Here is a 1,153,433-nt window from a genome sequence, read left to right as displayed (position 1 = left end):
ATAGCTCTAGCACTTGTTCGCTGTATGATTCAACTTCCTCGGATCTCAGTTTCCTTACCTGTCCTATGTGCATGATAGCAACATCCTCATCGTTTATAGAGGAAGATTAAAGGAGATAACATACGTAAGGCACTTAGAACAGTGGCTAGCACTTTCTCAATGCTATCTGCCTAGTTGCCATGGTTTGTATTATCTGGTTTCCTACTATTTTCTCTTCAGCTCAGTTCCTGAGTTGGAATTGCCTCTCCTCCACTAGGTACAGCCTGGGGGCTGGGTAATTAGAGGCTCCACCCTTTCCAGACAATGAAAGAGCACAGGAAGCAAAACTAAGCCATCAGATACCCTCCCTAGATTTTGTATCTTTTTTTTTATAATAATTTTTTATTATATTATGTTAGTCACCATACAGTACATCCCTAGTTTTTGATGTAAAGTTCCATGATTCATTACTTGCGTATAACACCCAATGCACCATGCAATACGTGCCCTCCTTAATACCCATCACCAGATTTTGTATCTTGAGCATCAGAACAAAGAGACTGAAAACAACTGGCTGCAGTTGCATTTTGACCAGGAGCTGGCTGCTGCGGGGCCACTGAGCACTGTCTTGGTTCTTGCTCATGCTCAAACCCCTCCTCCAGCCTCCCTTCCATGCTGGGGGCTCCCCTTAGGTGACTTAACTAGTTTGTTTCCTTTGTTTGCAAGCAAAGAATCTTGACCCCTGACAAGAATGCAGGATCTGGATGCCTCTTCCCAACAAGAGCTTCCATTCTGCCATCTCCCATAGCCATTACCTTCACCTCTGACCCCATTTGCCACCTGACTCCTTCTCTTTTGTTCTGCGGTGAAAAGAGAGGTTCAAGAAGAGGAGAGAGTCCCCAGGGGTCTGGAGAGAAATGCCAGGAACATCAGTCTTTCTTTTCTGGAGGCTCAGTTTCTCCTTCAGCAGCCTCCCTCCTCTCCATCAAGTACTTCTTTGTGCTGGCCACAGTGAGGGCTGAGACAAAAACAGAAAGCGGGAGAGGCAGCTCTGGCATCAGCCGCAAACTGCAGGGCTCAGCTTCCAGCATATCAGGGCCCTGAGCACACTGCTTCCTACTCCTGAGCCGAGCACTCACTAAACTTGCATTCGGATCAGCCCCATTCACCCAGAGAATTTCTCTAGGAGGTAGGCTCCCTTGCCGAAAGTACTTTCCCCAAGACCCAATTGATGGGAAGCCAAATCGCCATTTGGCAAAACAAAAGTGACGAATTGACTTTCCATGAATTAATTTTTAATGAATTCTCTCAGGTAAGTAACTTGCCCATGGTTCCTGACTCCAGAGCCCCAGACCATTCCTTTATGCCATGCAAGCTCCTTGTTAATTCACTTCTTTCCCAGCTCCAGGCCAGGGCCAAGGGAAAGTAGTCCAGCTGGAGAGAAACAACTCCAGTGGGCCCCACAGGCATGCAGAAGCCCCCTTACAACTATAATGCTGCATAATCCAGAGTCAGCCCAGACCACCACTTCTTTCGTCAACCAAAAAGTAAAGGAAAAAATGTGATGTTCTGTGAGAGTCATTCATGGGCTAGGCATTGTCACATATGCTCATTTACATAATCCCCCAGCGATGGGGCCACTAGAGACCAGGAGACCAGAACTCCCAACAGTTCCTAATGCACCCAGGGTCCCATGACTCCCAGATAGTGGGGATGGGTTGCTCACCAGCAATGTCACCTGCTTTCTTCACAGCAGCATGTTTGCCCACGCCTTAAGACTCATTTAGTCCTACACCTCCTTGTTATAAGTAAATAAAGAAGGCCCTGGATGGGGGGAGCACGTAGGTGGTTGACCTCGCGCTCCAACAAGGCATGCCTTTGTTTTCCCTGAGAGGGCATGTGACCATCTAGCCCAAAATACTTTAAGCCTTTTCAGTCTCTGTGGCCTAACATGTGGTCTTCTTTCCCAAAATTCCAAGGACTAAGAACCTGCCTGTTGCCAAATTACCCTCAAGGACCGTGGTTCCTCTAAGGTCACTCCATAATCCATCTGAAGCTCTCAATTAAAATCAGCTTGTGGTGGAGAGGGGGCTGGGTGGCTCAGCTGGTTAAGCGTCCAACTCTTGATTCCAAACTATGGTACACTATCATCTCAGGGTCCTGGGATCCAGCCCTGCATCAGGCTTGTGCTCAGTGGGGAGTCTGCTGGAAGATTCTTTCTCCCTCTCCCTCTGCCCCCCCCCCACTTGCGTGAGCTCTCGCTCTCTCTCAAATAAATAAATTTTTTTTAAGATTTTTTAATTTATTTACTTGACAGAGGCAGCCAGCGAGAGAGGGAACACAAGCAGGGGGAGTGGGAGAGGAAGAAGCAGGCTCCTAGCGGAGGAGCCTGATATGGCGCTCGATCCCAGAACGCTGGGATCACGCCCTCAGCCAAAGGCAGACGCTTAACAACTGCGCCACCCAGGCGCCCCTCGAATAAATAAATCTTAAAAAAAAAAAAATCAGCCTGTGAAAGCACATCCAAGGCAACTGATTGACAGGCTGCTGTCAGAGGAAGCAGAAGAGCCCAAGCTCAGGGATCTGAGAGGCAGCTGCATCACACTTCCCTGAAAGGCAAACCTCACCCTCAGGGCGCCTGGCTGACTCAGTCCATGGAGAGTGTGACTCTTCATCTCAGGGTTGTAGGTTCAAGCCCCATGTTGGATATACAGATTACTTAAAAATAAAATCTTTAAAGAAAAAAGTCCTCACCCTCAAGCCACACCAGCCTCCAGATTTCAGCAGCATCAGTCCCCATCATGGGCTGCTGGATTTCCCTTCAACATCTGAAGGCTGTCAGCAAGGAGGGCACCACCAATTAGTCCTTCAGTGAATGAGCATCAGATTTAAGGTTGAAATTGCCCTGGGGCCCATGTAAAAGTGTCGACATTCTATAGGAATTCTGTAGGAAGGTGACAGGCCCAAGAGTTTGAAGCAAATAGAGATTCTGGCTCTAAGAGAATGGTAGTCACTAGTGGAGAATAATACATACACAATTCTTTTAGCTCCTGTGTGTTCTACTGTCAGAGAAACTAAGTCTCGTGAACTTCTTCTCCTACATACTTCTCAAATTCCTTGTTTCCTTCCATTTCCCAAGACCACTCTCTAGACTCCGATCCTTTCTCACTGGGAGTGTATCAATAGCTTCCGAAATGCTCTAGAGAGTATTTGATTTCCACATGCCAACTGAGTGATCCACCTAAAATGCCAATTCATCTTCCACATGCCAACTGGGCGAGCCATCTAAAATGAAGGTTGGTTTAAAATTCCATTTGCTTGGATGAAAGACCTCGATGTGAGACAGGAATCCATCAAAATTCTAGAGGAGAACACAGGCAGCAACCTCTACGACATCAGCCAAAGCAACCTTTTTCATGACACATCCCCAAAGGCAAGAGAAACAAAAGATAAAATGAATTTATGGGACTTCATCAAGATTAAAAGTTTCTGCACATCCAAGGAAACAGTCAGAAAAACTAAGAGGCAGCCCACGGAATGGGAGAATATATTTGCAAATGACACTACAGATAAAGGACTGGTATCCAAGATCTACAAAGAACTTCTCAAACTCAATACACGAGAAACAAATAAACAAATCAAAAAATGGGCAGAAGATATGAACAGACACTTTTCCAATGAAGACATACAAATGGCTAACAGACACATGAAAAAATGTTCAAAATCATTAGCCATCAAGGAAATTCAAATCAAAACCACACTGAGATACCACCTTACACCAGTTAGAATGGCAAAAATAGACAAGGCAAGAAACAACAATTGTTGGAGAGGATGTGGAGAAAGGGGATCCCTCCTACATTGTTGGTGGGAATGCAAGTTGGTACAGCCACTCTGGAAAACCGTGTGGAGGTCCCTTAAAAAGTTAAAAATTGAGCTACCCTATGATCCAGCCATTGCACTACTGGGTGTTTACCCCAAAGATACAGACGTAGTGAAGAGAAGGGCCATATGCGCCCCAATGTTCATAGCAGCAATGTCCACAATAGCTAAATCGTGGAAGGAGCCGAGATGCCCTGCAACAGATGACTGGATTAAGAAGTTGTGGTCCATATATACAATGGAATATTACTCAGCAATCAGAAAGAATGAGTTCTCAACATTTGCTACAACATGGACGGCACTGGAGGAGATAATGCTTAGTGAAATAAGTCAAGCAGAGAAAGACAACTATCATATGATTTCTCTCATCTATGGAACATAAGAACTAGAATGATCAGTAGGGGAAGAAAGGGATAAAGAAAGGGGGGGTAATCAGAAGGGGGAATGAAACATGAGAGACTATGGACTATGAGAAACAAACTGAGGGCTACAGAGGGGAGGGGGGTGGGGGAATGGGATAGACCGGTGATGGGTAGTAAGGAGGGCACATATTGCATGGTGCGCTGGGTGTTATACACAACTAATGAATCATCAAGCCTTACATCGAAAACCGGGGATGTACTGTATGGTGACTAACATAATATAATAAAAAATCATTATTAATAAAAAAACAAAACAAAACAAAACAAAAAAATAAAATTCCATTTGCTTAGAGCAGAGGCATGTATACACCCTAGGGAATACACAAGACACATTGGGGTGCAGAAAGAAAAAAAGTAAAGCCTTTATTTCCATTTATTTTTCTAAAAACAAACTTAGAAGCAATTAAGCTTTACTAATATGTACTATGCATCTTGACACTGGTACCTCCGCCCAGTCCATGACAGTCTTGGGGGGCCTCACAACAAAGGGGTTGACAGTGCTGTCCTCACGGAATCCTTTGTTTCCAACCCTTTTTTATATAATCAACCTAAGCTGTACTAATTCAGATTGATCATAATCTTCAATCCATATAACATTTCACCAGCAGTCATTCATTCAAGTATTTATACATATTTTAACAATGCAATAAGCACCCTCAAATCCACTGCCTAACAAGAAAGCTAAGACCTTCACAGTAACTTTCACCTAACTAGGCAGCCACTCCGCATCCCATCCTCCTGCTATCCCCACCTAAGATAGCCAACATTCTGAATCACAAATCTGTTGTTTCTTACTTCCCTTTAATATAGTGTTAACTTTAAGCAAAGATTTTTATTTTAGTTGCTTTTATCATTGTAAAAAAAGGGGGGCATTATGCTGTATGTAATCTTCTGAACTTTTTCAACCCCAACTTAATATTAATTACTTTACTAAGGCTCATTCATATTGCTTCGTGTTACAGAAATTCATTCATTTTGACTACTTGTGTAATATTCCTTTGTGTGATTATATTACAGTTTATTCATCCACTCTCCTGTTCATGGGCATTTGGGTTTTCTTCACTAAGAAATAAAATTTAAATCTATTTTAAATTTTAAATGGAAATGCAAAGATCCAAAGAAAAGCCAAGACAATCTTGAATACATATATTCTCCCAAATATACATATCTTGAATATATAAATCCTCCAAAAGGTCTCATATACAGAATATATAAAGAGTATCAGAATTCAGAAAGAATGTAACAAATTACACAATAGAAAAGTGGGCAAAAGACTCAAACACTTCATAAGAAGTCCCAGGGACCAATAAATATGTGAAAAGATGCTCGACCTCAGTAATCTTTAAAGGAACACAAAATAAAACCATAGTGAGATATGACCTCACACCCAACACGACAACGCACGCTTGAATGACTGCAAATACTAAGTCCTGGCGAGGATGCGGAGAAGCCAAAATCTGAAACATGCTGGTGAGAGCACAAAGGAACAGTCCGCTCCGAATACTGCAGCATCTACCAAGGTTGAACATACATCTACTCTCTGGCTCAGCAATTTCACTATAGACATACAGCCACAGGAAATCTATGCAGATGCACATCAAAAGAATGTAAGAATGTTTATCGAAGCGCTATTTATCATAGTTCGGTACTACTTATGTAAATCCTGCACAGTGGCTTACATACTTTACGCATCCTTCACCATACCTATAGCGGGACATGAGAGACTGGAACATGCTTCTCCCTAAAAGGATGTAGAATTGAGGGTATTTCGGGGCACAGTCCACTACAAAGGCACCCCCAACAGCCTTAGAAAAAACTGACTTTCTAGAGTATCAACTTGGGGATCTAGTGCTAACCACCCACTCAACATCACACTTTTTTTTTTTAAGATTTTATTTATTTATTTGAGAGAGAGTGAGCGAAAGAGAGCATAAGCAGGTGGAGGAGCAGAAGGAGAGGGAGAAGCAGGCTCCCCGTTGAGCAGAGAGCCCGATGCAGGGCTCGATCCCAGAACCCCAGGATCATGACCTGAGCCAAAGGCAGGCGCTTAACCGACTGAGCTACCCAGGCGCCCCCACGCTTTTCTTTAAATGAAAAAATTATTGCATTTCTAGTTCTAGGTACTCAACTTGGACTAGTCATCATCCTTGCTATGACCCTCTACCAGCATTGTTTCATGCATGGCTTGCGTGCTCACTCATTCATTCATTCACGCATTCATTCATGTTGGCTCCCCATCCAATTCCAAATCCAGAACAATATGAACAACACACCTGTGTGCTCCTCACCTAGCCTGGTCCCCTCCCTCACTATTCCCCACCTGCGCCACCAGTAACTATATCAAAGCTTATGCTTATCATTCTTTTGCTTTATTTTCCAGTGGTATCACCTATATGTGTATGCTTTGTATTAACTTTTTAATTTTAATTTTGAAGTTTAGAAAAGAATACCATACCGGGTATAGGCTTCTAGGACTTTTTTTCCCACTCACTATGTTACTAAGATCTACCCACGTGGTTATGTGTGGTTCATTCATTTCCACTGCTGCAAAATATTCCATTTTGTAAAGATACCATAATGTATTTACCCATTCTTCATCCTGTGGGCTTTTGGGCTGTTTCCAAACAGTGCTGCTATGAGCACTCTTATTCGCGTCCAACCCCCGTCACTTCTCACGGCTATTGTTAAGACTGTGTTGTTTCTAGACATGTATTTCTGGGAATGTGATAATGATTATAATAATAATAACAACAATGTGATGGTGACAGCTGACATTTGTCTGACGTGCTTCCTGTGACAAAGCACTTTCATCAACATGATCTAATTCGACAACTCTAGGCTCAGGCCTATCACAAGGTTGGGAAGTGGCCAAATCCATGGTTTCTGGATCTCATTGAGTGCATTACTCTGATCCACTTTAGGGCCTCAGGACTTAATTACCATTTCTGTCACCATAAAAGCTAGTTTCATCGCAATACATCATTCAAAATAGGTAGGACATTTTATCTCCATGGGCGTTGGAGGAAACAGGAATACACAAGCGCCATCAGAGAGGAGCCAGGCCTAGTGTCACCCAAAGTTCCTTTTCCCCTTCTCTAGCCAAAAGTTAGAGGCTCCAGGGCCTGGAAGGCCCCAGGGCTGCCAAGGAGGTAGGACTCCTCTGAGGACCATCTGCCAAGCACCCTTTCTCCCAGGATGTGAGCAAATCGCCCTTGACCCTTTCTTGGCTGTCTGTCTCTCCCAGTTCCCATGTCATCTCCTCTCCTGGGAGGCCAGGGTTGGCGGCAGAGTGCCAGCCCTTCTCCTCCTCATCCCCATCACTGAATAATGAATACCAGCTAAGTGATGGGCTGGTGCCAGCGACCTCCTAGCAAATCTTCCCCCTGGAGTTTGGATCAATAACACTTAACTGCTCCTTTTCAACTTGGAAAGCAGGTAGCTGGAAACCCAGCCTGGACCCTTCCCCTCAGGGAGACGCTGCTCTGATAGTCCCCAAGCCCACCCTCACAGGTTCTTGCTGGTTCCCAACCCCACATGGGGTGTGGGTGCAGGAATGAAACAGCGTGTCCACAAAGGACTGATCACCTCTCTGTCCACACCCCAAGTCCCCCATCTCCCATTAGAATGTGACTGTTAAGCTCCGTCTCCAAGAAAGGGCTCTTGTCCTGGGAGCTCTGACTTAGGCAGCCCACAGTGGCTAAAGGGAGACTATTCTGGATCCGTTGGGAGCCATTAGCTGTCCCATAAGCTTGAGCTGTTTGGTTTGGAATTAGGGAGGAGGAGAGGGAAAGGGGAGCTGTTTACACATCAACAGCCAATTCAACAGCCTTGGATGTGCTCTGTGTCTACTCTAGGCACCATCAGATCCAGTCTGGTGCTGAGAATCACATCCTTTTGTCCTTGAAAGGTCACGTCACAGAGTTGAAGGAACAATAACAGCCAACACACAAAGTGCTTCCTTTGTACTTGGCTCTGCTCCAAGCCCTTGGCTTACAACTGTGAGACCGCACAGTAACCCAGGTACATACTAGGGTTTCTACTTCAGAGATGGGGAAACTGGAGCACAGGGAGGTTACGTGACTTGCCCGGGGTCACAAGGCTAGTGAGCAGAGGAGCCAGGGGTTGACAGCAGGCAGTTTAGTTCTAGGGTGTGTGGTCTACACCACTACAACAGGCCACCTTCCACAACACTCCACACTGTAGACAAAAACAGAACCTCTGGAGGCAGGTGTTCCTCACTCTGAATCCAGCTGCTACTTACCAGTGATGTGATGGGCAAGTTTCTCATTCTATCTATTTCAGTCTCCTTTTCCTTGTGTGAAAAATAGAGATGATACTATCTCAAAGAGTGGTTATAAAAATAAAAACAAAATAAAGTACAGAGTAGATGTTCGATAGGTATTAGTTTCCTTATTGAGGGACTGGAATTCCTTCATCCTCGCTGCAAAGGGAGGCCTTCTGATCTGGGGCAGGAAAGCCCAGGGCACATTTCGGGGCCTGGTGTCACCTCCCTGGCCTGGCATCACAGCCTCTCCCTCTTCTATGGTCTCTTGTGTCCAGGTTCCTCTTGCTGACACCTTTCCAATATCTTGGCTCTCTTCAAGAGCAGTGGCTGAGGGGTACCTGGGAAGCTCAGTTGGTTAAGCGTCCAACTCTTGATTTCGGCTCAGGTCATGATCTCAGGGTTGTGAGATGGAGCCCAGAACTGGGCTCCATGCTGAGCGTGGAGCCTGCTTGAGATTCTCTCTCTCTCCCTCTCCCTCTGCCCCTCCCCATCCCCCAATCACATGCTCTCTTTCGAAAAAAAAAAATTAATTAAAAAGAGTGTGCTTAACCACTCTGCTCCCCTGGCCATGCTGGCCCTGCTATCCCCCCAAACCCCTTGGCCACAGCCTACACCAGCCTGTGTAGACATCTGAGAGCACTCTCCAATGTGGGCAGGGCCTGTGCCCCTCCCAAGGAAGGCTTCGCCACGTGACCTGGGACACACTGCTCTGCTGATGCACAACTTAGATCTGTGGCCAAATGAGCTCCTCAAAAAGGCATTCCTCCTTCACCTTGAGTTAAATGTCTCAGTCACAGTGGACCTGGTATATGCTTCTATAATGCCACATAACAAATTGTCCCCAAAGTAAAGACTTAATACAACAGTAATCATGTATTATCTCATGGTTTTGGTGAGTGAGGAGTTTAGATAGATACATGGAGGATGTCTTGACTCTGCCTCATGACGCCTGGAGCCTCACTTGGGAGAACTTGAAAGCTGGGAGGCTGGGATCATCTGAAGGCTTTACTGGGGCAAGACTATCCATTCTCAAGGTGGTTCACAGACATGACTGCCAAGGAGGTTCCTCTTCATGTGGGTGGCTTCACAGGGCTGCCTGAGTTATATTAGTTTGCTCGAGCTTCCACAGCAAAGTACCATAGACTGGGGCCTTAACCAATAGAAACTAATTCTCCCACAACTGTGGAAGCTAGAAATCCAACATCAAGGTATCGGCCAGATTAGTTCCTTCCAAGGCCTCTGTCCTTGGCTATAGACAGTATCTTGTCTCTGTGGCTGCACATGATCTTCCCTCTGCGTATCTGTGTCCTAATCTCCTCCTCTTAGAAGGACAGAAGCCGTATCAGATTAGGGCGCGTTCTAAAGACCTCCTTCCACCTTAATTATCTCTTTGAAGGCCCTGTGTCCAAATACAGCCACAGTCTGAGGGGTTGCAAGTTAGAACTTCAACATATGAATGGGAAGTGAGACACAGCTCAGCCCATAACAGGTGCCTGTATGAATGGTGGCTGGCTTCCCACAGAATGGGTGATCCCAAAGACCAACCGCAGCTGCAATGACTTCTGTGGCCTAGGCTCAGAAGCCACACTGCACCATTTCTGGACTCTCCTATTGGTGACACAGGTCAGCTCCATTCGGTGTGAGGGATGTTATGTAAAGACATAAATTCCAGGGGTCAAGGATGCGTGGGGGCCCACTTGGAGGCTAGCCACCACAGCTGCACAAATAAATGTGTGCCTTTGTCCCACATTATGACACGCACAAGAACAACCTCCTCAGGAAGAAAGAACCCAGGAGCACACAGTCTCTCTGCCCTGGACCCTCTCACCCTCAGCCATCAGGAAAGTGGGTCCAGAGAGGAAACAGGGAGAGAGAGCTGGAAGTGCCTCTCATACTATTACCTCTTGGGGAATAACACTTTCTTTCCCTCAATGGAAACCTGGGGCTAACATCCCAGCTGTGAAGACAGGCTCCATTCTGGCCCTTGGCTCACCCTGTCTGCTATGCTGTGTGTCTGCCATGAGCAGCCTCAGCCAAGTCTCAGGTGGAGTGGACACTGCCAACTGGACACAGACGAATGAGACACACAATGTCTGCAAGGAGCTATCATATAGCCATAGCACAGAACAAGTGACAAAGTCATAATAACTCACAAAGTTACATTGGGATTGTTCATTCCCAGAGCACACTAAACCTTATCGTGGCCAAGGAGGAGGGGGTTCTACTCCTTCCTCCTGAGTAGATGTGACTTAAAAGCAGAATCACGTTATTCTTTCTCTCTTATCTGGCTAATCTGCAGAAAAAACAGAGTCACTGTCACCTAGCATCTGCTCCATTGACCATGGGGTCAAAGATCTGTGTCTGGGACCCGGCATGATCTGCAGTTCATTTACTGAGTCCTCCCTGGTTGTGTGTCTGTGGAGATATGGAATAAGCATGAGATCAGTCCCAGCACAACCTTGACTTAGAAAGAGCCACTCAGCTCTGGTGGAGGCTGGTCTTCTCTGAGTGGATGTGGGCTTGCTACTGACTTGGCACCGGTGTCATAAAACCCAGTTCTCTGTCCTGCTTTGGAGTCAGTCCTCCATGGGGCTGACAGCCTCTCCCATCTCTCTCGTCATGTATTCCCGGGGTTTCACATCAAAGGGGCCAATTCTCCCCACCCATCACCTCCCTTCTAAGCTAAAACCACCTGGCCCAAGTTTTAAGGGATAAGAGGGGAGAAGAGCTCATTTTGCAGTGGTCCCTTCCCTTCATCAGAATCCTTGAGCTTGGGGCACCTGGGTGGCTCAGTCGGTTAAGTGTCCAACTCTTGGTTTCAGCTCAGGTCATGATCTCAAGGTTGTGGGATTAAGCCCTGGGTCAGGCTCCATGCTCAGCAGGGAATCTACTTGATATTCTCTCCCTCTCCCTCCTGCTCTGCCTCTCACCCCGCTTGTGTGCTCTTGCTCACTCTCTCTCTTTCTCTCTCTCAAATAAATAAATAAAATCTTTTTAAAAAATCTTTGAGCTTGATTTAAAGTTCCCATACCCCCCATCCCTACGAGAGGAGGGGAGGATTCCTCAGCCCCAGCTGGCCACTTCTCTCATTCACCTCATCCATCATCAGGACAGGTGAGCCCTCGAGAGAAGCCACAAGCAGGACAGGGGTAATTAGGATCCATTAAGGAGATGAGGCTGAGCTGCAGGAGGGACCATTCATTCCCCAGCCTCCTCTTCTAAATGGTGCCATCAGCCATGCTGAGCTTGCTTCCTAACCTCCCCCCCTCTCCCCACCGCCGCCGCCACCAGTTTCTGGGGAGGCTGAGGCAGCAGCAGGGTAAACAGGATCTTGAGGACAGAGATCCAGATTTGAGGTGAGGAATCACAGGCCACATTCCAGCAGAGAGGGGAAAAGTTAAGGAGCAGAGAAGGGGAAACAGGACCCCCAACAGGATCCAACCTAGGGACTTGTTCCTAAGCCAAGGCCATGACATGAGAATCCACACTCTGCCACTGAAGCTGCTTTTGGCACCGCCCACGTGGTCCTGTCCAGGGCTGGCCTGTGCCGCAGCGAAGGCAGCTCCCAGGTGCCTGGAGCTCTCGTGGTGCTATCTGCAGAAGGCCCCGGCCAGAAAGCAAATGTGCTCCTTGAGAGGGATTACAAATTAACCTCTCAGCAGTCTCATCAAGCACCTTCTTCCTGATTAATTTGTCCGACTCGCTGCCTCCCTGACAGAATGGCAATGCTCAATAGCGAGACTCGATTTTTTTTTATCAGATTAGAAAAATTGGGGGTGGGGGCAGTGGTGGATGGTAATGAGGTGGAATGTAGACAAAGGGCTGAAGTGTGAGAAGCACCAACTAGAGGGGGACCAAGATCCATGTTCCCCTTTTTCCTAAAGCCAGGCCTGACTCAGTTGGAGGAAGAGCAGAAGCACTCATCCCGGATACTGGGACACCCCTGGAGAGGACCTGTGGCCTGCAGGCGCCCTCATGCCCTCTGAGCACAAGGTCATGACTGATCTTCAACACTTCTGATCTCCAGACAGTGCCAATCACCAGAAGCCCTCAGAACCCTCAGCAATAGACTCTGGTTGTCTTGTCCTGGCAACCCCTCCTTCTGGGGCAGTGGAGGTGGACGTGTGAGTAGCCACAGCCCAGCGGAGGGTGTGTGCGGAGAGAACAAAGATTCCTAACCTGGGGTGTGGTGCTCTGCTATCCGTGACTGGCTTCCCCCTTGTGGTGGTGGTGACCCCCCCACCCCAGGAGATGGGGTCAGAGATGCTGAGTGACATGCCCAAAGTCACATAGCCAGTAAGTAGCAGAGTCTGGACCAAACCAGCCCCTATTTTTGGCAGAAAGCTCAGTTCTTTCATCATAAGACCTGTTCTATGATCTAAACCCCAGCAAATCATCTGAACATTCACAATCCAGTCCCTCCCTCTGAGTCTGAGCGTTTCACTCACTCATTCATTCCTTGAGAAAATACTTCAGAGCTGATAAAAGATGGACCCCACCTTCTTGACACCTACATGCTATGCCCTCAGGGTGGCATTCCCCCAGTGGTGGGACAGCAAGCCAGCTAGGCCCTGACAAGCCAGACCACGGGGACACATGCGCGTGGGGTTGCTGAGGTGCAGTCTGTGGATGAGGGCCCCAGACTAACACATGCTGTGGCTTGAACTCTCCAAGAAGAGGCCAGAAACAAACCTCTTCCCCCTTGGTCATTAAGTTGAACCCTGTATCGCTTATGCTAAAAAGCAGGGAGATGTATTTTGAATATAAGGCAGCGCTTGTAATGTAGGCATACAGGCGGTCTGAGATGTGTTTGTTGGGTCTTTAGCAGGATTTTTCTTTTTAAGGGCCGACGTCCCCCAATTCCATAATGTCTGGCTGGGTCACATCTGACAGGAGCAGGCAGACATCATGGTTCAGAACCACAGACAGTAGCATGAGCCACTCCCACTCACTACCCTGAATCCTGCTGCCCAGGACCCTCTGGAAGGCACTTCTCAGCTTCCTCTGTCCCAAAGCCCTTACAGAGCAGAACTGACTCAGACTTGAATCGTGGGTGCCTCTGTCTGGCTGAGCCTCACACAGGATCAAAGCTACCTTTGCTTTTCTTTGCTGGTTTTAGTCAAGATAGCAGGTAAGCCCACGTGAGACCAGGAGATGGAAGAGGCCAATTACTAATGTGCTGAGGGGAAAAAAAAAAAAAAAAAGAAAAGAAAAACATAAATAATTGTACAGAGGCATGATATTAAGTATAGAAGGACTAATAATTCAGACAGGCAGAAACTTCTGAATATACCATGAGGCTCCCCAAGGCTGAATGGCAGTGAATGGACGCACATTTGCATAATAGCTTTCTTGTTGTTTCTTTTGTTCTTTTGTTGCTCTAACTAATTGCTTTTAAGCACCCTGTTATTTCCCTCATTCCTCTGAAAAGAAGGAGCCCCAGCAATCTGTAAAATAGTGACTTTCACCAGCACGATGCCATTATACATTTATAAATTTAGGAATATGAAAGGAGACAAAGTTCTTGATCGAGACAGTGCCAGGAACCTCTCCTTCTGCCCCTTTAGGAATGGGTTGTGGGGGCTTTCCTCCAGGCCTGGCTTCACAGCCCTGCCATGTGCACAGCTGTCCCATGCTTAGAAGGACCTGGGGATTAGAAAGGCCCGACACTTGGTTTAAAGCTCGCAGTCACTCTCCAGAACTTCTCACTAGTCTTTTAACAAGGGGCCCCTATGTTCATTTTAGCCGTTGGCCCTGCAAATTATACATGTTTCCCTGACTCAGGTCTGGCCAAGATTGGACCTGACTCCAGCAGCAAAGGAGACACCATGTGGCAAAGCTTCCCAATAGTCCATCCATCACACCATCTCTGCCTCCTCAGGTATTCACACAGCTCCCCTCGCCCTCCATGGCCGTGAGTCATAGAGGAGGGACAAATCCTATTAACCAGGACACAACTTATGCCAAATTTCCTGACCTCAGCGGACAACCTAGCCTGGCTGACGAAGAGATGGAACAAAGAGAAGCACAAAGAAATACAGATGAAGTCATTTCCTTTGTGCAGAAGTCCTGAGTGAGATGAGAGTGATTTCCCTGGTCCTAGGGATTCTAAGGTACCCATAAAAGGAGCATGGAACTGCCCTAGTATGCTGCTCATTCCTGCCCCCTCCCTACTCCTCCCCTGTTCAAGATACTCATCATTAATCCAATTCTACAACAAGCATTACTAGATTACTCCTGGCTCTCCTACACACTGGGGATACACTGGGGAGAGATCGATCTATACCTTCATGGATCTTATGGTCTCATCACAAGTGAGACCCAAATGCCACGTACATCCACATGCACACTCAAGAGGAGAGGACAAATCCCCACGTTCCTGCCTTGGAACCCGTTGTTATCCCACTTCAAATGTCTGCACCTCTTTCCTGCCAGCCCATGCCTAGTGAACCTGTTCTCCAGAAACCAGCTCAAAATATATTTCTACCAGGAGTCCTTCCCTGTCTAAGTCCATGTGTATCACTGTTCGGTGTGCTCCACTGAGCAGCCTCTATGCAGTCCTCCACCTGAGGACTCAAGTGTTTCTGTGGCTATCAGTGTTCTTCAGTTCTTCCCAGGACTGTACGTTTCCGGGCTTGATGGGAAGTTCAAATAGAGACCTGGCTCTGTTTCCCCTTGTGCCCTCATGACTTCCCTTGTGACCGCACAAACCCATCACCCTCCTCTTCCTGGCCAGCAGATCCTAATTTGGTTTCCATATTCACACTTTTTTCTGGGTCCATCTCCTTAGGAAGGGTCACCTTATGTCTATCCTCCTTCCCCAGGAGGGAAAGGCATGGATCTTGGTCTATGCTGATCCCATTCTCCTGCCACCATTGGGTTAAGAAGGGTCATGTGACCTAGTCTTGGGCAATGAGATGTGAGAGGAATGATGGGGTAGCTTCCACCCAAAAAAAGAAACAAAAACAAACAAACAAAAAAAAGATTTTTCAATTGATACAGGCTCCTGTGAAGAAATGATCCCTGATCACATGGTTGAACAGATATCAACCAACCTGTTTCGAAACCGCCCCCACCTACTTCCAGGATTTTTGCTACGTAACTTAACAAATGTATCACTTAATACATCATTTACTTAAGTTTTCTGTTCTTTGTAGCTGAAAACATCCTAAATGATTAATCTGCCTATCAGGTCTGCCTTGTGAGTTTTCTCTGAATACATGTCAGGCACAGGGCAGGCAGGCAGCAGGTGCTGGTGGAACTGAGCTCCCTGGGTTGTCTGTAAGGAATGCGAGTGGTCCAAAAGAGAAAGAATATAGGGGTCCAGGTGTTTCTGAGGTCCGGTTCTCATATGTCCTGACTGACTGACAGAATGGAATACGGGAGACAAAGGCATTAAGGAGGAAGATCGTGATCTCCATTCTATCACAAACTAAAGAAACTCAATCTAGACCACCTAATTGGAACCAATCCCAAATAAAATTGGGACATAAGAAAAGCTTGTCTTTGGTGAACCACGATTATTCTGTATATAAATCTGCTCAACTCTTTGATGACAAGTTAATCCCAGGTAATTGTGCTCTGCCCCATTTTCTTTTTTTTTTTTTTTTTTTTTTTTTTTTAAGAATTAATAAATTATTTATTCATGGGGATGGAATTTATTTTTTTTTTTTTATTAATAATGATTTTTTATTATATTATGTTAGTCACCATACAGTACATCCCCGGTTTTCGATGTAAGGCTCGATGATTCATTAGTTGTGTATAACACCCAGTGCACCATGCAATATGTGCCCTCCTTACTACCCATCACCGGTCTATCCCATTCCCCCACCCCCCTCCCCTCTGTAGCCCTCAGTTTGTTTCTCATAGTCCATAGTCTCTCATGTTTCATTCCCCCTTCTGATTACCCCCCCTTTCTTTATCCCTTTCTTCCCCTACTGATCATTCTAGTTCTTATGTTCCATAGATGAGAGAAATCATATGATAGTTGTCTTTCTCTGCTTGACTTATTTCACTAAGCATTATCTCCTCCAGTGCCGTCCATGTTGTAGCAAATGTTGAGAACTCATTCTTTCTGATTGCTGAGTAATATTCCATTGTATATATGGACCACAACTTCTTAATCCAGTCATCTGTTGAAGGGCATCTCGGCTCCTTCCACGATTTAGCTATTGTGGACATTGCTGCTATGAACATTGGGGTGCATATGGCCCTTCTCTTCACTACGTCTGTATCTTTGGGGTAAACACCCAGTAGTGCAATGTCTGCCCCATTTTCTATAACCTATTTTATGCTCAAGAAAGGGGCCTACCCACAAATAGGGATATTCGCATTTTAATTCTTTCTAAAGACAATTTATAGACCCAAAAGAATAAATCTCTAATAGTGGAACTTCAGACCTTATCAATTCTAGATGGTGTACTTTTAGACAGAGTGATGTTCCTAAAATCCCACTGTATCCAACCAATTTCTCCTGCTTGAAAGCAGGCCTCACTCTTGCCTTACGCTGCTGTGACAGCTAAGTTTATGTTAGCTGTCATGACTCTTTGCCCATACTCTGCCCTAAGGCAGATTTTGGCTGACCCCACTGGCCAGCGAATATTTTTGTTTGCCCCAATTAAAAAGGTCTTAGCAGGTGAAGGGGAAAGAAAGTGGGGGGTGAAGAAGGCCTGCAGGCATGGATCTGGCAGTGACCCACCCCCTCATCCCTTCCAGGAAGCAGGAAGAAACAACAACAAAACACTTCAGCTAATGCAAGAATGGCCAAAACATTCCAAGTGGGGGCGCCTGGGTAGCACAGCGGTTAAGCATCTGCCTTGCCTTCGGCTCAGGGCGTGATCCCGGCGTTATGGGATCGAGCCCCGCATCAGGCTCCTCCGCTATGAGCCTGCTTCTTCCTCTCCCACTCCCCCTGCTTGTGTTTCCTCTCTCGCTGGCTGTCTCTATCTCTGTCAAATAAATAAATAAAATCTTAAAAAAAAAAAAAAAAAAACATTCCAAGCGGCCCTCAGCAGGGTAAGGAAGCTCACAGCTGCAACAGCCTTCCTCAGCATTCCCCTGGCTTCAGGGAAAGAAGGAGGCCCGCTGGCTTCTGGTGCTATGTGTCCTGCATTTCTACATCTTACTTATGGCCCTGCCGAGAAAGTCCAGCCTCAAAAAGACCCAGGAGAGGGGTGCACCGAAGAGGCATAACTGTTGCCAGGGTGACAAGAGAACAGGCTCCTCTGCCCACTATTAAGCCTTCACAGTAGAAGGAAGGGAGGGCGGGAGGGTGGGGAGGGGGGAAAAAGCTCAGGCGAGAGAGACAGGTCATCACCTTCTAAGCACGAATCCCTGCGTGGAGGCTTCTCCTGTAAGTGTCTACCCAGTTCATCTCAGTGGCCTTTCCCCCAAGTGCTGCTCTGCTCTTCATCCTGCATCTAGAGTCAGTTCGGCTTATGAAGTGTCTCTAAAGAAAGGGAAACCAAGACTTCAGGCAGTGCTTCTCCTGGAGCAAGTCGGAGCTTCAGAGACGAGCTGGGCTTCCCGTCGGGCCCGCAGACCGCCCTGATGCCTATGCCGCTTGCCCAGCCCATCAGTGGCTTTTAGAGAGCACGGAGCAGACAGGAGGGGATTTGGCGAGCAGGTCCCCAATGCTTACAGATCAGACAACAGCAGCAGCCATCTCGTCCACACACAGATGAGAGGAAGACAGCGTAAAGACAGAGCCTGCTCCCGGTGCCCTGCAGGCCACAAGTCTACTGACCTGCGGAAGAGGTGCACGAAGCTGAAGGCAGGGTGGATTCTTTTTTCTGCAGTGAGCTAGAGGGCCACACCATGACCAAATGCACCTGCGTGCTCCCCAAGTACAGCGGGACCTCTCGCCCTAGAGTTGAAGCTGCCAGGATGCAGCCCTTTGCAGGGCTACCTCAGGGAGTCACCTTCCCTATTTTGGCTGCCTGCATGGTCCCTATAGTATCCATGAGGCTCTGAGAGCTGTGGGCCATCTGTCCTCCCCTAACTTAAGGTGCCTGGCCATTCCTAGTCTCTAAAAAGCATCGCTTTGAAGTGGACAGATCCTAGCTCACACACGTCCAGTCCTATAGCTTTCATGAAATACCTGGACACGCTGGAATAAAACTGTGCTGTCCAATAAAACTTTTTGTGATGATGGCAACGTTCCATACCCATGCTGTTCAGTATGTAGCCACCAGCCACACAGGGAGCTGGAGTGACTACAGAACTGAATGTTTAGCTTTATTTAATTTTAATGAGTCAAATTTAAATTTTAAAGGGTCACAGGTGGCCAGTGACTACCATACTGGACAGGGCAGGAAAAGTTAAGGCCTCCCACAGCCAGTACCGGTAGACACCAAGTAAGAGGGGAATAATGTGCCACCCCCACCCCAAGAGGAAAACACCAAGGGAAGACAGCTTCTCGAGGAATCAACAGTCCCTCCCTGCTAAGTGCCCTTTTCCTGCTAAAACTTCCACACCTCAGTGAGCTACATGAAGTCAGAAGCACACAGAGGCTTCTGCAGGTCCCTGTCAGCTCAAGAAGCAGGGAGAGCGGGCACAGGGCCGGGCAAACACACCGGCAGGTTTGCAGAACAGAAAGCCTGGAACCCTCTCATTTTCCACTTCTGTCCCGCAGGGCTCTGATGCTGTGAGAAAGAGGAGGATAACAATTAAACCCCAGCGTGCATAGGCTTTGGGGAGTGGGATAAATTGAAATTTTGCCAGCCCTCTGTTTTGGGGGCCCCTGCTGTGGGGCCATCTCACAGGTCAAAACTTCCCTGTAATAAGATCCTTCTGGTTTTTCAAAGTGGATCCAAGTTAGGCTTTTCTTCTACCACAGCAAGTCAAGGTAAAAAAAGGTCCTAGCACATTCATGTTTGGGCAGTTCCACGGTCGTGCTAGAGCAAACAGTTATCAGCTTCTCATCTGCACTTAGCTCAGGTCACCAATGTGATTTCTGGAGGTTGTTTCTGGAAGAAAGGCTGGGTGTTTGGCAGACGATGGGGGTGAGGCATGCATTCCAGACAAACAGAGCTGAGAGAAGGTACCATGGTCACTGGAGGAGCCAGACAGTGTGATAGACTCATCGCGTACCCACCCCAAGTCTGTTCTTTGTCTTGTTATTCCCATCTCAAGAAGATAAGTGACCATGTACTCACACTCCACAGAGAGAAATCTGGCAGGGATCATCTCAGACGCCTCCTGGATGCCTCCTTTTCCCTCACCCCCCATTACCTCACCAAGCCCTGTTAGTTCTACTGCAGAAATGTCCTTGAACCCTCATGGGGCCCTGACCACTTCCCACCCAGGACTCTACTTATGTGATCACTGTCTCCCAAATCAGTCCATCCTCCCTCACTCGCCAGAGGAACCAGACTAAAAATCAAAGCATGTGGTATCTATCACTCACCTGCTAAGTAGGGGTTCCATTTAACCTAAAGGCCAATGCCAACACTCTCCATGTGGCAAGCAAGGCCTCTAAGGAGTTGCCCACAGCGTTTTTCTCTAACGTCACTTCAGAAAGGTCTGCACAGACCCACACTCCAGCCCATCGCCCTTCTAGCACCCCTTCCATGTGCCCGTGTGTTTGCACAAGCTGTCCCCTTTGCGTAGATGTTCTCTTCCCAACAAACTCCTATGCATCTTTCAATAACCAGCTCTGTCATTCCCTCCTCTGTGAAGGATTTTTGGATGCAGGTAAAATTAGATGCTTCTCTCCTCTGTGCTCCCACAGACCTCTAGGGCCGGTTATGCTTATTTTGTTCCCAAAGTCTGTCTCCCCTTTAGAAGGGGAACTCTGAATTCCTCAATGCCTGGAACTAAGGTTTCTTAGTCATTTTTCTTGCCCTCCTGCCCTGCATGTGCCTGGGTCATTATACTATGTGATGAATGAATGAACGCATGCATGCATGCATGAAAAGTCAGTTCATCGACTAAAACCACAGGACGGGACCCAAGCTTCTCAAGCCCTAACATGCACATGAATCATCTGGGAATTGTATTAAAATGTACACTCTGGCTCAGTGTGCATTCTGCATTTCTATCAAGCTCCCAGGTGATGCTGATGGGTTAACCATGCACCATGTTGACCACACTTTCAGTAGTGAAGACACAGAGATCCCATGGGTGAGGAAAAAATTACAAACAAAAGAACCTCGTCCACTGTTCAGTCATGTAACAATATATTTCAGCTATTTAAGATGATGTTCTATTTAATGATATGGAAGGATGCTAAGTGAACAGGTGTAGAAAAGATGTAGAATAGAATCCCATACTATTTAAATATAACTAGATAGATAGAATGACAGAATCTGTCAGATCAGTGTAGGAGAGAAGGGAGGAAGGGAGGAAAGAAGGGAGGAAGGAAGGAGAGGGAGGAAGGAGAGAAGGGAGGGGGCAGGTGGGAGGTAAGGAAGGAGAGAGGGAGGGGGCAGGTGGGAGGTAAGGAAGGAGAGGGAGGAAGGAGAGAAGGGAGGGGGCAGGTGGGAGGTAAGGAAGGAGAGGACAAAGAAAAAGGCATGTATCAAAGTGTTGATAGTGGTTATCTCTGAGGGATGGAATTGCAAGCATTTAAGCTTTTTTCTTTTTAAGTATTTGAATTTTCCCATTTTCTACAGTAATCATGAATTATTTTATAGTTTTGAAATCATTTTACTCTTTAAATGCACTCTCCCATTTGCCGAGAATACACTTACTCATTTACTGCATTCCCTAAAAACAAGATGGCAAGTATAGCTGGGGGTCCTGGGTCCCTAATCAGGGGTTGGTCCTTAGCCCTTTGAAAAGAGATATTATGAGGTCAGGCAACAACCGTGAAAAGTCCCAGCCCAAGCACTGCCACCTCCCAAAAAGATGTTCTGAGCATCCTGGACCATGTGAGTCATCCATCCCTGCCACTGACTGTACAACTTATGGGGTACCAGTGATAGGGCAAAAGGTGACCCTGGGCCCTGGGATGGGGTCAAACACTGTAGCAAAAATAAATGTGTGGGTTTACAGAGGGAACAGTGCCTTTTTGCATCCCTGACTGACAGGCCCTTTATATTAGCATTCCTGTCATGTCCTCTGGCTTCTCCCCAGGGCTCTTTCTTTCTGCGCCACATTGTTTCACTCTCTCCCCCTTTAAATAGTTTATTTTTAAGTCCCTAAGATGCTGTCCTTAATAAGTCCTTCCTCCTTATACCACAGGGACCCAGATCACCCTGATTATTTTAGTTTTTCAAATGGGAAAACAGGCAGAGCAGTGTAAGGACCCAGGGAGAGAGCCACCAGGATCATGTTGTTGCCGTAAATCTGGGAGATCTGTTTTCTGGGAGAAACCCCGCTGATCTTATTCCTCTGTCTTTCTCTTATTCCTTTGGGAATCAGACTCCAGAGCCTGCTATAAAGGTCTCATAAGCAGAGGTCTAAGGGAGGGGCATGTATATCTAAGAGCAGTGGCTTTCCTCCCTAATCTAGCACCATGGGTTCCATGAGCACACAACTTCTCCTCGGAAGCTGGGGCCAGGGTGCTGATAAATAATAAGGCCCACGGTCACAGGGTAAGTGTTAGTTAGGGTAACAGACCCAAAGCATTCAGTGGCTTGAAGAATAAGCTGTCTATTTCTCCCTCAGGTAATATCCAGGGTGGGTTTTCAGGTTGAGCACAGAGCTCTGCACTACATCATCATTCAGGACCCTGGCCAGCAGCTGTCCTACAGTTTTTGAGTGCCTGGCTTTCAAGAATTCCTTGGGCCATCGTCATTCCAGTCAGCCAGAAGGGAAAAAGGGCACAGAGGAGCATAGTGGGAGGTTCGGACGGGCCAGATCTGGAAGGGACACTCATGATTTCCGTTCACGTTCAGTTACAAGATTTCAGTCCCGGGTCCAAATCTAACAGAATTTATTTTAGCTGCATGCCCAGGAAGAGAAGGCTGCATTTTGACAGATAGCAATCTCCACCACATTTTATGACCTCAAGTCAGATCCCAGACTCAGGTTCACAACCAATTATTGAGCACCTACCATGTGCCAGGCACCATACTAGGAACTAGAGATCCACAGACAACTAAGACACAGTTCCTGCCCTTGAGGGATCCCTCCTCAGGGGAGGTCCTCACTGTAGCAAGTAACTGAGACCCACATTGTCGGGTTTGGGAATGAGGAAACATGGCCAACTTAGCCCCTGTGCACTCAGCAGCTGTAACACAGATAATAAGAAAAGGGATGTGTGCTCTGCGGGTGTGCACACAGGGCCTGGGGGAAAACCTGCAGGTGATATACATGGGCACCTACCTGTGTGGGTACCTACCTGTGAGCAGAGTACCCACGGCAGGGATGTGTGTTTGAATGTGTGCGCATGCACGCACACATGCAGATATGCACATGCTTGAGCGTATGGCCATGCAAGAGAGGGTAATATACAATATTCAGGACGACTCAGCATCCTCAACTAACATGAGCAGTTCATCTCTCTCCTGAAGTCTAAAGGGCTGGACTATCTTGATCTAGAGGTCTAAGCGGTTGCAAAAGAACTTTCTCTCCTCCTTTAATATTTTCCTTTACTGTTAGATTTCTACCCAGAATGACTCAGCTACCTGTTACAGTCCGTAAAACTCACTCCCATAATCCTTCAGCCCAATGTCTTCACCCCACATCATTTCTCGCTTCTCCACCCCACAGTGAGAAAATGGCAGCCGTGACTGGGTGGAGCACAGAGCCCAGTGGTCCAGGCCCCAGGGGTAGCCAAAAGGAAAGCCTTCCGGTCCAGTGCTTTCTCAAAGACCCAGACACAGGGGCCTCCCTGGCAGAGGCCTCACAGCCCACAGCATAACTGGTATGGACTGAACCATTTCCTACAGAGGTGCCCACAACATAACTGGCATGGAATGAACCATCTCCTACAGATGGGCCAGCAGATGACACGGGTGTAGGAAAAATAGGAAAGAAAGTCCCAAGCAGATGGAAGATAGTGCCCAGTTTCATAAACTCAGGGCAAGTGGGATGTCCTCATAGGAGGCTGGAAAGAGCAGGTTTGCACTGGAAGAAAGGCCTGCAGAGGGGCGACCAAGGGGTAGTTATAAGCTGAGGGCTCCATGAGTTTTCAGTATTTTTAGGCAAAGAACAGGATCTGAGGAATTTGGTTCCAAGGCAAGAGCGGAACTTACTGCAAGACAAGATGAGCTCTTATCAACTGCAGGCACTTCAGAGAGATGCTAAAGTCACCTCTAGGTGACCCCACCCTGTCCCCAGATGAAGAGGAGCATTGTGTAGGCTCCTGGCTTGCAAAGTCTAAAGTGTTAACCCTTTCCCTTCTGCAGGGGAAGACACCCCAGCCAGGCTCTCACCAGCACGCAGGCCTCCTCCTGCTTCCAGGCTAAAGGTTAGAGAAGGAATGAGACAGGGGCACAGCCGGATGGAGCCAGTCTCACCTTGAGTCTGGTTGCTGCTGGGGAAGCTGGGAACCCATAGTCATATTAACTATAATAAGAATAATCACAGTGATTCTCTCTGCCCCCTCCACCCCCACACAGAGTTTTTCAGCTAGCAAGACTCTTTCGTTTCTACTGTTATCCCCATGTTCCTGGGTAGCAGGCCAGGCAACAGAGGAAGGTCCCCTGCCTCATCCCTCATCGCCCAGACTCAGGCAAATGAGGAGGCATCCCAACTGGCAGAGGAAGACAGGCTACGCAGGGTCTGGCACCTGTCTCTACACCTGCTCTGTGGCCCTTGGTTGGCTGTGCCCTTCCCCTGTGCTGGTGTGCAGCGTGTTCCCGTGATGGCTCCTGCCCTGGCAAGAGGCACCGCCAAAGCTCTCTGAGGCTAGAGGGATCCTCGGAGGACATTCAACAACTGCTCCTGCCTCTGGGAAGGACAGGCAGCTCCTGAGTCACTGCAGGCAGATGGGAAACTGTCCTATTTTTTCAAAATATCCACGAGAAATGCCACCATCTGCTTAGGTAGTCAAATGTGTCTGATGATCTGACAAGGCCAAATAGGAAACTGCGGCAGCACCATTTACTGCTGGGAGCAGCAACTTCTAGCAGAACAGCACTTTACAGTTTGCAAGGCACTTTCTGGGGAGCCTTACAGTTTTCAAGGAACTTAGCTGTGGAGCTTTTAAAAGAAGCATTACTTTTAAATGTGGATCCCAGGGTGCATGGGTGGCTCAGTCGATGAGGCATCTAACCCTTGATTTTGGCTCAGGTCATGATCTAAGGGTCATGAAATTGAGCCCCACATCGGGCTCCACGCTGGGCATGGAGCTTGCTTGCGATTCCCTCTCTCCTTCTGTTCCTCCCCAAGCCTGCTCTAGTGCACACGCTCACACTCTCTCTCTCAAAAATTGAAAAAATTAAAATAAAAATAAATGTGGATCCCATCCTCAAGACTCTGAATGAGTAGCTATAGGGTAAGCTGTGGGCTTTTCATAGATTTGAAAATGTCCACAGATGATTCTAAAGAATTGTGACAGAATTGAGAGCATCAACTCATTACTTCCTTGAAGAAAGACTTCCCTGAATGACAGAGGACATGTACTGTTATTCCCAATTTGTAGAAGAGAAAACTGAGGCTCAGAACAGCTACACGGCTTGTCCAGGGCAACACATGTAGCCCACCCTACATCTAAGAGCAAATCTCTAGGTCTACCGTCGACTGGTTTGTGCTCCTCTATGCCAACACGCCGCCCACACTGCCCATCAGAGGAGGTACGAGGAGGACACTAGGAAGCTCAAAATGCACTTCCCAGGAGGGTGGAAACTCTGAGTCACTCACACCTCACTTAATTTAACATGTTCTTCTAGTGTTCAGTCATGTCGAGCTTCCACACCGTGGGGAAAGAAGGCAAATCCATGAAATGAAGGTTATCTTTCCCAACCATAAGCAGGGTCCGTGGAGGACCAGCCCCACCCAACAGCACTGCGTGCTCGTTGAAGCTGTATCAGGACGTTTCCAAACTTCTAATGATAAACAGATAAACATCATCTGAAACACTTACTCAAACTACAAATTCTTTTTAAAATTTTTGAAGAAAAAGAAAAAACCAGAGTCAGAATCCCCAGGAGAGGGGATGGAGAAACCCCAGCTCCCACCAGTGCCTTCCTGATGCTCCTCAACACAGATGTTTGGGGGAAACGACTCCAGGACAGGGGTTCTCCAAGGGCGGGTGGTTACCGTGGTTATTCAGGCATGACAGGACTCTACCTCAGCACCTTTTCCTGTAAAGCTATCCTTGAGCCTCTCCAGGTGGCAAGAAGTTCCATCCTCAAGCATGGTTTCTCAACCTTGGCATTACTGACATTTGAGGGCAGATCATTCTCTGGTGTGCGGGGCCGTTTTCTACATTGTACGATGTTTCGCAGCACCCCTGGCTTCTACCCACTAGATGCCAGGAGCACCCCCAACCCAGCTGTAGCAACCAAAAATGTCTCCAGACATTGACAAATGCCCTGGAGGACAAAGTCTCCCCCAGTGGCAAACCATCGGGCCAGTGGAAAGGGTAGAAGCCAGGATGTGGAGGTCCCGCGGGTCTCGGGCCAGCTCTGCCACTGACACACCACACACACTGAGGCCATACTTATAGCTGCCTGAAGCCTTAGTGCCTCCATCCATGAAACAGGGAGGATGTCTGTCTTGCAGCAACGTGGTGAAGACGGAGTATGATCCAGAATATGAGGGTTCTGATTTACTTAGCAAAAGCCATTGAAAGGTGGAGGGAATGAGCCATGGGTCCCCAAAGCATCTAGGATTAATCTAACAATAAACATCAGAAAGGCCTTGTTACAGACTGAATCGTGTCCCCCCTCAAAATTCATAAGTTGAAGCCCTAACCCCCAGTACCACAGAAGGTGACTTTTTGTGGAGACAGGGCCTTTAAAGAGGTAACTGAGTTAAAACGAGGAAGCTAGGGTTGGCCATCCAATCTGACAGTGCCCTTATAAGAAGAGAACACGTGGACAAAGACGCTGGGGACGCGTGTGCACAGGGGAAACACCGTGTGAGGTCCCAGAGAAAAGGCAGCCATCTGCAAGTCAACGAGAGGCTTCAGGAGACACCCACCCTGCTGACTCCTCCATCTGGGCCTCCAGCCTCCGGCACTGGGCGACAACACACTTCTGCTTGCCGCCCAGTCTGGGGCAGGTCGTTACGGTAGCCGCAGCAAACCAACACAGGCCTCTTCCTTCCCTCCGCCACCGCAAGGGCAATGATTCCACATCCCGCTCTTGGCACTGACCGTCTCCACCACTCCGCGGGTCCCCTCCACTCTTCCCTAGGGAGGGGGCTGGGTAGCAGGAGGGCCGATGCGCAGGTCGTGGGGGTTTAGGTAATCCTCCGTGACCAGTGCATTCGCTCTCTTTCTCCTCTCCAAAGCCTTTTGAGAGCAGCTTAACAACAGCACACAGGGCTAAACCTCCAGCACAACTCTTCGCTAAACATAGGTTTTCAGCTAAGGTAATAATACCCTACCTGCCTGTGCCACAGTGATAAAAAGCCATCTAGATGAAGGGGTGCTTCCCCAGGGCTTAATAATCAGCATTTCAGTAGAACCTGGTCCGAAATTTAATTTTCTGGAGAGGGTACCTGGGGACCAGGTTTTTCTTGATAGGTTAAGAGCCATATGCCACACAGTGACCCTCAATTGACACAAGACATATAAAGATAGACAGCACGTCCTAATAACAGTGTTAACCTACAGTGGTCCTGCTGGGGACCAGGCACAGCCATACACGCTCCACCCACTCCCTCCTCACAACAACCTATGCGATCGGTACTATTGCTATCTCTGGTGCAGGTGAGGAAACTGAGGCACAGAGCAGTCATGTGACTTGTCCGAGGGCCACAGCTAGTGAGTGTCCAGACCAGGAGTCAGAGCCAAGGAGTGTGCGGTCTTGAGGAGAGGAAATGAGTACGGCTCATTCAAGTCGCTGCTGCCCTCCTCCTCCCTCCTACAAGGCCAAGCCCACGGATGGGCCTGCTCACACTACGCAAGGGTCCCCAAGATGAGAAGAGCTATGGGGTCATGGAAAGAGTGTAAGCTCCAACCTCTAGATGGACTTAGCTGGCAATCCTGGCTCCCTCCACTGACTAGCTGTGTGATTCTGGGGAAGTCACGTACTCCTATGAAAATGTGAACACACCTCACACAACTATTTTAAGGGAAAAAATGAGAATGCCATTTGATAGAAAATGCCTAGCATGGCCCCAGGCACCAGTAGTTCCTCGATAAATGCTGGTTCCCTTCCCTCTTCCTCACTTCCTGCCAAAGGTCCTCATCACTGACTCCTCAACAGGGAAGAATCTCCCGGTCCTGTCGGAAATCGTCCCCCAAGCCAGCAGCTTAGTAAGAGACAACTGGTGTCTCCAGTTACCCAGGCTCAGGTGACTGGCACACATCACGAGAGGTTTATTACTCTCTGTGCCGAATCTGGCGAATCTGGCTCGGCCACTTCCCTCCAGCCCACCCTTGAGCCTCTACCACGTGCCCGGCTGTCCCAAGCTGCTGGATTCATCAGTGAACAGGACAAAGGTGGGCTGCCACCCTGCAAAGTGTGCATTCTCAACTTACAACAAACGGTGTCTGACTGGTTGCCTAACTACTGATTACATTCTCCAGGGTCATATTCACACGGCTTCTATCCCCGGATCTGATCTGGACCTTGGAACACTCCAGGGGGCTAAATAACCACTGTCCACATCTTCCATGCTGGAGTTGCCCTTCTGCTCTAGGGACGGCACGCCACTGCAGGGCCTCAGGTGAAGCCCTTGCGTGTCATGAACACCTGCGAGTGAAAGAACGTATCCCAGGAACACAGCACCACGCCCTACTCCCTGACCCCCGCAAGTCCTACAGTGTGGCTCCCGAGCCAGAGAGCCGGTTTCGCCATTTCTGCCACATAGGGGGAAGAAACCAGAGCCATCTGGGTCTCCACTCTGAAATGGGTCTACGACCATCACTCTGGTGCCTCCAATCTCCCTCCTTCCCCCCAGACTGTGTGAGAGCCTGGGGGCAGAAGCCCTTTTATTGCCAGGAAGCAGACATTTAAGTTCTAGAAACCAGTCTTCTTCGGAAAATGCACTGCCTCGCCCTGCTGTCTCCGGATGTCATGGATACAGAGAGGAGTCGTTCCTAGCCTTGGGGAGAGAGAGGAATTGAATCTAGAGACATCACATGGATCATCTTAGCAGCATCTCCTATATTAAAAAAAGATAAAGAAAAAAAAAACACCTCACCAAAGAGGCAGCAGCCAAATTAATTGTTTTCCTGATTAACAAAAAACAATTAAGCCCCAAATGCTCCTGCTCAGGGGAAGGTTAGTCACAGGTTTTTCCGGGGGCCATTCTGGCCACAGAGCAATGACAGCTTCATTCTGATCCCTGCAAGACGGTCCAAGGGAGAAATTACACCACAGACTCATTACAGCCACACTGTCTAATCCTCTCCAGGGAAGCCAGACCAAGCCTGGGCCAGCGACACAAGACGGCTGCCACTGGGCTGCACTCTGGCAGTGGGTGAGGGGAGAGGAGGTGCTGGGGGGGCAGCTGGTAGACAGTTTGGGCTCTTGGAGGACAGGGACCCTAAAAGTCAAAAGGCCCAGGACTGCTTTGTCCAGACTAGCCTCTCGATGAATACTGATTCAATTGGGAAGGAAAAGAGGAAGGAAGGGAGGGAGAGAGGAAGGGAGGGAGGGAGAGAGGAAGGGAGGGAGGGAGAGAGGAAGGGAGGGAGGGAGGACGAGATTGATGAGCCTTCGTGAAACTGCACAGTGGTGACGCTGAAGCACATTCCCAGCTTTGAAGGTAGTGATGATGACGACTACGATGACAACATCCTTCATTTACTGAGCACCTACTATGCGGCAGGCCCTCTGCTAAAAGCATCTACTGCCTCATTTTACCTTCTTTCTCAACGATCCTGCCCGTTTTAAATGTAAGCAAACCTAAGCTCATAGAAGTCGAATAACTTGTCCAGGGTCCCACCTAGTAAAGTAGATTTGCCCCCAAGTATCTTGGACTCAACTTCCCATGTCATTGGCCAAAGACTCAGTGGCCATTTCTTAGAGACCACCAGCCTAGGGTAGCACCAACACTCACAGGGACAGGGCTGAGCCACCCCATTCTGGTTCATCAGCCCCTTTCTGTTGGCCTTGGGTTCCCATGAAGCAAAATCACAGCAGCTGTGGAACCTCTTGGGGGAATGTCCTGAAGACACTCATCCCCCTCGTGTTGGTCTGAGTGCTGAAGGTTCCTTTTTACCCATCCCTATGGAGATAGTGGGAAGAGGCAAGATGAAGAGGGAAAGACAGTCAAGGGCAGAGGAAGCCAGAGAAGAAAGGTAAGCCAGGCAAGCAGACAGAGATCAGGTTTTTTAATCAGTGGGACCAAGAACATGCCACTGGCCCCCACCATACTACATCCCCACCACCCTGGGCTCCAATCCCTTTAGTAAGAGGACCCAGTGGACATTACTGTCCCTGTAAGCTCCCCACTGACCCAGGGCTCACTATCCAAAGTCTTCAGTCCTTCAGAGAAACTCTAAGAGCCAGATCTGAAGCGGGCAAAGCCTCCCAGGGAAGAAACTATGAAGGTTTAAATAGGCGATGACACAGAGCTAAGAACTCCAGATTCTCAGCTGGAGCTGCATTTCAACAGTGAAAAAGCATCTTAAACCACTTGACTTCATCTTAGCTCTTCAGATATTTTATGCATTAAATAACAGCTAGATCTTAATGAAAGCTACTTACATAAATTTGGGGAAAACAGCAACAAAAGCACTTCTTATAACACAAGACATCAGCTCCTTTATTGTTTCATTGCTCTTGGATGAAAGCGAGTTACTGAGAGCAAGTATTTCAGAGGGATACATAATTTTAGTATTTTTCACCTTACCATCAGGGGTATAGACTCCAAAGATCATTTACCATCAGCAAAGAACAATCCATTTCTAATACGGTTTTTTTTCCCCAATCTCCTTTTTACTGATTTGACACTCAGCAACTAATAGGGCGCATTGCCCACCTTTTTCCACAGTTCTGGAAAACACATGTGCCACAAAAATTGCTTGGGCATCTAGACTCTAGACTCATGATGGGACCACTCAGAAGTCAAACAAGGCTTTGTACAAATTCCATCATAATGAAGTCCAATGAGATACTGTGGGGAGCAATACACTGCTGTGACTGAAACCCACGAGCTGGGGCTCAAACCGTGCTTCCACCACTTATTGTTTGGGTTTGAAGAGTCTAGAAGCATCTTAAGCCAACTGACTTCATCCCTGCTCTTCAGATATTTTATGCATCAGAGAGCAGCCAGATCTTAATAAAAGCTGTGAACCTGGGGCAAGCATCTAACCCAAACCTCAGTTTCCTTATCCGTAAAATGGGGCAATAATGGTATCTACTGTAAAGAAGTGTAGGGATGTTAAATGAACCAACCATTGTAAAGCACCGGGTGCAGAAGCCACTCAATGAAAGTAAGTTATGGTTATTAGATTTTCACCACGATTAAAAAAAAACCTGAAAGTACTTGGGCTAATCAGTTAGGATTGTGCATGTTCACTGTTACGATGAAATCCATGACCATGGTCAATGGATAGGAATGGAAATGAGGGGCGCCTGGGTGGCACAGTCGTTAAGCGTCTGCCTTCGGCTCAGGGCGTGATCCCAGTGTTCTGGGATCGAGTCCCACATCAGGCTCCTCCGCTAGGAGCCTGCTTCTTCCTCTCCCACTCCCCCTGCTTGTGTTCCCTCTCTCGCTGGCTGTCTCTGTCAAATAAATAAATAAAATCTTTAAAAAAAAAAAAAGGAATGGAAATGAATGTTATAAAACTGGCTTCTGCACATAAGCCTCCTGTGACATCACGTGGCAAGAGCTGCCTCAATCACTATGTTTCTCAGGGCCCAGCCATGAGGTGGTTGGACTACATGCTCTCATAGGTCCCTTCCAGCTCTGACACTGTGTCCACGTGTGGAGAAAATCTACATCATCTGCACTTCACTGGGAGAGGAGGAAACTCTGCTTGGAAATGATTATCTTACTCCTGGCCAGCCAATTTTCCTCTAGTTCACATTCCCTCCTGCATGAGGCCACCTCAACTTTCTTTGGTGGGATGTGAGGCACTGGAATGATGGGATGAGTGCCCCCATTGTCCCCTCACATGCACGCATGCACGCACGCACACACACGCATACACGCGTGCACTCACACCTCTCGTGTCTGATGCCTCTGTTCACAGGGCAGGATGATTGAAGCCTCCTCTGGGGGCAATGTCTGCACCAGCTGGTGCATCAGGGAGAGATGCTGTTAACCCTCCCACAAATTGTCTGGAAATGGAAAGCAGCTGGATTTCTGGCAGGAAGAAGAAGAGAGAGAAAGTAGATCGACTCCACCCCATCCCACTTGGGCCAGTTCTCTTGCTCAGCTTTCTCTACCCCAGACATTTAGGCCAAATTCAGGCTGACACCCAAGGCCAGCTGGAATAGAGGCAGGGAGTGTGAGGCACAAGGGCCCCTGACCAGGGAAGCCCTTCTTGGGCCCTGTCTCCCCGGTGCAGAAGAAAGTCCAAGGATAAGCTGCTCACTGGGGAAGGTGGAAACAAGGGACTGTGTTTGAAGTGAGCTTGAACTCTGGCTCACTGTCATTTCAACCAGGTCCCTGGCCCTCAGTTTCCCTAGCTGGGCTTTACATTGGCTGTTTAGAACATCCCAAGCGGTAGTCAGGATTGAGAGGAACACACACACGGTGTAAAGATGGTTTAGAGAACGAGTCCTAAATCTCAAGATGAGATTAGAACCTGCAAACCTGTTTCAAAGCAGAAGCACCCAGGACTAATCCACAACACTGGTTACAGGATTTGAAGACAGATGCCTCTCCGGGGCACTCTACCTGCCCATCACTCCTCTGGGGCTCCTTCAGATGGAACTTCAGATCTACCCCACAAAGCATGCCAACCAGCTCATTAGCATCTCCTTCCATTCCAGGCCTCCCAGGCCTGCATTTGCTGAATCTCCTGTTCTCTCACACCCTGTCTCCCCAGGCATCCCATGGAGACTGAGGCAAGGGGGTTCTCCTACATAAGGTGGTCAATCACCCAGCTCTGTTCCCTTGCTTAATAAACAAGCACTGTTGGTTCCCTGTGTCCACCACAGCTTCTGGGAGCCCAGGGCCCTCTGAGTCTCCCCTCCAGCAAGCAGTGAGGGTCGGGAACCTGGGTTCCCGAATCTGGAGCCACCCAGATCTGGGGTAAATCAATTCCGTCTCTGCTTCAGTCTCCACATCTGTGAAATATGGACAATAATCTCTGCCCCCCCCCCTAATTCCAAGGGATGGTTTGAGAAGCAAAATGAAGACATGTCTGGTGAAAGGGGTTATTTAAATACAAGCTATTTACAAAGATTTTATAACTCCTTTCTTTTGTATTTCTTGGGTGCAATCATTTTGGAGTGAGGAAAAGACCTCTTTAGGGGTCCTACTATCCTACCAGAAGTTAATGAACTAGAGAAAAGTAGTAGTAATAGTAAGACTGGGGGAAGAACAAAACAAAAGAAACAAAAACCCCCTCTGGAATCTAGGGACCTAGAGTCTTCCTATATCCTCTGGACAGTTCCTCTCTCAAGTGTTACCTTCATCACAGAAGTAAAGGTATGCCAGGTCAACATATTGCCCAGACAGTCCCCATAGGATTTGCCCCCCACCCTCCTGTCATGGAACTCTGCCCACAGGTCTAGAATTTGAATAAAAAAGCCAAGAAAATAAGGATGTATAAAGCCAAATCTGTCTCCCCAGGCCACAAGCACTCACTAAGAAAGCATGGTCCAGGTGTCCAGGTGGTCATTAAAATCCCACACTCTTCTGAGCTGTGAACCATATGTCTCTCAAGCTCGAAGGAACTTCCAGAGAGGACAAGATGATGGTCATGATGATAAGTGACTCTGATGACCATTACTTACTGAACAGCTCACATGCGCCATAAACTTGACCCATTCTAATGACAAGCTTTACAACATCCTTATAAGGCTGATGGTATTATTAGTTAGAGCTGCACTTCTCAAAGTTAAGCACGTGCCAGAAGCACCTGGAGGGCTTTTGAAACCCAGATAGCAGGGCCTCGCCCCCTGAGTTTACAATTCAGTCTGTGGTAGGGCGTAAGAAATATTTCTAACAAATTACCAGCTGGCACTAATGTTGGCTGCTTGAAAAAATGCACTCAGGGAGCCACTAAGTTAGGTGTTCAAGAGATTCCATTCAAATGAAGTCATCTACCCAGGATCATCTACCCACAGCCACACAAGTTTAAAAGACTGGTGCTACGATTCAAACCTAAGTCTGTTGACGCCAAATCTTGCACCAGTTCCTTGCTGTCTCCTGGTGCCCTGGGGACTGAACCCGGTGTGGGTGAAGTGTGCAGTGCTGGCCCTCAAGCTACCTGATGTCTAAAGCTTTCTGAAGAAGGTCTGAGGATAGGTCAAGGAAGGGAAGCAGGGCCAGCAGCATCAAACTTGGAAGAAGCCTGGTAGCCATGGGGCCAAATTCTGTAGGCAGGGAAAGTTTACAGAAGTCATTCTGGATGCTTTATTATTGTGCCCAAGTCCACCACTAGCCAGACATGGTCCTCATGGAGACTGTGTCTAAGATCCCAAGTCAAGTAAGTGGTCAACCCATAAACTTGCCATGAGGTCAACCTCTAAAACTCACACCAATACCGTGAGACAGAATCCAAACTTGAATGAAGTCAGTCCAACTGGTTGCTGTGACTCAGTTTCCTTGTTTATTAAAAAGGAGAATGATTCCTGTCACCCCAAGGTCCCAGTACAACCATGTCAACAAGTAGCACTTAAAAATAAATACCCAGCATCAAGAACAGCTCTTTCTCAATGGGTGTTCTATAACTACTAGCCAACATCACCATATTAGGGATATGGAGCACTCTGTGAACTGGAAGGTTTGCAAAGCACTTTCCAAATGTGTTCCTCATTGTTGATGTTGGCAGGAGCTTTAGAAGTCCCTGGATGGAAGCATTTCCTGTAGATTTTAACTTGCTCCTCTCCCTTAAAAATTTGATTAAAAGAAAATAAAATAACAATTTTGCTTAATGGTTCTCCCATTTCAATAGCTCCGTCTCCTGGCCCCAACATCCCTGTGCTTGCCACCACTAAACGCCATGTCAAGCGTTCACTAAAAGCGAACTGGGTTTTTAAAAATAGTGAGACATCTGCATAAATGTTGTTTTATCACTACAATTAGGCAAATTGGCTTCTAAAGCAAATGCAAAATCATTTCAGGAGTATTTACATTCAGCCTAAGAGAAACAGGGCAAAGCAGGCCTTTGGACAGGTCAGCTGCAACCTTGTACATCATCCAGCAGAGCTGTGGGAAAGGGAGGAGCAAGAGGGAGAAAAGGGTGGCAGCAACTTCCGCCCTGTCCTCCGTGTATTCACAGTCCCTGTGATTCTGGGTGCAGGGATTCCTGGCTCTTAGACTCTCACAGAAGGGAGGATCCTTCTATCTGTGTCCTTGTTGGATTCCTGGCTCTTAGAATCCTGCAGAAGGTAGGAACCTTTCATGTGTCCTTCTAGGGATCTCTTCCAATCTTACCCATTGGGTAAGATATCTATTTACTTATGAAAAGCACCAGCCTACTGCTGTTAAGTCCTGAGAGCAGGTGTCTCTTCATTCTGCCCCAGATAAGCCTTCAAAACCCAAAGGCAGTTTTCAGAGCCAATCACACAGAGAAAAGGGAAGGGCCATCATGACCCTCAGCGATCCTTGTCTATAAGCTCCTAATAATTTTTTCTTACATATATTATTCCCTTAAACAGTTAATATTCCCTTAGAAATAGGCCTGCTGTCTTAAATTAGACAATGAGATTTGTGTCATCCATTCTATTGCTCTTTTTTGCTGTGGCTGCCAGACATCTCCAGCTAAATTTGATATTCAATTACAGTTACTTAGATAGCCTTAATTTTTAGTATAATTATCTCTGCTCCTTCTATATGGTTTTGAGCTTTTATTTTATGTCTTATTGAACACACGCCAGGCTCAGAGCTAACATTAACTCTCCATTTCAGCAGGGATGGAAAGTATCTTACCCTGTTTTAGGGTCCTGGAAGTGGACCAAATTCATTAATGAGCTGAAGCACAGACCAGTATTCCTAGTGGGGTTCCTATGTGTTAGAAGGATCCCAAAAGGGAACTGAAAAGAGAATCCTGATACCATTTATCGAGTGCCTTCTCCATCCCAGTCACCCGAAATATCTTATTTCATTTAATCCTCACCACTACCTTATGAAATAGCTCAATCAGTCCCTATAACACTCAGTTGCCTCATCTGTAATCTGGGAACAGATTTCTTATTTAAATTCTCATGGTTACTGGGGCACCTGGGTGGCTCAGTCGTTAAATTCTCATGGTTACTATGGACCCTGGGAAACAAACTGAGGGCTTCAGAGGAGAGGTGGGATAGGCCGGTGATGGGTATTAAGGAGGGCATGTATTACATGAAGCACTGGGTGTTATACGCTAACAGTGAATCATGGAACATTGCATCAAAAACTCAGGATGTACTGTATGGTGAATAACATAACATAATAAAAAATTATTATAAATAAATAAACAAATAAATAAATAAATTCTCATGGTCAGTTAGTGGAACTGAAATTAGATGCAAAATATATCTGACTTCAGAGCATGTATCAAGCCACTGTTCGCGTATACAGTGCTTTTGCATAAAACAGAGCAAGACGCCCCTTTGGGAAGACGCAGTCTTATAGTGAAGGGGCACTGTCTTCATGTGAGCAGTGCACAAGCTATAGAAAGGGCCAGCCTAGAAGCCCTTCTACTTCGTTCTTAGAAACAGACCTGAGACAGTAGAGACTGCTGATCTCACCATGATCCTTGTTCTGCTTCTCCTTCTAGGCCACAGAAAGCACAGCACTGAGCCATATTTCCCAGGCCCCACACATAGAGGTGGGGCACGTGACTGCCCCTGTCAAATGAAATGAGGGCAAGCATTGTATGTGTCACTTCCTGGTGGGGCCTGTAAATTCCTGAGTGATTCTCAACTTCCCCCCAACCACTACCACCCACTGGCTGCACAGACAGGACACTCTGAGGACAACGGAAGGACGGAATCAGGGACTGGAAGGGGTCTTGAGTCCCTGAAAGACTGTGGAGATGAGTTTATTTCACCTTCTTCAAACTGCATTGGACTGTGATATGAATAAAAAATACAATTTTATCCTGTTTAGGCCCCTGACATTTGGGGGTCATTTGTTATGGTACATGACTTACTCTAATGCAAGCCCAAACTATCTTGTTTCCTTTTAACAGACCTGGCTGAAAAGATTCAAACGACCTATGGTTAAAAGCAGTTCAGTTCTGATTCAAGAGGCTGGAGGTTGGCGGGGGTGGGGGAGATAATTCCATTTCCTTGTTCCCCTAAGTAAAATTCTCCACAAATCGTCCCTACTTGAAGCCCAACCTTCAAGAACATTTCAAGTTAATCTCACTTTCGTTCAGACCCTCAGTCATACTTATGAGTCATAGAACTGCAGGGTGTTCAAGCTGAAAGGCACCTCTGAGATCATTATTACAACTGCTGAAGGTAAGAAATCTAAGGCCAAGATGTATGGCTTGCCTGGGGTCTCAGAGCCAAGGCCAGCACCCAAGGCTGGTCCAGGGCTCTCTGCATTCCCTGAATGGATGGAAGCCATGCCCAAAGAGCTCAACCGATGAAGGCAGCCCAGCTCTGCCTGTAAAGCCTCACTGGGAAAGCAAGGAGAGCATTCACACTGAGGCTGCTCTTTGGGTGGAGGCCGCTGGCGCCCTCCATTGGACAAACTTGCCACGTCCTCTGCCGCCAGCCCTGTGCAAACTGCAGGACTCCCAATAAAGAGCAACGGAACTATGGCAACGCTCTCTAGGTGTCCGTGGCCACAATCAGCACCTGTGTTAAAACCCCTTTGAGATTGTGAGCTATTTCCTGGTACGTCCTCACGTTTTCCAGTCAATGGCTCCTGCCGCCTGTACAAATGTAATGTCACTTCAGGCAGGAACACTTGAGTCTACTTCTCTTTCACACCAATAGCAGGGAGCATAGCTCCCCGAATCACAGCATCCCCTCCTCTTTCTTCTGGTGCACTGATGCCGAAACACACACACACACACACACACACACACACACACACACAAAAACACACACAAAAAAACACAAAAAATAAAAGTCCTCCCTCTAAGGACCTTTCCCCATTTTTTAAAAATTTAGTCTCCAGGTCTCGATGAAATGAGTATTTTTTTCTGTGTTGCAGCAGCATCAGACTGTGGAAGAAAGGAATCTAAGGGAAAAAGAGATAATAAAAGCTTCTGTCTAAATGACACTGGAGTGGAAAAGGAGGAGCGGTACTGAGGGGCCAGTGGGCTTGTTCCAGCCTCTCCATATGCTGCTGTGAACAAAAGCTTGCTGGGGACGGAGTGTGGTCCGGCAGCGGCCAGCGCGCTGAGTGGAAAACCAGAGAGCAATTGTAGTTCCATTCTCTATTCAAAAGGCAATTTTCTCGGAGGTGGTAAGAAGCCTCTGTCTGACACTGAACCTCAATTTCCCCAGCTCTGTAAAGCAAGTGACTAAATAATCATGGAAAGTCAGAGATGGCATTTCACCTCCCCAGTTCACTTTGCAGAGGAGCAAACCCAGGCCCAGAGAGAGAGAGGACTTGCGTAAAATCACCCAGCTAGTAAGGGGCAAAGGGGCAAAGCTCAGGTCTCCAGGCTCAGCCCTTGCACAAGAAATCTAGCTCCTCAGGGCACCTGGGTGGCTCAGTCTGTTAAGCATCTGCCTTCGGCTCAGGGCGTGATCCTGGAGTTCTGGGATCGAGCCCCGCATCAGGCTCCTCTGCTGGGAACCTGCTTCTTCCTCTCCCACTCCCCCTACTTGTGTTCCCTCTCTCGCTGGCTGTCTCTCTCTGTCAAATAAATAAAGAAAATCTTTAAAATAAAAAAAAAAGGAAGAAAGAAATGTAGCTCCTCGCCTACCTGCGTGCAGTCTTAGCCATCAACAGAGGGACAGAACAAGCAACATTTGGGGGGTGCTTGAGCCACAAGATTTTAGGAATCAGGGGTTTTGGTGTGCATTGAACATGGAGTAAGGGGTTGATTCTGGATGCCTTACACGAGCCTGGAGCTGTGGGTCAGGGGACCCCCACTTCTAGGCAACTCTATCATTAATGCCCTTTGTGGATAACAATTCTGGCCTACTTGCTTCATAAGATGATCATGAAGATTTGATGAAATAATATAACCCGAAATTTTATTTTATTTTATTTCTTGAAAGGAGACTCTCAGAGTAAATTTCACCCAACTCCTTTATTTTATTTTAGGGCCAATTTACTAAACCTGAACTCAGAGAAGGTAACTGCTATAAACTTCAGAACTCTGCTCCCTAAGCCAGGGGGGCCCTGTGTTGCTTGCCCCAGGTATGGGGGCCCGCCCAGGAAGCTCAAGACCTACAGATTCCACAGAACTTTCTCATCTCGTGCAAATGAGTCTCAGTGCTAAGCCAATGGAGAGTTGGGGTCCAAGGCGCTGCCAAGAGCCACAGCTCTCCAGCCTAGAGTTCAGCCATGCACTCGACCCAAAGCCTCCTCCCATGCTGATTCCTACTCTAAATGGCAGGTGTTTGGCTAAAGCCTTAGTAGTTTCTCTAAGATCTACCACCAAGAATTGTTCACAGACATCCTGCTCCAGAACCACCTGGGGAGCGTTTTGCAAATTCCAAGGCTTTACACCAGATTCACTAAGTGAAAAATCTTCAGGAGGGAAGCCCAAGAAATTATGTACATTTATTTGTCCAAAACCAACAGCTTCCCATGCACTTGAAGTAAATAAAATAAAATAAAATCCAAATGACTCAGCACTATGTGGAAGGCCCTAGGGGAACTCCCCACCCTCACCTCTTATCACCGCTTCTGACCCCCACTATAGACACGAAGGTCTGCCTTGTGTTCCTCATGAGAAAATCATTCCTGCCTCAGGGCCTTTGCACTTATTCTTCCCTCTCTCCTGGAGCAATTCTTTCCCTGGTCTCTTCATGCCTGGTTCTTCTTCATTATTTATAAAATAATTATTTTTTAAGTAACATCCTCCTCATTATCTGGGTCCCAGGCAGCTCCCTTATGGATGTCTGCCTGGACCATCCTAATACTGCACCCTGCCCACCAGGTCCTTTTCTGTCTTCGGAATGTCCTTGAAAACAGAAACTTTGTTTCCTCTGTATCCCCAGCAACAGAATAACATCTAACATGTCAAAGGTACTCAATAAGTATTTGTGGAAGGAATGATATTACCCTGTTTTGTTCTAAGATTCTCTTATCTGTTTACCTGTTTACTACCTATTTCTCCCACTAGAGTGAGCATTCCCTGAGAGCAGACATTTGTCTGCCTTGTTCCCATCATGTCCTTTACCTAGAATAGTATCTGACCCATCATGGGTGCTTAGTAATGAGGTGCTGAATGAATGGATGCATGAACGCACTTTGAGAATTCTGGAGCTGGGATCTCTGTTTGGGCTGGGGACAAGTAACTGTTTCAATCAATAAACATTTCCGGAAGTGTGCAAAAATCTGGGAAAACTTTTAAAAGGCATAAAGCATATACCTTCCCCCCAAATTGCCCACAGATTCATGAAGGAGATAGAGGCATGAACAAATGACAATGAGAACATGGAATGAGGTGCAGGCAAGATGTTCTGGAGGGTACAAAGCAAGAAGCCACCTCTAATCCAGGCAACCAGGAAGGCTTTGGAGAGGGTGCCAAGACTGGAGCCGACTCAAGACAGAAGTAAAAACTGGAGGGTGGAAAAGTGGAGAAAGACGATGAAAAAAGGACCGGTCTGGAGGCAGACGGCATTTTCGGGAAAGAGCTCAACAAGCAGGACAGTGGAGCGATGAGGCTGGAGCAGCTGCTGGATGCCAGGTCGTGCTTAGAAGCTTCGTTTTGCTCTATCGGCCAACGGTTCCCAAATGATTCAAGTGGCAACAATCTCTCTCCATTTTAAAGACTCTTTATAAACAAGCCACGTGAAGATCAAATACTCACACAGAATAAATAAAACACGGAAGTCCAAAAAAATATGAAGTCCGCATTTTTACCTCAGATGCATGAAACAAAGCTCAGCAACCACAATTTGAAAAGCAAATAATTTCTCTGTGTCTGGCCATAGTTTGATATACTTTTTAAGCTGGTTGATGAGAAAACATCAGAAAACATACACAATGCTTTTTAGACGAATTTGTTTTGTATTGTATTGACGATAAGAGCATTTACGTGTACTAAAAAATGGCACACGGTTTACTGGACGTACGGACAGGGCTGGGAACACCTGTGGGTTACAGAGACCCAGTTCTCCAGCGTCCTCTGCAGACTGGGAAGCACTGCTGAAGATAACACAAAGGCAGAGAAGAACGGTGGGCAGGAGCTGAATTTGATGGGATCTGGGTGTTCGCGAGTTAACCGTCAGTAACTCGTGGAGTGCACAAGGTTGGATGGAAATGGATCGAGAAGGCCAAGTCAGGTATGGATGGGTGTTCATGGTGCAGGGACAAAGGTCGTCGGCTGTGGGACACAGACACACGGTCAGATGAACAGAGGCCCTGATCTCAGCCCCTGCACTCCCCACATCCTAGCCCAGCTCTGAAAAACAAAAGACCAGTGATGCCCCAAGGGTAAAGGTGAGTCAAACAACACTTTTGTGCTGATTTTCAAACACCGAGTTTTGACCATCTGAGAGGAAGAAATTCCAAAGCGAGTTGCATGCAGTTGTGCAGGCTGGGTCCCACACACTGCCAAGCACCTAACACTTGGGTGAATTTCCGGCTAGACTTTTCCCTGGGGGTATTAGGACCACACTGCCATGTATCCTTTTCTCCCCCCCACTTCTCTACATTATTCATACTGCTGTGTCACAAAACATTTTTCTACAAACACGATTTTTAGTTGTCACATAATATTCCACTCTAAGAATGTCCCGTAATTTACCATTCTCCTTTTGTTGGACACCTAGAGAGTTCCCAATATTTCACTATTATAAATAGCCCTGTGATGCCCATCCCTGCACATTAATCTCGGTGCACATCTCTGGTTATTTCCTTGGGGCAGATTCCTAGAAGTGTGATTGCTGGAATGTTTGCCATTTTGATGGATTTCGTGTTGCACTGTTCCCCCTGCCTGGTGTCCTGGTGGCAAAAGATAAATACCCCTGAAAGGATGCGTGTGGGAAGAAAAGGAGTTCTATGTGAACACTGGCTCACGAATCCCAGCAGAGAGGAGACACGTCCCGAGAGCTACTATGGGTGACAGGCAAGATCATTTATTTATTCGAGGCGTCTTCCCGAACCCTTCTTCTAAAAAGGACTGACCTAGAACAAGAAGAACTAATATATCATAGGAAAATGTCAGAGAGGGTGGAGAAGAGGAGGCTGCCAATAGTGGAATGACTTGGCTGCTCAAGACCCAAGGAGAATAAAAACCAGAAGAGCAAGGAGGGCTTTTTGTGCTCCGTTCCTCTGCTGCTAGGACTGCCAGATAAAATACAAGAAGCCCAATTAAATCTGAATTTCTGATACATAACAAATAATTATTTTAGCATAAAAAACTGTGTCCCATGAAATATTTGGGACACATTTATACTAAAAAAAAAAATTGTCGCTCCAAAATTCTAATTGAACAGGCATCCTGGATTCTTATTTGCTCAGTGTGGCAACCCGGCCTGCCACACCTGAATTACAGAGGAGCTATTAAGAGGAGGGCAGCAACCACACAGTTCGGGGGGCAAGCATGAGTAGAGGGGCATAACTCAGTGCCCAGGACAGAGCACTAGTTAAGGAGACAGGGCTGCAGCTTCTTATCAGTGAGCAGATTGTTTTGCAGGACATCGGCTCAATGATTCCCACCCTTGAGAAAGCCACAGAGAGACGCGGAGATAGGGAGGTGGCTCTGATTGCAGCCACTCTGGGGCACAGGACTCTTGGTGTGTGCTAGGATCATCAGCGGAGAGATGGACAGAGCCACAGGACTCTGGCAAGGGACGGTGTTCCCCGTGCCATTTTTCCAGGTGGAACGTGAGGGAAGCAGCTGAGAACAGGCTGATCCTACAGACCCTGAAAAATCATTTTCTCCCTGACCTCGGCCAGCAAACTCTTTTATTTAAAGGAGGGGCAGAAAAAGAAGGCGCTCTCTTTACACACACACACACACACACACACACACACAGAGCACCTTCCTGTGGTCGTGCCTCAGCAGTCCCTCACACAATATGCTCTAAATTAATAGCTTCAGGGAGATAATGGTTTATAAAGCAGGAGTTTGTATGCGACCGAGGAAAATGTTCTGCTCTTTATTATACAGCTATGTATTTTTTTTGCAGTCAGATTATGAGCAAACGAGGTTAAATGCACGCACAAACACACACACATACGGGGAAATAGGCCTCAATTTTCTACTCCATGACCCGCCGCCTCAAACTTCCTCCTTTGCCTTTGCTTTGACTGTTTCTCTTGCTTCCATTTTTCACCTCATCCTTTCTTTCTCCTGCTCGTTCTGTTTCCCCTGTTTATTTCCTTTGCCCTTTTTTTCTCTTTCTGTGCTTTCTTGGTTTTCTTATTATTTCTTCTTTTGTCTTTCTCTTCAAGGCAGGAAAACAGCTCAATCAAAAATAAGTTTAAAAACATACAATGTCTGAACTGGGAGGTGCCTCAGGAACCATTTTGCAAACAAAGAAACTGAGGCACACGAAGGTGAAGGGATTTTGTCAGGATAACATGGTTTCCAGCACTTAGGATTGGGTTCCGATCTCCTCTCTCTCCAAATTTGGTTCCCCTTCCACTGTGGCAAACTCCTTCCCAGAGGTCTGGCATCATTTTGTAAGGGTTGAAGTGAACTGTGTCCCCCACAATAATTTGTCCACCTCTTAACCAACCTCCATCCCGTTACCTGTGATTGTGGCCTTATTTGGAAATAGGGTTTTAGCAGATGTGATCTAGTTAAGCTGGGGTCAACCTGGAGTAGGGTGGGCCCTAAATCCAATGACTGGTGTCCTTTGAAGAAGGCTATGTGAAGACACAGGAACTCTGAGATAGACAATAAGAAGGCCGTGTGACAATGCAAGCCAAGGGACCAAGGGTCACCAGCAACCAGAAGTGGGGAGAGAGGGAGAGAACAAATTCTCTTTCAGAGCCTCCAGGAGGAGCCAATCCTGCCAACACCTTGACTTCTAGCCTCCAGAAGGATGAGAGACTAAATCTCTGTGGTCTTAAGTCACCCGTGTTGTGGTATTTTGTTTCAGCAGCTGTGGGATGCTAATACACCTTGTCCTGCTCACATACTGCAAGCTGCCGGTCTGCAGCCGGCCAGCCCGGGCTCCCCCCTGCACCACACCACCTTGGTCATCAGGAAAACTACCAAAGGAATATCTCGTATGGGCAAGAGGCTGAACCTGGGGTTTCTGAGATATAAAGCAACACGAGACATGGTCCTGCCTTCAAGACACCTCTGTAGGACTAAAATAAGTAAGGCCATGCTAAGACATGGCTGCAGAGGCTTCAAAGAGGGGCCAGGCTGCCACTGTCCCAAATAAAAGGACCTCCCAAACTATAGCTCCATCCAGAGGAAGACAGGGCAGCCTTGTGTCTCCAGAGCAGGGATACCCCTCAGACTCTGCCTCTGAGGAGAAACCAACTCTCTGGAGGGTGGTACACACATTCCCCGTATCCTACCAGATGGACGTTCCTTTGAGCCAGCAGCCCGAGGCCTGGAAATGCAGGCTTAGGGTTTTGTATCCCCAAGGCTGGAGGCCTGCCCTACCGCCCACCCCTTGGTGCCCCTGAGGAACCTGAACACTCCCTAGAGCTGGCCTTTGCCTGACCCTGGAAGGGAGAGGTGGGGGAGGCTTTGGGAGTGTAAGGAGGGAGTCTCCAGGCTGGATATGACCCCTAACTTGAACATCAACATATCCCAGGCCACCATTTTGGCCCAGCCTCTGAGCCCTTTGGAGGTTGGTATTGGCTCCCAGAATTACCGCATGGGGGTCTGCTGGGCCTGACAATGGCCAAGTGGGGAGTGCTCCCCAGGCCCAGAGGGGAGTGCTTCTTCCTGTGGAAGTGGGGGAGGGGTGAAGGGTTGGGGGAGGGGAGGAGAGGCTCTTCCAAGGCCCACCATCAAGCTTGTTCCCAGAGCTGCAGAAAACAGGTGGAGGGGCCTGGAGCTGTTGGCCCTGTTCAATCCTGACTCTGGGTGATTTGCTTGTTCTTGGCTCCTAGCAAATTAAAATGTCCTTTATATTTATAACAGGAGCAATAATCCGCCTTAGGTTTTGAAACCAAGGTGGAATAGTCCATTCTACTCTCTTGTCAGATGCTAATCTGACTCACTGATAATGAAAAAAGGAGAAGAAAATCAGAGGGAAAGCCAGCTTGGTCTGTAGAATCAGAGGATTTGCAAGGGCAAGAAGGGGAGGAGGGGGCTTTGAATTAAAATTAAATATTAGGAGGTGGAGAAATCACACTGGGAAAGACCGGCCTGGAAGTGATACAGAAGTTGATGTAAAGGGGGTGGGGTGACAGCTGGGCCCGCTTAGGCAGGCCAGGATCAGAAGAGGCAGAATAATAATGCCATGTACCCCATCGGAAATCAGTTCATGGCTTCCCCTCCTGAACTCACTAGGGGAGTGCCTATGGGGAGGGAAAGGCTGGTGACAGTGGGGGTTTTCCATGGGTGTTTTTTTTATTTTTTATTTTATTTTAGTTTCTCGTAGTTTAGCTCCAGAGTTTGGGCTCTTCTGGGTGTGGAAGCATGAAGAGTCCAAGGGGAAAAGTAGAGGAAAAAAGGGGGAAAAGGAACCTTTCACGTATGGCTTGAGAGAAAGTTCAGAGTCAGACTAGGTTGTTGTGCCCCATTTCTTGAACTGAAAGATTAGACCAAACAGTATTGTTTTGGTTTATCTTTTTATCCAGAAAACGGGGAGTGCACAAGAATGGTCTCTTCCCAAAGTTTCAGTTTGCGTGTGTCAGTCCCACGGATGTCCTTTGTTCCTCCATTTGGGGGCAGTACAAGCTCTCTGAGATGTCCTGGAGACCCCTCAAAGTGAGATCTGAGTACATCCCACAGCATCTATTTGAAGGCAGACCATCTCGAACACGCCCTCCAAATTCAGTGAGAACTCACCTAGCTGTTTTCACATGACGTGGTAGGGGGCCGGGGGAGAAGTCATTTTATGTATGTACGTATGTATGTTGTCAAATGACTCCTGAGTGTAAGAAAATGATTCCTTCTACACATTGATCTTCAGCCAGCGCTCCTGTAACTTCCACCCCCTGGACGTCCACTCCACCTTCCAGACAACAACTGCTCCCACACACACGGGAAGGTGGTGGCTGTCTTGCCCCATACATTTCTCCATATAGATAAAACTGGTACCTTGACTGCCTGCCACTGTCTTCGCTCGGGCTGCTACAACAAAGCGCCATAGACTGAGTGGCTTATAAACAACAGAAATCTATTTCTAATAGTTCTGGAAGCTGTAAGTCCCAGATCAGGGCACCAGCACAGTTGGGTTCTGGTGAGCGCCTTCTTCCAAGTTGCAAACTGACCTCTTCTTGCTGTGTCCTGACACGGTGGAAACGGGAGAGAGAGCTCTCTGGGGTCACTAGTAAGGTCACTAATCCCATTCGTGAGGGCAGAGCCCCTCCCAAATGCCCCATATCCTAATTCCATCACATTGGGGGTTATGATTTCAACATATGGATTTTGGGAGGACACAAACATTTAGTCCATTGGACACATATAACATGTTTTCCTGATTCCTGGCCATCCTGGTCAGCTATAGTTTGTCTGTATCCCCTTTAAAGTACGGTTCCTATAACTTAACAAGAAATTGGTCTTCCTTCCTCCCTCTCAGATCCACCCTCCACCCTGCCACCACAGCAAACATTACAAAATACATATAGCCCCTCGAGTTTTGCTGGTCAAAACCCTACACTGGCTTCCCACTGCCTATGAAAAAAGATTCCTCAGTGTCCCCCATAATCCCCACCATCTCTGGTTACTCCAGTAGCTTCCTTACTAGGATCTCTGGTCCCATTCTTGGCCTGCTCACTCCATGACTCATTCTCTAGAGCTAGGACAAAAACTGTACCCTCCATGTACCAAGTACCATATATCACACGGTGTCCCCTGTTTACAACTCGTTAATGAAACCCCACTGTACTTGGAATAAAATCCAAATCCCTCCCCAGACCCTGCAAGTCCTGCATCAGCTGGCCCCTGTTGCCTCACAATCTTGGGCAGCCCTCCTCCCTGTCAACACCTGAAGTGCGGTCTTCCCTTCAGGCCTTCACACAGGTCAACCTCTTTCCTGCTGCAAACTCTTCTCGCATACCGTTCCCTGCCCAGAATGCTCTTCCCTCATTCCTCACAGGGCAGCTCCTTCTCACTGTTCAAGACTGAGCTTGTATGCTACTCCTCCAATGGGCCTCCCCTGATCCCTAGCGCATGCTCATGCTTGCACCCACACTCCCTGTCCTCTTTGAACCCACTGTCATCTTGCATTGTAACTATATCAAATCTATAATACGGGGGTTGGCTTATTTGTCTATTTATTGGCTGTCTGACTCTCCCACTAGAATATAACCTCCACAAGAACAGAAAGCATGACGGTTTGTTGATCACTGTATACCCAGTATCTAGTTAATGTCTTGTACATAGGAGATGCCCAATAAATACTTATTGGATCAGTGAAGCTCTCAGATACTTTATCTCCTACCCTCCTCCTGCTCCTACTCATTCTCTAAGATCCAGGTCAAGAATCCAGTACAAAATCGTCCCTGACTTCAATGAACAGAGGCTATCATCGCCCCAAGTGTGCAGGAAACAATGACTGGAGACCCACTCTGTGCCCAGTACGACGATGTGTGCTGAAAACACAGGATTCATCTACATCTATCCCTTGGCCTCCAGGAGTCCACAGCCTAGTGGAAGATATATGCACACAACAAAATCATTAAAACAAAACGCCGAATACTCGTGGATGACACAGGGACATATGGGATATCAGAGCAGGAGAAGGTGGGCACCCAGCAGGGTCTGGATTAATGACAGCACAGGATCAGGTAATAGGTACTTCCCGCCTGCTCCGCACCTAAGCAACTATCCCATGGCTTTACCATTTATTCACCTGCCTCCTGGTGTTCCCTGCCAGAGCCCAGAGCTCGGGACAGGGATGCTGTCAGTCTTGGGGCCCCAGAATCCCCCAAACCATCCCAGTGCATCCACTGCAAACGCAGGTGTGCCGTGGGAACAAATCCCCAGGACTTGTGCTCTGCCGTAGGCTGCTCTAGGCCCTGCTGCTCTGGCTGTCTGCATCCACACAAAAGAAGCCCCTCTCTCAAAACCAAGTCCTCCCTGGAGAAAGCCCAGCTATTTATTGAGTGCCACCTGCCACATGGGTTAATCCAGCCCTGGATTTCTCCTTTACAGCCAACGCCATTTCAACCACAGCTGATCTCCCATCTGACCCTCAGAACTGTTGAGAGACGAGGGGCAATAAATCGCTGTCCAGGCGCCCAGCGCTGGCTTGCTGCCACCGCCACTGCCTCTGCCCCCACACCTCGGAAGAAAGACTTACGGGAGCCGCAGATGATGCTGAACTTCAATTAGGCCCTGCTGGCAAATTAGTCACGCAGGGTGACATTTTCCAATCATGGAACATTAGCATCCTCCCTAATTACACAATTGTGGGGCTAACACACTTAGGAACAAACAAGACCAAGACGCTCAGCACCTCGAGTGTGCGTGCGCACATCGCACACGTGCACGCTCGTGGGTACGCACACAGATGCGACGCCACAGGCAACTGGGGTCTACCTCTCCTTTAATGTGGCTTAAAACCTGACCGTGCACTTTGCTAAGAAGCGAGAGGAAAACCACATGAAGGAAATCCCGATATCTCAGGAGCATTTCTAAGAATTTCACAGATGAAGAGACTTTCATTTCACAGAAAACAAGGGCTGTAAATGCTAAGGGTACTACACCAGCCTGAGAGAAAACTATCTGTCCTTTCCTTTCAGGCCTGGTAGCCACAGGGACTCACCGGGGTGAGAGGCAGCAGGCTCACTGTGCCACACACCTGCTCTGCGACCTCCTAGAACCTGCTGAACCTGAACTCCCCTCCCTCACCCGTGGAAACACCCACCTCTCCTCATTCATTCATTCAATGAAGATTTATTGAGTGTCTACTCCATGCCAGACACTGCTTGAAGCCTTGAAGACAGTGGTGAACAAGGAAGGAACGATGCAGTTGGACACATCTGAGCCACAGCCGATGCTGTCACAACTTTAACACTCACAGCTTTAATAGGAGAGGTGCCAGGCATCGCAGCAGGAACCTGAGTTACCCAGTGACCAGCCGGGAGCAGAGGGGGTGGTGGGGTGCCTCACGAGGATGGCTTAGGGCTTTCCCTAACTGAACAGGCAGCTCTTGCAGGGCAAGGGTCTGTTCTTAGCAGCTCTTCCTGGTAGATGAGTATTAGATACATTTCATGTCACTAGAAAGGAAGGAAGGCTTAGAGAGGATTATAAAAAATTAAGTATATAAATGAGTAGATATAGGCATTTCCAAATCTAAAAAAGAGAGAAATAAATGACTTGCAATTACATACATATACATGTGTATATACATGTAAATGTGTATACGTGTATTTATATGATAGTACGTATGCATGTATATGTCTGTTTGTGTTATATGTGCGTATGTGTGCATATATCCCATATCCACTCCCATATTTTATCTCAGAGTAAATTCAAGGGATAAATAGGTATGTAAATTCCCTAGCAGAGGATCTAGCACCCAGTGGGCATTCAGTAAATATTCTCTGTCATTACTCTTAGAGCCGCCTTCGTTATGACAACCTGAGTTGATGACAAGCCTGGCTCCTCCGTGCTGCATCACCGTTACCGCATTTCTGAAGGACACATCTTCCCCTGCCGTTACACTAAAATAAAGGCCCCCCGTCGCTTCTCCACAACATCACCTCCTGATGCAGCCTGGAGATGCCCCCTGCCTCTTTCATGGCAAGAGCCATCCTTATGCTAGGGATGCCACGACCAAGTCTCCACTGAACAGAGACAGCCACCATCTTGCCACCAAACTCAGCACTGCCACCCATCAAGCATGTAAAACACACTCACTGGAATTTACTCTTTGTCATTCCTCCTCCTTCCTTTATGACATCACCTCTCTATGCACGCTCCATCAGGGTGTTCGAACAACTACAGGAGCTCTGCATGCTACGGAGCTGGCTCCGGCTTTGGAGCTACATGGCGTTAATCTCCTGTCTGCCCATTCTCCATGGCTCCAAGCACGCTGGCTCCCATTATCAGCCAGAGGCAGGACTTCTAGGCCAGTGTTTGTTTGACTCACCACCCTCTCCCCTTCTGATCTGCATCAGAACAAAATATCCTAGACAGAGCCCGGCCGCCTCCCCGTGGCGTGCTGCCAGTCATGAAGACGTCATTGGAATGTCTCTTCTTTTTTTTTTTTTTTTTAATGCCGCTCCTTGTCGCCACAGATTGATCTGCCAGTTAAATATTTAGACATGCTCATCTGCCTTTGTCATAAAACACCACTTGACTTTGAGCAATGAGCAAGGAGGTACTGAGGCTGTAGCTATTCCCTCCCTGGGCCATGGGGAGAGAGGGAAGACAAGACAAGACAACCCCCCACCCCAGGGGTCTGCACATCTCCATCAAAACCCACCCAATCCAACTTCAGTGAGTCCAGCACACCCAGCCTCCAGAGCATGAGAAAGGCCGAGAAGGGGGAAGCCAGGTCCTCTCTTTGGATCACCAAGTGCATGAGTTTGCTCAGTCAGCCCCATGGTCTCTCTCAATCAGCCTAGTCCTGCCCTAGCCTTCCCAATCACCAAATGGCCTTCAGGTCAGCCTTCACAGCATCCCCACGACAGCAAAAAGTGCCAGCAACATGGCACACCACACATTATCTCATTTAATCATCACAACAACTCCCCAGGAGATAGGAATTATTGTCCCAATTTACAAACAAGGAAGCAGAGACTTACAGAGTTTAAATGAACAGTCGGCCCAACGACACTCAGGAGGGAAAACGGGGTCTGTGACTAGAGCCCAACGCCTAAGGATGTATTCCCTTCACCACATGTCCACAGAAGGTCACCACCAACATGGACCCTCTAAACTCATGTTTGATCACCTCAGCCAAAAAGCCCCTTTATTCCTCTGCAACTTCTCAGAGGCTCAAGATCTTCCCTGGGAAATCTGTCTTGCTTCCTGATCACAGGAAGAGGTCAAAGGCCAGAGACTGAACCACTCAGCTCCCGGCTTGAACATTTAAACTATAAGGTATTTTCAGAGCAGTGGCCATCAAAGCCCAGGACTCTACTCCATGTGGACCATAATAAAGTGAATTTCAGTAGATAGAGGGTCATTATAACTCTTCAAGGGCAGCCTGGAAGGGCCCTGGGCAAATTGAGGGCAACATGGTCCCACAGTGGGCACAGAGGACAGCATGGCACGGAAGCTAGTGAACGCTCTCCAACCCACGGCACCTCAAGCCCAGTGTTTGCTCTGATAGCAAAAACAGTTTGCAGAGAAACCCTTCCTTTCATTCCCCTGTTTCAGAAACAAGCAGGTGTTCTTTCATCTAAGCAGTTGGCAGAGGAGGGGAAGGAAGAGGAAATGAGGTTGGAAGCATCTGAGAAGAAGGCTAAGGCCATATCACACAGGACCAAAGACTCCAAGAAGAGAAGTGACCACTGCTGAGGATGTTCACAGGCTCTGCAGTGAAGAGCCAGAGGGGAGCAAACAGTTACTGAATCCCACTTTTACACTCCCCAGATGGGAAAAATGAAGCTTCGAGAAAATTTTAAGTGCCTTACAGAGAGTCATACACGGTCAGTAGCAAGAACTCGGATTTTCTAACTCCCAGTCCAGCTTCCTTTTTCTCTCTCTCTCTTTCTCTCTCCACCCCCCAAACCCTTCCATCTATCAACTCTGTTTCTATGTGTTGTCTTCAACTTCCTTCCCACTGTATATGGTCTTCTCCCATGAAGTGGTTGGGGGCTCCAAATTACACAACTTCCATTATGATATGCAAGAAGGAGGAAGACTTCCCCCTCCCAGGCTGTAATTAGCCTTGCTTGAGCCACATCCACACCCCTTACCCAATCAATGCATCTATGGTGGGAGAGGGACGCAGACTCTACCAGAATGACAAGAAATGGAAGAGATGCAGTTTCCCCAAAGAAATGGCAGCACCATTGCCAGAAAAAAATAGAGACAGATTCAACAGATGTCCACATACAAAGACAGCCTAGCCACTCTTGCCTCATGAATTGGTTAAAAAAAAAAAAAAGACACTCAATTTTCTAAACAACGTTTTATATTCTAGATTCAAGGAAGAAGGGTGTAGGAAGACAAACTTGGGCCTCCTGTCCTAACTCACATTTCCAAAACCAGATTTTTCCAAAGAAGGCTACCTGCCTTTGGAGTCATCAGTAGCTTGCCAAGCCACTAATAAGTGATATGCTTTCCCATTTGACTACTGTTCCTTGCAAATATCGTTCCCCCATCAGGAACCTTGAAGGAGAGGCATGGTGAAAAATAAGACTCCATTCAAACAGTCCATCCAAATCCCTGACCTTCCCTCAACTCTCCACGCCCCGCCACCTGAATATGACCAGTCAGCTCACTCTCTCCCGAGCCTGAACTTGTAAAAGCCAAATGGAAGAGACAAAGGAAGAAGGCAGGGGAGAAGAGAATAAAGTGGGATGTGCAGTCAACAGAGGCCGGCACCTGCTCTTATTCAAAATAGCTCACCAGCACATTTGAGCTCTTCCCTGCCACACCCACCTCCACTTTAGTTTCTTGGAAAGCTCTGGGCTGGGAGAGTCTTGCAGACCACAGCTGATGATGGGACAAGAAGGGAAAACAGTGTTAGACAACTCAGGAATGAATGTTCATACCATCACTTACCAGCTGAGTGACCTTGAGCAGTCATTAACATCTGTGATCCTCAGTTCCCTCACCTGTAAAATGGAAATAGTGATTGTTACGCATCTCAGAGAGTTGTCATGAGGAGTAAGCAAGATAACGTCTTGGAATGGCGCCTGGGACACGGTAACGTCCAAAAAGTATTAGGTGTGTTATTGTCATCAGCAGCCATGTACGTGTTGTGCCCATAAGCTGTAGAAAAAGTATATCTGAATCACATATATGTGCCATTTTTCAAGTGTGCTGTTTTAATGAATTAACTGTAAATTCACTGAAAACTATTACCAAACACACTGTACTTCATATTATTTATATATTTTCTCAATGAGTGTTCAGAATTTAGCTATTCCCATGTTGAGTTTCCCTTTTTTCCAATTAAAAGAGTCTACATCCTCAAAAAAGGTTGAAAGGCACCCACACGCATCACAGAGTTGTCTTCACTGTAACTTAGATTCTGTAGAAGTTGTAACTCAAGTGCGACATTTAGTACTTGACCTCTAACATTTTCAAAGAGTGATGCTCTTTCACTATTGCCCTTTGCTACTGTTGCTTACAGAGAAATTAGGTAGAACTCATGGCATCAGCAAGCATTAAATATCCCCATCTGTCCTGCTTACCCTAGAAGTTTTGCTCACCTGGATTTTTCTCTCCTACCCATGATGGATGGCCAGGAGCCACACTGTCAGATTGACTTCCAATCCATAAATAGCTCTGCCATTTAGATGCCATGGGGATAACATTAATACCAAACACAAAGACTAAATAAAAAGCCTTTAGCAACTGAATGGCCCTTAGATTTCAGAGGTATCGATCCAGTGGAGCCTGCTAAGTTATTATGGCTAGAGTTCTGCTCAGAGAAATCTGTGATCCTGAGGAAAGTCAGAAGTCATGATCACCTTTAACTACAAAGTACAGCAAAAGGGCTGCGGAGCTCATTGCCCCATCTGTACTGCTGCTTGCCCGGGGCTGCATTCATTCCCCCTATTCAGAGCTAGCCTCGGGAACAGCTCTGGGGTTCAGTTTCTCCAGACCAACAAGAGCTTGAATTTCACAATACTCCTAATTTCTGATTTTTGTCCCACACCAACTCTCCAAGAGGGGGTAGATATTATCTCACTTCTATATAATAATGAGGACATTAAAGTCAAGTGGTCTGCCCCAGATCAAGCACTAAGTGACTGGCTAGAGCTAGGGCAAGAATGGCAGGCTCCCCCAGCCATGGAAGCCCCCAAACTGGCTCCTGAGCCCTGGACCCATCCGTATGCAATATCTCCTAAAGCCCTCCTGAGACTAAGGGCTCTGACTCTGCCTGGCACTGAGAGTAGCTATCACCCAGAGTTATCGATGACCCTTTCCTTTAATAATCCCCCACACTCCAGCTTGGACTAAGTTTATCACACTACCTCAAGACTTGGGTTTAAGCAAAAGGCTTGGGGTGAGCACCAGTTGGTGTCGCTTGGTGCTGGCCAAAGCTCATGGGCAGAAGGGGCCGGATTTGCGTGGGTCCTCCATGCTCTAAGCATCCTGCACGGAGGCATGCAAGGGCTGGGTTGTGAATTAACACAGGGTAGGACTGTGTAACAGCAGAGGGATCCCCACAGCCTGGGATTCTCCTTTTATGGGGCAAGCATGACAGTGGCCTTGAAAGTAAGGCAAAACCTGCCTGAGTTTGGGTACCAAATGCTCTCAGCTTGGGTACCAGCTGTTCACAGGAGTCACTGGGGATACTGGCTGCCTGGCACCTGGGGTCTATGGAGACCAAGGAAACTGAGTGCACACAGCTCCTCCTGCTGCTGGGGGAAGGGAGACCCTGGCTCCTTGTTGCCAAACTATCTGAAGAGACTCTGGGGACATTCAGTGGCCAATACTGGCTGCTCTCCACACTTGGGTTTTTGGGCTGTCAGGCTGTATAACGAGTCGTATAAGGGAGAAAGAGGACGTAAAAGAGTGTCTAAGGCTCCAATGAGCTTCTCTGACTCTTCTTCTCCAACAGATTGTGTGTCTGGGACATGCAATTCCTCAGTAAGGAAGTGTAAAGAAACCACACTGGGGCAAAACACCATCACGATTCTCCCTTCCATGGAAGCAGTCCTAAAACATGGAGATTTGACTCTGCTGCACATGGCCATGGCTGCTGGGTCCATCTGTGGACCTCTGAGTGAATCTGGACAATCACATTTTCTTCCACCTGGGGATTTATCTTATGAGGTAGTCAGATGCCAAGCTGGGAAATTCAAGCACTGAGTCACATAATGGCAGTGACCAGGGGAGGAGGTTCAGGTCCTACTAATGTGGGATCTCCAGACACCTCAGTTTTTCACTTTTATGTGTCTTGTTTGTTTAACATGTTTCTTTGAGCCCTGAGACTCCCCATTATCCCTCTGAAAAATTCCTCTTTTGCTTAAACCAGCCAGAATTGGTTTCTGCTATTTGAAAACAAACAAATCTCTTAATTAGTGTTCATGGAATAACTGTTTTCAAGCTCTTCTGTATTGTTCTCATATGTAAACCATTCTGCAGATAAATAAATGGTCCCTTTCATAAGTCTCTGGGACCAAACATCTTTAAAAAAAAAAAAAAGACTCTTTTACCATTAACAGAAACCCATGATTTTCCAAAATTTCCACTAATGTAAAGAATATATTGGTAAAGGCAGAAAAGTTGTCTGGGGGAGGTTTTTCATAGGCTCAAAAACAGCCTTTAAGGGATTTTTCTGTCTTTGCAGTAAGAGTGGGAGGGACCAAGGGAAGGCAAGGGAAGAAACAAGGGATACAGCACATGATTGTAGTGGGGTAGAGATGGATTTGAATCCAGCATCTCCCACCTCACTTGACTTTTGGGAGGTAGCTGGGGGCATGGGCTCAACTGCCATTTCTCAGCTCTAAAGTCCTGGGCATCCTCCTGGACTGCCTATAACACATTTTGTATTTCTGTCTGCAGGCGTGCACAGTGCCTAACAGCACCACCTGGCAGGAAGGACAGGTTCTGAGTGACACTGCCCACATTTAAATCCTGGCTCTCTAGGGGCATTTGGCTGGTTCCTAGGCTGATTCAGTCCACAGAGCATTCAACTCCTGATGTCCGGGTCATGAGTTCAAGCCCCACAATGGGCACAGAACTTACTCAAAAAAAAAAAAAAAAAAAGGAAAAGGAAAAATGTCTAAGGCCCTTGAATAATATACTTAAAGATACTCAATATCCCTATCTTTAAAAAGGAGATAATAGCAACCTACCTCACAGGGTTTTTGTGATAATTAAATAACATTTAACATGTAAAGCACTTAGAAAGGTCCCTACCAATAAGAGTAAGTGCCCACAAAAACACTGGCTGCTGCTGTTGTTACATTATATTCTAGCATGACTCTACGATTAGATAGTTAGCTAGAGAGAAAGAAAGATAGGAAAGGCCTTCTAGGAGCAAAACTTGGAGGAATTTTTTGAAAATGGTTTATTTCTCTGAAGGAGTTGTCATTACCCTCTAGAACTAATTACAGAAGTGGTGAAACACTTAACACTTTGCCTCCTCCAGTAAACCCCAAGTAGGGTTATTAGAAGGATCCACAGAAGAGTTAGACGTGATTTTCTTAAAAAAAAAAAAAAAAAAAAAAAAAAAAAACCATACACCAGGCCAAGGGCATTTTTGACACTTGAACCACCGAAAGGAAGTTAAGTATTCTCCTTGAGGTTGCGTAAGGAGACCAAGAAGAGGGGAAAGTGGTAATTAATGGCCTAAGAGGATGCGATGAAATGGTACTTAATTTGAAGACAGACATTTTAATTTCTCTTAATATTGTTCTATATTGTCTCCCCTTGTTTTAGCTCATAATTAAGCACTGGTAATTATATTGACAAAGAGTTACATTTTTGGAGGAAAATGCAGAAGAGGCTTGATCAAATGGTGTATTTCTCTTCCACTCCAGTAATTCATGCACTGAGTCATGCCAACTCTTTTTAGGCAAGCTGCACCATTCACCTGGGGAAGGTTGACGCCTGACATATTTTATCATTTATTTCACTTCATGCCTTATTTCATTCACTTCATTAGTTCATTTAATACAAACAACTCAATAGGACAGGCATGGCTATCCTCATTTTACAAGAAGTAGAAATGTAACAACTTCAATTTATACAAGTGCGGCAGTAATAACAAAAGCTAACATTTGGGGCGCCTGGGTGGCTCAGTCAGTTAAGCCTCTGCCTTCAGCTTAGGTCATGATCCAGGGTCCTGGGATCGAGCCCTGCATCGAGCTCCCTGCTCAGCGGGGAGCCTGCTTCTCCCTCTCCCTCTGCCCCTCCCCCTGCTTGTGCTCTCTGGCTCTATCTCTCTGTCAAATAAATAAATAAAATAAGAAATAAATGAAAGCTAACATTTTATGGAGAGTTTTCCATGCGCTAAGCACTGTAGAAAGCATTTTTGCAGACATCATCTCTTCTCCTCTTTAGGGGTGGAGCCTGATGTGAACCTGACTCTTGCGTGACTTGATGCCAGAGCTGTAGCAGAGCACCATCCGAGCCCAGCTCTTTAGCAGGGACCCTTCCCCCTACTCCTCTGGGACTCGTAGGTCCCAGCCGGAACAATCCGCCTGGATACTCCTTGAAACCAAAACGCTGTTCTCCAAATGATGGCAAACAAAGCTGTTTCCAAAACAATAGCAGTCTCAGAGCGTTTTGTGAGGAGCTCATTCTTTTGCTTAGAGGAACTATCAGGGGCTCCAAGTAGAGCACGGGCAGTGACTGAACAGTCAAGGGCACTTTGGAAGAAGCCCACTACTTCTACCGCCATCACTTCCATGTATGGGCCGCTGGGGGTTTGCCCACTCTTTGCATCCCACTTCCCTCACCTGTCTGGCGGCCGCAGATGCAGCCAATCAGAGAACTCGTGTAGATCTGGGCCCCAAAGAAAAGAGCTGAAACCTGTCTTTTCAGCTAACAAAAATCTTCAGAGGATGAACATTACACTTTGAAGCTGAGACCATAACAATAATGATGCTAATAAGCCAATCTAAAAGCTCAGGCTCAGGCAGATAGTGTCTCCCACACCTGAGACCCAGCCTTCATTTGTATTTTCTCTTGACCATTGCCTCCATGCCTAAACTAGTTTTATGTGGCCTCCAACAAAGGAAATAGCTGTATTATCTTAATGGTATACAAATTTAAATAGAAAATTAGGCAATCAGGAGAAAGCAAGCATGTTCTACTGTGATGGCGGGCATAGGTGCTGTCACTGGGCACTGGTGTGGGCTCTGAGCCTCTGAAAGCCACAGCAGAAGCTAACCTGTCACTCCGGCTGCCTTGTGCCTCATGCCTGACAGCTGGCTGTGTGGGTGGGAAGGGAAAGGACCCAGAGCCCTGCACTGGTTCCAACAAGAGGTTCCCCGGTTAGAGACCTCATTCCTTCAAGGTCCTGAATGCTGGGCCCATGGCAATAAATTGTATAACATGGGTGGGATGGAGACACAGTTTTAAAAACTTCTCACTTGCCTGGCATAAAAGTCCTGTGGCCTAAAGGCCAAGGGCTAACCACTGATTGCAATTGAGGCTGCCAGCCATGACCCTTACAGAGCACTCAGAACAAAGGAAACCCACCACCAAAGCTAAGCAAAACTTTTCAACTCTTCCTCTATCCCTTACACAAAAGGAACAGGCCAATTAGTGTACCTGAAAATGTAACTGAGCAATGACAGCATGACTTTCTGGACAGGGTGCTGTGAGGGTTCACCGGACACTGGGGTTCAGAGTCAGGATTTCTCGAGAATCCCGAAAAGCAACCACTTGCAAACAGCCCACCCAGAAGCAGAAGCAAGGCATCATAGATTAGAGGGGGTGCTGACAGGTTAATGGCAGAGCTCTCCCCAGCACTCCGACATACATACACCCACTCACTCTCGTCCCCTCCCTCCAGGGCCTCTTGCTAATGAGAACAGATTTATAAGGCTGCTTCTGGGAGAGAGCTGCTCAGCTGTCAACCTGGCTTCCCCCCAGGTTCTCAATGGGGCCTCCAGTTTACAGGGCCAAGAGGCAGGGTTTGACTCACTTAACATGCAAGCAGTGCTGACATGGCCAGATGCTGCGCAGACTTCCTGGGACACAAAGAAGGGCAGGTCCAGCCCCTGAGGAGCTCACAGGCCTGGGGGAGCCAGGCACGTGCATGAACGACCTTCAGACCGGCCACTGTGGACTTGCCTGCCCCAAGCCAGTAGGACCTTCACAGGAGGTTAAGGAGCTCCATGAAGGGGCTCCTCAAGATGGACCACCTAAGCAAGCTCCACTCCACCTGTCACTTAGCTCCACTCACACGCGAGCTGTCTGTCCGGGAAGACATCGGGAGAGTCATGTTTCACAACTGTCCCCAAAGTACGGTTTCTCAAGTTGACGCTAAAACAAAATTATGTATCAAAAAGAGACCTGGTGTAAATCGTTTCAATCAATTTCAACTAATTCAGATGGATGAGCCTCCACCACTCTGAAAAACAGTGGGCCTGCACAAAATGATGAGCTCAAAGCTGACTCGCTTCCGCCTGATCCTCCTCATACCTCGGAAAACGAAAGGAAGAGCCATACTGAACCATCCCAGCTTACTCCTCCTCCCACCTCACAAACTACATTCCCAAAAGGACCCTCCCCTCACTGGCTTCCACCCCAGCCCCAAACTCTAAACCCAGCGCTGAGTACAGAAACCGCTCTGAACATCGAGGCTATGGCTTTGCCGAGGACGGAAAGAAACGGATGATTGATGTGCCGTGGGTGTATTTCCCTGGGAGGGTTAGGGGACGTCCCCTGGAGCCCTCCCGAGGGCAGCAGTGGCAGGTAGAGCACAGTGTTCAGGAAAGGCAGATGCGCAAGAGAACTGACAGGCCACCCGCCCGTCGAAGGCGGATCCTCCTCCCCCAAGCTCCAAGCCCGACCTCAACCCAGACCTTGCTCCACCTGCCTTGAAACCTCATAGATTCAATGTAGATGTGTCATGCCACCTGGATCACTCACCTGCCACAGCCTCCTTCCAAACGAGGTCAATTACTTTTCTATCCCATTACCAACTTCGCAGTAACTTTGCTTTACCTGAGTCTAACAGGGAAGGACCATTTTCCTGGGGAGAGAGGTTATCTCATTTTATTGTTGCAGCAAACCTGGAGGATGTTGGGCCTTTGGTATGTTGTTATTCTCATCTGGCCAAAGAGGAAATTGAGGTACAACGATGTGGAAAAAAATAAAATAAAATAAAATAAATAAAATAACAAACTTTACAGATGCAGGTCTAGAACCTAGGTCTCCAGACTCCTAGTCCTTTGTTTCCCATGGCCAGCCATGCACAGCCTACTCACTGAGATTATCTTTCATTTCTTTGCCTCTGCCCTCCCCTTCCAGAACTTCAAAGACGGCTGAAGATGTGACACATACACCCCTGTGCCAGTACCCAGCTATTTATGAGGACCTCATGGCTTTGTTCAAGCTCGTCACATGGACTTGCTGGTGTGCCGTGGGTGTTCTGCATGTGAAGGGACGAGAACAAAAACTAGCAATAAAAATAGGACTCTGAGGAAGCCCAGCACCCAGAGAGCATCTCCCTGCTAAGACCCTAAAAATGTGGGGAGAGAGATTCAGCACCATCTGTAGGCTCCCAAAGATGCCCAGGCTTTGTGGCCAGCAGGCCAATGCAGAGCGGTCTGGAGCACAGCAGCTGAGGTGGGGCAGGAGGCAGTCAGTGGTCTAGGGCAGGCCCTGCCTCTTGGGCGTGCTTGTCTGCGAGCTGGGAAGCCCTTTGCCCAGAAGGGTCTCTGCTAGACTGATTTCTAGAAATATTTGGTTTAAATCCTCCTCTTTGATTTTAGCACCCGAGTCTCCCAAAGTCCTTAGATGGCTGACCTCATCAAGTAGGTAGCTCCAGGAGAAAAGAGATGGATATCATCCGTGCTGGGGGCAGAGACAGTCACTACCAGGGACAAAGGACAGGAGTGGGAAGTAGGAGACAGACCTCATGGTAGCAGTTGGCTGAGAGACTAACCCGCTCTGGAACTGAGCTGGACCACAGCGGACAGTTTTACCTAACACTCAGGGTGAGGGGCTGGGGACAAGACTGCAGTTCCCAGAAAGGAGAAATGTGAGTCCAGAGTGGACCCCCAGCCTAGAAGACCAGGCAAAAGCTCAGCCCCAGAGGAACAAGCCTGGTCACGGTGAACACGAAAGGGGCCCCTTCTGCCAGCGGGACAGAAGGTCACTTCAGGCCAATGTGCTTAAATCCCCAAACTCCTGGCCCACCCAGACTCTTTGGTGCTGGTGAGCAGCCTCTTCCAATGCCTTCCCTGACCATGTCCATCTGACCTTCCCACGGGGGCCCTGGAGCCAGTTCCTACACAGCCAAGGCCTCCTGAACCTCCCTGCTCCAGGGCATCCTGAGTCTGCAGGAGCTTGTGAGGCTCCTCCCGAGACAGGTGGAAGTGCCAGGAGTTCATACTTTGAGTGATAAACACCTCCACTTCTTTGCCCTTCGGGATACAATTCCAAAGCCCATTCCCACAGCCCCTCGGAGGGTTCCAAAGGGACTGAGCCCCAGTTGCCCCAGTGATAACCCACTCATTCGCTCACTCTTTATTGACCCTTCTCCCTCATCATGCATCCTGGGGTCACCTCCCAAACAAAGTACTTGCACCGAAATACTTGCCTCAGGTTTGGTTTGCAGGGGAATCCAAGCTAAGACACCTGTTATGGGGCCCCTGGGTGGCTCCGTAGGTTAAGCATCTGACTCCTGATCCTCTCAGGGTCATGAGTTCAAGCCCTGTGTGGGGCTCCACACTGGGTGTGGAGACTACATTAAAAAAAAAAAAAAGATACCCATTATGGATTGAATTTTATCCCCCCAAAAGATATGTTGAAGTTCCAATCCCCAGGACCTTGGAATGTGACACTGTTTGAACACAGAACCATTACAGATGTGATTAGTTAAAATTAGGTCAAATGGGAGTGAAGTGGTCCTTAGCCCAACAGAACTCGTGTCCTTATAAGAGAAGGAGAGGGATACAGCGGGAGAAAACAGTCATGGACGACAGAAGAGAGATTTCAATGATGAATTTGCAAGCCAACACCACAGAATACCCACAGGCACCAGGAGCTAGAAGAGGCAAGGAAAGACTTCCCTTACAGGTTTGTCTCAGAGGGAACGTGGCCTTGCACACACTGTACTTTCGAATGGCTCAGTCTCCAGAACATGAGACCATACATTTCTGTTGTCTGAGGCACTCTTTGTTACAGCAGCCCTAGGCAAATAACCCAGGATCTGGAGGCAGAGTTCTCATGATGGGAGGCTCAGCCTGAGTCTGGGGCTCAGTGGCTCTCTCCATAAAGCTCAGAGGGGCACATGGTGCCCCTGAGACGGTCACCGGCATCTCAGCAGTCCCCTCATTAAACGGGGACAGGAGCTACTGGGTCTGCACTGGGCTCTGAGAAGCAAAGACAGATGTGGACCAGGCGGGGGCCTCTGCGGACTGTCTGCACCCTCCCTGCTCCCACCTCCAACCCCCTTAAACCTAATACCACAATCCCTTACTGATATTAAAAACTGACAAGGAATTTTGCCACCGGCACTAGCATTTTAATATTGAAAGGCTGTGAAATCTAATAAGAGCTACAAGGAGGTTGATGGGGGTGGCGTGATTTTTTTTTCCCCTTTCGAGCTTCAATAGAACTGAGATTCAATAAGCAAATGTGACAGAATGTGTGATTTCCCCTTGATCTGCCAAGGCCAGGCATTTCCTGTTTAATAACCTTAAACCGGAGCCCCCCACCCTTCCTGAGCATCCCTTCCCCCAGCATCTCTTCTCCCTATCTTATCAGAATAATCCTTCATTTGAACGCAGCTCAGACTGGCACTTTGGTGGCACCTTATCACCGCTTGAAGACACAAAGAGAACACACTGAAATATTATTTTTCCCCTTTGTGGAAAGGTGTTAATAAGATCTTCCTGCCATCGCCCTGCCTGAGATGGCGGGAGATCCCTGATCCCAGTCCTTTCTGGTCAAATCCCAGCTTTAAAACCTGTCCATAAAAGAGGGTGTTCCTGGCCCACAGCCTGCCCAGATGAGGGGAGACCGGGACAGAGAATTTCCAACTAGAAAGTGACAAGCAGTGGGAGGAGCCCACACCTGACCTGAGAGGCTGGGCTCTGAGTGTCCATGTCAGATACACATGTGACAGTGTCAGCAAGCACTCCCATGGCAGCAGAGAACTCTGGGGAGAGCTCTGGGCAGGCCAACAACCACAGAGTGACACCCCAGAGACGTGCCCTGCAGCCTTCTAAGGCCACCTGCTCCTAGCCTCTGAGTGGGACCCCAGCTCAGGACAGCTGAGAGATTTCTGCTTTCTGATGAGCTGAGCCCTTGCAGGAACAGAATAAAATCTTTGGTTCTTGTTTTAGTTTTGGGGAATAAACCAAAGAGAACTTTGATAGTCAAAAAAAAAAGGATTTTAAGTTTGTAGAGTAAAAGTCATTAACCATCTGTTACAAGCTGAACTGTGCCCCCCCCCAATTCACATGTTGAAACCAAAACTCCCAATGTGACTATATTAGGAGATAGGGCCTTGAAGAAGGTAACTAAGATCAAATGAGGTACAACAAGGTCCAATAATCCCTGGTGTCTTTGACTGGTGTCCTTGTAAGAGGAGGCAGAGACACTGGGAATATGCACATAGAGGAAAGGCCATATGAGGACACAGTGAAAAGGCAGCCATCTGCAAGCCAAGAAGAGAGGCCTCGGGGGAAAAAACAAACCTTGACCTTGGACTTCTGGCCTCTAGAACTGTGAGAAAATAAAATTCCATTGTTTAAGCCACCTAGTGCGTCCTATTTTGTTACGGCAACTCTAGCAAACTAATACACAATCCTTCATTCTGACTCCAGTCCCCTTACTAAGGCCCAGAAAGGGTAAGGTACTTGTCCATGGTCACACAGCTTACTCACTGTAGAACCAGAATTAAAATCCAGAGCCCTGCTCTCATTTCCATGCTAGTTATGCTACACCAGCTTCTCCACAAAAGAACAAAGGACTTGTGCCCGAAAGTCAGCAGTGCCCATTAAACTTCAATGTACACACTCAAAAACACCTTAATTTTTAATAAAGGAATAAAAATTCCCCAATCTCCACTGCTCTGAGTACTCTAAGGCAGGAATGACAGAGCTCTTTCACTCCCTGCTGCACAAACCACCATCGTAAGGACTTGGTATTTACTTGGATAAACGGTAATCTCCCCCAGAATGGCAGGCAGCCTCTGAGGGTCACCTGACTGATAACATTTGCAGTTGCTATGTTACTTCAGTTCCTAATTTGCTGTCATTTGTTACTTGGAGTTCCTGGAATTCCCTGCAAAGCTAAAGGAGGCAGACAAGGAAACATGCTGCCTTGGGAGTGAGCACCACCAGACTCCCAGCCAATTACACCCTGGCCCCATGAGTGTCCGAGCCAGGGTCCCCAGCTCAGAGAGACAGCACACTGGCCCCACACTTTCCCTACTGGGTCACTTCTCCTTGGGCTATGAAGGAAAGGATGCTAAAAGGGATGGGAGAGCCACGGATACTGCCCCAGGTAGACGGAATAAGGAAAGGGGCAGACCAGAAGGTACTCATTAAAGACCATTTAATGTTTAATATCAGTAGCCAGAATGCAGAGACCTTGTGGTGTCATGGAAAAGAGCACTAGATTTAGAGCCCAAAGATCAGGATCTGAACACAGGCTCTACTAAGAACAGCTGTTTGCCTTAGGGAACTGTTTCAACCTTTTAGAGCTTTGCTTTTGTCCCCTTTTCTGAAGATATGGAATGATCTAATGCACAAGAGAGCTTTTAGCAGTGCCTGGTGCATGATGGGCTCAGCATAACTATTTGGGCCTTCTTTTGTCCCACCTATAGGTATGCCTTAGAAGAGGGGTTGGCCTTGAGATCTCAGAGGGCTGGGAAAGAAAAGCTAGGAAGCAAGGCAAGAGAGAGAACCACAGAAGGACAGAAGTCAAATAGAGACCACACCAGGCCACATCCTGGGAGTCCCATGATATGCCAGGCAGGGCCAGGGCACTCTGCCTTCTCCCTTCCATTATGTCATGGAAGAAGGCTCTTTTGAGGAAGAGAGTTTTCAATTAAGAGAATAATTGCTGGCAGATACAATGATCCAGCCGAGTGTGGGAAGCTGATGGAGAAGTGGCCAGGGATAGGGCTGAGAGGGGCAGGACATACTGGGTTCTCCCCCTGGCCTCTTTAACTCCACACCAGGAGCAATCTCAGTACAGGCCTCCTCCAGTCACACAAATGGCCCTGAGAAGCAGGGAGGGGGGAATCTGTGTAGCCAACCCCAGCAGACTCTAAGCCAATAATGGGTAATGGTCCAGTGAGGCCTAAGGAAAGACCCGGAGACAGGAATCGAGACACAAGTTTATTAGCGGAACTTACATACAGGCAGTCCAGGAGTGGCCGACCAGACAAAGCATCCACTGCTGGGATCTACGTGCAGTGAGCTTTCGTAGCACAGCAACTGAGCCTTCCCGTCCTCACACGGCCTGTGTTCCAAGGAGATCAAGGCCTGCCATCGGACATTCCTCCTTACAAAGGAGACACTCTGGGTCTGGAGCCCCTGACCTTGAACGCTGAACAACACGTTCTTCTACATATTCTGCCTGATGGGAATATAGCAGGAGGACGGGACCCTACATTCTCAAGAAAGTGATTCATAGGGGCATTCAGGGTGTGGTTGCACAAACTGGCTATCCAGCACATACCACATAGGATCTGAGGACAAGGTTTGTGGTTGGCATGGAGAATCTTCCTGATCCTCTCTGCCAGCTCTGGTAGAACGAAGCTTATTCCAGTCATGTGAACTGGCCCGTGTACAGCAAAAAGGCTCAGTACAATTCTGGTAAAGTGGATGACACGGCACCTTCCTTATAGGAATCTCATCTATCCATATTCTTCTGCAGAGCCTGTGGGGCTTCTGTCTGCACATTCGTCTGTCACAGTATTTGGGGAAAAGTTCAAGGAAAAGACCCTCCTCCAAGTAGAGTGTTCTATTGTTTATGAGATAATTTAACATATTTCAGTATAAACAAGATGGGATGTGTGTAAAACTATCTCTTAGCTCCCTTTAGAGGTAGTTAGCATTCAAGGTACCCTGAAACTATCCCTCTCGGGTGGTCAACCAGAGAGACCCAAATCAGGAACCACGCCCTTCAGAGCTGATTATTAGCATTTAGAATATCAGTGTCAAAAATCTACAAAGTCGGTTTGCCACACGAAGTTTGGACGAGCCTAATTATCAGCCTAAGTGCCCATGCCTTGAACAATGGCTTGGAGACTGGGATACAGCCAGGTCTGATCAAGGTGACCAGAACAATCCAAAGGATGGGCACACAGCTAATGAAGGCTGCAACGTAATCAAGGACTTGACATTATGCCTGCCACCGTTACAAAGCCACGCTCCCTCTTTCAGATTCTCCACACACGATCACAGTTCTGTGAACATATTCCCCTTCAAGGCTTCTGCCAGCACTGACCAGGAAAGAGAGGCTCTGACCACACTCAGGCGTTCTGGTCCACCTGCTGAAGGGCTGGGGAAGCTGGAAATGCTGTCAAGGGTGGTCGGCAGGGTCAAGCACTGAAATCCGACTGGCTACTCTATATCCCGCCCCCACTGATCATCGGCTGTGGGCTCTGGGCATGTTGCCTAACCTCTCCGTGCCTCAGTTAATATAGGCAAAGGGCTTAGACTCATGCTCACCAAATAGCGAATGCATTGTTAGTCAGCATTATTATTATTACCCTATAGAGGAGAGTGGAGCATCAGGCCATCCAAGCTCCAAGACACCAGGTTTTATTATGACAATAATAATTACCATTTAATGAGAACCTTAATCACTATAAGCACACTCTACTAGCTCCCTGATCCCTCACAACAACTCTGTGGACGTAGCTATGATTATCCCCCGTTGGAGATGATCAAGATGAAGCTTGAAAAGGTGCAGAAACGTGCTCTCTGCCACAGAGCCTAAAGCAGAGGAACCAGGACATAAAGCAAGTCCTATGTGACCCCCGAGTCTGGATTCTTAGCCACCACAAAGCCCACCTCTCCCTAGAATACCACTCTACTTTCTGGGAATAGTTTGCCTCTCTGTGTTGACTTTTCTCCCAGGAAGAGAACTCATGGACAAGAGAATGGCTCAACCCCTTGGCAATTCTATGTCCCACTCTGCATTAATAAATGCACATCCAGGATTATGTGTCAGTCTCTTATGACCGAGGTTGGGGTCATAGCTCATGGCTTTGGCTTCTTAGATTTGCCTTTAAATATCCCAGGGCTACAGCCACACTCTAGACCAATTAAATCCAAATCTCAGGGACTGCGATCCAAGCATCTCTATTTCTTACAACTCCCCAAGCGATGACGATGATCCCCAAGGTCATGAACCACTGGATTGAGGTGAACCAGCAAGGCTGAATCTAACAGACTCTGTAAAATTAAACACCTGATCCTACAACATCCGGGGCTCAGAGTCCAGTCCCCAGGGCTAGATGCACTCCCGTTGACAGCCTCACCCTCCCTCCCGATTCTCAGAGGGGAAAACTGGGGATGAATCCCGGGCTCAAAACCAAAACTTTGCCTGCCTTCTCACAGAAAAGGGGAAGCCCTTAAGGGGCCTGGCTCCTCCTTCACACCCTCACCCCCTCCCCCAGCACCAGCCCCAACTGCTGCCCCTCCTGGCAGCTCACACCAGGCCCCTTCATCCATCTCTCCAACTCAATCTCAGACAACACGTTTGAATCTGGACATGTGGTTATTACTCTCAAAATGAAGGATCGGGCTTTGCCTGGGACATAATGGGTTGAATAAAATTTTATGGGCTCTCTGGGAAGACTGGGTGGGGGGCTGGAGGCAAAGGGGGAGGGGGAGGGGAGGGCAGATGGGTAACAGCTCCTGGGTCTCTCTCCAGAGGCAGATAGACAGGCTAAAGCAGAATCCTCGGAAGATGCAGGCAATCAGCAGCATTAGCATACAAACTGCCTCCTCCAGACATCAGCTCCCGGCAGCCAAGGACCCATCAGGGGCAGCGGGCTCTCATCCCAGCAATAAATACTTATGAAAGCTTGCTGATGCCAAACCTCTTGGGAGGCCTACTGGTGGGGAGAGAGCTGCCCACAGCTGGGGGTTCAGGATTCGGCAGGGGTCACAGAGAGAGCCAGGGGCTGAGGACGGAGGGTGCACGGATGGTGACGGAGAAGCCAGGGCAGATACGAGAAGCACGTGAGCACCCACGGAGGGCCTGGGCGAGTCGTGAAGACACTGGCTCCTCCGCTGGCCAGCTGGGGGATGCGGAACCTGGCACTGTCTCTCAGCACAGCACCTGCTTCTGTGAAGTGGGGGAGAAAAGCCACTGCCCAAAAGATGCTATAGTGGTGCTCCAAACAGGCCTCAACTCCAACAGCACAGACCAGACGGCCTTGACGTTTCCTTAGCTAGATTCAACTTTAGTTGGGGTTCTTCCTGAATGCAGCCCTACCTCCCTTCCCATCTACTCTAGGAAACTTGCCATGGTAAATTCTTTCCCTGCCATTTTGAGGGGTAAGTCTTCTCCCAGCCGCTGGCCACTTTTACAACCCGGGAATGTCTTTCTCAAGGGCCGGGAGGCATCCTTTGAAATGTAGTCATCCAAGGAGAGAGCACCCCCAATCCTCTGTCTCTGTGCAAGCAAAGGTACCTACCTTCCTTCAGGGACCACTAGCAAACAGATGTCCAATCGCATTAACCAACCCCCCCACGTTCTCCAGCACTTCGCACTAGTTCACCCCAGCCCTCAAAACTCCCCTGCCTTTGATTCCACAGAATTGAGTCCAATCTCCTTCTCCTGCTGCAATAGCCATGAATAAAGTCTTCCTTGCCTGTTTAACTCGGTCTGGCGCAATTTTTCTTTGACACAAAGAACTCCAAAAAAAAGACAGATCTGAGGCCTCTGAGCACTAGCCTGGCTGGTTAATCTCTACAGACCTCCTTTGAGAAAATGTGATCGGCCATGGATGTTCCTTCGGCAAAGGGATGAATCCTGGAACATGAGCCCTGGGAGGTACCCCAGAAAACATCAAATTCAAACCCTACCTTCTGACAAAGGAGAAAGCTGGGATTCAGAGACACAGACCAGCTACATAATTTGCAGGCCCCAGTGCAAAATGAAAAAACAGGGCACCTCGTTCAAAGAGCAGGACTAACACCACTGTCCTTCCTTCTGCAGGCTCTGCCGCAATCTGCCTTGGTGTTTGTATGTGCTATGTACTGTTGCATTTCTTCGGGCATGAGACACTGACTGGATGAACACAGACCCCCCTGGTGCGTGGAGTGTATGTACCAATGCCAGCCCTCACTGCCCCTATTCCCCGGAGGGCAGAGCAGTAGAGGTCTCTGGGCTGGAGCGGGAGGTGGGGTGGGCAGCTGAGAACCCACTGCAGGAAGAAATGAGGAGGTGGCAAGAGACAGGACATGTGTAAGCCAAGATTCCCAGCCCCCAGTGTACACTCCGTTGTCCCATGGATTTCTTTTTTTTTAAGATTTTATTTATTTATTTGAGAGACAAAGAGAGTGAAATAGAGAGCATGAGCAGGGGGAGGGGCAGAGGGAGAAGCAGACTCCCTGCTGAGCAAGAAGCCCAACGTGGGGCTTGATCCCAGGCCCCCGAGATCATGACCTGAGCTGAAGGCAGACACTTAACCGATTGAGTTACCCAGGCACCCCTATCCCATGGATATCACTCACAAAACACAAATTCAAAGAGAAAATTCTTGAGAATCTCAAGAGTAGCCACAGGGCATTAAACTGTGAATACAGGGCCCCTTCTGAGCCCAGGGCCCTGTGCTACTGCATTAGTCATACACACAGGGAGCCAGCCCTGCAGAGACCTTCAGTACTTTGCTCCTGATCACAGAGCCACTTGTCAGCAAAGACTAGAACCGGGTCTCTGACTTCCAGTTCATCGCTGCCAGATTGTTCCCACCATAGCCTAGCACTTTCCCCAGGCCCCAGGCCTGAGGAGCCCCATGTTGGAGTGACTTCCTCAAAATTTTCTAAGTACCTGCCTGATGCTAGGATGAGTCGGGCCAGCAGTGCAGCAGTGCAGTCTGGGCAGCACACGCCAAGCTAGAACCAAGACCCATGTGGACTCCCCTCCCCACTGGAGCTCTGGGACCCACGCCACAGGCTGTCATGTGACCAGACCCCAGTTCCAGGAGGCTCCCAGGAGGAAGGCCTGTCAAGTGGCCCACTCCTCTGACAGGTGTGGCAATTCTTTCACAGGATTGTGTGAGATTAGGAAGCCAGAATGGTGCAGATTTGGGGAAGACTCTCCCTCAGATCAGCACAGGATGAGTTCAGGACTCTGGGATACCCACAGTCTGCCACCAAGCCTTGGGTGGGGGCCTGTGCATCTCCAATCTCCCCAGTGGCATTACTCTGTGTGCCCCCTAACACTGGGTGACATTGATGGGGGATCCCAAGATGGTCTCTCCCCCTCTGCAGGCACCCCATCATGTGTCAGGCAGTCCTCAGGCAATGGCTGGGCTATTCCCTCCCAGGGATTTCGAGAACCCTGCCTCACCACACCAACAGGCCCTTCCTAATGGATGTGCTGATATCATGCTCTACTGGGTCCATCGTAAGCCATGCCAAAGCAAGGATGGACACTGCAGGAATGGGACTGTGGCTAGAGGCGAAATTGGGATGGTCATCAGCCACAGGGGCTGCCACCACACTCAATCCTCAGCTTCACATTCACAAATCTTACCACACGGACATAATCCTCTGCTCTTTTTAACTCTGATTTAATGAGATTGATTTTCAGGTGCAGCTTACAGATTTGGTCATATGACTTCGTTACCACATACTTCTCAGTTAGTTATCATGGACCATCTCCGTCCTTACTGAGACTGGAGTTGTATATATGCACAAGTCCAGCTGGATAAAAAACAAATACCTAGTTTGTTAAGATATTTAATGAGAGGGTGGGAGACTGATGATTAAAATAGTGAATTTAAAGCACTTTCTATGCTTCAGCCACTATGCTAAACACCATACATGAACTATATCATTTAATGTTTTCAACAACCCTATGAGGAAGGTACTAATAAAATCTATTATAGCAAAGAGAACTAAGAGAAGCTGAGGGATTTGCCCAAGATCACACAATCAAGTGCTTAAGCCTATATATGAACCCAGACAGCCTGATCTCATAGTCATTATCTTCTACCATCTCCTCATTACAATGCTTTATTGTTCCTGTCCCCTAGATTGAATTCAGCTCACCCGCCAGAGTCAAAACCTATCTTCCCAGGCTGCTTCTGCTGAGAGAATCAGCAACATCAAAAAGATCCATTGTTTGGCTGGTGATGGGTAGTAAGGAGGGCACGTATTGCATGGTGCACTGGGTGTTATACGCAACTAATGAATCATCGAACGTTACATCAAAAATAAATAAAAATAAAAAATAAAGAAAATAAAAAGATCCATTGTTTAATGGACTCATCAAACAGCAGACTATTGGTCTATAGCTAACATTTTATTGATGTGTTGTTACCACTCTATCCCAAATATCTTATATCAACTGTTTTATAATACTATAATGCCCATATGGCCTGGATTTTCCAGAGTTAATCTTGATTTCAATATTGTGACCTATTTTTTACAGAAGCCACAAAACGTCAGAGAAATTGTAATACATTCACATCCAAAATAGATTCCCCACTCTGTTTCTTGCATCCAAAAGGTTCCCAAATTCCTTGATTAGATTTCCTTTGTCAAAATTCCTTGGGCTCTGAAAACACGGTCATGATATCATGTTGATGGAGGAGTTTTAGCTCACTTCTTCCTCATGGCTGAGGCTAATTTACAGTTTAGCAAATCCACTGTACCACGTGGTGTAATCACCACAGCTGAGTCAAAGCAGTTCCCAGTCACAGGCTCTGGTGTTTAATTAGCCTCCATATACCTATTGACTGCAACCATCATCACTGAGCCAATTCTTATTCATATGGACTTCTGGTGGTAGTACTACTATTTTCCAGCAGCCTGATTTTCTCCCCTAGAGAACAGACAGCAGATTGTCATAAAGCACTGAAGCAAGACCTCACCACTCCTCATGTCATGCTACTGTGCCATGGCATCGAGCCCTCTATCAACCTGGCCAGGTCACCCAGACTGGAGGCCTAAATCGTGCCAGGAACACATGTGGCGAGGCATTCTGCTGGTCCTGGAGTTTACAGACTGTACAAGCCCTCACCCACCCACCCCGCCACCCAACCCTTTCACATGTGTTTACACAAACATCCTCTCTGTCATCTCCAAGAAACATGTAAAACATCCTCGGTCAAAAGCCATGGTGACCAGTGGTTCCAAATGATTGGTTCTCAGTGGAAGGCAGGTGGAAGGCAGAGATTAGTATCTTTTATCAGTATCTGTCCTCCAGTAACCCCTTGACAATTCGGCCTTTAATTGATGTCTCCAGCTTCCTGAAAGCTGTGTCACTCTGTTGGACCGAGCATGGGGCTCATGACCAAGAATCATGGGATGTGTGGCCTGGGGCACCAGGCTCCTTCCCTGCCCTGAAATAACTCATATATACTTTGGTATATATGAAATGACTTAGCTCTTTGCTTTCTGAAGTAAAAGGAAGTTTATATTAAAATATATCAGCACATGTCAAGATATTAAATAAAAATCAAAGACTCTCTGTGTTGGAGTTAGAAAAAAAGACCAGGTTCGTGTCCTCCAGAGCAAGAGCTCCAAGTCTGCATAAGAGGCGGGGGGGCAGACAAATGATCTGGGGAGACAACAGATTGAGGCAAGCATGACTTTATTTGGCCACCACTGATCCATCACACAAGTTCAAACAGGCCCATCTTCCACATGCTAGTTGACCTGTATGGCCATTAGTGGAGCAAGACCACTACAAGCTGTCAGCAGTGAGCTGGGGGTAATGAAGGCAAGACCAGAAGGTGAGCAGTGTGGTCAGAAACTCAGAGAGCAAAAGCAAGATGTCAAAGCCAAGTCTCTGGCAGAGTGGAGTGCAGGGCATGACCATGGTTAGACACCAGAAGAACAAAACAAAAGATGTTGAATCCAGTAAGGATAAAAGAGTCAAAGACGGCACATCTAAGATCAGACTGGCCGGAGCCAGTGGGAGTGCAAGGTACTGAGACTGAATAGAAAGGCAGTGCAGGAGAGTTCCCACAGAGTCACTGTTTGGGGGTTAGTCTCTCTCACTCTCCTCAGCAACCATTTTAATATGTTAACATGCCTCTTTAAGTTTTTACCTTGTGGGGCACCTGGGTGGCTCAGTCGGTTAAGCGTCTTGCCTTCAGCTCAGGTCATGATCCCAGGATCCTGGGTCGAGCCCTGCAACTGGCCCCTGCTCAGCAGAGTCTGATTCTCCCTCTCCCTCTGCTGCTCACCCTGCTTGTTCTCTCTCTCTCTCTCTCTCTAATAAATAAATAAAATCTGAGAAAGAAATTTTTTAAGTTTTTACTTCGTATATGTTCCTGGAAAATGCATACTGTGATTCTGTATGCACGTATTTTTCATTTATATAAATGTCACTGTGCTATAGATCTCATTCCCTTTTTCTTAACTCTTCAGCCAACACTGTTCTTAAAATCCTCCCGCACTGGTATGTGCACACCCAGCCTCTGTTTCTAACCACTGCACAATAGTCCATAGGGAGCTTCCATTCACTGTGCCACACACTTCCCTGGTGATGGTGACCCAGACTGCCTCCAACTCCCCACCACCACCAAATGATGGGGCTATGGGTATCCTCACACAGGCCACTAGGGACCGGTGAAAGAATGTCTTTGGGACATGTGCCCAGGAATAAAATTGCTGGGTCATATAGAAGATGGGTTCTTATTTTAACTGAACAGCACGAGACGGCTCTCCAGAACGGCTGCACAATCTGTGTGCCCACCGGCAGGGCAGAGCAGTTCCTATACCTCAGGGCTTTCTTTTGAAGGTCAGGGGTCTGCCCCTTTCAACTCATCTCTTTCTGTGCCAGGCACCTAATACAGTCAAACAGAAGCCCCAAACAAGAGTCGTTACCAACTTCTTCCCCAGGTGACCACATAAGTATTCCAAGAGAACACGTTTGCCCACAGCTGTAGCTGTGAAATTCTTCTAACTCCTACCTAAATGTTCCCGTCTTATTGTCAGGATTTCAAAGCACAAAATAGCCAAGGCATATTTTTAGGCAACGTGTTTCTAACCTGCCCCAAGCCCCTTGACCTACCGGCTCCAACTGCTGGCATCAGTAGACAGCACTAACAAAGTAACCATCCAAAGCTCTACACTGCACTAACTATAGCTTCACTAGTCCAGTAAGAGTCTGTGTTAACACACTGTACTTTATGTTGGTGTGCTATTTAGTATATTTTGTTGTCTGTCTTAGAATTAGTTATCTTCTGATGTCTCAATTTACCATTGATATCTTCCTTTTGTTACTCTCTTCTAATTAAATATATGTATATGTGCATATGAATCACTGTAATACATATGGATTTGACTCAGCTTCTACTGCCAATACCTCAAGGCATAAAACTGTGTCTTCAATCTCTAGCCCAGGGGCACATGGCTCTTTTCTAGACCTCTTTTTTCTGTACCTCTCTCTAATTGCATTCCCTCCTGCCTGAAGGAGGAGAACCAGTTGGTGTTCTTCATGTCTTTATTACAAATGGGCTTGTTGAAGAAGTTTCTATTTGTTCCCCAACAGCTATTCTTCATGTTTTCATTTTAATAGGATTTTTAGCTAGTACATGATAGCCTAGGTGAAATCTATATTTCCTTCCTTTCTTGCAGGTGGATGTGGCCCTGTGAAAAAATTCTGACCAATGGGATGTGTATAATTTCTAAGGCACGTGCTCAAAAGGAACCCTCCCTTCACACTCCTGCCTCCTTTTGGCTGGGAAGGGGATGTGATGATGAGTGCCGGCTGCCATCTTGGATCACGAGATAAACACGGCATAAAGAGGATGACACAAAACCCACAGGGAAGGATTTTGGGTCTTCAGTAATTGTTGAGCTACCCCCAGAAGCCCTGGAAGGCTTACCTAGCCTGGGAAAAATAAACTTCTGTTTCATGTAAGCCACTAATGTGATAGATCAGCCTAACCAATACACATATGTACCAGGGGACAGCAAACTGTTGGCGTAGAGAGCTAGGTGGAAAATATTTTAGACTTTGCAGGCCATTCTATCTCTGTTGCAAACTACTCACTTCTGCCTTTGCAACACAAAAGCAGCCAAAGATAACAAATGGGTGTGGCCGCTGTTCCGATAAAACTTTGGCCCGGGGGACAACAGGGCGCCACCCCTGATACATAGTAACAGTTCATGTTTTTAGACTTTATGTAAATGGTCTTACACTGTATGTATCCTTCTGCTACTTGCTTTCTTCCCTCAACGTTACCTGCGAGATTTATCCATGTTATACATGTAGACATGTTTAATCATTTCCATCACCAGAAACGATAGCTCTTCAATCCTCTGGGATGTTCATCCACATTGTTTCCAATGTCATTCTCACAACAGTGTTACAGTGTTCCTACCCACACTCATAGAAATGCCCACTAATGCATATGAGTGTCTCCGGAATTCACAACTGGGAATGAAGTTACTGCATTCACAGCTTTACTGGATGTATCCCAACTTTCTCTCCATGACTGTAGCAGTGAGACCCTCCACCAGAGTCTGGTGGTTCCCCTTGCTCCACTCGTACTGATCAAAACTCAGTATTATCAGACTTCCTAAATATTGTCAATCTGATGGATCAGAAATGTATCTCAAATGCAAATGTAATTTGCATTTGCCTGTTTACTAGTGAGGTTGAGCATATTCTCATGTACTCACTGGTCATTTAGACATCCCTTTTGTGAAACTCCCTCTTCATATCCTTTGTCTCATTTTCTGTTACACTATTTGTAATTTTCATATTGATTTGTAAGAGGTTTTCTCATATTCTGGTTACTAATTATGTATCTTTTATAAGCTTTACAAACATCTTTTCCAAGTCTGTAACTTGACTTTAAGCATGTATTTTGATACATGAATATTTTAAATTTTAATATAGTCAAATCTATCATTTTGGTTACTGCTCTTGGCATCTTGTTTAAGAAACCCTTCCTACTGGGGCTCCTAGGTGGCTCAGTTGGTTAAGCATACGACTCTTGATTCTGGCTCAGGTCGTAATCTCAGGGTTGTGAGACTGAACCCCATGTCAGGCTCCGAGCTGGGCGATGCTGGGTGTGGAGCCTCCCTAAGATTCTCTCTCTCCGTCTCCCTCTGCTCCTTCCTCGCATAGGCGCGTGCCCTCTCTCTCTCTCTAAGAAAGAAAGAAAGAAAGAAAGAAAGAAAGAAAGAAAGAAAGAAAGAAAGAAAGAAGGAAGGAAGGAAGGAAGGAAGGAAGGAAGGAAGGAAGGAAGGAAGGAAGGAAGGAAGGAAAGAAAGAAAGAAAGAAAGAAAGAAAGAAAGAAAGAAAGAAAGAAAGAAAGAAAGAAAGAAAGAGAAAGAAAGAAAGAAAGAAAGAAAGAAAGAAAGAAAGAAAGAAAGAAAGAAAGAAAGAAAGAAAGAGGAAGGGAGGGAGGGAGAAGGGTGGGTGGGAGGGACGGAGGGAGGAAGGAAGAAACCCTTCCTACTTCCTAGGTCATGAAGATATTTCCTTATAGTTTCCCCCAATATTTTGAAGTTTTCCTTTACACATTTAGGTCTTTAAACATCCCGAAATCTATTTAGTATCAGTTTGAAATACAGAATTTTTTTCCATTACAAATGACCAGATATTCCACTGCCATTTTTTAAAAAGCCCACACATTCCTAACAGACTTACATACACCGTGTTACATATCAAATTCCCGTACAGTCACAATTTTATTTCTGGGATCTCTTTTCTGTTCCTTTGCAAATACCAAACCACCCTAATCATTATAGCTTTATAAATAGTCTTGATATTTGATAGCTCAATTCCCATCATTCTTTTTCTTTTTCTTCAAAATTCTCTTGGATATTCCTGGCCTTCCTTTACTCTCCCAAATAAATTTTAGAGTCAGCTTAGCAGGTTGTATTAAAAAAAAAAAGTTGTTGGGATTTTGCCTTGAATTTCATCCAATTTATGGATTGATCTGGAGATAATTGACATTTTTACAACACTGAGTCTGTCTAACCACTCTATCTCTTGCACTCCCCCAGCATCAGATGATAATAATTTGAGGCAGATTTATGGCCAATTGAACTGCTTTAACCAAAGATTGCTGATTAATAGTTCTGTGTCAATGCAGAGAAAAGTTCTCACTGCATTGCTACAAGATTCTGTCCTTGGCCCCATCCTTTTGAAAATATGTCAATCAATTATTCAGATAACATCAACCTGGTGGGGAGAGCACATGCCATAGATGACATAATCAAAATTCAGAATGATCTCAAGTCTAGAATGCTTGGCTGAAACCAGGAAGATAAAATTTAACAAGTATAAATGCATGGCCCAGCAGCAATCTCTGAAATTCACTTGCACAAATGCAGAATGGTTGCAGAGGGAGTAGTGATTTGGCAGCAATTTATGTGAAAAGGATTCTGTGGCACAAGAGAAGCAGTTAGGTGGTCATTGATCACAAACCTAATATGAGGCAATAATATGATGTGGCCATTTAAAGAGCTAATGCAAACTTATTAAAGTACAATACCCAGTTCATGTGAAGTGCAAGGCCCTGTGCTCCGATGTAATCTGATCACATCCTCATCACTTGCTTCATCTTTGGATGCCACCGCTTATATCAAAGCATCTAAAGAAGGATAAACAAAACTGTGAGAGATGTGGAAAACTTCTCATCCAGAGTCTGGACAAAGAGACATCCAGGCTATTATTGCTCTTTCAAATGAAGTGACAAAGTAAAAAGCCACGGCTATCCAGCCTATGTAGGACAAAGCTCTCTACCTCACCCTGAAGATGTCCCCAGCAACAGAAGAGTTGGGGCTCAGGACGTAGTGAATTGCTGCTGCTAGAGTCATACCAGCAGTGGCTTAGTGACTGTCTCCCAGGACACCTGCACTGGGTGACTTCACTTCCCCTTCATGGTCAGTGGCCATGGCTTTAGGATCATGCTTTCTTTTTTTTTTTAATATTTTATTTATTTGACAGAGAGAGAGACACAGCGAGAGGGAACACAAGCAGGGGGAGTGGGAGAGGGAGAAGCAGGCTTCCCGCCAAGCAGGGAGCCTGATGCGGGGCTCGATCCCAGGACACTGGGATCACGACCTGAGCCGAAAGCAGACACTTAACGACTGAGCCACCCAGGAGCCCAAGATCATACTTTCTCTCTCATGTCTTCCTAGTCCAACACAAGCTTCTTCAATCACAGACTTGGGAAAGAAACAATACACATGTAAGCAAGTGCCAGAACATAGAGTAATTACATAATCCATTTTTTGCCCAGATTAGGAAAAATTTCATTATCTTCTTTATTTAAAATAATGCATTTATGAAATATTTCAAACATACAAAAAGCACAGAAAATAATAAAACAAATACCCATGTATTTGCCACAGAGGATTAACAATTACTGAACTTTGCGATATAGATTGCTTAAGATTTGTTAAGAGAAATAAAGCATGACAGGTATGGTTAAAGTCCTCACCCCTGCCCTGTCCCATTTCCTAGGAGACAATTCTCCTAAAGTCAGTGGAAATCCTTCTCATGTACGTATTTGAAGTCAGTGGAGATCCTTCTCATGTATGTATTTGAGTTTTACTACATCTGTTTCCATAAAAGTATATAGTATCGTTTTATGCTTTTAAAATTTACAAAAATGGTTTCATGCTATTTATAATACTCTGCAACCTGCTTACTTAGGAGACTGTCAAGAACAGGGCTGCAACAAGCATCTCCATGATGAGACATGGCTGTCTCTAGAGCATATACATCTAGGGGTAGAATGGCTATATCGTCGAGTCAGCATATCTTAAATGTTACTAGATACTGAGGAACTGGCTATACCCATGAGTGTTATAAGACAGTTTCCATTATCCTGCATTCCTGCTGCCACTTAGTATTCTCAAACTTTAAATTTTTGCTAAACTGGTAGCTAGGAAATAATATCTCATCACTGTGGCATCTGGTGTATTTCCCAAAATCCCAGTAAGAGGGAACATTTTTCATATATTTCTTAGCTATCTGGTATTCCTCATCTGTGAATTGCTTCGTCTTTATCCTTTGACTATTTTTAGTGGCTTGCTTATCTTTTTTGTTATTGATTTATGGAATTCTTCAGAAGTTCTGAATATTTATCTTTGATGGGTTCTATACACTCAAATATCTTCTCCCTCTTACGACTTCATTTTCTCTCTAGCTCTGCTCTGATACTATTTTCACTCTACACTGAGCCACTCTTTCCAAGTCACCTGTAATATTTACTGTCACAAGGCATGGTTTTACCAAGCAAGGCTTCTGGGGATTGCTTGTTTTTAACCTTTGGCAAGAAGCTTGCAATTCTAGTAACTTCCATAAGGGGTGTTTTGTTTTGGTTTTGGTTGTTTGGGTTTTTTATTGTTGGGAGTTCAAGGATTAAGCCATTCAGGGGTTTCTTTTCTCCCCCAAACCAACCAGTTCTGATTCTTCGACACCAAGTGGGTAACCCACAATTCAATTCACTTCTGGCACCTGTATCTGTTCACTGATCTGTAAGGGATCAGTCCCAGAAGAAGGCCCCCACTTTCAACACCAGTTGTAAGTATCAGACCCCCAGGACACCCACATTTCTGTCTGACTTGGCTACAAATTCAAGAGTTCCACAAGCCCCCCTCAGGTTCCATAATTCACTAGAATGACTCACAGAATTCAGAAAAGCACTTTACTTACTATTACTGGTTTATTCTAAAGGATACAACTCGGGAAAAACCAAATAGAAGCCATGCACAGGGCACAGTATGGCACAAGGAGTAGAGCAGGGAGCTTCCATATCCTCCCCGGGGAACAATACCATCCCAGCAACTCAGTGTGTTCACCAACCCAGAAGCTCTCCAAACCTGGTTATTTAGGGGCTTTATGGCAGTTCCATTATGTAGGCATGACTGATTAAATCACTGGCTAATGGTGATTAAAAATCACTAGCTCCTCTATCCTCCCAGGAGGTTAGGGGCCCGAACCCCCAAGACCATGGTTGGTTCTCAGGTGACCAGCCCTCACCCTAAAGCTATGCAGAGGCCCACCAAGAGTCACCTCATTAGCATAAAGTCAGGTTTGATTATAGGAGGCTCGCTATGAATAACAAAAGATGCCCCTGTCACTCAGGAAATTCCAAGGATTTTAGGAGGTCTGTGCCAGGAACCCAGGGCCAAGACCAAATAGTATTTCTTATTATCCCACAGCCATTAATAAGAAAGATGAAGTCAGGTTTATAGTCAGGTCAACTTTCATCTATTTAATTTTTTATTAAAAAATTACATTCCTTGTTTTATAATTAACGAGTAGTCATCTAATAAATTAAGAACAAAGTTTAAAGAAAGATGACACTAAGGTTCAAGTCATAGATATTGTTGACAACCTCAAGAGAAACAATCATCGCTTATTCAGTACCTCGAGGTCTCTTCTCTACATGCATTACCCTCGATTTACACCAGCCTTCTGTCTTCAGCACCATGGCCAGAGCTCCTACCTAGGGCTGCTGTCAGCACTAGCTAGCTACACTTAGACTTCATTCAGGTCATCAAGGCTTGGGGGAGGAAGGGAGGGAAAGAGACAAAGCCAAGAATTACTAGCTTGCTTCAGTTATCTTAGTTAAGGACTTTTCTCCATTCCTGCTTGGGACAAAACTTTATCACTTCTATAGAAAATGTTCCTGTACCAAAACTCAAACAAAGTTGGGCTCCTAGGAGTGTGCTGGCTCATAGGCATACCTGGGTTCCTTTCTTTGTCCATCAGACAGGTTACTATTAGCAACCCAGTTGCAAGTTCATCACTCAACCTAGTTCTATCCATAGCCTTCACTGCAAGGGTTGGTTTTCTAACTTCTACAACCCAACTCAGACTTCAGACAGACCACTCTGGTCACACATTTTTTTCTTAAAGGAAATGTTTCTTAAATATTCACTCTCTGAATGTTTAAATTTACAATTTGAATGCAATAAAACATTAGTTTAATGTCCAAGAAGTATGGTATCCCTTCTGCAACCTGTCCCTATCCACTGACTAGAAAGAGATGTCCACTAAGCACAAAGCAATGGCCATATGATCTCAGTTCCCACTGGGCTAGTTCTCCTTCCAATTTTTCCTTCTACCTCCCATCCTATCACTTAGCTCATTTTATTATTTCACTGCTCCCGGAGACCCAGAGCAGGGAAGGGTCAAAGCAATGCTCCTTTTAGATCTACTAATGAATAACAATTTATTAAATATACTGCATGATAAATACCAAATAGATACAGTTAACTGAGACCTTGCAATGGCCCACCTGATTATGACTAAAACATAAAAAACCCAAAAAAATTAGATCTACCCCAGCCATGGATGGATTGTAAACACCTGCCTCAAGGTGTTAAGGAAGAATGAGCAAGACCACAGGAGCAAATTCCCATCACTAGCAGCATGACTCAGAGAATGAGACCTACAGTTGCTGGAGGGAAAAATGGTAGGCAATGAGGAACTTTGTGTTACTCTCTTCAGATTTCTGTACTGGCCCAGAATGAAGGAGGCCTTCTTCCTCTCCCCAAAGGAGGAGGGGCACTAGTTGGCTGGGTCAGACTCTGGGATTACATAGTGCATTGTTCCCTGCAAGCCAGGTCCCTGAACGGATGGTGATTTATGAATGCACTCTCTGGATGCATTCATAAATCACCCCAGACTGGATGATGTTGGGTGGACCAACCTCACTCAAGCAGCTGGTTGGCTAAACCCACAAGGCTCTGAGTTAAATGTTTTACAAGCAGTACCTTCATCTACAAAATGGAAATCAGCCATTGTTCTTAAATGCTAGACAGCGAAGGAAACTTTTTACCACCACCCTCTGCTCCTCAATCTCTCCTCAGCCAGGGCAACTGCTGCTTCCTTCTCTCTGTCCCCAACTCCTGCTGTGCCTCCTGCCTGGAGACCCAGGAGCAAATTTAAATTGTTCACCACTCTTTGGTACCATTTGTTTAGAAACTGCTGTCTTGAACCACAGGGTTCTGATGAACATAACTACTGAGCCTGACCCAGATGCTGCTGTTCAGGAATGCTGGGTCCTAAGATGCAGAGCCAGGCCCAGGGAGGGCAGGCGCCTCCCGGAAACCATGAAACCATGCAGGACCATCCCCTCTACTATCCTACTGTGCATGGGGACCTTGTGTGACAAGCTCTTTGTAACTTTTTATGGCTCTGCATATGTGCTATTTTTTATGTTATCCAGACATTTTAAAAAGGTCCATGTCCTTTGACTATTATTCAGCCTTAAAGAAGAGGGAATTCTGACACCTGCTACAGTGTGGTTGAAACTTGAGGACACAACACTAGTAACATTAAGTCAGACACCAAAAAGACAAATACTGTATGATTCTACTTATATGAGATATCTAGTGTAGTTGGATTCATAGCAGAAAGTGACACGATGGTTGCCACGGGCTGCAGAGGGGAAGTGGGGAGGATTTTTTTGTTTGTTTAACAGGTACAGTGTTTAGTTTCACAAGATAAAAAAGTTCTGGAGATTGGTTGTACAACAGTGTGAATGTACTTAACACTACTGAATTAAACACTTAAAAATGGTTAAGACAATAAAATATATGTTATGTGTATTATAGAACAATTTAACAATAAGAGATCTATGTCTTTCTTTTCTTTTGTAGATTCCCCAGTAATGCCTAGCACCATGCACAGATGATACCCCATCTTCAGCAAAACATTTTTATCAGTCATTGTAGACATTTCTACAACCATCATTTTATTTAATAATGTAATCCTCACAGTAACCTTGCAAGATAAGTATTTATTTATTTTAAAAATCTGATTTATTTATTTGAGAGAGAGAGAGCAACAGAGAGCATGAGCAGGGGGCAGGGAGAGGGAGAAGCAGACTCCTCACTGAGCAGGGAACCCAACACTCGATCCCAGGACACTGGGACTATGACCCGAGCTGAAGGCAGACGCTTAACCAACTAAGCCACCCAGGTGCCCTGCAAGATAAGTATTTAGCCAAATTAACAGATAAGGAAAGGGGGCGCATCAACATGATGTGACTTGCCCACAGCTACTTGGAAACAAAACCAGGGGGACCCAGGTCCCAGATTCCAAGTGAGTATTATTTTCACAGCTGTACCTCAGCTTCTTCATAACCGAAGATCCAGAAAGAATTCTTCAGGCTCAGGACGTGTTCTGGAAACTCCTCCAGCATCAACAGCTGAGGATACATATTCATGTCAACCGAAAGCTCGGGAAGTGACTGCTCACGTGTGTGTGTGCACGTGCGTGTGTGCATGTGCTCACACGCACGTGTGCACATCTGTGTGTGTGACTATTGCCAGAAAAGAAAAATACCACCTCTTGTGCAGGGAGGAAAACCCACAAAATCTCAAAACCCCAAAGAAAGTGCAATAGTTCTAAACACAGGCGTGACCAAGCCAGAGGAGAACCAGCCTCGGAATTGGTTGCCATGGGCAACATAACACAATTCAGTCTCCCTGTCCTTGGCATGCATGTGGCTTGCTGTCTCCAGGCTCACAGCCTGAAGTACTTGAGCAAGGACCACAGACACAGTGAGGGAGGACATCCCTCCTCGAGGAGCAAATCCATTTAGCTCCAGGATGAAGATAAATCTGAAGATACAGCTCTGGGACAGAGCCCCTCTCTAAGAAAGTAGAAGGGAGCTTGAAAAGTAAAAGGGAAATGGTGAACACAGGCCAACAGATCCTGCTAGAATGGGCAGGAGTTTATACATGGCTCTGAAAAGTAGAGGAAGGGATTAATCTAAGGTAGACAATTCTGGTGGAAACCCTGACCTACTATTGCTGACACAAGAAAGTCACACAGTCCTGCTTTGGGGGTTGTCCCTGGGTCACCATTCCTCCATCCTCCCTCGTCTTTTAAAGGTAGGAAATCTCTATTCATTAACAGTCTCTATTTTAGCATCTTCGTTTTCTCTAAATGAGCAATAGGACTCACTGCCCTCCCCTTCTACTAGGTTCTTTATTCTCTACTCCCTCCATTCTTACCACTCTGCCATCTGCTTCTCTGATCTCCTGTACCCTGGGGGGGGGGGGAACGTAAGGTGAACTGGAGACAGGAAAGGAGGTGGCCCCACAGAATGATGGAAGGATAAAGTTCAATCTGTTCCAGAATCTCCTAGACCTTCTTATATGGGAATAAATAAAGCAAGACCTCAAGCTTTTCAATTTCCAGTAAAACCCACTCTCTTCATATCCCAATGCATGTTATCTTCTCTGTCACTCAACAGCTAAAATAGGAAATTAGGAAAACATTTTAAAAAACAGCAAAGGTGGAAATTTCAATCAACAGGAAAATGTCTTTCAAGTCCCTAGGTCCATCCCTAAGGTACTTACACCAAACTTGGGTAGGCAGGGTTGATGTGCAAGAAATACATATGGTAACCATATTATTAATGAGTTGTATCAGTCAGGACTCAACCAGTGACCTTAGGTAAACCGCTCAACCTCTATGATCCTCAATATCCCCATACATATAATTAGAAAGGCATGTGAAAGAGGAAGAGAATACCTCTCCTACCTCCTAGTGTTATGTGAGATCACAGACCTCTGCGCAAGCTGTCAGAAAGGGTAAGTGGGGACCGTCACTTGTTTCTGAGCCCTGTTTCATCTCTCTCTCACCCTCCCCCTCTCCAGGATCCCAGAGCAGCAATGGATGGAGAGCAGAGGGAAGGGGGTGGGGCAGAAGGAGCCAAATAAAACGATGACAGCAACAAGAAAGCAAACACAAATGAGCTCTGCAAATGCTCGGATGCATTCTGTATTTATAATAAGTGCAGGGGAGGTGAAATGCATGTGCTGGTATGTGAAATACTGGCTCCCAATCAATGCCTCTTGCTGCCCATGTTACCTGCCTGGTCCCGTGGGCCTCCTGTCCTGCACAAGATGTCGTGGATGCTCAGTGGACAATAACAGCATCGCCTTTGACACTATTAGAATGTGCCTGAGACAGGAGCTTTGAAGCCAGGGTGACTGGACAGGCTGGCTGTGAAAGGGGCAAGGAGAAACTTGGCTGGGGGGGTCCTTTGAGTTCCAGATAGGGCCACTATAGGAAGCCCCATTACATTACAAACACACCTGGAGGCTTCAACTTCTCCCTTCTGTTTCATTGCACTTTATTAAGGAGACCTCGACTAAACCCTCAAAAATGCCTTTTATTTAATGGCTATTACTCCATCCAGAGGGCTTGGAGCAGATCAGAGAAGGAGGCAGCCCTGTGCCAGGTCATCAAGGGCCACCCCAAACAATACCAAGCTGTCTGCAGCCCTACAGAGATGTCTGATGCTAGTCTACAAGGGATCAATGTAATTCAGGTCAACCAGTTGGTCGTTTCTGTTCATCTGTCGAAGAAAATTCCTAGATGAGCCCATGTTATCAGGTTAGGCACTTTTTTCTAGATGACAGGAGCATCAGAGTCCCTCACTCCTCAGCACTGAAATTATCTAATTGCCCCTTCTGCTTGCACTGAGCTCCTTAATGATCAGAATGGCTTGGGCACTGTTGGTCTCAGGCTATCTACCTAGCAGTCTGTTTACCAATGATCTAGAAGAAAAGCAGGAAATACTGCTCCCAAAAAAGATAGCAGTTTTTTACTTTACCTGGTAATAATATCAATAATAGCAGCTAACACCTACATAGCCTTTACTCTGCACCAGGCTTTCTTCCAACTGCTTTTTTTTTTTTCATATACTAACTACTAAACCCTCACCCTGTAGTCTTAATGAGCATTGCCCATTTCAGAGGTGAGGAAACAGCTCAGATCTATCTATATTTTAGCTTTTCAGAGAGGCTTCTATAATCGGGAAGCCCATGAGATCTAAAGGAATAAGAGCTAAGAGTGAAGGAGCTCCAAGCTCCTTGTTAGGTGGTAAGAGTGATGATTTAATTGAGGGGAGATGGATGGGGATGCTGGGCATATGGATATTCCCGGGCCCCTGGTGTACACTCTGTCAGCTGAAGCTGGCTCTGTCCACCCTGGAGGAATAGGACTGAAATGCTTCCTGGAGCTTGGGTTCAAGGACATTTGTGTGCCCTGTGGTGCAACCAGCCTAAGTCGCCCCAGATTAAGGATTGTCAATGGAGAACCCACTTCTAGGTCTGCACCCAACCTACGTGAACATAATGCTTCCTCAAGCTGAACTGAAACCAGCTCTTTGGGTTTCCATTGTTCTGTGCTCATTAAGCTTTTAAAAAGCTGGCTACCACCTATGGCACAAGAGCGGGCTGTACACCCAAGTAGGGTCATGCCAGCTCCTAACCTACTCGACTGTGAGCTGGCCGAAGGTGGCTGGGTCAGTGGGGTATTTCAGTAGACCAGGCAGTTACTACAAATCCAAAATGGGAAGCAGAGTTCTACTTCTAGCCTCAGGGCCCAAGGTGTGTGGACAGGACAGTGTCAAGGACCAGGGGATTAAAAGAGCCCTGCTCTCTGCAGGCTATGGACACAGCAAGATGTGATTCTTAGCTGGAGGTGTGCTGACAGCAGCCCGAGGGTGTCTGCTGCTGGTGCCTATTTTTATGCCACAGCACCTCAGACCTGCTATCCAGACCCTGCCTGACTGGCTGGCTGGCCAGCCCTGTGGATTAAAAGGGACTTGTTGGGAAAAAACCAGGGGACAGCATGACAGGTCCCTTGGGAATAAAGGTTTTCCAACTTACCAGGACATTTAAAAAGATTGTCTTTGGTGTTTGCTTAAATGTGCACTGCCTGATCCATCCTCAGAGATTAGGATTCAGTAGGTCTGCAAAGGAGCCCGGGCATTTGCATCCCGGGTGATTGTTACACAGGGAGCCTGGGGCCTCCAGAGGCAGTGTGGCAAGTACAACAGAGCATCCTTACTCCTCCAACACCATTAGGGCCCAAGCAGCAACTTTATGGCCAGTGAAAGCTCAAGCCCCACCCCAGATGTCCTCACTCTCTACCTACATTTTAGCAAAATCCACATGTAAGTCATAGGCACACTGCAGTTTGCAAAGCACAGCTCTAGGGTTCTCAAAGACCGCTAACAATAATCACCCAGACAGCCTGTTAGAATACGGATTGTTTGGCCCTACTTCCAGAGTTGCTAATTTGGAAGGTCTGGGATGGGGCAAGAGAGTTTGCATTTCTCACAAGTTCCCAAAGGACACTGATGCTGCTGGTTCAGGGACCACACTTTGAGGACCACTGCTCTAGTCTAGACAAGTTTTTCTCAGCCTTGCCGCACACTGTCATCACCCAAGGAACTTTAAAATCTGCTGCCTGGGTCCCACTTTCAGGGGCTCTGGTTTGATTGAGCTAGGGCCCAGCGTGGGCATCTGGACATGTAGAAGCTCCCCAGGTGATGTTAAAGTGCAGACAAGGTTGAGAATCAATGTTCTGGAGTCAGACAACCTGGATGCAAATTCCAGAATTTGCCAGCTGGTGACCTGGGAAAAGTTACATAGCTTCTTTTGTTGCCCACGTGCCCCACTCATTGGTCTGCCTGGACAAGAGCCGCATTACTCTGTCCGTGAACCTAGTGGATGGGGATGGCATGGAGATTTAATTTATATGCTTCAGTGGATATCAAACAAGATGGCAGCAGATTAGTCTCCATGTCTGTGGTTCGCAAGTATCTGCTGTCCTGCCTTCTACTTGTTGCCATATATTATCTCTGCATATCAAGATAAGAAAAGTGACCCTTGAATGGGTGCTCACCATGTGGCAAGTACATCAGCTCATTTAATTTAATCTTTACAACAACAGTATAGCTCTGATATTATTCTGCCCATTTTCCCGATGATGAAATTGAGCCTCAGTGAGGTCAAATGACTTGCCCAAGCTAACACGTGTACAAAGTGAAGAGTCAGAATTTGAATTTCAAACAGTCGGACTCTAGAATTATCTCTGCTGACCATTTACCACGCTGCCTCCTGTCCCTGCTTGGTCTCCCCCTCCTCTGCCTAGAAACTTCTGCAAGGTGGTGAGCTGGAGAGGCAGAGGGCACATCCTCTCCTCCTAGGTAAACCTAATACTTTGAGCACCTCCAGCCTGTTTGAGGCTTGAGTTGAGTTATCATCATTACCAGCCCAGGGACACAGCCCTAGACGCAAATAAGGTTACATTTCCCAACAGATACAAATGGATTTTTTTCTTTTTAAGACATCAGAACAAAGCCGCTCTGCTAAGCCCTCCATGAAGGTGCAAATTGCTAATCTGATCTGAATGTGTCACTAGTTTGGGCTTCATCAAAGGTTTTGATACAAGAATTGAGGTATAATAAATAAAAGTTTCTGATATGAGTTCTATACTCACATTAGAGCTTGAAATGAATTCTTAGTTGTCTGTTGTGGGAGCCAATTTCTGTATTTTAAAACGGGGTTGGCAAGCAAGACAAGGACGAGACAGAAATGAACCAATGAAATCAAGAGCAGGGATTAATTAAGGGAGTTTGCCACAGAACAGGGACAAAGGAAAGACGGTAATAGTGTTTCTTCGAAGAAACACAAGTTGGATTTTTATATATATATATAAGTTTCTGGGAAAATAATTTAATTTTGACACCATCTCCGCAAATCGACTGGGCTTATCTTTCTCCCCTGGAGAGTGAAGATTGCCCTTTTTCTGGCCAGAGGGGAATCTCATTTCCCCTGTCCTTATCAGTTATTAGAAATCAAAATATTGTTTCAAATGGATGTGTTTAATATTTCAGACTATATAATGTGTCCAGCACAAAAGGGCAACATCAGTAGACAGGCAACAAAGTGTAGAAAAGAAATGAAAAAGCATCCTGAATCGCATGACCAAAGATGTCTCTCCAATCTATCCTCCCTTGTTCTATGAGGCTTGGCCTGTTGGCCATCTCCTCATTCTTAAACCTCCTCAATCCTGAAAATGGAGCAAAAACAAGAGGATCTCCCCCCCCTTCCTACTCCACAGTACAGCTGTGGTCCCACAACACTGATTTTTGACATCGGCTGTATAAGGCAATTTCCTAATGATTCCAAGTGATTTGAGTCTTAGAGAAACTAAGATATTTCCCACTGGAAACACCACCCCATAAAACAGGTTGAAAATTCTGACAACAAAAACTTGCCCCAGGTCATTTCTGTTAGCAATATGGTCCAATTAGTGGCTCATTTTTTCCTCTGTAACTTCCTCTATATTTCAGTCCCCTTTACCATTGGCTGCTACCTTCCGTCACCTCGTCCCCTATCTAAGGTCTGGTGGCACATCACCTCCTATACTTCAGCTCCCCGGTTTGTTCTTTCTGGGTATTTGAAATATCCAAGGAGCTAACCTGCAGCATGGTACTTCACAGTTAGCTATCTCCATGGATCCCCTGATACACCCCAGCCCCCAAGTAGCTTACCTTCTAGACTCTGAGATAAATAACATGCAATTCCTCCACATTAGCACTGTGCCAGTTTAAGACTCAGTGTGTCAAATCTACCTATAATGAGGGACACCTCTACTGGCCCGGATGATGGACTCAGCATGAGGAATAGTGACAATGCAGCTAACTCAATTTCCAAGTGTTCTGAGCATGTGAGGTGCTATGTGAATGCTAAGTATTAATGTTATGGTTTCATCTGAAAGATGTGTATGTCACCCAGGAGGTTCCGGAAGTCAGTAACATAATTTGCAATAAGCCATCATTAATTAACGCTAAATTACCAGGCCCTTCCTGGGGAAGCTGCATATTAAACTGACATCAGGATGTGAAGAGTTCATTATGGTTAATGTTATGAGAACACAAACTGAAGAACTTAATAGTGGATTAGAAGGTGTTTATGTCCAAACACCTCAATGTGGGCTCCACAGCCACCACACACCAGCAAAGATATTGGTTTTGTCGCTAAGGAGGATGATGAAAGATTTGGAAATGTAACAGGCTCCCCCAGCACAGGATAACAGGGTATTTGCAAGCACTGGGTGGGGGGGGGAGAACAGGAGGGGCACCTGGCTGGCTCAATTCATACAGCATGCAACTCTTGATCTTGGGGTTGTGAGTTCAAGCCCCACCTTGGGCAGGGAGCTTACTTCAACGGAAAAAAAAATAGGAAAGGGCAAGCACTCACCCACTCCTTTCCCTCATTCTTTCCTCTAACACACCACTCCCACCAGAGCCTGGGGGAATGAGACAGAAGCAAGGAGCAAAGAGATGGAAGCGGCACCTGTCACCTCAGGGGGAGGGAAGGATCAGGTTCACCTGGCGTCAGGTGACGGTGGGAGGTGGGATATTTGGAAAGCTGTTCAGGCGATTCAGTATTGTCACTCTACCTTCCTACCCTCCTCCCCTGCTCTCACTGTCATTCGGTGATTCTGCCATGTTTGATTATTGTTGCAAATTTAAAAGCAAAGCGATCCTAACTCATGTAAATCTGTGAGGCACACAATCATAAATCCACACTGCCATATCTAACATAATCGCTGATCTATATATACATATCATAAAATAAAATGAAAGCGTGTACACAGCACACCCGCACACTGGCAGCCGCAAGACTGACGGTAAAATCATGCCAAGATCTCCTGAACCCACAGCACAACAATGTACACTATGGTGCAGCCCTGGCTCTTCAATCCCCCAAAGGGAAAGGCCCTAGTGCCACTTTATTCCCAAGTCTCTTTATTTGGTCACAGTAAGTGCTTACTGAAAAGGAGGATCATTTCTTCTGCATCTAACAAAACGGTGTGAAAACAAAAAAATGCAAAGCCTTTGTTTGATGAGATCTATTGTTTTTCTTGCATTCATTCGCTCACCAGACATTTACTGAGCACTATGCCAGCTTTCAAGATAAAAAAAAAAAAAAGGAGAGAGACGAGAAGCCTTGCCCTCCAGGCACCCCCATGCTAGTAGGACACAGTCAAGGACACAAGTAAGCAGATAGTGATAAGACAGTGAGGGAGAAGAGGCACTGACAGGTTGTGCAGAGCAGGTCGAGTCAAGGAAGATGGCTGGAGTTGACCTTGCAGGGAAAGATAGGTGTGGGTTGAGGACCCTCTGGGGAGTCAAAGTGAAGGTCATCCCAAGTAAAAGAAATGAGCAAAGCAGAAATACAAAGGCACAAAACCTTCTACACCCAGAGGAGGAAGCCCTCCCTATGGCCAGTTCCCCACCTCCGCCAGAAATGATCAGACCCAGTGATGGACACCAGTCCAAGGAACAAGATGAGCCAATGGGTTTCTTCATATATGATAATCAGGTTAAATGAATTGCCTGCCCTGAACCAGAAACTCAAGTGTCACGGTTGCCTTTTGGGGCCATGGAACTGAGAGGCCAACAGAGGAAGAGGTCTGGAGAGTAGAAGGATATTAGTACACAGAGAGGGACAGCTCCAGGAAACTGTGTGATTCCCAAGCAAGAAGGAAAGGAAGAACGATAGCTTTCCAGGACCTAGTTCTAGATCTTCAAAAGGCTCAGCTATCCTTATGGGTCTTGAATTCTGTGAAATACTCTCAATTCCTTTGAATAAAATCTCCTTAGTTTAAGACTGCTGGAGTGGGATTCTGGTCAGGACACTGGTGAACAAGAGACACTGAAGGGTCCTGGGGAGAAGTGGGCTATCTGGCACCGTGGTACATAGTGCAGCTGCCAGGGTGAACTCGGCCCCATTCGTGTCAATCATCATAACCAGAAGGAAGTCGGAGGACTGTGGGCAAAGTGATTGGATTAGGGACAGAGTGGCCGAGTTCACCAGAAGGTCTTCACACCTACTCATCAACTTTTTATAAAGATAAAATCTCTGAAGCACTAGCAGCTCCTCTGGAGAAAGACGTGAGATAAATACAAGGCACTGTTAACAAAAGGGTCTTTCTTCTTTATTATAAAGTTATTGGAAAGGAATTGCTTTACCAGGCCATGAGGGAGCTGCAGTCCTATCTCAACAGGTAACCTTGAAAATCAGACACAATCGCTGTCCTTTTTCTCAGTTCTCATTCTCCCTTTACCCACCATCCCTCCGAAAGCATGCTTCTCCATTAATAGCTTTTTTCATGTAATGAGACTAATAACACCTCCTCCACACACAGAGCAATCATGGCTGCTGGCTGGGCTGGACCCTGCCCTACTGTAGCTCAGCGGCCATCCCTCTTTGTCCCGTCACGCCACTGAATCCTGGGTGGGAACATGTGGGGCAGAGAGAAAGGGAGATTGCTAGCCTATTGTTCCACAAGGACCAGGCACCCAAGCTAAAGGTTACAGATAGAGTAAGGAATTCTGCTTTTGAAACAATGAAAGAAAGGTTCCTCCTGTGTTGTATAATTTCTTCACAAGCCTTTCTTTAGGGACAGGATGCTTGTGTCAATAAAACTGTACTTAAATATTTCAAATGTATGTTGTCATTGGGGTACAACCTGTGGACCTACAAAAGGACATGGATGAAAAAGTAGGGAAACACTACGGCGCCTGGCGGGCTCAGTCAGTTAAGCATCTGCCTTCGGCTCAGCTCATGATCCCAGGGCCCTGGGATCCAGCCCTGCATCAAGCCCCACAGTGGGCTCCCTGCTCAGCGGGGAGCCTGCTTCTCCCCCTCCCACTGCTGTTCCCCCTGCTTATAGTCTTCCTCTGTCAAATAAATAAATTAAATCTTTAAAAAAAAATTAGGGAAACATCTGGTATGAGGCAGATGAGGGTCCCTACTAGGAATGAGTTAGATACGTGGGTGATGGGTTTTGTGGAGCTGAGGCCAAGGGGGGCAGGGGTGAACACTGAAGAGCCCAGCACGCGTTTTCTTGGTATTCAATGATATTTGAGGAAAACTCTGCCCTGAGGGCAGAAGCAGCAAAAAACTGTTCTCTCTGAACATATTCTCTGTGAGCTTACTTCCCCCAACAAAAGAACATCCTAATAGACCTATGGAATCTACTGGAGGATACAGGATTTTGAGGAGACTTTTCATGGAACCTTCCTGAAATGCCCTCCGGGTGAAACAGCTGAGTGGCTTGACTACTGGCATGCTCTTCAGACCTCTGAGACTAATCATGCCTGCAGTGAGACTCTGAGATGTAATAGTCTCCTGTATCTGACCCTCCATCCCAGGGATGTCCAGAAGGCTGAGGCTGCTCATATGGTCCACACCAGCCAGATGGGGAACTGGTCACAGGGCTTGGCATCCATGGACACATACTCAGATTCACTGTCATTTGGAGTTGAAAAGGACACTAGAATTCGTCAAGTGCAACCCTCTACACATCTCAGATACTACAGCACAGGCTGAAACATTTGGCTATCACCTAGCCTCCTCTAAAATGGAGTCCTACCTATCTGCATTTTATACATTCACACTGTCGCTGCTAGAACCTAACCTCTGTCCAGCTGGCCACGTAAGAGATATGGTACTGCTGCACCTGAACTTGCTCACCATGCTGGAGACTGACACTTGGGTGTAAACAAGTTCTCCAGGACAGTTCCTTGGGTCATATCACCTCTTACAATTTGTTTTGAGGTGAGCCTGGGTCCCATGCTTCAAACACAGTATTATTTAGGGGCCACATCTATTGCTATAACAAATTACCCCACAACTTAGCTGCTTAAAGCAGTATCTCACAGTTTCTGCAGACCAGGAACCCAGGCATGGCTCAGCTGGGTGTTTCTGGCTGAAGGTGCCTCAGTCTACAATCAAGGTGTTACCAGGGCTGCAGTGACCACAGGCTCAGAAGAAAAGTACCCCCAGCTCCCCAGGATGACCCACTTGTCACTGGCAGTAATCACGTCCTCAAGGCTGTGGGCCAGAGGCCCATTCCTTGCCACACGGGCCTCACCACTGGGCAGCTCACAAGGTGGCACCTTTTCCATCACGGGCAGCAAGGAAGAGGGTGAGAGAGGACACAGAGGATGGAAACTAGTCTTTGATAACCTAACTCAGAAGAGATGTCTTAGTGAGCCCTAAATCCAGCCCACATCCAATGGAAGGGGATTGCACAAGGGCAAACATTCCAGGAGACGGGGATCATTACGGGGCTACTGTGGAGGCTGCCTACCACAGACTACATATTACCCTCTTCATTTACATGTCCCTATCGTTGGGACCGACAAACAACAACAACCAAACAACCTCTGACTAGATTCCAGGAGTAGTCAACCACCCCCATCAAGCCTGTGTGAAGGAGTAGGTAGGCCCAGGTAGCCGTCTTTGTATATTTGACCTTCCTTTACATGACGCTGTTAAGGAATCTGACCAAAGCTGGGCCAGTCAGACTCCCCTCCGGTGAATGAGTCATTGAGATACATAAAGTTAAACCGAATGGTCATGTAGAAGCAAGGCCAGAGCCAACACTACATACTGAGCAAAGCCATGCCCAAGCTGAAGTCATGAAGAGTGGAAACCAGGCACAGGCAGAAGAAGCCAGCCTGCAAAGAAGGGCCTGGAAGAGGTAAATAGAGAGAGGTACTAGGACAAGAGATCGTAAGGCCTGAAACAAAGCAACAGAAACAGAGAGAAACTTTCTCAAGCCTTGCCTCTTTTTATCTTTTCTGTTTATTCACTCTTACAGTGTACCCTCCCACCCTACTTTTGAGCTATCTAAGTAGGTTTTACTTCTTTGCAATCAGTCTCTAATTCAGCCAAGGCCTCCTCTATTTCTTCTTGGTTAATATGAGTTCAATTTCACCCCGGAAAGTGACCTTTGTGATATGAAATAATGTGCAGATTCCAAGCAAAGCACATTTTTGTTCGAAGCATAGATGCGATTCAACTCATTTCCATAAGCCTATATTAAGACGGTTATTGTTGTCTCCGTGAGTCAAGGGGAAAATGTACGTAAAGAAATGGGAATTTGACTTACCCTAAATCAAACTGCATGATGGTCATGAAACAGAACGAGAAGACCAATTCACTTAGTCTTCTAAACCCACAATAACTTAAAATGTAAAAATACATTATTACACACACGCAAATGTGCATTCACACACTCACATACATACATGGCCACGAACACTTCACGCACTAGGAAAGGGAGGTCCCAAGCAAAGAGCAACCTCTCTCCATGTCTCCTGATGCATCACAAGGCAATATGTATCCCTTGAGTCAACTCCCAAATGGATTTGCTTTCCTTGGCACACTTTCTAAGCACTCAACAGTCTGCCGATAGAGAAACCAACTCATAGAGTAGTTTACAGGACTCCCCCAGGCAGTTCACGTAAATATTGCAAACAACAAGTTTATACTGCCAACTCACTGCAGAAACCCAGAAGAATAAGATTTTACAAGGTCTCTTCCCAAAAGAAATCAGACTGAAAATACAAAGTGATAGCAGCTGAAATGGTGCTGGCCCCCTCAACAGATGTAGCCTGAAGAAATGTCTTTTCTTCATACAAATAATGATTTTGTTTTTTGTTTTTTTTTAAAGATTTTATTTCATTTATTCAACAGAGATAGAGACAGCCAGCGAGAGAGGGAACATAAGCAGGGGGAGTGGGAGAGGAAGAAGCAGGCTCACAGCGGAGGAGCCTGATGTGGGACTCGATCCCACAACGCCGGGATCACACCCTGAGCCGAAGGCAGACGCTTAACCGCTGTGCCACCCAGGCGCCCCGTGATTTTGTTTTTTTATGGCAAAGGTAATACGTGCTCACTGCGGGGAATTTTTAAATTCCAAAAAGTACAGAAGAGAAAATAAACCTCCTTATAAGTGCTACCACCAAGAAACACCTAAGGTTTGACATATTCCCTTCCAGTCTTTTTTCTATATGTATGTAGAAATACATATTATCCCATGTATGGATAGATGGAATCCATAATTCCATATGGATTAATGCCTTTTGTTTTGCTTTTTTTAACCTAATATTATATTGCATGGGAGGCATGGGGAGAGATTGCTAATAGGTACAAGATTTCTTTAATTGAGATATAAATATTCTAAAATTAGATCATGTCGATGTTGCACAAATCTCTAAACACGCTAAAAACACTGAACTGCACATTTTAAGAAGGTGAACTTTATTCAACATAGATTATATGTCAGTAAAGCTTTTTTTTAAACAAACCATAATGAGATACCACTACATACCTATTAAAATGGCTAAAATTAAAAACAAAATAATAAACTGATTTTTAAAAAACGGACAGTTCCAAATATGAATGAGGGTGCAGAGCAACTGGAATTCTGGTGGGAATATAAAATGGGGCAGCCACTTTGGAAAAGAGTTTGGCATTTTCTTAGAAAGTACCCATACATCCACCCTACAACCTGACCGTCCTGCTCCTAGGTATTGACCAGGAGAAATGAAGGCATATGTCCACATGAACACCTGCACACGAATGTTCATAGCAGCTTCATTTGTGTCAACCCAAACTAGTAACAACACAGACGTTCATGGACAGAAGAATGGATAAATGAATGAGGGATATTTATCCCGTGAAATACTACACAGCTATAAAAAAGAGCTGCCAACGGCAGCAACAACATAAATGAACCTCAAGACCATTCCGCCAAGCAAAAGAAGTGATACAGAGAAAAGGCAACGTGCATATTGTCCCATCTATATGAAATCCCAGAAAGGAAAATCTATCACTCCAGAAAATGGATTATTGGTTGCCTAAGAGCAGGGAAAGACAGCGGACCATAAATAGCATGAGGGCATTTGAGGGGAGTAACACAAATATTCCGTGTCGTGATGTGGTGGGGGTTACATGATTGTGCCCATTTTCCTAAACTCATCAAATCATACACTTCAAACTGTTCTATCTTATTGTATATAAATTATACCTCAAATGAAGTTTATTTTAAAAAGTAAAGAGAAAACTCATCAAACTATACACTTAAAGTAGGTGCATTTTTGGTATGTAAATTGTACCTCAATAAAGTTGAGTTTTTAAAATGGAAAAAATATGCATTATATTGTGCTCATTTTCACGGGCCATTAAATACTTTTCAAAAGTACCTTAATTTGAATATTATGCAGCTATACTATTCAATGTTATAGATGTGCCACAACTGAATTAGCTGGTCCATTACAGTTGAATACTTAGGTTATTTCCTTTTTACCACTGAAAATAACATTGCAATGAACATCTGTGTGCATAAAACTTTGTCTACGTTTTTGATTCCTAGAGCAGGAACAACTGGATCAAAGAGCAGGAATATTTTCAAGGTGCTCAGTACAGTTGCAACAATGTCATCTTAAAGTTGATTCCTTTTCACTGTGGTGGTGGGAAGTCACAGTGATAAAAAGAGAGTGGTTGCTTTTTCTGCAACACCTTTGTTAGTGAACAGAACACAATGTGGATTCCCGGTGAGAGGATCATGGACTTTGTCCTGGTCCTGTCACTTACTGCGTAACCTTGAGTCACTTTCTGTCTTTGGATACTGTCTTTTTATCTCCAAAATGTGAATAGTAAATTATGGTAGGTAAGTATTTCCTATACAGGGTAGAAAAGGCACGAACCATAAAATAAACAATTGATCACTGAAAATAAAAATTTGTGGGGGCACCTGGGTGGCTCAAATGGTTAAGCGTCTGCCTTTGGCTCAGGTCATGATCCCAGGGTCCTGGGACCAAGACCCATGTTGGGCTCCCTGCTCAGCGGAGAGTCTGCTTCTCCCTCTGCCTCTGCCTCTCCCTCCGCCTCCTCTCCCTCCCCCCAGCTCATGCTTTTTCTCTCTGTCAAGTAAATAAATAAAATCTTAAAAAAAAAAAAAAGGAAAAGAAAAGAAAATTAAAACTTGTGTTTGTAGTGAAAAAGAATGAGAAGAATGAGATCTTGGCATTTTCAACAACATGGGTGGACCTAAAGGGTATCACGCTAAGTGAAATAGGTCAGAAAGAGAAAGACAAATACTATACGATTTCACTTACATGTGGAATCTAAAAACAAAACAAACAAACAAACAAATAAAAACAGACTCAAATACAGAGAATAAACTGGTGGTTGCTGGAGGAGGTTGGTGGGGGTAGGGGGGAGATACCTAAAATAGATAAAGGGAATTAAAAGGCAAAAACTTCCATTTATAAAATAAATAAGTCACGGAAATGAAAAAGTACAGCATAGGGACCATAGTCAATAATATTGTAATAATGTTGTATGGTGACAGATGGTGACTACACTTATTGTGGTGAGCGCTGAGGAATGTATAGAATTGTTGAATCAGTATGTTGTCCACATGAAAATACAACACTGTATGTTAATTAAACTTTTGTAAAAAATTCAATTTAAAAAATTTGTGTTTATCAAAAGACATTATTAAGAGAAAAAGACAAACCAGACTGAAAGAAGTTATTCACAAAACATATATTCAACTAAGGACTTGTGTCCAGAATTCCTAAACATAATAAGAAAAAGCAAAAACCAAAAAAGTGGGCAGAAGACTTGAACATGCACTTCACACACACAGAGACACAGAAATATTCAAATAGCCAACATGCAGTTAAAAACGTGCTCAATATCGTTAGTTACATGGGAAATCCAAATTAACACCACATGGGATACCACTATACAACCAACAAAACGGCTAAAATTTAAGATTGGCAACACCAATGTTTAGTGAGGTGGTGGAGCCATTTTACATTACTGGGGGAGCATGTGAAATGGTACAATCACTTGGGCAAACTGGGAGAATCTACTACAATTAAACATATATATCCTTGAACTCAGCAATGCCACTCAAAAGTATGTATATATTCTAGAGAAATTAATAAATATATCAGTAAAAGTCATGTGCAAGAAATTCCATAGCAGTTTTATTCTTAATAGCCAAAATTTTTGAACATCCTAATGTCCATCAGCAAAACAGATAAATTGCAGCATATCTATTTAAAAGAATACTACACAGCAAGAAAAAACAAGCTTATGCTAAATGCAATAACATGAATAAATCTCTCCAACATAATGTCAGAAAAAGAAGACAGACTCAAAAAAACATATTGAATAATAAGATTTGTATAAAGTCCAAGAACAGACAAACTCATCTGTGGTGGTTAAAGTCAGAACAGTAATTACTTCTGCTACGTATGGTGGAGGTACTGACCAAGAAGGGGCACAGGGAACCTTCTGGGATCATGGAAATGTTCTGCTTCCTTGTCTTGGTGGTTGTTACAAGGCATATACACATGTAAAAACTTCAATGAGCTGTCTACTTAAGACACATATACTTTCCCGTGTGGATGCTATACCTGAATAAAAGTAAGTAAATGAAAATTAAATAAAAGGAAAAGGTCTTTCCAACCTTGTAAAGTCTCTTCACACCCTATTTGCTTTCCCTCTCTCCCAAGCTCCCGACTATAAAAGCTTCAGTGACCAATCCCCCTGGAGCTCGCACACTGGCATTACACTAGCCTGAACCCCCGAAGGTCACTCCATCTGGATGTGCACTGCCGGCACCACGCCCACACCACTACTTGTCCAGAACAAAACTCTCCCTCTTCCTCCTCTTCACCAGAGTGGGCACCTATCAGTGTAGCTCCCCAGCTCACAACCATTTCCCCTTCCTTAGGAACACCCCAGAAAGCATATCTGTATACCAGAAATCTGCTCCAGACTTCAAGCAAGTAGAGTCCATTTCTGTTGCTACATGCTAAGGAATTTAACTATCTACCACCCGACCCCAGGCCAGCCCTTGTCCTGTCCAGTGCTCTGTTCCCAGGACATATTCATGCCTTTTCCCTCTTTCTTTTTACCTCTTCAACTTGATTTCCCCTCTGTTTCCACTGAGTCCTGTCTGACCCACACCAGAAGACCGATGCCTATGTCCAGACCCTATGGCATGGCTAATCTGAGCCACTATGAAACAGCTCCTCTTGGCTCTCCCTCCGTCTCTTTTCTTTCTCATTCATCCTTCACCGTTCTGTTCCAGGGAGCCTCCTGCAGCCCAGCCCTGACCATGGCATTTCCTGTTCATCAACCTTGTCGGCTCCCTGTGAGCTACCACAGAAGGAGTGCAGGCTCCTTGGTTGTCATCAAGACCCACCACAATGGCCCCAACTTGCCTGTCTAGTCTCCTGTCTGGCCCTATTAGTCCTCCCAAGCTACACCTGCTGCCTTCCATCTGAACAGGACAACTCGCACACTCCCAACATGCAAGTTCACACCTGGGGGCCATTGCTAACATGGTTCCCTTAATTTAAACATCCTACTCCACCCTTCCCACCCTCATGTCCTGTGATTGTTGAAACCTCACCCATCCTTCAAGGCCCAGATAAAATGCCAACCTGTATATGAAGCTTGCTCTTGTTACAGTGCATCACCAAAAGTGCTTTATTCATACTTCTATTATGAATAATTCCTGACCATGAACGACAGGTATTTGCATCTCTGTATGTCCATCTCCTCCAGGAGACTAGCTTCTTGTAAGCAGAGACCACATCCTGTTTCCAGCTGTATCCTTCCTACCCACCACAGTCCCTGGTATGCAGTCAGTGCTCAAAAACTGGACATAGAATTGCATTTTCTTAAGCTGCCATGGGAAAAAGAAAATGAAAATGGGAGAAGGGGGCTATGGACAGAGGCAGAGAGTGCACAGCAACCTGAAAGTATGAAAGAACAAAGAGCAGAGGGAGAAAATCCTGAGGAAATGGAGCTTTCCTCCAGGACAGTTTTATGATCAAAAGAGACAAATGCTGCCCAACCTACCTAGATCAACCCTGGCACTGGTACTACCAGGAGGTGACACAAGGTACAGATGCCAAGGCTGAAAACAAGAGCGTAGAAGAAAGGCAAGGGGCACCTGTTCCCCTACACCTGGCTCAGAAACCCAGGGCCCTGTGCTAGAAGCATCACTTCAGCAGCAACCTGTCCTGAGGGACTGGTTCGCTCTCCTCCAACCAGGGGCACATCAACCAGCTCTTTCTAAAATCAGTAGAATAATGCAGAAAGAAAAATCATTCCGTGATGTTGCCACCGCTGGCAGAGAAATGACAGAAATAAAAGAAAAAATAACAGGGCTGGTAAAGCCAATCTGAATCTCGATAAGATGCCCACAAGGACTAAGACTTCCAGGTGATGGAGAGTCAGCAAGCGCAGTACCAATCTCCCTGGGAAAGGGGGTTACAAAGTGACAGTAGGGAGGGGAGGGAATCAAATGGCTTTTTATAGCCTCTAATATCTCTTCTGACAGCAGCCTGCATGGCTTCCATGTGCCAGGATGCTGGGAAGATGAATGGATTTGTCTTTCCGTTAAATACCATTACCCGGAGCACTGGGGAGAATGAAGAATGGGTTATAGACTTGCATCCCAGCTTCCATCTCTTTTCTCCTAATTATGAAAAAAGTTACAAAAACAACTCCTATATGCCCTCCCCAACCCATTCCCACCACCTACAACATATATAACCTCAGGGGAAACAGGCAGCCCACTAAGCTACAAAGTTCGCCTGCCAACACCAATGCCCTGCACACAGCCTATCCTGAGGAGCTGAAGTTCAAATACAGACAATCAGAATGGTCAGGTCCACACTAGGTCAATGACATACTGTAAGATCCATCCATTAAGCCCCTTGTAGGAGCCTGTCATCTTAAAGCCCAATAGCACTTTCCATTAAGAGCAATGACGAGGGTTTGCTCTTTGCCAGAGGTGCAAATGATTCTGCTTATTGATGGGACTCTCAGTTGCCTAAGTGATCCTAGCCCTCCATGTGCCACGCAACAAAGCAAGAAGAACAAATACAATTAGGGGTCCCTCCTCTAGCAGGATTCAAGAAGAACAAATACAATTAGGGGTCCCTCCTCTAGCAGGATTCATGATCAGTCTTCAGGCCAGAGGATCTCGACCTCACCTATACTGTGGAACCGAATGAGTTTTAACCAGTGCCTGAGCAAAAAATAACCAGGAAATGATTTTAAAAGATCATATAGGGGCACCTGGGTGGCTCAGTTGGTTAAGCATCTGCCTTCGGCTCAGATCATGATCTCTGGGTCCTGGGATCGAGTCCCATGTCCAACTCCCTACTCAGTAGGGAGTCTGCTTGTCCCTCTCCTTCTGCCCCTCCCCTCTGCTCATGCGCATGTGCTCCCTCTCTCTCTCTCTCTCTCAAATAAATAAATAAATAAAATCTTCAAAAAAATAAAATAAAATAATAAAAATGAAAGATCATTTACAGAAGCATTCCTAAACAAAAAATTCTTAAGGAAAAATTTTTAATATGTGCAAGATCTGTACATTGAAAACCATAGACACTGCTGTGAGAAATGTAGATATCCCATGACAAGTAATAGAACTAATATTTCATTCTATTAGAATTTAGCAAGGTCATAAAATACAAGGTTAGTATACAAAAATCAACTGTAGTCTTTTATATTAACGGCAATCAATTAGAGAAAGGGGAATGAAACATGAGAGACGATGGACTATGAGAAACAAACTGAGGGCCTCAGAGGGGAGGGGGGCAGGGAATGGGATAGACCGGTGATGGGTAGTAAGGATGGCACGTATTGCATGGTGCACTGGGTGTTATACGCAACTAATGAATCATCGAACTTTACATTGGAAACCAGGGATGTACTGTATGGTGACTGACATAATATAATAAAAATCATTTAAAAAATGAAATTTTAAAATAATTCTGTATACAGTAGCATCAAAAATATAAAATACTAGGAATAAATCTAGTAAAAGTTGGCTAAGCCCCCACATACACTGAAAATTACAAAACACTGCTGAAATAAAGAAGACCCAAATAAATGGAGATGACCCATGTTCAGTTTGGAACACTCAATATTAAAATATCAATTCTCCCCAAACTAATCTATTACATCAATGCAATCTCAATCAAAATCCCAGCAGGCTTATTTTGTGGAAATTGACACGTTGATTATAAAATTTGTATGTGAATGCAAAGGATCTAAAATAACCAAAACAATTTTGAAAAAAAATAAACTTAGAGGTTTTATGTTGACTGATTTTAAGATTTCCTATAAGGTTACAATAATCAAGGAAATGTTTATTAGTGTAAAAGATAGGTATACAGATCAATGGACCAGAATAGCCAGTCCAGAAACAGACCCACAAATATATGACCAATTGATTTTTTTAATAAAGGTAACAACATAATTCAATAGAGAAAGGATAGTTTGGGACAACTGAATATCCCTGTGGAAAGAAAAAAAAAAGCCTTGACCTGTCCCTCACACCATGCACACATGCATGTGTGTCTTGAAATTGATCACAGGTCTAAACATAAAAATTAAACTATAAAACATCTAGAAGAAAATACAGAATAAAACCTTTGTGATTTGGGATAAGCAAAGATTTCTCAGGACACAAAAACATGAATCTCAAAAAATTGATAAACATCAAAATTTTAAACCTCTCTTTGAAAGACATTGTTAAGAAAATGGAAAGGCAAGCCATTGGAGAAAATACTTGATGTGTGTATATAAATATAAATATATACCAAAGACTTATCAAGAATATGAAAAGAACTCTTAGAACACAATAATAACAAATCCCTTCAGTTAAAAGAAAGACATGCCACACACACAAAAATCTATGAATAGGCAATAAGCACATTACCATTAGTCATCAGAAAAGTGCACACTAAAACCGAAAGGAGATAAGCACTACACATCCACTAAAATGGCTAAAATTTAAAAGCCTGAAATTTTAAACTGTTGGCAAGAATGTAGATGAGCTGGTACTCCTGGTATTCTCTGACATCGCTGGTGAGAATGTAAAACAGATTAACCACTTTGGAAAATAATTAGGCAGTTTCTTATAAAGTTAAACATATACTTTATTACATGACCTACTGATACCATTCCAAATTATTTACTCAAGAGAACTGAAAATCTAGGTTCCCACAAGATCTACACAAATATGTATAGGACTATATTCATAATAGCCAAAAACTAAAAAACAATGTCCAATGACAGGCAACTAAGAAACATATTTTGTGATATCAGTGAACACTACTTAGCAATGAAAAGGAATGAACACACAAGAATCTGCAAAAGAAGGCAAAGTAAGATTTCATTTTTTGGAATTCTAGCAAAGGCAAAGCCAATCTGAGTGACAGAAAGCAGAGTAGTGGCTTCCCAGAACAGAGAAAAGGGGATTAACTGCAGAGGGGCATGAGGGAATTTTATGGAAATGTTCTATTTTGATCATAGTGATAATTATCCAAGTATATATATTCATCAAAACTTATCAAATCATACACTTAAAAGGGTACATTATATGTAAATTATACCCCCAATGAATTAGATAAAAATTTTAAAATACTAATTTTTTAAAATATTGATATCCCATATATATTGTTTAATTGGTCTGAGATGTGTCCTGAGCGTCAAGATTTTTTAAACTTTTCCCGAAGATTCTAACATACAGGGAAGGCTGAGAAACACTACTCTAAAGGCTAAGGAAGAAAATAAATGACTCAGTATTCCAGGATGCCAGTAGAAGGCTACTGGCTCTTGGTGTGAACGTGGAAGTCACAGAATACCAACCCCATTGTCACAGGCCACTAGCAGAGTACCTGTGGCTCCCTTTGGTTTACTGCTAATTAACACAACACTCTCCGCAAAGCCAAGTCATGCTGCTACATGAATCCAGAGCAGATATTGCCTTCAAAGACCCCCTGTTCGTCCAGCAAGGCACCCAGGCAAGAGTCACTCCAGTTCCTGGCTGAGGGTGTGCATGCAAACATTAGCACTGGGCCCCAGGTATGGTACCAAATACACAGGCTAGCCACGGGACATTGGGAGCGCCTTCCAAGTAATGCACACTAGGGCTCCCTCCTCCTTGACCCGGCAGCAGACAAAAGGAAAATGACTGCCAGTAGAGACCAGTGTGTAGTGGGAGGCCTCGCTTATCTGGACCTCCTGTGAGATCTTCAGAGCATCGCTCCTGGTTAGCCAGAGACCCCTAGTGCTTGGGCAACATCCTCCAGCAGGACAGATATCCCAAGGAAGGCCTGGTCCTGGACCAGGGAAGCCCAGGAAGCAGCAGGTGGACATCAGGCAGGCAGAGCAGGGCCCTGGTTGCATAAGGGCACTCAGGAACAGAGCTGCTCTGAGAACCACATACGTTCCAGATGGGCCCCATGGGGGAATTCTGTCCGTGAAGGGCCAGTCCCCAGCCTCAGAGGTGGGGAATGACCAAGAGCCAGGGAGGGCCCCAGTTTGGAGGGCCCAGGGTTCCTGAGCCACTTGAGAACACTTGGGCCCAAAGAGCAAACCAGAATCTGGATACAAAGTGGGGACTGGGTTCCAGAGTAAGACAGAAGCCCAACCATTGCAACTGCTCAGTCTTGACGACTCCTAACTGCAGACAGACCACACCAGAGCTAGAGGTAAGGCTGGCCCAAGTGGCCCAGGTGTAGGGAGAAGGGGACTACGGGGGGAGTACCTGACCAGACATGCCATGTGAGTTAGGCAACGCTACTGTAACCTGTGTTCTCCCATAACACTACCTGCAACCCTGGGACCACGCAGACCCCAGAATCTCAGACCCCACCCCAGACCTACCGAATGAACCACAGTCTGCCTGTGAACCAGATCCCTTAGTGATTCCACTGAGGTCTGAGCAGCACCGGGCACTGCCCTCTCGGTTACTAACTATGACCCTCCTTTGAGGTGTTAGGACCTGGAACACAGTAAGTGCTCAATTAAAAATCACTGAATAAATGGTGCGGGGGGGAAAAAAGGTAAAACTGTTTTCCTTTCAGAGAAGTCATTACCCAGTGTCATCAATGAACCAGAAACTCAGGCAGCATTCCAGCCTCTGAGTTCTAGATGTTGTTCACTCTCCGGGTGATGGTGGGCACCCTCAGTCCTCTCTTTTACATCAGATAGAAATATGTGTGTAAGGGATGGTGGACTGACTTGAAGTTGTTTTTTAAACCTTTCGTTCCCAAAGATCGCTACAATCTAGGAGGCAGGAAATGTCCAGAAGACTCAGTGAAAGGATGAATTGATAGGAAGAAACTGAACACAGCGGCCACACATGAAGACCCTAGAGCTCCTGCATTCCCTCAGCAAACACAGGCTGTGGATGCCTGCAGCTCCCTCCCCAACTCCCCCTAGATGACAGGACCTGAAGCGAGGCTGCTCTCCTGCCAGCCCACCACCAACACCAGCCTTGCTGGTGACCCTAGGCAAACTCCCTTCCCTCCCCCCATCTTCCAAAGGATTAGCAGATGCAGAGGCTTTGATAAGCATTTGTTATTTCAGTCACTTGAATTAATTACTTGATAAATAAAAAGACAAAGATAAGCCTGAGATCCAGCTAGTGAAGAAAAGTGTTCTTTGACCCATGTAAAGACAAAAGGACCAAGAAGAAAAGTCACCTGACCACAGGCCCCCAGAGGGAGGCAGGAGGGAGAGGGCAGGGCATGCAGGGCTTCCAGCCCCTAGGACCCTAAAGCCACACAAGGGCAGCCCAGGTGAAGGTTGTAGCAGGCAGCTCAGACAGTGGGCAGGTTCTCACACTGGTCACAGCAAAACCGAACAAGCCACTTGCTCTTTCCCAGTTTCTGTTCAAAGTCAGAATGGACTTGTGGTTAAGGGACAGCACCAGCAATCACACAGCCCAGGCATAAACTCCGCCTTTGCCATCCTCAAGCTGTGTGATCCTAGGAAAGTCACTTAACCTCTCTGGTACCCAGCCACCTCATCTGTGAAATGGAGGTAAAATAATACTAACTCAGAGGATCACCAGGAGAAAGAAACAAGTCAATATACGCAAAGCACTTCCGTCAGTGCCTGGCATAAAGGAAGTGCTCAGTAAACCCTTAGCTCCTCTTATCTGTGACATGCTAATGAAATATCTCCCCACATACGGAGCAGAGTTGTTTCAAAAGTATTTTATAAATAATAACAATGATGCCATCATGCCATTTTAACAGAAAATATTGTCCTATTAATATCTCATTTGAACTTCCCAGTAAACATATGAGCTAGACATAGCAGGTAACCCCAGGGAACACAGTGAAACATTCGATGTAAAAGTGCTTTGGAATTAGAGCAGACTTGCCAAGCCACTTCTAAGGGAAACCTGGCTCAGACCTGCCTGTGGCAGCTGCTGAGTGAGTTTCATACTATCCGACCCTACCCCCCACCTCCCATCCATGATTTGAACAGGGATGGGCACTTGACCAAGTAACAGCCGATCCAGTGGTCTTCTTTTTTTCTAAATCTTATTTATTTAAATAATCTCTACACCTAGTGTGGGACTCTAACTCACGACCCTAAAATCAAGAGTCACATGCTCTTTTGACTGAGCCAGTGAGGCACCCCTCCAGTGGTCTTCATAGCAACCCAAAGAAAACGAATTTGCTCAATGGAGTCATACTAGGTTTAACAAAATCTCAAGTATTAGAAAGTTGAATTTAAAAATGAAGACTCTAGGGGCATCTGGGTGGCGCAGTTGTTAAGTGTCTGCCTTCGGCTCAGGGCGTGATCCCAGCGTTCTGGGATCGAGCCCCATGTCAGGCTCCTCCGCTGGGAGCCTGCTTCTTCCTCTCCCACTCCCCCTGCTTGCATTCCCCCTCTCACTGGCTGTCTCTCTCTGTCAAATAAACAAATAAAATCTTTAAAAAAATAAAAAATAAAAATAAAAATGAAGACTCTAAGAACACAAATTAGCACAACCACTTCAAAGAGCAATTTGACAATAACCATTCAAATTTTTAAATGTACATAATCTATGACCTTACAATATTCTCCTTGATATCTACTCTAAAGAAACATATATGACAAAAAGACATATCCATGGATGTTTATTACAACATTGCTTAAGATGAAAAATTTAGAATTTGGAAACAAATTAAACATCCATCAGTAAATAACCAAATAAAATATATCATTCAACAGAATGCTAGAAGCGTTAAAGGAACAAATTAGAACCACAGGCATCAAGGTGGCTATATTTTAAAGCTTACTATGAATGAAAAGACAAGTCTCAGAACAGTCCATACAGAATTTTAACATTTATGTTTAGAGAATAGTATATGTCACTTCCATTTCTGACAGTATTGTGGTTTAGGTATCCTGGCCAACTGTCCCACCGAAAACAACTAAAAATGCTGGACAAAATATTGTAAATATTTTTTAAGTGTACCACTGAGTTTACTGAGCTAGAGAGGAACATCCAAGTTGTAGGTCAAAGTAGAAACCAGAGAGGTAGGTGGAGTTCGGAAACTGGCTTCTGCCTGAGTACATTTGCTAACCAAATGAACCTGAGCTTCAATTCTCAGGGCTTCACAAAGCAGGAAAGAATGCAAAGTCAGGGACCGTACCTTATTGAAAAAACTTGGTCATGTATGTGATTAATTCTCTCTGGACTCTATCTCATTGATACGTATATCCAGATCTTCACCAATAACGTTGTTTAATAAATCCCAAACTCAAGCACTGTATAGAACTCCTTCAACTTTATTCTTTTTTCCAGTTTTTTTTTTTGTCTCTAATAAGTTCTTTGCATTTCCACATAAATTTTAGAATCAGAAACATGAAAAAGTCAGATTATCAATGATCTAGGAAGATGTGATCTGGGAATAAAAAGCTAAGTGGCAAATTGGAAGGAAGCGAATGCTGGGGCTACCATCTTCGTCAATCCTCCTGTTTGGGCCACAATGTCCTGGCTCCCTGGCTCAGCCTACAGGACAAAGAATGAAGTGGAGAGTTGGCCTACAAAAGGAACTGTAAGCCTATCTCTTGTATGCGAGGATGATGCATCCCCATGTGCAAAGGGCCATTTTCCCAGGAAGTTCCCACGGCCCTCCACCTGGCTCTCCCTGAGGCCAGTGACTGATGTTCCAATTTCCAGAACTTCAAGGGGCACAAGGGCCTGAGACATCACCCAGCCCAATTCCTTCATCTTGTAGGTGAGACTCCTAGGTGCAGGGCTGATTGAAAGCAAAGCCTGTATTTGAAAACAAGGCTCTAAATTCTGATCCATTACTGTTCCACCAGAATACAAGGCTTTTTTTTTTCTTTCTTAATATTTTTTAAATTGTGGTAAAATACACATAACATAAAATTTACTGCCTTAGTCATTTTTAAGTGTATAGTTCAATGGTATTAAATACCTTCAGATCATTGTCAACCAGCACCGCTATTCAGCCCCATAACTCTCTTCATCTTGTAAAACTGAAACTCTGTACCCGCTAAACAATAACTTCCCATTCTCCCCATCCCTGGTCTCTGGTAACCATCATTCTACTTTCTGTTCATATTCTACATCTATTTTCAGTGGACTATTCTAGATACTTCCTATAAATGGAATCATACAATATTTATCTTTTGTGACTAGCTTATTTCACTTACCATAATGTCCTCAAAGTTGATCCATGTTGTAGCAGGTGCCAAATTTCCTTCCTTTTTATGGCTGAAAAATATCCCATTTATGGATATATCATATTCTGTTTATCCATCTACCCACTGATGGACACTTACGTTGCTCCAGCCTTTTGGCTATTATGAATAATGCTGCTATGAATATGGATGCAAAAAATTAAAAATAGGATTGCCATATGATCCAGTAACTCCACTTCTGGACACTTTTGAGCAACTTCTGTACTGTTTTTTACAGTGGTTGCAGAGTTTTACATTCCCACCAATAATGCCCAAATCTTCCAATTTCTCAACATTCTCACCAAAACGTATCATTTTCTGTTGTGTTTCTTTTTTTATTATATAATAACTATCCAAATTTGTAGGAGATGGTATCTCACTGTAGTTTTGAATTGCATTCTCCTAATGATTAGTGATGTTGAGCATCTTTGTGTGTGCTTAATGGCCATTTGTATAAATTCTTTGGAGAAATGTCTATTTGAGTATTTTGCCCATTCCTTAATCAAGTTGTTTTCATTGCTGTTACTGTTTTTGTTGCTGTTGTTATTGTTGAGCTGTAGGGGTTCTTTACATATTCTGGACATTAACTCCCTAAGAGATACACAATTCACAAATATTTTTTCCCATTTCACAGGTTGCCTTCACTCTGTTGACTCTGTCCTTTGATGCACAGACTAGAACACATGGGTTCTTTTGCAAAAAAACTTCATAGGCTTTGGGTATGTGGGCAGGGGGTCAGGGGTTAGATAATATAGGATTTTTACTATGCAGAGCTAAATGGTACATGTGCACATCAAATACAATTCTGCTCCTGATACTGAGGCCAAAGTAAGGGTGAAAGCATCAGGAACAAACTCCCCGGACAGCACCCAGAGGCTTTTTGTCATGATAGTTTGTGTTAAACCCTTTGATTACTGACATTTGTTTTTGTTTTGGGGTTTTTTTTATAATAATATTTTTTTATTATATTATGTTAGTCACCATACAGTACATCCCTGGTTTTTGATGTAAAGTTCCATGGTTCATTAGTTGTGTATAACACCCAGTGCACCATGCAACACATGCCCTCCTTACTACCCATCACCAGACTATCCCATTCCCCCACCTTCCTCCTCTCTGAAGCCCTCAGTTTGTTTCTCAGAGTCCAGCAACCTTTTTCATGACACGTCTCCAAAGGCAAGAGAAACAAAAGAAAAAATGAACTTGTGGGACTTCATCAAGATAAAAAGCTTCTGCACAGCCAAGGAAACAGTCAAAAAAACTAAGAGGCAGCCCACGGAATGGGAGAATATATTTGCAAATGACATTACAGATAAAAGACTGGTATCCAAGATCTACAAAGAACTTCTCAAACTCAATACACGAGAAACAAATAAACAAATCATAAAATGGGCAGAAGATATGAATAGACACTTTTCCAATGAACATTTGTTTAATGCTCACTTGGTACTGAAATCTGAGTTATGCAAGCAGCATAACACAGAGTCTTGGTCCTCAGTGATCCCATGCTCAAGTTAGAGAGATAGGAAACAAAGGACACAACATTGAAGGAACTATATCCTTAGAGACACTGTAGAACCACTGGGGCATCTGGGTGGCGCAGTCATGTAAGTGGCCAACTCTTGGTTTCGGCTCAGGTCTTGATCTCAAGGTTGTAGGACTGAACCCCGTGTCAGGCTCTGTGCTCAGCTTGGAGTCTACTTGAGATTCTCTCTCCCTCTCCCGCTCATGCTCTCTCCCTCTCTCTCCATCTCTCTGAAATTAATTAATTAATTTTTTTAAAAAAGATACTATGGAACTGTTGAAGTCCATGATCCGATGATCAGGTTGGTCATAAAAAGATTCTTTATTTTTTTTTAAAGATTTATTTATTCGACAGAGATAGAGACAGCCAGCGAGAGAGGGAATACAAGCAGGGGGAGTGGGAGAGGAAGAAGCAGGCTCATAGCGGAGGAGCCTGATGTGGGGCTCGATCCCATACTGCCGGGATCATGCCCTGAGCCGGAGGCAGACACTTAACTGCTGTGCCACCCAGGCGCCCCTAAAAAGATTCTTTAAAAGTGCACTGAAGAGAGGAGGTAGCAGTGAGACCTGAAAAATGTGGTGGATATAATGCTATTACAGCATCCAAGAAAGAAGTTTCAAGAGCAGTGGAGAGGGTAGAAAAGAGGACTTGAAAGAAATCAACAAAACTTCAAAACTAGATGGAATAGAGTAATATAAGATGATCCTATGTTTCTGGCTTAGTTTGTTTACTAGCTGCCACAAACCAAGGCAATGAACGAAGAAGTGGAGCTGATGTAAAAGGAAAGACGATGAGTCTGATTTTAGACATTCAGAGTCTAAGGCGCCTTTAGGACAGAGATATACAATAGGCAGAAGTATGGATCTGGAGCTAAGGAAAGAAAAATAAATTAGAAAATCACACATGGTAGTAGACGATATTGGAGCAGACAAACTCACTCAAACAGCCTAGTTTGAAGAAGGAAGGAAAGCTGGGATGAGAACCTACATCTAAAAGGGGGAAGGGAATGGAATGCCTGGCTGGCTCAGTGGGTGGAGCATGGGACTCTTGATCTCAGAGTTTTGAATTTGAGCCCAACATTGGGCATAGAGTTTACTTAATAAAAAACAATATATTTAAAAGGGGAAGGAGAGGAGGAAGAGGCTTCAGTAAAGGAGACTTTGAATTTTGAAGGGTCAGAGGGTTACCCAAAGTATGCCAACATTTAGTTGAGCTGATCAGACGGTGGACTGGGCAACAGGACACTTGAGGTCCAAGCCTTTCAGGGTAACAGTGAACTAGAATTTCCTTTATGCTTTCTGTAAAGGTAGAAGAAACTCCCAATTCTTCAGCTCCCAGGGATTTTGTGAACATGGATCAAGTCTCACAAGGCTTTTTAGTTTTTTAGGAAAGAGTTGATATGTAGTAGAAATGGGTGACCCCACGAGACACAAGCCCAGAGGACCCCAACTGTCTACATTTGAGTACAAGACCCAGGAGACTTCTTAAACACAGAAATGTTTCCCCTTCAATTGAGAATCAATACTTACTTTTCTCCCATGGGCCAAATTTCTGTGTATTTTTATTAAAAAAGAAAAAAAATTCAGCCCCGAAGAGTTGTGATTCACCTCAGTGTGAGCTCTGACGGTTCAGAACCATGTCTAGGAAATTACTACCTCACACATCTTTAGGCTTGATTACTGGGGCCTCACAGAGTCACTTTTACTGAGATAACTGACGACATCTGATGGCCTCTAAAGTGTTATATGAATCAAAGCACATTTCACAATCTGTTATTTTATCTCCTGAATCAGGGAGCAACCTGGTAAAAGTTTTAAGGATGGGACAAGCAAGCCATTTTTCAAATGAATGACAGGGCTTCTCTTCTGAACAACTTGACTAAGGTCAGGTAAAAGGAATGAGAAGGATAATAAGCATGAAATCCTCATCGGTTGGGATTCAGGTGCTTGAAGATACTGAGAAATCCCCACTACCACCACTATGCACACATCATCAATGACTCATCTGTCAGAAACACCAGAAGCTGAAATGAGGCAGAACAATGGGCTTCCAAAAAAGAAAAATAATAATAATCTCACACTTTATGGATTTGGAGTTATGCTTTCAAGGAATGGATATGGATATGATTAATTCACTGAAAAAAATGCACATGGTAAATAGCTAGCCAGACCAGCATTGACATGGATGTGATACAGGCTTACATATTTATTTGCAAAACACAATGTAATAGAAATGGACATCATACTTTGCATTTATATAGCAACTATTTCTCCAAGGACCTCAAAGGATTCTGCAGCCATTACTGGATTCATCCTTGTTACATGCTTGTAAAATGAAGAAGAGGCAAGGATTACACATCCCATTTTATTAAAGAGGAAGCAGACACCCCAAGAGGATACATGGATTGGCCAAGGGCATATTGTGAGTCATTTATTTGCTCAAAACCATGTAGGGACTGAAATTAGTCCCAAATTGTCCTTATACTTGCTGATTTTTACCTACAGATTTCTGTAAAGGAAATGATTCTGTTTCTCAGCCTTGTGTGTGTGATTCAGACCATCAGACAGGCAGTGTCCAGGGCAGGGTATGAACTGCAAAAGGGAAGAGGCTGGCAAGTGTTTGGCATTTCACTTTTCCTTCAGTGGGCTGCTGCTGCCCGTGTTCTTATGAACAGATACAGGGTATCTGTATGATATGACAACAAGGAGGAGAAAATCTTCCTGGCATTATTGCACCAGAACCAAAAGACAGGGCTCCATGTTAATCACTGACATTTAATGACTCCACAAAGTGCATTTTCAATGTGCACTTCAATACACTTTGTCGTTTACCTTACAACTACTATGTGAGGTATTATTTCCTTTTAAAGGTAAGAAACAGGCTCAGAGAGATTGGATGACTTGTCCACACTCATCTGAGTTTTAGGCTCAGGATTTGAATGCATTTTTGCTGATTTGAATAGCTGTGCATTCCTACCATGTTTTCCTGACATGACTCCACTCCCCCACATAATGGGGCTCCTAAAGTCATAGCCTAGAGACCTTTAAGAAAACTAGACCCAACCTGGGGCTCACAAACACACAAACACACACACACACACACACACACACACACACACACACACACACACTCCAAATGACAGCCTACGGTGAGTGCTAATTCACCCCCTTCTCCCTGGACACATCCACAGGACATGGCCCTGCCTCAGGCCACTCTGAGGCCCAGGATAGTTTGAGCCTTCTCCTGCTCCCAGATTCACACCCTGTGTCTGAGCTAGGCCTAAGCTGGTGGCAGAGCCACCTGAGTTCCATGAGCAGGAAAGGAAAGGACGACGATAACCCGGAAGTTGCCCCTGTGCAGTCTTCTCCCACCTATGCTGAACACCACTAGTTGGCATCGGAGTTCCAACCATCACCAGCATGGGCAGGGTCTGTCTTCCAGGGGCCTCACGTCCTTCACAGAGAGAGAAACTGAGGTGCAGACTTGTCCCAAGCTACCAAGGAAATCAGAAAGTCAAAGACCAGCGGGGACTATTTTCCCTCATGTTTTCTCTAGTATAGATTTAGAATGTGATATATCAAGTGGTAGGGAAAGCCATGCTCTGGAAATCAGGGCTGGAAGGGAAAGGACTGATGTCTTCAGTGGAACCTCACTGTTTTAAGTGCTTTATATGCAACATCTCATTGATGCCCACACCTCAGAGGTGTAGCTATTATTATTCCCATTCTCCAGACAAAGAAAGTGAAGCTCAGAGTTTAAATAGCAGAGCTGATAGGTAATAAAGGCAGGATTCGAACGTGGATCTGTGGGGCTCATATCTCCTCACTAACCTCCTCTAAAGAGTCTGATGGTGTGCCCTTCTCCTGATGATGTCGTCCCAGGGGAAGCTTCCGGCTTATCATCAGAGCAGGGATGTGAGTCACAGATACAGGCAAGGCAATGGATGGGTGAAAGGCCCTCTTCACAAGGCACTGCAGTCACTGGGACTGGGCGGGGGATGCAGCCTCAACAGCACTGGAGCTCTCAGGTTTTGCTTTCCAGCTGGCAACTGATGGTACAGAACAGTGCTATCCACAAACGCAAGTCACATATAAAATTGCTGGTGTCGGATGTGGCGAAAAGAGAAGGCTTATGCACTGTTGGTGGGAATGTAAATTGGTACAGCCACTACCAATGGAGGGTCCTCAAAAAATTTAAAAAAGAACTATCATATGATCTAGCAATTCCACTTCTGGAAATATGTCAAAAAGAAATGGAAACACTAACTCAAAAAAATATCTGCACCCCCACGTCCGTTGCAGCATGATTCACAATCGCCAAGACACAGAAACAATCAAAATGTCCATCAATGGATAAACGGATAAAGAAGTTGTGGTATACACACAGTGGAATTTTATTCAGTCTTTTAAAAAGAGGAAATCCTACTGTTTGCAACAGCACGGGTGGACCCTGAAGGTATTATGCTAAGTGAGAAAATACAAATACTGAATGATCTCTCTTACATGTGGAATCTAAAAATTTGTTCTAAAAAAACACCAAACTGATAGAAAAAGTGATATTTGTGGTTAACAGAAGTAGGGGATGGGAAAACTGAAGGAAGCTGGTCAAAAGGTACAAACTTCCAGTGACCAGATGAGTAAGCAGGACATCACTAGGGACGTGATGTACAGCAGGATGACGACGGCTAACGCTGTTGTGTGGCATGTAAGAAGGCTGTTAAGAGAGTAGATCCTGAGAATTCTCAGCACAAGAAGAATCTTTTTTCTTTTCTTTTTATTTATCTATATGAAATGATGGATGTTAACTAAACCTAATGTGGTAATCATTTAGTAATATATGCAAATCAACCCTTCATGCTGTACCCCTTAAATTTATACAGTGATGTGTGTCAATTATTTCTCAATAAAACTGAGAAAAAATAACTGTAATGTGAGCCACGGATGCAAGTCACATAGGTAACACTAAAATGTCCAGTAGGTACAGAAAATAAGTAAAAAGAAACATATGAAATTAATTATAATAACACATTTAAACCAATACATCCAGTAGATTATTGTTTCAACATACAGTCCATATAAAAAATATTAATGAGATATCTTACATCCTTTTTTTGTACTGGGTCCTTGAAAGTCAGAGAGTATTTTACATTTACAACACATCTCCATGTAGACAAACCACATTTCAAAGGCACAATAGCCACATGTGGCTTGCAGCTACCATATTGGATAGTGCAGGTCTAGAAGAAGAATATGTGAATGGAGGCTTGGAAAGCTTGCATTGTGGGTCCTAAATCTGACCAACTACCAAAGTGACTTCGCATAACAGTTGAGAGGTGGAACCCTGGAGCCCTTGAATTCCAGTTCTACCACATACCAACTGTATGTCCTTGGGCAGTTACTCAGCCTCTGTTGCCTCATCTTTAACATGAAGACGACAATATCTACCTCATAGAGTTCTGGGGGGATAAAATGAAGTGCTTAGAATAGTAATGGGCACATAGTGAGCAACGTAAAGGCATTTACTGCTATTATTATTATTATCATCATCATCATCATTATTATTATTCCTACTGGGACTCAGTTATCTCATCTGTAAAATAAAGATGTTAAAAACAGAGGATTATTGAGGTTCCTCCTTCCTCTGTTGTTCAAGGGAGAATTCGGGTGGGAATTCAATGCTATGTTTTATTTCTGAGTGTAAGTTCTGGAGTATCCATTGGGCAGGACCTCAGATCCAGCCTGTTTCTACAGGGGAGATTTGCAAGATGCTCCTATGGCTGGGGAAGGGTAGGGTGGGGAGAAGGACCTGTCGCCTCATTTGTTATCACTGTTAGAAATGTGTTCCCTCCATCCTGGGCACATGTTGACTTCCTCCTTGGACAGCTTCTATATTCCCACAGGAATCTTCCACAGACCCTTACCAAGTCACCAGTTATAATCCCTCTGCTTTTTGAACCTTTGAGCTAGGAGAGATATAGGTTGGGTTTGCAGTTTGGACCAAAACCCATCCTTTTCCAAGTGCCTCCAGCACCAACTAATAGAAAAGAATCCCCACAGGGGATGATGGCCCTGCAGCTTTGCCCACTAGCTGTCCTTGGGCTGAGAGATGAAAGAGAAGCTGGGTGGTCAGAAGGCAGAATGCTTGAAAAGCTGTGAATGGAGATGCTAAAATTGTAGCAATAGCTATCCCAAGGGACACAGCTCAAGGACTTCCACATGTCTGGCTTCTTTCCCCTAGAGACCAAACTGATGAGTTGTAGAAATGCAACGTAGAAACAGCCCAGTGGGTCAGGCACCTCATCTCTAGGGAGACTGGTGGGGAGAGTGCATCCCCAAACTCATCTCCAGGAATTGCTCCAATCCCTCCTGGAATGACTCAAAAGCTGGAGCCTCTGCTACTTCCCTTGCAGGGCGGGAATCTGCAGTCTAATATGCCTCAGCACCAGGAAGTCTTCCTCCCCAGGATACGAAGCAGAAGGATGACAGACTGCTCATCTCAAAAAAAGCAGCTCAACAACCAAACCACAGCCCATGCCTCCCCCACCCCCACCCCTGCCAAGCAGCGGTTTCTTCCCAGCTGTTCACACAGATTTGCTGAGAGCTACATTCGCCCACATCAGCAAGCCCTTACCGAGAGCCCACCCTGGAAAGGGGGACGCCAAAGAACTGGGAATCTCAGACCCACCCATGAGAAGCCCAATCACCAGGCAGTGTAACAAGAACAAAGCACCACCCTCAACCCGAGAGGAGGCGGGAACAAAACTGAGACCCTCACACTCCGGACCATTGGGAGCACCAGGTCCTGGATTCCCTTCTTTCTCTCAGCTGAACTGGAGGGATGTTTTCTGCACATTCCAGACACACTGACCAAATCTGAAATATTTCAGTACTCTGGCCTGATTGAGTGCCCTCATCACCCATTGCAAAGGGGTCGCGTTCTCCCTTTGTGACTTGCTAAGAGCTTCCGAGGAACTGAGCTGCACCCAGAAAGAATTCCAGAATCCCATCATCTAAATTCCAAGAGCTGGTCCGAGAGAAGAGAGCTGCCACGGCGCCTGTATCGTTGGCACCACCACTTCTCACCCACCAACCTCACCCACCCACCCACTCCCCCTTGTAGCGCCTACCAGATGAGCCAGGGGGCAGGTCTTCCTAACTGCGGCAGCCAAACACCAGGCATCCAGGCAAGACCCAAAGCGACTTTCCTGTCTGCGCCTGAAGGAAAATGAAGGTCCTAAGGACCTGGACCAAGGAGAACTGGAATGTGAAGAAAGAGGGGCGGAATTTTTCCACACTGCAAGATGAGCGAGAGTTTTCTGCTCTAAGGCCACCTGTGGTCCTCAGTCTCAGTGCCTCTCCAGGCCTGTTCCTTTTGCTCATTAGGTAAATGTGCCAACACAAAGAAAGAAATCAAGATCTGTTTAGCTTTCCCCACTGGCCCTGTCAATTGTTCTGAGGAAGACAGCTCCTGCCACAGCGCTCAGGAAATGGGCCCTAGAGGGCCAAAGAACGGCTCGGTCCCGTCAATGTATTTACACAGCACGGGGCTTGTTCTTCACGTTTAGCCAGCAGCCCACCTCTCCTGAGGGCCCCCGGGAAGTTTCATCACCTGGGAGGGCCCTCAGCTGCTGCTCTCACCAAGTCCCTCCTTGATCATCAGAAGAGACAGACTGGCTGGCTGTGCGGAGATGCGGCCTCCCCCAGTGAGCCAGCTCAGTGGCTGACAGAAGGTTCTCCAGCCGGCTGAGGCAGGCGGCCCTTGCAGAACCTCCTCTGAACACCGTCTGCGCTCCCTGGCCGGAGCTACCTACTCAGACTGTCGGATGAGATGCTCTCCTCAGCAGACAAAAGCTCAGATTACAGCATCTCTGACAAAGGTACCACTTGGAAACATGGGGAATGAGGACAGGTAGCAGTGGCATCAAGGTCAAGCCAGACACAAGACTGATATATTCCAGAGAGTTCCAAAGATGAAAAAGGGGTTCAAAGACCATCTAGTTCTGCAACCCATTGTACAGATGAGAAAACTGAGGTCCAAAGAAAATAAGTAAGAGTACTGCATAGGAGTTAAGAACAAGGGCTTTGGACTAGGTTGTAACTCCCACTTTACAATGTGCTTGCTCTGTAATCTTTAACCTAATTTCTATGAATCTCTCTTCTCATCTTTAAAATGCATATAATAAAAACGACCTCGTATGATGTTTTGTGATGCTCACATGGGATAATGAAGGAAATAAAGCACTTAGCACAGTAACTGCATAATTAATGGTAACAATTACCACAATTATTAAGTAACTTGGCCACAATCATTCACAGAATTCATCTCAGACATAAGACTCAGATTCGGTTCTTTGTTATTTCTACATTAGCTTTCATGTTCAGGTGGCCAGAGACTCCAAGTCACTTTCTGTGTCAGTTAGGACTTCCATTCCCCTCCTGAAAACAGTGACTTAAAAAATTGGAGGTACATTTTTTCATATAAGTAAGACCAAGTGTTAGAAACACAGTGATGGCAAAGGGGCCCCATGAACACAGACTCCTACATTTCTGCCATCCTGCACCCTTCCTTGGCTTACATCCTCAAGGTCACAAGACGGCTGCTGGGGCTCCAGTCACTGGCAGGAAATGGAATGAGAAGGGGCAATGAGGCACTCCACCCAGTAGAGTCAGCCCTCTTTCCAAAGATTTCCTGGAACCCCATTCTGTGACTTTTGCTTGTAACTGCACACTCTGGCTGCAAGGAAAGTTGGACAACACCTGAGAAAGCCAGGGTTCTGTTTACAAAGAAAGGGATAGATACTGCAAGGGTAATGAGCAGTCTCGGTTCTGTAGCCACACTCTTTATGATAAATTAAGTCACCCCTCACATCTGCTTCCCATCCAGGAGCTCTATGAGAGCATCTACCTGGATGCTCCCCATCTATGCCTGTGGCTGCCCCAGGGCCCCAGCCTGGTCCAGAATGGGAAGCTTAACACCCCACAGCACCTGACCATGTCTTGCTGCCCAGAGCTGACAAGGACTCTGTAAAAGCAAAGAGTGTGCAAAGGAGGCGCTGCTCTAGGTGGGTCCCACATTGTCTATGGCTTCCCTAGGGGCCCAAAGGTTTAGCAGTAGAATCCTGTTCCTAGCCCTGAATAGAGCGTATTTGAGCAACACTGAGATAACGCCTTTGAAATCTAAGTCAGACTGTGTCTCTTCTGCTTCAAACCCTCCAAAGGCACCCCATTTCTTCCATAGTAAAAGCCAGAATCCATCATCCATCCCATCGGCCGGCCAGGCCCCCCATAATCCCTCCAGGCACCTCTTTTGTGTCACTCGCTCTACTCCTACCACAGTAGCTTCCTTGCTGTTCCTCAAACATGCACATACATTTCAACCTCAGGGCCTTTGTACTTGCTGTTCTCTTACCTGGAATGCTCCTTCCCCAGATATCCAAATGGTTCACCCTCACCTCCTGCAAAGCTTTGTTTAAATATCACCTCCTCACTGAGGCCTACATTGACTATTCTATTTAAAATTGTAACTGGGGCACCTGTCAGTCAGTTAAGTATCTGCCTTCAGCTCAGTTCATGATCCTGCGGTCCTGGGATGGAGCCCCACGTTGGGCTCCCTGCTCATCGGGGAGTCTGCTTCTCCTCTCCTCTGCCCCTCCCCTGCTTGTGCATGCATGCACACGCGCTCTCTCTCTCTCTCTCTCAAATAAATAAATAAAATCTTTTAAAAAATAAAATAAAATAAAATAGAATAGAATTGTAACCACCATGGTACCCCCAACACTGTCATCCTCCTCTACCTTCCTACAGCACTCACCACCTTCTAACTTACCATACCCTTTATTTCTTTATTACATTTATTCATTATGCTTATCATATTGCCATGCAAGTTACTCATTTCTTTATTTATTTATGTGTTTTGAGGGCAGGGACTTGGGTCTGTTGTGTTCACAGCTACACCCTCAGCACCTAAAACAGAGCCTGACACACACAGCAAACACTTAATAAATATTTGTTGAATAAATGTATACATAAATGTAGTTCTGTCTTGGGGCAAATTAGAATTGCCAATAAGGAAAGGCAGCCGACAGGAAAGGAATAGATAAGAATCTGGCATAACCAGCTCTAAAGACAAAAGCATCCACATAAAGTCAGATCAAGGAAATGGGCCTTCTGAGAGAAGATGCAGAAAATTAACGACCTAGATTCATGCTATACCTTTTCTAGCTAGATGAGTAAATACTTTCTCTGCCTATTCTGCAGACAAGTGTTACATACCCATTCAGTGGATGGGGAAACTAATTACTGGAAACAGTGAGTCTAGTATCTAGTATCTCATATGGTCCTACTAAATGATTCAAACTCAGTGCTGGCTCAGGGTCTATAGCCTAAAAGAAAGCAGGCTCATTCTCTAAACCAGCTGGCACTGGGGTAATTGTTCATTTTCTTCTACCTACAACTTTCTGTCCCTCCTCCGGAGCTGCCCTCTTACTGTGTGGCTCTCATAAGCACCTTTCACCTCTGGGAGGGCACTTTTCAAAATAAGACCACCATGCCACTGAAAGCCAGAGAAAGGCCAAACAGGTCCGGGCAATGTTCCCTTCCGTTTATATGCCCCGACACATTGAAGGGATGCCTAGGTGGCAACAGAATCAATTCTCTGTCCCTAAATCAGCTGGAAATGGTTTTTTCCCCTCCTGCTGAATAATTTGGAAGTGATTTTGAAAATGCAATGCAAAGAGAGCAGTCTTTTTTCCCTCCTAGCCATGAAAATACGCACTGCTTTCCAGAGCCTGATTAATGTTAAATATGACCTTTTGCAAAGTTTCTTGGCAGGTTAATTTATGATACTTCCAGATTCTAATGTACCAGGCAGTGGCTGTTTATGTGTTTGATGAAGTATTCTTTGTCCGGAGTTGATATGTTTTACCAGATCTTCTGTAGCTCACTCCCCCTTTCTCCCTCTTGCTCTTTCAATCTCTCTTTTACTCTAACTTTGTGCTTGGGTATTTAATCAATCTTACTAGGGAGAAAACATGAATATATTTATGAATTCTCGGTCCCTAAGTTGTCATGTATGCTGTATTAGCTTATTACTGTATCTCCAAGATAATTCTTCCCTCTCATCTCCTTACACCTGTGCTTTTGAGTTCAGGGAGATCTCAACTCAACCAAAATTACTTTTAATGTATGGTTTGCTACAAGAGCTGCTTTGAGGGTCTCTGTCTTGAACAGGTGTACCTTCTCCTTATTGCCTTTGCCTTTGTTCTTCCCTGTCTCCGAAAGAGAAATCTTGAGCTAGACTTGAGCCCCAAGAGGTTGTTTCAGCCCACGAATATAACCAAGCTTAATGAGCATGTAGATACATTCATGGAGGAAAGGTCAACAAATGTGCATGAGGGATAGAGGGTGTTCAGGAGGCACTTTGCCCTCGGAAGGTATGTCGTCGAAGTCAACCACTGCTTACACAGCAGTTCCAGGATAATTTTCGCTTTCCTTCTATAGAGCCTAGACCAGTGCTTGGCATACAGTAGGGGTTTGGTTTTTGTTGAAAGAAAGAAAGAAGTGAGAGAGCAAAGAAGAAAAGGAGGCAAGAAAACCATACTCTCTAATACAGTGACCCTCGAATTCTTTATTAGAGGCGTAGGGACAAGACTTTGAGCCCAAAGGGGGATTTTTCCATTTTGATAATAGAGGCTGAGGTTGTGACCAGGACCTCCTGGACTGTCACTACCTGCGAAGCTGTTATAGGTACTGGGACCAAATTTCCCCAGACCTACAGCCCCCTTTTTGCTGTCAAACCAGGCATGTACACTTGGGCTGGCATTTTTTAATGCATCATGGATGGCTTTACTACAACAGTAAGGATGGGAAGAAGCTGACACCAGAGCAGAGCAAAAGGATTGTTGAGCTGCATCACAGGCCTACCTGAAGCAAGAGGACACAGACCACGTGGAGGCCAGACAGGAATATTTCTCCAGAAATATTCTGTCGCCTGGAGAAAGAGCGAGAGAAATGGCATGATTGGGCTTGTCCAAGGTCAGGAGTCAGCCAGGCAAGTGCAGTGCAGGCTCAAGAGGACAAGGAGTGGGTGGAGCCAGAATGACACAGGGTCTAGGCTGCAGGGACAGTGGAGAGAAAGCAGGGGCTTGTGATCTCTGTTATCACTTGGTCCAAGAGTTTTATATTTGGGAATGTATAAATCATTGATGGGATAATTTATTTTCTAGCTATTTTGGCCTCAATTATATACATCTATACATCCCAACTTTCTTTGTCCACCCAAGGAGAAAATGGAATTGAGCTGGGCAGTTTCGATTCGCACGACACACTTTGGGGGCTGCTTATGCAGCCTGACAGCTCCATTCCAGGACTCCAGAGTGGATGAGCCTCACTTGTGAAAAAAGACCCAGATGTCACCTCTCTAGTGTGATTTGAAGGGCAAAGGGAAAGCTGCATACCCTCCCTACCCATGTCTTTTGTCAGCCTGCCATAGTGCCTGAAACTTCCCTATTATTCCCTGCTCAGGTTTACCGAACAGAAATACTAGTAAAGCACAAATTTTATCTGAAGGGAGTCATGTAACTGAGGTGGCAGAAAAACTTGAATATCAGACCAAGCTGGATTCAGATCCTGGCTCTCTATATAGCAGTGTGATACCTGGCAAATTACTTAGGATCCCAAAGACTCTGTGTCCTTATTTATAAAAATATGAATTCTATCAACCTCAAAGTGTTGTTATAAGGATGGACTAACTGACACACAGAGAACAACTAACACAGAGACTGACACATGAGGGGGTCTCAAGAAATGTTCATTCTTTTTACCTTTATTGCTATAAAGGTACAGTAGGAAAAGTACTGGACAAGACTAAGGGTGATGAGTTCTAGTCCCTGCCTTTCCATTAACGAGCTATATGACCGTTTTTTGTTTTTTTTTTTAAGAAAGAGCGCGCGCTCACATGAGCTGGCGGGGGGCAGGGGGCAGAGAGAGAGAGAATCTCAAGCAGGCTCCTCAGCCAGCATGAAGTCCGACACAGGGCTTGATCCCACGATCCTGAGATCATAATCCAAGCAGAAATCAAGAGTCAGATGCTTAACCGACTGAGCCATCCAGGCACCCCAACCTAGGTCACTTTACTTCTCTGGGTTTCAGTTTCCAGAGAGACTTGAGCTAGAATCATCCATCCAACAAGTTTTATTGATCTTCTGATATGTACCAGATGCTATTCATCTGCGTGCATGATCAATAAATTAATAAATATGTACGTGAAATAGTGGTAAGTAAGAAGCAGATAATTAAAATATAGTCTTATGATGGAGAGGTACTGGAAGGCCACTTTAGATTGAGTACTCAGGGAAGACCCATGTGAGGAGGTGATTTCTATACTGAGACCTCCAATGACAAGAAGCCAGCCACAGACAGGTGAGATGCTGTACAGGCAGAGAAACAGAAAATACAAAGGCTTCTCCCAAAGAAGCAAAGCTCAGATGGCTTCTAAAGTTCTTTCTAGATCCAACAGTCATTATCTTATGTTCTTTATGACTTTTGTGTATGTCACTGGGATACATCAAGTGACAGTCTTTTGACGGGCTGATTACCGTCATTAAGAAGCAGGGAGTGATCTAGTTAGACTAGTTCTGCTGGGGCCCAACTGAGCAATGGGAAAACTAGAACGAAGACCAGAAAGAAAAAAAGTATGGTCAAAAAACCAAAGAAATAATTGGGTGGTGGGCTAAAAATGGGATGGTAGAGACTGGGGCCAGCTTCCTCCCAAAGCAGCCATTATCCTTATCATAAGACCTGGAGAAACAATGATAGAAGCTGGTGGTTTGTACAGCTGGAGGTTCTCAGGAAGTCCCTTTGCTAAAGCTAGAGAAAGGTAGAACCAAGTCAAAAAGAAGCTTTTTGGATAAACAAAGAAGTAAAGGTCTAGGCTGGGAAAATCCTGGTCTCAGATGACGGAAGAGATAGTCATTCATTCACCTCCTCATTTACTCATTTAACAAATATTTATTGAAGGCTCACTCTTCTAGGCCTGTTCTACTTGCTGGAGTTACATCCTCAAACAACATTCCAGTGGAGGAGACAGATGTGTACTGAGAAGCCAAGGTCTTTAACCTATACAAATTCAGACCCTTTATTTGCTCTACATATTGAGTGACCAATCTGCACCTGGTGGTGGGTTAGCTGCTGGGCTCTATGCTTACCATTTCTGGGCATGCAAACACGTAATAACATACATTTATAGAGAGTTTTACGGCTCTCAAGTTTTAAGGCTCTCACTAAGTTCCTTTTGTCCTCACACCACCCGACAGGTTCACAAAGTTAAAGGGGGCTGCTCAGGCTCACTTCTCTGGAAGTCTGTGCTCTGACCCAAATCATCTACTAGTCCAGTGGACTTCCAGTTATATCCCTTTCCTACTTAGTACACAAGATGCTGTCATTTTCTTAAACTACTCTACATGAACTCTTCCTGACTGTATATTGGAAGCAAGGACAGTAAAGAGGCAGGAGCTGAGAGAATCCATTATGTTCATGTGTGGCAGCAGCTATTTCTAGTTAACCAAGGCAGCATCCAGTGTCGGTGGTGACTGCAGGGCAATCTACAGTGTCACTGCCCCAAGGCAGCAACAGTGGTGTCTTTGTTGCCTTAGTTTTGTTGCATGGAATACTCTCCCAGGTGTGTAACATACAATCCAGGTATCCCAGGCCTCCTGAAGTAAACTGAACTACCCAATGTTTCTCTTAATAAATTATCTTTCTGCTTAAATTAACAGGATTTGACCTCTGTTGTCTAAAACTTAGAACTAGAACTGCTACACTTACAAAGTCCATTGTCCCCATTTACCTACAAGATAGGCCAGTCTTTCTACAATTAAAAAAAAAATCCTTAGTGGCTCAAAACAACAACGCTTTCTTTCTATCTAGATCGCACTTCTTATGCATTAGGTTGGCTGGATTTTTCCAAGAAAAAATTTAAAAATATTTTGAACTGAATGAAAATACACTAACTTATTATCAGAATTAGTGGGATGTAGCAAAAGCAGGGTTTAGAAGGAAATTTGTAACACTGAGTGTATATACTAGAAAAGAAGAAAGACCTGGGGCACCTGGCTGGCTCAATCAGTGAAACATGGGACTTTTGATCTCGGGGTCATGAGTTCGAGCCCCACATTCAGTGCAGAGATTAATTAAAAAAATAAAATCTTAAAAAAAAAAAGACCTAACATCAATTACCAAGCTTCCACCCTAGGAAATTAAAGAAAACAGATAACATAAACTTTAAGAAGCAGAATAAGAGAAATAATAGAATTAAGGCAGAAATCAATGAAACCGAAAACAGGAAACCAATACAGAAAAACCAACAAAACCAAAAGCTGGTTCCTTCAAAAGATTAATAATATTGATAAACCACTAGTCAGGCTAACCAAGAAAAAGAGAAAGAAGACACAAATTACTAACATCAGAAATGAAATAGGGGTCTCTAATGATCCCATGGACATCAAACCATAATAAAGGAATATTATGAACAACTCTATTTCACACAAATTTGATAACTTAAATAAAATGGGCCAATTCCTTCAAAGATATAAACTACAAAAGCTCATACAAGGAGAACTAGGTAATATAGATAGTCCTATTATATCAAAGAAACTGAATGAATAATAACCTTCCCCACCCACCCCCCCAACAAAAGCACCAAATCCAGATGGTTTCACTGGTGAATTTTACCAAATATTTCGTAGAGAAATATCAATTCTCTATAATCTCTTCCAGAAAAGAAAAGCAGAGGAAACATTTCCTAACTCATTCTGTAAGATCAGCATTGTCCTAACACTAAGGCCAAACAGAAACATTCCAAGAGGGGCACCTGGCTAGCTCAGTCAGTAGAGCAGGCGACTCTTGATCTCTCAGGCTTGTGATTTCAAGCCCCACATTGGGTGTAGAGATTACTTAAAAATGAAAACGTTTTTTAAAAATTCCAAGAAAGAAAAACTACAGACAAATATTCCTCATTAAAATAGAGGTAAAAACACTCAACAAAATATTAAAAAATCAAATCCAACAATGTATAAAAAGAATTATACACCATGGTCAAATAGGATTTATTCTAGATATGCAAGGCTAGTTCACCATTCAAAAACCAATTAATATTATCAACTGAAGTAAGCATCAACAAGCTAAAGAAAAATTATATGATCATATCAACAGATGCAAAAAAAAAAAGCATTTTCAAAATCCAACACCCATTCAGAATAGAAGCCTTGGGCAAGCTAAGAATAGAGGAAAACTTTCTTAACTTAAAAAGAACATCTACAAGCCCCTTCAAGCTAATACTACAGTGAGAAACTAGATGCTTTCCCCCTATGATCAGGAACAGGAAAAGATGTTTTCTCTCACCAATATCATACTGAAAGTCCTAGCTAATGAAGGACATCAAATTTATATAGATAAGAGAGGAAGAAATACAACTGTCTTTGTTTGCAGATGACTGGATGGTCTATGATGTCTAAAATCCCAAAGAAATGACCCCCCAACCCAATCCTCCCCAAAAAACCCATTCTGGAACCAATAAGCAGCTATAGCAAGGTTTCAGGACACCAGTTAATATACAGAAGTTGATTGTTTTTCTATATACCAGCAATGTACAATTGAACTTTATGAGGATTAAAAACACAGTATCACCCACATAAGCACCAATAAAATATGAAATATTTAGGTATAAATCTAACAAAATAAGTACAGAACCCATATGAAGAAAACTATATAATTCTGGTGAAGTAAATCAAAAATATAAATAAATGGTAAAATATTCCAATTTCCTGGACAGAAAGATTCAATATTGTTAAAAAGTCAATTTTTTCCAACTTGATCATAGATTTGACACAATCCTAATCAAAATCCCAGCAAGTTACAGATAAAAGACTGGTATCCAAGATCTACAAAGAACTTCTCAAACTCAATACGCAAGAAACAAATAAACAAATCATAAAATGGGCAGAAGATATCAACAGACACTTTTCCAATGAGGACATACAAATGGCTAACAGACACATGAAAAAATGTTCAAAGTCATTAGCCATCAGGGAAATTCAAATCAAAACCACACTAAGATACCACCTTACGCCAGTTAGAACAGCAAAAACCAACAAGACAGTAAACAGCAATTGCTGGAGAGGATGTGGAGAAAGGGGATCCCTCCTACATTGTTGGTGGGAATGCAGGTTGGTGCAGCCACTCTGGAAAACAGTGTGGAGGTCCCTTAAAAAGTTAAAAATTGAGCTACCCTATGACCCAGCCATTGCACTACTAGGTATTTACCCCAAAGATACAGACATAGTGAAGAGAAGGGCCATATGCACCCCAATGTTCATAGCAGCATTATCCACAATAGCTAAATCATGGAAGGAACCGAGATGCCTTTCAACAGATGACTGGATTAAGAAGCTGTGGTCCATATATACAATGGAATATTACTCAGCTATCAGAAAGAACGAGTTCTCAACATTTGCTACAACATGGACGGCACTGGAGGAGATAATGCTAAGTGAAATAAGTCAAGCAGAGAAAGACAATTACCATATGATTTCTCTCATCTATGGAACATAAGAACTAGGAAGATCGGTAGGGGAAGAAAGGGATAAAGAAAGGGGGGTAATCAGAAGGGGGAGTGAAGCATGGGAGACTATGGACTCTGAGAAACAAACTGAGGGCTTCAGAGGGGAGGGGGTGGGGGAATGGGATAGACTGGTGATGGGTAGTGAGGAGGGCACATATTGCATGGTGCACTGGGTGTTATACGCGACTAATGAATCATCGAACCTTGCATCAGAAACCGGGGATGTACTGTATGGTGACTAACATAATGTAATAAAAAAACATTAAAAAAAAATCCCAGCAAGTTGTTTTGTGGCTATCAACAAAGTGATGATCAACAAAATGATTCTAAAGTTTATACCAAAAGGCCAAAAACACAGAATAGCCAACACAATACTAAAGAAAAACAATGTCAAAAGACTGACATTACCTGAGTTCAAAGTTATCCTAAAGGTACAGTAATTAAGACAGCTTGGTACTGCAGAAAAAAACAGATCAATGGAATATAACAGAGTCCAGAAATAGATGCACAAAAATATAGGTCCCTGGTCTTTGACAAAGGAACAAAGAAATTCAATGAAGAAACAATAGTCTTTTCAACAAATGGTACTGGAACAACTAGACATTGCAAAAATTATATCTAGATATAGACTTTCTACCTTTCACAACAATTACTTCAAAATGGAAAATGAAACATAAACATAAAAGGCAAAACTATAAAACTTTTAGAAGGTAACAAAGAAGAAAATCTAGATGACCTTGGATTTAGAGATGAGTTTTCATATACAACACCAAAAGGGCAGTACATGAAAGGAAAAAATTGATAAGCTGGACTCTACCAAAATTAAGAACTTCTAATCTGCAAAAACACTGTTAAGAGATGAAAGGACAAGCCACAGACAGGGAGAATATATTTGCAGAACACCATCTGATAGAGGTCTTGTATTCCAAATAGAAAAAAAGCTCCTAAAACTCAACAATAAGAAAATAAACCCAATTTAAAAATGGGTGAAAGATACAACATTTTTCACAGAACTAGAACAAACAATCCTAAAATTTGTATGTAACCACAAAAGACCCCAAATAGCCAAAATTATCTTAAAAAAGAAAAACAAACCTGGAGGTATCACAATTCCAGATTTCAAGTTATATTACAAAGTTGTAGTGTCAAAACAGTATGGTACTGGCAGAAAAATAGACACATACATCCATGGAACAGGACAGAAAGCCCAGAAACAAACCCATGATTATATGGTCAATTAGTCTTTGACAACAGAGGCAAGAATATACAATGGGAAAAAGACAGTCTCTTCAACAAATGATGGTGGGAAAACTGGACAGGAAAATGCAAAAGCGTGAAACTGGACCAACTTTTTACACCATTCACAAAAATAAACTCAAAATGAATGAAAGACCTGAGTAATGTACAGAATTGTTGAATCACTATACTGTACCCCAAAAACTAATATAACACTGTATATTAATGATATCAGAATTAAAATAACTTAATTTTAAAAATGAAAGAAAGACGGAAAGATCTAAACAGACATCTTACCAAAGAAGATACACAGACGACAAACAAGTATATGAATAGATGATGAACATCATATATCACTAAGGAATACAAGTTAAAACAACAAAGAGACACCACTACATACCTATTAGAATCGCTACTATGTAAAGGAAACCTGACAACACCACATGCTGGAGAGGATGCAGAGTAACAAGAACTTGCATTCAAGTTGCATTCCCAATGTTGGTGGGAATACAAAATGGTACAGCCACTTTGAGTGACAATTTGGCAGTTTCTTACAAAGCTAAACATAGTTTTACCATACTACCTAGCAAGTGCACGCCTATGTGTTTACCCAGTTGAAATGAAAACTTACATCCACACAAAACCTGCATGAGAATGATTATGGCAGCCTTATTTACAATTTCCAAAAACTGAAAGCAATCAAGATGTCCTTTAATAGGTGAATAGAAGTGTGTCTGGCTTGCTCAATCAGAAGAGCATGTGACTCTTGATCTTGGGGTTGTAAATTCAAACCCCATGTTGGGTGTAGAGAATACTTAAATAAATAAAAAATTTTTTTAAAAAGTGAATGGATAAGCAACCTGCATTCCATATAATGGAATATTATCCAGTGATAAAAATAAGTGAGCTCTAATGCCATGAAGAGACATAGAGGAAACTAAAATGCATACTGCTAATTGAAAAGAAGCTACTCCAAAAAGGCTAATTACTGTTAGAATCCCAATGATACGACATGTTGGACAAGGAAAAACCACAGAGATGTTAAAAATACCAATGACCAAAAAATATACATATCAATGATCACCAAGAGCTCAGGGCAAAGGGGAGAAATAAATAGTTGAAGCACAGGATTTTTAGGGCAGTGGAACTACTCCATATGACAGGGTAGTGATAGACACATGACATGCATTTGTCAAAGCCCATTAATGTGTACAACACAAAGAGTGAATCTAATATAAACTGTGGACTTCAGTTAATAATAATATACCAATATTGATTCATTAATCAAATACACCACACTACAGCATGATGTTAATAACAGAGGGAACTCGGAGAGGGGAGATACATGGAACTCTCTGAACTATCTTCTCAATTCTGTAAATCTAAAATTGTGCTAAAAAAATAAAGCCACTTGATTTTCTCTAAAATACCTGGTGGCTTAAAAAAACAATGGTTTCTTTCATGTTCACACTTCATGTCCATAGCACATTGGCCCTCTTTTCCTCACTGGGAACAGCCTGTTTGATGGAGCCTCCCCGTCTTTAATATCACCAGGCACCATGGCAGAAATAAAATAGAAAATCATGCAATGGCTCTTAAAGCTTTCTCCCCAGGAATGCATCACTTCTGCTCATATTTTACTGTGAGCAAGTCATATAGCCACAGCTACCTTCAAGCGGGTAGATAATGAACTCTTACCATGTGCTCAAAAGAAGGAAAATCAGAATACCAGACATTAGTCCTAAAGACTACTATTCCTTCCTTTAGTTCCTTCCGCCTGGCCCAACATCATCACAAGGACACAGGGCAAGACACTTGTGCACAAGGAACTTCAGGGCCAATGTAAGGGAACAGTGGCTGCTCGGAGACAGAAGCTCTGCAAGCCCACTAATCTTACTTGCTCTACCTCAAGTTCTACCTGCTTAATTGCTTCTTCACTCTGAAATCCCTCCTGAAAAACCTAGCTCTTTTCTGAACATCTCCCTTGGCTTCATACTCTCAGGATCAATTTACACAAGGGAGTCTAAAGAGAAACAGAAGCAAGACTGAGAAAACTGTGTGTTTCCAAAAGCCTTTGTAGGTAAGAAGATCAAGGACCTCAGGACCAGATTTCACTCCACCGAGTATGGCTCTGCAAGCTGCTTGACCTGTCTCTTCACCTGCTGTCACAAAAGTGGATGGCAGGCTACAAAAGGACACATTAGTGGTAAAAATTGTAAACTTTTGTTCTGCTCATGATGGCCAAGAATGCCTTAAGTATTCTAAAGCTGAGATAAGTGGACAAAAAAGTATTATTATGGACTACTTGATGAACATGTGACAAAAATTTGAGTCTAACTAGGAGCACTTGCCTGGCTGCTCCAGTCGGTACACCATGCAACTCTTGATCTTGGGTTCGTAAGTTCAAGCCCCATACTGGGCATAGAGAAAAAATGGACTCTAACCAGCTTAAACAAAAAACGAATGAGCTGGTCTGTATACCCAGGACGTCCAAAGGGCAGGGCTTATCTCAGAAATGTCTAGATTCAGGGATTGATTTAAACAATGTCATCAGATCCTCTCTCCCCCTTCCCTACCCATGCCCAACCTCCAAACTCCACCCTGGTTAACTAACTGCTTTTCTGTGTTGATTTCATTCTCGGGTAATTTTCCCCCATATACTACAAAACTGGCCACTTGCACCTCTAAACTTAGTGAGTTGTATCTATGCCAGACTGTTAGTTCTTGCAGGAAAAGAGACAGAGAGATAGAATATTTCTGTCACATTATCATATGGTTTCACTCATATATGGAACGTAAGGAATAGTGTGGAGGACCACAGGGGAAGGGAGGGAAAACTACATGGGAAGAAATTAGAGAGGAAGACAAACCATGAGAGACTCCAAACTCTGGGAAACAATCTGAAGGTCACAGAAAGGAGGGGGTGGGAGGATGGGGAGACTGGGTGATGGGTACTAAGGAGGGCATGTGCTGGGATGAGCACTGGGTGTTATACACAACTAATGAATCGTTGAACACTACAACAAAAACTTATGATGTACTATATGCTAGCTAACTGAACATTAAAAAAAAAAAAGAATACTTCTGTCACTGGGTCCAGCAAAAGTACCAGAAAGATGCTGATTGACCCAGCCTGTCTCACATGACCATCTTTGGACCAATCTCCATGGACACTATTCTGATTTCACTGGATCCACATGGAATAGGCTTCTTGTTAGAAAAGGGGTTTCTGTTTCCATAGGAGAGAAGAAGGGAAGAGACTAACACTATCACTATCAGAGCCTATGGAAATGGGGAGGGAGGCTCACGCAAACACACACACAAATTCAGACAGCCCTTCCAGCCCCAAACTACCCATCTTGAATATGTGTTATGACTCCAGGATCTTCTAAGGCTGAAAATGATAGAATCATTCCTCCAGAGCTACAGCCCTGCTCCCATCCTCCATGAAGATGGGACTTGCTGTGGACACTCACCTTCTCCTTGGTTGAACACATTTGTGATATACATAGGAACCCCATCCCTCACCAAGAGCCCACGAGCATCTTGAAGAAAACACTAGTCTGCGTTTTTCTTTGCATTCCATCACATAGCCCAAGAACAGTCATTTAACCAGTGTTGAATGGACTCCTGGGTTTATGGATCCATGGATACACAGAATAAGGAGTTTCTGAAAAAGTAGAAGACAATGTCTCTGACTCTAGGATCTTTGTACTTTGTCAAGGACACTTAGAATGCCTTTAACATAACTGAACAGATTTATAAATAAAAGCAACAACAAGTATAAAAAAAACTCCGTATGATTTGAATCTGATAGTGATCAGATGATGCCAAGTAACCACATAAAGAAAGTCAGGTTTCCACAGTTATGGAGTTCACTTAGAGACAGCTTTTGCTTCTTGTTATTTGTACTCAAATCTTAATCACGATCAGTAATGTGATCCTCAAGTGAGAGGGACACATGGTGGATGCAGAGAGCAGCTTGGATTGGAAGGGCCTATGGCGCTTTGATCAGCACAGAGGAACACGCCTTAGGGCTCTAATTCCTGCCCAGGTCTAGAAAAGTCTATGGCTACCTCCCTTCCCAGGCCACCAGTGCCTCAACCATCTTCCATCTGGGAATAAGGAATTTTTCCATTATCAGAGAGTAAAAGTCCCTCCAATCCTTCCTCCTCTGACATATGCAGACTGCACATTAGCATGGTAATGTCTCGTGCCATTAGTGAGTAACGTGCTGAATAATTAGGCTATGAAAATCTAACGGCAGGGATTTTTGTTTTATTAGCAATTTTCCATCCTATTGTGTTAATTTCATCTCATGTCAGTTGGTTTTCTAAGTAAACAATGATCACAGGCAGACATCATTTCCCAGCACATTGTGCTGCCGTGGGTGACTTAACAGACCAGAAAATGGCTTAAGTTGCCTTTTGTCTTGCAGTCTTCGCCTTCTGTTGATGTCACAATATCTGTAGTCCCTGGTTTCTTATGGCCCTGGAATATTCATTTCCTTTTTGTCTGTGTGTGTCTGTCTCTGCTTGTCTGTTCTCAGTCTATCTCCATGTCCAGCTTTGTTGTTGTTCTTCCTCCTCCTCTTTCTGCCATCTCCTCTCCACACCTCTCGGTGCCTACCTACAATGATAGTGCACTTGTCCAGAACCTTACTCTACTCAAAGAATTTTCACATCCATCTTGCATTCTCTCCCCTTCTCTTCCATTTTCTCCATACATCTTTCATTTCTTTCACTTCCCTCCCAAATTCATCTGCTTTTCTTCCCACTTGGCTATCTTCTCATCATTCCTTCTTCCTCCCCCTCCTTCCACTCCTCATCTTACCTAGTGCCTGAAATGCTATCTCTCAGCCTCTCCCCTCCCCAATGCATTCTCTCCTTCCTGCTCACTGTGATTCCTGGCTGACAGATGATTAATATTTGGCCCAGCCATGTTGGAAAGTTTAATGCTTTTTCTGAGATATCCCCACAGTCATCAAACATCTGCAAGTTTCTTTCAGAGCTAAGAAAAAGTTCTATTACTTAGGATGTCGTTGTTGTCCAGGTTACAAAAGCAGCTGCCAAGTCCCTAAGAAAGATGGTGGGGAAAGATACTGGCAGCATTTACCTGGGTGACCATGTGGGACAGATCTGGTAGGGAAGGGCTGATGCAAATCAGTGGTGCTTCTTCAATTCTTCTCCTTTCTCTCTGACTCCAGGAAAATATAAATCTAGATTCCTCCAAGTCAGGATAGTGCTAACCGGTACTACTCATATATCCAGGCCAAAGAACTAGAACAATAAAGTAATATCTACTTAAAAATATATATGGCCAAATGCTAGTAACTCAAGTGCTTGATCTATGCATCCATACAAGACCAATCACCTGGCAGGCTGCCATCTGGGGCAGCAGTTTGAAACAAGCCAAAGTCATCCATAGTTTTCATAATTAACCCACAAAATGCAACACAGTTACTCTCCCTGTTAAGAAGCACCAATACTATCTCTTTCATTTTACCCACCCATGACTCCTCATCATTCAGTCACATTTCTCTACCCTTTCTCTATAATGCCCAATACATATATGGCTATTCATCTTCTTTAAAAATCAACTGGCTTAACAAATGAGATTTTAGCCCTACAAAGGCTGGCATGACTCTTGTGCGAAAGAGATTCAGGAAAGGTACAAGGAGCTTTTGAAAAGCACCATGACCCAAAAAGATCTGGCATATTTTGTGAATCTATCACATCCCCAGAACCATACAGTGGAAAGCACAAAAGAAATGAAAAATAACTTCTGGGATTTCAATAAAATGTTGATTAGACAATACAATAAGAATCAATGACTGTTAGATCATGTAAAATAAGCCACATATATAATTGTACTTCAAAAGAGAAATAGGGAATGTGGTTTCAGGAAGTCAATAATGATTTAAGTCACATTTTAAACATTCCAGAATGGAGAAACAAAACAATCAAAGCACCAAGGTAGAATATACCTATGTATACTGCAACAGAGATGACACCACAGATCAGAATTCTACAAATGGGTTTAGGAAAATGGACAGGAAAAAAAAAGCACAAAGGTAAAAATGTAGAAATGTACATGGACTGGAATCACAGAAAAGGCAGCCTTGCTGATGTGAACAGCAATCACTACTGGGCAGTAGGAGGCTGATAGGTGCTCCCAACAGCAATCCTGGCACAGCCACCTAGCATCATCCCAGGATGGGACCACTAACACCATTATGTTTAGTTCACTGTGGACCAATCTTAGAATCAGAAATGGGCTCTCCAACCCTCACTCCTGCCACACCTTCTTTCTTTCAGCTCTCACCACCTGTCCACATCAATATCCTGCATCAAGCACACAAACAGCCTGTGCGCTGAGTGCTGCACTAGCTAAAATCACCAGCCACAGACGACTTCTCCCGCATTCAGTGCATCAGCATTCAGCACCACGGCCAGCGCCTGAGGCAGCAGAAGGGGCGGCCAGGAAAATGTAATCATTCTCTCGGTACTTAGCCATGGGGCCACTGATTCTTTCTCTTGTCTCTGATACTTTTTCCCTAGGGTCCACTCAGGACCACTGTGTCTGGGTGACCATAAAGATTGACTGTGTAATGCTAACATATTCACAGATTAGCCAGTAGAGGAAGAGAAGGGAAAGCACCCCATCTCTCCACTACATATATACACAGCTCTCCTCAAAAGGAGAAAAGCCTGATCTCAGGATGAGGTCACATGAAAACTCCTGCACCATGACTGTCCTAGTGAAGAAGGGGCTCACCGGGGACAGAAAATCCAAATGTGGGCTGCTAAAGCCAACCTAAGCAGTTGGTTTTTCCAAACATTGAGTCTGGGAATGTGATAAGTTACATCAGAACAGGACAAGTTAGGAAATAGATGAGTGACAGGAAGCCCTGGATCTGCTATGCGAGAGCCTTTAAAACCAGGCTCGATCCAGTAAAACTGAGTTCTATGAGAAGCAGAAGACAGAGTCACAACCCAGGTCCCTATTCCCATGCCAGGCACAAAGGAGCACCTTCCACTAATGAAGAAGTCAGAGCAGAACCATCATGGTCCAAAAGTCACGGGCTCCACATCACGCAAAGGAATGGCATGCAGTGATTGGTATAGCACCAACTGGAGAGTTTGTTCTATCAGAATCTGGGGATGGGCCCAGGAATGTGCATTTTAACATTCTGCCCAGATGATTCTCATACACAGTGAGTTTTGAAAGCATTGCCATAAATTGTTCTGTTGATGCAGAACAACTCAAATAACTCCAGCAAAGCTTTTGTGAAGGACTCTGGACTCTGTGCTAGCAGCTGACCTTCTTGACATATGCATTTTTGGGGGGTGAGGATGGCTTGTGTAGTCTCCTATCCATACAATGGTAGGGAACAGGCCCAAGGGAATGCTGGATGCATCCGCTGAATAACTTCATGGATTAGGGCAAAAGAAGAGAGAAACCATTGCCTAGTTTAGCAGAGCTGCTTCCAGAAACTGGTAAGGTATCAGGCCTTGGGTTTTGCACCACAATGGAGCTCATCCTCAGTACTTAGCCAGTGCAAGGTGGGGGCAGCAGGTGGGTAAAAGGGAAAAGCCAGGTCACCCTGGGAAATTGGTGCTGAGCCACTCCCACATCACCACATTCATCACTTTCGTATTTATCTCTTTCTTCCTTTCTACTCAACTGTTTACAGAATCACAGACACTCATGTATAGAAAGAATTTTAGGCCCCACCCAATACAGTCTTGTCCTTCATTTCTCTGTTATCTTCTTCTCCCCTACTAAACGTGAGGTCTATCCAGATTCATCCAAAAGAGACATGCGCCCATCTGCACTACTTAGCACCTGAAAGGTTGTTGATCCATATCAATGGTGACAACCTGGTATATCCAAAGTCCAGAAACTTAAGCAGCTAGCAGAGCTGCCTCCACTTCCCCAGGAAGCACTAAAAAGACATGTGCAAGTCCAGCTTCCCCCAGAGAATAATGGAACCATGTTTATTCCCTCACACTATTTTGATGTCCTTCAATCATGCTTTCAAACTTTGCTACCCAAAAATCACTAATACTAGAAATGGAGTTTCTTATCATTTCAGCTCATCATCTCTAACCACCCTCAGGAACCATGGGTGTCAGAGAAAGTCACTGCTCTTATGTTTGCTGGAGGGAGGGGCATGGAAAGGGAGTGGTCAAAGATCAAAGCCTACCGTTCTCTTCAACCCTGGCCTTCATCACAACAGACATGCCTGACACCCAAGTCATGTGCTCTTCCTTTCATCAGAGCACCCATTCATCAAGAGCAGGGCCATGTCTGTTTAGGTGCATCAACCATGTCTGTTCATACTCAATGAAGGGTGCATGGGTGGCTCAGTCAGTTAAACATCTGCCTTTGCTCAGGTCATGATCCCAGAGTCCTGGGATCAAGTCCCACATCCGGCTCTTTGCTAGGCAGGGAGTCTGCTTCTCCCTCTGTCCCTCCCCCCGCTCGTGCTTTCTCTCTCTCACACTCTCTCTCTCTCTCTGAGATAAATTTTAAAGGTCTTTTAAAAAAACAACAACAGCAACAAATACTCAATGAAGACAATATGCAAGAACTAAGCTGCAGAACTTGGCAGTCAGGCTTGACAAAGAGTGTAGAAACCATAGCTTAGACCAATTTCCCACCTGCACCATGGAAGAAAGACTGGGCCACCACAGTGGCTTCAACTACTCTCACAGACATCAACCAGCACAGTCAGGATTTAGCAACCACCATGAATAAGAACCATTTATCAAGCATGCTAAGCAGTCTGGTGACACAGGGTCTCTCGAAAGAGGCTTAAATTCAAGATCCGATTGAGTTAAGGAATTTCAATGAAAGAGCAATAGTTTGGGACTAGAAACCTAATTTGGCCATTAACATGCTGTGATCTCCTTGGCCTCTCTATCTGAATCTGAAAAATGAGAGGACTTGGCAGTGAGGATAAATGAAATCATGTCTTCATTACTATTAGAACTCACTAGAGAGAGTATGGTACGTATGCAAGGTTGTATTACCAAGGACACACTCAGGTGCTTTCTAAAGTTTAATATTAACTAGTATTAATGGGTAATAGTTAACTATTTCGTATCTTCAAAACTATGTCAAGCAGAATGTCCTGGCATTAAAGGAATGGCCTATTCTCATCTTTAGCTGGATTTTCAGCATTTGCATTGGCTTCCTGATGACAGGAGACATTACTAAGTCAGTTGGTCCCAAGGATATAGACTGACTTCCCTGTCTGGTAATGCTCACTTGCTTCTCTCTCTCTCTCTCTCTCTCTCTCTCTTTCTCTCCCCCATCTCTCCTCTCCCCTGCCGTTCCTTCTCTGTCAAGTTGATACCGGCAACACTTAAGCAGTTGTAGCCCCAACAGCCACAGCAGCCTCAACAGCAGAAAAGGCAGCGGTAAGCAGAGCATCAGAAGCTTTCCTTTCTCTTCATTTCAAGGAGTGAGAGACGCAATGCCAACTGATGGGGAAGGGGCTGGCTGCTGTAGAATCTCAGCCCTCCTCCAGGAGCCTGGCACTGGGAATAGGAGTTGCCATGAATACACACACCAACAGGGCAACTTCCAGCTGGCACAGAGAGTAGTACCCTCAGCACTGTTGGGAGGCGCTGGGAAGGAAGAGGCCAGAGCCAGCTTCTGGCTAGAGCTGAGATGTAACCATGACAAGAGTGGGGGATCTCAAAGCCATAAGGTAGCACCATGGAGTTGGACCCAGTCTCTAACAAGGAAATCCATCTGTCCCCGAGACTCAGGGAGGGAATCCTTTCCTGAAGGTCACATGGTGATGGAAAGGAAAAGCCAAACTTTTCCAAAGGACTTGGGCTCTGCTTCAGAGAACTGAAAACAGAGACAGCCAGCAAATAAACACAAGACACCAAAAGTAAACAGATTCTCTCAGCCCGCTAGGTCTTGCCAACCTGAGCAGTGCTTCTGGACAAAGCACTCAACCAATATTATATATCCTCAGAGTACATAACATTTGGATAATGCATTAGATTTGAAAAAGCCTTCTAGAAAAGGCTTTTAGTATTGGTAGCTTTGCCCAAGATTGCAGACCCCACTTCCCACCAAACCATCGCCTACCGGTGCAAACCACAACATCTCTTTGGACCTGGCTATTGCTCCATTCCTTTTCCCAACATCACATCCCTGAAACCCCGGGCTCCAGAAGAGGGATCCCAGCCACACCCCTAACTCAAACCTGACCAAGATGCCCTCTGCCCTATCCCAGAAAGCACTCTGCTAAAACATTTGAGAAGCATGGGACGCCTGGGTGGCTCAGTCGTTAAGCATCTGCCTTCGGCTCAGGTCACGATCCCAGGGTCCTGGGATCGAGCCCCACATCGGGCTCCCTACTCAGCGGGAAGCCTACTTCTCCCTCTCCCACTGCCCCTGCTTGTGTTCCCTCTCTTGCTGTGTCTTACTCTATAAAATAAATAAAATATTTAAAATATATATATATGTATATATACATATATTTTTTTTTCTGAACAGCAGAATATATAGAAAAAAAAAACATCTGAGAAGCAAGCACCGAGAACAAGGTGCAGGAAGGAGGACTGTGAGACTGTCTCTCACAAACAAGCAGGGGGACCGAGGCAGGCAGGGGTTAATAGTGACCCCAGGAACCACACAGCCTGGGTTCAAGAACTAGCTCCATTCTTCCCAGCTATGTACTTGTGCATGCATTATCTAACCTCTGTGCCTTAACTTCCCCTTCCAGAAAGCAAAGATGCTAACAGCAGCACTGATGCCCCGGCAAGGTTGAGCCACTCAGGTTAGAGTGCAGGGCAGTGCCTAGCAGGTGTCTGGCCCCTAGCGACTGTGGAGCAACAAACAGTTCTATAATGGGGGAAGAGGTCATTTCCACAGGACAGGAGGAGGCCCACGGTCAAGGAGGAGAAGGTTCTGCACTGCAGAAGGTATAGAGAACAACCATTCTTCCTATATACTTAGAAAATTTCCTAAAAAGAAACATGCTTGTGGGCACACACAACCCCCACTGATTTAGGGTTCCCATTCTTTTACTGAAATTCCCCTTCTCCCTCTGGTCACCTAGGGGACCCTGATGTTCTCATAACCCCGGGGCTCCTTGGTGAAATCAGGCTCTAAGCAAAGCAGGCGGGAGAGGCAGGGGGAATCTCCTTTCCCTCACTCCTCCTTCCCAGCCCTCCAACTCCGGGCAGAGCAGGCATCTTCCTCCCTCAGGTCCCCGACACCTGTTGGGGTGAGTGCCAAGTCTTCTCCCGCGCCAGCCCCTCCCTCCATCCTGGGATCCCCCTCCTGAGCAGTCCCTGCACCTGTATTTGTTAATCAAGCCGCAGAGGACGCAGTAATTGCCCAGCAGAAAACACGGGTGCAGATGTTAGGGAGCGCTGGGGCAAAAGCACTAAATGAGATTCTTGTTTTCCAAACAGAGCCCGAGATTTAATTACAGCCTTTCCAAGTGCTTATTAAAAACCCTTATTTTTTTTCCTTATTGTTTTCCTGCATGGCGCATATTGAATCAGCCGTCGCTGTTGTCTTGTTTTTGGAGCGTTCATAAAAAGAACCGATGTGGAAAATTGCAAACACAGATTGTACCCAAACAATATCTTCTCCCTTTGCTTTTCTTTCTGGTCTTTCTTCCCGCTGAATAACAACATCGGGGGTTGTATTCAGCGCACATCCGGGCTCTTTCCCAACAGCCAAAGGGGGTCTTTTTGACAAGCAGGACCGCCCCTCCACCTGCCTGAGAACAGAGCGTGGGGGCGACTGAGCTTCGCTCTGAGGCCAGTGGGAGCAGGAACACACAGCCTGCAGGAAAGGCAAGGGGACAGGTGAGTGGGAGACCAGGAATCACAGACCATCAGAGCCAAGAGGGCTCTCAGCAGGTGTGGCCATTATGTCCCCTGACAACTGTGGTCCCTGCAGGTAAAGTGATGGGGCCAAGACAAGGCCAGATCTCCTGCCCAACTGGCCTCGAGAACTTCCCACTGACATACACAGCCGTTCTTGCCGCCAGAGGGGCCCACACCCAGAAGGACCCATGGACTCTTCTTTTTGGCCCATAAATTTCCACATCAGAAAAGGGGGATGGTCTCTGGATGCCTTCTCAAGAGGAATATTCCATCTTGATGACCAGCTGCGCTCCCCGTAAGTCACATCACTGCTCCAAGGGGACCAGGGCAGATATGGGGCCACCCAAGTGCTCAAAATTTTATTTGCCCACCTACCTTAAAAAACTGCTGCCTTAAAAAACTGTTTCCCGGGCCTTTCGCAGAGAACCATTTCCACGAGACAAAGTCCGAAAGATCCACCAGGAGAAAGAGACTATAGCTCTCTGGGTATCCCCAGGTCTCCACCAGATCTACCCTGCTACTCTCTCCTACGTTCCCCACTCACTGTCACCACTGCCTCTTGGATCTGGAGCCCAGCTTCTGAAAGAGAGGTATCTTCTCACTCCATGGCACCTTCCCTCCCTGCTGCTCTACTGACAGGAATTGGGGTGGGGGTGCACTTAGTACCAATTCAGAGGACCAATGCATGCATGGGGGACATTTCTCAGTGAACAATGTGTAAGATTCTGTCCCTTCCTTCTGTCCCCTGTTCCTGGTACTCCACCACCAGCAGCCAGCCTCTCCTCCTCCATTCTGGTCATGATCCCAAGTTGCCATATCAGGAAAACAGGGAAGAGGAAGAAAATGGAGCCTGTTCCCTCCATCCCTGCTCCATGTCAGAACCCTACTGAACTCAGACTCTGCCCAGGTCCCTCCCAGCAGAGGAGGGGACCATCTCTGCTTAGATAATGGGGCTCAGGCCTCAGCCATGTGACTCCAGAGGAGAACTCTTGATTTCCTCCTAAAGTTCCTCCTGAACTCCTCCATCCTCCAGATCCTATTTTTCAGCCTAACCTGAGGACAGGAGCTGAGGCAGAAGGGACCCAGGGAAGAGAAGGCAATTGGCAAATTCCTTCACCACAGAGTGGAGGCCATAAGTAGAACTCAAGGGTCATCCGTACCCACTGCACGGCAGGCAGGGCACCTCAGCCTTTGGGGCTGTGGGACACACAGGAACCCGGGTGAAGTGTAGCAAGACCAACTACTTTGGAAATCTGGTGTTTCCGCTGAAACTCCCTAGGGCTAATATCCCCAGCCGAATCACGGAACTCTGGAACAAAAAGACTGTGCCAGATGCTCCAATTGAGTCTCAATTTCCTTTTCTCCCTGCTATCTCCAGGGCTTGCAATGCTGAAAACTCCACCTCCCAGACAGTCTTGGAGCTTAGCTCAGGTGCTGCCACTTTGATGCACTTCTGCCAGATTTGGAGAGTGGTGCCCACAGGGACCATGTCTCTGCAAAGCTCAGACAAGCAGGGCCAGGCAGATGCAACTGTTGGTGATGGCTGGACTCCAGGGTCCACAGTCACATCACCAGCTTCAAGGGTGTGGGGCAGCTGTGACAGTGACAGTAGAGGCAATCACGATGGCAGAAGCTTCTTGACCCTGGCCTTGACTTCATTCTTCTAGCTCTTCCAGTGATTTTGTAAAGTCCTAATTCTATGTATAAAATTCCTTTCTGCTTGAGGGGTGCCTGGGTGGCTCAGTTAAGTGTCTGCCTTTGGCTCAGGTCAGTATCCCAGGTGCTGGGATCGAGCCCAGCATCGGGCTCTCTGCTCAGTGGGAAATCAGCTTCTCCCTCTGCCCCTTTCCCTGCTCATTCTCTCTCTCCCTTTCTCTGTCTCTCTCTGTATTAAATAAATAAAATCTTTTTTAAAAATTCCTGTCTGCTTGAAATACCTACAATGGTTTCTGTTTCCCACCTCAAATGCTGACTGACACAGAGTCTCTAGAGGTTTTTGTATCCATTTTGCAGATGAAGCTCAGAGAAGTGAACTGACTTCTCCAAGGTCCCACAGCACCTTAGAGACAGAGCAGGGACTGGATTCAACCTTCTACTCTAATCCAGAGTTCACATCAGTGGCAGGTGAAGAGAAAAATGGCTGTCTCCTTCAAACTCCCTTTCCTTGTTCCCTCAAGCCATGCCCCTGAGCACCATGTGCAGGTGTGTGTAAATACCCAAGCACGGCTGCAAGTGTGCAGGCACACATGAACGCAGTACATGCCAGTACTGAGGTGCTTTGTCCCTGCAGCCTCCAAAGGCCCGAGTGGCTCAGCTGCAACCTTTGTGCTGCAGCTCTATTAAAGTTCTTTCGGGGAACAAGCTTTCATTTCATGGACAATTCAGAATCTCCGTTCAGAGGAAATTGATGTTTTGCCAGGCATTTTCCCACTTGAGAGATGGTCAGAACTTACGGTAAAGAGCAGATAAAGACAATGTAACTCAGCAGCTTAGAACAACAAATAAAAAAGCTGAACCAATGAAAAAAGTCTGTGAAGGTGATGTAGCTAAAAAATGTGTCTTCCTCAGGAAGCTGTTAACAGCCTGTCACTTGGGGCCCAGGGCAGAGATCCACCAGCCAAAGTCAAACTCAGACGAGGTTCACACAGACTGATCCCAGGAGCTCTAGACATAGGCTTCCAGCTGGACTCCACTTGGACTTTAGAAAGCTGTGGCCAAGACTTTGGCTGGAGCAGAGCTTCCTTCCAAGAATGGAAACTCAACCACCCTAGGGAGATGACGATGCCCACTGGAACAGCAAACAGCGAAGGGTGTGTGGAGAAGGAGGGGGAGTGGGCTCTCCCCCCTCCAGTTCTCCTTTTCTAAGATGTGGTATATTAGAAGAATCAACCTGGCCTGCTTCGAGAAGATTCCCCAGCTTTACCAGCCCCAGAGGCTAGGGCAGGCCATCTCTCAGCCCAAAGGGTGCCCTCCTACTCCAGCCCTCCCCTATCCTTCTCCAGACTCCACAGCTCCTTGAGCCCCAGAGTCCTTTGTCTTCAAGGCCAATGTACAGACCAGACCTACCCAGGGGAACACTTTGGTCAGACTTTATCAAAATGAAACAATTATAATAAGGATAATGCAGGATGCACAAATGCATTCATGTGTTCGTTGTGTGTGTGTCCTTTCAGAATGACCTTTTATTCTGAGATTATTCCCCGCCTGAGAATAGTCCCCTTTTCACATTAAAATATCCTTTCTTGAGGCACCTGGGTGGCTCAGTCAGTTAAGCATCTGACTCTTGATTTCAGCTCAGGTCATGATCTCAGGGTCATGGGATCAAGCCCTGCGCGGGCTCCACACTGAGTGTGAAGCCTGCTTGGGATTCTCTCTCTCCTTCTCTCTCTGTCCCTCCCCACCCTACTCTCACACGCTCTCTCTCTCTAAAAATACATAAACAAATAAATAATAAAAAAAATAAAATATCCTTTCTTTTTTTTAGAGAGAGATTTATTTACTTATTTTAGAAAGAGAGAGCACACACACAAACGGGGAAGGGGGGAGGGGGAGAGAGAAGAGAGAGAGCAAGGGGAGGGGCAGAGGGAGAGAGAGAGAATCTCCAGCAGATCCCCCACTGAGCATGGAGGACCCCCCGCAGGGTTCCATCTCACAATCCTGAGATTATGACCTGAGCCAAAATCAAGAGTTGAACACTTGATCGACTGAGCCACCCAGGTATCCCTAAAATTTCCTTTCTTCTGTGAATAGGTAATAGGAATGGTGGTTTTATTATGGTGGTTGTTTTAAGGCCGTGTTTCTTTTCCTTTTTTTTTTTTTCTTCCAAATTTGTATTTAAATTCTGTTAACATGTAGTGTAATATTGGTTTCAGGAGTAGAATTTAGTGATTCATCTTATATACGACATCCAGCGCTCAACACAAGTGCCCTCCTTAATACCCATCCTTTTCTTTTTTTAAATTCTCACTTGACAGGGGCACCTGGCTGGCTCAGTGGGTAGAGCATGTGAGTTCAAGTCCCATGTTGGGTGTAGAGTTTGCTTTAAAAAGGAAAAAAAAAAACTCACTTGACAAAAGAATTCAGTTTCCTCATATTAGTCCCAATTGGTAGGTTGACTGGTTATTTTTATTTTTTACTGGTCTATGCAGTATAGAGGCCACAATTCACCCCCCCTCCACCTTTGTAAGACTGATGCAGAGGCCCAGGGAAGGTTCTGGCCTTCCCTCCCTTCAGGGGCCTGCCTCCAGCACCTTTCTCCTAATTCGGCAGGGCGCCAGAACCGGGAGGCTACTGACCCTAGCCACCCTCCTAAGAAAAGGATGGGCACCTAAAAGCCCATCACATTCAGAGGGGCCCACCTTCATGTCCGCCTATGCCATCTCCTTCCAGACATAAACCAACAGCCTTGGCACAGTTCACGTTACTCATTGCCCCCAAGGAAGCTTTAAATTCTTACAAAGGGCTATCAGCGAGTGTGTGAGGTAGGAGGGCCATCTCAAAACCAAGCCTGTCCTCTCTTAAGAAGGCTCTAGGCTGAGTCAGGCACCAGCCAGGCAGGTAGAACACGTGTATGATTAGCCTCCTCTTTGCCTCTGCCCAAGCTCACCACTGCCCGCAGGGTTCCCTCTGCTGTTCCCATCTGCCTCCGGCTTTATCCCTGTTTGTAATTCAAATGCACAATCAGCCAAAGAGAGGACCACTCTGAGAGCTGCTTCCCTCCTGGAACCACCAATGCCCCAGAAAGCCCCAGAATCCTCACCACTGACCCCATCATGTGTGAGCTGCAGCCGGATCCCTGAAGGACTCCTCCCACACTGGGCTCCTCCACCATCCCAGAGCCCCAGACCCAGGCAACTCAAGGCTACAGGGATGGGCTCTCCATATAGAGGGATCCCTGCTGAGTTTTTCCTACCCTCTCCCTGCAGCCAACCACACTAGCAAGCTGCACATTCTTTTATGCTTCCCCAGGGAGTGAATTAGACTACTAGGTATTCCAGGCCCAATTTTTTTATGTGAAATACATAATAACTCATTTAATGTGTACTATTCTTATTCCCATTTGATAGCTAGGAAATAGGCACAAAGACGTTAGGTAACTTGTTCAAGTTCACACAGCTCATAGGTGGAGAAACTGGGATTTGAACCCAGCAGTCTGGCTCAAGAGTCCACACTCCCACCTCTGTCCTTGACACACGATGAGCCCTCTGGGACCCAGAAGCTTGGACAAAGATAAGACTCAGGAAAAACAGAAATCAAAGGCCCATTTCACGCCAAGCCCCATGCAGGTCCTGCCGAGGGACCTCTCAGATTCTCAGGTACATGGAAGTGACTAAGTAGCTCTGTGAACTCTGTTACCCTGCTCCAGGAAGGATGTGAGAGACCTCTCTTCACTCAGCACCCTCTTGTCAATAAGACTTCCAGGGGGATCCCAGGAAAACCTCCACAGGCATTCTACAACTTTAGAGCAGATCTGAGCAGGATCCCCACCCTTCTCTCTGTCAAGGCCACCTTCCCAGACCCACCACAGCCTGCACTCACCTCCAGTACACCCTCAGGTGTCTCTGAGGCCCACAGAGTTTAGGGGACCACACAACAGCCAGTGGCCCACAGCAAGCCTCTGTGCAAATAAGAAAACAGTGCCCCCCCCAAGAGTGAATAAAGTCCCACGGAACACCACTTGGTGAGCAAAATGCAGGCTGTGTTTCAACACCCTCTTGCTCCCAAGCAGGTTCCCCTGTGCACAACCATATACTTATTTGGGGGAAGGACATTCCAGGCAAAGAGAACAGCAAGAACAAAGTCAGGCTATTGTGTGACAAACAGATGTGGGGGGAAATCGGAAAGCCAGAGGACAGTGCAACTGTCAAGAAATGAACAAGACCTGGACCGGGGTGGGTGGAGGAAAGAGTGGGAAGGGGTCAGAATCTGGATATACTTTGAAAGTAGACCTGGTGACTGGATGTGGAGAATGAAAAAAGGAGTCAAGAAAGATTCAATGATTTTTGGCCTGAGCCATGGAAAGATGGACTTGCTATTTATTGCGATGAGAAAACTGGAGGAGCGGCAGGTTTGGAATGGAAGATGCAGAGTCAGAATTTGTCATGGTAACTCTGGAATACCCAGTAGATATCTAGCACAGGTGTCGAACAGTCAGCTGGATAAAAATACACACCTGATGCAGTAAAGCTGGCACTTTCATGACACTAAACGAGGTCACCAAAGGAGCCAGTACAGAGAGAGGAGACCAAGAACTGAGCCATTGATGGCTGGAGGGCTGAAAGATAAGGAGAAACCAACCAGTCGGAAAAGGAGCAGCCAACAAGATAGGTGGTGTACAGAAGCCACACTAAGGGTTCAAAGAGGAGAGAGCTGTCAGCAGGGGCCAGTGCTGCTGATTGCTCAAGATGAGGAAGAAGGCCTGGCCACCAGACTTCGCTAATGCTTTTGCCTTGGAGGAGATCACTTAACTTTCCAGGTACTATTTTCTTCATTTGTCCAACAGGGATAGCATAGTACCTGTCTCATCAGGTGGCTGTGATGAGCTGTTATGTTGAAAATAGAAAGTAACTCCAAGTGCCTGTCACTGCGCCTGGCAATGGCAAGTGGTAGTTACAAGTAAGTATCATTAGATATTCAGCTAGTTCCTCTCCTCCTCTACTCTTCAAATGTCAAAAGAAGGAAAATGAGGGAGGCGGCAGGTTCCCTGTAGGCAGGAAGCAGGGAAGAGAACCCCCTTTTTAGGATTCTAGCTACTACTTGCTTCTTTTTTCCCAGGCTTTAAAACATTGTTTGGAAGCCTTCTCCCCAGGATGTCATCAGGCCCTACGAGGGGCATGAGGACCAACAGGGGGACAAGGGAAGTATAACCTCGGGGAGAACTCCAGCAATGCACTGGAACTCATAAGCACTGGCACTGCTAGAGCAGAGCAATGGTGGATCAGAGCACAGGGAGGGGTGTGGGATGTGGAGAGAGGGGGCAGGGAGGAGAGGCTTTCCTGGAGGATAGGAGACCTCAGAGCCGAGGGCCCAATGTGTCACCACGACACTACCAGTGGGCAGTACCAGGGTACTCCCATAACCTCCCCAGCCCCTCCCAGCAAACTCTCTCCTGGTCTCCAGTGACAATGCCTCATTGGCTCATGATGTGCCTGCTGCCCCACCCCCAGCACCTTCAGCACCCTCCTTGCCCTTCAGATCTTAGCGCACAAGCCACTTTGTACATCCCACAGGTGGGGCGGGGCCCAGGCCCATTCTTTACTGCCTGTGGACTTCCAGTTCCCATGGCTACCACAACCACCCCTAGCAGGTCAGAACTGAGACCTGCCTTCTCCCAGGGCTGCCCGGCCGCACTCCCGAGCCTGACAGAGACCTGTTATTAGGCATACAGAACTCCCCTTTTCTCTGCTCTGGGTTAAGGTGGCTCAGAGTCACAGGGGTCTCTTATCTGAGCCAAACGCCTTAGCTCATCACAGCATTTTTGCCCGATTACCTCCAATCTGCCAAACCAAACCCAAACTTGCTTTGGGTTGCCACGGCAACTCATTTCGCCATCACGTGCGCCTTGACCCTAGGGCTAAGAGACTAGGGTTTGTGCTTTCAGCTCTTTGGGACGACCACCACTGAGGCCGCTAGACAGCCAGGACACTGAGGTGAAACCACCTATGGAGCTGGCGCTGACCCTGCTGGAAACATCTTCAATAAAATATTCCTGCAATAAAAAAATCCACGTAGGCAGGTAAGAAACAAGACATTTTCCAAATCTGCCTACTTTTCTCTGGTCCTGTCAGGCACTAGCCCAGTCCAGGCCACCTGGACTTCTCTCCCCTGGACTAGGCTAATGGCAGACAGGACCAGAAGAATGTGGGAGTAGCCTCCGTATGGGTCCCCCTGACTCCAGGAGCGGCCCTACAATCCCTTCTCCGCCCACAGCCACAGATCGTTTTGTAACGGAAATGGGTTCTATCAGCCCCCACTGCGCACCTTTTACCTGCTGTTGCATGTGCTCTTGCTGTCTGAGCCCTGGAGCGGGGGAGAGGGATAAGAGATGTCCAACCACACCACAGCACATGCGGCCCCCCTCCTCCTCCTTGGGAGGAATGAGCTCCAGCACCCCCTCAGGCAGGCACTTCCAGTCTCTACAGCTGATTCCCTGGGAGCCACCCTCACTTCACTCAGATTCAAGGACACATTTTTCATGGAGAGGGGACAGAAAATCCACAGCACTCACCTACCAGGACTTTAACTCCATATTTCTGAAAATTATCTGGACTTCTCCCTTGTCTGTTGCTTAAATAAACTGGGGGTAGGGATGAAGGTGGGATAGTAGTTGGCAATAGAGACTTCTGGAAACTTCTGTAAGAATGGTGGGAGTACCTATTATTTTCAGGGTTGAGGCCCTACCTGCAATTCTGCAAGCCGAGGCAACTGGAGAAGGATCATTGGGCAAGTTCTTACATTGCCTCTCTGGAACTGAAGTGATGTAGTGACAGTCACCCATGCAGAGGTGCCCTCCCATTTCCATGTCCTGTCGTTCTGTCAGTCAGTCAGTCAGTCACACATGGAATTTCTCAGCTCTGTGTCCTGCAAGAGGCTCAGTGTTAGAGACACAGAAGTGAATAAAGACAATCATCCCTGTCTTCAGGGAGCTGACAGTCAGACGGGGACGCAGACCGGCTAATCTACGTGACAGGCCCTGAAGGAGGGGAAGGATCAAGCGCGGGACAGCGTGGGGGCACCCAGCTTAGCTAGGGAGGGGAGTGGTATCAGGGAAGTCTCTCCAGAGCAAGTGGTAACTAAGAGGGGCCCTGAAGGCTGAAGAGGAATTAGCTAGGCAAAGGGGTAAGATATCTAGGCCAAGGACACAGCACTTGCAAAGGCCCAGAGGACAGAGAAAAGTATGTTTGGGCAATTACAGGAACTTCAGAGTGGCTGGATCACACCAAGCAGGGCAGGGGTGAGGGGTGAGGGATAAAGGGATAATTAAGACTGGAGCGTTGGCCAGAGCCTGATCATGAAGGTCCTCATCCCAGGACAGGACTTTATCCTGAGGACAATAGGCAGCTTCTGGAGAGTGTCTAGCAGAGGCCGATAAAACCCCTTCTCCAGCTACAAATTAGTGCATGGCTATGGGTGGAGAAGGGATTGTAGGGCCTCTCCTGGAGTCAGGGAGACCCATCAGGAGGCTGCTCCCACATTTTTCTGGTCCTGTCTGCCATTAGCCTAGTCCAGGGGAGAGAAGCTGGTGGCCTGGACTAGGGCTGGTGCCAGACAGGACCAGAGAAAAGTGGGCAGATTTGAGAAACGTCTTGTTCCTTATTGGCTTATACTATTCCTGGAAAAGCAGCCAGGCTCAGCACCACTGCAGCAGTGTGCTCTGGGAGAAGGCAGCAGGAACGCTGACTTGGAGGGGTGGTGGGATGAGTGTATGCTAAGCTCCCTTTTATTCCCTAAAGGGGCTGGAAAGCCAAGCTCTGTGTCAGATGGCATCAGGGGATGGGACAGGAGACTCGTCCTGGTTTCTCTGTATCCCTCTCAATTCAGATTGTTCCATAAACCAGATCCATCAGGAAAGAACATAATTTGTGCCTCATGCATGTCTGGAGAAATGAGGGCACTGGGGAACCATGGAAAAGTTCCTCCCAAGGTTGGGAGATGAGCTTCTAGGCTCCTCCTCTTCCTCTCTGCCCCATCGCTCCCCTCCCCATGTTATTTTCATTATAAATTATTAAACATCTGGATCAAAGTTCAGCACTAAGGTCAGTCATGCTAATGCTAAATCTACACCGATGCCACTTCTAAATAACCAGAGAAGAAGACAGAACGGGTGCAACATCTGGCTGGGGTGTTTTCTTCCATTATTCATTAGAATGTGTGCTTTGGCCTCCTGAAGGCACAGCACACACTCAAATGCAAAACAAGGCTGACTTAGCCAGCACACATGGCACCCCCAGCACTCCTCGGCTTTGGACAAGAACACAGCTCACAGCTCTGAATCTTGAAATTGTATTTCTGCCCGGGCTGCCTCCACATCAAGCCCCAATCCAAGAGTAAAATCTCATTCCCTTTTGGTTCCTAAAATGGTCTGTTTTCCTCTCTCCCCTCCTCCCTTGTTCCTCTTTCAGCTCCTTGGGTCTAAATATTTATGACGTCATGACTCATTAACATTCCTCCCAGGACATCTCTAATAAATACGCTAAGGGGGGAAAGCCTCTGCTTGAATATTAAATATTAAATTTATAAGACATATAATCCTCCTAATTAAGTTGAATTTAGTCTTGTGCATTAGATTAAGAGAATGGGAAAGGGAGCAGTAGCCACCAAAAAGCCCAGGAACCCGGCTGAAGGCTCAGCCATTTTAAATTCTAGCAGTTCTAGCCTCTGCTCCTTGGGACATACAGTCCAACAGCATCTCTGGGGCCAAAGCCAGTCTGCCAGGTAGGCTCAGAAAGGATTCCTCTTCCACTCGATCCCCATTCCTGCAAACAGGCTGGACCCCAACACTTGATGTCCAGCTAGAGAGATGGAACCTCCAGCATCTCAAGGAATCGGGGGAGCCTGGCCTTGTAACCTCACCCCAAAGGTGAGGTCTCCAGCCCCTGGGACAAGCCACCCTACCCTAGAGCCACCTCCCAGGACACTCATTCTCCAGGCTTCCCTCCCCACAGAGATACCAAGGTGCCCCTGAATTTATATAGTTCTGGGTTACAGCATTTCATGATGGTATCTGCCCAAAGCATTTTCACTGTTATTAAGGCCTGCTCCTCCCTGGCTTGTTTAATATTCCTAAAGGGTCCCTCCCACGATACCCCTTCCCATCCCTCACACACACCTCCTGGGCCAGTCTGTGCCACCTACTCTTTTCCTGGAAAGAGTCATGCCTGTGGCATCACTCTCTTATTTATTCAACCCGGATTTTCTGAAGCCCCACTATGTACCCAGTCATCTTTCAAGTTCTACAAGGGACACCAGAATAAAATAGGTCCTGCCCTCTGAGAGCCAGCTGTCTATCGCCTGAGTTGAGAGAAAGGGTGACCCATTAGACCAGGACTATGGATTCCCTGTGGGAGGGGCATGGTGGAAGGAGAGCCAGAGAGAAACCTTCCAAAGCACAGGCCCAGTGCAACACCCTAACCAGGTGCCAAGGTCTGGTGCCAACAGTGGTGCTAAGGGACCAAGTGCACTGAAGGGATTGGAGCAAATAGTCAGGAAGAGTTAGGAGGAGGCTTCTCAGTGGCAGGGGAAGTTGAGTGGATGCGCATGAGTGGGCAAGGCTTCGAGAAACAAAAGGGACAGAGGCATTTCAAAGGGTGTCAACCAATGCAAAGAGAGAAACCTGAAACAGATATGACACAATCAGTTCACTCAGATAAGGTTATGTTCCATGCTGGGAAGCCTGGTGGGGCTAGTCGTGGGGCACAGAGGGCAGGAGCAGTCTTCCTTCTGGCCCCTCCAAGGGCTTCAGTCACTGCTGGAGAAGAGACTCTGACTTTGTAAAGAAAAGCCTCTGCCTACCTGTGCCCTCACGTGACATTGCTCATCTGGCGGCTGCTTTCCCGGTAATCGATGGGAAGTGGCTTCTTGCGTATGCTAGCTTTCACTGGTAATGGGAGAGTAAACAGCCTCTGGCCCTTTCTGCAAAGGAGAAAAGCAGAAAGTGCTCTGAATTCCAAATAGAAAAACAGATCAACAAAAGGGTGGGGCATCCACGAGACACAATGGGGTGGTCAGCGGCCTCTGCTCCCAGGGACAGGGGATCCAGGAGGTCCCCGCTCCTCAAAGCCAAGCAGGGGCAGGGGGTCATGGTGCAATGTTGCTATACCGGGGGAGGGGGGGAAGGGAACAGAAGAACTACTGCCCTCTCCGGGAACAAGTGAGTGCAGGGAGAGCTCAGCTTGGGCGAGAGCTTGGAGCTGATGAAACCCAAAGAAAATACAGTGCCAAAGAGCAAGAAGGATCTGGTCTGGGATGGGACTGGCTTTGGGTAACTGGAACAATGCTCCAGGAGCTGAGGCTTCTCTGCATAAGACCTGTAGAATGACACCTCTTTCTCATGCACCTGTAATACCCACCCAGCAGCAGACTGGGTGAAAAGTGAACTCAGTGGTATGATCCCAGCAATGCTTTATAAATATACATGGGAACAACACTGGAAGGAAACACACCTAAACGTTTGCAGTGCTTATCTCTAGGTCATAGAATTGTGGGTGATTTTTATGTATCTTCCCCATCAGCCCTCGCCCTTAATTACTTTATTACTCTTAAGAGTCTGTATGCTATAGATCCTTAAGCCTGCAGGCCCTTGTTGCATTTTCAATGACCAGTCTGAAAGCATGCTGTCGATAACTTCTTAGGAAAGAGTGAAGAGCAGACAGACACAGGCTGCGACCACAGGAAGCAGCTCTAGACACACAGGAGACAGGCGGCTGCAGGCTGGACACAGGGTCAGCTGGTCAGTACCCTCAGAGCCGGGCCCAGAGCTATACCTGAAGACTGCAGGTGGAGAGCACACCAAAAGAGGAAGCCTTTGCTAAGAACAGGGAGGGGCCAAGAAGGCTAAGAAAGGAAAGCACTGATCTCAAGAAATACGGCTTGAAAGGACCTGATGCTGGTCTAGGAAGGGAATCTGATATATAGAGCACGGGCATCGTGGGGTATAGGATTAAAGGCACACATGCAAGAGTGGGAGATGTGCCTGCATCTGGTGGGAGACACAGCAATTAGCCCCCAGGAAGGAAGCAGAATATGAGGGTGGGAAGGGCAGGGACAGAGTTGAGCCTTTCCCAAGTTCATCCGTCAGAACCGTGCTTATCTGAGCTAGGCTCCACTGGGAGCTGGCAGAGACACCCAAGGCCTTCTGGCATTTCCTCCCATGTCTGCATCTATTATGTTTGCTGATGTTCTCGAGGAATTGGATTTTAGACTCCTGGGTGGGAAGGGACAGGGATAACAGGATTACAGCACTTCCTGTGCTTTCAACATACACACACAGAGACTCATAGCAGGAAGGTGAGATCCTGCAGGAGCCAGCTCTGAGCAGCCTCAGGGTCCCCTTCCCCCAGAGATACCCCACGGCATACATGTGAGCAGCGGCTTCCCAAAGCTGTGGCCTCTGTGGTCATCCTGCAGGGCTCCTGGGTCCTCTCAGAAGCCCCTCCCTCATCTTCTGGCCCCCAAGAAGAAGCTTCAAGGTATAATGGGGAGGTTGGGTGGGGGGATATGCCAGAGTTGTCCCTCGCCACCCACACCTGTGACCTCAGGACTGACTTGGCTTGGATCAGTGGCACCCAGGCAGACAAACTTGCCAACAGCCCACTTCAGCATCAGAGATGGCACAGGTGGTAGACAGCTCTGCATTCATTCATTCATCCCACAGATTTTTATTGAGTGTGGGCCACTGATGGAAAAGGTCACTGTCCTCACTGAGCTCAAATTCTAGTGGGAGACACAAAACACAAAATAAGCCTAGACGTGAACAAAATCTTATCTCTCCAACCTCTTAAGGTTGGGCTGTCCCAGGGCTCTGTCCTTGGGCCTCTCCTCTCCTCCTGCCTTCTCTGTCTCTACCCACTGATGAGTGCCCTGGTGTCTCCCCTAAACCCAGACTTATATCCAAATGTCTATTCAACATTGCCACTTGGATATAACTAAAATTATTTCAACTTAACACATTTAAAACTAAATTCCAAATCCTCCCCTCCTCAACCCTAAATTTGTTCCCCCCATAAGTCCCCCATCTCAATTCATGACAATGCAATCCTTCTAGGTGCTGAGGCCTAAGATCTTGAAGTCACCCTTGACTACCTGCTTTTTCTCACACCCCAGATCCAGCTTGTCAAGAAATCCCACTGGCTCTACCTACAGAATGTAATCAGAATCCAGTCACTCCTCCTCACTCCACCACCTTCTCTCACCTGGGTCACTGCAATGGACTCTGAAATGTTCTCCCTGCTTCCATGCCTGCCCCTACAGTAGCTCGCAACCCAGCAGCCAGAGGGATCCTACATGGTGGCTGTCACACCTCAGGAATTGCCCAGAAGTAAACAGTTACTTGCAGATGGCCAGGCAAACAGGGAGGGTCCAGGATCTAACACTAACCCCCATGTAATGGGGGCAGAAGAGGTCCTGGAGAATGTGCTGTTGCTTTAGGGACCAGCAGACAGAGTTCTGTCCAGAGGGCAAGCTCCATATCTCAGGGACATGACAATCTCCGGCAGACGTCCAAATAACAGCAAGTAGAAGAAAATCCGAGGCACAGGTATGGGATGTTCTAGGGAAAAGGGCACAACACGGGGACACTTGCTCAGGTGAGTTCCAGCAAGCAGGAAAGCAGCACAGAGAGGAAAAGGGTCTTAGACAAAATCACTAGCCCACTTGAGATTAGAGCTCCTAAGGAAACCCTCCACGTCACTTTAATGTTGACTTACTCCAACCCCAAAGGGAACTAAGTCTCCCTTTATGCCCCTGTCTCAAAGAGCCACAATCAAAACTGAAACCAAAGATGGGGAAGGATGTGGTGCCAGAAAAGGTAAAAGACTGACGCCTGAAATCCTAACACTCATTGCTTGAGGACGCACAGGTCAGGACCGCCTGACTTTTCCTTTAAGATGGTTATCAGCAGGGGTGCCTGGGTACCTCAGTGGGTTGGGCAACGGGTTCTCGGTTTCAGCTCAGGTCATGATCTCAGCGTCGCTGGATCAAGCCCCACGCCGGGCTCTGTGCTCGGCGTGGAGTCTGCTTGTCCCTTTCCCTCTGCTCCTCCTCGTGCTCGCTCTCTCTCAAATAAATAAATAAAATCTTAAAAAAAAAAAAAAAGATTGTCAGCAGCATCTTCTCATCTCCCAGGCCTCCAAGAGGGGTGGTGAAATGAAATGGCCCAAGGCTGCCTCCAAGCCCTTTTCCCATGCCCCACTCCCTAAGAAAAGTAAACAGGAACCAGGCTGGGGCCAAGAGAAAGGAGGCACATGCAGGAAAGCTCAGGCTTGGACATGAGGTAACTGACTTGATTTCCTGGGACCTGGAGTTCTAAGAGGTTTTAGGGCCAAATCTCTATCATAATAGCCAATAATGCATATTTGTGGGTTACATAATCGACATGTATCTCCCTACAGAACCTGGCAGAGAAGCCATAGTTTGATGTCTGGCTGGTTCCTCTCTGGAGTTACATCCGATGCTTGCAGGATAAGGCCTGGTGCATGTTAGGCCTGTCTGCCTATCCAGTTAGAAAACCAGATAATGGAGAATGAGTCTGCGGTCTCTTATTCTCTGATAGTCAATGCCACATCCATTTGCCTTAGTTTAAACTCCCCTCTGAAGCACCAAATGCAAATATACAGACACTACAAACCACAGCTCCCAGGAGTCTGTCTGTCTCTGAGCTAGAAGTAGCCTCTCCATGCTGGCTCCTGACACCACCCACAGAGCAAACCCTATGTCACTCTGGTCCTACTCTCAGCTCTAAGGCTCACCCCTACCTTCCCTACCACCTCCCCGCCCTCCACTTTCTGCTTCTTGGGTTGCCCAGAGCAACAGTGTGTGTGGTCAACACCATCTCATTCAGAGGCTGTCTTCAAATATTCATCTCCTGAGCATCTTGGAGAGGACATGTGGGTAGGCGATGGTGTCTGGTGGCCACTTGCTCTGTTTTCTCTCCAGCCTCCACCCTAGCTGCCCTGGAAATCTCTGAACTCCCACATTGGTTAATCAGTGAGGCCTGGCAGAGCCAGCTCAAGGACAAAGCCACACCTGCTTGGTCGGAGGTGGGAACCCCATAGGATGGGGCTTCAGAAAGGCAGGAAGTTACTGGAGTGGCCATTTCCCAAGGCCTACTGTACCCAGCCACGCCTTCCTTCTGGCCGTGCAAACTCCCAAAGGTGGCCACAATTATTCACCCAGAGGACAGTGCCCTTCTGATATACCTCGTGTGTGTGTGTGTGTGTGTGTGTGTGTGTGTGTGTTCCTGCGTGTGGGCACACCAGTAGGGGAGGGAGAATTGAGCACTGTTATCAATATTGTTCAATGTAATCGTGCTGCATTGGGAGGCATCCAGTCTACAAACAATTGTAGAATAAAAATGTCCACATGTAAACTTGGCCCAGGACATAACTCATCAAAATGGAGGAAAAAACCTTGCTAGCCACATGACTTTTATCCTCCATGCCAACATTAATTTGAATGTAGGGAAAGCCTTAACACTCACAAAGTCAGGAGAAACTTTTCCTGGACAAAGATACTCTAATCAGCTGTCTGCTTGAGAACAATTTTTAGATTAGCTGGGACATTTTATTTATCATTGTTTAGAAGTGAGTGCAGTCTTGAAAGAATAGCAAATGATATGCTCTAGATAAACTTCCTATTTCTTCATTTTTTTGACAATTATTGGTACATTATATCAAGGCATGAGAAATATAAAAATAAATATGGCAAGGTCCTTGCCTTCACTGTTTTCTAGCTTCAAAAAGACTGGTCAGAACTTTTCAAAAAAAGTATTCAAATCAGATATCGGACACCATGTACTCCCTAAAAATGAATTAATATCAATTTCCAGCAATACAGTAGATGATATAGCCGAAAAATTTCCTGTTAACCAAATGCTTAGAAATGCTGGATAAAATAAAGCAAACATCCTTTAAATGCTTGAGTGATCTCATAAGAAAGCAGTAAAATCTCAAGAGGCAAAAAAAAAAAAAAAAAAAAAAAGGAAAAGAAAGAAAGTTAAAAAAGAGAAGGAGGAAGCTGAAACCCAGAATGATAAAGTAGTACTGGGGCCGGGGCTGCCCCTGGAGCGTTTACTGGTTTTGATTAAAAGGCAAAGAAGTTTGGGTTTGAATAACCACCTAAGGACAACAGATGAAGCTGGGGGCCTGGATGAAATGGGGAATATATCCGAGGGCCATGGTCTCTGTCCACTGTCAAAGGGAGGTGGCACAGAAGGCCATCTAGCAGGGCCTGGGACCTGGGTAGCCAAAAAATGTCTTCCTAAGAACACATAACCACAGATCTGCCCTCTACTCTCTGTAGTCCTAGAACCTCCCGACTGAGAAAGCCACACAGAAGTGGCCCCTTTGCAATACCTCAACCACATGATAAAAATGAATGCAAACCATCTCCAGAAGGATATGCTCTTCCATACATTGCACAGAATACCACTGTTAAGCTCCATTAAACAAAAGCTGATCAGCCCAAATTAAAAAACATGTTGAGAAAACACGACAAAGTGAACAGGAGTCACCGGAAACAATAAACAGCAGAACGTGACCCATGAGAGTTTTAGTTCATAGAATCATTTTATACAGACTATAAAATCAAAACCTCAAATCATTTATAATACAAAATAAGAGTCAAAAACAAGAAAGGACAAGATGATAAAAAAGGATGGTGTAGAATTTCTATAAAAAATTTATATAATCATTAAATTTTAAAACTCAATGAAGTCTACTATTTAAGCCTCAGAGAAATACCACAAACAAGGACCCATAAAAAACTTGCAGCTTATTGTCAGAAATAACCAAGCACACAAGGGAGCAAAGCTCCATGAATAAAAATAAGCAGAAACAACAAGCTGCAGAAACAGACCTGCGAAGGCATCATATATTGAAATTATAGGGTTGGATAATAAAAGAAATACATAGCTTTAAATAAACAAAAGGCAAGCTTGGAAAAAGTCTGCAGGCTAACAGAAAACTATTTTCCAAATGACCAAGCAGATAGGAAAAAGCACCAAAATGGAATTCTGGAATTAAAGATAAATTAGAATTTAAAAACTCAATGGATAGATTTAGCAGCAGTTTAGACAATCTGAAGAGAGAATTAGGAAAACAGATGTTTTATTTTTTAAAAAGATTTTGACAGAGAGAGAGAGAGAGAGCACAAGCAAGGGGAGTGGCAGAGGGTAAGGGAGAAGCAGGCTCCCCACTGAGCAGGGAGCCTGATGTGGGGCTTGATCCCAGGACCCTGGGATCATGACCTGAGCCAAGGCAGATGCTTAACTGACTGAGCCACCCAGGATGTTTCTAGTCTTAAATGCATATATTAGGTAAGAGGACAGGATGGAAACTCTACAACCCCAAAACTGAAAGTCAAATAAAATGGACAGTTTTCTAGCAAAACTTACAAAAACTGACTCTAGAAAAACAGAATATGCACCAAACATTAAAGTAATTAAATCAGCGGTTAAAACTCATCTGGGGAGTGGGTCTTTATAAGCCTATTCTACCAAACCCTCAAGAAATAAATAATTTCAATCTTACTCATATTGTTTTGAAGAGGAGAACAAGGAATAACACTCATCATCTTTTGAGGCTTCCAAAATGTTGATTCCAAAATCAAGTAGGAAGGAAATATTTCAGGCCAAATTCATGAAAACAGATGTAAAAATGTTGAATAAAATGTTAACAAACTGAATCAAATAATGCTTAAAATCATAATACATTATAACCATGTAATATGTAATTCTCAAAAGCAAGGAAAGTTCAATACTGGAATATCTACCAACATAATAAATGGCATTAAAACAAGGTAGATAAACTATATAACCAACTCAATAGAGACAGAAAACCTTTTGATTAAAAAAGCATTGGGCCTCGGGGGGGGGGGATGGGATAGACCAGTGATGGGTAGTAAGGAGGGCACGTATTCCATGGTGCACTGGGTGTTATACACAACTAGTGAATCATCGAGCCTTACATTGGAAACCGGGGATGTACTGTATGGTGACTAACATAATATAATAAAAAATCATTAAAAAAATAATAATAAAAAATAAAAAAGCATTGGGGACTTTAAAAATTTTAATCAAACTGGAAATAGAAGAGATCTTCTTAATAGCCACCAAAAACTTTATCAAATATTGGACTTAAGATGAAATAGAAGTATTTCTTTTTAAAATCAGGAACAAGGTAAAAGCACCACTTTCATTGCCTCTATTGAGCATTTCACTAAAGTATAAAACTGTAATTATTCACAAATAATATGATTTCTATATAGAAGACCACAAACTATTTTAAAATAATTAAGATTAATGAGGGAATTCAGCAAAGTTGTGAGATATAAAATTTTTATACAAAAATGAATTATCCTAGGGATGCCTGGCTGGTTCTGTCTGTAGAGCGTGCATCTCTCAATCTTGGGGTTATGAGTTCAAGCCCCATACTGGCTGTAGAGATTACTTAAAAATAAAATCTTTAAAAGAAAATGTATTATCAGGGTACCTGGGTGGCTTAGTCAATTAAGCATCTGACTCTTGGTTTCAGCTCATGTCATGATCCCAAGGTCCTGAGACTGAGCCCCGCATCGGGCTCCCTGCAGAGGAGGGAGTCTGCTTCTCTCCCTCTCCGTCTGCCTCTGCCCCTCCCCTGGCCTGTGCGCACATGCACGCACTCTCTCTCTCTCTAATAAATACATAAATCTTTTTAAAAAATGAATTATCCTATACACTGACATCAAATAGTTAGAATATTTAATTTCAGGGGCGCCTGGGTGGCACAGTGGTTGAGTGTCTGCCTTCGGCTCAGGGCGTGATCCCGGCGTTCTGGGATCGAGCCCCACATCAGGCTCTTCGGCTATGAGCCTGCTTCTTCCTCTCCCACTCCCCCTGCTTGTGTTCCCTCTCTCGCTGGCTGTCTCTATTTCTGTTGAATAAATAAATAAAATCTTTAAAAAAAAAAAGAATATTTAATTTCAAAAATACAACTTACAATGGCAAATTAAACTATAAAGAATCTAAGAATAAATGTAACAATAGGTGCACAAGATTTTTATAAATTATAAAACACTACTTAATGTTACCACAGATAACCTAAAAATTTTGAAAAATATTCTATATTAAATCTGTAGTCAATTTTTAGTTAATTTTTGTGTAGGTGTAAGGTTTAAGTCAAGGCTCTTTTTGTTTTTGTTTTGGGGGAGCATTTTTGCCTATGGATATCCAACTGCCCAGCACCATTTGCTGAAAAAACTATCCTTCCTCCATTGAATTATTTTTGCACCACTGTCAAAAATTAGTTGGCCATACTTGTGTGGGGCTATTTCTTGGTTCTCTATTCTATTCCATTGATCTATGTGCCTGTCCCTCTACCAAAACCACACTGCCTTGGTTACTAGAGCTATTACAGTAAGTCTCAAAATACACAAAACTGTTCAATATTTAAAAATCAATCCGTGTAATCCCTACATCAAAAAGCTAACGAAGAAAAATCACATGATCATATAGATTGATTCACAAAAGGCATTTGACAAATTCAATACCCATTTATGATTAAAACTCTCAGAAAACTAGAAAGAGAAGGAAATTCCCTCGACTTGATAAAGGACATCCACAAATAAGATACAACTAACATCATACTTACTAGTGAAGGATTCAGTGCTTTCCCTCTCAGAGAAAGAACAAAGCAAGCCTATCCACTCTCACCACTGCTCTTCAACATACTACTGGAAGTTTTAGCAAGCATACTGCGGCAAGAAAACAAAAGGCATACAGATCAGAAATAAAATTAAACTGTCCCTATTTGTGCATGACAGGAACATCTGGGCAGAAAATTCTAGAATCTACAAAAACAAAAATAAAATTCTTAAAACTAATAACTAAGTCCAGCAAGGTCAAAGGATACAAGATCTACATATGAAAATCAATTGTAAAAATACAATGCCACTCAAAAATAAATGAAATGCTTAGGTATAAATCTATGAAAATATGTACAGGACTTACATGCTGAAACAAAATACTAGTGAACGAAAAAAGACCTAATTAAGTGGAGAGACACACTGTATTCATAGATTGGAACACTCAGCATAATAAAGATGTCAATTCTCTCCAAATTGATGTACAGGTATAATAAATTCCTAGCAAAATCCCAGCAAAAATTTTTGTCAATGTTTTACAATTTTAAAAAATTTCTGAGGCACCTGGCTGGCTCAGTCAGTAGAGCATGCAATCTTGATCTCAGGGTTGTAAGTTTGAGCCCCACATTGGGTGTAGAGATGACTTAATTTTTTTTTTCCTTAGGTCAACCAGTTTTTATAGATTTCAACTAAAAGAATGAATATCTGTGTGCATGTGCACGTGTGTGTGTGTGTGTGTGTGTGTGTGTGTGTGTAGGATTAGGCCTGAATTCAATTCTGTGAAGTACAACCCATTGTTATGCTTGGCTATTCATTCCTCCTCAGTTAAGTTCACTTTATATGAAATACAAAATACAAAACAGAATCACACATGAATCATGGAAGCATATGGACCACTACACGTTACATCCTGTGTCCAGGAACACTTTTTTTTTTTAAGATTTTATTTATTTATTTGACAGAGATAGAGACAGCCAGCGAGAGAGGGAACACAAGCAGGGGGAGTGGGAGAGGAAGAAGCAGGCTCATAGCAGAGGAGCCTGATGTGGGGCTTGATCCCATAATGCCGGGATCACGCCCTGAGCCGAAGGCAGACGCTTAACCGCTGTGCCACCCAGGCGCCCCAGGAACACTTTTTTTTTAATAATAATTTTTTATTATGTTATGTTAGTCACCAACCAGGAACACTTCTACTTTGCCTTTTCTTCCTTCACCCTCATCTGAGGCCAACACAGGAGATACTTCTCTGCCTCGCAGCTGCTTCTCAGCATAACACTGAGCACAGACAGGGTCCTCAGTAAACTCCAGAACTGACTCTTAATCTGGTCACTTTCCCACATCACTTTCCTGTTGGCCTCTGCCAACCTAAGAGAAATCCAATATCCACTCGGGTTGTTTTAGATCCACACAGCATTCTCCCCATCCAGGAATCTTGCCCATCCAAGAATGCCATTTATTCTTTTATCTTCCTCCACGTTGTTTTCTGCCTCCATGCTCCCACTGGCACACAGGTGTCCTGGTCTCATTATGGAACACTCATTAATATTCACCATGGGTACCCTGTGGTGTCCTCTCTACCCACAGATGTGTCTAGACTTCCATGAATATTAGCACTGAGAAAAGCACATTAAAAATTAGTGGTGAATCAAGAGGGAGGACATAGAGCTCTGAGGTGGGACCCAGAGTAATAGGGCTAGCTTTGACTGTGATGTCACTCACAAATCAGTCTGACAGAAGATCCTATGAGAAAGATAAATTCTGTTAAACAACTGCTCTTAGTGGTGCTTGGGAATTTCGTTGGTTGATAACCCAAATATAACTCAGAAAACTTCATTGGTCATACTTCAGTCCAGAGGTCTTGATGTTGGACCCCCACCGAGTTCTGTAACTCTGCTCCATTCAAGGCAACCTGAAACACTCCACAATTATCCATGTTCACATGGTACTGCCAGTGGTGGATGGGATGAACTATAATTAATGAATTACAGTGTATTTAGCACCTGAGCAGCCTCTGTGTTCCATGTGCCAAATAAAGCACACTGGTAGGTAAAGTGTCAAACCAGTTATGGCCTCTGCTCTCTAAGATCTTATCATCTATCTAATGGCAGGAGAGAAAATCATCACACAAGAAACAACTGAGGACTCTTCAGTAATGTACTGAGGTCTCTATTTGCAGGTAAGTTAAAAGGGGAGCGATCACAACACAGGGAAATGTCCATGTCAACTTCATGGACCAGGGCAAGATTTTTTCTGTGTCTTGCAGGACAGCTGGTGATTGATGGGTAGAAAGGAAAAAGAAGTTGTCTGAAGCAGAAGGAACTTGCCAGCCCCACAGAGAGAGGCAGCAGTCCAACTAGCTGCTATGCCCACATCCAGAACTACTTTGGGTTACTCTGTCACCATGAGTGGGAAGCACACGGAAATGAAGCCACCACAGCTGACCCAGATGAATGCCCACCTCACCAGTTCTCCCTGGAACTTGAGGGAACTCACCACTGACACTTCAGGAAAGCACACCTTAGTGAGAGAAATGTAGACTTGGCAGTAAGACCAACTCAAGTTCACTGCTTAGGTGACCTCAGACAAGCCACTTTTACTCTCTCAGCCTCCCTCCCTGTGCTCCAAATGGGACTAATAAGGTACCAAACCCATAGGACTATTATGAAGAATAAATAAATAATACGTGTACACTGCCTGGAACACAATGCACACTTCATAAAAAGTTAACTCTTGCTATTGTTTTATACAGTCAATATTCATGACAATTTATCCACATAGTCACTCTTCATTCCTTCCTGCATCCTTGTGCTCCCATCTAGAATCCTTTTCCTTCTGTCCAAAGAATCACTTTAGTATTTCTTTTAGGGTAGGTCTGCTAGTGAAGAATTCTCTCTGTGTTTGTATGCTCTAAGATGTTTCATTTCACCTTAACCTTTTTTTTTCAAAGATTCATTCATTCATTTTGAGACAGAGAGAGCACGAGCGTACACGCACATGTGTGCATGCACAGGAGAGTGGGGGATGGGTGGATGGATAGGAAAGAGAGAATCCCAAGAAGACTCCCTGCTGAGTGCAGAGCCCAGTGTGGAGTCCAATCTCACAATCCTTGAGATCATGACCTGAGCCAAAATTAAGAGTCACACACCCAACCAACTGAGCCCCCAGGTGCTCCTCACCTTAACTTTTGAAGGATATCTTCAATAGGCATAGAATTCTAGATCAGCAAATATTATCTTTTATCACTTTGAAGATATCATCACATTGTCTTCTGGCTGTCATAATTTCTGGTGAGAACCCAGCTGTTAATCTTACTGCTGTTTGTTTGAAAGTAATGTACATTTTCTCCTCTTTGGCTGCCTCACAATTCTTTTCTCTTTGTCTTTTGTTTCTGGCCATTTTACTATGATGAGCTTAAATATATGGTTTGCTTTGCATTTATCTTGCTTAAGGCTCATGGTTCTTCTTGAACCCATAGTCTGATGTGTTTCATCATTTTCATAAAATTCTTGAATATTATTTCTTCAAATATTTTTTCTGCCCCATTGTCTCTCTCCTCTCTTTCTGGAATTCCCCATGCATATATGTCAGACCTCTTCATCTTGCTCTTTCTATCTCTTATACTCTTTTCTGAACTTTACATTTTCGTCTTTAGTCTGGATATTTCCTAACTTTAGATCACTATTCTCTTCACATGTGTCAAATCTATTATTAAACCCATATTGTGTTGCATTTTTCAGTTCTAGAATTTTCCTTTTTTTTTTTTTGTTTGTAGATTCCAGTTCTCTGTTGAAATTCTCTTTCTTATGAAACTTCCTGAATATGTTAATTATTTGTTTTAAAATCCATTTATGCTCGTTCTAAGATCTGTGTTTTGGGGGCACCTGGGTGGCTCAGTTGGTTAAGCATCCAACTCTTGATTTCAGCTCAGGTCATGATCTCAGGGTCGGGAGATTGAGCCCTGTGTTGGGCTTTGCGCTGAGCGTGAAGACTGCTTAAGATTCTCTCTCTCTCTCTCTCTCTCTCTCTCTCTCTCGGGGCACCTGGGTGGCGCAGTCGTTAAGCGTCTGCCTTAGGCTCAGGGCGTGATCCCGGCATTCTGGGATCGAGCCCCACATCGGGCTCCTCCACTAGGAGCCTGCTTCTTCCTCTCCCACTCCCCCTGCTTGTGTTCCCTCTCTCGCTGGCTGTCTCTCTCTCTGTCAAATAAATAAATAAAATCTTAAAAAAAAAAAAGATTCTCTCTCTCTCATAGATGGCTTTTATGAAATTGAGAAATGTACCCACTATCCCTACACTCTGAAGGGTTTTAATCAAGAAAGGATGCTGTATTTTGTCAAATGCTTCTTCTGCATCAATTGAGAGGATCCATATGGTTCTTGACTCTTTTCTTGTTGATGTGATCTATCACACTGATCGATTTGTGAATGTTGAACCACCCCTGCATCCCAGGGATGAATCCCACTTGGTCATGATGGATAATCCTTTTAATGTACTGTTGGATCCTATTATCTAGGATCTTGTTGAGAATTTTGGTGCCCATATTCATCAGGGATATCAGTCTGTAATTCTCCTTTTTGATGGGGTCTTTGCCTGGTTTGGGGATCAAGGTAATACTGGCCTCATAAAATGAGTTTGGTAACCATCTATGGAAAGCCTACAGTGAATACCATTCTCAATGGGGAAAAGCTGAAAGCCTTTCCATTAAGATCAGGAACACGACAAGGATGCCCACTCTCGCCACTATTATTCAACATAGTACTAGAAGTCCTTGCAACAGCAATCAGACAACAAAAAGGGATAAAAGGTATTCAAATCAGCAAAGAATAAGTCAAACTGTCTCTCTTCACAGATGACATGATACTCTATATGGAAAACCCAAAAGACTCCACCCCCAAATTACTAGAACTTATAGAGCAATTCAGTAATGTGGCAGGATATAAAATCAATGCTCAGAAATCAGTTGCGTTTCTATACAAGAACAATGAGACTGAAGAAAGAAAAATTAGGGAATCAATTCCATTTACAATAGCACCAAAAATCATATGATATCTCGGAATTAACTTAACTGGAGAGGTAAAGGATCTATATTCTAGAAACTACAGATCATTCTTGAAAGACATTGAAGAAGACACAAAAATATGGGAAAACATTCCTTGCTCATGGATCGGAAGAATAAACATAGTTAAAATGTTTATGCTAACCAAAGCAATCTACACTTTCAATCCCATCCTGATCAAAATACCAATGACATTTTTCAAAGAGCTGGAACAAACAGCCCTTAAATTTGTGTGGAACCCAAATTGCCAAGGAATTGTTGAAAAGGAAAAACAAAGCTGGGGGCATCACGTTGCCTGATTTCAAGCTATACTACAAAGCTATGATCACAAAGACAGCATGGTATTGGCACAAAAACAGACACATAGACCAATGGAACAGAATAGAAAGCCCAGAAATGAGCCCTCGGCTCTATGGGCAACTAATCTTTGACAAAGCAGGAAAAAACATCCAGTGGAAAAAAGACAGTCTCTTCAATAAATGGTGCTGGGAAAATTGGACAGCTACATGCAAAAGAATGAAACTTGACCACTCTCTCACACCATACACAAAGATAAACTCCAAATGGATGAAAGACCTCGATGTGAGACAGGAATCCATCAAAATCATAGAGGAGAACATAGGCTGTAACCTCTTTGACATCGGCCACAGCAACTTCTTTTATGACACATCTCCAAAGGCAAGAGAAACAAAAGAAAAAATGAACTTGTGGGACTTCATCAAGATAAAAAGCTTCTGCACAGCCAAAGAAACAGTCAAAAAAACTAAAAGGCAGCCCACGGAATGGGAGAAGATATTTGCAAATGACACTACAGATAAAAGATTAGTATCCAAGATCTACAAAGAACTTCTCAAACTCAATACACAGGAAACAAATAATCAAACCAAAAAATGGGCAGAAGATGTGAACAGACACTTTTCCAATGAAGACATACAAATGGTTAATAGACACATGAAAAAATGTTCAACATCATTAGCCATCAGGGAAATTCAAATCAAAACCACATTGAGATACTACCTTTGCCAGTTAGAATGGCAAAAATTGACAAGACAAGAAACAACAAATGTGGGAGAGGATGTGGAGAAAGGGGATCCCTCCTACATTGTTGGTGGGAATGCAAGTTGGTACAGCCACTTTGGAAAACAGTGTGGAGGTCCCTTAAAAAGTTAAAAATAAAGCTACCCTATGACCCAGCAATTGCACTACTGGGTATTTACCCCAAAGATACAGACATAGTGAAGAGAAGGGCCATATGCACCCCAATGTTCATAGCAGCATTGTCCACAATAGCTAAATTGTAGAAGGAGCCGAGATGCCCTTCAACAGATGACTGGATTAAGAAGATGTGGTCCATATATACAATGGAATATTACTCAGCCATCAGAAAAAACGATTACCCAACATTTGCAGCAACATGGACGGGACTGGAGGAGATTATGCTAAGTGAAATAAGTCAAGCAGAGAAAGACAATTATCATATGGTTTCACTCATTGATGGAACATAAGACACAGCAGGAAGATCAGTAAGAGAAGGAAGGGAAGAATGAAGGGGGGGTAAACAGAAGGGGAAATGAACCATGAGAGACTATGGACTCTTGGAAACAAACTGAGGGCTTAAGAGGGGAGGGGGTGGGGGATTGGGACAGGCCGGTGATGGGTATTAAGGAGGGCACATATTGCATGGTGCACTGGGTGTTATACGCAAATAATGAATCATGGAACACTACATCAAAAACTAAGGATGTACTGTATGGTGACTAACATAACATAATAAAAAATTATTACTGAAAAAAAAAAAGATTCTCTCTCTCTCTCCCTCTCCTTTTGCCCCTCCCTCCACCACACACTCTCTTGAAAAAAAAAATTTTCTAAAAAAGATCTGTGTCTTTTACAGGCTTATTCTATTATCTGTTTTTTTCTCCATGTTCTTAGTCATGTGGTCCTGTTTCTTGAGATGACTCACATACCTGAAGCTTAATAATAGTGTAATCATTTCCTAACTAGGCTCTTAATTCCGCTCACTTCTCTGAATTTAGTTTTCTTCTTTTTTTAAGATTTTCTTTTTAAGGGGCACCTGGGTGGTTCAGTTGTTAAGCGTCTGTCTTCAGCTCAGGTCATGATCCCAGGGTCCTGGGATCGAGCCCCGCGTCAGGCTCTCTGCTCAGTAAGCCTGCTTCTCTCTCTCCCTCTGCCTGCTCCCCCTGCTTGTGCTCTCTCTCTGTCAAATAAATAAAAATAAAATCTTTAAAAAAATAGATTTTTTTAAGTAATCTTTTAAGTAATATCTACACCCAATGTGGGGCTTGAACTTACAACCCCGAGATCAAGAGTCACATGCTCCACCAACTGAGCCAGCCAGGCACCCCTGAATTTAGTTTTCTTAACCTCTCCCTCCTTACCAAGTAATACTTTGAGAGAATTCTAACAAGTTTGTGTCCTGATCCTTTAAACATAGAATAACACTGCTCTACTTCTTTCCTCATAGCTTCCAAATGGTATCTGAGAACCTCATGAACCGATGTCAACTTTCCCACCCTTTCCCTTGCATAGCCTACAATCCAGCAAAGTAGAACCAGTTACCATCACTTGTTGTACTAATTTTTAATTGTTTGTTGCTCTGTTTTTCCCACTCCAGATCGTATTTCAGCATGCAGGATACCCCTACTCTCATATTCACCTGCCCAAACCCTATTATCTAAGTCCCAGATTAAATGGCATCTTCCATAATTAAACCCTGAATCCTCAGAATTTGTATTAGTTTCATCCTTCTCTGAACTCCAACAGTCTTTCATTGGAATGTTATTTATGCCCAGGTCCTATTTCCACCACCAGCTAACTGAGAATGGTCAATGTTTCTGTCTTCCAAGGATCCATTCTCCCTTCCAGTGGCATAGTTACATGCTCAACTGATGTCCACCTCAGGAGCCACCTCTCTTCACTCTCTGGCTAGGTGGTTCTGGCAGAACCAACTCCCACCCCTGGCTCACAGAACCTGCACGTCTCAGCCAAGAAACTTGTATGGAATTTGGGGAATGGCTAAACCGGAAGGAGGTCACACTATGTCATTTCTCTACCCAAAACTCTAAAAAGGCTCCCATTTCACTTAGAGGAGAAGCCTAGAAGGCTCCAGATAGATCTTGCCTTCTCCTCCTCTTTGACCTTTTCTTCTGTTATTCTTTTCCTCATGTCTACTTCAGCCACACCGGCTGCTTTGCTTCCTCAGACATGCCAGGCATAATCTCATCTTAATGCCTTTACTCTATCTGGTCCCTCTGCCACACCGACCTTCCCTCAGACATCCATTTGACTGACTCCAAAGGAGACCTGAAGGAGTCTGTGCAGATCTCACTTCTCAGCAAGGCTTATCCTGTGCCCCCCTTTACTGCTGGCACACACCACCACCTCAGCATTCCTGATGCCCCTCACTCTCTCCTTTTTCCAGATCACTTCTCTCTTTCTAATAGACTCTATAATTTGCTTATTCTTACCTTTACTTACATTTACATCTAGTACACACACACACACAGAGGAATCTAAGCTCCTGGGGGCAGGAATCTTTTCCTGCTGGGCTCACTGATATCTCCAAAGCCCTAGAACAGTGCCTGGCTCAGAGCAGGCCCTGCATAAATACCCACCGACTGTTGCATCAACTTGGAATTAGCCCTCATTTCTGTGAGCGGCATCCCTTCATCGCACCTCCATTTGGGTACTTGAAAGATGCTGATGCCCAGATAGGGTGAGTGTTCTGTGAAAATCCCAACTCCAGGGGCTGCTACAGCTATGTCTGTTCTCATGGGCAGGGACAACCCTTTGCTCGGCAGCCACCATGCCTACCTCTTCACTTGAAGAAAAATTCTATTAATCAGGAAGAGAAATCAAGTCAGGGAGAAACAAACTTCAATTAAGCGCTGGGAAACTGAAATTGAGCTAGATACTCTAAGTAAAATGAATGTGTCAATACGTAAGGAAAGAAATCTGGGGGCCAGAGTAAATCAGAAGCTCTATGTGGTTCAGGGGCGCTTGGGTGGCACAGCGGTTAAGCGTCTGCCTTCGGCTTAGGGCGTGATCCTGGCGTTCTGGGATTGAGCCCCACATCAGGCTCCTCCGCTGGGAGCCTGCTTCTTCCTCTCCCACTCCCCCTGCTTGTGTTCCCTCGCTCGCTGGCTGTCTCTATCTCTGTCGAATAAATAAATAAAATCTTTAAAAAAAAAAAAAAGAAGCAGCTCTATGTGGTTCAAATGGCCTCCTGATGTCAAAATGTAAGTGTTAACCAAAGATGTCATGCTTTTGCACTTCACAGACCTTTTTGTGTCTATTATTTCGCATTATCTTCATAACGACTCTAAGAAAACAGTCATCCCCGTTTTAGAAGGTGAGGAACTGATGCTCCAGGAAATGAAAAGATACCCCCAAAGCCATACAGCTATGTGGTGATACTAGAAGACAGATCTCATACCTCAGCACAGAAATTTTCCCACTGGGGTGTCTGAAGCTCAGGGGTGTGTGGGGGTATGCCTGGGGGACCCAAAGCCAAAGCACAGATATGCATACCTTCCCAGAGCACTGATTCTGTCCTGGGGTTCACAGAAATAAAAGGTGTTGGGCACCTGAGTGGCTCAGTCAGTTAAGCATCTGCCTTTGGCTTGGGTCATACTCTCGGGGTCCTGGGACCAAGCCACAAGTCGGGCTCCCTGTTCAGCATGGAGTCTGCTTCTCCTTCTATCTCTGCCCCTCCCCCCTGCTCCTGTGCGCGTGACGTGCTCTCTCTCTCTCTCTCCCTCTCTCTCGCTCCTCCCTCTCTCAAATAAGTAAAATCTTTTTTTAAAAAGAAATAAAAGGTGTTATTCTTATATTAAAACAAACATGGGTTTTGTATAAAGGACAATGCAAAATATTTGCATGAATTTTTAAAATTAAACAACATAAGTTTCCATATTTATAGAAGGCAGCTTAGAGCTCTGTAGTACCCTCCCCCACCCATGCCGACTCTTATATTAACCAGCTGTGCGGCTTTGGACAAGCTACTTACCTTCTCTAAGCCTGATTTGGGGATATGAAACGAAATAATAATGCCTTCCTCACAGACTTGTTGTTAAGAACATTAAATTAAGACACATAAGAGAAGTCCTAAAAACAGACCCTGACATAGGAAAGAAGAATGAAAACATTTTTTATTTATCATTATTATATTGTAATATTGAAAAAAAACATATGGGAAGCAAGAAGCAATCATCCCATTAAAGTCCCCAAACATGCCCAATGTAAGGTTTCACTTGAGAAGCAAGAACAGGAAAAGATTTAGAGAATACAAATTGCAAACATGATTAGGGGGTAAAAAGCAACCTGCTTCAGAAAGGTTAAAGGAACTGATTTTCTTTGAACTTGAGGAAGAAAAAACTGAGAGACTTGGAACCTTCACGAAGTAAAAAGAAGGCTCAGCTATTGTCCACCTTCGGGGAACGGAGGGCTGATTAAGCATCGGGGGTATCTGCGTGGCTCTGGGAATCTTAGAACCGATGAGAGAGAAGCGGAACCCCTTTTTCTGGAGGTTTCCTTGGAGATCCTAGAATATGGAATATTGACGCATGGATGAGGAGGAGCTGATCGTGTAAGCAGAAAGCCTGAGCATCAATAGCAGAAAGTTTGATGCACCAGGAGCCCAAATCTCCACGTTATCCCTGCCTGGCTACCCTGTGGTCCAGTTTCACTTACTATGTTGTGTTAAGCCATTTATGACTCCAGAGGATAAACGCTACCCCCAAGGCGTTATCTGTTCAGTCATTAACTCTTTAACACTAGAACTCACTAAATGAGCTCCCGCCAACCAGTGGAATACCCAGGAAAGGAACACAGAACAGGTATGTTGTGAAACTTCAACAGGAGAAAGGCAGGGGACCAAGGGGAGGGGCCGGGCAGCCCTCGAAGGAGCTCAGCTTAGAGCAGAGAGGGGCCAGAAGATACACCTCATTTCCATACAAACCCTCCACTCACCCTGCTTTCAGGAGGCTCTGTCCCCTCAGGGGAGCTCCAGGAAGGCAGGAACTTTGTCATGATGACTTTATTCCTGGGTCTAAGAGAGCATGCACCCACCACCATGTGGGCACACTCTCACACACGCTCTGCGGCTGCAGCTGGGACCTCTAGGTCCCTGGGACCTCCATCTACATTGGGCTTTGTCACTTACTGCTCCAAGGCCTCCAGTTCCAAATCTGAACCGCAGACGCTCTCTGAGACCATCCTGTCCTCTCACCATCCCCTGCCCCTCCAGCCCCCATCTGTCCAGCATTTCTCCCTGCCTCATCCCACGAAGGCCCCAGCTGCCCTCCTCCCTGCTCCTGTCACTTACCCTCTCAGGTCTCCCCATCCCTCCCGCCCCCCAGATCTGGCCTGCCCATCCATCTTGTCTCCTTCCACAGTCTGTCCTCCCTCCTACCCTGATCTGTCCATCTTCTCCCCCAGTATCTGTCACAACGCTTCTCCCACCCAGTTCTGCCTGGCTGTGTGTGCCCCTGCTCTGTCCTCTGGCTCCATCCTCCTCACCCTTCTAGCCCACATCTAGAACCACACTGGGTTCTCACTGCGGGGAGAGGGGCAAGACTACTCATGGGGCCTGAAATGCAACATCAATCCCCCTCTCTGACATAAGAAAAAAAAAAAGTACCTGAAACATCATGGCTGTTCAATAAATACCAATAAACCAATGAGTGAATGAATGAATACTAACTGAATGAGTAATGTGATAACAGAGATGCTGGCAAGCATAAGAGTGGAGAGGACACCTGACATTCTCATCCCAGAATATTCTGCAGCACAGAGTATTTCTCAGGTGTAAGCAAACACTGTGGGTGATTCCTGCTTTCTGGGGAGAGGGATCCTGCAAGAGAGATCATGCCATTACCCAGGGGATGCCAGAGTGACTGCCAAGGCTCAGGACTTGGCTGGCTGTTGTTCTGGCTGGGGGAGAGAATAACGACCATGAGGGAGCAATGACACTCCACCTGCCCTGTGCCCTCAAAACTCCTCTGGGCAAAACACAGCAGAAACACAAGATTCACGTTATTCTGCCTTTCCTCAGGGGGCTTAAGTCCCTAGAAACCCCAGGCCAAGTCCCTTGTGATCAGTAAGTTCATCCTGCCACCCCATCCTGCAATGCACCCAGATGCTGGGCGAGGTGGGAGTACCCGCTGTGAACAGAACCTGGCACCTGCCCTCGGTCTCAATTCGGCGGCACCCAGGAATCCAGGAAAGTGGAGGATGGCTGAGTGCAGGCAGTAGCTGGGGCTTCCAGGGGCTGGGCAAGGAGGGGGCCAAGATTCCTACCAGGAGTAGGGGCTGAGGGCAAGGGTCTATGCAAGCATCTGGCGTCCGGGCTCAGCAGATGCCCTAGAGGGCCTGGCCAGGTGAGATCCATCCCCACCCTCAGTGCTCATCTGAGCCATATCCGGAGACCCTCCCTCTGAGCAGGAAGCTTGGTGGGTGCAAGCACCCCCGGAGGGGGGCCTCAGCATTAGTCAGCATCATCCAGGACATTGCCCCCCTCCACCTGGGCTCCCTGAAGGGAAATCAGCACTTGTTGCCAGGCCTGGCTCTCAAGGTGGCCCTGGCACATCAGGCCCTCAGTTATCTCATCACACACAGCACAGGTCATTAAGACATCCACCCACACCAGCTCACAGAGGTAGCCTTCTGGCAGAGGCCAGGAAGCACAGGGAGGAGTCAAGGCATGAGGTGCTACTGCCCTCTGCTGGCAGCTTCCAGATATTCCATGCTGATGCCAAAGAGAAGGCTGAACAGGAGCAAGAAGGGCATCCTCCCTTCTCCCACTCATCCTTACCCTGGGGGACACGCAGGATTGGCGCCCCCCCCCCGGGGCCACGGAACTACCCGGACCCAGGAGAGTCATCCACCTTGCAGAGAGACAAGAGACAGCACAGAAGGTGAGAGAAGAAGAGGAGAGCAGAAAGAAGGGAGCTCACCAACCTCCCCGGAAGAGTAACAGTCCCTTCCATGCAGAGAGCACTCAAATACACTGGACACCACATCAAACAGGACAACCCCAAATGGCATGGCAGGGCAGGTATGGGTTCCTTCCATTTTGCAGATGAGAAAGGTGCAGGCCCAGAGGGTCAGTGTCCCTCATCCACGGTCATACAGCCAGGTGTGGAATGAGACCCACAACACAGGGTCTGCCTTCCTTGTCCAGGGCTCTGACAGATAATATTAAACAAGTGTTTCTTGTCCCCTGTTACACATCCCAGAACATCTGCAATCACGAGATCTTGTATTGAAAAAAGCATGTGCCCCCCACCACTAGTCCTGACTTGTCATCTGGCAACCGCCAGGCATGGTCAGGGAGAGGCTGGGTCTGGTCACCATCTGCATTCTCTGTAATAGGCTGAAAAGCACACTAAACAGAGATGAGCAAAGGGCAGACAAAACAGCATCCTAGAGCATGGAAACACACTCACCCCCAGCAAAACAGACAGCCCCTAGGATGCTTACATGCTGGGCTGGCCCTACAAAGGCTACAGCTCAGATGATTGGCTTGTTCAACACCATGCCCCTGTTGCTTCCAACAAATGACCAGCGTGGCCATCACCAAAGAGAAGCCAAGGCCTTAAATAAAGGCAGCCAGGGGCTCTGTGCTCACACACGCCCATGTGCTCTTTGGTTTGGAGACCTTCTTCTTCCCCTGGAGACAGATTACACTCTAATCAGTGTCCCCAGCCTATCTACCTTCTCCCCCATCTTCCCTCTTTCTGTTTGGCCTCCCACGGCCCCTGCCCTAGCCACTGCCCAGGACTGCCTTCCTCCTTTCCTCCTGCCCTTCCCCCAGACTATGGCCAGGGTCAAGGGCAGGGCTAGCCCTCCCAAGCAGGATTAAACTGATTGCAAAGAAGCAAGCACATCCCTCATCCTTGCTTCTCTGAGTCAGCCACAAGCAATAGCAAAATGCGTTCCCTGCTCTGGACCCAGGAGCAGGTGACAAATGGGCAACTTGTTCTTCCTCTGAATTTTTTTTAACACTCAGAGAGGAGAGGAGGAATATTTATTAGTAAGGAAATGGGACTTGTCGGAGCCTATGAACGCCCCCACACATGTCTGCTCTCAAGGAAGAAGAAAGACAAGTTAAGAAATCTAAGACCCCTGGTGAGCTATGGAGCAATCTCTCTGGAAATAAAATGTGCACCCAAGCAGGGGCTCCAATCAGACGTTTTCACCAGCTAGAAAGGGGAGCTACCGGAGGAGAAAATGAAGCCTGGTGCCCACCGCTGTCCTCAATCCTGGCTGCCCTAGGGCTCATTTCCAGCCCTAGTCTTTGCCTACCTGGCAAAGTCGCACCATCCCTGACCCCCTTGCGTGGGGCTCCGGCAGCTTGCAGATGGGCCAAACCTGCTGCAAGAAAGCTTCCTAGAAAGAACTACTCCATGGGGACTCTGGGATCACTGTCACCCACCCTTAGAGTATGCACAGGCTCGTGGCAGGTCAGGCCTGGGCAGCTCCTCCTCGCCCTGTCCTGCAGGAGCCGGTGCTGACCCAATCATGCTGACTCATTCATCCGCTCTCAGGGACCACCCTCCATGTGCCGAAGCAGTGCTCAGCCCCATGGGGTCCGGGAGATGAGGAAGACCCGTCTTCGTCCTCACAAAACCTTCATGCTTGAAAGGGATGACCAATGACAAAAAGTCACATTTCTATCTCACGTAACTGCTCAGAAGAGTGTTTATGCAATATTCTCATTTTAGTTACCTAACGGCCCTGGATAAGAGCTGGTTTTCAAATCTCTGCTTCACAGAAGAGGAAGAGTCTCACAGAGATGAGCCTGACCCTCAGACTTCTGCTCAAGGTTCTTGTACCCTACCACCCACAGCCGGATGGCAAGGCAGGGTCTTTCCACTGATTCCAGGAATGGGAAGGGTTTGATGAGCCCCCACACGGGGTCAGGACCAGTGGTTGGGGTCCTCAGATCTGAGGGTACGCAGCTGCAGAGCATGGGACTTTCCGCCTACATGAGTGCCTCTCCCAAAACAGGTGTCCTCTCCAAAGAGTGTCCCAGACCAGGGAGGGGGACAGATAAGGCCTGTTTCTGCACGATGGGCTAGAAGCAGAATGGACAGGTCCTCACTGGTGCTGCCTGGGGTCACCTTTTCAATGGCCCCCCACAGCACAACTTCGGCATCACTCTGTATAGTTCGGGGGCTGGGAAATGTCTAGCTAGAGAATGTGTCTTAGGGAGAAGAAGAAAACTCGAGCCTAGATTTTCCTCCCTGATCCACACTGAATCTTCCTGACCACCCAGCCCCCAGCCAAGGCCAGCGACCTTCCTGGAAGCTCTGCAGCCACTGCCACACGAGCCTCATGTGTGGGTCTCTCCTTCCCTCTGGTGGACAGAGCGTAGCAGTGCAACCACATCCCCGCACAACCCAAATGCTGAAATCACCTTTCTTCCCACCACCTCTCTGACCCCTGCCTTTTCCCACAGGATGCTGTGTCGGGGATGGGGGTCAGTGACCTTGCCCTCTGCTCCCAACTCTCACTCCCCTTACTTCTCCCTAGAGATGAGGACTAGCTCCTTTCTGACCTCAGCACTGCCTGGCTTGGTGTCCAGGTCCTTCCACGTGGTTGGTACCCTGCCCCTGGTGCTGTTAGGCCTCCCCTGCACCGTGACCCTTTCTCCCCAGATCTCCTTGCCCACATCTCATCCCTGCCGCCTGCCTGTCAGTCTGGTCTCCTCGTCCACAGAAGGCTCTAACCTTGGGTGAGGTCTGACCTGGCCCCAGATGCCCAGCTGTGACCACCAGCTTCAAAGGCCCTGGGATGCTGGTTTCTGAGCCTCTGCTTCTCTAGGTTGACTTGACTTGCTCTGTGGCCCCAGTTCAACCCACTTTAACCAGCACTGACTTCAACTTTAGCAGGCATTGTGGTAGGAGCAGTGGGAACCAGAGATCAGTCTACCAGGGAAAATGGACATGAGTAAAATGAACCAAGACCTTACGGGGACAGCAACCCGGGAGCCCCTAGAGGGAGGCTTTGTGGGGGAAGTGATCAGTCTACACTGATGTGTGAGCAGCTTCACCCAAGGGAAACAGTGCGAGGAGGCTGGCTGCAATGGCTGCCACCTACTGAGCACCGTCTTTACCTACATTATCTTCTACCCCGGTCCTAGCCCTGAAGTTAAATTATTATCAGATGATGGAGCCTCAGAGCATTAGAGCAGTTTGTCCCAGTTCCCACAGCTAGAGGGCTATTTGAACCTGGTCTCATGTTGCTTGCACCATATTCTGTTGCTTTTCTAGCAGCAGGCAGAGCAGGAGCAAACATGTACGAGCATGGAAGTGTTGGCACACTCAGGAATGGAGTGTCTCCAGATAGGCTGAAACAAAGCTTTGTGAGCATGATTTTGTAGTAGAGGAGGTGTTATGACTTAGATTTTCAAAGATATGCAGATGGCAGATTAAGAGGGTAAGACTAGGAGTGGCTGACCAGACGCTCCTCAATAACTCTCCTCTCCTCTATGGTAACAGAACCCACAGTTTTTATCTTAGTTCTTGGTCACTCTAAATAAAAACTACATTTCCCAGCCTTCCTTGCTGATAGATATGCCCCCTGGCTAGGGGATGTGAGCAGAGCCTATGTCAACAACTTCTAGGGGATGTTTTTATCTTTTAAGATTTTGTTTATTTATTTGACAGAGAGAGACAGCAAGAGAGGGAACACAAGCAGGGGGGAGCTGGAGAGGGAGAAGTAGGCTCCCTGCCAAGCAGGGAGCCCAACACAGGGCTCGATCCCAGGACACTGGGATCATGCATGACCTGAGCCAAAGGCAGATGCTTAACCACTGAGCCACCCAGGAACCGTAGAGGATGCTTTTAAAGGAAAGAGCATGCCTTCCCTTCCTCCTGTGCCTCTTCCCACTGGCTGGACCGCAGATGAACCAGTGAGATACATGGGATCATGCAAACACAGGAATCACAGACTGGCAACAAAGAAGACACCTGCATCCCACACACCACAGAGCCACCATGCTGTCCCAGGACCGCTCATAGTCAGACTGTTACTTGCGAAAGAGAAATAAACTCTTATGTTTAAGCTGTTGTTATTTGTGATCTCTCAAGGCCATGGCAAGGAGGAAGAGCGGGGGAGGGAGGGGTTTCCAGAGACACTGGAGGAAACACCAACAAGACTTGGTATCTGATCAAATGTGAGGCCTGAGGACAGAGGACATCTGCTGGCATTAAGCTGACAGCAGAATGGAGGTGTTCGAGACACAGTGTCCTTTCATTTTATTATTTCACTTCCAGATCTAACTTCCTACTCACCCATCTTCTCTTCAGGACCTCTCCTTTCCCAAATGTCAAATTGCTTTGCCAAGACCTCTCCTGCCTCTGTCCTTCACATATACTTCTCTCTCTGCTGGGACACCACTTGCAGCCCTGCACCACCTTTGCCTGGCTGACTCAGAGCATCTTTCATGGACTCAATGCAAACAGCACCTCCCCCTGGGAAGCTGCCCTGACTCCCCAGAGTTGGATGAGATCCCATTGCCTGTACTTTCACTGCGTCCCCTGGACTGCGCTCCCTCTGTCTCAGCATGGACTTCTCTGTGCTGTAAGCATTTGCTTTCTAGTCATTTCTCTCACTTAACCAGGAGCTCCATGGGGACAGAGACCATATTCACCTTTGGATCCCCACTGCCTGACATAGAGCCTGGCACTTGATGGGCATCCAAGAGATGTCACTGTGCGGGATTTTCCTTTATCCTCACTCCTCAAAACCACCCTCTGGCTGCCCATTTACCATTCACCCTCAGCAGGTTCCACCGACTGAGTTACGCACAGCACTTACATGAAACAGAAGCAAAACAAGCCAGCAACGCCGGGCCGCCGCCCGCAGCTGCACTCACCATGCTGTGACTCAGAACTGCCATTATCAAAAGGTAACAGGTTTCTGCAGTCTTACTCCCCATTTGGGCAGAAAAACATGAAGCAAGCTTTCTCAAGGATGTTTAACTTGAAATGTTCCGTACCTTAAAATTTAGGTCTCCATTTCAGAAATGATTCAGCCTTAGATGAAAGAAGACAAATGTCGCTATTTTATCGAAAGTTATGAAACACCACGCATGTCAAATCTCCATATACCTTTCCCTCCTAATGCAGCAAAATGATACCTTTATCACCATTCAATCAAAGGCTCACCAAGTCGGTGCAGGGAGACGGGCTGTAGCAGTAATCACCGGATGCTTCTGCAACCCCTCACGCCAACCTACTGCACAGCATCGCCGTTATAAACACATGAAAGGCTTCCTCGATTTCACTCCCCATCATCATCAGCCACAACAGATATTTTTTTACCGTCTGTTATATGCAGGATACTTTGCTAGGTGCGGGAAAGGAAACTTGAAGAGAAATTTCCCAAGGACTTTGAAAAGGGGAGCATGTGTCCCTTAGAAGTAAGTTATCTGTCTCTGAAATGAGTCACCAAGTCATTTGTAAAAGGAGACAAATGCAATAGCTTTTATAAAGAAAAATAGTCTAGACCAATGTGCACTGTCAGATTGCTCTGTGTGCAATTTTGGCCGAATGCAGGAAAATGATGCCATCATAATTACTCAACTGCGTGGTGACCGAGTCGATGCAGGAAGGCCAAACCTTCGGCAGTGTGCATCGACATCCCTCTTGTGGCCCTGTCTCCAGATTCTCCCCCCAGCCCCCGGCACTGCCAAACACAGTGGGTAAAATGTTGCCACAGTCCTGCGCTCTACTCGGCCACGAAATGTGAAGACTGGATCTACGAATGTTTTGAAGTCAAGAAGATGTGCACTTTTGAAAAGGGCTCTGGATCTCCAAAATTCGTCACACAGAGAGTTAAAACAACTGCAATGGTTTCGGAGAGAAAAAAGAACTCTATGAACACCAATTTCCGCACGCCTTTGTTAATGAGTTCAGGAAAACAAAAGAAACGTCACTGTCCTACAAATGCTCACTGAGTCACTCAGCGATGCAAAGCCTTTATCAGTTGTTTCTGAGCGTTCCTTAAAATCTCTTTACACATTCAAGTCACTGAGCATCGTTATTAGCAAAATATTGAAATGTACGGGATTTTACTCATTTGTGCAAGAAAACTTGAAGGAAAATTTCTCAATATTTTGAATCTTGGAGTTTTATATATTTGACACGTACCATTTCTGCATCAAGTGTCTATGTGGCTGTTTTTGTTTAATGCGGAGAAAAAAGGCTTCTATCCCTATTTAGAATGCAGAGCCTGAGAGATATCAAAAACCAATTTCTTCACTCTAAAAGAGGAAAAGATGGAGGCCCAGGAAGGGGCACAGCCTTCACAGTCACAAAATGTGATGCAAGGGCCAGCATTGTCTAAAAGTGACCCCAAGACCTCACTCTGGGTTTCCTGGGCACTGAGCCAGCTGGGAAGAGGCCCCCAATTCTCCCAGTGCAAAGTGCAGCACCCAAGCCCAGCTTCTCGCAGGACCGGTGGGTTTCCTCCCCTCCCTGCACCCACACCTCTGCAGAGGAGCTGCAACTTCCAATGGGCCCCAGGTCTGCAGGTGCTGAACAGCTGGAGTTTCCAGAAAATTCAGTAACAGCGGGTACTAAAACCCAGACGGCCCTGTGCCAGGCACTGAGGTTTCCCTTGCCTACTAGCAGGTTGCTCTCATACTTGCCCCCACAAAAAGGGAGACCCCAAGAAGTAGGTCCTTCCACTGGAATGCAAAGCCACACTGCACATCCAGCATAGCACCGGGTCCTGGTATGCCCCTTTGGAGGGACAAGGGGAGGGGGAGGTCTGTACCTTCTCCTTCTGCTGACTCTGCCTTATAAGTTCTTTTTATCCACCCCCACCCCCGAGAGAAGTCTAATTCTTAACCTGTACCATGTGACATTGTAGAATGGGTACTGAGTCCTGCTGCACAACAGGTGAACAGCCAGATGGAAACTCCCTGTGTCACTCTGGTGACCCTTAAAGGACCACCTTGTGCCATGCAGAGCCAGTTGACAGGAACAGTTGGGAAGAAAACCAAGGTGCCCAACTTTCAATCTGCTACATTATTATAACACTTCACAATACTTCAGCATAGATGGTAATACATATATAAATGTATTAGTCAGGGTTCGCCAGAGAAACAGAACCAATAGGAGATAAATACACACATAGAGATAGATATAGATGTAGATCAAGAGATTTTTTGCAAGGAATTAGCCCACATGATTATGGAGTACAACAAGTCCCAAGATATGCAGTTGGGAAACTGGTAACTCAGGAGAGCCAACGGTGCAAGTTTCAGTCCAAAAGCCAGTAGGCTCAAGACCCAGTAAGAGCCAATTTTTCAGTTCCATTCTGAGGCAGGAAAAGACCGATGGCCCGGCTCAGCAGTCAGGCAGAAGTTCCCTCTTCTCCAGCCTCTTTTGTTCTATTCAGATCTTCAACAGATTGGATGAGATCAACTCACCTTAGGGAGGGCAATCTGCTCTACCCACTCTACCAATTCAAATGCTAATCTTGGGGCCACTGGCTGGCTCAGTCAACGGAGCATGCAGCTCTTGATCTCAGGGTTATGAGTTCAAGCCCCATGTTAGGCGTAGAGTCTACTTAATTAAAAAAATTTTTTTAATATTAATCTACCAGAAACCAATATTGCACTGTATGTGCACTAAAATTTAACTTATAAATACATACATACATAACGTACATACATAAAAGTTCATCTTATCCAGAAATACCCTCACAGACACATCCAGAAAAAATGTTTAACCAAATACCTGGACACCCCATGGCCCAGTCAAGTTGACACATAAAATTAACCACCACAATAACATATATCACAGTTATCCATGGAAGGCCTAGGGGAGGTTATTTAACATTTGAAGTTCTTTTGAATTCTTTAATGGGGAATACACACTTCAGGGTACAGTTAGCATTTGGAATAGTCTCATGAAAACCCCACACTCAAAAGGCAGTTTCTGATATGCATTCCAACCACCTTAATTTCTGATCAACATTACCACTTTTGTAAATTGTTCTAATGGATGTTAGAAAATATTTTCATCACTGAAATAAATGCTGGTCAAGATGCGCAGACTGGCTAAACACACTTCACAGGCATTGTCAGCCATGTGTGAATGAGGGCTCTGAATCCACCGAGCCCAGCAGCCCATGCCCTGCAGAGGAGCACCCTGGACCTCAGGACTCACCCAGGGCTCATAGAGGACGGTCACCTGACCCTAACTAGCAAGTTTACTGAATCCTCTGCTTAAGCATTGCCTCCTCTACCCCAGTACATGAAGTGCTTAGAAAAATGCCCAAGGGACAGGGAGCTGGGACATCATGGAGCTTTCAAGAGTGGCCTTTATGACCCTTTTGTGCCTGTTGGCTAATAAGAATTTGCGTGTTTAACAGAATTCAGTTTGAGACTTACTTTCACTGGTACGTACTGTACAAGGTTTAATAGGAAGAAAACAACACTATCCTTTATCTATCTCTAAATAACAGAAGTGACTGATACCAACGAAAAGAACCTAAAATACTGATGACCTAATGGCTTGGGTAAGTTCACGAAACCATTCATCCATGGCTCTTTCTCCTAAGACCTCATATTCACTATACACTACCGTGTGTCATGCCCTCCTCCTAATGAGCAGATTCGGGATTCAAAATCCCTTTGATGAGCAACAACAGGGACCGTGTCCATCAAGATGAAGTTTCGCAGAGATAAATGTAAAGTCCCATATTCAAGTTTACAAACTGGCCATTGCAAAATTACAGAATGGGATAGGAGATGGGGTTTGCAGCAGAGCTGCATCATAATCTGTGGATGGTGGCTTAAAGTTTACCGAGTCAACAGTGAGGATGCTCAGGAAAAACTATTAAGTGTTCAGATGACATCTAAAGATCAAGGGAAAGAGCAATTTCACAGCATTCTGCCCTGGTCAAACCACATCTGGAATATGATGATAAAATCTGGGCACCATATTTTAAAAGTCATTTTGACAAATGAGAATATATCCAGGAGAGTGACCAGAAGGATAATGAGTCTTAAAATTATAAACCTCATTTAAACAAAGAGTTCAGGAGATTTATCCCGGAGAAGAGACGACAAAGGGAAGAGGTATTCAAACGTCAAACAGCTGAGGGCTTGTTATGAAGAGAGTGTTTTATAGATGGGGAGATAGAAGACAAATTTTGCCTAAACAGAAGAGAGAGCTAGGAATGTCCGGGATTGGAGGTACTGGCTAAAATATCATTGCTCCCTTACATAGTAGATATTGTCACTGCCATCATCGTCAGCATCATCACCATCTTCTCCATTCCCGTTTTACAGATGAAACTACCAGCACTGACACAAGCTAACTCTCCCCATGGCATATTGCTCTTTTTTTTTTTTTTATTTGACAAAGAAAATGAGAGAGAGAGAGAGAGAGAGAGCACAAGCAGGGGGAGCAGCAGGCAGAGGGAGAGGGAGCAGCAGGCTCCCTGCAGAGCAGAGAGACCGATGTGGGGCTCCATCCCAGGACCCTGGGATCGTGACCTGAGCTGAAGGCGGACGTTTAACCGACTGAGCCACCCAGGCGCCCCACATGTTGCTCATTTTAAAAAGCTATTTCCAGCAGTACCAATCTATTATTTTTAATTATCCAGGAAGCAATCTCTTCTCCTCTCTCCCTGACTGAAGTGGAGGGAAATGGATTCATGGATCTATCCTGAGACTTCTCTTTGCTGCTTGTCCCGTTTAGCAATTGTTAAGATCATGGGCTTTGATATTAGACAGACCCTTTGGGGCCCAAGCCCCAGTTCTACTACTTACCACTCTTGCAATCTACAGCAAATTCTTTAGCCCCTCAATTTATAGCATCTCACCTGGTAGATAAGAGTTAAAGTGAATAAACTTTAGTTTTTCTTCATGGAATTTATTCATGGGTTGACTGAGCTAAGCTCATGCAACACCACCAAGTGCCAGCGCATGGCAAACACACGGGAAATGCTGGCTGACTGTGGCCCACCTTGAACTTGCTGAGTGCTGCCCCCATCACGACAAGGTCACAGCGTGAGATGTGTCCCTACCCACAGAGCTGCAAAGCCTTCCTCCTCCAGGAAGCCTGCCTCAATCAAATGACTGAGGGTCCAGAAAACTTTCAAGGGGGTGCTCAGGACTGCCGGTCTCAAGGGGAATCAGTTTCCACTCCAGATACTCAATTTCCAAATGTACTCTCCTACCTAATATTGATCTACCTGAAAACACCTACAGCAGAGGATTTTCCAACATGATTTCCCTTCTCCTACTTTATAATAGCAAGGCACTCCTCTCACCCACCCAGAATCCCACTGCCTTACTCTTCTGTGTGCAAACCTCTGGGGCACCTGACAAAACAATTCTGAAACACTGGCTTACATGGTGAGAAAATTAGTGAATCCATTTACTTTTTGTAAGGTGTGTGATTTTTCAATTTTTTGCTGTCTGCAAAACTGGAGGAAAACCTGACCAAGTTAACTGATAGATTGCTAAAAATAATTTTTGATGATAGATCACAATGTGATTTTGGCTTAAAAATTAGATGAAATTAAAGAACTGAATAATGGGTAAAACAAAATTTCCTTTTCTCATCCTCTTGTTTATGTGAACAAAGTTGCTCAGGGTTTATATCTATAAAAATAAAAAATAAAAGCAAAATGCATACTGAATCCCGTCTCATTCGAGCAATAGTGATACATGCCCTTGGATACCTGACTTGATGTGTCAGTTTGATCTCATGGACTATTTCCATTTTTAAGCATTTATTTATCAAATTTTGCAATGCATTCATGTCATTTTGATCAACAGCATATTAATAATAATTGCAGGAGTGCCTGGGTGGCTCAGTCACTTAAGGCCTCTACCTTCGGCTCAGGTCATGATCCCAGGGTCCTGGGATCGAGCCCCACACCAGGCTCTCTGCTCAGCAGCAAGTCTGCTTCTACCTCTCCCTCTGTGATCTCTCTCTCTCACTTTCACTCTCTCTCAAATAAATAAATAAAATCTTTAATAATAATAGTAACAATAATTGCAAAAATAACTCAACCCAGAAGAAATGTGCTCAACACGTAGGGACTTATGACCACAGGAAATAAAATTTAATTTCATAAACATCTTTGCGTTGCTGAGAAGTATGAGAGGATGATCAATAAACACTTTTAAAGGCAAAACATTACATTAGTATAAATTTATTTAGAAGGAAATGGTGCAGAAAAATGAGTTCGAAGAGGCAACTGATGTAAAGTTTCAAACATTTAAAAAAGAAGCTTATGTGTATGTTTTAATGAATGATGGTAGGTATCAAATCATTTTAAAAGCAATATAACAGTTTTATTTTTAAATGAAAACATTCTAAATATGCCGGAAGTTATATCCTTTGCACTTATTTCAACATATTTTGAAAATGTTCATAAGTGAACTTAAAAATGAGCTACAAAACACATCATTTTTCAAAATTCTTGTAAAAGAGGTAAAGACAACTGAGGTAGACAATATCCCCCTGTTTCAAAGAGGCTGTCTACAAGTTAACACAACCAATTCTGGCCCTCTCTTCCCTTCTCACTTAGGCAAGAAGCATAATTCCCATCCAGCAGGAAGGAGGGCCTGGGAGATTCAGATTCCAGCAAGGTGGGGACCAAAACAACCTAAAAATTCCTAGAAATTCTGGAGGAAATATAACAGAAAAATATTCTTGGCTTAGCTGAACTCATAAGAAAAAGGCGGAATCCCCCAGGGACAGAAACCAAGAGGGAGCTGAACTCTTGTTGCAGTGTGGGCATAAACTAATCTGAGGCTGTTAATCTGCCCCAGTTAATTCTGAACTGTTCGTCTCATCTCAGGAGCTTCCCGCATCCAAGAATAGGAAACGAGACTTCACATAGGACAAGGTGGGGAGTGGGAACTAAGATCCCCGCATAAAGCCAGAACTCTCAAAGAGGTGGAACCTCAGTAAAGGGATGGATCAGAAAAATTCATGCCCTCGTACGTGGGGCATGAAGGAGACTGCAAGGACACGTATCTGTTCCTTCCTAGTCCATTACAGAAGTCTCCCCTGAGAATTCTAGGCACCGGGACTGTAACTCACAAGGGTCTGGGATTTGAAATTATGCTGTGGACCTGGGAATCCCCAGGTAGAGACATTAACATGAAATTGCTTCCATGACCAGGAAGCCAGGAGGAAGCAACTGCAAAACTACTCTGAAGGAACATGCACTGAACCCACAAATGAAGCTCCCTGAAAGCAAGAGCTCACGATCCAAAATTACAATTCCAAATTGTTAGGAAATGCCCATCGTGAGCAACAGCCAGCAAACAAAACAAACAAGAGTACTAGAAACCAAAAATTTCAAATAAAGGGAAAACTGATAAAGACAATAAAATCAGAATACTTAAAATAATGAGACATAAAAGAAGTAATTAAAAGTATAAAAGCAGCACACGCCCTGAAAGAATGAGCTACTTTGGAAAAGATTCCAAAGAAAACTCAGGCCTGAGTGATGGGAAGTACACTTACATGGCCTTCTGCCTAACAACTGGTAGGGACCCCAGTCAGATAGCACCCCCCGAGGGCCTAGACAATGTCAAAAATGTGGAAAGCCAAATTGCTGCAAGTAGATACTAGGTGCATCAAAAGCTCCCTCCAGGAGAGCATCCGTCAAACCCACACCTTGGAGCAGAGCCCAGTTCCATCACACCCCCGGGGAGCAGCCCCTTCCCAGACTACCTCCGTTGTTTGCAGAGTTAATAAGAAAAGCAGCTGGTTGTTGTTTTGCCTTGTTATTAAGATCAATTGTGGGGCACAGATCTGTTTTCAACAGAGAGCCACAGTGCTGAGCCAGCAAACACCAAGACTCAGAAAACCGTTCTGCAGTACAGACTCTGCAGAGAAAAATTAGAGTCACCGCATAATCCGAACAGGCAGGAGGACTGAGGATTACCTCCTTCAACCTTTGTTTTCCATGAAAAGAAACAGAGTCCCCCAAAGAAGCAGCTCTCTGCAGGCTCTGCACCAAGTTTGTGAAAGAGGTGAGGCTCAGACAAGTTTCCCAGTTCCAAGGCCACTGCAGAGCCGGCTGGAAGCAGGCTTGTGAGAAGGGCCCAGAGGGCCCTTTCTGCTGCCTCCGTCCGGTGGAGCCCCTCCTTGACCTCTCAGCTCAGAGCCCTGATGCTCCTTCCCTCCATCACGGCAGCCTTCTAAGGGCACAGGGCACAGGGTCTGGGGGAGTGAGACAGGCAAGAGGCAAGAGGAGTGTCCCTTATTAGCTGACATAATTACCCTACATTATAGAATTATATGAGAATTTTGTTTGTATAAGTTTCGCAAATATACTGTCTCCAGGGGAAAATCTGATACATTTTGCTGATAAGACTACCTCAAGTTGCATTCTAGTTAAAGAATTAATCTCTAATGGTAAAACTTCCTAAGGACAGGAAAAGACAGGGGAGAGATTTGAGCACCCCCTCCATCCCTTAGCCCACATTTAGGTGACCCTATCTAGCCTCTCAGCAAGCTAACTCTAGGAACCTAAGAGGGAGGACTGGAAAGGGGGGAAGGGACAAAACAATGCCTACAAGGACATGAGCCAGCCAGGCAGCCTGCAGCAAGCCCACAGAGGATCTGGAAAAGAACAGGCTAATTTAGGCTCAAAATGTGACTCGGAGCCACCAGGAGGAGCTGTTATCTTGCTCTGCTCTCCCCTCCTGTCTTGACTATCACTCACTCCCCCAAGGCCCCCAAAAACACTTCCAACTGCATAACAGAACCCGCTGGTTCCCAAGTGAGGGAGCAGCTCCTCCTTCTTTGGTGACACTTATGTGGGCTTGCTAAATCATATGTTTAAACATGCCATGCAGTACTGGGGGAAATGAGGGTAAGGCTTGTTCCCAGGGTCTCTGGTGCCAATGAGGGTGAGCCTTGCCATCTGAGAAAGCAGGTAAAATGTGAACTCGACAAGAGGCAGGTCCTGCCCTCTGCAAATGATCTAGGGATTCCAGAGGGGACTTCAAGGGTAATGACATGGGACTGAAGGACCTTCGTTCTGCTAATAAGCACAGATGCAGTGCCGAGGTTAGGAGCAGGGCTCTGCAGTCAGACAGACTTTTTGCTCACGTGATCTCAGCTAAATGACTCACCTCTCCAAGCCCCAGGTTCCTCATTGATCAAACAGGAATAATAATAGCAGCAGCCCCAAAGGGGTTCTGTGAAGATTAAATGGGATAAGGCACGTGGTTCAATGTCTACTTGTAGTACTTGATACTTGATAAATGGACTTCTCTTCGCCTCCCTTCTCCCTAAAGGGCCAGGTACCAATGAAGATGTAAAGAATAAAAATGATGACTGCTAAGAAAAGTTATATGCAGAGGGGAAAGGCCCAAGCCCCAGTGAGGGCTGGACTAGAGAGGTCAAAGAAGGAACAGCAGCTAGACTGAGCCCAATCTTAGCCCGTTTGCCTAAGCAGCGCAGAGACTCTTCTCCTCAAACCCTTTCCCTCTCAGATGTCTATCTTTCCACAAGCAAGGATCTGGGTGCCCAGATCCACATCAGCCATGCAAGAAGCTACCAACCCTGAAGGTGGCTGACGGAGCATGTGCTCCCTGCCTGCTACCAAAATCCTTGCCAGAATTCTGAGTCCTAGCTGCCCAGGCCCACAGTCTTGGCACCTGATCCTTCTTTTGTTCTCCGGGCTCCAAGCATGGATTCCAGGCAGCTGCCTCAGCTGATGTGGGCTGGCCCTCTATTACTAGACACAGGACATTCTCATTTCTCCCAGTCGTGGCTGACCTCTCCATGTGCCTTCAGACATGCCTTTCAGTCTTCTTCCTATCCACCTAGATTCTTCAGCTTCTTCCTCAATAGATTTGTCTAACTCCTGCCTGAGTCCTGGATAACAAGGAGCTACTTGACGACCAGCTAGAAGCCAACAATGACCACTGCAGAGTGTGTAAGGGAACACCCAAGACAAACCCCTGCATTCTCTCTCTGGAAGGAAAGTCCGTAAGGAATAGTACTGACTGAAACAATCACTCCACAAGGCAATGTGGCAATGTCCAAGGCTCTGTGCACCCCATCACCCAGAAGACCCATTTGTGGCAGTCAGGATAGACTAAAACAATTTACTGCAACTAAAAACAACTCACAAGTGTCAATAGCTCAAGACCACAAAGGTTTATTTCTATCTCACGCTACTTGTCTCTCACAGCTCAGCTGGGATGTTTGCTCCATGCTGTCCTCACTCAGGAGCACAGACGACGGAGACTCCTTACCCAGAACTTCAACAGTCAGCGTAGCAAAGAGAAGGAAAGGTCAAGTGGCACACAAGCTCATGGAGGCTCAAACGCTCAGTCATTGGCCAAAGCAGGTCATGTGGACCCTTCTTTAAGGGGTCCTTCAACCTTTAAGAGGACAGGAAAGTACAATCCTAGGCTCTCACATGGGTTGGTAGTGGGAAGATGACCCCATCTTCCAAATGGAAAGATAGCACCTGAGTTCTGTTTCCTCTACTGGAACCTTCCTCCCTCAGCAGAGAAGACAGAACTTCTCACAGGCTCCAGGTCCTTAGAGAAACCTAGTGAAGCCAACATCCCATATCCAGACTGCCCAACGTCAGGAACCCTACATCTTCTCCTCTAAGAAAGCTGCATTCTCAGACCGCCCCCTACAAAAAGGGAGACTCCCCTACTAGAAGGTGTGAAGGGGAACTTCCTGGAATGAAACCCATCCCATGACCAGCAGGTGGCCTGGCCTGGCATGCCTCCCCCAGAGGTGATGGGGAAAGAGAGGCCACACACATCTCTATCTTGCTGAGCCTGGTCTTGTGAGGGTTCCATTTTTTTCAATAAAGTCTATTTCTTTACGCATGTCTTGTGAACTGTGGGATTCATTCCTGACCAATGTCAGACTGGAGGGGCCCACCTAGCATAAGAGCTCAGAAAGGGAGAATCAGAAATATTGGTGAATAGCACTAACAACTTTCACAGTCTACCCCATCTAAATACCCAATATTTGATTACTCTATGGATGCAAAATGTATTTACCCCTTTCCCAAGAGAGACAACCCAAAAGCCATATTCCAGCACAGCACCAAGCTGGAAGTCTAAGATATCCAATTTTTCACAGTAATTTCTACATCAAGGTGAGGGGCAGTTGTCTCTACATCTAGATGTGATGCCTCTTCATCAGAAGACTAGTAAGACTAGTTATCTTCTCCAACATACCAATATTTAATGATAGAACATGGGACAGGAAAATAGAAATAAACACTCCCATTCAGAAAAGAGAATAGTGGGACACAGCAGACACTGGTCCACAGCAATTCCAAAATCTCAGAGCATTCTTCCCCATGAATGAAGAATATTCTTTGATTAGATCCCGATTCCACCTCCTGAAATGTTCTCTGTAGGCTCTGACCTGACCCTCCAAGAGATTTCCCTTTCTCCTTATGTTCCTTGGCCAAAGCTGAGGTGGACACCAGAGAATATGTTCTCCCTGTGGACTGAGCATATTTTCCAGAATAATTCCTGGGGCACCCAGGTGTTATTTTAAGATTTGAAGTCAAGATCAGTGTTCTTTCCACAGCACAATTCTCTCAAAACCTTCAGTCTCTTATTACATGATTCCAGGCAGCACTAAGCACCAACTGACACACTCCAATTTCCTTTATAAATAAATGTCCTATTTGCTGTATTTCTTTGTTTCCTTACCACCAAGTCACTCTGGATTTAATTGGAGGTATTTTGGTATACACCCTTAGTCTCCCTGCCCCCCCCCCCCAGCCGCTCCAATACATTTTGTCCAATGGAAAGAACCTGGACATTTACTAGAGACACCTTAATACATCCAGAGATTTAAAAATGGATGTGACATCTATAGCGTTGATGTAACCCTTGCTTACAAAACTGCATTTCAATCATTCTTTGTCTCTCTAAGCCTCTCTTATCTTTTACTGTTTCGAAATGAGAAACGTTTGCTTTTTCCAGCCCTAAAAGTGTTGCACACCAGCCAACTCTTCCCTGACCTCATCTTTTTCTTGTACTATCTCACCAAACACTGTCAAGAGTGACTAACTTATCCAATTAATATTCTGCTTTCCAACCTCTTTTCTTAAATCTCCAAGTTCATTAGGTCAATTAGCTGCCTCCCAAATTCCTACAAGTGCAGTTTAAGAACATCTCTCTCCCCTGCATAATGTAAATGGCCATTTCTCCAGCTGTTAGCAAGTTTCCTCATTGCACATCACCCAGCTACTAAGCCAGTACCATAGTTAGGTGTTTTGTTATGGGGTACCCCTCCCAGGAGTACCCTCTAGTATTGATTTATATTTCAGACAGGATAGAAAGGCTGTGCTGGCTTGAAAAACTAACCTAAATCTCAGGGGTTCAAATTAAGGTTAATTTCTTCCTTATGTTACAAAACCATCATGGGATGCCTAGGGGTTGGGCTCCATATTATTCTCACTCTAAGAAGCTCGCTGACAGACTCCACCATCCAGAACAATGCTGGTTATTGTGGTAATAGGAGAGAAACAGCAAGTTTTCTTTGAACACTAGCTGTTCAAAGCCTTCACCTGTAAGTGAAATGCATCACCTCCACTAATTTCTCATTAGCCAAAGAAGTCATATAGTTAGATCTAACTTCAAGGGGATGGGGCGTGCAGTTCTGTCTTGTCCCCTGCAGGAGGAAAATGGAAATACTGGTGAGTGGTACATAGCACCAATGATTACCTTTCCATTCTAGTGTATATCCTTGAGAGACTCATGTCGACATGAACAGGAAGACTCAACTACAAGCATGTTTCTTGATACATAGTTTGAAATAACCAAAAAAAAAAAAGATGGGGGAACAAATTAAGTGCCCATTAGTAGGAGAATAGATTTAAAAATTTGTGGTTCGGGGCGCCTGGGTGACTCAGTCAGTTAAGCGCCTGCCTTTGGCTCAGGTCATTATCTCAGGGTCCTGGGATTGAGCCCTGCTCGGCGGGGAGCCTGCTTCTCCCTCTCCCTCTGCCTGCCACTTCCCCTGCTTGTGCTCTATCAAATAAATAAATAAAATCTTTTTTAAAATTAAAAAATTAAAAATTTTGTGGTATATTCATTTTTCAGTAATTTATTTTTTATCTTTTTTTTCCGATTTTAATTTTAAGTAATCTCTACACCCAACATGGGGCTCAAACTTACAACCCTGAGATCAAGAGTCGCGTGTTCCACCTACTGAGCCAGCCAGGCACCCCTTCAACAATTCAAATGAAAAACTCCAACTACCAGCATCAGCCTGTATACATCTCAAAAACATAACACTGAGTGAAATGGGCAATTTAAAGAATGTAACATGATGGTATTTGTGTAAATTTTTAAACATATATAGCATTATTACATACCATTAATGGAAGTATTATGTGACCGTTAAGCTGAACAAGCAAGACTCCCGGGGATAATCAGAAAGCAACTTTACTGCTATCTATTAATGCTCCTTTAAATTGATTTGGTTAGACATATTCTTCCCCCACCCCAGAATGAAATTTAGGCAGTTCTGGTCAAAAAATAATGTCTACCTTAGTGTAATCATTACAATTTTCAACTTTATTTGGTTACTCCTTTTATCAGTTATTGCCATTGCTCTCATTATTATGCCATCACCCCAAAGCCCAGCGACACACAGAAATAAGCACCAATTTCTCACTTGCAAGTCGGCGGTGGCTCTGCTGATCTGAGCTGGGCTTGGCTCTAGGCTGTGAGCTCTGTTCAAGGCTGTTCCACGTCTTTCACTCTTTAGGAACCGCACTACCTGGGGCATGTTTTCTGATGATGGCACAAGTACAAGAAAGTCCTCGATGCAAGCATATTGCAAGCTTTATTTGTGTGACATCTGCTAACATCCCACTGGCAAGTCACATGGCCAAACCCAATACCAACAGGGTAGGGAAATACACTGGGGGGAGGAGGGCAAGTTTACAGAATCAAAAGATCAAAAGCCACTCTCCCACGGTGCAGCTCAGGCCAGCTGCAGTCCAGCCATCCGGTGGGAAATGAGGCTGGCTTCTTCCTGCCTGCCCTCCCTGGTGCTTTTGCCCCTCCTCTCCCACCTTGCCAACCCTGGTTTCTGATCTCGCTAGGTCCAAGAAGAGGGAAAGAGAAGAAGAAAGGGGCAGGAAAGCTCTTACTGGTCTAGTACTGGCATCACTGTCTCTGACCCAGGAGATACATAAGGTGACTCACCAACACTCCCTTTGGTTTTTCCTGAGTCTTCGGGGATCTTCAGAGTTCTGGTTGATGCCTTTCGGTTTTAGGGTGGGAGAATGGTGCCCACATCTCAGAGCTCACTGACAACTGCTGATGCCATTAATCCTCCTTGAATCTTAAATCCCCGACTCATTTATACTTTCATGGTAGATAAGGGTTAATGGCTCTGCAGCTGGTTTGCCTTTGTAAATTCTTTAACATGGCCTCACACTTCATCCTTTATCTGAACGCCTCAACTGAAACTTTCAGTTTTTATCATACTGATACACAAACCTATGTAGTAATAGTATAAAAACATGCGCGAGAAGAAACACACCAACTTCAGGATGGTTGCTATAGCCCTGGGGAGTGGTTAAAGAAAGAGAAGGCATCGGAGAGAGACAGAGGGAGATTATGATGGTAAATTTCATGTGTCAACTTGGCTAGGGCACAGTACCTAGATATTTCGTCAATTATTCTAGCTGTTTCTATGAAGGTGCTTTTAGATGAAATTAATATTTAAATCAATAACAGACTTTGAGGAAAGCAGATTATCCTCCATAATGTGGGTGGGCCTTACCCCATCACTTAAAGACCCTGACAGAAAAACACCAACCTCCCCCAAAGAAGAGGGAATTCTGCCAGAAGACTGCCTTTGGACTTGAACTGCAACACTGGCCCTTCCATGGGTCTCCAGCCCACTGGCCTACCCTGAAGATATTGGACTTGCCAAACCTCCACAGTTGCATGAGGCAATTCCTTAAAATAAATAGATACACACACACACACACACACACACACACACACACACACACACACACACACAGAGGCATCCTGTTTTTTCTGTTCCTCTGGAGAACCTTAATACAAGAACTTCTCTGCAGGAGGGCCAGGTGGAGCAAGATGAGCTTCATAGCTGGGGAAAGTTTTCATTTTCTTTTCTTTTTATTTCAAAATCTGCCTGGGCAGTTCCTGTCTTTTGCCACAGTGCATTTTATTCTTAGGTCAGGTTATGTTGCTTTTGGCCAAAGACTACTTCGAGATAAATGCATTCCTGGAAACGACATTGTAAATCCAATTGTCATAAAGCAAGTTGCACTTTCCCATGGAAACAATGTTATATTGAATAATAACAGCAGAAATAATACCAGGCACTTGCATAGATGTTTGCAGTTCAAAAAGGACTTTCATATACGCTGTTGCCATTAGTCCTGGAAGGTAGGCAATACATTCTCTTCATTGCACAGATGGAAGAAATTGAGGCTTAGAGAAGTGCTTTGCTCAGGGTCACATGGCTAATAGGAACCTGCCTACTAGATCAATGGCCTTTCCAATGCCCCCTTGTCTCAACTTCAAGTGAATCATACATATAATGAAAAGCTCATCAAACGCGAAGCTTCTAGAACTCAAGCCTCCACAATAGTTTAAAATTGTAAAATTTTACTCTTAAGTTACATAAAATAGGCAAATGAGCATACTGATTACTCAAGAGACCCCTGAACTAAAAAGCAGGCATGTAACACATAAATAATCATCATTACCTACCACAAAGCTACTTATCCAAAACTATTACACCATCCACATAAATACTTCATGGACAATCATTCATTCCACTGAGGGAGATGCGAAATTACACAGGGACTGCCTAAACCTATGTTTTTTTCCAATCCCTTTTCAATGCCCTTTTTGTTACTTTGATCTTCCTGAACACAAAACTTAACTTTATAAACACTGTGGCTTCTGTCTGTCCAGGTTAGGGGTGGAGGTGAACAGGGGCGAATTTTATAAAATAAGGCTAAGCTATAGGCATCAAGAAACAGAGGCAGAGAAAATGTGGGTGGGTGGAGCTGGGGACCTGGGAAGATCAGGCAGACCCCTCTCAGCTGGGGCTGCAGGGGTTCCCAGAAGGAGCAAGAGTCCCTCCTCTCCTTGCTCTGGCTCCTGGCATCTTCCACCTCTAATATTGCTTCAGCACTGCCCCCTTCCCCACCCCCTCACCCCTGCCCATCCTGAGGCCTTGTCTTCTCTGCCCTTTGTCTCAGGGCTTTGTGGCTGCAGGGCCTGCCTGGCTTCCTCCTCTGTCACCCCTCCCTTGGTCCCTTGCCATCTCTGCAGATTCAGCCAGGCCCCAAGCTCTGGGCTGTTCCTGGTGGGCTGGAAATAATGGACACCCTCCGGGGATTCAGCTCCCATCACCCTTACCAGCTGTTTTGCTCCACTCGTTCCACTATTCACTTCACTCTGCAAGCTTCACTCCCAATTCTGGTTCCTGCTCTACCTCCATGTAGCAGAAAAGGCTATGGAAAGCAGCTGGACCCTTGGCTTCCCCTAGACTTGGGATTTGGGGCTCTTACTGCCTACTTGAGCCTACTTGAGCCTACAGTGGTCCTTAGCATGCTGCTTCCTACAGACCATCCGCCAACTGAACCAGGACTCCCAACTCGTTCTTGTTCCTGCTCTCAAGAGCTGCCCAGGCTCTCTGTAGCCCCAGTTCTGGATGGCCCTCCTGAAGCTAAATGAGCATGGGCAATAACCCATCAGCACCTGCTCAGGCCACTGGGCTCACATCAGTGGGCTTCCCTTCATGCCCACTTCCCTGAGACAGCAAGGAACTGCCGGCATAGTCCCAGGGGGCAGGCATGGAGGCTTCTGTCCCACACATCATATGCTGAGGGCATCTTGGACCAAAAATGCCTGGGCAGTGGTTCAGGAAAGCAGGAAGAAGGGACCTTAGTAGCCAAAGCTACAGAAGATCTAAAAAACATACACATAAAAGTTAGATTTAAACCACCAGCCCCGAGGGGTACCTGGCTGGCTCAGTTGGAGGAGCATTTGGCTCTTGATCTTGGGGTCATGAGTTCAAGCCCCACGTTGGGTATAGAGATTACTAAAAATAAAAATAAAAAAATTTAAACCACCAGCCCCCAAACCAAGGCCAGTGATAAAGGGAACAAAATGGCCGGGTCTCTCAAACAGCCTCAGATTTTTATTCTTAAGGTCCACATGAATTTCACACGTATTGAAACATAGAAGGAGGAACTCAGTACCTAGTGAACAGGGTCACTTGTGTGATTTCCTTCCTCACCCCGGGCTATAAGGGTTAATTCCAGCAGGTCTGGGATTCACCTGGGACTGACCCTGGTTGAGGCATGAGCGCACTGATTAATAGTCTTGCTTTATAACAACGCCCCTGAGGAGTTTGGGGTGGTCTGCACGACATGTCAGAACTGCGCTTTGGTAGCACTGAGACTGATGATGTTCACCTGCTCTGGAGGAGCACCGCCACCCACCCAGAGGCTCTGCCATTTGGAGGTGGTTATACAGTGAGGATATGCTTGCATGACAAGTTTTAAGAACTCCAGGCCAAGACTCTGGGGCTCTGAAGTGTTCCATGTACCCACTGGTAGTTCCTGATTTGAAAAAGCATGCCCTGCCATGGACCTTAACAGAGGGAGGCACTAGGAGCTGGGACTTGGCTTCTCCAGGCCCCTGGCCGCGAGCAGCCTCTGGCTGTGATGGTATCTCTGCTTTGAAGGATGTTGCTACGCTGTGAGAAATTATAGGTTTGCAAGCACTATCATTTTGGACCTCTGAGCCTTCTTCAGTAATTGACTCTGTTTAGCTGCTATTGTTAGCGCACCTCCACCGTTGTGGGTTGAATTGTGTCCCCCCAGTTTCCTGTGTGGAAGTCCTCACTTCTAGCACCTCAGAATGTGACCTAATTTGGAAGTAAGGTCATCACAGATATACTTAGTTCATGTGAATCATTACTGGAGTAGGCTGGGCCCCCAATCCAATATGATTGATCGCCTTATAAAAAGGAGAAATTTGAACACAGGGAGAACACAGGGAGAACTCCATGTGAAGACTGGCATTATGCTTCCACAAACAATTACCACAAACAATTACCACAAACAATTACCACAAGCAATTACCAAAAGCTAGGAGAAAGACCTGGAGCAGCTCCTTCCCTAGTGCCTTCTGAGGGAGCGTGGTCCCAAACCTTGATTTCCAAATAAATTCCTGTTGTTTAAGCCACCTAGTTTGTGGTACTTTGTTATGGCAGCCTTAGCAAGCTAGTACACCTGCTGGAAGGCTTTGTTGTCTCCTTCTCCATCTGCAACAAATGCTATAGTCAACTCAGGCACCCCGAGGTCTCCCCCCTCCACACGGGACCCTATGACTTGAACTCTCTTCTCCCCATGCAAATGTGTTCTTTTTTTTAAGGGAGCTCTGCGCCCCATGTGGGGCTTGAACTCACGACCCTGAGATAAAGAGTCACATGTTCTACAGCCAGGCACCCCTGTTTTATTTTTAGCGAAAAGTGCTGTTACCTACTCACAGGATTCAAAGAGTTTGCCCATGGCATCTTCATGCTTGCCCAGAGCCCTACATACTCTGCTCTCCAAACAAGATGGGCTGGCTAGGTTCACAGACGAAGCAGGGCCTTAGAAATCAGGTCATCCAAACCTTGCAATTCACAGCTAAGGAAGATGAGGGCGAGGAAAGGGGGATCATTTTCCCAGGGTTGCACACATAGCTCATTAATGTAAGGGTCGTGATAATGGCCCAGGAATTCTGGTGCTCAACCCAATGCTGTTCATTAGTTCAATCCTAGATCTTTTTCCCCAGGGATGACTTGTCACCAGCTGCCCTAAAGTGTGTCTGTCTTGCTCATTAGAAGTTAATTGCCTTTACAAGAGGGACCTTGATTGAGTCATCTTTAGAACCCCTATAGTCCTTCAGTGTGTAAGTGTTGAATAAATGCTTTGATCAGAACAACCCCTTCTGTTCAAAGCTAACAAATCCACAAGAGTATAAGATGCTAGACCAGTGTTTCTCAAAGTGTGCCCCAGGGAACCCTTGCATGGGTATCACCGCTGACTTAGTTTTAAGAGAAACATCCCCAGTTTCCACTGCAGATCATGTACTGAGAATCCCTGATGGTGAAGCCTGGAAAACAGACCCCAGGTGATACTTAATTCACAGTAAAGCCATGATTCTCAGCTTTGGCTGCTCATAGGAATCACCCACCTAAAAGTTTTTTAAAATGCAGATGTCTGGGGGCACCTGGGTGGTTTAGTCAGTAGGCATCTGATGTCAGGTTCTTGGATCAAGCCCCATATCGGGAGCCTGTTTCTCCCTCCTTCTGCTTGTGCTCTCTCTCAAGTGCTCTCGCTCTCTATCTCTCTAATAAATAAAAAAAATTTTTTTTAAAAAGAAAAATGCAGATACCTGGGGGGTGCCTGGGTGGCTCAGTCGGTTAAGCATCTGCCTCCAGCTCAGGTCATGATCCCAGCGTCCTAGGATCCAGTCTGCATTGGGCTCCCTGCTCAGCAGGAGTCTGCTTCTCCCTCTCCCTCTGCCCCTCCCCACTGCTCAGGTGCGCTGGCTCTCTTTTTCTCTCTCTCAAGTAAGTAAATCAAATCTTTAAAATAAAATGCAGATACCTGGGTCCCGCCCTGAGAGTCTAAATTAATTGGTCCGACCGCAGTCTAGGTCCTGGAATTTTTAGGAACTCTCCCAGGTGATGCTCTATGTAGGCAGGATTGTACTCCTTGCACTAAAGCTTGAGAGATTTAAGCATTCTGTATTAAGTGTCAGGTAACCAACTTATCAGTTTGCCAGGACCTCCCTGGTTTTAAAACTCAAAGTTCCATGTCCCGAGAACCCCTTTAGTCCGGGAACAAGACTGCTGGGCCACCCTATTAAAGACCTGCCTCTCCATGCAATTAAAGATCAAGGGGGCACAGATACACTGTGTTGTAATGCAGCAAAGAACTAAGCCTAATGCTGTCCCAGTTAATTCCCGTTCCCCACCCTAGCCCAAGTCTGGCTTCTTCCATTTCCTTCCACAGAGAGGGCTCACAGGGAATTGCAGTTTTGCCACAGGGTGGTGTTTGCCCCCACAGCTCTTAATCCTGATTTCCTGATAATTCAGAAAGCATTTCCATGTTGGCCCAAAGTTTCCTGTTCCCTCCCACACTATTTTTAGGTGCAGCGGACATTTCCTGCCTTAGCCTGCCCCACCCACCTCGGTGTCTATCCCAGCCTCTGACACCCAGCAGGCTGGGCCTGCAAGATGAAGTAGCTATTCCCTGGGGTCTGGGACCCTGCTGCCCAGGGGAGCAACGGATCGCCCAGCAGGTGGTGCTGCAGCTACCCAATCGCCAGCTCTGACTTCCCCCCACCCCCACCCCTAGGTGAAATTGCTTCTTTGTTTATCTTACAAGCTTTAAAATAGTATTTTCCCATTTCTGTTTCCTTAGACCTGGCTGTACCAAGCTTCATGTATCTTTATGCTTCTGTCCACAGCCTAAAGGCAGAAAAGCCCAAAATGATGAGCCAACTCTGCGGCAATCCCACAATGAAAAGCAAAGTTTCAGGCCTAAAGGTACGTGTTTAGCCTCTGGTTTTCAAACACCTCCTGTACAGCTCACAGAGATCGGATGAGGTGGTGAAAGTCTCTATCTCCCAGGTGAAGAATCTGAAGCTCAGAGAGGTAAATAACTTACCTCAAGGTCACACAGTGGCAGAGCTGTCACCCAAGCCCAGTCTGACTGGCTGTCAACATTCCTCAGCATTGCTCTTCTAAGGAGCCTCTTTAGACCTTCCCCCCCAGCTGCTCCCTGCCCCATGAAATTTAATACTCACAGATACATCTCTATATCTTTTTATGTACTATAAGGATATCTGTGCATTATACATAAAAAGCATAAGCTTTTTCACTCTTAAACAACCAATTTCATCCCCTCAGGTGTGATATCACTCCTGTTAAGAGTGCCAGCCTAGGGGCACCTGGGTGGCTCAGTGGGTTAAGCGTCTGCCTTCGGCTCAGGTCATGATCCTGGGATCCTGAGATCGAGCACCACATCGGGCTCCCTGCTCAGTGGGGAGTCTGCTCCTCCCTCTCCCTCCCGCTCCGCTGCTTGTGCTCTCTCCCTAAGTAAAATAAATAAAATCTTAAAAAAAAAAAAAAAAAAAAAAAACAGTGCCAGCCTGGTTTGAGGTCTCACCGATTTGTTCTCTTTGCGTTGGATGTAGGTGGAAAGGAAGAACGGGAAACTGTAAAGAAGTTTCTTCCAGGGACACCTGGGTGGCTCAGTCGGTTAAGAGTCTGCCTTGGGCTCATGTCATGATCCCAGAGTCCTGGGATCGCCCCGTGCTGGGCTCCCCGTTCAGCGGGGAGCCTGTTTCTCCCTCTGCCTGCTGCTCCCGCTTGTACTCTCTCTCTCTTTCTCCCCCCACAACAAATTTAAAAAATCTTAAAAAAAAAAAGTTTCTTCCAAACTAATGCTCCCCAGAACCCTCATGTGAAGAGAAGAGATGGTTCACAAAAAGAGCTCTTCATGACCAAATACATTTGAGAAATGCTGAATGCAACACCACCCCACCTAGAAAGTCATCTTATCTAAATCTCTGAGTAGCTACTTAAAAAAAAAACACTTTATTTTTATACCACTGTATCTTAATTTGAGTTGATCATGAGTCAATATCTCTTCTCTCTTTCTCTCTCTCTACATTTGAAATTAATATGTATGCATTAATATTTATAAATTACTTTGAATTCATGTTTCCAGAACATACTTTTAGAAATGTTGTCATAGATACAGAGCTGCTTTCTTTCCTGAAGGGAATCTTTCTGGTGATGTTTGGCCAAGAAGGTGAATAAACAGCTTTTCCATGATTCAGTCAAGCCAGGCCAGCCAGTCCACAGAGCTCTGGCAGGCAGGAGAACACACGGCACAGATCCAGCTCTGTGTCCTACTCCAGCAAGGTGCAGGTAGCAGGCTGTTTTGAGAGCACCCTCTCCCATGAGGTCACTAGCCAGTCACCTTGAAATCCGCTCCCTTGTCTCACTGTCTTATCCCAGTCATGGCCTAGAGAATGGGTTATAAACCTGGCTTCCCAGTATCTTTACAGAAGTCTGACTCCTGACTCCAACCCCAGACCTACTAAGATTTCTGAGCATCAAGATATGAGTTTTCACACAGATGAGTCTGATGAGACCCATGCTTGTATACCACTAAACCACCAAATCTTGCATTCCACCCCACACACACACCAGACTCCTTAGGGGACCACAGCTTCAGTGCAGGTGGAGACCCCTGCTAACAGGCTCATGGGAGCATTTATCCTAAAGAAGCTTCCTAGCCCGTAGTCAAGAGCCTCGAGAGGTATGTGGGTTTTGTTTGGTTTTTTTTTAGGATATTATTTATTTATTTGAGAGAGAGAGCGTGCTCACACAAGCTGGAGGAGAGAGGGCAAAGACAGAGGGAGAAGCAGACTCCCTGCCGAGCAGGGAGCCCAATGCGGGGCTGGATCCCAGAACCCTGGGATGATGACCCGAGCCGAAGGCAGACGCCTAACCGACTGAGCCACCCAGGCGCCCCTGAGAGGTGTGTGTTTTATTCATCTTTTTGACTTCTGTGTCTAGCACAGTGCGAGGTGTGTGCTGAGCAGTTAGTAAATACCTGTTGCGTCAGAAACAGATGAGTGACTGAATCATCACAGGAGCAGAGCAGACACCAACCCATTTAGCTGGCTGTGTCTTCGAGGTCCAGGGCCAGCTCTTAAGGGAGCCGGGATCAGTAGTTAAAAGCAGAACAACACCGGTACAGCACACCTGCCATTAGTCACAGTGTTTAATTATTTCCAAAACCTGCACAATGCAATTTTGTTAGCCTGCAGTAATTTCTTTATTTTAAAAATCCTTCCTAGGAAAAACAAACAGTTGGGTATTGTGTGGAGTAGAAATGCCTGAACCCAGTGACATCCTCCACCACCACCACCACCACCCCCCAGCACCCAGTCCCTGCCTGAAATCCTGGCAGGGGTGGAAATTCCTCTGGGGTCCTAAAGGAACTGTTCCACCAACGGCCAACTGATTAGGAACAGTTGCACCCTGTTGTCACAAGGGACCTGTCATTCACAAGGGGCCTGAGAGCTACAAAATCCTTTCATGATACCCCCCCCCCCATCATCCACTTTACCCTCACAGCTGTGCTGGGAGGCAGGCAGCTTTGGACTTATCACCCACATTTATGTTTGAGAAGTTTGGGGGAAACCAGGGAGAAATCCACCATCCTTGGGAAAAGAGGTGGAAGAATCAGAGTGTGCAGAAAAGAGGCCAGGGAAAGCAGAAACAAGAAGAAAATAGGAGAGGAGGACAGCAACAGACAAGAGGATGTGTCCAAACCACAGCCTCGGTGAGACTCTGGTCACCCTGCCACTCTCGGCCACCAGGTGGCAGGCCCAGGCTGGCTGACCTGACCACGGCGGGTAGAGAGTCCTGAAGGGCAGCCTGAGGCAGAGGAAGCTACAACAGGGTGGGAAACTAACAGGGACACACACGCGCACACACACATATACCACACACATACCCCACACATAAACCACACACACACCACACACATACCACACATATACGCTACATAGAACAGTCACACCCACACACATACACCACACATATCATGCACACACACACACACAACTCATACCATCCCTCACACCATTTTGGTAGATGCTAACATCTCCTTTTTCCAGCTTATCTACCTCTTCCTCCCCCTTTTCCCCTCAGTATCTACAATTCCAAACTTCTCCTCATCATCTTTTCCCTAATACTCCTATCCCATGCCTTTCTCTCCCACCATCCTCTCCCCAAATATCAACATTTTTCTTTCCTCCACCATCCATTCCTCAGAGGTAAAAATAAAGCCTCCCACCAGCAGAACATTTTCTGCTTTGTCAAGTGCTTTCTCACCTGCTTCTCATTTGATTGTCTCAACAAGCCAAAGAGGCAAATATTATTACTGCAACTTAATAAATGAGGCAACAGTCTTGAAAGGCTGAGTTCCTTGCCTGCTCACGGTGACAGGACTAGAGGCCAACTCCTCAGGCTCCCAGGATGTCCTTTTGCCTCTGCAGCCCCCAAATACCTCAGCACCTGTCCGTCCACATAGCTGACCCCCACATTCTCACTCACTATCCCCCTCTCCTGACACACAGATGCCTGCACTCTGTCCCAGTGTGATGCGTGGGAGGGGTGAGAAGATTGAGGGTCTCTGCCCCCAGGACCCACTCATTCGTGGAAGAGGCAGCTTGACTGAGAGAGGCAAAGAGAGGTCAGGCCTTCTTCTCCAGAAGCACCCTCGGGAAGACGTGCTCATGACCAGAGCTAAATTCTCTGGGGCTGTCCTGGATATAAGTGGAAGAGACTGAGAAAGTCACCTGAAACTTAAGAAATGGGCATTTCTGTTGAAATGTGTCCCGTGTGTTTATGACTCAGCAGAGGCCCCAGGGGACAGAAGTTTCCTAGTGGCCTGGCCACATAGGGAGCAGCTGGGGAGATGGCTCTGTGGGCCTGAGACCTCCACCCGCAATTCCTAACTTCAAGATGTGTTAAATGCAACACAGTGGCCCACACCTCCTTCTGGAGGCATGAGGCATCTGCATCAGCCCTGCATGGCCGTGGGCTTCTTCATCTACATCCGCAGCACTTTCAGGTGGCTCCTCTCAGGGACACAGAGAAGCAGTCTTCAGGACTAAACACCTGAGAAAAGGGACAGGTCCTGGCATTCTCTACTCTCAGGCCAAGCCCTGCTTACCAGGAGCCCAGTTCCCAGAGGACTCCCCGACTCCCAACCCAGTGCCCCTTGCAGGGTGAGCCCATCTCGGGGTGGCTGTCAGACCCTAGGGCTGTGGACAACTGCTCCTGGCCATGGGGAGGCCTCTATCAGGCTCAGCTCCAGCCAGGGCCTGCACTAGGGTATGGCAAGCAAGGTGCCTAGGCCACAAAACATAAAGGCACTCGCTCTCGGGCAGGCACTCACCTACTCCTGGCTGAGCCCCACAGCCACCCTTCACTTTCTCAGCCTCCTCTTCCCTTCATCCTCCAGGTCCTATAGATCTTAATCCTTCTGTTTCCTCCTCTGAAAAATGAGGACCATGCAAATCTCACATGGTGGTACGATGACCAAATGAGATAAAGCTGAAGCTTCCCAACTTTTTCAGCTACAAAATCCATTGTTTGTTCTTTTTTATGGCTTTCATTTTTTTAAATGTTTATCAAAGCACTACAGGTTTATAGCCGAATCCTTTGAGGGCTGCTCTGGTAAGACAACAGGGGTCTTAAGAGTAAGGAGGGCGGGGGGGGGGATACAAAGACCCTACTTGCGCCCACCTGCAGCCCACATTCCTGACAATGTGAGAAGGGCTCAGTAATGGGTATCCAAGACACCACATAGCTGGCAGCACTGTTGGTACTCAGTAATGGCCAGCTGGGGGCGCCTGGGTGGCTCAGTGGGTAAAGCATCTGCCTTGGGCTCAAGTGGTGATCCCAGAGTCCGGGGATCAAACCCTGCATCGGGCTCCCTGCTCAATGGGGAGTCTGCTTCTCCCTCTCCCTCCACCCTTCCACCCCACTCGTGGTCTCTCGTGTGCACAAATCAATCAATAAAATATTTTTTAAAAATAAAAATAATGGCCAGTTGGATCAGAATCAAAATCCAAGCTGAACATTACATTGACAGATGAATGGATGAGTAAATGTGGCATATCTATACAATGGAGTATTATTCAGCCTTTAAAAAAGGCCATCCAGTCATGCCCAACTACATGGGTTAACCTTGAAGACATTCTGCTAAGAGAAATAAGCCAGTCACGAAAAGACAAATACTACACGATTTCACTTAAAAGAGGTCCCTAGACTAGTCCAATTTATAGGACAGAAGTAGAATGGTGGTTGCCAGGGCCTGGAAGAGGTGGAAATGGGGACAGAGTTGCAGTTCTACAAGATGAAAACGTTCTGGAGATTTGTTGCACCATGATATGGATACACTTAATGCTACTGTAAATTTAAAAATGGTTAAAACAGGGGCACCTGGGTGGCTCAGTTGGTTGAGCACCGGACTCTTGATTCTGGCTCAGACCACGATCTCAGGGTCGTGAGACTGAGCCTCACATCAGGTTCTATGCTGCGCGCGGCGCCTGCTTGGGATTCTCTCTCTCCCTCTTCCTCTGCCTCTGCCCCTCCTCCACCTCTAAAAAAAAATGGTTAAAATAGTAAAGTTTAGGGATACCTGGCTGGCTCAGTCAAAAGAGCATGCAACCCTTGATCTTGGGGTCGTGACTTTGAGACCCACGTTGAGTGTAGAGATTACGTAAAATGAATGAATAAATTTTAAGAAGTAGAAAAGTTTTGGGCGCCTGGGTGGCTCAGTCGGTTAAGCATTTGCCTTCAGCTCAGGTCGTAATCCCAGGGTCCTGGGATCGAGCCCCACATCAGGCGTCCTGCTCAGACAGGAGTCTGCTTCTCCCTCTTCCTCTGCTACTCCCCCTGCTTCTGCTCTCCCGCTCACTCTTTCTCAAATAAATAAAACTTTTTAAAAAACAGTAAAGTTTAGGTTATTATTTACAATTAAAAATAAATAAAAATAAAAACAAAAGAACCTCTTGGGAGCCTGAGAGAGTGCTGGGTGTGAACTCTCAGCATCCCTCTGCCCACCGCAGTACCACCTAGCTGACTCCGGGTCTCTACAACCAGCTTCAAAGGGGAAAGGAAGTCACAAAAGGCACCATGGAGGAGTGTCACCTAGCTGACTCCAGGTTTCTACCACCAGCTTCAAAGGGGAAAGGAAGTCAGTCACAAAGAGCACCATGGAGGAGGTGGAATGAGTTTGCTTACGAGCTGCTTGGGAGGATTTATGAGATAACGGTCTGTTACACGGGTTGAAGGCAATTTTAAGCATCAACTGAGCAAGTCCCTCCTTCCCTGGCACCCCCAACCTGCCACCCACAGTCCAGCCCCCAAACTGCAGCTACTGGCTCAGTGCTGGATGATTGCCTGGATGCCCAGTTCCCCACCTAGCACAGGCCTGGGGCACACAGCCAGGGCTCCCCAAAACACCTGCAGTCCCAGAGCTCCCTTAGCTGCAGCTTCTACCAAGGGAGCATCAGACCATGGTAGCCAGATGGCACCAGTGTGTGGACGCTGACTGCACACTTTCCGCCTATGCCCACCCGAAGCTACTATCCTTGAACGCAAACATCACCACTTGGCCTTTGGGATAGCAAGTGTGCCGGCAAGGTGGGAGCAGCGTGGACCCATTGGTAAGACAAGTGGTGAGGGCATCTCTGACCCCTTGGGCAAAGAGCCTGTATGTGAACTTGAAGAGGCAAGCCTGTTGTGGTAGCCAGGGGCTAGAGATGGAGGCCAAGCACCATCACCAACAGCCCTGGTCCTACCACTTAAGAAGAAAATGCCTCCAGAACTTATGATATATGGCAGACACTTTATACAGCTTATCTTATTTAGTCCTCTTAACACCCCTAAAAGGTGGGTATGAACACTCCATCTCACAGAAATGGAGACAAAGGTTCCAACACATTGACAAACAGTCATACAGTCAAGGTGGGTAGAAGAGGAACTGAAAGCCCAGTCTGCCCCTGAGGTCCCTCACTCCCAGCCCTGCACTTGGACAATCAGCTGTGACAGCCCAGGGCTTGACACGGTAACCTCACCAGTACGGCTTCCCCAACCAATTCGGGCTCAGAGCATAAAGAGCATCCTCTGTACCATCAGGCAGTACAAGTGCCAAACTGTCAGGGTCACACCAAGCTCCTTCACACCCGCTCCCTAACCACTACCCAAAGACCTGCAGGTTTCCAGACCTTTCCTTTCTGCCTTTCTGGCCTCAGATCCCCCCAGCCTTAGGGAAAAACTGACCCCACCCATCGTGTCTGGCCGATATTTCTTCTGCTTCAGCTCCGAGTTTGCCAATCCTCCCTCTTTCCTTTTCTTTCCTAGCCTCTCCTTACCAAACCACAGGACTGTTCTGTAGTCCTGCTTAGAGTTCTCCTACTAGGAACATATTTATCTCTCATTTTCACAGAAGAGAAATACAAAACAAAACAGCACAACCATCACGCATGGAAACAGATGATTCCAGGGTGCTGGGAATAACCCCTCCCAGGGATGGGCACAGAGTGGGAGCAGGGAGTCTAGGGTTATCTTGAGCTGATTGCACTTAAAAGTGGTTGCTTCACTTCAAAGGGGCTTTTAGGGCTAGTTGTGGGTTCTGGCAATCAGAGCCTATCCCCGGGCCGGCAGTAAACCTGCAAGAAGGAACAGAGCCAGAGCCCTGCCCCCCATGCCGCTCTGAATCCCATGCACAGAACTGAGGCTTTCAGGACAGGTTTCAGAACTATTATTTAGTCATTACTGTGAATCTTGCCTCTTCCCAGGGTGGCCTCTTTTGTGACAAAGGGGGAAACTGAGCCAGGGGACAGGTGATACCCAGTGCTCATGGAGCAATGAGAACTCTAGGACACGCTGGGCCTATCTCTCTGCAGCCCACCCCCTGAATTTCTTGCCTCATTTAGAGGCTCTCAACCTCCCAGGCTACAGGGGATAGTACTGATCAAATGAGTTTCCAGGGAGACCCAACACCCAACAGACAGACCTAGTGCCACACACAGTCCTTCATACATGCCTCCTGAGAACCTGGGCTTTGGGCTGATTCTCTAAGATAAATTAGAAAAAAATCGGGGCATCTGGGTGGCTCAGTCAGTTGAACATCTGACTCTTGATTTCAGCTCGTGATCTCAGGGTCACGGGATCCAGCCCCACATCAGGCTCCACACTGAGCATGGAGCCTCCTTAAGATTCTCCCTCTCCCTCTGCCTCTCCCCGCCTAAAAAAAGGGGGGGGGAGGAAAAAATAGTAATTGATGGTTTTTACTGAGCACTTGTACAAAGATTTTTCATATATCTTACGTATATGAAGTGAGTCCTTTAAGCCTTCAAACCACCTTGTGAGATTGGTGTCACATGCACTTTAAAAACGAGGAAAAGCATTCAATCTCACTTATCATCAGGGAATGCCAATCAAACCCACAAGGAGATACCACCTCGCACCCATTAGGATGGCTACTATCAGGAGAAGGGAAGGGGAAGGGAGGAGAGGGGAGGGGTTGGGTTGAATTGTCAAGGATTTGGAGGCACTTAGGCACCTTAGGCACTGTTGGTAGGAATGTGACATGGAGCAGCCACTATAGAAAACAGTGTGGTGGCTCCTCACAGAACTAAAAATAGAATTACCATATGACCCAGCAATCTCACATCTGGGAATACATACGAAAGAACTGAAAGTAGGGTCTTGAAAAGGTATTCGTACACTCCTGCTCATAGCAGCATCAGTCACACTAGCCAAAACACAGAAATAACCCAAGTGCCCACCAGCAGATGAATGCATCAACAAAATGTAGTATGTGCATATAGCGAAATACTATTCAGCCCTAAAAATGAAGGAAATTCTGACACCTGCTACAACAGGGACTGACTTTGAGGACATTATGCTAAGCGAACTAAGCCAGTCACAAAAAGATAACTATCGTATGATTCTGTTTATATGAAGTCCTCGGAGTTGTCAGACTCACAGGAACAGAAAGAATGGTAGTTGCCAGGGGCTGAGAGGGGGCAAGGAATGGGGAGTTGTTGTCTAACAGGCACAGAGTTTCACTTTTACAAGATGAAAAGCGTTCAGGAGATTGGTTGCACAACAATGTGAATATACTTAACGATACTGAACTGTATGCTTAAAAATGGTTAAAATGGTAAATTTCATGTCATATATACTTTACCATAATTAAAAATAAAAAGCAAATAAGGAAAGTGAAGTATCCATGATAAAGAAACTCTCCCAAGGGGCAGAACTGAGATCTGAACTCCCATCTACCTGAGGCCAAAATTTGTGCTTTCAAGCACCCAAGCTCCCTGGAGCCAAAAGTTTTTATGGAGTCAGCCACACACAATCATTTATGCCCTCGGCAACCACCAGCAGTCTTGTCCTAGATGACAAGCTCTCGGCTCTGGGCTTGGTTCCAGGCATGCACACCGGCTGACCTACACGTCTTTGCTAACACCTTTCTAGGCTCTGCACTGGGCACTAGGGCATAATGATGAATAAATAAGACAGTCCCTTTCTTCACGGCATTTACATTCTAGTGAGGTAAGCCAGACAATAGGGACATAAATAAATATCTAAGAAAAGTATGGGCAGTGATAAGAACCAGTAAGCAAATAACTGTGAATGGAAAAGAAAATAAGTAAGCATCGGAGGAAAGAGCAGCTGGCTTTCGTGGGACATGTTAGGGAAGAGCTCTCTGAGGAAGGGACATCTTAGCTAGGTCCCACAGATTGACCTGGGGAAGGGTACTCCAAACTAGAGGACACAGTTCACACAAAAACTCTGAGCCAGAAATAAGCTCCAAAGTTGAGAAGGGGATGGCCCGAGTGGCTAGCACAGAGGGCAAGAGGACAAAAGAGGTAAGAGATGGGGGCGAAGGGCAGGGCTGGGGCAGCAGGGTCCTCACAGAATTTGCTACACAGCTTGGATTTTATAAGGGCAATAGGAAGCAACTGCAAGCAGGGGGTGACATGAGTTGATTTTCACTTTAGAAATAACTCATGGATGGGGCGCCTGGATGGTGCAGTTGGTTAAATGCATCCGACTCTTGGTTTCGACTCAGGTCATGATCTTACGGTCATGAGATTTTCTCTCCCTGCCACTTGTATTCTCTCTCTCTCTCATATAAATAAATAAATCTTTAAAAAAGGAAGGAAGGAAGGAAGGAAGGAAGGAAGGAAGGAAGGAAGGAAAGAAAGAAAGAAAGAAAGAAAGAAAGAAAGAAAGAAAGAAAGAAAGAAAGAAAGAAAGAAAGAAAGAAAGAAGAGGGGAGGGGAGGGGAGGGGAGGGGAGGGGAGGGGAGAGGAGAGGAGAGGAGAGGAGAGGAGAGGAGAGGAGAGGAGAGGAGAGGAGAGGAGAGAGGGCGGGCGAACTCATGGGTGTTGAGGGTCTGGTTCCTATGTAAAGTTAACTTTCCTGTGCAATGTCATTTAGTCCTGGGATCGAGCCCCACATTGGGCTCCCTGCTCAGCAGGGAGTCTGCTTCTCCCTCCGCCCTTCACCCCACGCACTCTCTCTCTCAAATAAAAAAAGGATATCTTTAAAGAAAAAAAAAGGGGGCGCCTGGGTGGCACAGTGGTTAAACGTCAGCCTTCGGCTCAGGGCGTGATCCCGGTGTCATGGGATCGAGCCCCACATCAGGCTCCTCCACTATGAGCCTGCTTCTTCCTCTCCCACTCCCCCTGCTTGTGTTCCCTCTCTCACTGGCTGTCTCTCTGTCAAATAAATAAATAAAAATCTTTAAAAAAAAAAAAAAAAAGAAAGAAAGAAAGAAAAAAAAAAAAGGAACTCAACTCTAATCAATGGAGCTCAGGGTTCAGATCAGGACCTCGCAAAGCAACCTGTGAGGCACACACACCGCCTGGAGTCTTCTGCACATCAGCCGAGTGGAGGAAACCTGACATTTCCACGGGGCCACCCTTGGAAAGCAGAGGGGCTTGGAGATAGCACCACCACCGCGGAGTAGCAGGGAAACACTCTGAGCCAGCACTGTGGAGCTGAGGTCCTATTTTTCCTAGCCTTGGCTCCCTCCGTCTGTAATATGGAGTCAATATGGCTGAGTTCTCCAGAATGCTCCCTAATAAATTATAAGTTAAGGAGGGACATGGGCTTTGATTTCCCTAAGATATAAGCTGCTCTTTCACTGAAATGTGGAGTGTTTTTAGAACCATCAACTTCAGCCTCCTAAAAAGCTCAAGGGAATCAGGAGCTGTCGACACACAAGACAGCTGAAGTATAGAGGTAAAGGTTCTCAAGCCCCTAAACACTGACAGAACCCAGGTATTCCACTCCCACAGTGTGTCCGCCCGGGGTCCTCCATGCCCACCTCATTAGCAAGCAAGAGCCTGCACTCCCAGGATCAGACAGTCTTCTGATTATGACACCTGCTGTCATCTGAGGCCCATCTAGGACCTTCTGAACTCCTTATCAACTCCAGGCCCTGATTTTACACCTCTCTCCATCTGCCCACAATGTCAGAACTCCATGGGGAGAAGCAATGCTTTCCTTGACCACCATGATGGTTTTACAAGGAAAGGACCCAGTTTCAGTGGGGGGTGCTGAGCAAGCTCCCTGTGCACTCAGACTCTGGGCTCATCATTTGCTCTTCTCCGAGACTCAGTGCCCCAATCTCAAGGCTCTCCTCACTGTGACCCCTGGCTCTCCTGTCATCTTCATTCTCCAGTTTCTACAATGGCTGTCCCTTAAAAGTTGGGGGATTCAAGTCTTTATCTTTGGCCCTCTGGTCCTCACTCTACACTCTCCTGGGTTGTACCTCTCACCCCTGTGCTGGTGAGCCCAGAACCACAGTCCCAACCCGAATCTAGTTTCTGATCAAGGAATGTCCTACAAGTACTTTAAACCTAGTCTGACTGATATGAAAGTAATTACTGTCTTCCCCAAATGGGCTCCTCTCCTGGGTTCCCTATCTCCCTTAAAAGCCACATCAGCTGGCAGCCAGGCATGAGTCATCTCTAGCTTCACCCATGCTCCCTTCCCATGAGAGGTCACGAGATGCAATCAGTCCTACTTTCAACACACCTCACACCTCTCTCCTATCCTCACCGTCCCCACCACCATGACCTCACTCAGGTTTTGTCATCTGTTGTCCGGATTACTACACTGTATCTCAAACGGCCCCTAAACCTCCAAGCCCGCTGCTACACCTACTACCAGAGGTACTTTTCCAGAACGGATCTGCTGACGTTATTCCCTTACTCCAAATTCTTTCATGGTATTTTCCCCTTCCTAATGCGACCTCACCCACCTTTCAGTGTTGGCTCTCACCACTCTCCGAAAGCACCTAGCCTTCAGCAAGCCCACGCTAGTCGTCCCTTAAAGCCATGCACGTTTTCGGCATTCTTCTCGTGCTGCTCCTCTGCCTAGCATGCTCGTCCACCCTTTTCCCACTAGGCAAAGTCGAGACTCGATCCAAATGCCATCTCCCCTGAGGTGCTTTCTCTGACCCTCCCAGCCCCATTCCCAGACGGCCATTCTTCTCTCTGGACCCTCACTGCTTTGATCCCACATCTGAGCCCCCTGCCCCTCTCAGCGTGGAGCTCTTTGGATGTTCAAACACTGTCAGAATTAGATTCATTCATTCGTACATTAACTTATTCAGTCAGTAAATATTTATTTAGACCTTGCTCTATGCAAAGCATAGTTTTAGACACTGGTGGGAGGGGGTGTGCAAGGATGCCTGACGCAGAATCTACCAGCGAGCTAAGATGTGTGCCCTCACAACTGTGCTACTTGACAGCCTGTGAGAAGGGCACAGGGGCTCCCTGACGGGAAACCTCCCAGCACAGGGGCTGCCTTCACCTGAACAATCCAAGTGGCCCACTGGGACACGGGCCGGGAAGGGGTTGGCAACTATTGCTGAATTCCAAGCATCATCAAGCATCCCAGTTCAGTCCTGTCCAATTCTTTGGGCACCATGCTAGGAGCCGCACAGAGCCATCTCAGTTCCCACCACCTTTCAAGGTCCCAGCTCCCAAGACCTTTGTGAAGTCCTCCCTGCCTGTCCCAGGCCACTTGAACTTTCACAGCCCCAAACTCCTGTAGCACTCATGCCTCTAGGTGTGTACAGTTCTGCCTCACTGGTCGTTTTTATCTGTTGGTCCTGCCATTTGCATCAGTCAGTATCCCAGCAGGAAACAAACAGCACTCTCACATGAGGATGACTGTAGGAGTGTTTTTAAATAAAGGGTCTAGTTACAAAGGGGTGGGCAGGTTAGAGAGGAACCAGAAGACATTGGGCTATGCCCAGGGCTGGTAACAGGGCACCTGTCACAACCTTAGGACTGAAAAGCTGAAGGAAAGGACTATCACTGGACCCTGGAAGGTGGGGGTCAAACAGGATTCCACACAGGCAGAACTGACATTCCTAGCCAGCACCCACACTCTAGTCCCACCATCTTCCCCTCATCTTCCACCCTCACAGCATCCAATATCCTGCACCTGTAGGACCAGAGAGGTGACCTGGAGCTGGAGCTGCTTCTTCCAAATGCCAGTGCTGATACAGTCCCTGACGCTGATCTAGAGGGACTCATCTGCCTAATGCCAAGACCCAGTGCTGGCTATGCAGATGTATTTGAATTTATAGTCTTCTTCCCCTAACTTACACAGACACTCTGAGCTCTACCTGCCAAGACGGCCCAACCTCTCTGGCTGTGAAACACTGGGGCCATGTTGCCCCCTTTCTAGGGGTGCCAATGTTTCTCCTTCCAAGACAAAGCGCATCACCTGGCTAGTAAATGTCTAAGGCAGGCTGGGGGAAAGGGGCCGCTGGAATTCCAGGGCTCTTTACCAACACTATTTGACATCACTCCCCAAGTTGTACCAGGAACCAGGGGAGCCCATAAGTCTGCTTGAAGTTTCTCTAAACAGCAGAGTGCTGGATATTAGGCAGCTCCAGCCACAGCCCCCACATGAGAGCTCGCAAGGGGTGTGGGGCTTTGCCCTTCCTGTCAGCCCAGCCAAGAGCCCAGCCTCATCAGCACCATAAACAGGGCCCTAAGAAGGGGGCCGGGGGTGGAGGATGGACTGCTTTTTCTGCAACACAGTCAATTAATAAGAAGTTTAAAAGGCCATTGTGTTATTCCACTTATGAAAAGAATGTGACCTGGGGCCGCGGTTCCAGGTACCTGCTCTCAGCGGCTCTGGTGTTGCTCTGGGTGATAAGGGCGGCTCTGAGGGAGTGAGGATCTGTCTGGTCTCCTCTAAGTGCTTATGCTGAGCAGCCCGCAGGGCCCACGGCAAGGAAATCAGTCAGCAGGTTCATCTGAGGCTCTCCCCAAACCCTCTGCTGTTCTCCACAAGCCTCAGGCTGCCCTTCAGGGGTCAGTCCCTCAGCAGGATTCCCAGGCCTCTGTGGCATGTCTGTTCTGTGTCCTGTTCTCTGTTTCCTAAGATGTGACCAAGTCAATCTGATCCCCAGCCTGCACAGATGTGGCCATGTCAAGTGTGAAGCTTGAATGGACAGGCTATATACCACAGCACCAGGGCCTGTGTCACTGTCAGTGCAGAAGCCCAGGACTGGCCAGATACTTGAAGCCACCAGAGAAAGAACACATACTGGCCAATGCCTGAAATTCCACCTTTAGATAGTCATTCCTTTAACTTAAAACACTAAATCATTAGGAATTCTCTGTTCTAGGAGAGAGGAGTGACCTGCCACCCCTTCCCTCCAAGTGGCCATATGTTCATTGTTCATTGCAATGGCAGCTTTCCGGAGACAATGATCTTGTCCTTGCCTGGGGTACCTGAGTCCTGGCACAGATGGGACTGTGGCCTGCTAGTAAGGAGATGCTGCTGTGGGCTAGCTCCTTTGAGATCAAATGGTTCCATGGAAAAAGCAGTAGCCCAAGGATCAGCAACCTTGGTCCTAGGCTTAAGAAGGTCACTCCTCGGGGTGCATGGGTGGCTCAGTTGGTCAAACGTCTGCCTTTAGCTCAGGTTGTGATCCCAGAGTCCTGGGATCGAGTCCTATGTCAGGCTCCCTGCTTAGCAGCAGGGAGTCTGCTTCTCCCTCTCCTTTTGCCCCTCTCCCCTGTTCATGCTCTCTCTCCCTCTCTCTCTTTCTAATAAATAAATAAAATCTTTTTTAAAAAGAATGGAGCACCTGGGTGGCTCAGTCAGTTGGGCATCTGCCTTTGGCTTTGTTATGGTCCTGGGATCCTGGGATAGAGTCTCATGTCAGGCTTCCTGCCCAGTAAGGAGTCTGCTTCTCCCTCTTCCTCTGCCCCTCTCCCCAACTCGTGCTCTCTTTCTCTCACTTGCTCTCTCTCTCTGTCTCTCTCCCAGGTAAATAAATAAAAATCTTAAAAAAAAAAAAAAAAAAAGAAGAAGAAGGTCACTTCTCTCTCTGGGTCTCAGTTTCCCCAACTCTAAACTGAGGAGGTGATAAGTGTCCTCCAGGTTTCCTCCCAGCTCCAAAATGCTCTGCCATGCAAGGTCCTGATCCTCCAGGACCAGAGAGGCATGCCCCCAGCAGGCGCTGTGGCAGGCTGAAGGCAGCTCCCACTCGAAGCTCAAGTTCAATGTATCCAACCGTTGCTTCCAGATTTCTCCCACACCTCTTTCCTCAGGTTCTCAGGCCCCTCCCACCATTCTTCCTTCTGACTCCCACTGATTCGGCCCTCACCCTGCATCAAAGGGTCTTCCAGTCTCTGAGTTCATATAGGAGCAAGGTCTTTTGTCACCAGGGTCTGCCCTGTTGGACACGACCTTTCCAGGAGCCGCCTCTCAGGCCTCGAAGAGACAGATGTGCCTGTGTGTCACCACGGAGCTGGGCTTCCCCTCAGCTCTGCTCCCCCTGCTGCTCTCCAGGAGCCCCCCCCCCCCCCCCGAGCCTGCTCCTAAGGCCTCCCCGCAGCCTCAAGCACTGCTGTGCTTTTATCTCCATCACGTCCAAACCCCAAGCCCTGGGCTGGTAAGACCACTGCCAACTCTGGGCTGGGGAGGCCCACTTCCCACATGCTCCTTGCTGATCCTTATCCCCCACTTCCGGTAGTTCAAGGTCACATCAGTCAGGACAGAGGCCAAGACCAAACTATACGAAGTTTATTTCCTCATTTTGGTGAGCACCTATGACAGCCCTAGACCCCTCTCCCACCTATAGCAGCTCCTGACTGACAGGAGAGAAGGACGCCAACCCAAAGCCACCCTAAACTTTCTCTGTGAAAAGGCTCAACCAGAGGCCTCTGGCAGGAGAACACAGAGGTCCTCAAAGCACCCGCTTCCAGCAGCAGCTGCCATCAATCTTAAGCCCCAGGACAGCCCAAGAAACCAGTTAGAAGCTGACCTTTACCATTTCTCAAGAACATCCGGCCCTGTCCCTGGGCACGTTTTCATCTATAATCACTTTGGCAAAGGGGACGTCAGAGAGTTCTTTTCTCTTAAAGATTTCCTTGGTCTTGCCAGGTCCTGGGTTGGTGTCCTGTCCCTTTACTAAATGTTGGGTGGTGGGAGGAGGAAGTGATGGTCGTTCAGGGAAGGAGGCAGGAGCAAGGCTGATGTCTGTGAGCCATGTTTGCAGGTGTGCCCCCCACAGAAACCACTGTGTGTGCAGGTGTGCCACCAATAGAAAACGGTTCTGATTTTGTGTGTCTGCCAGGGACTCATAACTCAACATAATTCAGCTCTTCTGAAAGACTTAATACCTAAAAATATTATTTCCCCAGCTCCATTACAGAACCCTCTCTCAAGGATGAAGGGAAGTGGCTTGACATCAAATGTAAAATTTAATTTAAAGCACAGAGGCAGGGATGCCTGGTAGCTCAGTTGGTTAAGCCTCTACCTTTGGCTCAGGTCATGATCCCAGGGTCCTGCGCTAGAGTCCCACATTGGGCTCCATGCTCGACAGGGAGCTTGCTTCTCCCTCTGTCTGTAGCTGCCCTTGCTTATGCGCTCTCTCTCTCTCTCTTTCTCTCTCTGACAAATAAATAAATCTTTTTTAAAAAATAAAGCACAGATGCAATGCGGCTTAATAAAATTGTGTATATATACATACATATATGTATATATATATACGCACACATTTTTTTTAATTTAGTCTGTCTAAACAAGGATAGTTATGATCAATGAAATGGCTAGCCAGTTCTCCAAATTCCAGGGCACCAGCAGAAAGCTTAGTAAGAGGTAAGAACAGGAAAGAAAACACCATTTGAATAATCGATACTCTGAAGAGACAGTTCTAGGGAGGCATATAAATTGGTAGCAGAAATTTAGGATTTATCCATAGTGGAATATTAAGAGCAAAATGGAATTTGGAGGATAATTCCCTGATCCTAGGGGTGGCATCAGGGAGAATGATCACCCACAAATTCAGGGTGCTCCCCTCGGCTTAGCAGACCACAGACCTAAGCCAGGGTGGCATTTCCTATATCCTCATGGACACCCTCCAGCCTGATGAAGCCAGAAATTCCCTCTTACAAACAGCTGAATATCTGCCAAATGCCTCTGCCCGGGCCCGAAGGTCAAAGCGCAGAAGGTGGTGTTTTTTAATTTGCTGCTTTTCTGTCTCTTTGTTCTTCCCCATGCCTCATTATCTTGAGATGTCTTTAATAACTGAGCAGGCCTGAAACATTCCTCCTCCTCTTCTCCCACATGGGCTTTTGCCATCCCCCTCCGTGGAGGAGGACGGTGAGACTGCCAAGCTAGCTGGCCTGAGTATCTCCCCCTGGGGCAGCTGGCTCCCAGCCCCTGGGCAGGACCTGGGAACAGAGGGTCCTGGAGCCTCCCTGGAATCCATCAGCCACAGGAAATGAGATTTTAGCAGAAAAGAAGGAGGCCCATCCACCAACACTTCTGCCCAGCCCTGTGTGTATACGACCGCATGCACGCGCACCCCCATACACCCGTGAGTTCTCCAGCAGCAGTGCCTGAGTCATTGTGTCTCATGAGTCAGTAAGTTAGAGAGATTTTGAGGGAGGTGTTCTCGGTTGGAACATGCCAAATCAGGTGTTTTCCAACAACTCAGGATGACGTTAGGAACACACCCCCATGGACAGGATATTACTTATATGAACAGTGAGTTCTCAGCTGGTCAATGTTCAAGTGGCAACTATAAACATCCCAGAGCTCCCAAATACATCTCAAACCATCAGACTTCCCATCAGTCCAGGTGCAAGGAAGGAAGGTTGGTATAGTCAAGTCCACAGATGGAGCACTGTGCTGAGAAGGGGGCACTGAGGAGGAAGTAGGTCCCTGACCCCAAGGAGCCCCCAGGCTTTCAGAGGAGCCACCACCACACATGGAAGGCAGGGCTCTAACAAACTAAATTCTGTGAGAGCACCAGCCAGGGGTCAAGGCAAGTGTCCCAAAGGACATGGCACTGGAGCCGTGAGCCTTCACCTCTGAGTGGGATCCGAACTATCTTCTAGTGTGGGCACGTGAGTGCGAGCCCAGGCTATGTCAGGCCTGTCTGGGAGCAGGCCAGAGCAGCTAGAGCACGAGCTACTTGAGAGCTGATGAGTCTAGAAAAAAAGCAGAGCCAGGTCACAGAGGACTTGAGTGTTGTGACGAGAGTCTGGATTCCATCTGCTCCAGGAAATGGGTTTCTAGCAAAGGTTTTCTAGTACAGCACAGATCCCAGAGGCTGACTGCCTAGGTTCAAGTCCCAGCTCTGCCACTAATTATGTGGCCCTGGGAAAGATGCTCAACCTCTGTGCACCTCAGCTTTCTTATCTGTTAAATGGGATAATGAGTTTCATCAATCACAAGATGTAATTGTGTAAAATCATCTGAGTATCACTGGCTAGGTGGCAAGAATGACAAAGTGACATCAGCTGTGCATGCATAGCAAATGCTGCAGAATCAATGCCAGCTGTTTGGGAGAAAAATCCACGCTTGTAAGAAATACTGCATCACTGTTAATGGCACAGAGAATATTATGGGGAGAAAACATAGATACTGAGGACTCAGAGTTTTAAAATAATTCAGAAGGGTGGACCTCTGAAGATGAGAAAATTTCAAAAATACCTACACTCATTTACTTCATTTATGAACTTAAGTATGCATAAGGTAAATATATGATTTTGAAAACTTATGTCTAAACAAGTCTAAAAGAGCTCCTTCATTAACTATATAATAAAAATTTGAAATGATAAGAAAGGATTGTGCCAGGGCGCCTAGGTGGCTCAGTCAGTTAGGCATCTGCCTTCAGCTCAGGTCACAATCCCTGGGTCCTGGGTTTGAGCCCTTCCCCCCAGCCCGGGGTCAGGCTCCCTGCTCCGTAGGGAGTCTGCTTCTCCCTCTGCCCTCCCCCTACCTCATGCGCTCTCTCTCCTGTCTCTCTCCCAAATAAATAAAATATTTTTTTTAAACAAAGGACTGTGTCATAATTTTTCTTGGTGCTACAAAAATAAGATGCATCTTACAATCTTCAAGTCAATGAGATATGGTCAAAATCACATATACCTCACATGATTAATAGGAGGACTAAATGAGTTAATATTTATATTAACCACTCAGAATGGTGCCTGGCACATAATGATTCCAATATCATGCTATCAAATGAGTTATCTGATTTGTGTCTAAGGAACATTCCCAGAAGCGCTATGCATTAAAGTAGGGAAGTGGGGTCATGGCAGGAGAGCCCTTCGGGGGTCTGGGACAGAGGAGAGCCCGTGGCAATCACGGTCATATGGACAGATAAGTGCCAGGCGGGCTGGAAAGAGTTTTGGAGGTGGGTCCTCACACATCTGATACCACATGTGTGTATGAGGAAGAGGCAGGAGGTGAAAACACCACCAGAGGTTTGTAGCTGGGATGACAGAGCAATGCTCTCACCTGAGATAGGAAATGCAGAGAAGTGGGAATAGGAAAGAAAAGAGTGACATGTGTGGGTCACGTTGAGTGGGGATGGCTGTGGGACATCCGAGTGAAGTATCTGGCAAGAAGCGGGAAATTAAGGCTTAGTGCTTAACAGATACATTCAGGACTGCAGAAAGAAGGAGGGGAGGGAAGGAGGTAGGGAAAGAGGAAGGGGAACTAAACGGATTCCTGCCACCACACACTGCCTATGTCACCTTTGGAGTACTCACATATTCTCTTTAATACTTGAGGTATTTGTATATTTGTCAGACTCCCCCACTAAAGAGTGAGCTGAAGGCAGGGATCATGTCTCCCCTATATTTGTAACTCAGTACTTAGCCCAGAACCCAGCACATGCTAGCCATTCCATGAAGATTTGAGGGTACCACACCTTTCGAGGGTAGAAGCCTTGATGCCTTGTCCTGTGGTTCATCTGCTCATCACTCTGCTCCCTCAATCTCTGTTTGGCGACTGCAAAACAAAACCAGTTCAGATCAGGAAAGATGCAGGCGCCCTGCCAGCATCACCGTGGCTCACTAGGGGATGGGGGAGAAGAGAGGGACAAGAGAGGGGCCAGGAGTGGTGACAAACAAGACAAGATAGGTCAACACAGAAGCTAAGAGAGAGATAAGGACATTCCAGGTTGTCCATGAGTCTCTGCTTGCTGTCTCCTGCTGTAGCCTCAGTGTCCCCCATCAGGAAACCCCACTCTCAGCTTTCCAGTTCAAGAAGTGTCTGAAAGTGGGTGGAAAGAGCCCTGACCCCAGGATCTTAGCTGCAGGGCCATCCATCTCTCTATAGCTGGGTGATCACAAGCCAAACCCCTCACTTCCCTCAATGGGTCTCGGTTTCCTCATCTGTGCCCTGAGGAGGTGAACGCATGTGGATGGCTGCTACTTCTCTACTCAGAGCCTCTCCTCTGCCTCCTATCAGCATGCAGGAAGAGCTGGCTACACCACGCAAATTTACCTTTACGGTACTTTGCAAGCACTTTTCACTGGCCCCTATTGTTCCGGGCTTGCCATCCTCCCCCTCTCTCCCTCTGTCTCTGGTACTTTTGTATCCAGCACCCTCCTCCAGACTCTGCCACACAGGGTGGGTCTATCAGGGTCCATCAAGAGGGTCAACCCTCTGAGAGTCATTCCTAACGGTCCCAGGGCACCACACACCCCGAAGACCTGGCTGTCAGTCCCACGCATGCTCCTGTGATCACGTCATTATTCTGGGTGAGTCACTGTCCAACTCAAGGAGTCTCAAAGGGAAGTTAGGGACCACCCCCTAGTACACACCCTCAGCCACAATGGGCTTCCTGATGAGTCCCTACTCTTAGGGAATGGTCCAATCCTACCCCGCTGGCCCCCAGGACCCAGGTTGAGAAAATAGACAGGAAAAGGGGCAGCCCATAGCCTTCCCGGTGTGAGCAGGCCCTGATAAAGGGCAGATGGGATAGCCCTGCCCTAGAGAGACAAAGGAAAACAGACACTGGATGAGATCAGGGAAATGATGGTCCACCCTGCTCCACACTACCACACTTTCCGTGGATGACCCAGAATGAATCCAGGCTCTAATTTTAGTCACTGCCCACCCCCTTCCCTGTCCAGGCCCATCACAGAAATCCTGGGTCTGCCTGGCCTGGGGGTTATCGCAGGGGCATTCCACCCAGCCCTGCAACTGGGAGACTCTAAAACCCCATGGCGTGTTCCACTGCCACCCTTGCTCTTTCCTTGCCCCAGCTGGCTGAGAGAGCACAAGGTCACTTTACTTCATCAGAGCTCAAAAGGGGGAGCTGAGGTGCTGAACAGGGTAGGGGATCCCAGGAGGCCACTGGGAGCCCAAAGAAGGCTGGAGCCTAAAAGCACAAGGTGGCATCAGCAAAACAGTGGCCATGACAGTCCCATGAGACCAGGGGGCTTTACAAGGAGACCCTGGAACAGAACAAGAGTAGGGATGGGCAGGAAGAGGAATACTGACAGGAGGAAGGAATAGGCCAGAAGTGAACAGAGAAGTCCAGGAAGCCAAATGTTGTATCATGAAGTTCTGTAGGGAGATGGAGGGAGCAGTATGAATGGGGGATCCGAGGAATGAAAACCCCAAAAGGCCCTGAGGTATATGCAAGAAGAGGTCCTTGGAGGGCAAGGGTTGGCAAGCCAGCCCAAGCACCAGTTTTGCAGAGGTGAACAGACCCAGAAGAAATGAATGAAAAACACTACAGGCTTTGGAAATGGGTTTTCCTGGGTGAGTAGGGGCAGAGGAGGCAGGCAACGTGTGGTTTTAGCTCAGGGAGCTAAATACCGGGGAAGCTGATTTTTGATGTACTCTGTGCCTTGGTGCTTGGCTTATGCGGTTGTCAGGAACAGCACTTCACCCAGGCGCACTGGACAGTCGGCTGGGTGGTTTGACAAGGTGCACGCTCTTTGAGGACAGAGAACATCTTTTGTTCATCCCGCTCTGATGGGGTTTTAGAGATTTTAAGTTACATATGTAAAAACCCATCAGAACAGCTGTCAGCCAGCACACCATACCCACGACTACCCACAGTGCTCAGTCCCAGGAAATATTTGTTGCTTTGAAATGGTCTGAGTGAGCACGAAAGAAAATATCAGTCAGTTAGTTAAGCAGTGGGTTCGACGTGGGCACTGAGGTGACCTTCTTCTCGTGGATTATGGTCCTAATGAGGGCTCTAGGCTGGCACACAAAGCTTGGAGCAGTATCACGTGGAGGGCACTGCCCTGGCTGCCTGCTGTTTCCCTTACACTGGTGAGCTCGTCCCAAACCAGGATTGGCCCAAAGGGAGCAGCTGGGCCCTGCTGTGTTTTCAGAACTCAGGATTACCTCTGGCATCAGCAAATAGCACCAGAAAGTTCCATCAGAAACCAGGGACAAAATAAATAAATAAAAGAAACCAGTGACAGCTGCCTGCCATCACCCTAATTAAAATAAATATGCCGTCCACCATGGTCAGTCAGCCTCCTGCTGCTCCCTGGAACCCCCTCCACACACAGGCAACAGCCCACCTGTGGAGGGAAAGAGGTCGCAGCCCTCAGGACAGAGGGGCTCCCCAGCCCCAAGTGTACCCACAGCTCCTATGCACCCTCTCTCCCTTCACCTCATCTTCTCCGGTCTTCATGGTCTTGCTAGAACCTGCCAAGCTGAGTCTCTACCTCAGGGCCTCCAAATTTGCTGTTCTCAATGACTGGAAAACACTCCTGCCACATGTTCTCATTCCTTCATTTCATTCAAATATTGCTCAAAGATCACCTCCTTAGAAAGGCCTTCCCTACCTGCCCTAATTAAAATAGCACGCACGCAGCCCACCACCATCTAACCTTTTATTCTATTTCCATTTTCTTCAAAGCACCCAACTCTACGTGAAATTATATTTTTATGTTTTGCTAATCTATTATCTGTTCCCACCTCCCCAACCACCCCCACCCCAAGCCCCAGGCCCCAGCGCCAGCCCTGCACATTCATTCACTCTGAGGACAGGGACTGTCTTCCTCACTGTTGTTTCCCAAGATGCTTGAACAGTGCCTAGTATATAGTAAGCTTTCAATCAATAGGTATTTACTGAATGAATGAATGAATGAATGAATGAAATGTTTTTCCTTCCATGCCAAGATGACCCATCTGATTTACTATCACAATAGCTGCCGTTTCCAGTAAAGGATGAGGTGGTGAGAGTTCCTATTCACTGATGTCACAAGGCCACCTACCACATGGCAGCACAGAAATAACCATCATGCTAGTCTCCTTGTGCCAGACCCTCTGATAGGTTCCCTACATGTGTTAGATCTTTTACTCCTTGTGGCCACCTTACGCATATGGCATTTTCATCCCCGTTTAACAGATGAGAAACCCAGGGCCCAGAGAAGAAACTTTAAGTTTCCCAAGCTCACTGAGCTAATCCATGATAGAGCCTGGACTTAAAAAGCTTCTTGAAGCTTTTTCCTGGGACAAAACTAGAGCCACTGGACCATCCCTACCAACCCACACCTCCCCTCCCCTGGCCCAGGTACTTTTCTGCCTTCCCTAACCACAGCACTGACAGCACTGAAAGAGTTAATGAGGATTGTCCGGACTCCAACCAAGCTTCCCAGAAACTCATCAAAGCCTTGAGAGGTAGGGGTGAGAATGAGGGGAGAAGAGGAGGGGGGAAGGAGGAAGGGAGAAAGTGGCAGAGGGCAGGCTGTGAGATTAAATGAGCTCCTCTCTATGTAGGGCCTGCCAGATATCTCAGGGCAGCAAAGGGCTCACTCAGGCCCTCCACCCTTTCCCTGAACCTGATAGACATCTCCCAAAGTTATCTCAGCCACGAAAGGAAACTGTCAGCCCAGCAGCAGCTGGGCTCCCCAGGCCCAGGCTGCCTGGGACAATGGGGCAGGGTTTCCGGCAGGGGACTGCAGCAAGATGGGAGGCAGGGCCCCAGGCTAGCCTGTGGAAGGCAGAAACTCAGTGCCCTAGCGGCAGCCCAGCCAGCAGGGAGGTGCGGGCTCCAGGACCCCCAAGCTGTTGACTCACTGCATGTCTCAGGGACAAGTCACTTCCCCTGGGGACAGCTTGTCTCAAAGAGACAGAGTCATCCCACACCCATCCACACAGGCTGTGAGGAGATGGAAAAGGGAAAGGAAGAAGGAAGGCTGGCTCAGAAGGAGCACCCTTTAGGAAAAATGGTTTCTGAGCCTTAGTAAGCTTCCCATATGCTGTGCTCTCTGAGCACTTTGTAAATAGCATCTCGGTTGATCCTCCGCCACACCCTGTGTGGTAGGTCCCTTTCTTGTTCCCACTTTACAGATGAGGAAATAAAGCTCAGAGAGGTCAAATCATTCACCCCAGCCACTTCCAAGCTGCATTTCTAATTTTAAAGGAAAATGAGTTCAGCCCTGCCGTCTTACACCCTTTCTCTACCATCAATACAACCGGGAGCCCGGAGCTCTGTGAAACCTTCCCATGGGATGAGGATATTTGTATTGTCTGCAGGGACCACCTGTGGCCCGGCTAGGCCACATACAGCATGGGCACAATGACAAATGTATGGGGATGTGGGACTTCTGTTGTCCTTTTCCAACCCTGATTATACACTTCCTGCTTTATGCCACGTCAGTTTCTGGAGTCTCTGGGCATGGCTGCCTCACCACATAGGGGACAGGGTGGGGATCCAAAGATTTGAATTTCAGGCTCAATTCTGCTGCTCAACAGCAGCATGACCTCCATGTGTCAGATGCTGGGAAACTGGCTCAAGTAGGAGAGTCTGAAAGGCCCATGATGAGCTGGAGACCGCTGCCCTGCCTCGGTGTATAAAGCCCTTAGAGCTGAGTTTGTGAAACAGCAGGAAAAAGGAGTACGTCTTCCAGAGTGTGAAGAAGGACAGCGGTGATGTCAACAATGGCTTAGCATAGCCCTGCTGGGGATGTCCAGGCAGAACCAGTTCTCGCTGGAGGCCCCATTCTGCAGTATGAGCTTACATAGGACACACATACTGGAGACAAAATCCAAGCTGGACATAACAAATCATCAATCTATCCAAACGTGAGTTATGCCATCCAGTTCCTTCCCCTTCAGGGACAACTTCCTTGACCATACACATAGTATATCTGAACCTCATAAACCCCAGAATCCAGGTTATTGGCCAAAGGGGCCCCAGAAACACAGAGACCTCTAGGACTGTTAACAGCAGAAGAAACAAAATCACCATCACCTTTAGAGCACTGTCTCTGAAGAACCTGTATGGACAGATTCCAGGGGTAATTGCTGACGCTAAAAGTTCAAGTCTGATCTGGCCATTTGACAGTATCTAGACCAAAGAGCCAGTTGATTTTTCTAGGTGTAACCCTGGTACTTCAGCAGACCCTCTGAGGTTCCTGTCAACTCTATTTTTGTCCCTGTGTCTGGGAAAACTGACTAAATTTCCTTTAATTTGGAACCAAGCCCAACTCTGAAGTTGGGTGGATATAGCCACACTTCCGCACCCAAATCTCCCTACGTTTGAAAACAACACTGGGTGTTGCAGAGCACAGCTGTGCTAACAAGCACGGTTCTTATCTGTCGGAGCCTAGTCCTGCCGGGGTGTCCTGGAGAGCTGGGGCAGTGACTGAAGAGTGGCCAGCCACACCCAGCGTGGGCCAGAGTTACAAAGAAGCTGCTTCATCAGATAAGGAGCCTGAGAGAAAACCCTTAGAAAGGACAAGAGTCAGTGCACCATTGTGACGGCACGTTCCCCCCACAAAAACTGCCTCTAGAACTTCTTCCAGGAAGAACTGCCTCCTTCCTCAGCATTTTCAACAGCCGTGTCTGAACTGGCACGGGCTGCACACAACGGGCATCACACTGAGTGTTTCCGCCTCTCTGCGCACAGGTTCTAGCTTGCTCACCAACCTTGTGATCAACTACAGGCCCTCAGAGGGCAGGCAGGCACCTCTGTGTGCAGCCGTCTGCATGTCCTCCTCCGTAGCACCTAGTGCAGGAAAGCAAATCCACGCTGGCCCCTCTGTCCACACTGGGGAACTTTCTGCATCTGCCTCAGTAGTCCTCAACCCTCGCTCCACATCAGAGACATCTGGAGAACCTAAAAATTTCCCCTGTTGAGGGCTCACCCCAGAGGTTCTGATTTGAGTGGGATGGGATGGGACTGACCTTGGCATTTTCTAAACATGCAGCCAAGGCTGAGGATCTCTGCTCTAGAGTGTGGACACCAGCTTGGAGCCAAAAACTGCTTATTCTAGGCTGAGAGGTGAAAGCAGGTAAGCCAGGGAAGAGGTGGTAGAATCCCCTCCTGCAGCCATCTTTAGAGGAAGCAAAGAGACCAACATCGACCATCATTAGACTGGGGTTGCTGGCCTGGGAAAGGAAAGTGACTCCGGAATACAGTCTTCCTCCTATCCAAAGAAGAGATACGACTTCTGGGCAGGGGAAATACTAAAATATTTATTAATGGGTGTGGCACAGGTACTGGTCCATGAAAACAAGGCACTGGCCAACAGGATGGATGCCTGCTGAATGCCAGCCCAGCTTCTGGGGCTTCTGTATTCATCCTTTAAAACTTACTTCAATAGTCATTACTCAACAAAATACTCAATAAACCTTTCATTTTTTACATTTCTAATTCCTCTTTTGAGAGTGTGAAAGTAGTGTTTGCTCATGGTAGAAAATGCAGAAAACCAAAATTATCCACAATCCACCCTCCAGAGACAACTACCTGAACACATACACAAAGGGTGCCTCTCTCCACTCCTGCTCAGAAAGCCCACCTATGGGGGCGCCTGGGTGGCACAGCGGTTAAGTGTCTGCCTTCGGCTCAGGGCGTGATCCCGGCGTTGTGGGATCGAGCCCCACATCAGTCTCCTCTGCTATGAGCCTGCTTCTTCCTCTCCCACTCCCCCTGCTTGTGTTCCCTCTTTCACTGGCTCTCTCTATCTCTGTCAAATAAATAAATAAAATCTTTAAAAAAATAAAATAAAGAAAGCCCACCTATGTCTTCCTCTGCTCCTTTCTGGCAGGTGCCTTCCTTGATGGGCAAGGTGTTCCACCTGCAGTCAGAAGAAGAAAGTCCCAATGACCCCAAAGCCTCCCCAGGTCACTGTTATCACTTTCCATTACCCGGAGGGAATAAGAAAGGAAATCCTAGCTCCATCTGAAGAGAAAGGGAAAGTGAGTAACCAGGATGGGACGGCACCTCCCAAGACTGAGTCAGTCAGCAAACATTCCTGGAGTGCAAGGAATTTGGGGGATACAAAGATGTGTCACCTCAGTCTCCGCCCTTGAGGACTTCACTATATAATTAAAGAAATTAGACAGAGCACCCCCACCCCAACTACTGTAATTTAATGAACTAATAACTACGAAGTGCTCAAAATAGTACCTAGAACATAGTAAGTGCTCTCTGAGTGTTTGCTGATAATCTTATTTTTATTACCAAAGACATTTGGCATTATGTTCCAAGAGAGTGATAAAGATCAAAAGGGTTCTTTGTTTGGAGGAAGGAAAGACTGTTAGGGTTTGGGGGAGGCGGGGATGAGTTCCTGGATCCTGAGAGGAGACAAAGACCCCAGCCCTGAGCTTTGGAAATACCCCAGGGCACGCAGGAACTTGGACAGCCACCCACCCAGCTGGGCCCTGCACCCTGCAATGGGGACTGCACACCCCACAATTAAACTTCACTGCTTTAGGAGTGGTTGGAGGAGGGGGGCACCTGACTGGCTCAGTCAGTAGAGCATATGACTCTTGACCTCGGGGTCATGAGTTCGAGCCTCACACTGGGAGCAGAGATTACTAATATAATAAAAATAAGAAAAAAGAAAGAAAAAAAGGAAAACTTTTTTTTTTTTTTTTTTTTTTTTTTTTTTTAATAAAAAGGAGTTGGGGGGCAGGAATGAAGCAGGCAAGATGCAGCCTGGGCAGATTTAAGAAGGCAGTCACAGCAAAGCTATTCGTATGGCAGCCGCTGGCTGAGATGCTCTGAGTCTGTGCTGGGTGAAAGCTGCAGTCTGCAGGCTGCAGGGAAACCCCGAGGAGGCCTGAGGGAAGGACCTGGGAAAGGCCCCATTGCATTGGACAACAGAGGGGTTTTTAGAGCCTGAATAAGGAACAGAACGGGAAGAGGGTGCTGGCAGCCAGCACTGAGGAACGAGGATACGGAGTGGGCCAGGCTGTCTACTAGGCAGGGAAGTGTCGCTGGGGGATGGATGTGTGAAATGCCCTCTTCCTGACCTCCACAAAACCTCCAGGAAAATCCACTCTTCCTCCAGGACTTAGGTTAGATTAAAGGCTATAACAAAGTGTCTGCTGACCCCAAGACTGGCATGGGTGGGCAAAGAGCCCCCCAGGGGTCTTACTGAGGCTCACAGAAGCTGCTGTCGATGTTCATTTCAAGCCAACCTGGGCTCCAAGGGATAAACCAGAAAGGACACAGGACAGGCCTAATAGGAGGATCTGGGTCAGGGTGTGTGTGTGTGTGTGTGTGTGTGTGTGTGTGAGACCTAACACCAGAACAGTGGGGGGCTGTGCAGCAGATGTGCATGGACCGCTTCACACACAAGATGTTTGTGCAAACGACTTCAAAAGGAAACACGAATTCCCCTCCTTGTATATATATTATCTCTCTTGTCACTCCAGCCACTGGGTGGTGGATCCTGACATAGGGGTGTAGGAGGGTTTGGCCCCTTTGATCCATCCTTATCTACCCTAGAGCAGTGTGAGGCCCAGGGCTCCCCAGCTCAGCTGGGCCAGGCCTATAATTCATATACTCTGGCCTCCTGGCTTCAGAGGGGCTTTGGTGGTGAAACTGCAGTCCTAGCTGGTACCAGCCACGCCCTCCCCCAGACCTGGGGATTAAGGAGTGGGGGGCGGGCAACTGCATTCCTGCAGACCACCTCACCTCCAATCCTCTGCTGGCGAGGCCTCTCAGGCTTCTGTGGGCCAGGCCCAGGGGCTCTAATGGCCCCTGAGGAAAGTCGTGTAGCATTTCAACTGGAGAAATGAGGAAGTGAGATTGTTTCTCCTCAGGAACTTCAGGCCTTCCTCTGAGACAAGCTCTTTCCAATAGCATCCGTGTGAGTCAACCCCCAATGCCTGGAGCCAGGAAGCACCCTCCTTAGTGCCTGGCAGACCTGCCTCAGCAGTTCCAGGAGAGAAAGAGCCAGCTAGCAGCAGTGGGACAGGGTCACCCACCCACTGCTTCCGCCCCCGACAAGCCTCAGCCTTCACTGCTCCCTAACAAGCCTAGGTCTTTGCCCTGGATAAGGGCATCCATCTACCGCATGTTCAACCATAAGCTCTTTGAGGGCAAAGCTGTGCCTTTAGTCCCTATATCCCAGGATTGGGCATAGGTCTCTGCAGAGAAAGGCACAGGCATTTCCAGGAGGCTTCTTTCTGCTCATGACCTATCTCTTTCATTTGTCCTTGGTGGCACGAGGACCTGTCCAGGACCAGAGCTGATCTGGGAATCAGAACTCTTGGATCTAACCTGTTCTGCTCTCTGCATCAGCTGCCCCATGTTGAGCCCCACAGTGGCAGTAGTGGAGGGAGATGGGTTGGGCCCCTTGACTGGCCAGCACACCCCACACTTGCTGGAGGCTGCCTCCACCACGCTTTCAGAAGCCTGTGGAGACATGGCCAGCTCCACAAAGAGCTGTGTCCCTTGAAGTGCTTCCAGTTAACATTTCCTCTCTGGAGGAGATAAACAGCAGGGCTGGTGACATCAGTGTGGCTACCTAGGGCTTAAAGCAGGAGGACTGTTCAGGGGCTCCTCTGAATTCGGGTTTGTGCGTTGGTGCTATTCTACCAGTAACATCATCTCTCACCTTCACAACAACCTCCAGAGGTAGGGAGAGCAAATATTACTGTCTCTAATTGATCCATGAGAAAATGAAGACTAACTGAGAAAACTTATATGGCTTGCCCGAGACTTCACAGCCACCGTGTGAGAGCCAGAATTCAACTTCAAGCTCCTGGCTCTTTTCTGTGAGCTGCATACACTAGGGAAGAAAGCTCTCCCAACATGGGTCTCTTCTCTGGGTCCTTGGGATTCTGAAGGCAGGAGGGAGGGGACAGTTGCTCAATGTGAATGTCAAGGATGGGGATGCACCCCCATTCCTACAACAATCAGCCATTTGTTCACTCATCAAGTATTCATTAAGTACCTACTTGTACCAAGCACAACAGGCATCTCCTCCATCCACGGGGGAGTGTTCCAAGACCCCCATTCATGCCTACACTGCACAAAGTACCTATAAATACATACCTATGGCAAAGCTTAACTTATAAATTCGGTGCAGTGAGAAATTAACAATTATAATACAAAGAACATGTATAACAATATACTGTAACAAAAGTTTTGTGACTGTTCTCTCAAAATATCTCATTGGAGTCTACTCACCCCTCTGCTTCTCAGGATGATGGGAGATGATAAGCGAGAGGAGAGGAAGCGAGGTGATGACGTAGCACTGTGACGTAGAGTGAGGCTATCATTGACCTTCGGCAGATTCGGCAGAAGGAGGACCTTCTGCAGCCTGAGCGTGGCTGACCATGGGTAACTGGAACCCCAGAAAGAGAAACCGAGGATGGGGGACAGGTACTACTGCACTGTGCCAGGAGCTGGCCACGGAGATGCAGTTACCTCCGGTGGGAAGTGAGAAAATTTTCAGTTTAAAATGGAATCGGAGGATAGGAAACGGAGAACCTCACGCATGCGCCCTAAGAAGGGTGAGGGACGGCGCTTGATTTCCCGCTCTCCGCTGATTTACGTGAGACCGAGATTTAGCGCCTACCAATAAACATCTGCTAAGCAGCTCTCCCCATTCTCAAGCCAATGAACTTACTGCTTGGACTCTGGCTGGACTCCCCGCTTTGCACTCCTTGCAGGTAAATACAGCCCACCCAAAACCCCAGAGAGAATCGCCTCTGGCTTGCTGCAGCGGGCATTTCCCCAGTTACTCAAATTCTGGTAATTTGAGATTGCCTCATTTTACTCTTTTATTTAGACTGACAGAAGAGACAGACGTTAATGAGCTAATGACAATAAAGCCTGAACTATAGGAGGCTAGTTTAGAAACCAGGATAGCGGGGCGCCTGGGTGGCACAGCGGTTGGGCGTCTGCCTTCGGCTCAGGGCGTGATCCCGGCGTTGTGGGATCGAGCCCCACATCGGGCTCTTCTGCTGTGAGCCTGCTTCTTCCTCTCCCACTCCCCCTGCTTGTGTTCCCTCTCTCGCTGGCTGTCTCTATCTCTGTCGAATAAATAAATAAAATCTTTAAAAAAAAAAAAAAAAGAAAAGAAACCAGGATAGCATTCTGGGAAGAAGTCCATTTCGGGTGAGACCGGAGCGAGCATGAATGAGTTACCCAAGCCACAGGAAAAGACGCCTCATCATGCAGGTGGAGATTTTTAGCTGGCTGTTGGATATGTGAGGGGTCTAGACTGCATGTAAGAGACTTAAAATGATTAACCTGGGAATAGATGACATTAACTTTCCATCCCCAGTATCCAATAATCTCCCCCAAGATGCAGACCCTAAGTAAGAGTAGCATGCAGACAATTTCTAAATAAGTTCTTTATTTCCAGTTCCAATCAGTTGGCCCTACTAAGCCTTTTCATATGGAAACTGGCTGACTTTTTGCCTGGAGTCTGCCAACTCTCCCTTCTGCCATTTACCCCACCTGGGCTGGGTTTGCCTCTTCTTCCTCTACTCTGCCCATCTCCCTCACAACAGTACAAGACCCTCCTATCTTAAGCAGCCTTTCTCATCCCTGTGGCTCCTTCCAGCCAACGTTCTGGTTCTTTCCTTCCTTTTCTGGGCCAGGCATGTGCCTATTGCTCTCAGCTGCCTGCTCTCCTCTGCTCCGTATGCAGGAAGACTGACTCCAACAAGCTGTGTTCCCCAAGATCTGCTGAGAACTAGCTTCCAGACAGGGTTGTCCAGTGTAATTGGATAACAAGAGAAAGAGAAACCAGGACACTTGTCCCCACTTCTCTCTGCTCCTGACAGATTTTCCAGCAGGGACTCACCTCCTTCATATTTTGAGCTCCCATCAAGGAGCCCCTGACATGATTCTGGTTCCCACTTGGTATCCCTGACTCTAGTCCTTTCTAATACCAAGTCCTAAAAGGAAGCTCCTGCTCCTGGCCACTGGTACACCACCCCCTCCCTTGTCCTCCAGTCACAAAGAGTAGCAGGTTCCAGTGAAGCCTCCCTCTGGCTTCCTTGCCTCTCTGTTTGGCCTTTCAGCAATTCCAACAATCCTGTAACTTGCTAGCTGCATTACGTTCCCTCTATTGCTTCTCGAATTTTTTGGATTTAGGATTCCTTTAGTGTTAAATATGGTTGCTGATATGCTGATTTATAATAAGATAAATTTCGTTTTCATTCCCATTCATGCCACACAGCTCCTAAAACCCTTGGAATTTCCTAAGTGTTGGGAGCATTAAAAGTGTCTTTTGTTATGTTAATGAGATAACTTATCTCCAAGGATGGGGGGCTGGTTGCCAGGACAACCAATGTTGTGATGAGAGGGCTGGAAGTTTCAGTCCCACCCCTCTCACCTCCAGAGAGAGGATAGGAGCTGTGTATTGAGTTCAGTCAGCAATGGTCAATGACTTAATCAATCATGCCTATGTAATGAAGCCTTTATAAAAAACCCAAAAAACAGGGAGGGTAGAGCTTCCGTGCTGGTGAAGAGTTGGAGGCTAAGGAGCGTGCGGAGCTCAGAGCGAGCATGGAAGCTCCGCGCCCTTTTCCCACACCCTGCCCTAGGCATCGCTTCCCTCTCTCTGCTCCAGAGTTATATACCCTTTTATAATAAACGGATAATCTAGTAAGTAAAATGTTTCTCTGAGTTCTGTGAGCCACTCTAGCAAATTAATCGAATCCAGAGAGGAGATCATTGCAACCTCTGATCTATAGCCCATCAATGAAAAGCACAGGTGATAACATGGCCTTGGGATTGGGATCTGAAGGGGTGAAGGGAGGTAGGGGGACAGTGTTGTAAGGCTGAGCCTTAAACCCGGGGGTCTGATGCCATCTCCAGGTAGACAGTGTCAGAATTGAGTCATGCTGTAGGACACCCAGTTGGTGTCAGAGAAATGCTTGGTGGCTGGGGAAAACACGCATTGGGATTGGGTGCAGAGTGTTGTGTTAGAGACACGAACTAGCTGGTTTCTGTGTGCTGCTACTGGCCACATTAGGAATTAAAACAAAAACTAAATATGGATTCCTTAAAATTAACAATAACCCCATTCCATGTTAACATAAATAACATTTTTATTTTTAAAAAACTATATTATAAAACAAAAATATACTTGTGAGCAGAGCGGCATTGTTTTACATGCCTGCAAATCTCTTTATTGTCTGGATGAGTAAAGGGCAGCTGGATTCTTGTGTCTGCTTCTGTGTTCAATCTATTGTGAAATGTTGTTTTGGTTGAAGTATGAGGAAATTCTGGCCTCAGATTTGCCATTGAGAACAGGTATAATATTTTCATAGCCTTTTCTCTTTTCTTTTTTTTTTTTTTTTAGAGGTGGGGGAGGGGCAGAGGGAGAGAGAGAATCTTAAGCAGCCTCAGGCCCAGCACGGAGCCAATAGGGGACTCATGTCCCAGAGATCCTGACGTGAACCAAAACCGAAAGTCAGCTGCTTAACTGCACCACCCAGGCTCACCTTTCATAGCCTTTTCTGATAATTGTGGATAATCTTCTCCGATACTCAACAAGTGGTATGCATTTTTTTAAATATTTTTTTTTAAGATTTTATTTATTTATTTGAGAGAGAGAGTGAGCAAGAGAGCAAGAGCAGGGAGGAGAGGGAGAAGCAGGTTCCCTTCCAGCAGGGAGCCCAACACGGGGCTCGATCCCAGGACCCTGAAATCATGACCCAAGCAGAAGGCAGACGCTTAACTGACTGAGCCACCCAGGCGCCCCAAGTGATACAGTTTCTTAAAGGTAGCTTGCAATGTGTAATTTGAAACCATATCACTGAACTTTTATTCTCTGTTACAAGGAAATACATCAGTCTCTTGAATTTTGAATGGATCTTTGTATCTATTCATGATTTTGCAATCTCCTGGATTGGTCATTTTAAAAATTGGGGGGGGGGGCACCTGGGTGGTTCAGTCGGTTAAGCTTCTGCCTTCGGCTCAGGTCATGATCTCAGGGTCCTGGGATTGAGCCCCATGTCAGGCTCCCGGCTCAGTGGGAAGTCTGTTTCTCCCTCTCCCTCTGCCCCTCCCTCTGTTCCTGCTCTCTCTCTCTCTCTCTCTCAAATAAATAAGTAAAATCTTCAAAAAAAAAAAATATTGATGGGGTATCTGTCTGGTAGAGCACATGACTCTTAATCTCAGGGTCGTGAGTTCAAGCCCCACACTGGACATGGAGCCTACCTGAAAAATATTTTTACTGGCTCATTAAATCATAGACTCTTCCAAGCGAGGGCCCATTTCATATAATATCAAAAACTACATTAATTAATCTCAACACCAATCCCATCAGAAAAGTCGTTAAGTATTAGGCAGCTGTCGAGCTCACAGAGGTGGATACAAGGTTTCCAGATTCTGATTTCTACTTTAAAGCTGATGTTTTATAATTGACAACAAACAATTACTCTCAGTTGTTTTCACTGAAGTGACCGTCTCACTTTGATCACTTTTAAAAATATCTGCAAAATATCTAAGTCTAATAAACAATTTGTCATTCTTTGAAGTAAAAAAAAAAAAAAAAAAAAAGTGTTCCGTGGAGAAAACCCCTAGTTCAGTTCACAACTCAAATAACTCACACACGTGTTTTCCTTAAAACAACCATCATACTTCACTATGCGCTAGAAGTTCTTCGTGCATATTTCCTATATCACCATACAGAGCAATAAAAAAAATCATGGGTTAAGATTCAACAAAATTAATCTTTTACAGCTTCATCAGAAACAATCTTGGGATGCCTCGGGTCATGATCCCAGGGTCCTGGGATTGAGTGCTGCATGTGGCCACTGCTCAGCAGGGAGTCTGCTTCTCTCTCTCTACCCCTCCCCCCTGCTTGTGATCTCTCCCTCATTCTCTCTCTCTCTCTCTCAAATAAATAAATAAAACCTTTTTTAAAAAAATTAAGTGAAACAGACGTTTTTTTTCCCTTCGAGTGCCCACTAATGAAGAATAGGATGACGCCTTCTGTTTGGTGCTACTGCCTTGCGTGAAGCTAAGGCCCCAAACTCATAGAGCATTCTGACATTTTGGAAACTTCTTTACAAAACTTTCTTCTTCACTGAGGGGCTAGTATTTTCCATTTGCCCCTCCAGATTCACTCTGCACACTGAACCCCAGGAGGCTGACATGTAGGGACGGTGTGACTGGGCTTCCCTTTGGCTTCTGGGCAGATGCAGCCTGTGGGGAACACTAACCAGAGGAGACGAGGACGTTTGTTCCTCAGGCTCCCCCTCCCTCAGGTCCCTGTGGGTTGCCTGCGTTCCTGTCAGGGAGCCCTTCCATACAGCTGTCTCCCCAGGTTCTCTCCTTTTTCCCCTCGATCCAGAGTGGTAATGGCTCCCAGTTCTTGCTCTGCCAGGGGTACTGGGCCATCTCTTGTTGGTGTCTCTTAACCCTGCCCACCTGTTGTAAATAGTCATTTATTAAACCCTCTCTGGTAATATTTGTGTGCGGCCTCACTTTCCTGCAGAGATCCTGACTTACCATCAACTCCCCAACCTCATGGTCCCGGCTGTCATCGTGCTTCTCTAACCAATCCTTTCCCTTCTGCCAACGGCTCTGCCTTTTCTCACCTACCCGCAGGGCCACAGCTTTATAAATTTTCCACTCCTTTCTTCACTCACCCCCTTCCTCAGTATTCCTCCTTTGCCTTTCATCTGGGCCATAGAGGTGAGTGGAGGGACCGACGGGTAGCTAGAGAGATCGAGAGACACGGCCACAAACGGTAGCATATGAAGCATCATCCTTCTTTTAAAGTTTTCCTTATGTATCATTTCTATAAAAATAACGAGGGGCGCCCAGCTGGCTCAGTCTGTGGAGCATGCGGCTCTTGATCTCGGGGTTGTGAGTTCAAGCCCCACGTTGGGTGTAGAGATTACTTAAAGTAAAATCTTAAAAAATAATAACTTAATGAATACCCACACGAGTGACCCGGGTTAACAACATTTTAGATCCGTCCGAAGCTCTTTTGTGCCATCTTACAGCCCTCTCCATCCTCCACCTCAAGGCAACGAGTCTCCTGAAGTTTTTTTAATTTTAGTCTTACTTTTCAGAATATCTTCAGTGCATAGGTATCCATCCCTAAACAATGATTTTTAAGTTTAGTATGGTTTTGAAGTTACTTTTTTTCCCCTTTTTGCTAGGTTTCCTGTCAAGATACGTTGGCTCTGCCAAACCATAAATACTAGTCACAGCCCATGAGTGTCAGGGGTTCCACTTGGCCCTCCTGGGCTGCTTCTCCCTTGTGAAGCTGTCCTCTTAAATGTGTGATAGAAGGAGCAGGGACAATATCACATCCCTTTTTCAACTTTACTTGAGGATACAGACTTGGACCTCTAAACAGCTGACACTCTTCAAATAGAGCACAGAGATAAGGGCAAGTCCAAGAGGCAGAAAAATAGGGCAGAAACCGTCCTGGGCTGACAGCTGAGTCTGAAGTGTTATAATTTAGGAGGCCGAGATATCTCACAGTAGCCACAAACACAGGGCTTGAATTCAGAATCTTATTAGCTGAGAGGATGAAAATCTGAAAACGGAGGACTTACTTTGTACATTTGTTGTAAGGATTAAATGAAATAGTATAAATAAGAGTACTTACCACACTTATCAAATTGTAAAAGATTAACAAGTGGTCATTGTTTTAGCGTTTAATTCTGTTATACTGATGTTATCGTCCTGTCGTTTTGTACAGTGATGTGTTTCAGGTGCCTTGGAAAGAGCTGGCTCTTAGTAGGGACTTAACACATGCATTCAGTGAATGAATAAGCGAACGAATTCTCGGCTCTGTCGAGGATAGTCAGTGTGGTCTCGATCAAATGTCTTCACCCGTCTGAGCCTCAGTTTGTTCTTCTGTAGGAGCCTGGGCACAGGATCATCACTGTCCCCTCCCAGGGCCAGTTGCCATGTCAGCAAAGGAGCCCTGGTCACACAGCAGGCAGAGCTGGAGGACAGAAGGAGAAATAAACTCAGTGCTTTGGACTAAAGGAGTGTGGGCATTAGCAGAGCAGGACTCTTGAGAAGATGCAAAGAGCACAGCGAGAGTCTGCAGATTTCCCCTTTCTTCAGAAGGTAAGGCACACAATTAGGGGGGCTCACTCTCTCTCTGCCCAAAACATCCTCCAGCCTCCTATGACTCCCCTGGGTTAAAAAAAAAAAAAAAAGTGAGTTTAGAACTGCAGGGGGCCTTCCCTAGCCCTAAATTCCCAGCTCTCTGTTCCAGGAAACTTTTCTTTCTTTCTTTTTTTTCCTTTATTTTTTCTTTTTCTTTTTTTTTTTTTAAGTAATCTCTGCACCCAAGATGGGACTCAAACTCACAACCCCAAGATCAAGAGTTGCATGCTCTTCCACCTGAGCCAGCCAGGCGCCCCATGTCCCAGGAAACGTCTAAACACAGCACCTCGGCACTGCCCTGCACTACATTGCTGTAGTCTGGGGCCTGAGACCAAATACTTGGCCTCGTTCATTCAGTCATTAATTATGGTGTACCAGGCACTGTTCTGAGTGCTGGGGCACAGTTAGGTGAATAAGCCAGTCTCTGCTCTCTATCCATTCAAATTGGGAAGGCAGCACAAAACAGGCGATTGATTGCAGGTTGTAATAAGTACTACAAAGAGAAACAAAGCAGTAATGGGGTTGCTAGGGTGATTGAAAGAGACTCGTTTGTCCAGGTCATCCTCTCCTGGGCCAAGATGCAAGGGCTGCCAGCTGGGGAGGAGAGAGGTATAGACAGGCAAAGTGAGAACAAAAGAGAAGGAAGAGAGACCATAATTCATGGAGTGGGGTGGGGCCTGCCCTGGTTACCTAAGCTCCTGCTGGTGGCCCAGGCCCCTGGCCTTCCTGGTGCTCACCTTGAGTTCATACCCTCTGCCCCCAGGCTTTCTCCAGGGGGCCTCCTGCCCCAAGGCTGGAAGCTTGTGACAGTCTGGATGTGGCCCCAGGGGAGACCTCTGAAGGAGACAGGTGGACACCCCACGCGTGACCACAAAACATGAGCCCATGGGTGCCCCAAGATGACCTGGTTGGAATCATTTGTTTCTGATGTCAGAGTGAAAGCAAAACAGCATTTTCCCTGAAAATCAAGTGGCCCCTGAGGCAGCTGTCATTTTGAGAGGGCTGTGCATGCAAGACTCTCCTGGGCCAGCCTGTCAATGAGCTCAGGAAAAAAACCGAGCCCCAGGGAGCAGTGAGTCACCACTGCATGACAGCCATAGCCACCCAGGACTGAGAGCAGACACCAGGAGGACTGACTCAAGACTGCTCTGGAGACAGGGGCAGCAGGGGCGGCAGCCAGGAGAAACTCAGGCCTCCGCTCTCCCAGGTGCTACATAGCTCCTTTCCAGATTGCCACCGCCCTGCAGTCTGTACCCTGCAATCCCCAAGTCAGCCGTGTAGGCCCCTTGTCCATGAAGTTGTCCCTAATTCTCTCCTAGATGGGAAATCCCAAGCCTTCCACGTGGCAGCAGATACCCAAGAAAGGAAAGAAAACAATCCTTTCTTTGAGGAGACCACAATCTCCTGGAGCAGATTAGGAGCTGAGTGTGAGGCATGCTGGGTACATATGCACATGTACATGTAAGTGTGTGTGTGCGTGCACATCTCACATATGACATTACGAGTACACGAGAGGCCACCTCACCCAGCATGGGCTGTTTGGAGGGATGAGTGGGACCTGCCAGGCTAAGTGCAAGAGTGCTTACAAAGGACCAAAGAAGCAGGAGATCACTGTGTCCACAGAGTGAAAATGGAGGAAATATGACCACCTCCTCAATGTAATTACACTAAAGCCACAACTTGCTTCCCAGTTTTCTTTTAACCCAGGGGCTTCAACACATCCACTCCGTCCACAGGCAGTACACCATTAACCATGCTCTCAAGTCGTTAAAGAGTCCCATCCCTTTTTGTTACCAAATTTTTGATGGGGGAGTCATGGGAAATAAGTATAAAGTGGAGTAAAAGCTATCCAAGATGAAAGCAGGGTGACCAACTGACCCTATTTTAGCACCAAATGGTCTGCATCCCAGGAAATCCTTGGTCCCACGTCATCCAGGACAATGGGTTATCCTAGAAAAGACAGCGCAAGGTGTGCCTGGGTGGCTCAGTCGGTTAAGAGTCTGTCTTCCACTTGGGTTATGATCCTGGGGTCCTGGGATGGAGCCCCGCTTCAGGCTCCCTGCTTAGCGGGGAGCCTGCTTCTCCCTCTGCCTCACCTGCCACTACCCCTTCTTGTGCTCTCTGGCTCTCTCTGTCTAATAAATAAATAATATCCTTTTAAAAAAGAAAGAAAGAAAGAAGGGAGGGAGGGAGGGAGGGAGGGAGGGAAGAAAGAAAGAAAGAAAGAAAGAAAGAAAGAAAGAAAGAAAGAAAGAAAGAAAGGAAGGAAGAAAAAGGAAGAAAGAAAGAAAAGACAGTGCAAGATGAGGGAGGAAGCCAGGGATCTGGCTAGCTGATCAATTAACCACCTTGGGGAGGTAAGGGTTGGCTGCAGGTGACAGAGGGACTCTCCTTTGGTAGCATTAACCCCACCACACCCCTATCCTCATCATCACCCTGTCCTGAATACCCCTGGCAGTTGTCATCTGTTCTTGACTAGTAGACTCGGCACAGCCCCCCAGCAGTGCTTCCTCACCTCTCAATGACCCCTTGGTAGGGGGGGCACACTGGGCTTCCATCCCCCTTCAACGGATAGAGCATGCCTGGCATCTTCCCTAGCCCCCAGAGTTGTGCTTGGCAGCGTCTCGGAGCAGCTGCCTTTAACCCGTTCCTTCCCAGCGTCCCAGAGTACTCCCTGCACACATGGACCCCCTTGCTCACATTCTGTGCCCCTGCTACGGCCTTGCACACTGACTCATGGCACATGGGAGGAGGAGGATGTCAGAACAGCGTAAGCTATGGACAGTATGACTCTTCGAGTCTTCCTCTCCGGAAGGAGATATCTAAGTGCCCGCACCCCCGGCCAAGGCAGGATCAGCAGAAGCAGCAATGTTGTTCCACTGATGCCACGCGTCCACCAGACCCCACGTCTGCCCGCAAGCCACCAGTCACGCTCAATGGCGCCTCTGTTGCGAGGTTGCTCGTGAAAAGCCCCTGTGTTGTGGCTCCTGGCTCCAGTGAGGTCTTCGATACAAGGTCTCCATTCATGCCAGGCTGGCCCTCCTCGGCTGCCCAGGCATCCCCTGCTCCCTGAGGAAAGCTGCCTGGGGTACAGGGTGAATCTTCCCCTCGGCTTCCACAAAGGCCAAGCACACGCTGCCTGTATTCCCGCCCTCCACCCAGCACTGCCTTTTTCTGCCTTCTGGGAAACCCAGATGCAGGCTCAGAAAAGCAGGGCCCAGGAATGCACCCCACAGTGGGTCTTGGAAAGCCTGCACCTCTCTGTTAACAACCATCCAAGCTCCTGGCTGACACAAAATGTCAGTGAGAGGACACACACAATGAAGCAGAGAGAGGAAGAAAACCAACTGTCTGAATGGTACCTACCTCCAGGGACTGAATGAAGAGAGTCAGCTCTGGGGAGGAGGGCAACTTCATTGGTTGGAGAGCTGGTTGACTGGCTCTTTGAGGCTCATGGAACGTGAGTGCTGTGCTATTCTGCAGCACATTCAGGCTCCAAGCAATGAAATAGAGCAGTGGTTCTCAAAGTTGAGCACCAGAATCATCTGGAGGGCTTGATACAACACAGATTGCCGGACCATCCACCAGAGTCAGTGGTTCATCAGGACTGGGGTGGGGCCCGGGCACTCGCATTCCTACCAAGTTCCCAAGAGATACTACTGCTGTGGTCAGAGGACCTCACTTTAAGACCATCAGAATAGGCTCTCCCTTGTTTTAAAAAAAAAAAAAAAAAAAAAAGACAACAGGCCCAACATGGAGTCACTTGCGCTAAGGCCCACATCACCTAACCAAACTGCGGTTTCTGCCTTTCCCAGGAATGTAATTTTTACCGGTCAGTCTGGAGTGTCCTGGTCAACACTACTAAGGAAATCTATCTGCCTGATAGACTCCTGGTGTCCTCCAAAGGAAGGTGACCTTGCCTGAAACGATCCACTCCTTGCGAGAATCACTGCCTTGCCCTGACTCCTTCTACCTGTAAGTCTTCCATTTTGTACAACTTCTCAGAGCTCCTTTGTACTTGCTAGATAGGATGCTGCCGATTCATGAGTCACTGAATAAAGCCAGTAAGATCTCCACATTTATTCAGTTGAACTTTGTTTTGTAACACCCCTGACCTCAAGAAGATTATAAATCGTTTGAGCTCCCAAAGACAGTCCCAAAGCAAAATGTACCCATGAAGGCAAGGCACACTGAATACATCAGAATTGAGGGGATTTGGGGGGGAAGAGGGAGATAGGGGTAGCACTTACTACAGTATTCTTATCACCTCACGTGATCATCATGAAGGCCTATAAGGTGGGTAATCATTTCCCTACTTCACAGATGAGGAAAAAAAGGCTCAAAGGTCCATCACTTCCCCAAGGGTAAAAGAGTAAGAGCATCAGGCTATTCAGCACTGTGAGGCCAGGCCTGCCTGACACCAAGAGGGGAGGTGGGGTTTGTCAGAGGACCTTCCTGAAGGAAAAGTAACTCAAGCTAAATGGTGAATGTGACGAGCAGTGAAGAGGGGTGAGGAGTTTGTGAAATGCCATACTGAAATGGGGGGAGGAGGAGAGGACGGGAGGTGTCCTACATGTTAGATGGGATGAAAGTCAAGAAGGTAAGAACAGACTGTCCGTGGGGAGGGATGGGATAAATGGCAGGCGGGAGTGGCCCTGTTGAACAGCAGTGAGAGGTGAGCTGTAGAGACTGGGAAGAGGGGACCCCGGGCTGCTGTCAGACCTTGAACGTCACACCAGTACCCCTGGGCCAGATAGAGCAGTCAGCAGGTGCTCCTGGGGGTTCTAACATTGGCAAGGGCATGACGAGGCTAGGGCTTGAGGAAAGCTAATCTGGAAGCCAGTGGGGAGCAAGGAGAGGCTGAAGCAAGCCTACCAAGTTGTAGGTCAGGGCAGCCAGTAAACAAGGTCATTCCCTAATATTGGCATGTGATAAGTGGAACAATCCTGCAGAGGTTGTGCAAACCAGTGTGGGGTTTGTTTTTGTTTTTCTGCTTTTTAAAGATTTTATTTTTCAGTCATGTCTACCCCCAACATGGGGGTCAATCTTACAACCCCGACATCAAGAGTCCCAAGCTCCACTGACTGAGCCAGCCAGGTGCCCCCTGTACAATCTAGTGTTACCACTCCCAACCTCCCCCCCACAAGATTATCTATGGGTTGTTATCTTCTGGGGTTTTTTTTCTCACCTTCTAAGGGGTCACAGTGACCCCCAAAGAACCCAGCATCCTGCAGGGAAGGGAAGGAAAATTAGTGTTAAATAAATGGACACAGTGCAGGCCAGCAGACATTTTCCCAGATTGCCAAGAGCCTCAGGACGGCGGTCCCTGTCTCTGACTCAAAGTTGTCTTAAAATGAGAATTCTATGGGCTCTTTCCCAGTCTCTTTCTTCGCTCCTCCTGACGTCCTGGAAGCTTATTCCCTTTTGTTCAGCCTTGAAGGGAAAGGAGAACAAAAGAACCCTTAGCCAAATGAGGCTCCTTTTAAAGGCCCTCCCTCAGAAAGTGAGAACATTCTCATTGCCCTGGAGTGGGTGGGGCGCATCCGTCTCCTCAACCTGCCATCACAGTGGCTGCCCACCCAGGGGCAGGAGGGGGGCGGTGAGCAAGGGCGCCTGCGGACTGCCCCCACCATACCCCTTCCCCAGGCCCACCCACTGTCCGGGTTCACAGAAGTATCTTCTTACAGGAGCACAAGAACATGAGGCTGCAAAGGGAGATTCCTAATTTCGTTTGTCCTCAGATCCAATCTTTTATCGAGTGGGCAGCAAGCCAGGCCAGGCCCACAGAAGAAAGCCGCCATTCCCATCGTGGTGCCGGTGGAGCCGAGCCAGAGGGTGGGGGAGATGCTGTTTGCAAGAGGCGCTTTGGAAATTCCTCACATTTTTTGGCCTTTGTCTCTGGGCATTGAGATGGAGATCCACGTTTGACTCTGCTGAGAGCTCCCAGTCTCTCCTTTGCATTCAAAAGGAAGCTCCTAGCTGGGAGCAGAAAGAATTCGTGGCTGTTTTCTCATCTCAATGACCAATTGAGTCACTTGTGTGTGTGTGTGGGGGGGGTTACGGCAGGGGAGATTGGTTTTCGTTTGCTGCTCTTCACCGCATTTCCCTCACTCACCTCTTGCCCCAGCAGCAGGCCCAAGTCCTAAGTGATGTAAATGTGACACCCTTCCTGAGAAGAGCTGCCCTCCAGCGCTCTCAGGGTTCTGGGAACATCAAAGGCTCCCGCATGCCGGCAGGCTGACCGGGAGCCAGGACCCTGGATCCTGAGGACTCTGTAAGACCCCAAGCAAGCCGCTGAGGACTTGGATGCCTGGCTCCCGCCCCCTCCCGATGTGGACAGGAGTTTGGTCTCATTCTCCCACTTCCCATCCCAGGAGTGGTCAGGGCATCAAAGGTGACGGTCAGGGCGTGTTCAGTGGGAGACCAACGTGAACGAGGGACACGGATGCCATCATGAGTCTCCATGAAGAGATTAACCAGAAGCCCCCGTTGGCCCGTAATTTCAGCCTTCCACCTGCCTCTCGGTCCAGCAAGGCTTCTGCGGTTGTTGTGAAGGAAGATCCCTCCGTTACCAGTTTGAGATCCTGCCCTTTCCTTCTCCCGCCGAACTGGCGCCGCTCTCCCACCAGATGCCACTTTGCAAATCAACGGATTCGCAAGCAGCAGGGGGGAGGGGAGAAGAGGAAGGGGGGCACCTCCGTGGTGGGACGAAGGTCACAGCCTGTTCCTGGATGCCACCAGTTAGCTTCTCCGTTCACTGCCTTCCTGATCCGGTCCAAATCACCTACACTCTGAGGACTCGAGTCACTGTATCCCTTTTGTGACCAAGATGAAGTCTGCATCAAGGATAGCTGGCCTGAAAAGGTAGAGATCCTACCGATAAAATGTACCAGAAACTTCTGTGACAGGTCTCCAGGGCTTCCTCAGAGACGCTGGTACCCACTGTCAGGTTTTCTCCCCACTCACCCAGCCATGCGGACTTGATCTCCCTCCAAGAAGTAAAAAGAACACTGACCTCCGGGGAAGCAGGGTTGTTGAACAAGTATGCCAGGCCACCATAACTCACTGCACGCGCTCAGGCGGACCGCTTAACCTCGGAGCTCTAGTGCTCTCTGGAAGATGAACAGGTTGGCAAGATCTCCGCTCTCCTGGCAGATGTAACAGCCTAAAGCTCAAGTGTGAGCTCCACGTCTTACCCTGAGAGCAACTCATCCATTTCCGCGTGCCGTTGTCAGGTGCCGGCCCAGCCCCACGGGACAGGCTATGGCTGGAATCCAGCGTCCAATTCCTTCATGGTCTCGCCCCCTTTCCCCCGAGTGGGTGCCTGTGCACTGAGAACCACAGGCAGCCAACAGCCACCCTTCTGGGCACCACAGGCTCTCCAGCCCAGACCGGCCGTTTCTCCAGACGCTCAGGGGTCGACAGTTGCTTCCTAAGGGGGGGGTCCCTTCTGAGTGCCAGGGCCACAGATGAAACCTACTCAGAATTCACCTGGCAACTTCTCCAAAAGTATGTCTACTCCTGCCTTTTTTTTTTCCCTTTTCAACCTCAAGGAACACATTTTCTTGTGAAAACGGAATTGCTAGCCCATAGCATTCACCCGCTCCTCTCCTGAAATGAGCTCAGCAACTGCTTTACCGTGACACCCTGGACAGCCACAAAGATGGCTCCTTTTTCCCTTTTGCACTGGATGCCTCACCGTTCTGTGTGGAGGGATGAGGCACTGGGCCTGCTTCGGCCACAGGCTCTCTTCAGACCTCTGCTTGTCAGTGGGTGTGGGTGTGCTCTCTGTGTATCTGTCTGGGTGTGTGTCTCCCTGGCATCTCGGCATTCGTCCTTCATTGCTCTGCGTCAATGTGTATATGATCCTGATGTAGGAAAATGTGAAGTCCGGAGTCGACGACCAAGAAAGAATTCTTGAGATATCACTTTTGGCGCAAAAAGGTAGTTTTATTAAAGCACAGGGACAGGACCCTTGGGCAGAAAGAGTTGTACCGGGGTCCTGAGGAAAGGCTGACTGTCAACTTTCAAGTTGGGAGGGGTGTAAGCTCTAAGGAATTTTGGAAGCAAGGTTTCCAGGGCCTAGAGGGGGCTGGTTATTGTTGGGAAAAGGTCATTTATTACTGTCTAGTAAAGACTCGGTCATGAGACCCTTCAGATGTATATCGGTGGGTCATATGCTTGGGGGATGATTGCCAACATGTATCTTGGGGGGTAGAGATAAAGGAAGTTTCCAGAGGCATTTTTACATGTTACAGACTTACAGGAACCTGGCAGTTGGGCTAAGATTGCCTTTTGCCCTCAGCAAAGTACTGACATCGAGAGGCAGCTGAGTCCCTAGAGGAATGTCACTCTTCCTGTTCCAAGGACTTGTCAGTGGGCTATAGGTAGTAAGGAAATTTAATTTTTCTTTCTGCCTTTATTTCCCACACCAATCCTGCTATTCCAGTGGAGTCATCCTATTTTCTCCTTCCATACACTGCCAAACTTCTCAGGCGTTTTCTATAGGTAACCAGTGGTGGCTGGGCCCCCAAGACCAGCCTCTGTTCTAAACCTGTGTCCTCCCAGGAACTAGAATCAGCACAGCCAACCTCCCTCCAAAAACACAAGTCTAAGGCCAAAAGTATTTTCTTAATGATTGATTTATTTATTTTAGAGAGAAAGAGAGCACAAGTGGGGAGGGGCAGAGGGAGAGAGAGAATATCGAACAGACTCCCTGCTGAGGTCAGAACCCATCCTGGGACTAGATCTCATAACCCTGAGGTCATGAGCTGAGTTGAAGTCAAGAGTCAGATGCTTAACTGACTGAACCCCCCGGGTGCCCCTAAGGCCAGAAATACTGATGAACGTAGCCCATTTTACCAGAGTCTCCATGGGTGACAGAGGGGAGATGATACCATATGCCACTGAATCAAGCTTCCTCATTAGACTTGTTTCTGTCTCCAGAATTCCTCTGAAAGCATCCCTTGATCACGTGCTTTCTACTGGATGGGACGAGCAGTCCGCAGGAGAGCTGCCATAGCTGCAAGCTCCGTTTTAAAAACACGGCCCTTCACCCTGTGAGCCGGGGCCTGTGCACCAAGCGTGAGCTCCTGACCAGGGGGCTGCCACTCAGGTCCTGTGAGATCACCGGGCCCAGAAGCTAGTGAATCCTGAACCGTGATTTAGGGAGTTGGGGTCCACCATAGAAGGGGAGCCCAGGGGTTGTCAGTGGGAGAAGCAGAACGACACAAAGAAAAGCAAAGACAGAGAGACCGAGATCTGTCTGTGGCTGAGTAGGGTCAGTGCATGGCCGGCAAGAAGTTGCAGATCCAGGCTGATGCAAGGCCCTGGCGGGTCTGTCACCACACACCGTGCAGCCCGGGTGCCTAGCCTGCCGCCCGGCAGGCCTCAGGGGGGCCCTGATAGAGCTTGTATCTGATGGGGCCCAGATGCATTCCTGAAACACCTCCCCGGAGCTACACCCCATGCGTTATCAGGCAGGTTAGGTGACTGCTCCCCGGGATCTCTGGTGCCCGTCCTAGAGATATCATCTGTTCAGCTGAAGCCCTGGGGGAAGTGAGGCTTGAGTCACTATTTCCAGCTTTCAAGGTTGGTAGGGACCACTACTGAGAAGCTTTCCTCCCTCATCGTGTCCTCAGACCCTCAAGTGAGGACACTTACGCCCATTGTCCCGTCAAGAGAAATTCCAGATCTCTGTGTTTGGGTGGTAAGGACCACTCACGAGCACCCACTACTTTGTTGGCTCCCTGTGAGTCCCCTCCACCCAATGTGCTCACTCTGCCTGGGCCATACAGTCCAAGGGGAGCGAGTGAAACTGGAGAAGAATGTGGGGAAGTTTGTGGCTTTCATCTCTTAAACAAATAGCAAATTCCTCCAGGCCAACGCGGCAGGCCTTAAACAATAAAGTGTTCGGGAAGGCGCTAAGGCGTTACCTTAGCAACGCCCAGGCTGTTTTCAGGCAAGATCTCATTAAAGAGGAAAAAGAACAAAAATAATAAAGGGACGAGTCTGGATGGGGTCCAGGAACAGGAGTCTTTGGGCTGAATGTGTGTGTTTTGTGTTCTGATGTGTTTGCAGCCCTCCTTCCAGCTGAGCTTCCTCTCAGCTCCCCAGTGGGGTCCACACCGTGCAGGTCGCCCACTGGCATACTAATGGCAAGCTAAGAAAAGACAGCATGCCACATGGAGGACGGGTTAGAAAGGGAAGGACGTCACAGCAGGGACCACCTAAGCGGAAACGACCTGCGTAAAGCCTGCCAGGCGGGCTCCTGAAATCAGAAGGTCACCAGAGGAAGAGGGCAGGTCTCCTCGCCTGTGATCCATGTGCGCCTTCGGCGGGGCTGAGGCCCGCGTGGCGGCAATCCATCAGACCCTTGCTGCTCACACTGTGGTCCGTGCACCAACAGCAGAGGCATCACCCTGGGGCTCGACAGAATTGCAGAACAACGTCAGGCTGCCGCAGGCCGACTGACCAAGTCTGCGTTCTGACAAGACCCCCCGGGTGATTCAGGTGATTTGCGTGTGAGCTATGGTTTGAGAAGTGCTGGGCGGGACCTACCTTTGTTGTGTCCAAGTATATACTAAAATAAGGTGAGGCTCCCTCCCGAAAGCCGCCATATGCATTGGCTGATAATGCATTTTGGTGTGTTTGTTTGCTCTAAAGACTTTATTTTTAAGTCATCTCTGTACCTAATGTGGGGCTCGAACTGAAAACCCCAAGATCAATGAGTTGCACACCCTACCGAGTGAGCCAGCCAGGCGCCCTGGCCCTGGTGTGTTTGTTTTTTAACATTGGTTCTTTGCGGTGGTGATGACAAGGATGGTGCTGTTGCTGCAGGTGACATTAGGTACTATAATGGGTTGGATTGTGTCCTTGCAAAGAGGTATGTTCAAGTCCTAACCCTGGTACTCGTGAATGTGACCTTATTTGGAAATAGGGTCTTTGCGGATGTAATCGAGTTCAGACGCAGTCATGAGGGTGGGCCCTAATCCAATGACTGGTGTCCTTCTGAGAGAGACCTTGGACACAGACACCCAGGGGCATTGCCACGTGATGACAGGGAGAGATTGGGGTTCTGCTGTCACAAACCGAGGCACGCCAGGGATGGCTGACAGCCACCTGGAGTTAGGACAGAGGCCTGGAACGCATTCTCCCTCAGAGCCCCTAAGGAGGGACCAACATTGCTGACACCTGGATTTTTAGCTTGTAGCCTCCAGAACTGTGAGACAATGATTTCTGTTGTTCTAAGCCACCCAGCGTGTGGTGCTTTGTTACAGCAAAGAACACTAGGACACTCGTCTAGAAACTTCCCTCTCTAAGGCAATTCACTCACATGATCTTGTGAAAGCGGAGGCAGGGGAGGCAGTGTATTCAGTTTTACCAATAAGAAAGTCTCCTCATTACTTTGAGAGGTCACAGGAGTGAGGAAGCCGTCTCACTGGGCCTGGCCCAGGGCTCTGTCGCACCTGTGCACCTGTCCCTTGCCTGTACCTGCTGCCACTCCCCCTGAGGACACCAGGTAAGAGGGGAGACCAGTGCGTCAGGCTCCATCCCCTCTCCATCTCTACCTCCCACAGCATATGGGCTCAAAGGTGTTGCCAGCAGTGTGTCCTGGCCCCAAACTATGCATCCTTCTTGTTATCCAGAGGTTTGTATTTGAGTTGTCAGGTGTCACCTCGGAATGACTCTTTCTCCAAACCCTCTAGTTTTATTTTCTTTATAATACTTAACGCCATCCATGGTACTCCAGCTTGTTTATATAATTACTTTTATATTAGGGCGCCTGGGTGGCTCCGTCGGTTAAGCGTCTGCCTTCGGCTCAGGTCATGATCCCAGGGTCCTGGGATCCAGCCCCGCGTCAGGCTTCCTGCTCAACAGGGAGTCTGCTTCCCCCTCTTTCTCTCCCTCTGCCCCTGCTTTGTGTGCTCGCTCGCTCTCTCACTCACTCTCTCTCTCAAATAAATAAATAAAATCTTTTTAAAAAAATTACTCTGATATTTCCTGTTTTCCTTACTTGACTGTAAATTCTGGTCCCCAGAACAGAGCTTTACCCATGACTGTTTCTCAATACAGAACGGGAAGAGAAGCTGTTAAAAGCACCATGGCTCGTGCATTTACTGAAACATTAAGCAGCCCCTGAAAAGAGAGCGTTGGATCCGTGTTCAGTCCGTGGAGAGATGGTCGTGACATTGTTGAGGTCGGGGAGCAATTTGAACAGTGACACACATTGTTTGAACCTGTTTCTTTTTTTTTCTTTTTTTTTTTTTTAAATATTTTATTTATTTATTTGACAGAGAGAGAGACAGCCAGAGAGAGAGGGAACACAAGCAGGGGGAGTGGGAGAGGAAGAAGCAGGCTACCAGCCGAGGAGCCTGATGCGGGGCTCGATCCCAGAACGCCGGGATCACGCCCCGAGCCAAAGGCAGACGCTTAACGACTGCGCCACCCAGGCGCCCCTGTTTGAACCTGTTTCTTAATATATATCCTAATATAAACAGCTAAGTGCTGGCAGGGGCTACCTCTTGCAGGTGGCATTAGAGGGGAGTATGCTGTGAGCCGGGAGCCCAGGACCAGGGCCAGGCTAAAGGAGGGAGGGACAGCTCAGTCACTTACAGAGACAGATTTTGAAGTCAGGGGAGAAACATGCAGGAGGGACTACCTCTGTGACCAAGGGCTGACCAGGCCACAGTTCCGGGGCATCTCTTGTCCCTTTGTCCATCCCTGCTGCCACTGAACTGTGCAAGCCTGGGAAGGGTGGCAGCTGGTGGGAGTCTGCAGGGAGAGCATCCCTGCTGCTCCTCTGTGATGTGACGGAGGGGCCCCCAAGGACTGTGAGGCTCGCTGCTGAAAACCAGTCACAGAGGTGTGGAGCAGCCCCTCAGCAGCAAGGTGGGGGGAGGCCTGGTGGGTGGGCGAAGATAGGTGAGAGAATGTAACCAGGGGGTATGCTGAGAAGTGCTCACCGCCTGACTTCTCTTCCGCCCTCCATGACCACGGCAAAGGGCACACACACCTAGATGCACACATGGGCAGAGAAAGGTGCTTCTCTCTGCTTCTCTCCTGCCCTCAAGGAGACCTCAGTGTGATTGGGGCATTTTTTTTTAAAAGACTTTATTTATTTGAGACAGAGAGAGAGCCCCTGACTGGGGCATTTAAAAATCCAACACAAGCTCCCCCACCCATCGCCACCTAAGGTATAGAAGAAGTAATCTCCCTGCTCTGACCTCGCCACCCCTACCCCCACCCCCGAAGCAGCAGCTCTTCTAAGAGCACCTCTCACAAATTTCCTACGCTAGGCTAAAGTACTCTTCCTCATCCAAGCCCCAGCTCTCCTGCCTCTGGGCCTTTACGCCTCTAGCTGTTTCCTCTGAGTAAAGGCTTCTCGTTCCCTATGCCCGCTGGTCTCCCCAGCTTAGGTGGCTGAAACCGGGGACTTCTCCTTCAGCCAGCACTGAGGGAGCTCTAGGTCCCTGTTTGGCACCAGCCCTGGGGCAGTGAGCCCTAAACCTCTTAGCCTCTATGTCCAATCCAAAAAGCAGTTAAAACAGGGCTGTCACTAGGATTAAAGCAGTGGCACAGCTAGAGAACCCCCCTGGAACCAGCCAGGAACATGAAAGGTGCTCAGTAAAAGACGAGGTTGTTATATCAGAGTGTGCTCTGTTCCCAGCACTTCACTGGGCCTCCTGAGGAAATAAAGATCAATAAGCTGATGGGCCCACACCCGCCTCCCAGAAGCCAATGATCTGCTTGGAGAAATGAGACAGGCCTGCAGGGAGAGAAACTTCTGGGGACTAGGAGGGATGGTAGGGATAACTCCAGGCAGCTCCTGGGCCTCAGGTATTCTGTGCCCATCCTTGCCTCAGCCTTGGCTGCAGCACCCAGCTTTGCTGGGGCGGGGTGGGGGGGGCATCTGACAGATGCTGTGAGATTCCCCTGCGACCATTCTGCTCCAAGACTCCTCTGTGACCCGGACGGGTACTCTGGACACTCACACATGGGACAGGATAATTCTTGGCCAATGCAGGGTGGGAGTTGCTGGATAAATGCTGTCCTATTCTTCAAGGGACAATTCTGGGACCTTTTTTTTTTTTTTTTTAAGATTTTATTTATTTATTTGACAGAGAAAGAAGGAGCACAAGCAGGGGGAGCAGCAGGCAGAGGGAGAGGGAAAAGCAGGCTTCCCGAGGAAGAGGGAGCCTGATGCGGGACTCCACACGGGGCTTCATGGAGGGCTCAATCTTAGGACCGTGAGATCATAACCTGAGCTGAAGGCAGACATTTAACCCCCTGAGCCGCCCAGACGCCCCTCTGGGACCCACTCTGTGTACTCCTCAGAGGTTCCCGGCCACAGCAGTGACCAGCCTGCGAAGGCATCCTTGCACTGGCTTATCCTCCTTCCCAGTTTGCTCTCTCCAATGCCCCCATTCCTATTCTTTGGGATCTTTTTTTTTTTTTTTTTTTTTTTAATTTTGAAGGGGGAGATCATTTTATAAAATGAGCCACCCAGATCCAGGTCCTCATCTTAGGTTTTCTTCCCCAGGGGAAAGAAGTGAAGACAGCAGTGCAGCAGCTCAAGGCACATTCTGAAGCTCAGACCACCTTTGCCCCTAGCTGGGGCTGTGAGCTGGGGCAAGGCCCTTCCCCATCCCCAGGAGTGGCACCTGTTCAGTTACTCTTTTTTTTTTTTTAAGATTTTATTTATTTATTCGACAGAGATAGAGACAGCCAGCGAGAGAGGGAACACAAGCATGGGGAGTGGGAGAGGAAGAAGCAGGCTCACAGCAGAAGAGCCCGACATGGGGCTCGATCCCATAACGCCAGGATCACGCCCTGAGCCGAAGGCAGACGCTTAACCGCTGTGCCACCCAGGCGCCCCTGTTCAGTTACTCTTTTTTTTTTTTTTAAGATTTTATTTATTTATTCGACAGAGATAGAGACAGCCAGCGAGAGAGGGAACACAAGCATGGGGAGTGGGAGAGGAAGAAGCAGGCTCACAGCAGAAGAGCCCGACATGGGGCTCGATCCCATAACGCCAGGATCACGCCCTGAGCCGAAGGCAGACGCTCAACCGCTGTGCCACCCAGGCGCCCCTGTTCAGTTACTCTTGAGTGTACTAATCAGGGCTCTCCAGAGAAACAGAACCAATGGGATACATAGAGATATATACAAAAGGAGATTTACTGTAGCAATTGGCTCCTGCCATGATGGAGACCAGGAAGTCCCAGATCTGCTGTCTGCAAGCTGGAAAACCAGGAAAGCGGGTGGGGTCATTCAGTCTGAGGCTGAAGGCAGATGCCTTCAGGAACATACCCGGAAACAATTTGCTGGCTCTCTGGGCATCCCTCAGCCAGTCAAGCTGACATATAACGTTAATCATCACACTGAGGGTTGCTGTAAAGGTCACCAGAGAGAGATGGTTTACCACTGACATTGAAGACACAGTCTCTGGAGCCAGACTCCTAGATTCTTTGACTTGTCACCTTTGTGACCCTGGAGAAGTCCCTTAACCTCTCTGTGCCTCCGTTTTCTCAAATGTGACATGGGGATGATAGTAACAGTACACCCCTCCCAGGGTTGTGTGCATTAAATGAGTTGATACATGTCAAGCATCTGAATCAGTCTCCGACTATTAAGATAGTGTCTGCAAAGTGTTGCAGAGTACCTGTCACTTTGGAAAATACTAGATAAAGTATCAGCCTAGTACAAGAACTGTATTAACCTTGTAAGGCTAATACAAGAAAACCTGGGAGAATATTTTTGTGACTTAGAAACCGGAAAGGACATCTTAAAACTTCAAAAGCACACACCAAATTTTAAAAGTTTGATTTTAATTACATCAAGATGAAGGACTCATTGCCAATGAAGGATACTATGAACAAGATTAGGAGATGGATGACAGAACAGGAGAAGCTATTGCCAGGTCTAAACCCAACATAGAATTTATCCCGACTCTAGGTAAAATCTCGAATATACAAAAGACTCCTATAAATCAATAGGGAGAGGGCATCAAGCCGAACAGAAGAGAGCCAAAAGATGTGAACAGACCATAAGGCGGGGTGGGGAGCTAAGGGCCACATAAAGTGCTCAGTGGTTGGTAAGGAGACATGCAGGTGGCCGTGGAGCAGCGTGCTGTTCTGGAGAGCACTGTGGAAGTGTGTGGGCAAGACCCAGTCCCCAGCTGCCCAAAGAGATGCTCACCCGGGTACATGGGGGACGTGCTCTGCATGTTCCCTGCAGCCTTATCTCCATGGGTGAAGGAGGTGGAGGGGCCTCAACCTGTCCCCCTGAGTCTAACCAATGCTTCCTCAATGTTTGCTGTAGTTGTCATCAAAACCTAAAGTGGGGGAGGACAGTGAGAAGAGACAGGACATCTTCTTCCTTATCATGAGTCCAGCCACTGACCAGAAGAAGAGATGCGGTCAGTGACTGGACTCTCTGTCTCTCTCTCTCACACACACATACACACACACTCAGGGCAGTGGGAGGAAGCCCAGTTTCTAAGCCTGGTTGCAGGTAGGATAGCAATGCCAGCAGGAACGTCAGGGACTGAGGTGCAGAACGCAGTGTGAGGTCCTGTCAAGACAGCCACGGAAAAAAGTGCCCACAGTGAGGCCCGTGTGGGGATGGAGCCAAGCCTGGTCAGGAAGCCCAGGGAGGAGTCCTGGGGGGGGGGGGGGGCGGAGCCTGAGCCTGGGCCCCTATCCTCGTCCCTGTGACGTTTCAGTGCAGTGGGGGCAGCACATGGCCAGGCCCCTGCCCGCCACCACAAGCCTGGGAAGGGTGCACGGGCTTCTGCAGGAAGCTCTGAGTCGTGAGCTGGTGGAAGGCAGTGGGCAGCGGGCCTGAGTCAGGAAAGCGCCCACGGAGGTGTCATGGTCCAGTGTCTGGGAGCTGAGCCTTCAAGGACAAAGATGCTTTCTGAGGTGGAGAGGATGGGCAGGGCCTTCCACAGAGAGGAAATGGCGTAAACAGGGACCCAGAGACAGGAAAGCACATAGACAAGGAGGTCCCTGGGAGGGCAAGGTAGGCAAGGTGACTGCAAGAGGCTTGGAACTGAGTCCTGAAGGCCTTCTGTGATGGTTTCCGGCCTCAGACCATGTTCTAAAGTAACCCACAGCCCCTGTACCACAGGACAGGGACCACTCAGCTCTGTTTCCAAGGGGGTGAGGGTGGGAGCGGAGCCGGGACCCTGTCCTCCCAGTTACTCCCTTCCGGTCACTCTACGAACACACATCCCCACCCCCAGGTACTGCACACACGTGCTACTCAACGTGCACCCACACCCCACATGGCACACATGTACTATGCACACGTATTACACACGCACACTCACACATACTACCCACAAACCCCACACCCACTGCGTGCACACGCACACACATTACACCCACCCATCACACGCACTCAATGACTACAACCACCAACCGCGTCCCCCCCACAGTGCCCACACACATACCTACCACACCACACACACACACACACACACACACACACACACACACACACACACTGCACGACACTGGGGTTGTGCCTCCAGTCAATGCAGGCAGGCGGCTGACTCGTGAACAACTTGGAAGAGTGAAACATAGTCTGCAATCCTGGGGCTGTTTTGGGCACTCGGACCCCTACGAAGATTCAAGGCTCCTGGATTTGAAGGAACTCCCAGTGTCCATTTCCCATCAGAATTACAGGGACTTGTGCCTGCCCCCCAGGGAGTGGCAGGGCCAGGGTGATGAGATGCCCCTCCCCAGGAGGAGCCGCAGCCCCCACCGGTGACGCACTCTGGCACCTTCCTGTCTCGGAGGACCCTGTCCCAGAGGGCCCTCTCTCGCCTTTCCTCGGGGAAGCACAGGTTATCTGTCCATCTGCTGGCCCTGGCCTGTTTATCTTCTTAGGGCTCTCTTCCTGAAATAGCTCAGGGTTATCTAAGCTGCTGGAGCGGACAGTCTGGCCTGCCTGACCGTCCCCCTCCCGGACAGAGTGGCCGTCCTGGCAGCTTTCAACTCCTTTAATCCAGGCCTGAATTCCACACATTACTGAGCCACGCTGCAGAGCTTCCTGGAAAGGGCCACCGCCTCCATGAGGTCCCCCCTACTGCAGCCCGAGCCACAGGAGCACCAGGTGGCCTCTCCTCTCCCCTCCCTTGGCTAGGTGGCGGGGGTCAGTAAGCTGGCGGCACCTTCCCAGCGCTCTCATCACAGCCCTGGGCAGCTGGACACCTCCACTCGCAAGTCTGGCCGTCTCAAAGTTGGCAAACCCAGAGCCAAGCTCACCTGTCTCATCCCAAACCTCTTACCTCTCCCACATTTCCACCTGTTCAGGGATGTCAAAACTTTCCTAGACTCCTGAGTTAAAATCTCAGTCATACTCCTGGACCCTTCCCAACCGTCAGTGCCCTCACCAGCTCAGAAGCCCACACCCCCACCCCCTGCCCTTCCAGGTCAGAGTCCTCTGGATGCTCCCCAGGCTCTGGATTCCAAGCATCCTACACATTGCTGCCCGAGTGATAGCCTTCATCTAGCATTTCACCCTGGCACTGCCCTGCTCAAGAACCTACCATGGCTTACCATTAATGGCTGCATAAAGTCTAAACACATTTGTCTGGCTCTCAAGGTGTATCTCCACTTCTTTAATATCGTAGCCTACTACTCCAATTAGTACTGTCCCTGCTTTGGTGAGACCAGCCCCCGCAGCTCCCCTACAAGCATGCTCTCCTGGGCCTCACACCTCTGCTTGAGCTGACCCCCTGACCAGCGCCACCCCCTCGCCAAGACTTCCTCTCCTTCCCAGGTCCAATTTTGTTAAGTCCTCTTCATCAAAGCTTTCCAGTCATTCATCTACTCAGCCGATGTTAATTGAGCACTTCCCTGTGGAACAGGCTCTGACCAGCGTCCCCTCTGAGCTCCAACGGCACAAGTCACTTCGGTCCCACAGTTTGGCACCGAATCTCCTGAGATCTTGGAATGTGTCACCATGACAGTTTCCCTCTCCCATGCGCCCCCCATGACTGGCTCCTTAGACTTTGGAACCTTGAAAGCTGCAGGTGGTAGTAGATTTTTTGGTTTTGTTTTTATTCGGAGGGCTAGTGCACAACTGTGAACTCTTTGTTTCATCAAATAAAAACACTTTTTTGTAAATTTTTAAACTTTGTTTGTTTGTTTGTTTACTTAAGTAATCTCTACCCCCAACGTGGGGCTCCAATTCACGACCCAGAGGTCAAGGGCCCCATGCTCCTCTGACTGAGCCAGCCAGGCGCCCCAAATAAAAACACTTTTAAATTACTGTAATGTCATAAACAAAAGCACATTTTAAAAAAGATATTATTTAGGGGCACCTGGGTGACTCAGTTGGTTAAGCGACTGCCTTCGGCTCAGGTCATGATCCAGGAGTCACAGGATCGAGTCCTGCATTAGGCTCCCTGCTCAGCGGGGAGTCTGCTTCTCCCTCTGACCCTCTCTTTCCTATGCTCTCTCTCATTCTCTCTCTCTCTGTCTAATCAATAAATAAAATCTTTAAAAAAAGATTTCATTTATTTATTTGGGAGATAGAACAGCAGGGGGGCAGGCAGGGGAAAGAGCAGAGGGAGAGGGACAAGCAGACTCCTCACTGAGCCCAGAGCCCAGTGTGGGGGCTCGATCCCAGGACCCTGAGATCATGACCTGAGCCGAAATCAAGACGCTTAACTCACTGAGCCCCCCAGGTGCCCCAAAAGTACACTTTAACACGAAGAAAGTAACACTAGGAAAGAAAGAAGAACATAATGGCAGCATGAAGAATGATCCTTAAAATTGAACAAGTTTAGCAGTACAGGAAAAGCCACATTTTTCTTTTTCTTCATTTCAGAACATAATCTCAGAATGAGAGAGTGCTTTCAATGGAATAAATTTAGCAAGCTGGAAAATATATCACGTTTCTTTTTTCTTTCTTTCTTTCTTTCTTTCTTTTTTTTTTTTTTTTTTTGGAAAATACATCACGTTTCTTTGTGTTCAGTTCACAGAGGACAGGTGACTACTTTACCAGTGTTCGTCCAGCGTCTGGGAGCCCCTGTCTCAGCCCCTCGCCAGCTGAGCACAGCTCATGAGAGCAGAATGGGTAGTTAATGTCTTTGGTTGTCACCTGGAGAAGTGACCTGAGTCTCCTCGCACAAGATGCAGCTGGGAGCCAGGGACATGGCTTCCAATCCTGTCGCCTTCGCTTCAGACACATGGCCTGATTTTTGCTCCAGGAAGCTCGCCTCTTTAGACACACAGGTATTCCTGACACTGATTGCAGCCTACTCAGAGGCAGAGAAGTCCTGGGGCCCCAGGGGAGGCAGGTGGGATGGAGACTTAGGAATCTTGCTCAGGAGCAGAAAGTGAACGGGTCACAGAAGCAGACACCCCCACCCCATGGCCTCAGAGCTCTGAGCCAGTCAGGAGTGGAGCTGGGGTGGGACCCCAGAGCTCCTTTCTGTCTCCTGCCCCTGGGATTCTGCCTTCTCCCTGCTCTGCCTGAACCCGACTTCTTCAGAAAAGAAATACAACCAAAACTTTCCATGGCTCAGCCTTGGATCCCCCAGCCACTTCCATAAAAAGCCATCGCTGCCTGGACAGGAGAAAGAGAGAGAATTTTTCCAAAGGATGTATGTGTGTATTGTTGGGAGCAGCAAGCCTTTTGGTGAACTCTGGGTCACAGCACAGCCTGACAAATGGCAGGAAGTTCAGGACTTGGGCCTGACATTTGTTGCACAAAGACCCTACAGCCCAGCCAGGTGAGTTGGGCCTGGGGACCGACACAGGGCCACCGCCCGGCACTTCCTGCCCTTTGTTGGCCCATGTGACAGCCTTCCCAGTGCTCTAAATGGCCTTTCTTTCGTGCCTGACTCCTGTTCTTTATTTATGGAGACGAGCTCCTCAATATAGAAACGGGTGGGCCCAGAGTCAGCAGCAGGATGTGGGAATGCAGACTGGCAGGATGCCCACCACCGGGGGCAGGATTGCTGAATTAGAATAATGTGGCCGTATACACCCAATAATAAGCCCGTCTGGTATTTATATACCTGATGAGATGTTCCGCACGCTCCCCTGGCACATCGCAGGGGATCACGAGCCTACCCCGCCATCAGCGCTCCTGTGGACACCACCCTCTGGCTCTTGTTGTCCCGATAGGCCTTGGCCTGGCGCTCAAAGTCAGCATGGGCTCCTAGAAGGAGGGGACTCTTTCTTTCCTCCAGAGCAAAACCTTTGCTGCCCACTTCCTCAGGGTGAGTCTGTGCTTCCAGATAGCTGGTGCCTGTGTTCGTGGGCAACAGAGCACACAGGACCTCTTGAAGGTCCCAGTCTTTTCTGCGTCATCATCATTTACGGTGGAATTCTTTCTAAAAGTAGTCACACACATTCCCGGTGTCTCAGACAGAAGACCTCGAACAGACTTTGAGGTGTTCTTGGGAACCTGGGGTCTCGGTTAGGTTGTATGAGCAGTGGAAGGAACCCTGTGTGAGCAGTGGAAGGAACCCTGGGCCCGGTGGGACCAGGAGATCTGGGGGCCACTCCGTCCACCTGGTTAGCTGTGCAAGCTTGAGCAAGTTCCTTTACCTCTCTGGCTCTCAGGGGTTGGCCTGTGTACCATGTGGTCATACAGCGATATCAATACAAAAGTTATTGGGATAGATAAGGTCACTTGCCCCACAGGCTAAATCACAGATGACTCTTTCACAACCATTTTTGGTAGATTTCCTTCTGTCCTACCTTGTTTTTAGGCTAATTTTAGACCACTGTTTATAGACCCATCCAGAGTAGCAACTTTCTTTCAAGTTTGTAACATCTAAATCTGTTAGAACTGGGGCGCCTGGCTGACTCAGTCAGTGGAGCACGTGGCTCCTGATGTCAGGGTTGTGGGTTTGAACCCCATGTTGGGTGTAGGCATTACTTAAAAGATAAAATCTAAAAAAAAAAAAAAAAAAAAAAAAGGCATATGCCACAATCTACTATTTTATTTTATTTTATTTTATTTTATTTTATTTTATTTTATTTTTTATTTTATTTTGAGAGAGAGAGTGTGTGAGCAGGAGGAGGGGCAGAGGATGAAGGAGAGAGAGAATCTTAAGCAGGCTCCACACTCAGCACAGAGCCCAGTGCAGGGCTCATTCTCATGACCCTGAAATCATGACCTGAGCAGAAATTGAGTCAGGGGTGCCTGGGTGGCTCAGTCGTTAAACGTCTGCCTTTGGCTCAGGTCATGATCCCAGGACCCTGGGATCGAGCCCTGCATTAGGCTCCTTGCTCAGCAGGAAGCCTGCTTCCCCCTCTCCTATTCCCCCTGCTGTGTTCCCTCTCTTGCTGTCTCACTCTCTGTCAAATAAATAAATAAAATCTTAAGAAAGAAAGAGAAGAAAGAGAGAGAAAGAAAGAAAGCGAGTCAGATGCTTAACCAACTGAGCCACCCAGATACCCCCACAATCTATTATTTTTAAAAATAAATAAAATAAATCTGCTAGAACTACATGCAAATTAAAAGTTAATAGAACCAGAGCAAATATACAAATGTGTATACTTATGTGTATACTTTGTGGTATATTTCTGATGAATCAATCACTTTTTCTCCTTCCTAGTTCATGAGTCTATTTCAGAGGGAGGAGTTGTCAAGAGAGGTGAGATGTGGAACAGTGAGGTTTTGCTATACCTTCTTCATATATCCCTGTGGTGCCTTCAGAGACCGTAGTAGAAATTTAATAAGTTATTGTTGAACCAGATAACTTCCCCTTCTACTCCAGATTCACCTGGAATTTTATTTCTGAGCTAAGGTGCAGGGTGCAAACTGGCCAGGCCTGCACGTTTGTCTGACAAACTCCTGCTCCTCTTCCTGCTCCTTACAAAACATGTGTCCCCTCTCTTCCTCAGCGTTTCTTTCTTCCTTGCACAGAGCCCTATCCCATCATTCCCCCCGCAGGAAAGGAATGAGCATGAATTAGATTCTCCCCCCTTCTCAGAGTGAGATTTGGAAGCCGGACATTTCTAGGAGACACACAGAGACATGCCAGAGAAGCTGAGCTCAAAAGATGATAATGAACATTCGAGTGGACTTGGGAGATGCACAGAGCACTTCCACGTGCTATACTTCCCTTAACCTGCAGTCCTGAGATGGTGTTGCCGGCGTGCGCTAGATCAACCGGGACCAGGTACAGCTGCATTGTTTTCCAGAATAATGTGGGAGCCCAGGACTTTGCGCAGTGTATCCAACCATCTTAGCTGGGGGGCTACAGGCAAGCAGGGATGGTGAGAGGTGGCGGTGGGGACTCACCTTCTTCCAGAATGTAAAGACAGGGAAAGAAGAAGGCGGGAGGGAGCGAGCACGGGGCTTGAGGTGAGACCTGGGTTCCCTTACTAGAATAAGGCCGGTTCTCATGGGGTTGGCTCACGTGCTTGCCATCAGCGTGGGCTGGGAAGAACCTGGGGCTCAGAGTCAGAAGATCAGAAGGCTTGGTCTGCACCCAGAGCTCTGCTGGTCCCGGGGACTATGACACTCCCTGTGGATTCTCTGTCGCTGGCAAAAGGAGAAGGATGCTGATGATAACAACGGGCACAGTAATACACCAAAGCACTCCTCCTCACGGGACTGTCAAGTGCACAGACCACTGGAGATGCTCTCACCACGTGGGCCATAAGCTTCTGCAGTTTGCTGTTTTCATTCGTCTCACAGATATTTGTTGAACACCTAATATGCCCTGGGCACTGAGGCAGGCCCTAACGATTCAACGATGAAAAACGAGACACCCACGATGCGCGTCCTCATGGGTCCATCTGCGATGTGCCTCCATACATCCGCCAGCTTTGGTCCCACCAGGCTACGGACGGTGTGGGCCACTAGTCAGGCGCCGGTGTCTGTCTCCCTATAACTGTTGTTGCAGGAATGAAGTGACTTTCTTTATATGAAGCGTTTACCTCCAACACAGCACCCGTCACAGAAGGAACAACCCCCTAGTAATTGTTAGGTCTCTCCACCAGCACCCTTTTAACACCTCTCTGGACAAGAAGGTTACGATTTTGTAGCCCTGAGCTTAGTCACTGGCTAAAGTACTTCCCTGCTGCAGATGAATGCAGACATCCGCTGCAGGGGTGTGTGTGTGTGTGTGTGTGTGTGTGTGTGTGTGTGTGTGCGCGCAAGTCCTACCTCTCCAAATAGACCAGAGGCCCCTGGAAGGTAGGGACTCACTCTCCTCCCTTGAGGGCACCAGAAGGAACAGACAGGTTGGTGAGAAATCCCTTGCAGCTCTGGTTGGATCGATTTTCTTTCCGGCACACCACTGACATGTGAAGTGTCTGACCACACAGCGGGAAGTGTCAGGAAGAGCCGAGGACACTCGAGACAAAGGAAGGACAATTCAGGAGTCTGAGGAACATTCGCGACTCTGTTCCGCAGACATAACCAGTTCAGGGGTATAAAAGGGCCCCCGAGGCTGTAAACTGGCCAGTATTTTCCTGGCCCCCTGCTCCCCAGGCCCTACCCTCCTGGGAGCCCCAGCCTATGACCTGGAAGTAGGCACATAATGTTACAGCTGTCCTGTCTGGCCACCAACACCTTGCCCTCCTGTCGTGGTTCCAGGCCCAGATGGCCCCTCTGTGCTAGTCAGGCAAGCGCCCCCATGTTCTGGGCAGGTCACGCCCACACCAGGGCCTAAGCTTCCCACTGGCTCAGCAGCAGGCCGGGTTCCTGTCCTGATGGTGCCACTCTGCTGTGGATGCTGCCACCCGCAGGGACGTTCTGCCCTTGGTGAGGTTCTGGCCACCAGAGGCCCTGTGCCCCCCGGTGCCCAGCAAAAATGTTACCCGAGAGTCTCTTTTTGGTGTTATTTTCTTTGTGATTCAGCCCCCTCTGTATGGGAGCTGGGCCACAGCACAGCTTTGGGAACAGCCACTTGCTGGCCCCAGAAGTGAATCTCCTCTCTGCCCCGGGCCCATTGTTCTAGAATCTAAGTGACATGTGTGATTCTCTTGTTCCTTAGGCTGAGTTCCCTGTCAGGAGGCTCCTGGACTCTCATGCAGGCAGTGGCCTCCCTCTGATAGACCCAAGTCCCAGTGGACACAGAGTCCGCCTTCAGGTCAGGCCCGCTCTTCAAAGAGCCATGCATGCTCAGGGTCCAGGGGTTTTAGTCCAATGATTCCATGCCCTAAAGCCCACCTGTAGTGACTCTGTTGAACCACTTTAGTGATAGGCCCTCCTGGGGCCATCGTATTTTTTAAATTGCTTTCACTGCTAGAAAGTTCTGCCTAGGTTCACTCGACAAATCTTTATAGAAGATATCCCTAAATCCCAGACCTGGCCCTCAGTTCTGGAAACGAGCTAGATCATGTCCCTGTTCACATGGAGCTAAGGTTAAGGTGCCAATAACACAGAGTATGCGCATGGTAATGGTTTCAGCTATGAAGAATGGTATGGCTTGAGCTGTTAAGAAGTGCCATGGAATGCCTGGGTGGCTCAGTCAGTTAGGTGTCTGCCTTTGGTTCAGGTCATGATCCCGAGGTCCTGGGATCAAGTCCCAAATCAGGTTCCTTGCTCAGCGGGGAGCCTGCTTCTCCTTCTGCCTCTGCCCCTCCCCCTGCTTGTGCGCGCTCTCTCTCTCTCTGACAAATGAATAAATGGAATCTTTAAAAAAAGAAAAAAGAAAAAAAAATGCCACAAAGAGAACAGAGTATGGTGATTGATAATGAGGAAGGCTTCCTAAAGGCAGAGAGTGAGTGCCTCTGAGGCCAGACTTAAGGACCCGAGAGGTCAGCCATAGGGACGGTGAGGACAGGGGCTCCAGGGGCAGAAGAATGAGCCTAGGAAGGCCAGCAGGGCTGAAGAGGCCCTTGGAAGGGATCTCTGCCTGAACTCCCTCAAGGAGGCAACAGGGGGGAAGGAAAGAAATGGGGACTGAGCCCTCCCTTTATTAGGAGTTCTTTTTAAGAGCGGAAAGTACCACCGGCACCTGCACCAGCAACAAGCACCTGCTGCCATCTCCCCAGCTCCCTCCTGTGCAGTCACTTCTCCCTCTACTTGCTGACCCTTCTGCCCAGCGTGACCTACTGCCACCCCTCTGGCTCTGGCAAATGCCTGCTTAACCACTGAGATCCGGCCCCAAAGTTCCCTCCTCTGGGAAGCCTTCCCAGATTTTTGGGCAGAGGAGGATGCTCCACCCTGTGCCCCCCAGAGTCTTTGCCCCCTCTGCTCCCCTTTCCTACCCCTCAAGATGGCACTTAAGAGCGCGGGCTCAAGAGGCAGACCCAGCCTGGGTCCGTCTCACTAGCTGCGTAACCGGGGGTGCTCGTTTCCTGGGGTTGCTCTGACAAAACACCACAAACTGGGCAGCCTAAGAACACTGGAAATGTATTGCCTCAGAGTTCTGGAAGCCAGAAGTCTGAAATCAGGGTGTTGGTCATACTGATTTTTACTTGGGGCCCAGGGGAAGCTGTTTCCTGGCTCTCGACTAGCTTCTGGTGATGGCTGGCCATCCTTGGCGATCCTTGGCAATCTTTGACTTGTAGACACATTGCTCCAATCTCTGCCTCTCTCTTCATACGGCCGTCTTCCCGCATGGTCTCTGTCCTCAGAAAGTGTTCTGCTCTGTGTCTCTCTCGTCTTATAAATACATCAGGCTTATGGGATTAAGGGCCAATTCCACTCCAGTATGAACTCCTTTTAACTTACCTAATTACGTCTGCAATGACCCTATTTCCAAATAAGGTTGCACAGATGCTGGGGGTTAGGACTTCAACATTTTTTTTTTTTTTGAGATGCAGTCCAATCCATAACACCTGGGTAAATTTAATCTGTGTCCTCCTCTGTGAATCGCGTACAAAGGAGTACCTTCCTTCTAGTATGAAGATGGAATGAGTTAACAGCTACCCTAGCATGGTACCTAATAAACATTCCAAAAGGCAGCTGCTGCGGTTACTATGTCCAGCCCACTATGAGTTCTCCCAGGTAGAGACCACGTCTTACTCTTTTTTCTTTTTAATCCCTCAGTGTTGAACGCAAAGTTTGTGCTCACAATTTTTGCCTGCTGAATGAGCTGCTGCCACTTGGAGGGCAACATTAAGATCAAAGGGGTGATTTTGAACATCTCTGTTTCCATCAAAGAAAATTTACTGGGGGAACGATTAGGCAGTGGTTCAAACTTTCTTGGATAAGTTTTTAATGAGCTCTGGATGCCTAAAAGGTATCTCAAAATTTATTGAATTATTAAATCAAAAATGTCTCTTAATTATTATCTCAAAATATCTTCAGATTATTCTCAAAAGCCTTTCTAACGTCTGTGAAGGGCAGGGAGAATTATTGTTAATTAATTTTTTTAATTAATGCTTATCATAAGCAATGTATCAGTCCTAGGGAAGATTTATGAGGCAGAAATGCTATACATTTTATGCTTCATTGGGGCCCTTTGTGTAATCAATACGATTGGTACATTTATGTACATTTGTAAAATACTTTGGAGCGTAATTTTATTATTTTAAGTGATTATCAAGGTTTATAGTTTTTTGCTCTTATGACATCCCCAGTCATCACTGTGTTTTTGGATGCCAAGACCTTACTTAGGATGTAACCTCCAACTGCCTCATTATTTTTATGAAGAAAATATGATCTGCTTTACAAGGACTCACTTTATGGTGAGTTTCCAGGGACACAAAGTAGAGAAAAGTGGTTAATTTTCCTTAAAAACTGAATTCCACCCCACCTCCCCTACTGACCTCCCTAGGCCCCAGTCCCTGCCCAGCCCACTCCCGGATGCAGGCTGAATTAACTGAAATAGGGCAGGTCTCAACGGATCCTAAGAGGGAGCTGTTTACAGACCGGGTTTAAGTTTTCTGTTATATTCATCTTGGAGTCCAGTTTCTAACAAAGCCTGTGCACATAGTGAGCTTAAATGTTGGATTCTAATTGATGGCCTATTACATTACTGGCATCCCAGACAAAATCAATTAGTAAAAAGGCCTATATATTACATATGTGATATATTTTTGCTATACTATATATAGCTAATATATTTGTATAGCTAATATATGTGTAACATATACACATATATATGCAATAAAATATAACTAAAACACATGATTTTTTTCTGGCACATGCATAAAATATCTCCGGAAAAACACAAAAGGAAGGAATAGAGTTGATTGCATGGAAGGGGATGAGTAGCTGGAGTAGGAGGAAAAGGAGAGTAGTCATTATAATCAATTTAGACTTTTGAATCATGTGACTTGCTACCTATTTCAAAAAATGTTGGCGTGCCTGGGTGGTTGAGTCAGTTAAGCATCCAACTCTTGGTTTTGAATCAGGTCATGATCCCAGGGTCATGGGATCAAGTCCATGGGCTCTGAGCTTGGGGTGGGGGAGGTGGGGCGGTGTTCTGCTTGAGATTCTCTCTCTCTGCCTCTGCCTCTGCCCGCCCCCCAAAGTAGTAAAGTAGATAAATAAATCTTTTTTTAAATGTTTTGAGTTTATGTCCGTAATGAAGATCGAGATAAGCATTTTCTGCCCTTGCTGCTGTGTCTTCATAAAGCCTTAGGCTATGTATTTCAAGGGTTTACGTGTAGCTTCCCAGTTAGATCATAAATTATTTTTTTTGTTTTTATTTATTTAAGTAATCTCTGCACCCAATGCGGGGCTCGAACTTACCACCTGAGATCAAGAGTCATGCACTTCAGACTGAGCCAGTCAGGCGCCCCTAGATCATAAATCCCTAGAAGTCTGAGATCATCTCTTTCACTCAGTCTCAATCCTCCAGGACCCGAACTAAGCCCGCCGCTCACCCTGGCCCTCAGAATCGCTTGTGAGAGAATCCACCACCTTAGTGTTGACCGTTTTTTTCTTTCAGGAAACATGGGTGAAACTTCTTTAGGAGCTGGGAGCCAGCAGTGGATATAAGGTAATACCCTCCCTCTAAAGCAAGGGCAGGGGTGGGGGGACAGCTTCAGGTGCCACCATTTTCTTACGGTTAATTTATTATTTCTTTAGTGATCTCTACACCCAATGCAGGGCCAGAACTCACCACCCCGACATCACAAGTCGCCTGCTGTCCTGACTTAGCCAGCCAGGTGCCCCTCAGGTGCCCCCATTTATCATGGTATGGCAAGAGTTCCAATGGTGTGTGAATCGAGTGCCACAGGGGAGAAAACCTCAATATATAGGCTTGCAGATGGGCTGTCTCTGAGCCAGCCTTGAAGAAGAGTGGAAAAGGTTTTCACTTGAAGGGTGCACTTCTAGACAGCTCCAGCCGAATGGTCTGCCTGGGGTTCTGGAACTTGGCTCTGCCCCTAAATAGGTGGATGCCTCTGGGCAAGTTATTCAGGTTGTTTGCTTATCTACAAAATATGAAGACAATAGATCCTTCCTCACAGGTTTATGGAGAAAAGAAAATAAGATAATGCTTAAGACCTGGCACAAAGTAAGTGCTCAGCAAACCTTAGCTATGACTTGAGACGTATTTGATGCACGAAGAAGAAAATGTCTCTGAGGACTGAGTCTCAGATAGAAATCTGGAAAGTTCCAGGCTCGCTGACTTTCCGTGGCCCGAGGAGTCCCACGTTGTTTGTGCACCTCAGTTCCCAAATAACACCTTGCCGCCTTGGTGGATTTTGGTTTCAAAAGCAGAGACAAAAACACTGACAGCCCCTGGAGGAAAATGAGGAGGCTGAGCTTGGGGTTTGGGGGTGTGGGGGCACCGGGCAGAAAAGCGGGCCACGGAGGAGCCTAGGTCTGTGTACATGGCAACAGGGGAACGCAGATGCAACAGCTTACAGAGACAATCCGGTCTTTTTTTTTTTTTTTTTTTTTTTTTTTTTTTTAAGTTATCTCTGCACCCCATGTGGGGCTTGAACTCATGGCCTCGAGGTCAAGAGTGGCAGGTTGCACTGACTTAGCTGGTCAGGAGCCCCACAGTCTGGTCTTCTGACCGTGTAGGTGGAGTTTGCTGTTAAAAAGGCCCCGTGAGGGGCGCCTAGGTGGCTCAGTCAGTTGAGTGTGGCCTCAGGGTCCTGGGATGGAGCCTGGTGTTGGGCTGCCTGCTCAGTGGTAATTCTGCTTGTCCCTCTGCCTCTGCCCTTCTCCCTGCTTGCACGCTCTCTCCTCTCTCTCTCAAATAAATAAATAAAATATTAAAAAACAAAAAAACACAAAACAGAACAAAAAAAAAAGTCCCCTTGAGCATCAGAAAGGGAAGGGGGGTGTTCTTTGCAAGGGACGGTTCCCAGGGACACTTCCTCACTACTTTTCGGCCCAAGCCCTCTTCTACAGAGTCTGAACAGTTTTACCCATGAAGCTCAGGTTCTGGGTAGACTCGGAGGCAAGAACTCAGTGGACACAGGGACTGCTGGACCCTCCCTGAGGGCTGAAGGAATCTGTGAGAGTCCCTCTCGGGTGTCTCCGTAGGAGGGAGGGAAGGAAGGAAGCTGCCTCATTCAGAATGGACTAGGTGCCTCCCCGCCTTAGGTCTTGACCCTCATGTCCTCCTACATCCTTCACTATCTCTGGGGTGAGGGGGCGGTTACAGGGCTTCTCAAAAAGCAGTATGGGGAAGGTGTCCATAAATTATCTCTCAAGATTTGGAGGTTTAAAAAAGCAATGACCTTGAGGTGCTTCATGAGATAACAGAGAGTGTTCATTCCTGGGGTTCAAAGGATTTGCCACGGCCAGTATGAAATACCAACCTGTCCAAAGGCTAGGAGAGACTGAGAAAATAACTCAGAAGAAGGGCAGGAGAAATAACTACAGAGAGGATTATATTTTTCTTTTTTCTTTTTTTAAGATTTTATTTTTAAGTAATCTCCACACCCAACATGGGGCTTGAACCCACAGCCCTGAGACCAAAAGGCGCATGCTTTACTGACTGAGCCAGCCAGGCACCCCAGAGTGTTATATTTTTTAAAGCTCATCAAAAATTTTTGCCTCCAGAGCTGGTCTTTTTCTTCTTTTTTTCTTTTTCTTCCTTATTATTATTATTTTTTTAAGTAAGCTCTGTACCCCACATGGGGCTTGAACTTACAACCCTGAGATCAAGAGTCACATGCTCCACCAACTGAGCCAGACAGATGCCCTTTGCTTCCAGGGTTTGGAATTATGTCTGAAAAGGAGTTAGGGTAGATTTTTTTTTTTTTTAAAGATTTTTTATTTATTTATGTGACAGAGAGACAGCCAGCGAGAGAGGGAACACAGCAGGGGGAGTGGGAGAGGAAGAAGCAGGCTCATAGCAGAGGAGCCCGATGTGGGACTCGATCCCGGTACGCCGGGATCACGCCCTGAGCCGAAGGCAGACGCTTTAACGACTGCGCTACCCAGGCGCCCCTGATTTTTTTTTTTTTTAAGATTTTATTTATTTATTTGACAGAGAGAGACAGCCAGCGAGAGAGGGAACACAAGCAGGGGGAGTGGGAGAGGAAGAAGCGGGCTCCCAGCAGATCAGGGAGCCTGATGCGGGGCTCGATCCCAGCACCCTGGGATCATGACCTGAGCTGAAGGCAGACGCTTAACAACTGAGCCACCCAGGCACCCCTAGGGTAGATATTTTTTACCCCATTTAGCAGATTAGGAAACTAACACTTGGAGAGTTTCCTGACATCATAAGCTAGTTGATGGTAGAACAAAGAATAGAAATACAATTTTTTAAATTATCTGTGGAGATGGATTCATGTATCCAACCAGTATTTACCAAGCACCTGCTATGACCAGGCACGGTGCTAGGCCCTGGGGATGTAAAAGTGAGCACAGAGGAAAGGCCGGTGGCCTCATGGAGCTCTGAATGCAGCGGGAAGGCCAGAACATACACAGAGGAAAAAAAATCTAGAAATGCACCAACCATCCCTGCGATGAAGGAACAGAAGGAGTCAGGGGAGAACCCCTTCCTTACACTCTAAGGCTCTCTGGACCTGGGATTTTATTCAAGCCTCTTGGTCCATGCTTTTCAGGATTCCTTCCAATCTGAGCATTCAGGAATTCCCAAGTGGCCTCTGCGATGAGAGTCTGTGATTGTGGGAGGCGGGGAGGTTCCGTTCTGTCTTCGGTGCCCATAGCCAGCCCTGTGTAGACTTGCCCTCTCTGGGCTCTGGGCTCTGCACTGTCTCCCTGCTTCCCAGAGGCAGATCACACAACCCCAGCTGTTCACCGAGTGTGTAAATGTTATCAACAAGCCCTGGTGACAGGGGAAGGACAATGCCCCAGAGGTGAATGAAGTCATGGGAACCTCCGGCACTGCTTCCAGCCCTGTCCCGTGTCTGTCGTTCACCCATATCTGGGCCAGCTTGTTTACCTTCACGGGTCTGCAACCCTGTGCCTGTGGGTCCCCGCGGGGTCACGGTGTGTATTACTCATTCCGTGGCAAGGAAGAAGGACGCTTGGACTAGCTACTTTTCTTGGAGACCTAAGGCCAAGAAGCAGAAGTAATATCCACTGGGTATAAACCTGGGTTTTGTGAATCAAGTGACCAGAGAGAGTGACTAAAAACCATTAGAAATCCCAGCCAAGATCCTTGGAGCGTGAAAGGGAGGAACTGGGCACAGCAGTTTAAAACACTGTGGGGGGCAGGGGTGTGTGTGCAGTAATTCTGATTTTTTGCAGATGGAGTGAGTAGCCTTGAGATGTGATTCAGTGAAAAGTTCTTGCTGTATTTCACTTAAATGCAAGCACGGTCTACAGCTCTGGGAATAATGAAGTCTCAGTGACTGAAACCTGTAGTCAGGCCATGTCAATTTTTGAGTGGGGTGGCCTTCTTTGGGGATGCGGGGAAGTACGGGTTTTGACAAGTGTAGGAGGGGTTGTGTGGGTGAACAGTCATCTCCCGAATTGAGAGACACTGGTACTCTGCTGCAACTGCATTGTATATTCTAGATTGGCCCAGGGGTAGACATTTCATCTTAGCCATGTTTATGAAACACAGCAGGCAAAATTATAGTATAATGAATATCACTATTCATTCATGCATTTATTCAGTCTCTGAATAGTAAAGGTTCAGTGTGGTTTTAGGAGTCAGGCTGCCAGATTGGAATCCTGACTCCACTACTTAATAACTGGGTGATCTTAGGCCAGTTACTTAATTTCCATAAACACCTCGGTTTCCTAATCAGTTAAAAACAAATGAGGCTCATGGACTTAAAACACGTCGCTCAGCCCTAGCACGTGGGGTAAGGTCAGCGGACTCCAGGCGCTCTTCACATCGTTTTTATTATCAAGCACCACTATTCAACCATGCTAACTATGGAAGGGACATACAAATAAATAGACGTTCTTGCCCTCAAAGGACTTGTGGTTCGCATGTGTCTATAACTCACAAAAACCATTCAAAGTCAGCGAATGAAGGCATCAACTCAAGGCAATGGGAACCCAGAGGAGGCGTGATCATGACCTCAGAGGTGGAGGTCAGACCAGAATAGGGCTGCAGGACATGGGAGCCTTCCCACCTGGGACACGTAGAAATTCCAGGCACAAGGAGAAACAAAGGCAAAGACTCAAAGGTGAAAATGAGTGTCACAGTTGAATCTGAAGAGCCTTGTCCCCCTCAGTGGGAGAAGAAGGTGGCAAGTTTCATTAGGACCGGAGTGTGGACACCTTGAATGCTGTGTCCTGGATTTTGTTCACCAGGAAGCAGACAGGAGTGTGGGCAGATGAGGGACAGGATCCCACCTGATTCTGAGGATAACACCCTGGTGGCAGATGGAGGGAAGACAGGAGAGGAAGGAGGGGAAGGTGCAAGATGCAGAGCTGGGAGCTGCCGAGGGTGCCCGGGGTCCAAAGGACACAGCTCTTTCTTCAAGGAGCTCAGGGCTCACCAGGAAAACTAGACACGTGCAGGTCAATCCCCAGAGAGGAAGGCCACGTAGCAGAGCTCCATCTGCCTTCGGGTGGATGCCAGGGGAATAAAGATTTTGATTTCTCATCTGCAAAATGGGGTGATGGTAATATATGTCCCTCTCCGGTTGTATGAGGATTACATCATTTTATTATTTATTTATTTATTTATTTATTTTTAAAGATTTTATTGATTTATTTGAGAGAGAGAGAGTGTATGAGCAAGAGAGAGCACATGTGGGGTAGGGGGAGAGGCAGAGGCAGAGGGAGAAGCAGACTCCCCGCTGAGCAGGCAGATTAAGTCATTTTAGGAGAGTAAAGTGTTTAGCACTTGCCCAGAATACAGGCATGGCTCCACGATACTATTCAAGCCCTGCTCTGGCCCTGGTCAGCCTCCAGGGTGGAGGAAGCTGGCTGCATTCTGTTTTTATCCCGCGGGGGCAGAGGCAGGACGGGATGGTCAGGAGCTCCATGGGGGATGAGACTGGAAAGCAGATTGGGGCGAACGCGAACGTGTCACGAAGACAGCTGAAGCTCATGATGGCTTGGGCTTCTTTTAGTCCAGCTTAATTGGGAATTGACTCCAGTCTCCCTCCCCCGGTTCCATCTCCCCAGCTCATCCTCTTTTGTTCCTGCCATAGGACCTGAGGCTTTTTGAGTTGAGAGAGCAACAGCCCAGGACACAGATGCATGAATGCGGATAATCTTGACAGGGTTGCAAGAGGCCGGGTTACAGTAGTGGCCTGAGTGCTACTCTGATCCTGGAGCCAGCTCTGCTTACTAGCTGTGCGAGTGGGGACAGGTCAGCCCAACTCTCCTGGCCTTTTCTTCCCGTGTGATGCGGCTGCTGGTGGGCTCGAACACCCACTGGGCCCCAGGCTCTCTCTGAATCTGAGGTGTTTGGGAATTCAGGGGATCACAGTTAGGTGCATGGCTACAACTCCTGCCTGCACCTCAGTGGCTCTTGAATCTCGATTTCTAGTCCTTTCTCGGGTCTGAGCTTCAGCGTCAGATGTAACTTCTAGACGTGGCCCTTGAGTGCCCCATGGGTATTCACAGTCCACATGGGTCGCCAACGCCTATCTGTTCTGCCTCCCAAGTCCCTCTATAGCGTCGGATCCCTCCTTGTCCCTCCCACCACCGCTGAGCTCAGGCCCTTTGGGGCAGGGACAGATACACCAGCCTCTCCCAGTACTGTGACCTCCTGCAGTCTCGCGTCTACACTCTGCTTAAGGCAAAATACCTGCAGTTCTCAGCTCCTTTCTCCACCAGCCTGAAATACCTGCCCTTTTGCTCTTCCCCTGGTGAAATCTCACTCCTCCTGTGAGACCTTCTGTCGTCCTTAGGAGCCTTCCCTGACCTCCCCAGCCCACGCGGAGCCTGTCCTGCTCTGTGCTTCTTCCGTGGCTGCTCATGAACTTACTATAGCCTCTATGGCACGTTAGCTGTGTTTGTGTTGAGAGGGCAGGGGCTGAACAGTCATGTTCGCCTGCTCAGCACTGTGCACAGAGCCCCACATGCTATGCACGTTTGAGCAGATGTTGATGAATAATCATATTTAGGTGCATGACTTTGGCGAGAGGTGCCCAACCTGAACCCCAGCTGATAGTCACAGAATCATACAATTTGGTAGATACAATCCAATCACTTCTTTATCTATTTAGCCTCCTTCGTGGAGTCAGGTGCCCCTGTACGCGGCACTGAGATTCCAAGATGAATGAAATACAACTCTGGGCCCCCGAGGAACTTGGAGGTCAGGGGTTAGAAAACCAAAGTAAGGGCATCCTTGGCACCTGTGAACAGGTGCTGTGGCCTCAGGATGGTAAATGTATGCATTTGTCTCTTACTGGGGGTGTGGTGGCTGAGGTTCCGTCCCATCCGTCAACTGAGATGCTGTGACTGGGGATTAAAGTTATTTCATATGAGGACAAGGAGGGCTTTACCAAACCTGCACTTAAGAATGTGGTCAGCAACGTCACTGAATTGCAGGCGGAGCCCATAATCATGCCCCCTGACTTTAACAGGAACTATGGGAAAAAGCATTTTAAACCTTGTGCCATACGCCCCTGTGTAATATCTCCCAGGTGGCATTCATGTTTGCATTCAATATCTCTATCTATATCTGGATCTATATCTGTGATGTGCTAGGCTGTTCTGGGTGGTTTGAAAAAAGTGTCAGTTGAATAAGAAAGACCCCACATTAAGAAGTTTAAAATCTTCTAGGGGAGCTAACTCACGCATAAATATAACCAACATGTAATAAATCCCAGAGGGATTGTGGAATAGCATTTATAAAATGCTTTGAGTTTCCACTCTAAGCTCAGGTGATCTGGGCCAGTGAGCTTGCTAGTGGGAACAAGCTGCTAAATAGGACTAAGGACACAGGCCAGTTACCTGGGGACAGATCTGCTCACTGACCATAGGTGACCCCTGTAAGCCCAGCCAGCTTCGGGCCTTATTCCTGAAAGTCCCATTGTGCATAAGTGTGTGTGTGTTGGGGGGGGGGCAGGGTGTTGGATACTTGGGAGGGTCCAGAGCATTCTTATTTTGCTAAGTGTTCAGTTACAAAGAACAGGTCCTGTTTCCTAAACCCGGATGTCTGCTCTCATTTTAAATTTTGCATGATCTGGTAATTGGACTGATCCCAAATCCTGGGAATTTAAAATGCCCCAAGTTTTGAAATATACATTCTCCCTTTACAAAACTAACATGTTCCTTTACAGGTTTCCAGAGAAATTGATTCATCAGAGTGCAAAGCACTGTTTAAATCAGAGAGCATATAATGCAAAGTTTTTAATTCCCAGTTTTTACATTGTACTGCTTGGTTTCAGACAGAGAAACAAGCTTTTGTTGACATGGATATTAGGCGAACAGTACTAAAATACATCAATGATAGTCACACACATCCCACGGTATTTACAGGGAACACCCTCTGTCTTTCCCATATGCGGCATGGAAAACAGGGTCAGAACGATCCTGCAGAAACTTCCCGATGAAAACAGCGTGGTCAGCCGTTCCCAAGGTTGAGCCCAGCTCCGGCAGGAACCCCCAGCCAGGGCTCCAGAGCTTCCTTCGCTGCTCCAGAGACGCTGAGCCAATCGGACAGCGCCTGCGTGCAGCCGACAGGAGGGGCTCAAGGAGTCCAAGGTCCCTATAACCGGGCTAGGTCCCGGGCACCGTCCTTCTCTCCCCGACGCATCTGAAAGACACTCCAGATTATCACCCCAGGAGTCTCGTGAGCCAGATCCATGCTGCTCCTCCCCTCCCCCGCCCCCCCAGCCTCCAGGGTGAATCACCCCTCCCCTTCTAGGGCCACTTCACCCCACTTCCCCCCGCCCAGGCGCCGCCGCTGCGTCTCCTCTGCAGGGGCTCCGGGAACTTCGTTTTCCTCCCCACATCCCCACCGACAGCTTTTGCAAAAACAAAACAACATAAAAAAAAAAACAACAACAAAAAAGGGGATTCTTCTTTGTTCTTTCACGGGGTTAACTCGGTTTATGGAATTCAACTCCCACCCCCATCCTAAGTAGGCAGATTTCTCTCACTGTCACATCAAATGCCAGCCGCTTCATCCTGTGTTCTGGTCCTGGGTTAAGTGCTCGTCGCGTACTGTCTTAGTTAAATCTCATAGCAAGCCCCTGAGATTGGTGATGTGGTCCTTATATTACAGATGCGAAAAACTGAGGTACCGAGAGTAACTTGCCAGAGTCTTAACTACTAATTAGGTGGGCACAAACGAATTTGGAACCCAAATCGGGTTTGCCCCCAGAGCCCTAAATCTTTATTCTTTATACAGCAAGAATAAGGATAGTAGCTGATACTTGTTGAGCAATTAGTATTTGCCAGGCACTGGGTGCAAACTATTTCTCCAAACTACTCTCAGAGACAGGTATGCCACTTACCAGTTCCTGGGTCTTGAGCGAATTTCTTAACCTCTTTTTGACTTAATTCCCTGTCTGCAAAATGAGGCTAAAAATAGAGCTGTTGTGAAGAGTAAATGAAATAATATCGGTAAAGCCCTGAGAACACAGACGGGCACGTATTCTTCCCTCAAAAAGTCCTATTCTTTTTTAAAACCATCACCTCCATTTCACAGGTGAGGAACCTAGGCTTGGAAAGATGAAGCAACGAATTAGTCCAGACTGCCCAGCGCACACTCTGCAGCGCAGACCTGCTCGCAAGTGGTGCGGAAGGCGGGCCCGCCCGCAGGTGAGTTGCACCTGGCAGTCGGGAGACGTGCTTCTCTGGAGTTGCAGCACAACGCGCCGCAGCCCGGAGGCCTCGAAAGATCCTTGGCGAACACACAAGGCTGGGGGTCGCCTTGCTCCGGATTTGGGCGTGCGAGGGCCCTGGCGGGGTCGGGGGTGCCTCCGGATCCCCACCGAAGCACTGCGGGAGACACCTGTGCGCTGGGGCGGGCTCACCAGCGGGCGGGGGAGCGGTCCGGCGTCGGGAGCCCCCCGGCCGCCCCGAGCGCACACACACACTCACCACCCCGCCCGCCCGGGGGCCGCTCGCCCGGATCCCGCGGCCAGCCCGCGTTCCCCCGCCCGCCGCGCTCCAGGGCGGAGTTTCCTCCTCTGCTCATTGTTCCCGGCCCAGTGCCCGCCCCGCCCCGCCCCGCCCGGCCCCTCTGCAGCCTCCCGCGCGCTCCTGGGGGAGGAGGAGGGGGCGGGGGCCGGCGCGGACGGGACGGGAGTCGCCGCAGCCGCCGGCCGGGCCCAGCCGCGCAGACACAGCCCGCGCCGCAGCCACCCGCCGCTCCTCCGCCGACTGGCGCCGCGCCTCAGCCCAGCTCTGCCGCAGCGGCCGCGAGGAGGGGCCGCCGGAGCGCGACTCGGGAACCCCGGGTCACCGCCCGGCCGCCGGAGCCACAGCCAGGCCTCCCTGAGCGGCGCCCACGCTCTCGCCGTTCAGACGCTCGGACCCGCAGCCACCTGCTCCAGGCCCGAGGCCAGGACACGATGCGCTCCGCGCTCACGCGCTCCGCGCTGGGGCTCTCCGCGCTGCTGCTGCTCCTGCTGCCGCTGCGGTCGCTCTCCGAGGGAGGTGAGTGGTGGCCCGTGCTCCGCCGCGACCCCACCGTGCCGTTGCGCCCCCGGCCGGGCCGCACCTCGTGGCGGGACCCCGAGCAGCTCCTGAGCGCGCCTTGGGTTGGGGCCACACGCGGAGCCCTGACCTTGAACCATACACTCCGCTTCCAAACCGGAGAACACTGCAGGTGCCGGGCCCGCGCGCGAGTTGTCCCCGGTCTCCATGCCAATGGAGTGGGAGGTGGATTGTGGTGGGGCAAACAGTGGCGCGCCGGCCATGAATGGGTTTGCGGCCAAAGCGAGCGGGGACCTGGGGCACCGCGAGGCTCCACGCTTTTCCGGGACCCCCCAAGTCTGATCACTCTTTTTCTCGGTGTCGGAGGGAATGAGCAACGGTATTGTGTAGTCGTTGATTCCAGAAGCACGGCAGGCTGGAAGCTCCGAGGAAGTCTCTGAAGCAGGTGACAAGCCTCTGGTTACGGCTCACGCGGGCGATGTGCTCCGCATTTGCAGAGAGGTTTTTCCAAGCAGTGTGTGCGGTTCGGCTCACCTGAGCCTGTGCTGGGGCAGGTAAAAGGGTAGTAAGTGGATCTTCCGCAGTCTCCGAGACACCTGGCTGTGTTGGAAACCTGTCTCCTATGCTACCAAAGAAAACAGTTCCCTTCTCGCACATGGCCAGGAAGGTGAGACCCAGCCGCTCTTGTATAAACAGGAACTTGTCTCATGAAACAAGCTTGGGTGCACCTTGGAAAAAAACCCCATATTTTTTCTGAAGGTTAAATGTTACCCTTTTAGGGGGACAAAGGGGTGACCACAAACGCAGCCAAGCAGGTGTCCCATGACCGTAAGAACAGCGGGTCAGCCCCGGGAAAGAGATGCATTTCTTTGTGGCCCACCTGAGCACATGTCTGCGAGGAGAAAGAGTGGAGGTGGTGCTCCTACCCTGGGGCCAGGAGGCCTTTGGTGACAGCTCAGAGAGGGAAGGGACCCTGCTGCTGGCAGGCCCTGGCATCTGGGGCTGAACTCTTAGGGGCAGGGTAGGATAAAATGGCAGCACAGCCTCTTCTCTGCACCGCATGGAACCTTCGGTGGGAAGGGGCTGGTTTTCCGGGGGCAAGCAGGTGTGAGCATCCCACTGTGGGAGGCCCTGACACTCCAGCAGCTCGACTTAAAAGGAAAGGGCACTTTCACTGGGCAAAGGTGTGGTCCCAGATGGTATGTTGTGGTGTGAAGACTGGTCTGAATGGCTCTGAGGATGACAGTCACCTCGCATTTGCACAACCTGCAGGACTGAGAAGATGCTGGAGTCTAACCGTGCTCTCAGAGCAGCCAGACTTCAGCGTGGGTCTTGACATGCACCTTTTTGGAGAGGGCCTCTTAGCACCACCCAGAAGGGAGGTGGGCTGTGTCAGGAATGATAGGCTAGTTCCCCAGGAAAGCTAGGAGACTAGCTGCCCATGTGCCAGAGCCTAAAGAGACTGAGCTTTGAGGAGAGGCCAGGGGCTGTTCTGCACTAAGAGGTACTCCAGAGCCACCCATGGAAAAAGCTCCAAGCCCAACTCACTGCTGGCTTCAAGGCTGGGACTGCCTTCCCTAGCATCTGGGCATTGCCCAGAAACCACGCCACTTCCAGGAAGCCCTCCTCAAGCCTAGCACGGGGCATGGCATGTGGAAGGAGCTTGAGACATGGGAAACAAGTAAACAACAATGACCAGCACCGCCTTCCCATCCGCACCAGCAAGTCTCTTGGCCTGTGCAAGCCCCTAGTGCCCAATCCCTAAAATGCTGTTGTGATATATAATAAGGGATAAAGGTAAGTGTTTGGAAGCATGTAAAGCACAAGGGAGTCTCATTATTATTATTATTTGTATACCTTGAGGCAGAAAAGGCTGGGGGGTGCAGGCGTGATGTTCAGTGGCTGAGCTGATTTAAGACCTTTCTATAGGGGTCAGTAAGGATGGTGTAATCCCCCCAAACTGGTGGAATCCTGTGATTCAATTCTAAACAATAAGGGGTTATAGTGGAGTCTCCTTACAAAGGAATTACCCCACCCAGGTCTCCTATGGAGCTTACCTTTCAATATAGGCGGATCACGCAGCCTGAAGCGTAAGCAGCATTAAACCTAGGGGCCCGACCATTAGACAGACCTCTTTTCAGTACTTTTGGTTTGATGTTCGTTTGGTTGAACCATGTGGCCAATTGTACCTCTGAGCTCAGTTTCCTTATCTGTAAGACAGAATAAAAGAGAAGAGAGCACCTCTAGTTTCTCATTATGTAACATGTCTGGGGTTTTCTGCCCTGTGAGCTGCTGAAAGGACAGGCTGACTTGGACTATCGGGCCGATCAAGTCATTCCATGGGTGAATCCCAGGAAGGGAAAGGTGGCTCGGTGTGGTGGAAAACACTCAGACCTAGGGCCAGACACACCCGCGAGACTGTAGACAAAAGAGCGAACCTCTTGAGCCTCGGTTTCTTCGTCCATAAAATAATGACAAAGCTACCTTGGAGGTTGCTCTGAAGCTGTGAGAGAACATAGGGAATGAGTGCGCTGGACTCACGGTCAGAGCTCCATCAGTCCTCGCTGTGATGATGAATAAAGCATGCGTATTGAGAACTCGATGGGTCTAAGGCCGCTGAGCAGCAGGACTTTGCTAATGGTTGTGGGTAGCAGTTGATACGTAGTAGCAAAGGCTGAAGCTTTTGAGCCACAGGGTGGGGGCGAAGGAGGCTTGTGCAAAAACAGTGGTGAGATGTGGGTAGTGGTGAACTAGGCAAAGCTCCCTGAAGGAGGTGGGGGTTTTTACAGGGATTTTAAGGTAAAAAGGGTCAGTGTGGGGGCACCTGGGCGGCTCAGTCGGTTGAGCGTCCAACTCTTGGTTTGGGCTCAGATCATGATCTTGGGGTTGTGGGATCAAGCCCCGTGTTTGGCTCTGTGCTCCATGGGGACCGTGCTTGGGATTCTCCCTCTCCCTCTGAACCTCCCTGCTGTGTGCTCTCGCTCTCTCTCTCAAGTAAATAAATAAATAAATAAATAAAAACAAATAAATAAATAAAGCTTAAAAAAGGGTAAGTGTGGGGTAGTGAGACCATTTCATAGGCTGCCTGGGGCTGAATGAATTGCAGGGTGGAGGGGAGACACAGGCTGGGGGTCATGATGCGGGTTCTTGAGATGGATTGAGCTGTGGGAAGGCTTTGGGGAGGAGGTGAGCTTTCAGAGCCCGGAGAGAAAGTTCCATGGGATGAGGTCAGGGGATGGTGGGTATTCCTAGCATGGTGCTGCTTGGGCATGGCTCTGAGGCAAGAGTGAGCAAGCTGTGAGGGGTTAGGAGCAGAGTGGTCTTAGCTGCTGGGAGAAGAGGAGGGGTAGGGGGTCACAGAGCTCCCAGGTGGCATCTCAGCCAGAACTTTGGGGGGTGGCCCCCCAAGGAGGGGGAGAAGAGGGGGGCTTGGCACTTGTCGGAAGGGGTGTCCTCCGGCAGTCACCAGGGCACAGAAGTGGGGACAGAGGCACCACATCTACCTTTTCCTGAGGCATCCATGTTTGAAGGGAAAGGAGGGGCTCCTGCTGGGTGGGGTTTGAGACCTCTGCCCTCTGGAAGCTGAGAGAGGAAGGGGCCCCCCACACCTGGTTGGAATCCGTCTGCAGGGAAGATTAGAGATTTAATCCTGTCTGTGCTCAGGTATCATCTCTGCTGAGAAGCCTTGCCTGGTTTCTAGATGGAAGCAGATTACGTTTGGGTGTCTCTTCCGGCTGGGAGTCCCTCTAGGGCAGGGGCAGCAGCTGTCTCTACCTCCAGGGCCCCTTGCAGCAATGGGCACTGAGCAGTGGCTGGACATTTTATCTGCACTACTCACCTGAGGGGAATCAGCCCAGGCCCTGGTTTCGGGCTTGGGATCCCAGACCGGACCAGTGGCTGTTGTGACGACAGCTCGGCACTTAGCTCAAGGCCCTCCACTCCCCAGGAAAGTGGGAGGTACCCTCTGGACAGCTTACTGCACTTCTTGGGAAGGGGGTTGGGACTTAGGTGGTTCTCTCCTCATAAGAGCTTGCTTCTTCACATCAACCGTGTAGAGGCCCCAGGAGCCCTCTGCAAGCTTGCTGAATGGAAGCTGCATATTGGAGACAGAGGATGGCCCTCTTCTGCCCATCCCCTGCCCATCAGCCCCAGCATGAGCCCGAGCCCTAGCCCCAGCCCGCCTGGAAACTTCCCCACACCTAGAGTCCAGGGAGCTCTATCCTCAGCTCTGGGCTTGCTTCCTATTTGCGCCTGAGGGTATGACGCAGGGCTGGGAGCTCAGTTGGCAGTGTTTCCTGTCACATCCCATTCCCAGGAACACAGGTGAAGTTGCTCAGGGTCTCTCCTTGTCATGGGGATGTTAGAAGATCAAGGAGGTTGTGACTCTGGGCCACACAAGCCTCATGACGGTAGGTATTCCCTTACGGAAAGCCTTCGAAAGAATCTCCACAGAGGATACAAATACTGTTCCTATTTGCAGCAGCATTTACCGTTAGACCCCTTCAAGTAGGCTGTTCAGAATAGAAATCCGTTGGCCAAGGGTGATTTCCACACTGCTTCTAAATAACCCAGAAGATCATAGAACACAGAATTCTAGAGCTGGGAAGCCTTCTGAAACTCTTCTACACCCACTCATTTTGCAGATGAGGGAATGCAGACCGGGGAGTGGGGTTGCTTGCCCAAGTCCTAGTGACTCCCAGTGACGGTGCCCCAGGACAGGTGTGTGCGCGGGTCTGCGGCCATAGAACTAGACCACGCCTTTCTGTGCTAATTCTCTCCTGGGCACTGGGGAAATTCATTAAGACCCTTTTAAGAAAGGGTTTCATGATGGTGACAATGCTATACTGTGCCCAGACTCTCCCCATCCCTCCATCGTCAGGGTTGAGGCTTGGAGCTACTTTATCACTCGGAGTGAGGCTCTCCAAAGGCTGTCCCTACCATGTCCAAGTGCTGGCCACCATGTTGGTTACTCTGTACTGTATCTCCCATTGCCTGGGAGCCCCAGCCGTGACTACAGCCTCCAGCCAGAATCTGGAACACACGGTTGGTAGCAATGCTTGTTGGATGCCTGGTGCACACATTCGGCCCATCCCACATGCCCCCGCCCCAAGCCCTTGTACTGGCCCTGGGCTGTGGTCCCACCCTGTACCACTCTAGTGATGGCCAGCGCAGACCCCCAGCTTTGCTCAGCCTCCTGGCCACCCATCCTCCCTCTGTCCCCACCCCTTTCCCTGACAAACCACCACCACCCTCTCTTCCTTTGTAGCCTTATCCCCCTCGGGTCAGCCACCTCGAACTTCCCTATGGCCAGGGCGCTGGGTGGCACCCCGTCCGCCAATTGTCATGGCCGGAAGGCTGTGTGCCTCGGCCCAGGGGGAAGAGAATTCTGAGGAATGACTGACTGAGGCTTGCCAGGCAGCCCCAGGTTGGGATGCTGGGGGCCCTCCCAGAGCCAGGCCCCCGGAGACACATGGACTGACCAGGAGCCCACAACCATCTCACCTGTACCTTTCAGCATAGAAAGGACAGTGGGGAAGCTAGGCCTGGTGAGGAGGGCACTTTGGACACCTCGGCCCCTTTCGTACCTGAAATTCACAGAGCTCTGTCCATGGGGCCCCTTGGTCCCCATCCAGGCCAATTCCCATGCTAACTTGCTTTGAACATGCTCGCTGAACCATAGTCTCCAGCCAAGATAGCACGAGGTTGTCTTGGGACAGCTTTTATCTCACAGACCATTCCAGAGAGGGGAAACTGAGGCACAGCACCAAACACTTGTAGTAGGTGACACAACTGGCTTTTCTCCCAAATACCCCCATGTCTCCCTCCCTCGTTTCTGTCCCCTGTTTGCTGGAAGGCCACCGTCTCAGAGAGGGCATCTGGGCTGCCTTGTATAACACACCCTCACTGCCTTATTCTGCATATTTTCCCCAAAGCACTCATCCCCCGGTATGTACTCATTTCTTTCTTCGTGTGTCTCTCCCCTGAGTAGACAAGTTCCATGAGGGCGAGGTCCTCTGTCCAGTGCTGTTGCTGCAACACCTGGAACAGGACCTAGGATATAGTAGATACTTTGTAACTGCTGAATGAACGAAGGAAGGAAGAAATGAAGGAACGAGTGAATGAATGAATGAATGAGTCAGTGGCGGGGCTGGTTTAGAACCCAGAGTCTTACATGCCAGTTCCGTGCTGTCCACTTCCAGAAGAAGAGAGGCAGGTGGCTGGCAGGGCTGGCCCTGGGCCCAGGAGGGATGGATGCCCGGGCATGAAGGGGAGCAGGACTCCTGGAGGCAGGAGTGCCACAGGATGGCGGCTTCTAGGCTTCCCCTACCCAGAGGACCGTCCGTTGAAGGTTAGGGCTGCTGGTGGTTAGAACTTGATTTGACTGCTCTTAGCCATTACAAAATAGTGGACTGACCAAGACAGAAGTGTTCTCTCTCACATGACAGTCAGAGGGCTGGTACAGTGCATCTGTCATCTTGAGCATGATGCCTCATGGTCCAAGATGGCTACTGGGGCTTCAGCTGTCAGGAGAAAGAACAAGAAGGCTGTGGCTCTTTTGAGGGTACCTGCCAGAAACCACCCACCACACTTCCAGTGACATTTGTTGAACAGAACTTGGTCCTGTGGCCACACCTAGCTGCAAGGGAAGCAGGGAAGCATACTTCCCTCAGGGAAGAGTAATTTTTATTTCAGACACCCATATGGCTAGCCCAAAATCAGTGGTTCAGTTATGGAGAAGCCATGGGGGGCGTCTGGGTGGCTCAGTGGGTTGGGCATCCAACTCCTGGTTTCGGCTCAGGTCATGATCTCTCGGGGTCGCGGGATCGAGCCCCACATGGGGCCCCATGCTCAGCATGGAGTCTGTTTGTTGCTCTCCTTCCCCTTTTTTCCTCCTCCCTGCTGCTCCTCCTCTCTCCTGCTCATGTTCTCTCTCTTTCTAATAAATAAATAAAATCTTAAAAAAAAAAAAGTCACAAAGAATGGATGTTGGAGTAGGTCACTGGCAAATACTACCATAGACTCGGTCCCTGCAAACTGGGGATTTCTCTGCAGCTGCGCCCAGTCCTCAGCTTGCCAATCAGATCAACTGCTTCTGCACAAGGGGAACACAAGCACTTGTCCTTCATGGCCTATGGCTGTGCCCCCCCTTAGCTAAGCCAGTTTCAGCTTATCCCTTGTTTGCGGTGGCTCCAGTCTTTTGCTCTGCTGATGGAAGAGTTCCTTGTCAATGCACAAGGAAACCTGGCCACCTCCCACTAGGGCCCCTGAGCCTGGAGTTGCACCCATGAGCCGAGGTGCCCTGGGGACCACCCATGAGCCGAGCCTCCTCCGGGGTTGGCCCTGGGGGACCTGCTTCCCCTCACTGTCCTTGGAATGGGAAAGGAGTATTTATTTCTACACTGGATCCTCCCCTTTCCAGCTCAGCGGGGGCAAGTACAGGGTGGAGGGAGGCACCATCTTAAGAGTTTGGTCCACGGAATCTCATGAGAGCCGCAGCTGGAGGCCAGTGGCTTTCACAAACCCGGGGGAGGTCCTCTGTGGGGCTGCCTTGGGGGGCCACCGAGAGGTTGGGGTACACCGAGAGGGGAAAGCTAAGAGGAGGCCAATTTAGGGGGGGACTCTTCATTCCCCCCCACTTTGGGCAGCTCTGCTTTTATCTGTTCTGAATGGTAGGTCTCCGCAGAAGAATTCCTTTGAGAAAAATTCTGCTGTCAAAGAGAAGAAAAATTGAAATCCTTGGCAGGAGGCCCCAGGCTTTGAAGTTAGAAGCCTGGATTTTAGTCTGAGCTTCGGGCCTCGCCAGCCTTGTGGTTTCACACTCGTTCCCGGGCCTCTGTTTCCCTAGCTGTAAACTAGGTTTAATGCCTTCCTCCACGAGTGAGGGGTAAAGACAATCGCATCGGTGTGCCGGACACAGAGGAAGCATCAGGACGTTTCGGTTTTCTTTTCTTTTATTGTCTTTAGCTCTCGCCCCGCATGAGGCTGATGAAAGGGAGCCAGCCGCCACCCCCTCCCCAGCTGGAGCATCCGGGCCAAGACTTTGCCCGTTTATTCGCTGGCCCACGGCCGGGTCACTCAGGGTGAGCGTGTCATAGACCACGCTCGCCCAGGAGAGTGGGCTCAGCTAAGAGGGGCTGTGGTGGCCGGCACCACCTGCCACACGCACTCCTGGCTCCCACCTGGTGCCTTCTCTCCACGTCTCAGACGCACGGCCCTTCCCTCGAGGCTGCAAGGCAAGGCTTTTCTGAAGCCACCGAGACCCTGATCCTGCCAGCCCCCGGGGTCCTGCCCGTCACACTGGGAAGGTGGAGAGTAACATCCTACTGCTCTTCTTCTACTGAGGTCAGTACTCCTCCGGCCGCTGCGGCTCCTGCCGCCACGCAGGCCATAGATCTGAGTGTCACCCTGTAACTAGCTTCCTTCCTCCTCCCCCAGCCCTACCTGACTCCAGGGCCAGACTCACGGTGGCACCATCCAAGCCAGACAACAAAGCATGAGGGCATCTCTACACTTTCCCTGCTTCGGGAGGTTGCAATCCAGCAGCAAGTATAAACCAGGGAACCGAGTATCTCCTCCCAAAGACGAGAAGTGGGAAGAAGATAGGAACCACTCACAGAGCTGCATTTGGCTTTCTGCACAGTCATCCCCCTGGGGGGGGCATTGCCTCAGTTTACCCATATGGTAAATGAGGGCTAGCACCCTATTGTTTTTTTGTTTTTTTTTGTTTTTTTACCTTTTTTTGGAGGGTGGGGAGGGCTCCACGTTGGAGCCCAACACAGAGCTTGAAGTCATGACCTTGAGATCAAGACCTGAGCTGAGATCAAGAGTTGGACACTTAACTGACTGAGCCCCCCAGGCGCCTTTGTTGTTTTACTTTTATAACTCGTTAAAATGAGGTGTGTTTTCAAACTGTGCCTGAAGAGAACACCAGTAGTCCTTAAGGTATTAACAGGTACGCTCTAAGTAAATGTTTGATAAACGAATAGGAAGTTTTTCATGAATAAAACAGAAGCATGATCGAAAAAGTTTGGAAAAGGCTGCCTGCTCTTCCCTCACTTCTTGGAAAGTCAGTACCTATTATGATCTTAAGTGCTTCCAGATCTTAAAGGCCCCTTACTGCTTTTGCTTACCTCAGCATTCCCCAAACCACTCGAATCATGGAAACTTTACCTTTTCTCCTCCATGAACATCTGTTGGGAAATACGGATGTAAAAGTAGAGGGACCACCTGTCCCGGTTTGTCCAGGACAGAGAGGTACCCAGGGGTGTGGGACTCTGTGCTGGAAGCCCCCCAGGAGCTGGACCAGGCACGCAGGGCCGGGCGCAGGAGCTCCCTGAAGTGGAAATGCGGCCTTACAGCGCCCTCCTTCCTGCAGGGGTCGCAGGAAGCCACACGGAAGCTTGTGGCCAACAGAAAGGCCACCTGTGCCAGAGTCTGTAGGGACAGGTTTCACTCCAGGACCGCGGCCCCGTGTGGGTACTTAACAACGCTGTTGCTTCTCAGACGAAAGTTGAAGGCATTCTTAAGAAACCGGTGGGTGTGCGTCGTTTTGGCATTTGATCTTTCCACTCCGATGGGGGCACACGTGGCTTGCCGGGTGATTCTGGCGGCTCTTTCCCTGTGGTGCTCCGTCCTGCCCCTGCTGCTCTGAGTCCCTGTTCCTGACAGCACTGCGACTTCTGTTGTAAATTCAGTCTGAGGCTGTCATCCTGTCTCCCCCCCCCCCCCCGGGGCTTGGAGAAGGGGGCCCCAGAGGATGTTCCCTCAGCTCACCTGAGATGGTGGTGCTTGGGGCTTTGCCCTCAGCCCTGGTTACACGCAGATCTCATCCACCTTCAGGCTGTCGTTCTTCTGGGCGTCAGGGAGCTGAAGGGTGGAAAGGGGGTGCCTCTTGTTTGGTGGAGTCACAAGCTTGCCTGTGCTTTCCAACTGGCACAGAGGGCATCCCCGCAGGGGCGGGGCGGGGAGCACCAGGTCCCCTTGCTCAGGCGGATGTAGCCCCGCACCCCAGCCCTAGGGGGCGCTGCTGAGCAGCCTGCACTTGCATGCAGCAGCCCTGTGCGGTCGGCGCAGTCCCCAGCACATGCCTTCTCCTGGCCAGGAAGGAGGGGTCCCCACACAGAGCTGCTTCTCACCCTGAGGTCCTCCTGGCTCCCGCTGCTCAGCGGCCACAGGGGGCCGAGGCACTAGAGAGCGGGTGCCGTCGACAGCTGGCTCCCGGGGAGAGGCACGGTGGGAGCCTGTCCGCCGGCTCTCAGTCTCCCCTCGGCATCCCGGGGAAGTTGCACTTGGCTGGAAAAACACTGGCTTTACTCCCAGGCCCCGGGGAGAATCTGGAAGTCTGGTCCTGACCGCACACTATCACATCTCTGAGTTGCCTGGGTACTCTGGGGCAGTCACGTCAGCACACCAGCTCCGGCGGCCCTTGGGACCTCCTGTGAGGCCCTGGTGTGCACAAGCACTTACGTGTGCGTCTGTGTGTGGGGCTGATGGCAGGCATGGTGCACGTACCAGGAGGGTCCTGTGTGGTGGGTGGTGAATAAAGAGCAGGCAAAATAAGAAAATGGGTTTGCAAGAGGAAGAGGCTCCATCCACCCGGGGCCGGAGTCCTTGTGGGCCTCGGTGTTCCCATCTGTGGATGAGGGGCTGGCCCAGGAGGTCTTGAGGACCCTCCTGTTTAGTATTTCCCAGTGATCTGAAAGGCCTGACTTGCCTGATGATTTTGGTCCCAGAACTGGGAAAATAGCACTGGGTGCAAGCGTGTGGATGTATTCAGGAGGGCCGGAGGAGGGAGAGCTGCGGGGAGCTCCCTGGGGATGGCTGGAGGTTGGGTGAGCAAGGGTGTGTGCACAGGTTCATGGTGTCCTGGCATGGGAGCTCTCAGGGTCTTGCTGGCCTAGGCCCTCCTTCCTCTTCATCTCAGCTGCCTCTGTCCCTATCCAGGGGCAGGAGGGGAAGCAGGGGCTGGAACCAGGAGCATATGTGCCCCGCCGGATAGAGAGCCTGTTTTAGGAGCTGGACCACAACCTTCTAGAAACCGAAGAAGGTGGAACCCGGTGCCCAGAAGTCTGCCTCTTTCTCCCTCGCTGGGGTGGGGTAAAGTGATGTCACGGTCCCTCAGTTCTGATGTCATGAGTCAGGGGTGTGGAGGACAGTGAGGTCCGCATGGCTTCGAGAGCAGGGGATGTGCTCAGCCACCAGCCATGCAGGGCTGTGGACGCAGCCATATGGTGGCCCCCACTGCTCAGCAGCTCACTGCCTCTCGGGCCCCTGCTTCCCCGGCTGCTTCCCCAGCTGCGGGGTGCACATCAGCTCCTTTCCCGGCAGCATGTTCAGCATGATATCGTCACTGCAAAAGCGAAGTCCAGGCTGTCAGGGAAGATGAGAAAGCAACAGTCTCTGGGGCCAGTGTCTCTGAAGTCCTGGGGCCTTGCGTTAGGCCACACTCCAGAGGACTGCACCCACTTTCCAGGTGGGACATTTGAGGCGAGAGGACGGTGGTAAATTACCCAGTCTTGAGGTAAATCTGGGAGTCCTGAGGTTCCAACTAGCCTCTTTGGTTTGTTGTTGTTATTTTTATTTATTTATTTACTCTTTTGAGGCACAGAGTGAGCGAGTGGAGGAGGCGGAGGGGCAGAGAGAGAGGGAGAGAGAGAATCTTAAGCAGGCTCCATGCCCAGCGCAGAGCCCGAAGCGGGGCTCGATCTCACGACCCTGAGCCGACATCAAGAGTTGGATGCTTAACTGACTGAGCCACCCAGGCGCCCCAGCCCCTTCCATTTTAGGTACGCCTTAGTGCTCTGGGCCCAGGAGTGGCCAGACAAACTTGGCCTTGCCGTCTGTACCCACCTTGCATGGTAGCCCGACTGGTAACACAATAGAGGGGAGAAAGAACGGGGGCATGGGAGCGTGTGAGGCCATGGGATAGGAGGTGCTGCCTCCCCTGCTTCCACGCCTTTTGAAGCCCCAGGTCTGACTTTGGTATCAATCCTGTGTGACCTAAACAAACCTGACCCCCTTTCCTGACCTCAAAAAGCTTCAAAGGGAAACATGCCATTTTTCTGGAAGTTTCTTCTGAACAGAAGAGCCCTGAAATCCGTGTGTGTGCGTGTGTGTGTGTGTGTGTATGTGTATGTGTGTTTGCGCACCCCCACCTTCTGTTCTCCCTCTGATGTCATTAAGCCTCTTCGACTACTTTTCGGGGATGAGTTTTCAGCTGTTTGGACACCTGGCTCCAACCAGGCTGGCTTGGGATTCTTGATTCACTTCCCTAGGCGGAGCCCATAGGAAACCAAGCTTCCTTGACTAGCTCTAACATCTCAAACACAGGGGGACAACTTGGCTTTGTTTAAAAGGAACGTGGCTTTTAACCCCCCCCCCCTTGCAGGCCTTGGTGGGGGGCGGGGCAAGAGAGCTAGCCCTCAATTGTTTAGCTACATTCATTTATGTGGTTTGTTTGTTTCTTTTTAAGCAGTACCCCCACCAGACCCCCTACTCCCCACAGGCAAGCAGACCTTCTCTGTCCTTCAACACCAAAGAAGTCTAGATTTTGTGCTTGACAGGGGAGTCATCATGCTTCTTCCCCTACTTCTTAGGGCCGCGCAGTGAGTCTTAGGTGATGGAGCTTTGGCTTTATTTTTAACTTGCTTTGCAGAGTAAGTGGGGTTTCCAATAGGGAGCTAGCTCACTGAGTCTTGGCTTAGCTCCCCCGGCGCCAGCACACACGCATTTAGTATGGGGAACATGTACTAACGTGGATTATTCTGCAGCGAGAAGGATGCAGGTGTTATTCCTGGAAGGGGAGAATTCTCTCCAGGGCAGAAAAAAAAAAAGTTTGGAAATTTGGAAGGCTCTGCTTGCTGCCTTAACCTTCAGCTTCCAGCAGGCGGAAACCGGTCATTCCCAGGGAAATTCACAAGCCCCGTCGCACAGAACTTTCTCATTCCACTCCCAGAGGCAACTGTCCCACCTTCTATGCTGGACTTCCCTCTGGCTTCTGGCCCTTGTTTGTTTTCAGCCCGGAGCGGCTACTGGTCCCTGGCGGAGGTCTCCAAGGGCAGTGGAGAAAACCGTACACATCTGGTTATTTTCACGGCTTCGGGACAGGGAAGGTGGCGTGGGAATGACAACGCGCTCCCTCGGAAAAATATTTACCAAGGTTGTTTTCGAACTGACCACTAAGGGAAGAGCTGGATGCCAAGTGTGTGCGTGCTTTGGCGGGAAGCCTGTGTGTGCCCGGGGGTTTAGAGAACAGTAGGTGTCCCGGGGGAAGCGATGGGGTGCGGGCGTGTGTGAGCCCTGTGCAGTGGTTCGTTGTCATGGGAGCCCCGACTGATTCTGCTCCTGCCCGCGCCCCCCCCCCCAGCCCGTCCCACCTGCTCTGCATGGAGCACGATGATGGGGCTGCCCCAGAGGGTGTGGGAGACACCAGCGGGATCACTCAGAAAGCTCTCAGTTCAGTGTCTGGCCCGTACGATAAGGCCTCGGTAAGTGCTAGATAAAAGCTCGAGTGATGTGATAAGCGGGTTCTGATGGGTGGGTTTGCAGAAAATGCCACCGCGTACGGAGAGAGGAAGCCCATACTTGTGCCCCATGGTCTCAGGCCTGATGAAGCCCAGCGGGCCCCACAGCGCTCTGCCCTGCTTTCCAGGCCTCTCCAGCGCACAGTAGGGTGTCAGCAAGGTTGCCAGCCTGGCTTCCCATCCCACCAGACCTGCCCCTCTGCAGACTTGGAGTATTTCAACATTTCCCCCCAAAGCTTACACATTTTTTGAAGTGTTCATTTTGTTCCAAGATAACTACTTCTGTCTCCCTGGAGTGACAAGGAGACCAAGGCCCCAGAGGCCTCAGACTCAACACAGGACCTGGGTCTCATACCGCAGAGCTCACTCCTCCCATTGTGGGGGCTTCATGTACGTCGCACAGGGGGTCCCATGAAAGACAGGCCAAAGGGCACTCTGTCTCGTCCCCAGGGTGCTGTCCTGTTGTCCCGACCTTTGCACGGGAGCCCTTCCTGGCACTGGCGGGGGGGTGAGCTCCACCGGCTGGGCATCTCCCCTGCCCGCTTGCACTCGGTTAGCAGCTCCCGGGCACGCTGCCTGGTCACACAGATCGGGATTCACATGGTCTGCAGCGGCTGAAGGGATTAGGAGGCCCTGGGAAGGGTATTGTTTTAAGGAGGTTAGACTGTCTTTCCAGCTCAGGAAGAGCCCAGCCCCATCCCCTCTCCTGGCCTGGCTGGCTGCCCGCACGTGAAGCGTGAAACACCTGCCCCAGACCTGCAGGGGTCAGCATGTGCGTGCTTCTCTCATGAGGAACAGCCATGGCAGGTGGCTCAGAGGCCAGCAGCAGGCCCAGGACTGGGACCTCTGAGTGGGCGGGGGCAGCTGGGCCTTGGGCAGAGGCGGGGCTGCAGTCTCTGGTGGCACAGTTGACTGAATTCCAAGCTCTCCTCTTACCTCTCTGCCTTCAGCCACAGAATTAGAATAATGAGTAATCCAAAGAATGTATTTAGAAGCTTTCTGCTGAGGAGCTCGGTCCTGTACAGGGTGGGGGTGGGGTTCCACCTTCTGACCCCCACTTGGAGAGCTTCTGATGAGGGTGGGATGCGGGTGTGCCCTCATCAGGAGAGACTGCAGAGGTCATTGGAGCCACCCCTCTGAGAATCGCATGCAGACTAAGGCCTCCTGAGGCCGGTCTTCTAGGGAAGGAGAGAGCAGAGCTGCTCTAGAGCCCCTGAAAGCCAGATAGGAGTGACAGCTAGCCAGCGCGGGCATGAGACTGGGATGCCCAGGCTGAGTGGAGTGGCCCACACGGGGAGGGCCGGAGAGTCCGTTGGGCGGGGCATGTGGGCACGGGATGGGGAGGCTCAGGACCTGGGGCCCGGGGCCAGCCCTGCTGGTGCCTCTCCTTCCCCACACATGGCGGGACTTGCAGCAACAGCCCTGTCCATGCAGCCCCATCTCCGCACGCCGCTGCGTGAGTGCAGACAGATTTTGCCGAAGGCATGAACTGCAGTGAGCTCGTGCCAAGTGGCCCTGTGCTGCGAGCCACCCTAACGCCCACCAGCAGTTGAGTGGGTGAGCACATCGTGGGATGTCCCCGCGCGGGAGCAGTCCACAGCTGCAGGCCACGAGAAGGAGGAATCGTGCAAATAAATTGCCCAGGGCAAGAAGCCGGGCGCAGACGTCCATCGATAGTGACACAAAACTGGCCCATGATATTTAAGTCAGAAGAGGGCTTACCCTTGCGGATGGACAGTGGCTGGAAGGGAACAAGCCGGCTTCCAGGATTGGGCGTCCCGTTCTGCGATCTGGGGCCGGGGAGGGGGTGCTCCATCGACACCTGTGATGTGTGCAGTTCTCAGAATGTATATAATTCTTCACTGAAACACTGTTAAGATAAAGGAGAGGAGCTGTTCTCTGAGGGGCTCCTGACCCAACTCAGCAGCCCAAACCCCAGGCCCCAGACAGTGCGGGGGGTGGGGGCGGCCCAGGGAGAGAGGCTCTGCGGACCAGGAGCAACCAGCCCCGAGGAGAAGAGGAAGGGAACCAAGTTAGGTGCCCTGACCTGTGTGCCTGCTGGCTGCCTTCTGCCCTGGCCATTCCTGTGGGGGTCAGAGGGAGCCCAGCGCTAGGTGGCCACAAGCTCAGGAACACAGCAAGCACCTGCTGGGGGTGGGTGCTCTGCGGGCTCCGGGTGCGAGGGAACCCTGCCAGGGCAGGGCTTGCTCTTAGATCTTTTTCATTTATTCTTTCTCTTTTGTTTTTTGAGTAGGTAACAATTTAGGGGTTTTTTTTGGTAGCATGAGTTGCAAATGCTTTTTGCCAGTCTGCCATCATGTGGTTTGGGTTCTAATAGTCGGCTGGTACAAGTGGCTCTCATCGGCTTCTTTCGGGAAATCACAGCCTTGTGTCCACAGCTGGATAAAAACCTCGGCGCCCAGCACCAGACCCAGGAGGCTCCCGTACATCAGGGGTCTGCAAAGTGCAGCTCAGCGCCTGTGCGTGTGACTGCAGTTGTCCTGGGACACAGCCACACCCGTGTGCTCACAGGCGGCCTGTGCTTGCTTTTCCGGCCACAGCGAGGTTGAGTAGCTGTGGAGAGAAAGCCTGCTAATAACCCGTTACACATTACTGTGTCACAGTGTCATTACTCTGCAAGTGGAGAGCGAGACCCAAGAGATTTAAGTGTGGCCCCTGGTCTTCCTCGGCGCCACAGCGGGCCCTGGAAAGAAAGCTGGTCCTCGGTCTGACTGTGCACCAAGCCCCCCAACCCCTCACTTTCTGTGGCATCGAACAGGTTACCTCTTCTCACCTCTGTTTATTCACAGAAACCGCTGGAGTTTTTCAGCATTAGGTGTCAATGCCGCCTAAAAGGCCCCGGCCCACAGTGGGTGGTCAGTACATTTTAATACGCGAGTTCCCCGCCTTCTTCCAGGGGCAGACACTCCACCAGACTCTTTCCGTCTGTGCCCACACCCCTCAGGGTGGGATGGGGAAGGAGGCAGAAGGGATGTAGCTTTGGTTCACTGAGGAGGAGACCCAGGCCTGGGAGAGATGGGCACACCCTGCATCTCCCTGCTGGTTCCCTGCCCACTGGTGCCAGAGCCCAGCTGGCCCAAAGGGAGTCTTGGGCTGCCTGGCCTGTCTGTCTGTCTGGGGTTGCTGTCAGAGCAGAACTGGAGGCTGCCAGCAGAAAAGCCTCTTCCTCCCTCGCCCCTGCTCGCGCTCTCCCCCAGGCTTGTCTGAGGAGGTGAGGAAACACCTCCCAGAGCTGGGCCCCTGCCAGGCCTCAGGCTCTTCTTCCTTCCACAGGAAGATTCCAGGTCACCCTGACGCTGTCACCTAAGGGCCCACGCAGCACTGGGAAGCCTAGGAAGAGACCCGGTGGGTCTGAGGACGCCTTGTGTCCACCCTCCCCTGTGTCGAGGCCTTAGAGGGGTGAGCACCCCCAGAGGGTAACAGCGTGGCTCTGTAACAGGGAGTTGTGGCGCGGGCATGACTCCAGGCTCCCTTGCTAAAGGGCACTTTCTATGTGTACTCGCTGCTCTAAGTACTTAAAGGGATTTAGTTACTATTATTATGCTCCTCTTCACTTTGGACAGATGGAAGAACCGAGGAGCCTGGCGCACAACCCGTGTGTGGGGGGAACGGGGGCTTGGATCCAGGTGGTGGGGCTCCTAGGTACGTGCTCTCAAGCACCCTGTACTGCTTTCGTGGGGGGAAGGGAGAGGGGCCACAGTGGGACCGAGCCGGGCTGTGTGTAGGCAGGAGCTGGATACCCTCGAGCTCTGGACCGCACTCCTGGTGCAGGGGACGGGAAAGAAGGGAGAACTGCTAGCTTGGGGAAGAAGAGGTGGGATGAAGTCCTGTGGCCGTGGTGCCTTCCCCTGCAGGGAGGAGTATACCCAAGTGAAGCCTGCCTTTCTTCATTGCGGAGAGACACCCACGCTGGACAGTGGCAGCCCTCTCCTGCCCAGCGAAACAGCCAGACAGGGCCCCACCCTGAGAGCGAGTGTCGGGCAGCCCAGCTGAAACAAGCTGATAAGGGCAGAACAATTCTAGATTTGAAGAATGCCCGGAATTATCTCCCCTGAGGGGGCAGCCCTGGGCCCCTCTGGGAGAGCCAGTGCCGAGGAGCCAGGCCTGATAACCCTTTGGGGTACTGTCCTGTTGTCTAGAGGCACCAAGAAGACAGGCTCATAGTGGGGCCGACAGAGCCATGGGGACCCCGGGGGAGGGGCAGGGAGGGTAGACCAGGACCTGTGGCCACACATGTCTGCCTGACCACTCAGCCGCAGTGAGCTGGTGAGGGCAGCCGGGACCCTGCCCTTCCCCAGACAGTTGGAGCAGCCCTTCCTGCCATTTCTAGTCTCATTACTAACTTCCACCCCCAGCCCCTTGTCTTAGTATGGGCCTCTACAAGTGAGCCCAGGAGGCCTCAGCAACAGACATTTATTCCTCTCAGTTCTGGAGGCTGGGAAGTCCAAGATCAGGGTGGCAGCAGGGCTGGGTTGTGCTAAGGGCCCTTTTCCTGGCTTCTAGATGGCCACCTTTTATGTCCTTCCATGGCAAAGAGAGGCGAAGCTCTGGTCTTCCTCTTGTAAGGACACTCTTCTCACCCTCATAACCTCATCTAACTCTAATTGCCTCCCAGAGGCCTCCCAGTACCATCCCATTAGGGGGTAGGGCTTCAACCGATGACTTTGGTTGGGGGACACAGCCAGTCAGGCCATAGCACCCCTTATGCCAGGGAAGCTGACCAGATGCATTTTGGGGGCCCTCAGCCCAAGCAGCAGGCTGTTTGGAGGGGTATAGAGAACAGCCCCAGAGGTCATTATCCCGGTTTTTCAGATGGGGACCTGTGGCAGGCCGAAAAATACCACCCTACCTGCTCCTACCCCTCCAACCCCTGCAAAGAAAAAAAAAAAGGCACTTGGGATCCTCAAACCTGTGATTATCACCTTATTTGGACAAAGGGTCTCTGCAGCTGTAATTAAGCTAAGGATCTCGAGGTGAGATGACCCGGCGGGCCCTAAATCCAATGGCAGTTTTCCTTGTAAGAGACACAGAGGAGAGGCGACAGGAGTGTGACCAGGAGGCAGAGATCGGCCCTAGAGGCTCAAGAGGCAGGGAAGGGTCTCCCTTGGAGCCTCCAGAGGGAGGGCAGGCCTGCCATACCTTGGCCTCTAGAACTGTGAAAGAATACATTTCACTTGTTTTAAGCCACCCAATTTGTGGGGATTTGCTATGGCAGCCAGAGGAAACTAACACAGGATCCAAGGCACAGAGAGGGTCTGGGCTTCCCCAGCGCCCAGTGCAGACCTGGGGAGAAGGCTGAAGCTGGTTGGTACCGGGCGAGAGGAGTCAGCCTCCCTCTTCCCCTCCCCGGGCTCCCAGCTCAGAGCTCTGACCTTTCCCAGCTGCTGTCCTCCGCCCACAAGCCCCTTGCTGATGCTGTTCACACAGGTCAGGCTTCCACACCTCCCCCACCCTCACCAACTCTTGTTTGGGACCTTCAGGTGGAGGGGGTGGGGTGGGGACCGGCTTTCTTAAAGCCATAGGGACAAGCATTTATAAGGGATGGGTATAGGACAGGTGAGCAGAACATCAGAGCAAACAGCATCCAATGATAGGACCCACACTGCGGCAGAGGGCAGAATCCAGAAAGACCTCTTGGGGAAAGTCAGTGAGTGCCAAGCTAAGTAGGAGGCAGGGAGGTGGCAGGGAAGGATGACCAGACAAGGCTGAGGAAGGGGACTTGTGAAGACCTGCGTGGAATGAGGGGTACACGGAAGCACAGAGGTGGGGACATAACATGGGGGCACACCAAGGAGAGCAAGGGAGTGAATGTGGTGCAGAGACAGGGCATCTGAGTTTGGGGCCTGCATCCTCCCAAAGCTCCCCATTTGGCCCACGTGGCTGTAATTCGCAGCCACCACCCAGGAGCCTGGCAGTAAGCAGACCAATCCCACATGGGCCGCAGGATTTGGGTCTGAGAGAGGTGGGCTCTAGCAGGCCAGGAGGGGCTCAGACTTCAACCAGGCTGCACGTGGGGTAGCATCAGGCTCCTGGGAGGGGAGAGGGTCAGGAAACAAGTGGCACAAACTGGAAAGTGAGTTTTGAGGCCAGTCTGTTCTTGGAAAGGGATGCCCAGAGCAAGGCCTCTGAAAGGGCTGTCGTCACAGCAAAAGCAGGCTTACCTATGTCATGCTTAGGAAAGTGCTTCTACCTTAGAAATCTTGTCCTTTTAACACATGGGCTTCTGGGGGGCCGAGGCCTTGGGGGATCAGAGGCAGAGCCAGGACCAGAAAGCTCAGATCTCTGGATTCCCAGTCTGCGTGCTTTCCTTTATCACACCAATCCGGGAAGACCCCAGCTGATCCCACCTGGTTTCTGCCATTTTATCCCCACCCCCACCCCCCAGCTTTTTCGGTGTTATTTCCCTGGAGATAAGTGTAGTTGGGGGTGATGAGCTGGTGGTAACAAAGGAAGGAGGGGTGGACACTGGTATCCAGGCTTGGCCCTCCCTCCCAGCTCACTGCCTTCCTGCCCTCCCTCCACACGCCCTCTTCCTGGGGCATTCTTTCCAGTTTCCTTTCCCGCTATTAATAGCCGCCAGTCACCCCAGGTCTGTCAGTAGCCAGGAATGGGAGGAAGCAGGCCCTCACCAAAGGCTGAGAGCAGTGTTCTCCTCTCCCCAGGGGAGAAGACAGGCCAAGCTTCTCCTCCCACTCCCCCTATGCAGACAGGCGTGCAAAGGAATGGCGCCTTGCTGGTGCATCCCCCAGCACCCGTTCGGGTCTTTCAGGACCGGATTCACGGTCTCTCCCGGTTGCTGTTACCTCTGACCTCTTCGACAGCTCCCCCGTCCCCCACTCCCCCGCCCGCCCACTTCGACAGCTCCCCCCGCCCCCCACTCCTCCCTCTCCTTCTCAATTCTGGGTGACCTCAGTACCCACTTGTATAAACAATGAGATACCCTGGCCTCCCATTTTTAGACCTTTTCCCATCTCCACTTCATTTGGTCACCCGTTTCACACCCTGAACGTGACCACTGCGCCAAACTGCACCACCTCTGAAATCTAAGCATTGCATTCTTTGATCACTGTTTCTCTACCTTCCAAATCCTTTGTTCAAGGACACCTGGACCTAATGCTTGAACCTAATCCAGCTGGTCTGGTGACCCATCCTTTCCTCGTGGCTGTCGGCCCCCATCTGTCCTTATCCCTCCTGTCCTCACTCTCCACCACAGTAACCCCGACCTCCCAAATACCAAGTCCCTTGCACCCTGTCCCGCGGGCGTACTCACCTAGCAAACCCCATTCCACATGAACTCTGCCTCCACTTTTTCCGTGTGCACGCCCAAGCAGGACACTGCTGGGGTAAAACCACATGCCGGCTGATTGGATTAATTTTCAATTTGTGATTCCAGGCCTCCGTTTGGCACCAAATACCACCTGGCATTCATCCTTTCCTTCTCTAGTACCGTGGTTCCCAAATGCAGTCCTCTGACCAGCAGCAGCAGAATCATCTGGGAACTGGTTAGACACATAAATTCTTTTTTTAAAGATTTTATTCATTTATTTGAGAGAGAGAGACAGCACGGCACAAGCTGGAGGTGGGGGAGGAGCAGAGGGAGAAGCAGAGTCCCCCCTGAGCAGGGAGGCCGACATGGAGCTCTATCCCAGACTGACCCAGGCGCCCCTAGACATGTAAATTCTCTTGCTCTGTCCTAGACCTGCTGAATCAGAAACCCTGGCTCTGGGGTCTGCACTTGGGGTTTTAACAAGCGCTCCAGGTGATTCTGATACTCACTGAAGTTCAAGAACCATTTTCTAGTAGGCTCACTTTCCCCCTTTCAAAATGAGCATTTCCTACTTTTCCCTTGCACATGATTTCATCTATAACAGCACGGCTTGATGGAGAACACTGAATCTTCCTGCTACCAAAATGACAAATGTACTTAACGCCTGTACCCATCCTTTCAAAGGCGGGAAGTGTCTGCCCGTCTAATGAAGGTCAGGTCCTCCACGGGGCGGGGGTGGTGGAGAATGAGGATTTACACACCTGTATCCTCTTCTGTATCTTAAGGATCCAAGAGACATTACAGAGGGAACAAAACAGCATTCTCAGCCTTTCCTGCCTTCAAAAGAATAGCAAAACTTTCTTTACTATTCCAGCCCCTTCTAGTGATTTCTCTGCTCCTTTTCCTACCTAATGTTTGATATTATCTACACACAAACGCACTTCCCTTCAATCAGCCCTAGTTAGGTTTCCACCTACCCTGTTCCCCGTTGAAAGGGCAAGTTGGGACTGCCAGGTGAGGCTCTTCATTCAGCACCACGGGGAGAGAGCAGAAGCCCCCGTGGCATCTCCCCCTTTCCCTCTAGAAGTAGCCGTTGTCCTAAATTAGTACTAAATTATCTGTAGAATCTTAATATTTTCTATATTTCTATCTCTAAAAATATATTGTTTCACTTTGCCAATTTTTGAGCCCTATTACAATATCATATGGGGCACGTCGGTGGCTCAGATGGTTAAACATCTGCCTTCGGCTCAGGTCATGAGATCAGGGTCCTGGGATCGAGCCCCACATTGGGCTCCCTGCTCAGCAGGGAGCCTGCTTCTTCCTCTGCCTCTGCCTGCCATTCCCGCTGCTTGTGCTCTCTCTCTGTCAAATAAATAAATAATCATATAAATCATATTAAGTATTCTTGTTCTTTTAGTTAGTATTTTTTTAAGTTTTTTTTTGTGTGTGTGTGTGTGTGTGTGGTCTCTACACCCAATATGAGGCTTGAACTTAGAGCCCCGAGATCAAGAGTTGCATGTTCTTCCAGGCACCTCTATTTAGTATTTTTAGATTAATTCTTGTAAATACAGGTATTATACTATGTAACGTATATAACATAATACACAATTCACTGATTTTCAGTGCTGTGTCATATTCCAGCATATGAATATACCTGAATATACCATCTGGGCAAACCGTGGGCAAACATTGATACCTGTATGGGGCCAATGTAGCAATCCTGTCAGGGGCATTCTTTTTTTTTTTTTTTTTTTTTTTAGATTTTATTTATTTATTTGACAGAGACAGCCAGCGAGAGAGGGAACACAAGCAGGGGGAGTGGGAGAGGAAGAAGCAGGCTCCTAGCGGAGGAGCCTGATGTGGGGCTCGATCCCACAACGCTGGGATCACGCCCTGAGCCGAAGGCAGACGCTTAACGACTGCGCCACCCAGGCGCCCTGTCAGGGGCATTCTTATGAACACATCCTGATCATACATGGCTCCCTAGGATAAATGCCGAGTGGTACAACTGGAAGTTGTAGATCGAGAGACATGTGCACCTTTCACTTCGGAACACCGTACTATTTTCCAGCGTGTTTGTACCAGTTTATATTCTGTATTCTTGTTGCCACTTGTTATTGTCTGACTTTACAAAATTTTGCCAATCTAGTGATGAAATAATTCTTACTTCATTTTGCCTTTCCCCAATTACGTATTTTTAGACGTTCGTGGGCTTTTTATGCTGCTTTTTAAATAAGATTTTTACTTATTTATTTGAGAGAGAGAGATCGAGAGAGAGAGCACGAGTGGGGTAGAGGGGCAGAGGGAGAAGCAGACTCCCCACGGAGCAGGGAGCCCCATGTGGGGCTTGATCCCAGGACCCTGCGACCCAAGCTGAAGTCAGAAGCTTAACCGACTGAGCCACCTGGGCGCCCCTTGTGCTACTTTTTATGTAAAATACCAATTTAGTTGATTGTCTTTTTTTCTGTTGGGTTATTGTTTTCTTAAATACAGAAGTTTTTAAGAAATATATTTTAGGGGCGCCTCAGTGGTGCAGGAGGTTAAGCATCAGACTCTTGGTTTTGGCTCAGGTCATGATCTCAGGGTCCTGGGGACGGATCCATGGGCCTCTGGCTCCCTGCTCAGCGGGGAGTCTGTTTAAGATTCTCTTCTCCCTCTGCCCCTCCCCCATTTTCTCTCTAAAAAATAAAGTCTTAAAAAAGAGATATTTTAGATACTAATCTTTTATGATTATATATGTTGTAACTGTTTTCTGATTCTTTTTCATTTTCCTTTTGGTTTCTTTTTTAAAAGCTTTTCAAGTAATTTTAGTGCCAGAAAGTTCCAAGGATGATGCAGAGAGTTTCATATACCTTTCCTTCAGCTTTGCCTAATATTACCATCTTACATAACCACGGTACATTTATCACAACTGACAAATTAACACTGGTACAATACTGTTAACTAAACTACAGATCTTATTCCCCTTTTACTGTTATTTCCCCCGATGGTCTTTTTTGTTCCAGAATACATTGCATTCCGTCAGCATGTCTCACTAGTCTCTTCCAATCGGTGGCAGTTTTTCTGTCTTTCCTTATTGTTCATAATCTTGCTGGTTGTTAAGAGTACTAGCCAGATGTTTTGTAGAATGGCCCTTCAATTTAGGTGTGTCTGCTGGGTTGTTTTGTTTTGTTTTGTTTTTTTCATGATTAGACTGGGGTTTTGTGTTATTTATTTTTTATGGAAGTAGAGTTGACATACAACCGTGTATTCGTTTTAGGTGAACAACACAGCAATTCAACAATGATATACATTAGGAAATGTATATTAGGTTGCTCCCTAGGTCTCGTGGACTTGACCCACTTCTTTTTTAAGTACTTCTTTACTTTCTGGCATTACGAGATGTCCCAGGCTCATCTTGCATTTTCCCTACATCAGCACTAGAATCAAGCCATTTCTCCAAAGAGCCCTAGTTCGTGTTTTTGGAGAATGGTTGGGGATCCTTCATAACTGCTGGCATGTTGAGGCTTCTAGACCCTCTCAGTGGAGAATTAAGAAATATATGTTTGTGTCCTCACCTGTGTGTGCACACATCTGTCTGTATATTTCTTTATCTGTATGCATGTGTTAACACATGAGTTCATACTGACATCTGTCACTAATCAAACTTCCCAGGTTCATGTAGCTTCCTCCCCACCTGCCTTGCCTATTTGCAACTTCTTTCTCTGACAGTGAGAAACCTGGTTTATGTTAGTCATCATTTATTTTCGTATTTACCAACCTCGGTATACACAGAGTAGATTTATTTTATTTTATTTGTCAGAGAGAGAGAGAGAGCACAAGCAGGGGGAGCAGCAGGCAGAGGCAGAGGGAGAAGCAGGCTCCCCGCTGAGCAGGGAGCCCGACGCGGGGCTCGATCCCAGGACCCTGGGTTCATGACCTGAGCCGAAGGCAGACGCTTATCCGACTGAGCCACCCAGGCGTCCCTGTAGATTTTTAATTGACAACCCACACTCTTCTGAGGAAGAAATTGATCCCGTTGAGTACACTGTTTGTTTTGTCTCTAGCTTTACAGTACCCAGTCGATAAACTATTTTTCAGTGACTTTGGTCCACTGTGTTCCCCATCCCTCCAGTAAGGTTATTTTATACATTTGCAACATAAATTTATTTTCATAGACTCCATTGCATCCTAGGGTTTCCTGAACATCTCAGGGTTTTTTTTTCCCCTAAATTTGTGCTAAGTTAATTCTTTGGGGTATTCAATTCTATGGGTTTCGGCAAATACAGTCTTGTATCCATGACCACAGTGATATATATACATACACACACACACACACACATATATAACAGTTCCAGGGATGCCTGGCTGGCTAAGTCAGTGGAGCACACCACTCTTGATCTCAGGGTTGTAAGTTCAAGCCTCACGTTGGGTATAGAGATTACTTAAAAAAAAAAAAAAAAAAAAGTCTAAAACAACACCAACAGTTTCATTGTCATAAGTCAGTTCTTCTCCTTTCCCTCAACCACTGACCTCTTTTCTATTCCTACAGTTTGGCCTTTTCCATAATATCCTATAAGTGACCTCAAACACTTCTAGCCTTCTGGCTTCTTTCACTTAAAATATCTTTCAGATTCATCCCTGTAATATGAATCAATAGGTCCTTTTTATTGCTAAGTCGTCATTGTATGGATGTATGACAGCTTGTTTTCTCCATTCCTTTGCTGAAGGATATCTTGGTAGTTTCCAGTCTGATGATGAATAAAGCTGTGATAAACATTTGCATATAGGCTTTTGAGTGACCCCAAGTTTCCAGCCCGTTGGGGGTAAATACTAAGAATGCACTTGCTGGGTCGTATGGTGATTGTATGCCTAACTAAGAGAAAGTGCTGCACTGTTTGCCAAGGTGGCGGTCCTGTTTTGCACTCTTGCTAGCAATGTATAAGAGTTCCTGTTTAGGGGCGCCTGGGTGGCACAGCGGTTAAGCGTCTGCCTTCGGCTCAGGGCGTGATCCCGGCGTTGTGGGATCGAGCCCCACATCAGGCTCCTCTGCTATGAGCCTGCTTCTTCCTCTTCCACTCCCCCTGCTTGTGTTCCCTCTCGCTGGCTGTCTCTCTCTCTGTCAAATAAATAAATAAAATCTTAACAACAACAAAAAAGAAGAGTTCCTGTTTAACATTTGGCCTTGTCACCTTGTTTTTAGCCCTGTAATAGGTGCGTAATGGTATTGCATGGTAGCTCTAATTTGCATTCGCCTAATGACATTGAACATCTTTTCATATGTTTATTTGCCATCTGTATATCTTCTTTGGTAATTTTTCCTTCTAGATCTTTTGCACATAAAAAAAATGAGTTATATTTTTATTGTTGAGTTTAAGTTATATAAGAGGTGTTCCCCCCTTATTGAACTGGCTAGGACTTCTAGTACAATGTTAAATAGGAGTGGTGAGGGAGGACATCCTTGCCTTGTTCCCCAATTTAAGGGCGAAGCATTCAGTCTCTCCATGTGAAGTATATTAGCTATTGGCTTAATTTGAAGATACCATTTATTAGATTAGGAGAATTCCCTTCTATTCCTAGTTTGCTCAGATTTTTTAAAAAACATAAATGAATGATGAATTTTGTCAAGTGATTTTTCTGCATATATTGAGATGATCAGATGGTTTTTCATTTTGTTGATAATATGGTGAATTGCATTGATTGCTTTTCAAGTACTGAATTAGCCATGAGATGAACCTTGCTTGATCATGATGTATTATCCTTTTTTATATATTGCTGTGTTTGATTAGTCATTAGGGAAATACAAATTAAAACCACAACGAGATATCACTTCATGCCCAGTAAAATGGCTGTAATGAAAAAGACAGATGATAACAGTTGTTGGTGAGGAGGTGGAGAAATTGGCCCTCATACACTGCTCGTGGGCACGTAATATGGTGCAGTCACTTTTGAAAACAGTTTGGCAGTTCCTCAATGCTAAATACAGAGTTACCATATGATCTAGAAATTCCACTCCTAAGCATATATCCAAGAGAAACGAAAACATATGTCTACACAGAAATTTGTACACAAATGTCCGTAGTAGCATTCTTCAAAGAGCCAAAAGTTGAAACAACCCACCCGTTCATCAACTGATAAACGGATAAACAAAATGTGGTATGTCCATACAGTGGAGTATCACTCAGCGGCCAAAAGAAACACAGAACTGACACCTGCTTTAACACGGGTGAAACTAAACTGGAAAAAGCCAGTCATGAGAGACTCTTGATTGTATGATTCTGCTTCCGTGAAACGTCCAGACCTGGCACATGGCTTTTCTTCTGCTGCATCTTCAGTGTGAGGATTTGTGTTAATCTAGTCAGGAGTTGGGCTGCGTTTAAAACTTGTTGCGCCACAGGCTGCAAATCCCCCAAGTGATACCTCTTTGTCCCCCCATTTGGCTGTAAGTCTTCCCTCTCTGCTGCTCTGCAGAGAGTCTGTCTTTCACAATTCCTTCCAGCTGTATTCAACTTATTTTTTTTTAAATTTTATTTATTTGAGAGAGAGAGAGAGAGAGAGAGAGCAAAAGAGAACATGAGCTGGAGAAGAGGCAAAGGGAGAGGGAGAAGCAGACTCCCTGCTGAGTGGGGAGCCCAACGCGGGGCTGGATCCCAGGACCCTGGGATCATGACCTGAGCCAAAGGCAGATGCTTGGGGCGCCTGGGTGGCTCAGTCCTTAAGCATCTGCCTTCGGCTCAGGGTGTGATCCCGGAGTCCTGGGATGGAGCCCCACATCAGGCTCCTCCACTGGGAGCCTGCCTCTTCCCCCCCCCCCCCCCCCGCCTATGTTCCCTCTCTCGCTGGCTGTCTCTGTCAAATAAATAAAATCTTTAAAAAAAAAAAAAAGGCAGATGCTTAACCGACTAGGCCACCCAGGCGCCTCTATTCAACTTATTTTTACTTCACACTTGATATTGCTAGCACTTTGGGTTAGTGGTAGGGAGGACATTCTCTGATGTTTTGCTTGAACGTGATTCTTACAAAAGGCGCTGGAACCTGGGGCTTGAGGGTGTGGTCGTCATTGGTGCCTGTGCCTCTTTCTAGAAGTTATGCTGGACTTAGCACGTATCCCTGCCCTCCCCAGGGGTAAAGAGCTTTTTTATTTTTCCTGTTCCCTTTTCCAGCTGCAATGGGGTTCCATCAGTGCCCTCAGGCTGTAATTTTTTGCCTTTCTCCTGCAGTTTAATGCTTCTGTTTCCTAGAAGAAATAGGAGAGATGAATCTGGGCAGGGTCTCATTGGTGGCTATCATTTTCCTTCCCCAACTTTGGTGGGTTTCCACCAGTGTTCCTCAGGCTACAGATTTTGTTGACCTTCACCGGAAAGTAAGGTTTTTTTCCCCTGGGGGCTTGGGCCTATATGGAGTTTCAGCAGTGACTACTGTTTTCTTCCCCTAGCCAGCCCCACGGGGGAGCTTTCTCAGGGTTCTCCCCAGGCTTCCTCATGAGGCCCTGGTGGGATTCCTGGGGGGAGAAAGCCTACACAGGGTGGGGACCTTCTTGTGTCTGCTGCTCCCCGGGCTTCACACTAGCCCATACTAAGCCGTTAGCAACCATTAATTTTCTTACTGAACTCTGTCCCATGCACACAAATGCTTGGGTCCCATTTCTCCCTGCAGTTGCCTTTCTCCACTTTTCAGAAGAGTTGTTTGCCCACAACCTCTGTTCTCCGGTGGTTCAAGAAAAGTAATTAATTTTCTGTTTCTCTAGCTTTTTCTTGCTGTAAGGGTGGGAGAAGTGTTCTTTCTGGCTCTCTGTTCTCATTGACTGAAACTGGAAGTCCTGTTTTTTTTTTTTTTTTTTTAAGACTTTATTCATTTGACACAGAGAGAGAGAGAGAGAGAGGAAGAGAGGGAGCTCATGAGCCAGGGGTAGAGGGAGAAGCAGACTCCTCCTAACTGAGCAGGGAGCCTGACACGGGGCTCGATCCAGGAACCCTGGGATCATGACCTGAGCTGAAGGCAGAGGCTTCACCAACCAAGCCACCCAGGCGCCCCTGGGATTCTTTTGATGCACACAGATTCTTCATTTTGATGAAGCCAAATTTATCAGTCTTTTTCTTTGGTGTGTACTTTGTGTTTTGTTGACTGACCACTGTGTATGACCTAGTTCTTTTAACAGACACACCTGTTAAGGCAGAACAGACCATGCTATAGAGAAGTTCATGTAAGAGCCTAGAATTATTTGGTCCTTGAATCCAGGCTTAGATTTCCTATATGCGAAAAGTGTTAACTACCAGTTTGATTTCTTTATGCATATAGGACAAATTATTATGTTTATTTCTTCTTGAGTCACTCTGGTAAGTTGTATTTTCTTAGGAATGTGTCCATCTAATTTGCTTCAAATTTATCAGCATTTGCTTATAATAGCCTATGCTGTAGATATCTTTTATTATTTTTATACCTTGTATTTTGTATTTATGCATTCTGGGTTGTTTTTCCCTTTGATCAACCTCACCAAAGTCATTACTATGTTACTAGTTTTTAAAGAAAGTCTGTTTTGGGTGCATCTGGCTGGCTTAGTTAGAGCATCCAACTCTTGATCTTGGAGTCATGAGTTTAAGCCCCATGTTTGGTGTAGAGATTACTTAAGAAAAATGAGTAATAAAAAAAATAATAAATTTCCTATATTTAAAAAGACAGAATACTTTTTGACTTTGTTGATATTTGCTATTGTCTTTTGTTTTACATTTCACTAATTTCTGCCTTTATTGTTTCATTCCTCCTATTTTTTTGGGGGGGGGTTATTTTGCATCTTTCCATTATGAAGTTGAAGAGTATGTACAGGACCAGATCTGAGCAGGTCCTAAGGAAGGATACATTGTAAATTGCAATGTGGCTCATGCCCTCAGCATGCCTATTCCTGCCATACTGCTACTTTTCCCTCAACTCATCCCCAAAGGTCCCAAAGAGGTTAGTTCCCTGTGATCAGTTGTCTGAGGAGTGAATAAAGCCAAGTTCTGTTTATGTATATAATATGCTGGAGCCAGGCAAGAGTGGACTGATGTGGGGTAACAGCCTTGTTTAGGGGAGACACTGAAGTATAGTAAGGAAGGAAAGAAAGTTATTTCAATGGGCAGAACTTTGAGTAGTATATTTCATGGTCAGTTTTGTTTGTTTGTTTGTTTGTTTGTTTTTAGGTGAGGATCTGACCAGATTCACAGGCAGTAGCTAATGATTTTTAGATAGAAGGTTAGGAACGTAGAAGGAACAAGAATAGAGAATCATTGCAAGGAAGTTTATGGAGGAGGCATATGGATGGACCTCTTGGGATAGATCTGGAATGCAAGGATTTTTATCTCAGTCTTTAAACTTCTTTTTTTTTTTTTAAGATTTTAGTTGAGAGAGAGAGAGCACGAGTGGGAGAGGGGGTAGTGGCAAAGGGACAAAGAGAAGCTGAGCAGGGAGCCCGATGTGGGGCTCGATCCCAGGACCCAAAGATCATGACCTGAGCCAAAGGCAGCGCTTACCAACTGAGCCACCCAGGCGCCCATTTTTATCTCACTTTTGATAATCAGATGGACAAGATACTCATTTTGCCTGTCAGTTATGTTTTTCCTCCATTCACCTACATGATTGCTCTGTGGGCTCATGAATAAGTGGCCACGATGTAGGGAGGCTAAAATGGACACGTTCTGGATCTGAATGTGTTTTCCCACCTGCCATGTTCTGTCGGCAATACCATTCACGGTCATGATATTCCACAGAGCATAGGGTTTCACCAAGAAACTCACTCACAGGCGAAGTAAGTGGAGCATTAATCTTGTAAGACTTACTCATCTTACTGGGAATCCTACGTGCTGCTACATAGCGAAGCAGGGAGGAATACGGTTGGAAGCCAGAGGATACCTGTGGTGCCTCCTAGTGCTCTTCCTGACAGCATCCCTAAAGCCTTAGATCTCAGAAATGAAATCCAGTATCCAGTACTAATGGTGTCAGTGGTGCACACTGAATAACCCATGCTCCATGGTGGTAGAAATGATGTCCTCACCACACAAGTGCAGGAGACGGGCCCTGGGTATGGTTTCTGACGTAAGCCTGAATATATTTTTTTAAGATTTTATTTATTTGAGAGAGAGAGAGAGAGAGAGACAGAGATAGCAAGAGAGCACAAGTGGGGAGGAGAGGGAGAAGCAGGCTCCCTGCTGAGCAGGGTGCCCAACTCGGGGCTCCATCCCAGGACCCCAGGATTATGACTTGAGCTGAAGGCAGACGCTTCACCGACTGAGCCACCCAGGTGCCCCTAAGCCTGATTCTTTAGCCGTCTTAAGTGATTCTGTTAGCAAAATGGTTATGTTTGTTTTTGTTTTTAACTGGCTGCTTGGAGTTTATTTTCCACTTGGTGGAAGGCACATAGTTACAGGGTGTCAGGAAGGCTTGCATGTGGCTTGGATAGTAAAGAGTAAAGACTGGGGTTCTCTCAATTTCCTTTTTGGTGTTTTGCTGTTTTGATATAAAAGAACCCAACTGCAAACAAACAAACAAACAAACAAACAAACAAACAAAAGAACCCAACCAGCCTGCCTAGTCTGGAGGGGAGGGGCTCCAATGAGCCTAGTGCCTCCCGAAGCCAGGTGGCTGGTGGCGACTCAGGATTGGGGCCCAGTGTTGGCTTTGCCAGGCTGGCCACCGGGCTGCTTCCTCATGGCTTCCGGAGCCAAGTCACAGGTGGTCATGCTGCTGGAGGCCTGGGGAGATTCCAAGCATTCTGGGGACTCTAGCACTGTGGCCATGAATGGGAGAGTGACTTCCCGAAAAATCAGCTTGCCTACCAGTGACCGGGTAGGCCTTGGGGAAACGGGGGTGGTGAGAGATGGCTTCCCCAGGATCCTCTGCACTTCCGCAGGAGCTGTTACTGGAAGGGAACCCAGGCGGCGCCAGTAATAGCTGCGGGCGGCCACGAGCGAGCCGCTGGAGGACGTGGCTGCCTTGCTGTTGTTCGTGGGCTGGCAGAAATCTCGGCGTTGACCCCTCCCAGGCCTCGCATGTGGTCACGGGTGGTGGGGACAGGGACGCTAGGCACAGAGCCCATTTGCAAAGGAGACCATAGAAAGCCTTGACCAAGGTGCACACAGGGTTCCAGTTTCTGCTGAATGCGGACGGAGTTGATTTCTAAGGTTTGAAACTAAGAACCCTGGTTTTTATAGTGAAATAAGTGGGGGTGGGGGAGCAGATTAGGAGGCTGAATAGTGTCCTCCCCGAAAGATATGTTCAAGTCCTAATCCCCAGTATTCAGTACGAGTGAATGGGACTTTATTTGGAAATAGGGACTTTGCAGGTATCATCAAGTTAAGATCATACTGGCTTAAGTCATATTGGATCAGGGTGAACCCTAAATCCAAAGATTAGTGTCCTTATAAAAGGGGAGACACACAGGGAAGAAGGCCACGTGATGATGAGCCAGAAATTGAAGGGATATAACTGCAAGGCAAGGAATACCAAAGATTGCCATAAAGAAGCAAAGAAAGATTCTTCCCGAGTGCCTTCAGAGGAAGCATGGCCCTGCTGATTTTGGATTTCTAGACTCTAGAACCATGAGAGCATACATTTATGTTGTTTTAAGCCACCCAGGTCTTGGTCATTTGATACAGCAGCCTTGGAAACAAATACATACTTCATTCAGGGCACCCTGAGTCTGTGGAAAGATTCAGTTCTGGGAATCGGATGAGTGGCTGGCTGTGTTCTCTACTGTGGTGACTTGACACAGGTCACAGTTTGCTGCGCCTCGAGAGGGGATGTTCGTGGCCTGCCCCCAAAGAACACATGATTATTAGCCCCTGTCCAAAATTCCTTTTGTTAGATTATTCTGATTACCATGCTGGTCCTGCCATCCATTATGGTATTATACCCACCTTTTCCCCTAGAAATGGAATTCTACCCTTGTCTCTACTGCTACCCAAAGAAGCTGGTGCGCACCCCACTGAAATCAGCATTATCTCCTACGAGCGCACCTGGCCCAATGAAGAACAGCCACAACGATCTCGTAGAATGTGCTACTAGTCTCCTCAACAATATCCCGAATTTAATCAAATCCAAGATACTATCAATGATAAGATGAACTATTACTTTATGAACCACTTAGAAAAAGATCACTGTCCAAGTGTGACCTACAGTAACTTATAAAACATCCTCATTTCACAGACACGAAAAGATGTGCATATTAGAACTCATGAAATAACAGTATTTCTCAATACTGCCTTGGTGAAGCAGGTGTCATTTGAGCTCTTCTAAGGAAAAAAGTGAGTGAGCAGATTATACGTGATAAAGCATTCTTTTTTTTTTAAGATTTATTTATTTATTTGAAAAAGAGTGAGAGTGCACACCTGCGAGCAGGCAAGGGAGGGGCAGAGAGAGGGAGAGAGAATCTGAAGCAGACTCCACACCCAGCGCAGAGCAGACTCCATGCCCAGTGCAGAGCACAGTGTGGGGCTCAATCCCACAACCACAAGGACATGACGTGAGCCGAAACCAAGAGTCAGACACTTAACCAACCGAGCCACCCAGGCGCCCCCGTGATAGGCTGTTCTAACACTTCTGTCTCGCTAAGATTTTGGATTTCTTCTTACTCATTATCCCAGGGAATTTTTGGCAAACTTTAATGTAGGCTACCATTGAGTCCATGTTTCAGTTCACCAACTAAGGAAACGATTAGAACTACTACTTCTAGCTGCTTAACTCAGCATATTGAATCCAAAATCTCTGGTATGCATACCCATATTGATAAAGTTAGCCTGATGTGATTACACGTCCTTGGTCTAGCACACTCGTATTGTGTAACCATCCATATTTGCTAGAGTTGTTCCAGATATTTCTTTTTTTTTTTTTTTTAAGATTTTATTTATTTATTTGACAGAGAGACAGCAGGTGAGAGGGAACACAAGCAGGGGGAGTGGGAAAGGAAGAAGCAGGCTCCCAGCAGAGGAGCCTGATGTGGGGCTCGATCCCAGGACTCCGGGATCATGCCCTGAGCCAAAGGCAGACGCTTAATGACTGAGCCACCCAGGCGCCCCCGTTCCAGATATTTCTGTGTGTAAGCCTTCTCCTGGGGCAGACTCTGCCTTTCTGGGGCATACTGGAGTCTATTGTTATAGGTTTGGAAAAAGTGAAGAGTCGAAGAGATGATGAGGAGATGTGGCTTTCTGTGTCAGTGAGCTCAGGTGAGCCTGTTAAGAGTTTTCAAGCAAGGTAGGAACAGGAGAACAGCAGTTGAGGACACTGGCAAGTGAGCTCCATTGCACATTGGGACTTCTGGATACTCGGATTCCTCTGCGTCCTCTCATAGGTCACCATTCCAATTTCCAAAGTCCTTTTTCACATAAGAGACCCAGTGAAGTTATGAATTAAACTAACACTGTAATTTGGCAACTCATGGGATCAAACTTTTACATTGTCTTTTGGTCTTCTCTGTTCTTCAACTGCAAACAGTACGAGATTCCTTCACTGTAGTCTCAGAAAGTCTCTGGTTTTCAGTCTGTGCTTTGATAGGAGGATTTAGGAGTTAGAATTTGTTCTCTTTCTTTCTTTTTTTTTTAAGTAAGGTCTACATCCACCCTAAGGCTTGAACTCACAACCCCAAGACCAGGAGTTGCATGCTGTACTACTGACTGAGCTATCCAGGCACCCCTGTTATTCTCGTTCTTTAAGCCAGTTTTCACTGGTAGTGATTTTTGTCTCTTCCAGGGGATATTTGGCAATATATAAAGACATTTTTGGTTGTCACAACTGGGGAGAGATATGTATATATGTTACTTGCATCTAGTGGACAGAGACCAGGGATATTGTTAAATATCCTATAATGCATAGGACAACCTCCTATAACAAATAAATACCCTAGCCAAAAAAAAGTCAGTAATTCTAGGGTTTAAGATACCTGTTTTGGGGCACCTGGGTGGCTCAGTCAGTTAAGCATCTGCCTTCAACTCAGGTCATGAACCTAGGGTCCTGGGATCAAGCCCCTCATCAGGCTCCATGCTCAGTGGGGAGCCTGCTTCTCCCTCTGCCTGCCCCTCCCCCTGCTTGTGCTCTCTCTCACTATCTTCCTATCAAAATAAATAAAGTCTTTAAAAAAAAAAAAAAGAAACCCTGTTTTATGGTATTCACCACAGTAAGCTATTCACCACCCTATTCCCCATCCCCTAATTCCTCAAATATGCTGGTGTCGCCCCCTCAGCAATCTCATCTCTTTTGTCAAAAAAACATTATGACATGATCAATTATAAGAAGCACCACTATTTTATGACTACCAAGAAGGAAAAACCACTGACAAACCATAATGGTACATTGATTTTTAACACATGTCCTTTTATGTGTCCTTCATACACTTCTGTGGCAGCAAACACCAAAGCCATTTCATGGGCACTTCATTCTAGGTGACAGGTGACAATGTGCTTCTCCACAAGATGCCATAGGATACTAGACTTGTGTCCCTTAATACTTGCAGAATTCTGCCTTTAACCCCCAAAGCCCAAAAACTAATCCTTGAAGTCCTATGGCTGATAACCACTCCTGATACAAATTTCTGCTTTTTAGCAGCAACATGTGTGTGTGTGTGTGTGTGTGCACATGCATGTGTAAAATATACTAGGTTACCGTGTAGCTTATGGGAGAACTGGGATTGCTGGAGACCACATTTAGGGCTACTTTTAATAGCCCCTAAGTTAGGCGATAGACGTGGTCCGAAGGGGCCGGGACCGCCGAGCAGTGCCGAGCAGTAGGTGTGTAGCTTTGGCTGTGGCTGCTCCACTCTAGCGTCCTTCCCCGCTGCCCGCACTGGAGCCCGACGGCTCGGTTGCTGCCGTCAGACTTCCTCGTCCTGCCTCTTCACTCCTGGCTGGGATGGAAGGGTCTAGCTCCTGACCGCTTAGCACGTGCTTGTGCTCTGGTCACAAGGGAGGCTAGAAAAGGAAATACCTGTCATTCTCGTATCTGTAATAGGCAAGTAGGAGACAAATCCTGCGCCATCAACGTTTTATTATGTGGGGAGTTGCCCAAATAGAGAAAAATGGCATAGAATTCTGATAGGCTACAAAGAATGGCAAAGGTCCACTACATCCTTGCCACCACTCTCTCCCTTCTGCTCCAAACAGAAAACCAGGAACAAGCCTGATTCCCCTCTTCTCCTCACTTAGTTGTGCATCAGTTGTTGATTCTGTCTCCAAAATTTAGTCTTAAAAAAGTAAGCTCTACCCCAATATGGGGCTTGAACTTACGCCCCTGAGATCAAGAGTCACACGCTCTACCAACTGAGCCAGCGAGGTGCCCCCAAATATAATCTCGACCCATTCTCTTTTTGTCTCTGTTGTCAATAACTTTGTACAGCTGACTGCCATCCATTCCATCTGGATTACTGTCCTAGGCTCGCTCTTCCCATTTCCACATGCTCTCCCCTCCAATCCACAGCCCCCAAAGCAGCAAGTGTGTTTCTTTGCAAATCATCCTATAAAACTTCTTTGCTTAAAACCTTCAGTGGCTTCTTTTTGCACTTAGAATGAAGTCCAAAATCTTTATTTTGGTTTCTAAGGAGGGGGGTCTTATGTCTCATTTTACCTAGGATATGATTTTTAAGAGAGTCTCCTTTTACTTTCAAAAATGTAGGGTCTAGACAGTGAGTTACTGGCCCTTTACCTGTAAGGCCCTGATTTTCTGAGCCCTGCTCCCTGCCCGCCCTCACTCACTAAACTCCATTCACCTGTCTTCTCTTAGCTCTATTCCCTGGTCTGGGGCCTTTGCAGGTTCTGTTCTTCTGCCTGGCACTCATTTCCTCCTGCTCGCCACACAGTTCTTGTTATTCTTCAAGTCTTAGCTGAAAGGGCATCTCTGAGAGGCCTCTCCTCACCTCCCTGTCTAAATAGCCCCCATCCCCCGTTCTGTGTATCGTTTTCTTATTCATTCCTCCCATACAGTCTCCAGAATTTGATGTTTAATTGTTCTGTCCCACTTGTTTAATTCCTCTCTTGCCCACCAGAACATAAGCTCCTGGAGGGTACAGATCACGTATGTCTTACTCGCCATTGTATCCTAGGGCGCACACTTAACTGTTCCCTTAATAAGTCACTTGTTAAACAAATGAATACAATTAATAAGGCCTTCCTTCCCTGATCTGCTAAGGTTAAGCTCCCATGCTGAACAGAGTCAAAGCACTCTGTACTTCTTTTCCTTGGCATGTCTCACAATTGTTCTTGAATAGCAGTTTGTGTCATGTCACTATTGTCAGTTTCTCCTTCTAGATGTCTCTCTTGCCATGCCTACAACAGGGCAATTCAGTGGGCATGAGTCTGCTGAGTCTTCTGCAGGGTCACGTGCCTGGGAGCTGGGGAGAAGGAGGCAGAGGGGATCTTGATGGCCTGGTTCTGTGGTGGCATATGGAAAACGTGAAGGGCGTGTGCCTGGAGCTGGATGGGGGAGGGGGCAGGGCATTCGCTGCAGGCTTCCACTCGCAGTGGGATTAGCTGGCCTGGTCTTTCTCTTCTGCAGAATTTCCCTTGACGTCCTCTGCTTCGCTTGTTGTCCCGAGAGGTTTCTTGAACTTGAGAAAATCTGGGCACATCGAAGACAGGCCTTCAGCCCAGGCAAATGGCAGTGATGGGAGCAAGGCCTCTAGATCCTGGGGAACAATTGTAGAACGTGTGGAGAAACACTTCCAGCTAATACCTTAACTCGCTTCTGTGTTGTCTTTGTAAACAGAGGTCCCGCGCAATGTTAGCTCAGCCGACGGCACCATAAAACCTGCAAATGCAAACCAGTCCCCCACAGTGCCACCAGCCAGTGGTAAAGGGCAGATGACTACAGTCAAGACTACACCAACCGCAGTCCCAACAACCACTGACAAAAGGGTGACGTCAGCCACCGCTGGTGGAAGAGCCCCAGTGGCATCCGGAAGTTCAGGGCCGACCCAGGCCAGCACAGCTGTAGTGCCCGCTGACAAAGATGAGAAGGACTCAGGCAACAGCAGGACACCTACTGGTGACCCAAAGGTTACTCAAGGTTTAAGCAGCACGACACTTCCACCAACCACTAAATCCATAAAGCCTGGAACCACAGCCCCCCAGTCAACTGGAGCCGGGGGCAGCCCTGGTGGTACCACCAGCCACACGACCACGAAGGGTGGGGAGCAGACGTCCTCTCTGCTTCCAGATCTGGTTAGAACCTCCAGCCTTACTAATGCTTCTCCTGCTGTCAGCACCCCAACAAGCCCTCACCAACCAACGGCGAGCCCTGCTACTTCGAAGCCTCCAGGGAGCCCTTCCGAGGGAACAGACAAAATCTCTACAGTGGCTTCAAGTAGTTTAGGCACGAAGACGGGTCCCACCTCCCCATTACACGGGGCACCTACCACACCAAGTAAGTAATGCTTTTGTTTGTTTGTTGAATTAAGTGGGCTCCACACCCAACATGGGGCTTGAACCCCTCACCCCGAGATGAAGAGTCATGTGCTCCTCTGAGCCAGCCAGGCACCCCAAGGCATGGTTTTTTTTCCCCCCAAGCAAGAAGAAACTTCTGAATGCTTATATTCTATGCAGTTGCCAGCTGGAAGATGGAATTCATGCTGAGGGTTGAGTTCTGTGAATACACCACCTTCATTCAGGCCCAGGCTCGCCCTTCAGTGCTGAGCAGAGGCCAACAGTGCTGTGTTATTCTGCTGAGGGGCCGGGGCTCTGGCTTGCCCAGTTGAACACATAAACAAGCCAACAGTGTATTCATGGGTAAGACTTGCATGGTTGCAGTGGCGGCACATTAGTGCTCCGGAACAGTGCTTCTCAAACTGGCAGTCGCCAGGAGGAGATACATTTTATTTAGTTTGACACCGTGACCCAGGAATACAAACATAGAACACACGCATAACACCACGTGTTAACTGGTAACAAAAGTTTCACTAACCAGGGCTGATTCTTCCTGTATGTGATAGGCCCTAGTATCTTCTCCTCCATCCCATTTCCTTGGTTTCTTTTTGAAAGTGCTGATCTCAACCCAGTAAATAAATTTGAAAACCCACGGATGGATCGTGGGCCTCACGATCATGACCCATGGCAGATTATTGAATGAGAGTTTCTCGGGGCGGACCTGAGAGTCTGCGTGGCCGAGAACTCCCCAAGTGGTCAGAATGCGTGCTGACATTAAGGGTACCTGCTTGCGCAGGCCGTCTCAACCTGCAGGAAAGGCAAGGGCTCCGAGCTGGATACACCTGGATTCAAGTCCCTGAAGTGCCGCTTCTTCACATGTGACCTTGGGCAGATCATCAGGCCCCTCTGAGCCCAGTTTCCTCATTTACAAACTAGGGTTATTTATGGCACCTTGCTCATCGGGGTGTGGTGAGGACTAAGAAAGTAACCCTGGAGGCACTGAGGACAGTCCCCCAGATGGAGTGAGTGTCCGTTGAGTATTAGCTGTTGCTGCTGACGTCACTGTCACTTCTTTTATTGGGTCTCCACTGGCTTGTTCAGTCTGACCCACCCTGGAATATGGTGCAGGAAATGACTTCATCTGTTTGCCTCTTCTTCCTCATAGCCTGCTTACTGTAGCTTGTGGTCTAGGTGGGGGATAAGGCCAAAGAACCCCCAGGAACTAAGAACAAGAGAGACTGCCCTCCACTCTTAAAGGTACCACTCATTTTTTCTCAGAGCCTTTGCTTTCCCAATTACAGCACCACCGGTCACCTTACATGGAAATCCGCAGAAATCCAGCATGATGCCGGCTGTCACTGGGACCTCTTCCTCCATCACTGTGACCACTTCCTCCACCTCTGGGACCTCTTCCTCCACCACTGGGATTCCCTCTGTTCCTGCGACCTCTTTGCCAGAGGCTCCACAGCCTGCAGTCCCTTCGTTGGGACCTGTGGCCACGTCTCCTGTCCAGGGACCCAGAAGCCCCAGCACTCAGTTGACTTCGACTACCCCTCGAGTCTCCAACGTCCCCCCTCCTTCTTCGGCTCACAGAGATGACAGGGTACTTCCAGCAGGGGTGGGACAGATAAGAGAGCCCAGGCTCAGATGGAAGGGGCTCTAAGAAGGGTTTCTACTTGTCCCTCCAGCCCAGAGGCCCTGGCAAGGGCTGTTAGGAACCATCACCCATTCACCCCCTCTCCCTGGCTTTGCCAGATTCTGGCTTAGACAGCTGGACAGCCAGTAACACACCTGGCTCTGAAACCCTGTCCAGTCACACCCCCAGCTTGCCAGAAGCTCCTTCCTTTGTGTCGCCCACCCAGGGGGGAGGAAGGGAGGGGTCAGTGATGGGACCCGCCAGGCTCAGCCTGCACCTGAATCCCAGTGGCTTCTTCTAGATAAAGTGCGAATCTCCCGAAAGGCTAACTGACACGATGCTTGTCCTGAACTTGACGAAAACCAGCCTTTGTGTGAGTACCATGCCGATCTAGGCTCCGCCCTGATCTACACCCCCAAACTGTGGTTTAGCAGCAGGGTTAGGGGAGGTAGATGGGAATGGAGTGTTCCTTCTGAGAACGGACTGAGAAATGTGTTCATTTTCCTGCCCTTGCTTTACCTGTGGAAGTGGCCCCTTCCAGCTGATAGACAAAGTGAAGTTCAAACCCCTAAGTCAAGTCCCACCAGCTCCTGCAGAGCCAGAAGTTCCCGGGTCTCCTGGGCTTGCACTCTAATTATTCACATGTTCTCAGAGTCCAGAGACCTCAATCCTAGTTCAGGCTGTGATTCAGTTAAGTTGATCTCTTTGGGCTTCAGAGGCCCCGGTTGAAAACAAGAGGCTCAGTCAGCCTAACTAACTTGCCCTGTTCTAATAGTCTGTGGTTTTCTGTTTGCTGGTCCATGTATTCATCTGATGGTCTCAGTGGAAGAACAGCATGGAGATAATCTCCCTCTAGGCTGAACAGTCAGAGCTCCTGAGCATCGGGAGCCATTGCCAAGACTCAGGGGGGTGGTGTGTGGGCGTGCTGGGGTGGGTGTATCTGCTTGTGTATGAGGACATTTACATGAGAGGGAGTGCTGTGTTGGGGGGGGTTGCTGCTGCTACTTCTTCGGGACTGCCAGTCTTTGAGGATTAAGGACTTCCAGTCTTTGAGGATTAAGGGTTTCGAGAGTGCAGGTGATGGGTGGCTCACGGCTGCCCTCTCCTGGTCGGTGACTACTTTTGCAAACCGTGGGCCCCCCCCTCCCCCGCCCCCGGCCCAGGAAGTAGAACCGAACGACAGGGTTTCTAGAGGATGGAGAACTTGGGTTAACAGCATTTTAATGCCGCCTGTATTCTTTTACAGTTCTTTTCTTCTGAGTGCCCATTTGCTGGAATTTCCCAAAAGCATACATTTAGACTGGAGTTTTAAAGGGAGAAGTGTTGCCCCGGGGCTGGGCTTATTGGACAAGGCAGGAGTCACACCGATGCATGCCCAGCCATTCTCAGGCTCTTTTTTTGGCTAAAACTTGCCAGGTTGTGTGACTGGTTGGGAGGAGCATTTTTTCCGTGTGCCATAAAAGGAAGGTTGGAAGCCCTGGACCCTGCCTGGTGTGAGGCAGAGGAATTGGTAAGCTTAGGAAATCCCAGATAGAAACCCCAGGATGGCTTGGGGTCCTGCGGTGAGCCATGCCAAGAGTCCTTTTCTTCACCTCAGTACCTTATTCCAAAATCAGGTCAGAGAAACACAGCTTGGGGTGCCTCTAGATGACATGGCAGGACCAGGTAAAAGCTGTCCACACTTTGCTTCCTCACCCTCAGCCCTAAAGCCACGCCAGTCATGCTCTGTCTGCTAAGAGGTATAAAAGATTCCCCTCCAAGATGTCCCCACGTGCATCTTCAAGATACTCCCATGTTCCCTTGTTCAGTGATGGCCTTCCCTCGCTTTATGGCCAGGGTCTTAGTGTAGGGAAGGGCATGCATGCTTCACTTTGAGAAAGATCACGTTGGGCCGAGAGCTGGGACTTCCCCTCCTGAGGTCTTCGAACTGGGCATCAACACCTGGCAAGTGGCAGGCTGCTGGGCAGTGCCTCCTCAGGCCCTTCCAGGGAGATGATAAGGGCATCAGGTCATGACCCCTGAAGAGCTCCAAGAGAGAAGGGGGCACTCAGGTGAAAAGGTACTGTTCAACAATAGATGAGATAAACAGGGTGAAGGGACCGGGGAAAGAGATTTGCAGGAGTCAGAGAAGGCAGGGACTGGCCCAGCACAGCACAGAACTCGTGACTCCTGCCAGGCCTGGGAATGGCCCCAGCTGAGGGAAGAGGGAAATAGGTTCACACCAGGCAACAGCGTTCTCCTGACCTTGGCTCTGAAGGGCAGCCCCAAAAGCCTAGGCTGCTGTCCTGATCCCTGAGGAATCACTTGTGGTCTCCCCACAATAGGCGGGGAACAGCAGTTCGGATGACAAACTGGTCACACTTCTGTGCCGAGCAGCAAAAGCCACCTTCAACCCAGTTCAAGATAAGTGCCATATACAGCTGGTACCTATTCAAGACTCCCAGGCAGTGGCAATCAAAGAAATCGCTGTCCAGAGTGAGTTGAGGGTAGGGGCTGCTGAGGTCTAAGTGGGGTGGGAATGGGGCAGGGGTTGACCACTCAGGAGCCATCAAGTCGGGTCAGGGATTCCTAAGAAGGGTCAAGCCACACCCCCTTCCAGGGCCACCCAAGAGAGACTGAGGTACAGCATGTCCTCCTCTTGGGGCCCAGTCTCCATCCCCTACACATCACTCTGAGCTAGACCACTAGCAACGTCTCTCCTCCCCACAGCAAACCTCCTCCCCAGGAACGTGTATGAGTCGCTGAAAGACAAATGGGACGAGCTGAAAGAGGTAAGTGGACTCCTCGCATGTGCTGGGGCAGAAGCCCCTTCCTCGGAGGTCTGCAGCTCTTCCACTCCGCGGCATCTCTCGTGGTGGAAGACCTTCTCACTTGCCAGCAGCCGGAAGACAGGGGTTAGAGAGGGGACAGCAGGGTGACACGATAGCCCCCCCGCCCAAACGCCAAGCATAAGAGCTCATAACTGGGTGGGAGTGACCCACGTTCTGTTTTCTGCCACATCATGTCCTCCTTCCTGGCAGGTGGGAGTCAGTAACATGAAGCTTGGGGACGAAGGGCCACCCGAAGAGACCGAGGACCGGTTCAGCATGCCCCTCATCATCACCATTGTCTGCATGGCATCCTTCCTGCTCCTCGTTGCTGCCCTCTACGGCTGCTGCCACCAGCGCCTCTCCCAGAGGAAGGACCAGGTGAGGACTTCATTCCCCTCACCGGATGACTTCACTCCATTACTTCCCTGTTAGAGGAAAGTGAGTGGGCCATGGATCCTCTCTGACAGGTGGAGACCATCCCTTATAAGAAGGAACTGCGAAGTTACATGGCAAATTGAAGAGGCATGTGGGGGAACGGAAGGTCGTGGGCTTTGGAGACAGAAAGACCGGGGACAAGCCCTAGCTCTGCCTCCGATTATCTGTGTGACCTGGAGCATGGCCTGTAATCTCTGAGCTTCTCATCTGCAAGTGGGGATAATACCCACCTTGCAGAGCTGCTTGAGGATTCCCTGAAAGAAATGGGTGTAGGCCTACCTGGCTAACCAGAAGTTCTTTCACACGCCTTATTCAAATTCCCGTCACGCCAGTTCCACCCAGACGTGTAGTTCTCAGCCCCTGCTGTACGCTGTGGGGACAGTTAGAACAATTCCCATGCCTGCCTCCTCACACACCAGCTGAAACAGAATTTCTGGATCTGAATATTTGCTAAAAGCTTCCCGGGTGACTCAACTGTGTGGCCCAGGCTGTAGCTGAGGAGGAGACCAGAGAAAGCACCATCTCCAGGTGGCTCCTCTCTGCGGTAGAGGTGGCACAGGTCCTGCTGTACCCACCTTGCTTAGGCTTAGGGAGGTCTTCGGTCACCTGGCCTGATGAAAGTCATTTTCTTACAGTCCTTCCTGATTCAGTACAGTGGGGTGAGGCAGGTGCCTGGACAGTAAGTTTGGGTGGGGGGGAGGAATGGAGGAAAGAGACTGGAGGCTTCTGGAAAACAAAAGTCCATTTCCGCTGACTTAATGGATTTGCCAACAGGGTAAAGGTCAAATGAGCTGGGAATTCTAGGGTGCCTGGCAAGTCCTCGTCCCAAAGTAGCCCTGAGGCAGGCCAGTAGCCACACTGCCCTCCAAGAGCGTTTATTGCGTACCCTACCCAAACTGGGGTTCCTGCACTGTAGGGGTACCTGTGTAATATTAAGGCCATGAGCCCTCAAAAATTACCCTTTCTTGGGTCGTCTTCCCTATCCTAGCAACGGCTAACGGAGGAGCTGCAGACAGTGGAGAACGGTTACCATGACAATCCCACACTGGAAGTGATGGAGACCTCATCAGAGATGCAAGAGAAAAAGGTGGTCAACCTTAATGGGGAGCTGGGGGACAGCTGGATCGTCCCTCTGGACAACCTGGCCAAGGATGACCTGGACGAGGAGGAAGACACACACCTCTAATCAGGTCCGCGGGCAGCCTCTGACAGGACCACAGCGCTCCAGACTGAACCACCTCAAGTGCCATTTGGACAGGGGAGGAAAATCCTTCCCAGCTGAGGGAAAGGTGGGGGAGGGGAGCAGACTTGGAGGTTCCCTCCTCCCAATCCCCACGGGGCCTTAATTTTCCCTTTTCAAACTGAACAAATCACATTCTGTCTAGATTCCTCTTGTAAAATAACCCACTAGTGCCTGAGCTCAGTGCTGCTGGAAGACGAGAGAGAAAGCACTCACGCGGTCATCTGGTAGAACCCCTTCCTCCTCTCACATCCGAGGTGACAGAGGCCTAACGGGGGAAGGTCCAGCTCACACAGCCCCTCGGCGACAGAGGCAGGACGGAAACAGAGATCCCCTCATTCAGTGCGGTGCGCATTCCCACCACGCCCCACTGCTACGATGGCTCGCGCCTCCCCTCAGAGCTGCCCCTGGTGGGGCGAAGCTCACAGTCCACGGATGGGGCAATGGATGGGACGGAAGGGACAGCAGGGCCAGATCCTGTCTCCGTGGGATCTGATTCCTTCCAAGTACAGGTCCCCAGCCTCGCCTGCCAGTGTTCCCGACCCCTTTGTGCTTGCCCCGCCCTCCACTCAGTTTGAAGCCCCACTGTGTCCCAGGGCCCCTGGGACTCACACTGTTCATTCATGGCCTCAAACCCCTTGTTCTGGATTCTGGCTTCCTCGCCTTTGCTTAGGGATCTTGAGACTTAACCCACACAAGACTCCAGTGTGAACGAGATCTGCTTCAGGGATCCATCTGCAGGTGAAGAGAAAAGGGGAGGCCCTTCACCCCCAGGTTGGGTCCTGGCCCATCACCCAGGGCCCTCCTTAAAGAGGCTCCGCAGGAACTCCTCTGGCCTCCCACTCCCACCGGGGACTGAAATCTGCAGCAGCTATGAAGGCGAAGTGTTCCTGTTTTGTTGTTCACTGCTCAGTTGGTGGGGTGAGGACCCAAGTTCGGGGATCCCCCTGAGATCCAGCAAGAAAGAGCAATAGCTGTAGGGCAGACTTTCCTGGGGCCCAGTCCACAGAGAGGTGTCTTACCAGACAATCGATCTATACAGTTAGGAAGAATAGGCTTTACTCTCTGTTCCATAGGAAACTCAGGGACTTTTCAAGTTGCTGAGAGTTTTGTTATATTTGTTTGTTTTTTAGTCCAGTCCTCTACTGCCACAAGCCAAAGCTCCAACTGTTGGGAGACTTTTCAGTCAACTAATCTCACCGATCCTGGTTCTCCTGTGCCATAGGGCAAGAAAGGCCTAGAAAGTGCGATGCATTTTAAGGTGCTCAGGAGCAGCCTGGGGGGACCCTGGGGAGTTCCCAATGACCTCTCGCTGTTCTGGCACACAGCTGGGCCTTCCTTGCCGTGTCCCCTTCTCTGTATTCCTAGCAGGGCTGCCTACTTCTGCATTTTCTGGTGGCATCTCAGGGAAACAGTACCGGGAAGGGGTTTTGAGGGAGCTTAGCAGTTAGTTCCCAAGCACAAGGCACCTGAGGACCGAACAGAGTGAGGTTGAATCTGATTTTCTGGGAAGACCAAATCCCAGATTTTGTGGAACTTTGCCCACGGTCTCTCTTGCTCCTGGGTGTAAATTTCCTGACACCAACTAGGAGGATGGGCAGAACTGCTTAGCAAAGGGAAAACTGTAATTTCAGGGCAAGAGGTCAGAACCTCAGAACCTGAGGCCCAGGCTGTGTGTCCCGATGCAATAGGCAGCCTGCTTTAGGACAGCTTATTTTTTAAAGGAGCTTAGTTGGGGGAAGAGCTATGTCCTTCTCTGGCTGCCTTGATTCCTCTTCATGGCCTCTGGCCTTTGATATCCTCGGGTTTAAGTAGGGCCTCTAGTGAGTTTCCCAAGAGCTAGAGAGATGCTAGACCAACAAGGATCCAAAAGTATTTGCCCTGATTCTCTAGTACTGGGAGGTCGGTAGGGTAGAGAACAATGCCAGTTTGGGAGGAAAAAATAGAGGAAATCTTGTTATACCGGGGAGAAATCTGTTTGCTTCCTTCCTGCCCAACATTTCATTCTTTCCACCCTGTGGTTTTCTGCTGTGGTTTCTGTGGAAGAGGCCAGACTAGATTACTACTCCTTTGCTAATTCTGGGTTGTATTTTACCAGCCAGGCCTTTAGACAGAGAGAGCACGTACGCCTCCACCAACTGACAAAGGCTATAGCCCCATGGCCTCTGGGGCAGAGAGATGATGACTGGCAAGGATTAGATGAAAATTATACTTGGTCAAGAGGAATGACTGTGGGGGCTCTGTCCAAGGAGAACCTTGGGAAGCTTTGGGCTGGTTCAGGTGCTCCTTTTGGTGCATACAGACTGGGTAACTCTAGCCTTTGAGGGCAACTTCAGAATCCAATACCTTGCCTTGGCTTGCTCTTGCCACTAGACAGCTGTGTCAAGGGCCATACAGTCCTGCATCTGCAAAGGTCCTCTTCATCCCACGTCTGCATTGGGTTCTAAATGCTGTCTGGTAAGCCAGATTCTGGGGCTGAGAAGAAAGAAGAGGAACACCAGGAATTCAGCATGACTTCATACAAGTTGTGCCAAAGAGATGATACACTTTCGATCGGTGGCAAACTGGTTTCTCTAAGCTGCATAGAAGGCCAGAAATCACGAATCCGATGACCGGATGGAAACCCAGTGGGGATGCATGCTGTTCCGTGAATGGGGAGGGAAGCAGCAGTGCCTGTGACGGAGGTACAGAATACGCTTTGCATCTGAGGACAAAATACGGGTGTGATCTAGTCTAGACGCCAGGTTCTCTTTTCCCCTCTTGATAAGGAAAGCTAGCAGAAAGTTTATTTAAACCACTTCTTGAGCTTTAACCTTTTTTGACAATATACTGGAGAAACTTTGAAAAACAAGGCCAAGCTGATACATATATACGTACTTTTTAATAATGTAAATACAACAGCCACATGTTAATCCAGCCCGCACTGCTTTCCGTGAATATACACTGTAAAAACATTTGTTAGTTGAGGTGGCTTTTCTTCTTCTCTGAACAGGAATGTAAATGTCTATTTCACTAGAAATGACACTTTTTAAAAAAATTTTTCTCCAGTGAAAAGTGAAATATAAGACAAGCTGACAACAAAGTATTTGTCTTACAGATCAGGCATTTTTATTTTTAAATGTGGTCCTCGACCCCCTCCCCAGCTAAAGTCTTAGCCTTCTACTATAGGAAGGCTTGGGGTCAGTGTACACGGGTTGGAAAGGGACATTCTAGTCCTAGGGAGAGGCTTTTAGAGACCTAGTCCAATCTTTGTTCTGTTTTGTTCTTACAGAAAAAGAAACTGAAGCCCAGAAAGGTAAAAGTGGCTTGGCCAAAATCACATGGTTAGTGACAGAAACAGGATTAAAACACTGGGGCTCTGGGCCTCAGAATGAACCGAGGACTGCTAATTAAGGACAGGCACCAGGAGGACGCAAAGGACAGAACCCCCTTCTCAAATCTCGTCCTGCAGCAAGGCTAGGGAGGGCCTGAGGACCACAATAGGAACCATACTGGTCTACACTTTCTCTGAGTTATTCAGGTCTAAGACTTAAACGAATGATACTTTTCTGTCAAGAAACAATTTTGAATGAGCTTTTATATATGTCTCTTCTGGCAGGACTAATGATCAAAGGGAACAAACTCCAGGAAGGCAGAGGGGGCAAGAGTAAAGTAATGACTTATCTTTCATCACTGTCACAAGCTGATGGGCTCAGGTTTGGTGAAAACCCCAACACTGAGTGGAAAGGGAGGGGGTGACTATTTGATATCGTGTCTCTTGTTATTAGCGAATGTTAAAGAGTTTGCCCAGGAGACTGGGGCAGCATGTGTTCTTCGTGGACAGGGGTCTGAAGTACACTGGAATTTACTGAGAAACTTGTTTGTAAAGACTATACTTAATTATTGCCATTTTCTTACAAAACTATATTTTGGAAAATTGTATACTGTCAATTAAAGTGCTTTTGTGTAAGCTGGTTCAAGCCCTGCTGAACTTGATTGACTGGCTTACGTTCTTCACTTGTGCGCGAGGCTCACGGCTGAAGCACCCGAGGACGTGAGGCGCGCCCTCTGCTCTCACGCTATGCTGCCCAACTGGGGGGTGCAGAGGGCCAAAAAGAGGGAGCTGAAAGGAAGAAATGGTGGGCATTAAGGAGGGCACGTGTTGTAACGAGCATTGGGTGTTCTACGCAAATAATCGATCATGGAATACTACATCAAAAACTAATGATGTAACATTAAAAAAAGGGAAGAAAGGGTTCTTGGCAGTTGTAGTGATCATAGCTGAATTTTCCCTCACACTTTTTTTTTTTTAAGATTTTATTTATTTGATAGAGAGAGACAGCCAGCGAGAGAGGGAACACAGGCAGGGGGAGTGGGAGAGGAAGAAGCAGGCTCCCAGTGGAGGAGCCCGATGTGGTGCTCGATCCCAGGACTCGGATCACACCGAGCCGAAGGCAGACGCTTAACGACTGAGCCACCCAGGCGCCCCCTTCCCTCACAGTTTTATCAGTGTTCTACCTTCTTCCTTTCCTGCACTTCTGCCTCAGATATAATTATGAGTCACCCACCACTCAAGATCGTGGAGCTCTGGTCAGGTGTGACAACACTGGCGTCGAGACAAAACAAAAATACAAGAAAAGAGGTTCTGTTCTGGCCATTACTGCTCACAAAAGGCTCTGTTTGTCATGAGAAGCCTCTCCTTGTCCCATGTCTGGAGATGTGGGTGAAGATGGAGGAAGTTCAGGGAAGGAAGCACTCAATGATTCCGCTTCTCTTCCTCTCCTAGGGTGGTCAGCTCCTGTCTGGTCCTCACTGGGAGGGAAAAACTGTCACTCCCAGCTCACCGAACTGCAGAAGGGAGACCATCTGATGAATCCAGTCCGCGTTCAGACCGCTGTACAGCATCTCTTCTATGGGCCTGGTACCTTACGGTTCACAAAACATTTTTACATATCTTGTGTAGGAATGGGCACTTCTCTACCAACAGGGAATTAGGTAGAGATGAAGGATTCTCTGTGAGGACACAGCTATTTCAGTGGCGGTGTGAGGCCTGGAAGCTGTATCGTTTCTCTTCGGTCTTTCCTCAATACATTAATGCAGGAGTTCCAACAACAAAGTACATTTCTAGAACGTGACCACTGTTATAATAGAATTTTCTCCCCCCTCCTTGGCCCAATAAAATTTTCCTTTTATATGGGAGTTCTGAAAGGCAGGGAACACCCCTAACGGTGGGCCAGAGTAGGGCCAGGGGTGTTCTGAGGTTAACTTCAAGAGTGTGCCAAGACTACAGAAAAAAGCACAAGCACCGACCTCAGGCACCCCTTGGCCATGCTTGAGGTGCACTGTTCTAAGAAGAGAATGGCTCACAGTTTATCACTGGCCACCAATTAGACCCGAGGCTCCGTTCTTTTCCTGAATAGGTCATTCACCCTGTTCCCTGCCCTGCCAACCCAGAAGCATTCAGTAGTCCTTTTCAATTTGTTAGGCCTCTGTCACTCACACTTACCCCATCCTGCAAGCTCAGTCCTAAATCATGCATTTCTTCTGTACCCTAAGGGAAAAAAGTAAAAAATAGGCTTGGCTATTATAATTAACACAAGTGATAGATACTGAGATAGTATTTTTCAAAGACCTTGGCATTTTACAGATTACAAAAATCAACACGATCCTAAGCAAACAGGATCTGCCGCCAACATGTATTTGTCAGATGAAGAAAGCGAGGCAGAAGAACTGAGGCTGCCCAGGGCTACACAGAAGTCCCTGGTGGATCTGGAAATAACCCTAGGGTTCCTGCCTCTGCCCTGGGCCACCCCTCCTCTGGCTCAAGCTCAGATGGCGGCTGTAACGATGTGTGCTGTACGTGTCACCCAGTGTCCTCATCTCTCCGCTTGGGATGTGCCAACTATTAAAACTTCCTAGCACAGCAGTGGACAGGCTGCCTCAACCTATGGCTTTCCTCTCTTCCCTGTAGTAAGAACATTTCGGGAAGGGACATAACTGCCTTTGCTTTTCCTAGGTGAGGGCCCAGAGTGGGGGACAGTCCCCTGTGAACATGAGAAAAGTTTCAGAGTAAGAGTGATAGGATGTTTCAGGCATCATGTCCTACCGTCCCACCTTCCCTATACATCAGAAAACTACATTTCTCCTCTTCCTTTTCTTCTGCCAAGACACTAAAAGGCAAAAGAAGATGTGGCATCTGTGGTGCTAAGGGAAAGAAGAAACGTAGCCAACTAGTATTTACATCCAAGCTGGGACTAACACAGGCTTCAGGATAACCATCGGTTTGCCTTTCTACTCCTAGTGGTTTAAAAAAACAAAACAAAACTGCCTTCATTAACGGGGAAAATATTTTTTCAATTTCCATGGACTCTGTGGTTGACTTCTCTAAGCATGTCAGTATGGACACACGCTGCCGTTTCCCTGTCGGAGCTGGATGACCTCCTTGGGTAAGCAGAGGCTCCTGGAGCAGCACTTCCAAGCCCAGGACCTACTCACCTACGTCCACACTCACTTGGCGGGCAAGCAGCTGTCGTCTCAACTGTTCAACACAAAGCCCTCTGCTTATTTGCTGTCTTTCTGCCAGAAGACAAAATATATCAAGGGAGAGGAGGTGGTGCCCCACATTTTGATCCTCTTGAATTAATTCTCTGGAGGATTAACCAAGGCAAGGCCAATTTCTTACCTTATCACTGCACATCATGTTTTCCTGTTTGAAAACAAAAATGTTACTTACGAGCCATGCTCAAAGCACAGTCTAGAAATGAAAGCTACGCAGTAAGAGGGATTGTTTGATTTATAAATTGAGAAAACATAATTCCCATTTTGAATAAAATCAGTTGACAACTAACTCACTGCAGAATGCAGGATCACAAAGCTAATAAGCATGTAAACGAGACCAGGAGATGAAAAGGGTCAAGAGGAGGTCGTGTCGAGTCAATCTGGGGAAAGCCCACACAAGTCCCCCCTAACAACTCATGATCTTTGTTCGGCCTCTCTGAGTTTCTTTTTTCAAAGGTTCAGTCCTTAAAGTTTCTTTCCCCTTTATTAGGTACAGGGATCCAGAGTTTTTCAAAACTTTGCAACAGTTCCAACTCTCTTTACTGTCTTTTCTACAATTAATTTTCTTCTAGTTCCTAACTTATACAGGTATGTCCCCCTTAAAGAAAACCTGGGAAACACCAGTCCAAGTTTACAAAACAGATCAAATACAGCTGGACATCAACGGTAGATAAAAGATACCATCTTATGAAATAATTTACCAGTGTTCTTTAAAAACGGAAACTTCTCCAGAAAACTTTGTGAGATCCACCAGAACTTCTTTATTTCTGCCCCATCTCAAAGGAAAACACCAAAGGGCTTCTACAGCACGTATCATTTTCCACCTTCGGAACCTGAATAAAAAACTCACCTTTTTGAGGGGAAAATACAACAAATGCAAAGTATAAAGTATGAAAACATTTTAAAAGTTGACTTCAAAAGTAGTTTCAGCAAACATGAGACATCTTGTAGTGTCCATATATAACTTTTTATTAAGAAAATGAACAAAATACATTCTTTCTCCATATGTACATTACATACAACATAATTCTACAATTGCAATCGTTCAGCAGATCACTCGTTTATTTATTCACAAAGCAGTGTTAACACATTCACCAAACCTGGGATCAGAAAATTACTTGTACTAAAAAAAAAAGAGAGAGAGAAAGATAGGAAGGAAGAAAGAAAGAAGGAAAAGGAAAAACCTAAAAAGTCCACACAGACTGGGCAAAAGTAAGATAAACCAGAGAGGATGAGGGGAATGGGGAAGATTGCAGCACACACCCGACACAGTCCAACAATGACCTGGAACACCACTGATGTGAGAAGAGAGCTGATGCCCCCAACGCATTTCCGTTTAAAAGCTCAAACTAGCTCACGCCTGCTACTCCAGAGTTCCCTCATGATTTCCATTTCTGATTTAGGTCCTTTAGGATACAGCCCTAAGCCATGTTGCCACAGAAGAGGAGGGTAAAGGAAAGAGTAGAACCTCGAAAGGTGGCAGTTTTCTGCTTTACACACGAAGAAAAGGAGTCTCATATGAAATACAAAACTGAACCGTAGCTGCTGAGCAGAGAAATACATTTTTTTGGAGAGACATTTATTCAAGCATGGTAAGGGAACTCTTGTTTCCAGGATTCCTTACTTACACTTATGTTCATCTGTATGGTTTTTGCTTTGTTTTTCTCTGCTTTTCCTTTGGCCTTTGAAAAGCACCTCATTCTTTTTGGGTTTGGGTTTACTTATGGTCATATTAAAAAGTCCACCTAAACAGAAAGCTCTCCACAGGTATGAATATGCTCCAAACATCATAAAAAGCTGCATAAATGGTGCGTAAAGGGCTTAAACATTCAGATGAGTTTTAGAGATGACATTTCCAGGAAGCTGAACAAGGCAGCTCTCTATAGCTTCTGGGCAATACTTTATATCCAGAGTTCAGGCTTAAAAGATACATATCAAGAAAATTATTTTCAGACTTTCAATCTGGGAAGGAGCAGTGCTTAAAGGGATCTAAGTAAGGGCAGGGATGCACGCTCGCACCCTGGTCTTCCTCACGTGTCGTAAAACACAATGAGAATGGCTGCGGCCATTTTTGTGTGTGTGTGTGTGTGTGTTTTTTTTTAACTTTTTCTGGGCTTTACCATGTGGGGTACCAGAAGACAGTCAGGAAAAACAAAATGAGTAAGTCTCATCAGTTAATGAATAGTGGTTTTCCTTCTTTACACTTAGTAATTTCCTAAATTTCTATGATAAACATTTTTGATATCACAAACATCAATAAGTGTTATTATCTAAAAGTCTCGTCAAAGAAACTCTCCAACTTTCAGGTGAGCCGGCTGCTATCGCTGTTTCCAGTCTAGGTGATCTAACAAAGAGAAGAAACTGACCACAGTGTTAATAAGCAAACCTGGGAAGATAGGCTCTTGGGTATGGATGGAGCTGCATCTCTCTTCCCACTCTAATCTCCAATCCAACTTCAGTTTTGAGGCTCTATCTCTAATTTGAAGGGATCTTAATTTCTGGCCACTGAATACTTTATAAAAGAAGTAAAAGAGTTGACTTAAAAAAAATGGTAACATCTTTCCCAAGCTGCTTATGTATAAATATGCCATTGTGGAAAGACAGAATAATGTTTGTCACCAAGACCAAGACAAGAAAAGAAGGTCCTCATCTTAGCTATTCTATACTCTTTTTTCTGAAGCTGCAGACTCAACTGTACAGAGTGTTTGAAGTGGTGACAGGGAAGGAATCTCTTTAAAAACATTATATATATATATACAAAAGATTATTTTGTGTCTGTGTGTATGTATATATGTATATGTGTGTGTGTGTGTGTGTGTGTGTGTGTGTGTGTGTGTGTATATCCATAAGGAAATTTGCTCATAGGAAAATGTCACATTATTTTGCAATTTTGAAATTGAGCTGCAGGCTATACATAAAGGAAAATTAATACTATATCACATAATTTATTTATTCAAAAGACATTTTGCACAAGTCAGAAAAGCAAGGTGGCTTAAAAAATAACACAATTACAGTAACTCTTGGCCAGGCTAAATGTAATGCATAAGAAAGGAAGTCCACTTTAATTTCTCTAAATGGGTGGTTTACAATTGAGGGAGAAAACAGTTTACAACTGGTCAGTCACCAAAATCATTTTTTCTGGGAGAGGAAAAAAAAATGTCAAAAAGGAGACCAACTGTATAACTTTTTAAAACATGTCTCTCCCCCAGAAAATGCTACTCATATTTAAATTCTGGAGTTTGATATCCTACTGTCAGATTTGCGATCGGGTAGACAGTCTTTTGGTTTATATTCGGTGCTCTCGGAAGTGTAGCCAGCGTGGACATGTAAAATTGAGCTACGCCTTCACAAAGGTGGAGTATCCCAGGACTTCCAAAGTAGGCAACTGAGAAAAGGGAAAGCCATGCATCTCTGCCCTCAGCTTCCTCCCCTTTCATCTCAAGAAGGTAAATACAGCAACTACAAGCAAGATGCTAAAACGGTCACTAGCAGACAGCTGACAGCAGGGCCCTGATGGTGTAAAAGAAATTTGCTGCAAAAGAAATTTATAAAGCTCTGCCAACTGCAATGGAATTGGACTTATTCTAGAGACCTTCTCTAATTAATCACTTCCCAGATGTGGAGAAGACCTAAAGAATAAACCACATTTATTAAATACTTAAAAAAAAAAAAAGATTTTACTTATCTGTCAGAGAGAGACAGCACAAGCAGGGGGAGTGGCAGGCAGAGGGAGAAGCAGGCTCCCCGCTGAGCGAGGAGCCCAATTCAGGACTCAATCCCAGGACTCTGGCATCATGACCTGAGCCAAAGGCAGAAGTTTTAACTTACTGAGCCACCCAGGTATCCCATATATATATATATATATATATATATATATATATATATATATATATATATATATATATATATATTTTTTTTTAAAGTAGGCTCCAGGCCCAGTATGGAGCCCAACGTGGGGCTTGAACTCACAACCCCAAGATCAAGACCTGAGCTGAGATCAAGAGCTGGACACACAACTGACTGAGCCACCCAGGCGCTCCCAAAATTATTAAATACTTCTAATGCCAGAATGCATGGATTTCTGGGCAAAGCAGATAAACAGTGACCCATGGGATTGTGCATAATTAATTTTAAAGTACAGAAAACAACTGATGTCAGTGCAATTCTGTTTGGGTTGTAAGTTAAACATGAAATGACAATTTTCTTCCTATTAAAAGGCTAGAAAATAAATACCAACCAAATGACACTGGCTAAACTATAACAGGCTTTCTTTCTTGAGATTTGTTAACAAAAGAGAAATAAAGCTCAAAACCCGCTACTTGAGCAACTCCTTAATCATGCACACAGGCCTGTTCAGTGTATCACACAGTGCTTTTCCTTCCTGCCAATGAATCTGGCAGTCATTAAGCACTGAGGGAAACAGGAGAATGATGATCTCTTCAGGCTGGTATTGGTGTGGCAGACAGCTCAGATATCCACACTAACTGCTGTGAACGCCAGCAGCACAGATGGTACAGAGCTGTGTTGCAGCAAGAGCTTAAACTCCATGAAAAAGCAAGTCCCATGGGAGCCCCCGAACTGCATGTTAGAATGTTTTATTGCTGGTTTCCCCACTGGATCCTTATCAAGAAACTGGCTGAACATAAGAAACTGCTCAGCTAGTTTAAAATCTCAAGCCCATCACACTGGGTTTTCCATTCCAAGACCTCTAACAGCTCTTTGGGAAGGGATGAGAAAAGAAACTAACCAGGAATGCTGCTTTCCAAAGACTACACAGAATAATGAGCTATGATTCCTTTTGACAGTCGTCTTCCCAGCACTGCATTAGCAAAATGAATTTAGGGTTAGAAATGGAGAGCTTTCTTTTTCATTTAGATTTGTGGACCTTCGCATCCGTGAGCAAAAAGCTCCTATTTTCCTTTCTCTAACATACTGGCATTCTGCTCTCTAGCCCTGTTCCTGGGGTTCAATACCTCCGAGTGAAAATGCCATATAGACAGGCAAAATAGGCCGCTGCACATAAATGTTTAATAGTTCACTGAGACTGAGTAGTAGATAAGAAGGAAGGTGACTTATTTCATAATTATCAGTGATAATTTAAAAATGAGCAAATACCAATCATTTCATAGCAATTAAAGCTATTCCTAAGGTACACTTATATCAGAAATTCAAAGTCAACCTTAACACAAATTCCAACTTTAGCAGAACATCAATGCTACTCAGAGGTAGTAGGGCTAGAGGAAAAAAGGCTAAAAAATATAAAGAAAAGACAATAGGCAAATGGAAATTTGGTGATGTGCTGAATTCCACGAGCTCTGCTATTAAACGCACCCGATCATCAGTTTTAGGACTATGCTTCCTAGTGCCAAGAAAAGCAGCCAACACCGGCTCCTCCATTAAAGCTGCCATAGCCATGTTACTATCCTCCAAATGAAAATGACTCAAGGATTCTGAAAGCAATGTCTGAACATTATTCATTCTTTAATAACGGACACTTTTGAATTTCACTATTCTGTTGTCATAAGCAAGGATAAAAGAGCATGTTTGCCTCAAAATGATTTTGACCTTTTTTCTTAAGTGGTACAACACTTATAAGCAGTGCCACAGAAAACCTAGGAAATTAGGGCTGAAAAAGCCAAGAGTAAAGTCAGGTTAGGTAAGGAAATAATGGATGTACAATTCACATTATTTGGTTGGCAGGAGGAGATCAAGGTTAAGAAATTATGTAAAATTAAATCTCTAAGATAGCGTTTTCCCCCCAGAAAAAGAGCATCTGGTAAAGAAATCAATAAACTGTAATGAGTCCTCCTGCCAAAACAATGGCAACATCATTCGGCTGATCTAGTTGGCTCCTAATGAACTGGTTCAACAAACTTGGAAATGTCCATCTGCAACTGAAATACCTCTACACCAGAAATTCTGGACAAATCACTTCAGCATTGATACAAATCACAGGGAGATATAAGCTACAGCCGAAAATCACAGAAGAATAATGTTATTTGACTAATAAGAAATACAAAAACCTTGAGTGAAAGAGCCCAAAGATCTAATCTATAAGTATTGTCATATGCAGACCCCATGGGACACTCAAATAACTATAAACATTTTCTGAGGAAGCATGCAGTCCCAGATCAAGGACAATTTTTTAAGAATTTGAAACTTAGTAAAAACTTAGGCCAGAATTTATGCAAAAGGATGAAACTGCAGATGATCATGCATTTTTAAGAAAAGAAGGGTTATGAAGGCTGTGTTTTATGTAGCTAGATGACTTTAGAGTACACATTGTAAGGATCCGCTCCCATACAAATCACTTCAAGCCATAATTCTCAACTGCCAGGCAACATTCAACCAGCTAAAAGAGTTAATACAACATTCACTCAGGAAATAAGTAAATGACCCATAATTACCGAATGAATTCCATATGGTGTTAAGAATAATTATGACTTCTTCTTGTTATAACCATGAAACTGAGTATAACTCAGAATAAAATCAGGAACATGTTCCTAAGTGCTTTTTGATCCACTGAACGTCATTCATTCTCCATGTAGTTTTTGTTTGTAGGTTAGAGTTTCAAACTTTTTTATTACATGAAATTCTGTTAATGTATCTCTAAATAGCACTTTAAAGGCAGATGTGAAGAAATCCGCTAGAAGGACCAAGAATGTAGTTTTATAATCTTAAATCACTGTGCTCTAAACGCAACACGCCCTTCTGTGATAAATCAGTAATTAACTTTCTAATGTTTTCTATCAGTTTCTACTTATTAGACATGGACAGATCAGTTTTAGCATCAATGAAAACCAGATCTAAAAAGATAATCTTGTGAAAAGCTAAGACTGTCAGCTTGAGCACTGAGTCAGGCACCCAAATCTGGATTCCTCTGCTTGAATGAGATTGAGATATTTGAATTAAGCAAAATGGCCACATGAGGTCTCTGTTATTCCACAGAACACAAATGCATTATAGAAGTATCTTGCAAATCAGATAATTTCTCATCAAGTACAAGCACTGAAAATAATGTTAGAGACCTAGTTTACTTTCTGGAATAATACATTCCCCTGGGAAAGAGAGAAATGGGCATGAAATTGAAGCTAGAGATAATGAAACTGAGTAAACTGTACCCTACTAATGAATGCATCTAAAGCATCAGCCAGGGGTTTCAACTGGGACTCACCGAGCTAGAATGAAAGCATTTCAAGGAATAAAGCACAGATACCTTGGCCTACTTAAACACTGTATCTAAATACAAAATTAGATTAAATTACACTATACTGCTGGAAAATCTTAGAAATATATGTAGCTCCTCCCTAAATATATAAGTAAGCTTCCAATCAGGTTCTGGTGTGAAACATGAGCAATGTGTCATCTTGGTCACGGATATTGGGAAGCTCTATGTTCTCCTGCCATCATCGCCAGCAATGCTCCTTTAGAGCCCCACGGTACAAGCTCTACCTAGTCAACCACCTAAAGGGTTCACTACGATTCAGCCCCATTGAAACATGTTAGTGAAAAAAAAATTCAGAAATGAAGAAAAGGGTAAAAGTTCCATTTAAATAAAGTGAGGAAAAATAAAATTGAAACAAGCTTATGTTAAAAAGCAACCAGGAGAGACTCAGGGAAAAACAAAAACAAAATCACTGAGGTCAAGAACTGAGTTTCTTCCAAATGCAGAATCTACGGAACTCGTGAAAACAGCGACCAAGCAAGCACTGTAGAAACAAAAGGTGGAGGCAGCAGAATTTCATTTGGTTAGTACGTGTTTAAAGTGCCAGAATTCATGGCAAGCAAAATTAGAGCTTTTAAATTTAGAAACTCTATCAAGTTCTTCCCTATCAACTCTTTGATTTGTACCTGTTTCCGCAAAACAAGATTCAATAGGCTACACTATTAGTGATAATATTTTATTTCTTGACTGTCGGGACTGTCATTTTACGAAGCTGTACAAGAATGTAAGTAGATTCTATTTGCTCACCTATAGTCACTTGGTTATTCTGTAGCTGCACAATTTGGTACTTAGTGAATTACATACTATAGCTTGCACAAGGTAAGATACAAATCTATTTGTTTAATAAATCACTACGGATAGCTTTGGGATGCTTGGAAAGCTAAGGAGCCCCAGATTTAAGTCTAGAACTAGGAAAAATAGATTTCTGTCCATTCCCAAAAGCAATGAAACCAAGCAATAAAGACAGAGTGAAGAGGGATCTCAGTCTTATTGCTATACATGAGACTTTTCAAAAGTGCAAGTCAAAGTCTTCTCTTTCTTTGGTGAGGCCTATTCTTGCTACTCAGGGACATACTCAACTCCACAAAGTCCTTCACTTTTCAGAGCTACTGGACTGATGGACACTTATTTATTGTGCTTAGTCTGCTTTAGGCATGGGGGGCATCAGTTGCACACAGCACACTTTCTGAGCAAATGCAAGCACTGGCCAGGTGTGGGCTTCCTATACTGCACTCCCCAGAACCTCATGGAATGAGATATACCTCCATCCCCCCACAAAAAAATGGAACAGTGGGAAAGCCCATCTGCCTTTAATGAAAAAATACCTGCAACACTATTTTCTTTTTCTCCACTTAAAAGCCTGTGTGTGCTTCGTGAAATGCCTGTCAGCTGTATTCCATCGGACAACTACAAACCATTATTCTTTAAGATATCAGGATACAGAAGCAGATGCAGGGAGCTAATATATATGGAAATAAACAAAAGCATAGCTCTGGAAACTCACCCTCCCAAGTGAAAGTGCTACAAAGAGCACCAAGGAGAAATGGAATCACAGCTCTACCAGAGGAAAGAGTCATTTTCTTCCAAAATTTGCTACAAAGATATCGATGAACATATTAATCACTACTAGAATCTTCTTGCTGGTAATTTTTATATTGGCTCTTAAAGGTTCTGAACTATATTCTCCTCAGTTTAAGGTTTCTGTGACTCAAAGCTATTGTAATATCCACTATAAAATATATCATTATAGAAATACTATATACCAATCTCAGATAAGTACCTGGATCAATTCTGGGTTTCATTTTTTAGTTCTATGACAAGGAACATAAATTTGAGCCCTCTGTTCCTTCTACTGTTTAACGTAATACAAGACTCTAGTCAACAGAGACACAGATATCACTTTAACATACATCATTTGCCCTACAGAACTATATACTTTTAAGAATGAAGTGAAGAGGTAAACAAGTGACACCACTTACAAGCAGTTGTGTGATGCGAGGCAAAGTGAAATGGGAAAGGAGGAGAAAGAAGAGGCCAAACCAGCCAACAACAAAAACCCATTCTTCTAGCACTGAGTCTGTTAATAGTGCTTACTTGCCCCAATTTTATAAAAATGAAATAAAAATCAGAAAAGGGTAAACTAATTATTTTATATTCACTCGTTCTTAGAAGTTAAAGAAAAAAAATATATATTTAAATGGAAAGAATACCAATTTCACTTTATTAACCTAATTCAGGAACGGGATGAGGAGAAAGGGGCTCAGGATTGGTATGAAGGAAGAGGGTTAAAACTTGTGACAGTAAAGATCCCTTCAAAATTCTGGTGCAGTCCTTGATCACTGCAGCCTAATTGTCGGTCAACAGAGTTGAACTCCAAAATACTGAAAGCAGACTCCTGTTCTCCATTGCTGTCCAGTGACTCTTCAGTTACAGGGTGATGAGGTCTACCAGGTTGCCTTTAGGAGGAGTCATGCTGTCAGGAAAGAAATTTACTAAGGTGTCAAAGAGCTGAGTTCTTTGAGCATACGTGTGATCCACATCGGAAAAGCCTGGTAAAGGAGAGATACAAAGAAACTCATCCATTGTGTCTAAAACATGTAACAGAGAAGCTAGTTGAGAAAAGCAGCAACATATAATGGGAAAACCAAATCCAAATCTGATTTTAAAACTAGACAGACATGGGTCTTAAACCCAGTTTTACTGACTGGCAGTGGTGTGATCTTAGGTAAGGTAATCAGCCTTCCTGCAACTGTTTCCATAGCTGTAAATTTGTGTTAATCTTGTTTACTTCATGGCGTTACTGTGCATATTAAATGCAATTATGTGAGAAGCACCTGTTCCAATGACTGGCACTTTAGTAACTAATGGTGATTTCTCTTCTTTTCCTTACAAGCATTTTCCTCTTCTAGTCCACTGAGGCAGTTTCACTCCTCTCTCTCTGACTTTATAATGCTTCTGGCACAAAATTTTTTTGATAATAAAAATACAATAAAATCAGGGGCGCCTGGGTGGCTCAGTCGGTCAAACATCCAACTCTCGGTTTTGGCTCAGGTCATGGTCTCAGGGTCCTGGGATCAGGCCCTGCATTGAGCTCACTGCTCGGCACACAGTCTGCTTGTTCCTCTCCCTCTGCCCCTCCCCCCACCCCCCATAAATAAATAAAATCTTTAAAAAATACAATAAAATCAAAATGAAAAACATACTAAAATCACTTTCTTTAGAAGGTGGTCTAAAATCATTAAGGTCCTGAGAGCCAGAAGTAGTCTCAGAGAACTGAGTGAAAGAAATACACGTACAGTAACGTAGAACAGTCCCTGGCACGTAGTGAATGCCATACTATGGTACTCTGCACCAGGCTCTCTGCCAGGCACACGTCATGTGAGAAACAGAGCGATGAACTACTTTTATCCAGATAAACATAAGAAAGTGGATGACATTCTTAAAAGGTGGGGACAGTGGAACTAAAGGATTTTTTCCCCTTTAACCTCTAGTAAACGTTTAAGTTTCAAGTTCATTCCACTCAAAGGAATATTCAGTGAGATGCCTCCTTCCTTTAGTCAGCTGGTAAATTGCTTTAAGCTGTTTCAAATTTCTTATGTACATACGAAGTAGGGAAAGGGTAGTCTTTTGATTTCCCCATTCGAAATGGCTGAGACATGAGAGCCCTATTGAGTACCGTAAGACACAGAAATAGTGCCAGAAAGTTATATATGCAATGATAGTGAAAATTATTTCAAATTGGACCAATTTTCATTCAACTTATAATACAGTTTTAGGTACACTCTGTTTTTTACTCTTATAAAGAACATGAACAGAACAGAACATTGCCAAGGATACCAGTTTCCTGGAAGGAAAATAAACAATGCCTCAAGAAAGGTACATTCTTTTTTATTTAAAAAAAATTTTTACTCTTATTTTAAGTTTGAGGGCAAATGTTTACTTCTTTGGAGCTTAAGATTTAACAAAGAAATATCATGGAAATGAATGGAAGGAAATACTCCAAAATGTAAACAAAGGTTATCTCTGGAGCTTAAGATTTAACAAAGAAATATCATGGAAATGAATGGAAGGAAATACTCCAAAATGTAAACAAAGGTTATCTCTGAGTTATGAGATTATTATTTTATGCTTCTTGGAGTTTTCTATAATTTTGAAAAATTTCAAACTCCTAGAAAAGTTTCAAGAACAGTTCAACGAACACTCACCTACCCTTACCTAGATTACTCAGTTAACATTTTGTCACACGTGTTCTCATTCTCTCTGTATGTGTCTGTACCCCACACATACTTTTTTTGTAGGATTATTTGGGAGTAAATTTACATTTTCACCCCTAAATAAGTATTGAGTTCATTTACCTAAGAACATCACTTAAATAACCACTATATGTTAAATGTAGGAAACTTAACATTTTTGTTCCAATAGTCTTTTGTATACCCATTTTCCCTACTCATCTAAAACTCAATCCAGTATCAAACACTGTATTTAGTTTTCTTTGGCCTGGAATAGTTCCTCAGCCTCTGTTTTTTATGATAGTGATATCCTTGACAAGTACAGAGCAGTTACGTAGTTGCAGAATGTGTTGAATTTGGGTTGTCTGACTGCTTCCTTGTAATCATATTGAATTTACGCAGTTCTGGCAAGAATACTACATAAGTGATACTGTGTCCTCACTGCATCATGTCGGGAGGCGCATGCTATCAGCCTGTCCCAGTGTTAACTGTGATCACCTGATTAAGCTGGTATGGCCAGATTTCTCCGATTTGAAGGTATTGTTTTCTACCACTGCAATTAGTGAAATATTTTATTAAAAAAAAATTTTTTTTTAAGTAGACTCCTCACCCAACACGTGGCTCTCACTCACAACTCTGAGATCAAGGATCAAGAGTCAGACACTCCACATACTGAATCACCCAGGTGCCCCCAGCAATTAGTAAAATATTGACAAGAAGACAATTTGAGACTGTGTGAATATCCTGTTCCCCGACAGACCTACACCCAATGATATCAGCCTTCACTGATGATTCTTGCTAAAACAATTCTATCTTGCTAAAAACCAAAACAAAACAAAATAAAAAAACACCGATGGTGTTTTCCTAACTGTACAATTCCTTCTGTATCTGTTAACTGACACTGATTATAAAGAGCTTTTCTTTTTCCTCCATTTTATTTGTTTGCATGAGTATATACTCATGGATCCTTTTCTTGTTCAGTATATCATACTTATTACTGTCATTATTCATTTTATTACTCATACTGTCCCAGGTTCGGCCAACGAGAGCTCTTTCGAGCTCATTTCTGTGTCTTTTTTAATGTTTCCATTAATTTTTGAGCACTTCCTTATTTCCTGGCAGAGCAAGATATCCAAGCTCATCTTTACACAGCTCTGGAATGAGCCATTTTTTTCAAGGAGCCCTAATTCCTTTTAGTGGTGAGTGACATTTAGGACTAAGATCAGTTGTGTTAATTGCCAAGGGTGGTGGTGTTTCTAAGCCTGTACATGTATGTAGACACATATTATATACACAGATTTTTAAAAAGCAAAATTATGAGTTTGTGATTTTATTGATGATTCCCATTTTTTTAAGACACTTAGGATTCTTCCTCTCCTTAATAGCACTCCCTATTTATAGTATCTCCCATCTCCCACTAGGAAAACTGACTCTCTACAACATCATCTGTTGTTCAATGTAAAATACACACAAAACATGCTCCAGAACTACTGTATCCATACTACTACCAACAAAAAGTCAAGATTTCTCTTCTTATTGTCTTTAGTATATATCTCACTAAGCGTATAGTCTAAGCATTGTAGCACTGTACTGAAAAGGTTCCTTTCTTTCTTCCCCCTATTTTGTGGTAATATTACCAACTGTAGTCAATTTTAGAGTTTTCCCCTTGTTTTATTTACTTTCTATATTTGTAAAAATGTCATAATAGGTTTTATTTTTAAGAGAAGATATTGATCCTGTGGTAATATTCTAATGAAGTAATACCTATGTATTACTAATATATTACTAATGAAGTACCTATGTATCCTAATGAAGTAATATCTAACAAAGTAAATACATTTTCATGAGAGTAAATGATTTAAGAAGGAGGGAAACCCTGAGTTCCTACTCTGTGCTAGATACTTTATATATGACCACATTTCATTCTTCTTCTTTTATAAAAGATTATTTATTTATTTATTTGACAGAGAGAGAGAGAGAGAGAGCACAAGTAGGCAGAGCGGCAGGGAGAGGGAGAGGGAGAAGCAGGCTCTCAGTTGAGCAGGGAGCCCGATGCGGGGATCGATCCCAGGACCCTGAGATCACGACCCAAGCCAAAAGCAGACGCTTAACTGACTGAGCCACCTAGGCGCCCCCCCCCCCCTTTTAAGATTTTATTCATTTACCACAGAGAGAGAGAGTGCGCGCCTGTGAGGGACAGTGCACAAGCAGGGGGAGCAGCAGGCAGAGGAAGCAGCAGGCTCCCCAGTGAGCAAGGAGCCTGATGTGGGGCTCAATCCCAGGACCCTGGGATCATGACCTGAGCCGAAGGCAGATACTTAACTGACTGAGCCACCCAGTCATCCCTGACCACATTTCATTCTTATAATAAAAAACTAATGAAGCAGTTATCAAAAACTCCCCTTTTAGAGGAAACAACTTAGGGATATTCAGTAACTTATAGATCTCACAGCTGGTGAAGGAAGAGAATAGAATGTGAACCTGTGTCTGACTCCAAAACCCATTTATTTATTTTTATTAACTAATATTCATTAAGGGCTTAAATTGTAGGCAGTGTGCCAAGTTCATTTAACCCTTAAAAGACCATGTTTAATTAATTTATTTTTTGACTTAATTTTTTTCTCTTATTGGAGTATATATAATTGACATACACTGTTATATTACTTTCAGGTGTACAACATAGTTATTTTGATTTGACAATTCTATACATTACTCAATGCTCCCCATGGTAAGTGTGGTTACCATGGAACATGTTTTACTTTTATTCACCATTTACCAATGAGAAAATTAAAAATTCACACTATCATTAGATGAATGTTTAAATTACGGTGGATCCTATTACGGAATACCATGTATTACTTAATAAGAACACAACAGATCTAGTGTAGTGCCTTGCAAACATCTCCAAGCCACATCATTAAATTTTAAAATGCCATGTTGCAGAATACATATTTTACATTGTGTCATAAGTAAAACCAGAACACACAAAACTATACGTGTGTGTGTGGGGGGGGGTACAGTCCATCTTTTATTATGCAGATTCCTGATTTGTGCATTTGCCTACCCACTAAAATACACCTGTAACCCCAAAACCAATGCTTGTGGCGCTCTGTGGTCACTCACTGACACGTGGAGCGCAGCACACATCTGACCCACCGCAGACACACGCTGTCAGCCGAGGCTCAGCTGGCTGATGCTCTGCCTTCTCTTACCACCTCTCATACTATAAACCAGTGTCCTTTTCAATCTACTGGTATCATATTTTTCACGTTTCTGTCCTTTTTGTTGTGACTTCACTGCTTAAAATGATCCCCAAGTGTACTGCTGAAGTGCTTTCTAGTATTCCTAAGTGCAAAAAGGCCATGATGTGCTTTATGGAGAAAATACATGTGTGTTTGACAAGCTTCGTGCAATGTTAATCAATTATATAAGGAAGCTAACTCTGTATGTCCCACAGGAGAAATGGTTTAGTATTCACTAATTCAGTATTCCTTGAGACTTTACAGAGCATAACTATTGTAAATGAAGAGAATCACTGTATTTGTAGGTCTGTGTATATAGTTGTGCATGTTTGTAAAGATCTGCCAGATAATGAATGATTACACTGGAGAAGAGACAGAGATTGAAGAAAGTTGTTCAAGGAGAGCCTTAAAGTTTTTTTTTTTTTTAATACATTAAAAAGGGGTAGGCACTAGGAAACTCATGAACAGTAACATGACTAATTAAATGACAGAGCTAGGACAAAAAAAGGTAATATAGGGACGCCTGGGTGGCTCGGTCGTTAAGCATCTGCCTTTGGCTCAGCGCGTGATCCCAAGGTCCTGGGATCAAGCCCTGCATTGGGCTCCTCCACTGGGAGCCTGCTTCTTCCTCTCCCACTCCCCCTCCTTGTGTTTCCTCTCTCGCTGGCTGTCTCTGTCTCTGTCGAATAAATAAATAAAATCTTAAAAAAAAAAAAGGTAATATAGATTCTAAACCTCATACTCTGAATCAGTGTTTCTCTCACTTCATTTTCATCATAAAATGGAATGAGGAACTAATTACTCAGAACAGCAGACGCTGGTGAAGCTCAATGAGAAGTAGTATAGTTGGTGGTTTAGAGAGTGAGCTCTGAAGCCATACTATTAAACTTTGTACCCTAGTTTCGCCATTCATTAGTATTATTCCTGGGCAAGTTACCTAAGCTTCTCTGTGTCCCAGTTTCTTCCTATATAAAAGGGGATCATAATAGTAACTACTTCATAGGATTATTATGGAAATTAAATGAGTTAAGGCCCCAAAGTAAGTGCTCAATAAATACCAGCTATAGCTTTACCACTACTACCATCACTGAAGACAATGACTGCTCTAAAAAGAAAAGTGACCTATTAGGAATGTATTTTTTTTTCTTTTCTTCTCGTTTTTTTTTTTTTTTTTTTTAAGATTTATTTATATGAGAGAGAGAGAGAGAGAATGAGCAGAAGGGGCAGAGGAAGAGGGAGAGAGAATCTGAAGTAGACCCCACGTTGAGCAAGGAGCCTGACGCAGGGCTCAATCTCACCTTGAGACCACCACCTGAGGTGAAACCAAGAGTCGGATGCTTAACCGACTACACCACCCAGGCGCCCCTAGGAATATACTTTTAACTTAACAACCTATACAGACGAGGTAATGTTTCCTACTTACGGTAAAGAAGAAATAGCAAAAATTCTCCTTTTTCTCCTGGATACAAGTTCGCTGATCCTTTCTATTGCTAATAATAAACTTACTGTTATAGAAAAAGTACCTGTAAACATGTGGGCTACAGACAAGAGGCTGAAGAAAGTATCTTGCTGAAATCTAAATTTGGTGGATATAGCAAAATTTTAAAGGCTAAAAGGGCACAGCAAATGTGCGAAATTCTTAAGGCTCCTCATTCACAAATGTCAACACAATGACAAAAAGCACTACTTTAGGCATAAAATGTTTTAAACATCTGTCTGAATTCATATTTTGCACATCATATTTGGACTTAAAAGTTCTAAGAAGAGGTGTGAAGATCAAAAAAGGCAACATGCATTACAGACCAGATTTTTCCTACTTGTCACATACCTTGCTGAAAATATGCTTAAATTGCGCTAGTACATACTTTCTGGAAACAAGACACAGCTCTAAAAATTAACAAAATGTCTGAGTTCAAGTTTAAAAGTGCCCACAGCCACCAGAAGCTCTAAATTAGACATCCCCAGAGGTTGTTTTTCTCTGAAGTCAGTGATTTTTCAAAACCAAGACAATGCCAGCTATTCATAAATCACTTTCCATCTTTTTAACTTTTTTTAAGATATTATTATTTATTTGACAGAGAGAGAGAGAGCACGAGAACATAAGCAGGGGGAGTAGCAGGCAGAGGGAAAGGGAGAAGCAGGCTCCCCGCCGAGCAGGGAGCCCCATGTGGGGCTTGATTCCAGGACCTCAGGATTATGACCTGACCCAAAGGCAGATGCTTAACAGAATGAGCCACCCAGGTGCCCCTAATTCTTTAAATTACATACGATATTAATAAATACTTTCATTTCTCAGTAAGAGGTTAAGATAAACAATTCTGAAAGAAGTCAGTCAGAAAGTTTGGTGGAAGCAAGTATTCTTGGAGAATTTAGAAAATGAAATATTTAGTTTATCTGTACACGAAAAATGTATACATCTAGGGTCACCTGACTGGCTCAATCAGTAGAGCATGTGACTCTTGATCTTGGGGTTGTGAGTTCAAGCCCCACACTGGGTGCAGAAATTACTTAAAAATAAAAATCTTTAAAAAAATATATATATACATATATACATGAAATAACCCATTTGATTTTAATTCTTTTTTAAAAAAATATTTTTTTTTGAGAGAGAGAGAAAGAGCGAGCATGCGTGCATGCACGTGCGTGAGCGGGGAGGGGGGGTGAGGGGCAGATGTAGAGGGAGAGAAGCTGACTCCCTGCTGAGTGCAGAGCACCATGTGGGGCTTGATCTCATGAACCTGAGGTCATGACCTGAGCCAAAATGAAGAGTTGGATGCTTAGCCGACTAAGCCACCCAGGCGCCCCAAGATTACATTTTTAAGGGAGGTAGTAATAATTAATAGTACCCTGAATGGGACCACTTACTGTTTTATTGGGCTAAGTGTTTTCCATAATTATTTCATTTCTCTCAACAACTTGAGGTAAGTACTCTTATTACTTCCATCTTACAGATGGAAAAATCAATTATTAGAAAAGTAACTTGCTCAAGGTCACTTCTGAAATTAGCAAGTGGCAGAGCTGATATCTGAACCTAAATTCTGACTCTTAACTGCTCTCCTACACTCTCATCTCTTAACTACTAAAGATACTGCCTCCCTTCAGACAAGGTAGGAAATAAAACCCCATAGGAATTTTCTTTTTAAATTTTTTTTCTATTGTTTGTATTGTTCTCAGTGTATCTGAGGTTTGCTTGGAATCCAAGTAAAACAAACTGTTCCTGATAAAATATATTAGCTGGCGGTGAACAGGGCAGAGACTGAAGAAAGGAGTTAAGTTAAAGGTAAAATATTTGCTGACACCAGCCTAACACATTTAAATAACTGCCAAGAAATTCTTGTTCTAAAGGCTAAATATAAGTCAGCCAGAGAAATTTTAGTGCTCCCCACCAATAAAATCAAAATAATGGCTCTGGGCTCTGGTATCCATACATAACAAGGCACATGCTTATTCAAACAGAATATCTATGTGCCAGGCTCCTAATTCATGTATCACTAAGTCTGTTTCAAATGATGAAATTCACAAGGGTATGGACTTTCTAAAATAATGCTTATACCTCGGTTCTCCATCACAGAGATACTTAAGATCTCCATTAGCCTCAAAACATTAAGTGTATGGAATCGTGGTAAATGATTATCTAAGTTTTCAGAGAACATATGTTTTACAGCAGTCTGCTCAGTCCTGCCCTGTGGAATCCTTTGTATTCTGGAATTAGAACTCAGGACTAGGATTGCCTACATCAGTGGAGAAGCCTCAATTACTGGTTATGGAACAAGAAAGGACAAGACCCCAATGAAAATTCCTATTCTTTCCCATCCCGTTGAGAAACAGCAGAATTATATATGCTCTGTTTTTTTCCTTTGAGGTATGGTTCACCTTTAGGAGACAAAAGGACAAGCAATGAAGAAATTAAACTGATATTCTAAAATGTTATTTTAATCCAGAGATTAAGAGTAGTATCTGTATTACATATACTGGAAATTTTCAATATTACCGCTCAATTCTAAGGCAAACAATAATAGCACTGGCATCAATGGAATTAATAAGCATTCACTGTGTGACTATATTTTATAATGACAAGAGGAAAGCTGGAAATTCCCAAACTTCAAAAGCCTACAATCTTGTTGAAAAAGTAAAGCTATCATAATGACTTATCCTAATGAAAAGAGTCTTAAAAATGGACCTAAATAAAACTCTGGGTTGTGGAACTTCTACAGATTCTCACTTCACTACAGTCCAGCTTACTTTAATAATTCACTAATACCAAATGAAAGTATTCCGAAATGAAGACTGATGCTCCTATCTGGGGTGTCTGAGAAACACCGGAGTTTCAAGTACAGTGTATCTTAAACAATTACGATAACAGCACACAAAAATTCCCATTTTCAGGAAAGAGATAATGCATTTTCTCGGATCTCAAAACATTTTTTCACTGCCTACCCCATCACCAATCTGTTGATCCCCCACAATTCCACAAAGAACAAACTGAGAGGAAAAATCATTCAACCAAGAAGTGTTATCTCATAGTAAGTATATCAGTAATTTATAGCTTACATTTCAAAACAACGCTATCCAAGTGAATTTATTTTAATTATGCTTCTCCTGCCATGTGTTTGTAGAATAACCCAGCAACTGGTGTAACAGGAACTGCATGAACTGGTGACTGATGCATGGAAAATAACTTTGTAGCAGGTTATTAGAAATTCTGTATGCTACCCTGAAACTTGCTCCATTTGTTTAGATGAACAACTCACCTGATGTTTCATTTAAAAGAGACCAAAACCCAATTCCCCAAATGCTAGGGCATCTAAGCTGGATAAACTACACAGGAATACTTACCTAGAGCTGTAAAATCTGAACCAGATTTGAATAGAGCTGAAGCTAGGAGCTGAAACTGTAAAAGAAAAATAGAAGCAAATTAGCTAGCTAAGCACATTAGAGAAAAATAATGTATCCTTTTGACCATTTATTAGCCACTGTATGTCTCTGCACATGTGCTGCCTGAGTCTACTCACCAAATAGTAGTAAGAACAACACTACATTTAGATTAAAGAATATGCTGATTTTCCTACTGGACTGCTTTCCAAAATACTGGACCAAGTCTTAAAATTATTTTATTTTTTAAATTTATTAAAGTATGCATTGTGAACAAACAACAGGTCAACTGAAATTGAGAATATTTAGAACTACAGTATTTACTTTAATTTGGGGCAACTATCTTTACCTTGAATGAGGATGCTGGAAAATAGGTGAATTAAAGGAAGAGAGTAGACCAATGAGTAGACGCTCAATGGAATTACTCTGCACTTTGTAAGACCTAAGTGGCTGATACCACGGATTCCTCAGGATGTATTTTATACCTGTGCTTCCAGCCTTTAAAATTTCAGGTATCAATCACATTAATATTCATAAGCCCTGATGAATGGTCTTTTGAAGGTCAGAAACTGGACAAATATCCTAGAAGGAATTATCTAAGCAAGAGTTAGGAAAAAAGGGAACAAAAGGAAGAATTTTAAATCTATGGAAGTTGTTCTTTTTTTTTTTTTTTTTTAATATTCTGGGTATTAGTCCTCTGTCCTATATATCTACTGCAAGTATTATTTAGTCTGTGGCTTGTCTATTTTTCTAGTGTCTTTTATGAAATTTTACTGCTGTTGAAATCCCAACTTATCAAGATTTTTTCTTTCTTTCTTTCTTTCTTTTTTTTTTTTAAAGATTTATTTATTGTTTGAGAGAGACTGCATGTGGCAGGTCGGGGGGAGGAGGGAAAGGGAACAGGGGCAGGGAGAAAGAATCCCAAGCAGGCTCCAAGCCCAGTGCAGAGCCCGATGCAGGGCTCAATCTCACAACTCCCAGATCATGACCTGAGCTCAAATCAAGAGTCAGACACCTAACCGACTTCCTACCCAGGAGCCCCCATATTTTTTCTCTTATGCTTACTGCCTTTGTGTCATGTCCAAGAAATCTCTGTCTATCCCAAGGTTGTAAAGATGTTTTCTTCTTGAAGCTTTAATTGTTTTAGATTTTATATTTAGGTCCATCTTAAATTAGTTTTTGTGTAAAGAGTGAGACAGGGGTTGAGATATCAGCACCATTTGTTAAAAAGACTTATCAACAAACTGGGGGCCTCAGAGGGGAGGGGAGTGGGGGAATGGGATAGACTGGTGACGGGTAGTAAGGAGGGCACGTATTGCATGGTGCACTGGGTGTTATACGCAACTAATGAATCACCGAACTTTACATCGGAAACCGGGGATGTACTGTATGGTGGCTAACATAATAAAAAAACATTAAAAAAAAAAAAAGACTTACCAAGTCCCCATTGGACTTGGCATCCCGGCCAAAAAAATCAACTGACCACATACATGTGGGTCTACTTCTGAACTCTGTTCTTTTCTATTGATCTATCTGTCTATCCTTAAGCCAGGTACCACAACTCCTTGATTATTGTGGCTTATACAAAATCCCGAAATCAGGTAGTATGAAACCTCTTTGTTTTTCTATTTTCAAGAGTGTTTTGACCAATCCAGGGCCTCTGCTTTTCCGTATGAATTTTAGAATCAGTTTGCCTATTTTTTTTTTTTTTAAGATTTTATTTATTTATTCGACAGAGATAGAGACAGCCAGTGAGAGAGGGAACACAAGCAAGGGGAGTGGGAGAGGAAGAAGCAGGCTCATAGCGGAGGAGCCTGATGTGGGGCTCGATCCCAGATCGCCGGGATCACGCCCTGAGCCGAAGGCAGACGCTTAACCGCTGTGCCACCCAGGCGCCCCATGCCTATTTTTTTTTCAACAACAACAAAGAAACCCAAACTTGCCATAATATTGATAGGGACTGCATTAAATTAAAAACCGATTTGGGGAGAATGGAAATCTTAACAAATATTAGTCTTTCAATCCATAAATGTGATCTCTCTCTCCATTTATTTAGGTCTTCTTTAATTTCTTACAATAGACTTATTACTACATATTTATTTTGGCATTAATATAAACAGGTTTAAAATTTTCATTTTATAATTGTTCATTGCTAATATAAAAATAATTTTTTTTTCTACTGACCTTGTATTCTGTAATCTTGCTAAATTCACTTTTCTTGGTATTAGTATTATTGTTTTGTAGATTGCATGGAGTTTTCTATGTACACAATAATGTAATCTACACACAATTTTCCTTTCTCCTTTCCAATCCATATGCTGTTTTTCTTATTGCACTAGCTACGACTTCCGGCACAATGCTGAATAGAGGCTGTCTACTGACAGCAGACATCCTTTCCTTGTCATAGTCTTTAGGGAAAGAGTTTTATAATTAAGTACAGTACTAGTTATGTTTTTCATAGATGCCCTTTATGAGATTTAGGAAGTTTCTTTTCATTCCTAGTTTGCTAAGGTTTGTTTTGTTTTGTTTTGAATCATGAATGGCTTTTGGATCATGTCAAATGCTTATTCTTCATTTACTGAGATGATCTGTGGTTTTCCTCCTTCGTTCTATCAGGGTGGTGAATGACTGATTTTCAATTTTTTTTTTAAAGATTTTATTTATTTATTTGACAGAGATAGAGACAGCCAGCGAGAGAGGGAACACAAGCAGGGGGAGTGGGAGAGGAAGAAGCAGGCTCATAGCGGAGGAGCCTGATGTGGGGCTCGATCCCACAACGCCGGGATCACGCCCTGAGCCGAAGGCAGACACTTAACCGCTGTGCCACCCAGGCGCCCCAATGATTTTCAAATGTTAAACCAACCTTATATTCCTAGAATAAACCCTCACTTGGTCATTGTGCATTATTAACCTTTTTATATACTGCTGGATTCAATTAACTAAAATTTTATTAAGAATTTTGCATCTACATTCATAAGAGGTCTATAATTTTCTCTGCTTGTAATATTTTTGTTGAGTTTTTAATATCAGAATCAACCTGCTTCATAACAGAATGTAGAAAGTGTTCTGTCTTCCTCTGGTTTCTTAGAATCTATGAAGAATTGCTATTTTTACTTCCTTAAATGGCTGACTGAATTTACTGAGAAAGCCATTTTTTAAATAATTTTTTAAAAGGATTTTGTTTATTTGAGAGAGAGAGAGAGAACATGAGCAGGGGGAGAGGGAGCAGAAGCAGACTCCCGACTGAGCAAGGAGCCCGATGCAGCGCTCCATCCCAGGACCCGGGATCATGACCCGAGCTGAAGGCAGATGCTTAACCAACTGAGCCACCCAGGTGCCCTGAGAAAGCCATTTAGAACTAGTTTTCTGTTAGAAAGTTTTCAATTACAAATTCAATCTATGTCTGTGATATGGAGCTCCTTAAGATTTTCTAATTCTTCCTGTGTCTGTTTTGCTGTGTCTTCCAAGGAATTTGTCCATTTCATCAAGTTGCTGAATTTGTTGCCAGCTATTCATAGTATCTCCTTATTCCCTTTATATATATTTAGGGTCCATAATGATGCTGATAATTTATATTTTCACTATTTTTTTCTTTGTAAGTCTTGCTATTTTATTCACCTTTTCAAACAACCAACTTTTCACTTTTTGAATTTTTTTCTATTGTTTCTTATTTCACTAATTTCCTATCTTCTACTTATTTGAGGGTTAATTTGTTCCTCTTTTCTGATTTCTAAGGTGAAAGATAAACCCACTGGTTCTACATACAAAAGGATAGGGCGAAAACTATTATTTTATTAATCTGATTAAGTGGAACTGATATGTACTGGCCTAGGATTTTAAAGGTACCAAGTGATATTACACAATCTGAACAAAGCCAGACATGAATATCCAACTGCCACCTCAACGTATAAGGTTGGCTGTTCAACGGGCATCTCAAACTGGAGATACCCAACATTATACTCTCAATCCCATTCAGGAGCCCCCACCTATGACCACAAACTGGGTCTACCCAGAGGCTTCTCATTTCAGTTGACAGTAACTCCGTCTACTAAGGCTAGTAACTCTGGAGTCACTTCTTTCAAACTCTACATCCAATTGATCCGTTTGTTTTAATTTTTTTTTTTTTAATTTTTAAATTCCAGTTAGTTAGCATACGGTGTACTATTAGTTTCAAGTGTACAATATAGAGATTCAACACTCCCATACGCCACCCAGTCCTCATCACAACAAGTGCATTCCTTCATTCCCATCACCTATTTAACACCCCCCCCCCCCAAACTCCTGGTAACCATTACTTTGTTCTCAATAGTTGAGAGACTGTTGGGGCACCTGCCTGGCTCAGTCGGTAGAGCGTGCGACTCTTGAATTGGGGTTGCAGGTTTGAGCCCCACGCTGGGTGTAGAGAGTACTTTAAAAAGTCTGTTTCTTGGTTTGCCTCTTTTTCCCCCCTTTGCTCATTTGTTTTGTTTCTTAAATTCCACATATGAGTGAGATCATATGGTATTTGTCTTTCTCTGACTTATTTCGTTTAGCATAATACTCTTTGGCTCCATCCACACTGTTGCAAATGACAAGACTTCACTCTTTTTTATGGCTGAGTAATATTCAATTGTGTGTGTATGTCTATGTGTGTGTGTCAACTGATGGATACTTGGGCTATTTCCATAATTTGGCTATTGTAGACAATGCTGCTATAAACATCAAAGTACATGTATCCCTTTGAATTAGTGTTTTTGTATTCTTCAGGCAAATACCTACTAGTGCTATTGCTGGATCGTGTGGCAGTTCTATTTTTAACTTTCTGAGGAACCTCCCTACTGTTTTCCATAGTGGCTGCATCAGACTGCATTCCCACTGTTGGTTCTACCTTTAATATACATTGAGAATCTGATCTACTTTACTTCTATTTCTACTGCTGCTACTTTGGTGTGCACTACAATAATCCCTTGCTTAGATTTCTACAGTCTCCCTTATAGATCTCTCCACCTCCATTCTTACCCTCCTTTAGTCTATTCTCAACACAGCAGTCAGAGTGATCTTCGATCTTAGTGATCTTAAGTAAGACATAAAGCAGATCGCATCACTCTTCTGCACAATACCCTGACCTGGCTCCTTATTCATTCAGAGTGAAAACATTCACAATCTGATCTCCCAGTCTCTGCTCTTACCTCTTCTACCTCATCTGTGGCTACTCCCATCATTCTTGCCTCTACTCCAACCACAGCGGTCTCCTTGCTGTTCTCCTGAACAAAGCCAGGATGCTCCCACCCTCAGGTCTTTGTTCTAACCCTCCCTTTGCCAGGATTATCTTCCCCGGATTATCTGCTTACATAACTTCCTCACGCCCTTCAAGTCTTTGTGTACATCTCATTTCTAAATGAGGCCTATTAAGAGCATCTATTTAATACTCCAACTGTCCAATTCTCACCGGTTCTAACTCTGATCTCTCTTTACCCTTTTTATCTCTCTTTAATTTTCCCATAATACTTATCACTACCAATGTACTATATAATTTGCTTAGTTAATATGTTTATCGTCTCTCACCACTAGTAGTAAGTACCACCCAGGCAGCTATTTTGCTTGCTTCACCAACACATTTCCTGTGCCTAGAAGAATGCCTGGCATATTGTAGGGACTCAATACACATCTGTTAGATGAATGACACCAGTACTTTGGAAGCTCAGCAGAAATGTAATTAATACAAAATGTGCAATACTGGCTCAAAACTTGTTTTTCTCATTCCTTCTCTATTATAGAATCTTCCCTGAAAACGGCAGAATTTAGGCAACCTTCTCTTGGGCCTTTTCTAGAAAAAAAAAATCATTTTCATAAGGTTTATCAGCAGCTCATCGCCAATTCAGAATCCATGTTCTGGAGACTGGAGGGAGGCGAAGAATCATTATTTTGTATACAGCTGGTAGTCCACCATCATTTTTCCAATCATAGGCACAATGATGATCATCATCACGACAACCGGTCTCCCAAAAAAGAGAAAAATCTAAAGACCACTTCTAGTTGCTGATACAATCATTTAATATAATAAAAAAAATTCGTAAAATATATAAAGAGAACAAAAACAAGCTTCTACAGAAAACAACAGTAAGGTCTTTTTTGATAAGTGGAATGGTATAAGGAAAGTGAAGATCTATATGTCTTATTTTTTTTTTTAAGATTTTATTTATTTATTTGACAGAGAGAGATAGCCAGCGAGAGAGGGAACACGGGGGGGGGGGGGGGAGGAAGAAGCAGGCTCCCAGCGGAGGAGCCCGATGTGGGGCTCGATCCCAGGACTCTGGGATCACACCCTGAGCCGAAGGCAGACACTTAACAACTGAGCCACCCAGGCGCCCCTTATATGCCTTATTAACAAATATTCTAAACAAATATTCTAAGTATATACTCTAGAACTGTCACCAAAGGATTTCTTTTCTCAAAACAAAAATCCCTTTACACATTTTTAAACAAAATAATAATCTTACAGACCAGTAATCCTCCACGTCAGAGTGTTTTGTTATCTAAGAGCAGACAAGAGAATCTTAGGGTGAGGATGTTGTTTTGAAAAAGTGTCTGAAGCAATTCCGATGCGAACACACACGTGCACGGCACCATTTTAACTAACTTCTATTAGGGCTAACCAACTCGTGACAGATAAAGCTTTTAAAAAATGTAAGTCTGTGGCATACAAAATCATAATTTCAAACTACCGAGGAAAGGAGAAAAAGAGAAACCTGCTATCAAAATTTTTAAAATGGCTCTGCTTGAACTTAAGATAGCTCTCTGTCCTGGTTCTTCCCATTAGCTTAGCTTTAAGAACAAACTGTTTTTTTTGGCCTACTTGCAGTTCACACAGCTGAATTTATTTACTTTGCAATATTCTGTTTTGTTTTGGTTTTAAAAAATAAGAGAAAAATGAATGTTCCCGGGTTACAGCCATTTTAGAGAGACTATGGAGAAAACACAAGGAAATCTATTTATAACTTTCAAATGCATGGTCTAATAAAAATGAACATTAATAGACTCTTTACAACTATGTTCAGTTATAAGCCATTAACAGATGAAACCGAACATATTCTGCTACTTGGCAAACCTATGATAACTTCCCCATTTCAAATAGTATCATGAACTGTCTGAAGACTCAAGGAGAGACAATTAACTGTCCCCCTTTAGGGGGGTTCTAAAGCGTGTTCTACTGATTCTCCACCTAGGGAAGGGTTATAACCATTACTGACTAAGAGGAATCAGGCTTATTTTCACAGTAGGCAACTATGAAAGAGAATCTCTTTGTTTTGGTGCCAAGGACATGCAGGCTCTGCTGTTTGAAAGTACAATGAATCTGGTACCTGAAAGTGATTTGACATTAAATCTGAGACCTGTGTCACTGCTGAACAAGAAAAAAGCACTGCTTGATGTTGCTATTGCAAAGCCAAAGCAAAGCAACAGAGAACAGGAAAATAGACAGCAGGGGCAGGATCACCAGCACCAATTCTGTGAGTGGAGGGTAAAATGGATTGCAGTTCAGATGGGGCTAGATGAACTATGCACAAGGATGCTTGGCAAAAGTTAACAGTGACAAAAGGAATCTCAGCGGTTAGTAGGGAGACAGGCTGTAAGACTATGAAGCTCACTGCAGGTGTATTCACACACTGTAGATAACCAAATATGCCCTAAAAATATTACAACTTCTCTTTTCCCTCCAGTATTAGGTAACCAAAAAACCCCTGAAAAGTAATGATCTGCTACTAATTTCTCAAGGTTAGGGACTCCTGATGAAAGAAGTCGGTAGACTAGTTGAACTACCCTGCTATGACATTCACATAACTAAGTATCAAGGAAGCAGGGATTCTATTCCTACCAGCCTCTCTTCACTTTCTTCTTACAAAAGAGGCGAGTTTTCTTTCTTCTCTTACGGGATTTTGGAGTATCAAGAGAAAAGTTTATACTGAGCCATTATGTAATCCTTAAGTGAAAGAAGCATGGGACTATGGATGTAAAAATTTCTATTTCCTTCCCAACACACAAAACTAAGGTCTAAGTTAAAACTTTAAACCTGAGAACCCTTTTCTGAATGGATCAAGGGCTTTCTGTGTGACCTGAACCTTTTATCACCACATGAAAGTAAGTCTGTTCAGTTTTTATTTCAACTGCTCTGTGCTACTTTAAAAATTATTAGTGTTACCATATTTTCCTCATTTTCCTTTAAACATCTAAAAGAAAAATCAGCAAGTATGAGTTAGAAAGACTTTTTTTTTTTTAAATGCTCACTTTCTGGTTTATAACCTTTACCTCTTTTGTCTCTTCTGGGTCCGAATGATCCACAGTTATATAAAGATCGTTTTGTAAATATTTCAGAGCACTAAGGGGATCCATCTGGGCCTTTTCTTCAAACCTAGAAAATGTAAACAGGAATAATAACTGTCTGGAGTTATGAGAAAACATCAGAAATGTCAATCAGACCTGAAGTGGAATGTGTCTGAGGAGTCACTGTGGCTACCGAACAAAAACCTGTGTTTGGGAATCTAGAAGTAAAACACAGCCATGGAGACGGCGTGGCTGTGAAGTCCTGGAGCTGTAACGGTAATGCCAGGTGGTCACAGGCAGTCACAGCGCTAGAGGCTGGGGAGGAGCACTCACTTCCTACCCTCCTCTTAAAACTACAAGCTAAGATTAAATCAACTACTAATCATAGTGAACATGTCAAATATTTTACATAACAAAACTGTAAAAGAGCCAAATATGTTTCATAAAAACAAGCAGAGCTAGAATAAAAATACCTGGTTAGAGCTGTGTAATATGCATTCCACCAGAGGTGCCTAACAGGTACTTCAGAAACAGAAACAAGTATAGTTTCTTTCCAGGAGTATCATTAACACTGACTGAAAATATATATTTTTTAAACTGATTAAATATTTTTAATAAGATTATTTCCTGTCTCAGTCAATAATAACAAAAACAACTGTAGCAACCACTTATCAAGTGTGTTATGTGCTAGACACTGTATTTAGTATTTTACATATATTACTTCATTTACCCCACTCTGATGACAATAAGCTTTATCATCATTTTTTACAGATGAGAAACTGAGGCTCAGACAATGAACTTGGCCAAGATAAGAGCTAAAAGTGGCAGAAATAGAATCAAACGCAGAATCACCTGATTCCAAAGCTGAAAAGGAAAAAATGAGTTAGTTCCTAACAGGAAAAAAAAGTCTGCTTGGGACAGTTTATCTATTTAAATCTTTTGTTATGGCATAATTATATATGGATTTATTTGTAATAAGTTGGTATGCTTTTCAAAATATTCTAGAGAGAAAGAAAAGAAGACATTTAATTGCACTTGGGAAAGGAAAATAATGAGCCTTTCACAATGGTGTTCAGGCTGATGGCATCAATAATTTCCCGTCTTTAGAGCAAATCTCAGAGATAGAGTACCTATATTTCAAGCAGGGCAAAGACGAGCAAAATTTTACAGCTCTGTTATATCAGATAGTACCAGGACTGTCAGCTAGCCTTCTAGCCCTCAGATGAGAGAGCTCCTTAGGCAGAGGTCATGTTACTCTACCATCTCGTCCAAAATGGGTTAGACCAGTTTTGGCACCTGAGACAAAAGCAATCGCCTCAAGCTTGATCAGCAGTTTATAAAGTAGCCTGGCAGAATTACTCCCAATAGGGATGTTCTCCCCAGGGAGCCCTCTTGAAGAAGATACTCTCTTAGAGAATCTGAATGTGAGATACACCAGGACATAAAACGCACACAAAACACAGAAGTCAGTAAACAGAAGACACAAGATGGTAGGTAGATTCCTTCCCTTCCTATCCCTCTTTTCTTTCCTTTCTTCCTATCTACCTACCTACTTATTTACCAAAGCCACATGTACCTATCTATCTGTCTGTCTGTCTGTCTTTGGAAGCTATGAGGTTGAGGGAAAGCAGAATTTGGAGTAATAAGTAGAACAGGAGAAGCAGGTAAAAAGAAGCAGAAAGACAGAGGTTCAGTTAGAAGAAAAGCTACTATAGTGAGTCCTTGCTAGTAGAATTGTTCTAAGACCCTAAAAATTCTCCATCAGGCCTCACTGTTCAAAGGTTGAGGCAATGCCTGAACTGTCTGGATGTTCTCATAATAACTTCTCTTTTAGTGAGCTATCCTAAGAAAGTCTTTATCCTTTATGCTCTGAAATAACTTAACCAACACACCTACCATCCTATTAAATCCAGTCAAGAGATCCATTTTCCTAGAGGGTGTGTTTTCTCTCTTCTTTTTTCTAAGCTTTCTTTGGCCTGCAAAAACTCATCATTGGACTTATGTCTGCAGTCTAGAATTCTATTTCAGCCAACAACTGTGTCCTGTACCTAAAGGACAGGAATTAACCCTATTAAAAAGTTTTTCTTTTGCTCCTTTCTACCCCAAATTGTTGGTAAGTCTGTAAATTTGAATGTTACAGGGAAAAATAATCGGTGGCACTTTATTTATTGTACTGTGTGGTACCATTAAGAACAAAGACACATTTCTTGGCATAAAGTATACTTCTCTCCCTCCAAATTTATATTTTAACTAAATAACTGTTTTCCATAAGAACAATAAGAAAAATAAACAAGCCAGCCCAGCAGTATAGAAAGGGTAAGGTCCCACAGAATGAAACACTAGGTATCTAATTTAATATGAAACTTAAGTTAAAAAGGTATTTTCATGCTCTATTTCAATTCACATAAAGCAACTTCTATCTACTCTGCCTGCAATGTAGCGGTGTTCCTCAAACTCTTGAATTCATCTAAGGGTTGGTAAAAAAAAAAAAAAAAAAAGGTCTATGTCTTCTCAAATATCTAAAATGGGCCAGGGGCGCCTGGCTGGCTCAGTCAGTGGAGCATGTGACTCTTTGATCTCGGGGAATGAGTTCAAGCCCCACACTGGCGTTAGAGATTACTTAAAAAGAAAATCTTTAAAAATAAATAAAAATTAAAATTAAAAAAGTAAATAAATAAATAAAACGGGCCTCTGACTATCAGTTCAAATTAGTAGTAGACAAGATTCTCACGATGCCCTGACTGCTCTCCTCTCATACCCGTACCCAATACATCAAGAAATTCTGTTGGTGCAATCTTCAAAGTTTATCCAGAATCCTCCTGGGCTTTCTTGATCTCTTTTATGGAGTGTCTCCTCCTCTGCCTTCCCTCAAATGGTGGTGATCATCAGATAATGCCATCTCTCTACTCTTCTCACTCTCGAAGCAAGCTCCTTTTCTTTGTTGATGACTCACAAATGTAATAATCGACCCATGCCGTTCCTCCAAATGCCAACATGTGATCTCGAAAACCTAAAGTGCATCAAACTGAACTCATTCTTCCCAACACACAAACCTGTTGTTTCTGAAGAATTCCCCATCTGAGTGAAAACAGCCACAACCTTTTACTCAGTTCTCTTGGAAGAAAACCTAGAATGGTTTTTATTAAAAGAGAAATCTGAGTGTGTTATTTCTCTACATAAAATCTGTCAATGTTCTCCTTTCACTCAGAGTAAAAGCCATAGACTCTTCACCAGCTGTCCCCTTCTTATCTCTCTGACCTCATTTCCTACCACAATCACCTCACTCATTCTACTTCCACCACACTGTTCCCAATTTATTCCTCAAATAATCCATGTGTATTTTTAACCTCAGAGCCTTGTCTATTACCTATCTGGAACACTTTTCCTCTCAAATACCTACATGATTCATTCCCTCATATTCTTTATTATTTTTTTTTAAAGATTTATTTAGGGGCGCCTGGGTGGCTCAGTAGTTAAGCATCTGCCTTTGGTTCAGGTCATGATTCCAGCGTTCTGGAATTGAGCCCCGCATCGGACTTCCTGCTCAGCGGGAAGCCTGCTTCTCCCTCTCCCACTCCCATTGCTTGTGTTCCGTCTCTCGCTGCCTCTCTCTCTGTCAAATAAATAAATAAAATCTTGTAAAAAAAATAAAAGATTTATTTATATATTTATTTCAGAGACAGAGAGAGAGCCCACGCACAAGTTGGTGGAGGGGCAGAGGGAGAGGAAGAATCTCAAGCCAACTCTGCTCTGAGCATGGAGCCTGATGTGGGGCTTGATCTCACAACCCTGAGGTCATGACCTGAGTCCCACAATCAAGAGTTGGTTGCTTAACCAACTGAGCCACCCAGGTGCCCCTCCACCCTCATGTTCTTCAGGTCACTACTCAAATGTCACCTTTGCAGTGAGGTCTATCCTAATATTCTTATTTAAAAATCACATAGCCAGCTCCCTCACTGGTACAAAAATAGTTCTTAACCTGTTTTAGTTCTTTTTCATAATACTTATTAACATATAAATTCCTTCTTACGTTTATTGCTAGTCTTCCTTCACAAGATAGAAGCTTGGGGATAGGAATTTTTGTTTATTTTCTTCATTGACATATCCACAGAGCCTAGGATAATATCTAGCACATAGCAGGAGCTCAATAAATACTTCTTAAATAAATGAAGTTTCACTGATGTTTATAAAGACCCGTAGGTGGCTCTTCTGCCATTTTATCCATGAGCAAAGTGATCTCCAGAAAGATTAAGTTACAAGACTTGAAGATCAATCCAAGGTTCAGATCTAGTGTTTTTTCCAATGTAAGACATTAGCTCCCAGAACTAAAATCAAAAAGTAATCACAATCAGAAAAGAAGAATACTGTGTTCCATATTTTTATGCTACTATTACTACTCTAATTGAAAATACTCTATATAAATGGATAGGGTCTTTAAACATTCTTAAATTCGCCCTTCAGGGCTTTTCTGGTTTCAGTTCTGAGATGGGCTAGCATACTTCTTTTCCCACGGCAGAAAATTTCGAAGGCTGCTTCTTTGCCCCATCACACAAACTTGTTGCCTCTCAGCTTCAGTCGCTATTTTATGAACCATTCTCATCCTCACAAAATTTGCTAGAGTCTTTCATCATATATTTAAAGGTTTAAATGATTTACTGCTGATTATTATCTTTTATTCTTTATCCACTGACATTCCTTACTTTATGCCTTTTACCAACACAAGTCACAAACGATGATGTTTGTACTTAAAACACACCATAATATATAATATTTCAGATTCCCACAAATGGTCATTTCACCTGCTCACTGATATATTTTCAAAAGAGAAAAACAACTGTCAAAGATAAAAACAAAACGAAAAAAAAAAATAAAAACTTCTCAGAATGGTGTGGCTGCAGGAAAATGAATAATCCTACTTCTGGAAGAAATGAAAATTACCTTTCTGGAGGGCAACTGATAATTCACCAATTCTACCAATATCCTACAGAATTTTTGGATAGGGGTATATATGGAAGTATATAATAATATTACAGTATTATTTATAATAGCAAATAAGCTGGAAATAATCTAAATATTTTACAAAAGTAAACTAGTTAAGTAAATTACACATAAAATAGACTGGTATGCAGTCATCAGAGTTATAACTTGTATTTGTATTTATTAACATGGTAATAAGATGTTTATAATGTATCACTCACTGAAAGAAATCAGATTCAAAGCAGTATGATCCCTATTTTTCAGTTAAACAAAAATATATGTGTGCACATATGAAAGATATACACCAAAACAGTAAGTTGTTATTTCTCAGCGACAGGATGATACATGATTTGATTATTTTGCAGGATGAGAGGACTTACTTTTTTATTAACCATACCCTACTTTATTTATTTTTTTTAATGATTTTTTATTTATTTATTTGACAGAGATAGAGACAGCCAGCGAGAGAGGGAACATAAGCAGGGGGAGTAGGAGAGGAAGAAGCAGGCTCCCAGCAGAGGAGCCTGATGTGGGGCTCGATCCCATAACGCCGGGATCACGCCCTGAGCCGAAGGCAGACGCTTAACCGCTATGCCACGCAGGCGCCCCCATACCCTACTTTTTTAAATTAAAAGTCAGAGGAGAGTGTTTATAAGTGAATTCAAATTCTTTGCATATAGTACTAAAAAATCTCCTCTAATCTCCAATGGGCTTTTGGTCAGGAAATTTTTAAAAAGAGCTCAATTTAATATTCCAACTACCAGTTGCTGTATCTGAAGTAGAAAAAGAACGCTATAATTTCCCCAAATTTCTCTCATCCTTTGAAAAACTAACTCTAACATTAAGTAAAATACTAAGGAATATAATTTTAGCAGTGTAAACCTTAGTTAAAGGTGCCTCAAGCTTAAATCTTATTAATAAAACAGAATTTATCTCTTGTCATCCAGTCAACAAGAGGATTCCAAGACCCTTTCTCCTGTAAATTCTCTAGGAAATACACTAATTATTCACAGTAATGCCAAAGTAACAGAAGTAACTAGCTTCTGTTATTAATTTCTCTCTCAAGCACAACTTGTGAAAGCAGAGAAAGGAACAATAAGTAAACATGATATAAGGAAAACAATCTAATAATTTATACCAAAGATTTTTATGTACTTATATTCTATATAAAATATAATGCATAAATATATATAATAGACATATAAACATGTATGCGTATATACACAAACGTGTGTGCATGTGTAGTGGTGACAGTGGTGATGAAGTGATGAACGCTGGAGTCAAAACACTCAGGACCATATCCTGGCTGTGTCATTTACGGCTGAGTGACCCTAGATAATTATGTAACCCATTTAAAAATCCCTCATTTCTTCTTTTATGAAATAGTGATAAGAACAGTACTTACTCAATTGCCTTATTTATTGTAGGAATAATATGCAAGATCTAGCACGCAAAAACTGCTCAATAAACGGTAACTATTATCAAAATTAAAGGCTAACCTTCTCCTTCTAAGCTATAAATTTTTCTTACCATTGAACATTACCAGTAACTAAAAGGACAGATACGCTTTTCTACATTTTTCAATAGCTTATCACCTGCTAGGGCTCAAAAGCAAACATGACCCAGGAAATATATATGAAAATGTTTGATTACATGATTTTACAATTAAATGGCAAAGGTAATGATGTAAAACCAAAGTCATATTTGAAGTTGTATTCTGAAACATCAGATTAGAAAGATATTTAGTCAACTATATCATCACAGTTGAGAAAGTTATCAGTAGGCAAGGCATATGGCAATGATACAGAACCGATATACTTCTACTGAGTAAGCCTTGAGTTACTGGAAGACAGGTTCATCACCCTCATAGAAAATTTCTTCCATTTAACAGTTGCAAAATTTCCTTGTTCTATATCTAGAAAATTTTAGCATCAATATGTATCTTCACTTTGTATCTTCCTTTTAAGAGGAAAGCAAAAACAAGGAAAATAACGGCATTTACAAAAGTCATGATCTTCAAGGTATTTACACTGTTGTATTAATAAACTTCCAAAGACAAAATCCTATCTCCAGAGGCGGGGTAACACCAACAATAGCTGATAATGTTAAATAAAAGTTTTCAGCGAATTATTTTTATACCTGTGTTTTCTTATCAGGTACTTGCAGTGCCTCAGTAAGTAATCTTTTGAAGGCCTACATAACTTCAGTGACCAGAAGTCATCTAATCTCATCTTTGGGGAGCAAGATTTTCCCGGATTCCCACCAAATAAATAATGAACCTAAAACAAACAAAACAAGCTACATTTTAAGATGCATGCATACTTAGGAAACTACAGAAGTCATAATAAAATTTCTTCATTTTGGTAGCAATGTGTAACTGTAATAATTAAAACATTATTGCATTTCTACCAAAGGCTTCTTTTGATGTTTCTCACTTCCATTTTATTTTAAAGTACTGTGGCTACTTCCTTAAGCTGCATTTTAGATTAAAATGAGTTGTATTACCACAATTATACTGACAATGGAAGACATGAAACAAAAGCAATGATAGTAAGAAGTTAATCCACGATACAGAGTTCACTTAGAGCAAAAAATAATGGGGATTATTATGTTCACCAAGTGTTGATCATCATAAAAAACAAGATCTTTAATAAAACTCTGACATACATGTTGAATCACTGAAGGTCAATGGTAACTAGAAACTTTTACATTTTAGCGTCTTAATTTTGCTTTAGGCTTACAGTCAAATATTAAGTGGTACATATAATTTGTGACCTAACTTTAAAAATATTACATTATTCAATATAAAAAAAAGAAATGAAAAAGGAATGCAATAATGATTTCATTGGTATAATTTTAGTGATATTCTGTACTTAAACAAAGTATTAAAACAGTTCCTGAAGTTCTGAAAACATGTATGTTCAATAGTACTATACGATAGCAATACTATTTCTATCCTACAGATCAAAATTCATTTACCCTTTAATCTGGGAGACTCTAAGAGAAAGGGCTTTTATTCACTCCTACGGTATCGTTTACCGGAAGGTCTGAAGTGATATGGAATTTAAATAACCACCTATGGCCTACACAGAAAGAATACAAGCTTTGTCAATAAGTTATCATATACTCTGAGCCCAATCTAACTACTATAAAGCTTAAGGGAGACATAGTTTAAAGAAACCACCCTGAACATTTAGCGACACTAAAAGTTGAGAATGCAGGACTGTTTTTGTGAGGCCAATGGAAAAGACACATCACTCATAGATAGGAAAAATAAAGATAAAAGACTTCTTACACAATAGGAAAATCTAAAATCAGAAGTTATATTTACTTTTTCATATCATGGGATAAGGTATCCTAATGCTAAAAACTGTACATTCTTAAATTGGATATTGATATTGTAGAAACAATAGGTCATGCTGTGTATCTGATCTATGCAGCTACGAAGCAAAGTGCAGAAGTGCCAGGAACTTTGGACTATGGAAAATGGTTATTCTCTTAAGGAATTTTAGGGAGAAATGATATTGAATACCTGCCACATATTCTATAAATGCCTGCTATGTATTTTAACTTTTTATTCAAATGCACTTAAAAATAAACAGTAAACATGTAGAATTTTGGGATTCTATCAGATTATAGGCCTTGGAAAGTTTACAAGTTGATGTAGTTACGGTACCTTGTGTAATTCATCATATACAAGCTGATGGGCAAATCTTGGACATGGTTCTTCTTCCTGAAGACTTTTACTTGGATTATCCTTTGCAGCTTGATCATTCTTATAGACGCAAGACCTGCAAGACATTGCTTTTTAAGGCATTCTATGATAAAAGATTAGCAGCATACCTAATGTTAATACAACTTCAACAAGCAAATTAACTGGATGTCTAATTCCAACAAAAAATTTATAAATTTGTTCACATCAAATCTTAAAAGTTTTGGTCATGCTCCCACAATAATACCAATTTGTTAGAATGAAGTTCTTACATTCTTTTATTTTTATTACTATTATTTTTTAAAGATTATTTATTTATTTATTTATTTGACAGAGAGAGAGAGAGAGCCAGCAAGAGAGGGAACACAGGCAGGGGGAGTGGGAGAGGAAGAAGCAGGCTCCCAGCAGAGGAGCCTGATGTGGGGCTTGATCCCAGGACTCCGGGATCATGCCCTGAGCCGAAGGCAGATGCTTAACGACTGAGCCACACAGGTGCCCCATTCTTACATTCTTTTAATGTCCATCCAAAACCTCACTTAAGAACAACCTACTTCGTGTTATGAAACACAGACAGCATATGTGAAAGCTCAAACCAAAGTCTAAAAGACAAGATAATCCCATTTATTTATTCACAAAAAAGAAAAAAAACCTTATAGATTTCTTTCAGTTTTACTGCTTAAAATAAATGTCCTACTTAGGAAATAATAAATTCCTTAGCTGCTGCGTGGAGGAAGTTCTCTGAAGCGTCTGTTTTGTAAAATAGCCACTTATGCAGTAATCACAGAATGTTAGAGCTGGATTCTCTAGGCCATTGTTTCCCAAAGCAAAATGTGCAGCACTAGTTCTGTGAGATGCTCTGTGACAAAAAAGTCCTGGTTTGAAAACACTAAATAATGCCCCGCACCCTGCTCTATTGAAATCAGTTCATTTATCAAAACTAAGACCACCTAGAAGGGAAGGGAAGGAAAAATAAAATAAGATAAAAACAGAGAGGGAAGCATCAGAGACTTTTTTTTTTTTTAAAGGTTTCTTTATTTGACAGAGAGAGAGACAGTGAGAAAGGGAACACAAGCAAGGGCAAGAGGGAGAGGGAGAAGCAGGCTTCCTGCTAAGCAGGGAGCCCAATGTGGAGCTCGATCCCAGACCCCTGGGATCGTGACCTGAGACGAAGGCAGACGCTTAACCACTGAGCCACTCACATGCCCCAGCATAAGAGACTCTTAAATATAGAGAACAAACTGAGGCTTACTGTGCGGAGGTGGGTTGGGGGGGATGAGCTAAATGGGTGACGGGCATTAAGGAGGGCACTTGCTGGGATGAGCACTGGGTATTATATGTAAGTGATGAATCACTAAATTCTACTCCTGAAACCAATACTACACTATATGTTAACTAACTTGAATTTAAATTAAACAAAACAAAACAAAACCAAGACTACCTGGGAACATTAAAAAAAAAAAACATTGTTCTCAATTTCACACATCTACTTGGTAGCAAAATCTAGACTAAAGTACAATTCTCTTGACTTCAAGACCAACTGAAAAATTCCGAGGTAAAATCCACTCACAGAACATCATTGTATACATAGGCACCAATATTGACTTCTTTTCCCAATACAGTCATACCTCTGAGATGTTGTGGGTTCAGTTCCAGACTACCACAATAAAGCAAATCCTGTAATTAAGTGAGTCAAAGAATTCTTTTGTTTCCCAGTGCATACAGAAGTTATGTTTATACTATTCTGTAGTCTATTAAGTATGCAAAGCATAACGTCTAAAAAACAATGTATATACCTTAGTTAAAAAATACTTTATTGCTACAAAATGCTAACCAACCTCTGAGTTTTCAGCAAGTCATAACCTTTTTGCATGGAGGGGCTTGTAAATGTTGGTGGCTATTAACCGATCAGAGTGTTGTTTGCTGAAGGCTGGGGGAGCTGTGGCAGTTTCTTAAAATAAGATAAAACAGCTGATCCTTGAACAACATGGGTTTGAACTAAATAGATCCACTATAACGCAGATTTTTTTACAGTCCAGTATGGTAAATGTATTTTCTCTTTCCTTATGACTTTAACATTCTTTCTTCTATCTTACCTTATTGTAAGGGTACAGTATATAACATACAAAATATGTATTAGTCAATTGTTTATGTTATTGATAAGGCTTTTGATGAACAGTAGGCTATTTATTAGTAGTTGGGTTTTTAGGGAGTCAAGTTATACATGGATTTCCGGGGGTTGGCACACTGGAGGCCTGTATTGTTCAAGGATCAAGTGTAATGAAATTGGCTGCATCAACTGACTCACTCTCATGAACTATTTCTCTCTAGCATACAACGCTGTTTGACAACATTTTACCCATTAGAACTTCTTTCAAAATTGGAGTAAATCCTCTCAAACCCTGCCACTGCTTTATTAACTAAGCTTATGTAATATTCTAAATCCTTTGATGTCATTTCTACAATCTTCACAGAGTTTCCATCAGGAGTAGATTCCATCTCAAGAAACCACTTTATCATGAGAGATTGCAGCAATGCAGTCACATCTTTAAGCTCCGCTTCTAATTCTGGTTCTCTTGCTCTTTCCATCACATCTGCAGTTATTTCCCCCACTGAACTGAAGTCTTGAACCTCTCAAAGTCATCCACGAAGGTTGGAATCAACTTCTTCCAAATTCCCGTTCATGCTGGTATTTTGACCTTGTCACACAAATCTGAATGCTCTTCATGGAATTTAGAATGGTGAATCCTTTCCAAAAGGTTTTCACTTTTCTTTGCCCAGATCCATCAGAGGAATTCATAATCTATGGCACCCATAATCTTATGAAATGTATTTCTTAAATAAGAAGACTTCGAAGTTGAAATGACTCATTGATCCATAGGCTACAGAATGAATGCTGTGTTAGCAGGCATGAAAACAACATTAATCTCATACTACATCACCATTAGAGCACTTGAATGACCAGGTGCATCCTCATTGAGCAGTAATATTTTCAAATGAAATCTTTTTTTCTGAGCACTAGGTCTCAGAAGTGGGCTCAAAATATTCAGTAAACCATACTGTAAACAGATGTGCTATCTTCTAGGCTTTGTTGTTGCATTTACAGAGCACAGGCACAGTAGAGTTAGCATTTTTAAGGGTCCTAGGATTTTCACAGTGATAAATGAGCACTTTTCAACTTAAAGTTACCAACTGCATTAGCCCCAACAAGATTGTCAGCCTGCCCCCTGAAGCTTTGAAGCCAGGCATTGACTTCTCCTCTCCAGCTATGAAAGTCCTCAATGGCATCTTATTCCAGTAGAAGGCTGTTTCATCTACAATGAAAATCTGCTATTTTAGTCACCTTCATCAATGACCATAGTGAGATCTAAGATAACTTGTAGCTTCTACATCAGCACTTAGATGTTATTGAGACAGCTTCTTTCCTTAAACCTTAGGAACCAAACTCTGCTAGCTTCAAACTTTCCTTTTACAGCTTCCTCCTCTCTCAGCCTTCACAGAATTGAAGAGTTAGGGTCTTGCTCTGGAGCAGACTTTGGCTTAAGGGAATGTTGTGGCTGGTTTGATCTATCCAAACCACTAAAACTTTCTTCGTTATCAGCATTAAGGCTGTTTGGCTTTATCATTCATGTGTTCACTGGAGCAGCACTTTTAATTTCTCTCAAGAACTTTTCCTTTGCATTCACAACTTGGCTGTTTGGCACGAGAGGACTAGCTTTCTCCCCTTCACTTGAACACTTAGAGGACTTTGTAGGGTTATTAATTGGCCTAATTTCAATATGGTTATGTCTCAGGGAATAGAGAGGCCTGAGGAGAGGGAAAGCTGGCTGGCAGAATGGTCAGAACACATACAATATTTATAAATTATGTTCATCTCATATGGGTGCAGTTCATGGTGCCCCCAAAACAATTACAACAGTAACATCAAAGATCACTGATCACCATAATAAATATAATAATAATGAAAAGTTTTGAAGTACTGTGAGAATTATCAAAATGTGACACAGACATGAAGTGAGCAAATTCTGCTGGAAAAATGGTGCTGATAGACAAGCTTAACACAAAGTTGCCACAAACCTTCAACTTGTAAAAACTGAAACATGTGCAAAGTGCAATAAAGCAAAGTGCAATAAAATGAGGTGCACCTGTACTGACATTTAAATGTATGACATCACAAATTAACATAGGTCTTCCATTTCTGTCTTCTTTTGAAGAAACTGACATCCTCAAATAAATGTTACACTGGGATTGAGACACGGACAAGAGCTCCTTACCAACTATTTCTCACAATGTCATAAATCCAGAATGAATTTCTGACATTCTCCTCCCTCTTTTCCTTGTCTTTGCTGAGTCCAGATAAGACATGTATTTCATTCAGTTCTGGATCAATGGTCGCTCTCTGTGTGAATCCTGTCATTGGAACTATAGAGAGAGAAAATAAGATGACAACATTCATGTTAAATAACAGACTAGAACCATTGTATAAAAGATACACCCCTGCCCTCTCTCTGTGTCCCCGGCACTTACCTTCTAACATACTACAGAACTTTTATATTACACAACAAATAATTGTTTATTGTGGTCTCCCCACTCTAGAATGTAAGCTGTACAAGGGCAGAGGTAGTTTGGTTCACTATTTAGTTCCCAATGCCTGGCAAGTAGTTACCCAACTATTTGTTGAAAGAATAAATGAATGCTAACTACCAGAAAGGAGCTATAATGAGGGAAGAAACAGAAAGAGGTATGCAATGTTATCATTTTTATTGAGGGAAGAAAGGTCAATGCTTTAATTAACTGATCTCTTTATCTCAGTCAGCTCTAATTTAATAGTAGAGGTAAAATATTCAAATGTTGACCTGGAAAAACACAAATTTGACAGAAAGTGAAACACAGGTTTGTTTAATAAGGGTCATTTAAAATATCTGTTCATGACATACAATGAAATGACATAATTTCCAAGTAAAAATAAAACATTTTGTGGTATAATATGCCATTTTGTTTTCCTGAATGGTTCAAACTGCCCAGAGTTAATAATATTTTATTTTTCCAAGAAATCCACTAAATGAGTCATTCTGTATCATCCAGTAATTTGCAAAACACTGACACAGCAAGTGCAAATTTTTCTCATCGTTATTATATGGAAATATTAGTTGAAATGTAATTTTATAGATCATGACATAATTGCCATGAATCTGATAAAATGTCATTGTTTTGACACTACCTTTTTTATACACGAACAATCATATGCTCAAGATGCTAAGCAATTATCAGACTGAAGTAAAATATTTCAATCAATCCAGAATATTATGGCAGGAGATGCTAGCCACATTGATCTTCAGTTGTCTTTATCGACTTTAGCAGGGCCAAATAAATTTATTTTTTCCTAGTTTACCTACATTAATGTGCCCTTTCACAGGCCTACTATTCAATAAACTTGTTTGTGGACTATTTTATTTTTTATTATATTTTTAATTTCTTTTTTAAGATTTTATTTATTATTTGAGAGAGAGAGAGAGGTTGAGAGATTGAGAGAATGAGTGGGAGGAAGGGCGGAGGGAGAAGCAGACTCACTATGGACCAGGGAGCCTGACACCAGCCCGATTCCAGGACCCTGGGATCGCGACCCAGGCTGAAGGAAGACACTCAGCCAAGCCACCCAGATGCCTCTCTTTGTGGAGTATTTTAGAGACTATCTAATGTATTCCATAGCAAATATACTAAAAATAACACACACACACCTAACACAAATATGTTTTTATACACATATGCACATCGACCTAATCTTACTAATAATCTCAATCCTCATGCCATGGTCTTTAGCGGTTATGTAAAGTCTGGTATTTTCCTAATGACGCTTTAAGTGCCAAGGTTCTGTCCTCTGTTCCTCAGATAACCTTGGAAGAAAGATAAAACAGTAAAGAAATGAAATCACTTTTGTTAGTGGTAGAAGTAGAGGACATGACTGTATTTGTATTTAAAACTTACTGTATTTAAATTTCTTCATTCCATTTCATTTTAATACTGAGCCTTTAAATTAAGACTTCTCTAAGATGGGTTGGCAAACTGTGGCTTCATCTGGCTTGCCTAGGGTCAAAGCAGGCCTCATCCTATTCATTTACATTTTGTCTGTGGCTGTTTTCACCTTATGGTAGTGAGGTTAACACTTTCAACACCGTATGCATGGCTTACAAAACTGAAAATATTTACACCTGACTCTTCATATAAAAAGTGTGCTGACCCCTGTTCTATAATCTTTTTAAAACATAAATATTAGAAATGTATGACTTATTTTAAACTAATGCAACAAACCACTTATCTTAAGGAAGGACCCACTGAGGAAATGGAAATTTTGGGGTGGAAAGGAAATCAATGGAGAGGGAAAGAAATTTTGAATTCTATAAAATGGAAATGGAGTCAATGGAGAGGGAAGCAAAGGAGTACTGGGCTAGGGAGAAGTATGTGAGAATGTGGAAGAATGCCAAAACCAAATTTTACATGCTTCTCCTTCTAGACTGTCACATTTTGCCCAGAAGAGAAAAATGAAAAGGATTGTTTCTTAAAAATAGAAGCAGTGGCAGGTTTACAGTACTCAGGGACATCATGCTTATAAAATCTATACCATAAGGTATTATAAAACATTACTTTGATTACAAAGCATACTAGAAACTATGTATTTCCCATTTCTTTGATCTTACATATCCAATATGCTTTTTACTCTACATAATGTTGATTTTACCTTCCAGTTATATGTTCAAATCTATTATTGACTTTTAAACAGCTTTACATAGAGATAATTCCTATCCCATACAATTCACCCATTTAAAGTGTACAGCTTGGTGTTTTTTAGTATATTCACTATAAAATCATCATCACAATGTAATTCTTGACCATTTGTAACAGAAATCAGATCTGTGCGTCCCAAAGGTTTTTGAAGGCCAACCTAGGAACTTAAATACCAATAAGTAATAGAAACAAAACAGAGGGGCGCCTGAGTGGCACAGTCGTTAAGCGTCTGCCTTCGGCTCAGGGCGTGATCCCAGCATTCTGGGATTGAGTCCCACATCAGGCTCCTCCGCTAGGAGCCTGCTTCTTCCTCTCCCACTCCCCCTGCTTGTGTTCCCTCTCTCGCTGGCTGTCTCTCTCTGTCAAATGAATAAATAAAAATCTTAAAAAAAAAAAAAAAAGAAAAAAAGAAAACGGAAGTAGAAAATCTTGTTTTAGTCTAGACTTTCTCAATTAATTATGTGATTTCACACAAGAAACTTTTTACTTTTTTAAAAAATTTTTTATTTATTTATTTGAGAGAGAGAGCGAGAGTGAGCACACCAGAGAGCACAGAGGGAAAGGGAGAAGATGACTCCCTGCTGAGCAGGGAGCCCGATGCGGGGCTCGATCCCAGGACCCTGAGATCATGACCTGAACCAAAGGCAGATGCTTAACTGACTGAGCCACCCAGGTGCCCCTCTTCTTTTTTTCAAGTTTTCGTTTGTTTGTTTGTTTTTTAGTAATCTCTACACCCAATACGGGGCTTGAACTCATGACCCCGAGATCAAGAGTCACATGCTTTTCCAACTAAGCCAGCCAGGTACCCCTTTGCAAGAAACTTTTTTAGAGTTTAGTTTTCTTATCCAAAAATTGAAAGTAGAGCTATATAATGTACCGGGTCTCTTCAAAGCTGAAATTTCTGCTAAGACCCTGGAGGGTCAGAGCAGTGATAGTACCAATGTGCAGCATGGACAGGCAAAGAGAGAGAATCCTGACATAGAGACAGCAGTTAGGAGGCTGTTAGAATGGTAATGCAGGGAACTGGAAGAAAAGAGTAAGGAAATACCAATAAAGAAGCGTTATTTCCATGAGATGGATGTCATCAGCACAAGGAGTGTAGCTATTCTGTCCTAATAACAAAAATTCACTAGACTGACACAATAGAGACCAAGCTTAAAGTAGAAACGTGTGAAGAAAAGAGTAAAAATATTTCACTGAATTTTTTTGGAGGCATCCAATATTTTACTCTAAGAATACTCAAAGGCAACATTTCTCAGGGCAAGATTTCTAGTAATCTTTAAGTTTACATACTCTTACAAATATAATCTTTATTATGTACTAAAGACAAGAAAAAATGTTTACATATAAAATATTTGTATGTAATTAGAAAAATATGGAAGAACATATATCAAACCCTAAGTAACAGTCATGTGGAGGGCAGTTAGGACACTTTTATTTTCGTTCTATAATATGTATTTTTCTAATATATATTGCTTTTATAATTATAAGGAAAAAGAAAAATCCAAACTAAAATGTAAAAAATATACATCTGGGCAAAAGTACTGGGGACTTTCAGTAATAAGTGAAAAGTTCTCACACATCCTCCCATATTTGTCATGAAGAAAATTTTACATCAATATTTGGAATGTTATTATTTAGATGAAAAGGGAATTCAGGTTTCAAAAGACAGTTTTATTGGCACTGAGAGAAGTATTTTTAAGCCATATTGTTGGCATGAAGTTACAAAATTAAAACTAGGCATCACTTTATGTGAATTAAAGTTTTTTATTTCCTCTAAAAAATAAAAATGAAAACTTGTATCTGAGGAGTTCCTAATGATCAGGGAGTTAATTCGAGCTTACACTGAATAATATATCTAAGTTAATGTCCTTTTGCCTAATTTTTACAAAGTGCGCTTAAGCTTAATTCCTACTTCCACTCCATTCCACATCAGTAACAATTCAAAACATTAATAAAAAAATTAAGTTTTCCATATCCACCTCCAAAGGCACTCTAGGTTTCTCTAAGAAACTATTAAAAATGTCAATTTCTGTAATACTCTAAATCTCATTTGTTACCTCTTTTGTAAACAGAAGAAAAAAACTTTTCATTTTAAATGAAGAGTTTACGTGCTCTTATTAAATAAAAAGTAAAAAACTATATACGTGTGTGTGTGTGTGTGTATACACACACACACACACACACATGAGAATTACAACCTAGCACTAGTACGCATTTTAGATTTTCAGATTTTTACTAGCAGAAGCTGCCTATGAAATCTAAACTTTGGGCCATTTGGTTTCAGATAGCAAACTAAACACTAACTACATTATCCCTCTTTCCCATCACCCCACAACACTGGCAGAAAGATATTCTGGCAAAAAGAAAGAAAAACAGCATTAGGAAGAAGAAAGTATGTCATCAAGAGATAAGAAATTTTGAGGCTCTCACAGCCAAGAAAAAGAGAGCCTACTCACCAGAGGTAAAAACTGGCAAACTTCCAAATAAGTCATCAAATACAAAAAGCATGAGTACCTTGTGAGGAGGACTCCTGTAAAGAGCTTCTACTAAGGACACAGGGGCCTGAATGAGAATGAGAACAGAGTTTAAAGTAACTGCAAACCTTCGCACAGATATTAGGGAAGAGAGCCTGGTGGACAAGATGCACCATAACAACATCCCTGGTCAGTGTCTTATGCAAGGGAGAAGCCAGCTGGGAAAGATCCCTACCCTATGCACAGGAAGTTACTGTCGATTACCTTTCTTTAACAGATGTAGTCCTTTATTTATAGATTTTAATGTTTAGATAGGAACCACAAGACATGAGAAAAATTTCAACAGTGTAAAGATAGGGGCCTAGATAAACATATAAAATGGGAAAAGATAAATCACAGAAAGAAACAGAACTTAAAAAAAAAAAAAAACCCAAAACTCATTATCTTTGTAAAGAATAAAAAGAATATTACATGTGTAAAACAAGAACGAGCTTCCATAAAAAGGAATAGAAAATAAGATATTAAAAAGTTAAACTATGACCAAAAAAATCAGATGACAAATTGAAAAAAAACATGAGCATAGTTAAAAAGAAAGTCCGTGGCTGTAGAATAAAAATGATAAATTACCAGTACAGCAAAAGATACAGAAATTATGATAGAAAAATTACAAGACATAGAGGATAAAACCACTGAAGAAACCTGTATGAGAAGAACACTCAGGAGATATGGAATAACACAGGAGGAAAAAATAACTAAAGAAAATCTCCCTGAATGGAACAACCAAGTGTGTGTCCTTGAAACAGCCCTAGGTGCTAAGCATGTTTTACAAAAAAAAAAAAAAAAAACAAACCAACTTTATATATAGGTATTTCCTGCTTTTTGAAATTTTTCATTACACTACTTTGCTTCTATGAAAGATCTACGTTAGTACTTGTTTTAACTAACTGAAAGAAATTTGAGGAGGATTTTCACTTTTATGAAAAAAAAGTGAAGAGCAAACACAGCTCAGCGTTTGTTTTGCAGTAAGCCCTTACAGAGGCAAAGCGCACCCTCCCCAGGAACTACACCCAGCCTCTCTGCATCAAGCCACCACAGCTGTGAACTGTGTGTATGAGTGTCTGTGCTTTATCTCAACTTATTTTGTGCATGAGTTAGCGAGACGTGTCCTAAGGTATCAGAAAAGTCTGAGAGAGAGGTTGTTTTTTGGGTCTGGGAAGACTCAAAATTTTTCCTTGTAAATCAGTGATAACTGCTTCTTTGCTTTATGCCATTTGGCTTACCAAAATTTTCACAGAAATGCTACTTTTGGATAGTGGGAGAAACAGAGAGAGAGAGAGAGAGAGATCTCCTAATGAAACTTTAAAACTCCAAGAATAAAAAGGGAAATTTTAAAAGCTTCTAGAGAGGGGGAAAAGCAGGTTATTACACACAGAAGAATAAGCATCAAACTTATTAGACCTTTTATCTGTTAACAACGAATGCTAGAATACAATGGAATAATAACCCTAAAATTCTAAGGAATATAAAAAGATAGGGAATTAAAATTCTATTTCCAACAATGAGGGCAAAATAAAGGAATTTTTGGATCAGAAATATGAAAATTTATATCAATGACTGCATAAGAAACAATTCTTTGAGGAGCTATTCCAACAAAACAGAAAAAGGAATCCAAGAAAAGGGGTGACATGGGATGTAAGAAACAGTGGCAGTGATAGATGACACAGCAAAGCAAAAGGAAGCTTGAAAGAAAATAAACACCCGTTAGATCTTGAGCCTTTATAAGACACTTGGAATGATTTTTTTTTTTTAAGATTTTATTTATTTGACAGAGAGAGAGCACAAGTAGGGGGAGCAGCAGGCAGAGGGAGAGGGAGAAGCCAGCTCCCTGCCAAATGGAGAGCCCGATGCAGGGCTTGATCCCAGCACCCTGGGATCTTGACCTGAGACGAAGGCAGCTGCTTAATGACTGAGCCACCCAGGCGCCCCCTGGAATGAAAAAGTTTTAATACAGAATATTTTCTCACCTATAAGTCCAATCACAATACCTGAATTATATATGGTGCCCCATTGCCCCTCCCCCATTATACTTTCATTGTTTAGAATTTTGGTCCTAGTGTTTTTCTTCTGGCAACAATCAATTTTCCTAAGATAATTGGATCATCACTTAGCACATACTTCTAACATATCCTAAATTCATTTCTGAGTCTTGCTTCCAAAGGGGTTTCCAATATGGGTCTTCATATAGCAAACTTTCCTATGCAAATATACCTAAGAATATTTTATTTCACACTAACATATGAAAGTTAGAATATAAGTTTCTTGGTTTAAAGTCATTTTCCTTGATCACTTTTTAACTTTACTATTTTCTTCCATTCACTATTGCTGCTGAGGTGTCTGATGTCCATCCACCCACCCACCCATCCACCCATCCACCCATCTTGTTCCCTTTGCAGGTCATCTTTCTCTGAAATCTTTCAGAATTTTCCCTATGTCTTTGATATTCTTAACCAAATTTTAATGTGTCTAGATAAGTGTCACTTTATTCTTCCTGTCAGGTACACTATAAGCCCTTCCACCAATCTGAGGCCTTTTGCTTTTCTGAATTCTAGCAAAAGTACCTCCATTATTTCTTCAATTATTTTGCCCTCTTAAAATTTTATTTTTTTCTCCTTCTGTTACTGCTGTTAAGATGCTGGCCCTTGTACAATTCCTTTCCATATTCTTTAGTTTTTCTATTTTCCTTCTTTTTTTTAAAAAAAGATTTTATTTATTTATTTGAGAGCAACAGAGAACGAGTATGAGTGAGGGGAGGGGCAAAGGGAGAGGCAGAGAGAGAAGCAGAATCCCTGATGAGCAGGGAGCCAGACACGGGGCTCAATCCCAGGACCCTGAGATCATGACCTGGGCTGAAGGCAGACGCTTAACAGACGGAGACACCCAGGTGCCCCTCTTTTACATTTTCTATATCTTTTTTCTTTCCTATTTTTTCCTGAAAGAGTATTCATTCTAATCTTTCGACTAATTCATTCATTCATAGCCATTTTATTTATAGTATTTGTTGCAGTCTTCATTTCAAATATATTTTTCATATCTAATATTTCCATTTGGTTCTGTTTTTATGATTTTTAGATCTTATTTCAAATTACTAATATGTCCTTTTACATCTTTAATTATATTAATCATGCTTGTTTTGAACTCCTGGTTCAACTATTGTAATAATTCTGCTTTAGATCATATATGTTGTCAGTTTATTGATTTCTTTTGAGACAGCTGTGGTCCTCAACGGTCTAGTTATATCTCTGTGAGGTAATATTTTTCAAGGTATCAGCTATTCTTTCTGTTAAGATATATTATATTAGAGGGGACCAAAGATCAGGCCTTAAGTAGCATCAGCACCAGTGAATTTAAGGAAGATGGAGGGGGATGAGCCATTAGGTAGTGAAGCTTAGACATAAAGAACCAGTTATCACTTCTACTTACTATCATCCCCCTGTGTAAGGGTTTCACACCTTTAGACCTTTTGGGGGGAAGCAGAAGGCAGTATTCCTGGACTTGAAGGGTGAGAGGAAAGAGAAATGGATTACTGAGAGTAGATGGTCAGGCCACATCTATTTTCACCAATTCTTAACACCAGTAGGATTTATGCACTGCCATAATGTTGTTCTTTGGATTCTGGCACTAGTTGCATACGCTAGTTTCTATAGTGAAGGAACAAGAATTAACTCAAGGTAATTTAGGGGATAGACAGCATTCTATCTCATTTAAAGAGTTTCTGGAGGCCAGTTGCCTCTCAACTTATTTTTCTAGGGTTTATTTCTGGGGAAGGGAATCAGCCACCTATGTTAGTTTGTAACTCTCGCAGAAATAATTTTCATTTTATATTTTTTGAATTCTGCTTTATGCACACTGCATTACTTCTATAATAATTTTATTGAAATAAAACTGGTTGAATAAAAATGGCATTATCAAAAACTAAAAAGACCTAAAGGTCAAAACCAAGGAAGAAGTCTTCATTCTAGCATGTTCTAAGTATAAACACAGTCTTCTGTATTCATTTTCTTCCCAAGAAGAAAAAAGGCTATCTTTACAATTGAATGGTTTCTAATGGGTAATTGTGAGGGGAGGGGAAAAGAATAGGAGAGTTGCAACATATTATATTTTAAAAGCTTTTAGATTCAACTAGCAAAAAGCTCAAATGAATGGCAGAAATCTTAACCAGTCTATAAACTGACTCACAAAGAAAAATTAAACAGATCAGTAAACAAGATCATATGTTAATCATGAATACATTTTGAAAGAATACTTGTCTGAGAAAATAGAAAATAAGAATACATCAACAACTATTACAGCCAACTTGTTTTTAGTTTTCCCAGGAAATTACACTGATAATCCTTCAACTCTCCTATTTTTTCTTTAACATTTTTAAAACTTGAAATAGGACAGCTAAAAAATGATTTTATCTGACAGTCTAAATCACATTTTTTTCTCTTCCTTTTCTTTGGCTGACCCAATAAGGAGAGATTACCAGAATCTGTAACATAAAGGCTAAAAAAGACAACAGAGATATTTTTGAAGTCATTTCAATTCCTGAGGAAGATACATTATTGCATTAATTCATGAACTAATCTCAACTCTATTTTTGCTTCATGATCCAATGCACATATTATTAGTTACTTTAGTTAAGACACAGGAAAAATACAATTTCAGAACTGTCACAAAAATAAAAGTTTAATAAAAACAGCTTTCTAAAATTTCTCTGTTAGGCTACTTTCAACTTCAAGTAACAGAAAACCTGAATAACAGTTGATTAATGAGCACATATATCAAAATTTTGCAAGTGGGCAGCTCCAGGATTGTTTCAGCAATTTAACCAAATCATGGCGCTAGGTAAACAACCCTAAAATTCTCTTGGCCTTCCTTTCTTTTTGAAAGTTGCCAGTACCAGCTCTAAGCATTACATCCTTTTATACTACCTGTTCTGTTCCATTCCATTAATCTGTACAAAACTGTATCTTTATAAATATCTGGTAGTGTTAATACTACTTCATTACCTTTCATTTTCAAAACTGTCTTAGTGTTCTTGCATGTTTGTTTTTGCTGGTGAACTTTAATTCATATTTACTATCAAATGACCTAAATTTTATATTAAAAATATGAAATACATAAGCTTGTAACTAAGCAAAAATACCCCTGGAAGAGTAGAAGGGGTAAATTATGTAAAGTTAGTATTAACAATAATGGTGAGAGGGAAAAAAGTACAGAATCCAATTTTATCAGAATAATGGCACAACAAATACAAAAGATGCTAACTGGAAAGCAATGAAGCCCAGTTACACTGAAAATAAACACTATCATTTCCGACCTCAGTAACTACATTAATGACATCAAATCATTAGCTTCAGAATCTTCTCTATACTGCTGAATTGGCCTGATTTAGTTAATTGGTAAAGTCTAAAAGGGTCGTATCTCCAAGGATTTATTCTATATAATTACATACATACAAACACACATACTTATTTATTAAAAAACAATGTCAATAATGTCAATGTTTGACCAATTCCATTAGTTGAACTAAAAATCAGTAAGATTTTGCTTTTAAGGTTTTCATGAAAGTATGTTTACAGATAAATTAGATCTTACAGACATTACTAACATAGCACTCATGTTAGTTTCACAGCCTGATGGCAGAAGGAAATGAAATTTAACTGTCAAAATTTTGGAACTAGATGAGGCCTTAAGATCAACTGGTCCAATCTCATTTTCAGATGAATAATCAGGCCCAAAGAAGTTATGTATATAATTTTGCCAAAGATGCAGAGGGATGAGTGGCAGATCCATATGAAGAAAGACCAAGTCCTCTGATTCTCAATTCACTATCCTTTCAATTATACCAATCTGCCACTACGGTTAGAACAGAATGCAATAAACAGTGACAGATGTGGGAAAACAGAGTCAACAGCTGTTAAGGAACAAAACACGTAAACATATAACTACTATAGAACAGGGACCAGGTTTTAAGAGCTCTGTATCACCAATGCTTGACTTAGCATCTGGCAAATGGTGAAGACTCATATATGTTTGCTATACCTTGAATAATACAGATATGGGAAAGTAATCCTATTACAATAAACTGAGTTTCTATATCAAACTATAAGCTCTGGTGGTGTGACAGACTATCTTCCAAACATAATTTTCAATTAGTGTTAAATACAGAGCTTACATATGGGGAGTCTGCTAAACCCCTTGTGCTTGCCAAAAGTTATTCAGAAATAAACCCAAATTTTAGATGTGCTGAATTTTGATGTAATTATGTATGTGTTAGACACAATACTAATAAATCCTTTCTTTCTAAGCAGCTGCCAATCCACTCATTTAAATTGTAATCTCTTTCTGAGGGGAGCATAACATTGTTATACTCTAGTTAAAAAGTCAGAGTTGAAGTTTCCTCAGATCTTGAGATGTTAAATCTAAGATAATTCATTTAAATAATTATAAAGAGCAACCATTTAAGATTTTATAGTATCTGACACAATAAAAAAATTATAAAAAGCAGCAGCAATTTTACAATTAGATATGCCACTTCTTTTCTTTTTTTTTTTAAGATTTTATTTATTTGACAGACAGAGAGAGAAAATGAGCAGGGGGGAGGGGCAGAAGGAAAGAAAGAAGCAGACTCCCTGCTGAGCGGGAAGCCCAATTCAGGGGGCTTGATTCCAGGACCCAGAGATCATGAGCTGAGCAGAAGGCAGACACTCAATAGACTGAGCCACCCAGGCACCCCAGATATGCCATTTCTAATTGGTGATCTTAATAGCTCAAATTTCTTCTATGATTTCAAACAATACATTTGAAACTCACATCATAAATGCAGTTTTAATCAAATAACCCACATTACTGAATCACAGATAAACATAGTAATTATATGTTAAGTCCATCTCAAATTACAGTAATTAACTGTAGTAGAAAAGCTTTAGAAGAACAGTTAATAAATAGAATGTTTAAATAAGCTACAGAGTATCCATGTAATGGAATAAAATTGGTATTTACTTTTTTTTTTTTTAAAGACTTTATTTCAAAGAGAGAGAGAAAGAGAGCACGTGCACATGAGTGGGAAGAACAGAAGGAAAGGGACACTGAGCACAGAACCTGAAACGGGGCTTGATCCCACTGCCCTGAGATCATGACGCGATCTGAGATCAGGAGTCACAGCCCAACCAAATGAGCCACCCAGGTGTCCCCAAAATTGGTCTTTTCTAAGAATATTTAATAATGCAGAAATTTAGTATCCTGCCTTGTCCTTAGAAGCTAATCTAGTAAGATAAAATAAAATTAAGTGGACTTTTAAATATAAAAAGTAATCCTATGGAAGGACAATTCAATATATCATAGTTCTGACATGAGGTTTTCTGTTTGGTCTAACTTAATCCAGGGAAAGATTTTTTAGGAGATCTAGAGTACTGAAAAGACCGAATGCTCTTTAAGAAATCCTGACTAAAGGGGCGCCTGGGTGGCTCAGTCGTTAAGCGTCTGCCTTCGGCTCAGGGCGTGATCCTGACGTTCTGGGATTGAGCCCCACATCAGGCTCCTCTGCTGGAAGCCTGCTTCTCCCTCTCCCACTCCCCCTGCTTGTGCTCCCTCTCTCGCTGGCTGTCTCTCTCTCTCAAATAAATAAATAAAATCTTAAAAAAAAAAAAAATCCTGACTAAAGTCTATGTATTTCAGCTAAGCTTTTCACAGGTTTTGAAAAGCAGAGTCAAGATTATGCTAGATGAATATCCAGAATTGTGTTAACAATGAAGATTAGAATCATATGCTTTAATTCCTAACTGGGCTTGAGGAGTGAGAGAATTTCAGGAGACACTGAGGGGTAAGCTAAGATCTGAAAGAAGTGTACAAGTTAGTTAGAGTTTGGAGGTCAGACGAAAGAGTGACTCAGGTAGGGAGAACAGCATGGACGAAAACCCAAAGGCAAGAAAAAGTACTATATTTATAAAGAATTAATATTCACTGGTCATGAAACAAAGAATTGGTGGCAAGGTGAGGATGGATACTAAAAATGGGGCTGGAAAACTAACTAAGGTGGAGCATATCATAAAGACTCAGGCTGAGTTTAGACTTAATCTTCAGGGCAAAGGAACACAATGAAAAAATTTTAATCAAGGAGGAAGGCCTATCAAGTTTACATTTTTTATTTTATTTATTTTATTATTTTTAAAAAAGATTTATTTATTTGAGAGAGAGAGAGAGAGAGAGAGGGAAAGCTGTGGGTGGGGGAGCAGAGAGAGGGAGGGAGAGGAACTTAAGCAGACTCTGCACTGAGCACAGAGCCAGATGCGGGGCTTGATCCCAGGACCATGAGATCATAACCTGAGCAGAAACCAAGAGTCAGAGGCCTAACTGACTGTGCCACCCAGGTGCCCAGAGTTTATATTTTTTAAAGATATTTTCTTATCTTACTAGCACTAATCCAAAAGTAAGGCTGTTAATCTACTTCTTTGTTCTCCCCATGCACAACTGTAAGCTCTAGGAAGAGCCCTTATTCAAATTATATCTCTAGCACTTAGCTTATTATCTGGCACACAGTAGGTGACCAAAAAATATCTGTTGAATAAATGCTAAAGCACACAATTCTGCACTTCACTGGTAACACAAAACCGCTGTATTCTGCTTGCAGTATGGAGAATGAATTGGGGGGAGAGGTGGAGTACACAAGAAGAGGAAGACCAATCATTATAGCCAAGTATAATCCAGTAAATATTTATCAACTGTATTCTCAACACAAGATGACTACTGTAAATACCAGAACTTGAAAAACCTTTGGGAAGTTTTAATAAAATAGTCAATGTAATAGTCATTATTCAGAGTAAACAACATATGTTTTTGGGGCACCCGACTGGCTCAGTCAGTGAAGCTTGTGGCTCTTGATCTCAGGGTTATGAGTTTGAGTCCCATGCTGGGTGTACAGACTACTTAAAAAAGCAAATCTTTTAAAAACAAACAGGGGTGCCTGGGTGGCTCAGTCAGTTAAGTGTCCGACTCTTGATTTCAGCTCAGGTCATGATCTCAGAATCATGAGATCAAGCCCAGCATCAGGCTCTGCACTGAGGGTGGAGCCTGCTTGAGATTCTCTCTCTTTTTCTCTTCCCTTCCCCCTGCCGCTCGTGCTTACTTGCTTTCTCAACAAACAAACAAGCAAGAGGAAGAAGAGGAGGAGGAAGACTAGGGACAAAGACCAAACAGGCGATGACAGCTCAAACTAGTGAAGTTGCAATGGGAATAGAGAGAAGATGGAGGTAAAACTGTCATTACATAAAATACTGAATAGATCGGTGAACCTGCAGAGAGCACTGGCATACTCTTGTGAAAACTGAGATACCAAAGAGTAACACTAGCCAAAACTAGAGGGCCAATCCATCTCTACTCTTAGAATAGCCATGAGCAGGGACACGATATAATTTTGGTCACTTACAGACACACAAGCTAAGACTGAGAAATTAGGTAACTTGTTCAAGGTTACTTGACTAAGGACTGAGACAGGCTCTGGAGAGCTAGAAGAGTGGTTCTCAATTCTGGCCACGGGGGTATCAGAAACCCCTGGGGCCCAGGGGAGACAGACAAAGAGAGAGAAAGTGGCACATGGGTGGGGGGTAGAAAAGAAGGGATGAATAGGAAGAGAGAAAGAGAAGGAAAGGAGAGGGAGGGAAGGGAAGAAGGAGGAAGAGGGAGAGAAGAAAGGAGGGAGGGAGATGGAGGAAAAAAAAGAAAAAGCAAAACGAAAGTGATTTTAGTTTCACTCTACTATGCCAACAGAGACACTGAGGTTCCACAGTTCCAAGTAAAACCACAACAATTTTAGGCGGGAAAACTTTCCAAGTATGCAGTCTAACCAGACGTTCAACTCTGCCATAAAAATCCTCAATTAAAGCACCATACAGCCTCTGGACACTGCAACTTGTAGACATACTGTCAAAATTAAGCACTTGGAAAATGTGTATCTAGGCAAAACAGTGATATTTCCAAAATTTCAATCAATCAGATCAAGCCCCTGGCATTAAACCTTTTAATACCTTCAATTTTATTTAGGAAAAAAAAAAAATTCCGAACTTCTTGCATTTGTACAAGGCACCAAACAGAGTTTTAACTATTTTTCTACCCTCACTTCATACCAACTTCCCCACCTTCAACTCTTTCTGGAACACACTAAGTTCTTTCCTGCTTTGAGACTTTTGTACTTGCTCTTCTCTCACTTTTTAGCATGGTTTTCCTCGTTCTCTACTCCTCATCTTAAATCTTGAAGATAACCCCTGCAGAGATGGTTTTCCAACCTGCTCTATCTACATGGGACCTCCCATGTGACTTATTCTCACGGCAGCCAATGCTTTTTCTTCACAATACTTAATGGCAACTGCAAGTCTCCCCACCAGCATGTGAGTCCTCTGAGAGGAAGGATCTTATCCCAGGCCCATAGCTATCTCTCAAGCACTTCAAACATACGTGGCATGTAGATGGTACTGAAATATGTTGGGAGGGAGGAAGAGAGAGGGTCAAGCTTAGATGCTAGCAGATGTCTGACAAATATTATTAAATTAATGAATGAACTTGTTTGCATGGAATAATTCACCATAAATCAATTAAAAATTAAAGAACACATAGCAAAACTGGTGATTCTGATTTTATGAATTGACTATAGCAGTAATTAGTGAATGAATCCACATGTGTCACTTCTCCTAATACTTCTAGTCCCTGGTTATAAAACCATAATGATGAAAAAAATGACCACAATTTAATGTAAATTTAGAAATGGAAGAATATAAAATTGTGTTAAATTTTATACAATAAATAAAAAAATTTTTTCTGAGAGAGAGAATGTATGGGGGAGGGGCAGAGGGAGAGAGAGAATCCCAGGGAGGCTCCATGCCCAGGGTGGAGCCTGATGTGGGGCTTGATCCCATGACCCTGAGATCATGACCAGAGCCATAATCAAGAGTCAGATGCTCAACCCACTGAGCCACCCAGGCGTGCCTACAATAAATAAATTTTTGAAAACTAGAGGGAAATACATCAAAATGATAATAGATTACATCTGGATGGTTTGATACAGTTCCTTTTTAACATCTTTCTGTATTTTCCAAATGCTTTACAATGAGCATATTACTTTGATAATCAAATTATCACATTTTGCTAGCTCTAAAGCTAGCCATAACCATGAACAAAGCATTAAACTGATGAATTTTGCAAATTACTATATAAGAATAACTCATTTTTAAAAATATTCAAATGGTAGTCAATAAAGCTTACCCAGAGTGAATTTTTATACTAAGTCTTTGTTACTATCACTCTTTGCCACTTTTTTCTTTTAATCCTGGGAAGTACTTTAAGCATGGTAGAAAAAACACCTCTGCAATCATTTCCCCCAGAAAATAAAGCCCTAGCCTCCACCTAGTAGGAAATAGGTGGGAAGAGTCCTGAGGGTCCCTTCATGTGTACATTTTAACTATGGTACTATATTCTGTTAGAATGTTTTTAAAACTGAGGGCCTCAGAGTGGAGGGGGGTGGGGGATTGGGATAGACCAGTGATGGGTAGTAAGGAGGGCGCGTATTGCATGGTGCACTGGGTGTTATACGCAACTAATGAAGCATCGAACTTTACATCGGAATCCGGGGATGTACTGTATGGTGACTAACACAATATAATAAAAAATCATTAAAAAAAAAAAAAAGAATGTTTTTAAAAGTTTTTTCTCGTAAATATGAACTATTTTAATAAAAAGATCTATTTTTATAATAGCTAAAAGAAAAAGCAAACTGATCTAATTTCTCAAATTAGGCATTTTAAAACACTGCATCTTAAACAAATAACATTCATCTTTGTATACTTATCACAGGCAAAGTGACTACTATGCAGGGTAACTATGTCAATTATTATCCAAAATAAGATACTTGAGAGTGAACCAGGGGTACTACTAATAACTATGCCAGGGCAATATGCATAACACTGAAACTATCTCACACAAACCAGTCACCCTATTATGAGAATAACTTGGATGCTGAGCTTGCAAACTTAAAAGTTGTTACCAGTTACATAAAGTCCTCCCTTAGAACAAATACATACTCTACCATGCTAGTGCCTAATATATAAGTCACTACAGTGAAAGCAGAAGGCGGAAAGGAATTAGCAAACATAGAATAAGACAGTTTTAAAGATATTAATTCTAGCAAAGCCCCCCCAACCGAGCAAGCACACACATAATGTCTTTAGAAACTTACATATTTTTTGCTCAAATAATATAATAACTTATATATTTTAAACAGATAAAACTGTATAATTTAGCTGGTAGATTTTTCTTCCTCTTACTCAGAATTACTTCAACTAAAGATATGGGGAAAGGGTGAAGAATGGTTAGAAAGAAAAGAAAATGGGGTTTATATAGTCTTCTACCTAAAGTAGTTAAGACATGAGAGAAGAATCTCTAAATGCCTTTACCCATTCCAGAGTCTTTCTTGGTGCCATCTGATATTATGTCTACATGATCAGAGTCCACATCATAACTAAAGAAATCATTCAAATAGGTCTTCGATCGCTGGCCACCAAATACATATAAGCAACGATTTTTCTGAAAAATAAGGAAAAGGGGCAAAGAAGGGAGAAAGTAGTCACTTCCATGAAGAATTCAGAATGATCCTTTAAAAATTTAAACCTCTATAAAAGCAATTTTATGACAGATCCCATGCAATGGAGTACTATGCTAGTATAAAGAGGAATGATGAAGCTCTCTATATACTTACTAAGAGGTGATCTCTAAATACCTTATTAAAGTAAAAAAGCAAGGTACAGAATAATGAATGCAGGGTGCTGCCTTTGCGTAAGAAAGGAAAAAAAGGAATGTGTGTGTGTTTGTTTCTTTCTTCAAAAAGAAACAAAGGAAAGAAGCTAATTAAAGAGCTTTATGGGAAGGGATAGAGCAAGGAAGACGGACAGAAACCAGATCTCTCCAAAAGTACACTGACTTAACGGTTTTGCCTCTGGAGCCATGTATATTGCTTTTATTTAATTAACTCAAAAGAAAAAAAAAGCAATCTCTGAAATTTGAAAAACAATGAAATAAACCTATCTGTAAAGATATGACCACACAAAGACATGATCACACAGAGAAGTAGTATTTCTAGTGATTTAATTCACGTTTTTTGACTATCCATCCCTACCTATATCCTGAACAGAAAAATAATCAGAAAGCAACCTGAAAATTTCAGTAATTTTTGTTAGTTCTGTGATTCTGTAACTATTATAGAAAGACATAAGAAGTAATAAAATACTGTCATTAGGAAGTAGGATTTTAACCTTAAAAGATACATAAATACAAAATTGAAAGGATATTAAAAACTCAACAATTCTTATTTTGAATCGGTCATGTCAGTATGAACTAATGATTTAATTTTTCTCTTACTAAAAAAGATATATATGTATTTATGTAATATACATATGTGTGTATATAGCTATATGTATGGGTATAACTGAGAAGGGGGCATTCCTACTGGACAAAGAAAAATTTGGGCATCAAAAAGAATAATGACAGCACTGGATTAAAAACACCAAATATATAAAAGTCCACAAGTTCATAATAATGCTTAAGAAATATACTGGTTAATTTTGGAGCTTCAACTCATTAATATGAAAAGGTGACAGAGAAAAAAAAATCAAACATTTATGTTACCTATCCTGTGTACATCAGGGTAGCCAAATAGTTAATGAGGGTAAGTTTTTAATTTCAGAATCAGTTAATAAATACAGAATAAATAACATAATTAGAAAAATCACCGTTTTACAAACCCTACACGATGATTATCAATGACTGCAAAGCCATTTGGTAAAATGTTGACAAGAACCTTTATTACTGATCAATCAGGCTGATAACATCTAAATCCATCGAATAATTTTAATATCAAAAGTATGATAACTAAACATTAACTGCCTCTTGATATTTTGGAATCAGACCATCTTTGATGAAGTATTCTTAACTTCTCCTTTTGAATTCCCTACCCCCCCAAAAAAGAGAAAAAAATCTAAAATCAAGCCTCTAGATCTAACTACCAGCTTACAGGAAATATGGAGACTAGATGATCACAATATTACAAGGATAAAATTAGCCAAATCAAGAATATGGGAAATTCGAGAGAACTACGATTCAATTTCTTCAACAAATAAATAAATGGTATACGAGGGGGAAAAATAGGAGCAGGGAGTACTGTTATGCTTTAAAGAAATTTAAGAGACATAACAACCAAATATAATTCATAGACCTGTTTTAGAGTCTGACTTGAATAAACCAACTATAGAAAGGTATTTTTCAGTATTTCAGAAAACAAAATGAATGCAGACTATGTATAAAATGATAATATGAAACTGCCGGTGCTTTGGTTGAGTATTACAATGGTATCATAACTATGTTTATTAGAAAATCCTTATCTGTTAGTGATACACCATAGTATTTATAAGTGTAATGACACATTGTCTGGGATTTGCCCAGCAAAAAAGAATTTCAGAATAAACTTAAAAATCGGAGAAACATCAAAGAAAGAAATGAAATTTAAGTGGGATAGATATATGAAAAATGAACAGTGGAATATCTGATAACTGCTGAAACAGATAAATAAGTACACAGGAATTTATTACACTCTTCTCTCTACTTCGATATATGTTTAAAATATTCCACAATATGTTTTTAAAATTATGCTAACAGAAAGAAGCCCAAGTTTTCATATAATATCTGAAAAGTTTGCAGAAATGTCTCCATATTGGTTTTGCTGATAAATTTAAGTTCTAAATCTATAAAGTCAATTCTTAATTCTTTGTATTTAATGGAGAGTGGCAGAGGGGAAAATAAAATAAAATAATTGATCTTCTAGTTACTAAGAGGAATCAGTAAGTAGAAAGGTGTAAGAAAGAGAAATAGCTACAGTATCTGTATAAGCAGTGGTTAGTCATAAAAGTGTCTAGATTAGTATTCAAGTAATACTAGGAATTACTATGTTAATAGGAAGAGTCTCATAATTAGCAACCGCTCACTGTTGAGGACGTTTTATTTTTGTCTATCATTGCTAACACTAATTATTTAGTTTTAATGAAAAGTTTTTATTTCTTTCTGAAGAGTTAGATTTCACTACTTCTTTTCCTATTGAGAATATACATGACAAAATAACAATACAATGTATAGAACATTCTTACTGAGTGGAATAGCATGCAGTGTCCTATCCGAGACTGGATGTCCTCAGGCCCAGCATTACAGGAGTCCTCTCGAAGAAGTTTCCAAGTTTGACATTGACAGTTGAAAGCAAACAACCCACTGAACTGTGGTTCACTGGCTCTGCTGTCGTCTACGCTGCCATTACATGTCAAAATTCTACCACCAAAGGTGTAGATCATATGTTTTTCTGAGTCCATACACATCTATCAGAACAAGGCAACAGATTGAACAGTTACAGATTATTCCTGTCACATGTGCTAAAATGAAACCAATGAGTGCAGTTTTAGATTCTTGAGAAACTAAACTTTGTCTTAACACTAAATACCACCCTGATTATCAAATGCACTTAACTGAAGTAATGCTCACCACCTGGCAAAGATTCAGGATGCATTTCTAAATACTTTTTTGGGTTTCCGTTTTTCCCAGTGAGAGCAAAATATATTGGGTTAAAGACCTTTATGCTTTCTTGAAATTGTATAATTTTCACCAAATCAAACAATAATACATGAGGTGCTGATTAATACCAAAGACTGAATGTTAACCATACCCTATGGGTAAATAGTGATCACACCCTTCTTTTCATCTTCTTATAAAAACTCCCTTCTTTCTATTCTAGGCAAGCATCCATCCTATTAATCTTGCTACCCTTTAATCAGAGGACAGCTATGTCAATAAGAGTGATACAACTAAATTTATCTTTCTGCATTTAGTTTGCAAAGCTCTTCAAATTAGGTGGTTACAATATAGTAAAACAAAGAGATGTTTACCGCAGTCTCCAGACTGACTTCTCTAGTAATGAATCCGCCTCCTTTAACACAATACTATAAATTTAATTTTCTTTGAGGTATGTTACACAATTTATGTTCAAAAGCCAAACTTGATTCTTTCATTTTTTCTACTGAAGGAGATCATGGCTTTTCATAAAAATATCTCTGAGAAAAAAGCCATTTGTCACAAGGTAATATGAATCAAATTCTATTTCAAAGAATATATTAAGTCCTAATTGGGAATTAGATGTTGAACACAAGTGGCATTGATATTTAAAGAATAAATTGCATATGCAAAACATCTATTTTTTGGCTAAAGTACAAATACTAGCCATTATATATTTAATTTTCTCCTCCTAGCAAATTATGCTATTTATCTATTTTTGTATTGTTTTCAGGAAAAAGCTATTTTCATAATGGTAAATTCTGGTTTTTTAATTAATATTAAAAAGAAAAGACTAGCATCTCCTAATTTTTCCCTAACCACTAAAAGATCCAGGCACTTGCCATTTCCCAGGTTTCTGACAACCTTCCATAAATTAAGATGAAAATCTATTCCTCAATGGTGAAATCTTGGTAAATATGGTTCAAAGTATTCCTACTCTTTAATCTTAAATGATCATATCATTAAAAGCAATCCATAAGTTGCTGAAGACGACTCAGCATGGCCCCATACACCCACTACATCACCATCTGAGGTTTCACTGAACCTGAGTCACATTATCCTGTCCTAGGGACTGAAGGCTCACATCTCTCCAAACACCTCGGGATCATGTTGAAAATCTTGAGGGACCCACATTATGGGGGCCTATTTATATTTTTACGAATTTACAGATTCATACTAATTTTGGCCAATCTCTATTACCCAGCTCCTATGGTTCTACTTCAAAGGAGTTTCTATTTTCTTCTGGGGATATTTAACTTTAATTTTGATGTGGCTATTCTCATTTGTTATTCGTGGTGAGGCATAAACATCTTTGTCTTGGTAGCTCTTTCCACCACACCAGACCCAACCAGCTCAAAAAAAGAGTTAGAAACTACAGTAGCTTCACTGATTCTTTCCCATATCTTAGAACAAACAGGACACAAAACAGATATAACTAATTTTATTCCTTCAGCTTGGTTCTTCCCTGGATAAAATAAGCAGTTTCAATAAGGGTCAGTTATCAAACAAGAGGTGTTAATCACTCCAAGAAACTTCATGTTGTTCAGCAGTTTATGGTTTCCTTTTCTTTTAATCTCTGAAAAAATTTTCTGAAAAGCTAATAACCTTTTAGTCCGTATGATAATATTAACATCTTTTCTCTTGAAGACTTCAAGAGATCATTTAAGTCAAATCTTGGAAGAGCATTCACTCATCTACCCTATCCGGTTAGATATTTAATTCCTAAAATCAAACAAATAGTGGATAGCCACTTATTTACCACCCCAATGTTTTAAAATCCCAAAGTCTTTATTTTACTCTGTCACTTGAAAACAAGATTGGCTAGGATTAGGCTGGGTTCAAAACAATTTTTCTTCTCACAAACTCTGAAGCTTTCTAACGTTGCTCAACACACCAACCTCCAAAAATGCTTCACGTTAATCTAGCCCTTGCTTACTTACAAAGGTAACCAGTTTCCTCTCTGTGGCTTTTAGGATTTTCTCTTAATCCATGGTTCTAAAATTTCATTAAGAAAGTATCTAGAAATAGTGCAGAAGATCAGAAGTCAAGGGAGGAAAAACTGAAGGGGAAGTCATCAGAGAGGGAGAAAAATCATGAGACTCTTAACTATAGGAAACAAACTGAGGGTTGCGGAGGGGAGGTGGGTCAGGGGATGGGGTAATTGGGTGATGGACATTAAGAAGGGTACGTGATGTGATGAGCATTGGGTATTACATGCAACTGATAAATTTCTGAACATTACATCTGAAACTAACGATGTACTACATGTTGGCTAACTGAATTTAAATAAAAAAATTTTTAAAAAAGTATAGGGATAGTCTTTTTCATTCATCCTAATCCGCCCCTGGTGTTCCTTTAATTCTAAAAACTATCTTTCTTCAGTTCTGGGACCTTTTTTCCTTTTCAACCTTAAGGCATGTTGCTTTCAGTTTGCTTTCATTCTCTTTTTTTCTAGAACTCCTATTAGGTGGATATTAGAACTTCAGGATCTTTTCTCTTGTTCCTTAACACTTCTTTCATAATTTCAGCTCATTAATTTAGTAACTTTTAGAGATGAGAGCTTTTAATCGATTTACTGAGACTTTTATGTGGCTATCAAATCTTTAATTTACAATTTTTCTAGATATTTCTTTTTTCATGGATGAAACAGCCTCCTGAATTGCTCTAAAATAATGCTTAAACTTATCTTAAAGGCTTCTTCAGTCTATACTACTAGCTGTTTTTCTTTGTTAATTCTTCATCTGTTGAGTTCACTACCCCTATCTGTCTCATGGTATTCATTACTTTCAAATACTTGACTTTTTTGGCTGTTGTTCTAATCCTCTTTGTATCTGCAAATTCCTGTTCACCTGCCTCTTCATATACAGCAGCCTGCCTCAAGGGACTGGATGAGAAGCTCTCCAGTGCCTCTTGGGAGCATTGCTCTATCCATCCAGCTCCTGTGTCCACACTCAACACCTGATCTGTGGACAATTACCTAAGATAAGTGCTGCTCAGTCAAACTGAAGAATGCCCTGCTATCCAGTCCCCAACTGATCATCTAATGTTTGCCCCAGCTACATAAACTTTGAGACTTTTTTTTTTTTTTTAAATAAACTTTGAGACTCTAGTCGCTGCATTCTTACGGGCTCTGGTTTCTTCTGGTTGGATCTGAACCCATTTACTTTCTACCTTACAGGAATTCTCCCCAACTTTTTTAAGTTCCCCAAGGACATTCTTCTTGTTTTCAACATTACTATTAATGTATTCTTTTGCATTTCATAGACTGTGGGGCAAGAAGACAGTAAAAGTATACGATCAGCCTTCCAATCATCTAGTGACCCAGGGAGAACATCAATGAACTAAGATCTCCAATCCTTTGAAGTTTCTCCACTCACTTCTTGGCTAGCTTGTATTCTATTTTCTAGTAATTTCCTTAAAAAGTGTTTATACTTGAAGGACAATTTTGCTAGATATAAAACCCTTGGCTCACGCTGTCCTGTCTTGAATACCTTCTAGATGTTGCTCTATTGTCTCTCTTGGCATCGAAAGTAGCTGTAGAGAAATCTGAGACCAGACTCATTTTATTTCTGTTATAGGTGACTTGATAATTTTGCCCAGTTGCCCAAAAAATGCATCTTTATCTTTGAAATTCAATATGAATTACTATTATATGTCCCAGAGTTGAATGCCTAGGTCAATTTTTCCTGAATATAGCATGCCTTTTGAAATGTAAGTAGTCTTGAATTTTATTTATAAATATTTGTTCTGCTTCACTGTTAGGGTTTTCTTCTTTAATGTCTCCCATTATGTGTATGTTGGCTCTCTTCTGACTGTGTTCTCTATCTATAATTTTCTGGCTAATCCTTTTTACATCTTTATTTGTGTTCTCTTTATCTGCTCTTCTTATTTCTATGCTATATGACCCTTACCTACTCTTTATACTCCTTGTAGATTACCCTTCATTTCTGTAAGTGGTAATATGTTTTTCTTTAATTTCACTCCTGAGTTTTATCAGGTCCAGTTTCACCTATTCCTAGTACTTGATCATCTCATCTGCATTCTTGAATTTATGCTTTATAGTCTTCTTCAGAGTTTCAAGCTTCATTAAGCCATTTAATTCATGTTAGAATACTGGAATATAATTTTTCATCTGCTGTTGCGTGAAGGAAAGTTTTGCTTTTCTTTTTATTGTTTTTCTTTAGAGTACCTCTCTAAAGATTTGGTGTATATTGCTTTTTAGTTTTTCATATTTAAATGAGTTTAATTTCCCTGGACCAGATAACAGAAGGTTCCTATACAAGGGTGATATTCTTGCTCAAGGATCTCTCCTGTTGCTACTGAATTAAATGGCTTCTTCAAAATATGGTGCTTCTGTGAAGTCATGTCTTCTCTAACTATGAACTTCATATGGTTTAGGGGGCTTCTATTTCATGCCTTGAGTTCTTCCCTACTACACTGTCTGGGCTTCAAAACTAGTTCTGGGTATTTCAGTTGTTTCTGGCTAAACTTACAAGGAATTGGGAGTTGTGGGTTTCTCTGGTTTCTGGTTTCACTGAATATGTGACTTATGGGAGTGTTTTTCCTTAATCTTTTTGTTTGGTTCTTATTGTCACTGAATATCATACAAAGCAACAACATGGAAAACTTCGGAACTAAGCCGCCACTACAGTCTTAAGAAATCTTAAAGTCTTTAATTTTTTTAGTATGTTAAAATTTTAAATGGCAAAGTAACTTCTAACCATGTTTTCCTGTCTCTAGCTTTCTCATGTTCTTCTCAAATTTGAATGCTAAGTGTCAAGTCTTAAAGTGTCATGAATGACCCTAAGTAATTTTTGGAGTGGTTTTATTTACATGAACTAGAATAGAAAATCAGGCTTATAAAGGATAGCTGATATCCTGGTTTCTTCACCCCCACTGTTCTTCTATTACATCTAATCAGATGAAAATGAAGCACCATGTAACAGAACTTAGCTTCCAAGGAACATTCTATTTTATCAAAGTCAAGACAAACAAAGGTCACAGACAAGGACAATAAATGTGCTATATACAGGATACCCCTAAATTATTCTTTTTTCAATCTGTAAAAATAAAGACATAAGCATCTTTTGTAAAAGAAATTTGCAACCAGTTGGAAGAAAATAAATGGTTTCCCTAACAGTGTTATCTGCTGATGTTCTGTTTTTAAAAGATGGGAACCAGTCTAACAGTTTTTGAAGTTATTATTTTCCATATGAACAACAATGAGGATGTCAGCAGGGAAGTGCAAAGCTTTGCAGAGCTCAGTTACGGAGAGCCAGCAGAAGTTCTAATTCAATCTGGGGAATACTTCGAAGACTAACGTTTTTGATTTTCCACCCACCACACACTTGATAGGCATAAAACCAACTCTTCTTTTCCTTAACATTCTCCTGTAACAACTATTTGTTAATATAAATATGTCAGTAGGATAGTTTAAAAGCAAAGAATTAATGAAAATCTCTAAAGAAAAAAACAAACAAAAACAAAGAACACCAAAAAAAACCAGGGTCTTAAATCCTAGATTAAGATATTAGGCCTAAGCTAGATTCTGTCATTATCTTAGCACCTCTTAACATTTCTCAAGTACTAGATAATGCTATGTTCATCAATACAGTATTATAGATTTTTTTAAAAGTCTTTTTCTCCCCAGTACTACAAAAAAACATCTGGATATGGGTTGAGCCAAGTAAAACTGCCTACAGAATTCAGTGGTTACTGTTTTGTGTACTGACCTATGCTCAACTGATGTGGGCTAAATATTCAAAGACCAGTAACAATAATGACATCGAAGGGAATGATGATGAGAACTACGTGCGTTCTAATATTAAAATGGCGTATAAATTGCTATGTGTAGTCTTCTTGTCTATAGCACCATTATGTGATTTCTCTTGGTGCTCAGTTCAAACTTAACCTCATCTAGTGGATATCATATTCTTATGTGCTTTATAATGAGTTTATGATTATAGACAAAAGTAAATATATCTCAAATTGGAGAAAAGCTCTAGATTTCAAATTCTCAAACTCATTATAATTTTAAATTTCTTCCAGGAATGTAGAATAAAAAGTTTTAAGAGTGTAAGTTGTTATTGTTGAGTTGACTATTTATCATAAAATTAGTTTTTCCTAATATGTATTGCTCCATCTATTCTCTAAAGTTTTTATAAATTAACGCTTGTTGTTCTGAGATCCTAGTATTTTATCCTGCACCAAAAAAGAGAAAAAAATATTAAAGGATAACTTTACACCTACTGAAATAAGAGTTATTTTTATTGTCTATTCTACGTATTTGTAGGAAATCACCACTAGACAATGTAGCATAACATGTAAAATAAACTCTAAGAACAAGAGCTACTGATCACTAATTAATTCCACCATATATTTATCTGTGCACCAAACCTGATGATCAAACACCAATTTCGGCCCTCCATCAGCAGCAGTATCCTCACTGAGTAACATCCATGTGTTAGTGTCAATATCATAACGATAGAAGTCACTTTTCAGAGATTTGCTGTTCCTCACGGAGGAATCCAAGTAACGCCCCAATGTGTAGATTTGCCTTCGTTGAATGTCAATGCACATTTTATGACATGATCTGGCACTAGGACCATTCTGTGGAGAGTGAAGAAAGAAAAAAGAAAAAAAATCAGAGTAACAGAAAAATAAAATTAAACCATTTTTTGTTGACTTTCATTAAAAGGTTTGCAATAGAAGTCCAACATAGGGTTTCTATCTTACCACAGAGATGCTTAAAATCTACCAGAAAAGAAGAGATGAACTAAAGTGTACCCTATGGCACTCTGCTTAGAACACTTATATGGTTTCTACTAAATACCTACTGCATTTTAGTCATTTGTGCAAAGCTTAATTCTCTAGTATGTGTCAATCTAAAGACACAACTGCTCTTTAAAAATATTTCTCATTAGAATTTCTCAGCAGAATCTAGCACAAAACAGATACTCCAAGAACATGTGGAATTGCTGCACTTCGTAACTGGAAGGAACCTTAATAAAATCTCTAGTTTAATTATCTCCTTTTAAAGATGAGGAAACATAACCCGAAGAGGAAAGATGTCCACCCTGAAAGCTAGTAAACTACTAACCAGAATAAAAATGCAGAATTTGACTTCGTCTACCCTTTACAGTACGTAAAACTGACACTCCTGAGTGAATAAATAACACAATGAAGGAACCCTATGAGTTATCAACAAAAATTAATTATTTGAGATCACTTATATCACTAGACTGAATAAAAGGTAAAAAAAATATTGCAGTGTAGTATAAACTAGAGTTCATGGGGAAAAAAAGAACTTCAATTGGGCAGGATTTGATTAGTTGAAATGGGGAAAAGAAAGAATATTTGTTAAATATCTCTTAAATTCTATCCATATTATTACAATGTATGCATATGTGTATTTCATTCAATCCACATAACAACTCCATAAGGAAATATGACCATTTCACAGAGTCTAAGTAATCTGTCCACAGTAACAAAACTAGGAAGTAAGATAGAAAATCTAAGCCCCAGTGTAACTAGAACCAAAACCTATGTTCTTTCCACTATTCCAGACTGGTTTTTCCACAAGATAAGAGAAACAAAAGCAAAAACAGCACTGTTGTTTAGATCAAATGAATAAAGTTCTTGGGCAGGAAGAATAATTTGACTAAATTAGTGTTATCAATCCAGATGTTAAATTTATTTGTAACTGTACTTTAGTATTCATACTAATTACAATTTTATGACTTATTTTTAAAGATTTTTGTCAGGGAAAATCTCCAGCAGATAAGATAGAAATATTATTTTTTGAAAGAACGTCCTCCACAATTAATCTCCAAAATAAAGATAGGATAATATATAATAAATCTATGCCATATATCCTAGAATGTGAAATTTGAAATTTTAACAGAGGAGGTAACAGAGCTTCTTGCTTCAGCTGAATTAGCATAAGCCCTATTAAAATGATGAGCAACTTACATCCTAAGTAAGAAGAAAAAAGGAAATAAAGATAAGAGTAGGAACCAGACAAAAAATAGAGAAACAGAAAACAGACAAAAAATAGAGGTAATTAACAAAGCTGGTTTCCTGAAAGATTAATAGAATTATAAACCACTAGCAAGACTGATTTTTTAAGAAGGAAGAAAAAACACAAATTGCTAAATATGAGAAATGAAAGCAGGAACATCACCTATAGGCTCACTAGAAGTTAAAAAGAAAAAAAAAGGACTATTGTGAAAAAGACAGGTAAAATGTGACAATGTAGATTCCTTGAAAAATTATAAACTTACTAAAATTGACATGAGATGAGAGAGAAAATCTGAAGTCACTCTACTGAAAAACTGAATTCATAATTTAAAATTTTCTTCGCACAAAGAAAATGCCAATCCTAGATATCTACACTGGTAAATTTTATCAAACACTTAAGAAAGAAATACTATTCCTAACTTATTTTATGAGGACAACAGAACACTGAAGCCAATGAACAATAACACTATAAAGGAGGAGGAGGAAAAATAATTTATAGGCAACCAGTAACCAGTATACCTCATGAACAGACACAAAACTAATCTTTAACAAAGTATTATTAAATAAAATGCAGCTATATAAAAAGGGTATTTCTTAACTAACAGGCGTTTATCTCAGGAATACAAAATTAATTTTACATTTGAAAACTGATCAAGGTAATTTACTACATTAAAACAAAGGAAAAGAATACAAGCATTTGATAAAATTCAACACACATTCATGAGCAAACTCACAGCAAACTAAGAATAGAAAGGAGCATCTTCAATCTAGTTAAGAATCTATGTCTAATTTTTTACTTAATCGTGAAATAACCGATGCTTTCTTGCTGGGATCTGAAACAAGAAGTCTATTCCCACTACTTCTTCTTTTTAAAAAAAATTTATTTATTTATTTGAGAGACAGTGTATGCATGCATAAGCACAAGTGGGGGAAGGGGCAGAGGGAGAGAGAGAATCTCAAGCAGATTCCCCTCTGAGCGCAGAGCCTAACTTGGGGCTCAATCTCACAATCCTGAGATCATGACCTGAGCCGAAATCAACAGTCGGAAGCTTAACTGACTGAGCCACCAAGGCACCCCCATCACTTCTAATTAACACTGTACTAGAAGTCCAAGTCAGTGTAATAAAGCATTAAAAAAATAAAAGCTTATAACAGAAAAAAAGAGCAGAAAGGAGAAGTAAAATTTTCTCTATTCACAGATAACATGACTATTTATTGAAAACATCCTCAGAAATCAACAAAGAAACATTCAGAAATAGTATGTGAATTTAGAAAAGTGACCTGATATAAAGGCAATATTAAAAACCCAATGTAATTCTCTACATTAGCAATAAGCAAACAAGATAATTTTTTTAGGGTGGGGCAGAGGAAGAGAGAGAATCTTATGCAGGCACGACAACTAGCATGGAGCCTGATGCAGGGCTTGATCTCACAACCCTGAGATTAGGACCTGAGCCGAAATCAAGAGTCTTACACTTAACCGAATGAGCCATCCAGGCACCCCCATTTCTTTAAGTCCCACTTACAATAGCATGAAAAAACAAAATACATTAGGATCAATTTAGTAAAAATATCCAAGACCTTCCATCTAAAAACTCCAAGAGTGCTGACAAAGAATGAAGACTGAAATAAATGGAGATTTAACTACGTTCGTGGATTAGAAGACTTAATATTATTAAGACACCAAGTCTCTTCAAATTGATTTACAGATTTATCACATTCCCAATCATAATCCCAAGTTTAAGAAATTGACAGTATGATTCTAAAATTTATAATTTTTAAAAAGGAATAATAATAATTAAATAAGGAAGGAAGGATGGATTTTTTTTTTAAAGATTTTATTTATTTATTTGACAGAGATAGAGACAGCCAGCGAGAGAGGGAACACAAGCAGGGGGAGCGGGAAAGGAAGAAGCAGGCTCACAGCGGAGGAGCCTGATGTGGGGCTCGATCCCAGAACGCCGGGATCACGCCCTGAGCCGAAGGCAGACGCTTAACCGCTGTGCCACCCAGGCGCCCCAGGAAGGAAGGATTTTTAAAAAGAAGAATAAAGGGGCGCCTGGGTGGCACAGCGGTTAAGCGTCTGCCTTGGCAGAGGGCGTGATCCTGGCGTTATGGGATTGAGCCCCACATCAGGCTCCTCTGCTATGAGCCTACCTCTTCCTCTCCCACTCGCCCTGCTTGTGTTCCCTCTCTTGCTGGCTGTCTCTGTCTCTGTCGAATAAATAAATTTAAAAAACATCTTAAAAAAAAAAAAAAAGAAGAATAAAAAGGTCTTACATTACCTGTCCGCCATACTGGTATATGAACAGACCAAAAGATAATGGAGCAGGACAGAGTATCCCAAAAGAGACATATACTTCATATGATCAGTTGGTTTTTAACAAAAGGGCCAAGGCAATTCAACAGGGAAAGAAGACAGCAACAAACTCTCATACATTTCTAGCAGGAATATAAAATGGTACAATCACTCTCGAAAAAGCTATAATAGTTTCATTAATGGATGCTAAAGGGGGAAAATTTGATGAGTAATAGGGTATTTTCATAATCTCAAAATGTCTTCGCACAAGTTACATATCAATTATAGATGGGAAAAATCTGGAGGGCACTCTCCTTAACCAAGTGATCAAATGCAGCACCAGACAAACTGATACAATGTGCCTCCTGAGAGGATATTCTGAGGACGACCCAATGTCATTCACATGGTATTCGTGCTAAAAATGCTCAACGTAAATCCAATCCTAAGGAAATAAGAAACAAACCCAACTGAGTGATGGTCTACAAAATAACTACTCTGTGTTCCTCAAAAATGTCAAGGTCAAGAAGGATAAGGAAAGGGTGAGAACTACTCCAGACTAAAGGAGACTAAAGACACATGACACTGAAATGCAATGCATGATCATGAACTGAGCAGTCCTGGTCAGGGATGGGGGTTGGGAGTGACAGTGAGACACCTATGAAGGACATTACTGAGTTATTACATGGATAAGCATCTATATCTGAAAAGGCTCTGTGGATTAATTATTAAAGCAGCAGTTCTCAGGGCCGTCTGGGGTCTCCAAGACACTTCAGGGAGTCCACAGAGTCAGTTTTTTTTTAATAACACCACTAAGATAAGAATTTGTCTTTTCATTTTTATTCTCTTATGAGTATAACATGAAATTTTCCAGAGGCTCTATGACTTCTGATATAATAACAGATTGGATGCAGAAGCAGATATGAATCCAGCTGCCTTCTATTAAGATGAATATTAAAGAGATTTAGAAAACTTTATATAACACAGTGCTACTTGATGTATGGTGGTTATTTCAAGGAAATGTACCTATGTGACCAACTGAGTTACAAGCTGACCTAGCCGCTTTTTCCATGGAACACTATATTTATGTGAAAGAAAACTAACAATCCAAGTGCAGTTATTCAGACATAACGGTTGTGACAGACATTTTCTGAAAAATGGATGAAGTTAGTATGTCATTTTGAAGGAAAACAACTGACAAAATTTGTTGCCAATGATAAAAGGAAATTTTAAAATTTTAAATTTATTTTTAAGCAAAAATTAGAATTTTTAAAACTTCTACCTGCTACTGTGATCTTGACACCTTCCCAATACTTAGAAGAGTTTTCTAATGAAATTGACAGTAATATTAACAAATATGGGTTGTTTTACACTGCATAATAAAATGTCAACATTTGGAAGATATGCAGAACTCAAGAAACCAGCAGTTTTCAAGTGACCAACACATGGGTAAAAAACCACGCATGGGCAAAAGATCCACTCAAAAAGCAAGGTAGAACAATGGATCTGAATGTAACAATACAAAACATTAGCTGATACGGTTTCAGAGTCTACAATGCAATCACCTTTAAGAAAGAACCACTTGTCAGTTTGGGATATGAGATCAAAATAGACCATGTGCAAATATCTCAAAAGGCTATTAAAATACTACTCTCCTTTCCAAAAACATAACCACGTGAAGTCCAATTTTCTTCATATATTTCACAGAAAACAACATGTTGCAAGAGATTAAACACGGAAGCAGACAGGAGAAACTAGCTGTCTTCCACAAAGCCTGACTGACATTAAAGAAACTTATAAAAATGCAAACTAAAGAAAAATACATTTGTTTCAAACCTTTATAAAAACTTACTTGCGTATCTATACGAACATTTAAAGTAATTATTCTCTTTAAGAGCTGAGCCATTCTATTATCTATCAACCTCCTAAATGTGTTATTAGATACATATTTAAGTAAATTAAAGTGAATTAAATTAATACTGCTTCTTAATTGCATACCATACTTTTTGAAACACATGCCCCAGCGTATCATCAAACAATAACTTGTACTCACTGGTATAGAAAATAAAATGAGATATATGAAATACTAACTGTTCAATATTGGAAGGAAGGAATATTTATGTTACAGCCATACACTATTACCATTTATTTCATAGAAAGACCAACAAAATTTTTAGGCATCTATAGGAAGAAAGCAATAATAAACCATAATGAATCTGAGCTACAGTACTGAGTCACCACTGACTTCAAAATAATAGAACCAAATCTTCTCATCAAAATAATTTCTATATTTTTCCAATATTGGTTTAAAATAATTATTAACTGCATTCCAAATATTGCTTATATGTAACATATGATATAAAAATAATACCCACGCCCAGCTTCATAAGCAGAACATTAATACGACCTTTGAGATCCCCTGTAAACTACCCTCCTCTCTTGCCAAAATAGCTACTCTCCCAATTTTGTATTTATCTTCCCATGCTTTTCTCAAGCATTAACTTTTCATTTAATCTATCTCACCTATTTGCTCACTAAAGAATAAACATATGATTCACGCTCATACTCTAAGCAGGGAAACAGAAATGTAAGCTAATCATTTTAGTTACCCACTGAAGGAATATAAGTGGTTAAATGGGCACACCAAAGGAAGCTTCTAATTCTTTGTGGAAAAATCAGGAAAGGTTTCCCCAAGAAAGTCTGAACTGAGTTTTAAGAATAAGTAGGTGTTTACTAAGTAAGAGCTAGGTGCATGGGAGGAGGAGCCCTCTATTAATTTCAAACAGAAAAAAACATCATTGCCACGGGACCATCAGGTGAGAAAGTTGAATTCCAGCAACTAAAGCTGTGGCTGGCACAGAAAGTCAGGAGATGAGGCAAGAAAGGTAAACGGGGACCAAATCATGATGAGAAATTTGAAATTTATAATCTAAGCTAAAGGAACTAAGGTTGATAAATTGCCTTATCATTATGATTATTGTTGTTGTTGTTGTTGTTGTTCACACTTTCCTGTACCTATGCCCGTTGATAGTGCCCCTCACCATATAGTGACTCTAGCCTTGGCCATATGACTTCCTGTAGCCTATGGGACAATAACAAATTTAGTGGAGTACTCACGTCTACCTTTCGTCCTTGAAGCCCTGCCCCTCACATGAGAACAAGCCCAGCTCGCCAACAGGAAGGTGAGCGACTATGTAGAACAGAGTCAAGTAGTCCCCGCTTGAAGATATCCTAGATTAGCTGACAGCCAGTTGACTTTGGGACACATGAATAAGTCCAGCCAAAACCAAAAGAATCATGCAGCCAATCTGTAGACTCGTCAACAAAATAAACAACTACTGCTATACGCCACTGAGGTTTGGTGGATGTTTGGAATAGACGGAATGTAAGAGATAAGTGAAACAGGGACTGAAGCTAACCATAGGGTTTAAGCAAGTGTCATATGGCCAAATATGCTTTTTAATGAATGGAAAATAGACAGCAGATTAACAGTGGAGGCAAAAGTTTAAGAAAGAAACCATCGTGTTGGAATTAGTGCCAAAAAGAGTAGAACAGAAAAGACATCTGAAATGCAGTATTGGGTGCTAGAACTGTTGGAACTTATGCACTAATTAGACATATTCAATGAAGAAGGAGGCTTTCAGGATGAATCCTAGACTTACTGCAAGAATAATTACAGATGCAATCAACTTAGATTTAAAATAGTTTAAAAGAAATGTTAGGAATTTTTTTAGATCTCTCTTTATTTTTGTTGAAGATACAATCACTTCAGAAAATGGTACTTTAATACTGAAAGACAAAGGCCATCTTTACATATTTTCACAGGGATAACAAATAGAAATCAGAATTTAAGATATCTTTGAAAAGATAAAAACTACCCAAATGGAACACACTGAATAAGCAGAATCCAATTTCCTAGAATTAAAGACAGAGCACTGATCTTTCTGAAATGGCCATTCTAGATTAAAAGCAGTGGGTTTTGAATTAGGTCTTTTCCCTCACTTTTCATTTTCAGCTCCCATCGTTTTGTTAAAGTTTATTTTTCACCTTGTAATCTGAAACAGCTTAGATGGAGGGTACAATAAAAAATTCTATAAAGATTTGGAAAAAATAACAATGAATTAACATTTGCTTTATACTAGTGTGTAATTATGCACTTACATAATTCAAAGCCATAAATCCAAGCCATCTAATTCACTAAGGAAATGCTTTATGTATATATGTATCAACAGACACACACATGAATACAATTTTAGTCTAAAATATATATCATTTGTGAAAACTGATACATAGTCAAATAGTGAGGGACCAAAATAGTGAAAAGGTAAGGACATCAAAAGCATATTTTTCCAGAGGAAATCAAAATAAGATGAATGCTCAGAGTAAGAGTAGAGGTGACAGGAACATGAGAAAAAAGGTCATTACACAGTTACATTTCCAGACTAAAGTAGTTAAAAACTACCATTATATTTGATACCCATTTCTATTTATCTTTATGAAATAGATTTGTTCATGTACCAGTAGTTGAAGAACCAGGTATAGAAGCTCGAATGCAAGAATACTTAAACCAAACTTGTTTACCACAAATTCTTCTGCTACTACTGTGGATATAGAAAAGAATATAAATCATCCAGAAAAAGAAGGGTACACCCACACCCCTATCGTAATACAGATGGATGAAAAGTCTGACAACTTGCCTCTTTCTCAGTGTCTCTAGAGATACATGTCCACTGGTTCTCCTTCACACTGTACGCCCAGAAGTCAGCAAGATCTTGTGTTCCATCCCAGCCACCAAACAAATAAACGGTCTCTATGAAAATTAGAAAAATATGTATAAAAAAACCCTTAAGGATAAAATTAAAATACAGGCACCCAGACATAGCCATTGTTTTTAAGATCACATAAGAAAGCACATCTAAATAAACTTAAAAATGAAATTTGTCAATGGGTAACATTTCAAAATATATACTAGGTTAGCATCTCCTAAACATGGGTATATGGAAAGGCTGCTGCAGGACCACTATTTTGAGAGATTTATAAAAATACAAATAACTAAGAGACATTCCCCAAGATTCTTTCACAGGTCTTCAGTGGATAAGAAGAGTGTGTATTTTTGCAAGTACCCAGAGTGAATCTGATGTGCTGCCAGTTTAGGAGTTTCTGTGCTGGGCCAAAAAAGTTTACACTTAGCAGCTTCTTAGCAATACAGCAGCTTCAGATTGTTTAAAAAAGAAAGAAAGAAAGAAAGAAAGAAATCCAAAAGGAATATATGGTCTAAAATAGAACATAAAGACATCTAGCTATTTCTGAAAAAAAAACTTCACATTAAAACTGTTTTCCCTCTATTGCAATATCAAAAACAATGGTTAAAACTAGCTCCTACTTAAAGCTAGACACCATAAGAATAAGGTGATGTACAGCCTTGGCATTCCCATGGAAACTGGAGAAATCTTTTCCAAATATACTAGAGTAGGCTTAACTCCTCAGAAGTCAACCTTTAAGTCATTCTAGGTATCTTGAAAATTTGGTTTCTTCTAAATCTGAAATGTCTATTATATCCATGGACTGCTTCACTGCAACAAAGCTCATTTCTTGCCCCATGAATAGTGACAATCTTTATACGTAACACTGTTATGATCCACCTCCTTCTTTATAATAGTGCCTTTCCTTTCTTCATATATTTCCCCCCATTTAAATGTCTTATGTCTATTGGTTACACAAGCCCAGCAATTATTTTTTAAAAGTCACGACATTTTTTCTTTCCTTTCCTTTTTTTTTTTTTAAGACTTTATTTATTTGAGAGAGAGAGAGAGAAAGAGCACAAGTGGGGGGGGGGAAGGAGCAGAAGGAGAGGGAGAAGCAGACTCCCCGCTGAGCAGGGGGCCCGATGTGGGGCTTGATCCCAGGACCCTAAGATCATGACCTGAGCTTAGGTCAGATGCTTAACCAACTGAGCCAAGCAGGTACCCCTCTTTCTTTCTTTCTTTTTTTTTTTTAAGTAAACTCTATGCCCAACATGGGGCTTGAAGTCATGACTGCAAGACCAAGAATCACATGCTCTACCGACTGAGTCAGCCAGGTACCCCTTTTTTTAAAAAAGTTAAATAAAACATACAGAAACATTGTAAAGCTATCTACTCCCTAATCGGCATGACCTAGGCCTATTTATGTGGAGACGTCATTTAAGTTAGGCCCCACCATGAACAGTTACAATTCAAAGTGCACTTAGAAATACTGTAATATCATTAAGGAAAACTCTTGCCATTCACAGAGTTGGACTGTCTTCTAAGAGATTTTTGTCATATTTTCATATAATTTCAAATTCTAAGTGAATTTTCTAAGTGAAATGTCCTATTCTATGCCCCAGAAGCTACAGAAATCCAAACACTGCTTCTGGGTAAGAACATACCATTGGAACAGGATTGAATTCTAGTGCTAACTGGGTAATCAAATCAAATACGGGCCACATAACCTCCCTGGGTCTTAGTTTTCACTTACAAAACTCTCAGTGTTGTGGTGTAGTTTTTTAGATATAAGTTACATGAAAACATTCTGAGGCTATCAAGCACAAACAGCAGTCCCACCTTTAAAACATGCACAAAAATAAAATATACTCTATAGTTACTAAGTGCCACAGATGCAATAAAAACAACATTACTGTATCCAATTCCATGACTAACTCAGTACCCAGAACTTTCCGGCTTTGTACAAATGTGAAATAATGGCAATTATTTGAAGCTGTTAAAAAACCATCATATCTCAGAACTATAAAACAATCCACTATCATTAGTCAAGTAACATTCTGTTTCCCAAATGGCATGCAGTAATACCAGATACTTCAAGTTTTACAGGAAAAAAAAATTAAAGAATTTTCATCTGGCTTAAAAATTATTTGCCAAGGCCTCACTGTAAAGGCAATTAACCCCGTTAAATTCTAAAGCCAGGAGAGGGAGTGGGTATATAACTAAAATAGCAATAGCAATTGACCTTTTGTTTTATAGTGTTTCTGGGTACCCTCTGGATAAGGTTACCCTGGTTCATTAACTTTAATAACCCTTCCTCTTGGGCTCTGGGTTCTCAATGTTCTTTCTGAAAAGCAGGTCTCTTTGTACGCATAAATTCTCACAGCAAAGAAAACCCACATTTCCACAACAGCCTCATTGATAGCTGAGCAAAATAAAATCTGGCAGAGAGCAAGCATCCCAATGGAATTAATCCAAGATGTCATTCTTGTCTGTGAATGCTTTGTAGTCCCAGTTGAAGTTTAATAGTAAAATTGAATGAATCGGATGGAAACAGGACCTTTTGACATACCTGAATAAAATGCATGACAAAATTTTAGTTAAATCATCTAATCATTTAAGTTAAATCAGAGATGAAATATTATTTAGAAATAAACACGAGCAAAAGTATTATTTAATGTATAAAGGATATCAAAGACTTTCAAAGATTACAGAAATAACTAGAGAGAACTGTAGTAAGAAGTAAGGAAACAGAAAAAAGAAAACATTATTTGCAACAGGGTCCATTCTCATGCTTATCGGTTATGTAACAATTCACGTACATCCCTGGGCAGTACAGTCCTCTTCAAGAAGCAGTCCTTTCTCTATATTTTTTTCTTAAAGGCACATAGACTATTGTGGCTATCCATTTCTCCTGGCACTCAGAGGAATGTTCAGTCAATGTTTTCCCAGGGCTAGTCTGAATTGACAAGGTATTTTACAGAAAAGAAAGAAGACAGTCCCTATCCTCAAGATACTTACAATCTAATCAAGAATATAATGCAAGTACATAAATCACCATAATTCAGGGCAGACTAAATGCCCTAAGAAAGGTAAAAAGCACCATCTGAGTTCAAAAGAGGGAAGAGTACACCTGAGGGGACACAAGAAAGGTATCTGACCTATACATCAGAAGGTGGCTCTGGAGTAACCTGGATGGTTCAGTCGGTCAAGCGTCAGACTCTTCATTTTGGCTCCTGTCATGACCTCAGGGTCATCAGATGGAGTCTCGTGTAGGGCTCTGTGCTCACCAGGGAGTCTGCCTGAGATTCTCTCCCTTTCCCTCTGCCCCTCCCCCACTCACACGTATGCTCTTTCTCTCTCTCTAAATAAATCAATCTTAAAAAAAAAAAAAAAGAAGGTGGCTCTGCTGGCAGAACAGGAGACAGAGAGGAGAACATTTCAAGCACAGTAAAAAGTATAACAAAGGCACAGAGACAGAAAAACACATGAGAAGTGTTTTATTTAAAAAAGAAATTTTTAAAAAATTTTATTTACTTGAGAGTGAACGTGAGTTAGAAAGAGAGCGCAGGAGTAGAGGGGCAGAGAGAGAGGGAGAACACAGGCTTCTCGCTGAGCAGGGAGCCTGACGTGGGGCTTGATCCCAGGACCCTGGAATCACGACCTGAGCGGAAGGCAGACGCTTAACCAACGGAGCCACCCAAGCGTCCCACTTGAGAAATGTTTTAAAACACATGGACTCTAAAGTCAGGCAAATCTTGATAGAACTGCAGTTCTACCACCACAGCTGTGTAACCACCACTGGGTTCCTTAACCACTGGTTTCCTCACGTCCAAAATGGCACATCACAGCACCTCATAAAGCTACTGTGAGAAATTATATAATGCATGCAAAGTGGCTAAAACTGTGTGATGAATAAATGCACTGTTCAATTTAAAAGAACGTAAAAAGACAGGTAGTAGTCAGATCATGGAACGGGTTAAATGGCAATATAAAGGCTCTGAACTCAACTCCACTAGACCATGGAGTAGCTTCAAACGATACAAACAGAGATGTAACAAGGCCAGCTCTGAGCTTGCAGCATTATAGGAGAAGCAAATATAGAGGGATTGGAAATAAAGTGACCAGTAACAGCTTATGTTCAAAATGTCAAAACAATTTCATTCTGAGACAAAAGGAATCAATCATCAATTAGTCAGTTAATCTGCCAATTCTGAGGCCACAAAAACTAAAACTCAACCATATTATTTAGCATAAGTCTTTTTGGTACCAGCACTAAATAAACCCTACAGCTACTTACAACCAGCAATACTAATATACACAACTTAAATATACTAAGAATAAGGTAGAAATAGTAACACATCAGTGTCTTTATACCATTCAGCACAAAGAAGCAGGCTTTTTATTTTCTGAGCCCAACTGCAAAATCTCTCCTACTCTGATCCTTAGGGGTAAATCAGACTGTGCTGACTGAATAATTCTCCACAAGATGGCACACTATTTTCATAATTAAATCCGTGTTTCCACTTTGAAACCGTACAGAATACCAATACTATACACTCACACAGCATGGGCCCAACATTAAACAAAACTTACGTATCAAAAAGAAGAGGTAGGAGAAGAGTTAACAGGATAGTGAAGAGGGTTAACTTAATTCTTAGTTTAATACAGACACCTTGAGAAAAACAAATGAAATGGAAAAAAAGTTTTAAGAAACACAAATTCATATTCAAGATAAAAATGAAACCCTGTCAGGACATTTAATCCAAGAGTTTAACCCTTCTGAAAATGCAGTTAGTAAGACCTTAAACAGACATGAAAATTTTGAAGAGAGGAATGAATTCGAAGGAGAAATCTATTCTACATGTTCTTTAACCTTACCTTCTTTAGCCATTCCCCTGAACTCTGAACTTAGCCCATTATCAACTGGATTCGCCTGCCTCCCTTTTCAAGCACAACTACATTCTTACATAAAGCTGTGATTACAAATCTAGAGACCGATCCTTTGGTTGAATTCAATATATATTTTCTGTACATATATTTCAATATACTTTATATTCTTAATTAAGGTTATATTTCCAGAATTCCTTCCTGATAACTACATGAAAGAAAAAAGATTCATGTCATAGGTAGCTTAAAGAAATACATCCAAAAGAACATGTTTGTAATTAACAACTAAAACCCATATTCACCTATTTCCTTCAAAAGTTTTTTAAAGGAATTTAAGGAAAACCTATATAGGGCACTGTGGGAAAAAAAAGAAAGGAAGGAAGGAAGAAAGAAGCAAGCAAGCAAGCACTTTCATATAATTCGTACAGAACAGTGAAAGGTTCAGATTTCCATAGAAGGGCTCTACCAAGTGACAAGCAACACCCCTTTAATTTCTTTTGTAGATACCAATACTGGGATTTTGCCTGAGTCTTACTACCTATTCTGAGAGAGGAAAAAAGGCTGGCACTATAGGTTCTCAAAATTCAATGAGGGTTACCCACCAAAGAACTTCTTGGTACAATGAACATTTAAATTTTCATCTGAACAGACTTCCACACTGAAACAGAATAAACATACCTTTTCTCTCTTTGTATTTGCCTTATTTTACCCAAAGTTGAAGAACTGAAGTGGAGAGGTGCCAAGTATAAGGATCATAGTCAATAAAATTGACATACATATTCAGTAGGACAAAATACTACAATTCTTCTCTACCATGGTATAAATGATAGAATTCACTTAGGATGGCAGAAAGCTCTGAAATTAAATAGTAAAATGTATGCCATCAGGTACTTTTCTAAATTGTTACTCTACCCTTAGAGCTGTAGCAAAATGAAAAGAACTATAGAGTGAAAAAAAAAAATAAGGCACCATTATATTTTTAAGAAAACAAAATTCATGAAACACTGGGAAGCAATAATTGTTTTGAAATACAAGCCACTTTAAAGATGAAATGAACTTTATGAAGTTTTATACTAGTAAAGATTTTATTAACTTTTTGAGTTAAGAGTCCCTTTGATGATCTGAATTCATGGATTCTCTTCCTAGAAAAATGTACATACAAACAAAATTTTGTATATAACTTCACCAGATTAAGAGCCCTTGCTCCGGAAATCCTTAAAATGAATACTTAAAATAATGACCGGGTCTCTCTACTATGCTTCACTACTCTGGCATCAACTTTATAAAGATAAAACTTCTGGGTTCTTGAAACTCTACTTGGGGAAAGTCATTCTTTACTACTAACTCTACCTAATCCTTATCAGCAAAATTCTTAATTTTTTTTTCTAAAAATCTTATATTTATGGTTTCCCTTCCTCTCTAAAATATCAGTCAGGACAACACAGATAAAAGATAAAGCAAATATACTGAAATAACACTGGTTAATTAAAATGTGGGATTATGGGTGAGTTATTTTTTTCCATCAAGACTGCTTTTCAAGTTGTTTTAAATTATTTTTCAAAAGTTTTAAAATTGTTTTAAAATATTTCCACTGTGAGATTCTGTCAAAAACAAAAACCAAAGATTAAAAAGGTCTTTAGACTTACATAAAATTCTCTCATCAAAACCAATCAGTATATACAGTATAGTAATGTTGCACATAAAAATACATATTATATAAATAATATATACATTATATATAAAATATATTATACTCTTCCAATAACATACTATTCCCATTTTTATCATCATTATAACTCATTCATGATCAAATAAAAAGTCAGTGGTAAAGTCAGGATTCAAACCCAGGTATGTCTAATACCCCCTTCTCACAAACTGAACCCTCAACCATTATATTTAGTTGCTATGTCAGTAAGACTGGACTAGAAAAAGTTCTTGGAAAGATTTACAATAATTATAATCTCTTTGAAGATGATTAAGATCAACCTCGTGGTAGCAGTTATAAGAGGGCTCTGGTACACAAATGATACAGTATATGAAAATACCTTGATAACTGATGCTATTAATAGTTTTATAATAGAAATAGAAGGATTTCTAAAGAACAAATCCAAAGATATCCCAAACTCTGCTCTGTACCCAAATTAAATTCAGAAAGCATTAAATGTTGCCTGAAAGAATGTAAAGCTCTACATAACATTTAATTTTTCTACCTTGATCCCAAGGTAATGATTAACTACAGCCTTAAAGAAGTATAGTCTATATACTAGAAAAGAATAAGCAGAATCATCAAAAAATTTAAATATATTAGAATATAACCAACAACATGGGGTGCCTGGGTGGCTTAGTCAGTTTAAGCGTCTGCCTTCAGCTTAGGTCATGATCTCAGGGTCCTGAGATCAAGCCCCATGTTGGGCTCCCTACTCAGAGGTAAGTCTGCTTCTCCGTCTCCCTCTGCCCCTCCCCCTGCTTGTGCTGTCTCTCTCTCCTCTCAAATAAATAAATAAATAAATAAATAAATAAATAACGCATATGTATATTTATTGGACTCTCAGAAGAAAGGATTCCTAAGACTCTATAGTTGAATCAAACCTGTATCTGTGGGAGGGAAAGGATTTGGGGAGACAGACCAACATTAGGGGAGCAAGTTCAAATGCCCTGAAATGAACCTCTTCCATACAGAAACTAGTAATACTCCTAAATCAGCTCACAGGTTACTATACAAATTTAGCAGTTAATTTTAAAAGAGATATCATAACTTCTTGTTACATTAATGTCTAGGAGATTATTATCTACATTGTGATCATTTTTATCCTTACTTTATGATATGAGTCAACAAAATTATTCCTGAGGCCCTATGAATCAGCATAACACAGTAACAGAACGGAAAAAGTAAAATATTACTTGAATGGATATTGGCACTCCCTGAAGTAAAGTATTCTAAAACCAAATAATAAAGTAAAATTATACTGAATTCTTGGTATTTGCTTTTCCAGATGGTAACTTAAAACCTACTATAATTTTAGAATTAACCTCTGAATACAATGGTATCTAAGCTATCCCAGGCTGTAGAAACCTAAGGGAAATTTTTGGTAGCAACTTATACAATAAAGTCTAAAAGGCAGAAAAGAATAGCTAAAACAAATTATTTATAGGTTTGTGAACAGTGTTAAGCAATTAGTGGATCTATTAACACTTAAGCTACTTAATTTGATATTCTCTCTCTCAAAAAAAATATCTTCATTCTCTTGCAATAATTCCCATATTATGGCATTAAAATATAAGTGCACTGAAAATCCAGAAATACTCCACAGTTTACTACAACAATCAAACACATATAAAACCACACACACTCACAGACAGAAATGGCTGCACATTTCTTTTAGGTTACCTAATTTCAACTGTGCAGCAGCCTCCCTTCTCTCATGTGTTACTTCCTCATTTATTTAACATAATAGCTAATGTCTATTTTATTTGTCTAATTGGTTATTACGGCTGATAACATTTCACCTCTGCAATGAATGGAAGAAGTATCTTTGTGCTTATTTTAGAATGTATAATTTTTAAAAGAATTTGCTTTCCACTGCAAATACTCCTCACCTGTTTGAACATCAATAACCATCTGATGGCCCCCTCTCATTCCTGGTCGGTTATCTTCTCCATCACCTGAAGGAGAAACAAATATGTTCTTTAAAAAGAATAACACAGGGGCGCCTGGGTGGCACAGCGGTTGGGCGTCTGCCTTCGGTTCAGGGCATGATCCCGGCGTTCTGGGATCGAGCCCCACATCAGGCTCCTCCGCTATGAGCCTGCTTCTTCCTCTCCCACTCCCCCTGCTTGTGTTCCCTCTCTCGCTGGCTGTCTCTATCTCTGTCAAATAAATAAATAAAATCTTAAAAAAAAAAAAAAAGAATAACACAGAATAACTGGAAATCCAAAGTAACTGCATTCGTAAGTCTGCAATGAACAGTAAAATTAACACACATTTATTCTTTCAAGTTAAGAACAAGTAAAAGACTCAAAAGAAATAATATAACTATGTTTATAATAAATACCCTGCTCTTTTTTCCAATGCTTTCAGACTATTAATGCAACAGGGAACTATTTTCAATGTATTTATGACCAGTGCCATAAATCAGCAAGGACGCAGGATATTCCACAAAAACATAAGACAAAAAACTCTGAACTACTGGCATGAAAAAGTGAAGGTGGAAAGCAGCTACAGAATTAGATCTCAGGTCTCTATTCCAAGCATACCTAATTAGTATAAGGAGCAGTTTTAAAGTTCATACAACTAAGCCACTGAAAACCAACATGTCACCAAGTTTTGTATTAATTTATATTACCACCTAACGTACCAACTATTTTGAGTACTGACTGAAAAGTAAAAGATTTACTTCCTTTTGATTCCTATTTCCATCGTGGAGCTTAACAGGCAGTTTGAAATACAATCAGGGAAACTTTTAAACTTCTGTAGAACTATTGTTCAACTTGTATTGAATCTTACTTTATACTAAATCTTAATATAAACAAAGATATAACTTCATTTCAATGGTTCAGTAGGTTACAGGATTCTAATGTCTGTCTTGATATGAACCAGAAAACCTAAGGTTTCTTTATTACTCCTCTATTAACTGAAATATATTACTTTAGCTAATAATTTTCCATGTTTCAGCTTTCTCCTATATAAAACAGGGACCATCCAAACTTTTACTAATTTCACCAGGGTACTATGAAAAAATACTGAAATGTTAGTTCTTATATAGAGAAAATAATCATGCCAAACTGAAGCATTCATCCCATTACTACTGTATTCAAGGACTTCTCATTCAGAAGTTCTCCGCAAATTCTTTCTCCTTTCCAATACAGTTATGTTAAGATTTTGTGGCTCGTTATCACTGATGTTTTATCTTTTTCTTCCTTCTTCCTCTCAGTCAGTATTGCCACTTTGAAGAACAGAATAAGACACTAAAATAGATTTATTGCCAATATGTTTGCATTTTATATATTTAACCCATCAGTTTTCAAATACTCAATTACAATCTGTCTGCTACAACATGGGTCTCTCTGACAAAAATTACCTCAAAAATGACTGATAAAGCAAGAGAAATGATGTCTGAATAACAGAAATTATGGACGTTCGTAAGCAATTTTCTCCAGTATATTAATGTTTAACACTATCAGGGGAGAGCTTTCTCCCAATTGAAGAGAATTGCTTAGCAATTTATGAAGACTGTCAGAAAAAAGCTGAACATCCACAGAACTGCCTTCTTTTAATGCAAGTAATTGCACTAAACAGTTGCTATACTTTCCACTATATTAATCATCTGGCAAAGCAGTGAGTCAAGATCAAGTGAAGAAATGGATTAATGGAGAAGACCATGCTCTAGATCAGATTTTAAGTTTTGATAAATACCCTCTAAGGTCGACAAGTCAAAGAAGGAAGCATGAGTCCCAGCACTGAAGGCTCCAAACTCACTGTGAGGCTCAATATAAATGCCTATAAACAGTTAACTGTACCAGTATTTATTTTTATTCGGGTTACGACACTAGTTCTCATTTGTATCTGCTTAAAAAGTTCCATAGATTTAGAATGATATGCCCCATTTCTACTTTTCTTATAAGCCCTGTTCGCTTTAGTGAGCAATTCTGCAAAACTGAGGGTTTATCAGGAACACATTTGGCATTACAACACTAAGCCTGTAATTTTACAGCATCTCTATAAAAGCAGTTTATGAGGGTATTCTGTGTAAAAACTGCCCAATCTTCTGTTTTAGTGGTAAAACAAAAAGGTTTAAAAGGAAAGTTCAATGTAGTAAGCTAACTCCACCATCTAGTTAAGGAACCTATGTCTTATGTTAAACACTTGCATTTCTCACACAAAGTACTCTAAAACTTGAGCTACCCTGGAAAAAATGAAACTGAGACATTAAAGCAAAACCACTCACAACCTAGAAAATAAGGCTTACCTTTGGTGCTTTTGGGAATGATTTGACTCCATCTTGGCTTATATTCCTGTTGACTGATGTACTGATTGAACAAACCATCTGCAAATACCAAAGAATGAGAGAGAATTATTTATACCTTAACTGACTTACACTTTTTATTATAGCAAAAAAGAAAAAAAGCCTACATTAAGGGGAATTATTAACATGTCACTAATACCCTAATAATAGTACATTTTCAGAAACTGTGTCACTTCAGTTTTCACTCTATCTCAAATATAAATAGTAAAATATTAGTTGATACAACCATGTAAACAACTTGTTTTAGTGGCAGCTCATACTAAATTTACTATGTTTTCCCCATTTTTGTCACGACGAATACAAGAAAACTAGAGTAGAAGATGAGTGCCTCAACAACTTTGGTCTAGGCCCTTACAACCTCAGGAAAAACAAAACTAACTGTTTAAAGTGCAAATTCCATTTTTACATGGTTTTCTTTGAGTATAAAACCACAGAGATAAAAGTACCGGTGCAAGTATAGTTACATATTCACCAAATACTTATGAAATGTTAAAATTCATTCTGTCTTAGTTAAGACAGACTAAAGATGACTTAATTAAAAAAATAACTTTATGAACTAGGCATTATCATCTCCATTTTACAGATGGGGAGATGTGTGTTTAGAGATACTAAGGAACTTAACCAAAATCATGCAGCTCTTAAGTGGTAGGCAGGGACTCGTGTTTCACTCTGCTTTACTTCTGAACTTATTTCATCAATAAATTCGTAACTTTTTTTTTTTTTTTAAGATTTTATTTATTTATTCGACAGAGATAGAGACAGCCAGCGAGAGAGGGAACACAAGCAGGGGGAGTGGGAGAGGAAGAAGCAGGCTCATAGCGGAGGAGCCTGATGTGGGGCTCGATCCCACAACGCCGGAATCACGCCCTGAGCCGAAGGCAGACGCTTAACTGCTGTGCCACCCAGGCACCCCTCGTAACTTACTTCTTATGAGGAGTTGTTACACTGGCTGCCATAGTGGTTACAGAGATTGAGCTCCCCATATATATTTATTTCATCCCAAATAATTATCAAGCCCTAATCCCATGCTCCTCAACAAACATTCACTTAAGAATGGTGTAGACCCCAATTCTGGCTAATGCATCCAATGTTTCCTTTGCTTCTAAATAAACACACCAAGAAGACAAATCTACTTTTATTCTTCTGGAAATTTTCCTGTCTGTATGCAATGTACAGCCAATCTGCACAGGTATGAGAATGAAGTTGATTCAATAATGACAAAGCAGAGACAGGAAAAGAAACTGCATCACTGAACTGACCAACCATGAAATCTACCTCTGGACTTGTTATGTCATATAACAACATATACTTACTTTTTAAACAAGGGTTTTCTATTACATGAATCAATACAGATTATAACTTACAAAGACAACTTTAGTATAAATTCTATCATTTGACTCCGATCTCAATCTGAAAAAAGGTTTTCCCTTTTGCTTCATTTAGTCCCTAACGTAAATACTTTTCTGAAGAATTTATAAATAAAACTGTCCGTTCTCCATGACTTACACATTTGCCACAGACTGTGTAATATACAGAGATCTCCCTAATTTCTTTCTTTTCTGGGTAATTATGCAGCTCAACTGAACCACACCCTTTAGCTTACAAGTCTTTTCAGATGATTTTAACTGAAAACTTCCATCCCATATACTCCTCTAGTTGCTCTTTTTCTTTGCTTTTAGGACTTCATAATTTTTGCAAAAAGAAAGTTCTAATATTCGTCTTTCCTTTGAAAGTTAGCACTCAGACATTAGCATTTATATTTTAATTGTTACAGTAAGGGGAAAAAGTAGATTCAAGACTTATTTTAGTGAGAGTGTTTCTGTCAAAATCTACTCCCCCGTGGGCTTTTCTGATAATTCTTACCCATCCAGCCTACTCTGACCAATACTCTCCCGCTACACGAACTGGAAAACTTTTTTTCAGATAAAATTAACAGGGGCTCCTGTTAATGATGCTAGTAAAATATGACTCATAAATTTTGAATTCTATAGACACAAATCATAGTAAGTGAATTTTACTCAGTTTTGAGAAAGACACATAAAAGTTAATCCTTTTAAAAAAGCTTAAACAGAAGACATAATTATTTGATAAAGACAATGATTTTAAAATATATGCATTAATTCTACATAACGGCTAACTGAAGAGAAAGAAAAAAGTAAAAGACAGGAATATGCAGAGATGAGTAGAAAACTAAGAAAGACAAGGAAACTACAGACATGAAAAATACAAAGCAAAAATAGAGAAAATTAGAAAAGTCATAAATTCCATATTTTTTTAACAGTAACCAATCGCCATATTGCCTACATCTCTTATACTAATTGTAATTAGTTATACAACTTTGATAAGTAAGTTCCTTATCTATAAAACTCGTGTTTAAGAGCAGGATAGGGCCAGAGGTTCCTTCCAAATTCTGGCACACTAAGATTCCACCACTGTTATAACGAATATATTTACTGGAACTATGTGTGTCTGGCCGATTTTACCTTATGCTCATCTTAGGAAAGTCTTCATCTCCTCTTTCTCCTTAAGCCTTATAGCACTATTTGGAACAAGAACTCATAATCCACTGGGGAAAATTCTTTTAAGAGTGATCACATCAACAGTTCTACTCAAATGAAGGACCCCATCCCTGATTTTTCAAGTCCTTCTGAACACTGCAAGTAAAATTAAATTCTCTAATTGTTTCTTCAACCAATCCTTCTACCCCCACTCTTAACCAACCTAAAAAGCTTACAAATACTCCACCCATCAAGACCTTCATGTTGTTTTTCTTTTGTCAAACACAACTGTCCTACAAAAATAGTCAGTAATTTTCAAAGTAAAAAGAACAAACTCCCCAACATTATATAATTTCCATAAAATAATCTGTAAATACACACACAGACACACGGGTGGAAAAAAGTAAAACACTGTCATGCATCAAAAAGCTAAGTGATTTTCTTTGGTTTCCAGGATTAGGATGATTTTTTTATTGGGGGTTTTTTCTTTGTACTTCACGGTTTTCCCAATTTTTCTACATTGAGTACTTCAATTACCAGAAGCCACAAAACAACTAATATATGGAATTATTTTCTAAACCTCAAAAGAACTTTGTAACATAGTTATTGTAACATATTGTGACATAAGCCATTTTCATAGCCTTTATTACCCCTGGGAAATGTCTATTCTTCACAGATCACTAGACACATCTACATTTCTACAATCAGTGCTTTATACAGTAACATTAGTTGTTTTTAACAAGGACAAAGAGAGACAAAAATGTCCAAAGTTTATTTAGTCAGGCTTGCAGAGGATATTACTCACAAAATTTAAAATATTAACTACTCCAAATTTAAAATACTAGAAATTATGATGGTCTTATTCTAGGTAGATAAAATTAATCTTCTCCTGAATAATGGACAGTTAATAGCACAATATCAGATATGTTCAGTATATAATAAAAGCTTAGAAAAGAAAAAAAAAAGGCAGGAAATAGGGGGACTTTCCTAATCACACGGTAGACATTTCCTCTGTGTCATCTTAATGTTAGTAAGTATCTAACATTAAAACAAACTGCGCATAAAACTTCTACTTCCAGGGGCGCCTGGGTGGCTCAGTCCTTAAGCGTCTGCCTTTGGCTCAGGGTGTGATTCCGGAGTTCTGGGATCGAGCCCCATGTCGGGCTCTTCCACTGGGAGCCTGCTTCTTCCTCTCCCACTCCCCCTGCTTGTGTTCCCTCTCTCACTGGCTCTCTCTCTGTCAAATAAATAAATAAAATCTTTATAAAAAAAAAAAACCACACAAAACAAACAAACAAAAAAAAACAAGAAAAAACTTCTACTTCCAAGAAAGCATATTCCTAGTATACAATGACACCCTAACAAGGCACACTATTTTGCACAGAGTAGTCAAGCAAACATTTGAAAAAAAATTATTTGAGGAACTTTTAAATTTGTCTCCCTCTCTCCCTAATGAATTCTTTTTGTCTTCACTATTCTAAAAGACAACAATTCACTCTGATGTCTCCTACTCTTCTATTGTGGAGACTCTTATGAAACACGAAGAAATTATTTAGATACAGCATTATCAAATCTGGAAATAACTTTCCAAAAAAGATCTTACAAAAAAAGAAAAACAAAACAAAACTGACTTTTACTGAGTATCAACTGTGAGCAAGACACCACAAAGGTTAAACTAATTTAGTCCTCAAACCTATACTATAATGATTATTAATTAATGCAAAGGTTAAAAAATTAAGGGTCAAAGAAGTTAAATAACACGCCTAAGGACTCCCAACAAAAAGGTATAAAAAGCTCAAAGTCCAAAATATTTTCAACCCTCCAGACTAACAATAAAGATAGATACATATATATAATGGACTAACACACATATAATAGATTAGTTTTTTTATTACAATCTAACATAAAACACTGTAACAGACATGGCAAAATTTACCCATTCAACAATACATGAAAATAATCAAGACTTTGGAAAAGAAAACTTGCCATTCCAGATCATTCTACTACATATTAAACAAATCCGGTATTAAAAGAATAAAAAGAAAAAAAGTTGAAAAAAATTATTTATGATTTAAAGGAAACAGTGTAATCTCTCTCTTAAATGAAGACCTACTCCTACTGTGGCTAAAGTTTATGTTTCATTTCTTCTCTGGAATGCTGGTTTGCCACTACCCTAGATTACTTACTTACTGAAGCATTCCTGTTGGCTGGAAGTGGTTCCTTATAAGCACTGGCTTGTTTGGGAAGCTAGCTGTTCTATCAAAAAACAAAATAAAAACCAAACCAAACCAAACACCTCTTCTTTGAAAGATATCATGGCTTAACATAAGACAAAAGCTAGAAATCTATAAATTCCAGCCCTCTCACATCCCTCTCACTCCCAACTATCCAAGCTCTATTATTAGCTTCTTGACATTGATTCATGTTATAATATTAAATCATCTAACCACTCCAAACAAAAAATATTATAACGACTTAAAAATATGTATTTGCATTTTACAGAGAAACATGATAAATTAAAGACAACTCTCATTTAATCTATTCTAATATGCACTACTGCCTCTTGCCAGGGAAACTGGGTTATCAATAAATAGTCCAGATGGATCTGGAGTAGGTTACATGGAATAGCTATATAATAACTTTCAATGAAACAGTAACTTTCAATGAAATGACATGCTTTAAGAATCTTCTTTTATGTCTTCAAAAAGAAAATAATGCAAATGCTCATTAAGGCTTTGATGAACAGTAATACTACAGTAATACTACATGCCACAGAAACTTTACTTTTTAAAAAGATTGTATTTATTTTATTTTAGAGAAAGAGAGAGAGAGTGTGTGTGAGTGGCAGAGGGAGAAGGAGAGATTCTCAAGCAGACTCTGTGCTGAGTGTGGAGCCCGACACAGGGCTTGATCCCATGACCCTGAGATCATGACCTGAGCTGAAATCAAGAGTCAGCCACTGAACCAACTGAGCCACCCAGGTGCCCTGAAACTTTATTTTTTAACAGAAAAAGTTTAATTTCTAGAACTCAAATAGTCATAAGCTTGAAATCCCTTGAAATAATCAATTAAAATGCTGCAAAGATTAAAGCAGGGTAAAGATTTTTTTCAAAATGCATTGCTTTCAGTACCTTGTTTTAATTTAAAAGAATTCCCTTTTAAGATCTAAAAATAAATGAAAAGCTGACACCTCTGCATCCCAAACACTTTCACCACGCTCCCTATATTTCTAATTCTTGAAAGATCTTGCTAATAATAAGCCTTTTGTTTTGGTATTCCTAGATATTTTATATGATTCAGCAAAAAAAATGTAGTCTCTCTATTGAAATAATGACATTCTTATCTACAAAAATATGACAACACCCATTCTACTCTTTAGAAAGTCTCAAAAACAAATTAAAAAGTGAGGCATTTAAACATTCCTATGAACTACCTAAGTTTAAAAATTACTTCTATGTTTTAAGAGGAAGTCAGGCAGTTGCTAGTATTTCTATTTCTGACAAACATCTAAAGCAGGAAATCAGAAGGGTCTGATAAAAGTAAAACTATGCAAAAGAAATGAAAATGTCATTTAGGAGAAAGCATGCTAAGACAGAGTTGCTAACAATTTTCAAACTATTTAAAGTCTCCAGGTCCAACACCGTCTCATTTTTTCCCTCTATGATTAAGACTGTAATAAACACATTTCATACAGTTCTAACTAGGCACAAGCTGTTCTTGTCTCCAATAGTTAATACCCTCTTAAAAAGTACATGACAAAAAATGAAACCTAGGAAGTTTTTACCAAGCGGAAAAAAGAAAATGTTCAAACCTCATCTAAGATTTAAAGGGGGAAAAAAAGAGAGCATATATAATAGTACTGAAACCTATACCCCAAGTTCTTTCAAACTCATTTCTCATCAAAACAGAGATGACAGGGGTACCTGGGTGGCTCAGGTGGTTAAGTGTCCAACTCCTGATTTTGGCTCCAGTTGTGATCTCAGGGTAGTGAGACAGAGCACCCCCCCAGGCTGGGTGTGGAGCCTGCTTAAGATTCTCTCTCTCCCTCTGCCCCCCTGCTCGCATGCATGAGCACTCTCTCTCTCTCTTTAAGGAAGAAGGAGTACGTGGTAGAAGGGGAGGAGGAAGGGAGGAGGAGGGCAGCAGGAGGAGAAGAAGAAATCCTAAAGGATATATGCTTAAGGCAGAAGAAAAATGATCCTAGATACAAGATCGGGGCACCTGGGTGGCTCAGTCAGTTAAGTATCTGCCTTCAGCTCAGGTCACGATCTCACGGTCCTGAGATCAAGACTCATGTCAGGCTCCCTGCTCAGCAGGGAGTCTGCTTGTCCCTCTGTCCCTCCCCCACTCACACTCTCTCTCAAATAAATAAAGTCTTTAAAAAAAAAAAGATCAAAGATGCAAATATTACTGAAGAACAAAAAAATTAGTAAATACTTGGGTAGAATTACTGAACACTGAATAGTGTAAGAACAGTAATATTTTATAGTCTTTGAATGTGGTATCAAAATAAAGGACAACAATAACTTATGAGTTGGAAGGTGACTAGATGGGAGTTGAAAGTCCACTAAGTCCTAATATGGGAAAAGGGAAAAGGCACTGATTAATTTTGTTAAATATGTATACTTGCTGTAATTTCTAGACTAATCATAAAGTCTAGATAAACAAAGTATGTTGCTTCCAAACAAGAAGAAAAAAATGAAAAGATTAAAAAGTTTTAAGAGTTAACAACCAAAAGAATAAATAAAGGACATGACAAAGTATATACAATAAAATGGTAATATTAAACCTGTATATTTACCACTAATTCAATCATGCAAATGAAATAAATGCTCAAATCAAAAGAAGGCAGATTTTTTTTGACCTAAATTTATAGGAGATACTTCTTTAAGAAAAAAAAGAGAAACAGAAAGGTTGAAAATAAAAAGGTAAGAAAAGATACATTATGCAAATACTTACCAATGAAAGCTTAATGTAAGACAATTTATGCCTTTAAGCAAAAACACTACTAGACTTGGCCACAGCAACTTTTTGCTTGACACATCTCCAAAGGCAAGGGAAACAAAGGCAAAAATGAACTACTGGGACTTCATCAAAATAAAAGACTTTTGCGCAGGGAAGGAAACAGTCGACAAAACCAGAAGACGACTGATAAAATGGAAGAAGATATTTGCAAATGTCTTATCAGATAAAGGGCTAGTGTCCAAAATCTATAAAGAACTTATCAAACTCAACACCCAAAAAAACCAATAATTCAATCAAGAAATGGGCAGAAGACATGAACAGACATTTCTCCAAAGAAGATACACAAACGGCCAACAGACATATGAAAAAATGCTCAACATCACTCGGCATCAGGGAAATACAAATCAAAACCACAATGAGATACCACCTCACACCACTCAGAATGGCTAAAATTAACAAGTCAGTAAACAAAAAATGTTGGCGAGGATGTAGAGAAAGGGGAAACCTCTTACACTGTTGGAAGGAATGCAAGCTGGTACAGCCACTCTGAAAAACAGTATGGAGGTTCCTCAAAAGTTGAAAATGGAGCTACCCCATGACCCAGCAATTGCACTACTGTGTATTTACCCCAAAGATACAAATGTGATCCGAAAGGGCACCTTCACCCCAATGTTAATAGCAGCAACGTCCACAATAGCACAACAGTCAAACTGTAGAAAGAGCCCAGATGTTCATCGACAGATGAATGGATAAAGAAGATGTGGGGTGTGTGTAGGAATACTACTCAGCCATCAAAAATTTGAAACCCTGCCATCTGGAAGGACATGGATGGAACTAGAGGGTATTATGCTAAGTGAAAAAAGTCAATCAGAGAAAGATAATTATCATATGATCTCACTCATAAGTAGAATTTAAGAAACAAAACAAAGGATCAAAGGTAAGAGAGGAAAAAATAAAAAAAGATGAAATCAGAGAGGGAGACAAACAATAAGAGACTCTTAACTATAGGAAACAAACTGAGGGTTGCTAGAGGGGAGGGGGTAACTGAGTGATGGACATTAAGGAGGGCACGTGATGTAATGAGCACTGGCTATCATATAAGAGTAATGAATCACTGACCTCTACTTCTGAAACTAATATATTATATGTTAATTAATTGAAGTGAAACAAAAAATAAAAATTTTAAAAAATGCTACTAGAGATAAAAACACATTTCCTAATGGTATAAGATTTAATTTAAAATTAAAGAATTTAGGGGTGCCTGGGCGGCTCAGTTGTTAAGCATCTGCCTTCGGCTCAGGGCGTGATCCCGGCGTTCTGGGATCGAGCCCCACATCAGGCTCCTCGGCTGGGAGCCTGCTTCTTCCTCTCCCACTCCCCCTGCTTGTGTTCCCTCTCTCGCTGGCTGTCTCTCTCTGTCAAATAAATAAACAAAATCTTAAAAAAAAAAAATTAAAGAATTTAAATTATATATACCTAGAAACATGGCTTCAAAATATATAAAGCAAAATTGGACAAATCCATAAGAGATGGGCAATTCCAAAATCACAGTAGAAAGAGTTAACATTTTTCTTCGTAGCTGAGAGAATCTGACAGAAAATCACTGTTGGTAAAGAAAATTTGTGGAACATCGTTAGCAAACTGAACCAACTGGATATATACAGAAAACTGCCCCAATAAATAAAGAACTCATATTCTGTCCAAGTATGTATAACATGTTTATAAAAATTAAACAAACTAGACCATATAGTAAGTCTCATCGAATTTCAAAGAACTAGAATTCTATAGAATATGTACTCTGACTACCATGCATTCATGCTAGAAATAAGTTAACAATTAAAAAAAAAAAAAGAAATCTGAAATTTGGGTATTTAATCTAGAAATGAAAAACAAAACTACATTTCTATATAACTATGGCTTACAAAAGAGCCATATTATTTCATAATGAAATTGTTGAACTGGACAAAAATGAAAATATTTCATAGCACAACTAAAAAATAAGTAGAGGGGAATTTATATACTTAAATGTATATATGGGAAAATAACAAGTCTGGAAATTAATATGCCAAGCATCCACCTTAGTAAGTTACAAAAAGACAGCAACTTAGTTCCAAAGAGAGAAAGAAGACAACTACAGCAACAGTCGAAGACTTTACAAATAACAGGAAGAATCAACAAACCAGAAACTGGTTTCCTCAAAAGACCAATAAACTTAAGAAATTTCTGGTGACAGTGAGAGTGATGGGGGGAAAAAAGAATTCATAAATGAGAAATAGAAGGCATGAAAGATATTTCAAGAAATCCTGAAAACATTAAACAAGGGGATATTAGGTATATTTTCATGCCCATAAGTTTGAAATTTTAAGCGAAACTGATAAATTCCTAGAAAAAGGTAACTTGTTAAAAGCTGAACCAACCAAACAACCTTGAATAGTCTTACAACATTTAAATAAGTTGAACTGTGACAAAAATACTTTCCCCAAGCAATTTCTTTTTTTTTTTTTTTAATTTTATTTATTTATTTGACAGAGACAGCCAGCGAGAGAGGGAACACTAACAGGGGGAGTGGGAGAGGAAGAAGCAGGCTCCCAGGGGAGGAGCCTGATGTGGGGCTCGATCCCAGAAAGCTGGGATCACGCCCTGAGCCGAAGGCAGATGCTTAACGACTGCGCCACCCAGGCGCCCCCTCCCCAAGCAGTTTCTAAGCACAAATAGCATAATGACAAATTCTACCAAGCATATGAGAAAGAATTCAAATCTTACACATACACAGATTATAAGAAGAAAAGGTTAACTCCTCAACACATTATGTGAGATCAGTGTAATAATAATATTAAACCTCAAGAGAAAGGTAAGATAAAGAAAAATTACAAGGCCAATCTTACTAATGAAAATATAGTTGGAAGAATTCTAACAAAACATTAATCCATCTAAATCCAAAACAGACCAAAAAATATATGAGAAAGATAGATTTATCTGAGAAATGCAAAGTTAAGTATATCTGAGGTTTAACATTAGAAAACCAATCACTGATTTCAATTAATAGAGTTTAGGAAGAAAAATTTTATCACATAAGACAGAGGAAAAAGTGGTAAAATTCAATACCCATTTATAACATAAACTCTTAGCAATCTAGGACTCTAATACAGGATCTCCAAAACCCCAGATCAAATAACATACTTCACAAGGAAATGTTGAAAGCATTTGTTTTGAGATCATGAACTATATAGGGATATCCACTATCATTACGTCATCTCACCCTTGTACTAAATATCCTGGCCAAGAGATTAAGCACAAGAGAAGTAAGGCATAGGGCTGGTCCTTATGCATACGTATTTTAAACTGAACAGAAATGAAAACACAACACAGCACAATTTGTGATATACAGCTAGCAGTGTTTTTATGTCACCAACTAGATCCCAAGACCTAACACTTTTACTGCCCACCTGCTTGTACTCACTAACCTTTGTCTTACATTTTTCGGTAAGCTATTCTTTTCTGTTTAGCTCTTAACTCAGGTAAATGAAACCTGAAAGCACCCCTGAGGTGATGGAGACTGCCCTGACAAGACCTCCTGCAAGCCCAGACCACCCGCAGGCCCAGACCACCCAGACCTTTTGAGCTAAATCCCAACCTGCACCTGCACAGAAGGACCATGGAGTGACCTTGGAAGGAACAACTGCCTTTACCTCATTATAATACTAAAATCTCCACCCAAGGAGGAGCCTCCGCTTCATTCACATAACGTACAATATATGTGTAGGCATGTTTCTTTAAGGCACATGCGTCATCTTATGCTCACCTCTACATATGAAGACAAGGCTTCCCAATCTAAATACTCATCCCAACCCTAAACAAAAGGAACCCAATTCACCCTTTCTCAGGGAGTCAAAGCTTTGGAAGCCATTCCCTGTGATCTCCTTCTTTGCTGTAAATAAAAGTTTTCTTTGTGCAACAACTCGATCTGGTGCAGTTTCTGACTCACCAAGGAGTGAATTCATGTTGGCTCGGTTACATTTCGAAGATAACTTTAACACCAAATGCTTAGTAAAGAAAGGTCTCAAGTTAATGGCCTTAGCTTTCGTTTTTAAGAAACTAGAAAAAGAAGAGCAAATTAAAACTGAACTATGTAGAAAAAAGGAAATAATAAAGGTAGAAATCAATGAAATAGAAGAAAAAGAAACAAAGACAAAGAAACCAGCAATCACCAATTTCAGAATAAGATATGACATAAAGATGTCATAAAGATATAACAACTTTATGCCAATAAATTCACCAATTTAGATGAAATGCGAATAGTCCTTAGAAGATGCAAACTACCAATGCTCACTCAAGAAGATATACAGAATATGAACAGCCCTATTGCTATTAACAATATTAAATCTGTAGTTAAAAACCTTGCCACAAAGGTAACTCCAGCAAGACTTGAGATCTCACTCCAAAAAAAAAAAAAAAAAAAAAAAATGCTGAGAGGGAAACAGGCCTGCCACATAATTATCAACCACCACATAAACCATGGAGTGAGAAGAAATAATAGAAGAGGGGAAAGAGAGAAAAGGGAGAGGAGAAAGAAAAGTGGGAAGGAGATGAAGACCTACAGTTGAAACTTTAGGACCATGGTATTAAACTTTATCCCTTCCTTATCTCACAAAAGCAAACTTGAATGGAAATAAGATAAACACTGCAAAGGGAGGTTAGGTTTTCTTTGAATATTTCCTGTTCCTAGATGATTACTTTTGCCCATCATCACTGGATTCTACTCCCCTCCCACCCCCGGCACTGTCAGGGAAAAAATAGCAATAACTGGCCAGGGGTACTGGACCTGTAATGAAATTAAATATAAATGTAGGGGTGTTTCTAACAAATAGGAAGCCTATTACAGAGACTTTCTCTCGAATATCTCAAATACTCATATTTGAAGAACACACTAAGATACGCCAAACATAATTTTTGTTTCCTCCATTGTAAAATGCTTTTGACTCCCTAGGCTTTCCTATTTAGCAAACAGGAACTTCTTGCCCTTCTCTGCTATGTTTTTAGTGGAGCAGAAGCCAAAAAGCTCTGCAGTGTTTACTTCCTTATTTGTCCAACAAATCATCATCAGTGAAGTCAGCAGCAAACTGAACAACCCTGGAAGGAATGTTTATTAACTAAACACTGTTCCAAGCCAGTTGAGGAGTACAAAAAATATGAGTCGGTTCTAAGTCTCAAGAATACAGAAACGACCAATTTTCCCTAAAACTTGGGCCCTTCCTACAGCCAGAAAGGTAACTTAAGTCCCTATACTAGCAAAGCTGTGCATGATCTTAACAGTTTCTCTTAAATGAGTATATTGATCAAGACATAGTTTTTATTTTATTTTATTTATTTTTAAAAAGATTTTATTCATAGGGGCGCCTGGGTGGCACAGCGGTTAAGTGTCTGCCTTCGGCTCAGGGCGTGATCCCAGCGTTATGGGATTGAGCCCCACATCAGGCTCCTCCACCATGAGCCTGCTTCTTCCTCTCCCACTCCCCCTGCCTGTGTTCCCTCTCTCGCTGGCTGTCTCTCTCTGTGTTAAATAAATAAATCTTTAAAAAAAAAAAAAGATTTTATTCATTTATTTGACAGAGAGAGAGCACAAGCAGGGCGAGGGGGCAGGCAGAGGGAGAAGCAGGCTCCCCGCTGAGCAAGGAGCCCAATCTGGGGCTCCATCCCTGGATCCTGGGATCATGATCTGAGCCAAAGGCAGACACTTAACCAACTGAGCCACTCAGGCGCCCCACAGACACAGTTTTTAAATATAACTGTTTCTAGCCTAGTAGTAGCATAAAGTTGCCAGTGGTTTTTGTTGTTCTCATTGTTATTCACCTTAACAATATATTACATGCCTTAAGATAAAGATTTGAAGCAAAATTAACAAATCATGAAAATACTTGTGACTTCCTCATCTTCAGGTTAAAAAAATATAGAATTCATTCTTGGAAATGGCATACATACATTTATACTTTCATTGATGGCATTTTAACAGTTTGGGAAGAGATTAATAATAATATATATTCTATTTATTTATACTCCAAAGTTTACTCTATTTCAAACATAGTAATCATTTATTTGCAAATATCATTACCAATTAAATAAGCAGTACCAATGTATAAGGCTGAGAGGCAGGTTTGTTTTTACAAAGCAATGGAGCCAGAAGCAATTCATTTTAAGTTAATTTAAAATTTATAAACTCAAAGAAGGCAGTACTGGTTCCATTTTCTTCAGTTGTAAAATAGTCAACCTATCTGATAAATGAGCACATAATAATGGATGATAACAGAGATAAGATTAAAATACATGAAAACAGAGGGGCGCCTGGGTGGCACAGCGGTTAAGCGTCTGCCTTCGGCTCAGGGCGTGATCCCGGCGTTCTAGGATCGAGCCCCACATCAGGCTCCTCCGCTATGAGCCTGCTTCTTCCTCTCCCACTCCCACTGCTTGTGTTCCCTCTCTCGCTGGCTGTCTCTATCTCTGTCAAATAAATAAATAAAATCTTAAAAAAAAAATACATGAAAGCAGAGAATGGAGAAAGTCTAGTTCTTTCTACTAAAAAAATCACCAAATTTCATTCCATAAGTTTTATACTGAGCACTAAGCTGTTTTTATTCACAATGTTTCTAATACCAAATGTGTGGGGTTTTTCTCACACCAGCTGTTTCTCCAATTTTCTGACACCAACTGGTATCCAACAATTCAATTCTGAGACTATCTACCTGAAGTTACCTAGTCAGATCCTTATAAGTTAAAGGGCTCAGTCCCACAAGACTATCCCCACTTCAGATTCCAACCCCAAGTCCCAGGCCACCTGTACTACTTATTTACTGCCTATAAACCTGAGAATCCCACAACCCCCCTCAGGTTCAATAATTCACCAGAGTGAGTGAGAGAATGGAGAGAGAGAGAGAGAGAGAGAGACAGAGAGAGAGCGAGAGAGAAAGTGTGTGTGCATGTGCCTGTGTTTTCTATGCCCTCTTCAGCACCTCAATGTTTAGGGCTTTTTTTTTTTTTTTTTTTGAGCCTCTACTACTTACACATGATTGATGAAAACACTGGCCACTGGTGATTGAACTCAACCTCTGACCCCTCTCCCCTCCCAGGAGGTCAGGGTGGGGGGTGGGGCTCAAAGTTTCAGCCCTCTACACACAGGGTTTGGTCTTTCTAGAAATCTGAAGCTTAGGGACCCCGGCCACCTGTTATCTCAGCATACAAAAAAACACTCTTATCCCTCCACCAAATTCTAAGAGTTTTAGGAAACAAAGACCAAATATTTATTTAAAAAAAAATTTTTTTTAAAGATTTTAATTTATTTATTTGAGAGCGTGCAAGCATGCGCAAGCAGGAGCAGGGGGGATGAGCAGAGGGAGAGAGAGAGGGAGAAGCCGACTCCCCACTGAGCAGGGAGTCCAAAGCCGGACTCAATCCCAGAATCCTTGGATCACGACCTGAGCCGAAAGCAAGAGCTGGATGTTTAACTGACGGAGCCACCTAGGCGCTCCAATATATTTTTTCCTATTATACCATAGAACCTATTCTGTTCTTTGTTACTGTGGGAGATTATTTTTTAAAAGAATACCATTCTATAAAATAAGAGATCCTTTTTAAAAATAACAAACCATACCAGAGCTTTAATATTCAAATAGATGTCATCCTCCAAAACAATTATCTTTGGAGATTATATCATGTTCTAATATTCACATTTCTTTCAAAACCAGATCATAAACCATCCAATAAAATCAGCAATTATGTAGCATCCACATCACACAGATGTTTCCAGTACAAATCTCCTCATTCATTGTAACTATTTACTAATATTTTTTAACGTATCCAACTATCCATTATGCCAAATTATGCCATTAAAAATGGTAATTTTCTATCAACAAAAATACATAAAGGAATAGGCCTGCAAAACAGAAGGTAACATTTAAAGCCTTTTTGTAACATTGTTTACTGCTACTCAGTGTTAGCATTCATAAACGAAAATGTGTGCTTCCATGGTTTCCCAAGACGGCAATTTAGATTTAGATATGCGAGTTCAAATATGCCTTTTTTTTGCTTTTCCAAGTATCATTATGGATCTATCTTATATAAAAGCAGCACATAATTCAACAAGCTAACAATCTTTACAGAGTAAAAAGAGGGGAAAAAAAGTAAACTAATAATTGGCGTAAGATTATATTCTTTTCAAAAAACTGTTTCTTGTATATATTTGAAATCACCTTAATAAACTAAGTTTGTTTAAACATACCATTTACAGCTTTCTCAATCAATTCTTCACAAGCATCAAAATCACCCTTCAACACCAGTTTATCATGTAGATCTGTTAACATGGGATGTTCCAGGGCAATCTTGGTTTTTTTTTGTAGCGATTCAAAGGCCTCTGTATAGTTGTGTTGTCTGAAGTGTTTTAGGCAAAGGCGAATAGCTTCCTGTTCACGGTACTACTGGAACACAAGAGAAAGTACGGAAGGAAGAGATCTGCTTAGTTATTACTGTAGGCAATAAGTGACAACTAACCTAACGTCAGTGTTTACTATGTGCTAAGCATTGTACTATTCATGAGTATCATTATTATTTCCACTTTGAAGGCAAAACTGAAGCTTAGTCAATTATAGTAACTTGCCAAAAGTCACAAAGGTATATAGCAGAAGGATACAAAAGAGATGAAGATATACAGATATACATATATATCCATAGGTATATATTTCATGAAGATGAAAGATATAAAAAGATGAAACTAAACCTAATTTTAGAGCCTGAACTTTTAAAAAAGCAGAGAAACTGTTAATCTAAGGCCACTTAAGATTGCAAAGACTGTAACTTCCACCGTGTTTACTCATCACATTACAATGTTGGTACTGAAAGCATAGAAACCATTAAATAATATATGTAAGTTATATTATGCTTTCTGTTCTTGGTTCTTAGTTCAAGTTATTATATGAAAAGCAAACATTATCAAGTGTTCTATGTATTTCAAAAATCACAAACAGGGCTTATGACTCAAAATGACGAGAAAAAGGTTACTTAAATTTTATATTTTTCTCTAAGCCTGGGCTACCTCATCTATTACACAGCTATAAAGTAAAAATCTCTATTAACTAGAATCCACAAAGAAGAATGTTCAATGTACTAACTCTCCCCTATTAGGATGAATGCCAAAAATACAAGCTCAGATAAAAACTTAAAAAAAAAAAAAAACAGTAACTTCAAGGATATTTTATGAAATTTGTGAACTTTCCACAAATTTCCTAAATAAAAATTAACAAAATTAACTAATGACAAAGCAGCAATGCATGCTAACCAAACAAAAATATGATTTACTCGTAAGCATTATTCTTTTAAAAGGCAAAAATGCTACCTTTTAGGAAGATTTATAAGAGTTGAAACACAAATCAATTTATAATTGGCTGATTTTTTTACTAATAAAATGTCAAAACATTTTTCCTTAAGCATTACACTTAACCAAGATTTTCCTTATTCAAATAACAAAAGATTGATTCTTTATCCAAATGAACTTTGTTATTTCTTACCCTTCGCTTCTAAATAAAGACTTATCACAACTATCTGGAACCATATTAAACAGTAATACCTTTGTATCATGCTGACTTCAGGACTGTGAATCATATCCATATTATAAGTTTTCTATCAGGTTGCACACGGATACATAGCAGGAGAAAATTTATGAAATAATAGAACCTCAACGCTTTAAAACAAGAAACTCAAAGAGGTGCAGACTTTATCTAATTTCTAGAGGTTCATAATAAATGCAGCAAACTTGAAAAGTGAGTAAGACTGAACAATTTTATGTTCTCAAATATAATCTTTCCACACTGTTGGGGTAACAAGTGAAATTTGCAACTTTCTACAGTATCAGGAGATTTGTGTGAGTATACTAAAATACACACATACATCACAGGCTAAAGGGAAAATTGTATTCAAGTATCACAGAAATGTAATTATTATTTTTTTTAAAAGAACCAATAGAATTTAGAAGATGCTAAGTATATACAACTATGTGCATAACACTGTAAAGGTGATTTTTAATGTTTAAAAATACTGTCTCTACCTTGAAAGATCTTACAGTATTACAGGAAATCCAAGAATATATGAAAAATACAGAAAAATATCAAAAGTCAGCATCTATTTTAAGTTGAAAATAATCAAATGCCAAAAATAAATTAGTCAAAGAGTTCCTCAATTAAACCAACCAGAAAAGAGCTGAAATTCTATATGAAAAACCTTAGAAAGAATTTACAGTGCCTCCCAATATCCTATGAGTAGATCGGTTCACCCTTACTTGCAAATAAAAGTAACAGGAGGTAGTGAATAGACTAAAGCTTTATCATCTCCTTGACAAGAAAGAGAGAGCCCCCCTATCAAAAAAAAAAAAAAAAAAAAAAAAAAAGCTATGAGAGTCGAATAAATATACATCAGAAACAAAAAACAAAGCATAAAAGGTATGCAAAAAAGCCAAAAGACCTATTTCTCAATAACTTAAACTCACATTTTTTCAGGCTGCATCTACTGTATAAAATGATCTCTGAACAAAATTGTTAAATATAATTTTTATACTTCCTATAAGCACAAAATCATTATATTTACAGAAGCTATTTCAAATTCTTTGAAGGAAAAGTAAATATTCCTATTTTACTCAACAAACACAACGGAGTAACGTATTATAAAAGCAGTACAGAATCAATGCGACCCCACTGAAAACTGTGTTTAAATTATTTCTATCAATATAGGTTGAAAACAAAATTCAGGATCAGATAGGTTTAATAATATACATAATGGCAGACTCTAGAGCTAGACGGCCTGAGTTTATATGCTGGCTTGGGCACTTTACAACTGTGAACTGTGTAGACTTGAGCAAGATACTCAAACTCTCAGTTGCTCCATTCCATCATCTATAAAACAGGGATAACAACTGTACCTATCTCATAGAGTGGTAATGATTAAATAAGTTATAAAGATTGCTTGGCAGCTGACAGAATGCAAATAATAAATGTCAGCTGATTAATCATTACAGTTGTTACTATTCTCAGTATTTTAAATTATTCCCAATGAAGACAAAAGCTTGACACATTTCTCCCTTTATAGGCATCAGAAACATAAAACCAGGATTTTAAAATACAGTCCTACCTTGCTATACCAGTTGAGACAGGGTTGTACTACATCTGGATCATCAATGCCACTAAGTTCAACATACCAGATGCTAAAGTTAAAGCTGGGTCCCCAGGATAAGAGTGGAACTTTGTGGAGAAAAGGAAGAAAGAAAAAAAAAAAATTAACATAGTTCAAATAAAACTTCTGCACAGTAAAATCACTATTCATGTCCATTTAAATTCATTCAACAAATTTTCAGAACATTTTCTATAAGCCTAACACTGTATTATTAGGTTCTGGGGCTACAGTAAAAAAAAAAAAAAAGAAAATACGATCCATGCCATCAAGGGGTTTAATTTATGAAAACACTATAAAATAAATTCAAAGTGCTCATTTATCTACCCCTCTAAAAACAGGACCAGGGCTAGATGATTTAGCAGTCAAATTTTATCAAACCCGCAAGAAACAAATAATCGTTATACAAATTAAACTGCATCAGAGGACAAAAGAGATCAAAAGTTCAATTACTTAACAAGTGGCATAACCCTGAAAACAAAATCAGAAGAAAAAGAATTTAAGGCTCGGGGCGCCTGGGTGGCACAGCGGTTAAGCGTCTGCCTTCGGCTCAGGGCGTGATCCCGGCGTTATGGGATCGAGCCCCACATCAGGCTCCTCTGCTGTGAGCCTGCTTCTTCCTCTCCCACTCCCCCTGCTTGTGTTCCCTCTCTCGCTGGCTGTCTCTGTCTCTGTTGAATAAAATAAATAAAAATCTTTAAAAAAAAAAAAAAGAATTTAAGGCTGATCTTAGCTATAAGTACAAATTCAAAAATTTTTTTAAAGTTGCGGGGCGCCTGGGTGGCTCAGTCGTTAAGCGTCTGCCTTCGGCTCAGGGCGTGACCCCAGCGTTCTGGGATCGAGCCCCACATCAGGCTCCTCCACTAGGAGCCTGCTTCTTCCTCTCCCACTCCCCCTGCTTGTGTTCCCTCTCTCGCTGGCTGTCTCTCTCTGTCAAATTAATAAATAAAATCTTTAAAAAAATAAATAAAGTTGCAAAAAAATTCTACCAGGTTTTCACTGTAACCAAATAGAGTTCATTCCGGGAATGGAAGGATGGTTCAATAATAGAAGCTATATTAGTGTAAATCATCACGTTAACAAAGTAAAAAATGTGTCTGATAACCTCACGTGGTGCTAAGAGTAAATTAATAAAATTTATTTTCTATGCATTAGAAAAAAAAACACCTCTTAATATGTAAGAAATAGAAGACAAAAGAAAACTACCTCACCTAAATTTTTTGTTAAATATCAAAAATTAAACCTAATGGAGAAACATTAAGTATTGCCACTCAAGTCAGGAACAAGACAAAGAAGCCCAATCATCTCTATTATTCAACACTATATGGGAGATCTTAGCCAAGCAGTAAAAGAAAAAAAAATTAAGAAAAAACAGAATAACTTGAAGATGATATAGCTATCTTCATAAAAAATTCAAGAGATGCAAATGAAAAACAAGATCGTATGCAAGGTAAACATGAAAATCAGTTTTCCCTCTACCTGTAATAACCAACTAGAAAATTTAATGAAAAGTCCCCTTTAAAATGGTCACAAGAGCTTACAATATCTCAGAATAAACTTTAATATAGGCAGGATCTATTGAAGAAAATATAAAATGTTACTTAAGAATTGAATAAATGAGAGGACATACTATGTTCTTAAATGGGAAAACTCAATATTGTAAACATGCCAGTTCCCCTCAAATTAATTATAAATTTAATGTAATCTCAATCAAAATCTCAGTGGTATATATTGAATTTTTTCTTAGTTTTAAAGATTTTACTTTTTAAGTAATCTCTACATCCAACATGGGGCTCAAATTCCCAACCCCAAGATCAAGAGTCTCATTGAGCTCCACCAACTGAGCCAGCCGGGTGCCCAATATCCATTTTTCTCTTCACATGTAATTGAACAAGCTGACTTTAAAAAAGGTCAGTAACACAAGAATATCCAAAAGAAAAGAAACATACTAAAAGTATACAGTAATTATAAGTTTGCTATTAGTGAGGGAAAAGGAAAGTAAATTACTGAAGCAAAGAGTGAATGCAAAAATCTAAGGGTTCAGAGGAGTTTACGGTAGGATGAAGGTTAACACTTCACTCCCGTAATGAAAGAACAGAGTAGAAGTTTTTAACATATGATCCACTGCCTCCTGGGGATCCCTGCAACCTTTTCAGGAGGTCCCAAGTGGTCAAAACCATTTTTCTCTAGTAAGACTAGGACTTTATCAGCCCCTTCCTCTTTTTAAACTGTACTGATATTTGCAATAATGGTGCAAAAGCAATGGTGAGTAAAACTTCCAGCACCTCAGGAGGACCATGAAAAGTAGTACCATGAAAATGCATCAGTATTTCTTTTTTTTTTTAAGATTTTATTTATTTATTTGACAGACAGAGAGACAGCCAGCGAGAGAGGGAACACAAACAGGGGGAGTGGGAGAGGAAGAAGCAGGCTCCCAGCGGAGGAGCCTGATGTGGGGCTCGATCCCAGAACGCTGGGATCACGCCCTGAGCCAAAGTCAGAGGCTTAACAACTGAGCCACCCAGGCGCCCCTGCATCAGTATCTCTTAATACAGTAAAGACTAAGCTGAATTCCTCACCATCATATACTTGCAGTTAAAAGAAAAAAAGGACAATTCATTTAAGAATGTCCTTGATGATGCAATAAAAATTTTAATAAGTCCCTATCATTAAGTACACATCTTTGTAATATTGTGTGTGACACAATGAGGAGTACACATAAAGCACTTTTGCTGCATACCAAAGCATAACGGTTACCTGAAGGAAAAGAATCTATACAATTGTTTATGAGCTAAAATACCCACTTGTCCTCTCCCTAGGCCCCCACAACAGGATACAACTTCCTTTTAAAAGAAAAACCGACAGATCATTTATGATTATTTAATTTCAGGTAAAGGCCAGATATTTACCTGTCATTCCAAAGAAAACAACAGACAGTATTTGCTGCCAAGAATAAAATTCAAGCTTTCAAGGAAAAATCACAATTTTGGAAAACCGGGGCACCTGGGTGGCTCAGTCAGTTGAGCATATGACTCTTGATTTCAGCTCAGGTCGTGATCTCATGGTCTTGGGATCGAGCCCCCTGTTGGGCTCTGGGCTCTACAGGGAGTCTGCTTGAAATTCTCTCTCCCCTTCCCTCAGCCCCTCCCCCACCCTCTCACTAATAAAAAAATAAATAAATCTTAAAAAAGAAAATAATTTCAGAAAATTGGTATCTAAGGTTGCGAATTTAACTATTTCCAGGCAATTAAGACTCTTCTGATGAGACTGGTGGTGATCTATTAATGAGTATGTTTTTTTTATATTACATAATGAAATGTTTCAACATTTAGAAGAGCTGCATAACTCAATGAACCGTATTTTCTAAATGAACAATGAATGATGTCAAAACCACACATGGATAAAAGTGTAAGACAAGCCAACAGATTTTTTTTTTAAGATTTATTTATTTTAGAGAGAGTGCAAGCAAGAGCGGCAGGGGCAGAGGGAGAGGGAGAGAGAATCTCAAGCAGACTCTGCACTGAGAGCAGAGCCCGACGTGGGCTTGATTCCACCAGCCTGAGACCATGACCTGATCCAAAACCAATAGTCGGACACTCAACCAACTGAACCACCCTGGCACCCTGCCAATGGATTTTAATGTAACACAAACAGGGTTCAGAATGAATAATATAACTACCTTTTAGAAACTAACACTTGTCAAGTTTTAAGTATCAAAACAGGATAGCTACCATACCTGATATCAGACCTACTGATTTCCAAGTCCACTGTTCTCTTTTAGTATATCATACTCAATGAAGAGCTAAGATGTTACTAGGTCAGATGATTTTCTATCTGTGTGAGTGAAGATACACACAGGCAGTAGCAACCAGTCATTAGGATATATGACAGACTCCTGGGATGTATAATATGGCTTTCAGTTTACATGTACAAACAACAAAACTTTCAGGAAGTTTTATACCAATGAATACTAAATTATCTTTTTTTAAAATTAATTAACTAATTTATTTGAGAGAGAGAGAGTGAGAGAAAGAGCACAAGCTGGGGGGGATGGGGAGAGGCAGAGGGAGAAGCAGACTTCCTGCTAAGCAGGGAGCCCCATGCGGGGCTCAATCCCAGGAACCTGGGGTCATGACCTGAGCCAAAGGAAGATGCTTAACTGACTGAGCCACCCAAGCACCCCTAAAGTAGGATTTTTTTTTTTTAAGATTTTATTTATTTATTTGACAGAGATAGAGACAGCCAGCGAGAGAGGGAACACAAGCAGAGGGAGTGGGAGAGGAAGAAGCAGGCTCATAGTGGAGGAGCCCGATGTGGGGCTCTATCCCGTAACGCCGGGATCACGCCCTGAGCTGAAGGCAGACGCTCAACCGCTGTGCCACCCAGGCGCCACTAAAGTAGGATTTTCAACCCAAGTCCAAAAGAACATAGTCTCTAAGTGTAACCAGACATTAGTTAGGAATTTCAAGTTCCAGGTCCATGTTCAGTAAGATTCGGAGGAAAATATCCTCCTATTATATCTTACTCAAGTCCCAGTAAAATGTTCATTTATTAAAAAACCCTTTTCAGCAATTGTGTTTTTAGCAAGATTTTGCCTGTATACTGGATGGCCCAACAGAAACATTTCTAAAATAATATTAATTGTAATTCTTAAAACCTTTCAAAGAACAATGTTGAGAAGGTTAATTAGGAAGTCATCTCACAAGAACATCATATATTAAAGATGAATGAAGAGTACTGCTAATTTTTAACAGATTGAAGGGATATATACAGAATAAGCAGAGTGATGTACACCCACTTCAAATTTTACAAATGATTTTTGTGGCATTAATAACTTCAATAATGCAAATAGACATACTATGCATTATATGTCAAAACTAAATGTGAACTGCAGCTCCAAGCACATGTTCTTTGCTTCCCAATGAAAGATGCCTTTGCTCCCACCTCAAATAAAGATTAGAAACTCCTAATACAAATCCTAAAGTTAAGAGTTTGTATCCTAGGGGCGCCTGGGTGGCACAGCGGTTAAGCGTCTGCCTCCACCTCAGGGCGTGATCCCGGCGTTCCGGGATCGAGCCCCACATCAGGCTCCTCCACTGTGAGCCTGCTTCTTCCTCTCCCACTCCCCCTGCTTGTGTTCCCTCTCTCGCTGGCTGTCTCTATCTCTGTCAAATAAATAAATAAAATCTTTAAAAAAAAAAAAAAAAAGAGTTTGTATCCTAGGATTCAACCACCAGTTTTCCTCATTGGACAATCAGACACAGCTATGATCAGGATCAGTGCCTCTCACTCTTTTTCATAATGACATGCATAGAAAGTGGTAATATTTTTATGGCAAATATGGGTATGAGGCTGCAGGCTCCTGATACTCTAGGATCAAGGCGGGGTCAACATCTCAACACACAAAATGCATCTGTGGCATATTCAGTGTGCTTTGGCAGTATCACTTACGAAGCTTTTATCTAGATGGCTAAAATAGCTATTAGAAGATACTAGTAATTTCAAAGTTCTGAAAGATCCTAAAAATTCAAGACTAACCACTCTGAAAGGATGCATCCATTCTACTATAGAATTAGTGAGTACACAAAACACTTAGCACAGTAACTGGAACATAGTAAGTGCTCAATAAATACTAGCTATTATTATAAGCTATTACTACTGTATTAATTTTCCTCTTAATAGTACACTTTTTAAAATGTCACCTTTCCACCTGCTTTCATAAAAGGCCACCATCAGGTCACCCCTTCCAGACTTAGTACTCATTCTAGACTTCTAAATACTTCTGAGGATCCAGAATGCAGGCCAAATCCAGCCAGAGCTGAAGCTTCTCCCTAAAGCCCCCACAACCATCCAGTCTGCAAAAATAAAAAAAAATCCACAGAAATCCAAGTCATTCTAACAATTTAGCCCATGCAGGTAAACAAATTTCTCCTAAATCACCACCAAGAGAGAGCTACACATCACTCAAGTGCTTTTTCAGAATTTTTTTTTTAAAAACATGGTGATAAACTAAAAATATTAACCCAACATAAAGGCTTTGAGTTTCACGTTTTCACATTATATTATTTTCAAAGAAAATGTATCAAGAGAATGTTGAAAAGACTAGAAAGCAAGCACAGAGCAGACCACTATTAACATCTTTCAACAGAAGAAATATGAGGTTAGCTAAATATTAATATCCTAAATATCAAATGAGTTAATTAGTACCTACAATTATTTGAAAAGCTCCAATTAACATTTTGTCTGAATACCATAAACTAACCCAGGGTTAAGCAGAAGACATCATAATGCCCTGTAATTAAAGGCTGACAGGAAGGGCTGGAAAGAGGTCCAATTTCTTATCTTTGGGCAGCTGAACGTCTAACTCATCCAGAAGAGACCGGTGTTTTATAAATTTTTAAGGGAAGAAACTATGCAACTTCCCTAAGCAGACATTTATTCATACTTCTTCTAATGAATAATACTAGAGGACTGAGAACTATAGAAGCAGTAGCAGTAGGTCGTTTCCTTCAAAGCAAACCAATGACTGTAAATACTGTGCAAAAAAGCACAAATAAAAGATTCTGAACATAAAAAGAGAAATTTCATTTTGCATGATGAAGCAAAACAGAACTTGATTAAGCACTTTAAATTTTAATATAACCTAAATTTATTATAGGAAAATATAAGATATTTTACTGCTTGTATAATTGAAATATGTGAACAGAGAAATAGTAAATCTATGCTAGGGTCAGTAGGAACTGGGTGGTCTGCATACTGAGGAAAGAAGTACTCAGTACAAAAAAAAAAAAAAAAAACAAAACCAACCAAGAGTTAAACTTAGTCAAAAAATTTGCTGGTTCATAGATTCTCATAGGAAAACAGGAAACAGGTTTTTACTTACAATTATTTACTTTAACAACAGAAACTAAAGTCAGAAAAGAAAGTAACACACCGGATAGCCCAACTATTGTTAAAAGCAGTTTTTCCTCTATAGTAGTCTTTATTAAGACCATAGATATTCTTTTTGCCCAAGAGAATTATTTGATCCAATGAAATGAACAGGCTACCTCTTGATAGGTTGGCAAAAAATGACTATGAAGTACACTGCTTGTTCCAAAAGAGAAATTTTTCTCCCAAATCAAAACTTTGGATTCTGGCTTTTATTAATATTCTCCGAAGGATCTGATTAATTTTAATTTTAACATAACATTTCCAGTTATACAACATAGATGCAGATTACAAATTGAAAGATTCAAGTCTTCAACTTTTCTACCTTAAAAAAAAAAAATCCTAAAGAAAAGCAAAATAACCCTAAAAATACTAAAGTTGAGGAGACATTACAAATACTGTCTTAAGCTAAATAAATACGTGCCTTAGGTAGTATTTTTCCAAACATTACATTGCACCATATTAGTGGGCCACAAAATTAGTTTAATGGGTTTGACCAACATTTCACTAAAAAAAAAAAGACATAAAAAAGCAGAATGGGGGGAGGGGTAAAAAAAAAGAAAAACAAACAGAAAACAACCGTAATACTGCCTTAAGAAATTCATCAGTATTTAGTTTTAGAATATTGTAACTTTACAATAACTTGAGAAACCTTCCATAAAACAATCAAAGCTGAACTAAGTCACTTATCTCATTAAACCTTCTAAGAAAACTTTCAAATGAAAAAATATTTGGAAAAGGTTCCACTTGAAATAATCGTCACTTAGTTACAGATTTATAAAGCAGGGAACAGAAAGCTTTTGCTGCAAAGGGCCAAGCAGTAAACACTTTGTCTCTTGCAACTAACTTTGTAGAGCAAATGCAAGACAGACATTACAACCAGTTAATAACCAGTGTGGCAGTGTTCCCATAAAATCTTATTTTAAACAACAGGAGTTCTGAAGGCTTCAGCCCACAGGCTGTAGTTTGCTGACTGATGGTATAAAAAATTTATTTCTATTTCAGAATGCTAAAAACCTTACCTATTTTAATGAATCGACAAGGGAACATCTGTTCATCAATTTTATGCTTCAAGGTGAATGTTTCTTTGTTATAATCATTCTTTAAGCCACTGTAAAAAACAATAGGTTATCAAATCTGACTTTATAATTTAGTAAACACACAAAAACATAAATCATACTCAGATCTTAAGGTTAAACAGAATTCATAACCAGGAAAATGTAAAGAAGTAGTCAAAGGGACGCCTAGGTGGCAGTTGGTTAAGCGTCTGCCTTCGGCTCAGGTCATGATCCCAGGGTCCTGGGATCGAGTTCTGCATGGGGCTCCTTGCTCAGTGGGGAGCCTGCTTCTCCCTCTGCCTGCCACTCCCTCTGCTTGTGCGTGCTCTCTCTCTCTCTCTCTGATAAATAAATAAATAAATAATCTTTTAAAAAAAGAAAAAAAGGAGTCAAACATGAGAATATAGGTCAAAACTTACACCTTCGCATCAACTGCATTATAACTGTGTTCACTTACTTACATGAGGGCTAATGAAAAATGTTCAGTGTCAATTAAAGGATGTGGCTACAGTGCATAGAAATTTTGTGTGAGAGGACTTAGTGCCCTTAGTGTATAACTGAATATAACATAAAATATATAAACAGTAAGAAAAAAATTAAAAATAATTCACGTCCATATCTGACAACTTAGAGCCAAATATTTGAGTCTGTGAATTAAGTTTTTAAAAATTCTGATGAAGATGTTAATAATGCTCCTTTTATAGCTCAATAAATTTTCAAAGACACTCTCACTCCATTGGTTTACTAGCACCACCTTCATCCTAAATAAAAATAAACCCTTATCACCTCTCTACATTAACAGCTAGGATTTAAACACAAGTATTTATGGGAAAATCAGTTACCTTCAGGTTGCCTTATGTCCTAAATACTTTCATAACTTAAATTAAATGCAGTATAGATGTAATATTTACTTATATCAAACACTGTGCTAATGGGACATATTATATCACAAATATATTCTAAAACACCATGGCTTTATTTGTCCATTCTACTGGCTCTCTGATTTTTTCATCATCTAGGGGGCAAATAAACACTTTCATTCCTCATGGTCTATGTCTTTAAAACTCAAATTTACTAAGCTCCTTCCAAGTGGCAGCACTGTGGTAGATATAGTCACATACTTTTTCTCTTTTTAGTCTCCAATTTATACTAAATTCCCAAAATACTGTTTCTGGTTAGGGCAATCAATCTTAATGTTTTGGATAGAGTCTGCATCTATATTTTTTAAGATTTTATTTATTTAATTGTCAGAAAAAGAGAGAGACGGAGCATAAGCAGGGAGAGCGCCAGGCAGAGGGAGAAGCAGGCTCCTCAATGGGCAAGGAGCCCGACGCAGAACTCGATCCCAGGACCCTGGGATCATGACCTGAGCAGAAGGCAGACGCTTAACTGACTGAGTCACCCAGGCCTCCCTAGAGTATATATTTTTATAGCAAAGATTTTTAATAAAGCTGAAAATATTTCTGAGGTCATTTACAGTTCAAAACTAAGATCGAAAAGTAAGTAGGGGGGAAAAAAAACCCAAGTTTTATTTTCTTCTTTAGTAACAATATTAAGTAGTGGCTGGTGGTTAAAAAAAACAGGGCTACCTCAAGCCACAATTTTAAAATAAGGCACTAGAAATACAATAGTAGAAATATTCTTTTCTCCCTTAAAAGAAAGATCAAACCATGCAGATTTAGCCACAAAGAGATAAAACTAAGACTGTAGCTTGTTCAGAAGACAACTCTTTCTTCCCCATAATCATAACTCACCTGGATAACAGCTCTGTCATATTTTCTTCATTCATTCCACCAAAGACTTTAAATTTCTTCAAATTGCAGACATGAGTTTTCTCATATTTTCCAAATGTGATGTTCTGGACTATAGCAGGCCTTTCAAGTTTCAGAATCAAGTACTAAAAAAAAGAAACAACCAAATTATATCCTCCTTTGTTTAGAATAAATAGTTAAACAACTTTAAAAGTTACAACTTTGGACAATTAGCTGAAGAATGCATAAGATCCATCCTATCCATCCTACACTGGTAGACCTGTGTTTTTAATGCTAAAGAACAGTATGACACAGCCCTGTATAGGCTGCCATACCACCACCACTTCTTCCCAACAAACTACATCATCCTGAACTGTAGATGAAGGGGGAGAAAAGGACGAGTAAGATAACTTCTAATGGCAGTATGCCATTCAATAAAAGATATAAACAGACTATGAATTACCAAATAAAACAAGATTAGATTGCAAAAGTAGCAATCACATATTCTCATCAATCACACCCTGATAGCAAATTCAATGTTCAAAATCAGTGATAAAATTTTAAACTTAAAAACAAACTTAGGAGATTTACTAACCAGCCCTACCAATTTTATAAATTAAAAAATCCTGACCTACTATAGATACATCTAATGCAGCTCAAGATTTCCTGTTACACACTGGATAAAATGGGGTCGGTTAATTACAGAACACATTTTACATTATGTAGACTGTTTCAATTATAAAAATCAAGACGGAAATTACTACTGGTTGAGCATACGGAAAAAAAGCTATTCAGAAAAATGATTCAGGGGCACCTGGGTGGCACAGCGGTTAAGCGTCTGCCTTTGCCTCAGGGCGTGATCCCGGAGTTATGGGATCGAGCCCCACATCAGGCTCCTATGCTATGGGCCTGCTTCTTCCTCTCCCACTCCCCCTGCTTGTGTTCCCTCTCTCGCTGGCTGTCTCTATCTCTGTTAAATAAATAAATAAAATCTTTAAAAAAAAAAAAAGAAAAATTATTCAGATGTTTTGTTACAGTGGCTTCATGCTAATAATGGGTAATACAGGTGACAAAGGCAGGATAAAAATAAAATTGGTGGTTGGTCCTACTTCATAACATGCAGAGAAAACTATCCCAAGATGGATCAAAACTGATCCAAAATCTATCCTTTAGGATCAAAGACCCACATGTAAGAGCTAAAACTCTGAGATGAAAATAGAGGTAAATATGAGACTCTATATTTGGCAATGATTTCCTAGAAATGACACCAAAACCTAAAATAAATTATACTTCACCACAATTAAAACTTTTGTACATCAAAGGATACTATCAAGAAAGTGAAAATATAACCTATTGAATGGGAGAAAATATTTGCAAATAATAAACCTAATAAGGGTTTAGTATCCAGAAAATATAAAAAATTCTTACAACTAAACAACAAAAAAGACAAGCTAATTTAAAAACAGCAAAGGACCTCAACACTCCTCTCCCCAAGATAAACAAATGGTCAACAGGCACAGGAAAAGATATATCACTAATCATCAGGGAAATGCAAATCAAAATCACAATGAAATATAACTTCACACCCGCACTAGGATGGCTATAATGAAAAACAAACAAACAAAATAAGTGTTGACAAGGATGTAGAGAAACTGGAACTCTCTAAGACATTGCTGGTAGGAATGAAAATGGTACAGATGATGTAGAACATAGTTTGGCAGTTCCTCAAAAAGTTAGACATAGAATTACTACATGACCCAAAAGTTCTACTCCTACATATATACTCACGAAGTGAAAAAAGGAATTCAAACAAACACCTGTAAACAAATGTTCAGAGCAGTGCTACTCACAATGGCCAAACGGTAGAAACAACCCAAATGTCCATCAACTAATAAATGGAAGAACAAAATGATGTAATTCTATAAAATGGAATACTATTCAGCCATAAGAAGGAATGGAGTACTGACAAATGGTATGACATGGACAAACCTCAAAAACATGCTAAGTGAAAGAGTCGGACGTAACAGGTCATGCATTGTATGATTACATTTATATGAAATAACCAGAACAGGTAAATCCAAAGAGGTAGAAAGCAGATTAGTAATTGCCAGAAGCTGTGTTAAGGGGAAAAGGAGAGGCTACTTAATGGGTACCATGGGTCCTTACAGAGTGATTAAAAATATTTTGGAACTAGATAGATAGTTGCACAACACTGTGAATGTATCAAATGCCACTGACTTGCACATTTTAAAATGGTCAATTTTATGTTATGTGACTTTTTCCTCAATAAAAGAATGAAGCTGATGTTGACATGAAAGATGATGACGATGATGATGATGATAAAATCAAAGTGAATATTTTGTGAGCACTAACTCCCTTGTCTGGCTCACTGCCTGGATTTTTATATGTATTCTCTCACTTTAGTAGGAGTAAGAAATAGGAGTAGTATTTTAATAATAATTATCCTCTTTATCCTTGTCACACAGATGAAAAAATTTTGGCTTAGAAAGGCTAATTAACTTGGCCATTGTTACAACGCTAATCAATGGCAGATGTGACATTAAAAATCAGTCAGTCTGACTGACTGATACTGTTGGTTGGCTGACCCAACCACCATTTTCAACCCAATTCTTCCTAGCCACCTTCCAGCCAAAGGACAAAATGCTGAGATGTAAGCAGAGGTAAGTTCTGCTCTCTGAAACAATATGCTACCTCTATTTGAACAGTAGCAACTGCCACAACCACTGTGTAACCATGAAGGAAAAAATCAAGAGAATCTCAGAGATAGCCAACTATAAGCCACTCAGCTTTCACGAGAAACTGCCTAACTGTAGTTTTCTTGGGGAGGAGGCAGGGGGCAGGAGGGACCAAATTTGTTTAATCCACCGTCTTAGGAACTTCTGTTATTTGAAGTTAAAACCATCCCTGCTGATTACTGACCCCAGAGCCAAGGCTTTAACCACTGCACCATAACAACTGTTTAGGTTTATATACTGTTTACATCTTAAGTAGCAATTAAAATTTCTTTATTATCAAAAGTGCCATAAAAATTAAGATTCCTATTCTTTAGTCATTGATTCTTTTTATCTATATGAAAGTATGGTATGGTAATATGATTTTTGGGAATTCGAAGTTTCTTAGGAATACAACCGTATGTTAGAGAACAGACTGCACACGTAAGCAAGGGAGTATTCACATCTCTTTCTCATTAATCCACACTCCCCCTCCTTCCTTTCTCCTCCTTTCTCTAGTTATCCTTTAAAGTCTCAGTTTAGAAGTCAGCCTCCCCATGGGGCGCCTGGGTGGCTCAGTCGTTAAGCGTCTGCCTTCGGCTCAGGACATGATCCTGGAGTCCTGGGATCGAGCCCTGAATCAGGCTCCCTGCTCTGCTGGGAGCCTGCTTCTTCCTCTCCCACTCCCCCTGCTTGTGTTCCCTCTCTCGACGGCTGTCTTTCTCTGTGTCAAATAAATAAAATCTTAAAAAAAAAAAAAAAAAAAGTCAGCCTCCCCTAACAACTGGTTAGGTACAGTGTTATAACGAATAAAAATGGGTTTTTATACAATCTGACGTGCACCACCATCATCCTATATACAATACCCCTAAGTCCAATAGGAAGTAATTATGCATATATATAATTTTATTAATAACCAAGTAGAATTTTTGTTATTAAAAAGTTACATAAGGGGGCACCTGAGTGGCTCAGTCAGTTGAGCATTCAACTCTTGATTTTGGCTCAGGTCATGATCTCGGGGGTCGTGAGATCGACCCTGCAGAGGGATCCCCACTGAGCGTGGAGCCTGCTTAAGATTCTCTCCCTCTCCCTTTCCTTCTGCCTCCCCCCAACCCCACTCGTGTGCATTCTCTCTGTTATTTAAAAAAAAAAAAAGTTACACAAGTAAAATGTAAACTCTCTAATCTGAAGCAAAACACCATGATCTGACAGAAACACACCTCAGGGAAAAATTTTAATGTTTGGGGTACGTGGCTGGCTCAATTGGTAAACATGTGACTCTTAATCTCAGGGTCTTGAGTTACAAGCCCCAAATTGGGGGTGGAGCCTAGTTTAAAAGAAAAAATTAAGAAACCTAAATGTTCTGGGAAACCAGTTAATTAAGTTTGATACACTCATGCAATAAAATATTTAAAAAATTTTAATGTTTAATCACATTTTGACTTTATTCATAAATTTCTGATTTCCATTTTTCTGACTCTTGAGCATAAATGCTGAGTAGTGCTACTGTTAAACAGTGTTTCCCTTAATTAAATAGGTTTTCATTATTTTTAATTTGGAGAAATAACTGCTGTAGATATAGTAATAAAAACTAAAAAAAAAAAGTTCATTAAGAACCAACATTTTAGAAATACTATTTTAGAATCTATCATAGCAGGTCAAGGGCACGCTGCCCCAAGATGGGCCACTTTGGCATAAAGATTATTTTGAGTTAAAAGTAAACAAAACCCAGCAGATGCAGGAAAAGCTCTCTGCCTCTCCCTAAACTGCTAAGCTGGGGAAAAGAGCCTGTACCAGGAAAAGAGCTATTAAGAGAGGCTCCCCTTTACCTAAAGAACTTAACTGCAGAATTCCAAACCTTGTTTTTCCAAACATCTCCCTTCATCTTCTCACTAATGAACTTTCTCCCCTTTGTATCCTTAGAACCTACCCCTCGCCTTAGCTCATGTAAGCTTTGTGTTGCCTCACTGTCTTTGGAATTTCATGTCTGCATGGACTCCCCATATGTACACCTGTTAAATCTGATTTTCTCCTGTTAATCCGTCTCATGGTAATTTGATTATAGAAGGAACACCGTGGAGAGGAAGGTCTTCCTCCCTGACACTATATATCAACCTTTGAATTTTAACTATGTAAGTATGAATATATTAATTTTAAAATACAACATAATGCATCACAATCTCCTTTCCAAAGGGGGGAGGTACCACAGAAAATCAAAGAACTATCACAATGGTTTGTTAATTCAGCCACAGAATTAAGCAAGCAATGAAAAAAAAATTTTCCTGTTCAAAACTTGCTCACAATTTCAGTCTTCAGATATTTTCTTCAATGTGAGAAAGGTGATTTTAAAAATCCTTTTTAATCATATAAATAATTACAATTTATAAGAAATAGGGTGATAAAAAAGGAAGAAAATGGGTCAGGGAGCTAGTGGTAGTAGGACTTACTCTAGAGCTTTAGATGGGTTTAGCAATGAAAGTGCTTCAAGGGTGCTTAAAGGATGAAGCAGTATATTATTAGTTTCCTCAAACTGCCATAACAAATTATCACAAACTTGGTGGTTTCAAACAACAGAAACGTATTCTCTCACAGTTTGGGAGCCCAGAAGCCCGAAATCAAGGTGTTGGTAGGACCATTTCCCTTGGAAAGCTCTAGGAGAGGATCCTTCTTTTCCTCTTCCAGTATCTAGTGGCATCTGGTATTCTCGGCTTGTGGCAGTGTAACTCCAATCTGCCTCCATGTTCACATGGCCTTCTTCCTGGTATCTTTCTGTGTTGAACAAAGATACTCCTCATTGGGTTTAGGGCCTAAGCTTAAGCCAGGATGATCTCCCCTTGAGATCTTTAAATTAATTACATCTGCTAAGACCTTAAGGTCACATTTTAGGATTCCACATATCTTTGCAGGGGGCTCACTACTCAATCTACTACACAAAACCAGCAAGGTCAAATGGCATGTGTTGAGACCGAAGAGGTAAGCAGTCACCAGGGCATTCTATGCCATTATAAGGAGTCTGAATTATAAACACAATGGGATCTATTAAACACAATGGAAAGCCAAGATCTGATCAACATTTAACGCGCACACACACACACACACACAGTATGCTTTGTGGAGAATAAATCAAAGGAACTGACAGACCAGTTAGATGTTGTTACAGTAATTCAAGCAAGAGATGAGACGAAGACTTAGACTAGACTGGTATGGAGATGAAGAGCGTTAGACAGCTCTGACATATTTTGGAGACAGAATAAATGGAATTTAGTGATAACTGGATGTAGGAAGGGGAGGGAGGTATCAAGGATGATGATTTAGCTTCTAACTCGAGTAACGGGGTAATTGGGAATATCATTTAATTGAAAGGGCTGGCAAAGAAACAGGTAGCATGGAAATAAGACTACAAAAGTCCAGATCCATGTAAGCTATGTAATAACCTCAGTGTCTGAAAACAACATTTATGTGATTTATGAGGTCTTAAGATTCTGTGAGTTCAATGGACAGTTCTTCCAATGGTAGCTCCTAAACTCAATCATGTTGCTGTATCATCTGGTAGACTGGCTGGAGAAGCGGGCTTAGTAGGAATGGAAATGAGGAAGCTGAACTTTGCTAAGGCAATTGAGCCTCTCCATGTAGGGCTGTATCCTCAAGGAGGTCTGGTGGGCTTTCTTCAGAGCATTGTGCTCTCAGAGTTCCAAGAGATCGCAGAGCTATAAAGCCTCCTGAGGCCTTGCTCAGAAGCTGCAATAACATTTTTATAGAATTTCCTGGTAGTGAAAGCAAGTCACAAGGCCAGTCAGTCAGGATTTGTAAGGTAGAGGAATAGACTGCCCATCTTGCTGTAAAAGAGCTGTAACATCCGACCAGATTATGAAATTTGGACTTTATTTCAGGTACAGTAGAGAAACACAATAGATTTTAAGGTGTGGAGTAACAACAACAAAATCAATACCCATTCAGGATTAGAAACCCTCAGAAAACTATACAAAAAAGGCAACTTTCTCAACTGAGAGAAGACATCTATAAAATATCTACAGCCAGCATCATACTTAATAAAGATTCCCCCCAATATTAGGAGAAAGAAAGTTGGAGCCAGGGGGGAGTAATACAGAAGATGAGAAGATATTTGCAAATCAAATATCTGATAAATTACCTATATACGAGACATTAAAAAAACTCAAGATTCAACAGTAAGAAAACACCAAATTTTTAAATGGACAAAGCTTTGAATAGCCACTTCATCAAAGAACATTTAAGGAAGGCACAACAGGCATATGAGAAGATGGTCAACATCACTAATCATTTTTAAGATGCAAATTAGAACCACAAACACTCGTACATTACTTTTCATTGTATCTTTATTTGTAATAGCCAAAAACTAGAAACAAACTAATGTCCATCAACAGGTAACTGGATAAACAAACTGATACGTAAGATACAAGAGAATTCAGCTAGGCAACAAAAATGGATAAATTATTGACACAAACAATACAGATGAATTTCAAGATATCTTTGAGTGAAATCAGACAAAAGAAATATATACTATATTTTTCCATTTACATAAAATCCTAGAAAATGTGAATGAATCAATAGTGAAAGAACACAGATCTGTAGTTACCTAGAGATGGGGATGGAGGTAAAGTGAGACAAATTAAAAGGAGATATGAGAAACTTCTGGGATAGTAGATATGTCTAATATTTTAAGTGTGGTGGTATTTTTAAAGGTATATGGATGAAAAATTTTCAAACTGTACACTAAAAATGTCAAGCTTATTGTATATCAATTATACCTTAATAGCTATTTAAAAATTATAAAAGTTAGTATTAAGAAAATGAATAAGGGGTGCTTAGGTGGCTTAGTCGGTTAAGCGTCCAACTCTTGGTTTTGGCTCAGGTCATGATCTCGTGTCCTCAGTGCTCAGGAGGAGTCTACTTGGATATTCCCTATCCCTCTGCCCCTCCCCTCACCTGCGCTCCCATGCACATGCTCTCTCTCTCCCTAAAATAAATAAATAAATCTTTAAAAAATATGAATAAGCAAGCCACAGACTTAGAGAAAATATTTGCAATACATAATTAAGAATTTATATTGAGAAAAAATATAAGCAATTCCTACAACTCAGTAATAAAAAAAGCAAACAACTCCATTTTTTTAAAAGGAGTAAAGAATTCACAGAAAAGATAAATGAATAGCCAATAAGCAAATGGAAAAAAGTTCTTAAATCATTAGTCATCAAAGAATTATAAATTAAAACCACTCCACACCAACAATAATCACTAAAATTAAAATGTGTTTCAATGCCAAATGTTGGTGAGGCTGTGAAGCAACTGGCAGTCTGATAATTTCATAGAAAGTAATATATCTCTACCTTAAAATGCAGTAATTCTACCTCTAGATATATACCCAAAAGAATAAAAAATACATATTAGTAGTAAAATCTTCTAAAAGAATTCATATATAAGCTTTATTTATAATCACCAAAAACTGAAACAATGCAAATGTTCAAAAATAGAAGAATGGGTAAACAAATTATGGTATAGGATGCCTGGGTGGCTCAGTCAGTTGAGCATCCAACTCTTGGTTTCAGCTTAAGTCATGATCTCATGGCTCCTGAGCTCAAGACCCATGTTGGGCTCCATGTTCAGCAGGAGTCTCCTTGGATATTCTCTCTCTCCCTCTGCCCCTTCCCCCACTCTTGCTCTCTCTAAAAAAATAAATAAATCTTAAAAAAAAAAAAAAAGACAGATTATGCTATATCCATAGAACAGAATAGTATTCTGTAAGAAAAGAACGTGACGCATGCAACAATATGAATAAACATGAAAAACATTCTAAGCATACAAAACCATATATAAGAGTATATATATGCTCTATGACTCAGTTTATGTTAAGTTTTAGAACTGGCAAAAACTAATCTATGCCAAAAGAATCTGAACAGTGATTGCCTCTGAAAGGAGGGTAGGAGAGATAGGGATTCACTGGTAAGAAACAGAAAGGATCTTTTTGAGGGGGTAGAAACATTATATATCTTGATAGAGGTGTGAATTATATTTATGTGTGCATTTTTCAAAATGAATACTGTACACTTAAGGTCCAAGTAAATTATATTAATTAAAAATGTATTATATAATGTAAATAATGCTCCTTTTATAAACTTGGATAAAATACCATTAAGACACTTTATAAATTTACTGGTATCCTAGTTGCATGCTAGAAATTATACTGAAATGCATATATTTTCTTACATTTCCTTCCTCACTTTGCACTTATTCTGATAATATTCTTGTTATGATTCATCAAAGAATAACCTGAACATACTACATAAACAAAAGCATACAACTACCCACCTACCACACACACACCAACTGTATTAAATAATCACTTAAGTTTCTCTGACCTACTTAGATTATACAAAAAGAATACTTGTTGTTAGTCAAACAATTTTAACTGCCTTCTCTGGCCCCAGAAAGCAAAGGATATTACCTAAAATCATACTTTCACTTAAACTACCTCGGAAGGAGCTTATAATTTTAGTAAAAGTTATGATCTAATCTTTCTTAAAGCAATTATCAAGACATGTGTTAATTACTAAACGTACATTTTAACCAACACTAGGATATTTGCCAGTCACCTTGAAAAACAGGTTTTCCAGGCAGTATCAGTAACTCTGATAAAACATTCTGATGAGGGAAAAGGGTGCAATTACTATCTTAAAGTATTTATGGGGTTTTCATTCATGGTATATTTACTTCTACCAGCACAGATGATTCCAAATTAAAAGCAATGTTCCCTCATTAGGTCTCAAAATGAAAATGGCTTTACTTTAAACTTAAGAACAGATTTTAAAACTATAAGAATGAAATTTAAAAGAAATTAAAAATCCACCATCCTGTTATAACCACCACCACCATTTTGGTAATAATTCAGTTTAACACTCTACGCACACACTCACACAGACACATTCTTTACATAAGCGGAATATCATATATGCTGTTTTTAGCAGGCCAAACTTTTTAAGTAATTGTTTTGTTTTCTCTTTTTCCTCCCTCATCTCTTCTTCTCACCAATGCTAACAGTTAGACGTGTGTCCTTTCATATCTTTATCTAGACTCATTGCATCAAATACAAATGTACATACATAACCACATACATACATACATACATACATACTGGTGAGAGAGAGTTGTCATTCGGGTAACATCAGTAGGATCTTATGGTAGATGATTCTCTGTACCATGCTTTTCTTCCTTTATGGTGGAAATCCCTCCAAGTTAACTGATACAAAGCCAGTTCACTTTATTTAAATGGCTAACAATATCCCATGAAAAATGTATTCTAGCATTCCTCTATAAATAGGTATTCTTTATCTCCCCAGAATTACATTACTTAAGAATTACTGTATTAAATACTTGTGTACATCTAACATACTTATCCTTTTATTTCTAAGAGGCAGAGTCCTGGCAAGGACTGAACTGAGTAGGACAAATGTACTCTCCATATCAATGGCCCTTGTCAGATATTATTCAAAAAGATTGTAATAATTCAGATTTTCAATATCAGATTTCAGAATATATAGATACCCTTCTTCCCAAATCCCTGCAGCAATGACTGTTATTATTCTTTGAAGTGTCTCTATAAGTTAGACGTTTTAAACAATCTATTGCCTGAAAAAGAAAAAAACTATAAAAACTTGATATGATATGAAAAGGAAATATCTGAAGGTATGGAATACCTTAGTGCACAAAGGCAAACTCTGGGGGGAAGTGCATGCTCACAGGAAGAAGGGGAGACAAAAAGCTGTGAAGTAGGTCCTCGCTCCCAAGCTTTTGGTATGGGGCTAAGTACATTCATAGAGCAGACACAGCAGCAGCAGCAGCAACAGGAAAGTAAAGTTGGGGAACCATGAAAGTTGAAGACAGTTGGGTATATTAGGGTTCTCCAGAGAAACAGAACACAAATAGGATATACAGAAAAATACATAAGAGATATATTATGGAAATTGGCTCACGTAACTATGGAGGCAGAGAAATCCCACGATATGCAATCTACAAACTGGAGAACGAGAAAAGTGAATCCTCCAACTCCAGGCAAGCCTTGAGATAACTGCAGTCTGGCTGACACCTTGACTGCAACCTCAAAGAGACCCTGAGCTAGAACCACCCAGCTAAGCCACTCTCAGATCCCTGACAGTGTGAAATAATAAATGCTTGTTTTTAGCTGCTAAGTTTGGGGTAATTTATTACATAGCAATAGATAATATAGCATCCAAGGCCAAAATAAATATTAACAGTTCCATTTATTAAGTAGTTAGGTCCAAACAACTTAGTAAGTATTTATGTACTGACAACTCAGTAGCCATCTGAAAAAAACAGATATAAATTAAAAGAAAAATATTTGTATTTCATTCCTAGATAAATTACTTACTAATATGATACGTGTGCCTGCCTGATGGACACTGTACAACTCAAACATTTGAATTATACTGGAATCTAATTCCTAATCACATTGATTTTCTACATAATACTTGTTTGTTTGTTTTTTTTAATCACAGCAAACACAAAATTCCCAGCTTTGCCATGACACCACTGAAAGGGAAATACAGAAATCAGTAAAACAAAATGCTACTTTTTCAAGGATCTTAAAATCTAATGAGGAAAACACACACTAACAACTAACCACAACACGAAGAATGAAAGGAGTCCTATGATTCTATGATGGATACAAAACAAGTATTTCTGCTATCAAAAAAAAAAAAAAAAGATTTGATGTTAACTAGTAATAGAATAATACTTCCATTTACCCACCACGTTCAGAAAAAGACTTCCAGATCATACAAAATATACAATTTAGAAATCTAGAAATAAAACACTTAAGAGTACATGATAACCCTAAAACCTTATTTTTATGTATGAAAAAACACAATTCTATTCTAGAAAGGTGAACTCTCTGATCCTAGTTTCCATAGAGTCAATGGCAGATTATTTACAACAATATGTGATAGAGACAGAAGGCATATAAAACATAAGAGAGAATAAAAAAGCAAGAATCTCCCCTACCTTTTCTTGTCAAAAATAATACCCACTCAGAAGAGAAAAGAGAAGCAATATTCATCTTTTGTATTTGTGTATGTGTTAACAAAAGGCTTAAAAATGTATACATATGATCTTACATTTTTCAAAGTGCTTTCACAGTCAGTTTTTCTCACCTGGGCAACTACCACCCTGTCAAAAGCTTCCAAAATCTCTTGCCAGGATTATTGTAATAGCCCTTTTCACCTCTTAATACATTATTTATTTTGGGTATTGTCTCTCTCCTCAAAAAATAACCTCTGTGAGGGCAGAAACATGACTGTGTCCTGCTTATGCCTCACTGATTTTCCTTAGTCAAACCACCACAAGAGAGTCTGACATACAGCAGCCACTAAATTTGTACATACCAAATTGAATGAATGAAAGCTACAGACGAAAGGTTAGAAGATACTGCAGGCATAATTTCTGGTCTCTGGTGTATCAAACCTTCTCCTAGACAGTCAGTCAAACACTAATCCAGGAGCTGCTATGAAGGAATTATGATAGATACAGTTAAGGTTCCAAATCAGTTCATTTTAAATAAAACAGATTATCTGGGTGGGCCTGACCTAATCATGAGTCTTTAACTGTGAGTCTAGAGATTAGGGACAAGAAGTCAGAAATTCAAAGCACAAGAAGAAATCGATGCACCACTGCTCACTTGAAAATGAAGGGGGCCATGTGACAAGGAATGTGGGCAGGGTCTAGGAACTAAGAATAGCTCTTAGCTGACAGCCAGCAAGAAAACGAAGACTTCAGTCCTACAACCACAAGAAACTGAATTCTGACAACAGCAAAGCTCATTTTTCTCCAGAGCCAGAAGATGAGAACTTAGCCAATACCTGGATTTCACCCTAAGAAAAGAACCTCACACCGCCATGCTGGACTTAACCCTGTGCAACTGTAAGCTAGTAGGCAGGTTGCTGCTAAATTTGTGATCTGTTATACAGGAGTAGCAAAATAATAGAGGGACCTGTCATAATGAGGATGGTGTTAAAATCACATACCACACAAGGCTTTAAGATTTACAATCAAATGCATCAGAATTAGAATTAAAGTTCCAATCAGAATCAGATCCAACAGAATTGCATAATGATTAGCTTAGTGACAAAATTTTAGAATAAAAGGTAAAAAGTTTAATTGGGGTCCTTTTTGGCAAAACTTCAATGGGTACAGAAATGAAGACAAGAATGAAAACCATTACTACTTTATTTATTCCAGTAAGTGAAACTGAGGAAGGTATGCAGTATCTACTGAAATATACACACTAAATATAGAGTATAATCCATTTTTCTAATAAATACCCCCTAAATGTTACACTTTTGTTTTTCTATTTGTTACTTAGATTTTTCTATCTTTTCCCTTGTGACCCTTTATGTCAGGTGTTAGCTGGCCATCAATGTGTCTTTTACAGTTCTGTCCCCCATCCCCCAACACACACAATTACTTCCAGGTGCTGAAACCTGAGGAAATAACTAACCAAACAGAGTAACATTATAACCAAAGCAGATTCTAGGAAGACCCCCAGGACCTAAAATTTTACCACAATGATGTCAGTTTTTCAGCGTCCTCTTTTTTTTTTTTCTTTCTGATTCTCAGATCTGTTCAAGACATGATAAATGAATTATTAGTTACTGTATAGTCACTTCTCATTATTTGTGGATTCCTTATTTGTGAATTCACCTACTCACTAAAATTTATTTCCAGCACCAAAACCAATACTCGCAGCACCTCATAATCATTCCCAGACATGTTCCAAGTGGCAAAAGATCTGAGTTACCCAATGCACACTCTCCCAGCTAAGGTCAAACAAGGGACACTCTGCCTTCTTGGTTTAACTCTATTATATTAGAAACAAATGTCCTTTTCACCGTCTATGTAGTGCCACACCTTTTATACTTTTGTGGTTTCTGCTGGTGATCTTGCTGTCTAAAATGATCCCCAAGCAGAGTGTTGAAATGATGTCTAATGTTTCTAAGGGCAAGAAGGCTGTGATGTGCCTTACAGAGGAAATATGCATCGGGCTGGGGCAGTGATGCCCCCTTTTCAAAGGAATTTCGAAGAAGTTCCCTGAGCCCCAGGGGAATTTCAGTCCCTCCTTCAGTGCTCACCTGGCTTGAAAGGTTCTAATGAAGAGGCCAGGCCGCTACACTCCTACAGCAAAGGGAGTACCTAGAGCTGGTGAAACATGAGTCCAGGAGTACCTCCTCTACGGGAAGCATTTCTGAGTTCGCAGGACCTACACAAAGACTTATGTGGGAAAGTCTCTTAGAACATGTTCATTTTTCTCTGGCTAAATCTGAGTCAAAACCTTAGTTTCCTCAAGAGTCTGCCATATGCCATCAGGCAGATCCTGAGAAAGACTGTGAAAACTCTCTGGCTTCCCTGTGGCAAGACTCACTCAAAATAGTGATCCTTTCTGTCTAGACTCTTTATTTCAAGCTTCATTCAGCCATGAGTTATAGTGCTACAGCTGTAAGTTCAATGCTAATGAATAAACTATATATATATACACACACACACATATATATAAACTAAATTTATATATAAAAACTAAATATATATATATATAAACTAAATATATATATATAATACAGTGCCTGTAAACAGAAACACATATAAAGTAAGGTTATGTACTGATTGGCAGACAAAAATGTTATGACCAAAGACACGGAGGAATCTAACTCTGTACTTCCCCTAGGAGCAAAGGCTCAGTATTCACTAGTGCAGTGTTCATGCCAACTTTATAAAACATAACTATTGTGAATAACAGAATCAACTATCTATAAAACCAAAACACATTAGAAATAGAAATACTTCTCACAGTTTTCGGGCAGTAAAGTAGCTAGTTCCTGCACCAAATCCTTAAAATTACCATATGGCCATGGGGTGGGGGGGCGGAACTTAGAATCACTAAAAACAAATGTGGAGAAATACAGACAATTCCCATACTAATTATATGGTAACATTTCATGAAATAAGGTTTCTCCTTATCCAAAATTAAAATAATAGAACTAAGCTATATATCCTGAGAATCCTCTTAAGTGTTCTGAAATAGGTTGGTCAGGTAGTACTTTATTATTAAAATAAATTACAAAGGTAAGTAATTTTTTGTTTCTGTCATATTAATATTATCGGCAACAGGGGCGCCTGGGTGGCTCAGTTGTTAAGCGTCTGCCTTTGGCTCAGGGCGTGATCCCGGAGTTCTGGGATCAAGCCCCACATCAGGCTCCTCCACTAGGAGCCTGCTTCTTCCTCTCCCACTCCCCCTGCTTGTGTTCCCTCTCTCGCTGCCTGTCTCTCTCTCTGTCAAATAAATAAATAAAATCTTTTAAAAAAAATATTGGCAATAATTATTTTCTCAGTGATCTATGACAATAATATTGCCACTTTACATAAAGCACATTACATGTTAGAAAGTGTTTTTGGATAATTCTTTTTTATTCTCATAACTGCAATTTGCAGTTTTGGTTACTATATTTTTCATTTCTATTTTGGTCTTTTTTTTTTTTGTAATAGTTTCCGATTCCCTGCCAAAATTTCCAATATTGATTTTCATCTCCTTTTTTCCTTTAACACACTAGGGACACTTATTTTAAAACCTATATCTAAAATGCTATTATCTGTAAACTCTGTTATTTTTGGTAGATATCAAATACAGAAAACTAAAAAAAACTAGATGCCTAGCATATTATCTTCCTCTAGAAGAGGTGTACCTGCTGCAGGCCCATGACTAGTGATACTACCACTTCTTGATATATATTTTTTAAGATTTTATTTATTTACTTGAAAGAGAGTGAGAGAAAGCACAGAGGGAGAGGGAGAAGCCGACTCCTCACTGAGCAAGACCCCAACACAGGACTCGATCCCGGGACTCCAGGATCACGACCTAAGCTGAAGGCAGACGCTCAATCCACTGAGCCACCCAGGTCCCCCACTTCTTGATTATTTTAATCAAATTTCAAGGACTGAGATAATATGAAATTGGGCTTTAGTCCCTATAAGGGTCAGAGTATCTCTGGTTCACCTTTATTCCTCAAACATAGCTTCAGGGTCCTAACCCAGAGTAGGGAATCTGCTACTCTACCACATTCCAGGCTCTGATTTCTGACCTTTATCTTCTGGCCTCAAGAGTCTGTCAGAAGTGCTGTTCAGCTTTTCAGTATCTTAACCACTTCTTCAGGAATTAAAAGAAACCCAGTGGAAAAGGGGCCCTAAAAGTGGTTCCCCTCTTTGGGTTCCTATATTTTCCTCAATCTTGGCCCCATCACTCTTTACTTCTTTGTTACCAATATACTGCACCTTCAAAAAAAATTTTTTTTTCCTATTTCAACCTCCTTAGTAGGACAGTTGGTCAAAATTAATTTTTATTATTATATTTTTCATTTAAGGAAGTTTTATTTGGCTCTTTTTTCCAAATCTGCTAGATCACTTTTTAAAGATTCCTATTCCTTACAAATACCTTTTATTTCTTTAAATACGATATGTTAATTACTTTAATTTCAGTATCTTTCAGTACTTTTAATTCCTATACCTAACATTTTTGCAGGTTTCTGCTATCCTTCCTTCCTAGTTCTTACTAAAGGTACCTTGTTTCCTGGTACATTTGGTTATCTTTGTGTGTGTGAATAACGATTTAAGGAGACTACCTGAAGCCTCAGGAAAAGGTAACTATCTCCAGAGAGGATCTGCACTTGCTTCTATTGAGAACCTTAAGAGCACTATACATCCAGAACCACTTAAAACTAAAATCACACCATAAGGTTTCCTCAGTAGCCAAGTATTAAGAATCTGATTACCAAATATAAACAAATAACAATACATGGCTGAAACCTCTCAGGGATGGGTTTTCTTCCTTTTCTCCTCCTCTACTCAGTGCCAATGCAACTCTTCCCACAGTACCCCGAGACAGGGATTCCTTTTGTTTTATACTTATGCTGAGTATGAATCAATTTCAGGGCCCAGCTTTCATAAACTTTTTGTGGGCATCTTTTAAAAATTCAGCCCTTTTAGTAATTTTCAGAATATGGTTTGGAAAAAAAGAAGGGTTAGAATTAGTATTACAGACCTAGCTCACATCCACTAGGAGTATAAGACTACTTGCTACGTATCTACATATTAAAACTATATCCATTCCATCTCATATGGCAGTTTCTGACAAAACTAAGTGAAAACTGAAATTACTTTCAATTATATTTTTCTGGCAAGACCACTGTTCTTTGAGATTGGCTACATGGAACCCCAGTTATATCTGACTTGTAATTACAATGAAGATAAACAGATTTATGCTACCCATTTTCATGATAACTTAGTCTCTTTTAAATCATAAAAACTTTAAGTAACTTCTACTCTAGGACTTACCACATTAAATATTAATTGATTCAAGATATTTCTTGGCTCATTAAGAGGAAAGACAATAGCTCACTGCTATAAAATTTGGCACCTCATGGGTGCTTACTAAGTAATTTTTCAATGAATAAGCAAATAAATAAGTAAAAACACATTAAGTACTACTGCCTTAAAAATACTGTTCCACAACAAAAAAAGAAAATTTCACAGTAAAGAGGTTACCACAGTTTCAGTAATAATAAAAAAATTATATATAATTCATTGGTAAAACATAAAAACCAACTAAGTAAAAACAAACACACACCAAGTTCGAGGGCTCAATTTAAGTAAAATGAAAAAGTGAATAAGAAAAACATGATTAAAAACACAATGTATTCAACCTCAGGGAACAGTAGGTGGGGGGCATGCACCAACAACATACACAATGTAAGCCCACCAACATATGCAACACGGCTTGAAAATAAACAGGTAAATGCAAATTAAAAGCATAGTGAGTTATAATGAAAGATCTAAAAGACTGGCGAAACCTAAAAATCAGCCATAGAAGTGAAGGGGAGAATGCAATGCACAGTAACTTTCATATGCTGTCAGTGAGAGTAAATTATACAGCCATTTTGTAAAACAGTTTTGCATGACCTGAACATACACATAACCCTATGATCCACCAGCCCTGCTCCAAAATATATACCCTAAAGAAAATCTGTACATGTGTACCAGGAGACAACATACAAAATTGTTCATAGCAGCCTATTCATAATAGCAAAAAACTGTAAAAAACTGAAAAGCCTATCAATTACAAAATGGATAAATACATTTTGGCATACTTACACACTGGAAATTAAGAAACTACAATTATACTCAGCAACATTAAGAAATACCATAATGTAAAGCAAAAGAAAAGCAGATCAAGATTTATAATGAGTGACTCAATTTAGATTTATATAAAGTCAAAGCCAGATAAAACTTAAATCAGGGGCGCCTGGGTAGCGCAGTCGTTAAAGCGTCTGCCTTCGGCTCAGGGCGTGATCCCGGCATACCGGGATCGAGTCCCACATCGGGCTCCTCTGCTATGAGCCTGCTTCTTCCTCTCCCACTCCCCCTGCTGTGTTCCCTCTCTCGCTGGCTGTCTCTCTGTCACATAAATAAATAAAATCTTTAAAAAAAAAAAAAAAAAAAAAAAAAACTTAAATCATAGCACATAATACCGTAAGAAAATGCTTAACAAAGCATGAAATCGTAGTTACTGCGGTGGAATTAGAGGACAAATATAAGACAGGCCTCACAAGAGGCTTCAAAAGGTTGTGGACACTTTATACTTCTAATGACAGTTGATGAATAAATAGGTATTTTATTACTCCTTATACATATATAAAAAGTATGAATATATATTCTTTGGATGTATATTTTGCAATGGAACTTTTTTTTTTTTTAAGATTTTATTTATTTGAGAGAGAGCACGAGCATATGCACACACACACATGAGCTGCGGGAGGGGAAGAGGGAGAGAGGGCGGGAGAGGCAGACTCCCTGCTGAGCACAGAGCCTGACTCCAGACTTAATCTAAACACCATGACATCATGACCTGAGCCAAAACCAAGAGTCAGACACTTAACCAACTAAGCCATCCAGGTGCCCATGCAATAGAATATTTAGACACCAGGTGATCCAAAAAGGTATGCAAACAGTTTTAAATATATATATATATAATATTAATATTAATATATATTAATATATATTATATATATTAATATATATGTGTGTATGGAAAAATAAGTATAGAGATTAGGCTTCCAAAAATTACACTAGAATAAAAAATAAGTTTCACCTACCCATCCGCTTTACCTATCACAGCATTCATTTCCTCAAGGACATGGACATAGTAACTTCTAATGCCTAAAGTATATAACTGAAAGAATGACTATTTTTAAATTCAAATGACCTCAGACACCACTTGTCAAGGGAAGAATTTAGTTCATGGTCTTGACATCAGCTAAATATACCACTTTAGCAAAATAACAAACTGTATTAAGTTTATTTTCCCTAAAAGGCAGTCATTGAGTCACTGAATCAAAGTTCAACTTACTAACATCTCCTTAAACATTTACAGAATAACTGGAGTTTAAGTACAATAGAAGTCACAACCTCTGCTCAGATCAGCACTAAGATCAGTTACCACTCTAAACAGTAATGGCACCACAACCAGTTCTTTCCATTAACATTTTCCTCAAAAGGTATTAAGAAACTTAATTTTGCATCATTAGTAATGTGGAAAAAATACATATTAGATTTTAAATGCTCCCGTAGACAGGAGCACCTGGGTGGTTCTGTCAGTTAAGGACTTGATTCTTGAATCATCTCAGGTCATGATCTCGGGGTTGTGAGACTGAGCCCTGCAAGGATCTGCTTAAGATTCTCTCTCTCCCTCTCCCTCTGCTCATGTGCAGCATGAGCTCTCGAGCTCTCTCTCAAACAAAATCCTTAAAGATAAATAAATAAATGCTCCAGTAGACAAAAGTAAAAAGTCTGTTTCATCAAACTCCACATTGCATTTCCCTATGAAATAAACATTCTTCCAACACTTAAACAAACAAAAAAAGGAAACAAAAATCCATCTCACAATTTCAAAGACTGAGTAAGTCACTAATGGATTCCAGATAACTGGTATCAATTAAATGCCTATTTAAATTTTGACTTCTAAATGGTATCAGGAGCTACAATCTTACCTGGGGAGGATAGTTGCTCTCTGAAGACCACCTCGAAGACTGGTCATTTGGTTTATCCACTAAAATGTTCCTGAAATAAAAGATAATTAAAGTTATAAGTGAATATGAACATGCAAAAAAGGAATAACCTACCAGATGCTAAAATAATCACAGTTACATAGTATTTGGAACTTGAACAAAAAGAGACAATAAAACAGAATAAGAAACAGAAAGTCCTAGTATATATAAGATTTTTAAAATATGATAAAGGTAGCATTTCAAACAATGGAGAAAAGCAAGAAAAAATATACTTCTACTTCATACCAAGTGACAAAGTGAACAGTAGGTGTATTTAGAAATTAAAGGTAAAAAAAGAAAATAAAATACCTAAGAATAAATAAAATACCATTTATACATATTAGATAAATTATTATACTGTACAATTATGTTATTATATATTACATATATGTATGTAATACATGTATTATATGCAACATCATGTGTGTATATGTATATGCATATAATCTATCTTTAGATTAAGAAGACTTTTTTTTTTAAGATTTATTTATTTGAGAGAAAGAGTGCAAGCAGAGAGACAAATAATCTTTTTTAAAGATTTATTTAAAAGAGAGAAAGAGGGAGAGGAAGAGACACATTTTAGCAGACTCCACACTAAGCATTGAGCCTGACACAGGGCTCAATCTCATGACACTGAGAGATCATGATCTGAGCCTAAAGCAAGAGTCAGATGCTTTATAGACTATGCCACCCAAGGGCCCCTAGATTAAGAAGTCTTTAAAGCACAAGGTCAAAAGCAGAATGAGTGAAAAAAGGATGATATAAGCAACTTTGGAAGATGGTGCTTTCACTGGAAACCATAAGGCTAAAGAAAAATAGAACCATACATAAAGACTGCACTATATTTGGTAAAGTTGTTTTTCACAGAGATATAGGTTAATTCTGAATCAGTTTACATGTATACTGGGGATGAACAAATAACCGAATGGATGGTAGATGGTGGAATCAAGCTTTTCACTTTGGAGTGGAAAGTTAGAGAAAAGCAAAGGGAAGAAGATTAGAATGAACCCTGTGGTACTGGATTAGAGCCAGAGACATCACTTGAACTCACATTTAATTTAATATGGACACAGATAAATAGATATGAAAATAATTATAGATATGTATGTGCATGCATGCACAATCAACACACAAATAGTATTTGCTAGCTCTGTTCACTAAAAGGGACTAAAAGTGGTGACAGCCCAGTAGCACTGAGCACACCCAGCACCCAACGCTTGGTTTCTACCTAGCATTCCCCAATAAAAGAAAACAGCAATTGTAGGGGAAATGGCTGGTCCTACGATTGAAGCAGATAATTCAGAAGATAAGCCTGGAGCACAGATTAAGAAATGAGAGAGAAAAATTAATTTGCCTAAATATATAGACACCTAAGAAGTACTAAACTATTATTATCTTCAATGTACAGATTAAGAAATGAGAGTCATAAATTAATTTGCCTAAATATACATATACCTAAGAAGTTAGGATTTTAACCTGAGGCAGTCTGACTTCAAAGCCAATGCTCTTAATTACTATACTATCCAGCCTGAGAATTATTTCCACTTCTTGGAACTTATCCTAAAAAATAATCCAGGGGATGTAAATCATCCACAGTCATCACAGCACAGTTTATAATAGCAAATTGTAACCAACCTAAATGTGTCACAATCAGGAATTAATTACACAAATTATTACATACTTGTGTTACAAAATACCATGTACTCATGTTCTACAAACTAACTTTAATGTCATTGGAAAATGTTCACTACACAGTAACTGAAGAGAAAAAGTAGTTTATAGTATATACATGATGAATCAAGTGTTGTAAGTAATAATATTCATGCATGGAGAGACAGGCAAAGAGCATATACTAAATTGTCAATGCCACTTTCAATGATGAGATTACATGGACTTTTTTCCTTTGTTGTACTTTTTTAGCTTTCTAAAATTAACACATATTACTTTAATAATCAGTAAAAAAGGTGGATTTCTTTTTTAAAGATTCTATTTATTTATGAGAGGGAGAGAAAATCTCAAGTAGACTCCGTGCTGAGCAACAGAACCCTACACAGGGCTCGATCTCACAATCCTGAGATCATGACATGATCCGAAAACTAAAGTTGTTTGCTCAACCAACTGAGCTCCCAGGTGCCCCCCAAAAGTGTTTTAAGAGTGAGTTATAAAACACAAAATGAAGACAATCCTACATGAAAAAATACTATAGTTAAAAGCTAAAGCTAAAAAACTAGGATTTTTAAAAAATCACTTTGACATGAATGTTACAAAGCATGAAAGAAAATCTCACATATTATAACTATGATAAAGTCAGTCCACAAAAATCATTCATGTTAATGAATGACATGAGGGGGCTAACCAGTCACAATATGAAAACTGAGCAGATGGACCACTAAATGCAAAGTCAAGGGGGCAAACAGTTGCAATATGTTGTGGTCCCGTGAATTTTGAAATGCCTATTAAACAGCCGTTTGGAGAGTCAGCAGTTGGATATCTGAAGATAAAATTCAGGGGAAATGCCAGGACTGAAAAATACATGTATCTTTAGGGACATGAGTACATCATAGCTAAAATATTTAAAGCCATGACACTGAATGGGATGACCTAAGGAATGAAATGGAGCTAGAGAAGCCAAAGGTCTCATTAAGCTCTGGGGGTCCATCATTTTGGGGGTCTAGATGAGAAAGGTTGAGTAAAGGAGACTAAAAAGGGACAAAGATGAAGAAAACAGAAACCCAGGAAGTGTGTATGCCAGTGAAAATATTTTAAGGAAAGCGTGAAAGACTGTAAAATGTTTCTGAGAAAATAGGGACTGGGTGGTATTCATCCTCATTATGCCTAACTCCAAGGCTAAATGCTGCTATACACAAAATGCTTAATAAATATTTGATAATGCTATGAACAAATAAATAGGTAGCACTATGAAGAAAAAATTAAAGTAGCTCCATCAAAGTATAAGATACATTACTCGTACTTATTACCTATAACTTAAAGCTTATACTAAATTGAAATAAAAATAAATGAGAAATGGGGTGCCTGGCTGGCTCAGTCAGTGCAGCATGCAACTTGACCTTGGGGTTGTGAGTTTGAGCCCAACGTCAGCTATAGAGATTACTTTTAAAAAATCTTTTTTAGGGGCACCTGGGTGGCTCAGCCGTTAAGCGTCTGCCTTCAGCTCAGGTCATGATCCCAGGGTCCTGGGATCAAGCCCCTCATCGGGCTCCCTGCACAGCAGGAAGCCTCCTTCTCCCTCTCACGCTCCCCTTGCTTGTGTTCCCTCTCTCGCTGTCTTTCTCTGTCAAATAAACAAATATAATCTTTAAAAAAAATCTTTTTTAAATAAATGAGAACTAAAATACAAACCAGAAATAAAGTGAGGATAGCCTAAGGGGATGTGGACAGATGGATGCTTGAAGATATTCTGATAATCTCCAGTCCCAACACTGATCAGCTACTAGGTACGTCTCCTGAGCTCAGCAGGTGACAGACACCAGAATCAGAACTTTTAGAACCACGACAAAAGCTTGGTCATAGGAAAACCAAGAGATCCATGGGCAGTTCTCTCCCCAAAAGAAACTCATCAACTGCATGAGCATTTCTGGGACAATCTGCTAGTCTCCTTAGCCCACAAAGAGCTTTAGAAAGAGCTAACCTGGTAGCCTTGGTTCCCTTTACCACTGAAGTTGAGATTGTACTTGTCCTCTTAGCTGAGGATATCCACATACTGAGAGGTGTCTCCTGGTAACCCACAGAGAACCAACAACATAGAAAAAGACTGCCGGTCTACCCACTATCTGAGGCATGGAGAGCTTTACCCAAAGAGTACACAACACACTTTATATAGAAAAATAAATGCACAAAAAGAGTCACTATTCTTATAAAAAAGAATAGTAAGAGAAGGTCATGTTATCAGCTTTTAGAAACCCTTCAGGTCCCTATAATTAAAAACAGTAGGGAATGGTGCAGGTACAGAACTAGCTCAGAGAAACAAATACCCAGAAATTGGGCCCAGTGTAGACTAGAATTTAATATTTGATTAAGGGAATATTTTATTTTAGTGGGAAATGATAGTTATTAGTTAAATGATGCTTATACAACTGAATTATCTGTTGGGAGAAAATAAGTTAACTTTTATCTAATACAAAATTAAGCCCAATTAACAATTTAAACATACATTCATATATAAAAATCTTAGGAAAAGTATTTAGGGGCCAATATAGACAACCAAAAGTGTTGGAAAGATCTTTTTGCCAAGAAACACAGAAGCTATAAAAGAAAAGATAGCTATCTGATTATAAAAAACTTATAAATTTTGTATTATGAAAAACACCTTAAAGAAAAACCAGAAACACACAACAGAAAAAAATGTTTGCAACTCATATGACTAATAAGGTATTCATATCTAAAATAGGCAAAATATTGTTGCACATTGAGAAGAAGACAAACACAATGAAAAATAAGCAGAACGCATGTTACTGAAATCATTAAGATAGCCAGTAAAGAGCAACAAAAATTTCTCTAAATCCCTGTATATTGCTTGCAGGGGAAAAAAATTAACAAGATAAGATTTTTCACCCATCAAACTGATTAAATTAGATCCCTACTATCAGGAAATCGGGTAGAAAAGGTAGACATGGAAAGTCAATGTGCAGCATCTATTAAAACTTTCAAAGTACAGGGGCGCCTGGGTGGCTCAGTCGTTTGGGTGTCACACTCTTAGTTTTGGCTTGGGTCGTGGTCTTGGGATCATGAGATTGAACCCTATGTGAGCTCCATGCTCCGTGCAGAGTTGGCTTGGGATCTCATTCTTCCTCTTCCTTTGCCCCTCCCCTTGTTCTCTCTCTCTAAAAATAAAAAAATACATCTTTAAAAAAACCCACAAACTTTCAATGTACATGTTCTTTTGCTTAGCACTCTGATTTCAGAATCTATCCCATAAAAATAAAATCATTAAGTACATAAGGACATACATAGAGAGACTAGTACATATGAGTCTGTTTAATGCAGCATTTTTTATAGTACTAGAGAAAAGATTAAATTACAGAACATATAAACCATGGAAAAGTATATTGCTATTAAAGACTATTTCAGGTCTATGTCAGCTAACCTGGAGACATTTCTGCAATGTAAGATACAAAGAAGCGGGGTGCCTGGGTGGCACAGCGGTTAGGCGTCTGCCTTCAGCTCAGGGCGTGATCCCGGCATTACGGGATCGAGCCCCACATCAGGCTCCTCCGCTATGAGCCTGCTTCTTCCTCTCCCACTCCCCCTGCTTGTGTTCCCTCTCTCGCTGGCTGTCTCTATCTATATCAAATAAATAAATAAAATCTTTAAAAAAAAAAAAAGATACAAAGAAGCATGTATGAGTCTATTGTTACACACAAAAAAAACTCTATTATTTACATATTTATATACAATAAACGAACATGTATGGTATGATCCAATTTATATCAAATAATATAAAGCAAGCACAAATACGATAGCCTAAAATGAAGCGTAAGTACTATTAAGTGATTTTACTAATTTTCTATTTGTCATATTGTTCAGATTTTTGTAATAAACATTATTGATATAAACAGTAAAAATAATTATCGTAAAAATACTACAGTTGAGATGGTGACAAACTTTCCTTATTTCTGGCAAACTGACTACACTAAGATCAGATGATCAAAAGAGGCTCAACTTCTCTTTCTTTTCTTAAAGACACAGGAGATGCAGAAGCAAATAATAAGAGCTTATTGGCTCTTAAAATTTTTAAGTAATAGATAATTTCCCAAAGCTTTAAGTCGACTGTAGATTGTTTTTAATTCTCCCTCCCAGATGGTCCTTTCCTCGATCCATTTCCACTCTCCTGCAAGGCAAATGAGAAACTAGCTCAGGGCAGTGAATACTAACACAGGCTTTCACCAACAGTTAACAGAGCCACTATGGAAGCATCCTATAAAACATGTCTTCTTCACTATTCTTCCTGGTGTACTTCCCAAAGACCTTATAAAATCCACTACTGGCATAATAATAGCTTTCCTTCTTCTAAGTCTCAGGACTAAGCAAGAGACATTAACCTCTCACACTACACATGTCAAACACAAAACCAGTTCACTACCTCTGGTTTCTAACAGGGGAAATATCCCATCTACAGCCTCTGCTGAAGGAGCAATCTGAGACAGTGGTGTTTTATACCTGTGACTTTCCCTAACAACTATCTAAAAGACAGCTAATCTAGACTGTCTAGTGACCAATGATAGGAAATGTGATGAGCCAGTAAGAAACTATAAGACAAAAAAAATGTATAAGTAAACAGAACCACTGAAACAGCAAAAAGATATACAGAGTAAGAATAAGGGAGAGAAGAGAAAGAATAAGCCAGTCAGTAGTAAGATAAGAACGTAGAAGACATAAAAAAGAAATGACTCCACATAGCAACAGAGAATAGAAACTGATGGCTTAAATTCCAGCTGCCAGGAGGCTCTGTTTCTGCCAGTTGAAGGAATGTGACCCAATACCCTTCTAGATACTTAATGACTAATTTTAACATTTTAATAGTCTGAAAAAAATAAATGACAAGCAAAGAAAAAAGTTACAGAAGACACAATTCAGTATAGAAACTATATAGATTAATCTACTAAAGGTAGGTATCTGGCATTCTAAAATGCAAATAATAACTGAGAACTGGTCACGAGGAACTGATAAGGAAGATGGGCTGAGGACTAAAATGATTTCCTTTTCACCAGGTTTTCCAAAACATACATTTTCATTTTAAAACGTACATTTTCATTCCTACCAATGCAGAATGAAAACTGAAGGCAATAAAAATGAACCACATTAAGTCTCTCAGACACAGAATACAAAGACAAAGCCGTAACTGAATTCTTCAATTAGGACTATAGAAATTTATAGTGAAACACATGGACAAATGAAATATGTAATACAGTGTTAACTTTTTCCAAGTTATGTCTATTTTGCATATTTTTAAATGTACTAAATATATACTACCAAATAACATCGGAAGCAATCTATTAAAATTCATCATGAGACGATAATTTACCGGACATTTTGAGTTCAAGTCAGCAAATTAAAAATATTTTTTTCATTAAATATGCTCAAACCCTAAGCCTACTTGGCAATACCTTTTAAATCACTGCTCTTAAGAACACTTAAAATAAATATAAAAAGCAGCACTTGGGCAAAAAAAATGGAGCATTTAACGTTTTTTTTTCTGCTAATGGATGCTCAGGATACTTATCAGTAAATCCAGTCGATTTTAAATTGAGAGTTTTAGATACTCAAAAGCTACCTCTAATTTTGATGTGAAAAGGTCAGTCGAGCAGAGTATTTAAGGATTCAAGTCTGGAATATTTTCCTTTGTATAGTTTAAAAACACTGTACTAAAACCTGTGCCCTTTTTGTTGAATGACGTGATAAAATGGATCTAGAAGATTTAAACTTTGACTAGGAATAAGATTATGGAGGTTGGCCACTAATTGGTTGAGTTAAGCACATCACATAATCTCTCAGGGTTTTAATTCCTTTATCTGCAGTGCAAAGGGAAAGGTTAAATTCTTTGGTCTCAAGTTTCTTCCGGCTCTAATCAGAGCTGCACTGCACAATTTTAGTAATACCTTTCATGAGACCATGCTAACATTCTACAGTTCTGTAAAAAGGCTTTTACATCCTTTATTCAAGGTATCATGTATAATCCTCCTCCTACATAGCAGTCAATAACAACACACAACCCACTGATTATAACAGAGCTTCCATTATGTGTGAATACTCCCAGAGTACCACGATAACAGCACAAGAATGGGTACCTGGGGCCAAAAAGATTATGATCTCTTTTTTAGTAAACAATAAATGGAGATAGCGTAAAACTTAGGAGACAAAAAAATCATTCAATAAAAAATGAATTCAAAATGCAAAAATAGAAATCAACTCAAATCAATTTTGAATATCCACAGCTATAGAGTTAAAGAGCGTACTATAAAAATTACAGCTTCTCCAAAAATCACTTGTACATACTGTAGAGGTTTAGACTCCTTTCCAAATACTTAGAATCATGGTGGGGAAGGGGCCTCCTGTAAACTGAAGTTACTTAATTCAACAAATATTTACTGAATCCTATATGCCAGACATTGTGCTGGGCTCTATGAATAGAGTGATATATAAGACAGACAGGATCCCCACTTGTGATGCTAATGTTCAAATAAGCAGCAGCAAAAAATAAACAAGTAGAGTTGTAAACAAGATAATTATAAACTGTAAAAAGTGTTAGCAAAAGAAACAAACAAGGAACTGACATAGAGCAGGGGAGTTCTTTTACTCGGGGTGACTAAAAAAAAAAAAACCCTCTGAAAAAATGCTAACTATTCTAATTTGAAAGAACTACCCAAAATGAAAAAAAATAAAAATCAATTCTTTACAAAGGAACCAGTAAATTTAGGGTGCGTGGGTGGCTCAGTCAGTTAAGCGACTGCCTTGGGCTCAGGTCATAATTCCAGGGTCCTGGGATTGAGCCCCGTGTGCTCAGTGGGGAGTCTGCCTCTCCCTCTGCCCCACCTTGTGCACTCTCTCTCACAAAAATAAATAAATAAAATCTTAAAAAAAAAAAAAAAAAAGGAACCAACAAGTTTACAATTCTAGCAACAGAAAATAATCTGACCAAGGAAATCCGAGAACTGAATAAAGTCAGATAATGTTCTCACAGGCTCCAAGATGAGGTAAATGCAAAGAAAGCAGGAAATCTCTACGGGGCTAAGAACATTAAAAAAAAAATGGTGATTCTAGACTCTAAGAGGATTTCAGAACTATCCCACAAACACTCTCTTACTTTTAGAAGAACAGAGGCCCACTCTGAAATGAAATTGCAAAGAGAGAATAAATTAAGCAAAAGCATAAAAAACGTCAAGCCCAGGAGAGAGAAGATTCATATTCTTGGTGGGCAGAGATCTAAGTCACCTAGACCTCAAAAAGTACAACAGCCAAATACATTTAAAGGTGACTCTTCAGAAAGCATAGTTTCCAGACTCCTGGAAAACATAGTTATAAAGGCAAAAAGTTTTACTATAGCTCAAAAGTCCAAATTTTTAAATACTTCAAAAAGTTCAAAAATCACATCCCTTCTGCCTACAGAAGTTCTTCCTTCTAAAACTACCAGAAAACCAAACTAGTTTAAACACTAGAAACTAAAATGAAAGCCTACAATAATATATTTTAGGAAAAATATCAAATGTGAAACAAATAATGCTCTAACAGATAATAAAAACATGTAAGAAATATGCAGCCACAAAAAAAATAAATGTGATTATTATTCCAACATGACCTAACAGAAATTTTAAAAATAGCTGAAGTTTAATAAGGAATAATAAAATTACAACTGCTCAGAAATATTACAACTAGACAATAGGAAGTACTATTATGGCTCTCCAATGAAAACCCAAAACCAGAGGAAAGAAAGAAATGATAAAGATTAGAGCAGGAATAAACAAAACAGAAACAAAACAAAACAGAAAACAAAAAATCAACAATACAAGAATGAAACCAGGAGCTGGATCTTTGAAAAAGTCAATAAAATTCATAAACTTTTAGCCAGACTCATCAAGACAAAAAGAGAGAGGACACAAATAAATAAAATCAGAAATGAAAGAGGAAAAATAACAACTGACACGACAGAAATACAAAGGATTGCAACAGAATGTTATGAAAAATTATATGCCAACAAACTGGAAAACCCAGAAGAAACGGATAAATTCCTACAAACATATAACCTCCCAAAACTGAATCAGAAAGAAACAGAAAATTTGAGCAAATTATCAGCAACAAAATTGAATCAGTAATCAAAAAAACTCCCAATAGGGCACTTGGGTGGCTCAGTCAGTTGAGCAGAGAACTCCTGATTTTGGCTCAGGTCATAATCTAAGGGTTGTTGAGATTGAGCCCTGCGTGGGATTCCGAGCTCAGCATGGAGTGTGCTTGTCTCTCTCCCTCCCCTTCTGCCCCTTCCGCAGCTCCCACAGCTCACGGGGGCACTTTTTCTCCCTCCCTCTCAAATAAATAAATAAATAAAGTCTAAAAAAAAAAAAAACCCTACACAATAAAAGAATAGACTCCCTTCTCCCCCCTTGCTAAAAAAAAGCCTAATAAAGAAAAAACAGATTAGAAAGTGATTAAACATAAAGAACAGATACAAAAGAAAGCAACAGTTAAGTAGGTGATTCAATAAATATATAATTGGAACTACAAAGGTATTTCAAATTGCGTTGTAAGCAAATCTTCCTAAAATAAGACCTGAATCTACACACTGAAAGAAAGCACAGTCTATTAGGGAAATTCAACCCAGTATTTTCCTAATACAAATTATTAGACTTAAAAAAATTTTTTTCTGAAGTTATTTACACATCCAGGTAAAAAGACCAAGTTACTTTTAAGAAAAAGATTATAGGGTTGGGGTGCCCAGATGGCTCAGCTGGTTAAGCATCTGACTTCAGCTTGCATCCTGATCTTAGGGTTTGGGGATGAGCCCAACACCCAGGCTCCGCACTCAACAGGGTGCTGAGTGTGTGTGTGTGCGCTCTCTCTCACATAAATAAATTAAATCTTAAAAAAAAAAAAAAAGAAAATTATAGTGTCAAGAAACTTTTACAATGTCTGTTTTATACTCAAATAAAATGAAACAAAAATTTTAAGATACCCAAGCACATGTATATCATGTGAAACTAGAACTGTCCTTCAAATTTAAAGGCACAGATTAGTTAACATGTAAAAGTTCCTTGAATCCTTCCTAAGAAACCTACTAAAGAACAAACTATATGTATCCAAGAAATAACTTGAAAAGCTTCAGGATAGTCTGGTCATGTGAACTAAAGACACTAAACTATAGAATTAAAACTAACCGAGAAGAGAAGAATGACATAACAGTATGTAAAAATGTTCTCTAACAAAGTAGAAAGGATAGCTCTATCAAAAAATGGGAGAAAAACAGAAAAGATCATCACTTAAAATCAGATGCTGGGAGACAGAGAGAAGAGGAGGTCCCTAGCTAATTTCCTCAGGGAGTCTTAAGAGTGTTACATTAGGGGCACCTGGGTGGCTCAGTTGGTTAAGCAGTTAAGTGTGTGACTTCAGCTCAGGTCCTGATCTCAGGGTCCTGGGATCAAGCCCCATGTCAGGTTCCCCGCTCAGTGGGGAGTCTGCTTCTCCCCCTCCATTTCCCTCCGCCGCTTCCCCTTCTCACCCTCTTTCTCTCAAATAAATAAAATCTTTAAAAAAAAAAAAAGAAAAAGAATCATACATTAAAGAGACTGAATTGAAGGGAATAAAAACAAGAACAAAAACAAAACAACAATAAAAAAGCACAAACCGTCCTAAACGCCAAAACAAACTTAAGAAAAAGACCAAGAAAAAAGCTGACCTAATGATTTTCTGTGTACACATGTATATGTGTAAAATATGCCACAAAACCTTAGAGTAGAATTGAGATCAAACATATCAATGAATATAATGGGACCAACATTTTAAAAGTTTTTAGATGTTAACAAGGCAAAAATCCAAATCTCTGATGTATACAAGAGGCATAAATAAAGTGATTTCAGCAGTCATATATTTAAAAAGAATTTGCAAAGACGGATCAGGCAAATACAAATAATAATAAAGCAGGTAGAAATTTTGGTTTCAGATAAGATAAAATTCAGATTAAACAAAAATAAGAGTACTCTATAATAAAATACTACAGTCTACAATACACAGTAATGCCAGATAGTATTTACAAAATTTTTTTAAAACACCAAAATTCAAAAGGAAATACCAAAATCAAAAAACTGCCCCTCAATGTGAAAAGTAAAAAAAAAAAAAAAAAAAAAAAAGTATTAAAAGTTTTTGGGTCAAAGGAGAAACATAAAACAAACTGCAAAGTTTCTACAAAATAATGCTACTAGCAATGTAACAGACAGTACAGTTGCACTTTTCAATAGAACTTTCTTCAATGATAGAAATATTCTATATCTGCACTGTCCAATACAATAGCCACTAGAAACATGTAGTTACTGAGTGAGTGCTTAAAATGTGGCTAACGAGACTGAGGAAGTGAAATTTTAATTAAATTTTAATTAAATTTTAAATCCATTTCAAATTGCTACATGTTTTATAATAACCATAAGATATATGTTTTCATATAACCACCTGATGTTATCATACATAAATCACAGTGTAGCTCTATACGGTACAGCAAAAATTCATAAAATTTAGTAAGTATGTCAATATAAATGAGTAATATATGAAAAAATTAAAGTGGAAAAGGAACAGGTAGCAAAATGCAAATATAAAAAAAAAAAAAAGCTCCTGGGGTACCTGGCTGGCTCAGTCAGTGAGCATGTGATTCTTGATCTCCGGGTTGTGGGTTGAAGTCCTGCACTGGGTGTAGAGATTACTTAAAAATAAAATCTTAAAAAAAAAAAAAAAGCTGCTGAGCAGAGTCACATAGCTACTTTGCACAAGTCTATGGAGATAAATTTGAAAACTTAGATGAACTGTATAACTCTCGGGGGAGGAGGGGAATGTACCAACTGACCCCAGTAGACATAGAAAGTCAAGAGAGAAATTTCCACACAAGAAAGAGTTATCAGAATTCAACCATCAAAAAACAGCAAATACAGATGGTTTGCAGTAAGGAAATCTATCAAAACATTTAAAAAGAATAGACGCAATACAACCTAAACTATTCAAGAATATAGTAAAAAGATAAAAGCATGTTTTAATGAAGCTAGCATAGACTGATAACAAATCTAGTAAAGACTACTAACAGAAACACAGCAAATTATAAATCAACTTCAGTTATACTGATATAAAAAAAAATCTCTTATGCAAATCCTACAAAAAGTGCTAGAAAATAAAAAACTACAGCATTAAAAATCAAAACCTAGTTTGTGTTATTCCAAAAATGCAAGAGTGCTTCATTATTAGGCCCCCATTAATATAATGTCTTAATAATAGATCTAAAGAAAAAGATTATCTGATCATTTCAATAGACTATGACAAAAGCACTCAATCTTTAAAAAATTATGTATATATCTTTAACTTGATTTTTTATACATATAAAACATATAACCAAAGGCCAGCACTTTATGTAACATTTAAACACTAGAAACATTTCTGCCAAAATCAAGAACAAACATGCCCATTAGCACCACTATTAGCTTTATAATGAAGGTATTAGCCAATATAATTTTACTAGGGAAAGCAAAGGGACTTCCAGATTCAGCTCCAAAATACAAAAACTTGTAGAAGTTGTCTATCACTCCCATCTAGACAAGACAAAAGCTAAACTAAAAATCGAGGACTTTTCTTAGGTCCTTCAAAGAGCTGAGGTTTCTGAGGAAACCACAACCATGTAATCTAGATAGACAGGTAAAGACAATCACAGGTGAGATCAGTTTACCCAGAGCAGAAGCCACTGGAGACAGTAATTGGCAGGAATAATTAAAATGTCATTTTGACAAATCTTGGGAGACTGAATGAGGACTACCTTGAGAGTCAGAAACTCCTAGAGGCATGGTCTTAGGGAACCCCCACACTTTTGCAGGTTTTACTTCCAGTAAAAGAAGAGGAAAAAACCCTACCTGGAACAAGGTAGGGAAAAAGCAACTATTTTCTAAATACGCCCAGAGTTTTCTTCCTAATGAAAGCCAGCCTTCTAAAGGCAACTATTTTATCAGAGCCTTACCCTACCTAGAGAAGAGTAATTAGATAACCCTAGCCCCTTCCAGTCTTCCTTTCTCACGTAAGGGGGAGGGGGGGAAGGCTAAGAAACATTTTGGAAGTAAGAGTCCAGGGACTTAGTCCCAGTTTTTAAAACTGGGACTTAATAATAAGATTAGAAAATTGTTCCCCCGGGGCGCCCGGGTGGCTCAGTCATTAAGTGTCTGCCTTTGGCTCAGGGCGTGATCCCGGGGTCTTGGGATCGAGCCCTGCATCGGGCTCCATGCTGCTCTGGGAGCCTGCTTCTTCCTTTCCCACTCCCCCTGCTTGTGTTCCCTCTCTTGCTGGCTGTTTGTCAAATGAATAAGTAAAATCTTAAAAAAAAAGAAAAAAAAAAAAAGAAAGAAAACTGTTCCCCAACCTCACTTAACCATCACAACAGGAGCAATGTATAATAGCATACATTACAAGTGAGAAAGATACAGGACACTACTCTATTTAAGTATTTCTTTGGGAATTCAAGCAAAAACAAAACAAAAAACTAAAACAAAGAAAAAAGGCAGGGAGGGAAATAAGAACACTAAAAGAAAATGATGCTTCTGGCACTTAGGGTTACAATAAACATTAGCCCAAATTCTAATCTGAAAAACACAAAATCCCAAACTAGAAAGTCTAATTACCTCAGTTCCCATTACCCAAAACATCCTAGCTGGCTTCCAACAAAAAAACTGAAAAGCATGCTGAAAGGCAAGAAAAAAGCCTTTCTTTTTATTTTTTAAAAATATTTTATTTATTTATTTTAGAGAGATGGGGGGGGCAGGGGGAGAGGGAGAGAATCTCAAGCAGGCTCTGCTGAGTGTGCAGCCTGACTTGAGACTTGATCTCATGACCCTAGATCATGTTCTGAAGCCAAAATCAAGAGTTAGACACTTAACCAACTAAGCCACCCAGACACCCCAACTTGGTTCCTCTGTCTTTTTTCTTTAAAGATTTTATTTATCAATTTGTCAGAGAGAGAGAGAGCACGCACAAGCAGGGGGAGTGCCAGGCAGAGTGAAGAAGCAGGCTCCCCGCTGAGCAAGGAGCCCAACGTGGGACTTGATCCCAGGACCCTGGGATCATGACCCAAGCCGAAGACAGACACTTAACCAACTGAGCCACCCAGGTGTCCCTGCTTTGTCTCTTAAGGCTGTTTTTTCTTGGGGCACCTGGGTGGCTCAGTTGGTTAATCTTCTGACTCCTGATTTCAGCTCATGAGATCGAGCCCCTAGTCAGGCTCCTCACTGGGGGCAGAGCCTGCTTAAAATGCTCTCACTCTTTCTCTCCCTCTGCCTCCTCCCCTCCCTAAAATAAATTAATTAGTTAATTAAAATTTTTAAAAAGAGACACAAAGGAAACATCAGAATCAGATTCAAACATGACACCGATTTTGGAATTTTTGAACAGAGAACTTTAAAATAACTACAATTAATAACTTAGGGAAAAAGTAGACACCATGCAAGATAGATGGGTAATGTACCAAGGAAAGAATAAGTGAGCTTGAGGCTATGTCAGCAGAAAGTTCCCAAACTGAAAAAGAAAAAAAAAATTTTAGGGGCGCCTGGGTGGCACAGCGGTTAAGCGTCTGCCTTTGGCTCAGGGCGTGATCCCGGCGTTACAGGATCGAGCCCCACGTCAGGCTCCTCCACTATGATCCTGCTTCTTCCTCTCCCACTCCCCCTGCTTGTGTTCCCTCTCTTGCTGGCTGTCTCTATCTCTGTCAAATAAATAAATAAAATCTTTAAAAAAAAAAAAAAAAATTTTAAAGGAAAAGAATATCAAAGAACTGTGAGCAAATTACAAAAGCTATAACATATGCATAAGTGCAATAACAGGAAAAGAGAATAAAGAATGGAAGAAATATTTGAAGTAAGTAAAAATGACTGGAGATTTTCCAAAACTAATGACAGACACCAAACCACATATCCAGGAAGCTCAGAGAAAACCAAATAGGATACATAAAACAACAAACCAAAAAAACACAAAAAACAAAAACTAAAAACCTATATGGATGCATTATTGTATTCAAAGTGCCATAAACCAAAGAAAAAGAGAAAATCATCTTGAATGAAACCAGTGGGGAAAACTCATCTATGCAAGAACAAGGATAATTCCTTTGAAGTTCTCAAACCATACATTCAAGAAAAGAGTAAAATTAAATGTTTCTAAGCACTGAAAGAATAAAACCACCACCCCCAAATTCAACATCCAGAAAAACCATCCTTTGAAAGTGAAGGAAAAATAAATACTTCCTAAAACAAAACCTGAGGAAATCTGTCACCAGTAGGTCTGCCTTGCATAAAAGTGAAAAGAAGTTCTTTGAAGTAAAATGATAGGGGTCAGAAACTTGGATCTATCTGTATAAAGAGGGTCAGAGAACAATTAAATGAAGATAAAGTAAAAAACTGAGTTTTCTTATTCTTAACTGAATAAACTGTTCAAAGTAGTAATGACAACAATGTATTGGGTGATAATAGCTTATGAAAAAGAGAAATTAATGAGAACAATGTAATAAGGGATAGCAGGAACTAGAAATACTCTGGTATAAAGTACCTAAACTACCTGTGAAACAGTATACTGTCATTTAAAGCTAGATCTGATTCGTTGCAAATGTGTACTGCAAACTCTGGGACAAGCACTAAAAATATATTTAAAAGAAGTATAAATGATATGCTAAGAGAAAAGAATATGAAATTACATTTACTATTCATTTCAAATCAGAGAAGGCAGGAAAAACAGGAGGAATTAAAAGAAAAGAACCAAACAAAACGAAAAGAACCAAAGAAAATGTGCAGTAAGTATAAAATAGTTACAAATACGGTAGATATAAATCTAACTATACCAATAACTGATTTAAATATAAATGGTCTAAATAAACCAACTGTAAGACATAGATGGTCAGAGTTTAAAAAAAGCCAAGAAGACCCAAATATATTGTCTATAAGAAACCCACCATAAATCTAAGGACACAATAGATGAAAAGTAAAGACACAGAGAAAGATATACCATGCTTTGGAAAAGAAAGCTAAAGTTGCTGTATTAATGTCAGAAAAAAGACTTAATAAGAAAACTTCTCACACATAAGGGAGGGTATTACATAATGAAAAAAGTGTCAGTGCTCCAAGAACACAGAACAATCTTTAATGTGTCTGAACCCCAAAAAAGAGTGTCAAAACACCTGAGGGAAAAACTGACAGAACAGCAAAAAGAAATAGACAAATCCACTATTATAACTGAAGACATCAACATCCCCCTATCAGTAACTGACAGATCCAGCAGGCAGAAACTCAGTAAGGATACAGTTAGACTGAACAGTGCCATCAGTCAACTGGATCTAATGAACATTTATTGAATATTTTATCCAATGCAGCAGAACACACATTCTCCATTCACCAAGATAAACCATAAAACACATGTTAATAAATGTAAAAGAACAGAAAATCATACAAAGAATGCTCTCAGACCACAATGGATAAATTAGAAATCGGTAACAGAAAGATAGGTGGAAAATCCCAAAATATTTGTAGTAAACAACACACTTCTAAAATAATATGTGGGTCGTCTCAATATAAATTTTTAAATATACTGAAGTAAATAAAAATAAAAACAAAGCATCGAAGTTTGTGTGATGAAGCCAAAGCAAAACTTAGGATACTTATAGCGCTGAACGCACATATTAGAGCAAGATCTAAAATTAAGCACCCAAGCTTCTACCCTTGGCAGCTACAGAAAGAAGAGCAATTTAAGCACAAAGCAAGCAGAGAAGGTAAATAATAACAAGCAAAAAATCAGTGAAACACAAAACTATAAAACTCTTAGAAGATAACACAGGAGAAAATCTAGGTGACTTGGGTTTAACAGTGACTTTTTAATTATAACACCTAAAGCAAAATCCATGAAAGAAAAAATTGGAAAGTCAGATTTTATTAAAATTAAAAATTCCTGCTCTGCAAAAGACAGAGAAATAAACAACAAACCACAGATGGGGAGAAAAGCCCATGCAGAATAATTCTGAATAGATTATGCAGATATGCCACACTAAAGGAAAAGAGTATAATTCCTTACTTTGTGTGTGGACTATGCATAGTACAGTATGGAAAGAGGGAAAAGGAGTTAACTTGACAGTGCAAGAAACCTGACAAACACTACCTCGGCCAGGTGATAAAGGACAAAACCAATGGTGAAAAATCATACTAACAGTATGTACCCTTGTGAAAAAATGTGACAAAAATGACACTTTATCTCTCTGATCTTCCTCCCCAAACCCCAAAATCCCTATCTTACAATCATGAGGGGTGAAAAAATCATACAAATAACAGAGAAGCACCCTACAATATACAGTACTCCTCAAAATGTCAAAGTCATCAAAAACAAAATCTGAGAAATTGTCACCACTAAGAGGCACCTAGGAGTCATGACAATTAAATGCAATGTGGAACACCTGGGTGGCACAGTTGGTTAAGCGCCTCACTCTTGGTTTCGGCTCAGGTCATGACTCAGGGTCATGAGATCAAGCCCCACATTAAGCACTGAGGCTTTACACTCAGCGCAGAGTCTGCTTGAGATTCTCTCTTCTCCCACTGCCCCTCACACTTGTGCTCTCTCACTCTCTCTCTCTCAAATCAATCAATCTTTTAAAATAAATAAATAAATGTAATGTGGTATCCTAGATGAGGTCCTCAAACAGAACCATCCTGCTCAGGAATGATTCGATAAACCAGGAAATCAAAAATCAAATTAAACAATTTATGGAGACCAACGAGAATGAAAACACAACGGTCCAAAACCTATGGGATATTGCAAAGGCAGTCCTAAGGGGGAAATACATAGCCATCCAAGCCTCACTCAAAAGAATAGAAAAATCTAAAATGCAGTTTTTATATTCTCACCTCAAGAAGCTGGAACAGCAACAGAGGGACAGGCCTAATCCACTCACCAGGAAGCAGTTGACCAAGATTAGAGCAGAAATCAATGAATTAGAAACCAGAAGTACAGTAGAGCAGATCAACAGGACTAGAAGCCAGTTCTTTGAGAGAATCAATAAAATTGACAGACCACTGGCAAGACTTATCCAAAAGAAAAGAGAAAGGACCCAAATCAATAAAATTATGAATGAAAAAGGAGAGGTCACAACCAACACCAAGGAAATTGGAAGGATTATTAGAAACTTTTATCAACAGCTATATGCCAATAAATTAAGCAATCTGGAAGAGATGGAGGCCTTCCTGGAAACCTATAAACTACCAAGACTGAAACAGGAAGAAATTGATTTCTTAAACAGGCCAATTAATTATGAAGAGATTGAGTCAGTGATAAACAACCTTCCAAATAAAACTCCAGGCGAGGACGGTTTTCCTGGGGAATTCTACCAAACATTCAAAGAAGAAATAATACCCATTCTCCTAAAGCTATTTCAAAAAATAGAAACAGAAGGAAAGCTACCAAACTCATTCTATGAGGCCAATATTACCTTGATCCCCAAACCAGGCAAAGACCCCATCAAAAAGGAGAATTACAGACCAATTTCCCTAATGAATATGGACGCCAAAATCCTCAACAAGATCCTGGCTAATAGAATCCAACAGTACATTAAAAGGATTATCCATCATGACCAAGTGGGATTCATCCCTGGGATGCAAGCGTGGTTCAACATTCGCAAATCGATCAGCGTGATACATCATATCAACAAGAAAAGTCTCAGGAACCATATGATCCTCTCAACTGATGCTGAAAAAGCATTTGACAAAATACAGCATCCTTTCCTGATTAAAACCCTTCAGAGTGCAGGAATAGAGGGTACATTTCTCAATCTCATAAAAGCCATCTATGAAAAGCCTACAGCAAATATTATTCTCAATGGGGAAAAACTAGAAACCTTTCCCTTAAGATCAGGAACATGACAAGGATGCCCACTCTCGCCACTATTATTCAACATAGTACTAGAAGTCCTTGCAACAGCAATCAGACAACAAAAAGGGATAAAAGGTATCCAAATCGGCAAGGAAGAAGTCAAAACGTCTCTCTTCACAGATGACATGATACTCTATATGGAAAACCCAAAAGAATCCACTCCCAAACTATTAGAAGTTATAGAGCAATTCAGTAACGTGGCGGGATACAAAATCAATGCTCAGAAATCAGTTGCATTTCTATACACGAATAATGAGACTGAAGAAAGAGAAATTAGGGAATCCATCCCATTTACAATAGCACCAAAAACCATACATTACCTTGGAATTAACTTAACCAAAGACGTAAAGAACCTATATTCTAGAAACTATAAATCACTCTTGAAAGACATTGAGGAAGACATAAAAAGATGGAAAAATATTCCATGCTCATGGATCGGAAGAATTAACATAGTTAAAATGTCCATGCTACCCAGAGCAATCTACACTTTCAATGCTATCCCGATCAAAATACCAAGGACATTTTACAAAGAACTGGAACAAATAGTCCTTAAATTTGTATGGAACCAGAAAAGGCCCCGAATTGCCAAGGAACTGTTGAAAAGGAAAAACAAAGCTGGGGGCATCACAATGCCGGATTTCGAGCTGTACTACAAAGCTGTGATCACAAAGACAGCAGTGGCACAAAAACAGACACACAGACCAATGGAACAGAAGAGAGAACCCAGAAATGGACCCTCAGCTCTTTGGGCAACTAATCTTTGATAAAGCAGGAAAAAACATACAGTGGAAAAAAGACAGTCTCTTCAATAAATGGTGCTGGGAAAATTGGACAGCTACATGCAAAAGAATGAAACTTGACCAATCTCTCACACCATACACAAAAATAAACTCCAAATGGATGAAAGACCTCGATGTGAAACAGGAATCCATCAAAATTCTAGAGGAGAACATAGGCAGCAACCTCTACGACATCGGCCAAAGCAACCTTTTTCATGACACATCTCCAAAGGCAAGAGAAACAAAAGATAAAATGAACTTATGGGACTTCATCAAGATAAAAAGCTTCTGCACAGCCAAGGAAACAGTCAAAAAAACTAAGAGGCAGCCCACGGAATGGGAGAAGATATTTGCAAATGACACTACAGATAAAAGACTGGTATCCAAGATCTATAAAGAACTTCTCAAACTCAATACACGAGAAACAAATAAACAAATCAAAAAATGGGCAAAAGATATGAACAGACACTTTTCCAATGAAGACATACAAATGGCTAACAGACACATGAAAAAATGTTCAAAATCATTAGCCATCAGGGAAATTCAAATCAAAACCACACTGAAATACCACCTTACGCCAGTTAGAATGGCAAAAATAGACAAGGCAAGCAACAACAATTGTTGGAGAGGATGTGGAGAAAGGGGATCCCTCCTACATTGCTGGTGGGAATGCAAGTTGGTACAGCCACTCTGGAAAACAGTGTGGAGGTCCCTTAAAAAGTTAAAAATTGAGCTACCCTATGACCCAGCCATGGCACTACTGGGTGTTTACCCCAAAGATACAGATGTAGTGAAGAGAAGGGCCATATGCACCCCAATGTTCATAGCAGCATTGTCCACAATAGCTAAATTGTGGAAGGAACCGAGATGCCCTTCAACAGATGACTGGATTAAGAAGCTGTGGTCCATATATACAATGGAATATTACTCAGCTATCAGAAAGAACGAATTCTCAACATTTGCTGCAACATGGATGGCACTGGAGGAGATAATGGTAAGTGAAATAAGTCAAGCAGAGAAAGACAATTATCATATGGTTTCTCTCATCTATGGAACATAAGAACTAGGATGATCGGTAGGGAAAGAAAGGGATAAAGAAAGGGGGGTAATCAGAAGGAGGAATGAAGCATGAGAGACTATGGACTCTGAGAAACAAACTGAGGGCTCAAGAGGGGAGGGTATGGGGGAATGGGATAGGCTGGTGATGGGTAGTAAGGAGGGCACGTATTGCATGGTGCACTGGGTGTTATACGCAACTAATGAATCATCGAACTTTATATCAGAAACCGGGGATGTACTGTAAGGTGACTAACATAATATAATAAAAAATCATTTAAAAAAAAAAAAGAAAAAGAAAAAGGACATTAGATAAAAACTAAGGGAATCTGAATAAACTATAGATTATAGCTAATAATAATGTATCAATGTTCACTAAGTGTAACAAATGTATTATACTAATATATTAGTAATAGGAGAAAATATTAGAAACATAACTTATATGTTAAAAACAGGAGAAATTCCACTGGGGAATAAATAGGAACACTCTGTACTATCTGCACAACATTTCTATAAATCTAAAACTGCTCTAAAAATAAGGTCTAATTTTATTTATTTTTTTTAAAGATTTTATTTATTTATTCGACAGAGATAGAGACAACCAGCGAGACAGGGAACACAAGCAGGGGGAGTGGGAGAGGAAGAAGCAGGCTCATAGCGGAGGAGCCTGATGTGGGGCTCGATCCCGTAACGCCGGGATCACGCCCTGAGCCGAAGGCAGATGCTTAACCGCTGTGCCACCCAGGCGCCCCTAAAGTCTAATTAAAAAAAAAAAAAGAAAGCAATTAGAGCACACATACTAGAAAAGAAAATGAAAAACTATGTTTGCAGGTGATAATATTACATATGTAGGAAACACCAAAGAACCAATGAAAACAAATACTACAAATAGAAATTGAAAGAATTTTGAAAAAAAAAAATACCAAGTTAAAATACAGAAAAAGCCTTCACACATTAAAGCAAAAAGCAATTAGAAGACATAATGGAAGAAGATCCCAATTACAACAGGAACAGAACAAAATAAAATAATAGGAACAAATTTTAAAAGAATGTGCAAACCCTAAAAGAAAAAATTTAAAACAACTCTGGAAAGGCACATAAGTAAGCCGGAAAAACATGCAAAGGCATAACATGTCCCTATATACACTCATCATCAAGACGTCAATTCTCTCTACATTAATTTATAAAGTGAATTACACTCAAAAATAAGTACAAGTATTTTCTGAAACTAGACCCTAAAGGTGATATAATTCACACAGATAAAGTTTCCATTAAAAAATTAAACCAGCTCAAAAACTGAAAAAAAAAAAAAAAAAAGCGAAAGAGCAATAAGGGAGAACTAGACCTACCAGATGTTAAAGCATACTATGAAGTCTCTCTGATTAAAACAGTGGGGGATTTACAAATGAATAGTCATTTGGAAACAAAATAGAAAGTACTGAAATAGAAATTTATAAAATTTAATAAATGATCAAGGTAGCATCACAAATCAGTATGGGAAAACATGAAATTCATAATAAATGATGTTGCAACGACTGCATAGCTATTTAGAAACAACATTAATTACACTTGTACCTCACACTGTTTACCACGTTAAATCCCAAGTGGATCAGAAAACTAAATATAAAAACATACAAGTACTAGAAGAAAACATATAAAATGCTTTACAACTAGACAATGAGAATACACTCCCTAAATATAATTCAAAATCCAGAGGAAAAAAGGAAAACCTGACACCTTCAACTAAATAAAAATATAACTTTCGGAAACGAAAATGAAACTTTCCGTTTGCAGACAGCATGATTTGTCTACATGGAAACCACCCCTCCCACCCCACGAAAAAACTCCTAGAACTAGTGATGAGTTCGGCAGTGTTGCAGGATACCGTATCAACACACAACAGTCAACCACATTACTATATACAATGAACAAGTGGATGCCAAAATTAAAAACACAAAACCATTTATAACTGGTTCAAAAGAAATGAAATAAATATAACAAAACACGTACAGGAGGATTTCTATCTAAAAATTACAAAATGCTGGTGAAAAAAGAAAATCAAAGACAACTTAAATAAATGGAAAGACATATCATGTTCATAGATTGAAAGACTTAAAATAGTAGAGATGGCCTATGGAAAAAAACAATAGAATTGTAAAATCATAAAAGTTACAATCCCATAAATAAACTTTGAACTGGAAATAGCAGTATGAACTAGAGATACTTTTTCTTAAAAAAAAAAAAAAAAAAGTTTCCCAGCTATGTCCCCTAAAAGGGTCTAAAAGAAATGACAATCCAGTAGGAACAGGCATTCCTAGTTTCTAATTGTGAACAATAAACATCATTCCTTCATCAAGGCATGACAGATAAAGGACATTTTGCTGTGCCAAAAAAAGCAAGAAAATAAAGACTACTGAGGTCACATCAAAGGAACACAAGAGCAAGCCTGAAGGGGTTCTCACTTGCCAAACATGGAACAATCTGGCATCAAAGAAGACTACCGACATTTTAAAAAACACAATGACTATATAAAAAGCTTAAAGCTTTAAAATGCTTTTCTTTGCTTTTCTTTTTAAAAATGAAAAAAATAGATACCTAGAGGTATATATCAACTTGTTACTCTGAAAGTTGGCCATTAAAAGAAGTAAGCATTTATCTTGAAAACTGTATTTCAGAGTAACCAAAAAGCTATAATGGATGACAGAGAATTCTATACAAAATATTCCAGCTAAGAAATGTGAAAGGAATGACAGGATTTTAAAAATTCCAATTTTGATACCTTTAATGAAATATCTTATTCTAACAATGGTTACCTTTGGATACTGAAACCATTAATGAAATGTGGATGGGAAATTAAGGAATCAAGCCGGCATTCCCAGACTTTGTATCTCCTGAAGTGATACAATACAAAGTACAGGGCACCACCTAGGGAGGAGTCTTTAAAAAAAACTGATTCCAAATCTAAGTAAGTCTTTCCATCTAATTCCCTATCTATACAAAGTATGACAGGAATCAGTCAAATGGCACTACAGAAAAGTAAATGGACATAGTCAGAATGTGGTAGCCTCTTCAGGGCAATGACCTAGTTTACTCAAGAAATCAGTGGATGAAAGAAAAATGGCAGGAGGATAGAAGAAAAGAAAATGAAAAACTATCTCTTTTTGCAGATGATAAGATTAGATATGTAGGAAACACCAAAGAACTTGTGGGAAAAAACAGTACGAAGAGAATTTTTTTTTTTTTTAAGATTTTATTTACTCGACAGAGACAGAGACAGCCAGCGAGAGAGGGAACACAAGCAGGGGGAGTGGGAGAGGAAGAAGCAGGCTCGTAGCGGAGGAGCCTGATGTGGGGCTCGATCCCATAACGCTGGGATCACACCTTGAGCCGAAGGCAGACGCTTAACCGCTGTGCCACCCAGGCACCCCACTATGAAGAGAATTTGAAAGATTTTTTTAAAAGATTTTATTTATTGTTTGTTTGTTTGAGAGAGAGAGAGAGCGCACGAGCCCATAAGCAAAGGATGCTGCAGAGGGAAGGGGAGAACCTCCAGCCCTCCCTAGAGGTAGGGGTGTGGTAGCACTGGAAGCTCCAACCTTATAATCCCATAGTTGGTCCTCCTGACAACTAGCCACACCCTTTGAGTAGGGTCCCAGAGTCACCTTCATTAACATAACAAAAGACACTTTTTGCTCTTGTCACTGGACATTCTGGAGGTTGAATCAGCCAGTGGCCAATGACTTAATCCATCCTGACTATGCAATGAAGCCTCCATAAAAACCCAAAAAGACTGAGTTCAAAGAGCTTCCAGGCTGGCAAACACCTGGAGACTGGGGAGAATGGCTCATCTGAATAGGATGTGGGAGTTCCCTACCCTTTCCCCATACTTGGCCTGATGTATCTCTTCATCTTTTGATTCACATCCTTTATCGTACCCTTTAATAAACTGGTAAACGTAAGTGCTTTGCTGAATTACATTAGCCACTCTAAAGCAAATTAATTGAACCTAAGGAGGAAGTCACTGGGATCTCTATCTGCAGCTGGCTGGTAACAAAGCACAGTGTGGAGCTTCTGACTGGCCTCTGAAGTGGGGGGCAGAGGGCAGTCTTGTAGGACTGAACCGTTAACCTGTGGAATCTGATACTATATTCAGACAGACTGTGACAACTGAGTTAAATTTCTGGACACCCTGCTCGTCTCTGAGAATTATTTGGTGTTGGGAGGTGGGGGCTGGGAGAGAAACGGACTCCCTCCTCCAAACACTGAAATTGGGAACACCACCTCAAAAAGACTGGTTTTGATGAAGCAAAACACCATGTTGAAAAGACCCACGTAGCCATGAACTGAGGCCAGCCATGGCCAAAAGCTTTCACAAAACTAAATCCTACCAGCAAACACATGAGCTTGGAACCAGATTCTTCTCCAAGAAATATTACACATGAAACCCCAGCCCTGGCCAACACCTTGAATTGGAAGAGACCTGAAGCAGAGAATACATCTAAGCTATGTCTAAAATCTTGACCCTCATAAATTGTGAAATAATAAATGTGTATTGTTTGAAGCTGCTAATTTGTGGTGATTTGATATGGAGCAATCAATAACACAATGTCCTCTTCTTGATGCAAACTGAAATATTTAAGAATGAAATGATGTAACTTATATTTATCTTAAAATACACCAGAAGAAAAAAAGAGGTGGGTGCAAATAGATTTAAGGGAAAAAAAAAAGTTGGGCAAAATGTTGATAGTTGTTGAAGGTGGGAACATTTGTACTCATTTTACTCTATTGCTGGGTATGCTGGGAAAATGTTCACCAAAAGGTTTTTTTCAAAGAATGAATGAGTGTGACAGGAAATACACGAAACTCTTGGGAGTTTAGCTGTGCCGAGAAGCAGATTAATGTGAGATGTAAAAGGCAAAGATTTTTATTTCTTTTTTATTTTTTAGAGAGTGTGAGTGCGGAGGGTGGGGGTGCAGAAGGAGAGAGAATCCTAAGCAGGCTCCACGCCCAGCGTGGGAGCCCAAAGCAGGGCTCAAGAGTCAGATGCTCAACGGACTGACCCATGCCGGTGCCCCTAAAAGGCAAAGATTTTTAAAGACTAGTGCAAGTGGGTCTTATGCGCTCTGAATGGAATAGGAACCAAGTGGTTGATAATGTAGGAAAGAAAAGGTAACTGAACGAACAAAATCAGAATAGGATCCAAAGTATAAGTGAAAGAATAAATCTAAAATGATCTCTCCCATTTTAAGAGACAAAAAGGAAAATGAAATACAGATAAATTTCATAATGCCTAAGTATAACATGTACATATATCACCTACATTAACAAAAAATTTATATTAAGTCAATGAAATCTAAAATTGTTTCACATTGTTAATATACTCTAGTCATGCAGAAAATATGACTGGATGTATTAAGATGTGGATTCTATGCCTACTTCATAAAAGACCTTAAGCTATTATACTCTTATTTGCCTCGTTTTTGCACTTGTAAACTAATACCTACGCTTTGAAGAGTTATTGTTAAGAATTACAGGATGTCAATGGCTCAGCAAATAGTAGGCCATGTGCTTACCATCACCCAGAGCAAAACTCAAGTTAGCTTATTATTACCAAGCACTTCAAAATGTTTGAGCCTGTAGCAATTATTTCTGAGGACTTTGGGAACACATACCTACTCACACACTCCACACAAATGAAGCATAGCAACCACTTGGGAAACAGAATGACAACAAAATAAACAAACATTCTCACACAGAAGAATGGCAGAATAGGAAACTCGCTAGCCAAAAATCAAACTGGAAAGCTAGTGGTTTGATGTCTCCAAAAACACAGGAAAATCTACTGAAACATTCACATAAAAATAGTCCTCGTCTGCTGAATATCTCAGAATGCTTGAATCAGGGGCGCCTGGGTGGCTCAGTTGGTTGAGTGTCTGCCTTCAGCTTGGGTCATGATCCCAGGGTCCTCGGACCGAGTCCCTCGTTGGGCTTCCTGCTTGGCGGGGAGCCTGCTTCTCCCACTCCTCTCCGCTCATGCTCTCTCTAGCTATCTCTTGCTGTTTCTGTCTCTTAAATAAATAAAATCTTAAAAAAAAAAAAAAAAAAAGAATGCTTCATTCATCAATCTTTTCCAAAATTAAACTGGCCCTTCAGAATATATTTCAAAATTAAGAACTGCCCCATCTACCTAAAGCAAAGACCATTAAAGTTAGACATGATCTAGAAAAAGTATGCTGCTGCTTAATTATGCACATTCTTCAAACCTCAGACAAAGTAACAATATATCCACAGAGGGAAAAGATTTAAGATATCAAACTGTTTTCAAGCACCCTCAAAGGCTTCATTTACATGAAAATAATTTTACAGAAACAATCACTATCATCTTCTGATTAAATCAAGTTCTCAAAATATCTTGCTGGGCAACAATTTAGCTCACTTTGAGTTACTGTAAGCGTGATGGGGGGAACTTACTTAAAAAACTATTTTGTAATATCAACCCTTTCTTATCCTGGGCCAAAAAGACCTTAAGCATCTAATAGTCTCACTTTGTACAAAAATAAATAAAAGGCTAGAGAAAAGACCAATACAAAATTCCTAATTAATTGGTGGCAGAACTGGAATGAGAGCCAAGTCTTCTGTGCTTCTTCAGTGTCCCCTCTATACCACACTGTTTTGATTTTTTCGTGTTTTCCTTTGTACCAGATCTAACTTTTTCCTAGCTTAATGCAGTAACTCCAATTGTACTAATGGTCAGTGGTCAAACCAATGTTAATTAATCCAAATCTGTTCATTTTATGAGAATTCTCCCCTTATCACCATAACAGGTATCTCTGACCAAGACATAGTATTTTTCAAATTCTATCCCTCAGACATACTCCTGAGGATCTACAAACATTAAAAATATGTATTTAACTACTATTAAAACTAAAAAATTCAAAAGCATTATAGACCAAATATTACCATAATTAATACTACCCTCCATAAAATCTTACCTTGTTTTTATGCCACTTCTGGAGTAAAATGTCTCCCAACATCTCTATACCTGTATGAACTTCCGAAAGTGTGTCACTGACTATAACTATATGCTTTTTTAAAAATTCAGTTCTACCAAAAAAAAAAAAAATTTAGTTCTACCTATGTCTGTTCATGTAAAATTCAAAAATAAATTCAAAACTAATAACATAATTAATAGCTGGATAAGGCTCAGGACCATCTGGTTTTAACACTCTCCTCAAAGATTAAGATACGTCATATGGCAAGTCACGTTATAGATCATTGTAGTACAGAATTTAAATTTGAAGTGCTTTTCTGACTTTTTAAATTATTACATTCCATAGAATGTAAGCAGTTTAATGATACAACTTTGAAAACAAGTTTATCACAGATAATCAACTTTCCTCATTCAACTTTTCAGACAACTCCCACTTACATACGCTATACACTTGGGAGTTCTCAGCCTTTCCTTTATCAAATTCAGAATGTTCATCAGCTGATAAATCAACAGTTCAAGCTACTGTGCCAGCCAACATGCCACATTCTAACATGCCCCATATGCCAGCCAACATTCGTTTCCCAAGCTCTGCCATCTTTATAGTTCAGTGCCCATTTTTATAATTTTCAAGACATTTTATTGTGTTTCTCCTATTTATAAGAATGAATTGAAAATGAAAATATAAAAGTCTACTAGCAATATTAATTCCACTGAATAATAATGAGATCAGCAGGTGATCCAAAAGAATAAAACTTCAAATACTAAGTGGACTTAACTAGCTTAAACATAAATGAAATATTGATAAAACAGTTAGAAGATCACATCAAGTGCTAAAGTATTGGTGTGCCAATTATGGATTTATTCACTCTTACCTTTAAATTCACCCTTTTTGCCTACTCTTTGAAAATAAATTTGGGCCCTTTAAGTATTTTTTCCTTTGCCAGCAGGCACAATGCTAAGCTTTGTCAGTACAGGCAGGAGAGTCATCGCAGGAAGTAAGTGGTGTTTTTGTTTCCTCTTCAGGAAGTAAGGGGTGTTTTTGTTTCCTCATTCAAGTATGATTGCCCAGAACTCTCCCAAAGCATATAGAACGTCTCCAGCTCTTAGATCCTGCAGTACAGATGCTTCTCCGGCATCCTGCTCCTACAGTGTACATGGCTTCTCCAAAACCCAGCTCAGGAGTGAGTTGAGCAACTTCTCTCTAGCACCAAGCTCCTACATCAGATTGTATACTGCTTGTGGGTGTTTTTTTTTTTTTTTTAAGATTCTATTTTATTTATTTGACAGAGAGAGAGGCAGAGAGAGAGGGAATACAAGCAGGGGGAGGGGGAGAGGGAGAAGCAGGCTTCCCGCTGAGCAGGGAGCCCGATGTAGGGCTCGATCCCAGAATGCTGGGATCATAACCTGAGCCGAAGGCAGACGCTTAACGACTAAGCCACCCAAGCGTCCCATGCTTATGGGTATTTTTTGTCTTGACATTTACCAGACCTTTTCAAACTAATGACTTGAATCTTACTTTAGCTCAAATAAAAAGCTTCTGCACAGCAAAGAAAACAATCAACAAAACAAAACACAACCTACTGAATGTGAGAAGATACCTGCAAATGATATATCTCACAAAGAGTTAGCATCCAAAATATATAAAGAACTTACATAACTCAACACCCAATAAGTAATCCAATTAAAATGGGCAGAAGACATGAACACACATTTCTCTAAAGATATCCAGATGGTCAAAAGACACATGAAAGATGCTCAACATCGCTCATTATCAGGGAAATGCAAATCAAAACCACAATGAGATACTACTTCACACTTGTTAGAATGGCTAAAATCAAAAACGCAAGAAACAACAAGTGTTGGTGAAGATATGGAGAAAAAGGAACCCTTGTGCACTGTTGGTAGAAATGCAAACTAATGTAGCCATTGTGGAAAACAGTAAGGAGGTTCCTCAAAAAATTAAAACTAGAAATACACTACAATCCAGTAATCACAGTACTGGGTATTCACCCAAAGAATATGAAAACACTAATTCAAAAGGATACTTGCACCCCTATGTTTATTGCAGCATTATTTACAACAGCCAAATTATGGAAGCAGCCCAAGTGTCTATCAATAGATGAATGGATAAAGAAGATGTGGTATATGTATGCAATGGAATATTATTTGGCCATAAAAAAGAATGAAATCTTAAGATTTGCAACAACATGGATAGATCTACAGAGTATAATGCTGAGTGAAGTCAGTCAAAGACAAATACCATATCATTTCACCCATACATGGAATTTAAGAAACAAAACTAATGAACAAAGGAGGGGAAAAAGAAGACAAACCAAAAAACACACTTAACTGTACAGAACAAACTGATGGTTACCAGAGGGGAGGTTGGGGGGGGTGGTGAAACAGATTAACAGTACACTTATCTTGAGCTCTGAGTAATATATGGAATTGTTTAATCGTTATACTGTACACCTGAAACAAATATAACACTGTATATTAATTACACTGGAACCAATATTTTAAAAATAAAACAAAAAAATAAGGGAAGATAAAGGACTAGCTATACTGTCACAGAAAGTTCTCAGAGCAATAAACTTAAAGTCAAGCTATTTGCTGTCTAATTCCAGATGGCCATTTTCCTTACAAGGATTCAACTCATATGCATTAATGAGTTTCTTAATACTACTTCAATAACAGGAAATAAGAACCAACCAACAGCTGGTAGTTTCTCAAACAGTTAAGCATAGCTACCATATAACCCAGAAATTCCATTCTTAGGTATTTACCCAAGAGAAATAAAAACATACCACACAAAAACTTATAAACAAAGGTTTATGGCATTATTCATAATAACTAAAAAGTGAACACAATCCAAATGTCCATCTACTACTGAATGGGTAAACAAAATGTGGTGTATAAATAGAATACTATCCACCATAAAAAGGATGTAGTACTGATACATGCTACAAAAACGGGTGAGCCTTGAAAACAGTATGCTAAGTGAAAGAAGCCAATCACAAAAGACTATATATGATTTCATTTATATGAAATGCCTGGAAAAGGCAAATCTATAGAGACAGAAATTAGATTAGTGCCTAGAAATGGAAAAGTAAGCAAATAATGGCTAAAGGGTACAGTTTTCTTTTTGAGACTATAGACATGTTCTAAAGTTGAATGCAGTAGTGGTCATAACTATCTGTGAACATAGTAAAAACCATTAAATTACACTTTTCTTTTTTTTAAGATTTTATTTATTTGTCAGAGGGAGGGCAAGAGAGAGAGAGAACAAGCAGGGGAAGCAGCAGGCAGAGGGAGAAGCAGGCTCCCCACTGACCAAGGAGCCTAATGCAGGACTAGATCCCAGGACCCTGGGATCATGACCTGAGCTGAAGGCAGACGCTTAACCAACTGAACCACCCAGGCGTTCCTAAATTATACGCTTTAAATAGTCAAACTGTATGGTCTGGGAACTACCAAACCAAAAACACTGTTATATAAAAAAGTCAACTAACAAATACTTATATTCAAGGAATCCTAAGACTAATCAAAATATTGGTAATATACTCTAAAGCTATTAAAAACTATTAGGTTGGGGCACCTGGGTGGTTCCTTCAGTTAAGCATCTGCCTTCAGCTCAGGTCATGATCCTAAAGTCCTGGGATCGAGTCCCACATCGGTCTCCCTGCTCAGCGGGGAGTCTGCTTCTCCCTCTGCCCCTCACCCCGCTCGTGCTCTTTCTCTCTCTCCCTCTCTCTCAAATAAATAAAGTTTTCTAAAAAAATTATAAATAACTTCATAATAAAATCTTTATAAAACTCCAAGATAGATAAAAAGTTTTCTATTGTTGAAGTTGTTCCAAATATAACACCTCCCAGCCAAGATATTTCACTTAACATATTCTCAGAAGTTGTTAAAAACTATGCAAATTTATAGCATAGGTTTAAATATTACCATTTGGTAGTTTGAACATGGCCAGGATATGACGCCTTCTAGCCCCAGATCAAAATTGCATCAAAGAGAGAAAACAGCCAAAATGCCGAGTTAATCCAGCCATTTGTTCATTTAATAAACACTATCCCAGGAACACCTGGCGGCTCAGTCAGCTGAACATCTGACTCTGATTTTGCCTCAGGTCATGATCTCAGGGTCCAGAGACTGAGCTTCATGGCAGGCTACATGCTTAGTGGGGAGTCTGCTTCTCACCCTCTCCCCCTGCTTGTGCTCTCTCTCTCTCTCCCTCAAATGAATAAATAAATACTAAAAAAAATAAGCATGTCAGATACAATGATGAGGGAAGAAAAATTCCACAGTTCCTATGAAGCTTGCAGTCTACTTGGGGGGATAGCTATTAATCAAGAAATCATACAAATAGGGACGCCTGGGTGGCTCATCAGTTAAGCCTCTGCCTTCCGCTCAGGTCATGATCCCAGGGTCCTGAGATGGAGTCTCGCATGGGGCTTCTTGCTCAGCAGGGAGCCTGTTTCTCTCTCTGCCTGCCACTGCCCCTGCTTGTGTTCTCACCCTCTCACTTGCTTGTTCTCTGACAAGTAAATAAATTTTAAAAATCTTGAAAAAAAAAAAGAAATCATACAAATAAATGCATAGTTATAAACTGTATAAAGTGATATTTGATACAGTTATAAACTGTATAAAGTACACATTTGTATAAAAGCATTTAATTACTAGGGCAGAAGAAGGAGTACCAGACTATTGGGGGGAACGGAGGTAAGACAGGTGACACTTTAGCTGACAGCTGCAGAGTAAGTAGGAGTTAGGTTTTAGGGCTCTTCTGATCACACTACTTAAAACAAAAGGGAAAAGGGAAGAAAGGGGATAATGAGTGGAAGGGGAAAGGGGACATTATCCAAGGATGCCTGAAATAAGTTAGCATTTCTATTCATACAAAACAACATGCCTTAACAACAAATATTTAGGTGATGACGATAAATAACAGTCATACTAAAGTAACACAAGGATATTTTAAAAGTACTAAATCACAATATTTACAAACCAAAAAATTTGCATTAGACCATAGTATCGTCTCTCTAAACAATGTCTTCACATAAATATAACATTCCCATGAACTTTTTTTAAAAGATTTTATTTATTTATTTGACAGAGAGAGAGCACAAGCAGGGGGAGCAGGAGAGGGAGACGGAGAAGCAGACTCCCTGCTGAGCAGAGAGCCCAAAGCAGGGCTTGATCCCAGGACGCCAGGATCATTACCTGAGCTAGAGGCAGACCCTTAACTGACTGAGCCACCCAGGTGCCAGTTTTAATAAAAAGGTAGATAATATAAAAAGCACATTACAGAAAGGGAAACAACTATATACTTATGACAAAGATTAAACTCTCAATTTCTGGACTTCATAAACTATTAAGTCTCAAAAGAGATTTTCTAATCACCAACAAAACCAAAAATAAAATCTCATTTTAACTCTTAGTCAATAAGTATTTAAACAATTGCTAACAAATAATATGATTTATATTTCATAATTTTTCCCATCAGGGATTAGGAATAAGCAGTTAAGATGTCAAAAGGCAAAATGAGGGAAAACAGTAAAAAAATCTTGAGCTCAAAGGTTAGGTTAATACATTAATATAATCATGAGGAATTCATAAGCCTACCAGATACAACAATCTAATCCATAAGAACTACACACAATGATTTCTGCTTCTAGATGTGACGTGATAGCCTGTAGCAGATTAACATTCCCTCTTAAAACTAAAAAAGCTGTATAAAATAAAAAAGATGAAAAAGTTCTTAATGTATCAGAGACTTTCTGAGGCAGCTAGAACCTGAGATCCCAAAGAACTCATTAAAGGGAGCCCCACATTCTACACAGGACATTCCACCTATTTCTTTAATGGCGTAGGGAAAGGGGCTGGGAAAGGACAGTCACTAAAAGGCAGAAAAGTCAGCAGAACTTTTGGCAATTTTCATGTGGCCAGGAAGACAAAACTTGGTTGGTGGGTCTTGCCATGATACCCAGGACTTAAGGGGCCAAGATCCCATAGTGAAAGGAGGCACACAAGAACAAACCTGATTTTCCCTTTAAGACATCTGCCAAGTCTTAAACTACACAGAGCAGAGGCTAAGAAGTCTGCAGAAAGCAAAAGAAAAGCAAAGAGGAGCTTTTAGGACTCTCATGCTGAAGAGACAAAAGCAGGAGACCCTAGAAACAAGGACTCTCAGCCGGCTTCCCTGAAGGACAAGCAAAGGTGGGCAAACTACAGGTTTATAAAACCGAAAACTGAGCTTCAAGTCAGTTCAGTTCTTGACTGAAGTATTCCATCTGCCTGCCAGAAGACAGGTGAATCTTCTCTAAAGAAATAGATCACTAGGTACTTAACTGTAATTTGTACTTGTATCTAAAATTCTGCATATAATGTCTGGCATTTAACCAAAAATTACCCCCCAAAATGGTGGTGGTCGTAATAGTAGTAGTAATAATACCAATTATCATTATATAACATATAACTATATATAATTATATGTAATTATTATTATATTACCAGACACACCAAGATACTTAACCAAAAAGAAAAAAGACAACAGAAATAGATCTACAGGTGATCCAGATATTAGTTTTCAGACACACACTTTTTTTTTTTAAGATTTTATTTATTTATTTGACAGAGAGAGAGACAGCCAGCGAGAGAAGGAACACAAGCAGGGGGAGTGGGAGAGGAAGAAGCAGGCTCCCAGCGGAGGAGCCTGATGTGGGACTCGATCCCAGGACTCCGGGATCACGCCCCTGGGCCAAAGGCAGACGCTTAACGACTGAGCCACCCAGGCGCCCTCAGACACACACTTTAAAATTACTTGATTGACAGGTTCAAGAAAATGAATGAGAGGGGCACCTGGGTGGCTCAGTAAGTTAAGCGATTGACTCCGATTTTAGCTCAGGTCGTGGTCTCAGGGTTGTGAAATGGAGCCCCTACTTGGGATGGGGTCTGGTTGGGAGTCTCTTCTCCCTCTGCCCGCACCCACCTCTGCTTGTGTGCATGCTCAATCTAAAAATAAATAAATAAAGCTTTAAAAAAAAAAGTGACAATATGGATATTTTCACCAAAAAAATTAGAATCTATTTTAAAAGAATCATATAAAAATTCTAGCACTAAAAAATGCTATAGCTGAAGTCAAGAAAAAAAAAAATAGATGGGGTTAAAAGCAAATTGGATATGGCTGAATAGAGAATTGGTAAACTGGAACACAAATAAGTAAAACCTATCCAGAATGGAATAAGGAGAGAAAAAAACGATAGAAAAGACAGGGAAAAGCATAAGGGACATGGGGGTATGACAAAAGGTATAATATAGATTTAATTGGACTCACAGAGGGAAGGAAAAAAAGAATGGGGCAGAAGCAATATTTGAAGAATATCAAAATTTTTTTCAGAACTGATGAGAAAGTCATGCTACAGATTCATGAGAGTTCAAAAACCACAGAGTAAATACAAAGAAAGCCATTCTTAAGTGTTAACATCTACATCTCTAAAACGAAAATCTGGAAATCCCTCATATTTCCAAAGATGATTTTTGAAAAACTGAAATACAGCAGTAAGGTCACCACAAACAGCTGATATGTATCTTATCTACATGTAAAAGCATCACAAAGTCCCTGCAGCAGGCTCCAAATCATTTATTCAAAACCTACTATATTTACCTAGAAATTAATGCAAATGATAGAGCCATCTGCCTATCTGGAAAAAAACATTAACAGAATATAAAACCTCCTAGAATTTGATCAAAGATAAAAACTATTTCTACATAAAAGGAAACCGATGATGCTCAGAGAAGAATCATAACTTGCTAAAAGTCACACAAAGATACAATTCTAGGAGTCAGCTCTGCAGACTGAATCTCTAGTCCTCCACCTACCTCATATTCCTTTCCTCTATCCTGAGTATCTTTATTTTTCTAAAGTTCTAAGATTATCAGACTGAAAATATCAAACTTTCAGTGGCCAGTGACATTCCTAAGCCATGCCAGTGTCTAATTTCAGTTTAAGGAAAGAGGAGGAAAGGAGAGTAAGGAAAAACATCACAGTCTCCAGTCTCCAGGGGGTGGAATATCTCCAAACCAGTGATTCAAATTCATGGGTTTGCAGAAGTCTATGGGATTGTAACAAATTCTCAAATTCATATGCACAATGATTTTGTCTATGGACCAAATAAATAATAAACCCCACAAATGTGTTCTATTTTTCAAATGTATGTGATTAATGAAATAAAAATTCATTTAAAAACCAAAATAAAGGGAGAGGGAGGAAGAAAAAGGAATTATTAGGAGCAATGTCACTTTTGAATTATATAAGCATTGTTCAGATGTCTCTAAGGACCTATCTCACCAAAACTCCATTCTTAATCCCAAATTGCTAAGGATAATGCCAAAATAAACTCACAGTACATAGAAAGTTCCCTACACAGATGGTAGGAAAACAGATGGATACTTTAAATACAACAATTCAACACCTAGGAACTCATCATAAATAAGTTCAAAATTTGTTTCTCTAAGGCAAACAGTCTCACTCAAAATGGCCAAAGAACAACAAAAACAAACAACAAAACAAAGGCAGAAAGCCTAGAAGTCCAATAATGGGAGACCAATTAAATAAAATGCCATAAAATCATCACCTAGATTATAATGCATCATTAACAAATGATGTAGAGGAATATTTAGTAATGAGGAAATATTTATTATATAATGAGAAAAAAAATACATAACAGCAAAAAGAGGACAAAATCAAAATGAAAAATATAGTTACAACAAAATATCTGGAATAATATATATCAAAGGGTGATTAGTTATCTTTGGATGGTGGTATTAAGGATAATTTATATTTTGTTCTGGTCTATATTTTGCAAATATTCCACAATAAACTTTGGGTGCTTTTTTGCAAGCAGAAAAAATATTCATTTTTAAATGTGAAATTTTAAGATAGTTGAAACAGGTTCATTTCCTATCCTGGTTGTGAAATCATATCACTTTTACTGTGAACTATGAATCACATGTTAACACAAGGTTCAACTTTAAGGGTCTGATTTTATGTAATAAGGAAGACTAATAGAAAAAAGGTAAACACACTTAAAAATGTATCAAATTTTACAATCTACTTAAGTCTTTCAATGACATGGAAACTAGAATCATTCCGTATCAGTGAAATTATCTAATGTGTAAAAAACTTTCAAAGGTCTTTGCAGTTTTCATATTAATACATTAAAACCTTAAATGTCAAGACAAAATATATCTAAATATTGCTCTCTTTCTTTAAACTTACAGCACTTCTCATCTGTACTCACAATTAGGCACATACTATAGACATGTAAAATACTGAAGCAGCTTTGGTAACATAAGTCAGAAGGCCAAGATCAGGATACTATCTCCTAACCTTTCAACTCTTGGACCTGGGCAAACTAATTTCTCTCTCTGAACTTCAGTTTCCCTAGCTGTAAAATAGAATAACATTTATTGCAAAGTGTTTGTGAAGTCTAAATCAAAAAATACATGCTAAGTGCTAAGCATAGTGCCCCAAGAACAGAAGGTACTTAATAAATGGTAGTTGTTACTAGAGGTAAATGTAACAGCTTGTAAGTCACAGAACTTGCCAGACCGTCTGAAAACTATATGACAAGTTACTTAGCCTGTACAGACCTCAGTTTCCTCATCTGCAAAAACAAAAAACAAACAACTCATCTTGCTGGTTTGTTCTAAGGATTAAGCAAAATTATATAGATAAATCACCTTGCTTAAAACAGGTGCTCAATAAAGCATAGTTGGTACCACTATTAGTTAGCTACATCAAGAAACATTTAAATATAGAGATTAGCAGGTTATAAAATATTTTTACATATAAACTCCCATGTAATTTTAACAATTAATCATCATTTAAATGTCTTTCTCTGGGACACCTGGGTGACGACTCAGGTCATGATTCTCAGGGCCCTGGGATTGAGTCTCCCATCAGGCTCCTTGCTCAGCAGGGAGTCTGCTTCTCCCTCTGTTTGCTGCTCCCCCTGCTTGTTCTCTCTTTCTCTCTCTGACAAATAGAATCTTTAAAAAAATGTGTATCTCTTAATTCCCAAAATAAGTATAAATTTCAGAAAAATGTAAAATATGGTAAACTTGTTAAGCACACTGAAAACAAAAGGCCACTTTGTTAGTTTCAAAATAAATACGTGCTATCTATAACTAGATCTGCTTTAATACTTTTAAGGTCCAAATAAATCTAAAAGGACTACAAGGAAAAAAATGGTTTTTTTCTGCCTTTGGGAGAAGGAAAATTCTAGTCCTTAAGAAGAAAAGAGATATCTGAATTTTTCCATTTTATTCATGACTTCACATGTTTTTACACAACTAAAATTTAAGTGCTTTAATATGAGAACTCTTATCCAATCTCTGAATTCCTGTCTCTACTTTTGTGCAAAAGCAGAACAGCACCTTTAAGACTATGGAAGGTGAAGCCAGACGGCCTAGGTTGAAATCCTGACTAGCTATGCGACCTGAGGCAAGTTTTAATCTCTCCATGCCCAGTTCCTCATCTGGAAAATAGAAATTCTTCACACAATTGTGAGGATTAAATGAGTTAATACACATTAAATGTTCACAGAAGAGCCTACCATATGGAAGGCACATTATAAGTGTTTCCCATTGTTACTGCTTTATTATTCCCCCCTCAAAATGCCTAAATCTGTGATTCTTGAAATCAATAAATATCTGCTACCCAGCAGATGATTCCAACAAATGGCTTTATTTAAAATTAGACCAGCTTAGGAAGTACCTAGCATGACTGTCACAGCAGTAAAGATACAGCAACTGCTATTAAAGAGGATTTTAGGGCAAAAGCAAGAAAAGTCATTCCCTTTTTTACATTTCCTATTATACAAAGCTGTAACATCCTTACTTGCTAATAGAAGTTCAGTACCAAGAGAGTTTTACAATTTAGGCATGGCACACATTAATACAGCAGACACAAAATTCTCAAACTCAACCTCCACAGTACTCAACTATATTCCTTCAAAGAAAAAGTTCCAATTACTCTTCTGTTTTAATAGTTTAGTACTTTAAAATAAAAACTATTCTGCATAAGACAGCAGAATATCATAAGGCTTAAATACGACACTGTAAATAAAAGTGTTTGAAAGTTAAATATGCATTAAATACTAATTTATGAACATATCTGAGAGAATTATAACAATAGATTTCTCCAATTTCAAACAACTGCCTTCTAACCAAAACTAGTATTCCGTTCCGTCCACTTCAAATCTTGGGTCAGGATAATGAGATGTAAGTCAGAGTAAAGCTGCCATTCCACTAAATCATTTCCTGCTTGAAATGTACTCTTCCCTTTTTATTCATAACTGAGATGGGACTTCTAATATCCAAGTCCTGCCCCTACACCGGAAGTTTAAGGAGTAAAATCCTGGGAGTAGCCCAACTTAAGACCAGAAAAACTTCTGTTATTAGAAAACTTCTTTGAAGTTATTAGATCAAAGGATGCCACCCCAATTCCCTACTGTCTGTGATCCTAACCTGGGTATAGAAAAATGCTAATTGTCTCCAGATTCAAGAATTTGTTAGCCTCAAAAATCAGAAGTACCTGGGCCACATTTAAACTCCAGTTGAGGGTTAGAATGTTTACCTGGCTCACTCTCAAATGAAAAGTTGTAATCCAACATCAATCAGGCCATGCAGTAGCCATCAATAGGCCACACAGGCCAGATCTGACCACAAGTCACTTGGCACCCTTCACTGAAGCAAACCCTACTGAAGGCCTGACTGCCAACCCTTGACCTGGTGAATAGGACAATGGGCTAGCAGTCAAGAGAGTTATAGATTCTTCTAGTCACAGATCAATTTTGAGATTCTTGACTGAAGAAATCAAATTTGAGAAAATGTAAAGAATTTCTGAAATACAGATGAAAAATTCTGAGTATGCTTCACAGATCTAGTTACTTTATTTGTTCAGTAACATAAAAGATGTATTATTTGCAACTTGTTTTGTTCATAAAATCATTCCTGGCCTTGTGAAATGATGGTCCGGGGGACAACTAGCACTTTTCTTCAGGGTCTGCCCAGATCTTTAAGCTTCACTAAGCCAGCTTCTCTATGTGTAAAACTGGAGTTTCATGTTCTTCCCTCAAAGATAAGCTAAAGATAAATAAATACTGTATGAAAGTACTTTCAGCATTTCAGAAGGAATTTATTACCAAAACAAAAACAAAAACAAAACAAAAACAAAACCATATGGTAGTAATGCAATGGAACTCGTTTTAACCCCAAATCGGGGATTCAGACCAAACCAGTGTTGGAAGTCAAATTCATTAAAGTCAGACTTTTCTGTCTATAATTGAGATTCTGGGCTGGGAAACTGGTCCGTATTTATATAAATCCATGTTCTGAGCCATAATACAATGGAACACTTCTGCAATGTCCCAGCCCACCCCCTATCTTTTTCAGAACTACCAGCCGGAAAAGACAACCCTCTGCAAATCCTACAAATCCTCCCCACTTGCGAGGATTCGGATGGATCCTACAACTTTTCAGCCTTTCGTGACTTCTACCACTCCTCTGGAGCTAATCACTTCTAATGACCCCACTCAGGAACAATCACTCCTCTGCTCCGCTTTACACTTTGTCTCGGCTGAGCCGTCCCCCATCTCCGACAGCTCCGACGACCTTAGACGTCTTCACCAGTTTGCCAGACATCGGGATCTCAAAAGCTCCGGTTCCGCGCCCCACGTTCCTGAGCCAGCCGCCCCCCAAGCTCTCTCCAACCCCCAAATCCCGGGCACATCATCACCGGGCTCCCGGTTGTCCTACGCGCTCCACATCCGCGGCACACCTCACCCCATCCCCCCGAACCCCGCTCTCTGGACCCTAACCCCTCCTTGAGACGAGGGGCGGGGGGAGAGGGCAAAGCTCTCCGCGGCTGAACTGAGACTCCGGAGGCCAGGCGTCCCCCTACCAGGCCCCGCCTGGGCCTCTCTCCTCGACTGCCCTCCACTGCCCCCCTGGCCCAGCCGTGCTTATACCGAAGAGTAGGGCAGCACGAGCCCAGGGCCCAGCACTTACTCGGGAAGGTAAGTGGAGGAGAAGGAGCTCCACTTGTGTAGCGCGTAGGGAAGAAGCCGGCACTCGGGCCCCGCAGCGACAGCCCCGCCAGCCGCCATCTTGTCAGCACCGAAGCGGCCGCCACCGACCGCCGGCCGCGCCGGGAGGAGGGGAGGGGCGTGGCCTGCTCTTAAAGGGGCCGCGGCCTGACGGGCAGTGCGCTCTCCCTGTCTGGGGTCTCGCCGGCTGCGTGGACCGCTGAGGCGCGCGCGGATCCTCAGTTCTCTCCCAGAGTTTCCGTCGCCTAATGCTCCTTAGTAGATTGACCGAAATTGGGACTGGACTGTAGCCCCTGAGGGCTGGCCTGGGAGGCTTGGAGGGGAGTGGCGCAAAGGACTTTTCCTACAAGCTGAGGTAAGGAAAAAGCCAAGAATGTTATGAAAAGAAAGAAATTGTAGTCAGGAGGCTGGAAGGGAAATTGAGAAGATGGACTTGGGAGAAGGGACGTCTTTGCGACTTTGGAAACCGCTGCCGTCTCCCGTGTGTCAGTCCTTTCAGGCAACAGCACTGAAAGGGAGCTGGCGTGGAAGAGCTCCTAGCATCCTTTCCCTCTGCCGTGGTCGTGGTTTTAAATGTCTTGCCCCGCGTGCCCAAGTCACATGGAGACAGGAAAAGGAAATGCTCCTGTGTCCTCTCACCCTGTCCTGTTTGCAGTTTGCGATGCCCTTCCTTGTAAACGTTTGTGGCGAGCGCTCTCACACCAATCGGAGGACTAGGCTTGCTCAGTCATGCTATTGTCCCACAGACCAGAAAAAAACCTTAAGGAGTTGGGAAAGCCGTGTGTCATCGGTTTTTACCAGTTGTGAAATCTGACCACTTCTAGCTCGGCAATTTCGCCCCAAAGTTCAGACAGAACAGAGTTGTAAGAAAACGACCCGAGAGGGAATACCAGCCTCGTGCTCTGAATGCCATATGGGCATCACACCAGCTTCTTATCAGAAAAGGAACATTTGCTCCGAATATCTGGCAGCTTTAGATAATGCTCCCATCAGGTACCCGTTTGTCAGGTTATGCACCCTTAGTTCTTGGCTTAGCCCCTGCAGTTACCAGAGTACTCCTTACTCACTAGAAAAGGTGCTACCCTGAAAAGCCGTGACAGTGTCTTCATCTCCACCTGACCCACGGAAAAACTCATGCAAAGAGTTTCTCAGTGAATGACCAAGTGAGTTGAAACACCTCAATAGTCTCTTCCCTTTCTAATCATTAAGCTGCCCAAACTGCCTCAAATCTTTTCCCGACCTCCTGTCACCTTAGGGGAAAACTTAGTAGTGGCCTTTGCTGGCATATCAGATCAAGAATGCCAAAAAGGGGGCGCCTGGCTGGCTCAATCAAGAGAGCATCCATTTTTGATCTCCGGGTTGTGAGTTCGAGCCCCACGTGGGGTGTAGAGATTACTTCAAAATAAATAAATAAATATCTTTGGGGGAAAAAAACCCACAATATGATTACTTCTAAAATCACATGCGCTTTGGGTGTTGCAGCATGTTGGAAAAGTATTTGTTCCTTGAGGGAATGCTGTGACCCCAGTGACTTAAGTTGGGAGTCTAGAGACAAAGGGAGAGGCCAGGGAAGTTTAGTCCCAACAATGCTTAGTGGTTAATTTTCAGGGAAAGAGATACTTTAAGGGGAAAAGATTAAGTGGTGACTCAGTTGCATTAGTTAGGGGCCCCGAATTTGCTAACTACACCTCTTACCCTAATGTAAGTAGAGCCTTTGTTCTTTTCCAGACATAGAGTTATGGTTTCTGAATGATCCTTTTATTTTTTTTTAAGATTTTATATATTTATTTGAGAGGGGGTGAGGTGCAGAAGGAGAGGGAGAGAGAGAATCTCAAGCAGACTCTGTGCTGAATGCATAGCCCATCATGGGGCTAGATGTCACAACCCCAAGATCATGATCTGAGCCAAAATCAAGAGTCGAATTTTCAACCAACTGAGCCACCCAGGTGCCCCCTGAGTGATCCTTTTTAAAAAACAATTTAGGGGTGCCTGGGTAGCGCAGTCGTTAGGCATCTGCCTTTGGCTCAGGGCGTGATCCCAGTGTTGCAGGATCGAGTCCCACATCGGGCTCCTCCTCTGGGAGCCTGCTTCTTCCTCTCCCACTCCCCCTGCTTGTGTTCCCTCTCTCGCTGGCTGTCTATCTCTGTCAAATAAATAAATAAATAATCTTTAAAAAAAAAAACAAAAAACAGTTTAAGCCAGTTCTTCCTGAGATGACTTTCAGTGACTTTATATTCCATTTAAGTAATATGGAGATCCCTTAGCAGAGGCCTTTAATATCCTGCCTTGATTGTCTATCCAGCCTTTTCTCTTCTCTCTCCCTTATAAGCTTTACTCCTCCCAAACTAAACTAACACACCGAATGGGCTCCTATGAAGTTCTGTGCTCTCTCTGGCCTCCAGGGCTTAGTCTAAGCCAAGCCAGGAGTACTCTCCACTATTCTTCACTTGACTAAATCCTGCTCATTTTTCAGATCATTTCATTCTGGAAAATCATTCCTCATCACCTATTTTGAGGTTAGGTGCCATTCTCTATATTTCCCCCTGGCACCCTAAGTTTCCCTCCTTATCTTAGCAAATATTGCAATATATTTTAATGTCATCTTTTTTTCCTATTCTCTCTCCGTAAACTATAACTCCCATGCAGGTAAGAGTTATGCATATCTTGTTCACAGTTGTATCCTCAGTCCTATGAGAATGTCTAGTACATAGCAGGTACTCAATAAATATTTATTGAAGAACAAATACATTACACTAAAAGGGAACTTGGGTTGCAAAGGAAAGAGAATGCCAGAACTTCTCAGACAGCAAACATGCATCCCTGAGGTGTGATTGCCATGGAGAATGTAAAGACCCAGGATAGCATGGCTTTCCTGCAGCAAAGACTTTACAAATAGTACAATAATTTAAAGTATTCATATGTTAACATAAATATAGATATGGTACTATACTGAACCCAAAATGTATGTAAATGTTAAGATAAAATAGAAGACTAAAAAAATTTCAAAATCTACAAGGATCTACAAGTAGCTCACATGTCTTAGAGATGTAGCTGTATGTCCTCCTCTGCCTTTGGGGCATTGCCTTAGGTGATAGCGTTCATTGTAAGGATACACAGGGAAGGCCTGGAAACTGTCAGCAGCCATTTAGTCCTTCTAGGTCCCCCACACTTCAAAGACTGGGACATACTGATGGCCTCATGGAGAACTGAATAATGGATCATTATTTTCAGAGATCAACAGCTCCAGTGACCTAGTCATCTTGTCATCCCTTAAAAGCAATCATCTTTTACTCTCTGATGCCTTCTCAGTATGCTTCTCATAGTAAATACTTACCAGAGAAAGTAACTGATTGTATTTGGTTTGTCGCCATTCCCTATCTTTTCCTATTTAAACAAAAAAAAATTTATTAAGAGGTTGTGATGTACCAGCCCTTGCCTAGGTGCTAGGATAAACAAACAAGCCAGACAAGGGCCCTGCTTTCATGGAGCTTACATTCTGATAGGGTCACATATAATAAATAAGTCAACTAGATCATTTTAGTCTGTGCATTTTGAGTACTAAGAAAAGACTACACTGGAGTAATATTTAGATTGGATGGTAAAGGAAAACTTCTCTAAGAAGTTATATAGTTAAGCTAATAACCTATATAGTAAGATAGTACCAGGCATACAAAGGCTGGATAAAAAACATTCTAGGCAGAGAGAATAAACAACTGCAATGGGCCTGAGACAGGAAAGGGGTTGGTGTGTTCAAAGAATAGAAAGTATGGCTGGAGCATTGTGATGGGGGAGAGTGAAGTTGGAAAAGTAGGTATGGTAAGGAACCATGACATGGAACTATGAAGAAGAGACCTATGCAGGGACCAAGCCAAGGAGAAAGAGAAACGTGATCCATTTTACATTTTATAAAGTTCACTCTGCAAAACAGAAAATGGGTTGGAGAGAGGGAAGAGTTGACGTGAGGAGACTTGAGAGGAGGTTATTATAGTAGCCAGGCAAGAAATGGTGGTGGCTTGGACTAGCAGAGGAAACAGAGAATAGAGATTGAATTGGGACATATTTTAGAAGTAAAGCCAACTAGACTTGCTGGTGAGGGAGGGAAGGCAGGCAGAAAAGGAATGAAGGAAAATTCCTGGGTTTGGGGTTTGCATCACTGGGTAGATAGTGATGCTTTTATTGAAAGGGGAAGATTTAGAACAGTTTCAAGGTAGAAGGAATTGAGAATTCTGAATTCAGACATTCAAATATCCAAGAGACATATGAAAAGATGCTCAACACCACTAATCAGGGAAATGCAAATCAAAACCACAATGAGATATCTCTGCACACCAGTCAGTATGGCTAGTATCAAAAAGACAAGAAATAACATGTATCAGCAAGGATGTGGAGAAAAGGGAACCCTTGTGCATGGTTGGTAGGAATGTAAATTGGTACAACCACTATAGGAAACAGTATGGATGTACCTCAGAAAATTAAAAATAGAAATATCATATGATTCAGTAATTCCACTACTGGGTATATGTTCAAGGAAAATGAAAACACTAATTTGAAAAGATACATGGGGTGCCTGGCTGGCTCAGTCAGTAGAGCGTGTGACTCTTGATCTCAGGGTCGTGAGTTCAAGCCGCACACTGGGTGTAGAACTTACTTTAAAAAAAATGAAAAGATACATGCACCCCTATGTTTATTGCAGCATTATTTATATAGCTAAGAAATAGAAGCAGCCCAAGTGTCCACTGATACATGAAGGAATAAAGAAGCTGTGGTTTATACATGTATAGAAGAATGAAATCTTGCCTTTTGCAACAACATGAATGGACCTACAGGGTATTATGCTAAGTGAAATAAGTCAGAGAAAGACAAATATTGTATGATTTCACCTATATGTAGCATCTAAAAAAACAAATGAACAAACAAGGCAACAAAAAAACACAAACCCTCTTGAATACAGAGAACAAACTGGTGGCCAGAAGGGAGGTTGATGAGGGGATGGGTGAAATGGGTGAGGAGGATTAAGAGGTACAAAAGAGAAAAAAAAAAAAATTCTGACATCAATATACTATTTGGGGATGCCTAATAGATATCCAAGTGGAATTGCCAAGGATGTAATATGGAGAATCTGTATTGGTCAGAGTCTTACATCTAGTCACCTTATAGGCATATTTGGCACTGATTCCTGAGTCAATAAATTTTTCTCTGAGTAGCAGAGGCACTGTCGCTCCAGGTATAGCAGCTCTAGATAGAAGAAACCATCGGTAGCAGCCTTCTGCGGAAGAGTATGTAGGGGCACGAGAATAGTCTATGGAAAGAAACCTAGAGTATGTGTTGAAAATCTGAGTTTTTGTTCCTAGGTCTGGTACTTTTCTAGCCATGAGACCTTGGGAAAGTCACATAACTTCTCTGAGTCTCATTTTCCACCCCTATAAAGTGAATTTAATCAAACCTATCCTGTCTACTTCACAAGGGGGTTTTGAAGATCAAGTGAAGGAAGAGAACAATTATTAAGTGCTTAGCTTATCTACTGTGAGGTGACGTGAGTTCTCATTTAATTCTCAGAGAAACTCTGAGATATAAATATTATTATTCCCCTTTCACAAATGAGAAAAGTAAGACTTAGAAAGGTTAAATACTTGTTGTCTTTGGTTTGCTTCTTCACATGTGCGGGACAAAAGAGAGTGGGGTGGGTGGATTCCTTCCCCTGACACCTGCCTGTAAGGTCACTCTGAGCCAACTGGCCTTTTTGACCAAAGGTCACAAGTCCTCTTCCCAAATGGTCTCTCCACACAGCTCTCTCTGGTTCTGGGTTCCAGTAACCACTCCCACCCCTTGCTTCCTGTGGTTTCCTGATGTGTTCTCACACTTTTCTAAATAGTTCCTTTATTAAACTTCTTACATTGCCCAACTTGAGAATGCCATCTGTTTCCAGCTGGGACCTTCACTGATACAATAACTTATCTAAGGAGCTGTAGCCAGTCAGTGCCAGAGCCAGAATCTCTTTGGTTCAAAAGCTGGTCCTGTTCTTCTCAAGGGGTAAGAAACATAGTAAACTGTGAAGTATTATTCAGATATAAGATATAAGATGTTGTCAAATAAAAAAGAGTTAAGCACCACGAGTTAGAAAGCAAAACAAATTTGGCTGATTTATTTCTTTCCAGGCAAAGGAACACACCAGGCTAAGAGGGAAGAGAAGGTGTTTTTAATTGTAGGGAAGGGGTTTCGTGATTCTTATGTTCACTAAAGATTAAAATATACCCTCTAAATGAGCTGGAATAAATCAACAGCTTTGTACATGCTTAGTTAAAGCAAGCCTCATACTTCAGTGGTCAGGAGGAAATAAATCTTCAGATAGGTCCTGTAAGGGTCTTACTTTAGCTGACCCAGGGTTGTGCAAAGTTCATGATTTCTTTAACAGTTTTAGGTGTTGAGGAAAGTAGAAGCACAATACAATATTCGGTGTGCTATCTCCTAGGCAAACTCTGCTGTAAATGGAAGAATCTCCTTTTACAATATTAGGCAACAGATGAAGAAACTAATACCCAAATATGTTAGATGTCATGTCTAAGGTCGTTTACACAACTGGCCTTTTGCAGATCTGAATCCATAACCCAAGTACCTGATTCTCAGTGACTTTTTTCTTCATGTAATTAATGGGAACTTTTTGGGACTGCACCTACATTATTCTTCTTTCTATCCTCCGTAACTAGCCCATAGTAGATACTCAAATATTTCCTAAACTGTATGTCTTAGCTCCTCCTGAATTTCTTCTCACTAATTGTCTTAGGCAATTAAGTCTGCTATAACAAAAATACCACTAACTTTGTGGCTTAAATGACAAACACTTATTTTTCACAGTTCTGGAGGCTGGGAAGTCCAAAATCAAGGTGCAAGTAGATTCAGCATCTGATGAGAGCCCATCTCCTGATTTGCAGACATCCACCTTCTTGCTTCTGCCCCTGCCCCCCCAAATGCATGTCCTTTTCTCATGCAAAATACATTCATTTCATCCGAACAGCCCCAAAAGTCTTAGCTCATTCCAGCATAAAGTCTGAAGTCCAAAGTTTTATCCAAATATCATCTCAATCAGATATGGTTGAGAGTCATCCTGAGGCATAACTCCTCTCCAGCTATGAACCAATGAAACCAAGTAAATTAAGTGCTTCCACAATACAGTGGTAGGACAGGCACAAGATAGACGTTCCCATTCCAAATGGAAGACATGAGAAAGAGGGAAGGAGGGATGAGTCCCATGGAAGCAAGGCAAACTCTGTGAGATCTTAAAGGCTGAGAATAATCCCCTTTGGCCCCTTGCTCTGCCTTTAGTACTGCTTTTTTGACCTCCTGGGATGGTGGCCCTGCCACTGCTGCTCTGCCAGGCCAGAGAAACCCCTCCCCCCCAGGGTTCTACCTGGTGGTGGTCACACCCCCAGGGCTCTGGGTAGTCCCGCCCCAGAGCTGTGGGTGAAACCCATCTGGCCTGTTGTAACAGAGGTGATAGCCTCCGCTTTTGAAACCCTGATGGCACCCCTGATCTCTGAATTGTTTTTAGGGTCATTCTTTCCCTGTCTTAAAGAATAGCTTATGTTCCAACCAAATAGCTCTGTGGTCCTGGTCCTGTAAAATCCAAGACATCCAACAGCCTTTCTTCATTCCATCCTTGTCCATCCCCTTCAGTTCACACTGAAGGATCCTTGCTGAGGTGGCTGATTAGGTCTGTGGTTCATGTCCACACTAGCCTCCTCATCAAATGGTCAGCCAGCCATACCTTTAGTGTTCTCTTCAAACATGCTTTCTCATTTTGTTGTAGTGTGGGCAGGATTAGAATTTTCCAAATCTTTAAATTCTGGTTCCTTTTTGCATAACAGTTCCGTCATCAGCTCATATCTTTCTTCTCTCATTTTACTATACGTAGTCAGGAGGAACCAAGCTACTTCTTCAACACTTTGTTTAGAAATCTCAGCTAGATACCAATTTCATCACTTGCAAATTCTACCTTCACAGAACACAAGAACAAGAACACAAATCAGCCAAATTCTTCGCCACTATATGACAAAGATCACCTTTCCTCCAGTCTCCAATAACATGTTCCTCATTTCTGTCTGAAGCCAGAATGGCCTTTATGTCCATATCTCTAGCAACATTCTATTCATGTATTCTCTTAAAAAATAGAAGGCATTCTCTCCAGCTGTCTTCCTTCTGAGCTCTCGCCAGAATCACCTTTGGTAGTCCCTTCACAGCATTACTGAGTTTTTCCAGCGTGTACCCCCAAACTCCAGCCCTTACCCATTTCCCACTTCCAAAGCTGCTTCCACACTCTTGGGTATTTATTACAGCGGCATGCCCACTTCTTCTTCTTTTTTTTTTTTTTAAGATTTTATTTATTTATTTGACAGAGAGAGAGAGAGACAGCCGGCAAGAGAGGGAACATAAGCAGGGGGAGTGCGAGAGGAAGAAGCAGGCTCTCAGCGGAGGAGCCCGATACGGCGGGGCTCCATCCCAGGACTCGGGGTTCACACCCTGAGCCGAAGGCAGACGCTTAACAACTGAGACACCCAGGCGCCCCAGCATGCCCACTTCTGTGTACCAGTTTTTGTCTTAGTTAGCTTGGGCTACTGTAACAACAATACAATAGACTACGTGGCTTAAATAGCTATTAACCTTAAAAATAAAAGTTATTTTGCCAGCAAAAATCAATTTATTCAGAAATAGCAGAGAGTTGCAGTTCAGGACATGCAAGCTACGGTAAAACCATAGACAAGTCCAACAGGCAAAGGAGAGGGATATGTATTTGAAAAAGAAAGAAGTTGGAAAGGATTGTTTTGAATGAAAGTCCATTGGAGAAAAGAAAGAGTTCAGGGTGATGACTTCTCATTAGCTGAGTTGCAGAGGAAGTCAATGTCTTATAGGAGATACAATGTACATCTTTTCCCTGTTGGGACCTGTAATTGATGATTCTTTCCTGGTGATGATTCTTCTGTTGGAGTCTGTAGTTGACACTTCTGTTGGGAGAGTGTAACTGACAATTCTTCCTGTAACTGACACTGAGTGGTATGTCTGTCCTCTGTCTCCTTCAGTGAGGTTTTCCTCTATTAATTTTCAACCACAAACATTTATTTCTAACACTTAGAGGCTGGGAAGTCCAAACTCAAGGCACCGGTAGATTTGGTGTCTACAGCCTTATTCCTAGTTTGCAGATGGCGGCCTCCTTGCTGTATGGCAGAGAGAAGAGTTCTGGTCTCATCCCCTTACAAGGGCCCTAATCCTATCAAGAGGCTCCACCTTCATGACCTCATCAAAATATAATCACCTCCTAAAGGCCCCACCTTCTAAAACCATCACATCAGGGAGTAGGGGCTTCAACATAAGAATCTGAAGAAAACACAAACATAGCACTAATTTATGATTATATTTTTTAAAAATTAAAGGAGTTTCCTTAGGAATCATCTATAGATCAGAAGACTGGAAAGAATTAAAGGTATGGGGGCTATCCATCCATTTTTGGTTAGTAAATGAAGAAAATCATCATGGGGATTAGAATTTGCCCCAAAATAATTCCCACTGAGCATTTCTTGCATACCAGGAATATTCATGCAATATCTCAGTGAATCCTCACAGCAGCCCTGCAAGTAAACTCAGATTCTTGGAGGTCAAGATTCACCAAACTCACATGTGCCCTATTATACAATTCTCAAATGTATACATTCAGGATTCAGAAGGCCAAGAGAAATACGTGATATATTCCTAAAACTAATAGTTCTGCCGCCACCTTGATTCTGTTCTCTCATGCTTGCTGTATTAACTCATTTCAACTTTGCTATTGTTGTTTGGAATTATTTGAGCACAACACTGCCGAAAGGAGCAGATGAAAAGCAAATACCAGCACTTTGTAAGTAAGGGGATATCCCCTTTATTTCTTAGGACAAAGGAACTTCAGCTAGCCCCAATGGGGCCTCTGCGCAGGTCTCAGGTGAACACTGAGACTAGCTTCAGGTGGGAAGCTCAGGTCTGTCTGCTCCCAGGAGATGGCAGCAGCAGCCGCCACAGCCTCAGCCTGCTGGAGATAACAGAATTCGTCCTTTTGCCTGTTGGCATCCAAGCCTAGAAATTCCTGGTATTAGACACCGCTTTATCCCTCCCTTGGTTCGCTGAGCTTCGTTGGAGCTGAGACACAGGGAGTGCAGGAACTGGCTGATTCGTCATCTCATAAGTGCCTAGTTGTTTTTTTTTTTAAACACTTTGGTCTGAACTGTGACCTTGAAGCATGTGTGAAGGAGGACCAGGAAGTCTCTGGCCAAGAGCTTCAAAAAGAAACAAATACAGTTGACCCTTGAAGCCGGGTTAGGGGCAACAACCTCCGTCCCCACCCTCTTGCAGTCAAAAATCCACATATAACTTTTGACTCTCTAAAAACTTAACTGCATATATCCTACTGTTGACTGGAAGCCTTTCTGATAACATAAACAGTCAATTAATCCATATTTTGTATGTGTATTTTACGCTGTATTCTTACACTAAAGTAAGCTGGAGAAAGAAAACATTATTAAAATCACAAGGAAGAGAAAATACATTTACAGTACTGTACTGTATTTCTTTAAAAAAAAAAAAATCTGCATATACGCGGACCCATGCAGTTCAAACCCGTGTTATTCCAGGGTCAACGGTAGTAACTTAAACAGTTATATCCACACAGGCATAAATGCAGAAGACCCCAGCTCTCGGTTTGGTACCACACCAAGAATATAGATTCTCCACCCAGCCTCCCAGCTACCAGCCAGCTGACCTTGTTAGGGAATCTGTCAGAGCTGCAATTTCCTCTTCGACCTAGTGTGGACTCAGTGATGTAAAGTGCCTGCTTATTCTTAAATTACGAGTTACTGTACTTTTATTTTCTGGATTAAGTAAGGTTGGGCCTTCACCCTTCCAGAATTCTAAAAATCCCAGACACAACATGTGCTACGGGATCCAAGTTAATCCCAGGTGAGCACATATCCTGGTTCGGCGAACACTGCCAGCTGCCTGGGAGGTGGGCAGGAATCCCAGGAAATGTCTGAACACCACACAGCTATGGATGAACTGTCAACTGCTGGGGATTGCTTTGCAAATTACCACATCTAAATGAGGCTGACAAAATAATATTCCAAAAAGCAATTAACACCGACTCCTAGTGTATTTGAAAACCAGAAGTCCTTTTGGGAAAAGTGAAATCGGCTCAGAAAAAATGATCCCACCCCTCTGGGTAGAAATGTTCGAGGTTTAGGGGATTCTTCAGTCAGGACCTGTCTATGCGTCTGCCCCACCGTCACCATCAGGGCCTCACTCTGGTTTTTGTGAAGGAGAAAATGGAACAGGCTCCTCTCATTTCCTCCCTGCTTCATCATGCTTGCTCTCACCTTCATTGCCTGGATGGCTGCAACTTTCATCCATTCACTCAGTAAGTACTTATTGGACATCTACTATGTGCCAGATACTGGGAATATACCTGGCTATTAAGGAGTTCACAGTCAACTAGTCAAATAGTAAATGGGTTAAATATACAAAGTAGCCAGAAAGGATTAGCACATAAATATAAATCAGAAAGTAATGATAGTGGCCATAGTGGTGGTTACCAGAAGCATTGGCTGCATAAGGCCACAGGCCAAATATCTTTTCTAATTAAAGCTATACCCACAATATAATAGAATCATCTAGAGTAGGCCTACAGGTATTGGCCCCTGCAGGTTTCTCAAGGCAACCCTTCTTTCCTGTTTCACATGAAAATCGTCATGGGAGAATCCCTTCCTGGTCTAGGAAACTTACAGTCCAGAAAGCCACTTTAAATAGAAATATGCATCTGTTACCTGACATGAAAGGATCGCTGACTGGGGACAGCTTCTCCCTTTATGTTTTCTGCATTAGAATATCAGCACAGGGGATGGGCAGGTTAAATAAGTTTCAGTGTCAACTGAAACAGGGAACTGTGGAATGACAGAAGTAGGAGAGCACAGGGACCGTGAATTCTAGGTGGCTCTGCACTAGAAAAAAGAACCAGATCCAGCATGTAGAGCAGGTCAGAGAGTAAGGCAACAGGGATGTTGTGGGACAAGGGACTCAGCTGAGCTATTTAGTACAACAAACAAACAGAGAAGAAGCAAACCAGTTCTCCTGGTTCCCCAACAGCTCAGATCAATCTCAGGAGGTCAACTGAAGTTTGTCTTCATAGAGATACCAGATGTTCTCATAATGTTGGAATTGGGCCAAAACATGTCTCAAATGCAGATTTTTATAGAAACCTTTCTTATATTGATAATTTTATTTTCTTCCTCTATATTTCCATACAAGCTCAAAATTATCCCCCCCCCCCAAACTCTACAACCAATTTCCAGCAATGTCAGTTACTAAACACATAGCACAAAGGTTGAGAACCTCTGGCCTTTGGTCTAATTTTATGCAATTTAATGTTTAGGTCACTGCTTTCAGAGCCCCAAAAATAGCCAGCATTATACTGGGATTCTCTGGTGAGCACATTCAGAGAGATTCCTCTAAGCAGTGGCTCTCATTCTTGGCTGCATATTGGAATCCCATGGGAAACTTGTAAAAATCCCCACATCACATCCCAAAACAGTGACATATTAGGGGTGGGACCTAAGCATTGGTATATTAATTTTAAGTTTCTCAAAAGGTTTCTTTTTTTTTTCTTTCCCTTAAAATCATGGATGTGGATTTATTTACCAAAGGTGCTGGCCCAGGGCTGGTTCCGCCAGCCAGGCCTTTAGTTCCTCAAAAGATTTCTATGTGCCACCAGGGTTGGGAACTTTTCCTCCATATGTCTTAGCAGGAAGTTGTTGGTACCTGATAGCTAAGCTCTCCTTCTCCATTTGGAATTTTTCCCGAGAAGTAAGCATCAAGGAACCAGATGCTGCAATGGCAGCTAGCTTGGACATCCACTTGGTTGTAAGATTTCCATTTCGACTTTCCCACTTTGTCAACCAGGTCTACAATTAAAATGACTTGGGTACTTAAAGTTGTGAACAACGGTTAATTGGTATTTTAAAGAGAAATGGTAACAGGTGATGCTGGTGTACATGCCACACTCTAGAGACCCCACATTCATCCTAAAAGCAAACAAATATACTTCTTTAAATCTCCCACACTGTGGGGCACCTGGGTGGCTCGGTTGAGTATCCAACTCTTGGTTTTGCCTCAGGTCATGATCTCAGGGATCATGGGATCAAGCCCCACATTGGGCTCCGTGCTCAGTGGTGGAGGGGTCTGATTGGGATTCTCTGTCTCTCTCCTTCTGCACCTCCCCCATGCTCTCTCTCTCAAATAAATAAATAATTTTTTTAAAAAAAGAGCAATCCCCCACACTAAGTGTTTTTCCTCTCCTCCTTCTTTACCCATTTTTCTCTTCCCCTCTCTTCCTACCTGTCTCCTTCAGCTGCTCTCCCACACTATCAGTCTTTCTGTCCTGCTCCTCTTACCCCTTGTTGCTCTCACTCCCCTCTGCATCTCCCTATTCCTTCTGCATCTGACTTGACTTCTTTCATCCTATCATCTCCCTCTAACCTACAACACTTACCTCTCCTCTCTTTCATCTTTTCCACTTGCTTCTCCTTAATGGACTATTCCATAGAACAAAAACATTGTTAGGTATTTATAATTACTAAATAAGGTATTTGTTGTTAACTTTATTTTTTTTTTAAAGATTTATTTATTTATTCAACAGAGATAGAGACAGCCAGCGAGAGAGGGAACACAAGCAGGGGGAGTGGGAGAGGAAAAACCAGGCTCATAGCGGAGGAGCCTGATGTGGGGCTCGATCCCAGAACACCGGGATCACACCCTGAGCCGAAGGCAGACGCTTAACCGCTATGCCACCCAGGCGCCCCTGTTGTTAACTTTAAAAGCAGATAAGTTCTGGGGTGCCTGGCTGGCTCAGCCGGTAGAGTGTGAAACACTTGACCTCGAGGTCATGACTTCAAGTCCCATGTTAGGCTGTTGGGTGTAGCGATGACTTTAAATAAATAAAAATAAAAGCAATTAAGTTCTGAAAATGCTATATTTGTCTCTCTGAGGAGGAAAAAAAACTTGCTCATAGTTAGCATTCTTTAAATACTATCTATAATAATTATTTTTCTTGTAACTTCCTTTATTGGCTTTAGGTTACTTTTTTCATGTAGTTCAGTGACCCTCAATACAAAAATGGTTCTTTGTTCTTCAGTAACCCCGACAACAGTAGCTGACATCGCTATAAAAAGAGAAACAAGCTAAAAACAGTAGAGTGTATGCACCCTGAATTGCATATTCAGTTGCAAAATCATCATTATCATTATTATTGTAATTGCAGAGAGGAGGCATTTAAATAATTGTTCAAAGTATCTTCTGGAGGAAATAAGGAAATCAGGGCCGGCTGTCACAAACCAACCTACAATGATAATCCCGGTATATGCATCTTCAGTATTCATAGCAACGCTGCAGTAACAAATTTATGCATTCATCTAATGTCCTTAAACAACCTAAAAAATAACAAACAAACCTTGATCAAATCCATTGTGTCACTTGGTAGTTGACCTGTGTTTTTAAGCAGTGTCCCTGAACAATCTTAGAATCATAAGCCATCAAACACAAATTGCACCATCAATTCAATGACAAACTGGGATGGGTGGGCCAACATCCACCCGCTATGTCAGGGCCACAAATCTAGATACACAAATAGAGTGGAAACGGTGTAGATAGATCAGCAGACAACTAAAACATATGGGAGAAATATCCACAAAAACAGACATGTTCTATTGACTTGAAATTTGTAAACAAACGGGAACTCTGAGAAAAGGGGGAAGGTCTTGTTTTTAGTTTAGTGAAATCAGCCAAAAGTTTTTGAGGTTTTCTCTTCCCAAGATACAGCTGTGAAATGACTAATAGGAACGAAGTGAGGCTGCACCAAGAACTGAATGTGCCACTTCACTGGGAACAGAAAATGTTCCCCTGATAGAGGCTGTCCTCTCAGATGAGTACCTTGGGTGTTTTAAAGAGGAGCTGCCAGACGCAGATACGGTGCATTTACAAAGAACAAGAATTATTCATGCATCTTTGCAACTTTTCCCCATGTTTGTGGTACTTTTGGATAAGGTTTGTGTCTTCCATTCCATGTCCCTGAAGAAACTCAGGAGAGAGGGAAGAAGGAAGAAGGAGAGAGGGAAGAAGGAAGAAGGAGAAAAAAAATTTCTTGTTACATTGTTTTATCCTTGCTGGGCTACTGTTGTGTTCCAGTTGGAGTCTTGCTGAAGACTTGGCCTGAGTAATTTGAGAAGGGTGAGTGACCAATACTTAAGAAAGTTAGTAATTGCTCTGATCCAGCCTTCCCAAGTTCTAAAAATCATACAACTAGTTGTAATGAATCAGTATTATTTGAATACTTGCATCCCCAGCTAAAATCGAGTTTCCCACATACAGCCTCATCCTGTTTCAGTAATTAAAATATTTTTTCTACAGAAGTATCAGAAGGGATACTGATTGACATTTTGAAAGATGTTTCAGGGCACAATCTGTGTATTTTATTTCATTGTAGAAGTAAGACACCATACCAACATAAAAATAAATTCAAACTTCCAAAAAAGTTAACTATTATTATTATTATTATTATTATTATTATTATTATTATTATTTCTGTTAACTATTTGTGTAGTCTTTCCACATAAGCACATATATACACCATTTTTACACAAAGCAGACCATATAATATACAGTGCCCTACTGTGAGATAACAGAAAAAATATATATATTGGGGGTGCCTGGGTGACTCAGTCGGTTAAGCGTCCAACTCTTGATTTCGGTTCGAGTCATGGTCTCAGGGTTTTGAGATTGAGCCCCGAGTCAGGCTCTGCGCTGGGCATAGAGCCTGCTTAAGACTCTCTCTCTCTCCATCTCCCCTGCTGCTCCCCTCTCTATAAAAAAAGAAAAAATATATATTGGTTTCTAACCCCCAGTTCCTGGCACAGAGCTCCTAAAGCGCTTGTTAAATTTCTAAGTGATAAGAGCACTAGGAGCATCTTTTGTCCTAATATTTGGTCTTTGATCCACTTCCTGACACCAGTTCCTAAATCCCTTTGAATTTCCTGGCAGTGTCCTTTGTTCTAAGGAGGTGGGCTCCTAGATAGCTCCTGAATAGGGGGTGGTCCCCAGAAAGACCAAGCCATGATTATAAGCTTGGAATTTTCAGCTGCACCCCTCATTCTCCAGAGAGGGGAGAAGGGCTGGAAATGGAGTTAATAATTGATAATGCCTATGTGATGAAGCCTCCATGAAAATCCCAATAATATGGGGTTCAGAGAGCTTCCAGATTGGTGAACACATCCAGCTATTGGGAGTGATGCAACCCAACTCATTAGGGACAGGAGATCCTGCACTTGGGACCCTCCCAGACCTTGCCCTATGTATCTCTTCATCTGGCCGTTCATCTATATCTTTTACATTATCCTTTATTACACAATAATCTGGTAAACATAATTGTTTCCCTGAGTTCTGTGAGCTCTTTTAGCAAATAATCGAATCCAAAGGGTAGGAGGTCATGGGAACCTCCGATTTGTAGCCAAGTCAGACAGAAGTTGTGGATAACTTAGGGACCTACTACTTGAGATTGGCTACAGTTGCCACTTTATTGCACCAGGGTTTGATTTGAATTCCACTATGTCATATAGTATAGGTTAAAAAATTAGGTTTTACTATGAAAAGAGGAAACTTACAAAATCCAAGTCATTAAGAGAAGGGAGGATTCTTATTCTCCCTGGCTGACCTGCTGGCCCCACAGAATGGTTTGTGTTCCAGGGAAGGGAACTCTGCCTCTCTTTTAATCTCTTTTTTTATATAGAGCAAGTAAGTGTGAGAGTAAGCCTTATCAGTGAAAGGAATAATCAGACTGTCTTGGCATCAGGCAGCCTGGACTTTAGTGCCAGCTCTTTACCAGAGTTGTCTGGGAAACACACGAGCTGCCCAGCATCTAGACTTTTGGGCCCCTGGGATGTTACACAAGCGAAGCCGGTGGTCCCATGGAAAGCAGAGCTTGGGGACAGTTCCTCAGGCTGGGAAAAGCCCCTTTCCTCAGCCTCCAACCCCCCATACCTGGTTCGAGCTAGTTCATTGTCCAAGCAATGCAGAATGAGCACCCAGATTCATTTAGAAGAAGCCTACTCTTTGTATCACATTAAATTAGTTAAGAAGTCAGGAAATGGAGATGAGGTTAACTACTTTTTTACTCCCAACTCTTTATTTTGAAAATTTTCAAACCCACAAAGGTCAAAAGAATGATACAATGAATGAATGCCCTTATATTCTTCACCTAGATTCATCAATTGTCATCTGTGCTGTATCTCTTTCTATAAATACACATTTTTATGCACTGAAGCATTTGAAAGTAAGTTGAATACTTTATGATGGTTCACTAAAATAGTTCCGCATACATCTCCTAAGAATAAAGGCATTCTCCTGCATAACTGCAATGCCATTTTCAGACCCAGGAAAATTAATGATTTGATATCTTTAATTCCACATTTAAATTTCTCTAATTGTCCTAAATGTTTTTTATGGCCATCTTTTTTTTTATTGGATCTAAGATCTTAACAAGGTTCATACATTGCATTTGATTCTGTCTCTAGTCCAGGGCCCCAAAGTGAACATTCAGCTTTTCATTGTCATGACTAGGGGTGCTATTGGCATCTAGCAGATAGAGACCATGGATGCCTGCTAAGTATCCTACAATACACAGACAACGCCCCATAACAAAGAATTAGCTGACCTGAAATGTCAATTAGTGTTGAGATTGAAAAACCTTGTTCTAGTCTATCTAGAACAGTCTCCTCTCATTTTTTGTTGTTGTTTTTCATGACATGGACTTGTAATACCCAAGCTGATTGTAATACAGAATTTCCCATACTCCAGGACTTTCTGATTTTTTTCATGATTAGCTTCCATTTGAACATATTTGGCAAGAATAGTACATAGATCATTGTAATGATTAGCTATTACTGCATACCAACCCATCCCCACACTCAGGGGCATTCAACCATTGACTAGGTAGTTCTGCTGATCTGGCTGGGCTCAGCTGATTTTGGCTGGACTCATTCATGGATCTGTAGTCATTTGGCACATTGACTGGGGGCTGGCTGGTCTAGGATCCCTGGTCAACTGGGGTGACTGGGCTCAGCTCCATTCATTTCACACTTAGCAGGCTGGCCCTGGCCTATTCTCATGGAAGAGGTAGGGTCTGAAAAAAAGTGGAAGTGTGTAACATCTATCAAGGCCTAGGCTTAGAACTGGTACTCTATCACTTAACTGCATTATATTGGCCAACCAAGATAACAAAGCCAGCCTGTATTCAAGTGACAGAGAAATAAACTCTACCTCTTGATGGGAGCTGCTGCAAAGTCACATTGCAAGGGGTGCGGATAAGGAGGGAAAGAATCTGGGCCTATTGCAATCAGTCTATCAAAGTGATATCCTGTACCTCGTACAGCATCGTATCAGGAGGAAAATAATATCAGGTTGTTCCACTATTAGAGATGTTAAGTTGTGATACTTGATGAAGTATCCACTCTTTAGATATGTGCAGCGATGCTTGGGTGCACTGCTACCCTGCCTACCATTGTTTTAGTTCCCTAGGGCTGTTGTAACAAAGTAACCACAAATTGGGTGGCTAACACAACAGAAATGTATCATCTCATAGTTCTGAAGGCTGGAAGTGTCGGCAGAGCTCCCTCCGAAACTTTTAGGAGAGAATTCTTCCTCGCCTCCTCTAGCTTCTGGTAGCCCCAGACATTCCTTGGCTTGTGCACTTCAATTCAGCCTCCATATTCACATGGCATCCTCCCTGTGTCTCTGTATCTTCACATGACCATCCTCTTGCAAGGACACCAGTCATACTGGATTAGAGTCTCATCCTATTCCAGGATGACCTCATCTTGACAGATTACATCTGCAATGACCCTATTTCCAAATAAGACCACGTTCTAGGGGCGCCTGGGTGGCACAGCGGTTAGGCGTCTGCCTTCAGCTCAGGGCATGATCCCGGCGATCTGGGATCGAGCCCCACATCAGGCTCTTCCACTGTGAGCCTGCTTCTTCCTCTCCCACTCCCCCTGCTTGTGTTCCCTCTCTCGCTGGCTGTCTCTATCTCTGTCAAATAAATAAATAAAATCTTTAAAAAAAAAAAAAAAAGACCACGTTCTAGGGTCCCGGGGGTAGGACTTCAACATACCTTTCTCGGGAAACACAACTGAACCTATAACACCCATCAACCCTTCACCCAAAGGTTTTATCCATCCACGTATAGTCTTTGAATGAGTTCATTACATTGGGAATTGCATAACAGTGTTTTTCTTAAACCTCATAATTTAGCTGGCATTCTTCTGTAAAGAAGAAGGTTTTTTGTTTTCCTATTTCCTTCCCCATCTCTTCTTTCCTCCCCCCTTTTTAGTCACTTTGAATGTGTGGCTTTTTCTTTGTATATAACCATCATTTTTATACAACCATACAAACAAAATTTTGGTGATCAGATTGTCTCAAATTTGACTAATGAGAGTCCCTAAAGTCAACTCTTAATGAAAAAAAGTACAGTAAGTATTTAAGTTTTATTGAATTTAAAATTCTTCTTATTAATATGTAATGTGACTAGTCCCACTAATCTATCCCATAGGACCTACTTCTGCTGTCCCCATAGGTCAGGGCTTATATTTTCTCCCTGGGGAGGCTATGTGATTGTTTCCCATGGGAAAAGTCTCATCATCGTTTCTAAAGTACAGCCATAAAAAAAAAAAAACTAAAAACACCCTGTCATTTACTGAGTATACTATTTTACATATGCTATTTAAAATGTCATAATAACTCTGTGCCTAAGTAATGTTACTATATATTACAAATGAGAAATCAGAAGTTTAAAGTGAGATACTGGAAAGAGTATGGATTTTGTAAACTGGTGGTTTGAATCCTGTCTTTATCACCTATCAGGTATATGATCTAGGGTCTCTGTAGGCATAGGTTTGTTTATCTGTACTATAATGATGAGGATACCTGCCTCCCACGTCTGAGCCTGGCTGCTTACCTGACCTAGAGTGGGTGTCTATTAGTTCTCTCTTTCCATATCCTGATAACTTCTAGGTCATGTTGGATAAATGACAGTGCCACAGAGTCTACTAGCAAGTAATTAATTTCATTAATTCAGAATATGCTCCCTAGGTATTAGAGATAGCTCAACCTAAGTGTTAACTAAGATTTACCTTTAAATATCTTTGGGGGAAAAAAAGTTCCCTAATCCATTTCTTTTTTTTTTTTTAAAGATTTTATTTATTTATTCGACAGAGATAGAGGCAGCCAGAGAGAGAGGGAACACAAGCAGGGGGAGTGGGAGAGGAAGAAGCAGGCTCATAGTAGAGGAGCCTGATGTGGGGCTCGATCCCACAACGCTGGGATCACGCCCTGAGCCGAAGGCAGACGCTTAACCGCTGTGCCACCCAGGCGCCCCCCCCAATCCATTTCTTAAACAATATTGTGGGAAGGAAATCATATCTATTCAACTTAAGAGAACAACTTTTAGGGAGATCTTCTGCATTTTGCATGGATATTAGGAAGCTCATTTACAAATCAATCTTTAAAAAAGACTCAATTTGTTCATCTGAAAACATTGTATTCATTCATCCCACAAATAGTATTTAGCACCTACTATGTCCCATGCAATGTTCTAGGCTCTTGGGATACATCAAAGAATAAAACAAATATTCTTGGGGCTCGTGGGTGGCTCAGTCACTTAAGCATCCAACTCTTGATTTTACCTCAGGTCATGATCTCAGAGTCATGAGATCGAGCCCAGGTTTCAGCTCAGGTCGTGATCTCAGGGTTATAAGATTGAGCCCCTTGGGCTCTGTGCTGGGCATGCTAGCCTGCTTAAGATTTCCTCTCTCTCTGCACCCTCCCACTGCTCGCACATGCCCTGTCTCTCTAAAAAAAAAACAACGAACAAACAAACCCTCAATATTCCTGCTTTATTTACCTTTTAGTTGGGGGAGATAGGTGAAAAACAAATAAATTTGCAAATTTTATACCGTATTAGAAGTAGGTATGTGCTAATGAGAAAAAGAAACAAAGTAGGGGTGTACAGGAGGGGACAGCAATTTGGAATAGGCTCGTCATCATTTATAAGGTGATATTTTTGAGCAAAGACTTAAAGGAGGTGAAGAAAGTGGTCAGGTGGCCATCCGGGAGAACAGCAAATACAAAGGCCCTTGGGCAGGAGTGCGCTTGGCCTACTGGAGGCACAGCAAGGAGGCCGGGGTAGCTGGAGTGCGTGAAGGAGGGGAAGTGTCTTATTTATCTAACAAACACTCAGCTAGTCCTTGCTAGTAGCAGTATTTTAAGCACTTAAAAATATTAACTAATCCTCCCAACAACTATGTGAAGTGGATACTGTTGTTCTCTTTTACCAGATGACAAAACTGAAGCAAGAAGGTTAACAAACCACCCCCAAATGATGGAACTGTCAAGTGACAGCTGGGGCACTCAGTAGTCTGTCTCCAGAGGCTTTGGGGGCTTTGAGGCACCGAAGGATGCTATACTGCCTCCTAGAAATAAGAGATGAGATCCAGTTATGGGGGACCAGTTCCCACAGGTCATCAGAGGCCATTGGTAAGGATTTGGGTTTTGTTCTGAGTGATAGAGGTTTTGAACAGAAGCGTGATATGTGTTTGTTTCTGTTGTTGTTCCAGAAATTTCCAAATCATTTACATACTTTAAGTATTTAAAGTATCTGGCATTTCATATGCTTATGCAAATTCAAAAGAATTTCAACTTCTGGGAAAAAAAGAAAACTTGATATGTGTAATCCGGAGATGATATCCCATCAAATACCATTTGTGTAAAGAGGAATGTCTTCTGTTCTAACATCTTACAAGAACTTTTTTATTGTAAAGACCTAGCAACACTTAAGTAGCTGGCTGTGCTTTCTTGGGGGCACCAAGGCAAAGTTTTGACCAAAAAACGTTCTTTTCTTACTTCAAAGGGAGAAAAAAAATGTATAGAGGCAAATGGACTATTTAAGATATGTCCTGTCTCCTACCAAAAATAATGGGTTACTGGTGCTGCTTTCTTGGGGCTTAATATGTCAGCACCCTGTAGGGGGCCACCCTCCTTCTCTGGGGCTTCATGACTTCAAGTGTTGGAGTGATCCAGAGGCAGCTGCCGTGGAGAGGAATTAAAGGACTGTGGCATGAGCCACCCACCCTGCTCCAGGAGTACTTAGGACCAGTACTGACAGAGTCAGTCTGGAGAAGAGAGAGAGTCAGTCTGGAGAAGAGAAACCTGGGAAGGCTACAGTCATCCAGGAATGATATTAATGATCATAATTGCCAGTTTACTTAGCATTTACTGTATACGTAGCATTGTGCCAAATGCTTCAGAAGCATGAACTATATAGTATCATCATCCCCATGTGATGGATAAAGAAACTAAGGCTTTAAGAAATGAAGTTAAATTGCCCAATATCAGGGTGCCTGGGTGGCTCAGTCGGTTAAGCATCTGCTTTTAGCTTAGGTCATGATCCCAAGGGCCTGGGATCAAGCCCCCTGTCAGGCTCCCGGCTCAGTGCGGAGTCTGCTTCTTCCTCCCTCTTCCTCTGCCCCTCGCCCCCACTCTTGCTCTTTCTCTCTCTCAAATAAATAAAAATTTTTAAAAATTGCCCAAGATTGTACACAGCTGCCATTTAAGCACAGCTCTGCCTATCTCCAAAGCCCATGCTCCTCCTCCTTTGTTCTATGCTGTCTGGAAATATAATTTTCTGTGGTTATTCCTTCTGTAACTCTCAAAACACGGTCTTTCTGGAGGTAGTTCCAGTTCCGAATTTCCAGCGGCCTTTTAGACATACCTGTAAGTTTCAGCCATATCCTTCCTTGTAATGTTGAGTATATCAGACACATCTTATGCGCCTCATCAGATTCTCTTGTCATCATTTCCTTGCTTACTCTGTCTCTGCCACTGTGCAGCTGACCTGCTTTCCTTGGGCCCAGGTAGGCCCACAACCTACGGCTGGACTTATCTGCCACTTTCCCAGCCTGGTCCCCACCTTGACTGCCACCAAGTGACCAGACTCACCAGCTTCACACCATGAATTTCTGGCTTCTCTCTGTATTCCCCAACCAGGATTAAAGGCCATACTAGAGAGCACGTGGCTTGCTGAGAGACTAACAATGGGACCATATTACATAACCTAAAAGTGTGGGGAAAAGTAACTCCTGGTGTGGTGAATCTTGATCAGTGGGAAATGGGAGGGAGCCACAGTGATGGATTTCCTTTTTCTTTCTGCCTCCCAAGAACTAACCTGAGCGAGGTTTCACTGTTTAGCACCTGGAGGTATTCTGTGTGGACACACAGGCGTACCTATTGTCTCTGCAGATTGTTCGGGCACCATCTTGCATTGCTTCCCATCTTTCTGTGTCTCCCTTCCCTTTTTCTCTCACTCTTACTGCCCTAGGATTACATCTCCTAAATAAAACATTAGTATTAATTCTAGGTTTGAGTTCTATTTTCTGTGAAACATAGGCGAAGATTTTCAGGCTCCATTTCTCTAAATGGAACCACCACTTCCTAAATTCTCTTGGCTTAAAGCCAAGAGTCCAAGAGTGTATTCTAGAAGATAATCATAGCTGATAATAAATTTCAGTATTTTCACTATAACTGATAGAATTTGTGTATTACCTCCAAAAAGGTGCAGTTTATCTGGAAGAAAATAAAGATATTTAAAAGGATCCTTGGCCATAAAAAGACTTGGAACGAATAGCTCAAAAGTAGCCTTAATCCTCAACTGGACAACAGGAATTCCTGTGGATTTTGATAACTGCCTGAAACCATCAGAATACCTGTCACATCTATAACGCCCTTGAGGTTTCTAATAGACAGGAAACCAAATTATTCATCAACTTATTCTGCCATTCCAAACAAAACCATTTGTTCCAGGAGTAGGTCCCTAACCGAGGGCAATAAGCCTATGCCAATGTGGTGGCTTGCCAAGAAGGCTCTGCCCGACAGTCTGTACTTGGTGGTGAGCCGTCTACCCACGCAGGTCCTTTGTGGGGAGTTGAATATGAAATACGGAGAGGGAGTCAGCAGTTAGCATTGGGCAGAAGCTAGATGATACACAGAGGAAAGGAAAAAAACTGAAGTCATGTGGCCTCAGAAACCATGATGCAATAGAAGCCGTGAGATTGAGAACAGAATAGAAAGTACTTAGTAGCAAGGGCGGCAGAAGCAGAGAGTCCCAGTCATAAATAATTACAGTGCAGAGCAACAGGTTATTTACTGCGGAAGAGGCGGCAAGCTAGCCCCGCTGCTATGGCCGTATTGTGTGCTGAATCACCTTCCAGTTCCCACTGGTCATTGCTTAAACTTAGACTGAAGCAACCTGAGTCTGTCTGTTCTGGAAATTAAATCGTTGCCTCTCCATATCTATATCCAACAAGATCATGGCAGGAAACTCAAGGTACGCTCAGCTGGGGTTTTGAAAATAATCTGATGAAGACACGACTTGCAAGGTTGTAGGTAGGGTTTGGGGCACGTAAGAGGAATATTAAGGCACCTAAGGACTGCAAGAATGGAAACTCAGGACTGAAGAGACGAGGGAGACAAATAATGTTTACAGGAGTTCAGAAGGAGGTTATAGCTGTGAAGGGGCACAGCTGCTGCTGGACCACGGTGCTAAAGCAAGGAGGAAAGGAGAAGAAATACCTCAACCCCTTTTCCCCCCTGCCCTCTGATACTTGCTGATGCCTCCCGTTGGCCAAACCCAACATTAAGCCAGTGCACCATGGAATCCAGATCATATCATCATGGTATCAGCCTCATGGGGCACAGAGCAGGGCAGAGAAGGATAGGGGGCTGTCATGGACTGACTAGGGGCCCCTTCAAAAAATACATTCACATGCTGATCCCCAGACCCTGAAAATATTATATTATATGGTACAAGATGTTATTAAATTTAGGATCCTGAGAGGAGGAGCTTATCCTGAATTACTTGGGTGGGCCCTAAATGCAATCATGGATAACCTGATACAAGAGAAGTAGTGGGAGTTTTGAGAAAGAAGAGGCGGTAGCAATGTGACCACAGGATCAGAAATTGGAGTGACGTGGCCACAAGCCAAAGAAAGCCTGGAGCCGGCAGAAGCTGAAGAGTTGAAGGACAGACTCTGCCCTGGAGCCTAGGGAGGGAGCAGAGCCTTGCCAAAAGCTTGATTTTTGTCTTCTAGCCTCCAGAAATGCGGGAAACGAAAACTCTGTTGTTTTAAGCCACCCAGTCTGTGGTAATTTGCTATGGCAGTCAGAGGAACTAATAGAGGGGCTAAATGGAGAATAACCAGCACAAAAATGTATTCATTTCAAATACTATGTTGATGGCAATGATATCCCTGATCACCTTGGCTGGAAATTATTTTGCCTCCCTTTCTCTATTCCTTTTGACACTTCCTTTTGGACCACTCATATGATTTAAATTAAATGTTCCCAAGTTATTGTTACTCTTGCATACAAATAGATTTTCATCCTAACCAGATTATGACATTCTTTAGAACAAAAACCTTGTCGTGTACATGTTTGTATCCCGTGAAAATCCTAGCACAGTACTTTGGGACAGAGTGGCATTCTGTAATTGGTAAATGAGAAAGAAAGCCTCCATTCGTCCATCTGTAAATGGAAAATAAAAATTTCCACTGACTTGCCTTTCAGAGATAATAATGGCAGTGTTTCCCAGAAACAATTTCTGCACCTGTAACTGAATGATATATCTGAAACACTCCTTCCTGCTGGAGCAATTCCTCAGAAAAAAAATTGCATCTAGTTTTAGCATGCCCTCCTTACGCAGTTTCACCCTAAGGAGGAAAAGACAGGATAATTAAGAAAATACAAGAGCTCCGTATTGGTGTTTTTTTCAGAAACTTTGGTTCATCCAGTAGATATTTATCAAAGGACTATTATGTTAAAGTAGGGTCCATAAATGCTGGGAAAACACACACACGCACAAAGAATAAGGCATGATCCCAAGTGAGTAATTGTCACACAATCTGATGAATGTTTTTTATAAGAAGAAAATGCTATAGAACCAGAAAGAAGGGAATGATTAACTCTATCGATGGGAGTTTCACCAAAAAAAGTCACATTCAAGCTGGTCTTTTAGGACTTCATCAGGCAGAGGCAATGTCAAGAGCATTCAGGGACCAAGAGAAAAATAACTTTGCCTGAGCTGTTGCCAAGCAAACCACACCCTCAGCTCAGCCCTATTGTATTCACAAAGACCTATTTTTATTCATTATCCCCATAGCTACTTTTTAAGAAAGGAAGAGAATGCTGAGTACTTCCCTATTTTGCATTTAGGTACTTTGTATGACAAAGAAAGGAGATTATCTGGAGGGAAAGCAGAGGTTGACTTCTGACAAGTCCAATAATGACTCGTCCAAATTGCCATCCCTTGAACTTAATGAACTCTCTTACCTCTCCTCAGCTTCCACTTCATCTCTGAAAACCGAGCCAGGCTATCCTGTGAGTGTGTGGTAACAGCACATGAACAGCTCAGAAGAAAGCAGGCAAGGAATGAGAGCACCCCCTGGTCTCATTGCCCAACACGAGGAGGCATTTCTTTGAATGGTAAATATGGCTGAAGCCCTTTTCCTTCCCCTCGGGTGGTGACCTTCACGTCACTTTTTCACTTTTTAAGGAACAGCTGAGTCTGGGGCACCGCCCAACTTCCCTCGCAGGCCAGCCTTGCTAGGCCTCTGAGACCAGAGCTGGCTGCTTCAACTCAGGGAAAGCAGCTAAGAGACAGGGAAAGACCAGCCTAAACCCACCAAGGGACAGAAGATTTCCCATCCTCACCCTGTAGCCCCCACTGGAAAGTAGGGAAGCTGGGAAACCAGGTTCCAGCCTGAAAGGATACATCACTTGTCTTTGTTTTCTCAAGAAGCCTCTACCTTCCAGACCTTGCCAGGACGCTGGTGGCATTTTCATGAAGCAATAATAACAAGGACGGAGCGTTCTAGCCTGCTGGAGCCTACAGACCGGTCACTCTTTCCACTGCCTTTTGTTTTCATGCATCATTCCCTCACTTGCTTCTCAGATTCCTCAGGGCTTTGAAGAAGCCACAAATGGTCCTCACAGTGACACCACCCAGCAGGCTGGCAGACATTGCTGACATGCACCCTGCCCTAAGCAATGGCTTGTATGCAAGCCCCGACAACGGACACCCAGCCTTACACCTAGTAAGAGCAGGACAACGTCTACAAAGCAACCCCCACCCCCACCATAAGCCAGACCGCCAAAGGTGGGACTGTAGATTAAGTACTACCCTGTGAACTGGTAAATCACATACCCCGGTTTGATTGAAAATGTAAAGTATGTTGGAGAGTGGTACGTCTCTACCGTTTCCTCAAGAATCTAAATGCAGCAACACAGGTGTTACCAACAAAGCCCTAAAGTGCTCTCACTGTGTCCATTCACATATCAGCATGTTAGACTGTGCATACATACAGACATGGAGCAGAGGGTCTCGGTAGTATTTATGTTTCAGTGTCACTTGTGGCCTGTTTCAGGCTACACTGCAGAGCTACCCTGCCAGAATCTGAAAATAAGGCCCAGATATGTGTATTTTTAAAAAGCTTGACAAGGTTGCTTAGAATAGGGGAAAGAGCAATTCTCACATATCCCTGATGAGAGTAAATATTAGTTCAGCCACTGTAGAGAGTATTCTTGAGAGCAATCTAGTGAAGTTAAGAATGTACATATTTTATTCTCTAGTAATTTCCATTCTAGATATATTCCCTAGAAGAATTCTCACACATCAACCCAAGGAGGCATATGCAAAGATATTAATTCCATCACGATTTGAAATAGCAAAACACTAGACAAAACAAATACCCATTCACAGTAGATCCACAGTAGATACAACAGGACTATATTGCAGTACTGTATAGTATAGTATTGCTATTTTATATAGAATGGACTGGCTCCACAAGTATCACATGGATAAATCTCAAAAACATGATGTCGGGAAAAAAGTTTCAGAAAAATATGTACACTATTTATATACATGTTTAAACACCCGAAACATATATGTTGTGTAGTGAAAATATAAAAACATTGGGGAAGGATTCTCACAACCTTCCAGAGATTGGTTACATCTGGAGAGAGATGGGATGCAAGGGTCTTCTTTTGTAACTAAATTTTTCTTTATTTTTTTAAAAAAATCTTAAACAAGGGGCACCTGGATGCCTCCGTTGGTTAAGCGTCTGACTTTGGCTCAGGTCATGATCTCAGGGGCCTGGGATTGAGCCCAAGTCAGGCTCCCCGCTCATCAGGAGTCTGCTTCTCCCTCTCCCTCTGCCAGGTGTGTGAGCGCACATGCTCGCATGCACTGTGTCTCTTTCTCTCTCTCAAGTAGATAAATAAAATCTTAAAAAAAAATCTTAAACAAATATGGCAAGCTGTTATAATTTATTAAATCTGGGTAATGACTGTAAATCCCACTGGTGACTCTAAGCGTTGTCCATAGCCGAAGGATCTTTTGAGATTTTTAGGATTCTTAAATACTGAAAATAAAAGTTTGTTTATGGGAATAAGCCATCCCCATAAATACAGATGAAACTACTGAGTCCTCTTAGTAATGTATGTACCTTGAGATGTTTCTCATTAATGGAGGAGTTGTTACATAGATTCCTACACACTCTCTTACTGGCACTGACCTCCTGGATTTGAGAGCATCCTCGACCGTCAGAAGTGCAACAGCATGAAACTGGGCATTGTATACATGTAGATATCATTATTATAATCTTACCTAGAGATTCTCAAACTTGGCTGAAAATCGCAATCACCAGATAAAAAAATTTTTTAAAGATTTTATTTATTTATTTATTTATTTATTTATTTATTTATTTTAGAGAGAGAGCAAGTGAGCGAGCATAGGGAAGAGCAGAGGGAAAAAGACAAGCAGACTCCACACTGAGCATGGTGCCCAATGTGGGGCTCAGTCCCATGACACTGAGATCATGACCTGAGCCTAAATCAGGAGTTGGATACTTAACCAACTGAGCCACCTAGGTGCCCCAACCTGATAAATTTTTTAATGCAGTTTTCCATACCCCAGCCTCTGATAATATGATGCAGTAGTTCTAATGTGAGACCATGGAATCTATGTTTTCAGTACGGTTGTCAAGAGACTCTTATGATCACCCAGGTTTGAGAAATGATGATAACAATCATAGTCACCGTCTACTATTAATGTTTTTAAAGAAGTTGGGTAGAGAGACAGATGGGATTTAAAAAAAAAACAAGAAAATTAAAGGAGGAAGGGGAGAAAGGAGGGAGGAAGAGAGGGACTGAGTAAGCTTTCAAATCTTTCCTATTCTATTTTTTCCAGATCTCTCCAGCTTTGAATTGTTTCTCCATCCCTTCAACTTTGCTAGAGCTCTAATTATCTGTAATGTTCATTTGGCAGTTCTGTACTTCCCTTTACATTGCTATAATAGGCTATTATTGACTCAATAGGGTTATGTCTTACTTCTTGAATTAGGCTATAAATTCTTCAGGATAGAGACCATATATTGTTTATCTTTGTGTTTTCTATGGTCACAATGCCTTGGACAGAATAAGCAATAAAGCATCATGATTAAGAATATAATATAAAATGAGTTTTGAAATGTGGCAAGATACAAGATCAATATACAAAAATCAATTGTGTTTCTATGCACTCGCAATAAACAACCTGACAATGAAATACAATGCAATCCCCATCCAAATCCCAGCTTTTTTTTTTTGGCAGAACTTGACAAGCTGATCCTACAATTCATATGGAAATGCAAACCAAAATAGCCAAAACACTCTTGAAGAGGAAGAGGAAGAGGAAGAACAAAGTTGAAAAATGCTCATTTCCTTTTTTTAAAAAAGGATTTTATTTATTTATTTATTTATTTATTTATTTATTTATTTATTTATTTATTTTGAGAGAGTGAGAGATAACGAGAGAGAGCATGAACAGGGGGAAGGGCGGTGGGGGAGAGAGAAGCAGACGCCTTGCTGAGCATCGAGCCCTACGTGGGTTTGGGGTTCGATCCCAGGACCCCAGGATCATGACCTTAGCCGAAGTCAGATGCTTAACCGACTGAGCCACCCAGGTGCTGTGAAAGATGTTCATTTCCTAATTTCAAAACCTATAACAAAACTTTAATAATCAAGCCATAAGGCACTAAAGATACACATAGAGATCAATGAAATAGAACTGAGTGTCCAGAAATAAACCCTCATGTTTATGGTCAACTGATTTTTTGATAAGAGTGCCAAAACAATTCAATATGGAAAGAAACATTTTTTTCTATAAATGGTGCTGGGACAACTCGATATCCACATGCAAAAGAATGAAATCGGATTATACTTCACATCATACAAATAAATTAACTCAAAATGGATCACAGACCTAAATTTTAGAGTTAAAACTATAAAACTCACAGAGGAAAACATAGAAGTTAATCTTTATGACCTTAGATTTGGCAATGGTTTCTGAGCCGTGTCACCAAAAGCAGAAGTAACAAAAGAAAACAATAGATAAATTTGACTTTAAAATTAAAAACTTCAGTGCTTTACAGAGCACCATCAAGAAAGTAAAAAGACAACCCACAGAATGGAAGGAAACCTCCAAAAATCGATTTAACAAGTAACTTGTATCCAGATTGTATAAAAACCTACTACAACTCAGTGATAAAATGACAAACACCCAGTTAAAACATGGACAAGGAATTTGAATAAATATTCCTCTAAAAAATATCTACAAATTGCCAATATGTGTAAGAAATGATATTCAACATCATTAATCATCAGGGGAATACAAGTGAAAACCACAATGACACCTTCGCACCAAGGATGGCTTTCATAAAAACAGACAATAACAAGTGTTGGTGAGGACATAGAGAAATTGGTTACATATTGCTTACATATTGCTAGTAGACGTGTTAAATGATGCAGCCACTTTGGAAAAACAGTTTGGCAGTTTCTCAAAACGCAAAACATGGAGTCACCAGGTTACTCAGCAGTTTCACTCCGAGGCATATACTCAAGAGAAATTAAAACACAGCTCCATACAAAAAGTTATACATGAATGTTCATGGCAGCCTTATTTGTAAATGGCTAAAAAGTATAGACAACCTGTGTCCACAAACCAGTGAATGGATACACAAATATGGCATATCCATTCAATGGACTATTTTCAGCCATAAAGAACAAGACACTGATACACGCTATGACATGGATGAACCTTGAAAACATGCTAAGTGAAAGCAGCTGTTCACAAAACGCATATTGTAGAAAGGTCTTTAAAGAGATCAGTAAATTAAAATAAGATCTTTAAGGTGGGCCCTCAACCATTATGACCCGTGGCCTTATAAGAAGAGGAAATTCGGATGCACAGAGACACACCAGGCTGGGCATGTACAGAGAAAAGACCATGGGAGGACATAACAAGAGCCACCCATGTACAAGCCAAGGAGAGAGGACTCAGGAGAAGCCAGACCTGCTGACGACACCTTGGTCTTGGACTTCTAGCCTCCAACACTATGAGAAAATAAATCTCTGTTGTTTAAGCCACTTAGTCTGTGGTATTCTGTTATGGCAGCCACGGCAAACTAGTGGTCCTTTGAGTATGTAACAATGATGTGGTATATAAGAAAGGCCTATGCTTTGAATTATTACATTTTGCAGTGTGACATCTTCTGATTACTCATGTCATCAACTATTAGAAATACAAGAATGTTCCCATTTGCAACGACATGGATAGAGCTAGAGAGTATTATGCTAAGTGAAATAAGTCAGTTACAGAAAGACAAATAGCATTTGATTTCACTCATATGTAGAATTTAAGAAACCAAACAAAGGCACAAAGGGGAAAAAAAAAAAAGAGAGAGAGAGAGGCAAACCAAGAAACAGATTCCTAACTGTAGAGAACAAACTGATGGTTACCAGAAGGGAGGTAGGTGGTGGGGGTGGGTGGGTTAAATAGGTGATGGGGATTAAGGAATGCATTTGTGATGAGCACCAGGTGTTGTATGGAAACTAATATTACACTGTATGTTAACTAACTGGAATTTAAATAAAAACTTAAAAATGTGAGAACTTTCCAGAAGATCAAGTACTGTGCAGTAGTTATCATGCACAGGCCCTGTAGAGCCCTGGCCTTTGAGGATGCTCTGTTCATCAACCCAAAGAAAGGTAAATACTTAGAGAAGAAGATCTCTCTAGACCCTTGGGATTTTCATAAATTGGTAGAGATTGATCCAGATGTGCTTAAAACCAGGGAAAATGTCATTTAAAATGATGTTTAATTACTGAGAACTTTTAATAACATGGGAAATGATTATAATATTCAGTAAAAAATTCAGCATGCAAATTTAACATGTAGAGATAGAATCATATCTGTATAATGATATGCATAAGAGAATGACTGAATAGAAATACAGTTCAAGTTAACATTAGTTAACATTAGTTTTTCACTGTGGAGAGATTATGGGTTATTTTTGTTTTTGTTTTTGTTTTTCTTCTTTATACCTCCGTATTTCTGAATTTTCCATAGTGAGCAAGCATTAGTTTTATAATCACAAACTATGCTTATATTTTAAAGATTAAAAACTAGGGCAGAGTGTACCTAACTCAATGCTAGGATCAAGAGTCATCTCTAGGAGACATAGTTCCTTAACTCGGAGGTCAGATCTGAGGGCTATTGTAACCTTGATGCCCTCCTGTTCTCTTGGGATTTGGCCATAGGATGTTGCCCCATGTCTAGAAATTCTGATTAGGATTCTGTAGTGCTCTCCTGTCTAGAACAGGTCTCTGAACACTGATCCTCCCTTCAGACCTCTAACCCCTGACTCTGAACTTAGGCTTCTCTTTCTGGATTCAGGTGCCCACACTCCTTCTCTACCAATGACTCAACCCAACTTCTCCTTCCCTTTCTCACACCTTTCTCCCAACCTTTTGTATTCTGAGGCTGCCCACAGTGACATGCTGACAGCTGTGTCCTTCATGAGCAAAGTGGCTGAAAAGTAACAGGCACAAAATGAGAAGAGGGGGGCCAGAGGAAGAAAATATTATGGGGCAGGAGGCAGGGGATGGTTCAGAGGTTTCCTTCTCTGTGGAGGTTTGACACTCCTGGCTTCTGTCTACTCCTTAGGGGGTGGAGCTTAATCTGGTAAAGTACACAGAGCATGCTCAGTTTGGCTGCTCTTTTCTTCCTCTTAGGTATCTGCCTGCGCACAGTGACAATGTCACCTTGCTCTGCTCCTCTGGCGGCAGGGTCCCTTCCCCTTCCTACCATCATCTTCACCCTCAGCATGAGAAGGCCTGTCCTGATCAAATGTTCCTTATGTCTGGGTGAATAAGCCTACCTAATTCTGAAACTCACTTAGTATTTAGAATCCCATTATTTCTTACAAGAAATAGCATTTATCCGCAATCAAGGTGATATTTTGGTCTCCATCTGCTCACTCTTTTGTCTCATTTCTCATCTCGACCAAAACCCAAGATGGGGGTTGGGGAAAAGAATGCTATTAATGAGAACTTATCAGAAACCTGAAAAAGGAAATAACACTTGTTAAGAGCCAACTGTGTGCTCAGCATAAAGAGAGGAGTTTTATCTATGTTAGTTTATTTAGTTCCTGCAACAACCCACAGTAGTTTACATTATTTTCTCTTTTCACATAAAAAGGAAACTGAGGCTCAGAAAGGTGAAGAAACCTGCCCAAGATCTCACAGCTAATGAGTGGTAGTTGTCTTTCTGACTTCAAAGCCCAAGTACTTTCCACTGCATAAGACATTGTCTTTGGGTGCTACCAAGACACTCCTCAGGGATTGAAGCTGCAATCTCATCTTCATTAATACTTCATCCTAACCAACCGAACTAGCAATAAAGCAACATGCAGGGGAGGCAAAGATAATACAACCAAAGGACAAGGAACAAGGTGGTCGCAAAACTCTAGATGGAAAAACATCAAGAAATTTGTTTTTCTCAAAATTTCTTGGAGATTTTTGGGCTTGTGTCCCAACTTGTGCTCTGGCTTCCCCAGTTGTAAAATAATTCAATAATACCTGGTCTTCCTTGAGTCAGACCACATGTCATGCTTCTCTGAGACTGACCTCAGCATAGTTGTCCCTTTGCCTGTATTTGCTGTTAAAAAACAAACGTACGTCACATTGCCTTGGATAGAGTAAAAATAATCATGATGAATAATGAATCTGTGAATAGTATATGAAAACAGAGGTAGTGAACTGATGAACAGAAAATGACATTTAAATGCCAGCCATAGGGGCTGACCCTTTCAACAGACAAGCTAAAGATGTTTTGATCTGACCCTGAAGGATAGTCAGCTGGCAGGCTGAACCTCAGTCACTAAGAGGGCCAACAACTCCCCAGATGCCAAGGAACCAAGCAGCATTTCCAGGAGCTAAAACTCCACTACTAGTTTCTTCTCATCTTCCCAACAAAAGCTCAGAAAGTACAAGGGCACCCCACAGGCCACTAAGCACATTCTCAGTCATCCTCCAGGGAAATCTGATGCTGAAAAATGGACCTTTTCCAAAATAGTGGTTCAAGCCAGATGAGGAATTATAGAGAAGACAGCCTTCCATGGAAAATACCCTGCCTCCAAATCCCCAATGTCTTCATTAGGGAACTGAAAACACAGGCGCACCAGCTGGTCTCAACTGCTTTGAAGCACCGTGGTACAGTGGAAAGAGCCATGCTATGGAGCTGGCTGACAACAAGAGACTAGCCTTCTAGTCCCCCACTCTGCCAAGTTTCAGCTAGGTGACCTTGGTGAAGGTACTTAACTTCTCTGGGATTCACTTTCCTCATTTGCTAAATGAGGTTTGACTAAATGATGATGTCTTCTGGTTTCATCTTTGGATTAGCATCTTACATGTAAAGAAAATTAAAGTAGGTTGTTGGGTGTTGTGTTTCTCAAAGATCCTGTTATTCCAGTGATCATGCCTCTCACCTTTTCAGTATTCTTTATTGGCTTCCCTCCTTCTATAAGAATATACCTAAATTCTTCAGCATGGCATTCAAGGCCCTTTGTGATCAGCCCATGACTATCCATCCACCCTCCCTTCACTCCCACCAATCATGTATTTTATACTGTGGCAGTACTGGACTGTTTATATTCTCCCATAATACTCTTACTGCAATATAAAATATTTATCGAGCATGTACTCTGCTAGACACTCACCTTGGTAAGCCTTCGTACATACTGTTCGTTTTGCTTGGACTGCCTCGTACTAGTTAAGGTAGAGCTTGCTGCTGTAACAAACAAGCTATATAATATGAGTAGACTAACACAGTAGAAGATTATTTCTTAGTCATGTAACAGTTCAGTGTGGCAAGCAGCCTTCCCCCCAGGGTCCTTCTACTTTGTATCTCTGCCATCTTCTAAGCTTGAGAGTCCTTTACCTCCAGAGTTAACAGCTGGGAGAGAGAAGGAAGAAAAGGCACACTTATTTCTTACCCTAATCCAGAAATGATGCAGATCACTTCTGCTCACATCCCATTAATGAGAACTGGCTACCTGGCCCCACTTAGATATATAGGGGATTGGCAATTGGGCCACTTGCCAGAAAAATTTCATACTGTGAAGAAGAACACAAGGCTTTGATAGTCAACCAGCCATCTCATCCCCTTCTTTGACTTGTCCACTTAGCAAAGGCTTATTCACCCTTGAAACCTCAGTCCAAGTGCTACCTCCTTTGTGACGGCTTCCTTGACTTAGGGAGGCAGATGTAGGTCCTCCTTTTCCATGCCTCACTGCACTTTTCATATTTCTCCATTGTAACAGTTATCATAGTTAACTGTGTGGTTTGCATGCCAGTCTACTCAACTGGAGTGTGACCCCTAAGGGCAGGAATCTTGTCTTTTCATTTTTGTATTTGGAAATCTTAGCATAGTGCCTGGTAAATAGTAGTTTTACAATGATATTTAATGAAATAATGAATATTATCAGTGAATGGATGAATGAATGATTACCCTAAAGAAAAGCAGTTGTTGTTTTTTTTAAAATTATTTTAAGTAGGCTCCATGCCCAACATGGGACTCAAACTCATGACCCTGAGATTAAGAATCTCATGCTCGGCAGCTCTTTCTGCTCGCAGGTCCTGTCCCTGTGCTTCAATAACACCACCTTTTGCACCGGAAAAAAAAAAAAAAAAAAAAAAAGAATCTCATACTCTACCCACTGAATCAGCCAGGCACCCCAAGCAGCTTGTTTTTACAGAGGAACAAAGACTTCAGTTAAAAATGAAACAAAACAAAACAAAACAAAGTAACTATTGGTGACTCAGGTTTATCCAAACACTAAAAAGAAAATAAACTTCCCATACAAATATTACAATCAAATTAATATTTTGCATTATTTATTTAGAGTCTGTTTCTCACAGAGCCTCCAATAAACAAACAAACAAACAAACAAACAAACAAACATTTTAAGGGGCATCTAGCTGGCTCAGTCAATGGAGTGTGCAACTCCTGATCTCAGGGTCATGAGTTCAAGCCCCACGGTGGCTATAGAGCTTACTTAAAATAAATACTTACATACATACATGCATACATACACTCTGTTTCTCACATAAGTTCCATGAGGGTAAGGACCTTATATGTTTCTTCTTTGCTCTGATTCTAGTACCTAGCACACTCTCTGGAACATTTCAGAATGAATGAATAGATAAAGAAATGAATAAATATGTGAATGATGACTGAACACTTAATCCCATTTAATAAATGCCTGGCTTGGATTGTAAGAGCAAAGTGTGGATGGGCAGTGAAGACTTACCACCACAATTAGAAAAACAGAGCAGGGTGCACATCAGGACCTTACCTTCATTAGCTTGTCTAGTCCATGTCATCATTCTCTTTGTATGAGAAGATGAACAAACATCATGGGAGGAAGCTAAAATCTCAATGGGAAGAGTAGCTTGTGAGTAAATGAGGACAAATGGATGTTTCCAAAATGGTTGCACTACGAAACAGCCTTTGTAAATGGTTAATGAGAGAACTAGGAAGCAAGCTGCAGACAGTTGCAGAGTTCTGACAGTGGAAAAAATTATTGATCAAGAAAAGGCAAAAACATGTTTTTCATAGTTTTTGAGGATGTGTGAGATAGTTTCTTTAAATGTTTATGGCACATTTATTTTCTTCTCATAGGTGCCATGTGACAAAGTTTGATGTAGTTATTATATATGGTTTCTGGTGCATTACTTGCCAGACTTTGTCATGGGAACCATCTGACAGGAAGAACAAAGTACAAGTGTATGGGCAACTCCCAAATCAGAGCCTCTGCAGTGGATTGGTCCAGGTATCTTGAAACTTTGCAAAGTCCTAAATACAAACAAGTAAGTTCACAGTGTGGACTGATTTGTGGTAGTAATGAGGTTGGTGCTGATGTTGATGGATGCAATTTTTCCAGGCACTGACCAAGATGCTAATGGTAGGTCTAGGCATTAAGTGACCTGAAAATAGGGCAGTGCATTTATTTTGCATAGCTTTGAAGAGACACAAGAACAGAACAATCAGCCTGCATCGAGGAGCTGTCTGTTTCCCTTTGTGACAGAAACTGCTATGAGCTGGGCACACAGCTAGACTTCAGCTTCTTCCCCCACCCACCAGCTGAATGGAAAGAATTCTGAGAACCTAAGGAAGATAGAGCCATAAGCAGGAAGCAGCCTATATCTCTGAATTACTGCATGGGAGACTGACCGCCACATTCCACACGCTTCTACTCCTACCGTTTCATATTGGACTGTGATAAGAACAATATATTTTAATTGGGTCAAGCCATTGAGATTTTTGAAGTCATTTATAATAGGCTATTTTGACTAATATAACCCTATTTCCCAACTTTTCTCCTGGTTGCAAGTAGCAGGAGAGACTAGGGTAAATTTCTGGAGTGTCAGAGGATTAAGATAAAAGAACGTATCAGAGACCACGCTCAACATTATAGAATACTGCATTTAAGGGGGATTCTGGAGTTAATTTTAAAGCCTTAGAGATTCCCACAGAGCTGAGGCCATGCATGGTAGCCTCTGCTTATCTAACCAGTCTCCTCTGAACACTTTCATACTCTTGGGAGAATAGTGAATAACCATCTCCAAACTAGCCCGTATGAACCCCAAACACAGGCTATTCAATTTGAAGTGCTTAGGGTCTAGTCAGATAATACCACATTTAGACCTGTCCTGCTTCTGCTTTTGTGTTTTGCTGAACATAGTGATTAAGGAGAAGAAAAATAAGTTGGTAAGTAACTTTGTGTTTGGAGGTATATTTTTAAAATGATTATACAAGGTTTGGTTGAACACAGTACTAATGGACAATTATTGGGGAGCCAAACACTGCGGCAAAAATGAGGTCTCTGGGTGCTTGCCTGAAGATGTTATTGGGAAACTTTTGTTTACTTAGCAGACTCTGAAGGCTAAATCCTTTTTCAAGTAGCCTCTGGGTGTTAAGGACAATAAATAAAGATGTGCTGATTGAAAACATTTAGAAAACAACTTGTTACAGCCTTTAAAATAACAAGGTATTAATTCAGCTTAAAACAGAATATTCCACATTCATTTGGCCTGCTCAACAGAAACCCCAAGCTTAAAAGCTGGATCCTACAGGTCATCTCTGTAAAGATGCTCCACCAAGTGAAATTTAGCAGAGGCCTGGGACAAGAGCTCTAGAAAATGCTAGATAGCTTCTGGCTGGTAGTTGAGGACCTGATCTTATTAATGGAAAGGGGGCAACTGATCTCCCTATCTTGGGGGCGCCTAGAGAAAGGGATGAACTGGGAAATAGCCAGGGCCCACTGGGAGGAAGAGGTAAGAGATTTAGGAGAAAGTCTCATTGTTTAGCAGAGTCCCTGTCGGGCTGAGACAGAAGCAGGCTTGGGACAATACTTTTCAGGAAATAAATTCTATTGCCCCATTTTCAAGGGGTGCAAACAAATCTTCGATGATCCTCAGACTTTCCTCATCTCTTCCACAGACTTCATCTTTTGTTCCCTTTCCCAAGGCCCTCCATTCCTTTTTCCTCCCATCCAAAAATCCAAAGTCTCCATTAACAACTAGATAGCCAGGAGCAGACCTGGTACTTCTTGAAGCTCATCACCAGGGAGATGTCAAAAATCACATAGGAATCCAGAGAGTAGCAGGTGGGCTTGAGGAAGTTGCTAAGGTAGAGTTAGGGAACTGAGCATCTCCCCTCCAAGGACCCATTCATCAACACAGAGGATGTGCCACCTCCTTGTACGTCCCCTAGTCAGAGCGCTTAAGACTTGACATGAGTGGGGTGCCTGGGTGGCTCAGTCAGTTAAGCATCCAACTCTTGATTTTGGCTCAGGTCATGATCTTAGGGTTGTGGGATCAAGCCCTACATCAGGCTCTGTGCTGTGTGTGGAGTCTGCTTAAGATTCTCTCTCCTTGTCTCTCTGCCCTCTCCCTACTCCCTCTCTTAAAAAAAAAAAAAAAAAAAGACTTGGCATGAGTTCTTAAGGGGTGATTTGTATGACCATGTAGAGCTATGTTATATCTCTTTTCTCAATGATCTCAATCTTTTTTCTCAATGATCAGATTCATTTTTTCCCTTAAAGGCTATATGCTTTGAAAGATTTTTATCAACCAAATAAATCACATTTATAAAGAAAACATATTAAGTATTTACTAGGTACCACATAGTGTATTAATGAGTGCTTTACACTCATTATCTAAAATCCTCTAGGAGTCTAAAAAAATATAAATTATTACTTCCATTTTACAGATAAGTAAACCGAGGTTCAGAGCTCTTAAGGACATAGCCCAAGTCTTATTGCTAGAAATTAAATCCTGGCCTCACCTCTACACCCAGATTCTTTCCAGTATACTCTGTCTACCCTGTAGACAACACATGCAACCAACCAGAACTTCTTAGTATAAAGATACATTCTTCACAGTAAGTTAGTGTGGCATAATTTCCCCATCTTCCAGCTCCCCCTTCCCCCCAAAAGGAAGGAAGCTTTTCATTATTTAGTCAACCTGTTCAGGCTTTACTGTGAATAAACATACAATGTCTTTTGGGCTTTTTTGAAGTACTGGACATGGTTCAAGTAATTCCATTACTATCCTTACAGAACTGTGAGATCCTACAGAACCCAGGCCAGAAACTGGAACTGGCAGTTCAAACAAATGGAAGTTGGACAGAGGGAGTTCAGAACACAGATCCAGGTGCAGACCTCCTTCTCCGGGATTCCCTTTCTCTGGGGTTCTCCCAAGTAGTCAGTGACGTACCACAGGCTGGTGTCAGGTCGGAAATCCTTCGGATCCCACAAAATTTGGTGGGAATGGGGGAGTCATTGAAGACTACTATCCTAAGGTAATGAGTGATAGAAGAAGGGAAAGAAAAAGAATGAGCGAGGAGGGAGAGGGACAAGGAGAGAGGCAGAAGAAGAAGGAAGGAAAAGAAGAAAAGAGGTAGGTATATATAAGGAGGGGAAAAATAGAGAAAAGGAAAAGGGTGGATGATCCTTTACCCCGTTTGGTCTTGTAAACTGCTGGTGTGATCTTTGTTGCCAAGTGTAGTAACCCCCAATGGAGGCTATCGGCACGTGTTGCTAGGTTTGCTGGGAGAGCTACTGTTGAAGAACTATTTCCGCGAAGGGACCTTCGCCACCTCCCTTACACAACTGGTAACCTTGAAGCCAGAATCTTAAAAAGTTACAGAACATATGGAGAAAAAGGATATTGTTAATTTCAGTTATAAAAGGAAAATTGTTAGTCCAGTACCCTAAGGTTAAGTTCTGTCCCTCGATGCAGAAAATTCACAACAGTTTAATCTTTGTGCTGGCCGAAAAACAAAATAACAGCAAACACAAAGGACAAACGAGCAATAATAACCGAATAACCCCCTCTGGGAATCCAGAAATGCACAGCAATCCTGAGCAGAGTTTAACTGACCTGAGTATGTAATTGCTGTAAAATAAAAGTGTTGATTTTAAGATTGAAAATAACTCATTTTCCTTAGAAAACCTACGTTCTTAGTTTTAATCACGAAATCTTTTAATATAGTTGCTTGTATTTCCAGTGGATCAGTTAGTTTATAGGAGCTAAAAGACAGAGGCAAACATCAAACAAAGAGTACAGATACATGCTTTTTCCTTACTCTGAATAGTACTCAAGAAACATCTAAAGATCTGTCTATTCTGCATCCAAAGAAAATGCTATTCTTTAATTTTTTATTCTAGAGTCGAAAGTGGTTTTTGGGGGGTGGGGAGAAGTGGTAGGTGGAGGAGGAGTTATTTAAAGTGACATAAAAGATTCTTCTGGGGGAAAAAAAGACTTCAGTATCGGAATTACCAATGTTTAGATTCTCTTTAGTAAGTGTTAGCAAAAAGATCTATTTGTCGATGGTTAAATTTTGGCTAATGAACAATTTCAGAGTAACTTCTTCTGGGCCCAGAGAATAAGTAGTCTCTGTTAGACTTCATATTCCAGAAATTTCTGCTCTGATTGGCCACCCTCAGAGATAAACTTGGACTCCTGTGTCTACTCCATAAAGAGGATAAAGCCTCAGTCTTAATCCTCTTATCCTTTATACAGGATAAAGGCTGTCTCCTAGGTGCTGGGCAACAACTCAGAGCCCCTTCATCTGAACCTTCAAAGTGGGGATAATCATTTTAAAACAGTGTAAGTGGTCAAGTCCCCATTTTTATTTTATTTTATTATTATTTTTTAAAAGATTTTATTTATTTATTTGACAGAGATAGAGATAGCCAACGAGAGAGGGAACACAAGCAGGGGGAGTGGGAGAGGAAGAAGCAGGCTCACAGCGGAGGAGCCTGACGTGGGGCTCGATCCCATAACGCCAGGATCACGCCCTGAGCCTAAGGCAGACGCTTAACGACTGTGCCACCCAGGCGCCCCTCAAGTCCCCATTTTTAAAAACCCATTTTTTAGTAAGGTGTCATCACTTGAACCTAGTGATCAATATCAGATTTAACAATAGTGGGACAGCCAGACATATGCACGACCTAATAGTGATGTAGGAGGAAGTACACAGCATTACCTATGACGAATTCTTACCAAAATGTTTAACCTGATTCTTAACAAGCCTTTAGATTCAACTTTGAGCTTACAAAAAAGAAAAAAGAAAACCAACAGAGAATAGAAGAACAAGTTTAACAACACCATGAGAAAACAATCAGACAAATTCAGAAGGTGGGACATTCTGTAGAATAATTAAGCCAGAGTTGTTAAGAAGTCAATGTCTTGAAAATAAAATGTATGTGGGTGTGGTGCAAGGAGCCAGCGCTGGAATTCAGAGCTATAAGAAACATAATAACCAAATGAAATCTGTGGATCCTGTTTGAATTAATCATCTTTAGAAGACATTTGGGGGAGTGAGAAATGGAGAGTTGTTCTGAAAGGGTATAGAGTTTGTTTATGATAATGGAAAAGTTCTGGAAATAGTGGTGGAGGTTGCACAACATTTTGAATGTACTTAATGCCACTGGATTGTGCACTTAAAAATGGTAAATTTTACATTATGTACATTTTCCTACACAATTTTTTAAAAAGACATTTTGGGGACAAGTAGGGAATATTTGGATGTGGATGAGTATTCACTGCTATTGAAAAATTATCTGAATCTTAGTAAGTGTGGTTATAGAATTGAATTTACCTAACAAAGTTGTGTTTATTATTTAAAGATGAATGTTGAAGTATTTAGGGGTGAAATATACATGTTTCTATAGCTTGCTTTAAATTTCTTCAGAAAAAAAAAAGCCAAAAGGAAAATGAAGAATATATGACACAATTTTAGCAACTGTTTGATCTAGGTGATAGATAATGGATGTTCAATATACTATTCTGATTCCTTTTCTGTATGTATAGAATTTTGCAAAGGAGAAGGGAATCATGAGCAAATCACTTCTCTGTACAACAAAACAAACTGATTGCAGTTCCTTTTTTTCTCTTTTTTCAAAGATTTTATTTTTGTAATCTCTACACCCAGCATGGGGCTCAAACTCACAACCCTGAGCTCAAGAGTTGCACTCTCCAACAAATGAGCCAGCCAGGTGCCCCAACAAACTCTGATAGCAGTTCTGACGTAGAAATGCGAGTTACCCAGACGTGATGCTCTCTGGAAGCCCACACTTTCCAGAGGTAAGAAGATGGATGGGTCAGGATGAGTGTTGGTGGTCATAATCATGTAAGTTTAACAGAGATGCCACGTATAAGAAAGCGGCCAAAAAGAAAGTTTGAAAGGACAAAGGGAAAGTTTCAACCCCAAACCAGAGTGCAAGAAGTCTGCATAGAGAATCACTGCTCTCAGCCATAACTGCTCCCCAGCTACCGTCTATATCCTCCCTTGGGGGTGTGGGCTGCTTAATCGCACTGAAAAGCAGACTGGTGCATTTCTGGGAGCTACACAGAAAGGGAAAGGACTGTTTTCATCAAAGGCACCCTGTAGATCATTTCCCTTTTACAAATCGATGCACCAGAAAACATGTCAGTAGGTTGTGTCTCTTCTAGATCATTATGAAGTTCCTTGTCATCCTTATTCTTTGCGAAAAGAACTTTAGTTACCTTAACTAGAAGTGCACTGAGAAGGTAAGGGAAGAAGACTTGGGGGAAAAAAAATAAACACGCAAAGCACTAATAAAGTAAAGCTCTAGGAATGTAAATGGATGGCTTCCTCCGCACAGAATATCTGATAACATCTGCAAAACACTTCATATATAGCAACAATTGTAACCTTGCTATAAAACACAAATTGCTTTAATAATTCTGCAATTTCCTTCCGGGTTAAAATTTTACTCGGAAATCTTGACATGAGCAGCTTCCTCGAATGGGTCTTTGGTTTGCAAGGAACGGTAAGGCGTTGTTATTCACTAGGGCATTCGGCTCAGGTTTGCTTTGACCCTGTCTTCTCCACTACCTGCATCTCTCTGTATCTCTGTCAGAAATCTTCTTCCCATGAAAGATCATCTCAAAGAGGAACATCCATTCACCTTTTCTCATCCTCTCCTTCCTATTCTGCAAAAAGAGGCAGTATTCTCTGATTGCAGGTGTAGAGCCCCATTTACACCAAGTAGAGTCACTAGACCTCTCCTTCCCTATCCCCTCCCCTCTCCACCTCTCCCCTCCTCTCCCCTCCTTTTTCCCTCCTCTCCCTTTTCTTCTATTTCCTACTTTTAGGGGGCCTCAGAGTTAGGGCATTTCCCTTTCATGCACTGAAGTTCAGCCATCTGGTTCTTTTAGATTCTCCCAGATGCTTTGATTGCTCTCTTATCATCACACCCAGTGCAGGGAGATAAAATTGCAAGACTCAAGTTTGGGCTTAGGGCAAGGAAAAATGCACCTTAAATCTTCTATCTTGGCTCTGAGATCTAGGCCAGTTTACTAGAGAGCTCTCCATTAGCATTTTAGGCACAACCTGATTAATGTAAAGTTCTATTACAATTGATTCTATACCCTGAGGGATAAGGGTGGTACCTGGGCTAAACCTGGGTTTAGATGTCCATAGATCCCTTGGCTTAATAGTACTCTCTCTCTCTCTCTCTGTATATATATACACACATACACACATATATATAAAACAGCTTTATTGAGCTTTACATCACATACCATGCAATTCACCTATATAGCTCAATATTTTTTTAGTATATTCAGAGTTGTGCAAACATAACCACAGCCAATTTTAGAATATTTTTATCACCCCAAAAAAGAATCCTTGTACCCATTAACCATCAGTCCCCATTTCCTCCTAACTTCTTCCATCAAACCTCAGCAATTTGACAATCACTACTCTATTTTCTGTCTCTATAGATTTGCTTTTCCGGACATTTCATATAAATGGAATCAGTCTTTGTGACTGGCTTCTTTTAAGTAGCGTAATGTTTTGCAAGGTTTATCCCTGTTGTAGTTCTTTACTCCTTTTTATTGCCAAATAATATCCATTGTATGAACATACCATATTTTATTCAACCATTCATTAGCTGATAGACATTTGGGTTGTTTCTAATTATTTTTTAAAGTTTGTTTGCTTGTTTATTTATTCATTCATTTTCTCTATCTTCTACATGGGTCTCCAACTCATGATCCCAAGATTAAGAGTTGCAAGCTCTTCAGCCTGAGCCAGTCAGGCGCCCCGGGGTTGTTTCTATTTTTGACTACTGTGAATAATGCCATCATGTACCATTTTGTAGAGACCTATGTTTTCATTCTTTTTTACTGTGTATCTAGGAGTAGAATTGCCGGTTTATATGGTAACTCTATGTTTAATCTTCTGAGGAACCTGAAGACAGATTTCCAAAGTGGTATAGCATTTTACATTCCCACTAGCAATGCAGGAAGATTCTAACTTCTCCACATCTCGCCAACCTTTGTTATTATCTGTCTTTTTGATTATAGCCCTTCTAAGGGGTTTCACGTAGTACCTCATTTTGGTTTTGATGTGCATTTCCCTTATGACTAATGATGCTGAGCGTCTTCTCATAGGTTTATTGGACTTTCGTACATCTCCCTCAAAGGAATGTCTATAAAAATTCTTTGTCTAGTGGGAACGTGTTTCCCATAAAAACTAAGAATTAGAAAATGGAGACTGAACTAAAGGAATTATAGGTACTTAATATACACAATATTTTTTTCTACCAACATGATTTTAAAAATGGAACACATTATTTTAAGATGATATACAGACAGTACAAAAGAATGGACTAGCTAACCTACATAATTGCACTTGCTTCGGCAGCACATATACTAGATAATCTAGATAATTATGATAAATGATAAAATTATCATTTTAGTATGATACATACTACATATTTGGGGGGAGGGAAATGGGCTAGGTACTCTTCCCAAACACTGTAATTATGGGCAAGAGAAGCACATCATTGGGCACATTTGGATCATTTGATATATTTGCCATGTAGTACAATATTAAAATAAAAATGAGAATGAAATTAATATGCTAATAAAAATCCAAGTAGAATTGGTTAGATGCTGAGGTTCTAGGTAGATTACAAACCTGAAGAATGTACTTCTGGAATATAGAAATGTAATGGTGTTAGAAACACAAAGTGGCATCAGTAATACATACATTGAATCTACAGAAAAAATTCTCCCCACCTTGTTTCTATGAATACATTTTCTATGTTAATGCAGGAAATAAAAAAAATAAAGCAATTTTTGTGCATCCCCAAAAAATTCTTTGTCCATTTTTAAACTGGGTTAAAATTTTAAATTAACTTGTAAGTATTATTTATATATTCTAAAGACAAGTCTCTTATCAGATACAGGGTTTGCAAATATTCTCTCCCACTCTGTAAGCTGTCTTTTCATTTTCTTAGAGATATCCTTTAAAACATGCAAGTTTAAATTTTGATAAATTTTAATAGCTTTACCTCATATTAGGTCAGTGGTCCATCTTGAATTAATTTTTGTTAACTCATTGTTTTACATGTGGATATCCAGTTGACCCAAGAATCATTTGTTGAAAAGACAATTCTTGCCCCACTGAATTGCCTTGGCACCCTTGTCAAAAATCAATTGACCGTAAATGTGAGGGTTTATTTCTGAACTCTTTATTCCCTTCCACTGATCTATATGTATATCCTTATGCAGTACTACACTATGTTAATTACTGTCCTCCAATTTTCTTCTTTTTTTCAAGCTTTTTAAAACTATTTTGGGTTGCATTTCCATATGAATTTTAGGATCAGCTTATCAATTTCTGGGAAAAAATACAGCTAGGATTTTGATAGGAGTTGGGTTGAATCTGTAAATCAATTTTCGTGGTATTGCCGTGTTAACAATATGAGGTCTTCTGATCCACGAATCTGGGTTGTCTTACCATTTCCTTAGGTCTTTAATTTCTTTCAACAACACTTTGTAGTTTTCATTGTAAAAGTTTTACACTCTTTTTATTAAATTTATTCGTAAATATTTTATTCTCTTTGATGCTATTGTAAATGAAATTATTTTCTTGATTTTGGGGGGAGATTGCTCATAGGGAATAAAAATAAAATCGATTTTTATACATTGATCTTGTACCCTACAACCTTGCTGAGCTTTTTTATTAGTCATAATAGTTTTTCAGTGGATTCTTTGGGAATTTTTGTATACAAGATCATGTCATCCACAAGCAGAGATTTTTTCTTCTTCCTTTCCAATCTGGATGCCTTTTATTTCAATTTCTTGCTTGAATAACCTGGGTAGAACCTCTAGTACAATGTTGAAAAAAAAAGTGGCAAGAGCACTTTTCTCTTGTTCTTGATCTTAAGGGGAAAGCATTTAGTCTTTCACTGTTAAGTATGTTAGCTATGGGTTTCTTATGGATACCCTTTATCAGGCTAAGAAAGTTCCCTTCTATTCCAATTTTGTTGATTTTTTTATCCTTAATGGATGCTGATTTTGTCAGATGCTTTTTTCCTGCATTTATTGAAATGATCATGTGGCTTTTGTTTTTTATTCTGTTGACATAGGATATTACATTAATTGACTTCAGTATATAAAATCAACTTTGCATTTCTGGGATAATTCCCATCTGATCATTGTGTAAAATCTTTTTTCTTCAATTTTTAAAAAATTGCAGTAAAATACACATAACATAAAATTTACTATCTTAAGCATTTTTTGGTATACAGTTCAGTGGTATTAAATATATTCATAATGTTGTGCAACCACCACCACCATCCAGCTCCATAACTTTGCTCATCTTGCAGAACTGAAACTCTCTATCCATTAAACAATACCTCTTCATTTTTTCTTTTCCCCTTCCCCGGGCAACCACCATTCTATCTTCTGGCTCTATGATTTTGACTACTTTAGGAACCTCATATAAGTGAAATCAGCATTTGCCTTTTTGTGACTGGTTTATTTCACTTAGCATAATATCCTCAAGGTTTATCCATGTTGTAGCATATTGCAGAATTTCCCTCCCTTTTAAGGCCAAATATTCAATTGCATGTGTATACCACATTTTGCTTATCCATTCATCCATTGATGAACACTAGAGTTGCTTTCATGTTTTAGCTACTGTGAATAATGCCCCTGTGAACATGGGTATGCAAATATCTCTTTGAGACTCTGCTTTCAATTCTTTTGGAATTCTTCTATATCCAGAATTCTTCATATGGTAGTTCTATTCTTAATTTTTTAAGGAACTGCCATACTGTTTTCCATAGCATCTGCACCATTTTACATTCCCACCAATAGTGCAGAAAGGTTCCAGTTTCTCTACATCCTCACCAACACTTTTTTCTTTTTCTTTTTTTTTTTTTTTTCTGAGAATATCCATCCTAATGGGTAGGGCATGGTATCCCATTATAGTTTTGATTTGCACTTCCCTAATGACTAGAGATGTTGAGCATCTTTTCATGTGCTTATTGGTCATCCATATATCTTCTTTGGAGAAATGTCTATTCAAGTCTTTTGCCCATTTTTGAATTGGTTTTGGTTTTTGTTGTTGTTGTTGTTGTTATTGGGTTTCAGGAATTCTCTATGTATTCTGGATATTAATCCCTTATCAAATACATTTGCAAATATTTTCTCTCATTCTGTATGTTGTCTTGTTTTTCTGTCGAATCAGCCATCTCACTGTCTTCTGCCTTCCATTGTGTCAGGTAAGAAGTCAGCAGTTATTCTTATTTGGGTTCTGTATGTGATGAGTTGTTTTTTCTTTGCTGATTTCAAGATTTTCTCTTTCTTTCTCTTTCAACATTTTAAATATGCTGTATCTGGATGTGGATCTCTGTGTTTATTCTACTTAGAGTTAATTGAGTTTCTTGGGTATGTAGATTACTGTTTTCCATTACTGTTTTTCTGATTTCAGAATTTTCAGCCATTATTTCTTCAAATATTTTTCCTGCTCTGCTTTTGCTCTCTTCCACTTCTGATAGTCCCATTATGCATATGTTGATATGCTTAATGATAACCCACAATTCTCTGAAGTTCTGTTTATATTTCTTTATTTTTCTTTCTCTTTATTCTCGTATGCATGTATGTATCTATCTTCAAATTTGCTGATTCTTTCTTCTGCCAGTTCAAACGTACTATTGAGCCCCTCTATTGAATTTTTCTTTTCTATTCTTGCACTTTTCAAGTTTAGAAAAGCCATTAGGTACTTTTTAAAAAAATAATTTATATTTCTTTACTGATTATCTTATGAGACATTGTCATGATACCTTCTCTTGCTTTCTTAAGCATGGTTTCCTATAGTTCTTTGAACATACTTATAATAGCTGCTATGAAGTCTTTGCTAAGTTGGATAGCTGGGCCCTCTCACAGGGAGTTTCTATTGACTGTTTTTTTCCTCCTGTGTATGGGTCACATCACACTTTCCTGTTTCATTGCGTGTCTCATAATTTTGTTGTTGTGGTTGAAACCTGGACATTTTGTTTTATTCTATTTATTTTAAGTAAGCACTAGGCCCAAAATGGAACTCATGACCATGAGATCAAGAGTTTTGTGCTCTACCAACTAAACCAGCCAAGTGCCCTGAAAAACGGACATTTTATTTTATTTTATTTTTAAAGATTTACCTATTTATATTAGAGAGAGGGAGAGCATAAGTGTGCATGAGTGGGGGGAGGGTAGAAGAAGAGGGAGAGAGAAAGAATCCTCTAGCAGACTCCCTGCTGAGCACTGTGCCCATTGTAGGGCTTGATCCCAGGACCCTGAGACCACGAACTGAGCTGAAACCAAGAGCTGGCTGCTCAACTGACTAAGCCACCCAGGCACCCCTCAAAATGGACATTTTAGAAAATATATTGTAGCAACTCTGGATACTGACCCCTTCAACTTTGTTTATTTTTGAGCTTATGAGCTTATCATTGTAGTTTGCTTTTTTATTTCTTTAGTGACTTAGCTAGATTATTTTAGTGAAGTCTATTTCCCTGCAACGCAGAAACTCTCCTGTTGCTCCTCAGAAAGTACATGCTTGGACATACATATGCATTGTCATCCTGGGGTGACAGTGGTTTTAACACAGCTCTCTTTGACTGTTTTAATCCCTGATCTCTCTGTTGTCTTCTCTGTTGGTATGATCCCTAGCTGGTAGGTTCCATTAGTTGCTAGCTAATCACTCTATTGTTTTCAATATGCCCTGAGGCATAAATTGCTCCACAGTCTGATCCAATTAAATTTAAGCCCCTCTGCAGAGGTAGTTTTTGAGGCCAGTTTTTGAGACTTGTTCTGACCCCAGGAGAGCTCTTAGCTATCTTTTTCCCTGTTTCTCTCTGGTAAGCTAGCTGGCCTATGGACTACCTCTTGTTGCTTTCAGAGCTACTGGCTCCCTCTTCGTTGCTTCTCACCAAATCTCCATTGTTTTCCAGAACTCCTTTCAGCTTGAGGTACCCGACACTCTGCTCCAAGCAAAGTCAGTACACTTGTGGAGAGGTTCAGAGCCCTCTGTTCTTATTACCTACATCTTCCCCCAGAGAAAAATCTCAGAGACTCTGTTCTTGAAATAGGGGCAGGGACAGTGACCTGCTTCTCTTGGAGTGATACCCCTGTTTATAAGCAGGGTAGGGGCAGTAGCCTCTGGTCTTCTTGCCTCTCATCTCCCTTTGTAGAACAACAACTTTAACATTATTTTAAAGATTTTATTTTAAGTAATCTCTACACCCAGTGTGGGGCCTGAATTCATGACCCTGAGATCAAGAGTCACATGACCTACTGACTAAACCAGCCAGGCACCCTTAGGACAACAACTTTAAATGGTTGTTTTAACAAAGATTATTTTTTGCCTGTTATGGTTGTTTTGTTCAGGAGTGGGTCTATGGATCTCCTCATACATCATTCTAGAAATTGTCCCCTAAGAGGATCTTAATAACAGTAAACCTTTTCTTGACTGCTAACATCTTTCTGAACTTCTGTTCAGGATTTGAGTTCTGATGAAAAGGAAGTAGAATATTAGAAGACTAAACTGGAGGTGAATTTGGAGATAAAGTCACTGATGGATCACCCTCTGAGACAATGGAAACTTTATAGAGAGGCTCTATAAAGAGAACCATCACCCTCATGCATTCTAAGCATAGGATACCAGCAGATACTGATCAAAATGAACCATTAAACCAGGTATCAGGAAACAAAGATTCTAATTCTTAGCTCTCTTCTGGCTTTTCTGGGTGATCGTGAGTAAGCTAGTCAACTTCCTCTGAGCTGCAGTTTCCTCGAATAGTATATTATGTTAAGGGATTTGTCTCACTGATGGTCCCCCAAACAGGACATGTGGTTTAGATCTGTTAATGGTGAAGTGACTTTCACTAAATCTTTCCTACTCCTTTTCCCTCCTGCTGTCTCTTATGATTGACATCAAACATCTGGGAAGTATCTGTCTGGGCTTTGAGAATTATCACTGCCTTGGATCTATGAACTCTCCACTGAGCTTTGGCCTATAAGCACCATGTTCTAAACACCTGAACTTGTTGTATGAGGAAGAAAAGTCACAAAGGCTTATCCCTGCCCTCATTGAATGTTTTGATTTATAAGGGAAAGGGAAGTAGGACACTTAGAATTTCCAGCTCTGATTGCCTAGTTATAGTCTCCCGTTCCAAGCCAGAATTATATCTCATCCTCCACAGGCACTAGTGTTTCTGGTTATTTAAATTGAAGTTGATTCCTAGACAATTTGTCTCACAATTATGCCCAACAATCTTTGGGACAAAATTTGCCTCCAGCAGAATCTTTACAAAGGTCTATGGCCCTGACTTAATTTTTACTGGCTTCTTAATAAGCATTGCCACAAACTATTTGAATACCTTGGAGATCAAGATTAATAAGTCCCCTTGGTCATTAAGATGGTTAAAATCAGTCTCCCTCCAGAGATTACATTTAACAAGGTTACCCACAGGATGGGGTCTCTGGCCAAAAAACCCCAGGTCTGAATTGAGAGCAACTGACCAAACCAAGATCAACCTAGTTGTCTTACTTGTGACAGTGCAACCATCATCCTGCCTGGTAGGCAGAGTTTTTGCAGTACATAAAGTGGTCTTAAAAATTTAGGGGCTGAAGTGCCTGGGTGGCTCAGTCTGTTAAGCGTTAGGCTCAGGTCTCCTGGGTCATGAGATTGAGCCCTTTGTCAGGCTCCTTGCTCAGCGGGGAGTCTGCTTGAAGAGTCTCTCCTTTTGCCCCTCCCCCAACTCATGCACTTGAGCTCTCTCCCTCTTTCTCTCTCTAATAAATAAATAAATAAATAAATAAATAAATCTTTAAAGAAAATGGGGGTCCAATAGAGAGTTATTGTTTAACAGTTTTGAAAAGAGATAGTCATAATGGTTATACAAAATTACGAATATATTTAATGCCATGGAACTGTACCTTTAGAAATGGTCAAAACAATACACTTCATGTTATGTGTATTTTACCACCAAAAAACCCCCCAAAAAACAAAAAACCAACCTGGAGCCCCAGTGTTGCCACCTCTCTGTCCAGAATGTTCCTCGAATTGTTTAATAATAACATTGAATCTGAGGCTTTTCCAGCACCTGCATTTCCTGAAGAGGTTCAAAGGTTGCTTAAGTATTACTGCCATCAGCATGGCAAACAGAAAAAAAATTTTAGCTTCCCATATCTTGTGCCTATGTCTCCAGAAACTTGGAAATAATATGGAGCTTCTTAGAATCCAGGGATGCAGAAGGGCTTAGGATGGGTGTGTATACATTTGCCGTTAGCCTGAGTTGGCATCCACTTCCCTGTGCCCTCATTAAGTGGTACCTGAAATAACTAGCAGGATCATTAAGTGGCTTACACTAATCCTTCTAAATTGTTAGACTTAATCTAGAATTATGACGCTACAACTCCAATGAACGGTCAATAGTTTTTGAACATCCTTTTCTATTGACTATGTCTTTTTCCTGTTTGTCTGTTAGCCTGCCACAGCCTTGTGACCCAAGGCTTGGAATGGATCAGCCCTCCTACTCACTCCCTCCTGCGCATACCACGTCTCCATGGTAACAGCTTGTCAGGCCCTGCTTGGTGCAGGTTCTGAAGACCTCTCATCTGCAGCCTCAGTCCTGCACAGATTCAGTCTTAATAAGCCAGGCTTCTAGGTAGGAGCTTGTGTTAGGAGCCCCATCTCTCTAGCTGGCAGGGTTTGAAATTGTCCTTAAGCCTCATTTGGGGTACACCTGAGGAGGCCCCAGTGCCACTGAGTTCCCCTGAACTTCCTCCATTGCTATTCAGACCAGTGGTAGGGTTTCTGTCTGGAATTCCTGCTTCAATCTGAACTCATCATCCCCTTCCAGCAAGTTCTCCTCCTATCATCTTCCTCCATCTATAAAGCTGAGAGCCATTCTGAATATTTCAGGCCCTACCTGTGGCTGATCACCAAGGTCAGTTGGCACAACTGCTTTGTATCTCTTAAACTCATTTTTCTCAGCATCACTATTGCTTTTGCTACGGTTCAGGCCCATATCGTTGCCTTCTTCAATTCCTGCAAGATCCTCCAGCCTGGTCCTCCTACTCCCGTGTTTGCTTTCCTTGCATCCAATCTCTACATTACAACCAGGGAGAAAACTTCCTAAAAAAGTAGACCTGACATGTCCTTCCCCCACAGAGAGTCAGCATTTCCCATGATCCTCAGGGTGGATTTCAGACCCACTTGCATGAAACACAAGATTACACCTTTGTCATCTGACCCCTGCTCCCCTCTCCAGGATCATCTCTTTTCCCCGCCCCTGCATCTTCTTACTTCAGCCACACCGAACCACTTTACTTCTCCAAAGAGCCACCTGTCCTCTCTTGCCTTTGCGATACACTGCTGCCTCCTCCACCTGGAGGGTCCTTCCTCCTTCCTTCTGTATAAGGCTTTCACACATTCTTGGGGAAGTTTTCCCAACTCTTGAATCTCAAGTGTCTCTTTTAAGTTCTCCTTGAGCTCCTATATTTACTCCTTTTCTGCCTTTCTGCTGAACTCTCAACTCCCCCGGGGTAAAGTGTGCCAACCTCTATCTCAGCACGGAGCATATTCACTCAAATGTCTGTTGAGTAAGTGAAAAAATGAAGAATAAGCCTCGGGAATAAAAATATCACCACATGCTGATTGTAAGTCCATTCTTTTCCAGAGTCTTCCGTTATTAGGCACCATTCATCCACCAGATAGGATCAGCTAGAAACTGGATACATGACCACACATTGCAGTTTGGACTGCTGACCACTGTCCTTGGGGGACGCTTCTGCAAATGGGTCAGTTGCCCAGGCTCGGCTCTGGCTGGTCCTGGTTGCCTCTTTTTTGTTGGTCACAGGGAGGTCCCTGCTGGCCTCGTGGCTGAACCCGTGTGGCTCCCATCAGCAGCTGGAGAGCCATTCCTAAGAGCTGAGATAGTGAGTCAGTCCTCCTTTCATTGCCCAGGGAAGATTCCTTTCTCACTGGTTATGCAATGTCAACCAGGCTGTGTTTTCCTTAGTGAAATCCAAGATATGGAATCATGGTAAGAGTAGAAAATAGCAGATATTCTCAGTATGTTTCTCAGGAGAATTTGGGGAGGGGCCAGGGCAGGATGAGGAAATTGGTAAGGTACCTGTGTTCATAGATAAAGAAATAAAGCAAAGGAGGAGTCAAATGTATATGGACACTTCTCCCCCAGGGAGTTCAATGGATTATCTGGGAAAGAAGCCAGAAGAAGAGAGACTTCTCACCCTAGCCCAGCTATGTGGATACATGATGTTAAAGAGCATTCAGCCCTCAGCCCCGTTCCATTCACTTCTTCCTAAATCAACACATCTCATCCTCCAGAAATCAGAAACCAACCAATTTTTTGCTGTGGACCTGGAAAAGATGAAAAACAGAATGGATTTTGCCTCAAACTGAGTTCCCTTGCTACCAGTAAAGGCTTACACAGACAGGAAGGATTAAGGACTCTAAGAAGAGGAGGTAGCAAAGCAAAGGCATAATCTCATTTTCTCCCCTGCAGTAAGAATGCAAAAGATCCATTAGATGAAAAGTGTATGTGAAAGCACTTAGCACAGTGCTTGGCAAATAGATGGGATTCAATAATATTGACTTTTTGGGGTTTGTTTTATCTTTGCTCAGTGTAGGGACCCATAAGACAGTTTAGTGTGTAGGAAGACTAACAGGGGAGCCAGTGGGAGTAAGGAAGTGTTCTCTACCTAGATGATAGTGAAATTTTTGCCATTAGAGTTTCTTTCCTTTGACTCTATTTAAAGGAAAATACCAATTAGAGATAAAACACATTATCTGGCAGGCTATATGAAGGTAGATAAATAAACACACACACATATGTACACACACACATATTATATATATTTTTTATAGTCAGTGGTAGAAAGAACATAAGCATCATAGATGGGGGATAAGTACAAATTTTCTATTTCTCAAAGCTGAACCTGTTGGTCTGAATTGGAATACTATTACTCTTATAACTTCTACCATTTAGAGAAATGATTTTAACATGTATAAGGTTCTTGTAGAGATGAGACAGCAATGTAGAAACCAAGGAACAACCAGGTTATCTGCCTCAGTACTGAGGCACTTTCTTAATCAGACACGTTAGGAGTGGTAGGAGATCTTGTCTGTTGACAGCTTAGAAAGTGATAGCAGAGGCCAAAGGAAAACAGATCAGTAGCACTTTTATGCATTTAAAGTGCTTAGTGGGCAGCTTCGAGTCCTATTTTTTGTATGTTAATACTACCAAAACTTAGAACAGCACTCAAAGTACTTGTAAGTGCTCAGTAAATATTTGTTTAACCAAAACCAAACTAAAAACCAAAATAAACCAAAACCAAACTGGTACTCAGTTAACACCAGTCAGCTCTGTCCTACACTACGTTGAGAAAAACTAGCAGGTTAATATCAGCTTCGAAAACAAAGTACCCACATTCCAGACTTGTGCAGCACTATCCCACATGTACACTCACCAGTTCCCTGAGATATGTAGTCTTTATTGCCTCCATTCACAGGCAGAGGAACTGTGTCACAACACGTAAAGGGGCTTACTCAGATTAGCAAGAAAATTAATATTAGCCTGAAGTCTAAGATTCCTAACTCCAAAATTAATAGACAAAAGTAAAAGACTAAACAACAACAACAACAACTTTGTGGGGGGAGGGTAAAAGAGATTCCCCTTAATATTTTAATAAAGAACTATCACAACCAATAATTAAAAGACAAAGACCCCAACGGAAAAATTGGCAAAGGATTCAAACAAACAAATCATAAAAGGAGATCTCTGTAGCAATCCAAGAAAGGCTCTGCCTAAAATGCGAGTTTGGAGCTCTCTGCTATGTGGCCTAGACCAGACCTCTTAGCCAAGGTAGAAGATAAATGGGCTTTTTTCCTTGCCCCAATCCCAAACCTGAATTTTAACATCCTCCACTGGGAGTGAAGACATTAGGCAGCCAAGAGCACTGGCAAGAATGGGTCAGCATTGTCTGGGCTTCATGGATGAAATACAGCCCAAGAGGAAGAAGGCATAGGGCAGCCTCATGGAGCCTGTGGACTACCCCTGATATTCCTTAAGAGGGAATCAAGCTTTGTCCGGCTCAGTGCAGAGCCCTTAGAGTCTAGTTTCTCAAGTGTGGTTCGAGAGCATCTCCAGGAAGCTCACAGAATTGCAGAACCTCCAGTGTCCACTCCAGGCTTCTTGGACCAGAATCTGCATTGTAGCAAGCTTCCCAGGTGACATTGATGTGCACGCACAGCAGAGCTCGAACAACACAACCCTGGGGACCTGGGGCAGGGTTTCCTCATTGTAGGTGCTCCATAGATGTCTGTGGACTGAATGAAAGACTGAACAGGGATTCACTGGGGTCCCTTTCTAAAGTAAATCATCTGACTTACCGAAAGCTAGTGACGATCCATGTGGAGTAAAGCACTGACCATCTTACAAAAGGCTTTAATAAGATGAATGAATTAATAACAGCATTCTGGTATTGGTATTTTCTACTTAGAGTTTCTTATTAATATCATTTCACTAGGCTTCTTTATATGCCCAGGAGGCACCAACAAGGCACAAATCCTTCTCTATTGCCCTTTCTGGAAAGCACTGAGAATGTAAAATCAGATGAGTAAACATGAGAATATCAAATCTGAAAACACTGGGGGAAGGGGACCCCACCCATGTAGGACGCAGCTCTTTTACCTAACTTTCACAGAGAAGACAGTCCTTACGTGTTCGCCTTGTACCATATGGGCCTGTGTATGTGGAGGGGGCGATGGTGAAGAGGGAAGGAAGAGAAAGAAGAGACCAAGGATTAAGGACTTCTGTGCTGTCCTATGAGCCCACACAGGCAGTGGCCAGATCTAGCCATTCTCGTACTTCTGAAGTCAGCAACTGCACCATCATTATCGTCATCACCCTCACCATCGCTTTTAATCTATCTCGTTGCTGTCTGCCAACCTCTTTACTGAGCCGACCACCTTAGTAGTGACCCAAACCTTAACCTCAGGGTTGGCCACAGACCTCAGGCTGCCAGGAAACCAGTTAAAAGGAGGGAGACAAAAGGGATCCAGAGAATAGAGAAGCATTCTGGGTTCTGCTAATGAGTGAGGTGACTCACGGCTGACTCAGACTAGCGAAGACGAGCCTGGGAGATGGGAGGCGGCGCAGGGCAGACCTCAAAGGAGCTCTGCCGAAACATTCAAATGGGAGCTGGGAGGCCAGGGACATGGTGTTATTTAGAGAACTGCCTGCAGCTCTGGTGTTGGAGGGAGGAGCGGATCCTGAAAACAGAGAGAGAAAATTGCACTGGAGGCCAGAAACTGAGTTGTGAATCCGTAGCCTTCTGTGCTTTGACAAATGTGTAAATTCTCTAGTGACATTGACCTGCTCTTCGGCAAATCTCAGAACACAACTCAGTAGGAATTCATTGACATCAGGTCGCTGGGGAATAGAGGTTAAACCATGTACCACCCTTGATTTTTCTAATGCCTTCAATTAGAAAAATAAGCCTTTTTTTTTTTTTTTTTACTTTCTTTAGTATTTACATTTGGAGAACATTGTGATCCAACCTGCACTTGTAGATAGATTTTTTTAAAAGTTTGAACATATGAGTAAAGCATCTTCTCTTTTATTAATGGCTAATTGAGGTTCTGAGTTTGAAGATGTTAAGGTCGCATGGTGATAGGAAGGTTGGTAGCTGCACTGTCCTATATGGACTGAACGGAAATCACGTGGACTGAGATGACACAGTGTATCTAGGTCCCCTGAAGAGCATGAACTTGTGGGATGGCTGGCTATAGGTATGAACTACTTGGCTGCCATAGCTTGTCTCCCTGTGCTAAGTGACCCACACAGATATTAACCCTATAACCTCAGCCTCATTAAGACAATACAAACCAACTAAGCTGTCTAAAAATGATTTTGGTTGATTACACATTTATATGTGATTTGATGATTATGGTCACAAATGTACTTCACCAGAATGGCACTGTGGCAGTGGAAAAGATAGGGGTTCTTTGTGAACTTTCACTGCGATGAAAAATAAGTTGCTCTAAAAGCAAAAGTGTTTCTCTGTACTTTTTTTTTCAATCATGCTTTTTTATTTGACATTGGGTTATAGAATTTTCCTTTAGCTTTTTTTTTTTTTTTAAAGATTTTATTTATTTATTTGACAGAGAGAGAGAGAGACAGCTAGAGAGGGAACACAAGCAGAGGGAGTGGGAGGGGGAGAAGCAAGCTTCCTGCTGAGCCGGGAGCCGGAGGCGGGGCTAGATCATGACCTGCACGGAAGGCAGACGCTTAGCGCTTAAGGACTGAGCCACCCAGGCGCCCCTTCCTTTAGCTTTTAGCTAATTCTTTAACATGGTTTCCTATGGCAGCTTGATAGTCCATTTCCTTACTGTGTCATTGGATCCACCCTTTGTTGAACTCATAAGAATGGTGATATTTATATCATTTGGTGTAGGTTGTTATGTTTTTCTGAATATTTCATTAGGATATATTAGCAGAATGAAGTTACTAGGTCATAACGTTAGGAACATCTTTGGAGTTTTAATATATTTCCAAATTTTCCTTCAGAAAGGTTTTGCCATCTGATAACTCTTCCAGAAATTTATCAATGTTCCTATTTCCATATACCTTTGTCAGCCCCAGATACTATTTTTCTTTTATCTCCACTCTGAGGATATTCTAAAATGTTTGTTATTGAGATCTCTTTCTATGATTTTTAATGCATGTTTTGTAAATATTTGCCTTTTAATTATTGATTTGTAATAGCTCTTTATATATTAAGTAAGCATCCCTCTTCTCCCAATTTTTTATTAAGACTTTTAACTTTATTTATAGTAGCCACCTTTGTTTTTTACCTCTAAAGATAATACCAGTCACAATTAATTTACATGGTTGATGGACAAAACAAGTAAAAATGCTGCAAAACATCAAGGATTTTTATCACATACTTCCAGTGTTGATGCTACCCAGAAATCAAGATCATTGGCCTACAAGTCTAACACGAATTTGTAGGCAATTAAACTTCTTTTCGTGGTTCTGGCAGTACCTTACAAAACAGGAAATTAATTTAAATCTTTTGTATCATAGTTACTAGGAATGCTGTAAAAATAAACAATGATGTCAGATTTAAAGTGCTCTGAGAGTTTTAGATGATTCCACATAAAACAAGTTTATTGTTGCATTATTATTCTTTTTACTTTCATTTGAAAAATCTAATTAATCCAGTACAGGTGCATTATAACAGGAAAGGCACTATATTCATCACTATTGTTACTTCAGGCTCATAAGTTATGCCCTGCTCACCTGCCCAGATAGTCCTTTCCTCAAGCTTTTCTTTACTTAAAAACAAAAGGAGATTCATCCGTGAAAAACTCTTCTCCAATAGAAAGAAATGGCTTCTAAAATTACATAGTTTTTTGGGGTGCCTGGATGGCTCAGTCGTTAAGCCTCTGCCTTCGGCTCAGGGCGTGGTCCCAGAGTCCTGGGATCGAGCCCCACATCAGGCTCCTCCGCTGGGAGTCTGCTTCTTCCTCTCCCACTCCCCCTGCCTGTGTTCCCTCTCTCGCTGGCTGTCTCTCTCTCTCTCTCTCTCTGTCAAATAAATAAATAAATAAATAATCTTTAAAATAAAGTAAAATAAAATAAAATTATGTAGTTTTATAATCAATTAATTAAGTAGTTAAACAATATTTAAAGGCGTATGTGGGCAAGTCTTGCTCCCAGGGATCTGTCCTTCCTCCCTCTGCCTCCATGCTACTCCCTATGGCTTCTTTGTATTCTTCCAGTGTTTCTTCCTATATATGCAAGCAGATACAAATAAACATTATTATTAAGATTCCTCTTTTCATTCACAAGAGTAGCATACTATCTGCATTATTTTCTGCTTTGTTTTTTTAAACTAAACAATATATCTTCAAAGGGGGCCTTTGATAGGAAGACATGTAATGTAAACAAGAGACATGATGACATTGGCATTAAACAAGAAAGTTTTAAAATTCCTGTGTCAGTTCTGTCACCAGAATTATAGAAACTTTGAGTTAGGTAATGTGGTAAAAGCTTTGTTGGTCAGTCATCAAACCTGTTCCTCTTTTTCCTGGGCACCAGACTGCGTTTTAAGCCTCCCTTGCAGTTGGGCGTGGTCATGGGACTGAATTCCATTGGATAGAAAGAATGTGAGCAGGGCTTCTGTGCACCACTTCTGGGTCTAGCCTATAAAAATCTCCCCACACTATCCTCCATATTCTTTCCCTGTCCGTCAACAGGATGTTAATGCCTATAGCAATCTCATAAGCCACATGTTGAAGATGGCAGAATAACAAGATGGAAGGGCCTGGTTCCTTGAATGACCACTTGGAAGAGAGCCATCCACCCATTTTGGATGTTTTATGAGTGAGAAATAAATTTCTTATCACGTCTCAGGTTTGATATACAGATTTAATACTATAGCTAGTTATTGCCTTAATTAACATAGACCACAACCTCAAAGTCCCTCTAGTCCAATGACTGGCATATGGCAGGTGCTCAATAAATGTGCTTGGATAGATGAGTGAATACTCAAACACCTCTGGAGATAAAGAATTAATCCAGTGCCCTATCAGTTTAATACACTTCAATCAGCTGGAATTATTGGTAATTTACTTATATGGAGCTAAAACCCATTATCTTTAACTTGTACTCATTTGTGACTGCCCTTCCCAGTCACTCAAAATAAGTCTTAACCTTCTTCAAGGCAACCCTTCAATTATTTAATAATACTTGCTCTCATTCCTTCCATGACAAACCTCTGGTCTCCAAGCTAAATAGTCTAATGTTTTTCATTGTTCTTATTATGTTATAGTTACTAAAACTCTTATCACTACCTTTACCCTCCTCTGGGCATTTTGGTTGGGTTTGTCATTGTTCCCCATTCAATGGGTACTCAGAACAGAACATCATACTCTTGGCAACACTGACCTGCCTGGGAGGGTACCAATTGCTCCTCCCAATCAGGACTCCATACTTCAATTAATGCAGCTTAATATCTTAACAGTCTTAGAGGTGGTCATATCACCTGTTGACTCATTTTGAGCTTGTGGTCAAGCTTCCTACCTCTCCTCTCTCCTCTCCTCTGCCTCCCATATATACCATGATTTATTATATGACCTTAGACAAATCACTTCACCTCTCATGTGAAAAATGAGGTGGTTGGACCAGACAATTTCTGAGTTGTTTCCACTCCCCCATTCTAATATTCTTTGAATCAAAATAGGAAGTTCTAAGAGAGCCCACATTATACTTTTATATAGAATCCTTCACCCATAGCAGTACGAGAGTATAAATTGCCTGGAAACATTAAGCTCATTGAACAACATGAAACTGGACAGGTAATTTTTCTCAGCTTACATTCACAGATATGTGTATAGTGTGCGGTAAATTGTATATATACACGAAGGCCAATTGACTATGCTAAAATATAGTGATCAAGGAGGGAAAAAATAAGGCACAGGCCAAAAATAAAAATAATAAAATTAAAAATACAGTGAGGTCATGGGGGGAATCAGGATGTGGTTTTCTTTGAAGGAACACTCCATCACTTTTTTAACCCAAGGGAGAATAGCCATGAAAACGAGGATATACATCTCACTCAGCAGAAAGTCTGGTTTGATGTGTTGTCGATTTCCTCATCTCATTTCACACGCCATCCAAACGTGCCAAAAAAACAAGACAAAACAAAACAAAAACAGACCGAAAAAAACAAAACAAAACACCAAACCCACACTCAACCAATGGGCAAATAAATGCCTTTGCTATGAGGGGAAATCAAACCAGTCTCCATAACCCTTGCCCTTGGTGGTCAATTTCTTATAAAGCAGACATCTTCTATGATTTTAGCTGATTAATTTCTCCTGGTATTTCTGCACGACTGTCCTCCATCCATGCCTAAGAGGCTGGATCCTCTTTCCAACCTAGACTGAGATTCTACGCATTATTATTTGACCTCTTTTGAAAAACTCATTGCCAGCTTTATAACCCGATCTGGGCACATCCCCCATTGGGGCCTGCATTTCCTGTGGATGATGCGTTGGTTTCCTAGGTGACAGTGGGAAGGAATAGACCTGTTAGCTTGTGGCTTCTGACTCACTCTCTGCAATGGACGTCACAGAATCGTGGCTGAACAAGTGGATGCTGATAAAAACATGTGCTTCGGGGAGCAGCGGGGCACTCATGGTTAAGACCATCCCATTGTACCAGCTCTCCCTCCCACTAGGCAAACCAACAGACAGACAGAAATACAAGATCTGAAAAAAACAAGCAACAGATTTGAAACCCTCTCCGAATTCCCAGTCATATGGAAGTGCACAGTGGAGTCCTATTTATCACCCCATTATATGAATCCTTTCCCTGTTTAGAATTTCCTTTTTTTTTCCTGGAATGTGGAAGTACCAGGATTCTCTAATGAACTGTCAGATGGAGGCTGAAGAGCAGAAGGTGGAGACGAGCCAAAACTCACCAAAAAGCCTGTTTACTGAGGTGACAGCTCTTTTTGATCTTTCACATTTGCTCCCTGAGAGGGGACAGCTAACTCACAGTGGACTAACCAGTGATCAGAGCCCAGGATGAAAAATACATTCTGTTGTGAAATTCATCTTCAGAAACTAGGTTTCGGGGTGCCGGAGTGGCTCAGTCAATTAAGCGTCTGCCTTGGCTTGGGTCATGGTCCCAGAGTCCTGGGAGGGAGCTCTGCCTCAGACTCCCTGCTCCATGGAGAGTCTGCTTCTCTCTCTCCCCCTGCTCGTGCACTCTCTCTGTCTCTCACTTGCTCACTCTCTTTCTCAAATATAATAAATAAAATCTTTAAAAAAAGAAAGAAAGAAAAGAAAAGCTGGGTTTCGTGAAGTCTAGAGACAAGGATACACACACACACACATACACACACAGATACGTGGAGGTGGGTTGACAGGGGGAGGTGGAGAAAGAGAGAGATAGTAACTTTCTAGCTACCTCTTTTTCTATCAGCTGAACCCAGCAACATACAAGTCAGGGAAGACTGCCTGGAATAAAAAAACACGGAAGAGTTCCTTTGTCCCTTACACCTGAACTACTAAAGACTGAATGGATTCTTTAGATTCTTGAATTCCTTAAATGACCAACAAACCTAAAGGTTCTCTACTAAAGATAATGCATCTTGTTTTCCACAGAGCCTTAAGGGATGCTTTAAATAGCATCAGCAAGCATCCGAACGAATTAGACAGCAAATGTAGGTTAGCTTTATTTAGACAGATAAAGACAGGCGGAGAAAGTTGTCTGGTTCAAGGGCAGTGCAGCCTGACACGACAGCATTTCTCAGAGGAAGGGAAAGAGCTTTGGGAGAAAGAGGTATTTTGGATAAAGAGCAAAGTTGCCTGGATCACCAAGGGAAGAAGGAATGCTGAGTTCTTCAATACAGAGGAGCAGGAATTAAGAGTGGAAAGATCTATAGATTTAAAATGTAAAACAGAGCTTAGCGTCCCTAAGTTCACACGTGCATCCTCTTTTCTCTCTCCCATTCCTTGGGAACACCATCAGAAAGGACATGTTTCCCAGAACAGGAGCTGAAGTAGGGGGTTTATCAGACTCCTCTGGACTGGGTCTCAGCATCCCCAGCAAGTGCTGCGTCAGGAAATATGTCCAGATGGAGGGCCCCTGGAGATGGGGGAGCCCAGAGAGCAGGGAAACTGGCAAAAATGGGGGCATCCACTCATTAGACAAAAATGTAGGTGCCTGGAAAAAAGTTACAATCCATGGATTTGGTTTACTTTTTCTCCTTCACCCCGCAATCCTCAAAATACCTTCAGAAAACAAATTCTTTATAAAAAGCAGTGGGCCTAGAAAAAAACAATACAACTTTCTGGTTTCGTTTGCTTTTACTATGATGTTTATGGTATCTTTCTAACTTTTTGCTGTTTTCTCCTGTTGGCCAAAGCCAAATGCCATTCAATGTCAGCTTGTAGCCCCATCAGCAATTTGTTTTAAAAATAAAAAACAATTTCAATCCATTATAAGGTTCCTAAAGTAACACTGAATTTAGACTTGTAAAAATATCTTCAGAAAAATCTAAAAATTTAGATTTGCATAGATTTCCATTTCCTCCAAATCTGATTTTTATGTTTCCTTTTTTAAGGGTCTCACAACTTCTGAAAATTATACATCTTTATAAGTCGCCAAAGCAGGTATAGCTATAGGGGAATATTGTTACAATGCTGTCATGAAGCAAAATTTAAACTTCATTTTGAATTAGGTATTTATGCCACTTTCTTTATACTTACCATTCATTAATTCCTTCTTCCTTCTTTCCTTCCTTCCATTCTTCCTTCCTTCCTTCCACAATTATTTACTGAAAACCCAGCATATGCAAACAGCGAGCATCAGACTTATTTGCTCTCTTTCTTCATTACTGGGGGCTTCTCTTTCCCTAATCATTTCCTCTCTGCTCCGTCTACCCCAAGCCCATTCACTACTTACCTGGTAAACTAGCATATGGACTAGTAATTTATTCAATTGCGAACTACTGTTTTGCACTTTAACTAAAGCACGCAAAACTTCCCTAATTCACTTCTCCAAACTCAATATGCTTTCAGCTATTTGTAAAATTGGCAAATCAGTTATTTTAATTCTAAGAAGGCGATGGAAAGCCAATTCCTGTGACTATATTTGTAAAGTAATTGTCAAAAGACTCATACGTGTCCTGATACCATGCTTATTCCAGTGCTATATTAACTTTTTATAAAAACCCCTCACCTAAATACAATCCCATAAAGTTTTCATTTTTGTAGTTACAAGAATGTAATCAAAAGGAAGATTACTCTTTTATTCCTTTTTGGTAAAGACACTAACATTTCTATATGAACAGAAATGAAAAAACTAAATATCCCTGGGTGGGGGGCGGGGGTGTCTGGATGGCTGATTTGGAAGAACATGTGACTCTTCATCTCTGGGTTGTGAGTTTGAGCCCCACGTTGGGGGTAGAGATTATTTAAAAATCAATCAATCAATCAATCAATCTTAAAAAAAAAAGAAACTTAATAGCCCTGGGATCTATATTTCTTGCTCTGACATCTTCAATCACTTCACTATCATTAGAGTATCCTTATTAAAATTTCCCAATTTGTACTAGTAATGAGACCTTTTAAATGTTCTTCAAGTAAGTCAATCTCAGAACTTGTTTTTAATATTTTTTAAGTACTGGAGAAAAGAAACTTGTATATGGAGGTAGAAGAGAAAGTTATAATCCATCACTAACCCAAATAAATGAAGTACGATGTATGTAATGTAAAAAAAAAACTACAACAATTTTTTGTTTGTGTTTTTCTGTGTCCTCCCTGTTTGCCGCACTAAGTAATATTTCAGTAATTTTAATAATGCTCTGAAGAAGAAAATATGTTAATGGTATTTGACTAGATAAAATAAGAGTCACACGTTTTATTTTTGTTTTGTGACATTTGTGGCTCTTCAGCATGACATTGGCATTCTTCCTCTTCTGATGCAACTTCCTTCTCTGTTTCATTCTGTTTTGGTTGAGGTTATTTCAACCTCCCCCCTTCTCTGAGCCATCTTTCAGCTTGTCCATGAGATCTTGAGCTGTCACTTTATTTTCTGAATATCCACTTCTGTTTTCTGTGGCAACACCTGCAGATAAACATGTAGCCCGCTACCCAGATGGACACCCCCCTCCCCGCCCCCCGGCCTCAGATGCATGCACACGCGGACCCAGGTATGGACGCACATGCGTGCTCAGCTCCTCCACCCTCCCCTAGGGAGCTCAAACAGCTCCAGCTGTTTTCTGGTCTTGGCAGCAGAAGCAGCAGGAGAGCGTCTCATGTCAGTTCTCTGACTGGAACCAACACTAATAATGCTGCTGCTGCCAAGTAAGGATTTAAGTCGCCTGGGCTGAAGAGAAGACCGCTGAACAGTGGAGAGATGGTAGAACCAGATGCATCAGGCTGCATGAATCGATCAGAGGGGAAGGAGCCGGAGTTGGGGTTCCTCCACCTGAAGCGTTTTGCCCCCGTTGTTGACAGCCACATACTGATATTTCAAGACTCAGCTCAAGTAGCACCTCTTTCTGAAGCTTTTCCTGACAGGCTGACCATCCCATCTGTACCTATACAATCCTGGTTTCATTTAGTTGCTTATCTGCCCGCTACCCCAAACTCATTAGATTCAGACTTTTAAAGGCACAGACCTTGGCTGATTCATCTTTTATCTTAGTATCTTGGCACATGGCAGGAATTCAACAAATGTTGGGTGGATGAATGGAATTCACTGCTCCCCTCCCATGGGTGAAAGTAGCAACTGACTTATGGTGGAGGGGAGAAAGAACAGTGTCCTAATCAGTGTCTCTTCTCCTCTTTAAAGTTAACCTTGGAAATGAAGACACCAGTGTGATGGTGTGAGGATGACCCTCCGTATGTGAAAATAACTCAACAAAAAACAGAGCGCTCATCATCTTCCCCATCGCTGGGATCTCTTTAGGTGACCAATAGGTAAGTCCGACCCTATTTACAAGATAAGCCTTTGAAAAACTCACGAGTGTGAGAAGAAACTATTGTATCAAGGAAGGTTGTATTACTAGCAGGAAAATGTGGCACATATCTATTAAACTGATTAATATAATTCATGTTCCAGAGTAAAATGTTTCAACATTTAAAATGTTTTAACATTGGGGTGCCTGGGTGGCTCAGACGGTTGAACATCCCAATCTTGATCTCAGCTCAGGTCTTGATCTCAGAATTGTGGGATCAATGTCCGCATTAGGCTCCACTCCCAGCATGGAGACTACTTAAAAAATTTAAAAATAAAAAAAAAATTTTAACATCAAGGGATGATAAGGATAAGATAGAACTGTGTTAGGTTCATTACTTGCATGATCTCATTTTAATTCTCACAAAAACTGATAAAAGAGATCTGATTATCTTCATTTTACAAACAAAGACAATGAGGCTTGGAAAGGAAGCCATGCTGGTACTAATAGTCAACAGAGCTTAGATTTGAACTCGGATCTGTCTGGCCCCGAAGTCCTTTCTTCACTCCTCCTGGATCCTCTCAAGAGCTGTTTGAAAAATATTGGCATCAAGTTTTCAGAGAGGTTGAAAAATAAAGGTTGAATATTTTTGAGCACTGACGATGGGCCACGTATGAGGCAGGGAAGTATGGCCAGGTGAATAAACCGTCCTCCGTTCAAGGAGCTAGGGAGCTAGTGCAGGAAGCTGACCCATGACACAGGCTGACCAACAAACAGCGAAATAAGCGCTGCTGTGACGGGGACAGTCACGGGCTCCTGGAGAACTGAGGGAAGGAGTGGTTGGTCTGGTTGTGCAGGGAAAGCAGGGAAAGTTCACAGAACACAGGAAGGTGGCATTTTGGTTAGACTCTGAGGAGGCTGGGGGAGGGGTCAGCAGGCACTGGGACACTGCAGAGTAAGGGAACATGTTACAGGAGCCTGGTGGAAAGTTCGGTGAGGTCAGTGCATGGCTGGAATAGTGGAAGGTAAAGGCGGGTTGGAACCAGCCCATGGAAGGCTCTGAATAGGAGCCGGAAATTGAAATGGGGGAAATTATTGAAGGTTTTTGAGTAGGAGAAGGCAAAGATCCAACCAAATCCTTGACTAAAACATCCAAAATTATTGCTGAATTCGTCCTGACACCAGATCACAAGTACGTGAAGTACACAAAATAGAAAAATATAGAAAATCAATATTCTTAATCAAGACTCAAAACAATGTCCTGCTTTCTTCTGAGGAAACACAGCAAACGAAGGGACATATGCCTGAATCGCCAGCTCAAACCCGAGCCACCCTCTTCCATCCACGCTGGCCGAAAACGATCCCATTCTCATGATTCGTAAGACAGCCCCATCAACCCAAAAACCTGGGGCAACAAATACAATCCCCTCCTCCCCCCAAAGAAAAAATTCCAGCCAGGAAATGACAATTCCTTCCACTTCCTTCCTTTCTTCAGAGGCCGGCCCATGAAGATTGCTTAACTGTTCTCTCACTGATACACCAGACGAACGTCCTAGAGTAGGAATTGGATCCTGATGGCTTAATTGAGTTAAAAAGAAAAGTGTAGATTATCTAAAAGCCTCTCGATGGTTTCAGAGTGGCTCTCACGTCTTTGAAAGCCTAGTGGCGGCTCTCAGTTCCTTGGTTAGGGAGGAGCTGAATGAATTTCCTAGCACAGAATTCAAAAGCACTAGAAGTCAGCAGTTCTGAAAGACTGCAGAAAGGGCTTGTTTACATTTTTCTCTTGGGCTGAAACCCATCTATTTAAACTTTAACCAGAGACAATTATAAAACCATGGTTAGCCAGGGATGGCAGGCTGCACAAGACGGGAGACAGATGCCAACAGTCTGGCATTGGAGGAGGAAAGATTGAGAACATTTTGAGGAATGGGGTCAAAGAGAACTACAAAGGAGGTTTTGGAAGCAAAAGAGGTCACCTAGGCTGGTCTTCATGAGAACAGGGAGGGAGGGGTGATGAAGGGGGTGGGAGAGGACAGGCAGGGTGAGCATGGGAAAAAGATTGAAGCTTCTGATGGTGTAGGTGGGGCTGGGGCTGTCCTGGCAGTTCAAAAGTCCCACCCAGACAGCTCCACTGTTTACACCTTTTTTCCCCTCTTGGGTCAAAAGTACATTAGCCCAGGGAGTTAGCACCTCTGAGAAATCTGCCTGGGGCAGACACACCCAGCCCACTAGGACACAGGCTCCCTTCCCCGAAGGCCCAGCCTCCTCTTCAATTCAGGTTTTCCTGGCAAAGACCCATTTTGGAGCTGACGAGCAGTCCAGTGATGTCAGAGGAAATACCCCACTTGACAAAGGACTGTGCTCCAAATTGCCAGTAAACTGAACTCCTTAGCATGCCTTGTTCTGGGTCCTAGGATTTGGTGAGTCCTAAGAACACACTCAAAAAAACCAAACCAAACCAAAACAAAACAAAAAAAACCCCACACACTCAAAGAGAGACAGGTGTTGTTGCAAAGTGAATGTTTTTGTTTTGGATTTGAGGATGTCTGTGGATCTGACAATGACATTATGGCCAGTTTTAGGTACGTATACAAATGTGGGGAGATCTGCAGGACACCAGCCCCCCCAGATCTCTGTGTGAAGGAGCCTGACATTTCACCCCGAGATACTCAATCTTTTTTTTTTTTTTAATTTTCTGGTTTTGAATATTCCTATTAAGATGCAAATGAAACATACAGGGGAGAGCCCATGCCTCAGATGTTGTCAGCTAATTTCTTAACAGGAATTCACTTTCTACCAGGGCCAGCAGATTAGAACTAGGGCTCAACAGGAGGGAGACCCAGGACACGCATTTTGGCCTTGGATTTATGAGCAGGAAGCTGGCAGAGGTCATGAAGAGTCCAGAGACAAATCTCTCTCTGTACAACGATGAGACCCAGTCCTTCAACATAGGTCAGAGTTCGTGAGGACAGCAGAAAGCCAAACTCATCCTAACTTCCTGTGAAGCTTGCTTCTTTGCTAACCCAGCTTTTACCAGGGAAAGCCATTTGGGGTGTAGCCAGACGGAGATAGGGAAGGTCAGAGGATCTGCAGATATTCAGGGCCACGGCAAAATCTTCCAGGGCAAAGAGGCCAAAGTCATGGGCTCCTCTCCAGACCAGTTTGCTACTCTCACCGGAAGATCTGTCCGATAGCTCTGAACTGCGCGCCCAAGTCCAGCCAACCATCTAAAAAATTCATGATGCTGTTCACAAGGGTCTGGGTGGAGAAGGTGGGGACAGCTCCCTACAAACACGCCCTGACTGGGGACAGATCCCAGGGCAATATCATTACTTATGGAGGTTGAGAGAGAGCACTTCATACAAGGCATGGCATAATGTGACATTTTATTTTTATTAAACATATGCTAAAATTTTATTTCTTAAAGTTTGTATGAGTAGAAATTGCTTTCTGCTGCCCTGTCTCCAGAGAGAGAGACAAGGTCTGGTTCGTATGTCTTCTGCAGGATGGAGCCTGTGAACACATGTCTGCTGGCAGGTATCCCAAGAGTCACACAGAAATTTCAGAGGGATACACACATTGCCCAGCTCCTACCGGAGGGTGTGCTACCTGGGAGAAGATATTTGATAAAATCAGGCCTGAGAGCTCCAAAGGAGATCCTGGGAGACCGTCCATAAACCAGAGAGGGGGCATCATGCCGGTGTCCCCCACTATATGACAGTGGAGCATTCCTGCGAACCCTTTCATAAGCGGAAATGGCATGAAGCAAAGAAGCTATTACCATCAATTTATAAAAAAATAACCTCTCTTAGGCTGATACCTCAGAACACATCTTGCTAACGGATGCACAAAATAAATCGAGATAAAGCACAGATGTTCACAGACACAGTTCGAAGCTATGGTGGCTTGGTGCCGAGATGCTGGGTGTAGTTCTCGGGAAAGGAGCTTGGCCGGGGCTGCTCTCGTGGCTCAGGGTGCACGCTGCCTCTGTACGTGTGGGCTCTGTGCAAAACAAATGCCGAATATGTTGGTTTTGCTTTTTGCCTGTGTGTGTGTGTGTGTGAAAGCAAAAATCCTCTTTGGATTTCTTTCGGTTAGCAAAAACAAATACTAATGTAGGACTTTTGTAAAAGTGAAGTGGTGTAATGTATACTTTCAAAAAGTGACGGTATGATACCTATATGGTGGTTAAAAGCATGAATTCAGGAGCCAGGCTGTCTGGATTCAGATCCCGGTGCTACCACTTACCAGCTTTGGGACCTCCAGCAATCCCTTAACCTCTTGGGTCTCAGTTTCCTCCTCCATAAAATTTAGGCAATAGTTGTTCCCAGTTCACAGGGTTGTTGTAAGGCTTAAGTGAGTTAACATTCAAAGGGTTACATGAGTTACTACTGAAAAGAACTTCGAATAGTGTCTGTCACAGCCTTATTTTCACTACAAAGTGAATGTTTTGTTTTGGATTTGAGGATGTCTGTGGACCCGACATTGACATTATGGCCAGTTTTACGTGCATCACATCTCCAGGCCTGGAAACCTCACTTGGTTCTATGATTGACCCTGTTTCCAAGAAGGCCTGGGTTGGCTCTGGTCTGCACTTAGCTTCCCAGGATACCAGCTTGAGAAGAAAGAAGAAAGAGACCCTGATACCTTTCTCCTCCAGGCTTCTTCTGCAACATAAAGCAAGGCACTTCTGTTCTACTCTGAAGTCTAGCAACATGCATGCCCAGGGCCAAGGTGCAGTCAGAACCAACGACAGGGAGCACTGTCTGGTGCCTGGGCCAGACATGGGGAATTCCTCGGTGCTAATTCCTCAGGCCCTTGGCGGGCTCCATGTTTGTGCTGTAACTGGATACCACACTTACCTGTCCTTCATGGAGACCAGGCACAAAGCCAGGTGTGTAGAACGCAAGGAAAAGCCCTAATTGAGAAAGGTAGCAAAAGCAGAGAAATGAGCAGGTGGCAGGAAGAAGGATCATGGCAAATGGGAAAACAAAGACATGAGAAAAAAGTAGAAAAGCTGAAATAAGTACAAGGAAACTTTTTTTTTTTTTTTTTGGTCTTTCTATTTTTGACCAAGTGGAAAAAAAAAAAAAAAACCCACCAAACAAAAGAATAAACCAAGCAACTGGAATCAGACTGAGCCAGTGAAGGGAGGGAACAGGCCGCAGTACAGCAAATATATGCTAATGACCTCATCCTTCCTCCTGTGCCCTGCAAGCATGGCTCCAGAGCCCATTTGTATGCTGGCCTCCTAATGATTTCACTTCACAGACTTCCTTCCACTTTTTTTTTCTTAACAAAGTCCATCACAACTCTGTTTTGGGAAGTAGAAATAGAATCTATCTTTAGGAAATTTAAATGCCAAAAAAAGCTCAGATAAGCATAATTGAGAAGTAAAGAATAGTTGGTGTGACCAGGACAAATATCAAATCACAAATATTTGAAATTCTTCCCCTTCTGGGCCCTAAGGAGAGAAGTGCCTTTGTTTGCTGAATTGGCTCACAGAGGACCTGGCCTTTGCCGTGTTGCGTAGGATGTTAGATGGGGAGGAGAAGCCAGAGGAGGGTCAAATATTTGTCAAGGGCCTACTATGTATCAGACATTCTGTTAGATGCTAGGAATTTAAGAGTGAACGAACAGGCCCCTCCCCTCATGAAGCTAACACTTTTTTTTTTTTACTCTTAAAAAAATTGTAGTAAATTGCACATAACATAAAATTTACCAGCTTAACCATTTTTAAGAGCATAGTTCAGTAGTGTTAAGTATGTTTACACTGTTGTGCATCCAATGTCTAGAACTTTTCCATCTGACCAATCTGAAACCCTCTGCCCTTTAAAGAACTCTCTCCCCACTCCCCCCACCCTCCCAAGACCTGGACAACCACCATTTTTCTTTCTGTTTTTATGAACTTGATTATTCTAGGTACCTCGTGTAAGTGGAATCAAATAGTATCTGTGGGGTTTTTAAAAAAGATTTTATTTATTTACTTAAGGGAGCGAGAGAGGGAGGGGGAGCACAAGCAGGGAGAGCCGCAGAGGGAGAGGGAGAAGCAGACTCCCCACCCAGCAGGGATCCTGATGCGGGACTCGATCTCAGAATCCTGGAATCATGACCTGAGCTGAAGGTAGATGCTTAACCGACTGAGCCACCCAGGAACCCCCAGTATTTGTGTTTTTGTAAACACAAATGGCGTATTTCACTCACTGTGTCCTCAAAGTTCATCCATATTACACCCTATGTCAGAATTTTATTGCTTTTCCAGGCCTAATAATATCCGATTGTATGCATATGCCACATTTTGTTTATCCAATCATCCGTTGATGGACACTTGTGGATTACTTCTGCCTCTTGGCTACTGTGAACACGGGTTCACAAACATCTCTTTGAATGGACGCTCTTTGTGGAGCTTATCCCGTCATATTTGGATTATTTATTTGCCCATCACTTGGCCTAACTAGATGGTTTGCTGCATAAGGACCTGCGTTATTTATCTTTGTATTCCAACTTCCTATACAGTGCTGGCACATAGTAGGAACTCAATAAATATTTGTTGGCAAAATAATTTATTTTTATACTTCTTAATCACTACTGCTGCAGCTGGCTGTTTTACATATTTTAATAAATAAGTTTTGCAATTTTAATGAATGCTATTTTGATTATATTTACATACTAAGCTAGTTTATATGGGGCGATTAGTATAAAAAATCTAAATCTCAATCAAAATCCACTTTCTAGATGAAATGCCATTGACAATTCCTTCTCATTCACTTTGCTTAAAATCAACTCTTGCTGCTCTTATTCTTCTCCTTCCGTTCCTTCCTTTTCGAGTCATAGCATTGCCTAGATATTAAGGACCTTATTAAGGGTCTCTTCAATTCATGAGATATCTGGTTGAATAAAGCTAGCGTGGGCCTAGGGTTTGGTTTGCTCAGCTCAAAAACTTTCATCTGAGGGTCATTTTAGATGAGGTACGGGATGGACAAGGCACAGCCCTACTTTGGAGGGACTCACAGTCTTGCGATTCTGTCTGGTTATTCTTGCCTGCAATTAAACAAGAAGCCTCAGTTTTCTCAGGTGTTGAAAGTAATATTTATCTCTGTTTCCCACACTCGGTTGACAAACACAGACATTATAGCATTCACAAAGCGTGAGGAGCTGAAGGACATTGTGAAAATTCCAAGTAGTATTATATTTGATGATAATTACTACATGTGGTTATCAGCAGGGACAGTTCTGTAATTCTTTACAAAATAGACATTTGGAATTGTGATTTCTGGTCAAGGAAACATTGTTGCACATGAAATTTGAGGGACTTGCTCAGCTCTAAACACAAAGCAACGGTCTTTAAAATATAAAAGAGATGGGGTGCCTGGGTGGCTCAGTCATTAAGCATCTGCCTTCAGCTCAGGTCGTGATCCCAGGGTCCTGGGATTGAGCCCCGCATCGGGCTCCCTGCTCCGCTGGGAGCCTGCTTCTCCCTCTCCCACTCCTCTTGCTTGTGTTCTCGCTCTCGCTGGCTGTTTCTCTGTCAAATAAATAAATAAAATCTTTTTAAAAAAAATAAAAAAATATAAAAGAGAAAGATGGAAAGAAACAGTTGGACCAAAATGTTAAGTCTTCTAGGAACCAGGAATGCAAAGCAGCAGAATGAGACTGAAGACATGGGCCTGTTGGGGTCCAGGTCTGAGGCAGAGAATGCTGCAATGGGCCCTCTGCAGGGTTAGGGAGACTAAAAGTGAGGGAAGTGGGTGGGAACCAGAACCAGGTTCACTGTTTGGAAACTAGTAGTTTCAAAACAGGGGCTAGACTGAGAACCCCCACCCTCCCCCACACAAAGTGACTTGTTACAGAGGCTAAAAAAAAGCTCACCACTGCCTAAAGATGGGCCTTACATGAGGGAATGATCAGGCAGGAAGGCAGGGAAGGACACATGACAGGAAACTGGGTCACAGGCCTCCATGACTGACTCCATGGCATCTCTATTATCACAGTAAGGGAAAAGAAAAGAAAAGCTCTCTTTAATTGGGTAATATGATTGTCTATAAAGAAAATCAAACAGACTATACTGAAAAAATACTAGAACTAAAAAGACAACTCAGCAAGGCTGCGGGGTATAAGATCAACAAACAAAACTCAATTGCAATCCTATATTTCAGTATTTATCACATATAATATTTAATAGAAAATAAAAGACACCATTTTTAACAGCAATAAGCAATGAAGTACCTAGGAATAAATATAACACAGATGTGGACTTTTATCTATAAATAAAATGTTGATTTTATATATAAAATATTTTTATGGAAGAAATTAAGATTGAATAAGTGGAGACATATACCATATTCATGAATTGGAATATTCGTTAAAATGAATGAAGATGTCATTTCTTCTAAAGTTAATGTTTAATTTCAATGCAAACCCAGTTTTTAAAATCCCAACCTGGTTATGTAACATGGAACAATGATCATTTAATTGGTGTAGAATAGTAAAGGGTCAAAACTAATTATAGTAGATGGGAATGTCTTTGGCTGCAGGTGAAAGAATATGCAACTTAAAGTGGCTTAAACAATAGTAGGTTTATTATTTCACATCACAGGATGTCCATGATGTCTTCAGGATTGGTTAATTCAGCAGCACAATGACATCACTGTGACCTGGGACCTTTTCATCTGTCTGCCTCACCATTCTCAGTGTGCTAGGCTCCAGCTTGTCCTTTCAAGGTGGTAAGATGGTTGCCACTGTCTCACCATCATGTTTTCCTCCAATTCTGTACAAACATAGGAAGGGCAAGTCTTCTTCTTTTGTACCTTTTTTTTTTTTAAAGATTTTATTTATTTATTTATTTGACAGAGATCGAGACAGCCAGCGAGAGAGGGAACACAAGCAGGGGGAGTGGGAGAGGAAGAAGCAGGCTCATAGCAGAGGAGCCTGATGTGGGGCTCGATCCCATAACGCCAGGATCACGCCCTGAGCCGAAGGCAGACGCTTAACCACTGTGCCACCCAGGCACCCCTCTTTTGTACCTTTTTAAATGAGAAGAAAACTTACCTATCCTATCCCATCTCCACCCTAACACAATTCCACATAGGTTTCATTGGTAACAGATGCAACACGTAGCTATGGTCAAACCAATCCCAATGGAACTCCGTTAAATGGGCTTAAACTAAGCACTGTGGGGTAGGGTTCATGGACACCTGAAAACAATTTAGGTTCAGTTAGAAAGCAGAAAGAGACAATATCCTTTGGACAGATAATCAACCACAATACCCAGGGCAATTTTAAAAAAGAGTAAGTCAAGGGGTTTGCCCTACCAAAAAAAAAAAAAAATCAAAATTTAAAACCAGAGGTAGCATAACAAACCTGGAGAGAAAAAAATGAGTGTTAATAAATGTGTGTTGAAATACTTATATATGTATTTCCTATTTCACACCACAAGATTTTAAGTTGATTTCAAGACCTAAGTGTGAATAGTCAAATTTTATACCTCTAGGAAAAATATAAGAGATTGTCTTTACACCCTTGGGATAGGAAGAATTTATTAAATGCAACACAAGAGAATAAAATATCAAGGAAAAGATGAATAATTTTACTAGTTTAAAATAAAAATACATCATCAACAAAGTGAAAAGACAAGCTTAGGCTGAGAAAAGATATTTTTCCAGACATACAACAACCAAGGTATTCATATTCAAAAATTATGAAGAACTCCTGCAAAGCAATAAGAAAAAAACAACTAGAAGAAAAATTTGACAAAGGCTATGAACAGGCAGTTCACAGAATAGAAACCCTAATGGCCAACAGATATACAAGAAGATGTTCAATCTCACTAGAAATGAAGGGAAAACAAAAGAAAATAATAAAAAGTTACCATTTCATAACTATAAATAGGCAAACATTTTAAAATTTGAAAATACCAAAGATGTGGAGAAATAGGACTCTTAGAAAGCAAAATGGTGATGTATATATAAATCTTAAGACCCGGCAGTTGCTCTCATGTCTAGATTAGTGGTTTTCAACCAGAGGTGATTTTGCCCCCCAGAAAACATTCGGCAATGTTTGAAGACATTTCTGGTTGTCACACCTGTGTATTGGGGTTCCTACTGATACCTTCGGGGTAGAGGTGAGGGGTGCTGCTGAATATCCTACCCCACAACAAAGAATTACATAGTCCAAAATGGCAGTAATACCAAGGTTGAGAACCTCTGGCCTAGAAAAACTCTCACATGCTGTGCACCAGGAGACAGGTATTTAAATGTTAATTGCAGTATTGTTTAAATAGCAAACAATTGCAAACTCAAAGCAATCCACATGTCCATAATGCAGGAAAATGGATAAGTAACTTGGGTATTGCAAACCCAAGTTCCCAATATATATATTGGGAATAATATATAACAGGTGTAATGAATGAATTAGTTCTTCAGGTTGCAACATGAATAAACCTAAAAAGTAATGATGACTAAAAAAAGTATTGCAGAATGTTATGTACAGCGTGATATAGTATTCCTTTACAGTTTACAAACACAAAGCAATACTATATTGTTTATGAATATTTACATGTATACATAAAAGTATAAAAACGTGCATGGTAATGATTTATAGGAACTTCAAGATAGTGATTACTTTTGGGAAAAGAGGAAAGGAGGAAAAATAGAGAAATGAATGAGATCAGGAGTAGACAACAGGTTTCAACTCTACTTGTAAGACTTTTCACAACAAACAAACAAAAAACCCTAAAGCAAATAAATCAGACATTAGGATTTGTTGAGTATTTTATACATAGATGTTTGTTAAACTATTTTCTATATTTTTCTATCTGAAATATTTATGATGAAAATATTTTAAAATATTTTAAGAGCTGCATCTGCAAGAATGAGTATTCTGTTTGTGTTTCAGGAGCATGGAGTTGGTGGAGGGAGTCAGTGTTTCCGGAAGAAACCGTGCCACTTTTTTTTTTTTTAAAGATTTTTATTTATTTATTTGACAGAGATCGAGACAGCCAGCGAGAGAGGGAACACAAGCAGGGGGAGTGGGAGAGGAAGCAGCAGGCTCATAGCAGAGGAGCCTGATGTGGGGCTCGATCCCATAACGCCAGGATCACGCCCTGAGCCGAAGGCAGACGCTTAACCGCTGTGCCACCCAGGCGCCCCGAAACCGTGCCACTTCACAGGGAAATTAGAAAAGGAGAAAGTGAAAGAGAATAAAGGAGAGTTTATTCATTTAAAGACCCCTCTCTCAGGGATTCTTGGCAGGAGGAGTTTGCTTTCCCACTGCGCCAGTGATTGGTAGGCTATACCTCTGTCCATGGTCCTATTCCTCTGCTTCAAACAACCTTAGAAGAATTCAGAGGGAGGTTCAAATTTGCAATGTAGAAAGACATTGAAGTGTTCTAGATAGAGCTGAGAAGCTGAGAGAAGAGGAAATATTGTGGGTATAGCAGATCTTTTGAATATTTGAAAAGAAGTTCTGACTGTCTGCAGCAGATCCCACCAGCAGAAGGGGATCCTGCGGGACAGCCATTCTTTGTGATATTGATGAATAGCATCTGTCAGTGGAGTGAGCTCCACTTGAGCTGAGGCCTGCTTGGTAGGAATGACACTATCATCTCCCTAACACTTCATATTTTTAACGAAAGTCCTTCTCATTCCTAACGCTTTTCATCATTTTCCCCCAACACTCCTGTAAGACCAGTTGATACTCACCTTTGCTTTCACAGTGATGAAGAGAGACTAACAAAGCTTTCCAAAGACTTAGGTTCTTTCTATTAACCAATATTTTTACCTAAGCCACTGGGGATATATAAACAGTGAGAGTAACTCAACTGAGAAAGATATTTTATGGGCATCCCATAGTAATCGCCTATCTTTTAAAAAGAAACAACTTTTTTTTTTTTTTTTTTTGAGATCCCAGGAGGTGTCTGGCACTGCACGATGTGGTATGAGCATGAGAGTGCAGAACATAATGTTTGGGAACATAATGTTCCTCCAGGGACTTAAAAATTAATGCAGATCCAAAACTGTTAGAAAAATGTTGGTTGTAATAAATTATGGGAAAACAAAGTGAAAGGTGTAGGGGCAAAAATCCCGACAATAGTGATGAACCAGGGGACATGAACACAGCATATGATGAGCCAATTAACCTCAGGAGAACACGGACTTCACAGTACGGACAGAATACAAGATACTTACCCAAGAAGTCAGTTTTGCAGACTCAGTTACTTGTCTACACACACAAAATCAGTAGCTGTTTCTGTGGGCCACTGGCAAAAGAATTTTACTGTTCTTTCTATAGAGGGAGTCCAAACCATCCAGCATACAATGAAGTGTTTGAGGAAAAAAATATGTGGGTTGGCAAACTTTTAATCTACAAAAGTGGTGATCTAGTTTTGGGTGATAGCTCTAATGGAAAGAGGTGCAATTGGGTTTGTAGATGCTGATTTTTATCAGCAACCAGAAACTGTGCTAAAAGCTCAATTTGGCCTACTTTAGGTTCCCTGGGTAAGTTAGTGGGGGAATTTTCATTAGGTTATTTGTTATATGTCAGAAGAGGAAATAAAGCAATACACGAACACTGTGATATATAGGCGAGAAGCTATCTTAATAGAATAGTTCTCTAGTCTAGGATGTTTCCCTACCAAGGTGATTGAAAATACTTGGAAATGCAGGGGCCTAACTGGTCTTCAGACTAAGCTTCCTTCAGTGCCCCAGCCTTCCTGTTTTAACAACTTCAACCTTGCTAACCTACCAATACTAAGGGAGTTGGTTTCATTTATATACTGATGGTCAGCTTCTGATTTGGGCCATTGCAGCTTCATTCACTTTTATACTTTTTTTTTTTTAACATTTTCTTGTATCATAATAATACGAAAAGATAAAAGTGTCTAGAAATGTCTTTTCCATTGTGGAAATGAATCATTCAGACTGTCACTTCCACATGGATATCTAATAGGCATCTCAAACTGAACACGGCCAAAAGAGAACTTTCCTTTAACCTTCTTGTATCAAATAACACCAAGAGGCTTATACAGAGTTTTACTTTTCTCATAGACAAGATGTCTGGCAATAGATTATTTCTGGTGTTTGTTCAGCTGCTCAACTATACCATCAAGGAGCCATTGATGGCTTTCCTCTTTTTTTCTATATCACCATCCTTAGCATGTTGGCTTTTAATCATCATGTCTTTTGTTTTGTAGTCACAAGATGGCTGCTGTGACTCCAGGCACTGTGATGGTGCTCAAGATAGCCATATCTATCCCCAGAAGGCTTTCACTTAGGTGCATTAGCCAGAAATGAATCACCCCTGGCTGCAAAGGAGATGGGGAAATTGAGTAGCTAGCAAAAGGGAATGGGATTATTATGATTAAGTTATATCAATCATGATTCATCACTTGGAGCTGGACATACTGTCACCCTCAACCAAGTCAGGGCTCTGTTAGCAAGGGGGAAGAGAAGAACAGCTGTTGGAACTGACACAGTCTACCATACTTTTTATTCCCAGCCTACCTGTTTCACTAAATAGCATCAGCATCTGCCCAGTGCCTAAGCCAATAATAGAGGAGAGAACTTTGATCTCTTTCTTTCTTTCTCTTATGTCTGCCATAATATACCACCAGAAAGTTCTGTTGACTCTACTTCCCACATATACCCTTAATCCACTCTATTCTCCCTGTCTTCGCCATTGCTATCCTCGTTCAAGTCTCCATTGTTTACCTGAATTACTGCAGTTGCCTCCGAAAGAAACAGAAAAAAATCACTTCCTTGCTTAAAACCTCCCATTGGCTTCCCGTCTCACCTAAAATCCAAATTCCTTACTATGACGTTCTGTGCCTAAAAGATCTAGGTTCTGTCCACCTGTCCAACTTGATCCTGTTTCACTTTTCTGTTTGCCCCAGACTTCCAGCCATGCAGGCTTCTTTCTCTTCCTCAGACTCTAACTTGTTACCAGCTTGGGGACCTTCAAAACACCTGTTTTCTCCACCTAAAGTGCTATGCATTCTGATCTTTTCGTCCACCTTGTCATTTAGATCACTGTTCAAATGTCATCTCTTCAGAGAGGTCTTCGCTGGCCACCCACTCTAAAATGACAAACTGGTTGGTCATCCAACACTTCATTTTATTTTATTTCTCTGTATTGCACCTATCACTGTCTAACATTATCTTGTTTACCTCTTTATGTATCATGTTATGAAATGTAACTATTTATTTTCCAACTCTTCCACACTAGACTATAAGCTCCTTGACAGCAGAGACCTTGGGCTTGTGTTCCCTGCACCTATATCAAGGCACATGGCAGGTTCTCATCAAATATTTCTGAGGTAATGAGTACATGAGAGGAAAGATTTTCTTGCGCGGAAGCTTTAGCAATAAAAGAACATCTGTAACCTATTATCAGCATCCTTAGAGTTGTCCTTCATAGAGCAAAATAACTTTGTTAGTTAAAGGATATAAAATGTGTTATGCTTTAAAGACATCACAATTAATAAGCAATACTAATTTCTTCCACACAGCCTCTTTCCTCCTGTGTCCTACTTTCCAAAGCTAAACACGCCACACGCACTCTTAGTCTTCGTGCTCTATCGGTGCTATTATCGATTGCCTTCTCCACTGACTTCTCTCCTTTGGCCCTCATGATATGATTACATTTTCTCACCATTTTCTGAAGTTCTGGGACAATTTAAAAGAAACATTTGGGCAATGTCTTCCTTTCCTCCATTTTTTTGGGGGGGGGGCAGGATTTCAAGAAGGGGAAAACCAAAATGTCCTAGGAAGAAGAGAGAAATACTTAGCATCTGAAATTTTCTGCCTTTTTGTGAGGTTTTCACATTTCTGTGTATGTTCTTCCTAAAGGCAAAAACCTTTGAACGCCCTTCACCAGAAAACCAGACTTTCATCAGGCTGTCCTTCAGGTAAAATGTTAAAATTGGAGAATATTCTGCCTTCATTCATCTCCCTCCATGAGCCTTTAAGTCCTTCCCACACCTTCTCCATCCCGAGACGACCCTCTGTAGGCCCAGGCTTCTGGAGCAGCAGCTGGCCAGGCCCACGGGCTCAGCCTGCATCCCAGACGGTCCGTGCATCTGGCAGGCATTGGCACATTGAAATTGTGCAACAGAAGCTTTGAGAAGTTCATCTCCACACTGGGGACACAGCATTCTGGTGATGGTGACCCAGCATACTCCAAAATGCCCTTATGTTTAGAAACATCCCCAAATACTACTCATAAATTATATGCAAAGAATCCCTGGACTTGCCAGTAGAAAATAGCAAAAGGATTCCCACCCTCAAAGGTCTTCTGTGAATATATTATAAACTAGAATAAACTGTTCCTCTGGACTTAACACAATCTCAGCCTCTAGCCGGTCTTCACCTGCCACCACTTCCCCCCACCCCCACCCCCCACCCCATGGCTAGCTTTCCACCTACACATTATCTCTTGGACAGTCACAGGCCATTCATAGGACATTCACGTTCACGGGAAACATAACTTGTCCCAAAATAGCCTTGGCAACATTACTAATCATACACCTGTAAAAAAATAAATGTGGGGATGGGCAGCCCCAAAATACATATATTAAAAAATAAACCATACACAAATATTTCTTTAAAAACAAAAAAAACAGGAATAAAATAAGTAATTAAATTATTTCATTCAGTACCGTTGGGAGTCTATTTCCAGTTCATATCTCAGGTTAACTGGGTAGTTCTATTTCCTTATGGTTATCAGGATTCTAAAGATAGCTTCCCAAGAATCCTATCTCCTGAACTTCAGTCAAATACTAATCTAGGTACTGCTTCAGTCACTAATCTAGCTACTGTGCCGAAGGGATTTTGCAGATGCAATTAAAGTCCCAAATCAGTTTACTTTAAGATACAGGGATTATCCAGATGGGCTTGGGTCAATCAGGTGAGCCCTTTAAAAGAATAGATTCCTCAGTTGGTAGCGGAAGAGGAAGTCAAAGAGATTCTGGATGTGAGAAAGATTTGAGGGTGATTGCTGGCTTTGAAGATAGAGCAGACCACGTGAGAAGGAATGTGTGTGGCCTCTAGGAACAGAGAATAGTTCTCGGCTGACAGCCAGAAAGAAAAGAGGCACTTCAGAGCTCCAGTCACAAGGAACTGGGTTCTGCCAGCAATCTGAATGAGATTGGAAGCAGATTCTTCCCCAGAGCCTCTAGATAAGAGTCTAGCCTGACTAATACCTTGATTTCTGCCTTGTGGCATCCCACACAGAGAACCCAGCCAAACCCACCCAGACCTCTGAACTACAGAAGCCTGAGCTAATAAATGAGATATAGTTCTAACCCCCTAAGTTAGTGGTAATTTGCTGCACAGCAGGAGAAAACTAATACATCCCTTTGGTTTTCACATCTCTAAATAAAGATAATAATGTCTGGTGATGTCCTAGAACCACTCAGAAAACAAATATTAGTAAGATTTAATTAATATGATTTAAGTTCAATCAGAAAAGAAATATGTTAAATTATTTTCAAGATGCTGTGATTTTGAAATTAATTATAACATGCTTTGAGGTTCAACCCAGGGTAATTAGACTTACTCCTAGTTCGGTCTGTTTTCTCATATTCATTGCAATGGCAGGACAGGGCTAACTTTAGAAGCCATCTCCGATAAGTTTAGAATGTGGAATTGTTGCTTCAGGGGACCATGATTTAATCTGCAGTTTCTTCATTTCACAAAACAATGTCGGCATTTTATAGATATTTTACTGGATACCACATCTACAGGTCAAATAGAGGGATTTTTTTTTTTCTTAGCCATATTTCCCTCTCTGAAAAACTTGACCTTTACTTTGGCAAATTTGTTGAAATTCATCAAGCTGTATTCTGACATTGAGAAAATTATGGGAGAAGAAGCATAAGATGATCGTACCTGTTTTAATAAAATGGATCACTGAGATAAGAGAAAACCAAAAAGTGGGGCAAGAACATTCTGACCACATAATCATTCCCTGGGTAAACAGAGACGTGAAGGGTGCTGAGCCTGCTAACCCAGATTTCTCCTCTTCAGAACGATGGGTAGCCATGGAGTTCTCTGTTGAGCACAACCCCAAGACCAGATGTAGTTTAAAGAGAGTGATCCGGGAAAGATAGGAGGAAGGAAGTAAAGTAAGTGAGAGGTTGTATACAAGGTGACAGCATTCCAATTTAGGGAGTAGACTATATACAGAATGAGACGTACAGCTTGGTAGTTAAAAGCTATATGACTGGAGGCAAGTTACTTAAATTCCCTGAGCCTTGGTTTCCCCATGTCTAAGTAAGGATAGTTTTCAATGTTCTCATCACAGGGCCTAGGACATGGAGTCCTCAATAAACGATGGCCACATCAGGATCATGCAATGTCATCCTTCCGTCCTTGTCCAAGAATCCTGGGTAATCATCACTATTCTAATGGATGCTAATAGCCCCGCTGGCTGGTCCAGAGTATCTTGTTCAAAGCAAAAGGCCTGATGTCCAGGCCAGAAGTCTAGTGCAAACACTCCCTTAGGGGAGGGAGAGACAGAGAGAGTGGGTCTGGCTATGGAAACCTTGTTCCTCAGGCAAGGGCCGGGTACTTAATAGATCCACAGAAGGAAGGACCTGTAGGCAAATATTCACAAATAAAAATCTCTTTCTAAAACAATCCAATTTTCTGGCCCAATCAGTAGACAATAACTTGGCCATTGAAAATCATATATTTCCAACATGGTCCATTTTCTTGGCTTTCCTAAGTCATTAATTATGACCATGTTTTCCCAAATGTGGAAATTCCCCTTGCGCAGATGCGTCTGCTGGCCAACACTCCTTTCCTGAGAAGTCTCCACAGCACAAAAATATTTTTGTTTTCCCCAATTGCCCACAGGGAAAATTTCCTCACTCTTTATTTCCCTCCTCCCTTAAAGCCCTCTGGCAATTTCCAGGAATCTGAGTAAACCAGAATCACTTAGCTCACTGGAGAGCCTTTTGGATGTTCTACTTCTAACATGGCAAAAGAGAATCCTGAACTTTAAATTTAACGTTATTAAGCCAAACTTCAGAGTTCCTTTTAATAACCAAAGGCAATGCCACTGAACTCAAAATGCCTCCCACTCTTGTCTGAGAATATGGCTCTGGGATTTGGGAGCTTAAATTATAAACAGAGGTGGCCAAAGCGATCAAATGCCATTATGTGAAATACGCTTCAGACACATTAAAGCCCTATACAAATGTAGGCCTTTGGCCAAGTGGATATACAATCCGAATAGGGAGTGATAATTCAAATCGTAAAAATCTGTTAGAATTTACTCTGGTTACCTGACTCATCTTCCGGGTTTACAAAATGCTCTGCGCAGGGCTGACAATAATATAGGTACTTTCTCCAGAGATATTTTGTTCTTTCCAGAGCGTTCAGGGAGAAGCATTCCTGTGCCAGAAACTATACCGAGCTGGTGGGGAGGGGGTGATACAGTGATGAATCAGATCGGGTCTCTGCCTTCAAAGTCTTGATACTCTAGTAAAGAAGGTGTGTTGTGCATAGTCTCAGTGGTTCTCAGCCAGGGGCAATTTTGCTTCCATCACCCCAACTCAGGGACACGTGGCAATATCTGGAGACATTTCCAATGATCAGAACTAGAAGTGGGGGGGGGGCGCATGGGTGGCACAGCTGTTAAGCGCCTGCCTTCGTCTCAGGGCGTGATCCCGGCATTGTGGGATCGAGCCCCACATCAGGCTCCTCTGCTGGGAGCCTGCTTCTTCCTCTCCCACTCCCCCTGCTTGTGTTCCCTCTCTCGCTGGCTGTCTCTATCTCTGTCAAATAAATAAATAAAATCTTAAAAAAAAAAAAAAGAACTAGAAGTGGGGGTGCTACTGGCATCTAATGGAAAGAAGCAAAGGATGCCTTCTCAACATTCTACAATGCACAGGGCAGCCCCCCACAACAGAGAATTACCTGGTCTGAAATGTTATCAGTGCCAAGGTTGAGAAACCCTTAACTAGTGACAGTACCTAGAACAAAGGGCTTGTTGGTTGATTGATTGATTCGCTGGTGTTGGTGCTCATGGTAAATGACCTTCATCCCAGTCATTTTGAATTTGCACCTGTGCCTAACCCATTATAACTGTCAGAAATCTTTTGAATAAATGAGTACATTTAGACAGGTATTAAACAAAGCATGAGATAAAGTGTCACTAGGCAAAATAAGTGATAATTTAGAATGAATTGTTAACTCAAGAGGACAAAAATTTTCTAGCTTGATGCCAAGCATATAGTTACTGCTCAGTGAGTGTGAATTGAGCATATTTAGATAACCTTGCCACACTCATTTGCTTAAAGCTTATGGTACACGATACTGAAGGATCTTATCTTTAAAGCAGCCTTGGCAGTAGCCTTGCTTCTTAGAAATACTTTACTATAGACTGCTTGAGTGGCGTATTGTACCCTAAAGGGATAAAACTATGAATTTTTAATAATATTATAGCATTCAAAATTGTCACTAATTCAAATTTGTCCTGTCTCTAATGTGCCTAATTAGTGAATGTTAAGGAAGTGTGACGTTTCAAACATCAAATAACTAAGGTGCCCACTTAATGAATTTAGGGAAGGAGGAAGAAGTATTTTGTAAAAGACAAAAGATTTATACGATCTGAAGAGAAACCAGGGTATGGAAGAAGTATTTTGAAGCATGGCCTTAACTTCTTTACACAGAAATGTGGGTTCTGCTGCTCATATATAACAAAAGTAAAAACAAGTAGCAGAGGCATGGGCTTTGCAAAACTGTTGCTTGATATGCATAAGATGCCAACAATAAGGGAATGGTTAAGTGCCACTCCCAATTAAGGATCAAGTAAAATGAAACTATATCTTTAAATTAGAATATGTCCATAGAAAAATAAGATTTAATTTTCTAACTTATTTACACTTTTTTTTCCCGGAAAAATGATCAGGTGATCTAATGTTCTAGTGTTTATAAGATAAACAGAGCTATTATTGCACAGAAAATCTGTACTTTTGATTAAGCAATTACCTTCAATTGTGATTATGTGGGTTACCAAGGAAATATTGGCTTTCTTCTTCCACCTATTCGACCTGCATCTTCTCAATGTAAATTGGTGAGTAAGTCAGGAAATGGCATCTAATTTTGTATTAACATTAGTCAAATGTAAGTAGGAGGAGAGAGCTACCATTAAAATTTTAAATAGAAATAACAGGGATAATCTGTCATTTGGGTAATCAGTATCAATGTTCCCTGAATTTAACATGGAGATAATGGAGACCACTATGTCTTTGATTTTTGCAACATAAAAGGAGCAAAATTTCCTTCAAGTTTGAAAATTCCCAGTTAGGTCTTTTTCCCCAAAAGTGACTTTAATGAGGTATGTTTAGGGGTGGGGGAGGAGGAATGTAACTCTATACTTTGCATAAAGAAACAAATAAAAATTATTTCACCTCTGCAAGAGAAGGAATCTTATGGGGGTAAGTTTACTAATGGATGAATAAGTTTAAAAGTGACACATTTTTTAAAACCATCAAATGCTAGAAAATTAAAAGAATAAATTTTGGCTCAGGGGGATATTTAGTATGCTCAGAAAAAGAAGCATCACCGGTGAAAATAGATCTTAATCTGACATATAATAACTGACATAGCACTGGCCCTGGCCAATCAAAATAGATGTCCAATTAAGCAGAATGGACAGTTGGCCATAAACAACTGGAATGGCCAAACTAATATGTACCAGCTAAATATCAACCCTGTGTATTTGATATGGCCATGAGACTCAGTATAACATTGATTTGTAAACTGGAAAATAATATGGACATGTTATCTTATTGTAATGTATCTCCCATGCAGCTGAATCAAGAGTCAGATTATGGATATATAGACAAAAATATCTGCTAATTTCTACTGAGCTCACCTTCTTACAATTGCTTATGGACTGAGGATTCTTCCTTCCCTTCACTTCTTTTCACTTCCTTTCATCACTTTTCATTATTATAAAAGGTTGGTTTGGGGTCTCTTTGGACCATCATCGATAAGACCACCCTTCGTTGCCTGAGTGCAAATCTCTTTAAAACTCTACACTATCTCTTATTTCCATGTCTGGAATGATATTCCCATGAAATCTGTGAAGGTTATTTTTAGGTGGCGGATGGGTAATAGATGTGTACATAGAGCACAAACAGCATTACTCCACAATGCAAAAAAAAAAAAAAAAGTTTTCCTAATCTGCTACCCTTTAAAAAATCAACTATTCTTAAATTTCTGTTACTGACCCAGGATCCCCCAGTCTCAAGCAAATATAACCCTTTTGGATCTGCGAGAAATGTGGGGAGGGTATTTTTTATTTTCTTCCTTACATTCTTTTGTGCTGTTTGAATTTTTTCAATAGTTTTTTTTTTTTTTACAATTCATTAAAATATTAATAATCATTTTTAAGTCTCTCTATTCTATTTATTTGGCCAAAATTGTAGTTCACAATCTTCTATCCTGTTAGCTAATTAATTTTCTGAATTTGCTTCTCCAAACTCAATACAACTTTCATTTTTTTAGGACCAAATTGTTAATTAATTGATTTTCAAAGTTTTTATTTTAATTCCAGCTGGTTAACGTATAGTGTTAAATTAGTTTCAGGTGCACAATGTAGTGATTCAGCACATCCACACATCACCTGGTGCGCATCAGGACAAGTGCCCTCCATCCCCAGCACCTATTTCACCCACCCCCTCACTCACCTCCCTTCTGGTAACCCTCAGTTTGTTCTCTATAGTTAAGAGTTTGTTTCTTGATTTCTGTCTCTCCCTCTCTCTCTCTCTCTGTCTCTCTTCTCTTTTCCCTTTGCCCATTTGTTTTGTTTCTTAAATTCCACACATGAATGAAATTATACGGTATTTGTCTTTCTCTGACTTATTTCACTTAGCATAATACCCTCTAACTCCAACCACGTTGTTACAAATGGTGAAATTTCATTCCTTTTATGGCTGAATAATATTCAGCCATATATATATATATATATATATATATATACACACACACACACATACACACCTCATCTTCTTGGACATTGGGCTGCTTCCATATCTCGGCTATTGTAAATAATGCTGCTATAAACAGGGGGTGGAGAGGGCATGTATCCCTTTGAATTAGTGTTTTTGTATTCTTTGGGTAAATACCACTTTCATTTTAAACTCACCTTGAAAGAATCTCCCATAGAGCCAACGTGAAAAGGCAGGATATCAACCTGTTTCCGCAGGGCACACTATCTTTGAGAGATTTTCTTTTGTTATTTTTGTTCTTTCTGTTGTCACATCTAGTTGTTTCATAATACTGCTAAACTCTTCAATTTCCTTTGAAAGGAATACTGCCATATGTATAATTTAGGTAACTTGGGAACACATTGCTCAGTGGAGATGGTATTTGTGAATGTTGGAAAGATCCCTGGATAAAATAATCTCAGAAATTTTCCTTTGTTGTACAGGTGTCAGAGTGACAAAGAGGGATGGATTCGGGAGAGACTTAGGAAATACCGTGGAATTGAGGCTTACAAGTTCTTGATACAATTTTCCTTTTTAGGGTCTGATTCTCATGGTGTGATGGACACTATGGACTAATAAAAATTCCAAAATGTCTTTAAGTCAAATGGTTCAGCCTCTTCACATATCTCGTGGATTCTAAAGGATTATATTTACTTGAGACTGGGAGGGGGGTCCTGGATCAGTAACAGAAATTCAAAAATAGTTGATTTTTTAAAGGGTAACAGATTAGGAATAACTTTTTTTTCCCACTGTGGTGTAATGCTGTTTGTGCTCTATCTACCCATCTATCAGTATATAAGAGAAAAAAAGTAGGACATTTTTTGTCATTGGAAAATTTCTTTTTTTTTTTTTTTAAGATTTTATTCATTTACTTGACAGAGACAGCCAGCGAGAGAGGGAACACAAGCAGGGGGAGTGGGAGAGGAAGAAGCAGGCTCCCAGCAGAGGAGCCTGATGTGGGGCTCGATCCCAGAACGCCGGGATCACGCCCTGAGCTGAAGGCAGATGCTTAACGACTGCACCACCCAGGCGCCCCTAGAAAATTTCAAGGTCAAACTGGATGACTATCAGGTATGCTTTAGAAAAGACAGTAAAAGAAAACTTGACTAATGTGACCTCTCAAGTTCCTTTCACCTTTAAATTCTGTGCTCTGAAGTTTACCTTCTAATTTGATGGTGGTAATGCTCCATATCAGAAGAATAGGTGTGTTTTCTGGCCACCTTGCTCACTTTGCCTTGAACCCACAGCTTCTGTGAGGAAATGGAATGGGTGGGAGAGTATTGCTAGGAGAGCTGGAGCTGTCCAGCAGTGGAAGGAATTGCCCACACTCTAGGTCCCAACCAATGAGACTTACAGCAGGTTGGAGCAGTGCTTTGGGTAGGCCATTCTTGACCACGAAAGGGGCATGTGTGCATGCCTGTATGCAGAAGTACCGTATATGCTTACTCATCCCCATCCCAAGGAGATCTTTCCTGTTTTCTATATTGCTTTTCATTTTAAATGGGGTCAATGGTCTTTTGAATTGTGTAGGAAAAAAAGAAAGTACAAGGGATAGGTAGAAAAAGAGTTGAAGACGATAGAAGGCAAAAATAGGACTATTACATTGTACCAGCAGATGTTCAGTTTAATTTCAAGCTATTTAGCCAAACACACACACACACACACACACAAGGTAAACATGCTCTATCAGTAGATGGGTTCAGATCTATAGCAGCTTCATTATTTGTATTTTGTAATCAGTAATGCAGTTATTGTAGTACACCATTTGGAAAAAAAAAAGAATGTGTCAAGCATTAGCTTACAAAGGCTTCCCAGAATATATAGCTAAGAAAATTAAAAATAAAGTTAATCTGTCCTTAAAACATTGCTCAGTCTTTCCCTTATCAGGTGGCAGATGGATTCACTTTGATGTTTGCCCACTTGATTGAGGTGCTGAGGAATGATGCAAAAATCTTTAAGCATGTTCATAATTTTTTTTAATAAATGGTGGATACCAAGCCCTTACTTCCTTATATTTTCATCTGAAAGGAAGGATCAGTGTTTCCACAGATCTCCTAGATTTGAGAAGAAAGAACTTTGGGGAAACATCTCATCCAGCTCCCATACACTGGGTGATTACATAGTAACCCAATTTTATAGGCGAAACAACTGAATGTGTTGAATTGCTCTGTTAAGTCTTTTTTTTTTTTTTTAACAAATTTTAACTTTATACAATAATACATATTCATTGTAGAAAGTTTGAGAATATAAAAATACACACATAAAGAAAATAAAAATCATCCTGGAGTAACTATTATTTACATTGTGGTGTATCACCTCCTAAGTACATACGTATCGTCACATATGGATTTCATGCTCGATGCTCTTTGAGGGGAAAAGAGAAGGCAAAATGGAAGAGCTGTTAGTCCATCTGATCCAAACCTGGAATCAATGTCTACGTATTTTTTTTTTTTTTTTTTAAAGATTTTATTTATTTATGTGACAGAGAGACAGCCAGCGAGAGAGGGAACACAGCAGGGGGAGTGGGAGAGGAAGAAGCAGGCTCATAGCAGAGGAGCCCGATGTGGGACTCGATCCCGGTACGCCGGGATCACGCCCTGAGCCGAAGGCAGACGCTTTAACGACTGCGCTACCCAGGCACCCCAATGTCTACGTATTTTTAACCATCTTCTTTAATGCGTCTCTACCCTTGGGCTTAATCTGACCGTAGATTATAAACTAGGTGCCAAGTTCCCTATTTAGAAAATAGCACTAGGGTTGTAGTCAATTCCTCACCTTTCTTTTCCCGAATACAGACCCAAGAAATCGTAAAGGAAATATGATACTGCAAACATGGCTTTATTTTTGTGAGGTAACACTGGAGGTCCCCGTGTTGACAGCTGCAAAGGCAGTCACGTGCTTAACAGAGCAAAGAGCCCTACGAAGGAAGAAGTTAACTTTAGCTTTGAAAATCCTTTTATCCTCCATGATTTTGATGGCTTTAAATTTGTCACCTGAATGCGATATTAACATAATCGTCTGCATTGCAGCTAATGAATGCACCTGCTTCTAAGACTTTATTTTAGCAGTTTTAATGAGCTCTTCAAAAGAGTTTGCCTGGACTTACTGCACTGCTAGAGAAATAGCAGCTGTAAGCAACTAACAACACATTCAGTATTTGAATCAAGCTCTGTGAAGTTGTTAAACTCGAGAAGGAGTGTCTATCCATCTGTCTGTGATAAGGGGAATGAAGCTGAGATGTAGCTGTGATATTTGGAGAAAGCACTAGAGTAAGTGACTGGGCTGGCCAGAGGAGGATTTTCCCTGCTTGGCCATAATATATGGATCTCAGGAAGTTCCTTTAAGCGCTCTATATCCCATTCTCTCATCTTTATAATAATGGTACCTATCTTATAAGCTTTTCATAAAGATGAAATGCCTCACCTGTTGAAAGTGCTCAATTATGCTTAATTTTAGGTTTATTACTAAATAGATGTGATTGTAAGTCAATCAAATTCTATTTGATTGGCTATAGGTTGTAAGACGGTTCTCAGATGGATAACTGCTCATTGAGACCTATAGTAAGAAGAACCCAAAACTGATCTCTTGTGTTTAAAGTATGAGGAAGTTTATTTCAATGCCAAATTATGCCTTAACCCCCCAGTGAAGATTTTTGAAAGAAAAGATGTCAACCAATCTCTAGAAGTCCAAATTCCTTAATAATCCAAATGTAAGCCATTTACAATTTCTAAATATTATGTAGATGCTAGGATACTAGAATGGTTAATTACTTTTAATATATATTTTAATACTTGTATTATCAAATTCATTCAATGCTTATTATACTCTGATTTCAGCATCACATTTTCATGCTGGGAATCTCCCTCCTCCTTTTTTCCCATATGTTCCTCTGTATACTTTAATTCAAAACGTAGTAATAATCCATTCAACGTTCAATTGAATGGAAAACAAAAAATAGGACAAATGTTGCTTTAAAGATACACATAACAGATACGTTACAGATCAATTGGAGGTAGCACTAGGAATAAAGATGCCACCGATTTTTATCTCTCTTCCACTCTCTATCAGTAAAATAGGTAGCAGAGAGGTGAGCTAGCTGTTAAGAAAATGGAAATTTTTCCTATTTCTATTTTATTTCAGTAAACGTGAACCAATTATTCTGGCTGAGATGGAAGTAATTTATTTCCCAGATTCCTTTTCCCCTTTACACCACTCTGGTCAACAGTCTTCCTTCAATAATTGGAGCTAGTCCACTGGTGTTTCACCCCACATGCCACAACGCTAGGGAATCACTGAGGCAACGGGACCAGCATAGGAATCCTCACCACCTTGTTTGTTATAGGGGTTTCTCTGGAAAGGCGTTGCATTCTAGAAACCACCAACTCCAGCCTGTGAGTAGGCAGCCTTCTGGTAACTGTTTGCATCCCGACATTTCAAAAGATCCATTTTATTCAGACTTGCATGAAGCATCTTTCCAGAAGGCATTCAGTTCTACTCTTAGACCTTAGCTTTGTAACCTAAGAAAACGACCCCAAGGGAGCTCACCTCTGGCTGCCCTTTGGCTGTGTTTTGCTGTGGAAGGCAAGCTGACCTCGGAGTGATGAGGTTTGTTTATGGTCTGGTTACTCACAGTGTGGTCCTCAGAAGGGCAGCATCAGCATCACCTGGGAGCCTGTTAGAAACACAGAGTCTCAGGCCCCACCCCAGAGCTACCAAATCAGAATCTGCATCTTAACAAGATTCCCAGGTTTATATGCATGTTTACGTTTAAGAAGCCGTGGTCTAAGGAATTTGCCTGAGATTCTTTTTGCAGCTATAGAACTCACCATCTCCTGTTCCAAAGTTGTATCCATCCACTTTCCACTTCCAGTCTCTACACAGATTTCTCTGTAGTGCTCCAGAGCAAACTGTCTCTATTTTGGATGAGTTCCCAACCCGTGGGGCTTGTACTGATCTGCATTTCTATGGTTCGGGTGGTCAAATGTGTATATAGCCCAGCCTACAACTAGCCAACCATACCCATTCTCCTGCAAGTCATCTTGCCCTCCTTATTCCCACAGCTGGAGTGTTACCATGTTCATAAATTATTGTTAAAGAAGGAAATTACCAAAAGAAAAAAAAATAGTCTCCATAAACCTGCATAGTTTAGAGCTAAAGAATATGTTAAAATTTTCCATCGTGGAAATTTCCCAGCTACTGGGCTCTTTAGATTTTTTTTTTTTTTTTTTTCAGAGCTGCAAGCAAAGAATGGAAATTTCCAATTGCAGCATCAAGGGCTGCTGTTCTGCTGACTGTCTTGCTCAGCCAGGGTCATCTGCTTCTCTAAGACATCAAGGAATGCCAAGGTAGGTCTGAGAGAACGCACACACTTCCTCTGCAGGAAGGAAGGAATGTCTTTGTGCTGCCTCCAAGCTGTGATAAGGAGAGGGGCGGGAGAGGTGACATGCCCGGCTCCATCCACCTGAGTGTGAATTTCGTTGATCGTTACCACCTATCAGCAGCTTATCGCATCTGACATCTTTCCAATGACAGCTGGCTGGCAGGTCTTTTGTTTTTTTAAGAAATCCCTAAGGTGGGTGGGAGATGCAAAGAGAGGAAAAAACCCAACATTTATCGAGGTCTGCCCTCCTAAGTACTCTGCCAGCTAGTTTATATATGTTATATCATTTAACCTTAATGGGATCCGCCCAAGGTTAACTTCTGATTTCCTGAATCCAAATTTTGGAAGCTTCATTTGTTCTTCTTGAGACAGCTCTACTTCCCCCAAACCCTCCCCAAAACGAGTCATCTGAAAACATCCTGAAGGGCTCCTCTCCACCTCTTTGATAATAACACTCCAGTTCCTTTTCCCTCTATCTAAATTGACATGCATTTCCATTCACAGCTGATCTCGATGTCTGAGTTAACAGCCATCCAATAGTTCCTTAAATCCCGGTTCTGTTCCTCCCCGTGTCCTGCTGCCGCTACCACAGAAGTCTGATGGTGGCAATTCCACGCAAGACCACGTGTAAAGCCATCGGCTTCTTGAGAACAAGGCCAAACATCCTGACTGGCTCTAGGCCAGGAAGAATGTTCTCAAACCTAGGTTGTGTGGCTTGTCTGGGTGGCTTGTTTGGCAATTTTGATTTTGTCTTTAGTCATTTGCTTGTTTTGATTTTTAGGGGATTCTGAATGACAGTAAGGAGCAAGAGCTACCTAGGTTTGCTCTCTTCTTACTGACAACCCATGGTACCAGGAAAATAACAGTTAAGGAGGATTTCTGACATCCACTGTTGCTACTTATGCTTATGATTTATTGAGGCAAGTTTGGTAGTAATGAAGATAGTCCAGCAATTAAAAAAAAAAAAAGTGTCACATGGTTAGTGAGTTTTAAAAAAAAGAATACTTATTCCCTACCTGTATTTTTGATCACACTGGTATCCATAGATAGCAATGTCGTCTTTGAATACAGTGACCAATTTTAATGCCAACCTAAAGCAGAAGTGGACTGCAATGGGAACGGTCAGCTGGAATATTGTAGGTCTGTTTCAGGTTTAGTCTCAAAAGCTAATGTTTAGTTTAGTTATTGGCTACTTCTCTAATAATGATTTTGCTTACTCCGTTAATCCATTAAAATGGAGTCTGATTCCCTGGTGAAATTTGTCAAGTGGCATGTTAATATGGGTCTGGGTCTCATATGATATGTACCATACTTCTGACAGGCTTCTTTCCACTTCTCCTCTGCATCTGTCATTAACTAGAAGATATCGGTCCCCTTTGTCGAAGACACTGATGATTCATACCTGTGGGTGGGGCTGAATAAATGTATGATGACTATTCTTTTCCACTTTAGACCACAGAAGTGACTTTAAAAAATTATTATGTTGGAATATATGCTGGTCTAGATGCTGTTTGATTGATTTCAATCATGGCCCCAATCCTCTCCCTCCTCTCCCTGGCAATGTGATTTTTCAGCAATTCGCACTAAGTGTTAGAGTCTATTCCCCGGCTCCTTCGATTTAGGCTGGACTTTGACTTGCTTTGGCCACTAGAATGCAACAAGCCTAAAGCCTCAAGGGTGTGCTTCCATTTTCTTTCTTGGAACCCACCAAGGTTACTTGCCTAAGCCCAAGCTAACCTGCTGGGGGATGAGAGATCATGTGGAGTAGAGATGAACCGTCCTAGCTGAGGCCATACCAGACCAGCCAGCCCAGAGCTCACATATCAGCTGACCACAAAGGCATAAGCAAGCCCACCAAGATCAGCTGGGCCCAGGCTGGATCAGCAAAAACACTCAACCCACTCACAGTCTCATGAGAAATAGTACATGGTCGCTGTTTTAAACCACTACATGTTCAAGTGGTTTGTTAGGAAGCCATAGGTAACTGATAAAGGTGTCCAATTCCCTTCTTTTATTTTTTTACCCCCTCACTGCCAGGAACTCAGAGTCAAATCTGAAGGCCAATCACAGAATCTATGTTTATTCATGTGTACATATTTATTGAACTCTTTATGGCTAACATATTTGTAATGCTCTCTCTTCTTGGAAGAGAATTTTAAAAATTTAATAACCTATTGTTTGCTGTGCTGGTTCTAAACCAACTCCATCTTCTGTCTTAAATATTAGCTGATTTCTCCTTAACATCCGATTAGAAGAGATGATCCTAGGGCAAGATTGGCAAATGTTTTCTGCAAAGAGCCAGCTAGTAAATGTTTTACACCGTGCAGGCCATATAGTCTCTGTCACAATGCCGCTGTTAAATGGTGCTAAAGTGGCTGTAGACTACATGTAAACAAATGGGCATGGCTGCATTCCAAAAAAAACTTAATTACAAAAGCAAGCGGTGGATAGGATTTGGCCCTGAGGCCATAGTTTGCTAACCCTTGATCTAGAGAATCTTTGTTACTGTGCAAAACCAACTTCATCTACACCACGATCCCATCAACTTTGTTGTTAATTCAGCTCAATCACTTTGGAAAAACAGATAAACGAAGTCAATTCACTTCCTCAATTAGAAGACAAGAAGCGGCTGACTACCGAGCAGTGCTGTGTGGAGACTAACAGCATTTGTACTAAGGCAAGTACAATACCGAACAACGTACAATTCACCAGCCACTTAGTCGGGGACTGGTTATGTAGTCAATGTGAAAGGCCAGGGTGACACAAGCGATGTCTCATTTGTTTTGTTTCATTTCCCAGCCTCTCATCTCCAATACTCGTTTAACAGACGCACGCTGTATGTCACCACGAGGCTGGGACTCTGGTCGTACTTGCCTACTCGGAGTTCCCTGAATGTATTGTGCTATTTCACGGCTCTCTAGTTCTGCACACAATGTTCCTTCTGCCTAGAACACACTTAGCCCTCTTCTCTGGCTGGCTGACACCCACTCACTGAGCAAAACGAAGCCCAACGGTACTGCCTCTTGGAAGACTTCCCTGAGTGCACCTCCACCGCCTCGCCCTCAACCTCCAGTCCACGCACAAAGTCTCAGCATTTATTCTACCAAGTTAGTAATTAAAATGGCTAATAATGCCTGTATGGTGCCAGGTTCCACCTCTGGGGCAGGCACTGTTAAACATAGTCACGTAACCGAAATTACTGGGATCCTTGCCCATTTCCCCAATCCAATCAAACATTCATACACACTGATTGAGTACCCCTGGTGTGCTAGGCACAGAAGAGAAATAAAACCCAAGGCCCTAATGTCGAGCGTAAGCCCACTGAGGGCACATACTGTATCGTATTTGGTTTTACATCTCAACACGTAGCAGTGTCCAGAGCAAAGGTTTTATGTTATTATTAGAAGACCAAATATATGAAAACAGCAGATGCTTAGACAGTGCATAATATGTGCTGGGCAAGGTTCTAACATGGGGACTCGAAGGCACAGAGAGTTTTTAACTAATGTGCCTATAAGGTCATGCGGCTTCTAGAATCCATTTTCATAACCACTGGGTGACTGAATGACTCGACCTGAATGATTCAGCAAAAAGCCACACCACTCCTGAAAAAAATAATTCAATGGCTGCCTCTTTGAGGGCAGGGGTGGTCCAGCGGTAGCCGTTCTGTGCTTGGGCTTCGGAGTCAAACAGCATGTGTTCACATTTGCTCTCCAGTGCTCAGTGTTGTTGGAAACGTTGACCGTACCTCCAAAGCGTACCCTCACATTTGCGCACAGCACGTTACGGTTGCATTCCCACTCCAAGTTGATTTCTCCCACGCCCTCTCCTCCTCTCAGGTGGGCAGACATCAAAGCCTGAGGAATGATGCCAGCACTGCTCTGCCATGTGACTGCTGTATTGAACAGGAGATCCATCCATGCTGGCCTACTCCAAAGGACACGTAAGCAAATCAGCACTTGGAGGAAAACGACACAGGAGTGACCATAGTGCCGGTAAGCCTGCGTAACCATGTGCATTATTTTAAATGATTGCTACCAGACACTCATTGATGGCTTTGGAAGTCTCCACGGAGCCTCCCAGGGAATATGCCACTCAGTGGGGGAGACACAGACAGTGACTGGCCTGCAGCTGTCTTTGAGGACAGGTTTCCTCTGCTGAAAAAGAAAGAACAGGTATTTCCAGTAGAATTTTGCTTCTGAAACAAAAATGGGTTTGGAAAGTTTTAGGTTTGAGCATTAGAATGTCAGGAAATAAAAGTGCTCACAGATTCTCTGCAGACCTTTGAAGTCCATGGTTCCTCTGAGGGTAGAACAAATGTGCCCATTCTTCTGCCTCTAGGCAGTTTTCTTAAAAATTTTTGACTCTTCCACTTTTCTCCCTTTGCAATTAGGTAAATTGGAAGAGGCAAAGAGCCACTTTGCTTTGTAGCCTCCACTGATGGCCTAGAGGATCTAACGAAGATGTGCCAGGGCCAAGCTTCCACCACAAGCTTCCAGTTCTCATTGGAGGCTCAACGGAGGCTAATAAGAATTGAGCAATTTAAGAATCGGCTCTTGCAAGCAACCATGTGTCACGGGGGAGCTGTGCAAGATTGTACCTGCAAGTACAGGAGAGTGTCTGAAAAGATACTGTCTTCGCCTTTCTCCCCTACAGGCTTTCCTCCCAGTCAAGAATCAATCATGGGACTCCTCCAGGAAAGCACGTATTGCCTGGCTGGAAGACTTGAGAAACATTCAGTTGAGCAGTGTTCCTGGGCACCTGAAAATGCATGTTTCAGTGCTTGGGTAGGATTTACCACACCTTATTTTCCAATTAAAATAACCCAAATGTTATTGTAGTTGTAACCCATTTCATACAGTTTAATGCTTAATAATTCTCTGCTTGCTTTCTTATGTAAAGCTTACATTTTCCCATCTAGATCATAAACTCGCCGAGGGCAGGGATCATGGCTTTACTTCTTTTCAATTCCCCACAGGACCAAACACAGGCTAGAGAAGCATAACACTGGGTGGTCAACAGGGAATGACCACAGGACGGTGTCTGTGAGACCTGGGTGGTTTCTGTGCCCCCTGCCCCATCTAGCGGGTATAAGACCTTCAGGAAGCACTACATTTCTGAGATGCGATTTCTTTATCTTAAGAGTGCCCCACTTACCTCACTGGTTGGTTGGGAGGATCAGGTAAGATAATGTAGGTGAAGGTGTTTTGTATACCAAGATTTCCTACCTTTAAAGTGTGAGAAATCATCAGAAGAGGCATTTACTAAATACTGGTTGATTTGTAATGATAAAATACTGTCTCCCCTTCTTCCCCATATCCAGTTCTTTAGGGGTTTTGTTTCTCAGCATTTAATTTTATCTGAGTGGCAAAGCCGCTTCACATCTTCCCGATACTGTGTAGGCTGCATTTCACCCTATCGTTAAAGTTGGGTTGAAATCTAAGCAAACCAACGAGAAAAGTCACCAAGCATGCCGTGGTCACATCTATCACACAGGCCTCCTGGAGACCAACGCATTTGTACCCCACTAGAGTTCTAGAGCCTTTCTTCTGTCGCATCTGCCCACTCAAACTGTACCCTAGGCAAGGATTACGTATATTTCTATATTCTAGCACTTACTTAATACATGAGAATGGCAGATCATTGCCCCAAGCCCAGGCCAGCTGGGAAGAAAATGAAGAAGCGGCAGCTTATATGAGAGAGTTTACAAAGAGATAACACTATGAAACAGACTTTTAGAATGGTTCATTTATTTATAGTCTTTATTTTCTACTTGTTCTTAGCAAAGAAGGCAGTCTCTCTGTAGTAACAGAATTCTATACAATCCATTAGAAAACTCTCCTATTCCTCAAATGCTTCTGTAAGATATAAAATTTAGTCACAGGATTTTTTTCTTCTCACTTAGCTCATGAGAGCTGGATGAGCCTATTGTTTTCCAAGTTCGATCACAGAGTATCCATTGTAGGAATAATACACGGGGTGGAAGAATTCTGTCGATATACTGAATCCAAACCAATTGTGAACTCCATTAATGAGCATAATTATGATGCCCTTTTTATGGGGCATAAAAAGAGGAATCTGTGTTTCAGAATTAACCGATTCAGAACAGTTTTTCGAAGCCTTATTTCTTCTCTTTTTAAAACTTATTACGGAAAGTTTCAAACATACCCAAAGGTAGAAGAATAGTAAAAATGAACCCATCCTTATGGACCTGTCATCCAGCTTCAACATATGGCCAATCTTGTGAATTCTCATTTTTAATCAATATTAGGAGCCGATAAAATGAAACTCACATGACATGCTGATAAATTTTAACATTCAAATCTCATAACATGTTTATGTATCTGTAGTTTCCTAAAATAATTGTATTTTCGTCAACCACTCTTCTTTCTCATTCTCGTATCTCTCTCCCTTCTCCTGAGGCTGAAGTAGGACCAGCTCCTTACATAGTCCATGCTAGAGGAAAAATACTGAACGAGTTGAGGAGGTAAGACATTTTAAATTTATTAATCTATTAATTATTCTCTACCTGTGACATAGTGTCTCGTTCCTTTTGACTAAAATATTGCAGGAAAATAGTGATAATGGGGGTGCCTGGCAGGCTCGGTCGGTTGGGCGTCTGCCTTCAGCTCAGGTCATGATTCCAGGGTCCTGGGATCGAGCCCCACATCAGGCTCCCTGCTCAGTGGGGAGACTGCTTCTCCCTCTGCCTCTGCCTGCTGCTCCCCCTGCATGTGCTCTGTCTGTCAAATAAATAAATAAATAAACACACTCTTAAAAAAAATAGTGATAATGGGAAAAGAGTCACTTCCAACAATAGAACCGAGTCTTTGTCCCTTTGCCCCAATGATATAATAGCGAGTGACAGAATGAGGGGTCACTCCATTCTTGATCCTAAAGAGAAAGAGAGTCCCAAGACAAATACTACCCAAATGTTTCAAAGCTGAGCGTTTCTTATATGTAATATGTTATTTATTAGATATATGTAAAGATTTTTGCAGAGTACAGATAGTTTGCTGTATGGAATTATTGTGCTAAGATTCATCAGAATGTATACCAATTTATAGCCAAATCATACCCTACGGAATCTAAAATAATAATTACTTTTTAAAAGAAATAAGTTAGGGGTGCCTGAGTGGCTCAGTCAGTTAAGCATCTGCCTTTGGCTCAGATCATGATCCCAGGGTTCTGGGATTGAGCCCCGCATCAGGCTCCCTGCTCGGAGGAGAGCCTGCTTCTCCCTCTCCCTTTGCCTACCATTCTGCCTACTTGTGTTCTCTCTCTCTCTCTCTGTCAAATAAATAAATAAAATCTTTAAAAAAATTAAAATGAAGAAGTAAATTAGAATGATGGAGTTGGGTAGAAGTTACATGGCTTTAACAAAACTTTGGTTTCTTCTTTTACATTGTTCCCCATGATAAAACAGCAAAATTCCTACCTAGATGGTAACACTTCTACCATTCGCTTAATTTTAAGATCCTCACTTGCTCTTGGGAACAAGTATACTGCTGTGGCATGAAGCAGAAGGTATAATTTGAAGCCAGACTAGAGAAAAAAAAGCTCCTTTTAGAAGTAATGTATTCATGAAAAGGTAAAAGTATCACCAAAAAGGCTTAATACTTTCACCAAGTAATCTAAAGCTAAATTTCATATGCAAGTTCCTTACAGAACTATAGCAAACTTTGTAGAACTCAAGCCTTCCATGGTAACAGGTTTTAAGACTTCTTTTAAAACCAGTGCAGTGGGAATAGCAGGTCTTACCACAAGCAGTCTTACTCACTGTTGTTTGCTTTATCACTCATGAGAACTTGTTTTGCATTCAGTGAAGAGTTAGAGAAATGTAAGGATGAATACTTATCATAATTCAGTCCCATGTGGACTTTCCAAATCCAGGATAATAGCTTTTCTTTTTCCTTCAATAATTAGACTCTGAAAGGAATCTGGAAAGTGCTACATACAGGAGTGGTGTTCAGTCGAAACAGGGCTCATTTCCAACTCTGCTTGAGTTCATTGCTGCCTACGTGTGATGTTGAAGGGAGTGAGGAAAATAAACTTCCTTAATTATTACATGGTGCCAATGACCTTACTCTACTTTTGAAGAAATAAATTGCATTTCTTCCTTAGTATATTCACAGTGAATCTCTGAGATACAGGGATAGGGTTATTCAGTCAGAAAAAAAAAAACCAACAACATTTAATTGTTTAAGAGAACTAAGCACTTCGTGTGAAAACTTTCAACTTAACAGAGGGGAGGGAAATAACTCTTTAAAATAAGATCAAGCCAGTAAGTCTAAGGAAAGGGGAAAAAGGAAAAAAAAAAAACAAGCCCACAAACCAATGAAGCATTATAAATAATAAAAAGAAAAAGAAAAAAAAATATATCTATTACCATAAAAATTGAATGAGTAGAATTTCCCTTTCAAAAGACAAACTTTCAGATTAGGTTGAAAAAGAAAATTAAGCTACGTATAAGAAATTCACTTCATGGTGCACTGGGTGTTATACGCAAGTAATGAATCATGGAACTTTACATCAAAAACTAGGGATGTACTGTATGGTGACTAATGTAATATAATAAAAAATTATTATATAAAAAAAGAAATTCACTTCAAATTAAGTGACAAAGAAAGTTTGAGAATAAATGATTGGGTAGATATATGTCAGGCAAATCCAAAACCAGGAGTGACAATCTTAGTATCAAATTTAAAACCAAAAATATTAAATAGGAATAAGAGGATGGAATGAATAAGGGCACAGTGGCAGAGATTGCTAGATGCCTATGCTGTCCATGCCCATCCGTCTTTCACTCTTGCTAACAAAACCTCAATTTAATTTTATCTGTACACAGCAATGTGTACAGATAAAAACAAATTAATTTTCCCATCCTCTTTTACAATTTGGGGTAGACAGTAAGTTGTAAGCAGAAGCTAGTGGGTGGGCCTACAGATGTCTAATTAAGCTGGAAGCTACTCCTTTCTGCCTTCTTTTTCCTTCTCCATGACTGGAATATACATGTGATGGCTGGAGCTGCAGAAGCCATTTTGCAACCAAGACTTGGAGAATGCACGCCGTACTAAAACATAGCAGAGCAGGAAGACAAGTGGAGCTTGCATTCCAGATGACCATGGAGCCACTATACCAGCCCTCAACTTTTTACCACGAGGTATTTTTTATGTTTGAGAAGAATACATTTCTGTTTATTTGAGTCACTATTATTTTGGTATCATTTTATATGTAGTCAGCTCAATGTCCTGTGGTACAGATATAAACTTGAAGAAAATATAATCATTGTCAGCTATTATGCACTAAAAAATATAGCACAATAATTAAAAAAATCAAAACCACTAGAGAGTTTTAAAAAAGAAAAGAAGAAAAAAAACCTACCAGAAAGACAGGCAGAATTTGACAAAAATGACAACTATAGCAGGTTTTAATTCAGCTCTTTCAGAATTTGATAGAATATGAAAAACAAGCAAGAATACAGAAGACTATAATATAACTTATAAGCTTATTACACATGCATGAATATGAGTTTATGTGTGTAATGAGTATAGAAGTATAAAAACAATAAATTTATGCTATGAAAAGAGAACATGCAACCTTTTTATAGGTGTATAGAATATTTACAGAACCAATCATGTTCTTGGCCATAAAGGACAAGAGCTATTGTAGTACAGGGTACAGAAGAAAGGTGCTGCAACTAGACAGTCTGTTCCACAGCTTGCTGGCAGAGTTGACCTTGGGCAAATGACTTAACCTTCCTGGGTTTTGTTTCTTTATCTATAGAGTTGGGATCATAATAGCTAGAAATTTTATCTTTTGTAATTACTACTCTCTCTCCCAGCCCAGCATTTTCCAGCGTGATGTCCATTTACCTACACAAAGCTGCTGGGGCCACATGTCACTGACTCTAGGTGGAGGTGCCAGGCCATCAGATGGTCATCACTACTTCCCAGTGGGAGGGTCAGCGGTGGGAATAGAAGGTTAACATTTCTCAGATTGGCCTCAACTGACCAGTGAGCACAACGCTGTCCAGCACAGAATTTAAGAGCACCAAAAGAATGTTAAATGGATGAATTGTTACTTGCAGGAAAAGAAACAGGAACCATGTTTCCAATTATTCTTCATTTCAGACAACAGCTAGCTGTTTCGGCTGGCTGGCACAGTAGCTGAATGGGGAACACTATTGAGTAAACTCTGCTGAAAAAAAGGATGAATGTGGGCCAGTGAATTTTTTGACACAGTCCCAGCTTTATTTTTGCTTATTGCTGGCAAGCTAAGATGAAGGACATTAAAAAACAATTGAGAAAAACTTTGTAAATAAGGCTTAAAGGACAAGAAGTCTCCATAGCCCCCCAAAATATAAACTTTTTTTGTACAACAAGGATCATTTGTGACATAAGGCAGAACGTCTAAATTTAGCTGTTGGTTAGAAAAAAGAGAAAAACATTGAATATAAATCTTTTTTAAAAAACCCACAAATTAAACATTTCTTAGTATCACAAAAGCAGAATACTGAAGCACTTAACAAATTTTAACATAAAGAAAAGATAGTGTTTTCATGAGCAAGCACTTTAATAAAAAGAAAATATACGACTCTGAGGATACTGTTAATTGTATATTTTAATAATTATTTCATATAGGGTGCCTGCGTGGCTTAGTTGGTTAAGCATCCGACTCTTGGTTTCGGTTCAGGTCATGATCTCTGGGTTGTGAGATCGAGCCCCACGTCAGCTCTGAGCTGGCATGGAGCCTGCTTAAGATTCTCTCTCCCTCCGTTTCAAAGTCCCTCTCTCCCCCCTCAAAGAAACAGATTATTTCATATAAGTAAATTATAAATATATAAACATATAAAATTATGTTATAAATTATAAATATTCAATATGTTTGTATATTTTTAATAAAATTAAACATAATAAAATATTTATCTATAAAAACGTTAAAGTTTTATCCCTGAACTTAGGGGAAAAGCAGAAATGAACTAAAGAGTAAGATTCCCCCACTCATTTTAGGTCACAAACACTTGATAAACTATCTGATGTCAATAGGGAATGAATGGGGCATGTGTTCCTTTGCTTTGGGGGATCTGCAATATTATCAGCAGAGTGATATTTATGTATCCATCTCAAACATATTGATGTATAAATAGATAAATTCAAGGTGGTTATTATTTTTTTCGCCAAAGTCTATCCTAACTCTCTAGCTGTTCCTAATTTTGCTCAGCATTATCTTCGTGTATCAGTTCTTCACCAGTCCTATTCATTCCTCTCTTTAAAAAGTTTTGTGTGACTACAAAATTGGCTCCCATCCTTCTGCTTAGAATGACCTTCTTGCTCACTTCTGCACACATAAATTAATATACTTTCTCAGCATCTGTATAAGCTGTTGTCATTCACAGAGGCCCCATCTTTCTGTGTATTAAAGAACATCAAACTCAGGAAGAAGTTTTTTCTCCAGCTGTGGGGTTTCAGACTTACTCAGATACAATTTAAACAAATGCACTGAGTCCCAAGTGAAGATACATACAGGGCGCCCATTTATCAGGGAGGAAGACAGAGAGAGTGAAACAGAGAGGGGAGAGGCAGAGACCAGACTTCCCCTGTCCAAACTGTACCAGAAGCGGAGATTCTGCACTTCTGTAATCCTGCTGATTAGCACAATGCTATCAGGACTACATGAATGGTTTTTTATTCAACTTGGCAGATAGTAGGACTTATTTACCAGATTGAATTGATGAAATCAGTGTTAAGAACTATATTAAAATGATTAGAGGAATTTTTTTTCTGATCTAGATATTTTTTGAAGGATTTTTTTTTTTTATCATTCCCCAAACTGTCTTCCTAAAATTTGAGTCCACCTAATCACCTAAGGCACAGCAGGATCATCTTGCATTCCTGCCTTCTCCCAACACACGGAGGTCAGATGCCTCATGCTGCCCTCATCCTCGTGATGGGAAGACATGCCACAACATAATTTCAGAGGATAAAGAAGGATTAAGAAGAACAGAGAAGGGGCTCTGAGGAAAATGCAACATATGAAACCAGCGATCTTTCCACGTAATTTGTGAAGCTTTTTTGAATCCGTCTTGTCCCCTGTTGTCTTCCCTTCACAAAGCAGGGAACTCAGTTATGCCTATTAAGTACTCCATCTGCCTCAGAAAAAGGACAGATCGAGTGGGGCGGGGTTGTGGGGGGAAAGATGGGGATTAAAAGTCTTTAAAGTTTGAACAAGAAGAAAAGTGAAAAGTGAAAGTGAAATTTAATTGTCAGTTTCTTCTTCAAACTTGACTTCTGGTTACAAGACAATTTGCAGGAGGCAGCAACCACGCTTTTTTACAAACCTAACTGGCATCATCATTCTGGGACTCTGCTGTGTCTCTCTTCCACTTGCTGGTCAATATCTCACTCAGAATCCAATCATTTACAATGAGTCACAATGCATGACTCAAGATTCAACTAGCTACAGTATTTTTCCTCATATTAGATTTAATGTTCCTTCAAGATTGGCTTGTAGGAGTGTTACTTTCCCACTCCTAGGTAGCTATAGATTTTTGTTACATTGTGTCGGTTATATGAATGCGTGTGTGTGTGTGTGTGTGTGTGTGTGAATAAAATATAATGTGTACATATATAGTGTTTGAATAGTTGTATAATCATAAACAGGAGGTTAAAGAAAATATTGACTTCACCAATTCACCTAAGGAAAAGACAAATGAACTAAAACAAATACCATATTACAGAATACATCTGATTTCATTTTTAAAATCAAGTAATTTTTACTCAAATTTTACACATTTGATTCAGTCATTTCTCATATGCTAGGGATCGAAATCTCCCTCATACATCTGAATTATTCATCATAGATGTCAAATATTACACAAAGATTTATGGTGAAATTAATACTGTGGATCAGGTATATGTGGAGGCTCCCCAATTGCATTTGACAGCATTTCCATCCTTCTGTGGTTCCTGAAAAGTCTAACAACAGGTTTGCGTAAGTCAGAGCCTTTCTTACTACAGTGAGTACAGGAGACATTTCCATGGCCTTTCATGGTGTGCAAGATAGGTAAACTTGAATTCATATCATCTAACTTTGCTGGGTCTTCAAGTAGGAGCACTAATAAATGAATCCTTGTGCAGCTAGATTGATCAACTCTGAACCAAATCCTTCTAAGACTCTTTATGGCTTCTGGCCAAGGGTGATAGGCTCAAGCTCCTAGGCCTTGCATTCATAGCCTTTCTCCACTGGCCCCAATTTGCACATCTACTATATTCCTTTTTGTGCTGGTCCCACTCATGTCCTCACTCTTCCCCAAACATATCCTGTACATTTCCACCTTTGGACATTGACTCAAGTTGTTCCTCTAGCCTGGAATATCTTCTTCTTTTTGCTCTATAAACCCAACTCTTACTCATTCTTTTTGTAAATTTTGTATTTTTTAGTCACACAGAGTAGTGCATAACCCCACATTCTCTTTGGAAAACTATTCAAACAATATAGAAGTATCTATACAGTAAAAAGTGAAAGTCTCTATGGATTCTAGCCCTTCACCCTACTCCCCACCACCTGCCAATGGCACTCCTCCCCTCCCAATTTGCTGGCTACCCTTCCAACTCTTTCTCTCTGGATTTAATATTGTAAATACAATTCTTGTTTATTTCCTTTTTAAGTAAGTGGAATTGAACCATACACTCTGTTCTGTGGCTAGCTTCCTCCTCTTCAAGGCCTCTATTAAATATCCTCTCTCAACTGAGGACCCCCTCATAGCTTTAGCATCCTCCTTCCATCTCTATTACCCTGCCTTGAACCTCTCATTCTTCATATCCATGGCACTCTGTTGGCTTCTGATCCATCTCTATGATGATGGGTTCTTTAACTTCCTGATGTGTGAGAGTCTTATCACTGGAATGTAAAGTCTTTGAGGGCAGAAGCTTATCATTATCTTCCGTGGTGTTTAGAACTGTGTTAAGTACAAAGTATGTATTCAAAACTAGTTTACTGAGTAAGTGAACTCCAGGTTCTCCATTTCCTTATCTAAGGTGGGAAAGCTCTGCTCAAATGGAGAGAAACATACAAATGTACTGTAATGACGTCCTTTAGAATTTCCATGGCCTCCCCTAGGAGTTCTCCCAATCTGTTTGACATAGTGGGTTGGCAGATTTCTACACATGAGCTGAGAAGTGCAGCAACTCTGGGACAGGTCAGAGACCCCAGGCAAAACTTCTGGGACTTCTCAGACCAAGGACAGCTCCACCAGTTAAAAGCCCTCAGAGAGAAAAACATTCTTACAGTGAAAGGGTAGTTTACAGTGCAGGCTGATGGAGCAAAGGGTCGTGAGGAACACACAGACGGTCCAAGGAAAACGCACTCTCAGACTTTTAGATCTAAAATTTCAGCTCTCATGGAACCACTTCTCCAGTGGAATTAATCACTGGCATAACAGCCACAGCAATTCAAAAAGCTGTTCACTTTCCCTTTTAACATAAAAGCTGTAAAGTCAAACTTGGTGTTTCTTTTAAAAAATGATATTTTCTCAGATCATAGAGAAGGCAAAACAACCAATATAACATATCTTGTGTTTCATTTTAAATGCTGACTCTTGAGTAAGTCACTAAATACTTCTATGCCTCCGTTTCTTTATCTATCTATAAAATGAGTATTACAATAAAGCCTACCCTATTGGCTTCTGAGCATTAAAACCAGATAATCAAGTGCAGTATGTAGCAAAATCTGACTCACAGTAAGTACTCAAAAATGTTAGGTATGATGAGGATGATTACGCACGTCTGTGTCAGGAGCTGAAAGGTTTTTCTACAAGGGACTTCAGCCAAAGAAGGCAGACAAGAAAGAACACTGTTGAGCTGTTATAATGGTGAACATTATGAGCGATATTTCCTGGAAAATTCTATTCAGTTCCTTCAGTCTCATCACAAAGAGTTTGCTTAGAATCTTTATTAAAGTGATGCTTGAAATAAATGGATTATTAAATGGAAAAATCTCTTTTTGTTAGAAATTTCCTCTGAAATGGTATTAGTCATGACTGGATTTTACATTCCTTTTGACATCCTATATGTCTTCTGTTAATAATTTCAATTCTTATGTCCAAATAACCGATTGAAAGGACCTAACATAATATTTAATAATTAATTTGTTTTATCAAAAAAGTTGCTGTTGGTTTCAGAGGAGAGCTTCTGAATCTTTCAACAGAGGTCATTAATCAACACAGATAAAATTATTTTAGTTAATAACTAAATGCCAAGATTACTGCAGATAACCAACATAGTTAAAACACTTCAGATCCCTGGTTTTAGTCTCAAATCATTATTGAGGCCCACCCTGTTATTGAGTCCATATAGGGGACATATGCAGAAAAAATCTGAAGCAATGAGCCAGTTACTTCTGACACAAAGACACTCAGCACCAGTCGACTGAGAGTTTCAGGTTGAATTATTCAGTTATTCAATTGTTTGTTTCACCTGGGCAATGTCTATATAATAAATCAACGGAGGCTATCTGAATAATTAATGTGTGTTCATCCATGTACAGGCTAAGGGCATAGGATTTGAGGTCAGAAAGAGAAGGGTTTAAATTTCAATTTGGTAACCTCTTAGGTAAGTGAACTTGGGCCAATTGTCTAACCTCTCGAGGCCCTGGTTTCCTCATCCCTAAATGCGACTAACACTTATTTTGCTGGCTTGAGAGGATAAAGTGAGGTAATATACAGAAAGAGCTTAATGGCCAGGAGGTAGACATTGAGTCATTTCCTTATTTATTTATTTATTTATTTATTTATTTATTTATTTATTAAGATTTCACCCATTTATCTGACACAGAGAGAGCACAGGCAGGGGAAGAGGCAGAGGCAGAGGGAGAAGCAGGCTCTCCGCTGAGCAGGGAGCCCAATGCAGGGGTCAATCCCAGGACCCTGAGATTATGACCTGAGCTGAAGGCAGATGCTTAACTGACTGAGCCACAGCGCCCCCTTTTTTTTCTTTTTAACTGCTTCAGTTTCTAAACTGTGATGATAAACAAGTAAATATATAATATATCAGATGATGATAAGCACGGTGAAGAAGAACAAGTGGGAAATCCTGAATGTCAGCCCATAGCGGAAAGGGTGGCTAAAATAAGAAAAAATGAACAAGTAAAAGGAGACATGAATGAGGCAGCTTAGCCGTGCACGCATATAAATACTGTCAAGATGCACGAGCAAGCTGTGCTCTTTCAGCCTTCACTGTTTTGTGCCTGTGACCATCACAAACAGGAGGACACAGCCTAAAATTATGCAGGCAAGCGGAGAAGAGGAAGAAGTTAAGAATGACGAGGTGGGGGAGCTAAGACTTGGGGGACTAATGAGCTGTAGCGTCAGTGACCCTCAGTCCTAAAGGCAGAATCCATTGGCCTGGAAATTCACACTTCCCATTGGTACCCAATGATGCAGTCTAGAGGGTAAACTGAGCTGTAGCAGCAGTTTTGTTCTTTCTTTCTTTTTTCTTTTTGGAGAGGAAGAGAAAGGGGTGGGGGAGGGGCAGAAGGGGAGACAGAATCTTAAGCAGGATCCATACTCAGCGAGGAGCCCGATGTGGGGTTCCATCTCACAACCCTGAGATCATGACCTGAGCTAAAATCAAGAGTTGGATGCTTAACTGACTATGCCATCCAGGCACCCCCCAGCAGTTTCTTTTGATGGTTAGAAAAATTATTGCTTTATTTATTTATTTATTTATTTATTTAAAGATTTTATTTATTTATTTGACAGAGAGACAGCCAGCGAGAGAGGGAACACAAGCAGGGGGAGTGGGAGAGGAAGAAGCAGGCTTCCAGCGGAGGAGCCTGATGTGGGGCTCGATCCCAGAACGCCGGGATCACGCCCTGAGCCGAAGGCAGACGCTTAACGACTGCGCCACCCAGGTGCCCCAAAATTATTGCTTTAAAAATAAAATAACCACATTACAGAAAGGATATAACAAATACAGCAAATCTGAAAGATTTAAAGAAAATAAGCCACCTAGAATCCCATTAGCCTAATGCATTTAATACCAGCATTTGAGTCTATTTCCTCCTAGATTTTCTGTATGCATATTTAAAGATAACTGAAATCATACTGTATACAATTGTGGATTCTGTGCTTTTAAATAAAACAGTGTCTCATAAGCATTTTCCTTGTTGCTAACCAGGTTTTCATGACTCTCCTTTTAACAAGTGAATAATATATTATTAAATAAATGAATAGTAATTTACTTATATTGTTAGATGTTTAGAATCTTTCCAATTTCTTGATATTATAAATATCACATCAATACACATTTCCCTGTATATTTTCTCTTCCATATTTTAGATTACCTTCTTAGAATTGATTTTCAGAATTTTCAAAACATAAAATGTTCCAGGACATCAACATTTTATGACTTTTTATATACACTGCCAAATTGCTTTTCAAAGGGATTATATCAATGTATAGTCCCAAGAATGATGTGTGAGAGTAACAAACCTCATTGTACCCTTGAAAACATTGGACTATTACATTATTACTTATTTTTTCAGTTTCAGTTTCCAGGGTGTGATAATAAACAAGTAAATACAGAGTATATCAGGTGGAGAACAGCAAATTGGGGAGAGGGAAAGTGATAAGGGAGGGTTGATAGGTTACTATTTTATATGGGGTGATCAGGAAAGGTTTTGCTAAAAAGATGGCATTTAAGTAGGAGCTGAAGGAAGAGAGAGAGCAAGGTATAAGAATCATCTGTGGAAAGGTGCTTTCAGGCAGAGAAAGCACCAAGAAAGGCCCTAAGGCAGATGTATGTTGGGCAGTCCTGGAGGAGTAGCAAGAGGGCCAGTGTGGCTCTTGATGCTGAGAAGAGGGGTGTGTGGGAAGAGAGATCAAGGGGAAAGTGGGCAGCCAGAACAGGTAAGGCTTTATCAGCCATTGTAAGGACTTTCTTTTATCTTGAGTGCGATGGGGAGGCAGTGAAGGGTTTCGGAAAGAGGGGAGTCAGAAATTGATTTGTGTTTCATATGATTAGCCAATATGTTCAGAATAGATGAAATATGCTCAAAACCAAACTCAGCCTCTTTCTCAGCAAACCTCCTACATTCTTAGCATCTCCATCCTCTGATTCATCAATGCTCAAAACTCCAGTCATCTTTTGCATCTCAAAACCAGTTGTCACCAAGCCCTGTCAATTCTCCGTAGGAAATGTCTCTTGCATTTGCCTTCTTTATCCATTTCCATTGTCTAAACCCTACCACGATCTAACTGATCTCCTTACCTTTTATTTTTCTGCTCACCACTTCTACCACTCAGTGCTGCCACAACAATCATGCTAGCAAAGCTGATCATTCATGGGTCCACCCTTTATCTTTGCTGTCCCCTCCTCTAATAAAGTCTAAATTCTTCAGAATGGAATTCAAGCTCAACCACACCTGATTCTAATCGAGCAGTCAGAACTTATCTCCCATTATTATTCAGAATTCACTGTGCCTTCCTGTCTAACAAGTTTCCCAAAGCAGCTGTGCACTCTCTTACCATACACCTTTGCTTACGTTGTCTCCCCTTCCCCTCCAGCCCTACCCAGAAATCCTACCCATACTTCTAGGATCACTCAAATGTCACCTTCTTCACGAAGTCATTCCCAATCTTCCTGGCTGGAATTATGCTTCTTTCTTTGCTCCCATAAACTCTACTTCATTACCCACATGTTCTGTACCATATTATAGCAGAGTTTTGTGAGTATGCCTTCCTTCCTACTTGGTGATAAGTTCCTTGAGGCTCCACTGTCCTGTTTATGTTTGTGTTTCCTAGAGAACGTACTACAATGCCTTGAAGATAGTAAGTACCCAATAATGTTTGTGGAATTTGGATTCCCCGAGGCTTTGTTGCTAATTTGTTGTTGAAACAGAACTAGGATTCAGGTCATCTGATTCTTACGCACCGTTCTGATACCATTGTTTCTGATTTCTTCTCTCTGCGGTTCATTGTCATCTCATCTGAAGTACATTTGAAAATGCTAAGGAATTTTAAGGATGACTAAACAAAACCAAATAGTGGAGTTTATCTCCCATGCAGCCATTTAAGTTAAAGTGAACCTAATTTAGGGGCACTAAAACTTTAACTTTGGGGGTGCCTAGGCAGCTGGCTTAGTTGATAGAACATGAGACTCTTGATCTTGGGGTTGTACGTTTGAGCCCCACATTGGTTATAGAAATTACTTCAACATAAAATCTTCAAAAAAATTGACTTTGACTTTAAAAAGAAAAATTATAAAACATGGCACATACATGTTTAGAAGTTGTTTAGCTTCTTAGAGTTTGATTTTTGAGCTGTGCTTAATCTTTTAGGAGCCAAGTTGCCATGTTTCTTTTTGTGGTCTGGGGGAGAAAAGAAATAAAGGGGATGTGATTTGGTTTAACAGCTGAAAGCAACATTTCTAGCCCCTTACGAATATGAGAGGGCTTAAACATTTGGGATGAGACCCTGTGGCCAAGTACGATTCCCAATTATCCCAATCCTCCCCATCACGGAAAAATAGCTCAAGGAACTAGTGTTCTCAGCTGGGCTTCCCCTTTGGTATTTGAAGTTAAATAAGTAAATTATACTCCCATACATGTTATACATAAGTATATGTAAAGTGAGCATAAAATTAAGTTACAGTATTTAAAATAGAGAAATAGAGAGCATTAATATGCACATATGAGAATTCTTTTTGAGTGATGAACGCTGATACCTTGGGGAAAAGCAGACTTGACTGAATTAAGACACATGTTTTAGAGAATGGTTTATGGTAGAAGGGAGGAAAAAAGGAAATAGAATGACTCTTTCTCTCCTAAATAGTTTTGCTGCCTTCTCTCCATTGCAACTCAGAAGAAAGAGGTCAGCATTGCTATGAAAAACGTCCTATTGAGGTTTTCACACATTCAAATGAAATGGGATGAAATTAAAGCCTTACGTTTGACAGGGGAGAAAGGATGAAACGGAAGCCACTAATTCAGCTCACTCTACTCCATCTCACTCTGAGTGTTGCGGCAGTGACTGACTTGGGACTCGGAAGAGAACTGTAATACGGGATCAGAGAAATGGAAGCAACTTCTGAAATAGTGTCATCTACCTCCTATCTTTGGTGAGTAAGGCCCAAGCCACTACAAAGAGTTAGCATTTAAGAAACTTTCCCATAAGCAATTTCCCCCCAGCTATAACCTGAACTCTACATTACAGAATGACATGGACAGATTCCTTCTTGCGCTCTACAAGGAGACATGAAGACAGCTTTTTGCCATAGCTAATGATCATAACCATTTCTGTATCACAGGGGTTATATTTCTGGGCCATGGGAAGACAGCACAGAGCAATGGGTAAGAAGTCAGGCTTGGAGACAGAGTTGTGCTGAAGCCACAGCTGTGTGATACCAGGCAGTTTACTTAAGCTCTCTCTTTTTTTTTTTTAAAGATTTTATTTATTTATGTGACAGAAAGACAGCCAGCGAGAGAGGGAACACAAACAGGGGGAGTGGGAGAGGAAGAAGCAGGCTCCCAGCAGAGGAGCCTGATGTGGGGCTCGATCCCATAACGCCAGGATCACGCCCTGAGCCAAAGGCAGACGCTTTAACGACTGCGCTACCCAGGCGCCCCTACTTAAGCTCTCTAAACCTCAGTTTCCTCACCCGTAATGTGAGGATGATAATACCATCCAACCAATCAAATTACTGTGAAGAATAGTCTAGAATAAGTGCTGTCTGATAGAAATATAATTTGACTCTGCAAATAGGAGTTACATATGTAATTTAAATTTTTCTAGTAGTCCTATTAAGAAAAGTGAAAAGACACAGGCGAAATTAATTTTAGTAATGTATTTTACTTAACATATCCAAAATATCATTTCAACGTGTTAAAAAAATTAGTGAGACATTCTACATTCTCTTTTTTGTACTAAGTCTTTGAAATCTAATGTGTATTTTGCACATTTGGTTTATCTCAACTCAAACTAGCCACATTTCAAGTAGCTACCAGTAAACGATAGGTCTAGAAAAAGGGTATTAAGCATTTAGTACTCTCCTAGGCACGTAGCAAATGCTAAGAAGTTGGGGCTTCCATGTTCATCATTTATATTATTCTTAGAGAACAGTGTAATCAAAGCCTTCACTTTTCCAGACAGACTCGTCTATGGTTCTATTAGGGGTACCTCAGAGGCTGGGCCACTCAAGCCTGAGCTCTCCATTTACTTCGAGGGCAACTTCCTCATGGTCACTCTCTGTCCTGTTATATGGAGGGGGCCACAATAAGTGGGATCTGCATGGGGAATATATGCAGTGAATGCCAATGACTTTCAGGTCCTGACACATTAAACCCCAAGAAATAGGTACCACCACTCATCTGCTACCTTCTCATAGAAATAGGACAGGACAGAGGTGCCTGGGTGGCTCAGTCGGTTAGGCATCTGCCTTCAGCTCAAGTCATGATCCTAGGGTCCTGGGATCGAGCCCTGTGCTAGGGGTCCCTGCTCACTGGGGAGCCTGCTTCTCCCTCTCCTCCCCGTTCATGCTCTCTCTTGCTATCTCTCAAATAAATTAATAAAATAAATAAATTAATTAATAAAATCTTTAAAAAAATAGGACAAGACAGGACATTTGCTAATGCAACCATCCGCTCTTATATTTTTTCCCTTACGAGTAGCGAGGTGGTATGCAATATATTGTGTTCAAAGTTGATTTGGTAAGTTAAACATAGTTACCATATAACCCAGCAATTCCACTGGTATACCCAAGAGAATTATGAAACATGTATTCACACAAAAACTTGTACACAAATGTACATAGCAGCATTATTCAAAAAGGGCAAGAAGTGGAGACAAGCCAAACGTCCATCAACTGATGAATAAGTAAACAAAATGTAGTATATGCACACAATGAAATATTATTCAGCCATAGAAAAGAATGAAGGCCTGATGCATACCACATGCATGAATGGATCCTGAAAACACGGTGCTAAATAAAAGAAGGCCACATATTACATGATTCCATTTATCTGAAATGTCCACAGTGGGAAAATGCATAGAGACAGAAAACAGATTAGTGATTTTCAGGGGTTGTGGGGAGGGGAGAATGGAGAGTGACTGCTAATAGGTATGGAGTTTCTTTCTGGAGTGATAGGAAAGTTCTGGAATGAGATACTGGCAATGGTTGTACAACATGGTGACTATATAAAAAACCACTGAATTGTTAAAAAAAAAAAAAAAAGTCGATTTGGTATCTTGGAAAGCATTGATCAAACAAACAAGTATGCCAGAACCTCAGAATAGAGAAGTATTTGTAAGACTTTAAAATAGAAGAAATCACTCATGCCCAAAGTATTATTTGATGGGATATCATCTTTAACTAAAGCGTACATAATATCAAATCTTTCTTTCCTTCCCATTAATTAAAATTGTTTTACACTTTACCATTAAGCATGTTAACTAAGAGGACACAAGCCTAAAGGATACACAGGCGTATATGCGTATACGTAAACATAAACGCATGGACGTGTGTCAGAACTTTCTGGAAGAGTGTACTGGTTCCTGTGTTCCAGGTTCTTTCATGGCTCCCATTTTGCCCCCCAGTTCTCCAGTGACACCTGCCCTACTGTGTAGTGGGGGCAGCACTTAAAGCACAGGCTTTGGAGCCATACAACCTCTGTGAAAGTCTTGGTCTGACTATGCACTGATTTGTGATTTTGGGCAACATTCCTAACTCTTCTGTGCCTCACGTTGCGTTTGCAGCGGGATGATAAGAGTGCCCGGGCTTGTTGCGAGCATTAAGAGAGTTCACATATATAAAGTACTCAGAAGAATGCCTGTGTGGTTGATAATTTGTAAGTGTTTTATAAATAAAAATTGTAAAAATGTACTTAAAACCCTGTCCCCACAGCATGCCAAACGTGCTTGAACGTGCTTTCTCTCTGTCTGGAAGGCTCTTTCCCCACAAATAGCACCGAGTCGATCTTCCTTCAGTGCTGTGTTTAAACATCCCCTCAGTGGCCCTCATCTCTGTCTCCACCTCCCTTGCTTGTTTCTGTCTGTCACATGAATTATGTTCTGATATACAAAATGATAATTTGCTTATGTATCTTCTTTGTGCCCCTTCAACTCCTACCAGAAGGCAGAGTTTGCTACCCAGAGCAGGGGTTGCCACAGAGGAGGGTCTCCACCATGTTTTCAGAAAGGGAGAACAGATGATAGTTACTTCTGGACAGGGGCCCTCGGGATCAGGATAGGAGTAATTGTCCCTTTCACTGAATACCCCTTTGCACCATTTCATCTTTTACCAGGTACTTATGTTCATTTCATAACAACAAAATGTGTGAAATAAAATACTGGAAATTAAATGGTATGCATGGACCAGAGGGAGAAGACAGAAGCAGAAAGCAGCTAGACTTCAGGCATCTGTGATCAGACGAGGATTCTAGAGGATGTTCCTGCAGTCTCCCCTTTAGACGTTGTCCATGCATAAAAAGTGGAATGATGCCTAGAGATGGCACGCAGCCCTAGTCTTGAAGCACAGCATGTACACAGTTTCTCGAGAAGTCTTAATAAGATCATTCATATTGTGCAATGTCTGTCCTGTACCTATGGGTACAATGAGAAATTTTTCCATGGCAAAAGGCCTGTTTCCAGGCACAGTAAACAGAGCATTTGCTGAGGGTTGTTTGCCCACTTCCACCACTGTGGCATGGACAGGCAGGTGGCCGTGGTGTATGGGATTCCTTGGGCAGAGACTAGATGGTCTGTGTCCATGGCCTGAGAACAGTGCCCTTCCTCATTCCCTAATAGGTCCTCGGGAAACCCGATAAAAACCAAAGAGCACTGGACTTCAAATAAACTGTTCTGGAAACATATCCCAACTAATTTGGGGTAAAACTCTACTCCGAGCTGCCTTTGGGGTCTCCTCATTGCTCTTTTCAATATCTCTCTTTACTACCTCTATGCTCTCTCCTGTCAGGAGAAAAACAACTGATGAGTCTTCAGCCCCTTGGATAATGTACTACTCCTTCCACAACTTTTTGAATTTAAAAAGGGATTAATTGGAAAGAAATAATAATGGTGATGCTGTTGATAATGATATTAATAATATTGATGATGACAATGATACCGATGATAGCAGTGATTGTTTATTGAATATTTATTGTGTGTCAGGTATTCTGCTAAAAAAATGGATACAATTTATCTTATTTAATCCTCCAAAAAACTATGTTATTGACAAGGAATGGAAAGTCACATAGTTAGCAAATGGGAGATGAGGGGTTTAGAAGCACTGTCCTTAAAATTTTTGCTTTGAGGAATTCCATCATTAATTATTCAAATGAATGGATTTCTAAAGTGGAACCTTTGACCCTGTAGGGAGAGAGCTCGGGAGAGTCAGACAATCATAGTAACCCTCCATGGCAATGAAACTGACCATCAAGGCTTGAAACTTTGAACAATCCACTGTGTCTAGGACTGCCTTGGTTCAAATCCTAAGTGACGCTCATGACAAGTGTCACATAACAAGTCACACAACCTCTCTGTGCTTGAGATTATTGTTAGAATTCAATGAGATAATGTCAATAAAGTCTTGGCAATAGTATATGTATGTGTGTGTATGTAGAATGTATGTGTGTTTATATCATTCAGATGCTATCTATTTTGATTGCTATATATCTGTATTAGGATAATTTATTTCTAGCTTTTAAATGACAGAAGTGATCTTTTACCTGATTTTTATAATGTGGTTGTTGATCTATTTTCCATAGGTTTTTTTTTAATCGAAAAGGTAGCATAACAATAGAATTTCAAAGGAAAATACTCTAAATCTCATTTCCTTAACACAACAGTTATTTTTATTTTTTACATATTGCCTTCAAGTTTTGCTCATACTAGGAAGTTACACTGAGAGGACATAATATTGAATCAGATTGGGATTTTTATCTCATACTGTCACAAATTAGCTGTATAACCTCAGGAGGGTTATGCAGTGCCCTTTGTTTTGGTTTCTCAAGGTATAAAATAAAGAAGCTAGACCATATAGATGATCTTTAAGATCCCTCTAGCTTTAACCGAATATGATTTTTATCTATAATCTCCTTTTTTTGTTTCAAGATATTCATATGGAATTGCATATAGAAGGTACATGTAAGAAGTGCTTGCAAAGTTAGTTAACTTTGTAAACTATGTCTGAGAAATAGTTCCACATATATAATGAGTTCTGCAAAGGTAGGGTTATAATTAAGAACCCCAGGAATTTCAAAAAGTCGCTACCAAATTACCGAAAAGCTATAAAAATTAATATCAATACATTCATGATATGTTTGTTTGCAACTGAAGTGTTAACAAGCTCACACATTAATTAGTAATACACATAGTTTGATATGACCATTCTAGTCATTGTTGATACACAGTTGTTAATTCACAAAAATGTTACAGCAGTGTAATTTTTCCATGTGGTTTTCTTAATGTTTAAAGTCCCTTTCTAAGAAAATCAAAGAGGAAAAAACAAAAAGAAAGGAGTGACTCTACCTGACTTAGATCATATTGGCAGAAACATGTCAATATAAATGTCTAAAACGTCAATAACTATTAATGGGATGAAGCAGTCACTCTCCTGCACTGCCACTTGGTGTGTAACCTGGTATAACCTTTCTAGAGGTGATTTGACAATACTAATCAAGAGCTTAAATATGTTCCTACCCTCTGGCCGGGTAATTCCACTTACAGGAATTTGTACTAAAAAAATAAGGCGTGCACAAATGCTTTGTTGCAGTATCGTATATAACTGTGAAGAACTGGAAACAATCTAAATGTCCAGAAATAGAAGAATAGCTAAATAACTGATGTCACACATACATAAAATATATCTATACATGAATATATGAATTTATGATATATATGTATATGTGTGTAGAGTTTTTTCCTGCCTCGGCCAGATCTAATATAGATACCAACAGAGCTCATTGCTCCTGGCTTAATCACTAATTCTAGGTCTTTTCAGTGAACAGAGGAGCTAAGAAATATATGTAAATACATACATTAAAAAAAAATTTTTTTTACGTAATCCCTATGCCCAACGTGGGGCTTGAACTCATGACCCCAGAATCAAGAGCCACATGTTCTACTGACTGAGCCAGCCAGGTGCCCCTTATATCACTAACTTCTAATTCAAATTCAGAACTACAGGGTTTTTACCTAACCTCTTTTTTACATCTCGATTTCCTTCCTCCCATGCTGTGAATCCTGATTCTCAAGGACATCGAACATGATAGAATTGGAAGATCCCATGATTAATATTTGCTTATCCCATATTACCCAGAACAGCGATATTGATACTATCACCAACCATATGATTACCAAAAATGGTTTAAAAAATGTTTTTGCAGTTCTTTTTGTTCCTAGGAAACATCCCGTTAGGGATATGTAGTCAAATTACTGTGTTTTAAAGTTATTCAAAATAATTTCTCTGTGTGCCACCAGTTGGATACAAAATTAGCTTTTTAAAAAAAATTAGGAATTGGATTTTTAAAAATTAGTATTTTTATAATTATGTAAAATATTTACGTGATTCCGAAGTCAAATCTACAAAACAAGGTAAACAAGTCTAGTTTCTATCACCATCCCTTCTACTTCATTCCTTTCCCCCTTTTACGGGTAACTATTATTTTGTGAGGTTTATCCTTCCACTGTATTCTTTCATGCAAGCAAATATATACACACATATATGCATATACATATGTATATATGTGTATCTATGTATGCAAATATATGTTTATATCCATTCTTACATAAATGGTAGGTTCGCTTTTCTCCCTCTTGCTATCTATTTAAAATGTATCCCAGAGATCAATCCATATACGTATATGTAAAGATCCCTAATTCAATTTTATAACTGCACAGAATGCCATTGTGTGGATGCACCAAACTTTGTTCAACCAGTTCTCTATTAATGGACATTTGGGTTGTTTCCAGTCTTTGCCATTATAAATAGCTTCTGTCCTATGGTTTGGTATTATATTATACATATTCAAGTCTTAAATATAAATAGATGTAAAAAAATAGATTTTTACTGCATGCAACTATATAAGATGAACCTAGACCACCTTATACCAAATAACAAGGACACTATGCAAGACTACTAGGGTCATGTCAAAAGAAGTCAGGAGCTAATCTGAAGAGGCCAAATAGGGATAATTTAAGCATTAATAGGATAATTAATTAAGATGTATTGAAACGCATTGAACATGTTTTCAATTAATGAGTTCAAATGATAGTCGAAAACAACAACAATAAAAGCAAAATAACAAAACAGCTATTTGACCACCATTGGCACATGCCAGAAAATCAACTCAAGGAATAATAGGAATAGAATATTACTATTTTGTAATTCTTTTGTTAAAATTTTATTTTATTTAAATTTAATTCTATGTCATAATTCTTAATAAACTAATGAGTCTAGGTAACATAAAAGAAGAGATTATTACACACTATGTACCTCCCAATGTCAAAACACATCACTACTAAGGAAGCAGTCTTGAAAAAAAACCAAACATCGAAACCACAGAAAAACAAAAAACAGAATCGGATAAAGCCTGCAGATGGTTGTAGGAAATGCACAGGACAGAAGAGATGTTAAACTACACTATGGGGATGCAACGTGAGAAATCCAAGCTGTGGGCAGTTAGTTCTACAGCTTGGTTTCTTCAACAAACAGCTTGGTTTCTTCAACAAATAAGTTGCAAGGAAAAAAAAATTAGAGTGGAAACCCATATGTCTTTAAAGAGATTTAGCAGACATATCAACCAGTCTCAGTATGGGAACTTTATTTGGATCCTGCTTCAAACAAACTATGAAAATAAATTATAACATTTATGAGACAACTGGAAATTTGAACACTGAATACTTTATATTATTAAAATATTATTGTTAATTAGTTTAGATGTGATAATGGTTATTTTTTTAAAGTCTTTATCTTTCAAAGATACAAGTTAGAAAATATATGGTTAAGATGATACAGTATCTGGGGTGCCTGGGTGGCTCAGTCAGTTAAGCACTGGACTCTTGATTTCGGTTCAGGTCATGATATCAGGGTTGTAAGATTGAGCCCCACATCAGGCTCCACACTGGGCATGGAGCCTGCTTAAAATTCTCTCCCTCTCCCTCTTTCTGTCCCCCCCCCCCAAAAAACAAAACAAAAACAAAAACAGGGGCACCTGGGTGGCTCATGGGTTGGGCGTTCGACTCTTGATTTCAACTCAGGGTCATGATCTCCTCACTCAGCCTCCACAAGACTGCTTGAGATTCTCTCTCTCCCTCTACCCCATCCCTCTAAAATAAATAAATAAATCTTTAAAAAACCAAAAACAAACACGCACAAAAAAGACGATGTAATTTCTGATATTTGCTTTAAAATAAAATGAGTAGGGAAGAGAAAGAAGGTATTGATGGGTCGATGAGTACATGGGGTTCATTATGCTTTCTGCCTACTTTTGTTTATGTTTTAAATTTTCTATAATAAAGCATTAATATGCATTTATATATAATGCGTATTTTGGGAGGTGTGTGTATACACATCCATTATAAAGAAATACAACAAAATATTAATGGCGGTTACCTCTAGATGATAGGATTATGGGTGATTTGGTGATTTATATTTTCTTGCTTTTACTGTATATTCTATAATTTTTATACTGCACATATATTCTTTATAATCAGGACAAAGCTATTTAAAAAGAAAAATCTTTTGTTTAACAGTACCATTTTCACAGTTCAACTAGAATTCACTGCTGACACAGTGAATAAAATAACTTTGTATATTTTAAGTATAACTGGGCAAAGCAAATTATTTAATATTTAATTATATGTAGTTTTGAGAGGTTACAGATAATCGTTCATGAAAACATAACCCTAAGTTTTGAGGTTTGTTCTGTCATTTGGTATAATAGGATAATCTTAAATTTATGACTTAGGAATAAACAGCTCATTTTTTTTTTCCTCCTCCTTACATAACACAAAAACAACTGATCCACTTTGGCACCAACTTTCTCCTCCAAAGTCACCTTTGTCTGAAATCTAGCACCTCAGGTTTCAGTCAAATACCTTGCACATGAGAAAAGGTTTTAACAAAATTTTCTTGTAATTTTACTACAGTGTTAGTTGCTGGCAGCCTCGGAGAATCCTTTTTTTTCATAGGTAAGTGGGTGGGAGGAATGCTTCTCTCTCCTACTTTCTAGTGAAGTAGAGAGAACAAGAGAGAAATCTAGTGATGCAGAGAGCAAGCAGTTGAAATCACTCCTTTCGTATTGCTGAAATAAATGTAGGACCGTGATAGTAGATGCAATTAAAGAAAAAGATAGTTAATGGGTAATTTTAGCATATTAATAGTTAATACGGTGTACTGCAAGTTTTGCCATTAGATTAGGAGGAAATTAGTTCTTTGAGATCAGTAAAATTGTTTCAAACCAACTTATAAAAACAAGCATGTTTTGTAATTACATATGGATATCTAATAATTATATCATCTGAATGATCTGTAATCAGATAAGTAACCCTTCATTTATTTTGAAATAAAGATATCTAGTATTTCTTCTTCTTTTTGTTCACATGTGATTTTCTCCTAAAGAAACCACAGTCAGATTCTCTCCGAAATATATTAACAGAGTATCATTAGAGTAACATTTTGTTCTAAATGTAGACTTTAAAGCAAAGTCATTGGTAGATGTGGTTAGTCATTTGGAAGTGAAACTTTCTGATTTAGCAAATGGCTAGGGGCAGATAATGTCGATTGGGGTCCATTTGTCCATTTGAGGTTCCATGGATGATTATATGCTTCTCATAAATTCAATCTACACTTGCAACTATGTGCCCCGCCTTGTGCTAAGTATTTTCACATATAATCTCAATTATTTGCTATAATAACCTTGTGAAATAGTTATTCTGGAGAGAGGTTACGTTTCTCGCTCGGGTCACACAGTAATCAAGTGCATTGCAAATCCTGTGTTACCAGTTTTAAGTTATGAACACTGGTGATTGAGAGCATTTGTAGCCGTCTTTGGTGCCTAGTATGGAGCCTTGTACTAGAAAGTATGTCAGGTCAGTTCAAAGGAGGATATTCATCTGTCTCATTGTAAAAACAGGGCTCTCCGCCTCCCCCACACAGTGGAAGGAGTGCAAGAGGTGAGCGTGCTTCATAGCACAGCAAAGACGGAGCCCGTTGAGATGGAGCATCTCTCATGGACAAACCAACGAGGAAGGCATCAAGGAGAAGAGAGGAGGTGCTCTGTTCTGCACAGCCACAAAGCCCAGCTAGCTTTCTGCCTTGATCTTTTAACAAACTTTAGTAAGTTCAGACATCTTTAAGCCTGGGAACCAACAGCTTTTGATGTTTGGTGACCAACAAACCAAAGGTCAACCTGAGAAAGTTGATTCTTGACATAGTTCCAGCAAGGGTCACTTGTTTTATCCCAGTGGACTCAAAGTTAAGAATTAAAAACCTCAACGTTCGTAAATTATATGTTTGAAATACTGAGAGTTCTAATTACACGTACATCCCAAATGCCAGTAGAGCCCACTCTGTTCATTTACTCATAACTTTCTGAAAAACTGTTTATTTGGGATGTGGTTTCTAAAAGCAATTTACCTTCAGGCTTAGTTAAAGAATGGAATGTGTGAGAAAAGAATTTTCCAACTTTTATTGACCCAGTGGTGCTAAGGAAAATAAGTTTATAAGAATTTGCTCGATAACTCAAAATTAATTGATCTACAAAACTTGAAATTTCAAGTTTAAATGCTAAATTCAAGTATGAATTTCAAACATTATTTTTTCAAAGCACACCCTTGTTCTAGCTACTAATACTACAGTATCATTCTGACGGATGTGAACCAGGCATCAAATTATTAACTATCCCTCTAAGGTTGTATTAGAAGTTACTACTGAGAGTATTTTACTTGTGGAGACAGGTTACACAATACCTTGTAAGTTGCCTTGAACGAAAGGATCTTAAAAATAAATAGGAACAACAAAAATAAAACATGACTAACCCTCCTGCCATCATCAAAACAAATGTTTCCAAGGACCTGAAGCCAAGAAAATAGAAATCCATAAACACAAAGGCCAAGATAATCAGTGAATCTACCAGGTCTCCATAAAGGACAAAACAAAACACTAAAAACCAAGCAAAACCCCCAATCCCATCTGCTTTGAAGGAATGAATGCACATTGACCCTTTCCGCCCCTCCGCCTACCACAGAAATCCCAGCCTGCAGCTCCTTTAAAAATTATCAAATCTCTAAAAATTATGGGAGATACATGTCTTACAAAATGCAGTCGATTCAACTGCATGGGTCATATCCACATTAGCTAAAGTAGTAATTATTGAGGGAAGGGTAATCTACTTCATTCATTTTAATAACCAATTCTTTCTCAGATTTGCCACAGAGCCAACTCAACTTAATTATTAAAGCACAATAATATTGGATTGAACTATTTTTCAATCCAAGAATTTTTATTATAGAGAAAAGGCTTGGACAATTTAAGCAATTATGTGCTTCATTTCTCCTTTTCTGTAACTCCATTCTTGCTTATTTATAAGGTATTGAATTTAACTTGCTTCATTCTTAATGTTTTACGTCCTGTCGTCTTCTTTTAAAAAATTTAAACTCGATTTTAAAAAGGCTGCAGGCTAAGTGATGGTGGCTAGTTCCTATGAGTAACAAATCATAGTCCCTAGAGCTCAGAAGGCTGACCTGGAGAACAACAAGCCAAATTTTGGCCACCCTGAAAAACTCTGTGTACACAAGTAATGCTAATTCTAGATTTTACCACAGCGCTCCCAAAACACTCCTGTGGATGCCCAACCTACATGACCTCTCCTTACATCCAGGCACACACCACTTCTTTTCATTTAGATGCAATATTGCTAAAGGGCAAGGTCCCTTGAAAGAAAGCTGAACCTGGGGTCAGGCCCCAGGTGAGTGCCAGCTCTTTAGGGAACCAGTTGAAGGTAATTTAGCTCAGTGGGTAAGCGTGTGCCTGCTAAAACCAGAACGCAGAGATGCAAATCCTCATTTTCCACTTTCTAGCTATGTGACTCTAGGCAAGTTGTTTACATCTTGTGCCTCAGTTTTCTCATTTGTAAAATTATGGTGTTATCAATAGGAGCCCCAGAGAGCAGTCGTGAGGATGAAATGTCTTAACAGGGCCGCAGTGCCTGGGTGGCTCGGTTGGTTAAGCGTCCCACTCTTGGTTTTGGCTCGGGTCGTGATCTCAGGGTCCTGAGATAAGCCCCACATCAGACCCTGCGCTCAGCGTGGAGTCTGCTTCAGATTCTCTCTCTCACTCTGCCCCTCCCCCCCAAAAGGAATAAATAAATATTTTTTAAAAATGTCTTAATAGGGCCTAAAACAGAGCCTCAGGTATCCTAAGCACACACTAAATGCCAGCCATTATTCTTACCAGCTGCATGACCTTGGGGGAACTCACCTAACCTCTATGCAACTTTATTTCATCTTCTGTACAAAAAGCAACCTCACGTAGTTTTTATGAAGACCAAATAAACTCATAAAGTACATGGCAGTCATTTTTAAAATGTAATCAAGTATCAGGCAACTCTTTCAACCAAGTAGAATTAATTCTGTGCTTCTGTAATACTCGAAACGCACGCACACACACATTCCTGAGACAGCACTTGTCACACTGCATTGTAAGAATTTGCTTACCTGTCCATCTCCCCCACTAACAGTACATCCTCTGATTCACCTCTGGCCCCTCAGCATGTTGGTCACACCTAGCACAGGACAGGCACTCAATAAATATTTGTTGAAATGAATATTGTCCAAACTGAGCAGGAATTCTCAAGGCTTTTGCTAGAAATGAGGGATTACCCCTTTTTGCCAAGTGTCCTCAGTAGACCACCCAGAAATTCTCTTGTTTATCCTCTGGCGCAATATATTGAGATTTTGTCATTTCGAAGGCAGCCGATCTTGTACGGTTACATTCACTTATTCTTTTTGCTTAAAAAAAAAATCATCATTGAGCACTTATTGTGTGCCAGGTCCTATGCTGGGCTCCATATGGTGCACTACAAGTGACAAATGCCCAGGAGAATTTAGTCCCTGCATACTGTATTGAAAGAAACTATTTACTAGAGAATCATTTACTACTGGAGATAATAAGCTCCCTGGTTTGATTACTTCATTAGAGTGATAGAACGTCAGGGTGGGAAAGAATGGTTTTCTGGAAGTGGGATAGAATAGAATAATAATTTACATAATAATAATTAAGGTCAGAGATGTGACTGCTTAAGTTCAAGTCCTTTCTCTGCTTTGTACAAGGTGTAGGACCTTGGGCAAGTGGCTTAACCCCTCTGAGCCTCACTCTTCTCGTCTGTAAGACAGAACTGGGAGGATTGATATGAATTTTAAACATAACAATCCACATTAATCACAGATGATGGTACCTGCCCTAGAGTAGGCACTCAATATGTGTTTGCTATTGTGATGAACTTGACCCCTCACCCCAGTGTTTGAACTTCCATCACAGATATAGCCAGCAAATGGGGCAGGAATGCCTGGATTCTGCTTGAATACCATCAGGGTCAGGGAACTTACTACTAACTGTTATCTACTTGATTGGTGGGCAAGGCTACTTGTTGGGTTGAAATATACATGTTTACGTCTTCTACTCAGGGGTTCTCCATCTGTCACTTGGGATTACTCAGAAGAAATCTCATCTCTCCTCTGCAGAATCGCCTCTCTAACTTTGGAAGGTAGCTACATATGTTAGCTATCATCCCCATCCTCACATACCCACACACGATCTTAAATTCTTTAATCATTTTTATGTGACACTGTTTACCAGATCCCTCATCCTTTTTTACCCTCCTTGAATAATTTTTTGTTTATCAACATCTTTCTTACAGGTTGAAGATCAGGATTCATAACATAGAACAAACGTGGCCTGGTCACAAGTGAGTACTAGAGAACTACTTTCCAACTTGAACACTAGATTTCTATCAATATAGGAAAAGATTGATTTTTTTGAAGTTTATCACACTGTGTTGACTCATCATTTACAAACAATCTACAGGAGACTCTAAATCTTCCTACGTGAGCAATTTTAAGACATCTCGCCCCCAATCTGTACTTGTACAATTGAATTTTGGATCCTTGAGTCCTTTACACTTGTCCCTATTAAACTTTATATTGTTTGGTGTGATTCATTATTACATTTTGTCAGGATTCAGTCAGGGGGCAGGGGGAGATCCTGACTGTATCATCCAGTTCATTTGTTATCCTTTCCAGTTGGCGTGTCATCTATCAATTTATCACGCCATCAATGTACTATCTTAGTCATCAGTAGAAGTGTTAAGGGGGATGGGGCTGCAAACCAGACCTGCATTAGATCCCTAGAGACCTGGGTGTGCATCAGCCTCTTAAGAAATTTTTTAAAAAGACATCATTCATTCCATCAACAAATATTTATTGAGTGTCTACCATGTATCAGTTACTATTTCATGTGCTGAGTATATAGTGGTGAATAAAACAAAATCCCTGCCCTTGGCAAGCTTACATTCTAGTAGAGGAGACAGACAACAAATTTTTAAAAATAAATAATACTAAGGTTTTTTAATGAAAAGCTAAAGCAGGTACGGGGCTAACGAAGTGGGACGGAATGGGGGTGGTCCATAGACAGTATGGCTAACACAGAGTTGTTTTTGAAATTTAATTGCATTGCTCATGTCCTACATTCTTAGTGTGCATCTGGACCGAAAGGTGTCCTGGAGTGGGGGGCAAGTTGATTTTTCAAAGCCCACGCTTTTCTGTATGTGGCATCACATTAAGAAAAAATTGATAGAGCAATATGAAGAATGTAAATAGTCATGAAACAAACAAACAAAAATATTTGAAAGGACATAATTCCTTCACAACATTTCTTCATATGCATAGGATATTCAAACATTGTGAGGCCACCAAGACTAGAATGGAAGCCAGTCACGCCTCTTGATGAAGGCTCCAGAGAGGAGAATCGAAGAATTGAAAAACAGAGAAGCTAACGCTTACCTTATTCCAATCCCCATCTTCTCAAGTATGGAGTAGGTTATGAATCCAGTAATTTATGAAAATTCAGGAGGATGGAATGATTGCGTGATCCCAAAATGTGGCTCAGAGAATCTGGATACTGAACTCTGGAAAAGAAGCCCACAAGGGACAGATGTGAAATCTACCTCTATTAACTGCTCTCTGTTCATGATTCTAATGTTGATAAACTCTTCTCAAGAGTTTTAGATAATCTTCAATTCTCTTTGATATTGGAGGGACTTGATAAGTCTTTGTTTAGTAAAATCCTAATTGCATATTCTGATTCGAAATTTATATTCTTTCGATGATACTTTTAACATTTATATTCCCTCATTCATTGAGCATGTATTTTATACCAATTACTGTGTTGGTACTGGAATACAAAGGTGCCTAGGATAAAGATGGTCCCTGCTTCCGGGGGCTTTATCGTAGAGCTTATAGTAGAAGGCAAGCTAGGAAGAGGAAAGGATGCTCGGATAAAGAAGTGTGCTAAGAGCTCTAGAAGAGTCACCTAACCTGACTTTGGGAGAATTGAAAGTTCAAGACTTGTACATGGGGACTTACAAGGTATGAAGGAGTTAGTTTAAAAAAAGAAAAGGGGCAGGGTGCCTGGGTGGCTCAGTCAGTTAAGCATCTGCCTTAGGCTTGGGTCATGACGCCAGGATCCTGGGATCAAGCCCCATGTCAGGCTCCCTGCTCGGTAGGGAGCCTGTTTCTCCCTCTCCCTCTGCCCCCCCCCCCACTCATGCACTCTTTCTCTCTCCTCTCTCTCTCTCTCAAATAATTAAATAAAATCTTAAAAAAAAAAAGAAATGGGGCAAGTCTGTTCCAGGTGGAAGGTACGGCAGGTGTACATTTTGGAGGAGACAGAAACAACTATGTACGCTGAGCATCTGAGCACTGAAAATCAGTTCAGCACAGCAGAGACAGACCAGTCAGAGATGAGATTGGAAAGGCAAGTGGGACCAAATTATTCAGAACCATGCAAGCTATGTCATAGAGGAGGTGGAATCTACTAAAATGTGTGATGTTAGAGTTTTGAAGGGGAAAAATCCAGACTGCTGCTCGGACATTTGGCTTGAACACCTGGGTGGACAGTGACGTCAGTCACTAGGACAGGAAAACAGAAACACAAAAGAGAGGAGCTGTAGAGCAAGGGCAAGCTCAGACCGGGTCATGTTTGGTGTGTGATGCCTGGAGAACACGGGCAGGGCAGCAGCAGGTAGTTTGATCTGGAAGTCTGAGGATACAGGTGTAGGAATCATCAGCACGTGACAGGCAACAATAGAATCCACACTGGTGAATGAGATACCCTGAGTGAGCTTCGGGGAAGAGAAAAGGCCCAAGAGAGCCCAAGAGGAAAACCGACCTTAAAGGATGGGTGAAGTTTCCTTAAAAAGAAAAAAGAGTAAGAAGGAGCAATCAGAGGGAGACGAGAGAAACAAGGCTGTGAGGTAGCACAGAGGACAAAGGAAAACCAGGTTTCAACAAGTAGGCTGTGGTCAACAGAGGCAAATGCTGTCAAGAGATCAAGACAAAGGCTGAGGAGCAGTCATGCGGTAAGCACCAAGGAGACAGTTGAGCAGTTGGGCAGAGCAGCCCGGTGGAGGCAGAAGCCACGTCACATGAATTGAGGAACAAATAGAACCAGTGAACAGTGTCAACACAACTGTTTCAAAAAGTTTGCCTTAAAAATGGAAGATGTAATCCCTTGATTTTCCTCCCAATGGGAAGGAGAGAGGGCCACCACGAAGGTTTCCTCACCATCTGTAGTCACCTGCAGCTCAGCTGACGACCTAGCAACACTCTTGCTTGCAAATGTGGCCTGTGTGTGGGCCTGTGGTTCCACCACCAGGGCGGGACGTGGCTAAAACAATAGGGTAAACCAAATCTGCCTTCTCTGCTCTGCACCCAGCTCTTCCCGTACACCCGATCCTTCGAGAGGCCTCAAAGGCGCGCACAGTCTTTCTGGACCCCAGGCCCCCTGTGGTGCATGATGTAACCTGGCCTCTCTGAGCAGCCCACCACAGGTAAAAATCTGGTCAGATACTGTTGTCACATGATCATTATCATTCACTTATTGCCATAGCTTATGTATCGGGACCAGTTAGGAGAGAAGAGAAATTTGGTCACCTTGGAGTCTGGAGCAGGCAGCTGGCCCCACAGCTGGCCAGACAGCTGTCCAAGCAGAGGACCTTTCTGAGAACAAAATCCAGAAGCCAAAAGACATGGGTCAGGTGGAAAACAGATGACCACCACTGTCAACAACGCTGAAGGTTGGTCCTAGGGAGTGAAGGTGAGCCAATACATAATGAATGAGCCCTGTAAGGGGTTGGGATGTGAGGGGAGGAGCGGGGGCGAGGGCAGTCCAACAGCAAGGGACAAGGATTGGAAATGGGCTGAAGCTCTTATGCACACACAGAGGCCAGGCACGGTTATGCTGGACAGTGAGTCCGTCCCACTGGCTGTGTTATCCCGAATCTTCCCAGTGTGTTCTTGCAGTCCTTCATGACGCAAACTGAAGTTCCCAGCATGCACAACATTCCTCAAATCTTATTTCCACAACCCCTCTCCTGCCATCATAACGTTGTATTGCAAGAGGAAGCTAGACAAGGTCTGGCCTGGGTGGTGCGAAGGGGGACACACAGGCGTTGACAGCAACTAACCTGAAAAGGTTGCAGTTCATAGCCATCCCTGAGCCTAAGATCCAGGAGTGGAAGCAAAGGCTTGACAAGGTTCATTTAGGCCCCAAATCAAGAACAAAACTAGCTCTGTGTCTTGATTAGTTGAAACAATGTTGCCAAATTGTAATCATTCCAGAATGTCCATATTCTCAAAAATGCTCACTGATGACTGAACAGAAAGCCTTCACTGTCTTCAGTTTGTGATTACAGCACGGAGAGGTGATAAAAACAGTGATGAACATCACGGGCAAATACAATATTTTTGCCTTGTGCACAGACTGGCTACACTGAGTTTTCAGCCAAAGATTTTTTTTTTCATTTCACTTCAGTCAATAATCATTTACCCACCGGATATTGCTTTAAAGCCGAGTTTTCATCTAATTTTCATTTAACGAGATTGAAAAGGAAAAACTAAATAATAATACCTCATTTGTGTATAGTGAATGTCTTTCAGGGAAGACATCATAACCCATTTTATACTAATTTACAGTAACACCACTTTTATAATGTAAATACTAATAAGGGCTATTATCATTTTACAAAGTATGCGTGAAAGAAACCAAGGCATGTTGGGATAAAACGACTAGTTCAATGTAACATGTAACTTCCATTTTAGAGGTATAAAAGCTGGTTTATTTTTCTTTTCCCTTCCTTCCTTCCTTCCTTCCTTCCTTCCTTCCTTCCTTCCTTCCTTCCTTCCCCTTCTTTCTTTCTTTACAATGAAGCCCTGCTTTAGATAAACGTGTTTATTAAGGTGTACCATGCCTTACATTTTAAGATGGAAAGTATCTTGCTTAAACCAAATAACAAACGCCAAAATGTTCATGTGTCCTACAGATCAAACCTCTCTCTCAAATCTGGATCAAAAACAATCGATTTCACTACACAACTCTGCTTTCAATCAGCACAGTTCTCACCAACTTGTGCTAGACATATTACTAGTCGATTGTAATCTCTCTTCTTCATACGCATTATGTTGTAATGATCTTGTCATCTCAGCAGGATTTCAAAAGTACTCTTACCTGCACAAAGTGTGCATATATGTAAAGTCACTGGCACTTTTATGCTTTTATTAGCTTCCTTTTGAGGGATACCAGTTTTTCTGATCTTTTCATGTATTCATTCACTCATTCATTCATTAATGCCCTCAAGCATTCATACATCCATTCAAAACAGTGAGTCTGTGCCCAAAATGCAGAAGCACTATTCTAGATGCAAAGAATAAAAATAGGAAGAAGACCCAATCACTGGCTTTAGGATCGACTCACAGCCCAGTGAGGGTTAACAGCCAGGGAAGTAAACAACTGTAGTTCAATGCAGTAGGTGTGGTGATGGAATGACACATGAAAATGGTTTGGGGAGCATAGAGAGGGGATCGGTTTGTGTCTGAGAGGATGAGGAAGGCCTCCTAGAGAAGGTGCTCCTAGCACTCAGCATGCCAGGAAAAAGGGATTGGGGTATTCCTCGTAGAGGGCACAGCATGGGCAAAGGTACGGACAGGCAAATAAGAGCACACTATGCATTTGGGGAACTACGGGACACGTGATATGACAGGAGGTCCTTCAAATATTCTATGGAGGGTTCTATTTCACAATCCAAGTCCTGGACTTCACCACAGACAATTCTGTAAAGGGAAATATATGGTCCTAGGTTATTTGTCCTCAGTCATGGAAGTAAAAACACGTTCCACACGGGATCGATACCAAAGCGCCTTTTAAGACTCTGACTACGTGAGGAACGTCACAGAATCAAAGCTTGGGTCTGGTGTACCCAAAGTCTGTATTCACCATATTTCATTACTATTATACTCTGGGGGGGGGGCAGGTAATAACAGCCTACCTCCTCCTCAAATGTAGGTGATCACTTAGCCCCTATCCATTATTATTTCAGTATTAAAATTTTATATAGAAGTATTTCCAAAAACAGCATTTTCACTGCACTGTGTTGGAGGAGTCAGGTTTTTCCTGCTCACCTCTTTCTAATCATTCAGACGTGGTAGAGCCCAGCCTCCAAAGTAATGACAGCTGGCCTTACAGGCTTCTTATAGCAACTCCACACGCTAGCAAGAAGTGTTTGGAAAGGGTCTCTGAGTATGCTACACCCAAGTGCCTACAGGGACTGCTCTTTCCCGAAGCCTCTGAGAAGTCCTGAACAGAGGTCTTTGTGAACTGGGTCAGCAGTTGATAAAATGGGATCACTACAGAACGCACATAGAACCTTCCCCAGAATAACTCTACTGCTTAGATAATCCTACTCTGAATTCCCTTGTCACTTAAGAAAAGCTTTGCCTCATGCAATTGCATCCTTGTTTCTATTTGGAAAATTTTCAGAGACTCAGAGAGTTCAAAATAACTCATCTATTTTGGTTCCTGACCAATTATGGAATCCTCTCTAAGACATCATTTCTTCATTCATCCAATACTTTACCCATTCAACAAACATCTACTTCCTCATTTCTATCTCTTGAAGCCAGTTCAATCAGCCCTTTGTTTCCATTACTCTACTGAAAACACACACGAGAGGGTCACAATGACTTCTAGGTTGTCCAATCTAAGGGTCAATTGTCCATCCTACCTTACTGTCCTCTTAGCAGCTTCTTGGCACAGATGATCACTCCCTTCTTGTGGAAATATTTTCTTTACTTGACTTCCATCACATCATCCTGACTTTCCTCCTACATCATCGTGTATTCCTTCTCATTCTCTTTTGCTGGGTCCTTCCTGATTTCTGCATGCTGGAAGCTCCCTTGGGCTTACTTCTCTATAATTACCCATCCAATCCATTGCTTTATTTTATCTATTTATTTGTTAAAGATTTTATTTTTAAGTCATCTCCACACCCAACGTGGGGCTTGAACTCACAACCCCAAGATCAAGAGTCACATGGTCCACCAAGTGAGCCAGCCAGGCACCCCTAGTCCATTGCTTTAAATACCGTATCTCTTGCTCTGATATCTGACTTGGAAACTAAAAGAGATTTTTTTTTTTTCCCTAGAGATGCTGAAGTTTGGGTCAGGCACTGAAGGAGGAGATGGGTTGGCCAAGGGGAGAGGAGTGGCATTTTCCCAATGGAATAAGAAGAAAAAGAGTACAAAGTTGTGAAAAGGCAAATTGTGGTCAGAGAAAAGAGGAAAGTCTGGTGTGAGCTGAAAATGACTATGACAAGGTGGGTTGTAGCCTTATCAAGAAGAAGCTTGATCTAGGTTAGGAATTTGGACTTTATACCGAAGACAATAAGCAATTATCAGAGGCTCTTAAATAGGGGAGAAATGCGATCATTCACATTTAAAAAAATAAATAAAACTTTGGTTGGCAAGATGAAGGCTGTGTTAGAATAAGGGGAGACTGGAGCCTAGAAAGCCAATTAGAAGGCCCCTGTAATAGTCTAAGGAAGGGATTAAGGTCTGAATCACCATAGCAGCAGTGGGATGAAAAGTAGTGATAAATCCAAGGGAGATTTAGAAGTAGCATTGAGGACATGGTTATTGATTAGATAGGAGTTTAGGAGCAGGGGAGAGAGGCCAAGGTTGAAGTGTAATGACATTAACTAAGCTAAATGGGGGAAGGAGAGCACGTGTGGTGGGGACGATGAGTAGCATATTAAGTTTGCAGTGATTGTGGGATACCAGTGGCCAATGAGACAGGGCTGCAGAGCAGGAAAGAGGTTTGGACAGAGTGTGTAGGTTCAGAAGTCAGTGTCCAATGTTGGCTAAGTCTTGAGAATGGATGGGATATCCTGGGGAGAGAACACAGGGAGAAGCTGAAAGAAAAAGTGTGCAGGCAGCTCTCAGGGGAGAAAGAGCCATGGGAAGGAGGCTGAGGAGGAACAGAAAGGTAGTGTTTGAATGGACCAGGGGAGGTCTGTAAGTAAAGAGAGAAGAGCCCTTCCGGGAGGAAACGACCAGCAGTTCTCCCTGGCGTAAGATGAGTGAGAGGATTATGTTTGGTGATTAGATCTGAAAAGCACATGTTCGGGAGAGTTAGAAGTCAAGCTGCAATGGATGAAGTAAAGACTCCTCTGAAGTTTGGCTGGGAGGGAAGCAAGGAATGGCTGGAAAAAGGTGGAGTGGGGCAAGGTGTAGGAATTTCTTTTTATGGAATGGAGTCTTTATTACAACAGGTTGCCAGCTAGCTTCTGTTCACATGTTACTACCCTACAAGGCAAACTCACTGACTTTTTGAGCAACAATCGAACATTCAATTCAGTTCAACGCATATATGTGGAGTGCCTGCTATGTCTAAAGCACTGTGCTTGGCATTTTAGTGCCTAAACAGATATGCAAGATATGGTCATGTTTTGATTTTTCATTAACTGGCCCAAATCTGCCTCCTTCCAACCACAGCTCCCTGTGCTCTGGAGTCACACACAATATAAGAATTTCTTCCCTATAGCTGCCCTTCAGCTAACTGAGGGTGGCTTTCAGCTACCTCCTGGGTCTTCTCATTGAATTTTGTGAAATAATCCAATCTTTACATATGTATACTTGCATAGATGTATGTATATATTTTGTTACCAGCTGGCTGCTCCCCCCTGGGCATCCATTGCTGTCTGTCCTTTTAAAATGTGGCACTCAGAATTAATCTCAATTTTCATTATCTGGTATAAGCAGTGTACAAACCAGTTGGAACATTCTTGTCCCTTTCCAGGACATGGTTTTTCTGTTAATGCCGTCTGAGACTGTAGGAGTGTTCTGACAGTCTCACTTCTCACTCATTGTACTTCACAGTCAACCCAAATCCTGAGATCTTTTGCACTTGAAATGTTAATAAAATAGGTCTCCCAATTCTTATTTATACAATTGACTTTTTAAAGCCAATTGCAGAAGTTTATTTTTTTCCCCACTAAATATTGTCTTTTTACATTTGGTTTTGTTAGCCAGGAGTAAAAAGAGCAAGGGCTTGGGGGTCAAGCAGATGTAAATTGGAATTCTGGTTTTGCTATGTAGCTCAGTGATCTTGGTCATGTCATGATCTCTTTGTCTCAACTTATCAGTGAAAATAAGGATAATCATAACTACATTGCAAAGTGGTTCTGTGGCTTCAAGGAGGGTAGCACAGTCCAACATGGCATAAGGACTGAATAAATGTTGGTTTTCTTGCCTTCTTTCTCTTCCATTTTCTCAGCTTTGTATTCTTAGCAAAAGTATGCCTTTTAAGTTGTAACTCAAGATTAATAAATCTTCCTTTTAAAAGAAAAAAAATAAATTGAGCAGAATACAAGCCGAGGGCCAAAAGAATACTTTAGTATAATAGTAAAGCATGAGGGCTCTGAAACCAGACTTTCTATGACTGAATCCCAGCTCCACTACTTACTCATCGTCTCATCAGAAGCACATTCATGAACCATCCTGAGCCTTGGTTTCCTCATCTGTAAAATGGGGATGATAGCAGTGCTTGTGTTTCCGGGTGTTGGAAAAGATGAACTGAGATAAGAAATGGAAAGTCCTTCTTCATAGATCCTTGCACATATTAAGTGATAGAGTTATTATTACCACTTAGAAACCTCCAGGTAAATAATGTGTTAAATATTTAAAACTTTTAAATGAAATGACTATGTTATATGGTTTGCATATGTTAGGGTTTTAGATTCATAATGCCAAATTGCTGTCTAGAATGCTCGAACCAGTTTCCATGCCCAATATTGTATGATGGTGCTTATTTCCCTGCATCTTTATTTAGCCAGGCAAAATATCATTTTAAAGTTCTTGACGATTTGCTAGGCACAAAGACATCTAGTTTTACCTTGATCTGTGTCTCTCTAATTACTAGTAACATTGGACTGCTTTCATCTTAATTGACCAGTTGAATTCCTTTTTTCTCTGCCTTCTCATGTTCTTTACCCATTCTTTTGAGATGTATTCTTCTTAAAAGTTTGCAAGAGGTCTCTATATATTAGGGACACTACTCTTTGTCATATATATTTATTTATATTTGTATATATAGTGCAAAAGTTTTAGAATCTCTCATTTATCTCTTTATTTTGCTTGTGGTACTGTTTTTACACAAATTAAAAAGATTTAAGTAGTCAAATCTATAAATATTTTTCTTTTATAAACCATAAGCCTTTACTTCTTTGCTCATAACGGCCTTTACCATGTAGAGGTCAAGAAATGCTTGGGGCATCTGGGTGGTTCAGTCAGTTAAATATCTGCTTTCGGCTCAGGTCATGATCCCAGGGTCTTGGGATAGTGTCCCGTTTCCGGCTCCCCGCTCAGTGGAGAGCCTGCTTCTCCCTCTCCCTTTGCTCCTTCCCCACACTCGTGTGCTCTCTCTCTTGTTCCAACTCAAATAAATAAATAAAATCTTAAAAAGAAAAGAAATGCTTACACCATTTTCATCTTTTCAACACATACAACTTCTTTTGTATGGGCCGTTTCTCACATTTAACTCCTTAACCTATCTGAAATGTATTCCATTCCTTCTTAGCCATGTTTACTCATTCTTTTGAATCAAAAGAAGTCTTTGGTTTCAAGAAATAGAAAATTTAGCTCAAATTGGTTTAAACAAAAAATATTATTTATTGGCTCCCACAAGTGAAAAGTTCAAAGGCTTCAGGGTCATGTTTCCCGGGTGGCTCACACAATGCAAAGAGTACCTGAAGGTTCCCTTTTCATTTATTTGCTTTAATCCCTGGTGATAGCTCCATTCTTGATAGACTCTCTCCTTGTGGTCCCAAGATGGCGGCCAAGGCCTCCCAGGGTTAAAAGCTCCACATTTACCTCCTGAAGCAAATTATCTTTGTTCTGGCATTTCTAGCAAAAGTCCTGATATTCTCTTTCATTGCACTGACTTAGGTCACATGCCCCTACCTGAAGCAGTCACTGGGGCAAAGAAAATGAAATTCATTGATTATTCATTGACTGGCTTAGTCTGGAACACACACCCTACCTCCTGGAGATAGAGGTGGAGTCAGCTTTCCCAGGACTACATGGATGTCCCAAAGGAAGCAGCAGCTGGGAAAGGGGGACGCACTTGAGAAGACAAGTATGGTAAGGACTATATTTTTGTGTCAAGATTATTGTTTTTAATAGAAAAGGAGAAATTTTCTGCCATTTAAAAATTCATGTGTTTTATCACTATTAACATGGTAGAAACCAAGAGTTAAAAATCATGAAAAGACACTGTCCCTCCCCCAGGTGCTAAACTCTTTACATTCAAACTGCATAGGGACCACCTTGGTGCATCACAGTTTCTAAAGGTCTAATCATACATGGTTGGAAACATTTCCTTCATGGCAGAATGATCTATAGGTTCTATGAAATTCTTCTTTAATATGGGTTCCATAGACCCAGTGGAAATAGATCACATCTCAACTCTTCTGCAATTTATTCTGGTAGAATCACTGTCTGTTGGCTACATTGTTATGTGGTTATTTATTTGGGCCATTCCTCGTCTTTTTTTCTTTTTTCTTTTAACTCAGGGTTTTACGTCTATCACTTTGCGATGTACTTTTTTTAAAAAAGATTTTATTTATTTATTTATTTATTTATTTATTTATTTGTCAGAGAGAGAGAGAGAGATAGAAAGAGCACAAAGAGCACAAGCATGGGAAGCGGCAGGCAGAGGGAAAAGCAGGCTTCCCATTGACCCAGGAAACCTGAAGCAGGGCTCGATCCCAGGACCCTGGGATTATGACCTGAGCAGAAGGCAGACGCTTAACCAACTGAGCCACCCAGGCATCCTGACTTTGCAATGTTTTTTCCTAGTTTGTGAGCGCAGATCTATATCTTAACCTAAACATCTTCTAAGTTAGACCCTGGTGCATGGGAGCTTTAAGTCGAGCACAGCAGTGATTCAGAAGCGGCAAGACACAGGAGTGCCCACCTACTATGAGCTGGTCGTAGCTCTAGATGTCCTGCCCAGGGCAAGCCATCATCTATCAGTCCCCATGTATGGGATTAGTGGTCTTATAAGGAAAGACACAAAAGAGATGATCTCTCTCTGTGTGTAGGTACACAAGAAGGTGGTTATCAGTAAAGTGGGGAACGCATGGCCTCTCACCAGATACCTCATCTGCTGGTGCCTTGATCTTGGACTTCTTAGCCTCCAGAACTATGAGAAATAAATGTTTTTCAAGTCGCCAGTCTATGGTATTTATTATGACAGCTCAAGCTAAGACATCATCCCTTTTCCCTCTTGTGATGTGCCTGTCCGGGGACTTAACTTCTACGGGCCAGCAGTGTCTCTCTTTCTTCCTTCTTGGAGGTTTTCACTATGGTTTTCCTGTCTTGTCTCGGTCCCATCTCTTAACATTTTTGACGCTTTTATTCCTCATTAGTGCTTACCAGCCCTCCTCTGCTACCCTCCATGGGGCAACACACTTCTGAATGCGGCCCTCCAAACTGCTTTCTGATCTTTCCTACCTTTGGTGCCCACTGGCAGCACCTTCCAGAACACAAAGTGGACCCCTCATCTGCTGAGTGTGATTGATACCAGCAGAGCTAAGTGAATAAAATGCCATTTAAAAAATTCTATTCTAGGGGCACCTGGGTGGCTCAGTCAGTAAAGCATCTGACTCTTGATTTCAGCTCAGGTCATGATTGCAGAGTTGTGGGGTTGAGCCCCACATTGGGCTCCCCGTTCAAGGGTGAATCTGCTTGAGATTCTCTCCCTCTCCCTGTACGCTACCCCCTGCTCACACACATGCTCGCGCGCTCTCTCTCTCTCCAAAATAAAGAAACAAGTCTTAAAAAAAATAAAAATTCTATTCTAAGACCAATTTATTCCATGATGCACCACCATTTAATTACTGTTTTTAGAGCCCTCCCCTCAAACCCTACCACATTAAACATATATATTGAGGATACATCCTCATTCTGGAAATATTAAAAATGTGAGGGGAAAAAGTTTGTACCTCGTGATCTGGGAAATACTGTAGCGAAGGACTGTGTTTTTTAGCTGTGAGTATTAGATGGTCTGCCCCATTCAATAGCACTACCCTGTATTCACTATTGTTCTTTCTATAAACATAAGCAAAAAGCAAGCAAAAATCCATTAGTTGTCTTCAGTACTTTTTGCAGACCCCAGTTGTTTCTGGACATTCCTCTTGCAGTATTTTCACAGGCCTGAGCCCTTCCTTGGAACAAGGCCCCACTCCTGCCTTCTGCACATGTCTTTCAAACGTATGAGCTTATCAAAACACTTCTTGAGCACCCACATTGATCTTTTTTAGATGCTCCCTTTTCTTCATTGAAATCACGGGTTTTATAAAAATTTAAAGATTTTATTTATTTATTATTTATTGAGAGAGAGAGAGAGCATGCACGTGGAAGCAGGGTGGAGGGGAAGAGGGAGAGAGAGAATCCCGAGCAGACCCCAAGCTGAGTGCAGAGCCCGACACAGGGCTCGATCTCACAACCCTGAGACCATGACCTGAGCCGTAAATAAGAGTCAGATGCTCAACTGACTGAGCCACCCAGGTGCCCCGGTTTTATAAATATTTAAATTTTAAGTCACTATTGTTCTCTTTCAAGTTCTTTCCTAGTTCCTGGCCAGAGAGAGCTGTGTCCATCTTTTCTGTGAACTTGCTCAAGTCTTCTTTGTGTCAGGTTAGCAGTGCAGAATTGCCTTCTCTGGCTATTACAAGTTCAAGGATGCTTTGGTCACTAACGTTAAGTCGTATGCCACTTCCACTTCAGCAACACATTCTTCTTAGCTGGTGAGAATTAAGCATAGGATAGTACCTCTTCAATAAGCAATTAGTTTAGATTTAAGTCGTGCCAATGTATTTGATGCTCTTTTCAGCAGAATGAGCTTGCCAATGGATGTTGAAGTTCTTCATTACCCCTGCATCATGCCCCCGTGCCAATAACTGTGTCATCTGTATTGGGAAAGCATTATTAATGTTGCCATAACAGGATCACAAGGCCTGACAACACACGGCCAGTGGAGAGAGAGCATAAGCCAAGACTGGGGTGAGGAGAACTCCCCCGGGCATGGGCTGTGAGTACAGAAGCTGGCTTGGATTAGGGCAGCGAGGCTCTTCAAGGCTGGTGTCTCCTACCAAGGTAAAGTTCAAGAAGCTATTAATACTAGGCAGTCCAGCATGAAGGGTAAGGCCAATGTGTACCATAGTTTAAGGAGATTGCAAGCGGGGGTGTGGGCGGCAGAATACAGCCCTCGAGGGAAGAGGACTGGTCAGGGATATGCTAAACAAATGTCAGAGTCATGGTAAAGAGGACCAGGGTTCAGGAAGGGGTCCCAAATCTACAGGAAGACTGGGATGCAACACCAAATGTCCAGAAACTGAAGGTGTGGGGGTCAAGCTGGAAGCCTAGAATTGGACAAACACAGGAGCAGAAGGCAGAACAGGAGGGATCTACAGGTGTCTAAGGCTCACGGCGGACCAGACTGGAAGGAAGCGAGATGCTGGGGCTGATACTGATGGGACACTTTGTCCCCAGTCAGAAGGGTGTGTAAGTATCGGGAGTTCAGGGCGCTCGACCTGTATAGGTGGAGCTCCTTAGACAAGCCAGCAGCGGGTCACCAGGGAAGGCAAAGACAACTGACCAGCTGCTTTATGTATGCTCCAGTGACAATGTCACTTCTGCTTTTATTTTCACCCAAATCTTCTCTACCAGGCGTTAACCCTCGGTCTGTGGGTTTCTATTTGTGTTCATAAGTTCTCAACTCACAAGGCTCCTCTGCTTTGCCTTTGATAGTGTGCTTCTTTTGAACAAATTATATAGCTTCATATTGGTGTAATACAACTATTGCTACCATTTACTGATCATTTACCATGTACCAGATACCACATTAGCTGATTTACCTTGCACTCTCTATTTAATTCCTACAACATCCTTGAGAGGCAGGTATTCTTGTTCCCATTTTAAAAAGAGGAAACTGAGGCTTATATGGTTTATGTAATCAGCCCAAGGTCACACATCTGGGACACAAAAGAACTTGGATTTAAACTTAAGTTTTGTCTAACGACCGATGTGTTGCTAAAGTGACTACATTGAGTTCATTTATACTGTGATACATCCAAACAATCCTTACTGACACCTATCAGCCACTAGATTTTTCATCTACCTAAGTATCTACCTACTTATCCACCTATCTTCTATCTTCTACTTTTATCTCAAATTCTGTAAGACTCAATACTGCACTATGTAAGAAACAGATCACTAATAAGTACTTAATGAATGAATTAATAGAGTTTAAAAATGTGATTAGAATTACTATGTCCTCTCTTGGTTTGGGTATTTATAGTCAAGTAGTAAGACTTCTTCAGTTTGCTTTATAAAAATATTACATTCATGCACATTCGTTCATTACAAGGAAGAGAAAGGGCAAAGTCTTAAATCAATACTGAACTAAGAAGACGTATGTTATTCCCAAATAAGTCAGATGTAGGTAAATGTGTTTGTATGTTCAAATACATTTGAGTAGTTAAAATAAAGGGGTGTACATAAAACATTACTTTCTTCAGAAGTCCGAATCTGAAAATCTTTCTCATGACATGATCTTTGTATTTGTCTAAATCAGAGGTTGCCAAGCTACTGTCCATAAGCCAAATCCAGCGCACCCCTTGTTTTTGTATGTCCTGTGAGCTAAGAATGGTTTCCACATTTTTAAGTAGCTGAGTAAGATTTTTTTAAAAAATGATATTTTGTAACATGTGCAAATTATATGAAATTCAAACCTCAGGATCCATAAATAAAGTTTAATTGAAACCCAGCCAGGCTCATTCATTTACATATTATCTATGGTGGCTTTCACACTACAACGGCAGGGTTGAGTAGTTAGGGCAGAAACTGTATGGCCCACAAAGCTTAAAATTTATTTCCCACCTGGCCCTTTACAGAAAAAGTTTTTGCCAACTCCCGGTCTAACTAAATAATACAGGATGTCATAATGTTTTAAATGTTGTTTAAACTCCATCTGTTACTTTAGTTTCTTAAATTCAAGGACACTGGACCGAAAGGTCCTCTTTTGCTAGGTGGAAGGTTTCCACGTTCTCAAGACAAAGTCAAAACCTTTTCTCCTTCGATATTCTCTACATTCTCTCCTGAGAGCAGTAGCACCTTTCTACGGAAGCAAACGCAGACTGAGAAGCTGGTGGTTTCTCTAAGAGGTGATACAGCTCTTCCTGCTAAAAGTCATCTTTCCCTTTGATGGGAAACTGGGGCTGAGCATCCTTGTGAGTGGTTACAGTGTATTACAGAACTGCAGTGGCCCCGAAATGGATTCTCCAGACTCCATCAACTGATGCAAGGTGGTATGATGGAGTGAGATAGACGAGGAAAAGCAAATTGCTCTTTTTGTCATCACCCAGGACCTAAATAAAGACAAAAATGACTCAGAATGACCAGACACAGGTGAATATTACTTATCAAAATGTGTTTGGGAGGCGCTTAACATCACAACAGCATGGCACTGTGAGAACTCAATCAATGTGATGGGTCAAGAGCAGAACCAAGGGAGAACTTCCTTATGTTTCCTGAGATCAAGCTCGGTTTGCAGTAAAGTTCAAGGGAATATGCTTATGCATTTATTTTTTGAGACCCAAAGATATATTCTATTACCTTTCTGTATCTCTGCCTCTTTCTCTCTCTCTCTTTTTGTCTTTCTTTCCAATTTAACAAAAGTTTATTGATCATTTATTATGAGTGAGGCATAGGACAAGGATTTATGAGAGAAACAAGTTAAAGTGAACTTCCTGGACCTTTTGGCAGCATTTAATATGACTTGATCTTCCCTGACATATTCTTCTCTCAGTTTCTTTGGTCCCATAGTCTCCTGGTTTTATTTTTTTGGTTTCTGATTCTCAATCTCTATTTCCAGCTCTTTCTTTCTATCCAATCTCTAAATCATCAGAATATAGTCCTGGGTCTGCTTTCTTTTTTAAAAAAAATTCTATTTACTGTCCTTAGGCAATCTTCTCCCAAATTATAAATCCAGTCCCAGCAGCTCTTCTGAGCTTTAGACCCATATCAGAAGTCTGTAGTAGACATCTCTACTCTCACAGAACTTTGATCTTCCCTACAATCCTGTTACCATCCCAGGATTCTCCATCTCGGAAACTGACACCTACGCTCATGCTTCAGATCTTGCAAAGACTCTCCAGTCAATCATGACACTACCTCCCTCTCCACAACCCACCATTTCCATTCAATCATCAAGTTCTTTAAAATAAGTCTTGACTGTGGTCATTTTTCTTCCTGTGCATGCTACCAATGTAGTCTGGGAAACCATCATCTCTCACATGAATCTGAAATAATATATTCCCAACTGGCCTCTCCACATCTGCTCTTGACCTGCTCTCTTTTATCTTCTCACGGATAATATCTTTCCGGCAAAAAAAAAAAAAAAAAAAGTAAAGTCTTAAAATAAAAACCCCACAATGCTAACAAAATAGATGTTGTTTTTCAATTTGATTTTGTTTTATTTAATAATATATCGTGAAGGTCTTTCCACATCAGTCTACCTAGAACTACCTCACAATTTTTAACAGCTGCCTACCACTCACTCATATAATGTACCGTGATTTATTTAACCACTTCTCAATCGATGGACATTTTAGCTGTTTTTAGTCTTTAACTACTTTAATTAATGCTTCACTGAAGAGCCTACAATAGTTATCCTTCAAGATGTGTGTGAGTAAATCTACTGGACAAATACAGAAAAGTGGAATTGTTAGGTCAAAGGCTTTGTACATTTAAAAATTAGGTAAGTACTGCCAGGTTTCTCTCCATAGAGGTTGTACCAACTTTTACTCCTACTGACAATGTAAACAAGTGCCTGCTTCCCAACCTGGCCAAGTATACAACTAAACTTTTTGATTTGTGTCAACCTGGTAAAAAAAATAACACCTCATTGCAGTTGTAATTTGCATACCTCTTGTTAAGGGAAAGGGAGAGTATTGTTTACAGATTTTAAAGATTCTTTGACGGTACTCTATTTGTTATCCCTTTACTCAATTTTCCAAGATTTTTGATATTTTTCTTTTGATTTATAGGAGTGTTTTCATTTCTTCTTAAATAATCTAATTTCCACATTCTTTCAAGTATCCTAGTATTTTTTCAAAGCCACACTTCAGCCAATTTTTTTTTTTTAAGTGAGTGAGAGGGGTGGACAGAGAGAGAGAAGGAGAGAGAGCATCTTAAGCAGGCTCCACACCCAGCACAGAGCCTAACGCGGGGCTCGATCTCACAACCCCGAGATCATGACCTGAACAGAGATCAAGAATCAGACACTTTCATGGAACGCTACATCAAAAACTGAGGATGTACTGTATGGTGACTAACATAATAAAAAATTATTATTTAAAAGAAAAAAACAGAATCAGACACTTTAACCAACTGAGTCACGCAGATGCCCCCAGCCAATATTTTTTCTAATAATAAGTAAGCACCGAATGTTAACTCCATTAGGGGAGTCCACATGAAGAGCTCACATGTAGAGGTTATGAATTGATTTGCAGAAGTCCTGACTTCCCAAAAGTAGCTTGACAAGACTGTCTCGCACATATACCTGTATTATTTCATTTGATTTTACTAATAGTCCTTTGAGGCATGTGTTATAAACCACAAAGTGAAACTCAGAGAATGTGAATGTCCAGGGTCACACAGCTAGTAAGTCGTCCACTTCCGGAATCTTAAAAGCATAGTAATCCATCATCACTGGTGGATCATCCCTCAGCTACATGAGGCTCTTATCCTTGATGCCTTTAATTTCTAATAATTATTAATCCTCTCTTTTTCCTTCTGTAAACATCCAACGAATATTTTTAAGTGTCTATGATATGCCAGAAATCCTCATGGGCTTTACATTTCAAAGGGGTTATCACCCATAAGCAAAATAAACCCCAAGTAGTAATGAAGTTTTGCTTCTATGAAAAAAATACATAGGATGGTTGGAAAGGTAGACAGAGAAGGACACTTTCATCATGGTGGTCAGGAAGGGCCTCTTTGAGGAGGTGACATTTAAACAGATTGGAATGACCATAAGAGTGTTCCAGGAAAAGGAAATATGTGAGCTGAGAACTTTAAAATAATAGCAAACCCGTTGTGCTTGAGGAGTAGAAAAAAGGCCATTGTGATTGAAATCAGAGGACAGAGATGGGAGATGAGATCGAAGGGGTGGTCTGGGATAGCCCGTAAGGCTTCACAGGCCAGCAAAGGAGTCTAGACTCTATTCCAAGCACAATCAGAAGACATGGAAGGATTCTAAGAAGAGAAGCGATATGATGTGATTTATGTCACTGTAGTTGTGAAGAATAGGGAAAAGAGTAGCAGCAGGGAAGCCAATTAAAACGCTATTACCGGAGACCAGAAGATGGTATTTGTATTAGGTGGTGGCAGTGGAGATCGAAAGAGACAGATTTTGGAAATGTTGTGGAGGTAGAGTTGACCCGAATTCTTCACGGACTGGACATGAGAACTGAGGAAAAGAGAAGAACCACGAGTATCTATATGCTTTTTGGCCTGAGGAACTGGTGTGCGGTGATGACATTTGTCTGAAGGAGAAGGCTGCAAGAATGAAGAATTGCAGATTACTGTATTATTGCCTTATTTCCTTATGCAGACTTCACCGCACAGACCATGATTTTACTCTTCCCACTACCTTTATTTTCCTTCCCTGCTTGCCCTGTCATCCTTCTTACCCAAAACAACTACTTCTATCTACTTCCTCTACTCCCATCCACTCGTTAATCCAATGTAATCTGCTCCTATGCCCATTATCCCAATAAACTCCTTCTTGCCAAACACAATGACCTCCTTGTCTGGAAATCCAAGTCCTCATTTTTCTTGACCTTTCTCTAGCATTTAATACCGTTGACATTTCCTCCCTTGGCTCCTCTAAAACTACTTGTCTCTGGTCCTCCTCACCTCTATGAATATTCTTCCCCTGTAGTGTTGTGTCCTCTTTTTCTTTGCCTCACCTTTTAAATGCTGGCATTTACATACGTTCCAGAGCAGGTCCTCTTCTCCTTTTACTCTATATCTTTTCTCTTGGGGATTCCATCTACTTCCATGAGCTATCACCTATTCTGATGTCCTCAGCGTAGATCTCTGTCTTGAGTTCTAGACTGTCCTGTTCAATTACGTGTAGACAGCTTCACTTTGATATCTTCATGGACATTTCAAACTCAACACTTTTAAAATCAAACTACTTACCTTCCCTCCTCAACCTACTATTCTTCTTGAAGTCCCCATTTTAGCAAATGGTTCCACGATCCTCCCATTCCATAAGTCTCTTATTCCTTAATCTTGCAGATGTGATCAATAATAAAATTCAGTTGAGTCTGTCTTTAATATTTCCTGAATCTTTCCCTTTTCTCCATTTTTATTCTTGCTGTCTATATTCATATGTCCATCATTTTTTTCCTGTAATACTAACACAACCTCCTAACTAGTCTCTCTGCTCACAGTGTTAATCACACTAATAAATTCTCCAAACTAGAGTGAACTTCTTTCTAAAATGGATATTTGATCACTTCACTATGCTCCTTAAAATTTATCAGTGACTCTCCATTGGCCTTAGGATACGTTGAAACCTCTTAGGAAGGCATGCAAGACCTTTCCCAATACAAGAACTTGTTGATCTTTCTGGTATGTCCTTTAGAACTTCTGCCACATATTCAAACAATGCATTTACTGAGAATCTACCACTTGCTGGGCACTGTCTATCACCTTCAACTCTCTGGGCACAACTTTTACCAGGACTTTACACATACTACTTTCTTTGCCTAGAATACATTTCTCTTTAACTTGCCCACTTGTCTGGATTACTTCTACTTATCCTTCCAGACTCATTTCCAAACTCATCTTCTCTAGTAAGGGACCCTAACTAAACTCAGTCAGGGTTAGGTACCCCTCTAATAAGCTCCCTGTTCATATCATCTCACTGTTGTGTGATCAACCATGTACTCATCTGTCCCCTTGCTATCCTATAAAGTCCTTTAGAGCAGCCTGTCCTATTCATTTTTGTATTCCCAGTGCCCAGCAGAGCGCCTGGCACATAGCAGGCACTCAGTAACAAATAAATGAAGTGGCAGAGTTGGGTTTCACAGTTAGCTCTTTTCTCTGTGGCACAAATCTCACATTTCCTCATGCTACTTCTTAACATCTTCAACCTGTAAAATTTGGAAATCTGTGCTAGATGTATTTTTGCCTATCACTAATTAAAATATAGACAAATAGATTATTAGCTCCCTGAGGATTCTGTTGACTATCTTTTTCTTGTAGAGCTCTTCCTCATCACTCCCCGGTTTTGTTCATCAAAGTACTTGGGTTAACTAAATCTAAAATGACCGAAAGATCTTTCCATATACTTTTATATCCTTTCTACCTCTTATCCTGTTGCTTTTACAACACCACCAAGGAAGCAGAGAGTAAGTACATTGGGAAGAAAGTTGATTTTATTTTGATTGTCTGGCAACTGGCACTAAAAAATAATGTATCAACAGCAAATCACTTCCCATTATCATTTCCTCCAAGGTCTCTATGGATAAGCGTTCAAGTTTCAGTGTTAAAATTTAACATTGCAAATCCAGCTAAAATTGACATTTTTATGTAGTGACTTCAATGTAATCACAGAACTTTATAGTGGAAGGAACCTCAGAGATCTTCACTCCAGCACTTTCATTAAGCTTCTCTGAGGAAACTGGCGAGGAGACCTATAATGCTTGCCCAAGGTCATCCAGTCTAGAGGACAAGTAGGAGCAAATTTCCTGTCTTTTAGTCGACTGATCTTTCCTCCATGCACCCTTTTATTTTCTATCTAAACAAATTATCTACATCAGAACCCACCTAACAGTTTATATAGAGCTTATTTTTATGATATTGTCTTTGTAGTGTTCTTTTTTTTTTTTTTAAAGGATTATTTGTTTATTTGACAGAGAGAGACAGCCAGAGAGAGAAGGAACACAAGCAGGGGGAGTGGGAGAGGAAGAAGCAGGTTCCCAGTGGAGCAGGGAGCCTGATGTGGGGCTCGATCCCAGGACCCTGGGATCACACCCTGAGCTGAAGGCAGATGCTTAACGACTGAGCCACCCAGGTGCCCCTCTTTGTGGTATTCTTGTCATAAAAAGGAAGGACCTTAAAAATGACAGCAAGGCTGTCTTGTCCAGGTGAAATTGGTAAAGAGACAATTAGTACATAGAGCAATACGTTCCTATTTGTAGGGTAGCCCTGTAATGACGCTCTGTTCTCTGAGCACCCCAATGCTAACCCAAGCTTACTTCTGCTCCCGGGGCCTGGATTCCATTCAATGCCATGCCTTATTTAGTCTAAATGATTTCCCCAGCTTCAATGTGTATTTTTTGAGCTTCATTTTAGAAATATCATACTTAAATCTACTCTCTGCTTGAGTTTGTTTTCGTTCTAACGCTGAGGAATGAGGATTCTGGGTAAAAGAAATAAAGAGGATGGATTTTCTAGGCTTTACATTTCAAGAATGGCTTTCTCAAATGGCAACTGGCAATCTAATTTATTCCTCAAATGATGACGTTTTCCATGGGAATCAGAATTTAATTGGGATAATTTGTTTTCACGGAAAGCACAGATTTCTTTCCAAGAGGATCAGTTTGACAATGTTTTACCAGCTAGCGCACGGAGACCAAATATAAAACAGTTCTGAGAAACAGGAAGTGAACCTGACTGGTCTAGTCTGCGTGTCCCTGGCAGTGACGCAAATACAGAAATCAAATTAGGAAAACAAGATATGTGGGTGTGAGGCAATCGATAACAATCCAGGATGCTACAAAGCAAGGAAGAACGCCTTTAACCAAGTGCCACTCATTTTAATAACACCCTGAGAAGTTTGATTTCCACTGAACATGCTAGTGGTTAGGGAGCAGGATGAGCTTGAGTTCCCTAGCAACAGCATGTGCTTTTGAGACCGTCATTAGCCTTTCAGTTAATCCCGCCAACCCCTTACTTCTAAATGTATGACTGACATTAAAAAAAAGAAGAAGAAGAAAGAAACGATATTTCAGAAAGTGCTTTGAAATTTCCAGGAGCAAAATGGGAAGGAATTAAAAAAAAAAAAAGTTGTCCTGAGAATTGTTCTCAGGTCAAAGAAGTCATGTTCGTCTGTGTCCAACCAGTCCCCACATTCACTGCTCTCGGTTCTCTGTTTCTGAATCCCCCGTGGGTAAAGGGCAATGGAGGGGAAATGGTTGAGAGTTTAAGGCAGTCCCCTCCTGCAACGTCCATCACAGTCTGAAAGTGGGGCGAATAGTGGCGTGGGCAGTTTGTGTGGGGCAGAGGCTGGGGGGTGGGGGAGTAGGGTGGGAAGGAATGTAACACACAGGTACCTTTCCCCTTTATGCAGAATAAATTATCCTGGTTGAAGGAGATTGAGGAAGGAGGGTGGTGAGGGGGAATGAAGCTATTTTTCCTATTGATTGTTTAATTGCACCAGAGGCTGTTTGTCCGAGGCCACTGGCCAAGAGCGTTATTTCCGTGGCTAAAGTGAGGTTGGGCAGGTTTCCATCCCCTTCCTTAGTTTTAAACAAGACAACCCATAAAGCGCAGCCGGGCTATAGGAATATGGTGTATGCTGACTTTTGCTACTCAACTGTACCCTAAAGCGCCAAGCCTGATGGGACGATGGTTCTCAAACCCTGAATCATTGCTCTAGCTCTGTCCTGGGTTCGGGATGCACAACTCTTCTTTGTAGCCTGGGTCAGCTGCGGGGCGTTATTAGAATGGTAATTATTGCTGCGTTTGGCTGGTCATCCCTATGATGGCCTGGGTCCCTTTCGACTAGACACTGGGCTCCTTCAGTTTGGCCGGGTGACTCCTAGTTCTCCCCGCCTCCCCACCTAACCCCCCCTGCGCGCTCCCTTCCCAAGGCGACCACCTGCGCCGCCCCACTTACCATCTGCCCCGCGGGGAGGGCCCCTCGGGGTAGCGGTGCCCTCCCTGCTCCCGGGCGGCTCTGGGGGAGCTCGGTGTTTGCCTCCAGCCCTTCGCTACCGGAGAGATCAGGTTCCTCCCCTCCTCCCCCTCCAGCTCCGGCCGGCGCCGCCGCCGCCTCCTTCTTGCATGACACAGCAGAACCGCAGCTGCTGCAGCGAGTCCCAACCATCCGCCCAGGAAGCGCCGCAACCGGGACTCGGGAGGGGCGGAGGGGGGCGAGGCAGGGGCCACCGCCGAGGGGGATTCTTGCCCCCACTTTGCACCGCACACTTGTTTCCCAGCCCAGGGGCACGGGAACAAAATCGGGCTAAAGCCGACCAGGCCGAGCCGTTGAGGAATGCTGGGGTTTGGCGTCTGAAGGGATGGGACCCGAGAGAAGGGTGCGAAGGAGACCCCAGTAGGGGCAGGACATTGCAGGTAAAGAAGGGAAAGAAGAGGCCGAGAAGTCAAGGGCCAGGCTGTGAAGGAGAATAAAGGAGGTCAAAGAGAGGTAAGGAGGGAGAGTTGCTGAGAAGGGAGATGGAGCTGGGAAGGGGGGTGGGGGGAGCTGCAGGGCAAGGAGGACTGGGAGGGAGTACTGGGGGAGGCCCAGGCAGCATGGGGGCGGCCCAGGCAGCATGGGGGCTGAATTGGGAGGCAAGGGCACAAAAAGGGAAAAGGATGGAAGAATGAGGCGTTAGATAGGAAGGTACAAATTGGGGGCATTAGAAGGGATGTAGTGGAGATCATTCATCATGGCTGATGAGATAAACTGATGAGGTGGAAAGAGAGAGAGTCGAGGCAAAGCCAAAGGAAAGGATGAGCTTCCATCCCACCCTTCAGTTTCCTGAGAAGTTTTTCATAATTCCGCCAGTACACACAGGGAGTTTTCCTTATAAATGGAAAAGCATGAAGTAAAGCATAGAAATAGCTGCTTAGCTTAGCTTTACAGCTTAAAATCTCCATGGTCCACAAAAACCTTAAGGCAGAGATTTGGGATTTAAGACATAAGCACTTACAGGGGTTGTGATTCAGTAATACGGAGGGCACTCAAAACTGATGTTACAGTTTCCACACAACACTGGACTTGAATAAGTCTTTCAGAGTGCTGAAACTATCCTAAAAATGCACCTGCTCTTTCTTTCTCTCTATACTCACACATACACACATACATATATATAATTTCTAGTGTCTAGCATGTACAGTATGATTAAGGGAAACATGTGTTTTTGTGATTATTTTATTTCCCACCAAAACACGCTACCCATTTTACAGCAAACCAGCTGCTTCTCACCATTTGAAAGAATGTGGTCAGAAAAGTAATGCAAAAACTGCCACTTTGGTTTTGTCTGTACCTTCCAGGTCATATCTTCGTACCTCACTTCCTGACACAAACAAGTTTTTACTGTTGTCAGCAACAAAGCCCTAATATAGCTGCGGAAGAGAAAAACTGCATTGCATTTAGCCTCCTGCAAGCATCATCAACAGTTACCGGAGGAATGTAATTCCAGAAAGCTTTAAAGCTGGTGGTGATGGTAATTATGTATCAAATGCCTGATTCTATTTCTGTTATTATTGTTTTGTCATTTCTGTTCTACCCGAGAGCTGGCTGAACTCGCAGAGAGAAATCCGGTTTTTCTTTTTGACTTTGTAAAAATTAATCAGCCCCGGTAGAAAACTCATCGCTCTTGGGGAAAATAAAGTAGGAGCCACGAAATGTCATTTTAGCAGAGCGTGGGTTTTGCGACTGTAGGAAAGGATTTAAGGACGCGCCTTCTGTTCGCTTTCCTATGTAACGAGCAAAGGCTACACGCACGCACAGACGCCACAGCTCCCGGATGCTGTGGCTCCCTTATCTGGGCTTCTGCAGCTCCAGAAGCCCCTTCGGGATGCTGCGAGGGGCTCCCGGTGGGTGGTGGTAGGAACGCTGCGGCCGCAGCCGCCACTCCTGCCGCGGCTGCTGTTGTTGCTGCTGCAGTCACGTGGGAGCCCCTTTAAGTTTCCATAGAGAGGCCTCTCCGGTGTCACATGATGGACATGATATAATGAAACAACATTGTGGAGAGGAAAGCATTAGGGGAGCCCACGGCTACAAAAACAAGTGAGTGAGAAGAGGTGGGAGGAAGAGAAACTACGCCACCTCCCCTGCAGCCGAGCCGCACGCAGCGAGAAGTGGGCGACGCCGGGGGGCAGGGAGACGGGGTCCTCAGCCCCGGCCCGGGGCCCCCGCCGCCCACCGCGGAGAGAACAACTTTTAGCCGGCAGCCTCGGCCACCACCGCACCTGTCTCCGGAGCCTCCATCGCTCCTCGTGACGATCAAAGGGAAATTCTAGAAGAATATGCTCTACAGATAGACATGCGCATCATTTTCTTCCTCGCGTCTCGCTCGAGAAGCAGGGAAGAGAAAGGGATTCAAGCGGCAACGTGCGTTCCGCTCCAAGGTAAGTTCTGGAGGGTGGGGAGAGCCGGCCCAGCAGGACTTCGGGGTGGGAATTTTGTTCTCCGTTGAGCCCTCTCGAGGTGAACGAGGCGTCCCTTCGCTGCTGGCGAGGCGGCTGGGTCGGATGGTCCAGCAGAAACATTTCCACTGTGGACTCTGTTATTTCCTCTTTCGCACGCCCGGCGGTCCCACCCTCGGACTCCCCGGGGCCCCGGGCCTCCCCCCGGAAGGGGCCGCAGGTCAAGGCCGGGATGTTCGGAAGCCGGGCGAGGGAAGGTAGGGGTTGTGGCGTTGGCCGGGAATGCCGAGGCGATTTCGCCATGTTTGTGTTGCTAAGAGCACTTTTTCCCCTTTGAGGTGGCTTGATGCCACATGGCTCCTCCGGAGCTGCTGCCGGGTTGAGAGAGAGAGAGAGAGAGAGAGAGAGAGAGTGTGTGTGTGTGTGTGTGTGTTTTCAATGTCCGCATTCCAGCTAATGTTGCGCAGATAAAATTCAAACTTGAGGTAAACAGAAGAGGAGGAGGAGGAGGAGGGGGGAGGGAGGGGGGAGACTGTTTCCATTTCGAGATCCCACCTCTTCACTCCGCGGAGACCGACATCCCGAATCCGGAGAGCACTCGCCGGTTTCTCCCACCTACCCCACCTTTGCTGTCCACCAGAAATCAGGCGGCGGGGGGAGGGTCCTCCCGGAGGACGCGGCGTCTGGGTTCTGAAAGGGAAAAACACCCCTGGCACTCAGGCCTTTGGCTACCTCCTTCTTTTCGCTGGGAGGGACGGAGGATGCCTCGCATTGCTCTCGGGTTGGGGAACGGGAGAGCGCTCCCGGGAGGGGTGAGGGGGTGCGTGCCCCTCTCACTCCCTTACTTTAGGGGACCGGACTGTCTCGCTCCCACCCCACCCCACCCCACCCCAGGCGCGAGTTCCCGCAGGCGGGGTGGGTGGGTCTTCAGGTTTCCAGAGGGCTGGTTGCGTAGCAGGTGTGTGGTGGGCATTTCTATTTTGTAAGTCTTGCGTTTGGTGGGACGACGTGGATGGACAGAGCTGCGTCTTAATTTTTTTTTTTTTTTGCAAATTAGGGAGAAAAATCAAGACGTAACACCCCACTCCTCCCGTTTTAAACACTGATTCAGCTCGAAGCTAGGCTGAAGGGTGAGTGGGGATGTTTAAGGGTGAGGGTGAGCTTCGTCATGTGGAAAAACTAGGCATCTGACAGCTCGTGGCCAACCCCCCCCCCCCCCGGCCCCGGGCGGAATGCGGGCTGGGTGGTCCGACAGGGGTGGCGTCCCACGGGGTGGGAACCGGCGCCGGGTCCCGAAGTGCACGAGGGTCCGCAGCCCTTGTCGCCGGGGACCGCCTGGCTGGGAGGCGGCGGCCACGTGAGGGTGGTCTGCGGAAGCTTTGGAGCCGAGAGATGGGGGTGAAGTGCGTAGCACAGTCGTGCCGGGCGGACACGAAACACCCGTGGGCGGTGGGCCGCGGAGGAGCGGAGACTCGCGCGGGCCCGACCCCGGAGCCGTGGCGACGGTTTTATTCCGAGCGGCGACCGGAGTCGGGCGCCTTCCCCGCTGGGCCGGCGTCCCGGGTGCGGGTGGGTGCGCACTTCACGGCTCTCTCCCGGGAGACAGTTTCCGGGCGGGGTCCCTGGCCCTGAGCGAGGGCTGTAAACAGGGTGGCGCCCTCTGCCCTCCCGCCCCTGGCCTGCCGGGGCGCGCGGCCGGCGGCGCCCGGAGCGGCGGAGGCGCGGCCGCGGCGCTGGGCAGTGGCGGCGGGGGCGCGCCCGCTCCCCGCCGCCCCCGCGCGCCCCCGCCGCCCCGCCGGCCGGCCTCCTCTGTTTTTGTTTTGATGGAGCCCGCGTGCAGCTGGCGCGTGTCGAGTCACGTGCCGTGGGCGGGAGGGGGCTGGGGCGCGGGAGGCGAGGGCGCGGTGACGCACGCGTCCGGAGGGCCTGGCGCTCGCAGGGGCTGCGGGGCGAACGGCGAGGGGGCGTGTGCCCCAGGCAGATCCCGGTGGTGCCCGGTGTCGCGGCCGCGGCTGGTGGAGTTCGTGGGAGTTGGTGCTGGGTGAGCCGTGTTCGGACGTGGGTGTGAATCCCACAGCACTTCGAATTCGTCGTCACATCATCTAGGCGATCCTCGTCCGACCGGGCAGGCCCCCCCCTCCCCCCGGCCTGCGCGGATTCAGTCAGAGATCAAGCAAGACCTTAGCGACGTATTTCTGTGGGCACATAGAGATCTGTATGTGGTTCTTAGTCCTGGCTGCAAATTATAAACAACTTGAGAGCCGTAGAAAGAACTCCGTTGCCTGGCCCAGCCCCAGACCGCTTGAACCCAAATCCAGATAGGGCCTGGACATCGAGTACTTAGGGGGAAAAAAACCCCTCCCTGGTATTTTTGACGCACAGTGAGGGGCGAGAACTTACAGAGGTAGGTCAGCTTGATGAAATCGATGGTTGTGAAACCCTTCCTCGTTAGGAGTGAACTAGTAAAAATAAATGTAGTTAACACAAATTGATCTGTCACTAGAAGGGTCACTGTGTGTCGGCATGGTGACTACGCAGTTAGGGATACTTGATGAAATATTGGCACCCTATTTTACAGTTGGGAGATTGAAATTCAGGAAGAAAAGTAAAAGTTGGTCAGTGGCGATCCGTGACTAGTACCCAGGGAGGCTGCCTCCAGACCTCATGCTTCGGACGGTGGCATATGCTGCACTGGAACTATGCCTTTACCTAAGGGTCACCTATTTGTGTGAATAGGAATCCTTCTCTGTTTGCCTACCAGCCTGCGAGTTTACCTGCATGTATTTATGCATGTACTTTTATTTGCAAAGTTCTGCTTGTATTGAAGGGAGGAGAAACACTTGGTGAATTTGCTAAGGCCTGTAGGCTACTAACATTTACACGAAGTTTGTTGTGAGGAGAGGGGGATCCTGGTGCTATGAAGAGAACAGGTTTTTTGTTTTGTTTTTGTTTTTGAGACTTGAGCACAGGGGTAAAATGAAGCATCCAGAAGATGCAGGCATCTTCCAAAGATTTACATGCGCAGCCAGAAGTCCTTCAGGTTCCTACTAATGATTGTTGTCTAGTGTTGTTAGCTGTGTAGCAGACAAGAGGCATATTACCAAGTCTTAGGGGTTGGTTTTCACGTTGCTTGCAGTTTGGGTGAGGGAAGCTTACAGACCTACGGAAGTGAGCCTAACACAGACATGAACGTTGTAGGTCTGGCGTGGAAATCATCTCCCTCCTCCTGTCATCCCCATCTTTCTTAACCGTCAGAGCCGCTTTAGCCTTGCCTAACCACTTGTGGTTCCTTTGCACGGCTCTGCCTAGGTGGGTCCTCTGCTTCTTGAGTTCCTGCTTTAGGAAATTTCCCCTGGTTTCCCCTCATAAAACACTTAAATACCCTCCCTGTGTCACCGCTATGTTTTGTACATACTTGCGTCACTGCATTTATTACAACATGTCGTATCGTTCTTATTTACCCGTTGGTTGGACATTCCTATTAAATTCAGCTTGTCAAAGGTGGGAGTGGTGGTGGTTGACCTCTGTATTGCTGGGACCCAGTAGGCACTTACGTTTACTGCATTGGTCTGAATTGAGTTCGTGTTGCATTGTATGTGGTGTTCGCCTGTGTCACCCACCTTCATTCTTCACTGTCTTCACGTCCTCTGCTACTGGCTCTTAGGCTCAGAGCAGGCAGCCTTGAACAGAGAGTACACACTGCTACGGACACGTTGTTTTAAGAGGAATAGGAAGGGAGGGGCAAAATGTAATCAGTTTTTCACTTGTTTCCCAGCTTCATTGTCAGTCGGCCAGTTGGACAACGTGAATTTTCTTGGTTACTCCTGTACACTGGGACGGACGCTCTACACGATCCCTTTCCAGCTTGTTGAGGAAGGAAGAAGTGGCCTTCCATTACAGACGGACGTATGTTACATGCCATTGCAGAGTACGGATGCGTGCTCACTTTGCGTTACACTGTGATTTTCAGATGTAGCGTTACAGGATATTTGTAGAGCAGCGCTGTCCTGTAGAGCTTTCTGAGATGATAGAAAGGATTTATAACAACTTGACATGATAGCCACCAGTCAGTTGGGCAACTTACATGTGGCTAGTGTGACCTAGGAACTGACTTCTTCATTGATTTCGGTGTGAATAGCCACCACTGGCAAGGGGCTACTGTATTGGACAGCACAGTTACGGAGGATTTGCTTGTGGTTAAGTCTAGTACTTGATGGGTAGATGTTTAGGCTAAGGTTATTCTGCCTTTAAAAGAAAAACCTTGATTTATTTTCTAGGGCCTGACACCGTGCTTCCTGCTTATGGATCCTAAGGTGTTCACCGAGTGATATTTTGGACCTCTGTGAGGCCTTCATATTATAGAGCTTCTGTCTGTGTGTTCTGTGAACTTTCCATGTAATGCATGAGGTCTCCTTTTTTAAAGAAGCAGAATGGATTGATTATGAATAATTATAATTAGGAATAGCAATAAGTCCAATGGATTTGAGCCCTGAAGCTTAATCAGTATTTATCTAAGATGTACTGTGAAGAGCAGTCTTTGCATTTTTCTTGCTGGCCGTGGTACCCCCAGTGCCTCGTGCAGTGCCTGATAACGTGGGAAGTGCTTATTAATTACTTGCTGAATGAATGAATGTTCAAGGAACTTAACCCCTCTAATTTAGCTTCAGAAGGTATATTGTAGAGCTGGAGAGGGGACCGGGTAGCAGTTAACTACCCTGAATTTACTGTTCTTCCAAGGAATGCCATCTTTCCCCCGGCACTATTGTTAGCTCAGTGACTTTGATTTCTTCCCTGTAAGATATGTAGCAGGACTTCTTACCCTTTATTAATACCAGAAAAATAAAGTCACAAGAAGACTGGGAGCTCAGGTCACACGGAGAGTTGGAGGTGTAGATCAGACTGAAGGAGTTACTTGTATTGCCTTGCCTCGTGCACTTGTCCAGGATTCTTCTTCAGAGAACGAAAATCACGCACTGAGCTGTGTGAGAAAATTTGGTTTGTACAACGGAAGGTGATTATGTATGTTAATAGAGTCTGAAAAGAATCCTGAAAATATATCTAGTATGGCATGACGTTGAGAAAAGAGCTTCAACGGGAGAAACAGGAATGGAAGCATTTATTTCTTAAATCTCTAAATCTCAGTCCGTGGTAATCCTAACACCCAAGTTATAAATTTCTGAAAGGGGATACTTAAAAATGTAAATAGAAACAGGTGTTTAGTTGTGCAGATAACCACTACTAGACTTCGAAATATTTATGTAGAGAGGTACCGTATACATCAAACATCTGTTCAGAAGGAGAGCCCTAAGGCCAGAAATTGTAGATTTCATTTCATGTGGTAGGTGTTGTGCGGGTGGGTTGATATGGAGCCTGATAACGTGGCGGAGTACTTGTAAGAAGGTGGTGAGGCTGCTCTCTGCCTTGTGTCACTCACCTGCCTCCTGGTGTGATGCGTGGCTGGATTGCAGGCCTGTCCTCATGCCTAGGACGCAGGCTAGCTTCCTGTCATTCTAATAGTAGATGTTCAACAAATGGAAACTAATTTTATACTAGCATAAGGAAAACATAATTGAAAATGTTAAACTGTTGTTTTAAAAAAAAATCACGCGATACATTCCAAGATAAAATGTGACGTTTCTTTTTTGGGGAGTGGAGTGGGAAGGGTTACTTTCTCTTTTAGCACTTTCTGGCCTCTTAATCCTTTATGATTGCCCGTCACATGCTTTTGGTGTGAACATCTTTGATGGTAGTGGTGGTAGGAGGAAGCCTCAAAACTATTAGCCACATGTCCCATGAATTCCTGCTGTTGACCCTCAAAACCAAACCAAAACATGACCACGACCAGACAAAACCCGCCTCTGCTGTTGGCAACAAAAGTTAACTCAACCTAGTGATTAAATAAAAAAGTGTGTGAGATTTGTGTTTTGCAGACGTCAGTAATGTGAAGGTTTTTGTTTTGTTTTTTTTTAGGTATTAAATATAAATTACACAAGACGAAAGGATTTGTGTGTGTCTGTATAGCAATAATATAAGAATTCATATTGCAGAAGATCAAGATGTATTTGGCTAGAAGATCGTATGGGACCACTTGGATTCAGATGTATAATTAAAGAATCATTTTAGGTGTATCGAGAACTGTCTCTAGTGATGTAAGTTACTGGCTTTGTTTCTTTCTCCTTAGTGGAGTAGGTGAATCAGATCAGTGGTCCCCAAACTTGAGCACACGTTAGGATCACCGAGGGCTTGTTAAACCCACATTGCTGGACCCCCACCCCAGAATTTCTGACTCAGTGGGTCTAGGGTGGGCCTGATGATCTGCATTTTTTGCAAGTTTCCAGGAGATGCGGAAGCTGGTCAGAGGACCGTATTTTGAGAACCACTGGATGAGATAATTTCTTCTAAAGTTTTATAAAGTTTTTGTGCCCGTTTTCCCCCATTTGCAGTGACAGCACCTACTCTTGGATTTCTACCGCTTGGTGTCATTTAAAGATTGCTGTATGGCAAACTGAGTGGCAAAAGTTTGAAATGAATTGAGTTAATGTATTTTGAGAGTTTCTTGAGAATTACAGATACTTTGCAAAACCTTGGGTCTGTTAAAACCCAGAATTGGGTATACCTACCCAACAGTCAAGGTCTCTAGTTACAATTTATTGAAATATTCCTTATGTTATTAAAGGACAGAACTATTCACTGTTTCTTAAACCCGAATGTTCTATCAGATCTAACCAAGTGCCTTGTTAATAGGCAGCTCCAGGATATGATATAGTGTATTACATAGTTGGGAGCTCATTAAATAAAATGGTGTTTATGAGACGTAGTTCCTTTCCTAGTTACAACTCTGTGGGTTTGGGTTCTTAGTAGACCGATAGCGTGAACCCGGGTGCCCTCTGAAGGGAACTGCTTTGTGGAAGAGGCACGGTTGCAGGAAGGAGATGCCCATCAGGGGGAGGAAGAGTAAGTTGTATCGGCTTGGCCATTCCCCGTTTTGAGGACTTTGGGGAAGAGTGGAGGCTTTGCGGTTTGTAAATGAAGGGCCTTTGGGGCTGGAATCTGGCAGGAAAGCTGTGGAGATAGTAGGAGATGTCCTAAAGCAGCCCTTGAAGAGCAAGCACACTGTTCTTAGCCAGAGTGTGTGTGTGTTTTGGTGGTGGGGGGGGAGTGGTTGATGGAGGTTCTAAGGCAGTCTGACAGGTGGTGCTCTGGAAGCACAGATGAAACTAGACTCCCAGGTGACAAGAGTCAGATGGACTCAAGGTCTGAGGTGAGTGGAAGTGAGGTTTGACAATACATTGTAACCTGAGTGCATTTATTGGTGAACAAGGAAGAGCAAGATTTTTTTGGGGAAAAAAGTCTTAATCTGAGGGCAAGAAGACATCAGAAAGAAGAACAGGGGAGGGGTAGTGAGTGGGAAGGTAAACATGAAAAGTTTTAAGTTTTTAAACTGTTCTAAAACTTTTTGTGTGCGTGTCAACCAGTTAATAGCACAGGCTTCTTTGCTAGAGAATAAATTAACGAGTTTTCTTTTTCATTTCCGGTGAATACATCAAAATATCACCAGATGCTATTATTTGACTCACATCGCATGCCTTTCCAAAGTTACGCCCAGGATCCATGCAGTGCTTACTTTTTTAGATTGCTTTATGATCGCTAACTTGCTTAAATCAAATTCCTGGAAGGCGCACACAGTGTTTATTACTGGATGTGTTTTATGAATTAGGAAACAAATCATTTGTGTAGCACAGGCCACAAATCTGGGCTGAGGCCGTGAGATCTCACTGCTTTCCACGTCTACTAGTTTTAATTTTTATCTGGGAATTCTCTGCTTTCTAACTGGTTTTATAAAATGATTGAACCTTAAAGTTGAGTCAGCATCCGTATAATTGATTTTAGACTATATTTCATGGCAAGGGCCTTAGATTTTGAGCTACTGTTTATTTCTTTGAAAGGGACTACATGTGATTTGCTGCTAGTCATTTCTTGACTCAAATATCTGTGACATAATCTTCATAACTAAATCTGTGAAAGTGGTTTGAATTCTTTAGACTTGATGGTTTGAGGCTGGGGTTGGCATGGTATGACAGGAGTGCTGGGGTTGGGATGGCCCTTGGGCCAGTTTTCACCAAGCAGCAGTGGGGGTGGGAGGTACTGCTGTGCGATCCTGTGCTGCCCCCCACCCCCCACCCCCCAGGAACTTTTAAAAGCCTGCAGTGCTTTAGGGAATTAAGACACTTAATACTTTTTCTTGTATTTAATCACACTGGCAGTGGGCAACATCTTTCTTTGTCCTTCACACATCTCTTGAGTTTCCTTTCTTCCAACATGTGTGATTTCTGTTTCTTTCACAGCCAGGCATCTAGCTTCTCAGGCTGGCTCCTGGTTGGTCAAAGCTCCCCTCCACCCTTGGATTTCCTTCATGATCTTTCTTCTCCATTTTTCTGTTCTTCCGTGTCCCGCCGTTCTCGTTTCGTGCAATGGCTGATTTGATTTAGTTTGGTGGAAAGGGTATTAAGGTAGAGCAGTGTTAATAACTGTAGTAATGATTAGTGGGTACCTGCCTGTTGGGAGACTGTGCTAAGTGCTTCATATTCTTTCCACTGGGTTCTAGTTCCTACGAGCTACAGAACCTTGGGAGAGTGTCCAGCTGTGTGCCTTAGGCTGCTTGTCTGGGAAGTGGGGGCTTGGTGGTGTAAGTAAGGTGTTTCTGGCCCTAAAATGCTGTGATTGAGTTTATTCACGTTGTGGTATGGTTGTACCCTCATGGGAGTGCTTGAGTTTTTTGAAAGGTACCTGTTCATTGAGACTGGGATCTCAGTGTAGGGGTGTTGCTTCTCCGTCCCCAGGATCAGGAGACCCAGGACTCCTTATTTTAGACTGCCTGCAGTGTGGCTGGCCTTCTTTTTCCTTCAGAAGCTTAGGGATGCGTCTCAGGGGCACCCTTCTCCATACTTGGGGTGTCTACATCAGAAGACCTGAAAACTGAACCCGAACACTTGACTTTGGAAAGGTTGTTGACCCCAGTTTGGAAGATTTTGCTGCTTTTCATCTCCATGGTGGAGGCACTGGGCTTCTGAAGACATCCCTTCCTTGATGGTTCACTAGAGGAGTTTCTGGGAACCTGCTTAATTCTTCTGTTAATTCTTAAATAGCTCATAAAAAAAATGCTATCTCAGATCCTTCTCTTGCAGAGTTGCACATGGTATGTGACCTTGCGTGCTTGTTTCCTACTTCTAGGGGAATTTTTGTTAGTGCTGAATCTTTCGGTCGTGTTCATAAGTACGCCAAGCTACTTATCTGTTCATTGTCAAGGCCACTGACAATTGTTTTGCTTTCTGCTTTATATTGACACATCATGCATTCATTGCACGTACTGTCCATTTTCTAAGAAATCTATGATTATCTTTTTTGTTTCTTTATGTTTCCAGAGAGATTAATCATCGCTATGCTAGGAACACTTACTTAATCAGCTCTGTCCCTAGTGTTGCTCATACTCCTTCAGCTTTTCTGATTTTCTTAGTTTTTCAAAATTGTATGATACCTAATTCTTATAGGCTCTATCCCAAAAGAATTTGTGATGATGCTTCCATTTTTAGGAATTATTGCTTGATAATGCAAGTATTTGATAGCAACAAGTGAAAAGTATTTTTTAAATAGAATGCCGTTCATAGCCTTTCTTTGGGTTTTATCTTTGAAATCTGTGGTCTGTTTTACACCTTTTAGTTAGTTCATGAACAGTTACTGTGCTTGCTGTGTTTGTAAGCTTCTCCTTTTTTTTGAGACAAAAGGTATCAAAATCCTACTTTCTCCCACTCTTAAAGGGTTCAAAATTAAGATTTCTTCTGCTACTAATTTAATTCTTCTGAAAAGGTACATAGGAGTTTGCTCTTTGCTGTTTATCTTTGTCATTATGTAACTAGCAGTTTGAAACAGGACTTCATAGATTTAATGAACCAACACCTTATTTAGTCATTTCATATCATCTACAGAATGTTATTCAATAATAGATCATTTGCGATTGTAAACAACAGCAACATCCCCAACAACAGATTTGGTTTAAAAAGATTTTATCCGTGTAAGAAATCATGCCTTATCATAGCTGAAGAACCTTTGCTCCTGTGTGTGTGGGGGGAGGGTGACGGTGGTACGATACCTTGGCTTATCCTGGGCTCATTCTGTGTCTGGTGGTCCCAGCCCCTTAACCCAGGAAGGGCACAGCATCGTTGGAGGAGGTTGGCAGAGCCCTCCTTCTTACTGTATTTTGTTCTCGTTTTTGCAGAGTACTAGTTGTTTGAAAACACTGAATTGCAATTGTATAAATATACATATTACTTGCTAAAACATCATCTTGGATCATTGTGCTCTTTACAAGTTAAGGAATCTAAGCTCTGGAATGATTACTCATCAGGAACAGGTCAGACGTCCTGGACGTTCCTGGTAAAGTCCAGTGTATTTTGGATGGCAGCACTTTCTGTGTTACTTTTCATGCACTGGAATCCTCCTACTCCTGGACCTAGAGTCTAGGAGCAGACCCAGGTAAATACGTCCTCTCTGGGCAAACTTTGTGTCCAAAACTAAACCAAAGGAAACAAGCGACGCTTAAACATGTCTGGCACCTCTCTGCAACTTTTGTGTAGTGATCCTGACAGCTATTTTGGGTCATTCCTCTCTTCCTTGTTCATTCTCTTTTCTTTCTGTGTTCGTTACTCTTTCCACTTCTTTCTTTTCCTTTTTTTTTTTCTTTTTGGGTTCTTTTTTCTTCTGTTTTACCTTTCCCTTTTCCTTTTGCCATTCCTGCTGTGGATAGCCTAGTAACACCCAGAAATTATTGCAGGCATTTTTTTTTTTTTTTTTTTTTTTTTTAAGCCTGACTGATGGCAGCCCAGAGCTAAATACAAGTTTTCCTCTGATAAGATTCTATGCTGGTGCAAACTCTCTCTAAAGAGTTTAATATGTTTACATCACTATTCCATGTTGAATGGAAAGTATGATGTGAAATATATTTCTTATGGATGTTTAAATTTTGTGCCTAAAGGACATTCTGCCAATATTTAGGTAAAAGTAATCATAGAGAGAATGAACTTCAGGATTCTTTTTTATTTATGAAATTTCTGGTAAATAGTGATGATGTTTGGGCTAACATAACATAATGATTGTAAATTGCTTAAGCTGTAACAAAGTTTGGTGTAAAAAATGTGAGAGTCAAATGGGTATTAAATACATAACAGTTACGGTGTTGGTAAGAATCAGAGTATATTCTAGGTCTAGGGGCTTCAGAACTAATTTAATCACCCTTCTTATTCTATAGATAAGGCAATTTACTTAATTTTACATGCGTGGTTAGTGGCAGAGTTGACCACAGTTAGGTCTTCCACATCGCTATCTACTCGACTTTTTTGGACAGAAAGTTCGATTTGTGAAATTTCGAGGTAAAACGGGCAGAGAAGCCTGAGAAGAGTTATGTGCGTTCTAAGCCTAACTTGACTTGAATTTGTTAGTTGAGAGATGTATGAGGTGCTTAAGCTCTCTAGATCCCAGTTAGTGGACGGTTGTACTTTAAGGTCCCTTCCAGGGCTGTGACTTGTACTCTGGTGAGAAAAAGGAAATAGATTTAGGTTTTTCCTTTTGTGCATTTCGACATTTTCAATTTGTGTCTTACTTTGAGTAGATATCTTTCCTATTTTTTGTAGTAGGTATCATTCGTGTATTTCATTGTTAGTGACCCAGCATTTCCAAAGTATACTGTTGTTAGACACAGGTGGTTTTTCTTAGCATGATGGTTGCTTCTGTATTCAAGTATCTCTGGCTTCATCTTGGTTAACTGAAGTGAACACGTTTAGAGGAAGGTCTCCCCTCGTTTCAAACTAGTGGAGAGGTACCATGTGGAATATTCCATAGAGAGAGAACTGAGAGGTGCTTTATTCAAATCATTTACTGTTTATTACAGTGTTAGAAAGTAATATCATATAGGGACGCCTGGGTGGCTCAGTCAGTTAAGCGTCTGACTCTTGATTTCGGCTCAGGTCGTGATCTCAGGGTTGTGAGATGGAGCCCCTGTATGATACTTTGTGCTCTGGGGTTGGGGGGGAGTGTGCTTGACATTCTGTCCCTGTGCCACCTGCCCCCCACCCGTGCTCTTTCTCTCTCAAATCAATCAATCTTAAAAAAAAAAAAAAAAAGCAATGTCACGTAAATAAGATTTCAGAGAATTTGGCTCTTCTAATTTCTAAAGTTGCTTTATTTGGGGCTGGGGAACAAGTTTTTTTATTCTTACTAGGATGGTCTGGCATTGTTTGTGTCAGGAGACAGGACGATATGGAAGGATAGGAAAGATGAAAGGAGTTTAAAGCGTTGGAGAAAAAGATGAGGAGACGTGGAGATGCTTTCTTAAGAGAAGTGTGACCGTGAGCTCTGCGCCCCTTCCCTCATTGCTTAGCAGTAGTTACCATGCCCTTCTTTGCTTTAAAGAAACCCATACTTTCAATTAAACACTTCTGAAGGCCTCTCATGTGCATTGCATTGAGCTGGGTGCTGTGGGAATTACAGAAGAATGATCCATAAGAACTTCTTCCTCTAGATGTTTACCCTTCAGCTGGGTCTCCAGTGCATAGGCCATGAAATGAGTGAGTGAATGTCTGAGTACCCCAGAGAGTGGTCGAGGCAGGAGAGAAAAGGGGGGAGGAGTGCAGCAGTAGGGAAGGACCCCAAGGAGCCCTGCAGTTTGAGCAGCTGGAAGGACTGGTAGTTAAGGGAGAGCGTTCAGGGATGCTGTTGGTCTAGGTTAGGACATAGGCTGGGGAGTTGGGAAGTGACCATTGCATGTTTTAAAGTGGCATATGAGGGAACTGTGAGAGTACCAGAGCCTTTTTACCCCATCTTTTTATCTTGAAAACTTTAAACCTTTAGAAAAACAGTACTATAAACACTCACATGTCCTTGTAGATGAATCAGTTGTTAACATTTCGCAGTGCTTTCCCTCATGCTCAGTGTATGTGTGTTGAATCAGTTGTGGTTTGTATATTTATAATACTTTTCTTGACCACTTGAATGTAAGTTTCAGGTACCGTGACATTTCACCTCTAAATACCTGCGAAAGAGGACTTTCTTCTGTATAATCACAGTACAATTACCACAGCATTGATGTAATAACATGGCCTAATAAAAGAGAAAATATTTAAATGTGGGAGTGGAATATGTATTTATTTTTGTTTTTAAAATCAGGAAGACTTGTCTGGCGCTAATGTGTATCGAATGAATTGGTGGGACAAGAGCCTAGAGCCATGGAAACTGGTTTGTACATATTTAAAATGTCACGTAGAGGAGCACTGGGTGACTCAGTCGGTCAAGCATTCAACTCTTGATTTCAGCTCAGGTCGTGATCGCAGGGTCGTGAGATTGAGGCTCCAGTCAGGTTCTTCCCTCAGCAGGGATTCTGCTTGAGATTCTCTCTCCCTCTGCCCCTCCCCACTCGCATGCACGTTTTCTCTCTCTAAAGTCTTTAAAAAAATAAAATTAGAAGTCACATATAGTCATAAAAACAGAAAGAGGAAACTCATATTCTGATATATTTTTGAATACATTCTTTAATATATTCTTGATATAATCTTCAGAAACAAAGCATAAGAGTGTAAAAAAGAGAATTTATAAATATATAGCCATATAATATCTCTGGAAGGATAAAAAAATGGACCGTAACATTTCATGCCTCGAAGAGAAGGAAGCAGGCAGCTGGAGGATAGGGAGATGTTCTCCCCTTTTTTACTTTTGAAGTTTGAACTATTTGAAATTCACAAATAAGTAGTAAGAGAAGCAAGCTGGACTTACATGTTGATACTACTGTTAGCTTTGTAGTGTGTAGGGTAATGCTTCTCTTTACGTCCTGAAGAAATTTGGAGAATGAGACCTGAAACAAAGAGGATGGAGGAAAATTTTTATCTTTCCAGTTTTGAAGGGAAATCTGCTGTTGTGCCACTTAATGGGACAGGATGTTTCATGATGCAGGAAGGCATGTTTTCAGAAGCTGCTGGTGCAGAGAAGAGGGTCTTGGGTGGGGTCTGATATCCAGGGAGTCTGCCTTGCACAGAGGAGAGTGCAAAGGAAGATAGGGAGTAGAGGTTTGTATATCCCTTTTGGAGTAAAGGAGACTATTTCTTTTCTTTAAGAATGAGGAACCGGAAGATAATTTTGTAGTTTGTTCCAGTAGAAAAGTACAGAAGATGGCAAAAGGGGCTCCGAATTTTCATTGTATATATATATATATGTATACACATATATATATATATGTATATATATATATATGTGTATACATATATATATATATATGCTAGCTCTGATGATAAAAGATAAGTGTGTTTAAAAAGCTGCTAAGAGAAAATGAGCGTTTAGGAGTAATGTCTGGCTTTCTTCTTGATTTGTTTTAAAAGACAGATTCTTGAAGATTATAAGAAGGTTAAAAGAACCTTATTGAGTAAATAGCAGAAATCTTTATTACTAGTAAATTATTTCCATTTGACAGCAATTTGATTATTTCGTGTAATGATTTTTATATAATTACATAGTGAACTTGTGTGATGTTTATCCTTAAAAAACAACTTTTTCGCAGTGTTTTGAATCAGGTTGCATGAAAGGTTAAAATTAATTTCGGACTTAAGGCAGCCGCTGTTTATTCTCTGTTGTTGTATGATTAACACAAAGTTATTGATTAGTACTTAGTTCCTTTTCTTTTGAAGGCCAGTGTTTATTAATCAGCGAGTGTTGAATTGCTCCCAGTGTCCATTAAGGATCCTGTGGTTAATAGAGACAGATAGACTGCCCTTGATAGATGCTTCTGGAAAGTTAACATTTCAACAGTGGTAGTTAAATTCCCGTCAGGGAGGGAAGCCGCTGATTGCCGGGGACAGGCCTTCCGAGAGGAGAGAAACTCGGCACTGTTGAATCAGGCACCGAGGATGCGACTTTGCAGGTGAAGAAACCTGATTTTACGAGTTCATTCAGAGTCCATGAGGATTGTGAGACTGAATGATGCCGGCTAGCTAAGCTGAGCAAGCTTACGGGAGACTGGACACCCCCCTGTGCTGATTTGCAGTGGGAGATGTACTGTGGCCAGCCTTAGACTTGTTGAAAGGATAACCTTTGGATCGTAACTTTACTTGGTGAACATAGAAATAAGATGGGGACAAATTGAATATCTTCAACTGATACTTCCATCAAGTCATTGGAATTTGATGGAGGACTTTTTTCACCCCAGGGGCTAGTCTGCTTAAAAACTGGGACCTACAGTTCGAGCTTCTTTACTACAGTGTGGTGCTGGATAAACGGGAAGAATTCTTTTCCAGTTCCCCTGCTAATCAGTTACCAAAGGCCCCATTGCGTTATGGGGATATGTTCCAGTACAATGGGACATCATAGTAGTAGTAATAACGAGTGCTTAGCATGTGTGGGGCATTTTGCTATGTTTTTCTCCTGTTATTCCCTTAATCCCTTAATAGCCCTAGGAAATAGGTACTATTATCATTCCCACTTTATAGATGAGAAAATCAAAGTTTAGGAAAGCTTAGGGCTTAGAGCCCCACTTCTAAGCCAGGTAGACTGACTCTAGAGAAGCTTATGATTTAGGCACACGTGAAAGAATTTCTTTTGCACGTTTCAGCTTCTTTCCGCCTGTGTTTTCCTTAGAATATGGCGTGGTCATTTTGAGACAACCTTATCTCTCTTATCTGTCAAATGAACACTTAGGAAATACAGTTTCTGTGAAAGTGTTTAAGCAGTAACTCTTAGGGAAGGTTTTTTGTTTTTGTTTTTTTTTGAAGAATGCTGATCTTGATCTACTTACGATACTTTTGAGTAGTTTCATTTAGAGAATGGACCATTAAAAATTAAAAAGTTTGCAAAAAAAACCCAAAGATAATGCAAAGAACAGCTATTTTTAGATTCACCTATTAACATTTCCCTGTTTACATTTGTGCAAATTTTTTTGCTCTCTATATTTATTAGTATATGTGTGCTACACATGTGTTTTTCCTGAGTCATTTGGGGTGTTACATATTATGTGGCACTTTATCTCTAAATATTTCAATGGACATTTCCTAAGAATAGAGATTTTTTGCTTACAGACAGTTACTGCTTCATAAATTTATATTGTTAAAATATTATCGAATCTGCTAATGCATATTGCAATTTTATCAGTTGTCCTAATAAGGACTTTTATAACAATTTTTTCTATGGTATGAGATCCAGGCTAGGGTTGTATATCCTGTTTCGTTGTTATATCTGTTTAATATCCTTTCATCTGGAATATTTTCACAGTTTGTCTTTTATCAGATTGACATTTTTGAAGAATATTAATTATACCTGTCCTTTTTTTTTTTCTTTTTTAAATAATAGAAATTTCCTCATTTTGTTTGTCTGATGTTTCCTCATCTTTAGAATCAGGTTATGCATGATGGGCCAGAACTTACTTTTTCCCCTCCTTAATAAGTTTATCCTTTTTCAAAATAAGGAGATTAACACTCATATAATAATATTATCTAAGTATAGACCTTCGTCAGACTCCGTCAATTATTCCCAAAATGTCTTTAGGGTAAGAAAATACCAGATCGGATGTCACATTTAGTCTTATTTTATCTGGAACAGTTTCTCAGTCTGAATTCCATGGCACAAACATTTCTGAGGAGGATTTAGCCAGTTGTTTCTAGAATGTCCTTCAGTGTTGGTTTGTTTGAAGTTCCCTCACGGTTAGACTCAGGTTTTGCACTGTTGGCAGCAGTGCTGCACGAGGGACATTGTGTTCCTCTCAGCGCGTCCTGTTTGGAGTCACACGAAGTCTCTTTGCCCCACAGCTGGCGATCTTAATTTTGATCACTCGGTCAAGGTTCGGTCTGCCAGGTCTGCCCCCCGCGTAATGTTGCTCTTTCCCCCTTTACAGACAGTAACTATCTTGTGGAGTGATGTTTTTAGTTCATGTCCTGATGACTCAAACTTTGACTCACAGGCTTTAGAATCCTTGGGTGATTCTTGCCTGAATCGGCTACTCTTACGAAGTTTGCCCAGCGGCGATCTGAAATGCCCATCATTCCCTCTTCATTTACTTACTGGTTTTCTCCCACAAAGAAGAGTGTTTCCTTAGCTCTTATTTATTTATTTGTATTGATTCATGGATTTGTGCTTGATCCTTTTTTTTATTATCGTTACTGATTTTCACGCTCAAATTGTCCTCGATTTGGCCAGTGGGAGCCCCCTGAGGCTGGCTCCTGTGCCTGGTGACACGTCCCCATCATTGTGACACATCCTTACTTTGGGGTGCTGAAGAGTCCTCCTCGTGAACTCTTCTGTGCCTGAGCCCTGGAAGTAAGTGGTCACTTCTCCATGCTTCTTGTATGAGAATGCCCGTGTCTCCAGAGCCTCGCCAAGAGTGACTTTTTCTGTTTAACTTTTGCCAAGCTGGTGGGTGAGAAATAGCAACTCAAGTGTAGTTTTAATTTCTATTTATGAGTGAAATTGAACATCTTTTCATATGTTTAAGGGGTATATGTGTGTATGTGTGTGTGTATTCATGTTTTTTGTCCATGTTTCACTCCTAAGTTACTAGTATTTACTTCTTCAATTTTAAGAGTTCTTTATGTATTATGAATGTTATCTCTTCACCTGTGATATGATGCAAATATTTTCTCTCATTTTATCTATTGCCTTTGGTTCATGATGGTTCTTTTTCTTGCCATGCAGATTTTATTAAAAATTTTCATGTAATCACATTATTAATCTTTTCCTGTACTTTTCCTGATTTTGGGTCCCAGTTAGCATGCTTTTCCTTATATCAGAGTTAGAGAAGATTCACCATTTTTTCCCTTCTACTACTTGTATGGCTTCAGTGTTTTACAGTTAGATCCTTGATTCATTTGGAGTCTATTTTTGTGTATGGTATGAAGTATGAATCTAATTTTATCTTTTTCCAGATGGCTAACCAATTGTTTTAACCATTTATTAAAAGTCAGTTTTTGCCCCAGTGATTTTTATATGCTCCGTTTTTTTTTTTTGTTTGTTTGTTTGTTTTAATCATACAATACTAAAGTTCCATCTGTACTTGGGTCTGTTTTTGACTTTCTGTATTACCACACTTGTTTGTCTGTCTACTCTTGGGCCAGCAACACACTTTTCATTATAGAGTCTTTAGAGTGTAATTTAATGTCTGGAAGAATTAACCCTCTGCTCTAGCATTTTAGTGTTTTCCTGACTGTTCTTGTACATGTATTTTTAATATGAAGTTCAGTTTCAGTTGCTAGCTTCATTAAAAAGAATTGTTGGTGGGGATTGCATTAAATTTATAAATTAATTTACAGCAACTTGACATTTATGCCAAAATAAGAAATGTCTTTTTTTTTTTTTTTTTAAAGATTTTATTTATTTATTTGAGAGAGAGAGCATGAGCAGGGGGAGAGGCAGCGGGAGAAGCAGATTCCCTTCTGAGCAGGGAGCTTGCCTCCAGGCTCGATCCCAGAACCCCGGGATCATGACCTGATGAGCCCAAGGCAGACGCTTAACCGACCGAGCCACCCAGGTGCCCAAAGAAGTTTTTTTGTTTTTGTTGTTGTTTTTTAAGTAGTCTCCACAACTAGTGTGGAGTCCAGCGTGGGGCTTGAACTCACGACCACGGGATCGAGACCTGAGATGAGATCGAGATGCTTAACTGACTGAGCCACCCAGGCACCCCTAAACAAAATGTTCTGTTCTATGTCTGGATTAATGTGGGGAATATAAAGACAGCAAAGCTATGATTTCTATCTTAAATAACTTAAATATCGTTTTGGAAGTCAGGTGTATGCTTATTTATATGTGTTAAAAAATAGAAACATTTCTTTGGTAGGTGGACTTGGAATTGAACCTAAAAGAAGTGTTGAATTTAGTAGAGAGACTCAAGGACATTTCAAGTGGGCACTGCTCAGGCGAAAGTAGGAGCAAGGTCTTGCCATGTCACATGAGGTCAGTGAGCTCACTGGCCTCCGGCTGAAGCATCGTGTTTGTATTGAAAAGTAAAGCGGGGGCGGTCAGTGGAAGGCCTTGAGCAGCCAGGGTTTGGATTTGTTTCACTCAGCAGCGAGGGCCTCCTGAATTAGTAATAATCTATTGCCGTGTAACAAATTACCCCTAACGTTAGTGGCTTAGGACCCCAGTGCACATTTATTATCTCTTAACAGAGTGTGCACCTGGGACTTGGGAACAGGAAGCACTGTTGCTGCCTTCCACTCCTTAGAAGCGAGCCAGTAAATTCAGCCCACGTTTTGGGGGGGGAGGGTGGCTAGATTCCATGCTTTAAGGAGAGGAGTGTCAGGGAATCTGGGAACACACTTTAAGCCTGTGTTGTGAAGAAGAGGGGCAGTGGTGGTACGATTTTGAAAAGGAAAAAGACCACGGTCTCTGGTATTTGGTGGCAGATGAAGAAGGGGAGGAATCGCACGCAGGTAGATCAGAGTGAAGTAATCCAGCAGTTAGGTACAGGTGAGGGGGGAAGGAGAGCACCTCGGAGGGATGCAGCAGTACGAGGGAGAAGAAGGTGGGAGTCACGGTGGCCCTGGGCTTTCAGAGCTGCGGAAAGATCCCATGCAGTAACCAGAAAGAGAAGCCAGTTTTAAGGGGATTAGGGTCCTTGTTTGGTTTTAGACACTCAAGGGAAAATTCCTAAGCAGTTGAGAGTTGATAGAACCAGGGCTCATGTTGAAACGTCCAGCCGAAGGGGGGAGAGTTCATATCTGTCACCCCAGACGTGATGGTTGAATTTCTCAAGGGATGAGGACGCAGGGAGGCCAGAGCGCGGGGACCCAGCCCCTGGGAAGCCCCGGCTCAGGGCACGGGTCCGCAGGAGGAGCCGGCTCTGCAGCGTCAGAGCCAGAGGCGAGCCAGCTGTGTTCCTGGCAGTGGTGAAAACAGTTGGAGGGTCAGGAGTTTCAGATGAAGCCGAATCTGAAGAGAATGATGTTTGAAATGAATGCATTTGCCTGCGAGATTTTTAGAGGTGACAGCAGTTTAAGTGGAGTAGAACAATTTTGGAAATTGGATTATAGCGTTTAATTCGATGATTAACTTTTTAAAAAGTGCTTGAGGTGGGAGGATGAGTGGCTGGCTTGCCTTTAGATTTTGAGATCTTCCCTCCTTCTTGCCTCCGTTTAGCACCACCAAGCCTCCCTGGAATGGTACTTCCCAGATCTTGGATTGAGGGATGAAGTAGGATTTCACCTCACTTGTTCTCAGAGAATCTTTTAACTGTAAGTGAAGTCAGCTTACTTTATCCTTCTTTTACTTCACCTCCTGCTTTTAACTATTCTCACCTGTGCTCTTCCCCGCCTCCCTTCCTTGCCCTTCCTTCTCCTTGCCCTGGTATGTGTGACTTTCAGGATCAGGTCCCAGACTGGGGGTCACCCACTTTCCCCCTCCCTTACCCCCCAACTTCAAGGGCGATTCTACTATACTCATGTTTCGTTAACTCAACTTTGCAGGGATGCAGTTAATGCCTACGAGGTATGATTAAAATTAGTAATTGACAAATGTCAGTACTAAATGGAAAAGGATTTCCTGTTCCTCGATACTATGTGTCTGTACATGTGTATAATCAGTTTCCAAGTTAGGAAAATAAGGGTTGATAAAATGGAGCAAAAACATGAAAATATTCTTATAGTTACTTTACGCGACATAGTATATCTCAAGATTTCTGTAAAGGATTTGAGATTAAATGGACCAAGAAATTGCATAGTGGAACACTGACAAAGCCAGAAAAAGTAAATCTGAGTTTTCTCTGCTACATGATATGATGATTATTATTTTCATTTTTTTTTTTCCTGATAGGGCTGTTTTTCTTTTAAGAAAAACTTTGGTTTCACTAAAGACTTCAAGAAGCTAAACAGAATAGCAATAACAAGTATCATTTCAAATCAAAGAGTAGACATTTTTGCTGTGAAAAAAGGACTATTATTGATAAGTTCTTTTTAGCAAAAAAGATAGGATTGCTCTCCATCACGTCATCTTTGAATAAATAGGGCAGCGTTGAGTCATGCAGCCTAGTTCTGCAGAATGCATAGAAGGTGAGCGTGGGAGAGATGATGGGGAGTGGGGGACACTGAGCCCGAGTCCCAGGAGTGAGGGGTAGTCTGAGAGACACTGGTGTGGACAGCACGGGTAACAAGTGGCTGTTGAAGGAGGCATGAACAGAGAAGCATTCCCGTGAAGGTTCTTTTGTGACATTTTTTTTTTTAAGATTTTATTTTTGGGGCACCTGGGTGGCTTAGTCGGTTAAGCATCTGACCTGACCTTCGGCTCAGGTCATGATCTCAGGGTTCTCGGATCGAGCCTGGAGTCAGGCTCCCTGCTCAGTGGGAAGCCTGCTTCTCCCTCTCCCTCTGTGTGTACTCTCTCAAATAAATAAATAAAATCTTAAAAAAATAAGATTTTATTTTTAAGTAATCTCTACACCCAAGGTGGGGCTCAAACTTACAACCCCCGAGATCAAGAGTCGCATGTTCCACTGACCGAGGCAGCCAGCGCCCCTCGTGAATTTTATTACATTATTAAGCTTTCCCTGTGTGTCAGTGGGTATGAGAGAGAGAGGGTCAGGAGAAAAAAAGGGAGTGAAGAGGGGCTGTCAAGATTGAGATTGTGTTGTCTTCACAGTTAAAGGTCTGGCTATATTTGCAATATGTCATGACTCTTACTACTTGTGCTTGGGCAGTTGTCAAAAAGTTAATGTGGGTAATTGGTCTAGTTTCCTTTTCCTGTCTCCCACCCATCCTATCCCCTCCTCTTTCCCTTATCTTCTCTGAGACTCCTTTCAGGCGCCCTCACTCCTAGAAGCTTCCTCCAGTGGCTGCTTCCATTCCCAGTGCCCCCCACTGGCTGGGCTAATTCTCCGTCTCCAGAATGTCTTGGGAATCCCTCCACCACTCGGCTTCTACAGCATGTTATGTGCGTGTCTGTGGATGTGTTTGTTTTCCTTACTAGACTGTGAGCTCCTTAGCGGGAGAGGTCAAGTCTCATTCATCTGTGTATCCCCCCATCTAATAAATGTTAGTTGAACGGACAGAGGAAAGATTTTCCCATGACTTGTCGATAGACTCAGCACGGTCCGTCAGTGTGGCAGTGACGTCACTGAGCTTTGAGGGTTGGGAGACCCGTGATCTTGGAGATAGACCACCTGAGCCTTAAATCGGGGTGGACTGAAAAATAAGTGAGGTGGAGTTCCTGATGTAGGGGTGGTCCGCCGAGAAGGTTTCAGGGAGGGCTGGGAGCAGGAAACAAATTATGCGATGCTGTGTGGGGGGTGCCCCGGGAGAGGCCTCAGGTGCAGGCTGCTCTGGAAACGTGTCATTAACTCCACCTGGGGAGGTCCTGGCGAGACTGGCATTTGACTCGAGTCTTGGAGTATGTAGTTGCTCACTGTGTGGAAAAGCAGGGGCGCGTGCCGAGTGGTGGAGGTATAGCCTCATTCTCCGAGGAGTTAAGGGAACCGTGAGGGTCCTGGGAGTTGGGGAAGGGGAACGTGGTGGGGAGTGAGGTAGGAGGAGCCATGTGTGTAATGCTAGTGTAGCTGGCCTTCACCCTGTTGGCTGTGGGGAGCCAGGGAAGGTTTTAAAATCGGAAGAATGGCACAGATGCACGTTTTTATTTTATTTTTATTTTTATTTAATTTTACTTTTTTAAGTAGGCTCCATTCCTAGCATGGAGCCCAACACAGTGCTTGAACTCATGACCCTGAGATCGAGACCTGAGCTGAGATCAAGAGTTGGCCACTTAACTGACTGAACCCCCAGGCACTCCCAGATTCACATTTTAGAAAAATGCCTGGCAGCAGTGTGAAAATTGGCCTGGAAGGGAAGAACTAAAGCGAATACACTGGTTAGGAAACAGGTGCAGCAGTCCGGATGCGTGGGATAAAGGGCCCGGATTAAGGCGTTGCGGCAGAGATGTGGAGAGAAGACAAGGAACCTGTGTTCTGGGATGAGGGGGGGAGGGGTTGTGAGATCGACTGGAGCTACATTCATGGAAGAACAGACAGTGGTTGTAGATTTTTTTAATCATCTAGCCATTGACTAGGAGAGTGGAAAGGAAGCCTTGGGCTTGGGTTTGGACATTTGAGAATGAGGCATCTAAATGGTGGTAACCAGCAGACCATTAGAAATGTGACTCTCAAGTTCAGGAGCAAAAGACATGGAGCGTGGAGTCACACGTGTGAAAGGGTGTGATTACAAAGAGAGAGCTAGCTGAGCAGTGAGGGAAGGCCGAGCACAGGACCTGGGACAACCCAGCATTTAAAGGGTGTACTCAGGAGAAGACCATCTAAGAACAGATTCAGAAAGGGGCGTCGCCAACATCAGATGCCACCAAGAGGTCAGGTTGGGATAAGAAGTAAAATGAGGCCATAGGGTCTGACCAAGTCAGAGGTTCTCAATGAGAAAAATTGTAATACTGGCATTAAAACTTCGTTCCAATGACTTAAGTGCAGTGGGTCTTAATGAGTAGGGAAAATGAATATAGACCACCTTTAAAAAAATTAAAATAGGCGGCAGATTACAGATAAAGGGCAGAGGGAAGGTTTTTATTTTAGGATAAGATAGTGTAAGTATACTACGATGGTGTGAATGTGTGCACACATGCTTGGAACAGCCATTGTAGGAATGGAGAAAAAGCTCACCAGGTCATGGCATGTTGCCCAGCAGTGAGGGCCTGGCTGGAGTGGAAAACAAGTTATTCTACCAAATGGTAGAGTAACCTGACTTTTCTTCCGTGGCAGTCTCTTTATCCTGGGAGCTGGAACAAGTAAACTACAACATGATTATTTAGTCGCTTAACCGACTGAGCCACCCAGGTGTCCCTATTGTAAGGTTTTTAAAAAAGTAACAATTCTTTGTTTGTGTGTGGTAAAATATACGTAAGACCTACTATTTTAAACATTAAAAAATTTACCACTTGTGAAATGTGCAGTTCTGTTAACATGAAGTACATTCACACTATTAGGCATCCATCCCCACTGTCCATCTCCAGAACCTTTTTCATCAATCCCCAGCTGCAGCTCTGTGCCAGTTAAACGCCACATCCCTTGGGGCACCCGGGTGGCTCAGTCGGTTAAGTGTCTGCCTTCGGTTCAGATCGTGATCTCAGGGTCCTGGGGTTGAGTCCCATATAGGGCTCCCCACTCAGCAAGGAGCCTGCTTCTCCCTCGCCCTTGTCTGCCGCTCCCCCTGCCTGTGCTCTCTCTCTCTGTCAAATAAGCACATAAACTATTTAAAAAAAATAAACACCAAATCCCCATTTGCTCCCCCTCCCGCCCCAGCCTTTGGCAAACGCCATTCTACTTTCCGTCTCTTGGAATTTGACTACTCTAGAAACCTAGTACAAGAGGAATCATACAATAGTTTTCCTTTTGTGATTGGCTTCCCTTAGCATCACGTCTTCCAGCTTTATCCGTGTCGTAGCCTATGTCAGAATTTCCTTCACTATTCTTAAAATGTGATTTGAAAACACCGTGTTTTCTAGAATACAACTGTTCCACAACCACTGTAAGGTCTCAAGCTGTGCCACGTTCGTGTTCCACAGGACAGGGAGGTGGAAGAAAGGAGTTCACATTTATTACCTCCGTCCCATTTACCAGGTGTCAGGTGCTGCATTGCTTGCAGATGCTTCGTTCGACTCATTCGGTCTTCACGACCACGCTGTGAGGGGGATATTACTGTTCCTCTCGTTCTACAGCTGAAGGAGTGGAATTTCAGAAAGCTTAAAGTAGCTTGCGGAAGGTCCCACAGCTGGCAGGGGGATTCAAATCCTGGTCATCCCGATACAGACTCCATGCTCGTTTTACGACCCTTCAGTTCTCTGTGTGGTACTGTAACTCAGTATACTCTTCTGAGGGAGTCCAGTCTCTTTCCTCTGCACATAATGAAGATGTGCTTTTTAAGGTTTTCCTGGTGTTCAGCAAATGTTCGAGGCTCCTCAGGAACACTTAAGTGTTCCTGTTTTGTATCGAAGCTTTTAAGAACAGAATCAAGCATTTTCCAAAAGTGAAGAATTCCTTGTGTAACTAACTGAGTTCCTATAGTGACTGATTTAACATTGGTCTGGTGTATTTGTCCAACTTGGACTTCATCTGAGGTAGTTGATAGCACTAAGTTGGTAGATTTATAGCATAGATTCCTGAAGGAAAAATATTTTTATTGACTGAATTTATGTTTCAATCCTAATCGCAAATAGGAGAGGAGAAAAATTTAAAAATGAAAAATACATAACTGTTCATTTTCAAGGATCTCACAAAGCAAAATATTATTCAAGTAATCTGACTGCAGTATTTAAAGCCAAAAGCCACAATCTGATACTTGCCTTGCTGAAGGGTTTTTTTTTTTTAACCTATTAATGTTTCTCTGAATTCTTGAATCTTCTATCCTGTGCCAGTGAAAGACATTTTTCTTTAAAGATCCAAGCAATGACAGTGACGTATCAAGGCTGTTGGAGTGGATGATCCTGATTAAGTTAAAAAAAAAAAAAAGTCATTTACAGAATAATTATTTCCAGAACTGGAACCTTCATGGAAGTAAGCCAGTGGGTTTTGGTGTTGTTGGAAGGCTGTGTACTTACCTCTGCATCTTCGTTCCCTGTTTTGCTTTGAAAGCTTTGGGAACACCGCTGAGTTTTTGAGTTTCTTCTGCATTCCGTGACTGATTGATTGTTAGATCCAAAGTCCGAAGTTTGTGTTGACTTTAGAAAGTCATGCTCTGAAGCCCCTTTTTGGAATGAGTTTAAAGAAGGAAGAGTATCAAAAGCCAGGTTCAGTCTTACAGTGGAAGCTTGGAAAAGGTTAAGTGGTTCTCTGGGACCATTAGAGTAGATCACATTACCTTCTAAAGTAATGATGAAAACAGGAGTAAATTGGAAGAACTGTAAGACACCCTAAATTCTTCCTTCAGGCAAATAAAACCAAATCATCCAGGATAGATCATTGTTTCTCTCCATTTTGTTTTTTATTTTTCCTTGAAGATTGACAGAATGAGAAATTTCACAACCCCCGACAGTGGTTAACATTTAAGTGTTTTTGTATCCAGGTGATTAGGAAATGCAGAATCTTTTCTGTTACATCAAACTCTGCATAAAATTTAAAAGCAACTAATTAAAGTCTGTAGTGAAAAATTTCTCATCGTTAAAAGTCATGGACCAAGAGTGCATTTGCCTGCCTCAAGTTGGGGACTTAAACTATAATCAGATGTTCATGCCGTATCATTTTATTCAAATGTAAAGGAAAGAACAATGTTCCAGATACGGAGCAAAGGTATTTTTAAAGTATGCAATGTGTGTGTGACTCTTGCTGAGTCAGGTGAGTGGGTGATGCCGGGCAGGGTTGTAGTGAAAACTGACTTCTGGCAAGGACCGAGAACCCGTGCCACACACAGCAGGCATGGGGCCGAGGATATGCTCAAGGAGAAGGAAGCCTCTGGAAGGGGGTCCCCGGGGTGGTTAGCTGGTGGGTCCAGTGGCTGAGGAGAAAGCTTTGACCCAAAAGGACTAGATCTGGGCCTAGAGGCTAATGGCCTTGCTCTAGAGTTCACCCTACGCCTGGGAGAGGTACAGGGGAGAGGTACAACAGGACTGACTCCAAGGAATTGCTGGGCCGAGGCAAAATACAATCATGGAAGGCCTAGGAGAGTCCTTTAAAAAAAAAAAAAAAAGATTATTTATTTATTTATTTGAGAGAGAGAGGGGAAGGGGAGGAGCAGAGGGAGAATGTGAAGCAGACTCTGTGCTGAGTGTGGAGCCTGATGTGGGGCTTGATCTCATGACCCTGAGATCAATACCTGAGCCCAGATCAAGAGTCAGACCCTTAACCGACTGAGCCACCCAGGCGCCCCTAGGAGAATCCTTCTAATGGTCACGCTGTCTGACACTCTCTCTCTCTCTCTCTCTCTCTCTCAAAAAAATAAAATCTTAAAAGAAAAGTTCTAGACCTACTATGACATTTTTTGTGATTGCTCTGTTGTGGAGTTGGAATCCTAAGGACCAGGACAGGTTTGAGGTACAGAGGTTAGTTACATGGCTCTAGTTTAATTATCCTCTGGTTTTTGTCTTTGTGGTCTGCATTGCTGTTAAATTTTATGAAACTTAGTAGCGTAGTAGCGTTTTCTCTTGTTTAAACTGGAGCAAAAATCATTCTTTGCTCTCAGGCAACATGTCAACTAACTTTCTCACTTGGAATATATTTAGTCGGCAGATGACTGTTGGCACGTACTAAATACGAGTGCACTGCATGCTTCAGGTAGATAACAAGATGCATCAGAGGAAGACCTGCTTTTCGGGTTGTGTGATCTAATGGGACAAATGATGGGTTCCTCAGACCCAGCGTAGGTTCAGATCCTGGTGCTGACATGTACCAGAAGCTACTCAGTCTCTCTAAGGCTTCCAGGGTTGAACAGCTAGTCTGTATCAACACCAGGATCCCTGTAAAGGTCCTTATCTCGTAGGAGTGCTGGAGGCCTACAGAAATAGTGGCTGGAGAGGGTTTAGAACGTAGGAAGTCCTCTGTAAACGCTGGAGCATGGGTGGGTGGATAGATGCTGCCCCATGGCCCCAGGGCATTATGACTTTGCTGGAGGTTCAGTGTTAGAGACATGACTTGGGGAGTTACATGTATGGAAGCAGTCACTGAGACTGTATGACACTGAACGGCATCGCCAGAGGCAAACACAGGAAACGATGGGACAGAACACAGAAGCTTATTTTATTTTACTTTTTTTTGCGGAAGTAGACTGGCGATTATATTTCTTATTTTCTTTGATGTTCTGTTTGTATTACTTTGTGATAACTCAGATGTTAAAGGCATTGAATCAGACTACTATCAATATGAAGATAACTCATCAATTTTTTTAATATATAGTGATTGAGCCTGTTACGTACGCCTGTCGTGGATCCTAGCACTAGATCTGGTTTATCAGTACTGAAAGTGAAACAGCTAAGGAGCCATCTTGGCGGTTGGCTCTCATACTCAGGAGTGTGGCTGACTATTCAAGATAGGTGGTTATAAATGTTTGAGGGTTTTCAGGCAAAATGAATGAAACTACTAAATAATAAAGAAGAGGTGGAGTTGGATTTCTTAGCTCTTTTGCTCAGACAATGTGATCTCAATTTATGTTAATATCTCTAAATATTTAATATCACTGATTGCCCTGTGATGTGCCTTATTCTTTAAAAAAAGTTATGTAATACTTGGTCCATGTAAAAGGTTATATAATTCTGTAAATTAATGGAACATTATCAATACTTTGAAGCTAGCGTGTGAAGAGGAGCTTAAATTGTTTACTGCACTGTTCCCAGTTCACTGAAGGTACATTGGTCAGTCATTACATATTTCTTGAATGCCACCTCTGTGTCTCCTGCCAGCTGTCTGATATTGGGCCTGGGGCCCTTGTGGGTCAGTAGGTCCAATATTTGGGAAAAAGAGCTGAACCACGAACCAGCAGGGTGTGAGGACAAGCTGTAACCTGCAGTGTCCGTGTCTGTCACATATCAACCAAGTAGAGAATCAGGGTTTCAGACAGTGACTGCTGTGTAGTTCCCCCTTCCAGATCTCAGTAAAATCCCCCTTTCGGGCACCTCTGACCTAGTGACATTGATGGAAGGGGATCCCACCTTAACCAGCTTGCTCCAGTACAAGCCATCACATGTTCTGGTGCTTATTATTGGATGGTAAACAAGAGAGGCATTCACAATTATTTCTGCCTAGAAAATATCAGAATAGTTATTTAAGACGTCATGATAGCGTAAAAATAAATTTAACTTGATCCTATCATTGTTTTCTTTTCCATTAAACTGTATCTTTATTTTTAAAGCCATGAAATAAGACAGGAGTAATATAATCTCACCTTCTTTTGTTAAAAGAAAGTATTCTTTTAACTTGATAAATAAAATGGATCTCATGCTAAAAAAAATTTTTTTAATTACCCAATACAGTGCCATCTAGTGATAAATAATTTACTTCCCGGTTATTGAAAATAGTCCACTACAGCATTTTACTTCTTAATACATCAAGAGCTTCACTTTTAATTATGCCTAACTCATAAGATATATTATAGGGGACTATTTCTAAATAAATCAGATAGTCATAAATAATTAAAAAGAACTAGAAAAGGAAAAAAAAGAGCTAGAAAAGATTTTTTTATCCTTAGAATTATTTCTGCATCTACATATGTAGTGAGTCATAGTTTGTTCATTTACTGGCTACTGTTTGGATCCAGGAGGGAAATGAATTTTTAGTGTATGGAAAGAATAGAGTTATTTTAGAAATGTGATGAAGCAGAATGAACATGGGTTTTAAAATCAGGCAGGCAAGGATTTGTCTTCTTGGTCTTGTTTTTCTTATGATCTGGCAGGCAGGGCGCTTATAACTTCATATGCATTGAATTACTGAATATTCTCCAAAACCAGAAGAGCCATTTCACAAATGAGGAAACCAGGCTCACAGAATAGTTAAGTTTAGGGTGCTTATCTCGTTGCTTTTTGGTTATTTGTGTGTTTCTCTAGTACAGAGTGACCCTTTGCAGGGAAGCTCTTAGTCCTGTGTGTTTTCCCAGCCAGAAGAACATGTTTATACATCTCCAATTCAGCGGGTGAATATTGGATTTTTTTTTCTTCCATGCATGAAAACGCAATAGCCACAGTGAAAACAATAGAAAATTAAGTTGCTCAGATAAAACAGTGTTTTCTCTATCTTTTATTCAAATGGAAAAACAACATAATTTTAGAACAAGTATTACACAGTCGGAAACCCTCACTCTAGTGTCTCACCTTGGCCACTTTTTTGTTTAATTTTAATTTCAGTTCTACATGCCTGGAATTCAGAGACGCCAGGAGTTCTACAAGGCTTGTTACAAAACCGCCACCCGGGTCCCAGCTCCTGGGAGTTCAGCTCTGAGACCTGATTCTCCTGTTATTCGCCTCCAAATCTCTAAATGCGTGTTGCTTTCCCGGTTTTTAATTTTTCATTCGTAGGCATTACCTTTGACTTCTCATGATAGAAGAAGAGAACTTACCTTTCTTTTGCACCTCACCCTAGGTGCGGAGCTCTCCTCCCTTCTCATTACATAGTTAAATTTTGAATAATAATCAGTGTTTACATTAATTATGACTATGAAAACATGATTTGCAGCTGAGGCTTAAAACCCATGAAAGTTTTCCCTGGTGTTAATAATTGTGCATTTTGGAAAAGAGGGTGTTGTTCGTTTGCATAGCTTTTTATGTATTTATCACTTAGTCATTTCTAAACTCTTCTCCAGGTATCTAAATATAGTTAGGATATGTGACCTTGAGCCAGTTGTTTAGCTCTTCTGATGAAATACTTTGTCATTCGTAGAGTGAAGTGTCCACATGACACGAAGACTCGTATCTCTGTAACTTTTTGGTTCCATGAAAGGAGATGTGGGTATTTTGTGCAGATCTCATCATTAGTGGGCAGCATTGCCTCCCCCCTCCCGCCCCAGCTGGTGGTCTTTTCTCAGGTTAGCTGGAGCATCTCTGCGGCCTCCGAGGGGGCCCTGGGACTCAGGGTCTGGCTGGACGTGGAGCCCCCATTTGTGTGTGACCAAGACTAATGATCAGCAAGAGCTCCTCAAGTATGCATGATAAGCTGAGAAATACTGTCATTCCAGTCAGAAGATCAGAGACTCTCTGATTAGGGAGACTTACCTGAGTCTTTCGACAGGTGGAAGCGCTGGTTATTTTTTATAGTGAATAGTCGTGGAGAAGCAGAGTGGGTCCATAAAGTTCCCAGGGGTGAAATAGGACTACATGGCATAGAAGATATGAGCAAACAACAATTCAAATCTTGTTTGGGACAAACAAAAATAAAACAGAGAGAAACTCTGGCAGTATAGCTCCTCACGGATTGTTCTAGAAAATAATATTGGACACATAAACATGAACGATCTAATGACTCTTAGCTTGGTAGGTATTTTGTTCACCTCAGTCATGGACTTGGTGTGGTTGTGGATAGTGTTGAGATGTTATTTTGAGGTATGTCCTTATTACCATATATGAATGTGGAAGAAAAACTAGAGGAGAGAATGAGTTTATACTATCTTAATAGAGTTTGGCACAGAAGCTGTCATTCTAGACAACAAGCGCTAGGAGGCCACAGAGACTTTGATTCTGATGGACGAGCTTGAGTCATGCATCTTTCCTGTCGGAGTTGAAAAAGAAACCCAGGGTAAAAAGCCCTCTTGAAATGCTGTCAAAACTTATGGTTCAGGATCAGATAAACTAGATTAAAACTGCATTCTCCTATTTTTCATAATGCGGTAACGAATGAATCTAACATATGACATGGTTTGTAAGTAAAATGACATACGTATACTCACATAAAACCACCACTTTTAAAAACTGTGCTTCTGGTTTTTAGTTCTTGGACCTTCGGATCTCTGTCCCCCGATTACCTTATGCCTGGATGAGTTCAGTAGCTTCCTAATTGATCACACTTTCTGTCTCATTTTCCTGCAGTCCGTTCTGCTCATTGAAAATGAAGGTTTGTATCAAAAATAGTTTTGGTCCCTTGTGTTCTCTCATGAGAAACCTTTGGTGGTTCATGGTCACACCGTATTTCAAATCCAAGCCCATTTGTTCATTCGTTCATTCCGCAAATACATATGAGTACCTTTGGTACAACAAGACAGAGCCTCAGGGGTTCTGCCCTCCTGGGCTTTATGTTTGCCCAGGCGTTTTCTGTGTGTTCGCCGCGGTCTGTCTTATAGCTGAACAAGGATGGCTTTTCTCGCCTAAACTTTTACCTTTGTGCCTTTAAACATGAATCAGCCTCTCTGTCATTTCATAATTCTCATCTTTGAGGACTGCTCTGCATATTCAAAACCTGATCTCTCTCAGTGGCTCCGATCTCCCAGCCCTTGGGGTACTTAGTTCATTCTATACTAGTTGCACTTATTTTTAGTTTTTTTGTGTATTAAAATTTAAGTATTTAAATATGTACGTGCGGTTGCTTAAGAATGAGGTGGTCTTTTACTTCTTTTTATTTGCTGTAAGAACGTAATATTCTAAAAAAGGGAATATTGCCTTAATGACTGTAGCACATGCCACTGGTTGCTTTCCTCCTCTGCTCTGGAACCTCGACTTCATTAAAAAGTCTTGGCATGTCCGCGTGCCTTGGGGATGGTGGGCTGGGCCCCACCTCTGGCCGCCGGGAAGCTCCATTCCTGCCCGCTGATTAGTTTGAGTGGAAGCACGGAACCTGGTTCTGGCCCACAGGAGCTTCGGGAAAGGGTTTCCTCTCCGGGAAGATCCTGCCCGCTGTGGGCCACACTCCAGCAGTCTTAGAGGCCCCGGCGAGCACCAGTGGTCACAGGAAGGATGGAGGAGCACAAAGACAGAGGGGGCTGTGCCCCTGCCTGGCATGATTGAGCCTTCCTCCCTTGGGGTTTCTTGCTGTGTGAAGGTTGGTTCGGGATTCTCTCTCCCTTTCAGATGAAGGCGTTGGGCTGACTCCTCGTCCTTCAGGTCTCAGTTGGCTTCCTTGGGTATCAGTACCGCCCTGGACTGCACGCTCCGTGAGGGCAGGAACGGTCTCTTGTTCACAGCGGTGTCCTTAGGAACTAGCCTAGGGCCTGGGGACTGATAGTTTTTAGTATCTTCTTTATTTGTATTTTCCTGAAAGTAGACCCAGGAGACAGGGACAGATCGTTACCTTGGGAGACTCCGACTTTATAACCCCTGGAATATCTCTACAGCCCTGGCTTTGTCACCCTCTGAGATGTGCACGCAGTCCTCAAGGGAGGTATATCTCTTACTGACCGTTCAGTCACCCTTTCAGTTCTGAGGCTTGTCCCTTAATCCAGGTCTCCGTGAAATTTGCCCAGAAAGCTCTAAGTGTGCAGGTGTATAAAAATACTTGCTTCCTGACTGTGACACACAATTTGTTACAAATTGAAAGAGTACATCGAGCCCCGTGATCCCAACTGGGGCAGGGATTGAGGGCTTTGGTGGTATGACGGGGGGAAGTGTAGCAGAACGATCTGGGGGAATTTCTTAAATAAATTATATGGTTTCCACCCCCAGATTCTGACCTCCTCCTGTTACTGTCCAATTCCTTAGGAGTTTGGTTTTTGTGTGGCCCAAAAGGTGAGATCCTGCCCTGTGTTTGAGTCCCTTCTGTAGCCTTTCCTATTAAAGTTCGTAGTAGAACCATTTTGTCTTGACATCTCATCCCAAAGCTGCTGTGTCATTGTTTACGTCCAGTCCTCCTGATTCTTCAGTTTTGTGCTTACTTACATGGATTTGGTGGGATCTGCTAAAGGAGGTTTCTTTTTTGTTTTTCTTTTTAAAATTAAAATCTTGCCTTTTTAAAGAGAGGGTTTGAGTCAACTCCATGGCAAAAATACATAAAATGAAATAGCGTATCAACAGAAAATCCGAACTAAGAAAAAAGTTACAAATATGTTGACTTACTTTAATTCAGATTTGGTTCTGTTTTTTTTTTTATTTGTTGCCTAGTGCAGAATGGCAAATATCAATTATATTTATGATTCTTAACATTTTTTTTTTTCAAGATTTTATTTATTTATTTGACAGAGATAGAGACAGCCAGCGAGAGAGGGAACACAAGCAGGGGGAGTGGGAGAGGAAGAAGCAGGCTCATAGCAGAGGAGCCTGATGTGGGGCTCGATCCCAGAACGCCGGGATCACGCCCTGAGCTGAAGGCAGACGCTCAACCGCTGTGCCACCCAGGCGCCCCCAGATTCTTAACATTTTTAAGTCACAGACCCTTCTGATGAAATCTGTGGATCTTTTTCTGAGAAGAGTGAACACACACACAAACGCAACTTTGCTGCAATTTGGGGCCCATCCTTCCCCCACTGAGGGTCCATGGAACCTTGTGTTATCGGAGACAAAACATACCCTTTTCTTAGAAAGGAAGAAAATGTTCTTAGTATTAGGTTCTAAAAAAGACTATTTCCATAATAAAATATTTCAAGCATATAGAAAAATAGACTAAACTACCATCAGGTTTGTAATACTTGTTCTAGTTCTTTTTTCCCCTAAGTAGTAAAATATCATATCAAGATAGATTTTTGTTCAGCATTTTTTTGTTTCATTCTCTTCCTTTTGTCCTTAGTAGTAGAAACCACTATCCTGAAGTTAGTGTGCAACATTTCTTTCTTTTTTTTTAAAGATTTTATTTATTTATTTGACAAAGAGACAGCCAGCGAGAGAGGGAACACAGGCAGGGGGAGTGGGAGAGGAAGAAGCAGGCTCCCAGCGGAGGAGCCTGATGTGGGGCTCGATCCCAGGACCCTGGGATCACGCCCTGAGCCGAAGGCAGACGCTTAACGACTGAGCCACCCAGGCGCCCCAGTGTGCAGCATTTCAACACATATTTTATACTTTTACTACCTTTGTATAGCTCTGTGGTGCTATATATATATACTATGTATATACTGTGTGTATACTATATATTGTATATATATTGTATACTATATAATATATATTGTATATTATATATAATATATATACAGCATTATTTTATATGATTTCAAACTTAAACATTTTACTGTCTGTAGTTTTCTGCAGCTTTGTCTAACATTTTTTTTTTTTTTGCGGTAAAAGTCATATAACATGAGCTCTTCCCTCTTAACAAATTTCTAAGTGCACAGTACCTTATTGTTAACTGTAAGCACAGTGTTGTGCAGTGGATCTCTAGAACGTGATCCACTAGATCTCTAGTGGATCTCTAGAACGTCTTCATCTTGGGTGACTCGATCTCTTTACTCACTGCACAGCAGCTCCCCATTTCTCCCTCCCCCCAGCCCTGGCATCTGCCCTTCTCCTTTCTGTTCCTGTGAGTTTGACTGCGTTTATGTAAGTGGTATCGTGCAATAGCTGTCCTTCTGTGACTGGCTTGTTTCAGTTAGCAGAATGTCCTCAAGGTTCGTCTGTGCTGCGTATGACAGGATTCCCTTCTTTTTGTGGCTGAATAATACTCCCTTGTGGGTATAGACCTCATTTTCTTTATCTGTTCATCCACCGATGGACATTTAGGTTGTTTCCACCTCTTGGCTGTTACGAATAGTGCTTCAGTGGACATGGGAGTGCAGGTATCTGTACAGATTCTCATTTTAATTCTTTTGAATAAATATCCAGAGTGGAGATGGCTGGATTGCATGGTAGTTCTATTGATAATTTTTTGAGGTACTGCCATACTGTTTTCCACCGTGACTGCATCATTTTCCATTCCCACCAGCAGTGCACGAGGGTTCAGTTTCTCCACATACTTGCCATCACTTGCTGTTTTCTGTTGTTTTGTTAATGGCTGTCCTCACAGGGGTGAGGTAGTACCTCATTGTGGTTTTATTTACATTTCCCTCATGAGTAATGATGTTGAGCATCTGTTTACTTACCTGTTGGCCATTTGTAGGTCTTCTTTGGGGAGAAGTGTATTCAAGTCCTTTGCCCATTTTTTAATCAAGTGATACTTGATATTTTGCTATTGAACTGCGGAAGTTCCTTATATATTTTGGATATTAACCCCTTATCAGATACGTATTTGCAAATATTTTCTCCCATTCCGTGGGTTGTGTGTCACTCGATTATTTCTTTTGCTTTGCAGAAGCTAATTTTTTAAAGAGTTTTGCACACTAACTCACCTTTTTTTTTTTTTTTAAGATTTTATTGATTTACTTGAGAGAGCGTGAGCATGAGTGGGGTGGGGGTGGTAGGGGCAGAGGGAGAAGGAGAAGCAGACTCACCACTGAGCAGGAAGCCCAGCTACGGGCTCCACCCCAGGACTCTGGGTTCATGACTTGAACCAAAGGCAGACGCTTAACCAACTGAGCCAGTCAGGCACCTCGCTAATTTTTTTTTTTTTTTTAACATTTATCCGTCTTTGATAATGTGGCTGTGTTTAATTTTTCTAAATACATGTAGTATTTCATTATAAGACGGTATCACCATATGCTTATCCGCTCTCCCATTAATTCATGTTTGAGCTGTTTACACTTTGTTGCTATTACAGGCAGTGCTAACAAACATTCTTACGTATACCTCCTGATGTACATGTGCTCGTTTCTCTACGGAACGTAGTCAGGAGGGGAGTTGCTTGTAGACATGAGCGTCTTCGCCTTTATTCTTGCCAAATTGCTCTCTGAAGTGGTTGAGTCAGTTCAGTTTTCTATCATTATCGTATCCCATTTTGCCAGTCTGGTGTGAAATGGTATCTTACTGTAGTGTTAAATTGCATTGTACTGAGTTTGGACATCTGATGTTTATTTTCCACTCAGATTTTCTATTCTGTTAATTGGCTGTCCACTTTTTTTTTTTTCCCCGACTCATTGTTTGTGTTTGCTTATTGGTTTGTAAGAGTTCTTCATGTATTCTGCACATTAACACTCTGCTGGTTATCAATATCTTCTCCAAGTCCATGACTTGGATTTTCATTTTGTTTTTAAAGAATCTTCTGTTATTTAGAAATTTAAAAAAAAAACTTAATGTAATAATAATTCATCAACTTTTTAATCTTTTTTTTAAATCCTGCATTACCCCAAGGATATTTTTTTCTAAAAGTTTTCAAAGTTTTATTTTCACATTTAAGTCTTTAATTATCCTGAAGATGTTTCTCAGTGATAGGAAACATGGATCTAATTTTGTTTCCTTATGGATGACCCTGTCTCAGCACCGTTGTTCAGTAGCTCATCCTTGCCCCTCTGATTTGCAGTACTACTGCTATTATATGTCAGATTTCTAAATGTGTAGGTGCCCTGCTGCCTGTCATTCACCTATACCATTTTATTTACTGTGGTAAATAAACATTTTGGAGGGCAAGTTGCCTACCTGTTTTCTTCTTCAGATTTATTGAAGCTGTTCTTGGCTCTTTTTTCTTACGGATTTTAGGATCAACTTACCATAGTCCATGAAAGACCCTGTAGGAAGTTTTATTAGAATTATATTGAATTCCAATTCAGTTTAGAAATATTTATTAGGTTTTCACCCACAAATATTTCCCATTTACTCAGCTCTGTAGTTATCTCCATAAAGCTCTTGAAGTTTTTCATTAGATTTATTATTAGAAAGCTTATAGCTGTAGTTACCATTTTAAGTGGTAGTGTTTCCTATTTAAATTACAAAGTGCTGTTTTTTGGCTTATAGGAATTTGATTCGTCTATCCAGAAACATCGATAAACTTATTTTTTTATTAACTTTAATAGCTTTCCTTCATGATGCTCTGTATAAATAATTATCACACTGGAATAAGGACAGTTTGGTCACCTCAACACAAATTATAAATTTTTACCTCATTTCTGTTTTTTCCTTTTTTTTTTTTTTAAGTAGTTTCCATGCCTAATGTGGGGCTTGAATTCACGACCCTGAGATCAAGAGTCGCATGCTGTACTGACTAAGCCAGCCATTATTTTTAAATAAGATTAACTAGGACCTCTACACTATTGAATAGAAGTAATGATTGTAGTCATCTTTGTCTCATTTCCTGGCTTTTTAAAGGAAATACTTCTATTATTTAATCATTAGGTATGATTTTGCTATAGGGTTTTGATAAGTAAGTTATATATATATATTTTTTAAAGATTTTATTTATTTATTTGACAGAGATAGAGATAGCCAGCGAGAGAGGGAACACAAGCAGGGGGAGTGGGAGAGGAAGAAACAGGCTCATAGCGGAGGAGCCTGATGTGGGGCTCGATCCCGTAACGCCAGGATCACGCCCTGAGCCGAAGGCAGACGCTTTAACCGCTGTGCCACCCAGGCGCCCCAGTAAGTTATATTTTTTATATGCTAGGGTGTGTGTGTGTGTGTGTATGCACACACACACACACATGCGCTTAGTTTTAAACCATGAAGGTGGGTAAAGAATGAACAAAATCATTCTCATTCTCTAAAGACAGATCTGACCTTGGATGAACTTTCTACTTAGTTCCTCTGAATCCTGATAAAAATGGAAAGTCAACTATGTTACTAGGCAACATTGCTTATGATAAAAGTGACCTTTACTTGGTAAATGTATTTGGCCTGGGAGGAACTACACGTCAACTCTAAGTTCTTGGTTGGAAGCAGTAGTTTTGAGGTTCCCTGGGAGTCGTTTGTGGACATGAGTATGTCGTTCGTGGGGTCCCTAGAAGCTGTGGCTGGGACCATCAGATGAGATACTGCTTTCTGTTTATGACAAGGGCTTCTAAGCCTGCGTGACTCTGCACCCACTCTCTGATTCTCATTTCCTTGTACCTGAGCTGTTGTCTGAATCCAAAGCTCTGGGATAGCCATGTGGATTCCTGGAAAGACTCCTCCCATGAAGAGAAATGCTTGAAACTACCCTGCCGGGATGCCGTGTTTTCTTCTTAATGCTTTCTGAGTCGATGGCTGTGGTGTGTGTGGCCTTTGCTAATTGGGTAGCCCAGAACCTGTGGTTAGAAGTCTCACGTGGGCACTGTACAGTGCATCCAAACAAAATGCAGAAAGTGTTTACTGGGGCTGATCTATGTTTGTAACTCTCACTTACAACCTTCAGTTTTTAATTTTTACCTATTAGAAAACTCATACTCAACATTGCCTGTAAATTAATATGATAAATTTGAACTTACGAAAATAAATACATACAGTACACCATCTTTATTTTCTTATGTGTTAGTTTCCATCTGGGTTTGCCAACCCCCAGTGGTTCTGCTACTAAAACAAAGTTTGATAACAAATGCTTTAGACCTGTGCAGGCCGGTGGGTGGATATTTGCTTTTCTAATATATGGCTATTAAAATAATTAAATATAATTAAAAATTTAGTTTCTTGGTTGCACTAGCCTCATTTCAAGTGCTCACGAACCACATACGGGTAGTGGGCTACCATCTTGAATAGTGTAGATGAAGACCATTTTCAACATCATGGAAAGTTCTGTGGGACATACTTTTTAGGTTTTACTTTTTATCATCTGAATATATCCAGATTATCAGAGAGCTTTATATTTTTACTGTGTATGTTATATACTTTGAGAAACTGCTGGATGAGCCAATCAGGATATCTGTCAGGGACAGTATTGAAGATGCCAGTACATTATTTAATGTAATAATATGGTAGAGAAATTTTTCTCCAATTTGCATACCAGGACAAATTCTGTTTCTCCAGACAGCATCCCATCTTTGCCAGTGTGAATTTTGCAATTGATTGGTTTTTTCTTTTGCTTTATCAACCAGGCATTATAGGGCCGAATTTATGGCTTAATTTAAGTAACCCTCAGGCCTGCATACTTGCATGGCCTTTTTCCCTTGTCCGAATTTTTATATTTATAAAATATAATTTTATTATAGTGTCTGGATTTTTATAGGCTGTCTCAAATGTGTTGTGAAAGGAGATGGAATATAAATATAGTCATAAATTAGGAGCCACTTATTACTGAACGTCCGATTGAGGAGTGAAGGAGCTAAAAACAATTGTTGGCCGATGACGATTACAGTTGCAATACCCAGGCATGTAGTCTGGATGGCTTTCCAAAGGAAGGGACTTAGAATGTACACCTGTCATAAAACCAGTTTAATTCACTTTCTAAGACATTTTTAATTCAAAATAATGTTTGAAGAACTCTCTTACTAAACTAATTTGTAAAAATTTCAGGCTTTTTAATATTGCTAGGGAAATTCAACCAAAAGCATATTCGATTCACAAACTGGTGAACTGGGTTTCAACAAAAAAGGTAGAGTGCTGTTTTGTCTCCTTATGGAAACTTTTTTATCTTTTGGGTAGCAGAGAGTTTAATTCTGGGCATTTATTTTGGGCCATTTATACCTTCTCAGTGTAAAAACACCACTGTGTTTTTCTCATTTTTCCATTTTAATCTGGAACTTACAAGCAGGTCAACATTATTTCTTTTCCATTTTACATTTTGCAGCTTTCCTTGCTTCTGAAAACACTTAAGGCAACTTACACATTTTAGGTCAAAAGGCAACATAACTTTTTAAAAAATAAAACCAACCTCGACTAAAAGAAGTTGAGGATTAAGTACTCCCGAGTGTCCACGTTGAGCAAATTTGGGCAATATATTTGATGTTACGTTTTCTACTTGCTCAAGTGAGAAAAAGAAACACAGGATTATATAATTTTCATGTACTGACAACCGGAAGCATATAAACATCTGCAGAAACCAAACATTTCCTGGAACTAAACTCGAGCAGAAATTTATCACGTGAATCTTTGTTTAAAGAACCTGGTGAAAAATATCTTCAACCACAGTTACGTAAAAGGTCCAGGAGTGCAGTTCCCGGGGATCAGGTTCCAGGAGGCAGAGCCTAAGGAGGCCGCGGAGCTGCTGCTCACGAGGTGCGTGTCTTGGCACAGGGCTGGGGGTGCAGGGGGGCTCTGGGAGCACAGAGTCCAGCACCTCTGCTCGAAACCATAGTGAAGGAAGGAGCTTAGAAAATCATGATTGCAGAAAACCATGCTGCCGGGGTGGGTCAGTCGGCTGAGCCTCGGACTCTTGATTTCAGCTCCGGTCATGATCTTGAGGGTTGTGGAATCGAGTCCCACTCTGGGTTCTGTGCTCAGCAGGGGAATCTGCTTGAGAGTCTCTCTCTGCCCCCCCCGCCCTCTCTCTCTCTCTCTCTAAAATAAATAAATCTTAAAAAAAAAGAAAGGAAGGAAGGAAGAAAATCACAATTGCCAGTATGACCATTAGCCTTCTTCCCTAAAATATTAGGTGTTGTCCGTGTGGTCTTTGTGTAGGTGCAGATTTTATTCTGTCTGTCTTCAAGTCCTCTAACAAATACCTGCATTGGAAATATTTTATTTTGTAGATGAGTGTGAAGCTTATTTTAAGCATTGAGGGAAGCAAACAGCATTTTTCATGGAATTTTAAGAGCTGGGTCTGTATTTTTTGCCCACTCCAAAGTCTGGTTCACATCAGAGTGAAGGACAGCAGTGGAATCTTCTTTTCCCCAAGGCGCTTGCGTTCATTAACATGTTTCCATGACAGAGTTATTTAAGACTTCACAACTTATGTGACATGGAAGAAACAAGTTTTACCTGAAATATTTGAGGGTCAAATACAACCAACTATCCATCTTTCCCATGAAGAACCTCAGTATGGTCTTTATAGTGCAGTTTTTTTAAGAAGGTTGTATCCTTTGGACCTACCAGAGTGAGCTCACTGAAAAAACTTTAAAACATTTTAGCCTGTCCTGTAGGTTTAAGGTTGATCTTAATGTGTTTGCCAGATAAAACAGTTTGAATATGGGTGTTATTAGTGGCTCATTTTGGTAAAATCTGACCAGTAATTTCTGTTTCTTAAGGCTGAATCACACTGAGGTAGGTAGGAGGATGTGGTACTGGGATTTAGGGGGGGGCCCTTGAGGGGTTTTGAAATCTGGTGCTACCTTCTATACAAGGCCATTGTAGGGATTACTTGTGATAATGTGGCATACAGTAGGTACTTATTAAATATTAGTTCTTCATTCTCTCATAATATTGGTGATGGCCAAATACTGCAGTTCTCCTAAAATTGTTTTTATACCAGATTGGTATAGATACATATTTTTTAGGCATGTTGGGATCTATCCTGACTTTAACAGTGTTGTTTTACATTGACACGTAAGAAAAGCAGTAATAACATATTGAAAGTGTATAGTTTCTCATTAAATTATAGGTTGTTGGTGATTCAGGAAATAATGCAGATGGTTTTGAATTTCTTGGTGATATGAGAGAAGGTCGAACAGTGTTCAAGAGTAGAGTAATAGTATCAGAATCCAACCTGCTCCAGTTTTATTTGTGAAATTTAGTTCAGCACATAAAAATACTGCACTGATAAAATACTCTTTATGTAGTGTCGGCTAGGATCTCCACTAAGTGGAGACTTGGAGTCTGGGGATGAGAAATGGACGTGTGCTGGTGCAGCCAGTGAGAGTCACGGGACTCTTGGAAGACGGGCTTACTCGTGAAAAGAACCTTGAAATCATTTAACTATAGGCTGAGAAATGCCTTTGGAAGTGTTAAAGCAAGTAGTAGCTGTACCAGAGAAGTTTAAAGAACCACCTTGTGAAAGAAGGCGGCCACAGCTAGCCTCTCAGTCACGGTTCTTCCTATCACCTAGTTCAGGCGTCTGTGAAGCTAGGAGGTCTCCTCGCAGGTACTGCGGCAAATAACATAGTAGCGGGAGCCCAAGAAGAACTCCCATCAAGACGGTGCTCACAGGCAAGGCGTTAATAATAAACGCATATCTCCCCAAAGGACGACACAGTTGGATGGTTGCAGTTTAAGTTGAGGGAATTTGGAATTGATAACTGAGACCCAAATGTCATATTTTAAAATGTTCTACTTAACTCTTAAAGTTGGTAACACATAATGTGTTCATCATGTGGGAAAACTAAAATTTCAGTGAAAAATATGATTAGTGATGAAATTACATGAAGACTGTGTGTGCAAGTTACTCTGCAAAATTTGATCGTAACTGCATGGCCCATGTTCTCTAAGAGCTTTCTGTGAAGAACAGTAGGTCTGGAGATTTAGTTTGGTTGCTTACCCATAATCTTATTTTCAACCATTTATTCAGTAAATACATATTGGTGACAAGGCATTTTCTTGCCACTGGAGGGATACAGTATTGGACGAAACAAAAATTTCTTCCCTTAAGAAGCTTAAAGTGTACAAGGGGAAGAGAAAAAATAGGGGAGGGGAGGGAGGTACCCGGTGGGAGTGATATATATGAATGAATGAATGAATGAATGAATGAATGAATGAATATAAACAAATATAATCAGGGTAGCTGGATATAAAGTTGTAATGGTGGTGTTGAGGTGTTCCATGAAATAGAGTGGCCAGAGAAGGCCTCCCTGACAGGTTGATACTTGGAGTAACGGTCTGCCGTGGGTGAGCAAGAGTGCCATGCAAATGTCTCTGAGGAAGCACGTTCTGGAGAAGAGGGAGCAGCAGACCCTGGCATGAGTGTGTTCACATCCTCAAGGAGCAGCAAAGAAGGCAGTAGGACAAGAGAGGTCTGAACCAGGGAGAGAGTGGCAACGATAAAGCAAGAGAGGTTACTTGGGGCCAGTTATGGATCTTGAAGTCCGCTGTGATGACTTCAACTCTGAATGAGAAGGGAAACTTTTGGTGGGTTTTGAGCAGAGAAGTGACATGATCTTTTTTTAAAATCAGCATGACTCTGAAAAAAATAAATCAAAATGACTCTGGTCTTTTTTTTTTTTTTTAAAGATTTTATTTGTCAGAGAGAAAGAGCACACACAAGCAGGGGGAGTGGCAGGCAGAGGGAGAAGCAGGCACCCCACTGAGCAAGGAGCCTAATGTGGGACTTGATCCCAGGACCCTGGGTCCATGACCTGGGCCAAAGGCAGATGGTTAACTGACTGAGCCCCGCAGGCATCCCTGGCCTTTTGTTTTGAAAACAGTGCAGCGAGGCAAGGAAACAGTGCAGCGAGGCAAGGGAAGAATCAGCTGGGAGGCTTTTGCAGTACTCCAGATGGAAGCAAAGGTGACTCAGGTAGCAGTTCTGGGAGTAGAAGTAGGGAGAAGTAGTTAGAATTTAGATACTTAGATTAATTTCTAAGACCGAGCCAACAGGAATTGCTGATGGATTGGATATGTGGTGCGAGGGAGAGGGAAAAGTCAGGGATGACTTGGAAGATTGAATTACCATTTAGTGAGATGGGGACTCCTGTAGGAGCATCAGTCTTAGTGGGGTGGAACATCAGGAGTTTGGCATGGGTTGATGTTAAGTGTGAAATGTCTGTTAGACATCCAAGAGGAGATGTCAAGTAGGGAGCTGAAAATACTAGCCTTGAGTTAAGGGAAGAGGTTCAGGCTCTTACTGGTGGTATTTAAAGGGCCATGAGACCCATTGAGATGAGCAAGAGGAGGGAGTAGAGATAGAGGTTTGAGAACCGAAAGCCCTGCCCTTGGCGTAATGAGAAGTCTAAGAAGGAATAGCCTGTGAAGGAGGAGAGTCAGGGAGAATGTGGTGTCCTAGAAACCAAGCAGAGAGTGTTTAAAGAAAGTGATCAGCTCTGTTAAATACCGGACAGGTTCGGGAAGACGAGGTCCAGTTAAGATGAAAGTTGACTATTAGATTTAGTAAAAATTGTCTCTTCCAGTCCCCCCCGCCCCCAAGTGGCCTTGAATGAGTTCAGTTAGGCTCTCTCTGGAGATAACAATGCTACCTGCCTTAGGGAGTGGCTGTTTAAAGGATAATTCCTTTTAAGTGCCTGTCTCAGTGCCTGGATAGTTCAAGATGGTTGGATAGTTGAATGGTTGGATAGATACCAACACCTAGCCTAGTTCAGGATGGAGGTCATTGGTGGCTTTAACAAGAGCAGTTTCAGGACAGCAGTGGGGACAAAAGCCTGATTGGATTGGGTTCAAGTGAGGATGGGAGGAAAGAATTGGAGACAACAGATACAGTCAGCTCTTTGAGTATTCCTATAAAATTGGATTAGAGAACATGGGGCCAAGAGAGAGGTCTTTCTCTCTCTCCCTTTCCTTCAGGTTGGGAGGAAGTACAGACTTTGTATGCTGATGAGAATTGTCCTGTGTAGAGGGGGCCATTGATGATGTAGTTGGATTTAGGATTGTGAGGTGTTTTGGTCATAAATCATGAGTTGACTGAAATAACTAGATTGCCCTTTGTCTCCTTACTTTCTCCTTCTCAGTCTTTAATTCATTCATTCACCAAATATTTACCAAAGGTTCACAAGGTGGCAAGGACCGTGCCAGGTGCTGGGTAAGAAGATTGGTAGATTAAGAGGTGAACCAAACAGGAGTGATGTCTACACTCTCATGAAGTTTTTGCCGTCTAGTGGAGATAGGCTTTCTAAAAGCACACAAGTCAGTACAGATTTTCATGAATGCTTTGTAGGAAAAGTACAGAGTATTTTTTGGGAGAGAGGAGTTACCGTGAGGTAACTTAGATTTGGGGGCATTAGGAGTCTTTCAGAGTACTGAGAAGAACGTCCAGAGCAGAGGGATCAGAGAGACACTGGGCAGGGGAGGACCTGCTGCTTTGGAGGGTTTGAGAGGTAGGGAGGCACCACGTCTCCCTGAGCTTTGGAGGTCCTGTTAAGGTTTTGGATTGCATTCAGGGAGCAATGGGAAGCCATTGGGAAGTTGGGAAGTTGAGAAGTGACGTGATGGGATTTGCATTGGGGAAGAAAAGTGTGTGTATGGGGGAGGTGTCCTGGTGAGTGGATTGGAGGCAATGAGTGTGGAAGAAGGAACACCAATTTAGGCAAAAAAGATACTATCTGTAAAATCTTTAGACTGAAATACTTAAAAATTTTGGTATGAAAAAGGTAGAATTGAGCTCTCCAGGTTTCTCAGCAGCTGTAAAAAGAGCATTTCTTGTTGAAAACAACATCTGTACAGAAGAGTCAGATGATGTCTGTGATTTCAGATTATCTAACACAAAATGAAACTTTGAAAAAGACTTTGGCAACTTTGAAAAATTAAAAAAAATAAGACCATGTCAACCTTTTCCCCCCCCAGACACAGTACGAGTGACACACTATTATAGATGGAATCTATTAAGAAAACAGATTGAAGTGCAAGAATATGTGCCAAAAATAATTAATTTGCTAATGATCTTTTAAGTATTCATGTAGTGTAAATAAACCCCTAATTTTTGCTTTAATATAGTGGATGTACATTATTTTTATTTTTTGGACTATTAACCAAATAATAAAGACAGTTTATTAGTTAATAAATATTTCCAAAGTTCCTCTTTTTACTCTTGAAAGTGTCTTCATTTGTGTGGTTAGAGAATGAGGATCTCTACTGGTTGAAGGATCAGACCGGTAAAAGGGTAATCAGGTTATAGTGCAGGATGCATGTATTATTAAACTAAGTTGGGCTTCTCCCAACTTAGTTCTGAAAACAGAGGGCGGTTGTAATCCCAAGTATTGCCAGCTCAGCTCACCCTCACCCCCAGGGGCCGTGAATTAACGTCTTCTGAGCCCTCACTTAAAGAGAAGAGAATGAAAAGGAGAACTGCCTATCTAGACCAGTACACTTGAGAGAGTTCTCTCTTGGTTGTAACTCCCGTTTTTTTCCCCCTCACACAGGCATTTTATTAATGCTTTTGAAGAGTAGAAGATATTTTGCCTTCTGGAGTTTCTCTGACTTGCTGATGGTCTAAGCTCAAAGCTGCCAGTTTAGGGGGGGTGATCAATAACCCCCTGTAACATCTGAGTAAGTAGAGATGCTGCTGTGTGTTGTGTTTAACTGCTGAAGAAAAAAATAAAATTTTGTGACTTTAAAGGTTTTTAAAGTATTATGCATTTTAATTGGATCCTTTAAGTTTTGTTGTTGAATAAGGATGGCAATTATTGTAATTCCGACAAGTGAATATTAATAAGGAATGAGATTCCAGAAGAAATTAATCCCCTGATGATAAAAAAAAGGTCGTGAAAACATTTTCCATGCATAATACTTGAGCTTGTAAGAAACATAGTGAAGACCTAAATGCGTATATTAAAAATTTAAAAGTATTCTCCCTAGTGCTTTGTTTTACTTTTATGTTGTGAAATGCAAAATTATTGGTAAGGCAACTTACGAATTTTAAAAATATGACTGTGTCTATACTGAAATTGTCTTTTAACATAGAATGTATTTTGGTTAACTTGAAATAAATACCGGTTTGTGTTGTGGAAGTAGAATTTTAATAGCTCTCTCTATTAGAAAATAATGATTCTTTTTTTCCTGCTAACGTAGATAAGAACACAGACTCTCTCTGGATTTAACTTTCTTTTTTAATTGAGGAGACTAAGAAAGAAAGGCATACATGCTTTCTAATCAAAACATCTGAATGAAATTTAAAGACTTGAGCCAGTAATCTGATATAAATCATTTCTCAGAATTAAAGCTATTACTCCTCTTGTCATAGCAATTGAAACTGTTTTAACAAAACTAGGAAACCGTGAGGTCGTACCAGGGTCTTGTTTTGAAATACGAAGTTCAAAACGATTAATAAGTATACACATGTTTCCCTTCTATGTTGGGGTTATTTAAATTTGATCTATATCTGTGCTGTCCCATATGGCAGCCACTGGCCACATGTAGCTACTGACATTTAAAATGTGGCTAGCATCACTGGGATGTGTTGTGCATAAAATACACACCACATTCAAAGACTGTGTGAAAAAAAGTCTGTAAAATATTTTATTAATAATTTTTGTGTGAATCACATGTCGAAATGACAATATTTTGGATATATTAGGTTAAATAAATCACTTTAAACATTTCACTTGTTTTCTTTTACATTTTTATGTGACTGCTAGAAAATTCTAAATTACCTGTGGATTACATTATATTTCCAATGGGCAGAAGTAGTCATATGTGATCAGCATTCTTAGTTATCCATTACTCAGCATTCTGTAAGCTTGAACCTTCTGGTGTGTGTATAGATAATTAATTTAAATCTGTATTATTTGGATGATGTGATTCTTTTATTCATCAGATATTTCCTGGTACCTAACATGTGCCAGACAGTATTCTAGGCACCGGCCGTACAGTAGGGAACAAAATAAAACATCCCGGGGCACCTGGGTGGCTCATTCGGTTAAGTGTCTGACTCTTGATTTCAGCTCAGGTCTCGATCTTGGCGTCATGAGTTCAAGCCCCATGCCGGGCTCCATGCTCCATGGATGTGGAGCCTACTTATAAAATGTCCTGCTTTCATGGAGTTAGCATTCTAGTGGAGACTAAAAGCAGACAGACTAAAAACAGATAAGAAAAAAAAATACAGTCTATTAGAAAGCCATAAGTGATTTGGAAACAAGGTAGGGTGTTCAAGGAAAGCCTCACTGAGGAAGGTGAGAGAAAGACCCTGTAGACATTTGGGGGAAGAGTGTTTCAGGCACAGGGAGTAGATACACAAGGACCTTGCGGCAGGAGTGTGCCTGGCTTGATCCAGTGGCAGAAAGAGGTGTGGTGATGGTTTGGAGTGGAGTGAGTGAGGGGGAGAGGAAATGAAAGGTAATGCAAGAACATAGCAGGTGGGCATTTGCAAGGACTTTGGTTCCAGTAAGATGGAGCTCACTTGGTGGGTTTTGAGAAGAGAAGTGACTGGATGCTTCTATGGAAGCTGTTTTGACTAGACTCCTCTGGAGAGGGTGGGAGCATTTGCAAGGGTGGAAGCAGAGAGCCCCAAGGGTACAGCAGTGACCCACGTGAGCGATGGTGGTGCAGAGCCCATAAACAAGGAGTGATGAGAAGGGAGGGAATTCTAGTTACCCGTTACTGTGGAACTGGGTGTGGAAGACGAGAGAGAGAGAGAGAGAGAGGGGGGGGGGGGGGAGACGTGTCACGGATGACTGCATTTGCAGCCTGAACAGCTGAAGGATGGAGTTGCCTCTTGCTGAGACTGGGACGAAGAGATTGACAGGGAGGGGGCTGCTCATTTTGGGACACATGAAGTTTGAGATGCCTCTTTAGACATCTAAATGGAAAGGTCAAGTAGGCAGAGTCTGGAGTTCATTGAGAGGTCCGGCCTGAAGAGGCAAATTGGACATTATAAGCAATTACCATTACTTTAAAGCCCTAAGAAGAGGTGAGGCCACCAAGGGAGTGAGAACAGATGGAAAAGAGGAGAGGGAGCAGACAGTAATATGGGAGCACCGTCCACGCTCAGAGAGGCCCGTCGGCCCCGTGCTGCGTACGAGATGTTCTTGTCTCTGGAAGTCGCACACTGAAGTAGTCAGGAGTGAAGGGCTCCACATCTCTCTCTCCCTTTTGGATGGTCTGGCACAAAGGAAGTATAGAAAAAACTGGAAGGAATATGCGAAAACGTCAGCCGTAGGCCTTTAGACGAGGATGATTCAGGCACGAATACCCGAACACTTTGAACTTTTCTGCAGGTTCGAAGTTTTTTTTTTTTTTTTTTTTTTTAAAGCACCTCTGAAGAGGGACGAATGTGAGGAAGGTGGGCTGCTGTTTTTCACAAGCCTTGCTGAGTGTTTGACTCTACACGCTCCGTACGTGTTTGACTTTGATAAGAATAGAAAACAATAAAATAAGTCAAAGCTAGTAGGGGAAACACGATAACTTTGAGAAATGTTACCTAATAATCAAATCAGTTCTTTGGAAATTAGTACTTTTTAAATATGGCCGCAGAGTCTGAGGGCTGGAATTTACCTTGGAGAACCTCTCAGCCTGCCTCCTCCACTCCAGAGATTAATAAAACGAAATTCAGGGCGATGAAGGGACTCGCACAAGGTCACATGCCCGTGTTGCAGCAGACCCAGGTCTAGAAGCTGCATCTTTGTACTTTGGTGTCAATAATTTAAAAAAGAAAAAAAAAAAGAAAAGGAGGGAGAAGACCTGAGCCAGGGACCACTGCAAGAATTGGAGTCTCAGCACGAGAGCCTGAGGAACAGACGAGACATTGGGATATTCTAGTCACCAAGAGGAGAAAGTGTTCTGAGAATAACCAGCCTTGTCAGATGCTGCTGATGGGTTAGGTAAGACAGGAGCTAAAAATTGATCGTTGGATTTAGCAACGAGGAGGTTATTAGTGAGCTTGGCAAGAGGTTTTACTGAAGTGGTGGAGACAAAAGCCCATATGGAACAGGTTCAAGGGAGAGTTGGAGGAGATGCCTACAAGAGGATGAGTATAGACCCTCTTCTGAGGAACCGTGGATGCAAGAGGGGGTCAGGGAACGGTTTGGTTTCCGTTTTCTAGATGAGAGAAATTACCACATTTCTCCCAATGTGTGTATTAAGAGATTTCAAGATACTTCTGAAGTGACCCACCAGGTTGGTGACACTTAAGACCATCACCTTGTGTCTGTGTGTGTGGGTAGGGTTAGCGTTTCCTTCCCAGGAAGGTTTCCTAGAAAAGTGTTTCGTAGTGTTGTGTATATGTTGTGTGTGTGTGGAGAGGTTGGCATTATGTTAAAGGTCACTTTTGTGTAGTTGTTAGAAAATTTGGCTTCATTTTTTCTTGCTCAGGGAGTGCATTCACATTGCTATGATTACAATTTTTAAGGAAATAAATGTTAAGCCTGTTCTCAACCAAAAGTGTGGAGAAAGCTATTGTTTGGGGGTAATCTCTTCTCCTTACCTTTAAGGTAGTTGCCAAAATGTTGGAAGAAATGGAAGCAAAGACATGCACAAGGTCACAAGACGAGTAACTGGATCTTAGATCTGATTTACTAGCTATGTAGAACACTTAATCCGTGTGTATTTCGGTTCTGACAGGTATAAAGTGAGGACGATATTTGCTCTACCTACTACGTGAGGTTTTCATGGGGATCACATGAGACAGGAGATGAAAAAGCTTTGTCAACTACAAAGCATTCTATAAATATGATGTCCCAGACAAGTTAGACTTGAGAGTTTTGTGACAGTATTTGGAATAATAGGAGAAAAAATTGGATTACAAAATCTGGATTGAGAATACTTATATAATAATACTAATGGAATCTGCAAGGATTTCCTTTCTGCCTGTGTCAAGCTTTGTTAATAACATCACAGAACCCGTCGTCTCTTGGGCCATCGTAGAGTTTTTGTGGCTAAGGGCCACAGCTGAGATCCAAGTAGTCATTCAGTTAATTCCCTAGGAACCTCAAAATTACTGAACATCTGACTGTTTTGGTACTTTCAATGTAATGTTAGTTTGCTGGCACTGTGTGGAAGGGCTCTTAATGGAAAATATTCAGGCTATGATGATAAATTTTATGTCACACTTGGAAAGCAGTTCTGTATTTGATACTTGAAGTGGAATTATAGTCCTACTTTATTTTTTTAAGAGATTATGTTATGGGAGGTTGAGAAATTAAAAATGGATGGCCAAGGTCAGTCCCATTAATGATGATGTGAAGAGTTGGGTGGTTCCTTCTCAATAAAACAAGTATAAAATTGGACAGGATTGACAAAAGCAATCCTTTCTGGGTACTGGAAATAGACTGGGAAAGCAGACAATAAATACGCTGGAACCTTGGATAATCAGAGTGGGAGTTTGTGGCCTTCTTTCCTGGGCCCCTCTCCCGCCTCTTGTCTCACTCGGTGATAACTCCAGTTTTACCAGCTTGTACTTTTTACCAGAAGTGATAGATGCAGTTTGGTGGGGGTTGGCAGTAAAAACCCACAGCTTTGATGGCTGAAAGTGGCGTTCTCGATTCATAATGGACGCAGAAAACTTATAGCTTTGCCGCCTCAGTGTTGCAGTCCTGGTTCGGGGCCACCATCCAGAAGTTTAGCAGGGAGATCCCAGAAACGAGAGAGGCATAGAAGGGCTGACATCAGCTCTCCACACAGTGGTGGCCAGCTCCTCACTTTGCATGCCTAGGGGATCGATACTCAAGAGAACCCAGCAAAAAGCGAAAGTCAAGGGAGTTCCTTGAGAGCTGGGGACAACTCTGAATGCTTTTACGACCCACATGCAACTCCCTCAGTGGTGGGTGGGAAGCCTTACAGGTACAAAGTGTTCACGCACAGCCTCTGCCCAGATCACTATGGCTGACCAGTACTCTGTGCAGACACAAAGGTAACCCATAGGGAACCAGACCAGAGGACAGAAATGCAAATTTTAGAAACTAAGTGGGGGTGCCTCGCTGGCTCACTCGATGGAGTGTGCAACTGTTGATCTCAGGGTTGTGAGTTTGAGCCCCACGTTGGGTGTAGAGATGACTTGAAAAAAATTAAAAAAAAATTAAAGCTAAGTAAAGATAACAGACTACGTTCGTGGAGAGACAGATTCTCAGTTTAAGTATAAGCAGGTTACTAAAAGAACCATCATCTCTTGGAAAACTGAGGTCTGCCAGCTGATGATTGGAGATTAAAATGTGGGGTATCCATACAGTGGAATACTGTTTGGCAGTAAAAAGGAAGAGTGTACTGACACATGCCATAATGTGGATGAACTTTAACATTATGCTAAGTGAGAGAAGAGCATTCCATTTATATGAAATGTCAAGAATAGGCAAAACCATTCATAATAGCATCAAAAAGACCAAAATACATAGGACTAAATTTAATGAGAAGTTTACTAAGAGAAGGATAGTAAGAATACCCAATTAAGTAGGAATATCGTTATTAGTTGTCTTTCACAGAATTTAATGAGCAGTGATAGCTGTATTTCCCTAGCACGTGAACATTGGTCTTACGTTTAATGCCCGTGTTTATAGGTTGGAAGGCAACATAGTTAATGTGGTAGTTTCCCCCAAATTATCTATAGATTCAACAAAGTTGTTGTCAAAATTCCAGAAAGAATTTTTTGAAAAGTATTTATAGAAAAAACAGAGTCTAAAATTCATATGGAAATGCAGAGAATCTAGGATAATCAAAATAACTTTAAAAAAGAAGTAAGGGGGCTTGTACTTTAAAAAAGAAGAAGTTGCTTTCAAAACTTACCCTGAAGCTACAGTAATAAAGACAGTGTGTGGTGTTTGCATAGGGATGGACACAGAGATCAGTGGAATGGAATATCCAGAACCAGACACATACCCTGTGTGATCCACTACTTTCCCTTTTCTTTTTCTTTCTTTCTTTTCTTTTTTTAAGATTTATTTATTTATGAGAGTGAGAGAGTGAGTGCCTGAGCGTGTGGGGGGAGGGGCAGAGGGAGAGAATCTGCAAGCAGATTCCCTGCTGAGCTTGGAACCCCATGTGGGGCTCGATCTCAGGACCCTGAGATCATGACCTGAGCCAAAATCAGGAGTCGGAAGCTTAACTGACTGAGCCGCCAGGTGCCCTGCTCCGCGTCCCCCACCCCGCTACTACTTTTCAATAGAGGTGCTGATGTGATTGAGCAGGGACGACATAGCCCTTTCAGCAAACAGTTGTGCCACAGGTGGATACCCACATGAACTAAACTGAGCCCTGATCTTTACCTTACAACATACACAAAAATGAACTTAAAGTGGATCATAGGAAATGTAAAGAAGAAAACACAGCAAGAAGTTGTCGTGTCTTGAGTTACATAAAGACTTAGCAAATAAGATATAAAAAGCATCAAGTATATAAAAAGAAAAAAAGGATAAACTGGACTTCCTCAAAATTAAAGTTTTGCTTTTCAGAAGACACCACTGTTAAAATGAGAAGTCAGGCCACAAACGGACAGAAAATATTTACAAAACAGATGTCTGATAAGGGATTTGTATCTCGAAAATACATAAAGAACTTTCTTAAAACTCAGTCATAAGATTAATTACTAACTTAATCATAATTTTAAAATGTGTGAAAGATTTGGATAGATATTTCATAAGAGAAGGTACATGAATGGTAAATACACACATGAAAAAATTTTCAACATCATTAATCATTAGGGAAGTGCAAATTAGACCCATAATAAGATATTGCTATACACCCACTCTAATGGCTAAAATTAAAAAGACTGCCATGTGTTGGCAAGGATGCAAAAAAAAAAAAAAAAACACACACACAACAGGAAGCTCACACATTGCTGGTGGGAATGTAAAATGGATGGTACAGGCAGGCATTGTTGGGAAACAGTTTGTTAAAAAGTTCAGCGTACACTTAATATACGACCCAGCAGGTGCCTCCCCAGCTAGGCACTCAGGAGAAGTAACGGCATATATCTAGACAAAAACTTATATACAATGTTCATGACAGCTTTATCTGTGATTGTCAAAAACTGGAAATTGTGTGTAAATGCCCGTCAGCAGATGAATGGATAAGCAAATTGGCATAGCCGTATAATGCAGTGCTACTCAGTGATGAAAAGGCATGGACTGTTGATACATACAGACAGCATATATGAATCTCAAAGTAATTATTCTGCATGAGTAAAGCTGGCACCTCCCCCCGCCCCACAAGTACCAGTACTGTCTGATTCCATTTAGGTGAATTTCTACAAAATGCACACTAATTGATAATGACAGAGCAGATCATTGGTTGCAGATCAATGGCTGGCTTAGGGGAGGAAGGAGAAAAGGATTCTAAAGGGAGAGGGGCACATGAAACATCAGAGGTGATTATGGATTCATTATCTTGATTATGCACAGTAGTTTCTGGGTGTATACATATGTCAAGATTTATCAAATTGTACATTTCACATATGTGCAGTTTATTATATATGAATTACCCCTGGGTCATAAAAATTGTGCCCATTTGAAAACCAAAGGAATGTTCATAGCAGCATTATTCGTAATAGACAAAAACTGGAAACAGTTTAGTTCATCCACAGGTGAACAGATAAGCAAAATGTGTTGTGTTCATACAATGGAGTATTATTTAGCCATGAAAAAGAACGAAGCCCTAATTAATTCATGCTACCGATACATGCTACGACTTGGTTAAGCCTCAAAAACTTTATGCCAAGTGAAAGAAACCAGAAACAAAGGACTGTGTATTGTATGCTACCATTTATATGAAAATTTTAGGGAAGGCAAAGCCTAGGTGAGATTAGCAGTTGCCTGGGGCCCGAAGTGGGAGCAGAGACTGGCCGTAAAGCAGTACAAGGGAACTGTTGGGGTGATGGAACCATTCTTGGTGATAGTTGTGCAGCTGTAGAAATTTACCAAAGCATAGCTAATTGTACACTTAAAATGGATGACTTCCATGGCATGTAGATTATACCTCAATGAAGCCGTTAAAGAAGTGAGTAGCCACTCAAAAAATTAAATTCTCATTAAGATGACCATTCAAGAAATTGGACTAGGTGGCTGATTCCATTGTAATATATTGCTTTGGAATACTTTGGTGAGACCTGTTAGATTCATGCCCTATATCAAGTGCTCTTTGGATTCTGATTGTGAAACAAATCATTATTAGTTGTCTTTCACAGAGTTCAGCGACCAGTAACAGCTGTATTTCCCTAGCACATGAACACTGGCTTTATGTTTAATAACTGTCAACACCCACCCCCACCCCCCCGCCACTGGAAGAAATGGTAGTTTCTTAGATTAATATTCTGTTCTTGTAAAGTAGTTCCAGTGTGTGGTGGTAGGGAATCAGGAAGGAAATTGATGGCAGCCTAACACCTTTGCACGTTTTAGATACAGAAGGGCACACCCTTTTAAGTGAAGGGCACACTCTTCTAAGTGTTGGGTGTCTACCCACCTGTCCCCCGCCCCATGTATGGGGAGATACCAGGTACTCTGGGCATAAGATCCTTTGGGGATGGGGATGGGGATATAGATTGCAAGCAAGAGAAGTCCTTCCGGAGCACTTTTCTGGCTGGGCCTGGCCATATTCTGCACCACACGAGGGATCAGTCTTTCCGGGGCTGTGACTTCTTGCCTTCACCTCCTGCACATCTTCATAGATAAAACAGGAAATTGAATTTTACTTCTTTAGGTCAAAGAGCATCTCTTTCTGGTCGAAAGTTGCCGAATTTTGATGAAACATTTGCAACAACCCTGGAACGTTTTGCCCATGATTCTGCCTCATTCTATGCAAATTGAAAAATTTATTTTGGAAACAACCAAGGCTTTGACTGCAAATCGTTAATTCATTTTCCCAAATAAAGTACCAGCTATTTAACCAAATTCTACTTTACCTCCTTTTCCCTCCCCCCAGGTAAACCCTTTATTCCGCAAAGATATATGGGACACTCATATTAGTCAGGCACTCTGAAGATAAGATTACCTGCAAAGATAACAGAAGTATGGGGGTGGGGTAGAGGTGGGGGCTGATGCTAACCTGCCTCAGGAGGGATGAGGGGCATTTACAGAGAGGGGCTGGGAAGGCTCTGGAGAAGGGAACGTGGAGAGCTGAGTTTTGAAGGGTAAATTGGACTTGGCTCTTATCCAGGTGGGGGGGGAGTTTGCTGGAGCCTTGAACGCTGTGGCATTGACTTGAAAGGAAAGAAGGGTGAAGAGATTCAGTGACTGGGGTGACCTAACTTTTGACTTTGTGACTAGCCGAATTTGAAGGATACAGAAGAAAAAAGGAGTCAGGGATTAGTTCAGCTTTCGCCCTTCACCATCTCAGCAGGTGGTGGTATCCATCCTCGAGGGGGGAATGCAAGACCCCCAGGGGTTGTATTTGTTTTGCTTGTTGATTTGGGAAAACGAGAATTCACTTTGGAGGTTTTGTCCGAGGAATGCAGCTGTTCGCAGATTACTTGACTGAACTTTATTTTATTTTATTTATTTATTTTTTTAAAAGATTTTATTTATTTATTTGACAGAGATAGAGACAGCCAGCGAGAGAGGGAACACAAGCAGGGGGAGTGGGAGAGGAAGAAGCAGGCTCCCAGCAGAGGAGCCTGATGTGGGACTCGATCCCACGACACCGGGATCACGCCCTGAGCCAAAGGCAGATGCTTAACGACTGCGCCACCCAGGCGCCCCTTGACTGAACTTTAAAGATGATGCTCTGACCCATTGTCCAGCTTTGGCAGGACACACCTGAAGGATTGGGGAGGGAAGAAAACTGACATGGTCTTGGCTGGCTGTGTGTGTGTGCAGTACCACGGGCTATAGTCTGTCTCACGGTTGTAGGTAGAATCATTCTCTGAAAAACAGGGTAATTACAGAGTGCGCAAATCCTTGCCCATGAAAACCTATCACATTTAAAAATTTAGTTTTTCCTCTCATCTCTGTATTTTTATCATTTATAAGGTATACTCTTTGTACTACTTTCATATAAAGAAGATGAAAATGGGTAAACTTGAGAAAAGACCGCTCAGTCTTTTATGTGTATCAGCTCGTTTTAACTGTTAAAACAACCTTGTAAAGGAGGTACTTTTAATCATATTAATTCATGTTAAAGATTCATAGTAAAGGGATTTAGAATTCAATTTTTTGACATGTCATTAACACAGAATATAAATTCTTATTCATGTCCATTGACTGTAGCATGTAAACAAGGATGACAGTTTATTATTTTAGAAATTCTACATATTTCTGCCTTGTCCTTATTTGAAAGAAGTAGATTCATGATACACAAAATAATACCTTATTTTATACTTTTTGAGAAGATTGAAGAATAATTTGGAAAACAACTCCTTTCTCATGAAGAATTTTGCCCATTATTTGCTTTTCTGTTTTTTAAAAGATGATCATGAATATACATTAAACCAAAGATACTATGTAAACAGTTGCTTTGAAACCACATCAAAGCACAAGTTAAAATTAGGTTCTACCTATTACTTTAGACTTATGATGTGGTCAGATCCCGCTTTAAGTATATTCTTGGTTGAAATACCTTGAGGGAGTCAGTTGCTGGACCTCAGGCTGTTGCCTTGTCTATAAAATGAGGACATTGAAATACCTCTTCCAATGATAGAAAAAGAACTTCTTGGCTTAAGTGCCTGTGTACGCAGGCAGTTCCCTTTTGTACCACAAGAGGGAGTTCCTGTGTTGTTGCTAACCTGGGGCGAGCTCTGAATGCCTTTCTAAAATGTGGTTGGAAAGTTCGGAATGAGTGGATTGCTGGGAAAATGTGAAAGGCAAAGATTGTTTTGACAGTGTCACGGGAAGGAGGTACTCAAAACACAGTGATGAAAAGGAAGGGATTGAATTTTAAGATACGAAAGCTTTTGCTGACACACATCATTACAGATTTCCATTCCCAGTCAACAACCCTTCTTCTTTGCCTGTATCTGAGAATTTTGATTTATTTATTTTGTTTCCCTCCTTCTTTGCAGCTGTGTCTAAAAATCTTTTGTATCAAACAAAGATAGAACCTGAATTTTAGTTTCTCAGTAGCGGTCCTGAACAATATTGGTTAAAGATAAATTGGATTGTTTGTGCTTGATGCCTTGGACATGTACAAAATCTGTTGGTCTTCAATTAGTAAATTAGAAAAATTTGAATTTTTTCATCCTCCCGTTCTCCCTCCATACATTTTTTTCTTTGTTTATGCTTCTGAATTCTTTTATGTGATGTTTTGCTGTCATACATAGCTCAGAAGGTTGGCTGTGGACAAGGAAAAACATTGTTCTGTGGATGAACCCTAGGGACATGGAAGTAATTACATTATACAGTGAAATTTAAAAATTTGAAACCAAGATCAAAGCCAAACAAAAAGAGCGAAGTTGGCAATCGTGGAATTATTCCAGTAAATTTAGGGCAATATTCAGTTTTATCTCAACTGGGTGCATATTTCATGTGAATGTTGATTTTTTATTTAAATTACCCCTTTATAGTAAAGGCAGTCCCTTTGCACATCATTTTTTAAGTAACAGTAATTACACTGTTAATGCTTTTTGTATTGGAAAATGTTCTGAGTTTAGAAAAACAACAACCGTAGGCATCTCGTTATACCGAACCCTACTTTTAGAATTCTCTGGGGGTTGTTTCTAGTAATAAACTTGTCCAAGTTCGGGGTCAGACTGCCCTGGTTCAAGTTAAGGCACCACTGTGTTTGAAACTTGACAAAAGCAGAGTTATCCCTATAATTTCATTTTCACTTGCATGAAATCTAGTAATTTCTTGAGCAGGAGAAACAGAAGTGGAATTACTATAGGAGTTATGCTCCATTTTATCCGTTTAGCAGCCAATTTAATATGATGGTTGCTGGGACACTATAAGGACTTACAAACTTGTAAATACTTTTGAGATTGCGACATCCCAAAAAGAAAGAATATAAAAGAAGAAAGGGCTCTGTAGCTCTATTTTCTTTGCTTCTACTGCAGAATTTGTTCTTGTTTCTAAAACGTGGGCACACCCATGGTAATCTGTTGTTCATATGACTGTCATCCATCTTGTTTTGGTAAAAGGAAGGTAGAGAACAGTTGATACAGGGGCAAGCTTTTTTCCTTTTCTTTTAAAGTTACTTTTAAAAAATATAGAATACTTGAGGCATACAAAGAAAGCATAAGGAATATTAAAGAATCAAAGTGTTATGTGGTTATTAAAACATTATGTGCATTCTTCCACAAGCCTGACCGTCTCTCTGCTAGGTGTCGCATCCTGAATTTGGTGTTTCTTCTTCTCATGCATGTTTTTACACGGTACTAAATACAAATGTATTCCTAAACATAAATGGAATTGCAGTCCATGTTTTTTACCCTCTTAATCAGTTTCTGGATGTACAGTACATTATTGTTCACTGTAAGCACAATGTGGTAGAAATTTCCGTCTAGCACCCCTGAAACTTTATACCCACTGAACAGCGGCTTCTCATTTCCCCTAGTAACCCTCATTCTTCTTTGAGCTTTTATGAGTTTGACTTTTTGGGATACTTCATATACATGGACATTGTGCAGTATTCATCCCTCTGTGATGGGCTCCTTTCACTCAGCATAATGTCCTCAGGGTCCTTCCATGTTACAGCAGGATTTCTTCCTTTTTTAAAAGCTAATTAATACTCCATTGTATGTATGTATCACATTTTCTTTATTCATTTGTCTATTGATGGACATTTAGATTGTTTCCAGCTCTCTGCTGCTGTGAACCATGCTGCAGTGAACGTGAAAGTGCACGTTATCTCTTTGAAATCCTGATACCCTATGTTTTAGATAAATATCCAGAGGTGGGATTGCTGGATCATAGGGTAGTTCTATTTTTAATATTTTAAGGAACCTCGCTACTGTTCTCCATAGTAGCTGAACCATTTTAGATTCCCAACAGCAGTGCCCAGGGGTTCTTGTTTTTTCACATCCTCACCACCACTTGTTATTTTTTTGTTCTTTTTAAAAAAGATTTCATTTTATTGTTTGATTCTTTTAAAGTAATCTCTCCACCCAGCATGGATGTTGAACTCCCAACCCCGAGGTAAGGGTTGCATGCTCCACTGAGTGAGCCACCCAGCTGCCCCTGTGGGGTTTTTTCCTTCCTTTCTTTCTTTCTTTCTTTCTTTTTTTTTTTTTTTTTATAATAGCCATTTTAACAGGTGTGAGGTGATATCTCATTGTGGTTTAATTTGCATTTCCCTGATGATTAGAGATGCTGAGCATCTTTTTATAATACCTGTTGGCCATTCGTATGTCTTCTTTGGAGAAATTTCTGTGTCTTTTGCCCATTTTTAATAATGTCTATCTATCTTAATCTGTATTTGCTGTTGAGTTGTAGAGGTCTTTATATCTGTGGATATTAACTTCTTACCCCATATGTGGTTTGCACATATTTTCTCCCATTCTCTAGGTTTCCTTTCTACTCTGTGGATTGTGTTCCTTGCTGTGCAAAATCTTTTTAGTTTTTGGAGTCCCACTTGTCTGTTTTTGCTTTTGTTGCAAGACCAGTGTCATGAAGCTTTTCCCCTATTTGGGGGTGGGGGGTGGGTGCTAGAACCATTTTAATATAATTGTACCTGTCTGCCATATCCAGGAAGACAGGGGTTTATGCATATATAACTTTTCCGGTTAACATCTGTAAGCATACGTGACAGTGATCTCAATTTATAAATTCATCAGGGTCAGAACAATTGACCATTGTCTCTTTACTGCTGGGCTTAGGGCAGTAAATGACAGAGACATTAATGTCCTCTTGGCTCACCTCCAGCCAAAGGTAATCTTTTTAGATAAGTACTCAGTTGCTCCGAATTTTGCTTAGAATTATAACCTGTTCAGTCACAGAAGAACCCCTGCAGAGGTGGAGGTCAAGGTTGCATACAGTAACAAGAGATCACAGTTTTCAAGTCTGTGAAACCCACAGATCAGCATTTCTGTCAAACACACACTGATTACCTCTTAAACTGCATGTGGACTCCATTAGAACGCGATTTTTAAAATAGTGCATCTAGGACAATCCGTCACCCAATTCACACAGCCCTGAGAAGTTGTTCAGTGCCAGCTACCACTTGGTCATGAAACATGGGTGAGCTTGAGGCTCTGTCCGTTCCTAAGATTCAACCACAGATTGGAGAAAGCATCGGAACACCTCTACTCCCTCCTTTCCCTCACAATTTAGTTTGGGGGTGTTGGGTTGCGCATGGCTGGAATGCTTTTGATCACTTTGCAAGTCAGGAAAGCCAATGATCTACAACTGCGCCAGGATCGCGAGTAGACTGGTTTGTCCATTTCAGGCTGCTGGTTGGGAAGCCCCTCTAAGGGCCTTCATCCTTCCTTCTGTGACTCCTGAAACGTTGATCAGAAGGTGAGTCTGAGCACCATCCCATCGAACTCTTCGAACTAACGTGTGGCTGGAACTGGAACTGGAACGTCCAGCCCGGTGTATTTAAACATCACCTACAAAATGGGGTTCTACAGGTCTTCACAAAACCTGGAATTTCCATGAGGATGCCTGGGCTTTATAATCCAAGCAGTCAACATTGAAGTTAAGCTTCCAGGAAGCAGCTTAGTCCTTAAAATCCAAGCGATCAGTGGTTGAGTTAAAACGCACCCTTGAGGCTCCACATCCCTGGGCAGAATGAGAAGCTAAGGACTCGTTGAGACGGCTGGTGACTGCATTGGGACCCGTGGGGCTGAATGTGGCCCCTGGTCCAGGAAGCTGGTGACGCATAGGGGTCAGATAAGATCCACGGTCCATGCGCCCAAAGTAGGACACTGAGCAGCGTATCCTTGACTGTAAACTGAAGCCTGAGTATGGGTCACAGGGTAGGGCCTCCGTATGCAGGAAGAGGAGGCGGACGAGGGATCTGACAGTGGGGAGACAGAATTTGGAGTCCAGATAGACCTAGGAGCCCTGCTGCTGGAAATGGCTGGGACCGACGTGCTAGGGAAGGGAGTTAATTGGCCACTGGTTCCCCTCTGTGAACTCACTTCCTGAGCTGGAGAGGTCTTCTTTTTGGCAAGTCTGACTTTGTTTTGACCTCTGTCTGTTGTCTGCTTGATGGTGGCACTTAGCCCTTTGATTCTTAAACCATACCTGCGCCCCGGACCCCCGGGCAAGTTGGTTTTCAGCACCACCTCTTCTGCATGATGTCTGGGGACCAGGTCTTAGCAAACAGTGCTTCAAGCACATCTAGTTGCGCCTGGGTGAACATCGTCCTCTCTTGGCACAACCTGGGGGGGAGGTGGGTGGTGGCCAAGTAGCCCCCTGAGGAGCGGCCCCAAGTGATCAGACTCAGCCCATTGACTGCGTGAGGCAGTTGCTTGAGATGAGCCATCATGCCAGGGTTATTGGGAGGTGCACTGTTGGCCCAGATCAGGGGTACCCAGCTGCAAGGTCACACTTCTCCCGGGGTGGACAGGCTCTGGGGCCTTGGTGGGTGGTTTGGAGTGCAGGAGCTAAGGGCAGGACAGACAGACAGAGGTTCTGTTTCACGCCTCCTCTTCCTGCTTTTCTTCTAGGAGTGGTTCAGCTCCAGGCCTTAGGTTTGTCTCTAATCCATTTTGAGTTGACTTTTGTGTGTGTGGTGTAAGATAAGGGTCCAGTTTCCTTCTTTTGCGTGAGGAGATCCAGTTTTCCCAAGGTTATTTATTGAAGACGTTGTCTTTCCCCTTTGTGTCCTTTTACTCTTGGCACCCTCACTGAAGATCAGTTGACCGTAAATATGTGGGTGTACTTCTGGGCTCTCTCTTCTGTTCCCTTGGTCTACATGTGTGTCTTAATGCCAGCACCAGTTTGAAAAGAATTTGCTTTACTACTTTATTTTTTATTTATTTTTTTAAAAGATTTTTTATTTATTCATTTGACAGAGAGAGAGAGAGACAGCTGGTGAGAGAGGGAACACAGGCAGGGGGAGTGGGAGAGGAAGAAGCAGGCTCCCAGCAGAGGAGCCTGATGCGGGGCTTGGTCCCAGGATACTGGGATCCCACCCTGAGCCGAAGGCAGATGCTTAGCCTGAGCCACCCAGGCGCCCCTGCTTTACTACTTTAAATATTTGGTAGAATCAGTGAAGCTATTTGTCCTGGGCTTTTCTTTGTTGGGAAGCTTTGAATTATTGATTCATCCTCCTTACAAGTTCTAGATCTGTTCAAATTTTCTATTTCTTCTTAATTCAGGCTTGGTAGATTGTGTATTTCTAGGATTTTTCCCATTTCTTCTAGGTTGTCCAATTTGTTGTATAGTTCACAGTAGTCTTTTATGATCCGTTTTTTATTTCTGTGGCATCAGTAATGTCTCTTCTTTTATTTCTGATTTTATTTATTTGAGCCTTCTTTTTTTTTTCTTAGTCTAGCTAAAGGCTTGTCAACTTTGTTGCTCTTCAAAACAACTCTTAGTTGTGTTATTTCCTATTTGTCTACTCTTTTATTTATGCTCTAATCTTGCTTTGGGCTTAGTTTGCTCTTTTCCTAGTTTCTTGAATATAAAGTCAGCTTATTTATTTGGGATCTTACCTCTTTCTTAAGGTGGGTCTCCATCACTATGAACCTGCCATCTGAGGTTTGCTTCTTTTTTTTTTTTTTTTTTTTTAAGATTTTATTTATTTATTTATTTGACAGAGATAGAGACAGCCAGCGAGAGAGGGAACACAAGCAGGGGGAGTGGGAGAGGAAGAAGCAGGCTCCCAGCAGAGGAGCCTGATGTGGGGCTCGATCCCATAATGCTGGGATCACGCCCTGAGCCGAAGGCAAGGCAGCCGCTCAACCGCTGTGCCACCCAGGCGCCCCCTGAGGTTTGCTTCTGTTGCATCCCATAAGTTTTAGTATGTTGTGTTTTCATTTTTGTTTTTTCTCAAGGTATTTTCTAATTTCCCTTTTCATTTCATCTGTGATCCATTGGTTGTTCAGGAGCATATTACTTAATTTTCACAGGCTTGTGAATTTTCCAGTTTTCCTTCTGCTTTTGATTTCTGGTTTCATTCCACTGTGGTCAGAAAATATACTTGGTATGATTTCCGCCTTCCTAAATTTGTGTGGTACATGTTTTCAAACAAGATATAAATTGTATCTGTTGAAAGCAAGTAGAGTTCCAAGGAAAGCAGACTCTGTAGAAGGAGATTAACATGCGGGAAGTTTACTAAGGACATTTTAGGATTAACACCCGTGAAAGAGGTGGAAGCAGGATGGGGTGGAGAGAGAGACTGGGCCGCAGTGCAGTCACAAGGAAGGCCTCAGCACATCCTGAGGGGAGCACGGGAGGAGGGATCGCCCTTCAGAATTGTCCCAGGTTTGAGTGAGGGGCCATGCATGGAGCAGTAACTGGATGCAGGCTGCCCCTGGAGAGGGGACATCACTTGGGTGAGGTGACCCTTCTCAGCTGAGAGCTGTCAGCCGGCCGCACTCCCAGTAGCTGGAGGAGGAAACCCGGCAGCGCTAAAGGAGTGTTCACTACAGTGTATGTTGTATGTACTGGACTTGCCTTTTTGGCCCAGTGTTATGTTTTTGAGATTTGCTCATATTAATGTCTATAGCTGTAGTCACTCGTTTTATTGTCTTAATAGTATTCAGTGTTTTAAATACCTCACAATTTTTTTTAGAAACTCATTTATTTGAAAGAGAGCAGGAGCATGGGTGGGGGGAGGGCAGAGGGAGAGGGAGAGAGAGAATCTTAGGCAGATTCCCCACTGAGCCCAGCGTGGGGCTCGATCTCATGACCCTGAGATCATGACTTGAGCTGAAACCAAGAGTCGGATGCTCAACCAACTGAGCCACCCAGGTGCTCCTAAATTCACAATTTTTAGACACATTTCCCTATTGACGTATGTTGAAGTGTTGTAATTTTTCGCTATTGAAAAAAATGTGGCTGTGAACATTATCTCCTTAGTGCATGCACTTCGTGGTTTATATAACCAGAAAACTGGTTGTAAAAACCAGTAACTCCTGGGTCCTAAGATATGGACAACTTCAAATTTAGTAACTACAGTATAATGAAGTTGCTCTCTAAAGTGGTTGTACCTTGCTTTATACCTTCAGAACACTTGTCATTGTCAGACTGATTCTGCCCGTTTCATGGGTATGAAGTGATATCTCATTGTGGTTTTAATTAGAATTTTGTTGAATTCTGGTGAGATTGAGAATTTACGTGTTTGTTCACTCCTTGGGTTTCTGCTGTGAAGTGTGTATTCCAATTACATGCCCATTTTCCTATTGGTGTTTTTTTTTTTAAGTTAATCTGTAGGCAGTCTTTATATATTTTCCTTATTCATTCTTTGTTGTCTGTATGTGTACAAATATCTTCTCCTGGTTTGGGGCTTGATTATTCACTCTTAAAATAATATTTTTTGCTGAATAGGAGCTTCCCTTTAACACAGTCACATTTAATCAGTTCTTTTTGCATGGCATCATGTCTTTGTGTCTTATTTTTAAAATTCTTCCTCAGGCTAGGTCATGTAAAAATATTCTCTGTTTTCAACTGAAAGTTCTAAAGTTTTGCTTTGCACAGTCTCACCTGCAGTCCATCTACAGTGGAGCTGTGGGTATATTGTGGGGAGCAGAAACCTCATTTTACTTTTCTCTGGACAGCCAGTTTGCCTCGCAGCCCTTCCTAACATGCATCTTTGCCACCTGGTGATTCGGTCAGTCCTGTCATATTGTTTCCATCGATGAAGACCTTCTGGGGCTCTCTTGTTGCTCCGGTCTGCTTCTTTTTTTCCTGCTCCAATTTCACACTGTCTTTATTTTCTTTATTTCTTGGTGGTGTCTTGTTGTCTGGTAGAGCAAATCCTCCCTTCTTGCTCTTCTTTAAAATGGTCCCTGCTTGTTGTCTTCTGCTCTCCCATATGCACTTTCGAGTTCCGTTCCATGAAATACCTTCCTTTGATTGAGTTCATGCATTGAATTTATAGATTAATTTGAGGAGAATTGACATCCCTGTCGAACACTAGATGTTTCCTGTCGATGTCTTACTTAATATCTGTATGTAGGTCTTCTTATTGTATACAATATTTTTATAACTTACCTTTCTACTAAATACTGACACTTTCATGTTAATAAATAAATATCTTCACTAACAATTTAATGACTACATAACAGTCCATTCCTTGGCTAGACAGTCATTTATTTAACGGTGCCCCTATTGACATTTAGACGAACATATTTCACAGTGATTATTCTAGAACTCCGTCTTTCCCATCACAAAATTATACATGCAGCTATGTTTTATTCTAGTAATGCTAGGATATTCTGTGTAATTAGATAGTTATCTGAGATGTATTCCAGTGTAAGATATGAGAAAGATATTTTCTCCCCATGTGGTTAACCAGTTTTTGCATACTTTGTCCTTTTGGTTTGACTGACCTAGCCTGTTTTGTTTCACCATCCAGCAGCCATCAACAGTACATTTGATAAATGTTTGAAAAAGTGAACCAATTTTTAATATTTGTTTTATTTTCAGATGTGTTATTCTTTTCCACTGATCTATCAATTCTGAACCTGTACCACACAGTTTGAATTATGGTAGAGCCAGTAGAACAGGGCCCCCTTCATCATCATCATTATTATCATCATCATCATCATCATCATTGTTCTTATTACTATTTTTCAGATTTTCCTGGACAATTCCTGCATTATTTTTCTTTCACGTGAACTTTAAGATTTTTTGTTAAGATTTTATTTATTTATTTGAGAGAGACAGGTCACATGCCCATGCACAGGGGAAGGGCATAGGGAGAGGGAGAATCTGAAGCCGACTCCCTGCTGAGTGGAGTGCCCATCATGGGGCTCGATCCCACGCCCCTGAGATCATGACCTGAGCCGAAGTCAAGAGGTGGACACTTAACTGACTGAGCCACCCAGGCGCCCCCACATGTTCGTCACTGTTCCTTTAAAACTGTTATAATTTTGATTGACAGTATTTTAGTTTTCTGAAAAATTTTAAAGGCATTTATATTTAAATTTTCTGGCCTAATAAGTACTGCATATTCATCTAGTTTGCAAATTCTGGAACTTTTCGGTTAGAGAAGATAAATCCCCAGATTTCTTTTTCCATTAAAATTCAAGGCAATTAAAGAAATTCATCGCAGCAAACAGAATCATGCCACATGTTTATTCTTTAAAGACAAAATGTTTTTCTATATTGAGCAGCACTTGGAAGGCTTTGCCTCCTCCTTACAGAACATGGCTCACATGGCACCACACGTTCCCTGTCCAGACAGACTCTTGAAAATAGATAATAATTTATGTGCTATTTGGTCAGAGAAGTGGTGTTGTCGTTGTTGCTCTTTTTAATATGGCTCACTTTCTCCCACAAATCTTTAAAAGAAAATCTGTGCCCTGACTTCTCCGATTTACCTTTTTTATGGTAAAGAAATAGGATGCAAAGCTTGTCGGGCCTGCGTAACTCTTTCACACCTGCTTGGATTCTGGCAGTGGTATTTGCTAAGTGAAGGATGAAGGCTGGTTTGTCATGTGTTTTCACAGAGCACTGATGGCTCCGGGCCAACCCATTTAGCCTTTGTCTTTTTTTCTTGCATAAAACTGCCTCTTTTTCACTTCACATGGGGTGTTAGGCACTCCAGAGATGTTTCTTCTCGTCGCGTGCGCACCATCTGTGCTCTCCTGGCATCTTAGACAGGTCCCCAGATTGGCCGAAGCGATGGTCAGTGTACAGGACACTCAGGACCCTGGCCCGTGTCGGCTGGGGTGACCCGTGCGGCAGCACACCCCTGAAGTATCCTACATCGGGGCCCTGGACTCAGTTGTGGAAAGTTCAGATAAACTCCTGCTTTAGAATGATTTTGGATTTGAAGCAATGTTACGAAGATAGGACAGAGAGTTCGCATATGTCCCTCGCCAGTTACCCTAGTTGCTGACTTCTACGTTATCCTGCTGCCTTGGGCACAATTCAAGAACAAGGATTGGTACATTACTATTAACTAAAGCCCACACTTTATTCCGATTTCACTGATTTTTTCCCTGATGTCTTTTTCCTGTTCTAGGATCCACCCAGGATATCACAGCACATTTTCTCGTCACGTCTCCTTAATTTCTTCTGGTCTGTGACAGTTTCTCAGACTTGCCTTGTTTTTGATGACACTGTCAGTGTGGGAAATACTGGTTGGATACTTTGTAGGATGTCCCTCAGTCTGGGTTTTTCTCATATTTTTCCTGATTACATGGGGGTTTATGGGGTTTTGGAAAGGAAAACCACAAAAGTGAAGTGCTGCTCCTACCACATTGTATGAAGGGAACATGCCTTCATCTTGACTTACCCTCATGATGTTGACCTTGATCCCCTGGCCAGAGTAGTGTTGGCAGGTTTCTCCCTATACATCTGTTCCCCACCCTCTTCCATACTCCGCTCTTTGGAAGCAGACCACGCGCAGTGTAGACTCAATTTAAGAGTTTTGTTAGGGGCGCCTGCGTGGCACAGCAGTTAAGGCGTCTGCCTTCGGCTCAGGGCGTGATCCCGGCGTTGTGGGATCGAGCCCCACATCAGGCTCCTCCGCTGGGAGCCTGCTTCTTCCTCTCCCACTCCCCCTGCTTGTGTTCCCTCTCTCGCTGGCTGTCTCTGTCTCTGTCGAATAAATAAATAAAATCTAAAAAAAAAAAAAAAAAGTTTTGTTAATTGTCTCATCCGTCTGTGCTGTGTTATGTTTAAACCACGACTGTTACTTTTTTGTGTTCCACATGCATAGATTTTGTGTTGAAAGCCCTAAGAAATTAAAGTTGCCTGGGCTTAAGAAGGATTTGAAGTAGTTAGCTGTGTTGACTCTTTAGTCCATTCCTCTTATGTTTGGTTTATTGGTTTTATTTAAAAATCTTTATTAAAAAAACCCCGGGCGCTCCTGGCTGGCTCGGTTGGTCGTGAGTTCAAGCCCCACACTGGGCATAGATCTTCCTTAAAAAAATATTTTTAAAAATCTGTTTGCCCTGTACGCTACATCCTTGTACCACACAGGCTGCTCTGTTCTAATCAGATGGCCGTCCAGCGTGTGCTTTAGATTTCTAGCCCAAGGGAGCGTCATTTCTCTCTGGCTGTTGGGGGAAAAAGTTCAGCATCAGAACATGTTTATCTGTATTGAAACTTAACTAGCAAACACCACAATATTATTTATTCTACTTAATGTGATGGAAAGCTTTTCTCTGTATAAAATTATGTTAAAGATTTGTGAGTTTTAATGCTCTCAGACACCTGTCCTGATACCATCATAGGCTGGGTTCCCACCCGCCTCGGTCACCTGGAAAGCAGCCGAACCTTAGGAGTTCAGAGTACAGATCGCCTGTTGTCATGTTGTGTGTGGGGTGAATTTCTCAATGACTTTGATTTTTTTTTTTTGTCCGATTACTCCTTTTGCACTCAACTCAAATGACTTTATTTACATTGCCGCTTCAAGTCAGTTTCTAAATAAGAATTTAAAAAGGAAAAAAAAGAATTTAAAAAGAATACCATATCGTTGTTTTAGCATCGAATAGGAATGTTCTTGAAATGGTATATAAATTCGGCTTTTGTTCATCGAATCCACATTTAATGTGCTCTTGGGGAACTTCTTAATGTTTCAAAAAATCTGGTGAGAAGTTTGTGATGTCCCAAAATGAGCAAGTCTGCAAACCCACATCTGCGGACACTTAATTTCATAGAGAGGTGTGAATGTTCATTGAGCAGGACTGGTGAGCGTGTGTTTTCAGAACATTAAAACTCCATGTTCCTCCTTAATTGTGAGCTTATCTAAGAAATCGTTTTGAGTATGTTAGAGTGTTTGGTCTTTAAGCCAGTCTTGGAGTTCAGTACGAGGGGGAGAAGTTCAAAAAAATAACATTTTAAGAGTTTTTGCTCACTTCAGGACCACTTGGTATGACAACTCAGAAACAGAATAACGTTTTGAATCAACCACACGGGAAATCCTTTCCCCGGCCCCTCAAGGCTACTTTCAGTCCGTCAAAAGATTCTTAAATTCATGTGGGGGATTCCCACGTGTTCTATTATAAGCCTCTTTTAAGGTTGTTATATATGTGTAGAAGGTAGAATAGTATTGCATACGTTTTGTGTCTCAGTGGTGCGAGGGCTGTTTACCGTTCCTGTGTTTTAATATTACTCATTCTTTTTTCTAAGTACGGATGTGCCAGAGTGAGAAAGGCTGAGCATTGTAAAGTGAAATACAAAGAATTAATTTGTTCTCAGGTCCGTTAAGGATCTGTTAAATATAAAATCTCTGGGTATACACTGGCTCTTTTCTTTCACAGCGAGTAAAGAGAACTCTGCAGAGCTTTGGACACGGGAGCTCCTTCCCTGCCTTTCCCCGCACTAACTGCACTGAGTCCTGTCTGGTTAGCTGGGACCCTCCTGTCCTTTGTGTTCCTCGTCAGGCATATTTCTACTGCTCAGATCTAGCAAGTATGCTTCCTGCAGTTACTGTTCAGGTCAGTTTCTAAGGCCTTGAAGTGATCTTCAAAAAGACGATAAGTACTGAGCCGTTTTGGGGAGAATATACGGGACGAAGAGTCACGACATCTCCTGTGTCATTGGTCTGCTGTGAGAAGGGCAGGCAGGAAAGTCTGTGTGGACCACCTGTGCTGTGCCCTCTACTTCCCTGAGCTCGTGTGAGGGGATACCACGGCCTCTGTAGGGACACCCCCCATCTGTTCAGTCACCCTCCCCCGCCTAGGAACAGGCGAAAACCCCCAGCGGTAGACAGGAGCCTGCCATCCACCCCACGACTCTACAAGTCCATTTGGAAAGTTTAGTCCTGAGTGCAGGTTTTCCTGCAGGGGAGGAAAACTCACATCTGTGCACAGAAAGCGGCCCCTGGGCGAGATCTGCCCTGTCCTGAAGCCCCTGCCCGGGCCTCAGCGGGTTTGTTCTCAGGGACCGCGTTCCAGAGGTCAGAAGGATCGGGGGTAGTCAGTGGGGAACAGAGGCTCCCTTTCCCTGCAGGCACTGGAAGGTCCTCCCACCCCTGTTCAAAAGCCAACAAACAGTAAAAAAAGAGTTCCTCCTGAATTATCCTAGTTCCTCCTCAGGCCTTTATATCCCCAACACTTACCTAATATGTTTCCATGGAAAACTGACTTTTTATGTTCGTGTGCCAAGAAGTTCAGAGCTGTGAGGATGCTTTAAAATTGTTACCCATATTTAACTTCCCCCTTTTAAATTTTCCTTATCCTCTGAAATCCCCTGTGTTTTCGCTCTACTCTAGTTGGGAACTTTCAGGAGACTTCACATTTAAATCGGCCCTTGTTGGCCCGCCTGTGCTTTTGAGTGGATTCGAGCGGGGTCCGTGAGTTGCGCTCTGTGCCGGGCCTGCCGTCGTGTGCCGCGTGGGCTGCCTCAGGCAGAGGCGGGCTGTCTTCGGAACCACAGTGCATCTCAGGCCTGCTGTCTAAGCTGCACTGCGATTCCCTCTTGGAGGACATTTGTTTTTGCAACTGCATCTCTCTCCTTAACACTAAGATGCAGAAACATCCGTCTTAATGTCGAGTTATCCATCTGATTTTGACTTGATCCAAACCCAGAGCATCTACAAATGGGGTGGTTGCATGGGTGGATGGGACACCTGTGCCTGGAAGATCGACTCCTGCCCTGGGCTGTTAACGTTCCTTCATCCGACAAACATCGATTACGTGCTCATTCTGAGCCAGGCTCCATGGTGAGGTGGGCGTATGGAAATAAAAAGGCCCAGTGCCGTCTTTGGTAAGCTTCCAGTCCAGCAAGGGACACGGAGGGCCATGTGGGGGCAGCTCTGATGCAAAGCACCAGGGAGGGCCTGCGGTCCAGATACTCGAGACATCCTTCTGGAGAAACCGACATAAGACCCAGGATTGGAAGGATGGATACCAGTAAACGGAGAGAAGATGGGGGTTGTGATAAGCTGTTGGGGAGACAGAGAGCCGGGGAAGTGTCAGGCTCTGGGGGTGCTCCTGGGGGAGGTTGCTGTGTGTATTCAAAGGCCTGTAGATGTTGGAGACTTAAGGAGCATGCTAGAAACTCAGAGCGTTAGGACCTGCCTGAGGTTAGGGTTTGTTAAAGAAAATTCAGACAGTTTAGTTATGAACTCATGCCAACATTTTATTATGGTTTTGCAGTGCGAGGGAAGAGGCCCCTGGTAGGAGTACCCCCAAGATTCACTCTTCGTAGGGGTCTGTCATAGGAAGAAAGAATGATTGAGTCATCATTGAAAAGAATGTCTAGTTACCAATCTTTAGACTCTAACTAGTCTAGTTGATAATTGACAGTCATCTGGGTGAATGGTAATGAGTTCCCCAGAGCAAGCCTTAATCTTCTTAAAGTTCACTAAAAAATTGCATCAGAAAAAAGTATTTTATCTGGAATGTTGTTGATTTCTTCCCACTAAGATGTTGTGACTGAATAGTAAGCAACCTGGTTCTGTTGCTGACCAGGTTTGGGGCCATTTTTCTTAAAGAGGTTCAAGGTCACCATGGAATGCAGGCCAGTTTTCAGGGTTCTGCTGGGGCACAGCTTTATAACCTAAGTGGAGAAGAGTTTGGATTTTTATCATGAGGGCAGTAGGGGTCCCTTGCCACTGAGCGAGGTCTGACCCCCAGCCATCAGCGTGGGCATGGATGGGCCGCTGTGGGAGGCTGCCAGAGCAGGATAGAAGTTAGCAGAATATTTTCATTTTCCAGGGAAACATTGCTGAGGGCTTTGACTTTAAGTGCGTCTCTTCCCTTGCCCCTCTCCCACCCCACAGCCCGGGGCAGCTCTGAGACTGGCTGGGTAGCTGGGGACTAGAGGAGGGAGTTAGTAGTAGGCTTTTCCTCCAACAGAGTTGGTTTTAACTTACTCAGTTTTAAGTGATGATTGTTCTTACCGCAGTGAAAGAAAATACGATCATGTTAAGACGATTCTGAGAACGTGTTGGGGAACCCACCCAGGCTGGGTTAGGAGCTCAGGGAAAGGAGTCCAAGGCCTTTCTGATGGAAGTACTCCGCGTCCACCCCCGGGCCCCGTTGCCCTGCCCTTCTTCTTTGCTGGGCCTGGTCCCATCTCTGTCCTGAGGCACCAGAAGCAGTCTCAGAACTGTGCTGTCATCTGCCCTTGGCCTGGAGGCTGTTAGCAGCAGTATTCCTGCTCCAGTTTGCTGTAATTGCATAAGGTTCTGCCCTTCCCAGGAGTCTGAAGTTAGAATCTCCTTCAGTGTGTCTGCTGCGGATAGAATAGAGGCTTCAGGGATGCCCTTGCCCCAGGCGTCGTATCTGTTGGCATGGGGGATTGGTGCTGTGTTTTCTTGTCATTGGTTGACGAAGTCGTGGTGTCGTTGTGGGCAGAGGTGGAGACAGGTTGCAAGAACATCAGGGAACCTGACCTTGGGGGTAGGTCTGCAGTGTTTTGGGGGATGGCTGTCCCGCCCCTCTGACTGTACTCACCTTTGTTGCATCCATGGCCTTACTGTTCTAGAGTCTTCTCTGTTCTATTTTGTTGTAACATTCAGTCATCATGTCAGCATGCTGCCATGAAAACAATACTTCCACAGTTAACTGGTAGAGAGATTGAATGGGCATATTGGAGAATCTACGATTGTCTTCTAAACTTGATGGGAACAGGGACCTGTTATTAGCTGTTAGAAATCTGTATTCAAAATATGTAATTATTCTCCTTTTTTTTTTTTTTTAATGTTATCCAGATTGCAAGAATACCTGCCTCTAAGGACTCAGGAGGACTGACTTTGTGGGCACAAAGTTAGTGAGTCCTGCCTGCGAGCTCGGGAAGGAGTTTATTTGAACCGCTTCAAGGAGGCTTCCCAGGCAACCGTTTATGCAGTCATGAAAGGATGCGGAACTAGGAGGTACGTTCTGGGAAGTTTTAATCCTCAGGTGCACTGCCTGTCAGATTGAGACCTCAGTTTTCGTTTCGTTTGTTAAAAAGTAGTAAAAAAAAGCTTAACACTTAATTATGGAAAAACACACTGTTATTAAGACGTGTGTGTGTGTGTTGTGCTTTATCTTTACCTTTTAAACACTCTTTCTCCGATGGGAATGTGTGTAGCTGTGAGTGCTGGCTTACGTGGGAAAGCACAAGAAAAGTTACTGCTCAGAGTGGTTTCAGCTAGCTGTGAAGTTACTTGGAAACGCAGGTGATCTTTGGTTGTGCCTGAGTTCGTGATGGTCAGGAGAACTTTCGGCATGTGGAGAAGAGGAGTTTATTCATCGTTTGCTGCGTCCTTGAGTATTCATGCTTGAACTTGTGTTTATCATGCCAGTCTGCCTTCGAAGGGTGCTGGCGTGTGCCGGAATGGGAATGGGGGATGGGGGACTCCTCCAGCGAGTAGACACAGCCTCGACTTGTAAAGATGTCCCTGTCACTCCTCACTCTCCTCCTCTCTACATAGGTTTCTTCTTGGATGACCGTAAGGATAAGATGAACATTCCTCTTCCACTGGGAAACACCGACACTCCCAGACTTTATTTCCCACGGACTTTGATGAAATGCCATTTTCATGCATACGGTGGCGTTTTTCACGCACCTGTGGAAGAGGAAAGTCCTGCTAGTTATGGGACAGACTTGTTTGCCGAAGTGTTAGAAATCCTCTGAAAAGAACGAGAATATTAACGTACTAGCCGTGCTCATTTTAAATACGGTTTTGTTGGGATCCTAGATCGGGTGTTCTATAGAATTGTTGAAAACACGGTGAGGTATGGAGAATGGCTCTTTTCTGCTGGAGACTGAGGGGAGCCATGTCTCCACTCTGAGCACCTGCGGGCTTTATGAACGTTTTGAGGTTTTAGTCACAGTAATTTGAATTTTCTTATGAGTGCCTCAGTTGATTCCCTTCGATTAGCCACAGCTCTGAGATTCTCCTTTTGCGGCCCTGAGGAAGGAGGTGAACTTTGTTGTGACGGTCTTTTTCCTCTTCCCTAGTTCCTAGATCTGTGGAAGAAACTAGGATAGCAAATCCTGGTAGGAAGCCAAGGCCTTGGGCTTTTTGTATTCCTCCTACAACAAAAGTGAAAATTTTCTAATTCTTAGAGTCAAAAATGCATGTAAGTGTACTTAATGCTTGAGAAGTCCACTGACTTTTTAGTAGTATTGATAATGGAGTTCTAGCTTTAATTTTGACTTGTTTCATTTAATTTCCTATTTGAGATGTCATGCTATAGTTCATGAACTGCCTTACATTAATTTTAAATAAGGCAGGTTACAAATAAGGTAACCCTTCATTTTATTTTTTTAAATATCTACATTTTTGCATTTCTTGGGAGATAAAAATTGGCCCATCGTTGATTCATATCCACTGAATGTCTCGGAGTTGCCAGTCCCTGTACTAAGCACTGGGGATAGCAATTAAGACTTAGTCTCTATGTTAAAGGTGCTAATAAGTCTGCAAAGAGAGACATGCAAATACATATCCTTAATAGCAAACACTTCCGTGGCTCTTACCGTATGCCAGGCACTGTCACAAGTGCTTTCTAGGCATGAACTTCAACTCACGAATTGATACAAAAGCCCTGCAGAGTTCTTACCCTTCTACACATGCGTAAGTTCGGAGGTTAGGTTACTTGTCCTCGGTCATACGGCTTGTCTCATGGAACAGTCAGGTGTTTTTGATGCAGTAACAGACCTGCCCAGGGAATGCCCTAGCAGAAGAGGGTAGCATCTAGTTGGGACAACGGGGACTAGATATGTGGGTATCCAGGAAATTTTCCTGAAGCAGCCTGAGCAGATCTGTTCAGAGGACTGGGAGAGCCCTGAAATTCTTCTCTAGTGACATGAAGTATTGCATCATAAATGGCTTCATTGGTTGAACCAGTGACAGAGTATTGGCGACAGGGGGATAGGAAAAAATACACCGGATCCCTGCGATCTTCAGTGTAATAATGACAAGGGCATAGATTTCCAATGTTGAGGCAAACCCTTTTTTCCAATTAGTGTAAGGTATGTTTAAAAACTTGGCCTTTAAAAAAATCTAATAAAAGCGTTAATTTACTTATACTCTGTCAGCATGTGGGTCAATGTGTGACCCCTAGAGCATTCTCAGATGAATTTCCCAGTCACTGAAGGTTTCCTCCTTCGAAAGCTCTACTAACCTGAAGAAATAGCCCACTAGTATTTATCTTGAATAAATGCAGGGAAAAGATTGATGTCTGGCAGGAGCTACCCAATTAGGTAGATTAATGTTATCGTTGTGGAGTGGCAGGACTCCTTGGAGGGTGGGGTGCTGGCCCCCGTGCTTGGCGCGGTAGCACTAGATTTTCGCTTTTCTCCCTTCCGGTAACAACCCCTGCTTTTTCCGAGCATCAAGCCCTGTGGATAACCATCTTTTGTCCCCCTCGGAACCATGACCTGCTGACTCTCTCGTTACGCCCACCCTCACTCGTGACCGCCTCACTGTTCCCCACCCCGCCTCAGCTACACTGGATGACCCACCTACTTCCCCAGCTGCATGGGTGTGGGGGCCTCTCATCACCAGGGGGCTTCTCCCCAACTTCCCCCATCTCCCCACTCCCTAGGCCCTGTCTACTCATGGCTCCGATCAGGTCGTCGGGACCTCTTGTTTGACCACATCCCCCCTGTCCATCCACCTTGTACCCCACCTCTCTTTTGATCCCACTGAGACCTCTAGTTTGCTGCCTCCTTTGCTCTGTACCTTTCCACCTTTATTTTCGTCCTGATACCACTTAGAATCCGTAGTCCAGGTACTAAATCAGTGTCTTGCCCAAGCTGTACACATCCTGACCATTTCGTCCTCTCGCTTGCCCCTGGGCTCCTGAGCGGTGCTGGAGAAAGTCCCACAGCTGGGCGGATTGGTGCCTGCTTCCGGTCATCCAGGCCGTTGTCCAGCACTGTGCACCACTGGCTGCTTGTTCTTCTGCTAGCGCTCTGCCACTCATTCTTCATGCTGACGCTTACTAAGCTGTCTTCAGACTTCGGACGGCTCCTCCTCCCTGCTTCCTTTGGTCAGACGATGCGCTCCTGCTGTAGGGCTCTCAGTCCTCCCTGCCACCGAGCCTCCTCCCGTCCCTTGGCATCCATGAGCCGACGACAACCTGGTTTTTCTTCTACTTTTCATACTGTGTTAGTCATCTTTGTTGTTTGATCTCTCGTCAGACCGATGTCTGTTTCCTCTTTCAGGCACAGGAACACATTTTTGCATTGCTGTCCTTTGCCTTCTGCTGGAGAGAGCTGGGATTTGTTGTGGGGTGGCAGGCGCCTCGCGCTCTCCTGCTGCGTGTGCGCGTGCTCGCGTGCCTGCAGGACTTCACTCTGCGATCTGGCTCACTGCTGCGTCGAGCCGTAGACGGTAACCATCTCTCTTGGCTGCTCCATGGTTCTGCACACCACAGAAATAGTCCCCTAGGGTTTATTCTGCATACACACAGGGGAAAGGGTGATTGACACCTTTCAGATTAGAAATGGGCAGGAATCTCCTGGATAGATCAGTTTTATCATTATCACAGTGCTGTGCATGTGGCATGTGTTGTCTTTGGTGTGGCTCACCAGTGCCTTTGCAGGTTACTGGGGTGCAGTGAGGTGGCTGTTTTGGCCCCCATTTCTCCAAGTAGACCTCAGATCTTCTTTTCTACACCTCCGTGTGCTGATTCTCTGACCCGCCCTGGAGGCTTGCTGCCCACTTGTCTGTTGCTCCTTGTAATCACTGCCTCTCCCACCTACTGCCTCTGCGCAGCTCCTTACTCCTCTCATCCAGCCCCCTCCCCACTTCTCTTTCTTTGTATCATCTCTTTGGTTGGCTTTCACATAAAAATATGAACATTTAGGGGCACGTGGGTGGCTCAGTTGGTGAAGTGTCTGCTTTCGGCTCAGGTCATGATCCCACGTCCTGGGATCGAATCCCACCTCGGGGCTCTTTGCTCAACGGGGAGCCTGCTTCTCCCTCTTCCTCTGCCTCCCACTCCCCCTGCTTGTGCTGTCTCGTCCTCTCTCTCTGTCAAATAAAGAAATAAAATCTTCAAAAAAAAGTTACAAACATTAAGTAGCTACAATTCATTGATTTATTAACTATTTAGCTCCCGAGCTGGGCACCCGGGGAGCGTGCAAACATTAGGAGAATGACAGCGCTGCCCTTCTGGTGCTCATAAGAGAGAAACATGGAAATGCAGAATTCCAGTGTAGTACAATAAAGACCATTAAAGTCTGTGCTGAGTATTCTATTTACATCCCTTCACATAATCTTAAAATCCTGTAAGGTTGCTGATTTTTTGTCCTCGTTTTACAGAGCAGAACACCAAGGCTCTGAGAAGTGAAGTCATTTGGTCAGGGTCACTTAAACAGCAAGTCACCCCGTGGGAAATACAGCCCCGCGTTTGAGCTGCAAAGCTCACGCTCTTCGCCACCGTCTCTCGCCTCGCCTCGCCTCTCTCCGAGGGCTGACCATGAACAGTAGGGTCTGCTAATAGACTCATGACGCACTGAAAACTAGTGAGGAGCTGGAGGGCTCTAACCAGCTGGAAGTCATTGGTTGCGGTGTTTTTATTCTTGTGTTGTTTCTGTGGAATTGCTTGGAAATTATATCACCTTTATTCCGTTAATAGTGCATTTGTTATCACTAGGCTTCTGGTGTGTAACATTCTATACAAAAATATCTTATTTGCCCATCTGTTACCTTCTTAAGAGCCAGATTCAAACTTCTGCTTCACTATAGGTTTGAAATGTTCAGTGCCTTACAGCTGAAAGAGGGGGAAAAAAATAGGATTATTTGTCACAGAGGGTATAAAGGAACCACTTTCTGGATCATTGAAGATAACTGTGTTCATGTTAATGGTTCACTTTGATCCAATCCAGTTAGCTGGAAGCTAGCATCCGGGTATCCCTTGGAGGAGCCAGACCTGCTGCCGTCCTGGGCGGGGCCTGGGGTGCTGACGGGGGCGGGGCTTCGGGTCTTTTGGGGTTGGTGTGGAGTGGGGGAGGAGCGTCAGTATCCCCTTTTCTGATCAGACTCCTTTCTACCCTCTCCCCCACTGTGACTCCTTTTGTTTTTATTGCTTCACTCCAGACAGCCAATTCACAGATTATTCTAAGAGATGGTTCTGTGAGAACTACTTAATGTATTCAGTAAATGTTTACTGAGCATTACTGCCAACGAAGCACTGGAAAAACTCCTCATTTGGGGATCTGAATCTGGCAGATCTGCAAGCCGCCAAATTCCCTGGTCCCGGTGCGCCCCCAGCCTGGTCCTGCAGATGAGCAAAGCCACTGGTTGGGGTTACTGCTAGGGCAGTGCGGGTATGAGCCTTATCTGCCAAGATCCTTGTGCTGGTTGTCGCAAGCCCCCCCCAGCCCCCCTCAGAGTCAGATGCCCAGTGGTTGAGCACCTCCCATTGCCCTACAGCCCCCATGGTGGGAGATCAGAGTGGGGGGCTCCTACAGTGTGTCCCTCCTGGGTTCGCCTTTCCCACTGGACGACCTGGTGGCCCGTGGGAGACCTCTCAATGTGTGGCACTGGCCTCGGAGTGGGGCAATGTGGTCAACACGCAGCCGCTTCTCTCACCCTTCTGATGCAGTCTGTCTGGGTCTCCGAGGTGCAGGGGGTGCGTCAGCCTCACCCCTGGGTTCTAGGATTCTCTCAGTGGTGTCTTGTTCTTGAACAGATGTTAGTTGTTGTGGTGAAGGGGTGTGAAGTCAGGAACAACCTCTGTAGCCATCTTGGTGACGTCCCTCACTCTCTGCGCACTCTGAGCTTTTGTTCTGGTGTGGGAGGCACCGAAGAAACCGAGAAGCATGTGCTGCAACGTCTGATGCTGCGAAATGCTGTGAAGAAAAGTAAAGTTGAATACAGTGATGGGGGGACATGGAGGTGGCCGGACACGGTGCTGTTCCATTTAGCTAAGTCATCAGGTCTTTCTGAGCCCGTGACATTTAACCAGAGACGGGAGCATCTTTGTTAGTTTGGGCTGCTGGGACAAAAGACCGTCAACTGGGTGGCCTCACAACGGCCATTTATTTCTCACAGTCCTGGAGCCTGGACGTCTGAGAGCAGGGTGCCAGCAGGGTTGGGTTCTTGGTGAGCACGCCCTTCCTGCCTTCAGACAACTGCCTCCTTGCCGTGTCCTCCCGTGGCAGAGGGAGAAGGGTCATTTCTTCTGTGTCTTAGAAGGCCACTCATCCTTCACCCTCATGACATAATCACCCCATGTACAAGTACTCTCACATTGGGAATTAGGGGTTCAGCGTAGAAGTCCTGGGGGAACACAAGCATTCGGTCTTCTAGCACTGAGTGAAGGAAGAAGAGCTTTCCAGGCACTGGGAATTGCGAGTTCGAAGACCTAAGACGAGACACGCCAGAGGAACAGCTCTGTGGGCCGCAGTGTTTTTGCTGGAGCCAAGCGGGCAACGAAGGCCAAGAGCATTCGGAAATGAAGTTGGACAGGTACCAGGGGCCGGTCCATGTAAGGCCTAAGTGGTGGGTACTTTGGCCTTGATTCCCAGTGGCTTGGGGAGGCTTTCTGAGCAGGGAAAGGTGTGCTAGGACTTTTCATTTTAAAAGGACACTTGGGATGCTGTGGGGTTGGGGTTGGGGGCCAAGAGTGGAAGTGTGGTATGGTCTAGGTGACACTGGGTTGGTAGTAGTGGGGGTTATAAGAGGTGGTTGGATTGGGGACACTGACTGTAGAGTTGGTACCGTTTGCTGATACATCAGTTGTGGGTGTGACCTAACCCCCAATGTTACGGTATTAGGAGGTGAACTTTTGGGTGATTAGGCTTACATCGAAGGGTCATAAAGAGTAGGGTCCTCCTTGTAAGAAGAGGAAGAGCGACCAGAGCTCGCTCCCCTCCCCCCACGTACGGACACCGCGAGAAGGTGACCATGTGCAAGCAGGAAGAGCGTGCTCACCGGAACCCCAGCCTGCTGCCACCCTGACCTTGGACTTAATGCCTCCAGAACTGTGAGAAATAAATTTCTGTTGTTTAAGCCACCCAGCCTGTAGAATTTTGTTACAGCAGCCCAAGCTAAAACACCTTCCTTTCCTATTTATTTGTTTAATGAGCTATTACATGCCAGGTGGACAAAGCTAAATAATTGAATTCAGACACTACCACGGTGTGTAAAGTTTTAAGTAAAAATGTATTTTTCTCCCGCCGGTCGTAACCCCTTTGAGGTAGCCCTTTGACAGCTTGAGGTTTATTCTCCTAGACCTGTGCCATCTCATGAGGTAGCCGTTTGCCACCTGTGGCAATACAATTAAACATTTGCTTCCTCGTTATACCAGGCATATTTCAGGTGTTCAGTAGCCGTCTATGACTAGCGGCACCCGTGCTGGGCAGAACGGATGGCATTTCCATCCTCACAGAATGTGCCGTTGAACAGCACTGTTCTAGATGGATTCTATTCATACACAAATGTGTGTGTGTGTGTATAATGCACACATGCACATATATCTGTGCAGTTGGCATAATATTGTACATACTCTTCTGCAATTTGTTTTTTCCACCTAACAGAGAAACTGTTAATTTGGTGTGATCCACACGCAACATCATGCCAGGAAAAATTTAAAACAGAGTGCATAATCAAACGTAGAGTTTTCGTAAATTAAAAGAATTTTAATTCCAGATTTTAGAGGTAATTGCAACACATCCTTAATGCTTGTTCCAACTTTAACTAAATAAATTATTTTTGGAAATAGTCCAATCAGCCTTGGGTATGTAAAGAAAGAAAATTCGGAAGCTGTAGCTGGAGCTTCCTCTACAATGCTCACTGCCTCCCCTCCCCCCCCCCCCACGCACACACGCACACACACACTTCCAGTTGCTCCTGTTTTGTCACAGGGATGGTAATCTTTTCCTGTTTAGTATGCTCACTATTCAGTAGACCAGCACTGTCCAAAATGGTAGCCACGGGGCACGTGTGGTTATTTAAATTGAAATTAAATTAAATTTAGTTCCTCAGTTGTACTTCCACATTTCAGGTGTTCATTAGTCATATGTGGCTGGTATACAGCGTGAATCTGCAACATTGCCATTTTCCAGAAGGTTCTATTGGACAGCCCTGTACTGGAAGCTTTCTTCAAATAATTTCTCATTAAATGCAGTGATTTTTCCGCAGTTGAGGAATGGGGGACTCTGTCCAGGAGGATATCTCAGAGTTTACAGGAGTGAGTGGAGAGCTTGCGCTTCCATGCCCTTCCCACTCAAGATTCCGATCCTCCCCTTTGAAGACGTGTGTCCTCCATCTGTTGAGAATTGGTGTTCCATTGTAAGTTAATTGTGGGAAAGAAAATTGGTACCAATAGCATTTTAAGTTTAGAACATTATTTTGATAATTGGCGATGCATATACACTGTCAAATAGCACCTGTATATTCAGTAAATGTCACTGTTCAGTTTTTTAAAAGATTTATTAGTCTATTTATTTGTCAGAGAGAGCAGGAGAGAGCGCACAAGCAGGGGGAGCAGCAGGCAGAGGGAGAAGCAGGTGCCCCACTGAGAAAGGAGCCTGATGCAGGACTCTATTCCAGGACCCTGGGATCATGACCTGAGCCGAAGGCAGATGCCTCACTGATTAAGCCATCCGGGTGCCTCAGCACTTTCTATCCTAAAGTGAGTCGTGACTGGGGAGCCTGGCTGGCTCATTGGGTTTAGTGTGTGCCTTCAGCTCAGGTCATGATCCCCGGGCCCTGGGATCGAGTCCCACATCGGGCTCCCTCTGCCTGCTGCTCCCCCTACTTCTGCTCTCTCTCTCTGTCAAATAAATAACTAAAATCTTAAAAAAAGTAGAATATAAAGTGTTTAGACGCATTAGTTACAGTGAGTGCTGACAACAAATTAGTTTTAAACTTTTTTAAAGTGAGAAAAGAAAATATTGGAAAGGCATCCTTTTGTGAAAAATAGATTTACGTTGACATTTATGTTAGAAAATATGTAATTTGGATGGATTCACAGGACGCATTCCCTCTGGGAATGGAGACAGCATAAGAGGGAGACAGAGGTTTAACAGAATGACTTTTTCATTCCGTACTCTCTTTTTTATGTACCTTGTAACTATGTGCTTACGTTACTTAATAAAAAAAAAATCAATAAACAACGAAGGACGAAATAAAACATCGTTAAAATGTGCGGGAGGGAGAATAGATGGCTTAGGAGATAAGGGTCACTTGGGACAGAAAGAATTCTGTAGTTGAGTAGGAGCAGAGGGCTGGTCTGAAGGTTCATGTGACCATCAGATGAACCCTCATGAGGCCTCCCGGCATGCCAGGTCCCAGGCTTGGCAGACCATTTCTTACAGGCTGGTTATTTTGCAGTCATTAAAGCTATGTACAACTGTTTCGGTACCTCGAACTTAATACATTTTAGGAGAAAAAATATTCCTAGTACTGAGTTGTTTTTTTTTTTTTTCATGCAACCTTTCTTAACACTCGTGGAACACAGCTTAGGAAATGCTGATTTAAACCCTTGGAAATAATTATCCCAGAAAGATGAGGTTGAAAAGAGATTGTTGTAGGTCTGGGGCACCCTGCTTCAGCACCAGTCTTTCAAGATGAATACTGGTGTTAATTGTACCACAGCTTTATTTGGCATGTACCGCCCACCTAAAAGTCACGTGTGCACTGAATATGGACTTGGAAGCCCACCCTGCCCCGTCTCCTCCCCCATCCTTTGCCTACAACCCAACCACTGTCAGTGACCGCGGGATGGGAGGGTCCAGCAGCGGGGGGCATGGGCAGCGGGGACAGAGCTGCTTTCTTCCACAGCACGTCTCTGTATCCCAGCGTCCAGGAGACCATGACATCAAATGTGGAGTGCCCAGAGAGCCAAAAGGAAGTGTTAGGTTTTGAAAACAGAACCCTGGAGTTGAGCAGAATTGATCTTTTTCTGTTACAGCAAATGCTGGGATTTGTACTTTTTCAGGAAAGAAAACTAAGGGAAAACCAGGTAGGGAAAAATGATGCCCTAAACAGCATGCATTACAAAGGTGATCTTGTTACTTGTGGAAGGTTAAGGCGGCGACTCCCCAAAGGCAAGGATAATTTTCACAATATTTAACAACCAGCACAGCAATAGGAATTCACACGCTGAGCACAGATGCCAGCCTTGCATACTGGTGTGGCTGTACCAGTGCGTACAGGCTCAACGTCACTCCCACCGAACCAGGGATGAGCTGTTGCTGCCGTTGCTGGGTTTTGTGGCCGAACCTGCAGGTTGACCCCTCAGCATCCATAACACCCATCCTTATAGTCACTGCAGCCCTGCTTCATAGCTGGCAGCTTTGTGGCCATATGACTAAATTCTGGTTAATGGGAGGTACGTTATCACGTGATCGTTTCTAGAACCTTCCTTAAGGGACAGTATGTGTCCCCCCCTGCCCTCTCTTTATTTATGCCTTTCCCATTCTGCTGCCTGGAATGTGGATGCCACCATCGTGGACCATGAAGTTGACGTCACTCGTGGTGGGTAGAGTGCCACGCTCACCTTCCTGGACTTTGACCTGAGAAAGAAAGAGACTTCTTCTGTTTAAACCACAGATGCTTTGGGCTTGCAGACACTCCCAGCGAAACCTAAATCTAATGACTGTAGGTCCCTAATCTGCTAGGCAAATTCAATTTTCTTTAACTCTTAACCCTCCTGTGAACTAGGTATTCATGGTCCTATTTAATGGATTAGGAGGCAGAGGTTGAATAAAAATGAAGGAACTTGCCCAAACACCAGAGCCAGCATTTGAATCCATGTCTGATCTTTCTGACTTCAAATCGCCAGGAGCTTAATCCTTGCTTTAGTAATTAACGTGAAACGTAAAGGGCATGTGGTACATGGTTTTGTAACACTCATGCTTTGGCAGAGCCCCAGTTTTGTGGATTTTTTCAAAAAGACGTTGGGTTTTTCAGAGAAATTCATTTGTGGCTTTTTGAAAGTGACAAACATGTTAACTGTTTTTCAGTCAATAATACTTATCAGGAAAACTTTTTTTTTCAAATTTCAAAGAAAGCTGTGTTGTTCCTCTAATTTCCAGTGTTTGCTTAATTGTCATTTGCTAATTAGGACATTTCTGTGAAAAGAGGATAGTTCGAAGAGAGACCATGTGGTTCATTTTCTTCAGTTATATCGACATCGAAGGATATTTCAAGAAAATTTGGGATTTTTTTTTTTTAGAATTCTCCTTACTGTGCCGTAACTCCAGAACATCCCCCCTCCCCCCGGTATCTGTTATATGATAATGTAGAAATTAGGGTGATAGTGGGATGAAGGATATGAGTTACTTGGATTGTCACATGAGGGCAGCCTCTGCAGCCAGCATTTCTGCACAATGTAGACAGGAGAACAGAGACATGAGGTGGCTGTGTGCCATGCTGCTTGGGGCTGGGGTGGAGTGGGCAGGCTGGCAGCTGATGCCCGGAGCACAGGTGGGACCCAGCAGGTCTGGGGAGGTTGGTAAACTGGGTCCAGTGCAAACAACTAGTTGGCAGCAGAGCTCGCAGTCGAGCAGGGGATCTTGACCTGCTGCCAGGGCTCCGGGTGGTGCCCTGGGCGATGCTTCAAGTCCATTCATTTTTATAATCTCACAGTGGACACTTAATTGGTTCGAACAGCAGTCTCTTGAGTGTATTCCTGAGAACACTGGATCTGCAGGATTCGCTGTATAAAAAAGAATTCTGTGGCAAACAGGTTTGGGAAAATGCTGTGTTCTAACACCTCTTTTGGAAATTCACAATGCACATTTAGCATTTTAAAAGTCTAAGGTCACGGGGGCCTGGGTGGCTCATTGGGTTAAGCATCTGCCTTCTGCTCAGGTCATGATCCCAGGGTCCTGGGATTGAGCCCCGTGTCCAGCTCCCTGCTCAGTGGGGAGCCTGCTTCTCCCTCTTCCTCTGCCCCTGTGCCCCCAGCTTGTGCGTGCACGTGTGCACACTCTCAAATAAATAAAATCCTTAAAAAAAAGTCTAAGGTGAGAAATCTATTTCACCTTATTTAACCCAGTTTCTGAAACGTACTTGAAAATAGAAATTGTATTTTTTTAAATTGAACATCTTCTGGAAACTACTTCATGATTCTCCCAATAAGCAGTTAATCTTGGTACTGGAAGTTGCTGTGTGAGTAGGTTGGATTCCTGAGAAAATGTAAGATTTGCGCCTAAGAACACGGGACTTTGCTTGGCATCCTGTTTGCTCTCATTTGCTGGGCCGTATTCTCCAAAGCGTAGCGCGTCTCTGCTTGTGTATAGTTCAGAGCAGCAAAACTTTAGTGTCTGAATGGCTGTTAGGTCCTCTAGTTGTGCCTCTTCGTGTGCTGGTGGCGGAAACTAAGATTTAGAAAGGTGAAGTCATTTCCCAGAGTCCGCACAGCTAGTGGGTGAGGATGGGGCCAGGGTCTCTTCATGTGCCATTGCTGGGCTCCTAGTGGAAATTACTTGAGTTCGTTCCTTCCTTTCAAGACTTTTTTTTTTTTTTTTTTAGTGCTTCCTCCCGCTTGGGATGGATAAGAGCAAAAGTGTTTGGGATTGGTACAAAAATGAGCAGAAGAGGGAGGGAGGCATAGATGCTGCTCTGTGAAGAGTGTCACAGGGGAAACCCAAAAATCCCAGTCAGCCTGCTGTGAAAATCATTTTGTGTGGCTAGAAATGACTTAAATAAGCTCTCTTCGCAAGAGAATGCAGAGATGGAGTTACTTCCGGTGGGGGAGGGGCTCCTTAGCAATGACCAGATTAACAACTGAACAGACAATATTGCAGCCCTTGCTATACTTTGTAGGTTGGCAGCTGCCCTGAGCCCGTCAGGCAGTGCTCATTATTAACTGCCAGAGATGGCACTGGTCTGGTTTTCATGAAGTTACGGGTTTGGAAAGAATGATTTCTAAAGTTGTTTTTTACAAGGCCCAGAGCATTGACATCATAGGGTCCAAATTAATTATTTCGCTTCAATTTAGATTTTTCTTTCTTTGTGGTGAAATTAGTAGACCCTTGTTCATTAGTTGCTACATGAAATTGGATTCTTTTCTTAGGAGAGGTTCTTTTTTTGTTTTATTAAGTGTCATAATTTAACCTGTCATAAATTTTTGTGGCATCAATTTTTAGTATTCATCTTATGTTTTTATGAAATACTATCTACAGTCTTCAAATTTAGAGAAAAATAATTAAGCCACAGTGTTTTCTCCTACTCAGACTAGAGTAATTCTTTCTTCAGAAGGGAGAAGGTTAATGAAAGATCATTTTGATTTTTTTTTTCTTAAAGATTTTTAGTTTTTTGAGAGAGAGAACATGCGCGAGATGTGGGGAGGGAGGAGGGGCAGATGGAGGGGGAGAAGCAGACTCCCCACTGAGCAGGGAGCCTGACGCAGGGCTCAGTCCCAGGACCCTGAGATCATGACCTTGAGCCAAAGGCAGGTGCTTAACCTACTGAGCCACCCAGGCGCCCCAGATTATTTTGACTGAGTAGGTCTTAACAACCCCTACTTGAACTTTGGTACCTAACTGCTCCTCTGTCTTTGAATTGCTCTGATTATTGTTAGGTTCTTTCTTGTATTGAGTGGGCATCTGCTGTATGGTGACTTTGGCCTGTGTTCCTGGTTTTGTTCTCTAGCCCTGTTCAGGGCACGAGGTAGAAAACCCCACTGCATATGTATGTCCTACACGGTCTCATTTACTCTCCATAACAAGTAGGTAGGTAGGTATCATTTATCTCCCTTTCACAGGTAAGGCAAGTGAGATTCAGAGACCGAAGATTCTAAGTGATTTTAGAGAGCAAATAAGTTGCCAGGGGCATGATGTAACAAGTAATGGCCAAGTCCCTGTCAGTAGTGGCCCCTCAGCATGAGAAGGAGGCAGGATGGTACTTGATGGAACAAGGTTCGGAATCTTCCTTGCCAGGCAGAAAATCTCTTCACCTCCCCAAATCCAACAGACACCTTGAAGTAGGGTGGACAGTGGGGGGCAGGAAGGTTGCCTACCTGTCACAGGCACACCTGTTTCCTTTATCCTCTTACCTGGAAATGTCACCAGACTTCAGAGTGGGGCTTCTCATGGCAGCTGGTTCATTGTAATCTGTTAATTGAAGCCTTTTGATGTATAGCACTCACTTGAGTCCATACAGGGAAATAAATGATACTCAAACTCTGCAGATACATGCTCAGTCTCTGTGCAATGCACAGAGCAAAGACTCAGTAAATACTTGCTAATTTTTGTTTTTGTTTTTTTTTTTTTTAAAGATTTTATTTTTATTTATTCGACAGAGAGAGAGACAGCCAGCGAGAGAGGGAACACAAGCAGGGGGAGTGGGAGAGGAAGCAGCAGGCTCATAGCGGAGGAGCCTGATGTGGGGCTCGATCCCGTAACGCCGGGATCACGCCCTGAGCCGAAGGCAGACGCTTAACCGCTGTGCCACCCAGGCGCCCCAGTACTTGCTAATTTTTGAAGTATCAAGTGGTGGCCTTTGAAATTGGGGATGTGGGTATCTGTGGGAAGGCCATTCACATACCATGCACAGCCTGCATGCTCCTAGCTGAAGAGGTCCTGAGGTTGGGTTGGATTGAGGCAGCATGGCTGAAGTAGTACCTAAGGATCCCTAAGTGAAAGGGGTGGTGGGGGGATGGGAGTGGGGGAGCAAAGTCATACGGTAAAAGCTGGGTTGCGTGTAAGTTACGAAGGGCAGAACTCCATGTGGGTTAGAAACCAGTAAGAATTGGAATTAAGAGTAGATTCTGATGCAAGAAGCCATTCTGGGTGAGTAACTTAGGACTAAGGATGTATAGATGGGTTTAACGTGAGCAGACCCTACATCTAGCCTTTCTCCTTCCGGGTATATACCCTGGAGTAACTCTGAGACATGTGCATAAAGAGACACGTTCAGGAAGACCCCACCCTTTAACTTTTATTGGCGTAGAGATAAGTATGTGAAGATATCTTGGGCTGGATAAGCACTAAATTCAGGACGGTGGTCTGAGCAGAGCCCATTTTTTCTTGTTAATGCATGATTCAGTAGTTCTGAGTTACAACAACACTGTCTAGAATCCTGTTCTCAGTAGATAGGTGTTCTGTGGTGTGTGCGAGTGTTTGTTTCTTAGCTAGTGAGGCTGATAGTAACACAGGGCAGGAAGCACTCAGAGAGAACGTCGGGCCTCTCCTTTTGGGGATAATGAAGCGTCGATGCAGGGATGAAGATTCCAGGTCGCTAGCGGTAGGACTGGGAATGAGAGCCACGCTTTTCTGACCGCTATTCCAGGCCCCTCTGCACTACACCACGTGTGCTCTCTTGATGAAGGATCTTTTCTGGAAACTGACATAACTGGTTCTGTGCCCCTAACCCTTTGTGGTTCTCCATGAGAGCACGTTAGTGGATTCGGGTGCTTTAAGGAATAAGTTTCTGAAGCATATCGTTGCATCGATCACCAAGCCCCAAGTGCATTTTTCTTCTGTGAAAATATATTAGGGTCTATCCGTATTTCTTTTTTCCCTCCAAGATGTTTTATAAGTGTTTTGAATTAAAAACAAATAACTTTTCAATTAAAAAAAACTTAAAAAACCCCAACTTTATATGGATTATTTGTTCTGAAAAACCTTTGTAGAACAAATTCTTAAAAGTTGTCAGTAATTCAGTAATTTCAACAGGAAAGATGCTAGTGATTTTCAGTCCTCAAGCTGGCATTCATTTGTAGTAAACACAACATTAAGTCCAGTTAGAAACGGACATAATTGCTTCAAGGGATAGAGTAGTTACCACAACATGACCTAAAAAGGCATTATATGTTCTCTATAATACGGCTCTCTGTCCACTTTTCTTACGTTCTTCTGTAGCTGTTGCGCACCAAGAGTCTAAGACCACAATAAAAAACAAAACATAATTGGGTAACAAAATATCAACCTTTCTTAAATTCTGTGTAATGCAAAACAGTCAAATAGTATATAGACAAAATAAATCAATGAAAACATTGTGTCGTAGGTTAAATGCCAATACTAGTGTTGTGAACTAATGAGCCCCAAGTGCTGTGGCATGCGAACTTCCATACAACGCACTCAGCTCTAAAGCCGCAGTGATGTCCACACGTGTCCTCTGTCCCGTGGCACATGGTGACCCTCAGGTGCTGTGTGTACAAATGGTTCTTAAAGGCCGAGAAGTGCCATCTACCGAAAACTGGGTTATTAGAAGAAGCTGCCTCTAAAGCAGAGATCTCTTAAACTCAAGTGGAAATATGGATGTGTTAGAAATGGAAACAGCTGTGCGTGTGCGTGCGCGCGTGTGAGGGTGTGTGTGTGGGGGGTATGGCTGGGTTGATGGAAATGGGAGAAAAAACCAGTGTGTTACAGCTTCTTAAAGATGTGCAGGCAGGGAAACCCCTCTTTTCCATTTCTCCTGACTTTCTCCTCAGCTCTGAGATTGATCGTTTAGTTTGATTTCATTCAGTCACTGAGGGTTTTTATTTCCGATAAGCTTTTATGCCTTTTTGTAGCATAGAATGAGTGATTGATACATTGGCCGGCTTGTAATCAGTGGTGGGTAATATCCCACATCCTGTTTATAAATAATGATTCTCCATAGTCTTCTCCTGTCCCAGGTTCGTTTAAAACTTCAATGAATTCTTCTAGCAAAGAAATCATCCCTCAGCTCATTCTGGCTGCGTAAGCTGAAATATCATTGGGATGTTTCGGTTTCAGTATGATACTACTCTGATGCTATTTTTTTTTTTTTTAAAGATTTTATTTATTTATTTGACAGAGAGACGGCGAGAGAGGGAATACAAGCAAGGGGAGTGTGAGAGGGAGAAGCAGGCTTCCCGCTGAACAGGGAGCCCGATGTGGGGCTCAATACGGAGCTCGATCCCAGGACCCTGGGATCATGACCTGAGCCTAAGGCAGACGCTTAACGGCTGAGCCACCCAGGTGCTTCTACTCTGATGTTTAAAAGAGTGTGGGTGTAATTCTCTCTGCACTTGGGGAATGGTGGTGGTCTATCATTTGATTCAGTGGTAATCGTACTTTCCAGGACATGAAATACACAAAAGTGAAAAAACTTGTTTCTTCTATTTTCCTAGTAAAATTTTCCGTTTCACGAAGATGAATGACAAGCTGATGTGTTGCATTTCCTCAGAGGCACCAGTCTGAAAGCGGTGCTCTCAAAATTTCTTCTCCTCTTTCTTTCCTCCCTTTGGTCAGCAGATGGCGTCTTACAGTTTCCTCTCTCTCTTTTCGGCTTTCTTCGCCTTTTTATTCCTGTCCTTCCTCCTCCTCCTCCCCGCCAACCCCCCCACCCTAGCACGCATTTGTCACAAGAATGAATGCTGTTATAAAAAAAAGTCTTACTGTGACATACTGTCTTTTCAAAAGGACAAGAAGGAAAGGAGGAAACAGGTTTTCATTGCTTCGGGCATAATACAGCTGGCTGATTTTCTCTGCTAACACGTTTATTTATTCAAGGAGCACTTGTTTCCCTTTAGAAGCGGATCTGACATTTTAGTGTAACAGTTATCCTTGCCTTTATATTTCTATCATGTTTTGCAGGTAGATGGCTCCCCTTTTCCCTTTTAGGTAGATGGGCCCCCTTTCGTTAATTTTACCTGTTTTTAAATACAAAGCTTGTTCCAAAGGAAATCCCTTTGATGTACAGATAAACATATTAAAATACCTTCGTACTTAGTTTTGGGGGTACGACTGCTGCTGTGAGCGATGGGGACTGCGGCCATGAAGATGGAGCACACATGAAGGACGTGATTGAGTGCAGAGCGTGTACAACCTAATGAGAGGCTGTGAACGACCAGGGTAGGACTTATTAATATGCATTGGAAAACCAGACTGCGTGTGGAACGTGTGAGTGAGCTGATTAAGTATTCTAAGGAAGCCTACGAGCGAACCCCATATTCCTTTTACCCTTTTCCTGTCCTTTCTGCCATCAGTATTTACTGAATCTTTCTAGAGTGGATGCTGCATGAAGAGCAGGTATATGGAATTGTGCTACCAAGGATACAGTCTTACTGCATGTGACTGTTAGTCCACGCTCCCACGTTAGGAAGAATGGTAGAGTGAGCCCAGTTTCATCTTTAAAGTCCTGTTACCACTCACTCATCCGATGTAAATCCAGGTTGCAACACAGCACCCTCTTATTTGTGACTATCTTAATTCTACTCCCACCCCTCTTCACTCACCCACCTACCTCCAAAAACGTGACTTCGTGCTCCTCTGAACATCTTTAGCATTTGTGCAAACCCCTTTTTTGGCCTTGTCACTTACTACTTTGTTGCACGTTATTTACAGTTGTTGAACTTAAAAGCATCTCGATACCCAGTAGCTCTCAGCACAGTGCCCCGAACAGAAATGCTGCCCACTAAATCATTTACTGAATACTTACTGCATATGAACTTTTTCAGTGCATTGGCTCCCAGAATCAGTCAGACCTGGGTTTGAAACTCAGCTCTGCTGTTGACTAGCTCTGTGATTTTGGCCAAGCCTTAGCCTCTCTGCAGTTCAGTTCCTAATCTGCAGAATGACTATTTGATCGAGGTGTTGTAGAAATAAAAAAGCAGCAGTGTAGGTAAAACACAGTGCGTGGGGCACAGTAGGTGCTCAGTGATCTTGGTGTGTGCCCACATGCCCTTCCAGCACGTGCACGTGCACACACACACACACCATGGTGTGTGTATGCATGTGCGAGATGTTGGGCACTCAAAGGCAGAACCACCCAGGTCCGATGCTCATATTGCATAAAGAAGAAATAAAGCCATGCAAGGTTACAAGGTGGAGGGCAGTGGTACTATTGGGGCAGTGGGGATGGAGTGCCATGGGGGTTCCCGTCTTTCTCCTGGAGAAAGAATGGATCTGGTTTACGGAGAGTTTTAATGCAAAAGGTGGCAATTGTGGGTTGGGCTTGAATCAGTGTTACTGGGGACTAGAGAGGCAGACAAATGCTTGAAAAGATTTGTCTTTTTAAGAACTGTTGTTGTACAGTAGAACTTTGTGGTGAAAGACTGAGGTTGGAGATGGATGCCTACTGATCTGCCAGTAGTTCTCTCCGAGACTTGCCGAGAGCCGACGTGTGTTTGGATGGCCTACTGTTCTTGGTCCAAGTATGGTAGTTGCCACCAGGTATATTGGAAAATGGTAAAATAGTTTGGTAGCAGCTTCACCAGTACTCTTAAGTTCGGTGGTCTGTAGCACTGTTCTGGGTGCCTTTCCCATGGGTACGGAGAAGGGGAAAATTAACTTGGTGACTGTCCCTAAAGATGTGTCAGCAAGAGACTTCTCAGCTAAATGGTGACATAATCACATACACTACAGAAGAGCTCCCTAGTCCTTTCTTGTACAGATTTTTCTAAATGCTTTGAAGTAGACAGGGGATAAAAGAAGTATGTAATACTAGACCGTCCAGAAAAGAAATCAGATGTAATGTGCTTGTTGGGTATGGTATCCCCCAAATTCAAGCATGGACCTCAGTGTGCAGTTTACAGTCTATAAGGTTGACGTGAGCTCCCAGTGGGCACAGAGAGCTGCTGCCCACACTGCTGAGTCCATAAGTAATGGCATCAGATTTATATGCTCCCCTCAGAGGTTGAAACTCCACAATGAGGATAGCCAGTAATAGCCACACACAGTGACATGTTAGGGTCCTTACGGGAGGGTAACGGGACTGCAGAGTCTCCTCGGAAAAATTTCAGGAGTGGTCTGAGCACAGAAGTTGCGTTGCTCGCCCTCTGCCCCCCTCAGCGCCCGTGGGGGGAAAGCCTGCAGGAGCCGCAGAGGGTCCTGCTCTGCCAGTGGGGACACGAGACAGGATCTGAACCCACGTACTCTAGAGCTAGAAAACCAGTGACGCACTGCTGTGTAGAAATACATTTAGCAGAAACCGCTGTTGATGACAGGCACTTCTTTGGTATTTTGGGGGGTGCCTAGTGTATCTTAAAGGAATGAGGTTCCAATGACTCCGTTACTGTTCCTATAGCCAGGAAGGAGCTGGTCTCCCCTGGCTGTTCACCTTCTTTCCCCCACCTCCAGATGCCTCTCCATTTCTTACACTGTTTAAGTCGGAAATTGGGAAGAATTTATTTTCCCTCAGGGGCAGCAAGCCTGTTTGGTTGTAAAACAAAGTCAGAAACAAGAGCCTGGTGGTGTAAGCTCTGGGGTTGCACTGCTGGCCCTGTCAGTCACCTGCTCTATGATCTTAGGTAACTCCGTTTCTGAATATGTGTGTTTATTCATCAGTGAAATTAGGGTTAATACCTATTTCACTAGAGAACATAGATCTGTAACCTGGAATCCACAGATAGTCTTCCTTACAACTACATACATCGTTACATATTACTTGGCCCTTACTCTTTTTCTTGGATTCTCAGAGGAGTCTTTGAACCCTCTTCCCCCAAATTAAGAATCTCTGCCTTGGAAGTTACTGTGAATTTGGTAAAAGATAATAGGTACAAAGTGCTTTAGTAATGTGAAAAACATTGTTTTAAATAGATTATAATCGCTCTCTGCTTAGACCACTTAATTTGTATTTCCTCTCTTTTGGAATTCCTGGATAAACACGTCTAATTTTTTGCAGTATCTCTTTTCCTCCCTCCTCCCCATCTCTTCCTTCTTTCCAGTTGCAGAAGATCTAGAATAGAAACCTGAGTACAGTTTTCCAGGTTTAAACAGTTGTCAAACCTCTAGTTCAAGCCCAGGCTTATTAACCTGAAGTGTTTCAAACTCCTACCCAGTGCTTTGGTATTTAACACTGACTTTAGGGTCTTTGATTTCCATAATATTCTTCTGGTTGCTTTTGCGTTAGTGATATTTCAGCCCCGTGTCTATATTTATAGAGAAAAGATTAATTTTCTTTTCTCTAATCCTTTGAAAGAAAGACACCTTCAGCTACTTACCCCATTTGAACTTAGGAGAAATATTCTCTCAAGTATGAGCTTATCTTTTGTAAAAAAAAAAAAAAAATCACCGTAGATTTCTTTCATAAGACTCTTGCACATTAAACCAGGTATAGTTCATAACCAACCATCCTCACACTTACCGGATTAACACAGTTGTTTGGTTTGTGTGTGCCTCTGGCCGGGGCTCAGCTGGGTGGTTCTTCTGCCGGCCTCTCTGGTGATCTGCAGTGGTTGCAGCAAAATGGCGGCTGGGGCTAGAGTACCCAGGACAGCTTCACTCATGTCTCCTACGTTCATCCGGTCATCTGTCATCTGGGAGGTTTTGATCTCTTGTTCTACCTGGCCTGCTTGGTCTTCTATATGTGATAGCTGCATATCAGTAGATGTTTGAGAGGAGAAGCTCCACTCTCCAAATGCCTGTCAAGTTTCTGCTTGCCTCATGCTTGCTAACATCCCTTTAGTCCCTCCTCAAGTTGGTGTGGGAGGGCACGGCACAGTTCACAGCTCATCTCTTTTTAAGGTTAATTTGCATTTAGATGATCCCCTCTTTATAATCTTTGCTTATTTACTTATTTACGTATTTATTTATTTTGGCGATTCAGCTATTTTTTGTGGTCTCCCCCATCAACACACACACCCAAGCATAACTTAAAATTTGGTTTAAACGTGGACATGCAGAATTCTATTGTAATTCTGGGTTTTTTTTTTTTTCGCTTTTGTTTGGATAAGGAATGTGATTATTTTTTGCAAATTGTCTATATGTTTAATAAGTTTTACCTAAATGGTGAACCATAAGTGTCCTTCCCCTTTACTTATAGCCACTCTGGGTACGAGACGTCAGTGAGAATGAAGTTCGCCCTTTGTTCTAAGGAAGCTCAGATTTAGAAGTCTGAACTAAATGACCGACAGATCAAAACAGCTTGAGGCAGTTGAGTAGAGGATGAGATTTTGTTACAAGTGTTTCTCTTTTGCAAATTGTTTTCACCAAACTCCCCATTAATATATTTTAAGATTCATTGTAAAACACTATTAATTACTTGATAACAGAAGTAGAAAGGGTGGTAAGAGGGGAAAAGGAATTTTTAATTTTTTTTTTAAGTTTAGGAGGTTGGTTTTTTTTTTTTTTTAATTTAAAGATTTTATTTATTTATTTGATAGACAGCGAGAGAGGGAACTCAAGCAGGGGGTGTGGGAGAGGGAGAAATAGGCTTCCCACCAAGCAGGGAGCCCGACGCGGGGCTCGATCCCAGGACCCCCAGGATCATGACCTGAGCCAAAGGCAGATGCTTAATGACTGAGCCACCCAAGCGCCCAGGAGGTTTTTTGGTTTTTTTTGTTTTTGTTTTTTGTTTTTTGTTTTGTTTTTTTAAGTTCTAGGAGTTGCTGTCATTTCAGGACAATCAGAAATCAAAAATTAAAAACAAAGCGTCTGTGGTATTAAAATATATCGAGGAAAACATTTGATGTGACATAGCTCATCTGGAGTCAGTCTTAAAGGTTGATGAATGTCAGGTCATTTTTCCAAGGAGAGTAATAGCCTTTCTCTTCCTTTGAAATACCCAAAGAGCATTTTTTTTTTAATTAAGAAAAAAAGATTTATTTATGTTAGAGAAAGAGAGAGAGAGAGCACGCGTGGGACGGGCAGAGGCAGGGGGAGAGAGAATCTCAAGCAGACTCCACACTAAGCACAGAGCCCAATGTGGGGTTTGATTTCATTACCTTGAGATCATGACCGGAGCTGAAACCAAGAGTCGGATGCTCAGCTGACTGCGCCACCAGGTGCCCCTCTGAGGAACATTTTAATTTATGAGAAAGACCTGACAGATTATGATAAAGATCTGGTTACAGTTCCAGAACAGAAAGCCAATTATACCAAACGATAGTATTTCCGAAAGCAAGGTACTCAAGTGTAGTACTTCTCAAACTTCCACGTGTGTGCAAATCTTGGGGAGCTTATTAAAATACAGATATCAGGGCGCCTGGGTGGCTCAGTCGGTTAAGTGTCTGCTTTTGGCTCAGGTCATGGTCCCAGGGTCCTGGGATCGAGCCCCATAGTGGGCTCCCTGCTCAGTGGGGAGCCTGCTTCTCCTTCTCCCTCTGCCCTTCCCCCTCCGCTTGTCTCTCGCTTTCTCTTTTTCTCAAATAAATAAATAAAATCTTTAAAATAAAATAAAATACAGATTCTGATTCGGTAGCTCTGGGTGTTCATTTCTGATAAGCTTCCGGGTGATTCCATAGTGCTGGTCTGCCAACAAGGCTTTAGTAGACCTAACCCTTCTGGGGATCCTATCCTGGCCCAGCCTCTAAGGTAAACCCACTTAATTCCCACACACTGGTATGTGACTTTTTATTTCTGTCATTGACCTCTGGCAGGACAAACAGAAGTCCTTTTAGCATCTTTTCACACATGCTCAAGCCATGTATTTCACAACTAGGAAATAGGCATTAATTTAAAACTACAGTTGGCCCTGGAACAACACAGGTTTGAACTTAGCAGGTCCACTTATGCATGGATTTTTTTAAAATATAAATACAGTACTGTAAATGTATTTTCTCATTCCTATGATTTTCTTTAAAGGATTTTATTTTTAAGTATCCTCTACACCCAACGTGGGGCTGGAACTCTCGGCCCCAAGATCAAGAGTCGCATCCTCTACCGACTGAACCAGACAGGTGCCCACTCTCCCTTATGGTTTTCCTAATAACATTTTCTTTTCTGTAGCTAGCTTTATGGTGAGAATGTAGTGTGTAATACATATAACCTACAAGATACATGTTAATTGGCATGTGTTTATGTTATGGGTAAGGCTTCCGGTCAGTAGTAGGCTATTAGTAGTTAAGTTTTGGGAGAGTTGGAAGTTATCTACAGATTTTCAACTGTTCGAGGTGGGGGGATGGCTAACCCCGAGTTGTTCAAGGATCAGTTTTATGTCCTGTGGTTTGTGGCATTGAGTCATTTGTATACATCTGGCCTTTGTTAATGGCTATAACTTGAAAACAAAATTCTTCGGTTTAAGTTGAATTGATTAATCCCTCAGGGATTTCTTATCAAAACCCTCATATCTGGCTATCAACAAGACTTCTGCTTGTATCAGATTCTTCTTCAAAGCCAAGGTACATAGAGGGCCAAACACTCTGGTCTGCCAACTTTTGTCAAGTGCTAGCTGGTAGAAATGGGATCAAAGTTTACCAACACTCCCAAGACTTCCTCTGAACCAGGGAACGTAGAGGTGTGGCTGTCGTCCCTTACTTGGGTGCTTTCATTTCTCCAGAACTGTTTCTTATACTGGGCTTAAACATCTCTTTGGAGATACCGAAATCCAACCTGCATTTTTTCTGTGCAGTTTTCACAGTATGTTCTTTCTTCTGACCTTCCTCTTTACAGAGGGAAGCAGTGCAACCCCATAGATCTAGTCCATCCAGGAGTCCTACCAAAAAGTTTGTTTTCCAGTTAAAAAGTATTTTTAATTGGAAAATTATGTACTAACCTTCACCTTGGGTGTAGACACTACCAGTGGAACTCATGCTTTGAACAAAGGCAGCGTGGGTAACAGGAGTGAAGGCTTTGTAATCAGACAGTCATCCTAGCTTAGCTGTTACTGGCCTGATCTAAGTCATTTTTCTAAATCAAATTATGTCTGGTGAGGCTTCCCACTTCTCAGGGTGTGTGGGAAATCCAATCTCAGTTGTCATCAGGATCCCTCACTTCCCAGAAGAAGAGCCAGGACTTCAGGTCCTCATCTGTTCCTGGTTGCCACTGTTTGTGCACCTGCCCTGGACCCCTGACATCACCCAGAAGGGAGGCTCGTTAGTAGCTCTGCTTCCCCCCTGGCCAGCTCATTAAAGGGGTGTTAGTCTCCACGAGAACTGTGCCCACATCTTTATCTGAAATCTTGGTCCAGCAGCTGTGTAAATGGGTCAGGGCTTTGCTCTTCATGGGACCCTAAACCATTCCCCTCCCAGCTTGGGGAAAATCAGTCCTATGGGTTGAATAACTCACTTTTCTATCCCACAAGCCCACAACCTTCATACCCATTGCTTTGGAGGATTCTGGCACTTGAATTCCATTGGTCTCCACCTTTAAAACTCAGAGGCCCCCAGGTTAGTCCACCCACCTAGGGACTTATCCTCTTTTTGTTCTAAAACATCCCCCCCCCAAAAAAAACCCCAAAAACCTGTTTACAACTACTGCTGACATTATTGTGTGTTTATTTGGAGCCAGGTGCTATTCTAGAAGACCATTAAATATCTTTATTATTAAATAATATTTATTATTAAGTAATTTATTACTAACTTTAGTTTATGTAACAACTCTGGATGGTATTCTTCTCATGTTTACATGTAAGGAAATTGTGGCCTATGGTGGTGGGATGGGTTTGACCAAGTGCCTGCAGCCAGTGAGTGGGAGAATCTGCAGGTGAACATGCAGGTGAACAGAGATGTTTGGTTAGTTAACCCTGGAAACATGCTCGCTGGGTTCTCTCATTGCCGGTGACTCAGTGTATTTCCTTTCTCTGAAAACATCGGTGTAGGGTAGTCGTTTACACCCAAGTGCCCTTGCACCCGAACAATCTTGGCCCTGCATCACCGCTGTCTCACTCTTCCCATCTTTTTCAGCAAGGGGAACAACTTTGACCCTGTGAAGAGGACAGAGCTGCAGAGGTCCCCTGGGGAGTGTAGCTCAGCGGGGGAGACATCCAGTGACTCCTGTTACAAATTAGTGGCCCTCGGCCTCTAGTTTGCTGAAGGAGAGGGCAGAGAACCTCGAAAGGCCCCAGTGTTGACTACCTTTGAAGAATCATGGTGAATTAGAGAAGGGTCAAATAAAGAAGGAAAACCACCTTTGTCCAAATTTTAAATAAAGCAAGAGTGTCTGGAAGCTTAACCAGATGCTTTGACTATCAGTTCCCCAGTGAAACATAGTCAAAGGGATGATTTATCAACCTTTAGAAAAGCATGTGGTATTCGTAGGTCTAACACTTCACTAAAGGACAGATATTCAACTGACTTTATTTCCTGTTTTGAAGGAGTCCACATATTAAGGATATGTTGTTGACATATTTTGTCTTGGTTTTACTCAAGCGTTTGACCGAGAATTCTATGAAGATGGTGATATGTTGATTAGATCAGTAGTTTCCCCTTCCCTTTTTTTTTTTCCCCTTCCGCCTTAGACCAGATTCTCATCTCTGTTCCCTGTCTTTTGGAAGAGAATTATTGAGGAAAGGGCCCAGGAATCCATACATTAAAATCCAGGTCCACCGCCGCCATTCCGCAGACTGCTGTTTGAGAAGCACTGACAGACATTTTCAGATTTGGGTGGGAGCAGGGAATCCCCTGCTCAAATAAAATTTTATATGAGCTTCTGCCATGTGGAACAGGTAAAGTGACATGGGACTAGTATAAATTTTTTGAAGTCTACATGTGTAATGTTTACTGAAAAGTCAGAACCATGAGGCTCTTAACGAAAAGAAGAAACATTTAAATCTGGTGTTGATAGTCACTGTGTAATAGCTGTATTCACATCAGCTTCTGTGTTTAATAAAATTGTATCTGTTGCTTTAAATGCATAATGTTTAAGAAATCTGCTCTTACAGGTAATTACTCACAACCTGTAACGGTGTGTGTGTGTGTGTGTGTGTGTGTGTGTTTTGTTTTTAAATAACTTGTCTTGGAATCCCAGGATGCTTTTCACTTCCACCAGCCTGCGGTAGGGAATATTTGTCTCAGAGCCCTGACCCTGTACCGAAACCTATGGAAACAATTGCGCACTTTCCTTATCATAAATCTAAAGTCATACAGGAAACCTCTAATTCTGAGAATAAATATTTACCCTCTCTCAAGTAGGATATTATCACAAAGGATTTTTTGACTGTGGTGAAAGCAGAGCCGCACGGATGCCCCTGAGCCCCGCCCGGCGTGTAATGGAGCCCCGCACCGGCTGTGGTTTCGTACTTGCGTGCTCCCTTGGACAACCGCACGAGAGCGTGCACATGAGGCTGAGGCGAGGCTACAACTTCCCTTACTCACGTCACGCTTCCAAGAAGCCCACGTGCGCATGGACAGGTGGGCCGCGAAGGCTCCCCAGACAGGATCGTTAGGTGGGACCTGTGTATCTGCCGTGGGTGAAAAGTGGGTGTGTGTCCACCATTTTGGTGTCATTCAGAACGACTGTAGCTTTTAAAATAATCTAAAATACGTTCAAACATGAGAGACAGATGGTGGTATCCTTGGAGCATTTCCATAGAAGTGCTGTTTTTAAAAACATCCGTCTAATATTGACTGACTTACGTTAGGAGAAATGTTTGGTTTCCCATGGAATACAGAGGAGGTTGGGGACAACTTGGTGGTCACAGACGAGAAAAATACGACAGTTGAGAACGTTGAGTTTGTGAACACAAAGAACAAAGTACTGTCGAGTACAAATGGGGAAGTGAGCTCTTCTGGCCAGAAAAGTAGGGAAGGCTTCCTGGAAGAGAAGACATTTGAGGAGGCCTTTGAGGATATTTAGGTCTTGGATATGAGAATATTAGGGAGAAGAAATGATACTCTAGAGCAGTTCACCTTTTTGGAGAGGATAATTTTAGGCAAAAAATAGTGTAGATATCACTCTCTCTTAAACAGATAACCTTCTTCACTAGTAAATTAGCTCTATATGCCTTTAAAAATGTAATCCGTTCATAATCTCAAAAAGGATCATTTTCGTATATTTAAACATGCCTGAGGTTTCCTTCAAAGTTATTATAACCTGTCAGACAGTGATTCACTCGTTCACATTTAGACCTTCCCAGTGATACTTTGCTCAACTTGGCTGTCCCTTTAATAGGTCCACGCACCATACATTTGCCCTAAATGTGGCCTCTGAGCCAATGATAGCCATTCATTCATTCCTTTATTCACCCACACGGGTGTATTGAGCACCTTTATGTGCAGGTCCTGGAGAGTTCTAGGCGCCCAGCAGTGAACCAGTCAGCACTGGTCCAGGGACTTGGACGTCTGGAAACCACCTTCCATTCTTATCACTGAACTGCATTTAAAAAGATAACAGTGCCACTTTTCCCACAAACTGATAACAGCATAAAGTGTGCACATCCCAGAACTTTTACATTTTAACAAGGATCAAAAGCTTCGCCTAGAACTGCTTTCTAACCAGGCAGTGTGTGGAGGGAATTGTGGTTTGAGCCTTGGGACTTTTCCAGCTTATATGGCTTTTTAAACAAGCAGGGTTGGTACTGTCCTTTTTCTAAGGTGGGGAACTGGCTCTGATAATTATTCCTCTCAGGAAAGTAGCCTAAAGAAAACTCTACAGCAGGGGGAAAAGCAGTTAGATATGCCATAACGGAAAAGAGCTCTTGTTACAATTTTGCCTTTTTGAGGGGCAGGAGAGCAGAACACAGGGGGGAGAAGAACACAGAGCGCACCCTCCCCTCTCCGGTGCACAGCCCAACTATTGGTGACTATTGGTCCCTGGGCAAGTCATTTAACCTCTGTATGCATCTGAAAACACCGATTATAATGATAACAGTACTCACCTCAAAGGATTGGTGAAGGTCAAATAAGTTTTAATATATACAGAACATTGAGAGTTGTGCCTGCCATGGAGTAAGCATTAGGTTAAGATTAGCTATTATTTCTTTCAGCTATGCATTTTTCTCGTTTTTCTATTTTCTGAGAATGTAGAATAGCTATAAAAGAAGAGTGGATAAGAAACTAGATCAAATGACATGAGTAATTCCTTCTTTCTCCTGATCACACTCCCCACCCTCCTGCCCCACAGACGCCAGAGTTACTTCTTTTGTAAGGCTATAACATCATATTTGAATGTATGACCTTGAAATTTTCTGATTAAGTAATTCTGGGCACAGCTCTACTGGTTGGAAAATAAATCAGGCCTCCCACACATACCTGCTCAGCCAAGAATTTGTTTGCTCCAGGAACTGTGGGTGGGCGGGAATGGAAGCAAGTACACACCCAGGCTTGTGTGAACTCTCTGTTCCTGCTTGAGACTGGGGTCATCCTCCTCCCTCTGCTTTACCAGTGCTTCCTGGTCATTTCTTTCCATTCTCCATTGAAGAAATCGAGAAACAAACATTTTCATTTTTCATTTTCTGTCTTTCCCAACTCCAGGGGAACACTCCCCCATCCCAGTCTGTTTGTTTTCTAAAGTTTGGCCTCGTATTTGTCTCTGGGTGTCGCACGTGTGTGCAGTTCTCCCAAGGCCAGGGAGACAGCGTACAATGTATGCTGATGAACTGTAGGCTCCCTGCGTGTTGCCCCAGTTTCAGGGTCTGCGGCAGGGCCCTCCCGGAAGTGCCCTGGAATTTTGTTGGTTCCTGTAGCCCGGGATAGAGAACCCCTCCCCTTGCCTTTGCACTGGGATGTATCACAGGTGCTCCTGCCTTCCAGGGCTGCCTGCGGGGCACCTGCTGTCTGCGTGCTGGGAAGATGGGTGAGGCTGGTTCCTGTGGTACGTGCCACATCAGGACATGTGGTCTGTGTGACCTTCAGTTATTGGTTCCTGGCTTGTTTTTTCTTTTTAGTCTACTTTTTTTTTTTTTTTAAAGATTTTATTTATTTGACAGAGATAGAGACAGCCAGCGAGAGAGGGAACACAAGCAGGGGGAGTGGGAGAGGAAGAAGCAGGCTCATAGCGGAGGAGCCTGATGTGGGGCTCGATCCCATAACGCCGGGATCACGCCCTGAGCCGAAGGCAGACGCTCAACTGCTGTGCCACCCAGGCGCCCCTGTTTTTTCTTTTTAGTCTACTTAACACTTCATCCCATTGTCCTACTGAAGTGCTGTCATTAGAACAGGTATGCTCTTAGTTTCTGAGTATGAGAACAGGTGTGTATCAGGCCCTCTCCTGTGGGAGGCAGTCTGGGATGAGGTGGAAGGAGGGCTTCTCAGGCGGGGGGGGGGGGGGGGGGGGGGGGGGAATCTCCTTGGGCAGAGCTAAGCTCAGAAAGTGACTTGACCTTACATAAGCCTGCGTAATCACACCTTGCCCAGCAGCGACTGTGAGAAACCGTGTGGGACACGGGGAGCTCTCAGGAATGAGTCCTTCCTTTTCCTCTGTTTCCTTCTCAGGGTATGGGATGCAGGCCTGTTGTAGGGATAGGTAGGTACTGGGTAACTTCTTTCTTCCTTCCTTCCTTCCTTCCTTCCTTTCCAGATTTTATTTATTTATTTGACAGAGATAGAGACAGCCAGCGAGAGAGGGAACACAAGCAGGGGGAGTGGGAGAGGAAGAAGCAGACTCATAGCGGAGGAGCCTGATGTGGGGCTCGATCCCATAACGCCGGGATCACGCCCTGAGCCGAAGGCAGACGCCCAACCGCTGTGCCACCCAGGCGCCCCTGGGTAAATTCTTTCTAATAACCTAACCGGGCTTCCACAAGGAGGGATGGGTGTTTGGGGGCCTTTGCCCTGTAGTGGGACTCCCGATGAGCCCAGCTCAGAAGCGTCCTTCTCCCCCGTGGCTGGCCGAGGAATGGCTGAGGTGGCAGAAAGCCATTTGCAGTCTTGCCTCCTTTATTTCTCCTCTAGTTTGCTCGAGTTATAAGGAAGAACTGGCAAAAATTAAAAGTAAAAAATTTTGTTTTGAAAATTACACCCTGTCTACCAACAGCCCCAGATCAAGAGTAACCACCAGACATCCTGTCGCTGAGCGTGCTGGCTGGTTGGGTGTCGCTGTGCTCCGGGCCCAGCACAGATCCACGTTCCCCATCACCCAGCACCGGCCACCTCGTACCGCTGTGGTAAAACCTGTAGGACAGAAAGAAACCGAGACGACACAGTCAGCATCTGGCAGTTTGCTGTGCCATCCTGCCCTTTCCCATTTTACAAATTTAGGATATTTTGTAAAAAAAAAAAAAAGAAAGAAAAATGCTGAAAGAAGGTGATCCGATTGTGTGACTTGATGTTAGGCCAGAAAGCTTCTGCTAATGCCTCTGAAATCTGTATCTTAAAGCTGTTTTTTTAAGCCTCACGAGATGAGCTAAAGACCTTCACCAACTTCTAAGGTTCTCATTGTGGGGAAGGTGCACTGTGCTTCCCTCTGTACCAAGGAAACGGGGCGGCAGTTCATATGCAAATGGCTCCCCACCCGCCAGGAGGAGGCTGAGGCCGCCTTGTCAGGCCTTGTCCCAGAGCCGCCTGGGAGTCCAGAAACCATTCTTTGGCCACCCCGGGCAGCACCACAGGAAACCAAGTGGGGCTAAAGCGGCAGGATGCCGGGGAGGTAAGGGTGGGGATGTGTTTGTAGCTGTATGCGAGGGGAAAGGAGGAAGAGAGAAGACACTCGATCCGGGGTGCGGGTGCTGGTGCCGAGCCAGGCTTGGCGGGAGAGTTTTCTGGTCTCAGGTGTGGGTTCACCCGTTGTCATACGTTCTTTAAGAAAGGCGTGGTGCGGTTTATGGAAATCCTTCCAAATGGTAATTATTGTTATTAGCAACGGTTCCATAGTTCCCAGATTTATTCATCTGTCTGTCACTCCCCTGAGAAGTCCCAATCAGAATGGCCCTTCATGTAAGTGACCACAGAGCATGGACTTGTCACGTTTTGAGTATTGCCAGTGGTAGGGTAAGAAGCCGATTAACTTCGGTGAAGATGCTTTTTTTTTTTAAGATTTTATTTATTTACTTCTTTGTCAGAGAGAGAGCACAAGCAGGGGGAGCAGCAGGCAGAGGGAGAAGCAGGCTCCCTGCTGAGCAAGGAGCCCGATGCGGGGCTCTATCCCAGCACCCTGGGATCATGACCTGAGCCACCCAGGCGCCCCTGGGTGAAGATTCTTAAGAAAACGAGAACAAGAGGTGAAATGAAATTTCCTTTATCTGTGGGGTGCCTGGGTGGCTCAGTTGGTTGGGTGTCTGACTCTTGGTTTTGGCTCCGGTCATGATCTCAGGGTCATGGGATTGAGCCCTGTGTCAGGCTTCATGCTGTGTGTGGAGCCTGCTTGGGATTCTCTCTCTCTAACCTCCCCTATATGCATGTACTCTCTGGCTTGCTCTCTTAAGTAAATAAATCTTTAAAAAAGGGGGAAAAAAAGAAATTCCCTTTATTTGTGTTTATTAGTAATTAGGGTAAAGGCTTGCATAAATTAGGGAAAGTTTGAAGACACATTTGCTTTCTGGTATGTGGAGTTTTAACATAAAGACCTATAAATATAAAGTATTACTGAGGTGTTTTGCCAGTAGTGGCCTCTGTACCTGCTTTAATGATACATTTATTCCAAACTTTAGGGAAATACCATGGACCATTTTCTGCAGGTTTCCCAGTAACTATGAAAGATTGTTTTTATATACAAATTTGTATATAAAGGAAATTATTTGTATTATTAAATAAGAAGTATATATGTGCATTTATAGACATAAGCAAAAACAAAATTTTGGGACTATTTCTATACAATTATTAGATTAAATAATAATTAAATTAAAACATACAGGGGCGCCTGGGTGGCTTAGTCAGTTAAGCGTCTGCCTTCGGCTCAGGTCATGATCTTGAGATCCTGGGATTGAGCCCCACATTGGGCTCTCTGCTGAGCGGGGAGTCTGCTTCTCCCTCTGTGCTCTCCCTCTCTCTCTCTCTCTTTCTCAAATAAGTAAAAAAATCTTTAAAAAAATACGTAAAATGATACGCCTTGTAAATGTCACAGTAATTCATGTCTTTCTACATAGAATGGGTTCATTCAGACTACCTTCCGCCTCAATATCAGAAGTCCTTCTGTGATAAACGTAACTGGTGATAATTTAGGCAGCAGCTTCTCTTCACTTCCCTCCTGTCCTCTCCCTTCCTCCACTTTTTATCTGCTCACGGTCCCGGCCACTACCGCCCGCGCTGCAAATACACAGGTAAGTGCCTGTGATGCTGCCCTCAGGGGCCTCCTCGTCTGAGAGTGTGGCCAGTAGAGCGTGTTTGCACGGGGAAGAGGTGCGTGAAGTTCCTGGACAAGGGAAGTTAAGTGGAAGCTGAGATTTCCGGTCAGGGTTGGCCCAGAAACAAGCCCTTCTAGAGGCACAGCCCTCGTGATGCATTGAATCATTTCATCTCCTTTTGGTCACCTTAGGGTTTCAGAGAAAGAAGTAGGCCTGTCTCACGCATGTGCTGCGGATTCTTGTCCTAGAGAAAGTCTTTTTTTTTTTTTTTTTAAAACAATCTCACCAGTATTATCTTCTGCTTTAGAAGCAAACTAACAAAGAAATCCATACCTGTGAAATGGTAATAAAAATTATTGAGGATGCACTGAATATTAGCTCAGGGCAAGGGGCTGAGAGAGGCGTGCTGTAGCTCGGGTTACATGTTCCGCATGAATTATCTGTGGTTAGAAAATATCAGTTATCTTCTGAAGGAGAGACTTGGCCATGTGTGTACCGTGAGACCCATCTGCCAGAAAGTGGAGGGATCAGGTCCTGTGGAAGCGCTCTCTAGGGCTGACTGTCATAGACGCCCGTAGTGCAGTGCCTGAGGCAGGCCATGGCCGCGCACTTTCCCCCGTGATGAAAATTCTGTGCGTTCTCAGCCAGTGCTGCCATTGTCTATGGATTAACCTCTTTACTAAAAAAGGGTGACCTGAAAAATGCTGAGTAATTTTGGTTCTTCTACACGCTCACGTCATGCTGAAGCTGGGAGCTTACCGATGGCGGTGGTCCTATGTGGGGACACTCCTTCCACGTGGGGAGGGCACACGTGAAGGAGAGGGAGAAGAGAGAGAGAACCTTATGTGGTTGGTCAGGCGGGAGGTTCAGATCAAATCCGTTCGCGACGGATGCCTCGGAAAAGCTGCTTGTTGCTGGGATTTAATTATCCCACGCTACGGAGGGCAGATTCTTATTTTCAGTACAGGAGTCAGTCAGTCTTAAATGCCAATGTCTCCGGCTCTGTCACTGGTACTTACAAAGGGAAGAGAAGGGAGAGGGGAAGGAGACAGGACGATAAATATTCTACCACTGCGTACTCAGATTGTGGTCCAGAGACCAGCAGCTTGGGCACCCCCAGAGAGCCTACTAGAAGTGCAGACTCTCAGGCCCCCACCCAGAGGTCTGAGCAGACCCCCAGGCAAGTCCTGTGGGCGGTGCTGTTGGAGAAAAGGCTGCCCTAGAGGGGCGAGGACAGTAGTCGATTGACCTGTCTCGGCACACTTCGAGGAAAGCCGAACAGCTGAGGCCTAGGCTCCGTAGGTGTTACATGCTGGCAGTCAGAGATCAAGTTTGTTTGCAGCTGGAGACCAGGCCCACTGATCATGTTTGACTACACCGCAGCGCCCCGTTTAGGGAAGCACTGGGGTTTGTTTACCGCACAGATGGCTGCCCCCTGGCTTGATGACGGCGCTGCTTCCCTGCCCTGGGGCAGAATGGTTTCCATGCCGACAGGTAGGCCTTGCTCCCTCCCGTCCCCGCCCCCCCCACATTAGCCAAAGAGCAGAGAGTAAAAACAGTACTTGATTAAAAGTTTTTAAAGAATTCATCATGTCCATTTTTTACTTTACATCACGTTATCATCATGGGTTTCTCAGGGAGAAAGTCTGCAAAAAAGTGTGGCCTCCTCAGTGATGTGCCAAGCATATTTTTCTGGTTTGAACTCAAACAGGTACAGCTGACAAGGGTCAGGATTGCATCATACTGATCCAAGTCTGGCTTTAAGAAGTACGTCTGTTTGGTCTTCTTTCATCGAGTGATGCAAAGATTTTTCTGTGTTTGATTTTTTTCCACTGTCTGCGATGATCAGTGTTACTTGTATCTAGATAAAAATCCACGAACTTTTCTTTTATGAAAGGAAGAATTAAAACCAAAAAACCCTCTTAGTGGTAAAAGGATTAAGACTACTAGAATCAGCCCTTGTGGGAGTTAGAGTTACAGCCCTGAAGAATCCATCAACTTTCTAGAAGCCCTGTCACGCCTGTGCTCTAGTTGAGTGGCTGGCTGGACTCTTGCCTGGATTATTTCAGTAGCCCACTGACTGGTCTTGCTGCTTCCCTCTTGCTTTCTCGTCAGTCTGTCTTCGACATAGCAGCCAGATCATATTAGCCTCTGTCCCACACACCTCAGTTGCATTCCAGGGCTCTCAAAATGAAAGCTTAGGGCCCATGACTTACCTCCCTGACCCCATATCCTGTTACCATCTCCCTTGCATATCCCAGTTTGGACAGGCTGCACTTCTGCCTCAGGGCCTTTGCACTTGCTGATTCCTCTGTCTGGCACTGTCTTTCTCAATCTATCTACATAACTCCTTCCCAAACTTTCTTTAGGACTTTGTTCATATGTCAGTTTCTCAGTGAGGCTTTCCTTGACCGCCCTATTTAAAATTTAATCTCCCCTCCCCACCCCCCCACACTGGGTATAATTTATGTTTTACTTAATATGTGTTCGTCGTTTGGCTCCTCCTAGAATATTACTTCCTTGAGAAGAAGGGATTTTGTCTTGTTCGTCTTGTGTTCATAGCACCTGGAACAGAGCCTGGCTTATTTGAGGTGCCTTCTGTTTGTGGAATGAATGAGTGAAGTCGGCTTCATGACTAGACATGAGTTTAGATCCAGGAGCACTGTGGGATTTCTTCCTACCAGTACCGTTCTCATTCACATCACATACAAGGACTGAAATGTTAGGAGAACATCTTTAAAATATTAACCACAGCTGTGAGCCATCGAAAGCATTCTACGCAGTGCGTTAGCAAATGCCAGCTAACTGTTGATTTGTAAGGCAAATGGGAGACTAACGCAGTACACAGCAGGTCCCCTGTGTGCCGGGGCCCAGGGAGGAAGAGGAGGAACAGTATCTGGGGCCTCCTTCAGGAGTCCCCACACTTCTTGCTGTCAGCCCTTCACTTGTGTCAAGATCCCACAGCACACTCAGAGTCTTCAGTTCCCCCCCCTCCAAGGACGGTACAGGTGTTTGTGTGCACACGGGTGTGCATGGATGTTTGTTTGCTGGTGTTGTCTCATCGAGGGCTTCCTTTGGCCACAGTTTATGTTTTCCCTTTTGTTTATAGCGTTTCTTAGTAACCCACTGCTGCAAGTCCTCTGTGCGGAGTTGCGACCCAAATGTATCTTGAACTTTGTGCTATTTGTCTTTTAGTATCGTAAGATTTATTGTGGCCGTGGAAGTCAAGGTAACAGTGGTGTTCCAGAAGTGAATGTAGAGAATGCCTGTGTAATTACTGGTGTTGCCTGGGTGGGAGGACACACTAGGGAGGATGGAGCCCAGTCAGGGAAGCCGTACGGTCTGCCTGGCAGAATTATTCCTGTTCTGGTGATGGGTGCAACAGGTTCTAACAGCCCAAAGCCATCCTTCTTCCTTCAATAAAATACTTCTTGAATGTCCACTCTTGAGGAATGGGCTCATAAAATGAGCCCAGTATCCACCTGCATGGAGCTTCTTATTACTCTAATGGGGCAAATAAGCATAAATAAGCACATATATGTGTAATTATAAGCTGTTACGATAAGTGCTACAAAGGAGAAGATCAAGATGCTATGGGAGCTTCAAATAGGGAAATTTGTCCCAGTCTTGGGGTCAGGGCACATTCAGCATAGGATCTGCCGGTTACTAGGCAAGTGTGTGCTTTGAGGGGGGAAGGGACAGAATGTTGTGTATTAATTTCCAGGCAGAGGAAGTGAGGTATGCAAAATCTCTGAGGTGCTGAGGGATTTTGCACGTTCAAGAGAGTGAAAGTAGACCAGAGTGGCTGCAGTGGGTGAAGATGACAGGGTGGGTGGTGCTGGAGGAAGCAGGGCAGGTGAGCAGGGCCAGAGCGAGGCCTTCAAGTCAACTTTTTGGGTCTTTATCATGAGCCCAACATACAGCACTGAAGGGGTTTGAGTAAGGTTGAACCGTGAGCTGTTTTCGATCTTTGGATGTAGACTCTGGACGCACCAGATAATGGTGGATAATGGACTGGAAGGGGGAGAGTGGAAGCTGGGAATACATGGGAGTGTCTTGAGTTTGTCCAGAAGGATGATGGCGCCTGGACTAGGGTAGTGTGGTACCGGAGATGGGAGGACACTTGTCTGGAGGGAGAATGTTGGAGGCCATTGGCATTGAAATTGTGATTGCTCTGATATGTTTGCTGAACAGTCTTCAGTTAATTTGGCTTGACCCTTCACCTGCCTGTAAGGTGCCTATACCTGAGATTTCAGGAAATAACTTGTTGACTAAGGAAACGTGAAGCTGGATGGAGCAAGTGTCCAGACTGTCTGGCAATTACAGTTTTCATTGTATATGAATATGAAGGTATTAATAGCTTTATACGTCAATCTCTTATGAGCTTTGTTCGCATGAATCAGTACTGATAAACGTAATCATTTCTGAAACCTTAGGGAGATAGACTTTTGGACGGAAGAGATTTGAAAGACAGTCATGAATTACCTGTCAGTCCTGAATTCCCAGAGGTAAATGTCACCTGGTGAAAATGCTCTGAACAGCTACCTTCCCTAGGCAGTACCCTCTTTTTCAATGAATTCTTTTCCATTGTCATTTTAAAAAAAATTTTAAGTAGATCTGTGCTAGCTCTGTTCGCCAGTTGTTTCTGCCCTTAAAGCAGCAATTATTTTCCCCAGTGCAGAAAGGTGCTGCCCACCTAAAAAAAAAAAAAAAAACTTGAAAGGGAATGTAGTTTGAAAAGGCATAATAAATGCCTTTTCAGAGGCATTTATTTCAGAGTCAAGGAGAACCTTGTCCTAAGTTGTTTCCCTGTGCATCTAACTTTATAATATGGCATGTTGATTTCCTTTAACCATAAAGTATCTGTTTTCCAAATCTCCTGTTATCTAGATGTACAGTGATAGTGTCTCAATGGTTCTGCCTAGGAACTCAGGAAAGTTACTCAGCTGGAGTAATTGACGAAGGCTTCGTGAAGCCCTTTTGGTGCTCCTGAGTTCAGAAGATGTCAAACAGTGATAGACAACACATGTGTGCCTTTATGACCACTCACTGTATTTTCCTCATCTCTTTCAGGAGGAAAATGGAAGAAACAGAGGTATACTTTCAGATGGAACAGAGGGAGCCACTGAGCGGGTAGGTAACTGAAATTAGCAGATGTGTATACAGTAACTCAGTGAATTCGTACTTGTGACGTCCTTACAAGAGTTCCTGGCATATAGTAAACACTATACGTGTTTGCTCTTGTGAAGTTCTTTTAAGTGTGCCTGAGCCCGAAACAAACCAGTCATACAACCAAAAAGTACCCAACAAAAACAAACCCTTTGCTCCTAAACCAATTGGGAACATCATTGGTAAACTATTTTTTTCTTTTTTTCATCATGTAAATTCTGTGGGACCTATTATGCTGGCCTGAGAAACTTACTGTCTTAATCTTTGAGCACCCACAGTGTTTGAATACCCATTCATTTTTGATTTTGAGCATTCATTCATGATGACCTTTTAAGTGTCAGATCTGCTTCCGTTTTGAAGAAAACAAGGTCTTAAAAAATTCTTGAAGAAACAGCTCCCTATCATTTGGGGAATGAGATTGCAAAGTTGACCTGTCACCTTTCTCCTCCCCTGTGTCCACCTGTCTGGATCTGCACAGTTCCTGCCTTTTTGCCTTGCTGTGGGGAGGCTGGGGTCTCCTGATCCACATCTCACCTTCCCTCTCATTGCAGCTCTTCTGTCTCCCCTGGCTCCTCTCCCTCAACATGTCAGCTCGGTTCAGGACCCAGAGGAGACGCTGGGAGTGGGGTCCACAGTCTGATTAGGTAAAGTTAGACATTTCTCTAGATGGCATTCACATTGCAGCTGCTTCCCCCCAACTTTAAATAGTTTACTTTCAGTACTCTCTTGTTTTATGTTTTGTCACACTTCCCTTTTGGGATTTGGGGATATTACCTTTGGAAGTTACTTTTTTTTTTTTTTTTTTTTTTAAGATTTATTTATTTATTTAAGAGGTGGGGAGGGGCAGAGGGAGAGAGAATCTTAAGTAGACTCTGAGCTGAGCTCGGAGCCCGATGCGGGGCTCAGTCTCAGGACCCTGAGATCGTGACCTGGCTGGAAATCAAGAGTCAGATGCTTAACCGACAGAGCCACCCAAGTGCCCCAGGAAGTTACTTTTCTGTTTGGAGGTCTTACAGGTGATACTGTCACCTCGAGAGGGGTGGGCCCTGTGGTGCACTCCATGTGTAGTGGCTTTCAGACCTTTGTACTGGAAGCCCACAGGAAGAAGTAGATGTTACATGAGGACCCCGCTCACACATCTGTACATGTGGATGTATGGGTTCCCAAATAATATGTATACTATTGGTGAGCTGTGATATAATTTCCTTTTTTCCTTTTTTCTCTTTTTTCTTGCTTCTTTTATCTCCCGTGCTCCTCATAACCTACAGAATAGGTTTCCTATCCTGCTGGTCAGTTGTACTTTGACAGACTTGTAGTATTTTTAGGTGGCGGTAGGGGCACATGCTTTCTTCCTTTCCATGTTCTGTAGTAACGTGCACAAGTCTCTGTTACCCCTAAACACTCCCTCAAACTTGCCTTATTTTAATTCTTTATGTGCAAAACTCTCTCTTTCCTTTTGTTTCTGTTTTTTTAAAGAGTTGTTTATTTATTTTTAGAGAGAGTGTGCATACGGGGGAGAGGGACAGAGAGAGAGAGAAACTCAGACTCTGTGCCGAGCCTCACCCGGGGGGTGGGGATGGGGGTGATCCCAGGACCCTAAGATCATGACCTGAGCTGAAATCAAGAGTCGGACACTCAACCAACTGAGCCACCCAGGCACCCATCTCCTTCCTTTTGCAACTAAGCTTTTGTTTCTATTTTTCATGTACCATTCACTTCTCAGCCCTCTTCATTTGAACTTTGACCTTTCTTTCCTGACCAATAGCCAAGAATCATTTTACCGTTTTGAGTGAAACAAATTCCTCTGTGCTATTAGATCTTGCCTGTTAAATGTAACTGTCAAAAAGTAGCACTTTACCTGTATCTGCTTAGATCCCCATATTCAGTTTCTCAGAAACATACCTTTTCTGGTGGTCTGATCTCACAATGCATGCCCTTATCTGGTCCCAGGATCACAGAATTATAGCAGTTCAGGGGTCTTCTGTATCCTCTTCTTTTTGGTTGGCGTCGTGGGCTGCAGAGAGACACCTGCTGGCTCAGATGTAGAGTTGTATTGTTTTGCTATCCTGAAAAAATACTGTCATTTTTAGGACCTTCAGCTTTCATGATACGAAGGTAAGCTTGTATGTTGGAATGCACTGAGGCCACTCACCTAACCCCCTCAAGCATTCTAAGGCTCTCCAGCTCCACATCTAAGGAACTGCAAAGTATTCGTATCCTATCACCCACTCAGAAGCTGGTACCTAAAGGGGAAAAGAATTTCATGGTAAAACTAGATTCCTTCCCTTCATGTGTTCCTCACGGGACCACAAACTGATAGTTCAGTAAAGCACCCAGTAAGCCGAGATCCATTTAAAACTTTTGGAAATGATAATTCACTCTTCCAAGATAGTTAAGAACTTAAGTTTTAAATGGTTTAGGTTTGCAGCTTGGTTTGTTATATGGGCGGTACATTTGGTTCTAGTTATAAGTCTAGTGCTGGAAAACAGGAATCTAAAATCTGTTGCTGCTTTATTTTGATGTCCTCATTGGAATATCATAGTGACTTCTTTGCAGTGCTTATCTTAGCAGAATTTTTGTTGTTGATCTCAGAGGCAGGCTTATTTATAAAGAAATCATAATTATATACACCTAAGATTACTCAGTGCATACAATAGATTTTAAAGATTTTAATGTGCAAAGTGGCTATTTTATTATTTATTTATTTTATTTTATTTTTTTAAAAGATTTTATTTATTTATGTGACAGACAGCCAGCAAGAGAGAGAACACAGCAGGGGAGTGGGAGGGAAGAAGCAGGCTCCCAGTGGAGGAGCCCGATGTGGGACTCGATCCCGGAACGCCGGGATCACGCCCTGAGCCGAAGGCAGACGCCTAACGACTGCGCTACCCAGGCGCCCCTTTATTTTTTTAATTTTAATTTGTTTTTAGAGGGAGAGCATACGTACACGAGCTAGGGAGAGGCTGAGGGAGAGAGAGAGAGTCTTAAGCAATCTCCACACCCAGTGCAGAGCCCAATTCAGGGCTCAACATGGGGCGATCTCACTGCACTGAGATCTTGACCTGAGCCAAAATCAAGAGTTGGACGCTTAATTGGACTGAACCACCCAGGTGCCCTGCAAAGTGGTTCTTTTAAACAAAACTAATGTCCACCTGTCTTTGAGGACTATTTCTAAGATCTTGTAGACAATAAATGAGGCAACATACTCGTGTTTTCTGTCCTTGTCACGTCCTGGTACACAGTGCATGCCTGGAAGCCAGTAAAAAATGCCAGAATGTGTACGTCGGTCCCTTTAATCAAGAGCTTTGAGAGCGTGCGGGAGAGGAAGCTAAAGCCTCACCCCTGCCCTGGCTCCCCCCTCACAGCACTTGTCTCTTCTCCCCTCCACTGTAGAAGATGACCTAAGTGTCCTCGAACAAGACCGTACCTGCAGCTTCAGGGAATGGCAGAAAAGAATGTTATTAATGGTTCAAGGGGAGAAATTACGGCAGAAATAGAAACAGTGTTTGGGAACATAAAATACTCTGTTTGAGTTTAATAACCCCAAAGCAGAAGAATAACACGTATTTTTAAAAAATACTTCATACTCGCCCAATTTTTCTGGCCATCTTCCTGTATTCCTGTTGTGAGAGGGGAACCTGAGGTGAAAATAGAAACCGTTACTCCTTTTATCAAGGCCCCTAGATTGATCATGAAAAGTGGGAGAAGTCACGTCAGGTAGCCAAGCACTTCTTCTGAAAGCATGAATAAAAGAAACAGAAGACCATAAACCACCAGAGAGGAAACAAAGTGTGGTATGGCTGGTGAGTTTTGAACTTCAGTGCTTCCGTCTGGTTATATGGTTGTTGTCCTGAAATAAGGGAAGTGGACTGCTTGGTCCAGTGATGTTCCCAGCATTGAGTATTTCCTACGTGCTAAGCATTGGGTGAGGAGCCTGAGGGTAGACAGATACTGCTGTCATCCCAGTGTTATTGTTTTTCTTAAATTCAGTTAATTAGCACATAATGTATTATTAGTTTCAGAGGTAGAGTTCAGTGATTCATCAGTCTTGTATAACACCCAGTGCTCATTCCATCCTGTGCCCTCCTGAATGTCCGTCACCCAGCTACCCCATGCCCCCACCCCGTCATCCCACTTTTACAGACTGTGCATGTTACGAGGAAGCTCAGTGAGCCTAGTGTGTGAAAGAAGTCCATTACCTAACCCCTGTCAGGAGTGAGGCATCGCCAGTCCCTGAATGCTGGTTGGCTTTGAATAATGTTGCTTACTGAAAGCTTTAGAAAAAGCTTTTGATTTTATATTGTTGATGAGCTGTGATAGTCAGAAAGGAAAATACCACTACTAAAAGAAAAGGGTTTTTTGTTTGTTTTTTAAAGATTTTATTTATTTATTTGACAGAGAGAGAGAGAGACAGCCAGCGAGGGAGGGAACACAAGCAGGGGGAGTGGGAGAGGAAGAAGCAGGCTCCCAGCAGAGCAGGGAGCCCGATGCAGGGCTCGATCCCAGGACCCTGGGATCATGCCCTGAGCCGAAGGCAGAAGCCTAACGACTGAGCCACCCAGGCGCCCTAGAAAAGGGGTTTTAATAGATTTAAAAAGTAACTACGGGGCACCAGGGTGGCTCAGTCGGTTGAGCGTCTGACTCTTGGTTTCAGCTTGGGTCATAGTCTCAGGGTCCTGAGATCAAGCCCCGCATCGGGCTCCAAGCCTAGAGGGGAGTCTGCTTGAGATTCTCTCCCCACCCGCACTCTGTTTCTAATTAAGTTAATCTTTAAAAAAAAAAAAGTAACTCAGATTTTTCTGAATTTGGAGTATCACTTTAATAATCCTGATGTTAAAGATTTTTGTAAATATTTGCAGTCTCCAGTCCACTGTTTAGTCCTCAGAGATAGAATAGTGTAATATTTTAAAATATTGTAAAGTTTTAAAAATTAGAAGTAACATTCCCTTTTAAAATCTGTGTAATCAGCATGAATATCTGAATATATTTCCTGAGAATCTTGTATTTTCAGAAGTACATAGTATATTTTGCTATTGCAGTGGGAAGTTTAAGGCAGACCGATTCCGAAGGATTTCAGTGTTTTGGGTATGTCTACATCAACAGTTGGAAGAAAATAAATCCAGTACCTCTCATTGAAGGGGCAAATAAATATATATGACCAGTTTTCAGTTGACCACCTTAATGGGAAGAAACAATACCATGGTTAATCAGAAGTTTTCTTTTTGCAGTAACTTATTTTCTTGTTTAGTTTTTGCTTTAGGGCTCTTTGTTTTCTGGAGCACAGGGGAGCTGGCATTGGACTTAGAAGTGGCTCAATATATAATTGTGAAAAAGAGGAATATCTCTGTAATTTAAAACACACTGCAAATATTGCCAAGTGTTTAGAATTAATACATAGGGAGTTTATTACGTTTCATACTCACTTGCCTTTTCTTAAAACTATGAATGTCCAGGGCAAAGCAGGAAGTTAAAGTGAGACTCTGTCTTGACAAGCCTTCCTGGGCTCCCCTCCCCCGCTATCCCCCCCCCCTTTTTTTCTTTTAAGGCAAAATTAGTGTAGGATGAAGATCAAAGATACTGGAAGGGGAAAATAAGTTGGAAAATAATTTAAATTTGAGCTTGTGAATTTGGAATTGAAAGGAAGGTTAGAGGCCATTTACCTTAACCTTTTCCATTTACAGATAAGGAAAGTGAGTTCCCCAGAGCTCCTACGGCTTGCACAAGGCCACAGAGCTATTAAGAAGCAAAACTGATCCTGACAGGGAGAGAGTACTTACTGCACCAGAGGTTTTAGTGGGATGTTTTTTTCCCCCTTTATTGAGGTATAATTGACAAATAATATGGTCAGATAAAGTGTACTTTGACATGTATATATGTATCTCTCTCATATCCCTGGTCAAAGGGTTTCATTCACTTGAATGATTTTCAAAAATGGGTATTAAACCTCAGTCGTCTTTGTCTTTTGTTTTTAACAAACTACTTGGAAAGCACGTGTCTTAGCAAAGTGCCCTGGGAAACAGAGCCTAGTCCTATACCCTGTTTTTTCCCCACTCTGCTGGACTGGGGGGCAGCCTGACATGTGCACAGATAGGAAAGGAAGAGAGACACTGTCTGTGTCTCTGTGAACACGAAGCTTGGGTAGGATAACTTTTCAACCTGGACCCACTTCCTTTCCTCACAGTGGTTGCTCCCTGGGGAGTTCCATGTGTTTCTAGCTGTGTGTACCCCTTCACAACCTAGAGAGCACCCCTAATTCGTGTATCCTCGGGAGGCATCTGGTAGATCCCATCAGTAAACAAAATGTTCCTGTGCAGAAGGTTATTAGCAGTATTATTTTTTACTGGTATAGAAGCAGTTTTGGCGTTGGCCGTTAACTTACTAGTGCACTGAGCGTGCTGAGGCCACAGTTTTGCCTTTGACTCCCTTCCCCCTGCCCCAGAAGTCATTCAGCTTCCCAGTTTAAGAAAACCTGATTCCCACGGCCAAGCACTACCCTCCTCTTTATGGCTGTCTTCAAAATGAATGCTCTCGGTCCCAAGCAGTGAAACAGAGTCAGTTGGCAGCAAAATGAACATCATCGCCCCTCAAAAAAATCCCAGTATGTCATACTACTAGTAAAAAGTGTCGTATTTTATCCACAGTCTTTATCTTTCTTAGAAACTGATCAACTAAATTGCTACATACTTGAATCATCCTTTTTTTAAAAAAAACTATAGAAAATGTATCCTAGCCCCTGTGGAAAGTATTGGTTTTAGACACAATGAATGTGTTAGAAATAAACAGTATAATCTGACCTAGAAAAGAAGTAACTTTAAATATACCTAAAAATAACCTAAAAATTATTATAGTGATAAATAGTAAAATCATATTTCTGACTTGGGTTATGACATTGACACTGGCATGGACACGGTTATTACTCAGTTAGAAATTTTATTTTGACTGAACTCTCTATATATGTATTTTTAAAAAGTGTTAAACCATTGCCTCACTTTTTTTTTTTAATTTACTTTTTTACTTACAAGTAATCTCTGCACCCCTTGTGGGGCTCAAACTACAGCCTTGAGATCGAGTCGCGTGCTCTTCTGACCAAGCCAGCCAGGCGCCCCTACCATTGCCTTACTTTAAATAGGTTTCTGGGAGAATGTGTGTGTATAAGCAAAGGCTGGGAAAGCATTGTCACAATATACTTGAGCCTCAGATTTTGTCTTAGTTATATGAGTACTGCATTACATTTTGAAAGAATCCTGAATTATTCTCATAGTTCAGCTTTCCACGTAACAGCGTGTTATGCATTAATTTTTTGTAATTTAAGTTTGAAAGATAATTATGTTTGGCCACAAGGCGCTTTTATGAGGAAAGTTTCAAATTACGTAGCCAAAGTGGGGAGGTCAGACCAAGATCTGAACATGGTTTCCCTTTGGTTCCAGGGTTCATTTGCACTGGCCATTTTAACTCAGATGGTAGACGCCGAGGAGTAGTACTTCCTTCTCCCTTCAGTATGGAGAAGCACGTTGTGTTTGCTCAGCATTGAAACAGCACTGTGTTATTTTATTACTCGTGGACCTGGTAGCTAGGAAAGGTAACCATGCTACCAAGAGTAGTGTTGATTTTTACTTAATTTACTGTCTGTCTAGGCTGTGTCTATAGGGCTTACTATATACCCTGAAGGCAAGGATGGGTAGACTGGACGAAAAAGAGAAAGCTTTGGCACATAATTCTTTCATATTTTTTCTGAAACACAAGGGTGCACCTTTCACAGTGTATATTGTATCGGCGATAACTTTGGATCTTGTTTGAAACCAATGAGGAGAGTAACGCAAGTGGGTGCAAAGAAAGAAGCGCCCCTCGGAGCCCCGTGTAACCCAGACCGACAGTAAACACGAGGGCTGCCAGCTGCTCACTTGTCTGAGGAGGTAAGACACGGAAGATGGGTTGGAAATGATTGGCTAATGGGAAAGTTTAAGCACCCAAGAATGAATTCTTTTTAACCTTAAGTGAATAAGGGTTCGATTCATTACTGAAAAGTAGGGACGCACTCAGTTGCAGTTTTACATGTTTCCTAGGGAGGGAAAGAAGAGATGGAGTGTGAACTAATTTGTGGGGAAGCGCGTTCAGAATGCATCAGGGTTTCGGAGGGTAAAGGAGGTTGTCTGTGGCATCAACGGGGGCTTTAACTGCAGGAGAAAGTAGGAGGACGGCAAAGCCGAGGCTAGAGTGTTAGCAGTGCAAGTTTGTCTTTGGGGTGTATTTATTTCCTGTGTCCTCCCCAGTGTCACAGACTTCCTCTCAATTAGGGATGATTGTGGTCTGAACTGTTAAGGATGCTATACAGTTAAGCGTGAAGGCCCTCGATCCAGACTTCTGGGTTCAGATGCCGCTCTGCTTCAGAGGCAACTGACTTAATTCTCAGACTCTTCATCTGTAAAACACAGATAGTATTAATATTTACCTTTGTGGGGTTCTTGGGAATGGCATGTAAATGAGTCAGTGAGAGCACTGTCAGGTGCATAGTAAGCCCTCAGCATGTGTTAGCTATTACTGTATTATATGACCCTACTTAATTGTTTTTAATAATCTCATCCTCTCTCCATAACCTCTGACTTGAGAGATTAGACACTAAACTGATGAGTGAGTGATAGTGACTTGCATGGTATCTTTACAGTTGTTGGTTAGTAACGTAAATGCATCTTGCTTTGTGGGTCAGTTTCCGAGATGAGGCCACGTAGGCACAGCGCCGATTAAATTAAGTCCGCACGTGTAGCCTCCCACCTCGTTTCAAACATGATCTTTAATCTTCTTTCCTAATAAACTGTTTTCATTCCTGGGCCTCACAGAAAGGATTATGTTTTACATCATGAAAAAGAACACATAACACGCACACGTAAAAGAAACAACTGTTCTATAAAATAGTAGTTACACTAAGTGTGAGAAACCCTTGTTTTCTATTTTATTCTATTCTGTTTCGTTTTTATAAAAATGCTGCTTGCAATGCATTGAATTTATTTTACAACTCACCCTACAGTTTGAAAAACACTGCATGAAGACCAGTTTGACTTTTGTCCAGAACCAAATGGCGGTGGGGGGGGGGGGTACCTTTGATTGTAACCAATATTCCCTTCCTTTTCTGTCCGCACTTGCCCAGTAACGGAACGGGAATTCACCACCTTTAGACACACCCAGTCACACTCACGCTCACACTCACATTCAAGAATGCAATCCGTCTATTTAGTAAGGCCGAGTTTGTGTTGTGACCTAAAAGGTCTTTAAATATTACTGTATTTCGGATTTACTTTTAGCATATTTGTGATGTTAAAAATGCATGTAGCTCAGGGCACTTGGCTGGTTCAGTCTGTGGAATGAGCAGACCCTTGATCCTCAGGGTTGTGAGTTTGAGCCCCACATTGGGGGTAGAGCTTACTTAAGAAAAACTGCATGGAGTTCATATCACTAGAAGATAGGGTCCAATAATCATTTTCAGGAAACAGTTTAAGGTTAGGTATGATAATAGTAGCACATTTTTCAGGTCGTGATACCTAACTTCTATTCCATCCCACCCCTCCCTAATTAAATAAGGAGTTAACAGTGTCCTACAGAAAGATGATTTGATTGTTAGGACAGAGAGTTGTTGTTAGAACTAGAGAGTTGTTACACTGTGCTGTCTATAGGCTGGGTTTGTTCCTTTTGGCCGGCACCGTTTGTTGGAGAAACTACTGCTCAGAGCTTTTCATGCCCTGTGACCATGAAGCTAAGCACATACCACTACCTACCCCATGCCGAGCCTTGACTCTGTTCTCATCGACTGAGTCACCAGCCAGGCCAAATAAATTGCTTCTTTTGAAAGGTTGACAACCAGATTCTTACCAGGTTTACCACACAAAGCCTTCCCACATTATAAACACTTGCTTCGCGCACATTCTGGTCACCCCCATGACCAGTCGCACGTTGCCTCTGGTCAGCCTCCCAGACTCCCCCGCTCCATACAACAGCCGGGCTGTCCTAGCTCAGCTAAGAGGTCTAATCCAACACTTTTCCATCCTACTTGGTGGAACTCTTATTAAATCCTCTTCTTTTCCCACTCCCTTTTTCAGGTTTTAGTCTTTGTGAAGTCCACCCATACATATGACCACATTTTTTTTCTATATTTCAAGTAAATCTCTCTTTTTCTAAGCCTTTTTCTTTCTTCCCTCCATTCAGTTTTGGAGAGCCCCTCCAGCGATGCTAGTCACAGCTTTAAGCTCAAGCGTAGGGGTATAATCATTATCAAAGGAAAAGAATGTAGTATATTTGGAGGTAAAATAAGGCGTAATAACGAATGTCATCAACTTTTGAGTAATCATGAGTGTCTTAGTGTAGGTCATCCTCTCCTGATTAAATTTTCTTACACATCTGCATACAGAAAAATAAAAATCAGTCTTAGTTCTGTTAGTTTATTCCTTATATAATTACTAGTATTGCAACACAGAATATACATTTCATTTCAGGTAAACAGTATTACAGATACACTATAAGTAAAATAAGTTTCTGTGTCTTGATCTGGCTATTATCACTAGCGGCATCATTTCTAAGGGAAAAGTAGCTTCAGTTATAAACCACGAACGTAGATACATTTGGGGAACATAACTAGGAGTTTGAGGACTATTTATAGTCCTTATTTCTCTTACCCATGCTTTTGGTTCCTGGAAAGAGGTTGACTATTTTAAAATCATCTAAGTATTAGTAGAGTGCTCCCATGGTTATTTTTAATAATAAATTAAAATGAAAATCATGGGAGAATTTACAGTATTTTGAAATGAGAAATATGGTTAATCATGAATTTTGAAACGTAAGTCCCTTGTATCCCTTCTATGTATGTGAATGTTTATGACACTGTCTTGGACATAGAGTTTGCTACTTTAAAATACCATGTTTATTCTGAGGGACAGAACATTGGGGCCTTTTCCTCATTCAAGTTGGTGGTCCCAGGTGACTCAGGACAGCCCCTTCACTCTGGCCATTGTCTTGCAAGAACACTGGAAATGTGATGTCTTTGCCTGAGGAGACACATTAACCTTTTAAAATAAAACTGGGGAACATCAGTCAGAAAATACTTAGAAAGAAAAGGCTGTTACATTTTCCTTAGAAGAAAAGGCTGTTAGCAGAATATTAGAGGCATTGGCTCTTCCTGAAGGCATTTCAGTCTTCTGTGTGATCTAGTATTACAATTTTTAAAATAACGATTACCTGGCAACACTTTAAATTCGTTCCTCATATTAAATCTCCAAGTAATTTTTTTTTTTTTGGTGTGCGTTTTCGTTTATAGTCTGAAACTTATTGTACCATCTGTGACAAGCTAATGGCCACTGATGAAAGTGGAATCACAGCAGGGGATCTTATATGTCCTGATAATGTTCTTATTCATTTAAAATGCATTATCTTGACAAAATTTTGTGTTTATAAAATGAGCCTGTGTGGTTCAGTCGGTTAGGCGCCTGACTCTTGATTTCGGCTCAGGTCGTGATCTTGGGGTTCTGGGATTGACCCCCATGTCGGGCTTTGCGCTGGGTGTAGAGCTTGCTTGAGATTCTCTCTCTCTCCCTTTGTCCCTCTACCCTGCCTCCCTCCCCAAAAAAAAAAAAAATAAAAAAAAAAATAAAAAAAAAAATGTTGAGCGTGTAAATATGCTAAGGATATCCTTGCCACAGAGATACAAATAGAGACCATAATTTTTGTGTTAGGGTCCACATTAGCCAAATATGAAATAGAATTGCCAAGTTTAATGTAGTGTAAGCAGCATTTGAAATATGACTTAACATTAAAAAATTATTATGTGTGCCCCACTTGGAGATGCAAAGGCGTACATAGAATAAGGTATGAGTTTTAAAAAGTCACCAGTTTATGAGCATAAAATAGAGCCCTTGGCGGGGGTGCCTGGGTGGCTTAGTCGGTTGAGGGTCTAACTCATGGTTTCAGCCCAGGTCGTGATCTCAAGGTCATCAGATTGGGCCCCGCATCATGGTCTGCACTTGGCGCAGAGTCTGCTAGTTCCTCTCCCTCTGCTCCTCCCTCCGCTTTCCTTCTCTCTCTCTCCCTGTCTCTCTCTCTCTCTCAAATAAATAAATAAATAATCTTTTTAAAAAATAGAGCCCTTGGCAGTGTTGCCTCAGTAGCCACCTTGGGGGATGACGAGTAAGTGGGCCCAAATAAGCCCCCAAGGAGGGACTTTCCCCCCTCTCGTCCACCACATCAGCTAAGGATGCTCCACTTTCATCTGGTGCCCATACTGGACTTTTCTCCTAAGATTTCATTTGGGGGAAAAATTTGGATCCAGAGCTAATGTATTGTTTGAGAACTGCTGTCCTGACAGACCCAAATTTTCCTGTTAGACAAAATACTTGGAACACCAGATACACTCTACATCAGCTCATGGTAAAAAGTTGAAGGTCTGAAGTCGGCTTCCTTACTGTCAGACGTCCGAGTGCCTAGTCGTCCTGAAACACAGAGGGGAGCACTGGAGAGCTTATTTCTAAATGTGGTGGTTGGGGTCCCCATATCCAGAAAGTTTCCTTACAAACTTCATGTGTATTGGAGGAGAAGGTAAAATCCTTTTTATCAAAGTGAAACATAATTTTCATACTTGCTCTTGATGTTCAAGTTACAGTGATGGGGTTTCCCCCTAGCACTTCGGACTGAAGTAAATTTGACTGGTCAAAGTAGAGAACAGGTGATTGAAAACTACTGTAAATATTCTGGAAGGTTCCACAATGCTAGGTTGGATAAAGAAGGTACCACAAGCAAGTACTGTGGAAAGATGGCATCATTTTAAATACGTTTCTCAGTTTCCTTTTTAAAAAAATCTTTTATGTGGGGGCGCCTGGGTGGCTCAGTCAGTTGAGCACCCAACTCTTGAATTCGGCTCAGGTTATGATCTCAGGTCGTGGGATTGAGCCCCATGTCGGGCTCCCGACGCTTAGCTCAGCGAGGAATCTGCCTGAGTTGCTCTCCCTCTGCCTCTCCCACCCACACACATGAGTGCTCTTTCTCTCTCTCTATCTCAAAGTAAATAAATAAATCTGTCTTTAAAAAACATCCTTTATGTGCAGGGGATGATGCGCGTGGAGGTGGGCACGGAAGGGCAATGTGAAGTCCAGGTTAGGGCGTGCATTGCTGGCGTGTCCCTGCTCTTAGATGTAGGCTCCTGAGCTTGTGTGTTTGTATGCTTCTGAAGAAGTTACTTTTTGGTGAGACTTCTGTGGCAAACAAACTGATAGAAAGTTCTTGATCGGGTACCTGGCACATAGTAAGCAGTCAGTAAACACGAGTGGCCTCTCTCCTTCATTTTCTTCCTCTTGTTTTTAGCAGTGTGTTTTTTGTTTGTTTGTTTTGTTTTCCAGTGGCAGCGTCTTTTAATGTAATCTTCACTTCAGCCTCGAGTACTGCATTTTTCAGGTTCTGCGGCTTGAGCTTTTCTCTTCTTAATGGAGCGATGAGGAGGGATCGGGGGTCGGCTCAGGTGAACCCAGACTGGCTGTCCTTTCCCTGGGAGTTAAAGTCACAAATTGTTCTGAAGAGACTTTAGTGTTCTTATTGCTTCTGATTTCAACAGTAATCAAAGACAAAATAACTGAGTAAGAAAGGAAAGTGACAGCAACTATAACCAGCTATTCAGTTCCATTGACAGGAAGAGTAGTCCTCAGACTTCAAAGTATATAAGACTAATCTAGAATCTAGTTAACATGCAGATTCCTGAGCTCTACCCCAGAGGTTCTTTTTTTTTTTAAAGATTTATTTATTTATTAGATGAGGGGGCGAGGAGGGGCAGAGGGTGAGAGACAATTCCAAGCAGACTTCCCACTGAGTGTGGAACCTGACACGGGGCTCAGTCTCAGAACCCTGAGATCATGACCTAGCTGATCAAGAGTCAGACGCTCAACCGACTGAGCCACTCACGCACCCCTACCCCAGAGACTCTAAGTCCAGTCCATTCTGATGCACATGGTCCAAGGACTACATGCTGAAGACCCCTAATTCTAGAAAGATCGGTTTACACCATTGCTCCATTATTCTTGGTTTTAATTTCTTGGTTCATCATTATTAGTGTAGCACAAAGATTAAATTTCTTTTGAGAATTTTCAGTATTTCTTGGTAATTTTGAGCCTCCAAACCATGGCTCAGAATTCTTGACTTAAAAGTAATGTGTACCATGCCTACACCTATGTATAACTCTTAGGCAGTCATATAACACGAAAAACTTTGGCAGTGGTTTGAGATTCGTTTGTAAATTGCCAGTGTTGACATAATAATTCTTTCTTTCATTGGCATTGCCTAGTGAAGGAGTCTCACTGTGGTTTGTTCTCCCCGTGGTTTCCGTAGTGTTAGAATGCTACTGAAAAACGAACCCTTTCTAGTTTTGACTCACTTAGGAGCTGTGTGTCGGTCGTCTTTCTGAGATGGGATATAAGAGAGGCATGCCCTGGAGGGGGCAAATCAGACTTCCACACGCGCTGCCTTCTTGTAGCCAATAGCCAGCTCAGAACGTGGATATTACGAGGTGCAGTTTCATTCATCAAGGGGATTTTCAGGCTCCAGCAACAAATGCTTTGCGTTTTGGGTGATTGCTTGGCTTTGGGCTTAGCTTTGACTCCGCCATAGAAACAAGTAGGTGCATCTGGCTGTTAGAAGAATTAATGGTAATTCAGGTAAGGATAAATTGGAGAAATCATTCCTTTCTTTCCTTTAGGTGGATTTGAGATTTTAGAAGAATTAGTCCTCTCTTTGAGAAGAGCTCAGAAGTATTTGCCTTATGTTTTTTCCCCCTCGGGATTGCTTTATTAGGGCTACTCAGTATAGATTCCTTTTAACGTGAAATCCACCCTCTTCAAAATGTAGTTTCATTTTCAGATATTGAAGCGAGGATTCCGTCTTTCTTTCCGTGCATGAAATTTTTTTTAAATGAAATAACTATAGTTGCTAAGATACTAATTACACATAGCTTCCTGGTTTAGAGCTGAAGTCTTATATTTTTAGGAAGTAGCTTTAAAAGTTGGGCAGGGGGAAATCGATGTTTGCATTTGATTTATGAAACAGTGATGTTGTATGTGTGTCAGACTTCTCCCTGTATTAAAGGCCAAAATTTGAGATGCTTAATCTGTTCTGACATGAGATCCCTCCCCCCCCCCCGCCCCGCCTTTCCTCTCTCCATGTTTTCTGGTGGTGGGATCCGCTCCACTTCTTTGCTCAGGCATGTGGTTTAGTCTGTGTACATTCAGTGCAGTGGCATTTTTCTTGAAAAAATGACTAAGGCTTCTTGGATGAATTCTCTCTTTGAAAGAGGTGGTAGAATTGCATCAGAAAAGCATTTACAGTAAATGGCTCCCCCCCCTTCCTGTAATGACCACATGTGAAAGAATGCATTAATTCTTGTTTTGAGGAAATGAGAGTTGTAGAGTTCTATGAAAAACTCCCTTTTTATTATTAATTAACCAGATTTGAATGTTAAAAATTCTAAAATCCAAATCACTTTGTGCTGTGTAAATAAATGTCACAAAGATACAGTTTGTCACTCCATAGTCTATATGGAGTAACCAATTATCTTGAATTCAAGAGGGGAAATAATATTGACTATGGCTCTAGTTAATGGCATACGCCTAACCTAAATTAACTTCTTCATAGTCATTTTCCATAGCAAAGTAATACATTTCTTAAGTATATTGCTGATTTGTCCTTCAGGATTTGATTCTCAGTGTGATAGAACGTGAAAGCTGGAAGCGGACTCCCATAGCTCATGTAGCCAGGGGTTCTCACGGGGACAGTACCGCCCCCTAGGGGTTATAGTAGGAATGAGATGGTGTTTGGTTCTACAGTAAAGGGCTTTTTTTTTTTTAATGGGTGGGAGTCAGAGATTGTAGATGTTCCACTGCGGAAAAGACAGAAAGAATTATCCTGTATCTCGCATGACTTTCAGCTGCCATCTTGGATATAAAAATCAGTTTATAATTACCTGAGCCTAGACCTAACTCCATTTAAATAAGAATGCAAGATAACTTTTACATACTTTTAATATGCACAAAATATACTCATTTTCATCCTATTGTCCACCCATACTACTCCTGTTTTGTTTTCCAGTACTTTTAAGATGGAAGGCCCTCTGATTTGGCTCCTCGTAATCCAAGCTTACACCTTATAAGTAAGTTATAAGCATCTATTTCATTACATAGTTAATTGAACCTAAAACATTATTTATGTATTGAATATGCAGTATTTTATTATAAATTGGTTTTCTTTTACTTTCTCCTTTATGTTACCTTTAGAGTATTATGTTGATGTTTTAAAAATTATGTGTATACCAGTTACTATTTACCAATGAATTTTATTTCTGAATAGTAAATAGGGCATTACAGAATTTTTGGTTCTAAAAACAGGGCTTTCAGACTAGTAGGGTTTGAACCAATATTCCATTCCCTCTCTCTACTTTCAGGAAGGACAGTATGCAAGTCACCCAGATGGGAGGGATGTTTATCTTCTCTGTGAAGTTCCCCAGAGAAGGTAGCACAGGCACGCCAATAATATGTTTTAGTATCTTGAAGTCTTCACAAGAAGCTAGTTCTTCCTTAGTAATACTTTCCAGGAGTCTCCATTATGTCACTGTAAAAACACGACCTTCGGTTTCCCTCTTTCTGTAGGAAAGGACAGACGGGTATTGAGAGAAGCGCATAGGTCATCCTGCAGGCTAGCAGAGGTGTTAAAAACAGACTCAGGTTTTCTTCAACAGTGGGTCTCCATAACCTTGTCTCCTTACCATGGACATGTTCCGCGTCTGCAGTGTTAACTTCTGACTGTGCTGTGATTACAGCACATCTTCGGTAAGGTGCTGTCTGCGTGGTAGAATTAAATCATTGGAACCACAGCTGTGAGGTTATGGTACCTAAGCGCATGCCCCCAGCGTTCGCTCAGACTTTGTGGGGCCACAATTTTAATTTGGTAGATTTTTTTTCTCGGATTGTTATTTCTTGTGGTATTTTGTTGTGTTGTTTTTCTTGTTCTATGGATGTAGTTATTACTTCTTAAATATTTCTAGGGACACTAATAAAAGTTGTTTTTTGAGTTCCTTCTAAAGTCTCTTCGCTCCCTTGAATTTTCTGTGTCTTCCAGGGTCCTTCTGTTGTTTATCTTAGTTTTCTCCTTCCACACTGCAGGCTCTCTTTAGGTGTATTTCAGTCCCTGCCTCTTCATTCGCGTAAAGCTGAGGTGACATGAGGCTCACCGGGCTCTCTGCATGTGGGTGCACCTTGCCACAGGCAGCCTCCCCACTGGTGGCCCCAAGCCCGCCCTTGTGCTGGGGAGCCACCAAGTGTCCAGGTGCAGAGGGCTTGCCTTTGGGGTTCTCAGAACCACACTAACTGTTTGGTCCTCACCAGGCATTTTAATTTAGTTTCTTTAGAGAATTAATTTTTAATTTTTAGTTTTTGCCTGGGGGCCTATCAGTTTTGTTGTTTCCGGTAAAGACAGGGGGTAATGCATGGAAGGAATGATTGTTGATACTGGACTTCCAGTTAATCTTTTCCTTTCTGCCATTCTCGTCATTTCTGTCCCACACTGTACTTTATTTTTCTGAGACTAGAGCCTCTTTGGGGTTTCACTGGGGAAGTCAGTGGTCCCCCTCCTCAACAGCAATCCTGTCAGAGGACTTCTGGGGCTGTAAGCTGCCTCTCTTCAGCTTTACCAGTCGGTACTTCTGGCTTCCAGACATTGGTTGAGATCTCTCAGGCCCCTGATAGTGTTTTTATTGTTGTGGGTATATATCCTTTTTTTTTTTTTTTTTTAAATAACTGCAGTAGGGTCTTCCATGTGCCCTGACCACCACCATTTTGAAATGGCGTCTTAGTCAGTCTAGGTTCTGGTAACAAAGTACCACAGACTGGGTGGCTTACAGACAACAGAAATTTATTCCTCCTTACAGTTCTGGAGGCTGGTCCTAGACAGTTGTCTTCTTGCTGTGTCCTCACGTGGTGGAAGGGGTGAGGGAGCTCTGGAGTCTCCTTCAAAAGCACACACAGCCCGTTCCTCAGGGCTCCACCCTCATGGCCTAATCACTTCCCAGAGGCCCCACCTCCTAATACCATTAGATTAGTATTTCAATTTACAGATTTGGGGGCAGACACAAACATTCAGTCCCTAATAAATGGGAAGTTCTTGCACTTGTTGATTTGTCAGAAGTGTATCTGAAGAATTAAATCAGCTCAGGAAGAGATACAATGGGGGCACAAGAACTGCAGTGGGTATTGGGGTAATCCTTGGAATAACTTGGCCGGGAAGGAGCAGTGCACTGATGTTATTATACAGATAAGGCTTTCCCGCCATGGAGGCAATCACCATTCATCACGGAGCCCTCTCAGACTCTTCTAGCTTTGTTGCTAGAAGAAAAGATGCATCTTATAAAACATCCAACTTCGTCATTAAAAGAATCTATGCAAGTAGTGTTGGTTCTTGCTGATCTTAAGACAAGTATAAATGTGGGTATGCTTACTTTTAAATTTCTTCTCTGCCCTTTGGCATGGGAGTTCCGGAGAGAATCTTCCATTCCTTCATTTCTAGAACTTACATTCCTTAGGGGATAGACCCTCACAGTACTTCTCCCCTTTCTTGTAAGAAGCATCTCATAGTCTTCCTTCTCATTTCCTTTGTGAAAAAAATTCCAGATTATTATTGATCATTTCTTTCTTGTATTTGTTGTGTAGTTCCTGAAAATGCATAGTAGATGCAGATGGGAAAAATGAGATGTTAGCTAATTAGTCCTCTAACTTCCCTGACACAAGTGATATTCATTTGTGTCTTAGAAGAAACTCTGAATTGATGTTTCCAGTCTTATCATTCCTTCATTTTACTTGGAAAAAAATAGCCATTGTCTTGTGAAAAACCCCTAGAGATCTTCCCCAGAGGTCCTCCATAGTTAGGGACCCCAGCATAACTGAGCCTAAAGCAGAATTCTCAGGCCTGTCTGATCTCTGATGTAGTACCAAGAGCCCCAAATCTATCTCTAGGGTTTGCAAAGTAGTACAGTACAGTTGGATATTAGTTATTCTTAGTGTAGTGGCATAGAGGCAACTGAAGATTGTAAAGGTCCTCTGGTGTCTGACTTCTGTTTCCTTTAAGTTGTTTGCCAGCTTAGAGCCTTTTGGACAGCTCTGGATCCGAGAGCAGGCCCTCCGAGGCCATGCCCCTGGAAGCAGATATGGACATGCTTATAATTTTATTGTATTTCTGGCATTGGCTAGAAAAAGTATCATCAGCCTGTTGTAGGTACCTTTCTTCCCAAATTTACTTTCTTCCATCTACCCCCCATAACCTGCTGGAGGTGAGGAATGTGTTTGAATACAGGTTATCAGTTGTATACTGAAAAATGACGAGCCTAAAAAGAACATTCTGTGAGCTTTTAGAACGCTCTTACACTGGTTCTGGAACCTGGAATATTGATTGACTATTTCCATTGGATGAGGGGAAGCCCAGCAAGCTCCTCCTCCTCCTTTGGAGACAGTATAGGTGGTCCCGAAGAAAAGAGACATTCATGATAGTTGTCAAATTGGTTGTCTATCACTGAAAGTAGTTCAGATACAATTTCCCTTTGGTGGGGCCAAGGGGTCCAAATCAAATCATATTCTTCAGGAGAACTTGGGGTAAGAAGACATTTAGGGAGCCCTGTCTGCCCTCCCCCAACTTTTTTTGAGGGGTGGTGGTGGTAGTGGCAAAGGGAGAGGGGGAGAGAGAGAATCTTAAGCAGGCTCCACATTGAGTGTGGAGCCCAACCCAGTGCTCAGTCTCACGACCCCAAGATCATGACCTGAGCTGAAGTCAACAGTTGGATGCTTAACTGACTGCGCCACACAGGCGCCCCTGGCCCTCCTTGTTTATAGATGTAAAATTTACACGTGGTGGAACACACCGATGTCAAATACATTCACGTAACCAAACCACAGTTAACGAACATTTCTACCCTCCAGGTTCTCTCGTGCCCGCCATCCAGGCTCTCACCATCCCCACTGGTGGCAAATGCTTTCTGATTTCTATCACGATAGAATTCTTCTTTCCTGTTCTTGACCATCATATAGATAGGATCATAGAGCATGTACTCTTTCAAGTCTGGCCTCTCACCCCAGTTCTGTGTTGTGTATCAGGTGTTCATTCTTCCTTTACTGCTGGGTGGCATTCTGTTACATGAATGGACCCAATTTGTCACTCCATTTTCCTCTTGACAGGCATTGGGGTTGCCTTCATCTTTTTAGCTGTTATGGGTCTTAAGCTGCTGTGAGCGCGTCCTCTCTCACTCACATCCCATTTGAGATTTAGGCTTAATTGCTGAGCCATACCAGACGTGTATGTTTATCTTCATGAGAAACTTCCAAGCAGTTTTCCAAAGTAATTGTACCATTTTATGCCCCAGCCAGCAGTGGATGAGCATTCCAGGTGCTCCAGTTCCTTCTCAGCATTTGTCTGTTGTTGGTTTTTCTGATTTTAGCCTTTCTTCTGAATATGAAGTGGTTTCCCCTTGTGATTTTTATTTGTATTTCCTTGATGACTAACATGTTCTTATTGGACATTTGTAGATCTTCTTTTTTGGAGTATCTCTTTCATGTTTTACCCATTTTTAATTTTTTTTAAAGATTTTATTTATTTATTTGACAGAGACCGCCAACGAGAGAGGGAACACAAGCAGGGGGAGTGGGAGAGGAAGAAGCAGGCTCCCAGCGGAGGAGCCTGATGTGGGGCTCGATCCCTGAGCACCAGGATCACGCCCTGAGCCGAAGGCAGATGCTTAACGCCTGCGCCACCCAGGCCCCCTACCCATTTTTAATTTTTGAGGGGGTCATTTTTATATTGCATTGTTTGTCTTACTGTTATTGATTCATAAGAGATTTTATATACATATAAAACCTGGAAATCTTTATAGATATCTCAGAAAATTGTGATGCAAATATATTCTTCCAATCTGTGGTTTACCTTTCATTTTCTTAAAAATGTCTTTTGATGAGCAGAAGATTTTTTTTTTAAAGATCTACTTAAGAGAGAGAGAGAGAGCAGGGGGAGGGGCAGAGGGAGAGGGAGAGAAGCAGACTCCCTGCTGAGTGGGGAGCCCAATGCAGGGCTTGATCCCAGGACCCTGAGATTCTGACCTGAGCCAAAATCAAGAGTCAGATGCTTAACGGACTGAGCTATCCAGGGGCCCCTTACGAGCAGATGATTTAAATTCTGAAGTCAATTAATCAAAGTTTCCCCCTATATTATCAGTACTTACTATCTTCTAAGTAATCTGCCTTCCCAAGGTTGTGAAGGTATCCTTCTGTGTTTTCTTTTAGAGACCTTATATTTTAAACTTTTGTGCTTTGGTCTGTGAACCATCACAGATTAATTTTTGTGTATCGGGTTAGGTAGAGGTGAAGGTTCTTTTTTTTTTTTGCACGTTTCCCCAGTTGTTCCAGTATGATTTGTTGAAAAGACTTTCCTTTCCTCATTGAATTATTTTGGCACCTTTGTTGAAATCAGTTGCCTATATATGTGTTGGTCTATTTCAGAGGAAACTGAAGAGTGTTTGTATAGACTACATGTGGTACACACTTAAGTCTAGGAAATGAGTTCATGTTGGTCAACTTTAATAAGCCTCAAGTGGCTAGCAGTCTTGGATTTCTATATAATGGAACCTTTGCATCAAAAGTCACTGACAATTGCTGTATGGGGGCCATTTTTTGCTTACTAAGCCAGCTGAAGCTTCCAGAAGTTTCAGTGTTCCCACATTAAATAAAATCTCTTATCTGCAAAGAAATAATGCTATCAAATCTGCGAGGTCAGGCCTCAGCCTGCAGGCAACTTCAAAGAGAACTAAACAGTAATTTTTCTTATTTGAAAACTGGATATGCATGGATTCAGCATGACTGATTTGGAACTCATTATAATTAAGTGTGGGTCAGACTAAAAGATATTACTCTTTTAAAAAATATTTTATTTTATTAGAGAGAGAGAGCACGAGCAGGGGGAGGGGCAGAAGGAGAGGGAGAAGCAGACTTCCCACTGAGCAGGTGATCCAATGTGGGACTCCATCCCAGGACTCTGGAATCATGATGTGAGCTGAAGGCAGATGCTTAACTGACTGAGCCACCCAGGTGCCCCTAAAAGATACTACTCTTAAGATGGACATTTTTCATGATGTAAAGAAGCTTGTGAAGAAAAATTTGTTTTAATAACTTGTGCACATTTTATGCAAAAATAGATTTGCTGACTTGAAACAAATCTTGCCTATGGGTAGAATCTCTACTTGGAATGGTTTTGGTAAACAGTTTTACATAGTATTTTTACTTGAATATAGTAAAAAAAAAAACTATTTTCTTTTAAAAGATTCCTTACTTTGAAAACCAAAGGATGAATACCAAAGTTATTTTATTAAAAAGGTAAAATAAATGGTGATAATCTCTTTTTGGCACCGTGAATTTTAGAATTTTAACTTCATGTTTTCATGGTATGGCCCTGTAGTGCAGTGGTTGAGCACAGGACTCTGATGCTGGCCTGTCGGGTTGGGGACACTAGCTCTCCTGGTCCCTGACAGGCAAAGGACTTATGCCTCTGTGCTTTGCCCTAAAACCCGGACAGTAGGAGTGTCTGAAGGTTTAGCTGTGCTGGGTCATATGAGCACTATGTAGCTTTTGGCCAGTGGTAACATTGTATTACTTTCATAATAAAAACATATGCAAATAGGAAATTTTTTTAGAAAGAAAAACCAGAAAGCAAAAGTATATTACACTGTCCTATGATTTAGGTACCTCACCCTTCACAGGAGACTTCCCAGTTGGTTGAATTGATCAGATTTTACTCTTAATTCCTGTTCTCCCCCAAAAGGGTATAGAACTAAAGGATTTTCTTTTGAGCTCCTTGGGAGATATATGCCCGAAAATACAAGAGGCACTTCATGCTAATTACTAGAATTACTTTTGTCTCTGTAAAAAGATTTTACAAGGAAAGATAGTCTTTTAAGCCCATGTCTTCCTTTCCTGCTTTGCTCAGTTAACCCAAGTAAAAAAAAATCCACTCACTTGAAATACCTACCACCTTCTCTAGCCTGTGTTTGGACTTGTTGTGCTCAGCTCCTGGCCCCTGTTTTTGCTTTCTCTAGCGATTTCCTGGCCAGAGCCGGAACTAGAGCCGAGTCTGTGAGAAGTGGCTGCGACAGGCCTTTTTGCCCACTCGTCTTCCCCTCAGGACTTTGGAAGGAGGGAAATGTCTGACCCTCACTGTAATCCTGTGTGCACATACCCAAAAGCAAAATCCAGCTCAGGCCAAATCCAAAGGTTGCTAATGCACTGTTGATGATGTAATTCCAGGTGAAATAATGATGTTTTGGTTACTCATACAAACCAGGTTTGCCCATAGAATGAAATATGAGCTTTCCACACGTTGTCATGGGATGGCCATCTTAGTCTATGTGAAGTATTTGTCTTTGTCGTACCTGTGTGGTTAAGGCCTGAGGAAAATTGATACCGTTACAGCTGACTTACCGGATCTTACAGTATTGAAGGATCTTACAGTATTGAAGATGAGACTTCTCATGAAGTCTGCTCAAAGTCATCGAGCTTTTGTTTACGTTCTTGGTGTTGTTTGGCAAATGCCACAGGTGCCACATCTCCTGATGTGACAATACGGGACAAACGCATTCTACAAGGTCACTTTCCCTCCCTGCCATCCCAGCGCTCTCTCATCCCCCAGCAGCTCCTGCACACATTACTTGTTTACTCCTTCACCCCACTTCCTTTCCTCTGTAGCTGCAGCCCCTCCCATGTCACAGAGAAAAAAAAAGCCAGAGGAGAGCTCACCCGGGTTCTTGCCCCGTCCACACACCCCATCTGCGCCTGCCTTGTTCCGCTTGCCTCCTGTTGCAGTGGAAGAGGAGTCCTTCTTCCGCATGCCCATGGCTCTGGATCCCAGCCCTAGCCTCCCTCACCTTCTCAGAGCCGTTTTCTCCGACTTGATACCTGCCATTCACTTCTGATGAGCATTTAAGCCTAATGTCTTGTCTTACTAATTAAACACACACACAGACACACAGACATACACATAGACACAGACACACACACACAGATCTTCAGTGTTGCCTTGCCTTTGGGTTCCCTCTGCATTCACTTCTCCTGCCAGAGCCAGACTTCTTGGAAGAATTGCCCATATTTGTTGCCTCCGCTTCCTCATTCCTGCCCCCTCCTTGGGCTACTCCAGGCTGGCTTTTGTACCTGTGACCAAACTGGTACTCTCTGGCCAAAGCCAGTAGTCGCCTTCCTATCCTGCTGTTGCCACATGGATCAGGTATGTCTGGATTCTTAGCTTCCCTGCATGATCTCACAGCAGTGACAGCGTTTGGTGTCCTCTCCTCTGGCCTCCCACACCCTGCCCTGGCCTGCCCCTTTGGCTTGTTCTCCTCGTTGCCGTTTGCAAGTTCTTCCTCTCCACCTCCAATCTCCATGCTTTGTATTCAGATGCCAACTGGACATTTCCACGTGGATACCTTTTTTTAATAAAGAATTTATTTATTTATTTGAGAGAGTCAGCACGATCGGGGGTGGGGCAGCAGAAGTAGAAGCAGACTCCCTGAGGAGCAGGGAGCCCCATGTGGGGCTTGATCCCCGGACCCTGGCATCATGACCTGAACCAGAGGCAGACGCTTCACTGACTGAGCCAGTCAGGTGCCCCTCCACATTGACATTTTGCTAACACCTCATATCCAGCGGATTCCAAACTGATCCAGGTTACCCAGGCTTGAAACCTGTGACTTACCCTTCTCGCTCCTCCCCTTACAAATCCACAAAGAAACCAAATCTGGTCAAGTTCTCAAATCCATCTGCTTTGTCTCCGCTGGGTCCCTGCCGACATTCATCACTTTCTACCACAGCTCCTGCCTTAGCACCCCTCTCCCTGCCGTCGCTAGTCTCCCCCGGTTCCGTTCTCCCTGCCTGCGCTTCCATGACCGCATCCAGAGTGATGCTTCTGAAAAACGTCTGCATCGTGTCCCTTCTCTACCTGAACTCACCCATTTCTGTAATCTCTTGTCCCCAAATTGACTGGACTTCTGTGGGGTTTGTATTCTCTCCGCATGCATAAAGAAGTCATCAAAGCCCTGGAATTCAGGCAGAGACGGAGAAGAGAGTATGTTCCACTCCACACAGCAGAACCTGACAACCCCCACTGGACGTCAGTCCCTCGGCCCTCCAGAGTTCCTGATGGCGGGCTTCCTACCACTCCCCCCACTTTCCTGGCCGTGCTTCCCAGCTCCAGCCTCTCCCCGCTGTGGTTCTCCTGCTCTGTTTGCCCTACTTCTCTTACTCAGCAGCTCCCCTCTTTGTGGAATGTTCTGACCTAAGTTGCATCACTGTCTCATCTCAGCTTGTCCTCAAAGCGGATTCTGAATAAGGGTGCGATCAGATCCAACCCAACCATGTGAGAGCTGTGTGATGGCTCCGAACCTCGGTTTTCTCATCTTTAAAATCCTGCTCTGTAAGACTGTAGTGAAAGTTAATTTGTTTGTGGAAAGTGCCAAAAACTGTCTGACCCATAGTAGTAATCAATCAAACTTGCTACCATGATATAATAACCTGTGTTACTGAAAGTGTCACTTCTTACAGATTTCCATTCCTGTAGACCAGACCAGAGCCCCTTCTGTGTGTACCAATAGTGCCCTGTGGCTCCCTTAAATCATAACTGCTAGTCTGATGAGGAAGGGTGAGGCCATCCTGCTCACCATCCAGCACCCAGCCAAGTGCCTCGTAATCGTATACAGTATCTACCATGTAGTCAATAAATATTTTTTGAACAGTTTTAATAAAATGACTTACAGAAAGAGCATTCCAGTTATGCTTATCTTCTTATCTTTAATAAGGCACCCTTTAAAAAATAAGACATAACAGGGGCACCTGGGTGGTGCAGTCAGTGAAGTATCCGACAACTGGTTTCAGCTCAGGTCACGATCTCAGGGTCATGAGATGGAGCCCTGCATCGGGCTCCACGCTCAGCATGGAGTCTGCTTGGGATTCTCTCTCTCCCTCTGCCCCTCCCCCTGCTCTTGCTCCCTCAAATAAAGAAATAAATCTTAAAAAAAAAAAAAAGCAAAGACATAACAAACCAACCGTAACTGTGCTCCAGGGGTATGTGTTTAAATTCGGCATTACTAGGTGAGCCTGGGCAAGCTCTCTGGGTATCAGTGTCTCTGGAATAGCTTTACCTGAGGGCCTTTGTTCAACCCCCAGATCCTTCAGTTCTGTGACAGCAGTTTGCAGCAAGGATAGAGTACATTTCTAGGATACTCAGAGTTTCCCTCACAGCTGTGTTCTTTCCTGTTAGCTGAGGAGAAGACGTCATCGTGCTGCTTGGGCTTGCAGGTTCTTTCCTAGTTGTGGGGAATTTTTCAAGCTGGCTATAATGAGAGGGTCTCAAAAAACCACAGAGAGGTCTGGTACGTTCTCTTCAAGTTACACATCATGTCCCTTCTTATTTTCAGTTTTGATCTTCTGTGTTGCTGAGCTGACTTCTATAATTATGCTGAAAGAATCTAATATCAGAAATAAGGTCTGTCTTACTTTGATACCTGTGCTGTTTATATGGCCAAATCAGAAGCTTTTTTCAGGACTTCTCATTCTAATGATTTCTTTCTTTCTTTCAAGTGTTTGTGTGTGTGTGTGTGTATGTATATATATATATGTATTTGTATATATATATTTGTATATATATAATTATTAATTGTAAAATACAATATAAAATTTACAGCTTCACCATTTAGAAGTGTACAGGTCAGTGGCATTGAGTCTATTCGGGTTGTCGAGTGGCTGTCACCACCATCCATCTCCCGGGCCCTCTGATCTTGCAAGACTGAAGCACCATCTGCATTAAACAGCACCTCCTCCTTTCCCTTCTTCCCGCCCCTGTCTCTATGGATTGACTGCTCTAGGGACCTCATGTAAGTGGATTCATACAGTATTTGTCCCTTTTGTGACGGGTTTTTTTCACTTAGCATAATAGCCTCACTGTTCAGCCTTGCTGTAGCATGTGTCAGACTCGCCTTGCTTTTTAGGGCTCCGTAATATTCCTTTGCGTTCACAGACCACATTGTGTTTATCTGTTCATTCGATAGTGGACACGTGGGCTGCTTCCAGCTTTTGGCTGTTGCAGATAATGCTGTTGTGAACATAGGTACACATGTATCTCTTCAAGACCCTTTGAATCATTTTGGATCTAATGATTTCTCGAACCTTCCATCTTGATGTTTCTGTTGTTTTCATGGACTCCTGCCTTCCTCCTTTGGCCACTTACTACCCCTCACCCATTGACCTTCTTCACTATTTTCCTAATAGTGTCCTGCTGTGGAGATCCTCATGCTTCAGTATGACCCTCACAGAGCTGTTACGTGGAGAAAACTGTTTGACGACTAAGAAGTAGGATTTGTTCCGACCTCCTGCACACTTGCCAGTGCCTGTTTTCTAAAGGGTGTACCCCTGGTTCTTAAATTGAAAAGGATAAAAATCCCTTAGGACAGATTTTGGTGACTGGAGACCTTCTGTATGTTGAAATTTAACTGTTTATAGTAGCGTCTTCTTGATCTGTCAGTCCTATAATTATGACATATTTATTGTCGTGAAAGCAATATATAACAATGGTAAGAAAGCTGTAAGGTGTGGAAACCATATCACACACAGCACTCCTGAAAGGCAACTATTTTTAACATCCTGTTGCACATTCTTCTTGTCTTTTTACTGCGCGTTTTTGCATATTTAGGATCATTATTTTTTTTGTATTTATTTTTTGTACCTAGTAAAGTATGAGCATTCTCAGGGCACCTGGGTGTCTCAGTCGGCTAAGCACCCGACTCTTGGTTTTAGCTCAGGTCATGATCTTGGAGTCGTTGGATCAGGCCTGCATTGGGTTCTGTGTTCAGCATGGAGTCTGCTTGAGATTCTCTTTCCCTCTCTCTTTTCCCCTCCCCCCTCTTGTGCACACACATGCACTCTCTCACTCTCAGATAAATAAATATTTTTAAAAAATAAAGTAAAAGCATTACCTTGTTAAAAAGGTCTTTGCAAATATTTTAATTATTTGGTATGGCTGAAAAATATTTATAAGGTGTTCAATAGTTTAACATTTTCCCAATTATAAAAACAAGGTTTCTTTTTCTTTTTTTTTCTTAAGATTTTATTTATTTGGAAGAGAGAGCACAAGCGGGGGGAGCAGTGGAGGAAGAGGGAGAAGCAGACTCCCCTCTGAGCAGGGAGCCTGACATGGGGGTTCGATCCCAGGGCTCTGGGATCATGACCTGAGCCGAAGGCAGATGCTCAATGGACTGAGCCACCCAGATGTCCCCAAAACAAGGTTTGTTTTAGAAAATATAGTATCTCAATATCTTAATATTATAAAGAAAGTAATGAAAAATATAAATTCTCTGCCCCTTCTTCAGCTTTTTAAATTATTCTTTTCCACTGTCTTTTTGAGATCAGCTTTTGTACTCCCCATTTTTCTGTGCCTCCCTCCCTCTCCCCTTTCCTTTCTCCTTAGCAGCACTGATATGATACTCATACACACCTTTGTATCTGGCATTTTCACCTAACATCATATCTTGTTATGAAGTATTCTCCATTAAACACATGAATTTGCTCTCATTTACTTAGTCTTATGCTCCCCTCCACTTTTAGATATTTAATAGCAATTTTAGGGCATTGTAAGTATGTCCTTGTGCAGTTATCTTTCTGTATATCTGTGATTGTTTCTTGAGGTGGTATTTATAGACCTGTTCTGAGTCAGAACAGTTTTAAGGCTTATAAAAAGACACTGCTGGTTTCCTGGACTGATGGCCTCACCTCACTCCACCAGGTTACTCTTTTTGTTGTCCATCTTTGTGAATTTGATGGCTGAAAAAAAAATCTTGATGTTTGCTAGTGAAATTCAACACTTTTTCATGTTAATTGGCCTTTTATATTTTGGAGCGCCTGGTCTGTTAATATCTTTTACCTTACACATTGATAAATGATACAGAGTTTACTACTCTGTTGCAAGTATTTAATTTTTTCTTTACCTTTCACTGCAGCTGCTTTTGGAGGTACAGGACATGTATTGTACAGAACAATGTAGTCAGCTGGATTCCCGTTATGTAGCCTTTTGTTACTTTTTTCATTAATTCCTTTCCTGTCTCTAATTCAGAAATGTTTCCTTCTGTGTTCTCCCCACCCCCCACACCCCTGTTTACATTTAACTCTTCAGTCTTCAAAGAATTAATTTTGGTGAAGGCTATAAAGTAGGAGCTGACTTTAGTTTTTCTAGAATATTCTCTTATTCACATGTGTGTCTAAAATCCCAGTGGAGCTGAGATGTGAACCAAACAAGTGCTTTTTCTTATTTTAGTGTCTTGATTTTCCCACTGGAAAAAAAAATGAGGAGGCTGTGATATACGTGTGGAAGGGAGGAGCCAGGAAGAGGGACTGGTACCATCTCTCAGAGCTTCACCCCTGCGCCCAGAATGTACCCTGTCTCCTTCTAGCTCAGGAAGTAATGATGCTCAGCACAGGCTGGTGGAGGACCGAGATAGCAGCAGTAACAAAGGTCAGAGGGCCTGTGAGTTAGGAACTAAGTGGTCCAGAGTGAGCCCTTCTAAGTCTTCACCCTACTTCAGTTCTTCACCACTAAGATAAGCAGCCAGGGCTGTGCTCATTAGAGACTTACTCGAACCTCGGGTTACAGATGGAAGGCAGCACATAGTGAAAAAGAACCCTAGCCTAGGGAGGTCAGAAATCTTGGGTCCAGTTTCAGCGGCCAGTCTATGCAACATAAGAAAGTCTCTTGATTTCCCTAATTTCCTGATTTATTGGGAATTGGGGAATTGAGATGTATATTCCCTGAGGTTTATTCTCAATGAGTTATGGTCTAGGCAAGTGGCCGAGCTCGTTTGTGCTGCGAATCCGTTGGTAACTAGTTCATCTTTCCTTAATTCAGTCAACCAGTGTAATAGCAAGTTCAGTAAAGTGATCCCCGTGTCGCTTAATACTCTACCTTGGAGAATTTGCTTCTTGCTTTCTTACTTTTCCGAACTGTTCTTAATCAAGCTTCCCTTCTGAAAGACTTCTGCTTTTCCTTATAATTACTTGTTTTGCCCAGCTATCTCTTATGTTTACGAATTAAAGAAAGTTGAGCTAGGAAGTGCTCAGACCTTGTCCTGCCACTTCCCCAGAGCTGTGGTATACATTTTTCTAAAAAGCTGAAATAGAAATGTGAAAAGCATTTCAAAAATTGGGAAACATTAAAGTGATACAAGTAATGTCTAGGAGCTCCAAATACCTACTCTCAACCATGTTGTTTATTGGTATTAATAAATTATTTGTTAACGTTATCAGTAACAGAAATTGCATTGAGAAACAGACAACCACAGGCCAAGCCTCTCCAATTTCAAATATCTTTACATTAACATACTCTGTTTTAGAGAAGTAGCACAGAGAATAGGTCTTAAGTAGTTTTTGTATAATAATAGTAAGTCATCTATCAGTCAACCCATTATAGTCATGAATGTTTTAACATTCCTCTCCCACTTTTTGATTTCCAGAGCCAGTGAACATGGTTTGATGTCTGTGGCATAATTTATTTAACACATAAGGATAATTCAGATACTATTTAATGATGATCTTTTACTAGTTTAGATCCACAGATGAAAATGTCAGTGCATTGACATTTTCCTCTTGAGAGTGTATTTGCTGTAATAAAATACAGTGACCACTTGAAATCTATAGAACTTGGGTGGAAGTTGATAAATCCAAACAGTTTTCTCCTCTGTGCCCCAGGAACACGCAGCACTATATGTTAAATAAAGCATAAGTATTTATACGTAGCTGCAACTGACTTTGTTTGATGACAATTATGTATTGCCTGATCTTTAAATAACATTGAAAAATAGCCTTTAAAATCAATCTTGGATGAATGTGACCGTCACAGAAACTGTTCCTTTATTAATTAAACTTTCACTTCTTACGGTGAATTGCTTTGATCTCATCAGTTGTTTTTTTTTTTTTTTAATGTCCTGAGGGCTTTGTTTTCAAGGCTTCCCAACAAGTTATTTTTTCTCAAAGGCCATAATATATTCATGACTCAATGAATCCTAAAGATAGTATTTTTAAAACCCTGTTATAAGCTTATTTTTCTTAGTGTGCTAGTCTGCTGCATAATTTTCTTTGCTGTGGGTCACATGATTCCTCCCGTCTGTAACACACGCACTTAAAATTTTCACTTCCTGATTGAGCCATCAAGATTACGTAAAACGTAAATCAGTCTAAATACCTAAAAGCAGGAATTTTAAGGGAAAGAAATGCTTGTTTTCTTTTTCTGTTTCATTATTGACACCTAAAAAATCGGGAGTGAGTGTGTGCCTGCCTGTTTGTACTTGGAAACAAGAGACGGTTAGGGAATTTTTTTTTTTTTTGTCCCCTCCCTTTCAGATTGAATCAGACTTTGCTTTCATTATAAAAATAATGTAGCAACTAGATAGACCGTGGGAGTAGTAGAGTTGCAGGACTGAAATCAAAATGGTTCCGATGACTGAGAGAGCTGTTCATTTACTTATTACTCTTTTCATGATCTGAATGAAGAGTGCAGCATCTCTCGGAAGGTAACGAACGATCCGATATTTCAGAATTGTAAATGGCCATTTAGCCTTTCTGCTGCCTGCTGTAAATGAAAGTAATTTCTCGCAGGCTGGATGACACTTGTTTTATCACGGATCTTAAAATCCTTCACATTTTCTCAAAGCAGTTTTGAAGTTGTCATAGCAACAGCATGACATTTGGAGGGGCTTTTAAGTAGTCCTTTAGCTAGAGTTAATTAATTTTATTAACTCTGGGTGTTTTTCTTTCCTGCTTCTCTCTGACCAACAAAGGCCATAATTGCTCAGATATGTATTTTTCGTGTTTATATCTTGGTGACTACAGTTTGAGGACTTGGTGTTTTGGTAAGTTGTTTCAGGAAAAGAACAAGAATATAATCGATTGATTTCAGATAGGTTAAACTTGGGTGTTGGTTACTTCTCTGTAGAATTGCACTGCCATTGTAGGACCAGAATTTAGTTTTATTTAAAGAGGTGGATTATGGGAGATGTTCCCCCCAAAATGTAATGGTGACTTGCTCCAGGGATTACAACTGTCCTTTGGTTTGATTCAGATATATCTAGAATAAGAGTTGAGGTACGTGGAAGGGAATGCGTCAGACTTAGAGGAGAAAATGATTTCTTTTAAAAATGGAACACTCAGCTACGACACCAAAAGCATATTCCATAAAATTTTTTTAAAAATGGAATAATATGGACTTTGTCAAAATTTAAAATGCAATACTTTTGAAACTCTAAAATTTAGTAAAATAAATTATCCTCTAGGAAAGTTTGTGGGAATCTTCTATTGGGAGAAAGTAGGTCGGGATCTTCCGTTCATAAAGCTCTGTGGCAGAAATTCTTGCCAATACGGTGATTGGTGAGAAAGGAAGCTCTTCTCTTGGGCAGGCAGAGGGTCAGGAGAAAGAATGATCCGTGCTAGGTCTGGGTGCTGGGACTTTAAAAAGTATCAGATGGTCAGTGCTTTTGTTTTCTTATAAAAGTAACCAGAGAAGGACACTTTAAAAAGCTCATGTGAGTTTCAGGGGTTTTAATGCTAAGGCCAGTATCCTTACTGTTCTGGGGAGGATCTGTTCAACCAGGGGCAACGGAAGACCATCGGGGTAGCCCCGTGTGCAGCCAACAGCAGTAAAGGTGCTAATGCACGTCCGGTGATGTCAGGAGTTACGAGTTGGCGGTTTCAAAACACTGCAGTAAACAAGGTCAAAGTGTCCCGTTTTGCTGGAAGAAGGTTTGTTTTTATGAGCTGGACAGTACGGGGATGAAGTAATTTTTCAAAACAAACCGAATTTATATGCTTTCTGTTTGTTTGTTTTACTTTTGGGGTTTTAAAAAATTAAGCAGATGAGATTTAGTAAGGGTCCCCTTTTTGAGCAGAATTATACTTTTCCCCTGTTTTTATTTTCTGTTGGTTTTCTGTAGTTTTCACAGAGGAAATGAAAAGAATTCTGATCTAGGGATTTTTTAAATGCAGTTTTAGAGAGCAAGCTGTGACCCAGTATAGGTAACTGCCAATCACAATCACTAGTAAAATATTCCTTGTGATTGTGTACCTTTCGCTCTTCTTCAGACAGGCATTTCAGTACCAGAAAGTTAATGGCGCAGAATACAGCTGACTGCGTGGTTCTCGTCTCCATGCATTTTCCAACCTTGAACCTGAGAATGCTAGAGGCTGGAGACTCTGGACACTCATCTGAGCAGTTACCTGCTGGTGGCCCGGTTCCTGAGGTAACAAGTGGGTGTCCCGGGCGTGTGTGCACTAACGACAGCCGTGATGCCGCGTGGTGCCCAGAGGTCACCGCCGTCTGTCCTGGGGACTCCTGCTTGGGGCTTCTGAGATGAACTGTGAACCTGGGGCATCCTGCAAAGTGCAGGCATTTTGGAGTGCCACAGCAAATCCGGGCGTAAGCATAAACACAGCTTTCAAAGTGAAAGCAGGGGCCTCGAGGAAGGAATTACCCTCGTCTCATTCCCGACCTGCTCACTGTGCTGGAAAACAGAGTAAGTGTTGTTTGTTTCTTTGTTAGCCAATCGCTCCTACATGTTTTCTCTTGCTGACATTATATTAGACACTCAATATCTGGCAAATGCCAGGGTTTTTTCCCCTTCATTGGGAAGTAGGATATGAAGTTTGTTAAATAGCTGATTGCTTCTTTTATCTTTTCTCTCTCTCTTCCTGTATCTAGCGCTGTGCTGGCTTGCTTGTAGGAGATAGCAAGAGATTGAAATTTGTTATCAATTAGAAAACAAAAAGTTCTGTTTTTTATTTTTTTTCCTAAACAGCCCAAGAACTTTGCCACTAATTAAATGACAATGACAGAGGCAAAGCTTTTTACGTGGTACAGCCAGGAGCACATCTAGCAAAAACAGTCCCACTGTCCTTATTTCCATTGGGAAGCAGAAAGAGTGCGTGTAGGAGGAGACACACGTGAAAACAGAGTCCCCTGTGGGAACTGTAGACACTGGGCGGGAATGGTGCCTGGACAAGAGGCTGTAATTTAAAAACCTGTCAGGAAATGGAAAGGGGCTGAGGATTACAAATTATTTAATGATGTTGGGAAAAAAAACAAAAAACAGACTTCATGTAAGAATGGGATAACAACGTATAAAGAAAGACCTAAACTTGTCAACAGAAACTGAAGTTTTCCTTCATGTTAAAAAGGGTCATGCCTTATAGATTTATAGAAAATGTATGGCTTTCAGCAAATAATTCAGAGGCATCATCACCTCTGCAGAAGACTTTAGGGCACCAGCCTAATTCTGACGCTTGACCCCATCGTCCAGTTTTACCTGATGCTAGCTCCAGAGCGGTTGCATGGCTCAATACATTTTTAATCCCAAGTTCTGTGGTTTTGAAAATGCAGTACAAATGGAAATGCAGAGTAGTTTGCGAATTGTAACTAGATTATCCTTCCTCATAAAATGGACTGTTTTTACCGTAGAGTTTTCTTGACTTCTCTCAACTCAAACAATGACACTTAGAAGGTAGAAGGAGGCAGTGTAACTATGGTGCGGCCCTGGAAGCAGAAATCAGGGATCTTATTTCTAAATCTAGTGTGGAATAGTGTGAATTTAAGTTAGAGCTTCTGTGCCCTGGGAATTCACATTTTATCTCCAAAGTGGTGGTGGTAGGGCCCGGGGTGTCTTGTTTTTCATTTAAAACACTCCATGCTCCTTAATATGAATGTCTGTGAGTTATTAATTCAGCAAACTTCTTTAAATACCTTCTTTATGTATAGTATTGTGCTCAGAGCTGTAGTTTAATCACAATTAAATTTACCGAGATTTGGTTTGTAAATTAAAGATTGAGAACAGTTTGAAACAAGGGTGAATGAGCAGAGCATTACCATCGAAGCGGTTTGTTAAAGGATGGTGCCAAGTGAACAGGGCTGTCCCCTTCTGAGCTGCCCCTCCTAATTAAAGGGAAAGGTGGCTGCCATCTGTCTTCTTTCATTCAAGGCAGTAGGGGGCCTGGGGTGGAAGGAAGCACCCCCCCCCTTTATTTTTTCTCCCACTCTTTTTTATAGTCCGCTTTCTCCCTAGTCAGTGACCCAGAAGGTCATTGATGATCTATCGCAGAATGAATAGTAACGTAAGCATGCAAGGCACTTGCAAAAAAAAAAAAAGTTTATTACATGTGCTATCCATTTAGAATTCTGCTCGAATTATGTCTGAGAGTGTTGTAATCTCTGTGTTGGTGTCTTTTCCCCTCTTGTTCCTGAGGACGCTACTGGCAGGAAAAGTGGGGATTTTTAGTTTTATTGATTTTACTTGTTCATGAAAAAATGTTTACCCTTCACTGGGCATAATCAGAAGATGGCAGCATGTCACTGTCCAGTGGGGATCTAGAGAAATACTGTTCTTACCAAAATCAAGGCCACCTGTTAACTATGATACACACATGGCATCACAAGGGAGACTGTGGGCAAGGGTGTTAACCCGTGTCCCTGTTACTCAGTGTGCACTAAGGCTTACTGGCCCAGTCATTGAAATAGTTCACATTGTTTATCCTTTAGTTAGGCAGTAAGCCTTTTAGCCCCGTTCTCATAAGAATAGGTTATTGGAGAATTTAATTTGGGGTTATGGCTTTTCGTTGCTTTTGAAATGTAGAGTGCTCTAACCGAGTGATTCAGCTTTCTTGCCTCAGTTTCCACCTCTTTAAAAGGAAGGAATACGTGCTGCTCTCAGGAAATATTTAAGAGACTATGAAGTAATACTTCGTCTTTGATAAAAGCTTTATTATAACTGAAAAATTCTAAAACCTTTGTTTCTGTTTTCAGTTTTTATGTACTTAAGCAAAGTGTCAGCAGTCATTTAAAAAAAGATTCAGTCCTGATGCAGTCTGTTGAGCTTGCCCAGGCAGTAGATTTGGACTTTCCAGAATATTCTGGGTTTTAGTACTTTCTGTGACAAGGAAATGTTATGTCTCTTAAGTCCTTGGTGTTTGGAAAGCCCAAATGTGAGAGTCATGTCTGTAATTTTATTTAAAGGTTTTTTTTCCCCCCAGTTTGTCATCAACTTCTCATGAGCTTTCTCATAGATGTGCTTATGTTGTTGAATCTGGGAAGAGCAGTATGTAGGCTCTGAAGACACTGACTTCCGTCTGCATGATCGGAGGGGAATGGAAAATAGCCCATTTCCCAGTCACTGAAGGGTACACCATGCTGGTCAGGCAGGTCTTTTCGTCTTTTTTATGTAATAACTGTAGCATCTTGACGAGGTGCTTTGGCAGCTGTCGTTGCTAAGGTGTGATTTAAAACTAATTTGGTTCAGGGGCGCCTGGGTGGCACAGCAGTTAAGCGTCTGCCTTCGGCTCAGGGCGTGATCCCGGCGTTATGGGATCGAGTCCCACATCAGGCTCCTCCACTATGAGCCTGCTTCTTCCTCTCCCACTCCCCCTGCCTGTGTTCCCTCTCTCGCTGGCTATCTCTATCTCTGTCAAATAAATAAATAAAAATCTTAAAAAAAAAACAAAAAACTAAAACTAATTTGGTTCTACCCGTCTTGTATTTATTTCAGGGGAACTAAATAAACAGATTGAATGAAGCACATCTATAAAGTGTGACTCTGAAGTCACGTGATTAATGCTTTAATGCACATAACAAAGGACACACAGGCATGACAATGAATTTTGCCTCCTTAAAGTACCCTGTCAACCGGGCAGAATTTAAGCTGCTTTTACAGCAGTGCCATCTTTGCCAAAGACACACTTAGAAGCTTTTGTTCGCTATTGCCTTAAGAGCCTTCCATCCTTTTTTTTTTTTTATTACCCCCTGTGGTAGAAATTCTCTGTCCTTTGAGAATAGAGGAAGGAGCCAGACATTAGGTCTGATGAACAGACTTATGATCAAATAACTGACCTGAGTCATTGATTCATGTAAACATTTACTGAGGCACCTACTACGTTCCAGTAGTAAGGACTGCAGATTCCAACACGAGCATGCCATGCCCCTGGCCCTCCAGGAAGACACAGTTGAGTGGGATAAATGACGCACACAGACGTAACGCTACATCCTGACAGGTACTCTTAATAGAGGCCCACGTGGTGTTGCTAGGGCCCATGGTGGGGTTACAATAAAATTTGATGGAAAAATGAGAGTAATTGTACACATGATTTATAAAGGGGCTTACATAATAGAATTTTGGAAATGAAAGCCCTGAAAAAAACCTTTTCTATTTTAAGGATGAGGAGATTGGAATTTATTTCTGAAATAAATTCTCAGCCAGTTGAGAGCCTTATGAGAAAAGGTGTTCATTCTGTAGTAATCTTTTTTTTAAGATTTTGTTTATTTGTTAGAGCGTGAGCAGCGGGAGGAGCAGAGGGGAGAGAGAGGGAAAGGGGAACAATGTGGGGTAGACTCTGTGCCCAGCATGGAGCCCAATGTAGGGCTCAGTCTCATGACACTGAGATCATGACCACTGAAATCAAGAGTCGGACGCTTGAACTGACTGAGCCACCCAGGCGCCCCTGTAACTACAATTTCTTTTGGTTAAAAAAAAAAAAAAAGACGTCTTGGGCACTTGGGTGGCTGAGTCATTTAAGTGTCCGACTCTTGATTTCATCTCAGATCATGGTCTCAGGATTGTGCGATCGAGCCCTGAGTGGGGCTCCAAGCTGGGTGTGGAGCCTGCTTAAGATTCTCTCTCCGCCCCTCCCCCCCTCCAAGGTGTGACTCTATATATTTTGACATTGTTAGAATAGCTCTGTTATTCTCCAAAGGAGACCGTTTTGAAGAATGATTCTTATTTACATGTTAAAACTAGGTACTTCTGAAATACTCAGTATACCAAAGCGTGACGTGCCATAGTTATTGCTAAGAACAGCCGTATAGCTTGTGGGAGACCTGAAGCTCGCTGGCATTTCTGAGTATTGTGGGAGAGAGAAGTCTTCTTCATGTCCTCCTTCATGTTTTATGCCATGGGGACAGAATTTGTCCTGTAGACAATAGTTGATCTCCCTGTGGATAAGTTCATTTAGCAGTTTCCTGTGTCGTGTCCCTCTATGCCAGGCACAGTTCTAGGAGCTGATCAGGTGAGCTGATTGGCTATAGATCGCAGATGCTGGTGCTACCAGTAGGACTCTGTGGGGCTGTGCACTCAGCCACCACTTCCTGGGTGCTTCTCTGTGCATGGCCACGTGGGCGTGGCAACGAGGCTGCCCTTGAAGAGCTTGCACTAAGATTCCGTGCACAGGAGACAGAATGAATGTAGAGTGAGAGATAAATGTGTTAATATAGAGAGTGAACTAAATACACCGCATGTTTGTAGAAAAGAAAGCTTTGCTATGGCCAGGATGATCAAGAAATATTGTATGGATTAAGGAGCATTTGAGCTGGACATTGACAGAAGGGTAGTGTTGGACTTGAAGACGTAGAGGGAGAGTGTCCGAGTCCAAGGAAAGCTGAGCAAAGGCCTAGAGACAGGGATGGGAAATTCCAGTGGACAGAGTGGGCAGTAACTGATTTGTTGTTGCCGGGCAACCGTGTGTGTAAAAGTGACTCATGAGAAGATAAGGCAGCCAAGGTCTGTTGAGGCCAGATCCAGGAAGGCCATGAATGTCAGACGACTACATGATTTAAACTTAATCCGAAGCCACTGGGGAGCAGTGGAAGAGTTCTGGTCATGAGAGTGACAGTGGGAGCTCTCCTGGAGGAAGCCTCGTCTGGTGTCAGTATGTGGGGCGGTCAGCTAGTGAGAGAATCAGAGCGTGAAGCCACGCGAGCTGGTGAGACAGTCCAGGGAGGGGAGGGGAAGAGGGCCCAGATGAGGAGGGACATTTGGGATGGAGAAAACTAGATTTAAGAACTGCCCGGATAACAGAGGTTGGCCGGTGGGGAGGAAGGATGGAAGCAAAATTAATTTCAAATTTTAGAACCCAGGCGCCATTTATTACTTTCTGCCATTTGCCAGGCATTTCACATGCATTATCTCATTCAGTCGTATCTAGTTCTACAAGGTTCTGTTTTTGTCTTTATTGCAGAGATGAGAAACGTAAGGCTTGGAGAAAGATTTGTCTAAAGTTGTACAGCTAATAGGATATAGAACAGGGCATTGCAGACATCCCTGATTTCCACGCCCTTGTTCTCTCTACCCAACTCGGTTTGGAAGAGAACAGACATGAGAGAGAAGGTGATCTTTGTTGTTTTGTACATGATGAAGTTTAGGTGCTGGTAAGGTGTCCCATCAGGTGAGTGGAGATGCGGAACTGAATCTCCAGGACAAAGTCAGGAGGATCGGAGTTTAAGAATGAACTGCATGTTTATTTATTCAGTAAATACTTGTTGAGTGTCCTTTGGACCAGTGCTATATAGGAGAGGAATACAGTGGGAAGTGAGCAAGCCACAGTCTTGATTCCCAGAGCTGCAGGCTAGTGAGGTCGTCACCACTCTGTGGGTTGAGTGTAATGCACGGGGATGTGCAGATTCCTGTAGGAAAAGCCATCCAGGGGACGTAACCAAGTCTGGGGACACAGAAGGTTGCTGAAGAGGTTGTAGTACTTAACATGAAACCCAACGATGAGTGCCATGATAAAGCGAAAAAAGGCATATTCGAGGCAGGGGAAATCAAATGTACTACACCCAGAGGCAGGAGAGAAACACAGTACATCCGAAGAATGGATGTAGTGTGACTGGAGTGAAATGAGTGCCCCAGGTAAGCCTAGAGAGGCAGGCAGTCACTAGATCAGGAAACACCCCAGAAACTGCGCTGAGGAATCCAGTTTCTTTCTTTCTTTCTTTTTTCTTTTTAAGATTTTATTTGTTTATTTTCGAGGGGGAGGGGCAGAGGAAGAGGGAGAGAATCTCAAGTGGACTCCGCGCTGAGCACAGAGCCCAACACGGGGCTTGATCCCGTGACCCTGAGATCGCGACCTGAGCTGAAATCAAGACACTCAACTGACTGAGCCCCCCGGGCGCCCCCCCACGTTACTATCTTAGGAATGCAGGAAAGAATTGGTTAATTTTAAGCACTGGGGTGACATGATTAGAACTCATATTTAGAAAGACCATTTTGGGATGCCTGGCTGGCTCGGTCAGAAGAGCATACGACTCTTGATCTTGGGGTCGTGAGTTTGAGCCCCACATTGGGGGTAGAGATTACTTAAAATAAAAATAAACTAGTAAGTAAATAAATAAATAAAAGAGTGTTTTGTCTGCTGGAGAAGAGATTGTAGGGAAGCAAGTACTGGAAGCAGGAAAACAGGTTAGGAGACCGTTGGAGAGAGGAATCTGGGTGAGAGATGATGGCGATCTGCATAGAGAGGGAGGCTGGGTGATATTTGAGGGTGGTAGCTATGTTGGAATTTGGGGATATGGAAGACGAGAGAGAGGACTAAAAGTCAACATACAGGTTTCTTTTTTCTTTTAAGACTTATTTATTTGAGAGAGAGCACAGGTAGGGAGAGGCGTAGAGGGGGAGAATCTCAGACTCCTGCCGATGGGGGAGCCTGACGTGGGGCTCCATCTCATGACCCATGAGATCACGACCTGAGCCGAAATCAGGGGTCAGACACTTCACTGACTGAGCCACCCAGGCGCCCCAACATGCAGGTTTCTGACAGACAGCTACGTTGTTGCTGGTACTTAACTAGAGGCCACGGTGGGAGGATCAGATCTGGGGTTTAGAATTGTTAGGTTTGGTTATCCTGAGTAACTGGTATCCTGAGTAATTGGTGAATACAGTAATCAAGAGCTGAAGGAGAGGAGGTTGCGGCCAGAGAGTGGATGTCCAGATTTATTATTGCACAAGCGAGGGTGTTCGAGGGATGATAAGAGAACCAGGTCGTGAGAGCAGGTGGGTGAAGCAGAGGGTGGAGGCCGGCTGTGGGAGATGAGGGGGTTTTCACGTGGAGGTGGGGGTCACAAAGGTTGTTGGCTGGACTCGGAGCAGAGAGGGTCAGCGCGGAGGTTAGTCACCACGTGTGGAGGAAGCACGGAGGCTGGGCACTGAGGTGTGCCCTGAAAATGTGATTTCCACGGACGGTGTGACAGACCGCATTAGCGAGCGAGGAAAAGCAAGGGCACAAGGACAAAATGAGTAGGACCCAGGGCCGGACCTCTGAGAGGAGTTCAGGGGCGGGAGGAGATCAGGGAGGTGGTTTCAGAGAGGAAAACATGGAAGTTCAGAGTCTTGGAAGACCAAAGAAGGTCAGCGCCGAAGAAGGAGGTGTTGAGCAACGCCCCACTAATGCAGGGCTCAGGAGGAAAGGATGGGGAGCGACCTTCACTCGATGAGCCCCGAGTCATTAGTGCCTGTGAGAGAGCAGCTCCCTGGAGCGACGGAGATGAAGGGCAGGCAAGAAGTTGGGGAGCGTATGGGAACCACCAGGTAGAGCAGCAAGTTTAACCCCACTTGTAGTACACTTTTGGCGGGAAGAAAAGGGCTTGTGGTAGCTTGAGGAGTGAATCTATTGTAGCAGCTAATAGTGAATCTTACTATTCGGTATTTCTTTTTTTTTTTTTTTTTTTTGAAGATTTTATTTATTTATTTGACAGAGAGCACAAGCAGGGGGAGTGGGGGGTAGAGGGAGAGAGAGAAGCAGGCTCCCTCCTGAGCAAGGAGTCTGATGCGGGGCTCGATCCCAGGACCCCGGCACCATGACCTAAGCTGAAGGCTTAGTCGCTTAAATGACTGAGCCATTCAGGCACCCCATTTGGTATTTCTTCGACAGTCTTCTAGAATTCTCTACCGTGTGTCCTGTTGCTGGTCAAATTATTTACCCTTTCTGTGCTTCATTTGTAAAATGAGTACCTGCCTCATTGGGTTGTTGTGAGGACTACGTGAGTCGTAAAGCAGTGCCTTGGGCACAGTAAGTGAGACACGGATGATGGTCAATAAAAGCAAAGATGAAAACTAAGACATGTTAAAATAACGAATCATGTATATCTTGTGTAATATATAACATACACATGCCATCACATTTTAAGCATGATTCCCTGAGTATTCACCTTAACTCTGTAATGTAAGTACAGAGGCCTGGGGTGTCATAGCTCTGTGGATGTGGTGTGCCCTGTGCCCTCCACGCACCCCCCACCCTGTTTGTGTCACTCCTCTGTGTTACAGAGGCTCTGGCTCTGACGGAGTTTGCAGCCCTTGTTCTAAAGGCTTGTCCCTTCTGTGGACAGGCTCATTCTGCTGTCCCCATGCCAGCTTCTACGTCTACTTTACAGGTTTTTTGTGCTTTTTTTTTTTTTTTTTTAGATTTTTATTTATTTGTTAGAGAGCGCACAAGCAGGGGGAGCAGGAGGCAGTGGGAGAGGGGAGAAGCAGGGAGCTGGGCAGGGAGCCCGTTGTGGGGCTCGATCCCAGGACCCTTGGGAATCATGACCTGAGCTGAAGGCAGACGCTTAACCGACTGAGCCACCCAGGCGTCCCTACTTTACAGGTTTTGCTCAGACTTAGAATTCACCTCAAGAGACGTGGGTGCCTCATCCGAATATCTTGCTTTAATCTGATCGCCAAGAGTGAAATTGCGGTGCGTTCCAGGGGCTTTTCCCGCAGCAGAGAACCATCTGAACATCCTCTCTCTTGCAAGGAGAGTGTGATCATTAATTTTATGTGTCAGCTTAGCTAGGTCGCGGTACCCAGATATTTGGTGAAACACCCGTGTGGATGTCACCTGGAGGTATTTTTAGATGAGGTTAAACATTTAAGTCGGTCGATTCTGCGTAAAGCAAATTGTCTTCCATAATTACCTTCATGCAGTTGACAGCCTTAAGAGAAAAAGACTGGTGCCCGCCCCCCACCCCGCCCGGGAACAAGGAATTCCGTCTCCTGACGGCCTTCCAGCTCGGACAGCCACACAGCGCTTCCCTGGGTCACCAGCCTGATTGAGGATTTCAGATTTGTCAACCCCCATAATCACCTGGGCCAGTTCCTTAAAATAAATCTCTCCGTCATTCTCCATCTTTCTCTCCGCCATACTTGCACAGAGACACACACACACACACACACACACACACACACACGCACGTGCTTGTACACGCACATCTTACTTGTTTCTGTCTCTCTGGAGAACCCTATCATAGATGGGGAAGTACAGACTTTAAGTTGTTCAGCTGCTGTGATATAACGAAAAACTGCCGCAGGTCTCTATGCATATATACATACATTCACACGCACACATATTCATGCTTCTGTTCGTATATAACTTGTGGTGTAGATGAGGAAAGCGAATTGCAGAGGGGACGTGGTGTACTCATGGTGATGCATAAAATTGATGGGAGAACCAAAGAAAGAACCTGATTTCCTCTGCTGTGTTTCAGTTGTTGTCTCAGTAGCTGGCTCTCATGTTTTTATTAACAAGATAATAAGCTGCTGGGTTTGCCTTGCATGATTGTCGCTAACATTTATGGACTATTTTCTGTATGTTGGGTATTAATCTAATTCCTTTGTGGGTGTTTGTGATTTTAATCCGTACAACTACCCAGCGAGATAGGCTCTAATACTGTCCCCATGTGACAGATTTAAGTACTGAGTCCCAGTGAACAACATGGTCCTTGCTGCACAGTAGTGAGTGATAGAGGGCGCCTGGCGCCCCGGGCAGCCTGGCTCCAGGGCTGGTGCTCCTAACCACCCCCTTCTATTGCTTCTCAGCATAGATGTCCTGAGCGTAGCTCCTCATCTCTCCTGTGGAGTCATCATCCAGAACATTCGTTGTGGTAGTGGTACTTTTTATAGGGTTTGTTTTATAAATTTTTTAAAAAGATTTTATTTAAGAGAGAGAGAGAACTCACAAGCAGAGGGAGCAGCAGAGGCAGAGGGAGACGCAGGCTTCCTGCTGAGCCCAGTGCAGGGCTCGATTCCAGGACCCCGGGATCATGACCTGAGCCGAAGGCAGACACTTAACTGACTGAGCCACCCAGGCACCCGCCCCTTAATGGGGTTTGCTTTAAAAGAGAAAATGCGTGTAAGTTATTTAAGTTATAAGAGGCCATCTGATAATACCTGCTGGCACTTCCTTAAGAAACAGAAAACATACCCTTTACAGCAGCAATTTGGGCCTCTTGCTGGGGTCTATTTTTAGCAACTAGACTTTCCTGTCTAGCCTAGTAGTGCTGGTGGCCATCTGATTTGCCACAATCATACAGAAATGTGATAAAGTGGTGATGTGGTTTAGTTCCTTGTCCATTAGTTTGAGGGGTGTTCTGGGGAAGGAGATAGCAAACTTCTGTGTGTCTGTCCCTGGGTTCCTAACTGCTATTTCCTAGGCCCGGTGTCGTCAGAACTCGTACAAGTGCTTTACAGACATACCTCATGGAGTCTTCTCAACATTATCATCCCATTTCACATTTAAAGAAAGCCCTGATTAGGGTGTTCAAGAATGTCTCCAAGGTCAGTAGCAGAGCAGGATTTACACGTTATCTTAATGACGCCAGCCGATGCTCCCAGTCTCCCTGCTGTCCCTCCCTGGGACTCTCCGCTCCTCCCTGCTGGACTGTAAGCTCCATGAGGGCAGGACCCTTTCCTCACTGGCTTCACCGCCATATGTCAGCATCTACCAAGTGCACTACCTGACACACAGTAGGTACCTCATGCAGGGATGTGGAGTGACGAACTCACTCTGTTCTCTGTGATCAACACCAACCAGCTGTGGGCCAGGGAGAAAGCCCAGACCTGCTGGGGGTACCCTGGACTCCCGTGGAGTGAGCCCTCCGGCACCTGTTGGCGGACATTTACTCGATGAGCACATCAGCCTGGCCTTCAGCAAGGTGCTGCATGGCTCTATCGACAGATCTCCCTCCCCGAAGGCCTCTATATGATGTCCTGTCCATGCCTGTCATAGCACTCAGGACTGCTGTTCCATAGCTTGTACTCTATGCCGATCTAGGACAACATCTAAATAATATTGGTGCTTTTTAAGGAAACGTCGAATTATATGTTTTTAAGACATTCCTAAAGTCTCTGTTCCTTCCATTATTCCAGATCTCTCCCTCTCTTTCTCTCCTGTGTCTTTTCTCTCTTTCACGTGTGTACTCACGCTCACATGTACACTCACATTCACACACACTCGTGCACGCACTTTCACAGCCATCCATGTTTATTCACACTCAGGCGTTCACACTCCCGTAGTCACACCCCCCCCTTAGTTCCTCACCTATCTAGTTAACGTATCTCCTTTCTTTTCAAATGAAATAGATGGAAAGCCACTTTGTAAAGCAATGCTGTGTTATTTATATTTTGTCCCATTTTTTTTCTCAAAGTTCATTTCCTTTGCTTCTCATAACTGGAAACTAGATATTGTAGTCAGCACCATTATATAAGTTTATTTTTCCTCTTGGAAATACTAAATTATGATGAGTTTGATCAAAAAATATAAAAATAAGCAGCATACAATACTTAACCTCAGATTCTTGCCTTTAATCCTGCAAGTATATGATGATTTCTGCAGACCTGGAGTAAATAGTGTGAATTTTCTTTGTTTCTTCATAAAACAAATGGTATGGCCTAGCAGAGTCACCTCTGGGCTTGTATAGTTCATAAGATACACGGGTCTGTGTACATACTTAATCTACGAATCAAGGCTTATGCCTTTTGCAATTTTTCTTTCACCTTAAAAAGAAACCTGGCTGGCTGGAAACTCCATTATTGTTACTATAAGAAGCCTTACGATTTATATCCAAATCAAGCCAGGAAAGAATGCAGATTCACTCAGTAAAAATTCATTAACAGCCTGCATTGTCCCAGAATGCACCTCCTTGTAGCTTTGAAAGCCTCAAAGTTAGGGCAGTTTATGTTTAGGAATGACCCGTCAAAATAGCAAGGCAAGATGTAGGCAAGAATGTAATTTTTCAAAATTTAAATTTTTTAATTTTTCAAAAATTTAAATTTAAATGTGGAGCATACATCAAAAGAACACAGTCTTATTAGAGCCACAAAAATGAGAGATAAATTTGAAAAATGTACCTTCGCAACCTTCTCAAACTCGAATTGTTTTTCTGGCAGTCCTCTTTTTGAATCGGTCTGTTGATTTGTTTATTCTTTTTTTAGTAGGAAGGAATAAAAAGTTCTCCTTAAGAATTCATTAGAAATTAAAATTCATCTCAGCAGTTAGTACTCTAGAATATGGTGAAGGCTGATTTAAAAGGGCAGTGTTTAATGGGACCGGCCTTGGAAAAAGAGGACAGGGAATCGTCCTGGCCAGCACATCTTCGCCATGATGGAGAAATGGTTTTGCTTTAATTGCAATTCTTTCATTCCCTTCCTTGCCAAGCCCAGTGGCTTCTGTTATAACATGTGGCGACTTCTCCCTCGGAGACTAACTCAGTCCAAGTTACCATAATATTTAGGACCAGCTACAAAGACATTTCTTCCCCTAAACCCATGCCAACTCTAAATCAAACTATCTTCTCCTCCCTGGCCATTCAAATAGATCCAGCTCTTATTTGAAAATAAGGACAAGAAATGCACAGGCCTCTTTTTGTTTTATACCTGTTCGAACAGATAGATAAACAAGGCACGTCATGCCTAGTGTTGCTGTGAGCTCGGTCACTTCCTTCTAAAACAGACTCTCATACCGTGTTCATTTAAGACTTGCAACTTAGATGTTCTAGACAGAAGAAAGCGTATTTTAGTCTAGCTCCAACAAACTGTCTGCTATCAGTACTGATGCAGGAAAGAAGAGCAGTCTAAAATCATGGACCCTCAACGGGTGTGGCTCTGAGCTTCTCCTATACAAACTTCAGCCTCGATGGGGGCAGGGCTGGGAGACAGCCTCATCCTTAGCGGCCTCAGATTGTCCTCTCGCTGAACAAGGAACACTAACCCATCTTGTTTTTAAGAAAGCAAGCCTAGCAAAATAGAAAGATATTCCTTTTTTTTTTTTTTTTAAAGATTTTATTTATTTATTTGACAGAGAGAGACAGCCAGCGAGAGAGGGAACACAAGCAGGGGGAGTGGGAGAGGAAGAAGCAGGCTCCTAGCGGAGGAGTCTGATGTGGGGCTCGATCCCATAACGCCGGGATCACGCCCTGAGCCGAAGGCAGACGCTTACCGACCGCTGTGCCACCCAGGCGCCCCAGGAAAGATATTCCTGATAAGTAAATTTGCTCTGACCTGTAAACCTGGTCAGAATATTTTTTCCTTGGCATTTGATCCACCTACTACATGTGTGTTTTAGTCACCTTGATTAAGTACTTATATTCCATAACCAGTGTTACTAGTATACATTAATTTCTTCCTGTTTTTAGGAGGTTTACCTACCTGCACTGCTTAGTTTATTGTTTTGAAGTACAACTTTCAACACAATTCATTTTTATGGGTTGTATTTCTTTTTAATTTGATCATTTTATATGTATAAAAGATTATATATATATATATATATATATATATATATATATATATATATAGCTCTAAAGCACAATAAAAAAAAATGCACTCTAGTGAACCACCACCCAATTTAAGAATCAAAACATTGCCAGTACTTTTGGATCTCTCTGTACTTCATTTCGACCATTCTCTGGCTTCCTCACAATTCTGAAATTTGTGTTTAAGGTTCCCTTGATTTTTTTTAAACAAATATGTGTATTCTGTCACATAAATGTGCATTGCTAAAGGTATTTTGAGACGGGTAAACGTGTGCAGTTTTTGGCAGCTTGTGTTTTTCCTCCATATTATGTTTAAAACATTCATTCATGTTGTTGGGGATACAGCTGTTCCTTTGTATACATTGCTACAGTATTCCAGTGTGTGTGAATATACCCTGCTTTCCCCCTTACCTGGTTTATGGGGCGAGGGGAGCAAAACAAGGAGTTCTGTTGTCGACCTGTTGACTTTGAGATGGCTGTTAGAATTCTCATGGAGGTGTTGGGTAGACGGGTGGGTATTGAAGCCCGTAATTCAGGAGAGAGGTCTGAGGTAGAGATACCAGCATGTGGATGGCATCTAAATCGTTACTTCTCCAGCCGTTCCTAGAATGCTACTTAATCCATCAATTGAGATTTTTATTTTAGAATTTTGTTTTTTCCTTCTTAAAGCTTCTATTTGTTTTTGGTTTTTTTTCCAATCTGCCTGGTAACTTTGCTGCAGTGTGACTTGTAAAAGCATAAATGAGAATATGAGCTTCAAAGAAAATAGGGGGAAAAGTATTTTACAAACTTGGTAGTGTATAAGTTATTTGCAGATGCAGTGAGTTGCAAATGAAACCATGTATATATAAATTTGCTTTGTAATCCAGAAGAATACATGTTTAATTTTACTTGATTTTACTGCTTTGTTAACTTGTAGCTAAAAGCTAATGTTCACCTCCCCAGTACAAGTATTAACTCATGTAATCTTCACACCCACCTGTGTGACCAGTCGATACGATTTGTACCTGTTTTACGGATGAGAAAACTAAAGCTCACAAATGGTAAATCCGGGATTCAGATCCACAGAGTTGGCACCTAAAAGCCGTGCTCTTGGCTACTTACTATGTTGGACTGCCCCTCTTTTAAATAAGTTTCACCCAATTTCTTCAGCTTTAAGAGTTAAAAAAAATGTAGGGTCATTTTTCAGGGTGGCCACTTTGATCCCAGCTACAAAAATGGCACTCTGGGCAGTCGCCCCCTAGCAAAGGGCTTTGTCTGTACTGACTTAGTTTCACCATTGAACCTGGCCTCAGACCTCACAGTGTATTGCCCACCTCCCAAGTGTCCATTCTGTGCCTGTTGAATATGATGTCTACTTGATTTAAGGGATTTGCCCGAAGCCACCCAGTGAGTCAGTAGTGGGCCACGGACTAGAATCTGGGTCTCCTGCCTTTCAAGCATCACATTTGTTTGGTATTAATAAACCATATTTCTCCAGGGGATCTGGCAGAAATTTGAAAGTGCTTAATTTTACTGCAGTAAATACTAAGAATCCTTTTTAAAGCAAGGAAGCCAAGCCCTAGCCAGGGAAAACACGATTTGCTCTGGGGGCCTTTGACAAACCCACATTGGCACTAGGATTAATTATAGATCGTTGGCTTCGAGTCCATCTCCCACTGGGGCTTGCTGAAGGGGTTAAGACCAGGAAATACTCTTACACACGAAGCTGGAACGCACGATGTCCTACCCACAGAGTGAGCAAGTCATAGCTGATTGCCATCAGGAGGGCGTGATGGCGAAGGTTACATTCCTAGGACACGGGTGATAACAGGTCAGGGCCCAGGTGAATTAGCCCAGCTGTCAGGAGGGAGACCTCTCTGCCTTTCTTGCTGCGTGACGGGGGCCGTGCAGGTAGCTCCCTGGGTTTGTGAGGGGGCCGTATTTTCTAAAGCCATGTCAGTCAAGGAAAAGATGTAGGCATCCAGGAGAAGGAAGACAGGTGTCTGAATTATAAACGACTTGAGTGCAGAAAGTACAGGGAGTGATTTATTACTTTTGTCACCAGAAGAATGCTAGACGTACTGTGGACCCTCAGCTAGTAACATATGTTGATAAGCTGATGGGGAAGCAACTGAGGGAAAGGTTCAGCACGATGAGAGGCTGGTCTGACCACATGCGGGTCAGAGCTGGGTTTGGATGTATTTTTCACAAGGAAGATGATCACAGGAGACCCACAATACTGAGATGCAAAAGGCACGTGTTAGTTCGGTTAATTCTCACGATTCCCAGGGCGGCCACTGAGGATGCAAGTTTATGTTTGTCTTCTGCCTCAACAGGAGGGCTTTACGCAGGTGTGACAGAAACAGGGCAGATGGGGGCTGCTCTCAGGTCAGCAGATTAAATTTCCTGCCGTAACTGTTCCTGGACAAGATGCTTCGAAACCATACTGGTCTCTTTAGACCTTTGTTCCCTCAGAAAAAGTCAGTGTTCACACTTTGTCTGTGGGGCACGGGATTCTGCCACTTCTGCAGCCCGTGTCCCTTGCAGAGACTGAGCAGGGAGGCCCGCGGGGAGTCGTGCGCAGCCTTTAAAAGCTGGGGCTGTGTGAGCTTGGGCAAGTCCTTATCTGTCCTGTGTGGATGACAGTGCCCGTTGTGGGATACATTGTCTGAGGAACACCTCGGGCGCTCCCTCCCCAAGCCAGGCGATCGGGGCTCATGAGAATCCTGTCAGTGACACACCTGCCTTCCTGGCTGTCGGGTCTGAGGTTGCCCTGACCCCATGACCCTGCTTATTACTGGCACATGGTTTCTTCATGGACTGGTGTCCTTTTACCAGAAACTACATTGTTACGTGAGTGGTAAAAATGAGAAGGGTTTTTTGAGAACTAGTTCTTCCTTGTACATAAACATGTCCAAAGTTAAAAGTGAGGCTTCGTGTTTCCAAGATACGTTGAATGAATAAAAAAGAAAGAAATGCTGGACCTTTAGCACAATCCTTAAACCATCCACTTAGAGAAAGGGCCCTGCGTTTGTAAACAGGTAATTGAAAAGGTCAGTAAGCGGAAGTACGTGCTTCAGTGGCTGTTGCATAGACCCAACACAAAAGATCTAGAAGCGAATTATTCCTCACTTTCATGCCTCTGTGTCAAAAGTAATAATTTAATTTAATGTTAAAAGATGACTTGAGGTGGGGCGCCTGGGTGGCTCAGCCGTTAAGCGTCTGCCTGCAGCTCAGATCATGGTCTCAGGGTCCTGGGATCGAGCCCCGAGTCGGGCTCCCTGCTCGCAGGGAGCTTGCTTCTCCCTCTCCTCCCTGCTTGTGCTCTCTCTCACTCTTTCAAATAAATAAATAAAACCTTAAAAAAAAAAAAAAAAGATGACTTGAGGTAATGAGACTTGATGAGGGTATAGTTACAAAGAATTTTAAATTCTGTGAATGTAACATCTGATGAAACCGTGGAAGGCCTCCGTCTGTTTACCAAAACCAGCATAGCTGCTGCTGGCACGTCGTCTTCCCTCGCTTTTCCTGCTGCTTCTCTCTTCTTCCTTTCCTCCCCCCTCCTCCCCTCCCTCCCTCCATGCGTCCGCAGTGTTGATACAAGGCTAACACGGACATTAATCCTGCCTTCATGGAATGTACAGCTAGCGGAAGGAGCAGGGAGCTTGTGGAAGCATACAAAGGCAGCTGCAGGGTATGATGCGCCCTGACGGGAAAGAACACATCCAGTGAAGAATCTGGATTAACACCTGCCTATAACGCTCCGCGTACATGCTCAGAAACTAAGGACGACAGAGCTGTTCCGTTGTTGCCTTTTAGAGGGTAGATTTGTGAGCATAAAGACCTTGGTTTTATAAAGTATCTAGTACAGAATCCCTCTTGGACACTAGTATTAGGAGTTTGTTTTCACATAGGTGGAGCACAGCTAGGTAGGTAGATACACTGATGCATAGATACGTAGAGTACGTAGGGACATCACTACTTATGTAGAAAGTTTTTTCTAACGAGCGCAAGTGACAGTCTGTGAAAACGAATTTCTCACATGTGCATTACAGGATCGGGTGACGACTGTTGGTGGAGTTAGGATAGACTGGAGGAGAAAAATCTTTGTGAATTTTAATTTTGCAGATACAGTTAGAGCTAGGATACGCATATTCTCTGTCACTTTTCAAAGGGGGATTGGAAAAGGGAGAGGTCATTTCTAGCTGTCGGTTCGAAGGAAAATTTGGAGAGACGTCCCATCAGTGTCCTTGGACTGAAAACAGGGCAGGTCTGCAGTTCGTTGCAAGACTCAGTGGGCAAGAGAGTGTGGACATGAGGAAGCCGCCAGCCCTGAAGGTGGCCGGCCACCCTGGAAGGCAGGTCGGTGGGGGGAGCTCAGCGTTCACCTCTTAACGTAGGTGCTTCTGCGCCTGTACTGGGGGCTGCGTGTCCAGTTTCCTCTCCCTCGAAAAGGCGGCTGTGGACTCAGGTTCTCCCCAGTCCTGAACATCCGCTAAAACAAGCGAAAGCAGGGCCTTCAGCTCAGGTCATGTGTCTGGTGTCTGTAAATTCTCAGGCTCTGTCTTTGAGGCCCCTGGGAACAAATGTTGTCTCTTGTTCTTTGGCCTCCCGACTAAGCGCAGCCAGGGTTTTTAAACCCACTAATTCTTAAAGATTTCCTAACAGAGGAGCACATTAGAGCAGAAACCTATTAAAGCTGAAAATTATCTTCAAAATTACTCTTTCTCATTAGGAGTGGAACACGAGATCATTGAAAGTTTATTCACGTTTGTGATTGATCCTGCATTTAAATAATTTAAAGATGAATACCTCATTTTAATAATAGTTCACTTCACTGTCCTTATCACCACCATCGTTTCCATGAGGTTCTAGGTCCTTTGTGAGCAAATTAAATACGGTGCTTTCTTTATGACATGCATTAAATCTAGATCCCGATGATATTTGGCACCTCCTAAATACCCAGATGGGCACAGCGCTTGCCTTGAAGTGAAGACGTGCATAGGGTTTTAATCACGTCATGTTTTATTTTTTCCTCTTTTAAATATTGCCTTTTCAATAGTTGCTCCTTAATGAATGACTGACTGTTTACTGTGGTTTATAACCAGGAATTTGAACATTAGAAAATTCTAATCAAGATACGGATGGCAAAAAATTATTTTTCCCTCTCATTCTCTCGTCCTTTACGTTAGACAGAAATAAATAGTCTTCCTTAAGTTTGAGAAATCTCTTCATTCTCTTCCTGAAAACTTAAGTTTAATAAATCAGAGGAGATTTAATTACGGTTCTTTAATCATAAAGAGCTCTTACAAAATAAAAACACAGGTAGGGCTAGAGTAAGTTTCATCTCTTGGTATAACCAGCATTTGGAAAAAAATACATAGGTAAAAAGTAATGTTTGCTGCATCTTCTCCGTTATTTAATCACTGAACATACTGGGAGTTTTTTAACTGGCAGTGAGAGACAGAGTTTGTTATCTACCCAGGTAAGATCACTTGAGTCCCAACACCAGCTTCCAGAACAGGCCTGAGACACCTGTAGAGGGTGAGGGTTGCTCAGGAGAGCCCGGAGGCAGAATGGTGGTGGTATTGTTGTAGGGATCTCAAATGAGAGTTGGAGATCAGAATTTTACCCTCTTTTACCTTTGAAAGTAAGTAAGTCTTTGTAGCAGATTATTCTCTTGAAACAGGATTGACCCAGTGGCCACATTAGGAGTGCGGCTCATCTTAATTAAGAAACGAAAAAGCTGACAAAAGGGGCTAGGTAGCTCTGAAATGTTGTTCCTTCTGCTGAACTGCTTTTCCAGATATGAGCACAGAAGTCATGGGAGCAGGTGTTCCCATTGCTCTCCGCATGCTGTGCTCCACCATGCATCATGCACACACACACACACACACACACACACACACCCTCAGAACCAACCCCTCAGCCCTTGGTTTTCCAGCTTCATCTGTCCCGAAGGACCCCAAGCACTGTGGATTTAGGCTAGGACTTGGGCTTGGTGAGAGCTGTTGGTGCTGCCAAGGCAGAGGACTGACCGTAGGCAAGGCTGTGGCAGCAGAAGACTGTTCTGTGTTCATGAAAGCAGTGGAGTGATGCTCTCAGATCCTGTCTGCACATTGCCTGGTACGTCTGTAGTTAGCATTGCATTTATACTGGAAATAAATGATCCTGACACTCACGTAGCTAAATATAATTTATAATTTTGATGTGAGGTTGAAACATGAAAGATCATGCTTTTCAAAGTGCTCCAAGGACTAACAGAGACAACTCATTTTAAATAACGGTGAGTTGAACTGCCAGCATTTGAACAGCATTCACCATTTGTCCAAACACCTGCAGTTGGGTACTAATGCGCGTGTTTAATTGCTTGAACTTAAATTATAAAATCCCCAAAAGGGTATTTTTATCCCAGAACACAGGACAAGTCTCTTGCAAGGACTGTCTGCCTACTCTCACAAGCTCCTTGAATTTCCCAGGACTTAACACGCCTCTTAGAAGAGCTCTGTTTTGATATTCAGGGAAAGCGCAGATGTCCGCACCATCAGCAGAATCACTGCAGACATCCCCTGGGAAGTCTACTCTGTCCGAAACACGTGGAATTTTCTTGAAGGTGATGATTAGCGTGGCCAAAGGTCTGTTTCCTCAGCCCAGAGGCTGCCTTTACTTTTAAGCATCAGCCCTTCACCTCTGCTTGTGCCGACTCTCTGCGGCCAGAGAAGAAACCAGAATGAGATTAAAGCAGCCCTACAACTGAGCCGAGCGCTCTTGGCCTGCGCCTTGTTATCTGTCCCTCCAGTGGTTCCTTGCTGTTGTGACGTCAAGGCCGCCATTCAAAGCAGAGAAAAAGGAAACCGTGGCCTCTCTTCGCATCAGTAGCCCGGACAAGCTGTTGTTTCTCAGGCATCCAAAACGCTCTCTGTCTGGCAGGGCTGTGCATTCCATGCCTGGGTGACCTGGTTAAATGGAGGAAACCAAATGCTCTCTGCTGGATGCTCTCCAAAACAAGCATTGCGCCCTGAGCTTCTGAAGCACGGGCCTCACTGCTTCCAAGGACTGAATGCAGGTGCGGCATTGCTCCACGCCGCCTGCTTGTGTCTTCAGCTTCTGCTTTGTCTTAAGAGAGAGAATGTCCTCATCAGTGGCCTGCGGTGATACACCCTGCAACAACGCCATCGTGCCGCCTTTGGGGTCAGTGCTAGAAAATCCCTTTTGGAAAGCCAGTCCTGTGTTAAGCATCTTTCGGAATCCTAAGAGTTCAGAACTAGTGAATTGCCCCCTCTTCTTTCCCATCCCACTTCTGCTCACTCCATTCCCGAGTTTCAGATTGCTGAAATCTCGAAAGGCTGTTGTGTATACTTACATCTGAATTTTGCACTGTGCGTTATTGAGTTTCTAGATGGGCCTGGCCTATAGGAAAAAGAGTCTCTACCGTGCTGTGTAGATCACAGGCTCGTGGTTTTTCTTAATGAAGAGTAACACCTTTTGCTTTTCAGAGGGAAGGAGCTATAAAGAGAACTGCAGTCTCTTTAGGAACAGGCCGAGATCCCTACAGCAGACAACAATTTTGCAAGGTGAAAAGCTCACCAACAGTGTTCTGATTGCTTACGGTCAGAGTTTACCAATTTGAGACTCAGTCTTCGGAGGGCATGCTTTCTTGGGTCTCTTTCTGGCATGGGAGACATTATTTTATTAGATTCTTGGAAGGGGACATTATAGTCACTAGAAAAAGCACAATAATCACACTTTGTTTCCAGAGTCGTCTTGGTTAAGTCATATGCATTTGAAGTTTTATAGTATAAATCCCATTAAGTCATTCTCAAAATAGCCCTTTTCTGAACCTTTGATTGAAGGATATTTGCAGGAACCAAAACCATTTAGTTGTATTTTTTTCCTCATCGTAAGTGTACTCTTTAATCCCCATCCCCTATTTCCTCCCTCCCCCCACCCACCTCCCCTCTGGTGACCATCAGTTTGTTCTCCATAGTTAAAAGTCTGTTTCTTGCTTTGTCTCTTTATCTCTTTTTCCTTTGCTCTTTTGTTTTGTTTCTTAAATTCCACATATGAGTGAGATCATATGGTATTTGTCTTTCTCTGACTGACTTATTTCACTTAGCATAATACTCTCTAGATCTGTCCGTGTTGTTGCAGATGGCAAGATTTCATTCTTTTTATGGCTGAATAATATTCCATTGTGTGTATATACACACACACACATATACATACACACACACATATATATGCCACCTCTTCTTTATCCACGCTTGGGCTGCTTCCATAATTTGGCTCTTACAAATAATGCTGCAATAAACATAGGTGTGTGTATCCCTTTGAATTAGTGTTTTTGTATTTTTTGGCTAAATGCCCAGTAGTGTGATTACCGGGTCATAGGGTGGTTCTATTTTTAATATTTTGAGGAACCTCCATATGGTTTTCCATGGTGGCTGCACCAGTTTGCATTTCCACCAACGGGGCACATGGGTTACTTTTTCTCTACATCCTTGCCAACACTTGCTGTTTCTTGTGCAAAACCATTTAGTTCTATATATGAGTATATATGCACATTTTATGTTGGGAAGGATCTTGATACAGTGGGCCTTTTCAAAGTGAAGTCTTATAAGACAAAATTCTTCCAGATTATATAAACTCTTGTCTTCTGGGGGGGAAAAAAAGTAGAGATCATCAGGAAACTGGAGAGAGATGGAATGGTTGTAGTGAGTCTTGTAAAGTTGGGATTTGCACAAGTTCGCTGGACTGCAGTCTGGTTTTGCTAGACAGTCAGACTTGCCACATTTGTGCCCCCATAGATACAGTGGTGGAGCTGATGAGCACGGCTTCCTCGTGGGCGCTTTGGACCAGGTGAGCCTGAGAATCGCCAAGTGAGAGGAAAACTAGGACATTACTTTTCGTTTATGGACCGGAAAACTAGTCGGGTGTTTTTTTTTGTCGACAACCATTTGCCTATCAGTAATTCTTTCATTCTTCCTTTTACTGCCATTTCAGAAGGTCTTTATTATCTGAAGATAACTGGTACCAGAAAACTAAGAGCATCAACTTCAGATGAATCAAACATTTAAAACAAACAGTAAAAAATTTTTAAGAGATTTTATTAGGACTAAGTCTTGAAAAGTTAAGAAGTTGAATCTAAGTTTGGTTTACATTATAGAACAGAAATTTGGGATATGACTCATCGGTATGTTATTTCTTAGAACAAAGATTGGATGGCGAGTTCTGTGGCAGAATCAGAATGATTTTGGTGAGAGCATTCACATTTTCCCCAAGGGCTTCTCGTAGTCTTTGGATATAGAGACCATTCTCTTGACGAGACTACCGCTCATGAGATCGTCTCTGTTCACTTTGACTTCCTCTGTTGTTAACTGTTGAGCAAGTTAGCTGTCACAAGTGAACTACGCTGCATTTGCACATATATTCTGTGGTACTTAGCAGCCTAAAAAGGGAGCAAGGTGGATGCTGGTGTTGAGGACGAAGCATTAGGTGATCACTTTATTTGTCAGTGTTTTTATATTATGATGACCTGTGCTTCCGTGTACAGCCCGGTCACTCCAGGGACTCAGAGAAATTAATTAGGGGAGACACCCCCTCATATGATGTTATAGTTAAAGCGCTCAGCGGGTGCCAGGAGGGCACAGTCGCTTAAGCATCTGACTCTTGGTTTGAGCTCGGGTCATCATCTCAGGGTCATGGGGTGGAAGCCTGTAGTCAAATCAGGCTCCGCACTCAGCAGGCAGTCTGCTTGAGATTCTCTTTCTCCCTCTGCCCCTCCCGCCCTGCACTCTCTCAGATACATATATAAATAAATGTTAAAAAATAAAGCACCCAGTATGGCTTAGTAGGCTTGATAATCAACCCAGTGTAGGTTTGTGTGTACTTTCCTGGCACGTAACGAGGTTATGTAACCTTGGGTAAGTTATTCATAGAACCTCAGGTTCTTGATGTAAAATGTAGAGTAATAAAACCAACCTTTCAGAATGGCCATGGGACTTAGAACCCGTGTGTATAAAAATATATGAAAATCCTGGATAATACTTTGTGCGTGCAACTCAAGAAATGACCCCTGTTAAGGTTCCTGTTGCTTTGTGTGGTGCCTTCCAGTTTGTAGAAGACTTTCGCGTTTAATTCAGGCTGAAGAACTTAAATTTTAGCAAAATCACTAAAGATTTTTAAGGTGTGCAGTGATCCGAGGAAGCTAAATTTCAGAAGATCATATTTGGTGACTCTGTACTTGATGGATTATACCCTATGATTTATTTTCTTCATGCTGTAGATGGGAACACTGCGGTCTAAGGAAATTACACAATTTTCTCAGGATCACATGGCTTGTATCTGGCAGACCTGAACCCAGAGCCCCATCTTCTCACTCTTTACTGTGTTTTTCCATCCTGTAGTTGCTCATTGGCAAGGGAACCCATTACAGAGGCCATCATGCTTGTCCAGGAACAAAGTGATAAAGGTCACCATGTTTATTGGTAGTGGGAGAGGGAGGGGGAAGACTTTGAAAATGGGTGCTGCTTATTCTTGGCTCCATGAAGAAGGGAGTCAAACTGAACTTGCAAACCTGGCTGGATGGCTATACAATTAAAGTAAAATAAGTAGAATGTGTTGGTTTTGTTGTTTCCTGGTGAGTTTAAAGGAATTGCCCTGTCCGGGTGGAAATACGTAGGATTCAAAGTAGGAGAAAATGCCAACGCTGAAGAAATAAATTTGAGACTTTTAAATTCCAAGGAAGGTGCATTGAAACCGTTGTACTACGTATAAGTTATATGCACCTGTTCTTCGTGACATAGTCCCAGTTCAAGACCAGGCCACACTGTTGCATTGTAAATCAGCGACCCTCGTACCTTCATCAGCAGGAAGAGTTGTCCCCATAGATTCTTCTGCATTTGTGTGTTTGTTTTGTTGTATGGATCCTGCTGTGGCACTGAGAGACAGACTTTGCCGGGCCCTGTTTTGTAAACAAATCTGTTCGTGCACACTTTTCTTCTATCATTGTGTGTATGCAACTGGCTCTGCTTTTCCCTCCAACGACACGGAAGCCTAGGAATTTAGAAGCTTGTTTTCTTTTAGAAGTATGAAGGCATCAAAGAAAAATGTGCACGTGCATTTAAAGTGTGCACATCTACCCTGTGTAAGGTTTTGAATCTTCCTGATTTGAGCTCCAGGCCAGGAACTCTGCAAGGACATTGCAGCCCAGTACCCACACAGCACCTCTGAGAGACATCCTTAGTTGCCACAAAACTATTGATTAAGCTCAGTAAATAAAGAAGGCTCTCTTTACGCTTAAAGTTCATTCTGTGGGCCATAAATGGGATTAGTCACCCAAGACGATAATATATAATACTGGTTTATAGAAAGGATGATTCGTCCCTTGCTTAGATTGGAATATGAACTTAAATAGTATATATTCATACGGTCACTTCCTACCTGTAGTTTTTTGGCATGTTTTATTTAATATTCCAGCAAAGGTCAAGTTTTTATGACAGGAAGTATGTGAATGGTTATGATAGGAGCAAATAACATTTGACTTTATGATTATAGTACAGGAAGTAGCTTTTCACGCCAAGTAAGTCTTTGGGGGGAAAAATGCTGGCTTATAAATCTAACGTACGTAGATTTCCCAGAGTCTTTGCTGTCCGAAATGGAAATCACACCAGAATGTGGTCTTATTTCTTTCTCTTCTTAACTTCTCTTGTCAACAGATGTCTTTGTTTTAGGAATAGGCATTTTCAGTATTTCGGTGTGACCCAACATGCTGTGGAACCATTCAGAAAGTTCTGAGTAAATGTAATAGGGCCAGACTTCATAGAGTATATAGCATGAAAAGCCTTGAAGACCCTGAATAGGAAATTTCTGTTTCCTTGAAGAGTAAATGACTAAATCATCATTTACCACCGAAGCAGAGGGGTCCCCCAGCTTCTCCTACTCTTGTGGCCACGTTTCAGTGAGCGTGTAGGAAAGACAATTTGTTTAACATCAAAGAGTCTGCATATGAGCTAGTTTAAAGAAGGAGAACAATTGGGTAGAACTTCAGTTATGTTCCTCATAGGCAGACCTTCAGTGGAGGCTTTGTTTTTCCCTGACTTAAATTAATAATAATAATAATAATAATAATAGAAAGAAAATATTTTTTCCCTCATCTTTCTCTTTTCTTCCTAAAGCCTGAGGAGTTTGCAGTAAGAAGAAAGTTTGTAACTGACGCTTGTTTTGAGAATCAGTATCACACACTCACGCATCTCATGAATGAGTGGAGGCCAAGCCGTCAGATGAAAATGCCCGAGAAGTGTCTCATAGTTGCACGTGCACCGCCAGCCCCCGTGGGCTGGACACAGCACCGCTCTGGGAGTTAACTGGATGGAGATTCAAGCTTTAACCATGTGACCATGAGCCTCCCTTAACTGCACGGATTGAAAACATGGTTCCTAAATACTTTCTACCCCTAAGCTGAGTATCGCAGGTTTTGCAAAGTAGTTTGCAGATATACGAAGCTGTTCTCAAAGAACACACAAACGTGTTAGCGTTACCGGGGCTTAGTTATCATTAATTTCCTTTAAATTCTGCAGAGAAAATATTTGCATGTGGCGTGATGAAAAGTCTGCCTCGAGGTATAGCTTACTGGGTAGTTTTCTGAGTGCTATGTTCCTCCCCACTGGCAGTGATCGGCACACGTGCCGACGGAAGGCTCCGGAGCAGAGTGGCCAGCATCAGGTTCCCTGGTTTTGAATCCTGGCCTCACTGCCTACTGATTGCATGACCCTGGTCAAGTCCTTAAACTCCCCAGGGCTCAGTTTCCTTGTCTGTAGGCTGGGGATAGTAATGGAATTTGGGGTCTCGGTGAAAATTCAGTGAGTAGGTTTGTGTCCAGCTCCTGGTAGTGTCTGAGCCAGCCCGGCCTGTCATTTTGCTCTTACCACTGATGATTAAACTGCTTAAAAGAGGTTGGGTGATCTGGGCCAGAGCAAAGCGTAGCCAAAGGAAGAGCCGGAACTCAAACATGGGCCCTCTGACTACCTGCAGTTTGGTGCTCGTCCCACGTGAGGCCACGCCCCCCCTTTCTATAAAAGTGCCACTAGAGAGTGCACTCCTTTGCATTGCTTAAAAGAAAACTTTGAGTCAAGTTGAACATAAAGAACGTTTGTCCCAGAGTTTTATCTTGTCTGGGGAGAACAGGAGTGGGGGTGGGGGATGGCGGGCCCAGAGGTCTGGAGAGGGAACACGGGACAGCAGCCTGCAGCAAGACCTGGAGAGTCTCTGTAATTCAGTCACGTTCAAAATACCCAACCTGAGAGGTCACCCTCTCAGGCCCCACAATGCACAGGCTGTCCTAACGGGCAGCAGCTTCTTGGCGGTGGCCACATCTGTTGGGTTCGTGTTCTATGTGTTGCCCCCCACCCAAGCATGTGTTTCATGATCTTCATTCTGCATTGCTCTGCTTTTCCTTTCTCTTCTTAAAATGTCTGCATTGGCCACACAGGCCTTAAGAGAGGAACTTGCCTATAAAGCACGGTCTGAAACAGGAACAAAGAGCACAGAAGCTTTGAGACCTGCGGGCATGTGTGTGACCATGACCCAGTGGGAGAGAGAAGCCGACTTTTTAGTAAGTGAGGAAATTAGATATACTAATACTTGAGTAGTTGTCAGGCCTCTGATCATTGCTTTCCTTTCGCCAAGCTCAGAGCAACAGGATTTTTTGAAACTCTGGATACTTAAAATTGCTCTCCCTGTAATAGATAGGTTCCTGTTCTTTTGACATTTTATAGAATGTTCCTTTAGCCATTGAGGGGGTTCATAAGGTCTGGGAGTGAGGGCAGAAGGACGACTGTTGTGTGGTGTTGTTGGTGTGAATTAAATTCTTAACACCAATTATCGATGCCGTTTTGACTCATTCTCAATTTGAAGATTATGTGCCTCTCATGCGAGTGGTTCCCATACTGTTCTTTTTAAAATACCGGTTTGGCGAAGATAATAAAAACATATCACATTGGTGAAAGTTTCCTTCCATAGCATTAAATATAGATGGCTTTATTAAAAATTTTCACATGTATTCTTCATGTTTACCTTGAGCATTCAAAGATGAGAAATAGAGGAGTCGGGGTAAAAGTGGCAGAGTGTTACCATGTCAGAAATCAAGGCCAGAAGCACCATGGCACAGCTGTGTGTCTGCATTGATTCATTGGTCTCTAGGCTTCCGCTCGCCCCGAGTGGAACTTATATTTTTCTCCTCCGACCTTCAGGAGCTCCCCCTCCCACCCTTTCCACCCAAGACAGAAGCACATTAGCAGCCTGGAAATAAAGGATGGGTTTTTTGTTTTTGTTTTTGTTTTTTTTAGGCTCCTCTTTCAGTAAAATGTTTACTAGTCCCCTCAGAAAATGAGCTCTGTCACCACTGATACTCTCTAAGGTGGGATAAAAGCAATCCTTCTCAATCTGTCCAGTTGTTAAGAAATTCTACTCTTCTCTGACATAAATGATCAGGTTTGGCCGACACCAAAGAAATACAAAAAGTCCTATTTTAGCCCTCCGTGGCCCGTTTTCAAAGGGTGCTCTGGTGTGAAAGCCACATGGCCACCCTGTGAATGTGACCGAGTCCTATAAATAACTGTTTTGCTGCCCCCATCACACACAAATCTGAAAAACTTCTTTCTTCTCGCAGACCCTGGGATTGGCACTCAGAGCCTGTCCTTCAGCGTCTCAGCGCCCAGAGGGAGAGACGATTTCCGTATTTGAAATTTGGGAACAAGTGAAAAGAACTCTCTCTTTCCTTGAAGGGTTAATGCTCTAACCAGCTTCGGATTGGTTCACTTGAATCCTAAAATTACTTTTCTGGTCACGCGCACTGAAGGTCTAAGCATTTGTGAAATGTCTTTTTTTTCTTCTTTCTCCTGATGCTGTTCTCTTGGCTGTCTTAATTACACGGGGGTTGAGAAACCAAATTAAAATTAGGCGTGGCTGGTAAACAGTGATCACGTTGCATGCTTTTAGTTTTGCTTGTTGGAGTTACTTCTCCCTGTGTTGCTTGCCTCCCCACTTTTTTTTTTTTTTCCAAAGGAAATATCATAAGCTCTTTTAGAAATACTCACAGGAAGTGAGTATCCATATGCTGGTTACTCGCCAGCGACTGAGCGTTGACAGGTGGAGAATACGGCTGCAGCCCTCCCAGATTTATTTGCACATTTCCACCAGAGCAGAGGATTAATTCAGGGTGTATAGACCAAAGGGGTTTTTGTATCGCGAGGGAGTTAGAAGAGGAAATTGGTCATTGCGCGTCATCTTGAGGGACGGTGATTCAGGGAGCCGTGATGGGGTCAGCAAGGCACGTGGCTGCTGTGTCTGAGGATTCTGTGCTCACTGCTCCGAGGGCAGGCTGCCTTCTAAAAATGAATGCTCCCTCCACCGCCAGCAACGATTCTTTCGCAGTGAATCACTTCCAGAAATGAATAGCCACAGTTTTTTTGGAATGAACGTTGTGAAATCCCTCGCTTATAATGGCAGGTTTTCAGTTGGTGGTTTTATCAGAATTTCTCAAGATCAAAACGAAACCTCCTCTTTAAAAGGAAAGAAAGTACTCTCGATACAGAAAGCAAAAGTATTTCCAGTCTCCTAATGAAGAACTGTCACAGAAGATCTCTGTACCTGTATTTAGAGACACATGTCCGTGTATTTTCCTGAATGTGTGAGTTCTCAGAATTATGGATTCATTGCTGGTAGCTGGTGCTTTCCAGGGCAGAAGGTCGCTAACTACAAGAAATGTTCTCTCCGGTGAGTAGGTGGTAGATTCCGATGATTATTGCTAAACCAGTGTTCATGCTCTTGAGCTGTGGATTCAAAAGACTGCTAGCAAGCTCCTGAATACTTCTGCTTTATATGATTTCATGGATGGCACCACGGGACTCACAGCAGCCTGTGAAGGGTTTTTCAGAATGTGGATTGATTGAATAATCATTGCATTTTTTGGGTATAGCAGTCCTTTGGAGGAGGAAGGACGTTTTACAGAGGGAATCGGTTTGCGAGGGGCTTTTCCAGGTACAGTTACTGCTCTTCTATATTTAACGTATCACTCTGTCATCTTACGAAAGAGAAGTAAATGACTACACGGTCTCAACAGAGAAAAAGTTGTGCCAACTCTTTTTAAATGAAGAGACTTCACCCATATCTTCCTCCTAACTGGATTTTTGTCCTAAATATTCACAAGGAGAAATTATCCCATGAAAAAGACTAACCTCCCGGCGGTACCTATGACATGTCTCACGTGGTGGGCTCTCTGTGGCTTCCTGGCCACGCTTTTATCCAGGGGGCGCAGGGAAGGAGTACGCTCACTGGAAACAGTGAGCGCAGTTGAAGGAATTGTTCTCTCTCCCAAGTGGAGAAGTTTGACCTACTGACTCATTTCATAGGAATTGGGAAAACAACCTAGTGTGGTTTTCATTGTTAGTCCTGGAAGATTCCAAAATCTGCGTGTCTGCAAATAAGATGAGCTGGAGAAAGGTAGTGTTGCCACTCGCTGTCTCTGCTTGCCTGTTCTCCTAATGGAATTCAATCCCTTCCTTCCAGGACAAGTCCAGCCTGTGCTTCAGGATCCTCTGTGTTCTGCCCAGTGGTGAGTATGGATGACAGTAGTTTCTGATTTTCACTGGTTCTTGCTTCTGAATTTCTAAATGGCATTTCGTCGGAGGATAAGCTTTTAAAGAGCATCTTTTCCTGACCCATTTATGCTACATTTCACATTTACCTGTAGAAAATACTTTGGATGTGGTGATAATCATAAAAGATGGCATAACCTATAGATGACAATAGAAGTTGTAAGCTAAGATACATTGATTTTTGCAGCATATTGCCATGAAGGCAGTTTGGATTTTGACATATTTGTATTAAGTGGTTTTTGTGATGTTCTTTAAAACACAAGTATGGAAGATAACAGTGTACATTCTAGCAAAAATAATGCAGTTACTAACGGTGAGAGATGCGTGTTTTTGGGTAGTAACCTTTATGTGCAGAGAAACTTCTGATTCCTGAGGTCTTGGTTTTAAATCAATGTTATCAAATAAGCTAAAGGTATCAAAAGAAGACAAAGAAAGTATATCAAACTTTGCGAGAAGTAGAAACTCATATTTGAAGTGGTTGATACTTGAAGGGTTGAATTATTGCCTCTGTATTATTTTGCATATGCCGGATTTCCCAAATCACACCCTTAAGTCATGTTCTCCATTAATGCAGAAGATGCTTAATATATAATTATTGTAGAATTTCTCTTTCTCTTTGGAAATGTCAGAGTAGAGAGTTGAATCAGTCATTCTGATGTGGCTTATTCAGTTTACTGCTTTATTATGTCTGAGTGCCTTAGAGCTGGGGTTCTTAACCCTCTTGGGGTGTTGGGCACCTTTGAGATTACGATGGAAGCCGTGAATCCTTTTGCCACATTCACACATAAACATTTGCCTGCATTTTCGGGGACATCTGCAGCTCAGTAAGGCTCATCTGTGGCCCCCAGGTTAAGGACACCAGCCCAGAGCCAGAGCTTACGTGATCCTGCCATTCTTGAAGTTCCCAGTAAACGCTCTGATTTCAAAGAGGAGGCATCCAAGTCAGAAAAAAATCACTCTGTGTTTGCTGGGGGCGGGGGCAGGGGTTGGAGGGGGAGCATGCTTTAAAAAAAAAAAAAAAAAAGGAAAGGTGGAGAATATAGGTGACTAATATTAAATAAATAAAGAGAACGGATAATATTCTCAGAACCTCCAAACGGATACCCCAGGGTTCCCAAACATTTAACCATGAAATGTGTAGAATGCATCATGAACGCTGGTAGAGACTTTAAGACTCACGGTTAACAGTTGGGGCGAGTTTTTCTCATGCACAGTGAAATCTCTTCTCTTTCTTTTTCCTTTTCCATTGTGTATGTTAGCAAATTAGACAGGACTACAAATCATCCGAACTCCAGAAATATAATTGAAAACAATTGTAACCAACTGGAGAATGATTCTCCGTCAGCACAAGCACTCTGGTGGGGGTAGATGGAAGGTGTAGCTTAGTTGAGTGCAGAAAACCGCCATTTAGAAGAACTGTCACCCTTAACGGCCCATCAGGTAAATTCAAGTCAGTACTGTAAGGCTGTTGTGGAAAAAAATAGACATGAATCTTGGGTGTATTAACAGAAGTATGACATAAAAGGGTAAGAAAACAAGACTTGCATTAGTCACACTCATTATTGTGTCCAGCCTGAGTCACATTTGAAAAAAAGATTTGGGGTAATTGTGAAGAGCAGATGCACAAGCAGCAGCAGTTTTGTACACCCTTCCAGCAAAAGATAAAGTGACAGAGTTTCAGTCTGAAAAAGGCTCAGGGATTTCTTGCTAATGGTCTTCAAGTAGTGAGAGTCTGATTTATCTTTCTATCCCTGGTGGGTCACCCACTGCCTCACTTTCAGTAAATTGCAGTGCTTTAAATGACCGTCCTGTGTGGGGACATCGGTAACACTTCTTTGATAGTCTGGGCAGGAGCAAATGGATTCCAGTAAAACCAAAGAGATACGGTCAGGACATAAGGTCTATAATAAATACATGGGTTGACTAATGAATAGGTAAGAAAGACAACCTCAGTTGCCACGATGATCAAGTTAGATGAGTGGCAAGCCGAGGGAAGTGAGGGAATCTTGGGTTGAGATCTTTCCCAAGTGAGAATAGCTAACTATGAGATGGTGGGAACATGTCTTCATTCATTCATTCAACAAACACTGAGGGCCTGTGTTGCTAGGTGCTCCCGTGCTGGGAGAGGAGGCTGAGGTACAAAAACACAGATCACAGTGGACGCTGCAGTTGCATGAAATCAGCTTGCTGTGGGACCTGGGAACTCCTAGCTGCCGTCCGCGAGGCTTCCTGACGAAGGTGATGTCTGATTTGACTCTTGGAGGACAGCCTTCGAGGAGTTAGCCAGACAAGGGGAGGCAAGCATTGTGGTGAGGCGCTGAGCGTCAGAGGCTGTGAGGTCCGGTGGAGGGTGTGGGGGGAACAGTGAGAGAAGGTGAAGCTGGAGGGGAGTCCCTGACCACAGGCCCAAGGCGCCACACCCCGTCTGCCTGAAGGTCTCTGTCCAGGAGGGTGAGGAGGCCAGACCTTGGGAAGGGGGCCGTGGCTGCAGTGAAGAGAATGAGTTGGGGGGAGAGGAGCAGGCCAGGTCAGGCAAGGCAGGGAGACCAGACAGCGAGAGAGCTGCTCCAGCCAGAGCCTTCCAGTGCAGATGAACGACAGGGATGCCCAGGACAGTGGATTCAGAGGGCGTTAGTGAGGTGGGAAAGGGGAGAGGCGAAACAAGGATGGTGGCTGAGGTGATGAAGCGGGATCATTCACCAGGAGACGAAATACGAGAGGGGAAGCAGGTCTGAGGGAAGGTAAGGCAGTGTTTGGACGTGGCAGAATGCCCACCGACAGTGGGGGTGTAGGACCCAGGAGGGTGGCCAGGTGGCTTCTATGGATTTGGATCCAGGGGTGCAGCTCCAAGTCATTATCTTACTGGTGGTCGTGACTTGTGGGAGACCTGTTTCTAAAGCAGTGGCTCACTCTCCCAAATTTTTTATATGGTATTTGTTATTTTTTTCTAACATGTGTAGTAAAACTTCTTTAAAATATGAAATAGTGTAAAGAAGGAATTTGAATTATCTCTGATCCCATCACCCAAAGCTCTCTTAATATTGGTGTGTATTTCCCTTCAGTATTTTCCTGCACACACACGGAGTTTACAGAATTAGCATCATCCTGTGTAGGAACTTTTCTATCCCATTTCTTAAATGAGCTTTTCCTCCAAGTGCTTAAAAATGCTTTAAAAACATTTTTAACAATGCAAAATTGGAGAGTGTTTAGTTAGCTTCCATTTTCTTTTCTTTAGAGAGAGAGTGCAAGAGCACATGCGGGGGTGGGGGCGGCCGGGGAGAGGGAGACAAGCAGACTCCCCACTGAGCAGGGAGCTTGACATGGGGCTCGATCTCATGACCCTGAGATTATGACCCAAGCCCAAATCAGGAGTCAGATGCCTAACCAACTGAGCCACCCAGGAGCCTGGCACTTCCATTTTTTTAAAACCCAGTTTTACATTATAAGAATTATCCTTTTAAATACATAAATCTTGGACATTTTTCATTAAAATGTACTTAAATAATGTAATATTAATATATTAATAAAACATTTGTAATATGTTAATGTAATATAACAACATATTAATATTAAATAATATATTAAAATACTTCCTTGGGATAGATTCCTTGTAGTGAGTTTATTAAGTTGAAGGAATTAAACCTTTTTATTTATTTATTCATTTTTCTCATTCTAAGTAGGCTCCGTGCCCAACATGGGTCTCAAACTCACAGCCCTGAAACTAAGAGTCACATGCGCTACTGACTGAGCCAGGCAGTCACCCCAGAATTAAACTTCTTAAAGGTTCTTGATAACCCTTGCCGAAATGTTTCCTAGAAAGCTTGTACCAAGTTAGCCACATTCTTTTTTTTTTTTTTAAGATTTATTTATTGATTTATTTGACAGAGAGAGACAGCCAGCAAGAGAGGGAACACAAGCAGGGCGAGTGGGAGAGGAAGAAGCAGGCTCCCAGCGGAGGAGCCCCATGTGGGGCTCGATCCCAGGACCCTGGGATCACACCCTGAGCCAAAGGTAGATGCTTAATGACTGAGCCACCCAGGCGCCCCCAAGTTACCCACATTCTAGCAATGAATGAAATGCCCCTCCCACCATATCTTCACCCGTACCGAGTATTATCTTTTAGAGAAAAATGTTACACTATTTTTGGCTCATTTATTCGACAGCTATTTTTTTTTTTAAGTAATGCCATACCCAGTGTGGAGCCCAACGTGGGGCTTGAACTCACAACCCTGAGATCAAGACCGCTCATGAACTGAGATCAAGAGTCAGAGGCTTAACCTCCTGAGCCACCCAGGTGCCCCTTGGCAGCTGTTTAAAGGCTTCCCACTCTGTGCAAGGTACATGGCATTCGGTAGTTGCTTTCAGGAAAGGTTAACTTTTTCATGTCTTTATTAATCCATTGTTTCTTTTTGTAAATTTCTGTTCATGTCCCTTACCAACTTTTCTGTCAAAGCACAGCTGTTCTTATCATTTATTTGAGGGGCGTGTGTGCCATGCGTGTGCGTGTGTGTGTGTGTGTGTGTGTGTGTTAGTGATATTTGGGCAGATGCTATTCTCGGCTTCTTTGATTTTTTAATTTTGTCTATGATTCTTTCGAGATAGAACATTTACATTCTGTGTAGTTAAATAAGTGATTTTTGTCTGTTTTTTTTTTTTTTCTTTGTGACCCTCCTGTTAACATGGGCTTAGGAATTCCTTCCTGCCCAGGAGTTAGAAGATATTCTTCTGATTTTTTAAAACAATAATTTCATTTTTTATATTAAACTCACCAAATTAGAAGTAAGGTGTAAAGGATTTTTTTTTTTTTTCATGTAGTCAGTCCCCCAGAATCCTGTATGGAGTCACTTGTCTTTCCCCAGTTAATTTTTAGTGCTTCCTTGATTTTATACTCGAAAACCTTTCCCTGTTACATCTAACTGTAAGAGTCCATGAATTTGGGGGCATATTGGTACTTGAGTGGAGGGTGTGATAATACTTTTGTCCCAACGTTTTATTATTAAAAGTCTCAAGTATACAGTAAGGTTGGAATAATTTTACAGTGAATCCCACCACCTATATACCAGCTGGATTCTCTAATTAATATCTTGCCATTTTTTCCCTTTATCATGTATCTGTTCGTGTGACAGTTTTTAAAACTCCTGAGTCATGATTTGAATTCAGGTAGAATAGCAAAGACATTTTCTTTCATTCTGTTTTTTCTCTAATTTGTAGGTTTGATTTCCAAGAAACTTCCAGCTATTTATATTAGTACAGTATTTATACTAGTACAGTAAAATAGTGAACATCGGAATAAATACCAAGAGAAGCTGCTTTCCAAGATATGCTTTGGTCCTCTAATTTTATGAATATGGTTTTATTTTTTAAGGCTTATGATTATATTCACATACGATGAATTCATTTTTCAAACATAACTCCCTCTTAAGGCTCCGTCCTCCCATTAGCCTTGCTTTTTGTTCTTTTGGTTGGAGCTGAAGAGTACATTTAAGGGAGGACTAGAAAGGCACACAGTGGGCACCGACATGCTTGTAGAAGTCCGGTGAGTGGGACTTGGCCGAGCCAGCAGGGGGGCTGCCTGGGAGCAGCGGGCTTTGAAAGAAAGTTTTTGCCAGAGTCAGGTCACCTTCCCAAGTGGCCGCCATCAGGCTCTGCCATGGGAACCTTAGCGTAAAGACTGCTCTGCCCAGGGCAGCGTATAGCCCCAGACCTTCCCTACTGATGTCTGGCATTGAGTGTCCCTGGTTCACAGTGAGTGATAAGATCAAACCTTATGTCAAGGACCTTAACCACCTTTCCCAGCCTAACTGATGAGCTCCCTAAATTCCCATGAGTTTTCGAGGCTGGATAGCATCCCAGCCTTAGAGATGGGTTTGCAGCTGTGTCTTACCAGTAAACTGACCACCACATCTGCCTCTTAGCGCGACATACAACTGGCTGACCGGAAAATGCACAGCCTAATTAAAAGACTCGTCTTTGGCCACCACTGGACATTAATTGGTGGTTTAATTTTTGTACCGGTTTGGTTTTTTTCACCATCTGAGCCTCAATTTCCTGCTTGTAAAATAAGTTGATTTTATTAGATTATGTAGAACATTTTTTTCTTTATTCAAAATCTGTGATTTTAATCTAGAACATTGAATCTAGGTCAGTATCCACCCCTTCCTCAGAAATCTGGGAAGACCGTGTTTTGTTTTTTTTTTTTTCCCCAGTTTCTCTGAATAATACTTTCCAGGGAGTAGGACCACTGATGAAGGTCTCCGGACCGTGGATCTGGGACTAGGATGTTAAAGCCGTTAGGTCCTGTCCAAGGGATGAGGGAGCATTCCCGGGATCATCCAGAGGAAGCCTTACTCACAGGAAGCCGATTCGCTGACTAGCTGCTTACGGAGCACATCCCCCCTTGACCTCCAGGAGACTCACTCTGTGGTGGTCCAGTGTCACCTTTGTTCTAAATTCCCCGCTCTAAGTGAGCAATGCTGTGGGATTTTAGAAGTCTAGCCATCTTAAGTGCTTAGGCATTTAAGGATAGCTTTGCGGAAAAAATTTAACATAACCTAAATTGGTATTCTTGTAACATCAGCATTCAAAAGTGGCATCCTCTTTGAGCGAATGACTTTTTTTTTTTTTAAGATTTTATTTATCTATTTGACAGAGAGCGCCTGCACAAGCAGAGGGAGTAATAGCGGGAGAGAGAAGCAGGCTCCCTGCTGAGCAGGGATGTGAGGCTTGATCCCAGGACTTGGGATCATGAGCTGAGCCAAAGGCAGGCGCCTAACCGACCGAGCCACCCAGGCGCCCGAGTGAATGATTTTCAGAAGAACAATGAAATAAGCTGCGTTTTTCTCTTGCTGCTGTCCCCTCTCACGTGTTTGTGGTCCAGCAAGTGTCAGCTTGTTGCTTCCCAAACCTGCCCGGCCATTTCCTGTTACCCTGTCTTTGAGAAGCCGCTCCCCCCATCCTTACTCGTGCCCCCCTCTCTGGCCCAGAGGAGCCCCACCATGCTACCCGCTCCCAGCCCAGGGCTGCTTTTCATGCCGCAGATACACCAGGGCTAGCGGGTTGAGTTTCTTTGGCGTTCCCGAATTTGCCAGGAGCAAGGGAGGGTAGTTGGAAAGCACTCCTGTAACCTGTTATTTTCCTTCCAGTTAAAATGTGAGGAAGACTGACTCTTCCCACCAGTCGCTACCGAGCTATGCATTGGGTTTCTGAATCATCTCCTCAATCCACAGCTCCTTTTAAAATTTCGCTCCCAGGCTAGATCTGCAGGAAATAAGGTGGCGAGGTCCTAAATGCTACAGAGTGGGTATGAAGTTAATTTACCAGATCCCAGAGTTAGCCCTGGGAGTCTTGGGGAGGCCGCTTCGCAAGTGAGGCACGCCCGTCTGGAACCTGCCGTCTGCAGAGGTGTTAACGTGCCAGAAATAGAGATAGCTTTAAGATGAGTTTAAGTTAAAACATAAAATGAAGTTTGGGTGTGTTCACAGGCAGTGGGATTACTTAGCAGGTTGGGAAGGAGCACACGAGATAGTTGAGGTACATCCTTGAACTTCTGAGGGAGCTACCTCGAAGAGAAAGCGCGAATGAAACGCACCATGGTGTTACTCTGAAGGATTTCTTCAAAAAGTCAGCGCGGGGCCCAGAAACCAGGTTTGCGTTCCTCCCGGGCTGATTGAACCGCGAGCCCTCTCCCGCGAAGCTGACGGAGCCCTCTTCTTGTGTGACAGTGTCTGACCTCATCTGTACCCACCGTGACTAACCCGGGAGGCCAGGGCACTGCGGTCGCATTTCCGTGTTCTGGGGTCGGGGTCAGCAGGGATAATTCGCTCCTGTGTCCAGGTCTGCACTTTCTCATCACATCAGCTGTAGGTGAGAGGAGACCTGCTCCGGCACGGGTGCGGGAGACACCCGATGACACGGTAGTAATGACCGTAACTAGCACTGTTGGCCAAGCGCCGTGTGTCTCTTTTAAGACGCAATCCTCTGAGGCAGGTGCTGTCGTCATACCCAGTTTCCTGATGGGAAAACTAAGGCTCGGAGGAGTTAAGTCGTTTTTCCCAAGATTATGCAGCGAGTATGTGGGGGCGCCAGGGTTCGGATCACAGCAGTCTGGCTCCTGAGCCCAAGTTTTTAAGTTGTATCGTTTTCCGTTTCCATAAATATTTCCTATTTTGGAGGCATTTTTATCCTGTGGGCCAGTTTCATGCAGTCAGTTATGTTTTGTGGTGCATCCCCCAAAGCGGGGCATTCTGGCGCCGCACCTTGTTCTGGATAACTCGGTTACAGCTTGTTACGAATGGTGCGTATAACCACAGCCCACCCCCACGGCTCCAGCAAACGTGCTGGTTATTAGAGAGTATGTCCAAAAAAGGTCATTAACAAAGCAGCTATCCCAGCTACTGAACAAATAACTTGGCATGGCCCATGATGGAGTCCCTTTTCTTTTCTTTTTGGAAGTGAATAGAAGCTCGTTAATGTTGTTGTGCCTTCCAGTAAATTCAGGCCCACTGTCAGGACCCCGGACTCTGTTGTTGTGTGATACTCTTGTTGTTGCTGAGTTGGCTACAAAGTTCCTCATCAGGGAAAGCTGCTTTTCCAGCATGTGGCACAAAGGCCCTTGGTGCTCCGCCCTCATCTCTCCCCCCGCCCCCCATCTTTACCCCTATTGAGTGGGCACCAGCCAAATGAAGCTGGTCATGCTTGCCCTTTGCATGGAAGCTCTTTCTTTTGCTCTCTTCCTAGCCAACCACTGTTGTTCCTTTCAGATGAACCCTCCTCCAGGTAGCCTTCCCTGACTGCTCAGGACCAGGTCAGGGCCCCTGCATGCTTCCACAGCACCCTCTGCTTACCCTTTGTGCACGTACATAGGAGACTCTGGCTTCCTGTTTCTTGTCTGTCCTCCCTGGTTGGCATTGGCACCATAAGAGCCAGGATTGGTTCTGTTTACTTTTGGATAAACACCCTGACCCAGAAGACAGTGCCTGACAATGCCAGACATTCAACAAGTGTTTGAATGAGAGAGGTAGAAATGACATACGTGGTGACAAAGGGAACTGATACAGTGTCTGATATTTGCAGATTATAAGGTACTTTCGTATACGTTACGTTACTGAATCCTCACAGCAGCTCTGGGGAGTAGGTTTCTTGATCCCCATTGTACTAAGCTGGAAATGTCTGCTTGCCCTGGTGTGCATACACGGTCAGTACAATAGTCCCTGCTTCTCTGCTGGGGGAACGTGTTCCAGGACTCCCAGGGGATGCCTGAAACCGCGGGTAGTGCCAAACCCTATAAATACTTTGTTTTTTCCTATACGTACATGCCTATGATAAAGTTTAATTCGTAAGTTAGGCTCAGTAAGAGATTGTGACAACCATAACTAGTAATAAAGTAGAATAATTATAATATGCTATAGTAAAAGTTACATAAATGTGGTCTTTCTCTCAAAATATCTTCCTGTATTGTAGTCACCCTTCTTGCAATGACATGAGATGATAAAACGGATTTGTGGTGAGATGCAGTGAGGTGAATGACATAAGCACTGTGACGTAGCCTTCAGCTGTCATTGACCTTGTGATGATAAGTCAGAAGGAAGATCGTCAGCTTCCAGACTGTGGGTGACCACGGGTAACTGAGACCATGGGTAGCTGGAAAGTGAAACCATGGGTAAGGGTGGGGACTACTGGATTTGAGCTTCCGTCTTCTGACCCCAGATCTTGTACTCTAAGATACCATGTGAGTATTGCCTCCAGGTAAACAGGTGTTCGAATCTGTAACAAAAGCAGTATCATCCCGGGGGCGCCTGGCTGGCTCAGTCGGTTAAGCGTCTGCCTATGGCTCAGGTCATGATCTATAGGTTCTGGGATCGAGCCCCATGTCGGGCTCCCCGGCGGGGAGTCGTCTTCTCTCTCTGCCCCTCCCCCTCCCCCTGCTCTTGCTTACACGTGCACTTTCTCTCTCAAATAAATAAAAGTCTTAAAGAAAAAACAAAACAAAACGGTGTCATTCTTGCTCTAACCAACAAGATCCAGAGGGAGAATTGACAGACTTTAATTTCTCTCCCTTTCCCCCTTGGCACCTTCCTACCTCCCACAAGTGCTCTGTGAGGGCCTTGCACTGACATGTGATGGATTCTTTCCGAGTTTCAAGGTGCTGACGGTGAACCTCTTGTTTGGATTTAGCTCAGGCTAGCTGCAGCCCTTCTTTCCTTGGGGTCTGAGCTTTTTGGAAGAGTGGTGAGCTGGAGGAGTTCAAGTGAAGTCCCTGAGCATATTGACTATGTAAGCTCGTGGTGTGTTGGGGAGTGAGAAGTGAGTCGGGTGGGAGGTGTGTGTTCCCCGGGCAGCGAGAAAGTGAGCAAGAGGACGTGAGTTGGGGGCTGACTGGGTTGGCAAGGAAGAGGCAGCAGAGAGGTTGCTGGCTGGAGGGGCGGTGTAATTGAACAGTTGAGCAGATCCTAATAACAGACTGGGGTGTTCTCCACAGGCCTGCAGGGGAGCAGAGTGGAAGCAAGTGAGCTGGCAGCATCTTTGGACACGCAGAACTAGATGGGAATGACTTACCTGGGATGCAGGGCCTGCGTCATTCCCACAAGCAGGTCGCCCAGGGACTAGGGCACAATCAGAGGAGGGAGAGAGAGAGATTGGGGGCAGCATTTCCTAAGCTGTCAAAGTCAGGGTTTCATCTTCAGCCCTGCTCTGGTCTAGGTCCTCCCGGCACTGTGACCAAGGGAGGAATTTTTAATTGCACAGAGAAGTTAATTTTGCCACCACGGTAGAACTCTAGGCCAAGTTCATAAATCCTTTCAGCGATTGTTTGGGAGTGTCAGTTATGAACTTCTCCTTTTATACCTGGTTATTTGCAGTCAGAAGATATACCAGCATTTACTACAGTTTTATTGGGGGAGGTGGGGGAGGTGGGGAAGGTCGGGAACAGATGGAGATGTGGTTAGAGGGACCTTCTCTAGGTTATCCAGAGATCAGAGCAACTCAGGGGGGGTCAGAGGGGGCTCGTATCATTGCTCATTCATGCATCAAAGCTGTCGTGAGCATCGGCTGTGGGCCAGGCTCTGGTTGGCATCGGGATGATGATGATGGTGGGGGGGGTTAAGAAAACAAGTGTGGTCTCTTGTCCTATCGTGGAAGCTGAGTAGGTGCATAGGAGAGCAGTCCAATAAAACAGAACACTCAGGCTATGTGCTGTGAGGGAAAAGGTGCTTTAAGATGAAAGGGGGGCTCCCTTTTGAGTGGTTCTCTGAGGAGGTAATTTCTAAGATGGGAGCCAAAGGTTGAGAAAGGAGTGTGTGGGTGGAGGAGTTGGGGGTGAAGTTTCCAAGCATAGAGAACATCTGAGAAAGGCTCTGTGGGGGGGACATGTTTGGCCTTTGGGGATCGAGGAGGCAGGTGTGGCCCAGGATGAGGGTTGGAGGGGCAAGCAGGTACCGCCCCTTGGCGGCCTTCCTTTTGGTCTGCCCCAGCTCTGGAAGGCATCTGTGCATCTCAGAAGTCTCCTGGGGTCTTTTCACAACCCCTGTAAGTGTCCCCAGCCCAGGGCATCCCCCAGGCTCTCAGGAAAGCCCTCATCCCCAAGAGACTGCCTGCCACTCTCCTCTCCTGTTCGTGTCACTTGTCAGGGGGAATAAGGACATAATAGTGAAAGCAGATTTTAGTGAACTTGAAACCAGGAGTCATTTCAGGTGCTAAAAAGCATGAAAAATAGGCCCCAGGGACTATAAAATGACTTTAAATGGATGGGGTTAGCTCTGCTGTGGCTCCCACACGCAGGTCTTGTGAGCTCAAGAACTGGGTGGTGAACACAGCAAGGCAATAGGAGTAAAAACCACAATCTTGGTTCTTCTGAAAAGTGAAACCTGCAGAGTTGCCCTCCCCGCTCCCCCCCCCCCCCCAGTTCTGGGGAAGGTCATCCACTGAATTCACTGAACCTGCTTCCTCAGGGACTGTCATCGGGCCCCCTTTCTAATTTTAAACTTCCGCAAGTTTGGGGATCCCAAGTGAGCATCCGGTGGCCTCAGAGCCTGCCTGCCTCACGAGCCCCTCTCCCCTCCCCTGCTGAGGTGCTGTCCCAAGGTCCCCAGGGCCTCCGTTCAGCATGTGACCCCTCCCCACCTGTGACATGGGGCGGGGGTGGGGGGCAGGCCTGGTAGCAGGCGTTCATCTCCTTCTCTCTTTCCCTGTGTGCCCTGTGAACCACCTCTGCCCCTAGTTTAGAAGAAATGAACTTTGAACTTGGGGGTGGGGTGGGGGCTAGAAGGAAGAGAGCACTGGAAAGTGTTGTGTAAACACTGTGGTTCTGATCTTTCTAATCTTTTACTACCTGTAGGGACAGGTGGATGCAGCGAAGCTGCTGGCAGGAAAGGCTGATTTTTTCAAGGCTATGGGTTATGCAATAGAGCAGAATATCTTTGAAGCTGCAGGAGGAGGTCAGAGCGGCTTGTCCACAGGCATATTACGCACAAGCTTCCTTTGTAGGATCTAATTTGCTTGAGTATCGTCAGGACCTGCGGTGCCAGCATGTAGCTGGATCTCTGGAGCGAGCTGTTATAGCCAGTCCGGAGTGAAAGTGATCAGTCCTTTTTTTTCTTTTTCTCCCCCTTAAAAAAAGGACTCTCCTTTCCAAGTTTTCTTGAGGTGCCAGTCGGAAGCAGTTCTCTCCAACAGCTGTTTTTGGGCGCGAGGTTGCCGTATGGTCATCTGTAACCTCGTGCTCACGTCTGAGAATACTCTCCCTCTGTCCAGAAGTGGAGGTAGACGGCGCTGTGGCAGGTTCTGTGACCAGGCGGTGCTGAGCTTGCGTCTGGGACAGTGACCAGACAGATGAAAGGAGAAGTCAGAGGTATTTTTAGTGCGTCAGGGCTGCTTGGAAACACTGGTTCCCGCCATCCCCCCTCCCCAAGTCATTCCAGCAGGGTGCCCAGCGGTAAGTGCATCTGCTCTAATTTAGTGTGTAACGCGTGTCGCTTCCATATTGTACTTCAGACTGTTCATGAGGGCTGGTGGGTTGCTGGCTTGAAAGAGGAGTAGCTTTGAAACCCGTGTTAGGGGCTTGGTGTTCAGGGCCCCTCGCTGTGGCCCGAATGGGTGACGTTACTGCAGAGGGCCTCCGGGGGCGGCTCCCGTGCCCCAGCGTGGCCAGGGGACCACTCCTCTGCCTCACAGGTGTGGTTTTTCCCTGGAAGTTGGGGCCCAAGGACATGGTTCACTCTATTTCTCTTTTCCTGTGAGGTGATTCAAGCAGGCGTTGCAGTTCTGATGTCGAGAACAGCGTGACCTCTGCAGTGAGGTTCTTCTAACTTTTGGTGCGCGGATTTAAACCACTGGTGATGTTGAATCAACTAAAAACTTCGGTTAGGTGATAGGTCGAGTACAACTTAAGGGGACTTGATGGAAGGGATCCTGTCTCGGGTGGAGGGGGGCCCTCCCCAGAGTCACTTTGAAGAACTGAAGGGCTTTTGTGTGTGACAAGGGAAGTGTGAGTTGATTTCCATACCAGGGAAAGCTTCCCTTGGGGAGCTTCTGCTTGGCTGGTCCGTGTTGTGATTGAGGCCCCATCTGCCTCTCCCGGCCGTCGAGCGTGGAAGAATGACACGTGGAGGGGAAGCCCTGGGGTGGGATTAGGAGGCCAGAGCCTGGCCTCTTCCCTCCCACCCCCGCACATCCATCCCACCCCGTGAGTGCCCGCTGTGGTTCTCCAGGGTACCTGGCCTCTCCCCCCGTTGGTGAGATGAGACTGCGGACAGCACGTGGGCTCTGAAGTCAGGCCACTGGGTCTGTGTGACTCTGGGCACATGAAGTTATTACTTCATGTCTCCGTGCCCCGGTTTTCTCATCCATGACATGGGAATGGTCATAGTCCCCACCCCACAGGGCCGCTGCCAGGCCTTTGGGCAGTAAGCGAGATGCCTGGAAGGCGCTGCAGAGTGGCGCGGCGATCCAGGTGACAGAATCTGCGGCTTTCTCCCGGCTCTTCAGGCTCTTCTGCCTCCGAGCGGCAGATAGGAAGTGGCCAGCGTGTTCACAAGAGAGCCTGTCAGAGCGAGTGGTGGCCCAGGGAAGCTGAAGGGGCAGGTGAGCGCCAAGGGCCCTTCCGGCTGTGGAGCAGTGTACAGGCTGGCACCTCCTTCCCCCGGAGGCCTAGACGGCAACCCTCACCTGAGCAGAACCAGCGGCCGCACTCAGTCCCACGGAGAACACGCGTCCCAGCATGGCCCTCAGATCACCTCCATACCGTGGAGACAAGGGGCCTCAGGTAGGCCATGGTGGTGCCCCCCACGCTTGCCGGAGTCCCCAGGCGGCATTCGCCAGTTTTCCTGCACTTCCGAGGGTCCCTGTCAGACTCAGTCATGGCGGCCACGCTCTTCACTAACTGGTTCTCCTGGATGAAAACCCTTTCATTGAAACTTCCTTCTCAACCTGCGCTGTTCAGACTCTCGGCACGCTTCTGCGAGGACTCAGCTGGCCGCCCTTACAATAGCCCCACTGAGAGGGAAGAAGAGCACTAGTTTTCATGCTGCTTCCCCCCAAGTCGGTTGATACTTCATGGCTTCTGCCGTGAAAGGTTTACAGAGGGAGGAGGAGTGTGTTTCTGGGGCAAGCTTACAAAGCTCGTGGCTCCTTTCCAGAATGTACTTCACTGTTCTGCCCTGCGTGGTGGAGAGCCCTGTTCTCTTCAGTTTGGGTGGCTCCATCCAGTCTTCCACTAAGAACCACAATGTTAAAGGATGTCTCCCCCCGCCAACCCCCAGGCAAGACAAGGTTGCAGTGCTACGCTGCCGGAGGCTTGGGGACTGGCAGGTGGCATTACAGGTCTGAGGGGGGGCTAACCACGTGACCAGTCTGGGGGTGGAAACACAAGATGAGGGCAGTAAAGTTGTGCTGTGATGGTCTTGCAAGTCACAAACCTGAAATTTTGTCAGCTCTCGGGGCGGGAAGAAGCCACCCTGAATAGCTAATGTCTTAAACTTGACTTCTCAGTGAACTAAGCTATGAGAATGGTAAGTATTCTTTATCACTCACAATTGTTCATCCAGAAAGCCCAGAAAAGGCCAGCCACTTTCTGGTGGTCAAAACCAAATGTCCTCAGTGTTTTTGCAAACAAACCTGGGAGGGCCGGCCGCAAGAATGGTTGTGCGTGGCTGCCACCTTGTGGCCAGCAGCAGGCAGTGCGTGTTACCTGTTGCTGGACCCCCTGTTTGAAATGAATCCATTTTAAAGGTCTTTTACAAAGACTTTTCTCAGTCACCGTTTCCCTGCCCGTGTTCCATCTCCAAGGCTTAACCATTCTGCGTCTGTCACATCTGTACGTTGTGCTGTCTTTGACTCCAGGGTCACACTACCTTCGAGCTCCAGACCAGTCTTTCTAAAATGTATATCTGTCTTTCTCTTACTTAGAGCCCTCTAATGGCTCCTCCTTTTCCAGGTTCCAGCACATCTGTCCGGAGATCCCCGAGCCCAGCTTCTTTGCCCTGGGCTGCATCTTTGCATGTGCTCTTCTCTCTTCCTCTTCTGTTTAACTGCTAACGCCTACACTTTCTGAAGGTTCATCTCCTGTTTCACCTCCTTCGGGAAACCCTCTGCCCTATATTAGATGTTAGACTTTCATCTCTATATCACAGTGTCTGGCATATAACTGTTGCTCACTAATTATTAGAAAAGAATAAAGGGAAGGGGAAGAAAAGCAGGCAAAGAGCCAAATCAGCAAGTGTTCCTCTTAGGGGTGATAGAGCTCAGGAAGGAACAAAGTTAAGCCCAAGGGGCCCTAGAACAAAGGCCCTCGTGTCCATGCAGATGGCAGAGAAACTCCCACCTTGGTTAGTAACACTAACCTCTGTTCCCTGCCTGCATTAGCCCATCCTACGGCCGGAGTAATCTCTTCTGAGCATGTTTCAATCATTATCACTTCCCTGCTCAAAACTCTTCTGTGCAGGGGTTCCAGGTTCCTTAGCCTGGCAGTCCAGGAGCTCCCGGCAAGACCCCACCTCACTGATATCTCACGCCCTTTCTTATATGTGCCCTAAGGGCCATCTGAATGCAAGGACTCGAGAATTATTTGCTGATAGATTGAATGATGTGCTTGACAGGCAGTATGGCAAACACCCATCCTAAAATTTCAGTTAAGACCCGTGTTATTGAATGTTGGTGGGTGTAAGCCGCTGTGCTGGTCCCTCTGGAATCATCCAGAAAGAAGGTATTGTTGTGTGCCTGCAGAGAGCTGATAGTCCAGGAGAAGGGCAAAGACAAAAAATGCGGGAGACGTTGAGGAACGAGATAGCAGAAATGAACGTGTCACAGGGCAGTGTGTGATTCATTGCCAAATAAATGGCTCAAGAATGTGGCGGTGATGAAACAAGGTAGTGAATGTGGAAGTGCCTCTTTGCTGTAAAATTCCCAGTTCCAGGCCTGTCCCTCCCTCCCATGGACCATGGGCCCCCCACCCTTGAACCCCAAGCTGCAGCAAGAAGGCGCCCTTGTAGGGATCTCTCCTCATCTCCCTTCCTTGTCTAACCTCTTCTTCCTTTGAAACTGCCCTCCCTTTAAGATTCAGCCTCGAGTTCTTCAGTAGACCTGCCACTCCCCCTGCCTCGCCAACCAGCTCCCTTGTCCCCCGGGGCTCCCCACGTGTGCCGAAAGGCGCTGCCCTTCTCATCCCTCCGAGGGACCGTGCCTTTTTCTTCATGCTCCCAGCACCTGACACAGCATCTGACACGGGGAACGTGTCCCTTAAATGTCCATGTGTGATTGAAAGGGCTTCATGCAGTACAGGACTCTGTAACGTCGGTGGACTTCACACGGTTAAGACAGGAGTGTGGTGCGCGCCGGGGTGGTCCAGGGAGGCTCCTCGGGGCAAGTGGGCAATAGCGAACCAATCCTCCAAAGGGGCAAAGAATGAAAAAGAATCCCAGGTGGGGTAGCTCAGTGTCTGTGACTGCTAACAATTCATCTGTTTTCTCAAAACACCCTAGCAAGGGAGCCCTGCAAAGCAGGGGAGTGGAGGCAGCTTATTTTAGTTGGAGCGGAGGGTTTATCTCAAGGAAGTAGAGAGAAAGCCCTGAAGGCGGTTTGGGCTCGGCTGGTGGGGAGGCCTCAAGCGCACTCGGGTATCTTGCGGGCAGTGGGCGCCATTTATTGCTTTTGAAATGCAGTGGTGCCTTAATCATAGTGGTGTTGAAAGTGGGAGCTGCCCTGTGGCCCTGCCCTCGCTTTCTGTCATGGCTTTGAAGTTCCTGCGGAGACAGAGAACTTAGGATCCAGGTGTGAAGCCCCTCTGTGAATGTATGCCTCACCTGTGAGGGGGCGGATCTTCCCTAAAACAAAGGTTTTCCTCCTGGCTGCTGCCCTTGACCTGGCTCTGAGCTGTTGATCCTTTGGGTCCATTCAGCTCTACCCTGCTGCTCTCCCCTCGTGACTGGTAATGACCCGGAAGGTGGCAGCACCCACGCAGCAGGTGGCCTCCAGAGCTGAGTCACCAGCCTGGGAACGGTGCCCTAGGGAGGCCGGCTTGGGCACACCGGGAACTGTGCACCTCGCCCGGCTGTCAGGGCTCTCAGCGCGGCCGCGGGAGCAAGGGGAGATGGATTCCTTCCTGCGTCGGGCGCGTCACCGAGCTGATGAGAAAGGGACTTAAAGCCCATGGAAGATCCAAAGAGGAACTGGTCCTAATGGGTGGGAGTCCCGAGCTGGTGCCTTGGGCAGAGCACAGAGAGTTTTTCTCACAATGACAGTTATGGCCCATGGTGGTTTTATTTAAACACACCAGAATTATCCATTTACGGATATCTTTAAAAATGGAATGAAGAGGATTTTAAAATGATGTTTTAAAATTCTGTTTGCGCTTGTGAATTAAGAGAGCTTAAGGACAAAAACGGAGAGCTACGTAAGCTGTCAATATTCTAGGAAATGATCAAATGAGATGTAGGGTGGGTTTTTTTTTTTACATTTTGTATTATTCATAGATACTCTGATGGATGTTGTTTTTTAAAATGATGATGCTTTTATTTCATTCCCAGGGAGGATAAAAATGTACTGTTGCTTTTGAAAGGAGGTTTAAAAAAAAAAAAAAGTCTGGCTTGTTTACTACACCAATGAATAGAGATGACCTCAGTCAAAAAAAAAAAAAAAAAAGACACAGAGAAAAAAAACGAAAAACAAGTTAACTCTAATATCTCTCCTTGCCTGGCAGAATAAGCTTTTATCGAGTAGCAAAAGACATGCAAGTCTGCTCCCTAGTCATCATTTCAGCCGGCCAGGATTTTCAAAAAAACAAAGCAAACTGTGTTTTCACAACTGAACAATAATTCTTAGGAAATACCACCAGCTTACTCAGTTCCTATGAAGCCATAAAAAAAGTCTGGTGACAATTAGTCAGTCAGTTGTCTGATTGCAGATGTCGTGTGTGCCTGACTCTGCTGTCACCACCGTGAGCTTTCAAACTTACAGAAAGTAGCATCGCATTTATCGCTTTTTGGGTATGGGATTTTTTTAGCCTCAAAGTTGAATTATTTACTTATTTATGTATTTATTTTTAACGGCACCCATCATGTGCCCAGTTAATTCTATACAGCTGAGTGTCTCTGAGGGCAAAAACCTAACCTGGGTGTCCTCTGAGTTTCTGGGTACTATGTACATGTGCCGTGACCCCCCCCCCTGGGGCCCAGAGAGATAGCACTCAAGTTTCCTCCTTTATTTTTCTGTTTACTTGCCGCGAATACTGGATGTCTAAAAAAATTAGCCACAGAAAAAGATGGAACATTGAAAGCTTTCCTAGCTTTTTGTAAGGCAGAAGAATGGAGGCGGGTCCTACCAGAAACGAGAAGTACGTGCTGATCCCTACGGCCTTCGTGATTTCAGATCGGTGAAGGCTGTATCCAAGTGCATTGGGAGGTTAGAGGTCCCTTGATTGTACTAGAATCATTGGGAGGTTAGAGGTCCCTTGATTGTACTAGAATCATTGGGAGGTTAGAGGTCCCTTGATCGTACTAGAATCATTGGGAGGTTAGAGGTCCCTTGATTGTACTAGAATCCATTTCAGTCAAAAGAATGTCTAGACTCACTGGGTTTGGAGTGCAGTTTAGGGAAAGAGGATCTTTTAAGGAGAGAGATTTATTCCCTGACCCATGTGGGTGGGAGAACGAACCTGCTTTTGGATAAAGGTTGCAAAAAAGCCCATCAGGTGAACACAGGGAGACGTGACTGAGCATTCAGTACCGAGACATACGGATACCCAGCCTTCGGAAAGGTGCCGTAGTAGGACCAGCGTGACAGCAGGAAGCATCGAAGCCATTAGAAGGTACTTGGGAAGCACGCGGGCGCTGATGAGTTAAAAAGGCAGAGACATCCAGTAAGTGAGTTCCCGCCTGGGCACGGGTTTGTTTATCCTGCCCTTCAGAAGTCGGCGCCAACATTCTTAATGGTTTTGAATGATTCAGAATGTTCCTCTCTCCCCACACACGGACTTATGCCTGAAACCCCTTGAGGTGAGGTCCAAAGCAGGAACCAGCCTGACACTGAATGTCATATTTCAGAATCGTCTTCTTTTAGAGCAGAGGGCAGGTGATCAAGTACAGCTTCCTGGTTTCAGACAGGAGACTGAAGCAGGGGCTCTGCAGAGCTGAAGGAGAGGCCAGTCTGCGCCCGGCCGCCTTCCTCAGGCCACACAGCCCCTTGTCCAAGCCTTGAGAGGAGGCTCCCAGGTGCCTTTGGCCTCCCAGCCAGGAGAGGCCGCTTGCCCTTTGAGGAATGTTTAGAAAACTGCTTAGGTGGGAACAGAGAACTTCATTTTTTACAAGATGAAACAAATTGGTTATTTAGTTGTCATTAGCAGCTGTTTCAAAATCTCTTCTGTCAGAGTTGTGAATTTATTAGCTCCTGGGCAGAAGTAACAATAACATTTCTATCTCCATGCCAGAGTAAGAGACCTGATACACCTCTCCCTCTCTTTCTCTTTTTTTGGGTGAGAATTAACTTATGCCACACTAGATCTTAATAAAACAAACTTTGAATCCTTCCCACAGGAGAAAGAATTGAGCAGTGTTCTAAGAACATGTTGTACTCTTCTGGGCACTGAGTAAATGTAATATTTAGAAGATGCTCTAGAAGCTTGAGGGTGCCTCTTGGCAGTAGAATGAAGGGGGTGCGTGGGGGAAGAGCGGGGTAGAGAAGTGGGACAGACTGGAGGAGGAGGGCTTTGGAAGAGCTGCTGGCCCACCCTGCTCCTGCCAGGCGGGGGACTTGAGGGTGTCCACAAGCCCACAGGAAAGACGCGTTTCCCCAGAAGCCAGAGTGTGAGCCAGTGGGTGACCCTGCCGGCCCCACCGACACAGGACGGTTCTCCCGAGGCCCCCAGGCCACCTGCACTGTCCACCGGAGCCGGAAAAGCACAGGGCAGGCAGGTCACCGCGCCCACCACGCCGGCTCTCCCCCAGCCACTTCCCCAGGTGCCTAGGAAGAGGCTGCTGCCGTTATTTGTATAAGAGCAACAGCCTGAACCAAGGGATGAAAGAATCTGTCTCAAGGGCGGAAAGCCAGTCAGAGAGCAGGGCTGTGCCCCAGATTCCTGCCCGCGAGCCCTTCTAGGGAGCAGATCCTGCAGGTCTCTTCCAGGAAGCAGTCAAGCACCTGTCATTTATTGCTTTGTTACGTTAATGGCCTGAGTGTTACAAAACGCATTTTGCCCTAAGAGTGTAAACTAAAACGTGTCACAGGTGAAGCATCTCCCAACAAGATCTTTGCATGGGAGAGAACCATTCTCAGTCCTAGTAACAGCAAGGGCCACTCTTTCCCTCCTTGCAGCCCATGGAGACAACGTGCAGGGAAAATCATCCGTGTTTAGCTTCTTAGCATGATTCTGGACAGAAGTAACAATGCTTTTCTCCCGCATCACCTGTATTATCTCCACTGGTAAGGTAGACTGTTTGTTTTGTACAGAGCTGGGCAGGAGAGGTGTTTGGCTGCGTGGGTGCCCTGTGTCCACGTGGCCTTGGCCGGGGGCCACTCTGCACCTCGGCGCCGCCTGAGTAACTCGGGCCGGCGTGCGGTCTGTGCTTTGACTTAAATTACGCTTTGGATTTTTTTTTCTTGCTTTGTTATATTTGTGTGTACTTAAAAAGTTATCATGCAGCAAGTGTTTGAGATTTAAGCCGTGGGTAAAATGTTTCTAACAGAACATTCCACAGGCAGCTGGAAACCATGGACTAGAAAGCAGCTTGTGGTGTTTTCCTGAGACTTCTGTGTTCGCTTTGCCTGGGCTTGCTCGTTCTTACTTGGGGTGGTGCTGGATTCAGAGCCTGCTTATGGGAGGCGGTGGGGACAGGGGGAGGGTACGAGAGCCCCCTCCTCCCCGTGGTTGTTCTTGGGCCGTCCTAGCGAGTGGCCCCTGCACTTGGAGGCCTGCCGCACCGGCTCGGCCCACGTGTGCGTCACCTGAGCACGTGCGTAGTTCAGCATCCTGGGACATGGTCCTCTCCGTCTGGGCTTCGAGAGGCCTGGGGTCAGGGAATGGACTCCGGTCCTGCTGGAAGGCATTTTACAAGGTATTCAGTCTTTTCTGTCCCTAGCCAAAACTGCATTCCAGACAAATGGGTGCCTGGAGACCCCTTTCGTCGAGGCATCCTGAGAAAGGGGCCCTCAGCCCTGCTAGGAAACCCATGGGAAATGACCACCCCATCTCTTCTCGCCCATTCCTCTGTTGGAGATGGAGAATGGGGGGGCCCTTGGGAAGGCTTCTCCTGACCCCAGAGTCTGGTGCCTCCTCTGTGGCTCCCACAGCCCCTGGAGTTCCCTGTCTCCTGGTACCTCTCACGTTGTCTTGATACGGCCTTTGACTTGTCTGTGCCCCTGTCAGCCTGACAGCTGCCCGAAGATTGTCCTCCCATTGTGTCTCCAGTGCTCCCCACGTGCTAGGTCTTAACAGACCTCTGTCCTCCTGCTTGTCCTACCCTGATCCCCAAACTCTCACCGTGAGCGCACCGTCTGTCTCTCTCCTTCTGCAATCCAGTCAGTGTTCTCTCAAGTCCTCCTGCAGTCTCACTCCCCGAAGGTCCCCCCACCCCCACCAAATGGCAGTGGCTTCCCCATTCCCATCAGTCTTCACCTCCTTGCTACATTTAACACGACGTACCGTCCCCTCCATGAAACCCTCCCTTTTTTTCCACCTGCTCAGACCACACTGCAGAGCCCAGCTGAGGCCCCTCTCCTCTGGGAAGCCCCCGGACGAGACAGCTACTCTCAAGCTCATCTAATCCTAAATGACCCTTGTCCCTGTCAGCATGACATGCTTCAGCACTGTGGAATACATTAGACTTCATTCCACGGCCGAAGGTCCCATGCAAGTGTAGTCCCATCATTTACTTACGTTAGTGTCTAGCACAGCGCTCGGGCTCTGGGGAGGCCATTAGGGAATGCCAATCCATTGATTGTAACAGATCTGCCTTTATCAGTAGTGTTGAGCAGGGACTTGAGGCTCTGCTGCAGTGCTGTTGGCTGGTCCCTCGGTGAAGGATGTGACTGTCCCAGCGTGATGCCCCACTCCCATACTGGGCTTCCTGTGTTTGCCCTGTCACGTGCCATTTTCCTTTGGAGTCCTGTTACGCTCTGTCCTCATCTATTTATATGTTTACTTACACTAGACTCGTCTGCCTTATTTGCATACATTTGAACCCTCTGAGCCTCATACGGCTCCTGGTGCCTTGTCAACTCCACGAATCAGTGATGCGGGAATAGGCAGATGGAAATGTTGGAACATCCTCATCCCAGTTGCAGACTGTATGTCTTTTCCTAGACTCTTGAATCCCTGTTGGGACATCCTTGGCCTGCATGCTACCCTTTCCCCTGAGAGCTTGAAGCCCCCAGACCCAGAGCCTCTGTGTGCTGATGTCCAACGTTAGGTCAGTCTTCCACACCAAATGTAACACACTGATTGTATCTACCTTCAGAAGTTGTACCCAAAATGTTAGATGTGCTATCTCCTCCCAGGGGAATGTGGGAGCGGGGTTAACATTTATTGAAGATCTATGTACCTTGTGTTTTATTTGAGTGAGTTATATTTTCACAACTCTGAGAACAACATTATGATTTCCACTTCAAATATGAAGAAACCAAAGCTCAGAAAGGGGTAAATTGTATAACAGGGGACTGAGGGAGAATTTGAATCCAGGTGTTTCTGGTCCCCAACCTCATGCTGCTTGCCTCTATTTCCAGTTTAAATGTGCCATTGAGGGGCACCTGGGTGGCTCAGTCATTAAGTGTCTGCCTTCGGCTCGGCGTGATCCCAGGGTTCTGGGATCGAGCCCTGCGTCGGGCTCCCTGCTCTGCTGGGAGGCTGCTTCTTCCTCTCCCACTCCCCCTGCTTGTGTTCCCTCTCTCGCTGGCTCGCTCTCTCTGTGTCAAATAAATAAAATCTTTAAAAATAAATAAATAAATGTGTCATTAAATAGGCAGTCACTTCATTGCACTTAAAAGGCAGCTGGGGGGGTGGGGGGATGGGGTAACTGGGTGATTGACATTAAGGAGGGCACGCGATGTAATGAGCACTGGGTGTTACATAAGACTGATGATTCACTGACCTCTGCCTTTGAAACCAATAAGACCTTATATGTCAATTAATTGAATTTAAATTTAAAAAATTAAAAAATAATAAATAGGCAACATGTAATAAGCACGTTAACTCAGACAAGCAGGGGCCGGTGAGGAAAAGCAAAGATAAGGAAAAGATGCTTATTGGTAGTTTTGATTCTAAGCAGGGATTGATAGAGGTCTGCTTTTAAGACCTTACAGGTTTAGGAGGGCTGACTCCTTTGGGGGCCCTTTAGGACCAAGGCTGTCCTGATGAGAAGGCAGGTTGACCTTGACTTCCTTTCAAGAAAGCTGCAGGAGTCCCAGTGGTACAGCATGCTCGTTGGCCGCCGCTCTCGCCTGTGGGGTTAGGTTGGTACAGGCCTGAGCTCCGCTCTTGCATTAGAACCACCAAGAACCACTGTGGAAGGCACAGATGTCCAGTGCCCCTAAGCGGAGGCAGGGATGCTAGTGGAAGCTGAAAATGCATTTGTCGAACTCCTATCCTCAAAGTTGAGAAACCTTATCACTAATGCCTGCGGTGTTCTTAACCAAGCCTTTCTGTGCTCCGGTCTTCCTGTCTGTAAATAATGCACGGACCTAAACCTGAGGAGGCCTCAGGTGCCGTGTGCGCAGAGGAGCCATGGCTGGGTGGGGGCAGGATGCTCAGAATCAGGCTTTATCATGTGCGTTTATAGGACAAGGTCAGTTGAAGCGGGACCATGTCAGATGCTTTTCCAAATACTGAACAGCTCCAGAAAACAGCAGCCTGGCAGGCCTCACCGTCCGATGCACATCTCAGTTACTGTTAAAAAGGGAGAGAGCTCCTCTCTGACTTTGGGTCCTGCCCTCGTTTTTGTGATCCGACGACTGTGGAAACATGCTATTATTTTACAACAGTATTTAAATATTTCAGAGTCGTCCGTGATCTAATGGTCCCCGTTGGTTTGAATTTTAGGTTTAACCCTGAAAGCTCTTCCTTCTTGTTTGTATCTCTCCGATTGAATTTTTTAGATTCGTTTTTCTGTTGCAAGACAGTATCAAATATAACTATGGCTTCTCTCGACCATTTCTCTTGTCAAGATCTTCTTGAATTTCAGCCCCAGCTCTCAAGAATGCTCCCAACATAATAGGTCCCTGTTTTGATGGCATCTTCAAGTGCACAGGCAGTCACTCCGAGACCATGGTCAGGGGCACTTGGCTTAAAGAGCACACCCGTGAACCACAGTCGGTTTCCTTCCCCCGTGGGCTCTGATGCCTGGACCTGGGCCGCATCACCCGTCCGCTGATAAGCGCGGCCTGCTCTGTGGCCTCAGCTGTGTTTAAGTTCTTCTGTGGAGTTGTAATCATTAACTTAGACATTGCAGTAGGTGGTAGCTTGACAAGACGGACTTCTCTCCATCACACTGCTGAGTCACTCAGCCTCTCGCGGGTGCCGTGTGAGCTTGTGGGATCTAAGCCCCGCGTGAGGACCCCTCCTTGGAGCTCTTACAAAGGCACCCCCCCCCACCCTTTGCTGTGGCAGGTCCCATGTCAGAAGACTAAAGTGCCCTTGAATGATTGGCTTTCAGAAGCTAAGACTTCTCATGGGCTTCCTGTCCTGTGATGTGGTGCAAGGTGCATTCCAGCTTTAAAGTGAGACCACGGAGGGGAGAAAGTCTTGTGGTTTCGGTTTTAAATTGCCCTCCGGCCTGCCTCTGAAGCCGTGGGGTGGCACTTCCAGGCTCGCGCTGCCCTCTGCTGGCCCTTCTGGAGCCCGTGCTCTGCAGCGCGAGGTTGCAGAGTCAACTTCTAAAATAGAAACCTCCTCATATCTTCTGGGCAGGCTGCTCCTATGCCTTCTCCCGGGATTGGAATTAGAGGCTTATTCCGTATATTATTTCGTACTCATTTTTGCTGAGCAAACCCTGACAATCTGCGAAATGCATGGCTTCGTGCCGGCAGACGGTTTCCATAGCAGCAGCCACCCCAGGACAGAGAGAACACCAGCATGAGGCCCCGCACGGCACAGGAACTTCCCCAAGCTCTGTGTCTTAAGCAGGAAAGAGAAGGTGCTGTTTATTTCTCTCTCTCTTTTTTTTTTTTTTTAATTCATCTCTTTAGAACATTGGTGGAGCAATAGGAGAAGACAACTGACTTTTACTTCCTCTGTTGGTCTGGGATATTTCCTAAGGGTTCACGCTGTCATTTAAATTCCAGGTGCCGATCTCATGAACGAATGCCTCCTGAGGACTTCTGTGTCTGGAAACTATCTGTCAACAGATTGCGTTTCCATCCCTGTGTAAGTAAGGCTTGTGCTCGTAAGTCAGCCTTTGTTCCCGGGCGATTCCCCAGTAAAATTGTTTTAAGTGGTCACCAGCATTTGCGCTCTCTCCCTTTTCTCTTAAACACTCAGCTCCCTATTTACTATTGGAAAAAGTCTATACTAGGAACTCCGGCTTAAAAGCAAGAGTATTGATCCCATACCCGGGTCTTAGAATGGGAATAGGAGAAGTTAGAAAATACTAAAAACACTCGTTTCAGTTAATTCAGCTGGAGATGCCATCTGGACATCCCGGGGCATCTTTTCAGATTTGAGTATTCTCCAGACACCTCTGTAGCTACACTTTGGCACACATCCACGTACGGCAAAACGGAGGCAAGCGGGACCTGTGAGCCGTGCCGTTACAAACCGTGGCAGTTCTCCTAGACACATCTCTGCCTATGATGTGCCACAGGAGGAGTGGTTTCTTATTTCTAGCATCATAGTTGTCATTGACTGGATGTTTACCATGTGCTCTTTCTAACTCAAGGTGCTTTTCCTTCTGTATCTTACTTCTCACAACCCTGGGCAGCAGGTACTGCTGTTAACCCTGATTCGACAGGTGAGGAGACTGAGGCCCAGGGTCAAAATAACTCCCCCAAGGCGGTGTGGGGAGCTAGCTAGTTGCAGAGCTTAACACCAGATCCAGAAGCTTGCACGGGCCCTCCCGCCCCACTGCCCTGCGGAAATGGGAACCGCAGAAGGAGAAACAGCGGGGCTGTATTTTGGAGACGGTATTTTAGCCCTGTCCATAATCGCATGCAGGATCTGTTGGGCTAGTCCACCATGCTCTTCGGACTTGAGCTTCCTTGAGATAAATGAGAAAACAAAGCTTCCGAGAATGTGGGACTTGCTGCAGGCCATACCGCAAATCAGAAGTGCAGCTGCAGTCCCGGCCCCGGCCCTTCGGTGCTAGCCAGGTCCTGCCCGTTTCCAAGTTTTCTCCTCCTTCTTGGTGGGCTGTTCGGTGCTGCTTCTGCTATTCCGGACCAACGCTGGCTTTACTGATCTGCTTGTGTGCTCACTGATGAAACCCCGGAACTTGGAACCCGTGTGTGCTCAGAGGTCCGGGTGGCCGTGGAAGATGAGCTGGGACAGCGTTTATAAAGCACTGAGCAGGAAAGAACGGGGGCTACAAGCCCAGGCTTGGAATCAGGCCATTCATAAGCTTGGTGACCAAGAGGCGGTTGTGTGCCCTCTCCAAATCTCTGTTCCCCCACAGGAAAAGGGAGATACCGCCAGCCTTGTTCGGTGGTTGTAAAGGTCAAGAGAATGCACAGGACGCACGAAGCACGGGGCCTGGCCCAGAGGAAGCGTTCCCAAAATGGAAGCTATCATTATTTCTCAAAATGCCTTTCCATCTCCTCCTGAGGTTATTTCGGCCTTTACGCTGGAAAGGCACTCCAGAGTTCTGACCCATCTAATAAAATGTTACAATATGTGTGTAGTGCTTTAAAAATTATAGACTGTTTCCATGTACTGAATTCCCTGTGACCCTCACAACCACTCCAGCAGACGAATGTGTGGCTCCATTCTCTAGCTCAGGATACCAAGGCTCAGAAAAATTCAAGGATTGCCCAAGACCCCCTTGTTCATAGATAGCACAGCCAGGACTTCGGCTCAGGACCCCAGCCCCAGATCCTGCCCTGCTCATTCGTCTGCTCTTGCAAGAAAGCATTCTTTAAAGGCGTGCAAGTCAGCAAGAGAATGACTTAGAACTGAGTGATCCAGCTCGCCTCTCCAGTCTGGCCTAAGTACTCCAGTCAGGACTGCCGTGTCCTGATGTCCGCAACATTTTGCAGCCACATTCTTAAAGAAGTGTCCCGGGCAGATACAGTCGTCTTGTGAAATCCTCAAGCCTCCAGGGGAGTTCTCTTAATCCAGCTTGCTCATGCAAGAACGGACTGGCATTGCACTTCAGAGAAAACAATGTGCTTGCTCGGTTCCGCTTTTGCCACACAGGAGTTAGCGGTGTGGTTTATTGATTCAGCTTTCGGGCTCCAACTTTCCTATCAGATTTGGAAGGAAAAATACAAAGGGGCAAGCTTGCTCCAAAACAGCGTGAAGTATGCGGGTACAGACTGGATTTTGAAATGGAGACCCATTCTCAGGGCCTGTGGGCCAGGAGACGCCAAGAAAGGATTTTTGTTCTTGAACAGTGATTATGTTAATGCTGGAGATGGAGAGTTGAACAATTCTAGGTGTGTCTTCTGTGTGTGAGCAAGAACTGGCCAAAAAATAAGACTCCTTTCAATTTTAAGGTGCAGGACCTTAAAAGTGTTGATGGTTAAAATAGCAACACCCTGAGTTAACAGAAATTCAGCCCTCCCCGCATCCTGGCCTAAAAATACAGAACAATCAGGTTGGTTGTTGGAGATTGGAGGACACGGAGGAACAGAAGCCAGCCCGTGCTCACGGATGACCGTCCTTCCTGGTCGTTGAATGTCACTGAAAGACTCAACAAAGTAAGCAGATACTTCTTCACCCAAGTTAAGGAGTCAGTCGCTGTCACCCTGTTTCCCTGTGCACATCCTAGTAAGAGAAGGAAGGAGCCCCTATTGATGTTTCAACTTACTCGTTTTCATCTCCTACGAGCGAACAGTGCAACCTTTCCCCCGTGTTATTTGGGTCGCCAGTCTCCTCACGTAGACATATTTTTAAGAACCTGACCTCATGCTTTAGAAGAGGATGTGAAAACAGAGGCCTGAACTCAAGACCTCTATTTCTGCGTGTTTTCGTCATTTTAGAGTCACCAGCTCAGTACCTTCGTTTCTCCCCAAGGGTTTAAAAACTGCAGAGATCTGCTCGGTGGCTGTGCTTACCAAGTTCTGTCTGCTGAAAATGCCTTGTCAGACACTCATGGGAAGAGGCAGAGATAGACGTAAGACGGCATATCCACCTTTGCTCTCCTGCCGCGTGTTGTGAAAAGCAGGCGTCAGGTATTGTGCAGAAAACCTACTGTATCCCATTCTGCTAAGGGAGCCAAACCGGACGGTTGTGTATGGAGCACGGATGTGTATATGGGGGTGTGATGTGCGTTTGAGGTGGGAGATACGTATGGTTTTATCAGACGTAAGTAAAAGTAAGACATTCATGCTTTAGGGAAGATTGTCCCCATACCTCAAGTGTCAGTCATTTGAAAAACACTTCTACCTGGTAGTAGGCAAATGCTGTGACTGGTCATTTTGTTAAATAAACAAATAAATAAATAAATAAGCAAGCAGACCTTTCTGTTCAGATTTTGGGTTTTTTGAACGGATGAGAGCAGGCTGGCTGCACCTTGCACGCCTCAGTGCCGATGGGAGGAATTACAGCAGCGCACACGGACGGTGCAGTGGATCCATCAGTGAGTCACAAAATTCACGAAATAGGTATTGAAGGCTTGCAGGGATTCTGCTGTCTCGGTACTTTCTTAGTTGTAAATGCTTGAATTGACTGTCCGGTCGAAGCAGGTGACTGACTGCCTGTCGCTTCACAGAGGACATGCCTTCCTCCGGTCAGTGAGCCACTCACTGCATGAGCTGCGGTGAGCGTGGTCCATCCTCGTGAGCCCACGTGGTCCGTTCCTGTACGGATGAGAAAACCAGCCTGGGAGCAGGAGCACCAGAGCGTCCGGTTCAGTGGACGCTCTTCCCTGGAGAAGGAGGAGTTCGTGTTGGGGTCTCCTTAGGAAGGATAACCGGCCCCGCCTGTAAGAGGTAAGGACGTTCATCAGACCTAAGCCAAGCGCCTGCCCCTCCTGACTTGGCACCTGAAACCATCGACCACAGGCGCATTGTAATTGGAGGTTCTCCCCATGCTCGTTGCGGTGATGCATGCGGATGAGGCACGAGGAAAGTCAAAAGGGGAAGCTTGAAGGTCAGTGAATTTATTGAAGCCAGGAGAACAGACAGACACAGTGAATGGTGCCACCAGGATTAGAACCCATCTTTGCAAGGTGACGCTGTCATGATAAAACCAAGGAAAGGTGGGGAGCGTCTTGGGTTACAGAGACTCTGAGGGAGTGACCCTGATGGGATCTGGGCTGATGGGAAAAGTTGCCTATGGCCTGGGTATTAGAGGATCCTAAGAATTGTTCATTTTGTTAGGTATGGGAAAGGTATTATAATTATGTAGAAGAATGACCTCGCGTTTCTAGACCTGCCCAACAAGTTAGGAGCAGAGTGTTGGGACGGTTGTCAACTTACTTTCAAACAGTCCCGCAAAGAAATAGGCACATTTCTTACATAGATGTAGCATTGCTGAAGCAAAAATGGCAAAAATGAGCAGTGGTTGAATGGAGGTGGTATGAATTTAGGAAGTCGATTTATTGTCATTCTAATTTAATGTATGTCTGAAATCTTTCATAACAGTTTTTAAAAAAAGAATGCCTATCCTGTTAGGCGGCCCGTGGCCTGCATGCATGAAGTATCATCTTGGAGTCTTAGAAAGAACACTAAGGGGATGACAATAGTCTTCCTAATAAAAGGATACCTGAAACCATGGTGGGGAGGAAAAAACAGGCAAAAAATAATCTGCCAAGAAAAACTGAGAGGTCAAAGCCTGACTTTTGGGCTGTAGGGGAGGAGATCTTAAGTAAAGCTAATAGAAATCTTCATCTCATAGATACAATCAAAGGAATTCCATTCTGGGGAAAAAACCTTAGGACCTCATTAGTGTCAGCGTATTACTTTGCCTCTGAGCTAGTCCGTTGTGCTCCTTGGACCCCAAAATCAGAGGAAGCTTTTGAGTCAAACAAAACTATCCCAAAGAGAAAGTAAGGTTTAGGAAAGCGTTTCCTTCTGCTTCTCTCAGAGCACGTGCGTATCACGTACCTTTCCCACGTACGTGGCTCATCAGCCCCACGTCCTCGAGATACTGCACTGGGTACTTTAACGCCAGGAACACCTCAGCTTCTTCACCCAAGGAAGGACCGCCCTGGACTTCCCAGCAGGAGTAAAGGGTTTGACATGTGCCGTTGCCTCTGGGTGACAAAACTGAACTTGCGTCAAGAGTCACAGGCGTGCCCCCCCCCAGCCACAGATTTGGTGATGACAGTATATGCCATACGTGATTCCTGAAAGCTCTGTTCAGACCACAGAGTGCAGCAGCCACAGCCAGGTTTCAGCTTTCCCCTTCTAGGTTGTCTCGAGCCTCCTGTAAGAGAGCATTCTGAAGAAAACATAGATCATACAGCTTCTCCAGGAAGCTGGTTTCATATGGTGGTTTAGATTTAAATAGTGATTGTCTAGCACCATTTGAAATCAGTGTTCTTGGGGGAGACCAGGCGAAAGGAATGACTGGGACGGCCCCAGAGTCTCTGAAAGCAACGCCCAGACGGCCACAGGAGTCTGCCTGACGCAGCTGACGCGCTCCTGACCCTGCCAGCCGTGGTGTCACGGTTAACAAGCTCGTTATACGGATGTCTTCATTACTAGAACTGCAGACTCGTTTTGTGTAATGATTGTTCTACAGGACAGACTCCATCGTGTGAGGGTTAAAGGGCCAAATGTATGGTGGATTTATCACTCCTTGGTCCCTCCCGACCTCACGTCCTCCTGTGACCCCTTAGAGGATGACTGATTTCTTTTGGTGTTCAGAGTCAATATAATTTTCTAGCACCATCTGAAATCGGTTATAATGATTGGGGAAGAGCACCTGTGCAGCCGATGAAAGGAGAGAAAATATATCGGTGGCCTTTGGGGCCATGAATAAGAACCGAGAAAATGGAAAGACGGAGTGGAAATACCCAAGCAGTGCTTTAGTTTTTAAGTTGATGCTCACTGCCGTGAATTGCGTGTGTTATAATGCTGATATCTGGTTAACTGTTAGCAGATTGCCAATAATTATATTTTAGAGAAATTCCGCAGAATTTCTGAAGATTTTTGTTTGGATGCTAGATACCTAGAAAAAAAATGGATAAAATCGAAGATTGCCTCAGGTCATTTGAAAGGAGCAGCGAGGGAGTAAATTCTATTCCCAGTAGGACACGTGCGTGCATGACCTCATCTGTGAACCCTCTCCTGCCTGGTGGTGAGCTCATTCCATGGTTAACCAGGTCACTTTCATAAAAGGCAGTGCCAGGCTCAAGCCAGCTAGAAGTTCAATCTAACAAGGCACGGGAAGAAAAATGGTACAGTTAACTAGGTTTCTGTGTCTAGGACAGAACTAAGTTAATATGGCTCAGTTCTGTCAGAAAACAAGGTAAAGGAAGCCAGAGGTTATATTTGAACTGTTTTCCTAAATTACACCTTCTTACCATGGAAGGGAAGTGGTGAGGTTAAAAACAGCACTGGTTTTCTAGAACCGAGCAAGGCGGGGAGAAAAGGCTTCAGAATGAGCTCCCCGGGGTCATCCATGCTGCTTGTGCCCAGAGGTATTGATCTAGCCAAAGGTCAGCCTGCTGTTGCCACCCCATGTCTCCACGCGGCATCCCAGAGACCCAGGCAGAGGCCACCTGATGGAATGCCAGGCCCTGTACTTCCGTGCTCTCGTTCCTGGAGAAGCTAGCTGGCCTAACAAGTGATCTCTGCGCTGCCCAACAAAGCTCAGACCTCTCTACCTTCCCTACCCTTCTCACACCCACTTCCTCCCGTTAACCTCCTCCTTCTTTGGGAAAACACTTGGAATTGGCAGCAGAACTTTCTGTCTACCACCCACATCAAATGAGGTCATGTCATCTTTCGCTGTCCTGTGGTTACTATTTCCCCCAAACCCTCTCTGTTGCTTTCCTCGCTGGCTCAGTTCTCCCTGACTAATCTTGCTCGCTCCGCTGCTTCCAGGTACGCCTGAAAGGTACTGATTTCCCCTGAACTGGAGCTCTAGTTACAGATAGTTTTCTAGAACTCTTCGTTGCCATATTTTCAGCGGCTCCTACACCACCCGCTGTTCTATCAATTTGATATACCAAAGCCGTGCCCATTCTCTTTTCCCCCACACCGGCTCCCCCTGCTCTACCCATGATGAAGGCTGGATTCCGCAGACTTGTAGGACGGTTCTCGCGCCCTTACCCCCGCCGCCCCGCGACACCCACCTCACCAAGTCCTGTGGCTGTTCTTCCTCCACTCTTCAAAATCCCACTCCTGAGCCTCCTCGGCGGCTTTCATGTCCCACCTCCCACCTTCAGTCCCATGTTTGTGTTTCCACCAATTATCTTTCTGAAGCACTCGTGTGACCTTGTTCCTTCTCCATCCTTCATGATTCTCCCTCCTCATCTCCTGGCCTGTTTCCTGAGCTCACCCAGGCCCTCGCTGCCCATCCGATACCTCCACATTTGCAAGCTTGCGCGTACCCTGTTTCCTCTGCCCGCCCCTCCTCCTCCTCCTCTTCCTCGGCCCAGGAGCACCAGCTTAATTCTTCAACCCCTGGTTCATGTGCGTGCATGTCTGTGAGGCCTTCACTTGGTCTTCTGCTTTGAGGCTTAGAGCACTGGCAGGGGCTTGCTTTTCTGTCCTTTAGAACCGATGGCGCACTTCATGTTGTCCTGTGATCACTTACTCACTTCCCGGTCTTCTCGGCCGGCCTGCGGGAACCTTGCGTTTGAGAGGAGCGGGGGGTAGTTCACGCTCTGTACGTTCAGTTCCTACTCACATACGTGTGCAGGATCTGCTGTAACAAATGTTCCTTCTGGGCTGTGCTTCCTCTTTTCAGCCAATTCAGGGTTTCTCTCCCATTTTCATTTGCCAAATGCACGGGGAACGAAAACGACTCTCAGGGATGACCTAAATTACATAGAAGACAATAAATCTGCTTCAAAGGGCATCTATCCTTTTCTAGAACTTTTAAATATGATTTTGATGTACGTTCCAGTATGGATTTTCCATGTGTTTTTTCCTTCTTCTGTGTGTAAGTATTAAGAATTGATATATTTAATGAGTTAGCCTTGGGGAGAATAATTATTATGGAAGGATGTTTGTCCCTGTTTTAGAGAACAGCAAAGCCACGAAAACAGATGTGCCCTAACTCTAACAGGCAGTGAATGTTTGCTGAGCAGACTGCACCCATTAAAAATAATAATTTACAGCTACTGCGTGCCAACTGCACCATCGCTGCCTATCACGCCCAGTGGCCCTGCCAGGTGGGTAGTCGTTTCCCCAAATCATAGATGAGAAGTAGAAGCACAGAAAAGGTAAGCCGGCTGCCTGGGGTTTGTCGCATTAGATTTGCATTCTAAATTGGATAGTAAACAATTACGGTGATGATAGCAGCCAACCCTGAGCTCTTCTGTGTACCAGTCACTTGCTGAGCATTTTAAATGCATTATCTAATTTACTCTAACTTTCAAAATAGAGTAAAGATAGATATTTATTTATGGGAAATAGGTATTATTATTATCATCATTTCCATTTTGCAGATGAGAAGACAAACCACAAAGAACAAAGTAATTTGTCTCCGCTCATGTGAACTCTCAAGTTTTCAGGCAGGTGTGTGAACCCGGATCTCTCGGATTCCTGTGCCAGTGCTCTTAGTTAGTACTGTTCTCTTCGTATTGGTGGATGTAATGGTGGGCGTGCTCAGTTGGGTAGACAGCCTCTGACATGGCTCCATTGATCCCCACCTGCTGGTGTTCACGCCCCGTGCAGTCCCCTCCTGTGGAGTGGGGGTGGACCAAGTGACCTGCTTCTCCAGGATAGAAGACGACTTAAGGTGAGAAGTCACTTCCAAGATTAGGTTACAAATGGGCTGATCCTGTCATGCTTTTGTGTTCTCTCTCTCTCTCTCTCTCTCTCTCGGTCACCGGCCATGTCAGGAACTGCCCAGTGGAGAGGCCCAGGCAGAAAGGAACTGATGTCTTCAGGCAGCAGCTCGTCATGACCCGAGGCCTGCCTAGACCCACATGAGCTCGGCGGTGAATCCTCTCTCAACAAGTGTGGGGTGCCTGCAGCGCCAGCCAACATCCTGACTGCAGCGCTTAGAGCGCCTGAACGAGAGGACCCACAGAAATTGTTACATAATAGATGAGTATGATTTTAAGCCACTCTGTTCTGGAGGTTACTTGGAATGTAGCAGATGCCTGTTACGGCCGATAGCACTCCTGTCTACACTCAGACCTCCTGCTTATGGTACCTAATCTGTTTTTAGAGAAACTTTTTGTTGGAGAATCACTTGAGGTTTACAGAAAAGTTGCACAGGTAATAGAGTTGTTTTCTGTCCCTCATGCAGTTTTCTCTATGATTAATATCTTACATAACCGTGATACATTTGTCAATACCAAGAAACCAACATTAGCACTTTACTCACATCTCACTAGTCTTTCCACTGATGTCCTTTCTCTGTTCCAGGCTTGGTACCCTATTTTAATAGCCGAGTAGATACCCTGCCTCATAACTGTGCATGGGTGTGTGTGTGTAGAAAGAAGAAATATATATATATACACGTTTTCTAAAATCTGGGACATCTACTCACAGATAATAAAAGAATATTGGGAAGATCTTTAATTAGGGATGTTGTTTATAATTATTAGGAAAAATAACCATTATATTAACTTAATGAACAATGTCTAGGAGCACCTGGGTGGCTCAGTCGGTTAAGCATCTGACTCTTGGTTTCTGCTCAGGTCATGGTCTCAGAGTTGTGAGATTGAGCCCCGTCTCGGGCTCCATGCTCAGCGGAGAATCTGCTTGAGATCTCCTGTCTCCCTTTCCCTCTGCCCCTCCCCCAGCCCGCATGTACAAACTCTCTAAATAAATAAATAAAATCTTTTTTAAAAAGTTTATTATGTGAAATTATTGAGGGGGTGGTGGAAGTACCTACAAATAAAAAGAGAAGACCCTAACAAGTCAGAAATACTTCAAAATGTCAAGTCTACCTTACTAAAAAGCAATAATGCTTTTTTAATAAACTAAAACTTTGATTTTCATTTAATAAGAATATCAAATGTTACCAGATTTCCCAATGGTTATTTTGCATTATCGTGTTGGTACAAATTAATTTTTATTTATATATGTAGATACTCCATTTTCTTATAAGTATTTAAATGGAAACTCCATCTGAGAGAACGGATTTCCTTTTTTCTTGATTCCTATGCAGTGTGATCCCGGCCAAGTCACTTAGTCTTCCTGGGTTTTCCTTCAGTATCAGTTTGTATTACCAGAATTTTGCAACGAATTAATCATGTGCTACAAATGCTTAATCGTTGTAAACATTTCGTAAGTAAAACTCTAAAAGGGTAATAAAAATTCCTATTCCCTAACTGCTTAAACATCGAGCTGCTTTATTTTGCAGCATTTCCAGGTGATCCTTATCAATTCATATAAAAGTAAAGCTTTCAGGAAAAAGTGAGTGATGCTGCTTGAAAGGAAGGGACATCCTACTTCCATATATGATCTCCTGCTTGAACTTTTTAGCAGGGTGAATAATGAGAAAATCAGGTGACTTTAGCTGAGCTTTGTGCAGATCCTAAAAAGCCATTAAGCAAGACAGGACTTTAAAAATCTCCTTGGTGACTGACCAAAGAACCCAAATAAGTCATAAAAACAAACAGCAGAAGCAGATTGGAACTCTGGAAGTGAATACATACATGAGACCCTGAAACTTAGTGGTCCAGGTTTGCTTCAAGGCTTGACTTTAGGGGACCAGCTCTTTTCCATTGCCAGAAAGACTCACTGATTTTCAATAGTTGACTACTGAGAAAAACAGAATAGAAAAGGTTGAAAGGGAGGGGGTACCAAAGGAGAGAGAAATTAAATATAACTGGGAAAATGGGAGCAAAACACAATGTAACCTCATTTACAACATACTACTTCCCAGAACTCTGAATTCATTAAATTTTCTGCACTTCTCAACTTTGAAATGAAAGTGTCAGATCACAAGAAGGCAAGCTGTTAGGTTTACTGAAAGAACTGAAGAACTGAGCGCATAAATATTTCTAATACTACATTTGAGGTTAGTACATAATGCATTTCTGCCTATTGTGCCTGAAATAGAATCTTGGCTTCTTCAAAACGATGACTGATCCACAGATACCGTGGAAACCATAAATCATCAAAGGCTTCAATTTAATTCATCGTCCTGTGTTTACTAAAACCGAAGAATGTATAAACATGTTGTAGAGACTTTGTAAACAGTTCTCATTCAGGCAAAAATGAAATAGAATTTGTATACTAGATAGAGCCCTTTATACTGTGTTCCTTACGTTTTTTTATTATTGAGGTGAAATGGATACAACTTAAAATTCGCCATTTCCACCATTTTAAAGTGTACAATTCAGTGGCTTTTAGGACATTCATGACATTGTGCCACCATCACAACTAATTCCAGAATATTTCCATCACCTCCAAAGAAGCCATTAAGTAAACACCCCTCATTCTCCCCTCCTCCTTGCTCCTGGCAACCACTCATCTGCTTTCTGCACATTGGCCTATTCTAGACGTTCATACGATGGACTCAGACAATATGTGGCCTTTCATGACTGGCGTTTGTCACTTGGCATAATGTCAAGGTCCATCCATGTTGAGCGTGCGTCTGCACTTTGCTCCTTTTTAAGGCTGAATCCTGTCCCATTAGGTGGGTGGACCACGATTTGTTCATCCACCCATCTGTTTGATGGGCATTTGGGTGGTTCTTTACATTTATGTTTTTATTTCTGTCAACGTCCTATGTGTCCATAGGCCAGCAAGTCAGCAGCACCGAGTCCTCCCATAAGAAAGGGCTGTCCTCTGCCCTCCCTCCAAGCAGCCACTCTCAGCCCATTTATCGGTTTCTTTTATTTCCTCCATGCAAAATGCTCATATTGCTATTTCTTGGTTTTATTTTCCTTTTCTACTGTGGAAATGACGATTTGGCTCTTAATACCACCGGTCCCATGCGTCCTACTCCATCCGCCATTGTGACTTAGTTACAGCATGATTTTTGGTTAAATCAAGAGTGAGTGTTGTATCAATACTGTTGACCACGTAGTGATGCAGTTTGACATTTCCTTTTAAGACTTTTTAAATTCTGAAATTAGTAATTTCCTTTTTTAAAAATTTGCTGTATTTTCCACTTAATGACAGGTCTTCACTATAATGTCCATCTCTGACTCCCAGTGCTATTGAAAAGTCTGAGATAACGTGGATTTCTGGCTCTTTTTCTCCAGAAGTTTAAGAACAGTCTGTTTATCCCTTGAGTTTGAATGTCACAATTACATGCCAAGATAGAGGGCATCGCGATTTATTTGGCCAAGGGTTTAATGTCCCTTTCATTCTGGAAGCTTACATCTTTAATTCTAGAAGATAATCCTTCTGATATTTCTCACATAAGTCGATAAGTCCCTTTCTTTATTCTCACTCATCTGTTTCTAGAACTCTTATTTTTCATACATTGGCCCTCCAGGAATAACACTGATTTTTTCCCATTTGTTTCCTTTCCAGTTTTTCATTGTTTTCATCTTGTCCTACTTTCTGGGAAAATTCCCCCCCTCCCTGCTATTTCCAAAACTTACAGTGAATTCTGATTTCTGTTAACATATTTTTAACATCTAAAAGGTTTTTCTTAGCATTTTGTTTTGTTTTGAGGATTCAGAAATGTTTCTAAGGCTGTTAAATCATTTTTATTTTCTTTTTGAAGATTTCTGGTCGTGACATTGTCTCCGTTTCTTTCAGGTTCTTTGTGTGCCCGGTTTTAGTTTTGTCTTTCATGTTAGAAGTTTGCTCAAATATCTATAGGTTCTTCACTATCTATTTATACTTATGGATGGGGCCTTAAAACTGTTGGAAACTCGCTATGCCTTGTCAGGACTTACCAACTCCTGGGCCTCATTTTAGGATGTGTGGTAGGCAGAATGAGGACCTCCCAGAGATGCCCACGTCTCAACCCCCAGAATCTGTGAAAACACGCTTCAGATGGCGAAAGGGGCTTTGCACAGGTGTTTCCAGTTAAGGACCCTGAGACGGGGAGAGAGCGTGCCTTACCCAGGTGGGATCAATCCAGTCACACGAGACCTTAAAAGCAGAGCAGCTTTCCCAGCTGTGGTCAGAGGGAGACGTGACTACGGAAGAAAGGTTACAGAGACGCAACGTCCCTGGCCAAGGAATGCAGTCGGCCTCTAGAAGCTGCAAAAAGCAAGGAGGCAATCTCCCCTAGAGCTTCCAGAAGGCAACACAGCCCCGCGAACACAAGATTTTACCCCCGTGAGACCTGTATAGACTTCAGCCTTCAGAATGGTAAGACAGTGAAACTGTTGTTTTAAGCCCCTCGGTTTGTAGTAATTTGTCATAGCAGCAGTAGAAAGCTAATACAAAGGTGATTAGGGATTCAGCTGTTTCACTGAGGACCCCCAATATTATTATTTGTAAGTTTGGGGTTTTTTTCCCTCTCTTGGTCTGGTCTGGTTTCCCCAGAGGTGAATCCTTTAGTCTCTTGCTGGGAGTTGTATCAGGCTCAAACAGAGTCTCCCCAAAGTTTACAAGAATAAAGGGTTTCCTTTGGATATGATGGCTTCAAGGTGTAGGGGGTCCTGGGGGACTGAGGGTCTGGAAAGCTGCAGCCAGACAACTGGTGAAAGTATTACCAAAGACTTGAGCTTGTGGCACTGGGGTGAGAAAAGCCAGCAGTCTCAGGAAAATCCCAGAAGCTGCGGCATGGAACCGCCAATGGGGGGCCGCTGAGTGGGAGCTTGTGGGGAGATGTCCATGAACCTGCCACATCCGACACCGGAATAATGGTTTGTGTCACTTCTGCCTCCCAAATCTTGGGCGCCTTCCTCTCACTGGCAAACTGGAGCGTGGAACCATGCAGGGAAAGGGTTTCTGGGAAAGGTGGTTCCCAGCCTTACGTGGGCTGGTGATTGTGGCGAGTTGACGGACCATAGACAATCCAGCACAAGGGACAAACCTGGCTGCTGGATCCTGGAGGCTGAACTGAGTGAGGAGAGGGTCTGGGAGTCCCATTGTTCGAATATGGACTGAAATTTAGCCCCTCTTTGTAGCAACGCACCTGTTCTCTCCCCGGCCGTGCCTGCTATAACTAAGTCCAGAGCTGCTCCGGTTCGAGCTCTCCAGCGCAGTTCGGAACTGGTGTTGGAGAGGACAGGAGAGAAGGGCAGATTTCACTGAGCCTTCCACCGTCCCGTTCTCAGCGCCGCCCCCCCGCCCCGTCCCTCACTCCCGAGACTTTCCGTTCGATGAGGCTTGCTTCTCGAGGGCTGGCTTCTCTGGGGGCTTGGGTTTCAGCTTTTTCTGCTCTGCATTCACCACGTGGCTGTCACCCTCCGATTCCTGTGACAGCTCACACTTGCTGCTGTGATTCTTGTTCTCTCCATCCTTGCTGGTTCGTACTTAAGTTGTTTCTTGATCATTAAATTAGTGGGATTTCAGAAAGACATCCACAAGCCCCTGTGTTACTGTGTTTAAGTGGAAGTCTGTGTGGTTTTTAAGATCAGTATTGTATAGCGCAAAGAGCTCAACGTCAGGCGACCCATGTCTGGTTCCAGCCATCTCGCCATTTCACTTGTTTGGAGCCTCGTTTTCTCATCTCAAAAGCAAGTCGGTGCCATCGGGATCCTTTTTAAAGACTCTAATGAAAGCTGTGGTCCCTCTCCATTTAAGAAAAATAGTGCACGGAGTACAAAATTGAGTGTGTTCCAGAAGGTTCACGGGCCCGCAAAGGCCTTCCACGAACCCTCCAAGGATATTAACCCCCAGAACTGCTGGCTTAGATCATCTCTGAGGTCACTTGAAAGACCTGACAAATTCTGATTCCCAAAGCTGTTGGCTTAAATATAGTAGATTTCAAAGATGTCATTTGAAGCTGGCCCTTTTTAAAGTTAACAAAATAGTCTCAGTGTACTGTTAGGAAACCAAAAAAAAAAAAAAACAAAAAAAAACAAAAAAAAAAAAACCTGGAGTCCACGAGTTAGTCTGAATTCAGTTCAGAGAATTAAGGGGCTTCGAGATTTAAACGGCTGTGGATGATGGCTAATTGGCACAGCCAGTGGAAGGACTGAGCAGAGATGAAAGGATGAAAGAAACCCTCTCTCATTTGCTCACCATGACAAATGCCATGGAATGAATCATGGTGAGAAATCTTAAGTGGCGGCTTGGCCAGTAGGCATCTAATATAGTACAGGTGACATTAGCAGTGGCCTTCCTGACTGTGCTCTCTCATGGCATGCAATTTTGAATGATGACATCAGGAAAACAGGCTAAACTGAACTACAGACTAGCTAATAGCATCACCAAGTACCCAACGACCCTGTGTTATTTTCGGTCTTTATTTCCAGCTCTTTGGGATCCGAGAGGCAACCCAGCTCCTGGGATTCTGTGCGTGTTCTACCATGTCTGGCTAAGGAGCAAGATGGGCTGGCTTTGGGCTGTGGGTTAAGTGGCTGACAAACGGAGCTGTTTTCTGTATTGCTGAGAAAGATGAGGGGAAGGAGGAGGAGGAGGATGCAATTTTTAATGTGCATCAGGAGGAATTGTTAAGGGTCTCTACTAACCAACTTCCCAGAAATTGGAGCAACATTACAGTTACAGTTCTTTATGTCTGGACCTGCAGCGAGCTTAGGTCAGCCCTATACTGCTAATTGTCCTCATTTGCCATGTGGTTGAGGCTCCTTGGAAGCCCAGGTGTACTGCCCCAGTGGGATTATTATCAAGCGGATGGATGCTACACACCTGTGACCTTTGTGCCATTTTCCTGTGCCTTAGTCATTTTGTTTAGTTTTGTTTTTTTGCATGCTATAATTTTCTTAAGGGAGTCGAGTCGGCTTAGTAAAAGTTACATTGATCATTTCCTATAGCCTGTAGTTAAAGCAGCAGCTCCACCAGCCAAACAGTCTTTACAACCTATTTCAAAATCTTTTTTTAAAATAGTATTTACCCCATTCTACAGCTGGTTAAATAGAGGTATCAGAAGGGAGAACTATCGTAACACCTGCATGGTGGGGCAGTGGAGGTTAGGAAGAAGCTCTCGCATCTTCTCTGTTCTGCCTTATCTAGGCATAATGTCCACCCATTGCCATGGGTTTTGATTTTTCTGAGCATGGAGCATAGAACCTCATAGAAATGTGTTTTGTCAATACGTTGACTAAAGAATTTTTTTGGCATTGACTTTTTTTTTAATTCCCGTGATCTGCTTATAGAGAAGTTCTGGGCTCCACACCCCTCAGCTCTACTCTCTCTCTCTCCTAAGGGCCAAGGAACAAACTCTAGCCAACTGCTTTGGAGCCACCCTGCTTTGAAAAGGCTCATTCCACCCAGGTGGCCTCTAGTGCCCAGTGGCCAGCCCTGCCCACTGTGTGGAAAGCACAGATAAGCGCCCGCGCTGGCACTGCCCTGGTATGTGGGTGCGGTCGGGGAGCTTCAGGCCAAACTGTACAGACTTGCTTTCTCAAGATTCATGCTTTCTAAAAGCAGAGAGGCGATGAGGGGCAGTGGGCACATAAGGCTTCCTCCTGGGCGGTCAGAGGGGTCTGCAGGTAGACAGAGAGCTTCTGCATCAGAAGTCGGAGGAGAAAGTCAAAGAGGAGGCAAGACAAGGATGGAGGTGCTTCTACAACTCCTGCCTCCATGGGAAAAAAAAAAAAGACTGGAAAATTATGGCCCCATACCAATCTGTATCAACCCTGAACATGTTGGACACCTCCCGCTATGGGCTGGGCAGAGTTGGTGCAGGCCTGCGGAGGCTGAGTAGCCAATGCTGTGCCAAAGGCTTGATGTGGCAGGAGGTGACAGGACAAAGGTATTGGAGTGTGCCAGTTGGGCACCAGCCTTCTTAGCTGTCAGAACTGGTCTAGCCCTTGGGTATACTTTTGTGGGAGGCATTTTTAGGCTATGAAAACAGCTGCCTCTCCCTTCAGGCTTCCTTCCTGTGAGTGAACAGGCTAGAGGGGAAGGTCAAGGGCAGGCAGTAGAACAAGGACAAAGGAAGGAGGTGTGGATTGTACATAGAGCCATGTTCTAATCCTAGCTCACTGACTTCCTGCATATGGAGAACAAAACAAAATTAGCGAGTTGGGTGGGGAAAAAGGCTGAGATACATGTAAGTGAACAGGGCTATGACAACAGTGAACAGATAGGAGATTCTTGAGGACCCCACCTGTGAATGATTTTGAAATGACCTTGAAAAGGTCCTGTTCCCTCACTGATGTGCATGAAAGGAACCAGTAGCCTCATTTTTCCTACTAAAATGCAAGGCCAGTAGCAATACCTCAGTGACATGTCGGGAAGGTGAAAGTGGCAACGTCCATAAAGAGAAACAGATGAGTTGTAGACATGTATACTCACATTTCTCAACTGAAGATGATGTGGCCAGCAGAGATGGCTTACACTCTGGGCCCCTGGGTGAGCTGCTCCTGAACTCACACCTCTCATCCCAGCAGGAGGAGTTCCTCAGTGCTACAAAACATGAGAATTACCGTCTGCTGATTGTGAGAATGTCCCCAAGGACCGAAACACATGAGAAGTTCCTCTTTGGAGGACCACATTGTCCTTGGGAAGCAACTGTCCCCCATTCCTTTAGTATCTCAGCAATGATTTGGTTGAGTAAAGATTTGTACACATGCAATGTTCTAGGCACTGCCTATGGATCTCCCCCTGTAACATACGCAGAACTGTGCTCCTCAGGCCATTTCTACCTCAAGATATTGGTAAACTGATTGCAAGTTCTATCTTTTCATGAAATTATTTAAAAATCTGTGCTGTTCTCCTAAACAAAACTTGTGTCTGGCTTGGCATGCCCCAACTTTCTCTCTGAAGTACTTTAAGTTCTGAGGAAGAGATCCTAGGAACAGTAGGAGGGAAACCTGATGTTTAATTAGATGAAAGACACTCTGATCCTGTTGCCGATCAGTGTCCTCCCAAGTCAGCTGAGGAAAGGCTGATCATATGGTTTGTCCTTCCTTAAACAAATACCTATGTGTCCCTTTGTTTATACTCTGCCCCCCCCACCACTAATCTCTCCGCCTTGCCTGTTGGCAGAGAGCTGGTGAAGAGGGAGTTGCATTTGTGTCCATGGGACAGATTAACACTATCTGCCCCAACCTGCCTGTGACTGTCCCCTCGGTGGTTGGCAGTCAGAGAAACAAGAGCCTCTCCTTTGTAGTCATTGTTTTAGGAACTATGGCATAGCTGCTGCTATTCCCTAGAGATTGAGGGGGGGAAATATTGTTCTTGACCTAAATTCAGTTTACTTTGGTGCCAGGTAATTTTCTGACTATTCAAAAATCTTCTATTCAGATGTAGTTCAGGAATTAGGAGTATCTGAATCTGTAAATTGTAGGCAAAAATTCTCCCCCAATCCTATCGCTCAAAAGGGATTCAAGAGAGGAGATGAACCCTATAGCTTAAATATGTGGCTAGTAGAATTACAGAAGAAAGAAGGGGCATACACCCTAACCGTATATCGCTTTAACATATCCCATAACTGTTAAGACTTTGAATCGACTGCCATTGTGGGAGTTGAAGTTTCAAGATCAGAGGATTCAGCACCATGGTCAGAGCCAAAGATAAGTTTGGGCCTCCAGTAAATCCTCTGTGCAGGAGGAAAATAAAGAGAATCTTTACCTGAAAAATTCTCTGTGTAAAAGGTGAAAACAGTGAGCTACCACTACACACCTTTTAGCATGGCCAAAATCCAGAGCACCGACAACACCAAATGCTGGCAAGGATATGGAGCAAACAGGAATTTTCTTTCATTGCAGGTGGGAATGCAAAATGGTATATAAGCCACTTTGGAAGACAGTTTGGTGGTTTCTTGCAAAATTAAACATACTATTACCATACATCTAGCAGTTGTTCTCCTTTGCATCTACCCAAAGGAGTTGAAAACTTATGTGTGCACAAAAACCTGCCCATGGCTGTTTATAGCAGATTTATTCATAATCACCAAAATTCAGAGGCAACCAAGATATCCTTCAGCAGGTGAATGAATAAACTGGGGTACATCCAGACAAAGGGATATTATTCAGCCCTTAAAAATGAGCTTATGGAGCCATGAAAATACATGGAAGAAATTTGAATGCATATTAGTAAGTGAAAGATGCCAATCTGAAAAGGCTGCATGCTATAGGATTCCAGCTATATGACATTCTGGAAAAGATAAAACCATAGTGACGGTAAAAAGATCGGTGGTTGCCAGGGGTTACAGAAGAGAGAAGGATGAATAGGCAGAGCACAGAGGATTTTTAGGGCAGTGATACTATATCAGAGGATACAAGTCACCATAGAATATACAACACCAAGAGTTAACCCTAATATAAACTGTGTATGATAATGATGTGTCAGTGTAAGTTCATCAGTTGCAATAAACACACCATTCTGGTGGTGGATGCTGATAACAGGAGAGGATATGCATGGGGAGGACAGGGGGGTTATGAGAGATCTCCGAACTTCGCTCTCAATTTTGCTGTAAACCGAAAACTTCCCTTAAAAAAAAAAACCTTTAAGAAAAAAAAAATCTCCTTCTCTCACTCAAGTAGCCTTCAGGCCAATGTTCAGGTCCACCACAGAAAAGACCCTAGCAATCCCAGCTCCATGCTGTAATAGGCACCATTTTCTCTCTGGGTCTCACCTGGACGGGACCCAGATCCACAGCCACAGGTCTCACTCTGAACATAACCCATTAAGGTTCTTTTTTACTTTAGAGGTAAATTCTTTTCCCATGTTTTTTAATGGCTGCTAATCTGTGAAATGAAGGCAGTTCTCTATCTCTTCGCTATGTTAGGCTGCATGTGTGAGAGCTGCTCCAAGACAAGGTAGGAGGCTGCCCTCAAGGGCTCTGGAGGAAGAGCTCCTGGTCCCAGAATCCTCTTTGCTCCCTCTAATGGCCCCTCCAAGGCAAAGGCTACACCTATGCAAGCATGGACACACTTAGCATGCTGATGGCACTGGAAGGACAGAGGGGGAAAGTGGGGTCCCTACTGAGCATCCCCTGTGCAGCAGGTGTGCAGTGGAAACTGCTTTAGTCCATCCTCACAGCAGCCTGATGGGGTCGCTCTCTGGCTCCCTTTCACAAGAACACGCGCGCAAACAGGGATGCGATGCCCAGCCCTGGTGAAGGAAACCATTCTTGTGCGTAATCTGCGTGCCTCACCTTACGGAACGTGTGCATTCCTAAAGAGGCAGAGGAGTTAAGCTTCACAGACACGTTGTATCATCTGAGATCAGAGAGCACCTCATCCAAGTGTTTTTTGTTTTTTTCTTATTTCAGAAAGTCCAGAATCCAGCAAACTTGGGATGAAATCCTTCCCCTGGGAATATAAGTTATTAAAGGAGACATTTGTAGATGATCAATTGCTTCTCTGATCTATGCTAGAATAGATCAAATTGAAGAATGGGAAATAGATAAAACTGAAACTGCTATAAATGAATATTAAAAGTGATGCAAAGCCACGCGTGCGCACCTCGGCTCCGGCTGCGCTCACGGTGCTACAGCGCAGGTGCAGTCCCGATGGCAGGGCGTTCCTGGGTGGCGGATGACACTCCGCAGCCCAGGCTTTCTTCACAGGACTTACTCCTTAATTACTGACTTAGCCAGTGCCTCAGTGCTTTCCTCCAGAGCTCCTTCAAATTCTTTTTATTCTTCTTGCAAGTTCCAAAACCAGATGCCGCTTTTATGGAAAAGTCTAATCGCTGTGGAATCTAATGTATGTTCTCCTTTCATGTTCAGATATCCTCCTTCCTGTTTAATGTGGAGCATCCCCATGACTCACCTCTCGGTTATGGTCTATAAAGGCACCACACCCTTTCTGGTCCCGCCTGCCCGTATTGCTAAGTGTTTTCAACTTTGGAAAGAAGCACTATGAGTTATGTTAATAATATGAGACACTAAGGGAGACTTGTCTTACAAACACAAAACAATAAATGACAAGGTAGATTTTCTTAAGCCCATGTGCTTGCCTCCCACACCCCACAGTCTATATACCTATAAAGTTTTCAGCACTTTTATGGGAGGAGACATGCCTGGAAAATTCATCATTAAGATAGAATGTGCCTAGTTAAATATTTGTCGGTTCTAACATTTTACATTCTTTTCGAATTAGTAAAAAGGGGTGATGAGAAGTGAAACCTAGATACTTAATAGGTAATGCAGAATGGACAAAATAGTGACCAACAAAGCAATGAAAAGTAGACAATGTGTACTCTGTTCTTTTGGGTAGTCAAAATTTCTGCATAAATGTGGGGCACCTGGGTGGCTCAGTCGGTTAAGCATCGGACTCTTGGTTTCAGCTCAGGTCGTGATTTCAGGGTCCTGAAATCCAGCCCCATGTGGGCTCATGCTCAGCGTGGAGTCTGCTTGAGATTTCCTCTCTCCCTGTCACTCTGCCTGTCCCCCTGACTCGTGCACACTCTCTCTCAGATAAGTAAATCTTTAAAAAGAAATTCTGAATAAGTTCCCGGCATTGACCCAGTCTGATGCTACTATGGATCAATGTACATAAAACCCGCATTTCTAATAACCCTGTGGTAGGCATCTCCCTTCTTCTCCTTTCCCAGCCTAACAGAATACCAATTCTGTTTAGAGGATGAGAGAGAGTATTTCCCATTAAAACTACTTGCCCTGCACACGGGGTGGCCTGCTGACAAGCACCTGATCCGAGCACTGCTTCTGCTTCCTGCCTTGAGTGCCGATATGAGGCCTGTCACTGCAGCAGCGATTTTGTTAACCATGACGTGATAAGCGTGAGAAAACTGGCCTACAGGCAAAGGATGGCAGAGAGACATGGTGGGAACCTAGGTCCAGAATGGCACCATTGCCTCCTTTACCAGCCCTGGGCTTCTTATCGCTTGACGTAAGTCCCTCCCACACTTATTTAAGCCACAGTTTATGTGGTTCGTTGTTGCCTGAAGCCAAATGCAATAGTAACCGATACAATCTTGCACACATCTTAGCTTCTGTTTCTTAATTTTAAAGTTCTACATTTCTCTCAAATTCAGAGAGAAGTCGCCATGTTATCTAATTTGGGGTCTAGACTTTGAAGTTCTGTAACAACCTGCTGTATTCATTACAATCAACTCCAGATAGATAAATACCAGAGTAAAATGTAAAAAACAAAACACCCCCCCAAAACGATAAATATAGAAGAAATTTCATATAAAAAATGACTGGATTTCAGGATGAAGGACAACTACATATAAAATCATTAATGGAATTATGCCCTTTAGATAGGCAAAAATCATTGAGTCTGACAGCACCCGTCTTGGCAAGGTTATGGGGAAATTGGATGTCTCACAAACAGCTGGTAAGGGGGTGAACTGGTGTGACTAGTTTGGAAGGCAGTTTTCTACATCTAGTAACATTGGTGATAAACATACCCGATGACCCAGGAAATCTTGCATGTGTGCACAAGAGATTTGTAGAAGAATGTTTGCTGTAGCACTTTTTTTTATAGCAATTAAACCCTAGAGGTATTGGAAGTGGCCATCAATGAGCGAATGGATTAAAACATCGTGATACGGTCTTAAGATATTAAGACCAACAGGGGTGCCTGGGTGGCTCAGTCGGTTAAGCGTCTGCCTTTGGCTCAGGTCATGATCCCAGGGTCCTGGGATGGAGCCCCGTATCAGGCTTCCTGCTCAGTGGGGAGTCTGCTTCTCCCTCTCCCTCTGGGGCTCTAAGGTGCACTATTTTAAATACCACTAAGAAAGAATTTTAAAATTTGTCATTTAAATTATGTTGATGAAAAAAATATAAAAAATGTTGATGAGAGTGTGCAGATCTACCCATTGCTGGCAGGGATGTAAAATGGTGTGGCCACGGTAAAAACAAAACACCCTTGACAGTTCTTCAAATATTTACACACAGAATTACATATGACCTGGCCATGTAACACCTACATATATACCCAAGGGAATTGAGAACATACATTCAAAAACTTGTACACAAATGTCTGTAGTAGCATTATTCATAAGAGTAAAAAGATGGAAACAACCCAAATGCCCACCAACTGAGGAATGGATAAATAAAATGTGGTCCATACCCACTAGGATGGCTAGAATCAAAAGATAGATAATAGGGTGCCTGGGTAGCTCAGTTGGTTAAGTGTCTGCCATTGGCTCAGATCATGATTTCAAGGTCCTGGGATCAAGCCCCATACTGGGCTCCCTGCTCAGTAGAGAGTCTGCTTTCCCCTCTCACTCTCCCTCTATCTCTACCCTCCTAAATAAAAAAAAAATAAAAAAATAAAGTCTTTAAAGGAAAAAAAAAGTGTTGGTGAGGATGTGAAGAAATTGGAACCCTGGTACATTGTTGGTGGGAGTGTAAGATGGTGCAGCCATGTTGGAAAATGGCTTGACAGTTCTTCAAAAAGCTATACACAGAATGACCCTATGACCCAGAAATTCCACTTCCCAGTATATACTCAAGAGAAATGAGAACACACATCCTCAAAAAAAAAATTGTTCATGAGCACTTGTAGCAGCCTTATTCTTACAGCCAAAAAGTGGAAATAACCCAAACATGTATCAAAAACTGATGAACGGGGGCGCCTGGGTGGCACAGCGGTTAAGCGTCTGCCTTCGGCTCAGGGCATGATCCCGGCGTTGTGGGATCGAGCCCCACATCAGGCTCCTCCGCTATGAGCCTGCTTCTTCCTCTCCCACTCCCCCTGCTTGTGTTCCCTCTCTCGCTGGCTGTCTCTATCTCTGTCAAATAAATAAAATCTTTAAAAAAAAAAAAACTGATGAACAAAACATGTTATATCCATACAATGGAATATTATTCATCCATTAAAAAAAATGAAGTACTGATTCGTGCTACAGCATGGATGACCCTGGAAAACCTTATGCTAAGCAAAAGAAGCCAGACACAAAAGGCCACATGTTGTATGATTCCACTGATAGGAAATGTCTGGAACAGGGAAATCCAGAGAGCCAGAAAGCAGATCAGTGATTGCTAGGGACTGGGAGGAAGGGGCATGGCGAGTGACTACCTAGAAGGTATAGGGTTTCCTGTTCTGGAATTGGTGCTGGTGGCACAAACACATTGTGGATGTACTAAAAGCCACTGAATTGTTCCATTTAAGATGGTGAATTTTATGATATGGATTTTAGAGACACTGCATTGTAGAAAAAAATGTATCTTAGAGTTGATGAAATGTGATGTATTTGATTACATGGAAATGTGAAGCTTCTATACAAATAGCATTGTATCAATTAGGCAAGGAGTTTGCTGCATATAACAGAAAGACCCATGATAACAGTAACTTAAACAGGTTAGAAGCTTATTTTTGTTTCACACAGATGAATTCCTAATGTGAACAGGCCAGGACCCATGAACTAACTCTATGGTTTGTTTAGGGACACAGACTTCTATATGTACTATACTCAGTATTTGGCCTACATCTTCAGAGTTACCTTATGGTCAAAGATGGCTGCTGAAGTGCCAGCCATCATTTCACATTCCAGGTGTGCAGCAGAAAGAAGGAAAAGGACAAAATATTTTCCTCCCACCTAAATCAGCTTTCTTTGAGTAGAATAAAGATATTGCTAAATAAATGCTCAGATATCCATAAGATGGGAAAAGCTCTATGACACAAGACCACTGTCTTATTTATCAATGCGTCCCGAGGACACAGCACATTAAAGTCACTAAAAAAAATGTATGAAGTGAATAGTTACACACATAGAAATGGATAAATGCATCATACAACCATTTAAATATTTTCAGGCCAATAGTTCCCTGACGGTTGAACGGTCCTGAAACCCATTGGACTGTCTGTAAGAAACGAGGCAAGCACCAACCCCACAAGGTGACATGGTACAGAAAGGGCAAGTATACTGTCTGTGTCCAGGGAAAGCAGCGTTAGTACAGGAAGCAGAGTGGCCATGGTATAGAAGCCTAAGCTGACTTTCCAGAAAAAGCTAAAACTGCAAAGAAAATGGTGCTGGGGCTTGAATGTGCTAAGCCCAGATGCAGATCTAAGAGAATCTGGCTCTTAAGAGGCAAGCATTTTGAATCGGGAGGAGATGAAGGGCCAATGATCTAATTCTATATGTTGACATTTGTAAGTAACACCCATGTGTAATCATGACTATCCCTATATTTTGGGGTAACAAATTAATCCCCTGTTGCCCTTCCCACCTCCCCTCTGGTTATCATCTGTTCTCTATGGTTAAGAGTCTGAGGGTGCCTGGGTGGCTCAGTCAGTTAAGCATCTGACTCCTGATTTCGGCTCAGGTCATGATCTCAGGGTCATGAAATCAAGCCCCTCATCAGGCTCCACACTCAGTGTGGAGTCAGCCTGAGATTCTCTCCCTCCCTTTCCCTCTGCCCCTCCCCCCCACCCCCACATACGTGCATGTGCACATGTGTGCACTCTCAAAATCTTAAAAAAAAAAAAATCTTTCTTGGTTTCTCTTTTTCCCCCTTTGATCATTTCTTAAATTCCACATGTGATTGAAATTATATGGTATTTGTCTTTCTCTGACTGACTTATTTTGCTTAGCATAATACTCTAGCTCCATCCATGTTGTTGCAAATGGCAAGATTTCATTCTTCCTTATGGCTGGACAATATTCCATCATATATACAGCACCTCTCCACTCATCAGTCTGTAGAAGCAGACACTTGGGCTGCTTCTATAACTTGGTTATTGTAAGTAATGCTGCAATAAACAGAGGGGTGCACGTATCCCTCTGAATTAATGTTTTTGTATTTTGGAGGTAAATACCCAGTAGTGTAATTACTGGGTTATAGGGTAGTTCTATTTTTAACTTTCTGAGGAGCCTCCATACTGTTTTCCGCAGTGGCTGCACCAGTTTGCATTCCCACCAACAGTGCAAGAGGCTTCCTTTTTCTTCACATCCTCATCGACGCTTGCTGTTTCTTGAGGTTTTGATTTGGGCCATTCTGACAGGTGCAAGGCGATGTCTCGTGGTTTTGATTTGTATTTCCCTGATGATGAGTGATGTTGAGCATCTTTTCATGAGTCTGCTGGCCATCTGCTTGTCTTTAGAGAAATGTCAGTTCATGTCTTCTGCCCATTTTTAGATGGATTATTTATTTTTGGGATGTTGAGTTGTATCAGTTCTTTATATATTTTGGATACTAACCCATTGCGGGATATGTCATTTGCAAATATCCTCTCTTCTTCTTTAGGTTGCCTTTTAGTTTTATTGATTGTTTCCTTTCCTGTGCTGTGCTATTTTGATGTAGTCCCAATAGTTTATTTTTGCTTTTGTTTCCCTTGCCTCAAGAGACATACCTAGAAAGATGTTGTTGCAGCCAAAGTCAGAGAAATCACTGCTTGTGCTCTTTTCTAGGATTTTTATGCATTCAGGTCACACAGTTAGGCCCTTAATCCATTTTGAGTTTATTTTTGTGTATCATGAAAGAAAGTGGTCCAGTTTCATTCTCTTGCATGTAGCTTGTCCGGTTTTCCCAGCACCATTTGTTGAAGAGACTGTCTTTTTCCCATTTCATATTCTCTCTTGCTTTGTCAAAGACTAATTGACCATAAAATTGTGAGTTTGTTTCTGGGCTTCCTATCTTGGTCCACTGACCTGTGTGTCTCTTTTTGTGCCAGTATCATACTGTTTTGATTACTGTTGTTTTGTAATATACCTTGCAGTCTCTTGTCTGATTGGCGTGGCTAGGACTTCCAGTACTATGTTGAATAAAATTGGTGAGAGTGGACATCCTTGTCTTGCTCCTGACCTTAAGGGAAACGCTCTCGGTTTTTCACCATTGAGTGTGTTAGCTGTGAACATTCATTCTTTAAATGTGAGGACAGTCGTTGTAAAGCTTACCACAGGGGAAGTTGTCCGTCTACCAAAGCAGAGTGATTATCTGCTTCCAGATCCACCCCCAATGGACCACTTGCAAATGATTGAAATGAACTCAGACTTTTCAGCACGATTACAGGCACCACCATGCCTGCGTTTTTCATCGTTTCCCACTTTGAGCCAAACCGTGCTCTCTACCACCAAAAAAAAATTCATATGTTGAAGTCCTGAATCCCAATACCTCAGAATGTGACTATTTGTAGATAGTCTTTAAGGAAGCAATTAATTTAAAATGAGATAATTCGGGTGGTCCTAATCCAATCTGACTGGTGTCCCTATAAAAAGAAGAGATAAGGACACAGATATCCTGAGAGAGAAGACCATGGTCTGACACAGAGAAGAAATGGCCATCTGCAGGCCAAGGAGAAAGGCCTCGGAAGAAACCAACTCTGTGAATACCTTGATCTTGGACTGCTAGCCTCCAGAATTGTGAGAAAATGCATTCCTGTTGTTTAAGCCAACTGGTCTGTAGTATTTTGTTGCCCAGCAAACATACCCACTCATCATGTTAATGAGATGTTTGGCGGCTGTGATGGTTGATTTTATGTGGCATCTTGGCTAACCGTGGTGCCTGCCTGCTTATTCAAACATCAGTCTCGATGTTGCTGTGAAGGTATTTTCAGATATAACTAACATTCGAATCAGCAGATTTGAGTAAAGCAGATTACCCTCCACCACGTGGGTGGGCTTCCTCCTATCAGTTGAAGGCCCTAAATAAAAAAAGGTCCTCTGAAAAGAATTCTGACTCCAGACTACCTTCAGACTCAAGACTACATCATCCACTCTTACCAGAACTTCCAGCCTGCCCACCCTGCAGATTAAGGACTTGCAACCAATTCATGACAATAAATCTCTCTTCCCCCCACCCACCTCCCCCACACATACTATTGGCTCTGATTCTCAGAAGAGCCCTAATAAGTGGACTACTAACTAAATACTGTATTCCATGTACTTAATTAATTTCATACTCTTACACTTGTTTTATGTAAAATATGTAGTTCCTTATTTGCAAATTTGTGAATCGAAGAGCCGGTCAAATCCTTGCATCCAAACAAATTAATTCCTTAGTGTGCTGTTTGTTCTCTTGTTTTGATGATGACATTGAGCTTTGTAGAGGATGCCGTTGGAGAGCCAGGAGGAATGAGAAGGGAGATCACTCACCCAGATACCTTGCAATTTACACCCACGATGTGCTGACAGCCAGTAAATTCCAACAGAATGAGCAATTACGGTTATAAGTTAAAAACTGCTTTGTTACAAGCATCCTGCTCTTGCCTTTTGATCCTGCCTAATCTTGCCCTGCCCCGTAAATTTACTGCCTCGCTTCTTCGGAAATGGTAGGTTTTCTTTCTGTTCTGCTAAGTACATAAACTAAGCCGCCGCTAATCCTGAAAGAAGTCAGCCATAGATGTAGGGGATTTAGCCAAGATGTGAAACAAAGACGTGAGACAAGAGAGGCAGGCAGGTCTGGGGACTGTGAGGAGCGTGGAGCCCCTGGAGGGCAGGGTGTGCTGGGAAGTGACCGGGGGGGGGGGGGGGGGGGGGTGGGCGGAGGGTGGGAGGACGGCCCCACGCTCACCTGTAACCAGGAGCATTTATGTGCGAGGCCAGCTGATGGCGGGGTGACCTGCCAGATTGAGACTTAAATAAAGTCAACTACAGAGATTGCACTCGTGAGACTGGCTTTCTTGCCACCTTGCTCTAAAAGTCACCATCCAAAAGCTTTTTTTCCCTAACACCTGTGAATTTCTACATTTGAGGCTTCCTGTGGAGGTGGGGGAGCGTGTAGACCAACCCACAGGAACCCTGGCCCTGATGAGTGATATGCATGGCGTACAGGCCAGCAAGGCACTGGTCTTTGAAACAAGTTATGAGGCAGCCCTCAAGGTGGACACCAGAACTTTTGGGGGGAAATCTTGCTCACCACGGCACTGAGAAACAGTGCTGTGCAATAAAACTTTCTGCGGTGACGGAGATGTATTTTACATCTGTACCATCCAATATGGTGGCCTCCAGCCACATGTGGCTACTGAGTACTTGAAATATCGCTGGGGAGACTGAGCAACTGAATTTTAAATTTTGTGTAATTAAAATGTAATGGTTATACGTGACTAGTGGCTACCATATGGGATGATATGGCCACGTGGTCTCCATAACACCCTGATTGATGAGTCTCCCAACATACAGTTTGGGACACACGGAATATAGAAATATCTCATACTCGAAATGATGGTGGAAGAATATCAAGCAAGAAAATAGTTTAGCATTTGGTCCTCAGCGCGAGTGCGTACTGCAGCCCTATTAGCTCATATTAGGAAGAAACTGCTTTGCTGGGACATGTGCTGAGCTAAACCATAGAGTCAGAAGTTCTGAGGCGACAGCTCTGCTTCCTCTCCTTGGTGACTAGGAGTGGCTCCTAGATTTTATCTGTACAGCTGAGGGAAAAATGCTTCCTCAGGGTTTGGGTTTTTTTTTTCCCCTTGATGGAAGACTAGAACCATTATAAACCATTTTAACAAATGCAAAGTATCCCCCAATATAAATTATAATGAAGATGTTACTGGATTACCCCTCTGGGGGTGGGAAGGGAATGAAACATTATTTGAGTATGACGTGGAAGTGTTTCAATAACATTATTACAGCTGAGCCTTTAAGAGTGGGGGGGGGGTGCCTGGGTGGCACAGTTGATTAAGTGTCTGATTCTTGATTTTGGCTCAGGTCTTGGTCTTGGGGTCCTGGTATCGAGCCCCATGTCTGGCTCTGAGCTGAGGGCAGAGTCTGCTTAAGATTTTCTCTCCCTCTGCCCCTGCCCCCCGCCCCTCGAATAAATCTTAAAAAAAATAAAAGTGTAGGGGACTTCGCAACATGATCTCAAGGTCGGAAAAGTACTGTTTGGCTTCACCTGCCAGCTTGTAAGAGAACTATTACAGATCGAGAGGGAAATGAGTGGTTGCAGTAGACACTGGTGACCAGCTTTCAAACAATGCGCTCAAGTCATTTCTGAGAAATAAATGAGCAAATTCTTCCACTTTGCCTGCTTGGTTATGATGGGGTCCATCTGCCTGTGCCCACGAGAAGGCTCCATCTCACATTGTTTCGGAAACTGTCACCCTGAGTCAGACTGAGTAATCACAGTTAATAAGTTTGGTTTCCTTTTCATTTATTTTCGCTCCGTCCTCTGCATCTACCCCAATTTTTCTTGTTCCCTTAGAGCTTCTTGAGCACAAGAGTATTATCCTTAATCCTAAAGAGCAAGAATGAAATTTCCTTGTTAGGGAAGGAACTCCACAAGGAATAGGGTGCCATGTAATTTACTGTCCTGAGTGACATGTTAGGGAATTTTAATAACCATGTTGGGGCAACAAGTATAACCCGATCACCCTAACAAAGGAAATTGACATGTAAAGGGAGTCAACCTGGTTAGTTACCAAAACAAAACCAAAATGGGGGCACCTGGGTGGCTCAGTTGGTTAAGTGTCTGCCTTGGGCTCAGGTTGTGATCCTGGAGTCCCAGAATTGAGTCCTGCGTCAGGCTCCCTGCTCAGTGTGGAGTCTGCTTCTCCCTCTGCTCCTCCCCCTCACTTGTGCTCTCTCTCTCTTAAATAAATAAAATCTTCAAAAAAAAAAAAAAAAAACCCAAAACGAGTCCATCATATACCTGCCAGATTTGCCAAAAGGAAAAAGTGCAGTACCAACTGTTGGTAAAGCCAGGGTTGCAGTCGCCTGGAGCTCACGCTGCAGGGAGTACAATTCACAACCACTTTTGAGAAGAGTTTGACCTTTTCGAGTAACGATGACCGTGCACGTATCCTATAATTCAGCAATTCCACTCCCACAAGACGTGTACTAGAATATTCATAGAAATATTGTTTATAAAGGCCTAAAACTAGGGACAACACAAATATACCTGAAACTTTAAAATGAACACACTTAAATAATAGCTACATGCTACCACGTAGGGTTAACACTTTTATCACGTTTCATAATTGTGGCGTGCGTGCGCGTGTGTGTGGTGGGAACAGTTCTGACCTAGTCTCAAGAACCCGTTCAGGTCTACAGTACAGCATTGTTGACTACCATCACTACACTCTGCATTAACTCTCCGGCACTTGTGTATCTACTAGTTCCCAGTTTGTACCTTAAACATATTCCCAATTTCTGGTAGCCACCACTCTACTCTCTGTTTTTCATGAGTTTGGCTTTTTCAGATTCCACATTGAATATCATACCGTATTTGTCTTTCTCCGACTTTTCTTACTTGGCGTAATGCCCTCGAGGTCCATTCATGTTGTCACGTGTTGGCAGGATTTTCTTCTTTCTCATGGTTGAATAATATTCATGTACACCTATGCATATATCTGTATACATATGTGGATACATATATACCACAACTTTTTTATCCATTCATCTGTTGATCAACACAGATTGTTTCCGTAGTTTGGCTTTTGCGAATAATGGCCATAATGAACGTGGGAGTGCATATGTCTCTTCAAACTCCTGTTTTCATTTCTTTTGGGTATATACCAGATGTGGAATTGCTGGATCCTTTAATTTTTAAAGGAACCTCTATACTGTTTTTCACAGTGGCTGAACCAGTTGCATTCTCACCAACAGTGCGTAAGTTTCCCTTGGCTCTACATCCTTGCCAACATTTGTTATGTCTTGTCTTTTTTTTTTTTTTTTAAAGATTTTATTTACTTAAGAGAGAGGAAAAGTGAGCACGAGAGAGAGAGTACCAGCAGGAGGAGAAGGTGAAGGGAGAGGGAGAAGCAGACTCCCCACCGAGCCGGGATCCTGATGTGGGACTTGATCCCAGGACCCTGAGATGATGACCTGAGCTGAAGGCAGACACTTAACCAACTGAGCCAACCAGATGCCCCAATGTCTTGTCTTTTTGATAACAACCATTCTAGCAGATGTGAATTGATATCTCATTGTAGACTTGATCCACATTTCCCTGATAATTAGTGATGTTGAACATCTTTTCATGTACCTGTTGGCTATTTGAATGTCTTCTTTGGAAAATGTCTATTTAGTTCCTCTGCCTGTTTTTAAAAATAAGATTGTCGTTGTTGAGTTATATGAGTTCTTTACATATTTTGGATACTAATCCCTTATCTATGATATACGGTTTGCAAATATTTTATCCCATTTTGTAGGTTACCCTTTCATCTTGTTGATTGTTTCTTTTCTTTTCTTTTTTAAGATTTTATTTATTTATTCGACAGAGATAGACAGCCAGCGAGAGAGGGAACACAAGCAGGGGGAGTGGGAGAGGAAGAAGCAGGCTCATAGCGGAAGAGCCTGATGTGGGGCTTGATCCCATAACGCCAGGATCACGCCCTGAGCCGAAGGCAGACGCCTAACCGCTGTGCCACCCAGGCGCCCCTGATTGTTTCTTTTAAAAAAAATTTTTTTTAAAGTTTATTTAAGTAATCTCTGTACCCAACATGAGGCTTGAACTCATGACTCTGAGATCAAGAGTCATATGCTCTTCCAGCTGAGCCAAGCAGGTGTCCCTTGTTGATGGTTTCTTTTGCTATGTAGAAGCTTTTTAATGTAGTCCACTTGTTGATTTTTGCTTTTGTTGTTTTAGTGTCATATCCAAAACACCATTGCACAGTGCAGTGTCGAGGGGTTTCTTCCCTATGTTTTCTTCTAAGAGTTTTATGGTATCAGGTCTAATGTTTAACTCTTTAATCCATTTCTATTTATTTTTGGGAGTGGTGTTAGATTGGGATCCAATTTCATTTTTTCTGCACGTAGTTATCCAGTTTTCCTAACGTCATTTGGTAAAGAGACTATCCTTTCTCCACTGAGTGTTCTGGCTTCCTTGTCAAATGTGTGGAGGTCTATTTCTGGGCTCTCTATTCTGTTCCATTGGTCCGTATGTCTATTTTTATGCCTGTATCATACTGTTTTGCTTACTGTAGCTTTGCAGTAATTTGAAATCAGGAAGTATAATGCCTCTGGCTTTGTTCTCCTTCTCCTGATTGCTTTAGCTATTCAGAGTCTTTTGTGCTCCATACAAATTTTAGGATTTTGTTTTCATTCCTGTTAAAAAAAAAAAAAAGCCATTGGAATTTTGATAGGAATTGTATTCAATCTAGAGATGGCTTTGGGTAGTATAGGCATCTTGACTATATTAATTATTCTAATCTCTAAACGTTAGGTATCTTTCCATTTGTACCTTCTTCAATTTCTTTCATCAAAGTCTTATTATCTTTCACTGCACAGATCTCTCATATCCTTGGTTAAATTTATTCCCAAGTATTGTATTGTTTTTTGATGCAAATGGGATAGTTTACTTCTTTTTCAGATGTTTTGTTGTTAGTGTCTAGAAACACAACTGGTTTCTGTACATTGATTTTTATATCCTGCAGCTTTACTGAATGTATTGGTTAGTTCCAACAGTATTTTTGTTGTTGCTGATTTTCTACATGTAAGATCCCATTATCTGCAAATAATGACAATTTTACTTCTTTCTTGATGATTTGGGTGTCTTTCATTTCTTTATCTTGCCTAAATGCTTTAGCCAGGATTTCTAGAGTGGTGACAGTAGGCACCCTTCTAGTTCCTGATCTTAGGAAAAAAGGTTTCAATTTTTCATGTTGCGTATAATGTTAGCTATGGGTCTGTCACATATGACCTTTATTATGTTGAGGAATGTTCCCTCTATCCTCAGTTTGTTGAGGATTTTAATCATGAATGGGTGTTGTATTTTGTCAAATGCTTGCTCTGCACCTGTTGAGATTATATGATTTTTATCTTTAATTCTATTAATATAGTGTATTACATTTGCATATGTTGAACCATCCTTGCATCCCAGGGATAAATCCCTCGTGGTCATGATGTATAATCTGTTTAATGTGTTGTTGAATTCAGTTTGCTAATATTTTTTTTTTGAGAATTTTTGCAACTATATTCCTCAGGGATATTGTTCTATAGATTTCTTTACTTGTAGGGTTCTTATCTGGATAATGCTGGCCTCATAAAATGAGTTTGGAAACGTTCCCTTGTCTTTGATTTTTCAGAAAAGTTTGAGAAGGGTTGGTATTAATTCTTTGAATGTTTGGCAGAATTCACCAGTGAAGCCATCTGGTCCTGGGCTTTTCCGCGTTGGGAGGTTTTTGATGACTGATTCAATCTCCCCACTTGTTGCCGGTGTATTCTGATTTTGTTTCTTCCTGATTCATTCTTGGTAGGTTGTATGTTTCTAGGAATTTATCCATTTCTTATAAGTTGCCTAATTTGTTGGCATATAGTTGTTTATCGTAGTCTCTTACGATCCTACGTACTTCTGTAATGTCAGTCATAATGTTTCCTCTTTCATTTCTGATTTTATTTGAGTCTTGCTTTTTTTTCTTGGTCTTGCTGAAGATTTGTCAATTTTGTTCATCTTTTCAAAAACGCAGCTCTTAGTTTTGCTGTTTTTTTTGTTGCTTTTTGGTCTCTTTCATTTATTTCCATTCTGATCTCTGTCATTTCCTTCTTTCTGCTAACTGTAGGGTTAGTTGGCGCTGCCTCTTCTAGTGCCTTGAGGTGCAAAGTTAGGGTTTTGTTTGAAATCTATTTTCTTAAAATATGCATTTATTACTGTAAATTTCCCTCTCAAAACTGCTTCTGCAGCATTTTATAGGTTTTGGTATGTTGTGTTTCCATTTTCATTTGTTTTGAGATATCTTTTTTGGTTTTGATTTCTTCTTTGACTCACTGGTTGTTCAGGTGTGTGTTGTTTAATTTTTACGTATTCATAGATTTTCCTGCTTTCCTCTTGTGATTTCTAGTTTCATACCATTATGGTCAAAAAAGATACTCGGCAGGGCACCTGGGTGGCTCAGTTGGTTAAGCCTCTGCCTTTGGCTCAGGTCATGATCCCAGGGTCCTGGGATCGAGCCCTGCATGGGGCTCCCTGCTCACCAGGGAATCTGCTCCTTCCTCTCCCTCCCCCTCACTTGTGCTCCCTCTCTCTCTCTTTCAAATAAATAAAAACTTGGCAGGGCACCTGGGTGCTCAGTTGGTTAAGTGTCTGACTTTGACTCAGGTCATGACCTCAAGGTCCTGGGATCGAGCCTGAAGTCAGGCTCCACACTCAGCAGAGAGTCTGCTTCTCCCCCCCCCTCTCCCTCTGCCCCTCTCCCCACTCCTGCTCTCTCTCAAATAAAATCTCTAAAAAAACAGATACTTGGCATGACTTCATTCTTCTTAAATTTGGTAAAACTTGTATTCTATCCTATCATATGGTCATGGGTACTTGAGAAGAATGTGCTAATCAATGAAATGTTTGGTAAATGTCTGTTAGGTCCATTAGATCGAATTGTATCATTCAGGTCTATTGTTTCCTTATTGATTTTCTGTCTGGATGATCTACCCATTGCTAAAAATGGGGTGTTGAAGTCCTCTATTAATTATTGTATTGTCTATTTCTCTCTCCAGATCTGTTGGTATTTGCTTAATATATTTAGATGTTCCAGTACTGGGTGCATATATATTTACCACTGTTATATCTTCTTGATGAATTGACCACTTTTTCATTATATAATGACCTTCTTTGTCTCTTCTTATTGTTTTTGGCTACAAGTATTTGTTTTCTGGTTGTTTTGTATTTCCGTTGTTTCTTTTCCCCCGTCTCTGCCTACCTGTGTAAATTGGCAGCTTTCCGTGGTGGTATGTTCTGTTTCTCCTACCTTTGTCTTTAATGCATCTGCTCTAGGTTTTCATTTTGTGGGAACCATGGGGCTTGCATAAGACATCTCATAGATAAAACAGTCCATTTTTAGCTGATAGCAACTAACTTCAATCACCTACAAAAGCTTCACTCTTTTACTGCCCCCTTTTTATATTTTTGACATCACAGTTGACCTCTTTTTACATTGTGTATTTGTTAACACATTTTAATAACCCCAATTATTTTTAATACTCTTTTCCTTTGACCTTTATACTTAGTTAAGTGAGCACAGCATCCTATTGGAGATTTAGAATTTTCTAGGTCTGACTATATGTACCTTTACCAGTGTGCTGTTTTATGTTTTCATGTCACTAATTGGCTTCTTTTGATTTCAGCTTGAAGAATTCTTCTCAGCATTTCTTGCAAGGCAGGTCTAGTGGCGATGAACTCTCTCTGCTTTTGTTTGTTTCTGAAAGTCTTTGTTTTTTCTTCATATCTTAAGGATAACTTCGCCAGATTATTCTCGGCTGGCAACTTTTTTCTTTCAACACTTTGGATATGTCATCCCCCCCTCTCCTGACATGTAGGGTCTCTGCTGAGAAATCCACTGATAGTCTAATGACGGTACCTTTGTAGGTTACAATCTTCTCTCTCCTGTCTGCTTTTATTTATTTATTTTTTAAGATTTTATTTATTTATTTGACAGAGATAGAGACAGCCAGCGAGAGAGGGAACACAGGCAGGGGGAGTGGGAGAGGAAGAAGCAGGCTCATAGCGGAGGAGCCTGATGTGGGGCTCGATCCCATAACTCCAGGATCACGCCCTGAGCCGAAGGCAGACGCTTAACTGCTGTGCCACCCAGGCGCCCCCTCCTGTCTGCTTTTAAATCTTGTTCTTTATTCTTGAGTTTTGACAATTTCATTATAATGTGTCTTGGAGAAGGTCTTTTTGTATGGGGATAATAGGATGATTTAGGAGTGTCTGGCTGGCTCAGTCGGAAGAATGTGAAATTCTGGATCTTGGGGTTGTGAGTTCAAGCCCCACGTTGGGTACTGAGATTACTTAAAATAATAATAATAATAATAAATAAACTTTTAAAAAAATGGGCTGACCTATTAGCTTCACTTATTTGGATGTCCAGTTCTCTTCCCAGGTTTGGGAAATTCACAGCTATTATTTCCTTAAGTAAATTTTCTGTTCCCTTCTCCCTCTCTTTTCTTTCTGGAATCCCAATTATTCTAATATTTGGCTTTCTGATAGAATCCCACAGATCACATATGCTATCTTTGTTTTTTTTTCATTGTTTCCTTTGAAATAACTGGGTTATTTCAAAATTTGTATCCTCTAACTCATTTATCCTATTTCTAACTTGTTTGACTTACTGCAGATTCTCTCTCTTGCTTTTTTTTATGTCATTTATTGAGTTTTTCAGCCCTGGAATCTCTGGTTCTTTTTATAATTTCTACCTCTTTTTTAATCATGTATTTTTTTTCAAGATTTAATTGCATTATCTTTTAATCATGTATTTTTTTTCAAGATTTAATTGCATTATCTTTTTTTTTTTTTAAGATTTTTATTTATTTATTCGACAGAGATAGAGACAGCCAGCGAGAGAGGGAGCACAAGCAGGGGGAGTGAGAGAAAGAAGCAGACTCATAGCGGAGGAGCCTGATGTGGGGCTCGATCCCATAATGGCGGGATCACGCCCTGAGCCGCAGGCAGACGCTTAACCGCTGTGCCACCCAGGCACCCCTGCGTTATCTTTCTAAGTTTTCTTGTAGCTTGCTACATTTCTTCGAAACAGCCATTTTGAATTCTCCATCAGCTAGATCAAAAATTCCATACCTTTGAGCTCAGTTTTTGGAGAATTATTGCTCTCTTTGGCGATGGCAGGTTTCTTTGACTTTTCAGGTGCCTGGTAGTTTTGCATTGCTGTTTTGCGCTCGAAGTAGCAGGCACTTCCTGAAATCTTCGCTAGTTGCTTTCAGATGTTTGATGGTGGTGTTATTATCTGGGGTTTTATCTACCTGCTCCACTCCTCCTCTTCCCTCAAGTGGCAGGATTCTTCATCTTTTGTCTTCTCGGGTTTTTCACAAGTCACCTGGCTGGCTATGGAAACCTCTCTTTTCTTCTCCAGAAGGTGGCGCTGTAGCTCAAGTTTGTGGTTTCTCCATTGCCCACCTACTGCGGCCTGTTTTCTAAGCCCTTTCTTTGTTTCCAGGAGCTTGCTCTTGGAGCCACACTTGAAAGCGCGCACAGGGAATTGTTGCAGAGTGAGGGGAGATGTGGGGTCATCACTGGAGGCACTGGGGTGCCTGACAATCTGATACTCCCAGGGGCTCATGGGTGGATTTCCCGCCGAGTGCAATCAGCAGGAAAGATGTCCCATGTCTGCCTCTTTCCCCATCTCCTCCCTCCCCCATCAGTCATGGGGGTCCTGCTTCAGTACTCTGGGTGCTATTGGAAATAAATGGGTTTCTCCAGCCACGTCCTGCACAACTGGGGTAGCCAGGCATTCACTCACTGCCACCCTTCTCCCCCAGAAGAGAGGTCACCACCACCCCTGGATAGATTAGCCCGGCAGTGTTTCCTTGGGGGCTGGAGGAGGAAGGGAGCTGGGAAAGTTTCTCTCTGCCCCCTTTGCTACGACCAAAAAAAATTTTTTTTCTAGAATGGCGTGCTGGAATTTCCTCTCAGGAAGGCTGGACTTTTGCAAATTCTCCTCCCGTGCGTGGGTATCTGCCCAGGTCAGCACTCTCCAGTTCCCCGTGCCCCCCCTTCCCCCTTGGCCAGAGGAATCTGGGCAGGTTAACTGGCTCTCCTGGCTCCACAGCCCATACGGAGGTCTGTCTGCCTCTTACTGGATGCACAGGTAGGTGAGACTTCTTCTGGGTCCCTTGGTGTCTGTAGAGCAAAGGGTCCAACAACTCCCACAAACGTGCCTTTGTTCATGGATGGATGTCTTTTCGTGTTAAGGTGGGGGGGGTTAAAAAGGAGCAATACGTTACATGCCACTGTGTGCCGACATCACTTCTCCACGGTAATGTTCATTCTTTATGATCTATTTCATAACTAGAAAAACAGCGTGTGAACAAAATGATACGATAAGGAGTGTGATAGCTATTAGAGCTTCTCACTTTGTGGGGACGTAATAGGATTATTCTTTCTGGCTCTTTGTGTTTGGGCAGGGGCCAGAGCATGTACGAATGGTAGACTGTGGTGCAGAACTTGGAGCTGACTTCCAGGCGGTCCCGGTGAGTTTAGGAGGGTGATATGGATCACGTTTTAAGCGATAATTCCTCCTGCTGCGCGGAACCTCAGTGCCCAATTAGAGAGCTAGTAATGGTGAGAGATGGTGGTGAGTTGAATGTCAGTGGGAGCAGGCAAAACACAAGTGGGGTTTGGGGGGCTTTGTTTTAGCAGGTGCATCTGACAGGATGTGTGGAAGCTGGAAAATGGGGGTTGAACGAAGGAGAGGGTTTGCAGATGATTCTTAGGCGTTTGGCCGAACAGCTGAATGTATGATGAAGTCATTTACTGAAATGGCGGCAAATGGAGGATTAACAGGCTTGAAGGAAGGAAACGAAACTAATTTCTTTCCTTAGTAGCTTTCAATATCTCTGTACACGTGGTAAATAAAGCACCGATGGACAGCCCCATCTCTCAGGGAATGTCTGGAGCTGGACGTGTATACATTCGGGAGTCCCTTACATATAAACGGTGAACAAGCCAAAGCACTTACGTAGGACTCCGTCATCTAGAGAGACTATATACAGACAGGAAAAAAAAGATAGGAAGGTAGGAGAAAAACTGGGCTGGTGTGTGGTCATAGTAGCCAAAGAAGAAAGTGGGTCCGAATGCTGTTGGCAGATTGAGTGAGGTGTGAAGCCATGATAGCATTTGACAAGTGCTCTGAGCAGGGAAGTCTCACTAGCGTTCTGGGGGGAAAAGGCACAGTGAGGGCTTAAGGGAGGAATGCGAGAAAATGAAGAGGTTAAAGGGAATTTGCATAAGGTTCACTCTGAAGAGGAACAAAAACTGGCAGAGAGTTTGGAGGAGACGTGGTGGGCAGATCTTGTTCCTTGCAGGCTGGGAGATCAGGAGAGCGCCTTTGTGCTGACACTGAGCAGCCCTTGAAGAAACTCAGGATGCAGGAGATGAAGAGGTTAACTCGCCTGGAGGGAGAGCGGGGTCTGATCCAGGGCTCAGGGGAGGGGTGGTTCTTTCACCATAAGAGAGATCCTCCAGCCACCGGTGGCAAAGGCAGGTAGGAGCTGGTTTTAAGGATGTGGCTATGAGGGGATGCCCCTTGATTGTCTGTTTTCATTGACTTAGGAAAAAAGGGAAAGGCATCATCGTGGAGGGAACCCAGTAAAGACCCAAAACTGCATAGCAAAAAGATTCCCATGAAACAATCAATAAACAGAAAGCAATCAACCCCAACATATTCCTTCGTTAACGTTAAGATTTAAGGGGAATGAGGGGCTCCTGGGTGGCTCAGTTAGTTAAGTGTCTGTCTCAGCTCAGGTCATGATCCCGGGGTCCTGGGATCCAGCCCCTTTTTGGGCTCCCTGCTCAGCAGGGTCTGCTTCTCCCTCTGCTCCTAGCCTCCCCCCTCCCCATGCTTTCTCTCAGATAAATAAATCTTTTTTAAAAGAAGATTGAAGGGTAAAGAATGAATCTATCAGCATGTAAGTGGAAAATAAAGTTTACAAACAAGGGTTTAGCTGGGGTGGAATAGCTAATATCAGATGAATTCTCCTACTGAAAATTAACTGTAAAAAGTGGTACAACTAAAAACCTGTTTTATATATTTGGAGAGGGGCGCCTGGGTGGCGCAGTGGTTAAGCGTCTACCTTCGGCTCAGGGCGTGATCCCGGCGTTGTGGGATCGAGCCCCACATCAGGCTCCTCTGCTATGAGCCTGCTTCTTCCTCTTCCACTCCCCCTGCCTGTGTTCCCTCTCTCGCTGGCTGTCTCTATCTCTGTCGAATAAATAAATAAAATATTTAAAAATAAATAAATAAATAAATAAATAAAATATTTGGAGAACATGTCATTCAGGCAGGGTTTGAGGGGCTGTGATATGTGAGACTCGGGAAACACAGGGAAGCAGACCTCACAGTAAAGCAGGGGAAGAGAGTCCTAGTAGATGGAAGCAGGTAGAATTTATAGAATTTCCAGAATTCGGGGATGGCACAGTTACGTGTGTAGAAAATTCAAAAGAACAACAGATAGACTATTAAAATTAACAAGTGTATCAGCAAGGTTAGTGGATACAGGGTCAATATTTAAATGTCAATTGTATTTTTATACGCTAGCAACCAAAGAATTAGACCCTGGAATTTTCGGAAACCAGGTTGGCTGCATATTCCACCACAGAATGTGATGTCAGAAACTAAGGGAATACCGTCTAACAAGTTTTGAGGGGATATATTTGCGATGTGGCAAATGTTCTTCTTCTTTGAAGTGACAGACTCTCTTAGATGAGCAACGCTGTGCCAGCTTTAACAGCGGGGGTAGGAAGGAGTGCTCCTTGATTGTGGCCATTTTCCACCAAAAATTACTTGATGTTGTACTTCAGCCACCTGCAGGATAAATCAAGATAAAGAATTCATGAATGATAGAGACATAGTTTGAAAGGACTGCCAGTAAGCATCAAATGATTTGAAAATGAGTTACTGTAAGATACTATTAATTGTATTTATAAAATATTTTTAGGCATATGTGCAAAAGCATAATTTTTAGAGTAACGAATGGGAAAAAATGGTAGATCAGTCACAACAAAAGTGGAAGGCAGAAAATAATTTCCTCAAACATAATACCGTTTTATTCTTGACGTTATTCATTAGTGTACAGCTCACTAAATTTCCAGTAAGTGAACACACCCTTGCAGCCATCACACACATAAACAGAACCTCACTAGCACCCCAGGAAGTTAAGCATGTATTTTTTAATTAAAAGTAATAAGTAGTAGAACAAAGGCAAAAGATATGTAATCTACGCCCCGCCCCCGAAAGGTAGAATTACTAAAGAAACTGCAATTTTGTAAACCAACAGAAGAGGGCGCGCTTGAACTGCAAAATGCAATCAGCGGCGTAAACTCCTTTCCTTTGCCTGTTACTGCTGGTCCAAGGGAAAAACCGGACATTTTCAATGAATGGAAAATGGATGGCAGATCACATCTAAACAAAGCCAATATACAAAAGGAACATAAATAAAAATCAAAACATTTCAGCTGATAAAAATTCCCTCCCCATCATGAAGCAGGATGAAATGGATGCACAATAACCAATCTGAATGAAGCGTTCTCAAACATTTGCGGATATAAAATACACCTAGAGTCACAAATGCAAAAACTCAGAACAGGAACAGACACCACCATCACCACCGTCACCACCATCACCACGCAAAGAAACAAACACACACAGGACAATATAAAACGAGAGTATTGCAGTAATGGTGGGAGAGCGTCTATGCCCGCAAATAACGATCATAAATTCCCGTCAAATATAAAAACAACCACTTGAAGGCACTGGAGAACAACCAAAAAGAAGCAGAAACTGGAGGACACTGGGAAGAAGAGCACAGTGCTGGGTAAGTTTCCTGTTTTGATGACTTTTAGACTGAGGGCAGCGCGCAGTCCTCCTCCCTGGGGGGTGAGGAAAGCTGGATGGAAACCCACAATCTTGCTGGCTTGAAGAATCAGAGGACAGAGTTTGAGATATACGGACGGGAGTTATAATGTGTTGAGTTGTGTCTCTTCAAAATGCATGTGCTGAAGACGTAACCTCCAGTATCTCAGAATGTGACCTTGTTTGGAAATTCGGTCACTGCAGATACAGCTCAGTTAAGATGAAGTCAGCTGGAGCACGGTGGGCCCCACTCCAGTTCAACCGGTGTCCTTATTATCAGAACGGGGACACAGACATGCACCCAGGGAGAGTGACATATGGAGATTTGGGAAGATAAGTGCAGGAACAAATTTTCAAAATTCTCTGAACATCAAAGAAAATTTTAAAAGAGCTAAGAGAAAGGAACATATTAAATAAAGCAGAACACCCAATAAATACAACGTTAAAATAAATTTAAAATCCTACCTGTCTCATGATCCCAGGATCTTGGGATCAAGTCCCTCATTGGGCTCCTTGCTCAGCAGCGAGCCTGCTTCTCCCTCTGCCTGCCGCTCCCCCTGCTTGTGCTCTCTCTCTGACAAATCTTAAAAAAAAAAAAAAAACAAAAAAAACACCCCTACCTGTCCCCTGTTTCAATATGTGTAAGTGAAAACTCACCTATTAAAAGAAAAAGATTTTCAGATCCGTAAAGCAAAACCACGCTCTGTGGTGTGTTCAGAGATACACCGAAATGGAAGTGATTCGAACGGCTAGTGCTCGAGAACTGAAGAGGCACAGCAGGCAAATAGGACAATAAGAAAGCAGAGGTTACGATCATGATATCAGGAAATGTTGCATGTGGACAAAGAGCATGAAATGAGATAGCAGATTGTGCGGCTGGGGCGCAAGGGCACCTTGCTCGGGGGGTGAGGGGGAGTGTGGGGACAGGGTCCAAACAAACCAGATTTGGCCACTTGCTGCTGACAAAATCCAAAGGCCGAGAGACGGTGGTGGTGAAACGAGAAAGGGATTTATTTCAGCGAGGCCACCACCGGGAAGACCGTAGACTGGCGTCTCGAACACTGTGGGCAAAGTGCCGCCAGTATTTCCAGATTTATATAAGGAAAATGGGGGACAGAGGTTGGTGGGTACGTGCAGGTGGGCGTGAAGATCGGGTTGATCATTGTCTCGGGATCAGTCGTGCGGGGTCTCGCTGGCTCAGGGCAGTCCTTGTTGCGTGAGGGGGTAGTTTTGTTTCCTTGGGGGGATGCTCTGCTCACAGGGTCTTTGCCTGACTTAGGAGATAAGCTGGAAAGAAGGACTTAATGAGAAAGTTTGAGGTCAGGATGGAAATAGGTGAAGTCCTCTTTCAGATACAGGATAATGCCAGGAGCCACAATTCACAACGATAACACATCAGTTACGAATGTGTGTGACCCAAACAACATAGAAACTACCTTCATAAATCAGAAACTTAAGGATCTACAAGAGCAACCCATAAAACTACGCTAAAACTAGCAGATGTCACTTTTGGTCCAACACATGGCCAGGTCAAATGGAAAAAAATGAGGTTATAGAAAATCTAACCAGCATATTCCAACGCATGGAATATATGTATTCATGCTAACAGGATCTCACCACAAGGGCACGCCAGGTTTTTGTGCTTTTCTGCCCCAGGGCCTTCTCAAAGAATCCTGAACCCTGCTGATATGGACTGAATATCTGTGCCCCACCACCACCACCAAATTCATAGGTTGAAGCCCTGCCCCAGGATGCGATGGTATTTAGAGGTGGGGCCTTTGGAGGTAATCAGGTTTAGATGAGACGGTGAAGATGGGCCCTCTTGATGGGATTAGTGCCCTGATAAGAAGAGGAACCAGCCAGCGTGCTCCCTCTCTCTTTACCATGTGAGGACACAGCTGGAAGGTGGTCGTTCAAAGGCCAGGAAGAAAGTCCTCCCCAACACGACCCTTCGGCACTCTGTTCTCAGACTTCCAACCTCTGGAACCTGAGGGATACATTTCTGTTGTCTAAGCCATCTATTCTTCGACCTTTCTGTTACTGAGCAGACGAAGACACCCGCTTAGCACACGAGCTAGCCAGGGAGGGTGCAGGGTAGTACTAACGCCCCAGCACCTCCTATCAGCAACGCTGGATGGCAGCTGATGGGTCAAAGTGAGAATTCCCGAGTGGCTGAGGCTAAATTCCTGGCGAGCACGGCCGAGAGATCCAGGCACCCTTCCTCCACCCAACCCAAACTCATAGCGTGAGGGCTCTACCCCAACCAAGCACAACCAGCAAAGAATACTGGGGCCCTAATTGCCTTTGCTCCATCTTGCTTATGGGGCAGAAATTTTACACCAAGAGAGGCAAGCCTGTCCCAGCAGCCTACTCCTAAAGCAGGGTGTCACTCCAAAAGAAGCCGGCTGCAGAGATCTCGCCCCAGGCGAGAGGCAGTCCATAGGATTAGAGAGCATCCACTCTCTCCCCCCAAAAGAACGGACTGTACTGAAATAGAGCATGAGGAAATTCAATCCCGAGGACACTCTCACAGCAGTGGCTCTCTGGTGGTAAGCCACTAGGAGGAAGCTGGTGGCTCCATTAGCACAACGAGGTCAACCAGAGGCCGGCCAACCCAACCAGAAAATCCAGGGAGAGACAACTACAAAGAACCCTCCTGAGGTCAGAACAAACCTCAAAGACCTGCCTCAAAACCAACCCCTGCAAAGGGGCCAATTTAATCAGATCAGACGATGGAGCAATGTACCCCCCAGGGCGCTGAAATGATAGAGTAGTCAGCAGGCACTTAGCCTAACACAGGCCTGATCAGAGACAGAGACCGTCCAAGGAGTCCTGCAAAGGCCTCGGTCATACCACGATGACTGCGCACCTGCCCAAGGGACACCCTCTGAGCAGCAACATCAGAGGCTTCACTCTGGGCGGGAAATAGACATCACTAAGATATTGCAGCCAGTCACGAAACAAACGGGCAGATGACAGCATGCCCTAATGTGGAAGGAAACCAGTATTACTAATTGATCAGAGTTGCTACAATATATTATCTAAAATGTACAGTTTTCAATAACTATGAAACACATAGAAGACCCGTAAAAGCAGTCATTATAAGTATGTATAAAGAGCTAATGAAGGGGTGCCTGGGTGGCTCCGTTGGTGAAGGGGCTGCTTTTAGCTCAGGTCATGATCTCAGGGTCCTGGAATCAAGCTCTGCATTGGGCTCCCTGCCCAGCGGGGAGTCTGCTTCTCCCTCTGCCCCTCCACGCCCCACTCATGCTCTCACACGAGCGCGCGCGCTCTCAAATCTTAAAAAAGCTAATGGAAACCATTCTTAAAGAAGTAAAGGAAGGAATGATGACAATGTCTTATAGAAAATATCAATACAGGGACTCCTGGGTGGCTCAGTTGGTTGGGCATCTGCCTTTGGCTGGGGTCTTGATCGCAAGGTCCTGGGATTGAGCCCTGCATCAAGCTCCCGCTCATGGGGAGCCTGCTTCTTCCTCTCCTCCCTGCTCATGCTCTCTCTCTTACTACCCACCCCAAATAAATAAAGTCTTTAAAAAATATAATACAATAAGTGGAAATTATAAAAAAACAAATGGAAATTCTGGAGTTGGAAAGTGTAACAGAAATAAAACATTAACAAGAGAGGTTTAAAATTACATTTAAGCAGGCAAAAGAAAGTCAGCAATGCTGAAGGTTAATTTATAGAGATTATGTAACTGAAAATTGGAGAGAAAAGAATGGCCAAACGAAGAGTCTCAGAGCTATGTGGGACACCGGTAAGCATACCCACATACACAGAGTGGGAAGGAGAGCAGAGAGAAAAAGGAGAAATAATGGCTGAATACTGTCCAAATTTGGTGAATAACACTGCTCTATACATCCAAAAAGCTCAACACACTCAGTAAAATAAACACAGATGCTGAAAGTCAAAGATAAAGAGAAAAATTTGTGGGAAATGTAAGATAGTAACTTTAGAGGAAGCCAAGTGAGAGGTTTATGGGAACTCCCTCTACCATGTTTGCCACTCTTTCGTGACTCTACGATTATTCCAAAATAAAAACTTAAAAAAAAAAAGGCAAAGAAGAGAGACCACAGACTGGAAGACAATGTTTAGTTTTTAAGATTTTATTTTATTTTTATTTATTCTTTTTAAAAAAGATTTTATTTATTCATTTGACAGACAGCCAGCGAGAGAGGGAACACAAGCAGGGGGAGTGGGAGAGGAAGAAGCAGGCTTCCCAGCAGAGGAGCCCACGTGGGACTCGATCCCAGAATGCTAGGATCATGCCCTGAGCCAAAGGCAGACGCTTAACGACTGTGCCACCCAGGCGCCCCTAAGATTTTATTTTTTAATTTATTTTAGTGCGAGAAGCAGAGCGGGAGGAGAAGGGAGAGGGAAAGAATCTCAGGTAGGCTCCATGCTGAATAAGGAGCCCGATGCGTGGCTTGATCTCACAACTCTCAGACCATGCATGACCTGAGCCAAAACCAGGAGTCAGCCGCCTAACGGCACGAGCCACCCAGGCACCCTGAAAATGTTATTTTTTAAAATACATATTTCGAAGGACTTACATCCAGAGTTTATAAACTCCTACAACTCATTAACAAAAGACAATCCAAATAAAAATAAATAATTTTTTAAAAAACAGATAAATTATTTGGAGGGACACTTCACAAAGGAAGATACAGGAATGGTTAGTGAGCACAGGGAAAGGCATTCAACATCATTATTAATCAAAAAATGTAAATTCAAACCACAATAAGATACCATTTGACATCCATTAGCATATTGGTGAGCAGATGAAACTATGGTGTTCTCCTTGACTGCTGACGGGAGTATAACATGGTACTACCTCTTTGGAAGAAGTTTTGGCAGTTCTTTATAGTTAAATATCCACCTATCTGAGACCCACCAATCTCAAGCCTGAGTACATTCCCAAGAGAAATGAGAATCTTTCTTCACAAAACTACACAAATATTGATAGCACCTTTATTCATAATGCCCAAACCTGAAAATAACCCAGATGGGCGACGGGAGGATGGATACACCGTGGTACAGACACAATGGAAAAGCGGTCAGCAATAGAAGGGAAGAGATCACTGACCTTTGCAACAGCGTGGGCGGATTCAGACACGTGCTGACTGAAGAGTCACTCGGTCATACATCATGATTCCACTCAGGTGAAGTTCAAAAACAGCAACCTAGTCTCTCGAGATATAAATCGGAGCATCAGTTTCCTCTGGTATGAGAGAATTCACTGGGAGGTGGCACAAAGGAATTTTGGGGGTGAAAATATGTTTTATATCTTCATTTGGGCGTTAGTTTCATGGGTTTGTACTGAGTTAGCAAAATCTATGGTTTTCCTTCTGTGTAGGTTAAAACGCGGTCTTGCCCTCCTGAGTTTCTCCACGGTCTACTTTACTCTCACGCCACTACACAGCTGCATGGGACACTTCACTTCTGACCCTTCTGGTCACCAAATGTGTGGGAATTTTTCCCACACCAGGTAATCTGCAACACCAACCGGGTAACCTACACTTCAATCCAATCCCGCAGGTTAAGGGCTCCGTCCCGCAAGCCTGCTTCCATCCCACTCCCATGCCCGTCACAAGAAGTATATCCTCAGTAGGGCCACAGCTTCTGTCCGACTTGGCTACAAATCGGAGGTTCCCACTGCACCTCTCAGGTTTGGTTAATTTCCTAGAGCCACTCACAGAACTCAGGGAGACATTTAGTTACATTTACCAGTTTATTGAAAAGCATGATAAAGGATACAAAGGAAGAGCCAGATGAAAAGACACATGGGACAAGGTCTAGCAGGGCCCCAAGCACAAGAGTTTCTGTCCCCATGGAGTTGAAGTACATCACCCTCCCAGGGCGGATGTGTTCGCCAACCTGGAAACATCGGAGCGTTATGCTATTGGGATTTTACGGAGGCTTGCTAAGATAGGCCTGATCAATTATTGACTGCATTTCCAGCCCCTCTCCCCTTTCTGGAGGATGAAGGGTGGGAATGAAATTCCAAGCTTCTAACCGTGGTTTGTGGTCTTTTTCATGACTGGCCCCCATCCAGGCGCCCACCTGGGGACGAGTCATCTCATTAGAACAAAACGTGCTCCTGGTGCTTTTATCACTTAGGAATTTACAAGTATCTTAGGAGCTCTGTGCCAGGCACTGGGGGTAGAGACCAATATATGTATTTTCTATTGTCTCATACATACATTTGTCAAAAATGACTGAAACATGTAATTAAGATCTCTGCACGTGACTGGACGCAAACTATACCTCAACAAAACAGGAAATTCAGAGCAGGGCGCCTGGGTGACTTGGTTGGGCGGCTGACACTTGATTTTGGCTTAGGTCATGATCTCAGAGTCGTAGATCAAGACCCGTGTGGGCTCCGTGCTCAGCAGGGAGTCTGCTTGGGATTCTCTCTCTCTTTCCCTCTGCCCCTCCCCCCACTCATGAACACTCTCTAAATGAATGAATAAAAAAATTAATAAAATATGGAAAAAAAAGGAAATTCATAGAACTAAAACTTAAATTCAGAAATATCTCTATTAAATAAGTCAAAGTTTGAAAGACAGTTTATTTCTTCCATCCTTCTGCTCTAGCTATCAGAGATCGCATCCCCAGTTAGGGACCTTTCCAGGCCTTGTGGACCCTGAAGTGCATGTAATTTTGGAGATCTATTATGAGCAGGAGAATACAAATCTATAGTTAGGCAGGAATGAGAATATTCATTTAAAATTTATAAAATAGAGCAAATTAACAAATTGTACAAAGCTGACAGACACCGCACACATCACAAATCTAACCCAATATATGTATTTTTTATTAATCTGTTGCCTGACAAACCTCTGGATTTTTCCATACATATTTTGGCTGCATGCTCTTTGATCACCAGTTTATATGGCAGTGATTTTGTAATATCCTTTTCTATAGAGAGAAGAGAAAAATATTTTACTCTTCTAGTATGGTTTTGCATGTATTTTTAAATTATATATATTCTCTTTATTTATCATGCATATCTGGGTATTTTGATTGCTTATAGAGAAGCGTCAAAAGTTCAACTTCATCCCCAGAAGCTATTGCTTGTGGTTGCAAGTTCATGCCCTGGAAATATTCCCATAAAAATGTACGGTATTTATAATTGGATAGGCTGCATTACTGAGTGTATTCCTGGTGAAAGAGTACCTCTGTTTTGACTGGGCATCTCTGAGAACTACAGCCTGTGCTTGTAATTGCACATGTCTAACAGCCGTGAGTGCTCTGCGGACCGGCTTCCGCACGTGTGCATGCCAAGCCTAATTCCACGACTGACATCATTTTCGTGCCAGGCATATGGTTTTGTGTGTGTGGTTTTTTTGTGTGTTTTTTTGTTTGTTTTCTTTTTCTTTTTTGTTTTTGTTATTTTTATTTTTATTTTTTATTTTTTTGAGAGAGGGAGAGAGGGGTTACAGAGGGACAGAGAGAATCTTAAGCAGGCTCTACACCCAGCCCAGAGCTGGACGCAGGGCTCCATCTCACAACCCTGAGATCACAACCTGAGCCAAAATCAAGAGTCAGACCATCAACCCACTGACCGCACCCCCCCTCTGGCTCCCCCAGGCATACAGTTCTATCTCAACAGCACCACTGGCCCACACCTTTACATCATAATGTTGGGAGAGTTGGTTCTATGCGATTAGCAGTGTTCTTGGAAGCCATTCCAGCACCAGAACGCCTAGCAATAACTTAATTCTACAGAAACGACTGCAGATCTCATGAACATATTCTGTTAACCCCAAACTGAATTGCATCTCCAGTTCCGCTCCGCCTTAGCCAGATCCAAGTCGTGCTGAGGAGACCCAGTAGGAGTGGATCTGAAGGTTGAAGAAGGAATAACAAGACTCTGGTTGAAATAAATCTCGCACTTTGCAAATTATAGAAACATAACCATTGAACCCTGGGCGCTGGTCCTCTTCCTGGGACCTTGGAAAGGGCTGTGCGAGTGGGTGAGCCTGAAGCCTAGTTATCATTGACCTCGTTCGTGTAAGTCTGTCTTAGTCTAGTTCTTAGCTGACGGGACACTTCTTGAGGGACACTCCTCCCATTCTAACTGCAGAAACCTCAGCTGTTTCATTTTCCTCCAAGAAAATCAGGCTTTTGTGTTTGAGCTGTGTTTGATGATGGAGTTGTTGAGCTCCTCCAAAAGATAATCCTGAACAGAGACTGCGGTTCATCATTCCCAGCATGCAAAAGGAAGGAAGGTCAAGTGGGAACTTCGTAGCAAATGCACTCACTTGAACCACAGCGCCCCCTTTGGGAACTGGAAATCTTACTTGAGAAAAAAGGTGGTTTGTGAGGAAAAGCCATTTTAGTGACATTTGGTCTAAAACAAGCTGTTCACGATCTCCTGTGATGGTGAGACTTTAAAAGGGGAAACAATTAGAAATTTCAAAAGGCATATAGAGAAGGATGTAGGGGCAGAGTCTAGAAAGATTCACTCAGACTTTGTGTGAAAGACATGCACAAAAACCTGGAGTCCTTCATTTTCTCCATGAGAAAAATGAGTTAGTTATATCCTTGCGGAGAGGGAATTCAGACTCTCTGGCCACCTCAAATCATTTCTGGGGCAAAGGTATAACAGACATGTCCATAAATTAATAAATAATAAATAAATAAAAGTCTACCCCCCCCACCTTGTTCTACTCAGCTCTGGTCCAAGAGGCAGTGTGGTATAAAGAGTGCACCCAGAATCCAATGAACCTAGGTTTTAGTCTCTGCTCCGTCACTCGTTACCTTTGTCACTGTGGTATGTTAACCTCTCTGTGCCTCAGTTTGTCATTTGTAAAGTGTTGATAATACCCCATCAATTCTCACGATTGATCAACTGGGCTAATTCACGGAAAGCACGTGGAATAACGCCTCCCACAGTAAATAGTCAATGTATGTGAGCTGTGGCAGTGCTGTCATTATACGGTTTAGAGTCCTTGCTCTGCCACTCACGAGCCGTGAAACCCTGGGCAAATTGTGTCACCTTTTCGAGCCTCAGTTTCTTTGTCAATAATATGCCATTCTGCAGGATTTCTCTGAGGATTGGAGATAATGAATCTATGTTTAATATAGTTGAGATTCTTAAAAGTAGAAACTCTTTTACATGAGAGCAGACAGCTCGGTAAGAAGTAATGGTGTGTTAGAAAATGATTTCCGAATCACATCACCCTTGTTCAAAGTGAGCACGGTTTAGGGTAGGAAAGGAGCCAGGAGGGGTGCCTGGGTGGCTCAGTCAGATAAGTGTCTGCCTTCAGCTCAGGTCATGATCCCAGGGTCCTGGGATGGAGCCCCGCATTGGGCTCCTTGCTCAGCGGGGAGACTGCTTCTCCCTCTGCCTGCTGCTCCCTGTTTGTGCTCTCTGTCTGTCAAATAGATAGATAGATAGATAGATAGATAGATAGATAGATAGATAAGAAAGGAAGGAAGGAAGGAAGAGAGAGAGAAAGAAAGAAAGAAAGAAAGAAAGAAAGAAAGAAAGAAAGAAAGAAAGAAAGAAGCCAAGCCAAGCCGTGAGATGCAGCTGGGACTGGCCACTCAAAGGGGACGAGCGCACAGACGTTAGTGTCGGGGAATTAGCAGCGCGTCGGACTGACATGGAAGAGGATATAGCGTGTGATAGGAGACACTTTCCAGAGATCTGTGCAGCGGCTAGCCGCCAAGGCAGTCCCCAGATGAGAGTACCTGCCTCCTGGTACTCTTGCCCTGGGTCTCTTCCCACACTGTACCGTGGTTGGTCTCTGTGACCAACAGACTATGGCAGAAGTAGGTCACCTTTTATGTTGAAATATAATTCACATACATAAAAGTCAGTCTTTTGAAGCATGTGATTTTTAGTGTTTGCAAAGCTGTGCAACAGTCTCCACTAATTCTAGAACGTCCTCAGAAGCAGCCCCGTACCCGTTAGCAGCGTCTTGCCCTTGGCCGGTCTCCCCTGGTCACTGGTACCACTGACCTACTTTTTATCTGTCGTGTGACTCTGTTTATCCACTCATGGGTTCGTAGGCATTTGGGTTATTTCTGCCTTTTCGCTACTGTCAATAGTACCACTGTGAACTGTGTGTTTATTCTTCGTCATTCATCTGTTCGCATTCGGGACTGTGGATTTTCTAGAGCGGATATTCACACCCAGCTTTCTGGAACTATGATGATTGGAGGCTGGGATATTGCTCTTTTTGGTTTGTACTGATGTTTTCTTTGTGCCCCAGCATGCGCTCAGTTTTGGAAAAATTTCACGGGTACTTGAAAACAAGATGTATGCTTGGCTTCCAGGTGGGATTTTATACCTTAATGAACTATCCCTTGTTAATCATCGTATTTATATGAATAATTATCTTAGTCATATGTGGCTTCAAGTCACAGAAAACCCACCTCAGAGTGGCCTGAGCAGTAATGAGATTCATTGGCTCGCATGCCCATAGATGCAAAGGTAGGGCTGAGCCTCAAGTTGACCTCCCAGAGGCCACGGCTCCGGATAATTTCCCTGTGATTCTCTGGGGCTAACTCTTGCTTAGAGTTTAGCAGGGGCCAGTTGCTTTGCAAGACGGCTAGATAATTCCAGAACTCACATTCCCATGCGACAACATTCTAAAGACAGATGACCATGTGTCTGTCTGTCTGTCTCTTTCTCTCTCTTTTTTCTTTCTTTAGAAGGAGGGAACTTTGCCCAGAGGCCCCAGCAAATTTTCCAACTTTTTAGCCTAAACGGATTATTTGTCCCCATCTGATCCTAAGTAGTCACCGGTAAGGGACAGGGCGTGCAGTGACTGTGGAGGCCTGGTTGGCTGAAACAGTCACTGGTAGGCCTGACAAGATGGTTCTGATTAGGGTGGAACAAGAGGGCCTCCTCCTCAATTCTAGACGGGACTCATTCCCTCCCTCATTCCTACCCTTTCTCCAAATGCTTCTGCTCAATGAGGATTGGGAAAGAAGGGTTAGAAGACCCAGCGGGGAAATATCCACACTACCCACTACAATTACCTTTAAAATCTCTTTATCTCTCACGAGCAGCACAAAGGTGAATTAAGAGCCTCTAGTACTAGTTCTCTTTGTGGTTGGCTGCTCCAGATTTTCTTTCTTTTTATGTTTTATTTGGTGTGAAAAAATGCCTGTTAAGTCATGAATGGGGAATGGCATGATTATCTCATTTAATGCTCTTTGATTTGTCTTTAATTTCCCTTTGTCTGCTATTAACACCTCTGCTTTCTCTTTATTTATTTTGCCTCATATCACTCTTCCTCTCCTTTTATTTTTGAACGTCCCGAGTCACTTACTTTAGGCTGTGTGCTTTATAAACAGTTTGGCTTTCTGATCCAATGTGAGTAATTATTTTCTTATAACAGCAAAATTAGTCCCACAGGTTTTGGGTATTGATTCAATACACTAAATCTTTTACTTTACAATTAGATTTATATTGGACTCCTACTTTGAAAAATAAGGAAATAAGCATAATTCTATTCTGCGTCTTTCTGCACATTTTTCCCTTCACACCCAAGTTTGGCTACCCAAATGTTATTCTTACACCTTTAAATAATATGCAACTATTTCTCACATTAACTTTGAACAGTTGTCTATTTCCTTTCCATTATGCATGTTGTAGCATTTCTCAGTAGCTCATTCCCCTTCATTGATGAGTGATGTATGAATAGACTACATTTCGTCTATCCGTTCATCAGCTGATTTAGATTATTTCTAGATTTTGTCTATCGTGAATTATGCAGCTATGAAGATTCACTTAAAAATATTTGTGTGGACATATGTTTCCATTTATCATGGATAGATATCTAGGAGTAGAATTGCTCCATTGCATGATACATTTACATCTAACTTTTTAAGAAAATGCCAAAAAGGGGCGCCCGGGTGGCCCAGTCAGTTAAGCGTCTGCCTTTGGCTCAGGTCATGATCCCTTGCTCAGTGGGGAGCCTGCTTACCCCCACTCCACCTGGCCTGCTGCTCTCCCTGCTTGTGTGCTCTCTCTCTCTCTGACAAATAAATAAATGAAATATTAAAAAAAAAAAGAAAATGCTAAAATGTTTTTCAAAGTGATTATACCATTTTACGTTCACATTAGCAATACAGGAGGTTACAGTTTATCCATGTCCTCACCAACACTTGGCATGTTGTTTTCTTTCTAATTAAACCATTCTAATAGGTGTGTAGTAATGTCTCATTGGAGTTTTAATTTGCATTTCCCTATGGTGTTCGGCATCTCTTCTTGAGCTTGTTAGCCATTCATATATCTTCTTCGGTGAAATGGGAATTCAAATCTATTGCCTATTATTTAATTATATTATTTGTCCTACTATTGAGTTTTAAGCGTTCTTTATATATTCTGACTCAAGCCCTTTATCAGATAAGTGATTTGCAAATATCTTTCTCAGATTGCGGTGTGACTTTTAATTTTTTAATGCTATCTTTTGAAGAGTTTTAAGTTTTGGGGCGCGTGGGTGCCTCAGTTGGTTAAGTGTCCGACTCTTAATCTCAGCTCAGGTCTTAATCTCAGGGTCACGAGTTCAAGCCCCATGTTGGGCTCCATGCCCAGCGTGAAGGCTACTTTAACCAAAAAAAAAAAAAAAGAGAGTTTTAAGTTTTGATGAAGCCTATTTGATCAATTTGTTCTGTTATGGATCATGGTTTGAGTATCATATCTAAGAAATGCTTGCTTAATCCAAGATCGCACAGATTTTCTTCAATGTATTTTAGCTATTATATTTAGGTCTATGATCTATTTAAGTTGATTTTTGTGTCTTGTGGATTAAGGATATTTGTTTTCTTCTGCTTCAGGACCATTTGTTGTTGAAAAGACTATACTTTTCCCCACTGAATTGCCTTGGCACTTTTGTTGAAAACAAATTGACCATAAGTATAAAGATTTATTTCTTAATTCTGACTCTCAGTTCTGCTTCATTGGTATCTATATGTATCTTGACACTAAAGCCACCCAAGCTCTACCTTTATAGTATGTTTTAAAAATATGTATATGAAATTCTATACTGTTCTTTTCAAAATTGTTTTGGCTACTTCAGGTTCTTTGCATTCCATATACATTTTGGGAACAGCTTTTCAATTTCTATTAGAACACTTGCTGGGATTTAGATAGGGATTGCACTGAAACTCTAGATCATTTGGGGAATAATTGCCACCTGTTAATATCAAGTCTTCCAATCTATGAACAGGGACTGTTTCCCATTTATTTAGCTTTCCTTTATCTTAGCAATGTTTCCTAATTTTTAGTATACTTGTTTTTTATTAAATTTATTCCTAAGCATTTTATTCCTTTTGATACTATTGTGAAAAGAATTATTTTCTTAAAAATATGGAGGCTCCTCAAAAAATTAAAAATAGAATTACTATATTATCCAGTAATTCCACTATTGGGTATTTACCCAAAGAATACAAAAACACTAATTCAAAAAGATATACACACCCCTTGTTTATTGGAACATTATTTACAGTAGTCAAATTATGGAAGCAGCCCAAGTGTCCATCTGTAGATGAGTGGATAAAGAGGGTGTGGTATATATACACAATGGAATATTACTCAGCCATAAAAAGAACGAAATCTTGCCATTTGCAACAACATAGTTGGAGCTAAAGGGTATAATGCCAACTGAAATAAGTCAGAGAAAGACAAATATCATATGATTTCACTCATATGGGGAATTTAAGAAACAAAACAAAGAAAAAAAAAGAGACAACCTGAAAAACAGACTCTTCTCTATAGGGAACAAACAAGTGGCTACCAGAAGGGAGGTGAGTGGGGGGATGGGTGAAATGGGTGCCGGGGATTAAGAGTCCACTTATTGTGATGAGCACTGAGTAATGTATAGAACTGTTGAATCACTGTATTTACACCTGAATCTAATATAATACTATAACTATACTGGAATTAAAAAAGAATTAATTTCTTGATTTCATTTTTGGATTGTTTGTTGTTGGCATATAGAAATACAATTGATTTTTTACTTTATCTTATATCCTGCAAACACGCTAAACTTATTTTTTAGTTCTAGTAAAATTTTGTTGACTCTTTAGAATTTTCTCCATATAGGATTATGTCATCTGGAAATAAAGACTAACTTCTTCCTTTCAACCTGTAGGCCTTTAATTTATTTTTCTGGCCTTATTGCGTTTCTTTACTACCATGTTGAATATGGGTGGTGAAAGCAGATGTTCTTGCCTTATTCTTGACGTGAGAGAGAAAACATTCAGTCTTTCATTAAGAATAATGTTAGCTGTAGCTTTTTTGTGGATACCTGTTTTATAAGATTGAGGAAATTCCTTTCTATTCCTATTTTGTTGAGAGTTTTTATCATGAATGGTTTTTGACTGTTGTCAATGCTTTTTCTGTTTCTATTAAGATGATTGTGTGGGTTTTGTCCTTTATTCTATTAACATGATGTATTACATAAATTGATTTTTGAATGTTAAATCAGCCTTGTATTCCTAGGATAAATCACACCTGGTCATGGCACATAATCTTTTTTGCCCATTGTTGAATTTGGTTTGCTAATATTTTGTTAAGGATTTCAATGTCTGTGTTAATTAGCAATGTTGATCTGTAGTTACTTTTCTTATCATGCCTTTGTCTGGCTTTGTTACTAGGGTTATACTAGACTCCGAATGAGTTGGAAAGTGGTCCCTCCTCCTCTATTTGCTGAAACATTTTATGTGGGATTGATATTTTTTCTTCAGATACTTGATAGAATTCAAAGCCATCTGGGCTTGAGCTTTTCATTGTCAGAAAATTTTTAACAATTTGTTACAAATTTTAAACAATTTGTCAAGCAATTTGTTATAGGTCTATTTAGCTCTTCTATTTATTTTTTAGTCAACTTTGGTAATTTGTATCTTACTAAGAATTTATCCATTTCATGTTGGCGCAAAGTTGTCCATTACAGTCTCTCATAATCCTTATTATTTTTGTAGGGTTGGCATTGATGATCCTTTTTTTTTTTTTTTGTCTGATTTTCGTAATTTTTGCCTTTTCTTTTTTCTTGATCAGGCTAACTGAACCTTATCAATTTTGTTGAGCTTCTCAAAGAATCAATTTTTGTCTTTACTAATTTTTTTCTATTGTTCTGTTTTCTATTTCACTGACTTTCATTCAGATCTTTATTACCTTCCTTAAGCTTCCTTATGCTTTAGGTTTACTTTACTCTTCTTTTTCTAGAGTATTAAAATGGAAGCTTAGATTATTGATTTGAGATCTTCCTTTTTGTTTATTTTTTATTATGTAAAATATTTATTTATTTATTTATTCATTCATTCATTCATGTGAGAGAGAGAGAGAGGTTGAGTGGGGGCTGGGGAAGGGGTAGGGAGAAGCAGGCTCCCCGCTGAGCAGGGAGCCCAATGCAGGCCTCGATCCCAGGACCCTGGGATCACAACCTGAGCCAAAGGCAGATGCTTAACTGACTAAGCACCCAGGTGCCCCATTTTTAAAAAATTTTTTAAAGCTTTACTAGAAAGAGAGAGAACACATGTGTGGGGAAGGGCAAAGAGAGGGAGAGCGAGAATCTCAGGCAGTCTCCACACTGAGCCTGGAGCTCCACTAGGGGCTGGATCTCACAACCCTGAGTTTGTGACCTGCGCCTAAATCAAGAGTTGGACACTTAACCGACTGAGCCACTCAGGAGCACCTGAGATCTTCCTTTTTTATTTTATTTTATTTATTTTTTATTATTTTTTAAAGATTTTATTTATTTATTTGACAGAGAGCCAGTGAGAGAGGGAACACAAGCAGGGGGAGTGGGAGAGGAAGAAGCAGGCTCCCAGTGTGGAGCATGGAGCCCAATGTGGGGCTTGATCCCAGCACGCTGGGATCATGCCCTGAGCCGAAGGCAGATGCCTAACGACTGAGCCACCCAGGTGCCCCATGAGATCTTCCTTTTTTAATATAGGCATTTAAAGCTATAAATTTCCTCTAAGTGCTGCTTTACAGACATCCCACAAATTCTGATGTGTTTTTATTTTCATTAGATTCAAAATATTTTTAAATTCCCATTATGAGTTCTTTTGGCATATGGGTTATCTAGAAGTATGTTGCTTAATTTCCAAAGATTTGGGGATTTTCCAAATTTCTTCCTGTTGATTTCTAATTTGTTCCATGGTAGGTATACTTTGAATGATTTAAATTTTTTTTAATTTATTGAGACTTAAGACTAGCATGTGATCTGTGCTGGAGAATATTCCATGTGTCCTTGAAACAATGTGCTTCCTGCTACTGTGGGGTGGAGTGCTCTATAAAATGTTAGGTGGGTTGAGATGGTTAATAATGTTCAAGTCTTCTATATTCTTGTTCATATAGACTACAAAATGTGTAGTCAGATCATAGTTGGAGCTTTTTAATTTATTCTGACAATATCTGCCTTTGGATTGGAGTGTTTAGTTCATTCACATTTAATGTAATTATTGATATGGTTGGATTTACACCTGGTATTTTTCTTTTTTCTTTTTTTTTTAAGATTTTATTTATTTATTTGACAGAGAGAGACAGCCAGCGAGGGAGGGAACACAAGCAGGGGGAGTAGGAGAGGAAGAAGCTGGCTCCCAGCGGAGGAGCCTGATGTGGGGCTCAATCCCAGAACGCTGGGATCATGCCCTGGGCCGAAGGCAGATGCCTAACGACTGCGCCCCCCAGGCGCCCCCGCCTTTTTTTTTTAAGTACTGAAATGATACAAGCATGCTAACCAGAATCTACCAACATTACTTGAAACTTAAAATGAGTACGTGACTTAAAAAAAAAAAAAAAAAGTATCTTATAGCTTGAATGGATATCATGGCAGCTAAGTTATTCAATCAGACAGACCTATTGCAGACCCTTTCCAAAAAGTATCTCTTTGTCTTGATATTGCTGAAATGTATGGTGGACAGAGCTTCTTAACCACAAAACTGAACGATTTTAGAAGAGTTGGCCTGGTGCAGATTTTAACAGAAACCAGACTGACTTCAGATTTACAGATGTATTATTTAGAATTTACTTGAAAGACCTACAGAATGCCTTCCTTTAGTGAAAAGATTCCAAAAGCTTGTTTTATGCATAATCCCATTTTTCTCTGAATAGTGACAGCCATGCAGTACTAACGTACTTTAAGGGGGGAAAAAACTTCATGTAAATATTTCCAGATATCAGAGCTAGTTGGTAGAGATTTGACTTTTATTTTTATTTTTTTAAAGATTTTATTTATTTATTTGACAGAGAGCCAGCCAGCGAGAGAGGGAACACAAGCAGGGGGAGTGGGAGAGGAAGAGGCAGGCTCCCAGCAGAGGAGCCTGATGTGGGACTCGATCCCATAATGCCAGGATCACACCCTGAGTCGAAGGCAGATGCTTAACAACTGAGCCACCCAGGCGCCCCGAGATTTGACTTTTAGACCCCAGCAAAGTGCCTCAATTCAAATCATGCCAATTCAAACTCAACCTTGAACCTGGCTCTATGTATTTCATAAACTTGCCTTGCCTGGATATAAATAGAATAGCAGGCAGCAGCAGTAAAATTTCCACATCATTTCCCCTCTTTTTATTCCATTTACAGTGAGAAATATTTTTTCCCCTTGTGGGCACATGTTTATAAGTTTCTGATCAGCAGGGGAAACTCACACTATCAGAGTGAGTTCATTTCAAGCATGCAAGCAGATGCTTTTATATGTATATAGAGGGATCTAGCTAATAATCACATCAAGGAGGGGAATTTGGATAGAGATGTCCAGAATGAAGGGAGCATAGTGGCTGCGTTGAAAGCTCTTACTAGAAAAGGAGAAAATCTCATCTCAAGCTGCGGGGGAAGGCATTGGTGCCATGGTTGCTCCCATACCTGGCTCCCCTGTGGCCCACTACTGTGCTTCAACTTTAGGACTGGAATATCACTGAGAGCATGTCCTATAATCCCTGTAGGCTCGGTCATGGGCCCAGCTGTAGCAATAAAATGCATTTCCTATGGTGGCAGGGATGTGGGTCAGGTGGAGAAGTCTCTACCTTCCTAGGCTCCTCCGGCTGGGAGCTGACTCTGAATGGGGAAATTCTTGATGGGTTTATGATTTAGTGAAAATGTATGAGTTTTTTCTTTGCTTCAGTTTTTTTTTTTTCTTTTAAGTTTCCTGGTTTATTCAACCTTAACTATCACGTGGGGTTAAGCCCAGTTATATTAGAATGGTAGATTCTTTCCCCAATAAAAAGAAGCCTCCAGATTTCTGGATATCTGGCTTTGATATAGGCCCATCTGGTGTTTTAACAGCACAGACACTTTGTCTCTGAAACACGGTATCTTTTCTTAGTTCCTCCTGCACTTCGGCTGAGCAGGAAGTACAAGAGTTGTTAAACACAAAAACTGATTTATTTGGTGCATTGCCTGACCCGTTCTCTCTGACAGCCCATGGAAACAAGACCGTCTCCAATTAGAAACTAAATCATTCCGGGGCGCCTGGGTGGCACAGCGGTTAAGCGTCTGCCTTCGGCTCAGGGCGTGATCCCGGCGTTCTGGGATCGAGCCCCACATCAGGCTCCTCTGCTATGAGCCTGCTTCTTCCTCTCCCACTCCCCCTGCTTGTGTTCCCTCTCTCGCTGGCTGTCTCTATCTCTGTCGAATAAATAAATAAAATCTTAAAAAAAAAAAAAAAAACTAAATCATTCCAATACGTCTTTGTAACTGCAAATGAATTAGCTCTTTTTATAAGAATTTGCATCTACGTATCCAGAAAATATATGCAGTCACTGCTTTGGGAAATGAAATAAAGTGCTTTAGAAAGTTTAGAAAAGGACCCAGGACCTTCCCATAAGTGTCTTCCCAGGATTCCTCACAACCTGAGCCCAAGAGAAGGCATGAGAGTTAAAAGTGTTGGGGAAGCTGCTTAGTATTTAGGGCAAACCAATGTTTTTTAGTTGATTTGTAATCTCTCCTTTTCTCATAAGCAGCAAACAGCACCAGTGTAAACCGTACAATGGAAAAGAATAATCTGGAAGGCCACCAGACAACCAACCGTGTGTGACATGATTCAGATTATTTGCTACAGTGGTTCTCCAAGTGTGTGCCTGGACCAGACGCAGCATCACTTGGGAACATTTTAGAAATGCAAATTCTCAGGGGGCAGGGAGACGCCTGGCTGGCTCAGTCAGTAGAGCATGTGGCTTTTGGGGTCACGAGTTTGAGCCCCACATTGGATGTGGATATTACTTTTTTTAAAATGCCGATTCTCAGGCTCCACCCCAGACCCAAACTCTGCTGTGTTTTCTATCACAGCCGAACAACTCAAACACCTCTGTTCTCGGCAGTCACAGGCTGTGCATCCTAGAAGCTTCACTCAATTCTGACACCATCCGATGTGAAATGTTGGGGTCCGGGAGTGGACAGTCAAGAAAGAATTCTTGAGATGGCTTTGGTGCAAAAAAGGTGGCTTTATTAACGCACAGGGACAGGACCCGTCGGCAGAAAGAGCTGCACTGGGGTGGTGAGGAGTGACTGATTATATACTTTCAAGTTGGGAGGGGGTTAGGGCGAGCCTAGGGCTCTAAGGAATTTGGAAGCAAGGTTTCCAGGACCTTGAGGGGCTGCCGTTAGGATAAGGTCATTTACTGCTGTCTAGGAAGCCCTTAGTCATGAGACCCTTCAGATGTGTATCAGTGCGCCATACGTTTGGGGGATGATTGCTAACATATATCCTGGGGGAGGGTAGAGATAAAGGAAGTTTCCAAAGGGATGTTTATATGTTAAAGAAGACTCACAGGATCCTGGAGGTCAGGCTAATCTCAACCTAGTTTTGCCTCTAGCCAAATATTAACATTGAGGCAGCTGAGTTCCTGGAGGAAGGTCACTCTGCCTGTCCCAAGGACTTGTAAGAAAGTTTAATTTTTTTCTGTATTTCTTTTGCAAAGGTTCTCCACACCCCATCCACCTAGAGATAGCGCCAGATTCCACAGGGTAAGGGCTCCATCCCACAGGACTGCCCCCCACGTTGGACACCGATCACCAGTCCAGGCTGTCATCTGTGCTTCTGACCGACGAGCTATAAGTCAGGGTTCCCCCAACCTGAGTTTGATAATTGGCTAGAATGGCTCACAAAGCTCGGGGAAGCATTTACTTACTTTACCAGTTTATTACACAGGATATGATCAAGGACACAAGATGACGAGCCAGATGAAGAGTTATCCAGGGTGAGTGAGGTCTGGGAGCACCCCGAGCACAGAGCTTCTGTCCCCACGGAGCTGGGGTGTGCCAGCCTCCTAGCCTGGGGAGGAGGTCACGAATTCCGAAGCTCATCAAATCTCGTTCTAGAGTCTTTATAAAGAATCATCGCCAGCTCTCCTCACTTCTCAGAGGTTGGTAGGTGGGGCCGAAGGTTCCAACCTTCTAATGCTGGGTCATCCAGATGACCAGCCCTGTCCTGAGGCCAGGGAGGGGCCCCACCCTGTCATTAGCATAAACTCTTGGTATATTCTGGAGGGGCACCTTAAAAATAACAAAAGATACTCCTATTACTCGGGCAATTCTGAGAGTATAGGAGCTCTGTACCGGCAACCAGAGACAAAGACCAAATATGTTTCTTATTTCAGCACATCTTGATTCTGAAACGCTGGGGATGGGCCCCACAGCCCCTGTCCCTAGCAAGTTCTCTAGGTGACCCGATGCACAGTAAGGTTTGGGTACCGCTTCTCTTGGGTGTCTTCTCTCCCACTTCTGGTCTGGGCCTGGTCTCGTACATTGGCCACATCTCCGAAAGAGAGCAGGATGAGAGTTTCCGTAAGAAAAGCAAGTCAAACAGGAAATGATGAAGAATTGAAGCCAGTGCCTTGGCTGTAGAGTCGGCTAACGCGTCTTATTTTTAGATCTCGTCAGTTACGCTTTATTTCTTTCCTTTCAGTTCCAATAAGTTGGAATGAGGGATCACTGCACCAAGAAGGGCTAATACTCAGAACGCACCGAAACAACACACAAGCCAGCGTCTGGTTTGACTGGCTCGTGCCCCCGCTGTGCAAGGCTCTAAATAAATCTCCCCAAAGGGGCAGGGCAGGGAACGCAAGCTCACAGACTAGCTGCGCTTGGAATTGTACTCACACTCCGTAGAAAATACACATGAAAACTACAACACGAGTGGTTTAGGGCAGGATTCCAGCAGAAAGAATTCACTCCAGATGGTTCAGATGAAGAAAGCTCACTCAGTGAGGGCCAGGTTTTAAAAGGGGTGTGGGCAGAGGGACCAGGGACCCCGAGACTAGCAGCGGTGTGGAGATCTAAAATCCCTTGAGAATGGAGGAGACAGACGGAGAAAATCATGTCACCGGGAAACAAGTTCGGCCGAGTGGGAACTGTTTGTTTTTTTAAAGTTCTTATTTATTGAAGTAATCTCTACACCAAACCTGGGCCTTGAACTCACAATCCCGAGATCAAGAGTTGCACGCTCTTCCGACTGAGCCAGCCAGGCTCCGTGGGAACTGTTTTCCTGGAAGGATCCAGTTATTGCCCAGGATGGGACTTCAAAGCAAGGAAGGAAGGGGGAAGAATATCCAGACTACTTATCTCTCAGGCCTTCTCTTTTCTATTCTCCCATTTGCCAAACTCAACCAGAAGCCAATGGCAAGGAGCTCAGTGATAAACTCCACAGGGCTCTAACTCTGAGGTCTTGGGGCAATTATAAATGGGTGGACGGTGGGAGTAGAGATAAGGAGAAACACAGAAATTACAACTTTGAGGCTTTCACTCTCCTTTAACTATTTTTACCGGAATTGGTCCATTATTTCTCTTTACTATAGGTAGCTGTCAGCCTTTATAGGGTCTTCACCTAAATATTTACTAGAGGTTGTGTTGGCTCTAAAGATATCAGCAACTATGACTGAGTTAATTAGCAGAATTAGCAGAGATTTTTAAAACTTTTGATCCAGAAATGTCATTTGGAACAATGTACGTAGGTAAATAGCTTTAAAACACTGTTTGTATGCCACAAGAACAACTCAAAAGACATTAGCATATTTTTAATTAACACATTTTTAGTAGCAAAATTATATTTAAATTACATTTTGTTATCCTCCTAATAGCTTCACGAGTAATTTTCAGGCACATTTGAAACTCTGCCCAGAGGGTTTTATTTGATATAAAACAACCAAATAATTTAGCAACATTTATAGAAAGTTTTGTGTAAACATCCAAATTTCTCAAGCACATCAAGCTCGCGTTTTGGATTCTGTGATGAATGCATAATCAGCGGAGGAGGGACACAAAATCACCTTATTACAGTCGCCTCTGCTTTGGGCAAGGACCAGTTAGATTCCTAAGTGTAGGGCAGCCCCGGGCCATGCTGCGGGCGGCTCATGCTGGCCTGTGAGAGCCAGTTCTGTGCCTGCCTTCTCTACTCCCCGTGTGGTGACTTCACATTGATAGTTCGAAATCTGCCACGAGAAGCGTGTTTACACATAGAAATGGACAGAAGCTGGGGCCCCTGGGGGGCTCAGTCAGTTGAGCCTCCCACTCTTGATTTTGCTCAGGTCATGATCTCAGGATTGTGGAATTGAGCCCCGTGTGGGGTTCTAGGTGGGGTTCTGAGTGAGGAGTCCACTTGAGGATTCTCTCTCCCTCTCCCTCTGTCCCTCCCCCTGCTTGTGTGCTCTCTAAATAAATAGATCTTAAAAAAAAAATGGGCAAAAGTTACAAATAAGGGCTTTCTTTCTCTTTCCTTTCCTTTCTTTCATTTTCCTCTATTTATTATTTGAGAAAACAGAGGCCCACCAGCTATTCAGCTTTTCACTTGGACCTGGTTGTACCTATGATTTATTTTTGACTATCTAGGATTTGCTGGCGATTATCCCTGCCCATATGATTCCCAGGGTTTAACTATTTCAAATTAACTCTGTGTTTGGGGCTGACGATACTGCAAGTTTTCATCTTGTCAATCCCGTTGCTACCTGCTTGGGTGGGGAGACATCACCGCCCACCCCCGCTGACCCCAGGCCATCGGTGGGCCCTTCTCTGGGCCTTTAAACTGTCAGTCTCAGGGAGAGGAGGCCTCTTTGAGGACACTTTGCTTCACCTTTGTGCCCAGGAGCGAGCTGAGACAGCTCCTAGCCACTTCTGTACCTCCCACCCCACCAGCTTCTGCTCCACCAGCCTCCTCCCTGCTTCTTCCAGGGGCCCTGGCAGCTTGCCTAGGCCCCTCCAGGGTCCCGCTGCCCCAGGTCCTGATTTTGACTCATTTTAATAACTTTTTTTTTTGGGGGGGGGGACTACTATCATCCCTTTACCTTCTCCTTACACGTTCCTTTTACTAAAGGAAGGAGGTGGAGCAGAACCCAGCTCGCTCCTCCCCCACTTTTTCAGTTCAGAAGCTACATAAGCCAAGGCAACCAGCCAAGATCCCAAATTAACCTAAACCATAATTTTTCTTCTAATACTTGAAACCTTGGCAAGTTCTGGGCATAATGCCAGATGCTTTCTATCCTAGGCTATGAAGGCCATCATTACCTAAATAAAATTGTGCCTGAAATAGAAAAGTCAGCTCCTTAATTTGTTAGCGACATTTGCTTTACGCCATTGTAATTTACTATCCCTGGGAGCTCCGGAGCACCCTGATAATGAACTTGCTACTCATCACTTTCTTACTCACATTTAACCTGAAGTATTATACTGCTTCACCAGACTCAGACAATAGGCAAATAGAAGTTTAAAGAGTAAATTACTTTACGCTTGACCAATAGAAGGTCTGAGTCTGTGTAAATATGAGCAAACACCACCTTCTCTGCAGGTGAGTTTCTCCATTTGCAAAGTGGGAACCACAGTGGTACCCACCTGGCTAGGCTCACACCAGGCGCCTAATAAAGCTTGCACAGAGCAAGCATGCAAACACATTAATCTTCATCTTCGTTATTACTGTTAGTGTGGGAGCCCATATGTTCCCTTTCCTCTAAACTTACTTGGAGTACAAAGATCTTTAGGAGTCCAAAGTAACCTCAAGTATTAATCAGGTTTGAAATTTTTCTGACTTAGAATTATCTGGGGTTTTTGTTGTCATTTGTTTTACTTCTGTGAAGAGAGAGAACATAAAGAGATAATACAATTTATTTTAAAAGTAATTTTCTTTTCTTATTACTGTTTGGTGAAGGGTGGATATTAAAAGTTGTTTTTGGACACTGTCCAATCTGTGTTTCTAGAAAGAATTCCAAAATGCTGAAGACATTGCCATCTAAGAAGAGTTTAAGGTGGGGTAGAGAGCAACAGAGCCCTGTAAAGGGTTTTATAATGAGACAGAATTTATCACTCTGACTCTGGTCTTGCCCTCCATGTGTGGAGTTCTCTCCTGTGGCAAAATAATGTAAACGGCTTGGTGCAGATCAGAGGAACTTTCACAGACTATGCAGAGACTGGAGGAGGGAGGGATGTTTCTTTAACTGAGGAATGTACTTTACTACTAGTGATTTATCTAATATCCATTTTATTATCCTCCAAAATCTAGTGTATGATGTTGTAAACATTTAAAATTCCTCTAAGTATTGGGGGCCCTGGCTGGCGTAGTCAGTCGAGTAGGCGACTCTTGATCTCAGGTTCATGAGTTCAAGCCTCATGTTGGGTGTGGAGCCTACTTAAAAAAAAAAAAAAAAAAAAAAAAAAAAATTCCTGAGGCGCCTGGGTGGCTCAGTTGGTTTAGCATCTGACTCTTGATTTTGGCTCGGGTCATGATCTCAGGGTCGTGGGATTGAGCCCTGCATGGGGCTCCGTGCTCAGCAGGGAGTCTATTTCTCTCCCTTTCTCTCCCTTTGCACCCGCCCCCCCCCACGTGTGTGCGCTCTCTCTCTCAAATAAATAAATCTTAAAAAAAATTCCTCTAAGTACTCATTTAAAATTAAAAAACAAATGAATATTAAAAAATAGTTCCCTAGACATTTAAATGCTGATTACAACTTAAATTTTTCATGCCTAATATATCAGATTCTTGCAAATGCTTTAAAGTCCTTTAAGAATAGATAACAACACAGTAATTGCAGAACTGAAGCATACATGTATGTTATCACTGGTTATAAAAGCGTTAATACCACAATTTAGAATTTTCTTTATCTTTTTTACCCCAACAGGGAGATTCCAATCATAAAAGCCTAGAGTGTTTCTCACCTAACTGCTCATCTTCTCAGATTGAAACCCTTGGCATTCAACCAATTTCACTTGCCAGATTAGGATGCATAATCATTTTGGACCTTTTTCTATTTTAAAACTGAAATGAGGATTACTAGTTCATCCATATTTCTATTGTAATTCAGTTACAGAATAATTGAAGGTTTGTACTTTTTAAGCCTTTCAGATATAAACAGATTTGCCTGAAGCTAATAATAATCCAGGTAAGGGGAATTATAATTTAGAATTATCCCGGATGAAGAAATACCAATTAGCCCTGTGTATATTGTGCTGGTGTCTCATACGTACGGCTCTTATTCAACCCCCCCCCTTTTCCCTTAATCTTTCTTCCCCCCAAATCAGGCTCTACTAAGAACGTAATCCTTCACCTCGAGTGAGATTGGAATATAAAGGGTGGGATGCACTCTGGATCAACCACTTCACGTTGTTACCGAAGCATCTGTCCCAGCCGCTAACGCAGAAAAGGATTCAGAGAGTCCTGGCACACTGCTGCTACCTGCTCTGTCCCTGGCAATCCCGAGGGCGTTGGGCAGATCGAAAGCATACCTCCTGGCTGAATTTGCCAGCACTGTTGCCGAACAAGCTTGGAGGAACTCAACACCAGAGAAGCCAAGAATTCAAGAGAGGAGGGTTTGGAAGAGAGAAAAGGAGAAATTCATTTTGGGTGCCAGCAGCCAGGGCAGGTGACAGGCTCAAAGACTTAAGAGTGGACCTCTCTGCCCCGCAAGCTGGACACTCAGAGTTTTAGAGAGAGGTTCAAGAGGGGTGGGGGTGGGGTGCGCAAGAGAGAAGGCAGTGAAAACGTGATCATGGGGGGTGCGGTATGTGTCCGGCCAGGATCACGGGCAGGGAAGGAGACGACGTGTGGGGTGTGGTCTTCCAGGCATTCCTCTGCTATCAGGGTTTTTCGGCTCTGGTAGTTGGGATGTTCTGGTCATTGCAAAACAGTTTCATGGATGCCTCAAGAAAGTGCGATAAGAAATAGGCACCGTGGGTTTCAGCCAGAGCACTAGCTCAGCAGGCTTGTCTCTTTCTGCTTTTAACTGCTGGGGTCTCTAGTTGAGCAAGAGGGCTGCTAACAACATCACCGTGGGGACAGGACAGTAGCTTCCCCACATCCCATGTGCTGTTCCTGGAAAGGACTGTCCCCTTTGGAGCTCTGGACTTACACTCCCTACCTCCAGTCTGGACTCCTAATGAATTGGCTGATTTGAAGGGGAGGGAACTATTATTGTCCAGGAGGCAAATGAACCAGGTGTGCTTTTCAAGAACCACCAGAACGACCAGAAAGTAAAAATGATGGGGTCACCGAGTTTGGATGGATGCTGGCGAGGGGCAATCCCTGCCTGCCCAGGGGTGAGCGGAGCCGTTAGCTGCTGATCAAGAGGGTGTGAAGAACCGTTTCTAAGCCACACCGCCAGCTGTCCCTGAATCCACACTGCACTGGGACACACAGACGCGTCAGGTGGGGCTATTTACAAGAGCTGAAGGACACTCTCCTTGGATGAGAGGACTCCAAAGAGCTACCTAGTTCATCACCTTCAGTAACGAAAGAACAGTGAACTTGAAGGGTGAAAAACTCATACAAACGTTTTTGGAGATCAGTACAGATGTTAAGCCTCTTACTTTTAGGTAGAGATGATTGGCTGGGAAATTTTCAAGACAAAATGGAAAGCCAGGCAAGGATCACCAACTTTGAGGAAAATACATAGTATGGAAGAGAAAGACCAGAATTAACGGGGGAAATAGTCCCCAGAGGAAACAAGTAACAGTGAGCACTCTAGACGTGGAAAAGATCAGTTAGCATCTTGAGGAAGATTTCGGGGATATTTAATCCGTAAAATGAAAGAAGCACAGTCCCATAAAAAAGGGACATCACAGAACAACAAAGAACATTCAGTAAATAAAAATGTGATTGTCAAAATGGAAAAAAAAATCAGTATAAAACCCAAAAAATGCAGGCAAGGAATTCTAAATTAAAGTTAAAAAGGCAATGATTTGGAACATGTGAGAGAAAAACCAGTAAGAGGCATTGAAGTCAGTTAGCGAGGTCCAAATTTGCTGAACACTATTCTAAAGAGAGAGAGCAGAGAAGACAGAAGGAAGCAAATCCTTAAAAGCCACCGAACGGACAAAATAGGGAACAATTTCCCTGAACAGAAGGCTTTCGGGCTTCATCCTGGAAGGGCTCACACCATGCATCCATTTGCCTAAACAAAAAGGAGCCAGGCTGAGACGTGGTCTCCCCCAGTCCCTGCTGGTCTCAGGTCATTAATCCAATTTGGCATCTCCTACTGTGTCCCCCCTCCCCGGACGCCATGGCCTCTCTGCGTTCACAAAAGAGTAGCCCACCACCCACAGAAAACCTAACAATAAGAAAATGTTTTAAAACTATACCAGAGCTCTAGTGCTGCCCAATCACAGGACGCCCCTGCGACACTGACGGAATATTTCAATTTCCTTTGGAAAAAGCAGCACTTTATGCCAATTCATAATGAAGAGAAATAGCTCTATAGCTCTAATCTATAAAGCGCCTTAAGAAGATGCACAGAGGACAGTGGAGAGAGAAGTGGAGGGGGTGTGTGGCTGAAATTCAGACACACCTCTCCTGAATTAGACGTGAAATGGAAAGCCCCATGGAGAGCCATTCACTTGCCAGCACACCAACTCCTGGAACGGAAGCCCACGAACTAGAAATTTCTGAAATAAAGCCTATGGCTACTTTCAAACATGTATCCCAGAAAGCACGCTATTATTTATTTATTCATTCATTCATTCATTCATTCATTCATTCATTTTTAAGATTTTAAGTAATTTCTACACCGGGCATGGGGCTTGAATTCACAACCCTGAGATCAAGAGTCTGGTGCTCCCGAATGAACCAGCCGGTGCCCCAAGAAAGCATACTTTTATAACTGTTCTAGGATGTTCTCAGCAGTTGCTCGAACTGAAACCCATCACTCTGGCTTAATGCTGTGTCGCCGTTATGACTCGGACATGTCTGTGTCTATTGCGTGGGGGGGGGCTAGGCTCTACAGAATCTGGGACGTTGTGTGTCTTGTCCATTTCTCTACCCCATTGTCTAAGACTGTGCCAGCACATTGTAGCAACACTGTTACTGTTGAATGAATGAATGAATGAATGAATGAATGAATGAACGAACCAACCAACCAAGAGAACTTCCTGCTGTGCAGTTTTCTCTGCCTCAGGAGACTTCCCAGTCCACGCTGTGGTAGTTGGTGCTGACGGCCAAACTTCTCCCTGATGCGGATCCTGGGCTCAGATTCAGGGACTTCTAAGGGGAGTTTCTTCCCATCCCTGTTGTCAGCCCTGTGAACAGAGTGTAAATGTGAGCAAAGGCAGTATTTGCTATGACAAAACATAAATGTCCATCAGGGGAGAATGGGGAAATGTTGGGATTTGAGGGGGCAAAAATGATACTGCTCTCTGTCCCTCCTGAGAGGGAATTTTTCTTCCTTTCTGCCCACCTTCCCTCCCTCTCCCCCCTACTTTTATTTTTTATTATTTTTTTTAAAGATTTTATTTGACAGAGAGACAGCCAGCAAGAGAGGGAACACAAGCAGGGGGAGTGGGAGAGGAAGAAGCAGGCTCCCAGGGGAGGAGCCTGATGTGGGGCTCGATCCCAGAACAACGGGATCACGCCCTGAGCCGAAGGCAGACGCTTAACGACTGAGCCACCCACGCACCCCTCCCACTTTTATTTTTTAAAGATTTATTATTTGAGAGAGTCTGAGCGAGCACAGGGTGGCGTGGGGGGGGAGGCGCAGAGGGAGAGGGAGAGAGACTCTCAGGCAGACTCCCCACTGAGCGGGGAGCCCGAGGTGGGGTCTGATCTCTCTACCCTGAGATCACGACCTGAGCCAACATTAAGAGTCAGACACTTAACCAGCTGAGTCACCCAGCTGTCTCTCCTCCCCTTCTCCAACTTTCTAAGAAAAAGTCCTAATTCGAAGTCCACATAGAGCTTCCCTGGAGAATGGGACTAAAATGTGAGGCCATGGTAGGCTTATTGCTGGAGGCAAGCCGAGGGAGCATCCCCAGGGCCACCACTCTGACCAAAGCCCAGAAGGGACAGACCCCTTGTGCCCTTGTGCCCATGGCCTCATCAGTCAGATAAAGCACTCCTCCTGAGGGGATGGAATGACTCCCGCTGTTACACCCTGGGGGTGGAAATTCCCTCAGGAGACATGTGGGAGAGGAATAAGATTTCCTAGCAGATAAATCGTCTGTGGAGCATCCAATGTTATCATACACATCCACTTATAAGAGCAAAGTCAGGTGCACATTTACTGACACAGGAAATGCTCCAGAGTGTGTTACAAGTGAAGGGAAAATTGCAATGCTCGGTATGACCTGATTTTTGCAAAAATAAACGAATAATTCTAAGCCCTGTTAGCACATGAATATATAAGGGAAAGAAAGAAGTCTATGCATAAACCTGGTGCTGGCGACCTTTGGGGTGGAATTAGAGGGGATGTTTATTATGCTATAGCTGTGATGATATCTGAATTTTCTATAACGGAAAGACATTTCTTTTATAATCAGAAAAAAAAAGTATTCAAAAAAGAGGATTAAATGAGAAGATTTTTCTTTTTTTTGTCCTAAAGTCGCCTTGAGGAGTAAGAGACAAGCCAAATGGGTGTCTCGAATGACTGGCCGTGCAGATGGCCTTGCCGATGGGCGCTGGCACACGTGCTGAGGGCGACGGCTGTGGCCGCCCTGTACCCTCACTGCCTCTCCATGCTGTCCCCTCAGCGGGCCTCCTGTTGTCCGGTCCCACTTCCTCCTTCTCCTTTGGGACAGAAAACCAGCCTGGGGCCTGAACGCTATGGCCTCTGAAGGCGCAGAAGAACACGCACGGGCTTGGGCGTCAGTGAGCCGAGGCTCAGATGCTGGCGCTGCCAAGCCCCGAGGGTTTGAATTTGGGCAAATCACTTCACCACAGATCTTGGTCAAAACTCATCAAACTATCAGTTACAATGGGTTCCTTCTGTATGTAAATTCTGTCTGAATAAAGTTGATTTTATTTAAAAAAATATATAAAGGAAGTAAATCACATCAGTCTTCTGCTCAAAACCTGTCACAATCTCTTTGTCACTCTGGGTAAAAGCCTTTCTCCAGCCTCCGGGACCCTTCCCTATCCGCACCTTGCCTGTTGCCTGTCATCTCCCCTCCCACAATCCTCACCACTGACTCCACTCCCACTGCTGTGGTTTCATCACTGTTTCCCCAAACAACCCGGCATGCTCACACTGCCACCTCAGGGCCTTTGCACTGGTGGTTCCTTCTGCCTGGAATGCTCTCTCCTAGACAGCTACATCCACCCTCTTCTCCACTCAAATTCCATCTTCTCAGTAAGATCCATTCTGACAATCCCATTTAAAATTGCATTCTGGACATTTTTTTTTTTAAGACTTTATTTATTTGTCAGAGAGAGCATAAGCAGGGGGTGCACAGGTGGAGGGAGAAGCAAGCTCCCCGCCGAGCAAGGAGCCCGATGCGGGACTCGATCTCAGGACCCTGGGATCGTGACCTGAGCCAAAGGTAGGCACTTAACCAACTGAGCCACCCAGGGGTCCTTCTGGACATCTTTTATTCATTTTCATCCATGTGCTGATCCTTCCCTGTCTGCTGGCAGGATTGAAAATTGTCATAACCACTTGGAGGGTAATCTAACATCGTATAGTGAAATATATGATGGGCTTGTCCTACAACTCGGTAATTACACGCCTCTGTTTCCATCTTAGAGAGACACCTGCATACGTGCATGAGGACGTGTGTATTAGGATGTGTATTGCAGTAGAGTCTAAAATAGTAAAAAACAAATGGGGGTAAAAAATCCATCAGGAGGTTGGTTAACTATTTATCAAGGTATATTTATACTATGAAATATTGTTCAGCATTTAAAGAGAATTAAGTATATCTACTAATGGAGTAGGTTTCCAAGATGTACTGTTGAGTGGAGGAAATTAAAATTTTTATCAAAAAGTCAAAGAAGGGGCACCTGGGTGGCTCCATCTTTAAGCGTCTGCCCTCGGCTCAGGGCGTGATCCCAGAGTCCTGGGATCGAGCCCCACATCAGGCTCCTCCGCTGGGAGCCTGCTTCTTCCTCTCCCACTCCCCCTGCCTGTGTTCCCTCTCTCGCTGGCTGTCTCTCTCCATCAAATAAATAAATAAAATCTTAAAAAAAAAAAAGTCAAAGAAGAACAGGTGTGACTAGAAATAGTAGCACCAGGGATCTTTGTGCTGATAGAACAGTTCTGTATGTTGATTGTGGTGGCGATTAGAAAATCTACACACATAATATTGTTACATAGAACTCTACACCCACAACATACACAACTAAGTGCACGCAAAACCAGAGGAGTCCAAGTATATTCTGTGCATTGTTCCGATGTCAGCGTCCTGGTTTTGGTAGTTTACTACAGCTGAGTAAGATATTACCACTGGCCGAGGCTGGGCGAAAGCTGTACAGGTGTCCTGTGTTATCTGTGCAACTTCCTGTGACTCTATAATTATTTCAAAATAGAACGTTAAAAGTGAAGAAATAATCAGTGTTGTTGTACTGGAAGACTTCGTTCGATGATATCATCTCCCTAAATTGGCTAGAGCCAACGCAATCTCAAACTTTTTTAAAAGTAACTTGACACACTGGCTCCGAAATTTATACCGAAATGTAAAGAACCAAGAATCACCAAAAAAATTCTTGAAAAAAGAATGAAGAGAACTTATTCTACCAGACATGAAGATTTATTATAAAATAAGGAATAATACATAACAAGAAAGTATGGCGTTGGCACAAGAATGAATCAGTTGATCAGTGGAACAGAATAGAGCGTGTGGGAGTGGGGGTGAGGAACCGTGAATGTAAAAACACTTGATTCATAACTAAGCTGGCACTGCAAAATAGAGGGGAAGGATGAACTTTTCAATAAAATGTGTTGGAAAATCTGGGTATTTGTATATAAATAATAAAATGAGATCCCTATCTCACGCCTAACACAAAAATCAACTGAACCATCATAAAACTGCTTCAATGAGCAATTATGAACACACTTAAAGCAAATGAAAAAACATTCAGGAAAGAAGTATATAAAGAAGAATTAAATGGCAATTTTATGATGGAAACATAATAACCTAAATTTTAAAACTCAGTGGGTGGGCTTAGTAGGAGAATGAAGAAGACAGAGGAAAGAATCAGTAAATGTTTAAAAAAGATTCTAATTCTACACAATCTCTTCCAGAAAATAAAAGAGGAGGAAATACTTTTTAACTCAGATGATGAGGCAAATATTACCCTGAAACCAAAACCTGATGAAGACGCGCACAAAGAAAACTATAAATGAGTATACCTCTTGAATATAGATATGCATTTTTAAACAAAATATTAGCAAGTAGAATTCAGGAATATATAAAAAGAACTAAACACCGTGACCATGTGGGGCTTATTCCAAGGATGCGAAGCTGGTTCAGTAATTGAAAATCAACCAATGTAGGGGCACCTGGGTGGCCCAGTTGGTTAAGCCTTTGGCTCAGGTCATGATCCCAGGGTCCTGGGATGGGGCCCTGCATAGGGCTCCTTGCTCAGTGGGGAGCCTGCTTCTCTCTCTCTACCCTTCCCCCTCCCCCTGTTCATGCTCTCTCTCTTCATAAATAAATAAAATCTTAAAAAAAAAAAAAACCAACCAACGTAATCCACCATATTAACAACCTAAGGAAGAAGATCACATAGTCCTGCAGATTCAGAAAAATAATTGACAAAATTCAACACCTATCCATGGTAAAAACTCAGAAAGCTGGAAATAGAAACTTCCTTCATTTGATAAGTCATATGCAGCAAACCTACAGAGGACATCATACCTAATGGTGAAAGACTGAATGCTTTCCCACTGAGGATGGGGACAAGGCAAGGAAGCCCGCTCTAACCACTGACACTCAGTGTAGTGCCGCTAGTCGTAGCCGGCAGTGAAGCCAGACAAAACAAAAGGGACATGGGTTAGAAAGAAAGAAAGAAAAAGAAAAGAAAGTGGTCCCTATTTGCAGATGACATAATGATCCACACAGAAAATGCCAAGGAATCTACAAAAAAACAACCCTTGGGGCGCCTGGGTGGCTCAGTCGTTAAGCGTCTGCCTTCGGCTCAGGGCGTGATCCCGGCGTTCTGGGATTGAGCCCCACATCAGGCTCCTCTGCTGGGAGCCTGCTTCTTCCTCTCCCACTCCCCCTGCTTGTGTTCCCTCTCTCGCTGGCTGTCTCTCTCTCTGTCAAATAAAAAAAAAAACCCAAACCTAAAATCCTCCCACAACTAATAAGTTCAGCAAGGTTGCAGGAAACAGAATCAACATACAAAATTAACTGCATTTCTACATTCTAGCAACGACCACAGAGAACCAAAGTTAAAGATATAATACCATTTACAATCCCTCAAAAAAAATACACATAAACCCAGCAAAATATAACATTAGCATATAACACAACATTAACTTGCATGCTGAAAGCTGCCAAACACTGACGAAAGAAATCAAAGTAGATCTAACTAAAGGGAGAAACACCACGTTTATGGAGTGAAAATCTGAACATAGTGAAGATTTCAATATTCCTCAAGTTAACATACAGGTTTCATTCAATTCCTATTGCTATCCCAGGAACATTTTTTGTAGGAGAGGCAAAATTATTCAAAAATCTATATGGGAAGTCAAAGAGACTAGAACAGCTAAAACAATTTTGCAAAAGAAGAATAAAATAAGAGAAATTAGTTCCTTTCTAAGATTTATTGCTGGGACAGGCAGTCTTTTACCTGCAGGCTTGTGGTCCCCACTTGGCCACATAAGAATGGGCCATGGGCTTGGGACACTTCCTCACCCAGAGATGAAGAGCCCACACAGCTTGTGCTGGGCTTATCACCTCATAGGGGATTATCTTCCCTATTTCAAGCTCAAGGAATGTTCTTCTGTCTTTACTTGAAGCTTGTGCATCACATGGCACCTTAGCCAAATCCACCGTCTGTCTGTCCTCCATGGGGACGAGACAGAGTCCTTCCACTGTGGCACAGGAAAGGCAAATCGCTCTGTGTCAGCCACCGGGAGAGACCTGCTGGCCACAGGGGACTGATGTCCACTATTGAAGCCAATCTTGCCTGGTCTCTTCTCTATGTAAGTGAAGCATTATTCTACCCGGTGCTCGGCGGCATTGTGTTCTTATTGGCGACTCTGATACCGAGATGCAGTGGGCATGGTGTTTGGACTTTTCTCCCTGGTGGCTGGCATTGTGATAATCTCATTAGCCTCCAGGTTCTTGGAGCCCTCCCCTGGGATTGGTAACTGGTGAACGGTAATCTGCTTGTCAGCTGCTAGATAGCTACCGTATTCCAGACTGCATGTTACTGACAGAGAGATAGGGACAGACGAATGGAACAGAATAGAGAACCGTAGGTATACAGATTTTTAAAAAAGATTTTATCTATTAGAGTGTGTGAGAGAGCGAGCACAAGCTGGGAGAGCTGCAGAGGAAGAGGGAGAAGCAGGCTCCCCACTGAGCAGGGAGCCAGATGTGGGGCTTGATCCCAGGACCCTGAGATCCCAACCCCAGCCAAAGGCAGACGCTTAACCATCGAGCCACTCAGGGGTCCCATACAGGCAGATTTTTGACAAAGGTGCAAAAGCAATTCAGTATAAGAAGGATAGTCTTTTCAACAAATGACAGAAACGTAAGAGCAATCGGACGTTCAAAGACAAATAAACCTCAAAAACCAACAACAAACCGCGACCTACATCTCACAACTTATTTAAAAAACTCAAAATCGATCACAGATTTCACAATAAAATGTAAAGCTATAAATCTCTAAGAAAAAAAAAACCATGGGAAGTAACAAAAGAAAAAAATAGACAAAATGGACTCCATGGAAACGTTTTAAATTCGTGCATCAACAGACACTATCAACAGAGTAAAAACGCAACCCACGGGATGGGAGAAAATATTTGCAAATCATATATCTGATAACGGAGTAATATCCAGAATATAGAGAACTTCTAAAACAACCCAAAACAGCCCACTTAAAAAATGGGCAAAGGACTCGAACAGACATTTCTCCAAAGGAGACATGCAAGTGGCCAATGAGTACAAGAAAAGATGCTGAACATCACTGATCACCAGGGAAAGCCGATGAGATGTCATCTCCCGCCCATTAGGATGGCTGCCATCAAAAACCCAGAAGACAGCAAGTGCTGTTGAGCATGTAGAGAAATCGGAACCCTGGTGCACTGTCGGTGGGAATGGAAAATGGAGAGCCACAGTGGAAAGCAGTATGGTGGTTCCTCAAAAAACTAAAATTAGAATTACCATATAGTCCCACAATTCCGCCTGTGGGTGAATACCCAAAATAATTGAAGCAACATCTCAAGGAGATATTCGTATGCCCACGTTCACAGAGGAATGATTCACAATAGCTAAAATGTGGAAACAACCCACGTGTCTGTTGATGGATGAATGGATACACAGAATGTGGTACCCACATACAACAGAATGTTATGTAGCCTTAAAAAGGAGGGAAATTCTGCAAAACGCTACCACATGGATGAGCCTTGAGGACATTATGCCAAGTGAAATAAGGTCATCACAAAAAGCGTGATTGCACTTGTAAGGGGTGTTTATACTTTCTGACTTAGATTCGTCAAATTCATAGAGACAAAGAGCGGAAGGGTGATTACCAGGAGCTGGAAGGAGCGGGGGAATGGGGAATTATTGTTTAATGGGCAGAGAGTTCAGTTTCCCAAGACGAACAGAGCTTTGGGGATGGACGGTCGTGGTGGTTGCACGTTACGACTGTATTTGGTACTGCTAAACAGTGCACTTAACAGTGATCGAGATGGCCAATTCACGTTGTGTGCGCTTTACCGCAATAAAACAACTGGAAACAAAACACAGAAAACCAAATCATCCAATCAGCGAAAGGCCCACAGGTTAGAGAGGTCTTACTGACGTGGTTCCAAGAAATAAAGTGGACCATCAGATGTTTTGGAAAAAACAAAGAGAATGCTGCACTTAAGGATGAAACAAGAATAAAAAGCAAGACAAGGGTCCCTATATTATTGAATAGAGTTATAAACTTCCTCCCAATGCAATAAGAAGAATAAAAGAGGATTAGTTATTGGGAAGGTGGTGGTAAAAGGTCATGCTTTCAGATGTTGTGATTGTCCATACGGAAACCCAAAGGGGTCAATAAAAAAAAAAAAAAGATTGGGGCACGTGGCTGGCTCAGTCGGAAGACCATGTGGCTCTCGATGTAGGAGTTTTGAGTTTGAGCCCCACATGGGGTGTAGAGATTATTTAAATAAATAAAACTTTTAAAAAAGATTAAAATTCAGACATCAGCAATGTAAAATAGTTAAAAATCAGTTGCATTCCTATGCCTACACCCAAATAATTAGTTCAAAAAACAGTAAGTTGAGAAAGATCCACTTGCCAATGCAACAAAAATGTAAAATACCTAGAAATCTTTAAATTGAAGTCCTGGACCCTAATGAAAATGATAACATTTGATTGAGGGACTAGAAAAGAAAAACCGAACAGTGGAGAGACCTACAATATTTCTAGATGGAAAGACTTAATTTTGTATTATAAAGATATAAACTCTCCCCAAATAAATTTCCCACAATCTAAGTACCAATGGGATTTTTAAAACCTGAACAAAATTACTCTAAAGTTCATCTGAAAAAAATTAAAGTGGGAAAATAGCCAATGGTATTTTGGAAAAGAGTAATAATGTTGCATTACTGTGTTTAGTAAGAAAAATTTCAAAATATATTAACTTGTTTAATGGCAGATTGCAAATGGCAATTACATTTGCAATGTGGAAGGTTACAAAATGTTACAAATATAATCTCTGTTAAAAAGTATATTGTGGGGGCACCTGGGTGGTTCAGTCGGTTATGCGACAGACCCTTGATTTTGGGTCAGTTCATGATCTCAGGGCTGTGAGAACATGACCTGCCCCTCACTGGCTCCCCGCTCAGCATTCAGCAGGGAATCGGCTTTCCTATTCCCTTTCCCTGCCCTGCCCCCACTCTCTCTCTCTCTCTCTCTCACACACACACACACACACACACACACACACTCTCTCTCTCTCTCTCTCTCTCTGTGTCTCTCTCAAAATAAAATAAATCTTTAAAAAAAGTAAGTTATGCATAAAAGGGGTTTGGGGTAAATATTAGCAAGATATTGTAAGTGGTCTCTGGGTGATGGAATAATGGGTAATTTATGCGCAGGCCATCTGCATTTCCTGAATTTTCTACAATAAACATATATTGATATTGTAAAGAGGAAAAAGTGATGTTTACATCTTTACTTCTTCAGAAAGTCTTCCCTTACTTAACCCCAACCTTCCTGATCTGGGTGGTGTGGCTACACTTTGTTGTTTCTATTATTGTGGATACAACATATCATAAGTCTTTGGCTTTCTGTCTTCTAGGTTTGTGACCTTCTTGATAAATGAAACTGTGAGTTTTATCTCTACATCTCTAATACAGAGCCTAATTTATAGTAGTTCCTCAATAAGTCTTTGTTAACTGAATTAGAAAATGTATCTATATATAAGTAAGAAAATGTACAACTCCTTATACCACCACTAGAGGGAACCACATCCCCACCAAGACAGTTCTTGGCCCACATCGATTTTTTTTTTTTTTTTTTTTGGTTAATGAGGCTGTTCAAATCTGAGAAACCTTCCAGAAGGCATTATCAAACCCACCCAAGGCGACTGAATTTACACCTTTCCTAACAGTGAGATGTCTATTCAATGATTAGATAGTCCCAAGATCTCCTACCTTGTCCAAACTCACAGTTCCTTAGTATCTGTCCCATTCAGTCTGGCACTGATCAAAAGCTATTTTATTGGTTACCAGATTTTATGCTCTGTGTCTTGCTTCCACAACAAGAGAGTAAGCTCATGTTTCAGCTCACTTCTCTCTCACTAGCCAGTGCAGATCTAATCAGGAAAGGTGTGCAAAAATATTTAATTGAATTAAAAGATTTACATTCTCCCTTGTGCCACTGTAAGAAAATCTAATATGCAAAACTCCAAATGTACGAAACACAAAAATTATGTGTTGATTATAAGAACATCCTCAGGTTCAACACAAAGTTACAACAGAAAGCCTCTCTCGATACACTTCACATATGATCTTGTTTTCAGAATTAAAGTGACAGCCATTTTTACAAGGGACAATTACGATTTAAATAGTGACAGGCTGTTGCTGATGAGACCTGAAGGACAGACAAGTGCACTCAAGGTGGACAGAGGTGCCTCCCGAGGAAGGTGTGACTGGAATGCGTTTGATGTTTAAAAAAAAAAAAAAAAAAAAAAAGGAGGGGAAGGGGACTAACCCAAGCTTGGAGCTGCTGTGTTATAAGGGCCATGATGCCACAGAGCAGGCAGGAGCTTCTCAAGTCTCCAGCAGCACCCACGAGAGGCAGGTGCCAGACCGGGTAGGCAGTGCATGTGCAAAATATTCACTATTACTCATGCTCATTACTGTTACTCACTCACCATTCCTATTTGTTGAAGCTCATTCAACAAGTTACATGGAAAAATTTCGACAACTTGTGCCTGGCACGGAGTAGGCACTGCAGAAGCAGGGGCTGTTATTATACGAGAGAAGGGCCCCTGATGGTCTATATGTTTTTTTGATCCCTGTGGAGGATGTGTTCCCACCACATGTGGGCGGTCATGAGGCTACCTGACAGCTTGATAATGTCAGCTATGATTATACCGGTTCCTCTACTCTGATTCATTTCCACAAGCAACTTTCTGATAGTAAGCTAGCATTCTGTGTAAACATTTTGCTATGGAGACAATGTACTGGCAAGCTGGCTCTCCTGTGACTCCTCTGTCCCACATTATTAATTTAGGACACAAAATAAGGCCATGTTTTCTTTAATGTGCAATGTGAAGGGACTTTCAACCTCTTCCTGACTAAATTAGCAGGAATTAAGACTTTCTCCCCATCAATATTTTTAAGCAAACAGGGTTCATTCAATTCAACCAATAAGAATTTATTAAGCACCTGTTATGTGCCAGGCATATTGAAAATGCTGCAGTTAAGGCAGTGAACAGAACAGCCCCCCCCCCCCCCACCAAACCCCGCGTTTGTAGGACTTTCATTCTAGCGGAAGAGACGGCTGATAATTAAGGAGCGAGTTAACCAACATCACAGCTGACTAGTGATAAGTACTAGGGAGAAAAAGAAAGCAAGTGAGAGGGATCAATGGGGAGGCAGGGGCAGGGATGGTGGAACTAGATAGAGAAACCAGGGACGTCAGGACCAGAAGGAGGAAGGAGACGAAGGTGGCATCCATGCGTTAAGAGCAACTATTGCTCTGGGACTCAAACCACTGTGACTTTTTGGTAAGCAGGGATTCAAATGTTTCCTAATCCACAACTGCTCACCCCAGGCCATCTCTCTTGCTGGTACTCACAACCATCAGGGGTGCCCCCCCCCCCCCAGGTGTAGGTGCATTCTCCTAATCCTGGAGGTCCAGGAGCCCCGCATCCCCTGCTACTAGTGCCTCTGATGAAGACAATGGAGGCCCCGTGGGACCAGCTCCTCTCCCCCTCACACTTCCCTGCCCCACCCCCATACTTCTGAGTTGGACCCAATGATCACAGAATATCCTTCCCTCTCTTGTTTCTAACCACAGAATCAGCCACCTTCTAACACGACAGGCAGAAAGTTCTTCCTGGCCCAAATAGACAATCCGCAAATACAATCACCCAACATAGATCTAATTCCTAAGGTCTGGGGAAATTCCATTTTAGGCACGGGTAACTTCTTACAAGAGGATTCTGACCCAGGGGTCAGGCAACTTTTTCTGGAAAGAGCCAGGCAGGAAATATTCTAGGTTTGCGAGCCACATAGGGTTCCGTTGTCTACTGTCCTTTTTGTTTTACAACCCATTAAAAATCTTTTTAAAAGTTCCTTGCTTGTGGGATGTACAAAAGAAGCCACAGGTCATGGTTTGGCAACCCCCTTTCCAACCCACTTGGGGTTACCTCTATTAAAATTAATAAATTGTCCGCATGGTTTATGAATCAGTCTTCTGTTGACATATTTCTGTTGGTTCATTTAGCATTGATTGGATACAGTTCTCTGCTGCATCAGATTATCATTTGTAATATCTGATACGTAAGAGGCATTCATTTTGCTCCAGGGTGAAATGTATGCATATGTGCATATGTCTGTATATGTATGATTGAATTGTATACGTATGATTGAACAGCACGCACCAAAGTTCCGCTTCAGGAGGGAATTACCCTCTTTGAGAAGACCTTGATAGATCACCTTGGGCGTGGAGGAGACCCTCCACGGGCATGGCTGGGAGGGAGGTGAGCATGAGCAAGGACAGCCATACCATTAATGAGCAGGTGAACTCTGGGGACAGAGTCGATGAGAGGAGTGGAGGGGAGGTGAAGTTGCACCACATGGGAGGCCACTAAAGCCCGTAAGGAATTGTAGACAGACAGTCCTGTGGCAGAGTGGCCAAAAGACTGTTTTTTGTTTTTGTTTTTAAATCCACAAGGCTGTCTAATATTCTACTTGAAGTTACTTGTATTGTTGCAATAGAAACCCCTTGCAGACCCCAAACCTCCGGTTTGTGGCTTTTTCTTCTTTTCTTCACAAGCAAGAACATGGCTAACTTTAAAACAGCACATTGTATCGTAAGCTATGAGGCAGATCAAAGAGTTCAGGGAATGGCTGAAGACTGAGGCTGCCCTGGGGACCCAGCTGGCCTGCTGCTCCGAGCTCTCTGGTGGCCACTGCTCCCCGAATCTGAAGCCCGGGAAGCCGGCTTCTGCTCAGCCAGCTGGGGCGGACACCCAAACATCCCAAAAGGGGGCTGTTAGACAAAACCAGAGATGTCTGCTACATCAGGCTCCAGCATCTCCTGTGAGTGGCACATGGAGAAGGAGGAACGGGGACAGAGACCCACATGTAGAAAGAAGGGAACAGCAACAGATTGGGAGAGCTCTGCGGACATAGGAGCTCAGAACCAAAGGTGACTCTGAGAAATGAGTCCCTAGAAATGCACTTGAACTAGGGAGGCCACTACGGCTTCCCAGCATGTTGGAAGGGTCTTGCGTCAATTTTTATGAAAAAATCTGGATTGTATATTATTTCCCTTACCTCATCCCTTAATCTGTGGCTCTGCTGAGCCTGTGAGATTAATGACCAGACCTGAGGGCGCCTGGGTGGCTCAGTGGGTTAAATGTCTGCTTTTGGCTCAGGTCATGATCCCAGGGTCCTGGGATTGAGTCCCTGCATCAGCCTCCCTGCTCAGCAGGGAGCCTGCTTCTCCCCCTCCCTCTGCTGGCTGCTCCCCCTGCTTGGGCTCTCTTTCTCTGTGTCAAATAAATAAATAAATAAAATCTTAAAAAAAAAAAAAAAAAGATCAGACCGGATATATGGGACAGGGACAGCACCTCTGAGGTCACTGCCTAAGCAGGCAGCCAGTGGCCCCCCCCCCCCATTTAAGTATAAAAGCAGTGCATTCTCTAACAGCTCTGTATCAGAAAGACCTTCAGGACCTGGATCTAGGACTTGGGAAATAATAAAGGGCTTTTTTTTTTTTTTTTAAGATTTTATTTACTTGACACAGAGCGAGAGAGCACAAACAGGGGAGCGGCAGGGAGAGGGAGAAGCAGACTCCCACTGAACAGAGAGTCTGACTCGGGGCTGGATCCCAGGACCCGGGGATCATGACCTGAGTGGAAGGCAGACACTTAACCGACTGAGCCACCCAGACACCCCAAGAAAGGGCTTTTTGAGATCCTCATTCACTCATTTTATTTACCTGCCCGCTGGGATGCTAAACCGGAGGTGCTCTGAGTGTGGTCCCCAGACCACAGCAGCATTAACCTGGGAACTTGTTAAAAATGCTAATTCTAAGGCCCCACCGCTCTGCCTACCATGTCAGAAATTCAGGGAGGGGGTGGGGGAATCTGCATTTTAACAAGTCCTGCAAGTGCTTCTGGTACAGGCTCAACTTTAAGAACAACCCTTCTATGGGATTTGCCCACGGTCACAGATAGTTAGTGAAAAAGCCAGAAGATTCCCAGCCCACGTGTCTTTGGTGTCTCTTTCAAATCTCTCTCCTGACATTTGGTCCTTTCTGTCCCTCAGGCACTAAGTAGTAATGTTTCACTCCAATTAACCCTGTGTCTGTGCCCCCGAGGGGTAGATTCTTACACTCTGCCCCTGGAATTATGTCGCTGTTGCAAAGATTTGTTTTCCCTTGTTCCCACAAAGTCAACCCTGACGGTCGTCTTGGTGCTTGTCTTCCTCTGATTATGTCCTCTGAAGACATAAAGGAGGGAATCAGTCTGTCAGGGGCCCATTTCTTCCTCATCCACTCTCTTGCCGGTAACTTCATTCCTCTGTCCCTACTGTAGCACTTCTAGGGTGCCTCTTACACTCCAGTGCTTCAGAATCATTCAGAGAGGGACCGAGGGACACTTTCTCACCTCGCGACGCTGCCTGGCAGCCCAGGAGAGGCAGGGAAGCGCCTCAAGCTTCAGCCGAAGGAGCACATGTTGAGGTCAGCTTGTATAAACTGAGTCACTGCTTCCATGTAACATGTTCTCAATGTTCTCCTCGTTAGTCCCTTCCCAGCACCATAACAGGTCAATCCCCAGAAGAAGGTCTGAAGTTGTTCAAGGAGAGACAAAAAGAGTAAGTCTTCCAGTAGGACCTCCAAGACCAATGTGGATATTTGTCCCCAAAGGAATCCATGGCCATCTTGCTCTTGCGGAGTTTGGGCACCTCGTGCCATACGACACTTTCCTATGATCGCCTACATGCTTCCAGGTCAATCTGAGCCCTTCTCCCATCTTGGCACCCCTCACGGGATATCCTGGAACATCAATGATGGAGCAGAATCCCCAAACCACATAAATCCTGGGACAAGAGTGATGGCTCGCCAGGGAGGGTACTAGTCTCAGGAAAAGTGATTACAGGCTGTCACCAGGCTGCCCTGTTCAGGGGATCACGAAATCTAGGCTGCTGGAAGTCTGAGACACAGGAGGAAGAGAAGCGCCGGCCACGGCTGGGTGGGTTTACGGGTAGAGCTGTCCGATCCCCGCCTGAACGCCCAGCATCCCTCCTCGCGTGCGGGTGAACGCCCTAGGGCTGCTCCGGCATGTTTGTCCTTCCCGCCCCCCACACCCTCAAGGGACAGCCCTGGCACAGTGGTCCTTCCAGTCCTCTTTCTCTTTTTTATAAAACTTTAAGATAAAATTGAGGTCATACAGTGTTTACAGTACATATGTATTTCCTTCATAGTTAATGTTTCCCTGCCATTGTTTATTGTTAGACATTAGCGGTTTCGTGTCCATGCAGATTTACATTGTAAATAAATAGGTAACATAATGTAGCCAATCAGTCTCTCTTTGGAGGCATTTATGTTCTTGGCTGTATCGTCTTTGTAGTGCATTCTATCATTGATCAATATAAAAATAATTAGATTTGTTCCATTTAATGTTCTGGCCCCAAATTCTATTTTATATGATTTTAATATGGGCTAATATTAATATTAGCACATATGGATGGCTTCCCTTTGGTGACATTAACCTGCACCGTCACTTCCACTTTGGGTGTGTGTATGAGTGTTTGTTATTGAGACAGATAGAGATAGATATTCATTTTATAAACAGCTCATGACTAAATTTTTTTCTTTTTCACTTAATCTGAAAGCTTTTTGATAGAGATTTTAAAGCCATTCACATCTATCATGACATAAGTTATACTTGGTCTTTGTTCTGTCGATTGATCTTATGGTTTCTATTTTCACTGCTTCCTGGTTTTTTTTTTTTTTTCTTACTATGGTAATCAAGTTAACTTACCCCCCCCCCGTTTATGATTTTTTTAAAGATTTTATTTATTTATTCATGAGAGAGAGAGAGACAGAGACAGAGAGGGAGGCAGAGGCAGAAGGAGAAGCACGCTCCCCATGGGAGCAGGGAGCCTGATATGGGACTTGATCCCAGGACCCTGGGATCATGACCTGAGCCGATGGCAGATGCTTAACCAACTGGCCACCCAGGCCCCCCAGCCCCATTTATGATTTGGAAATTACATGCCTTTGTGTTTTTTTTACTTAGGTTTAGTTAATTTAGAATGTACAGATATATATGAATTCTATTTCTTCATTAATTAAAAAAAATACAAGTAAAATAAAAATACATTTGCATTTTTACAGTTCAAATAAGACCAAAGTATGTAAAGTGAAGTGAGTTTCCTCAATCTCTTTGCCCTCCCCACAGAGAACCACTGCCCTAACTCTGATGAGTATTTATCCAGACCTTTCTATGTGTCTCCGTGTGTGTGAGAGATGTACAGATTTGTAGATTTTTGAAAAACACAAATAGGATCAATATACATTGATTACTACTTGCCTTTTCATTTAACAATGTGTTTCTTTGTAAATAAATGGATACAGTACTGGATTAGTCCTGATATATTGTCATCTGTCATAGCTGTCCATGAAATGGATTCACCTAATTTAACCATTCTTCTGCTCATAGATGTTTAAGTAGATTCCGATTTTTCACTTACAGTGGTTCAATAAAAAAATATTCTTTTATATCTATCTTTGTGCACCTGTCCAAGTATTGCTATAGTTAGTAGCTAGAAGTGAAATTACGGAGTCAAAAACTACGTACACTGAAGTTTTTGATAGCTACTATTGAATTATCCTTCAAAATGTTGTTCCATTACACATTTTCAAAAACTTGATGGAAGTACCTGTAGCCTCGCATCCTTACTAGCTGGCTTTTAACAATCTAAAGGTTTCGCTATGTGATGGCTGAAAATGATACTATAGTATTGCTTTAATTCGTAGCACACTGTGTGACAGTGAATCTTTTTGTGTTTATTGACCATTTGGTTCTTTCTGTGAGCTTTGTATGCTTTTATTTTACCCTGTGTCACATGGACTTTGCCCATTTGTTCTATTATTTATCTTTTTTTAAGCAGCTTAAAACCACATAGATTTATTATCTCACGGTTTCTGTGGGTCTTTTGCAAGTTAATTTGTAGGCACTCCTTATATTATGGGCCTTTTTTTTTTTTTTAAGATTTTATTTATTTATTAGATAGAGAGAGAGACAGCCAGCGAGAGAGGGAACACAAGCAGGGGGAGTGGGAGAGGGAGAAGCAGGCTCCCAGTGGAGCAGTGAACCCGATGTGGGGCTCGATCCCACGACTCTGGGATCATGCCCTGGGCCAAAGGCAGATGCTTAACGACTGAGCCCAAGCACCCCAATGGGTCTTAATTCTTGGTCTGTCATATATGCTGACATTATATAGTCACTGAGTCCGTGGCCTGATTTTTACTTGTTGATAGTGATGTTTGTCCTACAAAAGTTTAATATTTTGTGGAAATCGCGTATCTGTGCATCTTTTCTTTCAAAGCCTCTAGGTTTCTGTCTGCCTTCCCTACTGCTCGATGAGAAAGCTAGCCTACATTTTTTCACAGCTACTTTTTAATTCACATTTTAAAATTTACATACGGTAACATTCTCTCTTAGCAGCATACTAGTCGATGAATTTTACAAATTCATATAGCCAAGTACCCATCACCACAAACAAGAAACAGAACAGTTCTATAGATCTCCAAATTCATCCGTGCCTTCTTCCCGCTCCCAACCAGTGGTGACCACTGATCTGTTTTCAAAGATTTCTCATGTAAACAGAACCATAAAGTACGCAGCCTTTTATCTGATTCTCTCACTTAGCATAATGCATACGGGATTCATACGTGTTGTTGAATGTATGAGCGGTTTGTTAGTTTTATTGCTGAATAGTATTGCGTCCTATGGAAGTACCACAGTTTATTGATCCATTCACCAACCAAAGGGCATCTGGGTTGTTTCTGGTTCGGGGCTATTCTGAATAAACACATTATGGACATCACATAAAGGTTTGGGGCGAATATAAGTCTTCATCTCTCTTGGCTAAATACCTCATAGAGGGGCTACGGGGTCATGTATTGCGTGTGTGCTTAACGTAATGAGCCATCAAACTGTCTTCCAAAGTGACTGTACCATTTAACAAGATTAACAAGAGTTCCAGACGCTCTGCAGTCAGTATTGTCAGGTTTAAAAAAAAAAAATTCTAATAAGTGTATATGGCAACTCATTGTGGTTTTAATTTGCATTTCCCTCAACTAATGATGGTGAGCCTCTTCTGTTGTATTTATTTACCATCGATACGTGTTCTTTGCTGAAGTGTCTGTTCAAATCTTTTGTCTGTTTTTAAAAGTGGGTTATTTATTTTTTAGCATTGGATTTTAAAAGTCCTTTATATATATTTTTTCAGTACAAGTCCCTGGCCAGATATATAATATGCAAATATTGCTCCCAGTCTGTGGCTTGTTTTCTCATTCTCTTAAAGTTATTTGCAGAGAATTTTTAAATTTTGATGAAGTCCAATTTACAATTTGTGTTCTTGTTACGGATCACGCTTTTTGCATCGTATCTAAGAGACCTCTGCCTAACCCAAGTTCACAAAGATTTTTTTTCTAAAAGTTTTATAGTTTTGGATTTAACATTTAGGTCTGTGATCTATTTTTATTGATTTTGGTATAAGGTGAAAGGTCGGAACCGAGGTTCAGTTTTTGCATATGGACGTCCAATTGTTTGAGCACCAACAATTGAAAATACTCTCCTTTCCCCGTTGCATTGTGTTTGCACCTTTATCAAAAAGCAGCTGGCCAGTTTGATCTATTTCTGGACTCTCTCTTCTGTTCCATGAATTCTGTGTCTATCTTCTTACCATATCCCATATCCCGTCCTGATCTCTGTAGTTTTATGGTAGCTATTGAAATCAGATAGTGTGAGTCCTACAACCTTGCTCTTCTTTTCTAAAACTGTTTGGTTATTTTGGTTCCTTCGTCTCCCCATATTAATTTTAGATAGGTACCTAACAAAAATAATAATCCTACTGGGATTTTGATTAGTATGCATAAATCCATACATTAGTTTTGGGAGAATTGGCATCTTCACAATATTGAGTCCTTCAATCCACGGAAACAGTATTTATTTAGGTATTTGCTGCCTTTCGTCAGTGTCTTATAGTCTTAATTACACAGAAAATGTAGATTTTGTTAAATGTTTACTAAATATTTCATTTTGAGGAGGTACTAAAATGATGCTATTTTGGGTGATAAATAACACTATTTGATTTCGATTTTTATTTGTTCATTGTGAGTATACAGAAATACTATTGATTTTTGTCTATTGCCCTCGTATCCTGCGATCTTACTAAAATTACTCATTAGTTCTTGTAACTTTTTGGCAGATTCTTTGGGATTTTCTAAGCAGATCATCATGTCTGAAAATAGACAGTTTTGTTTCTTCCTTTCCAAGCTGTATACCTTTCCTTGCATTACTGCCCTCACTAAACCTGCCAGTGGAAAGCTGAGTGGAGAGTGAACATCCTCGGCTTGTTTCCAATCTCAGGAAAATCGTTTGGTCTTTCATCATTAAGTTCCATGTAGTTTTTTTTTTTTTTTTGAAAGATGCCTTTTATCCAATTAGGGAAACTCTTCTCTAATACTAGTTTCCTAAGTTAAATTTTTTAAAAATTGAAGTATAATTGACATGAGTTTTCAAAACTTTTAATCCAATTTTTATCCAATTAGGGAAACTCTTCTCTAATGCTAGTTTCCTAAGTTAAATTTTTTTAAAATTGAAGTATAATTGACATGAGTTTTCGAAACTTTTAATCATGAAGGGATTTTGAATTTTGTCAAATAGTTATTCTACATCTATGGAGATTATTAATTACACCAGTACTTTAAAACGTTTGTGCTTAGATCCCTAGTCTACCGAGGATGTATTTTTACATTGTATGCGGAAGTGACTGAACTTTCTTTTCATGAAATGATTAATTGTTGAAACTGTTAAATACATTGTCTATCACTTCACTCCTCTGAAATGTCACTTTTATCATACATTGATCTCTCATAAATACGTGTTTCTGGACCATCTCTTTTGTTCCATCAATTTATTGGTCTATTCTTCTGCCTATCTACACCGAGTCAATTACCAAAGATTGATGATATCTTTTAATATCTGCTGGAAAACATCACTTCTGCCATTTTTCTCTTCCGGATGCATTTGGTTCAGCTTGCCAAAATCCCTACAGAAACCTGTTGATATGCTGTTCAGGACAGCATTAAAATTATAAATTTGGGGAAATTATTTTGTAGCACTGAGCTTTTCTGTTAAGAAACAGTCTGTATTTCTCCATTTATTCAGGTCTCTTTGTATGGACTTCAATTCCATTGTATGCTTTCCTTCATGAAGACCTTTGGTCATCTTACCAATATCTTACTAGTTCAAAAGATTCTCAAACACTTTTCTTGGGTTTTTCCAGGTAGATGGAAATATCCTTTGCCCAAAGTGACAGTTTTATAACTTTCTTCCAATATTTGTATCTTATTTTTTTGCCTGTTTTCCGCCCCCCATTATTACATTTAATGAACATCTAGTGCAATGCTAAATGGGAGTGCTAGGAGCTATTGTTCCCCATTTTAATGGGAATGTTTCAAGTATTTCATGATTAAGCATTGTTTATTGTAGATTTTGGTAGCGACACCTTTTCAAATGTAGTATGCTTTATTCTATGACCTATTTACTAAGGCTTCCTTTTGAAACTAGGGATAGGTACTGCATTTTATTAACTCTGTTTTGGGGGGGCACCTATTGAGATAATCATCTTTTTCTCTTCTGAGATACAATGAATTCTATTAATGTATTTTCTATTTTCAGACGACTCTTCCTCTCCTGGGATGAGCTCATTTTGGGCATGATACAGTATTCTTTTAATATCTGCTAGATTTGATACGCTAACAATTTATTTAGCAATTTTGTATTTATGGTCATCAGTGAAATTAACTTTTTAAAAAATTCTGTATTCATCTGATTTTAGAACTAGGGTAATATCTACCTTTTAGATGAATTGGAAAACTTTCAATCTGTCTTATGGGCTGAACCATTTATATGATTTGGAAAATATCTCTTCCTTTGTTTTGGTAGCTCTAGATTACAAAACTACTTGGATCTGGTGCATTTTTTTTTAAAGAAGTTTTTAAATGATTTTTCCATTTAGTTTTAGGTAGATGGTCTATAGGTTTTCTCCTGCTCCTTGAACCAACTTTAGTGATTTGTACTTTTATGGCTCAAACGTTTCATCTTAATTTTAAATTGTATTTATTTAAAATTATACATAGCAATCCTACAGCTTTTTCCCGTGTTTCTTGTTCCTTCCATTATTTATATCTGCTTTTTTGTCTTAATCTGATTCAGCAAGAATTCATCTATTTTACTGGTTTCGACAAAGTAGTCGTCACTGGTTTTAGTAACAAAGCCCAAGTTTTAAAAAAATTTCATTAATTTCTACTTTTATTCTCATTCTCTTTCCTTTTATTTCTTTGGGTTTATTTTTCCCATTCTTTTTTCTGGCTCTTGAGTCAAATGCTTAGTTTGTTTATTTTCACAATTTCTGTAAAAAGCACTTAAAGCTGTAAATCTTTCCGTGTCCACCACTTTGGCAGCACTCACAGATCTTGAAATGTAGTGTGCTCGTTTGTTCATTCCTAAGTAGTTTGTAATTTCAATTTTAATTCCTCTTTAATCCAAGTTAATTAGAAGTGTGCTTTCTCATTTTCAAGAGGATAGAGGGGTTTTTTTTGTCTGTCGTTTACTATTTTTTTGTTAAATAATTTTATGCATGTGGTCAGTGAATGCAGGTTGTATGATTTCTACTTCATAGAATGTATTGAAATTTTCTTTGTAAAGATCCCATGTAAGTTTATCTATCTATCTATCTATCTATCTATCTATCTATCTATCTATCTTAGATAGATATCCATCTCCATTATTTCTTGAATATAAAGTTTCTTAACAATGTTAATTGAATCTTCCATAGTCTTTTTTTATATTTCTACTTAAAATATTAATTTGGTTTTCTTTGTTACATCTGTTTCTATTAAACTTTAATTCCTGGGTCATTTTGTTTTAGTTTTAGGTAGACAGCATATAGCTCTTTAGGATTTGGGGCTTCTCTTTCTTTCCTTTCCAATCCGAGGGGCTCTGTGTTCTCATAGGCTTAGTAAATCCACTCACATTGTGACTATTAACACTCTGGGTTCATTCTTGCATCTTATTTTCGTGTTCTGTTTACCCTGCTTTGTTTTATTTCCCTTTTGCCCCTTTCCCCTTTCACTGAATTGGTGACATTGTCCTATATAATTTTTCTTTCTTTTATGGGTAGGAAGTTATGTATCCTATTTCAATGTTTCTAGTGGTTATTCTAATTTTTAAGCACATGGAAACTTGTTTTATAAAATCAATATCTTCAATTAATGAATAAACTAATCTTCTCTCTGAATCAGTCGAGAACCTTTTCTTTTTCTCCTTTGCCCCTGCTACCTCCGCAGTAAAGATCATAGAGCTTTTAATTCCAGATCGTCTCCCCCACTCCCCTCAATCCACACTGATTTTAAATTTCACCACAAGTTTTGCTGTGTTTTGTGTCCCTCATGCCTTCCTCTTTGATTCCTTTTCCATTTTCCTGAAATACACTGCTTAGTTATTCTTCCAGAGAGGGTGCTTGAGTGGTATATTTTCTGAACCCTTACATTTCTGAAAGTGTTTTTATTTTGCTCTCGCACTTGAATGATGAGTTCACCTGGGTATAGAATTCTAAGTTCAAAATAATTTTCCTTCAGAACCTTGAAAGCTTTGCTCCATTGTCTCCCTGAATCTGCTGTTGCTGAAGAGAAGTTTTCCCTCCTAATGGCCGCGGATGTCACTGCTCTCCTCCTCAGGGACTAGAGAGCAGAATAAATGGGACTTCCAAGTGGATGCCTCTAGGGCTGCGTCCCCAGTCCATGCTGCTTCTTAATCACTAATTCATTTAGCAAATAATTTTGTGCATGTAATGTTCCAGGCTCTGTACTGGGATTTGTTTTTAAATAAAATATTTCAGGCACACAGAAAAGTGCAGAGAGTAATACAGCACACAGGAGCGGACCCACCCTCCTTATTGACAAATCTTACCATTTTGCTTCGGGTTTTCAAAAAATAAATAAAGCACTAGAGAATCCATTGAAAGCCCATTCCTTTTCCTTCTCACCAGAGATAACTGCCCGAGGTTTGGTGTTTATCATACCCATTAACGGATTATGCTTTTACCACATGGATATACATGGCTAAACAATATATGAGAACTAATATGGTGCTTACTACATGCCTACAGGTAGTCTAATTCCTTACATGTATTAACTAGTTAAGTTCTCTCCGCAACTCAATGAAGTAGGTGCTGTTACCATCTCCTTTTATAAATGCGGGGAAGCTACTTAATCAAGGTCACTCCGCAGCTGACCGGCTAAGCGACTGCCCAGAACCTGGGAGCCTGGCCATAGGGTTTGTGCTATTAACAACTATAACATGCTAATTTGGTAATAATTCCCATGTACTTAACCTTTGTGTAAATGCTAATTGTGTTAGACACATTCTTCTAAAAATCTTAGGTTTTTTTCCTGCCCCGTTTACTGAGCGGAAAACATTCTCCGTGGTCTCGCTCGTTTGGGTTCATCATTTATCTTTACTGCCGTATAGTACTGCCTTGCATTTTTACGCATCTGTAGATTGCTTCAAAAATCCGCGGCAAATGTTCTACCAAACATATTTGCAGCTGTTTCCTAGGGCCGAGGACAAGAACTTCTCTAAGGTATATATCGAGGTGTGCCATTTCTGAGTCACAGGGTGTGTTCGCTGTCGTCCTTACAAGTTGTCAAATTGCCGCCCCAACTTCTATTTCTCGGGTGAAAGGAGAGGGTCCTATGTCTTGTGCCAGGATTTGAATCTGGCTTGTTAGACTCCACCTGTATTGCTGAACTATGGGGCTATTATACTGTAGAAACTTCTATCACCCACTTTTTCCCCCCTCCTGTTTTAATATAAACACCTCAGTTGGGCTTTTGTTCTCAGTCTCATTACGTAAAAATATTTATCAATTATTTACTATGTACTGATTCTTCCTGCCGATGGTTATTTTTTAAAGCCCACGACACTGCAGGCACTGAAAAGTATTTGAAATGAGTCCAAAAAGGGCTCACCTGGTTTTCATAAGGTCGTGAGTACTTCACTTGGACTCGTAAGTTAACACCAGCCCGAATGTAACATGCAAGAAGTCCAGCTGGGTCTAACAGAGACCTGACAGCTAAGAACACAGGCGTTTGTACCAAGAGCTGGAATCGAATCTAAAACAATAGATTTAGGGGCGCCTGGGTGGCACAGCGGTTAAGCGCCTGCCTTCGGCTCAGGGCGTGATCCTGGCGTTGTGGGATCGAGCCCCACATCAGGCTCTTCTGCTATGAGCCTGCTTCTTCCTCTCCCATTCCCCCTGCTTGTGTTCCCTCTCTCGCTGGCTGTCTCTATCTCTGTCGAATAAATAAATAAAATCTTTAAAAAAAAATAGATTTAAAGCATGAGATTATGTAAAATGGAAAATCCTCGATGTTATTATGGCTTAATACTCAATTTAAAAAATACCTAGATAATGTCTTATCATTCTACTAAAAAATATTATACAGATAATTGTATGTGGCATTTTGAGAAATTCTACCAAGAGTTAGAATTCCTGTCCTCTAGAAATTACATATAAAAATATGTAGCTTTTTTTTTTTTTTTACATGGGGCTTGAACTCACCACCCTGAGATCAAGACCTGAGCTGAGATCAAGGGTTGGAAGCTTAGCCAACTGAGCCACCCGGGTGCCCCCCCCCCCCAATACGTAGCTTTTTGAAAACTCCTTTTATTCTGTTGCTCAGCCAGAGATGCGGCTTCCCACTGCAAAAGCTTCAGACTCACAGATCTGACAGCTGGTTCGCTATCTCCACTTAGATGTCCACGCGGCCCCTCAAAGCCTCCAAAACCAAACTCCCACATCCTGCTTCTTCGAAAGTCTTCTTCATCTCAAAATACAAAAATATATTTTTCCAGTTGCTGGACTGAACTCTTGGAGTCCTTCAGTCCTTACCCTCTCTTCTACCCTGCACCTAACACAGGGGCCAGGAGGTATCCCGTGTGCTCAAAGCCATCCAGACTCTGACTGCATCTCACCACCTTCCCCGTTACCACTCTGGTCTAAAGCACCATCATCTTTTGCTTGGACCTCTGCAGCGGCTAACTAACTGCTCTCCTGCTTCCATTCTTGCCATCCTCTAGGCTATTTGCTACACAGCCTAAAAAAGTAATTCAGATCGTGTCACTGCTCAAAAGTCTCCCTAAGACTTGCCATGTCTCTTTACATGGGTCGATAAGGTCCTATATGACCTGCCTCCCTCCCGTCCACCCAGATCCCTGAACTCATTCATCTCTTACCCTGTTCTTACTATCTCTTTCCCTTCACTTACTCTACTTCAGCCTTGCATTGAAAAAATCATGATACCCCAAAGATGGCCACATCCTAATACCCAGAACCCACGAATATGATACATTATTACAGTAGTTTGACCAAATGCAATGGTGCTTTGGATTAGGGTATTGGCAGGGAAAATAAGAAAAGTGAATGGTCAAGGTACGTTTTGAAGGCAGATTAACCAAACATGAAGATGGATTAAATGCAGGGGCTGAGAGGGAGGTGTCAAGGAGCTCCCCCCCCCCCCCCAGTTCCTGGCTTGAGGGGCAGGCTGGATGAAAGTGCTATTTCCTGAGACAGGAAAGACTGCAAGAGGAGTAGATTCGGGGTAACAACCAAGAACTCAGCTTTTGAATATATTCAGTTTGTGATAAGTATGAGACACCACAGGAAGGGCAGGGGTTATCAGGTGCTCAGAGGGACACAGGACTACTGACGTCTCTGGAAAGTAGACCTGGGGTAAAGATTATAATTTCATAAATTGTTGGTATACAGGTGTACCTAAGTCATGGGAAATGTTAAAAATCACCTAGAGAGAGTGGGTAGAATGGAGAGAAGAGGGCATTGTATAGAATTCTGTAGAACTCTACATTTTAAAGTTAAGCATTTAGGTAAAGGAGGAGAAATGAGCAATTAAGACTGAGAAGGAACAGTTAGAAGGATGGAAGTAAGCCCAAAAGAATGCAGTTTCACAGAAGCCAAAAGAGAATGTTTCAAGGATTACTCAACCGCTCTTGAGACTTCTAGTAATTTGAGGATTGGATTTAGCAACATGGATCAATGTTGATTTTTTTTTTCTTTTTGAGAAAAGAGGGGTTTTTAAAAATAGTGGTAAAATATACATACAATGTACCATTTTAACTGTTTTGAGGTATACGGTTCAGTGGCGTCAAGTACATTCACACGGCTGTGCACCAATGTTGCTCTTAGCAAGAATTTCTGTAGCAAAGTGAGAGCTAAATATTGGAGTGATTTTAATAATACGTGGGGTAAGGAATTGGTAAAAATGCAGAACGTATTTGGCTCTTGAGATACCTGGCTTTGAAAGGGAATGTGGCTAGGAGGCAATAGCGAGAGGAGAATGGAAAGTGGAGAGACACACTTTTTTTTTAAATTGGAGATCTTAGCCCATTATTGAATGTTGATTCAAATTATTCTGCAGAGAAGGAGAGACAGAAAATGCTGGAGAGAGAGAGGGCGTATGTTATGGATTGTGGATCCTGAGAAAGCAAGAAGTAATGGGGCTAGAACTGGTAAGAATGGACTGGGCTTTGCCAAAAGGTGGGAAGGAAACTGCACGGATGCAAATAGGTCGGCAGTGTTTCTGGAAATGCCGAATATTGATCTGAGATTGGTAATCACGGACAAATAGTGCTACTAGCCTGTAAGTTTCTGTATTCCTATTCATTTCTTTCCTATAAATCCATATATTTCCTCTAAATTCATTTACTGCCTATAAAGGCATTATACAATGCCTACTATGTGCCTCCCTTGAACCACTTGTGACCAAAGGGAGGGGCAAGTCAGCCTCTCAAGGCCTTCAGGAAAATCTCTTGGAGGTTCCTCCTGGAAGCTTCTGAATGGGCACGGGAAGGTATTATTTCTGTAACATTTATTTCAAGACCACAGTATACACTACGTTGAGAAATTACCCTCTTCCTACTTTCCATTTCAAATAATCCCCCATTATACTTCCAGAGCCAATTCCAGAGAGGTTACCAATGTGCACTGGTTACAGAATAACTCACAGGACAGAATGCCATCTGTGTAGAGACCCCAAAGTCTCTCATCAACTTGAACAACCGAGCCCTGTTCATTATCCAGTGAATCCCTTGATCCCAAGAAACAACAATCAGCAAGAAAGCTCCCCTCCCTTTCCAGAGCAACACCTATGTACAAGGCCTCCCCTGCCTGCAATTTGCTCCAATCCTGCCTCTTCTCAGCCAGAGAAATCCCCCAGGAGGTCCTCAGCAGTGAGAGGCTGGATGTCTTGCTCTGGGACTGGATGCGCTCCCTCAGCAACCGTCCAGACCAGTATTCATGTTTCCAACGCAAGCCCCTCATTCGCATTGCTTTTTCCAAAACTGGAGAGGATCACCCAGACAATCTGCAGCATCCACAAATCAAGGAAAATATAAGCAAATACCTGCACTACAATACAAGTGCCACGAGGGCAAGAAGCTTTGATTTTGTGTTTGTTGCTGTTCACTGATGTAACTCCCAGTTCCTGGACGAATGCTTGGTATATAGAAGGCCATCGATGTGAACTGGCCGAATGAATGAAATACCTAGAACATGCACCAACACTAGGGCGGAACACCCACCAGCAAAACAGCATTTCTGGATCCGAGCAACATTCATTAAAAATCACTTGTTTTTCTGGTACCACTTACCCTTAAACACAGAGGCACTCTTTTTTTTTTTTTGCCAGGAAAAGCTTCCCTTAGGTGATTACTTAACGCAAAACTAAATATTACCTTTTCTACACTGTTGGTAGGATGCATCCCGTCATCCAGGAAAAGCACCCTTCTGAAAATTTAGTGTTTAAGAAGTCATAGTGGAATTATAAAGTATTTAGAACTGAATGACAATGAAACCACTATTTTGAAAACTTGGGGGATACAGATAAAGCAAGGGAAATTCTCTTCAAGGGGCTTTATAGCCCCAGATTATATTTTAGAAAATAAGAAAGATTGGAAATTAACATAGTATTTAAGTTAAATAGTAACTTAAGTTAGTATTAAATAGTATTTAAATTAAACATAGTATTTAAGTTAAATAGTAACTTGTTAGTATTAAGTAGTAAGCATTTAAATTAAAACCTTCTTAAAAGGAGTAACACACTAAACTCAACAAAAGTATGAGAGGTTAATAAAAATAAATACAGAAATTAAATATATTCTCAACGAAAGCTGAGCTATTTGAAGAGGCTATAGATGGACCTCTACAGGTTTATCTAATAACATAGACAAATCTCCGTTCAGACAAAAGAGAAAAAATACAGAATTCCCAAATATATCAGGAATGAAGAGTAGGATGTAACTACAGATACTGCAGAGAATTTTTAAATAATATGAGAAGGCTATGAACCATATTCCAACATTTTGAAGCCTTAAATATAGTATCAAATTTTTATTTTTTTTAAAGATTTATTTTAAAGAGAGAGCAAGAGAGAGCATGTGTGTGGGGGGAAGGGGCAGAGGGAGAGACAGAGGCTCAAGCAGACTCCCCGCTGAGCGTGAAGCCTGGACACCAGGCTGGATCTCACAACCCTGAAACCCTGACCTGAGCCAAAATCAAGAGTTGGACGCTCAACCGACTGAGCCACCGAGGCACCCCTAGGATCTAATTTTTAAAGAAATGTGTGAATTATCAAAATTGACTCAAGAAGGAATTGCAAACCCAAATAAATTAACAACGATTAGACAAACCGAGCTGAATTCTTAAAATACGATCGTTTCACAGATGAGCTTTACCAAACGATCAAGGAATAATACCTACCTCATAAAAACTGTTGTAGAAAGTAGAAAAAAGGGTTATTTCCAAATGCATTTTATGAGGGTAGTACAACCCCGATACGAAATGCGGACAAAGGCAGTGCAAGAAAAGGAAATTATAAGCCCAAATCACTTAAGAGTATGGATGCTAAAATTAAAAAAAGCACTCATAAATTGCGTGAAGTAGTATGTTAAAGAAATAATAGTACATTATGGCAAAACTAGGTATATCTCAAAGAACGCAAGGATAGGTCCATATTTGAAAAAGCTATCAGTGACCCATTACATTAACATAACAAAGACAAAACCTGTAATCATCTCAATAGTTTTGGAAAAAGCATTTAATACAATTCAGTAGCACATGGTTTTAAAATATTCCTCCGTTAAACTCAACTGGGATAGAAGGGAATTCTTTCACCAGATAAAGGGTCTCTATCAAAAACTTACAACAACAACTATCACGAATAATAATGGCACATTAGAAATATTCTCGGGGCGCCTGGGTGTCACAGAGGTTAAGTGTCTGCCTTTGGCTCAGGGCGTGATCCTGGCGTTGTGGGATCGAGCCCCACATCAGCTCCTCCGCTATGAGCCTGCTTCTTCCTCTCCCACTCCCCCTGCTTGTGTTCCCTGTCTCACTGGCTGTCTCTATCCTGTCGAATAAATAAACAAAATCTTAAAAATATATATATATAAAAGATTCTCAATGAGGGATGCCAGGGTGGCTCAGTCGGTTAAGCAAGCTTCTGCCTTCAGCTCAGGTCATGATCCCAGGGTCCTGGGATCAAGTCCCACATCAGGCTCCTTGCTCAGTGGGGAGCCTGCTTCTCCCTCTGCCTGCTTCTCTTCTCCCCCTGCTTGTGTGCTCCTTCTCTCTCTCTCTGACAAATAAGTACATAAAATCTTAAAAAAAAAAAATTCTCAATGAGATAGAAACAGGAAAACAATCTTGCTCTCACCCTTCCTATCTGATGTTATATTGGAGGTCCCAGCCCATCCAATGAGAAAAGGGGACCGGTATCAAGAGCATGATTTACAGATAATACAATTAGCTATATAAAAACACAAGAGAATATGCAAATAAACCATTTAATAAGGATAAGGAAGTTCAGCATGTTTGCTAAAACAAGATTATTCCATAATCAATATTTTCAAACAGCATCAATAATCAAAAAATTTAAAAAGGAGCCCCACTTACAACAGCAACACTTACATCCTAGTATAAGATACCTAGGAATAAATCTAACAAAGAGGCATAAGAATTTTTATAAATAAACTATGAAATGTTATTGAAGGATATGAAGAAATCAGAGTGATATTAATGTATTAGATGACTCAATTTTATAAAGATATCATATCTCCCAAAATTTAATGTATAAATGAAACTTAGCAAAATACCAAAAAAGATTTTTCAGTGGAAGTTGACAAACTGATGCTAAAGTTAGTATGGAAGAATAGAAGTGCCCAAATAGCCAGTGTAGTTTAAAAAATGAACAAAATGGGGGTGGGGGGAAGCCCTTCTAGACATGAGGACTTACTATAAAGCCATAATAATTAAAACAGTGTGGTATGCGCTCAGAATTGGTTTGATCAGTGGAAAAGGACAAAGTAGGAACATATCCATGAATACATGAAAATTTAATTTTCATCATAGTGGCATTACACATTAATGAGGGAATGAAAGACTGTCCAGTAAAGCTGGTCAGGACAACAGGTTTTCCATACTGGGGAAAGGGGAGAGTAAAATTAAATTGCTAATGTATACCATTCAAAAAACAAGTCCCAGGTAATCGATTTTGTAAGTGTCAGAGCAAAACTTCAAAACATTAAGAAAAAGAAAAAAAAAAGAGGCTATCTTCATGGTATCGGGTATGGAGAGAGTTCTTCCATAAGACACAAGTGACACAAACTATAAAGAGATCCAGGAACACGACCACATTTTACATTTTCTATAGTACAAAAGACATCAAAAGCAGTCAAAAGAGGAGCCACAGACTGAGACAATATGATGTTTATACGTATGAACTCCTATAAAACAAGAGGGGAAAAAAAGGAACACATACACAGCCCATTGGAAAAACGGATGAGGTCTGTAAAAAATCAAATCACAGACTCAAAATCTTAATAGCCAATCAATATACGAAGAACTGCTCAACCTCACTGGTGGTGAGGGAAATGCAAATGAAACAAGATACTGGGTTTTGAAAAAGTCCAATTGACAGAAATGAGAAAATTCAGAATCTAGAAAGTGGTGAAGGTCATGTGAGGGAGACAAGAACTCTCATCCGCTGCTGGGGGGGGGTGTGTAATCTGCAGAACCCTTTGGCAGTCTCTAATAAACCAACACGTGCGGGCAGCCTAGCAATTCCCCATCTAGGTAGATTCAGGGCGAAATTCTCACATATGTGCAAGGGACACATGTACACGCATGTTCATATTAGCATTGCCCCAAATATTGGCAGCAGCTTCAATATTCATCAATAGGGGAATGAATAAACAAGACACATTTATATGCACGGATCTACAATACAGCAATTAAAATGAATGAACTGATTTATATTTACCAACATAGAATAAAAACATACCATGAAGGGGGGGGGGAACCACCCCAAGTCAGATTATGTACAATCTAACACCGCACATACACATTTTAAAAATCAAGTAAAACAATATTCTGCATTTTTATGGGTTCACGTATAGTAAAAGTATAAAACCTAAATGGGAAAGTTACACGCTAAATTCATGATAGTGTTTGCCTTTGGAGAAAGAGGTGAAGAATGGTTTTGGAGAGGAGTACAAAGGGACTTCAATTTTATCAGAAATCTTGAATAGGTCAATTAAAAAAACCTGCAGCAGATCTGGCAAAACGTTAGCATTCACCAATTATATGATAGGTACGTGGATGCTTGTGATATCTTCTCTGCATTTTTAAATATCTTTACATTTTTTTCCAAATCATAAAATTAAAAGAAAAGCAGCTAGTAAAGAATTCTCTGATAGAAATTTCACCAGTGTAGATAAACTGAGTCAATTGTCTAAAATTTTGAGGCAAGGAACTTTATAATTGTCTGCCTTAGAATGGACTCGCCATAAAAATAATATAGATGGTAATATTAATAAAACTACTGAAATGAATAAAGCAGATTCTATAGGTATCAACATGGATAGTTGTCAAAATCATATTGAGGAGAAAAAGGAAGCTGCAAAATGACATGTACACTAGTGTACCATTTATAAAGAAAATTTAAAGTACACAAGCATGGGTATAGATATTTACATATAAATATATAAGCAATTAGGTAATAAAGGTATAATAAAAAATGCTGGAAGAATACACTCTTTATAATACTGATTACCTAGGGAAGTAAGGAGGCAGAAAGTTGAATTAGGGAGGGAAATAGAGTGACATTTAGCTCTATCTGCAATCTTTCAATATAAATTTTAAAAAAAACCCTGAAGCAAACATGACAAATATTTTACATTTCATTATTCTAGGAAGTAAATACACGAATGTATGTTATTCTTGATGTATATGTATTTTCAATTTCCAAAAGAAAAAGTACTGAGGAATTACAAATAAAATGCACATAATTCAACAGTATATAAGTAAAGCTTGTGTACATCAAAAACCGTGCTATGACTATTTTTAGAAATTATCCTGTTTGCTTTTCTATGTGTTTTTAATTTTTCAAAAATCAGAGGAGGAAAAAAAGCAATGAAGAAATGCAAAAAAAAAAAAATAAAAATCAAACATATACCTGATCACATAAAAAGAAAACCCTGCACAATCACGAGCAATTCTATATCATTTGCTACATTTTCTTATTTTTAATTTTTGTCAAAAGAAAAATAAAAGATGCTGCCTAATTGGAAACGTGACTTTCTATTATTAAAATTGTGGGAGTCCATTTTAATGTGTTTATCTCGCTGCTAGTCTATAATTTATATTTCAGCGTGGAAATTTGTTTGTATGCCTGTGACAGGTTAATGCAGTTTAAACATGCATTTTTCTTTCGTTGGTTGAATAGTTAAATCGTTACTCAAAGGATTTTAAGTTTCAATTTCAACCATGAGAGGATTCTTTGCTTTTTCAAGGTTAGAAATGTTTCTGGTTCAAAATGCTATTAATTAATGGCTACGTAGTGGATCTATTTAGGGAACTGGTACCGACTCTGGATTAACAGTGGAACTGTTAAATGAGAAAACTTTTTTTGATGCAGACTTGGGGATATTTTAAATTTGGTCTGACAGCGGTGGACAGAAATGCAATGTAATTTCAGCCCGCTTAACTAACAACCGTAATTATGAATCGAAAGACATATCAGGTATTAGCATTTTTTTTTTCCTTAAAAAAAAAAAAAAAAAAAGTTTCTCGGACTCCGCCGGACACCCAGCTGGCGGAGGACCAGCGGGCGCGGCGGGGAGGGAGGGGGGCGAAGCCGGCAGGCTGCCCAGAAGTTACGATCGGGGAGTTTTCTCTTTATTAAAATTACCTGGCTCACCAGCAGAGGCAAGAAAGCGAAGACAAGATAATTTCTTAGGCTGTTAAAAATGACTTAGCCCGGTGGGCCCCGCGTTCCGAGGGGGTGTCCTGCGGGCCGGGGCGGGTCCCGCCGCCCCCGCGGGCTCCGGTGCGTCAGGGGCGCGTCAGGCGGGGCGGGCTCCGCGCGGGCGGCGGCGGCGGCGCCGGGCGGCGGGCGGCGCGCACCGGGCCTCCTGCTTCTCGCTCCGAGGCTGCGGGACGGACGCTCCCGAGAACTCTCTCGCCCGCGGCCGGCCGCGCTCGGACGGCGCTCGCCGGCGGCCCGGCGGTGCCAGCATGTCCGCCGCCGTGGCGTGCCTGGACTACTTCGCCGCTGAGTGCTTGGTGTCCATGTCCGCGGGCGCCGTGGTTCACCGCCGCCCGCCGGACCCCGAGGGCGCGGGCGGAGCCGCCGGCTCGGAGGTGGGTGCGGCGCCGCCGGAGTCCGCTCTGCCGGGTCCGGGGCCACCGGGACCCGCGTCTGTCCCCCCGCTCCCCCAGGTCCCCGCCCCCAGCCCCGGCGCGGGCGGCGCCGCGCCCCACCTGCTGGCTGCAAGCGTCTTGGCTGACTTGCGCGGCGGCTCTGGGGAGGGCTTCGGGGAGAACTCGGGGGAAGCTCTGCGCGCCTCGTCCGGCTCCTCCGGCACGACCCGGTGCTCCGGCCCGACCCTGGGCTCAGAGCCGGCCCCGGCCAACAGCGCGGCGGAGATCTCCGGACCCGCGCACTCCTCCGGCGCGCTCGCGGTCCCCGGAGCGCCGGCCGTCCCCGGAGCGCCTGCGGTCCCCGGGGCGGTCCCCGGCGCGGCCCCTGGGGCCAGCCCCGCCCCCGCCACGGGTCCGGTGCCCCGTCGGAGGCCGGTTACACCTGCTGCCAAGCGCCACCGCTGCCCCTTTCCGGGCTGCAACAAAGCCTATTACAAGTCGTCGCATCTGAAGTCCCACCAGCGCACCCACACGGGTGAGCGCCCTTTCTCCTGCGACTGGCTCGACTGCGACAAGAAGTTCACGCGCTCCGACGAGCTGGCCCGCCACTACAGGACGCACACGGGCGAGAAGCGCTTCTCCTGTCCCCTCTGCCCCAAGCAGTTCTCCCGGAGCGACCATCTGACCAAGCACGCTCGCCGTCACCCAGCCTATCATCCCGACATGATCGAGTACCGCGGGCGCCGTCGCACTCCCCGCGTCGACTCGCAACCCACCGGCATGGTGGACAGCTCCAGCTCCGTCCCCGGCCAGGCGCCCAGCCTCACCAGCTGCCTGTCTGACAGTCATTGCTGTTAGTTGTCCCCGCAAGGACGATCCCCCAGGCCGTTGCCCCTGCCTTTTCTTTGCCCAACCCTCTTTTCCCAGAGTCATTAGACCAAGGCACAGACTGGTTCCTCCGCTTCGAGGGTCGGTCCAGGCAGGCACGTTGGACCCTGGGGAGGGACTGGGGGCCCGAAAATAGCAGGAATTCTTACGACACGTATATCAACCTAAAAAGGAGGGTTGCCTCAAGACAGCCCCCTGGAACTGGTGAGAAGGGATGAACCCTGGTACTCTCCAGAGTCCTGAAGATTCTCCCTCCCCCTGGAACCAGAGATGTGAAACTGGAATTCTCAGGTGCCTGAGGAGCTCCCAGTCTCAAAGGACTCTGGTGTCTTACCCACCCACCAGGGCGGACCTTGGAGAGGGTGGCAGGGGTGGCAGTCTTGGAAATGTCCAGGACTGGGATGGTGAGAGGCCTTTGGAAACAGAAATGATTTCTATTTCTGTAAATAGCAATGTTTACTAATTTATTTTTAGTATCTTTTAAACAGGGATCCCAGGTTGATGGGAGGTTGATGTCCTCCACTCCCCAATTGCCCCAGCTACCTCTGCTAGGAGAGGCCATGTAAGAGTCCATGTGAATGTATGGCTGGGAGATGCTTCTTGGTGTCTGCGGAGTCGTGTGAGTCTGTTTGCAGGACCTGTTGCATGGTTTGGAACCCTGCACTTGTGTGGTAGCCTTTCTTCCCATTTGGATTCCTACTTGGGGAGGGGAACTTCCTGGCTCACTCTCACAGTGAGATTGGTTTAAAATTTTGTAAACAACCACAAAAGCACCAGAAATGAAAGAGTGGTCCAGGCTAGTTCCCGTTTCACCCTCTGGTGAGTTTGGGTGAGATAGGTCCAAAACAAGACCTTTCAGGACCATTGTTAACATTCAGGGAAATAGGGGCATGTGGTTCCAGCTGCCCAGTCCAAGTAATCTCAGGTGTGGTAGATTCTGTTCATTTCTTAGTGGCTAATGAGGGGTTTATTTCCCTTGGGAGCTGTGCATTTTTGTTTTTGCAGCAAATGAGTTGATGGTTTTGGGAGGGGAGGATGTGAGTGGCTTTCTCCAAAGATCTGGTTGCCCTGGATTTGGGGAAGGACTAGCAAGGTAAAAATTATTATCAAATAAGAGGACCCTTCTCCCTTTACCTTGAAGTCCCTCCAAGTTCCACCCTCAGGACCCCTCTGCCCCAGTGCAGGAATCAAGCATCAGCAGTATTTATTTTTCTATATGTATCTCTGCTGCTATGAATGAAGTTGTCGGCCACTTTGCTTATGTATGTGTGAATATGTATACATGTGACCCTTTTACTAGAGATGGGGCTGAAAGGAATTTCTTACTCTGGTATGGTCCCTGCGGCCCCCTCCTGAATATCTTGTAGTAGTCCATCAATCCCATTTGTGGAGGGTGCCATAATCTCAAAGGACCATAACAGGCATCTAGATAAACAAACTGCTTTCCCCTGTTTTGCAGATGAAGACACGGAAGCCTAGAAAAGTTTAAAGTCTCATGCTGAGTTGCTGGCAAAAGCCATGACTAGAACTTAGGTATTTGGCTTTCTAAGTGACTCTTTCCTTCAGGCTTGGTTACCTCACCTCCTCTCTCTCTGGGCCCTTAGTCAAAGGACACCACTCTCCCTTCCTGCCACCAGTATTCCCTCCCTCCCTCCCTAATCCCTGTTACTTCTAAGTTCCTTCAAATGTCCAGTCCCTGCTGAACTCTTTGCCTGTTGTGTTTAACCCCAAAGCCCTTTTCCCAGTAGGTTGAGTCCATTCCCTCCTTCCACACCATGTGGACCTACAACGGGAATGACTGTTTGGCATGTGGGGAGAGACTATCTTTTGACCTGGTAGATTAATTTTCAGTGCCAATTCTATTCTTCCTCTGGTCCTGGGCATTCTATTTTCCTTGAGTGAGTGATACAAACTTGACATGGGATTCTACCAGGTGCTCCTGCACTAAGTGAGGGAAAGGTCCTTAAGAAGGACCCAAAGGGTATGCCCTATGACTTTGAAGAGGTCAGTGTTTCCTGATGCAGACTCAGCAGGGTGGGTGGGGCTCTTTTTGAGTTACATATGGGAAGAGGAGGCCCCCAATTATGGAGGTAGGTTTTGGTGGTGGGAAGAGTCCTCCTTTGCTCTGTTTGTCTCCTCAGCTGGGACTGGACGGGAAGGGCACTCTGGGCCCCCTTGAGGATTGTCATTTCCCCTTTGTCTCCTTCAGTAGAAGATCCGCCATCGGGTAGATGAACAATGAAGCTAACAGGAGAGAGACTCCCACTAACTATTCTGGAATTGGGCTCAAGAATGCTTGGCTTTTCCAACCACCCTTTGATAAATAACTTTTGATTCTCAAGCTTCTAAGCAGTGTCCTTATTTGGGCTTTTCGACCTGGGGGACTTTTGTCTGTGGATGGTCTCTGACAATCTAAGTGTGGCATGTCTTCCAATGGTGATTCCTAGGACTTGGGATGGTGGGGAGGCGGGGGGGGGGGGACACTCAAAACACTTAGAGTAGCCAGATAATGGAGGCAAGATTTGTAGGCTAGTCTTTTTTTTTTTTTAAGATTTTATTTATTTATTACGGGTGGCGGGAGGGGAGCACAAACAGGGGGAGGGGCAGAGGGAGAAGCAGGCTCCCCAGTGAGCAAGGAAAGGGGGGAGAGGGAGGGAAGACATTAGCAGGGGGAGGGGGAGAGGAAGAAGCAGGCTCCCCACTGAGAGGTGAGCCCGATGTGGGGCTCGATCCCAGGACCCTGGGATCATGACCTGAGCCAAAGGCAGATGCTTAACTGACTGAGCCACCCAGGTGTTCCATAGGCTAGTCTTTCTTAGTCTTTCTTAGTCTTGTTAAACAGATGGAACTCAATTAGTGAATGAGTCTGGGGATTAGTTGGGGTCAGCCTGAACCTCTGGGCTTGTCCCCACCCAGGCCATACTGAGTTCTGATGTAGGAATGACCAAATCTAGTAACAGAATCTACTGATAGAACTCTTCCTGAATTCTGGGCTGGAAGCTGGGAATGAATGCAGGTTAGATCTTGGGTGCAAGGGAATTGGATCCCCAGTCCCTGCTGGGAGGGTGTGAAGAGTACAGGCCTTTCCCCTATCCCCAGGGACAAGAATCTGTCATTTGTCCCTATATCCCTGTTCTCCAAGTAGGCAACCACACTGGATACTACTCTTGGCCCGTCTACCTCTTATTCACTTTTCCCCAAAGGAAGGTTGTGTTCTCTTATTGGAGACACAGGGAAGAGGGTTATTGTACACACACACACACACACACACACACACACACACACGCATTCTAAGCTCTCTTCTTTCTCTTGTACCCTTTTGCCTACAATGTGTATGCAGTCCATTCAGATCCAGCTTTCACCTAATAAGCACACCTGCTGAGGCCCAGACCTGTCTTCCAGAGGCAGGTCGAAAGAGCACTGCTCTCTGTTTCCACTTCTGGAGCAGCCATGCCCCCTTGCAGCAATCCAGGTAAGTGTTGCTTTGTATATTCTCCTTTGGGTGGGTAATCCCAATATCAGGAATTGGGAGTGATGGGAGAGGCAAATGGTATTAGAAGGCCCAATTCTGGCCATGGATACAGCTTCATCAACAAAATATTGACATTTTGATCCTTATTAGTCTGATTCCTATATCTATTACACAGGTGGCTGAGAACTTAGAGGGGAAAGGGATACGATTACTTTTCTCCCTTAAGCCCCAACACATGCAAATATGCTTTGGCTGTATATCTTGAGAAATGGGCACTTTGATAGGAATTAGGGATCCAAAATAAGACACATGGAGATGGGATGTCTGGTGTGCCAGGGCATAGGCCTTTGGCACCTTAGCGATCTTGGACCATTCAGTTCTTTGGGCTTTTCAAGTCCAAGCCAAGCTTATAGTAACTAGCTTCCATACCCAAGCTACTTTTTTTTTCTTAAAGATTTTATTTATTTGGGATAGAGAGAGCACAAACCAGGAAGTGGGAGAGGGAGAAGCAGGCTGCCCACTGAGCAGGGAGCCAGACACAGGGCTCGATCCCAGGACCCTGGGATCATGACCTGAACCAAAGGCAGGTGCTTAACTGACTGAGCCACCCACGAGCTGCCCCCCCGCCAAGCTACTTTTTTAGAGGTACTGGACATAGGACTCTGCAAAAGTAAGCTGCACAGGCCACTGTGGCTGATCTTAATTCACGTAGACATAGTTGAGACAGGCTTGCTACAGAACGGAGAAACACTATTTTCTTTTTCTTTTTTTTTTTTTTTTAAGATTTATTTGTTTGAGAGAGACAGAGAACACAGGGTGGGGCAGAGGGAGAGGGAAAATCCTGAAGCAGACTCTGCACTGAGCACGGAACCTGAGGTGCTTGATCCCAGGGCTCTGAGATCATGACCTGAGCCGAAATCAAGAGTCAGACACTTAACCGACTGAGCCACCCTGGCACCCCGGGAGAAGCACTATTGAATGGAACAATTTGTGCTGCCTTTATTGTCAGCCAGAATTGTAGATGAGGACTTCAAGGTGCAATGGCATAAGTTCCGTGTGAGCTTCAAAACACAAGTTTAGCAGATTCTATCCCTAAAACTGTGCTGGGGATTAGCAGGTGACATTAGATCAGCTTCACCCAATTTGGTTCCCTTTTATCTTTTTTTTTTTTTTAAGATTTTTATTTATTTGAGAGAGAGGGAGCATGACCTGGAGAGGGGCAGAGAGGGGAGGGAGAAGCAGGCTCCTTGCAGAGCAGGGAGCTCCACATGGAACTCCATCCCAGGACTCTGGGATCATGACCTGAGCTGAAGGCAGAAACTCAACTGACTGAGCCACCCAGGCGACCTGTTCCCTTTTATCTTGATCTGAATTGCATCCTTTATAGGGCCAAGGAGAGACCTATGGGAGGGATCAAGTTCTTTATTTCACAAGGGGTATCTAGAGTAATCTTCTATTTTTGTCCCAAGTTGGTGCCAGGTATGTTGCCTATATAAACCCCGACAGTGAAATTTCAGGGACTCAATCTGTGTTTTATCACAGAGGGATGGTGGATTTTAATCATAAATATAAAAAAGAGGATGCAAATGTTTGTTATATACGGGCTTGGGGTAGAGAGAAGCCATGCCATTATAACCCCAAAGAATAGGAAGAGTATTTTTAAAGGGTGTGCCTGGATTCTTCTTTCCCTAGGAATCAAGTCTTTTGAGGAAATACAGTAGGAATATATGTTTCAAATATATGTTTAGATCTTGATGTCAAAATGGAAGAGTGGGAGGGTAAAAAATGAATAAAGATGGGTCAATTGAACTAGAGGGAGGGAAGGATTTCTTTAGAAAAAAGGTTGTGTTCTTAGAGGTTAGAATTCATAATATAAATGGAAAATAAAAAAAGGTCAGAAGTCAACCAATGTTAAAGATAAGACTATAGAAGAGGGTGGTAGTTTAGTCATTACTAGGTTAGAGGAGGTGACTGGAACCCACTGAGTTATAATAGAAGAAGACTAGCTTTCAGAAAACAAGAATGCCTACTTCTGCCAGGGATCTCAGATCCAAGGGAATATTAAGAGATACCTACCTAAATCTGTAGATAAACCATTAGAAAATCATCCTTTTAACACTGAGATAGGTTGGATATAGAATATGTAGACAATACTTTCAACTTTTTTGGTTAGTCTCAGGAATATCACCATTGAAATAGAATAGGAATACTCGGGGTGGCTGGGTGTCTCAGCCTGTTGAGCCTAGAACTCTTGATTTTTGACTCAGGTGTCGATGTCAGGGTCCTGGGATCCAGCCCCGAGTCAGGCTCTGTGCTCAGCATGGAGTCTGCTTGTCCCTCTCCCTCTGCTCCTTTCTCTCTCTCTCTCTCTGAAATAAATTAAAAAAAAATAGAATAGGAATACAAATATGGCTCAGAGAACGTACAGAGTTAAGTCTCTAAGGGAAAGCATAGGGTGGAAGAAGCACATGTTATATATCAAAGTTCTTAATAGAAATCAGGAAGAAATAAGCATGATCATCTAAGTTGATTCCCAAATAAGTATTTGTGAAAACTTAACAGCAATTTGTGATTTAATTTGAAAACACCTTGGCAAACTAGTAACAAAAAAGATAATTTCTTAAATTAATAGAGTATCCATCAAAAGCCTACAGTAAACACCAAACTTATTGTTGAAAGATTACAGGCATTTTTATTGACCATATAGTAAGAAGAACAGTCTTAAAAACTCCAGGCATGTAATCACATAAAAACACCACAAAAATATAACCCAAACTCATGCATTGAAAATGTAAAAGCAAACCTCTACGTGACTCAGGCAAGAGGGACAATTACAAAATTTAGACCTGAATGAAAACCAAAAGCACTACATAGCAAAACTTCTGTGATGCAAGAAAACAGCTGGGGGAAGAAATGCTCTTTATAGCCTTAAATTGTTTATCAACAAAAGAAAAAAGAAGGGACACCTGGGTGGCTCAGTAGCTTACGCAGCTGCCTTTGGCTCAGGTCATGATTTTAGAGTCCTGGGATTGAGCCCTGCATCCAGCCCCCGCTGGGGAGTCTGATCCTCCCTCTGCCCCTCACCCTGCTCTCATGCTCGTGTGCTCTCGTTCTCTCTCTCTCAAATAAATAAAATCTAAAAAAAAAAAAAATATATTGAAAGTGAATGAACTAAGCTTTCATCTCTGGAAGAAAAGGAAAACAAACCCAAAGAAAGTAGAAAAAGACATTACCACAGACCATGCATTCTCACTGTGGAAGATACTGCTCCCAAGGCAGCAAAAATTGGTTCTTGAGGAGTCAAACCATGTTTGATCTGACAATGATGGTGGCCCTTCAGAAGGCCATACAACACAAACAGATATACACTATATAGGTAGTTTAGGATTTGGGGAGGAAGTGATCATTAGGAAAAAAAATGTCTCGAAAGTCTCCTAGATGGGGCGCCTGGGTGTGGTCCTGGTGTTCTGGGATCGAGCCCCACATCGGGCTCCTCCGCTGGGAGCCTGCTTCTTCCTCTCCCACTCCCCCTGCTTGTGTTCCCTCTCTCTCTGGCTGTTTCTATCTCTGTCGAATGAGTAAATAAAATCTTTAAAAAAAAAAAAAAAAGAAAGAAAGTCTCCTAGAGGGTGATAATGAAAAAGGATTGAAAGACACTGCCACAGATAAAAGCAGGACTTACTGAAACAGAAGAAAAAAGTAAGTACAGTTGAGCAAAACTTTTAAAACCCTAATAAAAAGAGATTTCTTTGGCAAATATGATTAAGAAAAAAGAGAGAAGCCACAAAAAAAGTTATCAGGAATAAAAAAATGTAAAATCATGGTAACACATGAGCAGGTTTTAAAAATCATAACAGAATAACACAAAAAACTTTATATCAATAGAATTGAAAAACATGGGGGCGCCTGGGTGGCGCAGTCATTAAGCGTCTGCCTTCAGCTCAGGGCGTGATCCCATTGTTCTGGGATCGAGCCCCACATCAGGCTCCTCTGCTGGGAGCCTGCTTCTTCCTCTCCCACTCCCCCTGCTTGTGTTCCCTCTCTCTCTGGCTGTCTCTATCTCTGTCAAATAAATAAATAAAATCTTAAAAAAAAAAAAAAAAGAAAAACATGGATAATTTCATAGGAAAATAGAAAATTTTAAGATAGTATAAGAAAATGTAGAAAAATCAGAAATTGAAATGGCAAAGAGGTATTCTCCAAAATGGCATTAGGTCTAGGTGGTTGTATAGGTAAATTCTCTAAATTTTCAAGAAACAGATAATTTCCATCTTTAATAAATTGTTCCAAATCATAGAAAAGAGAAAATTATCCAATTTACTCCATATGATATAGTTAAGCTAATTGTAATATCAAAACAAGACAAGTAAAAGACCAAAAAAACCCTGCAAGAAACAAACAAAAAAAAAACCCTAACCACGTTTATCTATAAAGATGGGTGCAAAAATCCTGAGTAAAATATTAGAAATTCCAATTCAGTGGTGAATGAAAAAATAATGCACTATGATCATAGAAAATTTATCTAAAAATGCAATAGTAATTCAGTAATAGAGATCTATCAATATAATTCACTTCATTAACTGAAGAAAGGAGAAAATCAATGTCTTTCTTATATGCCAGCAGTCATCAATCAGAAAATGTAATAGACTAAGTGATATCGGATATTGTAGCAATTAATAACATAAAGAACCTTTATAGGTAAGACTATAAAACTTTTACTGAATGAAGTAAAGGAAAATATGACTAAGCGGAGATAAATACTGTATCTGTGGCTGGTAAAACTCAATACTATAAGGATGTCAGTCTTTTTCTCAAATTTATATACTTAATTCAACTTCAATCAAAACCCCAAAATGATTTTTAATGAAACTTTTTCAAGGAAATATTATAGTAGCTTGTGGGGGATGGGGAGAAAGGGAGGGAGAATTGTTTTACAGATACCAATATGTTACAATGCTGTGGACATTAAAACAGTGTGATGTGGTGCAGGAATAGACAAATGGGTAAGTGGAATTGCACGAAGAACTCAGAAATCTGTGAATATTGAAGAGTTTGGCATATGAGAGAGATGGCATTTCATATCAGAGAAGAGATGACACACACAGAAAAGACAGACTAGTTTGTTAATGCTATTGAGATAATTGGCTTTTCATGACAAAACAAAATAACAAAATACAAAATTACTTTCTATCTCAAATCTTTCAGAAAAATAAATTTCAGGTTGGTAAATATCTAAACATTTTTAAGCCATAAAAAGTATTAGTAAGAAAAAAAAACCCTAGGAAATATCATATTGGATAGGGAAGACTTTCTTACTAAGGACACCGAAAAAAAATTTTTTTAAAGATTTTATTTATTTGAGAGAGAGTGAGTGAGAGAGAGCGAGCACATGAGCAGTGGGAGAGGAAGAGGGAGAAGCTGAGCAGGGAGCCCGATTCGGGCCTTGATCCCAGCACCCTGGGATCATAACCTGAGCAGAAGGCAGATGCTTAACTGACCGAGACACCCAGGCGCCCCAGGACACAACATTTCTTGAAAATAAAAATTCAAAGAGGGAAAAGATAGATTTAACTGCATCAAAATCCTAAGACGTTTCATATCTGAAAACCTACACGAAGTTAAAGATCAAGCTACACTCTGAAAAAAAAAATTTAACAGGCACTGAATTAATATCCAGAATATATAAAGTTCCAAAGCTGTAAGAGATAAGGACCCAACAATGTGGTCAACAAGCAATTTAAAGAAAGAACCGTGATTGAGTGACACTCAGTGGATCTTAAGCCTTATGTATATAATGCTTTTGCTCTTTTAGAAGGAGAATATCTTCATGTGTTGCTTACATAAATTAAAAATTTTAATATTTTCTAGGAGGGAAAAATACTATTGGTTCAAAAAGGAAAGCACATGGTAAAATAGGAAATGATATACTGGGGAAATGTTAATAAAAGTAAGGAAGTGTGACAAAGTATCAGTCAAAACAAAATTCAAAGTACAAAACAGTGGGTCAAAGAGGTTATTTTCTATGGAGAGAAAGCGTAGTACGCTAAGAATCTAAAGCAATCGAGAACCTTTTTGCCCGTATATTAGGGGTGTCAGCTCAGGAGCTCTAGTGCCTATCCCAGGACTTGGACAGGGGTTTCTTCCCCCATCCCTCACTAGGAATTCAGAGACCCATTCCCATTTTCGAAGCTCCTTGCAGGGAGAGGGGGAGATTGCCAACAAAGGTTAAATCAAGGAGGAACCAAGCCCAGTCTAAGTTCCCTCAGGAAAATCCCCCTCCAACCCCAGACTCTTCTTTCCTTTCTTCACCTTCAGAATACTGTCTGTCTCTCTCATTTTTCCACAATAGCTCTTGATGATCCAGAGCTTGACCTAGAATGCTTGTTCCCCTTTCAAAATATTCTAGTTTAGTAAACAGGAAGAAAACAAAAACAATTTAAAAATACACAAACAGGGGGCGCCTGGGTGGCACAGCGATTGGGCGTCTGCCTTTGGCTCAGGGCGTGATCATGGCGTTATGGGATCGAGCCCCACATCAGGCTCTTCCGCTATGAGCCTGCTTCTTCCTCTCCCACTCCCCCTGCTTGTGTTCCCTTTCTCGCTGGCTGTCTCTATCTCTGTCAAATAAATAAATAAATAAATAAATAATCTTTAAAAAAAAAATACACAAACATTTACAGGACGGTAGGTAACTGCATCTACAACTAAGCGCACCTTAGTAACATACTCCCAATTTGTTAATGAGAGAGGAAAAATTTAAATTTGCCAGACTCTCTCTCTCTCTCTCTCTCTCTCTCTCTCTCTCTCGGGGCTGCCTCCTTCCAAGGGTCTCCCTCCTTCCTACCCTGGTTTCTGAATGCTGGGAGCTTACGTATTCCTTTGAGGGCAGAAAGGGAAGCAGTCTCAGGGCTGTATTCTGTGCTGTTCTCTGGTCCTCACTTGTTTTCCATGCTGTGTGGTGGTTCTGGGAATCCCTAAGCATATAGAGCTTGTGCCCAATGAGTTGCAACAGGTCCTATCTGGTTCTTTGGCTGCCTTTTTCATACTGCCGGAGCCTATGTTCCTGCTGTAACCTCTCATTGTGAGGTCTCTGTGGAGAGACTTGTTCTTATTCCAAATGCAGACCCTGTCTGGACCTTGGGTTCTCCCAGCATTTCTGGACCCTCTTACCCAAGGCATGAAAAACACTCTGGTTCCTCTCCATACACACCAAGGCCACAGGGAACTGGCGTGTAGACACAGGTCCATCTGCCTAGACACCTTGCAGCCATTTCAGAATTACTTCTGGAATGGTACCATGTTGCCCCAGCACCACACTGAACATGGAGTAGAAGTGAAGGACCAGCCCAAGCATTCCAGATTCTACCTCAACCTCATCTGGGGTTCCTGAGGTTGTGTCGATCTTCCTCATTCTGGGCCAAAGCCCAAGGAATAAAGGGGTTGATGGAGTCCTTCTAAGGTATCTAAGCACCAAGTAAGCCTAGTGTTTACTTCTCTAACCTTCCCCCATGCTTGGCTCTTCCAACTGGAAAAACACTTCACTTCCTCCTTCAGTAGGTGGCAACTTCCCACCATCATACTCCAACTCTGCTCCAGGCTCCAGGCTTTCCTCTTAATATTTAAGAGTGTTTAAAATTCAGAACTTCCTTTACTTTCCCAACAAAGCTTTTAAGACTATTATTTAGCTATAGGCTTCAAAAGCTGAACTAGAATCATTACTTACCTTTGCATTCCTGCTCTAACATTCATGATGTCCTCTGAGGCAAATGGATGGATGCCTCTGAGTAAAAAGGGAGTGGTCACTGGGAGAAAATAAGGGGAAAAAAATCACATTAATATTTTTCAAAACACCTCCACCACACCAATTTTTAGTCTGGTTAAAGATTAAGTTATTAGTTCTGAAGGTAGAGCTAAGAACAGGGTTTTCCCTCCCTCTAACTGATTGGGTCCTAATAAGAGAACGTACTTACAAAATAGAAATAAAATGAAAGGAAGCTTAGTCAGTCTTCCGCAGACCCCTAGAATCAGGAAAAGCTCAAGGGAAAGGAAGGATTACAATCATCACTGCCCTGAGCGGAGTACGTATGGCACAGGTAAATGGCAGAGAGGGTATCAGCAGTATCTTGTCACCCTGCTGGTCCCCAAGGAGTTCTAGGGCCACTCATCCAGTCAAGACAGGGAAGGCAATTTGGTCAGTGGGTTCCAGCAGGGGTCAGCAATGGATTGGACTGGAGCGTATCTAGCAGCCCCAAAGGCGGTGCTAGAAGCTTTCCTTCTGGGGCTATGTGTACTCATGGCTTTTACCTAAAAGAATCAGGCTTTCATGGGCCAGGACTACATTTCAACAAATATTTATTGAGCATTTACAATGTGTCAGGCACTGTTATAGGCACTTAGGATATATATGTGGGGGGAAAAAAAGATCCCTGCCCGTATGATTTTATATTCTAGCAGAAAGGATATAGAAAATAAACAAGTGGATTATACTATATAATTCCATAAAGATATGGGATTAATAAAAAATAGAGCAGGCTAAGTGGGATCAGGAATGCTGGGTGGGAGCAGGGATTAGATCGAGGTAATAAATAGGGTGATGTGGATAGGCTTCATTGTGCAAATAAGACACGAATAAGGACTTGAAGAAGAAGAAGGGGAAAAAGCCAGGGGGAAGTGTCCAGGCAGGAGGAACAGTGAAAGAAACAACCATAGGGAATGAGATAATGATTAGAAAAACAAAACGAAAAAAACCAAAGCCAGAAAGGAGAGCAACATTGTAGGAGCAGGTTATGGTCAGAAGGAAGAGGGGATGCCGGATCATTGGACCTTATAGGCCATTGTTATGACAAAGGCTTTTTCTCTGGGTGAAATGGAGAGTCACTGAAGATTTTGAGCAGAAGCATGATATGATCTACTTTGGGTTTAAAAGGATCATTCTGACTGCTGTTGGAAGGATTTAAACCAGGAAATATGTTGGGAGACAGTGTAATTAATCTAGGTAAGAGATGACGGTGGCTTAGAGAAGGCGGTGAGAAGTGGTCAGATTCTGATATTTTTAAAAGGATAAGCCAATAGACTTTTCGAAAGGATTTGCTACGCAGAGTGAGAGAATGAGAAGAATCAGAGTGACTCAAAGTTCTTTGACCTAAGCACTGGGGGGATGGAGTTGCCATCAACTGAGATGAGGAAGGCGAGAAGGCGAGAAGTGCAGGCAGGTTTGTAGGGGAAAAGAAGTGTTCAGTTTTGGACATGTTGAGTTTGAGTATGTTAAATGTCCCAGTGGAAAATTTGAATACACAATGAAGTCAGTCTGGAGTTGGAGAGAAAGGTCTGGGCTAGAGATAAACACTTGGGAATTAATAGCGTACTTAAAGCTCTAAGTCCACATCAGCTCCTCAAGAGAGTGTGTGCAGAGGGAGAAGAGAAGGGCTAAGACTGATCCCCGTGGCACTCCAACATGACCAACTGAGAGAGCTGAGGAGGAAGCAACAAAGGAGACCAAGGTGTGACCAAAGAAGTAGGAGAAAGCCAAGAGCATGATGGCATAGAAGCCTAGTAAAGAAAGTATCCAAAAAGGGAGTGGTCCACTTGGCCACGTGCTCATGCCATTTTCAAGTAGGATGAGACGTGGGGAGCTGGCCATTCACTTTAGCCACTAGATGGTCATTAGTGACCTTGATAAGAGCACTTGGGTGGTGGAGTGGTAGGAGTAAATGCCAGATTGCAATGGCTTAGGAAAAATGAAGGAAAGAACCTGAAGACCATGATTATAGGGCACTATTTGGAGACATTTTCCTGCAAATGGGAGCAATGAAATGGAATGAAAATTATTAGGAAATAATAGGGTCAAGGAAAATGATCGATTTTTTTTTTTAAATGAGAAGAGGGGCTCCTGAGTGACTCATTCATTTGAGGGTCTGCCTTTAGCTCAGGTCAGGATCCCAGGGTTCTGGCATCAAGCCCCCGAGTTGGGCTCCCTGTTTACCAGGGAGTCTGCTTCTCTGTCTCCCTCTGCCCTTCTCCCTCCCACCGCTTGTGCTCTCTCTCTCTCACACACTCTTTCTCAAATAAATGAATAAAATATTTATTTAAAAAATGAGGAAAAACAGCCTGTTTATATGCTAATGAAAATGACCCAGTAGGAAGTTAAAAGTTGCTAATGCAAGACAGAGATGGGGAGAATTGAAGGGGGGATATTCCTTTTTTTTTTTTTTTTTTGAGATTTTATTTGAGAGAGAGTGAGTGCGCACAAGCCAGGGAAGAGGCAGAGGCAGAGGGAGAAGCAGACTCCCCACTGAGCAGGGAGCCCAATGCAGGACTCGATCCCAGGACCCTAGATCATGACCCGAGCTGAAGGCAGACAATGGACTGAGCCACCCAGGTGCCCCGAAGGAGTGATATTCTTGAGGAGGCAAGGGCATTGGAATATAGTGCACAGGTGGAGGGATTAGTTTTAGCTAGGAGCGTGGATATTTCATGTTTGAAGCAGTTGGAGATTCAGATCTCTTCCCCATTAAGGCCTGTCTGACATTATAATGGCCCCTTAGTTACTCAGTTACGACTACAAAGTCTATAATGGGGCATTTGCGTCCCTGATGAATTTCCAGGTTGGACAGTAAAAGGAAAAGGTCCACCAAGAGTGTTGAGGTATTAATTCTGAGTTTCATATCGTATATACCTTTGTCCTTAGATTGTTAATATTTCATAATTTCTCTTCCCAGCACCATCTTTAAGGATGAGTGAGGCATCTTGATCTTCTTTATAACTGGAGTGACTGAGACAGAGTCTTCTAGTCCATTTTGGTGACATGGTGGCCATTAGCTATAGTAATGTCCTTGCAACAGACCATCTTGCTTTGCTGCCCAGGAGGTCCTGAACATATATTCGATCCTAGTTAGAGGACCACTGTGACTGTGTTGAGGGTCTGGTTCATCCTGACGTAGTTCCTGTGCTGTAAATATGGTTTTGTTTGGAGATCTACCTCCCCATCTTCCCAAGTACTTGTGTAGCTAACGCGAGACACTCTTCTCAGGCAGCCATCAGCTTAATGGGTTTGGGGTGATATTCCCCTAGATTATTTGTGAGATTTGCCCTTGCCCCTCACTGTGTGTGTTTTGGGTCTAGCATTAAAGGGTCCCAGCATTCGTTCTTTATACTTTGGTGGAGACATAAGACACTTTATTGACTAGGGAGCGGTAGGTCAACCATTCTGTTATTGCCCAGAATATCCAGTTTAGTGCAACAAAAGAAGAAAGCTTTTCTCCAGGGCTGTAATTAGATGCTCTCAATGGCAACATGCACATCCAGAGGGTCAGGGACCACTTTTGTTTTTTTTTTAAGACTCCATGTTCTGCCAGAGCTATAGGAGGGACAACACCTAACCAGGAGGCCTCGACGCACAGAGGCCAGTCAAGAAGCCCCAAGATAGAAGATTGATGGGTGACTAAGTAGATAAGCTATAATAACATACTGGTAACGCGATAAGTTTACAAGGCACCGAGTCTTCTTTGAGAAAGCCACCTTCAGGGGAAAATCCATGTGACAATAGGCAATTAGTGTTCAACGTGAGGAAGGGCACTGGGATTTTGGAGCTTGGATATCCACAAATACCTCTGAACGGGCTCTAGATAGGGGACTGACACAGTCCTGCAGGAAAATTCTGAGGGAGAAGGGAACACCAGGAGAAAGGTCTTGCTGTGCCACACAGTGGCGCACACCAGTAGAATTCAAGCAACTATCGTTAAGTATGCGGAGAGTACGCTGTTGAGCATCACAAGTAAGGGGGATGCTGCTGTGGGAGTGCACAGAGTTCGAAAGGAAAGCATTGACCATACGAATGGCAGCAAATAATTGTAGTAGGTGCTATATCTGAGCCAAGCTAAAGACCCACGCAACAATCCCTACGAGTCACCTGTGGCCGATCTTTTTAAGAGGCCGTATGCAAGAATTAAGAGATAACAAGTAGGAAAATGACCTCTGCTGGAGGCTGTCAGGCATAGCTGATGCATTTTCCTTCAAAGCTACAGGGCACAAAGGACATCGCCATGCCATTGAAGGCCCCAGCAAGAAACGGCACACTCAAATTGGGTCAATAGAGGAGAGTTTAGTAAAGGTACTATCTTCAAAGGTGTGCACAGAGGTTAAGCAAGGGATAGTTCAGTATTCCGACGCTAGTAACTTAGGGTGCCATTGCCATTTCTAGACTTAAAGGAGCAAGGAGAGGGGCTTACCAGAACCTGAAAAGAGAGGGAGCTGTGTGGAGAGGTCACAAGACAGGTGTAATGTCCTTCAGTTAAGGGATGAAGCCAGCTTGTAGAAAGCTGCTAAGTGGGAATCAAGAAAAGATTACTCAGATCTCACTCTCCTCCCTCCAACAGATCTTTTCTCACTTGCTCCCTATTGGTCAAAACCAACCAGAAGCCAGAGGACAAGAGAGTATTTTGACTGGGTCAGACTTCTGAGGATGAAAAGCAGAGAAAGGTAGAGTGTGAATATGGAGGATACCAAAGGCTATCTAAGAAAATGTCAATAACTTTGGGGGGCTAGAGGAATACCAGTGGTCCTTTTTTTTTTTTTTTTTAAACTTCCTTAGGTGACGGAATAAAATATCTCTATTCCTCCAAAACAGAAGATCTTGACAACACATTATGGAACATGATGTCTCACTGGCATCACTGACATTCCCCAAGAAGAGCAGTACTACCATGTGGTTAGCATGGCCAATAAGATCAACTTTGAAAAAACATTACCTTTTACCAATTTCCAATTTTAACGCTCTTTTATCCTTATTACACAGCAAGGGCAATACACTTCCACTGTAGACCATTTAGAAACATAGACAAACCAAAAAAAGAAAGTAAAACTATCTTGTAATCCCACATTCTTGTGATAATGACTGCTAATATTATGGAATAGATATTGTAAGTTTCTTGAGCATACCTTGCATAGGTATTTGTATATATCCTTAACTTTTTATTTTGACATGATTTTAGACAGACAAGTTGTAATAATACTTCACAAAATTGCCATCTAGTTTTCATGATGATCATCCAAATGTTAACCTTTTATCACATTTGCTTTATTCATCTTTCTCTTTTTCATCTCTCTCTCTCTCTGTGTATATACGTACACATACAAACACAATTATAATTTACACACACATATACATATCTTTTTTTCCTTGACTCATTTGACAATCAATTTTAAAATTTGAGCAGAGGCAAGTTATGCCAATAGCCTCGAAACCATTGCTATCCCCAAGTGTAAGGGGGAATCCTCAAAATTAAGAATAAGAGAATTATAATGATAGCAGAGCCCCTATCAAAGAATTTTCTTCAGATCAGAACAGACTTATCTAGAAATTAAACACCCTCAGACCTTTATAAATACCATAGGGTCTCTTTGCAGTTCTGAAGGGTCCTGGGTGACAGTTGCCCAGCCATGCTCCCATTTATGGGGAGGAGACTCTTTAAATTGGGCTATACTGAATGGTATCAGGTGGCCATTAGAGGGCTCAGAGACCTCAGAAAGTCACCTGTGAGGGGATGTCTGGAGGCATTGAGCCAGATCATGGGCAGCCAGGCAAGTGATGTTCCATTCCAAAGATCCTGTTGCTTGGCGTCCCATCTTATTTAGAGTATAGTACATCACTGTGGGGAAGTCAGTTCCAGGTGTCCAATTGTAAAGGCTTGGTATAGGAGTTAGAGAAGTTAGTCATTCCTGCTAGGGCATAAACAACCTCCCTCACAGTGGAACCACTAGGGAAAGAAGAGAAATGAAGGCCTTCTGTTACCTGTCAGGTGCTGACTTAAGTAGAATAATGTATTGGGACTGGGTTAAATCTTTTTTTCCGGCAGAGCACATCACCTTGAGAATTGGCATAAAATAGAGCCAGATGCTAAAATACCTTCCTAAATTGTTTTCCAGGGTTGAGCCTATTCCCCTGAGGTGTACAGTTGAGGATATCAGATTGTCTGATTCTAAAAGCCAAATAGCAAGAGGCTTAGCAACAGGGTGAAAGCCCTGCAGAATGGCACTGAACTGGTTGTCCATAGAACAGGAGCCTAGAGAGTCCAACTTGGGCTTACCAAGGAGCAGCACATGTCTACCTGATCTCACACTTGGACCTGTTTTAAAGGAGAAATTGCATTATTCTCCTTATAAACTGACACAGGTTTCAATTAATTTAGGAGACTGTCTCTTGGCCAAAAAGAGAAAGACCTATTTTAATGTAGTAATTCCTCACACAGAGATTTTCTTGGGAGCACCCAGCAAGGTCCTGTGAGGGAGCTGGCAGTTGGTTCTCTAGGTCAATGTCTTCTCAGCCAAAGGATTGCCAAGGGACCTGCCCTGTGCTCTGCGATTGGAAGGGAAAAAACGGAGGAGAGATGGTATGGGAGGGCTAACAAGGAAGAGAGGAAGCCAGGACTGCTCCTTCACAAGTTCTCAGTTCCTGGAAGGAACTGCTCATGGATTCTCCAAATGCCTGCGAGCCTGAACGTTAGCTGCAGAGGGTAGATGAGATTGGGGGCAGTCTTGCTGGACTGCCACAGCAAGGCAAAGATGCATCACATAAAAAGAATGGAATGTGGGGACCCCAGTTGGAAGGTAGCCAGGGGGATAGCTTGCAAGGGAGTTTGCTCTCAGTGGAGCCTGTTGAAGCTTCCACCTTGTCAGCACTGCGTCCATAGGCAATAGCCAAAGAGAGACATAGACAATCTCTTCCTGAGCAACCCAAAGTCAGGTTTCTGCCTCTGCTATTACTGTCATCAGAGGGACATGTGCCAGAGAGAGAGGGGTGAGAGCCAGACTTCCTCCCTCCATTCTAAGCCACTGGAAACTAGGGTAAATAAGGGGTTTAGGGAAGACCTTAAGATCACGTTAAGACTGAAGTTGTGGGATGAACAGCAAGGAGTCATAAGAGCTGAACATGACTGCTCTGATAGATGAATTGCTAGGAATCGACAGGAAAGGAAGTTTCAAAAGAACCATCACTAGCAGTCACTAGGGGAAATTTTCCATCTTATACCCAAGAGTTGAGATTCTTCTCTAGGACAGTTACATGTGACATCCAGACACTTATGTCCTCCCTCTCCTAAGACCCCGAGATGCTATCCATTCTCCTCTTTCCATCCTTGCCTTCTTAGTGTAGTAGCAGCTTTATCAAGGACCAAATGCACGCCGACCAACATCATAAACTCCCTCTTAATCTAATTTTCAAGTGGCATGAGGAACCCCGAATGGTCAGAAGGTAGTCTCACTTCTAATTCAATGGGGCCATCGTGGATTTCCTGATGGAAGCATTCCTTCCTCTGGTATTAGGAGCTTTAAACAAGCAAAGCTGAAAGCACTGAAAAAAGGGGGAAAAAACTTTGCAAATGATTTAAGAATCCCACTCCAGCACTTACCTTGACCTGTCTATCTGACTTTGGAAGAATCAGCCCCATATAGCGTTCTGGTTCAGAACACACGCCCCATCTAGCATCCTGCCCCTGCAAGTGTTGTCTCCCAGCTGACACCGAAACTGAGTCTTCAAAAACCTTTCTACCCAGCAACTTCTAGATGATGTACCGCATGGCAAAACCAGTGGGTCTCATGGGCATAATCAACCTTTTGCTCGACTTCTTTTATGAAAGAGTAAAATTTTTGGTCCAAAACAAAGTTATATGAAATATTGGGTTAGCGAATGAACACTAAGTCCAAAAATGATGCTTATGGGAGAGAAAGAGCGGGCAAGGAAAACCAATTCACATCCAGAGTAACTGTTTATTCCCAGGGTGGGAAAAAGCAGTTCCATTCATGATTGGAGGGATTCGGTGTAACTCGTCTGCTAGCATTCACCTGACTGTGAGGGCTCAGGGGTTGTTGCTACTCACTGGTTAATAACTAGAGACAGGAAAAAAAAATCTATGTTATTGAGCCTATGTATAAACTCCAAATCTGCCGCTTTTTCACTTTGTTCATGAGCCCACAAAACAGGCTCGCAGTGTTGGGGGAGTCCAGTTGACATCTGTAGGACAGGTCATTCTATTTACCCGACAATTCAACCTTTTCTGCAGTAGGAGCCTTTCAATGAGCAGCTACAGGGAAGACAGATATTCTTACACCCTGCGTTCATTCTGAGCAGTTCATTCATTCATTCTCTAACATTCAGGTTCCCAGCAGAAACAAATGGCACATGAAAATTAAGATATTTCAAGGAGGTAAAGAGGGTTATTTACAAAGGTATAGGCAGCATGTAGCACAAAAGAGAGCATAGTACCCTAGTGCTGTTACCACACCTAGACCCGAAAAGCAGAGGGGGAAAAAAAGACCCAGAAGGATAATATCCTGTAGAGAGGGCCACCTAGAGGAAAGCTGTGACATTCATTTGAGATAACCCAAGAGGGAGAGAGCCAAGGGAGTGTATCATCTGACTTCAACCTCCTTCTTCCCTCTCATCTCCTGCTGGGGTTCCTATTTACCAAACCCAAACGGAAGCCAGAGGACAAAGGATGCACCACAAACAGGTCAGCCTTTCAGGGCAGAGGGCAGGAAATGGGCAGAGAGGTGGAAACAAGGGAAGAGTGTGTCTAAAGAGGCACACAGGAGAGATCCAGCACACATTTCTTTAAAAATTACGTATCAAGCGCACCTACTATGTGCCAAACACTATTCTAGATGTTGGGAACGAGCAGTCAAAAAAAAGAGACAAAATCTTTTAACCTCATGCAGCTCATAAAGTACATACAGAAGATATATAGTATATGAAATATTGACGAGTTACAATAAGAAAATAAAGCAGGGAAGGGATATAGAGGATATTGGCTGAGGAATATTATCACCCATCTTAAATAAGATGACGGAGAGGACTTCAGGGAAAACCTGAAGGAGGTCAGGAAGGGGGCCTGTGGATAACTGGGAAAAGCAAACCACACATAGGGTATAGCACGTGGAAAGGCTCTGCAGTGTAAGTGTACCTGGAGTATTTGAGGAAGAGAGAAGGCTGGTGGGTGAGGTGGATTGAGCAGGAAGAACACTATTAAGAGATAATATCAGAGAGGTAAAGGAGTGGCAGAGATAAGGTGGAGTCCATACCATGTAAGGTTTTGTAGGACATTGACAGAAATTTGGCTCTTACTCCAAATGAAACAGGAAGCCATTGGAGGGTTTTGAACCGAGAGGCAGCATGATCTGACATGTGCTTACATCGTCATTCTGGCTTCTGTGTTGAGATAGACCCACATGGATAGGAGGATTGAGATTAAGGGAAGGACACCAACTGGGAAGATAATGCAATAATCCATTCAAGGGGCCATGGTGGCTTAGACCGTGATGGTAGCAGGGATAGTGAATGGTAAAGGTGACATGATCTGCTGAAGGATTGGATATAGATGGGTGAGAAAGGGAGAAGGTTGATGCCAAAGGTTTTGGGCTACTGGAAAAAAGCAATTGCTATTTACTGAGCTAGGAAGTACTGCAAGAAGTCTGAGCTGGTGTATGTTGCTCAGGGTGGATATTAGGAGCCCAGTTTTAGACATGTCATTTGATACCCGGGCGGAAATGTGAAGGTGATCAGTGGATACATGAGTCTAGATTTTAACATGCATTTGACAGTACGGTGCCTGGAAACCAAGGAGAGTTTGATTGGCTATGACAAGTGCTGCTGAGAGTTTAAATAAGATTTGACCTAAAATTACTGTTGGAAGAAACAATGCAGGTGACATTTGTAAAAGCAGTTTTGGTAAAATGTTGGGATGTATAGCCGTTTGAAGTGGGATCAGGAAAAACGGGAGGAGAAATATTGGAGATAGTAAGTATATATAAAACTTTCAAGGAATTTTGCTATAAAGGGAAGAAGAGGAAAGATGGACCTTTTCCCTAAACCTCATTGTCACCAATCCTCCAATCTTGATCAATTAAAATTTACCTTAGAAACTGAGGTATGAGTCTGAATAAGAAAATCTATCAACAAAATTCACAATATCAATATACTAGAGGAAAAAAATGCAGAAAAATATCTTACACTAGTAGTCAGCAAAAACATTTGATTTTTGATGAACACCTATTTGTGATGGGAACAAAACTTTCAGAAAACTAGGAATAGAAGGAAATTCTTCACCTTGTTAAAGTTTATATGTCAAAAATCAATAGCAAACATAATTAATGGAGAAATTTTAGATCAGGAGCAAGATTAAGATGCCCCATCTCTACTATTGTTTACTTAAGGTTCTGGCCAACTTTAAGGAAATAAAAAGATGTAAGTGGCTGAAAGGAAAGAGATAAAACTGCCATTATCTGCAGGTAATAAGATCATTGGTCTAGAAAAAACAGCAGAATCAACAACCATTAGAACTAATTTCTGTAAACCAATCATAGCCAACTAGAAAATGTAATAAAAACAGAACACTATTCACAGTAGCAACTAACTATGAAGTAACTAGGACTACATTTGATCTAATGTACATAAGATTTTTATGAAGAAAACTTTAAAAGGATATAAAGAAAATCTAGATAAACAGAATTTGATCTTAAATGGTACAACTTGGTAGTATAATATATTTTTGAAAAAAACCCCAAAAAACTAATAGGGGTGCCTGGGTGGCTCAGTCGGTTAAGCATCTGCCTTCATCTCAGGTCATGATCCTGGAGTCCCAGAATCGAGCCCCGTGTCGGGCTTCCATCCTCAGCGGGATAGCCTGCTTCTCCGTCTCCCTCTGCCCCACTCCCAACTTGTGCTTTCTCTCGCTCTCAGTCACTCTCTCTCACAAATAAATGGGATAAAAATCTTAAAAAAAAAAAACTAATGAAGGAGATAAAGAGTATCTAAATAGATAAAATTTCATACTTTGGTATGGTACAACTTTATATTAGAATAATGTTTCCCTAAATTAATCTATAATTTTAACCAATCCAAACCAAAATTCCAGTTGGACATTCTGAAGAAGATGATAACCTGATTCTTAAATATAAATAAAAGTCAATTTTAAAAACATTGAATCTTAAAAAAAAAAAAGTGTGGAGGTGGAATTTGCCCTACCTGGTATTAACAGAATATTGGCTCTTAATACCTGATATGAACTAGTTTTGGCTCAAGAACAAACAAATACCTGGGTAGCGCAGTTGTTAAGCGTCTGCCTTCGGCTCAGGGCGTGATCCCGGCGTTGCGGGATCGAGTCCCACATCGGGCTCCTCCGCCGGGAGCCTGCTTCTTCCTCTCCCACTCCCCTGCTGTGTTCCCTCTCTCGCTGGCTGGCTCTCTGTCAAATAAATAAATAAAATCTTAAAAAAAAAAAAACGAATAGAACAGAGAATTTAGAGACAACCGTTTATGCATCACAATTTAACGTATACTAAGCAAGGCACCAAAAATCCATGGAGAGATGAAGATGTAAGTATGTATACGTGTTTGTGTCTGTGTATTGATATATGCATTCATAGATGATGTTGAGGAAAGTGGCTCTCTCTGTAGACCAATAAAAACTGAATTATCACCTAACATCATCACTATATTGAGAAATATAAACTGTTGAGGAAAGTGGCTCTCTCTGTAGACCAATAAAAACTGAATTATCACCTAACATCATCACTATATTGAGAAATATAAACTGGATCATTACCTAACATCAAATACAAAAGAGGATTCTAGATGGGCTAAGACTTAAATTTGGGGGGGAAAGTCACGGAAGAAAAATTCAGAGAATATCTTTATATCCTAGGAGGAGGGATATATTTTTAAACAGAACTTAGAAAACACAAACCATAAGACAAAATATTGATGGATTTGATTACATCAAATTTAAAGCTTTCCAAAACCAGCATTACTAGTGAGGTAACACTTCACACCCACTAGAATGGCTACAATTTTTAAAAATGAGAAAACAGTAAGTATTGGCAAGGATGTGGAGAAATTGAAATGCTCATGCATTGCTGGCGGGAATGTAAAATGGTTCAACCACTGTGGAAAACAGTTTGAGGGTTCTTCAAAAAGTTAAGTATTGAATGACCATAAGACCCCACAATTCCCCTCTGAGGCATATACCCTAAGGAAGTAAAAACAGGTGCTCAAACAAGTGCACGTACATGCATGTTCAGAGCAGCTCTCTTCGTAATAGCGAGAAGGTGAAAACAGCACAAATGTCCATTAGCGGAAGAATGGGTAAGCAAACTGTAGTATGCCCATAAAATGGAGTATTACTGATCCATAAAAAGAATGAAGTGGCGATATGTGCTATAACACGAATGAACTTCATGTTAAAGTGACTTCATTATGTTAAGTGAAAGAAGCCAGACACAAAAAGTCATATACTGTATCATTCCATTTATTTGAAATATCCAGGATAGAAAAATCCATAGCTAGAACAGATTGGTGATTGCCAGGGGCTTGAAGGTTGGAAGGACAGAGAAACTGCTTAATGCATGATGGGTTTTACTTTAGAGTGATGGAATGTTTTGGAACTAGGTAGAAATGGTGGTCGCACAGCATTGTGAATGATCCACATGTCACTGAATTGTTCACTTTATTTTTTAAGGTTTTATTTATTTGACACAGAGAGCAGGGAGTGCAGTAGAGGGAGAGGGAGAAGCAGGGGGGAGCCTGATGCAGGGCTCGATCCCAGGACCCTGGGATCATGACCTGACCTGAAGGCAGATGCTTAACTGACTGAGCCACACAGGTGCCCCTGAATTTTTCATTTTAAAATGGTTAATTTAAAAAGTCTTGGTGGAGGTACTAAAAAAAAAAAAAAAAAGACCTTTCTATCCAGGGGGGAAAAATTAATAGAGTTAAAGATTACTTATACTCTTAAAAATTGACAACGGACTGATACCTAGAATATACAAAAAAACAAAAAACAAAAACAAAAAAAACCCTTGCAAATTTACAAGAAATAGACAGCAACCCCAATAAAACAAAGGGCAAAGATATAAACCAGCGTTTGCAGAAGAAACCAAAAGTTGATAGAGATAAAGTTGAAGAAATGCTCCCATTCGCTAATAATCAGGAAAATGCAAATTAAAACAACAGTGAGATATTAATTTACATCTATTAGAAAAAAAGTAGAAAGTTGAATGATACGAAGTGTGCGTGGGAGGATGCATCTTAGATCATGTTCCGTAGAAGTAGATCTTGAGATGGGGGTTCATTTGCAAGGGACTTATTAAGGAACTCACCCCAGATAAGCTGGTAAAGGAGGGGAGAGTGGGGGGCGGGGCACGGCGCAGAGGACAGAAAAATGGAAGAAACCAAACAGGGATGGACAGATCTTCCTTGACTTATGATGGGGTTAAACCCATTGTAAGCTGAAAATATTGATAAGACAAAAATGTACTTAATACACCTACCAAACATCATAGCTTAGACTAGCCTGCTTTATTTATTTATTTATTTTAAGAATGTATTTATTTGAAAGAGAGAGACAGGGAGAGCAGGAGTGGGGAGAGAGGCAGAGGGAGAGGGAGAAGCAGACTCCCCGCTGAGCAGGGAGCCTGAGGACACGGGGCTTAATCCCAGGACCCTGGGATCATGACCTGACCCGAAGGCAGATGCTTAACCGACTGAGTCACCCAGGCACCCCTAGCTTAGCCTACTTTAAACATGTTCACTTATGCTAGCTTACACTCGGGGAAAAAGAATCTAACCCAAAGCCTATTTTACAATAGTGTTGAATCTCTCATCTAATTTATTGAGTACTATAATGAATGTAAAAAACAGAATGGTTGTATAGGTACAGGATTATTGTAAGTGGGGAAAAAAAAACATTATTGTAAACGGTTTGTTCACCCTGTGATCCTGTGGCTGACCAGAAGGGCTGGCTGCGGCTACCCAGTAATGTGAGAGACTCTCGCTAGCCTGGGAGAAGATCAAAATTCAGAATTCAAAGTATGGTTTCTACTGAATGTGTATTGTTTTGACACCATTGTAAATTAAAAAATCATCAGTCAAACCATCATAAGTCGGACGCCATCTGTATTTCAGACAGAGTTCTAGTTTCAATTTTGATCCCAGAGGAGACAGTTCGGGAAAGGAAATTACATCTCAGTCCGAGCCGTTTTAAGGCAAAGAAGCTGGGCTTTAATACATTTTTTAAAAAGATTTTTAAAATTTATTTATTTTAGAGGGGGGAGGGGCAGAGGAAGAAGAAGAGAGAGAGAGAGAATCCTCAGGTGGACTCCCCGCTGACTGGGGAGCCGGCGTGGGGCTCCATCCCAGGACCCTGAGATCATGAGCTGACCCAAAATCAAGAATTGGGTGCTTACGTATTGCATGGTGCACTGGGTGTTATACGCAACTAATGAATCATTGAACTTTACATTAAAAAAAATTAAGAATTAAAAATAAAATAAAATAAAATAAATAGAAAAAAAAAAAAAGAATTGGGTGCTTAACCAAATGAGCCACCCAGGCGCCCCTGGGCTTGAATACTTACCATGGCAGCAACCCATTGCCTACAGAATGCCCTGGGGTGACCTAACCCTCTAGGCACTTCCTAGTCTCTGGTCTAAGTGGCTCCAACAGCCCAACAGCAATCCTCTAAAGAAGGTTTTAGGACTGTCTAGAAGCAAATCACACAGAAACTGGGAGATGGGCCTACAGAGGCAGAAAAAGGAATCCATAAGTTTCTGGGTATAGCAAGAATAATGTCTGCAACAAGATATGAGACTGCAGGAACCTCCAGGACTACGGGTGGGAAAACAGACTGAGTTAGCAATTGTGGAGAGCAATCTAGCATTTCTTTGACAAATTATACTAGACAAACATATGCATATCATATGATCCAGCATTCTTATTTTGGGATCTATAGCCCAAAGAAATTATAACGTTGGGTTCATAAGAAGAATAGTTACTTGGACATGTCCACAAGGACATGGCTTTTTTCCCTGGGAGTCACTAATGTGATCCTATTACCAAGGCTTCACACACGCTCCTTTCACCGTCCTGACCTTTTAGCATCATTGGATCACTGAATCATAAAAGCCAAGTGACAGAACTGCTTGTTTGCAGTCTGAACCAGCTGAGGAAACTTCTTGCTTTGGGCCCCACTCACATTTGACAGTTTTCCAAGAGTCACCTGTTGAATTTGTCAACACAACACACCTAAATGTGTCATTTGTTGCCTCCAAGTACTGTGCCTTTTTCTTAGTGTTAAGGCAGATCGGTCCTTTACTTGGAAGGAGACGCACTCACAAACCCCAAAACTGGACCCTTACAAGATACATTGATGTAAAAGTCCTCATATTTCCCACTTCCTGGCATACATGAATTTTAAGATTTTTTTTTTTTTTTGAGATAGAACAACAGCACGAGAGAGAGCGAGTGAGCGAGAGAGAGCATGAGCGGAGAGTGGGGGAGGCAGAGGGAGAAGCTGGCTCTCCAAGCAGGGAACCCAATAAGGGGCTCAATCCCAGGACCCTGGGATCATGATCTGAGCCAAAGGCAACCACTTAACTGACTTAACCACCCAGGGAACCCCTGACATACATTAATTTTAACAAGGCTTTTAGAATACTTCCCGGACAAGCATACTACTCTTTTGGATAGTGAAAGATCAAAATTCTTGTATTGATCTGGTCCATCCAGTCAGAGAAGTGGAAACCATGCCTGATATTTCAAATGAAGGGTATTTAATAAAGGTAACTGGTTACACAGTTATTGGAACACTGAACAAGCAAAAAAAGAGAGGTTGAGGTAATTCAGAGATTAATATCTCTAAGAAGAAGTTACCATCCTTAGAGCTAGAAGAATAAAATGGAAGATGTGATGTTCCCAGAACCTAGAGAAGAGGACATTTCACTGCTAGTGCATAGACTGCCCACACCACTTAAAGGGGATATGGCCAAATGGATAAAAGAGAATGGGGCTTGGCTGGTACTTATATCTTGATGGAGTATAGTGAGTTTACTGCTGGGAATTCTTGAAAAAGCTGGAGGCTAGAGGTGCAGGGTAGACAGGCTCAACCTGAAAATTGGAAACTTCTTCCCTCCTCCGCTTTCCAATCCCTAAAAGTGCCACCAACTGGCAGAACCTAGCCAGAAACTAACTAGGAAGGGGATCTGGAAAATGAAGCTGGTAGAATCCAGTCCCAGCACAACAGGTAAATGACAGACCTGCAGCGAGATGGTGAAGGTATTCTGCTGGCCTGCCAGATGAAAGCTTCTAGTTTTTTCTTTTTTTTTTTTAATCCTAGCCAAGATAATCCAACACTACCTAAATTCACCTGCACATCACTAAGCTTCTATTAGTGGGTCTACTTTGCAGGGGAAACTCTTGGACATTACCTATAACATAGAGATACGATGGTATAGGAGGCAAAGTGGGTAGAGATAGAGGGGATTTAAAAATAGGAAAAAGAGTGCGAGCAGGACACTCTCTCCACGCACTACATTTCTTTCTTTTCAGCCATTCTGTATTTTTATATTTCAGATGTGCCTACGTAAACAGTACATGCTGGATTTTTAAAATCCAACCTGAGAATGTCTCTCCCATAGGTGAGCTTACTCCATTTATATTTATTATGAATATTAATTTGTTTGGGCTTATTTCTAATATCAATCTTTATGTTTTCAATTTACCATATTTTTGCCTTGGCTTTTATTCTTTTTCCCTTTCTTGACTTATATTACATCAATTTTTCTTTATTTCTTTCTATTCATTTGAAAATTTTAAGTTTCTTTTTTGGTATCTCCTACTTAAGTCAATAATCCTCTCCTGCAAACCAGATGCTCTGTATTAAAAATGCTAAGCAGGAGTGTATTTTTTATAATTTTAAATGAAAATGTTATAATGGGTTTTATGTCAACAAAAATATCCTGATCAAGTTCTTAAAGCATGACTAAAACACCTACTTATCATTTAGGAAGAAAAATCATCGTGTTAGGAAGAAAAACGCTTTGCAATTGTTTTCTGATCAGAAATGATATAATTGCTAAGCAGCTGATTTGATGCGATAATTTGGTCTCTCAACACCAGAGACGTCTGAAATACTTGTGCTTTATAAAACGACTACATGTGATTTCAACATTCTGCTAATTGTATTTAGAATGTAAATCAAATTATTACTTGCATATTTTAAGGTACATATTTTCATAGTAATATTGAGTGTTGTGGACACGAATAGGAATTTTTCTTAGATAAACGATGGAAGACATTTGTATCGAGAGAGATACTTTTATAAAATTGGTATTTATTTAAAAGCAAGGAAGCATTCACAATATTAACAAACGATATATTGTTGGATATAGCTGTATGTTCTTTTAGTAATTATTCTTAAAATTTTAACATGCAATTTTTACAAAGTGAAGAAATACGTCATCCTCCCGAAGAGATGGGAGTTTGGAAGACTGTTTACCTCTGAACTTCCTCTACTATTTTCCCTACTATTGACCAATATTTTGGTTCCATCTTGTTTTCTTGGTAACTATTCATTTTGATAGAATTTATTTATTTATTTATTTATTTATTTAGTTAGTTAGTTTTTAAAGATTTTATTTATTCATTTGACAGAGATAGAGACAGCCATCAAGAGAGGGAACACAAGCAGGGGGAGTGGGAGAGGAAGAAGCAGGCTCCCAGCGGAGGAGCCTGATGTGGGGCTCGATCCCAGAACGCCGGGATCACGCCCTGAGCCGAAGGCAGACGCTTAACGACTGAGCCACCCAGGCGCCCCCATTTTGATATAATTAAAAACTTAGAGAAAAATTGCAAGAATAGTATCTGTCCTTAACCTAGATTAAACAATTGTTTACATTTTGCCCCATTTCCCCATCACTCGTTTTCAGAAAATTCTTAACCTCTTTTTTTAAGATTTTTAAAAAAATACTTTATTTATTTATGTGTCGGAGAGAGAGAGTGAGCACAAGCAGGGGGAGCGGCAGGCAGAGGGAGAAGCAGGCTCCTCGCTGAGCAAAGAGCTCGATGCGGGACTCGATCCCAGGACTCTGGGGTCAACCAACTGAGCCACCCAGGTGTCCCTTTTCTTAAGATTTTAAGTAACTCTGTACCCAATGATGGGGCTTGAACTCACAACCCCAAGATCAAAAATTGCTTGCTCTACCAACTGAGCCAGCCAGGCACTCCTGGTCTTCAGAAATTTGAGCATAATATGCCTCAGGGCTATTTGTTTTTGTTTATCCTGCTTTGCATTTTAGCTTCCTGAATCCACTGATTATTATTTTTCTCCAAATTTGGAAATTTTTTGGCCATTATCTCTTCATATACTCTCCCTCTCCTTACCAGGGCCTCCAATTACACATGGCTAGACTATTTGATATTGTCCTGCAGGTCACTGAGGCTTTATTCATTTTCTCAGCTATTTCTCTTTATATGCTTCAGCTTGGATAGTTTCTTTCATTATGTCATTAGATTTACTAATATTTTCTTTGTTGGTATCTAATCTGCTATGAAGCCCTTCCGTGAAATTAGACACTGTATTTTTTTCCTATGGAACATGTTAGACTCAATTAGGCCATAAAAAGGCACACACAGTTTTCCAAATATTAAAAAAGTAGTGTCATTAATGGTGTAGAGATTACTAATAAACATCTGATGTTTATTAGTAATCTCTACGCCTAACGTGGGGCTAGAACTCACAACCTCAGATCAAGAGTCGCATGTTCCACAGACTAAGTCAGGGACCCTTAGATGCTTTAATTGTGTGACTCGAAATATCACTGACCAAACAGTTTTTAACACAATAATGTGGTTATCTTCTGTGTGTAGATATTTCCCCCTATATATTTTTTTAAGATTTTATTTATTCATTTTTGAGAGAGAGCACAAGCAAAGGGAGAGGCAGAGGGAGAGGGAGAAGCAGAGCTTCTCTCTGCTTCTCAGAGCTTCTCAGAGCTTCTCCCTGCTGAGCTGGGAGTCTGATGTGGGGCTCGATCCCAGGACCTGGAGGTCATGACCTGAGCTGAAGGCAGATGCTTAACCATCTGAGCCACCCATGTGCCCCTATATTTCACCCTATATTAATTGACGTTTTGATTGGGTTAAGATTTTAATCTGATATAGTGCATGTGTATAGTTTTTTTTTCCTTTTTATAAATCTCGTTATGATACTTTCCAGGAGAATTTCCAAAAGTGCTCATGGACCAACATAGAGTCTAGATTTCCTGAGGTTATCTGTGGGCTAACTCTAGCAACTTGTCAAACGGACCATCTTCAAGACCAAGTCTCAGGCAAAGGTTAAACTCTGTCTGTGTGGAGGTGCCTAAGCCTATGCAGTAAGACAGAAGAAGGACGACTGCTCCTTACCCCAATCTCTAGCATATTAGGAACCACTCAAAGATGCTGGACGTAAAAAAAGGCTAAAAAGGGCAGAAACTGGGAAAATAGACTGGACTCCTTGCAGATCCAATTATATAAAGCTCAGACATTGTTTCACGATTTAGAGGCTATTTTTTCACATCCCAAATTAGGAATTTGAACACCCAAACTACATGTAATAATGTAATAACTATTGATTTGATCAACTTTCCAATACCTATTAGGCTGTATTGGTTCCCTCAACTCCAAGTCAATACCATGGCTCATATTTAAACTGGTCCTAAAAACTCAAAATTCCTCTATATCTGCTAATGGATTCCTGAACTATTCTTTTCCAAAGTTTTTATTCCCAAGAATCATCAAAGAGAAGTACCCTTCCCCCATTCTTCTTATTAAGGACTTTCTGGCTGTTACCATCAGAGGGCGACTTTCAATAATTTCCTGTATCTAGGCTCCCTCTTGGGGTGTAATTCCAAATTGTTTCCAAGTATCATTTCTTTCCTCTCACGTTAAATCTCTCTGGGACCCAGTCATTTCCCCAGACCTACCATCATCGAAAACATCTCCCAACCCTTTCCTAGCCTAGTCCCTAAATGTAAAAGCAGTTAGGTCCAGCTATAAAATCAGAGGAACATTCTTTTCTTTTATAGAAGACCAGCTTGGGCATTTCAGATCTGTTCTCCTCCTTTCTTCATTCATCTGCTGATATGTCCCTAGGTGGCCTTCTGTCATTTCTAAAGCCAGCACTCTCAAGACATAGCTCTCTCTTCATCTGAAACACCTGGTAGGTTAGCCCCACCTGCTGATCAGGACCCTTCCTTTGTTTCTGGTCCAGCTTGACTCCTAAATGGAGACGTAGAGGCAGGCTCCCTGGAGTGAATGTGCAGCCTCTGAGATGGTATTATTTCGTTCTTCTTGTAAGCGGGGGCCTCTTCCTCTTATCTAGTCATCAAGATACTGCTGTGGTCTTCCTAATGCAATTGGGTCATAACTGATGGATATATCAGGGCCAATCTGAGCACACAGAGCAGAGCATGGGTAGGTAAGGAAATCCCTCAGAGAGGCTGTGGAGAAGCCTTATAAATCTCTTGATTCAGGTTCCACCCTGGTATTTCTTTGCACCTAGTATTTCTTTCTTTTCTTTTCTTTTCTTTTCTTTTCTTTTCTTTTCTTTTCTTTCTTTCTTTCTTTCTTTCTTTCTTTCTTTCTTTCTTTCTTTCTTTCTTTTTTAAGATTTTATTTATTTATTTGAGAGAGAACGAGCATGCATGAGCAGTGGGGGAGGGACAGAAAAAGAGGGAGAAGCAGGCTCTCCACTGAGCAGGGAGCCCGGTATGGGACTCGATCCCAGGACTCTGGGATCGCGACCCAAGCCAAAGGCAGACGCTTAACCGACTGAGCCACCCAGGCATCCCTAGTATTTCTTTTTTTTTTTTTTTAAAGATTTTATTTATTTATTCGACAGAGATAGAGGCAGGCAGCGAGAGAGGGAACACAAGCAGGGGGAGTGGGAGAGGAAGAAGCAGGCTCATAGCGGAGGAGCCTGATGTGGGACTCGATCCCATAACGCCGGGATCATGCCCTGAGCCAAAGGCAGACGCTTAACCACTGTGCCACCCAGGCGCCCCTCTAGTATTTCTTTTTTAAAATAAGATTAGAAGGAAGAAAGTTTGGAATGGCTGTCGAGTACCACCAACAATGCATGTAAATCAAACCCCAAAATCTCACATGGTCTATGTGGAACTTTTCAGTTGAGTCCTTCACTTTTTCAGTCAACCAATAGTTGCTGAGTGTCTACTGTGTACCAAGTACTGGTGTTCCAGGCACTAGGGATACAGTAGTGAACCAAGCCTGCAAAATTCTTGCCACATTGGAGCATGTATTCTCATGAAGGAGATGGATAATAAATGAACAAGTATATACATTCAGGTAAATATAAGGGCTTTGAAGAATAATAAAGAGATACAATATGACTGGAAGAGAGTACCTATTGGTGTGGTTAACCAAGGTCTCTCCTTTAAGGTAACACTTGCCTAGAAAAATGAAGTGAGGAAGAAAGCCATAGGAAGTTCATGGTGAAGAGTGTTCCAGAGATAGAATTAACAAAAGCCCTGGAAGGGAATGACTTAACATGTTCAAAGAAGAGCAGTAAGTCCAAGATGGCAAGGGTAGCTGACATGATGAAGAGACTAGCGGGAGATGAAGTTTGGGAGGGGCAGGGAGAATCACAGAGTCTTGTATAATAGGGCAAGAAGTTTGGATTTTAAGTGTAATAGGAAGCTATTAAGCAGGAAATTTCTGTGTTCTTTTTTTACATTTAAAAGGTCTATAGGGGCACCTGGGTCATTCAGTCAGTTAAGCGTCTGCCTTCAGCTTCGGTCATGATCTTGGGGTCCTGGGATTGAGCCCTGCATCACATCAGGCTCCCTGCTCAGTGGGAAGTCTGCTTGTCCCTCTCCCTCTGCCTCTCCCCCTGCTTGTGCTCTCCCTTTCTCTCTCTCTCTTTCAAATGAATAGATAACATCTTGAAAGAAAGAAAGAAAGAAAGAAAGAAAAGAAAAGAAAAGAAAAGTTCTGTATAGAGGGCGCCTGGGTGGCTAAGTTGCCTCTTAACCGTCCGCCTCTGCCTTTGGCTCAGGTCAGGATCCTGGAGTCTTGGGATGGAGCCCGCATTGGGCTCCCTGCTTGGGGGGGAGGGAGTCTGCTTCTCCTCTCCCTCTGCTCCTTCTCTCTTGCTCACTCTCTCTCTCAAATAAATAAATGAATAAAAACAAACCCAACTCAAAATAGAGAGACAGCTTCTACTCTTTCTTATGAGTAGATATCTCCATATTTTGAAAAAGTTTTTAAATTCCAGTATAGTTAACATACAATGTTATATTAGTTTCCGGTATACTGTATAGTGAGTCGACAATTCTGTACATGACTCAGTGCCCATCGTGGTAAGTGCACTCTTTAATCCCCATCGCCTGTTTCACCCATCTCCCCACCCACATCCCCTCCGGTAACCGCCAGTTTGTTCTCTGGAGTTAAGAGTCTGTTTCTTGGTTTGTCTCTTTTTTTCCCTTTGTTCATTTGTTTTGTTTCTTAAATTTCACATATAAGCGCAATCATATGGTATTTGTCTTTCTCTGACTGACTTATTTCGCTTAGCATTATATTCTCCAGCTCCATCCCTGTTGCTGCAGATGGTGAGATTTCATTTTTTTAATGGCTGAACAATATTCCATTGTACGTGTATAGACCTCTTCTTTATCCATCCATCAGTTGGTGGACACTTGGGCTGCTTCCATAATTTGGCTATTGTAAATAATGCTGCAATAAACATAGGGGTGCGTGTATCCTTTTGAATTAGTGTTTTTGTATTCTTTGGGTGAATACCCAGTAGGTCAATTACTGGATCGTAGGGTAGCTCTATTTTTAGTTTTTTGAGGAACCTCCATACTGTTTTCCACAGCGGCTGCGCCAGTTTGCATTCCCACCAACAGTGCACGAGCCTTCCTTTTTCCCCAGATCCTCGCCACCACTTGCTGTTTGTTCTGTTTTTGACATTAGCCATTCCAACGGGTGTGAGGTGACATCTCATTGTAGTTTTGATTTGCATCTCCCTGGTGATGGCTGATGTTGAGCATCTTTCCGTGGGTCTGTTGGCCACCTGGATGTCTTCTTTGGCGAATTGCCTTCTGCCCATTTTTAATTGGATTATTTGGTTTTAGAGTGTTGAGTTTTATCAGTTCTTTATATATTTCAGATACTAACCCTTTATCCCAGATGTCGTTTGCAAATATCTTCTCCCATTCGGTAGGTAGTCTTTTAGTTTTGTTGATTGTTTCCTTCGCTGTGCAGAGGCTTTGTATTTTGATGCAGTCCCAAGAGTTTATTTTTGCTTCTCTTGCCCTTACCTCAGGAGACATATGTAGAAAGAAGTTACTATGGCCAGTGTCAGAGAAAATACTGCCTAGGCTCTCTTTTAGATCTCACATTTAGGTCTCTAATGCAATTTGAGTTTATTTTGGGGTGTGGTGTGAGAAAGTGGTCCCGTTTCATTCTTTTGCATGTAGCTGTCCAGTTTGCCCAGCACCGTGTGTTGAAGAGACAATTCTTGCCTCTTTTGTCTAAGATTACGTGACCATATAATCGTGGGTTTGTTTCTGGGCTTTCTGTTCTGTTGCACTGATCTGTTTTTGTGCCACTAACACACTGTGTAGATTGCTACAGCTTGTAGTATCACTTGGAATCTGAAATTGTGATACCTCCAGCTCAGTTTTTCTTTTTCAAGATTGCTTTGGCAATTTGGGGTCTTTCGCAGTTCCATAAAAGTTTTAAGATTATTTTTTCTAGTTGTGTAAAAAAATACTAGTGGTACTTTGATAAGGATTGCATTAAATCTGTAGATTGCTTTAGGTAGTATATTTTTATTTTTTTAATTTTTAATTTTTTATTTTTTTAAAGATTTTATTTATTTATTTGACAGAGACAGCCAGCGAGAGAGGGAACACAGCAGGGGGAGTGGGAGAGGAAGAAGCAGGCTCATAGCGGAGGAGCCCGATGTGGGGCTCGATCCCATAACGCCGGGATCACGCCCTGAGCCGAAGGCAGACGCTTTAACGACTGCGCTACCCAGGCGCCCCTAGGTAGTATATTTTTAATAGATCTACACACAGGGGCACCTAGGTGGCTCAGTCCGTTGAGCGTCTGCCTTCAGCTCAGGTCATGATCCCAGCGTCCTGGGATCGAGCCCTGCATCGGGCTCCCTGCTCAGTGGGGAGCCCGCTTCTCCCTCTCCTTCTGCCTGCTGCTCCCCCTGCTTGTGCTCTCTCTCTCTCTCTCTCTCTGTCAAATGAATGAATAAATGAATAAATAAATCTACAAACAAATTTCATGGCCTTGAATTCCCAGATTCCTAATTTCCTGCTCTTCTTTATATTTCTCCATTTCTGGCAGCCTTTCTTAGCTCCCTATTTAAGCCAGGGTGGCTATTACTGCTGCTACATTCTCCTCCTCATAAAATTCATTAGCTCTGAAAATCATTTTCCATTCATTCATCTCTGAATAATGCTAGTTCTGTTCAGATTTGGTGTTGGTCAGAGCTGAGATGAATGAATTTATAAATCTCAGTCCCACTCTGCCCACGGATGGAAGACAGGTTGCCAGGCAAAACTCCCTGCCCGGTCTCTGGTTTCTAGCAGGCTTTCCTTTTTGCTTTTCTGAGGAGATAACTTTCTGGGCCCCCCGCCTCCTGGTTCTCTGGCATCTGCGCCGATGCAGAAGGCTGACATGGTAGCCGCAGCCTCCACGGTAGCCAGACATGGATGTACATGAGCTTCCAAACATCCCGACGGGCAATTAATACACTGTTTATCAAATTAATAAATAATTCCTACAAGCAATGAATAAAAACATGCAAAAATCAGATGAGTTCAAAAAATGAGTTTTTTGTTGTTGTTGTTGGTTGGTTTGGAGCTAGTCTGGAGACTATGGCTGGGGTCTGAATATAAATTTGGCTTCCTAATACATCCCCCTGAACTGGAAAGACATAACCAGTCACTGATAAACAACAGGCGTCTCCTGACAAAGGAAGAGCCCCCCCCCCCGATTATTTACCACATGTGGCTGGCCGGCTGTTTATAAAAGGAAGAGACAGGGATGGGATAAGCTACCCTGCCACTACTTTTTCTTTAAAAAAAAAATTATTTACTTATTTGAGAGAGAGAGAGGGAGGGAGAGCATGAGCAGGGAGAGGGGAAGAAGGAGAAGCAGACTCCCCGCTGAGCAGGGAGACCAATGTGGGACTCAATCCCAGGTCCCCGAGATCATGACCTGAGCCGAGGACAGATGCTTAACCGACTGAATCACGCAGGCGCCCCTGCCACTACTTTTGCATTGTATATGGAAAGAAGGTGCATGCTACCATAGCACTACTTTCAAAGGGGTAGACGTTTCTATTGTATTACCAGTTCAAAATGGAGGACAGGAAGACGGTGGTTCCACGAAGAGTTCTTCTTGCCTGGTGTCCTCACTCACTGCTCTTTGTTCCTGAGGTCACGTCTTCCAGGATGTACTGCGCCACTCCAGCACCCCATCCTCCCTACCTAGCTGGTACCCTGTCTGAGGCCTCCATCTGGCTGTGGAAAGTTGTGGAGGTGAAGGGATGAGGGACCCACTCTTAGGTCCTGTACAAAGGGACACTCGACCTGAGCTTTGGTTCATATAGCCCCTAGGTCTGAAAAAGAAGACAATCAGTGGAGAATGTGCGACACGTTCACACTGTCTTCTCTCAGACAGTCTCTGTTCCAGCAAATCCTGGCTCTGCCATCAACTCTAGCTTAGTAGGCTCTTCTGATCTAGATTTATCTGCCTTACAGTCAGCAGCCCTGTATTGTTTATTAAGCTTTGGCAATTTTCGTGAGTTTTTAAAATCCTTTCCTGTACCTTCAAAAGCTGCAGTTTGGATGCTGGTGGAAGGTAGAGGTTCTCCCTTTTTCGTGGTACCGTCTCTTTCCAAGATTTCCATGGCTATCTTTTCCTGGTTCTCCTCCAACCTCTGGCCACTGCTTTTCGGTGTTCTCTGTACATCTGCTCAGGGTGCTCTTCCTTTGGTGTTTGTGTCGCCCGGAGCTCTGTCCTGTGTCCTAGTGTCTTCAGCTCATCATTTCTCCTGCTCGATCTCATCTACTCCCATGGTTCCCACTAGCACATGAATTTGAGGCTGTCTCCCAAATGGGTCCCTCAATCCCCAACCTCTCTCTTGAGCTCCAGACCCATATTTTAAGCCATTTATTATACAAAATCCCTACCTGTACCTCATTTTCAACCAACCCAAACCAAAGCTCATCATTTATCCCCCCAAATTCACTCTACCTCCCTCATTTTCTAACTTAGTACATTGTACCTCCGTTCACTCAAGGAATCAAGCTAAAAATGTGACCATATCCATCAGCCTGTGGATCCAATTGGTTAACAAGTCCTATTAATTTTATCTTCCTAACATCTTTCAGACGTCCCTCGTTCACCCCTCCTCACTGCTGCTGGCTGGCTCAGAGCCCGCATCCGTTTAGGTGGTTGTTTTTATTGCAAACCGCAGAAATGAACTCTGACTAATTTCAGAAGAAAAAGGATGGGGGAGGATATTTGAAAAGCTATTGGGAAAGCTCACAGAATTAAAGGGAAAACTGAACAACTACGCTTCAGGGAGGATGGGACCTGCAGCGGCTCTGGGGGCCTCAGTGGGTGGAGCTTAGGCCTTCTGCCTGGGAAGCTGTGTAAGACAACTCAGCTACAATCGTCCTTCATCTCTCTGTGTCTTTTTTTTTTTTTTTTAAGATTTTTATTTATTTATTTGACAGAGAGAGAGACAGAGACCGAAACAGAGCACAAGCAGTAGGACCGGGGAAGGGAGAAGCAGGCTCCCCACTGAACAGGGACCCCGATATGGGGCTCGATCTCAGGGCCCTGGGATCCTGACCTGAGCTGAAAGCAGATGCTTAACTGACTGAGCCACCCAAGTGCTCCCATCTCTTTGTGTCTTTATCAAACTCTCAGATTCCTAGTAGAGAGAATCTGGTTGGCCATCTTTGAATAGGTCATCCAGGGCTAGCAGACAGATGTGAGTAGCACAAATTTGTAACTTAACAATTTCTCACTCCTTCCTTAGTACCATAGCCTCCTCAAAGGCCTCTCTGTCTTTCTAATCTAGAGTTCACACTGCCATCATTTTCATATTCCTAAAATATATGTTGTTCAAATCTCCTGACTTAAAATAACTTGATAGCTCTTTATTACTCATAGAATAACCTTGAAGCTTCTATCAGGGACTACACTTTAGGATTTGGACCCTGGCTTCCTCCCCAGTTTCATCTCTTGCTACCTTTCTGTTAAATCTTATGTTCTAGGCATAAGCTATTTACAGTTCCCCTATACAAGCCATGCTTTGTTCTGTTCTCATGTTTTTGCTTGTGTTGCTGCCTGTTTCTCAAATGCCCATTTACTCTTCTCTTCACGTGTTTAACTCATACTCACCTTTCTAGGTTCAGTTTAGATGTTAGTCCCAAATGTCCCAGGGTTTAGTGCTCTTCTTCTTTGATCTGACAGCATCCCGAACAGATCTCTGATCTAGGCATTGCAATCTGTTGCACTGAAATCTTTTTTTTTTTTTGGTCTCTCTTCCTGCCTAAACTGTGAGGTCCTTGAGGTCAAGGAGTATGTCTGATCTATGTTTGTTCCCATTGCGTAGGATGGTCAGTAAATATATTGAAATAAACAAATACTGATTTTTGAATCCCTAATATGCAAAGCACTGTGGGGGGAACAAATGTATATAAAATTCACATATCACTTTCACGATGTTTACTGCCTAGGAGGCAGACACTATCTGCACAGAAGAAAAGTACAGGCAGAACTACAAATACTATATAATAGTGTGCGCCCGCACGCGCGTGCGCACACACAGAAAAACAATGCCTGCAGGCTAGAATTTGGGATTGGATTGATCTGGGAAGTCTTCTTTGAAGAGGACAGACCTCAGTAGTAACATAAAGAAGAGGATTCAAATGGTTTGAAGAAATGGGGAGAACGTTTTAAGTATGGGGGATAAGAAAGAAAGTTCACTGCATTTGAGGAATAGGGTGAAAACATTGACTAAAGTAGAGGCTGATTAAAATGTGGTGCCAAGGTCAGAATGTGTATGGGGAAGTCATGGGTTAGAAAAACAAATCGGAGCAGATTGGAGCAGATCTTGTTTAAGCATGTCTTTGTGCTGACTCCAACACAGAACACCTCAGCATTCTAGATTGCCCGCTCATCACAAACTCCTGTGTTTTCTCCAGAATCAAGGATAAGACACTTTCAAAATGGAAAGTTTCAGTGCCAAGGAATCACCCCTTCCTCAGTGAAATAGGGTTTCCTGATGTCTTTCAAGGTATTGTATACCAGATCTTTCCCTTTTTGTTTCGGGTGTGGTTTTTGTGTTTGTGTGATTTTGTTCTTTCCACCCTGGGTTGCAGAAAAGTAGCCCAAGATTTGTACCTCCCAGTTTGATGGCTTCTATTTACTGTAGTTTCAATATACACATGAATTGGACTCATGATTCCAGTAAACTAAAGGTGAGAAAAGGGTGAAAAGCTCATTAGTCTATTTCCCTTGAGGGAATTTTCAGAGTTTAGCTCAGTCTAGTCATAAACTCTAGACAATTGTCTTTAGGGTTTATGTCTAGACAATCAAATAAGATATAAACCTTAAACAATCAGTTATTGGCACTATCAACACTAACACAATCTTTCCTCCAAACCCGTGGGCTTTATAGGAGCTTGGGCTGATAGGCCTATCAAAGTTCTACTTAATTGTCAAGACCCCCATAATTTGATCCAGTCCTACTCATATCCACTTTTATGTCTTACTAACTAGAACAACAACAATAAATACTTTCCAGGTAGGTGACTTCACACACCATCTGACAGGGCCATGACTCAAGCTCCACATCCTTTAGGGAATGTCCCTCCAAGCCTTACTGACTTCTCTTCTCTAACTGGTGGCTGGTAGTTCATCAACTTTTAGCTTCCATTTTGAATTGTCTATATCAAAAAAATATACAGCAATTCCCTGTCACCCTCTCCCCACACCAACACATACACACACTTTCCCCAGCTTCCCACCTGGGGAGCGTGGTTGTATTGAAAGGGGAGATAAATGAAAGCACCGTTGTTCTCCAACTTTCTCCCGTGACCAGCCTGTGAGTCAATTTTATTTCAGGGCTTTATGTAGGGAAATCTCACGCTGTCTAAAGGAATTAGAATAACATCTTTAAATTATGCGGTTAACTCTCTCCATTTTTAAGATGAGGAAATCAAGGCCCCAAGAGATGAAATGACTTATCTAATATGTACTTGTCATACATACATACCTGGCATGTATTTGTCATTCTCGTTTCACATTTAACGGTCACTTAAATGTGACCAGTCACTCCCCCCTCCCCACCCCTTCACCCCACCATTTACCATCTAAGTTCTAGAGGACAAAGGTCATCATGTCTTGTGCATTTTCTTTCTTTTTTTTTTTTTAAAGATTTTATTTATTCATTAGACAGAGAGACAGCCAGCGAGAGAGGGAACACAAGCAGGGGGAGTGGGAGAGGAAGAAGCAGGCTCACAGCAGAAGAGCCTGATGTGGGGCTTGATCCCATAACGCCGGGATCACGCCCTGAGCCGAAGGCAGATGCTTAACCGCTGTGCCACCCAGGCGCCCCCTTGTGCATTTTCTGCATTCATGACAGCACCTACCAGTCTTCTCTTTTTTCCTCACACAGGATCAAGAACGGGGCTGGGAACATGGTGTGCGCTAAGGAAGGAATGGATTGAATTGAGCCCCTGCAGAACGTGGACTATTTGGAGGCATTGAATTTAGCCTCTGGGTGAATACTTGCCTCGGACTGGCCCACTTAGCAGTGAACAGCTATGGGCCAAAAGAGACATACCCAGTGTGTGGTTTTGTTTGCTCAACTAAGTTATAAATACCATTTTATACAAACATATGTCGTAGGCCATATCGCTTTGAACAAGTCTAGTCTCAGAGTAGACTCTCATTAAAAGTATTCTAATTGACTGACTGTCCTCAGGTCAAAACCACGGATCTCGGTCTGTGTTTCATGCAGCACCTAGAGTAGTGTTATCAAAAGGAAGGCACCAGACTGTCCTTGGTGACACTGCCGGACTGAAGGAACATTTTCCCCACAGCTCTATGCCTTAGATTGGCCTTATTTATTTATTTATTTTTAAAGATTTTATTTATTTATTTGACAGAGAGAGACAGCCAGCGAGAGAGGGAACACAAGCAGGGAGAGTGGGAGAGGAAGAAGCAGGCTCCCAGCGGAGGAGCCTGATGTGGGGCTCGATCCCATAACGCCAGGATCACGCCCTGAGCCGAAGGCAGACGCTTAACGACTGTGCCACCCAGGCGCCCCTTAAATTGGCCTTAAAAAGAGTATTTGGGATCCTGTGCTGCCTTTGAAATAATAAAGAAGCATTTTGAAAAGTGCTATAATATAAAAGACTACAGTATGTTATTATAGACAGCTTAAGGTAATAGGACACATCAAAAGGGTACCAACTTGAAGATGGTAAGTGGGGATGAATTTATTTTGCTCTATCCACAACGTGTCACCTGCTCCCCTTGCAACTATTTTTAAGACCTCTGGCCTGAGTTGATGATGAAGTTGGTAGGCAGCAACAGATGGAAGTGAGCCATGCTTGGGTGGGACTTGATACTGGATTTGGGATGATTTGTACCATCCTACAACAGTTGACCTGCCAACTACATAGCTTGGCTATTTCTACTTTTCTTAGTTTGGTCCTTGCACTGTGACCCTCAGTTTTTAGAGGTGAGAGGTCTACTTCAGGTAGTCCCAGGCTCCTACTTAATGTAAGCTAGTTTCATATCCAAATAGGAACTATCTCCAAGGAGGAAGCAGGCCATTTTAATCATTAACCCAATCTTACTGATGAGTATCTTTCACTGTGTTTAGGCACTAAATGGGTTTAGTAGAATTAGTCAAGGAATCTAAAATACTTTCTTACTAAATATTGCAGCGCCTGTCTCCCTCTTTTCTCCAAAAGGAACTGGTATCTGGGTAGGGGATCGGAAAGTAAGAGAAAGAACAGAGTATGAGGATATTTGCCATGGATGATTTTTACCACCTTAGTTCTAGACAGAGAAACCTAGATATGGTTAGGTACAAGAGGGAGCCAGTGATCCAAGCATGGTCATTAAGAATTGGAAATTTGTGCTCATGTCACCAGCACATATACTAAAATTGAAATGATACAGAAAAGATTAGCATGGCCCCTGTATAAGGATGACATGCAAATTTGTGAAGTGTTCCATATTAAAAAAAAAGAATTAGAAATTTAGTTGTGAATTCCCACTAATAATATCCCTTCTCGTGGAATCAGTTATGGGCGAAGGTAGAGTCATTTCCCTGCAGAGAAGAGTAGGCAGGTAGGCACTCAAAATAGTAGGTGGTCTTTAAAGGTATTAGGAAGGTCCAGTTGCCCAAAAGAATGTCCTTAAGCTGTCTACTAGAACACTTCCTTAAGTTGTCTAAAACTCCTATTTTAGAAGAATTCAACTTACCAGATGTCATCATGTCTCCAAGTGGTCCCACTTGCTTAAGTCTTCAAACTGAAGTTTTGTTTTCCCCCAGCATGAAGGCTGGATAATGAATCCTATTCTTTACTATACATACCTATTCAATTAGTGATCACCCAAACTGAGCTCTCTAAGTCCGGCTCCCAAACTTCATTGAGGGAGATTGAGAATGTGCCAAAGACCAGGCCTCAGAGTAAGAAACTACAATCAGATATTCTTCTTTTTCAGGTGTCAACAAAGCAAATCAGACATTCCAGGAACCAGCTCACTTAAACCTGAGAAAGGAATAGTGGTTGATAATGATGAGGTAAGAAAGAGCATTAGAAGAAAGAGTTAGAGTACTTTTAAGTTGGGCTCACAAGCTTCCTGTTGAAAAGCAAAAAGGGGTTAAGATTTATACAGAGAGCAAGGTTGATTTATCCTAATTTTATGGAAGGGAAACAGAGACTTAGAAAAGAGACAAGGACATATCGGCAACAAATCAGGGCTAGGAGCCAGGGACCATAAAGCCATCTTAGAAACCTGACTTAGTTAGACTTTATGGCCACCTCTTGCAGCAAAACTCTATTGGGTAGCCCAGTTGCTTCCCCAGATTTTTTAATATGCCAGTGAATTTTCCAGGCCAACTTTTATTTTACCAGCGAGGATAGTGTAATTCAACATAAAACTAAAAACATAGTGCACTTTGGACACCCTTGTGGGCTTAGTCAACCGCTGTAGACTAATTTGGAACCGAGATGCAATACCTCAGAAATATTCAAGAGTAAAAACATTTTCCTCAGAGACTTTCTCCCCTAAAATAATTTAAACAAACAAACAAACAAAACACTACTGGGGCACCTGGGTGGCTCAGTTGGTTAAGTGTCTGACTCCATTTTGTCTCAGGGTCACGAGATCGAGCCCTGCATTAGTCTCCATGCTGAGTGTGGAGCCTGCTTAAGACTCTCTCTCTCTCTCTTCCTTTCCCTCTGCTCCTCTCCACCACTTCCCCCTCAAAAAAAAAAAAAGACCTATAAAAGAAAAGTTTTCACATCTTCCTGTCAAATTTTTCTGAGACTGCTATGATTCTAAATATATATATATCATATCTGCGAAGCAGCTTGTTCATAATATATCTTTATTTTGAACAAAGGGACCGGGTTTCCAAAAGGGGAATAAAATTAAATCATTGCACCTTTGGATTTCTCTCTTCCCATTGTTCCTCATGGAATGCATGGCATGGCTCTGATAGTCCTCCTGGTCTGCCCCCCAGCCCCTGGGCATTGCCAGCTCTTGGCATTTTCCCCCGGGAGCATAACAGCTCCCCTCATGGCACAGTTCTGTCCCATCCTTACTTCTTCCCTCTTTTCCATTCACGTTCATGCTTTTCTCACCTTTCAGTGCATGTTCTCGTTCCTCCGCACCCCATCTTACCATATCACCTCCTTGGGGGCATAACGGTCTTTAGAAATGCTGATCCATATACAGGATTGTGCCCACCCCTCTTTTTCTGATTTCTGATTATGTCAAGCCCAAAGGCGGTAACTCAGAGCTTTTCTCTCCTTGTGTCCTCATCCCTTTGACTCATCTCTGGGTGACCTACGGCTGAGCTAGAGGCTAGGCAACCACCCCAGGGTCAGTGAAGGGGATGCAGGAGACCCAGAAACTGTACAATCAAGATGCAACACTCCACCCACCAGCCAATCACCAGCACGTCCACCAGCGGAAAAATGCAAAGTGGTGGACAGAGTATTACTATATTCAGTTCTCTTTTGGCAACATTCCTGGAAGAATCATGCACTGTAGAAATATTAAAAAAAAAAAAAAAAAGCAAAATGCATCGTTGTTTCTCCCTTCCTCTACGCGTCTGCTTCCGTCTCAGCGGACAATGGTCCCTGGGGCTCCGTTCCACTACAACCCTTAGGTGATTGCCCTTTTACAACTTGCTTTTCTCCTGAGAGGGTGTCCCCCATGTTGATTTTCACCTGATTTCCTATAGAAATGGAAAGGGTAGAAGGAAGAGGTCTGATGCCTCGGAGTGATTTGTCCCCGTCTGAGCTTTGATGCTGCCCTTACCTTCTTCCCCCCTCACAGCTTTGCCTGGCATCCATAAAGTGGCTCCACATGTCCATGTACAAGCTTCCCTGTCAGGATGCCTCAGATCCTAGCTCTCTTTGCTGTGGCCCGCATTCTAGTATCCCAGGGTGCCAACATTGCAAGTGTTCTCCTCACTTAATTTAAACGAGAGACCAATTTTTAGTCAGAAGCAGGTGAAGTGAGGAATGGAATATTGTTTAGGCTCGGTGCGACTTGAAACCACTGATTTCAATTATTGTCTCTAGATCTGTGATACAGTCTGGCAATCAAAATTTGTTCTGAAGAACCTTCGGCATTACACAGTCCATCCGAATTTGGTAGGTGGAAAAGGATTCATCCCCCCAAGCTCCCTAAGGGTAAGGTCCAGCAGGGTGCATGCAGAGGTGGGATGGGAATGGAGGGGCAGAGGGGGAGAGAGAGAGAATCCCAAGCAGGCTCCCCACCTAGCGTGGAGCCCCATGGCTCTATCTCATGACCCTGAGATCATGACCTGAACCGAAATCAAGAGTCACACACCCAACCGACTGAGCCACCCAGGCGCCCCACAGCTGTTTTATTTTTAAGTTGAGAAAACCTATTTCTAATTAGGAGGTATTCCATTCTCTCCCTCTCCAATCCTCTGCCTCCTTCCTATAGACAGAAGAGCAAATTTAGTGGGACGGCCCCTTCCCCCACCACATCATAAATGACTCACTGTCTTTTGTGACTGCTTTTCCTTTATAAGGTTGTGCTTATTTTGCACGTTAATGTGGTTGTGCCTGCGGAGAAATGTTGGTGGGTGGGAAGATGCAGACAGGTGCTGTGTTGGGCTCCTTGAATAAGGAAGGAGCTTTGGTCTCTGGCAATTTCTCCCTTTGCCTCAGAGAGAGTTGTACAGAAGGCCATTTGGGTTTAACACGGAAACTTCTGTTTGCCCCATTGTGTTGGGTGAGATGTGACACTTCTGCAGAAGAACTAAGTCATCTTGCTCCTTTTATGTGGAAACTTTTCCAACTCATTTCCTCACCCCTTAGACTATTTATGGGGACTGCTCTGAGGGCAGAGAAGGACAGGGAGCTTCAGAGATTTTCTGTAAAACAACTTTCAGAGCAGATTTGTCCAGCCCATGTGCAGTCTCTGTCCTTCCCCAGCAGAGGCAGAAGACTAGCCAATTGATTTGTTAATCTTCTCTTGACCTAATCCCTTTGTCTCTCTGGAAACCTCTGTGTCGCTCAGGCCCAGTACTATGCGCCTTTGAAGCCCACCGCCCTGCAGAAATTCCTGGCTCGAAACAGGAAAATCAAAAGCTTCATGTTAAAAGTAGCAGAGTACGATCAGGATAAGACCTTACTGATTATGACCAACAACCCACTTCCCTGCCCAACCGACCAGCAAGCAAAGGACATGGCCCCAAAATACTTTCCCAAGGAGTTGCTGTTCAAGGTAATGGCGCCCGGGGAAGCATCCTGGCTCCCTGAGGAAGGACTCTGAGGAATTAGGAGTTAGCTTGAAGAAGGGAGTTAAATTAACATGGAAGATGGTATTCAGAAGCCAGTTTCTTTCTTCTTATTCCTTACCATGTACTACACACACACACACACACACACACACACACACACACACACAGAATCTGGAGAGCCTGGGAAAGACTCAGAATTGCACAAGCTTGTGTCATGAAACTTCATTGCATGGTCCTAATTAGAAATTGTTCCTCCTTGGCCAAAGACATTTAGTTTGTAATTAACTAAAGGTAAAATAGCCACTGGCTTTCTAGTTGAGTATAAAGCAGTAAAGGATATATCAAGAAATGAGGAATGAGGAACAGAAATAACTAAATGGGAAATGAGGGTTATGCTTTACACCCATTGCTTTTGGGTATCAGGAGAAGGGGAGAGGAACAGAGCCGAGTATTTACTATCATGGCCTCCAGACATTTGGGACTCAGTTCTACACTATGGAAGTTCATGTTCGATCCAGTAAACAATTGCTGAACATACACTAAACAAAGAACTAAAATATAAAGATGTTTTCCGAATAGTTTCTATCTGGAAGGAACCTGGAGTCTAGTAGGAGACACTGATCAATACATGAGAGATACACAAGTTATTAAAATATACCAGGATACATGGATAAAAGAATATGCGAGATACAGAACTAACGTAGAGTAGAGCTCTGCATCTTTGTTGGGGGAAAGGGAGTCATCAGGGAGATTTTACAGAGGAGGTGCCCCCTGACAAAAGAAGGGGAGATTGGGGCGCCTGGGTGGTACAGCGGTTGAGCGTCTGCCTTCGGCTCAGGGCGTGATCCCGGCGTTGTGGGATCGAGCCCCACATCAGGCTCTTCCACTATGAGCCTGCTTCTTCCTCTCCCACTCCCCCTGCTTGTGTTCCCTCTCTCGCTGGCTGTCTCTATCTCTGTCGAATAAATAAATAAAATCTTTAAAAAAAAAAAAAAAAAAAAAAAGAAGGGGAGAATATCCCCATCAGAGGGAAAGGCAGAGGCACGAAGACCCGAGAAAGTGAGGTGCATTTACGGAGATGTAAAAGAGTAAATGTGGGGACATAAAAGGTATAATCAAATTGGCATTTTAGAAACACTGCTCTTGGAGGTTGGGAGAAAGATGTGTTCACTGTGGAAGAGAAAATCAGAAAGACTAGTTGTGATGTTACTACAACAGTCAAGGTGAGAGATGCTGAAGAATTGAACTAAATCTCGCAGAGGAAGTCAAGAAAATACATTTAAAAGATATTTAGGAGTCAGGATCTACAAAAGATCTTGACAGCCTTGAGAGCAGACCTAATACAACAAGAAGAAATTGAAGTAAATGGAAGTGCAAACAAAAGAATCTAATTATCACAGAAATTACCCGAGACAGACTCTCGTGATACGACGTGGTGAATTTGAGGTTCGAGTTTCCTTAGTTCCTAGATGAATGGCAATAAAAGCTTCCTCTCCAAATGGAGGGTAAGACGCTAATATGCAATGATACATGCTGAACGTGAGTTCGTTCACGAATTCATCGCCTACGGTCTTTTGGGTCTCAGAATTTGTGCCCTTTGAGCATCAACTCAGTGGTCAGTTCTCAGTGGTTATGGGTAATGTACCCTGGGAGAGGAAGAAATGCTGGCCCAGGATTGTCCTACTCAAGGTGGAGAAGGAAATACAAGATTATCATGTAGCTTGATGTAAGAAGAGCTTTCTTCCAACAGCTGGCACTTTATGGGCCTTCCAACTCCACGCAGGACCTGATCATAAACATGAGCGAATTGTGCTCCCAGCCAAACTGTATTCATAGACAGAGTTAAGGCACTGATTGTCAAAGACCGACACCATGGTAATTCTACAGGCTACCTGGAACAAGTCCGAGAAGAAGGACATGCCCAATATCTAGAATGCTTCTTTCATATTTACGCTGCAACCACCCCCTTTCCCTTGCTAGACAAATGTGACAGTCTTTAGTGAGCCTAAGCTCGTATACAAAAGAAGCATTCTTTGGCTATGCCCAGGTACGTATATAAGAAGAGGGTGGTTTCCAGCAGGCAAATCGAAGAATGGAACAGGCATGTCTGTCACAGGGATGGCTATCCTCACAGCCCCTTCTAAGTGAAATGGCTCTACCACCGTCCATGAGGAAAAGGGTGCCCTTGGACAACTAGCTGGGACCTGAGGGGGACACCAGACCCAGTGAAGCAAAATTCATAGGCTGATCAGTGCCCTGTGTGCAGACTGGTATCCCCAAATGAAAACAAACACCCCCCCCAAAGCCAAAAGCCAAACCAACACCAAAGCCAACCAACCTATCAACAACCAACAATCCCCAGACCGGTCAGATTCCTGCTTCCAGACATCTGATTTGGGAAAGGGGAAGATGAAGGCAGTGGGAATGAAAGCTGAAAGGACAGGTAGAGAGAAGCCATTAAAAAAAAAAAATCAAACCAGGAGGAAGAAGGGAGCGTAGGCACCATGAAAGCAGAAGCAGGGCAGGTTGAAGTTCTAGGGAAGTAGAAACCAGTAAGCGGAAGCTACAGGTAGAGGAAAGATACAGAATAAAAGTAGGGAGTGAACACAGCAGGAGAGAGAAGAAAGCAGACAGGAAGAAAGTAGGAGACAAGCTAATGACAGGGTGTCAGAGACGAGATACACCAACCCACGCTCTGGTGGTCCTTAACTAGTGCTGTCCTGGATTCCAAAGACCTTTCCTCTCCTGTTTTTCTGCCATGAGATCTGCTCTGGTAACATTTCTGCTCTTTTTGTGGACAGATTGTTAGCTATGTCTTAGTTCCTAGGCACGTGTGCTCTTAGAATAAAACTTCTGTTTTTTGAGGTAACTTGAACAGAAGTTCCTCACAACTGGAAGAGCTTAAAGAGAATGAGTACAGAATTTAAAAGACATGGTTCAACAGGAAGTTTTTTTTTTTAAAGAGGCTTTAAAATTCCATGAGAAGCAGCTCATATGTGTCATTTAATCAGTCTGGTCATTCATTTATTCTTTCATTGATTCCACAAGTATTTATTGAGCACCTACTTTGTGCGAGGAACTCTTATGGGTGGTAGGGATATATCGGTGACTACATCAAAGTCTGCCGGAATGAAGTTTAATTCTAGGGAGGTAGACAGTCCATAAGCAAGCAAACGATCACACAGATACTGTAGAATGTGTAAGTGCCATGACAAAGCAGGATAAGGGAATGGAGCGCAGTGGGTGCGAGGGGCAATTTTAGATAGCACAGTTACGCGAGACTCTCAGAAGAGGTGATGACATTTGAATAGAGACTTTAACAGGGTGATGGGATGTGTCCTGCTGTTACTAGCATATTGTTTTCATTTCAGATTGCCACACATCAGGAAGAATATAAACAGTAGCTTTCTCAAATGAGTTGCAGAAAAAATCAGAATAGGGAGCCCAAAGCCAGATCACATGAAGAGAAGTTCAAAATATGGGCAATGTTGAGCCTAAGAGAGAACGAACTTAGGAGGAATATTATGGATCTTTTCAAATTGTTTAAGGACCCTGTGGAAGAGACACTAGATTTGTTTTATTTGGGCTACAGAGTAGAAGTTAGGGGGGGGACAGCCAACAGCTGAACAAAGACGAAATAGGTTGAGTTTTTAGGTACAGGAAGGTTGGCCACTTGATAGTAATAGTGTGGAGGGGATAAGAGAGCCACATGAATGGTTAGACTGGGTGACCTTTAAGATCTTTTCTTAAAGTCTTTGATTCTATGACCTTTAGTAATGGTGAAATGATTACCTCACAAAACATCCCATTTCATGACCTTTTCACTGCAGACAGAGAATGGAATGTGAATGAGGCAGCCATCTTTGAGAAAGGAAGGTAGAGTCCCATGCATTTCTTTCCCAATTTATTACCAAATGCTTGGTTCCCTAAGTGATTCACTAATTGAATCCTTCTCAAAACTGGGTAAAGTCTTCTGCCATTCACTTCAAAGGGCCACTGGGCAAGTCCAGTCAATGACTTAAGATACTGACCAAGCTTTGGACATGTCATCTGGCAACAAAACAAATGGGTACAGTAGTTCCCACCCCCACCTCTTATCTGCGGTTTCAGTTACCCACAGCCAACCCCGGGCCAGAAGCAGATGATCTTCCTTCAGCAGTAGCCTAACGCCAAGTCACGATGTCTCTGTCACTCACCTCACTGCATCTCATCATGTAGGCATTTTATCACCTCACATCATCACAAGAAGGAAAAGGGTCAGTGCAGTACATTATTTTTGAGTCAGAGAGAGAGACCACATTCACGTAACTTTTACTACAATATATTCTATTTTATTGGTTATGGTTATTAATCTCTTACTGCACCTAATTTATAAATTTAGCTTTATCATGGGTATGTACGGATAGGAAAAAATATAGTGCGTATCTAGGGCCCAGTACTGTTCATGATTTCAGGCATCCCCTGGGGGTGTTAGAAGGTATCTTCTATGGCTTCCTTCTCTTTGGCTTTCAGTCCCCACCTCCCTCTCTGGCAGGTTTTGTTACATCATGTTAGAGGAATCGAAGCTTAGTCCAGGAAATTGGTTCAGTTGCAAGGGCTCAGTTACTCCCTCACTTACTCTTCTTTCCTCCGTGGCAGGAAAGTTATCGGCGCAAACCCCCTGAGCGCTTCTGCCTACCCCAGATGTCTGCAGAAAGAAAGTTAAGATCTGGGCTGAAACCAACCTTTCCTGTGACCGTGTTGGAGGATACTACGCCCAAGCGAGAACAGTGGTTTCGGTGAAGTCCCGGCTCCTGTACTCATTTTCTTTCCTATCGTTCCCTTATTCATGTTACTATCTCTTTTCACCACAATTTAACAAAAGCTTTTTGATTGTAGGAAATATATATAACTGCATAATAATAAGACAGCTTCCCTAACATGACCCCCAACCTCATTTATACCCTAATGAGAAGAGACAATAATGGCAAACTAAGGTTTTTCACCGAGAATGATTTTCAAGAGTGAAAAGAAGTACTCAAAGATCTATGAGAGGAAACAGAACATTTTCTCTCAGTGCCTGCGAAGGGCTGTAGTTTAAGAACAATGTGTTATGAGATTTCATTTGAAACTAGTTATAGGAGCAGCCCACATCTAATTTGGGGAGGAGAGAAGAGATTTTTTATTTAATTTTAATTTTTTAAAGATATATTTATTTATTTTTTGACAGAGAGATAGAGCCAAGAGCACAAGTGGGGTAGGAGTGGGGGAATGGCAGTGGGAGAGGGACAAGCAGGCTCCCCGCTGAGCATAGAGCCCAATATGGGGCTCCATCCCAGGACCCCGGGATCATGACCTGAGTTGAAGGCAGACGCTTAACTGACTGAGCCACCCAGGTGCCCCAGAAGAGATTTTAGAGTTCCTTCACAGCTTTACAATGCTGGATTCTAGAAGAATCCCTTCCACTGAGCAATACTTCCACTCCATACTAATGGGAACTCTCTAGGGACCGTCCTTTCTTTTCCCCCAGAATTAGAGTATAGTGACTGGTTCCATTAACCTCCTGCCCTAGGATCTACTAAATGAGCTTTCTTTCTTAAGGTTTTCCACCGACAATGATTTCAAGAGCGAAGGGAAGTATTTAAAGGTCTATGCTTTGAGGAAACAGAAAAAAATGTACCCCCAGCTCAACTTTGCTTCAGTCTGCAAAAGAGATATGAGGAAAGATGGTAAGCTTCTTTCTTTTAAAGCAAAGGCTTACAGATCTGGGGAGGAGGGACAACATTTTGGGGGCAAGAGATCTCTCAGGGAGGTTCTGGACACTATTTTTCTTTGTAGCCTGGGAGCTCAGAACTGTTAAGAGGCCTGAGTGCTCCTAGGCTTTGGAGCCTGTTAAACCTTCAAATTTCTTTTCTTTTTCTCTTCTTTTCTTTTCCTTTCCTTCTCTTTTCTTTTTTAACCCTCAAATTTCAAGAAAGCTCTAGCATAGTGTTTCTCAAACTACATCACCTACTACTTCAATAGTTTGGGCCATATTGATATATTATTTGCCCTGTTACTTATATAATGTTTTTCTTTAAAAGTTTTTTTTATTGTTGTTGTTCCTTTCTTAATACTATATTATAATATACCAGTTACATTCTTTTCCTGACATACATTTAGTCAAATTTGTAATAATCAAAATTTAAAATATTTATCTATATATCACCTAAAACTGCCTTGTGTTATGCATATCACACTTTGTGGAAAACTGTTCTAGAAGGACCAAAAGATAAGTCTGTGGGTTTCAGAGGTTCATGAGTTTCTTTGGGGTCGAGGCAGGACATGGTGTGAAGGGGTTTGGGATAAGGTTTCATGGAAGAGAATGCAATGAAAATGTTCCTTACACATTATTATTCATTTAACATCTATGGGGCAACTATAAGTGTTGAGCACTTATCAAGCACTAAGACTGTCCCCCTCACCCCCAGTGCAGGAATAATAAGTAGTGATATTTTTTTCCTTCAAGGGAAATTCCACCCGTCCACCAAGGCAACATTTGAGCTTTATAAGCAAGATAGGACGAACATAACAGTTAATAGCACATTTAGTAAAGCTGGAGTTAAATCTTAAATGATACTATATGTAGGATATCAGCAGTTTGGTTTAAGTCAATACTGGGGGAAAGAATTTCTCTAGAACCTAGAATCTAATCTAGATTAGAATTTCTCTTATTTTTCAAGGGCATGAACCTTTAAGGATCTACCCAATTTACATTTAACCATTTACAATCTCTCAACACTTAATATACCAGTCTACAGCAATTAGTAGATTTCTGGTGACTTTACAGTTTCCCCCAAGAAAAGTGAGTACCTATTTACTTTACTTATGTATCTAAAGGGCCCCTTGTGATGCTTTCCCTAAACAAAGACAATGGGGCTGTGAAGTTGAAACAATGTCTCCACCTCAAGCAAAAGAGACTGCTAGCAAACCCTTCTTCTGCTAATCCAAATAAAGATTAAGTAAAGAATGGTTTGGATGGGGACCATAATTGGATGGGGGCTGATTAGGAGGCCGTCCAAGAGAAAGATGATAGAGCCTGAATTGAGGTGACAGCGGTAGGAATGAGGAAACAGATTCAAGGGATATTTGCAAGACATAATTCATCAAAAAAGTACGAATGGATGGAAGCAAGAAAAGCCCACCATAGAAGCTTCCAAGAACAGGCAGAGGTTGAAAGAATTTGGATAAAGTGATGACACTGAAGCCAAGGGTAGAAATAGTTTCTTCGTTACCCTCTCGGATAGGAGAATAGAAAACCACCTACACTTTAGGAAAAGGCTAAGAGGAGTATGAATATACAAGTGAATGCACCTTGTTAAGAGTTAATCTAAGTGTCAATATGGCGGCAGGTGGAATCATTTGAAAGGGGTGGGATGAAACAGGGAAGACTCTAAACTGGCAGTGTTTTAAACTGGGTTTTGATGAAGGGAAGGAATCCAGAACTATAAAGAAGGTTGGGCATGGTAGTCCGTGGTCCAAAACTGACCCTCTTGCTAAGAGTAAAGACCAGCTTCCTCAGTCCCTCCAGGTGGGTCTCTTTCCTGCCCCACACTGCGTGTCCTTCTAGATCCTCTGGAAATCCACATTCACCAAGGTGCCCTGTGCTTTGTTGCAGTCGTCAAGTCAGGGAGTGACCTGCCGACTTCCAAGATGATCTGGGAACCACTAACCCTTTCGTCGCTCCTGGAAGAGAAACCCACCAGAACTGTGCCAGGGGAGAGCTCCTTCCGCAATGGAAGGGCCCAGCAGTGGGTTATAAAAAACGCCACTGTCGTCAAGTGAAAACAAACCCTCCAGGCCTCCCGCCTCTGTCTGCAGAGACTAAGGGGCCTGAAGAAGTCACCATCCAGGGCGTGCCAACCAAATAAAATCGCATTCTGCCCCCTTCGGGCTTGGGCTACCCGGTCGCTGGCTGGGTGGGCCAGAGCCAGCCCCCGGCTCCGACCCGTCCATGCAGGGTCCGGGACGCAGCCCCGGGGCCCCAAGAGCCTGGCCCCGCCTCCGCCCGACTGGGGGAGGAGGAGAGGGCGTGGCCGCGTCCCCAGGGGACCGGAGCGGCCGCGACAGCCGGGGGAGGGCGGGCCTTCTCCCCGAGTGACGGGACGGCGACCCAACCGGCGCCAGAGCACGGGGCCGGCCTTCCTGCAGTCTCTTCCGCTCGCCGGCTGCGGCGCCTGGGACGGTTGCGGTGGGTCTGGGCGCTGGGAAGTCGTCCAAGATGATTAAAAAATTCGACAAGAAGGACGAGGAGTCTGGTACGCGCTGGGCTTCTGACGCCCACCCTCAGCCGCGGGGGCCCCTTCCCCGCCCGCCGCCACCTGCTCTCGGGGGCCGCGGACCCGAAGGCGTGGGCGCCGGTGTGCCAGGGGGCCGGAGTTGGAGCCCGCCCCTCCCTCCGCCCGGCTCCGCTCTGCTGCAGCCTGGGGCCTGCCCCTAGCCCCTCCCCCGGGCGCCGGAGCCTCCTCTCGGGTCGCGCGCTCCCGTCCCGCGCCCGCGCGCCGCGTCCGGCAGCTCGGCGGCCCCGCCCCCCGCTCCCGCCCCCTCCCCCGGGCGCAGCCCCTCGGAGGAGCCTCCGCCGCGCTCGCCGGGGGTGGGCTTCCCGCAGAGGAGGCGGGCCCACGGCGCGTGGCGGAGGGAGAGGGTGCGCGCGTGTGAGAGCGGGGGCGCTGGTAGTGGTAGGCCCAGAGTGGGTCTGGGCTAGACGGGGCAGTGAATGCGTGTGTGTGTGTGTGTGTATGAACTTGGAAGTGCCTTGAACCTTCCAGTCTTCCCGGGGACCTTAACTCTGTCCGCTTCCCAGGGAGCTAAGACTGGCCCGTGGTACATAGGTCGTTTAATGCTCAGACATCCAAAAGTGAGTTGCGTTCCTAATACCGGTCTTTGGTCCAGAACAAATGGGGATGATGCTGAGCCACCTAAAAACAATACCCCCCCCCCCCCCCCGCCCCAAACTCCCGAACCAAAACCCCTCAGTGTTTGGTGCTGCTCTCCCATGGTGTGGTCGAGGTTTGGGTTAGTAAATTTCCATGGCCCCTTCCAGCTTGATAGGATTCTTTGCTAAACTCTTTTCTGCCTCGCCTTAGTTGTTGAAAACATGTAAGATAGTGCTTGCCTTTGGGGAAATCCAAAGGGCCCAACCACAATCTCATTAATCTTCGCTGTGTGCACATGACATGTACTAGTCACATTCATGTGAAAAGAGGACGGGGGAAGAAGACGCTCATTTTGGGCAGGGATCCCGCAAAAGAGAAGTACAAGATCTTCAATGACTAGCAATGACAGCTAGTACCAGAATAAAAATGATTTTATTCAATTTATATGTGTATTAGTAATGATTGTCATTGTGATATCCAAGTGGTCACTTCACTTAGGTGACTATCGCAAGCATTCAGTACCTCTGTGTAGACAATAAATTTGTCTAGGACAGCTATTAAAGACATTTTTTGTTTATAATATAGGTAGTGGCTCCAATCCTTTTCGGCATCTGGAGAAGAGTGCTGTCTTACAGGAGGTATGACTTGGAAGTATGCTGTGTTCTTTCTTTTCTATTCTATTTTAGAACGGTGGGCAGAGAACCCCTGGAATATGATGACCCAAAATAAGAATTGAGGAATGTAATACTTGTGTTCGGAGAATACAGATTGAGGGAAATTTCCAGGAAGACAGGTTACTTCTAGGAGGGTCTAGAGCTTATAGATATGCAACAACATGTCAACTCTCCCACATGTTGGTAATTTTAAATGAAATGCCAAAGCATTGTTTGGTACAATGTTACTGAAGGAAGTTGTAGACATTAAGCTAATTGTATTCAAGTGCTGTAGGTAAATATTGTGATTCTTACTTAACACATAAAGCCCATAAAGTTGAAGTACTAGCTCTAAGGGAGTCAGTGTAGGATGGAAAATCAAGACCATATCTAATAATGTATCATATACTGTGATAAATTGAAAACTGTAAGCAGTTAACATTATTTGGATATTGTGACCAAAATATGTAATCGTCTATTTGATTAAAGTTGATTTTTTGTGATCTGTGATAGAAATGATAGAAAATATACTACGTATAACAATGTTTTTTGTCCCCACAGGCTCGTATATTCAATGAAACACCTATCAATCCAAGAAGATGTTTGCATATTCTTACAAAGATTCTTTACTTACTGAACCAGGTAAACTATTTTGATTTTCCTTGGATTTGTTTCTTGGAATAGAAATACATAACATGCAGTGAAATACTTTCTGGAAAGTATAGTTATTTTTTTAAAAGTTACTTAATTTAAAAATATACAGTGTTTGATTAAGGTAAAGATACATAAAACTTCTTGAGGACCGGATTATGACACATACTTCTATTTTATTCACAAGGTACTAGACCAGCTAAGCACACAGCAGGTCCTCAACCTTGATTTGAATTTAACAAGTTTTAGTTAACGTTAAAACATGTTGTTTAGTCTTGTTCAAAGGTCTTTATGTCCCTCCAAAAATACAGTACAAAATCTTAGACAAATTCCAGATAAATATTTTATTTTTTTTTGAAGCGGGATTAGTATGACAGTGATGTTTTTCAAGCTTTGATTTTAATATTTAGATTTTATATATATTATCCCTAGTGTACCATGGCAAGCGATATGATTCTGATCTTAACCATGTTGTGCCTTAATGTCCTTTTCTATAAATGGGGATTATGGTAATGCCCGTTTTGTAAAGTTGTGATGATTCAATGAGATAATGAATGTAAAGCACTGAGAATAATCCTGGACATGCACATTCAGGAATAGTTTTCATTCAGTCATTCAGCAAATATTTATAATACACCTGCTGATTCCTATGCACTGTTTTAGGCTCCGGGGTTATAGCAGACAAAACCATAGTATTTGCCCTGACAGAACATAGATTCTGTTTGCTGTTATTGTTATTAATTTTATTTTTTCTTGTGTTTTTGTTTGTTTTGCTTCAGACTAAAAAAGTCTCATGAAATGTCTAGGACCTTAGAAAATGTGATTTTGTTTCTTAGATTCACACACACACACACGCACCACGCACACCCGAATACACATTTATAGATACTTCAGGTGGTTTACATATGATGTTAAGAAGACTGTGGTTTCCAATTTGAATTCCATGAAAATATCTTATTTTTACTTTATTTCAAGACTGAAGACATGATGAAGATTTGTCATTTGCAAATGGAGACGGAGCAAGAAGTGCATACTTTTACATAAAATATTTTCTTGCACATACATCATATCCTTGTGTGGTAGCATATCAGAGACATTTAAGGCAAAGTCAGTTTGATTTCATTTTTCAAAGCACACATTGGGTCCAGGTTGGCTAAATCCATGAAATAAGCAGTTTCGCGTAGTTGAAGGTGTGGTGTGGGGTAGCATCTGCTTGTATTCTGACCAGTACCTCTTTGATGGGCAGCTCATGTTGAAACAGTTCATTATCTTGATAAGGAAATGACCAGTGTAATCTGATAAATAAACACAAAGACATAAACAGGTTTGGGAACCTTAGTTTTATCTTTGACCTAGTTCTTGGTATTGCTTTATGGAAAAATACTTTTAAATTTCTACCACAGCTGACCTACTCATATATTCTGAATTTCAAGTCCAAAAGTAGGGACTTAGGGTTTACTGATATGACTGAAAAGTGCCTGGACTTCTATACGTTCGCTAAGTAATTATGAAAGAAAGAGAGGGAAATCTCTTGCTGATGAGCACGTTGGGTACTCTGGTTTAAGTAATTGTGAATTCTTATACTTTGTCTTTCATCCTCAACTTTTAAAGTTTTTCATCAAAATTTGTTTATTCTTATACCCACGACAAATGGTTTGAAAACTAGTTATAGTCCATGTGAGATCTGAAGCCCTGAAGAGTGATGGAGCCTAACGCGTTAGGAGGATTGCTTTTAATGAAATTGAATATTGAAATGTTCATGTCTCAGGTGGTCTGTAATCTGGAATTTTTTGACTGTGAGTGAAATAGGTTATCTAACATCTTGCTGCTTAAAAAATGTCATTCTCAGACCAGCAGCAGTTGCATCACCGGGAGCTAGTTAGAAATGCAAAAATTTCAGGCTTCACCCAGAGCTACTGAAGCAAATTCTGCATTTTGGCAAGATCCTCAGATGATTTATTAAGCATATTAAAGTTCTGATCCAAAGCCTTCCTTTTATATAAGTAATCTGGTTCCTGCCTTTTTGGTTGGTCCCTTTTTGCCATGTTTTCTGGGATTCCTAACATATAGTTCTTTACAATTTAATATTTATTGTGCTCCTGTAATATGGCAGGCTTTGTGCTGGGCATTGGATTGTAGAAATATAAAAGGTGTGATCTCTGCTTGTAGGCAGTGTAGTAATTACATGCTATTCTGATTAGGAACTCAACTTGCTACTACTTTCTACCTCCTTGTAAATTGTGGTTATCTAGGGAAATTAAAATGGTTCCTGCTCAAAGGTTAGAGACTACTATTCCAGAAATTTTATAGCATGGTGTGTGATATTGAATTATTTTAAATAAGAAGTGTACTAAATGGCCATGCAGGTTTATAAATTGAAAGCCAAAAAAAAAAAAAAAAATAGCACAGAGGCAGAATGTTTACAAAGAAAATTTTTTCCCCTGAGTTCTAAAAGATTTTTGCAGAAATAAAGAGAAAATCCTTTATATACATTTTTCTTTAAGTTTAAGAAATTGTTTTCAATTTTCCTTAGGGTGAACACTTTGGAACCACGGAAGCCACAGAAGCCTTCTTTGCCATGACTCGATTGTTTCAATCTAACGATGTAAGTCTTTTTATTTTATTCTTTTAGGCTGGAAAAGCTCCTTTTATTCTTTTTCCTTGGGGAACTTAGAGTGTCCCAAATTAGAAAAGGTCACTTGAAATATTTAAAATTACTTAAACATTATTTATCCTTACCAAAGTTTTAAGTGTTCATGAAAGGCCATATGAATGTGAAAGATTGACGGTATACAGCATAGAGCTGTTCCCCCACAGATCTCTCAGGCAGTCCGAAGAGCCGTTCGTATCCAGCGTGTGGCACGCCACTGTCAGTGGGCTGGAGTGGAAGCCGGTGGACGTAGCTACCACATCTCTAGGTTCCCAGTTTCTGGTGGGCCTGGGGTTGCTGCGGGTCAGCAGCGGGGCTGGCTGTGAGAAGACGAGCCGGAGCAGCGTGGGGAAGAGGACATGGGCTAGGGGGAAAGAAGAGTAAAGACAAACTAAAGCGGCCAGTATCTCTGTGTGTCTCATCACCTGAAACCCCCCCGACTTTCAGAGCATAGTGGCTCTGCTGCTTTACCTCTGTTTTGTGAATGCGGTGCATATTTCTCTTGTGCCCCGCTCTCGCTCAGAACCTACAGGGGAGGGAGTTCTGGGAGCTAGACTTCCCAGCTTTCTGTTGATGTAAATTGTCCAAATCTTGCAGTATTTTTGGTATGTACTACATATCTTCATGGGCCGCATTTTCTGCCCAACCCCCAGGAACTTCTAGGATTTGAGTGTGGTTATATGTCTGGATAACGATAAGCTTCGGGAGTAAGTCCTCAGGAGCTCAGCGTCTCTTGTAGGGCAGCTGTCTCTGGTGAGGCCATTACACATTCTTCAGGCAAAGGGAGACTCATTTCCTCAGACAGAGTGAAGAGCTGCTCCTAGTTGCAGAGGAGGCTTGGGGGAATTTAGGGGTTCAGGGTACTCAGCTTCATCAGAATCTGCCCGTATGTCCCCATCCCAACTTTCAGGGTCCCACTCCTTCCCCATGCAAAGCCTTCCCTTTCATCTAAGCTGCCTCACAGGGTGTGTATTGCATTTGCCTTGTCTTTCAGCCACATGGAGGGTTTGCTTTTCAGAATTCTCAGCGTTGTGTTCACATGACACAGGCTTTCTATTAAGGTTTTGTGAAAGACTTCTAGTCCCTTACCCAGACCTGGACTGTGAATTTAAAACTCTGGACTCATTTCTTTTACCGAGTTCTCCAGTGTGCTTAGAAGCCCCTGACCCATTATATAACACATTTTTTACAAAATATTCTATGGCAGCAACTCCTGGGTTACCCAAACCTTGTCTTCTGTAGGTCCTTAACGATGCTTCCCTGCAGGTGATGATTTAAGTGTTTCGCCTCTGCATGCCACAGACGACTAGTATCCCCTTTACCACTGCAAACAGGGCATTAATGCCTTTTATTAAATCAGAGAAGCAATTTCAGATTTCTCTTGTTAAGATCCTGTTTCCCTTTAATCACTTCCTGTGCCAGAAATTCAGGGTTCAATTGGGGAAGCAGAACCACTGTGATGATGATAAATTTATGTAGCAGAGGAGTTAGACTAGAAAGCCAGGCATTCCAGGCTGCCGGAGTAAGGTCACGAAGAGGGACTATTAAAAAAGTTATGGAAGGCTGTTGCCTCTTTGTGGCTCTCTGAACTTGCAGCCCCAGGTTGCTGTTGCTCAGAGGGATGGCTGTGGGGAAGAAGAGCTGGCCATGGGGCAGGGAGGAGGGTGCAGAGCAGGGAAGAGACCGCGCGAGGACAGGCTCGAAGCCTCCAGCACAGAGGTCGTATTAAGGAAAGAAGGCATGAAATCGTTTTCTGGGAAATGGATTGGGGGAATGTAGGTTGTTGGACAGTACGCATGGCCCCTTGCAGTTACTGGTCACGAACTGAAACTATTACCTGGTGGCACAGTGAATGTTTTCCTCCAGCTCCAGGCTTCTGGTTGTAGCATGGAATGGTTACAGATTGGATTTCGTCAGGGTCAGGGTTTTGCCACGTTAGTAAACAGAGGGAAGAGCAAGGAAGTTGAGTGATTGAAATATTAACTGTGGGATCTGGTTAGGAGGCAGGTAAGAACAGGGGCTGATTGGAACAGTAAAGAGTTGATCGGGTCCATGGATTGATGGAGTGAAAGGGCTGCTGGAGTCAGGAGTGGTGGCTGGAGAGTGAAATGCTTGGAAATGAAATTATGAAAGGGATACTGTTATTGATGGGGATGACAGTGGAAGAGGGTGATGGCAAAAGGAAGGACGACAGGATCCTGGGAGAAGAAGTCAATTCTACCAAGTGGTTAGAGTTTTAGAAATATTGTCTGTATGGATATTAAAGTCACCAGTGATTATTACTGGGCTAATATTGGAGATAGCGGTGGTGAACAAGTTACTAATATATATATTTTTTAAATGAGGGAAGTAACTGGAAGTCTATATATGCAAACACGAGTGGTGGCAGGTGATGGAGTCCAAAGGCATGAGCTTTAAAGCCAGAGATTTTTAGGGGAGAACACGGTACAGTGGAAGAAGGCGATGTAGAGATTTTGAACAGGCAGTGAGCTTCCCCACCTGTAGATGTGGTGGCTGAGGGTTAAAGGAGAGACAAGGGGCGGGGGGTGGATTCTGAGGGAGGAGCGAGGTTAGAGACAAGATGGGGACTTTCGGAGAAGAGTTAAGGATATAAGGGATTTTGCAGATGAAAGTGCCGCAGAACATCATGGAGGGTTTGGGATTTGAGAAGGATGGAAGGTGTAGTCAGATTAGGTGCTGTTCCCAGCTGCGCTGGCAGTGGTGTCCAGGTGATGAATAATGATGAGGATATTTTAGGAGTTGTGTAGTGACTGAGGTAAGGAGCCACGTACAGCATGCTGTGATTCGTTTTGATGGCCCCTTAGGCAGAATATGGAATTGAGGGGGTGATTTTTTGGGGGAAGAGAAAGAGGTGGGGATTTTGCTGGCAGCATGGGGAGCTTCTTCCTTTTCCAGCCGTCCTTTACCAGAGGGAAATTACTATCTTGAGATTGGTAACCTCCTGTCAGTGTTTATATCTATATGTATTGTATATGTTTGTAGCCATAATCTATACTTCGTATTTTTGTGTGTTTAAAAATATAAGTGGGGGCGCCTGGGTGGCTCAGTCAGTTAAGCGTCTGCCTTCGGCTCAGGTCATGATCCCAGGGTCCTGGGATCGAGCCCTGCCTAAGGCTCCCTGCTCAGTGGGGAGCCTGCTTCACCCTCTTCCTCTGCCCCTCCCCCTGCTCATGCTTTCTCTCTCTCTGTCTGCTCTCTCTGACAAATAAGTAAATAAACAAAATCTTAAAAAAAAAAAAAATACAAGTGATCAGAGGTACCTGGGTGTCTCAGTCGGTTAAGCTGCCGACTCTTGATTTCAGCTCAGGTCATGGTCTCACTGTCCTGGGATTGAGCCCTGTGTCAGGCTCCATGCTGAAAGCAGAGTCTGAAGATTCTCCCTCCCTCTCCCTCTGCCCCTCCCCCTGCTCTCTCTCTCCCTTTGTCACAAATAAATAAATAAATCTCAGACAAATATATAAGTGATCATATTATTATTGCAGTTTTCAGAATTAATGTTTTTGAGATTGACCATCTTGCTGTACATACTTCCACTTTATTCAGTCACTACTACATGTGATCCCAGTGTGTTAATATACAGTATTTCTACTCATTTATCTATTCTCCCATTGGTCGATATGTGTGGCTTCCACTTCTTTGCTGTTACAAGTGATATTATACAGGGTGCCTGGATGGATCAGTTGATTACGTGTCTGCCTTCGGCTCAAGTCGTGATCCCAGGGTCCTGGGATCAAGTCCCTCATCGAGTCTCTCATTGGGCTCCCTGCTCAGCGGGGAGCCTGCTTCTCCCTCTGCCTGTTGCTCCCCCTGCTTGTGCGCTCTCTCTGACAAAATAAAAGAAAATCTTAAAAAAAAAAAAACACCAACCCCCCCCAAAAGTGATATTATACGTAATGTTTACGTACATGTCTTGTGCACATAGTGAGAATTTTTCTGGGATAGATACCTACAACTGGAATTTCTAGATAATGGCAGTTATTTGATCTTATCAAATTCATCTTTGAACTGATCTTGTCCTAATTTGCACAGACATTGCTTCAAATCTGTGCTTGTTCTGATTATAATTTCTTATTATTGGACCTAAATATTTGCCATTCAGAAGAATGTGAAATGGCATCTCTTTGTGGTTTTAATTTGCATTTTCATGATCATTGCTGAAATTGAAACTCTTCCTATGTTTAGTGGCCATTTTACTTTCCTCCTCTTGAATTGTCTGTTCATATTCTTTGCTTATTTATATTCCTCTTACTGACTTATAGGAAATTTTTTTTTAGTGTTTAAAAAAAACAGCTTTATTGAGTGTAACGTACATATTAATAAAATTCACCAATTTTAAGTGTACAGTTCAGTGAGTTTTGACGAGTGTGTGGAGTCATGGAACCATCCCCACAGTCATGATACAGACACCTCTCACCACCCCAGACTGTGCCCCTGTATCCCTTAGTTGTCTGACCCTCCCTCAACCTCTAGCACCTAGAAGTCAGTGGTCTACTTTCTGACAACACAGTTTTGCATTTTCTAGAATTTCACTTAAATTTAATCATTTAGTACATAGCCTTTTATGACTTTTATGTCTTGTTTCTTTCTCTGAGCTTATGGCCTTTGAGACTGATCCAAGTTTTTGTGTGTATCAGTAGTTTTTCACTTCTGTTGCTGAGTAGTATTCCATTGTATGGAGGGGGTCTAGTTTACTTATCCATTCACAAGTTAGTGGTTTTTTGAGTTATTTCCAGCTTATGGATATTATGAACAAAGCTGCTAAAAATATTCAAGTCGAAGTCTTTGTGTGGACCTACTTTCATTTTCTTTGCTTAATATCTGGAAGTGGCACTGTTGGGTTTGCATTTCCTTCATGATGAATGTATTAAGCAAATATATGCTTATTTGCCATCTGTATATCTTTGGTGAAGTGTCAGTTCAGATCTTTTACTTAAAAAAAAAATCATGCAATTTGTCCTCTTATTGAGCTGTAAGTTGTCTTTGTATTTTGTGGATACAAGACTTTTTATCAGATGGGCATTTTGTAACTATTTCCTGCCAGTGTGTTGCTTGCGTTTTCATTCACCTACACTGTGGTCTTCTCCATTTATTAAAAAAAAAAAAAAAAGTACAATTTTCATAGAGTAAGATCCACCCTTTTTAGGGTATAGTTTTATGACTTTTGACAAATGCATACAGTAGTTATTATCACCATTGCAATCAAGATTTAGAATGTTTCCATCCTTCCAAAAAGTTCCTTCCTGCCTCTACATACGATCTATTCTCACCATCCTCAGCCCCGGGCCGCCATGGGTCTCTTCTTTCTGCGTAGTTTTGCCTGTCTGGAAGGTCAGACAAATGGTAGCAGACAACATGAAACCTTTTGAGACACTTAGCATACTGCATTTGATGTTTGTCCACGTTATTGTTTGCATCAGGAGTTTGCTTCTTTTTATTTCATTGTAGTATTTATTATATGGATGTACCTCAGTTTACCTGTTTGCCCTTTGAAGGATATTTGGTTTGTTACCAGGTTTTGGTAGTTACAAATACAGTTGCTATGAACATTCATGTACAAATTTTTAAACATAAGTTTTTATTTTTCTTGGATCAGTGCCTAGGAGTGGGATTGGCAGGATCATATATTTAACTTTGTAAGAAGCTGCCAACCTTTCTTCCATTTCCACCATCACTGTTTGAAAGTTCTAGTGACTGCATTCTGGCTAGCACTTGGTATTGTCTTTTTTTGCATTTTTAAATTTGTTTCTTTTTAATTTTAGCCGTTCTAATAGGTGTATGGTGGCATCTCTTTGTAGTTTTAATTTGCATTTCCGTAATGACTGATAATCTCAAACATCTTTTTGTGTGCTTTTTTCCTTTATCTATATCTTCAGTGCTGAAGGATCGGTTCATATCTTTTGCCCCTTTTTAAATAATTTGATTGTATATTTTCTTATTTTTGAGTTTTGAGAAGTCTTTGTGTATTCTGGGTACAAGTCCTTTATCAGATATGTTTCTTAAATATTTTCTTCAGTCTGTAGCTTGTTTTTTCATTTTTTAGTCTTTCAAAGAACAGAAGTTTTAAATTTTGATGAAGCCCAGTGTATCAATTTGTTTTTCTGTTGTGGATTATGCTTCTGATGTATATTATAGAAATCTTTGCCTAACCCAGCATCACAAAGATTTTCTCCTGTGCCTTTCTTCTAGGCATTTTGATCCATTTTGAATTAATTTTTGTATATGGTGTAAGGTAAGGGTTGTATTCCTTCTCCTCTCACCACCTCCTCCTTTTCCTCCTACTTTATTTTCTCGACAAATGGTACTGGAATAGTTGGATATCAGTATAGAATGAGGAGGAAGAGGTGATGATTGAGTTACATTGGCACACTGGAACATTCTTTTGTTTCATTAATTTGTATCTTTATTCTTATTCCAATACCACACCGTCTTGATGACTATACCTTTATAGTAAGTTTTAAATCAGGTAGTGCATGTGTTCCTTTTTTTTTTTCCTTTTTCAAAAGGTTTGGGTCTTTAGGTTCTTTGCCTTTCTATATGAATTTTTAGAATCAGCTTCCATTTCTATTTTTTGAAGTCTGCTGGAACCTTTATGAGGATTACACTGAATCTGAAGATCAATTTGAGGAGAATTGACATTTTAACATTGTGGTTTTTTGCTCCATGAACATGGTATTTAGCTCCCCTTATTCAGGTTTCTTTATTTTCTGTCAGCAGCAGTATTATAGCTTTTAGCATACAAGTCTTATACGTATTTTGTGAATATATCCCTAAAGTAGTTAAGATTTTAAAAATACTATTGTATTGTTGGTACGTAGTTTCTAGAAATTAAATTGGTTTTTGCATATTCCTGTGATTTTGTTAAATTCATTTATTAGTTCTAGGAGTATTTTGGAAGATTCCTTAGAATTTACTTTTTCCTTTTCAAACTGTATGCCTTTGATTTATTTATCTTACCTTACTGTCTTCTTGCACGTTGTACAATATAAGTAGAAGTGATGATAGGGGACATCCTTGGTTTGTTCTTGATCTTAGAGGGAAGGTATTTAGTCTTTCACCACTAAGTATGGTGTTAGCTCTTAAGTTTTTCACAAAAGGCCTTTATCAGGTTGAGGAAGTTCCATTCTATTTCTAGTTTGCTGAGAGATCGTGTGTGTGTGTGTGTGTGTGTGTGTGTGTGTGTGTGTATGTGAATGGGTATTGAATTTTGTCAAATGATTTTTCTATATCCATCGGATTATCATGGCTTTTCTTTTTCAGTATGTTAATATGGTGAGATGCATTTATTCATTATTCTGGAAAATATAAAGTCATTTCTGTTTGTTAAAACTTGTTGAGGATTTTTGAGTCTGTAGTCATGAAATATATTGATCTATAGTTTTTTTTTTCTAATGTTTTTGTCTGGGTTTTCTATTTGGATAGTGCTGGCCTTGTAAAATGAAATGGGAAGTGTTTCTTCCTTTGTTCTTCTTATGCTTTCTGGAAGAGTTTTTGTAGAATCATTATTAATTTTTCCTGAAGTGTTTGATGGAGTTCACTGCTGAAGCCGTCTTTTTTTTTTTTTTTTTTTTTTTTTTAGAGGGAGGGGAGGGGTGAAGGGAGAGGGGAAAAAGAGAATCTTAAGCTGGTTCCATGCCCAGTGCCCACGGAGCCAACTAGGGGCTCGATATCACAACCCTGAGATCATGACCTGAACTGAAATCAAGAGCCAGCTGGGGTGCCTGGGTGGCTCAGTTGGTTAAGCGTCTACCTTCAGCTCAGGTCATGATCCCAGGGTCCTGGGATTGAGCTCCACATCAGACTCCCTGCTCAGTGGAAAGTCTGCTTCTCACTCTGCCCCTCCCCTCTGCTCATGCTCTCTGTCATGCTCTCTCCGTCTGTCTCAAAAAAATAAAATCTTAAAAAAAAAAAGTCAGATGCTTAACCTACTGAGCCACCCAGGTACCCCAAAACCATCTTCTTTAAGGAAAGGTTTTTGAAAATTAACCTCATTAAAAAGAAATAGATATGGTGCTATTCAGATTATTTGTCTTCTTCAGTGAGCTCTGGTAGTTTGTGTCTTTCAAGGAATTTATACATTTCATGGAAGTTGTTGAACTTTGTTTCCCTAAAACTGTTCATGATATTCCCTAATTTTTTTAGTGTTTGTAGGATCTGTAGTAATGTCTCTTCTTTCATTCTGAATCTGGTAAATTGTATCTTCTCTCTTCTATTCCTGGGAAGTTTATCTAGAACTTTATAAACTTATTGATCTCTTCACACAACCAGCTTTTTGCTTCATTGACTTTTCTCTATTAATTGTTTTTTTCTTCCAAACTAATTGTGCAAAAAAAATAGAATGCTGAAAAATCAAGCCATAAGAAGGGGGAAAAAAGGAAAGAAAGATCAATCAAGAAGGACAAACATAAATCATATAATAAAATGGTAAATATAGACCCAAATATATTACTGTCTACATTAAATGTAAATGAAGAAACAAAGAACATTAATAAAAATTGACTGCACACTGAGCCATAATGCAAGATGCAACAAATTTTTAAAGGAATGAAATTGTACAGACTGTGTTCTCTAATTATAATGGATTAGTGTTGGAAATGAATAATAAAAGAGTCCCTAGGTAATTCACCATGTTTTGATATTAAAAACATATTTATTTCTGTTCTCTTTCCAGCCATGATGCAGTTAAGGGGTGAGGTTTATCCTGCTACTGCAAATACCTAGAAAATCATACAAAATATATTAACACCTTAGTTTTCAGACATTAGATTAACAAGCATCCCAGGATTGTGATCTGAAGAAAAAGAAAAACAAAGTGTGCTCGAGGATTGCATTAGCTCATTGCCCAGAGGCAGATTACAGGTAACAGGTCAAGGAGGGTACACTGAAAAGGAGCCTCGTTATCTCTCTGAGTTGAGAAAACAGATGGAGGACGGGGAAGCCAACCAAGAAAGCTCAAATTTATAGGGCAGAGTACTAGAGAGGAAAGAAGTCAGGGGAGAGGGAGAGAAGCAAGAAAGGAAGGAGGTAGTCCCAGCAATTTTCTGAGGGGCTCCCCTGAAATCTTTGGATAAGAATTGATCTGTGCATATATAAAAGGAAACTACCCTAGGCCAAAGAAAGAATCACCAGAACACAGGGCTGAGAATAGGTCCTATTTCCATCCGGTGAGAGCAGAAAAACCTTGTCTTCTGGTATGGTTCTTAGGTAGGCATCACCTCAGTAATGGGCATATATTAGATCTGTACTAAATTTAAAAAGGCCTCAAAGCAAACCTCAAAAGTAAAACTCTGATTCCAGGTAATTTAATCTCATGAAGAGTAAAGTACAATACCACGTAAAAGAATACAACAAAATCTAGCACCTTACGTGAATTTCACAATGTACAGCATCCAATAAAAAAATTTTGAAGTAAGCGAAGAAGCAGGACAATGTTATCCATAACCAGGAGAAAAATGGGTCAATAGACCCAAACCCAGAAATGATAAGAAAATGGAAGGAGCAGTAATGACATAAAGCAGCTATTATATGAAGAGCCTTTATGCCTAAGAATATATAGAAAGACATAAGAAGAATGAGGAACAAAATAGAAGGCATCCAGAGAGACCCAAATGTGTCTTCTAGAAGTTAAGGGAAAAAAAATTTATATGAGCTTGCATATATAAAATGAAAAATACACCTCCTGGGGTTAATAGCAGATTAGAAAACCGCAGGGGAAAAAAATCAATAAACTGGAGGACAGATAGAAATCATCCAAAATGAAGCCAAGAGAGAAAAAAAAGACGGAATAAAAATGAACAGAGCATTAGCGGGGTAATAGTTTGAAAGTTCTTTTAGTGGTTACCCTAGAAATTGCAACCTGATTATTTGGCTTCCAGAATCTAGTATTCATCTTTATCTTGTACCTGTTCATGGAAGATTTAAGAACCTTAGGACACTCTTATTATGTATGTGAATATATAAGCATATATGTGTACATATATATATATACACACACGCATGGTTACTCATTTATGTCATACCCCATCATTTCTTGTGGGTTTTTGGTTGTTCATTGTGATTTACCCATGTCCTCACTACTTTTTAAAGAAAGTCTTTATTTTTTAAGAGAAGTTTTAGGTTCATAGCAAAATTAAAAGGAAGGTACAGAGATTTTCTGGATACTCCCTGATGCCACACATGCGTAGACTGCCCCCCCCACCCGTCCCCATCATCGACATCCGTTACCAGAGTGGTAAATTGGTTACAATACATAAACCTACATTGACACATCATAATCACACAGAATCCGTAGTTTATGTTACTCACTCTTGGTGTTATACATTATGTGGATTTGGACAAATATAGAATGACATGCATCCATCATTAAATATACAGAGTATTTTCAATGACCTAAAAATCTCCTGTGCTCCAGCTATTCATTTCCCATCCTAACCCCCAAACCCTGGCAACCACGGATGTTTTTACTGTCTCCGTAGCTTTGCCTTTTCTAGAATGTCATGTAGCTGAAATTATATAGCATGCATCTTTTTCAGATTGGTTTATTTCACTTAGTAATATGCATTTAATTTCCTCCATGTCTTTTCATGGCTCGATAGCTCATTTTCTTTTTAGTGCTGAGTCATATTCTATTGTCTGGATGTACCACAGTTTATCCATTTACCTACTAAAGGACACCTTGGTTGCTTCCAAGTTTTGGCAGTTATGAATAAAGGTGCTATCGAGTGCCAGACTGGCTCAGTCAGTAGAGTGTGTGACTCTTGATCTTGGGGTTGTAAGTTCGAGCCCTATGTTGGGTGTAGAGATTACTTTAAAAAATTTAAAAAATTAAAAATTAAATTAAATTAAAAAATGCTATAAACATCTGTATGCAGGCTTTTATGTGGACATAAATTTTCAACTCCTTTAGGTAAACACCAAGGAATGTGATTGCTGGATTGTATGGTAAGAGTATGTTTACTTTTGTAAAAAAATCACCAAACCATCTTTCACATTGGCTATTCCATTTTTATTCCCACAGTGAATGAGAGTTCCTAATGCTCCACGTCCTCATCAGATTTGGTGTTGACAGTGTTCTGGATTTTGGCCATTCTCATATGAGTGTAGTGGTATCTTGTTCTTTTAGTTTGCCTTTCCCAAATGATACGTGATGTGCAACATCCATAATATATAAAGAATTCTTGCACTTTGGTAGTTCTACTTTCATATACTTATTTGTCATTTATCTGTTTAAGTGAAGTGTCTTAAGGTCTTCAGCTCATTTTTAATCAAGTTGTTTTTCATATTTTTGACTTTTAAGAGGTTTTTGTATATTTTAGGTGACAATCCAATATCAGATATGTGTTCTACAAACATTTTCTCCCAGTCTGTGGCTTATCTTCTCCTCTTGACATGGTCTTTTGCAGAGCTGAAGTTTTTACTTTCAGTAAAGGCTGGTTTCTCTCTCTCTCTCTAAAAAAGGGGGTGGTGGGGCCTGGATGGCTCCATTGGTTGAGCATCCGACTCTTGATTTCGGCTCAGGTCATGATCTCAGGGTCGTGAGATCGAGCCCTGCATTGGGCTCCATGCTGGGTGTGGAGCCTGCTTGAGATTCTTTCTCTTCCCCTGCTCTTCCTCCCCGCTCTCAAAAAAAAAGGGGGGGGCTGGCTTATTCATTATTTCTTTTATATTCATACCTTTGGGGTTGTATCTAAAAAGTCATCATCATACCCAAGGTCATCTAGGTTTTTTCCTAGGAGTTTTACAGTTTTGCATTTTATATTCAGGTCTGTGATCCATTTTGGGTTAATTTTTGTTAAGAGTGAAAGTGTGTCTAGAGTCATTTTTTTGCCTGTGGATGTGCAGTTGTTCCAGCACCATTTGGTGAAGAGCCTATCTTTGCTCCATGGTACTGCCTTTGTTCCTTTGTCAAAGATCAATTGACTGTACGTATGTGTGTTCGTCTCTTTGTCTAGTCTGTAGCTAATACCATGCTGCCTTGTTACTGTTAGCCACTTCTCTTTCACTCTCCATTTCTTGCTGTACTTCTGAGTTATTATCTAGAAGAGTTTTCCCTGAGCCTGAAGAATATACCTTTTAGAATCTTGTCCTTCCTTAGACTCTGGATATTGTATCTTATGCCTGGAAGGTTCTGGACCTGTACTTCTGTGGCTATGAGGTGTTCGCTTTTCTGCTTTGGAATCTGTGAATTTCACTTCATATGAGTATGAATTTACCCTTGGCTACATGGTTAAATTTTTTGTTCCTATTTTATTCAGCAATTCCGTGTGTTTGTTCAGGCAGTATATTTTAGGGGTCATTAGCACCTCTTTGCCAACACTTCGTATTGTCACTCTTTTTAATTGTGTGAGGTGGTATCTGAGATATGGTTTTTTGTATTTCCCTGATGACTAATGTTGAGGGCCCCGCCCCCCATTTTTTGTGCTTTAGCTCAATATTTTGTGTCTCCCATTTTATTCTGCATTGTGGTAGATTTTTATTTTGGGGGGGGGGACAAATTTTCTTCAGTTCTGACGTTTTGGCTTTTATTTTTTGTTTTCTTTTCCTGGTAGCTTCAGATGGGTGTCATCTGCCCCGTTCGTCTGACCCCGACTGGCTTTCTCTTTCTTGGGGTGATTTTTTCTGTGTTTAATCACCATGAGAATCCTCCCTTCCTTGTCCTCTTCCTCACTGGGCTCACCCGTCTCCGCAAGGTTCTTTCTGCAGCTTGGAGTCTGGAGCTGGGTCTGATGTATTTGAGTTTCACTGCTTACAAGAAATGTGAAGTTGTTGTTAGGGAACGAGGCTAGATAGGCTGGAGGAACTGGTGCCCATCGTGTCTGAATGAACCAGAGACCAGGTGAGGAGGGGTGTAGATGAAACTTTGCTATTGTTAGAGGAACAGTTCATTTGGACCCAGATATCTTGATAATTGAAGATGGAAGTTGGTTATACGAGCACAAATACCTCAAGGAAAAACACCTGTATGTGCGGGACTGAGGAAGACACAGAGTCTGCATGTCTCTCCACCCATATATTTGAAGAATTTTAAAAAATACATTTTCCAGAATAAGCCTTTATTTAACACTCAGAGAAACCTGTGTCTTTGGATTCACATTGTCAAAGTTTGGATCTCTGTGTGATTTTTAATTTAAATTTTTATATTTTCACCTGGATGTTTTTCACTATGTCAGCGCATCATTTACTTGTTTAGGAAACAGTAGGGTTCTGAATGTTCTCTCATCCAGGGATTTCCCAGAGGATTTTTTAGGTAGATGAGAATCTTATTAAGAATAACCTTCTGGGGCGCCTGGGTGGTTCAGTCGTTAAGCATCTGCCTTCAGCTCAGGTCATGATCCCAGGGTCCTGGGATCCAGCCCTGTGTGGGTCTCCCTGCTCAGCGGGGAGCCTGCTTTCCCTCTCCTCCCCACTTGTGCTCTCTCTCGCTCTCCCTCTCTCAAAGAAATAAATAAAATCTTAAAAAAAAAAAGAATAAACTTCGAAATATATCTACTTAGGGCCCTCACTTCAACAGTTGAAAGAACCATTTCCTTATGAGTAACCTGTTGCCTTTTATAATAATTTTTCAGCAATTACTGAGAAGAATGTGCTACCTTACCATCAAAGAAATGGCTACAATTTCTGAGGATGTGATAATTGTCACAAGCAGGTATGTGACTGGTCAGAACCTAACATGGGGTGCTTATGTATTTAGTGGAATATTTGTTGTTCTTTCTCTATTAATTTTACTTTTGGGACTGTAAGAAAGCAAATAGGAATTTTAAAAAATCTTAAAGCATTCTTTCCTAAAATGTGGTGTCATCATGTGAAAACCATGCCTATCTGATAAAGCAAAGAAGTCACAAAGGATAATGCTAATATTTGCTAATACATTTTAAATGTTCATAATAATATGTAAACAGAACCAGAATGTTAATGATACACTGACATAAATATTTACAATATCAAAAGGCTAGTATATATAGTATGTAAAGAACTCTTCTACTTCAAAACAATTCCAAGTGATAATTCATAAAATAACCAATATAAAAGATCTGGTTATGTTTAGTCATTCTCACTAGTAACCAAAAAAATGTAAATTAAAAACTCAAATGCGTTATAAGATTTTTACCCATCAGATTGGCACCAAAGAAAAACGGCAGTAGGTGCTTGTAAGGGAGACTAATATTCTTGTATATACAAGAGGCAGAATAATACATTGATTCAGGTTTTCTAGAAGGCAGTTTGGCAGCATTCAAGTGTTGAACATTTGACAAGTTTTATCCCTTTGACCCGGTAATACCACATCGATGGAACTACGCTCAGAAAGTAATCAGAGCTAGCTCAGGAAGACTTATATATAACGATGTTCATTGCAACACTGTTTACACTAGCAGAAAGGGAGAAACAATTTAAATGTCTGCCATTGTTAATTATATATATAATTATATATATATAATTTCATTAACCATATTATGTTCCGATTATGGGATTATTTTAATTTTTTTGAAACATCTTTAGTGATATGGAAAAGTCCTCATAAAGTGCTGAATGAGAGTTGGATTCAAGTCTATGTATTTTATATATAGTCTCCCTTTAAAAATATTTTATGTACATACATACAAATATATAGATGGAAAAATACTGATCTGTTACCAGTAGGTTATCTCTCGGTGTTTGGGATTGTGGCTATTTATTTTTTGTAAAATTTTGGAAAATTTCCAGATGTCCTAGAGTGAGGATGTATAACCTAATTATTAATTATAATTCATTTAAGTGAATTTGGTCTTTGTACAACAACATAAATTTTGGAGGAGGGTGCTTGTTTTTAACCCGCAGTTGTATTGAATAAGTTTCAATTAGTAAAGCTTTCAGCTGAAAAGAACTGAAAGCCAGATGTAGTCACTAGGTATAGAGTAGCTAGTGTTGGTTCGGTAGTGAACAGTGCGAGGGCTGGTGTCTCTTGAATCTCACATTATTGCAAAATAGGTGCCTGAATTACTGGCAGTGCACCATTCAAGGTGGGAGGGGTGCCGGGAAGGGGGCCAGGGAGGCCCAGCACCATCTGCCTCTTTTATCAGGAATGCAATAGCTTTTCCCAGGGCAATTTTTAGATTTCATTTGACACAGCTGTGTTATACAACTATCGTTAGGACCAGGAAAGTGAATATTTAGCTCTTAAAGACCAAGTATTAGGGGCAGGCAAGGGAGAACGGGTTGAAATGGGTATTGGATTAGTTATCTAGCAATATTTGCCACAAGTAACAAACAGAAAATCTTCACTTAGATTTCTATACTCACTAAATATTGGAAAAATTAAAAATAGATTAGGGTTTTTTGTTTAGCTGTTAGTACTTGCCTCTGAATTCTGTTGGGCTGCCATGAATTATGGTTTGCTTCTAGCTCATTTTGAGTGATTAGTAGATGTAGTAGGCAGAATAATGGCCCTCCAAAGATATCCCTGGCCTGATTCCCAGGACCCGCGAATATGTTACTTTACACCACACGGGAAGTAAAGCTGCTATCAGCAGGGAGGCAGACTAGGGTGCGTTATCCAGGTGGGCCCGATAAGGATATAAGCGTCCTTAAAAGTGGAAGAGGGAAGCAGAAGGGTCAGTAGAGAGACGTGACGATGGAAGCAGGTCACGGATGCAAACTTGCTGGATTTGGAGGTGGAGGAAGGGGGCCGTGAGCCAAGGAATGTGGGTGGCCTCGAGCTGTTGGAAAAGGCGAAGAAATGGATTCACCCCTACAGCCTCCGGAAAGTAATGTAACCCTGCCGATACCTTGATGTTATCCCAGGGCGCCCCGTGTTGCGTTTCTAACTTACAGAACTGTAAGGTAAAGAAATGAATGTGATCTTTCCTCTTTAAGTTTGTGGTAATTTGTTACAGTAGCAACACAAAAACATATAGATTTTGTAACGTGTCAACACTTTGTATACTTTAAAATTATACAGTGTTATTTGCCAATTATATCTCAAAGCTGGGGGGAAAATTGCTAGAGATTTTGGTACCTGGAAGTGGGGTGCTGCTGTAACAAATACCTAAAAACGTGGAAGTGGCTTTGGAATGGGCAATGACTAGATGCTGGAAGAATTTTGGGGAACATGACTGAAAAGGCCTACATTGCCTTGAACAGAGTGTTAGTGGAAACCTGGCTATTAAGGACCTTGGTAGACTCAGAAAGAAGGCAGGAGCAGGGTAGAGAAAACTTCTATCGCTGTAGAGAACGCTCGTATCATTGTGAACATATTGTTGGGAGAAATACGGCACTAAAGGTGCTGCTGGGAGGGCTCAGAAGGAAATGAGGAAGGTGTTAGCAACCGGAGGCAAGGGGACCCTTGTCCTGTCGTGGCAGAGAGCTTAGTAGGATTGTGTCCTGCAGTTATATAGAAATCAGGACTTGGGAGCTTGGATGTTTAACTGAGTGTCAGTGCAGGCTGGTTTCTGTTTACCACTTACCGTAAAATTTGGGACTCGAGAAATAAATTGAGACACCTGTTAAAGAAGCAGGAGTTCTTTACAAATATCAAATCATTATGCTGTGCACCTGAAACCGATACATGTCAATTACACACACACACACACAATCAAGAGTTCTTGATATGGGAAATTTTCAGCCTACCAAAGGATGGCAAAGGATGCTAAAATCAAGAGCTTCAGTAGGAAAGTGTGCTCTAGAGAAGTCAACGGAGTTACTCTGCAGCCTTTTGCTAACACCTCAGGAAGATGAAACGGTCAGAGTCTTCACTCACACACAACACTCCAAAGAGATCAGGGTGTGGCTCAGATTCCCTCAACATCTAAGCAGAAGCCAGAAATAGAGATGGGACTATTCAGGCAAGATCTGCGGCGGAGTCCCTTGTCTAGGGGAGTGAGTCCCCCCACCTCTGTGGCATCCACAAGGCTCTCGAGAATCTTACAGCGGGAGCACCACTGCCAGCCTGGACTGAAAGGGACAGAGAGAGGACAAAGTGAAAGAAAGTTGTCAGGGTCCCAAAGTCTCCAACAGGATACCGGCTGAGAAGACTGCTCAACTTTAAACCCACGCCGCCCTCACAGAAGGGCAGGATGGCTCTGAGGGCAGGGCTGCAGGCCCATAGCGCGGAGCCGAGAACGATGGAGCCTTTTCCCCGGCACCTGAAACCTTTTCTGGTTTGGCCGGATCTCAGAATTGCTTGGGTCCAGCGACCCCCCCCCCCCAATTCCATTTTCTTTTTGTGAACAGGAATGTCTAAGTGCTATCCTGTGGTAGCCCCCCCTTGTGTTTTGGGAGCAGGGAACTTGTTTCCTAGTTTCACAGGCCCACAGGTGGAGAGGAACTTCGCCTGAGGAGTGAACATACCCAGTCTCACCTGTACCTGAGATGATTTGATGCTAAGGTCAGGATTTTTGAGTCAATGGGATTTCGATGAGCTTTCGGACTTCCAGTTGGTGCTGTAATGCGTTGAGATCTGGGGGGATCTTGGGATGGGGTGAATGTATTTTGCCTGTGAGATGGATGCAACCCTGCTGACGTGGTGATCTTCGCCCGGGGAGCCCTATGTCGGACTGCTAATCCCCGGAACTGTAAGATGATAAATTTTTATTTTAAGCCCCTAATTGTGGTCCTCTGTTACGGCAGGAATGGAAAACTAATAGAGTAGATGACGACTCTGCATGGGCAGACAGTTGTGTGACCTTGCTGAGAAACCATGGAGATTAAGAAAATCTGAAGGCAGACCCTTCATAAAAGGGTGTACGAAGGGCCAATAAATACATGGAAATGTTCTCAATATTATTAGTCATAGGAAAATGTAGATTAAAACCTCAGTGAGCTAGCCTTCCATCCCCACTAGAATCTCAGTTAAAATAACAAAGCCTGACCACACCAAAATCGACGAGCCTGCTTCAACACCAAGTATATTGTAGGAGGGAAGGTAGAATGATATACTCGCCTTAGAAAAACTTGTGCAGAAAACTTATAAGAGGAAAAAAATAAAGCCCTGAAAGATTCAAAGTATGCTAAGTTGTACAGTTTCTTATGTTCATGGTATCCTACATGACATTGCCGCTCATTTTATGGCAAAAGTGGTGTGACAGTAGGCTTCTGACTTCAGAGATGCAGTAGTTTTACCATATTCTGTTTCACCTCGAAGCTGACAGCCTAATGTGATGATGGGATGGCCTACTGAGTGCTTAGCTAAAGTACTAGGTTAGAGGTGGGACCCTGTTCAGTCGGAAAGTTCTCTAGGATGCAGTCTGTGCGTTACATTGATGGTCAGTGTAGCATGTGGTACCAAAAAATACAATATGTGGGTCCAGGAGTCAAAAGGTGGAAGTAGGACTTGCCACTCTCACCCTTGCTCCCAGTCTCCCACTTGTAGAACTTATGCTTCCCATCCCCACCCAGAATGTGGGTTAAAGGCCCTGTTTCCCAAGGGACCATGTTTTCAGGGATGAGCAGGGGGAAGCGTTGGACCTGTTGACTCCTGGTTCCCACCGTTTGAGGATTGCCTTCACAGAAGTACCCCACGCTTCTGGATCTGTGCTTCTGAGTGACAAATTGGCAACCACAGGCACCCCGTTCTCTAGCGTCCGAGAAGTCCTGGGGCAGACAGGGAGCCAGTCTGCACATTTGAAATGATGACTGCTGTTAGCCACTTTGGATTATTTATGTAGGGGACCGGCAGGCAAAGAACGGAGCTGCGGTGCCCATTGAGGTAGTTGACTTGATCACTGTCAGGAGCCAGGCTTGTTGCTGTACAAACGTGGAAGAGAGGACTGTATCTAGAACTCACGGTATCGAGTATATTTTGATGTGTTCATGCCTGAGACAGTGGTGAATAGAGAATAGGGAGCAACCAGTGGTCCAGCCCTGGTAAATCTCCAACAAAGAGCTCAGATCCTTTGGGATAAAGGTTTGAGCCACTTACCAGACCCCTGACCAAGATGAGCTAAAGTGCTGGCTAAGAGAGGGAACTATAGAAGGGGTGGTTATGGAAAGGAGATGGGGAATCTCAGTTACTGCTTTGGAATGTGTCGAAGCAGCAAGGATTGTACCATATTCCACTTGTTTTCCTGTGTCTTGTAGAAATGATGGATGGTTACCATCTCGAAGCCTCAGTGATAGGGTAGATCTAATGGAGGACACGTTCAAATTTGAGGGGTGCAAAGGGCAGACTGTTATGAGGTGGCCCAAAAGCAGCACCCAGATTTTCTCAGGCCTTCTCTCTGCTCCCAGCTGGACTTGCGGTCAGCTGCTCTGGGCGGGGAGCAGCTCCCTTGCGTCTGGGGTGCCTCGCTCCGAGCATCTGCCGTGTGTTTTTCTACTTGCCCTGCAGTTTCTCTGGCGCTCTGGTTTGGGCCTCCCTGGAACTCCCCTGTGGGAGGTTAACATGTGAATTTAACCAAATGGGGAGTTAGCACTCAGGGGTTAACTCTCCCCCAGTGGCTAAGCCCTAGATGGTAAATTCTTTCCTTTTCATTCCTTGGAAATGTGGTTCCAACATATATCTCACAAGGCTCCTCAGAAGATCGCTCATTAAATAACTAGTCGCCTGCGGCAGTGACCCACTAGAGAAAATTTCTTTGTATTAATTTCCCTCCTCCTTTGTTCACCTCCCTGTCTTCACTTCCCTTCCCTCAGAACACATTCCCAAATAAACTACCTGTCTGTAAGCCTTTGTCAGGGCAGCCCAAATAAAGAAGCACGGAGCCGCAGTTGGCAAATTATGGCCCGTGGCTAAAGCTGCTGCCTCATTTTGTAAATAAAGTTTTATTGGAACACAGCCATGTCTATTCTTTATGTATTGTGCATGGCTGCTTTCATGTGGTGCAGAAGCCGAGGAGAGAGACCTCAGAAGAAACCGAACCTGCCAAGCCTCAGTTTTGATCTAATTGGAAAAATGCAAATATTTATGAAAAAGACTGATAAATTATTTATATCCCAACAATGGAAATCTGTACCACTATTAAAACGCTATTTTAGATATATATTTGGATATTTAAAGATACATAGAAACCTGAAATTTAAAAAAAACATCTACAACAGGGAAAGATTCTTAAGATATATTAAGTGAAAAAAGGAGGTGCCGGAAGAGTGGAGATTCACCTGCATGTGTTTTAACGTCTCTGTGGTTTTATGTATTTTTAAAAAGTTCCTGAAGAAAACAGAAGCAACTGTTCGCAATGATTGTCTTTAGTTGAGCGGCACTGGAGGCTCGGGTGGGGGAGGCGAGACTTAGACTTTATATTTTATGCCTTTCTGAATGTTTTCAAAGCATACTCTTACATGAAAATACTTTAAATAACTAAAAAAGAAATTGAAGGACTATGAGTTCTTCACAGCTTTCTCCTCTCGGCATCGAGGCTGTTTTGGATCCTGTGCAGGGGAGCGGGGAGGGGATGGGTAGTCAGTTAGGGGGAGTATAAATACAGAGAGGACAGGGACAGGAAGGTAAAAGGCTGAATAACAGAGCACAAAGGCTAAAAACCTCTCTAAAGTATGGGCGTGGGATTCAGTAGGTCTGTCCAACCCGTCTGCTTATTTTTGAAATGCAGTAGAAAGGTCAGAAGCCACTGACCATTGTCGCTTTAGAGAGCCGTTCCTGTGACCTTGGGAGTTCATTTTAGTCTGTGTCTTTTAAGGAGTTGTCTCTAGTCTGATGGGTTTTTAGGATTTGGGGGGATTTCAGCTCTCTCTACCATTGTCTTTACTTTTTATGCCAGTTGTCAGTATCTAGAATTATTTTACGTGATATAATATATTATCTCTCCTCTCATTAGCATGTTAGCTGCATGAAGGCAAAGACTTTGTTTCGTTCACTGGTGTATTCTTAGGATTTTGAACGGCCTTCTACCCAACAATTCTAATATTTATCCACAGAAGACACTCAGTGAATATTTACTGAATTAATCGCTGCATTAAGATAATTATGGGGACAATTGGAATTAGCTGGGGGGGGACTCCACAGGAGAGATGGTAATTGATTTCATGGTAATTCTGATTTTTTCTTAGTCTGACTAAGGACATGACTGGAAAGGAAGATGTGTACCGAGGCCCAGCCATCAGGGCTCTCTGCAGAATCACTGATGTAAGTTCTCTTTGTTTACTGAGGCGTCAAAAGGGACACTGTGTTTATCCACAGGTGGCCATGTGAATTTACTGGGATTCCCCAGTCTGACTCTGTGAGTCTGCAGCAGTACAGAAACATGACCGCCAGAAGGGCTTTGGTGCCTCCGGGCTTTTTTTTTCTTTCAGGTTGTCTTTCCCTTTTGTTTATTTAGATTAGTCTATTTCTCTCTATATTTGCCCTCGTAGAATTTTGTCGTAGTCAGGGAACGTTGCTTGCAGGAAACCAAAACCCATTTGATTTTCATTTTCGTTTTCGTTTTTTTGTTTTAAACTTCATTGTAGGAAATAGATCTCTCAGAATTTGAGGTCAAGCTTACCACAGATGCCAGAGCAAGAAATAGGGCAGCTCTAAGGAACTCGGCAGCAAGATTGCTCGGGTGTTCACGATGATGGTCCCTCACTGAGCAGGCTCAGGCCTCCTCACTGAAATATTTGAGAGAACCTGGTTAGCCATCAGCCAGCCTGTGGCTTGTAACCATGTAGATCTGAGTCCGGTGTTTAACCTTGACTCCCTCCCTCCCAGCTGGAGGGAGGAGGTTAGAGAGTACGTTAGGCTGTCCCTTTCTCGAAACTCTGAGTAGGAAAGGGTAAAATGAAGGGCAGGCTGGGCATTGCCAAGCATATTGAATAGTATTTCGGCTTTAGTCGTGCTTGGGTATATTCTGTGTGGATGGTTAAATCTTCTCAGGTTTTAAAGGTTGAGTAAGAGCAAATGGTAAATCTGGATCCTAAGGGGAGTCATAGAAATGGTACAATGTTTTTTGCTGCTTAGCTGTTCGGCTGTGGTTGTTTTTGTTTTTCATATTAAATTGGCCGCAGCAGACAATGTAATGCCGGTGCTAGCAATAAGGCTATTTGTTTGACTTCTGATCTCAGTCTCTTTGTACATCTTTACCTGCTACCACCTTCCCAGTGCTCAGCTTTCCTCCAGGTAAATTTAAAAAGAACTTTATATTCAAAGGAGTTGATATTGAGGGCTAACTATAGCAGTATAGTAAACATTGACCTCTTAGGTATCTAAAAGAATCAGGGATTACATTTGATTTATAGGACTCTGTGGGATCCATATAAAATACATCCCCTTCATACAGAAGTATCTTTGGAATTTCAAAACAGCTCCATCCCCATCTAGGAATTTCTTTTATAACAGCCCTGAATAAGTTGAGCCTCTCCTTACACCTTTGCTCAAACTGGGATTCTCCACTTTGAGACCGTTGATTTCATTGTGAAACTGTTCATTTTTTTTCCCTTCCATATGCTCTTAAACATTCCTCTTTGAAGATTCCACTCAGTTATCTGGGTCCTGCCCTCTGGGATAGGATTACTCTATTATACGATAATCCTTGTAATGCATTCTAGGTATTTGCACAGAAACAAATAAATGACTGGTTTTTGTAAATTATTTTGAAGCAAGATAATTTTGGGTGAAAATGTTTTGCTTCAACGGCTTTTTCCTTATGCATGTTATCAGGGAACAATGTTGCAGGCCATCGAGAGATACATGAAGCAGGCCATTGTGGATAAAGTCTCCGGCGTTTCCAGCTCCGCACTGGTGTCGTCTTTAGTAAGTGAGCAAGTGGCTGCGGGGGTCTTATGGGCGCCACAGTTTCTGCCGCAAAAACAAAGTGTCACTGCGATTCTCTCCCAAACGAAACAGTCACAAAATGTAGGTACATCGCTCTTACTTTATCCCGGAGTGTTTTGTCAGAGGAGCATGAAAACGGGCATTTAAAAACATGAAATTTTCCCTCGTGGTGCAATGCTGTACAGGTCTCTGTAAAAAGTCCTTGCGGTCTCAGCAGCCAGTCAACTTATAGTTTATTTTTTTCTGCGTCTTTGTTTTGTTTTCTTTCTAATCAAGGTGTGAAAAAGTTCTAGGTTCAGTTGAAGTTCCTGATGAAGAAACACAATTGTGATTTTCTCAGTGATATAATCTGCATTTTTGTATTTCAGGAAGTGTAGCTAAAACTTGATGTAAATTCCTCCTTTTTTTCCTTTTTGGCTGAATGAGCATCATTTATTCAGTATGAAATCTTTATACTGTATGTTCGACGTGTTAATAAATGTACATTAAATCTTAGTAAACAAAATAAAACACGGAATTTTCATGTTGAAAGGTTTCGGTAATCAGAGTTCTGTTGTATACATAATGAAGATTGGGTAGGGGTGAGGTGGTGGACAGGGAAGACACGGGCCGATTTTTAAACACTTTTATTGATTTATTTTTTAAATCTTTGTGACCTGTACTTCTGCCTCTTGCCTCTCTATCCTCTGCTTTCCTTAGCATGTGGGGTGTCCTGCAATCCAAAGCCGCCTGTCCCACCTCGAAATTTCTTACCGCAAAGTGGTCTTTGTTTCAGCAGTACCGTTTCTGACTCCTTTTTATCAAAACAAAATGCATTCATTTCAGCTTTATCACATTGCACTTGATGAAAATTGGTTGTTCCTGTGTGAATGGATTAGGTCATCTGAATCACAGAGGTTCTGGGTCTGGAATATAATTGGCCAAGTTTTACAGCAGGGGATAGATCAGTACTGTTGTTTGTTTTTTCCTTTCTAGTTGAGTTTCCTGGAAGTAAAACCTAGAATGTGAGCATAGTTCTATTCACTAGCCCTTCCTTTGCTGTCCTTCCCCTTTCATCGCGTCCTTTCACGCACCCTCTCAGCCTCCCGCCCCCCCTTTTCTTGGAGAATGTTTCTGGTTTATTAGTTGCCTGGGGAGTAGAGACTTGAAATAGATTTCTAAAAGCTACAGCGTTGTCTCTTTCATTTGGAGCTGTCTGTTAGTGATTTTCTTTCTTTCTTTTTTTTTTTTTTTTTTTTAAAGATTTTATTTATTTATTTGACAGAGATAGCCAGCGAGAGAGGGAACACAAGCAGGGAGAGTGGGAGAGGAAGAAGCAGGCTCCCGGTGGAAGAGCCTGATGTGGGGCTTGATCCCAGAACGCCGGGATCACGCCCTGAGCCGAAGGCAGACGCTTAACGACTGCGCCACCCAGGCGCCCCTCTGTTAGTGATTTTCTAAGAAAACCAGCTCATGCTTGCAAACCTCTAGTGACCATGCATCATCTCCTCTTACTTTGCTCTGTGTCTAGCACATGATGAAGATAAGCCACGATGTGGTTAAGCGCTGGGTCAACGAAGCCCAAGAAGCCGCTTCCAGCGACAACATTATGGTCCAGGTACTGCCATTAAGTCACACCGGGGCTTGAGAGCAGCTTTCTTTAACCCTCCGTCTTAGGGGCAATGTATTGACTCCGCAGGTGTGTACCAGCTGAAGGCTCATACTGAGTCGCCTATTAGTATGTATTCTCGAGTAGGTATCCCACTGATGAGAGTTAGTGTCTGAGGCCCTGCTAGTGTTCCGTAAAAGCTGTAGGAATGTGCAGGAGAGATTCTTACATTCAGTGGTCGTTGGAGATACTCATTCCGAAGGTCCTTCACACGGCATTTCTGTTCTCTATTTGAAAAATAATTGGGACGAATAACGTCCCAATTCTCAGCTTTTCAGAACTTGGTTATGGTAGACATTACACAAACAGCGAAGAGTAATTTTTAGTTGGTGAAACTTAAAAACCGTCTTGTTGGGAAGATCTTTTGATATTCATTAATTCCTAATTAAAAGGAACGAGATTAAAATCTTAACTGGCAATTGTGTGTTCTTGAGAGGATATTTATTCATCCCCTTTCCGTGTTTACAGCTTCTCATGTTAGCGTAGTTAGTTATGAGGAAACAGAGTAGTAATTTTTCCCTCAAGAAACATTCTCACTCTGTTAACTGATCATTGTGTTTTTATACAAAGTGCCACGATAATTACACCCCGTAAGCCTGCTTAGGAGCTTACTCCTTTAACTACTCACATGGCCACAGATGATTTAAAGCCACTAACGGAGAGACCGGTGACACTGGTAAAGCCTGTGACCCGAGAGCCCTTGTACGAAGGATGTGTGGGGCCGGGGCCATGCTGAACCCCCAGAGCCGTTTTCAGATTGTGTGCACCTCTTTAATACTCCTCGTCCAGTCTGAATCAGTGATTTCTGGGGGTGGAACTCCTTTTTTTTTTTTTTAAAGATTTTATTTATTTATTCGACAGAGATAGAGACAGCCAGCGAGAGAGGGAACACAAGCAGGGGGAGTGGGAGAGGAAGAAGCAGGCTCATAGCGGAGGAGCCTGATGTGGGGCTCGATCCCATAACGCCGGGATCACGCCCTGAGCCGAAGGCAAACGCTTAACCGCTGTGCCACCCAGGCGCCCCTGGGGGTGGAACTCTTATCCTCTCAGTCTGCCTGTGTTTGATTCAGTATGAAGAAGATATTCTATTTGTATACCTTTGACTTGGGTATCTTTTTACTAAAAATCTAGTGCTGTATGATTTTATTTGCCTGGGAGTTTGTCCTCAGCTTTCTGTATGTTACACCCTTTTTCTTGTTCTTTAGTACCATGCGTTGGGAGTCCTGTATCACCTTAAAAAGAACGATCGCCTTGCTGTCTCTAAGATGTTGAATAAATTTACTAAATCCGGTCTCAGATCACAGTTTGCGTACTGCATGCTGATCCGAATTGCCAGTCGCTTACTAAAAGAAAACGAAGAGGGGTAAGTGTCTTCGCCTAAACCTAAGTAATTTTCTGTTTGCTGGTTAACCTACTTCCAAGTTTATTTCCTTTATGAATATTTTTTTTGGGTAGCACTGATTTTACAGATGGATTTGGTGTTTTTCAAATTAAGAAAATTAATGGGATTCTAAATAATGCAACTTTTTTTTTAATGTATGCTCTGGTATATGTATTTAATAGATTATGATTGTCAATAATACAATAAGAAACTGATATTGAACGAAAAATACTTATAGATCGTAGGATGTGCAATAATGTGAATGCTGGAAGTGACATGAATCTTTTTTTATTTTTACAAAAGAATATTGAAGTGCTGCATTTAATGATTTATTTATTTAAAGGGCATGAAGGAGGAAAAGAATTCCACATTTGTAAGGCTCTTATATTTATGAAGTAGTGTTATATTATTTGGTAGACTGTGATAATAGAAGGATGAATATTGTGATCTCTTAAGTAACCACTAAAGAAAAATATAGGAGATCTAGCATAAATGTCAACAGAGGAGATAAAACTCAATATTTAAAAAAATACTCGGTGTTGAGCTTCCTGCTTCCGGTAATGGTGGAGTAGCTTGGTCATATTAGCCCACTGCAAATACTTACATCATTGGTACAAAACTTTGCCTCCCCACCAAAGTAGGAAAACCCACCACTGTTCGAAAGTACTGGTGAGTGGTGAAAAGTAGGCAAAAACTGGAGGGAAGTTGATGTCTGAGAGGCAGAAGCTGTAGTAGGTGAGATTCCTATATTTCTGGCTAGTCTCCTGAGACCCCACAGTCCCTGCACGTGGGATCACAGAAAGCCATAGTATTTACTGGGCAGGGGGGTCAGAACATAGTTTGAGACTGGAAGAGTGATGAAAACCTATGGTAGAAATCCTGGAAAGGGGGGGGAACCACAATTGGGGTAAGCCCCCAAATCAATTTCAAACTCTGCAAAACTCTGTGGTTGACCACTGAATTATACATGCTGAGGGGAAGACTCTAGGAAACCCGACAAAAAGTAGCTATGAACCAGAACTGCATGGAGATTCAGCTGCACCTCCCAGCCGAAGAGATGAAGTTTGGAGTTTGATCCTCGCCAAGTTAGCTGCCTGCTGGAGAAACGTCAGATTCTAGAGTCTTTGCATCCGGCCAATCAGTGTTTATATATAGTAAAAAATTGATAGACGTGCACAGAGTTTGGAAAATGTGACCAGTAGTTAAGAGAAAAAGCAGTCAGCACTCTATATGACCTAGACATTGGAATTCGCAGGCAAAAACTTGAACAGATTTATAAAAGATGCTTTCAAGAGTTTAAATGGGAAGTAGTTATAATGAATGAGCAGGGGAGATGAAAACTATAAAAAGGAACTAAAAAGAAATTCCAGAGCTTTAAATTCCTTGTCAGTCAGAATTCAACCAGAAAAGCAGAACCCATAGCAGATAAATATATAAAGAGAATTATTACAAGGCATTGGCATTTGCAGTTTGGGAGCTTGCTTAGCGAGTCCAAGAGCCTTAGGGCAGGGGCAGGCTGTCGGGAGGAAGATGTCACAGGCAGGTTGAAACTCATGGGCGCAGGCTGAAGCTGCTGTCCACTGTGGAATTTGCCCTCTCACTTTTTACTGTGAGCAGCAAGGTGAAACCAGGTCACACCTTCAACACTTTCCTGGGAAATTCTCTCAAGTAAAGAGACAGGTTTATTATCTACAGGTAATGCTTTCCACATAACTGCAGGACACAATTTCGCTAATCTCTCCACTATCCTGTAACTAGGATCCACTTTACAATAACTTCTTCCTCCTTCTGTGCTCTTACAGGATCCTCCAAGAGTGGATTTCCTTTCCTTCCCCCCTCCCTTCCTTTCTTCCTTCTTAATTCCAGTATAGATAGCATACAGTGCTCTGTTAGTTTCAGGTGTACAATATAGTGATTCAGGAATTCCCTACATCACCCAGTCCTCATCAGAACAAGTGCATTCCTTAGTCCCTATCACCTATTACCCTATCCCTCGCCCGCCTCCCTTCTGGTAACCGTCAGTTTGTTCTCTATAGTTAAGAGTCTGTTTCTTGGTTTCTCTCTCTCTCTCTTTTTCCTTTGTTCATTTGTTTCTTAAATTCCACGTATAAGTGAAATCATATATTTTTCTCTGACTTATTTAGTATTATACTCTTGAGCTCCATCCGTGTTGTTGCAAATGGCAAGATTTCATTCTTCCTCATGGCTGAATAATCTGTGTGTGTGTGTGTGTGTGTGTGTGTGTGTGTGTGTATCCTGTCTTCTTTATCCATTGATCTATTGATAAACACTTGGGCTGCTTCCATAATTTGGTTATTGTAAATACTGCAGTAAACATAGGGGCGCGTGTATCCTTTTGAATTAGTATTTTTGTATTCTTTGGGTAAATACCCAGTAGTATGATTACTGGATCCTGGGGTATTTCTATTTTTAACTTTTTGAGAAACCATAAACTCCATATTGTCTTCCATAGTGGCCACACCAGTTTACATTCCCACCAACAGTGCATGAGTGTACTTTTTTTCTCCAAATCCTCACCAACACTTGTTGTTTCTCATGTTTTTGATTTTAGCCGTTCTGACAAGTGTGAGGTGGTAGCTCTTTGTGGCTTTGGGTTGCATTTCCCTGGTGATGAGTGATGTTGAGTATCTTTTCATGTGTCTATTGACCATCAGTATGTCTTCTTTGGAGAAATGTCTGTTCATGTCTTCTGCCCATTTTTAATTGGATTGTTTTCTGAGTGTTCTTTATGTATTTTGGGTACTAACCCTTAATCAGATATGTCATTTGCAAATAACTTCTCCCATTTAGTAGGTTGTCTGTTAGTTGATTGTTTCCTTTGCTGTGCAGAAGCCTTTCATTCTGATGATAATCCCTATGGTTTATTTTTGCTTTTGTTTCCCTTGCTTTAGGAGACATATCTAGAAAGATGTTGTTACAGCCAATGTCAGAGAAATTACTGCTTGTGCTCTTTTAGGTCTTTTTAATGCTTTCAGGTCTCACATTAAGGTCTTTAATCCATTTTGAGCTTATTTTTGTGTATGGTGAAAGAAACTGGTCCAGTTTCATTCTTTTGCATGTAGCTGTCCAGTTTTCCCAGCACCATTTGTTGAAGAGACTGTCTTTTTCCCATTGCATATTCTTGCCTCTTTTGTTGAAGATTAGTTGACCTTATATTTGTGGGTTTATTTCTGGGCTTTCTATCCTGTTCCATGAATCTATATCTGTTTTTGTGCCACTACCATACTGTTTAGATTGCTACAGCTTTGTGGTATAACTTGAAATCTAGAATTGTGATACCTCCAGCATTGTCTTGTTCTTTTTCAAGATTGCGTTGGCTATTTGGGGTCTTTTGTGGTTCTATACAAATTGTAGGATTATTCTAGTTCTGTAAAAAATGCTGTTGGTATTTTGATAGGGATTGCATTAAATCTGTAGATTGCTTTGAGTAGAATGGACATTTTAACAATATTTGTTCTTCCAATTCATGAGCATGGGATATCTTTCCATTTGTGTAGTCTTCAATTTCTTTCATCAGTGTTCTACAGTTTTCAGAGTACAGGTTTTTCACCTCCTCGGTTAAGTTTATCCCTAGGTATTTTATTATTTTCGGTGCAATTGTAAAAGGGATTGCTTTAATTCCTTTCTGTTTATTATTAGTGTATAGAAATGCAATGGATGTGTGTACATTGAATTTTTTCATCCTGTGACCTTACTGAATTTCTCAGTTCTAGTAGCTCTTTGGTGGAGTCTTTAGGGTTTTCTATATATAGTATATGCAAATAGTGAAAGTTTTACTTCCTTCCTAACTGGATTCCTTTTATTCCTTTTTCTCGTCTGATTGCTGTGGCTAGGACTTCCAGTAGTATGTTGAATAAAAGCGGTGAGAGTGGACATCCTTGTCTTGTTCCTGATCTTAGGGGAAAAGCTCTCAGTTTTTCACCATTGAGTATGTTAGCTGTGGGTTTTTCACATATGGCCTTCCTTCTGTTGCTGTATATTCCCTCTAAACCTACTTTGTTGAGGGTTTTTATCGTGAATGAATGTTGTACTTTGTCAGATGCTTTTTCTGCATCTATTGAAGTGATGCTATGGTTTTTATCCTTTTTATTATTGACGAGATGTATCACATTGATTGACTTGCAAATATTTAACCATCCTTGCATCCCAGGAATAAATCCCACTTGATTGTGGTGAAAGATTTTTTTTGATGGATTGTTGGATTTGATTTGCTAATTTTTTTAAGATTTATTCATTTATTTTATTTTATTTTATTTTATTTTTTAAAGATTTATTTATTTGACAGAGACAGCCAGCGAGAGAGGGAACACAGCAGGGGGAGTGGGAGAGGAAGAAGCAGGCTCCCAGCAGAGGAGCCTGATGTGGGGCTTGATCCCAGAACGCCGGGATCATGCCCTGAGCCGAAGGCAGACGCTAAACGACTGCACCACCCAGGCGCCCTATTCATTTATTTTAGAGAGCATAAGTGGGAGGGACAGAGGAAGAGGGAGGGAGAAACTCAAGCAGACTCCATGCTGAGCATGAAGCACTGCATGGGACTCGATCTCATGACCCTGAGATCACGACTTGAGCTGAAACCAAGAGTGGGATGCTTAACTGACTGCAGTCACCAGGTGCCCTGGTTTGCTGATATTTTGGTGAGGATTTTTCTATCTGTGTTCATCACAGATAATAGTACTTTTTTTATAGTGCCTCTCTCTGCTTTTGGTATGGGGGCAATACAGGCCTCATAGTTTTCCTGCCTCTTCTGTTTTTTTGCAATAGTTTGTGAGGAATGGATATTAACTCTTTAAATGTTTGGTAGAATTCACCTGTGAAGCCATCTGGTCCTGGACTTTTGTTTGGGAGTTTTTTAATTACGGATTCCACTTCATGTTCAAATTTTCTTTCTTTTTTTTTTTAAAAATAATTTATTATGTTAGTCACCATACAGTGTATCCTTAGTTTTTGATGTGGTGTTCCATGATTCATTATTTGCGTATAACACCCAGTGCACCATGCAATATGTGCCCTCCGTAATACCCGTTTCTTGATTCAGTTTTGGAAGGTTATGTTTCTAGAAACTTATCCTTTTCTTCTAGTTTGTCCTATTTGTTGGCATATAGTTTTTCATAATATTCTCTTGGCAATCCTTTGTATTTCTGTGGTGTTGGTTATTTCTCTTTCACTTACGATTTTTTTTTTTTTTTTTTTTGAGTCCTCTTTTTTGATGAGTCTGGTTAAGGGTTCATCAATTTTGTTGATCTTTTCAAAGAACCAGCTCTAGTTTCGTTGATCTCTCTTGGTTTCTATACCATTTAGTTCTGCTCTAATCTTTATTTCTTCCCTTCTGCTGGTTTTGGATCTTGTTTTTCTTTTTCTAGCTCTTTTAGGTGTCAGGTTAGGTTGTTTGAGATTTTTCTTGGTTCTTGAGGTAGGCCTGTATTGCTCTAAACTTCCCTCTTAGAACTTCTTTTTGCTGCATTCCAGGGATTTTGGACCGTTACGTTTTCATTTTCATTTGTTTCCATGTATTTTATTTCCTCTTTGATTTTTTTTTTTTTTTTTTTGTTGACCCATTCATTGTTTAGTTATTTAACCTCCATGTATTTGTGCTCATTCCAGATTTTTTTCTTGTGGTTGATTTCTAGTTACATAGCATTGTGGTCAGAAAAGATGCATGGAATGACTTCAATCTTTCTGAATTTGTTGAGACTTGTTTTGTGGCCTAATGTTATCTATTCTGGAGAATGTTTCATGTGCACTTAAAAAGAATGTGCATTCTGCTGTTTTAGGATGGAGTCCAAGACCAGATTTCTGCAAGTGGTCTGTGAACCCTCACAGGCAGTGTTCTTAAAGACCAGATTTCTAATAGCAGTCTGTTTAAGGCAATTTAGGCTTTTTTCATTATGCTCCCCCAAATTCTACCAGCCTCTACCCATTGCTTGCTTCCAGAGACAATTCCACAGTTTCAGGTTTTCTTATAGTAGCACCTTACTGTCAGTTACCAAATTCTGTATTTGTTTTTTATTGTTACCATACAGATGATCACATGTAATGGCTGTTACAACACTCGTTTATGATCTCGTGGTTGTGGAGGTTAGACATAAGTCTCATCGGCCAAAGTCAGAATGTTAGCAGGATGCTGATGCTTACTGGAGGCTTTGGGGAAGAATTCACGTTTAATCTTTATTTAGGTTGTTGGCCAAATTCATTTCTTTGTGGTTAAAGATTGGTAGGTCTCTATTTCCTTAATGGCTGTCAGCCAGGGGTTGGTCTGTGTCATGTAAGGTAACATATTCACAGGTTCCATGTAGGAAGGCCTGGACATCTGGGGGGGCCATTCTGCCTGACACACGGATGGTAACCGAAATGGATAATTTACTGGGTGGACTTAGCACCAGACTAGAGATGGCTAACAGAAGAGTGAAGGAGTTAGCAAATTTAAAGACAGCAATAGAAAGTAACCAATTTGTCGGGGCACCTGGGTGGCTCAGTCGTTAAGCATCTGCCTTTGGCTCAGGGCGTGATCCCGGCGTTATGGGATCGAGCCCCACATCCGGCTCCTCTGCTGGGAGCCTGTTTCTTCCTCTCCCACTTCCCCTGCTTGTGTTCCCTCTCTCGCTGGCTGTTTCTCTCTCTGTCAAATAAATAATAAAATCTTAAAAAAAAAATTTGAAGAACACAGAAAACAAAGAAGAATAAACAGCTTCAGAGAACCGTGGGATAATATCAACTGGTGTATCACTTGATATGTAATTGGAATTCCCGAGGAAGATGTGAGAGACTGGAGCAAAAAAGCTATATGAAGAAATAATGAACAGATTTCCCAATGTGCATTTATTCTAGCAGTGCAAGGTTCATTTAACAATCAAAAACCAACATATAACATTCCTCATTTAAAGAATAAAGGAGGAGAATAATCTCAATATCGTAATGGATGCAAAAAAAGGACTTGATAAAATTCAGTGACAATTTATGATTAGAAATCTCTTTTCAAAGCAAAGAATAGAAGGGAACATCATTATTTTAGTAAGGGTACCAAACAAATCTCCAGTAGACTCTGTACTTATTGGTAGACTATTAAGGATTTCCCCCTTGAGATTACAGATGAAACAAGGATGCCCACTAACCATATTTTTTTTAAGCAGTATTTTACTGGAAGTCATACTTGATGCAATAAGTCAAAAAAAAAAAAAAGGAAAGAGGACATAAAACCATCTTTGCTGACAACATGATTGTATATATAGAGAATGTAAAGTCTATGCATTAGCTATCAGAATTGATATGTGAATTTATCCAAAATTTTAATTCTATATTCCAGCAAATAATCAGTAAAATAAAATTTTGAGGGGCGCCTGGGTGGCTCAGTCAGTTGAGCATCCGCGTTCGGTTCAGGTCATGATCCCAGGGTCCTGGGATCGAGTCCCGTGCTGGGCTCCCTGCTCAGCAGGGAGCCTGCTCCTCTCCCTCTCTCTCTCTCTCTCTCTCTCTCTAATAAATAAAATCTTAAAAAAAAAAACTTCACCATAAAATATGGATAAAATTGTGAAATGATGGTACCATTTGTATTGAAATCAAATCTTTAGGAATAAATCTACCCAAAATTGTGTACATCTCTACACAAAATTATAAAATGTTATCAAGTATAACCTGAATGAATGGAGGGATCTATCCTATTCTTAGATTGGAATATTCAATACTATAAAGATGTCCCATCTTCTAATTTTGATCTGTGGATTCAGTGCACCCCCAAGCAGAATGTCAGTTAGCTTCTTTTAAATACCAAACAGAAATGCACGTGTTTGTGTGTCAAAAGACAAGCCAAGGATTCCTCTAGCACTGCTGTTCAGGTCAAATGGAAGGAATCCACATGTCCGACAATGTTAGTAGCAAAAAATAAATTGTGGTATATTCATACAGTCAAAAGTGTACAACAACAGAAATGAACGAAGTACTGTTAAATACGACCACATGGGTAAGTCTAAGTCCCGCACAGATACGTTCTGTATGGTTCTGTTTGAGTTAATTTCAGACTTCATAGGCACGACTAGTCTATAGCATTAACAGTTCATGTATATCTTTAGGGCAGAAGCACAGTGGAGCCTGGGAGGTGGCATGTGGGGGGTTCCTGTAGTGCTTGAAAGATTCCCTGTCTTTATCATTGTAGGTTTGTAAGAATTCGCTTAGGACTTAGTTATCTACTATTGTATAACAAATTACTGAAAAACTTAGCCAGATTAAAAGGACAAATACTTTCCCCCACATGGTTTTGGTAGGTCAGTGGTTTGGGAGTGTTCTTAGCTGGTTCCTGCTTGAGATCTTTCATGAGGTTGTAATCAAGACGTTGGTGGGTTGTGGTCATCGGAAGGCTTGAGGGAGGCTGGAGAATCTGCTTCCAAGGTCACTCACTCACATGACTGGTGCCTTGGTGCAGGCTGTTGGCAGGACACCTGAGTTCCTTGCCGTGTAGACCTCTCCATAGGGCTGTTCAGTGTCCTCCTAACATTGTGGAAGTCGCAGTCATTTTTATGACCTAGTCTTTCAAACCACATTTCAACATTTCTGCAATATTCTGTTGGATAAAAAGATCAACTCTATTCAGTGTGGCTGGGGACTAGAAAAGGGAATGAATACCAGAAACCAAGAATCACCGGGGGCATCTCCAAGTTTGGCTACTATATTAGTCTGCTACGGCCGTCACAACAAAATACCACAGACTCGTGGCTTAAACAACAGAAATTCATTTGCACACAGTTCTGGAAGCCAGAAAATCCAAGATTAGAGTGCTAGTAGGGTTGGTGTCTGGTGAGCACCTTCCTTTGCGTTGTACACACACACACACACACACACCACGTAGGGGGCAAGAGCAAGTGCTCTATCAGAGCAGGACTCTACCCTTATAACTTCATTTAACCTTCATTACTTCCTTAGAAGCCCCATCTCTAAATAGAGTCACACTGTGGGTTAGGGCTTGACTATGAATTTGGGGGAGTGAGGAGGACTCAGACATTTCATGTACTTTCTCTATTTTTATATATTCTAATACAAAGTTAATTTTTAAGTGGTTAATCAGTTCTCAGACATATAGAAAGTTAGGGTCTTTAGAGTGAACACGCGCGCGTGCGCAGCATGAAATGCAAAGGAGAATGTGGTGCAAAGATAGGTGAGCACGCTCCAACACTGAATTTTTTTTTTTTTAACAAGGATAAAGAGAGAATTCTGAAAATTATATGAAAACAAAGATACTTAACCTGTAGTTTTACTTCAGGCTTCTCTGTAGCATTGTATGCAAAGGAGCAACGGAGCAGCGTCTTCCTAGCGCTGTGAGAAAGTAACGGTCAACCTAGAAATTGCTGCTCTCCGGAACTATCATTCAGCAGCGAGGGTGAGAGCAAGGTATTTTTAAACATAAGGGTTTGCCATAAATAGTTTATCACTTTGTAAGAATTATTCATAGATTTATTCCAGCATGAACAAATACAAGCTCAGAAGGCAGCAGTGGGATTTAAGACGTAAGAGTGAACAATGGGTTAGTATAAGCATTAGTAATTATAAATAGATATTTTAACTTTTTAAAATTTAATAAAAAGCTCAAAGATTCCAGAAGACAGCAACATGATAAATAATGGTGTAGAAGGTGGTATTAGACGGAAGTAAAAGCATGCTAAGATTTTGGTTTAGTTTTGTTTCCTTTTGGTCTTTTTGGGAAGAAGATGTTAATTATTATCTTTTTATATTTATTTAATTAGTCTCTACCCCCAACATTGGGCTTGAACTCATGATCCCGAGATGGAGAGTCACATGCTCTCCCGACTGAGCAGCCAGGTGCCCCGAGATGTTATTTATATTCAACTTTGTCAGAAAAATATAGGGGTTAGTAACTAAGAATATAAGTGGAATGTCAAGCTTTAAAAATGTTGAAATAAAAATGGAAGAAAGAGAACTTGACCAAAGTTTGGTGGAAAACAATGGAGTAGATAAATAGAAAACAAATCAGGCGGGATTCAGTGTAAATATATTAGTTATCTCTTGCCGGGTGACAAATTAGCACCAAACTTAGCAGCTTATCCCAGACATCATCTCACATTTTCTGTGGTCAGGAATCTGGAAGTGGCTTAGCTTCTGGTTTTGGTCCAGGGTCCTTTGTGAAGTTGCATTCAGGCTGTCAGCCAGAGCGGGAGTCGTCTGGATCTGGAGGACCCGCTTCCAGTGTCCTTGTCGTAGTTGCTGACAAGCCTGTTTCTCCCTGGCTGTTGGCCAGCTTCTTCAGTTTCTTACTTTGGCAGCCTCTCCGAAGGCTGCTTGAATGTCCTCACAGCATGGCAGCGGCTCTTCCCAAAGCAAGTGAGCTGAAGGAGAGAGGCCCGGATGGAAAGCTGGAGCGCTTTATAACCCAACTAATCTCGACAGTGATCTGCCATTACCGCTCAGGTATTCCCTTGGTTCCAGAGACAAGCCTAGTGTGTGGGAGGGACCACACGGGGATGTGGATTTCCCAAAGTGCAGATTTGGGGGGACCATCATAGAGGTTGCCGAGCAAACAAAAATATTTCTATTATAATAAATGTAAGTGGGTTTACTTACATTATTAAAGGATTACTTAGGAAAAGTGTCAGGTCAGGGGGCGCCTGGGTGGCTCAGTCGGTTAACTGTCTGACTTCAGCTCAAATCATGACGTCTGTCCTGGGATTGAGCCCCATGTTGGGCTCCCCACTCGGCGGGGAGTCTGCTGCTCCCCGTCCCGCCCCCTTCTCCCCCGCTCTCCCCCGCCATGTGCGCTCTCTCTCTCAAATAAATACTTTCTTTAAAGATTTTATTTATTTATCAGGTCAGGTAAACTAAGAGACCTATTATATAGCCTTTTATGAAAGACACTTCTAAACAAAGTGACAAGGAAAAGTTTAAAATGTATCAAAAATACATACTCGATATATACTCACGCTATATATACGAATTGCTGTAATACGGGCCAGAATACAAGGAGTCAGGATTTAGAGCATTAAAAATGACAAAGTGGGACTTTGTATTTTGACAAAGGTAACGGTCTAAAAAACAATATCGTGGGAATGAACTTGTATAAACAGTTGACCCTTGAACAGCGCAGGTTTGAACTGCGCGGTGCACTTAGACATGGATAGATCTAGCACAGTACCGTAAATGTGTTTTCCTTCTGATGTTCTTAGCATTTTCTTTTCTCTGACTTGCTTTGGTGTAAGAATACAATATGCAATGCATATGACATGCGAAGTATGTGTTAACTATGATGTTGGTAAGACTTTCAGTTAATAGTAGCCTATTTGTAGTTAAGTTCGAGTCAAAAGTTGTCCATGAAGTCTTGACAGCTTAGTGGTTTGGTGCCCCCATCCCTGCACTGCTCAAGGACGGTTAAATATTAACTGTACTTAGTAACATTGCTTCAAAATATGTACAGCAACATCTTAAATATAAGCAATTAAAGGTTTTGGAGACTACAACCCCTCATCTCAGAAACTGACACATCACTTATAAAAGTAGAAGACTGTAGTCAATCTGTATATCATTGATAATTGACCTCATTTAGAACCCTAGATCCAAGAGAGAATATACAATATTCTTTCAAATTTTTAAGTTAAAAAACATAGTATACTTATAGGGAGATGCATAAGACTTAAAGTTGTATGTACATTGTATCGGATTGCTGTGGAACACGCATAGAGTGACCATATGCCAGGGGGTAGTACGGTTCTGGTATCCTAGAAATGCTTTATGTATCCTTCTTGGTCATGCGTACCCCCAGAAGAAGTCACTATTCTGATTTTTATGGTAGTAATTTCTTTGCTTTTCTTTAGATTTTTACCCCCTGTGTATGCATCCATAAACAGTAAGGTCTAGTTTTGTCTCGTTTTGAACATTACGTCAATAGAGTCATGCTGTGTTTTGTATCTTGTTTTTTTTTCAGCGTAAGATTCACCCTTGGTTTTGCTGAAGCTCTAGTTCATTTTAATTGTATATTTCCTTGATTGAAATCTTCCAGGTTCATTTATATTCATTCTTCTGTTGGGCATTTGGGTTGTTTTCTGTTTTGAGCACTTACTAATGAAACAGCTACAAATAGCATTCCTGTGCTTACACCGTGCTACCTTATTACCATAGCTCTCTCTCTTTGTATGGAAGCATTTATTACCATAGATGTCTCCAGGAAGGGAATTGGTAGATCACTGTTAGATTATTTTTCAAAGTGATTATACCAATTTACATTCCAGCCAGCAGGCTGAGATTCCCTGAGGCCAAGATTTGATGTCAAATTTAAAAATTTTTACTAATCAGAAGGGGTGTATTAGATTTTCTTTATTGAGCTGTAACTCCCATACCATACAATTCACCTTTTTAGCGTGTATATTCACTGGTGCTTAGTATATTCACAAAGTTGTGTAACCACCACCACTAATTCCAGAATATTTTTATCATCCCCAAAAGAAGCCCCCAACCCATTAACAGTCACTCCCTATTCTCCCCTCCTCTCAGCCCCTGGAAAACATTAATCTGCTTCCTGCGTATTCTGGACATTTCATATAAATGGGATCATACAATATGTGGTCTTTTGTTTCTGGTTTCTTTCACTTATAGTAATGTTTTCAGGGTTCATCTATATCATAGAAGTATTAGTACTTTATTCCTTTTATGGCTGAACAATATTCCATTGGGTAGCTCTCATATATTTTATTTATCCATTTTTCTGTTGATGGACATTTGGGTTGTTTCCACTTTTTAGCTGTAATGAATAATGCCACTGTGAACAGTCGTGCATAATTTTTTATGTGAGTATGTTTTCCATTCTCTTGGGTATAGACCTAGGAGTAGAATTGCTGGGTCATAATGTAACTCTGTGTTTAACTTTTCTGAGAAACTGCCAAACTGTTTTCCAAAATGGGTGCATCATTTTACATTTTTGCCTGCAGTGCACGAGGGTTCCAATTTCTCCGCATCCTCACCAACACTCCTTATTGTCTTTTAAAGATTTACTTATTTATTTTTTAGAGAGAGAGAAAGCCTGTGGGGGCAGGGAGAGGGAGAGAGAGTCTCAGTCAGACTGCGTGGAGCCCAACTCAGGGCCCAATGCTACGACCCTGCGATCACAAGCTGAGCTGAAACCTCCAGTCAGCGACTGCACCGCCGAGGCGCCCGTCTTTTTTTAGTATCTATCTCGTAGTGTGTGATACGGTATCTCATTGTGTGGGTTTTTTTCCCCCATTGAAAAAAAATTTTTTGTTTTTTAGAGATTTTATTCATTAATTTGACAGAGAGCACAAGTGGGGAGCAGCAGGCAGAGGCAGAGGGAGAAGCAGACTCCCCACTGAACAGGGAGCCTGATGCAGGGCTCGATCCTAGGACCCTGGGATCATGACTTGAGCCAAAGGCAGATGCTTAAATGGGTGATGAACCAACCCATTGAAAAAAACTGGTTGACTGCGCCCCTCCCATTGAAAAAATTTTATTGACAAAAAATTGTACAAATTAGCTCTTAGTTTGATAACCACAAAGGCTGCATTTCCCTAATGACTAATAATGTTGAGTATCTTTTCATGTGTTTATTGGGCATTTGTAGATCTTTTAAGATTTTATTTATTTAAGAGAGAAAGTACGCACGTGAGAGAGAGCAGAAGCAGGGGAGAGGGCAGAGGGAGAGGGAGCCTGACATGGGGCTTGATCCCAGGACCCTGGAATCATGACCTGAGCCGAAGGCAGACGCTTAACAGACTGAGCCACCCAGATGTCCCCATTTGTAGATCTTCTTTGGAGAAAGGTCTATTCAGATCCTTTTCTCATTTAAAAAACTGGGTTATTTGTCTTTTATTGAGTTGTAATTGTTGTAACATATACTTTGGATACTAGACCTTTATTAGGTACTTAATTTGCAAACATTTCCTCCCATTCTGTGGGTTGTGTTTTTAGTTTCCCGGTTGTGTCCTTTGAAGTACAGAAGTTTTAAATTTTTTTTTTTTAAAGATTTTATTTATTTATTCGACAGAGATAGAGACAGCCAGCGAGAGAGGGAACACAAGCAGGGGGAGTGGGAGAGGAAGAAGCAGGCTCACAGCAGAGGAGCCTGATGTGGGGCTCGATCCCATAACGCCAGGATCACGCCCTGAGCCGAAGGCAGACGCTTAACCGCTGTGCCACCCAGGTGCCCCAGAAGTTTTAAATTTTGATGGAAGTCCAGATTATCTAGGTTTTGTTTGGTTTTTGTGTGTGTGTGTGTGTGTGTTTGTTTTTGTTTTTGGTTGTTTGTGCATATGGTTTATACTAAGGAAACCATGGTCTAATCCAGGGTCACGAAGATTTACACCTATGCTTTCTTCCAAGAGTTTTATAATTTTCTCTTTTACATTTGGGTCTTTGATACATTTTGAAGTATTTTGTGTATAGTGTGAGATAGGGGTCCCATCTCATTCTTTCGCATGTGGAGATCGGGTTGAGATAGGAGTTTGCAGCTGTCTCAGCGCTATTTGGTGAAAGATTATTTTTCCGTTGCCTTATCTCCGCATCCTTGTCAAGTCATTGTGGTTTTAATTTGTAATTTCCTAATTACTAATGAGTTTGGGAACGTTTTCTACGTTTATTAACCATTTGAATATCTTTTCTATTGAAATACCCGGTTTTTAATTGGGTTATCTGCCTTACTCTTACTGATTTCAAGGAGTTGTTTTTTTTTTTTAAAAGATTTTATTCATTTATTTGACAGAGAGAGCCAGCGAGAGAGGGAACACAAGCAGGGGGAGTGGGAGAGGAAGAAGCAGGCTCATAGCGGAGGAGCCTGATGTGGGGCTCGATCCCATAACACCGGGATCACGCCCTGAGCCGAAGGCAGACGCTTAACCGCTGTGCCACCCAGGCGCCCCTCAAGGAGTTCTTTTTTGGTTGTGTATGTCGCAAATAGCTTTTCCCACTCAAGTTTGTTCTCTTTCTTGGTGTCTTGACGAACAGAACTTCTTTAATGTAGTCAAATTTATCAATCTTTGATTTTTGGAATAATGTTTTTGGTGTCTTGCTCAAGACATCTTCTAGTCCAAGTTCTTAACATCTTCTGTGCTATTTTTTTTTTTATAAACATCATAGTTTTAACTTGTGTTTTAGGTCTATAATCTACTTGGAATTGTTTTTTGGATGGTATGAGGTAGTGATTTAATTTCTTTTTCTCCTCCTTATGGATATCAACTAGTCCTACTGCCGTTTGTTGAAATATGTGTTCATACCCACTGCTCTGCAGTGTCAGCTTTGTCATAAACCAGGTATCCCTGTACTCACTGCTCTATTTCCGGGCTCCTGGGCTCCAGGAGCTGCATTTCTGTTTCTGCACCAACAACACATTCTTTATCATCATAGCTTTATAATAGCGTAGATATGCGGCCGAACAGATCCTCCCCTGTTCTGCCAGAGGTTTCCCCGCTCTTGTTTCGCATCCTTATTTTTTGTGCATACCTGTGTAATTTTGTTAGGAATTGTTTAGCCTTGCCCTCAGTCAAATTTGCCTCTTCCTGGGATACTCCCACTAAGACCATTAATAACAAGCGAGGAGTTCTAATGTGGGCAATGATATCCTCCAGGTTTTACATTCATTGGGATTTTAGGGCTCTTTCTCACAGGTAGGTAGTGAGACCAGCCATCCCAATGACTGGTCATAATGACAAAATGGGTCTTTGACCTCCTTCCCTTTGATTTAGTTCCAGAAAGCCACAGTAGAAACCTGATGATGCCCACCTTGCTGTAACAGTTCTTACACAAATAAGCACAGATGTCCGAGAAAAACTCACACATAGCCTACTGGAGTAGCATTCATTGGAGAGGAACCCATGGAGACCGAAACCGTGTCCGATGCACTGGGTGACCCATTGTTCATTCATTCCAGTTCAGTGTACGGAGGTCTATCAGGGCAGTTCTTACACCCTGAGAGAGATTATGACCCTTGGGCTTTGTGGCTTTTAAACTGCTGTAAGTACAGAAGCAGCAACCACTCACTCCTGTGATCAGGGTGGGATGCAGAAGTAATTTGGTATGATAGACATGACATCTGATGCCATAGGGGAAAAAATCGTAAGAGACAACCACGAACAATTATATGACACCAAATAGAACCTATTTTGACAGCATAGTTTTTTAGGGGAAGCAGCCCTTCCCTGGCATAATCAGGGTCTGGGATCCAAATCTCGCAGCTCTATGATGTGGCATGTTAGTAGCAGGAATCTTCCTCTCTCATGGTTGGGGAAGTACCAGCCCCTCGCTTGGCATCATGGGATGGAGCTCCAGTCCAGGTTTTGTGGTTGAACCAGAATTGATTGCCGGACACATTGGGCTGAGTCCAGTTGTCATGGAGGTTCATAGGAACTTCTTTTTTGGGTGGGCCAACAGATCAGTTTTGGATGAAATGACACCCCTCACTTGTTAATTCTCAGGATTTCTCTGGCAATTCTTTTTTATTTTGTATGTATATTAACATAGATGGCATTTAAAAAGCTTACACTTTTTCACTATAAACTTCCCTCTTGTACTGCTTTTATTGCATGTTTTTGTTCGTCTCATGGTATTTTCTAGTTTTCCTTCTTTAACTGCTTTAAGTACTTCTTTGACCCGTTAGTTGTTCAGGAGTGTGTTGTTTACTTTCTACATATTTGTGAATGTTCCAGTTTTCCTTTTGTTATTGACGTCTAGTTTCATTTCATTGTGGTTAGAAGAGATACTTGGTATGATTTGAATCTTCTTAAATTTGTTAAGACTTGTTTTGTGACCTAACATGTAATCTATCCTGGAGAATATTCTGTGTGCATCTGGGAAGAAAGTGTATTCTACTGCTATTGGGTGGAATGTTCTGTATATGTCTGTTAAGTCCATTTGGTCTATAATGTTATTTCAGTCCACTGATTTTCTATCTGGATGTTGTATCCATTACTGAAAATAGGGTCTTGAAGTGTTTTACTATTATCGTATTGCTGTCTGTTTTCCCTTCAGATATGTCAGTGTTTGCTTTATATATTTAGGTTTTTGAAAATTGTTTTGACTATTCTAGGTCCTTCGCATTTCTATATAAATTTTAGGATCTGCTTTGAATTTCTACAACAAAAGCCTGCCAGCATTTCGATAGGGATTACACTGAATAGAACAATAGATCTACTTTGAATGAGTCAATTTGGGAGAATAGCCATCTTGCTATTGAGTCTTCCAGTCCATGAACAGAGACTGTTTCTGTATTTAGATTTCTCAACAGTGTTTTATAGTTTTCATTGTCAGTCTTGCATTCTCGTATTAAATGTATTTCTAAGTATTTTATTCTTTCTGATGTTATTATGAATGGAATTCTTTTATTAATTTCATTTTGGATTATATTGTTGCCAAGATATAGAAATACAGTTGATTTTTGCAGGTTGACCTTATATCCTGTAACCTTGCTATGGTCATTTATTAGTTCTCTCTCTCTCTTTCTCTCTCTCTCTCTCTCTGTGTGTGTGTGTGTGTGTGTGTGTGTGTGTGTGAGAGAGAGAGAGAGAGAGATTCCCTGGGATTTTCTACGTTCAGGATCATGTCATCTGTGAACAAAGACAGTTTTATTTCTTCCTTTCCAAACCGATGTCTTTCTTTTTTTGCCTAACTTTACTGTCTTGAACTATCACTAAAATGTTGAGAAGTGGTGATGAAAGTAGACATCGTCGCCTTGTCCCTAATCATAAAGGGAAAGCATTAAGCATGATGTGCGTTTTTTGAAAGTGCCTTTTATTAGGCTGAGGACATTTCCTTTAGTCTCTAGTTTTTTGAAAATATTTATCATGAATGGGTGTTAGATTTTGTCAGTTGCTTTTCTGCATCTATTAAGATATTGTGGTTTCTGTCCTTTATATTATTAATTTTGTATATAACATGCATTGATTTTCTGATGTTAAACCAATTTTGCATTCCTGGGATAAATGCTACTTGGTTATTGTGAATTGTTGTGAATATTGATTATTCTTTTATATATTGCTGGATGCAGTTTGCTAATTTTTGTTAAGGAGTTTTGTGTCTATTTTAGGGATAGTGGACTATAGTTTTCTTGTGAAAATTTGTCAGGCTTTGTTCTGAGTAGTGCTGGCATCACAGTATTAGTTGGGAAGTAGTGTACCCTCCTCATTTATTTCCTGGAAGAGTTTCTGAAGAATTGGTATTATTTCTTTAAATATTTGATAGAATTAACCAATGAAGCCATCGGGACCTGTGCTTTTCTTTGAGGGAAGATTTTAAATAACTCATAAGCTTGTTTAGATTATGTATTTCTTCATGAGTCAGTTTTGGTAATTTGGTATTTCTTGGGACAAATCCCTAGAAATGACATATAGTTGTTGATAATATTCCCTTATAATCATTTAAATTTCTTTAGGGTCAGGAATGTCGTTCCTTTCTTCATTCCAGATTTTAATATTTTCTGTACCCCCCCCCTTTTTTATTAGTTTAGCCAAAGATTTGTCAATTTTGTTGATCTTTTAGAGAACTAACTTTGGGTTTCATTGATTTTCTTTTTTTATTATTTTTCTGCATTCTAGTCTATTGATCTCTGCTCTGGTCTTATTTCCTTTCTTTTGCTTGCTGTAGGCTTGATTCACTCTTCCTTTTCTAATTTCTTAATTGTAGAAGCCTAGGTTATCGATTTGGGACTTTTCTTCCCTGGTGTCTGTGTTTCAAGCTATGCATTTCCTTCCTACATCGCTTTAGTACATCTCATACATTTTGACGTGTCTTTGTTTTCATTCAGTTTAAAATAGTTTCCCATTTTCCATTTGATTTATTCTTTTTTTTTGTTTTTAAGATTTTATTTATTTATTTGAGAGAGAGAGTGAGAGCAGGAGAGGAGGGGGGGTCAGAGGGAGAAGCAGACTCCCTCATGAGCAGGGAGCCTGATGCGGGACTCGATCCTGGGACTCCAGGATCATGACCTGAGCTGAAGGCAGATGCTTAAGCAACTGAGCCACCCAGGTGTCCCCATTTGGTTTATTCTTGATACACAGGTCACTTAGAGAATGTTGTTTAATTTCCAAATATTTGGGGATTTTTTTTTTTAATTTTCTGTTCTGTAATTTAATTCAGTTGTGGTTGGGAAACATGTTTTGATTTCTGTCCTTTTAAATGTATTGACATTTGTTTCATGACTGGCACTTAATATATCCTTAAGAACTGCCCATATGCATTTGAAAAGAATGTATTTTACAGTCATTGGGTTGAACATTCTAGGTTAAGTTCGGTGATCATGTTCAAGTCTTCTATATCCTTGATGATTCTGTCTGGTTCTACTGATTATTGGGTTAGGTGCGGACCTTCCCAGCTATTATGGTTACATGATCTATTTCTGCTTTCATTTTGTGAGGTTTTGCTATTTTGAGGCTTTGTTATCAAGTGTGTATGTGTTTATCGTTGTTATATCATCCTGATGTGTTAACTCTTTTCTCATTACGAAATGTCTCTTTTTGTCTCTTATAATATTTTTGTCTTATATTCTACTTGTCTGGTATTAATATAGCCAGTCCTGATCTCTAATGGTTACTGTTTGCATGGCCTATCTTTTCCCATCTTTTTACTTTAACCCTGTTTGTATTTTTGAATCTGATGTGTGTCTCTTGTAGACAGCATATAAGTGGATCTTACTTTTTTATTCTGTCTGGCAATCTCTGTTTTTTGGTTGGGGTAATTAGACTATTTGCATTTAATATAATTATTGGTATAGTTGGATCTACTTTTGCCATCATGCTGTGTGTTCTGTATGCCTCCTGCCATTTGGGTGTGTGTGCGTGTGTGTCTTGTCCTCTTTGCCTTGTTTTAAGTATTTTCAGTGTATCATTTTTTTTCTGTCAGTCTTTTCACTTTTTTCTTAGTTTTACTCTAGGGATTAGCATATGCATCTTACTTTACCACAGTCTACCTCAGATTAATACTAATTTAATTTTAGTCAAATATAGAATCTTTTCTACAATACAGTCATTCTCACTGGTCTCCTATTTGCTATAATTGTCATGTGTATGATGTGATGTGTATGTGTTATAAATCAAATATAGAGTAGATCCATGAACAACGGGGCTGGGGGAGCCAACCTCCCGGGTAGTTGAAAATCTGCATGTAATTTTTGACTCCTCCAGAACTTAACTGCTAATAGCCTACCATTGACCAGAAGCCTTACTGTTACAATAAACAACACGTATTTTGTGTTATATGTATTATATGCTGTATTCTTACAAAAAAATGGGCTAGAGAAAAGAAACTTACTAAGGAAATTGTAAGAGAAAATACCTTTGCAGTACTCTGTTATAAAAAGTCTGCATATAAATTGACCCATGTGGGTCAAACCTGTTGTGTAAGGGTCAGCTGTAGTGTTATAATTATTGCTTTATAACATTTTATGTCCTTTAAAGTAGTTGAGAGAAATGAAAAAAAAAATTATCTATGGACTATCAGCTCACATATTTATCATTTCCAGTGCTCTTTATTTCTCCTTGATTATTCACATCACTGTTTAATGTAAATCTTTAAGTCTAAAGACTTCCTTTAGTATTTTTTGTAAATCTGTCAGCCGTGCATTCTCTGTGTCATTGCTTCTCTGGTAATGTCTTTTTTAGCCTTCGTTTTTTTTTTTTGTTTGTTTTTTGGGTTTTTTTTGGAGGATAGTTTTGCTGGATATAGAATTCTTTATATTTCAGCACTTTGACTATGGCATTCTACTGCCCTACCTCTTCCATTGTTCAGGTAGAAAGCTAGCCATTGATCGTACTAATGCTCCCCTGTAAAACATGAGTAGTTTTTACCCTGCTGCTGTCAAATCTTCTCTTTGTCTTATGCTTTCGGCGGATTGGCTATGATGTGTCTCTGTGTGGATCTTTTTCTGTTTATCCTTTGTGGGATTTTTTTGAGCTACTCAAGTGCATGGATTAATAGTTTCATCAAATTTGGGCAATTTTTTTCATTATTTCTTCATATAGTCCTTTGCCCCTTTGTCTCTTTTCCTTCTGGGATTCCTGTTATGCAAATGTTCATACCCTTGGTCATATTCCATAGGTCTCCAAGGCTCTGTTCTTTTGTTTCATTCTTTTTTCTTTGTTTTTCTCAGCTGGATTATCTCAGTTTACCTACCTTCAGGTTTACTGATTTTTTTTTCTACTGCCAGTGCAGACCAGCTGCTGGATTGCAGATTTGAATTATTCATTCATTATTGCACTTTACAAATCCAGACTTTTTAGTTGGTTTCTTTAAAAACAATAACACAATAAATAAACCAAAACTCATTTCTCTTTATTGCTATTCTCTCTTTGGTGAGGTATGATCGTCATGTCTTTAATTCTGTTTAATTCTTTAGACATGGTTTCCTTTATTTCTTTGAACATGTTTATATTCGTTGACAAAGGCTTTGCCTGGTAAATCCAACACCAAATCTAATACCTGGGCTTCCCCAAGAATAACTGCTGTGGACCGCATACTTTACTCTTTCTTTACACGTGTCATAACTTTTTGTCCAAAACTGGGTATTTTAAGTATTGTGGTAACTCTAGTAATCACATTTCCCTCTTCCTCATCCTCAGAAGTTGTTATTGTTGCTGCTTGTTGTTGTTGTTTGTTTAGTGACTTTCCTGGACGATTTCTGCAGTCTCACTCTTTGTCATGTGGAGTCACTGAAGCCTCTGCTTCAGTGACTGAGCTAATCAAAGCTCAGTCATCAGCTGATGATTTGACAGATTTTCTGAAACGATCTAAGCCATTAGGTCTCCCAGCTCTTCTTCTAATGGGCGCTTTGTGTGTCAGGACCTGCCTTCCATGCTCTGGCAGTTTACAGCTCTGCCTTAGCCTTCACTTCCTACATACACAGAACCTCGGAGTCAAGCATGGGTGAGAGCTTAGGGCTTGTCTTGTCTTTCCTGGGTATTTGCATGACCTTCTACATGTGCATGGCCTTCTGGATCCCCAGGAATATGTCAAAAATTGCCAGAATCTCCTGTGGCAATCTTGTTTCTCAGATTTTCCTTTTAAGTTTTTTGGCCAGCCTATTGTTTGCCCGGGGGGAAATCGCTGCTCCTGGCGACCGCAGCGATAAACAGTTGCCACTGATTTTTTTGGGACAAATTTGCTGAGGATAGGGCTTTCCTCACTGTTTGAGCTCTGAGTCAGATGAAATTAAGATTAGGTCCATGAATGGGGCTTTTCTAGGGAGCACCAGTCACATCAAATAGTGACAGTTCCCTGGGGACAGGGCTTTTGAGGGAGCTCCAAACCCATCTGCGTCCTCCAGTGGCTGCTAGGCTGCTGGCTTTCATAGCTACTGCAGTTCTGAGGCTGCTGATTTCCAAGCTACCATAAAACTGGGAAGAGGGAAGAGGGAATAGAAATAGAGCAAGTGAAAACACCAGGAGGCTTTGTTTGCTGTTGTTAGGAAGATTCAGGTGTTTTTCTTGAATAAATGTTTGAAGGATTGTTGCAAGCCTTTGGCTAATTTCTAGAGTGCTGAAAAAGTTAATTTTGAAAATTTATGCCAGTGTTCTCATTACTTTTATGGAGGAATGGATTTTCAGAAGCCCTTCATCCATAATTCCAAAAGTGCTTCTTGGTCTGCCTGTGTTTTGAACTATGCATATTACACCTGTTCTTTTTGCTATCTGATGATGCCCTATGTATATTTATTACCAGCCATGAAAGTCCACTCTTTGATTTCATTGAGAGCTGTTTGCGAAACAAACATGAAATGGTAATTTACGAAGCTGCGTCAGCTATCATCCATCTTCCTAACTGTACCGCAAGGGAGTTGGCACCTGCCGTTTCAGGTTAGTTGTGTATTTGATAACCGGATTTTGTTTATATTCGTATGTTTTTGTTTTAAGTTCCATAGTTCTGCAGGATAGGTAGTAAGAATGATTTTTGAACCTTAGCTCTATTATATATACCTTTGCGTTCTGATATGCAGGTGATTTATTTTTGTTTTTCTTTACTTAATTACCTTTTTCTGAAGTTACCATTTCCCTATATAAAACATTAAAAATTTTTGCTTAGAAGACAAGTAACTTTCATGCCTTCAGTTCCCTTTCATGTTTAAAAGGTCCATTTGCTCTTATAACTATAAATATTGCTACCGCAAATTCAGATATTAATGGGTATATTAATTCTTACGGAAAAATAAACTTTCCTATATTTAAACGTTTTATAGTTCAACAAAAAGTGCTTTTGCTGTTTTTAATGATACATTTCTCGTGAAGTTTTGATGCTGTGATCTAATCTCATGCAGTTTTTGAATACAATACTTCATATACTATATTTTCAGATATATGCAATATGATGAAATGAGCTATATTCACAACAATCTTTTTTCTTTCTAGTTCTTCAACTTTTCTGTAGTTCTCCTAAGCCAGCGTTGAGATATGCAGCTGTAAGGACCTTGAACAAGGTAGGTGTCCCTTAGTCAACTATTGACATATCAGTGTTGGACTGAGAATCATTACATGTGAAGCATTTGGCTTTCTCCCCAAAGTTAGTAGATAGGATTTATGGGCTTCACTTCTATAGCACCCTCCTTGTCTTTGTGGCCTTAGGTGTGGCCATTTTTACTATTCAATTAAAGATTATAATTCATTTTTGCCTTCTGAGCACTTTATAGCTGAGAACCACATTGTCCAATATGATGGCCATTAGCCATGAGTGGCCCTTTCCATTTAAATTAAGTAAAATTATATCTAAAAATTCAGCTCCTCAGTCACTCTAGTCACACTTCATGTGCTCAGTAATCATGTGGTTAGTGACTCTTATATTGGACAGTGCAAAAATATAGAACATTTCTATCACCGTAGAAAGTTCTCTTGGACAGTGCTGGTACAACACAATGTGAGTCACGTGTATAATTTTAAATTTTATAGTAACATTAAAATTTTTTAAGATGACATTAATTTTAAATAATTTATTTACCTTAATATATATAAAATGTATCAACATGGAATTGGTGTAAAATTATTAAAGATCTATTTTGCCTTTATTTTTTCACACTAAGTCTTTGACATCCTGTGTTTATGTTTAGAGCATATCTTAATTTGGACTAACCACATTTCAAGCGCTTACTAGTCACATTTGATTATTGGCTACCATATTAGACACCATAGGTTTAGAGGATACAATAGAAACATAGAGTAAATTAAATAACCATAAACATTTGAAATGAAAGTGGTTTTTTTTTTGTTTTGTTTTTTTTGAAGATTTTATTGAGTGAGAGAGAAAGAGAGATCACGAGCAGGAGGGAGGGGTAGAGGGAGAGGCAGACTCCCCACTGAGCAGGAAGCCTGACACGGAACTCGATCCCAGGACCCTGGGATCATGACCTGAGTCGAAGGAGACGCTTAACCAACTGAGCCACCCAGGCACCCTTGAAATGAACGTTTAATGTAGTGGAAGACTTGTCGTAAGGCAGTATATGCTCTATTATAAATTAATTGTATGAACAACTAGAGGCGAGAGAAGTCATGGAAAAACCTTTACAGAATAACAATTTGAATTGTATTTTTAAGAAGTGATACAGGTCCACATTCCTTTATCTATAATCTTGGGGCCAGATGTGTCTCAAATTCAGTATTTTATGAATTTTAGGAAGGCAATATGGTACTCTTATATAATATACTAACCCCATTGAGCCTAGAGCAGTACCCTACCATTAGACACATTAATATTTCTTTTTTTTAAGACATATTAATATTTCTGTGCTATACATGTGACTATCCTCACTAAGTGGAATAAAGTAATATTTAACTCATTTTACATTAGTTTGGGTCAGATTTTCCTGTTACATTAATTTTGATGCCAATAGTTTGCTGAGTTTTCAAATTTTTTAAATTGTGGGTAAAGGTTTCTATAATATTGATGGAGAGGTAAACACTTTTGACAAAAGTAAAGAAGCAGGAGAATGACAGGCATGTTTTCGTGAGTGTGAGCAATCCAGTTTAGCTAGAGTTTGCTTAAATACAGAAATGTTTTCTAAGTAATAAGATATTAACAGTCTTTGAGCAGTGTTTACCATGGTGGGGACTCTTCTCCGAGACCCTGACATCTAGTGGAATAGATATCCATGGACACATATACTATAAAGAGAAATAGGCCGACTATAATAAAACAGCCTGTGACACTGCTCTAAAGATTATAGAAACCTAGGAAGAGAAGGTGCTATGTTATACTATGACTCTGGCAGTTAATTGTGTATCAAATGATATATCATACCTTATTAATTGAAATGTTCTTCTAAAACAATTACTTTTGACCTATATTGTCCCATTTAGATTTTTAAAAGCCGCTTACCTTAATTAAAATTTCTGTTTTCCTCTTTCTTTTTTTTTTTTTTTTAAGTTCTGGTCTTTATCAGTAGCAGTTTGCTTAATTTCTTTTTCTTGCCCTTCCACAAGGTGGCAATGAAGCACCCCTCTGCTGTTACTGCCTGCAATCTGGACTTAGAAAACCTGATCACAGACTCAAACAGAAGCATTGCTACCCTGGCCATTACTACACTCCTCAAAACAGGGAGTGAGAGCAGTGTGGACAGGCTCATGAAGCAGATATCTTCTTTTGTGTCTGAAATCTCAGATGAGTTCAAGGTAAAAGTGTAAATATTTTCTTGTTTCTCCCAATCTCTGGCTTGCCTGTTTCTTCTCTTAACAGTGTCTTTAGATGAGCAAAAGTGTTAAATTGTTATGAAGTCTGATTTATTAATTTCTTTCTTTCACTGTTATATATTGTCTTTGTCTACTTCCAGGCCTTAAAGATATTTCCTTATGCTTTCTAAGTATTTTACGGGTTCAGCTTTTACATTTTGGTCTATGATCCAATTTGAATACATAAATATTTATGTGTTGTGTGTGATAAGTTCAGGTTTTTTTCTATACCAATATCTAGTCATTCCAGGATAATTTGTTGAAAAAGTCTTTTTCCCCATAGGAGTGCTTTGGCATCTTTATCTGAAAAGCAGATAACTATATAATTGTAGGTATATATCTGGGTTCCTTATCACATTCTGTCAATCTATTTGTCAATCCTATGCCAGTACCATACTGTATTGATTAATGTAGCTTTATGGTACCTCTTAGATGTAAAGCAGTGTGGTCTTCCAGCTTTGTCCTTCTTTTAATATTCTAGGTCCTTTACATTTCCATATAAAATTTAGGGCCAGCTTATAATTTCTATAAAAAAAAGCCTGCTAGGATTATGATTGGAGTTATGTTGAATCTATAAATAAATCTGGGGAGAACTGACATCATAACAATATTCTTCCAGTTCATGAATATGGTATACCTCTCTCTTTATTTAGGTCTTCTTTAATTTCTCTGAGCAATGTCTTATAGCATTTACTCTATCGATCTTGCACATCTTTTGTTAAATTTATAGCTAAATATTTTATGCTTCTATATCCTATTAAAATTTCTGTTCTATCATTTGCTAGTAGTATATAAAAATACTTTTTTTTTTTTTTCGCTTTCCCATAACTTGGTATCCTTGCTGAGTACCCTTATTGGTTCCAGTAGTTGTTATGCAGTCCTTACAATGGTCTGTATAAATAATCGTGTCATCTGTGAATAGAGACAGTTTTACTTCTTCATTTCCAATCTAAATGCCTTCCCTTTCTTTTCTTGCCTTACTAAAATGACTAGAACTTCCACTATACTGTTGAATAGAACTGGTGAGAATCTGTCAGAGATGATCAGAACAATAAAATAAATTTCAGTTAAAAGAAAGTAGACAGATTTTATTTCATTCTTATTTCTCAATCAAGTATAGCTGGCTCTGTTTACTCTCTTCTGTATATCCAGATCTTTTTATTTATTTTTTAGAGAGAGTATGCAGGCACAGTGCGGGGAGGGGCAGAGGGAGAGGGAGAGAGAATCTTGGGTAGGCTGCATGCCCAGTGTGGAGCCTAATGAGGGGCTCTATCTCAGGACCCTGAGATCACGACCTGAGCCAAAATCAAGAGTCTGACTGAGTCACCCAGGCACCCCTGTATCTAGACTTTTAAGAAAACTTAGCCTATATATTTAAGTAGACATTTTGAATCTTGGGGGAACCTTAGGAGGTTATGAAGTTCACTGTGTAGTATAGCTTACTGAATGAGTCTCCTATGCTTAGGTATTTAGATAGTTTTCAGTATTTTGCAATTACAAATAATGCTGCAGTGGATAACCTGGTGTGTATATTTTCTTAAAATTTTGGAGGTGTGGCTCAGGGTCAGTTCCTAGAAGTTCATGTGCTAGGTTGAAGGGCAATATGTAGTCCATTTGTAGAGAATACAAACCAGCACGTATGAGTGCCGGTCTCCCCCCCAGCCTCATCAGTGGAGTGTATTGTGTGCTGAAGTTTTGCCAAACCTGATGGGTGAGAAAGTGATCTCATTGTAGTTTTAATGGTTTTTTCCTCTTATGAGGGAAGTTAAACATCTTTTTACATTTTTAAAGATCATTTAATATTTCTCTTTGAGTATCGTTTGTTCATCACTTTTCTCCATTTTCTGTAGGAATTTTGGTCTTTTGTTTCCTCAATTATTTCAAGTTTTTATATATTAGGGATATTAGTGCTTTATGAAATATGTTATTTTCCCCCAGTTTGTCATTTGTCTTTTCTTACTATGTCTTTTGTTGTGCCAAAGGTTATTTTTATGTTGTAAGATTTGTCAATCTTGTTGCATTTGACTTTGGGGTAATAGAAAGCTTTCCCTTCAGGGGCGTCTGGGTGGCTCAGCTGGTGAAGGGTTTTGGGCTCAGGTCATGATCTCAGGATCTTGAGATCAGGCCCCACGCTGAGCTCCATGCTGGTGGTGGAGCCTGCTTAGAGTTTTCTCTCTCCCTCTGTGTCTCCCCCGACTCTTTTAAAAAAAAAAAGAAAAGAAAAGAAAGAAAGAAAGAAAAGCTTTCCCTTCAGATTATAGGATCTGATTGCGTGAATCAGGATTCACCTGTGATTTCTTCCAGTGCAGGCACAGTACCATGTTTTCATTTAGGTCTGATACATTGGATTTTATTATTATATATGGTATGAGAAATGGATCTGATCTTATCTTTTTTCAGTGATTATCCAGTTGCCCTTCCCTCCAGTTTTATTTAAAAGACTGTCTTTGCCCCAGTGATTTGAGATGCCACCCTTATCATCCGCTAAAGTTCCATATGTATGTGGGTCTGTTTTGGGGCTTCCTAATCTGTTCTGTTGTTCATTTATTCACATATCAGTACCACACACTGTTTTAAATATACACGCTTTGAGGGCGCCTGGGTGGCACAGAGGTTAAGCTTCTGCCTTCGGCTCAGGGCGTGATCCCGGCGATCCGGGATCGAGCCCCACATCAGGCTCCTCTGCTGGGAGCCTGCTTCTTCCTCTCCCACTCCCCCTGCTTGTGTTCCCCCTCTCGCTGGCTGTCTCTATCTCTGTCAAATAAGTAAATAAATTCTTTAAAAAATAAATAAATAAATATACACGCTTTGTAGGGTGTATTAATCTCTCTCAGTCCCCTCACTTGGCTCTTTGTTTTCATTGTTTCCCTAGTTATTCTTACATGTTGATTTTTCCTTACGAGTTTTAGTATTAACTTGTCTAGCTTCATGAAGAATCTCATTGGCATTCTTCTTGGGATCACATCAAGCTATCTTGATATTGAGAAATCCTATCCAAGAACAAGGGATATCTTTTAATTTGTTCAAATCTGTTGTGCCTTTCAAGAAAATTTTGTAGTATTTTTGTCAGTTTTGAATGCTTTTAAAATGCTTTTCTTATTTTATCTTGTTTGTTGCTATTATAAATGATTGTACCCATTGTATCTTCTAACTGGTTATACATGTATATGTTCCCTTTGTATAGTGCAAGATGTCTTCTAGCCTTAGAAGATACAGAGTCTCCCTCTAAAAGTAAAGGGCAAGTTTCCACACAGCCCTAGAAGATACAGCCAGTGCTTTCCCTAGAGCAAAAAGCAAGCATGCTCACTGTCCAGGATAATAAAGACGTTTCCCTACAGCACAAAGGCCCGGCATGCTTACTGCCCTCTGTAAAATATTCGAGTTCCACACCTCAGGGTTCTTCTGTAACAAGAGCTACTGTGGCCCTTTTCACATTGCCCTCTGAGGAAACTGGCCTCAAAATGCTGATGCTTTAGCTACTGCTATTGCTGTATTTAATTGTCCTTCGTCTCTGATCCAGGAGTCTTGTGTTTTCTCTACCACAGTCCATGAAATTGTGGCAGACTAACTTGTTAGCTTGCGAGTAGGCGAAAGTCTCATACCCTGCTTCCTTCTTGACAGTGGTCTTCAAAGCTGTGGTAAAATTTTCCTGGAAAGCATTTTGTGAAGTAGTTCCTTGGTAATTTTCTGTTTCTTCTATGGAAACATCAGTCTGTTTATGCTTTTTAAAAAATTTAGAGAGAGCACAAGCACGAGCGAGCAGGGGGAAGGGACGGGGAGAGGGAGAGAGAGAATCTCAAGTAGACTCCTGAGCTGAGCACACAGCCCGATGTGGGGCTTGATCTCATGACTGCGAGATCATGCCCTGAGCCCAAATCAAAAGTCGGATACTTAACCGACTGAGCCACCCAGGCGCCCCTTTGTTTTTTATCGATATTCCTCACTTTAAAAATTTTATGTGTTTATTGGCTTGGAGCAAAGGGATGGGGTCTCTTGAATAAACTTCATTTGTACATTGTTTTTTATTTTCCTTTGAGGTCTCCTTGCCCATCTTTCATGAAGAACCATTATTGCCATTCTAGATAACTATAGCGCCGCCTTAGCTTGCAGTAGGTAAGAGGGAAAGGATGCCTCGTAGCTAAAGGTGTAAAGATGAACGTCCTTTCTGTGTTTCTTTTTCCACAGGTGGTGGTTGTACAGGCAATTAGTGCTCTCTGTCAGAAATACCCTCGAAAGCACAGTGTCATGATGACTTTCCTCTCCAACATGCTCCGAGATGATGTAGGTAGACATGTTTTCATCATAGGACGTTGCTCTCTTAAATATTTATGATTCCCATGAAATATCGTAGTATTTAAAACAGCTTTTGCATCTCGGCCTGCCTCCAAAATGGTATGCTTGATTCTGGTTGCTGTGTTATCGTTACTAAACATGCTACTGTTTTAGTTTTCCCACTTGGAGAAAAAAAACACTTTTGTTTCTTTCAGAAGGGAAAGGAAAGGAAATTTGAATATTAGAAGCTTGAGCCTGGGAGTAGAAGCATTTCTCCAAAAAGCGTCCTCTGAATGAATGGCAGTTTTCTCTTTTGCCAGGGAGGCTTTGAATATAAGCGGGCCATTGTGGACTGCATAATCAGCATTGTGGAAGAGAACCCTGAGGGTAAAGAAGCAGGTCTAGCCCACCTTTGTGAATTCATTGAGGACTGTGAACACACTGTTCTGGCTACTAAGATTCTACACTTGTTGGGCAAGGAGGGCCCCAGAACGCCTGTCCCCTCCAAGTATATCCGCTTTATTTTTAATAGGGTCGTACTGGAGAATGAGGCTGTCAGAGCTGGTGAGTCACTGGAACACTGATACTGATGTAACTGCTAATCTCTGAAATGCTTAGTAACTCAAGGGGGTGGTGATGAATTTGGGAAATGAAGTTGCAAGGTCTATTTGACCGTAGGCTCTTGGAGCGTACTTGGGCCAGGCGCGCTGCTCTTCGTCTACTCCAATTTCCATCCTGATTTCTGCCTTATGTTGAGACAGATAACCCTTGACTTTCAGTACAATAGGAACACGGTGATGGGGGCGCCTGGGTGGCGCAGGCGTTAAGCGTCTGCCTTCAGCTCAAGGCATGATGACCCCGGTCTGGGATCGAGCCCCACATCAGGCTCCTCCGCTGGGAGCCTGCTTCTTCCTCTCCCACTCCCCCTGCTTGTGTTCCCTCTCTCGCTGGCTGTCTCTATCTCTGTCAAATAAATTAAAAAAAAAAAAAAAAAAAAAGAATACGGTGATGGCATCATGCATTTTTCCCCAGTGATAGCCATCAGTATGAATATCTATGAATTGTGTGTGTGTTTATTTTAAGTGACTTTCCACAGGTCTTAGGAAACTTTTTTACTTCCTCCTTGCTCTCTCATCATTCCTTCCCCTTAGCATAGGAATAGGTGAGACTCTCTCCTATGTCGTTTCTTATTAGCTACTGACTAGACCTCCCCTGTCAGGTGAACTTGAAGCCGCTGTTACTAGCTGCCCCACGAATTTATTCTCCACTTTTTCTTCAACTTGCTGTAATCTCGCTCTCTCCCTTAAAAGCCCTCTGAAGCTACTATTTTTACAAATTACTTAGAAGCCAGTTGGACATGGTCAGTCACTGACGTTCTCACCTTTGTTCACCTCTCAAGAGCCCGATGGACTCTTGACTAGACACATCCGGAACCCCTCTCCCCGTGGTGTCCACAGGAGCCCCCGCATCTCCGGTCTCTCCCGGTCTGATTTATGGGGCCCCTCTTTCATTCCTTAGAACGCTAGTTTTTCTCGGGGCTCTGTCTTACGACACACGCTCTCTTCCCGGGGTGTCATCAGCGCTCCCCCGGTGTGCGCTGAGGTCGCAGTCCTGGATCTCTTTCTTGAACCCGTGTGTCCACTGCCTCAGGCACTTCAGGTTCAGCCCACACGCAGATCCTCCCCTTTACCATCCACTCGGTTGTGAAGACGGAGAGGCCTTCTGCTGTTTGGGAATTCCCACCTGCCGGCTGACAAAATGCCATCAATCCCGCCGCCTCACGGTTCTCCGTTCTCTTTTGTCTGTTTCCCAAGCGCTGCTTTGGGCTCCCCGCGCCCCCAGATCCCGACGGGGCGGACCGCGTGCAGGCCCACGGGCATCCAGTCCGTTCTCCACTCTCGGCCACCACGGTGGCCTTTGCGTACAGGACGTGCTTGCAGACGGGCTGTGGCGCAGTCGGCTACGAATACACCCGTTTCCCCTGCACGTGACGTCCACTCCTAAGAATTCCGCGGCGCGCGCTTACCTGCGTTGTTCTCCGCCTGCTCTGCCGCTGCCGTGGCCTCGCTCCCGGTCCATCAGGGGCCCTACGCGCGCTCTCCCCGCCTCTCCCTCTGGCGAGCGCTGCTGGCCTTCGGGCATCAGCGCCTCGGCTCCCCCAGCAGTTCTAAGGGCCTCTCTCTGGAGGTCGTTCTCCCAAGACTTGCTCCGCTGCGCTGTCGTCCCGCGTCCCTCGCCGGTCCTCTCCGCTGGAGTACAACTCCTGCGGGTCGGAACCGTGTCTTTTCGCGCCCCCGGCACCTAGCACCACTCCTGACAAAAGTTAGGTGCGCGAGGGATCTTGACTGAAGTGCAGTTCAACAGCAGGGTTTCTTAGGATGCTTGGGGCTGGTGGTTTGAGTTAGAGCCGAATTCCATCCCGCGGCGTACAAGGGGCCGTGGTCCGAGTGGAGGGGAGCTCATGTAAGAAATAAATAGGATTCTTTTTCCTCAGTGCCTGGAGAATTTTACTATTCATAGCTCTCTTGGGCCTGCAGTTTTCTAGTTATGCTCATGTGGATCAAAGAAATAAAATCAAGAAACACACTTTTTTTTTTTTTGAATGATTATTGCTTAACTCTGAGACACCAATACAGTATTTACGTTGTTTTGTTTCATGCTTCATTATAGCCGCTGTGAGTGCTTTGGCTAAATTTGGGGCTCAAAATGAGAATCTTCTCCCAAGCATCCTTGTGCTCTTACAAAGGTAAGTAAAACAATGTCTTTTTTTTTTTTTTTTTTTTAAAGAACACTGTGTGGCTGAATAAAGAATTCCTCATATCAAATGCTTTGTGGGGCCTGGGAGTAGAACTGATGGAGTGAGTCAAGGGCACTGGCATGTCTGTTCCCTTTCTAGTAATTTTGCGTGTGCTTGTGTACGTGTGATTTTGACTTTGAATCTCTGTTGTGTGAGTGTGAGGAAGTAACTTAAATGCCTGTGCCTCAGTTGGCATAATCGGGGCCAACCTCAGAGTGACTCACTGTGGAGAGTTGAAAAAGCAGCTTTTCTTGGTTTCCATGACTCCCTAGTTGATGAGGAAAAGACCTGCTTTTGCAAGTACCCTGCGATTACATCTTGTAATTGAAGCAGAAAAATTACAAGCCAAAGGCTGGCTGGTTGAAATAAAACAAATTGCCATCTGAGTAGTAACAATGCCTGGATTCTGAAAACTTGTTAGTATCCTTGGAAAGCAGAATATTCCCATCTCTTAATTTTAAAGAAGTCTAAGCCTACCAGGGGCATGTGGTTGCATATTCAAGAATAGACCCCAAACTGCTGTCTCATGTTGTCGTAGCCTTCCTGATTATTCTGATGCCTCCGCGTGTAGTGCTTCTGGTTCGGAACGACCCTATTTCTTTCTTTTTTTTTAAAGATTTTATTTATTTGACAGAGAGAGACAGCCAGCGAGAGAGGGAACACAAGCAGGGGGAGTGGGAGAGGAAGAAGCAGGCTCCCAGCAGAGGAGCCTGATGTGGGGCTCGATCCCAGAACGCCGGCATCATGCCCTGAGCCGAAGGCAGATGCTTAACGACTGCGCCACCCAAGCGCCCTAGGAACGACCTTATTTCTTTACCAATTTAGAACAATCTCCCAAATTTATGGAGATTGTAGGGTCCACCGTTGGCTGTTGGACGGCTCATTTACAAAGGTGGTGTCCGAGGGCCTGAGCTGTGCCCGTCAGGTGTGGTGGTAAAGAAGGCTATTGGAAGTTTTTAGGGTACCGTGACATGCCTCTTCTGTGTCCCCTGGACAGGTGTATGATGGATACCGACGATGAGGTTCGGGACAGGGCTACTTTCTATCTGAACGTGCTACAGCAGAGGCAGATGGCACTGAATGCTACCTATATCTTCAATGGTCAGTGAGAGCCAAGGATGGAGACAACTACACTTTTGTTCCCCAAATGGTGTCTTGGAAGCCTTATCTCCTGATTTGTGTACGAGCCCACTGCGTTAGGCACAATGCTTGTTTTTTGTTTGTTTTTTTGTTTGATCTTTGAACGCACTTCCATTTCTAGGGGAACCTAAAGTATGTAAGGGCCCGAGGAACATGGCTTGTTACTGGTTCTCCTTGAGCTTCCTCTTGGTTGGGTTTACCTTTTTTTTCTTACGTTATGATTGTTCCCACAGGGCTAAGTTGCTTTCTCTTCCGAAAGGTACTTAATAATTTGTTGGAAATTTTTATGCTCTGCTCTCATGTTGCCTTGGGCAAAATGATTAAGGCAGTTTTATAAAACAGCTCCATTTTTAATGATTTCAGTTATAAAGTCTATGGTTTTACCTTTCTCTTTCGTCAGAAAGCTTAGGTAAATATCATAAATCTGGGCCTGTCTGGACCCCAGGATTGGTAGGATGCTGAGATTTCTCTTTCGTAGGCCTCACGGTCTCTGTGCCAGGGATGGAGAAGGCCCTCCACCAGTACACGCTGGAGCCTTCCGAGAAGCCCTTTGACATGAAGTCTATTCCTCTTGCTATGGCTCCCGTGTTCGAGCAGAAAGCAGGTAATGGGAACGCTTAACTGTTAGCTTTTCTACGTGTGAGTAGTTTTACAGCCGTCAAATATGCTGTTATTGTATTTTCTCAAATACTACTTTTGTTTAATTGTCGCTCCTAAGTCTTATGGCACTAAGATGGATGTATTTTTTTTTAATTAGGGTTTTAAATAGTTTCTTCCTGGGGCGCCTGGGTGGCTCAGTTCGTTGAGCGTCCAACTCATGGTCTTGGCTCAGGCCATGGTCTCAGGGTCAGGAGAGCGAGAGTGAGATCGAGCCCCACGCTGGCTCCGCGCTCAGTGGGGGGAGTCTGCTTGAAACATTCCCTCTGCCCCTCCCTATATTTGCATGCGTGCATGCGTGCTCTCTCTCTCTCAGGTAATTATAAATCTTTAAAAAAATTTAAAAGTTTCCCCCTGGCTTTTGCATAGAATATGAAGCATGACCCAGATTGAGTGTTTTCTTCTTCTTCTTCTTCTTTTTTTTTTTTTTTTTTTAAGATTTTATTTATTTATTTGACAGAGATAGAGTCAGCCAGCGAGAGAGGGAACACAGGCAGGGGGAGTGGGAGAGGAAGAAGCAGGCTCATAGCGGAGGAGCCTGATGTGGGGCTCGATCCCAGAACGCCGGGATCACGCCCTGAGCCGAAGGCAGACGCTTTAACCACTGTGCCACCCAGGCGCCCCAAGTGTTTTTCTTCTTTTAATGCTAAGTCTTACAGCCTTTGAAATTAGTGGTCACTGTGTGTCTCAGAACAGTGTTACCTCCCTTTTTGTTTTCTGAAATTAGTAGTCTTCGTTAATTTTGCGACTGGAGGTTTGCTGTGAAAGAATATATGGGACAAAAGCATAAAAAATATTTGCAAAGAATATCTAACTTTAAAACTTGATTATTTCACAAAATACGTTCACTAAATACATTTTAATTTGAGCATCTCCCTAAAAAAGATGACAAAGAACCTACTGGTATGATTTAGGAATAGCTCCTTATATATGTGCTAGAAGTTTCCGCCCTCATTTCTTTCTGTCTGCATTTTTAGCTTGATAGTGGGAGGGAAACTCACTTGATTGCTCATATCTGTCTTTATAGAAATCATGTTTGTAGCCACCAAGCCAGAGAAGTTCGCTCCTTCCAGGCAAGACATTTTCCAAGGTATGATGATTTGATGTGTAGAAGTAATAGTCTTGCATCCCAAGCATTGTAAATATAATGAAGTCCACTACTTTTATTCAAAGTGATTCTCAGTTCAGTACAGGAAATCTTCATATGACTGCTTATCTGTTGTTACAGGTGACAGTTGCCGGGGCTACCTGGAGTCCATGGGACTTTGCAATTTCCAACTGCTAACTTACAGGGAATATTGTCCTTACTCTCTATCTTGGTTAACAGGAAACTCAAATTCTACAAAATTAGGAATTTAGTTTCTTTTTTTTTTTTTTCCTTTGTAGTAATTCAGTATATAAACTCTCTTAAAAGATTATTTCACTAAAGCTTGGGACATATTAATTGAAACTTCAACTGTGACTAAGGCAGTGGAAATTTAAAACATCTTAGGTACTCAGAGCAATGTCTTTTCCTCTCTCATGTTACTTTTTCCTTATCTCTTTTCTGAAAAGAACAATTGGCTGCCATTCCCGAGTTTATGGACCTAGGACCCTTGTTCAAGTCTTCTGAGCCTGTTCAACTTACGGAAGCAGAGACAGAATATTTTGTCCGTTGTATCAAGCACGTGTTTACCAATCACATCGTGTTCCAGGTGAGGGAAGTGCCGCCATCTGCTCCCATGGTGGCTCCGTGTGCTCGGGGACGAGTATTGATTCCCCTTCAGTTTATGATTCTAGCTGCTTCCTACTGAGAAGTAACTTGGCCCCATTTCTGGGTGTTTTCCCTAACTCCATAGCTATAGAAATCCCTTCATATGATGGTTAAAATTTAAAAGGACATAAAACTGAAATGTCTGAAGAAGTCAGCCAACATCAAGTATAACCTATTTAAAAATAATCATCTTAGATCTAACATCAGGGTAAATTAAGTGGGTTGTTCCAAGAACTTGGATTTCCATTTGATTCTTAGCTATCAGACTTCTACCATCTTGTTGGGTAGAACTCAGTCTCAGGAAAGAGAAGAAACTGACGAATAAAAGAAACAAAAGGAACTCAAGTCAACCCGTTGCCTCAAGAAAAATCTTCGGAGGAGACCTGCAGGACGGTTCAGAGAGGGAAAGGCTAGTGGATTCCAGAACGGAGTCATGGGTCATGGGTGGGAAGGGACAACTTGCTTGAGAACAGTCGTTAGCCTTCATAACTTTGCTGCCTGGTGACTTTTCAGTTTGACTGTACCAATACTCTTAACGACCAGCTGCTGGAGAAGGTGACTGTGCAGATGGAGCCGTCGGAGTCCTACGAGGTGCTGTGTTGCCTCCCAGCCCCCAGCCTCGCTTACAATCAGCCAGGAATATGTTACACTCTGGTTCGCCTGCCTGATGATGACTCGACAGCAGGTACGAACCCACAGGAGGGAGGAGAGAGGAGTAAGAATGCGTCACAACTTGAGCTCTTAACTGTCGGGGCAAATCTGTGGTTCTTTTCCAAAATGAAATATGGCTCTTTTCCAAAATGAAATATGACAGTGACGGTATATTTATATTTATAAAAGTATTGCTGCAGAAATATTAATTTTATAACTAAGTGTCTGAGTAGCAATATTTGCTGGACGTTTAATGTTAAAAACTGAACGTATACAATGGTAGCTCAGAAAGGAACAGGCTTCCTGGTGGCACAGTGTGAACCACGAATGAGGGTTCACGTACCTGATGTCTCCTGGGAAGGATGATGGCCTCCTCCTCCCTGATGTTTGTTTCCGGGGCATCCTAAGGACTTGGTATTTAGTAGGTCCATGGCATTTTCAAATAATTGTTTCTGGGGTCTTATAGCACATGGCTGGTGTCTGAGAGTACGTCTCATCCTGGTGAGTGGCTTAGCCAACTTCCGTGTATCCACATCTGAGAAGGGCATTGTAATTCCCTCCTTGACCCATAGGTAGCCTTGAGAGAGGGGCGGGGAGGCCTAGGAAGGAGGGCCGACTGCTAGGACCAGTGGTGTCTACAAATTTGGGGTTTGAGGTCTTGTGACTACCTCTTGTGAATGTCACGTTTCTGTTGTACTTGATTTCTTTTCCCATTTTCCCACCTGAATTCTTCTCTTCCTGCATTCACTCCACATCTTGACACTGTTACCCAGTTTTTACAGAAATAAGCACACATATTGCATTTATGTTTTGAACAATTTTTATTACTAGTACAGGAAAAAACAATTTTTACTACTAGTACACAAAAAAACAATTTTTACTACTGGTACACGAAGAAACAATTTTTACTACTGGTACAGGAAAAAACAAGTTAACAAAATTCACAAATACTGGGGAAAGAAGTTAAAGAGTTACAAGAAATCGTAAAAGTACTAGTAAATAGTTATCCCTGGTCATCATTCAGTTCTGTCTGGGGCTTAACCGGCCTTCTCTTAGCCCCTCTCCCAACTCCCTTTTTAGATGTTGCTTCTGGGAGCCCCTGCCCAATCTCCTCTGTGTTGGACGATAGACCAGGCTACTCACTCTAGCACGAGGTAGATTCAAGTTGGCACCATTGCTGGGTCTGAATCCCAGGTGGTTCCCTCTGGCCCTCGGCGGACCTGCACTTCTCCTCTGCAGCCACTGTGGATCCATAACCCCCTGGGTAGGAAGGCACTTTCCTATCTGGCCTCCAGTATTTCTCCTTCAAGCATCAGGCCATCTGACTTTGACTTTTAATCACCTCCTTTATCCCTTTATGAAGTTTCTCTAGCTCCATCCCCTTTTGGCTTCTCTTTCTCTCCTGGTCTGTTTCCCTCTGGTTACATTTGTCTAAAGTACGTCCACCAGCCACTGATGAAGCTGGCTGTACTCTTAAGTCAACTAGTTTTATTTATTACCCTTGTTCCAAACCAGTGTCAGGGCTCAGTCCTAACATAGCCCTGTGGCTTCAGCCATCATCCTGGGAAACTGCATGGTATCATTTTTTTTTTTTTTCCCAATAGCCACCTCTCCTTTTTTCAGAATTCCTCCCCTTATTGTACTTCTAAGGTTTCTGTTTTTTTAAGGGATGCCATTACTTTGCAACTTAATTTTAAAGGGAAGTGAAATGCTGAACTCACTGAAGAATCCAACTCTTCCCAACTGAGAATACTAGCTCCTCCCATTTCCCCAGGTCCCCTTGGATAATTGATAACTCAGGTGCCTCACACCCCAGGGAGTGGTCTTAACAGAATACAAGAAATACAAGTTTACAATATCGAAATACAGAAAACAACAATATCGAAATTACAGAAATTACATTGTACAGGAGAAAACAACCACAACAATAAGAGAAAACGTATCTACCAAGAGAAGAAGCATAGGGAAAGTTTTCTCACCCCTCCTGTCTAAGGAGTTAATTTATTTTTAAAACGTAGATCTTACAAATTAGCCCAGAGGTTTCAACCTTTGGTCTGCTGGCTATGGACTCTTTTGCTTGATGGTTTGTTAGTATTTTGTTTATAAAAATTTGGCACTTGGAGAATTTTGTTTCCTGTTAAATTTTTCAAAGGGTTTTGCTGATTGGCATTAAACTCTCGTTTAGAGTTATAAACTCTTGTCCTTGCATTTTGGAGAAAAGAAATGGAATTTTGTCTCAACACTCGGACCTTTAGAACTTACTTGTTTGTAGTCAATTTATATTTGACTCATCATACACCTGCTTAAAACCAAACTCCTTTCTATTCTTTAGTCTTGGTCAGAAATTCTCACATTTTTAATCTATAGCCAATTCAGAGTCTTTGCTGTGCAAAGAACGGAAGTGAAATACCAGGGCATAGATGGTAATAAGAGTCTTCTACCGCCCCCCCCCTTTTGCATTTTCCCCACTGCAAATACTATTAATTTTTCCAACCACCTGAAGATCTATACATCACTTCTACTAATTGCAAAAACTATATTTTTCATACAACCACGGACGACAAAAGAAATGACACAGATTGCAATTTCTATCAACTTGAACACCGTATATAGCATAAGAGAGAGACAGAGATTTGGGAGATAGATCGGGATCTGGATTTTGACTGCTACATATGGACTGGGTAACTTAGACAGATTATTAATTCTCTGTAAACCTTTTAGGACTGTTATAAGGATGAAATGAAATTAAATAAGATGATTAGCATGGTACCAGACACATAGTAAATACTCAATAAATAGAAGTTGTTATTGCTTCAATTCGAGAACTACCCACTTTCTCCCTTAGCTTCTTTAAAATCAAGTCTTCCACAGTTCACAGGACACACGCCCTCCAACCTCCAAAGAGTTGTTCCAGCAATTATCCCGATCTTGGCTGTATCTTTAAACTTTCTCTCTCCCCCTTACTGTATTTGTGTACAAAAAAACCTAAACCCTATCTGACAACTTTTACCTGAACCCAGCATCGAGATGGCCCCGTAAGTCCTTCCCTCAAGTCACGGGCAGCGTGTGGGAAGAGTTCGCGGCATCACAGACCTCAGCTCAGTGGGTCCTGCTGGTCTTCTGTCCTCCAGCTGCTGCCCCTTTATGCAGAAACGTTTAGAAAAGCTTTCAGGGCAGCATCTTTTCTTAGCGTGCTTTCCCACTCAGCAGCTTCCTTTGCCCTGAGGCTTTCTGGCACTCCCAGATGAGGTGTGCAACATTCTACAAATCTTTCCTCTTGCTGCGCCTCGAGGACGGCCCCTGTCTGTTGAACTCCTTGTCCCACTCCTTATTTAGAAGCACTGGGACCCCTCTATCGCTTGTATTGTGGGACTGTCCGGCCTTAGTGCGTCACACTTCTCATCTCAGACCACCTCAGCCCCTTTCAGTAACTCACCGAAAAAGTCGGCAATGGACAATGTCCACCCTAAGACCCAGCTGAACAGTAGCGCTGTAGGAGTCTCTGTCTGTCATGAGGGACACTGACGACCACTCGTAACTCATGTCTGCGGCTGAGCTTGACTCTGCCGGCACTTCCTTGACCCCCATTCTCACTTAAGGTACCGCCGGATTCTGATGGGGTCTGAGCCCCCCCACCCCCCCAATCTGTAGTCTCCATTCCATTGTTTGGTGTTTGATACTAATATTCATGACACTGGATGAACTCATGACACTGGATGAACAGCTTCAGTGAACTGAAACAGATCTCAGAGTTTTTTGCTTTTACCCACCTCCAGCCACTGTGGGATCCTTATTCATGACCCTCATGAAACTTTGCATTCCTCCAAGCTAAGCACATATTCCGTAATTTTACTCAAATACTAAAAAAGTAGGACAGATAGAACATTACTATTCAACCACCACTTCCTCTGCCTCAACCATGGAATGGTATCAGTCTAGCCTTAGGATCACTGTTCCTCCAGTTTGACCCATTATGAGATTGGCCAAGATTCCCAGTCTCCGATCTCCTTATTCACCGGCTCATTGATCTTGTCACCAATCCGGCTCTCCTCAAATACACTGAAATTTCTAACATTCCCTTCTCGGCTTACTTTCAGCCTGTCTTCCCGTTCTGCTTACATGCTCCCTTGTCACACCATCATCAAGGTACAAATCTGTATTGCTGCCTTTCTTACATGATAACATCTCTCCAGAAGGCAACATAAACATGGCATATCCACCCATTTCCTCTTCTCCCTTCTTTTGGCCTAAGGAAAAAACCTCTGCTTGTTTGTAGCACTCAGGCTTGGTTCCACTTGGGAACTTCCTCCTTAACCTGTCTCGTGACTCAGAATCCCTCTAATGACTTAACACGCATCTTCATCTTTGGACACCGGAAGCACCTGAAGGACCTTGAGGCTCCACCCCATGCATTTCTCTCCAGATGATACTACATTATTCTCCTGGGTCTACCCGCTTCCATGTGATGATCTGAGAGAGTTTGCAGGCAGGTGCCTATCTTCCTACAACAATATATTTTTATATATTTCTCCCAATTTCCTTTATCCCGTTAACGGTGATCAAGTTAACGGGCAGCACTGTGCACCATAACCATCAGAACGTTGCTCAGTAATTCTGAAAATTATTTAAGAAGTATACTGTCAGCTTAATTCCAATTTCATTTTAACCACCTCTCTTTCCATTTTTCCCCTGCTCATTTCCATTGGAAAAACAGTAAATAATAGTGTGTCACCGTCTACCGCATGCGTACTTACCAGCGCTCGGTACGGTGCTCGCAAGGTCCAGTGAACCGCCCTGGAGCACCCGAGCCTTATGCTCGGCTGACCTGCAGCCTGTCCTCTGGAAAGAGTCTGCGCGGTCTGCCGTCCCGTCACGGGCGCTTGCCCGCAGAGAGAACGGCAGCCGCTGACTCTGACATTTCGCTAGTGTGCCCCTGCCGTCTGGTCTCAGTACCACACGTGCCTTTCCTCTTGCCCCCAGAGCTGCCGATGTCCCCGGATAGGGAGTTCTTCAGGGCACTGTTCCATTCTCGGTGAGGCCCCGTTACCCGGCCCGAGCGCTTCAGGCGACCAGAGGTTCTCTACTCCTCCACGCACCTAGGCCTTTCTTGACCCATCTGCTCCCGTGACGCGCCCTGCACCCTCGACCACGTTCTCGTGGCTCCAGTGTCTGTCTGTCTCACACGCTGTGTGATGGATCACTGTGCTCACAGACAGACTCTCTGCTCCCTCCTCAGCATCGTGTCTGACTTCGCTACCGCCTGCCGGGCACGTGAAGGAGTCACAGCTCTGTCCTTCACGTGGGCTCCCTCCCTGACCTGCGCTCCCGCACCCTGGGTGACCAGCTGCTTCATGCCCATGTGCTGTACTGAATCCGTCTGCTGCTGAGCTCACCACTAAACCCTCTCTCTTTTCAGCTCTGCCATTTTGGACGAGGTCACTCTCTGGGCTTTTCCCTGACCTTTCATCTTCTCGCCGTCCCCCCTGCACTGACAGGCTTGTCTCCAGCGCTTTAAATGGGCCACCACCTCTACCATCTCGTCCTCCCCTGGCCTCCTCCCTGCTCTCCCACGGTCCTCACCAACTGCGCTCTTCCTCCTGCACGGGCTTCCTCACGCCCTTGTGCCCACACGGGGGACACAGCTCCTGGTCCCTCCACGTCCACTCCCTCCTCTGGACTCTCTGCCACCCTCTTGGCACAGGGCATTCCCTGATCCTCTACTAGCCTCTCCCGCCTTCCCTGCCAGGCACCATCACCTGTCCTTTGTCACTCTTCTCGCCCTGTGGACCCCCCCCTCTGCTCTCGCACACCCTCCCCCCTGCTGCAGACTGCTCCCCTGCCCCACCTCCAGGGCCCGGCTCCGTGCCCCTCCTGCCTGGCGTCTCGAGTGCCTACCTGGCAAAGGGACTGTCCTGTGACCTGAGCCACCTGACATTCCCCCGGCCACCCTCTGGGAGTCATCCAGCCGGACTCCGGGGTCTTCCCTGCCGCGCGCTCCCTCCTCCATCCCTCACCCACCGCTCAGCCCAGGTCAGTCGTCTTTGCCTCAGACATCGGGTACCGACCCCGCGCTCCGCCTTCCTCTTCAGGTGTCCTCAGCTAGTCTGCACTCCTGCGCACTGACAGGAAGTCCCAGCCTTCACCGCCCCCCCCCCCCCCACACACATCATACCAGAGGCCTTCTTGGCTACATCCATTTGCTCGCTGTCTGCCTGGGCCGGGGGCCTTCTCCCCACGTCTCACAGCCCTGACTCTGATGCCCACCCCGTCACCTACCCCGGCCCAGGGCTCCCCTGCTCAAGCGTCACCTCTCTGCCCGCCTCCACTCGGCCCCTTCCACCCAGTGATTCTCACCCGAGGACCCATGACCCCCAAGACCGCCTATCAGCATCATCATCCGGGTGTGTTTTTGTGTTTGCTTTTGTGTTTTTTTGGGTTTGTTTTTGCACAGAGCAGAGCACTGCTCCCCCTCAGATGCTTTGATAGGCCTGCCTTGGGGGCCATGCCCACAGCCCCCCATCGGGTGAAAACCACCCCCCCATCCTCAGGAAGAATCACTGCAGTGGACACCCACCCCGACTCCCGCACTCTGCCTCCGCGCACCTCTAGCCGCCTGCTTCCATCAGCTGCCATGCACACTTCTCCTCCGAGCCCGGCCCCGCCCCAGCTGTTGGCACGGGCCTGGCTCTCCGCTCTTGGAACCCCGCGTGCCCTTCCACGTTTGCTCTGACAACCCCAGTGTGCACTAGAGCACTGTAGCACTGTTCTCTTCCTGCCCCCCCACCCCGCCGTGACACCCCACAGTGGTTGTCTCTTTCCCTAGCTTATCCCTCTTGATATAAGTCGGTGACACCGTCCCCCTGCAGAGCCTCGCCCCTCACGTCCCATGTCCCTCTGCGCCTCCTGCCAAGCCCACCTTCCCTTCCGCCCTTCCTGCAGCTGCTCTCCTGTGTCCTCTCCGGGTGGGCTCACCGGCTTTTCCCATGTTCTCTCTAGCCTCTGCTCATCGCCCTCACGTCGGATGTGTAATCAGTGCACAAGCTCAGTTTAAAAAGGCGCTTAATCTCTGTACCTGGAGTTTGGCCCAGGTCTCCCCACACCCTCCATGTACACCCACTGATCCTAACCCTGCCCTGCCATCAAAGCCAACTCCTGCCACTTAGAGGGACAGGTCCCACCTCCCACCCCGTCCCCTCCGGATCCGTAGTAAAGAGCCTGGCCTCGCCACAACATCCAAGGCTGTAGGAGCAGCCACCGCTACCCGCCTCTGTGTTCCCTCGTTCCTCCTGCCACCGGCTGGCCCGCCTCTCGGAGCTTCCCCCGGGAGGCACCTCGGACATGGGCCAGGATGCACTCTCTGCCTCCTCCCTCTTCTCTGCTCACCCTGTTGGTGTCCAGCCTGTCTCCCTCTCTCCTTCGTCCCCTGGGTGCCTCCCTTCACCTTGCCTGTCTGAGACGTGGCCCTCCCGTCACACTGCATCGAGGCCCCATGTGGACATGCCTTCCTGCAGCCTTTCCTCGTGGGCTGCACGTCTTCCCTTTCCCTCCTCAGCCCAGGAAAGAGCACCGGGCCTCTTCTCTAGGACCCGTGCATCTCAAGCTCCCCCAGAGCCTGTCGTGGAGTCCCATTGGGTCCTCCCTTCACCACCGGGGATGTGCTCCCTTCCCGGGACCTGCTCTCAGCTCACACTCTTTCCATCCCCTCAACAGACCACGTTCTCTCTGAAACCATCTGCTGTCGCGCATCTGATCCTTCCACTGGCTCTGACCCGCCCCCCTGCGTGAGGCTCCGTTTTCCCTCACCTCAGCCCACCTCACCTTCCTTCTTCCTCCCTCCTCCCTTTCGGTCAAGCCCTTGCCCATGGGACTTTACCCCAGGCCTGTACTTTCAGCTCGTCCACCTCCCCTGCTTCCATTCCTTCTCCACTGGGTCCCCTGATGCACCCCTGCCCAACGCCCTTGCTCTGCACACCCCACTGACATTGTGCAGATCCCCCTTCGCCCTCCAGCCCTCTTGGCCATGGGCTTTGGAGCCCATCCTGTTGCTCTCCATCCCAGGAAGCCTTGCCACCTCTGTTGTCCACCCGATGAAGCCTCTAAAACAAGTGTCCCCAGACCTCACCGCCCCCCCCACACACACCCCTCTGCTGCTGACATCAGCTTCCTGGGCTAAGCCTAAGGCACTGCACTGGTTGAAAGTTCCTTCTTACCCTCCACTGTACAGTCCCTGCCTCTTGCAAGCCCTGCAGCCCTCCAGCCTCCCTGAGACCGCACGCACAGATTCGGTGGCTGCTACAAACTGTCCCTTCTGCCTTGTGTTACCGCACACGCCTCCCCTCGGTGCATCCTTTCTCCCCACATAGCGGACTCCCAGCATGAGTCCATCCCGAGTCCCTGAAATGACCTGCCAGAGGTCTGTGCCGGCTTTGTCTTCCTGTGCCTTGCTGCCCCTCTTCCTCTGTTTACCTGTCATCGTGGCCCACTTCCCCTCCTGTTCTGAGGGCCCTAGTTTTCAAACACCCGGCCCATGGCATCTCTGCTCTGCTGCTGTCATCGGGCCTGAGGACCACACACGCCGCTCCTCTCCCCACTAAGCCCTGCTGACACCCCCGGTGGGAGCACTTCCGGCCACTGCCCTCTTTTCACCACTGCCCCCCTTACCGTCCCTGAGCCCCCTGTACATTCATGAGGTTCTCTGCCCCTGGACTCCTCTGAGCCAGCCTGCACCCCTCCTACTTCCTTCGAGGCCCCTCTCTCTCCCTGCTGGAAGCAGAAGCGCCTCACACAGTGCGTCCTCTGTTTCCTCTCCCACTCTTGTCTTCCAGAAACCTTCTCCTTCATCCTCAGCATCCCGCCCCACTTCCCCTGCCACCTTCCAGTCCTGCCGTGGGTCCGGTCGTCTCTTCCTTCACATCAGCTCTCTTCTGACCTGCCCTCATGCTCTTCGGCGGCCAAGCTCTTGGTCCCCAACCCGCTGTGCTGAACCCATCTGCTGCCCCCAAAATAATCTCCCCTTCTGTGTCTGCCATCCCGGAGACAGTGGTTGCTTCTCTGGACTTCTGTCTGACCTTTCGCTGTCTCCATACACCCTTCGCTGACAGGGCTGACTCCCGCCCTTTAAGTGAGCCTCTACCTTGACCACCTTACCCCCCGCCTTTTACACGGGCTTCCTCACCCCCTTGTGCCCACTCGGGGGACACGGCTCCTGGTCCCTCCACATCCACTCCCTCCTCCGGACTCTCTGCCACCCTCTCGGCACAGGGCATTCCCTGATCCTCTACTAGCCTCTCCCGCCCTCCCCGCCAGGCACCATCACCTGTCCTTTGTCACTCTTCTCGCCCTGTGGACCCCTCTCTGCTCTCGCACACCCTCCCCCCTGCTGCAGACTGCTCCCCTGCCCCACCTCCAGGGCCCGGCCCCGTGCCCCCCCTGCTTGGCGTCTCGACTGCATACCTGGCAAAGGGACTGTCCTGTGACCTGAGCCACCTGACATTCCCCTGGCCACCCTCTGGGAGTCGTCCAGCCGGACTCCAGGGTCTTCTCTTCCGCGCGCTCCCTCCTCCATCCCTCACCCACCGCTCAGCCCAGGTCAGTCGTCTTTGCCTCAGACATCGGGTACCGACCCCGCGCTCCGCCTTCCTCTTCAGGTGTCCTCAGCTAGTCTGCACTCCTGCGCACTGACAGGAAGTCCCAGCCTTCACCGCCCCCCCGCCCCACACACACACACATCATACCAGAGGCCTTCTTGGCTACATCCATTTGCTCACTGTCTGCCTGGGCCGGGGGCCTTCTCCCCACGTCTCACAGCCCTGACTCTGATGCCCACCCCGTCACCTACCCCGGCCCAGGGCTCCCCTGCTCAAGCGTCACCTCTCTGCCTGCCTCCACTCGGCCCCTTCCACCCAGTGATTCTCACCCGAGGACCCATGACCCCCAAGACCGCCTATCAGCATCATCGTCCGGGTGTGTTTTTGTGTTTGCTTTTGTGTGTTTTTGGGTTTGTTTTTGCACTGAGCAGAGCACTGCTCCCCCTCAGATGCTTTGATAGGCCTGCCTTGGGGGCTATGCCCACAGCCCCCCGTCGGGTGAAAACCACCCCCCCCATCCTCGGGAAGAATCGCTGCAGTGGACGCCCACCCCGACTCCGTGGGCCGCACTCTGACCTCGCACACCTCTAGCCTCCACCAGTTGTCACTGACACTGTTCCTCAATTTCCCAACATTTCCCCACACTCGGACATTGACCCGGCTCTGTCCTCTTGGAACCACCGCATCCCTTCCATATTTACTCTTTGACACTGGTGTGCCCCGAACGCCAGTGTCCATCTCCTCACACCGCACCCTCACAGCCCTCCCGCCCCACCCTTTGTGACACAAGGCACTGTAACAGTAGCTTTGGCCCTAGTCTTGTCCTTTCGGTGTTTGCCATTGTCCCTTTCACTAGGTTACCCCTCCCGATTTCAGACCCGTGACGCCGTCCCCCTGCAGAGCCTTGCTCCTGTGGTCCTCATGTCCCTCTATGGCTCCTGCCAAGCCCACTTCCATTCCACCTTTCCTGTAGCTGCTCTCCTTTGTCCTCTCGGGTGGATTCACTGGTCTTTTCTGCCCTCTCCTCAGCCTGTAGTCCTCATCCTCAACCTGGACCAAAAAGATGGTTTTCTCAGTACCTAGAGCATGGCTCATGTCTCCCCACCCCCACCCCTATGCCCACTGATCCCAACCCTACCCTCCCATAAACCCATGCCACACCCCAACCCAAATACCGTCCCCCAACCCGTCCCCCCTCCCATCACGATCCCCTCCTCCCGCCTGGACCCCATCTCCCGCCCCGACCCCACCGGATCCATAGTAGAGCCTGGCCAGAAATTATCCCCTTGCCACAACACTCAAGACTATAGGAGCAGCCACCGCTAGCCAGCCCTTCTCCCCCCTCCTTCCCCATGCCCCCGCCCCCACTGGAGGGCCCGCACTGGGAACTTCCTTCCGTTTGGCACCACTGGGAGCTGCCTGGATTCCTGCCTGTTACCTCCCTCTTCTCCTCGCTCCCCTGTTGGTGTCCAGCCTGTCTCCCTCTCTCCTTCATCCCCTGGGTGCCTCCCTTCACCTTGCCTGTCTGAGACGTGGCCCTCCCGTCACACTGCATCGAGGCCCCATGTGGACATGCCTTCCTGCAGCCTTTCCTCGTGGGCTGCACGTCTTCCCTTTTCCTCCTCAGCCCAGGAAAGCGCACCGGGCCTCTTCTCTAGGACCCGTGCATCTCAAGCTCCCCAAGAGCCTGTAGTCCCATTGGGTCCTCCCTTCACCACCGGGATGTGCTCCCTTCCCGGGACCTGCTTTCAGCTCACACTCTTTCCAACCGCTCAACAGGCCACGTTCTCTCTGAAACCATCTGCTGTCGCTCATCTCGTCCTTCCACTGGCTCTGACCTGCCCGCTGCGTGAGGCTCCCTTTTCCCTAGCCTCAGCCCACCTCACCTTCCTTCTTCCTCCCTCTTTCCTTTCAGTCAGGCACTTGCCAAAGGGCTTTTACCCCAGTTCTTCCACTTCCTCCTCTTCTTTCTTCCCTTGACTGGTGCTTCCTTCTCTCCATCAGGTCTGAGGACCCACCCCTGTCCATTGTGCTTGATCTCCCACTCCTCACTGACACAGTGCAGACCTCCTTTGCCCTCTTTCCCTCATTCCTTCCCCTCACGACACCCACCTGCAGACTGAAGACCCTCCTCTCACTCTCCATCCCATTGTGCCTCGCCCCATCTACTGTCCGTCAGAGGAAAGCAGTCCCCGAAGCCCCAGGCCCCGCTGTCTGCCCCCTTGTTCTCTCCTGTGCGCCTCACAAGCCTCATCGTCTTAGTCTAGACCTGTGACACTCCGCTGGTTTTAAAGGTCTTAGTCCTTCTCTGGTTCCCTGTGCGGTATCTCTGCTCCGTGCTAAACCTCTGTTCTTCAGCCCCGGGTTAGCTGAAGCACGTATTTGGTTATTAAAGCAAAATGTCCCAGGGCGCCTGAGTGGTTCAGTCGTTAAGCGTCTGCCTTCGGCTTAGGGCGTGATCCCGGCGTTCTGGGATCGAGCCCCACATAAGGCTCCTCCGCTGGGAGCCTGCTTCTTCCTCTCCCACTCCCCCTGCTTGTGTTCCCTCTCTCGCTGGCTGTCTCTATCTCTGTCGAATAAATAAAATCTTTAAAAAAAAAAAAAAAACCCCTTCCACCTTAGTTCCACCCACCCCCCCACCATTTCTAAGCAGATTTGCTACCCACACACTGGACTCCATCGACCTCAGTGACCCCGAGGTGACCTGTCATGGTTTCTGTGCAGGGTCTGTCTTTATGTGCAATGTTGCCCCACTGCTCTTTCACCTCAGTTATCGGGATGCCTTTCCGCTCCTGAGGGCCCCAGGCAGTCACGGGTCTACACTCTGGGGTGACAGCTCTGCTGAGCTCAGCGCTGTTGCTGCCCTGGCCCCCTACCCCACCCGCCACCCCTCTTGCCTTCAGAGACCTGCTGACGTCCCCAGACTGGGAGCTCCTCAGCCTTCCCCTATTCCATGGTGCATCCTTTACAGACCTGGAGTCCCTCATCTGGCCATGATTTTCTCCCCTCTTCCATTCTGCCTGTTGCTTTGTTTTCCCGTTAAGTTCCCTGACCTGACTCTCATCTGAAGGACCACCTTCCGTGGCTGCCTGAGAGTCCACAGTCTTTCTCTTTCCACGCTGGCTGCAGACTGACCTGGCTCGGCTCATCCCCTACATTTGCTCCTGCTCTTGTCTTCTAGAAACCTCTTCCTTTTCAGCATCCCATCCCACTTCCCCTCCACACGCCCATTGTGCCACAGATTTCCTACGCTTTCCTCGACATCGCCTGTTTCTGACGAGCCCTCTTGCTCCTCCTTGCTGTCAGCTTCATCCCCAACATGCTGTACTAAATCCGTCTCGTCCCAGTTCACCCAGGTGCGCCATTTTGGAGGGTGTTGCTTCCTTAAGTTCTTCTCTGAACTTTCATCGTCTTACCATGCATTCGCTTAGAGGGTTGTCTCCCAACATTTTCAGTGGGATACCACCTGTATCACCTCATCTGCCCCTGGCCGCCTATGTCTGCCGGGTTCCATGCTTGTCTTACCTATGCTGTGCTCCTCCCCCAGCATGGGCATCCTCATGCCTCTGCGCACTTTGGGGTGCACAGGTCCTGGTCCCTCCATGTCCACTCCCTCCTCTGGACTCTGCCACCCTCTCGGCACAGCGCATTCCCTGATCCTCTACTAGCCTCTCCCGCCCTCCCCGCCAGGCACCATCACCTGTCCTTTGTCACTCTTCTCACCCTGTGGACGCCCCTCTGCCCTCGCACACCCTCCCCCCTGCTGCAGACTGCTCCCCTGCCCCACCTCCAGGGCCCGGCTCCGTGCCCCTCCTGCCTGGCGTCTCGACTGCCTACCTGGCAAAGGGACTGTCCTGTGACCTGAGCCACCTGACATTCCTCCGGCCACCCTCTGGGAGTCGTCCAGCCGGACTCCGGGGTCTTCCCTGCCGTGCGCTCCCTCCTCCATCCCTCACCCACGGCTCAGCCCAGGTCCGTCGTCTTTGCCTCAGACATCGGGTACCGACCCCGCACGCTGAGGTCCGTGCTCCCGCCCCTGTGCACCCACGCTGCGCTGTCCTCCTGGGCCCCACAGACGTTCCTCCCTGGAACCTTTCATGTTTCCACTCAGACCCCTTTGGTGAACACTCTTCTGACAGGGCTCTCAGGGAGCCTGTTCCCGATTCTCCTTCCTTTTTCCTCTCAGGGCAGCATTTTGCCCTCTGCCCTCCCCCCGCCCCAGCCCTTGCCAACCCCAAAGCTGACACCCCTGCACTCAGTCTCCACCTGCAGAGAGCCCTGGGTCCTGCTGTCCCCCATCCTTCTGTCCTTCCTCCCTCCCTCGCAGGCATCTCCCAGATACTCTCCTTCAGTGTTGCCTCCCATTCCAGCTGCCCTCCCTGTAGCCGTGGACAGTGCTCTCTGCTCCTGTCCATAGAACCCAGCTACCTCTGGTTGCCACTCCCATCTCTCAGTCTTATTCCTCAGATGTCCTCAGTTTCTGGACTACTGTCTTTTGCTCTCCAGTCCCAGCCTTGCTGCTGAATCCCAACACATCCCAGCATCATTCCAGGTGCCTGGTGGGCTCTATCTGTTTGCTCACCATCTGCCTCGTCTTGAGTCCTTGTACCCCGTGTCTGACAGTCCTGACTCTGCCCCCATCTTTACTGATGGGGACCTCATCTGCTGGAGCTTCCCCTCTCTGCCCATCTCCCCACTCTGCCCCTTTACCCAGCAATTCTTTCCCAAGAGTGCTGGCCCCCACGGACTCCTGTCACCGGCAGTGGCAGCAGCTCATGTTTTTGTCTTTATTTACTTGTTTACTTATGGTTTGTCTTGAGCAGAGCCCTGCTCGCCCCTCCAGTCTTTTCTTGGGCTTCCGTTGTGTTCCATGCCCACGGCCCCTCAGGGACCATCCATGGCTCCATCCCAGAGAAGGATCACTGCAGTGGGAGCCCAGCCCTTCTCCCTGGATGCCACTCCCCTTGCATGTCTCCAGCCTCCTGCCGTAGGCAATACCTGTTCCTCAAGTCCCAGCACTGCCTGCACTCGGAGGCCAGCCGCGCCCTGACCCGAGGCCGCATTCCAGCTTGTTCTTTCCTCACCCCTCAGCACATTCCTCCTTCCTCCAACACTTACTCACTTCAACACTGTGTTTGGTCCAAATCTGGTCCTTCTCCACGCTTGCCACTGTCCCTTTTCCTGCAGCACCCATCCTTATCAGATCTGTGAAATAGTCCCACTGTACCTCCTTGTTCTTCTGGTGCTCCCGGCCCTTTGTGTTACCCGCTAACCAGACCTTTCCCTCCACCTGTGTCCTCTCTGGGTGGATTCACTTCTCCCCCTGCTTCCCCAGCCTGTAGTCCTCCCCCACAACACCGGACGTGAAATCAGCCCACTTCTCAGTCAAATGAGATGGATTTCTCAGCTTAGCTCATGTCCCCCTCCCTACCCCTGCACCCATTAATGCCCACCTTGGCCTCCCATCTAACCTTATTAGACCCACCCACACCCAGACTTGAACCCTGTCCCTGCCCCCCACATTGTCAGAATCAGTAGTAAAGAGCCCAGCAAAAGGGTCTTCCCTTGCACCCACAGTATTCAAGCCCACAGGAACAGCCACTGCTCCACTCCCACTGCTGGCTACCCCTTTTCCTCTCCCTCCACCCAGTGCCTCTGCTTCCACTGGCTGACCTTGAAGCTCCAAACTTCCTTCTGGCCGGGACCTCTGAGATCTGCCTGGATTTCAGCCTGTCACTTCTCTCTTCTTCCCCTGCCCCCATTAGTGTACAGCCTTTCTCCTGTCTGCCACACTCCACCCTTCATCCTCTTCTGGGTGCCTCCCATCACCTTCTCTGTCTCTGGGAGGTAACACTCCCATTTAGTTGCAATGACGCCCCATTCTGACATCCTTCCTGCCACTTTTCCTCATGGGACACTTTTCTTCTCCTCCTCCTCAGACCACCTCTTGTCTGGAACCCTTGCATCTCATCTCCAAGATCCCTGATGTCTGTCATGTAGTTGCCCCGGGTCATCCCTTCTTCACTGGGGAGTGCTCCCTCCCACAACCTGCTCTCACAGCTCACACTCTTTCCATCGTCTTGCCAGGCCACCTGCTCTCCTGAAACCATCTGCTGTCTCTCATCCCATCCCTCCACTGGCTCTGGCCACCCTCTTCCCTTTAGGCTCTCTTTCCCTTGCCTCACCCCATCTCACCTTCCTTCCTTCTCTCTTCCCTTTCAGTCAAGCCCTTGTCCACGGGACTTCACTCCAGACCCACCACTGCCTCCTCTTCCTCCCCTCTCATTCACTGCTTCCATTTCTTCTCCATCGGGTCCCCTGAGGCAACACTGCCCACTGCCCTTGCCCTCCCCCTCTCCTTTGACATGCGCTGGATCCCCCTCTGCCTCCTTCCCCCTTGGCCATGTTAAACTGCATGCAGGGTTTACGGCCCTCCTCTCACTCTCCATCCCATGTTGCCTCACACCCTCTGTTGTCCCCTGAATCACAGCTCCCGAACAAAAGCTCCCTAGGTCCCCACTAGCCCGCCCTTTATTGTTTCCCTCTGTGTACCTTTGCTGCCCACATTATCTTCCTGGACTAGACCTAGGACACCCCACTGGTTTTCAGAGTCCCCTGTCCTTCCCAGGTCCCTATGTGGAGTCTCTGCCTCATGGTAAACCTCCACCCTTTGCCAGCCCCACAGAATGGGCAGAAGCAAGGATTCAGTAGTTGGTGCCTTGGTTCCCACCCACTACCCTGCCATCTCTAAGCATATTTGCTACTCACAGGACTCCATGTGAGTCCATTCCAAAGTCCCTGAGGTTACCTGCTATAGTTTCTGTGCAGGGTCCGTCATAATGTGCAAAAGTGCCATGTCTCCTGTTCCACCCCATTTTGGCCCTTTTCTCCACTTCTGCTGAGGGCTTCAAACACCAGTCTGCGGTGTCTCAGCTTGGCTCAGCTCAGCTCTGTTCCTACCATCTGGCCTCAGTACAGCACATGCCAGCCCTCGCACCCCCCGAGATCTGCATCGTCCCCAGACTGGGAGCTCTTCAGGCTGCCTTCCCCTTTTCCACGGTGTCCCCTTTACTAACCCAAGTGCCTTGTACATTCATGAGGTTCTTTCTCTCTCCTCTTTTGTGCTGCCTGTCCCTTTCTTTTCCCACCGGCTCCACTGACCCAACTCACATCCCCCAAACTGCTTTCTCCTGGATGCCCACGACGACCGTCTGTATCACTGCTGGGCTGGTACTGAACCTTGCTTGGCCCACTCTGCTTTTTCTGCCACTCTTGTCTTCAAGAGACCCTCCTGGTCATCTTCAACATCCTGTCCTACTTCCCCTACCACATGCCACTCATGGAAAAGACTCTGGTCTTTTCCTGGAGATCTGCTCCCTTCTTGACCTGCCTCCTATTCATTCTGGTGCCAGCTTTTTCAGCTCTGTCACGCTGTACTGAATGCATCTGATGTCCCAGTTCACGCCTAAGCATCCAGCCTGTGCAGGGACACCATGTCGAAGACGGTGGTTGCCTACCTGGGCCTCTCTCCAGCCTTTCGGCGACTCTCCTGCCCTTCACGGACCTGACCATACCCAAGGTTAAATGGGCCACTACCTCTACCACCTCATCACCCCTGGCCTCCTCCAGCCTCTCTCGAGTTCCTTGCTTGCCTGACCCGCCACGCACTTTCTTCTGCACGGGCTTCCCCACGCCCTTGGTCACTAATGGAGGCAAGTTCCTAGATTCCCCATGCCTCCCTCCTTCGGGCCCTCTGACGTTCCTTTCTTGGTGAAGTACATCCCAGTATCCTTTGAACAGCCTCACATGCCCTAGGTGCAAGAAGCCCTCACTTGCCCTTTCTCACTTGCTCGCCCTGTGGACGCCCCTCTGCTCTCGCACACCCTCCCCCCTGCTGCAGACTGCTCCCCTGCCCCACCTCCAGGGCCCCGGCTCGGTGCCCCTCCTGCCTGGCTTCTCGACTGCCTACCTGGCAAAGGGACTGTCCTGTGACCTGAGCCACCTGACATTTCTCCGGCCACCCTCTGGGAGTCATCCAGCTGGACTCTGGGGTCTTCTCTGCCGTGCACGGTCTTTGCCATCCCTCACCCACGGCTCAGCCCAGGTCAGTCGTCTTTGCCTCAGACATTGGGTACCGACCCCGCACGCTGAGGTCCGTGCTCCCGCCCCTGTGCACCCACGCTGCACTGTCCTCCTGGGCCGCCCAGACGTTCCTCCCTGGAACCTTTCATGTTTCCACTCAGACCCCTTTCGTGAACACTCTTCTGACAGGGCTCTCAGGGAGCCTGTTCCCGATTCTCCTTCCTTTTTCCTCTCAGGGCAGCATTTTGCCCTCTGCCCTCCCCCGCCCCAGCCCCTGCCAACCCCAAAGCTGACACCCCTGCACTCAGTCTCAACCTGCAGAGAGCCCTGGGTCCTGCTGTCCCCCATCCTTCTGTCCTTCCTCCCTCCCTCGCAGGCATCTCTCCCAGATGCTCTCCTTCACTGTGGTCTCCTGTCCACGTGGTTCCACGTGGTGCTCTCTCCTTACACGGTACAGCCCAGCTCTCTCTCAGTCACCATTCCCTTCTCCCTCAGCGTCAGTCCTCTGGTGTCCTCAGCTCTAGGGCCGCTCACAGGCACTCCACTCCTTACGCACTGAGAGCGAATCCCAACACTCCCCCTCTGCTGTCTGCCTGGACCAGGGTCCTTCTCCCCGATGTCTGACAGCCCTGACTGCCTGGACCAGGGTCCTTCTCCCCGATGTCTGACAGCCCTGACTGCCTGGACCAGGGTCCTTCTCCCCGATGTCTAACAGCCCTGACTCTGACACTTCCATCTACCCCGGCTTGGGGGCGCCCCTGCTCAAACGTCACCTCTCTGCCCGCCTCCACTCGGCGCCTTCCATCCAGTGATTCTCACCCGAGGACCTAAGACCGCCTATCAGCATCACTGGGCATGTTTTTGTGTTTGCTTTTGTGTTTTTTTGGGTTTGTTTTTGCTTTGAACAGAACACTGCTCCTCCTCAGATGTTTTGCTTCCCCTGCCTTAGGGGCCATGCCCACAGCCCCCCTTGGGTGAAAACCACCCTTATCCCGCCCCACAACCTGGGGAAAAATCACTACTATGGAAGCCCTGACTTCCTGAGCTGCAGTCCCTTCTTATGCACCTGCAGGCGTCCATCGTCTGCCATGGCATCTTCTGCCTCAAATCCCAGGACTGCCTCCGCTCTGTCATCGGCCTGGCACTCTCCTCTTGGAACCACCATATTATATTCCCTTCCGTGTTTACTTGTTGATGTGTGATATGCCCCAAATCCCAGTGTGCATCACAAGCATTGTTCTTTGCACACCCCCTGCCACACTCCTCTTATTCCCTCACCATTTATGACTCTCAAGCATTCTGAAAATATCTTTGGTCCAGTCTGGTCTTAGCATTTGCCGTTGTCCCTTTACCTGTGTTACCCTGCTTTTTTCAGACCTGTGACACTCTGGCCCGGTAAAGCCTTGCCCCCGTGGTCCTCGTGGCCTACTGATCTACCTGCTAACCAGACCTTTCCCTTCTGCCTTTACTGTGCTGCTCTCCGGCGTCTTCTCTAGGGGAAAATGCGTCATCTTTCCCCCCTTTTTGCCTGTGGTCATCACCCTCAACACTAGATGTATAATCAGCCCACAGCTCAGTTAAAGATGGATTTCTCAGGTCCCAGAGCTTGGCCCATGTCCCCCCCCACCCCCCAAACCCCCCACCCCACCCCTTAATCCCAATCCTGCCCTCCAGACCAACCCAGTAAAACCCAACCCACCCAGTAAGATCTGACCCACACCCAACCCAACCCCTTCTCCCATCCTCCCCCCCACCCCCCCATCCCCGCCTCCCACCCCTTCCCCGCCTCCCACCCCATCCCCGCCTCCCACCCCATCCCCACCTCCCACCCCTTCCCCATCCCCATCCCCACCGGATCCGTAGTAAAGAGCCTGGCTGAAAAGTTCTACCCTTGCCGCAACACTCAAGGATGTACAAGCAGCCACTGCCAGCCGCCCTTTTGCTCTTCTTTCCCAGTGCCTCTGACTGCACGGGCTGGCGCCAAGATCTGAACCTCCTCTGGAAGGCATCTGTGAGATCTGCCAGGATGCACACACTCGGCCCCGCCCCCATCTCCTTGCTCCCCTGTTGGCATCCACCTTGTCTCCCTTCCACCGTGTTCCCCTCTCCTTCATCCCTTGGGTGCCTCCCTTCACCTTGTCTGTCTCTAGGAGGTGGCCCTCCTGTCACACTGCATCAAGACCCCATGTGGACATCCCTTCCTGCAGCCTTTCCTCGTGGGCTGCACATCTTCCCTTTCCCTCCCTGGACCACAGAAAGCGCCTGCCTCTTCTTTAGACTAGCCCATGCGTCTCGCCTCAAGCCTCCCTCATTGTCATTGAATTGCACTAAGTCATCCCTTCATCATAAGCGATGTCTTCCTTCTGTGACCATCTCACACTTTTTCCATCGCCTCAACAGGCCATGTTCTCTCTGAAACTGTCTGCTGTCGCGCATCTGGTCCATTCACTGGCTCTGACCTCCGCCGTCCCATGAGGCTCCCTTTTCCCTAGCCTCATCCCATCAGATCACTTTCCTTCTCTCTCTTCCCTTTCAGTCAAGCCCTTGCCCACGGGACTTTATACCAGACCTACGCTTCCACCCCTTCCTATCACCCATGCTCTCCCACTCCCCGCTGTCAAGTTCAGATCCCTGCACTGCCTTCTTTACCTCTTGACCACCCTTCTCAGAGCACCCAAGTGCAGGGTTTAAGACCCACCTCTTACTCTCGGGGTGCCTGGGTGGCTCAGTCGTTAAGCGTCTGCCTTCGGCTCAGGGCTTGATCCCGGGGTTCTGGGATCGAGCCCCACGTCAGGCTCTTCCGCTGGGAGCCTGCTTCTTTCTCTCCCACTCCCCCTGCTTGTGTTCCCTCTCTCACTGGGTGTCTCTCTCTCTCAAATAAATAAATAAAATCTTAAAAAAAAAAAAAAAACCCACCTCTTACTCTCTATCCCATTCTACCTGGCCCCCTCTGTCATCCACCTGATTAAACATTGTGAACAAGAGCCTACCACCCCCAAGCCCCTGGCACCCCACCCCTTCGTCTCTCCTTCTGTGGCCCACTGGTGCACACACTGTTTTCACTGGTTTTGAATGTCATCTCCCCTACTGCTCTGTGCGGAGGCTCTGTGCGTGCCAGACCTCCACCCTTGCCAGCCCCCCTGGAATAGCGGAGGCATGAACTGGGTCACTGTTATAAAATGTCACCTTTGCCGTGATTCCTACTCACTCCTTCACCATTTCTACTCCCTATCTGCTCCCTGCACACTGGACTCCATCCACTGGAGTCCATCCCAAGTCCCTGAGGTTAGGGGCTCAGTGGTTTCTTTGCAAGACTGCCTTGTTTCCTCTGCTCTACACCACTCACTGGCTCCCTTCCCTGCTTGTCCTGTACTCCCAGCTTTCACACCCTCTCGTTATGGTGGCTCTGCAGTGCTCGTGCCGTCAGCTCTCCATACCACACACGCCATTCCACCTGCCCTATGAGATTGGGAGCTTTTCAGGATGCCTTCCCCTTTTGCAAGGTACCCCCCTTTACCAAGCCTGAGTCCCTTGCGTATTTGAAGTTCCCCTCCCTCTTCAATGCTGCTTGTATCTTCCCTCTCCTGTCTAGTCACCGGCCCCAACACACTCTCGCGGACTGCCTTCTCATAGCTACTCAGGATGCCACTGTCTCCTCTCCACATGAGCTGTGGGATGAGCCTTCCTTGGCTCATCCTCTCTGCCTGTTCTCCCACTCTGGTCTTCGAGACACCCTCTGCCACATCTACAAGTTCCTGTCCTACTTCTGCTGCCTGCCATCCTGGGATGGATGCGGTGGTCTAGCCCTTGATGTATCTGATGCCTTCTGACCTGCCCTAATGTCTGTCCCATTCCCAGCTGCTTCATCCCCGACTTGCTGTGCAGAATCCATCTACTGTCCCAATTCACACCTAAGCATGCTACCTTTTCAAATCTGTCACTGGGAAGAGGTCCTTGTTTCGCCAGGCTGCGTGGTGACACGCCACATCTCCCCCTGCCCTGCAGTGACAGTGCCCACTCCGGCATTCTCAGGAGGCCCCTCACCCTCCCCTGGCCTCCTCCCACCTGGCCCAAATTCCTGGCTCGCCTGATGCATACTGTGCTCCTTCGCCTGTGTGGGCTTCTGCACGCACCAGCCCCACCGGGGGAGAAGTTCCTGGATTCTCCCCGTCCAGTGCCTCCTTTGGGCTCTTTCCCAACCCACTCTTGGTGCAGTGCGGTCCCTCATGCTCTTCACAAGCCTCCCCTGCCCTAATTACAAGGCCCCATACCTGCCCTTTCTCACCCATCTTGCTAGTTAGACCACCTCCCAAAGACTTTGCACCTGACCTCAGTCTCCTGGGAGCAGACTGAAGGTCTCACCTCCTTTGTGCCTCTACTGAATACAAAGGAAAGAAAATGTCTAATTTAAGTCATGAGACATTTAGCCGCCCTCTGGGAGTCGTCCAGCCGGACTCCAGGGTCTTCTCTGCCGTGCGCTCCCTTCTCCATCCCTCACCCACGGCTCAGCCCAGGTCAGTCGTCTTTGCCTCAGACATCGGGTACCGACCCCGCACGCTGAGGCCCGTGCTCCCGCCCCTATGCACCCACGCTGCGCTGTCCTCTTGGGCCCCACAGACGTTCCTCCCTGGAACCTTTCATGTTTCCACTGAGACCCGTTTGCTGCACACTCTTCTGACAGGGCTCTCAGCGAGCCTCTTTCTGATTTTCCTACCTTTTTCCTTTCATCAAGCACCCCTGTCATCTGTCCTCCCTCCTGCCCTGGCCCCTGCAATGCCACGCACGACATCATAACACTTAGTCTCGACCTGCACAGCCCTGGGTCCTACCGTCCACCACTGCTCTCCTCCCTCCCTCCCTGGCAGGCATCTCTCCCCCAGATGCTGGGTGGTCTCCTGCGTCCTCTGCCCCGCCCTCCTGCGGGGACATCCCCTCTGGTGCTCTCTGCCCACGGCGCACACGCAGCTTCCTTCTGGTCACCACTCCCATCTCTCTCGATCCTACAGCTCAAGTGTCTTTGGCTTTGAGTACAACACTTGGGCGCACTGCTTCCGACCTGCCGACCATGAACCTGTACCCAGCCCCCAGTGTTCCAGACACCTTCCTGGCTGCACCCATTTGCTCACTGTCTGCCTGGGCCAGGGGTCCTTCTCCCCCACGTCTGACGGCCCTGACTCTGATGCCCACCCCGTCACCTACCCTGGCCCAGGGCTCCCCTGCTCAAGCGTCACCTCTCTGCCCGCCTCCACTCGGCCCCTTCCACCCAGTGTTCTCACCCAAGGACCCATGACCCCCAAGACCGCCTATCAGCATCATCGTCCAGGTGTGTTTTTGTGTTTGCTTTTGTGTGTTTTTGGGTTTGTTTTTGCACTGAGCAGAGCACTGCTCCCCCTCAGATGCTTCGACAGGCCTGCCTTGGGGGCCATGCCCACAGCCCCCCGGTCGGGTGAAACCCCCTCCCCCATTCTTGGGAAGAATCACTGCAGTGGACGCCCACCCCGACTCCCTGGGCCGCACTCTGCCCCTCGCGCACCTCTAGCCGCCTGCTTCCATCAGCTGCCATGCACACTTCTCCTCCGAGCCCGGCCCCGCCCCAGCTGTTGGCATGGGCCCGGCTCTCCGCTCTTGGAACCCCGCGTGCCCTTCCATGTTTGCTCTGACGTGTGACGTAACCCAAACCCCAGTGTGCGCTAGAGCACTGTTCTCTTCACATACTCCCCCTGCTCCTCCTCGGCCTCCAGCATTTGACTCTCCGGCATTGTGACGGTATCAGTGCAAACCTGGTCCTCTTCAGCGGTTGTCATTATCCCTTTCCCTATCTTACCCCTCCTCGTTTCAGACCTGTGACACCATCGCCCTGCAGAGCCTTGCGCCTGTGGTCCTCGTGGACCTTTGTGATTCCTGCCAAGCCCACTTCAGTTCTGCCTTTCTTGTACTACTCGCCTGTGTCCTCTCTCGGTGCGTTCACTGGTCGTCCCCACCCTCTCCCCAGCCTGCGGTCATCACCCCCAGCGTTGTACACGTGTCATCCACAAGCTCAGTTACACACTGTTTTTCTCAGCGCCTGGAGCACAACTCCCAGACCCGCACCCTGCCCCCAGCCCACTGATCCCAACCCTGCCCTCCCATCCAACCCAGTAAAACATGACCCACATCCCAGCCCGACCCTCTCCCCAACCCCAGCGCCAACCCCGTCCCCCAACCCGACCCCAACCCTATCCCCCACCCCAAACCTCCCACCCCATCTCCAACCCAAAACCCAGTCCCCACCCCAGCCCCATCAACCACCCCAACCCCAGCGTGACCCTGTCCCCCACCCCAACCCCAGCTCCGACCCCACCTCCCACCTCCCACCCCGTCCCCTCCGGATCCGTAGTAAAGAGCCTGGCCGAAAAGTTCCGCCCTCGCCACAACATTCGAGGCTGTAGGAGCAGCCACCGCTACCCGCCTCTGTGTTCCCTCGTTCCTCCTGCCACCGGCTGGCCCGCCTCTCGGAGCTTCCCCCGGGAGGCATCTCGGACATGGGCCAGGATGCACTCTCTGCCTCCTCCCTCTTCTCTACTCACCCTGTTGGTGTCCAGCCTGTCTCCCTCTCTCCTTCGTCCCCTGGGTGCCTCCCTTCACCTTGCCTGTCTGAGACGTGGCCCTCCCGTCACACTGCATCGAGGCCCCATGTGGACATGCCTTCCTGCAGCCTTTCCTCGTGACTGCACGTCTTCCCTTTCCCTCCTCAGCCCAGGAAAGAGCACCGGGCCTCTTCTCTAGGACCCGTGCATCTCAAGCTCCCCCAGAGCCTGTCGTGGAGTCCCATTGGGTCCTCCCTTCACCACCGGGGATGTGCTCCCTTCCTGGGACCTGCTTTCAGCTCACACTCTTTCCATCCCCTCAACAGGCCACGTTCTCTCTGAAACCATCTGCTGTCGCGCATCTGATCCTTCCACTGGCTCTGACCCGCCCCCCTGCGTGAGGCTCCGTTTTCCCTCACCTCAGCCCACCTCACCTTCCTTCTTCCTCCCTCCTCCCTTTCGGTCAAGCCCTTGCCCATGGGACTTTACCCCAGGCCTGTACTTTCAGCTCGTCCACCTCCCCTGCTTCCATTCCTTCTCCACTGGGTCCCCTGATGCACCCCTGCCCAACGCCCTTGCTCTGCACACCCCACTGACATTGTGCAGATCCCCCTTCGCCCTCCAGCCCTCTTGGCCATGGGCTTTGGAGCCCATCCTGTTGCTCTCCATCCCAGGAAGCCTTGCCACCTCTGTTGTCCACCCGATGAAGCCTCTAAAACAAGTGTCCCCAGACCTCACCGCCCCCACCCCCCGCCCTGCTGCTGCCGACATCAGCTTCCTGGACTATGCCTATGGCATCGTCAGGTTTTGAAGGTGTGCCCCTGCCCAGTTGAAGGTCCCTGTCATAGTCCCCAGCCACATGTCAGAATTCCACCCTTAACCACTCCCTGGAACTCCCTGAGGTCTCCTATCCGTGGTCTCTGTTCGGTGTCTGTTCTGATGGCAGTGCTGCCCCACTCCTCAGTCACCTCTGTCACTGTGTCCCCTGTTCCCACGTGCTACTCAGAGCCCTGGATCCATATGCCAGGCTTACCATCTCCCCTGCTCTGCTCTACTGCTGCTGCCCGGCCTCAGTATCACACATGACAGTCGTCTTGTTCCCTGAGAACTGCTGATGTTCCCAGACTGGGGGTTCTTCATACCACCTTCCCCTCTTCCCTACTGCCTTTTCTTTGTTTTCCCACTGATTTCCCTGACATGACTCACATCCCACAGACCCACTCCTCATGGCTGCCTCAGTCTCCACTGTCTCCCTCTTCCTGTGCTAGGTGTAGACCTTCTGGTCTGGTAGAACCTTTTGGCCCATCCTCTGCCTATTCTCCCACTTCTGACTCGGAGAGACCCTCTGGTTCACAGTCAATATTCCATCCTACTTCCCCTGTCACGTGTTAGTCATGTGACACATTCGGTTGTCTCTGCACTGCTCCCTTCAGGACAGCCCTCCTCCCTCTGTTGTCACCTTTTTCAACACCAGGGTGATGTGCAGAATCCATCTACTGTCCATATTCACCCCTCGGCACCCTACCTTTCTAGGTCTGCCATTTTCAAGAAAGTTGGTACTCTTCTAGGGTTCTCTATGACCTAGACATGCCCCACACTGACAGGATTATCTCTAAAAATTACACAGGCAGCTACCTCTCCCTCCTCAACCTCTGGCCTCCTTCCACTTCTCCCACATTTCTCACCCCCACTGTGATTTCCGGCCTTACCTACACTATGCTTTTCCTCCTGCACGGGCTTCCTCACGCCCTTGTGCCCACTCGGGGGCACGGCTCCTGGTCCCTCCACATCCACTCCCTCCTCCGGACTCTCTGCCACCCTCTCGGCACAGCACATTCCCTGATCCTCTACAAGCCTCTCCCACCCTCCCCGCCAGGCACCATCACCTGTCCTTTGTCACTCTTCTCGCCCTGTGAACCCCCCTCTGCTCTCGCACACCCTCCCCCCTGCTGCAGACTGCTCCCCTGCCCCACCTCCAGGGCCCGGCTCCGTGCCCCTCCTGCTTGGCGTCTCGACTGCCTACCTGGCAAAGGGACTGTCCTGTGACCTGAGCCACCTGACATTCCTCCAGCCACCCTCTGGGAGTCGTCCAGCCGGACTCCGGGGTCTTCTCTTCCGCGCGCTCCCTCCTCCATCCCTCACCCACTGCTCAGCCCAGGTCAGTCGTCTTTGCCTCAGACATCGGGTACCGACCCCGCGCTCCGCCTTCCTCTTCAGGTGTCCTCAGCTAGTCTGCACTCCTGCGCACTGACAGGAAGTCCCAGCCTTCACCACCCCCCCCGCCCCACACACACACATCATACCAGAGGCCTTCTTGGCTACATCCATTTGCTCGCTGTCTGCCTGGGCCGGGGGCCTTCTCCCCACGTCTCACAGCCCTGACTCTGATGCCCACCCCGTCACCTACCCCAGCCCAGGGCTCCCCTGCTCAAGCGTCACCTCTCTGCCCGCCTCCACTCGGCCCCTTCCACCCAGTGATTCTCACCCGAGGACCCATGACCCCCAAGACCGCCTATCAGCATCATCGTCAGGGTGTGTTTTTGTGTTTGCTTTTGTGTGTTTTTGGGTTTGTTTTTGCACTGAGCAGAGCACTGCTCCCCCTCAGATGCTTCGATAGGCCTGCCTTGGGGGCCATGCCCACAGCCCCCCGTCGGGTGAAAACCACCCCCCCATCCTCGGGAAGAATCACTGCAGTGGACGCCCACCCCGACTCCCTGGGCCGCACCCTGCCCTCACGCACCTCTAGCCTCCACCAGTTGTCACTGACAACGTTCCTCAAATTCCCAACATTTCCCCACACTCGGACATTGACCCGGCTCTGTCCTCTTGGAACCACCGCATCCCTTCCATATTTACTCTTTGACACTGGTGTGCCCCGAACGCCAGTGTCCATCTCCTCACACCGCACCCTCACAGCCCTCCCGCCCCACCCTTTGTGACACAAGGCACTGTGACAGTAGCTTTGGTCCAATACTGGTCTTAGTGATTGCCACTGTCTCCTTCCCTACGTTACCCCTCCTGATTTCAGACCCATGACACTGTGTCCTTGCTGAGACTTGCCCCTGTGGTCCTCATGTCCCTCTGTGACTCCCGCCAAGCCGACCTTCCCTTCCGCCTTTCCTGTAGCTGCTCTCCCTTGTCCTCTCGGGTGGATTCACTTTTCTTCAGTGCCCTCTCCTCAGCCTGTGATCGTCACCCCCCAGATTTGATATCAGTCCACAAGCTCATTTAAGAAGATGGTTTTCTCAGTGCCTGGAACATGGCTCATGTCTCCCTCCCCCCACCCCATCCTACCCTGTCAGTTCCAACCCTGCTCTCCTGTCCAATCCAGTCAAATCCACCCCTGCCCCGACCCAAACCCCATTCCCCACCTAACCGCACTTCCCACCCCTTCCCCGACGGATCCGTATTAAAGAGCCTGGCCAAAAAGTTCTATTCTTGCTGCCACAGTCAGGCCACAGGAGCAGCCAGTGCTCGGCACCCACTGCCACCACCCTTTCCTGCCCCTCCTGCCCACGCCTCTGCTGGAGCTGTCCATCCCCGCGCTGGAGTTCCTTCTGGTGGGCACCTCTGAGATGTGCCAGCATTCCTACTTGCCACTTTCCTCTGCATACTACTCCTATTGGTATCTGTCTGTCTCCCTTCCAGCACATTCCACCCTCCGTCCTCCCCAGTGCCTCCCATCACTATCTCCCAGTCTGTCTCTGGGAGGTGACCTGTTCAGCTGCCACAAGGCCCCACTTTGACATTCCTGCCCAGGAGCTTTCCTCACACAACCCATGTCTTCCCTTTCCCTCCTCAGTGCAGGTGAGCGCCCAGCCTTTTCTCCAGTGCCCGTGTATGTCAAGGCTCCCTAACGCCTGTCACGTAGTCGCATTGGGTCCTCCCTTCACCATCGGGATGTGCTCCGTCCTAGGACCTGCTCTCAGCTCACACTCTTTCCATCCCCTCAACGGGCCACGTTCTCTCTGAAACCATCTGCTGTCGCCTGTCTGGTCCTTCCATTGGCTCTGGCCACCCTCTTCCCTTTAGGTTCCCTTGTCCCTAGCCTCATCCCATCTCACCTTCCTCCTCCCTTTCGGTCAAGCCCTTGCCCACGGGACTTTACCCCAGGCCTGCACTTTCACCTCGTCCTCCCCTGCTTCCATTCCTTCCGCACCAGTGGTCATCTGATGCACCCCTGCCCACCACTGCTGCCCTGCCCCTCCCCAGTGAGACTATGCAGTACTTCCTTTGCCGTCCTTGCCTCTTGGTCCTGCTCCCTTCACAACACCACATGCAGGTTTTAGGACCTTCCAGTCCCTCTCCTTCCCACTCTCCCTGGCCCTCTGTTGTCCACCTGATCAAGCCTCTCAGCCGAGAGGCCCGAGCCCCCACTGCCTTGCCACTGCTCTCCCTCTGTGCCCTTCTGCTGTCCCCGTTATCTTCTCAGACTAGACCTTTGACATGCCACTGGTTTCGACATTCCTCCCTCCTTCTCTGATGGAGTCTCACTGCTACATGCCAGACCTCTATCCTTTCTGCCCCCTTGGCATAGCTGAGGCATGGACTTGGTGATCCTTGGGAAAGGTTACCAGCCTTGGTTCCTGCGTGCTCCCCCGCCATTTCGCAGTGTATCTGCTCCGCACACAGCGGACTGCGCGCACAGACATCCCTCCTCTATCCGTGAGGTTACCTGCCTGCCACAGGCTCCTGGGCGGGGTCAGCAGTGCTGCTGCCCTTCTGCCGACTCCTTAAGCCTCTTACCCCAGTTGTTCCTGAGGGTCCTGAGTCTTCAGATGCCCAGGGTATGAGGTCTTCACCTTGCTTTGCTCCTGCCATCCCATCTCAATACCGCATATGCCACCTGTCTTGCCCCCTTACCCCCTGAAATCTGTCAATGTCTCCAGATTGGGAGCTTTTCATGACACCTTCCCCTTTTCAGCATCGCTCCCTCTACCCCTCGTGAGCCTCTGCCACGTATGAGGTCCTTTCCTTTCTCCCCTGCTACCTGTCCACATCGCTTCCCTTCTGTCCCCCTGACCAGCTCCCCACCACCTGTCATGTGAAGGAGTCACAGCTCTGTTCCTTCACGTGGGCTCCCTCCCTGACCTGCGCTCCCGCACCCTGGGTGACCAGCTGCTTCATGCCCATGTGCTGTACTGAATCCGTCTGCTGCTGAGCTCACCACTAAACCCTCTCTCTTTTCAGCTCTGCCATTTTGGACGAGGTCACTCTCTGGGCTTTTCCCTGACCTTTCATCTTCTCGCCGTCCCCCCTGCACTGACAGGCTTGTCTCCAGCGCTTTGAATGGGCCACCACCTCTACCATCTCGTCCTCCCCTGGCCTCCTCCCCGCTCTCCCACGGTCCTCACCAACTGCGTTCTTCCTCCTGCATGGGCTTCCTCACGCCCTTGTGCCCACACGGGGGACACAGCTCCTGGTCCCTCCACGTCCACTCCCTCCTCCGGACTCTCTGCCACCCTCTTGGCACAGGGCATTCCCTGATCCTCTACTAGCCTCTCCCGCCCTCCCTGCCAGGCACCATCACCTGTTCTTTGTCACTCTTCTCGCCCTGTGGACCCCCCTCTACTCTCGCACACCCTCCCCCCTGCTGCAGACTGCTCCCCTGCCCCACCTCCAGGGCCCGGCTCCGTGCCCCTCCTGCCTGGCGTCTCGACTGCCTACCTGGCAAAGGGACTGTCCTGTTAACTGAGCCACCTGACATTCCCCCGGCCACCCTCTGGGAGTCATCCAGCCGGACTCCGGGGTCTTCCCTGCCATGCGCTCCCTCCTCCATCCCTCACCCACTGCTCAGCCCAGGTCAGTCGTCTTTGCCTCAGACATCGGGTACCGACCCCGCGCTCCGCCTTCCTCTTCAGGTGTCCTCAGCTAGTCTGCACTCCTGCGCACTGACAGGAAGTCCCGGCCTTCACCGCCCCCCCCCCCCCCACACACATCATACCAGAGGCCTTCTTGGCTACATCCATTTGCTCGCTGTCTGCCTGGGCCGGGGGCCTTCTCCCCACGTCTCACAGCCCTGACTCTGATGCCCACCCCGTCACCTACCCCGGCCCAGGGCTCCCCTGCTCAAGCGTCACCTCTCTGCCCGCCTCCACTCGGCCCCTTCCACCCAGTGATTCTCACCCGAGGACCCATGACCCTCAAGACCGCCTATCAGCATCATCGTCAGGGTGTGTTTTTGTGTTTGCTTTTGTGTGTTTTTGGGTTTGTTTTTGCACTGAGCAGAGCACTGCTCCCCCTCAGATGCTTCGATAGGCCTGCCTTGGGGGCCATGCCCACAGCCCCCCGTTGGGTGAAACTCCCTCCCCCATCCTCGGGAAGAATCACTGCAGTGGACGCCCACCCCGACTCCGTGGGCCGCACTCTGCCCCCGCGCACCTCTAGCCGCCTGCTTCCATCAGCTGCCATGCACACTTCTCCTCCGAGCCCGGCCCCGCCCCAGCTGTTGGCACGGCTCTCCGCTCTTGGAACCCCGCGTGCCCTTCCACGTTTGCTCCGACACTGATGTGCTCCACCCCCCAGGCCACTTAACAGTTATACTTTTTATTTCTTGGGTCTGTTCTCCCTCGTCATCAAGAATCATTCTTTAGTGTTACTTTTGTTTCTGTTTACTCAATATCGTGTCCATGCCTCATTCATTCCCGTTTAATTTTACTTGTTCTCAGAGCGCGCGCTCCTTCCTTTCTCTGACAGGCCTTCGGAAATCGACCCGCTGAGGCTCTCATTCTTGTCCGGTTCGTAGTCTGCAGGAGGTTCTCTAATCTTTTCCTCTCATCCTTCGTTTGTCTACTCCACTCTCTCTGCCAGACTCTTTGTTTCTTTCTTTTCTAGGTCTTGTTGAAAACTGGAGCCTCCCTTGAACTCAGCTCTAAGAACGTAAATGCACTGTAACCTCCTTAGCCGGATCGCCCTCTCATTCCCGTTCAGCATTTCTCCTCTCTCTCTAGCCTTCCTAGCTCCTGAATTTACATACTGCGATGCGCTTTGCAAGATCCTCTGTCCAGCCACCTTACTCTAGTCCCTTCTTCCTGTTTCCCCAGCATACACGGGTTCACTGTACTCTCATTTCTCATGTCTCTGTACGTAGTACTAAGTCATACAATTTCCTCTTTTGTTCCTCGTTTATTTCTATTACTGAGGACACTTTTGTCCCTGAGAAAAAGTGACTAGGAGACTCTTCTAGTCCTGTCGGCCCAGATCTGCATGGCCCCCGATGCCTGCCTTTGCCTTCCCTGCCGTGCTTCAGCCCCCTGCCTCTTCCTGCCCTCCCGCCCCGGCCCGGAATCTGCCTAGTACCGTTGTTCTCATGAAGTTCGATGCCCGTTCTAGGTATGGATGTGCACTTTTCAGTGCCCTTCCATGACACCCTTGCCCCTATGTCCACTGAGTCCCTCTTGACCCATTTCTGGACCTCTTTCCCCTCCTTTGTTTAGAACCGGATTAAATACGCAACTCAGTCCATCTTTTCCCCTTTGCCTTTTGCATCCAGTCCACGCTAAAGCCTGTAGCTGCCTTCTGACATCTTTTCATCCCGCCGCCACGCTCTTCAGTATCTTCTGCCGGTCTCTAATCCTGTAGCCGTCTCCTCAACGGACGCGCCACTTCTCCTGCGCTCACGTTTCTGGGTCTCCTTACGGGAAGCTGTTCTCCCTTGTATTTGCTCTAGTTACTCTGAAATGTGGGCTAACCCATACAGCGCGCTCTTGACTCAGTTTCCATCATCCGTATTCTTCCTCGTTCTGTTAGCTACAGTTAGTGCCAAACCTTGCCTCACTATGTCCTTCCGCATATGACCTTCCCCATCTGAAGGTACGTTTTGCTTTTCCACCCATTTTCTTGCCCCCCCCCCAGCTTTATGTTTTATTAACCACCCGCATACTGAGTGTGTGTCATTCTCACTAATAACTCCCGGTTTGGTTCCTCTTTTTATTCTACACCCGTTGCTCAATCTGTTTCCGTATTTCGTCTTTCCTACAGAGTTTGCTGAATTGCTTTTGCTTCTGTTTATTCCTTGGTAGGATCCCTGCAACTTTCCTCCTTTTAGGCCCACTTCACGGGACCCGTCTCTAACCTTTTTCTCTATCAGCCACGCTTTTTTATGCAAACATCCTTTTCTGGATACTGTCCCTCATAGGTCCCATTGTACTCCTCTCTCTCTTCTGTTGAGAACTGCCTCACCACACAGTTCTCTCCGACTCAACTGCTTTATAAGTATAAGCAACTTTCATTATCCTTGGTTTAAAGTATGCTGAGTAGCAAGTTTTATTAGTAAATGCTTATGTTGCTATATCTTAAATTTGAAAAAGCCCTTAATATCTCCTTTTTAAAAAAATTCAACATATTTTCTCAACTACCACAAAAATATTATTACAGGAACTTTCAAGTACTTCTTATAACGTAAGCCATTTTAAAGGACAACTGCATAATTCTTTAACGTGTAATCCATTCATTAGTGTGCTTGTTTATGTGTAGTACACAGTGCGCCCATGCTAAGATAAAAGACCGTCCGTAAATGCATTCTCCTTTTACGCGGCAAGGAATAATGAAAGGCTTTCAAGATAAATAACAAAGTCACGTACGTTTTTTAAGTGAAATATATAAATAAGAAACTTTCAGGAAACGTTTACTTACCGATTGGCGAGTTGCTTGAGTTGTTCCACGCGTATTGTAGGGGAAGTGATGGAAACAACGCACAACCCACTGGAAAACCGTGAGCATAGGAAGCAAGCCTATTGGCAGAAGAGCTTCAACCACAGAGAGCATACACTATCCTGAACAGCCTTGCGTGCGAACAAGAAAGCTGACTCACCGTAGTTTCCCAAGTACATGGGGATATGGAGATAAAAACTTTTCATGGTAACAAGTACTTTGATCATGTGCGTAGTTGCCGGTGGGTGATACCTGAATCCCTCATTCCGGTCTCCGTAGTATTCGCCATTTTGAACCCGGCATATCCCCGGCCCAGCCTAATTCACACCTCCCCTCCGACCAGCATTTTCTCTTCCTTCCTCTTTCCTCTTGTTTTACACACAAGTCTTTTCCGTTGCTTCTCCTTCAGCCAGTCCTTACACGATTCCTTAACTTCTCGGCAAACTGAACCTCACTTCTAGGCAGGTCTCCCATCATTCCTTTTGCGTATCTGCCCTACCCGATCTTAAGCATTCGCCATGAGCCCCAACCACTCCTCAACCGGTAAGCTGTTCATCTGTTCTACAGAAAAAGTGTTTAATCCACACCTTCTAAAAAGTCAGTGGTGATGTTTTTAAGGTTCCCATCAATGGCTTATTGGGGTTTATCTTAGTCCATGTCCTTCTCACCTTTCCTAAGAAAGCATTCACTCACTCCTAGGAAGTACTCACTCCTATAAATTTCCCACTAAGACTCCAAGGGCCAGCCTGCCCAGCTCCTACTCTTGCTCAAGCCCTGGAGCCTCTCCCATTCCGGACCCACTGCCAAGATGTGACAGCTGCTCTGTTTCTTTCATTCACACCCGTTGTGTCTTGTTGCCATGGCCTTTACTCAGGTGCTCCCTTCATTCCTACAGTGCCTCTGTGCTCACTTGCCATCCTTTTTTCCTTTGTATTCTCTCATGACCTTTGGCCCACGTATGGAGCAACAGCCATTTCTCCCATCAGTAGGACTTTTCAGGGAATGGTGTTCCATCTGCAGGCAACTTGAACATTGCTCCTCTGTTCCTTTCCTCCATTTTCCCTGTTTCCTGCTGCCGCAAACTCCCTACCTTTCCTCCATCGTTCCTTCTTCTTTCACCTGGATCATTCCCGTGAACCTAGTCACCTCCTCTGGATACGCACAGCTTTGCTCTTCCGCACTCACAGTTCACCCTTCTCGGATCTTATTTCTTACACTCTGTCCTGAGTCTGCTTCTACCTTCCATTCAGTCTGGACTTTGTGAAGATCCCCCTCTGGCCCATTTTAAGTCCAACCCGTTTAATCTCTCTCTAGCTTCTCATTCTATTGACTATACCGATTGCTTCCAATCTTTTTCCAACAAAGCTTTCTGGGCAGCAACACATCATATTCCAATACTTACTTAGCCACATCCTGACCTCCTTCCTCAGCTGGTTGACCAATATCTGGCTTCACATACAACTCTTCACTGAACTTCCAATTCTGATTCTCTCTCTGTGTTCCCCATCCTGGCCTTTAATGCCCTTCCTTGTTTGCCATTTTGCAAGACTGCATGCTCTGCTCCGAGCTAGATCTGACGCTCCCTCTTCTTAGATTTCAGCCTCAGTTCTTCTCTACTTTGTCCTTCTCTCTTTTTAAATACAAATCTCAATAGTTCCTCTCACTTCCAGCCAGTTCTAATGTGATACCTTAATTTCTGAGCAAACTTTAACGTCGTACTTCAATAACTTCTTCCTGATGGCCTTTGATTATTTGCTCTGTCATAGATTATTAACATCTGTCACATTTTCAGCTTCCAACTCTAATCGTAGTGAGGGACACAGTATTTTTCTCTTGAGGTGTACTCCCTTAAAGACACCCACCCACTTCTTAACAAATCCAGATCATCCCCTCACCAGACACCCTCCCGCCATGCTCTCCTGTTGGTCAAACAGGTTGCCATCCATGGCTCTGCATCAGGATTCGTCCTGATCTTGCCCCCTAACTATTCCTATCAACCAAGTCTTTTAATGAAAATTCTTCCATCCTTCCCAGATCCATACACCCACTACCCACTTCTTTATATCCTAACTTTATGCTGTATTTGATTGAGATTTTTTTAAAGAAATAAAATACTGCACATGTAGTTGAGATTTCCTCTGCACCACTTCAGAATCACTTACCTCTCCCCCACTATATAATTTGGTACTTCTATATTTATAATTTTAATAAATATTTATGTCCTCTTAAATAACATAATGCTATCCTCGAGGGTTTTAAATACATACATGTATACACACACACATTTGTGTGTGTGTGTGTGTGTGTAAATTCTTTAAAAAGTTTTTCCCGTCAAGACTTTGAGAGCTAATCTGCTTTCCGACTTCTATCATATGCAGGCCTTTACTTCTTATTATATACACCATTCATTGCAACGTTTAACACCAACCATTTTAACCAATTAGACCTCTTCTAAGATCTGACAGATTTCTCCATTCTGGGTTTCTCTAAGCCACATCTTATTTGCCTTTTTGTCACTCTGACTACTGAGAAACCGCTTGAGTTCATGCATGCTCCCATTACGGAATTAAACTCCTTTCTTTTGTGTCTTGTTCTGCTCTACCATACCCTAACTACCCACTACGGAATTAAACTCCTTTCTTTTGTGTCTTGTTCAGCTCTACCATACCCTAACTACCCACTTGAGCTGTCCCATCATCGCTACTCTACCGTACTGCACCACCCCACATCCCATCTGTCCTCACCCTGCGGTGTGTCCTAACGGTGGGTACGTACCTGAGCTTTACTTCCCTCATGACTTCTAACCACTCAAGAAATAATCTCGTCCACAGACAAACCACTCACCAACACTCCCCGACTGGGCAATCCTGCTGTATTCTAAGGTTGCCAGCAATGTCTTTTTAGAATTCATCTTAATAAAACTCCCTTAAACCTGGTCTGCATTTTTGACACTCCATTTATCAAGTCTTCTCTAATTCATACAGTGATCCTTTTCTCTGCTCACAAACCCTCTCCCCCTTCTTATTCCATCATAACCTTCGTTGAAGTACGTGCCTAGCCCACCATCCTTCAACCATCTGCCACTCTTCAAACCCTCCCTTCACATCTGCGGGAATCTTCCCTCCGATCGTCCATCCCTTTCCTCCTCGTACGTATCTCACCCAGAGAACACGCTGCCGCAGCTTCTGCGGCCCTGCTTCCAGCTACCGCCTACTTCCTTCTCCTTCTTACAGATTTCAGCCGTCTCTTCGGGACAGACAGACGTTGGGCGCGCACTGCTCAAGCCCCTGCCGTCTCCCCTGGCCTGCAGTCTTTACTGCATCCTCTCTTCCTCTTGGTTCAGCGTGAACTTCCATAGGATTCCTGCTACTGGTTTGCCTTTTATGTCCGTGCGTCTCAGCCTTGACCTTTCGCTATGTTGACCAGACACGTTACTTCCAGGATCTTTCTGGCACAGCATCCTGGACAGCAAAACCTTGAGCTCCTCCAGGTCCAACTTTGCCACCTTACCTCACTCTCTCTTGTTAATACACAAATCTGACAAACGTCCAACTCCTATTTCCTTGTGTTTCCATTTAGCCCTCGTTAATGCCCTTCCGTGTTTATTTTTCTACCTGCATGTTCTGTGTCCTTGCCTAACCCACACCCCCCCGCTTAGTGTTTCCAGCCTCCGTCTTTTGCTCTCTCCTTTGCTCTTCATTCATACAAGTCTCCTCAGTTGCTTCTCTCACTTTCTGCAAACCCTAATGTCGCCTTACTTCCTGAGTGTGTCTTTAACATCCTGTTACGGCACATTCTTTCCAGTTTCCCCTGTGTATCTTAACCTTGCAGAGTGATGAGTGGTGGCCTTTTGAGATTCCCTCCCCTCTGATCCCCACTCCCTCACTCAAAACCAAGTGTCTACTTTTCAGACAAGCCCTTCCCTTGGAGAGCGACTAAGCGGTCTCCTTCCTTTTCCGTCATGATGTCTGGCCCGAGTGTGGTGCCGTGTACTTCTGGTTAGTGTCCATGACTATTTCCATGTCCGTATTCAGTGATATCTTCTCATCTGACGGCAGTTTTAACTGTGCTGTTTTACTCCTTTTTCTTGATTTTTGCCTCATAAAAACAACCTTCTATTCAGATCCCCTCTCCATTCAGACACCACGTATGCACATATCGTTCCCATAGGTTCAGACTCCCTTCTGGATAAACACCTCATGTTCGGCCCTCACCGTTCAGACTGCGGACTGGATTTCGGGTCCTTCCCCGGTGGCCTCTCTCTACCCTCCCCTTCCGCACGACCTCCTGAACAGCTCCCCTTCCTCACCTGTTTGTAGCCACTATCTCCTTTCTTTTTTCAGTGGTCATGGTCTGGATTAACATGAAACCATGCTACAAAGTCCCTACTCTGCACGTCCCGGTGTCCCTCACTCCAGCCGTCTTCAGTGACCTTCCCCCTGGCCAGGTTACGCTCCTGCAAGCTCCCCACCCTAGCGTGAGTCACGTGGCCCCTGGTGTTATCCTAGCCTCCATTCCCTCGGTGTCTCCTGTCCTTTCTTACAGGTCTCCCCAGTTGCTTCTCTGTCAGCTGGTGCTAACATGACAGGTTGCTAGCAAAGACTCGTCAGAATGGCTCTTCATCTGCCTTCATCTAAAGCAGTGGTTCTCAAACTGCAGCTTGTGAAGACACAGACTCAGCGGCTCAGGTGGGGCGGAAGAACCCGTGGGAGAAGCACTGCTCTCAATATTCCCCTCAGCCAAGTCCTTTTGCTAAACATTTCCCACCAAGGCATCAAGATCGAGTCTACTTCAGACTTTCACTATTTCGCAGGCCTTCCTTCTCTCCCAGTGTACACATGAGTCCCTGCAGTGTGGCCTTATGCCCAACATAATAGGCCAATGAGGCCCATCCTCATGGCCAACAGATCCCCCATTCTGGGGGTCTTCGCGGTGCATGTGGTTTCTCTTATTACCGTGCCAGCTACTGACAGCTGTTCTCTATGCGATGCTCCTCTTGACCCTAATAACCCCTCTTCCCCACCCCTGCACCTCTGGCCCAACTGTGGGGCCTTCTCCTTCCAGTCAATGCCTGACGTTCTTCAGGTGACCTTTTAATCTGGGGACAGCTACCACGTTGCTCTCCCATCCCTGCTTCCTTACGACCTATCCTGCCCTAAAGAAGTATGCCACCTTCTCTTGAGCACCACCCGCCTCTTCCGCCACCATCTCCACTTCATTCAGTGGACGTGGTCTCCTCCTGAACGGCTCTCCACCAGGTTCTCTCCCCACTAGCAGAACATTTCATGTGGCGCTCACGTGACAATTATTTGTATCTCCCTTCGGTAGTTCGCGCTGCCACATCTTAGTTCCACACAGTGCAACTTCATCTACCACCGGTACACAGAAGTGACAAATGAGGTTCTACTCCAGTTGGGTTCCCACCACGATTTCTAGCCACTCATCTCTCAATACTCGGCATCCCTGCTGCAGACACACTACACACACAGCGATCCTGGGTCCGTGTGCTGCGCTCCCTTTATACCAGGGGCATCTTCATCCTTGTCCTTCCGGTCCTCCTCGCTAGAACTTCCCACTCCCCTTCCGGCCCCGTTCTTCTCTTGTCCTATATAGTGGTTTCAGTTTGGCTTTAAGGCCCATCATTTGACCAAACACACCCATTATGAGATGTTATGGGATTTCCAATTCTGAGGAACTCTATTCCTCACCTTCTCTGCCCCTGCCGCCCCCCTGCTCCCCACTGCTCTTCCCACAGCACTCCTTGACATACTCCGTCTCTCTTTCTCATGTGATCATCATCTTTGCTACAAGCATCGCACCATATCCTTCCTGCCCAAACCTGCTGATCTCCAGGCGCCCCTGCGTCTTCTGCAGGCTCTCCCACTCTTTCCCCGGATTGACCCCAAACGAGCACCTCTGTCACCTACAGAGCCACTTGTTTGGTCAGCTCCCCTCCTGGTATCGTTTCTCAGCTATCGTCCCATTCCTCTTCCTCGTTCCTTCCACGCTCTTCCACATGCACCTGCACCCTCACTTCAACCCCGACCTTCACAGGACTCCTGCCACCCGCCATGGCTGACACCCATCCAACTTAGACCCTTTAACCTTTCACTCTGTTGGTCACACTATGGCTTCGAGGAAGATTCAGACATGGCATCCCTCATGGCACCATTTCCTATCCAGCCACTTCCTCTCCACAGCCTCTCTCCTCCTTTGGTTGGACTCTCCCTTAGCGCACAGCTCTCTGCTTACTGTGCAGCCCTACCGTCTCCCAGCGCCCGCGTCCTGGCCCTGTGTGCCCTTCCCTCCTCACACCTTCTATTCCGCTCCACCCCTTAAGTGCCCTCCCTTCTTGGCTTCTAGCTTCCAGCTTCTCTCTCTCCTCCTCTGTGCTATTTTCATACAGGTCTGCTCAGGAAGTGTCTGTCACTTTTAGTCAATCCTCACATGGCAGGTAGCTTCAAAGAGCAGCCAACTTCAACGGCATTTCACAAAGTAAACTGTGACACTACACACGCCCCCCCCAGCCCTCCTTTTACTTGTCGCCTCTTGACAGAAGGCGTGGTGCCCGACACTTGTCTTCAGATGCGCTCCGTCATCCTCCTCAGCCATTCCCCACAGCACAGTAAGCGCTTCCCCAGACAGAGCACCTCCATGCACTCTACTAAGTCAAGCCCAGGATCTGGAAAGCCAGCAGCAGTAGCTTCTCATCAACTTCCCTATCGCCCAAGTCCTTCAACTCCCGATTTCCCTCCAAATGGGTACTCCGAGGGCTGGTCCACTCCTGCCTCCTACTCAAGTCCTTGCTCCTCACACTTTCTTTATACTTCTTCTACTTACAACACCCAAAACGTAACCAATGACGTGTTTCGAGCTCCGACAAGATGCCCCATTCTAGACTTTCTTTATCCCTCACCTGCTCTGTGCCTTGTGGGCCTTCCCCTACTATTTCCTTTTCTCTGCTTCTAGTCTCTCCTTTCCTTCATACTGCGTCATGACTTGTGGCCCAGGAATGATGTCCCGTTCTTCCAGCCATCATGTCATTCCTTAGCGATTCCTTTCCATCTGAGGGCAACTTAATGCTGCTTTTTTTTTTGTACCTTTCCTCCTTTTCCCCTTCGTTTGTCCTAGAGAAAAACCTTCTCTTTCAGAGTCCCTCCAGCCATGTGTAGAGCATTCCCGGGGATTCAGCACTCTTTCCTGGTGGGTATTTGCTCCTCATTCTTGGCACTTACTGCTCGAGTCGTGTCCTGGATTTCCTACACGCTGTGTACGGCTTCCATTCCTTCTCAGTTCAGTCCAGACCTTCACGGACTGCTACAGTTAGTCTGTTGTACATGTAGCCCTTCTACTTCTTTCTAATTTCGGCCCCATTGGCCAATGCCTTTAAATTATTTCAACAAAGCTTTCTGGAATGTCTTCATAGCCCCATGTCTTATTTAATCAGTCTCCCCTCCAGTGGTTGAGACCTGGCAGCTCCCTACCGAATTTTCCACTCTGCCATCTGCTACACTGCATGTCCTGCGCCCCAGCCTAACTCCCACATCTCTCTCCTGACTTCGTTTCCAGCATCTCTCTTTTCTCTAATTTTGTGTTCTTTCACACACGTCTCCTCAGTAGCTAGCTCTCATTTCAGGCAGTCCTCTTAAGACAAGCCTCATTCTAATGTAGGTCTCCAGGGCATTCTGCCTGTATTCCCTTTGGTTATTTGCCTGGCTTCACTCATGACGCTCTTATCTTTGTTACGGCAATGGATTCAATATTGTTCTTTTGCCATGAAAAGGCCCCCTCACTCCCTCTCCTCGTCATCCACTGTTAGCCATCCTTTCTAGCAACATCAATAGTTTGCTACCAGTGGTTTTACTGCAGTTCACCTTAGATGCCCTGTAACCTCTCCTTCTATCAGCCAAACCATTTAAAAATTTGTCACAAAGTTTCAGAAACATTTTAATACTATTCCTGTTTGCTTCCTTAATCTGTTTCTGTGTCATTTACTTATATATTAGGTGTCTTATGTCCTTACTTATACATAAAATTCAACCAGTTTGCCCCAGGCTTTGATCTACCCACGTTCCCAGTTGTCTCCTATCCCTCTTGCTCATTTGCCTGGAGCCTCCCTGCTTAATCAGAACCAAACTGGGATTCATAAAATACTGCATTACTCAGTATCTATCCTGCCTCTCATTCTTGCTTGATCATAACCCCTGTCCCTACTGTAATCCCGTATCTCTCCTCTTTCTCTAAATACTTCAACTAACCCATTCTAGGTCTGTGTTAACTTCCACTTCTTCCTTCTTCCTTTGCTCTCCTGCAGAAAACCCTACCCTAATTCAACCACAATCATTCTTCGACCAACCCCTATTGCACTGAAATAGATTCTGTAGTCTTAATAGGTACACTCTTTCCTATATGGGACAACCCACTACCATCATCTGTTTTCAAGGTATCCTATTAAATTCATTTGCTCTCTGAACTCAGACCTGTTCCTCATAGGATTCCCACCGGTGGCTTTAGTTATTTCTAATATTCCCATCTCTTGACTGCCTCAGCAAACCAGGGCCTGTTGGAAAATATCTGGTCTCCTTCATTTGAAATAGAAGGTATTTCAAATTTGTTCCTAAACAAATTCTCCTCAGCACCCATGCATTAGTGTATCTCTTATCATTTCCACTTAACCCCGTGGCCTTTCTGACTGCTTTCCTTTTATTTTTGTACCTTCCTCTGCTTGCAAATGTCTTTTGCATCCTTTGAGATCCTGTCAAACTGTTATATTCTTTCAAATTTTTTGATTTCCCCACGCTGTTAATCCTGCACTCCCACATGGCCCCCTATGAAAACTTAACCTATGGCATGGAGTCATAGTGTCACAGGTATACAGGCAGATCTCTCTCCTTCTCTTACACACACACGCACACGCACGCACACACACTCTTATTTAACTCCTAGACAGTCTGCTCTTGGGGACAGAAGTCATGTCTCAGTCATCTTTTCACCTAAGGATCTGACACATTAGATCTAATGTCTACATGTCTAATGTCAAATGTCAACACATACTGACATTTACCACATACTTGGCTGGAAGGAGGGAGGGAGGGAGCTTAAAGTTGAGACTGAGCAGATGAAAGTCCCATTACCCAGCTTGTCATATACGGTCTTTACCTCGGAGCCTGTTCTTTCCTGTCCTTCCTATTGCCCAAATAACTCTCTTACTCCCCAATTTCTAGTATGTTTTGTACGTGACCCTAAATGCCTTTTCTTCATCCAGACTTAATCCCCTCCTTCCAACAGTTCAGAAGATCTCATCTTCATGAAGACTTCCCTTTCCAAAAATGTATCCCCAATCTCCATTTCTTTCTTATTCTACCAGTCATCCCCGAACAATAAGGCTCACTTGCTTTTCCATTTCAAGACACTGACTCTAACACTACCAGAACCTCGTTACTGACCTGCTTCCTGTAGGCTGCAAGTTGACATAAAGCATTCATTCTGGTGGCCTGTGGACCCACGGTCAGTCCACAATCTAAAGATATAATATTGATAGAGAGTCTTGATGGACGTGTTAATTTAATGACCTGTGTGCTTTTTGCCATCTATATACATACATACATATACACATATATATATCATTTTTTGTTTTTTTTTTTTTTTTTGCTTTGTCAGCTCCTGAAAGTAATGGTTCTTACATTTTTCAACATGTAGACTCTTTTGACAGGCAGGGCAAAAAGCCCTCAAAGTTCTCTCCCCTGCTGCTTTCTTTATACAAATACGAAAACAGTGTTGCCCACATCTAACTCACGGTGGGGAATGGTTTTTAAAGTCCTCTTGTGAGGCTGCCTTGCTGGCCAGCCTGCGGGCTGCTCTGGGAGCTACTACGAGGGAAGCAGAGCCCGCACGTGTTCTGCTTGGTGATACAGAACCCAGCGCCGCGAGCCGACGGTGCTTTCCGCCCCTCACGGAGGCGCTGTGCCCGCCCCAGCCCTGACTCAGGCCCGCCTGCTCTTTCTCCCTCAGTTGCAGGCACCTTTAGCTGCACCATGAAGTTTACTGTCCGGGACTGCGACCCTGACACCGGGGTTCCAGCTGAGGAGGGGTATGATGATGAGTACGTGGTGAGTCTCCCCCGCACGCTCACTCCAACACCCCTGCACCACCGGGTGACTTCTGCCTGCACAGAACATGTTGCTAGCGCCATCTGACAGGAACTGAGGGGCTTCTACTCTTCTCGAAAGATCACAACTGAGGACCACCTGGACTGATGCTCCTCTCTAAGAGGAGTGTGTCATGCCCAAGAGAATTGGGATTTACCACTTAATGATGGATTAAAACAAAACTCACTTTTTGATGTCTTTATAATAGGGATAATTAAGAGATGAAACAATTACATGATTTTCATGGAGATCAATGAGTTTTATTTGAAGTATTGGGTTTTTTCTGTTATTGTTTAGTACGTTTAGTTTGCTTCTAATGTAGCCACATCATGGACTGAAAAGCCTTACAGAATGGAGGGCCAAGTAAGCATACCAGGCATCAGGCTGTTAGTGCATGTGAAGTTCGGAAGGCCCTGTCTGGCCGGATCTCGAAGGGTAGGGACGGCAGCGTGACTGCTTTATACCCCAGGGTTAGAGGTGTTGACCCGAATACAGCTCCTGCCAGATGTCCTGTTTCCTTTCTTTCCTTCGCTAAGGCCTACATCGTTAGGTTTATGTAGACCACAGAACTTAAACTATTTTGGTGGTAAAGTTTTTCCTAGGCTCCTGCAGAGGATAGAACACCGAATGATAAAACCATTCTAACGGGTCCCTTCTGTCCTTGTGGTGTACTGAAGGACTTTCCTTTACTGACTCCTGCTTGTTACCTGCTAGCTGGAAGATCTTGAGGTGACTGTGTCAGACCACATTCAGAAAGTACTGAAGCCTAATTTTGCTGCTGCCTGGGAAGAGGTGGGAGACACCTTTGAGAAAGAGGAGACCTTTGCCCTCAGTTCTACCAAAACTCTCGAAGGTGAGAACGATTTTGCTATCGGTGTATTGCAGGATAAAACCTAACGGGCATATTTATTATTTCAGAGTCTCTCCTTTCTCTAAATATTTCATAAACCATTTTGCTGAAAAGGCCAGGATCCTGTCTTCATCATCTAATTGAGTCAACCAGGTTCTAGGCTGGTGGCTGCCCTCCTCAGCACCTGCTGGGACAGAGGCAGACCCCTAGGCTGAGCTTTCCTGATACTACTGCACGTGTCTTCAAACACAGAAGCTGTCAACAACATCATCACATTTCTGGGCATGCAGCCATGTGAGAGGTCGGACAAAGTACCCGAGAACAAGAATTCCCATTCCCTCTATCTGGCCGGTAAGAAACTTCCCTTAGATTCCCCCCTTTGGTTGCAAAATAGGAAGGGATGTGCACAGGCCCTGCTGCCGTCCCGTTACCCCATCATAGGGGTTACAGTTTGCAGCCCTGTCAATGTGAATAATTTGTCTTAGCTGTTTAATTATTTGCAGGCTGTTCTTTGAAGAGGTAAATTTGGCCTAAAACCCTTCAGTCTCTCCCACAGATACAATGCCACCAATTCCCCGCCTCTGAGTACTCCAGATCAGTACTACTGGATACCTTCTATGTGCCTGGTATCATGGGAATATAAAAGATTACTTAAAATTTGTACACAGGATTCAATTCTCACCATAAACACAGATCTCTAGAAAAGCTAAACTAAAATAATAGAAAGGAAATGCAGGCAGAGCATGATATATTTCATTATTCAGAGCTTGTTTTTAAGTTCTTAATCTAGTTTTCCTTGCTTTTTTCTCTCAGGTGTGTACAGAGGTGGCTATGACTTATTGGTGAGGTCCAGGCTGGCCTTAGCAGATGGAGTGACCATGCAGGTGACTGTCAGAAGCAAAGAGGGAACACCTGTAGATGTTATCTTAGCTTCTGTTGGATAAATTTTTACTGGGTGAGATGAAGTCAATGCACACTTCACTGTCAGTGGGCTTTTAGGCTAGTGGCATGAATTTCCCAGAATCATACTTTTAAAGATTAATGTCTTTGGAGAAGCAAATTAAATATTTGGCCCTGAGCCAGCAGATCAAGCAAATATCTGTCCTTGTGCATGTAAATTTTTTTTTTTTTTTTTTTTAATTACACTTGGTCAACTTTGGTATGATAGTACAGCTTTGGGTGATCTTGCAAATCAAATACTATCCTATACCCCAGCTGCTTAACCTCATTATATTCTTTAATTTAATGTGTGTCTGAAAGCTCCTGACAATGTTGGAAAGCTTTTATCCCAGAGGGGTGGTGGGGGAGGGGAAGCCAGAGTCCACTTTTGTCAAAATTCATTTTTATTAATAGAAAATAAACATTCCAGTTTCAGTTGTTATACTTGAAGTTGCTAATAAAAAAAAATTTAAAATAATCACTTAATCCTCCTGTTTCGACTAAGACAGTGAAGCTGTGGCTTAGAAAAAAATTTCAGCACCATTTGCTCATAGGTCTTTCAGAATTTGTTCTTAAAGTTTCTGGAACTTTCCTGTCTCTAAAGTACAGGAATGACTGAGCTCCAAGAGGAAGTCTCTCTGAGACAACCAGTGAGAAGTTAAGCAGTTGTCAGAAAAGGAATCTCTGTACATTCGGTACGGTGACCGGGACTATACAACGATCCCCTCCCCTCCAGCTCGGGAGGGACATGCCTCGAAGCACTGAGGTATGAAGAGTCAGACTGTTACTCGCTGTTAGAATTAGCTGATAACAGTAAATCTCTGGCACGGATGCTACTGGTCCTTAGCATCCTGTAATTGTAGGAACTTCTGTAAATAGTTTGGATTTAATTCAATGTAATCAGAAATTAAACCTGTTTAATAAGGTTCACTACTCTGCCAGAGTATCTGCTGGTTTAGTATCCTTATAAAATACATATAACACGTGTAGGTAAATCATAGTCTTAAAGTATACTTAGAATACTGCATTATTCAAACCAAAACCTATTTTAACAAAATGTTTACAATTAAAAGCAGCCGATGAAACGAAATCCCAAGTCATGACAAGGGGGACTCACTCACTTGAAGCTGTGTTGCTTAGAGAACTTAAAAACGCATGTGCCCTTAAAGCCATTCAAGCACAGGTAAGGAGACACCCTCTCCTCATTCTTTACTATAGGACTCCAGTCAAGGATGGGCCAGAAATGAGCATTTCTAGATATTTCAGAAAAGTCCATAGAAGTGTTAAGACTTTTAAGAAGCTCCTAATAGCGCAAAGGCAAGTCCGTACAATCAGATGTGAGAAGAATGGAAGGTGGACTGTTAGGGCCATCCTTAGCCGGAGCGTCTGCGGGCTTTTTACTATATGCTGATCACCAGTGTGAGTCAGGTGGACTTTTGTGAGAGAATAGTGTTTGTTTGGTGGCCAGGACCTCTTTTGGGCATTTCTTCCTAAGTGGAATACACAACAGATAAGGGAATAGGGGAGGTAATACAGGGAAGCTACTCTTTCCAGCTCAGAAGGAGTTGATGAAGCCCATATACGCATTCAAGAAGCCCATGGGGTCCTCTAGCTGTGGGTAGTGGCTAATGTGGTCATCCAGAATCGACACTGTGGACCGCGGCAGCGTTTTCCTAGTGGAAGAGAACAGCATGTAGGTGAACTTGAGGCTGGAGGGAGGGGACGGATGCAAGCCAGTGGGCAGCCCCGGTAAAGGCCCTTGTGGACATACCACACTGGAAGGAACCAACAACGAGCTTATTCACCTTCTACTTCGGAATTGTGTCTTAGGCAGATAAACTTGCCAATTCCATTTATGACATCAACAGGCTAGTTCTTAAATGTTCATAATCCAACAGACAACAACTTGAACATATAACAACACTTTGTAACACCTGCCCAAGCAGGATGACTTCCGGCTCCGTAGAGAAGCATGAGGCATCAAACAAGTGGGCCACTCAGCAACTCGCTATCCAAGTAAAGATAACAGAAGACCTTCCTTAATCCTGGGAGATGGGGGGAGGGCGTTTTGTTCAAAATTAAATGCACACTATGTACTACGGGTTGTTTCTGCTAGGCCACGTGAAGGTATGGGACAGTCTTATGCGACCTAGTCAAGATTTCATATTCCAACCCCTTCGAAGAACCTAGAGAAAACAACAACTGACGAGAAGGCACTTCTCCACAGTGCGCTCTCCTCCGTCTCCTTGTGGTCTGCTCACAGCTGAGGTGGAGTCAGCTCTACGATCAGACTAAAGCAAACATTTCTTAAGATCTATTTCCACTCCTTAGTTCATAGGATAGCTTTTTCTTACCTATTACACCTGGGAACAGGTAGTGACCATGACAGTGAAAACAGGCTGCATAAATCAAGACAACAATTTTTCATCTTTACAGTTCTGAAAATAAATAAGATTCCCCAGTTCATCCTTTTCTAATGTTTCCTGGATGAACAGCCAGTGAGGGCAGACAGTGGCTATCCTGTTCACCACTGTCACCATGAGGAACAAAACAAAGACCCCTGAGGGAGACTCACCTGTACAGCTCCAAAAACTCTGGATAGGGATTGACGGGATCCAGTGGCCCATAGATAAAATGAACTAGGAAAGAGGAAAGGAATGAATTACTAAAGCTCTCACATCTATTCTCCTTCCCTCAAAAAAAAAAAAAAAAAAAAAAGGTTTTTTTCCCAGTCTTACTGAGAAATAATTGCCCTATAGTCACTCTGTGTAAGTTTAAAGCACACAGCATGACGATTTGGTGTATGTATATTGTGAAATGATTAGCAAACCCTTCCCGTGATGCGAACTCAGGATCCGCTGTCCCCGCTCTCCTGCTGGCCGCGGTGGTCATGCTGTGCCTCACACCCTCGGAGCTTCAGGAACAGGCTTGTGTATTTTCACTGCCTTCCTCCAGTTTCCACCTCCCCCCACCTCTGATAACCACAAACCTAGTCTCTTTTCCTCTGAGTTTAGTGGGGGTTTTTTTAGATCCCACAAAGAAGTGAGATCATACAGTATTTGTCTTCCTCTCTGACTTATCTCACTGAGCATAATGCCTAGTGGGTCCGTCCATATTGTCACAAATGGTAAGACTGCCTTTTTATAGCTGAATAATATTCCACTGCAGAGAGAGAGAGTGTGTGTGTGTGGTATGTGTATCTCACAGCTGCTTTGTCCATTCATTGACTGATGGACACGTAGGCTGTTTCCAGTCTGGGCTATCATAAACAATGCTGCTATGAACAAGGGGGTGCAGACATCTTTTCAAGTTAGTGTTTTCATTTCCTTTGGATATATTCCCAGAAGTGGAGTCACTGGATCGTATGGTGGTTCTATTTTTAATTTTTTGAGAATCCTCCATACTATTTTCCACTGTAGCCATACCCATTTACAGTCCCACCACCAGTGCACAAGGGTTCCCTTTCCTCCATATCCACACCAACACTTATCTCTCGTCTTTTTGATGATGGCCTTTCTAACAGGGGTGAGGTGGCCTTTCTAACAGGGGTGAGGTGATATCTCATTGTGGTTCTAATTTGCAAGGGCCAGTGATGTTGAACTTTTCATATACCTGGTTGGCCTTTCCTATATCTTCTTTGCAGAAACATCTATTCATGTTCTTTGCCCAGTTTTTAATTGGGTTTTTTTTGCTATTGAGTGTATGAATTTATATAGTTTGCCTATTAACTCCTCATCAGAAATATGGTTTGCAAATATTTTTCCCATTTGTTGGTTTCTTTTGCTGTACAGAGCTTTTTGGTTTGATGTAGTCCCACTGATTTATGCTAGAAAACCTAGCTGCTTTCAAGAAGTAGGTCATAAGGAACTTCTGGGAATCAGCCAACAGTCCATTTGGGACAGTTCTGCTGTATACAGACACTCAGTCCCTCCTCCAGCTCCTCTGTCCCTGAACCAAAAGGACTAAACCTCACTCTCCACGTTCTCTTCCTGTAAATCCAGGATACCGTCATTATTTAGGTCTCTCTCCAGTTACAAGTGACTGCTGACATCTTAAATCAACCACTAATTTCTGGAGCACTACTATGTATGAGACACTGCACTGATTTTTTTTCTTTTTAAATCTGTAAGATGATTGAAGAGACAAATGAGCAGAAACCACCTACAGCCTCTTGATCTAAACCGCCTTCTGTCCCAGCCACTCAGCATGTAACGCGGCAGCCACGGACGCTGCGCGGCGCAAACGCCAGCCACACCCCCACTCCTGACAGTGACACCAGCTCCCCTGCAGCAGCGTCTCACTGTTTCAGACACTTCACTCTACAACGCGTGTCACTGCTGTTGCAGATTTGCGGAGCAGGGCTGCCACATTAAATAAAAGATGCCCAGTTAAATTTGAATTTCATTCATTTATGATTTTTTTAAGTATAAATATATCAAAATAGTGCAAAGCACATTCTTATTCTAAAAAAGTATTTGTTGTTTATCTGAAATTCAAACTTAGGTGGGTGTCTTGTATTTTTATTTGCTGAATCTGGCCATTATTTTAGCCCCATAATCCCTCAGTCCTATCAAGATGTAAGGCCGAAATACTTACTGGGAATAGTTACAGAAGCAAGAGCTCCCACCCAGCGTCTTCTAAACTTCTTCCTCTGGTTGATGTACTGTAAGAGACTACAGGACAGAGAAGTCAGCAAGAGTAGAACCAGAAATCGTTATTGGTAGCGGAATACAAAGGCCTCCTAAAAGGAAAGCTGCTGCAGTCTCATTCATGAGCACTGTTTGTATAAGGCGGAGAGCACTCCTTCTCAGTCCCTGTTGCTACAGAAAAGACATGAAAAAGAAAGACGTATTTTTGAGAGGTACTAGGCTCCCTTCACAACCATGATTAGACAGTTTGACGCATTAATATTCACAAAAAGCCCAGAGTAGGATGTGCCAAAGTCAATCAGCCAGTTAGAAACGGAATTAGCATTAGGACTGGCAGCTGGTTATCTAACCTTTGTGTGCCACGGGGCTTACGCTGATGGCTCACTATTCTCAACTTCTTTCTTCTTAAAAGAACAGCGCGTGACTTCTTGGTTGCCTCACAGGTCAGAGAGGGAGGGAACAAGCCAGCAAGGAACAAAACAAGCAATCCTCTACCTTTCCCCACTTCCCCCCCACAAAAAAGAGCTTCTCTGGAAACCAAAGCAAAGTATTATTTCTTACCTGTCGATAACTAAGTTCCCATCGTTGTTGCGAATCCCTGCCCACATGTCCCACAGCTCACTCTCAGAGGGGCGGGTGTAGGGCCCAAAGACTGGGGTGAGACTGAAAGAGCCCGAGAGTGCAGAAGACATATGTGAGAAGAATCCAGAATGTCAAATATGACTGGAACCTCACACAGGTCACGCAGTCTGACCCTTAACTGATTTATGAATTCCTTCTACTACTTCCCTGGCAGGTGGCCATCATCTTTGTTTTAAAGTATCAAACCCTAGGATTTGGCCCTGAATTTCAATGGCAACTTTTCACTACATTGTTCCCAGGCTATAGTGCGTCAATCTTTGACAATGACTTACCCCCGGGAGAATACAAAAAAGTTCATCAATCGCGTGAGGATGGGTGACAACATGCCTCCATCTTTGAGAAGCTGTAGGTAAAGAAGTAAAGATTTTAGAGAAAGAAAACCACCAACCAGGACAAAAGTTTTACATTAGGACCTAAAAAAGGACTTCAGTCAAATGTCCTTCTACTGAAATGTTTATTAGCTTTCTGTTTTTTGTTTCGCCCACCCATTCTCTCACGGAAGACAAATCTATTTGTAATTCCCTTTAAGATTACATTTCTACACTTCACTAAATCCCTAAGCCTTCTAACTGATGTATTCAACTTTAGGGTCTGATCTGTTCAGACATCATGCATATGACACAAATCTCTAGATAGCTGTATTTCTCCAAACATTTGTTGATCTCTTACTCTCAGGAACGAGGCTTTACCTAGGGGCCGCTTCCACTGCTTTACCAGCATAAGAAGGAAAAAACTAACTTTATTAATGTACATTCCTGAAGAGAGGATTTTAACTCTGGCCCATTACAGCAGGTGTGGCCGTTATACAGGTCCCAGCATTATTTATGTTGGTATAAATCTTAAAAACTAAAGATTTTGTGACTGGAGTAGCAAACCTTTTGGAGAAGGAGAGGACGGTGAGTCTCAGGAAATATACCTACAGGAGAAAGAGAGACTTATGTTAGTCATTTACTCATAACTTTAGGCCAAATAGAAGTCCATTATTAGAGACTGTCCTCCCTATTTACTGTCACCTTTGGGGCCATCACTGCCAGAAACAGGATTACAGATACAACTCAGTTCTGTCATCTAATTACTTCTCCAAGGAATTCTGTGTTTAACAGGTCGAATTCTGTCCCACTGGGATTCCTTTCCCCACCGTAAGAGTAGAGAAATGGGAAAGATAAGGTACATGACCATCCGTAATGCTGATGACGACGCCCCGACTCCCCTGGCCTTTCCAACCATCTCTCAGAGCACCTAGTATTGTTAATGGTTTGGGCTACAAAAGAAACCACCGATTTTTCAGGGACTGTAGGTCCCTGGGCAGGGTGGGAGGAATGAGAGTTTTTCCTTTTCCATTTTTCTCCAGAGTCAATGGGAGAAAGCCCTGAGCATTGCTGATAAAGGGACAGATTCCTGTCCCAGTCTGCCCTTATGGTATTCAGGGGTTATGTGGATTATGCAAAGATTTACAAGCTACGCTTCATGGCACACAAAGAAAAAGAAACCCCTCCAAAAGGTCTAATCAGACGTTCACTAATTTCTACCCGAAAACTGGCACTGCCAGCAGTTCAGTTTCTGCAACAAACCACAGGAGCATCAGAAGCACCTGTGGCTTCAGCACCATTGTTCGTACAACCCAGTGCGGTCGCTGCAGACAGTGCAAGATGTCACCTGCGCGCCTCCCTCCCGAGCACGGTGCTCACCAGACCTACCCAGAGACCTCGCTACGTGATGCTTTTACAAAGAAGCACTTAGTACTATAACACAGCTCTTTATGAACTGTATGTTGATATCATCCGTTTCTTTTATAATCCTATTCATTTTATTCTGTATTTAAAAACATTCTGAGAAAGGGTCAATAAATCTCGTCACACCACCAAAGTAGTTCATGGCACAAAAAGGTCAAGGGCCTCTGGTTTCATCGTGTCTGCCTGCAGTCTCAGCAGATTACCATTCAGATGTCGAGGTGATATCTACCTGTGGCCCTTCGAGGCTACACCTCACCTTCCACCCACCACCACGGCAATTACCTCCATTTGACAGACAGAGACTCTTTATGGTAAGCCGACCAGATCGATTCTGCTTGAACCTAGAACAGGTGAGGGAAACACATCTGAGTGCACATACACCGATCCAGCAGCTGAAGACAAACTCCCAAGAGGGAAAAGGGCTAGAAAGAACCCAGGAACAATTTACTTTTCCCAGCATCTTAAACCAGTGAGACCTGTGCATAGTACAGAACTCTATGACCTCGCTGACCTATAGAGCAGCTCCTGAGCAACGATATCTCCGTAATCGTGAGACAAAAGGTTGATCCGGCGGTTCTGGAGCCCCAGGTGCCGCAAAAGTGCCTCCACAATGCTGGCCTGCTCGAAGATGGAGTAGTGGTGTGGCCTCTGAGGAGAAGACAGCCCAGATATACAGGGAAGTCGTGAGTGCAGATCTGTCCGCCAGCCTGACCCTCTGTCCTCGTCCACCCCTACCCCACCCAACACTGGTCCCCTCTAGATGCTGCTTACTGGTTTGTCACTGAAGCCAAAGCCCAAGAAATCAAGGGCGATCACTCGATGAAACCTCAGGGTCAGACCTTCCCAAATCTAGAAGAAAGAAAGAGATGATCTGGCTTTTGTGATCCTGCGCCCTACGGCACAGGAATTTCATTCCTATCTTGGCTTAACAGACAGACTTCGATAAAGGGAAAATCTCATGCAACTACCACAGGCCACAGACGATCCTCTTGGTTGACTCCTATCTCCACGGAGGGAAACTCCAGCAGTTTTTAACTTGGCAATGATCCTTCCCAGATCACCAGAGTTTTAACTCTTCTTACAGTAAATGAGAAACAGGTCTACACTTAATCCTATTTTATTAGGCAATTCAAATACGTAAGAACTTTCCAGTGCTGACAACAAAATCCTTGATTCTGGATTTTTAAAGACACAGTAAGATCTAGAAATCTGATTTCATACCTTGTACCAATCATAGCTGGATGTCGGAAAGCCATGCAGAAGCACCACGATCTCGGGACTTCCAACCACACCCACAGAGTCTGGGAGGAAGGGCAGAGTCAGTTAGGCCAATGGCCTAGGAAAGTAACCTTGAATATTCACATCTAAGTAACCTGGTATAAAGGACGAGAAACCCTGCCTAAATTAATGAAATAAAAATAACAAATTCCTTTTTAAACAGGAAGCTTACTGCTTTATATAAAAACAGGCATCTGACTCTTTTCTTTTGTATATTAAAAACTTGTAAATAGCACACTCTATATGAAAATACTGGAAGGCAGTTTGCTTCATTTCACCTAGATTTTTTTAAAGTATTTCTCCATTTCTTCATTCTGTATTATCAATATGTAAATTGTTTTTCACAGTCAAAAGTACACTTGAACAGAAGTATACAGTCACAAGCTAAACACTGCAGATTCTTTGTACCTTATCATTAAGGGCCTCACAAAAATTTTCTAAAATATAGCAACTCTTCCTCAACCTGGAGGACACCATAGTTTATCCTGTTTGTCCAGCACTTTTTATTTCCCCTGGGGAAGAGCCAATCAAATATCGAAAACATAATGCTCAAACTATTAACAATTCTAACAAGTATAAAAAAGGATTAATCAATATGGCCACGAACATTTTTTTAATGCAGATACATCTTTTAAATTAGCCAAATTTTAAACAGTAAAATGCCTTGCTCAAAGTGTTAGATTAAAAGTAACACATTTATACATCCTGCCAGTGGCATGAGATCTGATAAGGTTTGCAAAAATAATTTCATTAGAAGCAATCTGAAAATACACTTACTCTTGAGAATCCATGCAAATAAAATCGTTCCATTTACAAGTAGTATAATTTGAAAATATATAGAAAAAAATAAACATATACATGAAGATCTCCCTTCAACATTAACTATTTAAAACACTGAAAAACTAGAAACTAAATGACCAGTATCAAGAAAAGTATATACTTACTTAGTTGAATAGCAAATGAGAGGAGGTCAGGAGCAATAATGAAAAACGGTTTATGACAAACATTTTTCGTTATTGCTCTTGACCCCCGCCCAAAAGGTATCTTTTCCAATCTCGTTTCAGTTTCTTTACCTATTAAACGGGGTTAATGGCACCCATCTCCAAGTACTGTTGTAAAGATATTTAATCTTAAGGATAATAACAAAGGTTGAAAACATAATTCAGTGACTAGCATATGATAATTGCTTGATAAGCAGCAGTCATAATAATTATCACTACCACATTAATCTGTACAGAGGTATAAGGCTTGAATCACATTTAGTTACACATATAACAAATAATCTTTATAGAAAACAATAAAATGAAATTAGGGATGGAGGGGAAACAGAACCAGTGGTAGGGCTATCTTCTGAACACTAGGGGCGCTCAAAAGAGGAAATTGGTATCTATCAATACAAATGAGGCAATGAAGAAAAATGATACTGAGAAGTCAGTTCTACAGAAATCGGAATCTCAATTCCATAGCCCCCACCCATCCTCCCCCAACAGTTTTCTTTGAGTTTCCCTGCTATGGAGTTATTGAGGGGAATTAACCCATTCCTTCAAGCACACTACACAGAAAAAGGGATTTTTCCCCCTCCCTCCCTAAGGGGAAACAGAGACCAATAGACACAAAATGAGGACCTCAGTGGGACCCATGGAACCTATTACACAGGCAGGGTCTCCAACAGTCCTTTCTTACCTTGGTAGAAGATGCGCAGTCCCTTGTAGGTGAAAAATTTGCCTGACGACTTCCACGAGTGAAGAGCAGGAGAAAGCTGGGGAGGGGGGATATGCAGATAGGCCGCCAGCAGGGGCACAGCCAATAGCCCCACCTGAACCCACCACTCCCTCATCCTGTAAGAGAATCAGAGACCTGGGGTAAGCAGTCCGATGATGCTGTATGTGCTTTGACAAGCCCCAAATTGGTAAGATGGGGTGGGAAATTTCTGTATCATGCAGTGACTACCTTGCCCTCCGTATGAACCATGGCAGAAAGTTTACCAAGAAGAATGTAAGCACACCTCTCCCTGCTATGCAATCGCCATATCTGTTCACCATTCTAATTTTAAGGAAAAAAAAATATTATTTTAATATGTAATCTTCCCCCCCTTCCCACTTTAATCCCTCGGCTCCCTCCCCCCCCACTATGCTTTTCCTAAAACCTGAAGAGGTTTTTATGTAAAGTAAAAGGAAGGTAAGTATTGTGCACCTTTTCATTAGCTTTTATCAAAGCTTCCCTAGAAAAAGATGATTTCCTTCATATTTATTCTAAAAGCTCTACCACCCACCCACCAGCCCCCACCAGTAAAATGTTAAATAGATAGAGACATATATGTGTGTCATTTTTTACTAATGTTTAAAAAAGCATCACATGTCCTTAAGCAGAGAGCTGTTCTTGATTTTTTAATATTTATCAACTCTCAGACCCCAGTGAAGCCCCACTGGGTACTACCCCCTGGATCTGTGCTGAGAAACTGCTCCAGGTAAACAGTCTGTGAAAGTAAGAAGCGAGGTACACTGTGTATTTCACCATAAGCAGCTTTGTCGTGACCCACAATATCTAATCTCTTGAGAGCTCAGGGCAGCAGATTATATTCCTGCTTTTCTTAGACTCTTGAGGTAGCTCCCACGCATTTAATTTCTTAGGATTGCTACCCCCACCCTGCACACCCCTCAAAAAAAATGGGGCATACCCAACATCTGAAAATTGCTTTTGTCTTTGGAAGGAAAGCACTGGTTTGCATACCCAACATTCTCATGCCCAGGACTTCAAAGGTCCAAGTCAGTCTATTCACAATGAGGAGTACTAATAAACAGGAATTAGAGACCATTCCCTCCGTTTCTAGTTTACGACTGCTAATAGTCACCAGGAAAAGAATTATCAGTAGAATGTAAGTTCTCTAAAATAACCAGAATGGAAATACCTTCTAAAACGAAAATAAGAGTTGTCAAGAAAATAGAGCTATAAATTAGGGAAATGAATTGTTAAAGCCCTGCTAGAGATGGCTGTGTGTATACACACCCTTCCACCATCTTGCCTGTAATCTGGCCACAATGCCCATCCATCACAAACTAATCCAGCTGACAAAATACTTTTTTTTTTTTTTAACTCTAAAACAAGTAAGGCTGTGGTCCCACAGTGCCCAAATAACCACATGCCTTAAAGACTCTGAGCAGCGCCTCTATTTTTTGGCATCACTAGGGCAGTCTTTTTTTTTCCCCCTTTCTCCAAAGTAGCTGTCCAGAAAACAGACCCAATGATTTGGCTGCATCTTTCAAGTTAATATTATAAATGATAACCCCAAAAATGCCCCCAAACATCATTATATCACCATTTTTACCCCACAACAGTAGCAGGCTACATCCCAGTATCTATCTACTTGAAAAATGACAAAAAGTATCAGGCTTGGATATCATTAGCTATCATCTGTCGCGTACTTCAGCTCCTGCATTTGCACGTTCACATTTCATCACTCTGCCCCCCCACACACACACACACCCCCGCCCCGCTTCTCATCTCATTCATTCAGGGGTTCCAGCGGACAAATATCTGCAATGACTCAGCAGAGAGCCAGGGAGGGGCTACTAGAGGAGCCAGCAGAAGGCTCCCTGCAAGGGAGGGGATGGGGGGGATGGGGGGGGCGGAGGAAGGTAGAGGGGGGTGGGGTGGAGGGGAGTTGAGGGAGGGAGACAGGGGGAGGAGCCACGGGGCCAACGACTGTGCATTTTCTACTCCTGGACACCCCCACCCTCTATACCTTCCTTCTCTTTCACTCCAAGAAAGAAAAGAGGCAACCTTTCAAGAAGCCGTTTTCTGGTTTAATTACTCGGTAAAAATGCCCCTAACGACATTTTAGGATTTTTAGTACGGAAGCAATCTGGCAGTCAGTAGCCAAAAGGAATTAATCATTTTTTGCCCAAAATCTCCATTACTTGATGAGCCACAAGTCAAGAGTATAAATTCAGCAAACCCAAGTAACAAACCTTCTGGAAATTAATCAACCCTTCCGAGCCTTGATTTCTTCATCTTGTAAAGAGGAAAAAATACATTTAATACCACCAAACCTGCCACCTTCCAGCATCGCGGCCAGGCTGGGAACTACTTTGTAAACCAGTGCAAACAATTCATGTGTAAGATTATGACAGTTTGATCACATCATCATTCTCACTTAGCTTCTCATTACAGAAATCTGAAAAATACTTACGCCTCGGTGATATGGAACTGCAAGTTCTAGTCACACCTATGCAGTAACTCACACGACAGCAATACCAGGGTCTTCAAATCCTAAACCGCACCACAGCGATACCGGGGTCTAGAAATCCTAAATTGCGCCACAGCAATACCAGGGTCTCGAAATTCTAAATCATGCCAAGATGATGCGGGGGTCTAGAAATTCAAAATCACGCCAGGGAAATGCCGGGGTCTAAAAATCCTAAATCACGCCAAGGCGTCACCGGGATCTAGAAATTCTAAATCATGCCTGAACGATGCCGGGTCTAAATATCCTAAATCGCACCTGAGCGATAACAAGGTCTAGAAATCCTAAATCGCGCCAGGGCAATGCCGAGGTCTAAAAATCCCAAATTGTGCCAGGGCGAAGACGGGGTCTAAAAATCCTTAATTGCACTAGGGCAACGCCGCGGTCTAGAAACCGTAAGTCGCTCCAGGGCGAAGCCGCGGTCTAGAAATCCTAAGTCGCGCCAGGGTGACACCAGGGTCTAAAAATCCTAAATTGCGCCACGGCGACGTTGGGGTCTAAAAATCCTAAATCGCATCAGAGCGATACCACGGTACAGAATTACCAAATCTGGGAGATATCCAGCTCAATATTCTACTGCGTGCAGGAGTGACATCCCCTCCCAAGTAGGCAGATAGGGCTCAGAGAGCAGGCAGGTGCGTCACCACCCCCCACCCCGGGTGGGGGTTTTCCCTCCATTGCGGGAGTCCCGGTCCGGCAGCCCTGGCACGGACACGCAGAGTCCCCACCAGCTAACCTGCACCCTCTCCAGGACGGCGGCTTTGAGCCAGCCACACCCCCTCGCGCCTGCCGCGTGCACCCACCTGCGGAGGCGATCTCGGCGTACCATGGCCGCGTCTTATCCCATGCCGCCCGGCACACCGGTTTGGAGCACTGCGCACCGCAGCGCCCGCAGCAGGGCAGGCCGGCTGGCAGCCGGGCACAGCCTGAAGCCTGCGAGGGTGGCGCTGGCCGCGGCAAGCAGCGAACAGCCACCGGGGCGTGCGCTGCGGCAATGCGCGAGGTGCGGCTGCCGCAGAGGAAGCGCCGAGATGTCCTGGTTGCCGCGGCAGTGCCGAGCGAGTGGGCACCGACTTTTAGAGCCCACCCGTGCCCCGCCCCTGGCCCGCCCACCGGCACCGCAGTGCCCCTCCCGCCACAGCCACCGCCCCTCCCCGCGGCCCCTCCCCGCAGCCCTGCCGCCGCAGCAGGGATGGAGCATCCTTCTCACAGCAGCTCCTCTAGGGGGCACCTTTAGGGTTGTCGACCCCCGCCAGCACCCCGCTGCTCCCTCACAGCCCCCCCCCCCCCCAGCTCCAGGTTCTGCAGCAGAAATCCTCCTCTGCTGAGTTAACGCTGCAGGAAAAGACCACAGATCCCGAAATCCCAACATACACCCCCAACTGTAGACCACCACCCACAGTCCCCCCAACCCCAGAGGTGGCCACGCGACCTCAGGTGCAGTGGGGCTCAGGGCAGCCAACTGTGGTACCTCCTCTCGGTCTGCACCACGCCCGAGGCATGGGTTCTGAACTACGCTACTACCAGTCCAAAGCAGCGGTAGTGCCCAACACCTTCTAGGTCCCTAACTATGGGTAACCAGCAAGTACACAGCCAAATAGGTAGGGAATGATAACCTCTGCTGGGACTATTACCAATCTCATCGGCTGATTCGGGCGACAGTGGCTAGGCAGCAAGAAGGGCAAAACTTGGGGGGGAAAGTCTGGGTTCTCTCTCTCAACCACGGCCATGGCCACGGCTCCAGGCACGTTTCCTTTGCAGCAGCACTACGTGGCCCGCATGCCAGAGGCCCGCCGCAGCCCTCTCGAGGCACCAGCTCCCAGCAAAGGGCCCGTACCGCGCCAGAAAGAATGATCTTCACAATTATGAGACTTAAACTCCCCCTTTTTTAGATGTATGATTGAATCACAATGCAAGGGCCCCAGCGGTACAGGAAAGAGGGAAGGAATTTTCTTCTTCATCTATAATCCTTTAAAAGGCATACATTATGCCTTTGAAAAGAAAAGTGTAGAGAATCACAGTGTCTACGTTCATTTTCTGGCCATAAACTTAAACTCTGACGAACGCGCGCGCGGGATGCGAGTGAGCCAGGCAGCCCAAGCAGTGCCGGCTCCCTCCAGCGGGGGCGCTGCAGGCCTCTCCTTCCACTCACGCCCGCCAGCCCGGGCCATTCCGCAGCCCAGAGCGCAGACAAGCACAAATCGCAAAAGGCTAGTCCAGCCGAGCCCACCCAAGGCCGCCCAGCACCTAACATTGCACTGGGAGGTAAGGGCCACCAACCAGACATAGGAGAAACCACCACTTGTGAGCTGTCATCAAAACGTGTGGCGCAATCCAGGGTACACTTCTGGTGTCCGATGAACAGGGTCATGAAACGAACGCTTTTTTTAAGCACCTACAATGAGCTGAGAGCCGGGGATACAAAGATGAATGAGAAATGGCCCCTGCCCCAGAACAAGATGCTGACCATCCGGTGGGGAAGACGGACAAGAACTGACGCTGCTTAAATTTTCCCTTTAATTTCCTGGCAACATTCTGTGACAGGTTGGCCCCCTCCCCCTGACATGTAAGGCCCTCAAAGGCCGAGCCCAAGTATTATTCACCTTTTGTATCCCCAGAGTCCGCCACAGTGCCAGCCACAAAGCAGACCCCTAATAAATACTGCATGAATAAGTACAAGAATTTGAGGGCGCACAGGGGAGGAAGTAATTAAGGGGAGGGGGGAGGGTTGTCTTGAATGATGAATAGACGTTTACCGGAGAGACAAAGAGCATTCCAACCAGAGGGGACGGCATTTGCAAAGCACCGGAGGCACAGGACTGCACAACCTTTGGGGAAACTGCAAGTCCTCTGGGTCGGGAGCCAACAGGCAAAAAATTAGGCTACAGATGAGTATTTCATCCTAAGGAGTTTGGAATTTGTCCTAAAGAAAATGAGAAGCCACAGATGGATGCAAACCCTTTATGGACTTAATTGGTTACTTACCAAAATATAAGTTACTCCCTTTAACAGTAGAGGATTACCTATTAAGGACTGAATTAATTACTTAGCAAAATTTAAATCAGTCCTCTCAATGGAGTAAAGGTCTTCCCATTTTAATTAAGACAACAATAACAACCTTTGCATTATTTTCTTTTCGTATTTGTTGTCAATGGAACCAATGAGTCCTATGGATTCCACACTTTCATTCTCACCACACCAGGAGCACCAGCACCCAAGATGAAGGCACTTTTGTATTTAATGGACTGAGCACTCACAAAGGATCTTACTCTGAAAGCCACAGAACAAGTGGGCAGATAGGAGAAACTGCTGGGGGGAGGGGTGGAGAGGGGACCAAGGAAGCTCATGGAGACAACGGGAATTTTAAGTCCGGTGCTCGAGAGAACAGAGTGGCTAGGAAAAACTTCCTTGGAGAAGGAGTCATCGAGGGTTGAGGACTTCAAACCCGGAACTTGCGTAGGCGAAGAAAACATTCCCGTTCGGAAGACCCTCCCGTGCAGAGGCAAAGGAGTCTGAACAATGCAGAGGATACTATGAGAGGTCGGCTTCGCTAAAGCCGGGAATTTGCTCTCCAAAGTCGAGGGAGAAAATGCTAGCAATAATGCCCCAGGCGCCAAAGGGTTAATGAATTTCCTAAATGTGCCTGCCTTATTTCCAGAAAGAAGCTTCCTCCACCAGGGAGAATCTAGCCCAAGGTATAAAATAGCCCAAGCGCCTGAGAAAACATGTAACCATACATAAATCCAAAGTCTGCCTCCGGCTCGCTCTCAGTACACTCTTTCAGTTCTTGGATACAGACACCACACTCCACCGACATCCCATGCAGTGCATTCCCTCAACCAGCGGCTTATCAGACACTCCTGTCACATTCCAATTCTAAGATGGTCCCACATAACAAGACCTTGGATTTGTGCAAAAATTAGTGTCGAAAGCTCAGCGTTCATTGTACAACAGCGGTATGAGATCAGCGGGGCTGGTACCATACGTTCAATAATCATATTTTTCTAACCCCGGTCTGAGACTCGTCGTATGACAAGCACAAGGATATTTAGAAGACAATGAGACAGAACTGGAACTGCCACTTCGAAGAGTCATCTATAATTATCGATTCCAATAAATGGAAGAAGTTCGACATGGGAGAAATTTGGTTGAACAGCTGCACGTGTTAGACACTTAAGGCTTTAGGTGACAGTGAGTCAACGTGATATGGCTCCAAAAATGCCATTGTAGACTGCAGAACGTCATTAGAGAAGCACCGGGAATAAATTAATCCTCCTCTATTTTGCTAGTCAGACTTCACAGAAAGTATTTTATTCTGCTTTACAAAGCAATTTAAGAGACACATAAACAGGAATTTGTTCAGATCACCTAAAATGCATTGCAAATTATGTCACTGAAGGTATAACTGCTCTCATATTTTAAGCGCGGATCTTCACCAATTTATCCCTAATCCTTACAATAACTCAGCGAGAGGATTATCTTCATCCACATTTTGCAGAGGAAGATACAGCAGCTCAGAGCACTGAGTGTTAGTATGTAAAGGACTGGGAACTGAACACAGATGTGTCTGGCTCCAAAGCGTTCTTTCCACTACCCCACACTGCCTCCCTGTTTAAAATAACCGGGCATGTTTAGTTGGAAGAAAAGAAGCCTTGTGGAGTAAGTGGAAGAAGGAAATGTGTTAGCAGTCCTCAAATATTTGTGGAAGCAGCATTAGACATTTTATTCTGTATGGCTCCAATGAGTGCAAATTGTAGAGAAACAGATGTCGATTCAACATAAAGAATTTTCCAACAGTCAGGTCTGTCTGGAGAGACTGAGTGGCTCAGCCATTTTGGGACGTGACAAGTTCCCCGTCACTAGGGGCTGGGTAACCCTGTGGCAGGTATTCAAGCTCTGGAAGAACGCAGGAATGACCTTAAAGGTTTTTTTCCCATCTGACAGAAACTAAGGATCAGAGAGGAATTGGAACTTGGCCAGCGTGACCCCTCTACTGAAGGGTCAGATCCAGAACTAGGTCTTTCCCTGGGTGTTCCTCAGCGCACAACTCTTCGTACAACATGATGTTTCATGCCAAGGGCAACACAAATTGAAATCATCAATACAATCACATAAACCTCCCTGTCAGCCAAATGTAATCAACATATCCCCAAAGTGACTGGTGTTTTCCTCTTCAGGCTCATTTTTGGGTAAAAGTCTTTGGCTGCAAAGAGCTCAAAAGATGTGTGGTAGAGCAGCAAAAGCTGAATAATCTGTTAACCAGATAAAATGAACCTAAGTGACAGAGAGCTGTTCCTATAGACTACAGTGTCACTGGACCCCCCTAAAGTATCTTGACACACCCTCTGCGTTACTGGGCACATCCCATAACCCCACACCTGGCCCTATCCCACTGGTCCATACCTAGAGTACATCTTACACACTCACACAGATAAGATAAATAGGTTGAAGGATTCGAAATAAAATTGTCTCTTGCATTTTTATAGCTCTTTGCCTTTCACATATATTACCTCATCTGACGCTCACCACAGTCCTCTAAGGAAAACAGCTACTTTCTTTCAGACAGACAAGCAATTTCCTAGCTGCCTGGGGAAGAGAAGACTACGGTACACAACTCACTTTTTTTTTTTTTTTTAACTCCTTTCCACAGATTATTCCCCCAGCCTGGATGAGTCAACCCCGAAGCAGGTGTTTCGCTTTTCCTCGATTGCTATCATCACCTCACACCTTCTTCAGCTGTCCTCCCCCACGGTGCCCTCCAGTGCCCCCACCCACGCTACTCCTGCGGCGCTGCCTCCCGAGTCCCGTTACTACCACACTTGCCTGACCCCGCCCCGCGAGTGGCTCCAACTCCCAGGGCAAACTACCCTCCCTGCGCCGTGTGGCCGCGTCCCCGCACCCCACACTCGCCCAGGCCCCTGTGGCTGCCACATTCCCGACCACGACCACTACGGCTGTCCCGGAGTGGGAGGCGCAGCCTCCCAGGAACTCGAGTCCCGGTTCCCTGGAGGGGCGGTGGGGCGGTCAAGCCGACTGACGTTGCAAGGGGAGTCACGCCGAGGGCGAGGGTTAGGGGACTTTTGTGTTCTCGGCCGACCCCGAGGTTCTGGGAGATGACGACCGAGGACCTCGCCCACGTGGCCGTGTGGCGCGCACACCTCGTGCAGCCACCCACGAACCCCAGCGTGGTCCTGCACGCCCCAGCATAACCTCACGCCCTCCTGGGCCATTGTCACTCAAAGCCTGGTCCCCAGGGTGGGCGTGTGCTCCACGCACACTATCCACATACCCAAGTGTAGCCATACCCACTCTTCGGGTGGCCTGGGAGGGTGAGGGTGGAGGGTCACTTCTCCCCCGCCCGTCTCTTACCTGATTCAGGTAAGACCTGGGCTACAAGACTCCATGTTTGGGGGAAACGGTTGCGCATGCGCTTCCTGCGGCCAGAGGTTCTGGGCCTTACCCCCAGTCCCCAGGGAAGACCCGACCAAGCCACCGAATACCCGGCTCTGGGCTAGAGCGTCGCCACCTCCGTGCACCCGCCCGTCGCCCCCAACCCAACCTGTGCAGCGGCCTTCTCCCTGCCGGGCGTCAGCGCCACCTATTGCAAAGGGTATGAAATGGCAGGCTGTGCCTTTGAGAAGAATCTAATGGATTGGATAAATGAGAATAAAATTTTATAGGGCCTCATCTTTTATGTGATAAACTGAAGGCCAAAGGACTGATATTTGGGTAGTTATTAACTGTGTAGAGATCTTTGGTGAGCCTTCTATATCTCACCCATTCATAGAACCTAACCACTCTTAACTCCCTAAAGGCTCCCCAGTCTACATCTCCAGCCCTGTCCTCTACCCCAAACTCTAGATGCATATTTTCGCCTGCCTTGTGCTCATCTTCACATGGATGCGCACACACATCTAATACTCAACAAGGGCTAAGTTAAATTCAATAGCCTTTCTCCATGTCCTCCTTCCCACACTACGAACGTACTCCCGAGAACCTGTGTTTCCTTCTATATTCTCTATCTTGGTTAATGACACTACCATCTACTCCAGTCTCCCACACACAATCACCAATACCTGTGACATAATGGAATGAGGCTAAAGAGCCTGGCAGCTTTGGGTATAGATGCCAGCAAATTCCTTCCTTCCCCCTCCTTTTCATTTTACCTACCAAGTGTCTCTTGAATTCGTCTGGCTCTCCTCTGTTCCCACTACTGTTTGTCCTTATTCAGGTCTCAGTATCGCTCACCTGGACTACTGCCTTCTAATTGGTTTCCAGGTCTCCACCGTCACATCTTTCTAATTCATCATTCACACACCTGCCAGTGATTTTTCTTAAAACTCTTTCTTGCCTCCCTATTGCCAAGGCTAAATTCAAACTCTTTAGTTTGACATGCAAAACACCGGCCCTTCCTCTAGAATCTTCTCTCTTACCATTTCCACCTGTCCCACCCAAGACTTCATAATCTAACCAAACATTACTAATTGTACTTCCTCCCAAACAGTGTGGGTTTCCTTTCTCTACGTTCTCCATGCACACATGTTCTTTCCCCCTACCAAATATATTCTTCCCCACTTCGCTACCTAAAAAAGTCATTCCTCAAAACTCAACTTAGTCGTCACATCCACTTGCAAGCCTTTCCTGAAAACATCCCACAGAACAATCACTCTCTCCTTTGTGATATCTGTGTCCCTTGCACACACTTCAACAGTTGCTCTTATCACACTGTATTGTGATGATACTAGCATATCTGTCTTGTCTCTCCTACCACATCACTGAGCTCCTTGAGGACAGGGACAGCACCTTGTTCATTTCTGACTCCCTTGTGCCAACCTAGCACTTTATAATAATAAGAATGAATAAAACACACCATGTGCCAGACTGTGCTAAACTCCTTATATATGTCATATTATTTAATTCTAACATATAAAAAGAATTATTATCGTCCTCATTTTACCAATGAGAAAACTGAGGCTTCAAAAGATGAAGGAGCTTACCCAAGGTTGCTGAGCTGGTAATTTGTGGAGCCGGGATTTGAACCCAGCTACTCATCCAAAAGTTTGTGGAACTGGGTGCCTGGGTGGCTCATTCAGTTAAGCATCCAACTTGTGATCTCAGCTCAGGTCTTGATCTCAGGGTTGTGAGTTCAAGCCCTAGGAGTTCAAGCCCCTACTTTTTAAAAATTATTAATGCTTACTGAGTTAATTTATTTTTTAAAGGGAAAACACACAACTATTCTACACTAGTGGATGGAAACAGATTGTTCTAATTTAAACTAATGGTATAGAAGGCCAAATAAATACCCTTGATGTCAGGTGAAATAAAACAATCCTGCTGTTATTCTGTATAATCTGTTCTATTATATGTATGCTATGAATATTTTTGTATTGTAAACCAATAAAAAGTACATTTTTTCAAAACCCTTTCTGGATAAGTGGGGGAGGAGAGATCTAAATTAAAAGAGTCACCATCAGAATGCTCAAGAAATTGCTGGAGGGGCGCCTGGATGGCTCAGTCTGTTAAGCGTCCAACTCTTGATTTCAGCTCAGGTCATGATCTCAGGGTTGTAAGATCAAGCCCCCCATCAGGCTCCACCCTGGGG

General features: G+C 43.3%; 6 protein-coding genes, 5 long non-coding RNA genes, 1 other non-coding gene and 2 pseudogenes across 39 annotated transcripts; 8 read left to right on the top strand and 6 right to left on the bottom strand.

Moving 5' to 3' along the window:
* Window positions 1-152,803: 152,803 nt before the first annotated feature.
* Window positions 152,804-227,771, bottom strand: LOC130542133 (uncharacterized). Its single transcript, XR_008956472.1, has 3 exons — window positions 227,653-227,771; window positions 220,580-220,659; window positions 152,804-152,910 (listed from the first exon to the last, which is right to left on the bottom strand). It is a non-coding gene; the product is annotated as an uncharacterized LOC130542133 (long non-coding RNA).
* Window positions 227,772-274,720: 46,949 nt separating this feature from the next.
* On the top strand, window positions 274,721-325,081 carry PODXL (podocalyxin like). Its single transcript, XM_026513470.4, has 9 exons — window positions 274,721-274,790; window positions 276,371-276,817; window positions 314,330-314,986; window positions 316,287-316,588; window positions 316,923-316,994; window positions 318,946-319,096; window positions 319,331-319,392; window positions 319,642-319,809; window positions 320,855-325,081. The coding sequence occupies exons 1-9, from the start codon at window positions 274,721-274,723 to the stop codon at window positions 321,050-321,052; spliced, it is 2,127 nt and encodes a 708-aa protein (XP_026369255.3). The 3' UTR covers window positions 321,053-325,081.
* On the bottom strand, window positions 308,071-308,634 carry LOC130542068 (pancreatic progenitor cell differentiation and proliferation factor-like; annotated as a pseudogene).
* MKLN1 (muskelin 1) lies at window positions 317,826-657,097 on the bottom strand. 17 transcript variants are annotated; one of them, XR_008956439.1, is made up of 27 exons: window positions 504,967-520,375; window positions 463,375-463,444; window positions 443,508-443,650; window positions 441,718-441,806; window positions 433,727-433,836; window positions 430,833-431,025; window positions 415,044-415,121; window positions 412,675-412,740; window positions 404,143-404,255; window positions 395,527-395,739; window positions 388,680-388,901; window positions 385,941-386,070; window positions 368,470-368,617; window positions 364,163-364,277; window positions 362,626-362,765; window positions 355,495-355,597; window positions 347,176-347,230; window positions 328,345-328,476; window positions 327,768-327,791; window positions 327,581-327,661; window positions 326,592-326,636; window positions 325,095-325,208; window positions 323,453-323,581; window positions 321,323-321,841; window positions 320,442-320,592; window positions 320,146-320,236; window positions 317,826-319,856 (listed from the first exon to the last, which is right to left on the bottom strand). XR_008956439.1 is itself a non-coding variant. In XM_044388340.3 (20 exons), exons 2-20 carry the CDS (start codon window positions 634,370-634,372, stop codon window positions 337,296-337,298), a joined length of 2,214 nt encoding a protein of 737 aa, XP_044244275.1. In that variant the 5' UTR covers window positions 634,373-634,480; window positions 656,887-657,097; the 3' UTR covers window positions 337,061-337,295. The 17 variants fall into 17 exon arrangements, 5 of the variants coding, with proteins under 5 accessions (XP_044244275.1, XP_048069078.1, XP_044244284.1 ...); XR_008956435.1 differs by lacking the exon at window positions 504,967-520,375 and adding exons at window positions 579,818-579,904; window positions 634,356-634,480; window positions 656,887-657,097 and having other exon boundaries at window positions 317,826-321,841; window positions 325,095-326,636; XR_008956440.1 differs by adding an exon at window positions 325,654-325,933 and having other exon boundaries at window positions 317,826-321,841.
* LOC130542116 (uncharacterized) lies at window positions 505,147-534,352 on the top strand. The gene is made up of 4 exons (XR_008956446.1): window positions 505,147-505,359; window positions 520,140-520,292; window positions 526,451-526,649; window positions 531,505-534,352. It is a non-coding gene; the product is annotated as an uncharacterized LOC130542116 (long non-coding RNA).
* Window positions 599,139-633,583, top strand: LOC130542114 (uncharacterized). Its single transcript, XR_008956444.1, has 5 exons — window positions 599,139-603,297; window positions 603,959-604,484; window positions 605,725-608,465; window positions 619,258-619,419; window positions 633,215-633,583. It is a non-coding gene; the product is annotated as an uncharacterized LOC130542114 (long non-coding RNA).
* On the top strand, window positions 657,000-882,605 carry LOC125281119 (uncharacterized). 6 transcript variants are annotated; one of them, XR_008956443.1, is made up of 12 exons: window positions 657,000-657,417; window positions 658,269-659,348; window positions 660,424-660,496; window positions 663,142-665,515; window positions 679,521-679,615; window positions 705,425-705,551; window positions 732,579-732,740; window positions 770,619-785,389; window positions 786,816-786,876; window positions 803,912-804,342; window positions 834,693-834,738; window positions 860,537-882,605. It is a non-coding gene; the product is annotated as an uncharacterized LOC125281119 (long non-coding RNA). The 6 variants fall into 6 exon arrangements; XR_007188198.2 differs by lacking the exons at window positions 834,693-834,738; window positions 860,537-882,605 and adding an exon at window positions 797,478-797,667 and having other exon boundaries at window positions 770,619-770,678; window positions 803,912-817,637; XR_007188200.2 differs by lacking the exons at window positions 834,693-834,738; window positions 860,537-882,605 and adding an exon at window positions 797,478-797,667 and having other exon boundaries at window positions 770,619-778,627; window positions 803,912-817,637.
* Window positions 720,410-721,283, bottom strand: LOC113265978 (homeobox protein OTX2-like; annotated as a pseudogene).
* LOC130542115 (uncharacterized) lies at window positions 840,948-857,359 on the bottom strand. The gene is made up of 2 exons (XR_008956445.1): window positions 857,139-857,359; window positions 840,948-856,295 (listed from the first exon to the last, which is right to left on the bottom strand). It is a non-coding gene; the product is annotated as an uncharacterized LOC130542115 (long non-coding RNA).
* An 81,980-nt stretch (window positions 882,606-964,585) lies between the features above and the next one.
* KLF14 (KLF transcription factor 14) lies at window positions 964,586-965,569 on the top strand. The gene has a single exon (XM_026514981.1). It carries the CDS (start codon window positions 964,586-964,588, stop codon window positions 965,567-965,569), a length of 984 nt encoding a protein of 327 aa, XP_026370766.1.
* A 36,005-nt stretch (window positions 965,570-1,001,574) lies between these two features.
* TSGA13 (testis specific 13) lies at window positions 1,001,575-1,019,841 on the top strand. The gene is made up of 6 exons (XM_048213138.2): window positions 1,001,575-1,001,610; window positions 1,010,772-1,010,843; window positions 1,011,742-1,011,948; window positions 1,016,603-1,016,742; window positions 1,017,545-1,017,672; window positions 1,019,601-1,019,841. Exons 1-6 carry the CDS (start codon window positions 1,001,575-1,001,577, stop codon window positions 1,019,765-1,019,767), a joined length of 750 nt encoding a protein of 249 aa, XP_048069095.1. The 3' UTR covers window positions 1,019,768-1,019,841.
* On the top strand, window positions 1,008,086-1,008,192 carry LOC113267353 (U6 spliceosomal RNA). Its single transcript, XR_003320724.1, has one exon. It is a non-coding gene; the product is annotated as a U6 spliceosomal RNA (small nuclear RNA).
* Window positions 1,019,842-1,020,110: 269 nt separating the features above from the next.
* Window positions 1,020,111-1,132,761, top strand: COPG2 (COPI coat complex subunit gamma 2). Of its 4 annotated transcripts, none has more exons than XM_026511173.4 (24): window positions 1,020,111-1,020,240; window positions 1,021,444-1,021,496; window positions 1,022,073-1,022,153; window positions 1,024,696-1,024,767; window positions 1,038,396-1,038,475; window positions 1,045,807-1,045,882; window positions 1,047,395-1,047,487; window positions 1,049,019-1,049,105; window positions 1,050,362-1,050,519; window positions 1,073,203-1,073,336; window positions 1,073,886-1,073,953; window positions 1,075,947-1,076,135; window positions 1,080,378-1,080,473; window positions 1,080,785-1,081,028; window positions 1,083,135-1,083,210; window positions 1,084,259-1,084,362; window positions 1,084,880-1,085,005; window positions 1,086,086-1,086,148; window positions 1,086,613-1,086,752; window positions 1,087,325-1,087,496; window positions 1,130,361-1,130,458; window positions 1,131,212-1,131,350; window positions 1,131,600-1,131,698; window positions 1,132,161-1,132,761. In XM_026511173.4, the coding sequence occupies exons 1-24, from the start codon at window positions 1,020,204-1,020,206 to the stop codon at window positions 1,132,289-1,132,291; spliced, it is 2,616 nt and encodes an 871-aa protein (XP_026366958.2). In that variant the 5' UTR covers window positions 1,020,111-1,020,203; the 3' UTR covers window positions 1,132,292-1,132,761. The 4 variants fall into 4 exon arrangements, with proteins under 4 accessions (XP_026366958.2, XP_026366948.2, XP_026366965.2 ...); XM_048212810.2 differs by having other exon boundaries at window positions 1,020,124-1,020,240; window positions 1,087,355-1,087,496; XM_026511163.3 differs by having other exon boundaries at window positions 1,020,114-1,020,240; window positions 1,131,600-1,132,253.
* Window positions 1,088,265-1,151,294, bottom strand: MEST (mesoderm specific transcript). 4 transcript variants are annotated; one of them, XM_026511199.4, is made up of 14 exons: window positions 1,151,201-1,151,294; window positions 1,142,272-1,142,426; window positions 1,140,532-1,140,611; window positions 1,140,082-1,140,159; window positions 1,139,822-1,139,958; window positions 1,139,593-1,139,651; window positions 1,138,453-1,138,493; window positions 1,137,850-1,137,920; window positions 1,137,497-1,137,598; window positions 1,136,883-1,136,959; window positions 1,134,862-1,134,925; window positions 1,129,796-1,129,869; window positions 1,120,332-1,120,429; window positions 1,088,265-1,090,602 (listed from the first exon to the last, which is right to left on the bottom strand). In XM_026511199.4, the coding sequence occupies exons 2-14, from the start codon at window positions 1,142,423-1,142,425 to the stop codon at window positions 1,090,516-1,090,518; spliced, it is 1,122 nt and encodes a 373-aa protein (XP_026366984.1). In that variant the 5' UTR covers window position 1,142,426; window positions 1,151,201-1,151,294; the 3' UTR covers window positions 1,088,265-1,090,515. The 4 variants fall into 4 exon arrangements, with proteins under 4 accessions (XP_026366984.1, XP_026366977.1, XP_026367000.1 ...); XM_026511192.4 differs by lacking the exon at window positions 1,151,201-1,151,294 and adding an exon at window positions 1,145,635-1,145,884; XM_026511215.4 differs by lacking the exons at window positions 1,120,332-1,120,429; window positions 1,151,201-1,151,294 and adding an exon at window positions 1,145,635-1,145,884.
* Between the last annotated feature and the right edge of the window lie 2,139 nt (window positions 1,151,295-1,153,433).

Source organism: Ursus arctos, unplaced genomic scaffold (genome assembly GCF_023065955.2).
Source record: "Ursus arctos isolate Adak ecotype North America unplaced genomic scaffold, UrsArc2.0 scaffold_3, whole genome shotgun sequence".
Classification (NCBI taxonomy): Eukaryota; Metazoa; Chordata; class Mammalia; order Carnivora; family Ursidae; genus Ursus; species Ursus arctos.
The sequence above is the reverse complement of the archived record's forward strand: the minus strand, read 5'-3'. Positions and strand labels throughout refer to the sequence as shown.

Excerpts from the sequence above, each read along its gene's own strand:
- KLF14 (XM_026514981.1), top strand. The coding sequence starts at position 964,586 with ATGTCCGCCGCCGTGGCGTGCCTGGACTACTTCGCCGCTGAGTGCTTG.
- PODXL (XM_026513470.4), top strand. The coding sequence starts at position 274,721 with ATGGAAAACAGGGTCAGAACGATCCTGCAGAAACTTCCCGATGAAAAC. Across the intron at positions 319,393-319,641 it reads AATGGGACGAGCTGAAAGAG|GTGGGAGTCAGTAACATGAA; the intron begins GTAAGTGGACTC and ends CCTTCCTGGCAG. Across the intron at positions 319,810-320,854 it reads TCTCCCAGAGGAAGGACCAG|CAACGGCTAACGGAGGAGCT; the intron begins GTGAGGACTTCA and ends TCCCTATCCTAG.
- TSGA13 (XM_048213138.2), top strand. The coding sequence starts at position 1,001,575 with ATGCAGAAGGCTGACATGGTAGCCGCAGCCTCCACG. Across the intron at positions 1,010,844-1,011,741 it reads ACACAGTCCATCCGAATTTG|GCCCAGTACTATGCGCCTTT; the intron begins GTAGGTGGAAAA and ends TGTGTCGCTCAG. Across the intron at positions 1,011,949-1,016,602 it reads CCAAGGAGTTGCTGTTCAAG|GAAAGTTATCGGCGCAAACC; the intron begins GTAATGGCGCCC and ends CCTCCGTGGCAG.
- MEST (XM_026511192.4), bottom strand. The coding sequence starts at position 1,145,660 with ATGGTACGCCGAGATCGCCTCCGCAG. Across the intron at positions 1,139,652-1,139,821 it reads GCTCAGGAGCTGCTCTATAG|GTTCAAGCAGAATCGATCTG; the intron begins GTCAGCGAGGTC and ends CACCTGTTCTAG. Across the intron at positions 1,137,599-1,137,849 it reads TTTTTTGTATTCTCCCGGGG|TCTCACCCCAGTCTTTGGGC; the intron begins GTAAGTCATTGT and ends GGGCTCTTTCAG.
- MKLN1 (XM_044388340.3), bottom strand. Across the intron at positions 431,026-433,726 it reads GTCTCAACTGGTATAGCAAG|TACCGTGAACAGGAAGCTAT; the intron begins GTAGGACTGTAT and ends GTGTTCCAGTAG. Across the intron at positions 364,278-368,469 it reads GACATTGTGAGAAATAGTTG|GTCTTGCGTCTATAAGAATG; the intron begins GTAAGGAGCTCT and ends AATGTCTTGCAG.
- COPG2 (XM_026511163.3), top strand. The coding sequence starts at position 1,020,204 with ATGATTAAAAAATTCGACAAGAAGGACGAGGAGTCTG. Across the intron at positions 1,022,154-1,024,695 it reads TTCTTTACTTACTGAACCAG|GGTGAACACTTTGGAACCAC; the intron begins GTAAACTATTTT and ends AATTTTCCTTAG. Across the intron at positions 1,083,211-1,084,258 it reads ATCCTTGTGCTCTTACAAAG|GTGTATGATGGATACCGACG; the intron begins GTAAGTAAAACA and ends TCCCCTGGACAG.